We start from the raw sequence: 1,153,433 nt of genomic DNA on the forward strand, positions 1-1,153,433 counted from the left end.
ACCTAACTCACAGGATTGTTCTGAAGGATTGGACTTTGACAGCTTTTTAATATTATTTACTTTAATTAAACAAATTCAGCCATACTATTACTAATAGTGGAAATAGCTGTAGGTTATTGAACGTGTATTATGTGTGAAGTGCTGCATTAAGCACTTTTTGTGTGTTTCCTCGTTTAATCTTCACAGCAGCCCCAAGTGGTATTATTATCCTCTACTATTTTAGAAATGGAGAAACTGTGGCTTAAAAAGGTCAAAATAATGTGCTTCAGATCATGTAGCTATTAAGTAGATGAGCCAGGAATTGAACTGTGGTCTCTCTGACTCTAAAACATGATACTCTTTCCAGTTTACTATGCTTTCTGTCATTTTGTGTGAAAAAATTTGCTTGTAGGAAATGCTAGGGAGAGGACATGAGAAATAATAACAAGGAACGTATGTTAAGCTTCAGGCAGGATCCTTTAATGCTTTGCACATCTTAGTTCATTTAACCCTCACAACAAGGGTAACTGTAATGCATAGGCACTACTGTTGTCTCCCTTTTACAGAAGAGGCACCCTAACCTAACAGGCACAGACAAGGCCACAGTTAAGCAGCTGGCAAGTGGCGGAGCTGGAATTTGAACCCAGCAGACTGGCTCTTAGAATTTTAACCACTATTCTTTATTCCTGATAAAGGTGAGAAGCCAGAGGAGAAATGCCATAAATAGAATAATCCTTGTAATCTCTGCTCTTGAGAATTAATGAAATAGACCTACCATGTAGCACGTGGCATCTTGTAAAACACTTTCCAATTCATTCTTCTATTTAGTCCTTATCAGGATTTAGACTAGTTTCTGATACATGAAAGCACTCAACCATTGTTATTAACATTACCATAAGTGATAAATAAGTATCTAGGGGAGATGGCCAGCCTTGCTTTTATTAAAGAAATAGAAATTTTAAAACCGCAAAGCTAGCAAAAATGAAAAATAATTTATCAGTGCTGGCAAAGCTGCGGAAAGAAAACATAAGAAGGTAGGCAAAGACTAGGTTTTGAAGCGTTTGCCACACAGCGCAAGGCATTCTAGGCAGAGGCGACGGTTGTGTATAAAGACAAGGAGTGGGACGTCATATAGTGTGCTAGCAAGCAGCAAGGATTGAAGCAGTCCACTGTGACTACAGTTGAGGTTTGTGGTGAAGAGTGAAGTTTTTGTGTTTGAGTGCAAGAAAAGATCGCGTTGGTGGTGAGACAGAGGACTGCCTTAGGAGGCAACCAGGAAAGGCAAGGAAAGCAGGTGAAGGCTGTTGGAGTCATTCAGGTGAGATGGTATGGACCTAATCTGGCTGAGGCCTGAGAGAAGGGGAGCAAGTTAGGAGAACTGACTGGCCCTACAGTCTGATGACCATAGGTGGTGAGGGGAAAGGAGTGGTTCGCAAACTTTAGCAAGCATCAGGAGCTCCTGGAGGACTTGTTAAACCACAGATTGTGGGCCTCACCCCCAGAGTTTCTGATTTCAGTATGTCTGGAGTGGGACCCAAGGATTTGAATTTCTAACAGGTTCCAGGATGATGCTTAAGTTGCTGGCCCAGGGAACTCCCTTTGAGAACCACTGAAGTAGAGGCTAACTTCCAAGTCCCTTCGTTCTCCTGCAAGTCTTATTAAATCTACTCATTTAGGTTGCAGTGCTATTGCACCCTGTCATTCTATACTTGACCTGTGGATTCTGCTTCAATAGTGTAATGCACCTCCAGTCTTTCTTGTGGATAGAGAGAGTTTCAAAAAATAATAATTGCAAGCTAACAGCTAACACTTACTATGTGCCGGTACTATTTGAGACACTTTATATATACTGATTCATTTTATTTATTTTCAAGATTGGCACCTGAGCTAACATCTGTTGCCAGTCTTCCTTTTCTTCTTCTTCTTCTTCTCCCCAAAGCCCCCCAGTGCATAGTTGTATAGTCTAGTTTTAGGTCCTTCTGGCTCTGCTATGTGGGACGCTGCCTCATCATGGCTTCATGAGCAGTGCTAGGTCCGCCCTCAGGATCCAAACTGGCAAAACCCTGGGCCACCGAAGCAGAGGGTGCAAACTTAACCACTTGGCCATGGGGCCGGTCCCTCTACTGATTCATTTTAATCTCCAAGCAAACCTGTAAGTACTGTTGTTCCCAATTTAAAGATCAGAAAGCTGAGGTACAAAAAGGTTAAATACCTTGCCCAAGATCACAGAGCTAAAAAGTGCCAGAGCTAAGATTCACACCTAGACAGTCTGGCTTCGCAGTCCATGCTCCATCACTCTGCCCTCCCGAAGAAAACTTACAATACAATACTTTTGATGCATGGATCTGTAGTGTACCTCTTACTGCCAGAAAGACCTATATTGTGTGCTTTAGAAATGCCCAGTGAGAAAACCATTGTCATTCCATTCACCTTTGTTAAGGTGTATTGTATTTTGGGTACTGTGCTGGGCCAAGGACAGAGAAGACTCCTGTGAGGGCCTTGCCATCAGTGGCATAATAGGGGAGATATCTACTTACAGTTAGTGTCACAGCATTGCATATTGAGGATTATGATAGGAATGCTGAGCTACCCATAGGAAAGAGAGTAATTCTAGCCGAGAGGATTGAGGAAGGCTTCCCAGAGGAGGTGTCCCTGGGACACAGTGTTCTTACATGGTGACTGTTGAAATAAATAAAGCACAGTTCTCACAACGCCATATTATTTGATGTCAGGGTTCTGTGGACTGGGAAAGACGGTCTCCCAGGAGGCCTCATTTAAGGGCATTCATTACGTTAGTGAATTCAACCTGGTCCAAGGTCTGACCTTCAAGTTTAGAAACCTGATTTTCATCAGTAAAACAGAGCTCCCATTAAGCAAGTTCACGGGCACTGATGTAGAGACCAGAATATCACTTTGCAGTAAAAGTTGCCACAGCGTTTGGAGTGCCCACAATTTGTTGAACAGGATTCCTTTTCCCTTGTTGGTGCCCGGATGCCTCCTGCCTCCGAGGCTTCTCCCTCTGTGCAGCCGGAGCTGCCTGGGCCCCTCTGAAGAACACATGTTTTAGATTAATATGTTTAATCAGGCTACAGTGTGGTTTGGCTGGTTGGGTTAGCTACAATGTCTCTTTGGGGTGACTTCGCATATCTTTGCTCTCATTCATTGTATGTGGGCTCTATAATAGAGTTTAACTCCTCCTAAGGCAAATTTTCCCCAGTTTCTGAGTTCTTAGTGAAACATCTCGGCCCCTGGGCTCTGACTCCACCCTTTTGTTGATCTTATTTATTGAGTGTATATGTGCAGGCCTTCTCCCTGACCCATCCTCCTCTTAAACCATCACCAGTGTCCTAACAATTCTGCCTTTTCCTATCTCTCAAATCTGTCCTCTCCATCCCCAGAGCCACTGCCCCAGTTCACGTCTTCATCTTCTCTCTTTTGGGCTTTTGCCAGTCTCCTAATGTCCTTGCCACCAATCTCTGTCTTTCTCTCTGCTTCCAAACCATCCTCCATGCTGCAATCAGATTCTTCTAGAATTGGAATCTGCCCCCATCACTTCTCCAGTGAAACATGCCACTGATTCCCGTCCTGTTAAAATTCTAACCCCTTAGAAGGTGTTTCCTTTGTAATCTTAATTTCTTACTGGCATTTAATCAGTAATGGCTTGAACATATAAGCTGGTTTTTCCCCTTTAAAGAAAATCTTGAGAAAATGCTACTTGAAGGAAATAAATGTACCTCTAATCTGATTGTAGAGTATGGAATACTTTCAAAATGTGCGTAATTTTACTCTCTAACTTGATGTTTTTCAGACAACAGGTTGTAATACATTAGTTGGGTTGTGAAATCAGTTTAGTGAATCGAGCAGATGGAAAATGTAAGTAGAGAGGTATAGTAGAATGAACTCCCATGTACCAATAATCAGCTTCAGTAATTACCAATTTACATCGTCTTATTTTATCTATTTTCCTCCCCACTTCCTCTCATGTTATTTTGCCGCAAATCTTATACTTCATTTGTAAACTTTTTAGTATGTTAATGAGCCATATTTAAAAAATTATGAAATAGAATTTGTTATTGAATATATACTGGGTCACGAGATAAAATGTTTGAAAGCCAGTGATTTTTAAACATTGCTTTTCTTTTTTTGATGAAGATTAGCCCTGAGCTAACATCTGTTGCCAATCCTCCTCTTTTTGCTGAGGAACACTGGCCCTGAGCTAACATCCTTGCCCATCTTCCTCTACTTTATATGTGGGATGCCTACCACAGCATGGCTTGCCAAGCACTGCCATGTCCTCACCCAGGATCCAAACCAGTGAACCCCGGGCCGCTGAAGCGGAACGTGCGCACTTAACCGCTGCACCACCGGGCTGGCACCTAAACATCTCTTTGCAAGTAAGAAATGTAGGTCCTAATGTTATGTATTCAGGTTAATAATAAAAAGATTATCTCATGGAGGGGAAGCTATGTCTTTGCAGAAAGATGCCACCTATTTTTCTTCCCCACCCCAGTAAGTGTATAGAATGTGTTCAGCTGCCCAAGTCCTAGGGGCCTCATCTCAGCCTCTCCTTTCTGTTTTCTCTGGAGTCAGAACTTGAGAGGACTGAGTTCTTTTATGGGAAGGAAAATAGAAGAGGAAAAGTAGCTGATGACACTTATTGAGGACCTACTCTGAGCCTGGCACTAAGGCTCTTAATATCTATTTCCCTGTATAATCCTCACAACTCTTAGATAGAAAACATGAGATATGGAGAGATGGAAGTGACTTGGCCAAGACCCCCCAATCTAGTAGAGACCAAGCCAGGTTCCAGCTCAGGTGCCTCGGCTCCGAGACCTGCTCTTCCACCGTACCAGGCTGCCTTTTGCTCACCTGGCCTTGAAGGAGCCCTTTGGGCCTAAGCAGGAAGAGAGATCGTACACAGTAACACTGGGCCCTAAGCAAGAACTGATGTTCTCAAAAGAAATACCTGATTCATTCCAGCTTCCTGGCCTTGCAGAAAGAACTCAGACCTCGGAGTCTTATAAACATGGGTCTAAATTCTGGCCTTACCATTTGCTAGCTGTGTGACTTTGGGTAAATCTTTTAACCTCCCTGGTCTTCAATGGGGATAAGTTACTTCATGGGGTTGTTGTAAAGATTAAAGATGATGCATATAAAGTTTTTATTCCTGTTATGTGGCAGATATTCACTAAGAGCTATCATGACTGTTTAAGAAGACAGAAAAGGTAATAATACCTTTTAGGAAAATGTCTATGATTTAATGAAAGGCAATAGACTTCAGTTATCTTGAGAGTTGATTGATACAGAACACTGCATCCCCCACTGATTCTGGATGAAACTATCATATAGTTGGAGGCATACATAGCACACACCCTGTATCCAGCACTATTCTGTTTCATTTGCATTAACTCACTTCGTCCTCACAGCAGCCCTTGTGATAGGTGCTGTTATTATCCCCATTTTACAGATGAGAAAACTGAAGCACAGAGAGCTTAAGTAATTTGCCTCAAGTTCACACAGCTATCAAGTGGTGAGACCAAGATTCTAACCCAGGCGGTCTGGCCCTAGAGCAAGGGAAAGAAGAAACCCTGCTCTGCCTTGGGCTTGTTCTGAGATCCGAGATAAGCTGTGGGAAAGTGGTTTATAAATGCCGTGTGCTTTCTAAGAGCTTGTGTGGCCGGCAGACTGGGGCTGGGGCTAAGATGGAGACTGAGTCTAGCTGCTTGGGTTGGGTCCTAGCTTTGCCACTCGACTAGCCTTTTTGATCTTGAGCAGATTGCAGATTAATCCTCTGCCTCACTTTCTCTAACTATAAAATTGGTCTTGTAAAAGGACAAACCTGATAGGATTATTTTGAGGACAGAATTAATTGGTACATGTGAAGGGTTTAAAATAATGCCTAACATAGTTGTAAACAAATGATGGTAATGATGAGGAAGAAGATGCTGCTGATGAAGGTGAAGATGATGGTGAAAAAGGAGAAGAAGAACAGGAAACAAGCCTTGAAGTTGGGCAACCCTGGGATTGAGTCCCAGCTCCTGATTTGCTCTCAGGAACATTTCTAAACTCAAACATTTCTAAACATTTCTAAGCTCTGACTCAAACGTTCTCAAAACAGAGTTGGCCAGATTAGAGGTGGGGATAAAGACCCTCAGCACAGTGCCTGCCACTGAGTAGAAACTTGACAAATCTTAGTGTCTTCTTCATTTACTCAACACTGAGCACCTATGTTGTGTAGAAGAGGTGCTAGGCTTCGTGGAAGACACCGATGGGAGACATCCTCTGTACCTTCAGATAGAAATCTGAAGAGTGAGACTAATACGGTCATTGATGACTGATATAAGGGTTGAAAAACGTAGTGCTAAATACTGGAGAGAGACATAAAAATGTAACATCTGAAGGAGAGATTCCTCCCTTGGGAAGATACAGGAGGGCTTCCTGGAGGAAGTGGTGTTGGCTCAGAGGCTGGGAAGGACTTTAATCCCACCTGGGATTAGATTGAGCTCTGGGTTTAGAGGAGACCAGTTTGAGGCCCTGTGGTATTGATGCCTGTCAGCCCAGGAGGAACTTGGCTATCTGCAGTGCCCAGTGCTGCCAAGCTGGACAAGGCTCTGTGGGCTGAGAGGTTTGGGCCCCTGGGTGCACTGTAACTGGAATTTCCGGATCTGGAAGCTGTAGCTCTGTGGTCAGATACGCAGCATTCTCAGGCCCTTGTTGATTTGCCAGGACCATGACATGAGTGTCCAGAGAAAGAGGGAAAGTTCATGTTTTCTCTGCTGCCTATCAAGGAATAGAGAGAGAACCTGCCCAGGTGATCCTTGAGGCTTCTGCCCTCTGCTGTGCTTGGGCTTCCTGCTCCATGCCTGGCCCACCCGCAGACCACAGGCAGGCTGGGGGAAGCACCAGATGACTGTGAGACCTGGCTCCGCACGCAGCTTGCTCTCAGGGAAGTCGGTTGACCCCTCTGAACCACATAATATGGGAGTGAGTGAGTATTTAATAAGATGAAGCCAGATGAGAATTTGTTTAAAACACCTGGCTTAGAGCTTGGCACCTTCAAGAATGTCAGAATCAGTCACCATTTATTAGACACATGGTTTGTGTTGCACAAGTGCCTAGGACACAGGCCCAGCCCAAAAGGAGAGGGAAATGGCCCCTTATCCACCCTGCCCCTGCCGCGTGTTCAACCCCCATCCTCTCTTACTGAGAGAAGTCTCCAGGGATCCTTGAATCCATCCTTCATGCTGGACATGGAGTGATCCTTCTCAAATACCTCCTCAAGGCGCTCCCCAGCTCCTTGTCCTTGGTGGAGCCGCCCTGGGAGGCCTGCTGGACTGCACTGCCGGGTGCTCACCTTGCTCCAGAGCCTATTCTTCCACTTGTTAGTAGTTATTTACAATAAAAATCAAAAACTCACACGACCTAAGACAAAACATGGGGTTTCAAAGAAAGTTTGTACTGGAGACGGGCTGCCTCTCTTACTCCTCTGACTGCCACCTCCCACAGGGGTCTGGGATCAGAAGTCTGTGAACAGGGTCGTGTCCCAGTGCCTTGCCTGGCCAGCAGCCTCTCCTCTTAGGCGCAGGCAGCTCTTTCCTGCCTCTCTGCTCCCCTGCTCTGTGCCCTGCTCTTGTGGCAGGCCCCAGCTGGTGACCCCATTTAGGTGCAGCCCTGGTTAGGTTCTGTACTTAAGGCAGGAGGGAAAGGCGTTGGTGACACCATTGCCCATCAGCACGGAGGAGGCTCTAGCCTGGGAGCGGAGGGGCCTGGGGTGGGTCCTGGGGCGGGCACTGGCTTCTGTGTGCGCTTGGACAAATCCCTGGCCATCCTGGGCCTCGGTTTCTCCTTGTAACTAATGATGGGTTTCCCCGGCTCTGGATGGGAGTGGTCTTGCCGTGGGACCCCAGGGCGGCTCCCGGACACCGACGCCGTTGCCAGGGAGGGAGGCGCCCGCCGCGGCGAGGAGGAGTCGCCGGTCCCCCTTGCCCGCCCCGTCCAGGTGTTGCCGCCGGAGCCGCCGCTGTCGCCACGAGGGGACGCCCGCGTCCGCGTCCGGCCCGGGGCCATGGCCTTTCTCACCGCCTGGAAGGGGGCGGCCTCCAGTAAAAGAGACCGCAGGTACCGGGCGGGGGCCGGGACTCGCGGGAGGCGCGGAGGCGACCGAGGGGCTGCTGGGGAAGAGCCGACAGCAGGGACAGCTGAGGGGGCCCAGCTGGGGACAGCAGTGTGCGGGCTGCTGGCGCGTGGTCATGGCGGGAGGGCCGGGGAGGGGCGGCCCCGCCCGTCTCACCCCCTCCCCCGTCTCACCCCCCCCCACCCCCACCACGTGCCCCCTGCTCGCGTGTTACGGCGTCAGCAGGGATGGGCCTGAAGGATGCGCCCCATCTCCCATCCCGGTCCTCCCGGAGCCCCGCTTCCGGTGCCACAGCCTGTGGGTCACCTGAGAGGGCAACTCAGGGGAGCTGGACCCCGGGCGGCCTGGGAGTCAGGTTTGGGCCCCGCGCCTCCTCTCGGCCAGCCACTCACGCACCTGATCCTCCCCATGAGCCTGGCCGTCCCGACCTCTAGGATGAGTTAGTATCTTGAGATGTGTTTCCAGGAGAGAGAGGATAGTCCTGACCTCTCTTCTGAGCTTTGACCCCCAATTCCTTCTTGTTTACATATTTAACCTTCACCCTGCTACCCCCTGGAGAAAGGCAATTCACTGCCCTCCCAATGCCTCTGACTGTCCTATGAGCACCTCAAACTTGGCAAGCCCCAAATCAAACTCCACATCTTCACCCTCAAACCTGTTCCTCCTCCTGTGTCCCCATCTTAGCGAGTGGCATAGTCATCCACCCAGTTGCCCAAGCCAGGAACCTGGGAGTCATCCTGCTCACCTCACCTGCCCACCCCAGTCTCCAAGTCCTGCTGATTTTATCTCCTGGATGTCAGTCAAAGCTGTTCATTCCCCTCCGGCTGTTGCAACAGCCCCTAACTTTCCCAGTTTCTCCAGTCTCCCCATTCCCGTGTATCCTTCATACTGGTCTCTCCTAAAGCACAAACCAGGCCATGTCATTTTTCTGCTTGAAAACCCTTCCGTGGCTCTCTCTTATTTAGAGGTTGAAATTCAAAGCCCTGGAGTGGGGAGTCCATGGTGTGCCCAGGCCCGTTTCCCATCACTCCCTGACCCTCACTCTGGTCCAGCAACGCCAGCTGGCCTTGTATGCTCCCACGTCCGTGCTGGGCTGCTCAGGGCTGCCTCTGCCTGGAATGCCATCCTCCGCTCCTGACATTCACCCCATAAGACTCAACTCTAGGTGACCTCTTTTAGAGAGCCTTTCTGACCCCAACCTAGAGTCTTTCAGGGCTCCAGCATCTTTGCTTCCCCCTCATGGCTCTCATTCAGTCTTTCAACAAACGTTGAGCTCTTACCCTGCTCCAGGCATTGTACTTCAGATATGGCGTTACTTCAGACACACAGATCCCTGGTCTCAGGAGCCCATGTTCTATTGGGAAAGACATACTAAACCAGTAGGCAAGTAAACAAGCGGACACCAGAAGTAGATGCTGTGTAAAGCTTAAAATAGGGCGACGTGATAGAGACTAAAATCGACCATGTCCAGAGCATTCTGGCAGTGAGGACAGCTTGCGTCAAAGCCTGAGGCGTGTCTTAGGAGCAGAACTGTGAGTGGGTGGTTGAGGATAGTGCCTGACAGTTAGGGAGCAGGCTGCCCAGCACACACAGGACCAGGAGTTTGGACTCATTGTGTGTTGGGAAGCCACTGGAGGACGTCAGGGAGGGGATCCACGTGTTTAAAGATGACCCTGCAGCCTATGGAGAAAGGATTTTCGGGACCGAGAGGCCATTTCAAACTGGGTCCCGGTCATCCTTTTCTGTCTCCCCTCTACACATGGAGAGAGGACAGGGTTCCTCTGCCCCCATGCCGCCAGAGCTCAGCACGTGGGGCTGAGAGCGCCCTTCGGTTTTCATGAGGATGTGGGGGACTGATTTCTGAGAAGTGTGAGATCCCCTGGCTGGAGGAGTGAGGAGTGGCTGTGTCCAGGTGTCCAGGTGGATTTCTTGCTTGGGGCCTGCCCTACACGTGAGAACTCGGTTGTGCTCTGTCCTCTAGGCACTGGGGAGCCTTCAGAGTTTCAAATGTGTGTGTGTTCCTGATGTCACAGTGTGGAGGGAGGCAGGGAGACCCTAGGAGAGGCTGGCATGATGATCCAGGACCTATGTGGAGTGTGGGTTAGGAGAACGGAAGGAATGGGGGGAAAGAAGCTGAGAAGGAAGAACTGAGAAGTGGTGAATGGACAAGCTGGGAGGCGAGACCCAGCATCACTAATGATGGGAGGGAGGTGAGAGACAGGGAGGAGAAGGGGAGAAGAGGGCCTCTGGCCAAGTAGAGGCCTCCGCAGCCCTCCAGGGCCTGTGTGAGGGGATGTATGTGAGGGCCTGGACACATATGCTTTTATGCTCTAGCTGGAACTTGCTGGACACAAGTAGCCAGAGAATTTTTTACTCACAGTTGCCCCCACAAGGTCTCACCCCTGAGGCACAAACCTAGGTCTCCGTTCTCCCAGCTCAGGACCTGTGACTTGTCCACCTCGGCCCCTCCCCCACCACACTGCCTTGTCTCCCGCAGCCCGGCCGAAGGGTGACGGGCGTAGGAGGGTGTTCGTCCTCTGCTCTGCCACTTACTCCCTGGCTCTATGACCTTGATTCAGGTACTTGATCTCTGTGAGCCTAAGTTTACCCAGCTGTAAAATAAGGGCTACTCACTGAGCCGTGGGAAGACCCACTGAAGTCACATTGGTAAAGGACCCCACAGACAGTCGCTGGGGCATATTTGGTATTCATAAATGTGAGTTCACTGGTATGAGGTAATTTTCCTTCTAAGGTATTTGCATTGAACAGAAGGAATTCTGAAAGGTTTGGGAGCCAGTGGTGGGGTTCCAGGCACTAGCTGGGAACTGTTAGAATAGGAAAATGATGCTGGTGCATTTTATGATGGGGACCGCCAGCTACTCGGCCTACAATAGGGCCCCTTCCCAGCTGTAGCAGCAGCCTCCACTCATGGCTGCTCCTGCAGGAGACAGCACCAGGAACCAAGGGGCCAGTGCAGGTGGGCAGACTGCTTTTGAGAGAGTAATTAAGTGGGAGCCAGGGGCCTCCCTGAGAAGGGAGGGGCCCCGCTGAAAAGGCTGGGCACCTGCTGGGGCTGCTGTCCCCAGAATTCTTGCTGTGCATTGAGCCTGAGCTTGAGGAGCTCTCAAATACTTTTGGGTAGCATCTTTCAAATTTGGTGATTGGAATCCTGGGTCTGGACTGAAGGCCAGTGCTGCGTCTTCACCTCTGTGATTCTCAGAGCTTGCGAAATGGGGCATTTATTACCGGACTTGTGATTTAAAACTCCAAGCTTCCACGATGTTGAAGCTGCTGATCCCAGGATTCTGATCTACCCCATTGTCGAGGGCAGCTGGGGTAGGAGAGGGCTCTGGTGTGGGAGGCACAGTGTGGTCCCTCGGATCCTCAACCCCTGATGAGGATACCACGGAAAATTCCAAGTAACCTTTCCCCTCTTTATCAGTTCCAGAGGGATTCTGACGTGCGACATTTTCGGTCCTTTCTTGAGGTCAATGGGAAATAGATTATTTAGGTTACAATTTCAGTTCTGCCAGCATGCCAGTTCCTGATATATCTTCAAATCTGTGGCTTTAGTTGCTTGAGTTGCTTTGTCCTTCTCCTGAAAATTTCTGCCTTTTCTTTTTTGTTTGTTTCTTTTTTTTTTTTTTTTTTTTGAGGAATATTAGCCCTGAGCTAACATCTGCTGTCAATTGTCCTCTTTTTGCTGAGGAAGACTGGCCCTGAGCTAACATCCATGCCCATCTTGCTCTACTTTATATGTGGGACGCCTGTTACAGCATGGCCCGCCAAGCGGTGCCATGTCCGCACCCGGGATCCAAACCAGCGAACCCCGGACCACCGAAGCAGAACATGTGAACTTAACCACTCCGCCATCGGGCCGGCCCCTGCCCTTTCAACTCAGTTTCTCTCTGTGGTCAGCTCCACTCTCTCCAAATGCTCACTGACTTCTCCGCTCAGTGCAAGGCAGGGCTGCCAGCAGCTTCCAAGCTCAAGTCCTGGGACAGTAGGACAAAGCAGTGAAAAGTACTCTGGAGCCACACAAGCTGATTTTGAATCCTGACTCTGGGACTTTCCAGCAGTGTGGGTTTCGACAGGTTGTTTAGCCTCTCTGTGACTCAGTGTCCTCGTCTGTAAAATGAGGGTAATGTTAGCACTTGCCTCACAGGGTTGTTGTGAGGATTGCATGAATTCATTTGTACAAAGCACTGAGCACAGTGCCGGACCCGTAGTCATGCCAACTGAAGTTCCTGATTATTCTGATTAGCCCTGCCAGGCCAGGCCAGGAAGGGGCATATCCATCAGCCCTCCCTTCAGCCAATCACTGTGCCCTGAGAGGGCTCAAGTAAGAGGGTGCACCTCCCCTGCAGCCAGTGGGGCTGGAGAGGAGAGAAGGAGAAACAATTCTATGAGAACAAGCTGGGGTGGGGTGGGGGTGTGGCGTAGTTGTGGCCACTGAGCTGGCCTGAAAATAAAGCCGTAGTTTCAGGAAGTGCCCCAATTCTGATTTGCTTGGAGCGCCCCTGCCCATCTGTCTCAGAGCCTTCCAGCTTGTTGTTGATACCCTGGGAGCTGGAAACGAGTCCCTCGTTGCCCCCTCTGGTGGCCTGTGCCACCCACCCCCCTCCTGTGATTTTAGCCTTGCCAGCCCTAGCCCCATTCTCTCCCTGACGGTCAGCCCCAGCCTGGCCTGGAGGGGGTCTGGGGGAGTAGTCCCTCAGGCACTTTGCTGCTCTATCACACTATCCCAAGGGTGGGACAGATCCTTCCACTAACTCCTCACTGCTTGACTAGGACCAGGCTTTCACCTTTAAGAGCATCTTCCCTTAGGAAGCAGGGAACGAGCAACAGAAGGTTTTTATGATTCTGTGGCCCCTCTCCAAGCCCCTCGGCCATCCTGGAGGGAGCCTTCCTGCAGAACTTCCACTTTTGGGAGGGCCTAAGGTGTGTCTTCCAGCATCTTCCATCCTGGGAGAGAAGAGGAAATTTCTTGCTTAACCCAAGACAATCAAGACTTCCTTTCCTTTCCCAAGATCAGACCTTTCCCAGCTGAATGGCAGTGCAGATATCTACTGCTTTCAAGGTCTGGCCCGGTGGTGTGGTGGTGAAGTTCGCACCCTCCGCTTCAGTAGCCCGGGGTTTGCAGGTTCGGATTAGGGGCGTGGACCTAGCACTGCTCGTCAAGCCACGCTGTGGCGGCCCACATAAAATAGAGGAAGATTAGCACAGATGTTAGCTCAGTGACAGTCTTCCTCGAGTAGATAGAGGAAGCTTGGCAACAGATGTTAGCTCAGCGCCAATCTTCCTCACAAAATTTTTTTAAAAAATTACAGCTTTATTAAAAATTACAGCTTTAAGGTAAAATCCCTCTCCCAACCTACTATGTGACCAATTATATTGTAACCAGGACAATTATATTAGGACTTATGACAGTGGGTGGGACATCAGGCATCCCATCCAGGTAGACCTGGGTCAGACACTCCATTCCTTTTTTTTTTTTTTAAGGAAGATTAGTCCTGAGCTAACTGCTGCCAGTCCTCCTCTTTTTGCTGAGGAAGACTGGCCCTGAGCTAACATCCGTGCCCATCTTCCTCTACTTTCTATGTGGGATGCCTACCACAGCATGGCGTGCCAAGCGGTGCCATGTCCACACCCGGGATCTGAACCGGTGAACCCCTGGCCACCGAAGCAGAGTGTGTGAACTTAACCTCTGTGCCACCGGGCCGGCTCCGCCACTCCATTCCTTTTAACTCCCTTTTTTGCCGGTGGGATGCAGTCTGTCCCTGCTTGTTCCCTCCCCCAGCCTTAGGTGTTTCCCTTCTCCCTCGCAGAGTCAGCTCTGGCACGCAGCCACCCCCTGAAAGAATTCATCTCTAGCTAAGAAACACCGTGCCCCAGATAGAGCGTCTGAGTCTCACATTGAAGGTAACTCTGCTGCCTTCCTAAGAAAATGGGGGGAGAGGGGACTTCCTTTACACCTAGGTGACTGAAGGGCACACCCAAGACTGTCCCTGAGCACAGGACAGGCCAGTCAAAGGGAGATGACATCTCCACAGGCTCAGTGCACAGCACTGCACTCAAATTGTCACCTTTCTCCTCCTTCCCTTGCCACTGCTCCCTCCAGCCCCAGCTCCTCTCCTGGACACCCTCTGAACTGGGCCCTGCTTCCAGAAAGCCCCCATCCCCTGCCACCCTGCTGCCTCAGTCATCTGTAATAACAGCGAGATCTGCCCTGGACTGTGCCCGGACCTGACGTGCATCGTCACCTTCCATCCAGTGCCCCTGATCAGGGAGGCCCTGTTGTCTCCAGTTCTAACAGATGAGGAAAGTGAGGCCTCCTTGTGCTTTCTCCAATGCATAGACATTAGGATTTTCTTTTTAGTACTAATTTTGTATTCTACTTTTTAAATATATTCCCACCTTCTAGAAAAATCATTCCTGCAAATAACATTTATTGAGCACCTACTATGTACCAGGCACTGTTCTGGGCACTGGGGATATATTAGAGAACAAAACTGGGGGGAAAAAAATCCCTGTCCTTGTGGAGTTTAGAATTTAATGGGGAGAGACAGAGAAGAAATGAATAAGCAAAATATACAGGATGTCAGATAACAAGTGCTATGGAAAAAATAATGCAGGGCAAAGGAATTGGGAGTACGAGGGTGAGGGTTCCATTATAAATAGAATAATCAGGGAAGGCTTCATGGAGAAGGTGACATTTGAACTGAGGCCTGCAGGAGGTGAGGGAGTCATCAGGTGAATATCTGCAGGCAGAGCATCCTAGGCAGAGGGAATAGCAAGTGCAAAGGGCATATTTGGGTGCGTGCCTGGCATATTTGGAGAACGACAAGGAGACCCATGTGACTGAGTGAGAGAGAGAGTAAAAGGAGATGGTATCAGAGAGATAAGGGGCGCAGGTCATGCAGGGCCTCGTGGGCATGAGAAGATATTAGCATTATACTGAGCAACATGGGGAGCCAGGGTTTTGAACAGAAGAGTGACATGATCTGACCAAATGGGTCTGACACTGCATGGAGAACAGACAATCAGGGGACAGGGGTAGGAGCAGAAATGCTAGTTAGGAGACAATGGAGCAATCCAGGCAAATAAATTCTTTATTAACACAAGGTAACTATCTGCAGAATAGTTCACCCTGCAAATTCACTATCATTCTTTGAACTAATTCCTTGTTGATGGGCATTTAGGTTGTTTCCAGCTGTGTCTTTATTATAGAAAACACTATGATGAACATCCTTATATCACAAATCTTTGTTTGTGTCTGTGGTTCTTTCTTTTTTTTAATTTCGCTTGAGGAAGATTCACCCTGAGCTAACATCTGTACCAATCTTCCTCTATTTTGTATGTGGGTCATCACCACAGCATGGCCACCAATGAGTGGTGTAGGTCTGCACCTGGGAACTGAACCTGGGCCATTGAAGCAGAGTGCACCGAACTTTGTGGTTCTTTCTTTCTTTTGTTTTGTTCTTTTTTTTGAGGAAGATCAGCCCTGAGCTAACTACTGCCAATCCTCCTCTTTTTGCTGAGGAAGACTGGCCCTGAGCTAACATCCGTGCCCATCTTCCTCTATTTGATATGTGGGACGCCTACCACAGCATGGCTTTTGCCAAGCGGTGCCATGTCCACACCTGGGATCTGAACTGGTGAACCCCGGGCCGCTGAGAAGCGGAATATGCGAACTTAACCGCTGCTGTGGTTATTTCTTAAGACACGTTTGCTGCCCAGGTGTTACTGGGTCATCTTTCTAAAGCTGTTGGTCTGTAATTCCAGTGGCCCTTCAGAGGGAGGGTGCCACTTTCTATCCCTACCAGCAGTGCCCAAGGTAGCATGTTTGCCCTGAGGTATGTAGTAGGTGTCCAGTGAATGCTGCTGTCCCTGTGGTCCTGGCCAGATCTGGGTGCACATCTTAGGGGAAATCTCTCTTCTCTGGATGGCCATGAATGATTCCAAAGCCTTTCAGGTCCATTTTGCTTATTTAATCCTCGCAACAATCCTGTTGTCCCTGCAGTATAGGTGAGGAAACTAAAGCTCAAAGAGTAACAATAAGGCCCTGTTCCAAGTGCTTTGTGTATATTGCCTCGTTTAATCCTTGCAACAACCCGGTGAGGTTGGTGCCATCATGATCCCCATTTCAGAGATGAAGTCGCTGGTCGGTCCAGGGTGTCAGCTGGGGTGGGCAGGTCAAACCTGCTCTCTGAACCACTCCCTGCCCTGCCTCAAGCTGGTCGGGTGACTTGCTTGGTGCTACACAGCCCGGATGTAGTGGGGCCAGGAGTCCAGCAGGTCTTCCTGGCTCTGCAGCCCAAGTTCTAACCTCCAACAGGATGGCTTTCAATGCCAGAAACCCCTCATTAGGGCTCTGCCTCTTCTTTCAATCAGAACTGTTCTTGGTCCCTCGTGCCTGACGAGGGGTCCTCCTTAGACCCTCCCTTGGCAGCTCCTGGAGACCAGACTTTGTGGAGGAGTTCAGATCCCAGAACTGAGACCATCCGAGCAGGCAGGGCCCTTGAGCTCCTAGTCCACCCTTCTCTCTCCTTTATATTTGGTGGGAAGAGGGAACCTAAGGGGTCAGAGTCGGGCAGAAACTTGCCAAGGTCACACGGCAAGCGGGGGTCAGAGTCCATGGGGAGGGAGGAGCCTCAGCCAACGAGTAGGCCTAGGTCCTCCCTAAGGGCTCCTCGCCGGGGAATATTTAAGAACTGTGACTGTCGCAGTCAGTCCTCCTCCTCCTCAAGCGCCCTTTGTTGATGGGCCTGTTTACTTGTAAATTATTAACCAGCCCAAGCCTGTAACCTGCTGGGTGGGGCTCACTCTCTTTAAGAAACCCCAATTCACAGTCACCAGCTCAGCTGCGTTGGGAGGGCTCTGAAGGGGAATTCTGGGCTGGTAGACATGATGAGGTGGGGGTGGGAGTGGGGCCATTTCATGTCGGGGAAAGGCCGGCAGGAAGGGACTGAGAAGGGAGCTGAGATAGAGGAAGGGGACCAGGGGTCACCTGAGTAATGCTCAGTGAACCTCGATGCGTCCCTGAGAGGTTGGCACTATTACCCCAGGTTACAGAAGAGAGGACCAGGGTTGAGAGAGGGAGAGGCAAGGCTGACTTCACAGGTTAAGCTCTTTTTGCCACAACGGCATCACTTTTCACATGCTCACACCCCCATTTCTATAACTGCTCCCCCCCATTTCCACACACTTTCCCTACAGGATAGAGTTGAGACCTGGGTTCAGGCTGTGGCTGGACCTGAGTCCAAGTCACACTCGGTCCAAGCCTCAATGTTCTCCTCTGTATGATGGCAGATGAAACTACTACAGAGCTTTCTGGAGCATTCTGAGGAGGTTTCATTAAGCAGATATTTATTGAGGGGCTTCTTAAGCTGAGAGGTGGTGTAGGTGAGAGCGGTCCCTGGAGGTCCTCAGGCCATTGAGAAGTGCTCCAGCCCAGCAATTTGTTCTTGCAAGTTGGGGAGAAAATGAAGGAGGAAAGCAGGCCTGGCATCTGCCAGGCACAAAGCACCAGGAAACAGGTCCCCCAGCAGGGGAGGAAGGGACCCAGGACTCAGGATGCTCTCCTTGTCTCCAGGGCTCGGTAATCAGCTGGTGGTGGGGAGGGGCAGGTGACCTGAGCAGGGTCACCTCCGGTGGGAGGAAATAATGGTGACTCGCAGACTCGCCAGGGTTGGGGCTGGGCCAGAGCTGCTGGGGGCCAGGAAATGCCCAGGTGGAGCCCTCCTGAGGGGTGGGCCACTCTGAGGCTTGGACCCAGCAGGTGAGTGGCCCAGCTCTTGTGGTGTGGGGAGAGCTCCAGCGCAGAAAGCAGCTCGGCTGCGTATCTTGCCTGCCGAGCCTCAGCTGTCATCTGTAAAAGGGGGAGAGGAACAGCAGTGCCTCACCACCACTGCCATCAGAGCACCCACATGGCTCTGTGCCACCCGCCAGGCATTCTTCTGGGCACCTTACAGACATGAATTCTTAATCCTCACAACGACCCCTTGGAGCAGGCTGCATTAACATGTTACTCATGAGGAAACTGAGGCTCAGAGCAGTGGCTAAAAGTGAGCAGTGAATGAGATAATCCATGTTATATGTGTAACATGTGTGGCACGTAATAAGCATTGGATGAATGAACATCAGTCGTTATTATAATCATTATGTCAGAGGGAAATTGTAAAGTGCTGGGCCCACTGTTGGTGTTTGACACAGATGTGTCTGACCCTCCAGAAGCTCCCAGTCTGATGGCAGAGCCAGTCACATACAAACCTCCCTCAACCATCACCACACACGGATGCTATCAGCCAGGGTGATTAGGGTAGGTCAGAAGGTGTTAGGGCAGTGTGTGCCCAGGAGGCTCCTGACCCAGCCAGGGCAGGAGAGCTTCCTGGAAGAGGCAGCATCTGAACTGAAACCTATAGGGTGACTAGAAGTTTTAGCATATGGCAGGGTTTTTTTTGTTTATTTGTTTTTTTGAGGAAGATTAGTCCTGAGCTAACATCTGCTGCCAATCCTCCTCTTTTTGCTGAGGAAGACTGGCCCTGAGCTAATATCCATGCCCACCTTCCTCTACTTTTTTTTTATATGTGGGATGCTTGCCACAGCATGGCTTGACAAGCGGTGCCATGTCCGCACCTGGGATCCAAACTGGCGAACCCCAGGCCACCGAAGCAGAACGTGTGAACTTAACCCCTGCGCGACTGGGCCAGCCCCTGGCAGGTTCTTAATAAATGTTGGCTGAGTGTGGTCAATATTTACCTTGAAGCTAATGTAGAACCCCCTCCCAAGGCTCTGGGAGGACCCTGGCAATCTTATATTAGTAAAATTGTATTTTGTTTTTTTAAAAGAAGGCTTTCAGGGCCAGCCCTGGTGGCCTGGTAAAGTTCATTGCACTCTGCTTTGGTGGCCCAGGTTCAGTTCCTGGGCACAGACCTACACCACTTGTCTGTCAGTGGCCATGCTGTGACCACAGCTCACATACAGAACAGAGGAAGATTGGCAGCAGATGTTAGCTCAGGGCAAATCTTCCTCAACAAAAGAATTTAGAAAAGTAAAAAAAGTGAAAGAAGCCTTCTGGGGCCGGCCCAGTGGTGCAGCAGTTAAGTTCACACGTTCTGCTTCCACGGCCCAGGGTTCACCGGTTTGGATCCCAGGTGTGGACATGGCACTGCTCATCAAGCCTGCTGTGGCAGGCATCCTACATGTAAAGTAGAGGAAGACGGGCACGGATGTTCGCTCAGGGCCAGTCTTCCTCAGCAAAAAGAGGAGGATTGGCAGCAGATGTTAGCTAGGGCTGATCTTCCTTGGGAAAAAAAAAAAAAAGAAGGCTTCTAATTATAAGCTTCTGAATAATAAGTGACAAGGGAGAAAGGTGCGTTCCAGGGAGAGGGGACAGTGTGTGCAGAGGCCTAGAGATCTGAACAAGCATGGCGAGTGTTAGGGCTCCCCAACCTCATCACCCAGGCTCCTCTTTACACACACTGCGGGTCTTGCCAGCATCACAAACTCCAGCTGTCATCAGTGTGCCTTTGGGCGTCCCCATGCTCTCATCCATGCTGTTCTCCCATCTGGTACACCCTTTCCCCACTTCATTGTGTATAAATAATATAAACTTCAAGGCTCAGCTCTGTGCCCACCTTCTCCAGGCTACATAGCACTCCTCCAGCCTATGTAGCACTCCCCCTTATCTGGATTCTTACGGCTGATGGTGGATGTCTTCATAGCCAGGCCCTTATAGTTAATGATCTTTTCCATGCCTTTGTCTGAGAATCCCAGAGGTGGGATGATTCTTGAAAGTGAGCATGTGGCCTCTGCCCACACATGGGTAAGATTAAGAACTCACTACCTTTCCAGGCAGCCTGTTTAGATTTAAACAGTAATCCCCTAAGTGTCACCCCTCCCACCAGGCCCAGTCTCCCTGGCTCTCTCGGGACTTGGTTGGAGCCCTCTTCCCACCATGGCTGCTTCTGCAGGCTCCTCCTCTTCCCTCTTCTGACGTCCTGGGGCTCAAGGCTGATCCAGGGGCGCTGGAGTCCCACCTCCTTCTGTCCCCTGCCTTTGTGAAGGGACAGCTCTAATGGCAGCCACGTGCTCTGATGAGTCACGGCTCAGAGCATCTGGGGCCTAGAGGTGGCGGCTGGTTAACTCCTCGTGGGCCAGAGGCTCTTTCTGCCAGAGGACCAGGTTGGCTTCCGCCCTGGCCCTAGACACGTACCGCAAGGCTGTGCGCCCAGTGGACAACTGAGTGTCATGGGTGACCCCCATATAGGCACCGTGGATTCAGGGGAGAGGGGACCCAGGGGCCAGAGGCAAGAGTGTGCACTGCGGAGTCAGGAGAGCTGGGTTCCAATCGCAACTTGACATTTGTTAGGTGAGTGGCCATGACCAGGTCACATGAACTCTGCGCTTGTTTCCCCGTCTGTAAAACGGCAGTGATGGGGATTATTTGAGAAGGCGAGTGTGGACTGCTGGCCAGCAGAGTGCTAAACCGCATTCTTTGCCGCCCTCTGGGGGCCTGCAAACGCCCGCGGCCGGGATGGAAATCCAAGCCCGAGCCTGGAGGCCGCGCCTGTCTGCACGGACGCCCCTCGCCAGCGCGGCCGGACGGTGGAGGGCGCTGTGGGGGCGGGGAGAGCGACGGGCGGCAGACCTCAGGTCTCGGACGGGAACTTTCTGCCTCCAAATAGGTGGGGCTGCGCGCGGCAGGAGCGGGCTCCGGGAGCCGGGGGCTGCGCGCAGAGGGGCTCAGGCCGGCCCGCAGACCTCGGGCGCCGGGCCCTTACCTGTCGGAGCCGGGGATGGGGCGCATTCCGCCCAGGCCCCGCTGGGCCCAAGGCCCCGGGCGGCGGCGTGGCCCCACTGCGCGGGCGGGCAGACCGAGGCCCGGCCCGGCCCCGCCGCCTTCCCCGCCCCCGGCGCGCCCCTCCCCGGCCGCCGCGTCCGCACCGCGCCCGGCTCGGGGTTCGGCGCAGCACCTGGGCCACGGCGGCGTCCGGCGGGCGCGCCGCCCTCCCCATGACCACGGCCGGCGCCCCGGGCTCTCTGCCCGCGGGGTAAGTGCGCGGCGGCCCCGGGGGCGCGGGCGGCGGGCCGGGGCGGCTGGGGGCTGGGGCCGGGCCTCCCGCCGCCCGCCCGCGGCCGCACTGCGGCGCCCGGCCCCCCGCCCGACCTCCGGGGCCGCCGCCGGGGCGCGGGGGGCTGCGGAAAGGAGGAGCAGAGGGGAGGCGCCGGGGCCCGGGTCGGTCACTCCCCTTTGGGTCCCAACTTTCTCCCGAAGCCGGAGGTACGGCCACGTTCGGAGCCGCCGTCCTCCTCGTGGCGTTTACACCTGTGGGTGGTCTCTGTAATCCCCTCCATTACGGACGAGGAAACTGAGGCATAGCTCTTAACTGACCGGTCTTCGGTCACCCAGGAGGTGAGAGGTGGGCTTGGTGTTAGAACCCAGCTCCGTCTGATGCCGGAGTCCACACCCGCAGGCCACACTGCCTCGTCTTCAGGGTTATTTGGAGGAGTTAAAAGACGAAGATGTGAACTGACCGGCCCCTTGGGCGCAGCAGGAACCGGGGTAGTAAAAGTGGGTGTTGTCACTCCCAACAAGGCTTTCCTGCCCCACCCCCACTGAGGGACCCTGTGGGACCCCTACCCTGACCCTGCAGCGGCGACAGCTGCCAACTGCTGGGAGACTTGGCGACTCTGCCTTTCCTGGGCCCCAGTGGGAAGGGGGTGGCTGCTGGGAACCCCGGCTGTTGGGAACCCCCCCCTGCGGGGAGGTTGCTGGGTGGAGATCCGGCCCAGGTGAGGTGGGGGTGCCCGCCTTATCTGGAGCCTCATCACCAGGGTCAATATTTGCCAAGGGCCTCAGGGCTAACACATGAACAGGGAGGTAACCAGGCTGGTGCCAGCTGTCAGCTGGAGGCCTCTACAGGGCCTGTGCGCGCCCCAGGCTGAGGGCTTGGAAGTGGGCTGGCTGGTGGACCCTGGCCTGGGGGAGGGCTGCCTGGTGAGTCTTGTCTTGAAGGATTGTGTTGTCTGATTTTGGCCAAATCCTTTATCCTCCCCAGACTTCTGATCCCTCCTTTGGAAAACACGGAAACTGAGCTGGCTGCTCCCTTCCTGCCCTGGGCTGCATTTGTAAATCTGGAGCCTGGTTAGGTCCCTTCTCCCCAGCCTTGACGAGCACCACCCCATTTGGCCCAGAAAAGTGGTTTCCAGGAGAGAAGGCAGGCGTGGAGCAGGACACCTATCAAAGAATCCTGAACTCCCACGTTCATCCCTCTTCCTGGCACACTCACCTCCCTGCCTGCGTCCCCTCTGCAACTCTGGGCTCCTGTGGCCTCTCCAGCTCGCTCTTGTAGCGCTGGCAGCTCTCCCTCGTACTGAACCATTCCTGGCCCCCTGCATGCCCTCCAGGTCCCACTCTTCTTTGAAGCCGCTCAGGTCCATTTGCCCCTGCCCCTGGTCGGTGCCACCCTGGTGGGGTCTGAGCAGAGCAGGGCAAAGCAATTCCACCTTCGCCATAGCCCCTCATTCAGTCACTCAGCTTTCCTGAGGCTTGCTCTGGGCCCAAACGCTGTGTATGAGAGTCAGCGGTGAACAAACCAAGCTTTAAATCTCCACCCCTTTAAAAATTATGAAATATCTTAAACCTTCAGGAAAATACAGCAAATAATGAAATGAACTCCATGCTCTCGCCACCCAGCATTTTCAGATATTAACATTGTGCTCCATTTATTTCATATTCTTCTTTTTAAGAAATAAACCATGGCAGAGACCATTTACAATTTTTATGTAAGTGGAGTCATACAGCATGAATCATCCTCCAGTTTGCTTTCTCGAGCTCAGCTTCAGGTTTCTGACATGTAGCCTTCTTGATCCTTTAGCTCTGGTCCCCACTTGCCCTGATGTGTGATAGACCACCCGATGTAGAGACATCCAGTTATTTCTTTATCCAGCTTTCTTGATGGACACTGAGGTGATTCCCAGTGTCTTGCTATTCAAACAGTGAATATTCTCTACAACTGTCCTTTGCACATGCGTGAGGGTCTTCTAGGTTCCCCGTAGGAGTGGCTCCTGGGTCACAGGATAGGTGCGCTCAATCTTTTCAACTTACTTAGTTTCATTATGAAAGCTGTGCTGCTCCCTAGAAGAAATGATGGAATATATCATCTTAGAAAAAAAATAACAATCACTACCATTTCCTGAGTACTTCTGATTGCACTTTACGTTGTCTCAGTTATTCTTCACAACAACCCTGGGAGGTAGGCACTGTCATTCCCATTTTGTTGACGAGCAAGTTGAGGCTCATAGAGGTTAAAGAATCTCCCCAAGTTTCTCCAGTAAGTAATTGCAGAGCTGCAGCTTGAGTCCAGGGTTGTCTGCTTTCAAAACTCTCAAAGGCCATGTTGCACTAGGCATGCCACGTCGTTCCATGCCACATACTTTATGCAAAGCTAATGAGGACTCAGGAAGCAGAGTCACAATCACATTTGCAATTTAGAAAGGTCACTTTGGAAGCGACAGGTCCCCATGGACAGGTTGCTTCACCCTCTGAACCAAAGTTCCCCCTCATGGTGGAGCAGGGAGTAAAAGCCAGCTCTGACTCCAGTCACCTCCCTGAGTGACTTCCTCGTGCTGCCCTGCACCCGCCTCACCCTGACTGCCCTTAGGGTAGGAGGGACCCTGAGATCCCCCAGCCCCACCCAGCTCTGCCCATCAGGCACTAAGGTGGCAGCTTCCAGACAGACCAAAGCCGGGAGGTGGAAGAGAAGAGGGGAGTGGGGTGGCTCCAGGCCTGACACACCCTCCCACCGTCCAGCTCCCTTCTCACTTGGGTCTCAAGTGCCCCTCCCCCACTATGCCAAAGCTCCTGGCTTGGTCACCAGCCCTGCTCCATGTTCCGTCCAGGAGCTCAATGCTCCTCCATGCCTCAGTTTCCTCAAGGCACAGTGGAGAGGCCACCATCACCACTCGGGAGCTCAGGATTATATTGGTCACGGCCTGGCAAGGTGGCTTGGAGCAGAAATGCCTTGAAGACGTGGGGCCGCCTGCAGAGAAGTGGGGACCTCCGTCACTGCCAGGGGAGGAGAAGGGTTTGGCGAGGTTGCTTTTGCTGAAAGCATTTCTGCCTTTTCTCAGGCTCCTAGGAGGAGACTAGGTTCCTGTCTTCACTTCTTTATCTGTCAAATGCTGATAAGGGCGGCTGCCTCTCAGGGCTGGTGGGAGGACTGACTGAAGCGGAGCAGTCATCGATTTAGATAACGCGAAGTGATAATCTCGTGGTGCTGATGGGGTCACTGTTAATGCTGTTACTAAGTCAAGTAGGGCCAGGGTCCCTGGTCCTTCTGAGCCCCCTGCCAGCCAGGACGCCCCACCTCGTCTTCCACTTAGCAGGCCTTCCCGAGCTTCTGTCTTCCCACCCTGCCTTGTGCCTCCTCCTCACTATGGTGTCGTGCCTCCAGTGCTTTCCTTGCACTCTTTCCCCTTCTTGGACGTCTTTCTCCATCTTGTCCTCAATTCAGCGCCGTCTTTTCTAGAAAGCTTCCTTGAGTGCCCCACTCCCACTTCTGGACCTCTTCACCCCCAGTCATTCCCATGATCTCAGCCCTGATGGCTCTGGCTGTCACTGCCTCTGCCAGCGCTCCTGCTTCTATAGACCTTGAGCTCCTCAACGGCAGGCCCAGGTCTGGGTCAGGTCTGGGTCACCTCTGCGTCCCTAGAACCCAACCCCAGGCCTGGCCCAGAGCGGGAGATTAGTGGGTATTTGTGGGAGGGGAGAGGGAGGAAATCAGCCCCAGGGCCACCCCGAAGCAGCGCCCAGTCTGGTGAGGTCGCCTCAGACCCCTCACTACAGTTAAGCAGAAGAGGTACTGGGGCTGCCAGGGGAGGGAATAAGGCTCTGCGCTGTCTGTCCATCTGTCTGTCTATCTCTCTGTCCATCTTTCTCTCCAGGTAGACCAAGCGGGCAAAACTTCTTCCTTGGTGGTGGTGGGGTGTATGCAGAAATGGCAGGCAGGCTCTTGCCTCTGGAATTGTTTGGCATGGACCTAAGCCAGGATAATGGACAACTCCCTGGGGTGGAGCTGGTGGGCACTGGCTCCGGGAGACACGGGTTAGAAGCCATGCTTGGGTATGTGATCTTGGCGAAGTCACCTCTCCTCTGCCTCAGTTTCCTGTCCTGCAGTGGGGGTGACAGCCCCTCCTCACAGGGCTTTGTGAGGGCTCAAGGAGAGAAAGTGGTTATACTCGCCGGGCGGCAGGTGCTCACTGCCTCTTCATTGATTCATCCAACAGACGTGGGTGCCCTGAGCACCAGTCACTGGGCGAAGCTGGTGGAAAGGCAAACACTGTCCCCACCTCGTGAAGAGAGGGGCAGAGGCTGCTTGCGGTCGGGCCTTTCTGCCATGGGGAGGAACTTGGTCTCTATCCTCAGAGTGATGGGAAGGCAGTGAAGGATTTCAGGTTCTGAAGTGACGTGGTCAGATTTGGGTTAAAAAAGATAAGTTTGGCTATTATGAGAGGGATGGATTAGAGGGAACAACGCTTACAACATTCTCCCTTATAGAAACTACCTGGAGGCTGGATGGCTTACAACAGATATCCTTTAAAACACATTCCTGAGCTCCCACAGAAATAACAAATCCTCTCAAGCCAAGATTAAAGAGGGGGCTGAAATCAGGCTGGAAAACGAGATGAAGCCACAGCAATTGGGAGTGTTTACCAATTCCAGAAACCCCGAACCTCGAGTTTTAACGGCCACTCAAGGGATGAGAAATAAGGTGCTGGGCCTACCCAGTGACAATGAGGGGAGTTGGAACTTAGCCCTCCTACCACCACCACGGGAATCTACAACCTTCAAGGACTGTACCCTTAGTGAATAGGGGCGTCGACCAGGAAAAAATATCTACCCACCCACAGAGGGAAATGACAGTTCTGGTGGGGAAACAAAGGCCCCCTAGAAAATTATAAATATTGGTCTGCCCTCACACAAATTTTGGGTTTGAATGCATACTCCCTTTGTGGTCCCGGAAATACTAAACTAAAAAAGTAACATAAGAGTCTCAGGGTGGTGGTGCCCCAGGGAGCCTGGCTGAAGTAAACGCAGATCCTCTCTGGAGGAATAGATCCTCCTCCTAAGATCCCTTTAGGATCAGTCAAATAGGAGCTCACAGAACGATTACAAAACACAGGAAGAAATGAGTCATTGTGAGCGATAGACGCCAGAAGGAAGACATAGCAGAATGAGTTTCTCTGAGAGTCTAAGAGGCTAGAATTATGAGATTTGGAATATAAATAATTGTTTAAACAATGTGTTAAGAAATCAAAGATGGACTTGAAACAATAAGCAGGGAACAAAATACTGCCCCAAATGACCAAGCAGATTTGAAAAAGAACCAAGTGGAATTTCTGGAAATGAAAAATATAATTACTGAAATAAAAAACTCAGAAGACGTGATAAGTAGTAGATGAGATATACCTAAAGAGAATTAGTGAAATGAAAGATCTAAAGAAATTACTCAGACTCTAACAGAGAAAGCCAAAGAGATGGCAAAGAAGAGAGTTAAGAGACTTAAAATACAGAGTAACGTGGTCTAACAGGGAGAGAAGGAGTAGGAGGGACGAGAGTGACGGGCTCTTCCATCAGACCTGGGTACAGATGCTGGTGGACTGCACCGGAGGGCACTGGGCGTGGAAGTGGGTGGATTTAGAGATGTTCAGGAGGTAGAATTGATAGGGCTTAGAGATGGAGTAGGCCGTGGAGGCCAGGGAGAGGGATGTGTCAAGGATGACTATCAGATTTCTGGCTTGAGAAACTGGGTAGAGGAGTGTCATTTATTAAGCTGGCAAAGTCTAGCGGGGAACAGATTTGGGAGAACGGACAAGTGTTTCAGTTTGTGTGGGAAGATCTGCTGATGGATCACAAAAGAGGAGACATTAGAGATGGGCCTTAAGGTATGTGTAGGAGTTTACCTGGTGGAGAAGGGACTTGAGGAAAAGGAGCTCCTTTCAGTGAGATCATTGAGGCCCTTTTTTGGAACCCACTCTCACTCAAAAGAGACCTCTTGAGAAGAGCCATCCTCAAGACCGTCAGATAGGACTTTTGGAATCTCCTAGTTTCATCTCATTTTTCAAATTTGGAAGCTGAGGCCCAGAAGGGTCAGGGATTTGCTCTCCTAGCCTTAGGCTTTTCATTCATTCATTCAGTCAGTCACTTAACAGCTATGTATCAAAAGCCCACTTTGTAGCGATACTAGATACTGGGGATACTACAGTGAACAGGGCAGATTCCTGCCCTCAGGAAGCTTCTATTTTAGTGGAGGGAGACAGACAATAAATACAAAAATAGGAAAAAAGAAAAAAACACATGTCAGAGGGTGATAAGAGCTGTAAGAAGCATAACGACTGGGAGGGGGTCAGGTATAGTGGAGGTGCCGTTGGGAAGGTGACCCTTGAGCACAAAAGGCCCTGGGCAGCTTTTGTAGGTCTCCTGCCACAATAGCCCATTGTGACAGTGTCTGGGGTTCTAGAGTGCAGGCCTGAGGAGGGCAGGAGAAGGCTAGAGAAGGAGGAAGAAAAGGATTGAAGAGGGACCTAGTGGGCAGGCTGTGCCCCCTAGGGGGGCAGAAAGCCCAATGGGTCAGAAGGGCCACAAAGACTCCCTTTACCCTTGTAGGGGGTAAGATTACTTATCCCTCAGGCTTCCTTGCCCCCCTGTCCTTGGCCCCTCCCCATCCACCAAATCTCAGATGACACCCCCATTCTGTTCTCCTACCTTTAGGAACCTTAGAGGTGGGTGCACATTGTCCTTGTGTCCCAGTACAGAGTGGGCAGCCTGGAGGAGCTTGTGACAGGCATCCGGGGCCCACCAGGGAGGTTGAATGGGCCCTGGGAGGCTCTGTTCTAGCCAAGATGGGGGTTGAGGGCTCCCAAGTCACACCCAGTGTCTCTCCCTTCAGGACTCCTGTGAGCAGCCTCCATGAGGCCCTGGACCAGTGCATGACTGCCCTGGACCTCTTCCTCACCAACCAGTTCTCAGAAGCACTCAGCTACCTCAAGCCCAGGTGAGGCTTCAGCGCAGGTTGGGGGCGGGGCCTGTGTGTGAGCGCCAGCTGTGAGTCCACGTGTGAGCCTAGGGATGGGGGCTGAGTGAACCAGAGAGCTTGTGTGAGAGGACCTCCGTGTAGTGTAAGTGAACGCCTTCGGCCTTCTGGGTCACCATGACCCCTGGGAATCTCATAAAAATGGCTCAGGCTCCCCATTCCACACCCTTGAGCAACCAGGCCCTCCCCAAGGTCACCGTGACTTCCTTCCCCTTAGGTTCACGTGGCCTCTTCCACTTTGCTTTCTTGTTGCCACTGAGTCCACTCGAGGTTTCTCCCCCATCAACTCTAACACAGCCCCTTTTCTGTATTCTTCCCCAAAGCACTAAATGCTTGAGTTGCCTTTATTCAATCCTTTTAGGGTGCTAATGATGGTTAACCATTTCTTCTAGTGTTTACTGCCTTCTTGCTTGCTTTCTTTTTTAAACAGATTTTATTATTATTATCTTTTTAAGATCGGCCCTGAGCTGACATCTGTTGCCAATCTTTTCTTTTTCTTCTTCTTCTCCCCAAAGCCCCCTAGTACCTAGTTGTATATTCTAGTTGTGGGTCCTTCTAGTTCTGCTTTGTGGGACGCCACCTCAACATGGCCTGATGAGCAGTGCTAGGTCCGCGCCCAGGATCTGAACCGGTGAAATCCTGGGCCACCAAAGCGGGGCATGCGAACTTAACCACTCAGCGATGGGACCGGCCTCTGCCTAATTTCTAAATAATATGCTTATACTACTTTTTCTTTATCACTTTTTTCAGTTTTTTAGAAACTGAAGTTAAATTGAGATATATAATTCACATACTATAAAATTCTCTTTTTTACCTTTAAACATCATCTATTGGTAGACAACAATTCAGCTTTCTTTTTTTTTTTAAAGATTTTTTTTTTTTTCTCCTTTTTCTCCCCAAAGCCCCCGGGTACATAGTTGTATATTTCGTTGTGGGTCTTTCTAGCTGTGGCATGTGGGACGCTGCCTCAGCGTGGTCTGATGAGCAGTACCATGTCCGCGCCCAGGATTCGAACCAACGAAACACTGGGCCGCCTGCAGCGGAGCGCGCGAACTTAACCACTCGGCCACAGGGCCAGCCCCAACAATTCAGCTTTCTTGTACCCCTGCCCCACCTCCCTTCCCTCACCCTCCTCTTAACATTATATCATATTTGGCTAAGTCAATAATCAATGTTTCCATTATTATAACTACGTAATTAATGTTCATTGCAAAGACAAGTTGTGCATTGTACAATATTTCCTTTCTAGAGTTAATAATTGTCTTTTTTCATTTCCCTAATTTACTATACATCTGTCCTGAATTCTCTATAAGCTCTCCATCCAATCATGGTGTCATGAGTTTTTCCCTAAATGCTCAGACGTGTCAGGTAAGTGCTCAGTCCCTCCTTTTCCTGGAAACCTGTCCCCTGCAGGACAGACCTGTCTACTGGCCACCTCCCAGCGGTCTGGAACTTCCTGTGCTTCTCTCTTGGTTCCTTGATCTGGCTTTTTCTGTCTCATATCCTCTCTCATTTTACCAGAGCTTGTCCTCTAGAAATTCCCTAAGAAAGAGTAGCATGAATATAATTTCCCCTCTCAGAATTTTGAAGGCATTACACCCTTGTTTTCTAGCATCTACTGTAACTGCGAGGACCTGAATTCTTCTAACTTTGCATGTGATCTTTATTCCCTTTCCAGAAAGGTTTAGGATCTTCTCTTTTATTCCTGCAATTCTGAAATTTCACAGTGAGGTACTGGAATGTAGGTCTTTTTTATTTGTTTGTTTGTTTGTTTTTGAGACTCTATTTCAGTTCTAGGAAATTCTCTCCTATGATTCTTCCATGTTCTGTTTTCCTTTCCTGGGCTCTTTTTTTTTTTAAAGATTTTATTTTTTGTTTTTCTCCCAAAGTTCCCTGGTACATAGTTGTGTATTTTTAGTTGTGGGTCCTTCTAGTTGTGGCACGTGGGACGCCGCTTCAGCATGAGCTAATGAGCGGATAATGCCATATCCGCGCCCAGGATTCGAACCAGTGAAACCCTGGGCCGCTGAAGCAGAGCGTGTGAACTTAACCACTCAGCCATGGGCCCAGCCCCTTTCCTGGGTTTTTTTAAAGTTAGATATTGAACTTCTTGGATCATTCCTCTTTTAAGCTTTTATCTCCCCCATACACTTTTTGCATTTCTTTATCTTTTTTCCCTCTGATTTTGGGGATATTTCTTCAACCTTATCATTAAATCCTTCTATTGACTTTTCTTTTTTTGTGTAATTGTATGATTGATTTCCTAGTATTCCTCATTGTTCTCTGAATGTTCTTTTTTTCCCAAAAACGTCTTATTCCTGGTTTATGAGTGCATTTTGTTCTTTATGTCTCTATCTGGAGTATGGGAGTCCTTAGGACAGGGCCTGGCATGTTAAGCACTCAAGTATTTATTACTAGTAATATCACAGAGTATTATCTCTTTGAAAAATGTTTTATTCTTTTTCTGCATAATCTTGGTGTTCTCCAGGTTCCCTTTTTCTGTTTAATGGGAGGAATCTTCTTTTCATGGGGCCTCCTTCAAATGCCTGATGGTCCCTGACTGTCTGGTCATGTTGAAGAGTGAGCTCACTCATGGCCGACTGGAAAGTCTGGGCCAAGCAGCTTTGTGGTTGATGGGCTTGGCTTTTGGACGATCTGGTTGAGAGCTGGCCCCAGATGTCAGCTTCTCTGGGGAAGAATCCTCTGCTCCTAAGCCTGGACGGAGAACCCCTGGCTGTCTGAATTCTGGGATGGGGGTAGGGTTGAGGGGCCAGGGGTCTAATGATGTCTGCTGCCTACTTGCCTAATCCCCTCTTTTCAGCTCTAGGTTGGCCTCTGCCACACCTGGTTCCCCCACGCCCCAGGGGAAAGCAGATGCTGAGGCGGGGGACTGCTTTCCCCAAGCCCCCAAGCCTGGGCTGTTCAGTTTCTCTAGACTTGACTGACCCACCATTCTCCTGTCTGGGGTCAGTGGCCCAGCTTCTGGAGGGATGGGGTTCCAGGGCGTGATGATCATGAGTCTTACAACAGTCCCTCCAGCAGCAGTCCCCACGCCTCATCCCTACCCTCTGAGGGGATCTGGGCTTGAGGTGGGGCAGGGCCGGGTCTGCAGCAAGTGTGGCCACGTCTGAGGCAGGCTGAGCCCCATCCTGCTCCCTCATTGAACATCCGGGTTCCCCTCCCAGTGTCTTTGGAAGGCTACCTGGCTCCGCTTCCCTCCTGGTCATCACCTGTCCCTAAATGGGCTCTACCTGGCCACCTGCCTCGTCCCCCTTACCCCCCCCTTTCCCCTCTAGCCTCCTTCCCTCTCCCCCAGGCCCTTCCTGGTTGAGAGGCTGCCTCACCCTCCCTCACCTCATGGGGGCGCTCTACCAGGAGTCCTGCAGCTCAGACCCCTGAGAAGAAACGCTTGCTCTGAAGGAGGCAGCGCAGAGAGACCGGTCTCCCCCTGAGGCTGCCTTTTATCTCACACTTAAGGCAGTGAAGCTTCTCTTTGTCTTAACCCCTGCCCCTTCCAGAACAAGAGCTTTCCTTTCTTTTTGAGTTTAAGAGCTTTCCCCTCAAGCAGTAGATTTCATTAGCATACTCCCCACCCCACCTTATGACAACCAAAAAATGTTTCCAGAAATTGCCAAATGTTGGGGGTGGGATGGGCAGTAAAAAAATACCTCCCCTCTCTGTTAAGAACCACTGGTCTAGAGGAAATAATTCTTGCTAAGAAATGGCCTCCCCTCCCCACTCGTAGCCATTGCATCTTCAGAAGTGCTGGGGTCTGCTTTCATTCTTGCTCCTCGCAGTACACACAGTGTCTCATTAATTCTTATCCATAGTTTGCCCCCCCCCCACCCCCCGGGAGTAACCGGGCTTGCCAAGCTCCCCTCCCCCCCCCCAATATTTGCTTTCTAGTTGTCACTTCTTTGAGTAGCTTCTAGTTTATTTTACTTCATGCTATGTCTGTCCATGAGCGCTGTCTCTGGAACATGGTAGCTGCTCCATTTGTTTTCCTTGATCAAAAAATGGTCATGGTTAGTAAGCCGCAGAGCTGGGATTCAAATCCAGGCCCACCCAGCTCTGCCACCCATGCTCTGCCTCCTCGGCGTCTTGGATCTCAGGCAGGCAGAGGAGTTTACCTGGGATGGGAGGCCTCCCCAGGCATGAAGGAGGTAGAACAGTGTGTCGAGGCGGTGGGGGAGGGGGTGGGGTGGATGCAAAGGCCCCTGCTGAGAGTGAGGGGCCAGGCTGGTGTGTGTGGGGGACGACAGGGACTGGGGAGAAGTTTCTGAGCAGCATGATGGGCCTGGCCGAGGTTGGTCGTCCCTGCTCAGTGTGTGCCTGTCTGTGCGGCTGGCGGCTTCCTCCAGCCTTGCTCAGTGGCAGCGTGGAGAAAGTGGACAGTGGCTGGCTCCTTGGCCCAGGGCTCCTAATCGGGGGCAGCAGGAGGTTGGAAGCTCAGCAGTGAATATTTTGACAAGAGCGTGGCTGGTATGAGGAAGTTAAGTTGGGAGGTCAGGAAAGGAGGCCAGGCTGGAGAGGGGGATGGGGCAGAGGGAGTGATCAGGGAGAGAGTGGGAGGGTGGGTGGGAGGGGGAGTGGGATCACCTAAGACTCCAGAAGCAGAGCCATTCCGTGGGACGATGAGGAGGTCATGTTGGGATCCATGGTGGGCACCTGTCGCGGGTTCATTCAGCGACACCTCCTGAGTGTCCTTGTGTGCCTGGCAGTGTGAGGGTGCTGGGGCTGCGGCACTGAGCAAGATGTGGCTGTTCTCAGGGTTCCTTGGAAACTGTGAAACAAGCAATAAGGGTGGTGCAGAGAGTTATGCAGGGACCCCAGCTCCTGGGAAGGGGTGGGTCAGGAAGGCTTTAGGACAAGCCACGTAATTTCCCGGGTGCATTGCATGAGAACATGAGGTCCTTTGTTCAAAAATTAGTAAGGATTTCAAGACTCCAACAGCAGAGCATTAAACCAAGCATGGGGCCTTTTTAGACATGGGGCCCTGTGTAACTGCAGAGATCACACAACCGTGAAGCCAGCTCTGGAAGGCTTCCCAGAGGAAGTGACATTTAAGCTGAGATAGGCTGGATGAGAAGGAGTCAGCCAGATGGACAGGGCATTTCTAGGCAGAGGAGCAGCCTATGCAAAGGCCTGGCAGGGAATGAGGGTCTAGTATATTTCAGGAAGAGAGACACACAGCCTAGCTGGAATGGGGAGAGCTGAGGCAGGTCCCAGAAGGGAGAGGGCAGGGTCAAGGAAGGTGGACTGGGGATATGGGTCCCCTGCAAGGTACTTGGGCTGGAGAGGAGGGCAGTGAGGTGGGGTCTGAGAGGACCGGGAAGTGGGGTGGGCGGTTCCATGCGGATGAAGGAAAGCCTTCCAGCCTAGAGCAGCCTCACCCAGAGAGGTCCTCGGGAACTGAGGCCTTTGGCTGGGACTGGGAGTGGGGGTCCCCAGGAAGGAGAAGGGGGAGTTGGGTCAGAGTCAGGAGGCCCAGATGGTGGGGTCAAGGATGGCTGACAAGTAGCCACTGAGGGCCTGAGCCTTGGCTGCTGGCAGAGGAAGGAAGGGCCGGAGCCCACTGGACTCGGCTGACCTCCAGGCAGCCAAGGAGTCCTTGGTGCCCATACCCTGCTCTTCTACTTCCCTCTCCATCTGGACCGCTGGTCTGGGCCCAGGAAGTGGGCATCAGGTCCCAGAGCTCCGTCTAGCTCAGAGGTGAAGGGAGCTGCCAGGGGTCTGGATGCTGTATGTGCAAACAAGAACTTTGTGGAGTGCAAACTAAACTTGGGGTGTTTGAGGTCTGGGGGTTTGTCGTACCTGTGTGCCCAGAATCCCAGTCCACACCATAGTTGGGGGGCTTCCAGGGGGTGGGGCAGGGAGAGGCCAAGATTCCCAGCTGCAGGTGCCATGTCAGGGCCTTTGCCCTCAAACTAGAAATTCCGCTTTGCCTGCCAGCAGCCTAGGCGGGGCTGTCCCTCTTTCTGGGCCCAGCACTCACTGGGCTCAGCAGGTGGGGCTGGGTAGCTCAGGCAGAGTCTCCGCCTTGGGTCTGGGCTGGGAGGGGAGGAAAGAGGCAGGGGCTTGAGAGCTGGAGAGGCCTGTGGGGAGGGGATTACCTGCGGGGTGGGTCCTGTGCCGCCTGGGAAACCCCTCCTCAAGGAGAAAGTTTTTATCCAGAGCAGTAACCCTTGACCCCGGCAGGACGTGGAGGGACTCACATTTATTGAGCATCGGTGATGTGACCCTGGCTGGGCATCCTACTTAAGCCCCCCACAGTCCTGGGAGAGAAGCGTTATTGTATCCATTTTACAGAGGAGAAACTTGAGACTCAGCGAGGGGACAGGACTCACAGGATCACACAGCTGGTAACTGGCCACGCCGAGATTCTAGCCTGTGTCTGAGGGACTCTGAGTTCCATGGCCTCCTTTCCACAAGCCACTGCCCTCAGATTAAACAGTTCTAGCAAAGACCTGGGAGGTGTCCTGACAGCTACCAGGGCTGGGAGGGGTGGGCCAGCCTTTGGTTTCCTGCAAAAACCTTTGCCTCCCAAGGATAGTATCACCCAGAAGTAAAAAAGCACCTTAATTTACAGGTGTTTTATGAATGAGAAAGGCAGGCACATGGGTAGTGTCATGTGGTTTTACAATAGAACTGTCTATAAACCTTGCTTAGGAACTCTGTCTCCCCTGAAGCTCCTAGCATCAGCCTGGTGCTGAGGAGTTTTTTAAATAATTAACGAGGGAGCGTCGGGAAGGGGGTGGAAAATGCTCCAGCACCTACTGTGTGCCAGCCATTGGGAATCCCAGCCAGTCCTACACAGACAAGGGTAGCTTTACTGTCCCCATTTTGCAGAAGCATAAATCAAGGCCCAGACTCGTGGCTTCCCCAAGTACAGAGAGGGACGGGGGTTGTTCCCATCTCTCCTTGCCTGCTGCACTCTCCGTGTGTTAGATGAAATGCCCCTCCCCTACACACCCTTCAGTTGATGGGTCTGGGGCTGTGGAGGGCAGGGAGGTAGGAGGGGAGGGCTCCCTGAGGCCATCTGACCCAGCCCTGTCCCACTGGCGCTGAGGACAGAGATGAGTCCCACACAAGCTCTGTCCTTGAGGTGCTGACGGTCTGGAGAGAGAGCTGAGCCTCTGCTAGTATAAATACAGCGTGATTTGTGCCTCAGTCGTAGACACGTGCTCCCTGAGAGGGAGCCCTGGATTCCCAGTGGCTTTTGAGGCATTTGAGGGCTTTGACAGATGAGTCAGTGGATGTGGGGTAGGGAAGGGCATTTCAAGCTGAGGGAACAGCACAGGCAAAGGCCCGGAGGAGGGAAAGTGTGGGATTTTCTTGAGGAGAGCATGTGTGGTTCCGTGTGGTTAGAGGTACCGTCTTGAATGTGACCAGATCATTGGGCAGAAGTGGAAGTGCCAAGAGGGCTGGACTGCAGAGGTGGGCAGGGCTTATCGTGTGGAGCCTTGCGGCCGAGCCTCATCTCATAAGCCACTGGAGGGCTTAACCAGAGCAACGTGATCAGATGATGGCATGAGAGAGGCAGGAGGTGGCGAGGCCAGTGAGGTCCAGGGACCAAGGATGGGGCAGGCCCAGGGGGAGGCTAGAGGATAGACGAGCTCCCACAGACGGGACTTAGGCTCAGTCTGTGGGAGGTGGGGCAGAAGGCGAGAGGCAGGCCCTGGGCACAGGGCAGTCCGGCCTCAGACCCACACATTGCTGCTCCCTGTTTGAGTCCTCACAGCAGTCTTGCTGCTGCTGTCTCTCTGGAACAGATGAGACACTGAGGCTCAGATTTGGAAAGTCACTTAGGGCCTCTCAGCAGGAAGGGGACGAACTGGGATCCGAGCAGCAGTGGAAGGGTCAGACCTTGGGCGAGTCCCTTCCCCTCTCTACACCTCTGTCCCCCCGTGCAGGATGGGGGAGGGCATGGCAGGTGACCAGCACAGGCTCAGCTGCCTCTGGAGTCCTAGGAGTTGGCGCTCTCACGTCCCTTCTCTCTGGCAGAACCAAGGAGAGCATGTACCACTCGCTGACGTATGCCACCATCCTGGAAATGCAGGCCATGATGACCTTTGACCCTCAGGACATCCTGCTTGCTGGCAACATGATGAAGGAGGCGCAGTCGCTGTGTCAGAGGTCGGGGCTGTGGGGTGGGCAGTGATGAGGAGTTGTGAGACCCATCCTTCTGTCACCTACGCCTATCCCAGTGCCTGAAATGCCACTATTAGTGCTGCTCCTTTTGGCTAAGAGGACGTGGCCCCAAGTGCCAAGAACTGTTCCTGTCAGGACTGCCTCAGGAGCCTTGTTGTCTGAGCCAGTCAGTGAGCAGCTCCCAGGGGCCAGGCCTGATTGGGAGGAGACGAATTCTGGCTCTGTCACGTAATAACTCTGACCTTGGGCAGGTCCCTCTCTGGACTCAACTTTCCTCATCTGTAAAGTGGGTGTGATGATAGGGTTGTTGTGGGGACTGAATGAAGACACCAGTCACAGGGCCTGGTGCATAACCGGTGTTGGGTGCACATTAACTGCTTGATGCTTAATGAGCAAACGAATAGACCCTCAGTGTTCATGCACAGGTGGAGTTGTCATTCACTGGGCACACTCTCATGCCTGCCCGAGGCCGGGCCCTGTGCTGGGCTCTGGCCACCTGGGGAGTCATCAGACCCCGGCCCCTCCGATGGGGAGATGGGCACAGACAGTGACACCCCAGCCTCATGCAGGGAAGGTCCCAGGTCATAGGGGTCCAGCTGGAGGAATGGGAAAGCTTCCTGGAGGAGGCGATGCTGGAGCTGGGCCCTGAAGGGTGACTAGGAACTGGCCAGAAGAGAGGGAGGAAGGAAGGAAGGGGACTCTAAGCGAGGCAACGGTAGGGGCAGAGGTGTGACAAAGGCTGGATTTGGGGGAGGCAGTTGAGTGGGTGTGAGTCCTTTGGGAGGGGCAGGAGACGCAGTCCGAGCTCGCCTGGGCCACTGGCTCCCCCTCACTGAGTGACTTGAGTCCCCCTTTTCTTTTTCAGGCACCGGAGGAAGTCCTCTGTAACAGACTCCTTCAGCAACCTGGTGCACCGCCCCACTCTGGACCAGTTCACGGAAGGTGTGGCATTCAGGATGTCCTCTCCACCCCAGCGACCCCAGGCAGCCTGGGTCCAGGCCCAGGGAGGGGCAGGAAGGGGCGGTTATCTTCCCAGTCATTGCCAAGCGGGCTGGGCCCTGGCCTAGATGCTGGGACATGGGTGGGTCAGACCTGTGGCCTTTTGAGGAGTGTCGCTCGGGTGAGGGGGGAGCAGGCAAGACTCACTGTCCTGATCACGTTACCTCTCCAGGACCTGGAAGTTGGGGAAAGAAAATGCTGTCACATGTCCTGTGCACTTTGCTCCTCAGGCTGGGGAGGGCTTAGAATTGTGTGTGGGCTTAGGTCCACTGGCTTGATTATCATGGTGGTCTCGTGGTGTGCCCAGAGGGGAATGTGGCTTTAGAGGCTGACACCCTGGGATGAGAGCTGAAGGCAGCAGGAGAGCAGGTCTGCGCTGCCAGAGCCTGGCTGGCATCTTTGTGCCGTGGCCACATGTGGCAGTCCGGGAGGTAGCGGCAGCCAACCATGAGCCATGGGGGGCTCTTCAGTGCAGGGGTGGGTGGCCTTCCCCACCTCCAGAGCCCTTGAGGGTTCCCGCATGAAAGCAGGCATATGATGGTGCCACTCCCTCCATCAAACCTTGCATGGCTCCCTGCTGCCCATAGGACCAAACCTGCAATCCTCCATCAGTGTTCAAGGCCCTTTGCAAACAGATCTCTGCCTCCCCTCATCTCTCCCTGCCACCTAAATCTCTCTCCACCATGTCACCCCCGTTTCAGCCTTCCCTGACTCAGCTGTCCCCAGCATCTGTGTTGTTTGGCTCTCCTGGGTCTTTGTCTAGAAAACTCTTTCTGCCTCATCCTTCCAGTCCTTTCTCAACTCACAGCCCAAACTCAAATGCGCTTTGTTCTAGAAGTCTTCCGATTCCCCAGGCTGTGTTGGTTTTCCTTTCCTGAGTCCCACACCGTGGCTTTGATCAGGATCTTCTTTTTCATCCATTCAACCCAGCACCTTCTCCTTGCCCAGCACTGTGGGGGGTTGGTATACAGCACATACAGTGATGCTTGGAGAACAAGAGAGGCAGGCCCAGGGCCCTGTGCTGACATTCTGGGTGGTGGAGTGGGGGAACCAGGTGGAAGAGTGGGGGGAAACGTAAGCTAACCCGGGACGGTGGTGAGTGCAATGACATTCCCAGAGCTGGGTGAGAAGGGAAGGGGGAAGAGGAGGGGAGGGGGCTGACTCATGTTCCATTTGCCTTTTGGGAGGTGGGCGCGGAGGACTTGGCCCAAGCCTCCTGCTGGGAGTCCCGTGAGGCCACAGGGCTTTGGTCTTCTCCCTGCAGAGGAAATCCACGCGGAGGTGTGCTACGCAGAATGTCTGCTGCAGAGGGCAGCACTGACCTTCCTGCAGGTAGGAACCCTCGACCTGCACAGGCAGCCTGGGGGTTTCAGGAGATCCATCACCATGTCTAAGCCAGAAGAGTCTGTAGCAGCCATGATCAGCCCCCGTGTGGTTCAGCCAAGGACTGGGGCTCAGTCGCCCCAACACTCCTGGCCCTGACCAGGCTCAGGGGCGGAGGGGATGGGCTGTACCCGCTCCACACTGAGCACACGCGTTCCCGTCTACTACCAGGATGCACTCCCCCCTCAGGGCTTCTCTTTCCCACTGAGGGTTGTGTGGGTGACAGGCATTGTCACAAAGCCCGCCGTACACTTGATTCATTCAGAAGGCTGACTTATGGCACCTACGCCGGACCAGGCTTTGTGCATCTATTACCCTGTGTAGTTTTTACATACCTTACACACATAGCTTGTTGGTTTTTACGTGCATTTACGTACATTATGTAATCTTCACCTCACAGGCCTCCTCCCTAGGTGGGAGGAGCCACCTTCCCAGGGTCATGTGGTTGGCCAATGGCAGAGCTGGGATTTGAACCCAGGTCTGGTCAACTTGGAGCCCAAGCTCCTCACCACACAGAGGTAATGATGAGAACCATCACCTCGTGATTTTACCAAAAAGCCCGGGCTGTAATTATAATGTATAATCATGTAAATATGTGTATTGGGGTGAAGAGGCACATATAAATTCTATTCTCAGGGTGCTGTTTATTTATTTATTTTTTTGTTTTGTTTGTTTGTTTGTTTGTTTTTTTTAAAGATTTTATTTTTTTCCTTTTTTTCTCCCCAAAGCCCCCTGGTACATAGTTGTATATTCTTCGTTGTGGGTCCTTCTAGTTGTGGCATGTGGGACACTGCCTCAGCGTGGTTTGATGAGCAGTGCCATGTCCGCGCCCAGGATTCAAACCAACGAAACACTGGGCCACCTGCAGCGGAGCGCACGAACTTAACCACTCGGCCACGGGGCCAGCCCCAGGGTGCTGTTTATTTTTGTTAGCTACTTTTCTATCTTTTTGGATCTCAGGTGATTAGAATTCGATTAATCCAAATTCTTCATTAGGATCACCGTAATAATTGCACCATGATGGCCTTTTGTTCGTTTCCTTTATTGTTATGCATAATAAATGAACAAACGCCCGGGAACTCCACACGCAACCAGAGAACAATTCTCCTCGCCCCCTGGGCTCCTCCACCCTGTGCCTGCCTGCCTTCCCAGGGGACACTGCTGCTGCTAGCGTTTGTTTCTCACTTTCCACCTTATTTTTGAAAAATAGGTTTCTCGGCTTCCTATTCATGTATGAGCAGCATATTGCTATGTTTTCGTTGGCTTCGAGCTTCTTAAGGCCTCAAGCTGTGTGGGACTCGCTTTCTTCCCCCAGCCTTGTGGCTGTGTAATGTGCCCTTCTGTGACTATACCAGTGTAGTCGTCTGTTCTCCTGCTGAGGGGCATCTGGGCTGTTTCTGGTGCTTGGCTGCGATGCACAGTGCTGCTGTGAACATTCTTGAGGGTGACTTCTGCAACCCATGTTCATCCATTTCTCTTGGGTGTGCACCCAGGAGTGGAACCGCTGGGCGGGCTGGAGATATTGGTGCTTTAAATTACAAATGTGGTAAATACCTACTTGTTGTAAAAAAACACAGGCAGGGCTGGCCCGGTGGCACAGCGGTTAAGTTCGTGCATTCTGCTTCTCGGCAGCCCGGGGTTCACCGGTTCGGATCCCGGGTGCGGACATGGCACCACTTGGCAAAAGCCATGCTGTGGTAGGCGTCCCATGTATAAAGTAGAGGAAGATGGGCATGATGTTAGCTCAGGGCCAGGCTTCCTCAGCAAAAAAGAGGACTGGCAGTAGTTAGCTCAGGGCTAATCTTCCTCAAAAAAAAACCCACACAAAAAACAAAAAACACAAACAGCTCAAGCATGAGCATCCTCTTCCTTTCCCACTGTTCCTCCACTGGGGGAGGCACCGTGAATCAGTGGGAGTGTCTGGGAGTGTCTCCTCCAGGCCCTTCTGCAAGCACATGGTATGTGTACATGTGAGGCTGTAGAGGGGGATTATGGTCGAGCCATGGGCGTTTTGGTCTTGTTTGGCAAGCAAGACCCTCATCTCAAGTCCCAGGGGCAGAGAGCCTGGTTTGGCTGACCTCTGACCCCATCCCCGGCAGGGCCCCTCATAGAGCTGGGCCTGGGGAGGGCCAGGCGGGACCAGAGCCTTGTGGGATCCCTCTCAGGCCTGTGGCTACCCCTAGGCCCGGCTCTTAGCATCTCTCCCTCCTGCAGGATGAGAATATGGTGAGCTTCATCAAGGGTGGCATCAAAGTTCGCAACAGCTACCAGACCTACAAGTGAGTGGGGCCAGCCGGGGGGCGCCTGGGGCCACAGCATCCACCACCCTGTGCCCCTCAGGCTGCTCTGTGGGAGGTAGAAAGCACTGGCTAGAGACAGGAAGCCTCGAATGCTGTGTGACCTCAGATTTCTGCACCCTTGGGACCTCAGTTTTCTGGAATATTATTCCCCTGGTTTTCTGGGTGTATCTGTTCATTTGTTTCCCCTGAGTGCTTACTCTGTGCCTGACCCTGAGCTAGGGGAAAATAAGACACAGAATCTGCACAAACAGCTTGGTCTGTGCTGGTGGGGGATGGGGGTGGGAAAGACACAAAAACAGTAATTTTGAGAATAGCCACCGAACTCCTACATATCCCTTAAGGCCCTGTCCAAATTCCACTTTCCCCATGAAGCCTTCCTCGACCCCTCCAGTACACAGGGATAGTGTCCACACACACACCCACTCCCCTACCTGGGAGCTCCCCAAGGGCCAGATCATTTCCGTGCCATCTTAGCAGTGGGCCAGGCATAGCCTGTGTTTATGGATGAAAGAATGAGGACTCAGTCCAGAGTACCTTACCCAACATGGTGCTACAGTCCTTATCTACACTTCCAAAATCAAAAAAGCTGTGAAACCTCATGTTTTTCCCCCAAGTTTGGCATTAAAACTAATTTTCCATTAAAAGTTGACCTGAATTGACTTGAGACTATTTATCATCATCATTTTCCCCATTTCAAGTAACTACTTCCCTGCAGAGACATTGCGAGCTTGATTTCAAGGCATTGCTGGGGTATACCACACCGTGCAGTATATGGGCACCACATTACCTCGTGGGTCTGTGCTGGAATTGTGCCAGGCAAGCAGACAAATGTTCTGGCCCCTCCAGTCTCTCCACCACCTGCCAGAGTAATGTTTCCAGAGCACAAACCTTGTCAGGTCACCCCCTGCCAGTGGGGCTCCTCTTTGTCTTAGGATAAAGTCCCTGGTCATCGCCGAGTCATTTCTGGGAGCTCTCCCTGCCCACCTGGCCACACCTCCAACCCCCTCTGCCTCAGACATTTGGACCTTTCCTCAGTTCTTCAAACATGCCAAGCTCATTCCTGCCTCAGGGCCTTTGGACATGCTGTTTTCTCTGCCAGGAACACTCTTTCTGCACCAGGCTAAGCCCTCCGCATCCCTCAGATTTCAGCTCAAATGTCAGCTCCTCAGAGAAGCCTTCCCTGGACCCAAGACTAGGTCAGGCCCCAGGGTTCTTGTCCTTTGAGGCCCTCCTTACCCTCACAGAACTCAAAGGGGTCCATCCCCTAGAGTGGGAGAGTTGTGAGGACAGCAGCATGGTGGCTTTGCACCCTGCTGTCCCCAGTGCCTGGCACAGAGAGGCCTCAGTCTGTGTTTGCTGATTGAAAGCCCTCTGGATGCTCATGGGCCCGGACGGAGCCTCTCTCCTGCCCTGGGAGGGCTGGAATATGGGCTCTGCGCAGTTGGTGACCAGGAGAAATAGGGTTGGGTTCCAACCAAGAGACCCCAGGAAGGCGGAGGGGGTGTTGGAGTTAGCCCAGTGGTTCTCAGCGAGGGGCATTTTGCCCCCATGAGGCATTTGGCAATGTCTGGAGACGGTTGCCACACCTGGGGGGAGGTTGCTCCTGGCATCTAGTGGGTGGAGGCCAGGGATGCTGCTAAACATCCTGTGATGCGCAGGATAACACTCGCACCTGAACAGTCATCCAACCTAAAATGTCAGCAGTGCCCAGGTTGAGAAACTGTTCTAGACAGAATGCAGAGCATGAGCAAGTCCTAGACGCTGGACAAGGCAGGTGCACTGGGGCTGATATGGCTGAAATTCAGGGCAAGGAACGTGTTATTATGGTGGGAGATGAGGTTATGTTTTCCTTGAGTATCAGCTCTCTGGCTCACCAGAACCGCTATAATTCTACCACCAGTGGGTTCTGAGATCAGCTGGGAGTCAGGGGTAACCTTAGGCCCAGCTGGAAAGGGATCCAGCCCTCACTGTGTGCCTGAGGCAGGACTTTGCCTCCCTCTGTAGGGAGCTGGACAACCTCGTGCAGTCCTCCCAGTACTGCAAGGGAGAGAACCACAGGCACTTTGAAGGAGGGGTGAAGCTCGGTGTGGGAGCCTTCAACCTGGTGAGTGGGAGTGCCCCTCCCCCTGTCCGCAGTGTCTGGGCTCCTGCATGTCCCTGCCCTACCCACGGTCTCTGCTGGGATGCTGTACTGGGCCTTGTGCTGCCCTGGGACCCAGTGATGAAGCAGACGTGTTGCCAGCCTGGGGGGATCACAACCGGGGTGGGGTTGGCGATGGGTGCTGGCGCTGCCTCCGGGATCCCTTCGATGCATTCTTTCCCAGCTCAGGTGGAAAGGTTGAAATCCACCATGGTGGCAGTATCTATAGCACCAGAAATTGACAAACGCAATAAACCAGGGCACGTCCGCCCTGGAGAGCTGGTGGTTAAACATTGACCAGTGGCCAGGAAGGAGACAGGCCTGGAGACAGTGGATGACCACCAGGGAACAGAGCCACTGCCCTGGGGGAGTTGGGGAAGGTTTCATGGAGGGGAGAGTATTTGAGCTGGATCTAGGAGGACCCATGGGTGGGGGAAGTTTGCCAGGGGGGCCAGGGCATTCCAGGCAGAGGGAGCACTGTGGGCCGAGGCGGGGAGGCTCAGAAGAGCTGGGGCTGCTCCTGAATGATTAGACTCCTGGCCCTGGTGGCCAGGGACCTCTCCGGAAGTGTGTGTAGCAGGGAGTGCCTCTCTCCCCTCTAGACAAAGCCTGTTCGAAGAGCAGGCCCTGGGTTGGGGGTCCCTACCCCACTCTGGGTTCCGGTTTCCTCGTTTGTAAAATGGGAACAGTGATCCTGGCCCAGGTGCTGAGAGATACAAGCTGCAAAGTGCGTGGGATGCTTTAGCAGGTCATAGCCCCACAGTCCTGGGGTCAAGAACTATCTCCACCTCTGATAAGCTGGCGGCCTTAGGTGTATCCTGTCACTTATCGGTGCCTCTCTTTCCCCAGCTTTCGAAAGGGGCGGTAATCCCTTCTTTGCAGGACTGTTCTGAGGGTCAGATGCAGTGCCGGAGCCCCTGGGATTCAGTGTACTTTAACAGCCGCTAACGGTTGCGTGTGGGCCCGTATGTGCTTCACGTACGGTCATCTGATCCATCCGCGCAGCACCCCTGTGAGGAGGGCGCTATTGTTCTTCCCATTCTGCACACGAGGAAACTGAGGCATAGAGGGCATATGTAACTCGCCCAAGGTGACCCAGCTGCGAGTGGTGAGACTAGGATGGAGATGCAGTCTGTTCCTAACTGTCACATGGTGGTGCCTCTCTATCCGGGGAAGTTGGCTTTCCAGGAAACCCAGGGCCTCCTTGTGGACATTCCAGAGGCAGGGCCTGCACCCCTGGCTCCTCCCAGGACTCGGAAGGTTTGGGGAGTGGGAGGGCAGCCCCTGACCCTTCCCGTGCCCACCCGCCTCTGTTTCTGCAGACGCTGTCCATGCTTCCTACTAGGATCCTGCGGCTGCTGGAGTTCGTAGGGTTTTCAGGAAATAAGGTACCACCTGCCTTCTGGGGCCCCCGACTTGCTCAGCCCCAGGACTGGTACTTGGCTGACAGAGTGGGGCTGAGGGGCTTCGGGGCCTCAGTGCCAGTCCTGCCCCAGCCCCCCTTGGTGTGTGGCCCTGGACAAGGCCCAAACCTCTCTGGATCTCCGGCTCCTCTGCAGTCAAAGGGGGCTGGTGATCCCCACCTGGCCTCTCTCAGGGGGGTGAGGCTCTAGGGTAAGGATGGGTGTGAAGGACGACTCTGTGCGGTGGCCTGGGATCATGTTCTCTGAGCCTGACAGGTGTCAGGAAGACCTTGAGCAAGTCCCTTCCCCTGGGACCATGTTCTGGGCTGAGAGATGCCCAAGGGAAGCCCTACTGTGCATCAGACCTCGAGGGTAGAAACCAGAGGACTCAAGCCCCCAGAGGCTTTACTGAGGGCAGGAACCTGAGCAGCAGGTAGCAGATCCGGGAGGGCTCCCTGGAGGAGGAGGCCCAGTGTGGTGGAAGGAGCATTGGCCTGGAAGTCAGGTGCCCTAGGTCAGTGCAGCCTCGTCCCCTTTTCCCTGTGACTCTGAGCACATCCCGCCCTCCTCTGGGCCTCTCTTCAGTAAAACAAGGGGCATTTTTTTTTAGATCAGATCAGTTTTTCAAACTTGGACTTTCTCTGGCCCTTCCTGATTTTTGCCATGTCCACCGACCTCTTTGTTGTTATTAATGTATTATTTTTCTCAAAAGCGGCTCATATTTTTTACTTAGACGTACTTAAAGGAAACGTTGCTATGCGGAAGCCCTGTGTTATTTGGCGTGGTAAGCACCCACCCTCACAATGACCCTGTGAGGCCACAGGGGCCTGAGGAGGGCCCGGCCGGACCGTGTGGTCTGCTGAGGCCGAGGAGGGGAGCTCAGAGCATACCCGCCCAGGGCCGAGGCTCACTCCTGGACACCGTCACAAGGACGGATGGAGAGCTGAGAAGGGGAGACCCTCGCTTGGCACTCTGCCTCGCGCCTGTCCGTGGCCCTGTGAAATCCTGGCTGCTGTCTGCAGCCCATGGCCCAGCGCCGTGCCCAGGAGATGCCGGCCCGAGGCTCCGGGGACCCCGTTCGCTTTTGCTTTCCCAGGAAGGCCCCTGGTCGTGAGTAGGATTTCAGGATGATGACAGGAGAGAAGAGCACGAGAAAGGCCCAGAGGTGGGACAGTGTGGCCTGTGGCAGGAAGAGGGCGGCGAGGCCGGAGTGGGGGACCTCCAGCAGCAGCCGCAGCTTTGATTCTGTCCTGCAGGCAGGGAGCTGTGGAGGGCTTGAGGCCGGGGTGAGGCAGGTCAGATCTGTCTATGAGGAAGCGCATGAACGCCCTGGAGGACAGAGAGAGGGGCAGAGACTGCAGGCCCTGATACAAGTGGGGTCTGGCCTCTTGCTCCTCCCCTGCCAGGCTCTGGAGCATCCTCCTCCAGGAAGCCTTCCCAGACTGCAGTCCTCGTGGCCCCCATCTGTACCCTGAGCCTGTGGTTAGGATTCTCTGCCAGCTTTTCTTTCCTTTTCCCCCATCAGATGTGGGGCTGCTCAGGGCCTCAGCACCCACCCTGTGGGGGGAGTGGGAGGGGCAGGGTAGTGGGGGAGGGGGGCGGGTGCTACCTGGAGTCCAGCGCTCTCCTGCCTCTGCTCCAGCAGCATTGTCCTCACAGCTGCCCAGTGACCTCCCAGGCCCTGCCGCTTGCTGGGTCCCAGGGTGGGCCCCGGGGCACTCAGGCCCCGCTGGCCTCAGCCGGTCCCCTCTTTCCGCAGGACTACGGGCTGCTGCAGCTGGAGGAGGGCGCCGCGGGCCACAGCTTCCGCGCCGTGCTCTGCGTCATGCTGCTGCTCTGCTACCACACCTTCCTCACCTTCGTGCTGGGTAGGGGCGCCAGTGCTGGGGCCTCTGGGGTTGGGCTGGCCCCGAGGGCAAGGGTGAGATGGCGAGGGGCTGCAGAGCCTCCTCGGCCCCGGACTGGGGATGGGGCACTGAAACCAGACACAACAGATGCGCATCAGCTGTCCTGGGGCCTGGCTTTCTGACCGCTCGCTTCCTCACGGTGTGACCGGGTTCCAACCTCAGTTTTCTCGTCTGTGAAATGGGGATGGGCTTGCCCACCTTTTGGAGGGTGTGAGGACGCTGTAGGCAGGCTGGCCTTTGGGGTCCCTGGCCCAGCCTTGGTGGGCACGGGCTCTTGGTTAGTGAGCCCTGTGGTATGCTGGGGATGAAACTGGTGCCTCACATGCCCCTGGATATGGGAGGATTATTTCACAGAGGGGGAAGGGGAGCCCCTGAGAAGCCCCTGGTAGGTTGCTGGGAGGATCACGGGCCGGTGTGGTGACGTGTGTTGTCCCCCTGCCGCCTTCAGGCACTGGGAATGTCAACATCGAGGAGGCAGAGAAGCTCCTGAAGCCCTACCTGAAGCGATACCCTAAGGTGAGCCCCCCTCCTACCAGACCCCCGTGGCCCAGCACCCTCTGGATCCCCGTGGCCCAGCGCCCTCTGGATCCCCGTGGCCCAGTGCCCTGTGGACCCCCGTGGCCCACCTGCCCTGTGGACCCCCGTGGCCCACCTGCCCTGTGGACCCCCGTGGCCCAGTGCCCTGTGGACCCCCATGGCCCACCTGCCCTGTGGACCCCCGTGGCCCACCTGCCCTGTAGACCCCCATGGCCCAGTGCCCGGTGGACCCCTGCGGACCACATGCCTGTCATTGCAGGGCGCCATCTTCCTGTTCTTTGCAGGGCGGATTGAAGCCATTAAAGGCAATGTTGACGCAGTGAGTAACGGGGGTCTGGGCTGGTGCTGGAGACCCTCGGGGTCCCCAGGTCAGCAGGAAGACACTCGCAGACATACTCAGGGACAAGGCAGACTCGGGGGAGGGCCCCGAGTGAGAACCAGCAAGAGAGCAGGGGCGGGAGAGGCACCTCCTGCTGAGAGTGTGGGAAGACAGGAGGAGGAAGCATTTGTGGTGAGCAGGCCACCTTCCTGGAGAGGGAGGTCCTCAAGGGAGGCAGTGAGGTAGGAAGACCCGCTTGTTGGGGGTGTGCTGAAAGGCTGGAACCTGGCGAACGGAGTGGTGGTGCCCTGGGGAGGCTGGCCCCCTGAGGGCCTGGCTAGGGAGTCTGGACTCCCAAGGTGGGAGCAGCCACCGAAGGGCTGCGGGAGGGGAGGGTCAGGGTCCTGGCAGCATCTCCAGCAGGCGGCTGGGGCCCAGGGCAGACTTGACCGCGTGGAGTTCAGGGGTCTCCAGCTGGCCCTGGCTGTGCTTCCTCGGGCAGCAGGACAGATGCTCCAGGTCCTGGTCCCTTTGTGGGGGCTACTGGAACTTTTGGGGTTTGCTCTGAGGCATAGACATTATCATATCACTTTAATATGAACAGTTTCTACTGCCTATTGTCCCTCCATTATAGCTCAATCCTGTCCTTTCATTTTGTGCTGAAAGACTAGGGTCCCAGAGAGGGGCAGTAACCGGGCCTAAGGTCATGTAAGACCTGGGGCAGAACAAGGATCAGAGGCCAGATCCTCATCTCCCCAGTGTTGCACCCCTGCCCCCTGAGCCTGGCACAGGGCTTGGACCACTGTGCGCTGGAGGAGGCTGGGCCTGCTGTGGGGTTGGGCAGGGGCCGGGGTGGGGGGCACCCACCGAGGCTGATCAGCAGGTGCCCACAGGCCATCCAGCGGTTCGAGGAGTGCTGCGAGGCCCAGCAGCACTGGAAGCAGTTCCACCACATGTGCTACTGGGAGCTGATGTGGTGCTTCACCTACAAGGGCCAGTGGAAGATGGCCTACCTGTACGCCGACCTGCTCAGCAAGGAGAACTCCTGGTCCAAGGTGGGCTGACCCCGTGTGTTTGAGGGACCTGGCCAACCCAGACTGGCCACGAGCCCCCAGACCCTGGCCAGTCTAACTGGCCCTAACGGGACACAGATGTCTCAGCAGGAATTTAAACAGAACCAAAAATTCTAATAGGACTCAGGGCTGGAAGGAACCAAAGAGAAACTTTATGACTACAATGTGTTAGTCGAGATTTTAAGTCACAAAGGTCAGCAACGTGGCTCACACTGTCTAGGTGAGTGCTGTCCACAGAACTTCCTGTTATGGTGGAAATGTTTTATTTCTGCACCGTCCAGTGTGGTAGCCGCCAGCCAGATGTGTACACTGAGCACTTGAAATGTGCCTAGTGCAACTGGGAAACTGGATGTTTTAAATTTTATTTAATTTTAATTACTTAACATTTAAATTTTAAGTCACGTAGGGCTAATGGCTACCATGTTGGACGATGCAGATCTAAAACACAAGAGGCTCATTGGCTCATATAACTGAAAATTCTAGGCACATCTGGCTTCAGGTAGGGCTGGATCTAGGAATTCAAATTAAATCATCTGAGCTTGGTTTTCTATCTGTGGCTGTGCTCTCCTCTACGGCATCTTTGTTGTGTAGGGAGGTTCTCTCCATGGAAAAGGCAGGGTGGCCATGGGCTGCCTGCCCCTAACTCACATCTTCTTTTGGTTTCAACCAAAGCCGCATAGTGGAGTCTCATTGGTGTGGCATAGATTGCATGTCAGTGCCTGGAAACAGAGGGTGGGAAGATTCCTCAAGGATTAGGAGTAGGAGAGGGGTGGATCCCCAGAAGAAAAATGAGGTGATGTCCCCAGAAGAAGTGTTGGCAGCGGGGGGTGGGGGGGGGGGCGTTAAAGAGATGCCATGTAGGCAAAACCAAGCAAAACAGGTGCCTATCGTAGCTGAAAACTTAGAACATCATGGGAAGTCGTGAAATAAGAATTAGTCATATCATCGTAGTAATGATAGTACAGAATTCTGAACCATGAGCCTTAGAATCATCCAGATCATCAGAAAGCATCTAATCTGGTATTGGCAAATACATAGCACATATGTCTCAATGCCATTGTCCCTTGCCCACAGTAGATGTGCTGATCAGGCCTGGTACTCTTTCCCGTAGCCCGCCTGTGACCTTAGAAGCCTTCTCCATACTACACTCCAGGCAGCCCGTAGAAATGATCTGAGTGGGCACATGTCATCCCCATCTAGTCCATATTTCTTGTGCCACGCCCCCCAACCCCCCCCCCCCCCGCCCCCCCAACGCATGGAAGTCCTTTTCCAGTATCCCTGCTAGGGAACAAACTGAAAGGAAATTCTCTGGGTCTGGGGCCCACATGGCTTGGGGAGGAGCAGCTTTTGCTGAGCTGTGTGCCCAGCACTTGCCGTTTCCTCCACGCTATACCCAGTGAGGTGGAAATTATTATCTCCATCAGGCGTGTGAGGGACGCTGAGGCTAAAAGAGGGTATGTGACTTCCTGGCCCACACAGCTGTCGGTGACAGACACAGATCTGTGTGACTCGATGGCCTCTGCTTTTCCCTTGCTTCTCATGTCCTCCTGAGGAGGGCTGGCTTGCCTTGAGACCACCCTGCTGTTGAAGGCTCTGCCTCGGGCCCAGCTGCTCTGGGCCCGGCGTCCATTTGTCATCACCTTCCACTCCCAACAAGAACGCAGCCTCAGGGAGCCATTCTGAATGAAAGTGACCTAGAAGCCTTCCTGTGGAGTAAGGCAGGCAGCAGGTCCACCTGCACAGGAAGAAGCCTGGGCTGGCTGCATAGCTGCTGGGAGAAGTAGAGGGGTGCCAGGCCTCCCAGGTGTCAGGAAGCCTGGCTGTGGGTCAGCTCAGTCTCCAGCTTGCTGTGTGACCTTGGGGAGGTCAGCCTCTCTTGCTACAACGCTTTCCTCAGAAGGGTTTCCTGTGAAAGGCAGGCTGAGCTCCCGAGATCTGGGGTCTTGTTCATTCCTAATCTCTAGCACTTGGCCTCCATAGGGTCTGCCAACTTCCAGCTCTAGGGACTTGGCCTGTGGCCATTGCCATATGCTCCGGCCCTCTGCGCAGCATCCCTCTCTGCCTGGACTATCCCCACTTGTCCCTGTGGAGCCTTCATTTTCCCCCAGTACTTGCAGCTTGAGATGGCCAGAAACGAGGTGGTGACAGCTGTGTTCAGTGCTGTAGAGGGGGAACTGAAGGGGAGCTTGGAGGCAGCCCAGCCAAGAGGACAAGGAAGGCTTCTGGAAGAGGAGACTTCTGAACTGAGTCTTGGAGGAGGAGTTGGGAGGCAGTGAAAGGACACCCTAGTCTGAGAGAACAGCAGGGCAAGGCTGGGGTGCTGCCAAGAGGTTGCATCTCCAGGGAGCAGGGTTTGTGGGTGGGGGTGCAGGGGGCCTGCAGAGGGACCCTTCCCCCTCTAAGCCACTCACTATTAGCTTCTGGAGGACAAGGACTGTTTGACTGCACAGACCCTGGTAGAATAAGCCAGCAAAATAAATGTGTGGAATCAAGGGGCAAACAGGCAGATAACCCTGGGAGACAAGACTTCCACCAGGGGAATTGGCTGCTGTTTTCCATCAGTGTGGCCCCATAACATCCCTCGATAACTTGGAGTCCATGGGTCTCACAACTCTAGGTCACTGCACCCACCCTAACTCCTAGTGACTCAGTGGGGGGAGCTGTCAGAGGGGAGCAGGAGAAGGCTCTTAGTAGAAGCCAGTGGATGAGCCTGGCAGAGAAGGGACGGTGGCATCCCAGGCAGAGGGACAGCACAGGCAACGGCCTGGGGTGAGTTGAAGGAGTGATGGAGAAGAAATGGCAGCAGAGGAGCGAGAAAGCAGGTCATGAGGGCCCTGAGTGGCTGTTTGCGCTTCAGTCTGACGGTGGGGGAGCCCTTGATGCTTGTGGCTTAGATCTGTGCTTTAGAAATAATCCCTCCCACGGTTACTGGACAACCCCATGTGCCAGGTCCTGTTCTAGGCCAGGACATACAACAGCGGACAAAGCAAAGACCCCATCTCGAGGCTCATGTTCTAGTGGGAAGAGAGACAAGAAACACCCAAAGAAATAGATGTCAGTAAATACAGTGTCAGGTTCCCGTGAGGGTGCAGGGGGGTCAAGGGAGGCCTGAGAAACACCAGAATGAAGTGAGGAGCAACCATGTGGGTATCTCAATGAAGAGCAGAGGGCGCTGTAGATGCCAGGGCGGGGAGGGGGAGCTGAAGGTGAGAGCGTTTGAGGTATACTAGAAACAGGAGTGTGGCTAGAGTGATGTGAGTGAGGGGGAGACAGTAGGAGTGTCGCTGGAGAGGAAACTGGGAGAGACGGGACAGGCTCTCATGACCTCATGACACGGAGTTTGGCTTTTATCCCAAGTGTGGTGTGCTATCATGAGAAGATTTTGGGGAGGGACTGACGGCGTGTGACTTAAAGAGATCAGAGTGATGGTGGTGTGGGAAATGGCTTACAGGGGGCAGGAGGGGGAGCGGGGGGATCCTCAGGAGACCTCATGGACTAGGACAGCAGGAAGACATCCCTGGTGGCCTGGGGCAGGGAGACGGTGTGGAGGCTGGTGCGGTCATGGAGGAGAGAGAGAGGGCATGGCCAGTGGGATTCAGGAGCCGGATAGGAGGTAAAATCATGAGGCCTTGGTGACTCAGTGCCAGGGCGGAAGAGGGAGAAGGCAAGGATGACACCAGGAGGTTGAAGATGGGATGGAGAACAGGTTTCAGCAAGGGGAGATTCTGCCCACCACACCCTGCAAAGACCGGCTTTTCCTCATTTTGCGAAGGGCAGGCTGAGGTGCTGAGGGCAGAGTAGAACTGAGAGTGGCCCTGGGCACCAGCAGGGGTGGGGCTGCCAGGTGGAGCTGCTTTCCGCCTTCTGCAGAGACCAGACTCCAGGATGTCCTGCTCCTGCTCCTCCTCCACCCGGTACACTTCTTTCTTGGCTACAGGCAGGCAGTAGTTCCTTGGCAGCACCTCTAGGAGGCAGAGCTGTAGTTCAAGGCTCGGCCACTGGAGGGCAGCACAGAGCCAAGCTCCTCGCTGGAACTCAGGGGGCGGGGGCGCGGCTTTCAGGATGGAACTGCAGTGGGGGCGGGGGGGCTGCGGAGCGGGGCCGGGTGGTCTCTGCACGGCCACGCCTTACCTGTCAGGGGTGGCTGTGGATCCAGTGGGCGAGGACCTGGCTTGAAGCCGCACAAACCTGGGGTCATGCCCAGCTCTGCCCCTGGCGGCTCTGCGGTCCCAGGAAGCAGAGGTGGGGTATGGATTCCTTTCTGGCATTGTCTCTGGGGTCAAGTGAGGTGATGTATGTAAAGTGCCTGGCACTTAGTAAGGCAGTTCCACCGAGAGACCCTGAGCTGAGCCCTGACCCAGGGCCCTGTGTGCTGTCCTGGCCTCACACCTCTCCTTTTACGCATCTCATGCTTTATACTACTCATTTTATCTTACTTACTCACATCTCTGCTCCTCGCTGGCTTTGTTCAGGCTGTTCCCCGTGCTGGAAGGTCCTTTCTTGGGTCTTTGTGAATCTTCTCATTGGCCTTCACGGGCCCTGTCTGGAGTAGTTGTTTCCCAGAAGCCCTTGCTGCCCTGTCCTTGTGTCGCCGTCCTGCACATCCACTATGGTTTGGGTCTTTCTGCTGCTTCACAGTGAAGAGGGTAGCTGCCCTGGACCCACCCTGGGTTTAATTTCCAGTTCAAGTCCCCAGGCTGCCTCACCCTCGATGTCTCCCCCGGGGCTTGGGGATAATGTTAGCTGCTCTGCTGGGCCATACTGAGGTCCGAATGCGGCATCTGTGGCAGGCCGGGGCTGTGGCGGAGGGCGGGCCGTCACTGCTGACTTGCTCTGCCTTGCACAGGCCACCTACATCTACATGAAGGCCGCCTACCTCAGCATGTTTGGGAAGGAAGACTGCAAGCCGTTTGGGGATGACGAAGTGGAGTTGTTTAGGTGGGTCCTACTGTTTCACCCCCGTCCTAGGCCTCAGCCAGGCTCTGCCCACAGCCATCCTGAGCTGTGGGCACCTGGAGGGAGGCGGTGGGCTTGTCGTCTCCCCTGGCCCTGAGCTCCCTGACCCTCCCCCAGGAGCACCCCACGGGGCCGGCGTTCCTTCCCTCACCTCCTCCGCTCCTTGTTGGAGCCCTCTGAATCTGCTCAGGGGTTTGCTTCTGCAACAGTGGTTAACATCCTTCCCATTGAGCCTCTGTCGTCTGGTCAATAGGACAAGTGTGGACACTGAGGTCCAGAGAGGGGTCCCTCCCTTCTGCCGAGTTAACCTGATTCACTCAGAGAAGCACAGTAGAGAGCCCGAGTTGGAATCCAATAATCAGTATTAAATCCAGCCTCTGCTGTTGCTTCGCTGGGTCACCTTGGACAATTTCAGCGTCTGTAAAATGGGACTAACCGCCTCTACCTTGCAGGGTTGTTTTGAGAATCAAATAGAGAACATATTTAAAGAGCCTGGCATAGGGCCTGGAGCCACTAAATGGTGGCTGTTTTTATTCCCGTCTGCGCTGCTGTGTCTGCATTCTGTGAAGGGGAAGGGCAGGCTCAGCCTGGGCGGGTTGAGGACGGAGCCCAGGGCCTTCCTCCGGTCGTGGTGAGGGCTCGCCCCAACTTGCAGACCCGGAACTGGAGGTGACTCGAGCTTCCTGGGCTACTCTGTCACAGTCATAGGGTGTTTATCATTGACTGACTGCCTCCATTTCTTCATCTCTTATAATGCTTGCAGAAAGCCTGTGAAGGTTTTAGAGATGAGAGAACTGAGGCCCAGAGTGGTTCCGCAGTAAATAAGCAGGGGATGTCTGGTGGGAGACCTCACAACTGGGTCCAGCTGTTTCCTGGGCCTGGATGGCTCAGGCCTGAGGGTCACAGCTGGAGCCGGGGACTGTGGCAGGAATTGGAGGGTGGGACAGAGCTGGGTGGTGAGGCCCCAGATGTGAGGCTCGCCTGCCGCGTGCTGCACTTTACTCTGCCTTTGGAAACAGCTGAGGAGGCCACAACCACGTGGCAAGAGTTAATGGAGGCTTTGAACTGTGTGGTTTTGGGCAGGTCCTGCCCTTTCCTCGGGTGTTGGTCTCCCCTGTGAAATTGGGGTCAGACTTCTGCTGGGCCCTCCGGAAATGAGGCTCTCGAGTGGAGGAGAGACAATTAGGAAGACTGGGGATGTTTGGATACATTCTCACCTCTGCCAGCTGGTGTGAAGGAGCCCCTTGCCAAGCCACAGGAAGTGGTCAGGTCTTGGGACAAGGCCTGTGACATATGGCCATAGCCACAGGCTATGAGTCCAACACTCAAGCAGATGGGGAAACGGAGGCTCAGAGAGGGGCCAAACAGAGGCTGGGGACTCCCAGTCCTCTCTAGCTTTTTCTCACCCTCTCCCCATCCTCCTCATCTCTTTTGCAGAGCCGTGCCAGGCTTGAAGCTCAAGATTGCCGGGAAATCTCTACCCACAGAGAAGTTCGCCATCCGGAAATCCAGACGCTACCTCTCCCCCAACCCGATCTCCTTGCCAATCCCTCCTCTGGTGGGTAGGGAAGTCCGGACTGGCCTGCGCTCCAGTCTGGGATTGTGGGAATTAGCTGAGAGGCAGGGATGCTGCCGGGGCCCCAGGGGAAGTGGATGAGGGAGAAAGACCTCCACGCCTCAGGGGGCTGGAGAGGATTTCACAGTTCACTGGGATGGGGGGAGGAAGGCAGACGAGTGGGTGTGCGCCAGCCCCTGCCTCTGAGAAAGTGCTGGTCTTCCAGGGTTGGAGGTAGGGAGACAGGCCAGCAGGCTTCAGAGGTAAAAAGAGCAGTCCTCCCCACTGTCCCCAGGAGTGTCACTAGCTGTTTGTGTTCCTACTGTCTGTTTCAGTCTTGTCACATGATTATAATTGTTGTTTACACTGTCCCCCTCACTGGACCCAGCTTTTCTGAGGCCTGGGACTATGCTGTATTCAACTCTGAAATGACAACGATGATAACAATAGCTGTCGTGTTACTGGGCACTTGCTGTGTTCAAGGCTCCTGACACCCATTTCTGTTGCCTCCTCTGATCCTCACAGCCTCTGTCTGAGTAGGTGCTGGTGGTATGTCCATTTTACAGATGGGGACAGTAAGGCCTAATAGATAAGAAGAAAAATTAAATGACTGGTTCAGGTCGCACCGCTGGTGCATTAGAGAGTCATAATTTGAGTCCAGACAGTCTCGTCCCAGAACCCATATTCTGAACCACTGTTATGAGGCAGATTCTCTGGAAGATTTGAGCAGGCATCAGAGAAGGTTCCACTTTGCTTAGAGTCCTTGTTATTCAAAGAGTAAGGCAGCCAGGAAAGTAGATAGGGGCCTGTTTCAGAGCCCTTTCTCTGGTCCTGGCTCTACTGTCCACTGATTGTGTGACCTTAGATAGGGTCCCCCTTCCCGTAGTGCAAATGGGAATAATAGATACCTGGGCCATTTCATAGAGCAGTTATGAGAATCAACTGATAAACTGTGTTAAACACTTTATAAATCAAAAGCTTCAATATTTATATGGAATTTATTTATATCTTGTATCGTAAATATCTCTAAACAAATTTTGAAATATTTTATAGTTTAAAATATACAGTAAAGCTGTTACTATCAAATGAGGGGAGGGATGTTGCAAGAAAGAGCTGGGGAAGCAATACACCAAAACTTTAGGGGAGAATTCCCCAAACTATAGTCTGCAAGATGCTACTTATGCATAAAATGATTTCTTTGATTAAATATATTTGGGAAAGACCGGCCTAAACAAAGTCTGTATACTGTAGACTTTCTTGGAGCTGCTACATTTTAATCTGCGTGGTGAGTCCCTGAGAAGCTTGAAGATGTGGTTTCTCCTTCACTTATTTGGCCATGGAACCTTTTTTTTTAAATGAGACCTTTGCTAACTTGGGACCATATAATAATTTGAGAGATAATGGCCTAAACTTAAATTCCCTTCTTAAAACATAATAACAAGAATCGTAACAATAATGTCTTGCTAGAACTTTATGTATAAAAATCAGTTTCACATCCATTACCTGGCTGGATAGTTTAGGAAATGCTAATCTAAACTAACATAATCATTATGAATGAAAATTAAATTTAGTGTTCTGAGCTTCCTGGCAGTCAAGGCAAAAAAAGGAATCAGGATATGTTTCATAGTTTTCATGGTAACTCAAGCCCAGTGGCTTGGGAGAAGAGGAGAGGGGGTGACATGCTCTTAAACTCTATTGTAAACCCGGAAGTGCTTAAGTAAATTCTGGTTCCTCCAGTCCAGTATAGGAGGAGGCCCTGCCAGCTGGAGCAGGGAAGACTTCCCGGAGAGTGTGAGGCATGGCCTGGTCCTCAAAGGATGGGAAGAGTTTAGACACAAAGGTTGAGAGAGAGCATAATAGTGCCCAGGAAACCACGAGCAGAAAAGTAGCACAAAGCTCTTTGCAACTAGAGCATAATAGTGAAGTTATGGGTCCATCGTAGCTCCTCCCTGGGGTAAGGTGAGATCTAAGGAATAAATAAGTGGTGAGCCCCCCCAACCCCTGTAATCCTCTCGAGCCCACAGCTTCAGACGCTTGGCTGAAACTTGTCATGCAGGTTAGAGCTAGAAGGGCCTTTAGTGATCCTCTGATCTCAGCTGCCCCTTTTTCAGTTGGGGAAACCGAGGCCCCACTGGGGAGGAAATCCTGCTCTGACTTGCTCCCCTGCCCTCAGGAAATGATGTACATTTGGAATGGCTACGCTGTGATTGGGAAGCAGCCGGAACTGACAGACGGGATACTTGAGATTATCACCAAGGCTGAAGAGATGCTGGAAAAGGGCCCAGGTGACTCCCCCAGGCCCTTGAACCTGCCAGGCTGGGTCAGACCACAGGTCTTCACAGTTGAAGACTCCACCAAAAATGTCCTTCCTCATTTCTCTACTCTGGTAACTGTCCTTTGCCTTTCTAGACTGAGCTTCAATGGCAGCTCCTCCAGGCAGCTGTCTCTTGTCCCCCAGGTAGGGTCAAGGTCTCCTCTGGGCTCCCACAGCCCCTGGGCTTCCTTCAGTCAGTCCTGATTGCACTGTGTTGTCATCGTCTCAGTATCCGTCTTTCCTTCCCAGATGTGAGCTCCCTGAAGACAGGGCCCATGTGTGAGTCACCTCTGTGTCCCCAGGGCCCAGCACAGAGTAGGGCTCTGTGAGTACCTGCTGCAGAAATGAATAAGCCTGTCTCCCCTCTCACTGCCCGTTCTCAGAGAACGAGTACTCCGTGGATGACGAGTGCTTGGTGAAGCTGCTGAAAGGCCTGTGTCTGAAGTACCTGGGCCGTGTCCAGGAGGCCGAGGAGAATTTCAGGAGCATTCCTGCCAAGTAAGTGCCTCTGGGGCTGCTCGGCCGGGTCTCCTGGGTGGAATTTTCAGAGCTTCTCCATCCTCACGCACACTCCAGTGCCTGACCCTAGCCTACCCGCATTCACCACACATGTACTAGTGTCTACCCGGTGCCAGGACGCTTGCTGGGCACAGATCATTCAGACCTCGTCCCTCAGGGCCACCAGATTGCCCAGCTCCAGGAGCCCATCCACACTGAGTCTCCTGTGAATGGTGCCCCTGGAGTCTGCCCTTGCCCTTGGGGAGCGCAGATGTTCCAGATGGACAGCCACAGGCAACCCAGTCTGGTGTGGTTGGGGCTGTGCTAGAGGAGAGCAGAGGACGGCAGGTGCCCTGAGGAGGGCCCTCAACCTCGTGTGAGGTACCAGGAAAGGCTTTCCAGGGGTGCTATTTAAACCGGGAAGTTTTATCAAGCAGAGAAAGCAAGGGAGAGGGAGTTTTACGTGGAGTGCGTACAGCATGTGCAAATGCCTAGACACAGGAAAGACACCTGAGATTGGAGCGACAGTGATTAGGTCCTTCCTTGCCTGGTGAAGTTACAGAGGGAAAGGGTGGCAGATGAAATAGGGGGAGGCTAGACTGAGAAGGGCCTGGATGTTTTACTTACAAGGCTGAACTTTATCCTGTAGACAGAAGAGAGCCAGGAAGGATTCCAGGCATGGCAGATTTGAGTTTTAAAAGGATGTCTGCAGGGCAGCGTGGAGGGTGGGTCAGGGGGGCCACATTGGAGACAGGAGAGTTCCCAATTTAATGAACCATTCAACCTGGTACAAGAGGGTTGGGGACTGAGGCGGTGGTGGGCTTAGGACATGACATGAGCCGTAGGTTCGCAGGGAGTTGGGGCCCCGGCTGCAGAGGACTGGAAGGCTGCTGTGAGTCCTAAGCCTTTCTAGGGCTACGTAGTAAGAACCTCCCCAAATTGGAATTCAGGTCAGAAAACCCCCATGAGGGCATGGGTTGGACCCTCCCATTCTTGAAGGCTCGAGAGGAGCCTGAAGGACGTCTCAAGGGCAGAGCCTGTAAGCCATGTCCTCCTCTCTCCTGCAGTGAAAAGAAGATTAAATATGACCACTACTTGATCCCAAATGCCCTGTTGGAGCTGGCCCTGCTGTTTATGGAGCAAGGCAGAAACGAGGAGGCTGTCAAACTCTTGGAAACTGCGAAGTAAGGCTTGGGTGGCCTTGGTCTGTCCTTTGCTCCCCCTGAGCTCAGTCACCTGGCTGGCTGGGGAGCCATGAGGGAGGACGCTGGCAAGGGCAGCATGGCAGACCCGAGGCCAGGGTCGTGTCCCAGGGAACCCAGCTCTCACCTGGTGTAGGGAGCCTTCTTCCTCAGTTTACCAGTGGGGAGTTGAATCCTGAAAGCAGGGAGTAGATACTCAGGGTCACAGCACAAGCCAGCTGCCGGGCTGGCCTGAAGACCCAGGTCTCCTGCCTTCCAGCCCAGGCATCTGCCTCTTGAAACCACTCCCTCAAGCTGGGGGACTCACCAGGACCAAGGGTGCTTCCAGGGGATGATACCTGGGTGAGGGGCTATACACTCCTTTTGCTAGTCCCAGTTGGGCAGGGCCCAGCTCTTTCTTTGGACAGGGACAGGGATCTCAGCCTCTATAAACACTCCTTGGCTGGACCCCCACAGCTCAGACTGAAGGCAAAGCACTTCCTGGAGCAGCTGCATGTGTCTGACTCTGGTCTCTGGTCTCTTGCAGGCAAAACTACAAGAATTACTCCATGGAGTCAAGGACACATTTTCGAATCCAGGCAGCCACACTCCAAGCCAAGTCTTCCCTGGAGAATGGCAGCAGGTCCATGGTCTCATCAGTGTCCTTGTAGTTTTATGCAGCACTCCTGGGCTGGAAGATGGAGACAGTTGGACAGAGCTCCTGGAAACATTTCAGAAAGATCCCCTCCCCCTGCCCTGCCCTGCCTTTGGTGTCCCCTGATGCTCCAGTGGGATGGCACGACATAGGTACCCACGGAGAAGCGAAGCCGGCATGTTCACCAGTGTGACCAAGGGCCTTTGCCAAGGACAGAGCAGGCGGACCCTCCTCCCGCCCTATCACACATACGGGTACTTGTTTTTCACTGTGCTGTTTAAGAGAATGTATGAACAGTTTACATTTTCCTTAGAAATACATTGATGGGATCATAGTTTGCTTTTAAAAAAACTCAACAGCCAACCACCTGTAAATCTTTGTTTTACCCATACTGATCTGGAGGTAAATCTACATGATGCCAAAGACGAAGCTGCTGTTCGAACTTCAGCAAGGTCTCAGCCTCCAGGGCTGAAAGGACCCTCCTAGGAGTCAGGAGGGTCTGCACCTCAGGCTTTGAGGCTTCTGGGGTCTGGCAGAGAGCTTGCACACAGACACCCACTACCTTACTTCTTACACTTTATTTTCACTCCTTTTGTAACTTTCCAATTTAAAAAAATCAAACACGTCTTTCTAGTGAGGTAATTTTCATTTGAGTCCATCTGTAGAAAAATCAATCTCCACCAGTAAGGAATGGGGATGCCCAGGCCTGACAGAAGGGGCGCTTTCTGTGCCAAAGCCAAGAAGTTTGGGGTGGGGGAGCTTCTGAGAAACCAGACTGCATCCTCGCTGTACGCCAAACTGGGACCACTGGGGAGAATTTATGGAACATAAAAATCTTCTATACTTCACTCCGAGGTACATTTATTTACTGACAGCATTTTTTTAGAAGTAGAATGGTTATTCTTGGCTTGTTGTATATGTCTTAGATTTTTCAGTCAAGATAAGAGAGAGATTCAAGTAATAAAACTTACACACTTAAGAGATCATGCAACATCTATTTCAGTAAAATATGTGTTGCTTGAATTCTTGGGCAGGGCAGAAAGTCTGGATCAGAAGCCATATGGCCCATGTATGTTTTATTTAGACAACATGATGTTTTAAAATTTTTAGAATAAGTTATTAACATTTGAAAATGGGGGGATTTCACAAATAAATCTGGTTTCTGGCCTCTTATTTAAAAAAAAAAAAAAGACGTGGCAACCTTGGGCCTCCTTCCCACAAGGCCACGGTCTGTCGCAGCGCAGCAGAGGCTGCTTTCAACACACACCACCTTTCTGGCCCCTGAAAGCATCTGAATTTGCAACCTCTGGGACTGTTAAAGTGAGAACCCAAGTTCAGTAACAATACCAAGTTTCACCAATCACGATCTAATGACAGCGTACGTCAACTTAACCCTGTCGCTGGAGGAAAAGGCGTGCACAGTACAAAGATTCATCTGTGCAAATGTGACTCCTCAACTACATGAATGCAATTTCTGTGAGGGAAGAACCACACACAGCTTTCCCCACCTTCCAGCATTGCTGTATTTAGCAAACACTTCTGAGCATTTGCCAGGGGCTGGGCGGGTTAATCTATTAATATACAGTCAGCCGGCCTCCTGCGACCGACACTGAATGATGTCATGGCTTTTAGGTAAAGCATATTCTCAGTAGGAAAAAAACAAAAGAAAGCAGAAAACCCTCATCCAAGATTCTCTTTTGCACTAAGTACTGTCAGAGCAGAAATTTCTCATTTTGTTGGAACCAGACAAAAGAATGTTCTCCATAGAGAAGGAGCCCTTTGCAATCTCTCTCTCCACCAAAGCCTGGATGCTGGGAGACCAGCCTGTTCCCAGGTTGTCAGGGAGGCAGGGTGAGCGGGGTGACTGGAGCCAGGCTGCTGAATGAGGGTGGCCTTTTGTGGTTCCCCTATATTAGAAGCTACCTACTGCTGTATTAAAGCAGCCCTGGTCACAGGATACCAAGTATATTATTTGCAAAATTGCAGTTTACAAAAAACTTTCAACATTCATTGTACTTGCTTTTGCTTTTAAGATTTTATGCCAGGATGGTTTCCTTGTCTGTGTTTGTTGTTGCTGATTTCCTGCTGGGCTTCATTAATTAGCCTATGTCACCCTTACCTCTGCTGCCCTGGCTGCAGTCTGGCTGATAAGAGAAATCCGTGGGTTTTGCCTCCTTTATCCCCACTGCAGCTTCAGATAGTCTATCAAAAACAGGGATGTGAAGGAGGGTGAAGACGAGCGGTGTCTGACACCACAGCCTTGTTCAGAGGCCTCTGAGGGTGAAAATTCTGTCCTGGGCTTCTCAGGGTGTCTTCTCTGAGCAGCTTCTGGTTGTTGCTTCTCCAATAGTGCAGACCTTTCCAGCACATCTGCCCTGGAGAGGCAGCTATCAGGTGGAGAGCTGGCCTGGAAATAAGGAGACCTGAACTCCAGTCTCTGCTTTGCTACTGATTTTTGGAGTTACCTTGGGTCATGGACCCTCTAAAAATTAGTAATTTGGACTAAATTAAGGTTCTTTCCTGCTGTCAACAGTTCTAACTCTGGTCAGGTCTGTTTCTCGGTTTTCAACTCCAAAATGAAGGAACAGATTTATACCTCCCTACCTTTTGCCAAAGCCCTGTGTCCCCAAGCAAGTCAACCAGAAATGATAGGTTTCTTCAATCAGAGACCTCTACAGTAGGCCGGGAACCCAGAGAGCAAATAATCCTCATTTGGGAAAAGTCTGAATCCTGTGCCACACAGAGGAACTCAGTCGTTAGGAAGTAGCAACTGTGTAACATGATCTGAACAGGCCCTTGGCAACGGAAAGTCTCTGTCTGCCTCTCACTGGTCCCAGGCCCTGGGACTGGCAGGCTGGCTTCCCGCAGTGTTCTGGTCCCTATCAGCTCTCCCACATGTTGGCAGGATGCCCTATTCCTTATCTCTCAAGCCAGAATGGGAGTTTTTCCAAGACAGCTATCGTCATTCACAGCAGAAAGCTATGACCTGGCCACAAAGCCAGGACCCTAAAAGGCCAACGCCAACCCAAGACTTGGCTGAGGTCCAAGCGGGAGATTCCCAGCAACTGAAGAATGGCACCAGGTTTTCAGAAAGCCCCAGCCTGCCGAATGCTAGACTCATTCAACAACGGAATAAACTCCAAAGACATTTTTCTCTGGAGTTACTCCTAAGTGTACTTCTAAGAGGACGGGGAGTGGACAACAGTCTTCTCCATCTTTGCTCCAAATGTAAAGTCTAACTAACAGTGTGCCTTTTCAACAACAGTTTCCTTATGTCCTTAGCACCATCACATTAATTCAGTAATAAATGAGAGGTGCCTGGAGTCCAGAAACCAAGCAGCAAATGGGAACTTCTCATCCCCGCCCTCAGAGGCAGCTTCCCACGGTTAGAAGGGGCCTTTCTGCTTGGGTTCGCACAGCTCCTTTGACATCTAGTGCAAAGTTCATTACTGCCCAACAGGGTAAGTCCACAAACAAGGAGCTGTACTTGGGGGCTTGAAAAACCCATTTCTAAATGAGCAATCTCTGAATTGCTTCTACTGTATGAGTCAACTACTGAGTGACAAAACGTAAAGAGCGCCTCCTTTGGGAAGACATACAATTACTGAAGATCGCTATGTACTTCTAAAAGTTGACATTCAAGTTTAATCAGACACATCACAGCTAACACCTCACAAATGACTAGATTGGACTGTTTTTCCTCACTTAATTAACAAACACTTCAGAACACCAGACACCATATACTTGGGTGGAAGAATAATGGCTAATAAGCGCTCACTGTTTACCAGTTGCTATTCCAAGCACTTTACATGTATCTAGTCCTCATCACCGCCCTATGGAGTAGGGACTATTGCCATTTTACCGATGAGAAAACAAACGACAGGTTAAATAACTTGCCTAAGATCACACAGCTATTACGCAGCAGAAAGCTCTGAAGCCAGGCAGTTGAACTCTAAAGTCCATGCTTTGCTAAACTGCTGGTCAAGCTGTAAAGTGATCCAAGTTGGATCTGACTTATATTCATTCTTGAGCCACACACTGTTAAGGATGGAAAATGTACTGGCTAATCACTCCACACACTAGAAATCCTTGGCTTGGAACACATGGCGCGTGTGTGTGTGGCACAGTCCCCCCAGGCCACTTGGCATCATGAGGTAGGGATAGGGTCTAAGTTGGACAAAGTCAAAAGAAAAAAGACAACCTTTAAGCAACAGTATTTGCTCATAAAATCAAGGGATGTTGGAGGAAAAGGCATGATCTAATCCCGTTTGATAAGTGGAGTTCCAGTCAGGTACTCCAGAGATGGGAAGTGAAGCCTGAACAGATGCAGAGGCTCAGGCCTGGACTGAGGCTTGAGGGGTACAATCCATATGCCAGAAGAGGTTTGGTATAAGACAGTAAGAGGCAGGAACATTAGCAAACTGGGAAGCATATGATGCTAAAGGTTCTCAAAGAATTTTAAGTTTAAGCACTTAAAGAGTGCTGGATGGCCAAACACATCAATCTGTGGGTCAGAGTGGTCCATGGGCAAGAAATCTGTCTCCCTGGACTAGAGCGGATTTCCAGACAGCTATCTATGGAAGAGAGGTTGTGAGCAAATTCGTAGTAAGAGAAAAGCCTGATGTACTGAAAATACCACCTTTAAGTTCTATTAATTACATGGGGTGGTGGATAAAAGCAGACTGGATTCCAACTTAGTTTCAAGTACTTCCCCGCTCTGAGGATCAGCTTACTCTTCATACAATAGTGCTAACACCAACTGCTTCACAGGGTTGCTGAGGATAAAAAGAAATCATAGCTGCTCCTCTAGTATATTAAGTGAATTTATTGGCCGACATACACTGCGGGAAGGCAGTGGTGGATTTGGCCTAGGGGCTGACTAAGGCTTCAGTGCCTTAATTAGGGCTTCCCCACCTTTTGGCTTTGCTCCTGTGTTAGATTTATTCTCTTGAACCGGCTTCTCCGCGTGGCAGGGGTACATGGCAGCTCAGACCTCACAACCTTACAGCTTTGTGACCAGAAGAAAAGGGCTTCTTCTCCCAGCTCCAGTGTGAAAAATCCCAGATAAGGATTCTGATCAGTGTGGTGTGGCTCAAATGTCCATCCCTTAGACCCGTGGTTCCCCGGATCAGCATTAGATCATCAGGGAACTTGCTAGAAATGTAAATTATCAGACCCCACCCAGACTGTAGAGGTAGGGCTGAGCACTCGGAATGTTAATAAGCTCTCCAGGTGGAGCTGATGCACACAGAAATTCGAGAACCAGTGCCCAAGAAAGGGAGTGAGGTACTACAATTGGTCCATCTTGGGTCGTAGTTCAATTCGGGGTTATTACTAAAAAAGAAGATGGGGTACTGGGCAGACAAAATCAACACGTATCCACTGCATGTCCTTTCTTTCACGTTGATACACAGGAACTATGACCGGCCGCCCTCCCGGGAGAGGGGAGGACGAGGACAGGAGGATTTGCAGTACTGGTTAGAGGAGGCTTATCAGAAAGCCGCCCACCAAGGAAGAGCCTTTCCCTTCTTGCCACTCTCAGAAATCTTTTTAAGATCCTTATTTTCCAGTGGGAAGCTCCTTGATGGTGGCTCCCTCTCCAGCAGAAATGCTCAGATTCCTCAGGCCCTCTCTTCCGACTTTCTCCCTCCCTTCCCTTAATAAATACCTGTTGAGCACCTAACTGTCCTGCTCTTGTGGAGTTCATTCTGGTAAGGAAGAGGTACAAGTAAACAACCAGAGCCATGAAGTAAATAAACAGCGGATGTGTTTGGTCCAGAGAATAAGCAGCCAGCCATCTGAATAATCTGGGGAAGTGAGCTACAGGCGGAGACTATAGTCCCAAAAGCCCCGAGACAGGAAAGAGCTGGGCATTTCAGGAGGCACAAAAAGAAAGTCTGAGAGGCTAGAAGGTAGAGTACTATGAAAAGAGGGAGGCAGAAAGCCAGTTCTCTCTCTGAAGGAGTTTGGATTTTATTCTCAGCATAATGGGAAGCAATTAAAGTTCTAAGCAGGCGAATGACAGCCTCCAATTTACTCACGATTATTTTAGCTGCTGTGTGAAGAATGGATTATAAGGGTTAAACACGGAAGTTAGGAGGCTGGTGCCATGCCAAAGGCCTCCAGCACCAATTGCTTCTGCTGCTTGTGAACTGCTGATAAAAATACCGTATCTTCCCTTCACCAGCTACTAGACTTCGGTAAGAAAGTACTTCCTTTTTTTAAAGATTTTATTTTTTTCCTTTTTCTCCCCAAAGTCCCCTGGTACACAGTTGTATATTCTTAGTTGTGGGTCCTTCTAGTTGTGGCATGTGGGATGCCACCTCAGCGTGGCCTGACGAGCAATGCCATGTCCACGCCCAGGATTCGAACCGACGAAACACTGGGCCGCCTGCAGCGGAGCGCGTGAACTTAACCACTCGGCTACAGCGCCAGCCCCAAGTACTTTCAATATTCTAGGTGAGAGGCTCTAAGAGCCAATGTGAGTTGGCATTTCATGTTCTTTGCTCTTCACAGTAAATCAGAAACCCAGTTTATCAAAATCCATACCCACAAATATATCTTGCTTCAAAAACATCTTCAAAACCATTAACTCAAAGTTTAAGAAATAAAGAGTCCTGAGAAGAGGACTTGCAATAACAGCCCATCTGAAAACACCCACTACAGTAGCCCCTGTCTCACTACCAGAAAGAAGAATGTTCATGAATTCTTCTTCCTCGTGTCAGGATAACATCATGATGATTATCAATGTGAGCAAGGGCCATCAGTGCAAAGGGCTTGTGAAAAACAACCCCCCTTCCCCACACTGGACACTCTAAAATTGTAGCTGTTAACTTACCATCTGTCTGTGGAGTTCAGCTACTCTCGTGGACAGTTTTCGCCACTGTTTCAAAGCTGAAGGATTGGCTCCGATTCTAGAACTGGCAGAATGTAGCCTATTCCCACACCTTTAGTAGGGACAGTGCTGGAAGCCAATTTCAGTGTCACTGATAGCGTAGTACAGGCTTCCCAATTCACACGGTTCCTAAGACTCGCTTCTGGATCCTAAATGACTAGATTAACTACACGGCCCTCAGAAAAAAGCTGGGCTCATCTCTTTTGCCACGCCAACTCATCTAGCAAGCATTCAGTTCATCACTATGACCAGGCTCTTGAGGCAAACCCTCAGTTACTTTTTTCAACTTTTTTCTGTGCCAAGAAATCTGGAGCCTACAAGCACTGATGTTACTGAAGGGGTTCAAAGCCAACAGGTGCCACTCCTCCTTTAATTAGAATCAGTTTTAGATGTGTAAAATCCATACCTTATTGATAATGCTGCTTCATTCATATGCAGAGAAAAACTTTCTGTGGAAAGCATCCAAAGATGATTGCATCTTCTAGTGGACAGTAACTTTTCTCAAGAAACAAAAATCTAAAGGATAGTATCTCAAAGTTTCCTTAAATACTTTATGAAATGGTAAATGGTTTTAGTCTATCATTAACATTAATCAGATGGATCCAGTTATTGTCCTGAGCTAATGCCTATTGCACAGAGTGATAAAACAAACAAGAACAATGTGGACAATTAAAACATGCAGATCAAGCCAAACCCCTTTTGTAAAATTTCACTGATGCCTCTAACAAAAATTTTATGGATCAGGAAATGGGTTGTAAAGGGACTCATCTGGATTTTCTGTTTCGATGTAAAGAGCAAGGAAATAGTCAAAGGACAAATGGAAAAGCAAAGTCTGGATACCAGTATGTGGACAACCAAGCTCTGAAGAACCAACGAGCACCTAGCGCTGCTGCTATTTTTAAACCACCCCTGTACGGTGTAGGAAAGGGCTGGGGAGAACTAAGCAGGCTAATCAAGTTTTTGTGGGATGTTTTTAGACCCCAAGACTTTCAAAATAGCAACTACAAAGTCTATTTAAACTAATATTCCCAAAATACATGTGCCTCATCCATTTACTAACTTCTATATGTCATTTTAATATCAACTTTAGTGTGTTGTAATATAACTCTTAGGAGCTAAAAAAGAAAAACGAAGAGAAAGATTGAGGTTATTTTTCTGTAGTTAAAAATAATACTTTAGGGGCAGGCCTGGTGGCGCAGTGGTTAAGTTCGCATGTTCTGCTTCAGCGGCCCGGGGTTCGCCAGTTCAGACCCTGGTGCAGACCTACACATCACTTGGCAAGCCATGCTGTGGCAGGCGTCCCACATATAAAGCACAGGAAGATGGGCACGGATGTTAGCTCAGGGCCAGTCTTCTTCAGCAAAAAGAGGAGGATTGACGGCAGACATTAGCTTAGGGCTAATCTTCCTCAGAAAAATAAAAATAAAAATAATACTTTATATGCAGAGCTAACAAATAGTCCAATTAACTTTTCCTAAATACATAGAATTCACTTACTATATCTTTCAAACCACTTAGAAAAAGTACTATTTTAAGATGTTTATATAATGCAATGAAAATTTATAGTTACTCCATCAAACCCTTATGTTTCACTAGAATTACCAAAAACTACAGCCCTGTCTAAATCTGGATTGTGAGCATTAAACCATTGCCTGACCACAGGCAAATACCTATTCTGACATACACAGAACTGAGAAAAAGTTCTTACCGAGACCATTTTGGATAGGCCTCAGGAAAATCTCACCTAACAGTGGGCCTATCAGTAATTATATTCAATGCAATGGTGGAAATGTTGTAGTTTGGACATTTTTACTAATAATAAATGCTTTTTTATTAAAGAAGCATTTATTAAGGACCTAGGTTTTGTGTGCGTCGTCCTAAGGAGGAAAATGTATTTCAAGAGATGAATGAGTGCATCCACTCTTTTAACAGGCCAGCCTATCCAGCCGTGCGTCACTTAATGACGGGGACACGTTCTGAGAAACGTGTCGTTAGGTGATTTTGTCGTCCTGTGAACATCATCGAGTGTACTAAAGGGGAACAAATTTGCCACCCCAAAATGTGTTTAACATGAGGATTATTTTAAGCTGATTATTTTTAAGAAACAAAAGACAAAGTTTTTGTTAATTCCCCCATTACCGCCTAAAAGAATTCAGATTAAAAAACCTGTCTCAGCTATCACCTTAGCATCACACGAACTAGGTAGTAGAAAGGGAGGAACCTAGAAAAGCCTGTTCGTTGGGCTCCCTCTGTGTTCTTCTGTTTCTGTGTGGCCAAACACTTGTTTTTCCAAACATTTGCTCCTTTTCACCTCCCTGTGAATTGCCTTCCTTCCCTTTGAAGTCCCTGACTCTCCCCACTCCCAACATCCTCTTTTGTCTTTAACTGAGGGCTTCAGCGATTTTGGCAAGTTACTTGGTTTTCCTGGGTTCCTCTGATGTACACGTTATTAAACTTTTGATTTTCTCCTGTTAATCTGTCTCACGTCAATTTAATTCTTAGACCAGCCAGAAGGACATAGAAGGGTAAAGGAAATTTCTTCCTCTCCTAAAGTACTTACACAAATCTGGATGGTATTAGCCTCCAAAACACCTAGACTATATGGGACTAATCTTACGGGACCCACCATTGTACACACGGCCCGTCACTGAGCAAAACGTTATGTGGCACATGACTGTAATACTGACTCATTTCTGAAGAGAGCAGGAGCATCAAACAGAGGAGGGGCAAGAAGCTGATGGAAACACGAGATCTCAACGGCAAAATTCTTAGAAACTAGGACCAAGAGGGAAGAAATTAAAAGGAATTCAGCTAAGTCTCCAAAGGACTAATATAATGCAGTCAGAAGAAGACTGCTCAGAACTCTGATGGCTCTCACGCCCATGCCTCCCACGATGGGGACATCTTGAACCAGGCCTGTGTCTTAGAGAAGTCTAGTTGAATGTAAGATTGGAGCAGGGCAGTTGCACAGAGAGGGTACAGAAGGAGTATTTACAAACTAACTTCTCTGACTTTCTCCCTGCTCAGAAAAAAAGATGATGATCTTTAAATTCAGGTGAGTAAATTTAATATTATTTAAGGAGATAGTAACCAAAAATCTATCTTTTCTCATGTTAATTAATTTTAAGATTAAAGGCTTAAAAAATGAGTCAAGGTTATTACATCGGCTATGATGCACTTCCATGCAAGTGTAATCAGTTGACTCTAAGAAATCGACAGCTAGCCAAAGCCTCTATAAGCAGAGAATGCCACCAAACTGCCTACATTTCTCAATTATGCCAAGGAAATTTACCTTCTTTACTGTTTACCATTTATAGTCGCAGGACCACAGGCAGCTCTGCTTTTGACTATTTTATCGTTATCCCTTTTTAAAAATGCACACTTTCTTACGAAGAAGCTTTGTATGCAGAAGATTTCTTACCTCAGTGCTCTCTGTATTCTGGAAAATCACACTGTTGATGTCACATGGCAGGGGAGTCTTCCAACGCCCAGTTTAAGAGATTCCCCCCAGAGAATACTCAGAATTGAAAAGGTTTGTGTGACCCAAACTACAAGTATCTGAAAGTATTTCAGCTTGTTGGGTTTACATTGAAAAGAATAAGATTCTTTCTCTTTTTTTTCCTGGTCAGGCTTTTCAGACATTTCAAATCCTACAACCAAGCTTGAACACATTTTGCCCAAATCTAAATACATTGTACCTATTATTTGGCTTTAGAAAATTTGAAGCTATCAAGCTTCTAAATTTATGATTAGATGGTATTAAATGCCAAGCTATAAGAAATACTTCCCCAAAAGAATATATACCTAGAGGTTTAAAAGTAATTAAATTTAAAACATCTGTTTTAAAGAAAGGATAACTTGGGGAATAGTTTTATGTTATCATCTCTAACTTTAGTCCTTTACAACTGTATTATAACTTTATTTAACTTAGTAAAAGCCAAAATTGATGGTTCTTAACATGGTATGTGGAGATTAAAATTAAAGAATACAAAGTACCTAAAAAAAAAGCACTCAGCTCAATACTGGTTCCTTCAATATTACTGCCAAACTTCTGTGAAAGAAGCCTTGTAATAAAGAAAGACTAAGAGCAACATAGAAGATGATTTTAAAAAAAAAGTTCATTTACCAATTTTAACAATCTAGAAAAAAGAAAGTCTGACTATAATACTTGGTGACATAGACATCATGTTGAAGTAGAAAACACAAGGATAAAAAAAGTAATATCACTGAAAATATTGCACAACTTCAGGTGTTTCCTCCAAATTTGCTTTATGTAATTGGGTGGATATAAATTAGAACAAAAACTTAAGCAAGATACATGTAACAATTTAACAGAACCTGATAATCTAATTTCTTTCAATTTTTCTCAAATTCATCTTTAAGTCTTTCCATCATGGGGCTCATAAGAAATTAACCAACATATGGATACTACAGTCAAATGCTGAATCTTTGAGAAGTACTTATGCCATACTTAAATTCCTCTACAATGCAATTATGAAGAACCTTCAAGATACTTGTGTTCTGTATGTAGAAAAGTGTTAGAGTCAAATATTCAACTCAATATAAAATAATGGGAAACATTTCTGATTTGTTAGGTTGAGATTGCTTCTCCTTTTGCTAATGAATGCTTTCTAGCTGTAATGTCACTGAGCTGAACAATAAGACGACTTGGAATACATAAGGAAGATAAACACAGGCTAAACGGAGAAAACATTACAACCAGATCTTTACTAGACCATCTCTGCCTCCAACACTTCAAAAGCTTAGAGATTCAGGGTGTTCTTACATCAACTGCAAGAAAAAGAAAAAGGAGAAATTCCTAATTTTTGAGATCACAACTATGAAGTCATGTGGTTATACAAATTCTGCACGTGTGCAAAACATGAGATACATTTATCTTAATTCTCCCTGCTTAGACTTGTCAGTCAGCTAGCAGGACTTTCCATTCCAAGAAACAGAGACTGAGATGTGTTTTATATAACTTCAATAACCTCAGTACTGTAAGAATGAGAGATGCAGTATCCTTTTGCTATGGTTCAAGACAACAGGGGAGGAGGTCACAGGGAAGAATAAATCAAAATTTTTACAACTGAGAAACCTTTCTCAGTTTCATCATGGTGCCACTTTCATTTTTACATAAGCATGTGGCATAATTCAAGCTCAATAAATCAGAAATCTTAATACTTAAAATTTACCTTGACTTTTAATTATCACCATATTAACAGCCAAAATAATTAGATAAAATGTATAGGAAAGGGTAATATTAAACCCCACTTTCCTAGAGTTGGTTTCTTGACACATAAACTCATTTTTTTAATAGAAAAGGGATAGTGCATCTCAGTTTGCTTACAAGCTAGGAGATCACTTTGAATTCTGCATTTCCTAACTGCAAACAGATATAGCACTTATAACAGGTTATAAATAAACTGGTTTTCAAGCATAGAGCCAGCCCCAACGATAATACACTATTTAAAAAGACCTAAGGCAATGAATTCCATTTCCAATGGAAAAAAAGAACTGTGCAAACAAGCTTTAAACTACTTTTTTTTGTGCCAGTGTTATAAAATGTAGCTTTTAATAAAACCTTGACCCAAATGCCAGCAACTTGAGAAAAGAATTTGGGAGGGGGGAAGAAGAAAGTTATTTCATTTAGGAAAAACAACCACTATCTTTTTTCCTAATCTTCAACACACACAATTTAAACATATACAGCTGCTGTAACACTTTACACAATTCCTATGTACTGGAGCAATAACAAGATCTAAATACAATTATATTTTTAAACACTGGGTCAAGGCTTTACATAAAAATACCATCCTACTTTTCCCCCTAAGTTTCTAAAATATCACGTACTTTTCCCCAACATCTGCAGCCATTCAGGAATTTCTAGGAAACTTTTGTGCATGATCTTAATTCCTAATCCCTGGCTCTTTGGGCTCAGTGACAAAAGATCAAAACCACCAAAAACGATGGTTCACTTGAAGTCAGACGAAGAGACCCCGGCTCAGTTAGTCTCGTAGGACGAAAGCAGTGCTGCATCAACGGGCTCCATGCAGGAGGGGCACGTGAAGGACCTCATCAGCCAGTCGTCTATGCAGTCCAGGTGATAGATGTGCATGCACGGCAGAAATCGAATTGGGTCCCCATAAACAAAGTCCATCATACAGATCACGCACCTGTTGAGGGCGAGGGAGAGAAATCAGAAAGCATTTTTAGAGATGTTAATCTGAACAGATGAAAATGGCTTGCCTGTCATCCTTCCACCAAAGCATACAAATTGAACTTTTTCCTAATAATTGTTAATCCATCTACAATCTCTTATTTCAATCCCCTGCGAATTTGCAGAGTTTGAGAGCAACCAACAAAGCAGAGAGAAAAGAACTACATGGGATCAAGTGCACTGCTAGAACTGTGCTTGTAAAACGGCTACATAACGGAAGACACCTGAAGGAGAAGGTGGCGCTTCAGCGAGGAAAACCATCAGTTAGATCAACTTTGTTTACTTAAACTGAGTTTTTAGTATAAATCCAGGAGTAAGACAGTTTTCATTTTAATAACTATATGTAAAAACAGGACCACTAATTTTAGCCCCCTCACTGGGCTGCTATAGGCTAAGGGTTCTTTATTAACCCCAGTTTCAAGTTCACTGCACTTTTGTACAGGTTCAAGAAGCAACCCAATTCTGCAGTGTTTCAGAGTCAGTATTCTAGATAGGTTATGATCCCAAATACTAGCACTAAATCGTGCTATGGCTCAAAGAGCCAAACATAAACATAGTAAATCAGATTATGTCTGTGTTAGCAAGACCATTCCCCAACCTAAAAGGAGAACGGCTGTCCTCATCAGGGATTCTCAGACAATAATGGGCTCCGAGGACAAAAACTCCCCAGAAATAAAATTTTATATTCAACTCATCAAGCTTAAAATTATTCCACACGTTAAGAAATGGACAGGTTGTCCTCATATTCCTAAAAATTCTTAGCAAACAATTTTAATGGCTGCATAACCCACCACAGTATTCTTATACCACAATTAACTATATCTCTATTGTTGTTTTTCAGTAAATTAAAAAAAACTATGGTGAATATCTTTGTGCATAAAGCTCTAGGGATTGAAGTGGGGTACACATTTTGGGATAGATCTCTAGATTTAACTGCCTCCAAGGGTTCTTGAAGGTCCTTGACATATTGCTAAACTGTTTTCCCAGCTGACAAGGCCACCAGCAATGTTGTGACTAGTTTGCACTCACACGGGTGAATCATTTTTAACTGACGTCAACCGTCATCTAAACAGACGGGTAACATAAAATAGTCAGAATTCATACCATCATTTCTTAGCTATTTTTATATGAAAATTCTTCTTAATTGCCACATTTAAACATTCACTTGCATGAACTGATTATATTAAATATCTGACTTCCAAAATGCAGAAGAGTATTTTTCAAAAGCACATCTATGAAGACAGACCTTTGAAACATGTACAGATTTATTAAAACTTACTCTCGGATCTTTTTTTCTGATCCATCTCTTCCAGGGTCATAAACTCCTTTAGGCAGATGCTGTATAAGGCCTATTCTTTGAGCTATCCTAATTTGTTCCTCTTCAGTCAGCTGAGTTGCTAGGCGAGTCTGGCTAGGCGTTGGATGATAGACTGGAACTGGAACTTGTTCCTAAATTTTAAAAAAAGGAGAAAAGGATTGTTTTTAAAAATCTGTTTTCTAGGGTAATGTTTTCCTTTAATTTCTTCTTTTTTTTGGCTGGGGTTGGGGAGAAGGGGGCTCAGGAGAGAGGCAGGCTGGGCTAGTGTGCAGCAGGATGAGATTCTATTTTACCCTGCCTTAACTTGAGCACGTGACCTACTTTTAAAGGATATAAACACAAACTTCACTGAAAAACTGGTATGGAATGTTATTTGAAGTATTTCCACATGAAGATCACATAACCCATATATTTATTCATTCCTGATACACAAATAGATAAATCAATATAATTAATTAACCAAATCGACTATATTCAATATTCTATAGGCCACAGTGGCGTTTTATGGCCTCAGTATACCATTATTTACATTAGAACTGGCCATTAGAGACTCTTCTTAATTGCAGACTCATTTTTTTCTTTTCATATAGAAAACAACCTTAAAATTAATTTATTATTTTTTGCAAAGTGGAAATTCGTGCAATAAATTTTGTTAAAATTCCTTTTAGGCTTTTGGATACATACTTGGATATGACAACTGAGTGAGCCAAATGAGGCCACCCTTCCTCCCAAATGCAATACATAAGTTTTCAGGGATGTAAATTAATTATAGCCAAATATCTACTTATAACATTTACTTATATAAAATATATTAATTTAGACATATTGCTTTCTTTCAACTCACATTTATGAAATAATCTTCACACTCTTTGTACAATCTTTCAACAGATACTTGTTGAGTATCTATTACGTGCCAGGTGATGGGAAGTTGAGAGTAAACAAAATAAAGTTCCTAGAGTGATGGGGGATGCCACTTTAGATAGGATGTTCAGGGAAAAACCTTTCTGATGAGACACTTTAAGAAGACACCTCAATGAAGTATGAGGAAGACAGTGTGTTTCTGACCTAATGATTTCATTGTGGCTAGAACCATTTTTGAGCCACATAATATGGTTTTCCAGAGAACATCTCTACTGAATAAACTGACTGAGACACAACACTTTGAATCCATGTATGAAGCTTTCATGGGAAATTCTATATCAAATCACAATTACTTATTTACATTACATTAGGAAATGTTATTTCCATTCATTCTGTAGGTTCACTCATGATCTCCACAATTTAAGCGCTTGTTTACAATGACAGGCAACATTTGCAATTGTGAGATTATGCTTCCAGGAATAATTGCTAAATTTGAGTTAAGCTTTAAAAAAAAAATTCTGTGAGACGACCTCCATAATCATCCAGAACTAGCATCAACTGAGGCTGTTTTGAGCTAATGGCTTTCTGTAGTTCAAAATAAAATAACTGAGAAAGTACTCATAATGAGAGACTATCAAAGCTCAAGAATAAATATCCTTTTCAAAGAGAAATTTTAGAAGAAAGTCTCATACATATAAATTACGGTCAAAAACTGAAATATTTAATTCAAGAAGAAAGAAATTACCACAATGTCCCCTAAAGATGCCGTCGTGTCCTTTTAAATTAGCCTATTCTTATAAACCCCTTATCTGACAGTAGTCACCGAGTTTCTTGTCAAAGGCAGTTCCACCTAAGACTTTAAATATTCCTTTTCTCTGAGATTCAGAACAAATGTATAATTACAGATCTCAAAACCCAGTAAATCCTTTATCAAATAATTAAGAGTATATTCTCTGGGACAAGTAAAATGCCAGTAGTTCAAAGTTTCATGTTTTATGAATTTCCACATAAAATCATTATGGTTACTTTAAGTACTTTCATAGTTCTGTCTTAACATTTAGGAAACAATAACCAAGCATATGAATGCTTATCAGAACTATATTCTTCATCCAAATATTTATTTACTGCATGTTACACACAAAGCGCCGACCCTGGTGGTCTAGTGGTTAAGATTCAGCACTCTCACTGTTGTGGTCTGGGTTCGTTTCCTGGTCAGAGAACCACACCATTTGTCTGTTGCTGTCATACTGTGGTGGCTGCTGTTGCTGTGATGCTGAAAGCCATGCCACCAGTATTTCAAATACCAGCAGGGTCACCCATGCTGGACAGGTTTCAGCAGAGCTTCCAGACTAAAACAGACTAGGAAGAAGAACCTGGTCCCACCCACTTCCAAAAATATTGGCCATAAAAACCCTATGAATAGCAGCATAGCATTGTCTGATACAGAGCTGGAAGGTGAGAGGATGGCACAAAAAGACCAGGCAGGGTTCTGTTCCTCTGTACACAGGGGAGCCAGGAGTCAGAATTGACTCGATGACACTAGCAACAAACAAGCGAAGAAGACATCATATTACTAAGTGTAGCTCTTGGATCCAGATAACTGTGATCTTAAGCTACTTCTCTGCCACTTAGAGTGACCATGTTTAAGCTATTTAACCTATCTGACTTAGATCCTACCTTATAGCGTTGCTATAAGGAAGGCTTAAATGAGGAAGCTAGTGAGCCCTGGAATGGCAGGAACTCAATAAATGGTAGCTATTGTAACTATTAATGTTGCTTTCAAAGAGCTGTATGTATTGCGGCCAAACTAGCTCTTTCCTATAAGTTCCATGCTTTTCCATCTTACTGCCCTTGCTCTTGCTATTCTACCTTTCCATGCAGGTCTATTGGTCCAGATTCTACCTTGTCCAGCAAGTTGTTGACATGAACGAAGCCTTAGCCAATCCTTCTCCCTGCCATCCAATATTGACAGACTCTGCCTCTAGCCTCTGCTTCATTATATAGGTGTTGTCTACCTATAAGCGAATTAGGAAGATTATACAGAATACAGAGAAACTTCAGTTATCAAGTGCAGTCATCAAGTGAGAATTCTTGATGCCAATTCTTCTAGCTTTCACAGAGGAAGGTAAGCGCCAAACTGAGTGCACTTCTCTAGTACAGCTTGAAAACTTTCTTCCAGCCCTGTATACCTACAGCACTATGACTATAGGCCTTTGTTTGTTTTGCTAAGGAAGATTCGCCCAGAGCTAACATCTGTGCCAATCTTCCTCTGTTTTATATGTGGGTTGCTGTCACAGCATGGCTGCCAATGAATAGTGTAGGTCTGCACCCGGGAACCAAACCCGGGCCACAGAAGTGGAGCACGCTGAACTTAACCAACTAGGCCACAGGGCCAGCCCCTATAAGTTATTTATTTATTTATTTTTTGCTTTATAATGTTATTTTTTAAATAAACATTTCCTTTTAAATGAGTTTTATACATACACAAAAATTTTCAGTTTGTAGCTCAAACTCAGAAAATCTTTTATATGCAACATGTATATTAAAGATCTATTTTATGCACTAGAAAAGTAACTATTGAACAGGCTTTATAGTGCATATAAAAGTTACATGACCCGTTAGTTATTAATGATCATAAATATGGCTGTTGCATCGCTGGTTTAGCTATTCACCTCTTCAAGGTTTTATAGCTAGTAGACAAATTATCAATGCAGAAAAGTTTCATGGTTCAGACACACACATAAAAGCTCATTAAGTAAATGTTAGCTACTATTGTTACAACTCTACTATATGACTATAGAACAGTATTCCAAAGTTTACTTTAAGAAGTGGGTTCAATTTACAATTTTATATGTCAATTCAACCTCAATAAAGCTGAAATTGAAATAAATAAAATTTAATCAAAAAAGAAGAAAAGGATAGGGGACCGGGCCCGTGGCCAAGTGGTTAAGTTCGTGCACTCCACTGCAGCGGCCCAGGGTTTCACCAGTTTGAATCCTGGGCGTGGACATGGCACCGCTCATCAAGCCATGCTGAGGCGGCATCCCACATGTTACAACTAGAAGGACCCGTAACTAAGAATATACAACTATGTACCAGGGGGCTTTGGGGAGAAAAAGGAAAAAAAAAAAAAAGAAGAAAAGGATAACCAAAACTTTAAAAAAAAGGAATCTTAGAATTCATCTAAGACCACCTCTCCCATTTTATAGGTCCAAGCTTGCCTACAGTCACATCATAATTAGTGACAATGTTGGAATTAGAATTCTGATCTCCCCCCCTCCTTTTTTTTTTGAGGAATATTAGCCCTGAGCTAACTGCTGCCAATCCTCCTCTTTTTGCTGAGGAAGGCTGGCCCTGAGCTAAGATCCGTGCCCATCTTCCTCTACTTTATATGTGGGATGCCTACCACAGCATGGCTTGCCAAGCAGTGCCATGTCCGCACCTGGGATCTGAATTGGTGAACCCTGGGCTGCCGAAGCGTAACGTGTGCACTTAACTGCTGCGCCACCGGGCTGGCCCCTGGTCTCCTTTTTAAGCCAGCAATTTCCACTACATCCTGCTTGGCTGCTGGAAAGCAAGGAGATTCTGTAAGTTAAATGCTTTGGATTTTGTCTATTTACATTATTTTGAAGAACAGTACACTGAAATGACATTTTAAGAAAGCCAACAAAATAAGGCATTTTTTTTTTTTTTAAGATTTTATTTTTTTCCTTTTTTTTGAAAGCCCCCCGGTACATAGTTGCATATTCTTCGTTGTGGGTCCTTCCAGTTGTAGCATGTGGGACGCTGCCTCAGCGTGGCTTGAGGAGCAGTGCCATGTCCAAGCCTGGGATTTGAACCAATGAAACACTGGGCCGCCTGCAGCGGAGCGCGCGAACCCAACCACTCGGCCATGGGGCCAGCCCCAAATAAGGCATTTCTAATAAATGGTTCTATGAAGGTTTTTCACCTGTGATAGAAGTTCTTTAATTTCAATAACTTCTAGAATTTAAAGATTTCAAAGAACATCAAATCCATCTTTTAATTGCCCCTGTAAAATAGATTCTATTACTGACAGAAAAATAAACTCAAAGTCTACTCATACCTTCTCTGTGTGTCCTTTGACTGGAACTCCTGCGAGCTCCTTCAGGTCATTCTGACTGTCAAGCTGGGAGAAGGTCAAATTCCGGTGATACCTATGCTCAGAAAGTTGTTTCAAAACAGTAGAGGACAGTTTCTCCTCTTGCTCACTTCAGGATTTCTGTTATCTGGTGTCACTTTCTTAAACTACCTGGCCTAAAAAGGTAACAGAGCCTACTAATCCAATGGGTTTCTTAAGCAATGAAATGATTTTGTTCACAGGAATCTTATTTGTAATCATAATATTTGAAACTAAGCTACTCCGGTGGGATGGGGCAAGGATGGAATGTGACCTGGGAGGGATGAGGATCACCATTACCACCTCCACCTGGAGTACCTCTGCAGAAGCCTAGGAATCATGGAACACAGTTTTGAAAACACTGCTTTTTAAAAAAATGGGATTTTCAATCTGAAAATTAAATCATAAGATTTGGGTCTCTGCTATTTTATGGTGACTTCAGCCAAGCCTCTTTTTTTTTTTTTTTTTTTTGAGGAAAATTAGCCCTGAGCTAACTGCTGCCAATCCTCCTCTTTTTGCTGAGGAGGAGTGGCCCTGAGCTAACATCCGTGCTCATCTTCTTCTACTTTATATGTGGGACCCCTGCCACAGGATGGCTTGCCAAGTGGTGCCATGTCTGCACCTGGGATGTGAACCGGTGAACCCCGGGCCGCCAAGAATTAGAACCGCTGTGCCACCGGGCTGGCCCCAAGCCAAGTCTCTTAATATCTCTGAATAAAGGAGATAACAGCACACCTTTGCAGGGTGATGATACAATCGTAAGACAACATCAAAGAACTTTGTAAATGCCAATGTTTGTAAGTTATTCTAACCTTTTGTTTTCTCTCCATCATCAAATGACTCTGGTTTGCAGACTTGTAAGCTAACTGCTATTGTCCCTGGCTTTGGTCCTGGCTTTCTGGCTTGTCCCTGAATACAAGAAACTCTTGGGCCTCTGTTATGACCCCTGCCAGCTCTGAGTTTTCAACCCCTACCATTCCATTTCCAGTCTAGATCACCTTCCTGATTCTCAGTCCCAGTCCAGCTGACCAGTCTTAATGAGCTGCCATCCACACTAAGATATGATGTATATGAAGTCACACTGGAACAAGTAGTATAAGACTCTGGGTAATAAGTGACTCCAAAATCCTTGAACATACCTACTACAAACAAAAAGAACTAAACTGTCGTAGAAATAACAATCTCTAAGCATGTGCTTTTTAAGAGGCTAGATTTCTTCGGTCTTGTGGTTCACATATGTGTACAGAAAGTAGAAAAGGAAAGCTCTACTTTACGAAGAAACATATTAATAGATGTTAAAATAAAAACCCTATTTTTTAATAATTTACATTATGTATATATTTTCTTCTTTGGTGTTTTTTGTGAAACTAAAGGAGTCCTCTAAGTAGCGTCTAGATATTTAAAATGATTCAACGTTCTAACTTCAGTTTACATGCAACTTTTCAGAAAGCCACAGAGGGAAGGAAATGACTAAGAACTCCTGATATTTTAAAGATGGACGTGGCCTCCCCCTTCTTACCACACAAACCTAATTTTAATTTCTATCACACTTGTTAAAAATTGACTGATGTACGGTATGAGTTATTAATTGTTTAGTAACTAGAGATCCACTGGTATTTTCTGGGTGGCAAAATGGAATCTTGTTTCTAATGTCAGCTGAAGGGCACTGAATGGAAGATTAGACAGGGATATAAAACAGCAATTTTAAAAGGTTCAGATTCTGAGACAGTTCTTACCATTCTCTAACTGAAGGCTCGCTGGGCCTAAATTCTTTGTGTAAACAGTATGATTTACGCTGAACACCGGCTTTGCCTCTGGGAGTCTGGAATTCTGGTATGTGCTAGGCAATGGGTGCCTACTCAGTACCGTGGGCTTCCCTGGTAGACAACCCTTCCACATGTCAGCACAATTCCACACGGGAAGAATTAAGCACATTCTGTGTGACTCCACTGGGAGGGGACTCTTGGAAGCTTGTGCCTATCTTCTGTGACCCTATGCAGCTTTTCCCTTCGCTGATTTTGATTTGTATTCTTTTGCTGTAATAAATCATAGCTGTGATTACAACTAGATGCTAAGTCCTGTGTGTCATCCTATGGAATCGATGAACATTCTAGATAATGTTCAGACTGACGGATAGCGCCTGCATTGACTCCTTTGTTTTCAAATAGTTTATGTGGCAATGTTCATTAGAAATGCTCCTTTGAGAAAAGGGTGTGTTTTGACAATGGTGGGTATACAGTACTTGTGTTTTATTCCTTTTCTCAAAGTAAATTTAAAAAGACCCTGTAGGAACTATTATTTTGAACATTTATTATTTAGCAGAGAGAAAAACATTTTTTTTTAAGATTTTTATTTTTTTCTTTTTCTCCCCAAAGCCCCCCAGTACATAGTTGTACATTCTTCGTTGTGGGTCCTTCTAGTTGTGGCATGTGGGACGCTGCCTCAGCGTGGTTTGATGAGCAGTGCCATGTCGCCGCCCAGGATTCGAACCAACAAAACACTGGGCCGCCTGCAGTGGAGGGTGCGAACTTAACCACTCGGCCACGGGGCCAGGCCCAGAGAAAAACATTTTTGAGATAGACATGTTGTTATCAGCTGAACTGTGTCCCTCCATATTCCTATGGCGAAGTCCTAACCCCAGTACCTCCAAATGTGACTGCATTTGGAATCATAAATGTGACTAGCTTTGCTCTCCCTGGCCTCCTCTCCTGCCCTATTCTCTTCACCTAATAACCATATCTATGTTGACAGCTACAATTACCACCTAGATATAAATTACCCCCAAATTTATATTCCAGTCTAGATCTCCCTTTTATTTATTATTATTTTTTGTGTGAGGAAGATTGGCCCTGAGCTAACATCTGTTGCCAATCCTCCTCTTTTGGCTTGAGGAAGATTGTCACCAAGCTAACTTCTGTGCCAATCTTCCTCTATTTTGTACGCGGGACGCTGCCACAGCATGGCTTGACTGAGTGGTGCTAGGTCCACGCCTGGGACCCAAAGCTGCAAACCCCGGGCTGCCAAAGCGGAGTGCACCACCTTAACCACGACACCACCAGGCCAGCCCCAGATCTCCCTTTGAAACTCCAGGCTCTACCTGACAGTTCCAATTTGATGTTCCAAAAGTACCTCAAATTCAACATGTCCAGAAATGAACTCCCCTCTAAAATCTGGTCCTCTTTTAGGTTTCCATATCTCAGTGAATGACATAAGCATCTTTCTAGTTCTCCAAGACAGAGACATTGTTGGCACTTCCCTCTCCCTTACTCTCCCATCTTCAATACTTCACCAAGTTCCAGCGAATTTATTTTCTATTGAAATACTGACAGAATCTGTTCATTTCTTTCCATGTCTATTTCCAATATGCCAGTCGAAGCTCCCACTTCTTCCCTGGTGCACAATATTAGCTAGCAAAATCCCAATTTGTCCCCTACACAGAAGTCAGAAGAATTCTTTCAAAACAAATCCAACCTTATGCCCTTCTCGCACACACCTAAAAGTCCTTCAGTAGCTTCCCACTGCTTTTAGGATGGAGGCCAAAGTTCTCAACAAGACCCCCAAAGCCTTGCATAGTGTGGTAACCTCCCTCCCTCCCTCCCTCATCTTACTACTCGCTCACTGCTGTCCAGCCCCACTGGCCTTCTTTCAGATCCTTCAAAAAACCATGCGTTCTCCTATACGAAGTCTTGGCACCTGCTATACTCGCTGCACGAAACACTCTCCTCCATCACTGCTCTGCTGAAATACCTCCTTTTCTTCCCTCAGGGCTCAGTTCAACTTCTACTTTCTCAGAAACCTTCCCTAACTAACCACTCTCCTCTATTATAGGCTCTTACAACACCAAGTAAGTTTCCTTCACAGCATCTGTCATAGCTGTAATTTTATGTTCAGTTATAATTTGAATGTTTGTCTTCCCTACAAGACTGCAAGATTCATGATAAGAATTATGTCTGTTTTTGCTCCTCACTGAATGGATAGATGAATAAATGGTCCGCTAAAAATATAAATAGCTAAAAATAGCTAAAATAAAAATATAATATAAAGATAGCTAAAAATAGTCACCCATTAACTTATTCCAGTGTTTCTTTTCATTTCAGTGTTTCTTTCAATTTCCTGGAACCCCTAGCCAATTGTTAAATACTTAATAAAGTTAGTCTACACGCCACAACATTGGGATTATAGAGCTGTTTTTGTTTTGCTAAGTATATTCTTTAAGAACGATTGATAATAACTGTATCTACCTCCACCGCTCCCCCCCAAATGTGAACCCTAAATAAGATTTTGAAGACCTGCGGAAAATGATATTTACAAATTAATCATTCCCAATGTACAAGGGCACTTAATATAGAAAGGAATACCATGAATCAGTTTGTGAAAATCTAAATCACTAATGTATTAAATTGCTAATTATTATAAATGATGGCACCTTCAAGGGTGGTTCAATTGGCTGCCCTCACCTCTATGTCTATGAATATAATTCATGAGGTATTTTGTGCTTGAGCTAAAAAGGTGTGTGATTATTTGCACAATTATTGGATTAATGTTATTTCCTCACCAGTAGACTATAAACTTGACAAGGGCAGGGACTGTGTCTGTTTTGCTTACCAATGTAAACTCCTTACTCAGCACAGTGTCTGGCAGGTAGTAGGAACTCGATAAACATTACTGGATGACTCAGTAATTTAAATCAAAGCACTTATGTTCTTGTAATCCATATCAGATATTCATATCAGGATTCTGTAACCATGTTATGAAAAAATTGCTAATGATTTGGATTAAGCCACAATTAAAACCAAAAAGGAAAACTCAATATAAATTACAACCAACATTCTTTCTCCAAGTGACAATACCTGGTTTGTTGCCTTTCAAATTTCTACCTATCTATCCCACAAAAACTTCCATACGTCCAAAACCAAACTAATTATCTCTACTTCCACAATCTTTCTCAAACTCAGAATTTTCTATGCACACTATCTAGATTAATGATAGAGAAGTAAGTGGAAAGAACATAGACATTTCATGGAATTTCAGCTCTGAGACCTCAGATGTTCCACCACAGGCAAGTTACTTAATACCTCTAAGCCTAAGGTTCCTCATCAGAAAAATGAATAGAATACCTACCTTAAAAGAGCATTGTAAGGAATAACTAAGAAAATATAAGTAAAGTACCTACCAAGACAGGGGCTCAATATCTGCGCCTTCCTATAATGACATTACTAGTCATCCAAGGTAGACATCTTGTTCTTCCTGATTCTGCTGACTTTCTCCCTTCCTTTTACCCCATCATCTACTTAAATGTCTTATAATCTTATCTAACTACCATTTCCTCAATATTGATAGGAGATACACATGTACTTGCCCTGTGAGTTTAAATTTTGAGAAAGGGGGAATTCACAATAAGAAAGCAAATATATCTCAAACAAATTTAAACAATTTTTTCTCCTTAATGCTTTAATTCTCCACATAAGTCTTCACACAAAACAGCAACAATAACTCGAGAATCCAAGGAAAAGAATTTATTTGCCTTAAAGGAATAATTTAAAATTAAAATGTGTGTTAGGAAAAGAAACACAGCATCACGGAAGGGGGTGGAATAGCAAAGGAACAAGGGATTAGGAAATATGCTGAGGCAGAGCAAGGGGAAAAGACAGGGTCAGTCACACAAAAAAGCAAGGTCTGACCTTCTGATGAGAAAAACCTCAGAAGCATTCCAGTTGTTTGTTAATACATAATGAAGCATTTATAAAATGATGAATGTTGTGAAAAATATAATAGGCCCCAATCTTAGGGAGTTTACAAGTCAAGAAAGACAGAAACAGATCAAAGAGTAAACATGTCTATCTGAAAGGCACTGCATTAAAAGTTGGACCCAATTTAGGGAATATGATACAATTTCAGAAACTAAAACAATGCAGTGGGGAAGTGCCTAAATAATGTGCTGAGGCTGGAAATAGTACAAGTCTGGTTTGTGGTGAAGGAAAAATAAAGTCACTGCTAAAGAATGCAGCTTGTCACCAAAAGCTGTATCCTTTCCTCCAGTAGGAACTAAGAGTCAGCTCTTCTGATTTTCTCCTTACAGCCTTACAAGCTGCTGCCGGCACCACCCCCTCCCCAGCTGCAGTCTCCTACTGGGAATGTTTTCTCCGAATTTTGCCAGACTGAAACTGAAGGCCATAAAATGGAGGATTTGGAATCGATGGTTTCAATGCATATTCTAACTCTGATGTTCAATGAATCTTGACCAAAAAACCCAACCCAAACAAACGAAAAACCCAAAGATTAGCATTAATGCAGTTCCTGAAGCATAAAGAATAACAATTATAGAGGGGGAAAAAAGTCAGCATCCCATCTTTGATACTGACAAGTGATATGATGTTATGTTTAATGAGAAAGTAACAGAAACCAGAGTGATCTGCATGGAAAAAGAGCACAACTTCTAGGGAGGTGGCTTGGCATTTGTTTGCTTGTTTTTTAAAGAAATGAAAAAGTTGGCCCCTTTCATTCATTATTGACTGAGCATTTATTATTACAGGGTTGTATGTTGTTGCTGTTAGTGCCGTCCAGTTGAATCTGACTAGACCTGTGTACAGCAGAGCGGAACCCTGCCCAGTCCTTTTGTTCCTTCCTCTCACCTTCCGGCACTATATCAGACAATGCTATGCTGCTATTCACAGGATTTTCATGGCCAATTTTTCGGAAGTGTGTGACTAGGAAGGACCTGGTCCTGTCTAGTCTGGAAGCTCTGCTGAAACCTCTCCACCATGGGTGACCCTGCTGGTATTTGAAATACTGGTGGCATAGCTTTCAGCATCACAGCAACACGCACCTGTCACTGATAGAGAGTGGTGTGGGTCCCTGACCAGGAAATGACCCAGGCCACTGCAGGTGAGAGCACTGAATGTTAACCACTAGACCACCAGGGCTGGCTAGAGGGTTATATACGGTATCCTAACTAGGGGAGGGTTGTCAGGCATTATCACCACAGGCACTCAGCATTAGCAAACCATTAGATAAGCTTCTTCATCCACCTGCAGCTCAAGACAACTGAAATCAAGGTCACATTTTGAGCCCAGGCATCAATTTTTTCAACACCCAACCACACTTCAGATGCCGTTTTAGGCAAAGGAGATATAGTGGTGAACAAGACAGATAACGTAAGGTCTCTGTCCCATGAAGCCTAATTCCCTTATAGTAGGGGAATACAGAGAGTAAACAAGAAAAGATAACCACCTCACCCACAGCTCCTACTATTCCTAAATTGCCCAGGACCTGGCAACTTTGACAGGCATGCATTCCAGTGGAGCGATAGGCTAGCCAACATTTGATGACTTGCACCTCCACACTGCTGAAGAGAGGCTGAACCAATCAGAGTCTTTCTTAGAATTAGAACAGGAAAGCTGAATCAATTGACCTGAAAGGTCATCGAGCAGCAAATAAGAGGCATGTGTAAATTGAGCTTATGAGGAAACCGGTAGTATTAAAGACAGATTACAAATGCTGAAGGAAGCAGTCATTACAAGAGTCCACAAATGAAAAACTCTGAAGGCCCTGGGTAAAAGAAATGGGAGAGAGTGGCTGCCTTGGTTCCCTGACAGCTTTCTGATTCTAATCCATGTGTATCATTAAAATAAAGCATTGGAGCCGGCCCTGTGGCCAAGTGGTTAAGTTCATGTGCTCTGCCACAGCGGCCCACGGTTTTGCTGGTTCAGATCCTGGGTGTGGGCTTGGCACCACTCATCAGGCCACGTTGAGGCGGCATCCCACGTGCCACAACTAGAAGGACCCACAACTAAAATATACAGCTATGTACTGGGGGGATTTGGGGAGAAAAAGCAGAAAGGAAAAAAAAAGGAAGATTAGCAACAGTTAGGTGCCAATAAAAATAAATAAAATAAAATAAAGCATCTTTCTTCTGAGTTAATTTTGTCTAAACCCAGAGTCTCCTAAACACCACCACCATTTTCTTTCCTAAATTAGACCTAAATTAGATTACTGTTTCCTTCTCACCAAGCAAACTGGTTTCCAGAAGGGAAATGGCACCCACTTACTGACAAACAATTGCTTACCAGTGGGGCAGATCTCCAGTGTTGTTGTAGGATAAGAGAGAGGCCTCTGACTTAGTGCACGAGTTGTTGGAAACACTTCTTTGCTATAGCCAAAAAATACTAGAATTTTTCTCATTTAAGCATTCTATATTTGAATTTTACGAGCTCAAAGAATAAGAATACACATTTCAAAAACTGTTTTTTATCCTTATACATATACACAGAATACACAGAATATATGTAGCCTTTAAGGAGTTAAAGGATGAGAGTTTTAAAAAACATATTAATTCCAAAAGGAATATGTCTGTTGCAGCCAAGGATTGGCTTTGGAGCTCAGGAAGTCTGGTATTGCATTTACTGCACTAAGTTCTCTAACAGACACTCTCCCCCCTCTTTTTTTAAAGTTATTTTTTGAAGGACCAGGGCTAACGTCACCAATAAAAATTAATCTCCTCCAAAGACTGGTGAACTTCAGTTCTAAAAATGTTGCAAAAATAACTCTTTAGGAGAAGGTATATTGGCTTCTAACAGTTTTTAAGGCTAAATGGAAAACCAACAGTTTTTAAGGCTAAATTGACGTAACATATCAATTAAAACATACATTCTGATTTCAAAAAGCATTGAAAAGTTTAAAAAATACATTGTAGCATTGAGGAAATATGATATCACTATAAGGTAAAAGGCCTACATTTATTATTATTATTGTTTTAACTTTTTTTTTTTTAAGTTTGGCACCTGAGCTAATATCTGTTGCTAGTTGTATATTCTAGTTGTAGGTCCTTCTGGCTCTGCTATGTGGGATGCTGCCTAAGCATGGCCTGATGAGCAGTGCTAGGTCCGCGCCCAGGGTCTGAACCAGTGAAACCCTGGGCCACCAAGCAGGCAAGTGAACTTAACCACTCGGCCAGAGGGCTGGCCCCAGGCCTACATTTAATATAACACCTTTAGTGAGATATAATTCACACAATATAATTAACCCATTTAAAGTATACAATTCAATGGTTTTTAGTATGTTCACAGAGTTATGCAACCATCATTACAATTTTAGAACATTTTCATTATCCTCCGCCACAAAAACCCATACCCATTAGTAGTCATTTCCCCCATTTCTCCCCCAAATTCCCCAGCCCTAGACAACCATTAATCTGCTTTCTGTCTCTATAGATTTGCCTATTCTGGACACTTCATATAAATGGAATCAAACTAATGTGGTCTTCGGAAGTCTAAAACATGTTTTCAAAGTTCACCCAGGTTGTAGCACATATCAGAACCTCATTCCTTTTTATTGCTGAATAATACTGCATTGTATGTATATACCACATTTGTTTAGCCATCCATCAGCTGATGGACATTTGGGTTGTTTCCACTTTGGGGATGTTATGAATATACTGCTATGAGCATTTGTGCACAAGATTGTGTGGATGTATGTTTTCATTTCTCTAGGGTATACACCTAGGAGCAGAATTGCTAGCTCATATGATAGCTCTATGTTCAGTCCTTTGAGGAACTGCCAAACTGGTTTCCAAAGCACTTGTACCATTTTACATTCCCACTAGTAGTATATGAGGGGTTCCTTCCCATTTCTCCACATCATTGCCAAATCTTATTTTCTGTCTTTTTTATTATAGACACCCTGGTGATTTTGATTTGCAATGATGTTAAGCATTTTTCATGTGCTGATCAGCCATTTGTATATCTTCTTTGGAGAATTGTCTGCTTAGATCCTTTACCCTTTTTAAAATTAGGTTCTGTCTTTATTGAGTTATAAGAGTTCTTTATATATCCTGGACATCGGTCCCTTATCAGACAAATGATTTGTAAATATTTTCTTGCATTCTATGGGTTGTCTTTTTCTTTTTTTTAAAGATTTTATTTTTCCTTTTTCTCCCAAAGCCCTTGGTACAAAGTTGTATATTTTTAGTTGTGGGTCCTTCTAGTTGTGGCATGTGGGATGCCGCCTCAGCATGGCTTGATGAGCAGTGCCATGTCCGCACCCAGGATTTGAACTGGTGAAACCCTGGGCCACCAAAGTGGAGCATTCGAACTTAACCACTCAGCCACAGGGCTGGCCCCTGGCTTGTCTTTTTCTTTTCCTATTGGTGTCCTTGGAAGCACAAGTTTTTAATTCTGAGGACGTCCACCTTATTTTTTTTTTTTTTTGTAAGATTGGCACCTGATTTAACAACTGTTGCCAATCCTTTTTGTTTCCTCTGCTTTATCTCCCCAAATCCCCCCAGTACATAGTTGTGTATCTTAGTTGCAGGTCCTTCTAGTTGTGGCACGTGGGATGCCGCCTCAACGTGGTCTGATGAGCAGTGCCATGTCTGTGTCCAGGACTCGAACCAGGGAAATCCTGGGCCACTGCAGCGGAGCGCGAACTTCACCACTTGGCCACGTGGCCAGCCCCTCCACCTTATTTTTTTTGTCATTTGTGTGTATATGTATCATATCTAGGAATGCTTTACCTAATCCAAGGTCATAAAGACTTAACTCCTATATTTTCTAAGAGTTTTACAGTTTTTGCTCTTATATTTAGGTATATGAACCATTGAGCTAATTTTTGTATATAGTGTAAGAAAGGGGTCCAAATTTATTCTTTGTATGTGGATATGCAGGTGTGCCAGCACCATTTCTTGAAAACTGTTTTGAAAAGGCCTACATTTTAATGTGATATTTTTCCTAGAAGCTTAGTGAAATATTTTGGGGTGAGGGTGAAAGGAATAAGGATCTTACAACACTACTTATCTGAAGCAACCAGGATCTCTTGAGGAGGCCTAAAATTACTCTGACCAAGCAGGTTTGCGAGATCCTCTGTCAGATCAGCGGTGGCAGCTTCTATATAGGTGGTTCCTATTTTCAAACGCACTATTCATTCAATGCCACATCCCCAATACTTGCTTTCTAATTGTTTATGTTGTTTCATGCAACATACCCTAACAGACGAAACAAGAAAAATTACACTTGTTTTATGATGGTCCTCTTTAAGACACAGATACTGAGAATGCCCTGGGTCTCAACGTTGAGCTGTACTAAATGAAAGGTGAGATGCTGATATTTGTCTACTAGACTACTCAGATTGTGCCAGATGTCAGCACCTACAAGTCTGGAAGTGGAAAACCAGGTTTAGTCTTTAGATCCTTCCTCAAGCTCAACTGCAGGTCAGGTCATCAGGAAACTGTTTTAACTAGTAAGAGAAATGGAGACTAGCATAACATGGAATACAGAGGACTTAAATCCTCTTGGCAATGCACCTCAAAAAAAAAAAAGCTTCCTAACTTGACTTCAGTAGTACAAATGTAAATAAAACAAAACTTAAGATTACTGGAGAGTTATTATCCTTGGAACCCAAATGTAAAGTTGTTCTAAGCAAGGCTATCTACCCACCAGCCAGGTATTTATAAGTTATTTTCAAATTGAAACTGTCAGCACACTACTTTTTCATAAAATGCTCCCTGGCACAATTTCTAGATAAGAAGTACATCTCATCATCTCCTCTACCACCACCAGGAATCAAGAAATTTACCTTGGAATATAAAGAAATAACCTAAATATACAGAAGAATAATACAGACTTAACGGAATTTTTTTTTCTGCTTTTTTCTCCCCAAATACCCCCAGCACATAGTTGTGTATTTTTTTTTTAGTTGTGGGTCCTTCTAGTTGTGGCATGTTGGATGCCACCTCAGCGTGGCCTGATGAGCGGTGCCATGTCCGCACCCAGGATCTGAACCAGTGAAACCCTGGGCCGCCAAGGTGGAGAGCATGAACTCAACCACTCGGCCACCGGGCCGGCCCCAAGACTTAATGTAATATTTAATGGCTTTTAAAACTTAGAGCTCTAAAAAACTGCAGCAACATGAGAAAACGCTTATAAAATGACATTAAAAATTAAAAGGATGCAAAAATACTATATAGAGTAGTTTATTACACATACATTTAAAAATATTTACATTTGGAAAAAATCATAAGGAAATATACATTGAAATGTTAACTATGGTTGTATCAGAGTACTGAAAATGTGAGTTATAATATTTATTTCTAGGTAATTATATTTAATTTGCAATTTATTATAAAAAAGGAAAGAAAACTTTATAAAGTTGGTGTCACTAAGTCAACAGCTAATTTTAAAAGTTATTGTTAGAAAATCCAATATATAAGCTGAACAGAAAATGAAAGCAAAATAGAGACAAGTCACAATGCATATTTAATTCTGCTAAAAATATGACTTTTACAGCTGAATCTAACTGCACTTTTTTTAAATTGAGGTGAAATTCACATAACATAAAATTAACCAATTTAAAGAGAACAATTCAGTGGCCTTTAGTATATTCACAATGTTGTGCAACCACTACCTCTATCTACTTCCAAAACCCTTTCATCACTCCAAAATAAAACTCTGTCTCCATTAGGTAGTTACCACCCATTACCCCTTTTCCCCAGCTTCTGGCCACCACCTGTTTCTATGGACTTACCTATTCTGGATATTTCATATAAATGGAATCATATACTACACGACCTTTTGTGTCTGGCTTCTTTCACTTAGCATAATATATTTGAGGTTCATCTGCATTGTAGTATGTGTTAACTTTATTTTTAAGATATGAATAGTGAATCAGTAAAATATATATATATGCTTTTAGTCTAATATTCTTTTGAGAGTCCCTTGCCTGTAGCATTAGCTAAGCAATATTTGGTTTCAACAATGCAGCTTGGAATACAAAGGTATACAAATCAGTGGAAATTAATTTTGTTTTTAACACTTACAAGTTTAAACTAAAGAAAAAGGATAGATTGTTAATGAATTCCAAAACATCTTTTTCCCATTTAGAATTATATACCATTCCCAGTTTAGAATTATATAATGAAATCCAATGACAGAACACGCTATGTACCATAAGTCAAGAAAATTTGGCTCAGTCTGGGGTTACAAAATAGCTGTGTGACCTTGTCACATCCACTCAAACTTCCAAGAATAGAGGAAAACAAATGTTCTTAAATATTTGGCCTTTATATTAAATAGAAGCTCCAGAGGAATCACTGAAGAGCTATCACAAAGAAGCTGTATTTTAACAGGTTACCTGGCAGTGGTACACAAGACAGACTGAAGAAGGCAACGAAAGAAGGTAGGAACGGAAGTTTGAGATGACAGACCAGAGTTTGTTAATGTGAGGTCCAGGGCTTAAGAAAGCACAGTCACACATCCTATTATGACGGGAAACGTTCAGAGAAATGTGTCATTAGTTTATTTCTTCGCTGTGCGATCATAGAGCATACTTACACAAACCTAGATGGGACAGCCTATTACACACCTAGGTTACAGGGCACTAATTTTATGGGACCACTGTCGTACATGCGGTCCATCACTGACTAAAATGTCGTTATGTGGCACATGACTATACATAAATTCCTTAAAATTGCATGCAAAATTCTGTGCATCTTTCTAGGAAGAGGACTTATGGTTTATGGTTTTCAGCTTCTCAAGAGTTATTAAACAAAGAAAGGGTTAAGAAACACCTATGTGAACTTAGATGGTTGCCATAGAAACAGAAAAACCACTGGAAGGAATACAAGGAAAAAATCTAAACAAGGGGATAAGAGAAGTCTTGATTTTGATACTTGAACATCCAGTCCCTCAAAAAGCCCTCTCAAACAACTCCAACCAAAAGTTAGCTCTCCCACCTCAAGCCTCCTCTAGCCTCCTTGTCACGCCTATGACTTTTTAGTGTTTCATGTGTGTGCATATCTTATATACTTGGCCCCTGGTACCTAACAGTGCAAGAGACATCACAGGCCCACTAAAGTTGTTGAAAAAATTATAACCACTTAAAGGTGGCTTAAATCATTCTGCAAACAAATTTATAACTTAGGCTTAATCAATTTTTCTATTTTAGATTAAAATTACAGGTTCTATAATTGACAAACAATGGTAGAAAACTGAAATTCTTTGGAAATTACGCAGAAATGTCTTCTTACAGAGTTTCTGAACCCAAAACACATTCTTTCTCCTAAAGAAGGCTCCTTGACCTCCAGATGGGCTAGATACATTTAGCCTCGAATGGAGGGTCCCAGTTTGAGGCTACCAAAAGTAGTCCTAATTCTTCTTTAATAAAATGTGACTACTGAAAGTGACTACTGACTGACAAAACATGGTTTCAGGAATTTTCCCGGCTGTCAGCTCCAGCTTTGGTCCAGGGACTCCTTACCTCCATCTAGTTTACCAACCTGGCCAGATTTCCCTAGGTAAAGTATAATTTCTGCTCATTTGACTATGTAAGTATCCACATATCAACTCTTTAACCTAAATATTCAATTTCCATCTGCTGGCCCCAAAATGGACCATCAAGGTCTCTGCATCCACATCACTGAACTCCTTAAATTCTAGAGGCAAACATACAGCCCTGCCAGCATGTATACATATCTCCAATTAGTTTTTCCATCTTGTTAAAATAGAGGCACTCTCAAAAGAATGGTAACAACCTAAATGCTCAAATAGGGAACTGGGTAAATAAATAATGGTACATACAATGAATACTATGCAGCTCTAGAGAAGAATGAAACTTTTTATGTACTGATAGGGAAATAGCTTCAAGATATAGTAAGTGAAAAAAAAGCAAGGTCTAGAATTGTGTATAGTGGGCTATTTTTAGGTAAAGGGCTGGGGGAGAACTATTTGTATTTGCTCACGTGTATAAAATCACTTGAAGAATCCAAAAAAACCTTAACATTAGTTGCCTATGGGATGTGGAACTGAGTGGCTGGAGAACAGAAGTAAGATGTTTCATCTGTACTCTTGTAGAGTTTGACCACACAAATGTATTACTTAATAATTATTAAAAAATAATTTTAAAGATTTTATTTCCCTTTATGTAGGCCAATCCTACCACCACTGTTTGGATTCCATCTGTTTCCACCTTGTCAGCATCCTTACACTGTAGATTTTTGCTGCTCTCCCTATTCAACCTCTTCTTTTCACTGGATCCTTCTCATCAGCTTATAAAAATGATCAGTCTTTCTCATTAAAACAAATTAACCCACCTTCCCTTCCTTGTCCTTTTATCGCGCTATTCCTATACCCCTTCACAGCCCATCTTCTCCCAAAAGAATCTCTTCTGGATGTTTCTATCCTAATCTCCTGGATACATTCTTTCCATTCAATCCATTACTAAATTCTGCTGTTTTCCCCTCTTAATTATCAACAGAATTCATAACTCAATCTCTACTGCCAATGCCCTATAACAATATCTGCTAATGCAGTGGCTTCCTAACTAGTTTTCCCATATCCACTACCCCTTCTAATTTGTCCTCAGAGATTTTTTTAAATAAAAATCTAATTTACATAATCTCCCCCCCCCCATCCCACTTAAAATCCTTTAGTGGCTAGCCTTCCACTGCTCTAGGATAAAGTCCAAAATCCTTAAGAAAGATAGTAAATGTAAATGACCTGGCACAAGCATCTTAGGGACTATTCCCATCGTATAAACACGTACCCACTTTTCTAAAATGCTCTTTTTGAGACAGGCAAGTTTGGATTCCTAAGACATCTTGTTTGAGATACCAGACATGCAAAATATTTTAAATGTATTTCACAATCTTATCTTTTTGGCTCTATATCTTGGAATGTTTTCTAAACTGCAGGTCACGACCTATTGGGGGTTGTGAAATTGGTCAAAACTAGGACTTTTTAGAAATGAAATCGAACATACAGAATATACAGTAAGAGTCAACACTCATATGAATATCGTTTCCGTTTTTATAAACTGAAGCATGGTGTAGAATTTTTTAGTATGAGTTGCCAAAAAGTGTTTGAAAGCCCATAGTCCTAGCACTTTTTTTGAGATTATGATGCTGCCGTTCTTGTGACACAAAAGTTTTTCATCTAGGACTAACAAATTATACTTCAAGTTCATTTTCTCAATGGATTTTAGAATTTCAGCCATTTTAAAATGGCCCCGTTTCATGCTACCTCATCTTAAACAAGGTCTGACAATTTATCTAACAGTGTTGCAATGGCAAAATTTAACTGAATTCCTATACCACACACCCATCAGAACTCTGTGGCACAAACCACAAAGGCTTTGTGGTTTTCACAGCAGTGATATGAGCTCATGTCCTGCAACTCAGAGACTGCCTTTGAGACATTCTTAACCTTCTCTGTGGCATGGAAACCTTTGGCAATCTGACCACGGACCCCGAGCTGGCAATGGACCCCTTCTTGGATAGTGTTTTTGAATGAAAACATAAGATTACCAAGGAAATCAGTTATATTGAAATGCAGTTCTATCCCTGACGCTATAGGGATTTGTATACCTAAAGGTAAATATTCAACAGTCTAAAGATTACAGTGAGCTTAGGAACTTAGATCTTAGAAGGAGTCCTAGCTAATTAAAGCATGTGTTAAAGGATAAATAAAAAGTATTTTGAGAAAAAAAATCTAGGGACAACATAAAATTCTAGATAATGAAACACAGTAGGGGGAAGAGAGGATGTGCATGTGAAAAACGAAACACTGATAAGGCTTGACTCCAGTACTAAAGAAGGTTCCCTCCCTTTCTCTACTTTTTTTACTCTCATATGCATGTGGACTTCCTGCTAAAATTGACTTTATTTACTTAAGCAAATTTGTGCCAGGGAAATTTTTCAAATAAATTTAAACTTAAGAAAAAATCCAAGGTGCCCATGTATCCAAATCCTCAAATAGTTTATTCAGAAAGAAAAATGCTGCTTTACTCATAGATAGTGCCTTTGGGCTCTCTCTATTGGCAGCTGCTTCCTTAGGAAATATTATGACAAAATTGATTATCTGGTTTTCCAATATGCAGAATATTAGAAGAGGAGTTACTGCAAGGGCAGATGCATTAACAGCAGATGAAGACCATCTGACAGTGGGAAAAGATAAAGAGAAAAAATGATAAAAAGCACGTACAAGAATTAAAAGCAGAATAGACTCACCCAACAACACAAATAGTCCTATGTTAATTCAAGACTCTGGAGGCACCGTTCTATTACCTCCACAGTATAATAAACTAATCTTTCTAATAATTTTGAATCAATAAAATGAGATGAAAATCTGCTCAGAAGTCAATATTTCAGTGATTTATGAGGGAAAGAGTGAGAATGAAAGGGGAAGGTTATGAAGTTTGAAAAAGGATACAGTTGAGAATCAGTCTTAGTAAGACACTATTACCAAAGGTAGTATATTGGAACAAAAATTGTTGACAAAAATGTTGTTAAAAATGTATATTTTACAAAGTTTTCTATCCAAAACTTATCTATTTAAAATAAATCCTGTTTAAAATGGAAAATTTCACTTAAATCTAATTGCAGTTGTACTTTCTACAATTGGATCCAGTGGATTCTCCCGTGATTTTAATACCCCATCTTCTTTAAGAGTCCTGTTTTTTGGGACCTCGTTGTTCCTCCATTATCCTGAATAGACCACTTATCAGTATCTATGACTTCAGGGCCCTCTTAGCACCAAGTCTACCTCTGTCACTTGTACATTTTTAAAAATATCACACTAAAAGGCAAGAAACTAAGATCCAGATGACTAGTGGAGGTAATGTTAAATCACACACATCCAAACTATACTACAATTAGCCTTAGTTAATAGATAGGAATTGGTGCCTTACTATCAATGATAAATGTATCATCTCTTATTTTGATTTGGGAGAGAAAGGTTAGAGTGGGAGCCCTGAACGCCTAAGGGAGAAAAGAAAGGTGAAAGGGGAATCACCAATTGAAGATAGAAAAGAGGACACAAAATATCAAAAACATACTTTGTTAACTTCAGCAGTTTTGCCAATTTAGCAGAACACTGTTGTGCTATATGAAATCTACATTCATACGATTTATGAAATACTTCTAGAAGATCTACTGCATTATAAAGGGGTCTCATTACCTCAACTATCACTGGCCGCCCAGCTCTATGCTAAGCCTGTTTCTTCATCTATAAGATGGGAAGAATAATATTTATTTTCATAGAATTACTATGAAAATTAAGAACTAGTTTCTGGTCTGGCAGGTAAGGAGCTTAGAAGTCACTACACCACACTAACAAATTAAAAAAAGCTGAACTGAAAAATCAACAACTTTTCTTAGATCTGTTGAAGAAGTAAGGTCACAGGGCAAATGCAGACCCCAAAATTGGAGAGACAGACAGGTGGATAGAGAAAATCACAACTTACCAGAGCAGAAACCCATAAGCAGAACCAGTGCTGGGGCACGAAAGCCTGAACTGTAATTGATGGACTGCTGGGGCTCAGTGTGGACAAGTCTGAGTTACAAACTCCAAGGGAACTCCACATTTTTTAAAGTTTTATCTCCAGGAGCCCCACCAGGTCCTCATAGTGAACATGAGAGAAAAATCTTCTCATGCTTCGAACAGGGGGAAGGGGAAAGGAACCATTTTGATATACGCCAGAGCATTCCATTTTTCCTAACAAGGCCTGCCCTCAGGAGAAACTATTTTGGCAGAGCCAACCTGCTGGGGTTTTATCAGAGCCTAACCCATCGGAGGAAAGGGAAATACTCAAATCCAGCTGGGCCTAGCCTTCCACATGGGAGAAGGGAAATATCCAACTCCATTCCCCTCTTCCCATCCTGTCCCACCTAAGGGTGGGGGGACACACTGAGAAGCACTGAGAACTGCAAATTCAAACAAACAAACACACACCACTATATGCCTATTAGAATAGTGAAAATCCAAATACTGACAACATCAAATGCTGGAGAGGACATGGAGCAACAGGAACCCTCGCTGACTGCTGGTGGGAATGCAAAATGGCACAGCCACTTTGGAAGACAGTTTGGTGGTTTCTTACAAAACTAAATGTACTCTTACCACATATGATCTAGCAACTATACTCCTTGGTATTTACCCAAAGGAACTAAAAATTTACGTCTACCCGAAAACCTGCACACGGATGTTTACAGCAGCTTTATTCAACTGCCAAAACTTGGAAGCAACTAAGATGTCCTTCAGTAGGTGAATGGATAACTAAACCGTGGTACATCAAGACAATGGAATACTAGTCAGCACTAAAAAGAAACAAGCTATTAAGCCATGAAAAGACATGGAGGAACCTCAAATGCATATTACTAAAGGAAACTTAAATGCGTATTAGTAAGTGAAAGAAGCCAGTCTGAAAAGGCTACATACTGCATGATTCCAACTACATGACATTCTGGAAAAGTCAAAACTATGGAGACAGGAGGCTGGCCTCGTGGCCAAATGGTTAAGTTGGCGCACTCCGCTTTGGTGGCCCAGGGATTCACCAGTTTGGATCCTGGGGGCAGACCTGGCACTGCTCATCAGGCCATGCTGAGGTGGTGTCCCACATAGCACAGCCAGGGCGACCTACGACTAGAACATACAACTATGTACCGGGGGGCTTTGGGGAGAAGAAGAAGGAGGAAAAAAAGGAAGCTTGGCAACAGATGTTACCTCAGATGCCAATCATTTTTTTTTTTTAACATTTTATTTTTCCTTTTTCTCCCCAAAGCCCCCTGGTACATAGCTGTATATTTTCAGTTGTGGGTCCTTCTACTTGTGGCACGTGGACGCCGCCCTCAACATGGCCTGACGAGCGGTGCAGTCCGCGCCCAGGATCCGAACCAGCAAAACCCTGGGCCACCGCAACGGAGGGCGCAAACTTAACCACTCAGCCATGGGGCCGGCCCCCAGATGCCAATCTTTAAAACAAAAACAACAACAACTATGGAGACAGCAAAAGAATTAGCAGTTTTCAGGGCTTAGGTGAAGGTACGGATGAAAGGTGGAACACAGGATTTTTAAGGGTATGGAAACTATTCTGTATGATGCTATAATGGTGAATCCACGTCATTACACATTCGTCCAAACTCAGAGAGTGTACACCACCAAGAGTGAACCCTAATGTAAACTATGGACTTTGGCTGATAATGATGTTTCAATGTAGGTTCATTAAAAAAAAAAAAAAAAAAGTGCCTCTATCAAAATCCCAGCAGGCATATTTGCAGAAATTGACAGCTGACCCTAAAATCCAAATGGAATTATGAGGGACTAAGAAAAGCCAAAACAATGTTGAATAATAAGAAAAAAGTTGAAAAATTCACACTTCCTGATTTCAAAGCTTTTTACAAAGCTAGTGTAGTACCAGCATTAAGGACAGACATATAGATCAACAGACCATACTTGAAGAAGCCAGAAATAATCCCTTACACTTATGGACAATGGATTCTGGGCAGGAATGCCAAGACAATGGGGAAAGAATACTCTTTTAACAAACGGTGCTGTAACAACAGGACAGTCACATGCAAAAGAATAAATATGGGCCTTCCTTACACAACTCATAAAAATTAACTCAAAATGGATCATATACCTAAATATGAGAGCTAAAAATATAACTCTTAGAGGAAAATGCAGAAGTACATCTTTGTGACCTTGGGTTAGACAAAACTTTCAGGAAAATACAATCAAAACCACAGTGAGATACTACTTTATAGCCACTAGGATGGTTATAATAAAAAAAGGCAATAAGTTTTGGTGACAATGTGCAGAATTTGGAACCCTTGTGCACTGCTGATGGGAATATCAAATGGCACAAGTGCTTTGGAAAACAGTTTGGCAGTTCCTCAAAAGATTAAACATGGAATTACATGACACAGCAATTCCACTAAGTGTACAACCACTTGGTGTATAACCAAGAGAAATGAAAACACATCCATAAAAAACTTGTATACATATGTTCATAGCAGCATTCATGAGAACTAAAAAGTGGAAACCCAAATGTTCATCAACTGATGAATGGCTAAACAAATGTGGTAGATCCATATAACAGAATATTTCACAATAAAAAGGAATGAAGTCCTGATACATGCTACAACATAGATGAATCTTGAGAAAACATTATGCTAAGCGAAAGAGGCCAGCCACAAAAGACCACATATTAGTATGCATATTGGTGTGCATCTCTCATGGGGAAATGCAAATTAAAACCACAAGGAAATACTTCTAAGCACTTATCAGAATGCCTAAAATAAAACAGACCGACAATACCAGGTGCTAGTAAAGATGTAGAGCAAAGAGAATTCTCATACATTGCTGACAGGAGTGCAAATTGGTGAAACCACTTTGGAAAACTATTTGGCAACTTACTTTGAAATGTGTCAAAAAATAGAATGTATTGATAGAGGGATGGATACGTGTTAAGCCAAATATAGCAAAATGTTAACTACAGAACCTAAGTGGTAGGAACATGAGTGTTCAAACAATTCTGTTGACTTCCCTTTATTTTTGGAATTTTCTGTAATAAAATGTTGTAGGAAAAACTAAATATATTTCTGCTCCATACCCAGCAATTCCACTTCTGGATATATATCCAAAATAAATAGGTGATTATGTACACAGAAAGAATGTTCATAGGGGCTGGCCCTGTGGTGTAGTGGTTAAATTCAGTGCACTCTGCTTCAGCGGCCTGGGTTCAGATCCCAGACATGGACCTACACTACCCATCAGCCATGCTGAGGCAAAGACCCACATACAAAATAGAGGAAGACTGGCACAGGTGTTAGCTCAGGGCTAATCTTCCTCACCAAAAAAAGAAGAATCTTCATAGATTTATACAGCCAAAAAACTAACACAACCCAAATATATACATCAATAGAAGAATGGATTTTTAAAAATGTACATTTATACAATTGAATACTGTACTGCACTGAAAAATAACATGGGCTACTGCTACATATATATATATATATATATATAACAATATAAATGAATTTGACAAACAATGCTGAACAAGTTATTCTATTTAAGTTCAAAACTGGGCAAAACAAATATGTGGTGATAAGAGGTCAGCACAGTGGTTACCTTTGGGGAAGGGGTAATGACTGTTGGAGGGTGTATGAGAGAGCCTTTTGTGGGGTTGGAAATAGGCTATATCTTGATGGTGGTTCTAATATGTAAAAGTTCACTGGGCCATACAGTTAAGATACTATTAATTGTACTGTTAAAGGCATACTCTTCATTGTATATAAACAATAAAAAGGTTTATTTACACACACACACATATATTACACTTTCACTGTACAAGATTATACAACTCTGTCTAAATTCATGCACACTGCCTACTGATGATTATTCTTTCAGCTCCAAGCTCCATCACCTAATCAGGGCCGCTCTCCTGCTTACGTTCATTTGTTACAGCAACATTCACGTAAGATTTCATTTGAAGTCTTCAAAAGCTAAAAAGTAAACCTGTGATTCACTGCCCTATCACAAACTGATCCCCCAACTTCAAAAGTCTACATCTGGGGCCAACCTGTGGCCGAGTGGTTAAGTTTGCGTGCTGGGCTTCGGCGGTCTAGGGTTTTGCCAGTTCGGATCCTGGGCACGGACATAGCACTGCTCATCAGGCCATTCTGAGGCAGCCTCCCACATAGGAGAACCAGAGGCACTCACAACTACAATATACCATGATATACTGGGGGGCTTTGGGGAGAAGAAGAAAAAGAAAAAAAAAGTGTACCTCAAACTATTTAATACTTGATTATATACTATTTCACACTGAACTAATAAATACTTCATGTGTATACATTAATCTTGTCCCCTTAACTAAAATGGTTACTCCTTAGGGGTAAAGGACTCATTTCTCCTTTCCCCTCGGTGCCTAACACATACTTGTTGACTGACAGAAGAAACTAGGTGTCCTGGTTTTTAACCTTAAGCCTTGCTACTTACTCAGTTTACGGTAAAGTGCTTTTTCCCCACAAACATAATAATTAAATTGTTAGATAAAATTAAATGTAATTTTAACTAGTTGGGTCAGTTATTAAAGTCTCACTCTTCCTTAAAGCCATCCAGCTTCATAAGAATTCAGAAAACCTTAATAAATTTAGAAACAAATATATCTGGAATATTGCTTTCTTCATTCCCACTTTCAGATCCCTTAGTTACCTTACTGTATGCTCTCTGGATTAAGTAAGTAACAAGATAATTACTCAACTGGCCCCTGGGAACACACCCCAGGTTGGCTATTTAATTAAAAGATAGGTATATGTGCGTTCATATTAAACCGAACTCAAAGTATTCTTTAATCAGCTAAAATAAGGAACTCTTCTAAGACTTCAAAAGCAACACACCATAAAGCCAACTTGAATATCAAAATCAAAAGGTCAGGCAGATTCCCCAAGAGCAGAAAATATATTTGGTTCTCCCTTATCACTTTACTTTTCAATTGCATGTAGCAATCTCTTCTGCTATTAAAAACACACATATTGGCTGTCTATAAACCAGCTTTTCCTCACATCTTTCACTCATATTTCCACTCTATGAGTCTCTAGTATCTCTACCACCTCAGTCTTTCTTTCATTTATGTCACAATTGCAAAAATCCTGAATTCTGATGTTAACAATATCATAAATACTTGATAAATTCACTATGAAAAGTTACCGGTAAGGGATGAACTTCTGGAAATTTCTTACAGCCTATTTTTTAATAACCTATTTGAATACAGGACAGAAATACATCATCCCTAACTCTCTGCTTAAAGGCAGGTTAATACATAGAAGATAACTATATCCAGAAATGGCTTGAGGCAAGACGACAAAGAAATATAACATCTAATTCCAATTGTATTTACAACCATCCTCTTTTCACTCCCCTCCTCATTTCTAGAATTTAACTTGGCTGAGACACAATAAAAACAGAAGACAAAGAGAGAAAGAAGTGGCAAAAGTTGAATAAAAATGGCAGGGAGAACCTACAGTAGCCATTCTGTGACAGTTTTTCTACTTAGAAGAAAAAAATAAAATTAAGATCTTTAAAAGAAGAATCCCATTCTACCTAAAGTATTACATTAAGATTTTAAAAGACCTAAATTTTATAATAGAATATGGAGGTTTCTACAAAGTATTAACTAAAAAATATTTTAAGAAAGTCAAGTTCTCAGATCTTTTTTACCAAGTAACTCATTACCCCACCTTCTCAAGTTACCCTATAATTAGCTCTAGAATTAAACTCTGACACACAGACTGTCCTATTCTTAAAGGTGCATACATTCTTAATGACAAAGAATCAGCCTTAATTAAAGGACATCCAGAGTGGGAGATCAGGCATAAACAAATAAATCAAAACTTTGCAAGAATGGTTATAAATAAATAAGCAAAGATATTTGCTTATTTATTAAAAAAAAATATCGAGGCAACCTGAACAGCAAAGAGCACAAACCAAACTCAAAAAAGATGTAGATTAACTTTCCCAAAGCTCATGCACTTCAGAAATTAAAAGTGATAGGACAAAACTGAATATGGTCAGATAAAACAGTTAATGTGGGAGAGAAAAACAGCAAAACCCTTTAAAGGACAAAGGCCAAATACTCAAGTGCAGGATTCTGAGAATCAACTTACAGAAGCAAACAACCACAAAAGTTCACACTCTTACAGAAAAACACGATAAGTGATTTTCACATTTACTCAAGTATTTGAGTGCCTGCTTTGTGAAAGGCATAGTTCTAGCAATGCAAAGATGGAATCATCAGACCTGGATTCTAGTAGAGGAGAGGTGACATTGTTATAAATAATTAAAATCAAATAGGAAGGGTGAAGTGTCCTAAGAATAGCAAACAAAGTGCTAAAGAAGTTCAGATTAAGAAGTTATTCATGTTGGGGGAGACCAGAGAAGGATTCATGGCATTTGAGCTGGACCTTGAAAGCTAGAATTTACACTGGGAATAATAAGGGGAAGAGCATTCTGGGAAATGGGAATAGAATGAGCAAAGGCAGAGGCTGGAAAGCAGAAGGCATATACAGAATACAGCAAACTGTTAAGTCTGACTAGCATATAGGTTCTATACAAGACTACAAAAAGCTCGAAGAGTTTGTAAGGAGCCAGATCATGACTTCAAATGCTAAGAGAGAGATCTTCAGCGATGAGTCATGCAGAATCATTAAAGTGCAAAGGATCTGATCTGGATAGAATTTATCTTGCAGCAAGGAATGAAATGAATGGGGAGGAGAGGAGACATCAATTAGGTTATCTGGGAGGTAATGAGGACTCCAATTACGGTGGTGGCAGCACAGTAGTCACTGGGTGTCCACAATCTCTAAGGTGCCATTCCACTCCACTGAGAAATTTTTAAAATCTTAACACATCATTCTCATTTTTAAGGAAACTGTAATTGGAAGAATAGTAACTGTTAAAGCACCAAGAGCTAATTATTAAGGTAATATATGATTTCCAGATAAATATCATAAACAAAAAGTAGTGTATTTGTAGAAATCAGGAGTGAGAGAGAAAAAAAATGGTCAGGGAAGGCTTTATTAAACAGGTTGGAGGTGATCCGCCCCTCAATGAAAAGGTAGAACTTCAAGAGGGGAGGGATAAAATTTCACACAAAGGGAACTTTTTTTACTAAGAACAAGATATGTGAAATACATTTTGAGGCAATTTCCACCTAAATGGTAAACAAAATGCCAACATAGAAAAAAAATCTTCAATTACCTGAATTTAACCTCATAAAGATATCAGAAAAACAAGGTCTTAATATATTATTATAGCTTCAAATGCTTAAAAATATTTTATTATATTCTAGATTTTTAAAGGAGGGGGATTATTTTACTGAGTTCCATAGGAGAGACCAAGTCTTTTTTAAAAAAAAAAAAAAAACGCATCTTGAAGAAAGCTTTACTCAGTAACAATTTGAAATATCCAAAATTTTATGTTTTGGTATTTGCGAAAGAAGTTCCTCAAAACACAATATAGTCTGATAAACTCTCTTCCTAGTTTACATGTAAGTAACAACCAGGATTTGAACTCAATTCCACCTGACTTCAAAACCAGACCTACATTTGCACTCACTGCTGTATTAAAAATAACTTATTTTCTTCTGATTTTAAAATCTCAAATGTATTCATCACAAAGTGTAGATAGGACAGGAGGAAGAGATTAGTAAACCTCCAACTATATAACTATATAGCTACTGCAAAACTGTAAAGTGACTTTTCTCGTTGTTCAATGAATATTAAGCTCTTTCGAACAGAATGCCACTCATGAATTAGCATACGACAAGTGAGGGTCTTAGAGTGACCGTGGTACCTCAACCTGTTCACGTATACCTTCCAGCCCTGGGCTACCTACCTGGCCCTCCCCTCTTACAGACCTTCATTCTCCAGCCTTTCCTGACTATCCTCCCTCTCACAATCCCTCTGACTGCCATTAGGGAGGATTCCATCGTACTCTTTGTAAACATTCAGGGAGGACAGAGTAGAGGGCATGCCAGATTTCTCTGTTTTTACCTTCTAATTCAAGAAAAGCTCTAACCTCTTCCCTCCCATTTCTTCAAGGACAAGGACTCAAGTACTTCCTCAAAAAAGACATGTTTGTTATAGAATATATAGAGGGTGGAAAAAAATCCTAAATTATTTTATCAATAATTATTTTAAACCAATTCCTATATTTAATATTATCGGGACTTGATTTTTAGGATTGACTCCTTAAAAATGATCCATAATAAAGGAAAAAAGGCACTAGGAATATGCATAGTTCTTATAAGACATTCAACTGCACTTGCGTCAAAACAAATATATTAATTCAATGAAAAGAAATCGATTTATTCAACCAGTAATTGAGCGCTTAACATGTACCAGGCACTATTCTAGGTTCTTGGGAAACCATTTTTTTAAAATTCCCTTTCCTCAAGGTGCTTACCACCTAGTGGAAAGAGATAGATAATAAACAATAAACATTGTAAGTAAACATAGTGTGTCAGAAAGTGATAAATGCCATGGAGAAAAACAGAACAGAGTAAGGGAGAATTCCAGGGTGTTGGGGCAGGTTGCAATTCTAAATAGGGTGGTCAAAGAGGGTTTAAGAAGGTGTCATTTGAGTAATGACTTGAAGGAGGTGAGGAAGTCAGCCACGGTGATATCTGGGGGAAGAGTACCCGGGCACAAAAAACAACCAGGGCAATGGTCCTGGAGTATCCTAGGAACAAGGAGGCCAGAGAGGCTAAAGGGAAGCCAGCTCGGGGAGAGTAATAGGAAAGGTGTCAAGAGAGCTATGTGTGGGGGCAGGGAGTATAGATTATGTAGGGTTTATGCAACACTGTAAGGAATCTGGCTTTCACCCTGAATGAAATGGGAATCAACAAGATGTTGAGCAGAGTGTCATGATCTGTTTTACCAAAACCACTGTGACTGCTGGGTTAAGAACAGACTAGTCATCAGTGGGTTAAGAACAGTCATGTGTTGCTTAATGACGGAGGTATGTTCGGAGAAATGTGTTGTTAGCTGATTTCATCACTGTGTGAACATCACAGATCTAGATCTAGGTCTGTGTAAGTACACACCCTCAGGCTATATGGTACTAATCTTATGGGACCACCATCAGGTGTGGTCGGCCGCTGACCAAAGGGCACTGCATGACTGTGTAGGGAGGGCAATGGTGAAAGCAGGGAGACCAGTTAGAAGGCCAGTAAAGAAACCCAGGAGAGAAACATGTACTTCTTATAAACTTTGACCATAACAGTGCAGCACTTACGTTTAAGCACAAATAAATAAATAAAACAAATCTGTCAGATCCTCTTACTAGGAAATATAGAGCTCTCAGCATATATGTACATTGTGCAACACAAACAGAAAGGATATCTTTTAACTAATCATTACAGCAAAACACCAAGTGTTTGCCTTAATAATCAGCCATTCCCTTTATGAAATTTTTTTTTAATCCTATTCCAGCTGAGACTATTCTTTAAAGAAATAAGCCAATATTCCTGCAGCTCTGTTATACACTATTTTTGAAGGAAAAAATAAGTTACTTCTGTTCACTGAAAATATAAATCATTTGCCTTGGATTGGTGCTTCTCAGATCTAAATTAACCATTCCTAAGAATTTATTTCCTTCAGGGGGACAAATTTTTTTCTACAAAAGTTTCTTTTTCTGCTCCCATCTTTTAAAGAAATTGTTTTCTTCCAACTGATACCAAATAGGCCTATTGGTATGTGGGTCATTCACCTCAGGAAAGGGCAACCACAAAAAACTCCCACTGTCACAAATAACATGTTTCAAAACATGTTCCTTCACGATACCAAAAAAACCCCTCATTATCATGTAGTCCTCCTGGAAAAGACTACTACAACTCTCATAAATTCTAAAGAGTTATCCTTAACACTATATTATCTAAGGATGAGAGAAAGAGGGCAAGAAGTCAAAGATACTCAATTTGCCTTAAAAGGGTCTAGGGAACATGGAAGAAGATTTTGAAAAAGTTCATACTTCTAAAAACATTTGCTCATGAAACTGAAATAAGCACATTATGAGGCAAACGAAGAGTGAAATATAAACAATTTACTTGCTTCAAAGATTCAGAAAGACATCCAGGTTTAGCTTGGATTTTTAAAGAGCCTTCCCCTGTGACGATTCTTTGTAAGAAATGGCTGTGTAAACTTAGAAAACACAATACTGAATTTAAATTCATTAATTCATTCAACATTTAAGTGCTTCTTATGTCTCAGAAATTGCTCGAAGCATTGGGGATACAGACCCTGTTCTCAAGGGCTTATAGTCTTCACTTATCGCAGTTACTGAGTGCCTACTGTAGGCCAGATGCTGGGGATACAACAGCAAACAGGAGACACAGGTTCCTACCTGCATGCAGCTTACACTGGGGGAGGAGGGAACCACCCAAGGATGAGACATACATCTAACTAAACGAGGATATTAACACTCAAGTGCTGTATGTGCTGCTTTTGGAAGTGCAGAGGGACGGGTGGTGGGGGAGGACACAAGCAAGGAAGCAATGGGGGGGAGAGAAATATAGGAACTTCAGATACGGGGTGACACAGGAGAGCTGAGTCCTCAAAGAGGATTAGATGTTCACCTGGCCGACCTTGGGGGAAGGGCTCCAAGCAGAGGGGGCAACTGGAGCAAAGGCAGAGAGGTGTGAACAGGCTGGTGTATTGGGAGGCCTGGAATACAGAACGTGAGAGAAGACAGAGAGGCTTCTGTATGACACACTTAAGATTGGACTTTACTGGTATATATGAAAACCCTGAAGGGTTTTATTCAGAAAAACCAGCATATGTGATCAGGTTTTTCTGGTGTGATGAGACACTGGTTTACACAAGAATGAGAAAAGAATAACACTAGATAATGATGTCACCACATGAAACAACAAAGGAGACCGCCTAGTTAGAAAACTAAACCCCCTTTAGGAAAAAAATTAAGCCACTTAACCACCCAAGCCCTTTTGGAAAAAGTTTTTAATCAACATCATGTAAAATCGAAAAAGTAGAGGAAACATTTTTATATTTATTATGGATTATAACATCTACATGTCTATTTTGAGGTTTCTCAAGAGGTCTTGGCTCTTTATTAATTGTGTAAACACATCTGGGGCTGCTTGACTGTTCAAAAAGCAATGAAACTATTTAGGAGGAAGTCTTTGATACAAAGGGAGACAAACGAGCAACAGAAGGTATTTCTCAAGTCAGGTTTAAAGGTTTCCAAAGTTCAAGATAATCAAGTTTTATTAAGTCAGCGCGATTAAAAGGTGTGTCATAGGGGTGGAGCAAAAGAAGGAGGGGTTAAAAATTAATATACACATATATGTAAACAAGTAACTCTTGATTCGCTGGGACTAAAATCACTTGAAGACCACTTCTCCCAAGTAGAAGCAGAAATGAAGACCTACCAGATCCAATTAACACCGACAGACAGGTGAGGGAGAGAGCAGGGAGGCAGGAGAGGATGACCACACATGAAAATTTAAATGGGTCGGGGGCAACCACCCATCCAGAACTCATAATCCAGTTGGCGGTGCGATGAGAAAATCATCCCCAAACCTCACAGCTTCCACACATTCCACGATTCAGACATAAAGACAGGAAAATGTCACTCCCAAACTCGACAAGCGAACCACCAGCCACTGGCCAAGGCGATACTGATCACATACTCGGATCCCAGACCTCAAGGACAGAGGGTACCATCCCCACATCATGCCTGAGGGAGAGGTGAAGGATCCCCCTTATTTTGGGAGTGGGGCGCAATCACCCTCGGATCCAGCCCTAAGGGGGTCAACCCCCCCCGCCCCGCCAGGCCTTGCCGAGGCCAGGGGCAGTGACAGCCCCGAAGCCCCCTCGATCTCGCCTGGACCTGCTTCCACTCCTCGCACCCCCTCCTCCCCAACACACACCCTCCCCTACCTGATATGGCGGCGGCGGCTCCTGATCCGGCTCCGTCCCCTCGCCAAAACTAGCCCGGTCGGACTGAGACTCGTGAAGGAGGGAGATGTCATCCGAAGTGGGGGATTTGAGGCAGTTCCCCATCTTCCGGGGCTGCGGTGTGTGATCTGGGGGAGTAAGAAAGCAGTGGCGGGGTCGTCGCACGCTCCGCGGTCAGCCTCGGTCGGCGAGGTGGGGTCGGGCGGCAGGCCGGGGCTCAGGCGGCGGCGGCTCCCCCGCCCCCCGGCGCCGCCGAAGGGCCGCTCATGCCAGCCCCCGGGGGTGGGGGCTCAAGGCTGGGCCGCGGGCTCCGCCGGGGTCGCGGCGGTTGCCTCCTGCGAGGCGGAGATGGGGGGGGGGGGCGGGGAGACGAAGCACTTCCCCACCCCGCCCCCCCGCGGGGCGGCGGCGGCCACGGAGCTGCTGGGCCTAATCCAGGTCAGGAGGGGGGGGCGCGGCCGTCGCGGCTGCCTCAGCTGCTGCCTCAGCTGCTGCCCCTGCCGACGCCGGAGCCGCGGCCGCGGGCCTCATCCTACTCCGCCTCAAAGCGGCGGCGGCGGCCAGAACGAGGCCAGCTGCGGCCCTGCGTCACGCCGCTGTGCGTGCTCTGGTCCCGCCCCCGGCGCCGGGAGGCGTGGACAGCTCCGGCGGCGCGGCCGCACCCCCTGCACCCCCAGCAGCTGTCCCTGGGCTGCGTCAGTCTCTGCTTCTCTGTCTGACAGTTGGCTGGGTGCCTGACTCCGAAACCTCCCTCGGGTCTCCCCTGCCTGCCCACGTACATTTCTCCCTCTCGGCGAGTCTCGGCTCTTACCTGTGCGCTGTTCCTACAGCCTTCTCACTACCCTCTGCCAAGTGATCTATTTATAAACGCATATCTGATTGTATAACTCCCATGGTTAAAATGTTAATTGGCTTCCCCTTTATCCCTTCAGAATAAAGTCCAAGCTCACTAATGAACCTTCCCTACCTCTCTAATCACTTCCTTGTCCTCCTACATCACAACCGGACAGATTCTTCCTCCAGCTGTGTACCTCGGAGTGTTCTGTTTCTTTCCCCCGCCACGGTAGTCCAAGCCACCATCATCTCTCGCCCGCGCTACTGTAATACCCTCAGCTGTTCTCCTCGCAGTCACCATTGCCCCATTCAGTCCGCTATTTGCACAGTTGAATTATCTTTTTAATTGTAAATCTGATCATGTCATTGGCCTGTGTAAAACTTTAATGGCTTCCCAATACTGTTAATGACTATTAATTCTTCAATGGTTTACAAATCTATCTCCCCCAACTCATTAGCAGCATTGTCTCCTCGCCTATTCTAAACTTTAGGCTGCCTAAATAAAGCACTTTCGGTTATCTAGAAGAATGTTCCCTCTGGCTGAGGCCTTTGCCTGTATTGTTTCTCTAACAGAAACTCTCTTCTCCCTGCTCCCAACCTTCTACTTCCCATCAGGCTAACGCTTATTCCCATTTATCCTTCCTGGACTCAACTTCATTTCCCCTGGGAAACCTTTCCTAACTCTCCAGTCTGGGTTAATCACCTCCTCTGTGCTCAGTCCCTGAGCTTTTCTCTGTCACAGCCGATCAAGCTGAATCATCTGTCCTTCCTCTGTGCAAGCCTGGCACATAGCCTAAGGTAGAGTAGGCTCTCTTGGTTGAATGAACAAATAGCTCAAGAAGCAATGTTTGCAAAGGAAGGAAACAAGAAACACGAGAATGCTCCTAATAGTCATTCCTTCAACAAGAAGACAAGTGGGTCTTGACTCCTTTTCTTTTGTTCACCATTTAACTGATTTTTTTTCGCCACACCCTCTGCTAGGCACTAGGGAAACTGATTTACCAGACCTGGCTTGTTCCTGAAGGAGCCCGGAGTTCAGCTGGGAAGACAAGTAAATAGATGAGTCCTTCTCCCACCCCTCATCAGAGGTTTTTAGAGGGCCCAGAGGAGAGTGATTACACCATTTGGGTGAGAATCTGAAAGGATTCTTAGAGGTAGGAGAGCATTAAACTGGTACGGACCTGAGTGCTTTAACTTTGAAGTCCCTATTCTACAAAATAACTATCTTAGGTAGATGCATTCAGATTCCATTTTAAATACAACCTTTTTGCTGTATGCCGTCTTCTCCAAGACTTGTCTTTCCTCCCATTAATAGCTCCCACCTAAATAGGTGTAACCCTAATGCCGTGTTTATATAAGAATCTTTCACACAACCCCAAGAATCATTGCTTCATTCTCTAGCTTGGAAAAGTGAAATTATTGGATCCTTTGGGAGGAAAATTTCAGGTATTTGCATTTTTTCCTGCATTGCTGTTTTGTTTGACTCCTCTGAACTATTGCGATGGCGTTTTAAGGAAGTCCATGCCTCTGCACCATCAATCCATCCTCCACACTACAGCCAGGAAAAATGTGATAAGAGAGCATTCATAGACTTCTGGTTCAGAAATTTAGCATGGCATTAAGGCCTTGCACCATTTGGTCCCGTCCTCATCTCCCATATGACTCTGACTCCAACCAGTCATCCTCCACTCCAGCCACATCACCACTACTTGCCGTGCCCTCAACCTGCACTATGCTTTTCCACATCTGACCTTTTACCATGCTGTTCCCTTCTATTGAAATCCAGCCATCTTTTAAGACCTTCCTTAAGTATCTCTTTCTTCATGTAGCTGTCACTGATTGCACTTAGTTGGAATATAGGTAACAGTATAAAACAAATGGGATCTGTTATTATGTTGTGTATATCTAAATATCATATGTGACTATTTTAACACAATTTTTAATATATCTAATCATAACTGCTATTTATTAGCTTGATCCAGACACGTAAGTGCCCTGAAAGGTTTATAGTGATCTTCCTGTTTTACAGAAATAGAAACCTGGCTTCACATGGCTATTCAGGGGTAAAGCCAGGATGTGAATCATATATCAGTTGTGTTTACTAGGTTGTGGGAAGGGACTACATCTTTTTTCATCCTGGTGGTCTTCCCTGAATGTGTAAAAACAAGGGAATAAAGAAAGACTTCTCTTGAATGCCTTTGGCATCCACACGTACCTTTGTAAGGAAGTAGCTGTTCAGTGATCTATCTTCCCAACCTGGCTTTAGAAAGGAGCCCTTGGGAAATGCCCTATAGACCAGAGAGCGTGACCTACTCACAAAATGTAATTTAAAATCAAGAATAGTAACCAGGACCATTGCAGTGACAAAAACTCTCCTTGACCTACTCTAGTCAGGCTCCTCTAAGCCCTTAAGGCCCCAACCATGGGCTCTGTCCTTGGCCCACTTATTCCAGTTTTAGCAAGACTCTAGCTGAGTCAGTTTCACCGGAATCCCCCATCCGTGGTATTTGACCACCTTGGCCTGCCTTCAGCAAAAATCCTATCAAGTGGGTTTAGCCAGAATTCCCCTTATCCATGTTGTTTCCTCTTAGTAAGTTTCTATCCACTGACTCCCACCCTGTCCCTTGCCCACAAATCCCCGCTTGTCCTTTTGTATTCAGAATGGAATCCAGTTCTATACTGAGGTCTCTCTTCCCCTATTGCAATAGTTCTTGAATAAAGTTTGCCTTTACTGCTTTAACTTCTGTCTGACTCTGGTTTTCTCTGACAGCAGGAGATCTAATCCAGAAGCAGATATGAGAATCCAGTATCTTCTACTGAGCTGTATTTTCTAAAAAATAGACTTTATTGTTTAGACTCATTTTAGGTTTACATCAATATTGAGAAGGTATAGAGATCTATCATATACAGCCTGCCCTCACACGTACCTAGCCTCCCCCATTATCAACATTCTCCACCAGAGTGGTACATTTGTTACAATCGATGAACCTGCAATGACACATCACTATCACAGAAAATCCTTGCTTATCTTAGAGTTCACTCAGTGCCATATATTCTGCGGGTTTGAACAAATTTATAATGACATGTATCCACAACTATAGCATCATACAGAATGGTTTCACCGCCTCCCAAATCTGTGCTCCACCTATTCATCCCTCCCTCACTCCTAACCCCTGGCAACAACTAATTTCTTTTCTGTCTCCATAGCTTTTCCTTTTTCAGAATGTCATATAGTTGGGATCCTACAATATGTAGCCTTTTCAGATTGGCTTGTTTCACTTGGTAATATGCAATGAAGTTTCCTCCAGGTCTATCCATGGCTTGATAGCCCATTTCCTTTTAGCACTGAATAAGGTTCCACTCTCTGGGTGTCCCACAGTTTATTTATCCATTCACCTACTGATGGACATCTTAGTTGCTTCCAAATTTTGCTGATTATGAATAAAGCTGCTATAAACATCCGTCTACAGGTTTTTTTTTTTTCCAATTTTTTTAATTGCAGTAAAATACATCACTGTTAACTTAAAAGCAAATTCACCTGTTATTTTACCCTCAAAATGAGTTTATTCAGGAATAGCCAAAAGAATTGCAATTCAGGATGTGCATGCTGTGACGAACGATAGGCAAATCTGGAAAACAAAGGAGGGAAGCTTACTTTTATAGAGAAAAAGGGAGAGTAGGGGTGGGTTGTTCTAAAAGAAAGTCCACAGGGGGAAAGTAACAGTTCAGGGCTGCAATGGCTTTTATTGGCTGAGCTGCAGCATTTGTCATTGGCTGGGCTATTGCCGGATGGAAGGAGAAATCTTCCTTCAGCTGTAGTTTTACTTCCTGAGGAAGATGCAGTGTATGTCTCTTCCTGTTTGGTGTAATTGATGACATATGATAGAGCATGAGAGCTCCCCCTACATGCCTTCCCAACTCCAATTTAGTTAAGGTTTCTTTTATTAATTTCTACACTTAAAATAAAATTTACCCCCTTAACCATTTTTAGGTGTACAGTTCAGTGGTATTAAATACATTCGTAATATTGTGCAACAATCACCATCATCCATCTCCGGAACTCTTCATCTTGTAAAAGTGAAACTACCCATTAAACAGTAACTCCCCATTCTCCCCTCCCCTCAGCCCCTAGCAACCACTATTCTATTTTCTATCTCAATGTTTTTGACTACTCGAAGTATCTCGTATAAGTATAGTCATATAGTATTTGCCCTTTTGTGACTGGCTTATTTCATTTAGCTTAATGTCTTCAAGGTTCATCCATGTTGTAGCATATTGCAGAATTTCCTTCCTTTTTAAGACTGAATTCCATTGTATGCATATACCACATTTTGTTTATCCATTCATCCATTGATGGACACTTGGGTTGCTTCCACGTTTTAGCTATTATGAAAAATGCTGCTATGAATATGGGTATACAAACATCTCTTTGAGACTCTGATTTCAATTATTTGGTTATATACCCCAAAGAGGAACTGCTGGATCATATAGTAATTCTATGTTTAATTTTTTTTTTTAGATTGGCACCTGAGCTAACAACTGTTGCCAATCTTCTTTTTGTTTTCCTGCTTTTTCTCCCCAACCCCACCAGTACATAGTTGTATATTTTAGTTATGGGTCCCTCTAGTTGTGGCATGTGGGATGCTGCCTCAGCATGGCCTAATGAGTGGTGCCATATCCATGCCAAGGATCTGAACCAGTGAAACCCTGGGCCACTGAAGTGGAGCACACGACCTTAACCACTATGCCACAGGCCAGCCCCTCCATGTTTAATGTTTTGAGGAGCAGCCATACTGTTTTCTACAATAGCTGTACCATTTTTACATTCTCACAGTCTGTTTTCAGGTTTCTGTGTGGACATAAATTTTCAGTTAAGTTGGGTATATACCAAGGAGCACAATTTCTGGATTGTATGGTAAGAGTATACTTAATTTTGCAGGAAACTACCAAACTATCTTCCAAAATGGTTGTGCCATTTTGCATTCCCACCAGTAATGAATGAGAATTCCTGTTGCTCCATATCCTCACCAACATTTGACGTTGTCACTGTTCTGGGGTTTGGTCATACTAATGGTGTGTATCTCATTATTGTTTAATTTCCATTTTCCTGAAATTTTATTTCACATGCTTATTTGACATCTGTATATTTTAATTGATGACATGTCTGTTAAGATGATTGGCCCATTTTTTTAAAAGAATGTTGTTTATTTTCTTATTGTTGAGTTTTAAGAGTTTTTAAAATATCTTTTAGAGAACAGTCCTTTCTCAGATATGTCTTTTGCAAATGTTGGCTCGCAGTCTGCAGCTTCACTTTTCTTTCTTTTGACAACGTCTTTTGCATAGCAGAAAATTTTAATTTTAATGAAATCCAGCTTATCATTTCTTTCTTTCATGGATTGTTTCTAAAAAGTTTTCACCAAACTCAAAGTCATTTGGATTTTCTCCTATGTTATCTTCTAGGAGTTTATATATTTGCATTTTACATTTAGGAGTAATCCATTTTCAGTTAATTTTTGTGAGGGGTGTAAGGTCTGTGTCTAGAGTCATTCTTTTGCATGTGGGCCTCCAGTGTCCTAGTACATTTGTTGAAAAGACTATATTTTCTCCATTGTATTGCCTTTACTCCTTTGTTAAAGATGAGTTGACTATATTTGTGTGGGACTATCTGGGCTGTCTATTCTGTTCCATTGATCTATTTGTCTATTCTTTCTCCAAAACCATACTATCTTGATTACTCTGGCTTTATAGTAAGTCTTGAAGTCAGGTAGCATCAGTTCTATAACTTTGTTCTTCTTCAATAATCTGTTGGTTATTTTGGGTCTTTTGCCTCTCCATAAAAACTTTAGAATCAGTTTGTTGATATCCACAAAATAACTTGCTGGGATTTTGATTGGGATTGCATTGAATCTATAGATCAAGTTGGGAAGAACTGACATCTTGACAATATTGAATCTTCCTATCCAGGAACACGGACTATCTATCCATTTATTTAGTTCTTCTTTGATTTCATTCATCAGAATTTCATAGTTTCCTTCATATAGATATTGCACATATTTCATTAGATCTATACATAAATATTTCATTTTTGGTGGGTGCTAACGTAAATGGCATTTCAATTTTGATTTCAAATTCCACTTGTTTATTGCTAATATATAGGAAAACAACAGACTTTTGTATACTAACCTTGTATTCTGCAATCTTGGTATAATCGCTTATTAGTTCCAGGAATTTTTCTGTTGATTATTTTGGATTTTCTGCATAGATGATCATGTCATCTATGAACAAAGTCAGTTTTATTTCTTCCTTCTCAATCTGTATACCTTTGATTTCCTTTTCTTGTCTAATTGCATTAGCTAGAACTTCCAGTATAATGTTGAAAAGCTGTGGTGAGAGAGGATGTCCTTGCCTTGTTCCTTATCTTAGTGGAAAAGCTTCAGTTTCTCACCATTAAGTATGACGCTAGCTGTAGGGTTTTTTTAGATATTCTTTATCAAGTTGAGAAAGGTCCCGTCTATTCCTAGTTTACTGAAAGTATTTACATGTATTGGTGTTGGATTTTGTCAAATGCTTTTTCTGCATCTATTGATATTATCATGTGATTTTTCTTCTTTAGCCTATTGATGTGATGAGTCACATTCATTGATTTTTAAATGTTGAACCAGCCTTGCATACCTCGGATAAATTTCACTTGGTATATAATTTTTTAAATACATTGTTAGATTCTATTTGCTAACGTTTTGTCGAAGGGTTTTTGCATCTATGTTCATGAGAGATATTGATCAGTAGTTTTCTTTTAATGTCTTTGTCTGGTTTTGGTTTTAGGGTAATCCTGGTCTCTTAGATTGAGTTAGGAAATATTCTCTTGGCGCTATCTTCTGAAAGAGATTGTAGAGAATTGGTACAATTTCTTCCTTAAATGTTTGGTAGAATTCTCCAGTGGGGATCTGTCCTGTGGATGAATGGTAAAGTCCATGCACTCCACTTTGGCGGCCCAGGTTTCACTGGTTTGGATCCTGGGTACGGACATGGCACTGCTCATCAAGCCATGCTGAGGTGGTGTCCCACGTAGCACAACCAGAAGGACCTACAACTAGAATACACAACTACATACTGGGGGGCTTTGTGGAGAAGAAGGAGAAGGAGAAGCGGAAAGAAGATTGGCAATAGATGTTAGCTCAGGTACCAATCTTCAAAAAAGAAGAATTCTCCAGTGAACCCATCAGGACCTGGTGCTTTTTGTTTTGTAAGGTTATTAATTATTCATTCACTTTTTAAAATAAATATGGGCTTATTCATATTGTCTGTTTCTTCTTGTGTGAGTTTTGGCAGATTGTGTCTTTCAAGGAATTGGTCCGTTTCATTTAAGTTATCAAATATATGGGCATAGAGTTGTTCATAGTATTCCTTTATTACCCTGTTAATGTCCATGGGATCTGTAGTGATGTTTCATTTCTGATGTTAGTTATTTGCGTTCTCTCTCTTTTTTTCTTAGTTAGCCTGGCTAGAGACTTATCCATTTTATTGATCTTTTCAAAGAACCAGCTTTTGGTTTCATTTATTTTCTCTATAGATTTTCTATTTTCAATTTCATTGATTTCTGCTCTAATTTTTATTATTTCTTTTCTTCTGCTTCCTTTGGATTTAATTTGCCTTTCTATTTCTAGTTTCTAGTTTTCTAGTTTCTAGTTTCTAAGGTGGAAACTTTTTTTTTAAAGATTAGCACCTGAGATAACATCTGTTGCCAATCTTCTTTCTCCCTCTTCTTCTTCTTCTTCTCCCCAAAGCTCCCCAGTACATAGTGGAATATCCTAGTTGTGAGTGTCTCTGGTTGTGCTACGCAGGACACCACCTCAGCATGGCCTGAAGAGCAGTGCCATGTCCGCGTCCAGGATCCAAACTGGTGAAACCCTGGGCTGCTGAAGCAGAGCATACAAACTTAACCACTCGGCCACGGAGGCAGCCCGAAGGTGGAAGCTTAAGTGACTGATTTTAGATCTTTTTTCTTTTCTAATATATGCATTCAATGCTGTAAATTTCCCTCTAAGCGCTACTTTTGCTTATCTCACAAATTTTGATAAGTTCTCTTTTCATTTTCACTTAGTTCAAAATATTGTTTAATTTCTCTTGTGATTTCTTCTTTGACCTGTGTATTATTTAGAAGTGTGTTGTTTAATCTCTAAGTATTTTGGTATTTTCCAGCTATCTTTCTGTTATTGATTTCCAGTTTAATTCCATTGTGGTCTGAGAACAGACATTATATGATTTCTATTCTTTTAAATTTGTTAAGGTATGTTTTATAGCCCAGAATGTAGTCTATCTTGGTCAATGTTTCATGTGAGCTTGAGAAGAATGTGTGTTCTCCTGTTGTTGGATAAGGTGGTCTATAGATTTCCATTATACCCAGTTTATTGGTGATGTTGAGTTCACCTATGTCCTTACAGATTGTCCATATACTGGACTGTCCATTTCTGATAGAATGGAACCAGATATTAAAGAGATATTGCAAAAATGTAGAACATTTTTCTTGAAAATACAGTTATTTTTCATAAAAATGTGTTATTTATTTTAACATGTAATGGGCTTAATATTGTTATTTTTATTTTTTTTTTAAGATTTTATTTTTTCCTTTTTCTCCCCAAAGCCCCCCAGTACGTAGTTGTATATTCTTCGTTGTGGGTCCTTCTAGTTGTGGCATGGGGGACGCTGCCTCAGCGTGGTTTGATGAGCAGTGCCATGTCCGCGCCCAGGATTCGAACCAATGAAACACTGGGCCGCCGGCAGCGGAGTGCGCGAACGTAACCACTTGGCCACGGGGCCAGCCCCAATATTGTTATTTTTAAATGAATTAAATATAATTTTTATATTTCTCAGTTTTATTTTCTAACATGATATATATTGATAGATATAATTTATGTAAACAAAAGCTTACTGGGATCCTCAATAATTTTTAAGAGTGCATTGGGGTCCTAAGATAAAAAGTTTGAGAATTGTTAGTCTAAAAGCTTTCTTACTCAAAGTGTGGTCCATGGATCAGCATTATCTGAATCACCTGGGATTGTGAGCTTGTGAGAAATGCAAAGTTTCAGGCCCCACTTGAGACTAAATAAATGAGAATGTACATTTTACCATAATATGCACATTAAAGTTTGAGGTACATTGGTCTAGGAGGGTTAAAAAATCTTCCTGACACTTGAGTTTTGTAGGATGACCAGGAGCAGCTGGGGAAGACTGGAGACAAAGGACTCAGGCAGAAGGATGGCGTGGATGAAGGCAAAGTAGAGACAAATGCCATGACACAGTGGGAAACTGCAAATAGAACACATACAGATTCTTGATGACATTTTTTTCCTAAGTTTTTTTATGATGGTAAAATACGTATAAACAAATCTACCATCTTAACCATTTTGAAGTGTACAGTTCAGTGGTATTAAACACATTCATAATGTTGTGCAATCATCACTGCCATTCATCTCCAGAACTGTTTTTTTCCCTTTTTTAAAATTGTGTTAAAATACACATAACTTTTTTTTTCTTTTTTAAATTTTTTTATTGCTGTAACATTGGTTTATAACATTATAAAATTTTGGGTGTACATCATTATATTTTGATTTCTGTGTAGATTACATCATTTTCACCACCCAAAGACTAATTAAAATCCATCACCATACACATGTGCCTAATCACCCCTTTTGTACTCCTTCCTCCCCCCTTCCCCTCTGGTTGCCACCAATCCAATCTCTGTCTCTATGTATTCATTTATTGTTGTTTTTATCTTCTATTTATGAGTGAGATCATATGGTATTTGACTTTATCTCTCTGACTTATTTCACTTAGAATAATACCTTCAAGGTCCATCCATGATGTCACAAATGGCCAGATTTCATCATTTTTTAGGACTGAGTAGTATTTCATTGTGTATATATACCACATCTTCTTTATCCATTCATCTCTTTATAGGCACCTAGGTTGTTTCCAACTCTTGGCTATTGTGAACAATGCTGCAATGAACATAGGGGTGCATATATCTTTATGCATTCATGTTTTCATGTTCTTTGGATAAATTTCAGGAGTAGAATAGTTGGATCATATGGTAGTTGTATTCTTAATTTTTTGAGGAATCTCCATATTGTTTTCCGTAATGGCTGCACCAATTTGCACTCCCACCAGCAGTGAATGAGAGTCCCATTTTCTCCACATCTTTTCCAGCACATTATTTCCTGTCTTGTTAGTTATAGCCATTCTGACAGAGCATGAGGCGATATCTCATTGTAGTTTTGGTTTGCATTTCCCTGATACTTAGTGATGTTGAACATCTTTTCACGTGCCTGTTGGCCATCGGTATATCTTCTTTGGGGGAAATGTCTGTTCAGATCTTTTGCCCGTTTTTAAATTAGGTTGTTAGTATTTTTGTTGTTGAGATGTATGAGTTCTCTATATATTTTGGATATTAACTCCTTATCAGATATGCGGTTTGCAAATATCCTCTCCCAATTGTTAGGCTGTCTTTTCATTTTGTTGATGGTTTCCTTTGCTGTGTAGAAGCTTTTTAGTTTGATGTAGTTCCATTTGTTTATTTTTTCTATTGTTTCCCTTGCCTGGTCAGACATGGGACTTGAAAATATGCTGCTAAGACTGATGTTGAAGAACACACTGCCTATGTTTTCTTCTAGAATTTTCATAGTTTCAGGTCTTAAATTGAAGTCTTTAATCCATTCTGAGTTAACTGTTGTGTATGGTGGAAGATAATGGTCTACTTTCATTCTTTTGAATGTGGCTGTCCAGGTTTCCCACTAACATTTATTGAAGAGACTTTCTGTTCTCCATTGCATGTTCTTGGCTTCCTCGTCGAAAATTAGCTGTCTACAGATGTGTGGGTTTATTTCTGGGCTCTCAATTCTGTTCCATTGATCTGTGTGTCTGTTTTTGTGCCAGCATCATGCTATTTTGATTACTATAGCGTTGTAGTATATTTTGAAATTAGGCGTTTGGAAGGTGGAGCAGATCCTATGTGTGGCTGTTTGATATGGCCGGGGGCAATAGTTGGCTGTGGCTGTTACACCCCACTGCCGTCGGGCCTGCCCGCATGCACCCCCTGCCAGAGATGGGCCCACTCTCCTCACTGCAGAGGTTCCACCCACTCCACTACAGATGCCCACAAGTTCACCATGGATTGCTGGTGGGCGGGGCTGGTCTCTAGCGTGGGCTGCCTCCCTGGCTGAGCTGGATTAAAATGATGCTCTAGTGGGAAGGGCAAACCCCTGCACTAATAGACCAGAGGAAGAAATCCAATGGTGTCTGCCAGTGTCTGTGTCAGCATGACTGTGCTAGGTCTCAATAATGGCTGCTGCCAGTGTCTTAGTCCCTGGGGAAGTGTCCAACCACCTCCTGCCTCTTTGAGAGGAGCTCAGAGCTTACCAAATGAGTCTCTTTCACCAAAGGACTATGCACCTTTCTTTCTGGTGTTTTTGTGTTGGTTTCCAGAATAGGTGAATCTGTGCATGAGCCCTTTAAGAGCAGGCTTTTCTCTCTGAAGTCCAATAGTTTTTCTGGGGATATCCCCCGTTGGTTTTCAAAGCCAGCAAAGCCAGGTATTATGGGATCTCATTTCAACTGTGCTGAATCCAAAGGCTAGGATGCCTATTGTGACATGGATCCCCACTCGGATCCCCCTACTCCTCTGGGAATGGCTTTGTACCTTTGAGGTTGTTCCCGACTGTGAAGGGCCACAGCTAGGATATGTCTTTTTCCTCAGCAGAGGTGAATTTCTGCCTCTTCCACTCCTGTCAGTTTTGTCCCTTGTCATGGGGGTTCCCTTTATCCAATTTCCAGCTCTCTCTCACAGGAAATTGTTGCACAGGTAGTTGTAGATTTGTTGTGTTTGTGGGAGGAGGTGAATTCAGAGGCCTCCTATGCAGACATCTTCTCAGAATCCTCCAGGAGGTACTATTTAGTAAAAAATAAAGAAAATAAAATGAAACGTATTCTCTCATTAAAACAATGAAAAAATACATACTTGTTGACAGAGTTTGGAATTTAGGAACTTGGAGACAATGGTCACCATGGGAAATAAAAATGGCTTATCTGATAGGAGACAGGATTGTTGGCAACGTTCCCTCTCACTCTTTCTCTTTATTCCTGCTATTAGTGTTTCAAAATGGTTTATACAATGAAAAAACAACTTAAAAAGAAATCATTTTCCTGAGGCAGGTGAGAGTATGGATAGAACATTATGCTTGCCAAACTTATTCCTGACAAAGGAGGCTCTATATCCCAGGATAGGAATGGCTAGTCCTTGGAACTTTCAGAGAGAGAAAAATAAGTACAGAGAAGGAGGATGATTTGCTTGGTGTTTGAACCGTAGATCACAGAATACATTAGAATCAAGGGATATGAGGAGTATGGAATGGAAAATGGCTTCTTTGGTCTGTGTCCACAGGCTCTGTTCTGAATATAACAATGGAACACCAATAATCAGGCAAGGCCAGAACATAGAGATGCACATTGTGTACATGACAAGCCAGGAAACAAGTGGCAGCTGAAATTAAGACCTTACTTTACTCTTCAAGCCACTGAAACCTGATGTGGGGCTGTATCACCCAGAGAATGTACTTTTGTGATTCTCACAAAGGCATCACAGAGGACAGGTAGTGGAATGGGACACCGACTTAGTGTGTTGAAGTCTGATGCCAAGTAAAATAACCCCTTACTTGCACCACATCAATCCCTACACCAGCAAGAGTAGGGTTAGGCTCACTGTGTAGTCTTCAAATACCCAAATGAAAAGGCATGATTAATATTCATCACACACAGTCCATTATCCATACTTACACACATAATGAAAGACAGGGGTTTACAGGCTGGATGTAAATATAAATCTCGAAATGATCTTATCTTCCTCTAATCCTATTGCCATGATTTAACGAAGAAATGGGGGGGGGTTACAAATGGAAGCATAGAAAAGAAAGCTTTGGAGTCACAACTCTTAGAATCATCAATAGGAAAAACATGAAGTTGAAATGAAGTCTCCCATCACTTTCTCCCTATGCCTCTGACTGCCTCAGGAAAAAAAATGTCAAAATAATTTCTGAGTGGCTTGTACCCCTTACATCTTCTATATCAGTCATGTGAACTCCTCAATGTTTCCCAAACATACCGTGCTCTTTCACCCCGTCTGCCCTTGGCCAATGACTATAAAGTCTTTTATTGTCTTCTCTTCTCAGCAAATTCTCTTCAGCTTTTAAAACTCAGCTGTGAGTTCATTTCTCTACTGCAGAAATTAGTAAAAGAAACCTTAACTAAATTGGAGTTGGGAAGGCCGGTAGGGGGAGCTCTCACACTCTATCATATCATCAATTACATCAAAGGAGAAGAGATGGATGCTTGCGTCTTGGACAGGAAGTAAAACTATACTACCAAAGGAAGATTTCTCTCCCCACCTGGCAACGGCCCAGCCAGTGAGAAACACGGCAGCTCGGTCAATGTGAAGTCATTGCCACCCTGAACTGTTACTTTCCCTAAACGGACTTTCTCAGAACAGCCCCTCACTACTCTCCCTTTGTCTCTATAGGCAGCTTCCCTTCTTTGTTTGTTGGATTTGCCTATAGTTTGCCATAACATGCACATCGTGAATTGCAATTTTTTTGGTTATTCATGAATAAACTCATCTTGAGGCTTTTTCAGTTAACACCGGGAAGCCCTCCCAACACTCCCTCTTCCCCACTGTAGATATTTCCTACCTCTTGTATCTTCCTCCAGTATTTGGCGTACCTCTCTATTAGTATCTAGCATTATGCGTGGATATATCCATTGGCCTCATTAGCTTGTAGGATATCCCAGAATAGAGTTCATATCTTTTTAACGTTTATATCCTGTCTCAGTGTCTAACATGGTACCTAGCAGACATGGGGGCATTCCAGAAATGTTTGTTGAATCATGAATGAATGAATGAGTGCAGTAATGGCACATGCATGCAACTAGAGGCAGAAGATCTGGGTTCAACTCTTGGTTTTTCTGTTAAACTTCTTTATGTGGCAGATTAAATATGGCCACAAATTCTTTGATGCTCCTCCTATCAAGAGATGGTGTCTATGTCCTTTCCTCTTAAATCTGAGCAGACCCTGTGACTGCTTTAACTAATAAAATATTGCAGAAATGACACTATCAGTTTCCAAGCCTGGGATTAAAAACCTGGAAGTTCCATTTCCTATCTTTTGGAACACTGCCTCTCGGAGCCCTTGGGTGTCATGTAGCATGTGTTTGATATCCCTTCTAGAGAGACCTCATGGACAGGCTTTGAGACTACATGCAGAGAAGGGCCTGCTTGAGCCCAGACTTCATAAAAGGGAGAAGTGCTTAGTTGAATCCAGCCTTCCAACTGTCCTTGTCAATGTCTGTCATGTGAGTGAAACTATCTGAGATCCTCCAGACCAACCCAACTACCAGCTGAGTACCATCCACTGACCCTATTTCACTCTTCACGTGGAGTCGAAGAATCAATCATCCATTCTTTACCCCAAATATTGACCCACAAAATCAAGAGATATGATAATTTTCTTTAAGTTACTAGGTTTGGGGATAATTTGTTAGGCAGCAACTGGTAACCACAATAGAAGTTGATACCTGGAAATGATGCACTTCTATTAACACAAAACCCAAGACGTGTGACATTGGCTTTGAGACTGCACGATGGATGGAAACTTGAAGGGCATTAAGACATGGAGAAGACTGTTGGTGAGGACTTGCAGAACAGTCAAGGAATTGTTATTGGAAACTGGAGGAAGGTTTGGCAACACGGTCACTTGTGGTAACATGGAAAATTGAAAAGTACCTAACGAACTTGAGCATCTGGCTGGGGAGTTTCTAGGCAGAAAGTACAAAGTGTCAACTGGCTTTTTCTAGCTGTCTATGATAAAATGTGAGAAGAGAGAGATAAACTAAAGAAGGGCCCAGGATAGCACTTCCAGCCAGCACAAGGATCTCAAAGGAACAGCTGGCCTCATAGTAAAGATCAAATCCAAGGTGTTACCAGCAAAATGAGATCACAGGGTAAAGAGAAGTGAAGGGTGCACTATAAAATCTTTTGTTAAGACCTCAGAAAGATTTAGGGCAGTGTCTCATAGATCCTTTCAAAATTATTCTTAGGAGGGGGAAAATTCTTTTTGAGGATCTTAATGCTGTGCCTCACAGACCCTCTGTGTTAAACCATAGGGTTTTCAAGAGTCTTAAGGGTATCATTCCACAGCAGCTTCACAGGGGGCCCAAGGTTGAGAAAGGCTATCTGAAAGAGATTTGTGGGTGTGTTTTTTGGATAATGGAATAAAGTATAACTTGATACACAGGAAACTCCTCAAATTTTAAAAGGATTACATTAGCTTGGCTGAAACTGACAGAGACAGTACAAAATGAAAAGAGGTCTTTGGATTCCCAATTTACTGTAGGCAGAGAGCAGGCTGAGAAAACTACTCAACTACAAAAATGGACTGTTTCTTATGGAAAAAGAAGGATGACTCAGAGGGCAGAACCAAAAGTCACAGAGACTCATTCCCAGGGAACAGAACTAGGCCTTAATTAAGGAACTGGCAAAAACATGTGCCTGGCTAGATTTCAGAATTTCTATGTACCAATGACTGCTATGTGTTTGCATTCTCCCTACCCACCACTACCACCATCCTCTTTTAAACAGCAGTGTCTATTGCAGTTATCTTATGCCTGTCTCACCATTGTAGTTGGATGTGTAAGGGAAAGATAACTTATTTCTTTAGTTCAGATATCGTCAGGTTGAAAGAAACAATGTTTAAGGAACTACATCTGAGGAGCCTCATCAAGCCCTGGAACTTATTCAGATGATAAGATCATAGACCTTGATCCTGAGTCTGATGCTGTAATGTGCTGAGTTTCGGGGGACAGGTCCTTTGAGGAGGCAAATGTATTTTGCGTGTGGGAAGAATGTAAATAATTTGTGGCCAGTGGGCAAATAGTGTCAGATTAACAATGGCTGTAATTTCTTTGATCCTCCTATCATGGATAGATGGGGTCTATGTCTCCTCCTCTGGAGTCTGGGTGGGCTCTACAATTGTTTTGACCAGTAGAATACTTCAGAAAAGACACTGTGTTAGTTTCCAAGCCTAAGTCTTAAGAGACTTGTAACATCCACTTCCTGTCTCCAGGGAACATTGTCTCTTTGAGCCCTGAGCCACCAGGTGCCCTGCTGGAGAGATCACAATGAGACTATCTAGAGGGGGAGAGGGGCCCAGATGAAGCCAGCTTTCCAGCCATTTCTGTCAAGGCTCAAGGCATGTGTGTGAAGCCATGTGAATACCACTGAGTGACCTCAGTTGACTCCCTGTGGAGCAGAAGGACTGCCTAGCCTAGCCCTGACTAGATTCTGGACTCATAAAATTGTGAGAAATAATAAAATGGTTGTTGATCTGAGCCATTAAACTTTGGGATAGTTGGTTACACAACAGTAGATAACTAAGATCTCCATGACCTTAGGTCAGCCTCTTCACTCTAGAACTATTTCTTCAGTATGGACACTCTTGGGCTACATTAGGTGAACTCCAAGGGCTTTAATAGCTCTGATTTTCAGTTCCGATCCAGTTGAAGGCAAGTGAACTACTCTAGATGGCATTTAGACATTTGTTGGGCGACCAGAGGAACATAGAAAATATATAAGTAGGTACTCTGTAAATATTTCAATGAGTTTTGAAGGATAAAGATGAACCGAGTAAGTAGAAGTGAAGGGAAGGACACTTTTGATGGAATGAACAGCATGTGCAAAGACTCAAAAACCAGACAGCCTAGGAAATTGCAAGCATTTCAGAATTGTTGAAGTAGCAAGTACCAAGGGTAGTGTGGGAGATGAAGCTGGAAAGGTAGACAAGGGCCAGATGGTAGTGAGACTTGTGTGCCTGGCCGTGTTTTAGGCTTTATCTGTAGACTCTGGGAAACTTCCAAAGGAAAATTATCACTGAATCCTCAGTCAGATAAATGATATTATCCTTCTTTTTATAGACGTAGAAACTGAAGTTTTGTTACTTGTCCAAGATCACATAATTAGTAGGTATCTGATCCAGGATTTGAACCCGTGTTTAACAGCTTTGAAACTATATTTTAAAAGACTTCAGAAGTGATTATGACTTTATTTTTAAAAAATCATTTTGAAGACATTCTATGTGCCTGAAATTGTATAAAGTAGAAGAGATGTGAAAGTAAACGTCATAAGCAATTTGCTTATGATTAATTTTCCTTGGAGAAATGAGTAAAGCTTCTCAGAAAAGAGAATTTAAAAAAATTTGTTTGTTCACTATTCATTTATTATTATTTTAAGCCAGAGCTAACATTCATTGAGCTCTAAATATATTCTCGGCATTGTTCTCCGTGTTTGACATCTATTATCTTATTTATGTCTCACAACAACCCTGTGAAGTGGGTCCCATAATTTTCTACTGTTATTTCCAAAGCAAAAAGAGCTTAGGTAACTTGCTCAAGTCATACATTTAGTAAGCCTGCCTTGGATCCTAGTGGACCAGACATCATGCTTTTGATCATTAGCAGGGACGTTTAAATTGGGTCTTAAGATAGGGAGGAGATTTGTGGGCCAAAGGGCATTTTAGAGAGAAAAACACATTCAAATGTTTGATGGCATGAAAGTTCACTGTGTTCTAAAAATAACATTTCAGGGAAGATGAAATTTAGAGAAAGAACATTGTGTGTGTGTGGCTGCAGGGGGGTAGAAAGTGGAGAGAGAGGATGAAAAGAAGAATAATAGGAGAGGGTGCTAGAAATGTAGTTTGGGGCCAGGTAATGGAAGGCGTGGAATGAGAGACAAAGGAGATTGGACTTGATCCTGCAGGCTGTGGAGAGGCAGTGAAGTTGTTTTTCTTCTTTTTGTTTTTTTAATCAAAGGACTGCCAATTAGGTCTCTGCTGGCAAGGAGAAATAGATTGAATGGAAGAGTCTGGAAGCATAGAGAAGGTAGTCAGAACTCAGTTGCAATGTCTGATATTGAGGCCTGAACGAGGAGGTGGTGGAGGGCATGGAGGAGAGGGGACTGAGGGATATGTAGACTAGTGTTTATTTTCATAGCTAATATCAATTTTCTATTGGACATAATATTTTGAAAGATAATTGAATGCTGCCTGTTTTTTGCTTGGAGAGGCTTGGATAAAAAGCTTATTTTCATAATTTGGAAAGTCAGGAACTCTGCCTACAACTCTGTGGTCCTCCGTACAGGGCAAATCAGACATACTGAGGCCATTAGAGGACACACAGATCAAAAGAATTCAAATACTTAGTTTTCCCGGCCTTCCCATTTGTGACACTGTGCCGTCTAAAGCTGTTTGCATTATTTCTACCTCAAAGACAGGACCCCAGCTACATTTTAAGAATGCAGGTGATTAAGAACATTTCTGAGATTTTAAAATGTCCACAGAAGGCCACAAAACTTGACCTGACCCAAATAAAACTGAACAAAGGCTGAGGTAAATCCCATGTTCTGCACATCCTGCCTTCTAGCCTTAACAAACATGACAAAGGGAACTTGCTGACACCTCCAACCCTTTTCACATCAATTCCATTTGCCTGGAAAGCTCTCCTTTCCATTATCCTCCTCTATGACGCAGCTCAGTTCCCCACTCCCAAGGCAAGCCAGATATGCACTCCTTTCTGCTCCCATAGCATTGTCCATATTTCTCTATTATAGCACTTGTCATCTGTTTAATGACCACTTGATTACTTATCTTTCTCTCCCACTTGCACCATGAGCTATTTAAGAGTAAATATTTAATTTTGCACATTTATTCGTCTCTGGTGCCAGGCAAGATACCTAATACATACAAAATGTTTGTTAAGTAACTTGCAGTCACCGCATAAACACATGATAAAAATCTTCAGTTAAGAAACTTTGAATGAAAATGATATAATGTTAAAAAATTATTTTAAGGTTAAGAAAGTAATCAAAATAATATGTTCTCATTGTTTATAAAGTCAAATTATGCTATAAGGCTTAAGATGAAAAACTGTGATCTCTAGCCACACCCATCCTTAACCTCAAAACTTGTCCTTAAACTAGTTATTTCTTCTGGTATTTACTGCCATTAAAATATAATATGCGTGGGGCTGGCCCCGTGGCTGAGCGGTTAAGTTCAACATGCTCCACTTCCACGGCTCAGGGTTTTGCCGGTTCGAATCCTGGGCGCCGACGTAGCACTGCTCATCAGGCTATGCTAAGGCTGTGTCCCACATGCCACAACCGGAAGGACCCACAACTAAACATACACAACTATGCACTTGGGGGGCTTTGGGGAGAAAAAGGAAAAATAAAATCTTTAAAATATAATATGCTTATACTGATTCTTTTTGATTTACCAATTTTAGACATTATTTTTTGAATTCCTGTTATGAAAGATGAGGATTCAGCCCCTCTTCCATCACTCTAGGTTTCTATTTCCTCTCCTTAATGTAGTTAAAATATAATTTTTGATGAAACCAAAATTCACTCTTTGAATTATTGTAAATATTGTTTACTGCTAAGCTAAGTACTGTACTATGGATTTCCTTTCTTGTATATGCTTTTCCGACAGGAAATATTAATAATTTTATTTTTTTGCTTGCTTAGTTCTCTATATCACTATTTTCTACATTATCAACTTTACCAGGTAATTCATCTGTTCCATTTATTTTCCTGAAGATATAGGTCCTAGAGCCCTCCATTCTCCTGTTCCAACCTTTATCCATGCTCAGCAGTTTTCATCCTAGGATTCTCCTTTCTAATCACCATGAGGAGTCTCTTTGCCTCTCTCCTGTGTTATATCTCCTGTTCTATGAATCCCGTGTTTCTCTCTCTCTCTCTTTTTTTAATCCCTCATTTTGGTGGCACATGCCTTGTAGTAGCTTCCTGGAAATGGGGTAGGAGAAGTAATTTTTGGGGGGAGATTTTGCAAGTCTCAATGTGTCTTTAATTTTATCTTCACACTTGATAGATGGTTCTCTGGATACAGAATTCTAGGTTGAAAATAATTTTTACAAGGAACTTTTAAGGCATTGCTACTTTGTATTCTAGTTTCCAGTGTTTGTTGTGGAGACATTTAATATCATTTTATTTTTTTTATTGTGGTAGCGTTGGTTTATAATGTTATATAAATTTCAAGTGTACATTATTATATTTTGATTTCTGTGTAGATTGCATCATGTTCACCACTCAAAGACTAATTACAACCAACACCATACATGCATGCCTAATCACCCCTTTTGCCCTCCTTCCGCCTCCTTCCCCTCTGCTAACCATCAGTCCAATCTCTGTTTCTATGTGTTTGTTTGTTGTTATTTTTATCTTCTATTTATGAATGAGATCATACAGGATTTGTTAATGTCATTCAAATTCTCTCTATCCTTGTGTGACACCGTTATTTTCTCCTGGAACCTTGAGTATACTTTATCTCCCGGTGTTCTGAAATTTCTTAGCGATGTGCTTTGACGTAGTTTTTAAAATTCATTGTGCTCAGCCCTTGAAAAGCCTGTACAAACTGGAAACATGTGTTCTTTAATTCTGGACATTTTTTCTTGTATCCTTTCTTCAATAGTTTCTTTTTCTTTGTCTCTTTGCTTTCTCTTTTTGAAACTCGTATTTGGATATTGAATCTCCTGAGCTGAGCTTCCAGCTTCGGCATCTCTTCTAACGTTGAACTCTGTCTTTTCGTTCTGTTTTGGAGGGAGATTTCTTCAATTTTAATTTCCAACCCTTCTGTTGATTTTTTAAAAAACTTTCTGCTGCCATGTTTTCAATTTTCGTGAGTTTTATTCTCTTATTATTCCTTTCTTTTAAAGTAAGCATCCTAATCTTGTTCTCAAATACGCTATCTATATTTATCTGTCTAATCTTATCTCTTATCTCTTACCTACATTGATGATCATTTAAAATTTTTCTTCTGTTCCCTAATTTGTCCTTTTCCTTCGAGTTCCATTTTTCTGTTTGTTTCTTTTGGCTTCTTTCATTTTGGAATCTTTTTTCAAATATTTGGTGAATTTTTGCAGCCCTTCATATTTAATAGGTCAATTGGAAGCTCTGTGTGAATAGATGGGACTTGTTGACTGCCGGCTTCTCCACAGGGTAATAGGGAGGTTACCTGACCATTTTGCTGGGGACTCCAAAATATCAGCATTTGCAGTTTTTAAAAAATATTGTTATTAACTAAAGTCCATACTTTATTCAGATTTCCTTAGGTTTTTTTTGGGTTTTTTTTTGGGGGGGGGTGGAGGAAGATTGGCCCTGAGCTAACATTTATTGTTGTCAATCTTCCTCTTTTTGCTTGAGGAAGATTCACCCTGAGCTAACACCTGTGCCAATCTTCCCCTATTTTGTATGTGGGATGCTGCCACAGCATGGCTTGATCAGTGGTGTGCAGGTCTGCACCTGGGATCTGAACCCATCCCAGGCTGCTGAAGCAGAGTGCACAAACTTAACCACTACACCACCGGGCCAGCTCCTGTAGTTATTTTTTCTGAAGCTAGTCAGTTTCTCCAGTCTCTTCCCTTGGGTGGCAGAGGCAGGTATGGCTGCCTGGCTACCCAAGTACTCTAAGCTGAGCAGGGTAAGGGAGCTGGAGGCCTCACCATTCAGTAAGTAGACATTCACTTAATTCCCAAATTTTCAGTTGACTCTTCTCTCCCCCTACCACAGTGCCCCATTTCTCTGGGCTTCGGCCTCTCAGGTGCACTTTTTCCATAGATAAATCTCTGGTCTCCTGCCAGGGTAGAGGACATAGCAGCCTGGTTGGATGACTTAGGGGAAGAGACCTGCAAGTCTAACATGTCTCTACACAGACTTTCAACCAATCTCCACGCCATCCTGCCTTCCCAAATACTCTGTGCCTCAAATTGCCGAGCCTTTCTCAAAAGCAGTACCATGTTGTGGTTAAGAGAATGGACTTTGAACCCAGGTAGCCTGGGCTTGAAATCTGGCTATGTGACCTTGGACAAGTTATTTGACCTCATGCTTCTCTTTCCTCGTTTGTAAAATGGTGAAAATAATAGTGGCTACTTCAAAGGAAGTTGTGAGTATTAAATGCGTTTATATATGTAAAATGCTTAGAACAATGCCGGACATCTACTAAGATCTATAATAGTATGATATGATTCTTATTCTTCTTAGTTTCTATAGCTTCCCACTGAAATCTCCCCTCAGTATACAGTTCAGCTTTCTCACCTCTGCTAACTTTTCCCTCTTCTAAAAGTGTGTCCACTGACAACTTCTCTTGCAATGTCTTTCATCGTGAGTTGATACCTTTAAAGCAATCATTTGTTCTTATTTTATTGATACTTGGGGAGAGGAAGAGAGATAAGCACATATATAGATTATAATATATACATATATATAACATATATGTTACACAATATATAATCCATATTATATATAATACACTATAACATATTATATATATGATATTATGTGAGAAATGGTTCAATTGGCTAAAATTTAAAGCATTGAAATTATAAAATCAATGTTAAGATTGTGGTGAAATAGGGAATTCATTCATTGTTTTTATCAATATAAGTTAATAATCCTCTTGAATATAGAAATCTATATTGACTCATAAAAATACTTTGGCCTTTAAATGGTTGTCCTATGGAATTATTTAGAGGAAAAGATCAATAAACAAAACAGTTATTTATTTTAAAATTAGAGGCAACAAAAATTTCTAACTCTCTCAGGATGTTAAAATTCAGTAGATGTTTAGAGCATCCAGTTGATAATGTTACATAGTAATTATTTTCAAGTATGAATCATGTTAAAATTTAAACCCTGTGATATTACACTAAACGCAAAGAAAAGGACACAAGCGTGTGTTCACTGTGGGTAAGCAATGTAAACTTTATATGCTATAAAGGGAATATGCAAAAATAAAACCAGTTGTCTTAGAGAGGTAGAATTAAGGAGATTTTGTTTTTCTTTTTAAAAAATCTCTTTTATGTTGTCATAAAAATGTTTTTATAATTAAAAAAAAGAAAACCTCAAGCCTAAAGCTGACAAAAATCATAGTGATTGTGTCTACCAGGCCCCTTAGATGAAGATGAAAACTAAACCGGTCAGCCAAACATCTGAAAGTTCCAGAACAGCCAGGTCTTTGATGTTGGGTAGACTAAACAACCAGATGTTTGACTGAAGTTTTCTGTTTTCATCTGAAAGGCTGACATCATGTAACTATAGCCTGAACGCATTACTGATGTCAGTCACCATCAAGTTCAATGAGTTGTTAACATGGCCCCACGCAGCTCTCCTGGCCTTCCTCATTTGGTACTCACACATTTCATCTTGAGCTTGCTCTTTGCTTTAGGTGTTACATAACTCTTTGATTATTCTTCATTATGTAAAGAATAAAGACTAAACTCCTTAACCCTTCATAATGTGGCTCCAATTGGCATCTCTAGCCCTCATCTCTCATCATTTCCCTCCCTCAAAAGGTCCCTACTCTCTAGATGCTAGAAATAGAGTCCCTGACCTTCAAGATACTCATAGTTATATTATTATTATTATTGTTGGCTAGAGAATATTAGTGTTATCATTCATTGAGCTATTACGTGACAGAGTGCTCAGGCTTAGTACACACTATTGAATTTAATCTTCACCATAACTTTCTACAGCATTGTGCCAGTAGAGAAAGAGAAGCTAGAAAGGTTAAGTAGCTTGCCCAAAGTTATATAACCAGTAAGTTACAGAGCCCAGGCTCAGTTTGCTGGATTCCAAAGCCTATGCTCTTAATCACAATACCACAGAGACATGTCTACTAATAAATTTACTAAGGTATTATGGTGGCTATGGAAGTATGGAGAGAATGAGGACTATAAAATGACAGAAAATAAAGTAGAAATAGGCAAAAGTTTATTCCAAGTACCATTTATAGAGCACCTCGTATGTTCTGGGCACTATCCCAAGTACTAGGGACTCAGAAAAGGCAAATATCATCTTTGCCCTGAAGGAGAAATCAGTCTGATAATGGTGTCAAGCACCTAAAATTAGGGGAAAAGCATAGGTGTTCCAGAAATGGAGTCCACAGGAGTGGTGGTGTCATATATGCTCAGGGCTTGGCAGGGGTACAGGATGTTAGGGTAAAAGTTCCAGGAAAAGCAGAAAGGGAATAGACAGATCCCAGCTACCAAGCGACTTAGGAAGAGTGCCCAGGGAGATTTCTGTCTCCCCATAGGAATATCTGAAGGATGGAGAAAGAGAAGAAACTGTTACCCATCAGAATCAAGAAAGCACTGAAACACACGACAGGCACAACTATTCAAAACAACAAGGAAGATTCATTTGTTTTACTAGTTCTTATTCTGTGCCTCTGTTGGGCACCCAGGATTCAGATCAGAGTCAGACACAGTCCCTCCCTGTAGTGGTCATTGTGGTTGACTTATTCTTTCCAAAAATCAGTATGGAGAACCTACTATGTGTGAGGCATTGTTTTAGGTATTGGGCTACAACAATAAACAAAACAGACATGCCTTCAAGGAGCTTACATTCCATTAGAAGGAGATAGACAAATAAATATGTAAAATATATAGTATTTTAGATGGTGATAAGAGCCAAGAAGAAAAATAAAGCAGGGAAGGAGGATAGGAGGTCTCAATGAGATAGAGAGGGGAGGAAAAGCCCCTCTAGGAAGGTGATACTTGAGCAAACACCTTGCATTTTCACAAAAAAGAGAGCATTCCACGTAGAGGGAAGAGCAAGTACAAAGACCCTGAGACTAGAATGTGCAGATGTGATCCAGGAACAGCAAAGAGGCCAGGGTAACTGGGGCAAAGTAAGCATTATAAGAATTATAAATGTTTGACTTTTAGTCTGAGAGAGATGGGTAGCCATTAGAGGATTTTGAACCAAGAAGTGATATGACTTACTTTATGATGTCACATTTTCATTCTGGTTGCTGTGTTGATAATAGACTGATGGAGGATAAGGACGGAAGTAGGGAGACCTGTTGGGAGCTATTGCAATAATCCAGGGGAGAGATGACGGTGGCTAGGGTCAGGATGATAGCAGTAGAGGTAGTAAGCAGTCTGATTCTGGAAATACTGTATTTTAAAGGGAGAGCTTGGTAAGTTTGCTGATGGACCAAATTGGGGTGTGAAAGGGTGGAGCCAAGGACTCACCTTAAGGAAATAGAAGAATAGGATTGTAATTTACTTTGATGAATAAGACTGAAGGAGAAGCAGGTTTTAAGGAAGAGGTCTGGAACTCAGTTTGGACATGCCAAGCTTTATATGCATTTTAAATATTCAGGGGGGGATGATGAGTAGGCAACTGGATATATGGGCCTGGAGTTCAGGGGGAGGTCCAGGCTAGAGATAAAACTTTGGGATTCATCAGCATATAGATGATATTTGAAGCCGTGTGAGGCCCCCAAAGAAGTGAGTATATCACTTCTTTGTGAGTGCAGTGGGCACTCCAACATTTAGGTTGAGACATGAGAAACCAGAAAAGGAGACTGATAGGAATTTTTAAAATTAGAAAGAAAACCAGAAGAGGGTGGATTTTAGGAATCAAATGAAGGAAAGGCTTCTAAGAAAAGGAATGATCAACTCGATCACGCACAGCTGAGAATTCGATGTTGGACGTAACAATATAGAAGTCACTGGTGACCTTGACAAGAGAAATTCTTTTGGAATGTTGGGGGCATAGCCAGACTGGGAATGTTTAAGTGAGATTTAGAGGAAAAGAAGTGCACACAGTGAGATTAGGTAAGACTTCTGAGGACTTGTGCAGCAAAGAGGAGCAGGAAATAGGTTTGAAGTGGAAGTGGATATGGAGGCAGGGAGGGTGATTTTTAAGATGGGAGAAATTTCAGCATTTGTGTGTGCGTGCTTACAGAAATGATCTAGTTCAGGGGTTCTCAACTTTGGCACTATTGACATTCTGAGCAGAATAATGTTTTTGTTGTGGAGTGCCATCCTTTGCATTCTAAGATGTTTAGAAACGTCCCTGGCATTCTATCCACTAGATGCCAGTTATTATCCCCCCACCTCCCCAGTTGTGATAACCATGAAGGTCTCTAGACATTGCCAAGTGTTTCCTGGGAGGTAGAGGGGAGGCGGGCAAAATCATCCCTAGTTGAGAACTGCTGATTTAGTAGGGAAGAAAAGTATTGGTGATGCAAGATAGAGAACAGGAGAATTGCTGGGGCAATATCCTTGAGTTGATGAGAAGAGACGAGATCTACTGCACAAGAAGAGGGATGGTTCTGCTAGTTTCGTAGGCTGTGAATCCACATTCACAGAGAAAGCAGAGGGGATGGGCACAGACGCAGCTACGTGGCTAGGTGTGGTGGTAGGAACCTATAGATTCTCTTCTAGTTGCCTTTGTTTTCCCAGGAGAATAAGGAGCAGAGTTAAGCAGCTGAAAGCAAATATGTGAAAGGAGATGCTGAGGTTTTAGGAGACAGAGATTTGGGGCGAGATCTTCTAAGAGAATGAAAGACAAAATGGACAAGTGAAATGTATCGAGATCGCTGAGCAGTCCCGTAGGGATTATGTGATGCCTGAAACTTTTGTAGCCATCTTGTTAGCAGCCTGAGGATGAAGTTAACACTGAAGATGGCAGAGAGAGGGAAAGAACGTGGGTTCTTGATGACACTGTTGAACCACTGAACTCCAATCCTGGAGCCTGCCCTACCCATACACTTCCTATTTTGAGAAATAATAAATTCTCTCATTGTTGAAGTCAGTTTGCATTAGGTTTCTGTTATGCACAACCAAAAGCATCTGATATCGCTATTCTTGAAGAGTCCCTTGCTTGTGGGAGAGCCAGACAGGGAAACAGACAATCACATTTCAGTATGTCAAGTGCTACCCTGGAGGAAAACCAGGGGGCCACGAGAGCCTTGTGTAGGTGTCTAACTAGACTGAGAGTCAGGGAAACGTTCCCCAGGAAGAGTAGTCCTTAAACATCAGTCAAAGTTTGCTAGGCGAAGGGGGGTTTCTGGGGAGAGAAACCTGAGTATGTGATGTGGCAATGGTAAAAGAACGCTCAGAAGTGTTAGTAGTTTTACAGCCAGCAGGAATTCTAGATGACCTCTGCAAAAATACTAGTAACATTTGCTGATCAAAAAAGTTATATATGTTAGAGTTTCATTAGTTTTGAGAAACAATGCTTTCTCTTCCTGCATGTAAACGAGAAAGCATATAATATCCTTTCTGCTAGCTGCTAATTTGTGTCCATGGGGGAAGCCAGTCCCAGGATACAGGATACATACTTAGAAGGTCAGAGATGAGACAACTGAAGAGCAATTGGGGAGAAGCCCTGATCGAATTGCCCTGAAGTTTGCCCTATTGCCTGACTTTCAGTTACATTTGCCAGTAAATCCTTTCATTAGTGAAGCTAATTTGGAATTGGATTTTCTATTACTTGAAACTGAATGGATCTCAATTTGAAACACACATACACAGGATCAGAATGTTCACTGATAACCTACATTATATTTTATATTAGCTGGTACATGAGCAATTCATAGCATAGCAGCGTATTTCGTGTTTTTTATTTCTTGGACAGATAGATGAAATACAGAATGTCCAGTTCCCCAGCAGACAGCTGTCAACCCTAATGGCTTGGAATGGGATCCGTGGATATAACTCTGGAGAAGTGGACATGGCACAGTATTTTATTCCAAAGATAGCGGAGAGCCAAGGGAAGGGTTTAAGCGGGTTAAACAAACAAAAGGTCCATGGTTTTGAGGATAAGCCTTTTAAAAAGGGAAATTCTTTTTCCCTGCCTTTTTCTGTCAGTAAAATTGTTGTTGATTTTAAAATCTACTTCTTAATTTAATGGCTATTTATTAAGCTTTTACTATGTGCCAGTCACAGTTGTAGGAACTTAGGATGTAGCAGAGAACAAGACAGACAAAACTTCCTGCCATCAGGGAGCTTATGTCCAAAACGGCCAAATGGTATCTTCTCCAAGATGGCAGCCTAAATTCTCTCAATCATATTTAATATTTCCTTCTGCTTTTACGGCATGTTGTACCACTGTAATTACACTTATGGTCTGCTTCAAGTTAGAGGCATTGCTCAGATGTCAAATATCTCCCTCACTAGACCAGGGGTTCTTGGGATCAGAGTCTATGTTATTAATCTGTCTCCCAAGCACTTGGCTGGTTTGGAGCAAGTGCCACTGGGTATTTGTTGAATGAGCAAATGACTCTGTCTACAGTCCTGAGGGGGCGGGCCCGCACAGTTCGGCTCTCACTGCAGCCTCCGCCAGGCATTCATTCGGAGCAGTTGGGAGCCGACCTGTCATGGATTTAGGCGATCTGAGAGTTGCATAGAAATGACATTCCTAGTGAGTGATTATTTCTGATAAGTGATAATGATAAAGTTCATTTCTATGGCTATGGGCATAATAGGAAATGAAAGTCTGGATAATTCTATTATGAAATTCAAATAGCTGTCCTGTTGAATGAATGTAAATGGCTCTTTGATGAAGAAATGGTACAATGCCAATGAAAATGGTGACTGCAAGTATGTAAATATTTCTTTGGTTAAAAATGAACCAATAACTGTGTCATTTATGCATTTGAATACTTTACAAATTATTGTAATTTAGGGGCAAAGACCTCTGATTTTCCTAAAAGCAAAAGAGAATTGCTGTAAAGATCCAAAGCAGTTTTTCCTGCGGGATGTCAAGTGGTTGCTGTTATATTGCTACACGGTCAACAGAGGGAGCCCATGCTACAAAACCTAACAACAATTTCTTTACAGAATTTTGTACATTGGTAGAAAATCAGTAAAGAAATAGAAAGAAATAGAAGAAACAGAAGAGTTAAAGTATTACACAAATTTGGTTTTAAATTGTATTGGGAATCTGGAGTCCCTTTTATGAAACTAGTTTGGGGGATGATGTTACATTAAAGGTATTTCAAAATAGCATATATGTAATAGACTTTTTTAAAAAGCACCTTACATACTGCCAGAGTGATCCTTTACCTGTTTTTTTTTTTTAAAGATTGGCACCTGAGGTAACAACTGTTGCCAACCTTTTTCTTTTCCTGCTTTTTCTGCCCAAATCCTCCCAGTACATAGTTGTATATTTTAGTTGTGGGTCCTTTCTAGTTGTGGCATGTAGGACGCCGCCTCAACATGGCCTGATAAGTGATGCCACGTCCACGCCCAGGATCCAAACCTGTGAAACCCTGGGCCGCCAAAGCGGAGTGCGTGAACTTAACCACTCAGCCATAGGGCCGGCCCTTGATCCTTTATCTTTAACGTACACAATTGTACTACTCTTCTGCTTAAATCCCTCCAATGGCATCTTCATCACTCATATGACAAATTCAACCTTGTGAAGATTAAAGGAGATAATAAATAGCATAGTGCCTGGCACTGTAAATTCTTAGTATTATTTTTCAGTACTGCGTCTTTTATTGTAGTGATCTTTCAGACTAGAATCCCTTCTAAACTGCCCCCTTCGTACTCTGGATTTCATCTGGTGAACTCCCTTCTCGTCCTGCAGGTTTCAGGATGCCAGAAGTCTTGCCTCCTTCACAGTCCCGGCGCTCTCCTGGTACTTATCACACCATATTGTAATGATCTGTTCACAGAGGTGTCTCTTCCGCTTGAGAGCAGAGACCAGATCTCTTAATTTTCTCTATCCCTAATGCTTAGCATCAGGGTGACCACCTGTCCAGGTTTGCCTGGGACTGGTCCAGTTTTAGCACTGAAAGTCGCATGTCTCTGGAAGCCCACAGTTCCAGGCAAACTGCACAGTTGTTCACTCTGCCATAGGTCTTCATACATAATAATAGTTCAATCAATAAACTTGTTTACCTAAGCAAATTATCTTTGGTGAGTCATTTTGCTTTCTGGGCTTAAATTTCTCCAACTATAACTAAAATGTTTAAGCAAAATAATATCTATGGCCCCTGAAATTTTAGAATTGGATGTCATATTTATGGCCTGCCTACATTCATCATTTTACTTCATCTATATTAAGGAAATCTTAACTAGGTACCACTCTATCTAATTTTTTTAAAATGCGCTGCTGAAAATACTCATGATAAATTAAATGAAAAGAGTAAGATATAAATCTTGTATATATGGCACGATTCCAATTTTGTAAAATACGTATATTTTTGTGTTATATAGAAGAAAAGGGAATGGAATTATGAATACATTTTTTATTATGGCTAAATTTTCCCACTTTTCAAGTTTTCAGAACTCTCTACAGTGATCATATTATTTCATAGTCAGAAAACAATACCCACGAAACACCAATGTTTGTGCTGATGTGGCACAAAGTAGGTGTACTTTAAATAATTATTTTTCAGAAAATTGTTACCTTTGCATGAAGTTGTTAACAAAAGTTAAGTAACTGATTATATACACTTCCTTTGGTACAGCGCTTCTCAAACATTAACGTAGGTCTGGGATAAGTCTGTGATTCTGCGTTTCTGACAAACTTCCACGTGATGCCAGTGCTTCTGGTCTGTAAATCACATTTTGAGTAGCAGGCTTTAGCGTATGTGAATCCTAATCCACATTCGACTATTAATCACAAAATCTTTAATCATCCCATCCTGTGGTAGTGCTTCCCCGAATGACACACTGGGGTAAGTGTAGGAGGCTTCTCGATTCAACTTTCTGAGAGCCAAGGGGATCAGTACCCCGGGAAGTTGTGTAAGCTCTTTGAGGCATAGCGGTTGGGGATTCCCGCCTTAGAGTTAGTTGTCTTTTGTAAACAAGAAGTCAGATGCAACAAAACATATCAGACCAACCAAAATTCCAGAACACTATGTTGATAGATGCTCCGCTGCTCAAAATAGATTAACTGCCCCCTCCTCCGTGCCCCTCACAGAGCTCCTAGTACAGTTGTGTTCCATAAATAGTGTCTGAATGAAGGAATGAGTTTAATTATATAATAGCTAACATTTGAAAGCACTGGTTCTCAAGTTTCAGTGTGTGTGAAACTCATCTGGGGAAGTAGCTGAAATGTAGATTCCTGGACTCTACCATCAGAAATTTTGATTCTGGGCAGCGGAGTTCAAGAATCTATGTTTTTAATAGGCATCCAGATGATTCTAATGTAGGTGTCTGGTCCATATGTTGAGCAACACTGGTTTTAAATATAAGGGAGAAAATTACCATAACCTATAGTGAGAAATACATTTTACAGCATGCTCTAGTTCACACACACATTTATATATACATATATCTGAAACAAAACTTTCACAAAATACTAACCCTTACTATGTGTCATACAGTCTATTTTCCATTTTATTCAATTTCATCACAAAAACATTGCCCATGATCAACTACATTGATTTCACGTCATCTATCTCACTTAAGCCTCGCATGAGTGCTACAAGGCCACCACACTTAGTAGTATCTTTCCTATTTGGAAACTTAACCTTGGGAAGCTTAATGTGCCCAATGTTACACATCCAGTAAGTGGCAGAGGTGGAATCAAACTCAGAATGCCTGGCCTGAAATGGCCCTGACTTGCCCTTACCCTCGTGCAGACATGTTGAAAAAGCCCAGCAACGCTCCAGTTCTGGAGGACATCCTGACAACCTCTGGTTTCCCCTGTTGAATCCTATCACTCTTGAATACTAGTCTGAAAATCTAAGAGGAAAAGAATTCAACTCAACCTGGACCAGGTGTGAACTCTGATCCATTCTGTTGTAGTCAAAAGGATGCTGAGGAGGGGTCACGTGGTACAGTCATGGCCACCTAACCCCTACAGCAAAAGCTGAAGCTGGGGGTTGATTTCAAAGAAAAGGCAAAGGGCTTGGAAGTCACGTAGAAACACATTTACTATACTCGCATTTCTTCTCATCGGAGAAGGGGAATTTTCTGTCTTCCCTTCTGGGTAAATCCTCACTGTAGCATCATACAAGGAGAAACTAGAACAGTATAATCCAAGTCTCTTTCATCTCCCAACTCTGCACCAAACTTCTGCCCTCTTCACCTCCCCAAATACACAGCAGGGGTAGTCCTGGAAATTCTCACCTGAGGCAAAGGAGAACGCCCAAAGGAAAGGGGCATCTCTGTCAGTCTTTATGACTGAGGACAGTGACTGACTTTCTGGGTCAATAAAGATCATATGAGATTCAACAGTAGCTGATTCCTCCCTGTGTTTGAGGTCATCACTGTTGTCCCCTTCTTCCTGGGTCCCAGCAGTAGGTTTGGCAGCAGTCAAGTTCTGAAAACTTGACACGGCTTATTACATTATTCAAACTTTTCATCCGAGACACTATCTTAACTTTATGAAAAATGAAAAATTGCAAAATTTCTCTCAAAAGTTGTTGAATAAAGAAAAAAACGTTCATAGCTTTCTTAAAAAGTATTCAAAATAGAAAATTAATGAAGTAATTCTTTAACACGTTCCCTTCTTCTGTGACTGTAGGCACACACCTCTTATGAAGACCCATGATAGAAGTTTCAACTATGCCAAGAAACGTAAGACTAAATAAATCAGAAAGTTATAAAAGCATATGGCATTTTTAAATGCCTAAATCCTTTTTGGACAAATCAAAGAGTGCTTTCATCTAAATCCTTTGTTTTGCTCCCACCTCTGAGGAAGATTGACAATTTTTTTGATTAAAGGAACAGTTTGATGGAAATGGTTTTTTTTAAAGAATATTTTAAAGATTTTGCTTTCTGTTATTTTCAATATTCTTAAATGTTTAAAAATATCTTCTTTGTTTAACATGGCGAAACAAAGGTGGATTTTTAACTTGCTTCATAAATATAATTTTAATAATGTTTATTTCTAATCAAACTGTAAATTTTTAAAAAAATAAAAACAATCTCTGAACCCTAACTCAGCAAATATTTTCCTTTTCTTCCCATTCCCTTCAAGTCTTTATATGCTATGGGCCCCCCCCCACCTCTTTTTCTTTATTGAGGTTGTGATAGTTTACGACATTGTGAATAAGTTGTACCTTATTATTTGTCAGTCAACTTATAGGTGTGCCTCTTCACCCTTTGTGCCCTCCCCTCCCCTCACTCTCCCTGGTAACCACTAAATAGTTCTCTTTGCCCATCTTCCACATATGAGTAAAATCACAGTGTTTATCTTTCCCTATCTGACTTATTTCACTTAACATAATACCCTCAAGTCCATCCATGTTGTTGTGAATGGGACAATTTTGTCATTTTTTATGGCTGAGAAGTATTCCATTGTGTTTGTGTGTGTGTGTGTATATATATATATGCACACATTATATATATATATACACACACACATCATATCTTCCTTATCCAATCATCAGTTGATGGACACTTAGGTTGCTTCCACATCTTGGCTATTGTGAATAATGCTCAATGAACATAGGGGTGCATAAGTCTCTTTGAATTGCTGACTTCAAGTTCTTTGGATAGATACCCAGTAGTGGGATGGCTGGGTCATATGGTATTTCTATTTTTAGTTTTTTGAGAAGTCTCCATACTGTTTTCCATAGTGGCTGAACCAGTTTGCATTCCCACCAGCAGTGTATGAGGGTACCTTTTTCTCCACAACTTCTCTAACATTTGTTATTTTTTGTCTTGGTCATTATAGCCATGTTAATGAGTGTAAGGCAATACCTTAGTGTAGTTTTGATTTGCATTTCCCTGATGATCAGTGACGTTGAGCATCTTTTTGTATGCCTATTGGCCATCTGTATATCTTCTTTGGAGAAATGTCTGTTCATATTTTCTTCCCACTTTTTGATTGGGTTGTTTGATTTTTTGTTGTTGACTTGTGTGAGTTCTTTATATATTATGGAGATTAACCTTTTGTCAGATATATGATTTGCAAATATTTTTTCCCAGTTGATGGGTTGTCTTTTTGTTTCAACCCTTGCTTCCCTTGCCTTGTAGAAGCTCTTTAGTCTGGTGAAATGCCACTTGTTTATTTTTGTTTTTGTTTCCCTTGTCCAAGAAGACATGATGTCCAAAAAGATCTTTTTAAGACCAATGTCAAAGAGTATACTGCCTGTATTTTCTTCTAGAAGTTTTATGGTTTCAGGTCCTACATTTAAGTCTTTGATACATTTTGAGTTTATTTTTGTGAATGGCATAAGAAAGTGGTCTACTTTCATTCTTTTACATGTGGCTGTCCAGTTTTCCCAGCACCATTTATTGAAGGGACTTTCCTTTCTCCATTGTATGTTCTTGGCACCTTTGTTGAAGATTAGCTGTCCATAGATGTGTGATTTTATTTCTGGGCTTTCAATTCTGTTCTATTGATCTGTGTGCCTGTTTTTGTACGAGTACCATGCTGTTTTGATTACTATGGCTTGGTAGCATATTTTGAAGTCAGGGATTGTGATGCCTCCAGCTTTGTTCTCTTTTCTCAGGAATATATGCTATGTTTTTGTATAATGATAATCCTGGGGAGTACAAAATGTTGTGTTCTCTTTTTTTCCGCTTGATGATGACAACAACAAAATAGTGCTTTCTTTTGCAGAAGTTTATTTACTTGTACATAATCATTATAAACATTACTTCTAAGTTCCTTAGGTATTGTTACTATGTCTCATACTCTGTCACCTGGAAGCATTGTGATGTGTATTATTTAAAATGAGTATTATTTAACAAACATTCATTTGTCCATTATTATTCATATTTACCTGAGTGAATATATCATCTAGTCCCCCCAAAGTCATGCCAAAAGTCAACCCAATAAGCATATGAAATGTAACATACATTTCCAGTTCCAATTAGTAAGCACTTAAACTGTATTGTTATTACTTTAATAAATAAACACTGGCATTTCTCTTTATAAAATAAATGCCTCAGGAAACAAATGTTTCACAAAAAATTTAACAAATTAAATGAAAACTCTTTTAGGAAAGAAAGAGGTAAAGATACAATTGAATCCTCTTAGTGGTGAACGAGGAGAGGGAATAATTGTATTAAAGACAGGCCTAAGCCAGAAATTGAATGTGCTCAGAGTTACTCTTTAAAAGACTAAATCAAGTACTATACACATGGCTTTTTTTGGGAGCATGCAACTCTGAGGGTATCAATGTAGAAGATATTCATCAAATATGAAGAATATAATTCCAAAAGTACTCAAAAATGAAATCATTTGAGTACTTCACTGCTTGGAACACTGAAAATTAGTGAAGATTCCAACTTGTTTTTCCTATAACCGATTTTATCAATTCCTCCAATTTCTTTTTATGCCTGTCATCATCACCCATGTGCCTGACCAACTAAAGCATCCTTTTAATTTCTCTGTCAATAATTTGAAAAGTCTTAAAACTATTCCTTCACTCTTCGGGCAAGGTATTTAAGGTGTCTGTGCCACAGTTTCCTCACTAGTAAAATGAGATCATAATAGAGTCCACATCATGGGGTTTTTAGAAAGATTAAATGAGTTAATATATACATATGGTGCTTAAAACAGTGCCTTGTGCATAATAAACACTAAGTTGGTGTTTGTCGATATTGTTATAATTTTCATAGGTTAAGTGCACCAATATTGTTTGCATTGTGTTCATTCCCACTGCTTAAAGTACTTTTCTCTCTCTGTCTCTTTTATTTTTATTTTTAATTGTGGTAAAAAACACATAACATAAAATTTACTATCCTAACCATTTTTTAAGTGTATAGTTCAGTAGCATTGAGTATATTCACGTTGTTGTGTAACAGACCTCCAGGACGTTTTCATCTTGCAAAATTGAAACTCTACCCCCATCAAACAACTCCCATCTCCCCCCAGCCCCTGGCAACCACCATTCTACTTTCTGTCTCTGTGACTTTGACCACTTTAAATACTTCATCTAAGTGGAGTCATGGAGTATTTGTCTTTTTGTGGCTGACTTATTTCACTCAGCATAATGTCCCTAAGGTCCATCCATGTTGTAGGCTGTGACAGGATTTCCTTCCTTTTTAAGACTGAATAACATTCCATTGTACGTATATGCCATATTTTGTTTTCCCATTCGTTCCTTGATAGGCATTTGGGTTGCTTCCACCTTTTGGCTATTGTAAATAATGCTTCTATGAACATGGGAGTGCAAATAGGGCAGGAACACTACATAGGAGTTGCTATGTCCTTCTCAGTGCATCATATCAAGAGGTAAATAATGTCAATTGGTCCCATTGTGGGTGATATAAATTTTATCACTTTTAGATTTTTTCATTGTAAAAGTACTTTCTTCTCCCCCCCGCCTTTTTTTTTTTTTTTGAGGAAGATTAGCCCTGAGCTAACATCTGCTGCCAATCCTCCTCTTTTTGCTGAGGAAGACTGGCCCTGAGCTAACCTCTGTGCCCATCTTCCTCTACTTTATATGTGGGACGCCTACCACAGCTTGGCTTGACAAGCGGTGCCATGTCCGCACCCAGGATCCGAACTGGCGAACCCTGGGCCACTGAAGCAGAATGTGCAAACTTAACCGCTGAACCACCGGGCCGGTCCCATTTTCTTCCCTTTTATACATAATAAGAGTGATTCTTTGAGATTGTGAATACCATGTTCTCAACAATCTTAAACCTAATCTTAAACCTTAAACTGACTTCTTGCATAAATCAATTATTACCAAGGAGGTTGCAAAATGGTGGTTTCCTAATTTTATCATTCTTTCTATGTTTATTAGTTAGCTTTCTATTCTTATCTCCTTTAATTTTTAAAAAAATTATCAGTATGGACTCATGGATTCCTTTTTTTTTTATTGAGTTCATAATAGTTTACATCAATGTGAGATTTCAGTTGTACATTATTTCTTGACTGTCACCACATAAGTGCTCCCCTTCACCCCCTGTGCCCACCTCCCACCCCCCTTCCCCTGGTAACCACTGAACTGTTTTCTTTGTCCAAGTATTTGTTTATATTTCATGTATGAGGGAAATCATCTGGTGTTTGTCTCAGACTGGCTTATTTCACTTAGCATAATTCCTTCTAGGTCCTTCCATGTTATTGCAAATGGGATGAATTTGTCTTTTTTTCTGGCTGAGTAGTATTCCATTGTATATATGTATATATCACATCTTCTTTATCCAATCATCGGTTGATGGGCACTCGGGTTGCTTCCATGTCTTGGCTATTGTGAATAATGCTGCAATGAACATAGGTGTGCCTATGTTACTGTGGATTGTTGATTTCACATTGTTTGGGTAGATACCCAATAGTGGGATAGCTGGGTCATATGGTAGTTCTATTTTTAGTTTTTTGAGAAATCTCCATACTGTTTTCCATAGTGGCTGTACCAGTTTGCATTCCCACCAGCAGTGTATGAGGGTTCCCTTTTCTCCACATCCTCTCCAGCATTTGTTATTTTTAGTCTTTGTGATTATAGCCATTTTAACAGGTGTAAGGTGATATCTTAGTGTAGTTTTGATTTGCATTTCCCTGATGATTAGTGATGTTGAACATCTTTTCATGTGTTTATTGACCATCTGTATATCTTCTTTGGAAAAATGTCTGTTCATCTCCTCTGCCCACTTTTTGATTGGGTTGTTTGCTTTCTTATTGTTCGGTTGTGTGAGTTCCTTCTATATTATGGAGATTAACCCCTTGTCAGATATATGATTTGCAAATATTTTCTCCCAATTGGTGGGTCCTCTTTGTTTTGATCCTAGTTTCTTTTGCCTTGCAGAAGCTCTTCAGTCTGATGAATTCTCACTTGTTTACTTTTTCTTTTGTTTTCCTTGTCTGAGAGGACATGGTATTTGAAAAGATCCTTTTTAGTTTGATGTCAAAGAGTGTAGTGCCAATACTATCTTTTAGGAGTTTTATAGTTTCAGGATGTGTTTTCAAGTCTTTAATCCATTTTGAGTTTATTTTTGTGTATGACGTGAGATAGTGGTCTACCTTCATTTGGGTTCCTTTTTAATCCATATGTTATAATCTATTATCATTCATTTTGATTTCAAATTTTCCCTAATTTGAACAGTGGGAGCCCCTTCAACCTAGCCCAGGTGCCCTTTTTGTGTGGTCCCTTCAACTTATGAGCACTTCCTTACTTTAGACACAGAAAATGTTCCAGATTCACTTCCTACTCTCCTTGCCCCAGCCCTGAATTGACCATTCCTTCAAGGAATGTTATTTCCTTTGAGTGGGGAATAGTTTTTAGAAACCAAGATCTAGGCATTAACTGTACTCATTGCTCCTGGGATGAGTTATCAATATTAACATATATAGTATGAATATATAGTATTACATATTATATATATATTATAGGTATTAGTGTAAGGAAATAAATGCACACACACATACAATACGTATACATACATACTGATACCTCTAATTTCAACCCAACACCACATCACAGCATTTTTCTTTTCTTCTGGTTTCCTACTCTGCACAAAGCTCAGATATTTGAGATGAAATCAGAACAATATTTAGCAGCTGGCCATGCAAAACTCTAGCAGGAGATCATTACAAGCAGAGGGCACAACACGTACAAAGGCCTAAAGCAGAAATAAGTGTGGTACGTTTGAGAGCGAGAATGGCCAGGGTGGCTGGAATGTACTGGGCTACGGGGAGGTGGTTTGACATGAAGTCAATGAGGCAGGAAGGAGTTGCCTCATCTGAAGCTGCACGGAATATGGAAAGGAGTTATGAATTTATTTTAGTACCATAAAAAGACACTGGAAGTTTTTGGGAAGAGGACTGAAGTAATCTGATTTATGTGTCAAAATATTGCTGTGGATGTTGTACACAGAATGAATTGTTCAAGGGCAAGGGAAAAACCAGGAAAATAGTTATAAGATTTGCAGCAATGTAGGCAAGATAAAATGATGACAGATTAGAGTAACAACAGATGAGATGGAAGAGAATAAGTTTGAGATATATTTTGGAGGTAGAACTAAGTGGACTAATTCTGAATTCTTAATGGTTATTATACATTTACTATGTGCTATGCATTGCGCTGTCCTGGGGATGGAAACATTAAAAAGAGACCAGACCTACTTCTAAGGAGCTCATAACCTAGCAGGGGGGATAGATGTACAAATAATTTTCACACATGGTGATGAATACATAATAATAGAGTTAACAGTAACAACAATTGAATTCAATGCTAGATAAAACGTAGGTACAAAGGAAGAGGGAACTGACTGTGCCTGAATGCAGGGAGTGGTTATAGAATTCTCCATAAAGGATACAGAGAGCTGTCCTTTTTATTTCCAGTTTATTGACATACAATTGACATGTCACATTTTGCAAGTTTAAGGTGTACAACGTGATTTGATGTGCTTACATATTGCCTTGCCACCACGGCATTAGCTAATATCTCTGTCACCTCACATATTACCATTTCTTTTTTGTGACGAGACTGTTTAAGATGTACTCTCTTAGCCACTTTCCAGTGTGTAACACAGTCCTATTGACTGTAATCACCCTGCCCTACTTTAAGTCTTCTTATTTCTTCTCCTTACAACTGCAAGTTTGTACTCTTTGACCGCAGACAGCTGTCCTTTAAAGGATAAAGGAGTGGGGAGTAGAAGAGGCCCAGGTGCACGAGGCCGCCCGCTGAATTTCTGGAACGCTTAGGATGACTGGAACCTAGAGTTCAAGATAGGGATTAGCATCAGGAGAGGTTTTAAGTGAGAAGAGATAATATTATATTTGCATTAATAAAATATCACTCTGGCTTTATAAGGAAGAAGACAGATTTGAGGAACATAAAACCAGAGGTAGGACGGACTTGCACTTCTGGCCGTGAGGAACTAACAGTGACTAGATTACTTTTCCACTTAACTAGAAAACCAGATAAAACAGATGGAACAACGTTTTCAAATGTTGGGTAACTGGCAGTGCAGGACTAGACCCTGAGAAATGGGAAATAAATTATTTGATTTCTCCAGCTTACACCCTGGAGGAATTTTCCACGCTGCAGAGGAGGAAAGCGAACTTCAGCGTCTGGTGGTCTTGTTGAGTTGAGGAGACAGATGTTGGAGTTTCGGGAGGTGAAGGCAGCTACAGGTGGTGAGGCAGAGTGCCAGAGAGGGGAGGGCACAAAGAGATAGCTTGGAGATCTGCAGGGGGTCCCTGAGTCTTTGGCTGAGTATTGATCTCTGCATGCTTATGAGGAAACTGCCTGTGGCTGGGGAAAGAATGTTAGAAAGCAGTGGGCCAAACAATTCCCATGGCTCACCCAGGGCTGGGAGCATTGTGTGTGCAAAGCCAGAGTGGGACATGGTATATGCAGGCCTTGGATGGAGTTCTCAGAAGAGGGATGCCTTAGGAGTGGAGCTAAAGCAGGCCTAGACTAAGGCTGATCTGGATGCAACCTAACAAATCTTTTTTTCTTTGAGAAAATATCAATGTTTGTTTATTCTAGGAGTTCACATATGACTTTTTACTGTATTTTTCATGGTACTGTTCTGTATTTTAAAATACCAAAACAGAGGCTGGCCTAGTGGCACAGTGGTTAAGTTCGCATGCTCCACTTCGGCAGCCTGGAGATTGTGGGTTTGGATCCCGGGCCCAGACATACACACCGCTCATCAAGCCATGCTGTGGTAGCGTCCCACATACAGAGTAGAGGAAGATGGGCACGGATGTTAGCTCAGGGCCAATATTCCTCAGGAAAAATAAATAAATAAAATAAAATACAAAACCCAGCAAACCAGATAAGATATTTTCCCCAAAGAACACAAGTCTTATTGCTTTCCAGTTTTTGTTGTTGTCTTTTTAACCTCTGGGCTGCTGATGAAGATATTGTCATGGTCCTCAAGAGCATTTAGCAGTTTTCTAAAGCCATAGAATTTAATGCAACATTTTGGGGAGAATTGATTGTTGTTGCTGTTTTACAGCTTTATTGAAGTATAACTGAAAAATAAAGTTGTATGTATTTAAAGTACAAAACATGATGATTTGATATACATGTACGTTGTGAAACATTTACCACAATCAAGTTAATTAACACATCCATCACCTTCCATAGTTACCCTTTTTTTGAGTGTGTGTGGTGAGAACACTTAAGATCTACTCTCTCAGCAAATTTCAAGTATATAATACAGCATTACTAACTATAGTCACCCAGCTGTATGTTAGATCCTCAGAGCTTATTCATCTTATAACTGAAAGTTTGTACCCTTTCACCAACATCTCCCCATTTCCTCCACCCCCTAGCCCCTGGCAACTGCCATTCTACTTTCTGTTTCTATAAATGTGACTTTTTTAAGATTCCAAATATAAGTGATACCACATAGTATTTATCTTTCTCTGTCTGGCTTATTTCACTTAGCATAGCGCCCTCCACTTTCATTCATGTCGCACATGGCAGGATATCCTTCTTTTTTGTGGTTTCTGTTTTTATTCTATTTTGTATACACACACCCACACATCCCATATTTTCTTTATCCATTCATCCATCAATGGGCACTTAGGTTGTTTCCATAACTCGACTACTGTAAATAATGCTGCAGTGAACACGGGGTGCAGATATCTCTTCAAGATACTGGTTTCATTTCCTTTGGATGCATATCCAGAAGTGGGATTGCTGGATCATATGGTAGTTCTATTTTCAGTTTTGTGAGGAACCCTCCATGCTGTTTTACATAATGGCTATAATAATTTACATTCCCACCAACAGAAGAGAAAAGTTCTCTTTTCTCCATATCCTTGCCAATATTTGTTATGTTTTGTCTTTTCGATAATAGCTACTCTGACAGGTGTGAGGCGACATCTCATTGTGGTTTTGATTTGGCATTTCCCCGATGATTTGTGATGTTGAGCATCTTTTCATGTACCTGTTGGCCATTTGTATGTCTTCTTTGAGAAAATCCCTATTCAGGTCCTTTGCTCATTTTTTAATCTGATTATTATTTTTTACTATTGAGTTATATGAACTCCTTATATATTTTAGATATTAATCTCTTATCAGATATATGGTTTGCAAATATTTTCTCCCATTCCATAAGTTACTTTTTCATTTTTTTGATGGTTTTCTTTGATGTGTAAAAGCTTTTTAGTTTGATGTAGTCCCACTTGTTTGTTTTTGCTTTTGTTGCCTGTGCTTTTAGTGTCAAATACAAAAACTCATTACCAAGACCAATATTAAGGAGTTTTCCTCTATGTTTTCTCCTAGAAATTTTACAGTTTCAGGTCTTATATTTAAGTCTTTAATCCATTTTGAGTTAATTTTTATGAGTGGTGTAAGATCGGGGTCCAGTTTCATTTTTTGCATGTGAATATGCAATTTTCCCAACACTATTTATTGAAGAGACTATCCTTTCCCCATTGTGTGCCCTTTGCGCCCTTGTCAAAGATCAGTTGTATATGCATGGATTTATTTATGGGATCCCTATTTCATTCCATTGGTCTAAGTGTCTGTTGTTTTTTTGTTTGTTTGTTTTGAGGAAGATTAGCCCTGAGCTAACTACTGCCAGTCCTCCTCTTTTTGCTGAGGAAGTCTGGCCTTGAGCTAACATCCGTGCTCATCTTCCTCTACTTTATATGCGGGACGCCTACCACAGCATGGCGTGCCAAGCGGTGCCGTGTCTGCACCCGGGATCCGAACCGGCAAACCCCGGGCCCCTGAGAAGCGGAACGTGCGAACTTAACTGCTGCGCCACCAGGCTGGCCCCGGTCTAAGTGTCTGTTTTTAATGCCAGTATCCTGGTGTTTTGATTGCTATGCTTTGTAGTGTAGTTTGACATCAGGAATTGTGATGCCTCCAGCTTTGTTCTTCTTTCTCAAGATTGCTTTGGCTATTCAGGGTCTTTTGTAGTTCCATAAAAATCTTAGGACGGCTTTTCCTGTGCTTACGAAAAATGCCATTAGAATTTTAATAGAGATTGCGTTGAATCTGTAGATCACTCTGGGGAGCATGGACTTTTAACAATATTAATTCTTCCAATCCATTTGTGTCTTGTTCAATTTTTTTTCACCAATGGCTTATAGTTTTCAGTGTACAGGCCTTTCATCTCCTTGATTACATTTATTCCTAAGTCTCTGACTTTTTTAATGGTTCTGTAAATGGGACTGCTTTCTTAATATCTCTTTCAGATTGTTCATTGTTGGTGTATCGAAATGCAACTGATTTTTTTATGTTGATTTTGTATCCTGCAACTTTACTGAATCTGTTTATTAGTTCTAACAGTTTTATGATCGAGTCTTAGGGTTTTCTGTACAGGCGTACCTCAGAGATATTTTGGGTTCAGTTTCAGACTGCCAAAATAAAGTTAATACCACAATAAAGCAAGTCGCACAAAGTTTTTGGTTTCCTGGTGTGTGTATAAAAGTTATGTTTACACTATACTGTAATCTACTAAGTGTGCAAGAGCACTATGTCTAAAATAACAATGTACATACCATAATTGAAAAATGCTTTATTGCTAAAAATGCTAACCATCATCTGAGGCTTCATCACTGACAGACTTACTTGATGCAGGGTTGCCACAGAGCTTCAATTTGTAAAAAATGCAATATTTGCAAAGTGCAATAAGGTGAAGTACAATAAAATGAGGTATGCCTGTATACAATATCATGTCATCTACAAATAGAGACAGTTTCACATCTTCCTTTCTGATTTGGATGCCTTTTATTTCTTTTTCTTGCCTAATTGTTCTTGCTAATTGCTCTGTACTGTGGTGAATAAAAGTGATAAGAGTGGGAATCCTTGTCTTGTTATACAAGGAGAAGCTCTCAGCTTTTCACCATTGAGTATAATGTGAGTGGTGGGCTTGTTGTATATGGCCTTTATTATGTTGAGGTACACTCCCTCTACACCTACTTTGTTGAGAGTTTTTATCATGAATGGATGTTGAATTTTGTTAAATGCTTTTTCTGCATCTATTGAGATGATCATATGATTTTTATCCTTCATTTCGTTAATTGGTGTATCACATTGACTGATTTGTGGGTATTGAACCATCCTTGCATCCCTGGAATAAATCCCACTTGATTATGGTGTATGATCTTTTTAACTTATTGTTGAATTTGATTGGCTAATATTTTGCTGAGGATTTTGAATCTATGTTCATTGGGTTTATTGGTCTGCAATTTTCTTTTCTTATAGTGTCCTTGTCTAGCTTTGGTATCAGAGGATGCTGGCCTTGTAAATTGAGTTTGGAAGTGTTCCCTCTACTTCAGATTTTTTGAAAGAGTTTGAGAAAGATTGGCATTAATTTTTCTGTAAATGTTTGGTAGAATTCACCAGTGAAGCCATCTAGTTCTGGGCTTTTCTTTGTTGGAAGATTTTTGATTACTGATTCAATCTTCTTACTAGTTATAGATCTATTTGTATTTTCTATTTCTTCATGATTCAGTCTTGGTAGGTTATGTTTCTGGGGATTTCTGTTTCTGCTAGGTTGTCCAATTTGTTGGCATATAATTGTTCATAATGATCTCTTATGATCCTTTGTATTTCTGCAGTATCAGTTGTAATGTCTCCTCCTTCATTTCTGATTTTATTTATTTGAATCTTCTCTCTTTTTTTCTTAGTCAATCTAAAAGCTTGTCAATTTTGTTTATCTTTTTAAAAAAACTCAGCATTTAGTTTCATTGATCTTTTCTATTGTTTTCCCGGTCTATATTCATTTCTACTCTGATCTTTGTTATTTCCTTCCTTCTGCTAATTTTGCTCTTAATTAGTTCTTCTTTTTCTAACTCCTTGAGGTGTATACTTAGGTTGTTTATTTAAGATCTTTTTTTTCTAGGAAAGATTTGTCCTGAGCTAACATCTGTTGCCAATCTTCCTCTCCCTCTAAGCCCCAGTACATTGTTGTATGTTCTAGTTGTAGGTCCTTCTGGTTCTTCTATGTGAGCCACCACCACAGCATGGCTACTGACAGACAAGTGGTGTGGTGCCGTGCCTGGGAACCAAACCCAGGCTGCTGAAGCAGAGCTCACCAAACTTTAATCACTAGGCCATCAGTGCTGGCTCTCTCTCTTTTTTTAAGTGTAGGCATTTATCACTATAAACTTCCCTCTTGGAACTGCTTTTGCTGCATCTCATAAGTTTTGCTATGTTGTATTTCCATTTTCATTTTTTTCAAAAATTTTAAATTTCCCTTTTGATTTCTTCTTTGACCTATTGGTTGTTCAGGAGTGTGTTGTTTAATATCTACATATGTGTGAATATTTCAGCTTTATTTCTGTTATTGATTTCTAGTTTCATACTATTGTAGTTGGAAAAGAAACTTGGTATGATTTCAATCTTTTAAAATTTATTAAGACTTGTTTGTCTCCCAGTCATAAAATAAATAAGTCATGGGGATGTGATGTACAGCATGGTGACTATAGTTAATACTGTATTGCTTATTTGAAAGTTGCTAAGAGAGAAGATCTTAAAAGCCCTCATCACAGGGAAGAAAATTCTGTAATTATGTATGGTGACAGATATTAACTAGACTTATTGTGATGATCATTTTGCATGTATACAAATATTGAATCATTATGATATACAGCTGAAACAAATATAATGTTACATGCCAATTATAGCTTAAAGGAAAAAAAAAGACTTGCTAATGTATGATCTATCCTGGAGAATGTTTCATGTATGCTTGGGAAGAATATGTATTCTGCTGCTGTTGGATGGATAATTTCAAATGACTTGCAGATCACCTCAGTAATCTGGGTGAGGCAAGAAAGAAGTGGACCTTTTTGGCAGCATCTCACACAGTTGGAGGAGGTGGATGCTCACTCATATACTCTCATTTTCCCTGTGGTCAAAATCATGGACTATGGGGGTCTTCCTGGCACCACCAAGCCCTGATGCCTTGAGAAAGCAGTGACATGTGCAAAGTGAAACTATTCCTCTTACTCTCTTCAATGTATCCATTCTTGGATTTTGTTCTTGTTTCACTGGTGTGCTAGAACTTCCATGCTGGACTCCTGGATTCCCACAAAGGTACCCTCATCCATGGGTAACTGCCAAAATTGATGTAAAGCCCCAAATCTGCGTATAAATGCCCCACCAATCCAGGGCTCAATATTTTTTTAATTTATGTTTTTATTTTAAAAATTTTCCAGGTTTATCAAGATATAATTGACATATAATGTTGTATTAGTTTAAGGTATACAACAAAATAAATTGATATATGTATATATTACAAAATGATTGCCACAATAAGTTTAGTTAATATTCATCACCACACATAGTTACAATCTTCTTTTTTGGTGAAGAGAACTTTAAACATTTATTCTCTTAGCAACATTCAAATATACAGTACAGTATTGTTCACTATAGTCACCATGATGTACATTACATCCAGGAACTTATTTCTCTTTTAACCAGAAGTTTCTACCTTTTGACCACCTTCATGTGTTTCCTCTACCCCTCACTTCTCACCTCTGGCAACCACCAATCTGTTCTCTGTTTCTATGAGTTTGATTTTCTTAGATTCCCCATATAAGTGAGACCATATAGTGTTTGTTTTTCTCTGTCCGACTTATCTCATATAGCATAATGTCCTCAAGCTCCATCCTTGTTGCCAAAAATGTCAAAATATCCTTCTTTTTATGACCAAATAATATTCTATTGTACATATATATACAATATATACATATATATATAATATAGTTACACACACACCATATTTTCCTCATACATTCATCTGTCAATGGACACTTAGTTTGTTTCCATGTCTTGGCTATTGTAAATGATGCTGCAATAAACATGGGGGTTCAGATATGTCTTTGAGATGGTGATTTAGTTTCCTTCAGATATATGTTCAGAAGTAGAATTTCTGGATCAATGGTAGTTCTATTTTTAATTTTTTGAGGAATCTCCATATTGTTTTCTATAGTAACTGCACCAATTTTCATTTCCACCAACAGTGCACAAAAGTTCCCTTTTCTCCACATCCTTGCCAAAGCTTTGTCATGTCTTGTATTTTTGATGACAACCATTCTAACAGGTGTGAGGTCACATCTCATTGTGGTTTTGATTTGTATTTCTCTGATGATTAGTGATGTTGATGACCTTTTCATGTGCCATTGGCCATTTGTATGCCTTCTTTGGAAAAATGTCTATTCAGTTCCTCTGCCATGGTTCACTCTTGAACTCTTACATGCACAGGTGAAAATCTAAGGTATCCAGGGGCAAAACAACAGCTGGACACCTGAAAGAGCCAAGCAGACACCTCAGGTGTTGTTTATCACAGTGGAAACAGATTTAATATACAAAGACCAGCTTGATTTGAATAAGAGGAAAAGTTCTAGGTCTGATAAATAGGTCTAACTTGAATCAACACTGTATAGTGTTATGGCTCCTCAACCACTGTGCAGATTTGAGCTAGTTCTCAGACCCAGAGCACTTGGGATAAAAGATGGCCTTCAAAGAAGGACTCTGCTGCTCTGCTAAAAATTTACACTGTAAATCTTCCCCCTGAAATATTTGCAGCCATTTGCCAGTGTGACAGTGCAATTAGGCTAAGGGAAATAATCAGATTTTAAAAATGAATTGCTAGATACTGGCTGTGAACTAACACTAATTCCTGAAGGCCTAAAATGTCACAGTGGTCCATTAGTCAAAATGGGGGCTTACAGAGGTCAGGTCATTAATGCAGTTTTGGTTTGGGTCCATCTCAGAGGGCCCAGTGGGATCCAAACCCAACCTACAGTTGTTCCTCCAGTTCTAGAAAGCATAATTGGAATAGATACACCTAGCAAATGGCAAACTCTCCACATTGGTTACCTAATCCATGGAATGAGGGCTATTACGCTAGCAAAAATCAAGTGGAAGATACTAGAACTGCTTCTCCCTACCAAAATAGTAAACCAAAAGCAATACCATATAGAGAGACTGGAGAGATTAATGCCAGTTGAAGGATGCAGAGGTGGTGATTCTTGCCACATCTCCTTTCAACTTGCCTATTTGACCTGTGCAGAAGGCAGATAGAGCTTAGAAAATGAAAGTGGATTGTTCCAAACCTACTTAATCAGGCAGTCCCACTAATTACAGCTACTGTTCCAGGTGTTGTTTCATTCCTGGAACCAATCAACACTTTACCTTGTATCTGCTATCCAGCTATTCATCTAGCAAATGCTTTTTAAATTTATTCCTATTAATATGGACCACAGATTCAGTTTTATTTCATCTGGAAAGATTAGCACTACGTCTTCCCTGTTCTACCCCAGACATATATTATCTTTCTAACCTTCTGTCATAATCTAGTCCAAATGGGCCTTGATCTTCTTCATTCCACACTAAAAGACACCACGGGATATTTGTGATATCATGCTAGCTGGACCTGCTGAGTAAGAATCAGTAACTACCCTAGATAATTTGGTAAGATATATGCATGCCAGAAGGTGGAAATAAACTCCACAAAAGTCAAGGACCTGTTGCCTCTGTAAAATTACTAGGTTTCTAGCAATCTACAGATTCAATGTAATCCCTATCAAAGTTTCAATAACATTTTTCACAGAAATAAGACAAAGAATCCTAAAATTTGTATGAAACAACAAAAGACCCCAAATAGCCAAAGGATTCCTGAGAAAAAACAACAATGCTGGAGGTATCACACTCCCTGATTTCAAAATATGCTACAAAGCCATAGTAACCAAAACAGCATGGTACTGGCACAAAAACAGACACACAGATCAATGGAACAGAATCGAGAGCCCAGAAATAAACCCACACATTTATGGACAACTAACATTCGACAAGGGAACAAGAGCATACCATGGAGAAAGGAGAGTCTCTTCAATAAATGGTGTTGGGAAAACTGGACAGCCACATGCAAAAGAATGAAAGTAGACCATTCCCTTACACTATTTTTGCACAAAAATCAACTCAAAATGGGTTAAAGACTTCATGTAAGACCCAAAACCTTGAAACTTCTGGAAGAAAACATAGGCAGTACGCTCTTTGACATCGGTCTTAGCAGCATTTTTTCAAGTACCATGTCTGACCGGGCAAGGGAAACAAAAGAAAAAATGAACAAATGGGACTACATCAAACTGAAAAGCTTCTGCACAGCAAAGGAAACCATCAACAAAACGAAAAGACAACTTAACAATTGGGAGAAGATATTTGCAAACCATATATCGGACAAGGGGTTAATATCCAAAATATACAAAGGACTCATACAGCTCAACAACAAAAAAAACTAACAACTCAATTAAAAAGTGGGCAAAAGATCTGAACAGAGATTTCTTCAAAGAAGATACACGGATGGCCAACAGGCATATGAAAAGATGCTCAACATCATTAGCTATCAGGGAAATGCAAATGAAAACTACAATGAGGTATCACCTCACTCCTATCAGAATGGCTATAATTAACAAGACAGGAAACAACAAATGTTGGAGAGGGTGTGGAGGGATGGGAACCCTTGTTCACTGCTGGTGGGAGTGCAAACTGGTGCAGCCACTATGGAAAGCAGTATGCAGTTTCCTCAGAAAATTAAGAATAGATCTACCATATGATCCAGCTATTCCACTGCTGCATATTTATCCAAAGAACTTGATAACGCAAAGGCATAAAGATAACCTGCACCCCTATGTTCATTGCAGCATTATTCACAATAGCCAAGATTTGGAAGCAACCTAGGTACCCATCAAGGGACGAATGGATAAAGAAGATGTGGTATTTATACACAATGGAATACTACTCAGCAATAAGAAATGATGAAATCCGGCCTTTTGTGACAAAATGAATGGACCTTGAGGGTATTATACTGAGTGAAATGAGTCAGAGGGAAAAAGTCAAATACCATATGATCTCACTCATAAGTAGAAGATAAAAACAACGACAATCAAACACATAGCAAGAGAGAATGGATTGGTGGTTACCATGGGGGGTGGAGAGCAAAAGGGGTGATTAGGCTCACATGTGAGGGGATGGACTATAATTTGTTTTTGCCTGGTGAACATGATGTAATCTACACAGAATTTGGAATATATTATGATGTACATCCGAAAGCTATACGATGTTATAATCCAATGTTACTGCAATTAAAAAATCAATTAATTAATTTTAAAAAATTACTAGGTTTCTATTGGTCTGGAGCATGTCTGGATATTTTTTCCAAGGTGAAAGACTAATTGCTGCAACTCACTTCTCCAGCCTCTAAGAAAGAGACACAATGCCTAGTGAGCTCCTTTGGATATTGGAGGCAACATATACCTCATTTGGCTGAGCTGCTCTGATCCATTTGCTGAGTAGCCTGAAAGAGTTCCAGTTCTGAATGTGGCCCAGAAGAATAGAAGACTCTGCAACAGGTCCAGGCTGCCAAATTAGTTGTTCTGCCACTTGTGCCATGTGGCCCAGCAGACCCATCCTAACTGAAGTGTCTGTAGCAGATAGGGATTCAGTATGGAGACGTTAGTAGGCAACTATAGGTTAGTGAAAGACTATAGGATTCCAAACAAAGCTATGTTATCACCTGCCAATAGTTATTATTCTTTTGAAAACACTTTCTGGCTTGCTGTTAGAGTAGTAGAGACTTAACATGTGACCATGGCCACCAAGTTACCTTTGAGTTGAGCTCCTCACCATGAACTGGGTGCTGATTCGCTGAGACATAAAGTTAGGCATGTAGATCTGCACTCGATCACAAATGGCATTAGGACATATACAATTGGATTTGAGCAGATTTTGAAGGCATAAAGAAATTGCTTGAGGAAATGGTTAATACAACAATGGCTCTTATTCCTGCTAGATGGTCTTCTCTCTCTCAACACATATCTATGGCGTCAAGTGGAGTTACCTGTCACCAGTTGACTAAGGAAGAAAATATGTGAGCCCAGTTTAAAGATAGTTCTGCATGATATGCCAGCATCATCTTAAAATTCATAGCTAGAATGCCATGGCCCTGCTCATATATGGCCCTAATGGGGAGTGGTGAAAGTAAGTCTCAGTAGGCATAACTTTGAGCAATGACCCAGTTGTATAGCCTGGAAGGATAAATGTTCAGAGATATAGGTTTTCACTGATTCATTGGTAGTGGCTAATGGTTTGGCTGGGTGGTTGGGAACTGTAAGGAGTACGATTGTAAAATTAGTGACAAGAGTCTAGGAAAGATATATGTAGGTAAATTTCTCTGAATGGCCACAGAATTTGAAGATAAATTTGAGACCCATGTAAATGCTCCCCAAAGAGCAATATAAGAAGAAGATGTTAATGATCAAGTGGACAAGATGATTTGTTCCATGGATGTCAGTCAGCCTCTTTCAACAGCCGCTTTTCTCCTTGCCCAGTGGACTCATAAACAAAGTGGTCTTGGTGGAAGGGATGAAGGTTACTCATGGGCTGAGCAACATGGATTGCCACTCACTAAGGCTGTTATGCCTACAGCCACTTCTGAAAGTCCAACTTGCCAATAGCAGAGACCAACACTGGCTCTCCATTCCCTGGGGAGAATGAGTCAGCCATCTGGTGACAGGTTGATTATATTGGACCACTTCTACCTTGAGAAAAACATCACCTTTATTCTCACTGGAATATACACTTACTTTGGGTATGGATTTTCTTTTCCAGACCGCAAATGCTTCTCCCATTACTGCTGTCCAAAGGCTTCGGTGTACCTTATTCATCATCATGGTATTCTGAAAGGATTCCTTCTGACCGGGAAATAATTGTACTTCACATCAAATGAGGTGTGTCGGTGGGTTCATTCGCATGGAATTCACTTTTCTTACCATTTTTTCCCATTACTTGAAGCGAGAGCCTGATGCAATGGTGGGAGGCCTTTTTTTTTTTTTGAGATAGTCTAAATTATTTTTGTTTATTTATACTTTTTTATTGAGGTTATGATAGTTTATAACATTGTGAAATTTCAGTTGTACATTATTATTTGTCAGCCATCTTATAGGTGTGCCACTTCATCCTTTGTGCCTAACCCCCATCCCTCTTCCCCCAGTAACCACTAATCTGTTCTCTTTGTCCATGTGTTTGTTTATCTTCCACATATGATTGGAATCATACAGTGTTTGTCTTTCTCTATCTGGCTTATTTCCCTTGACATAATACCCTCAAGTTCCATCCATGTTGTTGTGAATGGGACGATTTTGTCACTTTATGGCTGAGTAGTATTCTATTGTATATACATACCATATCTTCTTTATCCAGTCATCATTTGATGGGCACTTAGGTTCCTTCCATGTCTTGGCTATTGTGAATAATGCTCAATGAACATAGGGCTGCGTAAGTCTCATTGAGTTGCTGATTTCAAGTTCTTTGGATAGGTACCCAGTAGTGGGATAGCTGGGTCATATGGTATTTCTATTTTTGTTTTTTTGAGAAATCTCCATACTGTTTTCCATAGTGGCTGAACCAGTTTGCGTGCCCACCAGCACTGTATAAGGATTCCTTTTTCTCCACAACCTCTCCAACATTTTTTACTTTTTGTCTTGGTTATTATAGCCATTCTAATGGGTGTAAGATGATATCTCATTGTACTTTTGATTTGCATTTCCCTGATGATCAGCAATGATGAGCATCTTTTCATGTGCCTATTGGCCATTTGTATTATCTTCTCTGGAGAAATGTCTGTTCATATTCTCTGCCCATTTTTGGATCAGGTTGTTTGGTTTTTTGTTGTTGACTTGTGTGAGTTCTTTATGTATTATGAAGATTAACCCTTTGTTGGATATATGATTTGCAAATATTTTTTCCCACTTGGTGGGTTGTCTTTTCATTTCAATCCTGGTTTCCCTTCCCTTATAGAAGCTCTTTAGTCTGATGAAGCCTCATTTGTTTATTTTTTCTTTTGTTTCCCTTGTCCTAGAAGACATAGTGTCCAAAAAGATCCTTTTGAGACCAATGCCAAAGAGTGTATGTCCTATATTTTCTTCTAGAAGTTTTATGGTTTCAGGTCTTATCTTCAAGTCTTTGATGCATTTTGAGTTGATTTTTGTGAATGACGTAAGAGAACGGCCTACTTTCATTCTTTCACATGTGGCTGTCCAGTTTTCCTAACACTGTTTGTTGAAGAGACTTTCCTTTCTCCACCGTATGTTCTCAGCTCCTTTGCTGAAGATTAGCTGTAGATGTGTGGTTTTTATTTCTGGGCTTTCAATTCTGTTCCATTGATCTGTGTGCCTGTTTTTGTACCAGTACCATGCTGTTTTGATTATGATGGCTTTGTAGTATATTTTGAAGTCATGGATTGTGATGCCTCCAGCTTTGTTGTTTTTTCTCAGGATTACTTTAGCAATTTGGGGTCTTTTGTTGCCCCATATGAATTTTAGGATTCTTTGTTCTGTTTCTGTGAAGAGAGTCATTGGGATTGCACTGAATTTCTAGATTGCTTTAGATAATATGGACCATTTAACTACATTTATTCTTCCAATTCATGTGCATGGAATGTCTTTCTATCTATGTCATCATCAGTTTCTTTCAGGGAAGTCTTGTAGTTTTAATTGTATACATCTTTCACTTCCTTAATTAAATTTATTCCAAGATATTTTATTCTTTTTGTTGTGATTGTAAATGAGATTGTCTTCTTGAGTTCTCTTTCTGTTAGTCTGTTATTAGAATATGGAAATTCAACTGATTTATGTAAGTTGATTTTGTACCCTACAACTTTGTTCTAATTGTTGATTATTTCTAGTAGCTTTCTGATGGAATTTTTTAGGGTTTTCTATGTATAAAATCATGTTGTCTGCAAACAGCAGGAGTTTCACTTCATTTCCTATTTAGATTCCTTTCATTTCTTTTTCTTGCCTAATTGCTCCAGCCAAAACCTCTAGTACTGTGTTTAATAAGAGTGGTCAGAGTGGGCACCCTTGTTTTGTTCCTGTTCTCAGAGAGATGGCTGTCTGTTTTTCCCCACTGTGTGTGATGTTGGCTGTGGGTTTGTCATAAATGGCCTTTATTATGTTGAGGTACTTTCCTTCTATACCCATTTTATTGATTGTTTTTATCATAAATGGATGTTGGATCTTGTCAAATGCTTTCTCTGTGTCTATTGAGACGATCATGTGGGTTTTGTTCCTCATTTTGTTACCATGGTGTATCACATTGATTGACGTGTGGATGTTGAACCATCCCTGTGTCCCTGGTATAAATCCCACTTGATCATGGTGTATGATCTTTTTAATGTGTTGCTATATTCGATTTGCCATTATTTTGTTGAGGATTTTTGCATCTATGTTCATCAGTGATATTGGCCTCTAACTTTCCTTCTTTGTGTTTTCCTTGTCTGGCTTTGGGATCAGGGTGATGTTGGCCTTGTAGAACGTGTTAGAAAGCATTCCATCTTCCTCAATTTTCTGGAATAGTTTGAGAAGGACAGGTATTAACTTTTTCTTTGCAAGTTTGGTAGAATTCTCCAGAGAAGCTGTCTGGTCCTGGACTTTTATTTTTGGGGAGGTTTTTGACTGCTGTTTTAATCTCTTTACTTGTGATTGGTCTATTCAGATTCTCTATTCCTTCTTCAGTTTTGGGAGTTTGTAAGAGTCTAGGAATTTATCTCTTTCTTCTAGGTTGTCCAATTTGTTGGCATATCATATAGTTTTCATAGTATTCTCTTATCACCTTTTGTATTTCTGTGGTATCCATTGTAATTTCTGCTTTTTCATGTCTAAATTTTATTTATTTGAGTCTTCTCTCTTTTTTTCTTAGTGAACCTGGCTAAGGGTTTGTCAATTTTGTTTATTTTCTTGAAGAACCAGCTCTGTTTCATTGATCCTTTCTACTGTCTTTTTTGTTTTGATTTATTTCTGCTCTAATTTTTATAATTTCCCTCCTTCTACTGACTTTGGGCTTTGTTTGTCCTTCTTTTTCTAATTCTTTTAGGTGTAGTTTGAGGTTGCTTATTTGAGGTTTTTGTTGTTTGTTGAGGTGAGCCTGTATTGCAATGAATTTCCCTCTCAGAACCGCTTTTGCTGCATCCCAAATGAGTTGGTATGGTGTGTTTTCATTTTCACTTGTCTCCAGATAATAATTGATTTCTCCAATGATCCATTTTTTCTTCAGTAGCATGTTGTTTAATCTCCACATCTTTGCCCCTTTCAGTGGGAGACCTTTTGAAGACCCAGTTTTAGTGCTCCCTGGCTAGCAATACTTTGCATGGCCCAGGTAATGTCCTCCAGGGTGAGGTATACACTCAACAACAAAGATATGGTGCTGGTTGTTTTACAGTAAGGATTTTCAAGTCTGAGAAAGAATTGGTAAAAATGTTAGTGACTCTTGTATTACTCCCAGTAATCCAGTAGTGAATTTTCTTTCTTTCTATCTCAGTTGTGACCATGTTACAAGTTATAGAAATGATGGTAGTAGTTATGGGCATTTTACTCTTACTTTGAAATGAGTATATATATCAAGTCTTTTTCTTTTCTTTCCCTATTTCATTCCACTGCTATCTAGCATATGTTAACAGTGGCTAACCTTATATTTCATTATTCGGGTTACAGAATAGTCAATAGAAGGCTGTGAATCATAGAAGAGAAACGAACATCACTCAAAGATGGATAAAGTGACATGTGGGACTTTGTATCCTCCTTTGGAGAAAGAGTTGGTGCATTTTTTATTATGGGAGGGATAATGTATCATGTAAGATGGGAACATGATTGCTATCATTTTTATTTGGAAGTTTTAAATATGGTTAAAGTGTAAATGAAAGCCAAATTGATGATGAATGATGGTTTGTACTTTGACTCATTAAGCTAGAACTGTTTCCCAGTATCCATTTTCCTGTACGATTCCAGGTTAAAGTCGACCTAAAGAGGAATTTGTGCAATATTTGGAAGGCATAATTTAAGTAGAAACCATTACTGTGTGAAGGTCATCATGCTTAGATGTGGTAACAGACTGCAGAGAGAACAGTAGGTTCCAAATTGTCCTCACTCTCCTCTGCCATGTGTCCAGCTCTTCTTCCCAATGTCCAGCTCTTCCTCCTAATTGCTGACCCTGTTGACAAACAGTGGCCCCAGGGCCACACCAGATGCTTGGCAGCACACTGTCAAGGCAGTTGCTGTCCAGAGGCACAGCTTCCTGTAGACATTCCCACAAGCCTTTCCACCCTTATTGTGGCAGTTGGACAAGGTGGCTTCTTGGATTAACTGGCAACTTCTTCTCTGACTCTCCAACTTCTCTCCTGAACCTTCACTTCCCTACAATTGTGTAAGGTATTCCTATAATAAGTCCTTTATCATTTTCCCTCATTGAAGCCTGACTGGTACAAATAGAGAAATCTTGATAGAATTTGAGGCTATTCCTTCTGCTCCTGAGGTCCAGTTATAACCTTGTGCTTCCTGCCTTTAGTTGTTCAACCATTATTTGGATTCTATTTACAAAATAAATTATTTTCTTCCTAAGCTAATTTGAGTTGGTTTTCAGGTATTTGTGATCAAAAGAACTGTAACTAATACCCTATGGCAATGCTAATTATGGATTTTTTTGTATTTCTGCATGCTTGTGAGCAGAGACACAGACTCCCAAACTATCTTTTCAAGGATGTTTATATAGAAAACAGCCTTGAGAGATACAATGCACCTTCTTATGGTGCAAAGAGTGTGCTTACTGCCCATTATAAAAAACTTGGTTCCCTAAAATCAAGTTCCTTTCCTTTCCTGCTATGAAATCCACCGTGCAGGCATTATTTGGGCCTCTTTGCACTACCCTGTTGGAACTGGGGCTCATGAAATGATGCAAAAATCACGATATTTTGGGTACTGCTAATGCTATGAATACTAAACTGTTCTTTCTCACTGACCCAAGAGACATGAAATTGTTGCAGGCTAACTTGTCAGCTGGCATGGATGGTGAGATCCTTCGTAGTTCTTAAAAGTAAGGTTATTTTACACTAGTGTAATTTCATATGTACTGCTCATTAGGCTTTTCAAAGAGAACAATGTATACACCAATGATATAGAGTAACATATTAATGAACAAGTAAATGTGTTAGGTTTTGAAGAAATAAATTCAGTTTATTATATCATTATATTATAACAATTTCTTTGTAAGCACAGATCTCTTTTATTTCTCATTCATAACAAGAATTGGGTCAGGATGCTTTGGTTGTAGTAACTGAAACGAAACTCTTTCTAGTTTATACAAAAAGGATAATTCATTATAAAATTACAAAGGTATCGTACTAAAGCCAACAACAGTTACAAACAGGCCTCAGGGATGGTGGCCAGTAATAGAAATCAAACCTTGCTAACTTAAGCATAAAGGGGAATTTACAACGAGGATACAAAGGTGCCTTACCAAGCCAGGGGTGGCCTTCATGCAGGGCTGGAGCAAAGGAATGGAGCCCTGTTAGAAAGTCAGGAATGACATTTTTCCGATCTCTCATCTCTACTTTTCAGTTTGCAAACGCTTCACTGCTCTCTCATTGCAGATTTGCTGTTTTTTCTTTCCAAACCACAAGGTGGGACATGGCATCCCACAGCCCCACAGCTCCCCAATTTATGTTTCCTCTTTTCCAGAGACTAGTAAGACCAAAGCTAGACTCTCCATCTCCAACCCCAAATTCCTAGGGAAGTTTTAGGATCTGACCAAAATTAGAGATGACTTTCTTCTCTGGGATAGGCAGTAAGACAGAAGTTGGTAAACAGCAAGAGACAGAGACCAATTAAAATTTTTTTTACTGCTCCTTACAGACCTTGAGCTGAAGTAGCTTATTTAGATTTAGGAGTGGATATAGAGAGATGTTCTCACAACCCATAAGATGTTCTCACAGGCCAACCGGTAGAAATGACCAGGTGCTTGAAAAGAGAGAGGTGTTCTAATCCTTTTTAATATTTCCTCTGGGACAGAAATGATAGGCCTGGGTAATGCTACTATCTCATTTGAGACAAGTTTCTTTCCATTTATTGTAATAGACATGATTTACTTCTTGGGAAGATAAGTACAGGTCGTGGTATGAGTAATTCAAGCACAAAAGGTAATATTATACTTTGTTAATTAATTGTTTTTCCCAAGAGAAAGAAAAAAGGGACTAATTACATGGAGAGTGTTTAGGAGAAAGGGAAAAACAGGATTAATTATATGGTGAATGTCAAAAATCCCTCAGAACCATGAATAGAAATTTGATCAAGGGTCTCTCAGATTAGAGAGGAGCTCTGATTCACCTAGCTTGAGTCAGGTACCTATGAACACAGCTGCTCACATTTTTATCACAGAGGGCTAAGAGTTGGGGGGCCATTCTGCAAAACAGACATAGAAGAGGGCAAAGAAAAATTCTTTTCTGGGTTCATCACAGTGTTCCAGGTTCTCCTGGAGGAGCAAAATTATATTGCTTACCCAAATCATGACATAACAAGATTTGAATGGTAGGTGATTTATGTATTTAAAACCCAGAAAAGCTGATGGAAGTATTCTGTCCAGCCTGACCCACATTGAAATAAAATTGAAAATGTCAAAAGCATAAGGAAATGCTGTGAATATTTTATTCAAAAATGTTTGTGCTGAAGATTTCTTAAAGTATTTCTCCTGTATGTTGAAATCACTTGTATTATATATTATGTCCTTTGATGAGATACAAGGAGTTAAGCTTAATGTTCATATCACTCTAGTTCTTCCTGTAATTTTCTTTCTAGAAAGAAGAACCGGCGAGGCAAGTAGGACCACTCCACGGTAAAGAACAGGAAAAGCAATATTAGCATGGACATGTTAAGAGACTCGGAAGCTGGTAATTCAGTTTTAACTTTACATGATTTCAGTGTATACAAAGTTTCAAAAGAAAAGTCATTCAATATTATGTTGAAGGTTTTGTATTTCCACCTCTGCATTTCCTCGTGAAAATACTTCCTTAATGCTGTCATCTTTTTGATTATCATAAAGCGCCATATTCAGTACATTTTCAGGACAGTCTTCTAATGAAATGGTTGACAGGTATGAAAATACTTTTTCCATTAGAGGTTCCCTGAGAAGAGGCATTGGCGAGCTCTTTCTTGCTAGAGAATCATCAGAAAACCAGTCATCAGCTGCTTCTATGCTTTGGCTGTAGTGAGAATCAGATGGTAATGCTGATAAGCCTAAGGTAACACTGCTGCGATTTGTTGTCAAGCTGGACTCTGAGGGGTCACGAGTGACCTTTTTTATTGTAAGGCAGAATCCATCTTTAGAGTGACCTTTAATTGCTGTAAAAGAAAACCAGATTTACTATGAATATTACATATTCATGAGACAAATCTTAATTATAAGGACAATGTTTCTTTTTAAAATTCAGACTCTTTTTAGGGTTATGATGGACAGGATGATGCTGTAGTGAAAATTCTGAGTTGCTATCATCATCTGTACAATGCTAAATATGTAACTGGGAATTAGAAATATTTTCATGATAATCAAGAGCAGAAAAGCCTATTCTAAATAAAATCAAACTATATTAACAGGAGAAGATTCTAAACAGGCTAGAAATCTCAGTTCTGGAATGTCCCTTAAAATTAGAAAAGGCGGATAGTTTCTTAACCATTTATAGCTACATAGTGCCTCATTTAAAAAACAAATTTAAAAAATACCTGCCTCCTTAAGTAGGCAGATTACAAAATGTTTGGTTCACAGTGGGAGGGGCCTATGGGTTGGCTTTACACCAATAAAAGTAACAACTAACATTCCTATAGTGCCCTACAATTTACAAAGCAGTTTGGTATACTTCCGTATCTCATTCATCCTCTCAATAATTCTTCAAGGTAGTTATTAACACCATTTCACAAAAGAGAAAACTGAGACTTGAGGAAACGACTCATTGCAAATCAGATGCAAAATAGACTTCAGTCTAGATTTTTGTTACTCTAAGTTTCATACTTTTTCCATTATTTATGCTGCACAGTTAGTACTAGAAAATATCACCTTTATACAATGCCCTAAAATATCTTTTATAATATTTTACATATTAACTTTTGATATTAATGTATAACATTAATTTTTAAAGCTGTTTTAAATATCTTATTACATTTTATATTCAGCATTTCTAAAATTATGTAGGAGGGTAAAGTTTCAAGATATAAGACATAATACGCAGTATCTAAAGGCTTACAAAACACTTATGTCTTTTGACCCTCTGGCATTACTATATGGCAGGGACTGTGATACCTTTGGGTATAAATAAGGGGCAAGAATTAAAATTTCACAATTTAAGATATGACATTGCAAGTTTTGTTTTCTAAAGAATATATGCCCATTCATACACTAATAAATTAATATTTTCCTTGAATTTTCATGGTTTTAAAAAAATTTAGATAACATTTAGGATAGCCTCTTGATTCTTTAAGATGTGAATTGCTATAAGTTAATGACAATTTCTTCTAATAAATTGTTGAGAAAAAGTACCTTTTATGGGTGCTGTTTCTTTTCTTCTTTGCTCCTCCTACATAAAAAAATGTTATTTGTATTTTAAAAACTGAATAGTTTTTATATAATTTTAAGAATATATTTGACATATAGTAATATTTTAACATCATAATAACATTTTGATGGAATCATGGTTTTTTCTATGATATGAATCTATTTCACCAAACAATATTGACAGAAAATTGTTGAGGTATCATCTGAAAAGAATGTGAATTAATTCAAGAAGGTAGTCTCCAGGATAGGGAATGAAAGGGTGAAATAGAGTTCAACAGGATTGTTTCTCTCCATCCTCACTTAGAGGCACTTGGTTAGAACTAGAAAGGGCTAAAAAAGCAATCAGAATTCCTAGACTTATTTATTTCATTAACCATCAACAATAAAAAGTGAATTCTGGCTGAAGGCTTTTATAAAAATGCAACTATTCTTTTGAAGCAAATAAAACATTTGTTTAAACAATACATTCCAGATGCGTTCTAGGAAGTGGGTGGTGTAGTAGTTCTCAAACTTCAGAGCATCAGAATCACCTGGTGTGCTGGATAAAATGCTGATTCTTGGACATAATATCAGACCCAACCAAAACAGAGTCTCTGAGAGTGAGGGTTGGGAGTACGCATTGTAACACACTCTGCAAGTGATTCTGATTCAGGTTTGCCTTAGACCACTAGACAAACAATGGGCTAGTACATAGGGTGTTGGGATGGAGTAGATGAAGATGAGGCTGGAGAGATAATAACATTGTCTCGTGTTGTGTTCTGGGGGAACAATGTTAGTATTCTGTGCTGATCTGCATTGCCCTGTCCCCCAAAAGGCTAACTTAGGATATACATACATATAGGGTATACATACATATATGATATATTCATATATATCGGATAACACATAGGCACTTTTTTTATAACCAACTTTATTTCTTTGTCACTTTCAACTTTTAATAATATAAATGCAAGTATAAGCTCCTGACTGAATTGCCTGGATTTAGAACCAATTCAATTTGTGACTCCCATATAAATTATATTAGAACACTGTCTCTCAGAATTTAATGTGCCTATGTATTACCTGTGGAGCTTGTTAAAATGCAGATTCTGACTTAGTAGTTTGGGGTGGGGTCTAAGATTCTGCATTTCTAACAGGCTCCCAAGTAATGCTGATATTGCTGGTCTGGGAATGACAGAGTAAGGCCCTAGATTGATTAAAATTCTACCCCAAATAAGAGAATGACAAAATAGGTATTCTTATGTATTGCTACATATAAATAGGTAGAATTTTTCTGGAGGGCAATTTGACAAATCACTTCTAGAAATTTATTATCAAGTACATAATTTTGAGTTTACCAGAATGTTCATCACACATTGTTTAGCATTTTTAAAACCTGCAATTTAAAATTCTAAGAGTAAAGAAATAGTTAAATGTATGATGATATATAGATATTAATACATCGAATATTCTTTCAACCATTAAAAATGATGTTATAGTATCAGAAGTAAGTAATAACTCAAAAATTGATGGGGACATATCAAAAAGACATAGAAATAATCTTGAAGGGGTGCCCACTGGTAAAATTTGGGAAACTTTGAGCATCAAAGTAATGAGAGTAATGGGTTATAATCTGCTGAATAAAATAGAAATCCATGAGTTTATACTGATAAAAAAATAAATAAAATAAGGAAGAAGGGAGCTCCTTCCTTACAGCAGAAAGCCAAATGACTAATATGGATAGGAGTGGCGGAATTGAAAAATCATCATTTTGCTACAGTTTTGTAAAGATTGGCTCATGCAAGAAAAATTTATATAGCTAGTAAGTAGAGTTTGATGAAGAGAAGGATATTTACATTGTTTCAAAGTGTCACCACACAAATTGTTTATTAATTGCCAGGGTAAAAATAGGAATAATACAGTGAGGAAAAATAGACATCATCTTGATTAGTGATCAACTAAAATCACTAATGAAGAGCAGATGAACACTGTGTGCCTTCAGATGTGATAAGGTGAATCTGATCACAAGAAAAGCCAAAACCAGGAACAGTCTATGATCTATAACATAACTGGTGTGTATTCTTCAAAAATGTCAATTCATGAAAGATGAAGAAAGGAAATTTTAAAATATTTTGAATGGAATAATGATAAAAAACAAAACAAAAATTTGAAGGATGAGGCAAAAGCAGTGCTTAGAAGGAAATTTGAATATTAAATGTTTATATTATACAAGAAGAAAGGTCTAAGAATAATAAAATTGAAAACTCCTAGGAAGACTGATTTAGGAAAAGAGAAATATAATCAGGAATAAAAAGAGTGACATCTCTAGGGGCTGGCCTGGTGGCACAGCAGTTAAGTTAGCATGTTCAGCTTTGGCAGCCTGGGGTTCACCAGTTCAGATCCCAGGCATGGACCTATGCACTCCTGTTAAACCATGCTGTGGCAGGCATCCCACATATAAAGTAGAGGAAGATGGGCTTGGATGTTAGCTCAGGGTAGTCTTCCTCAGCAAAAAGAGGAGGATTGGCAGCAGATGTTAGCTCAGGGCTAATCTTCCTCAAAGAAAAAAAAAAGAGTGCCATCTGTAAAGATTCTATAGATATTAGAAGGATAATAAGAGGATATTATAAAAACTTTATGCCAATAAATTCAACAACTTAGGTAAAAAAGACGAATTCATTGAAAAACACAAATTTCTAAAACATATAAAATGAATGAGATAAAGGAAAATCTAGAATCCTTAAAAAATACAGCTGATATTATGGTAGACAAAATCATTAATTTAGAGGACAGAAATATAGAAATATTTCAGATGGAGGAGAGAGAGCTAAGACTAAAAAGAAATGAAGAAATTCTCTGAGAAATATCCTACTCAGTTAGGAAATGCGACATAAGGATTACAGGGATTCCAGAGGGAGAAGGGAGGGAGAAAGGAGCAGAGAGCTTGTTCAAAGAAATAATAACTTAGAACTTCCCAAACCTGGGGAAAGAGCTGGAATTACATGTAAAGGAAGTTAATAGAACTCCTAATTACATCAATGTAAAAATACCTTCTCCAAGGCATATAGTAGTAAAACTGGCAAAAAACAATGAGAAGGAAAAAATAAGGGCAGCAAGGCAGAAGGAAATAACCTACAAAGGAACTCCTACCAGGCTTCCAGTGAATTTCTTGGCAGAAAACTTACAGGCTAGGAGAGAGTGGAATTATATATTCAAATTTCTTAAAGACAAAAATTATCAGCAAAGAATACTCTATCCAGTGGAACTATACTTCAGAAATGATGGAGAAATAAAACTTTCCCAGATAAACAAAAGTTGAGGGAGTTCATCACCACATGACCCCCCCCGCAAAGAAATGATCAAGAAGACCCTCACACCTGAAAAAAAAGAAAGGATTTACAAAGCCTTGAGCAAGGAGATAAATAGATAGACAAAAATCAGAAAATTGCAGCTCTCTATCAGAACAGGTTAGCAAATAGTTATAACATTAAAGGTAAAGGGAAAGAAAGCATGAAAAATAACTATAATCACTATTTTAATCACAAACTCACAACACAAAATGGAATAAGTTGTGACAACAATAACTTAGATGGAGAAGAGGAAAGGGATGGAACATGCTTAGACTAAGGAAATAAGAGGCTATCAGAAAATGGACTATCTCATCTACAAGATCTTTTATACAAACTTCACGGTAACCACTAAACAAAAAATCAGAACAAACAGACAAATGATAAACAAAGAGAAAACTGAGAAAACCATCATAGAGAAACATCAAACTGAACTGGCAGTTGGAAATACACATGATGAGAAACAAGGGAAATACAGAATAACCAGAAAACTAGTGATACAATAGCAGTCTTAAGCCCTCATATATCAATAATCACTCTAAGTGTAAATGGATTGAATTCTCCAATCAAAAGACATGAAGTGGCTGGATAGATTAAAAAACAAGACCCCACAATGTGCTGCCTCCAGGAAACACATCTCAGCTCTAAATACAAACACAGACTCAGAGTGAAGGGATGGAAGATGATACTCCAGCTAATGGCAAACAAAAGAAAGCAGATGTTGCCATACTTATATCAGACAAAGCATACTTCAAGATAAAAAAGGCAATGAGAGACAAAGAGGGCAGTATATAATGATCAAAGGGACGCTCCACCAGGAGGACATAACAATTATAAATATATATGCACCTAACACAGGAGCCACAAAGTACATAAAGCATCTATTAACAGACCTAAAAGGAGAAATTAACAGCAACTCAATAATAGTAGGGGACCTCAATACCCCACTTAAGTCAAGGGATAGATCATCTATACAGGAAGTCAACAAGGAAATAGTGGAACTAATTGAAAAACTAGACCAGATGGAGTTAATGGATATGTCTAGAACATTCCATCCCAAATCAGCAGAATACACATTCTCCTCAAGTGCACATAGAATATTCTCAAAGATAGACCATATGTTGGGAAACAAGGCAAGCCTCAACATATTTAAGATGATTGAAATCATATCAAGCACCTTTTCTGACCATAATGCTTTTCCAATCATAATTAAACTACAAGCAAAAAGCTGGGAAAGTGAGAAAGATGTGGAGACTAAACAACGTGCTACTGAACAACCAATGGATCAATGTAGAAATTAAAGAAGAAATCAAAAACTATTTGGAGACAAATGAAAATGAAAATACACCATACCAACTCACACGGGTTGCAGCAAAAGTGGTCCTAAGAGGGAAATTCATAGCAATACAGGCCCACTTGAATAAACAAGAAAAATCTAAATAAGTAATCTTAAGCAACACCTAACAAAACTAGAAAAAGAAGAACAAACAAAGCCCAAAGTCAGTAGAAGGAGGGAAATAATAAAAATTAGAGCAGAAATAAATGAAATAGAAACCAAAGAGCAGTAGAAAGGATCAATGAAACTAAGAGCTGGTGCTTCGAGAAGATAAACAAAATTGACAAACCCTTAGCCAGATTCACTAAGAAAAAAAGAGAATAAACTCAAAGAGATAAAATTAGAAATGAAAGAGGAGAAATTACAACAGATACCACAGAAATACAAAGGATTATAAGAGAATACTATGAAAAACTATATGCCAACAAATTGGACAATCTAGAAGAAACAGATAAATTCTTAGACTCTTACAAACTCCCAAAACTGAATGAAGAAGAAATAGATAATCTGAATAGACCAATCACAAGTAAAGAGATTGAAACCGTAATCAAAAACCTTCCCCAAAATAAAAGTCCACAACAAGATGGCTTCCCAGAAGAATTCTACCAAACATTCAAAGAGGATTTAATACCTATTCCTCTCAAACTACTCTAAAAATTTGCAGAAGACTTCCTAACACATTTCACGAGAGCAACATCACCATGATCCTAAAGCTAGACAGGGAAAACACAAAGAAGGAAAGTTACAGGCCAATATCGCTGATGAACAAAACACAAAAACCCTCAACAAAATATTGGCAAACTGAATACAGCAATACATTAAAAGGATAATACATCATGATCAAGTGGGACTTATACCAGGGATGCAGGGATGATAAAACATCTGCAAATCAATCACTGTGGTACACCACATTAACACAATGAGGAATAAAAACCATATGATCATCTCAATAGATGCAGAGAAAGCATTTGACAAGATCCAACCTCCATTTATGATAAAAACTCTCAGTAAAATGGGTACAGAAAGAAAGTATCTCAACATAATAAGGCCATACATGACAAACCCACAGCCAACATCATACTCAATGGGCAAAAACTGAAAGTCATCCCTCTGAGAACAGGAACAAGACAAGGGTGCCCACTCTCCCCATTCTTATTCAACAAAGTACTGGAGGTTTTGGTCAGAGCAATTAGGCAAGAAAAAGAAATAAAAGGAATCCAAATAGGTAGTGAAGAACTGAAACACTCACTGTTTGCAGATGACATATTCTTATATATAGAAAACCCTAAAGAATTCATTGGAAAACTATTAGAAATAATCAACAGCTATAGCAAAGATGCAGGGTACAAAATCAACTTACAAAAATCAGTTGCATTGCTTACACTAATAACGAAATAACAGAAAGAGAACTCAAGAATACAATCCCATTTACAACTGCAGCAAAAAGAATAAAATATCTAGGAATAAATTTAACCAAAGAGGTGAAAGACCTATACAATGAAAACTATAAAACGTTATTGAAAGAAATCGATGATTACACAAAGAAATGGAATGATATTCTATGCACATGGATTAGAAGAATAAACATAGGTAAAATGTTCATACTACCTAAAGAAATCTACAGATTAAATGCAATCCCAATCAGAATCCCAATGATATTCTTCACGGAAATAGAAATAAAGAATGCTAAAATTCATATGGGGCAACAAAAGACCCCAAATAGCTAAAGCAATATTGAGAAAAAAGAACAAAGCTGAAGGCATCAGAATCCCACACTTCAAAATATACTACAAAGCTATGGTAATCAAAACAGCATGGTACTGGTACAAAAACAGGTGCACAGATCAATGGAACAGAAGTGAAAGCCCAGAAATAAAACCACACATCTACGGACAGCTAATCTTCGACAAAGGAGCCAACAACATACCATGGCGAAAGGAAAGTCTCTTCAATAAATGGTGCTGTGTCTCTTCAAAAAATTACTAAATATGATTTCAGTCATCTTAAATATGTTGAGGCTTGCCTTGTTCCCCAACATATGGTCTATCTTTGAGAATGTTCTATGTGCACTTGAGGAGAATGTGTATTCTGCTGATTTGGGATGGAGTGTTCTAGATATATCTATTAACTCCATCTGGTCTAGTTTTTCAATTAGTTCCACTATTTCCTTGTTGACTTCCTGTATAGAAAAAGAATGAAAGTAGACAATTATATTTTTCCATACACAAAAATTAACTCAAAATGGATCAAAGACTTGAAGGTAAGAGATGAAACTGTAAAGCTCCTAGAAGAACATATAGGCAGTATGCTCTTTGACGTCAGCCTTAGAAACATCTATTCGAATACCATCTCTACTTGGGCAAGGGAAACAAAAGAAAAAAATTAACAAATATGACTTCATCAGACTAAAGAGCTCTGCAAGGCAAAGGAAACCAGGAACAAAACAAAAAGACAACACACCAACTGGGAGAAAATATTTGCAAATCATATATCTGACAATGGGTTAATCTCCATAATATATAAAGAACTCACACAACTCAACAAAAAAAAAAACCCCAAACAACTTAATCAAAAAATGAGCAGAGGATATGAACAGACATTTTTCCAAAGAAGATGTACAGATAGCCAACAGGTACATGAAAAGATGTTCAACGTCACTAATCATTAGGGAAATGCAAATCAAAACTACAATGAGATATCATCTTACACCCATTAGAATGGTTATAATGACCAAGACAAAAAATAACAGATGTTGTAGAAGTTGTTGAGAAAAGGGAACCCTCATCCACTGCTGGTAGGAATGCAAACTGGTGCAGCCACTATGGAAAACAGTGTGGAGATTTCTCAAAAAATTCAAAATAGAAATACCATATGACCCAGCTATCCCACTACTGGGTACTTACCCAAAGAACTTGAAATCAACAATTCAAAGAGACTTATGCACCCCTATGTCCATTGCAGCATTATTCACAATAGCCAAGACTTGCAAGCAACCCAAGTGCCCATTGACTGATGAATGGGTAAAGAAGATGTGGTATATATATACAATGGAATACTGCTCAGCCATAAAAAAAGACAAAATCATCCCATTTGCAACAACATGGATGGACCTTGAGGGTATTATGTTAAGCAAAATAAGCCAGAAAGAGAAAGACAAACACCGCATGATTATACTCATATGTGGAAGATGAACTAACACGTGGACAAAGAGAACAGATTAGTATTTACCAGAGGGTGGGTGGGGGGCCATAGGAGGTAATGGGCACACATATGTGTTGACTGACTAATGATAAAGTACAACTGAAATTTTACAATGTTATAAACTATTATGATCTCAATAAAAGAATAATTTTTAAAAATTTCAAAAGTAATCCAATGGAAGAAGGATTGCCTTTTCAGTCAATAGTGCTGGAACAATTAGACATTAGCAGCCCAAAAAATCAACTGGGATCTAAACTTCACACCCTACACAAAAATTAACTAAAAATAGATGAAAGATAGAAATATAAAATGTAAAACTATAATAGGCAAAACAATCTTGAAAAAGAAGAACAAAGTTGGAACACTTTCTGATAAAATTTACTACAAAGCCACAGTAATTAAGACAGAGTGGTACTGGTATAAGGATAGATATACAGATCAATGGAATCGAACTGAGATTCCAGAAATAAATACTCACATTTACAGTCAATTGATTTTCGACAAGAGTGCCAAGACAATTCAACGGGAAAAGAATAATCTTTTCAACAAATGGTATTGGGACAACTAGATATCTACACGCAAATGAATGAAGTTGGGCCAATACCTCACACGGTGTACAAAAACTAGCTCAAAATGGATCAAACACTTAAACACAAAAGCTAAAACTCTTAGAAGAAAACATAGGCATAAATCTTTACAATCTTAGATTAGGGAATAGTTTTAGATATGACACCAAAAGCACAAGCAACAAAAGAAAAAAATGGATAAATTGAACTCATGAAAATTAAAAACTTTGGTTCTTCAGACACCACTATAAGAAAGTGAGAAGACAACCTATGAGAGGGGAGAAAATTTTTACACATCATATGTGTGATATGGGACTTGTGTCTGGAATATATAAAGAAGTCTTAAAACCAAATGGACAAAGGCTCTGTATAGACCTTTCTCCAAAGAAGATATATAAATATCCAATAAGCACATGAAATGATTCTCAACATCATTAGTCTTTGAAATGCCAATCAAAATCACAATGAGATACCACTTGATGTCCACTAGGGTAAATACAAGAAAAAAGAAAGATAACAAGTGTTAACAAAAGTGTGAAAAATTGGAACCTTCATACACTGCCTGTAGGGATATAAGATGGTGTAGGCACTTTGGAAAATAGTCTGGCAGTTCTTCAAAAGTCAAACATAGAGTTACCATATGACCCAGCATTTCCATTCCTAGGTATATACCCAAGAGAAATGAAAACATATGTCCACACAAAAACTTGTACACAAATGTTCATAGCAGCATTATTCATAAAAATCAAAACGTGGAAACAACCCAAATATCCTCCAATAGATAAATGGATACACAAAATGTGATCAATCCATTCAATGGGATATTATTCAGCCATGAAAAAGAACGAATACTGATATATGCAAAAACATGGGTGAACCTTGAAAACATTAGGCTAAATGAAAGAAGCCAGATACAAAAGACCATATATTGTATGCTTCTATTTATAAGAAATTTCTGGAATAGGCAAATCTATAGATCAGTGGTTGTCTAGGCCTAGGAGGGTTGGGGGAATATGGAGGGGTGGTGATTGCTAAGGATATGGTATTTCTTTTTGAGGTGATAAAAATGTTCTAAATTGATTGTGAAGATGGTTATACAATTCCGTGAACATCTAAAAACCACTGAATTATACACTTCAAATAGACAAATTGTATGCTGTGTGAACTAACTCTCAATAAAGCTGTTATATATAAAACAAAACAATCCTAAAACTGTAAAACTTTTAGAAGAGGACATAGAAGTGAATCCTTATGACCTAGATTTATGCTAAGAGTTCTTGGACAAGATGCTAAAAGCACAATCCAAAATGAAAAAATAGATAAATTGGAATTTATTGAAATTAAAAACTTATGCTTTGCAAAATTCTCGGTTAAGAGAATGAAAATACGTCACCAAATGAGAGAAAATACTTGTAAATGATATATCTGACAAAAAAAGACTCATATCCAGAATATACAAAGAACTCTCTAAATTCAACAGTAAGAAAATAATCCAAGTAGAAAATGCACAAAATACTTGGACACTTCACCAAAGAAGATATATGGATGGCAAATAAAAATATAAAAAGCTATTCAACATCACTATCCATTAAAGAAATGCAAATTAAAATCACTACACATATTTTAGAATGGATAAAATAAAAAATGCTGATCACACCAAACGATGGTGAGGAGATGGAAAACGTGGTCCTCTTACACATTACTGGTGGGTCATTAAAAATTAAAGAATTTTTTGTTCATCAGAACACATCATAGAAATAGCGAAAAGAAATTCCACAAAATGGATGAAGATATCAAAATTAACATAACTGACAAAGGATTAGGTATTCAGAACCAACAACTCTTTTAAAGTTTTATAATAAAAAGACACACTAATAGAAAGAGAGGTAAAAGCTTTGAACAAATATTTTACATAAGAGAAAACCATAATGGCTGATGAACTTTAGAAAAGACAATGATCTCATTTTTTAGCAGGAAAATACAAATTAAAACTGTAGTGAGATATCAAGAGAATGAGAAGACAAGCTGAGTGAAAATGTTTGCAAAAGACATACGTGATAAAAGACTGTTATTAAATATATACAAAGAACTCTTAAAACTCAACAATAAGAAAACAAACAACCCAAATTAAAAAATGCACACAAGATACAGACAGACACCTCACCAAAGAAGATAATACAGATGGCAAGTAAACACATGAAAAGATGTTCAACATCGTATGTCATTAGGGAAATGTAAATTAAAACAACATAATACCACTACACACCTAACATATTGATGAAAACCAAAACACTGACAACACCAAATGCTGGTGAGGATGTGGAGCAACAGGAGCTCTCACTCACGGCTGGTGGGAACGCAAAATGGTACAGGCACCTGGGCGAACAGTTTGGCAGTTTCTTACAAAACCAAACACCTCTCACTATTTGATCCAGTGATCATGCTGTTTGGTATTTACCCAAATGAACTGAAAACATACGTCCACACAAACACCTGCATGTGGATGTTTGTAGCACCTTTCTTCATAAATGCCCAAACTTGGAAGCAACCAAGATGTCCTTCAGTAAGTGAATGGATAAATACATTGAGATATACAATGAAACAGTATTCAGTGCTAAAAAGAAGAGCGCAATCAAGCCTTGAAAATATAGGGAGAATTTAATATGCATATTACTAGGTGAAAGAAGCCAATTGTGAAAAAGCTACATACTGCATGATTCCAAATATATGACATTCTAGAAAACGCAGAACTACGGAAACAATAAAACAATCATTAGTTGCCAGAGGTTGGGGGTGGGGGAGAGAGGGATGAACAGGCAGAGAACAAGATTTTTAGGGTAGTGAAACTATTCTGTATGATACTAAAATGGTAGATACATCTCTCTCTCTTTCTTTCTATCTCTCTCTCTATTTCACCCTCCCCTCTCTCTGTTCTCTTTCTTTCTCTCTATTTGCCAAACCAGTAGAATGTATGACACCAAGAGTGAATCCCAATGTAAACTATGGACTTTGGGTGATGGTGTGTCAATGTAGGTTCATCAACAGTAACAAATGTACCACTCTGGTGCAGGAAGTTGATAGTGGGAGAGGCTGCACACATGTGGGGGTAAGAGGTATATGAGAACTCTGTATTTTCGACTCAGTTTTGCTGTGAACCTAAAACTGCTTGAATAAATAGTCTATTAAGAAAAATCTACCATGAGATACCACTACTGCATCCTTCAAATTAGGATAGGTTATTTGATTAACTGAGTATCCTCTTATCTCCAAATCTCTTTCCTCTGATAGGCCTGGCAATTTGGCTTTGTTTTTCTTGTGACGTTCATTTTAATCCCTATAACAATTCCAATATGGAGAATGTAGGTTCTCAGGCTAGAGATATAGAGAAGCAACTGTAGAAAGAAGGAGATATTTTCATTTAGTTTTTCAGTTTTCTATAATATAAGCTCTTTGGGTAGTTTAAATTTAGCTCCATGTTATTATCCCTCAAATTGATAAATAACAGTGGATACCTTGTCTTTCAAATTTAAAGATAACAATCCTAAGGACATGGTGTCAGAAGAAATTACTTGAAAATATTGCTATAAATTATTACACTCTACCTGGGATTGGAATCTTCCAGTATGAAAATTTCGAGAAATGAAAACACACTGAGACTGACATTTACTCTTCGCCTTTGACGGTCGTTGCCTGCATCTCTCATCAGTTGCTTTAAATTGGGAATTTTGAAATATTTCTCTGAAACATATTTTACAGACAATATTATTAAACAGGAATTATATTATAAACCAATGAAAATTATTCTGTTCCCAATAGTTATAAAAGTTTAAAAATAAGCATAAACATACTACTACATATTTATTTTTAAAAGCACAAGTCAATTCATATATTCCCTTCTCGTATGTTATTGATTTCATTACACCTATTTTATTTATAGAATGTAAATTAAGCTACTTTCATGCAGGGTTAGTATTTCCAGTTTGAAGACTGACCACACGTTTTTGATATCCTTTTTTCTGGTTGTGAGATAATCAATCAACTTTTAATATAAATCAGTCTTTTCATAAATTTGGCTTTAATAGCAAAGGAAATTAAATGAAATGAAACTCATTGGTCAATTTTACATTTAATAATATCTCTGGCTAAAGTACATGGAGGGAAACTGAATTGAACTAACGAGTTACAAGGGAAGAGAACCTGTGATCTTCATCCATGTGACCACAAACAATTTTGAAAGAGGGTTAAAAATAACGAAGCAGCAAGTAAAACCCCAGCTGACCAAAGAGATAGTTAAATAAAAGGGAAGGTATCCTCTAACAGTCATTCTAAACTTAACGATTTAAAAAATAACGCTGGTTGCCATTTCTTCTTTCAAAGGTACTATAAAATTTCCAAATTTATTCAAGAGATCATGTTATGTTACTTAATGAGGTATTAACAGTTAGGACTCATTCATTCAGTGAATTCAATTTGCTTAACAAATATTTATTGAGTATTTACTATGTGCCAGGCATTATGCTGGGAGTTGTATATAGTTGCAGGGGAGAAAAAGCACAGTCACTATCCTTATGTAACTATCATTGCTCTCATGGAGTGCAAATACTAGTAAAGAAGACAGACATTAATAAAATAATCACAAGAAAATGAAAAATTACAACCATGGAAAGTGTTATCAAGGAAAGCTGCCTGGTACTGTGTGAGTATAAAACAAATGTATATATATTAACCTAGTTAAAGAGGTCAGGGAATGCTATTCTGAGGAAGAATGATTGAATTGGACATCTGAAGAAATAGTAGTAGTTATTAGGTGGAGTGTGGTGGAGGAGGGGAGATGAAGGAGTAAGAATATTCTAGTCAGATAGAATATCAAGAACAAAGACCTAGTGGCCAGGTTAGGGCAGTGTAGCAGAAGCAAGGGGGAAAGTGGGAGAGGAAATTGGAGAGTACACGTAGGCAGACAACATAGGGCCTTAAAAGTCATGTTGTTTTGCCTTTTTCCTAAAAGCAATGGAAAGTCCTTTATAATATAGTCGGGATGGTGGATGGGTGGAGTGACTTGATCGGATTTGCGTTTGGAAAACGTGTGGGAGGTGTGGAGAGGAGATTAAATGAGGACCATAGTGAAGGTAGAGGGTCAGTTATAAGTTCTACTGGAGTGGTCTGTGTGGAGGATAATGATAACTTGGATAAGGTGATGGCAGTGGTAATGGAGAGAAATGGATGATTCGAGTGATTTATAAGGTAAAATAAATAGAACTTGGTGATGGTTCAAATTCAGTGGGGTTGGGAAAGAGAAAGGGAGATATCAAGCATGTCTTCTATCTTTAGAAAGAAAGAGAGGAAAAAAGAAACCCTTCCTTGACCTGACATTCTTCCCCGGCTGCTGCCCCATTTCTCAACTCTGCTTCACAAAAACAGACTTCTTGAAAGAGATGTCTATACTTGTCTCAATTTTCTCACCTCTTGTGTTTTACTCAAAGGTAAGCTTCTGAACCTTTCATTCTCCCAAAAGGTTTCAAGGTCACCAGTAACTTCTATGTTCCCAAATCTAAAAATTATTTCTTTATCCTTATCTTTCTCCACTTCTTAAGCACCTTCAACATAACTGATCATCACCACCCTCTTGAAACATTTTCTAATTTTGACTTCCTTGATGCTACACCTTTACACTTTTCCTTCTCAGATGTTGTTGATTCTTCCTACTCTTTTGCTAGACTTCTGAGCTGAAGGGCACAGACCTGGGCTCTTCCCTTCTCTTTCAACAATCGTTCCCTGGTTAATGTCATCCAGTTCTATGACTTTAGATACCCTCTATACATTGATAACCTAAACCTTCAGCCCTGACTTCTCTCCTGAAGTTCATACATGCATATCCAACTGTCTATTCGACATTTCCACTTGGATATCTAACAGGCTTTCAAACTTACAACCAAAATACAACTCCTAGTTTATCACCGCTCTGTCAACTTGCTCCCCTCTTTAATTATCTCCCCATCAGTAAATGGCATGATCAACTACTCAGTTGCTCATGTTTTAACAAAAGGCGTTAGCATTAACATAGGTGTTAACATTAATTCTGCCATCTCACTTATCTTTCCTTTCCTCATCCAAGCCAACAACTAGCCCTGCTAACTTTACCTGCAAAACATATCTCAAATCCAAGCCCTTCTTTTCATCTCCTCTACTTCCATATTAGTCCAAGACACTGTCCTCTCTGACCTGGACTATGCAATAGTCTCTTAAATTGTCTCTCTGCTTTCACTCTTGCTCCATTAACATTCAGACTTCACAGAGAAGCAAAAAATTCTTTTAAAAACACGAATCATGACTCTCATACACTGCTGGTGGGAGTGTACACTCACTTTGGAAACTGTTCAGCAGTTTCTTATAAAGTTAATGATATAATCCAGCAATTCCACTCCTAGGTGTTTACCCAAGAGAAGTGAAAGCACATGTACAAAAAGATTTATACAAGAATGTTCACAGCAGACTTATTCCTAGGAGCTAAAAACTGGAAATGACCCAAATGTCCATAATAGAAGAATGGATAAACAAACTGAGATATAATCATACAATAGAATACTACTCATCAATAACAACAATGAACTACAGATAAATGGAACAGCATAAATGAATCTCAAAAATATTATAAGTGAAAAAAGCATACATAAAAAGTCCATATAATTCCATTTATATGAAGCTCAAGAATAGGCAAAATTAATCTGTGGTGATAAAAATCGGAATAATAATTGCCTCTGGGTGGGAGGTGGAGAGCAATGCCTGGACAGGAGCATGAGGGAACTTTACAGGGTGATGGAAAAGTTCTGTGTCTTGACTGGGGTTATGGCTACATGGGAATATACTTGTTGAAATTCATCATCATACATTTAAAATCTACATACTTTATTATATGTAAATTATGTCTCAAATTTTAAAAAGTGTTGTAAAAATGTAAATCATCTAAAAGTGACATTATAGAATCTTTAAAATGGGGATAATATTACTGCTACCTCATGCGGCTGTTCCGAAGTCCAAATGGGATAACACATAAAGCACTTAGAACAGTGCCTAGTATGCAGTAAGCCCTCCGTATTAGCTATGATGATGACGATGATGATGATGTCATTCCCCTGCTTAAAACCTTCTAATGGCACAAATAACAAAATCCAAACTCCATGTTCTAGCCTATAAATTCCTATGTGATCTGGCCCCTATCTCCCTCTTCAATCTCATCACTATTTCCCTCTTTCACTACAGTCTATTCACACTGACCTTCTTTCTGTTTACTGAACAATACCAAGATCATTCCCATTTGAGGTTTCTGTACTTGCTATCCCTTCAGCTTAGAAAGCTCTTCCGTAAGGTTTTCACTCATCTGATTCCTTCTTTTAACTCAGATCTCAGATTAAATACTGCCTCCTTGAAGAGACACCCCCTGACCACTTTATTTGTTCATTATCTGTCTCCTCCCAGTGGCACTGAAAGTGTACAAAACAGGAAACTTGTCTGACTTGTTCACAGTTTCCTGTTATCCTTAGTACCTAGAACAATGGCAGGTACTCAATAAATATTTGTTGAAAGAATGAATAAGTGAGTAATTTCTAGTTTCTGATTTGTACAAGCAGATAGGTAGTATGTACTCATGTCCCAGATAGGGAACACTGGAAGAGTGTATGGGAAGATCCTGTTACAATTTACACTTTTTTTAAACATCAGACAAAGCAAATACTGAACTTATTAAATAATTAAAAACACCAAATTTTAGGGTTGAAAGAAACTGAGGTGGCAAGGATATTTTTTTTCTGTCTCTGGCAAAAGACCACATTTACACCATACCAGAGTATTCTGTCAGCAATTAAATATCTCCTAATGGAGTCTTTCCTTCTCAGCAATGTTTTTAACCTCTAAATTAGTAGTCAAAAATTTCTAGCTTTGTAATTCAAACCCATGTCTTCTAGACAATAAAATAGATCTCATTATTCCTTAAAATTTTCATGCATGAAAATTGCTCTTATATTAGTTGAACTATTATACTTCTAGGACTTCTCTTTTTAGGCTATTTTAAACTTGTTAAGCTTTCCCTCCCCAGTCAAAGGGTCTGCAACCATACTCCAACTTACAGAATCAACATGATTATAGTTATTTAAGTTTAATATCACTTGAAGAAAACCTTTGAATTTTTAAAACAAAAAAAGTTAAATATTCTAATAAACCTTACCTTCGTTTGCAAATCAGGAACCACAAAGCTGATGCCAAAGCAAAGAAACCAATTCCCAAAGTAACAGCACCAGCAGCCAGAAAATAGGTTAAGTGGTTAAAAACACCTATACAAATAAATTATAAAAGATTATTTCATGCATGTTTCTTCATTCTCTAGGTAAAATTAAATGACATAATATTTCAAATGATATTACATAGTATAGTGTTAAGACATTAACTAGGAGGTTGGGAGGCCTGAATTCTGGTCCTGTGCAATTCTAATAAATTTCAAGACCCTGAGTTTGAGAATTACACAGGGCCTCATGCTGATTAGGGCCTGGGGTGCATTTCTCTGACCCTGCCAGGATTTGAGACCTAGGTTTTGTTTTACACAGCTGCCACCTCTTTTTTTCTTATCTAGTTTTCTCCCTTCCCAATCTAGCTGTGAACTTTTATGTTATTTTTACAGTACTGGTCTTTGCAGTCCTCCAACATAAAACACTTCTCATTTTAAGGTTTCTATTATCAATCACTACAAGGAGGTAGATGAGGGTAATAAAGAACAAAAATGGGAAGTTTTTTTAAGATCTTGGAAACGTTTAAACATTTTATCTCTACTTTATCACAGGAACAGTAAAAGATCATAGCCAAAAGCTAAATAAAAGCAATATAAAATAGTAGCATATCATACATTTATAATTGGAAAATATTATAGGAATTATATGGTATAACTCCTCCTTTTTACAGATAATAAACTTAAGGCCCAGATAAGAGAAGTAACTGAACTAAGGTTAGGCAGCAAATTGAAGCTAGTCCTCTGTTTTTTTCTATTATCTTATCCCTGCTACCAATCATCTTAATATTTGTATGTATTACAGAAAATTAGAATAAAGAAAGCATGAGGTAATTAGAGTCAGGTAGATTCTGAAATCTGCTCCCTAAGCATCAGGCAAACTGTGGAAAGCTTTCACAGAAAGCTGTAGAGAACTCGAAGGGCCTTAACACAACTTAGGAGTATATAATTTGGAAAAAAACAGTTTAAAAGGATAAAACTAATAGAAGATCTAAATGTGTGAACATAAAAGTTCTGCTGAGGATATGACATGATAAAGTTGTTTCCATACTTGTGCTGTTCCCTAAGTAATTTGCAGCTTCCAAGATGGTGCCTCTCAAAACTTAGTTTTCTTTGGGTTCAGAAATGCCTACATTTGGGATTAATTAATAGTACCAAAAAAATTATACAAGGCTATTTATCAAAGCGATACCTATAATGCAAAAAAAAAAAAATACACCTCTAAATGCCCCACATTAGAAAGTCAATTAAATAAGTTGTGATGATATATAGAAAAAACGCAGTATTCTTTAATTACTTAGTGCAGGGTTTCTCAATCTCAATACTATTGATCTTTTGCACCAGATAATTTGTTGAGGGGGACTGTCCTGTGTATTGTACCAAAGATGCCTCCAGGCATTACCAAATGTATTCTGGGGGGCAAAATTGCCCCAGTTGAGAATCACTGGGATGGTGGCATAAGGAAATATCAGATAGTGATAAATAATAAAAGCAAAGTAGATAAAACCCAAGTTTTAAAAAAAGTTAAAAAGACATAGGTATACTCAAATATAAAATAAAGATCTCTATGGACAAAAGGAGAAAAGCAACACAGAGAAATAAGTCAGGGCTAAAACCACAGGCATGCTAGGCACTGAGACCTAGAGGCAGGAAGAATTGATGAAATGAAAGATAATACTGAGAAATTCACTCAGTTACATAAAGAAATAAAACATATGATAATGAAATGATGAGATGGGAAAAATTGAGAACATATAATATAAAACTAATAGGGGTTCCAAAAGCGAGAATAGAGAAGTAGCAGAGAAACAATATTCAGAGATACAAACTAAGGAGGTTTTACTTTAAAGAAATTTAAATTCACATACAGTAAAATTCACTTTTGTATGTGTGTATGTGTGCAGTTCTATAAGATTTGACAAATACAAAGAGTGTTTAATCACCATCACAATCAAGTTACAGAACACTTCCATCACCCCCCAAAATTTTCTCATACTCCCTCTTGGCAGTCAAACAGTAACTGCCGGCAACCACTGATTATTTTCCACCCCTATTCTCCATCCTTATACTTTTGCCTTTCCCAGAATTTCATATAAGTGGAACCATACAGCATATGGCCTTTTGAGTTTGGCTTTTTTCACTTAGCTTAATGCATTCGAGATTCATCCATGTTGTTGCATGTACCAATAGTTTGTTTCTTTTTATTGCTGAGCAACATTCCATTTTATAGATGTACCACAATTGGTTTATTCCCCAGCTTCTAAGAGACCTTTGGTTGTTTCCAATTTGGGGTTGTTAGAAATAAGGCTACTATATACTTGAATACAGGTGTTTGTTTGAACATAAGTTTTTATTTCAGTAAGGTCATGTAGCAAGCCTATGTTTTAATTTACAAGAAACTGCCAAACTGCTTTCCAAAGTGGCTGTACTGTCTTGCTTTCCCACCAGCAATACACAAGAGCTCCAGGTGCTCTGTATCATCACCACCACTTGGTATGTCAGGTTTATTTCGGCCATCTTAATAGATGTGCAGTGGTATCTCATTGTGGTTTTATTTTGCATTTCCTTAGTGAATAATGATGTTGAACATCTTTCCATGTGCTTATTTGCCATCCATATATCTTCTTCAGTGGAGTATTTGTTCAAATCTTTGCTGATTTTTCAGAATTCTTTATACATTCTAGATGTAAGTCCTTGGTCAGATATGTGATTTGGAAATATTTTCTCCCAGTCTATGGCTTGTCTTTTCATTCTCTTAACAGTGTCTTTCACAGAACAAAACTTTTTAATTTTGGTAATGTCCAATTTATCAACTTTTTTTCTTTTGTGGATTGTGCTATGGGTCTTATCCCAGAACTCTTTACCTAATGCGGGTCACAAAGACTTTCTCCTATGTTTTCCTATGAAGATTTATAGTTTTAGGTTTCAATTTATGATTCATTTTGTATTGATTTTTGCATAAAGTGTGAGGTATGGGTCAAGTTCTTTTTTTTTTTTTGCATATATGTATATCCAGTGGTTCCAACACAACTTGTTGAAATGACTATCCTTTGAGTTGCCTTTGCACCCTTGTGAAAAATCAATGAGCTATTTTTATGTCAATCTATTTCTGGGCTCTCTAATCTGTCCCCTTGTTATTTGTTGTCTATTCTTTCACCAACAACAACAATAATAATAATATCTAACATTTATATAGCAAGTACTATATGCCAGGCACTGTTCAAAGTGCTTTATGTATATTAACTCGTTTAATTCTCACAACAACTCTATTAGTTAAGTACTGTTATTTCCCCACTTTACAGATGAGGCAAAATGAGGTTAAGTAACTTGCTTAAAGGCATACAACTGGTAAGTGAGGGAGCAGTGGTAAATTAAAAACTGCTAAAGTACTTCCTTACCTAGATTGGGTGAAGAATAGAGACACTGCATATCTTTAGATTTTGTTAGAAAAAATATTTAAGTATGAATGCTAAATATTTATCATAAAAGAGAATATCCAAATGGCTGATAAACATATGAAAACTTCTTTAATTATCAGGGAAATGCAAATTAAACCACAATGAGAAAATACAACGACTCTATATGATGCCTAAAATAAAAAAGACAGAAAACATCAAGTGTTGCCAAGAAGGCAGAGTAAACTGAATTCTCATTCACTGCTGGTGGGAATATAATTTTGTACAATACTTTGGAAAACTGGCACTATTAAACCTGAAAATATGCATACCCTATGACCTAGTAATTCTTAGACATATACTAAACTGAAGTGCATACATATGTTCACACAAATATGTCCTAGAATGTTACAGCATCGCTATTTGAGAGAGCCACAAATTGGAACCTGCTCAAATGTCCACGAATAGTTTAATGAATTAAAAAGTTTGAATTGATTTAAGAAGATGAAATATTCTATAACAATGGGAAAGAATAGACTACAACTATGCACAACAAAATAAGTAAGTTTCATAAATAATGTTGGGCAAAAGAAGGCAGACAAAGTTCAAACACAGACATGAGGGGGAGTTCAGGGATGGCTGGTAATGTTCTGTTTCTTGAACTGGGTGCTGCTTACACAGGTGTGTTCAGTGAAAATTCATCAAGCCTGACACGACTTTTTAATAAACTAGACCTATATGTATCAGCATAAATAGAACCGAACAATATAATGTTCAGTGAAAAAAGCAATTTCCATACATTTATATTCAATTATTCCAATTATGTATTGATTCCATTTGTGCACATTAAAATAAAACACAAAATAATACTATTTTTAAAAATGTTAATGTAATAGTAAAATACACCAAATTCATTATATTAGTTGTGTCTGGGGAGAAAACAAAGAGAATGGGACTATGAATGGAAAATAAACTTAGACTTTATTATAATGCTTTATTTCTTTAAAAAGTTAAGGATCTGAGGCTTATATGACTAAAAAATATTTACTTAGTGAGAGATTCCATGAGTGTTTGTTATTCTTTGCTTTTCTGTTTTCACTTTTCTGGTTTTCCCTTAAATATTTAAAAAAATATTTTAAAAATATAAAAACAACATGACCTCAACTTTGTAAAAAGAAAAGAAAAGGAGAGAAATATATTTGTATAAGGAAAATAATAAACATTAGCTATTCCTGGGGTAAAGGCTTATATTTATAATTTCCATTCCAGACCTTTCTATATATTCAAATTTTCTACCATAGCATCTTAGAAAAATCAGGAAAAAACATTTTGAAGCTTCATATATAATTCCTGACTCCTTTACTTGGATGCTGTAAGTCTATTGTAGCACCTTCCCTGTTGTTATCACAAATTATAACCCAGTTAGCTTTCTCCTCCTTAAGATTCTGCCCTCCTCTCTATACTTTTTTTAAATTCTCTGTTAGGGGAAGAAAATAGGTGTGGTTAGTACACCATTTCAGTCCCTGATTTAAATGGGTCATTTACATCTCAGGGGAATTCCAATGAGGTATAAAGAATCTGAAAGTTTCCAAACCACTTACCAAGATAAAGACAAATTACAGTTTTGCTAATACCTTCAACAAGTCACACTTTCTCTCTGAATCAGTCTGTGAAATGAAAAGGCTTGACTCTGTGATCACTGAGATCCCCTCTCACTTTGAAGGTTTAGTCAATATATATTATAAAGAAATATTATATACAAAGGTAGTATTTTTACTTTCTTAACTCTGCCCTTAAGTATCATATCTTAAGTAACAAATCCTCACTTTCAACAGTTACTCTATCATTTCACCCTGTTTCTTTGTCTTTAATAATTACTATCATAAATAATCTTCTTTACTTATTAGTTTACTGTCTATTATCTGTCTTCCTCTACTAGATGTCTTTTTCACTGTGGTATTTTCAGAGTTTAGAATAATGATTGGTTACTCAAGAAATGATTGATTATTCAATGAATGAATGATAGGCACTGTGCTAGACACTAGTATTACAAAAACGAATAAGTATGTTGGTTAGTAGGTAGGTCATATGTGTAAAAAAGAATAAATGCAATAAAAATTATTATAGGTGTTATAATGAAAGAAATAAATACAAAATACAGATATAGGAAGATCTATAGAAAGGTAGAGGGAAGTTAAAAAAAAAGGCTCCATAGTTTATTTAAACATTGTCTGAGACTTTTTATTGCCAAACGCTTTCCAAGAATTAATGATTCAAAGATAGGTAACACATGATCATTGAGTTCACAATCTGGAGGGGACAAGACATTTAAACAGATATGTTCATCAAAATATTCTAAGTGTTATGATAATGACCTGTTGACAATGCTAAGACAACAGAGGCAGTTTGAGCAACTGCAGGAACAGCTTCCTAGAGAGAACACCTGAGTCGAATCTTACATAATGACTGAGAGATAGCCAGCCAGAGATTAAGTCTTAAACCAGGTAATGACTCTTCCATTTTAAAACAAACAAAAGTCTTTCTCTACCCATAGCACTGTCTGGCTTACAATTGATCCTTTTCTTACCATTTGCAGCCAAAACTCTTAAAATGAGAATGTCTACTTCTTCACAACTTTTATTTCCAAGGTCATCAATAACATCATTAACACTAAATTGAAAGATCACTATTGACCGTTCTCTCTATCTTGCCATCGCATCTATAACCTAAATTCACTTGGTTTTCCTCCCATTTCTCTGTTTATACCCTTATTGCCTTTGTAGGTCCCTCTTCCTCAGTCCACCTATCCTTCAACATATCTATATATTTATATATAGATATAGATATATCCTTTATATGTATATATCTATATAGATATAGCTATAGATATATATCTATACATGTCTATATATTATATAGAGAGGTAGGCTATATATCTATACAAAGGATATATCTTTATATATATATCCTTTAACATATCTAGCTAGATCTATATATATAGATCTATATATACGGTAGATATATAGGTATAGATCGGATAGATAAAATATATAGGTAACATATATATCTGTATCTTTAACCAGAATTACTAGGTATTTCTACCAGGAGTGTTTCAGATTATTTTTTGCAGTGCTTCCAGAACTACAAGTCCTATTTTATTTTTTGAACATTCATTCACAAATTACCTGTTTATTATACTCTTTTAGGATTATGCTAGATTTCAGTCTCAGGTTTACTCCAATTCAACAAATATCTATTGAACACCAAATACGTGTGAGATATTGTTGGAAATACCAAGTGAGAGATAAAAAGCCATTTAAACAAGAAAAAATCCTTGCTCTGAAGGTTTAAAACTCTGTAATGAAATATAAGGAGGGCTCATATGCAGCCAATATAAAAAGCTGACCATACTGATTTTTTATACTTGGTACCTGCTCTGCTTGGATATAAGACTAACTAGATCTGTGAAATTGGGAAAGTTGCTTATTATGTTGGTTGAATTGTAATGTTCTTAGTTGAGAAATGGGAGTCATACTATCTATCTAACAGAATGAGAGTAAGGAATAAATAATGTTGCAAGGAATCCATGACATAATAAATGAGAAGACATCTCAAATTTAACATGCATATATCAGGCCATAAAGCAAGACTCAACAAGTTTTATAGAATCCTCATTATACATCCCACATTCTCTGATAATTATGCAATTAATTTTGAAATTAATAACCTAACATATACCCTGGGAAAACCTTATATACTTGGGGAAATTTAAAATCACACTGTAAATAAGTCTTGCCTTAAAGAAGAAATCAGTGGAAATCTGCAGATACACACAACTAACCAGTAATGAACGCACTATGTATAAATACTTGCAGCAACAAAGCTGGAGCCAAACTCAAGGGAAATGTATGGCCCGAAATGCATATATTAGAAAAGAAAGCTGAAAAATAATGAGCTTAGCATCCAAATTACTAGTTGAAAAATGATCAGCAAAATAAACCCAAATAATGTGGAGGAAGGAGGTAAATAAAGAACAGAAATTAATGAAAATAAAAATTAAGATTTTTTGACAAATACTAGTAAGACTGATAAATCTCTAGTAAGATTAACCAAGTGAAAAAAAATCAAAGGCATTAAGTAAACAATATTAAAAATGAAGAAAAACATAATTGTAGTTACAGCAGAAATTAAAGTAAGAAAATACTTTCAACAAATTTATGCTAATATATTTTAAAACTTAAATTATATATACCTAAAAAGTGACTTACAAAACGTGACTCAAGAAGTAATAGAAAATCTAAATGAACGAGTATCCATTAAAGTGAATCAGCAGTTACAACATTTCCCCCAAAGAAAATAGCAGTCCCCAATAGCTTTACAATTTCTTCTGTATACCCATGATTCAAGTATTTCTTATCTTATACACGCTCTTCCCAGAATAGAAAGAGATTTCTGGCTGTTTGTCCAATTACATTTTCCTCTTCTTCCCAGGCAAAAAGCTAGACTACGTGTCCCAGTTTCCCATACCATTAGGTGAAGCCATATGACTGAGTTCTAACCAATGGAATTTGAGTAGAAGTGATGTCACAAAAAAAACCTCCCAAGCACCTTTCTCCATGTTCTTTCTCCCTTTAGGCTGACTGGGATGGAGATGATCCCTAGGGAACTTTGGAAGCCATGTGTCATCATGGATCTAATTGACATCCATAAAACATTCAACCCAAATAAGGTGAAAACACAACCTATCAGGATTTGTGGGATGCCACTAAAGCAGTACTTAGGGGAAAATCTATACCAAACGACTGCAATATTAGAAAAAAATGTGTGAATAACCTCAAAAACAAGAATAAGTAGAGAAAATTAAGCCCAAAGTAAACCGATGAAAAAAAATGTTAAAAACCAGTGAAACAGAAAACAGAAAAACTAGAGAAAATCAATGAAACCAAAAGCTGGCTCTTTGAGATCTATCAGATTGATAAACTTCTAGCTAGACTGATCAATAAAAAGAAAAGAAGCACAAATTACCAATATCAGAAATGAGAGAGGTGATATTATTACAGATTCTACAGATATTAAAAGAATAATAAGGAAATATTATGAAACAACTTTATGCTAATAAATTTAACAACTTAGATGAAATGGAAAAATTCCTTAAAAGACATATATTTCCAAAGCACACTAGAGAAGAAAGAGGTAACATAAAGAGACCCATATCTATTTTAAAAATTGATATTGCAGTTAAAATTCTTCCTACAAAGAAAATTCCATGTTCAATTGGCTTCACTGGTAAATTCTACCAAACATTTAAGGAAAAAATACCATTTCCACACAATGCTTCCAAAAGTTTGAAGACAAGAGAATACTTTTCAATTCATCCTATGAGGCTGATACCAAAACCAGATCAAAAAAGAGAGACAGAGAGAAGAAATTACAGATTGAACACAGATGCAAAATGCATCTATGTTATCAACCATCAACATAGATGCAAAAATTCCAAACAATATTTTAGCAAATTAAATCCAACATTATATTGAAAGGATAATACATCACGACCAAATAGGGTTTATGCCCAGAATACAAGGTTGGTTTAGCATTAAAAAACCAATCAATGCAATTCACCATATTAACAAGTTAGAAAAGAAAATCCATATGATCAATATGGATCTATGTCAATAAACTTGAAAAAATTTGACAAGATCCAATATCCATTCCTGATTTAAAAAAAACTCTCAGCAAACTAGGATAGAAGGAAAGCTGTATCCTGGTTATCAGCTTCCTCAACCTTACGAAGGTCATTTACAAAAAAAAAAAAAAAAGTCAGACTTAATGGTGAAAAACTGAATGCTTTCCTCCTAAAATCAGGAACAATACAGGAATGCCCACTCTCACAACTTCTATTCAATGCTGCACTGAAAGTTCTAGCCAGTGTGACCAGGCATAAAAAAGAAATAAAAGGCATATAGACTAAAAATAAGCGTTTGTATTCTCTTGTTATGATCTGAACAGTTTTGTGCCCCCAAATTCATATGTTGAAATCCTAGTGCCCAGTGTGATGGTGTTAGGAGGTGGGGCCTTCGGGAGGTGCTTAAGTCATGAGAGTGGAGCTCTCATGAACGGGATTAGTGCTCTTATGAAAAAGATCCTCAGAGCTCCCTAGCCCCTTCCACCATGTGAGGACACAGCAAGAAGCAAAAGAGGTCCCTCACCAGCCACAAAACTTGACCACGCAGGCACCCTGATCTCAGACTTCCAGCCTCCAGAACTATGAGAAACAAATTTCTGTGGTTTATCAGCCCCTCAGTTTGTGATATTTTGTTATAGCAGCTCGAATAGACTAAGACACATACAGAACATGATCATCCATGTAGAAAATCCCATGGAATTTTATAAACTGGTAGAACAATTAAGCGAGTTTAACAAGATCAGTGTGCAAAGATCAGTTGTCTTCTGAAACTGTAACACTCCTAGAAGAAAACAAGAAAAAAGTTACATGACATTAGTCTTGGCAATTATTGCATGAATTTGACACCAAAAGCACAGGCAACACAAGCAAAAATAGACAAGTGAGATTATATCAAACTAAAACTTTCCGCACAGCAAAGGAAACAGTCAACAGAGTGAAAAGACAACAGACAGAATGGGAAAAAATATCTGCAAAACCATAGGAGTTAACTTCCAAAATATAAAAGGTACAACCCAATAGCAATAAAACTTAATAACCCAATTGAAAAATGCACTAAAGACTTGAATAGACCTTTCTCCAAAGAAGACATACAAATGGCAAAGAGGCATATGAAACGATGTTCAACATCACTAACCATTAGGGAAATGCAAATCAAAACCACAATGAGATATCCCCTTATACCTGTTAGGATGGCTATTTTCCAAAAACAAAAGACAATTAAGAGTTGGCGAGGATATGGAGAAATTGAAACTCTTGCACGCTGTTGCTGGGAATGCAAAAAGGTGTATCTGCTATGAAAAACACTATGATGATTCCTCAAAAAATTAAAATTAGAACTACCATATAATCCAGCAATTCCATGTATGAATATTTGTTCAGAAGAATTGAAAACAAGATCTAGAAGAGATATTAGCACTCCAATGTTCATTACAGCACTATTCACAATAGCTAAGAGGTGGAAAAAACCTAAATGTCCATCAATGGATGAATGGATAAAGAAAATGTGGTATGTATACACAATGGAATATTATTCAGCTTTAAAAAATAAGGAAATCCTGCAATATATGACAACATGGATGAACCTGGAGGACATCATGCTAGGTGAAATAAGCTAGTCACATTAGGACAAACACTGAGTGATTCCACTTACATGAGGTATCTAAAATAGTCAAACTCATAGAGGCAAAGAGTAGAATGGTGGTTGCCAGGGGTTGGGAGAAGGAGGAAAATGGGGAGCAGCTAATCAATGGGCATAAAATTTTAATTATGCAAGACGAATAAGTTCTAGAGATCTTTACAACATTGTGTCTATAGTTAACAGTGCTATATTACACACTTAAAAATTTGTTAAGAGGGTAGGTCTCATGTTAAGTGTTCTTATCACAATAAAATACAAATTTTAAAAACCAAACAAAAGAAAAAAATCATTTTTCTATATACTATCAAAACAATTGGAAATTGAAATGTTCAAATAGTACCACTTGCAACAGCATAAAAATATTAAATACTGAGAATTAAGCCTAATAAAAGATCTGAAAGGCCTGTACACTGGCAAACACAAAATAATGCTGAGAGAAATTAAGGAAGACCTAAATAAATAGAGGTATATCTTGCTCATGGATTGAAAGACATACGGCTGTTTTGATGTCTGTTCTCCCTAACTTGGTCTATAGTTTCAATGCAACCCCAATCAAAATCCCAGCAAGCTGTCTTGTAGAAATTGATAAGCTGATTCTAAAATTCATACGGAAATGCAAAGGACCAAGAATAGCCAAAACAATTCTGAAAAAAAAGAAAAAGTTGGAGGGATAACTACTTGATTTCAATAATTGTTATAAGGTTACAGTAATCAAAACAGCATGGTATTGGTTAAAGATAGGCAAATAGATAAATGGAACAGGAATAAACCCAGACATAAGAGGACAACTGAGTTTTGACAAAGTATCAAAGGGAATGCATAGTGATGGACAACTGGATAACCATATGCATAAAATGAACTTAGCTCTCTATACCTCACAAAATATCTCATACAAATTTTAACTCAAAATTGATCCAAAAACTAAATGTACCTAGAACAATAAAACTTCTGGAAGAAAACAGGAGAAAAAAATCTTTGTGACATTGGGCTAGGCAAAGATTTCTTAGATATGACATCAAAAGCACAATCCATAAAAGAATAGATGGGCAAATGAAATTTTAAAACTTCTGTTCTTCAAAAGACACTACTAAGAGAATGAAAAGACAAGCCACAGACTGGGAGAAAATCTTAGAAAGCATATATCTGATTAAACACTTGTGTCCAGAACATATAAAGAACTCCCAAAACTCAACAGTAAGAAAACAAACGACCCAATTAAAAACGCGCAAATGATATGTACAGACCCTTCAACAAGCAAGATATGTGTATGACAAATAAATATATGAAAAGATTCTCCGCATCATCAGGCATTAGAGAAAGACCATAAAAATCACAATGAGGTACCACTACATACCCATTAGGATGGCTAAAATTCAAAAGACTGACCATACCAAAGTTTGTCAAGGATGGGGAGGAATTGGAACCCTTATACTTTGCTGGTGAGAATGTACAATGATACAATCACTTTGGAAAATAGTTTGAGTTTCATGAAAAGTTAAACATATCTGCCACATGATCCAGCCATTCCATTTTTACATATTAATCCAAGAGAAAAGAAAATATATATCCATACAATTTTTATAGCTTTATTTGTAATAGCCAAAACTGTCAGGTCGGCAGAATTCTAAGATGGCCCCTGGTATACATGACCCTTCTCCCAGTTATTCAAGAAGCGCTAATCTAGGTACTGCTATGAAGGGATTTTGCAGATGTGGTTAAGGTTCCAAATGACTTGAGTTTTAGACAGGGAGATGATCTGAGTGGGCCTGACCTAATCACATGAGCCCTTTAAGTCTGGGTCTAGAGGTCAGAGACTGGGAAAGTCAGAGATTTGAAGCTTGAGGGGGATGTGTATATGAGAAGTTCTCTGTTATTGGCTTGAAGATGGAGGGAGCTATGTGGCAAGGAATGAGGGCAGCTCTTAACTGACAGCCAGCAAGAAAATGGGCCCTTAGTCCTACAACTAGAAGGAACTAAATTCAGTCAACAACCTGAATGATCTTGGAAGTGGATTTTTCCCTAAAGCCACCAAAAAGGAATGCAGCGTGCCTCACACCTTGATTTCAGCCTTATAATACCGTAAGGAGAGAAATCTGGCCGTGCTGTGCCTGGACTTCTGCCCTACATAACTAAAAACTAAGAAATGGTTGTTGTTTTAAGCAGTTAATGTTGTAGTAATTTGTTATGCAGCAATAGAAAACGACTTGAAACTGGAAACAACTCAAGTGTCCACCGAAGACAAATGAGTAACTAAATTGCAGTATATTCATACAATAGAATACTCCCAGCAAAAAGAGAAATAAACTGCTGATACATGCAACAACAGGCATAAATTTAAAAATAATTCTGCTGAGTGAAAGAAGCCAAAAAAAAGGCTACATACTACATGATCCAATTTACGTTAAACTCTAGAAAACGCAAACATGCAAACTAATTGATAGTGACAGAAAGCAGACGAGTGCTGGCTTGAGATGGGTGACAGGGAAGGGTTGGAAGGATGGACTACAAAGGACACACAAAAACTTCTGGGGGCGATGAATATGTTCATTATCTTGATTGTGGTGATGTTATGTGTATGTGGATGTCAAAACTTTGTCAAAAGTGTCAAAAATATGTATTTCAATTCTTTCCCAATAAATCAGTTCTAAAAAGTAAAAAATTAAATTATAATATTTTTTAAAAAGAGATGGAAAAGAGAAAAATTTGAACACAATGGAAATGAAATTAAACACTACATAGTAAAAAATTAAAAAGAACAGTCTTTGGGATCTTTTTTGTTTTTGGAACCATTTAAATTCTGCAGTGAGAGAGGCATCTGAAACCTTGCAAAAGTAATTACAGTCAGTCTTCATTATTTGCAGATTCTGTATTTGTGAATTCACCTAATCATTAAAATTTATTTGTAACTCCAAAATCAATACTCCCAGTACTTTTGTAGTCATTGACAGACATGTGTGCTGGCAGAGTGGGAAAAAATTGGAATCAAGTGCGTGTTTTCAGCTGAGGTCAAATAAGGCGACGTTCTGCCTTCTTGACAAGCTCTCATACTGTAAACAATTGCCCTTTTTATGATCTATTTAGTGCTGTGGTTTTTTAATTCTGTACTCTTTCTTGAAGATTTCACTGTTTAAAATGGCCCCCAAGACGCCAATCAGGATCTCTGAATTGCCAAGAAAAGAAATTTTCCCGCCCACATGTAGGCCACGGGCAGGGAATTTCTTTTTCCCACTCACATCGCTTCCATCTCTCTTCCTAAGAAGTGATGGTCCCTCACTCAGGAGGAAGGGGACCAGGCCAGCCTCTCCAAAGAAGGAAATTTCCTGAAAAGATTAAAGAGATTGTATGACATAGTGAAAGAATACCTGGATTTGAATAGAGGCATCTTTATCATCTGTGCGACTTTAGATGTTCCATATGAACTTTCTAAGTCTTCTAGACATTGCAGGTACCTAAGTGGGCAATGCACTTCGAAGTCCTTGACACACACCATTTTAGCTTTGGAAGAAGCCTGAGAGATCATCTAATTTAATCCTCCACTTGTATAGAAGATGAGTTGAATCATGCTGGTTATAGGATGATTACTCCTTAAGTGTCCATCAGTGGTTCATTCTAGCACCGCTCACCACATGGCAGAGATCATCCTCCTGTCCTCCCCTCACAGGGCAAAAAATTAGAGTGGATGAGATTCCTTTCCTCTGTTCTTTCAAAGCACACAGTGTAACTCTCTACCATTTCAGCATGCCCTTACCTATTTTTTCCATCCAAGGCCTATCTCATAGTTCTTGGAATATAGTTCTTGTTCAAAAGGGTATTTAAAGCACTGTTTAGTTTAGAAATGGTGCCTCAGTAGGCTGATGGTGGGCTCTGGCCAAATTCTGAAGCACTGAACATTCTTACAAGACACCAAGTTGCTGATACACAGCAGAAAATATTGAATTGAAACATGAAGCATGAAGCTCATGACATCAAGTTCTTGATGTGATCAGGAAAAAATTGTTTACCATAGTTCTAGATTACTCTTTCTTTATTCTTGAAACTTTCATGGCATATTTAGTATTTATAGTATTGCACAAAGTGTTTTTCAAATGTGTGACACACAGAGACATTAGACATTTGCAATTTCAAATGCCTGGGATAAGATATCCACCCGCCCTATGAACTGAGGAGTTGGCCTTTGTGAGCAGCTGTGGTAGATTGTTTAATGGCCACAAATTCCTCCAGTCTCTGCTCCAGGCCCCTTTGCAATATGACTTTGTTGTTCTTTTCATTCAGAATTGGAGTCTTTTTTCTCTACACCTTGACTCTGGGATGACTTTTTATTTGTTTGACCAACAAAATGTGCCAGAAGTGACATTCTGTGAATTCTAGGGGCTAGGACTTAAGAGGTTTTGCAGTTTCTGCCTTTGCATTCCTGGAATACTACCCTGAGACCTCCACATGAAGAAACTTTTGCTTACTGGAGGATGAGAAGCTGTTTGGTGACCTGAGGCTTCCCAGGTGACAGCCAGAACCAAGTATCGTACATGTGAGTAAGGTTACCTTGGACCTTCAATCCCCTTGGCTCGTCCAGCTGATGCAGCCCCATGAGCGAGCCCAGGCAAAACCAGCTCAGGAATTGTTGTTTTAATCCACAAAGTTTTGCAGTAATTGGTGTGCAGCAAAAAGTAACTGAGACACTGTAGACACAGCTTCTCAAGTGAGATTGTTGAGATAGCATATAGAAAGATAAAGAACAGAGATGCATTATTAATTTCCAGATCCTTTTGGGTTTGGGAAGGGTCGCATTCCCTGATATAGAGAGTGACATGAGTAGCTTAGTAGCGAATGACAGATATTTTAATTAGTACAGTGTTTAAATGTGAAAAGCAAATCGCAAGATTAAGGTCTATACATTATCACTAACTTGTCTATTTTGTTCATGCAAATGTATTTTGTACAACATACTTTTTAAGGGTAGAAATTAAAATAGTTATCTTTGGGAGTTATGAGAATTAAATCGCTCGATGAATGACAATAATAGTGATTGGGATTTCCAGAGGTTCTATAACAGGAATGACCCATCTCAATTTCCCGACTTATACATGTGCTCTTTACTGTGTGTATTTGTTAACCACGGGAGGGCAACATGCTTGAAATACATTCCTACCTACCTGCACACACACACACACACAAATGGCCTCCAGGCATAATGCAGAACACCCATATAGTGTTCCTAAGTGCAAGAAGGTTGTGATGTGCCTTACAGAGAAACTATGTGAGCTAGATGAGCTTTGTTCAGCTATGAGCTATAGAGCTGCTGTTAGCTGTGAGTTCAGTGTTAATGAATCAACACTGTACCCTATAAAGTGTCTTGAGACAAAAATACACATAAAACAAGATTACGTATTGAGTGGTTGATGAAAATGTTATAATCACAGGCTTGCAGGAACCTAACCCTATATTTTCCCCCAGGAACAATGGTTAAGCATTTGTTAATTCAGTGTTCACAGCAACTTTATAGAACATAACTACTATTTTTATTCTCAATGAACTATGGATCTAGGTCCTATAATCTAATAGCTTGTATGGGTAGTCAGAGGCTTTACAACTGATTCTTTCTCTCATGACTTCTGCTCTGCCTATATTTATTTAAGTAAATTAAATCCAATGAATTATATAGATTTTTAGTCACTTATTCTCCATTGCAGATATTCTAATATTTCTCCTTTTTTGCTCAAGTTTTCAACCCCATCTCCCACAATCCTTAATTTGAGATGACCTCTGTCCACTTCATGCCTTACAGTACAAATTTCCTCTCACTTATAAACATTTTTAAATGTTATAAACCTTACAGTTACAGAAATTGCATAAAATTCCAACCATATGTAAAATAAGGTGATATTCCAACTGTTCTTCTTAAATTTATTTTTAAATAACTTAGATCAGCTTTCGAATGAACTGACAAGAAACATTACTGTATTTGCTATAAGATTTTTTATTGGGGATGCATTTCGCCATAGCACTAAATAGTCTCTAAATGAACTTCTAAATGAGAAATTAAATTTTTTTCAAAGGCAACAAAAGCAAAAATAAATCAGTGGGACTACATCAAATGAAAATCTTCTGCACAGCAAAGGAAATCATCAACAAAATGAAAAGGCAACCTAACGAATGGGAGAAAATATTTGCAAATCATATATCTGATAAGGGGTTAACATCCAAAATATATAAAGAACTTGTACAACTCAACAAGGAAAAAATAAACAATCCAATTAAAAAATGAGCAGCGGATCTAAATAGACATTTTTCCAAAGAAGACATACAGATGGCCAACAAGTATACAAAAAAGTGGACAAAGTCACTCATCATTAAGGCAATGCAAATCAAAACCACAATGAGATATAACCTCACACCTGTTAGAATGCTTTTGATCAAAAAGACAAAAAATAACACGTTGGTGAGGATGTGGAGAAAAAATCGGTAGAGCCACTGTGGGAAACAGTATGGAGATTCCTCAAAAAATTAAAAATAGACCTACCATATTACCCCACAATTCTACTTCTGGGTATTTATCCAAAGGAAATGAAAACACTAACTTAAAAAGATATCTGAACTGCAGTGTTGTTTACAATAGTGAAGACACGGAAGCAACCTAAGTGTCCATTGATGAATGAGTGGACAAAGAAAATGTGGTGTATATATATATATATACAATGTGATATTATTCAGCCATAAAAAGAAGGAAATCTTGCCATTTGTAACAACACGTGTGGACCTTTAGGGCATTATGCTATGTGAGTTAAGCTAGACAGAGAAAGACAAATACCATATAACCTCACTTATATGTGGAACCTTAAAAAAAAAAAAAAGGAACTCATAGACACAGAGAACAGACTGGTGGCTGCCAGAGGCAAGGGGTGGGTGAAATGGGTGAAGGTGGTCAAAAGCTACAAACTTCCAGTTATAAAATACATAAGTCCTGGGGATGTAACGTATAGCATACTGACTACAGTTAATAATACTATATTGTATATTTGAAAGTTGCTAGGAGAGTAAATCTTAAAAGTTCTCATCACTAAATATTCTTTTTCTTTTTGTCAAGGAGAACAACATAGTTGACCATATTTCCTTTTACATTTTGGCTTCTAGGAAGCTCAGAGGTAAATTTTAGGTTAGATATAATTAATGTGTAGATTTTCTATTTAAAAAAATATTTTGCCAATCCTGAATCTTTACCCCTTATTGCCATTATTTTATTGAAGGTGTTCTGCCTATAAGACCTTGTTGTAAGTTGTGTCGAATTCTTGACATGAGGATTAGAACATGCCTTACAGCTGACGTTCTAGCCTTACCATCACAAACCAGAAAGAAAAGGTTTTTTAAAATCAGTTTATTTATTTATTTAAAAATTTTTTTTAAATTTAAATTTTTGTTTTTATAGCAGTAACATTAGATTATAACATTATATAACTTTCAGATGTACATCATAATATATTTTGAATTCTGTGTAGATTACATCACGTTCATCACCCAAAGACTAATTATAATCCATCACCGCACACGTGTGTCTAATCACCCCTTTTGCTCTCCTCCCTTCTCCCTTCCTCTCTGGTAATCACTAATCCAATCTCTGTTGCTATGTGTTTGTTTGTCATTGTTTTTATCTAGAAAGAAAGTTTAATATCAAATATGCCAAAATCAATATTTCTACTTATGGAAAATACTTTTCATTTTCAAATGAATAATACTAACTAATTTCATTCATTAGATCTGTGTTTTCAATTATCGTGGGTAACTTTCACAGGTAACTCATCCCGAAGCGTCTCTCTGGACGTGATATTAAAAATCAGATGGGTACAAATTATCAGCAAGTCTTTAATGATCGATGCCAAATTGCAACAAGGATTCTCTAAAAGAAAATTTCAGGCCAAAGTAATCTATACCACTTTCAATAACAAAAAAAATAGTAATAAACAAACAAAAGTACAAATAGAAACCCTTTGATATTTAAATATGGAAGAAAATGCAGTTATCACTGCAGATACTTTTGGGACTCATCTATTTCTGAGGACGGGCTAGCCCTAGTGGAGAGGGTGCTAGACTTCAAAGCAGAAGATCTGAGCTGAATTCTGATGCTGCCTCTTGACACCGAGCTCAGGGAGTTTTGGAATGGTTAAATTAGTTAATAAATTAAAATATATTAAGAGCTGGAAAAAGTTATCAAATATGTTATTAATCTGATGGGAGTAAAAGCTAACCTCCTTCATTTTCAGAACAGAGCATCTACTTTATTACTCGTATACCTACCACATAACATTGATTTTCCTTCAATAAACAATAAATTACTTGGCATCTTTGCCAGATAGTTATCTTGACCTGATTGCTATCTGGCTTCTCACAAAGTCAGCGCAGACAAATGAAATTTCCAATAGTAAGGATACAATAACCAAATATTACTTGTATTAAGTGACACTACTAGAAAATATACCTAAGCCACTATATATTAGTATGTATACAGAAATGTCTTTAATATAATGTTATATTTTAATATTACGTCTTTATACTTTAGCAAGGATATAATAAAGAAAAGATTACATAGGGAATAATTATCTAAACATTAACTATATTATCCATCACGTAATTCTAAGTGTCCCTTTAAGTAAGAATTCTGTGACAAACCCTTTTAGAATTCAATATCAAGAAACATTCTTTTGGGGCTGGCCCACTGGCACAGCAGTTGAGTTCTCACGTTCCACCTCAGCAGCCCGGGGATTGCTGGTTCAGATCCCGGGTGTGGATCTACATACTGCTTGGCAAGCCATGCTGTGGCAGGCTTCCCACATATAAAATAGAGGAAGATGGGCACAGATTTAGCTCAGGGCCAACCTTCCTCAGCAAAGAGAGGAGGATTGGTGGCGGATGTTAGTTCAGGGCTAATCTTCCCCCACCCCTCAAAAAAGAAAAAGAGACATTCTTTTTAGACCAACTGACAATGTGTTCCTTTACCAGATAGTAATTATATACCCAGTGTTTCTTTGCCTTGTATACCAGAAAGTTCAAACTAAAATTCATGCTCAATTATGGGAATTATGTTAACTCAAATTTTAAAAGTATGAGTTTTCCATTTATCCTTCTAGTGTTCATCTTTTATATTTTTATCAGTTCTATTACATGTGACTCACTGAAATCTACTTTAAATCCTTTCTTAAAGTAAGAAAGGTACACTTTGTAAAACTTCACTGGAACTTTGTTAGTAGTTCAAAGAAAAGGGCTACATATAATTCACTTGTGTGCTCCTTGACACTTTTAAATTTATCCTTAAATTTTACTTGCAGCATAGCACACAGTAGGGATTTAACTATGAATGGTTCATACCGCCATTTGAAGAATTGCTACATGATGGGAGTAGAATTCATTAATTCCACAATTATTTACCGAGCCCCTGACAAGATGTGCCAGACCCTGTTCTGAAGCCAGCGACACTGTGATCCTGAGGCCCATATTTCAGTAGGAAGGTACAAATAATAAAAACAGGAGCAGGGCCAGCTCCGTGGCCGAGCGGTTAAGTTCGTGCACTCCGCTGCGGCGGCCCAGGGTTCGGATCCTGGGCGAGGACATGGCACTGCTCGTCAGGCCACGTTGAGGCAGCATCCCACATCCCACAACTAGAAGGACGTGCAACTAAGATATACAACTGTGTAGGGCGGGGTGGGGTGGGGGGGGGAGGAGGGTTGGGGAGATAAAGCAGAAAAAAAAAAATTGGCAACAGTTGTTAGCCCAGGTGCCAATCTTTAAAAAAAAAAAAAAACAGGAGCAAACAAGATACTTTCAGAGAGTGATAAAAGTCTTCAAGAAATCACGTATGAACCAGGTGGAAGTTGGAAAGGATATCTCAAGAAAATGTGTGTTTTCATGCTATCATCCATAAAAAGATCTGAATTGTCAATTTGAAAGGGATACTGCCTACATTTGTCACCAATTCAATCATTGGGGGCACATTTTTTTTTTTGACAGTGCTAGGGACTCTTGATTAAGGATGTAGAAATAGAGGTGTTAAACATTATACTACTGGAGCATCAAATTATCAAAAGCAATTACATTATTTAAGCTCATTATACGAACAACAGAACAGTCTGTTGACTTGCACTAAGGGAGTTCTCTAGTTTTATCCCTTAAGCTTCCTCTGCGTTTTCCTAGATTCTCTTCACTATACCCTTCCTTCCAAAAGGTGAGTGGGTCATAGGCCATAAGATAAACACGCATGATCAGCTAGGATAAGTACTTAAGTATTAGTTTCCCTCACTTGAATCAGACAGACGTGATATCATTGAGGCCATTGTTTGCTTTTCTTCATGCAGCTGCAGCATCCTCTGGTGGGCATTAATTTATTTAATAGCTTTTGAGAAAAGCTTTTATAGTTTTTGAGAAATAGCTTTTATAGCATTTAACATAGGAATAAAAGATATAGTATTTCATTAAGTTAGCAGCTTCACAAAGCATTATGTTAGTGCTTATCACTAGATTTAAACAAACATCTGAGAGATATGCAATTACTCGAGTACAAAGATACTGACACTACTACTAATAAATGGCAATATGTTATTCTGGAAAGTCTTCAATTTGAATTTTAATAGGAAAACAAATTTCTCATGCGATTTAAATTCTCTAATTGTGCTTATCCTTCTGTATAATTTGACTTCTATCCCATGTACATTTACTATCCATTCAAAAAAATTAAAAAGCACAACTGGAAAAGGTAAAATGAGATATTTAAATACAATTTTTCTGTCCAAGGATCTATAAATTAATTTAACCTCCTCAAACTGGCAAAAGAACAAAAGGGAAAAAATGGACTAATCTGTTCCACAACAATCTGAAACTTCAAAGCCTTAGAGAATCAGATCAATACAATTAGCAAACCTTTTTGTAAGCAATCTTATAGATGTATCTGCATACATTAAATATGTTTTATATACTTCCTTTCATGAAACTACGCACGTGAAGATTTTCCTTACGTTCAGTGTTGTAATACAGTTTTCATAAATGCTATCTTGACCCAGTTTTGAGGTCCTGGCTAGAGAGCTGTCAGTTTCCCTTTTTGAGCAGCCAATTAAGTTCATACCCCCAACCACTACCCTTATAGAGTTCTCACATTCCAGGTCACTGGACATGCACCTTAATTGCCCCAGTGTACGAGACACACAAGAACAGCCCCTATGTTCCAAAGCCTGCTGAAATTATTCAAACTAGCCGACCTTAAGCCTGCTTACCCTGTCCCACCCCATTCCTTCCCACAGAAACCAAAGTAGAGGCAGTTGCCCACTGTTCCCCTCACTCGCTCTGCTTTATGACTGACTCTCTTGCTTCCCCTGAGGGGGACTGTGTGGCATGCTGTTTGTCTGCTGGGAGCTGTGAGTAAAACAAACTGTAAAACAGTTTCTGATTTCTCTCTTTTGATCTGCATCTGGTCTCACCACACCTCACTCAAGGTACTATGGTTAAAACGAGCGTCAATAATAGTTGTCAATAAAGTCTATAGTTGCATCTTAGACAACTATTTTCTGTTACTTTGGAGCTGCCACAAATCAGCACAAGTGACTGGTATGTTACCCAGCAACTTCACTTTTATTACAGCAAAGTTCCAATGAGGCATTCAACTGATATGCTAGAACCGAAACGTTATCATTTGATCTTCTTCTTCTTCTTTTGCTGAGGAAGATTGCCCTGAGCTAACATCCATTGCCAATCCTCGTTTTATTTTCGCTTGAGGAAGATTAGTCATGAGCTAACATCTATGCGAATCTTCCTCTATTTTTTTGTATGTGGGACATCTCCACAGCATGGCTTGTGAGTGGAGTAGGTCTGCACCCAGGATCTGAACCTGCGAACCTGGGCCACTGAAGCAGAGCACATGGAACTTTAACTACTTGTCCACCAGGACAAGCCTTCATTTGATCTTTTATTATCAACAAAGTTCTATATCTTAAGATTGATTTTTTTTTTTTTTTGCTGAGGAAGATTAACCCTGAGCTAACATTCATTGCCATTCTTCTTATTTTTTCTTTTTTCTTGAGGAAGATTAGCCCTCAGCTAACATCTGTGCCAATCTTCTTCCACTTTATATATAGGATGCCACCCAGCATGGCTGACACATAGTGTAGGTCCACATCCAGGATCCAAACTCATGAACCCCAGGCCACCAAAGCAGAGAATGCTGAACTTAACCACTACACCACAGGGCCCACCTCTTAAGGTTGATTTTTTAAATGACAACATTAATAAACAAGGAAAAACCTTTCAAAGAATTTAAACTATCCTTTGAAGAGATTATTACAAAGGAGTAACCACTTTGGATAAGCAAGACAACAAGTTAGAAGGACCAACTGCAATCTAACATAAAAGTAAGCACAAATGAAGAAAAACATTTTTCTCACTTGCTACCATCCCTTGTACTGCAGCAAAAACATTTGGCATTGAGAGATAACCATATGGAGATTATGCAAAAGTTGACCTATATGCAAGAAAACTTAAAATATTGCATATGTCAAGTCAGGAAATGTTAAATTTAACCATTTAATAGAAGGAACCAAGAGTGATGTCAGCACCATGGCAGAATCAGTTGTTCCCTTTGTCTATCCCCCTAAGTTACGACCAATGAGACATCTATTGACCAACAAAGGACTCCCTGCACAGCACACCAGAATACCTGAGAGATCCATACATCCATCCATCTGAAGGTGGGTAGACTGGACCTCTGGGAGGCAGTGGAACTAGGTGAGCAGCCCCCTCTCCTCACTCCTCTGAGGGTAGTGGTCCAAACTATGGATGCTCACAGCGGTGCGCATGCTGGTGACCAGAAGCTGCAGGAGTAGATGTTGGACTCAAGGCTTAGCCCCTGCCCTCTCCAGTGGTAGTGGGTGGTGCATACATCCTGAGGCTTCAAGACACAGAGTGGTGACCCAGCCTCATCTCTCTCCCTCAGAAGTGGCACTGCCAGTCTTTTTAGCAGTGGAGACAGCATCCAAAACAAGGATTTCCCTGGTAGGGGCAGGGTGTCCTGACCTGAGGTTTCAAAAAGTACACTGGCATGTGCCAGTGACCAGAGGCTGCAGGAGCAGCAACAACACTCGTGGCTTAGCCCTGCCACTTCCCTAGCAGTGGCAGGTGGCACCTGTGACCTAAGTCTTCAGGAACCACAGAAGAACCTGTGACCAAGCCCCCAGTGGCAGCACCCCCAACACCAGCTCTATCAGCAGCAGGGGCTACATACAAGACCTCCAGCAGCAAGAGAGACACTTAGGAACCCACTGCCCCTGGTAGCAGTGCTGCCAGCATCCCCAAATAACCTGAACCCATGGAGAGCCTGCAGAGAGCCAGTGGGAAAACAGAAGACCTAGGTGGGGAAACAGCAGAAGTGCTTGCTGCCTGGTGATTCTGGTGGCAACATGTAAGGCTTCAGTGGCATCATAAGCAGCAAGGCACCAGCAACTTACGAAGCCCAAGCAGCACAAGGAGGGCTCTGACAATGCCTTTGGCACAGGGAGTGGAGGATGAAAAACCCAGTCTCTAAAATAGAACCAGAAGCAGCTCAGAATCAAAGTAAACAAAGCCTTACCCAAATAAGAAAAGTGCTCACTACCACAAATGTGCCAGGAGAGGATCAACTCATCAAGCACCATGAAGAATTACAGCAACACAGCAGAACAGAAAGAAAATGACAACTCTCCAGAGACCAAACTTGAAGTCACAGAAGATTACAAACTAACTAAAAAAGAGAATTCAAATAACCATGATGAAGAAACTCAATGAATTAAAGAAAACTCAGAAAGACAGTTCAATGAGCTCAGAAATAAAATTAATGAACAGAAGAGTACTTCACAAAAGAGATTGAAATTCTAAGAAAAGAAACCAAGCAGAAATTTTAGAGATGAAGGGCACAATTAATGAGATGAAAAAGAAAGTAGAAAGCATTTGGAATAGAGCACACCATATGGAAGAGAGAATTAGCAAGCTCAAAGATAGAAATCTAGAAATGATTCAGATGGAAGAGGAGAGAGAACTAAGATTAAAAAATAATTACAGAAATCCTATGAGAAATATCCAACTCAATTAGGAAAAGCAACATAAGGATAATAGATATCTCAGAAAGAGAAGAGAGATATAAAAGAGCAGAGACCTTACTCAAAGAAGTAACAGCCGAGAACTTCCCAAGCCTTGGGAAAAAACTAAAAATACAAGTATATAAAGCTAGCAGAACTCTTAATTATCTCAATGCAAACAGACCTTCTCCAAGGCATATTACATTAAAATTGTCAAAAGTCAATGACAAAGAAAGAATATTAAGGGTGGCTAGAGAGAAGAAAGTAACTTACAAAGGAACCCCCTCAGGTTATTAGCAGATTTCTTAGCAGAAACTCTACAGGCTAGGAGACAGTGTAATGATATATTCAAAATACTGAAAGATAAAAACTATTAGCCAAGAATACTCTATACAACAAAGTTATCCTTCAGATATGAAGGAGAAATAAAGGCTTTCCCAGACAAACAAAAGCTGAGAGAGTTCATCACCACTACCTACTTTACAAGAAATGGTGAAAGGTGCCCTTCTACCTGAATCAAAGGTTTACAAAGCTTTGAGCAAAGTGATAAATAGAAGCAGAATCAGAAAATTTCAACTCTATAGCAGAATAGGTTAGTAAACACTTAATTATAACATAAAGGCTAAAGGGAAACAAAGCATCAAAAATAGCTATAACTATTTCAATTTGATAACAAACTCACAAAACAAAAAGGGATAATTTCTGATAACAAAAACATGGAAGGGGAAGCAGAGAAAGATGGAATCCACATAGGCTAATGGAGATAAAATGCTATCAGCAGAAAAAGGACAATCTCTTCTATGAGATCTTTTAAACAAACCTCATGGAAACCACAAAACAAAAATTCAAAGCAGAGTCACAAATCATAAATAAAGAGTAAACTGAGAAACACATCACAGAAAACCATGAAATTGAAATGGCAGGCAGAAATACAAGGAAAAAGAAACAATGGAAATGTAGAACAAACAGAAAACAAAAGATAAAATGGCAATATTAAGTCTTCAAATATCAACAATCACTTTAAATGTAAATGGACTGAATTCACCAATCAAAAGACAGAGTGGCTGAATGGATTGAAAAACAATGTCCAACAATATGGTACCTCCAGGAGACTAATCTTAGCTCTAAAGACAAAGATAGGCTCAGAGTGAAGGGATGGAAGATGATTCTCCAAAAAAATGGCAAACAAAACAAAATGAGTGTAGTCATACTTACGTCAGACAAAATAGACTTCAAGCAAAAAAAAAAAAGAGAGAGAGAGACAAAGATGTATACTATATAATGATAAAAGGGACAGTCCACCAAGAAGACATAACACTTCTTAATATATATGCACACAACATAGGAGCACCAAAGTATATAAGGCAACTACTGACAGACTTAAAGGGAGAAATTGACAGCAACACAATTATAGTAGGGGGCTTTAACACCTCATTTACATCAACAGATATATCATCCAGACAGAAAGCCAACAAGGAAACAGTGGCCTTAAATGAAACACTAGACCAGACAGAATTAATAGAGAGATATAGAGAATATTCCATCCCATAGCAGCAGAATACACATTCTTCTCAAGTGCACATGGGATATTCTCAAAGATAGAGCATATGTTGGGAAGCAACAAGCCGTAATAAATTTAAGAAGACTGAAATAATATCAAGCATCTTTTTGAACCACAATGGTATAAAACTAGAAGTGAACTACAGGAAGAAAGCTGGAAAAGTCACAAATATGTGGAGACCAAACAACAGGCTACCGTACAATTATTGGATCAAAGAAGAAATCAAAGGAGAAATTAAAAAATACTTGGAGATAAATGAAAATTAAAACACAACATACCAAAACTTATAGGATGCAGCAAAAGCAGTACTAAGAGGCAAGTTTATAGCAGTTCAGGCCTACCTCAAGAAATAAGAAAAATTTCAAATAAACAATCTAATGCTATACCTAAAAGAGTTAGAATAAGAACAAACAAAGCTAAAACTCAGTAGAAGGAAAGAAATAACAAATATCAGAGCAGAAATAAATGAAATAAAGACATAAAAAACAACAGAAAAGACCAAAGAAACTAAGAGCTGGTTCTCTGACAAGATAAACAAAATTGACAAACCTTTAGCTAGACTCACTAAGAAAAAGAGAAAGAAGGCTCAAATAAATAAAATCAGGATTGAAAGAAGAGAATTCACAATCAATATCACAGAAATACAAAGGATTATAAGAGAATACTATGAAAAGTGATATACCAACAAATTGGATAACCAAAAGGAAATGGATAAATTCTTAGAATCATACAACCTCCCAAAACTGAATCAAGAAGAAATAGAAAATCTGAATAGGCAAATCACAAGTAAAGAGATTGAAAGAGTAATCAAAAACGTCCCAAAAAACAAAAGCCCAGGACTGGATGGATTTCCTGGTGAATTCTACAAAAACATTCAAAGATTTTATACCTATCACTCTCAAACTCTTCTGAAAAAATTGAAGAGGATGGAATGCTTCCTAGCTTGTTCTGTGAGGCCAATATTACCCTGATATTAAAACCAGACAAGGACAATAAAAAAAAGAAAATTACAGGCCAATGTCACTGATGAACATAGATGAAAAATACTCAACAGAACATTAGTAAACTGAACACAACAATACATTAAAAGAATTATACACCACGATCAAGTGGTATTTATTCCAGGGACACAGGGATGGTCAAAAATCCACAAATCAATCAATATGATACACCACATTAACAAAATGAAGAATAAAGATCACATGACCATCTCAATAGACACAGAGAAAGCATCTGACAAGAGTCAACATCCATTTACGATAAAGACCTTCAATAAAATAAAGACTTTCCTATAGAAGGAAAGTACCTCAACATAATAAAGGACATATAGGAGAAACCCACAGCCAACATCATACTCAACAGTGAAAAACTGAAAGCTATTCCTCTAAGAGTAGGAAAAAGACAAGGATGCCCACTCTCCTTAGTCTTATTCAACATAGTACTGGAAATAGTACTCAGAGCAATTAGGCAAGAAAAAGAAATAAAAGGGATCCACATAGGAGAGGAAGAAGTAAAACTATCACTCTTTGCAGATGACATGATTCTATATATAAAAAAACCCTAAAGAATCCATCAAAAAACTATTAGAAATAATGAATACAGTAAAGTTGCAGGGTACAAAGTCAACATACATAAATCACTGCATTTCTATACACTAATAACAAACTTGCAGAAAGAGAAATGAAGAATACAGTCCCATTTATAATTGCAACAAGAAATAAAATACCTAGGAATAAATTTAACCACTGAAAACTATAGGACATTATTGAAAGAAATTGAAGAAGACATAAGATATTCCATGCTCATGGATTGGAAGAATAAACATGGCTAAAATGTCCATATTACCTAAAGCAATATACAGATTCAATACAATCACAATCAGAATCCCAACAACACTTTTCACAGAAATACAATAAAGAGTCCTAAAATGTATACGGAACAACAAAGATCCTGAATAGCCAAAGCAAGTTTGAGAAAAAAGAACAAAGCTGTAGGTATCACTCTCCCTGAATTCAAAATATACTACAAAGCTATAGTAATCAAAGCAGCATGGTACTGGTGGGAAAGGAATCACACTGATCAATGGAACAGAATTGAGAGCCCAGAAATAAGCCTACATATCTATGGACAGCTAGTTTTTGACAAAAGAGCCAAGAACATACAATGGAGAAAGGAGAGTCTCTTCAATAAATGGTATTGGGAAAACTGGACAGCCAACATGCAAAAGAAAGAAAGTAGACCGTTATCTTACACCACGCACAAAAATTAACTCAAAATAGATTAAACACTTGAATGTAATACCTGAAACCATAAAACTCCTAGAAGAATACAGAAGCAATATGCTCTCTGACATTGGTCTTAGCAGTAACTTTTTGAATACTATGTCTCCTCAAACAAAGGGGAAAAAAAGGAAAAATAAACAAATGGGACTACATCAAACTAAAAAGCTTCTGTACTGCAAAGGAAACCATCAACAAAATGAAAAGACAATCCACCAACTGGGAGAAAACATTTTCAAATCATGTATCTGATAAGGGGTTGATTTCCAAAATATATAAAGAATTCATAGAACTCAACAACAAAGAAATGAACAACCTGATTAAAAACTGGGCAGAGGATATGAAGAGACATTTTTACAAAGAAGATATACAGATGGCCAACAGGCACATGAAAAGATGTTTGACATTGCTAATTATTAGGGAAATGCAAATCAAAAGTACAATGAGATATTGCCTCACAGCCATCAGAATGTCTATAATTAACAGGACGAGGAATAACAAGTGTTGGAGAGGATGTGGAGAAATAGGAACCCTCAAGCACTGCTGGTGGGAATGCAAATTAGTGCAGTCACTATGGAAAAAAGTATTGAGATTTCTCAAAAAATTAAAAAATAGAAATACCATATGATCCCGCTATTCCATTTCTGGGTATTTATCCAAAGAACATGAAAACACCAATTCTAAAAGATATATGCACCCTGTGTTCATTGCAGCATTATTCACAATAGCCAAGACTTGGAAACAACCTAAGTTCCCATCAATGGATGAATGGATAAAGAAGATGTGATACATACACACAGTGGAACACTACTCAGCCATAAAAAGGGTGAAATGTTGCCACTTGTGACAACATAGATGGTATTATGCTAAGTGAAATAAGTCAGACAGAGAAAGACAAATACCATATGATTTCACTCATATGTGGAAGACAAACAAACACATAGGTAAGGAGAATAGATTGGTGGTTACCAGAGGGGAAGGGGTTGAGGGGAGAGTAAAAGGGGTAAAGGGGAACAGAGGTATGATGACAGATGGAAAATAGGCTTTTGGTGGTGAATATGATGCAAGCTACACAGAAGCTGAAATATAATGATGTACACCTGAAATTTACACAGTGTTATAAACCAACGAGACCTCAATAAAATAATTAATAAATAAATAAGTGGAACTGCCAGCATAGTTATAATACCTAATTTTATTTTTCTGGTTATCCTGTGATCTCCATCAGGAAGTGAAATAGTTAATTAGCTGGGCTAGAGCTAGCGTTACTTGTTAAATATTTTTACAAGTATCCTGTTATTTGTCCTGGAAGTAAATCTAAGGGTAGCGTAAGAAAAATAGTTTGAGAAACACTAAGTAGTGTTGGTGACATACTCACCTAATGGATTCCGCCTGCCATTGTTGATGTCCTCCATCTTATCCCTAAAGAAGAACTTTAAAATTATTGCAACTTGAAAGGAAAGAGGTTTAAGCCATTATCTTTTCAATGTTTCTGTTAATAATATTCTGCTACCATTCTACTTTATCTTAAAGGTAAAATAAATCCAAGATTGACAGTAAATTGGTGTTTACTTCTTACTCAGAGTCGTAAACGTCTACAACTAGACTATGTTTTATCGTAAAATAGCTTTAGGCAAACTAAGGAAAAGCTTCTATTTGCTGCACATCTTTCTTTTTCCCTCTCTTCATCGTTCTTATACTCAAAGTTTTTCATCTACTTTGAGCTACCCTTCAAAGCCCCCAGCCTAGTCGCTACAATCTGAGTGCTAGTTTTGTCATCTTATTAATCTCTTTTATTCGTGAAGTTATCCACATGTAAAAATTAAATGTTGTTTCTTGAATGCAATGAGCTGAAGCCAATATTTTTAAAAATAGATGTCTACTTTGTTTGAGAAAGATAGAAATTATGGATGGCAAAACTTCTCAAATAATACTAAATTTTTAAAAATTGTGTTAATTTGGATGGTTTAAAATTCAGTCAAAATGTTAAATTTACCAGTTTTCTGGGTTTTATATTTTCATCATAAATTCCACTACAGTTCTTACTGTCTCACCCAGATCTAGGTGGGTTAAGAATAAAGAATGGCCAAAAATGTCCATAGATCACTAACCAAAAACTCTTAAAGATAATTAAATGTTTTAGGAAGTTTCCCCTTTCTTGTACCCCATCACAAAATTGCTGTTGCATAAATCTAATCATGACTCTCACAGCTTACATTACATATAATTGCAAATGATTTTCATCTTATTAAATATATCTACTTATCTGCTTCTAATCAGATGTATTCCTACCTTGAAGTTAAAATAGACTTTATTCACTGGGAGAGTGACATCACCAAAATGGTGAAATAGGGGTTTTCTATCATCTTCCCTTCAAAGAACACCAATTTTGACAATCATCCATAGGTGAGAATGCCTTTGTGGAAGTCTAGAAATCTAGTGGTGAAGTTCCAGTACACCGTTGGTACAGAAAAAAAAAATCTGAGATTGGCTGCATTGAAGAGTGTGTATGAGGAACAGTTTCACTTTATGCATGTCACCCCTCCCCCAAGGTAGCACAGCCCAGTGCCAAGAGAGATCTTCTCAGCAAGTGATTTTTCCCATGGGGGAAGTGAGAGCATGTGAGTGAGCGCCCAGTTTCCCTAGTTGTGCAGGACACTGCCAAAGAGGCCCATTTCTTTCTTGTCCCATCCAAAATACTGAGTTGTGAATTGTACAACTGAGGGGCAGGGAGGGGCTGTAAGAATGGCAGCCAGGGCTCAGAATGGAACATAACAAAGGGACACAGATCCTACTAACTACTCTGGACTCCAACAGAAAGTCCATGCACAAGCCACCGGGGACACCTTGCCTGTGGATACCACAGATAGCCCATGGGCAGCCCAAATGCTCTGCATGCCTCACCCACACCCCTACACCCCATAGCTGACTCCCTGTGCATACCTCAGCCATGAGAGCAAGTCTTTGCAGATGGCTAGTGAGCACATGCAGAAAGCTGGCCCGATTCTGTAGGACTGGGAGAAAGCACAGAAACTTGAGCATTTAGCACTGCCCTAGGGAAAGCAAATGGGAGACTGTCAGCACGGGGCCTGGCTTTGCAGGATTGAGAAAAGGCACACAATCTTACGAACTCCCCCCTAAAAGGAAACAAGAAGTGTGGAAAAGCTGTATCCATAGAAAAGGTCTGAGAAAGGCTCAGAATCCCTAATAGAGTTGACAGAAGCCAGTCAGTAAAGACTAGCAGAAGTGACTGCTTCTTCTAATCTGAAGACAGCAAGAAAAACTTCAAGGAACATGAAAAATAAAGGAAATATGACACCAACAGAGGAACACAATAATTTTCCAGTAACCACCTCAAAGAAATGGATATTTGTGATTTACCTGATGAATTCACAATAGTTGTTTTAAGGAAACTCAGTGATCTATAAGAAAATACAGTAAGACAATTCAATGTAATCAGGAAAACAGTACATGAACAAAATGAGATATTTAACGGAGAGATAAAAGTCATAAAAAAAAGAACTATTGAGTTGAAAAATACAATGAATGAAATGAAAAATGCAATAGAGAGCACCTGTGTCAGGCTCTATCAAGCAGAAGAAAGAATCTGTTTAGTAGGGGGCCAGCCTCCTGGCCGAGTGACTAAGTTCACACACTCTGCTTCAGCAGCCCAAGGTTTAGCCAGTTTGGATCCTGGTCATGGACGTAGCACCACTCCTCAAGCCATGCTGAGAAGGCATCCCACATGCCACAACTAGCAGGACACACAAGTAAAACATGCAACTATGTACTGGGGTGCTTTGGAGGGAAGAAGGAAAAATTAAAAAATAAATAAATAAAATCTTTCAAAACAAAAAAGAATCTGTGAAGCAGAACACAGATCAGTTGAAATTATCCAGTCAGAGAAGATCAAAGAAAACAAATTAAAAAGAGTGAAGAACACCCACATGAACTATGAGATACTATTAAGAGAGACAATCTACATATTATTGGAGTCACTGAAGAAAAAGAGAGGGAGAAAGGGGCAGAAAATTTATTTAAATAAGTAACAGCTGAGAATTTCCCAAATCTGGAGAAAAATTTGGACATCCTAGTTCATGAAGCTCATAGGTCCCCAATTCAACTCAACTCAAAAAAATCTCCAAGACACATCATAATAAAACTGTCTAAAATCAAAGATAAAGAGAGAATTTTAAAAACAGGAAGAGAAAATTTCCTCACATACAAGGGAACCCCCAGAAGGCTTCAGTGAATTTCTCAGAAGAAATCTTGCAAGCCAGGAGAGAGTGAGATGATATAGTCAAAGTACTGAGAGAAAAAAACTACGAAACAAGAAAAATTGATTTGGAAAAGTTGTCTTTCAGAAATGAAGGGGAGAAAAAATCTTTTTCAGACAAACAAAACCTGAGGGAATTAATCACCACCAGACTTGCCTTACAAGAAGTGCTGAAAGGAGTTCTTCAAGCTGAAACGAAAAGACACTAATGAATAACTTGAAACATATGAAAATATAAAAGACACTGGTAAAGGTAAGTATATAGTCAAATTCAGAATACTCCAATGATGTAATGTAGTGGGGTGTTAATCACTTACCTCTAGTATAAAGGTTAAAACAAAAGTACTAAAACTAATTAATAATAATAATTAATGGATACATAATATAAAAAGATGTAAATTGTGACAACAAAAAAATAAAATGTGGGAAGGGGAGTAAAAGAGTAGTTTTTGTATGCAATTGAAGTTAAGTTATTATCAAATTAAAATAAATTGGTATATCTATATATTTTTTTAATCGAGATTCATAATAGTTTACATCATTGTGAAATTTCAGTTGTACATTATTTCTTGTCTGTCACCACACAAGTGCTCCCCTTCACCCCCTGTGCCCACCACCCCCTTCCCCTGGTAACCACTGAACTGTTTTCTTTTCCATGCATTTGTTTATATTCCACATATGAGTGAAATGATATGGTGTTTGTCTTTCTCAGTCTGGCTTATTTTGCTTAGCATAATACCTTCCAGGTCCATCCATGTTGTTGCAAGTGCGATGATTTTGGGGTTTTTTTTATGGCTGAGTAGTATTCCATTGTATATATATACCACATCTTCTTTATCCAATCATCAGTCAATGGGCACTTGGATTGTTTCCATGTCTTGGCTATTGTGAATAGTGTTGCAATGACCATAGGGGTACATATATTACTTTGGATTGTTGATTTCAAGTTGTTTGGGCAGACACCCAGTAGTGGGATAGCTGGGTTATATGGTATTTCTATTTTTAGTCTTTTGAGGAATCTATATACTGTTTTCCATAGTGGCTGCACCAGTTTGCATTCCCACCAGCAGTGCATGAGTGTTCCCTTTTCTCCACAACCTCTCCAACAGTTGTTGTTTTTCGTCTTGGTAATTATACCCATTGTGACTAGTGTAAGGTGATATCTCATTGTAGTTTTGATTTGCATTTCCCTAATGATTAGTGATGTTGAGCATCTTTTCATGTGTCTGTGGGCCATCTGTATATTTTCCTTTGAAAAATGTCTGTTGATATCCTGTGTCCATTTTTTGATCTGGTTGTTTGTTTGTTTGTTTGTTGAGTTGTGTGAGTTCTTTATATACTTTTGATATCAACCCCTTGTCTGATAAATGATTTGCAAATATTTTCTCCCAGTTGGTGGGTTGTCTTCCATTTTGTTGATGGTTTCCTTTGCTTTGCAGAAGATTTTCAGTCTGATGCAGTCCCATTTGTTAACTTTTTATTTTATTTCCCTTACCTAAGTAGACATGGTATTCAAAACGATGTGGCTAAAACCAATGTCAAAGAGTATACTGCTTATATTTTCTCCTAGGATTTTTATGGTTTATGGTTTCAGTTCTTACATTCAAATCTTTAATCCATTTGGAGTTAACTTTTGTGTACGGTGCAACATAATGGTCTGCTTTCATTCTTTTGCATGTAGCTGTCCAGTTTTCCCAAGACCATTCATTGAAGAGATTTTCCTTTCTCCAGTGTATGTTCTTGGCTCCTTTGTCAAAGATTAACTGTCCATAGACGTGTGGTTTTATTTTTGGGCTTTCAATTCTGATCCATTGATCTGTTTGTCTGTTTTTGTCCCAGTACCATGCTGTTTTGATTACTATAGCTTTACAGTATGTTTTGAAGTCAGAGATTGTGATGCCTCCAGCTTTGTTCTTTTTTCTCAGGATTGCTTTGGCTATTCAGGGTCTTTTGTTGTTCTATATAAGATGTTTTACGTAAGTCTCATGGCAACTACAAAGAAAAAATCAACAGTAAATATGCAGAAGAGAGAGAGAAGGGAATCAAAGCATATCACCATGCAAAATCATCAACTCAAAAAGGAAGATAGCAAGAGAGGAAGAAAGAAAAAAGGAAACTAAAACACAGCCAGAAAACAATTAATAAGACGGCATTTCTAAGTCCTTACCTATCAATAATTACTTTAAAGTAAATAGATTAACTTCTCCAATCAAAAGGCATGGAGTGGCTCAATGGATTAAAAAAAAAAAAAACACAAGACCCAACTATATGCTACCTATAGGAGACTCACTTCAGCTGTAAGGATACACATAGGTTCAAAGTGAAGGGATGGAAAAATATGTTCCATGAAAATGCAAACCAAAAGAGATAACTCTTGTTCTCTTTGGTAAGCTATACCTTACATTAGACAAAATAGACTTTATGTAAAAAACTGTAACAAGAGACAAGAAACGTCATTATAGAATGATAAAAAGGTCAATTTGTCAAGAGGATATAACAATTGTATACACATACGCATCCAACACAGCAGCGCCTAAATATATTAAGCAAATACTAACTGATCTGAAGGGAGAAATAGACCACACTCATAGAGAAAAAAACATTGTGATCTAAAGCTTACCAACAGTTATTGTGACAGTATCATCATCTATGGAGCATTTCTTTCTTTTACTTCAGGTACTTGAAGGAGCAGGCTTATGAAAGTTCAATTTTGATGACGAGTATTCCATCTAATTAAGGAGTGTGTAAAATTAACTATTGGTTTTATCATCTCGTTTATCTGGCATAAGACTTCTCAGCCTTCGAGTTTTAAATCCTTCAGAAGAAAATTATACTTTACATTTGTTAAAAACTTTCCTGTGTTTACCCCTGATGCTGCAATTCTGTAGTTAAAAAAAGAGTGTATCTATGAGAAGACTACAGTTTTTATAGCTTTAAGCAATACATTCAACTTGTTAGGAGATTGTCATGAATTTTTCAATAAATGGAGTGATTCCTCTCTTTGATATATTTGCATTATTTGAATGTGATTTAATAACTTAACTGTGATGTTAACTATGGATCACATTCCTAGATTTACATTTTGCTTTTTTTTTCCAGAATGTTTTATTTTAGATACCCATCTATTTTGTGATTCATTCCTGCCACTTATCAATTTAAATATATCACATACAAGTTTTGGTTCTTTTGTGACATCTTCCATTTTGCCTTGGCATCTTATCATTTTACAGTTCTGGGTGAAATTCTTTCAAAATGTTCTGAAGATTCCATGGCATGACCATATTTAAATCTCATATTCTTTGACAATTTAAATGAACATAGGAATCTTAGCTTTTCTTGAATAAATTCTGACGCTGCTGCTCTGCTTTTGCTTTTGGAATAAGTGTTCCAAAATCTGTTATTCACTTTATTCCAACGTTTCCTTGAGTTATCTTGTGTATGCTTTTTCTATCACAATCAAACCTACATTTTCTGTAATTTGGTGACTCTTGAACTTTGGTTGGTTTTGTTTCACAGAAGTTAGGAAGGCTGAAGGACTTTTACTTTCCCTTTTTGGGTAAATCTTGGTAAATGATTTTTCTGAGAATACTTGTTAAATGTTTCTACCATTTATTAAACAACTTAAAAACAATAATCCTCTTGACACACTTTAAATAAAACACTCTGGGTTTTCTTTCTTTTATTTCCCTGTTTCACGCATAAAACATTTTTTAAATGCAGTAATTTAAACATAGCATATGGTTTCTGTGTTCTGAAACTGATGAATTATCTTTGAGTTAAGAAATGTTAGCAATGTACTAAAAACAATTATTTTATTTTTAGTTTCAAATGGTTGTTTTCATCATCCCGAAGAGAGTTGATTAAATTTAATACTGAGATGCTTATTACGTTTTTTTCATTCCCATGAGGTTTTCTCAATGCATTTACCAACCACGTGTCAGATCACATTGTTAATATTTATTAAACTATGTTGGACTGGTATTCTTTCAACTGCCTTCCTTCTTAAAGTAATTTAAAATTCCTTTATAATATGTCATCTGATATCTCTGTGTTTCTTCAGACTTCTTATAATTCCAAAGAATATCGTTATTGCTTTTAAAGTAGAACTGCGTTTCTTTTTCCTTGTTTATCTTTCTTAAATACATATTTTTATGATTTCACTGATATTCCTGTTGTTTATCTTATACAATGATTCTTAAAATATTTTCAAGTAAAAGCTTTTATTGCTAATTCTCGCCTTTGTGTCATATTTTCTGTTGAAACTCTCTGCTTTTCTGACATCTATAAAATCATTTTTCTTCCCAACACTTTAACAAATTAAATTCTTTGAAGGGCGGCCTGCTCTGAGTCTGAAGATGGCAGCTGCCCAATATAAGTAGTTAAGATCAGCACTGACCTTCATTCCCTTTTATTTGACCTGAAAAACATAATAAAATACAACCATAATTTAATAAATTAGATATTTTAAATCACTTTGTTATTCAATATTAAATCATTATTATGATTACAGTTATTTTGTAATATGCTAAGAACTAGTCAAAAATACCATTGGAAAAAAATCTGCTAAAGAATATAGCAAGAAAATTAACCATAAAATGATGTTGTCTTATGAAGATCTGATTCAATTAGCCTAATTTAAGAAAGTAACAGTCAAAATAACCTCATCTATCAAATGGAAATAATGAGAATATCTACCTTATTAAGGATTGTGAGGATTAGATGAGATAATGCATATAAAGTGTGTAGTATAGAATCCAGCGCTGTAAAAGCTTAATAAATGCCTGCTATAATCACTCTCCCCTACTCGCCATGCCCTCCCCAACCTGGGCCCCAAGCTGCTTTACCTCTGAATTTTTAACTCCTATATTCTGCTTTTTGACTATAATATGCTATAATATGCTTTTCTATGGTCATTATTTCAGCTTTTACTACCTTAATCCCTCTATAATTTAATTTTACATCATTGATATTTCCAAACCCTTTATTTTCCATTTCCCTCCAATTCATTACCACTCTCTGGCTTTACTTTCAACCCTACTTCTCTCTGTACCAGCATAAAACCCCATAGTCCACAAGTTTAATTGCCCTCCCTTAGGTTTTTTAAACCCTAGAGGTGCATAAGTCATAGGATTTGAAGACAGAAAAACTCTGTGTTCAAATTCTGGCTCTGTCATTTCCTAGCTGTGAGAAACGAGCAAGATGTTTAGCCTTTCTCAATATATGTATATCGACGATTGTCAGAAGTAAATGCAATAATGTCTATAAAGCATTTACCATAGAGGCTGGCATATAGTAGACGCTCAATAAATCTTAGTTCTTTTCTCTCATTCCCTTCAGTAAGTACTCCAAAATTTCATCTCTTTCTGCAAACTTTCATTTAGTTGCTTATTCCCGCTAGCTCAGCAAAAGACCTAATTTCCTATTTCACAGAGAAAATCGAAGCCATTCGGTCAAAATTCCTCTAATTTCTTCCATGCCACTTGTAAATTAATCTGCGTCACTACTCATCTTTATCTCATTCTTTCCAGTTTCATGGAGGAATCTCCCTTCTATGGCTTAATGTTCCACCTGAGCTCAGAAACCATTAATCATCACTTCTTTCTTCTGTACTATTCTTTCCCTCTCTCTATTGATCTTTTCCCTTAAGATATAAGCATACTATTCAAAAGCCTCTTCCATCTTAAGAAGGACAAATAAACCCTTTATTATTCTTCATGGCCATGCATCTTGGAAGAGTTATTTACTCTCAATATCTCTGCTTTCTCACCTCCCATTTACTTCCTAACTTACTCTATAACTTCTGCCTATACCATTCTTCCAAAGCTGCTCTCACTAAGGTCAACATTGATCTCCGTATTACCATGGCCAGTGGACATTTTTCTGAAGTAATGACACATTTGACCCCTCCATCATTCTTGTAATTCTTCTTTCTCTTCTTTGGCTTCTATGCCATAGTGTTCTCCAGGTTTCCAGTTCTAGTCTTCTTATAAGGCTCATCTTCCAATGCCCATCTCCCAAATGTCATAGTTCCCTAAGACTCTATCTTGAATCTTTGTGTTTTTTTCACATTAGCTGGGTGATCCGTATGAATCTATGGCTTTAACTGCAACATCTATATGCTAATGAGTCATTAAACTTTATTTTCAGTCTAGATCTCCAGTCCAAGCTCCAGAATCTTTTACTCAACTAGCTATCACTTCTGTCCTCCTAAATGTGTCATAAATACCTCGAATTCAATATACTTAAAACTAAACTCAAATTTGCTTCTACACATACAGGACTCATTTTAGCCAATAATAAGCAAGACTTTCCACAAAATTACCAAAGTCTTTCTCAATCCAGGTTCTTCATTTGAACACAGAAAATTATTTAAGTGACTATTTTCTCAAATTCTCCAAGGATTAGTACTATTCCAGATGCACAGGAAATTAATTTATTGCATATAATAGATGCCTTAGGTCACTAGGGCTTAATTCTTTCACAGAACTCAGCTGAGATAGGTGCTCATTTACCTTCTATGTCTATGCACCAAGTTATGTAGCTTTTACCTCTTATCTCGGGTATCTTCTACTCCTCGCCCCCTTATCTGTGTTAGTTTATGCTCCCGTGTTTTTCTGTTTGACTACTACAATAGCCTACAAATCTGAGTTGGCCCAAATCTAACTGTCTAATTTGATTTCCTGACACTTCCCTTTAGGCTCATTTTGTGACAGCTATGCTATGCTGCATATGCCTCCCTGACTATGACGCATTCTCCTGAGTTGAAGTCTCTGTGTCTTTCCCATTTCCTCTCTCTGGTATCCCTGCAACCTCTTTCATCAAGCTAATATTTTTTTCTTTAACTACACAAGCAGGTTTAGAGTACACATTCTTTACAAAGGGTTCACGTAACACAAAAGTACACAGAGTAAAAAGTTAAGTATTCCTTTATCTTGACCTTTCTCCTCCAAATTTCACACATACATACACACATACACTTCTCTCTCCACAAATAACTATTATTAACAGTCTGGTTTGTATCATTCCAGACTAAATTCTGCTTATTCATCAACTGCAAGCTTAGGTACATCTCCTCCTAAGCTTTCTCTGACTCTCATAGACAGGATGAGTTAACTCCTCCTATTTGCTTCTATAAAACCTTGCGTTTACCTTTATCAGAGTATCACAATATATTTTAGTTGTTTAACTTTTGGTTTATACCCAGCCTGAATTGTAAAATCCTGAGAGTGGGGCTTTGTTTTTAATCTTTATGTTCCCCAGTTTTTCACAGTGCTTCACGTATTTTTATTGAAGGATAAATTACACTGCATTCTCATTAGGGTCTAGTGGGGAGTCATAAATAATCTTAAAAGGAGCAGAGTGTTAAGAAATCAGGCTAGGAACATCTTCCAGGTAACATGATAACCAAATATCCTAAGTGTGAATAGAAGTAGACTTGAGGAAATAGGAATGTGCTCCACGAATAGAGTGGCACCACAATCAAATAGTAATGTATGCTAAAGAAATTACAAAGAGGTTCCTAATTATTATTATACAATGTTATTACATTAGCCTATTCAAATAATATTTTTAGTATTTTTTTAAGGGCTAGGGACTTCACATCACTCTATCTATAATCTGTATTATCTCTAGTTTACAGAGAAAGACACTAAGGCTTAATTAATGTATCAGAAGTTATCAGTGCCCTGTCCATATCCCCCTGGCCTACCATGGAGGCTATCTGCAGCTTCAGTGGCGATTTCCATTAACGCCATGCTACTGGCCTCCTATGTCAACCATCTCTCTTTCTGTCTGATGGTTTTGTCCAGCAGCGGGAGCATGCTACTCAAGGGAAGTACCAGAGAGTTAACAGTCCCAAGAGTAACACTCAAGTACTGAGGGAAGGGAACCGATAGATAAATATCCCAGTTCTCCTTGCCTCAGTGGGACAATTCTGAGTTCTGTTCTACATAGTCTCTCAGAAGATCTCCAATAGAATGGAGTTCCACTTGCCCTCAGTAGTAACCTGCTCATTAACAAACTTTTTATTGACTTTCCTCCCTTCCTTGTGTCACTTCCCCACCATGCTTCCCAAATAAAGTTCTTTGTACTCCAATCCTTGTCTCCGAGTCTCAGTTGTGGGGGAACCCAATTTAAGATAAAGAAGTTGCTTAATGTCACATATAGCTAATAAATAGTGAGCTTAGGTCCATCTGACTCCACACAATCCACACTCTATTATATTTATACCACCTCCTAACTTGCTTTCAACTTTCTTTTTCTGATTCAATAGGCACATTAGATAGGCTCACAATTAAATTTATATGTGGCATAAACTCAGATAAGAGTGGGGATGCAGAGATTCAAGAGTAGAATATTAACTTTGAATACACATTCTTGACAGTGAATAAAAGGAACTGCCTTTTGAAAAATGTATTTGATAGATTAAAATAGAAAATATATTCAAGTCGAATTGGTTGCTTTTCCTATGTTCTATGCTTTATTCTTTTGTAAGGTTAAACAAATTTAATTTTGGAATAAGTTAGTCACAGATATTACTTTGTACCTTGAAAATGTTTATACTTCATTATCGTTACAGCTCCTGCAAAAGTAAGGTCATATATGAAGGAGAGGCTCTCAACCTTTACCTTAATTAGCACGTGATAGGAAATTAGTTTCTTTCCAGAAAGTGTTCAGATGTAAGGAAGGGGAAAAGAGGGTTATGTCATCATTCCAAATGTTATTCTGGAAGGGCCAGAATGGGGCAAGGTTTTTAGTTTAGAGTTAGCACTTTCTTCATCCTTTTAAGATGCAGGCCTTTCCCTTAGAAACAGGGCAGGAGGCTCCTCAATGAAAGCCAGAGAGTCAACTAAAGCACAGGCTCTTCCACGGACTCTAGGTCAGAGGGGGGAGGTCACAGACTCCAAAACTCCAAAGCCCAAGGGGTGCCAAAGAAAGAAAGTGCGAGAAAATTAGGGTGAAAATGTGTGGCATGTCTGCAATTCAGACTTGCAGTTGGAGACTCCGCTGAAGTCGCCAATCTCCATAGGAGTGAGAGGAGCGCGGGGCATCTTTTTCCAGAGGGTTCGAAGCTTGCTAGGGCGGCAGTAAGGCAGAAAGAGAGAAGTTCCAGCTAGGCAAGCGAGCAGCAGGAAGACCAACAAAGCCAACTGGCCCTGTGGCAGCCACTATCCCAAAAGCCTGGAGGTAAGATGCGGGCTCAACGCTCTTGCGACTGACTGGAAGGTGCCTCTGCAGCTGGCGGGAAGCTGGAGCCTCTCAGGTGGAAAGCCTGGGCCCGGAAGGCAGCGCAAAGCCCAGCGGGGAGGGCCGGAAACCTGAGGTTCGGGGGTCGGAAGCTGGGGCCTCAGTCGGAATGGTTGGCTCAATTTGGCACCAGCCCCTGGGCTGATGTATCTAAGGGAAGAGGACTAAGCCTTCTACTGTGCTCCCTGCGGGCTCCTTGGAGTCAATTTCCGCAGTCTCCATTCTCGCCTCTGGTTCTTTTGAGATGACCCGCGTCCTCAGCCCACAAACCCTTCTGAGGCCGTGCCCTGGGGAGCTTCGCCTTTGTCCCCCACCCTACACCCCACCACCCTTGTCCCCCGCCGGTGGCGAGAATGAAGATCCTTAATTTAAGCTGGGTCTCCCCAGGGCATGCAGTATGTTTTAGTGACTATGAGTTTTAATTCAGCAGCATGTAGTAGATTTATTTGTGCATCCAAGTCCTGAAAGAAAGTAAAGGTCAAAAGTTTGATTTTTGGTTTTTACCAACTTTCGCATATCAGTTTCAGTAATTTTTTCAACCAACACGTGGCACCGAGCCTCTGTGTCAAATCCTGTGGAAATGAAACACATTTTTTCCTCTCAAGGAGCTTCCAAGATAGGTAAAAATATTCAATTCAAGCATATCAATACTTCTTCATATATATTAAATTCAATGAGAATTTATTAAACATTTATTATGTATTAAGCTCTGCGTTAGGTATTGGTCATAGGAAGTTGAGTCATCTTCATCCTAGTGATCTGAGCTTATAGTTTTGTTGGATAAGATGGAGAGAGCACAAAACAATTATCTTTAAAGATATAAAATGAACATGCGTAAATGATACTGTTCAGATTCAGAACAAGTCGGAGTATAGGAGACAGAGAGCTGGGCTCTATGTCTTGAGGGAATTGGAAAGGCTTTGTGGAGGAGGTAACATGTGAAGAATGCCCCGGAAGAGGAGGGGTTATGTTTACAAGTGGAGTTCTGGCTTAAGGTTTGTACTTTCTAAGAGATCTCACTTCAGGGCTTTGCTCTATTTTTCTCTTGCTTTCTCTGGCTTTCCAGTCCACTTTGCCTTCCACGACACCCACCCAGCTCTTGTTCTGTTTTCTCCCAAGTAGCCTAGGCCGGGTTTATAACTTACGAATGATAATTACCTCTTATTAAGGTACTTATTTCTGCATAGATAGTACTTATAAAGAAAGAATTTTCATTTTTTTAGAATGTGTTTTAGCCAGCTCAACAAAGCACAGTTCCTGTGGCCCATCTGCTTGAACACGAAAATAGCCTCACTATGTAGAAACAGATGTTTAAAATGGTATTCATTAAAATGAGATTCCACCTGTAATAGAAAACAGAAAGTGGATGCAAAAGGAATGTTGTAAGCTGGCAGTGCTTGCTATTGCTTTCCATTCCCTGAGGAATGTATATTTGTGGGTAAAATCTTGCTAATAGTAATATGCTTCTGGTTTTAGCCTTTAGTGATATGGGTTATTAGTAATACTGAAACATATCACCCTAGACTCATTAGGAGGGTTGCAGTCATGAAGAAAAATACCTCTAGGGTGAGTGCCTTCCTACCAATGAACAAGGTTATCTCCGGCAAAAAATTAATGGCTATCCTAGTAGTACAGAAATGAACATTTACTGGTTACCTTCATGTCAAGTGCCTTACTGTACATTTTTACAAGAACACTATGAAGGAGATATCCTCACTTTACAGATGAGGAAATTGAGACAGCAATATATTAAATAACTCGCCCAAAGTCACAACTACATTGGAATCCAAGTTTCTCAGATTCCTAAGCCAATGTACTTTTATAATGTTGTTATATGGCATGTGACTGTACCGTATTTTTTTTTATCCATTCATCTATTGATAGACATTTAGGTTGATTCTTTATCTTGACTATTGTGAATAAGGGTGCCATGAAAATGGGTGTACAAATATCTCTTTGAGATCCTGCATTAAATTCTTTGGGGTGTATACTCAGAAGTGGAATTGCTGAGTTATATAGTAACTCTATCTTTAATTTTTTGAGGAAACTTCATACTGTTTTCCACAGCAGCGCTGCCATTTTACATTCCCACTAACAGTGCACAAGAGTTCCAATTTCTCAACATCCTTGTCAACACTTGTTGTTTTCTATTTTTTTGATATTAGCCATCTTATGAATGTGAAGTAATATTTCACTGTGGTTTTGATTTGCATTTCCCTGTCAGTGATGTTGAGATCTTTTCATGTGCTTATTGGTCATTCATATATCTTCTTTGGAGAAGTCCTTTGCCCATTTGTGAGTTGGGTTGTTTGTTTTTTTGTTGTTGAGTTTTAGGAGTTCTTTATATATTCTCAATATTAATCCCTTATCAGATAGATGATTTGCAAATATTTTCGTTCAGTGTGTGAGTTGTCTCTTTACTCTGTGGATAGGTCTTTCGATGTACCAAAAGGATTTGATGTACAAAAGGATTGGTATTAGTTCTTCTTTAAGTGTTTGGTAGATTTCACTAATAAAGCCAACAGATCCAGGGTTTTTCTTTGTTGCAAGATTTTTTATTATGGATTCAATCTCCTTACTAGTTATAGGTCTATTCAGATTTTCCATTTCTTCGTGATTTAGTCCTGGTAGGTTTTATGTTTCTAGGAATTTGTCCATTTCATCTAGTTTATCCAAATTTCTGGTGTATAATTGTTCATAGTACTCTCTTTTTATTTCTGTAGAATCAGTAACAATGTCCCCACTATTGTTTCTGATTTTAGTAATTCGAGTGTTCTCTCTTTTTTCTTAGTATATTTTCCTAAAGGTTTGTGAATTTTGTTGATCTTTTTGAAGGACAAACTTTTGGTTTCATTGATTTCTCTATTGTCTTTCTTTTCCCTATTTCATTTATCTCCACTCTCATGTTCATTACTTTCTTCCTTCTGCTGGCTTTGAGTTTACTTTGTTCTACTCCTAGTTCCTTAAGTTGTTGTTTTATCTGCTGAGGAAGATTTGACCTAGGCTAACATCTGTTGCCAATCTTTCTCTCTTTTTTTTCTTGAGGAAGATTCACCCTGAGCTAACATCCATGCCAATCTTCCTCTATTTTGTATGTGGGTCACTGCCACAGCATGGCCACTGAGTGGTGTGGGTCTGCACCCAGGAACCGAACCCGGGCCACCAAAGCGGAGTGTGCTAAACTTAACATTAGGCCACAGGGCCAGCCCCTCTAGTTCCTTAAGTTTTAAAGTTAGGTTGTTGATTTCAGATCTTTCTTGCTTTTTAATGTAAGCATTTATTGCTATAAATTTCCTGCTTAGCACTGCTTTTTCTGTGTCCCCTAAGTTTTGGTATGTTGTGTTCTTGTTTTCATTCATCCTCTAAGTATTTGCTTACTTCCCTGGTGATTTCTTCTTTGGTTGTTTAAAAACTTGTTGTTGGAGAGTGATGTCAGCATCATGGCAGAATGAGTTGTTGCCTTTATCTCTCCCTCTAAGTTACAACCAGTAGGACATCCATAGACCAACAAAGGATTCTCTGCAGAGCACATCAGAATGCTTGAGAGATCTATACATCTATACGTCTATACATCTGAAGATGGGTGGACTGGAGGTCTTGGAGGCAATGGAACCAGGGGAGCAGCAGCAGAAGCTCCTGAGTTGCGGCTCCAGGAACTGTGGTAATGCCCATGAACAGAGGCCCTAGGAACACAGGCAACCCATACTCCCAGAGGCACCAGGAAATGCTGTGGGGCCCATGATTGGAAGCTCTGGGAACTGCAACAATATCTGTGACTCAGCTCCTGGTGGCAGTGCCTTCAATCTTGGCCCTCCCAGCAGTGGGGGCTGCATCCAACACCCTAATATCCCCAGCAGCAGTGCAGTGCCCATGACCTGAGGTTCCAGGAATCACACCAGTGACCAGGATCTAAGACTTCAGGAACAGCAGTGATTCCTGCAATCCAACCTTCTCCTCCTCCCCTGGTGGTGATGCCTCAGACACTGGCCCTTCCAGAAGAGGGGGCTTTATACAAGCAGCAGTAGCTGTGAATATGACCTGAGGAACTACACTGGTGCTCAGCAGCAGTGGCTGTGAATGTAACCTGAGGACCTGCACTCGTGCCCCAAACCAGAGGTTTCAGGAACCCTGGTGGCACTGGTAACCCAGGTACCCCTCGCCCTATGGCAGTGGCAGTGCCGACCATGATCCTGGCATATGTACAGCAGTGGTGACACCCACAAACCCAGTGTCCCTGGCAGTACTGGTCCCAGAACCCAAGAAAATGCAGGAGCATCAGCACAGGTGGCACACATAGCAGCAGCACCTGAGCCTATGGAGAGCCCACAGAGAGCCAGGTAGTATGACAGCAGAGTCCATGACCCCAGTCCTTCCCAGCTGCAGTGGCACCCACAACTTTGGCTCTCCCACCTGTAGCAGCAGTGCCTGAAAACCCAACAAACTGACATGGTGGAGGCTCCTGTGAACATGGCTCCCACACCATTCTACCTCTCCCCCTGCTGGAGAAGGGGAACCTGTGACAGAGGCAGCCCCAGAGGTAGCAGACATGCTTACCAGCCTGGTGACCCCAGTGGCAACACCCATGACTTTGGAGACATCCGAAGGAGCAAGGCACAGGCAACCTTGGAGGCACAAGCAGCACAATGAGGGCACTGATGACATCTCTGGCAGAGGCAGTAGAGGGTGAAAAGTCTAGGCTCTCAAATGCAACCAAAAGCAGCTCAGAAATAAAGTAAACAAAGCCTTACCCAAATAAGAAAGGTGTTTGCTACCACAAATGCACCAGCAGAGCATCAAGCACCATGAAAAACTACATTAACTGGTATCACAAAAAGAAAATGGCAATTATCCAGAAACTAAACTTGGAGTCACAGAGAATTGCTATCTCACTGACAGAGAATTTAAAACAGCTGTCATGAAGAAACTCAACAAGTTACAAGAAAACTCAAAAAGACAGTTCAGTGAGCTCAGGAATAAAATTAATGAACAAGAGTACTTCACCAGAGAGATTGAAACTCTGAAAAAGAAACCAAACAGAAATTTTGGAAATGAAGAACACAAGGAGATGAATAAAGTAGAAGGCATTATAAATAGAAAAGGTGATATAGAAGAGAGCATTAGTGAGCTCAAAGATGGAAATTTAGAAATGATTCAGGTAGAAGAGGAGAGAGAACTAAGATTTTTAAAATGCAGAAATTCTATGAGAAATATCCAACTCATTAAGATAAAGCAACGTAAGGATAATGAGTATCCCAGAAGGAGAGGAGAGGGAGAAGGGAGCAGAGAGCTTTTTCAAAGAAGTGATAGCTGAGAACTTCCCAAACCTGGGGAAGGAAGTGGATATACAAGTACATAAAGCTAGTAGAACTCAACACAAAAGACTTTTCCCAAGGCATATTACATTAAAACTGTCAAAAGTCAATGACAAAGAATACTTGCAACTCTACATCAGAAACTTGCAACTCTATATCAGAATAGGTTAGTAGATACTTAATTATAAATTGATGCTCATTGAATTTTCTTTTTTCAAGTGTGCCATATATTTCCTGTTGAGACCCTAATGATACATGAATTTTTCAGTTTGACAGCCAATGTCTTAAGTATTAGCATTAAATCAAGCTTGTTAATTATGTTCAAATATCCTATATTACTGCATTAAAAAAAATGTGTGACCTATCAGTTACTGACAGAAGTATGTTCAAATCTCCCAGTATTACTATCATACCTTGTGTCTTTAAGAATCAGGATTCTCAGTATGGAAGAAAGGAAATAGAGAAGTAATATAGAAGATAGAAGAGTCATATAGAAACTCTGTAGTATTAAATTTGAATTGGAAGTATTAGTATGAACTTGTGAGATCATATTGGTGTGCGTGTGTATATATACATATGTGTGTATTAGCTCTGTCCCCTAAAAAGGAGTAAAAAAATGACCAACCCAGTGATAATGAGCAACCCTAACACCCACATTCCCAGATTGTAGTCTAGAATTAACATTTGCCACTCAAAGAAACGAGGGCTTCTTAGAAAAATGGTTCATTCCAGGAAACGTGCAAGATGAGCCTGGAACATCTTGTCATACTAGAAATTAAGGAAGCTGTCAAAGGCTACTAGTATTAAATCAAAAGAATACAGGCCTAAAGTTGAAGAGGTTCCCAATGGCTAGATATGGGACAAATTGAGTTTTAATAAGGATCATAATCACAATATGTTGAAACCCATAGAATGCATGAGTTCATAATGATTAAAAAAAATTGGTCACATTCAGAAAATGATAGGGAACAAATTTGTTGCTTGAAAACTGACAAAGGGAAAGATCAAGAATTTACCCTGTATTTCCTACATGAACTATATCATTTGCTAACTAAATAATAGACAAGGAGAAGCATAACTTTAATGAAGTATTTCAACTAATAAAAAATATTAGAATTAGAATATCAGCATTTTGGAAGTCTCAGTGAATTAATGGCGATAAGCACTCAGCAGCCATAGTTGTTAAATCACTACCAGACATGAGGTGCCTCTTAATGAAAGACCACAACACTATCTAAGGTCTTGTCAATGTGAATGAACCTGAGTCTGTTCAAGCCTCTGGATCTAGCTGCTACCTTGCAAGAAATACAGGAGTCAGAGGAACACACTGAACTGCATGTTTCTCTGACCTAGTTTCAAATATGTTTGCCTTATAATAGTTCAATAAGCTATATATTCACATATTTCTTTTTATCTGTGTTTTATTTTACAATAAAAAAGAATGAACAAAATCTCCCACTATCCTTGGTAGAATTGCTTATTTTTCCCTGTATTTTTCTCAACTTTTGTCATATATATGTCATATACAGTCATGTGCTGCCTAGCGATGTTTTGGTCAACAATGGACCATGTATACAATGTTGGTCCTATGAGATTAGTATCATATAGCTTAGGTGTGTAGTAGGCTATAGCATCTAGGTTTATGTAAGTACACTCTATGATGTTTGCACAATGGCAAAATTGCCTAAGGATGCATTTCTCAGAATGTATCCCCATCATTAAGCAACATATAACTGTATATGAGAGAGAGAGGCAATTTATTAGGTACATACAAGTTTAGAATTTAAATCTTCTGGTAAATTGTGTTGTGATTCTCTATTTTGTTAATATTTTTTCCCTTAAAGCCTATTTTTATATTAATATAATGATACCAACTTTCTTGTGGTTAATATTTTCCTGGTATATTTTTGTCCACCCATTTAATTTTTAACCTTACCGTATACTTTGGTATTAGATGTGTCCCTAGTAAACCAGATATTGCTAGATTTTGTTTTTTTCATCCAGTCCGTCAATATTTGTCTTTTAACTGGAGATTTTATACACCTCTATGTATTGCAATTATTGATAGACTTGGATTTGTTTTATCATCTTATTTTCTGTTGTCAATTATTTTATTTTTTATTGTTTCTTTTTTCTGCTTTTTTTGCAACTTTTGAATTTTTTTCATTTTACTTTTCCACCTACCATTATTTTGGAAAGTATATACTCTATTTCCTAATATTTCAGTGGTTACTTTTTATATTTTAATATTACACTTAATATACCAAAGATTAAAATTATTTAATATGTTTATCCTTTTCCCAAACAACATAGGGATGCTAGAATACTTTAATTCAGATTAAAACCTCCTGACTTCTAAACTATTTTTTTCATGTTCTTTTGATCTGCTTTTTTAACCCTTCATGATGTTGTTACTATTTTACAAAATCAATGTTTGTTTAGAATTACCTTTTTAAGTAAGAATTATTTATTATTCTTTTTAAATTTAGAATTATTTATCCCTTCTTGTTTATGATTCATCTCACATCTCACGGGTCTTCCATCTGTGATTACTTTCTTTCTACTTGAAGTTTCTCCTTTAGAATTTCTTTTACTGAGGATCTGTTGATGACAAATTCTCTCAATTCTTGTATGTTTGAAATTACCTTTAGTTTGAATTTGTTCTTAAATGATATTTTCACCAAAATGGCAATTTTAGGTTAAAACTTACTTTCGCTATTCTCATTCAGCTTTTATTGTTATTATTAAGAAGTCATCTGTCAGTTTAATAGCAGGTTTTTTTGTAGGCAGTGTGTTTCATCTCTCTGGCACTTTGGGGATTTTCTTGGCATTATATTCTACAGTTTCACCATCAGGTATCTAAGTAAAGATTTTCTATTTATCATGCTTGGTATTTGTTGGGATCAGTGTCTTTTATAAGTTATGGAAAATTCTAAGGCATTGTCTTTTAAAATATTGCTGCTTCTGCATTCCCTCTATCATCTCCTTCTGAAACTGACTGGATGTACATTAGACCTTTTCAATCTATCCTCCCTGTGTATTAGTTTCTTTAATTTCTTCCTGTGGCTGGTTTAAATAATTCTTTCGAGTTTATCTTCCTAGTCTTCATTTTGAGTATAACATTTTCCATTTCTAGAAATTCAGTTGTTTTCCATATTGTGTTTGTTATTTTAAACAATAATCTCTTGCTCTTTATTACTATTCTCAATCCCTTCTTTTAAAAAAATATACTAAACATGGACATTTTATGATATGTTTGTAATGATTCTGAAGTCTGTGGATCTATTCTGCTAACTGTTTTTACTGTTGGCTCTCATCTATGATATTTTGTTTCCTTGGGTGATTTGTGACTTTTGTTTTTACTGTGAGCTTATTTTTTTGAACTTTGTGGGAATTCTTTGAAGGCATTCTAAGGAATTAGCCTTTGTTCTGGTGAGACATGCAACAGAATTACCAAATGGGACTGTCTTATTTATTTTATTTATTCATTTTGCTTTGCTCTGGAATAAGATTAACTTACAGAAAGACTGCAAGAACAGTAAAAAGAATTCCTGGAAATCCCACTCAAGCTTCACGAACTGTCCCAATAATGCCTTTTATATCAAAAGGATCCTGGTGGTCAGAAATCTTTTCCTCTCCTTCAATCTAGAAGAGTTCCTTGGTTTTCTTTGACTTTCAGGCCTCAACAGTTTCGAATGTTGCAGGAGAATTATCTCATAGATGTTCATCTATTTGGGTTTTTCTGATGTTTCATCACGATTAGATTCAGGTTATGCATCTTTGACAGGAATATAAAAAAAATGGATTTTTAAATTCATCCCACTGGGTGGCATGCAATGGTAACTTGTTACATCATTGATGATATTAACCTTGGTCATTTGATTGGGTTTCTTACCATTATGATTAATAAATAATTTGTTGAGAGATATTTTGAGTACCTCTCAGCCCCAGGTCCACACTTCTTTACCTGCTCTGAAAAATGCAATTGGAGCCTGTGAACATTTATCTTTTGCTGATGATACAATGCTAATCTTTGTCAGGACAGGGTGCTAGAAGGACACTAATGAAAGAACTGGTTTTTCTTCCTGGTTTTAGTATGCTTTTCTTGGTAGGGTTCTGTAGTAAATAGCTTCTGAAGTGTGTGGTGGTCAACAGCATACAGTGATCATCAGCATGTGTCACCTCCCCATGGACATTTTCCCTTGGCCCGCTGGAAGACAGCTTCTTGCACAGTGTGCAGCAACCCCAGTGAGTTCTACTGTTAGGGAACCTTCCTAGATGACTTCATCTGGTACCCCAGGGGGCCACAGCTGCACCATTTCCAATGAGGGCTAGATCACAACCTGAGTGGGGACCTCCTTCAAATTTGTTCTTTCTTTCAATGCTCTGCTCAGCCCTAGAGATAAGTGATGATCCCTGTGTCTACTATTCCTGTATTCTATAGAATTCTCTTTTCTTCTTCTTAAGTAGTCTCTGTTGTAACTCATAATCCTTTATATTAAACTTTCCCTTTTCAAATTACTGTATGGTTTCTTTCTACTGAATAGACCCTAACTAATCCAGATTTGGAACTTGGACTGTTCCCAAGAGATAGACCAGAAAAAATGGAATTTGGGATTTATTTAGTCATATCTTTGGGCTTGAATGCAGTGCTGAGATCCTTGTCAATGGGAAGTGGAGTGCTAGTAGTCCCTGCCATGCAAAATTATCACAAATAATCAGGCTATCATCTGTAGTTGATTGTCAAGAAATAACAACTGAAACAACTCACCTGTAAGCCCAAGTGGCTGCTGCACTTGAACATTACAGTAATGATGACCAAAAGAACTTGTGTAGGATATATTCTACTGAGTGCATTGGAGTGTTTACAGAGTGAAAATGACAAGTTCAAATCATTTATCTCTCAGCTGAAGTCGTAGTCTAAGAACCAGAGAGCTGCCTTGATGATCATAAAATAATCTTTTATTTCTTATGGCCAAAGAGCTAATAGTGCTAGAAATAAAATGTAAAATTTAATTATGCATGTTGCTGAATTATAGTGTCAGTTGAATTCATAGTTCCACCAAGTTTCTGAGAAAAAACTTAGAAAATTGATTGGTGTCTTAGTCTGTTCAGGCTGCTATGACAAAATGCCACAGACTAGGTAGCTTGTAAACAGCATAAATTTACTCCTCACAGTTCTGGAGGCTGGAGGTCTGAGATAAGGGTGCCAACATGGTTGGGTGAGGGCCTTCTTCCAGGTTGCAGACTTCTCATTGTTTCTTCACACAGTGGAAGGGGTTAGGAACTCTGTAAGATTTCTTTCATAAGAGGATAACCCCTTTCATGAGGGCTCCACCTTCAGGACCTAATCACTTCTAAACACCTCGCCTCCTAACACCATCATATTAAGCATTAGGATTCCAATATGTGAATTTTGTGGGGACACAAACCTTCAGACCATATCAATTGGGAAAGACTAGGATCTTGAAACATGGAATGAGGACATTTGGTTGAACCCAAATGAAACAGTCTTGAGCCCTCAACTCACTTTGGGCCTCATTAGACATGAAAATAATTGCCCTTCTGTTTCTAAGGAGACTAGCCTTCCTTTGCTTGAAAACCTTGCAATAACCTTATATGGCACAGATGCCTTAAAAGGGGATACTCATTTTTTTGAAGACCCACCACAGCCATTACTTTTTGCCATTAGACTCTTAATTAAGGGTCAATTATCAGCATGCTCCATAGGGTCAAGCACACACTATGACTCAGGAAGAAAAAGCTTATACACCGCAAAAAAGAGTGAAAGACTTTGCTAAAATATATCAGCAGAAAGCTGGGAAAGGTGAGAGTAATTCTAAGGGAATTGGACCAAGGAAAGTGGACTATAACACTGGATTTAATGCGTTAGCTAGTGGCAGCTTAACAGCTTACTTAATTTGTTGACTGAACTTGGACTCAACAGTGGCTGACATTTAATGAGATTGAGATACCAGAACTTCTTTGGCATGATGTGGAAGAGTGTCACCATCAAAGACTTAAAAGAACTTAAACATGGAACATTCACCAAGATAGACCACATTCTGGGTCACAGGACAAACCTCAGGGAATTAAAATAACACAAAGTATATTTCTGAACACAGTGGAGTTAAACTAGACATAAACAACATAAAGATATCTGGAGAACACTACTAAATAACCCATAGGTCAAACAGAATATCTCAAGGGAAATTAGAAACTTTCTAAATTGACTAAAAATGAAAACATAGGGCCTGCAGTGGGAATGATGAAATAAGAATGCCAAAAATCCTCCCCTCTTTAAAAGCAAAGAGAACAATGGCAAAAATTGTCAAAATCAACTTTTTCAGAACTCTGGACATTAACCAAATGTTTGCAGCAATCCAGGGAGAAAATTTGTTCGAGAAAAATGGCTGACCCTCATAAGCACAGTGAGCTTTGTGGCATTTTAAGTTGTCCTATTTCCATTTCCCTCTCTGCAGCTCCATCGTAGCCTTGAAAACCAACAGTCTGACAATCATGGTGAAAATCAGAAACCTAGCAATCACTAAAGGGCAGACCAAGTTTGGAGCCTCCCCAAATCCCCATTATCAAAGAACTGTCATTATTTGAGCTATCTGACCATTCTCTGGGAAATTCTACTTGGGGGCTTGTCTTTATTTCCCCTTTTTCAGAGCTCACCAAGTTGGAACAGACGTTTCCTTGGGAGCATTTGTCGTAAACAGTCACAGGCAATTATCAAACATCGCAGCTGCCTAGGGTAGCAGTAACATCTGGGACAAATAAGAAGTTGAACAAAAAACTTAAAAGGAAAATCTGGGGAATGAGATGTCCACATGGGGCTTTGAAAGGCTCTGACATATTCCTGGAAATTTAGAAGGCCACACACATGCATAAGGATGTGAACGTGACAGAGCTGTGCATGTGCTCAGAAAAGATGTGATAAAGCCCTAAGCTCTCACCTCTGACTGACCTTGAGTCTGCACAAGTAGGAAGTGACAGCTAAAGCAGAGTTGTAAACTGCCTGCCCAATGTGCACAGAGGCCCCCTTGGCAAACACTGAGAGACTTATTGATTCTAAGCATTTAAGAAAATCTCTGCAATCATTAGCTGACCACTAAGGTAACTGAGCAGAACTTTCAGTGGCCACACGTGAAAAAGTTTACAGACTTTTGGAATTAGTTAAGGAAAGTAACTGAGCAAATAAAGAGCAACAGTAACAATAAATAAACAACCAGCAATAACAAACCCTGGGGAAGAGTGATGTCAGCATCATGGTGGAGTGAGTTGTTCCCTTTGTCTCTCCCCTCTATATTACAACCAAATGGACATCCATTCACAAATAGAGGATTCCCTAAATAGCACACAGGATGCCTGAGAGATCCATGCAGCTACACATCTGAATTTGGGTCAACTGGACCTCCAGGAAGCAGTGGAACTAGGGGAGTGTCTCCTCCCCCTTGTGGAAGCTATCCAGGATGCAGATTCTCACACAGTGGCCAGCACAATGGTGAGTGGGGGTGGGGGCATCCTGGCCTGTGTGTGAATGCCCACAGAGCAGTGTGGCCTGGCCCATGAAAGCACCCAATGTGGGGCAGTGGCCCCACCCACACAAACATGGAATAGCCTGACCAGCACAACTATGAGCAGACAGGGCAGGAGCAGAAAGAACAGCCCCTGGCCCCCAAGCAGTGGCAGGTGGAATCTGCTACCAGAAGCATCAGGAACCACAGCAGAACCAGTGACCCAGCCCCAAGTGGCAGCAACCCCAACACCAGCTCCACCAGCAGCAGGGGCGGTTCCCAAGTCCCTGGGCCCCTGCCAGTGACAGTGACACTTCTGAACCCACCACCCTTGACAGCAGTGCAACCAGAACCCCAAGACAACCTGGGAACAGCATTATAGGTAGTGCTTGGGACAGTGGCATCCAAGGCCATGGAGAGCCAGTGGAGGAACATGAGTCCCAGGTAACTAGAACCAAAGCAATATCCAAATAAGAAAAGGTGATTACTACTACAAATGCACCAGCCAAGGATCAATTCATTAAACACCATGAAGACCATGGTTACACAGCAGAACAGAAGGAAAATGACAACTCTCCAGAAACCAAACTTGAAGTCATAGAAGATTACAATCTGACTGACAGAGAATTTAAAATAACTGTCATAAAGAAACTCAATGAGTTACAAGAAAACTCAGAAAGACAGTTCAATGAGCTCAGGAATAAAATTAATGAACAGAAGGAATATTTCACCAGAGAGATTGAAATTTCACCAAAAAACAGAAATTCTGGATATGAAGAACACAATTAATGAGATCAAAAATAATGTAGAAAGCATAAAAAATAGAGCAGACCTTATGGGAGAGAATTAGTGAGCTCAAAGATAGAAACCTAGAAGTGCTTCACTTGGAGGAGAGAGAACTAAGATTTTTTTTTTAAATGAAGAAATTCTTAAGAAATATCCAACTCAATCAGGAAGAGTAACATAAGGATTATAGGTATCCCAGAGAGAAAAAAGGGGGAGAAAGGAGCAGAAAGCTTATTCAAAGAAATAATAGCTGAGAACTTCCCAAACCTGGGGAAAGAACTGGACATGCAAGAACATGAAGCCAATAGGACTCCTAATTACATCAGTGCAAAAAGCCCTTCCCCAAGGCATAAAATATTAAAACTGCCAAAAGTCAATGACAAAAAATATATATTAAAGGCAGCAAAAGAGAAGAAGGTAACCTACAAAGGAACCTCCATCTGACTTTCAGTGGATTTCTCAGCAGAAACGTTACAGGGTAGGAGAGAGTGGAATGATATTTTCAAAATACTGAAAGACAGAAACTAGCAGCCAAGAATACTCTATCCAGTGAAATTATCCTTTAGATAAGATGGAGAAATAAAAGCTTTCACAGACAAACAAAAGCTGAGGGAGTTCATTGCCACTAGAGCTGCCTTCCAAGAAATGATGAAGGGAGCCCTCCCACCTGAAACAAAGGTTTACAAAGCTTTGAGCAAGGTGACAAATAGAATCAGAAAATTGCAGCTCTACATCAGAATAGGTTAGCAAACACTTAATTATAACATAAAAGATAAAGGGAAAGAAAGCAAGAACACAACTTTAAAAACTTCAATTTGGTCACAAACTCACAACACAAAAAAGAATAATTTGTGACAACAAAGACAGAAAGGCAAGAGGATGGGGATGGAACCTGCTTAGGCTAATGGAGGTAGGAGGCTATTAGAAAATGGACTATCTTTAGGCCAGCCCTGTGGCTGAGTGGTTACATTTGCGTGCTCCACTTCAGTAGCCCAGGGTTTTGCTGGTTCAGATCCTGGGTGTGGTCACGGCACCACTCATCGGGCTATGCTGAGGTGACATCCCACATGACACAACTAAAAGGACCTACAACTGAAAATATACAACTATGTACTAGGGGGCTTCAGGGAGAAAAAGGAAAAATAAAATCTTTTTTTTTTTTTAAAATGGACTACTTCATCTATGAAATCTTTTATATAAACCTCATGGTATCCAAAAAACAAAAAAAATCAGAGCAGGGTCACAAATCATAAATAAAGAGAAAACTGAGAAAACCATCACAGAAAACCACAAAACTGACATGGCAGACTGAAGTACAAGTCAAAAGAAACAATGGAAATAGAACAACCAGAAAACAAAAGATAAAATGGCAATAATAAGCCCCTACATATCAATAATCACTCTAAATATAAATGGATTAAATTCACCAATCCAAAGACACAGAGTGGCTGGGTGGGTTAAAAAACAAGACCTCGGGCTGGTCCCATGGTGTAGTGATTAATTTTAGCATGCTCTGCTTCAGTGGCCCAGGTTCATGGGTTTGGATCCTGGGTGCAGACCTACACCACTCGTTAGCCATGCTGTGGTGGTGAGTGAGTACAAAAGAGAGGAAGATTGGCACAGATGTTAGCTCAGGGTGAATCTTCCTTGGCAAAAAGCCCCCTAGAAACAAAAAACAAGACCCAGAAATACGCTGCCTCCAGGAAACACATCTCAGGTCTAAAAACAAACATAGGCTCAGAGTGAAGGGATGGAAGGTGATACTCCAAGCAAATGGCAAGTGAAAGAAAATGAGTGTAGCCATACTTATATCAGACAAAGCAGACTTCAAGATTAAAAAGATAATAAGAGACAAAGATGGGCATTATATAAGGATAAAAGGGACATTCCACCAAGAAGATAAAACACTTATTGATATATATACACCTAAAACAGGAGCAACAAAGTATATAAAGTAAGTATTAACAGACCTAAAGGGAGAAATTGATGGCAATAATAGTGGGGGACTTTAACACCCCACTTACGTCATGGACAGATCATCCAGACAGAAAGTCAACAAGGAAACAGGGGCCTTTAATGAAACACTAGATCAGATGGACTTAATAGATATATTGAGAATATTCCATCCAAAAAGAGCAGAATATACATTCTTCTCAAGTGCACATGGAACATTCTCAAAGATAGACCATATGTTGGGAAACAAGGTGAGACTCAATAAATTTAAGAAGATTGAAGTCACATCAAGTATCTTTTCCAATCACGATGCTATGAAACTAGAAACTGACTACAAGAAAAAAAGTGAGAAGTCACAAATACGTGCAGACTAAACAACAGACTACTGTACAATTATTAGATGAATGAATAAAGCAAAGGAGAAATTAAAAAAATACCCGGAGACAAATTAAAATTTAAACACAACATACCAAACCTTATGAGATGAAGCAAAAGTAGTACTAAGATGGAAATTTTTAGCAATACAGACCTACCTCAACAAACAAGAAAAATCTCAAACAAACAAGTTTACCCTATGCCTAAAAGAACTAGAAAAAGAAGAACAAAGCCCAAAGTCAGTAGCAGGAAGGAAATAATAAAAATCAGAACAGAAATAAACAAAATAGAGAATTAAAAGAAACAATAGAAAGGATCAGTGAGACTAAGAGCTAGTTCTTTGAGAAGATAAACAAAATTGACAAATCCTTAAGAAAAAAAGACTCACTAAGAAAAAAGAGAAGACTAAAATAAATAAAATCAGAAATGAAACAGGAGAAATTAAAACAGATACCAAAGAAATAAAAAAGGATGAAAAGCTATATGCCAACAAATTGGATAACTTAGAAGAAATGGATAAATTCTTAGAATCATACAACCTCCCAAAACCAAATCAAGAAGAAATAGAGAACTTGAATAGACCAATCACAAGTAAAGAGATTGAAACAGTATTCAAAAACCTCCCCTCACTCCCTCAAAAAAAGTCCAGGATCAGACAGCTTCCCCAGTGAATTCTACCAAAAATTCAAAGAAGACTTAATACACCTCCTACTGAAACTCTTCCAAAAGAATCTGAAGAATAGGGGAATCTTCCTAACTCATACTACAGGCCAACAGTACCCTGATACCAAAACCAGACAGCAACAATATAAAAAAAGAAAATTACAGGCCAATATCACTGATGAACATAGGTGCAAAAATCCTCAACAAAATATTAGAAAATAGAATACAACCAGACATTAAAAAGATCATACACCATGATCAAGTGGGATTTATTCTAGGGGTGCAGGGATGGTTCAACATCCACAAATCAATCAATGTGATACATCACATTAACAAAATGAAGAATAAAAATCACATGATCATCTCAATAGGTGCAGAGAAAACATTTGACAAATCCAACACCCATTTATGATAAAAAAAAAAAACTCTGTATAAAATGGGTATAGAAGGAAAGTACCTCAACATAATAAAGGCCATATATGAAAAAACCCACAGCTAACATCACACTCAACAGAGAAAAACTGAAAGCCGTTCCTCTGAGAACAGGAAAAAGACAAGTATGCCCACTCTCACCACTCTTATTCAACATAGTGTGGAAGTATTAGACAGATCAATTAGGCAAGAAAAAGAAATAGAAGGAATCCAAATTGGAAACAAAGGAGTGAAACTCCCACTACTTGTGGATGACATGATTCTATATACAGAAAACCCTAAAAAATCTACCAAAAAACTACTAGAAATAATCAACAAATACACTAAAGTTTCAGGATACAAAATCAACATACAAAAATCCATTGCATTTCTATTCACTAATAATGAACTAGCAGAAAGTGAGGTCAAGAATAGGCCAAGTCCTATTTCCAATTGCAACAAAAAGAATAAAATACCTAGGAATAAATTTAACTGAGGAGGTGAAAGACCTATACAAGGAAAACTATACGACATTATTGAAAGAAATTGATGAAGACATAATGAAATGGAAAAATATGCCATGTTTATGGAATGGAAGAATAAACATAGTTAAAATGTCCATATTACCTAAAGCAATCTTACAGATTCGATGCAATTCCAATCAGAATCCCAATGACAATCTTCATGGAAGTGGAACAGAGTCCTAAAATTTATATGGAACAAGAAATAGCCAAAACAATCCTGAGAAAATAGAACAAAGCTGGAGACATCACAATCCCTGACATCAAAATATACTACAAATCTATAGTAATCATAACAGCTTGCTACTGGCAGAAAAACAGACACAGATCAATGGAACAGAATTGAGAGCCCAGAAATAAAACCACACATCTATGGACAGCTAATTTGACAAAGGAGCCAAGAACATACAATGGAAAAAGGAAGTCTTTCCAGTAAGTGGTCCTGGGAAAACTTGACAGGCACATGTAAAAGAATGAAAGTAGACCATTATCTTACACCATATATGAACATTAACTCAAAATGGATTAAATACTTTAAGGTAAGACTTGAAACCATAAAACTCTTAGAAGAAAATATAGGCAGTACACTCTTTGACTTCAGTCTTAGTAGTATCTTTTTTAATATGTCTCCACAGGCAAGGGAAACAAAAGTAAAAAATAGGATTACATCAGATTAAAAAGCTTCTGCATAGCAAAGGAAACTAGCAACAAAATGAAAAGACAACCTATCAACTGGGAGAAAATGTTTGCAAATCAAGTATCTGACAAAGGGTTAATTTCCAAAATATGTAAAGAACTCATACAATTCAACAACAAAAAATGAACAATCTGATGAAAAAGTGGGCAGAGGATATGAACAGACATTTTTCCAGAGAAGATATACAGATGGCTAACAGGCACATGAAAAGATGTTCAACATCACTAATTATTAGGGAAATGCAAATCAAAACTACAATGAGACACCACCTCACAGCTGTCACAATGACTATAATTAACAAGACAAGAAATAACAAGTGTTGGAGAGGATGTGGCAAAAAGAGAACACTTATACACTGCTGGTGGGAATGCAAACTGGTGCAGCCACTATGGAAAACAGAATTGAGATTTCTCAAAAACTTAAAAATAGAAATACTATATGATCCAGCTATCCCACTTGAGTATTTATTCAAAGAACACGAAATCAACAATTCAAAGAGATTTATGCATCCCTCTGTTCATCACAGCATTATTCACAATAGCTAAGACATGGAAGAAACCCAAGTGTCCATCAACAGATGAATGGATAAAGAAGATGTGCTGTATAAACACACACACACACACACACAATGGAATGCTTCTCAGCCATAAAAAAAGACAAAATCATGCCATTTTCAACAACATGGATGGACCTTGAGGGTATCAGACTAAGCGAAATAAGTTGAACAGAGAAAGACAAGTACCATATGATTTCACTGGTATAGGAAAGTAAACAAACACATAGATAAGAAGAACAGATTCATGGCTACCAGAGGAGGAAGAAGTGCAGGGAGGGTGAAAGGGATAAAGGGGCACATATGTGCGGTGACAGGTAAAAAGTAGAGTATTGGTGGTGAACACGATGCATTCTATACAGAAACTGAAATATAATAATGTATACCTGAAATTTATGCAGTGTTATAAGACAATATGACCTCAACTAAAAAAATAAAAAAGCCCTGGGGAGGGGAAGAATCTGATTTCCATAGTTGTCACATTATCTTTTTTTAAATGTCTATTTTCAACATAAAATTATGAGATTCAAAGGAACAAAGTATAGCTCATATACTGGAAAAAAGGTAGTCAATAAAAACTGCCCCTGAGAAAGACCAGACACTAGACTTATTAGACAAATACTTTAAATCAGCTGTATTAAATATGTTTCAAGAACTAAAGGAAACCATGTCTAAAGACCTAAAGGAAGATATGTGAATGATGCCTCACCAAATAGAGAATACCAATAAAGAGATTAAAAATTAGTTAAAAGAGCCAAATACAAATGCTCGAGTTGAAGAGTACTGAAATGAAAAATTCACTGGAGGGGCTCAACAGCAGCTTTGAGCTGGTAAAAAGAAAGAATTAGTGAACTTTAAGATCAATTGAACATTTGTAGTCTGAGGAACAGAAAGAAAAGAAGTATGAACAAAAATAAATAGAGTTTCAGAGACTTGTAGGACAAGATCAAGTGTACCAGCACATGTGTAGTGATATTGCACAAGGAGAGGAGAGAGGAGCAGAAAATATTCTTGAAGAAATAATGGCCAAAAACTTCCCAAATTTAATGAAAAGCATTAATCTGCACATCAAAGAAGCTCAACAAAATCCAAGTAGGATAAACTCAAAAAGATCCACACCTAGACACAGCATAACCAAACATAGAAAGCCAAAGGCACAGAGAGAATCTTGAAAGCAGCCAGAGAGGAGCAACTCATGATGTAGGAGATAGCCTTATAAGATTAACAGCCTATTTATTTCCAGTAACCTTAGGAATATATCCTATCATTATGAATTTCAACTATGAGACTGAATCCACTCACATATAAAAAGGCCTATGCACCATGACTAAGTGAAATTTATCCCAGGAATGCAAGCTCAGTTCAACATACATTTTACTATACTACATTAATAGAATAATGGACCAAAACCAAAAAATCTCTTCATGGATGCAGAAAAAGCATTTCAAAAATCTAATACCCTTTCATGATAAAACACTTGTTAAACAAGGAATAAAAGGGAACTTCTTCAACCTGATAAAGGGCATCTATGAAAAATCCACAGCTAGCATCATACTTTATGGTGAAAGACTTGAAAGATCTTCCCCTAAGATCAAGAATAAGACAAGAATGTCCACTCTTGCCATTTCTATACAACATTGTACTGGAGAGCCTAGTCAGTGCAATTATGCAGGAAAACAAAATAAAAGGTATCCAGATTGGAAAGGAAGAAGTAAAACCATCTCTATTTGAATATGACAGGATTTCGTATATAGAAAATCCTATAAAATTCATACACACATGAAAAGACTATTAGAGCTAATAAAAAGGTTTAGCAAGTTTGCAGACACAAGATCAATATACAAAAATCAATTGTATTTCAGGGCTGGCCCAGAGGCGTAGAGGTTAAGCGTGCACGCTCTGCTTCGGCAGCCTGGGGTTTGCTGGTTCGGATCCCAGGCACAGACCTAGCACCGCTTATCAAGCCATGCTGTGGAAGCCTTCCAACATGTAAAGTGGAGGAAGATGAGCACAGATGTTAGCTCAGAGCCAATCTTCCTCAAAATCAATTGTATTTCTACACACTAGCAATGAACAATCTGAAATTGAATTAAGAAAACAATTTCATTTACAATAACATCAAACAGAATACAATACTTAGAAATAAATTTAACAAGGAAAGTGCAAGACTTGTATGCTGAAAACTACAAATTGTCATTGAAAAAAATTTAAAGACCTAAATAAAAGGAAAGACATCTTATATATTTGGATTGGAAGGTTTAATATTGTTAGATGTCTGTACTCTCCAAATTGATCTACAGATTCAAAGTAATCCTTATCAAAACCCAACCTGTCCTTTTTGTAGAAATTGACAAGTTCATACTGAATTTCATATACAAATGCAGGAATCCCAGAACAGTCAAGACAGTCTTGAAAAAGAAGAACAAATTTCAAGTACTCACACTTCCCAATTTAAAAACTTACTGCCCATCCATAGGGAGCTGATTGGAATAAACTATGGTACATATATATGATGGAGTACTATGCAGCCATTAAAAAGTTAAGAAGAGCTGTATGAACTAATGTGCAGCGATGCATGAATAAACAAAATGTAGTATATCCAAACAAGGGAATATTATTCAGCCATAAAAAGGAATGAAGTAGTGATGCATACTACAACATGGAGGAACCTTGAAAACATTACATAAAAGAAGCCAGACATGAGAAGCCACATATTCTATGATTAAATTTATGTGACATATCCAGAACAGTCAATCCATAGTGACAGACGGTAGATTAGTGGTTGCCTAGGTGATGTGGGGAGATGAGGAGTGACTGCTAATGAGTACAGGTTTATTCTGAGGGTGATGAAATATCCTAAACTGATGAAATATCCTAAACTTAGATTGTTGTGATGAATACCTGCTCTATGAATACACTAAAAACTATTGAATTCAACACTTTAAATAAGTGAATTGTATCACTTATGAATTATATTTCAACAAAAAGTTTTTAAAAGCAACCTGAGGAGAAAAAGAAAAGAAAGAAAACACACATACTAGAATTCGTGGGATGCAGATAGAGCGTGGTTAGAGGGAAATTTGTAGGACTAAAGGCCTCTATCAGAAAATAAGAAATGTCACTAGTACATAATATTTGATTCCAACTTAAGAAAAAGCAAATTAAACCCAAAGCACGCAGAAAGAGGAAATAAAGAGAAGAATCAATGAAACTGAAACGAGAAAAATAAGGAAAAGTCAATGAAAACAAAAGCAGATACTTCAAAAGAATCAACAAAATATATAAACTTCTAGCAAGATTGATTAAGAACAATTTATGTAATTTACCGATATTAGGAATGAAGACAAAACATTACCAAAATAGTACAGATGTTAAAGGAGAATATAATGAACGGCTTTATGACAATAAATTTGATCAAATCGACAAATTCCTCGAAAGAACTGACAAAGCTTACTCAGGAAGAAATATATAAGAAATATATAATGGCTATGTATATATTTATAAAAGAAATTATATTTTTAATTTAAAACATTTCCACAAAGAAATCTGTAGGCTTGGATGACTCCACTGGTGAATTCCATCAATTGTTTAAAGAAGAAATAATGCCAATTCTTCACAAATTCTCTCAGAAAGCAGAAGATGAGGAGACACTTCCCAACTCATTTTATGAGACCAGCATACCCTGACACTAAAACCAGAAAAACATATTGAAGAAAAGAAAATTACAGACAAATATTTCTTATGAACACCCTTGCAAAAATCCTTAAGATGTTAATAGTAAATCTAATCCAGTGTTATAGAGAAAGGATAGTGCATCACGACCAAGGAAGGCTTATCTCAGAATGCAAGATTGGTTAAACATTTGAAAGTAAATCAGAGTTATTCAGGATATTATGAGAGAAAAATTAAAAACTAATCATCTCCACAGAGGTAATTAAAGCCTCTGCTAAAATTTCCTACCTATAAGAGACATTCTGATAAATATATTTATGAAAAACCTACAACTAACATACTGGATGCTTTTACCCTAAGATTAGGAACAAGGCAAGGATACCCATTCTCATTACTTCTGTCCAACATTGCACTGAAAGACCTATTCAATTCAATAAGATAATAAAAAGAAATGAAAGGCATACAGATTAGAAAGGAAGAAATTAAACTACCCTTATTTAAACACAAAGGCATTGTCTGTGTAGAAAACCCAAAGAATCTATAAAAGGCTATTAAAACTAATAAATGTGTCTAAAAAGGTCACAGGATACAAGATCAATATACAAAACTAAATTGTATTTCTATATATTACCAAAGAAAAATTGGAAATTGAAACTTTAAAAACACCATTTATAATACTATAAAAATAAATACTTAGGGATAAATATAACAAAATATGTATAAGATTTGTAAGCTAAAAAGTATAAAATATTGATGATAGAAAATTTAAAAGACCTAAATAAATGGAGAGAGATACCATTTTCATCAATCATAAGACTCAATATAGTTAAAATGCCAGTTTTCCTCAAATTGATGTATAGATTCAAAGTAATCTCAGCAAAAATCTCAGTAGGCTTTTTAAAAAAGATATTGACAAGCTGATTCTAAAATTTATAAGGAAGAGAAATGTAAACATTGATTTAAACAAAGATCTATATGTGGGTATATATAGCAGCTTCATTCATTATAGTATAAAAGTTGGAAACAACCAAATGTCTGTCTACTGATGAATAAACAAATCATACTACATCCGTATCATGGAATACTACCCAGATATAAAAGGAACAAACCACTAATTTTTGTAACAATATGGATGAATCTCTAAAGCATTATGCTAAGAGAAAGGATCCATGTACAAAAGTTTATATACCATATGATTTTTGAAAAAGAATAACAAAGTGGAGGACCCACAGTCTCTGATTTCATGACTTGCTATAAAGCTGTAGTAATTGACAGTGTGGTATTGACCTAAGAATAGACATATAGATCAATGGAACAGAATGGATATTCCAGAAATAGACTCACATGTATGGTTAATTATCAACAAAAGTGCCAAGGTAATTCAATGCGGGAAAAGACAATCTTTTCAGTAAATGTTGGTGCAATTAAACAACTGTGTGAAAAAGAATTAATTTCAACCTTTAACTCACGTTGAATACAAAAGTTTACTTGAAGTGAATCATAGACTGAAATGTAAGAGCTAAAACTATTAAAAATTCTAGAAGGAAACTTTTGTGAATTTAAATTAGTCAAGTATTTCTTAGGAAACAAAAAGCATAAACCATAAAAGAAAACTAACGACTTTTTCAAAATTAAAAACTTTTGTTCATTGAAAGATTATGTTAACAAAATTGAAAGATAAACCACAGATGGTGAGAAAATATTTGCAAAACACATATGTGATAAAGGACTTGTGTCCAAAATATTAATAACTCTTTCAACTCAATAATAAGAAGATGCAAAATCCAATTTTTAAATGTGGGCAAAAGTTTTACACAGATATTACAGAGGATATGTGGATGGCAAATGAGCACATACAAATTTGTCTGAAATCCATAGTCACTATGGAAATGCATACTAAAGCCTCAATGACGTACCACTACCCACCTGTATTAAAATGGCTAAAAATTTTTTTAAAAACGACTAAAAATACCAAATAATGGCAAGGATGGGGGGCCAGCTCCGTGGCTGAGTGGTTAAGTTCGCGGGCTCCACTGCAGCGGCCCAGGGTTCGGATCCTGGGAGCGGACATGGCACGAATCATCAGGCCACGTTGAGGCGGCGTCCTACATCCCACAACTAGGAGGATCTGCAACTAAGATGTACAACTATGTTCCGGGGGGGTGGTTTGGGAAATAAAGCTGAGAAAAAAAAAAAGATTGGCAACAGTTGTTAGCCCAGGTGCCAATCTTTAAAAAAACAAAAAAATAGCAAGGGCGCAGAATTCTCCTACTTGCCAATGACAATAGAGAATAGTATATCCACTTTGGAGAATAGTTTTTTTTTTTTTTAAGATTTAAAAAATTTTTCCTTTTTCTCCCCAAAGCCCCCCGGTACATAGTTGTATATTTTTAGTTGTGGATCCTTCTAGCTGTGGCATGTTTGATGCAGCCTCAGCATGGCTTGATGAGTGGTGCCATGTCTGCATCCAGGATCCAAACCGGTGAAACCTTGGGCTGCTGCCTCGGAGCGCGCGAACTTAACCACTGGACCACGGGGCCAGCCCCCAGAGAATAGTTTTGCATTTTCTTGTGGAGTTAGACATATGCTTGCTAGCAACTCTACTCATGGGTATTTGTTTAAGAGAAATACAAATATAGTTCTGCCCAAAAGCCTGTACATGCAGCAGTTTTACTCATTATAGTCAAAACTAGAAGTAACCCAATGTCCATCAGTGATGAATCAAATTGTGCTGCATTTATATCATGGCATACTACCCTGCAATAAAAAGGGATGAACTACTAACTTATGCAACAATATGGATTAATCTCTAAGGCATTATGTTTGGGGAAAGAATCCAGATGCAAAGGCTACATGCTATATGGTTTTATCATATGACATTCTGGAAAAGGCTTGTAACCAGACTCCCATTCTTGCTGCTGTCCCTTGTGATGATTCTTCCCTATTCCACTCAGGTTCCAACATCCTAAGCCACGTCACCCTTCCATGCAAATGCCTTTCTCATCCCAATCAGGATCTTACTTCCTTCATACATCTGTCCTTCCACAGTAACACCCTTCCCACTCCATTCAGGATCTTACTTCCTTCATAGGTCTGTCCTTCCGCAGGGATGCCCTTCTCACACTGCTTGGGCTCTAATACCCTGTGTTGAGGTTGCCTCTCTGCAGAGATTCCTTTCTCACTATGCTCAGACTCTGATACCTCATGCTGGGCGCCTCTCCCACATGGAAGTCCTCACCCTGCTTGGGGCCTGATATCCCTTGCCTGGCTGTCCTTCTATATTCCTTGTCATCCTGCTCAAGCTCCGACACTCTACACCTAACAGACCTCCTACAATGATACCCTCTTCACCTCCCATGGGCTTCATCACCTCACTTAGGGGTGCTCTCCCGACATGTTCACCAACAGAATTTTCTTCTCTTTGGAACACGGAAAACGAATATCATTATAGAACTACAGCCATCAGGTAATTTATTCAAGATATTACAAATCAAAATCAATTATACTGATTTTTTGACTCTGATTACCTTTCTGAAAGTTAAGTTGTTTCAAGTGTCCAGTATGGTGGGAGTTTATACCAAGGATACACAGGGAAATAAGGAAACATTCCAGCAGTCATAGAGAAAGGCCTTGTGAGAGCTGAAAAAATGTTCAGGATATAACAGCAATTGTGGTGTCTCAGTTGGCAGGTGTTTGTGGAACATGTACGGTACTGTGACAGAGATGAGACTAGAGAAGTATCCTGCACCTTTAAACCCCTATAAGCAGGTGGGGCCATTGAAGGTTTTTGAACAGAGAATAACGTAATTTCACTTTTTAAAGAATGAAACTGATGTTAGGATGGAAGATAAATTGAATTAGAGAGAGTAATGGCAGAAAAATCAGTTAAGAGCCTGTTGTAATTGGTAAAACTAGAATAAAAGAGCACCCAAACTAAGGCAGTGGCAGCAGAGCACAGAACAGTGGGATTTGAGAGAAATTTTTGAGTTAGGACTTAAGATAAATCGAGTTGAATAGTTTTGAGGTATCTGTCGGATTTTCAGGCTACACTGTCCATGAATTGGAAATATGAGTCTGGAACTTTATTTTGGGCAGCAATCAGTGCATAGGCCATAGATGAAGCCTCTGGTATGGATGATATTACTCAGGGAGAGCAAGAAGACTGAGAATGGAACTGTATTAGTTTCTTATTGCTACTTAGCAAATTATCACAAAACTTAGTGGCTTATGGCGTCATAAATTTATGATCTTACAATTCTAGAGGTCAGAAGTCCTAATGGATACCAACAAGGCTGTGTTACTTCTGAGGCTCGAGAAGAGAATTTGTTTCCTTGCTTCTAGAAGCTTTTAGTTACCATCATTCTTTGGCTTCTGGCCCCACATTACATAGCCTTGTGTCCCTCTGTTTTTATAATTACATCGTGATTTCTCTCGCCTGTATCCACACTATTTGGCATGCCAAGGAAATGCAGTTTTCATGTATGTTGAATGATCAGCTCTGTAGATAGCTGGGGCTTCAGCCACCCTGCTGGAACCTCCTTCCTAAAGGACTGCCCATTGAATAGGAGTACTCCAGCCTCAAGAGGCTTCAGGGTGGACTGCTGGTAAAGAGCCCATGGGTATAAAAAGAAGTGAATAATATATAAGTTAACTGAGGACACTATGCTACTTCTGAGGAAAATCCTAAGGGATGAAATTGTGGTCACAGCTACTACTCAGAGGAGAAGAAAGTTGTGCAACTCAGGGCCTATGACACCAAAAAGAGGGAGTACCTAGGGTGTTAATTTGGTTCTAACAAGGAGACTTTGAACTAAAAGGTCTGCACAAGTGTAATCACTTTTTGACTATTCTTTTTCTTTTTCATACATTGTTTTTCTGTTGTTAGAGGTGTTGGTAATTATACTAAACCAATGATTGTCAATAGAGTCTTAGGATTTGTCACTCATATAGAAATGAAGTTATCATATTTGCCACATGATACATCATGGGAAGAATCTGACAAGGTAAGGAACCTATAAAGTTAGTCTTTATTTACCTTGTGATTTAAAATCAGGAGACAATAGTGCCACCTGTCAATGGAGCCCTTTCTGGTTTTCTCCTACCAGCTCATTATCAGTGGATTTTACTGTATTTGTGACTAGGTTTCTAAGAAAACAACTGAAATTACATAAAAACTAATCATTGTTGAATTACTAGTTCTAAAATGTTTTTCCTAGGAATCTAACACTTCCTTTGCAAACTTTGGAATCATAGAGGTTGGTGTGACATAACGGAGAGAGTGCCAAACTAAAAATCAGATCTGTTGCTATTCCCAGTTCAACAAGTGTAACTTGTTACACACAGTACTAAATGTCGTCCTGCTACTAGCAACCAAGATAGTATCTGACTTTTCATATGAAACTTCATCTCATTTGGTCTCATTTTACTCATTGGCAGAATGAGAGTCTCTCTCTCTCTCAAATATCAAAATAAAATTCTTTAAATGATTTCTAATAGGAAAAAAATGAACATAATAGAATTCTTTATTTTTGTTTGAGTCTACACTTTTAGTGCTAGTTACTTGTGATTCCAATTGATATTTTGAAATAGTCCCAACTCTGAATATTAATTATCCAGAGTTATTAGTTTCAATAATTGAAAGGAAAAAAATTAACAATTCACTTTTCCTTTGACTTACTAGAAAATAAATGATCTCTTAGAAGTAGCCCTCTGTGCTCTCTAAATTCTCTGGGTAACAGCCAGTCTTACACATCAGTTTATGAAGCATAAATTTGAACTCAAGTAGAATAATTTTTTATTTATTCATTCAATACCTTTATATGTATATATATATGTGTAATATATAAGTTCATATATATAAACTTTATGCATATATCTATATTTTTTCTATATAAATATATGTATATTATATTAATTACAATATAATATCATATAGTATATTAATATATAATAATACGTGTTATATATTATATTATATATTAAATATAATGTCTATTATATCAGTTATAATATAATTAATTATATGTAATATAATCTACATAGGATATAGTGTTATAAAATAAATATAAAAACATTTTATAGTATATAATACAGAAATCATAAATAGACAATATATTATATAATAATTATAAATTATATATATAATATAATTCCCCCCACAATTTAGATCCTGATTCTCAGACAGACAGGAAGACTGCTTTAATATTAAAAAAAATTTCCAACCTTATACTAATTCCAAGTCCTCATGCTTCCTCCTTGCCCCATTGCTTCTTAGTAAGAACATTTTAAAACTGTTAAAACAAAACAAAACAGACTTAACTGGCAAGTTTCATGCATTGCTGGTTGACTTCTAAAATGGTAAACCACTTTGAAAATCTGTGTGTCACCTTCTTAAATAATTAATACATTACCTGATGACCCAGAAATTCCACTCCTAAGGATTTATTCAAGAGAAATGAAAATTTTCATAAAATGAAATGTCCAAAAAAAGACTTGTACAAGAATATTTATATCAGCTTTAATACTTATAGCCAAAAAGTAGCCAACAATACAAACATGTATCAACAAATGAATAGGTAAATTAATTATGGTATGTTCGTACCATGGAATGCTACTTGATAGTAAAAAGGAATGAATTACTGATACATGCATCAACACGGATAAATCTCTAAACATTATATTGAGTGCAAGTTGGAAACACAAAAGATTGTGTATATACCGTATGATATGATGTTCAAAACTAATCTATGGTGATAGAAATGAGAACAGTAGTTGCTTTTGGAGGAGGGAGAACTGACAGGAAGATGACGTGTAGGAACTTTTTAGAGTGTTAGGAGTGTTCTCTATCTTGATTAGAGTTATGGTTTCATGCGTATATGTTTGTTAACTTACTACACTATCCTCTTAAGATCTGTACATTTTACTTCATAAAAGTATACCTCAATAAGAAAAGCATACTGGGGGAACAAACTAATAAGTGGTAGTTCTCCCCAACCTATTTCACTTCATGCCTTTATTTATTCATTCAATATTTATTAAGCACCAAAACTGTTCTAGGTGCTAGGGATCCAGGGAATAAAATATAGAAAACCCTGCTCTCATTATATATGCATTGTAATGGGTGGAACAGACAATAACAAGATAATTGCATATATTTAGCATTACATACACACATATATTTAGGATAGTGATAAGTTAAGAATTAAAGCAGGGAAGGAGGATATGAAACATTGGAAAAGAGTTGAAATTGTTGATAACTTGGCCAGGAAAGACCACACCAAGAAGGTAGCTTTCAAGTCAAGACCTAAAGAAAGTGAGGGAGGTAATTATATAAATTTCTTGGGGAAATGTATTTCAGGAAGAAGGAAAAGCAGATGCAAATGTTGAATACAAGGTCGGAGGATTAAACAGGGGAGGTCCAGATCCTGAAGGCCATCTAGGTCATGGTAGGGACTTAAATTCTACTCTGAGTGAGATGAGAATCCAGTGGAGTGTTTTGAAAAAAGAAGTGATGAGCAGATTAACAGGATTACTCTGGCTGGTGTATTAAGAATAGATTCTGGGAGGTGGGAAGATTCTGGGAGGGGGTATAAGAGCAGAAGCAAAGAGATCACTTAAGAGAGGATATTAAAATAGTTTAGATAGAGGCCTGGCCCCATGGCCTAGTGGTTGAGTTTGGTGCACTCCATTTTGATGGCCTGCATTTGGTACCCAGGTGTGGACCCACACCACTGATCAGCAGCCATGCTGTGGCAGCAACTCACATCGAAGACCAAGAAAGATTGGTGCAGATGTTAGCTCAGGGTGAATCTTCTTCAAGCAAAAAGAGGAAGATTGGCAACAGATGTTAGCTCAGGGCAAATCTTCCTCAGGAACAAAAAGTTAGTTGAGATAAGAGATGATGGCAGTTTGGACCAGGGTGGTAACAGCAGGGATTGTAAGAATGATAAAAGGCTGGATGTATTTTAAAGATGGAGTCAATAGTATTTGCTATATAATTGAATATGAGATATGAGAGAAAGGAATCAGAAGATGAGAGCAAGTTTTTTGTCTGTATAAATGAAAGTATGGAGTTGCCAGGAGGAGTTGGTTTGAGGGTGAATATCACGCCAAGTTTTTAACACATTAATTTTGAGATACTATTAAATATCTAAGTGAAGATGCCAAGGAAGCAATTAATCAGGTCTGGAGTTTAAGGGAGCAGTCCAAGCTGGAGTGATTAAAAAAAAAAGTGGTCTGAGAACTGAGTGTTGAAGTACTCCAACATTTAGAGATTTTTAAACATTCATTCATTCATTCCCAAAAGGCAAAAATGGTCAAATGGGGGCCAGAGGAAAGGACCACAGTCTTGGAGGCGGTCGACATAGCTCTTGGACTGTACTGGTTGTGAGACCTTGGGCACACACTTGGGCAAGTCACTGCTCTACTCTGGGTTCATATTAGACTTGAACCAGCATTTTCAATCTGCAGGCTGCAAGTGTGACCCAACCTAGTATACCAGAGCACCCAGAGCTTGGAGAGGCTGATCTTACAAAGAGCTGGGGCAGAGGCATACCAGGGACCAGGGTGCCACTGTGTGGCAGAGATTGTCCACACCATGTAGTTGGATCTCCAGGGTGAGTATATATCGCCCATTTATGGTTTAAGGTCCTTGGGGAACCAGAACAGGTAAGTGCAGGGAACTTGAGGATCAGGGGGTTAACTCTATTATTTATGTATTTATTTATTAAAGATTGGCACCTGAGCTAACAACTGTCACCAATCTTCTTTTTTTTTTTCTTCTGCTTTTTCTCCCCAAGTCCCCCCAGTACATAGTTGTATATTTAGCTGTGGGTCTTTCTAGTTGTGATATGTGGGGCACCGCCTCAGTGTGGCCTGATGAGTGGTGCCATGTCCACGCCCAGGATCTGAAACAAGGAAAACACAACATATCAAAACTTATGGAATGCAGCAAAAGCGGTACTATGAGGGAAAGTTATAATGATAAATGTTTACATTAAAAAAGAAGAAAAATCTCCAAATGAACAACCTAATTTTACACCTCAAGGAACTAGAAAAAGAACAAACTAAGTCCAAATTTACAGCATAAAGGGAATAAAGATTAGAGTTGAAATAAATGAGGTAAAGAATAGAAAAACAATAGAAAAAATCAACAAAAGTGAGTTGGTTTTTTTGAAAAGATAAACAAAATTGACAAACCCTTGGTTGGACTAAAAAACAGAAAGAAGAATCAAATAAATAAAATCAGAAATGAAAGAGGAAATATTACAACTGATGCCACAGAAGTAAAAAGAATCATAAGAAACTATTATGAACAATCATAAGCCATCAAATTGGATCACCTGGAAGAAATGGATAAATTACTAGAAACATACAACCTACCAACGTAGAATAGTGAAGAATTGGAACACTTAAACAAACCAATAACAAATAAGGAGATTTTTATCAGCAATAAAAAAACTCCCAACAAAGAAAAGCCTGGACCAGATGGCTTCACTGGTGAATTCTACCAAACATTTAATAATTAACACCAATCCTTCTTACACTTTTCCAAAAAATTGAAGAAGAGGGAACATTTCCAATCTCATTTTCTAAAGCCAGCATTACTCTAATCCAAAGCCAGAAAAAGACACTACAAGAAATTAAAACTACAGACCAATATCCCTAATGAACATAGATGCAAAAATTCTCAAGAAAATACTAGCAAACTGAGTGCAACAGCACATTAAAAGGATCATACACCATGACCAAGTGGGATTTATCCTTAGGATGTAAGGATAATTCACCATATGTGAATCAATTAATGTGATACACCATGTTAACAGATTAAAGGATAAAAATCACATGATAATCTCAATAGATGCAGAAAAAAAGCATTTGACAAAATTCAACACCCTTTCATGACAAAAACTCTCAACAAACTAGGTAAACAAGGAATTTATCTCAACATAATAAAGGCCAAATATGAGAAGCCCACAGCTAACATCATACTCAACAGTGGAAAACTAAGAGCTTTTCTTCTAAGATCAAGAACAATGCAAGGATGTTTACTCTCTCCACGTCTATTCAACGTAGTACTGTAAGTCCTAGCCAGAGCAATTAGGCAAGAAAAAGAAATAAAAGGAATCTAAATCAGAAAGGAAAAAGTAAAATTATCTCTATTCACAAATGACATGATTTTATATACAGAAAACCCTAGACTCCAGAAAACAAAAACTGTTAAAACTTATAAATGAATATAATAAAGTTACAGGATACAAAATCAATATACAAAAGTCAGTTGTGTTTCTATACACCAACAATGAATTATCGGAAAAGGAAATTAAGAGAACAATCCCTTTTAGTTCCAAAAAGAATAAAAGACCTTAAATAAACTTAACCAAGGAGGTGAAAGATTTATACACTGGGAACTATAAATCACTGATGAAAGAAATTAAAGAACACACAAATAGGGGCCGGCCCAGTGGTGCAGCAGTTAAGTTCGCATGTTCTGCTTCTTGGTGGCCCGGGGTTCGCTGGTTTGGATCCCGGGTGCGGACATGGCACCGCTTGGCAAAAGCCATGCTGTGGTAGGCATCCCACGTATAAAGTAGAGGAAGATGGGCACGGATGTTAGCTCAGGGCCAGGCTTCCTCAGCAAAAAGAGGAGGACTGGCTGTAGTTAGCTCAGGGCTAATCTTCCTCAAAAAAAAAAAAACACATAAATAAATGGAAACACATCCTGTATTCATGGATTGGAAGACTTGATATTGTTAAAATGTCTGTACTACCCAAAGCAATCTACAGATTCAGTGTAATCCCTATCAAAATCCCAATGACATTTTTTACAGAAATAGAAAAAAAAGTCCTGGAAATTCACATCACCACAAAAGACCCAAATCGCCAAAGGACTCTTGAGAAAGAAGAACAAAACTGGAGTGTCACACTTCCTGATGTTAAAATATACTACAAAGCTATAGTAATTAAAATAGTATGACTGGCATAAAAACAGACTTATAGACCAATGGAATAGAATAGAGAGTCTAGAAATAAACCCACAGATGTATGATCAACTGATGTTCTACAAGGGTGCCAAGAATATACAATGGGGAAAGGACAGTCTCCTCAACAAATAATGTTGGGAAAACTGGATATCCCCATGCAAAAGAATGAAATTGAACCATTATCTTAAACCATACTCAAAAATCAACTCAAAATGGGGGCCGGACCTGTGGTGTAGTGGTTAAGTTTTCATGCTCCACTTTGGCAGCCTGGGGCTCGCAGGTTCAGATCCCAGCTGCTCACCTATACACTGCTCATCAAGCCATGCTGTGGAAGCATCCCACATACAAAATAGAGGAAGATTGGCACAGATGTTAGCTCGGGTACAGACTTCCTCAGCAAAAAGAGGAAGATTGGCAACAGATGTTAGCTCACGGCCAATCTTCCTCACCAAAAAAAATCAACTCAAAATGAGTTAAGATCCAGAACTGTAAAACTCTTAGAAGAAAACATAGAGGAAAAGCTTCATAACATTGGGCTTGGCAATAAATGATATGATATGATACTGATATGGGTGTGACACCAAAAGCACAAGCAACAAAAGCAAAATTAGACAAGTGAGACAACATAAAACTAAAAGGTTTCTACACAGCAAGGAAAGAAAACAATCAACAGAGTGAAAAGGCAACCTACAGAATGAGAGAAAATATTTGCAAGCCATTTATTTGATATGAGATTGATATCTAAAATATACAAATAACTTTTACAACTCAACAGAAAAAAAACAAATAACCTATTTTTAGAATGGGCAAAGCACCTTAATAGACATTTCTCCAAAGAAGGCATACAAATGACCAATAGGTGTATGTAGAGATCCTCAATATAACTAATTATCAGGGAAATGCAAATCAAAACCACAATGAGATATCACCTCACACTTGTTGGGATGGCTATTATCAAAAAAAGAAAAGGTAACAAGTGTTGGTGAGGAGTGAGGATGTAGACAAATCAGAACCCTTATACACTGTTGGTGGTAATGTAAAATGGTGAAGCCACTATGGAAAACAGTATGCAGATTACTCAAAAAATAAAAATAGAATTACTATATGATCCAGAAATCCTATTTCTAGGCATATATTCAAAAGAATTGAAATCTGGATCTAGAAGGGATATTAGCACTCCAGTGTTCATTACAGCACTATTCACAATAACCAATATGTGGAAAAACCCTAAATGTCCATGAACAGATGAATGAATAAAGAGAATGTGGTATGTACATATGATGGAATATTATTCAGCCTTAAAAAAAGAAGAGAATCCTGCCATAGGTGCACAGCATGGATGAACCTAGAGGACATTATGCTAAGTGAAATAAGCCAGTCATGGGACAAATACTGCATGATTCCACTTATACGAGGTCTCTAAAATAGTCAAATCCATAGAAGTAGAGAGTACGATGGTGGGATGGAGGGGAGGGGGAAATAGGGAGTTGCTGTTTAATGGGTATCAAGTTTCGGTTACACAAGATGAATGAATTCTAGAGATCTATTGTACAACATTGTGCCTATAGTTAACAATACTGTATTATACACTTCAAAATTTGTTAAGAGGATAGATCTCATGTTAAGTGTTCTTGCCATAATAAATGTTTTTTTAATTTTTCAAAGACTTATAAAGGATTTTAAGCTACAGTACTTAAAAAAGAAAATAATGATTAAAAGGATATTAATGCTTAAGAGAGTTACCATAAAGGAAATTTCCTAATTATGTTCTCCTCTTGCTTACAGCTATCTAAAATGTTATAATATACCTAGAATTCCTGTACTTTCATAGTATTGTATTCTGGAAGAATTTTGTCTCAAAATGCAATACTATTAATTTTAGTACACTTAAAGTTTTCGTATGAAAAATTAAACAATTTTAATTTGGCATACCTGTAGGACTTTGAGTAAACAGATCTTTAAATTCTATTTTAATCTCTGGATTAAAATCTCTGAAATTTGTCTGAATTCCTAAGAAGCAGGATTATGTTGTGACAAGAATTTGGACCTTGAAGACCCGAGTTAAAATTACGAGTTCTTACTAGCTGTGTGGCCTTGGTGACTTGTATAACTACTCAGTCTCCATTTTCCTCATCTGCAAAGTAGAAACAATAGTACCAACTCAGAAGATTGTTGGAAGGATTGTATTAGAGAATGTATCTAAATACCTAGCTTAAGTAGGGTCTACAATAAGTACTATTCCCCCTTTCTTTCTCCTTTGTGTAAATATGATAATGAAAAGTTTTAAATGTAATTGTAAACTCTAAATTCTGAATCTTTACAACGAAAGCGTTACAGAAAAAAACACTTTCAGTAATCTTTTTGAAAAATCACATTAATTCACCAATGGTTTTTCTGTATACTCTCTGAAGTCATTAAAACGTTGTATGATTAATACTTTTCTAATTAAAATATCATAATATTTAGCATAATTTCCTATCATAGTCAATAAATATGTAAATCCTTCATATTAAAATAATATGTACTTTTTTATTTGATGTTGTTAGAGCTTGGCGTATTTTGGCGTATCTCCTCTAATATTTAACGATTACCAGTTACGTTTCATTCTACCTCAGAAAAATTAGATTCAAAGTACGTGGCTCATAGCCAGTGAGTAATTAAACTTACATTTCTTAAACATTTCTTTCCTTTGTTTAAAACCTGCTCTATATCAATTTCCCTCTTTTAAAAGATACTGAAGTTAAGTCAATAGACAATTACAGTAGCATACGCACATTTATATTTATATGTGTAAACAAACATACACAAACACTGTACACACTAAAATATATCAGACTAAAATACAATCTATTTGGTGTATCCAGAACCAACTGGCCAGTTTGAAGCTTTATATAAGCAGTTAATGCAGAAAATGCTTTAAAAAGAAAAAGTAACCGTGCTAGAATTTGTTTGAGTTTATTTATATAAAGTTCTTTGAAAGAGATTGAGAAAGATTACTTGCCAACGTTTTACTTTATCAACTTAAACTTAATTTTGAAACTTTCATTTTTTTCATAAATACCTTCATTTTCAGTGCTTCCATTTAAATATTTGCACAGTCCAGCTGTTTGATAAAATATCCACAAGATGGTGCCATGGTCAACATGTTAACACGGGAATTTGAGAGCTAGAAGGGAGAAAAGTGTTTGACACACCACTGTATGTCACAAAATTACCACCAAATTTTCTTTAATTTGCTATAATAATACTCACTTATGCATTTCAAATGTTCAAGGTATTACCCTTTAGTATTAAAATTTTTTATTCTTTGTAAACATGTTTCTTCAAAAGGAATATTAACCTATGAAATGATATTCAAATTTGCTAACAGAGCCATAAATTGGATCTTTTATGCTTTATGAATTAATGGATATATATTTTTAAGATTTTGTTTTTCCTTTTTCTCCCCAAATCCCCCCGGTACATAGTTGTATATTTTTAGTTGTGGGTCCTTCTAGTTGTGGGATGCCACCTCAGCATGGTTTGATGAGCAGTGCCATGTCCGTGCCCAGGATCCAAACCCACAAAAGCCTGGGCCACTGAACGAGAGCTTGCAAACTTAACCTCTTGCCCACGGGGCCAGCCCCCGAATATATTTTTAATGGTCTCTTGCTCTATCTTTACTGTCAAGATTAAGAAGAATATCCAAGCGGCATCCCATTAACTAGTGTAAGTTAAATTTATACATAGGATAGGTCTTTGCTATGGATTGAATTGTGTCCCCACAAAATTAATACGTTGAAGGCTTAACCCCACATGTAGTAGTATTTGGAGGTGGGACCTTTGGAAGGTAATTAGGTTTCGATGAGGTCATGAGGGTGGGCTCTTATGATGGGATTAGTGCCTTTATTAGAAGAGACACCAGAGAGCTCCCTCTCTCCCTACCATGTGAGGACACAGCCAGAAGGTGGCCACCTGCAAGCCAGGAAGTGTTCTCACCAGAAACTTTATACTAACATCCTGATTTTGGACTTTCAGCCTCTACAACTGAGAGAAAATAAATGTCTGTTGTTTGCGCCACCCCATCTATGGTGCTTCGTTATGGCAGCCTGAGCAAACTAAGACAGTCTTTAACCAAGAAAATTACCAAAATTGCAGAAAACAATTATTAAAAATAAGCTCTGTTTGCATAGTTGATGTAAATTGGTATAGTTAATAATAATTAAGTATTATTTATAGTTAACCATATACAATTGTTAATAATACTTAAAACTGTTGCAATTTGAGTTCACCATAGTTGTGGTAGTAATGGTTATGTTGATGAAATATCTAATACAATCATTTTAAGAGAGTGTTCTGAAGGAAAAATTCAGAGGAGAATTTGATGAGTAGGTGGAGAGAATTTCCAAAATTAGCCAAAGGTGTGTAGCAGGAATGCATTGAAATTTAAGAAAGCACTTAAGAGGGAAGCTAGGAAATGGGTAAAAGCGAAGTGAAAAACTTGGCTGTGGAATAGAGGAAGTGTGACAATGTCTCTGATTGAATTTCCTACAAACACCTAAAGTCATTATTTTTAAAATTTATCACTAAACTATTATCCCTTTGCATTTTGCTATTACAATGTGCAATTATTATTAGTTAGCTCTGCTTGAAACCTTAAAGACTTCTGTGTTCCCAGTTCTTTATTTGACATGACTTATCCATCACAAGATTTTGCCAATTCTTCCTCTGTATAATAGATCTAATATGCTTTCTACATCATTTCTGAATTAGTTATAAAAAACTTATTAGAAACCTGAATTACTTATAAAAAAAACCTTATATACTCTCCCAAGTTTTAATTCAGTAGCTTATTTCCAACATAATCTATTGCTTAAGAATTCAGAAACCTTGCTTCCTATTGGACTCATTCTGAACTTTGCAACCTTTCAATTATTGCCTCTTTTCTCCTATCTTTCAATAGCCATTTCTCATTATTCATCATTAAATCATATGTTCATTTAATGCAGAAACACAAGTAAAAAAACATTTGATGACTATGGGTAATTGATATCTTTTTTAAAAACTTATTTTGAAGTAGTTTCAAACTAAAAAAGAGTAGCAAGAATAGTGCAAAGGGGGCTAGCCCCATGGCCTAGTGGTTAGTTTGGTGTGCTCCACTACAGCGGCCCACGTTCATGGGTTCAGATCCCCAGCATGGACCTACACCTCTCATCAGCCATGCTGTGGCAGCAACTCACATATAAGTGGAGGAAGATTGGCACAGATGTTAGCTCAGGGCCAATCTTCCTCAAGCAAAAAAAAAAAAAAGAAGAAGAAAAGAATAGAAAAGAGGAGGATTGGCAACAGATGTTAGCTCAGGGCTAATCTTCCTTAGCAAACAAAACCAAAAAAAGAATAGTACAAAGTTTTGTATAACTTTCACTCAAATTCACTAATTTTTAATGTTTTACTGCTCTATTGTTATCACTCTTTTCTTTCACTCTCTCTACACACACATATATATATACGTATATGCATGTTTTTTCAATTTTTTATTGTGGTAAAATACACTTGACATAAAATTTACCCATCTTAACCATTTTTGAGTGTACAGTTAAGTGGTATTAAATACATTTATAATGTTGTACAACAATCCTATGCTATGGAGATGGAGCTATGAATATGGAGAGCTATCCATCTCCATAGCTCTTTTCATCTTGTAAGACTGAAACTCTATACCCATTAAACAATAACCCCACATTCTCCCCTCCTCCCAGCACCTGGAAACCACCACTTGACTTTCTAGGTCTATAATTTTGAGTACTCTAAGTATTTCATATAAGTATAATCATACAGTATTTGTCTTTTTGTGACTCATTTCAATTAGCATGATGTCATCAAGGTTCATCCATGTTGTAGCATATTGCAGAATTTTTTTCTTTTTAAGGCTGAATAATATTCCATTGTATGTATGTACCATATTTTACTTATTTATCTGTCCATGGACACTTGGATTGCTTCTACATTTTACCTATTGTGAACAATGCTGCTACGAACATGGGTGTACAAATACCTCTTCGAGACCCTGCTCTCAATTTTTTTGGTTATATACCCAAAGTGGAATTGCTAGATCATATATACATATATATTTAAGATATGTATTTTATATATATATATATATATATATATATATATATATATATATATAGTTTTCTGAGTCATTTGAGAGTGAAAGTTGTAGACATAATGCCCTTAAATATATCTGTGTGTATTTCCTAAGAACAAGAAAATATCTGCTTGTATACCCAGAGTACAATTACCAAATTTAGGAAACTTTACATTGATAAATTAGTATTATCTAACATACAATCTATATTCAGTTTTTGGCAGTTGTCTCAGTGATGTCCTTATGACATTTTCCCCTTGATCCAGGATCCAATCCAGGGTTACACACTGCATTTTGTTGCCGTGTCTCTTTAGTCTCCTTTAATCTGGAATGGTTTTTCAAATTTCCTTTGTCTTTCATGATATTGATATTTTTGAAGCATTTAGGTCAGTATATCCTCCTCTTTGTGTTTGTCTGATGTTTCCCCATGATTAAATTCAGGTTTTGCGTTTTTGCCAAATACTACATAATGATGATGTCAGTTTGTCCTATTACATTTGTTACATTATCAGTTACATTAGTTTTTGCTTTGTTTTTCCTATGCTACTTTTTGTAAAAATCAACAGATATATGTATATTCTATTTCTCCTTATTTCTTGCATAAAATCATATTATATTTACTCTTCTTACAGTTTGCTTTTTTTCACTTTACAGTATATCCTGGAGATTCTTCTATTTCAGTTTATACAGATCTTCCTCATTCTCTTTTATAGCTGCACACTGTATTGTGTGGATATACCATAATTTATTCAACCAATCTCTTATGTGGAAGCATTTAAGTTGTTTTCAGTATTCTGTAATTACAAATAATGGAGCAATAAATAACCTTGTGCTTGTGTACTTTCATATTATTGGAGATGTATTTTGATGGTGAATTCTCATACATGGGATTGCTGGTCAAAAGATAAATATATGTGTAACTTGTTAGATAATGCCATATTCACCTCTATAAGAAATGTCCTATTTTTCGTTCTCATCAGCAATGTATGAGAGTGCTTGTTTCCTAAAAGCCTCACCAATACAGTGTGTTGAAAAGCTTGTGAAGTTTGGCCAATCTGACAGGTAAGAAATGGTATCAGAGTGTATTTTTGAGCCCAAAGTACTCCCTTTAGTATTTCTTCTAGTACAAGTCTGCTGGTGATGAATTCTCCCAGTTTTTGTTTATCTGGGAATGTCTTAAATTCTCCTTTAATTTTGAAGGATAGTTTTTCTGGATATAGAATTCTTGTCTGACAGTCTTGTTTATTGAGGTTTTTCTTTTTAGCACTCTGAATATGTTACCACACAACTTCTGGCGTAGAAATCAGCTGTTAATCTTATTTAGGATGTCTTTTACCTGATGAGTTATATCTCCCTTGCTGCTTTCAAGATTTTCTCTTTTTCTTTCAACAGTATGATTGTGAAGTGTCTAGGTGTGAATCTCTCTGAGTTTTTTCTACTTTGATTCTATTCTGCTACTTGGATGTATAGATTAATGTTTTTCATCAAATTTGGGGAGATTTTGATCATTGTTTCTTCCAATATTCTCTCTACCTTTTCTATCTCTCCTTTTCTTCTTAGACTCCCATTATGCATATGTTGATATGCTTGATGGTGTCCCACAGGTCTCTGAGACTGTTTGTTTTTGTCAATTCTTTTGTCTTCCTGTTCCTCAGACTGGATAATCTCAATTATGCATTCTCATATACATAATGGTATGTATGTATAATGCATAATGGTAGTCCCAGAGGGAGAGGAGAGAGAGAAAGGAGCAGAAAAAAATACTTGAAGAAATTATTGCCACAGGCTTCCTAAATTTCATGAAAAACATTAATCTACACATCAGAAAAGCTCAAAAGACTCCACGTAGGATAAACTCAAAGATATCCACACCTAGACACAATCACAGGTGTCTACAAGCCAGGTTTAAAGTTTCTTTGGCAACACAATTTCCTAAAATATTTAGTAGGTTTCCGCTTTACTTCCAGACAGTTCTATGTGCTAATAATCGCAGTCCAAGTTATTTTCTTGAGATTAACTTATTTACATTTTTTGTCTGTACAAGACCTATCCTTTTTTCATTTAATAGCACCTATATTGAGTCCATTTAGATTAATAACAGGCTTGGGTGGGAATGCATCACCCTTAATCTAATCTTTGCAGCTGAATTGGCTGCCACTTTCTGGAAGAGAAGTCTTAATTGAAGAAGCTTGAGAAAAATCTGGAGCAATATACTCTCTTATTTGGAGACATATAGGCAGTTGGGTTTTTCCAACCCTGCTGGGTACGAGTCAACTCTTAACAGAAATGAATTCTCTTTCATCTCTGCTTGAAAATTGGCCAGTTCTTGTCTGAACAGATTTCTTTCTTGTAATATTTTGCTACAAGCAACAAGGAATATCCAGTACACACTACGTGCTGTTATTTGCTAATCCCTTCTTCTAGAGCACCAGGTTCTGTCAGTACATATTTTTACTTCCAAAATATCAAAGATAACAATTTTACCAAATTTTTTTTGCCACAGCATATGAAGATAATTAACTTTTCAGCATGCAATTATTTCCTTTCCATCTATGGCCAGACTACTAAGCAAATGCTGCGTATTTGAGTAATTTTGTTATAATGTCACCCACTTCTGATACTAAATACTGTATTAATGAGAGTTTGGTTCAGATAAAAGAAACAACACTAGATATTTTGAGCAGGAAGAAATTTAATGCAGGGAATTAGGTGCTTATAAAATCTTTGGGGAATTGAAGGAGTATCTTCTTGAATAAACACCCTGGAATTACTACCAGAATAAGTCTGAAGTGATACACTAGGGGACAACTACCACTGAGGCCACTGGACCCATGCTTTAAGAGGCTGCTGCTGCAATGGCCTCTTACACTCAAGAAAGCAAAGAATGAGTATCTAACACAGCAAACTAGAGATTACACAGTATGAATTCAGATGGAGAAGCATTGCCACGACCATTGCTTCTTTACTCACAGGGTGATGGACACTGGGATGTTTTTGTAGAGAGCTGTACATTTACAAAACTTGCTTTCTAGCAGCAACAGACCTGAGCTACACCTAAATAGCATCTGTCTCAATTGCACCTTCCAAATCTCACTTGGGTGTTTTCTACTGGTATAAACTGATTCATATCTAGAACTCTAGCTGCAAAGGAGTCTGGGAGATGTGTTTTCTTAAACTTAACAACCTCTCCAAATATATGAAAAGAGAAATGGAGATTGAGAGAACTATCCAAAATATCTACCATAGTCTATTAATGTGACTAATTTCAATTATGTTTTTTTACATTGCTAAGCTAAGCTTCATTTGACCATGTTGCATTTTCTAAATATACTGTTGGATTCAGTTAGCTAATATTTAGGATTTTTACATGTAATTTTGTAAGTGAAATTGGTTTGAAAGTTTATTGTACTATCCTTATTTGGATGCCCTGTCAAGGTTATTCTTGCCTCATAAAAAGTACTCCTTCTTTTTCTTGGCTCTGTTCTCTGAAAATTTTGTAGAACTCTACTCTCTGACAGAAGCATTTGGAAAGGGGAATTAGGGAAGGAAAGAGTGAATTTACTCCCATTTTGTCTTCTTTATATGTTATTTGTTTCTGAAAGTTTCCTACCTCCTGTTGTGCTATTTTTTTCCATTTAAAAAATCTTTTCAGGAATTTTTCTTCTCATCTGTGTTTTCAAATATTTTGGCATATAATTTTTCATCATTTCTTACATGAGTTTTAAATATCTGTGATTTTTTTCTGGTTTTAATTCTATATTTTCTTTCTTCCTTTCTTTCTCTCTCTCTTTCTCATTTTATTGATCTCTCTCTTTCCTCTTGATCAGTTCTGCCTGAGTGTACCATTTTATTTATCTCAATGTACTAAAGCAATAGTCAACAGCCAGTAAAAACCCAGTTTCCCAAACTTAGATCACACCTTTGTTGCTGCTATTGTTGGGCTTGTATAAAGCAACACAATATAAAAAAAATAGTAAAGAGAAAAGAGTGCAATTAGAAATCTCTGTCCATCTGTGGTCTCTAGGCCTCTCTGACTCCAGAACACTTTCTCCTACACTTTGTCCCCAAAACCTTCAATCTCCCTAAAGTTTTCTCACAGTTCTTGAATTAGTTGATGAGAAAGTACCTGAGATCTATCAATCCCCTTTTCCTGTGACCTCTCTCCTAAAGTGTTCAGTGGAGGGAACCAATGGGTCAATCAGAGTCTGTCAACAGGCAGCAACCATACTAGTTATTTGTAAATAAAGAATTTGATATAAATATTTTTAACAGGGTAACTGAAACAGTAAATGGAGAACTGTAAGGTATCCCAGAAGTAGTAACTGCAGAAAGCAGCTATCATCCCTAGGGCTGGGAGAACACAGGGGTGAGACTGCAGTTACTGAAATTTGTGAACTTAAAAAAGTGGTGCCAGAGATGAAACTCAGGCATCTCAGGAGGCAGTGCTTCTTGACCGCTATAGATGGCACTAAGTTTGAATGGGAGCCTTGTGGGCCTGGGACCAACACTTCTTAGGAGGGGACACCACAGGCTGACGCTAGTGCTTTTGAAGGGGAATAGGGAACAATGAAGCTGGTTCTACAAGTGTTGGAATAATTGAATCCTGGATTTAGTTGATGTGATAGGAAGGGGGTCTTGCTCTGGGTGAAGAATTGCTGGGATGTCACTTATAGGAACTGTAAGTAGACAGGAAGCCCACAGAAGCCCAACTGGAGCAAGTATAAAAGAGCAAGTTTCTTCTTTCTCCTCAAGCCTTGCAGTCTCTCTCAATTGTCACCGATTGGCAGAGCCACTTTCAGTCTCCTGGAAATTTTCTGACAGTTTCTGTGTTAGTTGCTGTGAATTGTCCCGAAATCTATCAGCTATCCACCTAGGGTTTGCAAAGTCCCAGCAATAGCCTCACAAAGCAGAGTATAGAAGGATGGGTTTAGAGCTCAGGGACAGTAGCACAATAACTGAGACAGCCAGCAACTACTGCTAGTTCACCATTCTGTATGAAATCACAAATCCATAGTCTGAATGTAATGATTAATGCCACCATTAAGATTCTATAGAAAGAAGGATATTACTAAAAGAATAAGAATATTTCAGTTCCTTTGGCTATGTGGCCAGCTTCTTGTATCAATTCATCTTGTAGGCATGGCTTTGCAAATATGATTGGAATAAACAAAGAATGTGGCCACCTAACTTTACCCTTGGACATTGTTTAAATGGGCATTGCTAATATTTATGGTTTTATTCCTCCTTCTCTATGTTCTTGGATTAACATCTCCCTTGTCTAGCTTCCGTCTTCTAAATTCATTAATAAAGTTAATAAGTAATGTCTAACTGATTAACAGCCTTTGTTTTATACCACTGGCTCTACCTGCTGAACAGAAACTTTAAAATCTGCAGAAGTGGTTGCAGAATCTCTATATAGGTAGGAATCAGGGACAGCAACTAGCCTAGAGCAGTACCTCTCAAATTCCCTATGGTGCAAGTTTTTTTTAAAAAATTTCCCTATTACATACCAATACTTTTGAAAAATAAAATAAAAATGTATTACTGTAAAAAAATGAAATAGTTAAAAACAAAGATGTACAAAAAGGAAGCCAAATTTCTTATTATGGGATTCAAAGACATAAAATTACATTTCAATAAAATAATTGGTACAAACATTAAATAGGAATAAAGAAAATAATTTTAACTCCGTACACCTTTAATTTCTTTTTCTTGCCATATTATGCTGGCTGGAATTTCAAGGAAAATGTTAAATAGAAGGTGGTGAGAGACAACTTTGACTTGACTCTGATTTTAGGAGGAAGTATTTAGTGTTGCATCATTAAAATATAATGTTAGATGTATAAGGTTTTGTTAGCTGCTCTTCGTCAAGTTGAGGAAGTTCTCTTTCATTCTTAGTTCCTTAAAAGATTTTATCATGAATAAATGTTGAATTTCATCATTATTTTCTGTATCAACTCAAATTATCATGTCTTCATCCTTTATTCTATTAATATGGTATATTACCTTAGTGTTAAACCAATTCCTGGGATAAGTCTCACTTGGTCATGGTGTATAATCCTTTCTATATGTTGCTGGATTCTGTTTGCTAGTATTTAAGATTTTCTCTCTGTCTTCATGAGGGATATTGGTCTGTAGTTTTATAATCTTGTGATGTGTTTATCTGGCTTTGGTATTAGGGTAATACTGCCTCATAAGTTGAGTTGGGGAGTGTTCCTCCTGTTTTCTGAAATGGTTTATACAGAATTGGCATTATTTCTTCTTTAAATATTTGATAGAATTTATCTGTGAAGATATCTGAGACTGGGAACACATGTGCTCATGCATGTGTGTGTGTCTGTGTATGCAAATGTTTCTTATTACTAATTCAGTTTATTTCCATGTTATATGTATATTCACATTTTCTATTACTTTGAGTAAATTTTGGTAATTTTTGTTTTTCTAGGAATTTGCCCATGTCATTTGAAGTGTCTCATTTGGCATAAGCTTGTTCAAAATAATCCCTGTAATCTTTGTTTTTTCTGTAGGATTGGCAGTGGTAATCATATATCTTGCTTCATTCCTGTTTTTGGTAATTTCTGTCTTCAGTTTTTTCTTTGTCAATCTAGGTAAAGATTTAGCCATTTTATTGATGTTCTTAAAGAATCAGCTTTTAGTTTCATTAATTTTCAAAATGTTCTTCTATTTTCTATTTCATTGATTTCTTCTGTGATCTTTATTACTTCCTTCCTTTTGCTTGCTTTGGGTTTAATTTGCTTTTTTGTTTGTTAGTTAAGGTTACAGCTTATATACACACTAGAAATCTGTATTCTTTTCTAACATATGCATTTAAAGCTACATTTTTTCACTTAGGCCCTGATTTTTTCTCACAAATTTTGGTATGTTGCGTTTTTATTTTCATTCCTTCCAAAATGTTTTCTAATTTCTCTTATGAGTTGTTAATGAAGAAACTCACAGGTTTAATAGCCCATGGGTTATTTAAATTATGTTGTTTAACTTATAAATAGTTGAGGATTTCCCAAATTTCCTTCTGTTTATTTCTAATTTAAATCCACAGATTGGCAAACGTTTTTAATGATGTCAGTCCTTTTGAATTTACTGAGATTTGTTTCATATGACTATATGAATTGGTATATGGTCAGTTCAGGGAAATAGTCTATATATTCCTGCAAAGAACATATATTCTGCTGTTGTTTGGTGGACTGTTCTAAAAATGCCTTAGGACAAGTTGGTTGATGGTGTTGTTCAAGTTTTCTCTTTCCTTGTTGATTTTCTGCCTGGCTGTTCTATAAGTCATTGAGAATGATGTATTGAAGTCTCCACCCCAAACTGTTGAATTGTCAATTTCTCTTTTTAATTCTGTCAAGTTTTGCTTCATGTATTTTGTGCCTCTGTTTTTAGACATCTGTACATCTTTAATTGCTATATCTGCCTAATGTATTGAGCTTTTTAACATTATGAAATGTGCCTCCTTGTCTTAAAACACATTTTATCTGATATTAACACAGTTGCTCTAAATCTCTTATACTCTTTCAATAATACATCTTTTCCCATTTTACTTTAAATTTATGTGTGTCTTTAAATATAAAGTGAATCCTTTATATATGGCATATAGTTTAATCTTGCCATTTATACAGCCTTAACTTCTTTGCCTTTTAATTGAGGTATTTAGTCCATTCACATTTAATTATGACATGGTTAGATTTACCTCTGCTATTTTACTATGTATTTTCCAAACGTTTAATGTCTGTTTTCATTCTTCTATTCTTTCTTTACTGCATTCTTGTTTTAAATAAATATATTTTAGTGTACGATTTCAATTCTTCTGTTGATCTTTTTAAGAGGATATTTTGTAATTATTTTCATGATATTTGTTCTATGGATTACAATATGCATCTTAATTTATGACCATCTCACTTAAGGTTAATACTGATTCAATTCCAGTAAAACATACCAATTTCCTTGGTACTACTATTGAGATATATATGAATATATATATGTTATAAATTCAACAAGGTAATGTTATGATTTTTGCTTCGTACATTCTTGTCTTTTAAAGAAATTAAAAGAAGAGAAATACAGATATTTACACAGATTTTTATATTTACCCATGTATTTACCATGTCTAGTGCTCTTCATTTCTTCTTATGGATTCAAATTAATGTCTAATATTACTTCATTTCAGCCTGAAGGACTTTTTACTATTTGTTATAAGGTATGTCCACTAGCAGAGAATTCTCTCAATCTTATCTAATATGGGAAAACCTTTATTTTTCCTGAATTTTTATTATAGATTTCTTTGGTGACAGTTTTCCCCCCAGCACTTTGAATATGTTATTCCACTGCCTATTGTCCCCCATCATTGCAGATGAGAAGTCAGCTGTTAATCATATTATTGTTTCCCTATACTTGATGAATCTTTTTTTCTCTTGCAACTTTCAAGATTTTCTCATAGTACCTCTGGTTTTTTTTGAGCTTCCTGAATATCTAAGGTAATGGTTTGTTTTCTTCTAATCAAATTTGGGGAGGATTCAGCAATTATTCTTCAAATAATTTTTCTGCCCCCTTTTCCCTCTCCTCTCCTTCTGAGAGTTCCACTACATGTATGTTGGTATACTTGATGTTGTTCCATAGATCTCCGAGGCACTGTTAATCTTTATTCAATAATTTTACTCTGCGTTCTTAAGTTTGGAGTATTTGTATTGATCTATCTTCAAGTTCACTGATTCCTTTGGGGGAGACACTTAAATATGCAGTTGAGACTACCTAGTGAATTTTTCATTTTATTTACCTTACTTTCCAACTCTAAAATGACCATTTGCTTCCTTTTGATAATTTCTGCTTGTATTCATATTCCTAGTTTGTTTACTCCTTGTCATCATATTTTCCTTTAATCTTTAAACATGGCTGTCTTTAATTTTTTTTTTGAGGGAGATTAGCCTTGAGCTAACATCTTCCGCCAATCCTCCTCTTTTTGCTGAGGAAGACTGGCCCTGAGCTAACATCCATGCCCATCTTCCTCTACTTTTTAATACGTGGGATGCCAACCACAGCATAGCTTGTCAAGTGGTGCCATGTCAGCACCCGGGATCCGAACTGGTGAACCCTGGGCTGCCGAAGTGGAATCTGCGCACTTAACCGCTGCACCACCAGGCTGGTCCCTAATTTTTTTAACTTATTTATAATACCTGCTTTGAAGTCATTTTATGCTAAATCTGACATCTTGACCCACCTAGATTCACTTTCTCTTACCTGCATTTTTCCTGAGTATGGGTCATACTTTCCTGTTTATGTGTGGATGCAAGCAGCCCCAGGCAAGAACTCCACATACTCCTACTTTTCAGTGGTTTTCACAAAAACTTCTCAATTTGTTGTTTCAATTTCGTCTATTTCCAGAGCTGCGAAAGTTGTTTTTAACAATTTTTTCCAGTTTTATAGTTGTTTTGAGGTGAAGGAATTTGTCAAAATTTTCATTCTGCCATAGCTGGAAGTCCTTTCCCCTTAATTCCATGTTTTTAACACCACAAAGTAAATATTATTGTTGTTGCTATTGAGGCAATTTTTATTTAGATTTCTCTACGTGTTTATATATACTCATTATTTCTTTATGTATTTTAGACTACCCCATTGGGATCATTTTTTCTATTCCTAAAATTAATCATTTTAGAAGATTTTTAGTTTAGGTTTCTTAGTAGTAAACTCTCATAAATTTTATTAACCTAAAAGCATGGTTTTTAAAAAAAATCATCATTCTTAAAATACGATTTTATAGTTGTTACATTGTATGGTGGTTATTTTTTCTAAGCACTTTGAAGATATTCCATTTCTTCTGCTTCTGTGATTGCCTTGAAGAGATCTTCTCTCTGGCCCTACATATTATTCCTTTATAACCAACTTGTTGTGTTTTGAGTTTCTCAGCAATATATGTAGGAGTGGATTTTTTGGTTTTGTTTTTGCTTATTTTGCATGGTATGTGTTATGGTTCTGATCTCTGTATATTCATGTCTTTCATCAATTCCAGAAAATTCCAAGCTATAATCTCTTCTTTGAATATTACGTCTCCTCCATTCTTTCTTGGAATCTTCTTAGACATATGTTAACTGTTAAATTCTTTCTCCTGTTTTCTTTCTTACTCTTTTTGTACCTCATTCTTTGAAATGGCCTTATATCCATCTTCCTTTCTATTTCAGGTCTATTGCCCACATTTTTCTTTAGCTAATCTATTGTTTAACTCATCAACTAACTTTTTAAAAATTTCTTTTATTTAATTTTTCATTTCTAGAAGTTTTATTTACTTTCAAATTTGTCTAATCATTTTGATTGTCTCTCGTTTATTGATAATTTAAAAATATTATATCAATAATTTACTTATTTTGTTTTCTTATCTGATCTTCTAATATATGGAATTCCTGGAGGCCTAAATTTGATGTCATTTTGCTGACTCTTACTCATGGTGACCTGTTTCCTTGTGTGCTTGGTATTATGAGTTCATATAACTTATTGAATTCAATATATAGAATCGTGATGGTCTAAATTGGGATTGTTTTCCTCCAGAGGTGATTTATGCTTCCTTCTAAAAAAACAAGGGGTTCTATAAATATGAGACTACTTTAGCCCCATTCATGAACTCTAGTTAATTATTGGAGTCTCAAATTCAACTCTTTCACTTTGGGGAGGATCCACATTCTGCCTCCCAATATTAGTGTTGGTATTGGCCCTTAACTCCCATGGAATCTCCACTTTAGAATTTACTAACCCTTCACAATTCAGGTTTTATATCACTGTCTTCATCTTGGCTCTTGGAAATTTCTTTCACTTTATTGAATGCTGACCAAAGCTTTAAAAAATATGCTTGTTGTATTTCATCCAGGATGTCATAATAATGTAGTAGGAAAGTCCCTTAGAGTTTGTAGTCCAAAATTTTGCTGGAAGTAGATCTTTCATGTATTATTTTTTTAAGATTTTTGAGTGATGTGTTTTGTTCCAAAAAATAAATTTATTTTGATTGTGAATTTATTAAATGTACAAATTAATGAAGGGAGAAATAGCAGTTTTCTATGCTTATATAAGATAGTTTTTCTGTTTAATCAGTTTCCTTTATGCGCATCAGGTTTGTGCTTTTCAATATAAGTTTTGCATGTTTCTTATCAAGTTCATGACCAGACATTCTTTGGATGGGTTTTTTTGGTGGTAGTTGTCGTCATAATGGTTTTATTTTCGTATATAGTAAAACATTTTGTTTTGCATATTTATTTTATAACCAACTACCTTAGTAAAGTTTCTCATGTTTCTAAAAATCTTCAGTTGATTCTCTTAGATTCTCTAGATATTCAATCATATTACCTACAAATAATAATACTTTTGCCTCTTCCTTTCAAATAAACCTCTTCTTTTCTTTGGAAAATGTCATTAGAAAGTGTTAACAGACCTTTATTAGAAGAAGGAAACCATTATACCTTATGTCTGGATTTCAGCATTCTCTGGATCTGATCTCTTTTGACAGCATATAGTGGATAGCATAGGCATGTTGACTTGATAATGAAGCAACAAGATGAATATTTAACTATGTTAAACACAATACTCATTGGTGATGAACACAATGTAGACTATACAGAAGTCAAAATATAATGATATACACACACACAAATGCAATATTCAATAAGTAAGAATCATAGGTATGTTTTAAGCTGGAGGCAGTCTTTGGTCATTAAAAGCTAGTGGTAGGCCTTAGAGAAATGGGTAATTCTATAACTGGGACAAGAAATATGCAATATTATCCAGAAAGTAAGAAGTAGTGACAGAAAGTAAGAGAGTGCTCAAACTAACACCCAAAATGATGGGATATGTCAAAGGGATACAGTAGTCAACTGAAAGAGATCCAAATTGCCAAAGATGGAAAAATTTGAACAACAAAATAAATGAAGTAGCAGTGGATTATAACCCAAAGTCTAAGATAAATATCAACAAGTCCACACTGATAAATAATGATTGAATACATGAATACATGGGGGAGAATAGACAAGTATCTCATGCAGAACAATTCTAAATAATTTGTGTAGATTATTCACCTTAAAGAGATGAATCATAAATCTCCACTTCATAAGAGTGAGCTGCACATACTGACTTTCTTCCAAAGAGTAAATTAAGGAAAAAAATTTTGTAAAAAAGAGGGAGAGAAATGTGATTTCACAGTAGAGAATCCTGACAAACACTATCTCAAGCTAGGTGACGAAGGCTAGCATAAACAGTGGTAAGTCATATTGATAGTATGAATAGTAGTCATATTGATATGACTTGATGACAATGGCATTTTACCACTGTGGTCTGCCTCCTAAAAACCCATAACCTCAATCTATTCATAACAAAAACATCAGGCAAATTCCACAAAATACTTGGCCAGTACTCTTCAAAACTGTTAAGGTCATAAAAAACAATCAAAGTCTGAGAAACTGTCACAACCAAGAGGAGCCTAAGGAGATGTGACTACTAAACATAATATAGTATCCTAGATGAGATCCTGGAACAGAAAAAAGACAATAGGGAAAAATGGAGGAAATCTGAGTAAACTGTGGACTTTACTTAATAATAACGTATCGATCTTATCTCATTAATTTTGACAAATATACATACTAACAATGTAAGATGTTAAGAATAAGGGAAACCGGATGTGGGATAGATCTCTCTGTACTATCTTTGTAATAATTCTGTGTGTCTTAAACTGCTGTAAAATAAACAGTTCATTTAATAAATAAATTTTTTAAAAGCTAGTAGTAGGGCTTTGTTTCTTTCATGTTTGATATTTAAATGACTATCTTTGATAAACATTGATAGTGTCCCAATCAAGTTTGGTTGAGAAAAAATGATGAGATAGGTAATTTGTTAAATAAGATAATCAGGATTTTAAAAGATCTCAACAGACTGGAATGATATACAGATTTCCAATGAGATGCAATTCCATAAGGTTAAATTATTTTGAATTTATGTCCAAAAATAGATTGCACAGTAAATTATGTTTGTTAGCTACAGCATATGTGAAAAAAACCTGAGAGGCTTTATTTTATGATAAACTTGATGTGAGTCTGCAAGTTTTTGCTGTCTAAAAAGTCAATATTCACCTACATTAGTGGTATTTAGAATGAGAGATGATGTTGCTACCCTATGTGGTTAAAATATTCCTTGAATATGGAATTTGGTTCGGGAACGGTGCACTTTAAAAGACACAAGATAGGGGGCCGGCCCAGTGGCACAGCGGTTAATTGTGCATGTTCTGCTTCGGTGGCCCAGGGTTTGCCAGTTCAGATCCCAGGTGCAGACATGGCACCGCTTGGCACACCATGCTGTGGTCGGCGTCCCACATATAAAGTAGAGGAAGATGGGCACGGATGTTAGCTCAGGGCCAGTCTTCCTCAGAAAAAAAGAGGAGGAGTGGAGGCAGATGTTAGCTCAGGGCTAATCTTCCTCAAAAAAAAAAAAAAAAACAAAAAGCCACAAGATAGATTGGAGCATGTTCAGAGGAGAAAAAGTAGAAATGTGAGGAATGTCCACTGTGTACATGAAGAAATTTTGAAGGAAATGAAATGTTTAGCCTGGGTGAGAAGAAATTAGAACATAATTGGCTTCTTCACATATTTGAGGAGCAGCAGTGTAAAACAAAAATGTGGTTAATTTTGTGTGACTTTAGAAGATATGATAGGAATAGGATGAAACCTTGAAGGAGCCCATTTCAGAAAAAAAATTTAATTTCTGAAAATGATATTTCCTACCTCAATATGAGTTCCCCGTCACTGGAGATGTTCAAGTAAAATCTCTATGATCATTTGTTGAAGATCTTCATGAGGAATTCTAGTATTTATGGGGAGTTTTAGCAGCAAGTAGTTAATGCCCTTAACTTTTATATTTTTTGACATTTCATTCCATTAAAAAATTTCAATATACATTATTATTTCCTGTGACAAAAACCAAACTCTGCATACTAAACAAAGCAGAAAGATAAATTTATTGTAAGGCTTTCAACCTGCAAGCCGGGAAACTCAAGGCTACAGGAGCAATGAGTTCCAAGGTGATCACAGATTAAGGGATTTTCATGGGATAAATACAGATTTTATTTGGCTTTTTTGGCTGATTGGTTGCCTAGTGGTCTTCTTTCTTATTTGGTTCAGGGTAGCTGAGTCGGGGGAACAAGGAAGTCCAGAGATGGAATGAACAGACTTGGCATTTGGGGATTGGCTAGTGTCCTCTGCTGACTTCTGAGAAGATCTGTAAATTCCTGTAAGGCTAGGTTAAGTTTCCTTTATGCAACTGCATTGACCATCTCCATTTTGTCCTTGACATAAGTGACTTCATTTTAGTTTGGTTCTACATTCTCTCCTTTTGATCAAGTCTCTGTGAGGAGGAGATGATCACCCAATATATTGCTAGGTATTTCTTCTGCTTTTATTTTTTTTTAAGTATATGAGAGTGGGGTTTTTTTAATTGAGATAGTAGCAACAAAGACACCAAATAATCTTATCCTTTCTTGAAAGTCACTGAGAAATCAGTCTATTTTCAATTTATAGTTCTGTCTTTTTTTTTGGCCCTGAGCTAACATCTGTTGCCAATCTTCCTCTTTTTTTTTTTCCTCCCTAAATCCCCAGTACATAGTTGGATAGCCTAGTTGTAGGTCATTCTAGTTCTTCTATGGGGATGCCACCACAGCATATCTTGATAAGTAGTGCATAGGTCTGTGCCCTGGATCCAAACTGGTGAACCCTGGGCCACCAAACCTGAGCACGCAAACTTAACTACTCAGCCATGGGGCTGGCCCCAAGGACTTTGCTGTTTCACTGATCATCTATTTTGTTTATTTCCCTTTGCCACACCATGATTGAACACCTTTCCTCAGGGTGAGAGAAGCTTTGGGGGTTAGTAGCAGCCAAAGGCCACATTTGAGTAACTCCTTATACTGGGTCAAAGTGGAAGGTCAAGGCAGGGAGACTTTGTCAGGGATATAGGTGTTAGATAGCATTTTGAAGCATTTGGCAAGCACTAGTCTATCAGGTTTGTTATTTTTTACAAAAGCTGAATAGAAAACAACTGAGTACTTTAAAAATCACAATACAAAATACAAGGACAAATAGGATAGAAAGACCAAATTGTGGTATAAATCTAACCCGTGAGTCCAATCCTGTTGGTAACCAGCTGAATAATTAAAAGTTCCAAGATGAGTCAGATGGGACTTGTTATAACCAATGGGCTTGTTCTTGGATTCTGTGTAACTGAGTTTCAACTTCCCCAAAAGTGTTTCTCTAAATGCAGAAAGTGGTGTTGGCTATAGCACAGGTACCTCCTTGCTCAGGTAAAAGATAGCTCAGGGCTGTTCAATTATCAAGAACTACTTTGGCCAGAGGATTTATGGATTTTTGTTGGACAGTTGTTGCTTTAGCAGCAGATTCTGCAATTTCTCCAAGGCTTAAGGAGAGGTTCCTCATCATAGCCTTATTTGCATTTACTCTTATCCAGAGGAGCAGTGACCTACCAAAGGAAGCAAATTTTGAATCACGAGTGACTTCCAATTCCTGTTTGAGTCTGTGGCTCAGGTAACAGCCATGGAGGCCAATAAAATTTAAAGATCTGTAGACCACACAGATGGTTTTATTCTAGTTACCATTGCCTTGTGTCCCTTTGTTTGTACAGAGCCTGGACATAAGGTTCTCAGGTTTGGGATTATGAACCAGAGACAGGAAAATGGAACCCAAAGGTTAGGCAGTCTGACACAATAGAGAGGGAGCTGAGTTTGTCCCAGAGAAACTGAGGCATTGGAAATTGGGGAGAAGTTTGTGACAGGAAGAACTATGGGATCACCAGCATCATGGCAAATCCAACAGTATTTTGGAGTTTGGATTACCCCCTCTTTGCAACGGCCTGAGATATGTGAACAATAGCATTATCTTTCCAGGCCAAATAAGGCAAAATGTGGACAAGGGAATCACAAAGACCTTCCTGGTGTAAGAATTAGGAAAAGGATGGTCAGAGAGGAAAGGAAGAATGGAAAGAAGCATTCATGATCCAAGGTCTTGGGAGGAAGCAGTCTACCTTAATGTCGGCTACTTCTCTTCCTAACCAATTTGATTTTGAGGTCTCCAGCATTTGCACGGGACCAGATGTCAAGTGGAGCTTTCTTCAGTTGTGAAATATGCACCCAAGTTTCAACACCTTGTAATTTGTAATCTGTCTGAGGTAAAGAGTACTTGATAGGGTCATTTCTATGAATCTCACTTTTGCAAAAGCATCAGAGAAAAACAATAACTGTCTGTAAAATGACAAAAAATTTTTTTTAAAGATTTTATTTTTCCCTCTTCTCTCCAAAGCCCCTCGGTACATAGTTGTATATATTTTTAGTTGTGGGTCCTTCTGGTTGTGGCATGTGGGATGCCACCTCAGCATGGCCTGATGAGTGGTGCCATGTCTGTGCCCAGGATCTGAACCTGCGAAACCCTGGGCTGCCAAGGAAGAGCATGCAAACTTAACCACTCGGCCACCATGCTGGCCCCACGAAAGTTGTTAAAATGTCTATGGTTACGCATCTGTTGAGAGTTCATTATGATGGAATTGACAAGGAAATTTGGTTATTTCTGTGACACAAATTTTAAGACAACTGGAAATACAACTGAAAGAATTATACCAGGCCATATCAGATTTTTAAGAATTTCATAAAATTTTTAGCAGACTTGTATTAATAACATTCATGCATACATATATAAGCTAGGAAGGTTTAGCATCACTTCTTAATTAATAATGGTTCCCATGTGATTTAACATATCAAGTAAACATAATTAGTTTGATATCTCTCTTTTTATAAGGAGAGAGAACAAATCTTTGAGATGTTCCAGGGTTACTCTGGAAAATCCCAAAGTTAGTTAAAGGCCAAAAAAGAGTACATTCAGAATTTTATTCTGGGAAGTTTGTCAAAAATGTCAAAAGGTGGAGTGATATCAGCAACAGGGTGGAGTGAGCTGTTCCTTTTGTCTCTCTTCCTTCAAATTACAACTAAATGGATATTCATTGATCAGCGGACGATACTCACACAACACAAGAGGACACCAGAGAGACCCGTGCAACTATACATCTGAAGGTGCTTGGAGTACCCTGGAGCACTGTGATAAACCACATTAACAAAATGAAGAATAAAAAAGCACATGATCATCTCAATAGATACAGAGAAGGCATTTGACAAGATCCAACATCTATTTATGATAAAAATTCTCAATAAAATGATTATCGAAGGAAAGTACTTCAATATAATAAAGGCCATATATGACAAATCTACAGCCAACATCATACTCAATGGGGAAAAAATGAAAGCCATCCCTCCGAGAACAGGAACAAAACAAGGATTCCCACAATCAGCACTCTTATTCAACATAGTACTGGAGGTATTGGCTAGAGCAATCAGGCAAGGAAAAGAAATAAAAGGTATCCAAAACTGGCAATGAAGAAGTGAAACTCTCACTGTTTGCAGGCGACATGATTTTATATATAGAAAACCCTACAGAATCCATCGGAAAACTATTAGAAATAATCAACAATCACAGTAAAGTTTCGGGGTATAAAATCAACTTACAAAAATCAGTTGCATTTCTGTACTCTAATAATGAACTAACAGAAAGAGAACTCAAGAATACAATCTCATTTACAACTGCAACAAAAAGAATAAAATATCTGGGAATAAATTTAACCAAGGAGGTGAAAAACCTATACAATGAAAACTGTAAGACATCCTTGAAAGAAATCAGTGATTACATAAAGAAATGGAATGATACTGCATGCGCATGGATTGCAAGAATAAACATAGTTAAAATGTCCAAATAGCTAAAGCAATCCTGAGGAAAATAAACAAAGCTAGAGGCATCACAATCCCTGACTTCAAAATATACCGCAAAGCTATAGTAATCAAAACAGCATGATACTGGTACAAAAACAGGCACACAGATCAATGGAACAGAATTGAAAGCCCAGCAATAAACCACACATCTATGGACAGCTAATCTTTGACAAAGGAGCTGAGAACATACATTGGAGAAGCAAAGTCTCTTCAATAAATGGTGTTGGGCAAACTGGACAGCCACATGCAAAAGAGTGAAAGTAGACCATTATCTTTCACCATACACAAAAACTAACTCAAAGTGGATTAAAGACTGAAGGTAAGACCTGAAACCATAAAACTCCCACAAGAAAATATAGGCAGTACACTCTTTGACATCAGTCTTAGAAGGATCTTTTCGAATACAGTGTCTACTCAGGAAAGGAAAACAAAAGAAAAAATAAACATGTGGAGCTTCTGAAAGGCAATGGAAATCATGAACAAAATGAAAAGACAACACACCAACTGGGAGAAAATATTTTCAAATCGCATATCTGACAAGGGGTTAATCTCCATAATACATAAAGAACTCACACAACTTAACAACAACAAAACAAACAACCTGTTCAATAAATGGGCAGAGGACATGAATGGACATTTTTCCCAAGATGATGTACAGATGGCCAACAGGCACATGAAAAGATGTTCAACATCACTGATCATCAGGGAAATGCAAATGAAAACTACAATCAGATATTACATTACACCTGTTAGAAAAGTTACAATTACCAAAACAAAAAACTGCAAATGTTGGAAAGGATGTGGAGAAAAGGGAACCCTGATACACTGCTGCTGGGAATGCAAACTGGTGCAGCCACTGTGGAAAACAGTATGGAGATTTCTCAAAAAATTAAAAATAGAAATAACGTACGGCCCAGCTATCCTACTACTGGGTATTTATCCAAAGAACTTGAAATCAACAATTTAAAAAGCCTTATGCACCCCTATGTTCATTGAAGCATAATTCACAATAGTCAAGATGTGGAAGCAACCCAAGTGCCCATCAACCGATGACTGGATGAAGAAGATGTGGTATATATATACAATGGAATACTAGTCAGTCATAAAAAAGACAAAATCACCCCATTTGCAACAACATGGGTGGAATGTGACAGTATTATGTTAAGTGAAATAAGCTAGATAGAGAAGGACAAATACCATATGATTTTGTTCATTTGTGGAAGGTAAACAAATACATGGACAGAGAGAACAGATTAGTGGTTACCAGAGGGGAAGGGGGCTGTGGGATGGGCATAACAGGTAAAGGAGCACATATATATGGTGATTGATAAATAATCATGTACATCTAAAATTACATAATGTTGTAAACTATTATGACCTCAAGTAAAAAAATATAACAAAAGGTTTGGACATTTGACTAAATAAGATCACAGAGCATTATGACACAATACTTAATTATCTATTTGACCAAAGTTACAACAGGAGATTATGGGCAAATACAGAAGCTTACATTGTTTGTGAACAAAACTTATCTCTTTTGATATTGAGAAGACTGAGGTTTCTTAAGTAATCAAAGACCTGGATATAGACAACATAAGTACAGTAAATTATTTTGGGGAGTCACAAAAATCTTTGCTATCTGGGAAGATCACTTAAAAGATAGAGAAAATCTTTCACAATCTGTCATCGAGAGCAAACCAATAGTCCAAGAAAACTTTGTCCTTTTAACAGAGAGAATCAAATTCTAATTTTGCACCAGTGTACATTTGATTTTACAACTCAATTTTTAAAAAACTTAAATAAATCCATTCCAATCTTAACCAGCTTGACCACACACAAAATTTCCTTCCCAAGATTCCTTTTCCACAAACCTTCTCTAACTTTTTTTAACCATTTAGATTTTGTTCTGTATATATCTATTTTTCTTATTCTCAAAAAACCAATCATTTTGCTTTCCTTGTCTACTTTTCATACACAGTTTTTTTCTTTCACCCTTATTATTTCTTAGTAGTTTTAATTCCATATATTGATTAGAATTCTTAACCCTTAGAGTACTTCATTCCTAGTGAAAACTAAGAAGTAAGCAAGTGTGGACTGGCAAATTTATAAACACGTTTCATAATTTCTAGAAGTATATTCTTCCTCATAGTAAATTTTTCAATGTGACACAAAACGTTTATCAATAGACCCAAATATCTTTAGTTCCTCTGTAAAAGAAAGCCAAAGTTGGATAAACCTATATTCAGTAACTAATGTTCCAGTATTTTATCTTATTTGGAAATGGCCTAGATATTCATGAATGTCCTTCATTTAACTTATCTCAGTATAACGTTTAGGTTTCAAGTTACCAAAAAAGACTTTTGGAAACTATTTTTAGGTAGATATACCATTAAGCATAATTACTGTCGAGAATTTCATTTATAAACTTTTTTCTTACATCTATTTAATTTTTCTTAACAATTATGTTTAGATTACTCATGAAAATTTCATGAGACATTAAACAGCTAACCATCATCTTAAGTTGTCTTTCTTGCTTTCATATTCTGTAACAGAGATAACACGAGCTTATTTGAGTTTTAGTAAACCTAGGGAAGAATAAAATAATTATATTTAATGCTGATAACTCTAAAGATAGGCCTGTTTTAATTAAACCAACTTAAACTAGCTTTTACTTACCAAAGATTATCCTGGATCACATAACCTTGAAAAACATTTGAGTTAGTTTTTGTATTTCCAAGAGTACACTTAATTTACATAGTGCTTGTTTGTCTTTAAGCCAATTAAGTAGAGCTCTTTACAAATTAATTTTGGCAATATCATCCAAAGGTAGAAAAGTATCATACATTTATAACATACATACATAGACATACATACACATACAGAAAGAGATCAAGGCTTTAATTTTAAAACTTTAGACCCACAAGTGCAGCCATGACAAAACAATGCATCTCCACAACATGCAGAGGGAATTGCCACCAAGAGACTGAGAGGAATAAACTTCAGTGTTCCTCTTGTTAGTCTTTCTCTCCTGGACATCAGCCCTGAAAGTTCAGCAAAGGAAAATCTCCGTCTAAATTAAGAATCTATCAAAGTTTTGGCTATCATGGGTTTTAATTAGTCTAATTTGCTTCTATATATTTTTCAAAACAGAGCAAACCTAAAGGGCTGTGAAGATTATATAAGTCAAACATAGCAAATATGGAGAAGATAAAAAATTTCACCTCAAAGTGTTTACACCTCATTCATCAACACAACAACAGAATAATACTAAACTATGGCTCTGCTGAAACATAGGAACTACGTGCTTATAATAAAATTTCTTAATAGTAATTTATAAATTTCTGTTTTATAGAGAATATGGCTGTATGTATCCATTTCAGCAATATCCATCCTACTGTGCCCCTCACCACCAAGTAATAGACAGGATTAATCAGACTTAAATTCACTCTGCCCTAGTACAACAAAATTTGACAGCATATTCTAAGTTAATATCAACACATCTCTGCCTTCTCTGACAAATGAAAAAGATGAAAAATGCCTATCATGTATTTACCTATTCTCTGCATTGGGATAATATTATGTTAGAATTATGGTCAATTTTTTCTATTCTAAACACAAAGAGAAGCTGAATAATATATTACCAAATATACTAGTAGAATAGATAATTAAAATGTGGCATGTTCATAAAATGGAAAACCAGAGAGCAATGAAAATAAATGAATGACTGTTAACATACAGCAATGTGAATGAATCTCATGAATATATGTGGAGAGAAAGAGGCCAGAAATAAAAGAAAAAAATAACCCTTACATTTATATGTTTCTCTTCATGGTAAGGTGACAAATAGGGACAATTAATCTATACTTTTAGAAGTCAGGACAGTGAGCTCACTTGCAAGGAATGACCGGAAGACTGATGAAAGGAGATTTTGTGACCTGACAATTTTTGGTGTCTTCATCTGGAAGACGAATACATATGTGTACATCATGGGAAGATCCTTGAGCTCTAAGCTTGTGTGTCATATTCCAACTAAATAATTCATTTAAAAAATGTTACCAAAAAAAATTTTAGCCATGAGATAGGTACAATAATGCAAAACTCACTAGTTTATAAGACAATAGTTGGATCAAAATCATGTTTCTGGCAGATGGGATAAGTTAGGGTTACCTGCTCAGATGGCCTAAACTTTTAGTAATATTTGTCCAGAAAACCTTTAAGATTTTTCATTTGCCTAGTTTACAAATAACCTGTCCCCCCCCCTTTTTTTCTTCTGATAAGAATTACCTTCCTGAAGTTTTCGTTTCAAAGAGATGGCCTAGATAAGAGTTTCTAGAGAAGACAATATACATCTCAAAGGCACAGGAAAACAATGTAAGTTCCTCCAAGAAGGATTTTTGTTTCTTAAATCCAGAACTTTACAACACTTACAAGCCTTTTGAGCTGAGTAGGGGAGGTTTGGGGATTGGCAAAAAGGATAGGTGGGCTTTTTACCCTATCCTTAGAGCCGCATTTTCTGTTTTTGTAAAGACCCAATTTATAAGACAAGGACAATTATTTATTTATTTATTTTCAAGATTGGCACCTGAGCTAACATCTGTTGCCAGTCTTCTTTTTCTTCTTCTTCCTCTTCCTCTTCCTCTTCCTCTTCCTCTTCCTCTTCCTCTTCTTCTTCTTCTTCTTCTTCTTCTTCTTCTTCTTCTTTCCAAAGCCCCCCAGTACATAGTTGTATATTCTAGTTGTGAGTGCCTCTGGTTGTGCTATGTGGGATGCTGCCTCAGCATGACCTGATGAGTGGTGCCATGTCTGTGCCCAGGATCCAAACCAGTAAAACCCTGGGCCACTGAAGCGGAGTGTGCAAACCTAACCACTCGGCCACTGGGCTGGCCCCAAGAACAATTATTTTTGATTCCTCAAAGAATTGTGTTGCAACCTGAACGACATCATAGGCTGACACACCCATCCAACTACATTATCCTCAATTTGCTTCTTTATATAAAGGAGAAGATCTTCAACTGTGATGGAACTCAAAAGATTTCTATGTTCTAGATTTAGAGCTGTGTGTCATTGGAATATTTTAGTAAATCCTTCCACAAAGCCTTCAGAAGGTTTTTCTTTCGCTCTGGGTATATAGTTTCATTTAAGCTTAGGAGAGAAGGTGTAAACAAGAAAGTACTTATCAGGCTCTGAATATCAGCTTTGAATTTGGCCAGCTTCTAACCATAGAGCTACTTAAAAAACTCCTTTTAAATACCTTGTCAGGTTTCAGTTGGAAGAAACAGTAAATATTCCTGGCAGTATCAAAAAACCTGGAACCTAAGAGGCATCCCAAAAGAGAGTGAAAAAGATACTACCCTTCCAAGATTTAGAGCCACTCTCAAAGATTGACTGGGCACTACAGACAAAGATCTGGGAGAGCTGACTCTCATAAGAATTCTCAGCCTTTGCCAGCTTCTGCCAGTTTTCCCAGGATCCCATCTACAGACTCCTGAGCAAGTGGGCTCTAAAGTAGAGAGTAACTCCAGTATCTACCAGAATCTGGCAAGGTTTTCCATTAATTTTAACTTTAGTTTCCCCTTGGCTTTTGAAGGGAATAACTGGTAGCAGTTTACCAGAAAATCCTTCAGAGTCCCATCAACCTTGGAAGGGACCCGTATGGGGGCCCTCCTTTGAGGGTGGATATGGGGGTGTCTATAAGGTCACTAACTTGGCAGACTTTTGTTTATGGTCTTGTAGTCTCTTTAGAGTGGAAAGACAATTCAGACAGAGGATTATTAGACTGTGAGTACTCGGGTAAAGGAGGTGTAGGGGAGGAAGACATTTCCTCTACCCGCTGTGGGTTCTTCTGACCAGAGAACAAATTAAATTCACATGAGACAGAATAGCAGGAGAAAATTAAACAAAGCTTTATAACATGTATACATGGGAGAGGCTCAGGCAAGCTGAGCAACTCACCAAAATGGCTGAAGCCCCCATCTTAAATGTCATCTTCAGCTAATGACAAAGGAGGATGTTGCGGGTGGAGGGGGAGTCGATCATGGGAGATTAACACAAGTACAGTAAACAAATGCAGATTTAAGTCCTTGCCTTTGGCATTGATTAAGAGTTTCTAGAGATAAAGTCATCCCTCCTTCTTTCTGGTTCAGAGAGGGAGACACCTTTACAGATAGAGATTTCCTTTACAATGTAAATGTCCCCTAACAAAGGGCAAGCAAGTTCCACTCCTCAGAGCTTCCTTCCCGTCTGCAGTTTATTAAAGTAACCAGCCCCAAATAATACTCATGCCAAAGACATATTTTGGGGTGGCCAATTCTGGGCCCCTACAGAGGATACAGGGGAGAAGTAGGAGTCATCTCAGTCTTAGCCTTTTTGTTTAGGTACTTCTTGTCTCTTTAATTTTTCATTAACTTTCTTCAACGAATCTTTCAATGAAGCTATTTGGGAATTTTGAATCATTTTGGAGGCTTCTATATGCCAATTAAAATAGATATCCCATTCTGTTTGTTTGATTTGGGAGCCCTTGTTTTCAAGTGTACTTCTTAAATGAATAATCTTGTCTATTTGGAACTTTCTTCATAATGGCCATTGTAAAGTCACACGTCCCATAATGATGTTTTGGTCAATGACAAACCACGTATACAATGATAGTCCCATGAGAATAGTACCATATAGCCTCCATGTGTGGTAGGCTATACCATCTAGGTTTCTGTAAGTACTGCAGGGGAGGAAGAAATTTTCCTCTACTCTTCTAGGTTCTTCTGGCTGGTCTAAGAATTAAGTTGACATGAGACAGATTAACAGGAGAAAAACAAAAGATTAATAATGTGATACATGGGAGAAATCCAGGAAAACTGAGTAACTTGCCAGGATGGCCAAAGCCCTCATCTTAAATACCAACCTCAGCTAAAGACAAAAGAGGATGTTGGGGATGGAAAGAGTCAGGGATCTCAAAGGGAAGGAAGGCAATGCACAGGTAGGTGAAAAGGAGAAAATGTTTGGAAAACAAGTATTTGGCCACACAGAAAGAGAAGAACACAGAGGGGAGCCCAAGAAACAGGCTTTTCTAGGTTCCTCTGTGTGTATCACCTAGTTCACGTTATGCTATTGCGACAGCTTGCTTCCTGAGACAGGGTTTTTATCTGACTTCTTTCGGGCAGTTAAGGGGCAAGTAACAAGAAAAACTTTCTGAGTCTTTTGTTTCTTAAAAATAGCCTAAAATAATCCCCATGTTAAAGAGACACATTTTGGAGTGGCAAATTTGGTTCCCTTTCATCACTCTCTATGATGTTCACATGATGACGAAATCACCTAATGACATGTTTCTCAGAAGGTATCCCTGTCGTTAAGCAACACGTGACTGTAATTCTAGGTTGTGTTTGTAAAATTTTGCCTTTTTTTGGGTAGATATTTACAGCTTCTTGGACCACAGTTCTTAGGTATAAAATAAGCAGTTTTGCTGGAAGGGGGCATGCTCAATTCTTTGAATCTTAAGGATTCCATTTCTTTAGCTAGGCCATAGGTCTCTCGGAACCAAGTTAATACCTAGGAGGGATGTGCTGCTAGGTTGGGGATTGTGTGGTGTTTTACAGTGTACTTCATTGCACGGAAATTTTCTCGAGGTTGACAGATGCCCTACTGTCAACCTAACCCATTATATGACCAACTTATCCTAGCATGGGAGACTTACAGTTAGATGGTGAGTGCTCTAATAGCTTTTAAGTATTCAACCTGTGCTCACCAATTTTGTGGCTTTGGCTTCTGAGATTCCCATTAACAACAGATCTATTATTCCTTTATCTCATGTGCACATTAACAGGAACCAACAGTAACCACGGAAACAGAACTGTGGATACCAGCAGTAACCAAAGAGATGGTACTACAGACTGGCCAAAAGAAGGGTTTAGGCGCACACTACCAGAAGTCCCAAAGTGGTTTTTTAATTTTGGATCCTTCTGATTCTAATTTATTTGCACAAAGAAACTAATTTAATAAGATCAAAAGATCTCCCAAATGGCCATTGTTTTCCAAACTGTCTTTTGTTAGATCATGCCATCTAGAAAAAAAGAAACATGAACAAGACTTGCAGAGGGAATTGCAGCCTCTTTAGATTGGTCAGACCTCATGACATAGAATGTACCAGGCACAAACTTGCAATAAAACTCGGAGGGCTATCAACACAAGAAAGTGGAGCCTGTAATCTAAGAGAGCTCACCTCCAGCAATTCTGGGTCCCCCAAGGAGACAGAAAGCTTTTAAGGGCTTGACAGGTACCAGTGCCCATGTCCAATATCCAGAGGGATGTCACTGTGGATGCTGCTTCAGACTCTACTTCTGATGCCAAGAAATGTCAAAAACCAAACTGTATACTGAATAAAACAAAGCAGAAAGATGAGTTTATTGCAAGGCTTTCAACCTGCGAGCCAGGAAACTCAAGGCTATGGGAGCAATAAGTTCTGAGTTGCTCACAGACTAAGGAATTTTTATGGGATAAATACAGAAGTTATTTGGCTTTTTCAAATGATTAGTTGCCTAGTGGTCTTCTTTCTTATTTGGTTCAGGGTAGCTGAGTCAGGGGAACAAGGAAGTCCAGAGATGGCATGAACAGAGTTGTCAGCCCGGGGATGGCTTGTGTCCTCTGCTGGTTTCTGAGAAGAGCTGTAAATTCCTGTAAGGTTAGGTTAAGTTTCCTTTATGCACCTGCACTGAGCATCTGCATTTTGTCCTTGACATAAGTGACTCCATTTTAGTTTGGTTCTACACCTGTTACCAGTTAATCTTCCGAAGATTTAATATTAAGCATTGGAGAAGCAGCATGGCATATAGTGGATAAGATCATAGTCTTTGGAGCAATTGTCTGGGTTCAGATCTGGTTCTGCCATTTACCAGTTTTGTGACCTTGGGCAAGTTGCCAAACTTCAGTGTGTTGGAGATTTAACTCAGCCAAAAGCAATGTACTTCCTCATTTGTGAATTGAGAATAATAGTACCTACCCCATGAGCTTAGTATAAGGGTTTAATAACTTCAAATTTATAAAATGCTTAGAACAGCAAATGGTACTTTGTAACCATTATAAAAGTGTTTTAAAATAATGAGAATTTTTAGTATAAGTTTTAAGAGGCTCTATCGTGAAGACTGAACTCTATATTTTATACGGTGTATTTAAATATTAAAATACATAGTTTTTCTTCTAGTATAGACCTTTTGGTGCTGTTTTGTTATATTTTTAAATAAGAGGGAAACTTTTCATGCCACAATTTTAAATAATAAATCTAATGAGATCTGTAAATTAATAATCCTTTGCTACGTAGTAGTTTGTACATTAAAATCTTAACTATTTTATATTAGATTATTTCCCCCACATTTACTCTACATCAAGTTTAAATTCCAAAGTGTTTCTCCTCTAACTTATTTTAAGGCCTGTCTTTCATCACTTTCTTTTTGCTCACCCCAAATGCAACAATATCCTTGCTTAATCAACTTAACTTATGCATCTGGAATTGCAACATAAAGGTCCCAAAACAGCACTTGAGAAACTGTGATTTATACTTAATGTGTTACAGGTGGCTTTTTAGGAGAAATGCTTATTTCTTGTGTCATTAAAATGATAAATTTCTAAATCCTCAAATTGCATTTCTGTTACAAGTTTACTGTAGTTCATTTTCTTCCAAATTTGGTTTTGCATTCACATTCCCAAATAATACTTTTGACCTTATGTTTACAAGAACAAAATTACCATTAAAAATCCTGGTAGAAATAGATGAATATTAACAAATTCAGCAACAGGATTTCCTGCCATTAAAACATCATAAGTTATTTAGACTAAACTGTACCAGATTTTATAATATCTTGTAGAGATTGGTAAAGAAATTGCGTCAGATCACTATTAAAACCAACAGGAATGTAATGGGTGAGGCAATCTCAAATATAAATTACACCAAAATAAGGAACTACTATAGATTTTAATATGTGATCTGTTACACTGATTTTTGAGAGATTGACTGGCAGACAATTTGAATCTTTTGATAATTTTCACTTCAATTCTAAATAAAAAATAGTTTACAATAAAATAAATGCAATAATCAGGCCTTGAAAACACATTTGACTATATCTTTGCTAAGTTAATGTTTTATAATTTAAAAGTTACTTTAAAAATGAATATAGGAACTAAACACATGGTTTCCAGTAAGCTTTGCTGTGATACTGAAAACATCTTTTGTTGATTTAAAGATAAAGATTATATTGTACTGCAATAATACAGCTAGCTTGAATTTTAGGTACACCTGCACAGATTGTCAATCAGACACCCAACATTTCGGTACAAGATAATTAATCTTGTATAACTCTGTATGTTGTATTTAAGGAAAATACTGTTTTGTTAATGATTAAATGAAGACGGTTGTTTTCAAAATTTTAAATATGATAAATGAATTTTAAAAGTCCTATGAAGATAGACGTTTCTATACTTTCTAATGTTAATGCCATTGTATTCCTGATGAATGACTGTATGAACAAACTATGGTAGCCTGATTTTCCCGCTTTTATTTCTCTCATGGTAACTCTTAAGGAAAGATTGTAGATTTACTGATTGTTGGGCCCACCTTGGGCAAAAACATCTACTCCCTATTTAAATTAATTGGTTGCTAAAATTATTTCTAGGAGTATGAACAACTTTCTATATTTGAATGTCTCCCTGAAGGAAGTAAACTTGGTGCCATCAAGTCAGAAATAAGGGAGTTGTGTCTTTTGATTCTGTGGATCATAAAAAAGCCCCAGCGTCTGCTGCTAAACATGGAGAAGAAACTCCGTGCAGTAGCTTACCGATGTTTCCCCTACTGTTGTTCAGTCACTTACAAAAACTTTTATTGTGCCTAATTTATGTCAGACTCTATGCTACGTATTAATAATATTTTTTAAAAAAACAAACAATAATGGTTGTTCTCAGGGATTTACAATTTAACAAGAGAGTTAGACAAGTAATAAAAATTTACAATATAATTTGAAAATGCTATGATAGGGTGCTAAAAGAACATAGCAAAGAGGTACCAAATTGTGCCTGAGATGGCTTGGGAAGGTTTTTTGGATGAGACACTGATTGAATTAAGACTTAAAATTTTGTGTAAATTACTAGGGAAAATTCGGGATAAGATAAAAGGATGAAAAGGGAGTTTCAGGCAGAGAACAGCATTTGCGAAGGCAAAGAATTTCAAGAATATGCAGTATATTATTAAAAAGACTAAATATTTAGGCACAGCAAGTGAACAGGAGCCTGTAGGTAGAACGAAGGAATATCTCTGGAAGGCAAGGTCCAGGTCAAGAAGTATCTTCAATGAAATCCTACAACTTAAAATTTGATCCTGAATACGACACATTATCAGACTGTTTAATGGTAACCATACTACCGTTTTTTCATTGAGCTATGATCCATTGTGTACAACTGTATGAATTTTTAATATATAAACATTTTTTTAAACTATCACCCAGATTAAGATATAGAAGATTTCCAGCACTCCAGGTTCTCTTTCACCCCTTCCCTGTCTATGGCCACCTCTCACCCAGGTAATTGTTATTCTAACTTATATTACCATGGATTAGTTTTGCCTGTTCTTGTACTCTTTTTAAACCCTCTTCTTTCACTCAACATAATATTCATGAGATTCACCAGTGTTAATACATGTAGTACTACTTTTTCTTCTTACTGCTGTGTAATCTCTGGTATGATTTTATCACAGTTGTTTATCCATTCTACTGTTCACTAACATTTGCATTGTTCCCACTTTTTTGCCACAATAAAAGTACTATAAACATACTTTGCATTTTTTAATATGTTGTTTGCATTCTTTGATAGATACATGCATTCAATTCTGTTGGGTAGATTCTCTTGGAGTGAAATTGGATATTTAGGTTTAGTAGATGCTGCCAAAAGGCTTTCTAAAGTGATAGTACCAATTTACACACTCACCAGAAATGTATAAGAGTTCTGGTTGACACACATCTTCATCAGCACCTGACATTCTTAGTCTTTTTCATTACTAGCTATTCTGGTGGATGCAAAGGGATATTTTATTGTAGTTTTAAATTGCTTTTCCCTGACGATAATGATGTTGATTCTTCTTGGCCATTTGGAGATCTTCTTTTAGAAGTAGTTGTTCACTTCTTTCATCAGCTTTTAAATTAAAGTTATTTTTTCTTTTTATCGTATTTGTAGGAGTTCTTTGTAAACTCAGGATACAAGTCCTTTGCTAGATGCATGTATTGTGAGTCTCTTCTCTGGACTGTAGCCTTCCTTTTCACTCTCTTACTAGTGTTTTTGTTGAACTGAAATTCTTAATGAAGTTCAATTTATTAACTTTTATTTTAGAGTTAGTCTTTCTTTGTGTCCTGTTTAAGTCTTTGCCTATTGTAAGGTCATAAAAATATTCTCTTATATTCCTCTATAAACTTAATTGTTTCAGCCTTCACATTTAGAATCATGATTCACCTCAACTAATTCTTATGGATGGTATGAGTTAGGGGTTAAGTTTCATTGTTTCTCAAACAGATATCCACTTTATCTAGCACTATTGTTTAAAAGAATTCTTCCTTTACTTCATTGCAGTTACAACTTTATTGTAAATCAGGTGACTGTATGTATGTGAGTCTATTTCTGAACCCTCTTTTCTGCAGCAGTGTTGATCTCTATGTCTATTGTCTTAGTCAGTTCAGACTGTTCTAACAAATTACCATAGACTGCGTGACTTCAACAACAAACATTTTTTCTCACAGTTCTGGAGTCTGCGAATCCGAAAGCAAGATGCCTGCAGATCCAGTGTCTGGTGAGTGCCTGTTTCCTGGTTTGCAGAAGGCTGTCGTTTTATGTCCTCACATAGTGGAGAGCAGAGAGGAAGCAAGCTTCCCTGTCTCTTTTCTTATTTTGGTGACTTTCTCTCTCTTTTTTTTTTTTTTTTTTTTGCTGAGGGAGAGTAGCCCTGAGCTAACATCTGTTGCCAGTCTTCCTCTATTTTGTATGTGGGTTGCCACCACAGCGTGCCTCATGAGTGGTGTAAGTCCATGTCCAGGATCCAAACCTGCGAACCCAGAACCCCCCAAAGCCGAGCACACTGAACTGAACCATTAGGCCACGGGGCTGGCTCCTCCTGTCTCTTTTTATAAGGACACTAATCCCATTTTCATGAGGTCTCCATCCTCAAGATCCAAGTACCTCCCACTAGGCCCCACCTCCTAATACTATCACACTGGGGGTTAGGATTTCAATGTATGTATTTCAATATATGTGTACGTTCAACACAAACATCTATTCTTTTGCCAACACTACAATGTACTAATTACTGTACATTTGTAGTGAGTCTTCAAATTTTGTTGTTCTTATTCAGGATTATTGTGGCTATCCTAAGTCCTTCACATTTTTATATAAACTTTAGAATTAGCTTGTCAAAACTCACAAAACTGAAACCTTCTGGGATTTTGATTGGGATTGCATTTAATATATAGATCAAATTGTGGGGATTTGACATCTTAATATTGAGGTGTTTTTCTCCATCAACATGGATTATCTCTCGTCTCATGAAGATCTTTAATTTCTCTAAGCAAGATTTTGTAGTTTTCAGTATAGAGATCTTTCACATCTTTTGTTAGATTTATTCCTAGGTATTGACTTTTTTCATGTTATTGTCCATGGTATAGCTTTATAAATTTCGCTTTCCATTATTTGTAGCTAGCATATAGAAATACAATTAATTTTTATATATTAACCTTGTATCTGGCTACTGCTAAGTTCAGCTATTTTTTGTATATTTTTCTTGGGTTTTCTATATACATGATCACATTATCTGCAAATAATGCAACTTTTACAACCTTTCCAATCTTGATATGTTAAAAAAATTTTTTTGTTATTGCACTAGCTAAGACCTCTGGTATAATACTGAAAAGATAGTAGTGAACATTGATGTTATCTTCCCAAATTCAGAGGACATTTAACCCAGGTGTGGGGTTTTTTTTGTTTTTTTGAGGAAGATTACCCCTGAGCTAACATCTACTGCCAATCTTCCTCGTTTTGCTGAGGAAGACTGGCCCTGAGCTAACATCCATGCCCACCTTCCTCTACTTTATATGTGGGATGCCTACCACAGCATGGCTTGCCAAGCTGTGCCACGTCCACACCTGGGATCTGAACCGGCAAACTCTGGGCCACCAAAGCGGAACATGTGAACTTAACCACTGTGCCACCAGGCCGGCCCCCAGGTGTAGGTTTTATGTAGACAACTTTTATCCCAGTTTTAAAGTTCCCTTTTTTTCTTAGTGTGCCGAAAGTTTTTATCATGAATACATGTTGAACTTTATCAGATGCTTTTGCTGCAGCTATTGAGAGAATCATATTGTTTTCCTTCTTATTCTGTTAATGTGACAAATTAAATTAATTGATTTTTCAGATGTTAAACCATGCTTGCTTCCCAGAATACATCTTACTTGGTCATGATGCATTTTCCTTTTTACATATCACAAGGTTTGATTTGTTAATACTTGGTTTAGGATTTTGGCATCTAGGTTCATGGGAGCTATTGGTTTATAATTTTCTTTTCTTATAATGTCTTTGTCAGGTTTTGTAATAAGGGTTATGCTGGCTACATAAAACAAGTCATGAAGTGTTCACTCTTTCACTATAGTCTGAAAGAGGTTGTTAATATAGGTATTATTTCTTTCCTTAAATGTTAGGAATAATTTACCAGTGAAGCCATGTATGCCTGGAGTTTTCTTTGTGGAAAGGGTTTTAATTTTGAACGCACTTTCTTTAACAGACATGAGATCATTCTGATCTTTCTTTGTTCCTTTCTTCCTTTTGTTTATATATTTTGAACTATGTTATTAGATGTGTACAAATATAGGATTGTTGTGTGTTCCTTTTGAATCAATACTTTAATCATTATCAAATGTCTCCCTTTATATCTAACAATACTTCTTGCCTTTACTTTTTCCTACACTAACGTAGCCATAATAGTTTTCTTTTGGTTAGGGTTTATTTTCAAGCTTTATCTGTTCTTATCTTTACAGCATGTCTCCTGTAAACAGTATATAATTGGTTCTTGCTTTTTAGTCATCCTGACAATATTTATCTTTTAATCAGAATATCGACACACATTTAAGTACTGATATATTTAGATTTAAATCTATCATCTTGCTATTTGTTTCCTATTTGTCCTATCTAATTTTTGTTTTTTTATTTCTCTTTTCCTATGCTCATCATCATCTTCTTCTTTTGGACTCATGAATTTTTAGTTACACATTTTTGGGTATTATTATATTAAGGATCACTTTAGAGCAGGGTTTCCTCCACTTCAGCACTATTGACATTTTGGAGCAGATAATTCTTTGTTGTGGAGCTGTCCTGTGTATTATAGGATATTTACCAGCATCTCTGACCTGTACCCTGTAGCAGCATCTTCCCCTCAAGGTCGTGACATCCAAAAATTTTCAAGACATTGTCAAATCTTCCCTAGGGTGGCCAAGTCAACCCTAGTTGGAAACCACTGCTCTAGATTAGTGCTGTCCAATAGAAATATAATACAAGTCATAAATGTAATTTTAAATTTTCTAGTAGCCACATTAACAAAGTAAAAAGAGAGAGGTAAAATTACTTTAAATAATTTATGTGTGTGTGTGAGGAAGATAAGCCATGAGCTAACATCTGTGCCAATCTTCCTCTATTTTATGTGGGATGCACCACAGTGTGGCTTGACAAGTGGTGCTAGGTCTGCGCCTGGGATCCAAACCCATGAACCCCGGGCTGCTGAAGTGGAGTGCATGAACTTAACCACTATGCCACTGCACTGGCCCCCAATAATGTTTTTATTTAACCAAATATACCTAAGATATTAGCATTTCAACATGTAATAAACATAAAAAATTGTTAATGAAATATTTTATATTCTTTTTTCATACTATGTCTTCCAAATCTGGTGTGTTTTACTCTTATAGTGCATCTCAATTTGAATTGGCCACATCAAGTACTTAATAGCCACATGTAGCTAGTAGCTATCAAATTGGACAATACTCTAGAGATTTCAGTATTTATCCTTGATTTATTATAATTATTAGTAATTAAGTGATAAAATATAAAGTAAATCAGTACTTCCACTACAATAGAAGAATCTTACCATAGTTTAACTCCATTTATGCCCCATCCTCCCTAAATGGCATTGTTGTCATATATTTTATTTCTACCTATGTAATAAACCCCACAAGACGGTATTATTGTTGCTTTTTAAAAAAATCTGTATTCTTTTTGTACCAACTCACATATTTACTCGTCTGGTATTCTTCATTCCTTTCTACAGCTCTGTACTTCTGGGATCATTTTCCTTTAGCCTGAAGATCTTTTAGAATTTATTGTTGTGTGGGTCTACTGGCAACAAATTCATTTAGCTTGTTTTCTGTCTTTATTTCACCTGATTTTGAAGAACATTTTTGCTAGGTACAGAATTCTAAGTTGAGTTATTTATTAGCAATTTAAGGATGTCATTTCATGATCTTTTCGGCTTCTGCTGAAAGTCAGTTGGAAATCTTACTGTTGCTCTTTTAAAGAGAAGGTTTCCTTTCTCCTTGGATGCTTTTAGGATTTTAGGTTTTTTCTTTGATTGTCAGTAATTTTACTAAATTGTTATCTGAGCAGAGTTATCTTTGCATTTATCCTGAACCTCTAGAATCTGTGTATTACTATCTTTTTTTAAAAATATTTTATTTTCTCCTTTTTCTCCCCAAAGCCCCCTGGTACATAGTTGTATATTCTTTGTTGTGGGTCCTTCTAGTTGTGGCATGTGGGATGCTGCTTCAGCGTGGTTTGATGAGCAGTGCCATGTCCGTGCCCAGGATTGGAACCAACGAAACACTGGGCCACCTGCAGCAGAGTGTGTGAACTTAACCACTCGGCCACGGGGCCAGCCCCATGTGTATTACTATCTTTTTATTAATTTTTGGAAGTCCTTGGTCATTGTCTCTTCAAATATCATTTCAGTTCCATTCTGTTTCTCTTCTCTATTCAAGACTCCAATTATATGCATGTTAGACTACTTAACTGTGAACACATGTCTTTTTTTACTGTTCTGTTTTTCTCACTCTTGTATCTTTCTGTGCTTCAGTTTGGATATTTTCATCGGACCTGTCTTGAGCTCAGTAGTCTTTCTAGTCTACTTTAAACCCATTTAATGAGTTCATTATTACAGTTATTGTATTTTTCATTTCTAGATTGTCCATTTGATTACTTTTTATAAATTTTAACTCACACTTGAAGTTCTCCACCTTTTCACCCACTTTTTTAAATCTCTTCTTTGAGTGTTGAAAACATATTTGTAATAGTAACTTTAAAGTCCTTGTCTGCTAATTTCAATGTATAGATCATCTGTGGTTCTGGCTCCAGTTTTGTTTCTTTTTGTATCCTGATTATTGGTGTCATTTTTTTTCTCTTTATATGTATTGTAATTTTTAACTATATGTAGACATTGTGTGTCACAGGACCATAGAGAGTACTGGTGATGTTCCTTTCCCCCAGAGATAGATCATTCTTTTCTCTTTTAAGTAAATGGGGTAAGGTGAAGATCACCTGAGTACAATCTGGAATTGAGCTAGGCTGGAGCTGAGTTGTGGGGGGGGGAGGGGGGGTGGGTTGAGGAAGATCAGCCCTGAGCTAACTGCTGCCAATCCTCTTTTTTCTGAGGAAGACTGGCCCTGAGCTAACATCCATGTCCATCTTCCTCTACTTTATATGTGGGACGCCTGCCACAGCATGGCTTGCCAAGCAGTGCCATGTCCACACCTGGGATCCGAACCAGTGAACCCTGGGCCGCCAAAGCAGAACGTGCGCACTTAATCACTGCGCCACTGGGATGGCCCATGAGTTGTAGTTTTAGTGAAACTCAGTCCAGCTCTGACTTGTCCTGTTCCTTAGAATTGGCCCTTCTGAGCTTTTAAGTGAAAGCTTGGTAGGTCTGCAGTACTGACCTACTGTGAGAAGACTGAAACACCATTGGAGAATCATTCAGAGGTTTGAATACCATGAAACCATAAGAGATTTCACTCTACCTTTCCCACACTAGCCTCAAGTATGACCATCCCAGGCTTTTGATTGAAAGCCTGGTGAGTCTCTGTCTCCTCAGCTCTGAAATATCTTTCGAAACTTTGAAGTTTTGAATTTAATTCTTTTGCTTCTCTCCTCATGCAAGGTTAAAATCTGGCAAATTTCTTGAGAGGGAGATGTGTTGTGTTTTTGTTGCAGGCCCATTCATTGTAGCAAGACCTTTGTCTCCTAAGCACCATGAAATGTCACTCTGACTTCCTGGCCTAGGCACACGTCCACCAACTTCCTGCTCCAGTCCGTCAGAAAATGTCCCATATGATAAACTGGCTGTACATTTGGGGTGCCTCTAAATTCCAATCCCTTATGCCAGCCAACATGGCTGTCAAATGGTTTTCTGTTCCTCTTTATCCCAAGGGAGTCCCTCTGTCTAGGCCAAGCCCAATTCCTCAGTCTGTGCCTAGAATCAGCAAGAGTAATGAGGAAAGAAAACAGTTGGCTATTGTCAGCTTACCTGGAAAATGCTCTTCCCTCTGAATTTTAATTCATCTAAATGAACACTGATGTATTTAAAAATAAGATTTTTGTAATTTATCCATTTTTTCTAGTTGTTGCAGCTGAACATTGATCTGTCTTTCTCACTATATCCTATCCACAAGTGGAATTGTCATTATGATTTAAAGTGAATTTTCCTGATTACTAATTAAGTTGAGCTGTTTTCATGTATTTATGGGCATTGGATTTTCCTTTTTGTGAAATATGTTAAGCCTTTTGCCTCTTTTCTCTCCTAGGTTGTCTACATTTTAATGATTTGAAGGAGCTTTTTATATATTCTATTAGAATTGATCCTTTGTAAGTTTTATGTGTTGCAAATATATTCTCTCCCTCTGTGGCTTTTTTTCTTTGACTTTTCTGTGGCTATGTAATGTATCATAATAAAAAAGGTTTGAAAATATTTCAGACATGTTGAGATTGAGATGCCTGTAAGCCATCCAAGTGGGACTGTCTAGGCCACAGTTATAGATTTGGAAGTATATTTGACATTTTTTATTCATCACCTCAGATTTTCCACTAGTATTCCTGGCCCTCGGCTGCTTGCCCAGCCCCAGCTACTGCCTCCATGACCAATTCTACAGACTCCAGTGGATCCAAGTGGTTTGACAACTGAATCTTGAAGTCTCTGACACCTCCCATAAATTCCACGCTAAGATGAAGGATCGTGCCACAGAGATCTTGCTCATCCAGAAAGTGCAGGAGAGGCCAAGTGACTAGAAAGTATAGGGTAATTAACTCTGTAAGGGGCAAACTTTGACAATGGGGGACAGCCCACAGGAATGGCCAGCCAGTAAATTCCCTGTTCATTCTTCTCCAATAGACTTTTCTGAGGCATGCTCTTTCTGTATAACCTGTCTGGAGATGTCCTGTTCTGGTAAGTTTCTGGATGTGTAACTTTGAGAAGTAATGGCCAGTTTAGTAACGTACCACATTGTATTTGCCACTAACTCTTCCCTACTTCACTGCCCTTTTTCCTCACTCTTACATTAGCACTTCAGCTTTGCCTCAGGATTTGTTTTCTAGGGAACCCAGGCTAATACAGCCTGTTAGTTAGTAGTCTTTCCTTCTCACCTTTAAATTCTGTCTACTCTGAAGTAGCCAATGTTATTTTCGGGTCCTGCTCAAATGCTGCCTCTTCCATTTTACTTCCTGGATTCTTTTTTTCACTCAACTCTCAAAGAACCTCTCCTCTTCCTTTCCTATTATATTTACCATTCTACCTTATAATATAATTGTAGCCTTTTGACTAAACAAGCTGGATCTGGTACTGTGCTAGAAGAAAGTAGCTTTATCCTTTCCCACTGAGTCCTTCAAGATTGCTCTCTCAACTTTTTCTTCCCCATCCCTGGATGATATCTCAGGACGTTCCATAGCTTAAGGAAGTCTCTTTTTTGAAACTAAAAAATGTCCAGTCCAAACTCTCCTGCTTCAAACTCTCATACAACGTAAACTTCTCCTTTACCCAGCTTGACCTGTGTCAGATGTAAAACCCTGTGTTGGGAAGAGTAACATAATTGACTTCTGTTCTACTTTACCGCTTTGCATTCTCACTCCTCCTACCCCATTCACTAAGCTACATTTGGAGAAGGAGGAGAGGTAAGAGGCAGAAAAATCTCACTTAACTGATGTAGTTACAACCTGCCTTCAGGATCTTCTCTATGGTAGTTGCACAATCAGGGCTCTATCTTTCATAGCATTTTTGTGGGCTTTTTCATAGACCCCTCTTTCCAAGTTCTGGGGAATCTCTCTATAATACTCAATGTCTCCTCCAGCTTATTTTTTACAACTCTCCTCAACCTTAGTTTCTGGCAGTCTACCCATCTGTTGAGATCACTTCACCCTCCAAGCAGTCCTTTTATATGAAGTCCCTTTCAAGAAGACCCAATCAGGCTCAATGGCACCCTTTAGAACAGTGGTAGAGATTGAAGCAAGACTTTAGTAAGTTGACCACAACATGTTCGTACATTTATTCTGAGTTCAGTGACTTGACATTCAATAAGTGTTAAACTTTTGTTATTCAAGGACCCTTTGAATACCTCAATGCCTTCACCAGAATTTAAGGTGTGGCACAGAACTCTCAGTTTTGGGCAAGATTTCCTCTCTCGTAATACTTACTACTTTACCACATCCTCCTTGGGACCATCAGAATTAATCTTATGATGCCATTTGTCTCTGTTTATATCAATCACTACAAAAGCCCAGATATCATAGGTCATCCCTCTTATGCAAGATGATAATCTCCATTAGATTATGTACATTTCATTACCTGACTCCTTTTCCAACCTACCTCTGCCACTCACTACCATAATAACACCCTTGACTCTGTCTTACCTATAAGTAAAATCTTATAATCTCATTTTCAGGCATCCTACTCTCCAACCATCATCTGTCTTTCCACTCACTCTCTCTAAGATCCTAACTCCAATAATTCTCAAAGCTCCCTGAGACTTATAATCTATTGCTCCTGTGACCTTTTATTTGTCCTTCATCTCACATGACCTCACACTATTCTTGTCTAATTTAAACTCCATGGCCAATGATTATAATTTTTCCCTTCCACGCATCTTCAATCCACTTGCTTCTCTTTCACTTTTCATATTCCTGTGGCAAAACTGCTTAAATTCAACTCTCTTTCTACCCTTTGATTACATTCACACGGCTAAATGCCACTGGAGAAAAACATGCAATTATACAGACTACTCTCACTTTAAATTCAGTCACTAATCTTAAGTGGGCCCTTACTGCTATTCAGAACTCATACTATATTACCCTAGTGTTTTTACTCTTCCACTCTCCTAGAAAACTATTCATAACTTGTTTCCTCAGATGTCCAACTTCTCCTCCTGCTTTCGCATTTTCAGCTAATAACTTTACTTCCTATTTTACTGTAAAAGTTGAAGCAATCAGAAAAGAACTTCCACAACTCCCACCACACTCTCCTGGTTTCTCTCTGACTACTTCTACTCAGTGTCCTTTGCTGGTTCCTCTTCATTTCCCTGACCTCTAAATATTGGAAGGTCCCAGAACTCAACCTTTTACTTACTCTTTTTTCTATCCAACCTTATACTCTCTGGCATCTCATCCAATGTAATGGCTTTAACTATGTGCTGACAACCTCCAAATTTATATCTCCAGCTAAGTCTTCTCCCCTGAACTGCAGATTTATGTATATCCATCTGCCTACTCATCTTCTCCATTTGGATATATAACAGACATCTCATATTTTACATCTTACCCCCAAACCTGCTTCTCCTATAGTCTTTCCAATCTCAGTTCTATTTGTTCAAACCTAAAATCTTGTAGGCAAATCCTATTGGCTCTTTCTTTAAAACATATCTAGAATCTGATTATTTATCACTACCTCCACAGGTACCTTCCTTGTCCAAGTTATCTTAATCTCCTGACCAGATTACTGCAATGGCATCCTAACTGGTCTCTCTGTTTCTATCCTTGTCTTTGTCCTCTTCCTCAATGTAGCAACCACAGTCATAGTGTTAAAATAGAAGTCAGATCACATTACTTTCCTGCTCAGAACTTCAATGGCTTCTTCTCATCTCACTCAGGATAAAAGTAAAAGTCCTGAAAATACTCTCCAAGGTCATACATTATCCACCCCACTATCCCCTAGTACCTCTGATGTCATCTCTTCCTATTTTCCCCTCACTCACTTTACTAATCCTACCATACTAGGTTTATTGCTGTTCTTTGAATATGTCCGTGACAAGCATTCTCTTGCCTGAGGGCCTTTGCACCTATTTTTCCCTCTGCCTGAGCACTCTTAACCCAGATATCTATATGGCTCATATCTTTTAGATGTTTTCTCAAATTTCACCTCATTGAGGCCTTCCGTGATCACCCTATTTAAAACTGCAACTCCCTCAACATTCTCTTTTTCCCTTTGCTATTTTATTTTCTTCATAGCACTTACTATCTTTCAGCATACCACATATTTTATTTGTATATTTTGGGTTTTGTCTTGGTTCTCTCTTCTATAACGTAAGATCCATGAGGGTAGAATTTTTGACTGATTTGTTCTTAACTCTATCCTTAGAGTCTAGAAAACTGCTGGACAAATGATAGGCACTAAGTACATATTTGTTGACTATCCATAGGATGCCAGACATTTTACTAGATGCTGAGCATATTGCCGCGAACAAACATCATATCTGCTCTTGTGAAGCTTACAACCTAATTCAGGAAACCAACTTTAAACACAAAATTATCCAAATAAATATTCAACTGCAGTTATAATAAGTACCACCAAACTAAAAGTACTGGTTGATATAAGGGCATTAAACAAGGGTCCATCTAACTTGCTCTAAGGAGTCAAGAAAAGTTTCCTGATGAAGTGGTATTTAAGTTGATACCTGACTGATGAGCTGGGAAAAAGCATAACAAGTAGAAGGAATAGCATATACAAAAGCCCTGAGGCAAGAAAGAGCTTGCCCTTTCCACAGAACTACAAAATCTCTAATGTTACTGGAATATAGTGTTTGAGAGTACTTTCAATTTGTGTTTCTCTGAAAGCAGAGTCATAGACATGGCCTTGGATGCAGGTAGTTTATTTAGGAGGCAGGTAGTTTATTTAGGAAGTAATCCCAGGAATCAGGAGGGAGGGAGTGAGTAGAGTGAAATAGGGAAAGAGGAAATCAAATAGAAGGATGTGTTACTGAGGTTTCTGTAATCTGCTTTAAAGAGGCTGGAGCATTTATCCACAAACTCTACATCCTATTATTTGAGAGTTGCCCCAGATGGGGGTCAAATCTTCCACTTGTCTGAGCTGTGCTTGCCAAATGGGCTGAGCAAGCTCCCATGATGTCTGGAGAAGGCTCTAGGACAGAATGCAGACTTATTTGAGTAGGACACTGGCAACGTGAAGTACACTGGAATGACGTAACACAGATATGGCTGAAATCAGAGATGGGCTGTGAATACATGATATGGGTGGTACCAGAGACATCTGCTACAGAGGGGGAGAGTGCCATTTTTATAATAATGATTATTTTTAATTAAGAATGGAGTTGCCTCAGAACATGAACAACTAAATTTGGAATCATTACATTTCAGGGTTTAATCTTCTTCCTTCTCAAAATCAAATTCAGTTTTTGTTCTAGTTAGGATGCAGTGAGAATATTTATTACATTTTTATTTATTGATTTCCTATTACTTGAACTGTCCTCATGGGATTTACAGTCTCTTTGGGGAGATAAGACAATTTGTGATTTTGTAAGATGTACAAATTGGTGAATGATTCAGAATAAAATATAAAAAATTAAGTGCCATAAATTTGGAGACACGGAGTGTTCAAGAAAGGAGAACATTCTTAACCTCATTCTTAAAATAGTAAATTGTTATTACTATAGGAAGTGGTATATTTAGTGTATTTGACATGAGAATTGGGTCATTTTGTTAACACTTTGCTCCTCTAGATGACAAAATTATTTTTAGTAAAAATCAGAAAATGAAATGAATAATCATAATGGCCAGAAAATAACTGCAGACAGTGAAAATATTTTTTTAAATTAAGATATAATTGACATATAACATTATATTAGTTTCAGGTGTATACCATAATGATTTGATGTCTGTATATAGTGTGAAATGATCACCACAATAAGTCTTAACATCCATCACCACACATAGTTACAAAATTCTTTTTCTTGTGATAAGAAATTTTAAGATCTATTCTCTTAGCAACTTTCAAATATACTGTACAGTATTATTAACTACAGTCAAAATGCTGTATATTACATCCCCAGGACTTATTTTATAAATGGAAGTTTGTACTTTTTGAACAATTTCACCCATTTCACCCACTCCCTAGTCCCCCACCTCTGGCAACCACCAATCTGTTCTGTGTATCTATGGGTGTGGGGGCTTTTGTTGTTGTTGTTGTTTTAGATTCCACATATAAGTGAAATCATCTAGTATTTGTCTTCCTCTTTCTGTCTGACCTATTTCAGTTAGCATAATGCCCTCAAGTTCCATCCACGGTGTTGCAAATGGCAAGATTTCCCTCTTTTTTATGGCTGAATAATATTCTGGTGTATATTCTTTATCCTTTCATCCATTACTGGACACTAGGGTTGTTTCCATATTGTGGCTATTGTAAATTATGCTGCAATGAACATAGGAGTACATATATCTTTTCAAGTTAGTGTTTTCATTTCCTTCAGATAAATATCTAGAAGTGAAATGGCTGGATCATATGGTATTTCTATTTTTAATTTTTTGAGGAACCTCCATACTGTTTTCCATAGTGGCTGCACCAATTTACAACCCCACCAACAGTGTGTGAGGGTTCCCTTTTCTCTCCATCCTCAACACCTCTTGTCTTTTTGATAATAGCCATTCTAACAGGTGTGAGGTGATATCTCATTGTGGTTTTGATTTACATTCCCCTGATGATTAGTGATGTTGAACACCTTCTCGTATACCACCTGGCCATCTGTATGTCTTCTTTGGAAAAATGTCTGTACAGATTCTTTGGCCATTTTTAAATCAGATTGGTTTTTTGCTATTGATTTGTTTGAGTTCTTTATATATTTTGGAGATTAACCCCTTATTAGATATATGATTTGCAAATATTTTTTCCCATTTAGTAAGCTGTCTTTTCATTTTCTTGATGGTTTCCTTTGCTGTGCAGAAGCTTTTTAGTTTAATGTAGTCCCAATTACTTATTTTTGTTTTGTTGCTTTGCTTTTGGTGTCAGATCCAAAAAATCATCACCAAGACCAGCGTCAAGGAGCTTACCGCCTATGTTCTCTTCCAGGAGTTTTATGGCTTCAGGTCTATTACATTCAAGTCTATAATCCATTTTGAGTTGATATTTGTGTATGGTGTAAGATAAGGGTCAAGTTTTATTCTTTTGCATGTGGCTGTCTAGTTTTCCCAACGTTATTTATTGAAGAGACTGCCCTCTCTTCATTGTATATTCTTGGCTCCTTTGTCCTAAATTAATTGACTATATATACACGGGTTGAAAATCTTCTTTTGTTGGAAACAAACAAACAAAAAATTAATAAATATTACAGTACAGAAGAAGAAAAATAAAGAGTTAATACTTTTTAATTAATTTATTTTTTAAAGGAGAAAGAAACATAGTTACATATTAGTCTGTTGCAATAATGAATAACATTTTGTTTTTGAGCCTTAACTTCTGCATGTTTGTCAATGACTTCATAAAAATTCTTCTTCATCACATACTCTTATTCAACAGAGAATATAGCCAGATTTGTCAATCTATCTTTACTCACTGTTTGAAGAATTCTTTTTATTGACTTTAATTTTGAAATTTCTTTCAAATGAAGTAAAATATCTACAAATAGTTAGGAAGGTCTTAAACAAAAACGATAAGTTTGGAGCCAGCCCCGATTGCCTAGTGGTTATAGTTCTGCGCTCTCATTGCTTCAGTAGCCCAGGTTCGTTTCCCAGTCATGGAACCACACCACCTGTCTGTCAGTTGCCGTGCTGTAGCAGCAGCTCATATAGAATAATTAGAAGGACTTACAACTAGGATATACAACCACGCACTGGGGCTTGAGGGAGGGGAAAATAAAAGAGGAAGATTGACAACAGATGTCAGCTCAGGGTGAATCTTTCCCTGCAAAAAAAAAAGGACAAGCTTGGCAGAAATTCACAAAAATCCCATTTCACTAGAAATTACACACCTCTGTTTCTTTAGGATTGATGTTAGCAGCTTTCAATCGTCTTTGCATTTTAAACTTGAAATTTTAAACATAAATATCTCCATGTAGTCATGTAAACTGACAGAATTGAAGACACTCAAGTTTGTTTCTTCATCTTTACAATCTCTGTTGTCATTATTTATACCAAATGTACTGTTTGAATGCAGAAATATGTAGTAGCACAGAAGCTGGAAACAAGAACAGCGTCTGTAGTGAACTGGAGCAATTCTGAATCGTTAGGAACTTACTCTAAAAACAAATGTGTAGCCGAGTCTGAGTGTGTTGGAGGCTGAGTCCAAATTAACTTCCACATAGAATACAATGTTTAAATGATAAAAATGTACTAATTGGAAACTTGTGTGTATATCATGAAAACTCACAGTGTAACTGCACAATTGTTTTGAACTTAGCTAACAAAAGATTTTGGAGAGGGGGGTATTTTATCACTGACATGGTTTAGAGGTCCTGGTGCTTTGTGATAGTAAAAAGCAGATCTACTTTTAGTCAGTTTTATTACTGTTTTTAATTCTCTACACTTAGTTTACCCCCTTATTGCCTTCATTCAGAGGAGACCAATCCCACTGCCCCATCCCTGGTACACCACTAACTCTAGATAGGTTTCAAGCTTTAGCCTAAATTTTATCCCTATTTCTGGGATTTAGACTTAAAAGATCAATGTGATAAGCCAACTAGGAACTTGCATGAACTGATTTGCATGAAGTTTGGGAAGCAGAAAGAAGTCATAAAAGCAATAGGGTGAAAAGAAAAATTGGGATTACAACATGAGGTCTGTCTTAGAAAATGGCTCCAGCTAATGGACTTAAGTTTGAGGCCCTTAGGTACTCTAACCAGAAACAGACCAGGCTATTTTTAGAAATTACTCTGGGGAGACCTTGAGTCACAATCAGCATTGCTTGGTTCCCAGGTATATAAAGTGAGGGAAGAGGGGCATTCCCTCCTCTTCTTCTCTGAATATTGCTCATTGAAGACTCCGAGAAATCCACCACTTACTTCAGCACCTAAAGGATTTTAGCATTATTGGCACTAGCAGCTTTGGGGCATCAGGAAACACTGCCTTTGGAATGGACATCAGAATATGCAAGATGAGCCTCAGGACTAGTGGCAGTACAGAAATATTATTAAATAATTTCATGGGCAGTTGGAAGTCTGGAGATTTCACTGAAGGGAGTCTGGCAGGAGAGTATGACATGACAGACGGTAGCAGGACTTTTCATGATCTCACATGAGATATTCTCAGACTTCCAGGCATAACTGGGTGAGATTTGGGAGGTGGGAGATTGGAGATCGTATAATAATAACAACACAAATAAAACAACAACAGATAATATTTTGGGTACCTAGGTATATGCAAGATTTCTTTCTTTCCATAGGATCATTCCAATCCTACAAACATGCTCTAGTATTCCATCTTTAAAAACCCTCCCTTGACTCTAAACTCATCTTCAGTCACCACCTCATTTCTTTGCTCCTTTTCACAGCAAAATTCTCAAACTTATCACACCTACTGTCCATTCTTTCTCATCTCCCATTTACTCTGCATCCCACTTCATTCTGGCTTCTGCCTTTATCATTTCACTGAAACTACTCTGTCAATGGCATTATCAACCTTACTATTACCAAACACAATGAATAGTTCTCTTTCCTCATTTCACTTGACCTTTCTGCAGCATTCAACACTTTTCTGCTTGAACTTTTCTTGTATCTGTGACATCATTGTCTCCTGATTTTTTTCCTACCTCTCTGGTTCCTCCTGCTAAGGCTTTTTTTGTTGGTTCTTCTTGTACTTGAGCACTAAGTGTTGGAGTGTCCCTCAGGTCAATTTAGTCAGTCATGAAACTGTGAGGCTAAATTTCATCTCCAGCCTTGAATTCTTCCCTGTGTTCGAGACACCAGTATGTAGTCATTTATTTGAATTTTCCACTTGGATATCTAATTAGCATCTCAAATTTAACAGGTCCAAAACAATTTCTACTATTCCCTAAACTTCCTCCCAGAAAAACCTGCCTTTTCTTGGTTTTCCTCATAGTAGGCACTCCATAAAAATAGTAGAATGAATGAATGAATGAATTGTCTAGTTTTATTCTGACAATTGTTGTAGGTGCTATTGTTAGTCTCATCTTAAAAATGAGGACATTAGGGAGGTAAAGTAAATAATTTGCCAAAGTTCATAAAGCATGTAAAGTTTCAGAGCCAGGCTCTTAATCTCAGTCTGCTTCTCTCTAAAGCTCAAATGCTATAGGTGGCTTCTATTGAAACAAGGAAGATAATTATAAATAGGATTATATTTGTGACCATAAACTGGTGCAAACTGGAAAAAAATAAGTTATATTATTATTAATTGTAATGGTAATAACAATGATTATACAGACCATTTATTGAACACCTTTCACATACTAGTCATCATGAGAAGCATTTTTTTTATTAATAGACTTCATCATTTAGAACAGTTTTAGCTTTACAGAAAAATTGAACCGATAGTAGACAGTCCCCATATACCCTCTCATCCACACAGTTTCCCCATTATTAACATTTGATGTTAATAATATGGTACATTGTTATAAGTAATGAACCAATGTGTACATTATTATTAACTAAAGTCTGCAGTTTATTCATATGTCCTTAGTTTTTACCTAGTGTCCCTATTATATTCCAGGATCCCATCCAGGAACCCACGTTACTTGCCTCCTTAGGCTCCTCTTGGCTGTGACATTTTCTCAGGCTTTCTTTGTGTTTGAAAGTCTTGACAGTTGGGAAGTACTGGTCAGGTGTATTGTAGGATGCCCCTTAATTGGAATTTGTCTAATGTTTTCCTCATGATTAGACTGGAGTTATGGTTTATTTTGTTAATTTTTTAAAGACTTTATTTCTTTAGAGAAGTTTTAGGTTCACAGCAAATTGAGAGAAAAGTACAGAGATTTCTCATATATCCCCTGTCCCCACACATGTAGTTTCAACATCCCTCACAGAGTGGTACTTTTGTTACACTTGATGAACCTACATTGACACATTGTAATCACCCCAAATCCATACTTTACCATAGGGTTAACTCTTGGTGTTGTACATTCTCTGGGTTTGGACAAACGTATACTGTAATGACATGTATCCATCATCACAGTGTCATACAGAGTATTTCCACTACCCTAAAAGTCCTCAGTGCTCTGCCTGTTCATCCTTCCAAACACCCATCGCCTGGCAACCACTGAGGATTTTACTGTTGTCATAGTTTTGCCTTTTCCAGAATGTCATACGGTTGAAATCATACGATATGCAGCCTTTTCAGATCGGCTTCTTTCACTTAGTCCCATACATTTAAGATTCTTCTATGTCTTTTCATGGCTTGATAGCTCACTTCTTTTTAGTGATGAATAATATTCCCTTGTTTGGACATACCACAGTTTATTTATCTATTCATCTCTTGAGGATATCTTGGTTGCTTCCAAGTTTTGGCAATTATGAATAAAGGTGCTATAAAGATCTGTGCGCAGGTTTTTGAGCGAACACAAGTTTTCAGCGCCTTTGGATAAATATCAAGGAATGCAACTGCTGGATCAAATGCTAAGAGTATGTTGAGTTTTATAAGAAACTGCCGAGGTGGCTGTATGGTTTTGCATTCACACCAGCAGTGAAGAGAGTCCCTGTTGATGCACCTCCTTGCCCAGATTTGGTGGTGCCAGTGTTCTGGATTTTGGCCTTTCTAAAACGTGTGTAATGATATGAATTATGGGTTTTTTGGAGGAAGATTACAAATGTAGTTTGCCATTTTCATGATATCACATCAAGGTTACATACCACCAATATGACTTATGATTATTGGTGTTGACCTTGATCACCTGACTGAAACAGTGTTTGTCAGGCTTCTCCACTGGAAAGCTATTCTTTTTCTCCCCCTTTCCATATTATACTCTTTGGAAGAAAGTCACTATGTGCAGCCCACACTTAAGGAGTGGATACTTATGCTCTCCTTCCTTTAGGTTAGAGTATCTACATAATTTATTTGGAATTCTCCATGGGACTATTCTTCCATTTATTAATTTATTCAATCAATCATTTATTTATAGTAGTATGGATTTATGGATGTTTATTTTATACTTTGGGTTATAATCCAATAAACTTTTATTTTCTTGCTCAAATTGTTCTACCTTTGGCCATTAGAAGTTCTTTCAGTTGGCTCCTGTGCCCCTTTGACGTAGCCCACCAATGTGTATGTGTGTGTGTGTTTTGAACAATTCTTTACTCACACCACAAGATGATCCCGGCTTATCTTGTATAGTGCCTACTCCAGTCATAGAATGAGCCATTTCTCCAAGGAGCCCTGATTCCTTTTCATGGAGAGTGGTATTAGAAGCCAAGATCTAGGGGCCAGCCCGGTGGCACAGTGATTGGGTTCACACATTCTGCTTTAGGGGCCGGAGCTCGCTGGTTTGGATCCCGGGTGCAGACATGGCACCACTTGGCAAGCCATGCTGTGGTAGGCAGAGAAAGATGGGCATGGATGTTAGCTCAGGGCCAGTCTTCCTCAGAAAAAAGAGGAGGATTGGCAACAGATGTTAGCTCAGAGCTAATCTTCCTAAAAAAAAAAAAAAAAAGAAACCAAGATCTAGGTGCTAAGTGTGCTCACTGTGTTTGGGGTGTTGTTTCTTCTAACCCTCTCAGCTGATGGAACAAAGAAGTATGTGTGCATATACTAACCCATGTACATACACATATCTATAAATATTTCTAAATTTAACCATATATATCTATATTAATTAAACATGCATTCTTATTGATGTCTCCATCTCTAGTCCACTACCACATCCATCATTCTAGCCTATTCCTCTAGCTTGTCTGTAATTTCCCACTCATGAGAGGCATTTTATATACATATTATATATTATATTATATACTACACATATTATATATTGTAGTATATAATATAATAATAATAATATCTATTATCTTACTTAATCCTGTGAGTAGCTATTATTATCTCATTTTATTTTATTTTAAGATTTTATTTTTCCTTTTTCTCGCAAAGCCCCCCGGTACATAGTTGTGTATTTTTAGTTGTGGGTCCTTCTAGTTGTGGCATGTAGGATGCCGCCTCAGCACGGCCTGATGAGCGGTGCCATGTCCGCAGCCAGGATTCGAACCGGTGAAACCCTGGGTCACCGAAGCAGAGCACACGAACTCAACCACTCGGGCATGGTGCCGGCCCCTATTACCTCATTTTATAGTCAAAGAAACTGAGGTTCAGAGATGATACATTTTTTTCAAAGACACAGCAATTAAGAGGTGAAACTAGGAGACAGAGAACATTTAAAGCATAGAAATAAGGTGTACAGTTTGGGCAGTAAGCCCCCTTAGTGAATTGGTAAAATGGATTAAGGCTATGTGGGCATGGCCCTGAATTAAACATGGATGAATTTGAAATTATGCCAATTGTTTCAATGTTGTGTGTGCCTCTTTAAGGAGTAAACTATTCTACTGAAGATCTGTTATTAATTATACATCACCCCATTAGTCAACTGCAAAAGTATTTAAATTTATTTTATACCTTCTAAAAGAGGCATGACTTGCTCTTAAATCATAACAATTATTTTGTGTTGCACATTTTAAATTGATTAAAGGGCGATAAATACGAGTGGATTAGATAGGGAAATTGAACCTCTAGTCAAAACTTCCCTGACCTACTTAAATCCAAAGCAACAATCATGCTCCTGCCCCAAATTGTGGCCTACTTTGAAACCTTTATCGTTGACTTTATCATTGGAAAGGGGGCTCTGTGATAAAAGAGCTTGGGGAACACTGCAGATATTTAATCCCCTCTTGCAAATTCATATTTGCTTATTAAAGTAACTGAGAAAACCTGCAAAAAAAAAAAATCAAAGTTTTGGGGAATTGTTTCCCAAGTTTATTTGTCCATGGAATGCTTTTTTCATGTAAGGGCTATTAATATCCCATGGATCTAGATTTGGAAAACATTCATTCATTTCATAAGAGAAGGGACTTGGTTTATTTTTTCTGTTTTCAGAATCTGAAACAGGGCCTGGTGCATAGTAAGTACTCAATATTGCTTAAATAAATGGATGAGCAAATCTTTATTAAACATCTACTATATGCCAGTCACAAGGAATACAATGGTGAAAAAATAAACATGGTCCCTGCCCTAGGTAACTTTCAGTCTTCTGAAGAAGACTATAAATAAGTAAAAAAAAAATTAGATGAAAGTGATTATGGAAACAAACACAATGTTGAGATGGAAAATAAAGGAGGTGACAGGAAGTGTATTTTAGAAGATAAGCAGTTAGCCCTTTAAAGAATTTACCCAAACAAGTCAATGGTTAACCAGAATCTGAATATTTGTAACTTCAACCTTCATTCAGAATGCATGTTGAAATAGGTATATTAATCAAAGTCCTTGCATTAAATGAATGGCATGTTCAAAAGGACTTAAATTAAAAGAGTTTTATAAAGGGATTATTTACAGACATGTGGATAAGGTTAAGAGCAGAAATAAGGGAAGAAGAGGATCTCAAGAATTAAAGACAGGCAGAAGTCATGAGCACCCTTATGCCTGAAGGACAAAGGAGTCAGTGGGAACAGAGCATTGAGGGTTGGCTGAAAAAAGTTATATTTAAGCATCTAGACCATATGCAAGCAGTGCAAACAATATCTATGTAAATAGGCCAAAACTGTGACTCCTTATAGGCAAAAACCAAGTTCACCTTCTTGACTGTCTCAGCACATAACAAAGTCCTCACATGCAGTGCACTCAAATGTGTATTGAATATGTAAATTGCATCCAACAGACATAACTTTCTTGAACAGCAATAATCATATATGTTTAAATGGAGAGAACTTATCTCCTTTAAAGAGTTATAATTCTTCTGAAATTTTGCATAGAAAGTAGTTACTGCAGTTAAAAAGTCAGGGTAACTTTTATAAGACTTTGAATGCTTCAAGTTTAGAACTATGTCCTATTTGGCAATTATATGTTTCAAATGAAGAAAACTATTCTCTTGTGGGTCTAATGAAGAAACCAGAGAAATCAGCAATAAACTGGACAGAGGTTTAAAAGGATACTGGCACAACGGTGTAAAATAGGTCTTCTTCTATGCTTACTTTTAATTGTGTGAACAGTGAATTAAAGAGCACCTTAGAAAAAAATACTTTTGCCATATAGAATTTGCCATGAATTTGCATATGTATCATCACATTTTTGCATTCTATGTGGAAAAGGATAGATTAAGCATTAATAGCCTTCTAAAAAGAACACACTGGCTCTAGATAATTAAAAATATCTCTTAAAAAAGGATTTGTTTAGGTCACATAAATTAATTCACATTTGAGAACATGCTACACATGAAAATATTTTATAAAGCATGATAAGCACTAAATGCTTATTTTTCTTCCCTTTTTTCTTACTTAGTGTACTATATATGTATAGAATTATTTAATGTTTAAAATAGAGAACATAAACAATTAAATGATCATGCTGCAACATTATAGCCAAAATTGTCTTTTTGCCAGAATCCATTCATCCAGGTGCTTTGGGTGGAATTCACTCAATGACCCCAGAGATGAGTGTAACTCAGGCTTGGCCAGACAAAGCCACAGTGATTACTTCAGAGATTAGTATACTAGCTGATTAGAACCAATGAGGCTTGATGATGAAGAAAGTAAGAAGTCATCAGATTCATAATATATTTTGGTGATGCAGACAACAGGATTTGCTAATAGTTGGGATGGCGTAAGAGGAAAAGAAGTGTCAAGACTCATTAACCTGAGCATTTGGGTGATGGTGGGCCATGTACTGAGACAGGAAACACAAAAGAAGAAACAGGTTTTATGGTATAAAAGTTAAGGTTTTAGTTTTGGACATAATATATTTGAGATGCCTATTAGACACACAATAAAAGATGTCAAGTAAACAGTTGTACAGATGGATTTGAGAGAAATTTAGAAGTCCTTAGGGTAGATTCCTAGTAGTACAGTTGCTGGATCAAAGGTTATGTGCATTTTTACAGAGTTGTGCTGGAGCCAGCTCCTGCTGGCTCATGAAAGCTGATTGTTAAATTTTCAAGAATTTTGTGAGCCAGTTGTTAGAAATAGCCATTTAAGAATTTAAATTATATAAGCTTACAATTAAATACATTACATTTTAAAAAGTGATAATGGGGGCAGTGTCAGAGGAGGCTTAGTAGAGAGTCAGGGCTTTCACCGCTGCCCAGCAGTAATGAGGCCACTTCCCGGCTCCTCCATAGTGTCAGAAGAGATCACACGGGGAGCAGTAACGAAGCACTCCTATCTTTTCCAGGCAGGGATGTATCAGTTGGAGTGCTAGCGAGGAGCCAGAACTCCCATCCCTGCCCAGCAACAATGAATAGCACCCACCCTGCACGTTAGCGGAGTCAAATTAGAAACCTGGACTTCTGCTCCAACCTGGCAGTAATGAGGTGGTGTGCCCCTCTCCTCCCCTGCCATTACAGTGTCAGAGAAAGCTGGCTAAAATAGAAGATTTAAACAAGACCCAGAGTCTCATAAGACAAAATCCAAAATGTCCAAGTTTCAACAGAAAATCAGGCATCTTACCCAGAACCAGGAAAATTTCAAACTAAATTACCCTTCCCCCCAAAAGACAATCCATAGTTGTCAACCTGAGATGACAGAGATGTTAGACCTATCTGACAAAGATTTAAGGCATCATAAAAATACTTCAATGAGCAATTATAAACATGCTTGAAACAAATGAAAAAAATAGAAAGTCTTGGCAGAGAAATAGAAAATGTAAACATGAAACAAATGAAAATTTTAGAATTGAAAAATATAATTACCAAAATAAAAACTCAATGGTTGGGCTCAACAGCAGAATAGAGGGATCAGAGGAAGGAATCAGTGAACTGCAAGATAAAACAAGAGGAATTAATCTGAACAACAAAGAGAAACTAGACTAAGAAAAAAAAATGAACAGAGCCTCAGGAACCTGTGGGACTACAACAGAAAATCTAATATTTGTATCATCAGAGTCCCAGAAAGAGAAGAAAAAGAGGGTATGGCTAAAAAAGTACTTGAAGAAATAATGGCTGAAAACTTCCCAAATATGGCAAAAGATATAAACCTACATATTCAAGAATGTGAGCAACCGCAGAAAGGATAAACCCAAAGAAATCCAAACCCAAACACATCATAGTCAAACTTTTGAAAATGAAAGACAAATTTAAAATCCTGAAAGCAGGTAGAGAGAGAAACAACACTTTACTTATCAGAGAAAAACAATTCAAATGACAAGGAATTTTCATCAAAAGCCATGGAGACCAGAAAGAAGTGGCATAACACTTTTCAAATGCTGAAAGAAAAGAACTCTGAACCCAGAATCTGATATCTAGCAAAAATATCCTTCAGGAATGAAGGGAAAATCAGATGAAGGAAAACTAAGGATTTCTCACCAGCAGACCTACACTACAAGAATAAAGGGAGTTCTCTAAACAGAAAGGAAGGAACTAATAGAAGCCAACTTGGAGCATCAAAAAGGATGAAACAATATCGTAAGGAAAATAGGATTAAATGTAATAGATTTTCCTTCTTTTTTTGAGGTTTCTAAAATATATTTGATAGCTGAAGCAAAAAATGTAACTGATGTGGTTTTAAATGTATGTAGAGGACATATGGAAGACAGTTATTTTATAAGGGGGGAGGGTAAAGGAACACAAAGGTAAGGTTTCTACTCTCCCCTGAAACTGAGAAGATGCCAACATCAGTAGACTGTGATAAGTTACCTATGTATGATGTAATACCTAGAGCAATCCCTAAAAATCTATACAAAGAGATGCACTCAAAACCCCTATAGATAAATCAAAATAGAATTCTAAAAAGATTCAAGTAAGCCACAGGAAGGTAGGAAAGGAAAACAAAAAAATGAAAATCAGAATAGAAAATTTAAAAAAAAAATGGCAACTCGAGCTGTAACACATCAATAATTACCTTAAACATAAATTTGTCTCAGCAAACTTGTTGGTTTATGGCCTTCCAAGTTTGCTATATTAGAGTATGAAATGACTTATTAATAAATATTATTCCTAATTACTACAACTCTGTAAATATTATTATACCCATTTTACAAATGAGAAAATGAGGATCAGAAAGGTTAAGTACCTGTTCCAATATTTCCTCTACATACATAATAAGTACCAGAGTTAGAAATAAGGTTTATTTGCCTCTAAGGCCATTCATTTACCATCCTACACTGACTACTTGTTATAGGTCCCATTATGTAATGATTGTGAGACTCACAGGTATTTTTCCATTCCCATTTGAATCACAGTATCATTGTCATTTATTCCAAGATAAGGAAAGACACCTTTCAAAACATCTGCTTATATATGCTTTCTATAATATATTTTATGTCCATGCAGTCACTTTCCATTGTTCACCTGATATACTTGTTGGATAGAGACACCCTCAGAGAGTACATGCTGGAAAAACAGTTAATTATTTAAGGGTGGTTTTTCCTTTTTCTTCTCAGTAAGGGAAGTTTTCCACTGTAGGATATTTAAATCCATATCATAAGCCCTCTAATAAGATTTTCCCTAAAAAGCTGCTTTTTTGGTGCAATCTACACCACATACTACCACACATTTACTCACACCTTGCTTGCTGTCCAGTTGTTATATGCACACCATATGTAAACTTTATTTACCCAAATAGTTTTTAAGTTCCTTGAGGTCAAGAATGGATTTTCTGTTACTTTGTACTTCCCATAATAATAGTTGCCATTTATTAAAGGCTTACTGAGTACCAGGAAATTTATACACATTTCATTTGTTATTTACAAACATGGCAAATTAGGTATTATTACTCCCATTTTACAGATGTGGAAAGCCTCGGATATAATTAGTCCCAAGGTTATAAACCTATTAAGTGACTACAATGATGAGCCCTTAAAACGTGATTGTTGAATTGACTGATTTACGATAATTTCCCTGAAACATCTTTCCGTCGGCCATAATGAAGTAAAAAAAAGACTGGTTTGTATTCTTATGCTATAAATTACCAGTCTGTGACCATGGGCAAGTTATTCAGCATCATTAAATCTGAGTTTCCTGATTTGTAAAATGGGAGAATAAAGCCCAATCCATGAGGGGGTTATGAATATTAAATTAGGTAATACAAATACAAAATAATAAGTATTGACTTATTGACTTGCTTGATTTTCTTTTCTCTCTCCTTTTACTGAAATGTAAGCTGAATTAATATATGCATAAATTAAGAAGTACCAAAAAGAAAAGACATCTGTTAAAGTATCTCCTATTTTCTTTGTATACATATAATTTAATAGCCTACTATATGATGACAAAATTCAATGTAATTCAGCACTTTTTATGTGCTAACATATCCATAACTACATTAAAATATCTTCAGAGGATCCTCTCAGATCAGTTACTATCACAGTTCCTAAACAGAGACTCATTTGTTTTTTAGGATGTTCATATCCCTTTCCTAAATATTTAGGATTTTATTTCCTACAATATTAGATAAGAAACCAGTAATATTTTAATCTAATGGTAAGAGATTTAAATATTTTTTTCTTACCACTCTTTTTCCCTAAATTAATGGAAGATTTTTGTACAAGACAATTTTTCTGCTGGTTGATTTAATAACATTGCTGTTCTGTAACTTGAATTTTATGTCTGAATTTTATGTTTTGATCTGATTTCTCTTCAGTCTGTTCTGTTGCTGAATATAGAGAAACCTCATAATGGCCACATAGAGTTCTATTGTCTAAATTCTATATATTTAAACTCAAAACAATGATAGAAAATATTACTTTACTATAGAAATTTAAATTAATCTTATGTTGATCCTAAATATAATCTATTTGTTCATAGAAGAAAAAATTTGCTACTAAAAATTCCAAGATCTTCATCCTGGTAATTCAAGACAGAACATTTTGCTCAGAAAGCACTGATCTTTAAAATTCTCTTATGTTAGTAAGCAACAAACCTTTTTTGGGCATCTTAGGGTATGGTGCATGATCTTTTAATAAGACCTGATGAACTAAAAGGTACTCTGAGGTAATTTTGTGGAAATTTAAAAAATTAGAATATTAAGTTAGTATGTGTTGTGTATTTTATAGATATTAGTTATATGTTTGAAGAACTGTGCATTTTAAATCTTTAAAACATGATAAATAGGCTTTTTTTTTAAAGAAATTGAAAGCAATCATTGATCTTCAGCTGATGTTACAATGTACAGTTCTCTTTTATATTGCTACATTAATATTTTCCCCATGACATCTGTGATATCCCTCTGGACGCAAAAAATATATGTTCCTTCCTTTAACTGTCTTTGTATAAAGTTATTTGCTTTTCCAGTAAGTACATGGTGTATTTAAACAACTGTAGGCAATTTATACTAGCTCAGAGCCATTTTGATTACTCTTAAGCAAATTAGCCAGCATTCAGTCAGTTCAGTGCTCTCTCCCATGTGGCCCTACTCCGGCTTCATATTAAACAGCCCCTCAGTCTAGTCCAGATGTCCAACTGTGTCCACGCACCCTTTCAGAATGCTGCTGAACTTGTTATTTTTGGATGGAATATGTGTCTGTTGTATTTAAGTAAAACATATTATAGATGTAATTTTAAAATATAACCATAAATAGTAAGTGGTTATTAAGTGTTTTAAAAGCATTATCCAAGTGAAATGGTAGAAAACTTCACTGGAAACTATAAAATTATCCATATCAAGAAAATTAATTTGTTTATATTTCCCATGGTGGTGTAATGAAAAAATTCTTTCTATTCCTGTTTGCCCTGCTTTTGAATTCTTGTGCAAGTATCTTTTACTGGTCTTGTTTTGTCCTTGCTTTTGGATTATTTAGCAAATTGTCCATTATGTAACTGATATTAAATTAACCTACAAGCATGGCTATCTAAAACATTTAAAATATCCATTCTTCCTCTTGTCACTATCACAATTCTATTCCTAATATTTCAAATTTGATTACATTAATTGTAGATGTTAAGTGGCTTTCATATATATTTGCCTCATGACAAGAATTTGAAACAATAACCTAGGTAGAACTAGGACCTGCATCAGTGTTCTCACTTCTAAGATTTTAATTTAAATCTTTCCCTAGCTCATTAATGAAAGTGATCTCACCTATATCTAAAAAATTAACAGCTTATATTTCTGTAGCAGATCATAATTTAACATCTTAAAAATAGTAATGTGAAGTAAATTGGTAGTATTTGTTCAAAATATCTGTTTGCTCAGTATTGAACTTTAGTAAGAACTATCTAAACATACACATATATACATAAAAATACTCATATAGGACAGGACCACAAAGTATTATTTTGATTACCTGCATAATACCAACTACATGCCTATAGATAAACAAAGATAATTTTGGTCCATATGCCAAGTGCAAAATTTGACTATAAAATAATAAACACTACAATTAAAATATACGATTTACCAGTAGGAGTAATTTATTTTAAAAAAACATTGCTTTGGATCTGATATCATAGTTCTCTCTTCATATTTTTCTATTAAGTATCAACATTTTAACTTTTTATTAGTTAAAACAATTAGCCATATCCTAATATAGGAAATTAAAATACATTGCTATTTTCTGAAGACCAGAAATTAACTGTAACATTTTCTAGATCTTGGTTCCACACTGAAAATCTTAGCATATAGTAGCAATAGTTATAAGATTCCAACTAATTTATATTCAATATATAAATACACACTTGCTAAACCTAATGTTCACACTTTTTTCACTTAACTTTATTTTAAATAAAACACAGATTGAATGCTTTTTCACTGAAAGAGCTGTGATAAATTTAAATTAATGGGAATAATAATTTTTAGCATCACAAAACTTGATTTTTAAAGTTGAAGTAATGTTTGTGAATTGAGAAATCTAGATGGCTGAGGAGGCAGGAATAAAGGAGAATTGGAAAGCTCTTTCTACATGCTAGTTTTGCTCACTACCTAAAATGTCGAGGCAAAAAAATAGAACAAGTAAAAAAGGAAAAAGATGAGGACAGCCAAAAATATAGGTGATAGCATAGTGAAGTACTTTTTAAAAAAACATTCTGTATTTTCATTATATTTTACTTAACATTGAAAAAGAGACTCTGGAACAATCAATTACTTTTATATCTTGTGATTATTATATAATATTATCTTTCACAGTTAAAAATAATAACACAATACACACTATCACTTATTTTAATACAGAGATGGGAAATATTGTACTATTAATCATCACCAAATGCTGTTTAATTTAATAATTTGATCCCATTTATTCTTCTAATATATGTAATTTTAAAAATTTCATCTGGAATCATCACCACACTATAATAACTGATTTACAAATTAATTATTCTAGGCCTTTCAAATGTTAACGTTCATTCAGATCTGTTCTAAACTTTCACAAAAGAAGAAAAGCATGTTTCTTTTCAAATGGCCTGTGTAAGTTTGGTCTGAATTAGCAGAATGGGCATCAGAATGCTACTGCATCATTGAGGACAGTCACTTCTTAGTAAAAATGTCTGAGGGAGAAAACTATGGAACAAGAACTATTTGGGCCCAAATGGCTTTTACAATAGTTCCAAAACGTAAAAGAAAGAGATGCTGTTACATTAGCTGTACACAGAATAGCCAAATTATAGAATAATTATTCCTAAAGAGCAGTGAGTTATTTTTTACTTTAGGAAATCATGTTTCCAAGGCATACATTTTAAACTCAGGGCAGATTTCTTTATCAGCAAGTTGTGCAAACTGTACACTTAGAAGAAACAGGGGAGTGGACTGTATTTTAATATGGTTATGACAATTTGGTTGCATGTCTAAATTAAAAATTTAACATTAAAAAATGTCAGTTTTGCTTTATATGTGAACTTTCACTATGTATATAACTAATCTGAAAAACCAAGGCATATAACTAAAATAAAATTAGTCAGCATGACACTGTTTTATATGGTCAAGATAAAGTATCACTTTTTTCCTACATAACTGCTATATTGACAAAATATAAAGAAGAGCAGAAGCTTCCATCTCCAAACATTTCAATGGAGATTTTTGAGCTTTTCACCTATCAGTTCCAGAAAGTGTCCCATTATCTAAATGTTAAAAGATAATTAATATCACTTTAATTATACTAATTGAATGCGTTTGAGGTTCTGAAAAATTATTTTTTCTTTCGTAGTATTAGTTGTATGTAGAATTTCTTTTTAGTGCTCAAAAGAAATGACGGGTAGTTTGGATAAGGATTGGTGGTTTTTTTACTTCCTCCCCAAAAGAGCTGATGCTTTTGGCTGACTGTTTTTCTTTTTTTTTTTTGGTGGGGGGGGTAAGGGAAGAGAAGAAGGCTGTATATAGAATTATTGAATAGGCCTACACTAAAATTCTTCCTTGACCAATGAGGATGGGGGCTGGGACAGAGAGGTGAGGTGGAACAACTGAAGTGTAATAATATCTGTGTAGTTTTCAGAAACGTACAAATTCTCCCGTCCCCCGTCCCCCTCCTCGTATGTGCTGGTACCTCTGGAAGGTTCAGAAGCCATTTTAGAATTCAGAAAGCAAAATATGTGAGTTCCACTTGTGCTTTTGCAGGTGCTGTGGTGGTAAGGATAACCTTTGCTCGCTTGCCGGGTGTGTTACCATGCTGTTATTTAATGTCTTTGAGGATTAAAGACAGCACAGAAAATTCCAAACCCACATCCTAACACCTGAAGTTCGCACAATGTTTCTATGGCAGATGGCAAAACACTGCACTGGAACCTTAATTTGCCAAGCCAATATCTAGATCTGGGGAGGTTTTATTCTTTTGAAGCATCGCTGAAGATCAAAACTCGATTTTCGGATCTATTCCGGGTTGAAAAACCAAGACCCTTTCTAGGCGATTTGCGCACCCCAGCCCCACCCAAAGTCCCGGCGGGCCTGCACTTCTCGGTGTTTCACGCTGAGGGTCTTTCCGAATGAACATCCATTTTCACTCCTGGACGTCTAGTAATTTATGGGGGGAAAGGCAACACCCTAGGGCAACTTCTGGAACAGTCTAAGGGGCTGAGAAGCCCGAGAGGCATTTGCCTCCTCGCAGTTGGACGCGAGGCTCGGAGCCCGGCTGTCCTCAGCTGTCATGGGGGGAGGAGGAGGGAGTGCTGGCATTGGCATTGGGCATGGAGTTGCTCCAGCCACCGCGCCGCGTCCCGCCGCCAGCTCACCTCTGCAGAGAGCTAGGCACTCACCGGCCCACTTGCCCTGCTCCCACGGCGCCCTCCGGCCCTAGTCCTCAGGCACAGGTCGCCGGAACCATCCAGTGGGATGGCCGCCGCCTCTTCGGGGACCGCTGCCTGAGGGCCAGGGCCGGGGGACCCTGGCCGCCCCGGTAGCCTGCAGCTCCCGCGGTGCTGCGGCGGCGGCCGGGAGGCGCCGGGGCCCGCTCCCCCTCCCCGCCCCCAGCTCCCGCCTCCTGCCCGCTGCGCCGTGCGCCCGCTCGCCCCAGCCGGCTGGCGCAGCAGCGCACACACTCACTCCGAGGGCGCCTCCAAGGTTACCCGCGGGGTGGGGGCTGGGGCAGGCTCCGGCCACTGGCCTCCTCCTCTGCTTTCCTATCGCCGCGGCCCTTCTGCCGCTCCAGGGCGCCCGGGATCCAAACCCCAAAGTAGAAGACGCTCCAAAGTCCGGAGAGGGAAGTCGAGCTGGGAGGCAGACAGGCGTCCGGGCGGGGGGCGGCCTGAGTTGGCTCTGGGTGCCCGGGGAGCCAGGTCAGGCGAGGTCGCGGCAAGAGGGGGCTGTGGCTCCGGCGGGCGCGCTCCGGGCGGCGCAGGCTGGGCCGGGGGCAGCGCGCAGGGGCTGCAGGCTGCACCGAGGCGCCCGAGGCGCCCCGGGCCCGCTGGGGGGCAGAGACAAGCGGGCGGCCAAACCTGCCGAGGAAACTAACTAAATAAAAGGAGACTGTTATTTAAGGCGCGGAAATTTGAAATATTTGGACAGGAAGAGAAAAGAAAAGAAACCTTAGCGAGGGAGGGAAAAAAAAAAAAAAAAAACAACGCGAGCTAACGGTTTTGAAACTCCCCCACCCCCACCCCGGGCTTTTCTGCGCGCCCTGAGGGAGCTCTGGGCTCCAGCTTCCTCACTAGGGAGCCGGGAGCTGCGATTGAAGTCTGGAGAGTTTTCGAAGGGACAGAAAGGATGTCTTCGCAGCCCCTCCATAGAGGGATTGGGTTGGCTATGGACAGAGCTCTACCGCAGGTCTCAGGCTGAAAGATGGTCTTCTGCCTCTCACTAGGTCCCTGCGTGGATCTGTTATTTTGGAACTGTCGTGTAAAATCAAAACATTCTCGAGAGACCAAGACAGGGACTCTCCCCATCCGTAGACTTTGATGAAGGTCACTTAGGGCAGTCAGGAAGGCTGCGAGTACGACCCTTTCTCGCTCCAGCACTGTGATCTTCCAGCGCTTCTGGACTATTACTTCTAACCCCGGCAAAAGCCGAAAACACCTTTTTGGGAACTGAGATTTCGAAACCAGTCCCGGGCCACGGATTCCACAACGTTCGTTTGATCAACATGATAAGGGGAATTTATAATATTACCAATTGAATTGCTTTCCCGGGACAGAATTCTTTTATCTATTTATTAATCCCAGCGTTGTGTGTGTGTACGAGCTCATCACACCATTGCGAGATCCGTAATGTTTATCAGAAAACTATTGATTCACTATTGAAATGTGGTAAAATGCAGTTTGCTTAGTGGCTTGGGGACCAGAACGTGGACTGAGGTCCTGTGAGTGCCTTCCGCCCACCCCCCAGATGTCAGCCCGGATTCAGTTTACTGGGCAAAGGCCGAGCCTGTGTCCCCGACGTGGAAGCGGATGCAGTGAAGAACTGAATTTGAGAGCGCATCCTTCTTAGTATCCTCCATCCTTTCTATAGCGTCCTCCCCTGGGGCTCTGATCACTGTATTAATTAGCACTTGCCTCCCCAGTCTGCATCTGAAAAGTTCAGACCCTTCCCCACCTCAGCTCGCTGCAAACTAGACCCCATCAAACTCAGCAGCTCCGTTTCTTCCATCCTATACATTTCGGCATATTCAAGAGTCTTACTGAATATTGTCGAGGTTTTTGAGAGATTGAATAATGACTTTTCATATTTCCTAGAGGGGACCACATAACTCATTTCTAAAATACTTAGATTAGTAAAGCTATTTCCTGCGAAGAGCGAGAGAAGTGTGGTGATGTTTTAATGCCTAGCAAATTTTAGGCTGATGAGGAGAGAGATAGAGCACCCTCTCCCCTTATTGTGCTCCGACCACTTGAGAACAAAGCAATTGCAGAAATACTTCTCTTTAGCTTTGTGAACGTCCTACGTCTTTATATTTGAAATCTCTAAAGAGAAATTGTAATGCTGAGACTGGGTGGATACTGAAAAGTCCCTTAAACTCGGCTTTAAATTCAGAAACGTCCATTTTTACGGTTGCGATTTGTAAGAAGGGTTGTATTTATTTTTTAATAAATCTTGTGTTTAGAAAATATTAACGTTCCTCAAGCAGTGTATTTTGTATATTGATTGTAGTCTTTAAATCTAAAATGCAGCACTTTTTCCTTCAAATCATCTCAATTTTTACTATTTTCTAAAGTTTAAAATAAATGTTTCAAAGTTAACTTCATGTTGCGGTCAAAAATAAATTTGTTCAGTAACTTGCGGTTAGAGGTGGCAGAAGTGGAAGTCTTGTTGCACTTACGGAAGGTGAACTTTAGTGCCAAATGAAAAGGAATAACCTTTTTCTCCTATATTCTTTTATACTATCATGGAAATTAAATTATTGGAAACCGCTTGCCTGCAACCACTCCAATCCTTGTTAGGGCGGGCATCAGAACCATGTCCTTCAATAAACCTTGAAGTATTTTGTTCTTTTTAGAACAAGGGCAAGGGAGCTTAGGAAGTAGAAGGAGAGAACTTTCACATAAAACATCTTTGTTCATGTGAGAGATGATGAATTAAGTATTTATAAATTTATAAATGGTAACTGCATTGAAATCCCTTGGTGAAAATCTTTAATTAAAATGACAGAGTAAGTAGGACATGCTGGAAAACTCTCTTGGAAGTTTGATGTTTCTATTCCATTCAAAAATTTTTTTCATTTTGACTAAATATATTCTTAAAAAGATTTTATATGCCTTTCCCAAAAAGTTTTGTGGGAATCAGGTACTATATCTAGGAGTGGCCTATGTATTTCTTGTAAAAGTTTCTATTTATTATACTGAAGCCACTCAATTAGTTGTGACCCTTGTTTGTAATTTGCATATTTTTTTCTTGCTGAGCTTTTTATCCCCTACACATCGGTATTTACATTATATTTTAATACGTAAACAATTTGTCATTTTACATTTCTGACATTCAGAGAGAAAAAGCCAGTGTTACACTTGGTACACTTATGGTATAATTTCAGGAAACATGTTATTTAACCAATTGTCTCATTTTGTGATTTTTTAAAAAACTCAACTAATGAGGAGCACTTTTAAGGTGGCATTTTCTTTTAAAGGTGGCTTTTAGAGCTAACATATATTTCTTTTCAGATCGCTACTTCTGAACCCTGTTTTCCACTACTGACCTTAACTTTGAGAAAAAGGGAAAATTGAACATTAGGATAAATTCACACTGAAATAATTTCAGGTTTGATCTTCAAAAAATGTTCTTATTCTGTTTTAAAGCAGAAATATTAGCCACCAATTAAAATCTTTGGGGGGAGGCATGAGGAGAGGAAGAAAAGAATAACTGAATCATCAATAGGATATGTCCAGTTTTGCAACTGGTCTACTTTTTCTAATGTCAAGACTGAAAACATCAGGATCTTTTAGTACAGTTCTCCTTAGCAAGTGGCAAATTATGTGGGGGTTATAGATGAGTGGAAATCACAGAAAAACATTGTCCTGTTTTCAAAAAGAGTTTTAATTAGGCAAAAGAAGCATCAGGACAAACCATTTTTAAAACAAAATCTCCAAGTTGGGTATTGAGACGGGCAAAGGGAGAAGCAAGGAAATAGTCAAGGAAAGATAAAATATTCAGAAGAAAGACAAAGCTATTTGCAATTACATGTTAGAACTCAGAATTTTGCAGGTGAAAAAGATGTTGCTTAAATATATTCGTAATCCTGTAGTAAGATTTCTGCTTAGTAATATCAGAAGCTTTAACTAGGCTTAAAATATGACAAAATTGAATTTTAACAAATGATAATAAAACAGGACAGCAACCAATTAACTGGCAAAATGGAACGTAGTGTGGGAGAGCCCTCCCCACACTCATTGCAGATTCGCAGCTCCCTCCGCCCGGTTTCCCTCCATCAGGCTAACGATCTCGTTCCTCCGGTAGAGCCTGGCCAGGTCGCAAGCGGTGTCCCCCTTATGGTTCCGATGCCCCACTTTGCTGGCCGTGTGCTTCACAAGGAACTCCACCACTGGGAGGTGGCCTTCTTTGGCAGCCAAGTGCAAGGGCAGGTTCCCTTCGTTATCCTCGATGTTAACATCAGCTTGAAACTCCAGCAAAGTCTGTAAAGTGTCCAGGAAACCTGCTCTGGCTGCATCGTGAATGACAGCGAAACCAGTTCGGTCTTTCAAATCGGGATTAGCACCTCTGAGTAGTAGTCTCCTGGCAATCTCGGGATTTCCAAGTTTCATAACCTAGAAAAGAAGAAAAAACGGTAGAATCCTTCAAGTGCTCCTACCACAAGAATATTTTAAAATACGCATTTCTCCTTCTATTTATGTAACTATTTATTTTTGGTGAAGGAGTGCTTGGGGAGGACCCATATGATGAGGTTTGAAGGGCTCATTTGCAGGAAAGAAATTACTAGTAGGTAAAGGTAGAAGAACGCTTCTAAAAATTGAGCTTCTATGATAGAATATCTTAAACGGGCCCAAAAGTAGGATAAACTATCAATAAAATAGAACTAATCCAACTTGTATAAAATTCACTGACAACTCAGTTCTCTATATCCCATGGAGAGTTGTGTAATTTCATGAATTTATTAAATAAAAGAAACGGAATTTGAGATTTAAATAAGAGTCTCCTTTTGTTGCTTGTTCATGCTCATAAAATGTGCCTGGGGTATTAATTCTGGAAAAGCAAATGTGGGGAAAATTTGTTTTCTAAATAGCTACTGAAAAGAAATAGGAAGAGTGGGTTTCTTTAAATGCCCAAAGAAGTGTTTCCACACATCAGACTACACCTAGTGTAAAAATGATCTATTAAAAATCCAAACCTGATATTTTCTTAAATGATTAATTTTTACAAGTTCTCTCCAAATAGATATAGCCTTAAATTTCTAAATTAAAAAAATATATATATTTTTTGCAAGTTATTTCGTATTGACTACTAGGTGTACTCAGTGCTTAGAATCCTTCACTTGGTATTTTAAAATGTTACTGATTATTAAGGTGTGTAATGAGCCACTGTGTTCTCCATTGCTTATGATATTGATTTATCTAGAACTAAGTTCATGATATGCTGTGAATTAGATAAGAGATGACTGTATGGCAACTGTTCTTGAAAAGAATGAAACAGCCATCATACTATATTACTTATTGTTTCTTAAAGTTCTGACTAGCCTCCTGATTTTCGAGTGAGCAAAAGAAGAGAAAATAAGATATTAAATGTGTATTTTAGGACACAGGCAGCTTTTTCTTGTGGTTTGAGCCCATTTAACAATCAACTGGTGAGCCCATCTTATTTTCTTTTGCAGTTATTAATCAGGCATTTAGGAATAGCTATTTGTAAACTGCCAACATCTTTTAAGCTAGAGTGTGGTATTAAAATTTGCTATCAACATACAAATAACTCACATGACAAAGACTTATTTACTATTGTTTAAACATATTTCACTCTAATAAGAGGTCTCTATTAAGCTCTCATAATTAGAAAATATCTTGTTGAGCAGCATACAATTATACAATACATATAATTTAGTTGTGAAAAAATATAGTCTCATTAACATGCCAGAAAATTTCAGCGTTTTAACTGGCTTCATTTATATTTAGATATACTCATAATAATCTAAATTTATAATAAATAGATTGCAGAGTAGGCACTCAAACGTTTGTGAAATGAAGTATAATCCATTGGAAAATACATACGAAATTGATCTCTCTCTTTTAAATGTTTGTTTTAAAAATAATCACAAATTAAGTAATATAATAAAATACATTTAGAATGGATAATATTTTATAAGTGCAAACTACATAGATGGCCAAGATATTAAGCTTCCCTGTTGATAAAACCCTGCTGACTTTTAGCCCTTCCTTTGGGGCAGTGGTAAAAATGATACATAATTTATTTTTCAAGAACTTCAGTGAAATATATTCTTTGGTTATTAAAAATTAACACAATCTAATTTTTGCCACAAGCGCCTCTAAAGATTTAGTCACATTTATGGACCTGGACTAGGAAAAATAAGAGACAGACACACCTTGGGTCTTTGTGAAGCAAATGTACGATTAAGGCCTTTGATATTATCCTAATTGAAAAGCTTACACTAGGAAGGGGGGGAAAGCCTTTGCAGTTGAGTTAAATAAACATAATTGTAGAAGAAAATTTGCCATCTTTCACAGAAAATAATAGTAATATTAGCAATTGTTTTGAAAGAAAGTTCTTTCTTGAGTTATGACACAACTTCAGACTCAGGATTATACATACTGAAAATAAGCCTTGAGACTCCTGTGTATGTGTGTTTCATTATATGTACTAGGACTAAGCCACAATAAGTGGGTGTTAGTATCTTGATAAGTATGTTTAATATAAACAAGATTGCAGAGTTGTGTTAAAAATTTGTCAAAACATTTTTTTTTGCAGTATTAATCTCCCAGTCTTCCTGTTCGTCAAAAGTCCTGTAAGATCTTATTCTGAACATGGGTTAAGTGGCTCCTTCTTTGTGAGATTTGTATAATCTTTTGAGTTTTCAATAGGAAACTTTTCAATATATTTAACTGAATGTGTATTGTGGCATTGCTATCATCACCGAACCTGTTAAAAAGTACTAGGTCGAAAAAGAAAAAAATTCCTTTCCCCACTTAATCTACCTGAAATAACAAGATAAATAACTTAGTATCTATGCATAAACTCCCTTAATACTGAAATTTTTGCAAGGTTGGTGTAATCTGATTTAAAATGTACAGACTGTCCGGACTTCATCTCTTAATAGCATATCTTCTGACACTTAAATTTCTAATTCTTATAACTAAAACAAAGCACTCTAAAAACCCTCTCCCCAATGGATTTTCAAAAACAGCTTCAAGTGTTGCATTTCCGAATAAGAATAGCTCATAAGAATATCATCAGAACTCTGATAAAGCAACTATTCGAGACTACTTTGCCATTTTTCTGTTTCGATGCCTTTCAATTAACTTACATGATAGCATTCAGAGGAGGAAAAAATATTATCAGGTACAATACTTGGCAGCTAGACATGTTTCATTTGTTTCTTGTAAATCTAATTACTGAAAATTAGAACATACCACGGCATGACCGCAGAGACAAAAACACTACAAGCTGAGCTCTGATTAGAAAATTCAACTTTTTATTCCTCCTCAATCCTGAATGGGTGGATGGTATTACATTAACTGTGAAATGTACATCCTGTCCCCGTGCCCAGGCCACCCATTCCAAACGAGGAAAGGTCGTTTGTCAAAACTTGAAGCATTTGAAGGAAAAACACCCTCGCCAGTAGTCAAGAAAATTAACGTTAAAGTCAATTATTGGAGCAAAGTACGGAAACCACTAATAGCAGTGTATTTACTTCAAATAATAATCATAATAATGTGTTTACAGAGCTGTCTAAAAAAAAAAAACACCAAAAAACTTGGCTCTGCTACGACTACTTTAAAATCCCCACCGTCACAAAAACATTCCAAAAATTAAGACCAAACCTGGAACCCACTTGATATCGAGGATGTTACTGGATTTGACGAGTTTGTTCAAAGTACGTCATTTTAGGGAGTTGGACCCACTTAAAGATATAAAATATGGCAACCAACTAGGTTTAAAAACAGTGAAATTTTGTACCCCTGAAAGCTTAAAAGCTGATATTCTAGAAACCCGGGTCACGTAGGCAACATTGTTGACCTGTTTTCCCCACCTCGCTGGATACCAACCTGCAGCGCAGTCCTTCCAAATCCATTTTGTGCATTGACGTTTACATTATTTTGCAACAAACTAGTAAGTTGCTCTAGGTCCCCCCTGGCAGCTGCGGACGCCAACTCGTTCCCCCAAGGCTCGGCCATTCTTTAGGGTCCTGACGATCGGGAAAAGATGAATTAGTTGTTTTTCTTTTTCCCCTTTCCTTTGCTCCTAACCAGGCTGCATGATGGCATCGGAGACTGACAGAAGGACTGGGATGGTTAATCTGGAGTAGAGCTTGGTAGTAAATACTAGTAAGATCTGCCTGCCAAAAGCCCGCCCCTCGATTCACACGTGATTATTCAGCAAAACTGAGCCATTGGAGAGGGGCTCCGCTCCTCGCTTTTTAGCTTAACCCCTATGAAGAATTCTGGTGATTCAACAGAGAGACACACAGACACACATATATTCCTGGTAAATTACTGTGGACGTAAAATGTAGGCAGAGCTGTCACGTACCTACACTACAGATCTCTGTGAGGAATGTGTGCGGAGACTTAAGGGACTAGATCACGGCAGAAAATACCGCGGAAGAAAAGACATTTTGGGGGAGGAAAAGGTATTAACCCACCCTTGTTCACGGTGGTGACTTGAGCCGCGAGAGCCAGAAGTGCAGGGGCAGGTCCTCGGAGGGGCTCGGTGTCCATCCGTCTCGCCCAAGGGGTAGTCCTGAGCCCGCCGCTGCAGGGAGAGCGCCGCAGTGGCTGGATGCTGACGTGCTCCGGGGGTTAAAGACGATCGCCAAAGGCAAACAGGAGTAGCAGTTCCGTGGCCCTCGAGTTACAGGTTGTAACGACTCCTCAGCGGCCTCGGCTTCTCCGGAGGAGCCTGTATTCGCGTCGGGGCCGAGCCGAGGGCTAACGCCGCGCGGGAAGGTTCCGGAGCCCGCCCGCCGGGCTGCCGCAGCCCCGCCGAGCCACAGAGGCCGTGGGAGCCAGGCTCGGCGCGCGTCTCCGGAGACGGCCGGGCGCGCGGCGGGCCCCCGGCAAGCGGGTCATGCCGGCCCCGCCGGGTCCCGGGACTCCCAGCAGCGTGAGGACGGGGAAGAGCGATGCGGGAAGCGTCTACGGGGCCCGGGCTGCTGCGGTAGCGCGCGGCAGCATCGCGGCTGCACAGGGCAGCCCACCGGTGACTTCCCGCCTACGACCAAGCCGGTTCAGACTTCCTACTGTAGACGCTCATTGAGCTGCCGCCGCCGTCTTTTCCTTCCTCTCCCGGTTTTCTGAGGGCCTCTGGAGATCGGGAGGGTCCTGGGAAGCGCAGGCCAGGCTCTCAGAATGGGGAGTCGCCACAGTCCCAGGGCGCAGCCAGTCGCGCTGCCCTCTCGCAGAGAGCCTAGCGGCTTCGGCGCCCGGTGCCACTTCGCCAACCTCTCGCCGTGCCCCAGCCTGCGCCCCCAGCCTATGCCGCCCGCAGGGTAGCTGCCGCCAGCCAGCTGCGCCCTGGAGCCGAGCGGGGCAGCGCTGCTTCCTCCAGAGCCGCAGCGCTCCCGGTGACAGTTTCTTTTGTAGCTGGTCCCCCCAAATCGCCGGTCCCTGTTCCCTTCAACCCTGCAGGCACTTGCGCGTCGTCCCCCTCTCTGCTCTTTTCCTTTCCTCCCTCCCTTGTTTCTTTTTTCCCTCAAACAATTGCTGCTTCTGTTGTCGCTGCAGAGACGGTGCCGGTTTCTTCTCCCTTTTTTCCGACCTCATCAGCTTTTTTTGAAAAGAAAAAAATTGAGCGCTTTTTGAGTTGAAAAACCCGCCCCCATTTTAACGGCAGAGTTTTAAGGAGGCTCGGCCGAGTTGCAGCGCCGCGGGAGCGGGAAGGCCGGGCACCGCCCACCGCCCGCCCTCCGCCCTGGTGGCGCTCGCGCTCGCCCCGCCCCCGGCCCCGCACCCTCTCTCTCGCCTGCCTGCTCCCGTTCTCGCTCCCTGCGTCTCTTGCGCTGCCTCCCGCCCGCCAACCCCGCGGCCAGGCCCTGGCTGGAGCGGCGTTCGGCCCCGCAGAGCCGGGTTTGGCGTCCTCCGGCTGGCGGGCGGGATGGAATCTGCAAGGCGAAACCCCGGGCTGCCCCGAGCCCGGCGGGGCGGGGGTGAGGGGAAGAGCCTTGCTCATTAAGACGGCTGCGGAGAACCGCAGGGCCTTAGAGGCTCGGCGGCGCTGGCTGCTTGAAGGCGGAGAGCGAGCTGGCGCGGAGCGAGCCTTCCCCCGGGCCTGGCGGGGCAGGCCGGCCCGCCTCCGCGCTCCCCCGCTCGGCTCTCCGAGTTCGGGCGGCCAGGCCTACGCTGCCGCCGCCTCGTCTGGGGCGCGCGCTGTGTACGCTCGGCCTCCTCTCAGCCCCGGGCCTCGGCCTCGCACCTGCCAGACCCACGCCCAGCACCGCGGTGGGCAGAGGTGGCCGTGGGGCTGGAGGGAGAGACCCGGACTGAGCAAGAACAGTGCTCAGAAAAAGCACAAGTCTTTTATAGACTGACTTTTGCGAAAACTAGAGACATGGTTTAGGTAAGAAATCATGACGAACTCTGAAACCTTAATGTTCCATGGACTCGAAACTGTGAAATATTCCATTTCTTTGGGGAAAGGGAGAAAAGCGATTAATTTTAAAGCAAAATTTAAAGTAAGTCTTGGGAAGGGTTTTGCAACAAGGCCATTTCTTTATTGCCAAAGTTCTCTCTTTGACTACTTACATGGGGGCTTTTTTTTTTGGTGGGGGAGGAGGGTGTCTAAATGTAAAGGAATAGTCTCTTCCCTAATGGTTTATTTCAATCATCCGAGACACCAGTTCTCTCTGTACTTTTAACTTCCTCTTTTAGCTATGTAAGATTAATTAACTACTGCTTTCTATAGTTTTTGCTCCTAAAAATATCCAGCACGGTTGCATGATGCACCCAGCGGTCAAAATGAAACCAAGCAAAAAAATGACAAAGTCTAATTAGTACCGGCCTCCAGCAAGCACGTTCTCAAACAACATCTGTACCCAGCTCCTTGAAGCTTAATGGGAGTACCAGCAACAATACACACCAGAAATATCTGGATAATCATCTAGCAACAGACCTGCTGGTAGGTAAAGGGAGAGTTGAAACTGGGAAGAATCTGGCAGTGTTTTCTTTAACTGAACTGTTGAGGAAAAAAATAACCAGAGCTCTTTTCTTAGGTAACTAAACTTGAATTGTGAATCAAGCGTGAACTGCAACACAAGAAATTAACTCCTCCCTTTTCTTACATATATTTAGACATTTCAGATAGAACATTTAGGATCCACTTATACCAGTAAATACCATAAATAATACAATTAGACTATTCTTGCAACTTACGCTGTAATTTTTTAGCACAGCTAGAGGGTGTGATGACATAGTAGCACTGTTGGCTGATAAGAGATAACTGGTATTAGTCCAATTTATGAGAGTTGTCTTCTAGCATTTATTATGGTTTCTTGGTAAGAGAAGATACTGTAGTGAGGAAGAATCTTGAACTTTACTCATTATGTAAAGTATAGGTATACATGTGTTATAATTTTCATGAAATAAAATACTTTTGCTGGATATTTGAGTAAATAAAACTTATGGTAATTTAAGATGCATGGAGAGCTGGATTAAGATTTTTAGAGGTCCTAAACACTGAAAAGATTTTAATGTCCCACCACCCCACGTCATATGTAAATAAAAATAAAACAAACTAAAAAAATAAGTGTAAAGAAGCCCAACAAAGTTCTGATTTTTCCCATAATGACTACTTCAATGCTTTGGCTGAAATATTAAATTCTTTAAAGAAGTTTTTGTTTTGTTTACTCTGACATTACTGGTGCTCTAAAGAAGATGCTTAATCTGCTTATTTTGTAAACCAGAGCCAGCAGCACGTTAAGTTACTGTCTTAGTTCAGAGATCATAAGTAAGCCCTACAAAGTACCTCCAGTGAAAAGTTAATATTTACTGAGTGCTAGTTCACTGAAATAGATTCAAAAGTAGCTCTGCCCTCAATGAGCTTACATTCTAACATGGTGTACAAGAAAGATTCACAGTTAGGCATCTATTGTACTGAAAGTAGTGGTTTCTCTTTTAACATAGCAATGACATGTTTCTCAAACATTGAAATAGAGGCTTTCTAGTTGGATATTAAATACTAGCAGTCATGGAAATTTTTTTTTCAGCAGTTCATACTCATTTTGAAGGGTATAGAAATATAATCAAATTATTTTGTGCTTTTCCCTCATTGACTCAAGTATGCATAGTTTCTGAATGATTAACTTGTGGAAACGTGTATGTAGTATTTACAGTTTCTTTACCTAGTCTCATTGCTGTGTTTACAGATCCAACAGAGGTGGAAAACAGATTGGTACTCTCAGGGGACCTTTTTATCATTTCATACTCGTGGCTTTTGCATTTTATTTCCGAGATTCAGCAGGCTTTTTCATATAGGTACTCACACCAGTTATGAAAGGCTTTTTGTGAAGTAAGAAAAAAAAAATGCCCAGTAAGCAACTGAAAAGCTTAAACATAATAGCAACAATATTTGTATGGTGTTTCATGGTTATAATATGTGATGCACACATCATTTAACAACTCTCTGAGGTAAATATAATTATCCCCATTTTTCAGGTAAAGGAATTGAAACATAGAAATTGTGAATTAAAGCCAGGAAGTAGTGGATATAGGATTTGAACTCAGATATTGAGGCCCCAAATCTTATGCCTTTCCATTATTTAAGAGTCCAGGATTAGGCACCAGATTCCTAAAGAACATTAAATCATTAGATGAAATATATTTTTGGTTACTTAAGGGTGGGTCTAACTCTGTAGCAACATTAATCTTTTTATGAATTACTAAAAAGCTTGGTTAACTTAATCAAAGGATCAAGTTAATACCACCAGTAAGAAGTCATGTTGATATCATGTGTCCCTGATATGATATGATGTGGACACATCACTTCTGTGGTGTCCTTACCCCAAATCCATAAACTCAGTATAATTTTGAGAAAACATTAGACAAACCCAAATTGACGGACATTCTGTAAAGTTCCTAACCACTACCCTTCACGTGTCAAGACCAAGAAACTGTCACAGATTGGACGAGGCTAGGGAAACATAAGGACTAAATGTGATATGGTATTCTGGATTGGCCCTTGAAACAGAAAAAGGACATTAATGTAAAAGCCTAAATAGCGTCTCTAGAATATAGTTAATAGTATTGTACCAATATTAATTTCTTAGTTTTGATAGCTGTACGATGGTTATGTAAGATGGTAGTATTAGAAGAAGCTGGATAAAAGGTAAACTATTTTTTTGCAACTATATAACCTTGCAACTATTCCAAAAATCTAAAGTTACTGCAAATAAAAATTTAGCAAAATACAAATAAGCTTTGGTACATACATTTGAAAGAAAGATGAAATAAAAGTTCCTTTTAAAATAGTAATGGTAAGGTAAATGAACATGAAATTCTAGAAAAAGATCTATATTTGAATTAGGCAGAGCTCCATAAATTAATGCAGTGGACCAACTATGAGAATGGATAGATTACAATTATTTTTATTTGCTCATGCTTATGTACAGAGAATCTCTGTACATTTTTATTCTCTCAATTTGTGACACAGAAATGAAATTGTTTTTCTTAAGGAAGCAATTCTGGGGAAATGAAAAATGAATTATTTTTTTCTCTTAATTATTTATTTTTCTTTTATTCCTTTCTCTGTAGTGGACAATTCCTCTGTATGCTGGGTATCCAACCATGAATAGTTAGGTCTAGAGAAGAACCAGCCTCTTCAGGAACTATATAAGCTTTGCAGCATGGAGGGTGAATTGCAGGGAGGCAATAGGGTAAGTGGAAAGAGCACTAATTTTGACCTAGCCTTGAATCCTACTAGGCTGTCACTTTGTAGCATGACTTTGGGCAAATTCTTAGCTTCTCAGAGCATTTTTTTATTCTGTAAAATGGTTGTTATAAGAATTAAATGAAATAAGGTATGTAAAGTACCTGTGTAGATGAGACACCCAATAAAAATTAATAAATTCAAAAGTATTGATTATTATTATGTACCTAAGACTTTGCTGTGTATGAACTATGGTGAATATAAAAATACCTGGATGAAATGGCTTATTATCTCAAGGAACTTTCAACATTTGGGGAGAAATTAAAACATGCTTAGATGAAACAATTAGAGAAAAAAATTACAGAATTTACCAGCGCACTAAATTGTGTTGTAAAGATAGTCAAAGCAATGATTAGAAGGGAGACAAATCCTTGTTGGCTTAAGTTTTATGAAAAAGGTGGCCCTGAGAAAAGCATTTAGGAATTAGTATACAGAGTAATAGCAACTAATATGTTTGGAGAGCTTTAAGGTTTCTCAAGAGTTTTCACGAGCATATATCACTCAATATTCACAATCACTATGAGGTAAGTTTTATAAGCTCATTTTAGAAATAAACAAATTGAGACTCCAAGAGGTTTTGTCAAGGGGCAGAGTTAGAACTCAAGCCTAGAAATGCTGACTGTGAAATCTATGCTCATTTTGTAAAAATATTTTATATTTTCCATGCATTTTCGTAATTGTTTTCTCATCACCTGAAATAGTCATGTCAGAAGCTAAAGTCAGAGAGACTAAGTGACCCATCCAAGTTCCTCCAGCTAATTAGATGGGAAAGTGGTTCTAGAACCCATATGCCTGAATGTCTAGGGTATTCTTCCCATCTGTCTACATTACCACATTGTTTTAATTTCCAGGTGGAGAGAAGGGAGGGAGAAGGGGAGCAGCAGTGAATTTGAACGGGCTTTGAAGTATATACATGTCATCACAGAGAAAAACCTCAACTTTTCAGAGCTGCGTTAATTCTGGTGACTTAATTATGGACAATAATTTGCCTGCCCTTTGCTGAGAATGACATATATGAATGGAGCAACTGAATTGTCACACTTAAATTGTTGGTACTTTTTCACCTCATGATTCACCTTTGTGCTTTATTTTGGAATTACTTCCTGAGGGATGGCAATTAAATAAGACACTTTAATTAATGTGACTATGGAGGGTTCTATCCCTTATCTAGCTAATTCTGGTCTTAATACAGATTATCACATGAGAGTTGTAGCTCAGAGTATTTTAATTTAAAGAAAACACACAGAATAAATCTAGATCTTTAGAACACCATAGTGCTCTTCTTTGTGTGAAGGGAACAAAAAGACCTAGGCCTTGATTCTATATGGTGACTTCACTAGTATTTCTTTTAACTCTGCAGCACAAAAATCAACAATCTTATTTCACACTTTCAGGATTTTGTATACTTTCCAAGGCGAGTAAGTGCTCTATTACAGTCCCGAAGATAGTATTTTCCCAGGTCAAAGTTAAACATATTCCACCGTCACTCTTCTTCCAGCTGGGATGACAAACTGTCACACTTCATTGTACATAGTCTTTGGCTATTCTTGGCTCAGAGCCTGCCAATTTATGACCATAAGTTGAAACTTTTAGTAATTGGTATTTCAGTATAATTTCTTCACTTACGAAAGTACTTTAAATAGACTGACCATATTCAAAGCTGGACTCAAGTTTTCCCCATTTGTAAGATGTCTCAGGTCTAAAAAGTAAGTGTGCTGCAGGAATAGAAACGTTTTTATTTCTCATAACTAACAAAAAAATGCGCATCTTTTTCTTGGGGGTTGAAATTCTCACCTTTTTTAGCTTCCATGTCTCTCCCAAGTCTACCGTGGGAGTCTGGTTACTTCTGTGTTACTGAGAGTCCGAGGCTGCAGGCGTCAGGGGTCTGGGGATCGAGTGTGGCAGCGTGTAAGCGGGTTTTGACAGTGAGGTTGAGCATAGAGACAGTATATGAAGTTGTATTTTGGTGAAATTTTGTTAGAGAAAATGGATATTTATGAAATGCTGTTAGACGGGTTGTGAGAGTGTGTTGAGATCATTTGTGAGGCTTGATGCGTACGTGTATGACTATGTAGCCACGTAAGGCGCAGAACCCGATCCCCGCCCCAGCCTGCGGGCGGCGGTACCCCGAGGCCTTTGCTTAATTCCAAACCGGAATAACCTGTTGCGGGACTTCAAGCTCCCGCAGTTGCAGGTTGGCGTTCCGGCCGGCGGCGCGCAGATCTCCGCCCGGTAGTCGCGCGCCCAGAGCTTGACAGGAGGGCAGTCACGTGGCAGCCGCAAAGCGGCGCTTTGCGACCTCGATGACAGGCAAAATGTGCGACAGCCGTGGCGCTGGCCAACCAGGGGCGGAGGCGGCGGCTAGGGAGGAAGCGGAGGAGGCGGAGGCGGCCGTGGCGTTCGCCCGCCTGCTCGTTCGCTCGGTTTCCCCGCCCCCCGGCTCGCAGCCGCTGAAGGGAGCCGGGTCCGCGTTGTCGCAGCCTGCCCTCATCCTGGCCGGCGGCAGTAAGATCAGACCCGCATCCCGACCAACATCCCTGTCGTGGCGGCTGCGTCGCGGGCTCCGTGAGGCGCAGGCGGGCGGCCCGGGCGCCTGAAGGTTACCAAGTGCATGAGCGCCTAGCCTCCCGCGCTGCCCCGCCCGCCGGCCCGCCGGCCCGCCCGCCAGCCCCTCGGCGCCCGGCGGCGGCGGCGGCGGCGGCGACGGCCGCAGGAGGCGCCGTCTCCCTCCCAGGTGCGCGCTTCGCTCCCGGAGCCGCGGAACTCGGCGGCCGCCATGGCGTCCAACATGGACCGGGAGATGATCCTGGCGGATTTTCAGGTGAAGTATCTGGCCCTCTTCCCCTCCCACCTCCGACCTCGTGGGTTCCCGGTGCCAGAAGGGTGGTCTCTCCCCAGCGTGCGTTTGAGCACTGCCGTGGTGTGTGGTTTGGGCTTTTATACGGTACGTGGCTTGGGGTGTGTGCGCGTGGGCGCGCGCGCGCGGGCGCGCGTGTGGTGTGTGTGTGTATGTGTGTGTGTATGTATGTGCGCGCACGCGCGCGTTGTGAGCCATGGGGGAACGTGTAATTCATATGCTATGTTGAGTGTGTGTAGTCTGTGTTAGGCACGGCTTGAATGGGATTTTTAGGGTGAAGGGTGTTTTGCTATTGGGGTTATTATGTGTGTGGACTGTGTAGTGTTTCTTGTATTATATGGGGAATGTGTAGAATTTGGGAGTATTACGTGTGGGGCTATTAAGTATGGGTGTTTTGGGTCAGGAGTTTTGGGTCGTTCCATGAGGAGAGCGTGTGCTCTATGCAGTGTGGGTATCGAGCGTGTAGTGGTGTGGGTGTGGTGTATTGTGTTAAGGGGAGAGTAAAACAGGATGATGAGGAGGTGGTGAGGGTAGCGGGGCATTGTGGTCGTTTTCAAGAAGAAATAAACGTTTGAGAGTTTCATGCTTTATTGGAATCTTTGGAGGGTAGGAAGATGAGGAGGAGGTAAATAGTTTGTGTATATATATATATACCAAAGTATCTTTGCAGAGAATTGACAAATTGCAGCTTGACAAATTGCCAATTCAAATTTGCGGATTCCTCTCCCCTACAGATTTGAATTGTGTGGTTGATGTCCTTCTCCAGGAATAATTTAAAGGATAAGCAAAGGTTATTCCCTTACTGAACCCAACTGTAGTGAGACTAGCATACAAGTGTCTTGAAAGTGGAGCTGTATGAATCATGAAGACTTGAAGTTAGAACTAATTCCTTGTGAACACCGCTTTTGCCTTTTGATGTTTGGGAAAGAAGATATTGTAGTGATATATTTTTAACCATTCATTTTGGCATTAACTTAGAAGCTATGTTATGTATAGGCAGACTTTTCCCTCTTTTTTAACAGTCACCGTTGCACTAGATCTAGCGTAGTAGGCAGTATTTTTCCTTACTGTGTAGTGTTTCGTGTATTACATGGGGAATGTGTAGTATTTGGGGGTATTACGTGTGGGGCTATTAAGTATGGGTGTTTTGGGTCAGGAGTTTTGGGTCGTTCCATGAGGAGAGCGTGTGCTCTATGCAGTGTGGGTATCGAGCGTGTAGTGGTGTGGGTGTGGTGTATTGTGTTAAGGGGAGAGTAAAACAGGATGATGAGGAGGTGGTGAGGGTAGCGGGGCATTGTGGTCGTTTTCAAGAAGAAATAAACGTTTGAGAGTTTCATGCTTTATTGGAATCTTTGGAGGGTAGGAAGATGAGGAGGAGGTAAATAGTTTGTGTATATATATATATACCAAAGTATCTTTGCAGAGAATTGACAAATTGCAGCTTGACAAATTGCCAATTCAAATTTGCGGATTCCTCTCCCCTACAGATTTGAATTGTGTGGTTGATGTCCTTCTCCAGGAATAATTTAAAGGATAAGCAAAGGTTATTCCCTTACTGAACCCAACTGTAGTGAGACTAGCATACAAGTGTCTTGAAAGTGGAGCTGTATGAATCATGAAGACTTGAAGTTAGAACTAATTCCTTGTGAACACCGCTTTTGCCTTTTGATGTTTGGGAAAGAAGATATTGTAGTGATATATTTTTAACCATTCATTTTGGCATTAACTTAGAAGCTATGTTATGTATAGGCAGACTTTTCCCTCTTTTTTAACAGTCACCGTTGCACTAGATCTAGCGTAGTAGGCAGTATTTTTCCTTACTGTGTAGTGTTTCGTCTATTACATGGGGAATGTGTAGTATTTGGGGGTATTAAGTGTGGGGCTATTAAGTATGGGTGTTTTGGGTCAGGAGTTTTGGGTCGTTCCATGAGGGTCTCTCCTTACTGAGACTTTGTTGGGCTTTTCTTCTCTCTCTGATTTTTTAAGTTCCTTATTTTTACAACTTAATATTCTGCTGGCCATTTCCAGAGTTTGATCTTCTGGTTACCCAGTGGTATCTGATATATTACGAATATGCATATATCTGAATTTGATTATACTGTAATTCCCAACTCAGACAAGAAGAAGGGTTATGAAAATAAAAGTTGACCACAAGATTTTGGTGTTTTGTAGGATTAAGATTGGCATGAGATTTTTTGTCTGTCTTAAATTGTTCTTCTTTTTCATTCTCCACTTCAATCTTTTATCTAATGTGAAATTCACTTGTGTGAAAAAGAGCTCTTTATTTCTAGGAATAGTTTTATCCTGTTATAAAATTGTTATGTTCTGATAGGAATGGCTTTAGACAATAACAAAAGGTGTAGTTTAGTTCATTAAAAGCTTTAAGGTAATTATAACTTTGTTTTGATTTCACTAAACTTTTTACTTCCTCTAATAACTTGTAGCTGCTTGCTGTCTTATTTTTTGTGACATTATGCTTACTGTGAACCTTATATTGGCCAAGGACAGGAAATTTAGGATTCTTGTACTCGGAGGCAAAGTAAGATTTTTTGACAAGCATTTGGGCTTTTATTTTGATCATATTAGTATATTCTAATAAGTTTTTCTCTTCAAACCAATAGCAATGCAATGAACAGTTGTTTGCCAAATGGTGAGAGTTAATTTCATATTGTCACGTAGGTAAGAGGACAGTATTGGTAGAATAAAATTATTTAAAAAACTATGCACATGTTAAGCGCATTAGCCTTTTGTGTGTTTAGAAACCTTGTATTCCTCTTACAAATGATGATGCCAGATCCGTTTGCTTTTGTGGACTTAATTTTAAAATTGATTATTCTTCCTATTTTTTAATATTATGCAAAATTTTTATACGATTAAAAATAAGCATTTATCTAGTTATCAGAAACCAGGTAATGTATGTTAAAGATTGCAGCTCAAGACTTGGAATGTAAATACTTGGAATGTAAATACTTGGATGATACTGGTTTCATCTATAACTGGGCAAATCAGCTTCCCCAACCAAAAATGAATATAGTGACACTATAGTCTATTTACTTCATATGATTGTGAAAATTAATAATATTTTTGAGAGCTCAGTGCTGCCTTTGTAGAAAGGGACGTGATTTTTAAATGTGATTAGATTTTAAAAATAAATAAGTTTCAGATTTTGATAATTGCTAGATAATAGTTTCTTATAAATACAATGTCTAAGTATGGAAAAGGTTTTGGGAAGGATTTTTGTGTTCTCTTTAACTATTTCAACTCAATATATTGAGAAAAGACTTCTGTTGAAATCAGTGGAGGAGTGGATAACTATCATATGAGGTAAATAGAATATTATTTTGCTATGTTCACTTTTGGGTCGGGAAAGTGACTTACACAGTTGTAAAAGAAACCAGTATCGTCCAAGTATTCACATACCAAGTCTTGAAGTATAATTTTAAAAATAAATTACCTGGTTTCTTATAACTGGATAAGTAGTGGATGGAAGATTACAGCTCAGACTTAATGGGATGGGTTGGGGACTTTGTAGATGAGTGAGCTCATTACAAGCAAATATATTCCAAATGGTCTTCTAAAAGATTTTTCCCTCAAATAAAAGCAGCTCTCAATTAAAAAAATTTTTAAATTGTGGTGAAAAACACACAACGTAAAGTTTGCTGTCTTAACTGTTTTTAAGTGTCCAGTTCAGTGGCATTAAGTACCTTCACATTGTTCTTTAGCTATCACCACCATCCATCTCCAGAATTCTTTATCTTGCGAAACTTTAACTCTCTGCCCAGTAAACAATAACTTCCCATTCTTCCCTCTCCATAGCCCCTGGCAACCACCATTCTACTTTCCGTTTATGAAGATGAATATTCTAGGTGCCTCATATGAGTGGAATCATATGGTCTTTATCTGTTTGTGATGGGCTGATTTCACTTAGCATAATGTCCCCAATATTCATCCATGTTATAGCATGTGTCAGATTTTCCTTCATTTTTAAGGCTGAATAATATTCCATTTTACTATGTATATAACACGTTTTGTTTATCCATTCCTCTGTTGATGGACACTTTTTTCCCTGTTTTGGCTATTGTGAATCCTTAATGCTGCTATGAACATGAGTGTACAAATACCTGTTAAGAGTCCCTGCTTTCAATTCTTTTGGGTATATACCCAGAAGTGGGATTACTGGATCACATGAAATTTTTATTTTTCATTTTTTGAGGACTGCCGTACTGTTTTCCGTAGTTGCTGCACTACCAAAATTTTGAAGGGAGAGAATGACAGCATCCTGTTTAATAAACTATTTGCAAATTCAGCTCTGAGCAAATGAGTGTAGAATTTGGAATAGTCCAACAAAAATCAGCTTTAAATGTACATGGTGTTAGCATAGCATGTTACTGGTAGAGGAATGAGTAGAGTAGTACACCTACAGTTCTGGCTGGCCCGAGCCAGGAGGGGGTGTAAAGGAATTTCCTGGGTATAAAAAACAGGCAGGCATTGATGAATCATGAGAATTCTTTTTCTTTCTTAATGTCTTTTTATAACAAAGAGATGCATTCAGGTGAAAGTTCCAAATCTTGTTCTTTTTTTAATTGTAGAATTCTTTAACTCTATTTTTTTTCAGGTTGAGGTGAAGAGCAAAAATCATTTGATCAAAGACACTTTTGAGATCATATTTGGTTTGCTTACAAATGTAAAAATAGTTATCCAAACAGAATTGCAGTTGCTATCAAATGATTTCAGTAATATTAGTTGTCTTTTACTTTGGGTCTAGATGAACGAAAATTGAGTCTTCTCTCTCCCTTAACCTTTCAATTATTGTCGTACCAAAGTCTTTTTCCTCTAAGATACATTTTTATAACATAATCTTTCTTTGGGAACAAAAAAGGTGGTGTAACCATTTTAGATTAGTCTCACTTGTTGGTCTCATATTTTTCTATTTTTATCTCTCTGTTACTGATAATATAGAGACATAGATCATAGTTCTATTCAAGTGAAGAAAAAAAAGGAACAGCCCTCACTAGTAGTAATATTTTCCTTCAGACTTTTTCAGAAACAAAACCTTATCTACCTTGCTAAAAAAGTATTCTTTCTGAACCTAGTTCCAGTGGCCACAGATTGAGTCCTTTTATTTCTTCTCTAATTTGGCATTGATTTTGAGGTTACTTCCAGTTATGTTTCCCAGACAACACAATTGTGCTTTTGTTTTTTACTCCTGGTCTTTCCAGCTAGTAATACCTTTGCTGCCTAAATTGCTTTATACATTTTCATATATATTGAATTATCACTATGGGACTTTTAAGTTTCCATTTGCCTATCAACTCCTCTGTGAAGCAGGGACTCTTCCATACACTACTGGTAAGTTACTTGTAAGTAGTTTCCGCCCCTTCGTAACACTTTTTCCTTCTAAATGAGGCTGTGAATCCCTCCTCCTCCTCTTCTTTTTTTCTTCCTGATTTGACACGAAGAGAGATCTTCTACAAGAGAAGATGCCAGACCCCGGGGGTAGAAATGGTATAGATCCAAATGGATAGGTATCCTTTGTGATGTTGTGAGGGACCAAACTAAATACCCATGAAATATCGTGTTTGTTTCTTGGGTGGGAGATTGAATACTGTGGCTGAAAGTAATTTTGTTAACACCCTTTCTTTCCTTTTTCCACTATCCTCTTTATTTATTAGAGGGACAGATCAGGTTGTTTTAGTGTTTGGATTGTTGGTCATTGGGAAAATAAAGTTTTGGCACGTGGAATAAACTTTAGTAGTGAGTGGTTAAGTGCGTGGACTTTGAGCTCAGATCACTTGGATTTAAATTACGGTTCTGCCATTCACTCATCTTGTGATCTTTGGCCATTCACTTCACAGCTCTTTGCCTCAGTTTCCCCATATGAAAAATGAGTTAATGCATGTAAAGTGATTAGAAGAGGTTTCTAACATAGAAAGTGTTCAATAAATTTTAGCTGTTATTTTCATTTTTGACAATTTTAAGGTACATACTTGTTCTCTGCAGGGGACTTCAGAGGTCATCTATTTCCAGCTTCTCATTTTTCCTTTTATGGAAATTGAGACCCAGAAAAAGGAAGTGACTTGTCTAAGGTCGTGAGTTGGTTTGAAACAAAGATTTTGTCCAGGTACACGTAAGAATGTTCATTTTTTAGCTTGTTTTGTCAGATAGCTGGAATTCTAGAGGAAAACAAGACCCATCATTCAGAAATTTCTCCAAATGATAAAACTTACACATAAAATAAATGAACAGTGCCTAGTGTATAGCAGACATGCTAGAAAGAAGGAAGTTGGGGGGTAGGTAGTGGTGGTGATGGCTGGCACTTTGTCTGGTCATTCCTAGTCTACCATTCACCCTAGTCTAGTGCCATGCTTCTAAGCTCATGAAAAGTGTTTAGCTTCGTTGAGTGTGGTGGGCTTGATGCCTGATTCCCAGACGTTTTATGGATTCTGTAGGTCAAGGGTCAGGAAACTATAGCCTGGAAGCTGGCTGCCTGTTTTGCACATAAAGATTTGTTGGAACGCAGCCACACCCATTCATTTACCTGTTGTCTGTGATTGCTTTCTTGCTGCAGTGACAGAGGTGAGTAGTTGAGACAGAGACTTTATGGACCACAGGCCTAAAATATCTACTATCTGGGCCTTTAAGATATAGTTATTCCTCCCTGCCCCCAGTGAATCCAGTACTTTTCTTTCTAGATTTTAGTAACTGCAAAGTGCTAAGACATTTGGATGCCTCACAGGTAGCATTATATGATTACACCTCCATAGGAGGCAGTTGTTAGAGCATTGCGCTTAGGCAGACTAGAGCTCTGTTTTTTTTGTTTTCCCTGTGGTTCTCAGAGCAAGTCATTTTATCCTTTCTGGGTTTCAGTTTTTCAGTCTATAAATGCAGATCTCCCTAGAGCCATATCTATCTGAAAACAGAAGACTGGGCTAGATAAGGTATTCAGAGTCTGGATAATCACTTGGCAGCAATGGGGTTGAGTACATTCAGTTATAATTTAGGTAATTGATCTAGACTAGGGTTCTGCAAACTACATCCTGAGAGCCAAACTACTGTCTGTTTTTGTCAATAAAGGCTTATTGGAAGACAGTCATGCATATTTATTTACATATTGTCTCTGGCCATTTTTGCCCTCAATAGCAGAATTGAGTAGTTGATTGCATGGCCTGCAAAGCCTAAAGTGTTTACTCTGCCCCTTACAGGGAGGTTTGCTGATCCCTGATCTAGATCAGTGGTTTTCACTTGTGGGTGATTTCTGTTCTCCGGGGAACATTAGGCAATGTCTAGAGACATTTTTGGCTCACACAACAGGGGGGTGCTACTGGCATTTAGTTGGTTCAGGCCAGGGATGCTGCTAACCGTTCTATAATGCCCAAGATATCCCCCTATAATGAAGAATTATCCACCCCAAAATGTCAAGAGTGCTGAAAAACCCTGATCTAAATCAATGGATCTCAGGGGCTGGCCCCGTGGCCAAGTGGTTAAGTTTGTGTGCTCCGCTTTGGCTGCCTGGGTTTTACTGATTCGGATCCTGGGCGCAGACATGGCACCGCTCGTCAGGCCATGTTGAGGCGGCGTCCCACATACCACAACTAGGATGACCCACAACTAGAATATACAACTACCTACTGAGGGGATTTGGGGAGAAGAAGCAGAAAAAAAAAAAAAAAAGATTGGCAAAGTTTTGGCTCAGGTGTTAATCTTTAAAAAAAAATCAATCAATCAATGGATCTCAGACTTTAGCTTGCATAAGAATAATCTGGAGGGTTGCCTAGTGGTTAAGTTCAGAGTGCTCTGCTTCACTGGCCCGGGTTTGGTTCTCAGGTGCACACCTAACCGCTCTGTTAGTGGCCATGCTGTGCTGGTGGCCCACATACTAAAAAATAGAAGAAGGTTGGCATGGATGTTAGCTCAAGGCACATCTTCTTCAGCCAAAAAGAAAAAAAAAAAACAACAAAAAAACCTGGAGGGCTTGTTGAACCACAGTTTGCTGGATCCCACCCCAGAGTTTCCGATTCAGTGGATCTTGTGTGGGGTCTGCAAGTTTGCCTTTCTACTAGGTTCCCAGGTTATGCTAATGATGCTGATCCAAGGACTGCACTGGAGAACAGTTGATCTAGATGACTTTTGAAGTTACATCCATTCCAGTGGTTCTTTGATTTTGTGATCTTAAGTACTGTTAACATTTGTATGACTTAGGAAGATTGAGTATATGAGTATAGACATGATGTTCAGTAGAATGTGCTGTTTCATGACTCTGTGCCTTTGAACTCTTATTTTTCGTGTCCCTTTGGAAAACTTCATTTATCTTCCAAAACCTGAAGCCCACCTTTTGCTTATAATTTCAGTACTCTGTGCCCAGTTAGAGTTAATCATTTCTTCTTATATATCTTTTACATGTTTCTCTTCAAGTCTTATGTCAGATTGTCAGTAATCACTTTACATGTTTCTTTCACCTATCAGCAATTTGAGTGAACAACTGCCTGTGTCTTAACCATCTGTTCCTACAGTATCTAGTAAGAGGTGCTCAGTGAATATTTTTTGAAGGAATATTATGAGTATTGGCTGTTATGGTACAAATAAATAGAATAAAATTGTAAATTTTAATGTATTTTTCAAGCATCTACCATTTGCTGACATAGGATTTTGAATATTAAAATCTATTATTGAGAGAATAAAAATTGGAGTATTTTATTGAAATGAGGGTTATAACCTCAAAGTGACCCATCTGTAGAGAAGTGCACAACACTTCCCCTCTGGTTTAGCTTTTATGGAGCACTCAGTAAGGTAATGTGGCAAAATATAGGACTTGAGCCTCTGGGGGATCAGAATTTGCCACCCCAAAATATGTCTCTTTGGCTTGATTATTTTTAAGGGCAAAGACTCTGAAAGAAACTTTGACCTTTCCTCTAACTGCCTGAAAGAATTTAAGATAAAAGGCCTGTCTCCCAGGACAGGCCATGACCATAGATAACTATGGTAGACTGGGAGGATCCTTGCTAAGCCTGTTTTTATCAAAGTTCTCTCTCTGGTCACAACGTCTGTAGATGGCCCAGCAAACATTTGTTTATCAGACGTTTGCTTTTCCATCTCCATGTGAATTGCCTTCCTGCCCTTTGAAGTCCCAAACCATTACCCCCAAACTCCTCCTTTGTCTTTAGCTGAAGATGATATTTAAGGTGGTGGCTTTGGCCATTTTGTCGAGTTACTCAGTTTTCCTGGGTTTCTCCCCTGTATACATGTTATTAAACTTTGTTTGATTTTCTTCTGTTATTTTGTCTCATGTCAATTTAATTCTTAGACCGGCCAGAAGGACTTGGAGGGTAGAGAATAGTTTTTCTTTCCCTACAGTCTGGCGATGAGGATGGGATAAAACTTTACTGGCTGGACCCTGCTCACCCCTGGACTACTGCAGCTAAGAGATCCTGGATCCCTGACAAGAGCCGGCAGGAGGTAAGAGTTCTTACCACGTAGGTCTCCTGGATCTCTGTGTGCAGGGTCCAATGGAAGTGAGTGGTGAGTTTTTTTCCTTTTCTAAATTTAGATTAGCAGGAGAAAATATTGGTGAAGCTAGCTTCTTGGAAACATTGTTTTATTTTTTTCCTGTTAGTCTGTCTCATGTCAGTTTAATTCTTAGACCAGTCAGAAGGACCTAGAGGGTAGAGGAATAATTCTTTCTCCCCTCCAAGGCCCAGAACTTCGTAAAATTTGAATGCTATTACTGAATTGCTATGCGTCAATCACTCTTCCTTTTACAGTTTCACTCTCACTGTTTTTTAAGGCAGAAGTTTTAATTTCAAATCAAAATTGTTTGCCATGTTAAATCATTAGTCATAGATTTTTTTTTTAAAGATTTTATTTTTCCTTTTTCTCCCCAAAGCCCCCCGGTACATAGTTGTATATTTTTAGTTGTGGGTCCTTCTAGTTTTGGCATGTGGGATGCCGCCTCAGCATGGCTTGATGAGCGGTGCCATGTCTGTGCCCAGGATCCAAACCAGCAAAACCCTGGGCTGCTGAAGTGGAGCGCATGAACCCAACCACTTGGGTATGGGGCCGAGTCATTGATTTTAGGGTGAGTTTGAGATAACTTCCAGAAGCAGTCTGGCAAAAATAATAGGGTAATTGCACCTACCTTTATACTTATTTGTGGTTATAGAGGAATAATTGAGATAGAAAGAATGAGATGTCAAGTTGTGGTAAAGAAAAGCACAAAGATTTGCAGGCTATGTGCACCTTAATGGCTTTAAAATTAGGTTCCAGTCACCTGGTTTTTTTTGTCTCTGCAGTTCACCCTGGTTCCTGGGATTCTTTAATGATCGAGCTGTAATAGAAGAGTGTTAGTGAGAGGAAAGCTTTGTCTCTTGTGCCCTCCTGGCTCCCCCCCCCCCCGCCCCCTTTCTCCCAAGGGAAAAGTAGTGGTTGGACTTGTTTCTTTTAAAGTCAGTTTTAGTTGTATTCTTTGGCATCTAGTTAAAGTGAGGTGGAGACACAATTGAGCATTCTTATTTTAGGTTTAATGGTGGGGAATAATAACATTAGCATCTGTCCTTTGATTGCTTTGTATGTGCCAGGTACTGTGCTAGGCTCTTAACATCTAAGTTTTACAGTGACCTGTATATCCAGTGATAGAGTTCTCCATGGTTTCTGTGTGTCTTGTGAGCAGAGGCACTGACTGCTTTGGTTTTTGACTATCTTTTCAAGGATGCTTTTATAGTGAGCAGCCTTGGAAGACAGAGATAGTGTCTCTATCCCGAGCAAAGGGCAGGCATGCATAGTATCCATTTGAATAGATTTAGGTTCTCTAGGCTCCTTCCTCTTCTGGAACACAATCCACTGCCTGCGCAGGTGTCACTTGGCCTACTTTGCATCACCCTGTGGAAAATGGGACTGGGGAACTGCGTAAGGAAATGCTAATATTCTGACTACTGATATTACTATGAGTCATAATGTTCATTGTCTCCAACCCAGGAGTCTCGGTTTTCTGCCAGCACGCATGAAACTGGCAGGCTAACTTGTCAGCTTGCAAGTAGGATAAAATCTCAGATCCTTCACTGCTCTTAACAGTTTTGGCAACAAGGATGGGATGTTGACAGACACATGGCTTGCTGGAAGAGGAAGGGTGAGGGCCTCATGGGCTGGGTAACAGAATTTGAGGGAAGTTCATGGAAATTGGTAGCAACTGGAACACGTTTACCAAATTGTTAAGTGATTCTCTACTTTATTGCCTGTTAATAAGGAGGAATTAGGGAGGTGGTTGTAGACTGAGTATGAGGAAGTAGGTTCAAAGACAGCTGCCTGAACATTCCTCTGGGTGTTGCTAAGTCTCAACAACCCTCAAATTTCCTTTCTGGTAGAGGGAATTTTTTTTTTACCAGTTTGCCAGTCAGACTCAGGTTCAGACTCCCCAATGAACGACAAGTACTAAGATTTGTCCTGGCTGGGCAGAAGGTTCTGCCTCCTTTGAGACAACATTTACACATGTGTGTGCACCTGCACTTGAGTGTGAGAGGAGACAAATTTGCAAAGCTGTTAGAACTTTCACTGGTTTGTCTGGGAGATAAGATCATGGGAGTACATAATGTCTTAGGGCTCAGCCCCTCCTTTGGAGGAAGCGTTATTCCCCACTTCAGTGTCTGAAGCAAAACTACTGACTCACTGAGGTCCTCAATTCGTAGAGGTTTTCCTAACTTGGGCTTGGTTCACCAGTGGTTCAGCTAAGCTGAAACTGATTGTTTCCACTCTTCTTCTGGGACTGTTCAGCCTTGCACCAGCTATGCAGACTGATAATGGATGTGATTGCTCTGTTCAGTGGACAGAACTCAAGACTCTTCTTATAGCTCTTGCCAGAATTCTTTTTCATGAAACTTGTATTTCTACTGACCCTTGGCCTGTTGCCAATGGCCTAGCTATTTGGTCTGCCACTTGGAAACTATAGACTGGCAGATTAAAGAGCAGTTCTCTTTGAAGCTGTGAACTATGGAAACAAATTATAGCTGCTGATCAAACTGTCTGGATCACTCATGTAGATGCTCACAATAAGGGCCTGTTCTCTCATGAAACCCACTGGAATCAAGCTTCTGATAGAGCCTGCACTGCCTAGCACCAGCATTGTTGCCTGGATCCATCATCATATAAGATGTGACAGCGCATCAGCTATCATAAACTGAATGCAAAGTAAAGGACTCTATGTTTATGATGTGGAAGGTACCATTGCATGCAGACTTGTGACTCCTGCCAAAAGTTGACCTGTTTGTCACACAGTGAGAGAAGCCACGTTGCATGGGATGCAGCTCCTGCTTGGTTGGCAGATTGAATACATTAGACCTTTGACCTCTCTCTCTGAGGTATCAGTGGTGCCTTATTGCTGTTGACATGTTTTCTGGTTATGGTGTTACTGTTTCAGTCCAATTAGCTGACTGGCCACACCACTGTAGCCCTTGAAACTAATCTGTATTATGCTTTTGGGCTCTCTGGAGCATTTGCAGTCTGATGGTGGTACACTTTTTATCGCAGAGGCCACTCAACAGTAAGCTGATAGTCAGGATATCTGAGGGACCTTCCATGCTTTCTACCGTCCACAGGCATCTGGTATATGGATGAATGTTGAATGTTGGAACAGCTTCCTCCTTAGTAAGTTTGGTCACTGAATGTGGCTATCCCCAGAAAGGGATCATCTCATCTAGGTCGTTTCCTGGGTAATGATCAGGATGGAAGGGGTGGGATATAGCCCTTATACAGCCCTGTTTTGAAAATTCAGGTTTCTACCATGACCATTTCTAGGCATGATGTATCTTTTTTTCTCCTAGCAGCAACCCAGGCCTGTTGGTGTACCTTCTATGTGGTGACTTGCCGAAAGGTGGCCTAAGGGATTCGAACTTAATTCTGGTTCAGCCACCTGGATTCTCTTGTTGGGTTGAAATGGTCCTAGATCAGAAGGATAATGACCACTTAATTGAGTATGCTGCTTAGTGAGTCCCCCTGCAGTGGCCCATGTGGGTCAGTGGGGACCATAAATGGGTTTCTGTAGGTTTTATAAAAATTCTCTTGGGGTGAATGCCCCCATGGCCGAGTGGTTAAGTCCATGTGCTCCACTTTGGTGGTCCAGGGTTTCACTGGTTTGGACCCTGGGCGTGGACATGGCACCACTCATCAAGCCATGCTGAGGCGGCGTCCCACATAGCACAACCAGAGGCGCTCACAACTAGAGTATACAACTATGTGCTGGGAGTATTTGGGGAGAAGGAAAAAAAAAAAAAAGATTCGTAACCGTTGTTAGCTCAGGTGCCAATCTTTAAAAAATGAAAAAAATTCCCTTGACCCTATTGCACCTGACATTTCCAGATGAAAGGCCTGATTGTGAGTAGGAGATGATTGGAAAAAAGATGAAGTCATAGCTGCTGGAATGGGACATATTGATGTCATGGCAGTGCACGGAAAACAACAATCTCGACACCTGAGGAGGGAACACCTTAAACCCCAGAAGTTTTGGGGAAGGGAAAGACATTAATGTTCTTTGTCTTTTGGAACCACACTTGAAGCGTTCCTCATGGAGGAAAACACCCTGCTGTAGCTCTTCTAAACTGTTGCAGTCACATTAAATTTAATTGACTGCTGGGTCTGCCATCCTCCATTAGATAGCTATGATTGCCATTTGATTCTCATTCCCCTTAACCTTACTCAGAAGTCTATTGGAAACAGCAGGGGTTGGCCTCAGCTCCTGTACCTTCCTTGCAAAACACCAGTCAGTGCCTCCTGATGTCTACTCCACCCCCATCCCATACCCTTCATGCAGAGATTCTGTGGGGAAGATTACTGGTGGCCTGGACAAATGGAACAGTTTGGACTGACAGTCCTCTTCAGTCCTTTCAAAAACAAGGACTAGACACAATTATTTGAAATGGACTGAAAACCCTAAGGCCTACCACTTGGCTGGGAGGCCATGTTGGGACACAGGTTGACAGTGTCTTCTAGACTGCTGTTGGTCCCACTTGGAAGGACCCAACAATTGTAAACAATCCTCTCTTTCTAGGTGCACTATCTCTGCCCTTAGGATTGTTTTTCTTATGTGGAAGCCAGTCATTACCTTGCCTACCTCTTGCACCTTTCAGTGTTTAAGGAAACACCACCAGTAGATCTTGTAGCCCTCAGATGACTGTCAAGATGTCTCCAAAATGAGGCTATCCTTGGTTTCTTAGGGAAGCTTCCCAGACTGATGACTGATTTGTTATTTATGTGCACCCTGTGGACCGTTATCTCCATGAGGGAAGTCATTCAGTTAGAATAGGTGGTTTGAAATTTATTCCTGACATTTTAGCTTAAGTGATCAATGATACACCTTGGCCCTGGAAAGCATTCAGGTCAACCTCAACTCACTGACCAGAGTTGTTATGGATGATAAATTGCTTTGGACTTTTTCCTTGTGGGCCAAGGCAGAGTCTGTTTAAGTGTTAATACATCCTGTTGTTCTTGGATTATTGCCTTGGGCCAAGTAGAAAGGTTAATACAGAAATTTAGGGAGAAAGCCACCAGACTTTCTGAAGTAGACCTCGATGACTGGTGGAATTTCTTTATCTTATTTGGGTGTTGAACCCTGAGAAATATGGTTGAAATCAATGCTGAAGGTTAGCCTCATCCTGCTGCCTGTTGATAGCTGCCTTAATTAAATGCTGTTTGAGACAAATTGAATGGATTTAGTCCCAGCGTCTGTTAGATTAATCAGAGTGGCCTTTGGAGTGACATACTCCTGAGAAACTGTCAACAGCTGGGATAGTTAGAAGTGAGGGGTGGATATGTTGGGAGATAATTCTCTTTGTGTCTTATATTTCTGCACATCTTATGAATAGAGGCACTGATTGTTCCTGACTGTCTTTTCAAAAGCCTTGTATTGTGACCAGCCTAGATAATGTCTCCTTCCGGACCAGAGGGCGAGTTTGCTTACAGCCTGAAAGATAAGATAAAGATTCTTTCTCCCTCCAAAGCAAAGGGTAGGCATGCTTACTGTCCATTATAAAAGATTCAAGTTCCCTAAGCTCAGGGTTCCTCTCATGTAATGTAATCCACTGTGTGTGTAGATGTCATCTGGCCCACTCTGTATTACCCTGTGGGAAATGGGACTTGGGAACTGGTGCAAAAAAAAAATGCTATACTCTGGTTACTGCTATTGCTGTGAATAATAAAGTACTTTCTCCTTGACCTGGGAGTCGTGTGTCTTCGTCCAGCGTCCATGAAATTGTAACAAGTTAAATTATTAGCTTGCAAGTAAATAGAGTGAAATATTAGATCCTTCATAGTTCCTACCCCCCTGTAAGGTGAGTAATCCTTCATTTTACAGATTGATTTTGGAGATGGTAATTATAACTAGTACTACTAATGTTTACTGAGCATTACTTTCTGCTGGCTTCTGTGATAAGTGTTTTATTTGCGTTATCTAACCTAATGGATATATACCATCTGATCTGATAGCCATTCTTCTTATTCGCATTTTAAAGATGAAAATTGGAGGTGTAAAGAGGTTAAGTAATTATCTAATGACAGGTAGTCATAGCAGGGCTGGGTTTGCAACTCATGTGTGCTCTACTCCAAAGTCAAGTCTCTGATCTTATGTATCCACACTTCTCAAATGGGTGTGCTAGGGAGTACTGAAAGCTAGAGAAGAAATATGCATGTCTTCTTGTAGCACCATTTACTGGAGTAACTTAAAAAGAAATATGTGGTTTTTTAAAGTTAAAAACAATTATGAAGTATATAAAATTTGCATGAATGTTAAATAGAAAATTCAATTTCAAAGAAATTGTAAGGATGTGGCTTGCTTTTCTTTGGATCATCTCCTCCCCTCCTCCAATGGCGGAACGTGTTTCCTTTCCTCTATCATTATGACTGCAGTAGTGGAAAAAATTAGTAAGTATTGCACTTTACAAGGTTGCCTTTTAAAATGCTGTTAGGTATTTTTTGATTCCTTCATCCTATTGTAGCTTTGTGGAAAACAAAAAGAAAGAACGAAGTTTTTCTGGTGTCCCTAGATTTTTCCTAAGGTCCTAGTTGTGGGACTTGAAACAAAAGGAATGATATTCTGGCAAAAGTAATAGAATTGATTCCAGCTAAGGCAAGCTCACCCCAAGTTGATACACATGAACTTTGTTTTAAACTATGTTGTATTTTAGAACAGGAAAACATTACTTAGTGATTAATTTGGAATAAGGTAGTAAAGTATTTTGTAAATACTTTAAATAATGTAAAAAAGTATTTTGCCAAAGCTGACTGGATATTTGATATAATTAAATAGTTATGTTTTTAACTGTGATAATGTATTGGGTTATATTGAAAAAAGAATTCTTATCCTTTAGAGATATATACTGAAATATTTATGATGTCCGGAATTTACTTCAGAACAGTCTGGGAGGGGTTTAGGGGTGAGATTGATGGGGAGTGAAATAAGATTGGCTTTGACTTGGTAATTGTTGAGGATGCTATGTTCATTTTTCTATTGTCTCTACTCTTGTATATGCTTGAAATTTTCTGTAATAAGTAGTAAAAAAGATGTTCTGCCAAAATAAAAATGACTTCGGGGTGATTGTAAGCTTTCGTGTAGTATCTTCATGTTCTAATGGACTATAGGATTAGAGAGGTGGTGATGAGACTATTACAGGGAAGTAATAACACAGCAATCATAGTAATGCTATGTAATCATAGCATTTTACCAAAATAGTTGGTAAATTTTTGCCTATATTTATTGTCCCTGCAAAATTTAAAGTAGTTTACTAGTTAAATTTTATTTGTAAAAACCTTAGCCGTACTCTTGGAATAAAGGTTTCCTAAAACTAGTCAATTGTCTAACCAAGATAACAGGTAGAAGCTTCTAAGGAATTAACTTAATGTGTTAAATTTGAATAAGTGAAGACAGGTGTTATTTTGTCAAAGGGGTACTAACAGCTTTTTCCTTCTTTTAACCAATATTTAAGCAAAATCAGAAACCTAAAAGGATGCAAAAGACCTGTTAAGCAAAAAGAAAAGGCCAGTGAGATGATGTGTCATTTTCTGTGTGTATTCGTAAAGTCTGTTTTTGCAATGGTTTTTTTTACTTTTTATTCTGCCTTTATTGTCCCAATAGAACAGCATGTGATGATAATGTTTAATATGGCTTTAAGAACTGAGAAATACTGCATAAGTTATTACTCTTCCCACTTATATATGCATGGAGAGTATGTAAAGTTAAAGTGTGGATTATGCCAAAATGAAGTATATTTTTATTGTTAAGATTAAAGATTTTGTTAGATCATAAATCCTACCTATAGTTCAGGAGTAATTTATCAAGATAAAAATATTAATATGCTAAGAAACAACCACATCCTTTCCTGGCATGTCTACTAAATGATTTTTCTTTTCTTTCTTTCTTTTTTAAATCAGTGCATATTTTGTGTGTGTGTGTGTGTGAGATTATAGCAGAACCTTGGCATTTCCAGGGGATGGATCCTGAAGGTACACTGACTTAGCATGGATATAGAGTCATCCTTTGATGAAAGGGCAGTGGTGACATACATAGCTGGCCCTAGGATTCGGTTCCCTATGCAGTCCTTCTGAGTTTTTAAGGAGAGCTTCACGAAGATACCTGCAAGGAACTCCCTGCTTGCCAGGGCACATCTTATAGTTGCAGCTGCTGTTTGTTACCCATGGGGAAAGTATGAAACTGTAAAGTTATGGATCTAGGTTGGTTTTCCGCCATTGCTTTAGTAATCCCAGATAGGATGCTCTGAGCTTGCCCAACAAAACATTTACTCAGCAATACCTCTCTTCTCATTGGTATTGTGGTCAGATAAGTGAGATAAAAGAGATGGGAATATCATGGGGTTTTGGTGATATTGGTGATAGTGCTTGATAAATGAACAGCATCCTTAATTCTTATTGCTTTAAATCTGTAAATATGTACCGAGAGTGTACCAGACATTCATTTGTTCAACAGATAATTGAATGACCTGACATGTATTATGATGTGAGGATGTGAGGAATACAGAGAAATATATATTACCTGACAATGTTTTCATTCATATTTTCACAGACTTGACAAAAATTTATTGAATAACTGCTCTGTGTGAGGCATTATACTATGTAATTGGGAGATCACTACTTTATAAGGCAGCTAATATAGCTAATAAAAGTTTACCTCCTTGTAACTTATTGATTATCTTCAGACATACAGTTTTTCTTCCCCCATCCTCCACTATGTGAAGGCAACTATGTTACCATTAACTTTTATTATCTGAGCCCTAATTTTCCAGTTTTTTCCACCATTGTTATCACTTGGTTGCTTTCCTCTAGATGTGTTTACTTATTAATGGCGCACTTCAAAGGAGGAGCTTGGGAGTGAACACAGTTTTCCAAAAGAGGTTTAAAGTAGAGTAAAACAGCCTCCCCCTCTAGTTTTGCACATTGTATTACTATTAATGCAGTCACCTTACAATTTTGAGACCTATTTAATAGTTACTTAAAATACTGCACAAGCAGGGAAGGCATATCTCCCTCATCCTAAATTTAATTATTTGAATTTCTCAAGCTGAGTGGAGAACTTTATATTTCTCTTCATTAACTTCTGTCCCCTCTACTTGCTGTTAATCATTTACCTGGGAATTTGTCCCTCATCAGTTTTTCCTTATATTTCCTTTGGCTTCTGCGTCTCCCTTTCTTCTGGCTCCCTCTTCTCAACCTATTTCCAGTTTAAGAACTTTCCAGTCTTCCCTCAGTTTAAAAATGCCTTTCACTGATCTAGTGTCTTATTCTGAATGCTTCCAGATTTCTCTTAAGGGTCTGTCCTTGTTCCCTTCTCCTTTCCATTCTACCCCATCACATATTGTTTCTTTGGATAATCATCTTTTCTTTGGTTTTAAGTATGCGTTATATATGTGCTAGTGACTCCCAAAGCAGCAGCCTCATTCCTGTCTTCTCTTGAACTCCATATTCAATTGCTTATGTAGGATGAAAGTCAAGTTCATTGGCATGGCTAACAAAGCTCTTTGTGATTTGATCTTGTGTAGCCTATACTTTTCCTGAAACCTTGTTCTATAATGATACTTTGATGCTTGTAATTTTCTTGAACTTATATCGTTTCATGTCTCTCTGCCTTTGTGAGTTCTCCCATTGCCTTCCTCGCAGTCATCTATTTACCCCTTAGACTTTTGCATAGGCATTGTCTCCTATAAAGGCTTCCCTAACAGTTTCTTACTCCCTCCTCTGTATTTCTCATTCTTATGTGTACGTCTGTCATTGCAGCTATCACATTACTTTGTAAATATTTGTTTACTTGTCTTTCTTACTAATTTGTGAGTTCCTTACAGCCAGGAACTGGAACTTATTCATTTTAGTATTCCTAATGCCTAGCACACTTTCTAGCACATAGTGTTTTCTCACTGAGTATTAATTGAACCGAATTAATTAGTTTTGAGCTTGTTAAAATAAGATGAAGTAAGATAAGAAGGATATGATTGAGTTTTTGGATCCTGATTTTGTCATCAGAATATTAGCTATTTTAGCTTTGTGTTGTTTGCATATGTAATGAACATCAGTCTGTTAATGCTCTCTGAGTGTGCTGAGATTTGAAATTGTGTCATATTGATCTCTCTGTTGCTAGTATCTAACGGTGCCTGCCAAATGTCAGGCTACCAATGTTTATTGAAATGACATAAATTAAATTGAAATTAGATGAAGACATTCATACTGCAAAGATATTATATGACTGGTAGCATTTTATCTTTATTTCTGTATTATATCTTTAAGAATAAATAAGAGAAATTTTGTCAGTTGCTTTATTGAAATCCAGATTTAGGAAGTATATGTTATATTCTGGACATGCAAGTCGAGTTATATATCAAAAAATGTTTTGACATTGTTTATTCATAATGATCACACTCTTCTCCTTCAAAGGATTTATAGGCCAACATCTCTTTAAGAAATTGTTCTAAAATTTGGCATGAATTGATGGCAAAGTAATAGGTTTGTAATTCTCTTAATTTTTCTGTTTTCTCTCATCTTTTGAAGTGCTCCTAACATTCTTCCTATTAAAAAAGAATCCCCAAATATGTCTTATGGTTGTGTGGATCTTATTTGGCAAGATTTTTCAGTATCTTTGCACGTACTTGGTGCAAGACATAAATTTACAGATTCAAGAAGCTCCATGAACACCACGTAGGATTAATACAAAGAAAGTCACACATAGGCACTTCATAGCCAAACTGCTGAAAACCAGAGATAAAGAGAAAAGTCTTAAAAACATCCAGAGGCAAAAAAAGACATTCCATGAAGAGAACAATGACAAGAATGGTAGTTAACTTCTCATCAGAAACAATGGAATATAGGGGTCAATGGAATGATGACTTTAAGTGCTGGAAGAAAAAAATTATCAAACTAGAATTTTATATCTAGCAAAATTATCCTTCAAAAGTGAAAGTGAAGACGTTTTTAGAACATAAAACCTGAGAGAATTTGTTGCCAACACTCCTGCACATTATAAGAAATGCTAATGGAAGTTCTTTAGGCTGAAGAGAAATGATACCAGATGGAAATGTGGATCTATGGAAGAAGTGAAGAGCACTGAAAATGGCATATTATGTGGGTAAATATAAAAAATTATATTTCTGTTTTCATAATTTCTTTAAAAAGCAATTGACTAACAAAAAATATATATGACAACAGCTGGAAGAAAACAGTAAATGGACTCTCTTACATTATATGGGATGTGGTAATAATGTTAACGCAAGGTAAACTAAGTTATGAATGCATACCATAATTCCTGAACAACCGCTAATAAATGGAAGAATGATAGTTAAAAAATCAATAGAGGAGATAAAATGGAATACTACAAATAGGCTCAACCTTAAATAATTCAGATAAGGAAGAGTGACTGAAGAGAAACAGTTGAGACAGATTACAAACAAAAAAAAGATGGCAGACTTAAACTCAGGCATATCAGTAATTACATTAAATGTAAATAGACTAAAAGAATAATCAAAAGTAGGGACTGTCACGTTGGATAAAAAAGAAAAACTGAACTATGTTGCTTACAAAAGGGATGTTTGACATATAAATACACTGCTTGATTGGAAATAAAAGGAAGAAAAAAGTTATACCATGTAGATACTAATCATAACAAAGCTGGTGTGATTAATTAATATTAAATTAAATAGACTTTAAGATAAAGAGCATGCTAGAAATAAAGAAGTTCTGGCCCACTATTTTTCTATTTTCTGATCCTGGGTAAAGCATGTGGCTTTCTTTTGTTTTCTTATCTATAAATTTCAGTTAATATTTGAGCTCTTATCTTAGGCACTGTATCATCAATCCTTGTACTAGCCTTGAAAGATTATTATTATTCCCATTGTATGAGTGAGAATACTTAGGCTCAGAGAGGTTAATAACTTTCCTAGCATCACAGGGCTAGTAAATGGCAAAGCTTGGATTTGAAGCCAATTCTGCTTTGATTCAGACTTGCATTTTTTCACTACACATTGTTTCCTGCACAGTCTACCTTCTTGAAAAGGACCATACCCTTTGCTTTGCTTCTGTGTAGATACAACTAATTGAAAGAACTCTCCTGAAGTCACCTGCCTGGTTCATCATGCCCTTTTGAAATCCATTCTTTAAGTCATATAAAATTAGCTGTATTCAAATGTTATTAATAGGCTGTGATTGAGATTTTTCGAATGTTTGGCATTGTGATTTTACTATTCATCAGTACGTTTCAAAGATGTTCCTGTCCTGAAATATTTTGTTGTCTACACATCCAAATTCCCCTAAGTCAATGTTAATTTGCTTACATTTCGATTAAGGTAAATGAAAAAGATGAAGTGGCTTAGATCATTTGAGTCCACTTGGGAAAAAAGTTACATCTTAGGGCCTACTGTGAATTCTTTATATAATAAATTACATAATCCATGTTATTTGCCTCTTAGAGTTGTAGACTATAAATTACTGATATTTGTTTAGTGTTTTTCATCACATTTGTAGTGTCTGGTCAGACTGAATACTTATAAATTATAGTTTTCAGTCTATTAAAAAGCTAAGTTTGATTTGTTTGTGTTTGTTAAAGAATCTTACAAATCTCTAGATATACTTTGTTGCCTGAAATACTGTGAAGCCTGAGAGTAGGAGCTATATCTTTTACCCACTGTATTTCCAGACATTGCCGGGCACATGGTAGACACTCAATTAATTACTTTTTGGTAGTTGCTTTCTTATTATTTTTCCAGTTATTGTCCCCTAAAAGTCTTGTGTAAAAATTAGTATGTAACGACATTCCTATAAAGGTGTGTTAAGTGTTTGCTCCCTCTTGTGGATATAAAGGAGAATGTAAGCTCTTATAATGAATCTGTTCTCTAGTTATTCTTCTTAAAAGATGTCCTGTAAGTACTCTGTAAAATTTACCAAAACTTTTCTCTTTTTGGAGGGCTGTTAGTCTGTGCAACTTTATTAACTCAGTACATTTTTTAGTTCACATACACTCATAAAACATACAGAATTCATACTCAAGTATCATTTTTTAATGTCCAGGATAAAATTTGTGTACTGTTATTCAAGTCAGAACTTAACAGCACTTTTTGAGCACCGTCTTTCTGCTTTCTTGCATATAAATTAACTGAATCATGAAATAATTTTTTTGTTTTAATTCTAAAACTATATTAGATATTTCTGGATGTATGTGAGAGTATTATTGAGATTATTATTTCCTAATGGTGTTAAGCATTTCTTATTTTGATCAAAGTAAAAATAAAAATGTAATCATTTTGTTTGCCTTCACAGCTTTTAAAGTTAGAACACCTGACCAGTTTTTTTTAATGAATAATATTTTTATTCTAAAAAATTAATGCAGCTGAGACTATAAGCAGCTAGGCCTTGGGAATGTTTTAACCTATAGAAAAATGTTTTTAACACACGTATATATCCTTGATATTCTTTGCTCTATATACTTAGAGACTTTCGTATTACTTTCTTAGACCTCTTCATTTTATATTTACTTCCGTCATTAATAGTAGAAGTTGACTTTCATTTTGAGACTATTTTTGGGATAGAAACAGTGTTTTCACCATTTCGGAAGAATTGTACTCTATGTGCCAAAGACAAATAGCATGCAGTAAATGTGCACCGTAGTGTGGATGTTGGACTCTCAATAGGGCTCATTTACTAGACAGGTGACTTGCACCTGAAACCAGTCTCTAGCTGTGAGCATGATCGAAATCCTCACTTCAGCGAAATCTGAGTTTATCTGTCACTAAAGCAAACAAAAAAAAGAACAAAACTTTGTGGTGGTATAGTAGTCATATATAGCAAATATATAGTGAAGAGAGTCTAGTTTCATGAACTTGCACAAAATGAACACTCCGTGAAAGCAACACTCAGGTTAAGAAAACAGAATGTAAGTAGAACTCCAAAAGCCACCTCCTAAAGTCAGTCTCCCTCCATGCTCTAGGATAACCCAGTACTTTGAATCTAACATTGTATATGTTAGTTTTGCCTGTTTTTAAACTTTGTATGCATGAAACCATACAGTAGGCTTTTTTAAAAATTGTGGTAAAATATACATAATGTAAGATTTACCATTTTAACTATTTTTTTTTGGTGAGGAAGATTGTCCCTGAGGTAACATCTGTACCAGTCTTCCTCTGTTTTTTGTGTGGGATGCCATCATAGCATGGCTTGATGTGTGTTGTGTAGGTCTGCACCTGGGATCCAAACCTGCGAACCTGGGCTGCTGAAGTGGAGCACGTGAACGTAACAACTACGCCACGAGGCTGGCCCTTTTTAAACTATTTTTAAGTGTACAATTCAGTGGCATTAAGTACGCTCACGTTGTTGTGCTCTATCACCGTCTATCTCCAGAATTTTTTTATTCCCCAAACTGAAACTCTATACTGATTAAACATGAACTCTTCATTCCCCTCTCCCTCCAGCCTCTGGCAGCCCGCATTATACTTTTGGTTTCTATGGATTTGGCTATTCTAGGTACCTCGTGTAAGTGGAATTATACACTATTTGTCCTTTTGTGTCTGGCCTATTTCACTTAGCATAATGACTTCAAAGTTCTTCTGTGTTATAGCATGTGTCAGAATTTTCTTCCTTTTCAAGACCGAATAATACTCTGTTGTATGTATATACCCCATTTTGTTTATCCATTCATCCATCAATGGACATTTGGGTTGTTTCTACCTTTTAGCTATTGTGAACAGTGCTGCTGTGAACATGAGTGTACAAATAGCTGTTGAAGCTCCTGCTTTCAATTCTTTTGGTTGTATACCCAGAAGTGGAATTGCTGGATTAAATGCTAATCCTATGTTTAATTTCCTGAAGATATACTAGGCTTTGGTCATATATTTATTTTGTATCCTGTAACCTTATTAGTTTCCTTATCACTCTAGAAGATTTTTCTTTTTAAAGAATGCAGAGGATTTTCTATATACAGTCATTTGTCTGTAATAAAAGATATTTTTACTTCTTTCCAGTCCTTTTGACTTTTTTCTTTCTTCATCTTGCTTCATTGCATTGGCTGGGATCTCCCATACAATGTTGAATAGAAGTAGTGACAACAAACATCCTTTCCTTATTCCCAATCTTAGGGAGAAATTCTTCAGTCTTTCACTATTAAGTATGGTGTTAGTGTAGATTTTTCATAGATTTCTTCCATCAAGTTGAAAAAATTTCATCAAGTTGCTAAAAATTTTTATCATGAATGAGTGTTAAATTTTGTCAGACACATTTTTTCTTCTAGTGAGATGATCATATAGATTCTCTCCATTGGTCTGTTAATATGGTTAATTTCACTGATTTCTTAACGTTAAATCGCCTTTGCATTGCTAGAAGAAACCCCACTTGGTCATGACGTGTTGTCCTTTTTATGTATTCCTGGATTTGATTTTGTTAAGGATTTTTGCATCTAAGTTCGTGAGGAAAATTAGTCTGATCTGGAGAAACTGTTCTCTTCTGCTCCATGTTAGTGAGGCCAGCAGATCAGTGACAATGTGTATGAGCTACACTAGCACCTTGAGCCATATCATAGCTAGACTTTTTGAGGGCAGTAATACCGGCTGCTTCTCTTCTGCCTTCTGAATTGTGCACACATTTTTCTTAGGGCTATTCCTGACTCTACTCAGGAAACCAATTTTCAGAAATTAATTTCAGCTTAGCTAAGTCTGAGACCAACAGATATCATCTTGGCCATCCCTCCTATGCCTCTTTGTTTTTCCCCTTGTTGTTCTAGGGATTACAATATATGTAACTTACTTAGCATAGTCTATGTTGAATTATATTATACCACTTCATGTATTGTGTGAGAATTTTATGAGTATACTTCCATTTACCCCCTTCCAGCCTTTGTTTTATTCTTGTCATGTATTTTACTTCTATACATGTTATAAACTTCAGAATTCTTTGCTATTATTTTTGCTTTAAAGAGTTGTCTTATAAAGAATATAAGAAACAAGAAAAAAATGTCTTATATTTACCCACATATTTGCCATTTTTGGCACTCTTTGTAGATTAGAGGTCCCACCTGGTATCATTTCCCTTCTGCGTGAAAAACTTTTTACTATTTTTGTATGCAAGAAAGATCTGTTGATGAGACATTCTCTCAGCTCTTGTTTATCTGAAAATTTCTTTATTTTGCCTTCTCATTATATATTATTTTTTTTTATTCAGGATTTAGATGCAGTGGTAAACTTAACTGTGTTGGATATGTAAAACATTTTGTCAAAGAATCTTAAAGAAAATTATTTGGAAGATCAAGTCTCTGCCACTTCATAATTTTCTTACTTTGTTTTTTTCTTTTGATAGTAAAAGTCTGTTTATTTTGCTTTTTATAACTAAAAATATTTAATTTATGTGAAATTGACAATGAAATGCACTTACTTTAGGCAGACAATTTGATGAGTTTTAATAACTGTGTATACCCCTCTGTCACCCTAATAAAGATATAGAATATTCCCATTGTTTCAGAATGATTCCCTCATTGTTTTATTCTAGTCAGTCCCCACATCTCATAGGAAAGCACTGTTCTGATTTCTATCATGGTAATTTTGCCTCTTACTGGACTTCATATAAATGAAGTCATACAGCATTCAGTCTTTTGTATCTTCTTTCCCTCAATATAATGCTTTTGTGTTTCATCCAAATATGAGTGTATACGTAGTTTTTCATTGCTGAGTAGTAGTTCTTTATCCAGATAAAGATGTAGAGCATTTTCATTGCTCCAGAAAGTTGCTCTCAAGACCTCTTCCAGTCAGTCTCCATGCCTTATAGGAAACCACAGCTCTGATTTCTATCACCGTGTATTAGTTTTGTCTGTGTTGGGCTTCATTTAAATGAAATCATGTAGCATGAAGACCTGTGCTCTCTGTGATAGTGACTTGTCTTGTTGCTGCTCAAACCCTTCTGTCTCTATCTTCCTGAAGTCGGTGGCCTTCTTGAAATCATATTGTCCTTACCACTGCAACAGTGACGATGATGGTCTGCTTTGTGTTCTGCTCAGCTCTTCTAAGTGTTCTGTTTTTGAATATCCCTTGGATATATCTGAATTTTCTCATAATGTAGGGATGGCTCCTCTATCACTCTTTTCTTTCATTTTCCCCAACAATTCTTAAATTAAAAATTTTTCTCTGACATAAATTTGTTTTAATAAAAGTTAATTATTTTTAGTTTCCTAACTGAGTGCTCTTTCCCTGTCTTTGTCTCCTCTTTCCACTTCGTATCTTCCTCTCTACCCCTTCCTTCCTCCCACCATTCCTGTTTATGTTTGTCTTACCAAACTATGAGTTTCTTAAGCCTGGAATAGAATAGGCGCTTAATAAATATAATGAATAAGTGAATAATAAGTCTTGAATTTTCTAAATAATATTAGTCAAGTTTAAGATTCATGGCTGTTTTACCCATTCATGGAGAGAGATTTTTCTTAAGAAAAACAAGATAATAATAAAGGCAAAATTCTGAAGAGTAGTTAACTTAGTGGGAAAAGGACGGTGATTAGGAAGTAGCGCTTGGAAGGCTTCAAAGATACTGATAATGATATACTCTTATAGTCAGGTGGTAAGTGTAGTAGTATCAGTATTCATTTGGAAACTGGCTGTTCATCTTTATTCAAAATAGGGAGAAGTGAAATATAACTGACTATTATTAGGACCACCTGTAATTTAAGTAGGAAGATCTCTGAACTTGGGGTAAATCCCAAAATGAAATGCACTCGTGGCCGAGTGGTTAAGTTCACGCGCTCCGCTTCGGCAGCCCAGGGTTTCGCCTATTTGGATCCTAGGCGCGGACATGGCACTGCTCATCAAGCCTTGCTGAGGCAGCATCCCACATGGCACAAGTAGAAGGACCCACAACTAAAAATATGCAACTATGTACTAGGGGGCTTTGGGGAGAAAAAGGAAAAATAAAATCTTAAAAAAAAATGCAGTAGGAGATATTTCAAAACTTGGCTTCGATGACATTGGTAGGAAGCTCTCAGCATAACTAAGCATTACTAAGGGCTTATAAGGTCTATAAAGAATGGCGTAGAGGCTATTCCTTAGTTCTTGTTCTAGGAAACCAGGGAGAATTAAACTCTGTGGTAGTTAGTATCTGTTGCTGCTTCTGGGTTTGTTTCCAGGGGTATATTACCATATAACAAACATGGTTGGTTAGTAAATGGAGTCCTTTCAAATATTCTATTCTCCTCCTTCCTTTAAATCCTCTGTTAGACCTAGAGTCCTGTATTTATTGCAATTTCTATTAAATGTCTAAATGTTCCAACATATTTTTTGTTATAAAACCAGAATTTTTGCTAGTGTATGCACAGTGATTTAATTCATGCATATACTAAAGATGCACTGTTTAATTCCTTTGTAAGGCATTTGTTACCCCCAGTTATACTAGACATAGTTATAGGTGATGGAGCTACAAAAATAAACAAGACGCTGTTTATATCTTTGAGGAGGAAATATACACTTGTCCCTCGGTATCCACAGGGATTGGTTCCAGGTCTCCCCTCAGATAGCAAAATCTTTGGATGCCCAAGTCCTTTAGTTGGCCATCCGTATCTGAGGGTTCCTGCATCCTCAGATTCAGCCAACTGCAGATCGTAAACATTGTACACGATCAGCAGTTGGTTGAATCTGCGGATGCAGAATCTGAGGGTATGGAGGGCTGACTGTATAAGCAAATGATTAGGGTATACAGTCACATGATGCATAAGGATGTTTCAGTCAATGATGGACTACATATACCACAGTGGTCCCATAAGATTAGTACTGTATAGCCTAGATGTGTAGTAGACTCTACCATCTAGGTTTGTGTAAGTACACTCTGGTGTTCGCACAAAGCGAAATTGCCTTATGACGCATTTCTTAGAACATATTCCTGTCCTTAAGCAATACATGACCGTAGTGTGCTAATGGGTATATATATTGCAGGAACTTTGAGATATACACACACACACACAAGTCTAAGAAAATACAAGTAAGTAATTCTTTCATGGGTTAGAGGCTAGGGGTGGTTAGAGAAGGGAAGGCTTTACAAAATAAGCTGTCTTGAGTAGTAGAAAAGACGTCAAGGAGCTTTAAAGAGGAAATAACTTGAGCAAAAGGTGGGGGTAATTTGAAAATGCGTTAGATATGAGCCAATATTATTTGGCCATGCACTTGGGATAAAAAGATGACTAAGACATAGTTCCCACATTTCAGGATGTTGGCCTCTAGTAAGGGAGGCAGAAGAGAGATTTGTAAAGAAATAATTATAATATAGTCTGATAAATGCCCAGGTTTCTTTGGAGAGTAGTAGGGAGAAAGACCTAGATTACTAGAAGTAACCACCAGAGTTTAGTTTAGTTGGATAACTGAGGTGGCTGGAACTCTCTTGTCACATATTTTGTCTGATTTTTAAATTTGCTTCAGACAGGAGAGTAAATCCATTCACTGTTACTCTATCTTTGAGATTCCTTAAAAATTTTTTTTTGTTGAATAATAATATAAAATATTTACGTGGTTACAAAGTGAAATCTATAAATCAAAGTATATTCAAAGCAGCCTAGCTCCTTTTCTTTTCCCTTCTGCCCATTCTCTCCCTTTTTTTAACATTTAAAAAATTATTCTTTATTTTGTCATTGTAAAAGAAATAGAGGTGAATATGTTTATATTTTCATATTATAAATCTTAAATGATAGCATAGTATATAAACTTTCCTACAACTTTTTTTTTCCACTCAAGGATGTATTCTGGAGGTCTCTTCACTGTAATATATAGAACAATTACTCATTCTTGTTTATAATTATGTAGTACTGATAGAGTATTTTTTAAAATGTAAATCTCAGATGTAGTATTTCACTCCAAACTAATGCTGTTGCTGAGCAGCAAACTACCCTATAACTCAGTGGCTTAAAAACAACAATTATTTACTCTCATTCAGGCATTTGCTTTGAGTTGACTGATGTAGGCTCTTTGTCTGGGTGGCCCTTCTTCAAGTTATAGGTCTAGTTGGACTTGGCTCCTGAGCAGGTTGGGCTCAGATACGTTCCATGCATATTCATGCTAAGATCCTCTTAAGGGACTGCAGATAACCCAATGATTATCTGGGTTCACATCTGTGATGATGACACAGATGTAAGAGAGCAAGCTGAGACTCATGATAGCTCTAAAGTCCTAGGCTCAAAATTGTCATAATGCTACATCCAAGCCTATTCCATTTACAGAATCAAGTCATAGATACAAGCCTCTTAGTGTAGTTAGCTTCTTGGTGTAGTCTTTCCTGGCCAACCTATCAAAAATTTCAGTCCCTTCCCAATGTTTCATATCCCCCTTACCTGCTTTAATTCTCCGTATATCACTATCTTAAATATATGTGTGTATTTAAACTATTTATCTTGTTTATTGTCTGTATCCGCCTTTATAATGCATGTGTAATGAGAGCTAGGTTTTCTATATTTTCATTCACTGTATCCCCAGCACCTAGAAAAGTGCCTAGAACATAGTCAATGCTCAGTAAGTATTTGTTGAATGAATAAATGAAGGCATGAAGTGAAATAGGATTTGAGAGACTTATTGCTCATTAGTTTTTTCCCCCAATACCCTTTTTTTGTTGTTGTTGAGGTATACTTTTATAAAATAAAATGCACATATCTTAAGAATACAGATTGATAAATTTCAACATAAGAATACTCTTGAGACCATAACTCCAATTAAGATAGAGAAAACTCCTATCACCCTAAAAAGTTCCCTCATGTCCCTTTCCTGTCAGTTCTACCACCTCCACAAGCAATTGCTGTTCTCATTTCTGTTGCCACAGATTAGTTTTTCCTATTTTTGAATGTCATGTATATGAATCATATAGCATATACTCTTTTGTATTTCCTGTTTGCACTCAGCATGTTTTTAGGTTTATCCATGTTGATGCATGAATCAGAAATTCACTTCTTTTTACTACTGAGTAGTATTCTCTTGTACAAATATATCACAGTTCATTTATCTATTCATTTTTTGATGGATATTTGGGTTGTTGGTTGCTTTTTGCTATTATGGATAAAGGTGATAGTAACATTTTTGTACAAATTTTTTTGTGGACATTTCATTTTATGAGAATTTTTATTTCTCTTGTATAAATACTTAAGAGTGGAATTGCTGGATCGTAAGGTAATGTTTTAACTATTTAAGAAAGTGCCCAACAGTCATTCAAAGAGTTTATCATTTTAGAATTCCTCAAACAATATATAAAACTTACCAGTTGAGTTTTTTTTATTTACTTTTTTTGAAAGTTAGTTTATGTGTTTTTACTAAGAGGCATTATGATAGGGAGAAAGAGTGAGGATGCTGGAATTAGTCCAAGGTTGGAAAAATGTTTTAAATATTAAAGCAGTCTTGTTCTTTGAGAAACAGGCTCCAAACTAGGGGGAATATACATGCATACGTATGTGTATATGTGTATGCATATGTTATATGTGTATGTGTGTATACACATGCATATATATATGTATATGCCTCAATATCTAAGGACAGAACTGTAGAATTTCTTCCTCTATGCAATATTTAACTATTTTATGAAGATTAGAATTGGTATTTAGACCACTCGTTCAATATGGTGATGTAGGAGGCTCCTGAATCACCTCCTCTGATGGATACATCCAGTCTACAGCTACGTACAGTACACTTCCCTCTGAAAGAAATCCAGAAACTAACTGAGCAACTCCTACACATTGGATGAACAAGATAATATCCACTTTGAAAGGGTTAGGAGAGGCTGAGACACAATATTGCCATAAAACCCACCCCAGAAACACACAACTGGGAGGGAACCAACAACTCCCAGCTTCTCCCTGACATGTGAAGGGTTTGGATCCCACATCTGATGCCCCAACTTTTAAGACTTCCACCTAAGAGTTGGGCCCCCAAATCATCTAGCTTTTGAAAGGCAATGGGACTTATGTCCATAGACCCACAAGGCTATAGTGAACTCAGAAACAGTTCTTAAAGGGCTCAGGTGGACTCACTGTGGCTCAGCCCCCAGGGCCCAGCACGTAGGCAGCAGACTGAAATGCTGCCAGCCTCTCTGTGAAACAGGCCTGTTTGCTTATCTTAAAAACTTTGGTCTGAGGGCAGGCTTCTAATTTAAAACCCATCTAGGGGCTGACTGGAATAGTCTCCAGAGACCATTGAGGCCAGCAGGCACCATCTTCCCACTCTCTACCTTGCTTCAGGTCACCAGTCTTGCAGAAACAAACTCATGCATACATCTGGCACTCTGATTGTTGTGGCTGCTGACAAGGGGATACCTCTTGATTGCCTGGCTCTGGTGACCAGCACGGCTTACATTCGTGAGTCCCACAGGACTGTAACAAACAGAAACAATTCTTAACCAGCTATCTTCCAGGGCACTGTGCAGAGGCAGCAGACAGAAACGCCTAGACTTTCTGTCAGAGAGGCCTATTTGCTTATCTCAATGCCTGTGGCCTGAGGGGGAGGCTTTTGTTTTAACATACATCAAGGGGCTGACTGCAATACTTCCCAGAGAATGGGGAGGCCAGCAGTTGCCATCTTGATGCTCACCCTCTGCCCTGCTCAAGATCACTGGTGGCTCATGTCTTGTGAGCTTTTGTATATATCTGGCACCTTGGCTTTTGTGGTTGCTACCCAGAGGACACATATACTGATAGCCTGGCTCTGGTAGTCAGCAGGGCTTACTTAATGTTCATGGGTTCAACCAGATGGTAGCAAACAAAGAAACAGTTGTTAACTTGCCGTGACCCCCAGAGCTCAGCGCAGCAGGGCAGGAGCAGACAGATGAACCCATCTCCCAGTTTTCCCTTGAAAGAAGTATATTTGCATACTTTAATACCTGCTGCCCCAGGATCCAGTTTCCAGTCAGCCTGCACGTATGTCGGACTGAGATCCTCCTCTTTTGGACACTGACAGGTCTTGGCACACCCTTAACTACTGGGAGCCTCAACTACTACTAAACAAAGAAGGCTTCTTTGATAATTACAAAGGTTTGGGAGACAACCAAGAGCTGGGGCAGGGTTAAATGATGAGGTTCATCTCATTTGCAAGACTACTACTGCAAGACTGAGAGGAGTGGCTGCTTTATCTAATGCACAGAAACCAACACAGAGGGTCAAGGAAACTGAAGAAACCGGAGTATATTTCAAATGAAAGAACATGATAAAACCTCAGGAAAAGATCTTAAAAAAATAGAGACAAGTGATTTACCTGAAAAAGAGTTCAAAATAATGGTCATAAAGATGCTCGCTGAAGTCAGAAGAATGCATGAACAAAGTGAGGATTTCAACAAAGAGTCAGAAAATAGAGGAAAGTACCAAAGAGAAATCAAAGAGCTGATGAATACAATAACTGAAATGATAAATTCAATAGAGGGGTTCAGAAGCGGACCAGGTGAAGTAGAAGAAAGGAGCAGTGGACTTGAAGACAGAGCAGTGGATTCATTCAGTCAGAGAGCAAAAAGAACAAAGAATGAAAAAGAGTGAAGATACCTTAAGGAACTTATGGGACAATATCACATGGACCAATATTCACATTATAGGGGTCCCAGAAGGAGAAGAGAGAAAGGGGCAGACATCTTATTTGAAGAAATAATGCCTGAAAACTTCCTTAACCTGGGGAACGAAACAGACATTCAGATCTGGGAATCCCAGAGAGTTCCAGATAAGATAATCTAAAGACACGTAATTACATTGTCAGAGTTAAAGACAAGGAGAGAATCTGAAAAGCAGCAAAACAACTTCTTGCGTACAAGAGAGTCCCCATAGGACTGTAAGCAGATTTTTCAGCAGACACTGCAGGCCAGAAGGGAGTGGCTAAATATATTCATAGTACTGAAAGAAAACAAATTGCCAACCAGGAATACTCTACCTGACACAGTTGTCTTTCAGAATTGAAGGAAAGATAAAGAGTTTTCCAGACAACAAAAGCTGAAGGAGTTCATCACTGATAGATAGGCTCTAAAAAATGTGGAAAGAACTTCTTTAAGCTGAAACAATAGAGTGCTAGTTAGTAATAGGAAAACATATGAATGTATAAATCTCACTGGTAAAGGTAAGTATATAGTTAAATTCAGGATGATCTGATGTTGTAATGGTGGTGGGTTGGTCAGTTATAAATTTAGTATGAAGATTAAAAGACAAAAATAGTAAAAATAACTATAACTACAGTAGTTTGTTAATGCATACACATGATAAAAAGATGTAAATTGTGACATCAGAAACATAAAATGTGTGTATGTGGGGAAGAGTGAAAATATAGAGCTTTAGAATACATTCAAACTTAAGTTGTTAGCAACTTAAAATAGACTGTTACAAATATGAGACGTTTTATGTACGCCTGATGGTAACCAGAAAACAAAAACCTATGGTGGATACACAAAAGATAAAGAGAAAGGAATGGAAGGATACCGCTACAGAAAATCGTCAAATCACAAAGGAAGAGAACAAGAGAAGAAGAAAGGAACAAAGGAACTACAAAACAGCCAGAAGACACTTAACAAATTGGCAGTAAGTCCATACCTATGAATAATTATTTTAAATGCAAGTGGACCAAATTCTCCAATCAAAAGACGTAGAGTGGCTGAATGAATACGAAAACAAGACCCAACTATATACTGCCTATAAGAGACTCATGTAAGCTTTAAGGAAGACACACAGACTGAAAGTGAAGGGATGGAAAAAGATATTCCATGCAAATGGAAACCAGAAGAAAGCTAGATTAGCTATACACAAAGTCATTATATAATGATAAAGGTGTCAATCCAGCAATAGGATGTAACATTTGTAAATATTTCTGTGCCCAACATAGGAACACCTAAATATATAAAGCAAATATTAACATAGCTAAAGGGAGAAATAAATAGCAATACAATAATGGTAGGAGACGTTAATACCCCACTTTATCATTGGACAGATTATTCAGACAGTAAACCAATTAGGAAATATTGGCCTTAAACAACATGTTAGACTAGATGGACTTAACAGACATATACAGAATATTCCATCTGAAAGCAACAGAGTATACATCTTTCTCAAGTAGACATGGAATATTCTTCAGGATAGATCACTTGGTTACAAATGTGTAGTAATTTTTTTCCTTCTGACACATTCATCAGAGTAGTAGGAAAAACCAAAAAGAGCTCCATTGAAAAGTGGCACTTTTATCTCCTAATTGTAAATCAGTAGGAAAAGACTAACTTTGTAAGTTCCTCACCTTGTCAGATTCTTCCCACAACACGTGGCAAATATGATAGCTTCATTGCTCTGTGACTGACAAATAATGAGATTCTTTTGATTATTGTTTTAATATAATTACAAACTCATCCAACAAAAACAACAGAGAAACAATATGTGAAAAAGACAAAGAATAGCCAAAGTATGATTACACTTGTATAGCTTTTTAGTTCAGTCTTTGTGGCAAAACCAAAGTAACAGGGGCAGCCTCGTGGCTGAGTGGTTAAGTTTGCATGCTCTGCTTCACTAGCCCAGGGTTTCGCCACGTTGGATCCTGGGCATGGACATGGCACTGCTCATCAAACCATGCTGAGGTGGCATCTCACGTAGCACAGCCAGAAGAACCTACAACTAGGATATATAACTATGTGTTGGAGGGGCTTTGGGGAGAAGAAAAAGGAAAAACAAAAATTATTGGCAACGGGGTCAGCGCCATGGCCAAGAGGTTAAGTTTGTGTGTTCTGCTTTGGCGGCCTGGGATTTCACTGGTTTGGATCCTGGCCACAGACATGGCACCGCTCATCAGGCCACCTTGAGGTGGTGTCCCATATGCCACAACTAGAAGGACCCACAACTAAAATACACAACCGTGTACTGGGGAGATTTGGGGAGAAAAAGCAGAAAAAAAACCCCAAGAAGATGGGCAACAGTTGTTAGCTCAGGTGCCAATCTTTAAAAAAAATAAAACATATTGGCAACAGATGTTAGCTCAGGTGCCAGTCTTTAAAAAAAGAACCCAAACACCAAACGAACTCTCTAGATGCTCCCTCTCTTTGGTTTCATAGGGCTTAAGATGTGGCCAACTTTCTTCTCTGAGTAGTTGCTATAAGTATAATCTCATCTCGTAAGATTTTCCTCAGAAGTAGGACAGTGTCCTCAGTTACCTTATATATTATCCATGTCTTTTTATAGCCCAGGGGCTGTTACCAGTAGTCCAGTCTGAAGCCTCTTTAGGCTAGAGTACTCATGTTCATTGGGTAGACTTTAGGAGGGGGATTCCAGTATGGTGGCAGAAGACATAACTATCTACAGAGATGGTCATTCAATATACATGAAAATTGCGTTTCCTTGCCATGCCAAAGAGTGAATTCAGACTATCCCCATGCTTTTTTTCAGGTCCACCATCTTTTTCCTCCTTTCTTTTTCATTCTTTAGCTGTACCACACCTGCAGATTAATGAAGATCTCTATCTCTTGAGTAGCTTAATAATACTCAAACAAGATAATCTCAGTTGACAAGTTAAAGGAGAAAGACAACTGGTTGGGAAAACTTAATTCAGGAAAATAGCATCTGAAACCACCATTATATACATAGAAGCAAATTTATAATGTCGTATATACTGTCAAGTAGTGACATGTATATTCTAAATGCTATAGAAGCTAAGAAGAGAGTTACATAATGATGGAATGATAACCTTGGAAGATTTTTAAATAGAAGAGATGAAGTGGCCAAAGCAGAACGTACAAAGATGAGTCTGACATCGGTAGGTGGAGTGGACCCAAAGAGGAAAAATACGAAACACACAGAGAGCAATGACACTATCATAATAATTCAGGGGATCTAAACAAGTGTAGTGGCATGTGGAGTGGAAAGGAGTGACTTAAATACAACACTAGGAAAGAGTGAACAAAATTAGGTGACTGAATGGGAATGGGAGTAGAAGTTACTTAAGAAGTCATTCAAAGATGATTAAAGTTTATATCTGAATGATTGGGAGAATATATCCATTACTGTAAACAAAAAAGCCTTTGAAGGGTCTTTCTCCTTACAATATTCCTCAGGGTTCTGGCAATAGGAAGATTAATGGCCCCCTAAAGGTGTTCACATCCTAATCTCAAGAACTTTTGAATATGTTTCCTTATATGACAAAAATTACTTTGAAGATGATTAAGTTAAGGGTAGTTAGATGGAGAGATTATGCTGTGTTATCAGGATGGGCCCAACGTAATCACAAGGGTCCTAATAAGAGTTTGGCAAGAGGGTCAAATTTAGAGAGAAGGTGATTTGACAATAAAGGCAGAGAGAGAAAAAGGGTATGCAATGCAAGGCTGGGAGCCAAAGATTGAGGATAGCCTCCAGAAGCTGGAAGCTTCTAGAAGCAAGTAAACATTTTCTTCAAGAGTCTCCATAGGTAAAACATCCCCATTGACACCCATTTTAAGACATCTGGCCTCCTTTATGTTGCTGTAAACTGGTCAGTTTTGTGGTAATTTGTTACGGTAGCAGTAGGAAACTAATACAGTACTATTCTCAGTCTTTTACTTGCTCTCCCTGGGTAATAAATATCATCCATACCAGTGGCTTCAGTCAGACCAATACACTAATGACTACCAGAAATATAGTTCCAGACCCACATTTCTAACTCATGGACAGCACATTCTGAAAATCCTACAGATGCCTCAAAAGTATTAGATTCAATTTGTATAAAGTTTAGCTAAAATTTTTCTCTCAAATCTGACCTGTGCACCATTGCCATGATCCTTGTTTTTTTCCCTAATATTTTTTTTATTATGATAAAGAACACATAATGTAAAATTAACTATCTTAACCATTTTAAAATGTACAGTTCAGTGGTGTCTCAAGTACATTCATATTGCTGTGCAAACATCACCACCATTTGCATAACTTTTTGTCATGTACAAGTGAAACTCTGTCCATTAAACAATAACTCCCCCATTACCTTAGTGCCTGCTAACCACCATTTTACTTTGTCTCTTTGATTTTGGCTACTCAAATGACATCATGTAAGTGGAATTTTTGTGTCTTTTTTCACTTAGCATAATGTTCTCAGTATTCATTCATATTATCTTTTTTGTGCTTAGATGATTTTTGTATTGAAACATTTAAATTCCTCTGTCATTTCCTTTATGTATATTCTTTAGATATTTTCTTTGTGGTTATCAAAGGGATTATATTTAACATCCTAAAGTTATAACACTCTAATTTGAATTTATGTCAGGTTAACTTCAACATCATTCAAAATTTTGCTCCTTTAACAGCTCTAACCTGCTTGTTTCAGGTGTTGATATCCTAAAATTAATCTTTATGTATTGTCCCAAAACCTAAACTAATAATGTTTTTAATTGTTAATCTCTTAAATTATGTAGAAAACTAAGTAATGTAAGAGCTACAAACCAAAGTTACAGTAGTTCTAGGTTTTGCACGAATATAGTCATGTGCTGCATAATGGTTTGGTCAGTGACAGACTGCATATGTGATGGTGCTCCCATAACATGAGCACCATATAGCCTAGGTGTATAGTATTCTATACCATCTAGGTTTTTATGAGTATGCCCTATGATGTTTGTACAGTGACAAAATTGCCTAACAACGCATTTCTCAGAATATATCCCCATCGTTAAGTGACACATGACTCTAATGATTTTTTAAAAAATATATTAGTTTTTGAAATCATGTAGAAAACAAAAAGTGGAGTTACACACCGTTGTTACAATAATAGTAGCCTTTATAATTGCCAACATCTTTGTTTCATCATATATTTTTGAGTTACTGTCTGGTGTTCTTTCATTTCAATCTGCAGGACACCTTAGCACTTCTTAAAAGGGCAAGTCTAATGGAAAACTCTTAGTAATGTCTTAATTTCTTCTTTAAGTTCTGAAGGACATTTTGGTACATAAAGGATTCTTTGTTGGCTGTTTTGTTCTTTCAGAACTTTGACTATACCAGCCCACTGCCTCTGCCCTCCAAAGGTTCTGATAAAAAATCTGCTGATAATCTTGTTGAGGAATGTATGTGACAAGTTGCTTCTCTCTTCATGCTTTCAAGATTCTATCTTTGTCTTTAGACAGTTTGGCTATGTGTCTCTGTGTAAATCTCTTTGAGTTCATCCTATATGGAGTTCATTGAGCTTTCTGGATGTTTATATACATGTGTTTCATCAAATTTGGGAACTTTTTGGCCATTATTTCTTCAAATAATTTTTCTCCTCCCCCCTCTCTTTCTCTTGTCCTTCTGGGATTACCACAATGCTTATATTAGTCTTCTTCTGGTGTCCCACAGGTCGTTTAGGCTCTATTCACTTTTCTTCCATCTGTTTTCTTCCTGTTCCTCATACTTGATAATTTCCATTGTTCTATCTTCAAGTTTTCTGATTCTTTCTTTTGCTTACTCAAATATGCCTTTGAATTCATTAGTAAATTTTTTAGTTATTATACTTTTTTGTCTAGATTTTTTTGTGCTTTATTTTTAGCTTTATTCTCTTTATTGATATTTCTACTTTGTTCTTATGTTATCTTTTTGACTTTTTCCGTATTTTCTTTTAGTTCTTTGAGCATCTTTAAGATAGTTGTTTTAAAGTCTTTGTCTAGTAGATTTAACATCTTGTCTTTCTCAGGTGTGGTTTCTGTTGGTTCATTTTTTTCCTTTTGAATGGACCCTACTTTCTTGTTTCTTTCTATGCCCTGTGACTTTTTGTTGAAAATTGGGTGTTTGAATCTAATAATGTGGTAACTCTTGAAATGATTCCCTTCCCTTCCCTAGGGTTTGCTGTTTTGTTTCTTCATTGTTTTTGTTTGTTTGATTTTTAAATTGTTGTAGGCTGTCTCTGTTCCAGAGATTGGGCTAAGGTTTATACTTAAGATCTTCTCTGGGGCCTGCCGGGTGGTGCAGCAGTTAAGTGCGCATGTTCTGCCTCGGCGGCCCAGGCTTCGCCGGTTTGGATCCCGGGTGCGTACATGGCACTGCTTGGCACGCCATGCTGTGGTAGGTGTCCCATGTATAAAGTAGAGGAAGATGGGCACAGATGTTAGCTCAGGGCCAGGCTTCCTCAGCAAAATGAGGAGGATTAGCAGTAGTTAGCTCAGGGCTAATCTTCCTCAAAAAAAAAAAAAAAAGAGAAAAAGAAAAAAGATCTTCTTGGGTCTCTTCTGAACCTTCACTTTTCCTTGGTTAAGCCCAGTGACATCCTTAATTCTGTATTTGTGTTTGCTTTTGAATTTCCTTGTTCTTAAATATCTGGTTCCCAAAAGAGGAAAGAGAGAAAAATGAAGAGGAGGAAGGAAAAAGGCGATGAGCCCTTTAAATATCCTGGAAGTCACTTTAGCTGGAGGGCTAAATGCAGAAATGGCTGCTCACCTCTGTGCCTCTGTGGTCAAAAGTGATAATCAGTGATTACTGTAGCACAGATTCCCTGATATTTGGAGGAGAGCATCCTTACTGCCCACCATGGCTCCCACAAGCTATGTCAACATGCTCCTTGAACACTTGCCTGGCTGCTTGCGTTGGAGTGTGGGGGTAGGGCACAGGTAGCTGCTACTGCGCTAAGAACTGAAATTAATGGAAATTAAATGCAATTTACAGGCCACTACTTGCCCTGGATGTTGCAAGCCTTTGAATAGACTCCAGAGCTCCAAGATAATTACAGACAGATTCTGCCAGTACACCTGTGGTCTAGGTATGGAGACCAGGTCTGGGTGCTTCATTTTCTGCTGTCTTCCCAGAATCCTTTTTTCGAAAGCAATTTACTTTTGAATATTAACCTTGTATTCTGTAATCTAAATCTCTAATCACTTAGTAGTTCCAGAAGTTTTCTGTTATTGTTGTTGATTCTTTGTGATTTTTTTATATAAGTAATCTTGACATCTGTTAACAATGACAGTTTTATTTTTTCCTTTCCAGTTTGTCTCTTTTATTTCCTTTTCTTGTCTGATTACATTAGCTACAACTTCCAGTGTTATGTTGAATAGGTGTGGTGAGAAGGAACATTCTTGTCTAATTCTTGATATTAGAGGAAAAGCATCTAGTTTTTCACTCTTAAGTGTTAGGCTAGTTGTGTTTTTTTTTTTTGTATAGCTGTTGTTTATCAAGTTGTAGAAGTTTTTCTCTATTCCTAGTTTGCTGTGAGTTTTTATCATGAGTAGATGTTGGATGTTATTAAATCTAGTGTTTTTTCTTATTTTTTTGGTGAGAATTCATGGACATTTAGTTTGAAATCTGACAGACTTCATTGTTTTGCTTTTTAGTTTATTTACTGAAAGTCTTTTTCAAGTGAAATTTTTCAAGATTTTAAGATGAGAAGAAATTTTCTCCTCAACTTTTCGTTATGAAAATTGTCAAACATACAGAAAAGTTGAAATAGCACAGTGAATACTTGTATACCTTCTACCTAAAGATTCAATAATTAATGTCTTAGTGTATTTGCTTTGTTTCTCTCTCTAAACAGTCATGGGTTGCTTAACAATGGGGATATGTTCCGAGAAATGCATCGTTAGGCAATTCCATCATTGTGTGAATGTCATAGGGTGTACTTACATAAACTTAGATGTCATAGCCTACTACACACCTAGGCTATCTGATAGTAAACTTATGGGACCACTGTCATATATACAGTCCATCGTTGACTGAAACATTGTTATGCAGTGCATGACTGTATACATATGTTGCTTTGTATTTGAAAGTAACTTGTAGACATCATTATACTTCATTGTTAAATATTTCTGCCTGCAACTCCTAAGAATGGGGATAATTTTCTGTAAACACAATACCATACTTACATATAAGAAAATTAATAATTCTGTAATTTTGTCCAAAATCCTGTCAACACTGAAATTTTCCCAATTATGCCAAGAATTTTTAAAATCATGGTCCAATTGCAGTTCATATATTGCATGTGATAGTTGTGTCTCTAGTATCTTAGTTTGGAAGAGTTCCCTTAACTCTTTTCTTGGGGTATTGGGTGGGAGTGACATTGACTTGTTGAAAAGTCAAGATAGTCTTGTAGAATGTTGCACATTCTGGATTTATACATTTGTTGCTTCATGATGTCATTTGACTTGTTCCTCTATCTCCTGTAGGTCTAGAGGCTTAATTAGACTTAAATGGAACATTCTGGCAGAAGTATTTGATGGGTGATGTGATATTGTAAACTGCATATTTTATCACATCAGAAAGCTTATAGCAATATGTTGTCTCACTGTTTGTGATGTTTAGGTCGATCATTTGGTTCGGGTGATGCGTGTTTGGCAAATTAGCAAGTAATCTGGGGGTGATACTTTTGTTGTTGTTAATTGCCATCAAGTCCTCTCTGCCTTCTGGTGACACTATGAATGAGTGATGTCCGCAATACCCTGTCCTCAACAGCCCTACTCAGCTTCTGTTGACTCATGCTTGTGGTTTCCTTTATGGAGTCAGTCCATCTCATACTTGGTTTTCCTCTTTTCCTGCTGCCTTCTACTTTTCCCAGCATTATCTTTTCCAAAGAATCCTGCCTTCTCATGATGTGCCCAAAGAAGGACAGCCTCTGTTTTATGATTTTTGCCTCCAGCCATAGTTCAGGTTTAATTTTGTCTAGGACCCACTTGTTTGTCTTTCTGGCAGTCCAGTGTATCTGTAGAGCTCTCCTCCAACACCATATTTCAAATAAATCAGTTTTTTTCCTGTCAACCTTCTTCACTCTCCAGCTTTCTCACCCATATGTAGTAATTGGGAATACAAGGGTGTGGATCATCTTAGCATTTTAGAAACATTCTGATCCCCAGCAACCTTTTGCATAATGGTTTTAGCCTCCATTCATGATCTTTCCCTGAATTAGGTATTACATTGGGAATGGCAAAATAGTAGTTTCCTCATTCAGTTATTTCTTCTATTCAATATGTTACAATCAAGTATAGGCATTTTTATTTTTGATATTCAAATTGCCCTATGCAGTGATTAGTTGGCCCAATATTTTATACACTATGAAGGTATTTGAATTGCCTTAACAAGGTAAATAAGGTTTTCCAGATGTAGCTAACGATGCTCTTCTAATTGTCAAATCTAGTGGGCATTTGTGAGTCCTGATGATAAATCTCTTAATTGCATTTCAAAGTCGATGCATTAATCTAGTATTTTAGTACTTTTTTTAATGCAAGAATCCAATCTTCCATTTTAGACCTTTTTTACATTATAAATTTGCCATTCTTGTTTTGTTGGCCAAATATTGTTTTCCAGTATATTCTTTCTGGGATTAATTTAGGACTTAGGCTTAATTAATATAGGACATGATTTCTTTTAAAAATATATGGGTTAATATGCATATATTTATTTATTTTTGTCCATTAATCATTGCTCAATATAATGACTTGCACATTTTAGATATTTACTGTTTCTTACCCATTATTACCTTTAATGGCTCTGGGAACTATGCCTTTTGTGGGAAGTCATCATTTAAATACATTTAAAATCATAGATGGTCTCCAAATACATCAACTGAATATCAAAAACCTTACCAATTTCAGTGTATATAGCTCAAAAAGTTATGCTTTGTTTGTATATGTTTTCGATGTATATCTTCTCATAAATGTTCTTTTTCTGTAGCCATGAAAGAGTTGCTCAGTTCAGAATTGAAATTCCTTACAGGTATTGAATATGTTCCTCTGTAGTAGATGAAATTATTTAGATATTCTAGAAACTACTCATATAAGTGGGAAAGATGATAACAGTGATGAGCTTGTTTCTTATCTTGTGGAGAGCAACCCCAGCTCTGGAAAAGTACAGTAGGTGTGGCCAAGAATTTTTCGGAGTGTTGCTTTCAATTTATTGATATGTTTTAGTAAATATTTACTCAAAACTTGTGTTCTGTTTGGCATTGTGTGGGAATGGAAGGAAGAGAAGATAGGCAGATTTTTGGAATAATTAACTCAGACATTACCATTAAAACTTAAGTTGGGACGGTATTTAAGCTCTCAGGCTTCCAAGATGATTTCACCAGCTGGAGAAGTTTGGAAGCAGTCTTCCAAATAGAGTAAACAGCATGTGCACAAGAACAAAACTGTTCTTGTAGTTGGTTGTATGACAGGATCACCTTTGGAACTTTTTAACATGCAGATTCCTGGGTCCTCCATAAATTATCTGAAAATGCATCTCTGGGAATGGGGCCTAGGAATTTTCATTTTTCTCTCATTTTTAAGTTTTACCAAATGAAGCTTGTAGGTTCTCCAGAGCAGTGGTTCTCACGCTGGTTTCACATTAGGATCACCTGGGGACCTTTTTAAACAATATGAATGCTTGAATCCCACTTGGATTAATTGTGTCAGAATCTCTGAGTGTGTGGGCTAGTGGCAATGATATTTTAAAAAAGATATCCAGATAATTCTCTTAGGTAGCCAGGATTGAGAATCTCTGGTCCAGAAGGTGATTCCAAAGCTGAAAAGCAATAAATGTAATTTCCCTTATTGAGATTGCAGAGCCAAGTAGTGTGCTAGAATTTCATTTTTTCCCCATCTAAGATGGTAATTCCATAACTGGATGGTTCATTTGAGATTTATCACAGTTTACAAGTCAAATTTATCCTTTTTCTTCCTTGCCACATTGGTTGCTCTTAAATTATGCCACATTTTAGCTTGCCTCACATATTAATCAGTTTGCACTGCCATAACAAAATACCACAGACTAGGTGTCTTAAACACAGAAATTTATTTTCTCACAGTTCTGGAGGCTGCACGTCCAAGATAAAGGTTTGGCTAGTTTGGTCTGGTGAGAGCTCTCTTCTTGGCTTGTAGATGAAAGTGGAGGCAGCCTTGCTTCCTGGACCTGTGGCATCCCTGAAGATGTCTAAATCACCTTTTGGGGTCAGCCTTGCTTCCTGGACCTGTGGCATCCCTGAAGATGTCTAAATCACCTTTTGGGGTCATTCTTCCCTTTTGTTGAAGGATATTGAATTTTCGTAGCAGAATAGCTCTATGGTTAGTCCTGTAAATTCCCAGCAATCTGATAACCTTCTTTCTTTCTGTCCTGTTTTTTTTTCTGTCCTCTTTAGTCTCAGCTGGCAATGTTTCTGCTAGTATAATCACATTCCTTTTCAGGCTTCTGCTGAGGTGGCTGATTAAATTTGTGGTTCACACCCATACTAATCTCTTTATCAAATGCTTGTTCAGCCACACCTTCAGTGTTCTTTTAGAGCAAGCTTTCTCATTTTTTGCAATATGGATAGGCTGAGAATATTCCAAATCTTCAAGTTCTGGTTCCTTTTTGTTTAACAATTTCTTCTTCAATTCATCTCTCTCATCTCACATTTTATTGTAAGCATTAAGGAGGACCCAACCTGTGCACCCTCAGTACTCTCCTTAGAAATCTCCTCTGCTGAATATCGTTTCATTGTTCATAAGTTCTATCGTCCACAAAATACTAGAACACAATTCAGCCAAGTTCTTTGCTACTTTATAATAAGGATCACCTTTCCTTTCGTTTCTAATAACCTATTCCTAAGTTCTGAGACTTCACCAGAATGGCCTTCAATATCCATATTTCTACCAACACACTGTTCATAATTATTTATGTATTCTCAGATAAGGTGGAGGCTTTCTTCCCATCTCTTGTTTTTCCGTTCTGAGCTCTCACCAGAATCATCTTTAACAGCCATATTTCTACCAACAGCCCCTTCATAGCAATCTAGTTTTCTCATAGCACACACCTCAAAACTCTTCAGCATCCATCCATCACCCAGTTCCAAAGCCGCTTCCACATTTTTAGGTATTTATTAGAGCAGAACCCCACTTCTTGTTAGCAAATATATAGTAGTTAGCTAGGGCTGCCATAAAAAATACCAGGGACTGGGGGGCTTAAACAGCAGAAATGTGTTTTCTTGCAGTTATGGAGACTGGAAGTCTAAGGTTAACGTTCCTCTGGTTTGGTTTCTCATGAGGATTCTCTTCCTGGCTTGCAGATAGCTGCTATCTTGCTATTTGCTCTCCTGGCTTTTCCTTGGCGTGTGTTTGGAGATAGAGCCAGTGAACTCTCTAGTGTCCCCTCTTATAAGGACACTAATCCTATGGTATCAGGGCCTCCTCCCTTATGACCTCATTTAATCTTAATTACTTCCTTACTTCAAATATAGCCATAATAGGGGTTAGGGCTTTAACATACAGATTTTGGGGAGTATATAAACATTCAGCCTAAATCTCATATTTTGGGACATGGCATTCTTACACAATCCTTTCCTGTTTTTTTTTTTTCTGACAGAAAAGCAATCTGCGTTATTATCCATGACTTGACTATCAGCCAGCTCCTTGGTTGATCTCTTCCTTGCTAGACATCCATTTCTTTCTTCTTCATGAAAGCATTCTTCTAAGAGGCCACTGGATGGAAATCAGTAGCATCCTTTGTTGTTAGCATGCTAGAAAGGAGTGTGTTTATCAGAAGTTATCTCTTGGCCAAAATTGAAGTTTTAACCCAGACTGTCTTGTGTTTACTTTTATATGAATAATAGAGAAGATAAAGTGGTATGTTCTTCTCTGTTGTGTCAGGGCCCATGTTCTTTGTGTTGTTGGCATAGTGTTTTTAGAAATTTGAATTTCTTAGGCAGATTCCTCCATAGTCCATTTCACATCTTATCAACTTACGAAACCTGTCTACCTCAGGCATTTAAGGAAGTGGTTCTCAAACTTTAGCATGAATCAGAATCATCTGTCGTCTTGTTAAAACACAGGTTGCTGGGCCCTAGCCCCAGAGTTTGTTATTCAGGGGTTTGGAGTCAGGCCTGAGAAATTAGATTTTAAACAAGTTCTCAGGTGATGTCTTCTTAGGCTCCTCTTGATGTGATAGTTCTCAGGTGATGTCTTCCTAGGCTCCTCTTGATGTGATAGTTTCTCAGATATTCCTTGTGTTTGATGACTTTCAGCAATTTTCAAGAGAATTGTCAGGTATTTTGTAGGATGTCCTTCAGCTGGGATTTGTCTGATGTTTTTGTCATCATTAGACTTGGGTTATGTTTTTTTGGGGAGGAAAACCACAGAGGTAAATTACCGTTTTTGTTATAACGTATCATAACATGACTTAGCATTGCTGATACTGACCTTGATCACCTGGCTGAGATAGTGTTTATTAATTTTCTTCACTGTAAAGTTACTGTTTCCCCTCCATATTCTTTGGAAGGAAGTCACTGTGTGCATTCCACACTTAGGGAGTGAGGAGTTATACTCCACCTTAATGAAGACTGAGTACATAAATTATTTGGAATTCTCCTGGGAGATTTGTCTCTTCTTATTTACTTATTTGTGTGTGTGTGTGTATGTATATGTGTGTGTATATATATATATGTCAGTCTGGACTCATGGATAGTTCTTTTATACTTTGGATTATAATTCAGTACTACTTTATTTATTTTGTTGCTCAAATTTTCCAGCTTTGACTATGGGGAGCTGTGTCAGTTAGCTATTGAATCCCTTTGACATATTCCTACCATTGTGTGTTTGTGTGTTTTGTATTTGAGCACTTACTTACTTTCTGGCATTGCAAGTTGTTGCAGGCTCATGTTGTATATTGCCTGGCCCAATCTTAGAATTAGCCGTTTCTCCAAGGAATTCTGGTTCCTTTTATTGGAGAATGGTATTAGAAACCAAGATCTGGGTGCTAGGTGTTCTTGATTTTGACCTGCTTTTACTTCCCCAAACATACCATGATTTCATGCATTACATCTTTGGCCATGATATTTTCTCTGTACAGAATGGTCTCCACCTTTTTTATCTGCCTGGTAAACTCCATTTTATTTTTCAGTAGTCTGCTCAAGTACTACTTTTGCTGGAATGCATTCCTTAATTCTCTCTAAGTCATTTACTCTCTCTCTTTAATCTTTTTGTACATTTTGCATACTGTTATAGCACATACCCTGCAGTAGTACTGTTTTTTACATATTTGCCCTCCTAGGCATTGAGCTTCTTCAGGGCAGTGTTTGGGGCATTCTTATTTGTTTAAAAAAACGCACAAAACAAAACAAAAACACTTGTCTTTCAGAGGAAAAGAGATGGTGGTGGTAGTAATTAAAGGGGAATTTGGATGAATGGTTTTATCAAAACTAGAGTCTGAAAGATTGCATACTACTACTGTGCTTAACTTGTTTTACTTTTAATGTAATTATTACTCAATGGAGGGCATTTGAAAAGGAAGATCATTTTGTATCAGAGTTTGGTACAAAACAAAAATAATAAATAGACCTGTAGGCACTTTAAGCAAGAAGGTATTTAATACAGGGAAACCTTTGGCTTGGTAAGAGAAGAAAGGTTTTTGCTCTCAGGAAATAAGTGATTATAGGAATAGCTTGAAACTGCTGCCTATGTTCTCAACTGTTTGCAGTTCTGAAGCCAGTGATTTGTAAGAGCTCACTTGGAGGGCATGGCAAACTTCATGTCTTCAGTCTGATCAAGGTTTTCTTTTGCTGTAAGGAAGGATTATTTTATTTTGTTTCTTTGGTCCTTATCTGGGATTAACTGAATCTGCTGGATTTTTCAAATACATGACAACTCATGTGACTGTCTTTCTCTCATGTCCTATTTTTATCATTTTCTTTTAAAGCTATGTTTAATGCTGAGGATGGGTGCCGTTGCTAAGGATGTTGGATGAGTGGGAGATGGGTGCCGTTGCTAAAGATGTTGGATGAGTGGGAGATGTGTACTAAATGTATAGAAATATATGTATGTGTCAGTGTGTATTTATGAGTTTGAAGGAAATTCTGTTTATTTTCAGGGAAAATCGTATTTAGTGTTCACTTTGACATCTTGTTAAACTTTTGCTTTTTAATCACTTCTAACAGATGTAAAAAGTTGTTTATATTCCTAGTACTTGCGTTCTTGGCAAATAGTGCTTATTAAATATTGGTTTGATTTTTTTTTTACCTCCTAGTTGTATTTGCAACACTGATGGAAAATCAGGGAGTTGAGGGTCTAGTTTCACATTTTGAATTTCTTTAAAGAATCTCGACCACATTTTAATGGCATTTCCTTGTAAACTAAAATTTTGAGTCTGGAATTTTAATTTTGTGTGGTCTCATTGATAGCTCAGTCTTGTTCAATATTTGTTTAACTACGTGACTACTGTATTAGTTTCCTATTGCTGCTGTAAAAAATTATCACAAATTTAGTGGCTTGAAACAACAGAAATGTTTTCTCTCACAGTTCCAGATACTGCAAGTCCAAAATTATGATGTCAGCAGGGCCCACTTGCTATGGAGGCATTAAGGGACAATCCCTACCTTGCCTCTTCCAACTTCTGGTAGCTGTCAGCATTTCTTGGGTTGTGGACACATAGCTCTAATCTCTGCCTTGGTATTCATATCATCTTTTCCTCTCTCTGTGTGTTTATCTCAAAACTCCCTCTGCCTCTTATAAGAATCACATTTAGGTCCACCCTCCTCCCCTGATGATTCAAGATAAGCCTCTCCTGTCAACACCCTTAATTTAATCACATATTTTGCCTTATAAGGTAATATTCATAGATACTAGGCCATTTTTTTCAGTTCACCATACCTACAGTTAAGTCAGCATTCTTTAGCACAGTGCTACAGTGTGCATCCGAAAGCTTGCATGTGGTGATGGTGCTTGTGCTTGAGAGTTGGGCCCTCACTGCTTTGTAAATAGTACCTGCGGTACTTGCAGGCTGCTCCAGGTCTGGAAGGGCTTGAAATAGCTGTCACCACTTACTTTTTGTCTGCTTTCAAGGCTGAGTTGGTGACTTTGTTACCACCAGCTGCTTTTTTCTCCCTGGCCTTGATGACCCCAGTAGCCACTGTTTGCCTATGTCATGCATAGCAAAGTGACTAAGGGGCAGATATTCTGAGAATTTTCCAACCACATGGGCTTGCCTGAGATCATCTGGGTGATAGCCAAGTCCCTGGACTTCAGGGCATTGGGTTGTCGTCAAGCTTCTTGCCTGAACTGCAGTTATTCTTCTCCTACAACTCAACAAACTTGCAGGTGATATGGGTGTGGAATTCTGGTACTAGTGAGTAGCAGTTTGTGATGTGACTGGAGTGGTTGAGAAGGATTACCTGAGAGACAAAGCTACCCATTTCTGAGGGCAGGTCGTTTTTGCTGCATATTGTCCTGCCTGATGTCCTTCACGTTGATGCCCATACTCTAGTTGGGCAGGGGCTTGTGGTACATCTCTACAAACTTGACCTCCGTAGTGATATTGCAGGGGGCAAAGGTCACCACCATGCTGGGCTTGAGGAAGCCTGATTCCACCCAGCCCACAGGCATGGTGCTGATGTTCCCGATCTTGTAGACAATATACAAGGGTTTGTTGGTAGGGCAGACAGCAGGAATGATGGAGTCCAGCACAGCTAGAAGTATCATGCCTGCCAAATTCTCTTCCTTTCTTAGTAATCTTCCAGTCTTTGAACCAGTGCATCTTGCTGCTAGTAGCCAGCATGTTGTCCCTATGTCAGCCTGAGGTGGTCATGAAGGGCACAGCCTCAGAGTTGTAGTCAATCTTCTTGATAATAGGCTTTCACCTCCTTGATGATCTCCTCAAAGCAATCTTTTGAAGAAGATAATTAAAACCATAATTTAAAAATACATAATTTAAAAATACATAATTTAAAATACATTAAGATGAGAGAAAAATAATATAGGGAGAGAGCCTGTTTCAATATCTTAAACAGAGTAGGCTATTTCAATGTATGTGTTGTGTTAGGAATCTGTCTATAGCCGGTTGCTAAGGAAACTTTTGACCTCTGTTTGACATTCTTTCTTTAAAAGAAAAATGAACCCCTGAGATTAAGTAGAATACACTTTAGTAATGTTTAAAATCTCTCCTTACCACTTGCCTTTTTTCTTTTTTAAAAAATTGACTTTGATTTTTCAAAATCTTAGTGCTGTATAAAATTTGAAGTTTTTCCTCATTTTATTTCTGGTGTTCCTGAGCTTATGGCTTTGGATGCACTACTATAGTTCTTCTTGGTCACTTAGGCATCAACCCTAGTTTTTGCCTCTTAACAATGTTTTTGGTTTAATCTCAGTTTTGTCCTAAGGAGACTGTGAGTGAAATGGGGAATGGTTCTGTCCATCTTTAAAATTCTCAAGGGATTATCTCATGTAATAACATGTGGCCACACAGTTGAATTTACACAAAATTATAAAACTGTTTATCCTTGTCTTTGTATGCTTTAACTTTCCCTTTGTGCCTCTTCTCCCAATCCTTCTCCTTTTTTTCCTTTTTGCTCCTTTTTTCTGTTCCCTCTCCAAGCCATTATGTTTATAGGTTACATTTATGGTGCTTTCTGGCTTGCATTTCTTACTCACCACATCTCACTGCCATCTCTCTTTCCCATCCACTGATTCTGAGATGTTTGGTACTGTTTTCCAGGGTTTCCCTGTCGGATTAAACTCTAGTTGTTCACTGTAGCAGCTGGTTTAATAGCACCCATTTATAGGCTGCCTTCCTTTCCCTCTATAATAAGTCTTCATTTCTCTACCAGAGATTCCTGTACCTCTGAAGTAAACTACTTGCATTGAAATCTTGTTTCAGAGTCTGTTTCTGGAGGAACTCTAACTGACGCTTACATAAATAGACATATAATTACTCATCACAGTTGAGGAGAAATACTTAACCTTACTAATAGGAAATGAAATGCAAATTAAAACAATTACACACCACTTTTTACCTTTTAAATTAAGAAAATAATTTTATTTTAAAATGAAAATATTCAATCCTATGAGACTATACTAAATTAAACATTCCAGCATTTTCCTGGAAGGAATGTAAATCTACACTGTACTTTTGGAAAACGTTTTATCAGCATGAATGTGAACACCAGTTAAAATATCCATAATTTGTAATCTACCAATTCCAATTCTAAAACTATATCATAGTGAAAACTTCTTAAATACAGAGAAATATTATGCAGAGATGTTCCTCACATTATTTATAGTAGCTAACACATAGGAACAACTAAAAAGAATTATAAAAATAAACTCTCACACAGTCACATAATGGAGAGAAAGGAAAGCAATTAAAAAGCAATAAAGCAAGTCCATTTTTAAATTAGAATTTAAAAATTTAAAAATGAAAAACGGAGAATTTATAATAAAAGTATATACATTTGATACATATATCTTCTAAAATAGACCCCATTGTGTCGAATCAAACCTGATGTGATGGTATAGATATAATGACAGTGTAATAGATGAAATGAAAAGATATGTGGAAGCAAAAGCCAAAATTTTTTTTCCTCTTCATTAATTTCTTCTTTTATTTAAAGTAAACATCTGTGAGCTAGGCACCCTACTGAGCAGATAGGGGCACATTCTCAGTGATATCTGGTGGACATATAAATTAATGTGAGGATTTGGAAAAAAAATCTGGTAAACCAGGAAAAATTAGAGGTGTTTGTATCCTACACCCCATTAAGTTCACTTTTAGATGTCTACTCAAGAAAAACTCTTGAACATGTGCACAAGAGGACATACAAGGATGTTTACTGCAGCATTGTTCTCTGCTTTTGCTATTGCAAACATTCTTTCTCATGAAAGCCAAAATAAACAAACTGTGTGATAGTCATACAATGTAATATTCTACCACAGTTTAAATGAACTTGATCTACATGTGCAAAATGTGTCCATATTCAAAATTTGTCCATATTTGAAAACATACCATTGTTTTTTAAAAATGTAATGAAAGAATAGATTCAGCTTGGTAAGATTTATATAAGACTTAAAAAATGCAATGTTCTTTATTATATCTGAATTCATATATATAATGTAAAAAGGTAAAAACGTATTTGTGTAACTCTCAAACTTCTGGGGAGGAAAGAAGGAAAGGATATGGAATGAAGAACAATTGGGGACTTAAACCATCTGTAAACTTTTCTCACTTAAAAAATGGATTTGAAATATATGTGGCAAATAATAAAATTGTTAAATGTAGGTGAAGGAGTACACCAGGGCATGGGATGTTTTTCTTTTAATGTTTAAGAAATTGCTTTTATCATAAAAAGAAAAGTAAAAGAGTGAATGATAGACTTTCTAATAGTACGGCAGGTTGAGCTGAAGACCCTCTCTTACACTAAATAAAATCAACCAACAAAATAAAATAAAACAGCAGCAATGACAAAAAATTAAATTTGGCAAGCAAGAAAGAACAGTTCTCAGATCCTAGAACCTGAAAGGGAAATCAATGCCAGTGCAATGACCGGTTGCTGAAGGCAAATGGCCTTTTAAACTGGATATAGATATTAGGGGCTAGAGACTGGTCTCATGCCTGGAGATGAAGCCTACGACCTTAGGCCTGTATGAGCAAGGAACTGTAAAAGCCTGGTGTCTACCTCTGAAATAATGTCTAGTAAAATTCTACCCGTAGGTTCAGGGAAGCAGTAAAGAAAGTGAGCATTCACGTAGGAACATAAGGGAAAAGGCATCATCCTGAAAAAACTGGACCTATACGAGTATATCAAAAGGTTAAGATTCTGAATTCATACAAATAAGAAGATAGATGAGAAAGGAACATGTCCATATTCCTTATACATTCTTTAAGGCCAGCGTTACTCTGGTACTCAAATGAGATAAAGACATTTCAAGAAAAGAAGACTGTAGACCAAAATCCTCATAAATGAAGATGTGAAAGTCCTTAAAATATTAGCAAATTAAATCCAGGAATATAGAAAGAGGATAAGACAGCATGACCAAATGGAGTTTATCTGAGAAATGTAAGGTTGACTTATCATTTTAAAGTAAATCAGTGAAATTTACCATGTTAATAGATTAAAAGAGGAAATTCATATCACCTCAATAAATACAGAAAGATTTTTGGCAAAATACAACACCAAGTCATGGTAAAAACTCTTGGGAAACTATGAAGAGAGGGGAACCATAACCTGATAAAGATTATCTATGAAAAACCAACAGCTAATATGTAGTTAGATTGAATGCTTTCCCCTTAAGATAGGGATAAAGGCAAGAATGTCTGCTCTTATCACTTTTATTGAACATTTTACTGGAACTTCTATCCAGTACAATAAGACAAACAAAAGAAATGAGGACTTCAATTTGTAAATTTGAAAAGGAAGAAGGAAAAAAGTACCTTTATCCATATATGACATGGTTATGTGCAGTTAAAATCATAAGGTATCTACAGAAAAGCTACTTAAAGTAACAAATTGATATACAAAGTCACTATACAAAAACGAGTTGTATTTTTATGTACCAGCCATTTAAAAAAAATTTAAAAATACCATTTACAGTAGCATTAAAAAAAACCACTTAGGGGTAAATTAATAAAGCATGTGCAAGGTGAATATTTCTAAGGAAACTAAAACCTAAGTTAAGTGGACAGATTTTTATGCATCAGAAGTCTTAATATTGTTATCAGTTCTCCCCAAGTTGATTCTAGAGTCACTGCAATCCCAACCAAAATCCTAGCTGACTTTTTTGGTAGAAATTGACAAACTGACCCTAAATTTATATGGACAAGAAAAGACCTAAAATAAAATAGCCAAAATAATTTTGAAAAACAAAGTTGGAGTACTTACACTATCTCTTTTAAAGATTTGGTGTAAAGCTATAGTATCCTTATTGGCAGAAGATGAGACATATAGATTAATGGAACAGAATAGAGTCCATAAATGGATTCACACATATGTTAAATTAATGACTTGTGACAAAAGTGCCAAGATAATTCAGTGGGGAAAGGACTTGTTAAAAATTTGTGGTAAAATATGCATAACATAAAATTTGCCATTTTAACCAATCTTGAGTGTACGGGGCATTTGGTACATTCACAGTGTCAACCATCACCACTATTTAATTCCTAAACTTTTTCATCATCCCAAACAGAATGCTGTACTCATTAAACAATAATTCCTCATTTTCCTCTCCCACTAGCTTCTGGTAACCTCTATTCTATTTTCTGGCTCTGTGAATTTGCGTATTCTGGGTACCTCATGTAAGTGGAATCATACAATATTTGTCCTTTTGTGTCTGGCTTATTTCATTTTGTATGATGTTTTCCGAGTTAATCTATGTTGTAGCATGTATTAGAATTTCATTCCTTTTTAAGGCTGAGTAATATTTCATTGTATATATATATACACACCACATTTTGGGATATTTCACTGGGAGTGAATGTTTCTACTGTGAAATAATAATCAGTAGGAATTCTGATACTTGGTTAAATTTGCTAGTTAAAACAATTTTAAAGTATTAGAAAGCACCAATGAAACAAACAAAAATTTGTAAATGTAATAAAAGCCCAATATTGTCAAAGCTTTGGGAAATAGGTATACTCACAGATGGTTGATGGCATTCACTGTGAATTGGTTCAGTTTTTCTTATATGTTCAAGAACTGTGTTAGGTTGGATTTCTTAGATGCAAAGTCTCAGACAGGGATTTTTGTACAAGTAATTTACTGAGAAAGTGACTTCGGAAAAACCTGTAAGGGAGTGGGGTCAGAGGAAGAAACTAGGTAGAGATACGGTTTCAGAAGTCTATCTCAGTTTGTTCACATGGGGAGCTCTGGAACCTAGAATTGCACTACAGAATTATAACCACCCAGGGTTAAGGAGGCGGCACTGGTATACCTCTGCATAGGTATAACAGTTATACCCACTCTTGGGGAGGGGCATGTAACCTCTCGGGCATCTCTGGTTCCGTGGCTCCTGTAAGCCAAGGGCAATCCTCCCGAGAAGAGCACAGGTGTTTTGTTTTTTTTTTTAATTGTGGTTGTAATAGCTTATAACATAGTGAGATTTCAGTTGTACATTATTATTTGTACAGTTGTACACATAATTATCCCCCTTCACCCCTTGTGCCCACCCTCCACCCCCTTTCTCCCAGTAACCACTAATTTGTTCTCTTTGTAAGTATGTTTATATTCCACATATGAGTGAAATCATATGGTGTTTGTCTTTCTCTGTCTGGCTTATTTTGCTTAACATGATGCCGTCAAGGTCCATCCATGTGGTTGCAACTGGGATGATTTTGTCATTTTTTATGGCTGAGTAGTATTCCATCATATATATGTATACCACATCATCTTTATCCAATCATCAGTCAGTGGGTACTTGAGTTGCTTCCACGGCTTGGCTATTGTGAATAATGCTGCAATGAACATAGGGGTGCGTATGTTTCTTTCAATTGTTGATTTCAAGTTCTTTGGGTAAATACCCAGTAGTGAAATAGCTAGGTTATATGGTATTTCTATTTTTAATTTTTTGAGAAATCTCCATACTGTTTTCCACAGTGGCTACGCCAGTTTGCATTCCCACCAGCAGTGGATGAGAGTTCCCTTTTCTCCACAACTTCTCCAACATTTGTTGTTTTTTGTCTTGGTGATTATATCCATTCTAATGGGCATAAGATGATATCTAAGTGTAGTTTTGATTTGCATTTCTGTGATGGTTAGTGATGTTGAGCATCTTTTCATGTGCCTATTGGCCATCTGTATATCTTCTTTGGAAAAATGTTCGTTATCTTCTGCCCACTTTTTGATTGGGTTGTTTGTTTTTCTGTGCTTCATTTCTGTGAGTTCTTAGTATATTATGGAGATTAACTGCTTATCAGGTATATGATTTGCAAATATTTTCTCCCAGTTGGTGGGTTGTTTTTTCATTTTGATCTTAGTTTCCTTTGCCTTCCAGAAGCTCTTTAGTCTGATGAAATCCACTTGTTTATTTTTTCTTTTGTTTTCCTTGTCTGAGTAGACATGGTGTTTGAAAAGATCCCTTTAAGTCTGATGTCAAAGAGTGTATGGCCTATATTCCCTTCCAGAAGTTTTATGGTTTCAGGTCTTATTTTCAAGTCTTTGGTCCATTTTGAGTCTACTTTTGTGCATGGGGAAAGATAATGGTCTACTTTCATTCTTTTGCACGTGGCTGTCCAGTTTTCCCAGCACTATTTATTGAAGAGGCTTTCCTTTCTCCATTGTATGTTCTTGGCTCCTTTGTCGAAGATTAGCTGTGCATAGATGTGTAGTTTTATTTCTGGGCTTTTAGTTCTGTTCCATTGATCTGTGTGTCTGTTCTTGTACCAGTATCATGCTGTTTTGATTACTATAGTTTCGTAATATATTTTGAAGTCAGGCATTGTGATACCACCAGCTTTGTTCTTGTTTCTCAGGATTGCTTTGGCAATTCTGGGTCTTTTGTTGCTGCATATGAATTTTAAGATTCTTTGTTCTATTTCGAGCACAGATTTTTTGAGCCTTTGGCAGCTGATACCTGTAGCAAGTGGGAAATGGGTTCGAAGGGTTCCACGGCCAAGGAAAGAAACTTCGGGTGGGGCAGTTTATGCATCTGCAACTGGACCTATAAAACTCTTGTCATTTGTTTTCACTTTTGGTTCATTGTATCGTTAGGGTTAGATTGGGGAAGGTGGACCACTATGATTATGGAAAAAAGGGTTTATTACAGGGATTATTCTTTACTCAGTTGTGGAAAAAGCTGAGAGGAAGTAAAGATCCAGACAAACAGTCCGAAGATGAGAGAAAAGTCACTAACTAGAAGTCACAAAGGGAAGCTGGTGAAGAAGTTTATGAAAGGCTGCTGCCCCAGTGTATGGTATTGGGCCTGCAGTCATTGTAGGTTGTTAGGGCAGGCAGCTGGGAAGAAAAACTGAAATTCAGAAGGACAAGCTGAAACCATGTTTATATCTGATGCCACATCTAACCCTGATGATGTAGGTGGTGTATAGAAGAAGCTGGTACCTTTTGCTTTGTCCATGGCTGGAGCTTCAGAGAAGCTAAAGGATGAGAGCTGGTGAGAACTGAAGGAGCTTACAGGCCTCACTGTTAGTTAGATCATTTCCAGTTTTTCCTATTACAAATAATGCTGTAATGAATAACTCTGTACATTTATCGTTTTGCAAGTGTACAAATGAACAAGTTCCCAGAAGTGGGACTGCTGGGTCAAAGGATGTTTGCATTTGTAATTTTGATAGCTAATTTCCAATAATTGTCCTTCAGGGCTGTATCAACTTACAGTTCCCTTAGGAACGTAGAACACTGTCTATTGGTACAAATCCTCACCAATAGAATGTCTGTGAAACCTGCAGAATTTTGCAAACTTACCATTTTCTTTCAAGTGTTTTTACTTTATCTTTTAATGTAAAGTTCATTTTGTTCTCTCTTCCAGATCTCCTACAGAATGTTTTGCGTGGTTTATTCTCCTCTTTGTTTTTGCCATTTAGTCTTCTTTTTTGTTTTTGTTTTTTTCTCCTCAAATTCTTTTCTGAATTTTGCTACCTTGTGCTTTCTTTCTTTCTGTTTTTAAATCGTCTCATCCTTGAGTTTTGATGTCTATCCTTACGGTCTTTATTCATAGAGTTCATCGCTTTGTTAAATATGCCACATTTATGGCAGAATGTTTGGTTACAATTTTTATCTGCTCCTTAATGTCATTTTTGTTGCTGTATTTTGGTGCCCTTTTCTGCCCTCATTATCGTGTTTGGTCTATTGGTATCTTTGTATTGATGCAGTGCCCCTTCCTTTTTCATTTCTTATCATTGCACGTGTTGGATTTTTCTGGATCAGTTCCCCCATCCCCCCTACCCCCAGGAGATTCCTGTGGTGAGAAGGACCCAGAATATCTCTAGGTTCTGCAAACTAAAGTTTCTTTCTTTCTCTGCTACAAAGACAGATCAGTTCCTTCAATATGTTTCCTTTGTATGGTTCTTTTTGTAGTTCTAAGCTGCTACAAATGAGTGCATCGCTCTCTTGCTCAAAATCGACCGTTAGTCATTAGGAAGTATGTTTATTTTTTTGGCTGGTATTTTCCGACATCTGCCTGTACTGGGATCCTCATTTCCCAAGTGTGTTGTCTACACCTCTTCTTGCACACCTTCTGTCTGATCCTACCCTTGCTTTCCCAGATTGATTACTGATTTTTGAAAACAAGGAATATTATTTTGCGTCTTAGGTGAACTCCTTACCTTGAGGAAATATATGTTTTTCAAATTGAGGTGAAATTCACGTAACATAAAATTAACCATTTTAAAGTATACAATTCAGTAGTATTTAGTACATTTATAGTGTTGTACAACCAGCACCTTTATCCAATTCCAAAGCATTTTTATCATCCTGAAAAGAAAACCTTGTGCCTGTTACACAGTTGCTTCCCAATTCTTTCCTCCCTCCCAGCCTTTGGCAACTACCAGTCTGCTTTCTGTTTCTATGGATTTACTCCTTAGTTTTATATATGTTTTATATACATGGAATATACATTTTATATACATGGAATCATACAATATGTCATGTTTTGTATATGTGGAATCACACAATATGTGACCTTTTGTGTCTTTTTTCACTTAGAATGTTTTTGAGGTCATTCATGTTGTAGCGTGTATCAGTTCTTAATTGCTTTTATGTATGTATATAGCACATTGTTTGGACATCCATTGATGCACAGTTGGGCTGTCTCTGTATTTTGAGTGTTATGAATAATACTGCTATGAACATTCGTGTACATATTTTTGTTTGGATAGATGTTTTCAGTTCTCTTAGGTAATATATATCTAGGAGTAGAATTGCTGGCTCATATGGTAACTACATTTACCTTTTACATTTTACAGTTTTAGCCATCAAAGTGTTTTCCACAGCAGCTGAACCATTTTACCTTCCCATCAGCACTGTCCGAGGGTTCCAGTTTCTCCATATCCTTGCCAATGTTTGTTATTTTCTTTTTTTTTGTTGTTTTTTTAAAAATTATAACCATCCTGGTAAGTGTGAGGTGTTATCTCATGTGATTTTGATTTGCATTTCCCTGACGATTAGTGATATTGAGTATCTTTTCATGTGCTTGTCAGCCATTTGTATATCTTTGGAGAAATATCTATTCAAGTCTTTTCTCCATTTTTAATTTGAGTTGTTTGTTTTGTGTTGTTGAATTGTAAGAGTTCCTTATCTAATCTTGATACTAGACCTTTATCAGACACATGATTTGCAAATATTTTCTCCTATTATATAGGTTGCCTTTTCATTTTCTTGATAGGGTTGTTTGGTGCACAAATATTTTTAATTTTGATGAAATCCAGTGTATGTATTTTTTCTTTTGTTGCTCATACTTTTGATGTCATATCTAAGAATCTGTTACCAAATTCAAGGTCATAAAGATTTACCCTTTTTTTCCCTAAGAGTTTTATGACTTTAGCTCTTATATTTAGGTTGTTAATCTGTTTTGAGCTAATAGTTATATATGGTGTAAGATAGGGGTCCAGCTTTGTTATATTGCATGTGGATATCCAGTTGTCTCAGCACCATTTGTTGAATGGACTGTTCTTTCCCCATTGAATTGTTTTGGCACTCTTCAGAAATCAATTGGCCATAGATGTACGGCCTTATTTCTGGACTCTCAATCTTATTATGTTGGTCTCTATGTCTGTCCTACATCACTAGCACACTGTTTGGATTACTGTAGCTTTGCAGTAAGTTTCGAAATAGGGAAGTGTGAGTCTTCCAACTTTGATCCCTGCCCCAAGATTATTTTCACTATTCTGGGCCTCTTGCAATTCTGTGTGAATTTGATGATCAGCTTGTCCATTTCTACAAAGAAGGCTATTGGATTTTTGATAGGAGTTTCATTGAATCTATAGATTACTTTGGATAGTATTGTCCTCTTAGTGATGTTAAGTCCTCCAATCCGTGAACATTGGACGTCTTTTCACTTATTTGGATCTTTTAAAATTTCTTCTAGCAGTGTCTTATAGATTTCAGTTTACAAGTCTTCTGCTTTCTTGCTTAAATTTATCCCTAAATATTTTAGTCTTTTAGACTATACCACAGAGGGAATTATTTTCTTAATTTCCTTTTCATATTCTTCATTGCTAGTGTATAGAAATACAGCTGAGTTTTGTGTTGATCTTTTATCCTGAAACTTTGCTGAATTTATTAGCTCTAATAGTTTTTTAATGCATGAATTCATTAGGATTTTCTATATATAACATGTCATCTGGGAATAGGGATAGTTTTACCTCTTCTATTCTAATTTTTTTTTTTTTTTTAAGATTGGCACCTGAGCTAACAACTGTTGCCAATCTTCCCCCACCCCCCCCACAGCCTTATCTCCCCAAATCCCCCTGGTACATAGTTGTATGTCTTAGTTGCACATCCTTCTAGTTGTGTCATGTGGGATGCTGCCTCAGTGTGGCCTGACGAGCAGTGCCATGTCCGCACCCAGGATCCAAACCGGCGAAGCTCTGGGCTACCACAGCGGAGTGCACCGACTTAACCACTCGGCCACGGGGCCACCCAATCTATTCCAATTTTTATCGTATTTTATTTCTTTTTCTTGCCTAATTGATCTGGCTAGAATTTCCAATATAATGTTCCATAGAAGTGGCAAAAATGGGCATTCTTATCTTGTTCCTGATCTTAGAGTAAAGGCTTTTAGTCTTTCATCATTGATAATGATGTTAGTTCTGGGTTTTTCATGAATGTCTTTTATCATGTTAAAGAATTTCTCTTTTATTCATAGTTTAAGTGTAGTTATCATGAAAAGTTGTCGGATTTTACTTCTTCTCCATCATTTGAACTGATTGTGGTTTTTTTGTTTTGCTTTTCCTTCAGCCTATGAACGTGGGCTAATTATTTCTCTGTATTTAACCACCTTTGCGATCCTGGAATAAATCCCACTTCATCATGGTGTATACCCTTTTAATATGCAGCTGGTTCCAGTTTGCTAGTGTTTTGTTGAGGATTTTTGCATCTATATCCGTAGTGGATATTGGTCTGTAGTTTTTTTCTTCTTGTGCCCTCTTTTTCTGACTTTGTTATTATGGTGATGCTGGCCTCATAGAATGACTTAGGAAGTGTTCCCTCTTCAGGTTTTTGGAAGAGTTATAGAAGGATTGATGTTAATTTTTCTTTAAATGATTGATATAATTCAACAGTGAAGCGATCTGGTCCGTGGCTTTGCTTTGATGCAAGGCTTTTGATGCAGTCTCTTTACATGTTATAAGTCAATTTGGACTTTTTGTTTCTTCTTGAGTCATTTTTGGTAGTTTGTGTGTTTTTAGGAATTTTTCCATTTCATCTGGGTTATCTAATTTGTTGTCATATAATTGTTTATAGTATTATTTTTATATTTTTATTTCTATAAGGTCAGTAGTAACATCTCCGCTTTCACTTCTGATTTTAGTAATTTGAGTCTTCTCTCTTTTTTTTCTTAGTCTAGCTAAAGTTTGTCAATTTTGTTAATATTTTCAAAGAACCAACTTTTGGTCTTGTTGATTTTCTCTACTGTTTTTCTGTCTCAATTTCATTAATTTGTATTCTAATCTTTATTATTTCCTCCCTTTTGCTGGCTTTGGATTTAGTTCTTTTTCTGTTCCTTAAGGTGTATTGTTAGATTATTGATTTTAGATTTTTCTTATTTTTTTTGACTTTTTTTTTTTTTTTTTTTTTTTTTTTTTTTTTTTTTTTTTATTTTTTTTTTTTTTTTTTTTTTTTTTTTTATTAATGTTATGATGGATTACAGGCTTGTGAAATTTCAGTTGTACATTTTTGTTAGTCATGTTGTGGGTACACCACTACCCCCTCCGTGCCCTCCCCCCACCCCCCCTTTTCCCTGGTAACCACCGATCAGATCTCCTTCTCAATATACTAATTTCCACCTATGAGTGGAGTCATATAGAGTTCGTCTTTCTCTGACTGACTTATTTCGCTTAACATAATGCCCTCGAGGTCCATCCACATTGTTGTGAATGGGCCAATTTCGTCTTTTTTTATGGCTGAGTAGTATTCCATTGTGTATATATACCACATCTTCTTTATCCAATCATCAGTTTCTGGGCATGTAGGCTGGTTCCACGTCTTGGCTATTGTAAATAATGCTGCGATGAACATAGGGGTGCAACGGACTCTTGAGATATCTGATATCAGGTTCTTAGGATAGATACCCAGTAATGGGATGGCTGGGTCATAGGGTATTTCTATTTTTAACTTTTTGAGAAATCTCCATACTGTTTTCCATAGTGGCTGTACCAGTTTGCATTCCCACCAACAGTGTATGAGGGTTCCTCTTTCTCCACAACCTCTCCAACATTTGTCGTTCTTGGTTTTGGATGTTTTTGCCAATCTAACGGGGGTAAGGTGATATCTTAGTGTAGTTTTGATTTGCATTTCCCTGATGATTAGCGATGATGAACATCTTTTCATGTGTCTGTTGGCCATACTTATATCTTCTTTGGAGAAATGTCTGTTCATGTCCTCTGCCCATTTTTTGATTGGGTTGGTTTTTTGTTGTTAAGCTGTGTGAGTTCTTTGTATATTATGGAGATTAATCCTTTGTCGGATAATAGGTTGTAAATATTTTTTCCCAGTTAGTGGGCTGTTTTTTTGTTTCAATCCTGTTTTCCCTTGCCTTGAAGAAACTCTTTAGTCTGATGAGGTCCCGTTTGTTTATTCTTTCTATTGTTTCCCTCATCTGAGGAGTTATAGTGTCCGAAAAGATTCTTTTGAAACTGATGTCAAAGAGTGTACTGCCTATATTCTCTTCTAGAAGCCTTATTGTTTCAGGCCTAATCTTTAGGTCTTTGATGCATTTTGAGTTTATTTTTGTGAATGGTGAAAAAGAGTGGTCAATTTTCATTCTTTTACATGTGGGTGTCCAGTTTTCCCAGCACCATTTGTTGAAGAGACTTTCTTTTCTCCATTGTAGGCCCTCAGCTCCTTTGTCAAAGATTAGCTGTCCATAGATGTGTGGTTTTTTCTCTGGGCTTTCAATTCTGTTCCATTGATCTGTGCACCTGTTTTTGTACCAGTACCGTGCTGTTTTGATCACTGTAGCTTTGTAGTATGTTTTGAAATCGGGGATTGTGATTCCTCCGGCTTTGTTTTTCTTACTCAGGATTGCTTTAGCAATTCGCGGTCTTTTGCTGCCCCATATGAATTTTAGGATTCTTTGTTCAATTTCTGTAAAGAATGTCCTTGGGATTCTGATTGGGATAGCTTTGAATCTGTAGATTGATTTAGGTAGTATGGACATTTTAACTATGTTTATTCTTCCAATCCATGTGCATGGAATGTCTTTCCATCTCTTTATGTTGTCAATTTCTTTCAAGAAAGTCTTGTAGTTTTCATTGTATAAATCTTTCACTTCCTTGGTTAAATTTATCCCAAGGTATTTTATTCTTTTCATTGGGATTGTGAATGGGATTGAGTTCTTGAGTTCTTTTTCTGTTGGTTCATTGTTAGTGTATAGAAATGCTACTGATTTATGTATGTTGATTTTATACCCTGCAACTTTGCTGTAGCTGTTGATTGTTTCTAATAGTTTTCCTGTGGATTCTTTGGGGTTTTCTATATATAAGATCATGTCGTCTGCAAACAGCGAGAGTTTCACTTCTTCATTGCCTATATGGATTCCTTTTATTTCTTTTTCTTGCCGAATTGCTCTAGCCAACACCTCCAGTACTATGTTGAATAGGAGTGGTGAAAGTGGGCACCCTTGTCTTGTTCCTGTCCTCAGAGGGATGGCTTTCAGTTTTTGTCTGTTGAGTATGATGTTGGCTGCGGGTTTGTCATATACGGCCTTTATTATGTTGAGGTACTTTCCTTCTGTACCCATTTTATTGAGGGTTTTTATCATAAATGGGTGTTGGATCTTGTTGAACGCTTTCTCTGCATCTGTTGAGATGATCATGTGGTTTTTGTTTCTCATTTTGTTAATGTAGTGTATCACGTTGATTGACTTGCGGATGTTGAACCATCCCTGTGTCCCTGGTATAAATCCCACTTGATCATGGTGTATAATCTTTTTGATGTATTGCTGTATTCTGTTTGCCAGAATTTTGTTGAGGATTTTTGCGTCTATGATCATCAGTGATATCGGCCTGTAGTTCTCCTTCTTTGTGTTGTCCTTGTCAGGTTTGGGGATCAGAGTGATGTTGGCTTCATAGAATGTGTTAGGGAGTACTCCATCTTCGTCAATTTTCTGAAATAGTTTGAGAAGGATAGGTATTAAATCTTCTTTGAATGTTTGGTAGAATTCTCCAGAGAAGCCGTCTGGTCCTGGACTCTTATTTTTGGGGAGGTTTTTGATTACTGTTTCTATTTCTTTACTTGTGATTGGCCTATTCAGATTCTCCATTTCTTCCTGGTTCAGTTTGGGGAGGTTGTAAGAGTCCAGGAATTTGTCCATTTCTTCTAGGTTGTTCCATTTGTTGGCATATAGTTTTTCATAGTATTCTCTTATGATCCCTTGTATTTCTTTGGTATCTGTTGTGATTTCTCCTCTCTCATTCCTAATTTTATTTATTTGAGATTTCTCTCTTCTTTTCTTGGTGAGTCTGGCTAAGGGTTTGTCGATTTTGTCAATTTTTTCGAAGAACCAACTCTTTGTTTCATTGATCCTTTCTACTGTCTTTTTTGTTTCAATATCGTTTACTTCTGCTCTTATTTTTATTATTTCCCTCCTTCTACTGACTCTGGGCTTTGTTTGTTCTTCTTTTTCTAATTCTCTTAGGTGTTGTTTGAGGTTGCTTATGTGAGCTTTTTCTTGTTTAGTGAGGTGAGCCTGTATTGCAATGAATTTCCCTCTTAGGACTGCTTTTGCTGCATCCCAAATGATTTGGTATGACGTGTTCTCATTTTCATTTGTCTCCAGATAATATTTGATTTCTTCTTTAATTTCTTCAATAATCCATTGTTTGTTCAGTAGCGTGTTGTTTAGTCTTCACATTTTTGCACCTTTCTCTGCTTTATTCTTGTAGTTGATTTCTAGTTTCATAGCACTGTGATCAGAAAAGATGCTTGATATTATTTCAACTGTCTTGTACTTATTGATGCTTGCTTTGTTTCCCAGAATATGGTCTATTCTTGAGAATGTTCCATGCGCACTGGAGAAGAATGTGTAGCCTGCTGTTTTTGGATGAAGTGTTCTATATATGTCTATTAAGTCCATCTGGTCTAATTTTTCATTTAATTCTATAATTTCCTTGTTGATTTTCTGTCTGGATATTCTATCCAGTGGTGGTAATGGGGTGTTGAGGTCCCCTACTATTATTGTATTGTTGTTGATGTCTTCTTTTAGTTCTGTTAAGAGTTGCTTTACAAATTTTGGTGCTCCTGTGTTGGGTGTGTATATATTTATAAGTGTTATGTCTTCTTGGTGGAGAGGCCCTTTTATCATTATATACTGTCCCTCTTTGTCTTTCTTTATCTGTTTTGCTTTGAAGTCGACTTTGTCTGATATTAGTATAGCGACACCTGCTTTCTTTTGTTCATTATTAGCTTGGAGTATTGTCTTCCATCCCTTCACTCTGAGTCTGTGTTTGTCTTTGGGGCTGAGGTGTGTTTCCTGGAGGCAGCATATTGTTAGGTCTTGTTCTTTGATCCATCCTGCCACTCTGTGTCTTTTGATTGGAGAGTTCAGTTTATTTACATTTAGAGTGAGTATTGAAATGTGGGGGCCTACCGCTGCCATTTTATGTCTTGTTTTCCGGTTCTCTTCAATTTCCTTTGTTTCCCGTCCCATGGTTTTTAGTCTGTTCTGATGGAGAGCTGCTACTCTCTGTTGTTGTCCTTCTACTTATCTCCTTTGCTGTTGGTTTTGTAGCCCCTTTCCTTTTTTGTTTTCAGGAATGAGGGTTTTCCTGAGCATTTCTTGAAGAGGAGGTTTTGTGGCAATGAACTCCCTTAATTTTTGTTTATCTGGGAAAGTTTTTATTTCTCCATCGTATTTGAAGGATATTTCGCTGGGTAGAGAGTTCTCCGCTGCAGGTTTTTGTCCTTCAGATTTTTGAGTATATCATTCCACTCTATTCCAGCCTGTAAAGTTTCTGCTGAGAAATCTGCTGATAGCTTGATGGAGGTTCCTTTGTAGGTTATTTTCTTCTGCCTGGCTGCCCTTAGTATTCTCTCCTTGTCATTGACTTTTTCTAGCTTCACTACTATATGCTTTGGGGTCAGTCTACTTGCATTGATAAAGTTTGGAGATCTATTGGCTTCTGTCACATGAAGTTCCATCTCTCTCCCCAGGTTTGGGAAGTTCTCAGCCATTATTTCTTTGAATAGGCTTTCTGCCCCCTTCTCCCTCTCTTCTCCTTCTGGTATACCTATAATCCTTAGGTTGCATCTCCTAATTGCGTCAGATAATTCTTGGAGAGTTTCTTCATTTCTTTTTAGTCTTAGTTCTCTCTCCTCTGCCTGCAGCATTTCTATATTCCTATCTTCCAAATTTCTGATTCTTTCCTCCATATTATCGGCCCTACTGTTCAGTGCGTCTAGATTTTTCTTAATCTCCTCTATTGTGTTCTTCATTTCCAGTATTTCTGTTTGGTTCTTCTTTATAGTATCGAACTCTTTTGTGACATAGCTCCTAAACTCGTTGAGTTGTCTGTCTGAATTCTCTCAACTCAGTGAGTTTTTTAATGATGGCTGTTTTGAAGGCATCATCATTTAGGTTATATATTTCATTGTCTTTGGGATTGTTTTCCGTGTGTTTGTCATTTTCCTTCTGTTCTGGAGATTTAATATATTTTTTCATATTGCTTGATGGTGTAGATTTGTGCCTCCGCATAGAGACAGAGTTTAGTTACTGCTTCCACTTGTTTCTATTGGTGTGGTGGGGGGACAGCTGTTTATACTGCACCAACCAGGAACCCTATCAGCTGTTGCTAACTGGGCCTGGGCCCATCCTTGCAGTCACAGTGATCCTGTGGGTTCCCTCTTCCGCTGTGGGGGCCGTCACAAGGGGGCTTCAGGCTGCTGGTGCCTACTGTTGCAGACCACCTAGACGTGCTCCCTCCTTAGGGTCTGCAGCGGTGTTTTGGGCTTTCCCAGCGGCCAGGGGCAGGATCACTTATATTTGCAGTGCTGTCACTGTCGGCGCCCACAAAATCTCACTTGTCCGCTATAGGTCACAGCAGAGCTACGGACTTCTTCTGCAGTCTGTGGTTAGCCCACCTAGCTATGCTACTTTTGTCCCAGGGTCTTCCAGCCTTGTGGTTGCCGGGTGGGTGCTCTCTACTAGTGCTGTGCATAGACTATTGCTGAGGCTGCTGTGAGACTGTAGAGTTTTCCCCTGGGCCATGGAGCCGGGTCGCTGGAACTCCACCCAGCCCCAGTCCTCTTGCCTAGGATCTCGGGGAGCCCCTTGCCCTGTCTGGGGGATAGCCGGAGACCTTGAGTTCAGTGGCAGCTGGCCAGCTGCTGCCTTGCCTGGGATTCTCCTCTTCGGTACCCTCACGGCGTTTTGGATGCTGGGCGAGACCTCTCTGCTAATGGCAGGTAGAGACTTTGCCTGCTGCCTGGATGGAACTCTGGAGTTTCCCCCCCAGGCCGCGAAGCCGGCCGCTGGAGCTCCACCCAGCCCCAGTCCTCTCCCAGGAGATCTCCAGTAGTCCCGAGCCCCTCCTGGGTGAAAGCCTGGTCAGTGGAGTCGACAGCGGCAGCTGGCTGGCCACCGCGCCATTTGGGATTTTCTCTGGGAGCCTCCTGGCATTGTGGATGCTGGGCCGGGCCTCTCCGCTAATGGCAGGTAGGGGTTTTCCCCGCCGCCTCAGGTGTGTAACTCTGGAGCTTCCCTCTGGGCTTAGGTGTAATTGCGGGGGACTTAGGTAGGGCTCTGGTCAACTGTTTCCACCGTTGCTCCTCTGGTGTGCGCTCCCTCCTGCCCTTGGTGTGTGGCGATGTTCTGGGGGCGTCCGCTGGAAGAAAGCCGCTTGCAGGTACTAGGCTGTTCGGGGGTCGGGGTAGGATAGTTTTCACCTATCTCCACCTCCTCCCGGAGGGAAGTCCGTCCACCTTCCGATGTATAGCAGCGTGGGTCTCTCAGGCATCCTGAGATGCTATATGGATATCCTTTGTTAAGCGATGAATGTCCAATTAGTTGTAGATTCGAAGGGGGAGAGACAAAGAAGACGACTCACACCACCATCTTGGATCTTCCCTGATTTTTCTTATTTTTGAATGAAGATGTTTACAGCTATAAATTCCTTTTTGGTCTTAAAGGTATTTTGTATGATTTCACTCTTTTAAAATTCATTGAAACTTGTTTTATCACCTAACATATGTTCTGTCCTAGAGAATGTTCCGTGTTTGCTTGAGAAAAATATGTATTTCTGTTGTTTTGGGATGGAGTGTTCTATCCTCTATTTCCTTCTCTCTAGTTGTTCTGTCCTGTATTGAAAGTAGGGTTTTGACATCTCCAACTATTATTGTAGAACTCTCTAATTCTCCCTTCAATTCTGTCAGTATTTTCTTCATATATTTTGGAGGCTCTGTTATTAGGTGTGTATGTGTTTATTATTTTTTATATCTTCTTGATGGATTGTCCCTTTTATCAATATATAATGCCCTTTTTATTCTCATAAAAATTTTTGACTTAAAGTTTCTTTTATCTGATATTAGATAGCCACTGAAACCTCTCTTTTGTTTATGAATTGCATGCATATTTTTCCATCCTTTCACTTTTCACCTTTTTGTGTCTTTGGATCTGAATTGAGTCTCTTGTAGACAGCATATAGTTGGATCATATCTTTTTATCCATCCAGCTAATCTCTGCCTTTTAATTGAAGAATTTGATCCATTTACACTTAAAGTAATTACTGATAAGAAAGCATTTAGTTCTGCTATTTTGCTATCTGTTTTCTCTGTGTCATCTCTTTTTCCCCTCAAATTTTTCATTACTGCTTTCTTTTGTGTTCAACTGACTTTTTTTATTGTACTGTTTTGATTACTTTCTCATTTCTTTTTCTGTATATTTTTAGTTATTTTATGTGTATTATTTAGTTATTTTAGTTATTTTCTGTGTATATTTTAGTTATTTCTAAGAACCTATTCAATTTATAAAAATTTATTTTGAATTAATACCAGCTTAGCTTCAATAGTATACAAAAACTCTGCTCCTATACAGCTCTCTCTCTCCAACTTTATGTTGTTGTTATCATGACTTACATCTTTATACATTATGTGCCCATCAACATCAATTTATAGTTATTGTTTTATGCATTTGTCTGTTAAATCATATAGAAAAGAAAGAGGAGTTACAAACTAAAAGTACAATACTGGCTTTTGTATTTACCTATGTAGTTACTTTTACCAGTGTTCTCTATTTCTTCATGTGGCTTCCAGTTACTGTCTCATGTCCTTTAATTTCCCTTGATGAACTCCCTTTAACATTTCTTGTAGCATAGGTCTAATAGTGATGACCTGCTTCTGTTTTTGTTTATCTAGGTATGTCTTAATTTCTCCTTTAGTTTTGAAGGACAGTTTTTTTGGCTCACTGTTTTTTTCTTTTAGCGCTTCAAATATATCATCCCACTGACTTCTGGCCTTTGTGGTTTCTGATGAGAAATTAGCTGTTAATCTTATTGAAGATCCCTTGTACATGAACTACTTTTCTCTTGCTACTTTCATGGTTCCTTTTGGCTTTTGATAGCTTGATTATAATGTGTTTTGGTATGGATGTCTTTGCATTTATCCTTCTTAGAACTTGTTGAACTTCTTGAATGTGTAGTTTCTTGTCTTTTTTCAAATTTGAGAAATTTTAGCCATTATTTCTTCAAATTTGTTCTTTCTGCTCCTTTCTTTGCCTTCTGGGACTCCCTGTTATGTGTATGTTGGTACACTTGGTGGGCTCCCACATATCCATTAGGCTCTATTCGTTTTTCTTCATTTTTCTTTGTGCTTTTCAGACTGGATAATTTCAAGTGACCTCTCCTCAAGTTCTCTGATCTTTCTTCTGCCTGCCCAAAGTTGCTATTGAAACTCTATAGATAATTTTTATTTCAGTTATTGTAGTTTTCAGTTCCATAATTTCTTTTTGGTTCTTTTTAAAATAATTATCTCTTTATTGATATTCTATTTGTTGACACATTGTCCTGGTTTCCATTAGCTCTTTGTCCATGGTTTCTTTGAGCTTTTTGAGCATATTTAAGATAGTGATTGACAGTCTTTGTCTAGTAAATCTAATGTGTGTTCTTCCTCATGGACATCATTTTTCCTTTGAATGGGACATCTTTCTTTTTGTTTCTGCATGCTTCACAACTTTTTTGAAAAGTGGACATTTTAAACATTAAAATGTGATAACTCTGGAAATTAGATCCTTCCCCTTCCTCACGTTGCCCTCTCCCCACAAGGAAGATTAGCCCTGAGTTAACGTCTGTTGCCAATATTCTTCTTTTTGTTTTGCTTGAGAAAGATTAGCCCTGAGCTAACATCTGTGCCAGTCTTCCTCCACTTTATATGTGGGTCGCCTCTTCAGCATGGCTGATGAGTGGTGTAGGTCTGTGATGGGGATGTGAGCCATGAACCCAGGCCACCAAAGTGGAGCACGTTGAACTTAACCACTACACCACGAGGCTGGTCCCCTCAGTGGTTTGTTTTTGTTGCTTCTGTGGGTTATAGATTTTTGTTTGTTTAGTGACTTTTCTAACCTATTTTTGTAATTTTTTTTTTTTGGTCTTAAGTGGTCTCTGTCTCAGTCTGCTCGGGCTACCATAACAAAATATCATGGAACAGAAATTTATTTTCTCACAGTTCCCGAAGGCTGAAAGTCTGAGATCAGGGTCCCAGCATGGTTTGCTTCTGTTCAGAACTCTCTTCCTGACTTACAGATGGCCACCTTCTCACTTTGTTCTCACATGGCAGACAGAGAGAGAGATCAAGCTCTCTGATATCTCTTCCTTTATAAGGGGCACTAATACCATCATGAGAGCCCCACCTTGATGACCTCATCCAAGCCTAATTACCTCCCAAAGGCCACATCTCCAAGTACCATCACACTGGTGCTTAGGGCTTCAACATATGAATTCTACAGAGAGGGGCGACACAACATTCAGTACATAACAGTCTCTGAAATCTCTTTTTTTTTTTATCTGTGGTCTACTGGTGTTATCAGAGAGATTTCCTTTAACATCTGGAGTGAAAAAGAAAATACAAAGAAAGAAGAGGAAAAAAGAAGAGTAGAAAGGAAATTGTTTCCCAATCTTTGCAGCCTGGCTCTGTGTTGGGTGCTCTAACCCTTAGCAGGCTCTTTACAACTCTGTCTTAGCCTTCACTTCCTGCTTGTGCTGAGTCTAGAGATGAGCCAGTAGTTTTCTGAGATCTTCTCTAAGTAGGTGTCCTGCCTTGGACATGTGTGTGGCTTTCTAAATTCTCAAATTGTTTTTCAGTGCCCTAATTTCCCAAAGAAACTCTCTTTCCAGCTTTTCCTCCAGGTTTTTGACATGTCTATTGTTTGCCTCAACTGTAATATTTTGTCCCACGTGACAGTGGGTTTTTCTTTCGCCTTAAAATGTTTTAGAAGAATGTCCTCTATATAGCTGCTTTTTTGCCCAAGAGAGTTCCAAGTTGATGAAACAAAGGAGAATGTCTTGAATCAGTCCTTCAGGTATTCTCACACAGGTCACAACAAACGCAAATTCTTTGAGAACAAAGTCTACTCTGTTCCCTGTAGAACCAGGGACCAGGGTCCAACTGTTGGAATGTGGGCTAGTGTATTCAAGACTGCCACTGAGCCAAGAGTGGGGAAAGGGAAATAAAAATGCTACAAATCTTTCATACTGTTTTTATGTCACCTTGTTTCAACATTTGCTTGATTGTTGTAAGCCATTGACTATTTTCCAGAGTTCTGACAAATTTGATTCTGATAGTTTTTGCTCACTTTTTTGGTGTTTCTGTAGAGGGATGCATTCTTGGAACTAGCTTCTACAGCTGTCATTGAGGAAGGGTGTTTTTGCTTGCATTTTTTGATATTTGCTGCTGTGGGTCCACTCTGCGCTCCCTGTAGTTTTTCTCTCTACTTCCTCCTGTGCAACTTCTGCCCTATCTTAACTGTTCTAAGCAACTTTTTTTTTTTTTAAAGATTTTATTTTTTCCTTTTTCCCCCCAAAGCCCCCCGGTACGTAGTTGTATATTCTTCGTTGTGGGTCCTTCTAGTTGTGGCATGTGGGACGCCGCGTCAGCGTGGTTTGATGAGCAGTGCCATGTCCGCGCCCAGGATTCGAACCAACGAAACACTGGGCCGCCTGCAGCGGAGCGCACGGACTTAACCACTCGGCCACGGGGCCAGCCCCTGTTCTAAGCAACTTTTATTAGTGTTTTTGAGTTTTTGGATTATCCCTGTCTTTTCATTTAGCTTAAAATGAAGATTGCATTTTTTAATGTTCTCTCATTTGTTTGCCTTTGTTGCTTTTTCTAGTATCCAGGATTCAAACTGTTCTCTTACCCCCTAAAATTCCTGCTTGATGTTTGTAGTCAACCCCAATTTCACCCCAAATCCCTGGTAATCATTTATATGTTTTCTATTCTTATAGCTTTGCCTTTTCTAGAGTGTCATATAAATAGTATAGTATATAGTACGTAGCCTTTTGAGTCTGGCTTTCACGTAGCATAATGTGTTTGAGATTTATCTACATTGTTTTGTGTTATCAATAATTGGTTGATTTTTGTTGCTGAGTAGTTTTATCTTGTATGAATGTACAGTTGAAGGACATTTGGGGTGTCTTATGTTTTCAGTGTTTGTGTATAAAGCTGTTATATACATTCACGTATAATTTTCATGTGAACACGTTTTCATTTCTTTTGGGTAAGTCCTAGGAGTAGGATTACTACTTCCTAACTTTCTAAGAAACTGCTAATCTGTTTTCCAAAGTGGCTATATCCTTTTGCATCCTCACTGGTAATGTCTTAGGGTTCCAGTTCTTCTATATCCTTACCATCTCTTGATATTGTCAATGTTTGTCTCTCTCTCCTTGTTGCATTTCCCTAATGACTGATGATGTTGAAGATTTTTTCATGTGCTTATTCTCATCTGTATATCTTCTTTGATGAAATTTCTTTTAAAATCTTTTGCTGTTTATAATTTATTTGAATTAAGTTTTGAGAATTCTTCTTATGTTTTGGTTATTAGTCCTCTGTTAGACCTATTTGGCAGATATTTTCTCCCAGTCTGTGGCTTGCCTTTTCATTCTATTGACAGTGTCATTCAAAGAACAGTAGTTCTTCATTTTAATGAAAGCCATTTTACCAATTTTTTTGGGCTGTGCTTTTGCTGTTGTATCTAAAGGTCACAAAAATTTCTTTCTATGTTTTCTCCTAGAACAGCACTAAAAATAGACTGAAAGTAATATATATAATTAAAAATTTTTTAGTATCCATATTAAAAAATTAAAAAGGAACTGGTGAAATTAATGTAAATGTCATGTTTTCTTTAAGCCAGTATATTCAAAATGATCATTTCAACGTGTATTCAACAGAAAGATTATTAATGAGATACTTTATGTTTTAATTTTTGCACTAAGCCCTACCCTGGTGTGTATTTAGCACAGCACATCTTAGTTGAGCCACATTTCAAGGGCTCACTAGTGATGTGTGTCTAGTGGCTACCATATCAGATGGCACAGATCTAGAAGTTCTATAGTTTTAGGTTTTATTTTAGATCTGTTATTTATTTTGAGTTAATTTTTGTATAAGGTGCAAGGTATGGATTGAAGTTCATTTTTTTACATATGGTTGTTCATCAGAACTTTTTAATAGAAGTTTGTTCTGGGCAGTTAGAGGTTTAAAGATCATCCTGGGCTCTAAAGCTCAATGTTTAAACATGCTTTCTTTTGTTGCCTTATTTTATTGTTTTATATTTGAGTGAAATGTATATTATTTTGTAATTAACAGTTTTCAAGCTATTTTTGTAAAATGCTCAGAAATATTAGGCATTTAGTGTCTTGGCTTTATTTATTCAAGCTTCAGTTACACATTATGCTGTTTACCTCTTTAAGACTAATTAACCTCTGCATTCTCAAAGTTATATCTAAAGTTCTTATTTACTTTGTTTCCAGGCATGTACTGGCATTGAAAACATTGATGAAGCTATTACATTGCTTGAACAAAATAATTGGGACTTAGTGGTAAGTGTTTGTTTCTTTTTTCAGCTTTATTAAGATATCATTGACATATAACCTTGTGTAAGTTTAAGGTGTTCAGTGTGATGATTTGATATATGTATATACTGTGAAATGATTGCTACAATGTTAGTTAACACATCCATCACCTCACATAGTTACTTTCTTTTGTGGTGAGAGCTTTTAAGATTTACTCTCTTAGCAACTTTCCAGGATATGGTACAGTATTGTTAACTGTAGTTACCATGCTGTACATTATATTCCCCAGAACGTATTCATCTTATAACTGGAAGTTTGCAGCCTTTGACCACCTTTGCTCATTCTCCCCCTGTCCCCTGGCAACCACTAATCTAAACTACTCTGTTTCTGAGTTTTGTTTTCTTTTTATATTTCACATATAAGTGAGGTCATACAATAGTTGTCTTTCTCTGTCTGACTTACTTCAAGTACTTTTTTCTTTATTTGACCAGTAATCAAATTTTACAAATTCTTGAATGTCTTTAGCATTCCTTATAGACGGTTCAGCATACCATTGTGCATCTATAACTCTAATCTGAATGAATAAAATGTAAATGTTATGTCTTTAATGTGAAGTTCATATTTAGTTCAGTGTTAAATTACTAAATTATTATGAATTCTTAGATAATTTAAATAATTTTAAAAGTTATTCTCTTATCTTATTGTGTATTATGGTTTGTCTTCCCCTGTAGTATTGAGATGGAGATGCTTGGAAGGAGAGAAAAGTCAGGCTTGTTTGAATGTCTAAACAACTCTGATGTTTTCCCCTCATTTCTTGGGGCCATCACTGATGATTACTGCTTTTTAAAACTGTTAAAGAAGTGGCATTCTGCTGTGGTTTTCCTTATGAGCTTTAGACATTTTAATGTAGAAGTGGTTTAGTTATTTTTGTAGGGGGCAGGGGGGAGTAACTCAAAAGGCAAGGCCCAGCACAGACTACACATTCACAAGATTGTAATTTATTTACAGTTGCAAAGCAGGCTAAAAAGGAATTGTACAGCAGTATAGGAGCAATATTGGTTGTATTGGGATGACACAGATGTCCCTGAATACATTTGAAATCCTTAAAAAGCCTAAATTACAATTTTGAAGAAGTGCTAATTTTCAAAAGTCAAAACTAGAGATGTGTATTTCTAGAGCTGAGATTAGATATGTAGGTATATTCAGGTTCATACGTGGACTTACATAATCAACTATCAGTTATCTATATGCTTTGTGTAGATTTACTACTATTAAATTTTTCTTTTCTTGTGAGGAAGATTTGCCCTGAACTGACATCTTTGCTGGTATTCCTCTATTTTGTATGTGGAATACCTCCGCTGCATGGCTGTTGAGTGGAGGAGGTCTGTGCCTGGGACATGAACCCATGAACCTAGGCCGCTGAAGCGGAGTGCGTGGAACTTTAATCACTCAGCCACAGAGGCAGCACCTACTACTATTAATTTTTTTACTCAAACTATAAAAAGCCTTTATTTTCAATTTGTAAAAGTAATAATGCTCATTGTAATGAAATGAGAAGCTATAGAAATTTACAAAGAAGAAATTAATAACAACCTTTAATCTCATCACTTAGAGATAGTAATTGTTTAACTTTTTTTTTTTTTTCCTGAAGAATGTTCACCCTGAGCTAACATCTATGGCCATGGCCAATCTTCTTCTTTTTGCTTGAGGAAGATTTGCCCTGAGCTAACATTTGTGCTATTCCTCCTCTATTTTATATGTGGGTTGCTGCCACAACATGGCTCCTGATGAGTGGTGTGGGTCTGTGCCCGGGAACCACACCGGGGCCTCCAAAGTGGAGCATGCCGAACTTAACCACTAGGCTATGGGGCCAGCCCCTGTTTAACATTTTTGAGTATGTTATTCCAGGGTGTTTTCTCTTCATTATGTGATTAATTTCTTTTTATACAAATAAGATCATTCTATTTCTACCATTTTGTAATCTGCATTTTTCACTTAACCTATCATGAATGTCTTTCTAGCCATGTAAATGTGACTGTTCATCATTCTTTTTAATGTGTTTTAATGTTTACATGCTATTTCATGGTGTGGTTGTAGCCTAATAATTTTACCAGTCAGTCCTAGATTTTTAGACATTTAGGATTTTTGCAATATTTCCTATTATGCACATTACTGTAGAGAACATTCTTGTATGTGCATCCTTGCATACTTAACCTACTATTTTCCTAGATGATATTGAATAAATTCAATTCATAATTGAATTTCTGGGTCAAATTGTATACATATTTTTAGGTTTTTGGATACTTATGGTTAAATTGCCTTCCGGGAAGGTTACACTAAATTTAATTTCTACCAACTGTATACACTTTGAGATTGCCTATTTCATTAAGCCAGTGCTTCGTTATTTTTTTAATATTCTGGCACTTGTCAAAATTTACAAATAGGTTCATATGGCCTGACTCCAAATCCAGATTTTTACCGCTGTGCTATACTCTTAAGAAAGCATGGTGTAGACGACATGTCCATGATTTCTATGTGTGTGTGGGTGGGGGAAGGGGCAGCAACTTATTTGAAATGATGTCCCCAGATTTCTAGACTGGCAGCTTCTTTTGCAATAGCAAGTGCATTGCTTTATTTAGTTTGTGTATGTTTAGGGTATCTTTTGGAGAGGCTGATGTAAATTATTGGTTGAGGTTAAAAAATCCCACCAAGCCACTCTTGCGCAGTACTGACGAGAGGGATATGAGGTGGAGTAAAGGGAGATTGTGGGCTGAAAGAACTGACTCTAAGTCTCTGGTGTGAGAATTACCATTTGAGGGGGATGGATATAAGTTCTTTCCTTATCTGCTTCCTATTGGTCCATGTTCATTAGTTTTGAAGGTTAAAACCTTTGTTGGTTCGGTGTTTTTTCAATCCAATCCATGTAGAGTATTGCAAAAGGAAAATTTTCCCAGATAGTGTTAAATAATTGAATGGTACAGGTGTTCTCTAAGTATTTCTGTTATTTGATTTTGGAAAATATTATAATGGCAGTTGGGTTAGAAACACTGATGTTATGTTTCTGCAGAAATGCAATCTCACGCTGTACTGACCCAAGCAAAAGCATCAGGCTATCTTTTGCAAGCTTAAACTTTGGCTTTCTTTTGATATATATGTCCTAGTTGGCTTTCCTTTGCAATTAATCCACTTTTATCAAGTGAAGATTTTCTTTGTTTTGTAGCTATCTTGCTCTATAAATTTTCTCAGTTCTCCTATTTTTATATATCAGTCACTTGTCATTTTTTTCTTTCTCTCTCTCTCTCTTTTTTTTTCGGTGAGTAAGATTGGCCCTGAGCTAATATCTGTTGCCAATCTTCCTCTTTCTGCTTGAGGAAGATGGTCCCTGAGCTAACATCTTTGCCAGTCTTCCTCTTCTTTGTATATAGGATGCCGCCACAGCATGGCTTGATGAGCAGTGTGTAGATTCACGCCTGGGATCTGAACCTGTGAACCCCAGACCACCAAAGTGGAGCGTGTAAACTTAACCACTATGCCACTGGGTTGACCCCTATGTTGTGTTTTTTTAAAAATGAAGCTTAAGTATTTTGAACAACCCAAACTTCTCATTAGGATCATGGAACTTTTTATATGTTGTTTTCTGTATTTTACTTGTGCATTATATTTTGTGTTTCTAAATTATGCTTATCCCTGCTCTGTGTTTTATGGGCCTTGTGGAACAGTTTGCATAATTTGAATCTTTAACCTAGGACATGTCTGTATTTTAACTTTCCTGTATATAGCAGTTAGACCTCTCCTTCAGGGTTTTTGTGCACATTTTGCTAGAGAAGTGTAGAGGAATGTGAGTTAGGCATCACAATCTGGAATTGTGATGAATTTAAGAAAATCCAATAACAAGAAAACTCATTCTGTCAGTACTGAGTGCTTACAGTATATCCAAATTTATGCTAGATGCAGTGGGAGCTTAAAAAACACGTAATAATATGTGGTGTATGACTTTGAGAAGTGTACTGAAAAATTGATAAGACATGTGGTCTTTTATACATGTATGTTATACTCAGAAATGGGAATAGTGTTGTGAAAAAATGGTTGCAAATAGACTATCTACTTTATAGATTCAGACACACAAAAACTATTCGATATGGAAATATAGCCCAGTCCCAGGAATTTTACTCATTAGCCACTTTCCTTGATCTGCACACTATTTTCATTATATAGCTATCCACAAAACAGTGCTTCCAAACCCTATGTTTTAAGTACCCCACAGTTGACTCTTCTTATTTTGGGACAACTACAGATTGGGTTATATACGCTAAAATTCTGAAAACAAAATAACATGAACTTTAAGACTATTGGGAAGCATCTTGGGCTACTGTTTTACTTAACATGAAGCGTATTGTACTCTCCCTACCTCCATCTACCTCAGACTTTCATTTTTCACATTGTCTTGCACTTACAGTTAAGAGAAGATTAATGTCATTACAGTTGATTGCTTCCACACAGATGAATATTTTCTGTCTATGTCTGGAAAGGTGAATACGTAAGGAAGAATTATTGGCAATGAATAAGAATCTTTTACCAAAGGATTACCTTCTTACATGGAAGTGTACTGCATGATCACTATAAATTGTGATCTGGGCTCCAGAATTGACCCACTGCTCGTTTTCTGTTTTCAGTATAGAAGAATATGGGCCAGTGGAGAATAGAAATCTGTATTGTTTGTTTTAATTTTGAGTAATCAAAATGTGAGACAGCTAACTATAGTGGTAAGCCCATTGCATTAGTCTTGAATCAGGAGCCGTGGCTTGTCAAACGCTTGTTGTTATTTTATTGAGTATGGCCTAGGCCAAGTTATTTCTCTGAACTTCTGAACATCTGCATATAAAATAAGGGATTTGGACTAGATCATGCTCAAGATCCTTTGATACATGAGATATTTGTGAAGAATCTGTGTCCTAATTTCTGTCAAGATTCCACAAGAAGCAGTCAATTATTAAGAGTAGTATAAGCAAACATTTTAATAGAACTTTATAAGTTTGAAACACTTGTCCACATACCATTTGTTTAATCCTTTTAACAGCTTTATCATGTAGGTAATGACAGGACAAGATGCTATGCCAGTTGTTTCACAGAAGGTCTGTATTTATGAAACTCCTTCAATAAATTAAAATTTCTAGTGAGCTCTTGGTGATCCAGGGAAAGATATTTGGCATATACTTGATAACCCAATGCTAAGTGAAATAAAGTAAAAGTAAACATTAACCTAGCCATACTACATTTTAAGTACTCTATGCTCTTAGGAAATGACTTTTGAACTTTGCACTCAATTTCTGCTCTAGTGTGCTGCCTGTGCTGACATAGCTGTTTTGTTGAAGAAAGACTCTATTCAGAGTACTTGTATTTATCTTTAACTATGTGTTTCAACTTAAGGCAAAAATCAAATGAATCAGCCTATCTATTTTTGGATCGTCACTGAGTTTCTGGTCTTCAAAGATAATTTTGTATTAATAGAAGCTTATAATAAAGTCATAAACACTGAAGAGTCAAACCCAAGGAAAATTATCATGCACATAACCTGTCTCATTTTAAGATTCATTGAGGTGTTTTGAGACAATTCCATTCCACCAATTTTCACTTTTGAAGAAATGTGCCTTGATGATTATCCTAAAATTCCTTAGAATAATATTTCCTACTACCCTACTCAGGATGTGACTATAGAGTTCCTCGAATGTGCGCTGCTTTTCTACTTTATGCAGTGTTATGAACACCTGCAGTTCTATGAATGAACTAGTCTAACTAGTGACATAATGAGTCTCTGTCGTTGTCAGAAAGCAGCCAAGCATTGAGCTTGGCTTCATCAATGGCCATTAGACACTGTCTTATATTTGTACAGATCTTTGCTATGAGAGAAGAGAAGTTGCTACGAAGGAATATCTCATCATGTCAATTTCTCCTTTGCTATGGCCTTCTTTGTTTCCCTTGTTTTTAAGGGACTGTAAGTCCATTATTTACAGAATTTTTCAATTTCTCAGTTTGTAATTTGACTACCATTCTACTCCTATTGTCTCTTCTTTTATTGAGGGTCTACTTTGTGCTAGGTATCGTGTCAAGTGATTTACCCTGGATTGTTTCATTTACTCTTCACGGCAGTCTCAAAAGGTGGATAGATAGGTATTATCTGTATTTTATAGATGGGAAACTGAGGCCCAGTGAAGTTAAGTAAACTGTCCATGCTCACACGTCTGATAAAGGGTAAAATTGTGATTTTGAACCCAGGTCTGTCAGCCCATAAAAATTTTCATAGCTTTAAAGTCATGGTTTAAGGTTATTAGATTTTCTGTACCCAGTGTTATTCTTTTCTGAACTCCTGTAGTCTTCTACCACTCACAACTAATTTCACATTGTCAAGTAAAAGACTTTTTGCTATACTTACTTAGTGGTATTTTACTCCAAATATGTTTATGCTTTGTTTTCAAATAGATTCTAGAGGAAAAGAATTGTGTTTCATATTAATTTTGTCTTGGCACATGATAGTTGCTTAATAAATGCTTATTTGACTGATTTTTGTCTCTAGCACACATTTTTAAGTCTATTTTCCATCTCTCATTTGGATATTTGAAAAGTCTTTGCTGTTAAGACTTCTGACTCTTACTGCTATTACTCTTCCTTACCTGGCAAACATAGGATTGGAGGAGAGAGGGAGGATAACTCAGATACCCAAGGAGTAGGATTGGGCCGATTTCATTTTCTCACTAGTAAAATTTAGATGGTCTCTACCTGTTGTAGCTTTTTGAGAAATATTTTTCACAAATAAATTCTTTCGTTTGCAGTTTTTTCCTAAGCATCTCATAAAAATCTTTCCCCCCCTTCTGTTTATTTCTGGTTGTGCCATTCTAACATAATGAAAGCGCATCATATAACCCAGTTTATTTGAAACTTTTTGTCATTCTGCTTCAGGAGAAAACTTAGTGTGATAAAAACTTCTGCTTCTTAAAGTGTAACTAAGTGGATATGAAAGAATTGTTTTTTACCTTTCAAAGGAAAAGTTAAGTTTTTATAAACATGAAATTCCAGTTTACTAAACTCATGGTGGTTCACATTATCAAATCAAAGCTGTCTGAGGTCTGCATTTTTTTCCCCTGACTGCAACTTGACTTTCTGCTTATTTTTTTACTGGATTTTGCTCATGTTTTATTACTTTTCCTTTAAATGTAATCTAGTTCTAGAATTACTTTATTGCATGAACCAAACATCTCCTCTTTTATCAAACCTATGGTAGATAAAAGTTGAGAGGCTTTAAGACCTAGTAAAAATGTGGTGTGTTCATCACGTAGCAGGAAGGGATGTGCCCACTGTTAAATGAAGTTGGAAATGTGGCTAATATTTATTGCTTTCTGATTTCTAGTACAACTTATCTAACCTATGTTTCAGAGCACAGACTGTTTAAATGAAATAGTAAGGCCTCATCTCACAGCTGTGAAACTAAACTAAAGGCTTTATGCTAATTCTGAAAGAAGTAGTATGTGCTACCTATGATTTGAACATTTAAAAGAAAATAAAAATTTAAATGGTTTTGTTTTTGAATTTGTTCAGTTCAATCAGATGCACTTTGATCTTGATATTTTATAAAGCTTGCTAACCTACAAGTTAGCTTGAGTTTAAAAATGAGGTTATTTTCAACAAGTTGCCTTGCTGTGATATTTAACTAATTTATTTCTATTTCTGGAAGTGGTTTAAACAAAATATCATTGTAGCAAAGTCAGTGGTTTAGCACACCTGTAAATGTGATGACTTGCAGTTCCTCCTGCTGGTTTCAAGGATCAGCTGACATAAATCAGTGTGTGCTTAGAAAAGAGAAAATAATATGACAGTTAAAATATCTGTTTTTATAATTCTTTATATTTATAATGACAGTTTTTTAAAAGTTTGCTATTTACTGGTAATACAATTTGTTAAAAATTTTAGTCATACTTCTGTCTTTAAGTAAAATGGTAATTAAACTGTTCACATACAAAAATTTATACTTCCTACTTATATCTCCCTAGGTCCTCATTTTCTTTTATTTATTTTCTATTAAAATTTTTTTTTTTGAGGTAATGCTTAAGATCTACTCTACAGTTCAGTGGTATTCAGTGTATTCAGTGTTGTGCAACCACCAGCTCTCTTTAGTTGGTTTTGAAAATTCTTGGTTGTTATTTTTTTTCTGCTCTTTTCTTGCTCTTTTGTCCTTCTTTGTTTCTGGCTATGCATATATTAAATAGTTTGATTTTGTCATTTAGCTTTTGGATGCTCTCTGTTCTGCTTTTTCCCCATCTTTTTTTTTTTCTATGTGTTTTCAGTTTGAGTAATTTCTATATTCCTATCTTCAAGTTCACTGATTCTTTCCTTGACTATGCCAATTCTGTTAATAAGCGTGTTGAAGAAATTCTTCATCTCTGTTACTATGTTTTTTTATTTCTAGCATAGTTTCTCCCTCTGCTGAAATTACCCATCTGGTCTTCTGTGTTGTCCATTTTTTTCAATAAGGCCTTTAACATATTAATCACAGTCATTTAAAATTCCCTGTCAGTTTTAACATCTGTATCCTACCTGAATCTGTTTCTGATGATTGCTTGTCACTTGCAAATGTACCTTTTCTGGACTTTTGGTATGCTTTGCAATTTTTGTTGAAAACTGGATATTTTATGTAGGATAGTAGAGACTAAGATAAATGACTTTTATCTCTGGAAATAGCAATGGCTTGCTTTATGCTAAGACTTTAGTCTAGGTGTTTGAATTGATCTAATTTTTTGAGTTGGGTTGTGTTTGAGATTTATTTTTCCTATGGCTTTGCTCAATACACCAAAGCCTTCAAATTCCTCTTTGATACTTTGTGTTTAGGGTGTTGACTGGTTTGCTAGAGATTTTTTTTTCCCCTCCCCAAATACCCTCAGTACATAGTTGTACATCTTTTTAGTTGTGGGTCCTTCTAGTTGTAGCATGTGGGATGCCGCCTCAACATGGCCTAACGAGCAGTGCCATATCTGTGCCCAGGATCTGAACCCTGGGCTGCTGAAGCAAAGCGCACAAACTGAACCACTCGGCCATGGGGCCGGCCCCCAGAGATTTTTTTTTAATGCTCACTTCACCTTCAACTTTTGATTTTCTCTTTGTGGTTCAGAGACAATGTGTCTCCTGCAAGTTACTGTTACTCTGCTAACTAGCCTGGCGGTGGGGACTCGAGGGCATTCTGTTTTTCTGATAATACTTCAGCCTTCTGCCATCATTGAGTCCCTGGGTCTTGGGTTTGTGGCCTTCTCAAAGCTCCTGTCTCCCTCCAGTTATAAATCTGAGACCAGTATGTTTTCCTTCCCTTCTTCCTGGGGTAGAGGGTTTTTTCGCTCTTTTCTCTTCTTCTGGTTGCTGTGGATATCACCAGTGCCCTCAGGTGACAATGTTTGTTCTTCTCCCCTCAGATTAAGGCTTTTGTTTTGTGAGGGAGATGGAAGGGTCCTGGCAGAGTTTTGTGCTGCTCTCACAGTGTCTGCTGCTCTTCTCCCTTTGTTCTGCACCTTGGTAGAGACTCTCAGGATTCTGCCAATTTTTTTTCTCTGAGCACTTGGTGTTCGTGGAGAAAAAGCCTGTAAGAATTGCAGACCCCTTAACTCTTTCTCACCAGTGCACTGTTAGACTCTACCAATTTGTCAGTCATCCTAGTGTAGCTCTTAGCCTAGTAAAAGTGCTCACATCTTGTCTCTCTCTTCTTGCACCTGTCTTAGGTTTTGGGCCAGTTATTTGCCCTATGACTTTATCATTCCAGTGGGTTCCAGAGACGTCATGAACTCAGGCTTTCTCTCTCTCTCCATTATAAGGTTGGAAGCAATACTCTTTCCAATTCTCTAATGATCCATTGTCATTATTTTGAAAAACCACTGTAGGTTCAGATTGTATTTCTTCTTTCCCCAATAAGTGTTTTGTAGATGGTTTTAAAATTTCCAGAACCCGGGTGCTTTCTATTTTCTTGTTTTTGTTGTAACTTCTAGTTCCGTTGTATTGCATTTAGAGAGTATTGTTTACAACATTTCTGCTTTTTGGAAATTATGTTTCTTTGTGACCTAACATATGATTCATTTTTGTGCATATGTCATGGGCTTTTGAGAGGTGTGTTCTCTATTATCAAAATGCTAGAGTTTAGTGTATATACATAAGATCTTCTACCTCCTGTCTTATTTTCGTTTGATCAAGTTTTGTCCACTTGGTCTGTCTTGTATTGAGAGTTGTGTATGTAGTCTGCTACTATTAGTGTATTTCTGTATCTTTAAATCTCCTGTAGGTTGTCCTTCATGAAGTGGTTGCTGTATTATTTCATGCATACATATTCCTAAGTGTAATATCTTCATTGTGAATTGTGGCTTTTATCATTAAAAAGTAGCCTTTGTCACATTTAATGCTTTAGTCTTGAATTCTACTTTGTCTAATATCAGATGGCTACCCCTACTCTTTTTTTTTGTTTTTATTATCCTGATATTTTTATTTTATTTTTAGTCATTTTGAATTACTCTGTCGTAGGTGTATCTCTTGTGTATATATATAGCATGTAGTTGAGTCTTGTTTCATGAGCTCCTGAGCTGAATTGAAAATGTTTTTCTTTTAGTAGTTGAGTCCATTCATTCTCTAATATGATTGATGTGTTTGGTCTCAATGCTGTCATATTTTTTAATTATGCGTGTTTTGCTGATTTACTATACTTTCTATGAGATGTATCTTCTTTGCTTTTTTATAGTTTTATTTCATTTATAAAATAAATAGTATTGTTTAGTTTGTAAAATAAATAGTATTGTTTAATTTATAAAATAAATAGCGTTTTATTTACTATTTTACTTATAGCTCTTATTTGTAGTTATTGCTTTTATTTATAGCTTATATTTTTGTTCTTGTGGTTACTTTTATACTTAAACATTTTTTAATGTTCTTAGTCTCATGTTTTCTTTTTAGTCTTTTATTGTGTGATTTATGAATTTTTAAGTATTCTTTAACCCTACTTTTGCCTATATAGCAACCAGTGTGCTTATTCTGTTTTCCTTTTTCCCTCTTCTTTCTTGCATAAAATACTCATCATATCTTCTTTCACTAAAGTTTTCTTAGTTATCAGTGTTGGATGAAGCTCTTTCACTAGAAGATTTCTCAAAAAGGGCTGATACGTGCAAAATTTCGCAAGTTCTTATATGTTGAAAACTTTTTCTGTCACCCTGATGTTTTAAGGACAACTTGGCTGCATATAAAATCTTTGATTCATACTTTCTTTAACTGCGTTTTAAAAAACGACTGCTTCATTGTTGCCTTTACAGATTGGTTTGGAAATGCTGATGCCAGTCTCATTCTTTTGCTTTTGTAAGTTATTGATCTTTGCCTGGAGGCCTTGAGTATTTTATCTTTATATTTCAAATTTAGTAGTTTTAGTAGAATATGTATCAGAGTTGCTCATTCTAGATTAATTTTCCTCAGGCATTCAGTGAGCTATTCAATGTATATAGATTCTTGTCTTTTTGTATTTCTGGAAAGGCTTCTTAGGTTATTGTTTTAAATTTTAGTTCTGTTCCATTGCTTTTTTTTCCCCCAGGGACTTGACAATATAAATATAATTAATTAGTCTCTTTTCTGACCCTTTTAGTTTTTTCATTATGTTATTTTCATTCTCTTGGTTGTTTTTCTGCCTTTCCTCAATGCCCTTCATTAAATTTTGTTGCCATCCATTTTCCTTTGGACACCTTGTGATTTATTCTTCATTTCTGAGAGAATTTTGTCTTTTTCTTTGTTTTCCTGAGTACCGTCAACTTTCTTTCATTTCTCCCTGCCTTTTTTTATTGTTCTTCTTCATAAATTTTGAATTTTCTGATTCAAGGTGGTTTTTCATATCCTCAGATGCTTATTTAAGTATATTTAAGTATACTCTTTGGAGTATTGATTTACAGTTTTTTCCTGCTTCATGATTGTTTTTTGGGAGGGAGTTTTCCTTGTAAGTATTTATAAAATTTCATTTCCTCATTTTTGTACTAGCTCTCTACAAATTTGTTGAATGTGTGCCTATATTATTCATTTTTATGAAAATAGTGTGATTTACAAGATTTTTATTTAATGGCGCCCTCTTCTGTCAGTCTAGCAAAAAAGTTCAGGTATATTAGCCAGTTTTTTGGTTGTTTTGTTTTGGTGCCTGTGGTGGGGATAGAGGAGTGTTGAGGAGTAATGAGTGCTTTGACTTTATGGTTTTCTTTTGTCTTATAAGATCATAAATTTTCCTGTTTTGCCTCTTTTCCCCTTTACCATTTGATTGCCAAAGGGAGCTTCTCACTTTTGTTTTGCTTTTTTGCTCTTTGTAGAAGCTATATGTTTCTTAGACTGCCCCTTTCAGTCATCCCTGCCCCTTTCAATTGTACTTTTTTTGAAGTCCCTTTCCTGTAATCTTTGCTCTGATCTGTTTATACACTTTTTAGTGTTCTCAGACATATAGGGCTTAGGCTTTGAGGCGGTAGTTTTAGAGCAGTTTTAATCTTCTCTAGCTTCCCTCTTCTGTCTTCCCCTCAGTTTTTCTGGGTCTGTCTTTGTCGGGTAGCAGTGGGACTAGGAACATGAGAGATCATGTGCTGGGATTTGGTAATTTTTCTCTTTTTATTCACAGTTATTTTGAAGTTTCAATATTCTCTTTCTGCAAGTCATGATGAGGGCATGGTTTTCATTTAGCATTATTTTCCCCTTGTTGTTAAGTATTGTTTTGGATGGTGTAACAGTCTGGATTCAATCAGGACATAGATAAACACACAGTAGGTTAAACAGGTAAAGTGTAATAGAATGAATTATTAACTCTGATAAACAAATAAGTATAAAATATGAGGAAACTGTATTATATCCTAGGGCTGAGGGAGGGTAGGCCAGGAAGGACAAACTTAGAAGGGATTCAGACCTTGTTGGAGAAGTCATTCAGCCCACTGAATAGAAGAGAAGTTCACTGTTTGGCCAGGCCAGAACTGGTTTGAAGTCATTGGCAAGTAATTGGCACCCTCTGGTATGCAGATGGGGGAGCAAATCAGCAATCAGTAGTGTGGCTGTGTGGTGGGCTTGCATGGAGTTGGAGATCCTCTGGGCACAGGCTGCATGTGGAGGGTGAGGGACTTGCAGAAGGTGCAGCAGTGTGGTGTGAGCCCTCTGGCCACAGGCAGGCTGTGCAGAGGGGTTTGCAGAGGGAGTCAGGGTACAGGTATGTGGGCAGGAAACCTTTGGACACTGGTTTTCATGTTGAGAAGCCCGTGGAAAGATTTATCACTAGGCCAAGACTGCAAGGTTGCAGAGGGACCATGTTCTGGCCCATGGCTGGGGCAGAACTCCGTTGGGTGTCCTCACTCCCACGCTGCCGGCTCCTGTGCTGCAGCCAGAATTTGCAGGAGAGCCTTTTCCCTCTGCGGTGTCCTTCCACTGCCCTCTACTGAGAAAACTTAACATTGTGTTCACTTTCAGAGAGCGAAGTTTAAAGGAATTCTGTTTTTTTGTTTTTAAATCACAGAACATAATTGAAGTGTGTCTTCAGACCTGAGAGTCAATAAATTGACAAATGACATAGATGGAAATATTGGATGACAGATAGTTAGGCAGCCTCTGTTGACTTCAGTTACCTGGAAGCCCCATCAAATTTTATATATCTGTACCTTTTTTCTTATTAAACCTTTCGTTTGGAATGCCACCCCTTGGCACTTCAAACCTTTCCTTCCTCCCAGCCTGCCACACATTTATCGTGCCTCAGGTACCGTACTTCTGTTATAATCTTGACCTTAAACTTTTCATTAGCAATCACAGCCACCTCTTTCATAATCTTAATTTCAAGCATTCCTCTTTTCCACCCCCATCTCATATCCTTTAATAACCTGAGTTGGAAAATCCTTCAAGCATACGAAGATTTGTAATTCATTGATCCTGCCACCTCTACACTGTCTTTCCATGTAAAGACTAGATTTTTTGGTTCCATCATGTTAACACTGCTGTAGGGCCAAAACTTGAAGCCTGGGTCTTCTGACTCTAGATTCTGTTCAAGAAATAGCAAACAGTTTTAACGTGGAAGCCAACTCTGTTCAATGTTTTTGTTTCACTGTGTGTGAAGGCAGTTGATAGTGTCTGCCTCAAGAAGTGTATTAAGGTTTATGGGATCATGTCTAGAAGCAGGAAAAAGTGACATACTTGCTTCCACCATGGATGTATATTTGTTTTTGTAAACAGATCTTTTTTTAATTGTCTTAAAAGTCAGTTGTTATCACTAGTATGTTCAAATAGCAAATTTGGGTTTTGGTTTTAGACAAGCATAAATGGCGTTGGTAACATCTCTACTCTTACCACCTGCCATGATGTTCTGTAAAGCTAATATCATGAGTTTATCTCCTTCACTTATTAATCAATTAATTCAGATATTATGTTGAGTCAGTACTATGTGCCAGCACTTTTCTAGGCACTGGGAAATATAGCAGTGAACAAGACAAACAAGGTCTGTGTTCTTATTGGAACTTAGAGTCTTGGGTGGGTGGGAGCCAGCTTATCTGCAAGTAGATTTATAAATATACAGTATAATTTTAGAAAAATATAAATACCATGAAGAAAACCAAACGGGACTTAAGATATAGAGAGATGGTTATTTTATGTTGTGGATTCAGGTAAGGTTATTTTATGGGTTAGAATTTTAGCTGACACCTGGGAGTGAGGAGACAGCCATGAAGAGTTATGAGGAAAAAGCATTGTCAAGATAGAGGGACGAGGAAATGCAAAAGCCCTGAAGTGAGAGCCAGTGTGTGTTTGAGGAAGAGATAGAAGTCTGATGTGGCTACAGTATAGTGAGCAAAGGAGACAGAACGGTAATAGTAGTAAGAACAAGAGATAGGGGCTGATTTTATAGGACTCTGTAGATGAGAGTTTTGTGTGTATAAAGAACATTTCAATTTGATAACTCATAATCCAAAAACAATTTTTCTCATTAATGCATGGAACATTTAAATACATGCTTAAGAATGATATAAAATTTTATTGGTTTGGAATACAAAGAAGTATTCTTTTAAAAGACCTCAAATAGCAAGCTATATAATAGCTATCAATGAAGAAACCATGGAAGAGCTCATTATTGTTCTGAAGAAGTCATTTCGCAGACCTTCAGTTCTTTTTGTATCTACCTGTCTTTCACCATTTGGATTGCATTGATCTAGGAGCTCAAAATCTAGAATTTTACATCAGAATGAGAGTATTGGTTCTGATCACTCAGTGTGAATGGGTTAAGTAGGTTTATTGAGTGTAATAAGTAATAAGGGTCAGTGCAATTAGTCAGTGTATCTGGACCCAGCACTCCTATTTAGGGTGACAAGACTCAATATACTTAGACAAAGTATAACAGGATCTTACATTTTTGGTCAGTAAGTGAAATGAAGTTCAGAATTCCAAGTAAGTTAGAAAGTATAATGAGGCCCTTGCATTCCTAGTCAGTCAGGAAATGTAACAGAGTCCAAATCTCTTACTTAGTCTGGAAATGTAATGCTCCAGCATTCCTAGTTAGTCAGGAAGGATAATAGTCCACTGCTTAGCCAGATATTGCTTAGCAACTGGTATGAAAGTTTGATGGAAAGGAAACAGAAACTATTGGTCAAAGTGAAGTTTTTGGAATTATGAATTTATTCAGGCCATGCTTTTGATTGATCTCCTTAAATTTATGTCTCATATTTGGCTTTTTCTTTTTACCTTAATAACTTCCTCAAAAAAATCCTTTACTGTCTGGCTTTTCATTGTCTCCAGGTATTTCTCTCTCTTATCATATTAATTGATTGGCTAATTCAAAATGTTGCTTTTCAAATAACTTTGTTTCTTTTTGTCTGCTAGTCAAAGGCCTAGAGTTCCTACCCATATCTTTCTTTTTACTAAAACCTTCAAGGCAAAGAAACAAATGAAAAACATAGTTAGGTTTAGCCTATTTCTTCTGAATTTACTGCTATTAATTATATATTTAAAATATAATTATTTGTGTTTTAATACATGAACAATACATAGATAAAGTAAAAACTACATAAAAGTAACAAAGGAGAAAGTCACTTGTAATTATACAACTTTTGTTTGACATTTTGGTGTATTTCCTTCTGGTCTTTTTTTTTTTTCCTGCTATGCTTGTTTATAAGCATGCATACATATATCACTTTTTCTTAAACTATTTTGGGTCACAAATATCTTAAAAATTTTTGAAACCTATGGATGAGAGAAAAATACATAAAAATTAAAGACAGAATTTTGTATGTATTTTCAGGAGGACTCAGGATTCAGTGTATCAACACGAGTCTTTTTCATTCACTGTCATATGTGGTTGCTGAAACTTGTTCTTTTAGATCTTGTTCTTACTGCTGCAGTAGAGCCATTGCTCGCCCAGATCTTTGCGCCCTGGTAATGCTATAGTTGGAATAAAAGTTTACAGTGACCAATGTGATAGTTCCTGTTCACTGTTAGTTATTTTTGTCAAAGTATGCCACCCCTGTACCAAGGGGCTGTCCTGAGGGACTTCCAGTTTCAGCAATCTCTAGTGTCAGTACCAGTCTGTAAAACCATCCTGTTGTAATACAGCAAAGAATGTTTAGAAGTTGAGCATGACTTCATGATTTGATCTTTTTTGAGGGGTATTGGGAGGCACTTGATGGGATTTTGTTTTTTTAAAGTTGGCACCTGTGCTAACGTCTGTTGCCAATCCTTGTTTAATTTTTTTTATTCTCCTCAAAGTTGCCCAGTACATTGTTGTGTATTCTAGTTGTGAGAGCCTCTGGTTGTGCTGTATGGGATGCTGCCTCAGCATGACCTGATGAACAGTGCCATGTCCACACCCAGGATCCGAACTGGCAAAACCCTGGGCCACCGAAGTAGAGTGTGCAAACTTAACCACTTGGCCTTGGGGCCAGCCCTGATTTTTTTATTTTTGCTTTTTAAAAATTTTGTTGAGGTCATAAAATAGTTTATAACATTGTGAAATTTCAGTTGTATATTATTATTTGTCAGTCACCCTATAAATGTTCCCTTTTGCCCCTTGTGTCCATCTCCCAACCCCCTTCCCCTCTGGTAATCACTAATCTATTCTCTTTGTCTGTGTGTTAGTTTATCTTCCACATATGAGTCAAATCATGGGGTGTTAGTCTTTGTCTGGTTTACTTCGCTTAACATAATACCCTTAAAGTCCATGCATATTGTTCTGATTGGGACGATTTTGTCTTTTTATATGGCTGAGTGGTATTCCATTGTGTATATATATATATATATATACACTGCATCTTTGTCCAATCATCAGTCGATGGGCACTTGGTCACTTCCATGTCTTGGCTATTGTGAATAATGCTGCAATGAATATAGGGGTGTGTAAGTCTCTTTGAATTGTTGATTTCAGGTTCTTTGGATAAATACCCAGTAGTGGGAAAGCTGAATCGTATGGTATTTCTATGTGTAATTTTGAGAAATCTCCATACTGTTTTCCATAGTGGCTGCACCAGTTTGCATTCCTACCAGCAGTGTATGAAGTTTCCCTTTTCTCCACATCCTATCCAACATTTCTTATTTTTTGTCTTGTTGATTATAGCCATTCTAATGGGTATAAGGTGATATCTTAGTGTAGTTTTGGTTTGCATTTCCCTGATGATTAGTGATGTTGAACGTCTTTTCATATGCCTCTTGGCCATCTGTATATCTTATTTGGAAAAATGTCTGTTCATATCCTGTGCCCAATTTCTTTTGTGTGTGTGTGTGTGTGTGTGAGGAAGATTGGCCCTGAGCTAACATCCATTGCCAATGCTCCTCGTTTTTTGTTTTTCACTTGAGGAAGATTAGCTCTGAGCTAACATCTGTGCCAGTCTTCCTCTATTTTGTATGTAGGATACCTTAACAGTTTGGCTAATGAGTGGAGCTGCTGTGTGCCAGGATCTGAACCCATGAACCTGGGCTGCTAAAGCTGAGCGCGTGGAACTTTAACCACTTGGCCACAGGGCCAGCACCCTCCCCCATTCATCTTTTGATTGGGTTGTTTGTTTATTTGTTGTTGAATTGTGTGAGTTCTTTAGATATTTTGTAGATTAACCCCTTGTTGGATATCCGATTTGCAAATATTTTCTCCCAGTGGGTAGGTTTTCTTTTTGTTTTGTTCCTGGATTCCTTTACCTTGCAGAAGCTCATTAGTCTGATGAAGTCCCACATCTTTTTTCTTTTGTTCCCTTGTCAAAGTAGACATTGTATTTGAAAAGATGCTTCTAAGCCCAATGTCAAAGAATGTTCTGCTTCTCTTTTCTTCTAGGAGTTTTATGGTTTCACGTCTTACCTTCAAGTCTTTGATCCATTTTGAGTTAATTTTTATGTATGGCAAAAAGATAATGGTCTACTTTCATTCTTTTGCATGTCGCTGTCCCGTTTTCCCAACACCATTTATTGAAAAGACTTTCCTTTCACCATTGTATGTTCTTAGCGCCTTTGTTAAAGATTAGCTGTCCATAGATGTGTGGTTTTATTTCTGGGCTCTCAATTCTGTTCCACTGATCTATCTGTGTGTCGGTTTTTGTACCACTACCATGCTGTTTTGATTACTATGGCTTTGTAGTATGTTTTGAAGTCAAGGATTATGATGCCTCCAGCTTTGTTCTTTTTTCTCAGGATTGTTTTAGCAATTGGGGGTCTTTTGTTGCCCCATACGAATTTTAGGATTCTTTGTTCTGTTTCCATGAGGAACATCATGAGGACTCTGATTGGGATTGGATTGAATCTGTAGATTGCTTCAGGTAGTATGGACATTTAACTATGTTTATTTTTCCAATCCATGTACATGCAATACCTTTCCATTTCCTAATGTAATCATCGATTTCTTTCAATAATGTCTTATGGTTTTCATTGTACAGGTCTTTCACCTCCTTGGTTAAATTTATTCCTAGATATTTTATTCTTTTGCGATTGTAATTTGGATTGTATTCTTGAGTTCTCTTTCTGTTAGTTTGTTATTAGAGTATAGAAATGCAACTGATTTTTGTAAGTTGATTTTGCAGCCTGCAACTTTGCTGTAGTTGTTGATTATTTCTAATAGTTTTGTGATGGATTCTTTAGGATTTTCTCTATATGAAATCATGTCATCTGCAAACAATGAGAGTTTCATTTCTTCATTGCCAATTTGGATACCTTTTACTTCTTTTTCTTGCCAGAATTGCTCTAGCCAAAACCTCCAGTACTATGTTGAATAAGAGTGGCAAGAGTGGGCACCCTTCTCTCATTCCTGTTCTTGGAGGGATGGCTTTCGATTTTCTCCATTGAGTATGTTGTTGGCTGTGGGTTTGTCATATGTGACCTTTATTGTGTTGAGGTACTTTCCTTTTCTACCCATTTTATTGAGAGTTTTTATCTTAAGTGGATGTTGGATCTTGTTAAATGCTTTCTCTGCATCTATTGAGATGATCATGTGGTTTTTATTTCTCATTTTGTTAATGTGGTGTATCGTATTGATTGATTTGTGGATGTTGAACCATCCCTGTGTCCCTGGTAAAAGTTCCGGTTGATCATGGTGTGTGATCTTTTTAATGTATTTCTGTATTCGGTTTGCCAATATTTTGTTGAGGATTTTTGCATCTGTTCATCAGCAATATTGGCCTGTAATTTTTCTTTTTTGTGTGTGTCCTTGACTGGCTTTGGGATCAGGATGATGTTGGCATCACAGAATGTATTAGGAAGTGTTCCATCTTCTTCAGTCTTTTGAAATAGTTTGAGAAGGATAGGTATTAAATCTTCTTTGAATGTTTGGTAGAATTCTCCTGGGAAGCTATCTGGTCCTGGGCTTTTATTTTTTGGGAGTTTTTCTTCTCTTTTTTAGGAAGATTAGCCCTGAGCTAACATCTGCTGCCAATCCTCCTCTTTTTGCTGAGGAAGACTGGCTCTGAGCTAACATGCATGCCCATCTTCCTCTACTCTATATGTGGGATGCCTGCCACCCCATGGCTTGCCAAGTAGTGCCATATCCGTGCCCAGCATCCGCACCAGCGAACCGCGGGCCACTGAAGTGGAGTGTGTGAACTTAACCACTGAGCCAGAGGGCTGGCCCTAATTTTTTGGGAGTTTTTGATTACTGTTTCAATCTCTTTACTTGTGATTGGTCTATTCAATTTGTCTATTTCTTCTTGATTCAGTTTTGGGAGATTGTATGAGTCTAAGAATTTTTCCATTTTTTCTAGATTGTCCAATTTGTTGGCATGAAGTTTTTCATACTATTCTCTTATAATCCTTTGTATTTCTGTAGTATCTGTTGTAATTTCTCCTTTTTCCTTTCTAATTTTATTTATTTGAGCCTTCTCTCTTTTTCTTAATGAATCTGGCTAAGGGTTTGTCGATTTTGTTTATCTTCTCAAAGAAGCAGCTCTTTGTTTCATTGATCCCTTCTGCTGTTTCTTTTTTTTTTGGTTTCTATTTCATTTATTTCTGCTCTAATTTTTATTATTTTCCTCCTCCTGCTGACTTTCATCTTTGTTTATACTTCTTTTTCTAATTCTGTTTGGTGTCAGTTAAGATTGCTTATTTGAGATTTTTCTTGTTCATGCAGACGGGTCTATATTGCTATTAATTTCCCTCTTATGACCATTTTTGCTGCATCCCATGTGAGTTGGTATGGTGTATTTTCATTTTCATTTTTCTCTGGATATTTTTTGATTTCTCCTTTATTTTACTCCGTGATCCATTGGTTGTTCAGTAGTGTGTTCTTCAGTCTCCATGCATGTGTCACTTTCCTAGCTTTTTTCTTGTAGTTGATTTCTAGTTTCATAGCATTATGGTCAGAAAAGATATTGATATGGTTTCAATCTTCTTAAATTTATTGAGGCTTGCCTTGTTTCCCAACATATGATCTCTACTTGAGAATGTTCCTAGTGCGCTTGAGAACAATGTGTATTCTGCTCTTTTGGGATGGTGTGTCCTATGTATATATCTGTTAAGTCCATCTGGTCTAGTTTTTTCTTTAAATCTGCTATTTCTTGTTGACTTTCTGTCTAGATGATCTGTTGATTGATGTGACTGGGGTGTTGAGGTCCCCTACTATTATTGTGTTCTTGTTAATGTCTCCTTTTAGGTCTGTTAATAGTTGCTTTATGTACTTTGGTGCTCCTATGTTGGGTACACATGTGTTTATAAATGTTATGTCCTCTTGGTAGAGTGTCCCTTTGATCATTATATATTGCCCCTCTTTGTCTCTCATTGCTTGTTTTATCTTGAAGTCTACTTTGTCTAATATAAATATTGCTACACCTGCTTTCTTTTGTTTCCCATTATTTTGGAGTATTGTCTTCCATCCCTTCACTCTGAGCCTGTGTTTGTACAGCTAAGATATGTTTCCTGGAGGCAGCATATTGTTGGGTCTTGTTTTTTAATCCATCCAGTCAGTCTGCTTCTTTGATTGGAGAATTCAATCTATTTGCATTTAGAGTGATTATTGATATAGGAGGCCGTAATGCTGCTATTTTATTACTCATTTTCCAGTTGTTCTGTATTTCCCTTATTTCTTGTCCCATATATTTTGGACTACCAATTCAGTTTGGTAGTTCTCTATGATGATTTTTTCTTTATTTATCATTTATGTCTCTGCTCTGATTTTTTGTTTGGTGTATACCATGCGATTTGTATAAAATATCTTGTAGATATTCCATTCCATCGTCATTCTCGAGGTAGTCCATTTTCTGATAGTCTCTTATTTCCTTAGTCTAAGCTGATTCCATCCCTCTCCTCTTCCCCTTCTAAGTTGTTGTCACAACTTATTCCATCTTGTGTTGTGAGTTTGTCATTAAAATGATGAGATTATATTTATTTTCGATGTTTTCCTTCTCTTTATTTTTAATGTTATAATTAAGTGTTTACTATCCTGTTGTGATAGACAGCTGCAGTTTTCTGATTTTGTCTGTCTATTTATCTCCTTACTCAAGGCTTTGTAAACCCTTTCTTTTTTTTCAAGTATGGGAGCCTTCTTCATGAATTCTTGTAGGGGGAGTCTTGTGGCAATGAACTCCCTCAGCTTTTGTCTATCTGGGAAAGTTTATATTTCTCATAAAAACTATTTTTTATCATATCTGATGGATATTTTCACTAGATGAAGGATTCTTGGCTGAAATTTTTTGTCTTTCAGAATTTTGAATGTATCATTCCACTCTCTCCTTGCCTGTAAGATTTTTGCTGAGAAGTTCACTGAAAGCCTGATGGGGTTCCTTTGTAAGTTGTATCTGCCTAGCTGCCCTTGATATTTTTTCTTTGTCTTTGACTTTTGCCAATTTTACTACTATATGCCTTGGAGAGGTCTTTTCACATTGATATAATTAGGAGTTCTACTAGCTTCTTTTGCTTATAATTCCAGCTCCTTCACCAGGTTTGGGAAGTTCCCAGCTATCATTTCTGTGAACAAACTTTCTGCTCCATTCTCACTCCCTTCTCCCTCCGGAATACCTATAATCCTTATGATGCATTTCCTAATTGAGTCAGATATTTCTCGGAAATTTTCTTCATTTCTTTTTAGTCTTAGTTCTCTCTCCTCCATCTGAAGTATTTGTGTATTTCTGTCCTCCTGACTGTCAGTTCTCTCCTCTATAATATCAGCTCTGTTATTGACGGAGTCCAGATTTTTCTTTACGTCATCCATTGTGTTTTTCATCTCCAACATTTCTGATTGGTTTTTCTTTATAGTTTCAGTCTGTTTGTGATGAATTTCCTCTATTCGTTAATTTTGTTCCTGATTTCATTGAACTTTATTTTCTTGTAACTCGTTGTGTGTTTTTATGATAGCTATTGTGAATTCTGTGTCATTTAGATTGTAAACTGCTGTCCCTTCAGGGTTTATTTCTGGGTTCTTGTCATTTTCCTTCTGTTCTGGAGTATTAATATATTTCTTCATACTGTTGGATGGGGTGGATTTGTACCTTTGCATAGTAATAGTATCTTGTCACAGCTTCCACCTGTCACCACTGGGTGGGAGGGGTCAGGAGCTGTGTATTCTAAGCCTGCCACAATCCCTGGCATCTATGCCTGTCCGTATAATCTATGGTGATAGGGAATATGCTGTGGTTGCCCGCTAGCTCTCTCACAACTGCTGCTGTTCTAACATATGCATGGACGTTGTAGCCAACTGGCTGAGCTGGAGTGCTGGGTGGGCGGAAGGGCACTTTCTTTCTGTGAGCAATCCTGGGGGCATTCTTGCTCTGCCCTTGCTGTCTGCTCTCCTGTTTTGCTGGCTTGATGAAGGCTCCACCCTGCAATAGCTTAGCTACCTCTGTGTGGGGCTTTCCCACAGCATATGAGCAAATTTGGAGAGTGAAGATGTTCCTGTGGAGAGCTGCCCCTCCTCCCTCTTTTCTCAGAGCTGCATGTGGTCCTGTGCTGTGGGTTTCTGCCATTTGAGGAAGGAGAGGAGATCCTCTTACCTCCTTCCACTCCCTCCAAGGGTATCCAGCACCTCTACCTTCTGACATATGGCTGTGTGGGTCTCTCAGATGTCTTGTATTTTGTGAATGTCCTCTTCGTTTATGAATGTCTTTTTCATTCTATCGTAAGGGTGAACATTTAAGGGAAGAGCTCACTCTGCCATGATGCTCCACTTTATGGTTTTTGGTTTTCTTTTTTTTTTTTGTACTTTTTATTAAGATTATGATAGTTTACAGTCTTGGTGGAATTTCAGTTGTACATTATTGTCAGTCATGTTGTAGGTGCACCACTTCACCCTTTGTGCCCCCCCCCGACCCACCATTTCCCCTGGTAACCACCAGTCAGTTCTCTTTGTCTACATGTTTAACTTCCATCTATGAGTGGAGTCATACAGAGTTCGTCTTTCGCCATCTGGCTTATTTCACTTAACATAATACCCTCAAGGTCTATCCATGTTGTTGTGAATGGGACTGTTTTATCCTTTTTGTTATGGCTGAGTGGTATTCCATTGTATATATATACCATATCTTCTTTATCCAGTCATTAGTTGATGGGCACTTAGGTTACTTCCATGTCTTGGCTATTGTACATAATGCTGCAATGAACATAGGGGTGCATGGGACTTTTGGAATTGCTGATTTCAAGTTCTTTGGATAGATACCCAGTAGTGGCGTGGCTGGGTTGAATGGTATTTCTATTTTTAATTTTTTGAGAAATCTCCATACTGTTTTTTGTAGTGACTGCGCCAGTTTGCATTCCCACCAACAGCGTATGAGGGTTCCTTTTTTTCAAGAACCTCTCCAACATTTGTCACTTTTTGTCTTGTTTATTTTTGCCATTCTAACAGGTGTAATGTGATATCTTAGTGTAATTTTGATTTGAATTTCCCTGATGATTAGTGATAATGAGCATCTTTTCATGTGTCTATTGGCCTCCGTATATCTTCATTGGAGAAATGTCTAGTCATGTCCCCTGCCCATTTTTTGATTGGGTTGTTTGATTTTTTGTTGTTCAGTTGTGTGAGTTCTTTATATATTATGGAGATTAAACTTTTGTTGGATATATAACTTGTGAATATTTTTTCCCAATTAGTGGGTTGTTTTCTTGTTTCAATCCTGTTTTCCCTTGCCTTGAAGAAGGTCTTTAGTCTGATGAAGTCCCATTTGTTTATTCTTTCTCTTATGTCCCTTGTCTAAGAAGACATGGTGTCCAAAAAGATCTTTTTGATACTGATGTCAAAGAGTGTACTGCGTATATTTTCTTCGAGAAGCCTTTTGGTTTCAGGTCTAATCTTTAGGTCTTTGATCCATTTTGAGTTTATTTTTGTGAATGGTGAAAAAGAATGGTCAATTTTCATTCTTTTACATGTGGCTGTCCAGTTTTCCCAGCACCATTTGTTGAAGAGACTTTCTTTTCTCCATTGTAGGCCCTCAGCTCCTTTGTTGAAGATTAGCTATCCATAGATGTGTGGTTTTATCTCTGGGCTTTCAATTCTGTTCCATTGATCTGTGCACCTGTTTTTGTACCAGTACCATGCTGATTACTGTCGCTTTGTAATATGTTTTGAAGTTGGGGATTGTGATGCCTCCAGCTGTGTTCTTTTTTCTCAGGATTGCTGTAGCAATTGGGGGTCTCTTTTTTCTGCATATGAATTTTAGGATTCTTTGTTCAATTTCTGTAAAGAATGTCCTTGGGATTCTGATTGGGATAGCGTTGAATCTGTAGATTGCTTTAGGTAGTATGGACATTTTAACTACATTTATTCTTCCAATCCATGTGGATGGAATGTCTTTCCATCTCTTTACGTTGTCATCCATTTCTTTGAGGAAAGTCCTGTAGTCTTTGTGCTATAGGTCTTTCACTTCCTTGGTTAAATTTACCTCAAGGTATTTTATTCTTTTTGTTGCAATTGTGAATGGGATTTTGTTCTTCAGATCTTTTTCTGTTAGTTCCTTGTTAGAGTATACAATTGCTACTGATTTATGTATGTTGATTTTATACCCTGCAACTTTACTGTAGTTGTTGATTATTTACAATAGTTTTCCAATGGATTCTTTGGGGTTTTCTATATATAAGACCATGTTGTCTGCAAACAGCGAGAGTTTCACTTCTTCATTGCCTATTTGGATTCCTTTTATTTCTTTTTCTTGCCGAATTGCTCTAGCCAAAACCTCCAGTACCATGTCGAATAAGAGTGGTGAGAGTGGACACCCTTGTCTTGTTCCTGTTCTCAGAGGAATGGCTTTCAGTTTTTGCCCATTGAGTATGATGTTGGCTGTGGGTTTGTCATGTAGGGCCTTTATTATGTTGAGATACTTTCCTTCTCTACCCATTTTATTGAGAGTTTTTATCACAAATGGATGTTGGATCTTGTGAAATGCTTTCTCTGCATCTATTGAGATGGTCGTATGGTTTTGTTTCCCATTTTGTTAATGTGGTGTATCACATTGATTGACTTGCGGATGTTGAACCGTCCCTGTGTCCCTGGTATAAATTCCACTTGATCATGGCGTATAATCTTTTTAATGTATTGCTGTATTCAGTTTGCCAAAATTTTTTTGAGGACTTTTGCATCTATGTTCATTAGTGTTATTGGCCTGTAGTTTTCCTTGTTTGTGTTGTCCTTGTCTGGTTCTGGGATCAGGGTGATTTTGGCTTCATAGAATGCGTTAGGGAGTGCTCTATCTGCCTCAATTTTCTGGAATAGTTTGAGAAGGATAGATATTAAATCTTCTTTGAATGTTTGGTAGAATTCTCCAGAGAAACTGTCTGGTCCTGCACTTTTATCTTTGGGGAGGTTTTTGATTACTGTTTCCGTTTCTTTACTTGTGATTGGGCTCTTCAGAATCTCTATTTTTTTCTGCTGCAGTTTTTGGAGGTTGTAAGAGTCTAAGAATTTATCCATTTCTTCTAGGTTGTCCAATTTGTTGGCATATAGTTTTCATTGTATTCTCTTATGATCTTTTGTATTTCTGTGGTATCCGTTGTGATTTCTCCTCTCTCATTTCTAATTTTATTTATTTGAGTCATCTCTCTTTTTTTCTTAGTGAGCCTGGCGAAGGGTTGGTCTTTTTATTTTTTCAAAGAACCAACTCTTTGTTTCATTGATCCTTTCTACTGTCTTTTTTGTTTCAATTTCATTTCTTTCTGCCCTAATTTTCATTATTTCCCTCCTTCTCTTGACTTTGGGCTTTGTTTGTTCTTCTTTTTCTAATTCTGTTAGGTGTTGTTTGAGATTGCTTATCTGAGATTTTTCTTGTTTATTGAGGGGAGCCTATATTGCAATGAATTTCCCTCTTAGGACTGCTTTTGCTGCGTCCCAAGTGAGTTGGTGTGGCGTGTTTTCATTTTCATTTGTCTCCAGATAATATTTGATTTCTTCTTTAATTTCTTCAATGATCCATTGTTTGTTCAGTAGCATGTTGTTTAGTCTCCACATTTTTGTGCCCTTCTCAGCTTTATTTTTGTAGTTGATTTATAGTTTCATAGCATTATGGTCAGAAAAGATGCTTGATATTATTTCAACCCTCTTGAATTTGTTGAGGCTTGCTTTGTTTCCCAAGATATGGTCTATCCTTGAGAATGTTCCATGTGCACTTCAGAAGAATGTGTAACCTTCCGTTCTTGGATGGAGTGTTCTATATATATTTATTAAGTCCATCTTATTTAGTTTTTATTTAATTCTATAATTCCCTTGTTGCCTTTCTGTCTGGACGATCTGTCCATTGGTGTTAGTGGGGTGTTGAGGTCCCCTACTATTATTGTGTTATTGTTGATCTCTCCTTTTAGTTTTGGTACTAGTTGCTTTACATACTCTGGTGCTCCTGTGTTGGGTGCATATACATTTATAAATGTTATGTCTTCTTGGTGGAGTGTCCCTTTTATCGTTATAAACTGCCCTTTTTTGTCTCCCTTTGTCTGTTTTGCTTTCAAGTCTACCTTGTCTGATACAAGAATGGTGACACCTGCTTTCTTACGTTCATTATTAGCTTGGAATATTGTCTTCCGTCCTTTCACCCTGAGTTTGTGTCTGTCTTTTGGGCTGAGGTGTGCTTCCTGGACACAGCATATTGTTGGGTCTTGTTCTTTAATCCATCCTGCTACTCTGTGTCTTTTGATTGGAGAGTTCAATCCAGTTACATTTAGAGTGATTATTGAAATGTGGGGGCCTAATCCTGCCATTCTATTGCTTGTTTTCTGGTTCTCTTGCATTTCCTTTGTTTTTCACCCCATAATTTTTTGACTACCAATTCAGGTAGGTAGTTTTCTTTATTGGCTTTCTTCTTATTTGTAATTTGTGTCTTTATTCTTGATATTTGTTTAGTGGTTGCCATGTGGTTTGTATAAAACATGTCATAGATGAGACAGTCCATTTTCTGATAGCCTCTTATTTCCTTAGATTAAGCCATTCCATCCCTTTCCTCCTCCCCTTCTAGGTTGTTATTGTCAGATTTTTTTTTTTTCCTTCTTGTGTTGTGAGTTTGTGGTTAAAATGACAAGATTATATTTATTCTTGGTGTTTCCCTTCCTTTTATCTTTAATGTTATAGTTAACCTTTGCTAACTTGTTCTGATGGAAAGTTGCAACTTTCTGATTTTGTCTTTCTACTTATCTCGTTTGCTCGGTTTTGTAACTCCTTTTCTTTTTTTGTTTTTTTCAGGTATGGGGGTTTTCCTGAGCACTTCTTGTAGGGTAGATCTTGTGGCGATGAACTCCCTTAACTTTTGTTTATCTGGGAAAGTTTTTATTTCTCCATCATAGTTGAAGGATATTTTTGCTGGATAGAGTGTTCTTGGCTGCAAGTTTTTGTCCTTCCTAGTTTTGAATATATCATTTCACTCTCTTCTAGCCTGTAGGGTGTCTGCTGAGAAATCTGCCAATGGCCTTATGCAGGTTCCTTTGTGGGTTATTTTCTTCTGCCTTGCTGCCCTTAGTATTTTCTCCTTGTCATTGACTTTTGCAAGCTTCACTACTATCTGCCTTGGGGTTGGTCTTCTTACCTTGATAAAGTTTGGAGATCTATTTGCTCCTGTCACCTGGAGTTCCATCTCTCTCCCCAGGTTTGGGAAGTTGTCAGACATTATTTCTTTGAACAGGCTTTCTGCTCCCTTCTCCTTCTCTTCCCCCTCTGGGATACCTATAATCCTTACGTTGCATTTCCTAATTGAGTTGGATATTTCTCGGAGAGTTTCTTCATTTCTTTATAGTCTTTGTTCTCTTTCCTCCTCTATCTGCAGCGTTTCTATATTCCTGTCTTCCAAATTGCTAATTCCGTCTTCCATATTATCGACCCCATTGTTCAGAGAGTCCAGATTTTTCTTAATCTCCTCCATTGTGTTCTTCATCTCCAACATTTCTCATTGGTTCTTCCTTATAGTATCAAGCTCTTTTGTGACATAGTTCCTGAACTCGTTGAGTTGTGTATCTGTATTCTCTTTTATCTCATTGTTTTTTAATGATGGCTATTTTGAATTCATTGTCATTTAGGTTATAGATTTCAGTGTCTTTGGGGTTTTTTCTCGGTACTTGTCATTTTCCTTCTGTTCTCGAGATTTAATATATGTTTTTCATACTGCTCAAGGCGTGGATTTGTGCCTCTGCGCATAGATAGAGTTTTGTTACTGCTTCCAGTTGCTTCTACTCGGGAGGTGGGGTGCAGCAGCTGTGTAATCTGCACTGACCAGGATCCCTGTCAGCTGTTGCTGACCAGACCTGGGCTCCTCCTCATGATCACAGTGGCCCTGTGGGGTCTCTCGTTAGCTGTGGGTACACTTGCAAGGGAGCCTTGGGTTGCTGGTGCCTACTGTCACAGACCACCTAGACATGCTTCCTCCTTAGAATCTGCAGTGGTGTTGTGGGCTTTCACAGTGTCTGGGAGCAGGTTGACCTAGACTCACAGCTCTGCCACCGTCAGGGCCTGCAAGACCTCGCTTGTTCATATGGGCCGCAGCAGGGCTCTGGGTATCTACTGCAGTCTGTGGTGAAGACTCAGTGGGACTCCAACCTGCCACCACCCATTCACATGGTCTCTCTGGGTCTCCCTTGCCCCCTTGGGGCCACAGCAGGAGTTTGAGTGTTAGAGGCCACCAGCTGGTGGGTTGCTGCTCAGGCTGGGCTCCTTTTGTTCCCGGGGCCTCCTAGCATTCTGAATGCTGGGTGTAGCCTCTCTGCTAATGCTGAGTAGAGGCTTTCCATGCAGCTGCTGTGGGACCATGGCTTTTCCCACTGGGGTATGGAGCAATTTCAGGGGGCTTAGGTAGGGCTATAGTCACCTGTTTCCACTGTCGCACCGCTGATGAGCACAGACGCCCACCCTTGGTGCCATGGCAATGCTATGAGTGTGTCAGCTGGTAGTAGAAAGTTGCTTGCAGGTACTGGGCTGTCCAGGGGTCAGAGAGTTTTCACCTATCTCCACTTCCTCCTGGGGGGAAGTCCTCCCCCCTTCCGATGTATAGCAGCATGGGTCTCTCACGTGTCCTGAGATGCTGTGTGGATATCCTTAGTTGACTGATGAGCGTCCAATTAGTTGTAGTTTGAAGGGGGAGAGACGAAGAAAACTGCTCACTCCACCATGTTGCTGACGTCCTTCACTTTATAGTTTTAGAGGACACATAGTATAAAGGAGTTTTCCCTTTCCCAACCCTGTTTTCTACTATTTTCGTAAAGCTGATGACTTAATTGAGTTTCTGGATTGGGTATATGTTTGACACAAATTGTTATGGGTATGTGTTAAAGCATAGAATTATGATTTATTTGTTGTCTTTGAACTTACATAATGGAAATTATGTGACTAGCTTTTTACCTCTTTTGTAGGAAACGGATTCTACATTAAAATCAATGCATGTAATATGTTATGAATTTCATTAACAACATCACCTATATAGTATTCTTACTAAAAATGTTTAAATAAGTCTAATCATGAGAAAACAATCACACAAATCCAAACTGTGGATCTTTGTATGAAATATCTGGTTAAAATTGTTAATGACATGTAAAGCCAAAAAAAGGGAAAAAATGTGGGAAAACTCTTTTAGATTAAAGGAGAATACAGCTAACTGCAATGCATGACTTAACTGGATCCAGATCCAAAACAGTAACAACTGGAACTACCGAAACAACATATAAAGGGACAACTGGAGAAACTTTATGCATCTTGGATGCAATATAGTGTCAATATTCAACTTTTTGAATGTCCTTATGCTATTGTGGTTATGTAGGAGAATGTCCTTGTTCTTAAGGGTAAACGTTGGGATAGAGTTTCATAATGTTTGTAGTTTACTTTCAGATGTTTCAAAAAGAAAAGATATTTGCATATGGTCAGACAGAATGAAAGTAAAGTTGACAGTGTTAACAATTATTGAATCAATGTGAAAGGTATGTTGGTTTTCTTTGTACTATTCTTTCAGCTTTTCTCTAGGTTGGAATTTTTCAAAACAAAAATGCTGGGGACAAAATCTCCACAAGGAGTAAACTCTGGCATTAGGATCTTGCAACTTTATTTTGGTTTGATTCTTATCTCTAATCATATCTTTTGCAAGAGCTTATTGAATACATTATATGGATATGCTCAGTAATTATTAGTTGATTTCCTGCATTTTAATAATGGTGCTCCATGATTTTAGAATGTTTTACAGTTTAAAGAACATATATACAGTATCATATACACTCTGTTCCCATTTTTTGAAATAGATAAGATAGGTGGTGTTTCTTTATCTTAGAAATGATCAATGTGAGGTTTAGGAGAATGTGCCCAAGGTCATAGCAAGCTACCTTCATGCCCAGCTTTCTCTCCGTAGCCTTTGAGTCTTCTATCTAATCACTCATTAGACATTTCCACCTGGATATTCCACAGGTATCTTAAACAGAATGTGCCACAAGCTTCTTCCCTGTCTATATTCTGTGGTGCCTTGATCAACTTACACGGACCAGTCAGGCACCTGGGTATCATCCTACAATTCCTATCATCTTATCTAATTGGCTACAAGGGGAGAAAAAATATGGAAAGAGAACTAATGTTTTTCATGTACCCATTCAATAACATTTTTGCTGATTTCCATAAATCTTCTTAGATCCTCTCAGCCACCATTGTGTTTAGATGATGTCTCCATTTTTACAGTTCCATAGTAGAGATTAGGAAATAGACTCAAAGAAGTTAAGTGTTTGTCCTAAGTTATAGAGCTTGTAGGGAGCGACTCTGAGATTTGAACTTAGGTCTTCTAGTTTCTAAAGTCTGCATTCCCTCCAATGTTCCTAGCAAACTTCTCTGAAATCTTTCTCTTACTCTTTAGGATACTGCCATTGCTTAAGTCTCAGTTTGCATTACTGAATCATTCTACTTCGTCAGTCTTTCTGCTGTCAACCTTGTTTACTTTAGTTAGGCCTCCATACTGTTGACAGAGGGATCTTTCTGAAAAGCAAATCTGATTATATTGGTCTTCTCATTGCTGGGATGAAAACAGCAAACAAAGCACTTCATCTGATCTAGTCTTTATGTACTTCTCTTTCCTCTTCTTTACATGCCTCCTCATGTCTCCCCTACTCTTCAGCCACACTGAAAAACTGAATCACAGCTGCTGTAGTTTGTCAAGACTGCATGACCTCATATTTGTTATTACCCTAGGTCTTTCACTCTGCCACATTATCTGTTATACTTCTTAAGATTCTAAAGTATAAGTTCCTACTGGAACTTCATAACACCCTAACTAGTTGAATTACGTGCTTTTTCTTTGCCCTTTGTGTATTCCTTTTTACAGATCTACATTTTAACTATAAAATTGTGAACTCCTTGAGGGTCATAGCTCACACATATTAGGTGTTTGGTAAAGGTTAATGGACCTCCATCTAATTGTAACACTATGAAAATACTTTTCCTTAGGGAAGGTGGTATATATCACTTTTTCATAGAGTTGTAACTTTTATATTTATTTGTTTTATTCATCCCCAGTATTGGAATGGTGATTGGGGAACTCGATTTCTACTTTTGGCTCTGCCCTTTATTTGGTATACTCCCTTAGGCAAGTCACTGTAACTTTCTAGGCCTCAGTTACCTTATCCAGTTAATGACAGGTTGAATTGAATTAAATGTTTTATGACCCCCACCCCCCACCCCCCATCTCTCCTAGTGACTCTTATTTTATGATTGCATTTGGGAGGTTTTTGAGCAGAGATGTGACACATTGACAGTGGTGTTGTAAGAGTTTTACTTTGATAGAATGTGTGGGGATAGACTGGATAGATGCAGAGAGACCAGTTAAGAGAATAATGTGGTATGATGAGCATCTGGGATAGGATCAGTATTTGGGAAAGGAGAAATAATTATGAGAGAAGCTTTACAGTTTAAAATGGTCAAGGTAGAGTAGAGGATGTTGTCTTCTACCCTCCCTCCTCCCCCCCAAATGGATTCCAACTTTCAAAGCCTATGTTGACTTCTGTAAGGAGCTAGATTTTCTGTTTTGAGAGAAATGAAACTAGATAAGTAAATAGCTTGAATTTCTCTCTAACTTCTGCCTTAGCTTCAAAAGAGAATAAGAAATGGAACTTCATAACCAGAGACATAGTCATTTCCAAATACACACAGAAAATGTTATTTTCCAACTTGAGGAAACAGCTCCCTAAAAGCATAGAGAGAGGGTTATCAGTCAAAAGCAGCAGAAAGACAGGAAAAAGAGGTTTAAAAAAAAAGAGACTCAACTATCTGAACATGCTCATTGAGTTCACAGGCTTGTGAAGTTTGGGTTTTGGGATTTTCCTCACTGGGACATGCACTGTGGAGAAGGTCTCCTTGTTAGTATTATGGCAGTTGAACACTTAAATTTAATATTTGTTGAGCTTTCATACTTGTTCTGCAGGGAGCTTTAGAAAACACCTCTACTGTACTGTGAGGATGCTACTGGTGCTTATTACCCCAGACAGTCAAGAAATCCAGAAAACTCTCTGGTATCAAAATTGAGAAGTCTGAGAAGTGCCGTGAGTGATCATTTTGTTCCTGTTGCTGCTGCTGGATTCTGTTGCTAATGTCTCTACCACTCTAAAAGCTCTAAATAATTGTTCTACTGGATTTGCAGGTATGTTGAGAGGATATGTGTTGGTTTCTCCCATTTGACTCTTCATATTTTCCCTGCCATACTGCACATTCATGTTTCTGATAGCAAGTGTATTAGTTTCGTAGGGCTGCTGTAACAAATTACTTCTACAAGCTTGGTGTCTTAAAACAAGAGAAATTTACTTAAACAATTTACAGCACTTGCTTAAAACAAGAGAAATTACTCTCTCAGAGTTCTGGAGGCCAGAAATCTAAAATCAAGGTATTGCCAGGGCCACTCTCCTGACGGATCTAGGGGAGAATCCTTTCTTGCCTCTTCCAGCTTCTTGTGGCTCCTCATGTTCTTTGGCTTGTGGCAGCATAACTCCAATCTCTGTCTCCATCTTCATATGGCCTTCTTCCCTGTATGTCCTCTTTTTGTTTCTGATAAGGATACTCTCATTGAATTTAGGACTTACCCTAGTCCAGTATTATCTCATCTCAATCCTTACCTTAATCCCATCTGCAAAGACCCTGTTTCCAAATAAGGTCACGTTTTTAGGTTACACGTAGACATGAATTTTTTTGGCATGCTGTTCAACCCACTACAGGAAAGTACTGGCAATTTGAGATAACTCTTATCAGTGGAAGCCTTGTTTCCTTTTGATCGTATTCATTCATTTGCTCAACAAACATTCAGTGAACCCCAACACTGTACCAGGGGCAGGTTTAGAGAAAGATGGACCAGATAGATTCTTTGCTTTTAGGGAGCTCCCAATGTAGTTGGAAGACAGATACAGGCCTCAGTATCTGCAATACAATATGACAAGCTCGTTAATAGGGGCTTATACCAGGTGCTGAATACACTTATGTATTCTTCCTGTATTTGTTGTGGAGGGACCCAGAGAGGAGAAGGTAAGAGGAAAGTCAGGAAAGACTTAACAAAAGAAGTGACATTTGAATCTTCAAGGAAGACAAGGAAGATGCTGAGACAAAAGTAATATCAGGTGTAAAGACGCTGTGAATTGAAAGAGAGCGGCTTAGGAAATTGCAAGTTCTAAAGTGCCACTGGATCGTAGAATGTATCTGGAGGAATGAGAATAAATAATAAGTTTCTGTTTTCTTACAACATTGACTCCCTGATACTGAGTTGCAATAATTCTATGAACACTGGCAAAGACAATATTATAAAAACTTCTCCAAATCTCTTTTCATGTTACTCCTTCCTGGGCAAACCGAAAAGTTGGTATTTCTAACCCTTTTGAAGTTAGGTGGGGCATCCCTCCCTTCTTCCTTCCCTTCTTCTCTCCTTCCCTCCCTTCTTCCTCCTAAGCTATGGCCAATGATGGAAGCTGTGTTCATGTGGTGGAGCTGCATGATACTGGAGCAGCCTGAGTCACTGAGTTACCACCTGGAGGACAGTTATCCAGGAGAGTTGCCCCTACTTTCAGCAGGTTCTGCATGAGTGAGAAACTTTGATTTGCTAAACCACTAAAACTGGACTATTATTGGTTACTGCAACTTCTATTATTTCTTAAAACTTCCTGTAAACAAGCTCCCAAATTAAGAGTAAAAATGGCAGAGGAGGCTAGTTGCTAGTTTTACACTGAAAATATATTTCAAATATAATTATATATTTCAAACTCACTCCATTTTTGTAATTGTAAAAGTCATATGGGTTCATTTTTATAAAATTTAGAAAAAATAAATAGAGTAGCTATTTTACCACTCAGTTACAATTAAATGTTATTGGTAATTTGGCTTAAATAAGTCTCTCTTCCAAATGATTCTTTTATAAATTATTTTAAGATTTTTAAATGTCATAAAATATTTTTATAAAGCATAGTTTTTATTGGCCCCACCATATCCTATCATGGAATGTAGTATTTAACCAGTCTCCAATTATTATTCGTTTGGTTTGTTCTAGTTTTTTTTACAATATAAATACCACAGAGAATATCCTGTAGAAAAATCATGTGAAAAACCCCTAATTGTTTCCTTAAACCAAATACCTAAGGATAGAGTTGTTGGTTTAAAGGGATCCCCCTCCTTGACCCTTTTTAATGCTTTTGATACTATACCAAATTAACCTCCAGAAAGGTTGCATCTATTTGCAATGCCACCAACGGTCTACATAAAAGAAAACCTTTTCATTGTATCCTTAGCCACACTAGATATTTTCATGTGTATATATGTATACATACGTACATATATATACACACATATATATTTGCCAGTCTGATAAGTAAGCATGTTATCTTGTTTTAATTTTTATTTCTTTGGATGAGATTTTGTCCTTCCCAGATGTTGTGTTGGTCATTTATATTTATTCCCTGTGAGGTTTGCATCCTTTGTCCATTTTTTCATTTATTTAAAAAATGTTTTTAGTGAATTTCTACAACTCTATTAAAGACGTGGACTTTTTTTTTTTAATGATCACGTATGTGCACCTGTTTTTTTCCTATTTTGTCATTTGTTTAAATTTATGCTGTTCTGAGATATCACATTTTTATTTTTGTGGGTCAAGTCTGTCAACTTCTTTTTGATTTTTTCCTTCGTTAGTATGCTTAGATAGGGCTTCTTTACTACCAGATCAGATGAAACATGCACATATATTTCTCCTAGCACGGCTGTGTTTTCACAGTTTTTCACATTTACTCTTTAATCCACATAGGATCTGGTATTGTGTAAATGGTAATTTTAACTTACTTCTTTTTCAATCAGTTGTTAATTTCAATTAACTAGGAACATTTTTTTACAGCCCCTGTTTTCTCCATGACTTGAAATGTCACCTTTTGCATATGTCGAATTTTTCTATATACTAGGGTTTCTTTTGGTCCCTTTGATTTTTAAAATCTGCTCTTGAACTAGCTTCAAGTGATTTTCCTTAAGGTGACTTTAGAAGATACGCTTACATATGATGCAAAAATGTATTTTCGTTACACTTCTTTTATGAAAATATGTTGCCTGTTTTCAACTGTTTTTTTCCTGCCAGATAGGCTTTAGAATTATTTTAAGTTACAAAAACAAAATACTGGTATTACTATTGGAACTTCTTTATTCTTATAAAGTAACTTGGGAGGAATTGGCAACATTCCTGTAGTCTTTTCTGTTCAGCGATAGCTTCCCATTTCTTCAAATGTTCTTCAGTAAAGTTTTAGATGTGTTTATTTTTTATTGTAAAGTGAGATGGGAAGCTATTGGAGTTAATAAACAAGACTTTGAGCTCTGGAGGAAGCCACAATATAGAATAGCTTATCTTTGTGATAAACTAGTAACAAATTCTATTCAGATTATGAAATGTAGGTTGGCGAAACTTGGAAACGTTTTATGAAAGATGTACTGCTTGCCAAAGTGGTCACTCTGAATTAATCCTAGTGGTCAATCTGAGTGGATGTAATGATTGTCACAGAAAATTTATAAGGACAACCTTTTTTTCAATGTCTCTGTGTCTTACATGACAACCCCCAGACATCACGAGGAGAGGGTTAAGCAGACTGTGTTTACTCTAGATCTCTGTGATGTGGGTGCAGATATCTTCCATCAGCCTACCTGACCTGAAGAGACGTAGGAAGGCACCGACGTTTGGGTGGTGTGTGCATGCCAGATTCTAATGACCAAACTATTATTTTTTTTGTAAGCTCACAATTCCTTCCAAGCTGCTAATAATGCTTTTTTATTTAGAATGATATTTTTCTTATTTTACTCACTTGCAAAAGCATTTTGGCCCATGCGGTTTAAACAACTGAAATGCTGGCCCTTGGTGTGTCAATAATTGGCAGCTCAGTTACAGGCAGTTACAGTTACAGTTACAGCTGCCCAGATGTAGGAGAGACAAGTGGAATTGGAAAAAAGAAAAGGGTGTGTGGGTAGTTTCTTGGTTTCCTGATATTTCCACTCAGTAGTACAAAATGCTCTGAAAGAGGAATGGACTTTTGGGAATGGGTGTTGTCTTTGACTGCCTTTAATCCTGAGCAGCAGTTGCAGTTTCCTACTTAGCCTGGCACTCATGCCTGTTTTCCTCTGGTGGAATGTGTTGAGGAAGGCAGCAGATGGGTGTCAGCAGTGTTGAGGTTAGGCTCAAATGAGAGGCTGCTTAGTTGAGGGTGAGTCAATTTGTGGTTTCCAGCACATATGTTAGTATTTCATAGTAGGTAACACTGTGAAAGCCAAATTGTGAGACTTTATTGAACAAGTAATTAAAGGATAGTGCCTTTTTTGTGTATTCTGCCCCACCAAACAACAGATCCTTCAGACTGACCTGGTTCCATTTTTCACCTTTATGCTAGAGTATAGCTCCTTGCAGTAATGTACCTTTCCACCTCACTGCCCTCCACATAATGATTGTATCACACTACCTCTTTCACAGAAGTGGTTGTATGTTGCTGATGTTTTATTTGGGAATTTTATGTCTGAGCTCATAAGAGAAACTGGTATATGATTTTCCTTTCTTGTAATGTTGTTAACATATTTTGGTTTCAAGGTTATCTGGCTTCATAAAAGGGTTGCCAGATTTAGCCAATAAAAATCCCATGCATACTTAATACTAAAAAATATTTATCATTTGTCTGAAATTCAGATTTCTTGTCCTGTATTTTATCTAGTAACACTGCTCATAAGTAAAGTTCAGAAATGTGTCTCTCTCTTTTTTTTTGCAAGAGTTTGTGTTAGGTTGGTATTTTCTTCCTTAAGTGTTTGGTACCATTTATCAGTGAAGCTATCTCTGCCTGAATTTTGTTAGATTTAGGCCTAAATCTTTCATTTTTGGGGTGCTAATGTAACTGCTATTGTGTTTTTAATTTCAAATTCTAATTCTTCATTGCTGGTATATAGGAAAATAATTAACTTTTATATATTAACCTTGTATCCTCTAAGGATATACAATTCTTATTATATTTTCTATTATTATTATTATTTTCTTTTGAAGAAGATTGGCCCTGAGCCAACATCCGTTGCCAATCTTCCTCTTTTTGCTTGAGGAAGATGGTCCCTGAGCTAACATCTATACCAGTCTTCCTCTATTTTTTGTTCATGGGATGCTGCCCACAGTGCGGCTTGATGAGTGGTGTGGAGGTCTGAGCCTGGGATCCGAACCTGAGAATCCTGGGCTGCTGAAGCAGAGCATGCAAACTTAACCACTACACCACTGGGCCGGCCCATGTTCTATTGTTATTTTTAGTGTGATTATGATAGAAGTTAAACATGTACCCCTGGTCTTTTAAAACCCAATGTAAATGAAGAGTTTTATCACTTTCCAGACAAAGCAAGGACGTTGGAACAACACTTTATATCCAGTTAATTGCTTCTTATGTTTTATATATTTTGTTATATATTCTAATTCTACATACATTTTAAGTCTTAAAAGACATCGTTTTGTACTATCAATATACATTTAGATTACCTTCTGTTTACTTTTTCTGTTGCTTTTTATTCCTTTTGTATTTCCTTCCATCTAGTACCATTTTCCTTTGGCTTGAAGAATGTGTTTTAAATTTTGCTTTATTGTGGGTCTATTAACAATTCTTTCTTGTGTATTTTTATGTTACTGAGGTCGTAATAGTTTATGACATTGTGAAATTTCAGTTGTACGTTATTATTTTTCAGTCACCATATAAATGTTCCTCTTTACTCCTTATGCCCTTCCCTCTGGTAACCATTAATCTGTTCTCTTTATTTGTGTGTTAGTTTATCTTCCACACATGAGTGAAATCATACAGTGTTTGTCTTTCTCTGTCTGGCTTATTTCGCTTAAGATAATACCTTCAAGGTCCATCCATGTGGTTGCGAGTGGGACAATTTTGTCTTTTTTTATGCCTGAGTAGTATTCCGTTTATATATATACCACATCTTTATCCGTTCATCAGTTTAGGGGCACTTGGATTGCTTCCATGTCTTGGCTGTTGTGAATAATGCTGCAGTGTGTGTGTCTGTTTTTGTACCAGTACCATGCCCTTTTGATTACTATAGCTTTGTAGTATATTTTGAAGTCAGGGATTGCAGTGCCTCCAGCTTTGTTCTTTTTTCTCAGGATTGCTTTAGCTATCAGGGTCTTTCATTGCCCGCTATGAATTTTAGGATGCTTTGTTCTGTTTCCATGAAGAATGTCATTAGTATTCTGATTGGGATTGTGTTGAATCTGTAGATTGCTTTAGGTAGTATGGACATTTTAACTATGTTTATTTTTCCAATCCCTGTGCATGGAATATCTTTCCATTTCTTTAAGTCATCATGAATTTGTTTCAATAATGTCTTATGGTTTTCATTGTATAGGTCTTTCACCTCCTTGGTTAAATTTATTCCTAGATATTTTATTCTTTTGCGATTGTATTCTTGAGTTCTCTTTGTGTTAGCTCGTTATTACAGTATTGTATAGAAATGCAACTGATTTTTGTAAGTTGATTTCGTACACTGCAACTTTTCTGTAGTTGTTGATTATTTCTAATAGTTTTGTGATGGATTCTTTAGGGTTTTCTCTATATAAAATTATGTTATCTGTAAACAGTGAGAGTTTCATTTCTTCATTGCCAATTTGGATACCTTTTACTTCTTTTTCTTGCCAGAATTGCTCTGGCGAAAACCTCCAGTACTATGTGAATAAGAGTGGTGAGAGTGGGCACCCTTCTCTCATTCCTGTTCTCGGAGGGATGGCTCTCATTTTTTTCCCCATTGAGTGTGATGTTGGCTGTGGGTTTGTTATACATGGCCTTTATTATGTTCAGGTACTTTCCTTCTCTACCTATTTTATTGAGAGTTTTTATCATAAATGGATGTTGGATCTTGTTAAATGCTTTCTCTGCATCTATTGAGATGATCATGTGGTTTTTATTTCTCATTTTGTTAATGTGGTGTATCGTATTGATTGATTTGCTGATGTTGAACCATCCCTGTGTCCCTGGTAAAAGTTCCACTTGATCATGGTGTGTGATCTTTTTAATGTATTTCTGTATTCAGTTTGCCAATATTTTGTTGACGATTTTTGCATCTGTGTTCATCAGCAATATTGGCCTGTAATTTTCCTTCCTTGTGTTATCTTTGTCTGGCTTTGGGATCAGAGCCTCAGAGAATGTGTTCTGTTCCATCTTCGTCAATCTTTTGAATTAGTTTGAGAAGGATAGGTATTAAATCTTCTTTGACTGTTTGGTAGAATTCTCCTGAGAAGCCATCTGGTCCTGGGCTTTTATTTTTTGGGAGTTTTTGATTACTGTTTCAATCTCTGTACTTGTGATTGGTCTATTCAGTTTCTCTGGGAGATGTGTGAGTCTAAGAATTTATCCATTTCTCCTAGATTGTCTAATTTGTTGGCATATAGTTTTTCATAGTGTTCTTTTATAATCCTTTATTTCTGTGGTATCTGTTGTAGTTTCCCCTCTTTCCTTTCTAATTTTATTTTTGAGCCTTTTCACTTTTTTTTCTTAGTGAGTATGGCTAAGGATTTGTTGATTTTGTTTATCTTCTCAAAGAAGCAGCTCTCTGTTTCATTGATCCTTTCTACTGTTTTTTTGGTTTCTATTTCATTTATTTCTGCTCTAATTTTTATTACTTCCCTCCTTCTTCTGACTTTGGGCTTTGTTTGTCTTTTTCTAGTTCTGTTAGGTGTAGTTAAGATTGCATATTTGAGATTTTGCTTATTTGTCCAGGTAGGCCTGTATTGCTATGAGTTTCCCTCTGTGGACTGCTTTTGGTGCATCCTATATTAATTGGTATGGTGTATTTTCAGTTTCATTTGTCTGCTGATATATTTTCTTTTAAAGATTGCCACCTGAGCTAACATCTGTTGCCAGTCTTCTTTTTTTTCTTGTTCTTCTTCTCCTCCCCAAAGCCCCCCAGTACATAGTTGTATATTACAGCTGCAGATCCTTCTGATTGTGCTGTGTGGGATGCCGCCTCAGCATGGCCTGATGAGCAGTGCCATGTCTGTGCCCAGGATCTGAACTGGTGAAACCCTGGGCTGCCGAAGTGGAGTGTGTGAACTTAACCACTCGGCTACAGGGCTGGCCCCCATCTCCAGATATTTTTTGATTTCTCCTTTAAATTCTTCTGTGATCCATTGGTTGTTTAGTAGCATGTTGTTTAGTCTCCACCTGTTTGTCTCTTTCCTAACATTTTTCTTGTAGTTGATTTCTAGTTTCATAGCATTATGGTCCAAAAAGATGTTTGATATGATTTTAATCTTCTTAAATTTATTGAGGCTTGCTTTGTTTCCCAACATGTAGTCTGTCTTTGAGAATGTTCCTTGTGCACTGGAGAAGAATGTGTATTCTGCTGTGTTTGGATGGAGAGTTCTATATTTATCTCTTAAGTCCTTCTGGTCTCATTTTTCATTTAATTCCACTATTTTCTTGTTGGCTTTCTGTCTGAATGATCTATCCATTGATGTGAGTGGGGTGTTAAAGTACCCTACTATTGTCTTATTTTAAATATCTCCTTTTAGGTCTGTCAATAATTGCTTTATGTATTTTGGTGCTCCTGTATTGGGTGTATGTATAAGTGTTATGTCCTCTTGGGTAGAGTGTCCTTTTGATCATTATATACTACCCCTTTTTGTCTCTCATTGCCTGTTTTATCTTGAAGTCTGCTTCGTCTGATACAAGTATGGCAACATCTGCTTACTTTCGTTTGCCTTTAGCTTTGAGTATCATCTTCCATGCCTTCACTGTGAGCCTATATTTGTCTTTAGAGCTGAGATGTGATTCCTGGAGACAGCATATTGTTTGGTCTTGTTTTTAATCCATCCAACCAGTCTGCTTCTTTGATTGGAGAATTCAGTCCATTTGCATTTAGAGTGATTATTGATATATGAGGACTTAATGTGACCATTTTATCACTTGTTTCCCAGTTGTTCTGTATTTCCCTTGTTTCTCATCCCATGTATTTCAGACTGCCAATTCAGTTTGGTGGTTCTTCATGATAGTTTTCTCAATTTTCTCTTTATTTATTGTTTATGTGTCTGTTCTGATTTCTTGTTTAGTGGTTACCATGAGGTTTGTATAAAAGATCGTGTAGAGGAGATAGTCCATTTTCTGATAACTCTTATTTCCTTAGTCTAAGCAGGTTCCATCCCTATCCTCCTCCCTGTCTAAGTTATTGTTGTCACAACTTTTTCTTGTTTTGGTTATGAGTTTGTGGTTAAAATGAACTGATTCTGGTTATTTTTGATGTTTTCTTCCTCTTTAAGTTTAATGTTATAATTAAGCTTTAGCTAACCTGTTCTGAAAGAGAGCTGCAGTTTTCTGATTTTGTCTATTTATCTCATTGCTCAAGCCTTCATAAACCCTTTTTTTTTCTTTTTTCAGGTATGAGGGCCTTTTTGATCATTTCTTGGGGGGGCAGGTCTTATGATGATGAACTCCCTCAGCTTTTGTTTATCTGAGAAAGTTTTTATTTCTCCATTGTATCTGAAGGATTGTTTTGCTAGATAGAGTATTCTTGGCTAACAGTTTTTGTCTTTCAGAATTTTGAATATATCATTTCACTCTCTCCTAGCCTGTAAGGTTTCTGCTGAAAAATTTGCTGAAAGTCTGAGAGGGGTTCCTTGTAGGTTATTTTCTTCTGCCTAGCTACCCTTGATATTTTCTCTTTGTCATTGACTTTTACCAATTTTACTAGTAAATGCCTTGGAGAAGATCTTTTTACATTGATATAATTAGGAGTTCTATTAGCTTCTTTTACTTAAAATTCCAGCACCTTCACCAGGTTTGGGAACTTCTTAGCTATTATTTTTTTGAACCACCTTTCTTCTTCTTTCTCTCTCCTTCTCCCTCTTGAATGCCTGTAATTCTTTTCTTGCATTTCCTAAATGACTTGGATGTTTCTCAGAGAATTTCTCCATTTCTTTTTAGTTCTTTCTCTTCTTCCATCTGAAGTATTTGTATGTTTCTGTTCTCCAGACTGCTAATTCTCTCCTCCATGATATCCCCTCTTATTCAAGGACACCAGATTTTTCTTTCTCTCTTCATAATGTTTTTCATCTCCAACATTTCTGATTGGTTTTTCTTTATAGTTTCAATCTCTTTTGTGAAGAATTCCTCTGTTCATTAATTTTATTCCTGATTTCCTTGAACTGTCTATCTGAATTTTCTTGTAACCTGTTGAGTTTTTTATGATAGATATTTTGAATTCTCTCTCATTTAGATTGTAAATTTCCTTGCCTTCAGGATTGATTTCTAGGTGCTTGTTATTTTCCTTCTGGAGTATTAATATATTTCTTCACAATATTTGATTGGGTGGATTTGTAACTTTGTGATAGTATCTGGTAACAGATTTTCATGGCTAATTTTGTGTGTCAACTTGGCTGGGGCCATAGTGTACAGATATTTGGTCAAACATTATTCTAGGTATATCTGTGAGGGTGTTTTTGGATGAGATTTATATTTAAATTGTTGAACTTTGGGTAAAGCAGATTGCCCTCCATAATGTGGGTGGGCCTAATCTAGACTGTTGAAGGCCTGAATAGAACAAAAGATGGATCCCTCCTCAACATGGGGGAATTTTGTAGTAGATGGCCTTCATAGTTGAAGTGTGACATTGGCTCTTCCCTAGGTTTCCAGCCTGCTGTCCCACCCTGCAGGTTTTAGACTTTCCAGCCTCCTTAATTTCATGAGCCAATTCCTTAAAATAAATCTCTCTCTCTCTCTCTCTTCACATCCTATTAGTTCTGTTTCTCTGGAGAACCCTTACTAGTACAAGATCATTTAGCCTAGCCCCCTGATTTTTTCAGATTTGATAGCATAAAGGTTCCAATAGAGAAAGCAGTTGGTCAAGGTCAAAGAACAAGTTATTGAGAAAGCCAGGGCGTGAACCCAAGGCTCCTGATTTCCAATTCAGCACACTTATTACTTGAAATTGCCTTGCCCAGAGCAACAAAACCAAATGCATAAGCTCACCGTCTCCAACTTCAAATAAATAAGCTTACTAATTGCTTTCTGTACGTCAGGTCCTGTCCTAAGTAGTAGTCTCCATTTTTTCTCGTTAATTTTCACAACAGCCCTAGGAAGTAACTAGTATTATTGCCTTCTGTTTTGCGTATTGGGAGGTCAAATGATTTACTTAAGATGACACATTCAGTCAGTGATAGACCTGTTATCTGCACTAGATTTCTAACTCTGGAACTGGAATTATTAATTACTATTCTGCATTCTTTATATCTATTTCTTTTATTCCTGTCCCCTGATAATATTAAGTAGTGACAAAGAGATTTGGGTTTACTGAACGTATGAACTCACTTGCTATTTATGAGTTTTATAGTGAAACGCTTTTAAGTGATGTTTAACAGGCTTAGATATAACAGCATCTAAAATTTTTAATTCTGAGCTTATATAACCCCCCTCCCCACACCAAATAATTATGAATCATGAAATCTTTGTTAAATTTCTTTGCCATCCTTTTGAACCGATTCCTTCAGGTAACTTGTTTTCAGTGTCTGGTATTGCCTGAAGCTGTATAGGCTGTTTGTCTTTCCTAACCAGTTTTTTCTTCTTCAAAAATAAAATAATTGTAACAACTCAAGTATAGTGTAATTTTTTCTTTTCTTCGGGACAGTTTTAGGAAAATAACTTTGCCCTGCATTCAGTGTTATCTAAAATAGACCAAAGTATTACAAGTGAGCTAGTGAATGAGGTGAAGGAGATGGCTCGAGTAGAATAATGAAGAATCTAGAACAGTGCTATCCAATACAGAAGCTACTAACCCAATGTAGACATCTGAATTTAAATTAAATGATTAATAGTTATGTTACTCATTAAATTAAAATTCAGTTCCTCAGTTACACTGGCCATACTTCAAGTGATCAATAGCCACCTGGGGCTAGTGGCTACAATATTATACAGTGTAGATATAGAATATTTTCAACATTGCAGAAAGTTCTGTTGGATAGTGCTAGTCTGGAAGGTGTTCTATAGTCTCACGAATTCATTGCAGTTCAGAGATTTCTAGAAATGATCATATTGATGGTAGTAGTCAGCCCCCCTCGTTGCCCCCCAAACCCCCACACCAGCCAACACCTTCCCTTCTTCCACAGAGGCACAGATCAAAAATGGGTTGATTTGTCAGTTTCTGAGATAGATTTAGTGACCCAAGGAACTACAGTAAATATTAGTATTGCCTAGTATATTCCAGAGATTCATACTATGTTGATCTGAAACTCAATGTGCACCCTCTTCTCTATGTCATTGTCAAGAAATAAACCCCCTAAATTGCTTTATGATGAAAAGAGCAAGACTTTTTGGAGTCAGAGAAGCCCGAGTTTGAATGCTACTGTGTGTGATCTTGGATGAATCACTTAATCTCTCAGAATGTCATTTTTCTCCTCTGCAACATGCTTGCTTTATAGAGTGAGGATTAAATGAGACAGGTAAAGATGTATAATTATTTTATATAGTGCCTTGCACATGACAGATGCCTCCTTTCCTCTTCATTCCTCTTAAAGTCCAAAAAGATATCTAATAATGAAGATTAATTCACTTAACACTTTTAGAAGTTCACTAGAAAATATTTATTGAGCATTTACCATATGCAAGCTCTCTTCTCTGTGTTGGGAATATAGCAGTGAACCAAAAGAAATAATCCCTGCCCTGATGGAGCTTACATTTTCAAAGGAGGAGATAGATGATAAATGATATAAATAATTAACGTTATTATATAGTGGGTCACAGAATGCTGATTCCTAAGGGAAAAAATAAAACAAGGAAGAAGGTTATAAAGTATTTTGGGTGGAGATCTGCAGTTTTTTGGAAAAAGTCCACAGGTGATAATTGAATAAAGACCTGGAGGAAGGGAATTAGCAAGTGAGCCATATATCTGGGAGCAAGAACATTTCAGGCAGGGGGTATAGTAACCACAAAGACCCTTAAGTGGGAAATCAGGTCTGGTGTTTTACAGGAACATCAAGGAGATATAAGTATAGCTTAGGAAAGGAGGAGGAGGTGAAGTTAAAGAGATTACAGGAGTGAGGGAGAGTAAGGCATCTTAAAGATGTTGTCTTTTTATCTCAGAATAAGTCAGTGGAAGATTTTGAGTAGAGGACTAACACGAGCTGACTTATATTTTGATAGCTTTACTCTGGCCACTGTGATGAGAAAACACTGAAGGTGAGCAAGGAAATCTCTTAGGAAGCTATTACAATAATGGAGGAGAGAGAAGATAGAGGCTTGGACCAGAGTGGTAGCAGTGAAATGTGTTCAGATTCTGGATGTGTTTAAACATTTCAGCAATCAGAATTTGCTAATGAATGGGGAAGGAGGGAGTAGTGAGAGAAAGAGGGAATCAAGGATAACTCCAAACTGTTTTGGCCGGGCCTGCTTGGAAGAATGGAATTGCCATTTATTGAGATAAAGACACTTTCTATATTCTGCTTAATGTTGTATTATCTTATTTTTCCTCCTGATTTTCGAAGGTTTGGGGCTGTCTTGTCCATGTGTTATCTGCAAAACCTGGCACAATTCTTTGCACAGAGTAATTGCAACCTACCTTCCTGAATTAAATTGATTTTAGGTGTTCATCAACCTCAAAATGGAGACAGTTATATTCAGGACTGCTAGTAACAAGGAGGAGTGTTTTCCTTAATGTTACTGCTTATAATATAAAGCAGATCTGGCTTTTTGGCTTTGCCTAACCATCCAAAAGCCTTCCTTTTAATGTTGCAGGATGTCTACCTCCATAGATCCCTAAAACTGTTAACCTTCAGCCATTTCTGTCTCTTTCAGGTTTTAGCTAACAAATTGAATCTAGAAAAGGCAAATTAGTTGACATTCTCCCTTGCCTCTTCCCACATTCATTGAACAGAGCAGAAGGCAATTATTTTATACTAGATGGAAGAGAGAGAAAATGGTAGGCCTTTATGTGATTCTGACCGACATCTAAGTACCATCATGTTGCCTGAGGAGGGGCAAAAACCAAGGGAAGAGAAGTAAGTGATTGTCACAGAAACCACATTTCTTGCATTTTGGTTTTAGTAAATGGGATCTCGGTTGTCAATTCCTTTTGATCCCAAGTATGGGGTTCTCCCAGTTTGCTATTTGGTTTTTTATTCACAGATATTTATTTGACAAGAGTAAGTCTCCCAGGTACCATTATTAGTCTTAGGATCTGCCTTGTATTCCTTTGTGTTTAATTTGGTTTGCACCAGTCTTGAATCAGCATGTTGGGCTATTTTGATAGTGATATCTACTTGGAAGGATTCAGAGAACATTTTTTGCATTTGACTAAAAACAGATTGTGGAATGGTTACATTTCTTAAATTGTTCTGCTTTCTGTTTTCTTTCTCTGAAAAAAAAATCAAATTAGAAGTTATTAAAACCAAATATTTGGCTGTTAGGAGCTGTTTTAGGATCGCCAATTGAAATTATTTTCTATTGCAGAAATAAACAGCAGGGTTAATGAAAGGAAACTTAAATTTAGAGTTAGTTGTAGGACTGTTAAAGTACTCACTTGTCTTCTCCTTTGGCCTCATCATCTAATCTGTAACTGATAGAGTATTTTGATGATGATATACCATTATTTAAATAGTGAAGAGAGGAAACATCTTCAGAAATAAGTTGTTTGCCATAGGGAAGTATTATGTGTGGAAAAATTTCTTTTTTTAGTGTCTATTCCTTACCTTCAAATTTTGTGATTAAGAACTATTTGTAATTTTCAAACAAGGGTAAGTCTTAGTATGACAGTAGTTACAATAAAAGCAGCTCACCTTTAATTTAGTATTTTACTATGTATCAAACACCATTTAAACACTTTATATGTTAAGTTTCATAAAAACCCAATGAACAAGTACTCTTATCACCCTCATTCTCCTGATGAGAGAACTGAGGCAGAGAGAAATTAAGTAACTTTCTCAAGATTACACAACTAGTAAATGATGGAGCTGGGATACAGCGGCTTTCTTGTTTGAGAGCCCTCACTTTGAGCATATTTAATAACTTGTCAGTTTATGAAGGATCTGTGCCTTTTGACATTAAGTAACTTCTGAAATAGTGAAAGGTTTAGGGGCACATAATAGCTTCTGTATGTAATGGCAGAGTAGAAGATATGGGTCTTTAAAATATATGCTATAAACTATTTATAGTTGCTCCCGAATATGGTTGTGCATCAGGATCACTTGAAGAGTTTGTTGGGGTGGGGGTGAGTGGCGAGGGGAAGATTTCTAGGCCTCATTCCAGACTACCTGAATTTGAATCATTGGGAACAGGACTTCAGTATATCTGGATTTCTAGCCCAGCATGAGGCAGACGTTTATGCACCACTGGTGTATAACACATAGCAAAATAGATTAAAACAAAAACACTAGGTAATGGGATGGATAATTATGGTAACATTTTCAGAGCACTTTATGTCATTTAATCCTTATAACAACCTTGTAAAATAAGTTGGTATCATTACCTCCATTTTATAGGTGAGGAAACTAAATCTCAGAGTAGTCAAGGTAATATGACCAAAGTCACACAGGGTAATACATACATGATAGTACTAAGATTTGAAAACAGATCTGTCAGACTACAGGATATAGAACATCCCATAATTGACCTGGTTAAATTATAATAGATCACAGGTCATAGAAAACTAAATACTGAATATGAATTGTTACTGTAGTTTTTTTCTTTGCCTAAAAAATGAAGATATAGGGGACCGGCCTGGTGGCGCAGCGGTTAAGTTTGCACGTTCCACTTCTTGGCGGCCCGGGTTTCGCTGGTTCAGATCCCGGGTGCAGACATGGCACTGCTTGGCACGCCATGCTGTGGTAGGCATCCCATATATAAAGTAAAGGAAGATGGGCATGGATGTTAGCTCAGGGCCAGTCTTCCTCAGCAAAAAGAGGAAGATTGGCAGTAGTTAGCTCAGGGCTAATCTTCCTCAAAAAAAAAAAAAAAAGAACATATAAAAAGAATATATAATAAGAACATATAATAAGAATTAGTGTTTGTGTGCCATCTTCTTTTTATCCATTTTCTATTAATCAGTAGATTATCATACGTGGTGAATTCTCCAGGGCCAACATTTCATTATTAATAATTGGGTTAATATATATATGTAACTGTAACTGAGGTTTGTATTGAAACTCAAATATCCGTATATATCTCCTCCTAGTTCTTTGAGTACTTCTGCTTAATATTTTCCCTGATTTTATTTTTCCTACATACTCCTTAAATGTTGGCATTCCAAAGGTTCCATCACAAGGCACTTTGTTTTTCTTCTTTCATTGTGGGGAAGATTAGCCCTGAGCTAACATCTGTGCCAGTCTTCCCCTACTTTCTGTGTAGGATGCCTCCACAGCATGGCTGATGAGTGGAGTAGATCTACGCCCAGGATCCAAACCTGAGAACCTGGGCTGCTGAAGCGGAGTGCGCAGAACTTTAATAACCACTTGGCTACGGGGCCTGCTCCTATGAGGCCTTTTTTTGGTTCACACTACCCCTCATTTCGGGTAAAACTTAATCCACTCCTAAGATTTTTGCAAATACTTAAAAAAAAAATTGTGTTGGAAAACACATAAAATATAGACCATCTTAACCATTTTTAGGTATACAGTTCAATAGTCTTAAATATATTCTCATTGTTGTGAAACAGAGCTCCAGAACTTTTTCATCCTGCAAAACCAAAATTCTATACCCATTGAACTACAACTCCCCTTTTTTTCTCCTTCCCCTAGCTCCTGGTAACCACCATTCTACTTTCTGTTTCCATGAATTTGACTACTCTAGGTACCTCATATAAGTGGAATCATATAGTATTTGTCATTTTTTGACTGACTTGTTTCACTTAGCATAATGTCATTGAGACTTATCCATGTTGTAACCTGTGAAAGTATTTCCTTCCTTTTTAAGGCTAAATATTCCATTGTGTATTCCATTGTGTATGTATACACCGCATTTTCTTTATCCATTACCATGGATGGGCATTTCGGTTGTTTCTACCTCTTGGTTGTTGTGAATGGTGCTGTTAGGAACATGGATGTACATGTATCTTTTTGAGACCTTGCTTTCAATTATTTTGGCTATATATCCAGAACTGAGATTGCTGGATCATTTGGTAGTTCTGTTTTTTTCCAGATGCTTTTAAAGTGGATGACTCATGACTCCAAAATGAGTTTCTCCAGCTCATACACCTTAGATTCTTAACAATCTGGTGGACATCTCTATGTGACTGTCTCATGTGTACTGTAAAATCAACACGCCTAAAATTGAAAGCCTCGAATCTCCCTATCCTCAACAGCTTGTTCCTTTGCTCATTTCTTGGGTTTATAGCATTCATTCATTTATTCATTCATGTATTCAATGTATGTTAACTCACCACCTACTTACCAGGTGCTGTTGTTGGTGTTGAGGACACGTAAGTGAACAAAATAAAGTCATTTGGAGCTTACACTCTAGTGAGGGAAGACAGATAAACAAGGAGACAAATAAATACATAATTTGTTAGGTAGAGTGTCTTGGCTAGAAGGATTTCTTTTTTAGATGAGATGGTTAAGGGCGGCCTCTCTGACATGACCTTTGAGTAGAAACCTGACTGAAGTAAGTGAGGTATGTGGATATGTAAAGGAAGAGCTTCTAGGCAGAGGGAAGAATAAGTATAAGGGATTTATTGTGGGAGCGTGCTTGGCTTATTCAAGAAATGGTGAGGAAACCAGAGCAACTGGAGTAAGTGAACTCGGGGTTAGTGAAAGAGGATGATGTCAGAGAGACAGCCCGAGCCAGAATATGTAGATTACTATTATTTTTTTTTATTGAGTTCATCATAGTTTATGTCAATGTGAGATTTCAGTTGTACATTATTTCTTGACTGTCACCACATAAGTGCTCCCTTTCACCCCCTATGCCCATCCCACAATCCCCTTCCCCTGGTAACCAGTGAACTGTTTTCTTTGTTCATGTATTTGTTCATATTCCACATATGAGTGAAATCATCTGATGTTTGTCTTTCTCAGTCTGGCTTATTTCTCTTAGCGTAATTCCCTCCAGATCCTTCTATGTTGTTGGAAATGGGATGAATTTGGTTTTTCTTTTACAGCTGAGTAGTACTCCACTGTGTATATATGTATACCACATCTTTATCCAATCATCAGTTGATGGGCACTTGGATTGTTTCCATGTCTTGGCTATTATGAATAGTACTGCAAGGAACATAGGGGTGCATATGTTACTTTGGATTGTTGATTTCAAGTTGTTGGGGTAGATACCTGGTGGTGGGATAGCTGGGTCATATGGTAGTTCTATTTTTAGTTTTTTGAGGAATCTCTGTACTGTTTTCCATAGTGGCTGTACCAGTTTGCATTCCTACCAGCAGTGTATGAGGGTTCCCATCTCTCCACACCCTCTCCAACATTTGTTATTTTTAGTCTTAGTGATTATAGCCATTTTAACCAGCATAAGGTGGTATCTTAGTGTGGTTTTGATTTGCATTTCCCTGATGATTAGTGATGTTGAACATCTTTTCATGCTTATTGGGCATCTGTATATCTTCTTTGGAAAAATGTGTGTTCATCTCCTCTGCCCCTTTTTTGATTGGGCTGTTTGTTTTTATTTATTGTTCAGTTGTGTGAGTTCCTTATATATTATGGAGGCAAAACTCCTTGTCAGATATATGATCTGCAAATATTTTCTCCCAATTGGTGGGTTGTCTTTTTGTTTTGATCCTAGTTTCTTTTGCCTTGCAGAAGCTCTTTAGTCTGATGAATTCCCACTTGTTTATTTTTTCTTTTGTTTCCCTTGTCTGAGAAGACATGGTATTCGAAAAGATCCTTTTAAGTTCTGTGTCAAAGAGTGTACTACCTATATTATCTTCCAGGAGTTTTATGGTTTCAGTACTTATCTTCAAGCCTTTGATTTATTTTGAGTTTATTTTTTTGTATGGCGTGAGATAATGGTCCACTTTCATTCTTTTGCACATGGCTGTCCAGTTTTCCCAACACCATTTATTGAAGAGCCTATCTTTTCTCCACTGTATGTTCTTGGCACCTTTGTCAAAGATTAGCTATCTGTAATGGGCACTTTTATTTCTGGGCTTTCAGTTCTGTTCCATTGATCTGTGTGCCTGGTTTTGTACCAGTATCATGCTGTTTTGATCACTGTGGCTTTGTAGTACATTTTGAAGTCAGGGATTGTGAGGCCTCCAGCTTTGTTCTTTTTTCTCAGGATTGCCTTAGCAATTGGGGGTCTTTGATTGCCCCATATGAAATTTTAGGATTCTTTGTTCTACTTCCATGAAGAATGTCATTGGGATTCTAACTGGGATTGTGTTGAACCTGTAGATTGCTTTGGGTAGTATGGAGATTTTAACTATGTTTATTCTTCTAATCCGTGTGCATGGAATCTATTTCCATCTCTTTATGTCATTATCAATTTGTTTCAGTAATGTCTCATAATTTTCATTGTATAAGTCCTTCACCTCCTGGGTTAAATTTATTCCTAGGTACTATATTCTTTTAGTTGTGATTGTAAATGGAATTATATTCTTGAGTTCCCTTTCTGTGAGTTTGTTATTAGAGTATAGAAAAGCAACTGATTTTTGTAAGTTGATTTTCTACCCTTCAACTTTACCATAGTTGTTAATTATTTCTATTAGTTTTCCGATGGATTCTTTGGGATTTTCTATATATAAGATCATGTCATCTGCAAACAGTGAGAGTTTCACTTTTTCACTCCCTATTTGGATTCCTTTTATTTCTTTCTCTTGCCTAATTGCTCTGGCCAAAACCTCCACTACTCTGTTGAATAAGAGTGGTGATAGTGGGCATCCTTGTCTTGTTCCTGTTCTCAGAGGGATGGTGTTCAGTTTTTGCCCATTGAGTATGATGTTGGCTGTGGGTTTGTCATATATGGCCTTTATTATGTTGAGGTAATTTCCTTCTATCCCCATTTTGTTAAGAGTTTTTATCATAAATGGCTGTTGGATCTTGTTCAATGCTTTCTCTGCATCTATTGAGATGATCATGTGGTTTTTATTCCTCAATTTGTTGATGTAGTGTATCACGTTGATTAATTTGCAGATGTTGAACCATCCCTGTGTCCCTGGTATAAATCCCACTTGATCATGATGTATGATCCTTTTGGTGTATTGCTGAATTTGGGTTGCCAAAATTTTGTTGAGGCTTTTTGCATCTGTGTTCATCAGCAATACTGGTCTGTAGTTTTCCTTTTTTGTGTTTTGCTTGTCAGTCTTTGGTATGAATGTGTTAGGAAGTTTTCCATCTTCTCTAATTTTTTGGAATAGCTTGAGAAGGATAAGTATTAAATCCTTTCTGAAAGTTTGGTAGAATTCCCCAGGGAAGCCATTTGGTCCTGGGGTTTTATTCTTGGGGATGCTTTTGATTACTCTTTCAATCTCTTTCCTTGTGATTGGTCTATTCACATTGTCTGTTTCTTCTTGTTTCAGCTTAGGGAGGTTGTAAAAGTCTAAGAATTTATCCATTCTGTTGGCATATAATGTTTCATAGTATTCTCTTCTAATCCGTTCTATTTCTGTGGTGTCCGTTGTTATTTCTCTTCTTTCATTTCTAATTTTGTTTATCTGAGCTGTCTCTCTTTTTGTCATTGTAAGTCTGGCCAGGGGTTTGTCAATTTTATTTATCTTCTCAAAGAACAAGCTCTTTGTTTCATTGATACTTTCTAGTGCCTTTTTTTGTTTCAGTAGCATTTATTTCTGTTCTGATTTTTATTATTTCTCTCCTTCTGCTGACTTTGGGCTTTGTTTGTTCTTTTTCTAATTCAGTTAGTTGTAATTTGAGATTGCTTATTTGGGATTTTTCTTGTTTGTTAAGGTGTGCCTGTATTGCAATGAATTTCCCTCTTAATACAGCTTTTGCTGCATCCCATTGAGTTGGTATGGTATGTTTTCATTTCATTTTTCTCCAGATATTTTTTGATTTCTCCTTTAATTTCTTCAATGATCCATTGGTTGTTCAATAGCATGTTGTTGAGTCTCCACATCTTTGTCCCTTTCTCAGCTTTTTTCTTGTAATTAATTTCTAGATTTATAGCATTGTGATCAGAAAAGATGCTTGTTATTATTTTAGTCTTCTTAAATTTATTGAGGCTTCCCTTCTTTCACAGCATATCGCTATCCTTGAGAATGTGCTGTGTGCACTTGAGAATAATGTATATTCTGTTGTTTTTGGATTGAGTGTTCTGTGTATGTCTAAGTCCGTCTGGTTTAGCTTTTCATTTAATTCCACTGCTTCCTTATTGATTTTGTGTCTGGATGATATATCCATTGATGTGAGTGGAGTGTTGAGATCCCCTACTATTATTGCGTTATTATTAATGTCTTCTTTTAGTTTGTTAATAATTGCTTTATGAACTTTGGTGCTCCTGTGTTGGGTGCATAGATATTTATAAGCGTTATTTCTTCTTGATGGGGTGTCCCTTTGATCATTATATACTGCCCCTCTTTGACTCTCTTTACCTGCCTTATCTTGAAGTCTACTTTGTCTGATGTAAGTATTGCAACACCTGTTTTCTTTTGTTTGCCATTAGCTTGGAGTATCGTCTTCCATCCCTTTGGTCTGAGCCTGTGTTTGTCATTGGAGCTGAGCTGTGTTTCCTGGAGGCAGCATATTCTTGGGTCTTATTCTTTAATCCATCTTGCCACTCTGTGTCTTTTTATTGGAGAATTCAATCTATTTAAGTTTAGGGTGATTATTGGTATATGAGGGCTTAATGCTGTCATTTTATCACTCGTTTTCTGGTTTCCCTGCATTTCCTTTGTTTCTTGTCCTGTGTGTTTTGGTCTACCCATATAATTATGTTGTATTTTATGATGTGTTTCTTTGTTTTCTTCTTATTTATTATTTGTGTCTCTGTTCTGCTTTTTCGTTTAGTGGTTACCATGAGGTTAGTATTCAGAATCTCGTGTATAAGATAGTCCTGTTTCTGATGGCCTCTTATGTCCTTAGTCTAAGCCGATTCAGTCCTTTTCCTCCTCCCCTCCTAAGTTGTTTTTCTCACATCTTATTCCATCTTGCGTTATGAGTTTGTGTTTAAACTGACAAGATTATCTTTGTTTTTGGTGTTTTCCTTCCCTGTTATCTTTAATGCTATACTTGAGTATTTGCTCTTCTATTCTAACTCTGTCTACCTGTTTATCTCCTTACTCCATGCTTTATAACCCCTTTCTCCCCCCGCCCCCTTTTTCTTTCAGGTATGAAGGCCTTCTTGAGGATTCCTTGTGGGGGGGGGGGGTGTCTTGTGGCTACAAACTCCCTTAGCTTTTGTTTGTCTGGGAAAGTTTTTATTTGTCCATCATATCTGAAGGATATTTTTGCTGCATAAGAGTTTTCTTGGCTGTAAATTTTTGTCCTTTAAAGATTTGAATATGTCATTCCATTCTCTCCTACCCTGTATGGTTTCTACAGAGAAATCCACTGAAAGCCTGATAGGAGTTCCTTTGAGGGTTATTTTCTTCTCCCTTGCTGCCCTTAATATTCTTTCTTTGTCATTCATTTTTTGTCAGTTTTACCACTGTATGCCTTGCAGTAGGTCTTTTTACATTGACATATCTAGGAGATCTAGAAGGCTCTTCCACATGGATTTCCCTCTCTTTCCCTAGCTTTGGGAAGTTCTCTGCTATTATTTATTTGAACACGCTTTCTGCTTCATTCTCCTCCTCTTTCCTTCTGGAATACCTATAATTCTTATGTTGCATTTCCTAGTTGAGTTGGATATTTCTCGGAGATTTTCTTCATTTATTTTTAGTCTTAGTTCTCCCTCCTCCTCTGTCTGGAGCCTTTCAAAATGTCTGTCTTCAGTTATGCTGATATGCTCCTCTATGATGTCCACTCGAGCATTCAGGGAATCCATATTTTGTTTTATCTCTTCCATTATGTCTTTTATTTCTAATATTTCAGATTGATTCTTCTTTATAGTTGCAATCTCTTTTGTGAAGTAGCTCCTGAACTCGTTGAATTGTTTCTCTACATTCTGTTCTATCTTGTTGAGTTTTTTGATGATAGCTGTTTCGAATTCATTTTCATTTAGATTACATATTTCTGTGTCCTCAGGGCTGAATTCTGGGTACTTGTTGCTGTCTCTCTGGCCTGGAGATTTGATATAGTGTTTGATATTGCTAGAGGAGGTGGTTCAGTTCCTACGCGTCCTGATATTATTTAGTTGCAGTTACTACCTATTGCCACTTGGTGGGGGGTCAAGACCAGCATCTTCTGAGCCCTCTGCCTTCAGCCGAGATCCCAGGCAGTGGGAGTGGGGGGCCAGGTCAGGGATGGGGCGCTTTCTCCTGCGTGCACTCTAGTCTTTCTCACTCTGCTCTCGCTACCTGCTTTCCTGGGGTGTTGGCTTGATGAGGTCACCCCCCACGAAAGCTCTTGCCCAGGTAGAGGTCTTCCCTCTAGGCCGTATGGGCCCTTGGAGGTCCTTGGTGTTCCTGCGAATGAACATCCGCTCCCCCATTCCTTCCCTCTTCGAGCCTCCTGTAGTTGTGGTTTGCAGTTTTTAGGGGAGGGAGTGAAGTTCTCTCTTACCATGTTCTAGCTCCTCTGAGTGGTGCTACAAACTCTCCACCCTCCATCCTATGGCTGTGTGTGTCTCTGACATTTTTTGTGTTGTGTTAGGATGTCCTCTGTTGGAGTATGTATTTCCCTTTTCATTGTATGTTGGAGGGGAGAGAGTCCTGCGAAAGTTTACTCTGCCATGATGTTGACATCACTTGATTATTTAAGGTCAGAATAAGGACTTTAATGCCTTTCTAATATCATCAGAGTATTTTGAGTGGGAAAAGGGTTTTATTTGACTTACTGACATACTGGCTGCTGTGTGAATAGGCAGTAAGTGTGGTGGGGCAATGATGCAAGCAGGGGGACTGGGGATCAGTTTGGAGGTCGTTGAAATACTAATCCAGAGGAAAGATGGTGCTTTAGATCAGGGTGGTAGCAGAGAAAGTCGGTCAGATTCTACATTTTGGAGATAGAATAAAGGTGTGAGAAAGAAAAGAATTGAGGATGACTACACAGTTTTTGACTTGAACAACAGAATCATAAGAATTGCTTGCATTTTTGGTGATTGGGAAGACTGGAGCAGGAGCAGTCTACTCCGTCACTCAAGCCAGAAGCCTGGGCATCATTCTCAGCAATTTCCTCTTTTTCAATTCTTAACTAGCAACCCTGCCCAAATGATCTTCCTAAAGGGCAACTTTGAGATGCAGTAGTTGCTTCTCCATTATCTTCAGGTTAAGTAAAACTTTTAATGCCTTTATACTGGCTCTCATAATCTAACTCTTGCTTACCTTTCCAACCAGCCTCTCACTGCTTCCTGACTCAAACCTTTGCTGAAGCCACACAGAACTACTTTCAGTTTCCTGGATAGATTAAGTAGATTCATACTTTTGCACTTAAAAAAAAAAATCTCTCCCTGAATTCTCTCACTCAAGTCTCTTTTACCTAGAAGAGCCCTGCTTTAACACTTGGTTTAGATATCATCTCTTCTTCCCAGCTGTTCTCCTGACTTTCAAATTACTTGCACTGGTTTGCCTTCATAGTATCTTAAATATATTCCTCTATTGAAGTCCACAAGAATGGAGGAAAGACTCATCAGCTTCGGAGTCATACAGTAGAGTACTTGATGAAAGTTTAGAGGCGGGTATCATAGTGATTAAAATATTTGAAAAGTAGGAATTTGAAGGAAAATTTAGGAGAATTTAAATATAGTAGATGTTGGAAATAATCTGTTACAGATACTTAATGGAAAACTAAATAATTATTTATGAAAGATGATTTTCCTTTCTGCCCAGAAGGAAAGAGGAGAAAATGGTGTTAAGCATCTTTTTGAGGCCTCATTGACTTCCAACCATAATCTCATAGTCTTTCTTTGGAACTCTCCAATTTAGTGTGGACACTTAAATCTACTACTCTTGTTTCGTTGGCCTCTCACATCCATAGCTAGGAAAATTTTCAACCCCAAATAGACCCTTTTCTCATAGCTCACTTGATTAACATAATACTAATGAGGTCTGTGAAATAATAGAAAATATATATATTGGTCTCTGCCCCCAATTCCTGGCACAGAGCTTCTAAAACCCTTGTAATTTCCTAAGTGATAAGAGCACTAGTAGTGTCATTTGTTCTAATATTTGGTCTTTGACCCTGGTTCCTGACACAGCTCTCCTAAATTCCTTGGAATTCCCCAGGTGATAGGAGTGTCTTTTGTTCTAATGAGGAGACTCTTGGGTTCCTGGCTAGCTTCATGATGGGGGCTGGTCACCAGAAAGACAGAACCTTGATTAGAAGTCTGGAACTTTCAGTCCCATCCCCTTCCTCTGGGAAGGGGAGAGGGACTGGAGACTGAGTTAATGATTGATCATGCTTATGTAATGAAGCTTCCATAAAAATCCTAATGGTAGGATTTGGGGAGCTTCTGGGTTGGTGAACACCTGGAGATATGGGGAGGCTGGTATGCCTGGAGAGAGCATGGAAGCTCTGTGTCCCTTCCCACATACCTGACCCTATGCATCTCTTCCATCTGGCTGTTCCTGAGTTATATCCTTTTATAAGAAGCTGGTAATCTAGTAAGTAAAATGTTTTCCTGAGTTCTGTGAGCAGCTCTACCAAATTAGTGGAATCGAGGAGAGGGTCGTGGGAACCTCCAACTTAAAGCTGGTTGGTCACAAGCACAGATAACAACCTGGACTTCTTGTTAGTATCTGCAGTAGGAGTAGTCTTGTGGGATTGAGCCCTTAACTTGTTGGATCTGATGCTATCTCCAGGTAGATAGTGTCAGAATTGAGTTAAATTGTAGGGCACCTAGTTGGTGTCATAGAATTGATTGATGTATGGAAAACCCTCAGATCTGGTGTCAGAAATGAAGTAGTGTTGTAGTAGAGTATTGAGAGTAGAGCAGACACAGAAATGAAGTGGTGTTGTAGTAGAGTATTGAGAGTAGAGCAGACACACAGGAGAAAGTGATTTTTTTTCCTCATACAAGGTCAAAGGGGAAAATCCCGCAACTCATAGCTGTACAATGATGGACTCTGTCAGAACTTCTCAGTGATCCTACTCAAGGCAAAAACATGAGAGAATGATTCTGTTTTGTTCACAGCCGTTGTTTCCTCAGTACTCAGAATAGTTCCAGGTTAGTAATTATCAGATGGGTTAATGGTGGAATGAATTAATGAAATATTCAAATGAACGAATAAAATGAATGAGTGCTATGTACGTAAAACACAATGGAAAAATCATTAAGTAATAGGTGGTATGAGTCAGTTAAATTTTCTTGAAGAAAATGATTCAAATCTGGGTCTTGAGTTCCGTTAAGCAACAATAGGCATGCCTTCCTTTGTGATGGCATATTGTTTCTCACATTACATTGCAATTATTTCTGTAACCGCTTGTTCTGGGAGGAACATGTCTTGTCATCTTGTATTCCTTCCAGTGCCTAAAACGCTGCCTTGATCATATGAGGTGCTCATTGAATAAAAGAGTGAATGAATTTGGGTTGGTGGAAAGGAGAAAGGTTATTCTGTATAAAGCATCAGTATGAACGGAGGAGAGAAAGTCTGGGTTTGTTGGAAGAATTCGCTTGATAGCAAGATCAGAATTGTGAATGCTAAAATACCAAAACTTTGTGGGTCCAATACTTATTTAGGTATTTTGAAAATATTTGAAATCTGACAAACCATAGAGTCATAACTTCAAGTTGAACAAGAGTACACTAATTTAGAAAGTAATTTTTTATACTTTAAATATTTTCAAGAGATAGAAAAAAATGGATAATGGACAAAACCAAGCTCATATTGCAATAGTAATTATTATCCTAGTTCACAGTCTTTCCAAACATGTGGAATATGCAGAGTTGCCTAAATTGGTAATTCTGATTGTCTGCTAATAATATATGTGTGATTGTATATATAATGAAAATGTATTTATCACTTTTATTTTCATAAATTTTAAAATTTGATAGGTTTTCTTTTTCTGCTTGTTCATAAGTTCTTATATTTGAAATATACTTAGTATGTAGTTTCATTAATTACTGCAATCAGTAATTTGGAGATCAGCTAAGAAGGCTGCTAATAAGAATAAAGCTAATGATAATGGTATGATATAATTGTTGAAGCCTGGAAAAATAGTGGTCTGTTAGTAACTTAATGTGTATTATATTGTTTATCATGTGACCTCATCTAATCTCTCTTTATTATTCTTTGAATACAAAGTGGAATTTTGGAGTGGATGGGAAGCAGGATTTATTGAAAGGATGCTGAGAAGCTCACACAGTTGAAGGAAAACTTGACCAACCAAGTCTTAGGAAGATCAGTAAACAGTGTTGCTCCATCAGAAACTCATCATGAGCCTGCCTCTTGAGCGCTGTTGTCAGAAGGACACAGCTTCAATCAGTCACTCATTCAAGATCCATATTCCAAGTAGAATCTGATTGGCCTAAGTTGAGTCATCATGATTAACACATTTCCACCACCACATGGGATGAGGCAAGAGTAATTCTCCAAAGGAAACACAGGATCTGTATCAAAAGAAAAGAGGGAAGGGATGATAGGCAGGTATACACCACAGATGGGTCATAATAATAGCTAATTGGGCAATGTGTGCATCTGAGATTGCATTTTTCTAGCATTCTATGAAACTGAATTAAAGTAAAGTTTTAATATTCTTTTGTTAAATCAACTTTGTCAATGACTAATTTACATACTTATACTGATTTTAAGTATATACAGCTCTATGAGTTTTCATGAATGTATACATTTTGTATCCACCTCCCTCCCATCAAGATTTCCATCATGTTAGGAAATTTGTTCTCTTTTCCAGTCAGTAACCCCCAATCCTGCTCCAGGCAACTACTAATCTGGTTTTTATTACCACACTTTAGTAGTTTTGTCTGTTCTATAACTTCGTATAAAGGGAGTCATACAGTATGCACTCTTTTGTGTTTGCCATTGTTCACTCAACGTAATGTATATGAGATTTATCCATATTGTTGCATGTATCAGAAGTTCATTTTTATTATTGAATAACGTTTGTTTATGTGAATATGCCACAATCTGTATGTCTGTTCATAGACTGATGGACACTTTGGTTAGATTATTGTTTTGGTATTATGAATAAAGCTGCTATGAATAGTTGTGTGCTCGTCTCTGGTGAACGTATGTTTTTATTTCTCTTGGTTAGATTCCTAAGAGTGAAATTGTGGGATTGTATGGTAAGCGTTTAACTGTATATATAACTCTCAAACTGTTTCTAAAGTAGTTGTACCATTTTACATTCCTATGAGCAATGTATGAGAGTCCCAGTCCTCCAAATCCTCACCATCAGTTGGTGGTGTTAGTCTTTTTAATTCCAGCCATTTTACTGTTTTTGAAGTAGATTTCTTTGTGGTCCTCTTTTTAAAAATTAACTTTATTGGGGGCCAGCCCAGTGATGTAGCAGTTAAGTTCACGTGCTTTGCTACGGCAGCCCGGGGTTCGCCCGTTTGGATTCCAGGTGCGGACCTGTGCCCCGCTTATCAAACCATGCTGTGCCAGGTGTCCCATGTATAAAATAGAGGAAGGTGGGCACAGACATTAGCTCAGGGCCACTCTTCCTCAGCAAAAAGAGAAGGATTGGTGGCGGATGTTAGCTCAAGGCTAATCTTTCTAAAAAAAAGAAAGTAACTATTGAAGGTTAAATGAACCCATTTTAAGTGTATGCTTTGATGAGTTTTGACAGATGTATGCACTCTGTAACGTCCACCAGCACAGTCATCATCCCTAAATTTCCCTGTTGTCCCTTCCCTATCATTCCCCGCTCACTCCAAGCAACCCTTGATCTGCCCTGTTTGGAGATTAAATTAGTCTTTTCTAGAGTTTCATATACATGAAATCATATGCTATTTTCTCCTATGTGTCTGACTTCATTCCTCTATTGTAATATTTTCGAGATGCACTTATGTAGTTGAATGTATCTGTAGTCTGTTCCTTTTTATTGCTAAGAAGTATTCTGTTATACCCAGACAGTGTGGTATACCCCAAGAAACATTTGCCTCTTGGGCATTTGAGTTGCTTCTGGTTATTGGGTATTATGAATAAAGCTGCTGTGAGAATTAGTATACAATTCTTTGTTTTGGGCATATGTTTTCATTTCTTTTAGATAAATACTTAAGAATAGCATTGCTAGGTTATATGTTCACTTTTATACAAAACTAACCAAACAATTTTGAAAATGATTGTGTAATGTATGAGACTTCCTGTTACTCGACATTATTGCCAAAACTTGTATCATCTGAATTGATTTTAGCCATTTTAATAGGTATGTATCTTATCATGGTTTTAATTTGCATTTCTCTGGTGACTGTTTAATTTGAACATCTTTTTATCTGCTTATTGGCCATTCATACATTTTCTTTTCAGAAGTGTCTCTTCAAATCTTTTGCTGTTTTCTTATTGACTTATTGTTAAGTTAGAAGAATTCTTTATGTATTCTGAATACAAGTCGTTTCTCAGATATATGTGTTGCTAGTGCTTTTCCCAGTTCGTGACTTACCTTTTCATTTTCTTAATGGTATCTTTTAAAGAGCAGACATTTAAAATTTTGAAATCCAATTTATCAGTCTTTTTCTTTCATCTTTTGCCTCCCCAATGTTGTTACAGTTTTCTATTATGTTTTCTTATTATCCTCATCTGTAAAATGGGGGCAGTCTGAGAATTAAATGAGTTAACATACATAATCACTTAGAGAATGTGTGGCACCTGGTAAGAACTATATACTGTTAGCTTCCTTTTTTGTTACTACAACTCCTTCACTCAGAAGTTATCATTAAGGCGTTTGGATGCTGTCTGTACATCCCTGTCTCATCTCCTGCCTTCTCAAGAAATCTCTTTGGCATTTTCTTTAGGGGTCATTCATTAAAAAAAAATTAAAAGACCAAAGCCGAGATTTGCTATATGTGTAGGAGATGATTTGTATAAGCTACTGCAGTTTTATAATGCACCAATTTACCAGTGGCTTGGTTTCCATTCATATCTGATGTTTTAAGGAGATCTACAGGAATTTTTTCCATTTCCCTTTACCAAAAGGTCTAAAGCCCACCATGAGTCTGGTCATTTTCGTCTTCTGTTAAGGCTGAAGATAAGAATATTCTTACTCTCCTATGGCCACCTCTGACCTTGGCTTTCACTATGCTTTAAATCTACCTCACGTGTCTTCAAGTGGATTCTGGGAAATGACATTCCAGAGTATTGTTCATATCAAATTTTGCTAAAGAGAACTTAGAAGGTAGATTCTCATTGTAGTATATTAACTGGAGACACGTGCCACATAACGACCTTTCAGTCAATGATGGACTGTATATACGATGGTGGTCCCATAAGATTAGTACCATATAGCCTAGGTGTGTAGTAGGCTATACCATCTAGGTTTGTGCAAGTGCATTGTATGATGTTCACACAATGATGACATCACCTAATGATGCATTTCTCAGATCGTATCCTCACTGTTAAGTGACGAATGACTGTCCATTAAAAATGTCATGGACATAATTAGTATGAAAGCAATAATAATTATACCAGAGTGGATTTTCAAACTTCTGTAAACTTGGTCAAGGCAAGATACTTTTCTTAAAATACACTGCAGTCTGATTAATATCCACTGTAGTGGTTTGAATCGGTCACAGAAATAGAAATATTGTCTTTGTTCTCTGTTACTTTGGCCAAATATTCAATCAGTCCCTATCATCATTTTCCTCTTTATGGAATGAGAGATATAATATCTTCCTAGCAAAAAAAAAATTAGCAATGGGATAATTAGCATTTAGCAAATGATATGTGGTTCCTCTAAGTATTTAGTATCATTTCTACTGTATAATCCAGGTTTTTATCCATCTTTTTTCTAGAGGTATCCCCTCTGTCTGTGCTCTCCTGAGTCCTAGATCAGGTACCAGGCATCCTCAAAGTCTAGCTTAGAACCTGGCAATGAATAGGCATTTGGTAAGTTTGTTGAACCAAACTTTTAGTTTTACCCTTTGTGTCTTGAGTCTTTATTGTTTCCCTTTCCGATGAATTCTGTTTAAGCTCAAGAAATCACTATTCTTAAAAAAAGAAAAAGCAAGCAAAAACTTATTCCAGCTGTTCTTCTCCTTGCAGTTCCTATCTTTATACTTTTCACGCTGTTTCAAGAGTCAATTATACTTACCTTCTTATTTCACATGTATTTCTGAGCTTTTTAAATCTAGCTCTTACTAAAATTGTTTTCACATATTTTTAATAATCTCTTCTCAGCCTCATATATTAGACTATTTTCATTTTTCCATTTTATCTAATCCCTCCTTGTAGTCCCTTCTTTGCTCCCTCTATGACACATTCCTGACCTTTTGCCTCCTAGCACGTCCATTTTTGTTGTTTTGTTTTTGTTTCTCTTCTCTTTTTCTTACACATGTGAATTCCCCAAGATTCTATTTTTGTCCCGCTTCTCTTTGTCAAAGAAGAAAACTTAGGGAGAGAATGAAAATATTTTGGGGCTTCATTTATTTGCCTTTAAACAGATGTTGCTTCACTTAACGTAGCTCTGATTTTTTAAATTACATTTTTTCTCCATTTGGATATTACCTGAACTTCTCATAGTAAAATTAATTGTTGAATATATTTTTGTCCCTGCAAGAAGGCAAGCTGTGTTATGTCCATCGGTATATCTCCGTTGCCTAGCACAGAGCTTGGTACATAGTTGGCAAGTAATACATATTTGTTAAGTGAACAAGTAATATCCTACTATCACCTCAAAGTTAACATGTTCAAAATTGAACTCATCTGAGATTTTCTTTTGCTTCTATATCTACCGATTGTTTGGTGTCCAGATTAAATGCTATCTCTTTTCTGAAACTTTCCTTAATCCTCACAGACAAAAATTCTCTCCCTGTTCTGTATTCCTTTAGCAAATTATACTTTTACTGTACCTTCATTCTGGATTACATTTTACTTATTTATGTGCAAAGTTTATGTATATAATGTTGAGGTCAGGGATTATCTTCCTACCCCAAAACAAATATATTGTTTAAAATGATGTGAGATCTTGGAAGAGGAAAAGGGTTGAAGGTAGAGATGTGTGACTGTTCCTTCTGCATAGTATTGTCCCCTCTCCTGTCTTGCTACTTTTCACTTATCCTTTAGTCATAGTTGGGACATTATTTCATCCGGGAAGCTTTCTCTGAACCTTAGTGAAGTCTTGAATATGTGGCTTTTCTTTGTACTCCTCTAGCATCATTCACTTAACAAATAGTTATTGAGTGCCTTTTATGTACTGACACTGCGCTTGGCAATGGGGATCAAGTGGTGAACAAAATTGATATTGTCTTTTCCATGATGGAGCCTACAGTCTAGTGAGCAAGGCAGACATAAACCAAGTAATCACCCAATAAGTAATTATCAGATGCTTTGAAGGAAAAGTATAGGGTTCTTTGTGAGAGCAAACCTACTTAGATGGGGGATTGATCAGAGAAGAGTTTTTTGAAAAAGTGTATCTCACAGAAACCAATTATGATGATTAAGATTTGGCCATACAAAGAATGGGGAAAGGGCATTCCAAACAGAGTATCTCCAAAGGCCCTAGGAAATAGAAGAACTTGATGCCTTTGAGGAACAAAAAGGCAGGCCATTTTGGCTGAAATATAGTACTAGGTCGTTATACAGATGAGGAAACTGAGGCTCGAGGAGGTTGAATGAATACAGAATATATTAAGGATCAGATTAGTAAATGGGAGAGTCTAGATTCAAACTTGGGACTTTATAAATCTTTAGTGTTCTTTCCGTTATACCTTGGCATTCCCTAGTGAAAATTTGAACAAAATCTTTCCAAACTCTGGTATTTTGTTTCTTTTCCAACATCACAGAACATTCTCATACCATTTTCTGTTTTTTAGCAAAGGAGATATTTGTATGTGGAACCATTCCTGTCAACACAAAAGGGGTAGTTGACCTGGCACTAGGCAGAGATGCTTCCATTGAATTTGTGGCTTTGAAAACTGATTTTAGCATTTCCTTGACTCAAAGGATTTATGAGCCTCCAGAGTTGTCAGGGTTCTATGGTATCCACTGTCTATATTAATCTGTGGATTTCTTTGTTTTTTTGTTTTGCCAGTGGAACATTACAACTCTCAAAATTCATAGCAAGCATCTTACATTCTACTTTATTTCCGTTCAACAGTCTAACATTGTAAACTTGACCCACCTCTGGCAAATATTCAAGTTAATGTTTCACAAAATACACAAACTCCTTTTGGCAATTGATTTGCAGGCAACTGATAAAACATGGAAGTGTTAGCTTTTTTTTTCCTTTTTCCTTTTGTTGTGGACATTGATGGGGAAGGGGAGGTAAGAAGTTGTTGTGATGCAGGGGCAAAGTTGAAAAGGTCGTTTTTTTCCTCTAGAGAATCTTCATTATTACCCTGCAGTGAACTGCTCACAATCCAGGATGTAATAGCCTGCTTGCTTAGTAGTCTTCAAAAATGAGCATATGATGTCACACGTTGCTATGTTCTGAGTAAATGGTGACTTGTTAACGTAAAGTTCAATTTCAGGAATGTTTTGTATCAGGAAACTTCCCCTGTGATGCTCCTGCCTCCTTTTGTAACCTGATATAATCATGGTGCTGTGTTTATCAAAGACCTTTTGCCCCTACATTTTTTCCTTCTCAATGTTCTTTTCATTAAGAGTAATGATTATAACATGAAAGAAGGAATTTAATTCCTGAACTAGTTTTTAATTCTTATTGGAGTTTTTCATTTGTGATTTTCTATCTTACTCCTCTCAATGTGAGGAAGGAAATAATGTTAAAAAGTTTACTTTAAGGTACTGATTTTACTTATTCTGACATCCTTAAGCATTGGTTTTGTGGGTGTTTTGCTTGAATGAAGACTGCAGAATTAAATTACTTTTTATGACTCAAGATTTGGGAAATATTATATGCCAAATGCATGTTTTTAAAATTTTCTAAAATACAGTTTTATTATAGGTAGTAGAGAAACGTTTAATAGAAAATATTTTGTATCATTAAGAAAACAATTAGTATTATGTTTAAATTTTCAAAGTATACTTATTACCCTTTACGGTGTCCTCGTCCCTGCCTCCCCCCAGCAGTTTTCTGTTACTTTAAATGATCATCTCTGTTTTTTTGTTTGCAGGCAGCTATCAATGGTGTAATACCCCAGGAAAATGGCATTCTACAAAGGTATGTTATAAAGTGCTTAATGGTAAGATGGGGATTTAGCAAAGCAAAAAAAAGACAGTTATTAATTTTTTCTTTTAATTTTTGATAGAGCATTTGATCTTTGGTCTATAAGTTCATTAATATAGTTACTGTTCTTTCAGACATGTTAATTATATTAATGTCTTATAGTCTCCATCCAACTTTTAACTGTATAGTGTTATTTCAGATTGGGTGCTACCATTTTTAAAGGTGGTTTTATTTTAAGAAAGCTTTTTACCGTCGTCTTTTAATTCATAAGATAGAAGGAACCGAATCTTTAAACTGTTAGTAGTGAGAAAATGAGACGTGGCTCAGTAGCCCGAGAGCATGATTATAATCTAACTATCCAGACTTTATCTCCAACCTGACTACATTCTTTTTTTCCCTCCCTCTTGTTTTTTAAATTAAGTATATGATAACTTGGCAAATTTGAGTAAGTCCTTATATTGAAACTTCCCAGAGCACGAAACTATTTTACCTGAAGAATCCAATGTTAACATGTGGAATGGTCTTTGTGGTTTTGTGTCATTGCCAGAAGGTAAAATTGGAAGATGGTGCCAAGAGAGCTACGATAGTTAAAAAATAATTCCTTAAATTAAAAATAAATTTATAACTTTTCTGTCCTTAAAATTGGACACTGGTTCGGGATTAAAAGAGCACACTGTAAAGTCATAGGAGGTAAAACTATTTGTCCTTCCAACTGTAGTTTAGTTACTTGACTTTTCCCCCCTCCCCTCTCAATTCAAATTTTGGCTTGAATTTTGGTGGCTGAGATTTCTAAGTCACTGAAGCATGATCTGCTAAGTGCGGATGAAACAAACAGAAACAGCAGACTAAGAATGAGGTTGTTTTGGAGAGGAAGAAAAATTACTGTTGCAAAAACATAAAAAATTGCAAAATGTGCTGTACTTTATAGGAAACTGTGTATATTTAGAAAGGAAGCAAAATTTTATTTGGTACCTGTACCATCCTTAATGATTAACAGTTTTTAGGTGAAAGCAATGATAAACAGACCTATTCTCCACCCTTTTTTCTAAACTGTCAGCAAGAGTTTCATTCAGAGTAAGTGTGGCTGATTTCCAGAGTCTGTACCAAATTTTTGTGGTGGTGTTTGTTTTTTTCATTCAAAAGCGTTCAATTCTATTGCTACCCTTGTCTAGAAAGCAAACCAGATGATTACAGGAGCTTCCTTCATGATCATTTTTTTCTTGGTTTAAAAAGTTTTAGACTGCTAAATATGGCTCCAGTTTTATTCTTGAGTAAATGTTATTCCACTTTTTGTGCCAAAATTTTTGCTCGCTAAACCCTTGTGGATTCAGCTGCTAGGTTCTGAGTACATATTGGATATATCTTACAATTAATAGTATGTGCTCTGAGTGAATTCTAGAAATTCTCTCATCCTTGGAAACATCCCATCTCTCCTGTCACAGATGATACTTTTTGCTTAATACATTTTATAACTAGAAATTCAGCACTGAATTGATTTCTCATAAGGTTACTTTAATAGTTTGGGTTTATCCTTGATCAGAATGGGTTTTGGTTTATTTTATTTGCTTAAGTTAAAGAAATGAATAATATATCTACAGAAGAAAGTCAGTTGTATCTAGTAATAGTCTTCAGTCGTTTTCCTTCCTCACTTTGGTGTTTAGCTTTGAAAGCACTGTGGATTTGACATAACTGAAAACTCCTCTTTTGTCTACTGACCAGAGGAAAATGAAAGAGGGCTTTTTGTACTTTCTTCTTTTTTTTTTTTTTAAATATTTTATTTTTCCTTTTTCTCCCCAAAGCCCCCCAGTACATAGTTGTATATTTTTAGTTGTGAGTCCTTCTAGTTGTGGCATGTGGGATGCCGCCTCAGTATGGCCTGATGAGCAGTGCCATGTCCGTGCCCAGGATCTGAACACGCGAAACCCTGGGTGGCCGAAGCAGAGAGCACGAACTTAACCACTTGGCCACAGGGCCGACCCCCTTTTTGTACTTTCTTGTAGGCTTAACACTGAAAGTGGAAGACAATACTAGGAATTGTGTATGTAGGCAGTTAAAAGGATGTTCGTTTTGTGTTTGGTTTCTGTAGTAAAGTTGAATACAGTCTGTGAATTCAACTGACTCTCAATTTGTCAGTTTATACCTTAACAGAGAAAAGAGTTGCCAAAAAGAATCTTTTAAAAATATGAATCATTTTTGGAATGAGAAGAGCCCAATCCCTTTGCGTTTTAGCTTTTCTTGAAATCAGATTTTTGCATGACTTCAAAAGTAAGAATATAGTTTTAAATACACCCACTAAGTTCAAGGCAAAGAAACTAACATTTTTTTAAGGTGTAAGGCACTATGCTGGGTAGTTGACATATTTTTCCTTACTCAAAACTCATTACAACCCTTAAGAGATAAATGTTCATATTTCATAGATGAGGAAACTCCACATTAGAGAGTTTACATAGACTCGCCCAAGGTCACAAGTGTAGTAGGTGGTGGAGTCTGGTTTGTCTCGTTTTGAAAGTCATGCTCTTTCTTTTATACCACTCTGTTCTCTTCAAGGTCAGTAAGCCAGGCATGTCACAACTTTTGTTTTAATACTTTTTTCTTTAGATAAAGGAGGTGAAATTTAATATGTGTATATAACCTCCTTCTCCCACAGTTTTGTTTTTACAGTTATTATTTTAGTTGTAAGTGAGTAGAGGTAGATATTATTATCCCTCATTTTACAGGTAGAAAGAATAAGGCCTGAAGTGACTTGGCTCAGATTATACAGCATGATGTTGATGGAGTCAGGCGTATAAGCAAGTCCTCTGCCTCATCCTCCAAACCTTATTTCACTAGACAATATATTGCTAATACAACATATTTATAAACTGTGTAACTTATGCAGTCATAAACGTAAACCATTCATTCAGTCATAAACATCTAGTGTGTGCATGTATTTTTACTGTATCTTAGTATAATATTTTATTTATTCAGCATATTGTCCAGAGCCTTTTTAAAAATTATTTTTGGAGATAGTTATTGTTAGAAAGAAATGTTAATGAATTGCTTGTATCAGTAGAGAGCAGATTCTATGTTTTCTAAAAATTTTATGAATTAATAGTATAACTTTAGTCGTTGACTAAGGGGTGGTATTTATCAGACATTTATTTTATGACCCAGACAGATGTACTATATGTTTCTTTGTCCATTGTTTAATTCATTGAGGAAACCTAGAGAAGACAAAGCTTGTTTTCAAACCTTGACCATTATGCTTTCAGAATGTATAAATGCTGGTTTTCTGATTTAGAAGATAGCCATTTTGCCTGATTAGTTTTTATTTATTGTCTTCTGTGATGCCCATATTAAATATCTGCTTTTTTCTAAAGATAAATTTATCTTTAAAACACGTGTTGTTTTTTTAACCTAAAGATTTTACCATGGGATGGACGTTTAAAAATTGAAATAAACAAGTGCAGAGTTTGTTTACTTTGCTTTGTTCACTGCCTTCCAAGGACCTGTGTGGTTTGTAAAGGAAAGTTGAGTAAGGATAAAAACACTCCTGTATAGAACTAAAGTAGATTTCTCCATAGAGTTTCCCTTCCCAATCAGTGTCTTTTTCTGTTGTTGAATTATTGATTAACTAGAAAAAAATAGTGATAAGGTCATATTATATGATGGCAGTCTTCATAGATGAAAAATCTTAAAAATAGTTTTTTTGGTTAACAATACTGGATGCCTTTGCAGTCTTTGGATGTCATTGAACGTTAGTCAGAACTGATAGGACCATTCATCAACTGGTAGTCTCTCTTCGTCTAATTTTTTTGGGATGCTTGTGAAAAACTGTAATGTAATTTCGTTGTTTTTTATTGATCCTGAAATAGAGTAATTATAGCCAATAAGAAAATTTTCAAGTGATAACTTTAAAAAAAATTTTCTTTGTGGCTGACAGGCATACCAAAAAGCTTGCTCTGATTAGAAGTGTTAAACTGTCTCCTAGTGTTAGAGTTAAGAAAAGAAAAAAAAAGCACGCTAAGAATTTTGAAGACAGGAAATTTCATATAGGGAATCAGAGACACAGATGTGGAGCATGTTGAGAGTAAAATCCAGATATAATGACTGCAGGAAACAGCTGGACCACCAGTCCCAGGTGGAAGGGCACGAGGGAGCCTAGGGGGTGAGCAGACTTATAGCAGCAGCATCCTCTGAGAAGGATGGGCAGAGCCTGGACTGTGTGGACCAGGTCCAAGGCACCCCATTTCAGGAGGCCTGCTTCAGGACCAGCCTGCTCAGGAGAACCCCCTGCTGACCACCGAAAAGCACAGTCACTCCTAATACTAGAGGAAAAAAGGGAGAGGTTGGGAGAGGTTTAGGTTAACACAAGTTTGATTCTCAAGAGGAACATGGCCCCAGACATATGAGAAAGAAGTCCTCTCAGCTGATACTGGTACCTCTGACAGAAGGCAGAGACTTGTTTTGAAGTATCAAAAGAAGCTAGAAGCTTGCACTAAAGGGTGGTGCTGAAACAAAGTGGGTGCCATTGTTACAGTGATGTCATTGCTAGGGTAATGTTGATAGGATCAGTGTGCAAATTGAAAAAGAAAATTTTTTGTCTGTGCATGCACATGTGTACTGCTGCAGTGCTTGTTTCTGTTACTGGTCATAAGGCCATGGTTGATATTTACCTGTTTCTTCCACTATTTATTCTATATTCCCTCTGCCAGTGCTTCAGATAGTCAAGGTTCTTTACCTCTTGGGATATCTCAAACGTTCATTCTGTAAGAGTTGGAATCCTCAGTGGACCTGCCCTTTTTTTTTTTATTGGTTGTAGTTTTCCATTAACCTTATTATTGGACATGCCCCAGAAAATAATCCATTGTGTAGCAGAAACCCAATTTTTTCCTTGGTAATCAGGACCAGTCACTTCAGTTAGTACCTCCACCTTTGCTAGTTGATTCAGTAGCATGAGGAATACAAAATGACTGAGTGGCATTCTCAAGTTCTAATTCAGTGGACAGATTGTGGAAACATTACATCTCTGGGACCTATGATCTCTGAACCACCAGATCCAAAAATTGCAGGAAGCAAAAATTCAATAAGTTATTAGGCGTAATAAGAGGAACCACTACCACCACTTATTCCCATACCTGTGTTTTCTTGCAATATATGAAGTATCACTGTGTTTTGGTCACTGATATAAAGCATATACCACATCCTTTAAGGTGGATCTCCAAGCTTTGAGGGTGTTGTCTTCCAACCTGTGCCTAACTGTCTTCAGCAGGCCATTCCACTGTTCTGTCATGCTAACTGTTTCTGGGTAGTAGTATACACAAATGATGCCAGTGCTGTACTTCTTTTGCTGTGAAATGAGTTTCTTGGTTAGAACCAGTGTTGTGTGGGAAGCCATAGATCAATAAGGCATTCCCTAAATCCATCAATGATGGTGCTGGAGGAAGGACTGCTGTCAGGGAAGTCAATATCATATCCAAAAAAGTGTCTTTTTAAGTGAGAACAGATCATTGCCCTCTTCATAATAGAAGCTGTCCCTTACCAGATTCCCGAGGAATGGTGCCATATTGGAGGCTCAGTAGTAGACTCTGTTGTTTCCAGTTTAGGCACTCAGTAGTTTCCCTAGCCAGATTCAGACTTGATGAGGGGAAATTGATGTTGTTGTGCCTATGCCTAACCCCCTTCCCTATTGGTGTGGACACATTGTCCATTACTGCACTGAGTAGCTCTGGAGTAGCAGGGGAAGAAAGCTGACTGACATCAACAGAACAATGTCATCTTATCCACGTTGAGAGCCTTTTTGTTCAGTGGATAGCCTATAGGCAGCATTCACCTTGGAAACACATATGTCCCCATTTTGTGTCCATTCAGAAAGATTCATTTCCATATCTCTTCCCTAGACTTCTCTGTCATCCAGTTTTCCTTTTATTCTTTCCAAGTCCTGATCAGCTGGCCAACCCATTAACTATTGCCCATGCTTCAATGTAGATTTGTACCTCAGGCTCTCCTTCTAAATGAAGTAGTCAACCTGTGGTACAACCTTAAGTTCTCCCCACTGAGAGGCTTTTCTTTCACTACTGTCTTTCAGGTATGTCTTTGATTAGGGCTGTAATGTTTCAGCAGTCTATTTTTGGTTGGTGCCAGCATGTTATACATAATCATTTTTTACTTTCCCAGTCTGACTTTTTCTTCCTCAGTTAGCTTGGTTATCTCTTATGTATTGATGGGAAGTGCAAGATAACAGCAACTGACCTTTTGCTGTGACATGCTTCTGACTACTGGTCCCCAGTAGTCAGAAAATTTGCCAAAGTGACAGGTGCCTGCATTTTTGTGGTGCATATCGTCTAATCTCTAGCGTGCATGTGTCTTACCAAAGCATCCAAGTACTTAAGACTTTTGCTCTTAAGGACTAGTGTACCTTGTCATCAGTAATGTTGTTTTGTGAAATGTTTAGGTGATCAAGATTTCTCCAGACTAGATTATTATGACAGAGAGCAGAAGAGTTGACATAATCTTCAGGAAAAGACATTGAAGGTATATTGTTGACCCTACTGTGTGAAAGCAAAATCCTTGTTGTGGTGCTTACAAATTAAAAAAAAACTATGTGCAAGATCAATTGCTTTCTATTGTCCCTTTCTATGTAATAACCCTAACTCTATGGATCAGGAAGCCAATATGGAATGTATACCTGTTACTGAGTGTGTTTCTCCCAATTGTATATTCAGGATCTGGGGGGAAAACTGCAGGGTAGGTTGACAGATTCTTTGAACCTAGTGTGAGTGGATTTGGGTGAAAACTTCATCTACCACTGTAGTCTTCCACTTTTATATCCCCAGGAATTAGTATAACTTTAGAGTTAGCATCTAGTAATCCCCTAAAGATCCAAATATTTTCCTTTTATCAATACAAAAATGCTCTAGTAAATGGCTACAGGTCTCTTAGGGGAAGTCTTAGAGGAGAATTTACAATATATACATGTGGCTCTGTTGCATTGTCTTTGAGGGGACTAGGGACTTTATGTCTGTGAATCAACTTGTGTTTGGAAACTTGGTGTGGCTGTGACTCTGCATTGTGGTTATGGAAGTCAGGATTTAGGCTGCCAGGTCTAGGATTTCTACTGTTTATAGATGAAGTAATATTTTAGTCAACTGACTTTTAATTTTTTTCCTTAGAAATACCATGTTCAATTAAGCACTATTAAAGATCTCTGCAGATCGAAATCTTCTGATTGCCACTTTTTGTCCAGGCTGTTCATTAACATAATTGCTCCCATTTTTTTCTTGTTAAATTCTGCCTTTTGACTTCTGTACTCTGGGATCTCATCATGTCCATTAGGGAGTCTTTTTCAGTGGTGACATCTCCCCATGTCATTCCTAACTCATGGAAGATAGCCACTGCAGAGTTTTTCAAGAATGCAGATTCTTTTACTACTATATTTCTCAGTGCTTTAGTGCAGTGTCCCCTGGGGCCTCATGGATGCTGTAGTAGGAGGAGGTGTGTATACTCAGGTTGTATGTGGTAAATCCACTCGAGCATACCTGTTTTTCTCAGCACATGGATTTCTTCTATGTTTTGCCAGGAAAGTTCAGGGATTTCATCCTTGTTAAATGTAGACTCCTTTGGGACTTAAGTTTCATTCAGTCAAAAGCAAATGATTAGAGGTACTTATAGCTGCTTAAGCAAACATGTTATATTTGGCTCTATCCAACCTCTTTAGGTTAAACTCACTTCAAGTTTATTTCCATACCTATTCCCTAGGTTTTTGCTGATATAATTTATCAAAATCTTATAATTAGTTTTGTATATAAACTATCTTCTCTCAGTTAAGACATTGTACGTGTCTTCTTGGAGCATACCTAGATCTGATTTTGGAGACAATAAGGAGTGTTGGGGGCAGGTTTTGAGAATAAGCATTCCCTTTCAAGGTAATTGTCTCAGGTGAGAGTATTAAGTCTTCCAGCAAGAGGAGGCTGACCTTCTCAGTCCGGGGGGAGGAGCTGTTTCTGCTTATGAAAGAAGCTCGGAGAGAGACTCCAGGTGTTCAAGATTTTAATCTTCATTTGAGTCCACTTAGGTATCCTTCTTCTGCACCTTAGGTCCCACTCTCAGCAAGACAGTGTCTTAACTTTCACAAAAGAGACTTCAAAAATTGTAATTCTGCAAGCTGCAAAATTAAATTTTGGGTCTAATTCTTAGCAGGATAATACCTGTGGTTACAAAAATAAGAAACTCTTTTTAAAGGGCCACTTCAAAAGCTCTGTAGCTTTCTTTCTCTTCCTCCCTCCATCCCTTCCTTCCTTCCTCCCTCCCTCCCTCCCTCCCTCCCTTCCTCCCTCCCTCCCTTCCTTCCTTTATTTGAGAAGAATTAGCCCTGAGCTAACATCTGTTGCTAGTCCTCCTCCTTTTGCTGAGGAGGATTGGCCCTCAGCTAACATCTGTGCCCATCTTTCTCTATTTTATATGTGGGACGCCTGCCACAGAATGGCTTGATAAGCTGTGCGTGGGTCCGTGCCCGGGATCCAAACTGGTGAACCCCAGGCCACTGAAGTGGAGCACGCTAACTTAACTGCTATGTCACCAGGCTGGCCCCAAAAGCTCTGTAGCTTTCTTATCCTGGATTGAACTGAAAGTTAAAAACCCTAAGTGCGTCATTTTCTTTTGTAAGTTCTCCATTAGAATCAGAAGCAGCTAGCCCATAGTCCTTGTTGTCATCATTATCACCATAATGGTCAAGTCAAACAGCTGTTTGGTCCCTTTAGGCACTTGTTTCAATAGGCATGTGATCATAATTGACTACAAGTGATAATTTAATTAATCATTATGCTAATACATGGCTTAGATCAGTAGTATCCCATTTTCCATTGGCAAGGAGCTCAGCAGTGCATTGAAGGTCAAGGACATAATCGAGCTAATTCCTGAATCCTGTTTCCTGGGACGTCCATTATCAAGAAAATGAAACCACACAAGGGTATTTCATCAGAGGGAATTTAATGTATGATTGGTTACACAGGTATGGAAGACTGAAAGAGCAAAAAGGTAAAACTGAAGTAACCTTGATATAATAACTTCTTCAGGAAGTTACCACTCTTAGTTCTAGGGAACAAAGGGATTAACAGAACTTTGAAGCTCAGAGAGGCCACTTGGAGCTGAGGATCAGACTTCTGTGGAATGCATACTGTCCAGCTGTTACTGGTATCTCTGGGTATGTCAAGAAACTGGTTTAATAATGAAGCTGGTTATAGGCTGAAAAAAGCAGAAACTGAAAGCTAGAGGGTGATGCTGATGGAAATTCATGCAAGCAGAAGGAAGTCTTTACTCCTGTCCTCCTAACTACTAATCTCTTTCTGGGATCCCCTAATGGCAACATCTATCAGGAAACCATATGCCAAAGGAAAAACATAATTTTGCAGAAGCCTAGCCCCAGCATCACAGAATAGACTATAGAAGGGTGTATTTGGAGTTAAGAAAACAGTAAGTCAGTGACCAGCCTCCTAACTTTAGCTATTTTTTTAAGTATGGAGAAGTTGTGACAAAATTTAGAGATGTGAAGTATCATTGCCCAGATTCTGTTCATAGCTACTTAGGAGCTCACTCTGAATTCCAATAGTGATGTTCTTTCCTGCTTTGGACATTTTCTCTGTTCCCATGTCTTCCTTCCGAGATTACTTTTCTTGAATCTAACAACTGCAAGAAAGGGTAGGTTTTTGTCTTTGGATCAGTGATTGCTAGAGTATCTGAACTCTGGTGAGATCTAAGCTAGTCACTTTCAGACTTTTTTGACTATGACCTATAATGAGAAATCCCTGGAATCCGAAACACACGTATACAAATATGTACTAGAATCAAAAGTTTTGTGAAACAATATGTGGTCCTAACTATTAAGTGACATACACTGATAATTTGAATTCTATTCTATTCTTTAAAAGACTGATCACAACTCGTTAAATCAATTATGTAATTTATGATTTGATAAACACTGATCAAAGCAATAGTGTGAAGTAAATATAAATACTTTCTCCTGCTCAATTGTATGAACAGTGCTTAATTTGCCATGTCTTTTCAATCTTGTTGTTTCTATTCAGGTTCCCAGTCCATTGTTTATCCTTAAATTCAGGAAGAAAAGATGTTTTTGAACTGAGCTTGTAGTTCTCGTGGGTGGAAGATATATACAAAAATGATGTTTCAGTGGAAGCATTCCTCATGTTCCCTCCCTCTCTACTTCTCCCAGTGAAGGAAAAAAGTGACAATATGTATGGTATATTAAGTCAGAGAAAAACCAAATTATTTAATAATTATTCCTTTATCCATTAGTTTGTCAAATATTTGAGTACCTTCTATGGATAAAATCTTGAGCTCAGTGCAGAGGATATAGCTGTTAAAAACACAAATATGAGCTTTGTCCTTGTGGAACTTATATGCTAGTGGGGAACTTAAGTGTCACATGATTAATTATACCACTAAATAAATAATTATTGATAGTGGCAAGGAATTAGAACTAGTCTGAGGTAGTAAAACATGCTCTGAGTTGAAAAACATCCAATCTGAGATATAAAGGATAAATATAGTTAGCTAGAGCAAAGACGGAGTTTTCGGATGGGATGGGAAGGAAAGAATATTCTTAGAAGTAGTTTATGTTCCCCCATGAAATGAGAAGGATCAAGGTGAGACAGAAGAAATGAAAGGCTGTTGTGGCTATTAGCATAGAGAGATGGAGATAGCATAGCACAAGGTAAGGATGGGAAGACAGGATTAAGATCATACAGGGCCTAGTATGCCACTTTATTTATACGAAGAGCAGAGTATTGAAGTATTGGATCAATTGGAGTATTGAAGAAAATGATATGAAGATATTTCTGTCTTTAATTTCACTCTAGTGGTGGAATGGAATGAAATGCAGGAAAGCAACGGCACACATGGCAAGATTAGTTAGGAGGCTGTTGCAATAGTCCATACAAGAGGTGATTGTGGCTTGGACTAGAATGGCAGCTTCAGAGGAGAAAGATGGATGACTTATCTAAAAGATATTTAGGAGGTAGAATTGAAAGGACTAATTAGATGTGGGAGTTGAGAAAGAAGGAGTCACAGATAATGCCAGAGGTTTCTAGCTTTAGTAGCTGATATGAGGAATAATGGAGGAGAATCAGGCTTGGGAAAACATTAGTAAGTTAAACTTTGGGTGTTCTAAGTTTGAGGTTTGAGATCTTACTAGGAACCAGGCACTGTGCTAGCTTTTCATACACAGTTTCTGATTTAATCCTCACACGTATTTTCCATTTTACAACTGAGACAGCTATTAAGTGGACTGAGCCAGGGTTTCATTTTTATTTTTTAAGAAGGGAGAAATTTGAACATGTCTAAATGTTATTGAGAAAAATCCAGAAGCAAAGGCCGTGTTGAAGATACTGGAAAGAAAAGGGACAATCCATAATGTAGAGCTAATGAGAAGATGATTTTAGATTTTGCATAGATAGAATGATGTCATCTCTATTTTATGGGAAGAGAGAAAAAGAGTGCATGTGCAAGTTAATTTGTGGATTTGATGTCAGAGAGGTAAGGGAATTTCCTCTTGATGGCGTCTATTTTCTCTGCAAAGTAGAAAAAAAGATATCTTTTAAGACTGAAAAGTGAGATAGGGAGAAGGGAGGTTTAAGAATGGTAAAGTTTTGAAATAGTTTTTACGGAAAGCAGAAGTAATAATAATTCAGTGAGTAAATGAGAGTGAGTGTAGATACTGTTCTTAATTCAAAGTTTAAAATGTTATTTTACCAACATCGTAACAACATAAGGCAAAAATCTAATTAAATGCTAAATGATGTACATGGTACTGATAATAAACATAGAAAGGCAAGGATAGGAGGGAGAGTAATGTGGCCTTTAGTCACTCGGAAAGATTTCATGGAGCAGGTAGAACTTAAGTTAGGCCTTGATGCACAGGTTGGTAAATTTGATAGGAAGAAAAATACAAGCCAAGTATGGAGTGGGTCCTTAGTGGTCATCTGTAATGATTTGGTTGATAATAATCCTTCTTTTGTGTCAATATTTCAGTGACTATGGAGGCGAGACTATTCCAGGACCTGCATTTGATCCAGCAAATCGCCCAGCTCCAGCTCCTCCTTCCTCTTCCTCTTCTGCGTTTCGACCTGTAATGCCATCTAGGCAAATTGTTGAAAGGCAACCTCGGATGCTGGACTTCAGGGTTGAGTACAGAGACAGAAATGTTGATGTGGTACTTGAAGACAGCTGTACCGTCGGTAAGGTTTTTCCTATCATAAAGCCTTCACCAATAAACAATTCATTAGGTAAACGTTCAGTTCATATTCTTTTCTTTTGAGTTGACTGCCAACAAGAAGGGGAAAAGGCAAATTGAAACTGATGTTTTTTTCGTACAGATTATTGTGCTCTATTTTGTGTTGAGATTTGTGTTGAGATTGACGTAAGTTTGAGAGTACGTTTTTTTGTTCCACATAAATGGAATGGTATATGATACTGTTTTAGGGCAGATGCACATCAAACATCTAAGAGCTTAAAAAATACCATATTTATTAAGTACATTGCTTAGCGGATTTTATGGTTGAAGCTCACTGATTTTTCATTCTATGGTTAATGAAAGATGAGAAATAAGACACATTCCCATCATTCCTTCTCCCTGCCAACTGAATAAATGCTTCAGTACTATCCTGTCAAAGGAAAATCCAAGTGTTGTATGCCTGCCATTTTTGGACAGACTTTACCAAATTTCTATAGAGAAACTATGTTGAACTCATATGTGATTCAGATTATTTGATTCATGTTTGTTGTAGAACCAGAAGTTATATTAATTTCTGTTTTAATGTAGTTTTTCCTTAAATCTAAATTCCAGATATTTCAAAAATTTTGTCTTTGTTCCTTTAGGGTAGATTCTTTCTTAATTTTATTAATTGAGGTACATTGCAGAGAAAAGCAAGGCTGTTAAAAGTGATCATTCCCAAATGCTAATCAGATTGTTATTCCGTTATTTAAAGCCATTTAGAAACTTTGTATTGTTTTCAGGATAAAATTCAAATATTTTAACATGGCCTGTAAGTCCCTGCTTGTTCAGGCCTCTACTGTATTTCTGGTTTTCATCTATTACCACTCTCCTCCTTGCTCACCATGCCTAAGTTGTAATGGACTTCTTTCAGTTCCTTGAATAGGTTATTAGCCCACTCAGGGCCTTTGTACCTGTGGCTCCTTCCACCTGGATTCCTCTTCTAGTCCAGCCATGACTCCCTGTGCCCATCCTCATGCCACAAAATAGTCTCCTGTACATTCCTTTTTTCTTTTTGTTAAAAAAAAACACATGATATGAGATCTACCCTCTTAACAACTTTTTCAGTGTACAGTATAGTTTTATTAACTATATGCACATTGTTATACAGCAGATCTCTAGAACTTTTTCATCTTTTTCTTTTTTTTTTTAAAGATTTATTTTTCCTTTTTCTCCCAAAGCCCCCCGGTACATAGTTGTGTATTTTTAGTTGTTGGTCCTTCTAGTTGTGGCATGTGGGATGCTGCCTCAGCATGGCCTGATGAGCGGTGCCATGTCCGCACCCAAGATTCGAACTAGCGAAACCCTGGGCCGCCGAAGTGGAGCGCGTGAATTTAACCACTTGGCCACGGGGCCGGCTCCCAAACTTTTTCTTCACAGAACCTTTTTAATGTAGTCCCACTTGTGTATTTGTACGTTTGTTTTCTGTGCTTCTGATGTCATATCCAAGAAATCACTGGGAATGTTACAGAGCTTTTTCTTTTAGGAGTTTTATAGTTTCAGATCTTATGTTTAAGTCTTTAGTCCATTTTGAGTTAATTTTTGTGAGTGGTGTAAGATAAAGGTCCAGTCTCATTCTTTTGCTTGTGGATATCCAGTTTTTCCTGCACCAGTTGTTGAAGAGACCATCTTTCCCCATGGTATAGACTTGGCACCTTGTCAAAGATCATTTGATCTATATGTGTGGGTTATTTCTGGGCTCTGTTCTGTTCCATTGGTCTATATGCCTTTATACCAGTACCATACTGTTTTATTTTGTAAAATGTTTTGAAGTCAGGAAGTACAAGGCCTCCAGCTTTATTCTTCTTTCTCAAGGTTGTTTTGGCTAATCAAGGTCCTTTGTGGTTCCATATGAATTTTAGCATCATTTTTTCTATTTCTGCAAAAAATGCCATTGGGATTTTGCTAGGGATCATATTCAATCTCTAGGTTGCTTTGGGTAGTATGGACATTTTAGCAACATTAAGTCTTTAATCCATGAATGCATAATGTCTTTCCACTTATTTATTCTTTAATTTTTTTAATCAATATTTTGTAGTTTTCGTTGTACAAGTGTTTCGCCTCCTTGGTTAAATTTATTCTTATGTATTTTAGTCTTTTTGTTCTGTTGTAAATGGGATTATTAGTTTCCCTTTTGGATTATTTGTTGTTAGTGTATAGAAACATAACTAATTTTTCTGTGTTGATTTTGTATCCTGCAACTTTGCTGAATTCCCTTATTAGTTCTAGTAGAGGGTGTGTGTGTGTGTGTGTGTGTGTGTGTGTGTGTGTGTATAATCTTTAGGATTTTCTACATATAAGATTATATCATCTGCGAACAGAGAGAATTTTATTTCTTCCTTTCTGATTTGGGCACCTTTTATTTCTTTCTGTTGCCTAATTGCTCTGGCTAGGACTTTGAATACTGTGTTGAATAGAAGTGGCAAGAATGGGCATCCTTGCATTGTTTATGATTTTTAGAGGAATAGTTTTTAGTTTTCACCATTGAGTGTGATATTAGCTGTGGGCTTTTCATATATGGCCTTTATTATGTTGAGGTAATTTCCTTCCATTCCTAGTTTGTTGAGTGTTTTTATGATGAAATGGTGTTGAATTTTGTCAAATGCTTTTTCTCCATCTGTTGAGATGATCATGTGATGTTTTTCCCATTATTCTGTTAATATGGTGTATCACATTGATTGATTTTCATATGTTGAACCATCCTTACATTCCATGGGTAAATTCCACTTAGTCTTGATGTATGATTATTTTAATGTGCAGTTGAATTTGGTTTAGTGTTTTGTTGAGGATTTTGCATCCATATTCATCAGGGATATTGGCCTGTAGGGTTTTTTGTTACTGTTGTTGTTCTTGTAGTGTCTTTTTTTGGCTTTGGCATCAAGGTAATGTTGGCCTCATAAAATGAGTTTGGAAGTGTTTCCTCCTCTTCAATTTTTGGAGAAAGTTTGAGAAAGATTGATGTTAATTTTTGTTTACAATCCTTGATAGAATTCTCCAATGAAGCCACTTTGTGCTGAACTTTTTTTTGTTGGGAGGTTTTTGATTACTGATTCAATCTCTTACTAGTTATAGGTCTGTTCAGATTTTCTATTTCTTCATGATTCAGTCTGGGTAGGTTATATGTTTCTAGGAATTTACTTATTTCTTCTAGCTTATACCATTTGTTAGCATATAATTGTTCATAATGGTTTCTATGATCCTTTTTATTTTTGTGGCATCAGTTGTAATGTCTCCTCTTTCATTTCTGGTTTCTTTTTTCTTAGTTTAAGCTAAAAGTTGTCAATTTTGTTGATCTTTTCAAATATCAACTCTTTTGTTGATTTTTTTCCTATTGTTTTTTCTATTCTCTTTTTATTTCTTTTTGCTCTAATCTTTATTTTCTCCCTTCTGCTAACTTTGGGCTTAGTTTGTTCCTCTTTTTCTGGTTACTTAAGGTGTAAATTTAAGTTGTTTATTGGAGATCTTTCTTCTCTTTTAATGTAGGTGTTTACTGCTATAAACTTTCCTCTTAGTACTGCTTTTCCTGCATCCCGTAAGTTTTGATATAAGTTGTGTTTTTGTTTTTGTTTATCTCAAGATATTTTCCAACTTCTCATTAGATTTCTACTTTGCCCCATTGGTTGTTCAAGTGTAAGTTGTTTAATTTTCACATATTTATGAATTTTCCAGCATAAATGACATGTTAGGTTACAGACAAGTCTTAACAAATTTAAGAAGATTGAAATCATACCAAGTATGTTTTCCAACCACAATATAATAAAACAAAATATCAATAGCAGTTTTCCTTCTACCCCTTTCTTCTTAAATTTATCAAAACTTGTTTGTGACTTAAATGTCATCTGCCCTGGAGAATGTGTGCTTGAGAAGAATCTGTATTCTGCTGCTGTTGGGTGTAATGTTCTGTATGTCTCTTAGGTCCATTTTGTCTACAGTGGTGTTCAAGTCCTCTGTTTCCTTACTGACCTTCTGTCTGAAAGTTTTACTCATTATTGAAATCCTGTACTATTATTGTGTTGTTGTGTATTTCTTCCCTCAGTTCTGTCATTGTTTGTTTCATGTTTTGGGTGCTTTGATGTTGATGTATATATGCTTATAATTGTTACATCTTCCTGGTGAATTGACTCTTTTATCATTAAATAATATCCTTCTTTCTCTCTTGAGACCGTTTTTGACTTACAAACTATTTAGTCTGGTGTAAATATGGCCACCCTACTCGCTTTTGGTTACCAATTGCATACAATATCTTTTTCCATCCTTTAACTTTCAGCCTGTATGTGTCCATGAATCTAAAATGAGTCTCTTGTAGTTAGCATATGTTTGGATTTTGTTTCTTTAATCCATTTACTCATTCTGTCTTTTGACTGGGGAATTTTAGCCATTTACATTTAAAGTAATTACTGAAAGGGGAGGACTTACTATTGTCATCTTGTTAATTATTTTCTTTCGGTCTTGTAGCTTTTTTGTGCCTCTTTCTCTCTTGCTGTCTTCCTTTGTGTTGGTTTCTTTTGTAGTCTCATGCTTTGATTCTTTTCTTGTTTTCTTTTGCGTATCTTCTAAAGGTATTTTCTTTTTAGTTACCATGAGGCTTACATAAGACATCTTATAGTTATAACAATCTATTTTAACCTGATCACTTCAATCATATACAAAAACTCTACTCTTTTACTCTCCCTCCCTTTTTATTATTGATGTCACAAATTACATCTTTTCATATTATGCATCCATTAACATATTTTATAGTTATAATTGTTTTTTATACTTTTGCTTTTTGAGTTCTCTACCAGCACCACTCTTACAGTAATTTGTATTTGCATACAGTATTCTGTAGTTGTCTATTTACCTCTACTAGCAAGCTTTATAGACTTATGTTGTTGTCTAGTGTCCTTTTGTTGCAATTTGAGTACTCTATTTAGCATTCTGCCTTCCTTTCTTTCTTTGGTGAGGAAGATTGGCCCTGAGCTGACATCTGTGCCAGTCTTCCTCTATTTTGTATGTGGGTCACCGCCACAGCATGGTTGATGAATGATGTGTACGTCTGGGCCAGGATCCAAACCAGCAAACGCTAGGCTGCTGAAGTGGAGTGCACATGAACTTAACCACTACACTACAGGTCAGCCCCTATTTAGCATTTCTTATAAGGCAGGTCTAGCATTGATGAAGTCTGTTGGCTTTGGTTTGTCTGGGAAGGTCTTTATTTTTCCTTAATATTTGAAGGACAGGTTTGTTGGACATACCATTCTTGTTTGGCAGGTTCCCCCCCCTCCCCCCCCCCCCAGCACTTGGAATATATTATTTTACTCCCATCTGGCCTGCAAGATTTCTGCTGAGAAATCTGCTGATAATCTGATGATTGTTCCCTGTGTATGGCAAGCTTTTCTCCTGCTGCTTTCAGATTTGACAATTTGAGTTTAACATGGTTTGGTGTGGGCTCGGGATTCATTTTTGGGAGGATCCTTTGTACTTCATGAATTTGCATGTCTGTTTCCTTCCACAGATTTGGAAAGTGTTTGGCCATTATTTCTTCAAATAAGCTGTCTTCCTCTTTTTTTCTCTTCTCTGCAACCTCTGTAATGCATGTATTGGTCCTTGAATGGTGTCCCATAAGTCTTTTCAGCTTTCTTCACTCTTTTTCATGCTTTTTTCCTCCTCTGATGGGGGTAATTTCAAATGACATGTCTTCAGGTTCAAGATTCTTTCTTCTGGTTTATTAAGTCTGTTGTTGAGCCTCTTTAGTGAGTTTTTCAATTCAATTATTATATTCTTTAGCTCCAAAATTTCTGTTTGGTTCTGTTCTATCTCTTTGTTGATATTTAGAGTGAATTTGTCTTTTTAAGGTCACCAAAACCCTTCTACTGATATTTGAAAAATAGATTTATTTATGTTTACAATAGAAATTAGTCAGAATTGACTGTGCTTATTACTCATGTGGATTTTCAGTAATATTCCTAAGGCATTCTTGGTGTATTAGTAGGGGATACTTAAGTAGGGTGGTACTAGGTCTTTGCTTTCTTAGTTGTTAGTTTAGAGTATTTTTATTATCATAGGGGAAGGAATGCAGTGCCATATCACAGTTTTTCTTTTAAATCTTAAAATTATCCAAGATTTTTATCTGTTTTAAGAAAACTGGAATGCAGTCTAGTTAAAGTTAAATAAATTTTAACTGATATTTATGTAGCATGTGGCTGAGTAGTTAACAGTGTCTTATTTCAAAGTGGCCTGGTTCTTTTTGTTGATGGAATATTTGATGTATGGTGGAAGTTCATGGATATTTTGATCACTTTGAGTCACTTTTTCATTGGTTCACTCAGTTGGAGTGAAATCCCCTGCTCGTTTCAAGGATAGTGATCACAAATGCTGGCTTCTCTGGATTATGTATATTAATGTTACACTTTATTCTATCTTAATTTGGAGAAAATGACTGTGGAACTACTTTAAAGCTTTGTTATAGAAATTTGTGATAGAATTTCCAGGGATCACATCTTGTAAACTGTTGGGTTTATAATTCACTGTAAAAGCAGTGAATTTGGTTCATTGTGTCCAAGTATGGTAGAATAGAAGCAAACAAGTCATCATTCTGTTTGAAAACGAATACAGTTAAAATAGTTACAGATAGGGCCTGGCCCCATGGTCGAGTGCTTAGGTTTGCGTGCTCCGCTTCAGCCACTCAGGGTTTTGCCGGTTCGGATCCTGGGTGCGGACATGGCACCACTCATCAGGCCACGCTGATGTAGCATCCCACATGGCACAACCAGAGGCATCCACAACTAGAACCTACAACTATGTACTGGGGGACTTTGAGGCAGAAGAATAAAAAAAGAAAAAAAAGAAATAAAAAGAAGATTGGCAACAGTTGTTAGCTTAGCTGCCAATCTTTAAAAGAGTTACAAACATGTTGTAAGTAAGATTTGATTCAAAGTGAATTGTAAACCAGATGTTGTTAGTGTATGATATGCACTTTCTCCTGCTTCTCCTACCTGTTCCAACTTTTTATTTGTTCTAGATTATAGTTATTCTCTTATTATGAATTACATGCCAGTCAGAGAATCATGTCATGTACCTTCTTTGTGTTCACTGTTGATTTGTTGATGTGCATCACTATGGAAGGCATACTCAGGATATTTGGGACTTGATAAAGGTATTTTTCCTCTTTCACTTCTTCCCTTGTATTTGATTAATGAAGTTCTGTTAGTTTTATCACAGTTATCACTTGAATCCCTCTTTTATTTTGATCCCCTCTGTTACAGTTCAGGAATTAATTTCTTTCATGAGTTATTCAAATCATTTCTCTAATTTCCATTCTTTCAGTTCCTTTCTAACCATAGTATTTTATATAGTTGCCCTATAGTGATCTTTCTAGAATATAGATTTCCTCATGTGTCTTTCAGTAGTTCCCTATTTCCTACATTCTATTTGATTTGCCTGTTCGTGTTTTAGTTTTCTGGAAAACTCATACTCATCTTTCAATACCCCACATAAATATTTCCCCTTTATGAAGCCTTTCCTAACCTCCATGGACATAGTTGATTCATCTCCTGTGATCCCATAAAATGTTGTGTATACTTTTAAAATGGGTTTGAAAACATTTTAGTCCTTCTTTGTGTTTCCTATTGCCCTTCTGAATGTTAACTTCTCACACTCAGAGACCAGGTCTTATTCTCTAAATTCTTTCTTCAAGCCAATGTTTAGCACAGAGTAGTATCTGTTGAGAAAATAAATGGCTCAATAAATGAGCATATGTATATTAATTCAGCTACTATAGGAAATTTAAATAATATACTCATTAAAGTTTATATGATCTGCAATGTAATTGTTAGCTTATAGACCATCTTATTGTTATTAAGGAATTGGATAAATACTAACTTTTATGTATACGTATAAATATTAAAATGCAAAGGGATGCTAAATAAGATAGTGTGGCTTTTTATATTACTACCAGGAATACAAACAAAGTATAGAAAAGCAAGCCTAAAGGCAGCCAAGAACTTTATATCACAGTGACACCTAGTGGTAATTACATTTATCTGTTAATGTTTTTAGTGTTCTATTTATTACTGCAGTTTCATTTTAGTACAAAATCCTTCTGGATTTTCTCATCTTGAATAAATTTAAAGAATTATTTTAAAGTCTTAGTTATTCTATAAAATACTATCTAGTCTGAAGTAGTGGGATCCTGAGGGTAGGAGTTACTGTGTATTATTATGTCTGTAATATCTAACAGTGGATTTAACGTAACATACAGGCATTTGTTCAATAAAGTTTGTTGAACCAGTGCTGTCAGCAAACCTACTTTTGCTTGGCCTATTCAGTATAGCCTTAGTTCCATTTCTGGAATGTATCAGAAAAATAGGTATGTTATTTGAACCATTTGCCTTATTTTCTTCTCTGTTTTTAATCTACTTTCTTAAAACTACTTTTATTATATTGGATACCATTTTAGTTTTTAAAAAATTAGATGAGTATGGAAAGAGTTAAAACATTCAGCGAGTGCATTTTGAGCCTGAAAAAGTAGTTCAGGATATTTCAAACCAGTTTTTGTCTTGAATCTATAAACTTAGTGTTTGGTGTTAACTCCGCAACTCAGATTAACTATGTAATTTTTGGCACATACCTTAACCCCTCTGTGTCTCAGCCACTCTTTATGAATAGTAAACACTATATAAGTAGGGGTTTTTTGGTTATTAGTACATGCGAAAAGAAGGAAAGAGTAGCAATCTTATTTTCCTTGCGCAGATGTTGTGAGCATGAAATGACAAGAGAACTGATCATAGCTTGTACTTTGGGGGGAGAAAAACAGCAAATGTTGTGTATTAATAGCATTATTCTTTAGTTCTTCTGCAAACTGGTGTCTGTTGCCTGCATGCCAACAATTGTGCACTCCCCAAATTATTTATAAAATCATTTTAAAATCTAAGCAGCATCTCAAATTGTGGTCTTAATGTGCATAGTTTATTTTAACTTATGCATTAGAAATGGTTCTTTAGATTCACATTTTTAAATACTGTACTTTCCGTAAAAATTTTTTGAAATAGAGAAGTATATGAAGAATGAAATGAATATCTTCCCTTTCTTTCATCCTTACTCCTTGCTGTTATCAGTTTGGTATATAGGTTAAGGTTGCCATTTTATAAAAGCCTTTAAACTTTACTTTATTTAAAATGATTGTTTCCCCAACTACTTTCATCCGTCACATCACTTTTGTTGTCTTATCTTCAAAGCAGCACAATAAAGATCATAAGCTTAGACTTATGTTTCCTAACATCTCTATTTTCTGCCATCCATCTTTCAGTGTCCTCTTCTCTGATACTTCCTTATCATCTTACTTTGAAAGATTCTAAGATAAGCTCTTTCTTTTTAAAGGAGTAAACATACATAATGTAATGGCTATAATAGTAAATAACACTTTACTTTCCCAAGGTCATATTTAGCAATAACTCCTGCAAATTAGGAAGTAAATTCCAAAAGACTTTTGTGTGATCAGAATAATTCATTTTATTATAGATGTTTGTTGATTACTTGGGGCTTAATATGCTAAATTCTTGGGCTATGCTTAAATAAGGCAGTCTTTATCCTAGAGGACTCCACAGTCTATATTTGGATAGGAGGAGGGAAGAAGACATGGAAATAAGGGGCATTTATCCATTCATTCACTTATTCATTCATTCATTTATTCACACATACACATACACACATTGCATACTGTACACCAGCCACTATGTTCACTGTGCTTACTTCCTATAATACAACCCTTACAACAACACTGTGAGGCAGATGTTACTTCCCTTATTTCAAAGATGAATAAACTGAGGCTCGGAGAATTCTTGAACCACGAATTCAGTCTTAAACTGAATCTAGAACTCATGATCTTTCCAATGAAATAATTTCTATTATGAAAGTATATACAGAGTGCTATGAAGATATTGAAAAGGAAGCAGTTAATTCAATTTTAGCTAGTGTCGTGAGAGTACGAGAAGGGAATATACAGGGTTGTGGGGGTGGTCAGGAAAGATTTCAGAGAGGGACCAGGCTATGAATATGAGTCAAAATATGACGTGGAAAAAGTAGGGGGAAAGTTTATTCTAGGCTAGGACAAGCACAGAGGCGGGAATGATAATGGTGTGTCTGGAGAAATAATGAGGAATATGCACTCTTGAGCATAAAGTTAGTGTTGTGGTCTTCAGTTAGCTAAAAAGTACACTTAAATAGAACCTCTCCTTTTCCACCGGTAACAGATTCATGCTACCCTTCTTTTGATCCTCAGTCCCTGCCTCTGCCCTTTTATACTCATTGACTTACTTATTTTCACATTACCTTGAGATAGCCAGAACCAGTATCCCCATTTTATAGATGTGAGAACTGACAAAAGAGAGTAAGTGACTTGTTGTTTCATGGAGATTAATGGGTTTGGAGGGATCTGTAAAAACTATTTGGTCTAACTGGCCATGAACTAAGCAGTCTTTTCCACATTTTTGTCTTAGGGCCATCTGGTATGTGTTTAAATACTTTTAGCAATGGGATGCTCATTCATTTTAAGGCAGTAATACCATTGTTCAGCAACTCTTGACTAAAATTTTATAAATAAAAACATTTTTTACACCAATCACATGCAAAAAAAGAGGTGCCAGTTGTTTGTGTTTGTTTTTCCTTATGGTGAGCTGCCACCTGTAAGCTCCATTCCTTTGACCTCACTTTGCTTTCAGAGACAGATTATACAAGGTAAATACATTTTCTCTCTTGACAGTGCTTTAGATATTAAAAGATGGTACTATTTCTCCTCATTTCTTTAGGATAAACATCTTCAATTCATTCAACCGTTGCACAGAGTTGTGTTGAAATTAAAATGCGTACTATATGGGGATATAATGTACAGCATGGTGATTATAGTTAATAAAGTCATGCATTGCTTAACAACGGGGATGTGTTCTGAGAAATGCATCATTAGGTGATTTTGTCATTGTGCAAACATCATAGAGTGTACTCACACAAACCTGAATGGTGTAGCCTACTGTACACTAGGCTATATGGTACTAATCTTATGGGACCACTGTCGTAAATGCACTCAGTCATTGACCAAAATGTTTTTATACAGCACGTGACTCTACTGTATTGTGTATTTGAAATTTGCTGAGAGTAGATCTTTTTTTTTTTTTTTAAAGATTTTATTTTTCCCTTTTCTCCCCAAAGCTCCCCGGTACATAGTTGTATATTCTTTGTTGTGGGTCCTTCATAGTTGTGGCATGTGGGACGCCGCCTCAGCGTGGTTTGATGAGCAGTGCCATGTCCACACCCAGGATTTGAACCAATGAAACACTGGGCTGCCTGCAGCAGAGCCTGCAAACTTAACCACTCGACCACGGGGCCAGCCCCTGAGAGTAGATCTTAAAAGTTCTCATCACAAGAAGAAAATTGTAACTATGTGAGGTGATTGATGTTAACTAAACTTATTGTGGTAATCATTTCACAATATATACATATATCAAATCATTATACTGTAAGCTTGGACTAATGCAATGTTATATATCAATTATATCTCAATAAAATGGGAATAAATGCGTACTCTAGGTGCTAGTTGTTGTTACAGTCATTTTTTTCTGAGGCATCACTTTCAGGTACTTTTTTTTTTAAAGATTGGCACCTGAGCTAACAAATGTTACCAATCTTCTTTGTTTTTTTTCTTCTTCTCCCAAAGCGCCCCAGTACATAGTTATATATTCTAGTTGTGAGTTCCTGTGCTTGTGCTATGTGGGACACCACCTCAACATGGCCTGATGAGCGATGTCATGTCCACGCCCAGGATCTGAACTGGTGAAACCCTGGGCCGCCGAAGCAGAGCGCATGAACTTAACCACTTGGCCACGGGGCTGGTCCCCAGATAGTTTTTCTCTTTAGAACCATGATTCATTTTAGGATGCCAGTGCTGCATGTACGATGTGACACTTACATTAGTGCCCAACTTGGGTTGAGAGAGTACAGTTGATCTATTCTCTTCTTTGATTGAGACATGTCATTTCTATTAATTTAACCTAAATTAACTTTTGCAACCACGTTTTCATGATGTTTCAGAGTCTCACAATGAAATGGTGATTGATGTTACTTCTCGCCCTGTGTGCTTTCTCTATACTTTATATATCTTTGTATGACAGTTGTTCCATAGTTTCTTAACAAGTCTGTCTTTCTGTTAGACTGCGAGTTCTTTAAAAATGGACATAATTTCTTCTTATCTTTATATCATGCTTGGAATTTGGCAGTAGTAGGTGTTAATGAAATATTTGTCGAATGCATTTATTGAATAATGGGATGGAAACTTTTAGAGTTAAAAAGTATCTTCTCCTTTGCTTTTTCCTTTCTTATAGTTTGCAATATTTTCTTGCTGAGGACTTCCTTTCCTACAGACCCAATTCCTGTACAGCTTGAATTTATGATTAATTCAGAGCATTTTACTTGCCTTTCTAAGGCCAGCTTGTTTGCCATCATAGTGAGCTGAAGTCTGGAGAAGAGAAAGCAATAGGAAGATGCACTTAATGTACGGCATGGCTAGTTATTACCTCTTCTGTCAGCTCAGCAATCTCTTGTAAAAACTTAGTGCATCTTGGTATTTTAGGATTGCTGTACTTTTGAGCTGATCCTCCTTCCTCCTTTTCTCACCCAACGCTCTCCCCTTTTAGTCATTTGTGCCATTATAGGATGTTAGACTGTTCCACAAACAGATTTGGTTTGGGAACTCCTTTATAAGCTTGGAAAATAGATTTTTAGTTTGGATAAGACCAAGGAGACCTACCCATACATTATTTAATTCTTGGTCTAAAGATATAAAGATTTACATTAATTCAAGGGTATGTGGTAACCCAGGAAAAATAGAACAAATTCCCTGGCCCTTATTTCCTGGCTTGGTCATAACAATAACTCAAACACTGATATAGACTTATATCAGCCTGCGTTTCTCCAGGATTCTTAGGCATGTAGAAACCTTGAAATTTTTGTCTGTTTTTTTTTGTTTTCTCTAATCAGATTAGATCCTTTGCCCCTTAACTGTTCTGTCCCAGAAATACCAACTCTCAATCAGATAGCCTCCTAATTATTTTCTCTACCTGTAGTCTTTCTCCATTCTAGTTTTTCATAGTGCTTCCTGCTCTCCTTGTATTTGTTTACACATGTTTATTTATTCAATAAGTATTTTCTACTCTGATCCAGGTACATTATTTGGTCTGAGTTATAGCATGGAGAAGAAAACAGGCATGGTATTTGTCATCATAGAACTTACAGTCTAGTAATGGATATAGGCATAACCAATTTATAAAGAATAAATTGAAACTTATGATAAGTGATCTCTCAAGAATACAAATATAATCATGTCACTCCTGTGATTGAAAAAAATTTCGTGTACCCTATTAACAGGCTAAAAAAGAAAAACCATACAATCATCTCAGCAGATATAGAAAAAGTATTTAACCAATTCAATATCCATTTGAAAAAAAACTCTCTAAAATTAGGAATAGAAGATAGACTCCTCAACCTGATAAAGGACATTTGAAAAAATCTAACACCTAGCGTACTTAATGGTGAAAGATTGAATGCTTTCACCCTAAGATTGAGAACATGGCAAGGATGTTCACTCCTGCTGCTTCTGTTCAGCATTCTTCTGGAGATCCTAGACAATGCAATAAGGCAAGTAAAAGAAAGAAAATACAGATTTAAAAGGAAGATTTAAAACGAGTTTTTTCAAAGTGATATAATAATCTATCTATAAAACCCCCAAAGAATCTACAATAAAGCTGTTAGAACTAATAATTGAGTTTAGCATGGTCTCAAGATACAAAGTCAATATGACAGTCAATTGTATTTCTTTATATTAGTGACAAACAATTGGAAAATAAAACTTAAAAATAATACCTTTTTATAATATTATTTAAAAAAGGACTTAGGGATAAATTTAGCAAAAAGTATGCAGGGCATTATACTGGAAAGTACACAACATTGCTGAGAAATGTTAAAGACCTAAATAAATGGAGAGATATATCTCCATCTCCATTTATGTTTATGAATTAGAAGACTCAATACTGTTAACATGTCATTTTTACTCATGTTGATCCATAGAATGAGTGCAATTTCAATAAAAATTCCAGCTTTTTTTAAAAAAAAATAGATGTTGATGAATTGATTCTAGTATTTATTTATTTATTTATTTACTGAGGACGATTAGCTCTGGTCTAACATCTGCTGCCAATCCTCCTCTTTTTGCTGAGGAAGATTGGCCCTGAACTAACATCTCTGACCATTTTCCTCTACTTTATATGTGGGATGCTGCCACAGTGAGGCTTGATGAGCAGTGCTAGGTCTTCTCTGAGGTCTGAACCTCTGGACCCGGCCACTGAAGCAGAGTGCGCAAACTTAACCACTATGCCACCTGGCAGCCCCTGGTACTGACACTTTTGAAGACAGTTTGCTGTAGGATCTGATAAATTAAAACATGTATTTACCATATGACCCAGCAATTCTCTTTCTAAGTATTTACTCAAGAGAAATGAAAATATGTTCCCGCAAAGACTTGTACATGATCTTCATTGCAGCTTTATTCATAATGACCCCAAACTGGAAACATTTCAGTGTCTATCAACTGGTGAGTGGATAAACAACTTCTGGGACAGTCGTGCAATGGAATACTACTTATCAATAAGAAGGAACAAAACTGCTGTTTTAATACCCTCTGCTAATAGGTTTCATCTTTTCTGTTCCCCATTCAATTCTTTGCTCTACTGCTAGATTTTCTTAGTTAAAATCTGTAATGAATTCCCCATTTACTCAGTATACATGGTTAAAATCTGTCACTTGGAAGAACGTCTTGCAATAGTTATTAGTTGCTTTGTTCACCCTTTCTTTCTTGAGTTCTGGGATGGAAATTGCCTCCCTTTGTTTTTAAATACTTCATTTCCACCCACATTCCTGCTCCAGTGTTCATTGTAGAAAATTAATGCAAAGTATGAAAAAAAGTAAAAATTGCCAGTAATTCTGCTTCTAACTACAGTTAAACATTTGCTGCATTTATTTCCAGTTTCATTCTATCATATTAAATCTGTATTTTACAAAATTGAGATAGACTATATTCGATGTTTTATCATCTGCTTTTTTCACTTGTACTGTTACATCATGATCATTTTCCATATTTTAAAATACGCTTGAAGTTTTTAAAGCCTGTACCATGATTTATTGAACCATTCTCTTTTTGCTGGTTATTTTAAGTTCCTCTCCCTTCCTGATCTTTCACTATAATATACAGCAGTGAACTTTGTTGAACCTCAGTGATTCTTTTTCTTTTTCTTTCTTTTTTTTTTGGAAGATTAGCCCTGAGCTAACTACTGCCAGTCCTCCTCTTTTTTGCTGAGAAAGCCTGGCCCTGAGCTAACATCCGTGCCCATCTTCCTCTACTTTATATGTGGGAAGCCTACCACAGCATGGGGTGCCAAGCGGTGCCATGTCCGCACCCAGGATCCGAACCCACGAACCCTGGGCCGCTGAGAGGCGGAACGTGCGACTTTAACCACTGCGCCACTGGCCAGCCCCTATTTTTCTTAATACAAATGCATAGAGGTGCAATTCCACTTGAGAGGACATGTGCAGTTTTGAAGTTTAGGTGTATTCTACCAAATTATTCTTCAGAGGAGCCTTATTAGTTTAAGTTGCTGTCAAGAGGATGCTAATTTATACTCTTGCCAACAGTTTGTGATATTTAAAAAACAAACCTCAAAGACCTAAACATAAGGGATAAAATGATAAAAAAATTTAGAAGACAATATTAGGGAAAATCTTAATAACATTGGTTTTGGCAATGATTTCTTGTATATGATACCAAAAACACAGGGACAAAAGAAAAAGTAAGTGAATTGGACTTCGTCAAAATTAGACTTTCGTACATCAAAGGACAGTATCTACAGAGTGAAAAGCAACCTATGGAGTGGTAGAAAATATTTGCAAATCATATGTCTGATAAGGGAGTAATATCCAGACTATCTGAAGAACTATAACTCAACAACAAAAAAAACCCCAATTAAAATCATTCCCATCACAAAAAAGAAATGATAATTATGTGACATGATAGAGGTGTTAGCTAATGGTACAGTGGTACACCTTAAACTTACATAATGTTATATGTCTATAAAAAATAATTTTTTAAAAAAATGGGCAAAGGACTTGAATAGATATTTCTTCAAAAAAGATATACAAATGGCCAATATAGCACATGAAAAGATGCTGAACATCATGGATCATTAGAGAAATGCAAATCAAAACCGGAATGAGATATCACTTCAGACGCATTAGGATGACCATTATCAAAAAACCAAAAAGTAGCAAATATTGGTGAGGATATGGAGAAATTGAAATCCTTGTGCATTGCTAGTGGGAATATAATATGGTGCAGCTGCTGGGAAAACAGTATGGTGGTTCCTTAAAAGATTAAACATAGAATTACCATATAATCCATCAATTCCACTTTTGAGTAGATACCCAAAAGAATGAAAAACAGGACTTTTACAGAAAAACAAAACAAAAAGTGGAAGCAACCCAAGTGGCCACTGACTGATTAATGGATAAGCCAAAGTGTTATAAATGCATACTGTACAATATTATTCAGCCTTAAAAAGGAATGAAATTTTGCAATATGCTATAATATGAATGAACCTTGAAGACATTATGCTAAAAGAAGTAAGCCAGACAGAAAAGGACAATGTGCGTTATTCTACTTATAAGAGGTACCTAAAATAGTCATATTCCAGCAAGTATAATACTGATTCCCAGGGACTCGGGGAGATGGGAATGAGGAGTTACTGTTCAGTGGGTACAGAGTCGCAGTGTGGGGTGGTAAAAAGTTCTGGTCATGGTTATTGGTGCTGGTTACACAGTGTGAATGTACATTATGCCACGGAACTGTACACTTAAAAATGATTAAAAGGGTGCATTTTATAGTATGGGTATTTTGCCACAACAAAAAAGGGAAAAAAGCTTTGCCAGTTTGGAAATAAATTTTATCCTATGTTTTCAATTTACTTTTCTTTTACTACTAATAAGTTAATACTCTGCTATGTTTAGTGACTGTTTTGTATGTAAGTTTATTTTTTCTATTGTGGCTTTCTTTTTTTAATTTATAAGAACTTTTCATATATTAATGAGATTATCCTTTCATCTGTCACTTGTTTTGCAAGTATTTTCCCCATTTACATTTTCGTTTACTTTTCATTCATTGTGCTTTTGGAGATAAGGAAGTTTTAAAATTTTTTCACTGCTCGACTTTTCCTTCACAGTTTTCCCCTTTATGTTTGTGATTAGGAAGTCCTTCCCATCCTGACATATTACTCCAGTTTTGTATTCTACAAAGTACTTAAACTTAGTACCCTCCAAATAGTGGATATAACATGGACAGGAGGATTTAGGACTGGAAGACCCTTAGAGGCTATTTAGTCTAGCTGCTTTATTTTACAGATGTGAAAACTTAAAACTCAGGAAGGTTGCCCTGCCATGGCCCCACAAATAGTTAGTAGCACACCCCAGAACAGCCAGTGACTGTCTTTTAACTTTCAGCCCAATATGCTTTTCATTAACCTTAAAATAATCTTGTTGTATGAATGGTGAGCACAAGAGTGTCTTTATTTGGGCAAAGGCTCTGCAGTACAAGAAGCAAAGAGGTAAATAAAAAACACAGTTGCTAATGAAAATTATTTGATAATCTTTATTGATCATTATGGTTCATAAATGACAGGAACTTTTGCTCCCTGTAGAGTTATTTTAAATACTTCCCTTATCTATTAATTATAATCTTTAGGTTTCTTTCAATATAAAGAGAACATTAATGTTTGGGAAAAAGACTTCTGTCTTTTAATCTCACAGACACAGTGAAACATCAACCTTTAGAGCAATCTGATAGAGTGTATGCATTGTTGGGTATAATCTCAAGTCCTGTAAGACCCAGTGACACACTGTAAAGAACCTTGTAAAAATGAGCAGTATTTTCTGGAATCCTTTTGTCTCAGATCCCCCAAATATTTACATATTTATGACTCTTTGATAATTATAGGTATTATGATCTTTTTGTTTAAATTTACATGCAGCAAGATATGCAGGGGCTGCTCTTTGAATCTGTGAGGTCAGAATGGTATACAGGGAAAAGCAATGGAGCATTGCCTTGTTGTCTTTGCCGTTAAATCACCACCTGTTCTTGGGTAAGTCAGATCCCAGAGCAGTTTTTTTTTTTTTTTATAAAATTTTTTTTTTTTTTTAAGATTTTATTTTTTCCTTTTTCTCCCCAAAGCCCCCCGGTACATAGTTGTGTATTCTTCGTTGTGGGTTCTTCTAGTTGTGGCATGTGGGACGCTGCCTCAGCGTGGTCTGATGAGCAGTGCCATGTCCGCGCCCAGGATTCGAACTAACGAAACCCTGGGCCGCCTGCTGCGGAGTGCGCGAACTTAACCACTCGGCCACGGGGCCAGCCCCCAGAGCAGTTTTAAAGAGCCTCTGAGATTGGTCCTTTATAGCCCTGAAGGTCTAATATGCCTTTTCTGATACGGAACTTTAATCTGATTTTTCTCAAAAGAATAGCTTTCGTAGTTGAAAGAAGTATCTGTAGGGGCTGGTGGTTTATAACGTTTAAAATAAGGAAATGAACGGAGGCAGTAAAAGATTCTGATACTACAAAAAATGTTAATGGAAAAGGGGGAAGAAATTCACTGTTGAGAATTGTGCTTTGGAAGAATCCACATGAGATATTATTGCACATTTTGTTTCTTTTAGGTGACAGGTTTGATTTCTTTATTGTGTCTGCTGAGACGGGCTATCTCTTTTGGTGAAAGTTTTGACATTTTGGCACCACCTCGTGTTGACATTTTTTAATTTTAAAAAATGGTTAACAGATGACATGTGAAATGTATTCATAGCTTTTTTTTTAAAAATTAATGTGGAATTTGAGGCCCAGCGAGGGCCTCTAATTTGGCTAAGTCATTTAGTGATAAAACTAGGATAATGCTTTTCATCCTAGTGATTATAACATTGCAACAATGTGCTGTATTCTGCTTGGAAATTATTAGTACAGCCCCAGTATCCAATTTTCACTACACATTTTCCTCTCTAAAAGGAAATAATTGGAATGTATTAATTTTGTTTTTTTAATTTAATTTAAATCGCAGATTCCTTCCAAATGACCTTGAAAGAAAGTAGTAAATTATATAGACAGTGTGTTTGTTAAAATTTGGGAATCTGAAGGAAAATAAAAACAACTATATAAAATTATTTGTTTCTCAGGCATTTAAATGGCAGATAAAGTGCTTGTAAATCTGTTTTCACTTTATTGGAGTGTAACAGACTAAACAGAATGACCTTTTGCCAATTATTTCTTTGTTGGGCAGGCCAAAATCCCTTTAGAGTAACTGCTGACGAAGATTTGAGGCAGGCTTTTTCCTTTTTTTTTTTTTATTAATGTTATGATAGATTACAACCTTGTGAGATTTCAGTTGTACATTTTTGTTAGTCATATTGTGGGTACACCACTTCCCCCTCTGTGCCCTCCTCCCACCCCCCCTTTTCCCTGGTAACCACCGATCAGATCTCCTTATCAATATACTAACTTCCACCTATGAGTGGAGTCATATAGAGTTTGTCTTTCTCTGACTGGCTTATTTCGCTTAACATAATACCCTCGAGGTCCATCCACGTTGTTGTGAATGGGCCAATTTTGTCTTTTTTTATGGCTGAGTAGTATTCCATTGTGTATATATACCACATCTTCTTTATCCAATCATCAGTTTCTGGGCATGTAGGCTGGTTCCACATCTTGGCTATTGTAAATAATGCTGTGATGAACATAGGGGTGCAATGGACTCTTGAGATTTCTGATATCAGGTTCTTAGGATAGATACCCAGTAATGGGATGGCTGGGTCATAGGGTATTTCTATTTTTAACTTTTTGAGAACTGGAAAGTTCAAGATAAAAGTTGCTGTTAAAAACAAAAAAGCAAAGACAATTATTATGCTCAGTAACATTTAAAATATCCATATTAATCTATAAAATAAATTGTTAAATGAAATAATTTATGATTCATGTTAACATAAAACCATGTGAATGTAAAACACCATAATTTCCGATGTAAGGGTAGGCATTATCATGTAAAATAGACTTAATATGCCTAATAATGGCCAAATATGCTTTCATGAGCTACATCTCTAACTGGTTAGTTTTTTTGAAACTGTTCAAACCTGGGAAAACATTGGCATTTTTGTTGGCAAAAACTTTGTATGAGAAAGAAGAAATTATAAGAATTTCTATTTCTGCCCTCAGATGAGTAACTGGTATGGTACCTGCTGTAAGCACCTAGAAGGCTCAACAAAATGTATAAAACAGCTGTTTTTAGGTATTAGACAACAGGCAGCATAATAGGCCTGTGAGCTCTGAGAAAAGGGAAACAAAAAGGTGAACTTTGTAGTTGCCTCTGATTTCTGCCTGGAGGAAATTTCTAGACCACTGTTCAGGGAAGGGGAACCCAAACAAGGCCTAATAGTCTTGCCAAAGTTGAGAAAAAGAGCTAGGAGATCCACGAGGCTGAGATGATTGGAATCTATAGGGCAGAGTATTAGAGAAAAGAGAGCTACAGAGAGAAAAACTACAGAAATCTGGATTATGCTCCCCTCAAATCTTCGGCTCAGTAGTGATCTGTGTAGCGTAGGGTAAGTCAAACAATTCCTTCAGCTCACAGGTGGGGTTAGGAAATTGTTAAATTCCTTCCAGCCAAAGGAAAGATACTGTTGAAGCTGTGGGACAATTAGTATAGACTCCAATGGAATATTTTCCATATTAGCAATTAAAACTGAGAAATTTTAAAAAATTATTAATTAATAACATAAGTGAACCCTTATTACATATTAACATAAATAGGATTCTTAATGAGAAATAATTAATTTATAGTCTTATTTGATATTCTAATTTGATACTGTACCAAAACTTGGCAAGTAATAGTTTCTTAAAGATTAGTTGCATTGTAAAATCTGAAACCACATCAATGAAAGTTTAGTATTCTGTTATATTAAAATACACTGAAATATCTTTACTTTCAATGCATGATTTTGTAATACGAAATCGTCATTTGGAAAATATTGGTTCATTAGTTACGCAGCTCAACCAAATGTTGACACATTACATTATATGATGTCAATGAATCATATTTGTTAATATCACCACTCATCTCACAGGATAATATTTTAAGTATTGAGAAGCTATCAGGCTTATAGTGGCATATACAAAATTTTCAAAATTAAATTTTAGTTTGAAGGCTCAAATTTCATCATTGACAAAATATTTTGTCAGTTGTTTTCCCTAAATTGAGAGGTTTATTTTGTTCATTTTTGAGAAAATAGCAAATCTGAAGAACATAGTGTGCAGTTGTTTGTTCAAGTAAAAATGGTGCTCTGTGAAAAAAAAATCAGTTCATCTCACAACCCTAACAAGTGCTTTTCTTCAAGACAACCATTGTTCTTTAGTATGTAGCAGAAATGCTTTAATGGGTACTTCCTGTTTCATCACACACAGTATTAAAAGCATCAAGATTTAATAAGTAATCATTTTTGTACTTCATGGCTTTTTTTTTCTAATGCAAGTATTTGGTGATGAAGAATAAATGACTACTAGATCAGTTTAGTACCACTACTTTGATTTGTGGTAATGCACCAGCAGTTTCTTAGCATTACTTTTGTAAAGTCAGTCTCAAGGAATCCCATGAATTGGTGAAGCATGCTTTTGAGAATTACTGCTCTAGATCCAGCCAAAAAAAAGGTTGTAAAGAAATCTTAAAAGGATCAATTTGATGTGCATGAGATTTAAGGGCCTGTCAATATAAACCTTTACACTTTTTAAAGGCAAACCACTATATGCAGGCACTCATTAGTGTAATTTTCATAATGTCTGGCAATAAGTAAAAAACTACTAGATATAAGAAGTAGCAAAATGTGACTCACAACCTGAAGAAAAATTAGAAAATAAAAGTACATTTATAAGTGGGAAAAATAATGGAATTAGCAGGTGAGGACTTAAAAACAGCTATTATAAACATTCTTAAGGATTTAAAGGAAATCAGGAACTTAATGAGAAAAGAAATGAAAAGTATTGAAAAATAACCACATGAAGATTCTAGAAGTAAAATATAAGATCTGCAATAAAAAATTGACCCAAAATCATTTAACAGACTAGATACTGTTGAAGAAAAGATCAATGAATTTGAAGATTTAGCAATAAAAACAGTGCAAAGTGATGTACACACAGCAAAAATACAGGTTGAGGGAAGTGGAGAATGGAGCCTGAGTGACCTGTGAGGAAATATAAAGTGGTCTAATGTATCTGTGATTAGAGTCTCTGAAATAGAAGGGCTAGTATAAAAGGGGAAATTTTAAAGAAATAATAGTGCAAAACTGCCCTAATGTGATGAAAACTATAAATTCATAGATCTAAGAAACTTAGTAACTCCAAGCAGGAGTAATTCAAAATTGCTGAAAATCAGTAGAAGAAAAAATTTCAAAGTAGCCAGACTTGAGGAAACAAAGACTCATTCCATGTAGGGAAAGAGAGATTTGAAAATAATGACCACAGACTTCTTATCAGAAGCAATACCAGCCAGGAAACAATTTGGGGATATTTTTAGGTGCTGAAGGAGTAAAATGTCAACCTGGAATGCTTTATTCAACAAAGATATCTTTCAGAAATGAAGGCTAAATAAAGATAATTTTTCACACAAACAAAAGCTCAAGAAAGGTTAAAAGATGTTCCTCAGGCTGAAAGAAAATGATAGTTGGATGGAAAATTAGAGTAACACAAATAAATGAAGAGCACCAGAAATGATAAATATTTGGATAAACTTGAAAATTTTTCTTATTTTTTAATTTCCTTAAGATAATTGACATTTTAAAGTAAAAGTAATAGCAATAGATTGTGGGGTTTATCAGTTATGTAGAAGTAAAGGTATGAAAATAATAACAGGAAAGGGGAGTGTTGTAAGACAAGTCCTATATTATTTGAAGGTGGACTATGTTAAGTTAAAAATGCATACTGTAAATCCTAGAGCAATCACTAAAACAATGGAACACAGATAGTTGTTATTAAATCAAGGGTTGAAATGGGAAGGAGTACCTAAAAATACTCAATAAATTCAAATGAAGGTGCAAAAAGATGATAAAAGAAATAGAAAATCAGGACAAATATAAAACCAAGAATAAGACTTTATAGGTAATTACAATAAATATAAATGACCTCAAATTCTTGTTAGAAAGTAGAGATTGTGAGACTGGATAAAAAAGGAAAACCGTTTGTATATGTACAAGAAACTCACTTTAAACATAAAGCATAAGATTGAAATATGTATATATAAGAAAATAATCAATATATAAATGTTATGTTAACATGATATTATATTGTGTTATTTGATGAAATAGACTTCTGGACAAGGAATATTATGAGGGCTAAATGGGGACATACCATGATGATGAGAATGTCAGTTCATCATGAAGATGTTGTGTTGTAAATGTGTACATATCTAATAACAGACTTTGAAGGTATGTGAAGCAAAAACTGATAGAACTGAAATGAGAAGTGGACAAATCTGCAATTATAATTGAAGAAGACAACATTCTTTTCTCATAGTAATGTTTAGAACAGTAGACAGAAAATGTGAACACCATATCAACCAGTTTGATCTACTTGAAATGTATAAAATGCTTCTTTTTACCATAGGAAAATAAATGTTCTTTTCATATACAGTTGCTGCATTCATTCAGGTAGGAAATATGCTTGGTGATAAAGGTCACAAGCAGTTTAAAAATATGAGGTGTGATTTCTGGCATTGGAATTAAAATAGAAATCAGAAGAAGCTGGAAAACCCTGATATATTTGGAAATTAAACAGCATATTTCTAAGTAAACCATAGGTCAAAGAAGAAATCACAAACGAAACTAGAAAATATTTTAAACTGAATTATGATGGAAACAGTGCATATCAACATTTGTATGATGCTGACAAAGTGGTATTGAGAGGGAAATTTATGGTTCAAATGCTTAATTACAAAAGAAGAAAATTCTAAAAGTAATGATCAAGGCTTCCACCTAAGAAATAGGAAAAATGTCCCCCACTCCCACGCCCCATTTTTACTTACGGGAACAGGCTTTACCTTTACTCCTAAAACAACTAAAAATAAAATACCCCAAAACTTAGAGGGAACAAGGTCAGGAATAGTGTCTGTGCCCTCCTGCTAGATTGGAAAACCTCATAATTCATGAGGCACTGGAAAGAGTACTCAGAAGGCTCTTGTCTCAGTAGTGGGGAATAATTAGCCCTAGATTGAATACTGCTCAGGTGGTACCAACTAACGTCTTAAAAATAAGACTTGAAAGCATTGAATTGTTTACAAGTGACTTAACTGTATTCCAGAACACAGCTCAAGAATAATGATAGGAATAAAAAATATTCAGCACCCATCAAGGTAAAATTCACAATGTCTGGCATCCAAATAAAAATTCCCAGGCATATAAACATGCATAAAAACCTGGCCTGGGTGGCACAGTGGTTAAATTCGCACATTCAACTTCGGTGGCCCAGGGTTCGTGGGTTCAGATCCTGGGTGTGGACATGGCACTGCTTGTCAAGCCATGCTGTGGTAGGCGCCCCACATATAAAGTAGAGGAAGATGGGCACGAAAGTTAGCTCAGGGCCAGTCTTCCTCAGCAAAAAGAGGAGGATTGGCAGCAGATGTTAGCTCAGAGCTAATCTTCCTCAAAAAAAAGGGGAGAAAGATTTAAAATCTTAAATCATTAAAAATGTAAAAGTGACCCAAATACCATCTCAGTCCCCCCTGGTATGTCTGAAATGAAAGAAATACCAGATGAGATTAACAGAAGATTAGACATTAAAGAAGAAAAGATTAGTGAACTTGAAGACATCACAATAGAAAATACTTTGGAAAAGAGTTTTTCAGTTTCCTACAAAGATAAAAAAACACTGGCCATTCCTCTCCTAGGTATTTACCCAAGAGCAATGAAAGCATATGTCCATTAAAGACATGTACATTATTGTTCATAGAAATTTATTTATAATAGCCTCAAACTGTAGAAAACCCCAATGTTGATAAACCAGTGGATAGATGGATAAATTGTTGTATGTCCATACAATGGAATACTACTTAGTAATAAAAGAAATGGATTTTTGATCCATGCAAAATGTGGAAGAATCTCAGACAATTTATTTTGAACTGGATTTTAAAAGTGTGTTCTGCATTTCCATATTTGTAAAATTTTAGAAAATTCAAGCGAATCTATAGTCACAGAAATCAAATCAGTGATTCCCTGGGGATGAAGTGGGGGTAATGAGCAGGAAATACCCATGGGCATAAGAAAAACTTTCAGGGTGATTGTGATGATGTATTCACTGTTTGGATATATTGTCAATACTTATCAAATGGTAGATTTTAAATATGGGCAGTTATTTTATGTCATAATCAATAAAGCTATTAAAACTTTTTAAAATTTATTTTATTGAGGTCCTAGTAGTTTATAACTGTGCAGTTTCAGTTGTACATTATTATTTGCAGTCACCATATATATGTTCCCCTTTACCCTTTATGCCCGCTCCCCAAGTCCCTTCCCCTCTGGTAACCACTCATCTGTTCTCTTGTCCATATGTTTGTTTATCTTCCACATATGAGTGAAATCATGCAGTGTTTGTCTTTCTCTGTACCAAAGGCCCATCCAGGTTGTGGCAATTAGGATGATTTTGTCCTTTTTTATGGCTTAGTAGTATTCCATTGTATATGTATACCGCATCTTCTTTATCCATTCATGAGTTGATGGGCACTTAGGTTGCTTCTACTTCTTGGCTTTTGTGAATAACGCTGCAATGATCATAGGGGTGCATAAGTCTCTTTGAATTGTTGATTTTAAGTTCTTTGGATAAATACTGAGTGGTGGGATAGCTGGACTGTATGGTATTTCTATTCTGATTTTTTGAGAAATCTCTATACTGTTTTCAATAGTGGCTGCAGCTGTTTGCTCATTAGCAGTGTAGGAGGGTTACCTTTTCTCCACATCCTCTTCAGCATTTCTTGGTTTTTTGTCTTGGTAAGTATAGCCATTCTAACAGGTGTAAGGTGATGTCTTGTAGTTTTGATTTGCATTTTCCTAATAATTAGTGATGATGAACATCTTTTCATGTGCCTATTGGCCATCTGTATATCTTTGGAAAATGTCCATTTCTATATTTGGAAAACTGTCTGTTCATATCCTCTGCCCATTTTTTGATTGGGTTGTTTGTGTTTTGTTGTTGAGTTGTATGAGTTCTTTATATATTTTGGATGTACGATTTGCAAATATTTTCTCCCATTGGGTGAGTTGTCTTTTCATTTTGTTCCTAGTTTCCTTTCCCTTGCAGAAGCTCTTTAGTCTGATGAAGTCCCATTAGTTTATTTTTTCTTTTGTTTTCCTTGCCTGAGTAGACGTGGTATTCGAAAAGATCCTTCTAAGACCGATGTCAAAGAGTGTACTGCCTCTATTTTCTTCTAGGAGTTTTATGGTTTCATGTCTTACCTTCAAGTCTGTGATCCATTTTGAGTTAATTTTTGTGTGTGGCAAAAGATAATGGTTTACTTCCGTTTTTTGCATGTGACTCTTTAGTTTTCTCAACACCATTTATTGAGGAGACTTTCCTTTCTCCATTGTATATTCTTGGCTCCTGTGTCAAAGATTAACTGTCCATAGATGTGTGATTTTATTTAAAGGCTTTCAATTCTCTTCCATTGATCTGGTTTTGTACCAGTACCATGCTGTTTTGATTACCATAGCTTTGTAATATATTTTGAAGTCAGGGATTGTGATGCCTCCAGCTTTGTTCTTTTTCCTCAGGATTACTTTAGCTATTTGGTATCTTTTGTTGCCCCATATGAATTTTTAGGATTGTTTGTTCTATAACGATGAAGGGTGTCATTGGGATTCTGATTGAGATTGCTTTGAATCTGTAGATTGCTTTAGGTAGTATGGATATTTTAACTATGTATATTCTTCCAATTCATATGCATGGAATCTCTTTCCATCTCTTTATGTCTTCTGTGATTTCTTCCAGTAATGTCTTAAGTTTTCATTGTATAGGTCCTTCACCTCCTTTGTTAAATTTGTTCCTAGATAGTTTATTCTTTTTGTTGCAATTGTAATTGGGATTGTATTCTTGAGTTCTCTTTGTGTTACTTCATTATTAGTGTATAGAAATGCACTGATTTTTTTAAGTTCATTTTGTACCCTGCAACTTTGCTGTGGTTGTTGATTATTTCTAATATTTTTCTGGTGTATTCTTTAGGGTTTTCTATATATAGAACCACGTCATCTGTAAACAGTGAGAGTTTCACTTCTTCCTTTCCAGTTTGCTTTTATTTTTTTTTTCTTGCCTAATTGCCCTCGCCAAAACCTTCAATACTATGTTGAATAAGAGTGGTGAGAATGGGCACCCTTGTCTTGTTCCTGTTCCCAGAGGGATAGCTTTCAGGTTTTCACCATTGAGTATGATGTTGACTGTGGGTTTGTCATGTATAGCTGTTATTATGTGGAGGTACTTTCCTTCTCTACCCATTTTTTTGAGTGTTTTTAACATAAATGGATGTTGGATCTTGTCAGATGCTTTCTTTGCATCTATTGACATGATCATATGGTTTTTATTCCACAGTTTGTTAATGTGTTATATCACAGTGAATCATTTGCAGATATTTAACCATCTCTACATCCCTGGTATAAGTCCCACTTGATCATGGTGTATGATCCTCTTAATGCATTTCTGTATTCGATTTGCCAGCATTTTGTAGAGGATTTTTGCACCTATGTTCATCAGCAGTATTGGGCTATGAGTCTCCTTTTTTGTGTTGTCCTTCTCTGGGTTTTGGGTCAGGGTAATGTTGGCCTCATAGAATGAGTTAGGAAATGTTCCATCTTCTTCAATATTTTGCAATAGTTTGAGAAGGGTAGGTGTTAAATCTTCTTTGAATGTTTGGTAGAATTCTCCAGAGAAGCCATCTGGTCCTGGAATTTTATTTTTTGGGAGGTTTTTGATTACTGTTTCAATCTCTTTACGTGTGATTGGTCTATTTAGATTCTCTATATCATCTTGATTCAGTTTTGGGAGGTTGTACAAGTCTAAGAATTTATCCTTTTCTTCTTGATTGTCCAATTTGTTGGCATAAAGTTCTTCATAGTATTCTCATAATCCTTTGTGTTTCTGCAGCATGTGTTGTAATTTCTCTTCTTTCAGTTGTAATTTTATTTATTTGAACCTTCTCTTTTTTTTTTTAATTAGTGAGGCTAATTAAAAGAATTTTTTAAAAACCCTGGGTGAAGGTTTATTGATTTTGTCTCCTCATAGAAGCAGCTATTAGTTTCATTGACCCTTTCTGTTGTTTTTTACTCTCTATTTCATTTATTTCTGCTCTAATTTTTGTTATTTCCCTCCTTCTGCTGACTTTCGGCTTAGTTGTTCTTTTTCTGGGTCTGTTAGGTGCAGATTAAGATTACGTATTTGATATTTTTCATGTTTGTTATGGTGGGCCAGTATAGCTATGAATTCCCATCTTAGGACTTTAAAGCATCCCATATGAGTTGGTGTGGTGTATTTTCATTTTCATTTGCCTCTGTATTTTTTTATTTCTCCCTTAATTTCCTCATTGATCCATTGATTGTTCAATAGCATGTTGTTTAGTCTCCACCTTTTTGTCACTTTTCTAGCTTTTTTCTTGTAGTTGGTTTCTAGTTTCCTAGCATTATGGTCAGAAAAGTTGCTTGATATGATTTCTATATTCTGAAATTTATTGAGGCTTGCCTTACTTCCCAACTTGTGTATATTTGAGAATGTTCCATGTACACTTGAGAAGAATGTCTATTCTGCTGTTTTTGGATGGAGGAAATAGTAAATAATAATAAATGGAGGAAAAAATATTTGACAATATTTAATATCCATTCCATGTTTTTTTTAAAAATTAAGGTTGCAGCAAAGTAAGAATAGACAGAAATTTTGTCAACTTGATAAAGGACATTGCTGAAGAACATACCACTAATAGAATGTTTTATTATTAAAGATTAAATACTTCCCTCCTAAGATCAGAGCAATGCAAGGTCCACTTATAGCACGTCTGTTTGGCTCTTTATAGATGACACACAAATGGCCACTAAGGACTGGAAAAGATTCTCAGTGTCATTAATTATTATTAATAATCAGGGAATACAAATAGAGACCACAGTGAGAGACCACTTCACACCCACTGGAATGATTAAAATTAAGAAGACAGAAAATTCTTATTGTTGGTAGTGATATGGAACAACTAGAACTTTGGTGGATTGCAAAATGGTACAATCGTTTTGGAAAACAATTTTGCAGTTTTTTATAAAATTAATCATATATTTATAATCTAGCAATTCCATATTTAGGTATTTACTCAGGTGAAATCAACACATACATTTACAAAAGTGTTTACACAGTAATGTTCATAACAGCTTTATTTGCAGTAGGGAAAACTAGAAACAACCCAAATGTTCATCAACTAGTGAATGGATAAACAAATTGTGCTATATCCATATTTATTTGTTATTTGTTGCTGTGTAACAAATTTCTAAAAATACAGTGGTTCAAAAAAGCAACATTTGTTCTCTCACTGTTTATGTGGGTCAAGCATCTTAGCTGCTCTCTTATGGACTGCAATCAATATGTCATCTCAAGGCTCAACTAAGGAAGGGTCCACTTCCGTGGATTACTGATAGGGTTGCTGGCAGGATTTGTTTCCATGTGGGCCATTGAAGTGGAGCCTCAGTTCCTACTTACTCTTGGTGGGAGGCTGCCCTCAGTTCCTTGCTGTGTCTGCCTCTACGTGGAACAGTTCACAACAAGACAGCTGGTTTCCTCAGACTGAGCAAGTAAAGAGGGCAAGAGAGGGTGTGCTAGCAAGATGGAAGTCAGTCTTTTGTAACCTAACTCAGAAGTGACGTCCCATCACCATTATTGTATTCTCTTCTTCAGAAGTAACTTGGTACAGCCCACACCCAAGGTGGAGGGGATTATGAAGGGCATGAATACCACAAGATAGGGAGCATTGCAAGTCATTTCAGAAGCTGCCTGCTGCACCATATAATAGAATACTACTAAGCAATGAAAAGGAACTGTTTATTGGTACACACAACAATATGGATGAATCTCAAAAACATTATGCAGAGCAAAAGAATCCAGACATAAAAGAGAACAGACAAAACTAATCTTTAGAGTGAGAAGGAGGATCAGTGGTTGGGGTGGGTGCAGGCTTTTGTTTCAAAGGGCTATCAGCAAACTTTTTGTGATATAGGAAGTGTTCTTTATCTTGAGTGTGCTCATGGTTATAATGGGGTATATATTTGTCAAAACTCATGAATGAATTTTATTATAGGTAAATCATAATCCAATTAAGTTTTTTTAAAGTATGCTGTTGGATTCAATGGACTATTCTTTATTTCTTTTTTTAATCTTTTTTCCTAGTTTTATTGAGATGTAATTGATGTAAAATAGTGTGTAAGATTAAGGTTATAGTGTAATGACTTACATATATTGTGAAATGATTACCACAATAAGTTTAGTTAACATTCATCATCTCATATAGATTAAAAAAAAGGAAAAAAAAATGTCTTTTTCCCTGTGATGAGAACTCTTAGGATTTACTCTATTAACAGCTTCCAAATATACCATACAGCAGTGTTAACTATAGTCATCATGTTATACATTATATCCCCAGTACGTATTTACCACTTTCATCCAATTTCCCCACCCCCGACTCCCTTCCTTTGATTACCACAAATCTGATCCCTTTTTCAATGAGCTTGCTTTTGCTTTTTAAGATTACACATGTAGATGAGATACACAGTATTTGATTTTCTGTCTGACTTCTTTCTCTTAGCATGATGCCCTTAGGGTCCATCCATGTTGTTGCAAATAGCAAGATTTCCTTCTTTTTTATAGCTGAATAATATTCCGTTGTGTGTGTGTATATATATACTGCAATTTCTTTATCTGTTTACTTATCAATTTGGTTGGTAGATGTTGTTTTGGCTATTGTAGATAATGCTGATATGAATTTGGCAGTGCATTCTCTCTCCGGCATAGTATTTCTATTTCCTTCAGATATATTCTCAGAAGTGGAATTGCTGGATCTTTTGGTAGTTCTGTTGTCGTTTTGGGGAGGACCCTCTGTACTGTTTTCTGTAGTGGCTATACCAATTTACAATCACACCAGCAGTGCACAAGGATTCCCTTTTCTCTACATACTCTCCAGCATTTGTTGTCTCTTGTCTTTTTGATGATAATCATTCTGTAAGGTGATTCTCATTGTGGTTTTGATTTGAATTTTCCTAATGATTAGTGATGTTGAGCACGTTTTCATGTACCTGTTGGCCGTTTGTATATCTTCTTTGGAAAAATGTCTATTCGAGTCCTTTGCCCATTTTTAAGTTGGAGTATTTGGTTTTTTACTATTGAATTGTATAAGTTCTTTTTATATTTTGGATATTAACCCCTTATCAGTGCATGGTTTGCAAATTCAATCAACTGTTCTTGATGACAGCTGCATGTCTTCACAATTTACGAGGTAGCATATGAGGTTACTATAGTGTCAGTGCCATCTTGTGTTAAGATCTTTGGAGTTAGGCAGACCCAGATATGAATACTGGTTCTGAAACTTGCTGCATTCTATCACTTCACTGCCATAAATTATTTTGGATATCATTGAAACAATAACTCCTGTTTATTGAGAAGCCCTACTGACCACGTACTACACTAGACACTTATGTGTATATTACCTTAATGTAACTCAAAATAATCAACATTTTTTGAGTCCCTTGTATGTATTGGACACATACTAATACAAAATATTTTTCCATGCCCTATGTCATTTATTACAGCAACTCAGTGATGTTTTGGGTTATCATCCACATTTTACAAAAGGAGAAACTGAGACGAACAGAGAATAATTTTTAAAATATGAAGAACTCAAGTTGCTGTCATGGTTCTGGTTTCGTTTTCTGTTCTTCTCTACCTGTGGAATAAAAGACTGATTGTTTTATGTGTTACCCAAGCTTGCTGCAAAGAGTAACTGGGACTTTAACTTAAAATCTCTTTTTGTTTTTCTTTTAAGAAACTTCTTTTAGCTTATGAATACTGAGTGCCTCCAGCAGACTAAGTAGGAGGTGTCAGGTGAAGATAAGTTTCTAAGAGGAAAGCACTGGGCAGACTTGCAAGAGCGTAAGTCCAGTTCCCGTCAGGTACAGCCCTAGAAATAGGAACCTTAGTCACAAACGAAAAGGCATCGTTTAGATGTATTTGTTATAAAAAGTATGGCTCATCTTTCTACCATTTCCGTAAACAGAACAACTTTTTGTCTATAGTGACATTTTTTAAGGTCAAAGTTGATAAAAGTTTGTGCTTCTAAAATATAATGTTGAACCAGAATTCTTTTTATGATGTTTAATCACTATCCAAAGCGCCCAGCTAGGAATTTTCTTTAGGAAAGTAAAAAAAATATCACTAAGGCCATGAGGGGTTTGATTGTAGCATTGCTTACTTAGGCAGCTGTGTTTCCCTGGAACTTGTGTGGCATTATCTTTTTTCCCCCTTCTTTTCCTTTATCAGCACAGAATTATTTTTCCTCTTTTAATATGGAACATAGTTACTTTCTTCAGTATTCAGTTACTTATTATAAATGGAATTGAATTGTGCTAATCTAAAATTATAGACTAGCACCAACCTAATAAAAGCAAATATATGAAATTTTCATACATGCTGATTCAGCAATCAGTGTAGTATACTGTAGTAACAGAAATTAGCTGACTGATTTATAAGTAGACTTGATTCCTAAAAAATAATTTGTGAATCACTGGGAAAATTGTGATTCCTCACTGTTTCTCATTAGCATCATGTTCATTTTTACCTTTTTACCCTTTAGTCTTTTATCTTCACTGAGTAGAATGTTCTTACCTTTGGTTTGGCTCTCCTTCACAACCAACTGTACTTCAAGCTGGGTTTAAGTCTCATCTCTTTCACAAAGCCTTCTCTGACTCTTTGATCCAACGCAATGTTTTTCTTTTCTGATATTCTGTTGCTTTTCTCTTTAGCGCAATTTAAATCGTCTTCTAGGTTATATATGTTGGCTTTATTTTTCAACTACTTTCATGGATGTTATCTCCTTTTATGCTTGGACCCTAGAGGTAGATAAGATAAGCAATCTTACTTCCCATTTTATGGATGCAAAAACTAAGAATAGATGAGTTATTTGCTTTCTTCTGGATAAGGCTTAAACCCAAATTTTCATTCTAAAATCTGTTTTCTCTATACTATAATGCCTCTAGTTTTGTACTTTACTACTCCTACGATATACTGAGCACATATAGATATTGTCAGTTGATTGGTTTAAAATAGATTATTTCTGTACAGATCCCCAATCACTGATACCTATTTCTTTTGAAAAGCTGTGCAATTAATTAACTGATTGTGGAGTCTCCATCATAGTTAATGTTGAAGCCTGAGTTCTTCAAAGGGGCAACATGTTGTTTGATCAAGATTTGAATTTTAGACTACTGAAATTTTTCTTGTTCATTCCTTAGACAAATGTCATTGACTGTGCACCATGTGCCTAATAGTAATGCTAGCTCTGGATATGGCCAAATGTTGTTTGCATTATTTTGTTAGTAATATTCGGTCTCTTCTTATTTATACAGGAGAGATTAAACAGATTCTAGAAAATGAACTTCAAATACCTGTGTCTAAAATGCTGTTAAAAGGCTGGAAGACTGGAGATGTGGAAGACAGTGTGAGTTTCTTAATTGCCTAGAAATAAAAGAAAATTACATTATGTAATTGACTAAATGATATATAAAAACTGGTTTTTATTAATGTTGTTACATATGACAGAAGTAGCTTTGGTAATACTAACTTAGTTTAAGGAATCAGCAAACAATGTTTTTCAAGCTAAAGCATTTTCATGGAAAACCAACAATTTTAAATGAGTTAGGTATGTAAGTGAAAACGCTATATGGCATATTTTTTCTCTTTCTAACTATTTTATAGGAATTAGTTTGGCACTCTTTTTGAGAGATTTTACCTTTTCCTGAAACCTCATAGGGTGTTGATAAGTGCTCTGGAATAATAGTTTACTGAACGATTACTTATTGGCCTAAAAAAGTTGTACACAGTGTATACATTTATACCAAGTATTGTTTATGGGACAAAGATAATAGGAAATTTTTTAAACTTGGAAAATTTAATTGATAAGAATATTTATTTCTTTGTTCACTTAGATAGTGGCAGGTACATGGAATGAATTTTATTTTAAGAATTTGCACAAAGTTTTGCAACTTTAAGGGTAGTCATTGCCATTCCAAGGACCCAGTAGCGGCTTCTGGTATAAAATATTTCACACCCCTTTTCTTTTCATGGCAGAGGGAGTGGGGAAGGAGGGAAAGAAATGAGTTAACTCTAAAATTTTAAGTGTTTGAGGTGGAAACAATTATCAAATCATTTCCCACCAGTTACTGAGTCAGTATTTCAATATCCAGGAGTAAACTTAGAATCTTCCACTTTCCCTTTAGTTCTTCTTTGTCAATGGCTTCTGGTAGACATTGTGCTTATAAACATCTATGTGTGGGTTCATTTGATAAATGGAAATGTTCCGGTTATGTCAATAAGATATTTACAGGAATTTTAGGTTGGCAAGATATTTTCAGATTTAGCTGCCAGTTAGTGATGTGCTATATTAGGTATCAGCAAACTTTTTCTGTATAGAACCAGGTAGTAACATTTTAGGCTTTATGGGCCATACAGTCTCTGTTGCAGCTACTCAATTCTGCTGTCATAGCATGAAAGCAGCAATAGACAATATGTGAAAGAGTGAGCATGACTATGTTCCAGTAAATCTTTACTTATGGACACAAATTTTAATTTTATATAATTTTACATATCATGAAATACTCTTCTTTTGACTTTTTTCCATGGTTCAATGCTAAAAATGTAAAACCGTTCTTAACTCATAGGGCATACAAAAATAAGCAGTAGGCTGGATTTGTCCCATGGGCCATAGTTTGCTGACCCCTCGTGCTGTATGGCTGTTCTAATAGAAACATGGATTGAAAAATAAAAAGAAGTGCTAAATGAGTGAATCAACAACCTTGGCAGAAGTGAAACATCAAAATGTGTTAGTTTACATAGCTATGTCATTTATTCATTTATTTATTGAAAAACCTGTGGATATGAATCAGTCTTGCATGGTGTTTTCAGTAGTTTGTTAAGAGAAAGGCGATCATTTTTTTAAATATTCTTAAAGCTATGTGTTCTAATATTTGAACATAGTCTTTGTTACCAGTAATATTTCAGTTACTTATTTCTATGTACTCTTCCCTAGGTGATTCTGCTATTCCTATGCCATTAATTTTCTGATTGTTACCAAATTTATATTTCCAGGTTATACTTCTGTGAATTCACATATCCAAATTGGTAGTTCACTTTTGTACTTGCATACCTTATTGGCATTTTTAACTTAAATGTTAACTTAAATGTTTAAAATAGAACTCTTGATTTTTCTTCCCCTGCCATTTCTCCACCAGTCTTTCCTAATAAATGTAAACACTATATAGCCACTGATAAATCCAAAAATATGGGCATCAATCTTTTCCCATTTCAAACATCACCTAATCCTTTGGTAAATCCTACGGATTCTATCTCCAAAATCTATCTCAACCATGGCCACTTTTTAGTATTTTTGTTGTACTACCTACTCCAGGCCATTGACATCTCGTGCCTGGATCAGTGTGATAGCTTCATCTTTGTTTTCCCCGATTCCTTTCTTGGGTTATTCCAATGCATTCTCCACACAGCAGCCAGAGTGATCTTTAAAAGACATAAATCGAATTATGTCACTCTCCTGTTAAAACATAGCTTTTTATTGCACTTTGAATAAAATTCAATCTATTCACCATGGTTTAAAGGGCATTGTATTATTTACCCTCTATTTACTTCTACAACCACATCTTCAGCCTTTCTTACCTCACTCTCCATGCTGCAGCCATAGAAACCTCCTTTTAATTTTTCTAATAGGTTCAAGCTCCTTACATCTTTACCTGACAGATGCTATGTAACCGCCTGGAATGCTTTCCCTCAGTTTTTCACATGGGTGGCTTTTTTTCATCCTTCAAGTCTCAGCTTAAATGTTACTTTCTGTAATAGGCTTCTGTATAAAAGTTGGCTCATCCCAGCATTCTCCATCACAGTGCTGTGGATAGAGGGGCCTTATCTGTTTCTTTCACCATTGTATATCAAATGCCTAGTATAAGAGGCATCAAATAAGGGTTTGAGAAATGAATAAATGAATTAAAGAAAGTATTCATTTATTTAATCATGCCATATGTGATTTGAGAGGGAAAATTTATTGGAAAATCTTTGGATGATGGCATGGCAAAAGGACAGTAATGATTTGACCAAGTGGTAAGACTAAGCATTTATCAGTAATCCACAAAGCAAAATAATGAAAGATTAAAAGGTAAAAATAACTTACCTATGTGTATGTGCATGTGTTTTGTTTATTTGCATGTTAACTCTATAGAAGTAACACAGATCAGTTTCAAAAGGACTTACACATATTTGACAAAGATTCAGAACTTCAAGGTCTCCTGGTAGATTGTGAAGTTACAAGTAATTGCCTACTACAGTGTTTTTTTCAAATCGTGAGTCACGAACCATTTGAAGGCTGTGAAGTTACTTGAGTGGGTTATAGCCAACATTTTTTTAAAAAGGAAAGAAATAGAATAGAAGATATCAGAATGTATTGAAAATAATAAGGGTGAGTATTTTTTTTTTATTTAACACATAACTAATGCAAGTCAAGAGTTAAGTCCCAATGCCCTCGGAGTAAGACTAGGACCTCTCATGGAGGGGTCAAGAATGAGTTCCTCATGTTCTGTGCCTGGGTAAGATCAGCCCTCCCCAGGTGTCCCTACTTCCATCTGCAGGGTTAAGAGGGATTCCTAGACATTCACTCACCTTACTTTCCAACACTTTCTGCCTTGACATTGTTGTTTGCTTTGATTCAGCCAGGACTAATTTTATTATACCTTTTTCTACTGTTTATGTCAGTCACTGCAAGCAGTCTAAGATTCCCACATCACCCCTTGTTCAAATGTCCGTAGTCCCCGCACAGCTCATTTCTGTCTCTATCCTTTTTCCCCTTCAGTGTCTGAAACCTTTTTGCTATGCCCTGTGGAACTAATTCATCACTAGCAAAATTCCTTCTTTCGTCAGCCTCTTCCCTGCACATTCCCTTTACCATCTTCCTGTGCTACAATCTGTCTTCCTGAGGACATTGTTTCTGTGTACCTTCTCAATGTTCATTGCTTTTCTCTAGCAGCCATCATTACCATTGGACTAACTGGTAAAAATGTGTGTCCTCATTGTTCCTCATTCCCACTTGCAGACCTTTTTCAGTCCTTTCTCTCTAAAAATCTTGAGCTTTGACTTTCATGTCAAAAGATATCACTTGCTCGTCGAAGTCATCTCCCCTCGGTTCCTGATGATTTTTAGTTCCTAGTTTATAATTGCTCTCTATCGTAATTCTTAGTAATTTAAATATCTTTGTGAATGATTCTTCTAATTCCTTGGCTTCTTAGTTCCTTGAACTTCTTTCCTACAAAGATCTTTATTTTCACCCTATGTCAGCCATGTCTTCCCAGGGTCTTATCATTGTAATTATGACAGTTGTCAAATCTTAATTTCAGGCTTTCATTTTCTGCTCACCATCTCTCAGCTTTCTAGCTCACTTCCTTTAGTGTCCTAACAACAAGAATCCCTCAACCCTATTCACACCTCCAATCCATTGTCTCTACCATCTTTTCATGATCATTACCTCTTTCATATCCTCTCTTCCTTCCTTAGAGTGGGTTAAATCCCATGGTCAGTCATTATGATCACTTTCTTGCATTGCTTCATGGGTCTTGCTAGACAAAAATCCTTCCCTTGGGTAAATTCAGCTCTGTCTATTCTGTACCTCACAACTAAATGTGGCTGGAGACAAACAAAATCTTGCTGACTGGTCTATCTTTAAATTCATGACCATAATGTTGTTAGAAAATCAAAGTATGTTTACCTGGTTTATCCATACTCTCCTGCATGGTTATTTTCTACTTAACCTCCTCAGACCTTTAAAGCACCTCTCCTCCATTCTCCCTCTCAGCTGGTGACTTTGCTTCCTATTTTGTTTCACTGATGAAATAAAGGCAATCACAAGAGAATTTCCACAAGCTCCCAGCTTGTTCTCTGTTTACTTACCTGCATCTTACACACATACTCTCCTTTTTCTCCCATTACTCTAGATGGCCTGTTCAATCTCCTGTCTAAAACCAAACCTCTGTGTTTGCTTTGGATTACATTCGCTATCCCCTCTGGCCTATTCAAGGACTTCTCTCTAATTCTTCCCTGTCTTTCCTACATCATCAGTATTTTGCTCTGGTAGAGCATTACCATTAACATTCAAACATGATGTTATTTCTTCTTTCTCTTGATCCCACCTCCCTTCCAGAAATTGCTCCTTTTCTCTAGTCCCCTTGATAACAAAACTTCCCCCAAAGAGTTGTCTATATTTGTTGTCTCTAATTCCTTTCCTACCATTTCTCTTGAGCTCAATCTAAGCAGGGAGCTGCTAATACTCTTGTCGAAGTCCTCAATGACCACATTACTAAATTCACTGGTGATCTTACCAGTGTCATGGCTTTTAAGTGTCATCTGTATGCACTGTCAATTTTATATCTCTAATTTATTTCTATACCTCAGACCTGTTCCCTCAATTCCAGATTGATGTATCCAGCTGCTTTTACTTGTCTCCTGCACTTGAATGTCTAATACACATTTCATACTTAACATGTCCAAAATGGAAGTCCTCATCTGTAGTCTTCCCCATTTCAGTTGATGGCAACTTCATTCTTCTAATTCTTGAGTCTAAAGTCTTTAGGGTCATCATTGACTCCTTTCTGTTGTAACACATAGCAGTTTGTCAGGAAGTCTTTCTGGTGCTGTCTTCAAAATGTATTCAAAATTCAGCTATTTCGCACTACTTCTGCTACCATCACACTGGTATAATCCATCATCAGCTTTAGATTAGTATATTTTATTAGCCTCCTGTATGCCTCTGCCCTCCTCTGTCAGCCCCTTTCCCATCTATTTTCAACACAGCTGACAAAGTGATCTTTTAAAAGCGTGAATCTAACCATGTCACCCCAATAGCTTCCCCTCTCACTCAGAGTAAAAGTCAAAGCCCTTACATTAGCCTAAAGGGCTCAACACATATCCTGCCCCTCCCATCACTATTACTTCTCTGACCTATGTCCTACCAGTGGTCATTTGGCTTCAGTTATGTTGGACTTCTTGTTCATTAAGCATTTTGCACTGGCTGTTCCATTTGCCTGAAATACTCTTTTTCTGTATATTCTCATGATTTGTGTCCTCACTACTTTTAAGTCTTTGCTCAAATGTCACATTCTCCAAGTGAGAACCATCCTGATCACTCAGTTTAAAATTACATGACTCTCCATCCCTAATTTTTTCACCACCACACCTGCTTTATGTTTAGTCAAAAAAATTATTGCTTTCTAATATTCAACTAAAAGGTTACTTATTTTATTTATTCCTACTAAAATGTAAGCTCCATAAAATCAGGGCTTTTAGACCATTCTGTTCACTGCTGTACCCTGAGTGTTTAGAATAGTCTTGGCAGAGAGTTGGTGCCTCAGTAAATATCTGTTGAATAAATATGTATGTCCTGGGTTATGATGTAAAGATGTAAAAATGTGTTTCTTAGTGTGTATTGCTGTCAAAAAAAAAAGGTTTGAAATGTGTTATCAAGTTGGGAGTTTGAAAGCTACGTAGGAGTTTTATGGCAAGGAAATTTAGTGAAATTTGTATGGTTATCAAGATAGTAGGTCAGATATAGCCCAAGAGTAGTTTATTCACCCCAGACAGAATGCTTACCCAAAAAATTCTCTGGAGTAAGAGTTAAGTGACCTAAGTAGCACTTAACTAGAGACCTCATTCAAGTCATTTCACCTCTCAGGCTGCAGCGTCTCATGTGTAGTCATTGGATTGAGGTGCTCTCTATGATCTTTTCCAGGTCTGATGATCTCTGAAAAGCTACGTTGCTAATTTTTTGCTATAATGATCCTGAAATGAAGTGCATATTAGTTGCACGAATATATTTCATCAATGAAGAAATTAATGAATCTCAACTGTGTTCTTATGTTTTTATGTCTCTTCATGAGGCAAAGAATTTGCATTTTAATATGCATATTTATGCTAATTTATGATATATATGGGAGAAACAAGGTTATTTGAATTTAATAGTTCTTCTGCATTACCCTGTTTATGAAATTGTCAAAAGATAAAAAGTCAAACTACAATATTGATAATCTTTCAAGAACCATAGGAAAAAATTAATGCACAATCAACAGTCGATTTTTTTGTTTTTATGTCTTCTTTTTCAGACGGTCTTAAAATCGCTACACTTGCCAAAAAACAACAGTCTTTATGTCCTTACACCAGACTTGCCACCACCATCATCATCTAGTCATGCTGGGTAAGCTGTTTACTTTTCCTGGGAATCTGAAATGAAAAGTTTAAGTTGTTTTAAGCTGTTGTATAAACATCAAAATCAAATCAAATCAAAATCTTGTTGAGACTTTAGCTTACTAACAACTATTAACTATATAAAATTTCAAATTATTTGGTTTGGATAGTTTATTTGTTTGATTTTAGTGGTGTAATTTTTTTCCAAAGGTAATCTTTATCAAAACTTCATTTTGTAAAAAAGTAGTCAAAATGGGCACTTCTTTGTTTGAAGGGGAAGGACTAGAGTTGGAGGAAAGAGAATGAATGGCTGGAACTCCAGCCTCTCCCATGGCTAAAGAAGACTAATTTCCTTTGAGGAAAATTCACTGGGCTCTGGAGAATACAGCTTGAAAAACACTGATATAAAATTTTTAAGATATTTTCTCTATTTGGGGGCCGGCCCCGTAGCCAAGTGGTTAAGTTCACACGCTCCGCTGCAGGCGGCCCAGTGTTTCGTTAGTTCGAATCCTGGGCACGGACATGGCACTGCTCATCAGACCACGCTGAGGCAGCGTCCCACATGCCACAACTAGAAGGACCCACAACGAAGAATATACAACTATGTACCGGGGGCTTTGGGGAGAAAAAGGAAAAAAATAAAATCATCTTTAAAAAAACAAAAGATATTCTATTTGGAATAGAGGATCTCATTCTTTTTGTAGTTTTCACAGTAAAACTCAGTACATTTATAGAATGATCAAATGATTTTAATATTATATATTGTTATTGCTAGGTGAAGCAAACTGATATAAAGTAATTATGCTAGTAATAGAGTAATAATTTTTTTGAATATAGTGTCATTCCAGAACTATGTTAAAGTTATTTTCAGATTTTCACAATTTTTGTGCAAGTTTTCTTCGTTTTTAATACAGCTCTTTGATTTTGTGTGGTAGAGACCTGTGTCCATAAACTTTGAATATTGTTAAACTTCTCCCCAGCGCCCCCCACACCTACCAGATTTTTAAAAATTATGTAATGAAAGGAAAAAAATTCCTGTTTTTCTCTACCACACTGCTCATAGAACACTTCTGTCCATCAAATGTGTGGATTTTTTTTCCCACACCGGGCAATTCTTCAACAGCTGGATGTTCTACAATTTAAATTCTGATACCATCTACCTGGAAATAGCATCAGATCCCATAGGTTCAGGATCAGTCTCACAAGACTGCCCCCACATCAGACACCAATTTCAAGTCCAGGTTGTTACTTGTGCTTCTGACCAACTGGTGCTAAATTGGACATTCCCACAACCTCCTTCTTGGGTTCGATAATTTGTTAGAGTGGCTCACAGAACTCAGAAAAGTGCTCTACTTACTATCGTCAATTTATTACTAAGCATATTTTAAAGGATATAAATGAAGAGCCAGATGAAGAGATCCATAGGGCGAGATCCAGAAGGGTCTTGAGCACAGGAACTTCTGTGCCTGTAAAGTTTAGGGTGTGCCATGCTCCCAGTACATGGATTCTTTCTTGTTCACCAACAGAAGCTCTCCAAAACCCTCCAGCCAGGACTTTTTTATGGAGGCTTCATTACAAAAATGATTGATTAAATCATTGTCTATTAGTGATTAACTCAATCTCCAACCCTTCTGTCTTGCTGAGAGGTTGGGGGGGAATGGGATGCAGGTATCTGGAAGTTCCAACCCTCTAATCACATGGTTGTTTCCCCTGGTAACTAGCCCCCATCCTGAGGGGTTTTCCAGAAGTCACCTCATTAGCAAACTCAGATGTACTTGAATGGGACTTGTTATGAATAACGAAAGATTCCTTGCCCCTTTCATCTTTATCACTTAGAAAATTTCAGGGGTTTTAGGAGCTCTCTGGGGAAGAAAACCAAATATATATATCTTTTATTGTTGTTGTTGTTAAAGAAGATTCACCCTGAAATAACATCTGTTGCCAATCTTCCTCTTTTTGCTTGAGGAAGATTCACCCTGACCTAACATCTGGGCCAATCTTCCTCTATTTTGTATGTGGGTCCCTGCCACATCATGGCCACCAATGAGGGGTATAGGTCCAAGCCAGGGAACTGAATCCTAGGCTGCCGAAGCAAAGCACGCTGAACTTAACCATTAGGCCATGGAGCCAGCTCTCTCTCTCTACTTTTTTGGTTAATGTTCTTGAAAACCTTTTGTTTTGTTTTATTTTACTTGTTAATTTTATTGAGGTGATACTGGCTTTTAACTGTGCAAATATCAGGTGCACGTTACTATATTTCAGTTTCTCTGTAGACTGCATTGGGTTCGCCACCAATAGTCTTGTCTTTATCCATCACCATACATATGTGCCCCTTTACCCCTTTTGTCCTCCACCTACCCCATTTTCCTCTGATAATCACTAATCTCTTTTCCTTATGTATGTGTTTGTTTATCTTTCACATGAGTGAAATCATACTGTATTTGTTTTTCTCTATATGACTTACTTCACATAGCATAATACCCTCAAGGTACATCCATTTTGTTGCAAATGGGATGATTTTGTCTTTTTTTTTATGGCTGGGTAGTATTCCATCGTATATATATATACCACATCTTCTTTATCCATTCATCCATTCATGGGCACTTGAGTTGCTTCCACGTCTTGGCTATTGTGAATAATGCTGTGGTGAACATAGGGGTGCATAAATCTCTTTGAATTGTTGATTTCATGTTCTTTGGATAAATACCCAGTAGAGGGATAGCTGGGTCATATGTTATTTCTATTTTTAACTTTTTCGAGAAATCTCTGTACTGTTTTCCATAGTGGCTGCACCAGTTTGCATTCCCACCAGCAGTGTATAAGGGTTCCCTTTTCTCCACATCCTCTCCAACACTTATTTCTTGTCTTGTTAATTATAGGCATTCTGATGAGTGTGAGGTGATATCTTATTATAGTTTTGATTTTCATTTTCCTAATAATTAGTGAGGTTGAACATCTTTGTGTTTGCCTCTTGGCCATCTGTATATCTTCCTTTGAAAAATGTCTCTTCATATCCTCTGCCCATTTTTTTGATCAGGTTGTTCATTTTTTTGTTCTTGAGCTGTAGGAGTTCTTTATATGTTTCGGAAATTAACCCCTTGTCAGACATGTGATTTGCAAATATTTTCTCACAGTTGGTGGATTGTCTTTTTGTTTTGTTGATGGTTTCCTTTGCTGTGCAGAAGCTTTCAAATCTGATGTAGTCCCATTTGTTTATTTTTTCTTTTGTTTCCCTTGCCTGAGTAGACATGGTATTCGAAAAGACCCATGTCAAAGAGCATACTGCCTATATTTTCTTTTAAGAGTTTGATGGTTTCAGGTCTCACATTCAAGTCTTTAGTCCATTTGGAGTTAATTTTTGTGTATGATGTAAGATAATAGTCTACTTTCATTCTTTTGCATGTGGCTGTCCAGTTTTCCCAGCACCATTTATTGAAGAGACTTTCCTTTCTTCATTGTATATTCTTGGTCTTGAGTCAAAGATTAGCTGTCAGTGGATGTGTGGTTTTATTTCTGGGCTCTCAATTCTGTTCCATTGATCTCTGTGTCTGTTTTTTCTGCCAGTATGATGCTGTTTGGATTACCATAGCTTTGTGTAATATATTCTGACGTCAGGGATTGTGATGCCTCCAGCTTTGTTTTTTTCCCTCAGGATTGCTTTAGCTATTTGGGATCTTTTGTTGCCCCATATGAATTTTAGGATTCTTCGTTCTATTTCCATGAAGAATGTCATTGGGATTCTGATTGGGATTGCATTGAATTTGTAGATTGCTTTAGGTAGTATGGATATATTAACTGTGTTTATTCTTCCAATCCATATGCACGGAATCTCTTTCCATCTCTTTATGTCTTCTGTGATTTCTTTCAATAACGTCTTATAGTTTTCATTGTATAGGTCTTTCACCTCCTTGGTTAAATTTATTCCTAGATGTTTTGTTCTTTTTGTTGTGATTGTAATTAGGATTGTGTTCTTGAGTTCTCTTTGTGTTACTTCATTATTAGTGTATAGAAATGCAACTGATTTTTGAAAGTTCATTTTGTACGTTGCAACTTTGCTGTGGTTGTTGATTATTTCTAATAGCTTTCTTGTGTATTCTTTAGGGTTTTCTATGTACAGAATCATGTCATCTGCAAACAGTGAGAATTTCACTTCTTCCTTTTCTTTTTCTTGTCTAATTGCTCTGGCCAAAACCTCCAGTACTATATTGAATAATAGTGGCAAGAGTGGGCACCCTTGTCTTGTTCCATTCTCAGAGCATGGCTTTTAGTTTTTCACATTGAGTATGATGTTAGCTGTGAGTTTGACATGTATGTCGTTTATTGTATGGAGGTACTTTCCTTCTATACCCTTTTTTTTGAGAGTTTTTATCGTAAATGAATATTGGATCTTGTCAGATACTTTTTTTGTGTCTATTGAGATGGTCCTGTAGTTTTTATTTCTAATGTTGTTAATGTGTTGTATCACGTTGATTGATTTGTGGATGTTGAAACTTCTCTGTGTCAGTGACATAATTCCCACTTGATCATGGTATGTGATCCTTTTAATGTATTTCTTTATTTGATTTGACAATATTTTGTTGAGGATTTTTGCGTATGTGTTCATCAGTGATATTGGCCTGTAATTTTTCTTCTTTGTATTGTCTGTCTGTTTTTGGTATCACGGTAATGTTGACCACATAGAATGAGTTTGGAAGCATTCCATCTTCTTCAATTTTTTGGAATAGTTTGGGAAGGATAGGCATTAAATCTTTGAATCTTTGGTAGAATCTCCTGAGGAGCCATCTGTCCTGGACTTTTGTTTTTTGGGAGGGTTTTTCTTTTCTTTTCTTGTTTTTTGGGGTTTTTTGTGTGTGTGAGGAAGATTGGCCCCAGGGTAACGTTTGTTGCCAACTGTCCTCATTTTGTTTGAGGAAGGTTGTCCCTGAGCTAACATCTCTACCAATCTTCCTCCATTTTATATGTGGGATGCCACCACAGGATATCTTGATGAACCCTATGTAGGTTCCAAACCTGCAAACCCCAGGCTGCTGATCCAGAGTGTGCAAACTTAACCACTAACCACCAGGCCAGCCCCTGGGAGATTTTTGATTACTATTTCAATCTCGTTACTTGTGATTGGTCTATTCTGATTCTCTGTATCTTCTTGCTTCAGTTTTGGGAGGTTGTGTGAGTCTTAGAATTTATCCGTTTCTCCTAGGTTTTCCAATTTGTTGACATATAGTTTTTCATAGTATTCTCTTATAATCCTTTGTATTTCTGTGGTATCTATTGTAATTTCTCCTCTTTCATTTCTAATTTTATTTATTTGAGGCTTCTTTCTTTTTTTCTTAGTGAGTATGGCTAAGGGTTTGTTGATTTTGTTATCTTCTCAAAGAACCAGCTCTTAGTTTCATTGAGCCTTTCTGTTGTTTTTTAGTCTTTATTTCATTTACTTCTGCTGTAATTTTTATTATTTCCTTCCTTCTGCTGATTTTGGGCTTTGTTCTTCTTTTTCTAGTTCTGTTAGGGGTAGTTTAAGATTATTTATTTGAGATTTTTCTTGTTTGTTGAGGTCGGCCTTTATTGCTGTAAATTTCCTTCTTAAGACTGTTTTTGCTGCATCCCATAAAAGTTGGTACGTTGTGTTTTTATTTTCATTTGTCTCCAGGTACTTTTTATTTCTCCTTTGATTTCTTCATTGGCCCACTGTTGGTTCAATAGCATGTTGTTCAGTCTCCACATATTTGTGACTTTTCCAGCTTTGTTCTTGTGGTTGATTTCTAGTTTCATAGCATTATGGTCAGAAAAGATCCTGATATGATTTCAGTCTTCTTAAATTTATTGAGGCTTGCCTTGTTTCCCAACATATGATCTATCTTTGAGAATGTTCCATGTGCACTTGAGAAGCATGTGTATTCCGTTTTTGGATGGAATGTATTATATATATATCTATTAAGTCTATCTGGTCTAGTTTTTGGTTTAAGACCATTGTGTCCTTGTTGACTTTCTGTCTGGATGATCTATCCACTGATGTAAGTGGGGTGTTGAGGTCCCCTACTATTACTGTATTGCTGTCAATTTCTCCCTTCAGTTCTGTTAATAGTTATTTTATCCACTTTAGTGCTCCTGTGTTAGGTGCATATATATTCATAAGTGTTATATCTTCTTGGTGGAATGTCCCTTTTATCATTATATACTGCCCTTCTTTGTCTCTAATGTCTTTTTTTTATCTTGAAGTCTGCTTTGTGTGATGTAAGTGTGGCAATACCTGCTTTCTTTTACTTTCCATTTGCTTGGAGTACTGTCTTCCATCCCTTCACTCTGAGACTGTGTTTGTCTTTAGAGCTGAGATGTGTTTCCTGGAGGCAACATATTGTTGGGTCTTGTTTTTTAATCCATCCTGCCACTATGTGTCTTTTGTTTGAGAATTCAGTCCATTACATTTAGTGTGATTATTGATATACGATGGCTTAATATTGCCATTTTATCTCTTGCTTTCCAGTTGTTATGTATTTCCATGGTTTCTTTTCACTTGTATTTCTGACTGCCATTTCAGTTTGATGGTTTTCTGTGATGATTTTTTCAGTTTTCTCTTTATTTGTGAATTGTGGCTCTGCTATGATTTTTTTGTATAGTGGTTACCATGAGGTTTGAATAAAAGATCTCTTAGATGAGATATTCCATTTTCTGATAGCCTTTTATATCCGTTAGCCTATGTAGGTTCTGTCCTTTTCCCCTTCCCTAAGTTCTTTTTGTCACCAATTATTCATTTTTGTGTTGTGAGTTTGTGACCAAATTGAAGTGGTTATAGTTATTTTTGATACTTTCTTTCCCTTCATCCTTTATTTAATGATTGTTTCCTAACCTATTGTGATAGAAAGCTGAAATTTTCTGATTTTGTCTATCTGCTTGTTCAAAGCTTTGTAAATCTTTGCCCTTTTTTTCCAGGTAGGAGAGCTCCCTTCATCTTTTCTTGTTAAGGCAGGTCTAATGGCAATGAACTCCTCAGCTTTTCTTTGGAAAAGGTTTTATTTCTCCATTGTATTATTTTGCTGGATAATTTCCCTGGATAGAATATTCTTGGCTGCATAATTTTTCTGGATAGAGTGTTCTTGACTGATAGTTTTTGTCTCTCAGCATTTTGAATATATCATTCCACTCTCTCCTAGCCTCTGAGGTTTCTGCTGAAAAATCTGCTGAAGCGTGATGGCGATTCCTCTGTTGGTTATTTTCTTCTCTCTTGCTGCCCTTAATATTTTTCTTTGTCATTAACTTTTGACAGTTTTAATATTATATGCCTTGAAGAAGGTCTTTTTGCATTGATGTAAATAGGAGTTCTGTTTTCTTCATGTAGTTGCTTGGCCAGTGTCTTCCCCAGATTTGGGAAGTTCTCAGCTATTATTTCTTTGAATAAGCTCTCTGCTACTTTCTCCCGCCCTTCTCCCTCTGGGATACCTGTAATCCTTATGTTACTTTTCCTAATTCAGTTGAATATTTCTCAAAGAATTTCTTCATTTTTAAAAAATCTTAATTCTCTCTGCTCCTCCATGTGATATATTGTTTTTTATCTCATTAATTGTGTTCTTCATATGCAGAATTTCTGTTTGGTTCTTTTTTTAGAGCTTCAGTCTATTTGATGAAGTATTCCTTCTGTTCATTAATTTTGTTCTTGACCTTGTTGAAGTGTCTTTCTGAGTTTTCTTGTAGCTCATTGAGTTTTTCTTTATGATGGCTATTTAGAGTTTTCTGTCAGTCAGATTATAATCTTCTATGACTTCAAGTTTGGAGAGTTTGCTTTCTGGAGAGCTGTCATTCTCCTTCTCTTCTACCGTGTTACTGTAGTTCTTAATGGAGTTTGATGAGTTGATCCTCTGCCGGTTCATTTGTGGTAGTAATCACCTTTCTACAGCTTTGGTTACTTTGGTTCTGAGCTGCTTCTGGTTATATTTGAGAGCCTGCGTTTTCCACCCTCCACTGCCTCTGCTAGAAGTGTCATCAGTGTCCTCCTTGTGCTGCTTATGCCTCTGAGATTGCTGATGCCTTGCTACTTTTGATATCGCTGCAGTCTTAGGTGTTGCCACTGGGGTCACCACGCTGTGAGCACTTCTGCTGCTTCCAGGGTTCCTGTGTCTCGTGTTCTCCCACTTCCTCTCTGTGGGCTCTCCATGGGCTCGGGTGCTTCTGCCCCATGTACCACTTGCACTGCTGCTCCTGGGTTATCTGGAAGTGCTGGCAGCATTGTTGCCAGGGACGCTGGGTTCTCAGATGTTACTCTTGATGTCGGGGGCCCAGGTTCTTGTATGCAGCCCCTGCTGCTGGTAGAGCTGGTGTCAGGGCTGCTGTTACTAGAGGCTTGGTCTCAGGTTCTGCTGTGGTTCCTGAAGCCTCAGGTTGCAGGTGTCATCTGCCAGTGCTGGAGGAAGAGTAGGGCTTAAGCTGCAAGTGCTGTTGCTGGCCCTGCAGTCTCTGGTCACTGGCGCCTACCAGTATTCTTTTTGAGACCTCCTGTCAGGGCATCCTGTTCCTGCCAGTGAAATCCACATTTTGGTTGTTGTCGCCACTGCTGGAGCAACTGTACCTCTGCCAGGGGTAGACGAGGGGCCTGGGTTGCCGGCACCGCTCTGTGTCCTGAAGCCTCAAGATGTGTGTGCCATCTGCCTCTGCTGAGGGAGGCAGGGGCTGCAGCCTCTGGTTTCCTGTGTTGGCACGCATTGGTGATCTGCTCTGAAACTTCGTTTCAGGACACCCTGCCCCTGCTGGGAAAATTTATGCCTTGTAGTCCCCGCTGCCCTGGGAGGGAATGGGAGCCATGTCACTGTCTCTGCTCTGTGTCCTGAAGCCTTAGGATGTGCACACCTCCCGCTGCCGCTGCTAGGGACAGGAGCTGCAGCCTCTGAGAGTTGGTGCTATGCGTGCACTAGTAACCTGCTCTGAGACCTTGGATCAGGGCACTGCACACCTGCCAGGGAAATTTACGCCTCGGATGTAGTCCCCACTGTTGGAAAGAGCAGCGCCACTCCCAGTGGAGGGGGGAGGGTGGTCCTGACTCTGCTGTGTCTGGAGCCTCAGGACATGTGCACCACCCACTACCCGTGGTGGTGGGCAGGGACCAAGCCATGAGTGCTGTGTTTGCCTTGGTAGCCTGTGGTTGCTGGTGTGTGTGCTGGTGTGATGATCCGCATTTTGGATGCCGGCTGCGTGGGGAGAGGGAGAGGGTTTCTCCCCTGTTCTACTGCCTCCCTGACATCCACTCCACCCACTTCAGATGTGTAGGTGCTTGGATCACTCAGGCATTCTGGTGTGCTATGCAGGGAGTGCCTTTTTGGTCATTGGATGTAGACTGGTTGTAACTTAGAGGGGAGAGAGAAAGGGAGTGACTCACTCCACCATGATTCTGGCATCACTCCTTATGTATTTCTTATTGTGGATCATCTTGTCATAGGTAGACTGTAGCAAAAAGAATATTCAATTTGGCTCTACCAAAGTAGAAATCACTGAATTGAAAAAAGTTAAATGTAATGTATTTGTATTTGATAGTCTGTTAATAATTTGTTTTAGTTTAAGCATTTAAAAATTTCTTGGGTTTCTCTCTATCCTCTATGTTCAGATCGCTTATTAATGGAAGTTGAATTTACACACAATTGTAAACAGCCAAACAGTACATGTAGTCCTCATGTTTATAGTAATGTTGATATAAACACCACATGAGATTAAGTTAAACAGAGAGTTATAGGTATGGTTCTGTATCTAGTCAGAACATTATTTTGTAGGTTACTTAACAGAGTGTAACCACTGTCATCCAACATGTGATCAATATAACTACAAGCAGATAGGAGACATCGTTGGTTATAATCTATTGCTTTCTAGTAGCATGATTAAATAGATTTATTAAAACATCTTCCTGGGCTAATGGAAATGTCCTTCATTGCCATGTGGCTGACCTTAATTGATTGCCAGTTGCTCAGTCTCTAGGTGAGCAGGGACCTACAGAGCTTCTGAAATGCAATGTTTGTTGGAGAATGAGTACTTCATATAGCACTAAAGTAGTCTTCCCTATTTGGCTTTATGGATTTTTCCTAAGTTATAATGATACTATTGTTACCACACAAAATTGGGGTTCTCTGCCTGATGCACATAAAAAGCCAATTATTACAGCTTCAGCTTTTGAGAAAAGAAAACACTTTATTGCGGGGTCAACAAGCAAGGAGACAAGAGGCAAAAGCTCTTAAGTCTGTCTCCCCTATCCAGGGCTTAGGGCAAAATTTGTGGGATAAGTGGGCAGGGTGGTCTGAAAGTTGGAGATACCTGATTGGAGGTAAGGAGAAGTGAGGTAAATGATGACCTGCGTAAGTGTAGTGAAGTTTCATGGCTTTTCAGGGGACATACGTTCACAAAGTGGTGGCATTAGCATATCTGAGGGTTAGATTTTCGGCCCCCTGACATCAAAAGGGTCACCTATCAAGCATTCGTGGAAGCCCAGTTGATGGGTTGGTGGTCCCAACTGGCCTGAACTGGACAAGGGGTCGACTTTCAATTTCTGAGAAACAGCTCTTAATTACTCTGTTGATAAGATGGGGTCAGTTCAGATTGGTTCTAGTGGGCCCATGGTTAGACTATTTCCTGTGTTGGAACAATAAGAAAGACAGAAAAATTCAAAGTCAAACAAAAGACATAAAGCATAGAGTATCTAGGTGGTGGGAGGAGAGGCATGTGGAGGCTCCTGCTAGTGAAAAAGTCATATTAAAGCACTTTTTATTAGAATCTAACTAAAAAACCAAGGTGTATTTCTTTTAGTGTGTTAATCTATCTTTCTATAAAAATAGAGATTATTTTTCTTTTTTCTGTGATTTCATGGGATGCAAACAAAACAAAAATAAAATTCATGTAGAACCTTAAAAGCTAGTGGTAATAATTATTTTTAACTTGTGATTTTCATTTTGTGTTTCACGAAATAAAAATAATTTTTCTACTTCTTAACTATATGGTGGAGTCCACAAAACAATTTCCTGTTGTGTTATATAGCACATCATATTATCAAATGTGGTAGACAGATAAAATTTCTCTGTACGAAATTCCGTGAGTCAAATTGATTTTTTTTAATTTTAATTTTTTTTTAAAGATTGACACCTGAGCTAACTTGTGTTGCCAATCTTCTTTTCTTTTCTGCTTTCTCCCCTAAAGTCTCCCAGTACATAGTTGTATATTCTGGTTGTAGATCCTTCTGGTTATGCTGTGTGGGGTGTGGCCTCAACGTGGCTTGATAAGCAGTGCTATGTCCGCACCCAGGATCTGAACCAGCGAAACCCTGGGTCACCAAAGTGGAGCGCGTGAACTTATCCTCTTGGCCATGGGGCTGGCCCACCAAATTGGTCTGTTTTTGCAGAATTTTGTTATAGTTGGTGTATTCATAGACATCTTATTTGTAATTTGTAACCTAATTTATAATCTAAAATGGAGAAAATAAAAGATAATTCTGATTTTTAGTGTTATATTTGAGAATTGGCAAATAAATAGCTCTGAAACTGGTAGAGGAAAATAGGAAGTTTATGAGCCAGCCCTGATGGCCTAGTGGTTAAGGTTTGGCACTCTCACCACTTTGATGACCTGAGTTTGGTTCCTGGTCGTAGAATCACACCACTCATTTATCAGTAGCCATGCTGTGGTGGCGGCTCACATAGAAGAACTAGAAGGACTTACAGTTAGAATATACAACTATGCACTGGGACTTTAGGGAGGGAAAAAAAAAAGGAAAGTTTATGTACATCTTATCCCCTTCCCTTGCTTCATCTCAGATTTGGGATCTTTTTAAATGGCATATTTTATTTAGGTGGTTGGTTTGATGTTTAACTAATTTTACGTTTTATTTCTCTGAGGTGAGTGAGTGGATGTTGGAAGATGGAGGGGAGTTGGATAATAAGCTGCCTATTAATTGCAGTGCAGAACTATGACAAGGTCCTGCTGCTGGCTTCCACTGTTTCAATTCCAGGTCAATGGCCAACGTTAGGTTCTTTCTTTATAAAGTATCCATTTTCTCTAACCAGACTAGAGAACATTGGTATTATAGTGTCACTCTTAAACAAAATTTATTATAACCAAATCAGGAAAGTAATATGATTATAATCTATCTCTCCAGAGCAAAGACATCAAGGTATAATGAGGAAAATCCTGGATTTCAGTCCCAAATTGGCTGGGGCCCTAGATTTTTCATTTATAAAATGAGAAGCATTGTTTTAGTTGCCAGGGTAGTTGTAAAATTTCAGTAAGCAGGAGTAGTACATTATATGCAAGAGCACTAATTACAAAGCACAATAATCAAAATGATTTACTTATGTGAATAAATACCAATAATAATCTTTTTCATTCAACTCTTACTTGATTCTTACAACAATCCTTCAAGGACACAGGCCAATTTTGATACCTCTGTTTTATGGGTGAGGAAATTGAGGTGTTTAAAAGAGTTTTGTGGATTGTTTAAAGTTAACAGTAAATACTTCTGAATCTGAAGTCTCCATATCACTCTGCATTACTATAGGTTTTAGATTGTTGATGGAAATATACAAAGCTTTATCTTACCGTCTTCTTTGGAGGCTGTTCTCTAGAATGAGATTTTTTTCTTCAATCTTGTGTAGGGGCAGAAAATTTTCCCTTCTTCCCTTCTAGGGTCTTTGGCTGGTCTAATAATTAAATTAACATAAGATAGATTACAAAAGAAAAACAAATTTAATTTCATATGTATGGGAACACTGTATGGTATAGGGGCCTGGGGCTTCAAAGGGGAGGAGGGTAATTCCTAGGACAACAAGAAGAGCAGATGTTTGGTAATTAGATGTTTGCCTGGCCATACAGATAGGTCATTCAGATAGCAAGTTATCTCTGGTAGTAGCTCTCTTTCTGGGCCAGCCCCTGTATCTGAATTATTTTAGGTAGTTAAATGAGAGGTAAAACTTTTTTTTTAATCTGCTGGGTCTTGATTGCTTTCAGCTCAAAATAGTCCACGTGCCAAAGTGGCACATTTTGGGGCAGCCTATTCTGCTCCCCTTCATTTGTAATTTGTCATTATATAGTCTTTGAAGGGCGTTTATGTACGTTATTTCACTTATTGTAATTCTTCTCAAGAATATTTATGAAATTGCAGTGTGTGAATTCACTTTTAGTTATAGTACATTATAATATATAATCATTTAATAAAATGTAGATATAAAATAACATGCTCTTAAATTCTTTACTGACAAACCATTTTATTCTCAAGGTTTGGTGAGAACTATAGGTAGAGAGAACTATATCTTAAACCATGTGCTATAAAAATTTTTTTCTTAACTTGATTTTACTGCCACTAGGGGGTGCCTGGTAATTGAGTCTTATTTTGTATTTACAACTTCTTTCTAAAAAAAAAAAAAAGCTAAGCACCTATGATTATGATATGAGCACCTATGATTGAATTCTGTTTAGAATTATTTTAAAGTAAATTATGTTCTTCAGCAAACAGAATTTCAAGCCTTCTGAGAATTTGAGTGAACTCTTTAATCATAATCTCCATAATAGTTGAAAAGCATTTTAAAACCTTTTTTAATAAATCAGATTTAATAAATCACTAATTAATTGAAAGGTGAAGCAGTGCCCCTATGGCACAACTTCAAATTATACTGTAAATCGTAGTAAAGTTAAAAGGGAAAAAAACCTGTTGATTATACATGTTTTATATTATTATAGGAAAGATTCAGTCCATCAAAGATTTATTGATTTCCTACTAGATAAAAACAAGCTCTATCTTCAAGGAGCTTATAACCTATTCATTAAAGGTATTAGGTTTTTTCTTAATTCATCTCTTTACAGAAATTTTCCTTCATTCTTGGTGTTCTTCTGCCACTCAGGTTGATTCACCCAATAAGCTCCTCTTTTCTTCATCTACTCTAAAGGTTGGTGTCCTGAGAGTTCTATTCTCAGCATTCCCTTTTACTGTATCTTCTCCCTGACATCTACTCTCAACCCAGCAATTTCCAAATATGTATAGATGACTCACAAATCTCTGTTTATAAACCAGTGGAGCTTTTCACTGGTCTGTGTCCCACATGTAGTTCAAAATCATATGTCTAGATCTGAGACAAGCCTGAGAAATCTGTACTACTGCCTATATTTTTTGTCTCAAATGTACAGTGCTGCAAAATACTGCAGTATATTCCAGGTAGGATGATAATTATTTAAAAGTCCATTGAGTTTGGCATATAAGTAACTGATGACTTTATTAAGATCATTTTTGGTAGAAAGATGAGAATGAGAATCAGATTCTAATAGATTTTAAGGGATAAGTGAGAAATGAGGAATCAGTTATTGTTGCTTTCAGAAAACTCAGCTGTGAAGGGAAGAAGAAGTTGAGCAAGGAGTAGTGTCAAGAAACTGGAGAATTATCAGAAGTATGAGGAAAAAGAGATAGCAAATAGGAAAAATTTGAAAAAGTGAAACCAGAAAAGGGCTAGTGGCCAAAAAGGGTATGGGAGTGTCTTAGCTCGAGTTGCTATAACATAATACCAAAGACTGGGTAGCTTAAATAGCAGACATGTATTTCTCGCAGTTCTAGAGTCTGGAAAGTGCAAGATCAGGGTTCTGGCAAGATTTGGTTTCTGGCGAGAGCTCTTTTCCTCACTTGCAGACAGCCGCCTTCTTGCAGTGCCCTCACACGGCAGAGAAAAACAGAGCTGTGGTTTCTCTTCCTCTTCTTATAAAGACACCAATCCTATCAGATTAGGACCCCAACCGTATCACCTCGTTTATCCTTAACACCTCCTAAAGACCGTCTCCAAATACAGTCATATTGGGGGGTAGGGCTTCAACATAAGAATTCTAGGAGGGATGCAGTTGAGTCCAAAGCAGGGATGCAGGGTGAAGTCCAGGCGTTATGTGTTGAAATGAAATTAGCTAGCAGGTTAGAGACTGTAGGAACTGTAGAAGAATAGAAAGTTGGAGCAAATGGAGAACATTTCTGGGTTTAGGATTTCAGAGCTGTTGTAGTAATAGTTGATGACAAAGTGCAAATTATAGATAATACTGAAATAGAAGATAGGTAATAGTTACAAGGATTTAAGGAAGTATGAATTGAAAGTATCTGGTACAGATAGTGACACGACAGTTATCATTTATGAAGACAGGCTTTTTGCTAAGCTCTTTATGTATGTTATTAAATCTTCACAGTAAATCATAAATAGGTATTATTGCCCACAGTTTGCAGATGGGGAAACTGAGTTAGTGATAGTGGTGAGGTGATGACAGAGAGTAGTTATTGGGAGTTTGTTTAGGTTCTTGTTTGAAGAAGGCTAGAGATACTGATTAACTTTAATCTGTGATAGAAAACATAAACCTAGGTACAAATGCTATAACTAAAAGGGATAAACACTAAAGAAAAATAACCTGCATACTACTAGAAGAAAAATGAGAATGAGAAAGCGTAGTCAGTACATCAGCAAACAGTGATATGAAAAAGAAGCACAAGAAAACAAGGAGAGTAGAAAACAGAAAAAAAAATCAATCTCACTATAGAATTAAATTCTCCTATTAAAGACAGAAGCTCCCTGATAGGATTTTGAAAATAGTCAGCTCTATGTTGTTTACCAGAGAAACATCTTTTAAAGAAATGACATAGAAAAAATAAAGGGACAGAAAATTATATTCTAGATGCTCCAGCTAAATATTAATTAAAAGAATGTAGTATAGCAATAATCACATAAAATTGAATTTAAGGCAAATATAGCATTGAGGGACAGTTTACCAAAAGGATATGCCAATTGTGAACTTGTGTATACAAATCAACAAAAATTGACAGAACTGCAAGGAGAAATAGATCAGCCACAATCATACACAAACATTTTTCACAAACTAATGAATTAAGCAATAAATCTTTGTAGGCTATAGAAGATTTGAATAACTGAATTGAGCACATGTGGAATACTTATGAAAATTTACCATGTACTAGAACACAAAGTCAGTATCAAAGAATCTCTGTCATACTGACCCCATTCTCTGACCATTATGCCATAAAATTAGACGTGAAGTAATAATAAAAGATACCTGTGAGATCCTCCATACATTTGGATACTACAAATAATTTACATGAAAACAATTTGGCATGGGGAAAAATGAAGTCATAATAGCAACCACTAGATACTTAGATAACATAAATGGGAGTGCTAGATAAGAAAACTGAATACAGCAAAACTGGTCCTTATAGGGAAATTTTAAGGTGGTTAATTAGAAGACAAGAAAGAAAATTGAATTATGTGTTTAACATAAGGAAAATAGAGAAATAACAATGGAGTAAGTCTGAAGAAAAGAGAAAGATTAAAAAGCAGAAATTAATGGTAGAGGTAATCAATAAGAGTAATAACTGTTTGCTTGAAAAGTCAAGCCAAGAAAAAATAAGAGTAAGCACAAATAAAAATATTAGGTATGAAAAAGGGGACTTAACTATAGATTCAGAAGAGATTTTTTTAATTAATAAAATAATTATCAAATTAATACTAAATTTATAAATTGTTTTAAAACAAATATACATAAATAATAATAAAATATGCATATCTTTATGCCAGTAAAATCTGAAATTTAGATGAAATGGAGATTTCTTTTTTTAATGAAGATTAGCCCTGAGCTAACATCTGCTCCCAATCCTCCTCTTTTTGCTGAGGAAGGCTGCCCCTGAGCTAACATCTGTGCCCATCTTCATCCTCTTTATATGTGGGACGCCTACCACAGCATGGCTTGCCAAGCGGTGCCACGTCCACACCTGGGATCTGAACCAGCGAACCATGGGCTGCCGAAGCAGAACGTGCGCACTTAACCGCTGCGTCACTGGGCTGGCCCTGAAATGGAGTATTTTATATAAAATATAGAATATTAAAATAAGTACAAGAGGAAATAGATAACCTAAAAGAAATAATAACCATTAAAGAAACTGAATTAATAATCAAAAATTTTGCATGTCACTCCTTCCCCCTCCTCCACCCCGGAGGATTTCTGTAAAGAAATCTTACCAAATTCTGATGGAACAGATTGTCCTAGTTTTATACAAATTCTTCTCAGAGGGATTGCTACGTATCTTATTTTATAATACTCATATAATCTTGATACCAAAACCAGAAAAAGATAATACAAGAAAAAGTTATGGCTAAATCTCATTTATAATCACAGATAATAAAAATTAGTGGGTAAACCTTTTTTGTCCTGTCTCAGCCTCACCATTTAATGACCTCTTCTTTTTCCCTGTTCCTTTTCCACTGCATTCAAACTGCACCTCACCCCATGTTCAAATAGTCTCATTAAGATGAAAATGAACCAATAGCTCTCTTTTAAAAAACATAACTTGATTATGTCTCTCCCCTGCTCAAACGCCTCCACTATCTTTCCATCACACTTAGAATAAAACGCAAGTTCCTTACTATGGCCTGTAGAGAGCTACCATAATCTTGTCCCTGATTCTCTCCATCTTTTATTACTCTCCCTCCGGCTCATAGCTTGCCAGCCACACGGGGCTTCTTACACTTCTTTAAACATTCTAAGTGTGCTTCCACTTCCGGGCATTTGCACTTTGCTGTTCCTCTGCCAGGAATGATCTTCCACCAGTTAGCAACCTGGCTCATTCCTTCACTTTTTTCAGCCTCTACTCAAATGTAGAGTTTCTTGATTCCCCTATCTAAAACAGGCCCTCTGTTGTTCTCTCTTACTTTGTCTTGGTTTATCACGACAATGCAGTATATTAGTAACATTAGTAATATATTCATTTTCATATTTGTTGTCCATCTCCCTCATCACAGCATAAAGCTACAAGAAATCAGGGACTTTTTTTTTGTTCACTGTAATATCTTCAGCAGCTAGAAGAGTGCCTGAACCATAGTAGGTAATTAGAAGTATTTGTGGAATAAATATTGTAAGGTGACACTTTCCTAAGGATATTTGCTCTTAAGAGAGACTAAAGCTTAAGAGTAAAGTTCTTATGGTGGAATACTAAACATCATGCAGAACAGAGATTAGATATTATATAGAAGATCTTACAGATGTCCCATAAATGTAAAGAGCTAGACAATCTCCACTCCTTGGCATGAGCTTAGCCTTTATTTTTGTCCAGTGTTCCTTATGGCCTTTCCCATCATACTGTGGAGTAATGGAAGAAGCTCTGGCTTTATACTCAGACTCTTCAGTCCTCTATCTGTCCTATACTGGTTTTGTGGTCTCGGGCAACATCTTTCCTCTATGAGTCTTAGTTTTCCTAGTATTATTTCATGTATGGCTGTCCTCTCTCCAACCAGATCCTGAGCCTTTGAAGAGCAAGAGCATTCTTACTCAGCATCTCCCTCAGCTCATGAAAGTGTCATCTACATAAGAGGGCCTTTAATGAACAAACATTTGTTGTAATGAATGTGAAAAGTTTTATTACCAATTGAGGAACGTGATTTTTGGTCCATGCATCTGTAGTCTGTCCATTGGCTGTTTTGCTGTCAAACTTATCATAAAATGTTTTTCAGATAAATGGAGAGTTCATCTATCATATTATTCGTGCAGGACATCAATTATTTACTCATTTACCAGGTATAGATTGAGTATTATCTTACCCAATACGTTCAGTCCTTGTTTTAGGTGCTAGGGATACAGTGAGGAATAAGACAACAAGGTGCCTGCTTGCATGGAGTTTACAATGTAATATGTATAGAGGTAAGGGTAGGGTGGGGGACCAGGCAACAAACTATAAACAAGATAAACAAGAAAAAATATCAGATGATAATAAGCGCTTTGCAGAAAACTAAAATTAAGTGACATGATAAGCAGTATTTGGGTGACTGCTATAGGTTGTAAGGTCAGGAAAAGGTCTTTCTGAAGATGTACCATTTAAGGTGAGACCTGAATGATGGAGGAGCCATTCAAGTGAAGGGCAGATTGAAGAGTATTCTAGGCAAGGGAAAGAGCTAGTGCTAAAGCACTCAGACCACGTATCAATACAGTTGGAGAAGGTGTAATATTTCTGGATTTGGACTTACTAATGATCATCTTGCTAGAAAAGGTAATAAAAAACAGTCTTTTCAACTTGCTTTGGTTTCATTTTAATTAGTGATTAAAATGTCAAGCTCCATTTTAATTATATAGATTTTCTTCCTTTTTATAGCAAGGTGACAGAAAATAAGGTATCTCTTGTGTGTAGTTGTCCCTTTTACAAGTAGTAACTGAGTCTTGCTGCTGAATTTTGACCTTTTTATACTGGGAGGATGATTCCAGTTAATATTTCAGTAACTTCTATGAGGGTATGGTTGAGCTCTGGTCATGTAGTCAAGCATGTGGTCTTCTTGTGTGGCCTCTGAGTTGTCAAGTTCCTTTTAACTATGGCTTTGAATTAGTTGCTATTTGTGCAAGCATGACTAAATTCAGGGTGCTAATTGAGACTCCTGTGATAGTTGAGTAAACCACTAAAGTTAAAATGTATGGCATTTTTTTGTCCTTTGAAAACCATTGGTGTGAAAGTAGGTGACAATAGCCTTGAATTAAGTGAGAGTAAGGTGTTGTATTTTCCAGTGGGTGCTATGGAAGGAATCAAGGAATATTGAGTCAAGATATCTGAGTCTTAGCCTCTGCTCTGCCACAGAATCACTGTATGACATTGGGCAGGTCATTCCTCTGTTCTGGGCCTCAGCTGCTACCAGAAAATAATGAGGCTTTTCTAGATTCTTGGGGATCCATGATGCGACTCATTCTTCCTTTCTTCTAAGGTTCTTATCAGTGGATTATACACATAAAAATCATTATCCATATTAGGAAACAAGCTGCTTTAATAGCCAGACAGGACCCAATGGAGCATGTGGCTTAGACTTGAGTCCTAAGTGGGGTCTTTTACCTCTCACTTCAGATCTAAATCTTAGGATCCACATGCTTAGGTGGCTTATCGAAAGTTATGACTGGGTCTTCAGAGCCTGATGGACTGATGCAGTAGGCCTGCCTCATCAACCTGTTCACAGTAGGAAAGAGAGCTTAGAGAGCTCATGGCAAGCCTTGTCTAGGGTGTATCTACCACAGAGGGTAAGAAGTGGAAGAGAATTTAGTGCACTAGGGCATAGGAAGTGAAAGAGGATGCTGCTGGTCTCATCCCTGCCTTCTCTGAAATTTAATTTAGTACAATGTGACCTTGTGAATAATTGCAATAGTCTCTTCTCTTACTCTGAGAGAAGCAACTCTAGAATGGGGAAAAATTGCTGCAAGTGTTCTCACTAAAACTCTTCCTTTGTGGGGAGAAGTAGCCTGGGCAGAATTCTCCATATAGATATCTGCAGAAGCTTGAAGAAAAGCAAATGAAACATTCTCATGATCTTTGAAGTCTCTTCTAATTCTATGTTTGATATGTACTTCACTAGATCCATTAAGCGTGGTATAATAAGAGGAAAGACTAAAGTATTCCTACTCTCTCTCTGCTTCTTGTAATCATCCAGCAGCTGTGGTAATAGGTTCACCTGTGCTTCTAGCCTTGGTCCTACCTAAGAGGTGCCACCCTCTGGGTGGTATGTATCTTGATACTCACACAAATCCAGTATACCTTTTGCCTCTCTTTTTCTCATTCGTATTGCTTTCATCCTGTACAGAGGCCATTCTAGACACTCGTCTGCCCCCATTATCCCAACTAAGAAGGATAAGAGAGAAGTATCATGGAACTGTTGTGGGATTCAGTTACTAGAAGGGCATTCTGTGGATGCTTTCAAATAGCTGTTATCCTACTTCTGTTTTCCCAGCACCTCACAATCTCTGCACAAATGTTAATACCTGTAATATTTTTCACTCTTTTGTCTGTATCCTGCTGTTTCAGTTCTTGATGGACTCCCTTAACCTAAGAAGAGTCACATCCACAAGAGCTCTGACTTAGACTTAAGAGGAAAGCTCTAGGATATCGTCTGTAAAGGAGTTAAAGCAGTCATCTAATCCACTCCCATTTTATGAGTGGAGGAACTGAGGTCCTGAAGGGGGAAGTTAAATAGTCTATTAGGACTTAGCTTCTTCACCCAGAATTATCAGGATGATAATTTCTGCCTCCCAGGGCTTTGGAGAGGGGCAGTGTGATTAAATAAGATAGCATATGGGAACATCAAACCTGGCACAGTGCAGGTGCTCAGTAGTTTCTCTTTCCCAGGTTACAGAGCCAGTTAACAGATGAGCTTGGACTTGTCTCTCATGGTACTCTTAACTTCAAACCACTCATCCTAGTGCCTTTGAGCATTTCTCGAAAGGTCAGAGTCAGTAAGGTCCTCAACATAAAGTCTCATTTCAACCTAGTTCGTTTGTAAAGTAAACCAGGAGCAGTGCCTGTTGGCCCGTAGTAAATACTCAGTAAATCCTTTAAGTGGGTGAACGATGTGATGCAGCTCCTTCAGGAAGAGGTGAACAACTTCCAATGGGGGACTCCTTTGGCTTATATTTTTATTTTCAAACTGGGAAAAAAACCAGTAGGTTTTAACCTCTGAATAATTTGCTGAAATGTCACTTGAAATGGTTTTTCTATGAGTGTGTCTTCATCATGGTGGCTTTTTAATTGATTAATATTTATGAGGTTTTAGCAGTGTGGCAGAGACCTTAAATGGCCTATAAATGACAGTTTTCTGAAAACTTTATATATGCAATTAAGTGTTCTGATTGGATCAAATTTTTCTTCCAAAATCCTTTCAAAACAACTTTTTTTTTTGTTTTCACAAAAGATATTCATCTGTGAAAATGCTTTACCAGAGTTGTAATCAGTACAATATTTGATAATTTGATATATCATTCTTAAAGTAACTCATCATTTCTCAAGAATAAATTGATATAATGTTTCAAGTACATTATTGTGATTACTGTTCAACTTTAATTTTAGTGAGCATTAATATTAGATTTTGCAAAAGTGAAATTAGGAAGTATTTGGTTGGTAAATGTTTCTTAATATGGGGCTACTGAAAAGTGGCTCATTTTAAGAAGAAAACATTTCCCTAAAGTTATGCATTCTGAATGAAAGAAGAAACTTGTCCCCAATTAAAGCATTGTGGAGATCACAACACATCTAATTGGATTGATGTACCAAACCCATTTGTACAGTTTATTGCCTATTGATAGGTCGGTGACTGCTGAGATTAGCTTGTTAACGTCACACTTTGAAAAAGAGCCGCAGGTATTTTCTATGGTTGATTTAATGGACAGTCAGAAACTTGGTCACTAATTCATGAAACAAAAATCAATTTGTCTATAAATGTAATTTTTTTTGTTTTCTTCATATTTTGTCTAGATGGATAGAATTATGTTTTGACAGTTTTGTTATGAACTACTTGATGGATCACAATATATCACTATCGCCATTAATTACCACATTTTGATTAATCTTACATACTTTGGTTAATACAGTTTGCTGCATCCAATATATCACTATATTGATAAACAGTAATTATAGACATAAGGACACCTGAACTTTGAAATCATCATGAAAAATGTTAAGAATTATGTGAAACCAAATGTTTGTTTATTTAGACATATTTAATTGCCAGCAAAGAAAGCAATTAAAAGTAGCTGCAGAGTAAGAGGCCAACCTTCGTTAAACATGGTTTTAAGATTGTTACAGAACTTGTGGTGATGATAACATGGTGTCTTGGAGGATGTTAACAACTGTAGCAGAGTGTTAATTAAGAATGATGTAATCTGCAGCTCTGAATTATTAGCATCATATGTTAGTTTAGCTGGACAGGAGCAAAATCTAGTGTTAGTTATGTTCAGGGTTCAGGTTGTATTTATAGTGGGAAGATTAACATTTTATTTTTATGCTGTTCCTGAGACAATTTAAAAATCCTGAATGAAATACAGTCAAATGTAAACATCAAGTCCCTAGCTCATTTACATATGTGCCAGATTTTCAAACTGATTGCTATTTGAACCTAATCTGTCATTGCTGGCTGCATTAGCTACAACAAACATTACATTTACATATTGATTTCTTATTTTGTTTTAGTGTAAATAATCCATAATTATAGTAAATTTGATCTTTTGTTGACAAGAGCTCATATGACTCTGCAAGTTTAGAATGGAACTTTAAATTGCCATGTGTCATGCTTTTTAATTCAAAATCTTGATGTATCTGAAAAGATGATAAGATCATTGTAGATCATAAAGTATTCCCAAAGAGAGAAAATTTTGTAGTGCCTTTTGGAGAGATATAAATTGTAAAGTATTAATAAAAAATTCAATAGCACATTCCAAGATTATTTACGTTTTTATAATAAAAAGTCACAGTAATTTGAAAGAAACTGCTGTTTTTGCTTTAAGATCAGGTCATCTTTACAAAATAAAACCTATTGTAAATGAACCTTCTAAGCCTATTATTTTACATTGATATTTTTGTTTAAAATATCTAGTGCAAGAAAAGAAATAGCATACGCACACAGCAGAAATGAAACAGGAGATTTCAATCCCTGTATTGGTGTTAATACTTTCCCTGTCTTAACTACATATACAGCATTGATTTGAGAAGTACAATTTCGCTGACAACAGCCCATATGTGTCAGTGGATATGTATTATTATTATTATTAAGTAACAATGGCAGCAAATTCATGGTTCCCATTTACATTGCTTAAAAGTGTGTTGTATTTTTGAAGTTAAAAATATGGGGCCCATTTCATTGCAAAAAAATGGTAGCTATCAGATTCTTCAAGTATTTTTTTATAGTTTACAATTTTTTTTTTCTGCTTTATCCCCCCAACCCCCCCGTACACAGTTGTATATCTTAGTTGCAGGTCCTTCTAGTTGTGGGATATGGGACACCGCCTCAACGTGGCCTGACGAGTGGTGCCATGTTCACGCCCAGGATCCGAACCCTGGGCCGCCGCAGTGGAGCACACTAACTTAACCACTCGGCCACGGAGCTGGCCCCCTATAGTTTACGATTTTTTATGGAGATAAAATTTACATACAATAAATGCACAATTCTTAACCATCCCCTAGTTACATGACTTTTGACAAAAGCATATTGTTTTCTGCTATGGATTTTAATGAGTGAGATTTTAATTTGGATGTGTATATACAGGTGTTTAAAAGAGAGCCGTTTAGAAGCCTGTGCTGAACTGGTGGCAGCTGTTTACCTGAGTGCTAGGAATACAGTACACCTAAAAGCCCTTATATTAGTCAACTCAGGCTGCTAAAACAAAATACCGTAGACTATGTGGCTTAAACAAAAGCTATTTCTCACAGTTCTGGAGGCTGAGAAGTCCATGAACAAGGGGCTGGAAGATTTGGTTCCTGGTGAGAACCCTCTTCCTGGCTGGCAGATGGCTGCCTTCTCTCTGTGCCCTCACTTGGCAGAGAGAGAGAAGAGAAAAAGCTCTGGTCTCTCTTCCTCTTCTTATAAGGACACTAATCCCATTATAGGGGCCCCAACCTCCTGGCTTCGTCTAAACTTAATCACTTTCCTAAGGCCCTACCTCCAGATGCCATCACATTGGGAGTTAGGCTGTCAGCATGTGAATTCGTGGGGAGACAGAAACCTTCAGTCCCTAACAACCCTGAAGCCCACGTCCGAATTTGCTGTTTTTCCTAGTCTGGTTGTTTAATGTCGATGGATTTATACTTTCTAACAATGAGTGCTTCCTCTAGAAGTGTTGCTGTTTTGATAGGAAGGCTATGTTTAGTCTGGCCAAATCTTTTGCCCCCTGAAGACTTTAAGAGGACTTCTTGATTCAAGGATTGCTGGGAAGGAAATCCTTAAATTGCTGTTATTATTCTTTATGCAAGACACCCTGCCTGCTACTGTGCTACCCTATGAAATAGGGTGCTGCTGTTTGGCAGGAGTGAAGCCATTCCTCTTCTTAATCGGGAATTAGTGACAGGTGTATAGCTACATGATGATCAAATGATTGTTTCACTACCATAATGCAGCCTTAAGTTAACCTTGAAAGATCGCCACATCATACGTATTGAAATAGCTATGTGCTTTCTGCATTAAGTGGATCACTAAAGTGCTCTCTCAAAGTGAAATAGACTCAGTCAAGATAGTAAATAAAGACTGTTACATTCATTTTCTTAATGTTGTTGCTTTTATCAGTACTTGACCCATGGAGGCTAATAATTTATGACTTTTGGTGTTCACATGTATAAAAGTGTCTACAGCTTCAGATTGATTTATTGGGGCCTGTGTGTTAAAATATGCTGTGCATTGTTTTTCTTTTATAAAAAAAAACTGGAGGGGAGTATAAAATGTATTAAACTAAGCCAATGAATTAAAATGAAATTGATACTCATTAGAAGGCAGATATTTTACAGATGTTTCTGATAAATGTTCATAGTTAAATTGGAATGGGATCTCCCCAGGCAGAGGTGGACATTTTGCTAATCAAGAACACTGGGAACCCAAGACTTGTGGACAAAAAAGAAAGCAGAAAAAGGATGTTATACTGAAACTGTTTCTAGAATTGTGTTGCTGGCTTAGATATTAACGCTTAGTTTTAAAACTGAAAATCTTAGAGGAGTGGATATCTATCATCTAATCTGTTGTTTTATAGTTACCTCTCTTATATCTTTACTCCCTGCCCCCCAATTTTAAAATTAAGAAATTGGCTAGGAGAATTATGAGATACTACTTGTGAAAATGTCTAGCACTTTGCTTACTCATTGCTTAAAAATTTTAACATTCATTGTATTCTATTATACTTTTTGCAAATAGCCAATAGCTCAAAGCTTGGGGACAAATGTTATGATTCTCATTACATTTTGAACATTAATTTCAGTCTGTATTTGAGGGTAGAGCAGAAGTAGGTTTTAATGGCCCTTGTATGTTTGTAGAAACAAAACTATCCCCTTGGTGGTAAATGCAAATATTCGAACTGAAAGGAAAATCATAATGGAGAATAAAAAATTAAAAAACAGTGAGGGGAGAATAGATATTCTATGAAAACCATTTCTTGCATTGAGTTAAAATTCAAACTGCTTTTAAAAATTTTCTACGTTTGCTTACACCTTTACTTCTTCCTTTAATTGAAGCAAAAACATACCATTAAAAACAAAACAAAACAAAACCGGGGCCAGCCCAGTGACATAGTAGTTACATTCGCGGGCTCCACTTTGGTGTACCAAGGTTCACAGGTTTGGGTTCCGGGCGCAGACCTAGTGCTGCTCGTCAAGCCATGCTGTGGCAGCATCCCACATAAGATAGAGGAAGATTAGCACAGATGTTAGCTCAGCAACAATTTTCACCAAGCAAAAAGAAGTAGATGGGCAACAGGTGTTAGCTCAGGGCCAATTTGCCTCACACACAAAAAAACTGTTTCATATTATTTCTCAACTACTGCTTTGGTTGGCAGTCATCCTCAGAGTACTCTAAAGGTCAAAAGTTGAAGTAGCATGAATTACTTTGCATTTTGAAAGTAAAAGACCGACAGCTTGAAGGTGGATTAACCATGGCTAACTATCCTCACCAACCATTAGAAGACACTTGGAGAAAATCGCTCCTAGATGCCGCAACTTGAAGACTCAACTCATTCTGCTAAGCAGCAGCTGGAATCAGTTTGCCTAGATAATATTTTAGCAATAAAGTCTTTGCAAATTATGCAAATCACCACAATAAATTCTTTACAGCCTTGGGTCCCCCTGCTCCCCCCCCCCCCCAAAAGCATCTCACAAAACAAAGAAAACTCAGTTCACATGTCAGATTCTGTGAAAAGCCTCTTTGGTTTAATTTAGGTATTCTTCCTCTGTATTTCCATAGCACCTTAGGAAAACTGGTATTAGAGTTCTTAGCAAATGGTACCATATGTGAATTGTAAGTTTGCTTGTCTGCCCATCCCACAATAAACTCCAAACAGAAATATGATCTTACTGGGTTCCCTTCTTGAGTACATGAAGGACGAATCATAAGAGTTAGACCTGGTCACTGCTCCTTATTTTGTGTGTGACGTTAAGCAAGTAAGTAACCTAACATCAGTTTCCTCATCTGTAAAATGAAAATGATAATAACTTCATAAAGTTGACAGGAAGCTCTTAATGCCTGATACATAGTAGCACTCATTTAACGTTAGCCATTATTATTAATGGCTAAGTGAATGAATCAGGCCGGAGTCTAAGGTCATATATAATACCCTCAGCTTACTCCTCCAAACACATCATTCTCACAAGGAACAGGAATGTGGTATATCAACCCCCAAAAAGACCTGTGTGAAAAAGAACACCCTGAGTCTGGATAACATTAGGCTTAATATACAATTATGTTCAATGCATCAAAAAAGATTTTACTCTCTGTGAACTCTCGCAGAGGAATGGCACTAAAACATGAAAAGTAACTGTCACAAAATCACCACAAATCCTTTTGTTAATGTTTCACTGTAACCTTGTAAGGTTTTAAAGTATGGGTACCCCTCGAAAGTGTTCTGTTTTCAATAAGTTATAACAGATCACCTTAAAACTTATATGTAATAAAAATTCCCACTTGGCTTTCTAAAATTTAATATTCATAGTTCTATGAAGTAAGGATTATTATCCTTTTCCTGAAGAGGAAACTGAGAATTTACAGAGTAATTAAGTGCTTAAAGTAGCACCTTGTGTATGGTAGACACTCCATAAATACTCTTGAACGAATGAATCATTGACTTTTCAAGGTCAAATAACTAGCAAGTGATGGAACAGGGATTCAAATCTGGTGGCTGTGTGACTCCCAAGCAGTTTAAAGCCATAGGCATTTTTCTTGCCCTCTTACCCTATGCTAGGACCATTGAGGAATTGTAGAACTAGACTAAATTGATCTTCTAAAGTAGTTTGGCAGTCAGTGCTGGTCCTGGCAAACCTTTCTGCAAAGTTAGTGCACAAGTCTGCGAGTCAAGATCAAGAAACACATTTAAGGAATTGCATAAAGGCAAGCACTAAAAGTATTAAAAGTGTGTAGATTCGTATGTAAAGATAAAGGAGGATCTATGTAATAATCCAGACTTCCAGAATTCTGAGCTCCTTAGCCTAGCATTTGAAGCCCCCATAACGTAGGTCCTTAAGGTTCAAGTTTTCTCTTTGTCAAATTCTTCTTCACCTCCCCATAACACTTTTTCCTCCTTGCTTTCTGCACCTTTCCCTATGTTCTCCCATTTCCATCTCTGCTCAAACTAGTCTCTGTCTAAAATCATCCTACATATCTCCTGGTCAAATTATTATCCGTTCTTCTTCATAGTACTTCATAGTACTCTTTTCTTTCTCTACAATCCTCACATCTGTTTTAACGTCTCTGAATAGTCTGTCTTGAGGTCAGTGATTGTCTTTTAGTCCTATATTATTGCAAATATTAGGAATTGAATAATTATAGAAAGAACAAATGGTGAACTGCTAACAAGCAGGAGTCTTATTCATCTCTATATCTCCAAAGCAGCCCAGCCATTTGGGAGGTAGGATGCCGACATGTAAAGAATATAAAATCAAAGATAGTTTAGAAACTGGGTTCCATCTTTTTATAGCTGCATAACCTTGGGCAATTACTTAACTTTTCTAAACCACAATTTTTTGAATAAAATGGCATTTCATAGGTAGGCTCAAAAATTGAGAATTAGTAGTTCTTTATATGCAGTTCAGAATATGCAGAACTATTTCTTAAATATTTATAGGATTGAGTTGAATCACTTTTTAGTATGCTAGTTGCCAAGGGAAATACGGATGAATACTAAGATATTTACCCTGAAAATGCTTATCGTCTTGAATTCAGGACTTCTACACATGAAACAAAGCAAACTGTACAAAACATGCTATAATTAAGTATTTAATGAAGTGTATGATATACAAATTCAGAGAAGAGGAGATCTTTAATAAATACAAATGGTAGACCATGAGGTATTCTGAAAGGTCTGCAGTATTTTGGAGCGGAGAGATAGGAAGGAGAATGAGAACAACGTGAACAGAGATTGAAGTGAGTATGGAGTGATGTTTTTGACATGAGGGGAAGTCAGCCAAGCTCTAGAGCAAAAGTAAAATTTTGGAAAATGGTTGTGAAATAGGTCTACCTATGAAAGCCTTGGAACTCCAAGTAGACTTTCCATTACTTGCATCTTCTGACCCCAAATTCTTTTAACATAGGTATGTTGAACATTGACCCAGCCTACTGTTTGAGCCTCACCGCGCTCCTTGCACTCACCCTTCGTTGTGATCACACTGAGCTTTTCACAATTGCCTGAACATGGTCATTTTTCTGCCCTTACTGCACTTAATGTCTTGCCATCATTTGGCATAATTGCTCATGTCCTCCAATTCGAACAGTTACTTCTTGGCTCCTGTATAATAGACTTTCTTGGTTTTCTTCTTTTCTTACTGACCATTTATCAGTCTTCTTTACACTGACTTCTCTTCCTCTGCTTGATTTTCAGTTATTGGAATGCTCCAGGGCTCCATCTTGGCCTCTCTCATTTTAAGTGACCTGTTTCCCTAGGTGATTTCTTTTGGCCACAGAATTTAAATACTATGTATATGCTGTCAACTCTCCTGCTCTGAACTCTCTTTCTTGACCTTTAACTCTTGTATACAACTGTACATGGATGTCTAATAGGCGTCTTAAACTTAATATATCCAAAACTTTACTCTCAACTTCCCCACCCAACCTGGCCCAGTTTTCTCTTGTTAAATACAATTCCATCCTTCCATTTGCTCAGGCCAGAAACCTTGGGGGTTACATTTTTTCTCACACACCATCAGTAAATTGTCTGGCATCTACCTCTAAAATACATCTGAACCTGACAGCTCTTTACTGTCTCCACCTTTACCACCCTAGTTCAAGCCACCATCACTTTTTGCCTGGAGTAGCCTCCTATCTGCTCTCCCTGCCTCCACTCTTTCCTCACTGTAGCCAGAGCAGCTAGAATAATATTGTATAAATGTAAGTCAGATCTTAAGCATTTTCCTGTGTAAAACCCTCCAATGACTTTCCTTTGTAATTACTATAAATACCAAGTTCTTTACTAAGGTCTGCAAGGACCTACATGATCAGACTCCTACTATCTCTTTCTTATCATACCAGCCTCAACTTAAATGTCGCTTCCTCAGAGATGGCTTCCTCAACTATTCTGTTGAAAATAATTCCATTCACCTCCCCCCCATTACCTTTTATATTATAATCCTGTTTTATTTTCTTCACAGCACTTAGCATTCTCTAAAATTATTTATTTACTTGATTATCGTTTGTCTCCTTTACTAGAATGTAAGTTTCATGAAAGCAGGAATCTTTTTTTTCTTGTTCACCACTGTATCCTTAGCAACTAGAACGGTGTCATAAACATAGGTAGGTGTTCAATAAACTCTAAGGTCCTACTTATCCTTCATATTTCAAGTTATATTTTTCTTCTCTTCTGTGCTTTCCCCCAATCCTTTTCCCCTCTCACTGAGGCAGAGTTAAGCACTTCCTTCTCAGTTTTCATTGTACTTTTTTTTTTCAATTTCTCAATTGTACCTATTGCGTTATACTGTGGCTGTTTCTATGTCTGTTTATTAGATTATGAAGCTTTTCATGGACAGGAACTATATATCATTTGCGCTGGTTTCCTTAGCGCCTGGAATAATGCGAGATTTTTGTTTTCAGTGCTAATAGTGCTTCTTGATATTGTTAAAAATGAATAAAACCGTGATTTATGTTTCTTAATTTACGTAGCTCATTTCATTTACTCTTCATGGTTCTCACACATTTCTAACATTTTGAATCTTTGGTGTAGAGTTTAATGTTCCTCTAAATTATCCAATTTCTGGTTTCTATGTATTACTGAGTCCTAAGTGAAAGCACACTTATTTTGAAGGAATTTTGGTATAGCAATTAAAGGTTTGTAGATGTCAATATCCTCTGAATTTTGGCTGAAATAATATTTTTATTCTTATACAGCATGCATGAACATAAACAATAGTTTCATATTTCTGTTTTTCTAGAACAGCTATTTCACTTGGAATTGAACCAGAGCCTTTGAGTATACATTTTAGTAGCGTATTTGGAATTTGATATAATTGACAAATTTGGTTCTCTTGGAAGAAATACGTATGCGGGTAATAGCATATGACTTGTAGAAAATTCTTATACGTGCAAAGTATGTAGAATTGAAGTTTAAAAACACCTTGGTAGAGAAGGAGTTAACAGGTTAGCTCCCCTTGGTTGTTCTCAGCATGCTCTCTTGCCTTTAGGAGCTGAAAAGATGCTAACATTGGGCCCAGACATGCCTGTGTGGAGGTTATGGTACTCCTGGGGTTTTTGCAGCTAGCTGTAAAGCAAGTTAGAACTTGTTCATCTCAGAGTTCCTTGTTTTTCTTTCAACCCTTTCAGTGCCCTGCAGGAGTCATTAAATCAAAACTTCATGCTGATCATCACCCACCGAGAAGTCCAGCGGGAGTACAACCTGAACTTCTCAGGAAGCAGTACCATTCAAGAGGTGAGTTATGTCTCACAGCTAGGGAATAAAGGTAGCTCATTATAGCTAATGTTGACCCTGTTATAGAGGGCTTATCTGGTCTGGTTGGAATTTCTCTTTATGTTTCATTATTGGGTTCCTAATTTTAATTAACTAGAGCATCAGTGATTACTGTAGATATATTAAATGACTTGACCTAGCAAGATAGATGTGGTAAATGAGAGCTCTTGTTAATTCTTAAAATAGTCAACTTAAAACCTGCTTAAAAATAACTCATTATTATGTGATGTATTTCATTGTTGTATAGTAATTATTTAAAATATTAATTCGGAAATTGTTGACAGCATGCATTTTCAAACATGCTTATATTTTATTTGAAAGGTTGTTCTCAAATATATTATCTATAATGTGTACCCTGCCTATTTCCAAAAGGAGTTTGAGGAGGCTTTTCTTAAACAGCTCCATCCCAGGCTTGGGCAGCATCCGTGAGATGCTGTTGGAGATCGTCAGTCATTTAGCTCAGAATATCTGAGAAGAGTCTATTTATAGTGTCAATATTTTCTTCAGCCTGGCCAACCAGGGCCACTGTTTCAAAAAAGAACCTCCCCCAAGAGAGAAGAGGTACCTTCTTGCCTGTGGCCCTACCCACCTAAAAGCCAGTAATTTATTTCCGTAAGGGGGAAAAATGTGTAGGGCTATGACAAGACTTATGTTTTGAAACACTGAAATGACAACTGTGTCACATTGTCTCTTGTAAGTTGTGAATACAGCAGTCATTTATCTACTAATGTTTTTATAAAGAGAATTAATCATGCTTAATCTTGGATTATTTCATAAATGTTTTCTTGGACTACATTGCTTAAAATAATTACTAATGTCATATTGAAAAACAAGCTGTTTTCACCTTAATCAGTTTTCAGAAGTGTATGAATTGTTTCAGTAATGGCTAGACTCTTCATGGTTTCCTTTCTTTTTGTTTTGTCAGTGAATTTCAACTTCTGAATTTGGCATAAATAACTCATTGCTTGAAGTTTATTTTTTCTGTTTATCACTTGAATAGTTTGTTGACTAGAAACTAAAATCTTAAAAATTATTCTTGGCCCCTAATTTGAATCATAGATTTGAGTTATTTGATATTTTTCCAGGTTTTAAATATATAAATTGACATTTCATTTTTAACCTATATAATATGTGTTCTATTCTGTAAATTAAAATTTTTAATTCCTTGAAGAATCGTTGTTTTTACATTAGAAATAATGTTTAACTATGGTTCTATCACAGAGTTATTCTGGGAATTTCATGGTAGTAAAACTTAAATTGTATATTAAAATATATAAATTTAGTTTCAAATAAATAACTCCAATTTAATCAAGAAAAGCAAAGATAATGAGTTAAATTTCATTCTGTTGATTTACTTTTTGTAATTGAAGATGAGTATAATGCAGGATGGATAAACATAGACTGCTTTATTTTTCTTTCTGAATGAAATTTTTATAGCTAAAATTTTACCTTTTTTTTTCTTTTACAATTCCAGTTTCTATAGTTTGAGTGTGTTTCAACTTTCTCCCACAAGAGGGCAGAAAGGACTATTAAACTGATAGTCTAAAAATGCCATTCAATGTTTTCAAATTAGCTTCTCTTATATTAACAAAAAGGAGCATAATGGCCAAGTTATTGTTTGATTTACAGATAATTGGCATATTGCAGGGAGGAGACTTAATTTCACCCTTTTAAATTAAACAGGGAGATTTAAAAAGACATAAAATATTCATTAATGTTCGGTGATTATAAAGTAGTGGCATATATTTATTTTGCCTTTATTACTGTTTCGATGGGAAAATACTGCAAATATTTCCGAAATCGAGTTGGCCATACTGACAAGTTGAAATGTTTAAGCAGCGTTAATGCAATCTGCTCACACCTGATATCCTATGCAGAATGATTCAAAACGACTACATCAATTATTAAAAGAAATATTTAAAATTCTGCAAATGTGCCATTGTGTGCCACAGTTGGCTGAAACTGTTCTCCATGGCCTGCTATTTAGATTATCAAATTTATTTTAAGCTTCAAGGACTTGAAAACAGTAAATCTTTTTCATACCATTTTCTAAATCAAAAATATCCCAGAAATATTTTTGCAAAAACAGATGTTCTTATGTATTTCTTGGCAACAGTTTGATTTCTTCTTTTTCTTTTTTTCCTTTTTATAGTTGATTTAAAATAATGTTTTGAAATGCTAGTTACCAGGAAAAAATAAATGCAGTTGTTTCTAGTATCAGTTGCTTTTCCGTGAGTAGACGGGTACACATAGGCTCTTTTATTCTGTACAACTTAGAAAAAAATGTGGATATACTGTCTACGCCTAGGATCACACTCTAGGTCTAGTTCTAAGACTTTTCTCCTTCACCTTGTGGAATACCTGGGGGGTGGGGTGGGGGGGATTCAGGAGAACAAGAAGTTCTTATGCTATAGTCATGCAACCCACAGTGACACTTAAGTATGTGCATTAATTTTTGTTGCATGATTGAAAATCAGCTTGGAACACAACAAAAATGTAATCTTGAAATGATTTTGCAGTATTACTTTATAAATGCCAGGATTTTTGCTATTAATGTGGAAGCTTAATGATGCTGTATATCCTAAATTGTAAATTATTTTCTGTCACCAGTTTTAGAAATTTCTTTTCGATGTTGTTTAATAGGTCCAGGAATGAATTTTGACCAGTAGATAAAGGAAAGGAAGAAATGTAAAAAAACCAAAAACCTGATTTTTTCCCCAGTATAGTAATGTATTATTTTTGTTGTAGGTGGAAAAAATTACCAGTTATTGGTATTTTTAATTTTTGAAAGCCTTGTATTTTTAAAAGAAAGCTTTTGTAATATTTTCCCCCCCGAGGGAAATTTCTATTAAATGAAATAGGATTGAAAAAGGCACTATGATTTCAACTTTTAATTAGACAAAATGTATTTTTAAAAATAGTGAATTAGAAAACAAAACTTAGAAGCAGTTTGTGTTTCAGATGAACTCTTCTGTGACCATATGTTCACGCAAGCTAGTGGTGATGAACCCACAGTTGCACAAATGTTTGTTCACTCTGGCTCTGTGGTGTTTTGCCTCACAATGCATGACTTATGTCCTTTGGGTGCTCTAGATTTTAATTTAAGCTAGTTAGATAGTGAGGTTATTTTTTTTTAAGCTCTTTACAAATCCTTCCACTTACGTTATCCTCCTACTTGAGGAAAAGGCAATGATAGTATAAAAAGGTCAGAATGAAGAGTTGCAAGTTGTCATAAGAATAAAAATCTTTTCTCTTTTTCCATTATGACAAAATAGTTTATGAAAATTATCAAATAATAATTATAATAATTTTGTGACAATCTGTCCACCTTTTTGGGTCCTAAACTAGCTACCTGCCACACTTGAAACGAGTGAATTTCCTTGAAAATTTGAATAAGCTTACCTTATTTTAATGAATTTTCTACACTGAGAATTCAGATTTTTAAACAGTTAATTTTACATACTTTAGTAATTCTGTCTAATACTATTAAAGATCTGTGGTTACAAATGTACTTGGGAACGGTTAAATTAAAGGAAAGAAAAGATTGATTTGCCTACTGCAAATCCTAAACCCAGGTGTGGAAAAGGATATAAAGTCCCTGAAATGAAGCCAACTTTTCTTGGAAACTAATTCTTTGTTGTCCATCTTTCTATTGTAAAACCTTCTATTAGGCAAAATATCCACTTTTCTTTATAGATGTCATACAAACTTAAGGAATACACACATGATCCAGAATAACAATGATAAGAAACCTAAGTATTTTTGGTGTGGAATCATGGAGTATTACTTATCTATTATAGTGAGAAGCACGATGAATAGCTATTGGAATTATTTAAATCCTCTTCCAAGTTTCACTTTACCCTAGAATTCTCACTGTTCTTATTAATGTTGATTTAGTTCTTAATGGGAATGAAAGGGAAAAATCGACAACCGGTAAAGATGTAGCTTACATGGGATGGTAAAGCATTTCAATACTAATACAAGTGGTTGTCAAGTGGGAAGCCAATAGTTTAAATTAGCAACAAGAAATGAATTGTATACATAAATCATACCAGTCCTTAAAAGTAATCTTGCCTAAATAATTGTGAAATCGTGAGGCTGATTCTGATTCTGCAAATTTGAAACTTGTGTCGAGTTTTGTGTCTATTTTTCTGCTTGATGTTTTCTCAACTTGCTTGACTAACATGTATTTCGAATTATTCTCCTTTAATTCTCGAGATCATTAACAGTAATTAAATATGTAGTCGTTTACAGATTGTACTAATGAGCAATTTTTTAGTAGTGGGTTGACTATAACTTCTTAACTAAGATGCTTATTCTGTAAATGTTTTTAAGTATAGTTGCTTTTGTTTGTTTGTTTGTTTTCCAGTATGGAGAGGGTAGGGGATGATGGCACAGAACTGAAGAGTAGGGTAGGAGAGAATATGCATATACAAGAGGGTAAAATAAATTGTGCTTATTTAATTAAAAGTTTAGGTGGTTTATTTTTACTGCAAGATAAACGGCATCTATAAGCTCAATTTGAATGAACCCATTTTAATTAGTGTATATCATAATTTGATTTTTAAAATTTGAAACCACAAATGACATCTTAGCAAGAATGAAAGAGATATAATTTCTTAAGCAACTGGGCAATGAATTCAAGCCTTTATTCAGCTTTCAGAAAGGGAGATCATGAGTTTCTTTTAAATATGCATATATATTATTAGTTTCGAGTTGGATTTTATAACCGAGATCTGTTGAAGTCATACCACTTCAAATGAAGAAAATGATCATTTTATAAATATTGAGAATTTCTGTGTTTCTTGATAAATTAACCCCTTAGGAAATAAATTTAAGTAATATTTACAATGCAGCTATTTGAATCTGACTAGTCTTTTTCTCCCTCTGAAAGTGTTTTGAAATAATCTCTATTGGAAATTTTTTTTTTAGCCCATGTAAGTATTTCTTAACCTACATTTTAAGAAGATAAAAACAATGAAATTGTGTTAATGAATAAGGACAATGCTTTGTCCTTTGTTACTTAAGATATGTGTATCCTAACATCTTGGCCAACCACATTTCATAATCTGTAATTTGTATGTTGGTAGTTTTGAAATGCTTGGGTTAAGAGAAATTATGTTCAGTTATCAGAAACTAATAAACATAAGACATTTTTATATGCAAGAAAAGGCAGAGAGTAAATAATTGCACTGGTGACCAATACTGTAATAATCCTGTTTTACAATATGCACTTGACAGGTTGTAATAGTGCTAATTGAAGAGACTAATTCACACTTGCTTCATTCTATTCAAAGGCAAAATCAGCAGCTTGTTTTGCTTTTGACCAGATGGTCCTCATGAACACCTACTGTGCACTTTAAGTGCTTTACTAGAATTACAAAGGCTGGGGGCTGCGTTCAACTCCAAATGATTTGAGGGGAGAGAGAGAGAGAGAGAGGGAGAGAGGGGAAAAAAAAACCCCTCTGTGCTCAATGGATTTGGTGCAAGTAAATTAATTCTAGTGGACCCATTACACACTGAGCCCCCTTTTCAAAGCTCTGAGCCTCCTCGCTTGCTCTGTAGCAATGAGAAAGAGAAAGAGAAAGGCAGATTACTGCAAACAGAAATAAAAAAAAGCAGTATGAAAGGGAGAAAAGAGGCCTTGAAGCCTTTCATATCATTTGAGTTTTTCAAGTGCGTTATTTTTGGGGAGGGTGGATATATGAAAAGCCAATTGGAGTTTTTTTTGTTTTAAAGTGCGCTATTTAAGCACCATGAATATAGGCGTAAGAGCAACAGTTGACTGAGTTTACTGTGGTGACGCTTTGTGTCCGAGGATGAATCAAATTCATTATATTCAACTCTTTGTGTTTTAACATGAATGTAGGGTTAGTTTCACAAGACTGTGTCTGTTTAGGATAATTATAATTTAATATTTTCCTTTCATAAAGTTATCACTGTAGATGTCTAAAATTTTAATCAAAGCAGATTTTGTACATTGACTTTGAAGCACCCTGACAGTTTAAAATTCAAAGGAAAGCTTTTTTAGTTTTCAAAAGAAAAGAAAGGCTCATTCTAATAGCATTGAAGCAGAGATTATTATAACTAATTAGAAGTCACACATCTGTTAGCTTTTGGTTTGTGACTTACATATGTATTTTGTGAGTAAAATATATACTTTAAAAATATATTGCAGTTGTTGAATGAACTTAAAGGGATAAAATCCACTTAAAAGAGAACCATTTATTTGAGCCAACCATTTTTGCAAATCGCTACATGGTCCCATAAAAATATGTAATGTATTAAAGTACATTAAATGTGAATTGGAATTGTATAATTAATAATCCTAAATTGGAATATACTTCTAAACAAAATATTTTCACATAGTTCTTGTTAGCGTAATTCTGATTATTAACCAAAGGTATTATGAAACAAAAATATAAGCAAACCCAGTCCGTACAAATTTATACTTATTCCTTATCCTTAAAGCTGTTAGTGTACAATATTTTAATTTGGAATATTGACACTATAAAATAATTAATTCTTATTCTGAGCTACATAGATTAAGATACAAGGGATAGCATCTTAGAATACATGTCAGTTATTTTGTGTGTTTTTATATTTTGAAGTTTAATTCTCTTGTGATATATTTTTGTTGCATGGTTTAGTTTTGTTTGATAGCACATATTACTGACACCATATTTCAAGTTTATTTTAATTATAGCTATTAGCAAAGAATGCAACAAAATCATACCTATAATATATAACTTAATAATTGTAAATATTTCATAGAAAAGCTCATTTCTAAGTTTGGCCTGTATCTTTAAATAAATGTCTAGAGTTTATATTTAAAAAGGCATAACTAACCAATATGCTTTTTGTCAATACATTTTAATTACATTCTTAGAAAATAAAATATAGAAATGCAAAAACAACTGGAAAAATATTTTAGGTTTTATTTCTCAAAGACTTAATGAAGAAGTTAGCATGCCTTCTTTGATATTTAAAATAAAATTGGATTAATTTCCTGTTAATGTGGTATTGCTTTGAGACTTGCTCATTGAAATATAAGTTGTGGGGTGGGGAGGAATGTAAGGGGAATCCCCAAACCTTCAACCAACAAACCATCCAATGAAATTTATAAGCAATGAGCTGTTAATTAATTGATATCCATAGGGAAAAAAGATTTTCAAGAAAAAATTTGAATGATTAGGAAAAACTTGCTGAAAAAAATTTTTTGCTATAGACTATTTAAAATAAAAGTAAGACTACAAGATTCTTTCTAGTTAGGTACCGTAAAAAGTTATCTTTAAAGCCAGAACATCAGTTAGCGGAAGTGGATTGATCATGACCATGCAATCGCTTACTTCTATGGGGCTGGTTCTTTGGTTTCACAGACACAGTAGTTGGAATCTTTCTCTTCTTGCAGAAGAGTTTGTTTCAGTATTAAAATATTAACCCCTAGATTTCTGAATGTCAGAGATGAGGTTCTCTCCTGTAGGGTAAGGATTGCAAAAGACTACAGTTTCTTTATAGACCTCGGTAAGTACCACGTTCCTTAAGCTGAGACATAATTTAACATTTATGTATCCTTCAGCCATAAAATAAGAATAATAAGCTCCTCATTATTCTCCCCACTCCACCCCAGCAAAAAACAAAAAACAAGGAAGTAAATCAAAGGATGGATAAGTGAATATAAAGTGCGCATAAACATAAGATAGACCAAGATAAAGCCTGCATGTAGAAAATTCTTTACATGTTTATCCCTATATACCAAAGGTTATTTGGCCAAAACATCTTAAAACATCTGTTTGTGGTCATTTTTTTCTTGTCTAATGTATTTTGTGTATGACTTAGATTATCTAATCAAGGCATTATTCTTTTTCAAACATAGTGTGGCAAATATACTTTAAAAATCCTGTTGCTTAATTTAGGGCTAAATCACTTATTATCCTAAATAATATTCTTCTTATTAATTTTTAAAACATTTTCTTAAAGAAAAAAAAGACTTTAAAAGCTCGTAGCAAACATTTTCTATAAATGACAAAATGTATTCCTTGCTTTGTGGTCATTGCGTGACCAGACGCTGGAGTACTGGATTGTTTTAAGGTTTTTACAGCTGCAAGGCAAAAGCATCTGCTCATTGCAAAGCCGGCATTGTTTAATTTTGACACTGACTTTTCCATGCGTCTTGTACCAAGCAGTGGATTAGATGCCACTAAGATGAAATTTGTTTTAAGTTGCTCCCAAAGTGCAGCTGTCCTCGTATACGGCCTTGTAGCTTAACCAAAACAGACAGATAGATCAATCAGAATCTTTGTACAGGGTCACCTCACTGGGCTAGGGAGGCTCAGAGGAAGAATGTTAATGATATTATTTATCGTGAATAAGTGCAAAGTTAGTTTCCAGGCTGATTTAGTCTATGTAGAAGGACACCCCCTCCTCCCTTTTTTAGGGCAGTAGGACCGTTATTAAATATTTAGCTTTTAAACTGGAGTCTAACGGTCAAACCTTAAGGTGCCTCTGTGTGCATTAGGCACTATTCTTCCATAGTCAGTTGCAAGAAAAACGATCAGTTAATTGGTCACTAAAGTAGTAATTGACTGAAAATAAAATTCAATCTGAAATGGCTCTGCTGAATTCTTGAAAAGTGGACATTTTTATAGAATGATAATTTTTCTTTAATGTTTCAAGTGAATGAAAAATGAAAGAGCACCTCACTTCCTGGGTTTCCTGGGATTGTGTGAATTTCTACCCAGCTGGTCCAAATTGATTGATGCAGGGCCAAATATTTGTCTGCCTACATTTCAAAGTCTATAATTTGCTAATGAATTGTGGTAATAATCTTTCATCATACATGAAAGATTTAGCCAAACAATTTGCTAAGTATGTATTTTGATCATAAAATTTTTGGACTTACACCAAGCTTTACATCTATTTTACAGCTAATGCATGAGGGTGGAGGGAGAGCAAGGGGAGAAATAATACTGAACATGGACACTTGATGGAAGGGGATGAAGGAAACAAGAGGGAAGAAGGTACTTTGGAAATGAGTAATGCTGGGAAAGTCCTATGAGTGACAGTGGAAAACAAATTAGATTTGCACTTCGAGTGCAAAATAGAATTTTTTAAATGCCAGCAGAGTTTTAGCCTGTTGTGTTCAGAAGTATGGTATCCATGTAGATGAAGGCATGGAAGGAATCTTTTCCCTTTTTGACTATAGCTATTCCACACATTGATTATGGGATAATTTCCTAGGGACTCTATGCTAGAAAAGTCAAATGCTCACAAATTGGAAGTAATTGAAAGCATAAGAATAAAAGCCAGATGTTTGTCAGGGTTGATTTAGAGACTTAAAAAAAAAGAACAATGAAGAAACAATTGGGATTTGACCAGTTCTAGAAGAAGATGAGAGGAACCTTTTAGATAAGCTTTTGAAATTACTATGGGCATCCAGAGAATATTTTCTCCTGATCCAAAACAAAGACTGTACCAAAAAGAAATGAGGCTTATATTTGTGTGGGGATATTTAGGATTAAATAACCTCCATCTGGGAAACTGCACACCTTATTTATTTTGGGAGAGCAGCATAAGATACACTCCAGAGGAAGTCCAGGATTAGCCTATGGAGTGAGAGAACAAGAAAATGTTCTAAATAAGACTCTATCTTGTACATTGTAATTTCTCTTTCATTGTTGGAGATCAAGGTGCCATGACTTCCTAATTGACTGGTATAATCTGAATTGTTTTCAAGTTGATCATGAGGAGAATATTTAATATTGATACATTTTTTCTTTGCCTTGCAGGCAGATAGTTAAAAAAAAAAGCACGCAGCTAAAATGAGAAAGAGAGAGAAACCATCTTATAAAAGAGACTGAACCTTTCATTTTATAGATTTTAAAGATAAGCAGCTCTAGAATTTTTACACATCTGCTGGACCTCTTGAATATGTCACATTTCCAGAGCATTAATTTGTGTCCATTTATGTAATTCTCTCGTTGTTCTCTCATAGAGCTAAGCTTATTCTAAATGTTAGTATAGTGAATATCTATCCAAGATGGTACCATTGGAAACTCTTAAAGTATTTAGGAAAGTTAGAGATCTATATGGCAAAATACAGCTTTATTTCAGATGAACTGGAATCTTGTTTTACACGTTGACTTTCTCAGCCTCTTTCCTTGTATTTTGCTGGCTTTTTTTTTTCTATTTTATTGATTTCATACTTGTCATAATTTTTTTGTAGGTGTATTGTTACCACATTATGATAGTTACTGCAGTAAATATAGAAGAGATTCCATAATCGTTGTGAAGGAAAACATCACCAAAATCACATTTAAATAAAATCAATTATATGTGAGATTAGTGAGATTCCTGATTCTGTGGTTAACAGTTTTATTAAAAAACCATTTCAAAAAGAAATGCTAGAGTTATATAGATTATGTATGTTAAATTCAAAATATGCTGTTGCCATTTGTTTCTAGTCCTTTTAGTATTCTGTTATCAAAAGCGCTTTACATTTACATACCTGCCTTTGCCGTATGAAAATGTGCGATATTTCCTCCTAAGAGATATATTGATAATGTCTAATAATAATACTAATAGAATATTAGTTAAACATCAGTTCATTTCTGTTGAATTGGGAGATGTTTTCCTTATTCCTCACATTGTAAAAAAGGGAATTTTAAGATGTTTTTAAAGGCTGCTGTTTTCTTGCAGGTGAAAATTTTTGTTCATGAGAACAGATATGCACATAGATCACTTGGAATTTGAAATTTGAGAAATAACAAAATGTCGTAAGAGTCTTGGTTTCTATTGGTAATTGTAATTTCAAATATTGTAACCAATTTTTGTGTGTAATGCATGGAGGAATGTGTAAAGCATGACTCTGAAGTAAATGTGATTGATATATTAACATGTATACATCATAAATTTAAAGGAATGCTGACTCCTTAAATTAGTCATCTTTGTTGTTGATATACATATCCTTTATTGCTCAAAAGTTATTCTAGATTTCCAGGAAATGGTTTTAGAGACTATGATGCCATCTTTTTCTTTTTTCTTTTTCTTTTTCTTTTTCTGTGTTTTTGAATGACCTCACTTATAGCCAGGCTTTGTCATCTGAAGGGAGGAAATTGATTTGTTGAAATTGTCAAAGTAATCTGAAGCCAAATGTTGTGAGCTAGGTGGTTATTCAATCTGGGTAATCAAATTTGTGGTTATTCAGGTTAGGTGTCTCTTTCCTGAGCTCCTCTTCTCCCTGTGAACATGTATCTCTCATAGCATTTACCACACTCATTTGTAATTGCTTGTTTACTTATTTATTTCCCCTCTTAGACTACGAGCCCCTTACGAACAGGAAAAGTGTCAAATTCACCTCTTTATTTCTGGGCCTACCACTGAATTTGTCACAGAGTAGGTGTACTTAATGAATGACTGAATTAAAAAAGAAGATTCTATAAATTGCTGAGATTATTTATAACTGAAGGCATTTGCAAAAGTGAAGTTATCCAACTATTTCTGTTTCAAGTATTAATGTTGACATGAATATGTACTTTCTCAAGGGGATTATTAGGAGAGGATCTCTCTGATTTGGCTATGAATTCTCACTTATTTGTTAAAAACGAGACTCAGAATAGATAGTTTGCACTAAAAGTATAAAATAGAACTCGTGCTTTAAAACAGATTTATGTCATCCTTAATTTGTAGTATCTGCCACGTATTTTCTTGGTGTTTTCTTTCTAAATGAAGTTAAAGCTCATTTTTAAAAAATGTTTTCTGAATCTAGCGATATAGTGTTACAGATTTTAATGACACTAAGAGTTATTTCTCAGTTGGCAGTTAGTTAGCTGTGAGAGTGGAAAGATCACTGCACTGTGATGTAGGGAATCTGAGTTCTAATCCTCTTGCCACTAATAAACTGCATGCTCAACTAGCCCTGAGTGGCCTGATATTTCTTTTTCATTTGTTTGGCTTTTTCATAATATAGAACTGTAGAAACTCAAAAGTTTTTGCTAGTGCAAATAGAAATGTCTTGGAACCTTAAAATATGCATAAAATCCCTGTGTCCTGTTGAACCTAGTATATACGCTTCTGTTGCAGCGCTGCTGTCCTGTTATTTGTTTTATGTTTGTTTTTCTTCTCGTGGTAGGCTCCTTGAGGGCAGGATCTCTGTCATTTAATCTTCACATTTGTAGCACCAAGTATAGTGCCTAGTGCCTTTTAAATGATTGTTGAATGAGCTAGTATTTGCTTAGGTCGGCATCCAGTGATTGAAAAGAAATTTGGAAACTTGGATTCTAATAGCTGATATTTTGCTTTCTAGCTATATGAGTTTGGGCAGTTCATTTAACTATGCTGAGTCTGGGGCTTATATGAAAAATAGGAAATGCTTTCAAAGGATTTTTCTGGTTCTAAAATTTGGTGATAAAATGTGAATTTAGAAATTTCATATGTGCTTCAAGTTAGCATGGGGAGTGGGGCGAGAAAACTGGTCAGTAGGCAGTCACGGTGTGTGTAAATATGTGTATGTGTTACTATGGAATGTAAATATCCCTTTAATCCCTAAGGTGTTATTTAAGAGGTTACAGGTTGAAATAGAGGCCTCTGTTGCCATGATGTTTGAATTTCTGTAATTGGAGATTTTTTTTCCTGAATAATAAAGAATTTTTTGTCTTAAAGTAGACTTTTACCTCAAATATGTATTATGCAGTAAGACTTTAAAAGTGAATTGCGTAAACATAAGACTTCCTAATACATAAGATTTTTTAATACTGAGATGCAATGAAAATAAATGGTATTGATTTGATGTTATTAGCTTCACTTGTGGTAAGTGAATTAAAATTCTATGTGAATATCAAGGCTATGATACTGCCATAAGGATAGACCTACAGATCAGTTAAATAGAGTTGGAAGTTCAGAAATAAACCCCTTACGCTTGAGGTCAATTAATTTTCAGCAAGTTTGCCAAGACAATTCCACATGGAAAGAATAGTCTTTTCAAGAAATGATGCTAGGACAACTAGATAGCTACTTGCAAAAGAATGAAGTCAGACTACTCCGCATCATATATAAAAATTAACTCAATTGGATTAAAGACCTGAATGTAAAAGCTGAAGCTATAAAACTCTTAGAATAAAACATAGGAATGGGCTAGGCAATGATTTCTTAGATATGACACCAAAAACACAAGCAACAAAAGGAAAAATAGGTAAAGTGGACTTCATCAAAATTAACATTTGTGCCTCAAAGGGCACCTTCATTAAAGTGAAAAGACAGCTTACAGAATGGGAGAAAATATTTCCAAATCATATATGGATAAGAGACTGGTATCTGGAATCTGTAAAGAACTCTTACACCTCAATAAGAAGAAGACAAATAACGTAATTTAAAAATGGGCAAAGGATTTGAATAGCTATTTCTCAAGAAAAGGTAGACAGTAAGCACGTGAAAAGTTACTCAACATCTTTAGTCATTAGGGAATTGCAAAATAAAATCAGAACGAGATACCACTTCACACCAGTAGGATGGCTAGAATAAAAAAGATGACAATAACAAATGTTGAGAAATTAGAACCCTCAGACATGCTGGTGGGAATGTAACATGATAGAGTAGTTTGGAATAAAATTTGGCAGTTTCTCAAAAACTTAAACATAGAGTTACCGTATGACCCAGCAATTTCACTCCTAGATGTATACCCAGAGAAGTGAAAACATATGTCCACAGAAAAATCTGTCCATGAATATTCATAGCAGCATTATTCTCAATAGCCAAAACATAGAAACAATCCAAATGTCCATCAACTGATGAATGGATAAATAAAATATGGTATATCCATAAGTGGAATATTATCATAAAAAGGAATAAAGTACTGATACATCTATCACATAGATGAATCTTCAAAAAATTATGCTAAGTGAAAGAAGCCAGACACAAAAGACCACATATTTGTATGATTCCATTTTATGAAATACCCAGGATAGACAGATGTATAGAGACAAAAAGTAGATTACTTTTTGTCTCTACTTTTGTCACTACTCAGGGCAGTGAAACTACTCTGTGTGATAGTGTAATGGTGGATACATGTCTTTATAGATTTGTCTAAAGCCATAGAATGTACAACACCAAGAGTGAACCCTAATGTAAGTTACAGACTTTGGATGATAATGATGTGTCAGTGTAGATTAATCAATTGTCATAAATATACCACTCTGGTGGGGGATGTTGATAATGGGGAGGCCTGTGCATGTTTGGGGACATGGGGTATAGGAGAAATCTCTATACCTTCTCAATTTTGCTGTGAACCTAAAACTGCTCTAAAAAAATAAAGTCTAGGGGCCAGCCCCCTGGCCAAGTGGTTAAATTCGCGCCCTCTGCTTCAGGGGCTCAGGGTTTCGCTGCTTTGGATCCTGGGCATGGACACAGCACTGCTTGTCAGGCCATGCTGAGGCAGTGTCCCATGTGCCACAACTCGAAGGACCTACAACTAGGATATACAACTATATAGTGGGGGGCTTTGGGAGAAGAAGAAAAAGAAGAAGAAGAAGAAGAAGAAAAAGATTGGCAACAGGTGTTAACTCAGGTGCCAATCTTTAAAAAGATAAATAAACAAACTCTATTAAAAAAAAATTAAAAAGTAGATTAGTGGTTGCCTGGGGCACCTGGCTGAGGGGGAAGGGCAGTAGGTCATGGCTGCTAACGAGTGCAGGGTTTTTGTTGTTATTTTGCTTTTGTTTTGTCATTTGTTTCTGTTTTTTACATTTCATTAGTAATAAACCACCAGTTATACAACACAATGCATTCAAAATATTAAATATATTTAAATAATTGTTTATTTATATGCAACAATTTTACATAATGAGAAATATAATGTAATTTACACACAGCACAGTGGTCTTCATGTGTACTCGTAGAATGTTTAATAAATTTAAAAAGTCAATTTAAATCTTCATATTTATGTGTGTACAAATTTGTTTTTGTGCACCTCTCTCCCTACTTAAGCTAATTTTCAGAGTTCTAAAATAATATAACAAAATAAATAGCATACTTGGCTTTCCAAAAAATATCTACATTTGCCATATATATGATTTTTCCTTTTTTTAAGATTGGCTTTGAGCTAACATCTGTTGCCAATCTTTTTTTTTTTTCCTTCTTTCCAAAGCCCCCCAGTATGTAGTTGTATATTCTAGTTGTAGGTCCTTCTTCTTCTGCCATGTGGGACACCGCCTCAGCATGGCCTGATGAGCGGGCCTAGGTCCACGCCCAGGATCCAAACTGGCCAACCCGGAGCAGCTGAAGCGAAGCGCGCAAACTTAACCACTCGGCCATGGGGCCAGCCTTCCGTGGTTTTTATCATAGTAAAATTTACAGAACATAAAGTTTACCATTTTAACCATTTTTTAATGTAAATTCAGTGGAATCAAGTACATGGACGTTGTGCAAGCCATCACCACTACCCATCTCCAGAAATCTCTTCTTCTCAAATTGAAACTCCATACCCATTAAACAATAACTCCCCATTTCTCTCTTCCTCCCAGCCCCTGCAGCCGTCATTTTACTTTCTATCTCTGCATTTGACTGCTCTGGGAACCTCATAAATGGCTTAGTATTTGTCCTTTTGTGACTGACTCATTTCACTTAGTATAATGTCTTCAAGGTTCATTCATATTACATCATGTCTTCCTTTTAAGACTGAATAATATCCATTGTATGTATATACCATGTTTTGTTTTGTTTATTCACCCATTGAGGGGATATTTGGGTTACTTCCACCTTTTGGCTATTGTGAATAATGCTGCTGTGAACCTGGGTATACAAATATCTATTTAAGCCTCTGCTTTCAGTTCTTTTGGATATATACCCACAAGTTAAATGCTAGATCATATGATAATTCTATGTAAAAGTTTTTGAGGAACCGTCATACTGTTTTTCACAGTGGATGCACCGTTTTACATTTCCACAGCAATGCAAAAGGGTTCAATTTCTCCATATCCTCAACAACAGTTGTTATTTTCAGTCTTTTTGATATAGCCATCCTAGTGGATGTGAAATGGTATTTCATTTTGGTTTTGGTTTGTGTTTTTCTAAAGGCTAATGATGTTGAGCAAGCATCATTTCATGTGCTTATTGGACATTGTATATCTTCTTTGGAAAAACGTCCAAGTCTTTTGCCCATTTGGGGCAGAGGGATGGTGTTTCTTTAGGGAGTGCCGGAAATATTCTGGAATTTGTTACTGATGATGGTTGCACAAGTTTGTGAATATACTAAAAACCACTGAATTGTACACTTAATAAAGAAACAAATGAAAACAAAAAATGGATATGGAGACCTGAGAGGTACACCTACAAATTGAATAATTGTATCAAAAAGGAAGATTAAAGAACTAGGGATAATGCCACCAGGATAAAGTATATAAGAACACCACGTTTCAATTACCAATGTTTGCCAAGAATTTAAAGATCTCTTTTTGAGATAGTAACTAGATATCTTCCCTTTCTGTTGAAGTTAAAGCAAGAGAAAATGGACCTTGTAATGTTAGAGGGAATTTCTCTTGAGTGTGATATTATTAAACATTGGAATTTTTATGGAATCATGCTTTGTAAGCATTTCTGTTAACTGTTTAGAAGGGGACAGATTCTTACTTTGTTTTTGACTATTTGATAGCAAGTCTGTTATACAACTAGAATAACATCCCAAACATTTTAATACCAACTTTTCTACATGGTGGTAACATGGACAGAGGTACTATTAAAGGGTGCTGATTACATCATCATACAGAGCTTCAGTAGCTAATTTTCATAGTGCTTCCATCAGTATTGTTCTGTTACTGTGAATTTAGTAGAATTGTATTTGAGTGTAGAATGAATACTTTGTATGGAGAAAAAAAGATATTAATTATTCTGCTAGAAAAATGTGTTATCTGTGGGGAAATTACATCTATCACCTATAGTCCATTAGAAATCCATTAAAAAGAGGAATGGTTTTTATTTCACAGTAATTTGTATGAACTTTTATGGAGATTGTTCTAGTTGGTGATATTCTGGTTGTTGACCTTAAAGTTGTTGATAACTTCATTGAGGGGAAAGAGGAGGAATCGTCACATCGGGTTAGTGTTTTATACTTTTCAACTCCCTTCCCCTGCCTTAGTTCATCTACTAGTGTCAGGCCTGCTTGATATATGGCAATGCAGGTTGAAAATGCCACCTCCTGAAGCTGTGCAACACAATGGTCTTGATGAGGATGTAAATGGAGGACTTGATGGTCACTCTCCCTGCTATATAAATAGAGGTACTGGTGCAGATTATACGTATGTGATATCTAAGAGTCCCCAATAAAGTCATTGCTTTTTCTCTTTGTATGATTTGTAGTGGCTTCAGTGATTACATTTCCTAAATCTTTAATCCATTAACATGGTCTATACTGAGCAGTAACCTACCTCACCCTCCTTCCGTCTGACTATATAGACTCTTTCCTCATGTGTAAAATTAGTATAGTGGTATACTACTTCCCTGGCAGGTATAATTTAATTGTGAGGATGAAAGTGAGACCATATAGGTGAATGTAACTTTATTAACTCTAAAATACATTTTTTAATGAAGTATAATTGACATATAATATCCTGTTAGTTTGAGGAGTATATCATAGTGATTCGATATTTGTATACATTACAAGTCTAGTTACCATCTCCTGCCATACAAAATTATTACAGTATTATTGACTGTATTCCTTATGCTGTACATTACATCCCTGTGATTTATTAATTTTGTCGTTTGAAGTTTGTACCTCTTGATTCCCTTCACCTATTTTGCCTGCCCCCGCAACCCCTCCTTGCTCTGGTAACTGCCAGTTTGTTCCCTGTATCTGAGTCTGTTTCTGGTTTGTTTGTTTTGTTTTTAGATTTCACATGTAAGTGAAATCATACGGCATTTGTCTTTCTCTGTCTGACATTTCACATAGCATAATACTGTCTAGGCAATCCATGAGTCATTCTTACTTCTTTCCATGTACCTCAGGATTTACTATATGGTGTTACTTACTTGTCTCTGAACATGCCTCACTATTTCTTAAAAGGTTCATTTAACTCTTTGCCTTCTCTTTGACCACTTCTCTTCACACTGCTCAAAGACCCCTCTATATTTCAGGAAGACCATACTCAGCTGATATATCTTTCAGGATGTCCTCTATATTCCTCTGTCCTGTTATAAATGTAACCTCTCCTTACCTCTTGATTTTGCCCTCACATGCCTCAAAGTAGCATTGTGCCTCATACTCTCGTACACTCATTTGTGTAATTGTCTTAGCCCTTCATTCAGCCTATGTGCTCTTTCAGGACAGAGGGACTATGTCTTACTGATCTTTATATTCTCTACAGAACCCAACAGAATGCTTTAAGAATAGTAGAAGATTTGCTGGGGGCCGGCCCAGTGGTGCAGCAGTTAAGTTTGCACGTTCCACTTCTCGGTGGCCTGGGGTTTGCTGGTTCGGATCCTGGGTGCGGACATGGCACCACTTGGCAAAAGCCATGCTGTGGTAGGCGTCCCACATATAAAGTAGAGGAAGGCGGGCAAGGATGTTAGCTCAGGGCCAGTCTTCCTCAGCACAAAGAGGAGGATTGGCAGTAGTTAGCTCAGGGCTAATCTTCCTCGGGGGAAAAAAAAGTATTTGTTGAAATTGAGTTCCATTAAACCATTCTGACTTCAGCGCTTACATGTACATCTATTATAGTGCTTATTGGTGTTAACTTGCAAAAATTTGATTGAAGTCGTTAGTTGTATAGTGCTGGAGCTAACTCCTGTCAGTACAAGAAAGGTGATTGTTAGATATTCAGAAATTTTGTGAACCTGATAAACTGTTGGTAACTTCAAAGCAGCCACAGTGAGGGTATTTACATCTTGGAAATCGGCAGACTCTTCAAATCATGCTTTTTGTTTTGGGAGAGCCGATTTACCAGCACACCACTGGTTGTGTGTCTCTAACCCCCAGAAGACTCTGAACTCCTTCTCATTGATTTCTGCCTTAGTGCCTGGCCTGTGATAGGAACAGTCTTTGCTGAATTAATGAATAAATAAGTGATTGAATATATCAGCTGTCTTATTCCTCTTCTCTCTGACTCCTGCTGGCAGAGACTAAATTTCAGAATCTAGTGTATTTTTTGAAACCAAGTTCTGAAATGGCCCATTGTTATGGGCTGCAGTTTTCTTTCTGCTTCAGAGTATGAACCAAAAAAAGTGGCTATTGGATATTAAAGCTTTTAAACGTACATGTTTCAATAGCACAGTACGGATGGCATTTCTGTCCATTATCACCTTGTTAAGCTACTCCTGCTATGACTTTGCTGCCTACTAAGTTTTTGGCATCTATTGCTTAACTGACTGACTCACCTTTCAGTTTCCACGTTGGAAGCCAATAGTGTGAACCATCTCAAATTAGCTGAAAGATTTCCTTTCACATTCTAAGAGGTAACTAACTGATTACTTCTCTCTAGTCATAGATGATATAAATACTGACAAATGAAAATATAATGTCTTGGGACCTTAAAATATTGCTTTAAAAATTACTGAATTGAAACAACTTGTATTGTTCTTTCTCTTAATGTTCCTGTCAATTTTATCAAAAGTAATGTTTATATAAAATTAAAGATAACGTTGAGTTGTTTGGATTTTTTAGTTTTTCTAAAATGTCCTCCATAGTCATGATGCATATGTTTAAAAAAATAATTCTGTCTTTTCTAAACATTCTATGTGCCATCTATTGCCATCGAAACTTGAAACCATTTTTAATTTCTTTTAAATTTTGAAGAAGGTAAACACTATGTTCAGATCTCACCACTATTAAAAGAATAGGAATAGCAACTCTACAGTCTGAAGCTCTCAGTTTTACATTCTATACAGCATATTTATGTAACTTTTAGTACTTTAAATTCCTTTCAAAAAGACTGAGATGTACCAGTGTGTATTAAATATGTATCAGATTCACTCTTGTAACCAAGGAGGTAAGTAGGCTAATTACTTACCAACATAATTTTTTATGTCTGAAGTTCTGCTCTCACTTTATACAACAGGTTAAATATTTTGTTGGTAAAATTGAGACAGACAGAAAGTGACATTAGACAACATGCATATTTGTTGGTTTTTTGAAAGTGCGAAAAATTTCAAACAGTTCTAATTAGGTGCAAGTGCACTCTGTCGCTAGAGGTACATCTTTCAGCATCAGCCACTCAGTTGCACATTGAAATTCTGTGCTGTGTGGATAATGTACCACAGATACTGAAGATATTTGATTCAACAATAATAATAATGGAGTGATGACATTTTAATAAAACCTTGCCTCTTCTCTGGAAAAGTTAACAGAGAGAAGCTATTCAGAAAAATGGAAGATTCCTGTTGAGGTTAAAAATTTATAATGTGCTAGTATTTGTTTTCAAGTGTGTGTGTACAAGAATACTATTGAATCATTTCGAGAGACTAATAAGCATTTAAAATTTACAATAAAACAGAAAAAATTAACTGCACTTTGTTTTTCTGACAAAGTCAAAATCATCACAGATTTTGGTAGAAAAGAAACATGCAACCAAGAAAGAATTTTCTTATGTCAGGCATTTTATAAAAATAATTAGAGTATCTGTAATCTATAGTGTATGGTCAGTTTGTATTTGTAGAAGCAGCTGTTTAGGTTACCATACAAAGTGACTTTCTGTAGACTCTGTATATAATTGATTTGCTTAAATTCTGTGCTTAAGAGTTCTAACTATAAGAATGGGAGACTCAGGACTACTTTAAGCTGATCTGAGCATCTTGGAGAGGGTTAGAAATTCTCTCAAAATCTGACCCCTTCTGAGAGATTTTTGTTAGAGACTACTGCAGTGAGTAGTTGTTGTGACCAGATGATCCCATAGATAACTTTTGGCTCTAAAGTTCCTAGAATCTGTCTTGGATTTTCAAAGTATTTCCTTAATGAGATAAAGCATTTTAACTTCTGTTTGAAGGTATCCTTTCTATAAAATGCCTCTTACCTAAGTAGCAGAAAGAAGAAAACAAAGCAAAAATATTATCATTAATATTTAGTGACAAAGCTAATTGTCAACAACACTTGAACTCTAGTTTTACAGAACATTAATTAGATACTCCTGTTATCAGCATGTTACAGACTATCAGAGCTTAACATTTCTTGAACTTGGAAAACATTACTTTAGTCTTTTAAGATCCCCTAATTCTGTATCATAATTAATCCAATGTGAAACAAAAGTGATTTCTTGAATACCTATTGTGTGTACTGGATAAATCACAGTGAAAATGATTTTCCTTTTTTAGCCAGATTTTATCTCAAGGCAAAATATTACTTATTTTAAAGCAAAAGTGTAAGTTCCAGGCTCTAGAACTTATTCCTATTTAGGTCATTTATCAGAAATGGAATATATTGTCAGTCTGTGTGGTGGTGTTATTAGATGTTATTAACTGCCAAGATGTGTGGTTCGGACTCTACTTAAATGCATGTACAGAAACTATTTAGTTTTTAGTACCTACGTTTAGAATATCTGTGACATACAAATTCATGTGGAAGTACATGCAATTACCAATATTTTTATATTTACTATATCTTTACATTTTAACTGCATAGTTATGATTTTATTAATCAGTAAAAATGTGTTTTCAGCAATACTAAGTAGTATTGGTAGAAATAAAATAGAATTTACTGAGAAATTATTTGCTAAGAATTATCACATTGGTTCCTTTATTTAAATGCAGAAGGCTCTTGCCTGCCTCTTATCCCTCTATCTGGAACATCCTTTGCATGATTGGCTCATTATTTAGGTCTCAGCTGAAATGTCATCTTAGAAAGACCTTCTCTGCCACCATCCCCCAAGTGTAATTAGGTGTCCACTCCCTTGTTAGTTTCCATCATTAAACACAGTTTATTTCTTTCTTAGGACTGATGACCAGTTGTAATTATGTTTTTGCTTACTTGTCTTTTCTATTAGACTATAGACTTCATGGAAGCAAAACTATGTCTCATTCCCTGGCATAACCTAAGCACCTAGTTCAACAGCTACAATAAAATTTTACTGCCTCTAAGAAACTTTTCCAGTCAAACTCACTGTATTCCTCTCCTGTACTGACACAGCACTGATACAGCACTGATCTACCACTTACTAACTCTGACCTTGGGAACTTATTTAGCCTCTTCATGTTTCAGTTTCCCCATCTCTGAGAAGATGACATATCTCAGCGGTTTGTTTTGAAGATTAACTTTATTAGTGCATTTAAAGCTCATAACCACAATGCCTAAAATATAATAAGCACTTAAGTACATGTTTTAAATATTATTTTAAGGTGTATTATTGCCTGGATTGTGTCACAATCGTTTATCATTGTGTGCAGTGCTCCCTTTTTGTTGAAGGCATCAGGAAGAGAGTGGGTGGGTCTTACCTATTTTTCTATACTTCTGTATCTAGTACAATGTTCTGTAGCAAGTTAAGATCTAATTCAACACCCATTTGATGCTTGATTCTATCCCCTAGATATCTACAGAGTAATAATAATTCCTTTTTTTTTTTAAGTCTGAGTGTTATTATGAGCTGGAAACAAACAACCTCATCTTTAGTCTTCCTTGTTCAGCAGAAGCTCCAGCCATTCAGGGCTGCTCTGCATTCTTCAGACACACACCCCTGCAACTTCTGCCTTTACTTGTTCATGCTGTTCTGCTCTGACTACTTTTGCATTCCATGACCATATCTAGAAAGTTGCCACCTCCATAAAGCTTTCTCTAATCTTGCATAGAAGTAAAATCACCTTTTTCCTCTTGCTTCTTTGTTTATGACTTTCTTTTGATGCCTAATATAATGTAATATCTTAAATTTGGGACGTTTGTATGAAGATCTGCCTTTGTAAAAGAAATATAGACTTCTGCATTCAACAGGTATTCATGGTACTCCTGCCATGTGCTAAGCACCATGCTGGCAGCTTACAGCACAAGGATAATTTGCATTTGGACTTTCTGTCTAAGGAAATAAACCCATGCGTATTAAGATATTTTGTAAGTGCTGTAATAGAAGTCTGTTGGAAGGTTGTAGGGCCTGGAGTTAGCATTACCTACAGGGTTGAAGAAGGCCTTCTCAGGAGGCAACATTTGAAGTGGACATTTAAAAATGAGGAAGAGCCACAACTAGAAGGACCTACAACTAAAAATACACAACTATGTACCCAGGGTCTTTGGGGAGAAAAAGGAAAAATAAAGTCTTAAAAAAAAAAAAAAGAAAAATGAGTAAGAATTTTCCAAGTGGACAAGAGGAAAAAGCACGGAGTCATGAAAATAACACATTTTAAGAAAACATCATTTTTCTGATATAACTAGAAAAAAGATTTCTTTCATCTTCAAGTCCGGTCAGGGTCTTCCTAGCATAGTGCTTGACACATAGTAAATTTTTAGTGTTTGAATGATAAATGCAAGTGATATATGTCTAGCACAAACTAGCAAAAACTACTATGTCCATCTCATGCTTCTGCTGTCTTCTAAAGTATCTTTCATCTCAGTCAATGTCTTCCCAAGTGGGAATATATTGGTGATATATTCACAATATCTTCCCCATGGCTACTACATAAAGCACTGAGTTTATTCTGCCAGTTTAGTAACTTTAGTAAAATTTGTCTCTCTCGTAGTTACAGCAGAGTTCTTGCTGCTGATTTAACTGGCTCAGCTTGGGTCACATGTTCATCTTTAAATAACTTGGTGGGTGAGAGGATAATAATAATAAGTTATTAATTTGGAGAATTGGTGGGAGCCAAATCATTCTAAGTCCAATGGGATGCTTTTATATTCTTTAAATTGAGAAATGAAATGTTTTTTATGATCCTATTTTTGCTGCTGTGTCTAAAATGGACTGCAGAAGGCAAAAGTGAAAACACCTACACCGGTGAGGTAATTCCTGTAAATAGTCCAGCTGAGGGATGATGGTGGTCCTGTTTTGGTTATGAATTAAAAGGAATGGATGGTGAGATTCAGGGGAAAATGAAAGATGATTCCTATATTGTGACTTGAGTAACTGAGAGACTTGGTGGCGCCATTTATTGAAATTGGGAGGACCAGGTGTGAGGATAGTTTTGTTTTGTCCAGGTTACCTTTTCATTGTCTGTTAAATGTCTGTGTGGAGAAGTAGGTATCATTTTCTCATCTGTAAAGTGGAAATAATGCCATCTATTTAATAGGGATACTGAGGAGTGTGTTAATGTATAAAGCACATGGCATTTAATAGTTAGTTGAATGAGTGAAGTTGATATTCAAAGCCTAATAACTATACCCTTTAAAAATTGGAACTGGCTTCCTTTCCCTTGGTAATTTTGTTGCCATATTTATATTTGATAGATAAAGAATCTGGCATAGGAAAATTTATTTTTAAAAAAGCAATTAGTTGTACTTTATTAGATTATCCAGTTCTTGCCTTCTTCCTTATGTTTTACTCATAAAAATGGTGAGTTTTATGAAATGTGTAGTCTAGAGGAAAAAAGAATTCCCTATAGTACCCTGGTCAAACACTAATGAACTTACCCTTAGATATATGCTTGACATCGCCTGACCCGTGAGTTAAATAAAAATGACGTTGTAGTTTCAATAGCGTACACTTGCCTGGTTACTCAATCGCTATATACTTGCCTAGGAGGCTAATGCTATTTGCACTTAGGAGAGATTGGGGAAATTTCTGATGCAGTTTTTAGATTTTGCATTTTGGGATATCTTAAAGGGGGGGTTGGCGGGGAGGGAGTTGGTTAAAGCTGCATGGAGCAGGGGAAGGGCCTGATGTCAATTGTTAATTTTGAATGGGTGATGACTATATCAAATAGTCTTTAATTATCCAAAAAATACAAAATAATTATTTTCCTTTTGTAGTCTACATATGTGGCCTAGATTTGCTTCACAATTCATACTTTTCTAAACTTAGTAATGTGAAATAAAATGAAGAAATGATCCTATACATTCAAGTTGACATTGAAAATTCTAACAATTTTTCCATCATGGTGCTATTTTTTTTAATTAGTCAGAAAGTACATGAATAATACTTTCATTGTAAATGACTCAGTAACTCAGAAGTCTAAAAAATAACAACATGACAGTCTGTCTTTGTGAGTTGTGTGGTTTCTCTAAAAGAGCCACTTAGAAATGGAATGGCTGAGTTGAAGGTTACATTCATTATATTTTGGTACACATGGCCAAATTTCCCCCCTCAAAAGAACTTTACCTGCTTCTTCACCAGCATGCATGCATGTTACATTGTATTCTTACCTACAATGGATTATGTCAGTAGTTTTGTTTCCCAATTGAAAGATGTGAATGGCATTTTGTTTTAATTTGCATTTCCATAATTAGTAGTGAACTTAAACAGTTTTCTTTGTGTATTGGTTTATCTTAATTATATTATGATTTCCCAAACCAAGTTACTTTACTTATTTATTTTTATTTATTGATTGATTTTGGGGAGGAAGATTGGCCCTGAGCTAACATCTGTAACCAATTTTCCTCTATTTTGTATGTGGGACGCCACCACAGCATGGCTTAATGAGCAGTGTGTAGGTCTGTGCCCAAGATCCAAACCCACTGAAGCGGAGCATGCGAATTTAACCACTACACCACAGGGCCAGCCCCCCAAGTACTTTTTTATTCATTCAGTTAGAAAGTGATTAGTTAATTGCAGATAGTAATGGTTGAACTATAACAAGACTGAAACACTTAATTCACAGTGTTAATTGTAGTATAGACCAAGTATATGTTGTAGTGTGTAATTTATTGCACTTTTTTATGTATATCACAATTGGAATAAAATGTAGAGAGGCTGAATAGCATAGTGGTCAAAAGTATGGACTCATGAGCCAAACCGCCTGGATCAGAATACTGCTTCCATCCCTTATTATTATGTGACCTTGGTTAAGTTATATATCCTCTCTGTGCCTCAGATGCTTCATCTACGGAGGAATGGATAAAGAAAATATGATTTATACATACAATGGAACATTATTCAGCCTTAAAAAAGAAGGGAATCCTGCCATTTGTAAGAACACGGATGGACCTGGAAGACATTATGCTAGGAGAAATAGACACAGAAGAATAAATACTACATGATACCACTTATATGAGGAATGTAAAATAGTCAAATTCCTAGAAGCAGAAAGTAGAATGGTGGTTGCCAGATGTTTGGGAAGGAGGAAATGAGAAGGTATTAGTGAAAGGGTACAGAGTTTCACTTACACAAGATAAATAAGTCCTAGAGATCTACTATGAAGCATAATGTCTACAGTTAACGACAATGTGTATGTAAAAATTTGTTAAGAGGGTAGACCTTGTGTTAAGTATTCTTATCACAAAATAATAGTAATGATAATAAATAAAGAGGGCAGGAGGAAACTTGGAGGTGATGGATAGATTTATGGCATAGATTATGGTGATGGTTTCACAGCTGTATACTTGTCCACAACTCATCAATTAAATATGTACAGCTTTTTGTATTTTAATCATACCTCAATAAAATACTTTAAAAAAAGAAAAGTTTTGAAAATAGTTAAGACGTGTGAAGTGCTTAGAATAGTGCCTGGTCATAGTAAGTGCTATTTGAATGTATGCTAAAGAAATTAAAGTAACAAATTTTATTGCAAATTGAGTACATGTAATTCTTTAACCCATGAAGATCTCAGCTTTGTGTGTGTGTGTGAAGAAATTGGCCCTGAGGTAACATCTCTTGCCAATCTTCTTCTTTTTGCTTGGGGAAGATTGTTGCTGTGCTGACCTCTGTGCCATCTTCCTCTACTTTATGTGGGATGCCACCACAGCATGGCTTGATGAGTGGTGCTAGGTCTGCACCCAAGATTGGAACCTGTGAACCCCAGCCCACAGAAGCCTGGCATGTGAACTTAACCACCACGCCACCGGGCCGGCCCCCCTCAGCATTTTTAATAAAACTTCATGAGGCAAAGATAGTTTTAATGATAAGATAAGACAACTATTCATGGTACATGTGATAATCATTATGATAAAGATATCAATAAAACATTAGGAGGGCACAGCGAAGAGACCATTATAACAGCTGCAACTACCTTTTATTGAGGGCCAGAGCACTTGATCTACACACTCTGCATATGTACTACATTTTATGCTCATGTCAATCCTGTGGGTACAGAAATGGCCTTATTCTGTGGTAGAGCTAGACTTGAACACTATTCTTTCTAACTTCAAATATCTGTGGGTTTTTCCTGCCGTATCACACTACTACCCACTGGGAGGCTTTGCATTTAAAAAAGCAAACAAAAGAGGATTCCTTGCTTCTGGCTTCTCTAGAAAAATCAGAAAATTCTGGCAACACCAAACCACAGATTTTCCATAGCAGCAACCAGCTGTTCTGGAGTAGAAGCTGCCTCCTTGGCTGGGGCATGCTCTCCGATTTGCCCTTGTCCCCAACACCCCAATATTGCTTCCTCAAAACTAAAGCTGAATGCCATTTGCCCACCCCATTTGACTCATTTATGTTACCTATCTGGCTGCTCTAGACACCTGCCTTTGAGAAAGCTGCTGTAGTGGCTATCAGAGAGTCTGCAACTTAGGAAGTGCTCAACAAATGTTTGTTGAATGGATGAATGAAAGAACCATAAACATGTACAAATATAGAAGAAGGTTTATTGGACTTACTTTAAAATGTACACGGTGATAGGAGTCTAGCTGTGTGTTAGCAACAGCTATTGCCGTCATCTCTTTCAATATACAGCATGAAGGAGGAGTGGTAATGTTGGGGTGTCAAAGAATGATGCTGTCAAATACCTGGCTTTCGTTGGATGATCGCCAGGCTGCTGCCACAATTTTCAAGAAAAGACACCCTCAAATTTGTTTAACTGGCACAATGCAGTGAAACATGACAAAAAATAAAATATGATCAAATGCACTTGCCATTTATTTTGGAATGCATGACAATATCTGTTCACTTGAGCGAAAACATAACAACACTCAACTGCATTTGAAGACAGGGTATCTTTGATCAAAATCTCTGAAATATCCCTTTGAGTTAGCTATTAGTATAATAAACTCTATTAATTTGTACCTGACAGTAATTTGGGGTTTATGATTATTTTGTCTAGTTGAATTAATGCATGTCCCAAGACTGTGAAGGAAGAGTTAGTCAAGTAAGTGAACAGTGTGGGTAACATTTCTTTGGCAAGGAATGTAAGGGGGAGGGATAGTGATCTACTGAAAAAGAAGAAACTTTTCTAGTTTTAGTTTTTAAGGAAGTATCATGATACAGTAAAAAAGAGAAAGTGCCTCAGAGTACCATAGATTTCCTTTTGAATCGTGCTTTTGCTGCTTGCTTGGAGAGTTTGGACCCCCAGTTGCTTTTTCTGTAAAGAAAGAGTAAAAGCTGCATTGAACTTGATAGTAAGAATTAGAGAATATATACATGTATGTAAATCACCTGACAGAACCCTCGCATTTCATGTTTTCTCTGCCTGGAACACTCTGGGATTTGTACCTTCTCATTCAGGATTCAACCCGTCTAAAGTAGAGAATGACTGGTAGGAGTCTAATGTCACCTTTCATAGAACTTACCTCATTCTGAAATTCTCTTGTTTATATATTCACTTATTTCTTTTCTGTCCCTATCCCCCCAACCCTGCACCATGCACATGCTATAGAGTGAATATGAGCTTTGTGAAGGCAGAGACTGTCTCTTAGTGACTACTACAGTATAGTACCTTCCTCATAGTAGGCACTCCATAGTTATTTGTTGACTGACTGACAACTGAATGAATGCTCATGAATTATTAGCACTCAGTGAATGTGCTTGTTAAACTTAGAACAAGTTTGTCTGTTGCTTTTAAGTCCAGTGAGAAATTCTCCTAGCACTTTGTTAGCAGTACATTATGTATTTTCTTTAAAAGTTTTTTTTTTTGGTGAGAAAGATTAGCTCTGAGCTAACATCTGCCTCCAGTCTTCCTCTTTTTGCTGAGGAAGATTGGCCCTGAGCTAACATCCATGCCCATCTTCCTCTATTTTATATGTGGGATGCCTACCACAGCATGGTTTGACAAGCCGTGCATCGGTCTGCACCCGGGATCCCAACTGGTGAACCCCAGGCTGCCAAAGTGGAATGTGCGAACTTAACCACTGTGCCACCAGGCTGGCCCCCAAAAACATTTTTTAATGTCACCCTAATTTTTAGCAGTAATAAAAAGATGATCTGTTATTTGTAAGGAGGCAGAAGTGTTTTATATTTAATTCTTAACTCTTCTCTGGTCCCATCTGCATTTTTTTTTTCATTCATTTATTCAGTCGTTTTACCTCCCTTTAAAAAAGGAATCCTATAACAAGTGTATTTGTATTGTAGATAACTAGTCACATATTTTCTTACCAACAAAATTTAGTTCCTTAAGAGAATATAGAGGTCTGCATCTTGTCTACCCATCACTTTCTTTGCTGTATTGTAATGAGCAAAGATTACAAGTGATAGATAAGTATAGATGCTCAATAAGAACTTACTAAATCAATAAGGGACTGAGTTTTAAACTGATAGTGGTTATTATAGCTCCATTATACCCATCTCTCTCCAGCTCTGCTCATATGAATGCTTTAGGGATCTTGACCCAAAAAGAATGAATTAATTTTAAATCATCACTCTCTTAAATAGGAAACAGCTAGGTATACAGTTATTATAGTTATTATAGTAACACCTAAATCATTGTAATTGTTCCCAGGTAACCATTTTGTGAATGAATGAATGAATTGACAAATAATTAGACCCACATAATGTGGCAGCTCTGTAAGTCAAATTTACATTTTTAACTGAAGAATGTTTGAGTATCGTGGATATTTAATGATCATAAAGTAGCCCATTATTGCTCTGTTTCCTTTCAAGTAATGTACCATGTACATGTATTCTATCACTATTCCTTCAATTTCGGCGTGCTAAAGCATATAGTTCCTATTGCTACTAACCAGGCTACCTTAAAATAACCATTACAAACAATAAAAGTATAAGTGAGAAATTAATTTAGCACAATATTTCTGTGTCTATGTCCCAAGGACTATAAAGAAATAAGAAAGAGATGAAGCACGTAAATAGATAGTTTTATTATCAATGGTATGATTACATGTTGCACTGTGTTCTCTACTTTCTTAAGTAATCTTACCACACTGTCCAGTAGGGTAGCTGCTAACCACCTGTGGCAATTTAAATTTAATTAAGATTAAGTAAAGTTTAAACTTATGTTCCTTAGTCACACTAGCTACATTTTAAGTGCTCAGTAGCCTCGTGGGCCTAGTGGCCACCCTTTTGGACAGTACAGATATAGAACATTTCTGTCATTACAAAAAGTTCTGTTAGCAGTGATGGACCATCATATACACAATTCCTTACCCTTTATTTTGCCACATTGTACATTAGATTTTTTATTTGTAATTTGAAAATGAAGTTTAATATGTCCTAGAAATACTACCTTGCTAACCTCTTGAAATCTCTTTTCCCCAAAATGGTTGTTTTATCAACTGTATATTTAAATCAACATGTTCTCTTTTTCATTTGCTTTTCCATTTATTAAGATAGTCGATACCTGACATTTTCACCATTATTTAAAACTCTAAATTCTGTGATGAATACAGTTGAAGTAGTAACGCTTCTAGGTATTATTCACTTTTAAGACAACACAGCATATGACAGTGTCTCCATGTGCCTCTTTTACTATATACAATGAAAAAATACTTATTAAATGGTGATTTTTCCCCCTTTATCTTATTAAGTAAATTATATGGTCCTTTTTTATGGAAGCCTCCATGGTTAGAGATGTAAAACAGCAATTTCTTGGTTCTATAGCATGACATAGTTCAGAGCTGAGATTAGAGAAACCCCGTAGAGTTGTTAATACTTGAGGGCATCCCCAACTAGAAAAGTATGTGAATTTAGGCATGGGAGGAAGGAAGGATCTGCTTTAAATTTAGTGTAGGGTCACTGAATCTTAATGATAGATTAAACAAGGGAGGTGGAATAATGAATAGGGGTATGCAGTGTGTAGCACTAATACCAGAAGTCCATGGTTTGTGGCGGTTTTTTAATGTCCTTTCCCATATGGTTTTGAATAGAGTAGGTTATGGCAGGGATGAGCTAAGGAATAGCTTTGTTAATGAATAAATAGGAGTAATTTTTTTTAACAGGAGACTTCAGGCAGTTTATTTAGAATGCCTGCTTATTTGATGAATCATGTGATTAAAAAATTTTTTTCTGATCTTAGTAATACACTAAGTGGGGATGCTAAGGTATTCCTGTTATTTTCTTTATAAAATAGCTATATTTACATTTCAGAGCCAGCCCTAACAGTGAAATCCGTGGAGTGGGATTTTAAATGCCTTAATTAAAAGCCAGTTGTAAGGTGCTTCTGAGCGCTGGCAGCATCAGTCCTTTGGTTAGGGTTGGGTGTGCAGTATTAGACTTTCGTTCATAGTGTCAGTTCAGTTTGATAACCTTTAATTAAATTGTCATTTGGAACCGGTTTCCGACTCTACCTCATTCACCTAAAATTAACTAGGTATGTAATTTTGGTGCCTGTCCTCTTATTGTAAGAGCTGCTCTTGGCCAAGGCAGCTACTTTCCTTAAGATATCCTTCCTGCCCTCCCACCCACATATCTCTCAGAGAGAGTTATGCTGAAAGCTGATCTTGGAAAGTAGCAAGTTAGAATCAGAAAACCTGATCAACACACTTTTAAATATCTCTCAGGGCTGTTCTTTGGAAGAGATTACTTAATATTTCCAAAGGAGAGGTTAAATAGGTTGTCTCTGGTGCCTGGGTTAAGCAGAGTAAAGGGAAATGTAACTCTCCTGACTCCAGGGCCCCAAATGCAAACACTAGCCTAGTTGTTCCCAAACTTTCTCCTTGATGTGGGTGACTTGAATGGTTTATTTTCACTTGATGAGCCACACCCCCAGGCCACTTTAGTATTCATGGCAGACTCCAACACTAAGTCCTTTTGTTGTCTTTGTTTTTTGCATTTTTTTGTTAACAAGAAAAGATAAAATTATAAGAGACCTGATTATATACTGAGGTTCCATTGCTGATGGTTCCCACCACTTTTTTTCAGCATCTCAGAGAAAGGCAAAGGCTTGGATGAGCAACAGAAAGCCGCAAAGCAAATGTAAACATCATGTCTGAGCATCAGTGTGGTGCTATCAGAGTGGGAAAGGATACACAGTCTTTATCAAAAGATAAAGATGGATCTTTGCCCAAAACAAGATTGTTAGCATTTAAAAAGCATTTGAAGCCTGCTATAGAAGCGATGGTCTTTCCTTTAAGAAAAACATTTTTAAAGAAGAAATGGATTAAGAATATTTAAAATCTGCATTATCATCCTGACGTAGACATTAACTAACTGAATGACATTGGGGCAAGCAATTTAATTTGTGTGTGCATGTGTGTATGAAATTTTAAAGAAAATGCTATTCTATAAAAAACAAATTAGCAGAGTAGATTAATGGCATTGCCCCACATCTTCTTCCTTATAGATGCAATTTTATTTTAGAACATACAGAGGTTGCAAATAAAACAAATATCCGATCAGAGTTTCGCTTGTCCTGATCAAAAGCATAGAAGAGGGGTTGGCAGGAGTACCCAACTGTTGAGAGAGAAAAAACTGGAATAACAAGACAGGGCATAATTGATTTACTGTATATTTACAAAGTGGAAGAAACAGACCCATAGTGTGAATGTCTTCATATTCTTTTATTCCAGACAAAACTCTCACGTTAGTATGGGATGGAGACTCAGAAGGCATTGAGCAAAAGTTTATAAGAGAAGAGCCCTTGCTAACTGTTACATGATAAAGTTTATTTACTGTTTTAATTGTCTTCTTTTACCTTGATCTGTTTTCCTTGAAAATTTTTTATCTTGCTGTTTCTTTCCCAGCTGTGTGTGCCATCAGGAACTGCCCTCTTACTGTGAAGGCAGCATTCAGTTGTTGAAACAGTAAGTGGCTATTTGATCTGGCAGTTGTCCTTCCTCTACAGCACTTAGAAGTACAAAATTGACAGCCTGTAACTGCTCTCTATTGCCTCTTGCAGCGCAACAGGTGTGAAAAGGCTCTCCTGACAGAGGTTTCACCCATAATTGGTCACTCTTACTTGTTACCACTTAATGCCCACCATTCAGAGTAAGTGTAAATAATCTCAGAGAATTCTTACACATTACAATTATAAAAGTGTCAGGTGGAAAAGAATTTTAAAGATAATTTATTGTAACCTTTTGTTTTACAGAAGAGGAAATTCAGGCTAAGAGAAGATATGTCATAGTCATGAAAGAATCTAGACTTTAGAGTCTCATAGAACCAAATTAAATACTAATCTCAGCATTTACTGACTGGAGTAAAATAGGCAAATTATTTATTGTCTTTGAGCCTCAGTTTCCTCATTTGTAAAATGAAGATAATAATATATGTAAAAGGTTGTTGTGAAGATGATATATAAACATAAAACCTTTTTATGGTTTATGGAAGATACTTAAATATTCAGTTGCTTTTGGCTTTTCTTCCGCTTTCCTTTTCTTAGGTCACTCAGATAATTAGCGGCACAGCTGAAGTGAAAACCAGGTTGTTCTGACTCCAAGTGCATGTCTTTACTTTGAATAAAAACAAAAATTAAAAAAATAATTCTTATTACAGAAGTAATACAAATTTAGAAAAGATAGATATACAGAAAATAAGAGTCATAATCCTATGATACAGAGGCAACAAGTTTTAACCTTTGTTGTATATCTCTTTTCTGTGCATACATATACATACATATGTACATATACATGTGTGTGTATATATAACAATAACAAGCGTAAGTGTATATAATTTTGTAACCTAGTTTTTCTTTAATGCACAACTTTTAATGTTATTTAATATTCTTCTACACTGGGGTCAGCAAACTTTTTCTGTAAAGAGGTAGATTATAAATATTTTAGGCTTTGCAGGCCATACAGTCTCCGGGTTGCATCAACTCTGCCATCATGGTAATGCAAAAGCAGCCACAGACAGTATATAAACATATGGAAGTAGTGGTGTTCCAATACAGCTTTATTTGCCAAAACAGACAGGAGACTGGATTTGGCCTCTGGGCTGTCCTTTGCTAACCCTGGTTATACATCCTCATTATAATTGCTGCATGATATTTCATTTATTTATTTAACCTATTACTGGATATTAAGACTGTGTGAATTTTGTGTGTGTGTGATGATAAACAAGGGTGTAATGAATATCCTTGTAGCTAAATATATAGTGCACATGTATGATAATGTCCTTAAGATTAACTTATACACTGTTTCTTGCATTATATCAAATTGTCTACTAAAATTCAGACTTAAAAATCAAAACATTTCTGGTATACATGTATTTCTTGGTTTATGTGACCAATTTTTGAAGTAGTACACAAAGTTGAACTTTATAAAATGGTTTTAGGTTAAAGTAAAACTCGTTAAAATATTCTTATAATTGTCCCAATTATTTCTATTTAACTTAATTGGTGTTTACCTTTGTAGCAGGAATTATAAATTGATTTATTTACTTGATTTTAAAAGGGGAAATTTGAAGGGCATTTATTGTGTGACTGATGTTTTATTCATTGCAGGCAGTAAAAAAATTTTCTTCTATGGTATCTGCTAGGCCATTAAATAGCTGGAAAAACTTTGCTCTCTCACTGTTTCCATAAAGTGTTAAGAGGAAATATTGCCCTCCAGGACAAGGTCTTGACTGACTGATATGAGATTAACCTCTCACTGTTTTTCCTTTGGATCTTGTTTTAGCTAGTGTATGAGAGAGGAAAAAACAAACAAACAAAAACACTGTTTAGTCTTTCATTTGCTTCAAACATAGGTCTCTGGTGTTGAGGGATGTTTCTTCAATTCTGCTGATGTGTACAAGTGTTTCCAAGTTTATTTAGTGTGACCAATAGATCATTTGTTATGGATTTGCAGTTTTATTGCAATGTCCAAATATACATTATAGACAGAAAGCAATCACACTCAAGCTTAAGGCAGAAATACTGAAGATTAACACAGATTTTCAATGATAAAGATTATTACTTATCAATTATTAATTTCAATGCTATGAAATCTGTAGTAAAGAAAAGAGATAATGTCATCTCTCATTGATTTCTTGGATTAAAAATGATCACTTTATCATCCAAACAAAATTATAGCATTTCTAGAATTTCCTTCCTTAACAAATTATTATCAATCATGTTCATTCTCACAAAGGAGTAGCCGTCTTACACAAGAGTTCGAAGAACTTCAGAATCAATAACCTAGAGAGGCATGGCTACAGAGGAGAGCCTATAATTCACACATCTTACAACAGTGCTTTGGAAACTTTGGCTTAGTAAGAATTACCTAGAGGGCTTGTGAAAACACAGATTGCTGGGCCCCACAGGTTCCAATACACTAAGTCTGGGTGGGTGCCTGAATTTTCATTTCGAACAGTTTCCAGGTGATAGCTAATACTGCTTGTCCAGGCACCACACTTAGAGAACCACTATTATTGAAAAATAATTGTTCCATTTTTTGTTGTTTGTGATTCTGACTTCTGCAACTTCACAGTTTCTCTAAACCTTTTTTTTCCCAGAAAGCTCTTAAAATTGAGCATCTTTTCTTTTTGTGAAATATACTCAGCCTTGCTCATCTGTAAACATTTTCTTAGCACTTTATGAATTCTCTTTCGAAGTCCAGGCTTAACCTTTAACTAAAGATATGAATTCATTTTAATAAATTTATGATCATTAGTTCAGTCACTTTAAATGTGATCTAACTTTGCAATTTTTATGTCATTTTCACTGACACCAGAGTTTTAGGATACGAGATTATGAATATAACCGTGTTTCTAGTAAAAGTGTTACGTCTTATCCTTGGTATTTTTTCAGGATGCCTAAAATCCGTTTCCAACTATATGCATTCAAACTTGTTTCCATATCTGATTAGCTTTACTGTCATTCCCAGTATTCTCTTAAGATGCCAATTGCCAAATTTCTTTAAAGACAAGTAAGAGTTATAAAAGTTTTTAAAGTATGGTATACAAAGCAAAATTTAGTTACAGTAGTTGGAATGAAGAACTCAGAGGCTAAAGATGTTTTAAAAGAGCAGAATACAGTCAGTTCAAAGCCTGATTGAAAGCAACTTCAGTTTTATAGTTTTCTTCAAACAACATCTTCATTGTTTTCTGGAAAGATGGTATTTGAGAAAAAGAAGTGTCTTGAGTTACTGTTTTTATGAGGAGAGAATTGCTGAGTCTTTTAAATGGTTAATGAGAAGAAGTAATAGTTAAACACTTGGAGCATTGATTTCTGATTTGAATTCTCCAACACAGGCCAGCCCTGAGGGAAAGGGGAAAAAAAAAGCTTGCTAATTAACATTTGATTACTGATGCCACCTTCTCATTCCCCTTGCACCATCCGGTTTCAAGTGTTTTTGTTCAGGAAGGAGTTTTTGAAGAGTTTTAACTTGCATCTTAGTAAAACAAATCCATGTGCAATTGCCGCAAGTGTACAATGTTAAAAAAGGAGAAGAAAAAGAAAAATCCTTAGATAGGAAGTGTGTGTTCCAACCCAGTCTGGATCAGAAGTGATTGGTTTCTTAACTATAAGCCTTTCAGAGCACCAATGATTGCTAGGAAACTGGAGCTAAGCCTAGTCTCTGTGCCTTATTTTGATTTAAACACACACACACAAATACTTACTTGTTCAGTGCAGTTACTGTTGAGCAAACTCTTAACCAGAGCATCATTTGATAATGTGAAATACTTGGAGGTCAAAATTTGATATATTTAAAATTTGGATACACTCAGGCTATAACATGACCAAAGGCCTTTTTCTTCTAAGATTGATAAGAGAATGAGACAAATGTCTGTAGTTTCAGGGTGCTTTTTTGTAAGGGCTGTAATTTGCCATAGTAGTCTTAATTCAGAAAATCTAGAAATGAGAGTGCTAACAGATAGCTGTTGTAAACCCATGGCAGTTAAATATTTTGTTTCTATTTTTTGCTATATTAAAATGTTTGATATGTGAAGAATCATGGGCCAGATTTCAAAATTTTAAAGATGTTCAAATAAATTAATAGAACTGTACAACTGTATCACTTAGCTAGACATATTCTGTCAAAACCATAGCCTCACTGATAACATTTGGTTGATGGAATAGTTATTTCGGAAACCAGTGTGACAAGCTTTATTTTTAAACGAGGTCTTATGAGGGGAAAATATTATATAGCCCTTTTTTTTTAAATCTAGACTTTTTAGTGTAATAAAAGCAAAAGCTAAGATTTTTCTTCATCCAAGAAAAAGAACCACCTAAAATGCTTATTGTATCTTGATTTCTTACCTGAACTTCTTAGCACTTTTCCTTTTTGATGTGTTGTATTTATTAACTCTTTGCTATTTTTCTTCCATGTTCTAGCCTTAATGGTTTTAAACTTTCCCTCATTACTTGCTTACAGCATTAACTCCAATATTTTCATAAAATCATAGGATTTTAGAGCTTTGAAAATCAGAAGTGAGCTTGTATTCTCTTCTAACCTTGAGTAAACTCTCAGAGAGGTTCCGCCAACTTGCCCACAGTAACAGCTGGGCAGAATTAAGACTGGAAATCTAGTTCTCTGCTTCTCATTATGCCACAGTACCTCAGACTTTGTGACTTTCCTTTCTATTTTCAGAATCTACCTTCACTTAGGATAATCCCTGAATGATATTTAAAATTCTCTGAAATGTTTTTCAATAGTTTGACCAACACTTAGCTCACAAGGAATGACTTTATTGTAGCTGACAAAGTTATCCAAGTTTTATAGTTTTCTACTTGAATAGCTACAAACAACTTATTTGAAGCTAATTCTGAGCCTCAAAATTTAGCCTTTAGCAGAATAACTTTCTAAGAATTTTTTCCTGAGAAATTCTGATAAAATTTAACTAAAAAATAAAACCGTTTGAAAATTTCTGGAACTCAAAAGAAAACTTTGTGGGAGATGAATATCTTACATAATTTTATATTGAGCAGGTCATAATAAAATGATCTTTTCCCTAATGCTGTGTTTGTTGTTGAAATTTCCACCATGAGGAAATACGAAGTTTCATGTGGAGATCACTGCTTGCTTTTTACATTAATTGTGGTTTATAAATAGATGTTTATTAAAAACGAAAAGCAGAATAGTAAGAAACAAACTAGTGGCATATTCTGTACCATTTCAAGTTAATCTGACTTATATTTTTTTTCTTAGTCACAGATTGTCTTATCTGAAGCAATGGGGAAGAAATGAAATTGTCCTTTGAGAATATCTAGAAAACAAACTGGAAAATCTATTGTCAATCTAGAACACTTGATCCAAATACAGTACAGTTTGTAACAATTTTAATGTTCAGCTAGTAATCAAAGCATTTATTAAATTTCTTCAGGACTAACTGAAACATTTGCATAGTTTAGCAGCCTGAAATCTCATAGATTTAGAGCTTAATCCATAACAAGAATTGAAAAGATTATAAAGGTTCAACATGATCTTGAGCCAATGCTCATCAAAGAAAATGTGTAAGACAAAAAGGCCCTTAGGAAGTGTTACCCTGTGAAGTGCCACTTGTCCTTAACCGAAATTTAAGACAAATCTCTAAAGATAAAACTCCATCAGAAGTAGCCCAATAATGGCAGCTGGGCGTGCCAGCTACAGCAGCCCAGCCTTGTGTATGTTCTTTCTGCCTCTCTCAAGTGCTCTCAAGTCTTTGGAAGCAATCTCTTTCTTCTCCCCGCCACCACCCCCGCCCTTCCACCCCTTCCTCTCTCCTTCTCCCTTTCCCTTTAGTCCTTCCTCCCGCTCCCTCCTCTTGTCTTCCATCTTTCTTCCCTCTCTGAGAGAACTCTGTGTTCTTCATTTGTTTCATGATAACCTGAAATTTATCTGCATCATTTTATACATAGCTGTGTTTTGTCATTCAGGTTTCCTAGAATACTAATTTTTTAAAAGAATCATTTTTATTTTTGCTTTGTGTACATGTCAGATTTTTTCCTTCCCTGCTGAATTGTGACTTAAAATTTTAATTGAAGAAAACCATCAATAAAGGTAATGGAATTTTTATAACTCCATTAGTAATAAAACCATCGCTTATTTTGTACTTTTGCTATTTTATCACTTGTGTTTCTTCCATATAATGGTGAAACTTGCCTATGGTTACAGCGTTGATAAACATGGAATTACTTTTTAAAAACTAATTTGTTTTCACTTAAATTCTTGCTTAGTGATTGTGGTCTAACATCAGATTCTTTTGGCTTAATCTCAGAAACTCTGTGAATTTAGCTTTTTCATTGGAACAATCAAACATTAACCTAATATGCTTTACGTTGTACCCTCTCAGCCAAGTTCTGTCTGTATTAACCAGTTTATTCTATGACAAGTTGCTTAACAGATGTCATTCTAGGGAGAACAATGAAGCCAAATACTTGTGCAATGGCTAACATTACTCTAACTTTGATCACTTTTGTTCAGCACATCAGTCTGGCGTTGTGCTTTATACCAACATAACACTATAGCCAGAACATGCTTTTCAGGCTTAGAATAGCAAAGGAATGTTATTCAATTCAGTGCCGTTACAGATGAGTTAATGAAAGAAGAAAAATACTGTTTATTTCATAATACCATATTGTTGTGTTTTGGAATTAAGGTGGAATTTAAGGAATCCCAGTCCAAAGTTATTTGTTTATATAATCAACTCATAGTATTTGTGTATATTCTCCAGTGCTGGGGTGCTTGCCACCTTTCCAACAGAAGTAAATATTTGTCCTGATTTTTTTTGCCAAAATAGCTGATAAAGCTTGGTATATCTCGATGATATAATCGAAAAATTACTTCAAGAAACGAATCTTTTTGGCCTTGCGGCCTAAAATCTCCTCATACTCCCCTCTTCTGTCCTTTCCCTTTCTTTTATTAACAATGCTTTGGGTTCATGGAACACCTTTCTCCTTAAAAGCACTAATGTTTAAGCATGGCAAAATAGTCTTAGCTAGTGGAAGTGGTCAGAAATTAGTCCAGTTGCATTTGGTTAAATTGCTGGGTTGGTTGACTAATGAAAATTTCCAAACTTGATGTCATTGACCATAAACAAAATGCTGCATGGTAGACTGGCCATTGCTAAGAACCTCTGAAGAAAAGCTGTTTGTTTGAATTGAGTGGGGATCAAGCCATGCCCCCAAGCTCCTCAGTTCTCATTTACTAAGTCTTTTTCCACAGGTGTACATGAGAGATAAAAATAGATTGAGTTCCATGTTTTGTGTTTCTTTTTCTTTCCCCAGTGAATGTATATCTCTATTTCACTGGAAGGGTAACTTAGATGTGTTTATGTATAATAAACAGTAATATGATACAAAATGCTGTAATTGGACAACACGATACTTTAGGCTTCTGCATTTTTAAAACATGAATGAATCCTGCTTGTTTTCCACGTTGAAGTCATGTTATAGAACATATTATGTACAACATTTCAATACTAGCTTCATTTGTTACAGTAGGGTAATCCCATAATTAACTGAAGAGTTAATTAAGATGAATGATCTCTCCGTTCTTACAATTTGAAAATTTATTTTATTTATAAATACAGAATGAAATAGAATTTTTTAACCTATTTAGAAAAAAGCTGAAGAAAGATATGATACTTCTTAATTACTGGATAACATAGCATTTAACTTTCCAACATTTATTCTGATAAATTACTTACCTTCTCTCCTTTTAAAGTGAAAGGTATAATTTCGTATTTAGAAAAACAGTTTTTCATCTTTAACAATATTTAAAATGAAAAGTATCTTTACTGTATTTTCTTTGCAGGAGGGGCCTAAATAGTGTATTGATAGGTGGCTCTCAGTTAATAAATATTCTATTGAAATAGTTTTTAATTTGGGGCGACTTCAAAGAAATAACCTGTGCTGCTTGATTAGTAAGTTTTCATATCTTTGAAACTTACTTTGAACAATAATGAAAACTTCAGGTATTTCCCCCTGCCCCCTCCAAAAAAAGACTACCATCCTTCTCTCTCCCATATAGAAACTTGAAATATATCTTTTGTTTAAATCGTTGCACATCTTGAGTCATTTTAAAAATTAAATAGATTATAGAAATTTATAATTATAGTGTGTCCTAGGTGAGCGGTGTCCCTGAAGTTTCTTGACTGATAAGAAACTTAAAGCTGTCAAAGAATATAACAACGATTGGCAGAGGGGGAATGTTTCTTGAATTATTGTTTCATCTAGGCTTCATTGAGAATGTGCATTTAAATTTGAGATTTTTTTACAAAATTTTTCTGACTTGTGTTTTCCTGGTTTTAAATTCTTGTTTTGAATCCAGAAGAAAACAGAGGGAATATAGAGTATATCACATAAATTGACTGGCAACTATGGTAAGTCATATGGGAACTCTATTTTAATTGTACTGTCCATTTCTTTTTATAGGTAAAGAGAAATGTGTATGACCTTACAAGCATCCCTGTTCGCCATCAGTTATGGGAGGGCTGGCCAACTACTGCCACAGATGACTCAGTAAGTGACAGTTGAGTTATCAGTTTTATTTCCTCTTCTCTCTTTTGCCACTTTCAGTCTAATTGGCTGTGATAATAAGCAGAATCAAATGCTTTGAATGTTCTATTGAAAGAATTTTATAAATCATATAGTGTGAAAATAAAAAGAATTATAATAATTTTAATTCACTTGCAAAAGAGACATCATAAGCCAAGTGTGTGAGCATTCAGTTGGTAATGTTACAATATCACTATCCAGAACTTGATTTTTTTTTTTTAAGATAAAGATTTGACTCTAAAATTTATTTCCTCACCTGTAATATGGAATAATAATGGCTCTATAATGGGTTAAAAGGAAAAAAAATGCTGAAAAGTAAATTGAATGTAAAAATCAGATCCCTAGTCACACCAGCCACATTTCAAGTGCTCGATGGCATCATGTGGCCAATGGCTGCCGTATTGGATGCTGCTTGATTTGATTTAAACTTTTCCTTGATGAATAGAATATATTCAGACATTACTTATGAAATATCTTAAGCACAAAAAAATTTTTGCCTAAATTACAGATGTCTCAAAATCAACTTAATCATTATATTTAATTCTGAAACTTTGTTTCCTGTAGTAGACTGGTACTTTAAAAAATAGTTAATTTTGGGGCTGGCCCCGTGGCCGAGTGGTTAAGTTCGCGCGCTCCGCTGCAGGCGGCCCAGTGTTTCGTTGGTTCGAATCCTGGGCGCGGACATGGCACTGCTCATCAGACCACGCTGAGGCAGCGTCCCACATGCCACAACTAAAAGGACCCACAACAAAGAATATACAACTATGTACCGGGGGGCTTTGGGGAGAAAATGGGGAAAAAATAAAATCTTTAAAAAAAAAAAAGTTAATTTTTACAGTTAATATTAATAGCACTCTGTTCTTAAATAGACCCATAATTTTCATTACAATAAAAAACTGGAAGAAATGCCTTTGGAAAACACTTTGTGGATTACGGAACTTTAAAAAGAATTGGAAAATAGCAAAACTTTTTAAGTGAAGCCATCCAGAAAAACAATTGTTTATGTTTAGCCACTTACATGTATTTCTAAACAACTGATTTTAACATTGATATTATAGTATATCATTAGAATTATTGACTGATTGTCCATGGCTAAAGAGTAGGGTTGTGGTGGTTGATTTTAGTTTGGTTTTTTCCCCTGTTGGAGTGAGAAATTTGACAGAAAATGTGCTACATTTATTTTTACAAAAATAGAGTAATATTCATAAATGATAGCCTTCTGTTTACTTGAGGAGACATGAAGAAACTAGAAATGTTCTTAACATTGTCTAATAGCCTGCTACAAGAAATAATAACATTAATCGAAGAAAATAAGATCTAAGCATATCACTTAAATTTTCTGAGCTTCAGTTACCTCACTAATTTGCAGCACTGTTGTGAGAATTAGCAATTTTATGTATATAGATATACACACACAGAGTACTTGCCTCATAATAGACACTCAATAAATGAGTCAGTATTGTGATTAATATTAATATAACTCAGAAAATGATCACAGGCAAAGACTGGCTGGTTTAAGTAAATGAAATGGTATCTGAGATTTGCTTCAGAATAATCTGTGGGGTTGGGGGAGTTAGTGGGGATATAGAAGAATCCAAATTAGCCATCTGTTGATAATTGTTGAAGCTGTGCGATGCATATATTGTGTTTATTATACTATTGTCTCAACTTTTGTATATATTTGAAATTTTCTATGATAAAAAGTTTAAAGTAAAAAAATTGTCTAGGTTAAGAGCATGAGCATAAGGTAATAAAGTCTAGAAATGTGGGACTTCATAGGTTGGAAAAGCCAATTGCTCTTGGACCCCACCCTCGTAGAAACCAGATTGAAGTAGGCTTATCAGATACAAGTTTCAAGAGTGATAGGCAAATTCATTGAAATGTGGTAAATTCCTCTGTAGCATAATACTTTATACATTTTAGGTGTTAAATCATCAAACTGAGTTGACACAGTCTTTAATGAGGCCCATGTTTTAATGATTGTTGTAACATTCAATTTTTTAGCAAAGAGTTCTAATGCAGTGTCATCATTATAGGAAAATAGAGAAAGCAGCTAAAACTTACCATATCTGAGACTGAACTGCTACTTGGTGCTCTAAGTCACAGCAAATAGAAGAGGGAATCTCTATCAAGAGGCTTGATTCTTTTTGCCTCATTATTCACATTTGCACCTTGTCCCAGAACCTATGAAGTGATGCCTGCCCACACCTCCCCAGAGCAAATGTTGCCACATTGGCAGGACGTTGCCTTGAGCTGAATGATTTGATACAACAAAGATGTTTAGGGCCAGGCTGCTTTTAACTGGTGCCATAACAGATCCACTAGCTCCAGTGCTTGAGTTTTGGCAAAAATGGCTTATAACTGTAGTCTTCTAAGGAGATCCTAGCCAAAGAAATGTCATGAAACCTTTCTTTCATTAGGACTATAAAAACTCATAACGCTGTGCTTGTAATCTATATTGTTGCAGGCAGTGGTGTTTTTATACTTATTTAAATCACTCAAGTGGAGGCATCTGCTACAAAACAAGGTTGTCTTCGCAGCTTAGGGCATGAATTGGGTACAGCTGAGAAATGTCAGCTGTGTAAACAGCCTGAAATGTGTTACCAACAAAAATATAATTAATTTCTTTCCAAGACAGTGTGCCATAACTTAATACTTAGAATGGTTTAACTTTCAGAGAAAGCACCTGAACATTTTCTTTCCAGTCCCAGGGCAGGATTGGTTATAAAGGCCATTAAAAGTGAGGTTAGTTTGCACTTTTCCTGCTCAGTTGCAGAAATTTGTTCAGCTTTGAATATATAGTAGCTTTAGATACCAGTGGCTGCCATGAATTTATGGAAATATCTTAGATCAAGAATTTAATGGATTTGGGATTTAAATAGTGGCGATGGTTGCACAACTCTGTAAATTTACTAAAAATCATTGAATTGAACGCTTAAAAAATGAGTAAATTTTATCGCATATAAATTATACCTCAAGAAAGCTATTTTTTTTAAAAAGAAGTTAATGAAGAACTAGATTAAAATACTTTTTCATTTACATTTTTATGTTGCATGAGAAATACTTTGCAATAATAACAGGAGATGTTGTCTTAAGTGTACTTCTCATTAACCTTCGACTTAGCAAACAGGACAAAGAAACAGACTTCCTATAATTAGAGTCTTGTATAATCTTGAGTCTCTTACAAACCTGATAGACTATAGTCTTCTGACGTTTTCAACACTACTCACTGAAGTCAACAATCATTTAAAACTTTGTTGCCCCATCTCCCTTCAGAGTTAAAATATTTTCTTTGCTTGTAGTTGTACTCTAGTCGGGTATAGAATACTGTATGAATTGTCAATAACTCTTTCAGTTCCTTTGCACTCCTTCACCAGGGAAATAGGTATCTAAAGCTTCACCAGTAGGGGAATGTTTTCATGCTGTGACAGTTCAGCTGTGAGAACAAGGAGTTGCAAGAAGGCAAAAATCTCATTTTACAGTTTAACAAGGACACTCTTGGTTTCTGGAGAAATAATTTTAACACTGTGAACTATGTCTAGACCCCTTATTATAATGCCGACAATTTGAATATATGTAGTTTTAAAAATTCCTGGTTTTAATAATGCTTATACAAAGGAGGAAAAAACCTTCATATTTTCATACATTTTTGTTGTGCACCATTTTTTATTTAGAGATTACTAACGGCCCTCTTCTTTCCATCATTGGCTAAGAAATGTCAACTCACAATTTGAGAAATTAAGAATTTTAGAATCAGAGGTCTTTAGACATGTGTTAGGAGTCAGAAATGTACTTATTAAATATTTTCACGTTGAAAATGAGATCGTTTATAAGCAGAACCATTACACAATGGCTTTATAGAAAAATAAAACCACACAGTCCTCCTTTTTATTTTTTTAAATAAAAAAGAATTTCTGATTGAGAGTGTGTCATCTACTTTGATCTTTCTGATGGTGACCATTTTCTTCTCCCTGATGCATTGTGTTTGGCAGGTGTCAAATTAAAGACATTCCCCTGACACTGGATCCCCCACCCTTCACTTAATAGGAGCTGCTGTCTGAATACAGACTCTCACAATTACCACATACTTACCACATGGTGTTACCTACCAAGTAAACTCATAAGCCTCCGCTATAGTCATTCCATCCATTGCTGCAAGGTTAATATTTTTAAAGTGCAGAATGAATCACATTCAGCCTTGCTTACTTATCTTCAATGGCAACCCAATACTTGCTGATTTATGTACAGATTTTTATGCTGGCATTCACACGCCTTCATTCTGTGTGTAACACTTCCCTTCCAGGTTTATTTTCCCATACAGGCCCAGAGTAAATGCTCAATAAATATTCCTTGAATAAATTATTGAATTTGATACCATATATCTCTCAGCTTTAGCTAAATGCTCATTTTGCTGTTCCTCAAATATACTTGGTACTCTCTCCCACTTTATCATTTAATCATACTATTTCTTCCACCTAGAATACCTACAGCAATTATCACCTTCCTTCAAGACCTTTCTTTAAGAAACTTTGCCTATATCCCTCTTCCCGTGCCACCTTCTCCCACCCTCATAAAAATTAGTTCATATTTCTATTCTTCTATTCAAATTCTTTTCATTTTTCCTTTTTTCTTCTTTCTTTCCTTTGTTCCTCCCACGTGGCTCTATCACTCACCATCTGAGTAACCACAGACAACTTAATTAACCTCTTTGCATCTTAGTCTCTACAACTGTAGAACACAGATAATTACTCCTAGAGTTATTGTGAAGACTAAAAGAGTTAGTGGTTACAAAAATAATTACTCCTAGGTTTATTTTGAAGATTGAAGTAGTCATAGTACTAGATAATGTCTAGCATATGGTTAACCTTTGGCTAATACTACTTTTTTAATCAATCTATTCATTCACTTGACATTTGTGAAACAACACTTACAGGCCTGTAACTATGCTGGCCCTTAAAGTTGCAAGGATAACGTCCTGTTCCTTGGGGATTGCAAAGTATAGTGTAAGACAGATATGTAAACAATGACAATTGAAGTTTATGTAAATACAATGGAGTCACAGACAAGGGAGAAACCAATTTTGCTAACAAATGGGGGTAGTGAAAAAATGGCTTCCCAGAGGCAGGGACATTTGGTTACACTTTAATTTGTATGCTTGTGTTCCTCCCTTTTGTAAATTCTAAGAATTGGGAGTAAGAACTGTCTTCCTCATCTTTGTATGCTCTGCAGGAGCAAACATAGTGTTTTATACATTCACTCATTTGAACTGTTCAGAGCTCCACTAAGTTGACACCTATGACAATAAGCAACTAAATGGTGAAGTTTTATGATTATGGTAACTTGATAAACTGAGAAGCAGATTTCTTTTCTTTTCTTTCTAATAAAAATTAAATTATCAAAACTCAGTATTTCTTTAGTGGCAAATGGAATAACAGATTTAAGAGGGGAGGCTACACTGAGCTGATTTGTACCAGTGTGTGTTGGTGTGTGTATGTGTGTCAGAGAGAGAGAGAGAAATAAGTGAGCAGACCAATCCAAGTTCATTGAATCCCAATAATTGCTATTATTTGATAAGTTACTTAATTAATGAATTTCAGTTTCCTCATCTGCAAAATGAGGGCAGTGTTAAGACTCTTGAAAGTCTGTTGTGAAGATTAAGTGGATTAACATAATAGGTAGAACCATATGAAATGATAAGTTACTTAATTAATGAATTTCAGTTTCCTCATCTGCAAAATGAGGGCAGTGTTAACACTCTTGAAAGTCTGTTGTGAAGATTAAGTGGATTAACATAATAGGTAGAACCATATGAAAAGTGCCATTTTTTAAGGGGCAAAATGGTTGACTGTTATCAGTTTTATATGGTTTTACCTAATATGTAAAGCACATAATATAATACAGAGTTTGGCGATTGTGATTGTCATCCCAAATCCCACTCACCATCTGTTTTTGTAAATAACATTTTATTGGAACACAGTCACACCCATTTATTTATGCATTCTATACAGGTGCTTTTACACTATAACTAACGACATGGATATATAACTGACAAAACCACATGGCCCACAGCCTACTGTTTGGCCCTTTACAGAAAAAGTTTGCCAACCCCTGGTGTAATGTCTGGCATTTAGTAGGCATTCAACAAACATTAGCTCCTTTTCCCTTGGGTAAGCACCTTCTTTATATTGCATACACATACAGAATCAGAAGCATTCTTTGAGTAGCTTCAGGGTCATCTTATGCTATTTAAATTACTTTGTTAGCCTGTGCTAGGTCAGGCAGATTGAGGCAGTCTTTGGACATTTTCACTGGCTTTTTCTTTATTTGGCAAGGTCATGGATAATGTTGCTTCTGATGGTGGTGAGACTCAGTTGCTTCAGAGGGTTTATTGCCCTTGTCAACATATAGAGAGCCTTTTACAAATAACACAGGCAAAAACTAAACAGACGGAAAGAGCAGCTTTGAAAGCAATAGAAGAAAGTTTGAGTTTTAAAAAAATGAAAAGTTGTGAAATGGACTATACCCTGAACAGAGAGAGTGAGAAGTTCGGGAGGGTGGATGAAGCACTCAAGGGACATATTTTCTCAGTAAATATGAGGGAGAACACATGGAAGTGAGACAGTCCCCAAAAAGACATTTATAAGCACTAAGATCTGCTGCTGTGAATCTTAGTTTCAGTTTATTAAAATCCTAAACCTCTAGACTACTGCTTCTGCCTGTGAAGGGGTAACTGCTACAGGAATTGTTTTTCCTCTATAAACAACTAGAAGACTGGGTAAAATATGTGAAAAAACTGTTTTCAGATACCAGACAACAAGTAGTGCAGGACTCTGAAGAAGGAAACAAATGAGTCCTGTAGTAGTCTTAGATTCAGCCTGGAAGCAATTTCTGGATCGCAGAGCAGAGCAAAGAAACCAAAACAAAACCTCGTGATTTTATTGAGTTTGAAGAGACAGAGAGTGATGTTTAGGGAGGTCAGGGCAGCTAGACTTTGCAAGGCAGAGTACTAGCAGAGAACAAGCTCCAGAAATCTGCGTAGGGGTCCCCTGGTCTTTAACTGAATGCTAATCTGTGCATGCATAGGGTGAAATTCCAGGAGACTGGGCAAAGAACAACTGCCAGGTAAAAGAACAATTCACTGGGAGCTTAAGGCAAACAATTCCCAGAGCTCACACAGAACTGGAAATAGTTTGTTCCCACTAGCTATAGAAGAGACACTTCAGTGAATACGTGAGGCATTCAGGAAACAACCCCACAATACTCATACCTTAGTGGAGTAGATAAACTAGCCCTAGAGTGAAGGCTGCTCTCGGACTGCCCTTTTACATGCCTGAAAACAACCTTCAAAAGGAATAAGCTGGTTGACAGATAACTGCCTCTAAGAACAGAGTCCAGCATCCAATCAAAAGTTACTGTATATACAAACAAGCAAGAAAAGCTAACCCATAACCAGGAGCAAAATCAGTCAAAAGAAATAAACACAGAAGTGACTTAGGTAATGAAATTAGCAGATAAGGACTTGAGCTATTATGATGTGAAGGAAAACATGAATTTAATGAGGAGAGAATAGAATATATAAAATAGAATAATGTCACCTTCTGGAGATAAACAATATAATATCTGAAATGAAAATTTCACTGGATGAGCTTTGACAGCAGCTTAGAAACTGCCAAAGAAATAACAATGAACTTGAAACTATTATAATAGAAAATATATAAACTGAAGCACGTAGAGAAAAAAAGACAAGAATAAATGAACAAAGTATCAGTGACCTCTGGGACAAAATCGAGCAATCTACATACATGCAATTAGAGTCTATAAGGAGAGAAAAGATGGGGGAAGGAGGTCAAAGATAAAAAACATTTTGAAGAAATAATTGCTGAAATTTTTCCGTATTTGATGAAAACTATTAAACTTACAGATCCAAGAAGCTCAATGAATCCCATGAAGGATGAACACAAAGAATTATACATTAAGGAGTATCATAATCAAATTGCTGAAAACAAGTGATAAAGAGAAAAATTTGAAAGCAGAAGGAATAAAAAAATACATATTACACAGAGGAACAAATGTAGATTTTTAAAAGTACTGAAAAGTTAAAAAAAGTGACAACTTATAATTCCATATCAGGTGAAAATAATCTTTCAAAACCAAAGGCAAAATAAAGACTTTCTTTCAGACGAACAGAAACTAAGAGAATTTGGTGCCAGCAAACCTGCACTACAGGAAATGTTAAAGGAAGTTCTTTAGGCAAAAGGAAAATTATACCAGAATAAACTGGGATCTATACAGAAGTATGAAGAGTGCTAGTAATGGTAAAAATGTGGTTTAAATATAAAAGGCATTTTTCTTTATGTTTTTAATTTCTTTAAAAGATAACTATTGAAAGAAAAAATAACAAGCAATGTGGAGTTTTGAACATATTTACAAGTAAAATGTATGATAATAATAGCATAAAAGAATGGAATTGTACTATTGTAGGGTTCCTACATTATACACGAAGTGGTATAATATTAATTGAAGATAGTCTGTTATATTAAAGATGCATATTGTAAACCTTAGAGAAACCACCAAAGAAATAACAAGAAAGAATAGCTAATAAGCCATTAAAAGAGATAAAATAGAATACTAAAAAAACAGTAGAAAATAAAGCAGGAATAAAGAAAAAAGGAACAAAGAAAAGATGGAATACGTACAAAACAAATAGCAAGATGGTAGGTTTAAATTCAACCATATTAATAATTACAGTAAATATAAATGGTGCACAAAAGACAGAGATTGTCAAAATGAATTTTCAAAAGCAAGATTCAACTATGTGCTACCTTCAAGAAACATACTTTAAATATAATGACAATGATAAGTTAAACATAAATGAGTGGAAAAATATTTACTAGGCAAAAACTAAACATAAGAAACCTGTAATGGCCATATTAACATGAGACAAGATACAGAACAAAGACTATTACCAGGACTAAAGAAAGACATTTCATGATTAAAAGGATAATTTGTCAAAAAGACATAGTAATCTTAAATGTGTGTGTACCTAATAACAGTTTCAAAATATGTGAAGTAAAACTTGACAAGACTGAAAGAATAGGCAGGTCCACAATTATATGAGATTTTATATTCCTGTCTTAGCAATTTACAGGAAAATGACAGATAAAGATACAGAAGATTTGAGCCACACTCTTAACCAACTTGACCTAATTGAAATTTATAGACACTTCGCTGAATGATAGCAGAATGCACGTTCTTTTCAAATGTACATGGTACATTCATCAAGATAAACCGTAGCCTGGACCATAAATGAAATCTCAGTAAATTTTAGAGGATTGAAATGAAGAGTATTATCTCTGACCAAAACAAAATTAAGTTACATAATTTATAATTTATGTAAATAGTCTTTATTCTTTTTTTCTTTTTAAGATTTTCTTTTTCCTTTTTCTCCCCAAAGTCCCCCGGTACATAGTTGTATATTTTTAGTTGTGAGTCCTTCTAGTTGTGGCATGTGGGACACCGCCTCAGTATGGCCTGACGAGCGGTGCCATGTCCGTGCCCAGGATCTGAACTGGTGAAACCCTGGGCTGCCAAAGTGGAGTGTGCGAACTTAACCACTCAGCCACAGGGCCAGCCCCATAATGGTCTGTATTGTTATACAAAATGTTTAGTAGTTTGTTTTCTTGTATATCTACATAATCAACAAAAAAGCTACTAAAAGTGACAAGTGAAATTAACAAGGTCATCACAGGCTACAAGATTAATATATAAAGAAAAAAATGTGTTCCTCTATAACACCAAATAACATTTTGAAAACGGAATTTTAAAAATGTTGTACCATTCATAATTCCATCCAAATCCATGAAAATACTTAGGGATATCTAACAAAATATGTGTAAGATCTTTACATTGAAAACTACAAATTATCACTGAAAGAAATAAAGTCCTTAAAAATGGAGAGCTCTATCATGGTCATGGAACACTCACTATTTTTAAGGTGGTGGTTCTCCTCACACTAATCTGTAGATTCACTGCAATCCCAGTCAACGTATCAATAGCCTTTCTTTGTAGAAATTGTTGAGTTAATTCTAAAATTTATATGGAATTGTGAAGGAACTAGAATTCCCAAAATAATTTTGAAAAAGAACAAAGTTGAAAGACTTACATTGCCTAATTTAAAAAAATGATACAGTGACCCAGCAATCCCACTACTGGGTATCTATCCTAAGAACCTGAAAGCAGCAATTCCAAAAGTCCCATGCACCCCTATGTTCATCACAGCATTATTCACAATAGGCAAGTCATGGAACCAACCTAAGTGCCCAGCAAGTGATGATTGGATAAAGAAGATATGGTATACACACACACACACACACACACACACACAAAATGGAATACTACTCAGCCATAAAAAGGACAAAGTCGTCCCATTCACAACAACATGGATAGACCTTGAGGGTATTATGTTGAGTGAAATAAGCCAGACAGAGAAAGACGAACTCTGTATGACTCCACTCATAGGTAGTAGTTAACATATAGACAAAGAGAACTGATCAGTGGTTACCAGGGGAAAGGGGGGTGGGGGGAGGGCACTAAGGGTGAAGTGGTGTACCTACAACATGACTAATAATAATGTACAACTGTAACTTCACAAGGTTGTTAACTATCATAATCTTAATTAAAAAAATGATACAGTATTCAAGGCAATGTGGTATTTGTGTAAAGGTAGACATATAGATCAATGGATAAAATAGAGCATTCAGAAATAGATCTAGATATATGTTGTCTATTGATTTAGTTCAAAGATACTAAAGTAATACAATGGAGAAAGGAAGGTCTTTTTTTTAGCAAGTGATGATGGAACAACTGGATATTAATAAGGACAACTTCAACCTTTGCCTTGTGCTATACACAAGAATTATCTTGAAATGGATCATAGACCTAAATGCAAAAGCTACAACTGTAAACCTGGTAGAAGAAAATACAGGACAAAGTCTAAGATCTTAGGGTAGGAAAAAATAGAGGGGAGGCTAAAAGCCCTTACCATAAAAGGAAAAAAAAGCTGATAATTGGACTTCATCACAATTTGCAACTTTTGCTCTTCAAAAGACACCATTTAGAAAAAAAAGGGAGGAGGCAAGCCACAGACTAAGAAAAAATACTTGTAAAACATATTTGGCAAAGGGTCTGTATCCAGATTATATAAAGAAGACTTAAAACTAAATAACATAACACAAGGGAATTTTGGAAGGTAATAGAAATTTTTGATATTTTGATTGTGGTGATGGTGGTTGCAAGAGTATATATATATGTCAAAACTCCTTGAACTGTACACTTAAAATGCACCCATTTTGTATAGGTAACTGGACCTCAATAAATTTTATTTTTAACTTGTGGGATAGGGTGAATATGTTGATCTGAGACTATAACTGGTAAATGAGAAGGTGAAATGCAGAACAAGCTTTCAACTCCAAGTCTGCCCCCTCCCTGATGCCAGTGTTCTTTTTCTTGTACCATGGTATTTCCTGTGTGTTCCATGTTTCTCAAAATAGTCCGACTTGTAAAATATTCAGTCTAGATTTTTCCAGAATTGCACTCATACCAGTTTGAAGCTTTACAATTATTTAATAAAAGGCAGAAACAGAGAAACAAAATTTGCCTTTATTTTCCTTTCTTAGGTTAACACTTATCTTTGAATATAAGTGAATTTTAAATTTTCACTATAGCACTTTGGGGTGTGTGTGTTTGTTCTTCTAGCCATATTATTAATGTGGCAGAGAATGAGCAGCAATACTCTCTTTTGATACCCACAGTTACTGAACATAGTGATAGGTGAGTATATTAAGAGAGATTTATATGTGATTTTTTTATTACAAAGCATATTTGGTGTACATGATCTCATTTGAGCCAAGTAGTAGATTATAAGTAAATTAGTCATGATAGAAACAGTATACTGTGGAATACAGTTAATATCTATTATTGCAAATTTTCCTCAGGGTTACTTCAAACCACCTTTTCCTTCTAGCTAGTTCTTAGGAAGAGTACTTGTAGTAACTTACTTGTTTACATACACTTCCCTCTATGAGACTATGAACTCCTTGAGGGCAGGAAGCAGATCGTATTTATCTTTGTGTCTCAAGTGCCTAGCATAGCCCCTGGTACAAAATAAACAATCGTTTATGTTAAACGTAACACTGAAAAGTCAAGTGATTGGCTCTAAATTGCAATAAATAACTGCTAGCCCAGTACTCCAAAACATATTACTGCTTTATCCTGAGGCACCCCTGTGCTTTTTCAAGAAACCAGGGTTTTTTCTTTTGTTACTGAGAAAGGTCTTACTGGAACCCTTGTACCTGGCCCTATTCTGTAAGGGAGAAATGGAAAGTTGTTTATAATACTTATGTGCACTGCTTAATCTCTGGCATTTGTGTTTGCAAGTTAACATGCTGTCTATTGCATTTGAACAGCTGTAACATATGTGATAAGATTTCTTAATAAGTCATTTTCTTGAGCAATGGAAATATGAATCTGAAGAGTAGTGTTCCCAGCTTGTTAAGTTGTGTTTTTAGACCCTTGGGTTTTAGATATAATCAATTGCTTATAATTCTCTATTTGAGAAAGATAGTTAAGATACCTTATAGCTTGATTTGGAGAGAACAGAGATTCCATGACATTTTTTAATGTGCAAAAAAAAGGGATGTTTGCAACTGTGTCTAATTTGCTAAATTCTTATAAATTTTCTAACCCAAAGAGAAGGCTTAAAATGGAAATTTATGCATGATATGTAGCCTTTTGAGCTGAAAGTGACTTAATCAATAGTGAAAGCAATTGCTACCCCACATCGTGACGTTGTTTAATATTCTACATGTAGAATATATAAGGGTTTTTTTTTTTATGAACATGCACAAGAGATTGTTGGTACTGATCGTTCCCACAGCCAATGAAAGTCTTTTTGTTCTTTTATTGTATGTTTGTTGACAATTGTGATCAACATGGAATGAACTGCTTTACAGTTTATTACTTTCAAACTACAAATTTGAATGCTGTGGATTCAGATGTATAAAAGAGATAAAATTACAGACAGCTTTGAGTGGCAGTTACATATCAAACCTCACGGGGGTTTGACAGGCAACGAATATCGTTATTAGACGCTTTTTCCATAATTGCTGACATTTATCCAGTGTTTCACAGTATTTGCTAATGTATTAATGCAGTCAATCTCTGAGAGGCTGCACATGCCTTTTTAGCCCTGGCTTTTATGGGATTCTGAAATTCATAGACCCACAGATACTTATTCCCTGCTGGTTGCCGTAGTGACAGAGCTCAGAGATAAGCCAAGACAGAGCCCTTTTGTGATTGCTTTTCAGGTGACATTCAGCGGCAGCTTGAGTAGAGTGTCCTTTTATAGTTCCTGTAATTCAGAAAATGATAACAGCTTTTTGCTGCTTAGAAGAGAAGTCTGTGGGCTGCTCCCGGTGGGATTTCAGTTTGCTGTGCCACTTCATACCAACACCAGCCTGATAAAGTTCTTATTATTGTGGAGATTTCAAAGTGCAAGGGGACTGAATTAATTATGACGGGTTAGAAAATACAGGACTGGTAGTACAAATAAAACTTTAAAGAACCAATACGTGTTCCCCAACTATATGTAACAAATTAATTTGAACATTTTAAGCTATTAGTGATGATACAGTTAGGTGATGATAAGTAAATGCACCTGACTTCTAAACTGCTGGTGAGCCGTGCTAGCTGTTCCATCTCAAAAGTTAGAAGTTATCTTTCATTTCTATGTATCAGTTTTCCATTTTGAACTATCAATTCAACATTTTGTTGTTTAGAGACAGATAGCTGTATTTGGACACTTTCTTAGTCGTGGTTATTATGATTTCAGTACGCTCAGCAGTGGAATAATTAAAAATGAATATTTTATAAATAGCAGCTTATATAAAGTGCCTCAGATTCGGAACAAAACGCTGTTGATAGAACATGGTGACTGGCGGCAGGGGAGAGGACAGTTCATGAAATAACAGGAGAAAATAGAATCTTACCTGGAAAGAACATAGACATCCTAAGAAGCCATGTTTTGCCCTAGATTCTTGAAGCAAGGAGAGTTAATAGTCTTAATTCTGGAAGAAGAACTCCAGTAACAATGGATAAGTATGGGAAACCTTGAGAGCTGGAAACCAATGTCTGTGTAGTTGATGTTATTAAAGAGAGGCACAAAAAAGAACACCAAGAAGAAGCAGGAACACTAACCCAAATCAAACCATGCAAATCTGAAGGGAAGTATGAAGCGCCTAAATATCTTACCCCTGAAATTTAAATGTAATTCACAGTTAAACAGGAAGCAAGTAGAATGAGCTCAATAGAGAAGTAACTTGAGAATCTGAAGAAATCAAAAAGAATAGATGTGTTCGCTGACTTCTAAATTTCTGGTGAACCATGCTAAATGAACAGTATATGGATAGCACATGAATGAGGGCTCAGAAGAGAAATTTGGCCTAAAAAATCGAATTGGTTATCTTGGATTAGGTGTGCAGTTAAAAAGCTGGAGATCTGATTGGTTTTACTTGTTTCTAACCTTTCAGTCTCATTTAGAGCAGATGTAAACTCAACTCTCATAAAATTCAAATATTTGTAAATCAGATAAAAAAGGGTAACCTTCAGACTAGTGACAAACAAATATGACATTTTCAAATGATACTTAGTAGACCTTTATTAACACTGTGTTACCCCGTGGTCTTTGTTGCACTCCTTACTTCTTATGGTTAACTTAATCATCATTTAACTACTTTGATATACTAAATAAGAGAGAGACAAAGAAGAGAAATTTGTAGTTGTATTATTCTATGGTGTGCTTTTCTGTGCTGTGGTTATCCACTTAGGATTCTCTCTCAAAATATAGTCATCCACTGAGATAGTCTTTAAGACCATATCCCACAATGTTTTAGAGGTGATAAATATCAGTTTATAATAGTTACTAAAACAAAACACAAAACAAGCAAGCAAACAAATCAAAAAAATGAAACCTATAGGATAGGGGAAAAGGGCATATTGTCTCAAAAAATGTAGACACTCCGTGTTAAGAAATGGTTATTATATTCAGAGAATTGGTTCTTTTTACTAATGTGACAACTTGTCCCCTGAATTTAGAAACTCAAAAACTTCATCATAGTTCTTGCCTATGTATAATGTTTATCTATTTTCAGATGATTATAAAGTCAAAATTAGTTGAATGAAAATTAACCTTTTGCAGTGTGACATCAGAGTTTTTGCAGAGAACATTAAAATAATTTTCAAAAACTGAAGTTTAGTTAATTTAATACAAAGTATGTTACAATTAAATATGGAATACTTTTGTCACTTGACCCTAAGAAGTAAAAAAAAGAAGTCTAGATGAAATGTAACCATTTCTCTTGACCTCAATAATTACTGTTTTTGTTGTTAATAGTAATAACAGGAACAATATCCATTTATCCTACTTTCTGCTAGGCATTTTCTGAGCCTTTGTATGTTTTATCCCTAATCTTCCCGTTAGTCGGTCCTGAAGGGTAGATGTTGCAATCTCCGCATTTCTACACGAAGGCACTGCAGCTTGGAGTGGTTTGGTAACTTGTCCTACAATGCACTGATAAGCAGTGGTGTAAAAGGGGATCCTGGCCCCGGTTTGATTCTAGGGCCACCTCTTTCCACTCTCCCATAGAGATCTCCTTATGAACCTTAAATCCCAAGTTCTTATTTTTCCTTCCCGAGCATAGTTCCCCAACTTTACTTACTGTGAACATTCAGATATTTTCCTTAAAGAATCTGTCTTGTCCCCATAAGGTTGCTCCCTTTGCCTTCAGCTCATCTTAGACTTGTCTGTCTGGGAATAATGATAACATTAGATAGCACTTAAAAAATACTTAGTATATACAAGGTACTAATCTTAGCAATATACATATGATGGTATAACTCAGTTAATCTTCCTGACAACTCTATGAGGTAAAGGTTATTGCCCCATTTTACACATGAGCAAACTGAGGCATATTCATATGACCTCGTAATTAATTAGTGGCAGTGGTCTTTGAACCCAAGTAGAATACAGTTCATGATCTTACCACACCATTTGCCTCTCATAGCAGAAGACAGGACATCTGTGAAAGCCTATCCATCATCTGTGTTCTTCATCATGCTCTAATGTTCACTGTGGAGCAACTCAAGGATAAGCATGCCACATTCATTGTGGCCATAATTCCACTTTCACGGAATGTGAGATGAAAGTGGAAACTAGGTTTTTCTGTAATTTACTGTGAAGTGTGACCACTGTGTGCACCACATCTGCCAATTTTCTTTTCCTTTCTTTTAGTTTCCTTGGTCTAGAGACAGTTGGCAAGTTTGATTATTCATATGCTTTTAACATCCAAGAAGGAGAAGGTATTGTCATTCTAGCCTTTTTCATCTCTAAAGCTGTTAGCTGAGGGTCTACTGATTGATCCATAAAACTCCAGAAATGGTATTAAATGTTATCATCATTTTAAACATGCAAGATACTATGGCTAGTTATATAAAAACTTGTCCAAAGCCACAGAGATAGGATTAAAACTGGGAAGCTCCTTTATACTGAACATTAGAATATTGCTACTAGCCCAGTCTCACACTTTCAAATCAGATAATTGTGTGTAGAAAAAGAGCACTGGATTTAGGGGTCAGAAAACCTTGTTTCTAGTCCAAGCTGAGTAAGATCATCCCTTTACCAGTGCTCTGTACCCCATCCCCTTTTGTATTTTCAGAACTATACGTTATCGGTGATCTCTTCTTTGGTATTTTTACTAAAATGTCTTTGTATTAAATATTCTATCCACATTTAAACATGAAAAGCCTTTTTTCTTAAAAGAAACACCCATAAACATACCATAAAAATAAAGTCAAAAAATCCTCTGATTCTAGCTACTACTTTCTGTCCTCTTTGCAGCCAAAATTCAGAACAAGTTATCCTGTAGTTACCATCTCCATTTTTTCTCTTCCACTAATTCTTCAACTTAGGCCGCTCTGGCCTTCAACCCATTTCTCCAGAATAGCTTTTCTTCAGGTGCCAATGACTGCCATGTTGCTGAACTACGTAGGCCTTTCAGTCCTCATTGTACTTGACTTCTTAGCAGCATTTTTAAAAACTTTTTATTGAAATACATTCATTCAGAAAAGAGTACAAATCATAGGTGTACTTAACAAATTCTCATATATACCCTCATGTAACCAGTATCCAGATTAAGAGAGAACATTCCCCGCATCCCAAAAGCCCCTTTCCTGCCCCTTTCATCCAAGACATAAGACCATAGATTAATTTTGCCTGAATTTAAATACATAATGGAATCATATAGTTGTCCTATTTGTCTAGCTCCTTCCTCCCTTGCTCTCTTTCTCCCATCCTGTTTTTTCAACCTTCGTTTATGAGATTGACCCATATTCTTATGTCTATTCATTCTCACTGCTTTATAATATTCCATTATGTGGATATTCCACATTATTCGCCTATTCCACTGTTGATGGGGCAGACATTTGGGTAGTTTCCACTGGTGGGCTATACTTCTCAGCAGCTTTTGACCCTGTTGAAAACTTGTCCTTCCTGAAATGCTCTTCCCTTGGCTCCCAGGATACCACACTTTCCTGGTTTTTTCCCTTCCTTCATGGTGCTCCTTTCTTTTCTGTCTCTTTTGGAAGCTCATCCTTCTCTACCCAGTCATTAAATATTGGAGTTCCTTAGGGCGTGGTTCCATGTACTCATTTTGTTTCTCTGTATCTTCTCCCTAGGCATTCTCATCACACCTGTAACTTAAATGATCACCCAAGTTATGGTAATTAACAAATTTATATTTCTAGCCCAGTCCTGCCATGTCAGCTCCAGATTCTTATCATCTCCACTTAGAAGTCCCAAAGTACCTTAAATTCAACATATTCAAATTGAATTCATGTTCTTCCCTGGCCATACTTGGTCCCCTTCTAAAGTTACCTAATTCTGTGAATGGCATCACCATCCATCCAGATCCACAAGCCAGAAAGGAGCCACTCTTGATACTTCTCTCCCTTGCTGACCTTATCCAAATCATCAATTCCTGTCAATTTTAGCTCCTGTATATATCTCATTCATTCAATTCTTTCCATTTCCACTGCCAGTTCCCTAATAGAAGCTACCAACTTCTTGAATCTGGAGTATTACAAAAGCCTCCGAACTGGGCTCCCATATCCACCCTCACTTTCCTTCAATTCATTCTCCATGTTACATCAGGATAATCCTTTTCTAAAAAAAGATGAAATCTGCTCAAGTAATCTGTCTGTTTAAATCTTCCCAAATAAATACCAAAATCCTTAACATAACCCACCAGGCCATGCATAGTCTGATTCCTGCTTGCTTCTTTACCATTGTCTTATGTTATAGTGCCTCCTGTTCTCTAGCTACACTGGTCTTCTTTCAGTTCTTCTAACGTAGCATCACTAGGCCTTTGCAGAGGCTGTTCACTCTACGTGGAACAGCCATCCTCCCCCCAATCTCTCCTGTATAATTCTTACTCATTCTTCCAACTCAGCCATTTCTTCATGGGAGCTGTTCTTTCATTGCGTTTACTACGGTTGTGATTTTATATTTTATTTAAGTGATTATTTCCCACTTTAAGCTGTAAGTTCCACAAGGGCAGATGTCTATTTTTGTTCACTATTGCATATCTAATCCCTTCTGATAGTAGGTGCTCAATAAATATTGATTGAATGAGTAGACCTTTCTGAGCCTCAGTTTCCAATTCTTACTACTATCCAACATTGTTGTAAGGTTCAAATAAGACAGTATATGTGGAAATGCACCTTAAAATATAACACACTAAGGAAATGTAAGAAATTAATATCATCATACCCAAGCAGATAGATTCTTGCTACTGAAGATTATAATTATTAAATTTTGTTGTGTATTGGAGTTATGCAAACAAACGGCAAAGTTACTGTGGTTTCAGTTCTCCTTTTGGTCTATTGATCTGTCTCTCCTGTCGTTCTGCCATTGCTGCCATGGTGCAAGCTCTAATCATTTTCTCCTGGTTTCCCTGTTTTAGGTCTCCCTCTCTCGCTTCCCCCAGTCTATCCTCCCTTCTGCAGTATAGTTACCTTTGTTAAATACATTCGCATCGTTTTACTCCCTTGCTTTAAATCTCTCCGTGGTGTCTCATTGTCTTCAGGATAATGTTTAAGCTCCTTAATGGGAAATAAATTGACCCTTCATGATCTGGTCTATGCCTCTCCTTCTACCTGTGTCTCTCACCTGTTTGCACCTTACCTGCCCTCCAACAACACTAAACTACTTGTTTCTTAGATGTATTACCTTTTTTCTTGCCATTTTGCCGTTGCTTATGTCGTTTCCTTCTCTTCTAAGATGTTTGCACTCCTCCTGGCCTATTCTTTAATCATATCATGATTTTAAGATTCAGCTGGTAGTCTTTTATGACATTTTTCCCTTGAAGTCTTCAGGCAAAGTTAAACATTTCCTCTTCTTGTGTTCTCAGAGCATCTATTAGGGGACTTACCACTTTAGTACTATTAGTTGCTTACACTTCTTATATATACATACACTTCACTGTTTTTTTTGTGAACCCCTCAAAGGCAGAGATACTGTTCTATTTATCTTTTTATCCATAGACACATAGTAGGTACTTGATATTTATTGACAGGGTGATTAAAGAAGGGTGACCAGGAGAAATGAGGAATGGTCAGACCTTAAAAGTGTGAAAAGATATGTGTGGTCAAATTCATGTTGTATATTGGATTCCTTCTATTATTGTTGTGACTGAGGTCAGCTGCAGAATCTTGATGCTGTATCGAGGGAGGAGTTACAGTGCGTTTGACTTTGGCTATAATAATAAGGCTGCTTATTGTGTCCTCAAGATCAGCTTAGCAGTCAGATGTTTTTATTGCACATCTTCTTACTATATGACACTTGAGTTGTACTTTGAGGTCTTATAAGGCAAGCAAGGTAAATACATATGAAAAGTTAAACATATGATAATACTGATGTTATATAGTGCGTAGGGTGAGCCTAGTAAATGTTCAAAGAATAAGACCATTCATCTGTTTTTCAGTTGTAAACGCATTTCGTGTGGACTAACTCATTTTTCTTTCATAATCTTTTTAATCAGGCAGAAGAGTTACTGTTTTTCTCTCACAAATAATGAAACTGAGGTTCAGAGAGGTAAATGACTTTGGCAAGAATACCAGAAAGTTAGAAAGTTGTAGAATCTGGACTAGAACCCCGTTCTTCTGACTTGTCTACCAGAATGCCTCCCATGTAACCATGTGGCCTTTCTGGTTGGCTACACCAGCACAATGCCATTAGTGCATTGATCTGTGAGAAATTTTTTAACCTGGGCGAAAATTTCCACACTACAGTGAAAGCAGAACATTGTCCCTCAAATGCCACTGTTAAAATGAATGACTATAATCTAGCAGAGTCTTCAAGTGCTCTTTACTTGTTTGGGGTGGTTCAAGCTTGGTACTTGAGCTAGTTGATACTTGAGGCTCTGAGGAGATGAAACTCAATACAGATAAGGTCCACTATAGTTGGGAGATGGTGAGAACAGTAGGATTGTGGTGTAGGAGATCATGTTAATGAGCCTAGGGTGTGGAGACAAGGGTACAGTATGGAGTTACCAAATCTAGGATGATGAAGGAGAGAACCAGGTCCTAGAAGAGGATTTGGGAACAAGGATAGTCTAAAAAAAACTCCAGGCTGCCTCCCAGTTGTGCCCAATATTGACTCCACTGCTCCCAGATATACACAGCTATACCATCAAAGGTTCCCCAGGAGAGCCAGATTCCGTTCTCATACTTTCCCCAAGGACATCCCACTCTAGTAGAGGGTCAATTCTAGAGTCAGTTATTGCTGCTTGCCCCTTAGTTGCCTGTATGTGTCCAAAATGGACGCATACTGGTTCTTAAGCCTCAAGGAACCAACCTTGGTGAATACCTCCTGAGTTGGCAAAGCAAGAGGATGCTTTCGTTATCCTCCTTCCCTAGCAGAGTTCACACAACACTGGCCATAGTAAGGTATTTTTTTTCTCCCAGGTCATAACGGAGTAAAGGTTTTAGTGTTGGGAGATTGGAGAAGGTCAAGTTTGGGCAATATTATTTTGGCTCTGTCAAATAGATTCGAATGTCATTTTAGCTAGGGATGAGTTCATATGATATCATTTAGGAGGCTCTTGAATTAAGTGGTGGTGAAATTTGTGAGTATGTTGAATGACAGAGTGTAGAAAAAGTGTGTGATGCATTGAAGCCTACAGGCCCAGCTCATATCTCCCCTCTGTAACTTGCCACCTGTTTGACCTCGGGCAAGTCATATAAGTCCTTTGGACTTTGGTATCCTTACCAGACAAATGAGTTATATTAGAAAATATGCATGTGACCATGTAATAGAAGATCTTATAGTTTTAGACAGATTTACTAATTTTGCTAAGCCTGTGTTTCCTCACCTGTCACATGGGAATATTAGCAGCTTTAGGATTAAATTAGTTAATTAGTGTGGATTGCCTGGCTAAACAAAAGTTAGTTTCTTTCATATGGGTGAACAGATGTAAATCTGGAATCAGAACAACTTGAATTAGAATTAAATTTCAACCCACCAGCAGCAAATAGTCTCTTAGGACTTCTGTTTCCTGAAACAAGAGTAATGATACCTACCTCATAAAGCCTTTGTATTAATGAGGAGTCAGGGGATGAATTTAAAGTGTTTGGCATGAATAGGTGCTCAATAAATACTGGGATCCTCTCCCTTTCTCTCTACCATCTTTCCTACCCCTGACTCCAAAGTTTTCCCCTAACTCTAAAATTCTCTGATTCTACACAATTCTAATACATGAGTCTTTAGTAAATGAAACGGATCAACTAAAACTTGGTAAATTTCAAATAAAATATGAGTCCTGAATGGCAGCCTTACTAGTGTCCTTTAAAAAAATAAAGCATTCCTTAAGTCTCAAATCATTTCTTGCTCTCATTTTGCTGTGAGATCTCCAGAGATTTTGTTTTGTTGTGTTTTTGAAGGAATATTTCCAACATTATTACTGTATGTCGATCAAAATAATGTTGTATAAATGACTTATTCCTAGCCTCTGGAAAAAATTTTCACTTTTTAAAAAAGTTTTGTTACACTCACATTAAAGTTTTCTCTCTCTCTTTTTTTTTAAACTGTAGTACTTTTCAGTAAATTTATTCAGCTCAGAGTTACAGGTTGATTAGTTTTTTGAAAAATAGAACTTATAATTAGCACAAAAAAGTGATTACTGCCTGTTTTGGAGAGTTAACACTGTAGCACAGCTTTTATTTTACAATAATTTTTTTTGCATTGCCCTAAATAAGTGCTGCAAGTATGAATCTGCCCACAAGACATGCTTGGCCCAGCATTATTTTATCGTGTCACAATATTTTGCAAAGGATTATTGAATTTGAAGATTTTCCTCATTATTTTAAATACAAAAGATTGTTCCTGGGCGTGGGGCTGTGTATATACATGCAAGAACCAGTGAACCAGTAAGTAAACATATACACGTGTGTATAGAGGGATTACTTACTGGTTGTTGTATTTACCTGAGTGTGAGTCGTAAAAAATACAATAGTAAAATAATACTGGTGTATTATTATTATTCTTATGTGAGACATTATTTAAAATGTGTTAGGATCTTTTTATTTTATACTGTATATTACTTGATAGTTTCTATACCAATTTGAAAATGTTTTCATTAGACACATTAAGCATCCTCATGAGTTTGAGAGCTGTCATATAAGTAGAGTTGAAATGACATTTGAATTACTCTAATTTTTGTGAAGTCCACAGAGGTGAAACATATTGGAATGCAAAAATAATTATACATAAACGTTAAATATGAAATGAAACTAGTGTGCCTTTATCAAAAAATGAAAATCTATAAGTTCAAATTATGTTGATGTTGAATTTGAGTATTCTATATTTTGCTTGTTTTGACTGGTGGTTTCAAGTCATCAGTGACTACTGAATTAAATTTATCCTGCTATCTTAGGTGAGAATCCTTTTAAGCCTTATACTTTTCATTCAGACCCAGAGGTCAATCAGACAGTACTCTGATGAAAGCTTTTAGTATTTCTTATCTCACTTTGGAGTGGTTTCCAGGGTTTTTTTTTTTTTCTTCCGTAGGTAGATTATGTTTTTCTCTAAAACATTACAGGTATCTTTCATATTTTATCTTGGCAAGGAAAATGCCCATTTAAATTAAAGCAATAGACATTTATTATGTGCCTGCCTTAACAAAGCAACCTACCAAGACCTGTGGGGGCTAAAAATGAGAATGTGAAACCCAGGCTGTGTCCTCAAGGACTTGAGGGTTCAATACCTAAACACAGAGAGGCAGGTTAAAAGAACCACAAACCAAGAATTCTAGAGATTCACAATAAGGGTACGGGACTTGAGCAGAAGGAGAAAAATCACTTGGCTGGAATAGGCCTGGCATGAATTAACCAGAAAGCTGAAATTCTTTGTTCTAGTTTCTAGATAGCACCCATTTATGCCGCTGTGCCTAACTTGGTAGAGTTAATTCAGATTCTGTTTTTTCCAAGAGAAAAAGCCACAACAAGATACCCAGCAGCACTATGTTCATGTGCTGAGACCAAAACTGTTAGCATATCTGCCTGAGTTTTGCCAAGGAATTAGTTGCTGCTGGAAAAATATCCAGAGCTCCTATGTTTGCTATCCAAAGAGTTCCACAGTGTTGTGGGGTAAATGGCATTCCGCTATTGACTAGACATGTGCCAAATGACTGGTGGGTACTCTCTATGCATACAAAGCAGGCTTGAGATGTATCCTTGCATATTTGAAGGTTCTCTGGTCGTGATGAGCTGAAGTCACCACTGATTAATAGCTCTCTAAAATAATGAGGTTTTTCCACTAAACAGAACCTCCTTATCAGACTTAAAATGAGGAGCCAGCTTGAGGTAAAAGCACCTTTCTAACCAAAGTTTTTGTCTTGATTTTCTGTGAATATGTTGTGATTATAGAATAAGGCAAAGGGCTTGTTTTGATAAGATCCTGGATTCTTATAATCAGTATTTCCTGTGTTGACTTTATATGCTTTTGTTAATAAATGACTTTCTAAATGTTAGAAAAAATAAGAAAAATAGCTTGAGATTTTTTTTTTCCATAAGACACCCCTTCTGTATTTTGGCTTGAGAAAAATTCTGCATTTCTAATCCTCCATTTGTGTATATGATGATTTTAAAATTTGTGGAACTGTTAAGATACTGAAATTATGTTGTTATACCAAAATTACCATGGATTTACCACCAATGGATGTGATTTCCTGTGAACAAGCAATTAATTTCTTCTTTTGAATTCCTGCTCATTGTCATTATCTTGTCCTTTGCTTTTCATGAGTGTTTACTACTTCTAGATTTTGTTTCAGAGCTATTCTCCAGAAGCCCTACATTGCATCCTTCAGCCAGTTTGCTGATATGTGTGTGTGTGTGTGTTTTTGAGAGAGAGAGAAACAACATTGAACTCCTTTTAACTCTGACCAGGTAATGGACACTGAGTATTTGTGAATCAAATCATGCACGTTGTGGCAAATACAGATAACATTCACTGTTGTTTTGTTAGTGCACATTAGCATTGATTATCATGTGGACGTATTTATTTCCCAGACTTTGCAGATCTTTGTCTAAATAACAGCAGCAAATAGTGAAGTGTCCAGAGTTTAGCAATCATCATTTGGTGTTTCCTTGAGTTCAAATTGAAGTAAAAGTGGAATAAAAGATCATTTTATTTATTTTTTAAATTCCCTATCAGGAGAGAGTAATTAACTCAAGATCCACAATTAGCCTCACAGCAGTCCATATTAACTACCTCCAACCATCCCAGGTCTTTCAGAGGTGGCATAATTCTGAAATTATTTTGTACTTGAAACAGAGAGGCTTATAATAACTAGCTTAAAATACATGTGAGAGTGTGAGGTTTTTCCTTTTTCTTTTTGTGTTAATGTGTGTCCTTTATAATGATAATTTTCTTGTTTGCAAATGGAAAAAAGAATAAATATTAGGAGAGAATGCTTCCTTTCTGCCTAGCTATAAATCTATGCCTTTCCTTTAATAAATCTAGAAATAGCTGCTTTAGCTGGAAATTTCATTATTGATTTAGTTATATGACACAAAAGAATTAACAAAATGAATCAAATATTCAAGCTTGGGAGAAAAGCATGACGAAAACTTAGTGAGGCCCGCTCATCACCATTGCCTGCTGGTAAAGTATAATTGTTGGCTCTTTCTTGTTTGCCTTTTTGGTTTTGTTTGGATTTGAAGGAAAATGTTCAGTTGCAGACTATTCCTGCATAATTTAGATGTGGCACAAAGTTCGACCCTGGAAACCTTTTCTGCGGTTCTCTGAATGTTTTTTATGCAACCTGCTTTTACAGGTTTAAATTACATTCTGTGACACAGTTTTTGTGGTTGAATTAGAAACTTTTTTTTTTTTAGTTAAACCTGTGATAAGTAATTGTCACAGTTAGCGCCCTGGTACAATGCTAATTTGAAGTGACATGTCCATACTGGCCCTCCGTAACATGAAGAAGCCTAACAGGTGTGAGGGGTGTGGCTTCCCATGGGCTCTGTTGAACTTCTAACCAGAGAAAAATAGCAGAAAAAGTGAAATGAACCTTGAATAAAGCTGTCAGCAGTAATTATCTCAGCAACACTTTGTGGGGAGAAAAAATAATCACTGGTGCTTTTATAACCTGAACACACTGCACCCAAGATAGATTTTTCACCCATTTAACATAAACCGCTGAATACCTTTCAAGAGGTGTTTTCATAGAGCCTAATTAAACAATAACAGCAATAACAATTATCATCAAATAGAAATTGTTGGAAGGCATGCATTTGTTTTTATTTTAACATAGTTTCTCTTTGGTATTTGTTTAAGTAGTTTTGGTAACAGAAAATTTTTTTCCATGCTTCTTGTTTTGGTAAGCCATTATGGTGTGAGATCTCAAGTAGTAAATGGAAAATTTTATCATTTTCTGGGAAAGGACATGTTCACAATTAGAAAAATGCTTGAAAGTTTGGTTTTCGCTGACTTTGGGAGGTGTTCAGTGTATTGGACTGGCCCATATGAAATAGGATACTATATGTGAATGGGCTGAATGAACTGCAAGTCTTCATATCAGCACTGCTGCATACTCTTTTTGGAGAGGGAGAAAAAAACACTATACTTCTTGAGTGGAGTAGGATCCGATCTGTTCTCCTAGCACCATCCATTGTCATTCTCCTTGACAGCAGTATACTGTCTGTATATACTGTATAAAGTATACTTTAATTTGCTTACAAAATAATTCAAATGACATAATGACTATGTTTGCCTTACCTGAGAAGTATAGAAAAGTTAAAGTCTAATTTTTCTTTACAAATTTCCAGGCTATAGAAGCTTACTGTGCTAAAAAACAGATGAGATTTTGCAACATAAATTTCTCCCTCTCTTTCTTTTGTTGCCTTTCTATGTCTGAAAATAGAGTTATGGTTCGGGCACTCTAATGACATTTAGAGACATAAAATTTTTTCATAATTCAACTTTTCCATGTTCCTGTACCCAATAAATCAGAGGCTTAGCAAGCTAGCCAGGTTGGCTTACATTTAAAGTGGAAAGGATGTCATTAAAAAAACAAAACAAACTAAGAATCAATATATGTTAATCCTAACTCTGTTCTATTTATTAGCTCTGCGATCTTGGGTGAAAATGTGACCCTTCTATTTTGTGGAATGGGACTGTGGCAAACTATGCCAGGTGCATTCTCACTAAGCGGGTAACAAGGTTTAGGTGTAGCACAGTAAAATAGAACTAACATCGTCTACACTTCATTCACAAGCCTATATCTTAGAAAACTGTTAACTTCATCAAATCAGAAACTGTTCACCATTGGCTATATCCCTAGCATTCAGCTGAGTTCTCAGCGCAAAGTAGATGCTCAGTAAAGGTTAGTTAAGTGAACGAATAAAACTATTTTGCACTCTACTTAAAACAAGTTTAGTACTATTTATTTGTCTGTTCCCCAGAGTTATGTAGCAAAATCCCTACAACCATACACACACACACGCACATATATATAAACTCTGAAACCCTCACAACAATCTTTTGACTTAGAAACTTTACAGAGGAGGGAATTGAGGTACTGAGAAGATAGGAGAGTAGTCCGAAGTCATACAGCTATTAGCTGGCAGTGCTGGGATTTCAAACACTGGCAGTATGTCTTTGAAGTCTGAGTTGATAATCACTCTGCTTATTTAGCTCTCCAAGGAAGTATAGTTACCCCTGATTACCAAAGAAATTGCCTTACTGTGACACATGTTTTTCCAGAGACTTCCCTGTCACAGGTGCAAATGATCCAGGAGACATCAGGGTGAGATTCCTTCTTTATTCGATGGGACACTCCCTCTCCCCTTCGCCTTCTACAACAGCAGGTCTGCTGATCCATTGTACCTGTTGAAGCAGTGTCACTGCCTTTCTTGGGACTATCTCTTCCCCAGTGACAGAAATGTCATACAGGGTTGTGGCTTGGGCAGACTTCCACAAATGTAGGATGACAGAGTTTTGATCCCTAGGTATTTGGCTTTCCCCTCAATTGGGTCCAGTTCCTGGGCCAGGCTTTAGTCACTTAACCCCGACCCTGACTCACCCATGAAAGTCCTCTGTCTCTAAAATCCCCACTGCCTCTTTCTTCCCAGCTCCTACCTGGGATTCTGGTCCTCCCCTCAGGAACTAGTTTACTAAAAGATGTTTATTTCTAGGAGACTTTTCCAAGTGTTACTAGGTATGATAGACTACAAAAAGATACCAGATGTTTTAGAAAACAGAAAATTTTGAGGTTAGGGAGTTTGTAGAAGGCTTTCAGGGGGAGATCAAGCTGAGTTTTGAAGAAATGCTTTCACTTACTTTTCTCTTATGATCCTAACATACCTATGAAGTGGGCAGATGGGAAAGAATGGGGAGGGAAACCAAGGCAAGAGTAACAGCAGGAGGAAGAGCCTAGGAGTAGGCAAGTGCGAGGCATATTTTTGGATCAATGAGCAAAGAAGCCTGTATACAGTATACACAAGTAGTTGGGAATAATAGCGAGAAATGTGAGCCAGGTGTGGCCTTGAAAAATTTGCTCAGAGTGAAAGAGAAGAACTTGGAAATCACCTAGCCCAGTTTTTTTTTTCGTTTTACAAGTGATAAAACCGAGAGACGAGAGTTGATCAGGGTCACACAATGAATAAGAGGCAGATTTCGGATTTTAATCCAGGTCCTTTTCTCTATGTACAGTGTTCTTTCCATGTATTAGCCTATCAATATTTTTATACACATGGAATCATATCACAAGCAGTATTGATGGGAGAAAGTCATAAAAGAGCACCATGCAGCCAAAGACATAAAAGAACAGTACCTGCTTTGCTTTAATGGTGGTGACAAAAGAAAAGTAGTTTATAGTCTGGTTAAATGTATTTAAGCTGAAAATTCTCAGTAGACTTAACTGGTCCCCCACAGTCACTGCAGCAGGTAGGAATACCCCTTTCTTGTGCCCCCAATAACCTATTTTCCTCTCTCTCAATCTTGGTTAAGTTCATCTCATAGGAATTAAATGGGAAACCTGTAGCAAGTTCCACTTTTGGATATCACTTGTAATATACCCTTTTAAAAATCTCAGTCATAAGCAGATAGTGAATGTCAAAGTTGGGCTCTTAGATGCACTCAGAGCCAAAATATATCTAAACTCTTCACTGGGTGGCACTTAGAAGAATGTCATACAAACTCTTGAGAAGAGATAAGAAACCTGCTAAATAAACTTACTTTGTTCACCTAGGAAGAAAATATTTTACTAAACATTGGTCAACATTTTCTGGATATCTTTGGTGTGGAAAAGATTAAGTAATGTATTTGGTTGTTCTATGTATGTTTCAGAACACATACTAATTAAGTTAAATGTAGTTGACATAAGGTGTTATAAAACACCTAACTTATACCAATAAGCACTTAACCGATACCAATACCGTCATCTAGGCTTAAATTCTTAAAGACAGTAATTTAGGCATTGCGTCTGAAAACACATATGTGATAATCCTTCCTTCTGATAAAGAGCCAAAGATATGAAGTGTTGTGTGGTTTTTGCTTTTTTTCAAAGTTGCAAAATTAATTAAGTCCACTATACTAGGCACTTTTTCACTTATCTTTTTAATGCTGTCAACAAAGATATTATTCCAGTTTCTCAGATGAGGCAACTGAGGTCTTTATGAGGTCAAGCAATTTCCTTGAGAAATGACATTAAATATCAAAACCAAGATCCAAGGCCAGGTTATCTCCCTCTAAGTGCCTGACATACAATAGAAACTTAAATGTTTATTGAATGATTAAGTTTTAGACTCTGGGTAACTATATGGTTAATATAACTTACTAAGCAACTATCTCTAAATTATGAAGTAATTATGGAGAAGAAGGGCAAGGTCAAGAAAAATCTGCACATATTTAAGATTACTTTTTCCTCCTCACCAGTCAGTGGATTAGAAGCAATATACTTAATATATTCATTCCCTCTTCTGCCCTCCACCAGAGGGTGCTCATAAGCAATTAAATGACAAAGCAGTAGAGACAGAAACTGAGAAACAAGTGCCATTTTAATTCACAGCATGGATTATTGGCCTCTGTGCAAAAGATTTGACTTTAAAACAGAATTCTTGATTCGATTGAAATAGCTTCTTTGGTTGAAAGTTGCCTTGCTAATAACAACTTGTTTGCCTTCCTGAGCTAGTATCTTTACACAGGTTAAACCTAACCATTCTCACTAAATAGATGTTAGAGACTGCCACTGGGCAGTGTTAGGCTGCTGTAATAGGGCTATATTTCTTATATAACTTATGCTCTAAAAAAAGTACTCTAGTATTCTGAAGTACTTCAGAAGCTTTTCTAGTGTACTCACTAGAATCAATAAATAATAAAATCCAAGAATGTTATTATCATCTGTATATTTAGTTTATAAAAGTACATCTGTTTAGAAATTTTGCCAATTTTGTTGCAGTGGGCAATTCTTTATCTCCTTATGGTATAATCTGGTTTTAGGAGCTGGGCTGCAATGGAAGATTAAAAAACAAAAAATTCTGCATGAGCAACCTTTTTTTGATAGAAAGAACTTAAGATAATGTTGGACCAGTGCAGGGAAGCATGAAGGTGGGTAATTATAATACGGAAAAGTAGCATCAGGTGATTCTCTTTGTTTTCAAGAATTCCAGCAGGTTAAAAGAAACAAAACAGAAAAAACAGGTCAAGAGCATTTTAAATTATTTTGATATTTATTTCCCCAAATTTTCTTTTTAGAAATTTGAGATAATTAAACCAAGATAGTTACTAGTATTTTGCAGCTATCACATAGCTGCAAGAACATAGATAAGGTTATTTAGTATAAGAAGAACATAGATAAGGTTATTTAGTATAAAGACCTAGCTTAAGAGTTAAGAGAACATGCTTGTGTTATCATTAAGCAGATGTGTGACCTGGGACAAGCAACTTTACCTCTCTACATCTCAGGTTCTCCCCCTGTAAAATGGGAGGATTAAACTAGGTCTTCTTGTGAGGAGAAACTGTCTTTCATGTGAAATCTGTTGGGAATGATGGGGCTACCGATAGAAGTTTAAGACTAGGCTGCTGACAAGCTTCTCTCTGGAGATTCTCATTACTAGCTTGGAATGGAGCAGGTGGTGCTTGAGGGGGAGGGTATGGCAGTAGCACTTAAACCCAGCTAAGGCTTCAAGATCTGTGGTCTCCTGGCTTAAAATTTGTACCAGCAGATACCAGCAACTGATGAATTCTAAAGACTCTTCCAACTCTAATATCTTATGAGTCTAAAATGAAGCCATGTATAGCAGGCATCCTTGTTTCTTCCAGCTCTGCTTGCTTGCGTGATAACATTCTTGTTTATGTACATAGCAAAAAGCCTAAGAATTTGTTACTGTTGATGTTTATTTCACTAAACCATACCAACTTGCCAAATCAATTGAGGACTGTAACACAGCAAGGCCAGGTGGAGAAGACAGTTTTTGAACTGTTAACACAGGAGTTTTGTAGATAATTGATCTTGACCTGCACATCTCTTATAATATTCCATTGGTTCCAGATTATTGTTAGTCACTTCCCTTTTAACAGTGTGCTTTTTTATGAGGTGACTAAACTGCTGTTTAACCCTGTTACAAGAATGTGGCAGTGGGCTAGTCCAGACAAGTGAATGTGCACTTGGTAACTAACATTCTTAATAAGCTTGCTTCAACCTGCCACAAATTAAAGCTCTGTGCCTTTTCTACCACATAAGTGATTTAAAAAAAAAAAAATTTGCATTGTGAATAAATAAGCTTTTTTGATTTGCACTGCAGTTGGCAGTAAATTAAACTTCAGCCTCATGATTTGGTTTGACTTAAAACTACCTTAATAATCGGTCTAGCTGAACAGTGAGCATTGAAAATTTTAAAGGGGTGATCCAGCAGTCATCTTCAGGGCTCCTTACTCATAAAAAGCTTTTTATCAGTCAGAAATGTAATCTAGTTGAAAACTCCGTGTCTTTTGGAGTCAAATCTGGTTTGCCACTTAGTAGTTGATTGATCTTAGACAAGTTGTTCTACCTCTCTAAGGTTGTTTAGTGATCTGTGTAATCATGATTATCTTTAGTTTGCAGGATTGTCATGTATAGACATATATTATGTTAAACACTTAATATGTAGTGCCTGACAAATTGATGGTGTACAGGAGTAGCTGTTTTAATTAAGCCAAAGAAAGTAATTATTTATCACACCTTAAGACAACATATAGTTGGGCCTTAATAGTTGTTTGAAGTATTTTTAAATGGCTCTGAGATAAAACTGCTGGAGTTGGAATTTTAGCTCACTACTTGGTACGTGTGTGTGACCTTGGGTAATCTTCTTAATCTATTTAAGCCTTAGTATCCTCCTCTTTAAAAAATGGGGATTATAGTAATACCTATCTGTCAGGGTTATTTGTGAGATAAGTGGGGTAATGTATATAAAGCACTTTGTATAATGCCAATACATATTAAACTCTCAGTAATAGCAGTTATTTTTAAAATATTTTAAAAACTACTGAGTGGTTTCATGGGGATTTGTATACATATTTCAAAACTTATCAAATTGTACACTTAAAAATGTGTATAGCTTGTTGAAGGTCATTTATACCTCAATTAAGCAATAATCAATGATGTGTGTGTGTATACCTTCTTTATATTGTGATGATTATATTCAATGTTGGTGCCCAGTAGCATTCCCAAACCTGGCTGAAATTAATTATGCTGGTACCTTGTCATGATGATGACAAGCTTGAAATGTGGTTTTAAAAAACTCTTTCTTATATTAATATTCTTTTTAAAACACCAAGGAATTGTATTTTACCAACTGAATTTTAAAAGATACAAATAGTAAAGCTATAGTTTCAGAAATGTTAGGTTGTGTTCCTGAGTATATCACATACAGAACAAGGATCCTGCAGGTGACAGAACTGAATCTTCTTAGTGATGTATTAAGATCACAGTCCATTAGAGCTGGAAGAGATCTGAGAGGTCATTAATGTGGGTTGCTCCCACATCTTACAAAACAGATTAAGGCTCCTGATGACTAACTCAAAGTCTCATAACTCATTCTCCTAAATTCCAGTCCACTACTCTTAAAATGTCTCAGTCTCTGTCATTAACAGTGAGGAGGTATGCAGGCTGCAAGTGTGTGTTTGGGAGAGCACTAAAATTTGGCTACAAAATAAAAAATAGTTTCAAGAACTAATTCATATTTTTTTTTAAAAGATTTTATTTCTTTTCCTTTTTCTCCCCAAAGCTCCCCAGTACATAGTTGTATATTCTTCGTTGTGGGTCCTTCTAGTTGTGGCATGTGGGACGCTGCCTTAGCATGGCTTGATGAGCGGTGCCATGTCCGCGCCCAGGATTCGAACCAACGAAACACTGGGCCGCCTGCAGTGGAGTGCGCAAACTTAACCACTCGGCCATGGGGCCAGCCCCTAATTCATATTTTTAAAGAAAGCGTTATTAAGAAGGGCCATATAAACACCCTGAGAGCCAAGCCTAAAATAATAATTCTCTGTTAATGACTTGTCAGAGATTGCCAGTCATCACTTATGATGATTTACAGGAATTATCTTTTGTACATTGTCTTAATATTTCATTTTAATTTGTTTATAAGGAAAACATTGTATACTTTCTTAATTACATAAAGGGAAACATTGAGAAGATTCTAAACCTTCACCAAAGAGTGTGCTTTTTAGTCTTGCCATTATTATTTATGAAAATTAATTTCACCTTACACATTGCATAGTTCAGTGTTTCACAACTTTTTGGCCTCAGGATCCTTTTGTGCTCTTTAAAAAAATCATCAGAGACCCCAAAGAGCTTTTGATTGTATGGATTATATCTATTGATATTTGTTGTACTCAAATTAATATTGAGAAAAAATTGTGTTTTTTAAGATAATAATAGATTCATTACGTTTATATAAATAGCATTTGTTATGAAGATTAATTGTATTTTCCAAAAAATAAAATTACTGAGTAGAGTGATGTTTTACACTTTTGCAAATCTACTGAATGTCTGGCTTAATAGAAGACAACTGGATTCTCATATCTTCTGCATTCAGCCCGTTGTTATATATTGTTTTGATTGAAGTATATGAAGAAAATCTGACCTCACGCAGATCTGTTGCTGGAAAAGGGAGGAATATTTTTGTCTTTTCAGATAATTGTGGATATTCTTCTTTGATACTAAACCAGAACTCGATAAGTGATGCTTTTCTAACGGTTAGTTTCAATGTGGAATCTGGAGCCATGTCAATGTACTTTTTGTACTTTGTTACAGCAAAATCCATTGCTGATTCTCATACTTTGATTACATCCTTTACCCATGCACAATTTTATAACATCCTTCATTCATTGTTCATTTGGAGAGTATTGGTTCTCTGAGTTATGGAGATTTTATGGCAGATTTTATTATATGATATCAAAAAATCACATCTGTTAATATCACCACTGATCTCGTTGGAAAAGTTTTTAAGCATTGGGAAGCTGTTGAGTTCATGATGACTGGTAGATTTCCAAAATTTTAACTTTTACTTGAAAATTCAAATTTTGTCATTGGCACTTAATACTGTCAGACTTATTCCTTGAAGTAACAGTCTTGCTTCATTCATTTTGGAGGAAAATCCTGATATATACCTAAATCCGAATAACCATAGTTTCTCTGCCCGTCGTTTAAGTAATAATAGTGTTCCATGAAAAAAGTACCTGGTTCAGCACACAACTCAGACAATTAACCAAGTGCTTTCTTCTCAACACAACCATCATACTCTGCTGTGCAGCAGGAGTGTTTAATGCATACTTCCCATTTGTCACATAGAATATTAAAAGACAGGTACTCAAGAGTCAAATTTAATTAAAAGTAATAATTTTTACTGACTCAGTAGGGGCATTCTGAAGTGAAACTGGCATTTTTATCGTGAGAACATGACTGGAGACTTTAGCACAGTTAGGTACCACTACCTTAATTTGTGATAAGGTACCACAGTTTCACCCACCATTGCTTTGTTGGGTCTGCCCTCCTAGGCAGGAGGATTATGTACTTGGCGCATTCCACTTATTTCGCACCTCAAATTTTCCAACATAGAAGGAGAGCCTACTGCCTAATGAAGTCAATGGTGCCTTTCTGTACTTATTCCAAAAAGGGTACCTTGATCTCCGCATTGTTAAAATATCATATAAGAAGTAGTTTCCATTTTTAAAAAGCTAGATGATTGCAAAATTTATCATCAGGGTAAAAACAAAGTGAAAAGGTCAAATACCATCTAAGTATTATTATGAAAATTATTTTGGCCTTGTGGAACCCCTAAAAGGATCTCAAGAACCCTATGTCTATAGACCACACTTTGGGAATCCCATGGCTTACGAAAAATACTAAGAAATTACTAAAGAAAAGTACTAAATACCTTTTATAAGAAGAAAATACTTCAATTAGACTTTGAGTATTCACTAACTGATAGAATATCTACTGTTTGGCAAATGTATTCACCTTTAGGCCATCCTCATGGAAAGCCTGTTAGGAAAGGTAATATTATCCAATTTTGTGGAAGAAACTGAAGTCTGAGATAAAAAGTATTGATTTGTGTAAATAATAGAACAGTGACTAGCAGAAGTGAGCTTGAACTCAGAACACTCTGACTTTAGAAGTCCTTGCTTTCAAGAGAATCAGGAGACAAGCCAAGAAGATAAAGATGTGGAGCAACAGGAACTCTCACTCGCTGCTGGTGGGAATGCAAAATGCTACAGCCACTTTGGAAGACAGTTTGGCAGTTTCTTAAAAAGCTAAACATACTCTTACCATATGGTCTAGCAGTTGCATTCCTTGGTGTTTACCCAAAGGAGTTGAAAACTTATGTCCACACAAAAACCTATACCCAAATGTTTATAGCACCTTTATTCATAATTGCCAAAACTTGGAAGCAACCAAGATGTCCTTCAGTAGGTGAATGGGTAAATAAACTGTGTACATCCGGACAATGGAATATCATTGAGCACTGAAAGGAAATGAGCTTTCAAGCCATGAAAAGACATAGATGAACTTCAAATACATGTTACTGATTGAAAGAAGCCAATTTGGAAAGGCTATATATTGTGTGATTACAACTAGATGACGTTCTGGAAAAGGCAAAACTATGGAGACAATAAAAAGATCAGTGGTTGCCAGAGGGGTGGGGGGATGGGGGGGTGTGAGATGAATAAGCAGAGCACAGAGGATGTTCAGGGCAGTGAAAATACTCTGTATTATATTATAATGATGAATAAATGTCATTATACCTTTTACCAAACACATAAAAGGTACAACACCAAGAATGAACCCTAATGTAAACCGTGGACTTTGGGTAATGACAATGTGTCAGTGTAAGCTCATCCTTGGTAAAAAATGCACCATTCTGGTGAGTGATGTTGATAATGGGAGAAATTATGCGTATGGGGGCGCAGGGAGTATAGGAGAAATCTCTGTGCTTTCCTCTCAATTTTGTTGTAAACCTAAAATTACTCATAAAAATAAAGTCTTAATGTATACAACAAAATCCTGTGCCATTCAACAGCATAACCCATTATGTATATATTATATATAATTATATATATATATAAAATATGATCAATTGTAGGATCAATTAGCCAGGGAAATTTTAGACATGAAAATTCCATTTTTTCCACAAACCTCTCCTCATTCCTAAGCATCCAGAAGATTATACCCTGAGATATATGGCGTTTGTTTAAGTGTATGGAATTAAATACTAAAAGAAATCTTGACTTAACTTTATTTTGAATTTGTGAACCTGTTTTGAAGCTCTGCATCTGTGATGTAAGTCAGAGAATTACAGTCTAACATGGCCAGAAGAAAAAAACGAATAAAGCCTTGAAAGATATTTTGAAAATGAGTCACAGTTCTTCACTATATTGGGCTAAAACAATCTTGTGATTGAAAGATTACCATTACTTATAGGTTAATTAATTAATGTATGTAAATCTAAATTTTTAAAAGTAACCCTCTTCAGCTATAAAGTCAAACAAAACTGCAGTCCTAACCTTTTTCTATTTCCAATTTCTTGCAAAATAAATACCACAATGATAATAGCATCAATCCTTTACAATTACATAGCAATTTGGTTTGACATACATTATCTCATTGAATCTTCATAACGACTCTGTAAGGGAGATAGAACAGATTGTATTACCCTATTTTGTAAATTAAGGACAGATTGTATTACACCATTTTGTAAGTCAGAAAACTGAAGTAGAGAAGTTCTAAGTGATTTTGCCCATAGTCATTGGGCAATTGAGTGATTTAGCTAGCCTGGAACCTCAGCCTTTTGACATCACATCTTTTATGTAAATTTAGGTTACGAGCCCCAGCAAACATTTACTTTAGCCCTAACTTCTTGAAATCACTGTCTGAGTAATTTTTGTCCCTTCCAAGAGGTCCCCAGCCCTACAGAGACTACCCGGTGGAGAAGTAACCCCATCTTTACTCACTCGTATTCTTTTTTCTCTACGTGTTCTTACATGCATCTCTGCCAGTTGGTATATATGTTCCCTGAGGACAGACACTATGCTTTATATTTAATCAGTGCTGGGCACATAGTAACTCAGAAATTCCTGACCTTTTAATTTCCTCAGTGCGTTGTGACCAATAGGATCTGAAATAGGGTGATGCAGACACCCACTTGGTCAGAAAGTGCTAGCCACTCTCTTCTTATCTTCAGGAATTTTTAGGAGCTATGGGGAAGGTTAATGTTGATAACTGTGGAGACAAGCCCCTTGAGGAGCTAGCCCATTTGTATTATCAGGTACTTTTAGTGAGTACTTTCCTTCAGCTTCTCCTAAAATATGCCCTCCTTTAACATACACATGACTGGGCTGTATGCAAATGTACTCACAGTGGAAGTTAATCATAACATTTCTCTTCTCTCAGTCCTAAAGATAATAATCATTGGAATGATAAGAGCTCTTATGCCTGTTTCAGTATAGTTTCAAAGCCAGATTTTACTTACCTTATCACATTTAAACCCTTTCAGAAGTCCATTGAGGTAGTTAGAGCAGAGTTTACTCACTTCAGTTATTCAATGAGGAAACTCTGGCTTAGAATAGATAAATGACTTTTCCAAGATCAGGAGGCTAGACAGTACTTGAATCAAGATTGTTCTGGCTCTTGGTTCAGGTCTCTTTTTATTACACTACATTGCTTCTGATTGTCAGTGACATTTACCATCATTACTATTTCATTACCAGAGGGTTTCAGGGTGGGGGAGGAGGACTTTTTTCAAATGAAAAATATTGTGGAGGTAACATGGCTTGAAATTTAGCCTATACTTCTTATCCAGCTTAGCTTTGCTTTTGTTTGTACTAAAATGAAATAAATTGAGCTAGTTGTGACAATTATGTTGATGAATATTATTGAATAGAAATGACAAAATCGATGCAATTTTGCTTTTATTTATTTTTTTATTAATCAAGTCTTCTAGCATTTGTAAAGTACAATACAAAAACAAACAAAAAGCTTTAAACAGACTAAAGGAAAAATAATAATCAAACATGAGGTTTTTATCAGTATAATCTATATGACAGCACACACCTCACATGATTAGAAATACCTGGATATTGTGTCACAGTTTGAAATTCCATTCCAAAATTTGTCTTCAGATAATTAGTTTGATTATAACCCATGTTTGAGTTGTAGTAATGTCCAAACTATTGTGTATTTGGTTGGTCCCAATGAAATTAGAGATATTTGTCAGTTTAATTCACACCTCTCCAAAAGTCACTAGTGGATGTTTTCATTGTGCTAGTGGATACCCTATTTTATTTCTAATAATAAAGGAAACTTCACTTTATATCATTACGTTACATACACGTATGTGTCATTTCATGAACACCAAAAAACCCTCTTTTGACTGTTTAATATTGTTTTTAATTCTTTTATCTAGACAAAAGTGACATGCACTCATATTTGCTCATATTTGCCCAAATTTAATTTCAACCTCAAAATAGTTATTTAATATCTGACCCACTATGAACTTCAGTAAAAGCAAATGTATGTTGCTCTCATTATTTTGGCAAAACTAGACAGATTTTGGGGTAGTGTTTTAGATCATGACGGTAATAAAAGCAGTGAACTGAGTGTGTGCCAGGCACTGTGCTAGGTGCTTTGCGTCCACTACAGATTCAGAAGCTGCAGTGATCATCTGAAGCTGTGGATTAATTCTCATTAAAGCATAAATGACGTTGTTACCATGTGTGGAAACTTTATTTTTAAATGCATCCAGCAAACACTCTTCCAAGTACCCTCCAATAAAGATTTATAGAGACTGCCCTGGGAATTAGGAAACAGAAGTATTATTATACTAATCAGAAAAGTAACAGACACGCTGGGGAGGGGGTGAATGTATATGATTAGCTTTATTTTAGGCTTGCTACAGTTTCCTGGAGCCCCAGTCTATTGTCTAATGAAAAATGGCCTTGGCTATTGTAATATCCCATATATGGAAAAATTTCAAATTCTCAAAGCCTTCCTGGTAATTTAATGCCTAGGCTACTGGAGTGAGCTTTCTAATTTAGCTTCAAAAATAATAGAAAATATCCAAAAAGTAGAATCCTTTTGTGAAATGTGGCCTCATTTTGTTTACACGTGATGGATTCATCTTTTTGCAGATGTGTCTAGCTGAATCAGGGCTCTCTTATCCCTGCCATCGACTTACAGTGGGAAGAAGATCTTCACCTGCACAGACCCGGGAGCAGTCCGAAGAGGTAAGCCTGTTTGCCAGCTTTTCACTGAACAGAAGGCCTGTCCTCCACCCACCTGCCCACTTCCTGTCCCTTTTTTATCTGCCACAGCAATGAATAGATAAAGTTAATGTAGCGTGAATAAAGTCTCAGTAAATTCTTGAAGACAGAAACTTTGCATGCAAGGTTATTGCTAATGTGCTCCTTCTTGTTCTATAAGTTTCATGTTTCAGCAGACAGAATTTGGGTGGATTGGTTGAAATCATTTTTAGTTAGAACTGTCAGGTTAACAAAGGGATTTTCTTTGCTGCTAACTGTATAGTTGAGTATATTTATTAGGACTGATCGTGAAGTTCCTTTAACTCATTGAGTTGGAGCACCTTGCGTGAGCCAGGCATTGTGCTTGATACTAGGTACCTATACCAAGGTACTCAAAGTCAAAGGTAATAGATTAGGAAACTAACAATAATGGCATAATGTAATAAATGCAGTGATCACTGCACACAGGGTGCTATAGAAACAAAGAAGGGGGCAGATAAGATTGAACATGTTTGTATATGTGATGTGCCTCTGTGTGTCTTTGTGGGTCTGAAGGATGTTAAAAGGCAATTATCTTTTGCCTGGCTACAAATAGCACTCTGTATAACTATGACTTTGGTTATAAGGGAATGGGAAAGAGAGCCTGGATGTTACAATTTATCTACTTAAAAAGTATTTATCAAGTTCCTACAGTGTGCTAGGAAGAGTCATCACCATGACTTAAAAGGTATATGCAACAGAGGTCATAACTAAATAGCACAGAGAATATTTACAACAGCATTTTCGGGCTAGAGCATGATCCAAGTGATTGAAAGCTTGGGCTGGTCCAGTAAAACCTTTTCCACTTACATTCTATTCAAAATATGATTGCAAATTTTTATTTAAATTGACTATATGTTTTGGACACTCATTCTGGAAGCTGCTGCAGGATGTCTCCAGCCATCCTGAGTATGTATTTATATCAAATATGTGAAAGGGGCATGGGACTGCATAAGTGAAGTTCTAGTCTGTGATCATCCTCTGAAAATGATAATTTGCTACTTTGATTTTTAACATTTTTAAGAAATCCACAAAGAAGGAAGGTTTTTCCACTGCTACAAATAATACTGTACTGGTTTCTTGGGCCTCTAAAAATATTAATTTCCTTTAAAGAGCCCACACCATTTTTTCTAGCACTTTATCTCACTAATCCTCATGAAAGAAAAAATGATATTGAGTTTCACTGCTTGGCAGAAATTACCAGAAATAACTTATTGAAATTTCTTTCTAGTGCTTGAGTATATTTTTAATGGCTAAAAGTAGATTATGCTTCAACTCTTTAATGGATAAATCCAGTAATACTAAAAGGTGGCCAACTAACTCCACTCAAAATTATTAATTATTCTATGCTCTGAGAGGTGACAGATGCCTGTTTCACTTTCCTTCTTTCTCTCACCCTCACCATTATATGTGTTATTTGGGCGGTCCCTTCAGCAGAAAGAAGTTAGTGTCATACAGCGAGGAGTAGTGTTTGTGGGGCTGGTACACTCTTTAGGTTAATTAGAGAAGAAGGTAGAGTGGGGTCAGGAGGCTTTGCCAAAGTAAAACAGCCACAGCCTTGGGAATATCTTAAAATCTGATTACCTGGCCTCAGTCCATTATTTTTCCTTTCCTGGCAAACTGTAAATACCTCCTCCAGGGGGCTGGTAAGAAATGGGAAAGAAGCTCTCTTGGTTTTTATCTTGTCATAGAATTATAAAACTGGAAGAGATTTTTTATTTGATTTCCACTCTTCCATCTATTCATTCCTTATTCATTTACAGATTTATGTAATGTCTTCTAGATTCCAAACATTAGGACCACAGTCTGTATGCTGAAAGAGCTCACTCAAAATATCCCCTCAGAATATACCTGTATTTTATATCCAATGACAGGGTTCTGTCCTCATGAGGCAACCAGTTTCATTGTTAAGCAGCTCTGTCTGTTGATATCTTCCTTGTATTAAACTGGAACCTGTGTCCTTTAGCTTCTACCCAGTGGTTCTGCTTCTTTCTTCTGGTTTTAACCCTTCTCCTATGTGACTTCATGCATGTCAAGACAGTTACCATTTTGCAGTTGACTGTCTTAAGCCTGAGGTTAGGAAAACAATATTGAAACCAGTAGTTAAATTCAAGTTTTGAATTTTATGGATTATAGTTATGTGTCCTCTAGCTAGGGGAATTTTATTTTTTACGTCCTCCTTCTGGCTCTACAAATAGATTTTCTTTATGATAATTCAACATTTTCTCTTTCCTTCCCATCCTCCTCTTGTTCCTGAGCCTCCTTTTAGTGATCTTCCCATTATCTCTGGGTACCTAGCTAGGTACTTATCTATCCTCTTCCCAGCTGGTGGGTGGGACAGTGTAGGGACCTCCTGGACGCAGGCTTCTTGGGAATTATCCAGTCCTCAGTTGACAGTGAAGAAGAAGGAGGGGTACCCCAAGAATAACAAAAAACAAATTTCAAATGTAGTTAATGTTAAAATTATTAGGTTATAAGTTCAGTTAAGGAAACATCTATTGAATGCTCACTATGTGCTAGTCAGATAAATATAAATTGACAATTTCATATTGTATAATTAAGGAGAAAATTGAGGCAAGTACAAGATACTAGGGGAACACAAATAAGGCAGGGAGTGTAACCTTCAAGAGTGTTTGTGAGCCAGCCCTGATAACCTAGCAGTTAAAGTTCAGTATGCTCAGCTTCGGCAGCCTGGGTTTGGTTCCCAGGCACAGAACCACACCACTCTTCCGTCAGTAGCCATGCTGTGGCAGCGGCTCACATAGAAGAACCAGAAGAATTTACAACTATACACAACTATGTACTGGGGCTTTTGGGGGAAAAAAGGAGGAAGAATGGCAGCAGATGTTAGCTTAGGGCAAACCTTCCCCTGCAAAAAAAAAAAAAACAACCCAAGAAACTGTGTTCCTATAAATCTCAGGGTTCCTGAGATGAAATAGGGTCCCTTGAAAGAAAGTTAAGGCCACAATGCATTCATTTAAAAAATTTTTTAAAAGGATATTTGCAGACAAAAAGCATTGTCCACCTCTGTAGCCCTAACAACTAGTGTAGTGCCTGGCACATACCAACCAGAGAATAAATATTTGTGAATGAAGATTCTTTTAAAAAGCAGAAGAAAGACTAGAGGAGTTGACATCCAAGTTGAATTACAAAGAATGAGTCACAGTCAGCTAAATGAAGAAATGTGGAAATAATATTCCATTCAGCGGAACAGCATGATCTGATACAGTGTATAGGGAGAGATGAGTGCAGTTTGGTGTTCATGCACAAGAAAGTGGGAAACAAAGAAAGAAAAGAGATGAGGCAAAGGTGAGTAGGTCTTACATGTTAAATTGGGAAGTTGAACTCTGGGGAGTTATAGAAGGCTTCTAAGGAGGGAATGATTTTTTTTACCCCCAAATAGAGTTTTTAGAGAAGAGTACTTTGGCTGCTGTGAAGAGGCTAGCTAAAGGGAAGTAAGACTGGAGACAGGGAAATCAGATATATATGCCAGTACAGGAAAAGATAATGAGATCCTGAACTAGAACATCATTAGTAAAAAGAGAGAAGGACATGAATTCAGGAAATATTTTGGAAGGAAAATCTGTAGGACTGGTGACTGATATGATATGTGGGAGAAAAGAGAGAGGGAAGAGATAAGAGTGATACCTAGGTTTTGGCTTCAATGACAGAAAAGATTCATTCAGTATTACATACCTTCTATATGCCTGGTCTGGTCCAGTTGCTTGAGATATAGCCGTGAACAAAGCAAAGTTTTTCTGTAAGAGAGCTTGTACCTAACAAAACGAAATTGAACTCAGATAATTGCCCAAAATCTGTATTTCAATTTGTTTTTATTGAGTTCATAATAGTTTACATCGATGTGAGATTTCAGTTGTACATTGTTTCTTGACTGCCACCACATAAGTGCTCCCCTTCACCTGCTGTGCTCCCCCCACCCCCCTTCCCCTGGTAACCACTGAACTGTTTTCATTGTCCCAGTACTTGTTTATATTCCACATATGGGTGAAATCATCTGGTATTTGTCTTTCTCAGACTGGCATATTTCGCTTAGCATAATTCTCTCTAGGTCCTTCCATGTCATTGCAAATGAGATGAATTTGTCTTTTTTTCTGGCTGAGTAGTATTCCATTGTACATATAGCCCACATCTTCTTTATCCACTCATCCGTTGTTGGGCACTTAGGTTGCTTCCATGTCTTGGCTATCGTGAATAGCGCTGCAATGAACATAGGGGTGCATATGTTGCTTTGGATTGTTGATTTCAAATTGTTTGGGTAAATACCCAGTAGTGGGATAGCTGGGTCATATGGTAGTTCAGTTTTTAGTTTTTTGAGGAATCTCCATACTGTTTCCCATAGTGGTTGTACCAGTTTGCATTCCCACCAGCAGTGTGTGAGGGTTCCCTTCTCTCCACACCCTCTCCTACATTTGTTATTTTTAGTCTTAGTGATTATAGCCATTTTCAGAGGTGTAAAGTGATTTGCATTGCCTGCTGATTAGTGGTGTTGAACATCTTTTCATGTGTTTATTGGCCATCTGTATATCTTCTTTGGAAAAATGTCTGTTCATCTCCTCTGCCCACTTTTTGATCGGGTTGTTTGCTTTCTTATTGTTCATTTGTGTGAGTTCCTTATATATTATGGAGATTAACCCCCTGTCAGATATATGATTTGCAAATATTTTTTCCCAGTTGGTGGGTTGTCTCTTTGTTTTGATCCTAGTTTCTTTGCGTTGTAGAAGCTCTTTAGTCTGATGAATTCCCACTTGTTTATTTTTTCTTTTGTTTCCCTTGTCTGAGAGGACATAGTATTTGAAAAGATCCTTTTTAGTTCGATGTCAAAGAGTGTACTGCCAATATTATCTTCCAGGAGTTTTATAGTTTCAGGATGTATCTTCAAGTCTTTGATCCATTTTGAGTTTATTTTTGTGTATGGTGTGAGATAGTGGTCTACCTTCATTCTTTTACATGTGGCTGTCCAGTTTTCCCAACACCATTTATTGAAGAGAGTGTCTTTTCTCCATTGTATGTTCTTGGCACCTTTGTCGAAGATTAGCTGACTGTAGATGTGTGGTTTTATTTCTGGGCTCTCAGTTCTGTTCCATTGATCTGTGTGCCTGTTTTTGTACCAGTACCATTGCCATTTTGGTCACTATGGCTTTGTAGTACATTTTGAACTCAAGGATTGTGATACCTCCAGCTTTGTTCTTTTTTCTCAGGATTGCCTTAGTAATTCAGGGTCTTTGATTGCCCCATATGAATTTTAGTATTCTTTGCTCTGTTTCCATGAAGAATATCATTGGAATTCTGAGAGGGATTGCATTGAATCTGTAGATTGCTTTGGGTAGTATGGACATTTTAGCTATGTTTATTCTTCCAGTCCATGAGCAAGGAATCTCTTTCCATCTCTTTAAGTCGTTATCAGTTTCTCTCAGTAATGTCTTAGAGTTTTCATCGTATAAGTCCTTCACCTCCTTGGTTAAATTTATTCCTAGGTACTTTACTTTTTTAGTTGCGGTTGCAATTGGAATTATATTCTTGAGTTCTCTTTCTGTAAGTTCGTTATTGGAGTATAGGAAAGCAACTGATTTTTGTAAATTGAGTCTGTACCCTGCAACTTTACTGTAGATGTTAATTATTTCTATTAGTTGTCTAATGGATTTTTTTGGGTTTTCTATATACAAGATCATGTCATCTGCAAATAGCGAGAGTTTCACTTCTTCACTCCCTATTTGGACTCCTTTTGTTCCTTTCTCTTGCCTAATTGCCCTAATTGCTCTGGCCAAAACCTCCACTACTCTGTTGAATAAGAGTGGTGATAGAGGGCATCCTTCTCTCGTTCCTGTTCTCATGGGGATGGCACTCAGTTTTTGGCCACTGAGTGTATTGTTGGCTGTGGGTTTGTCATATATGGCCTTTATTATTTGAGGTAATTTCCTTCTATCCCCATTTTGTTAAGAATTTTTATCATAAATGGCTCTTGGATCTTGTCAGATGCTTTCTCTGCATCTATTGAGATGATCATTTGGTTTTTATTCCTCAATTTGTTGATGTGGTGTATCACATTGATTGATTTGCGGATGTTGAACCATCCCTGTGTCCCTGGTATGAATCCCAGTTGATCGTGATGTGTGATCCTTTTGATGTGTAGCTGAATTCGTATTACTAAAATTTTGTTGAGAATTTTTACATCTCTGTTCATCAGCGATATTGGCCTGTAGTTCTCCCTTTTTGTGCTGTCCTTGTCATGCTTTGGTATCAGAGTGATGTTGGCCTCGTAGAATGTGTTAGGCAGTGTTCCATCCTCCCTAATTTTCTGGAATAGCTTGAAAAGGATAGGTATTAAATCCTCTCTGAAAGTTTGGTAGAATTCCCCAGGAAAGCCGTCTGGTCCTGGGGTTTTATTGTTTGGATGCTTATGATTGCTGTTTCAATCTCTTTCCTTGTTATTGGTCTATTCAGATTGTCTGTTTCTTCTTGACTCAGCTTTGGGAGGTTGTAAGAGTCTAAGAATTTATCCATTTCCTCTAGGGTATCCATTTTGTTGGCATAGTTTTTCATAGTATTCTCTTATTATCTGTTGTGTTTCTGTGGAGTCTGTTGTTATTTCTCCTCTTTCACTTCTGGTTTTGTTTATTTGAGCTTTTTCTCTTGTTTCTTTGTCAGTCTGGCTAGGGGTTTGTCAATTTTATTTATCTTCTCAACGAACCAGCTCTTTGTTTTGTTGATCCTTTCTACTGCCTTTTTTGTTTCAATAGCATTTATTTCTGCTCTGATTTTTATTATTTCTCTCCTTCTGCTGACTTTGGGCTTTGTTTGTTCTTTTTCTAATTCAGTTAGTTGTAATTTGAGATTGCTTATTTGGGATTTTTCTTGTTTGTTAAGGTGAGTCTGTATTGTGATGAATTTCCCTCTTAATACAGCTTTTGCTGCATCCCATATGTGTTGGTATGGCATGTTATCATTTTCATTTGTCTCCAGATATTTTTTGATTTCTCCTTTAATTTCTTCAATGATCCATTGCTTGTTCAATATCATATTGTTTAGTTTCCACATCTTTGTCCCTTTCTCAGCTTTTTTCTTAGAATTAATTTCTAGCTTTATAGCATTATGACCAGAGAAGACGCTTGTCATTATTTCAATGTTTTGAAATTTATGGAGGCTTGCCTTGTTTCCCAACATATGGTCTATCCTTGAGAATGTTCCGTGCACACTTGAGACGAATGTGTATTCTGCTGTTTTTGGATGGAGTGTTCTATATATGTCTGTTAAGTCCAACTGTTTTAGCTTTTCATTTAATTCCACTGTTTCCTTGTAGATTTTCTGTCTGGATGATCTGTCCAATGATGTGAGTGGGGTGTTGAGGTCCCCTACCATTATTGTCTTATTTTTAATATCTTCTTTTAGATTTGTTAATAGTTGCTTTATGTAGTTTGGTGCTCCTGTGTTGGGTGCATAGATATTTATAAGGGTTATTTCTTCTTGATGGGATGTCCCTTTGATCATTATATACTGCCCCCTTTGTCTCTCTTTACCTGCCTTATCTTGAAGTCTACTTTGTCTGATATAAGTATTGTGACACCTGCTTTCTTTTATTTGCCATTAACTTGTAGTATCATCTTCCACCTCTTCACTCAGAGCCTGTATTTGTCATTGGAGCTGAGATCTGTTTCCTGGAGGCAACAAATTGTTGGATCTTGTTCTTTAATCCATCTTGCCACTCTGTGTCTTTTTATTGGAGAATTCAATCCATTTACATTGAGGGTGATTATTGATGTATGAGGGCTTAATGCTGTCATTCTGTCACTTGTTTTCCAGTTTCCTGCATTTCCTTTGTTTCTCATCCTGTGTGTTTTGGTCTACCCATTGAATTATGTGGTTTTTTTATGATCTGTTTCTTTGTTTTTTCCTTATTTATTTTTTATGTCCCTGTTCTGTTTTTTAGTTTAGTGGCTACCCTGAAGTTTGTATTCAGAATCTCGTGTGTAACATAGTCCATTTTCTGATGGCCTCTTATTTCTTTAGTCTAAACTGATTCAGTCCCTTTCCTCCTCTCCTTCTAAGTTATTATTCTCATATCTTATTCCAACTTGTGTTGTGAGTTTGTGCTTAAAGTGACAAGATTGTTTTTGTTCTTGGTGTTTTCCTTTCCTTTAGCCTAATGCTATACTTGAATATCTGCTATCTTATTCTGATTCTGTCTATTTGTCTCCTTACTCTGTGTTTTGTAACCACTTTCTCCCTTTTTTCTTTTTTCAGATATGAGGACCTTCTTGAGATTTCTTTTAGGAGGGGTCTTGTGGCTACGAAGTCCTTCAGCGTTTGTTTGTCTGGGAAAAGATTTAATTTCTCCCTCATATCTGAAGGATATTTTTGCTGGATAGAGTATTCTGGGCTGATGATTTTTATCTTTTAAACTTTTGAATATTTCATTCCATTCTCTCTTAGCTTGTAAGGTTTCTGCAGAGAAATCTGCTGAAAGTCTGGTAGAGGTTCCTTTGTAGGTTATTTTCTTCTGCCTTGCTGCTCTGAGTATTCTTTCTTTGTCATTCATTTTTGCCAGTTTTACTACTAGATGCCTTGCAGTAGGTCTTTTTACATTGACAAATCTAGGAGATCTGGAAGCTTCCTCCACACATATTTCCCTCTCATTCCATAGATTTGGGATGTTCTCTGCTATTATTTCTTGGAACACACTTTCTCCTCCATTCTCCTTCTCTTCACCTTCGTGAATACCTATAATTCTTATGTTGCATTTCCTCATTGAGTCGGATATTTCTTGGAGACTTTATTCATTTGTTTTTAGTCTTAGTTCTCTCTCCTCCTCTATCTGGAGCACTTCGACATGTCTGTCTTCGATTATGCTGATTTGCTCCTCTATGGTGTCCACACAAGCAATCACGGAATCCATATTTTGTTGTATCTCTTCCATTGTGTCTTTCATCTGTAATATTTCTGATTGATTCTTCTTTATAGTTTCAATCTCTTTTGTGAAGTAGCTCCTGAACTCATTGAATTGTTTGTCTATATTCTCTTTTACCTCATTGAGTTTTTTGACGGTAGCTATTTTGACTTCATTGTCATTATTTTGCTTATTTCTCTGTCCTCAGGACTGAATTCTGGGTGCTTGTTGTTTTCTTTCTGGTCTGGAGATTTGATGAAGTGCCTGATGCTGGAAGGATGGGTCTTCCCCATTGTGATATTATTTGATTCCAGTTACAGCCTATCGCCACTGGGTGGGGGTCAAGAGACACATATTCTGAGCCTTCTGCCTTCAGCCAAGATGGCGCGGTGTGGGTTGGGGGAGGGGCACTGTCTCCTGCGTGCAGTCCTGGTTTCCCTGTGCTATCTGATCTCCTGGCGTCTTGGTTTGATGAGGTCACCCTGCCCAAAAGCTTTCACCCCATTAGAGGGCCTCCCTCTAGGCTGCAGGGGCCCTAGGGAGTCCTGGGTGATCCTGTGGATGCAGGACCCCTCCCCCACTTCTTCCCTCTCAGAGCCTCCCGCAGCAGCAACCACAGTCGTTAGAAAGGGAGGGAGTGAAGAGTTCTCTTACCCTGTTCCAGCTCCTCCAAGTGGGGCTCCAGCCTTTCTGCCCTCCATCCTGTGGCTGCTGTGACTCTCCGAGGATTTTTTTGCTTTTAGGGTATTTTCTGTTGGAATATGCTTGCTCCTTTTTGATGTATGTTGGAGGGGAGAGATTCCCAGGCAAATTCACTCCTCCATGACACTCACATCACCTGTATTTCAATTTTTAAAACTTGATGAGACAAGTATTTAACTTGTCTGCCTGTGGTGCAATGCTGCATACTGTTTTCTTCTTCCACCATACTGTGGCATTGCACCACAGGCAGACAAGCCTAAATAGTAATCCTATTCCCCCTGAACATCTCCATCTGAATGCCCACTGCAGATTCGCTCTGTTTAAAACTGAACTTAGCGTGTCTTCCAAAAACCCATGTCCTTACCCATGCTAATGGTCATCATCAACACAAGCCTAAAACTGTTCATTCCAGTCACTGAACGACTTGTTGTTCTTTGAAACTGTCGATTCAATTGATCTGATACGTGGAGATTTTTACAACTCTTTCCTTTTTGACTATTCAAATGAGGGTATTTTTGTATCAGCATCAAATTTGTTATCCTAATTTGTTAGTTGAGAAGTTTCTTCCTGTTGGAGTTTATGTTCTGCCCATTTTCTTGATTCTACCCATGCTAACCTCTCCCACAGGATGGGAAGGATAAGAGATGTCTCTTGCATTTTTATCCTCTCCCTCACTGTTGGTTCCTTCTCTTCATCTTAAAAACAAGTTCAAATCTCATCCTAAAGAAGAAATATTCATTCAAGCCTGGCTCCCACCTGATTGGCTCCATCTATCCTTTCCTTCACAGCCAGGCTTCTTAGAGTAATCTATAAAGGATGACTCTATTCTTTATCTTCTATTCACTTAACTCACTATAACTTGGCTTCTTTCTCCCATGTAACTAAATTCATTTTAACTATTAGAGTCAGACAATAGTCTTTGTGAGATATCATGCTTTGCCATCTGTTTTCATTTCCACAGCCACCTTTGTAGGTCATTATTAGTCACATTCTGCAGTGGAGATGCAAAGACACATGGTCAGAGTCATACAGAAAATGGTAGAGCATTCAACACTGGGTCTTTTGATTATAAACTCAGATTTCTTTGTCATTTTTTTTTTGTCCTAATACTATAGCTGTCTCTTCCTTAATTCTCATCCTACTGAACCTGTTTACAGTTCTTGTCTCCATTGAAATTTTCTCAGACCTTGCTTCTAAGATTCTTTCTCTCAGTTGACTTTCTAATCTTTGACAGCTGTGTTTTCGTCTCTTTTACTGTTTCTCTTCCTTTACCAATTGAAATATTTATTTATATATTTACATATATATGATATATATTATATGTATATATATATATTCTATAAACTCTTATTCTTATCACTCTTCCTTTATTTTTTAACTGAGTGATCTTATTCATTCCTATAACCTCAACTATTATCTATATACTAATTACTTCCAAATCTAAATCTTTTCTGGGCCTCTTTCGTGGGCTCCTAAGAAGATTTTTTTCCAACTGCCTATTACATGTTTTAACCTGTTTGTCCTACAGCTTCTTCAAATTTATTCTGTGTGAGAACTGACCTCAATATCCTCCCTCACCAGACCTACCTTCTCTTCCCACTCAGTTACCCAAACTAGAAAACTTGGTGTCATATTTGCCTCTTCCATTTTTTCATCCTCAAATCAAATTGGTCACCAATTCCTATCATTTCTGCTCAAGTGTATTCATTCAGTTCCCACTGCTGCGCTCAAGAATAGGCCCTCCAGTTCTCTCATTTGGAACTTTGAAATAAGTCTCCCTTGTCATATCTTCCAGTCCAGTCTGCCATATGCTACCACACTACCCAAACATACACACACAGCCATCAGAGTTGTTCCCTTGAACAGTCCTCTGCCTAGAAACATTCACTGATTTCCCTGTTGCCATCAGTAAAGTCCAAATACCTTAGCATGCCAATTTAAGGACTGACACAATCTAGTTCCATCAGACCTTTTGCCCTTAGTCCACATTCCTCTCCCAAACATAAAGCAGATGATTCGGTTTGCTTTTCTGAATTCTTCATTGATTTTTTAAGTATCCACTTCTTTGCTTGAGTCTTTTCTCTGTCTAGAGTACGGTTCCCTCCCCACCAGCCTCCCATTGCACACACTCCATAACGTTGATATCTTTTTTAAAGGTATGGGTTAAATATTCATACTTGTGTGAAGCCTTGCGCGGTCGTCTTCACTGGTCCTAGAGTAACTTATCACTCTCTCCTTTATTCTCCAACAGCCTTTGCTTATACTTTTGTTGTATCTCTTATCACACTGAAAAAGACATATTTGCAACTAAATATATCTTCTTTTAGAATGGAAATTTCTTGAAGGCCAGAACCCATGTTTTATCTCTGTATACCTAGTTTTTAACCTGGTGCTTCTTCATAAGTACTAGTTGGTGAAAGGAGCATCTGCTTCAATTATAGGCTTGCCTTGGTGCCAAATATGTATGATTTCTAAATTTCTTTTTCAGGTAATTTTATTGAGATCATTATGGTTTATATCATTGTAGAGTTTCAAGTGTACATTATTATTTATCAACTTCTGAATACACTTCATTGTGCTCACCTCCAGTAGGCTAATTTTTATCCATCACCATAGATATGTGCCCCTTTATCCCTTTTGCTTACCCCGCAATCCACTTCCCCTATGATAACCACTAATCTGTTCTCTTTATCTATGTATTTGTTATTTTCCACATGAGTGAAAGTATTTGTATTTTTCTCTCTGGCTTATTTCACTTAACATCATATCCTCAAGGTCCATCCATGTTCTTGAAAATGGGATGATTTTGTCCTTTTTTATGCCTGAGTAGTATTCCATTGTATGTATATACCATATCTTCTTTATCCATTCATCCGTAGACGGGCACTTGGGTTGCTTCCACATCTTGGCTATTGTGAATAATGCTACAATGAACATAGGGGTGCATAATAAATCTCTTGAGATCATTCTAAATTTCTGTCTCAAAGAGTTTGGTTAACATGTCCTTTAGGAAGTTTGCCCCGATCCCTCCCACTTCCAGTGTCTTTAGTGCTCTCCTCTGAACATATCTGTCCTAATACTTATCACTAGGTATTATAATTATCTGTATATATTATATGATGTTGCTCGAGAGAGCATAGACTACGCCTTTCACACAGGTCCAGGCAGTGTGGCACTTAGTAGGGGTTCATGAAAGTTTGGTAAATGATAAAGGGAATAAATGAATGCAATAAACAGCCAAAATAGAATCACAGATTTTTTTAGCTGTTTTTAAAATCTGAATAAGTAGCTTCTCTGGATTCAAAGAATTTTAGGGCAGCAATGACTGAAGCAAGAGATTATCTGCTCTCATCAGCAAACATTAATGAAAAAAAGATTATTTATCTCATTTTTTGGGAAAAGCTTTTCCTAACCTGTTAGATGGCTGATAAGAAAAGGTGAAGAGATTGGGAGTTCTTTATACATAATTAAGTAGTTCATTCTTGCAGATACTTCAATAATTCATGTTTGAAATATACTTTTTTCAACAAAATCTGCTTTTTAGATACCTCCCTTTGAAGATGTTGTTGTGGTAGGATTTCACTTTTCAGGATCTTAAGAGATTTGGGAATTCTATACTTTGTGAAGACACAGTGAATAATGGGTTACACAGGTACAAAATTAAAATCCCTATCCTAGTATGAGGTAAACTCCTATTGCTAAACCTACTGAGTCAAACGGAGTAAATATCTTGGCTTCTTCATTTGGAGCTGTTAGACTTACTAGATCAGTAGTTTTAAAAGTTGTTCCATAACGTCCTGAGATCCTTCAGAGGTACCTGAGCTGTCAAAGGGTGATGAGGAAGAAAAGGCCAAGCCCAGGGCATTAGGCTCCTCATGCTCTCTCCTTGCATCACCACAAGTGGCCTTACTTTTATCTATTGTATGCACTTGTTATTTTACATAATATTTTGCCTGGGGCCAGAGGAACAATGTAACCTTGTGAAAAGAAGTTTGAGAACCATTGATGAGAGATCTTTAAAATCCCTACCAGCTTTAAAATCTATGATTCTATGACTAGCTGAACTCTTAACATTCCCTCTAGTCAAGTTTTAGGAGTCTTTGATTCTAAGTTTCTCTCGGTGCTGTCTGAAACATTGTTATCTCTAAGTTAGGTCCTTCTGCATAGACTAAAGGATCAAATAGTTTCTCCACTTTCCTAACTTAAGTACATAGCGACATATTTTAAAAGGTAGGAATTTCATTTGTTAAATAGTCTTTATAGACTGTATTTATTAAACATAGTACAGACAGGCATTTAGCCAGATACCTTGCTGGGATCCCCCTTCACAGTACCACAACTCAGTTCGAATGTTTTAAATCTCAGAATATTTTAGATCCCATTTTAACCTGGAGACCAGCAGCCTGGTTTATATTTTGAAGCTGATGTTTTTAATTGTAATACCTTAAGCCTCAACTGATGTTGCTGAAAACGAAATAAACAGAGCATGTTTATCAGTGCCCAGCATGTGGTAAATTCTCAATAAATATTTATTAAGTTGAAGCATCATATTACATATCATATTCAATAGCCTTTGGTTTACAAAGAGCTGTCATATGTAGTGTATTTCATGTTATCTTCCAATAACACTGTGAGGATAATATACCATATTGCACTAAGAAATTTGAGAATTGCAGTAAGGAAGTGGCAAGTTTGAGATTGTTACCATTGCTTCTGCCTAGCAAATATAGATTAGTGTGAGCTTTTTGAAAGACTCATATACTAGCTTACTTCATCTCTGACCTCTCCAATTGTACCCATCTCCTCTTTTATTGAGCAAATATTTATTGAGTGCTTAATTGTGTACTATAGGGTAGAGATAAAACACACAAAAATCCCTGAAACTAATCAGGACTTTCCTTCAATAGCAAAGCACCGATGTTCATATGGTTAGTGATAGTGATGGAGATGACTTTGAAGATGCTTCTGAATTTGGGGTGGATGATGGAGAAGTATTCGGCATGGCATCATCTGCTCTGAGAAAATCTCCAATGAGTGAGTATTAATAGCTCTTTGGGTCCAGCTTTATAATTCTCCCTGCTAGTACAGAAACTTATGAAGAACAGTAAACTTAAAAATCTCATACTGACTTCCAGGTTTGGAAAGATAAAATATAGCAATTAGGCATTATTTATTAGAACCAGAACCTCTTAAGTTCGATTTTATTAAGGCAAGCAATTCCCAGTGCTTTAGTAAAATTCATTAAAAATACATGGAAATGTGACTTTTGCTTCATGTGTATAATTAATTATGTCTGTCTCTTTACTTTAAACCTAGAGGTTGGTAAACAAATAGCTTTACTTTCTGTGAATGTACTTGTTTCCCCAGATCTTATTGGAGATATCAGTTTTAAGAGCAGTAATATTACTTTTCTATTTACTGGCACCCATCTTTGGAAGGAAAAAAGTAAACTAAATGTGCCATATCTCTCACTTCCACTTTACAAGATGATATTGTAGAATCTCAAGCAGTGCTACATGCAAAATGGCTGTTAAGTCCTTAAATGGCTCAATTACTGTGTGAAATTAGGGAATTCCTGTGGGCAGAAACAGATGTGATATTTACGTAAAATTGACCATTTTCTTGATTAGTAGGTCTTTAAAATAATTCCAGATCCTTTTATATAATTTAATCACAAAAGTGTCATTTTAAGAAAACATTGAAATCCTAATTGATGACTGACATATCTAAAATGCTTAGCAGATTGTGTCAGTTGCTTTTCCAAAATTTATGAGCTTGGAATTTTTTTAAGGTTCTTACTTAAGGTCTGATGAAATCTTCTGATGTGTGTGAAGTTAAAACGTCTCCTCAGATATATCACAGAAGCTAAAATTTAATTTTATTTCCTCTTTATTGATTGAATATATTTCTTATATGTGAAATTAGATGTTATGTGGTTTGTTTTTTGTGTCTATTTGTTTTGGGTTTTTGTTTTTGTTTTTTCTTTTGTTTATTCTTTAGTGCCAGAAAATGCAGAAAATGAAGAAGAAGCCTTATTACAATTTGCAGCAGAATTTTCTTCAAGGTAGGATTAGCACATTAATATATAAAATTGATGTTCTTATAATGCTACTGTGATCTTTCTGGAACAATTTTAATCATAGATTGATTGGTTGTTTTCTTTTTTTTTGAGGAAGATTAGCCCTGAGCTAACATCTGCTGCCAATCTCCTCTATTTTCTGAGGAAGACTGGCCCTGAGCTAACATCCGTGCCCACCTTCCTCTACTTTATATGTGGGATGCCTACCACAGCATGACTTGCCAAGTGGTGCCATGTCCGCACCCGGGATCCAAACTGGCGAACCCTGGGCCACCGAAGCAGAACGTGCGAACTTAACCACTGCACCACTGGGCCGGCCCCTGTTTTGTTTTTAAAGATTGGCACCTGAGCTAACATCTGTTGCCAATCTGCTTTTTCCTTCTTCTTCTTTTTCTGCTCCCAAAAACCACCCAGTGCATAGTTGTATATTCTAGTTGTAGGTCCTTCTGGCTCTGCTATGTGGGACGCTGCCTCAGCATGGCTTCATGAGCAGTGCTAGGTCCACGACCAGGATCTGAACTGGTGAAACCCTGGGACACCGAAGTGGAGTATGTGAACTTAACCACTCGGCCACAGGGCTGGCCCCAGATTGATTGTTTTTAATTTTTCCTTAAAGTATTCAAACTATTCATTTAACAATTTATATACTCTTGGTAGTGAAACACATAGTATTTAATGTCAGATAACTAGTAAACCATTTAATGCCACTTTAGAGATGTATTTATCTTATCTCCATATCTTTATAGCAATACAATAAATGAATCACTAATTTCTTGACTATGTTCTTGAAATATCTTGAAGATATTTCTTGACTATATTCCCCAAAGGATTGGGTTATACATTTCTAATTTTTAGTATATCCTAGGACAAAATATCCTTTAAAATAATATTAAATTGAAAGATAATTAAAAAGTTTTAAATATAAGTTAATTAGTTAATTTTTTTCTTTTAATTTTTGTTTTGGAATCATGTAACATTTCTTCTCTTAAGAGTCTAATATAGGCCCAGCTTGGTGGCATAGTGGTTAAGTTTGCATGCTTTGTGTCAGCAGCCCGGGGTCACAGATTTGGATCCCAGGTACAGACCTACACACCACTTGTCAAGCCACACTGTGGTGACGTCCCCATACCAAATAGAGGAAGATTGGCTGATGTTAGCTCTGTGACAATCTTCCTCAAGCAAAAAGAGGAAGATTGGCAACAGATGTTACCTCAGGGCCAGTCTTCCTCACCCAAAAAAAGAGCCTAATATAAAATGTTTTATATGCATTTGAGATTCCCCTAAGGTGTCTAAGCAAAGAGGATTTAAATATTTAACCCTAAATTTTCATGTAAATAATATTTCTGTTTTCCAATGTAATATCATTTGGAAACTTTGCAAGATACCATTTTTTCCCTCTCTGTTGGACTTTTGGAATAAATGAACTAAAATGGAAAGTTAAGGCTACTGAAATTAGGAAAATCCTGTGAAAGTGGGTAACAAGGAATTGCTACTTGTAAATGGCATAAGGTTTCATAGCACTTATTAAATCCATTCGCTAGATGTACTTAAAATTACAACGTTCTAATATATCAGTATAAGCCAAGAAGAATTCTAAAAACCAGTGAAGCTCATTCTCAAGCCTTTAAAGAAATGTTTTAATGTTTGGTCTGTGCTTAAGAGACATTAGCCTCAACATTTGCTTAAAAGTTATTGGTTAGACTTGTGAAACTTTGAAGTGAATTTGAAGTGTATTTGAATTAATAGACGCAATTTTTCCTATAGATATGGTGACTGCCATCCTGTATTTTTCATTGGCTCATTAGAAGCTGCTTTCCAAGAGGCCTTCTATGTGAAAGCCCGAGATGTAAGTGCAGTCTTACCTTTTCTGATTACAAAGTGCGTCCCATAGGTTTACCACCAGGCCTGAGTCAGTGCTTAATGTTTTCTGTTTTTTTCAGATTGAAGACTTGATTTTGTTTCTGGTTCATCTACCAACCTAATCATCACCAAGATGCCCATTTCAGAGGGGCAGTAGTATAAATAGGATACTGCTGGCCTTGCAGAAGGCCTTTTTAAGCTCTGAAACAGGATATTTTTGTAGGGAAAAAAAAAGATGGGTATTCTTAGAAGAGACCCAGCTACATTTTTGTATTCTGTTCAGTTACGTGATTGACAGGTTCTTGCTAAAGGATTTGTCTTTCAGTCTTTTCCCAAAATGATTATTCTATCTAATAGCATATATCTAATAACTGTAATATTTTTCCCAAAAGTCACTTTAGACAACAAAAAAGATTCTTCCTTAAATATAGAAATGGGCTTTGTGATCTTGAAATCAAGTAGATTAAAGTTTATAACAAGGATTCAGAAGGCACATTTTGAGCAAGAAGATTCTATGCAGTCACTCTATTTCTATGTTAACACAGCAGTCAAGACTTCAGTAATCTGGCTCCTGCTTATCTATCCAGCCTCAGCTCTTCCCATTCCCTGCCTTACACTTAATACGTCTAGCCGTAGTGTACTATTTATGTTCCCCATAATCTTGCTCTTTTTTCATGTTTCCCCACTATCTATAATGCCTTTCATTCTGCTCTTTACCATGTTGAGTCCTACTCTTCCTCTGAGACTTAACCTTTCTTGACTCTTCCAATACTCTCACATTGACCACACTCACCCCTTTAGTACTTTACAATGATACCCTCTGTTCATCTTATTGTTACACTTACATTGCGTATAATTATCCATTCTCTCTTTATATATATATGTGTGTGTGTGTGTGTGTGTGTATGTCTTCTCAAGAGATTTAATTTTTCTCTTTGGCAGTGACTGTGTACCTTACATCCCTATGCATAGTAAATATTTTGTATATTTAATGAATGAAGGAAAAAGAGAGGAAGGAAAGAATAGTGTGTAGAGTAGAAGGAAAGGTATTTGAATTAAAGAGGGCAAGGAATTTTGAGAATGGAGTTCAGGGATGCCTCTGAAATTTCTATTTTCTAGTTTATGTTAAACTCTGACCTAAAGAAAATTTCATTTGAAACAAATTTAAAAAATTGAATTCCAAGACAATAATTAGTGATCAAACTTAGAGCTATCACTGATGGTTTAATGAAGTAGATTAAGAAATATAAACATGAACTGTTCTTTATCCTCAGAATAGTAGAACAGCCCATTGTAGAGGCTGTTTTAAGCATCTGTTTTTTAACTATTAAATCTATATAAAATGGACATTATTTTCGAGGAAATACATATTTATGGTAATACACCTTGTAATTTCCATAAATATAAGTTTATGGAAAATACTGAAAAACAAAAAGAAAATATTCTAACACAGGTTAATGGTTAATTTTATGATATATGCTTTTCCATATTTTTTATTATATGTTTCAATAATACATTTATGCATATTTAATATGAAATTGAGTCATGTTATAATCCTGTTAAAACAGCTTATTTTTACCTTTTAATAGTATCTGGTAATTTCCTTAATTATATTTTATAATATTTTAACTTTTTATTACAACTTTTAATACAGAAAAAGTAAAAAGAATAAGAAAGAATAAACACCCAAATCCCTTATACCCATATTTAATAATTACTAAAATTTTGCCATATTTGCTTCTTCTATATACAGAGCATCCCAAAGTTTTAATGGAATTTTAGGGCTTAAAAAGTTTAACTGCTACACATTTATAAAAGAGCAGCATTTGAAATTTAATTATTTACATTTCTGTACTTACTTGGATTTGTGATTTTGATGAGTAAAGTTTTTATGACAAATTTTTCTTTCAGTTCCTCTCTGGTTGGAAATGGCAAACATTGACTGAAACCAAAAATATATTTCAAATTTATTTTTCAGAATTCACAAAAACAAACAAATGTAAAAGAAATATAAATAAGGTTTCTGATGATTTTTTGAAGGTTGTAGCAGTTGTACTTTTGAAATTATTAAAGCTTAAACTGCACAAAAACATTTGGGATACCCTTGTACATTCATTATTTTTTGCTGAACCATTTCAAAGTAAATTACAGATATCATATTATAGCCCTAAAAACATCTGCATGCGTTTTCCAAAAATAATGCTATTCTCCAACATGATCACAATACCATTATCACATGTAACAAAATTAACAGTAATTCCCTAATATCATCTAATATCCAGTACATATTCAAACTTCACCAGTTGTCCCCAGAATGTCTTTTTAACTACTTTTCTGGAACCACGATCCACTCAAGGATCACGAATTATATTTGGTTGTTAGATTTCTTAAATCTCTTTTAAGCAAGCACCCACCCCCTCTCTTTTTTTTCCATGACGTTTACTTTGTGAAGAGATCCTGCATAGATGATTTATAGATTGATTAGATGACTTAGAGATTGTTCCAAATTCTGGATTTGTGTGATTGCTTTCTTGTGATGTTATTTGACTTTTTCCTCTATCTGTATTTCCTGAGAAATGGATATTAGGTCTAAAAGCTTTGTTAGATTCAGGTCAAACTGTTTTTGCAAGAATGTTCTGGAAGTAATGCTGAATACTTTATTATAATGGGATTTTTATTGGTTATAGAGTCTCTGATTGTATGGCCATGTTATTATATTGAAACAGTCACTTATTGTTGGATATAAATATGTTTGAGAGATTATCTAATTATAGCTGTAAAATAATCTGTTTTTCAGTTCATTCCTTGATAAGAATGTATTTGGGATCTCTCTGTCTCTGCTTTCCAGCAAGATCGCTAAGCAGTTGAAGTCACCAGAAAATGTCAGGGCCTTTTGTAATGTAAACTTTAGTTCCCCAAATAGGCATAGACATCTTTTAAATCCATGTAAAAGCTACTAAGAGAAATACTGTGTATACTTTAAGCATTATAACTTTAGACGAAGATACTTATTTAAATATACAGTATACAATAGACAAAAGAACTTTTACTAAGTGTCTAACACAATAAATTGGCATTTGGATTTAGTCAGACTGTTGATCCCCAGCGAAGCATAAACTCTTGATTATTGATTTCTGGATATTTCTAATGAAACAATTGATTGTTTGCTTTTGATTAGTATTTTGATGTTTTAACACATGAAAAATCATTGGTTCATGTAATTCAGTGTTTTGCTTCATATTAGATTTATACCAAAATCCACTGACCTTTTTGGACTCCTAAACTGTCTTTATCTTTCTCCCCTTGTCCAGGGCTTTTTTCTTTCCTCATTTCTCTTTTCAAGTTAAAGATCAACAGTTTATGCATCATTTATTACTTACTCTAAATTTAAGTAAAATTTATCCACATAATGGATAAGTTACTCAAAATTAAATCTAAGCAGGTACATTTATTATGGTCATCAACCAAATGATATACATCTCCTTTTAATTAAAGAGGATCATGTAAGTATAGAAATAGTACTGCTCCTTCGGATTTTTATGGTGCTCTGTGGTTTATAAAACATTTTCCTATACATATCTCATTTGAATCCCACAACAAACCAGTGAGATAGGGACATAATATCAATATTCCCATTGTACAGATGAGGAAGCTCAGAAAAGCAATGACTTGCCCAAAGACACATCCATAGTAAGTAGTAGAAGCCAAATAAGAGCTCAGGTGTTCCGACACAGGTAAGTGTGATTTACCCTGTACTTCACTTTTCAGTGCTAACTTCTGTACTGCAGGATTCAGTTATCAAACTTCATCTCTCCTTTTCAGATTTCATATTTGAGAGTTAAAACAAATCTTTTTCAATATTATTTTTTAAGACTTCTGAATGAATAATTTTTAAGAAAATTTGCTCATGTTGAGATATTTTAAGGCGAGTGTGACCGATACTGTGGCATTCTTACTAAATTTCTTCCATCTTAAATATCACGTTTAATTTAAACTGTGGGAGGCACATTAATTTTACCAGGGCAACAGATGAGCCTCAAGCACCAGGATTCTTCACTTGAAGTGAGAAATTGAGTTCCAAGAGTAAATAAAAACAAGATTGAAGGTTTAAATCCTCTGCCAGGCTTTTTGAACTTATATACTCATTAAATGTTTATTGGAGTGGTGGGATTACAAAGGATTTGGGGAGCTTCATCAACTGGTATATAGTTAATCACTAAGTAAAACACTACATTTGATAAAGTGTTTCTCACGATGCCACATTCAATCCATCTTAATGAAAATTGCTTCAAACTGATTTCATTTGAGAACATTTGGTGGTGAGAGTGTTCAAAGTTCTTTCTGCCTTTTTCATGAGGAATTTATAATACTGTCCAAAGCAGAGCTCCAACTTCAGTAAAACAGGTATTCTAAGTTCTTCTGTTTATATTATGACAAAGTTTTGACTTCTGATGACCTCTTTCTTTTCCCTTAACTATTAAGGTTGTTCATTCAGTTGAAGGCCATAAATATTTATCACATGCCTACTAAGGACCTGGAATATAGAGGTTTCCTGCCCTTGAGATGCTCACAGTCTATGGAGAAGATAAAACAATATAAACAGATCCACATAATATAATATGTTATAGAAGCAAAGAGGAGAGGTACTTCGTCCACCTTAGAAGTTCAGGGAGATTTCTTGAGGGGGTACCTCTGACCTGAATCTTATACAATGAGTAATACTTAGGCAAATAACAGAATTCTAAACAGAAGAAAAGTCAAAAGCAAAGACAAAAAGATCAAAATGAGGGGATTACAACCAAAAATTTAAGACAGAAAGCAAAAAATGCAAGACAGAGAGTTGGATTGCAAGGCTGGGAAGGTCAGCAGGGGCCAAGGCATAGAGGGGGCTATGATTCCTTGACATTTAAAAGATAGTTGTGGAATGAAGTTTATATTTTATCTTTATCTAAATGAGAGCCAATGGTTAGCCTCCTTAATTAAGGTTGCTGAAGAGTTGCCACTGGCCGCACCCTGATTCCCTGGGAGTTTCTTTCTTTCTTTTTTTTTTTGAGGAGATTGGCCCTGAACTAACATTTGTTGGCAATCTTCCTCTTTTTTTGGTCTCCCCAAAGCCCCGGTACGTAGTTGTATATCCTAGTTGTAGGTCATTCTAGTTCCTCTACATGGGAATCCACCACATCATGGCTTGATGAGCTGTGCGTAGGTCTGCACCTAGGATCTGAACCGGCAAACCCCTGGCTGCCAAAGCTGAGCACACGAACTTAACCACTAGGCCATGGGGCCAGTCCCCGCTGGGAGTTTCTTAAAGAAGGTTTTTCTCCTTATAGCCTCTCCACCTCTCATTCCTGCTACCCCTGAATTTTCCTCACAACAAAAAGTACCCTAGAGAATGATTAGACATTTGTAGTAACTAAAAGTCAACAGCCTTAAAGATCCCAGTGCCAGGGTTTATCTCCCAAGTGAAGGATTGTTTCTTTCCCAGCATTCCTTTGGAGACTGGGCTTTGATACCAGTAATCCTTTTCCACCTCCTTAGATCTTGACTTCAGACCCATGCTGTTTCCAAATATCGCACACAAATAAGTTAAGGAAATCAGTGCTCAATTCTTGATTTCCCACTTAGTAACTCTGTGGCCCCAAACAAGTAATGAGCCTGTTTCCAATCTGGGAAAAAAAGGGAAATGATGATGATATCTACTTTATATGGTGGTTTTGAGGATTAAATGGGATGCTATCCATAAATACACCCAACCCTGTGGCTCAAGTGCTGTTAAGCAGTTTTGGACAAATTTGACAAATGTTTGTAAAGTAGCAAAACTGATTTTCACGTGCAGTTCATGAACTAGCTCTAAGAACGGTTCTAGAAAGGAATGTTGAGACTGCCTCTTAGCATTTACAGCAATTAATGAGTGCTTTGCTATAACAGTGCTTGTTAGTTATCAAATTTTATTACATTTATTTTTAAAAGTCAGCCCATTTTAAAGTAGCGCTGTTTCTACATGCTCATGTTAAAAGAAATGTAAATACCATGACTGATGAATTTTTTTAAGAAAAATAAGTTCTACACAAATCTGAAACCATAGCTGTAGTTAGTGAGTTTCTAGCACTCCATCATCCAGAAAAACCAGGCAAACAAACTTATTTGTGCTTTGGAAAATATGCCCAGTCTGGTCATCTTGCCTTTGTTTTCTTTTCAATTTAAATTCCTTAAATGCAGACAATGTCTTTAGAGTAATTTTATATGACAGCTAGAACAGCATCCTGCACATGTGTGAGATAAGAACTATGATGATAATATAATTTTTTTAAGTATGTTTTCGTTATACAAATAAAATGTTTGCTGTAAAAAAAAAAAATACATATGCCTTTAAAGTAGAAAATGAGTTACCACATAATCCCAAATCTAAAAATAACCACCATTAAATGTTTTTACTTTTAAATGCAATTTTTAAAAACTCTCCAAACATGTATGTCAGTAAAAAGTTGATAGATTTTTCATAAATGCAACCATACCAAATACACTATTCTGCAATTAGATGTTTCCACTAAACGGTATATTGTTAGTATGATATTTAGAATTTGCCTCCAATTCTCTGAGTTATGAGATCTAAATAAAATTGTAAAAATCTTTAGTGTGCATATTAAAGTTATTTTTTAAGTTAGTTAAAAATTTATTAAATTAGTTTTAAGATATGCTGCTATGGGGGCCAGCCCCGTGGTGCAGCGGTTACGTTTCCTCGTTCCGCTTCAGCAGCCCGGGGTTCGGCAGTTTGGATCCCAGGTGCAGACCTATGCACCGCCTGTCAAGCCATGCTGTGGCAAGCCCACATACAAAGTAGAGGAATATGGGCACAGATGTTAGCCCAGGGCCAGTCTTCCTCAGCAAAAAAGAGGAGGATTGGCGGCAGATGTTAGCTCAGGGCTGATCTTCCTCAAAAAGAAAAAGGATATGCTGCTGTGTAAAATGTTCTCGGTCTACTTCTGTTCACCATCTTTTTGAGAACCTTTTAACTATATTTGAAAAGCAATACAGGTAAAATTTATTAAAATATCAAAAGCAAGGCTGATTTCCGTTAATAGACTTTATCCATATTTTTATCATTTGTCCCAAAGGGCCCTCCCTGGCCCTAGAAGGTATTTGTTATTCATATTACCTATTTTAAAAGGATAAAAAGTTAAATTTGTTCTCTAAGTATTTCACTTATAAATTCAAGAAATCCGTTTCATGTCTAATCTTAAACATTTTCAGTTAAAAATAAGAGATATAGGAGAGCTGGCCCTGTGGCCGAGTGGTTAAGTTCAGGTGCTCTGCTTCGGCGGCCCAGGGTTTCGCTGGTTCAGACCCTGGGCGCAGACCTTGCACTGCTCATCAAGCCATGCTGAGGTGGCGTCCCACATAGCAGAGCCAGAAGGACCCACATCTAGAATATACAACTATGTACTGGGGGGCTTTGGGGAGAAGAAAGGAAAACAAAAGATTGGCAAGAGATGTGAGCTCAGGTGCCAACCTTTAAAAAATGAATAAATAAGAGGGTGGCAGAAAGAGTACTAATCAGAATTCTGGTTCCCTGAGCATCAGTTTCTACATTTAAAAATTTGCATTGTAATACATACCTCTCAAAGTTGATTAACAAAAAGTTAATATACATAAAACATCTTTGAAATGTATGTGAAACATCTTTAAGATTATGTGCTTGTAGTAGGTGGACATTGAATAAATCAGGCAGATTTGGATTTGAAACTAAGCCCTGATACTGGCTAGCTATATATGCCTGCACTTTATTTTCTCTGAAATGGGGATAAAATTATCTTGGCAATGAACCCACCTTGGAATAATGCATCTCACCTTAACAGTAACCAAGTTGTTCAGTGCATATGTTAGAGAAGATGGATAGGCCTGTTGAACTGCTATGTATGGTGCGTGTAAGGGAGCAGGATGAGACAGGGCTAAAGTAGAGAAGTAGACTGGGGTTTCACCGTTGCACACCCCTGAATGCCAGCGAAAGACTTGTTGTTCCGCATTGGTCTTTTTTGAAAGTTTTTGAAGAGGGTGACACTGTCAGAGCTGTACCATAGGAATAAGTAATATGGTAGCAGTTTGTAGGATGGATTGGAGGGGAGAAATTGGTGGCAGTGAGACTGCGCAACTGTGTACATTTGTGTATGTGTAGTTGTGGAGTGTCAGGCAATGATTAGAAAATCATAGTATAGTAATAACACAATGTAGTTTACAAACTTTTTGGCTTCTAAATTTCACAACCTGTTAGCTTTTGTGTACCTTTTTATATATAAGGGTGTTCTAGTATCCTGTTTCTCCCACACCCTCCTTCAAGTGCCTAACAAAACAGGAGAGAATAATACTGCTTTCACTAATGTGTTCTGGCCTTTCTTTCTTCTGTGGAGCATTTCAATAGAATCTGTTGGTTCTGTATTTGCCTTGTCATTTGCTGTCTTTTATAAATAACTATATTAAGAAAATCAAAGTATTTTTGATACTAAGTAGTGTATAATATCTTTATTAAAGATATTTGAAACTTAACTTCTCTAGTATATATATTTATGAAGAACTCCAAAAATCACTAAGACAACAACCCAGAATGGGCAAGCAATATAAGCAGGTATTTCACAGAAAGAGAAATAAAAATGACTCATGAAATATGAAAAGATGCTTCATATTTTCCCTAATATAAGAAATACAGATGAAAACTACACTAATATATCATTTTCACCTATTATAATAGCAAAGTTTTTTCCACATATATTCTTAAGCATATGAGAAATAAGATAAATATATAGATATTTATTATAGCATTGTTTATAATAGCAAAAAATTGGAAACATCTTATATGTCATTCATACAGTGGAGTACTATGTAACCATTAAAAAGAACGAAGCCACTTCATATATATTGATATGGAATGATGTTCAAGATATATTTTTAAGTGAAAAAAGTAAGATGCATAATAGTGTGTACAATATGCCTCCTTTTGTGTTGTAAACATTATGTATGTGCATGGATAGGTAGATAAATAAGCAAAAAATAAAAAATACCTGGACCAAACGTTTGCTTTGACTTCAGCCATCCTATTGGGTCTCAAATATGTATAATATGGCACACATGGAATTTCAAGTAGATGTACACTTCACTATTACACTATTGTAAATCCTAGTAGGCTATCCTGTCTGAGTCAAATGGACTGGACTGCATGTTATCGGAAGGCTCTCCCTTATCTCTGCATGAAGACTAGACTAGGTGGCCACCAAGTAGCAACCTCCATGTCTTCTTTTGCCTTCGTTCAACCATGGTTCCTACTTGGCCTTCTGAGAATAGGGTCCCTCCTTTCTTATTAACCAGATGTACAAGATGGAGCTTTCTAAATGACAGTCATGTCATTTGCCTTGGGCCAGTGGTAGTTGTAATCCCTTAAAGTATAATTCAGGGCCCATTAGAGGCTGTGAGTCTTTCTGATGGGCCGAGAATTAATCCATAAATGTATATCTTTTCTTCAGATCTTATGGGTTGATGATACAGTTCAATAGGCTTGTCATTTTTAGGTACGACTAAGGCTTTCTGATAGTTAGCCTATTGTAGGAGTTAGGATTGGGTTTGGTTGCTTATAACATAAAAATTAAGATTAATAATGGCTTAAACAAAAGAGAAGTTAATTTCTCTCTTCTTTTCAAAAAGTCCAGAGGTAGTCTGTCCAGCCCTTGTATGGCACATCATAGAGTCAGAAACTCAGCTTCCTTCTATCATGTTGCTCCACAGTATGGTACAGTTCAGGTTATGTCATGATTCAGGATGACTGCTGGAACTTGAACTAGCTCTTCTGCTTACATTGGCCAGAACTTAGTTACATAGCTACACTTGTGTAAAAGGGAGGATGAGAAATTATTCTTTATTTCAGTCAGCCATTAATCCAACTTAAAAAAATAAATAAGAGATTTCCTCACTAAAGAAGAAATGGAAAATATTTAGGGACTACTAACAGTCTCTGCCACTCCTATTAAGTGGATGGTTAGGAGTTACTACAGGTCTATATGCTTAAACTCCACTTAGCTTGTTCGTGTAATTTACAGTATTCTACTTTGAAATCTACCAGACAGTACTAGACAGTAAAAGGTTACTGAACATGTGCACCAACAAATCAGTGAAATTCTATGATTTTCAGCAAGAATGCGTTATTATCAATACACTTTTATTGAAAAATTACTGTTAATTTATCTTCAATTCTTTGTTACTGTGGTTCCTCAACCTCCTGGAATGTGGAAACAGATGAGATAGGTAGGCTGTGGGTTCTTTTTCTCTTGCTCCGTGGCCTAAAAGTGGGAGAGGGGAGTATTTGTTTACCAGTGCCTTTCAAAATGTGTACTTCACATTTCACACTCATACTGTTCTGCCTGTTTAACAGGCCTCTGGTTAACTAGGGGTAGTGTTATCCCTCTCAAAAGAGAAGAATGGAAGATCTGAAAAATGCTGCCTTCACTTTTATGAGGCCAGTTTTCCAGTCCTTAGTACTGCTCCTAAGTGTTCACCTGGAAAACCAATGAGATGAGATCCTTGGTCTGGCCTGAAACTGTCTACTTTCTTGCCTCTACACTCTCTCTCCTAGCCTCCCCAAAGAGCCTGCCTGACTCTCTACAGTTTGTTATAATGGCCAGTCACTTGAGCTTCTTATTCCTTATTCATGAAAACTTCAGTCACATGTTGGTCTTCCTCAAATATATTTCATTACCTGAGTATTATAGACCGAACAATGAAAACTGCTAAAGCTCTGTACCCAATGGACATTTGTGAGCTTATTTTATGAAGAGAGTTTGATTTTACTTTAGGCTTGCTTTGTTTGTTTGTTTAACCTGTGACTCCCATATGAGAGTTCTCCCTACGTGAGACTCAAATACATCCGTGTCTTCAAAACTTCAGAGTGCTATCCCAGCATCTGCTTCAGGAAGTGAGAGGAAAAAGACACCATCCTGGCATCTCCTCAATTTCAGGAGCTGGCTCTTTCCTTTTGGAGCCTCTCCAGTAGGTTGCTGCCTCTTGGTCCCAGAACTCAGCTTCGGGAGCCAAAAAAGGCAAAGTGTCATGATTCGTTCCATAGATCAATCTGCACTCTGTTTCTTTAAAAAGTACTAGCTTCAAGTTCTTTGAGCACAGTGGGACATTGACTTCTCTGGGCCTTTTCCAAACTTTTCTCTTTGCTTTTTTTTGTTTTCACTCTTCTTTTCCTCACTATCACCTAAATTTAAAATTTAGCTCAAGTCACAGAGAAGTCAGTTACTATATCCTGCTTTTAAAATTCAGCTCAAGGATTACTTTCATAAAGAAGCAGCCAATCTGATGTTCATGCCTAGACCCCAGGACCAACTCTATTATAGCACTCAATCACCACTCCTATCTAGACAGAGTGTTGGACTTATGACCTCCAGAGCCATTATATGGTACTCAAGGCACAGAAAAGTGAAGTAGCTTTCCCAAGGTCACACAGCTGGAATTTGAACCCAGGTAGTGTGGCTTCATGCTGCCCTGCCTCTATTCTCACCGTATACTTTTCCTGAGGCACAGTTGGATGCTGGGCTGGACCTGTGAACATCCATATACAGGAACAGGGTTGTGGAAGTGATCAGTGTATTGGAATGATCCCAGTGAGAGCCTAGATTTAAAACAATAAATAACACAGCTACAAAGGATATTTTGAGGTACTTGGGGAAATTTGAATATGGACCCTGTATTAGATGATATTATTGTAACAATATTATCATCTGGGGTGTGCTAAAGATACTATGGTTTTGTAAGGGAATGTCCTTGTTTCTTAGGAGACAAACACTAAACTATGTAGAGTGGAGGAGTCATGATGTGTGCAACTTTAAATGTTCCAGGGAAGGAAGCATAAAAAGAATGATAGAGCAAATATGGCAAAATGTTAATAATTGATACATCTAGGTAAAGGATGAATGATTGTTTATTGTTATAGCAGTGTATCAGTTGTTTGTATCAATAAACCTTCCCAAACTTAAAACAAAAACAAAAAAATAATAATAGTGATAATGATGCTGATTATTATGGTGATAATAATGGTGATAGAAAAGAGGAAGAGGAGAAATAAAGTCAGGTCCCAGTTTACACAAAGGAAATTATTTTATTTTAAATTTATTTTTAATTCTTATACTGAAAAACTGAGCTACCATTTCTAGAAATAATTTGTCATATCAACTTTAAAATCATTGAACACACAGATTATGGATATTCTAGTACTCAAAAAGAAACTGGACAACTTTCTTTTCAGTCCCTCAGCAGATGTTTTCTGAGTGTCTGCTCTGTGCCTGGCTTATTTTGAGACACAGCCAACTCATTTCTTCCAGCTTTAATGTTCTATAGTTCTGTGATGCTAAATGTCTAAATACAACAGCTACTGTAGCTCAAGGCCAAGTCACATTGGTTGCTGTCAGCTTGGCATTTCGTTAGCATCAACTTAGTACCTTAGCTCCTGGATTTGAAAGTGAAGATTAGTGAAGCCTTGAAGGCAAGGACACAGTTACACATCCCAAACCCTGCTGCCAGTAGGAGAAATGAAGGAGCTGCATAATCTTTAATACATTTTCATGGCTATCATTTCTCTTGAAATTGTTTTCAAATCCTTTATTTTGCATGAATAGTTCTGGAATTTTCATCCTAATAGCTACATTTCATTCAGCACATACTATGGGCCAGACATTGTAAATAGGTACTTTACCTACTTCATCCACAATCCTTACAACACTCATCTTGCCCCATGGTCACACAGCTGGTAAGTGGCAAAACTGAGTTCAGCACAGAGCTTTCTGTTACTTTAAAGCTTGGAGACTTTCCTTTACACTGTGTAACCAAAACCTAAAGCACAAAGAGGGAGTCTTGAGGAGAGTGTAGGTGGGCTGCTTGCCTTTGTCATCTGCCGGACTTACCTCTAACAAATTAAAAAAAACAAATAAAAGATAGGGTTTTTTAAAATTCTCCAATCTTATCACTTATCATATGGTACTGCAATTAAATCTTTGCCTACCCATAGGCCAGTCCACCCTTCCACCTCTTTGAGGGCAAGGGGACTTTGTTTGATTCGCCTTTATATTCTCAATGTCTAACGCATAGGCACTCCGTAAATGTTACTGAACTAAATTATTAATAGGCCAAAGGGAAAAATGGTTATAGTAATGGAAAACAAAACATTTTCTTATGCTTTTTCTATGTACTAGACGCCCTTTCTTCACAAAAGCGATTTTCTGATGTGCTCAACCAAGTTCTCACTGATTCTGCTTGTGTTTAATTGAGCTCAATAAAATAATCAGAAATCTGAGTCGGGGGCTCATTTAGCTGTGCCTATAATTGAATCAGAGATTTATGTAGCCCAAATTTAATAGCATTGGCATATTAATAGGAGTCTATATTTTGCTTATTATGGTTGTCATAATAGAAGAAGAAAATTTTTGTTGAAAGCTTGCTATGTTAGAGAAAAAGATTATTTCAAGATTATTCAGTTTTCCTTTTGAAAGCGACTGTGGGAGTACCCCTAGCCTGAAGATCCTCTTCTGATACTCTTTTTATCATCTCCTTTCTCACAGTTTAGAGCTTAAAGTGAGAATTTTTTTTTTAAGTGTGTTTTCCTGGCATCTCATGTTTAACAGTGTCAGGGGTTTGTGTCCCTGGAACGAAAACTGTTTCTCCAGAGCCTTTTTTCTCTCAGCTTCCAGTGAAAAGAGGGGCGAGGCGAGCCAGTCGCTTACCACAAAGCAATGCCACCACAAAGGAAAGATTAAGGGTTTAGAGAGAGGTCAATGTGGGTTTTTCTCTAACTAAACACTTTCCTAAAGTTTCCTTGTGGAAAAATAATGAAGTCATCTCAGAGTTTTTAAAGAATTTTTATTTCTTTTTCACCGTCTGCATTCGCTTGTCTTCTCAGCATGGATGTTTAATCTTCCTAGGCTTTGTGAATTGGCCCAAATGAATAAGTGGTGAGCTGTCTCTCTAGGAGCTAGAGGCTTATTCTAAGGGCCTAATCACTGAGTAAACACATCTTTGCCCTCCCTCTCACAACTGCGATATAATAGTCGAGATTCTAGCACAGTAACCTGGATATTGCAGGGACCAATGCTTTGAAATGCAGAATGGTTGATCCTCCAAAACAGACAGTGCCTGATCTTCGCCTGCCTCTTTCTTCTTTTTTAAATTAAATATTGCCAAAGAGATGCTGTTTTATTGCTTGATATTGTGCATTAGTGCCCTGGATTTCCAAGTTTAGTTTCAGTCAACACTGTCGGCTGCACTTATAGAGAACTCTGCATGTCGGGTTTCTTAGTAGCCTCTTCGGCACATGTGTGTTTGGTTTGGAAGAGCATTTAAATTAAATCAGTGAGATAGCAATGTAAATCACTAATCTCTTTCCCAAAGTCTAAATGTTCCATTGCAGTGTTCTTGAGAGAAAAAGGCATTTTAAAGATTTAGCCATTGCCATTGTTTGGTTAGAAATATGCTGATTTAAAAGTGGACAGCTCTCTTGTTCCCAGTGTCTCATTAAATGTAGTTGCTGAGATACGATCAAGCAGAATTAGAGGTTGACATCCCTCTGTCTATTCAGCTGGAGAGCTCTTAAGAGGAGCTCTGAATTTGTTAGTGCCAGGTTCACGTTCCTTTGCCTAAAGCAGCAGATTTCTAGATTTGTTTACTGAGAGTGATTGGTCGTCACTGCTGCATTTGGTGTCCTTTTTTGCCAGAGGGCTGTGGTTGATATCAGCATTCAGGTTTCTTTCATCAAACATGCTGAGACCTCTTCTAGTTTAGGGATGCAAAGAAGGATGAAAGAGACCCACTCCTTACCCTAGAGAGATTTTGTCTAGAGGGGAAACTGGTAAACAGTTATAATACTAGTGGAGAAAGATAGGGGCCCAGAAAAGGAAGCTCTTACTGCCTGAGGGAATCAGGGGAGGTTTCATAGAGGCATTTGCTTTGAGCCTTAAAGGATGAGTAGGAATTTACCAGGTAAGTATTTCTCCAACAACGTATCTGATTACAAACATCCTAGAAGCCATCTACTGGTATCTGCAGACCACAACATAGATGAAGAAACCCTGTGTCTTCTTCTCCATTTTATCACCATTGCTTCCTGCTGGGCCCAACACAAAGAGTATTTCAACAGGTGCTTGCTGAAGGAATGAATAAATAAATTGACACATGGAAGCAGCTACTGTTGGAGTAGCTGAGCTACTTATACTCAGGAATCTTGTCCTTACTCCCATTACATGCTGTCTCTGAGGCCCCAGAAGCACTGATGTATGAGTGGCCAGTCTGGCATCTTCATATTCTCTGAGCATTCCAAGCCTTGACTACAGTGTGGTTGATTTCCTGCTACTGCTGTGTTATCAAAGAAACAACTAGGCTGGAGTCAGTCAATCTGAGTTCCAATCCCAGTTGTGGAATTTAGGGCAAGTCAGCTTTCTAAATCTCCCCTTCCCCTTATGCTAATAAAGTTAAGAATACTGTTTTACAGGTTTATTTTGGGGATTCAAGTAAATAATGGGTATGTAACTAACAGTGCCTCTGTTCATAGTAGATGTTTTTGGAGTCTTAATCTATGTATGTTCTTCTGGCTAGCCTCGTCTAGTATAAAATTTACCTTTGAAGAAAATATTTTAATGAGTACTTTTTTCTTGTTATTATAATTTGGATTATTTATCAAGACGATTCCAAGCATCAGACTTCATTAACCCTTCATCAACATGAGCCTTATATTTTTCTTTAAATGTCCTTCTTTTGTTTAGAATCCCATACAGCAAGTCTTTCTTTATTATCATCACATCCTTATTTAATGTGAAGGGAAAGACCCTAAGCTTCCTTGAAATTTTCTTTTGCCAGAATTTCACAGATTGGTTTGTGTATTGTCTTTACCGTAAAATTTTATCTTTCCATTTCCTAGTAACTGACTATTCTTAAACTCAGTTATTCTACAAGGCAGCACCAAGAGGTTAGTCAGCTGCAGTTTAGGCTCTTTAGTTGTCATTATTATTGTTGTTAAAGCTGGCATGTTGCAAATTATGTTGCTCAATTTCAGTTTTTAGTTTAAATTATTTTATTGAATATCCAACTATGACAGAATTTTTAAGAGAGCAAATGTCATTTCTTGAAAACAAGTTTTATCTGGCAAAAGAGGAAGAATAATTTTCCCTATTGGAAACTACATTGGACATTTTCTGAAATATAAACGAGAAAGAATTCATGTGAAGTGAGCATTTTCCTATCCTCATTTCAAATAGCAATTAGATGTTACATGCTCTTAAATAAGGACTTTAATATGGGAACACATTAAGAGCTTTGATGTTACCTGTGGAACGAAAGCAAAACTTCATTTTAGACCTTTTCCTTTCAAGTAGAAGAGACTATTCATGTTCAGATTAAAAACATAAAAAATACGTAAGAGAGATTTTGGCATTCAGTCTTAATCATATTTTTTCTCTGTATAGTTGAATAGTTTGAAGTTAATTTTCCCTTTACATATGAAGTATGTATTAAATATGAAGAATGGTAAATCCATTTTATATAAAGAAAACGCAATTCTACTGCGATTTCTGCTTGAGATAGGCTTGCACATGTTAACAGGAATCTGTGACAGCAGTCTGGAAAACGGAATGTAATCATCCTAGCCTCTTTAGAGGGTAAGGAAGCAAAATTTATTCCTATTAATAAATGCTTTAGGAACTCCAAGTGTCAGATACTCTTTTAGGGAATAGCATTTAATTTTTGTCTTTGCTGTTTGTATTGACTGATTATGCCTTTCCAAAATTCAGGAAATCTTACATTAATGGATATTTTAATTCATCGGTCTTTTCTCCTCTTTTCAGAGAAAGCTTCTTGCTATCTACCTCCATCATGATGAAAGTGTATTAACCAACGTGTTCTGCTCACAAATGCTTTGTGCTGAATCTATTGTCTCTTATCTGAGTCAAAATTTTATAACCTGGGCTTGGGATCTGACAAAGGACGCCAACAGAGCAAGGTAATACTCTTGTTCACAGGTTATAAGTTGGGCTTCTGTTTTTTAAAAAAAAAGTCGTCATTGTGTTTGGTTTCTTATCTTAAACATTTTCAGCCTCAGCATGAAATTCTATACCATTACATTTAATTAGATAAAAGTTATTTCTTGTAGTAAACATATGCATTTACAATTGTGAAAATATACCTTAACTTATAAAAGATTTCTTCAAGAATAACCTGAAAGCCAAAACCAAAATCCATTGTTCTTGTCTTTTTGTAGTAAGACATGGTACATTTCTGTGTACTGTGTGTTCTAATGTTTTAATATGTTGTTGAATATTTAGAGAAAATCTGTGTTTTTAATAATGTTTAGAAAAGGCAAAGCAAGTCTAACATATAATCCTAGTAGTAAGTTTATTTTTTAATACTTCCAGTGAAGAAAGCAGGACATTCTGGACCAGTCCAGTGGAGTTGGTAATAGCTTAACTCTAGCATATGCTAATTGATGTAATCGCTTTATTGCACACATTCTTTTGCACACATCTGTATTCTCAATAGGAAAAAAAAAATCTCTTTCCTAGCTGTCAGGATAAATTTACTTAGTTTGTTAATCGTAATATCTGTAAGTGATGACTAAGTCTTCATATTTTGCCTGAGTTTCCCATCTGAAATATATTTCATCATGTTTTTACACATGTAGCCATAACATCCTGTGATGCTACTTTGGGTGTGTTAACACAATCATAATCACAGGCTGCTGGTTTATGAACAGGGAGATTAAATTAATTCATTTCAAGGCAAGCCTATTGTAGTTACCTAATTTAAACAATTATAGAACAATTAGAAATCATCTGATTTGTCTTTTTATTATTTTATGGCTCACTGAGTTTTGCTCATCATTCAGACTTTGTTTTATGTAATCTGAATCTGAAAAGAAAGATGATTCTTCCCTTAAATGTGAAGCAAAAGAATGTTGAAGCAATTTCTCCATCTAATACTTCATTTCTTTAAGCAAATGGTTAGGAAATTTCATAGGATGACTTCGTTCTGCCTTGGAAATGTTCCCTGTTATACATAAATAAAGAACCTTTAGCACCTGTATTTGTTTAAATTAAATCAGGTTATTATTCACACTCAGTTAAAGGTGATGAAAAGCAGTGCCAAAAACAGATAAAAATGCAGCATCGAAGGTCTTTCATGAGGCAAAATACATAGACTGGAGACTTGGCTAAATCTTTTGCCATTCACTGGCAGTAAGGAATCTCCTCCTTTCCTTTTATCCACAACTTGATGGAGAAGGAAACACTATTTCTAAACCATCTGTAGTGGCTAAGTTCAGTGGACTACCTGCTGTTATTTTGTTCTATCCTCCATTTAATTCCTTAGTTCCTTTTATTTTACAATGACAAAAAATTGCAGTGTAGTTTCTTTTGAAAAACAGTGTTTGAGGGGTTTTTTTTATGACTGGCAATCAACAGCCATGTAATTGCTTTGTTATGTTTTACTAAAGAAGTCTGTTAAGTAGCACAACTTTGATACACTAGTAATAAGAGTTTGCAGGTTACAGAGACACCTGTGGTGACCAAAGCGACAGAAGCTGCTTATTAGAAAGAGCCAGTACAGCTGTGTCCTATTAACTCCTTATGACACTTTTTTAAAACACAAAATAAAGGCCTTGTTTAAGGCTTTAGAGCTATTTCTCAGTGAATTACAGGCTATGAAGTAGGATAGGATATTTCAATCTACATTTTTTAAAATGTGGCATCCTATTATTAAGTTACTGTCATGAAAATAAAAAGAAGTGATATTAAAGACTGAAAATAGAAACATCCAGGAATTCAATTTAATAATCATTTATAGGAGCAAGAAACAGGGCAATGGGGAGAGAGGGAATGTAGCGATTTCTAGAATTTAAGATACTTGGCATCCTTATTCAAAATCAAATTCTATCCATATTACAAATTAAAAACTAAAGTATTACATTTCTCTCTATAAAGCAAAAAATAAAATTATGTAGCTACCTTTCTTATACACCTCCTTATTAGTACTGTTAAGGCAAATGGGAAAATACATTCATGCATCATTAGGTGATTTCATCATTGTGCAAACATCACAGAGTGTACTTAACACAAACCTAGATGGTACAACCTACTACACCCTAGGCTATATGGTACTAATATGGTACTAGGCTTATGGGACCACTATTATATATATGGTCCTTTCTTGACTGCAGTGTTATTATGTAGCGACTGTACACAGTTTACAAATACAAGATGAAAACTCATTGTAATGCTATATTCCTAAAAGAGAGTAAAGGTAGATTTCCTTTTGATATATGAAATTGTGAGATAATTAATTAATTAGGCTGATTTATTGCCCCCAAAAGGGCTTAGCTTAGCCACAATTTCCTTACCACCTATCATAGATTCATCTAAATAAAACTGTCTAATTGAGTTTCCATTTCTATAATCTTACTTGGATTTTTATCACCACATTTATTGTTTGTCATGAAAATTGGTGGCATCATCCATTTGATGCTATTAACACCAGGTAACAAAACGTCCAACTTACTCAATTTGATAGAAGACTGCTACACTAATATTTATTCATCAGTGGGCTATATATCAAAAGTTGTGCCACCGTTTGCATATTACCAGACAGTTAAAATGAGACAGATTAATATGTGGAAATACAGAAGAGATTTCTAGGCATCACAAATAAGGTTGTTGCTGTGGGTTTCCTTTTAACTGTGATTTCTTTATTTCAAATGTAAAAATTTGGAAATAAATTTCTGATGGATGGCTTGTCTGGTCCTATATCTGGCTATCCTAGTTCAGGCTAATCATATAAATTTTGAGCCTGTAAGCCGTTATAGTCTGGATGCTTTCTTAATGGTTTTCTGGGACTATTCCCTGATATGATAGCTGGGGACATTGATGCCCAAGATCGGAAGGGACTCGCTAAGTAAATTTACTTTTGCTCGAGAAATACTCTGATTAAGCCTACAGAAACATTAGTCCTCCACAATTTATTGTGAATCTCTCATGTGTGTAGAAGATAAGTGAAGGATATTGAACTAAGTGAATGCTTTGGTAAAGTTAACAGAATATGAATGTCAATTGTTATTTTAAGTTAAATTTTCTGATTTCTCTAACAAACCAAAATAAAAAAAGACAGATTTCTATAGAATGTTGCTGTTAAACACCCCTGTGATGATGATGATGACTTGGATTTCCCACCTCCAAAATGATTCTCATAACTTTGTTTCTGAGTCGAATACTTAAGGTAACCAACCTATATCTGGATAAAACGGATTAGAATAATTTCTAGATTGATCTTGGAATATTCCAAATATGAACTGAGACAGGACACTTTAGCAACAATGATTATGTGCTTGGCTTCTCTCTCACTAAATTGTCATCTTCTGGAAAGGCTTATTCATTTTATTTGTCTCATTTAAAGGGCACTTTACAAAATTTTAGGACAAAGAAACTCAAGCCTTTGGCAAATGAATTCCACCTAAGAATGTTGCTTATGATTTTGTTACTGTATATCTAAATAGAGGTTTCTTTCTTGGAAAACTCTGTACAGTCTTGTTGGCTGCCATGTCTAGTCAGATTTCAGGGCCATTCTTTCTTAAAGGAGTAGGCAGAAAGCCCTTGTTAGTTTTGAGAGGTGCTAGAGTGTATAATTTCTTAAATATCCATCTGAAAATTGATCCTGATAGCAACTGGAGGATTTACCTGTAAATGAAAGAGCTAAAAACAGATAGATAATAGTAAACAAGGAGATCCTGCAAATCACTTCTGGAATTGGCTAAAAAGTATCTTAAGAAAGGTAAATTTCCTTCATGTTTATTCTTTGAGTAAACATTTACAAAATTTTTAATATGAACCAGGAAAGATGCTATGCACTGAGGATAAAAAGTTGGAAAAGATACAGTGCAAATGCTCAAAACACTCATAGTCTAGTGAACAAGACAGACATAAGAGCTAATAGGTAATGTGAAGTACGTGCCAGGTTCTTTGGGAGGGAGTATGGATGAACTTCATACTGAGTTACTCTACCTGAGGGGGCCAGGGAAGGACTTGAAAGAGATAACACATGGAAAGATGGAATTAGAATTTTACTCTTTCTATTAGGGATTTTTGTATTAGCAGCATCCTTAGTTTATTGGGTTGCAAATACTTGCTATTTTTACAAAAGAATATTGATATTTTTAAACCTCATAATTAGCTCTCTGAAATGAAAGGTCAGTGATTTACATAATTGTGGAAGAGAGAAAAAATAGAAGCTGGCCAGCTGATGTAATGCTATGGTGGTCTGAACTGGATTGAGGATTGAAGTCAACCAGTCAGGATAGACAGATCCCAAGAAGTTATTTTGTTAATGATTCTTCCCAGTGTTGGCGTACACTTACAGATAGACAATGGAGCAGAGATCAGATAGTCTTTTGGATGTGTAACACAGAGAACACCATCATGGATTTAACTGATACAATAAAAATATTTTTAGTACAATATAGTCTTAGTGAATGAATGCTTGGGCTGTGAAAGAATAATTTCTTAAAATTCAGGGCAGATATCACCTCTGGGAAGTCTTGCCTCTCTCCATCCTTCTCTTGCCTCAGTCTAGGTTAAAATGCACATTCTGTATGCTCCCATAATATCCCTATACTGACTTGTGTTGATGGCACTCATTACATTGTATGATTATTGTCTGTCTCCCTGCTAGGTTGTCAGCTCCCCAAGGGAGCTATCTGTAATCTCAATGAGTTACACAGTGCCTTTAAAAAGTAAGTGTTATATTGGTAAATAAACAAATAATCTCTAGTAGGCTTATTGAAAAATAAAAGAGAACAGCTTGGGTAATGGAAAGAGCCTTGGAAATGCTGCTATCTCCCTCCAATTGTGTGGTCTTCCCCCACAGCCATTAATAGGACTACTAAAGCAAAAGCCTTCCTTCTCCTTACAGAATGAACTAAAAATGGCTAGACTGGGTACCTTGTGTTTTGCTGGCTTTGTAGTACCCCAGAATGTTTTGATCTATGCTCATGTGCCCCAGGCACCCACAGGCCGTCTGGCAAGAGGCTTGAATTCAAACCTAGATGAGTTCATTCAGTCGTTCCAGACTTTCTTTCACAGACTCACCAAGTCTCTATGATATCCCTGAAGCAGTTGACCTCTCAAACTGGGCCATTGTGGATGATACTCTGAGACTTCTGCAATGGTGGTGGCATTGATTAAAGTAAACATGTCCATGGGACCATAGTGAGATATGCCCAGCAGCCAGGAAAGTTCCATTTGGGCACCAGCGGAACTAAATATAGATAGCACTGTATAAAGCGCTTGCACAATAAGCATTAATTTTCTTCCCTCTATCAGAGCTATTTGGACACCTACTACATGCATGGGAACATTGGCACATAAGTCCCCTCAATGCTAAGCTGTTATCTCTTGGCTGAAGTTGCTTCATCAAGGAAAGCCACATAACATGAGTGGCACAGTAAACCACCAACATTAACGAGTAATACGTGGGTTAATGGGTATCTCTTGTTCTGACCAGGAGGGCCCACAAAGCAAATGTCTCACTTAGTCCATCCAGTATAGGTACTGATTTTGATTATCTAATTCTAGAAAACTTAAACATTGAATTTGATTATGATAGTGCCAACCGGGTTATCAGCCAGCTATGAGTGCTGAAGAATGAGTTGCTTGCATGGAAGTTCCTGAGGTGAAAATGTTTCACACATCAGTGTACATGCTACAAAGTGTTAAATTAGGCATTGCACACTATTTCTTAGCAGTATTCAGAGTAACTGCAAACAGTTCCCTAGGAATTACTGACAGTGCCTGAGTTACACAGGTTGCATGTAACATATACATAGCATTGTATTAAGTTTTGCATACACAGTACCAGTGTTCACAGACAGAATTCTATTTTCTGTCAATATTAGCTTTTGAACTTAATGCCCTTGCATGCAGTATTGCAGGTCACTGTAAACTGCTGCTGCTGTGCTGACAGGTACTTGTTAACCTTAATATTCAAGTGATAGTTTTCCACATTACTTAATCTTTGGCAAGAGTTAATTGACTTAAAGCTCTTATTATCTGTGCAGGCTGTCTTCACCTGCACTTTCCATCTCAGTAATTAGCCATATTCACAGTGGCTTACTCTTAATTCTAAACTACTTGGTGGTTCATGCCTGGCTGAAGCCTAGCTGACCATGTTACTCTAACCCTACACTTCCATTTGATCCAGTAAGTACAGCCCAGGTGTGGGGTCTGCATCGGAGACACAAGCAGTGTTAATTTCCAGCTGCTCCCCTAGGAGCAGATATGGATTCTGCAGAAGTACCTGCTAAAACAGATGGACATGTAGTGGTCGGGGTACTAAGACTTCCAGAGGGCCTTCATGCCAGATTTCTGTATAATTTTCCCCAAACTTCTTTATGCCCTTAGTGCTACATTTTCCTTCCAGTATTTTTAAAGGAAATGTATTGCCATCCTAAACATCCCAGGTCAAGGGCTTAATTAAGGCTTTAAAATAAAGGTTCCAAAACACCAGGAGAGTTTGTCATTTTCTCCCTGGTTTGTTTTGTGAAGAGGGAGGAGAGGAGGTGAGGAGGAACCCCTCCTGTTCCATGATTACATCCTACCCACTCATTTTCTCCTTTTCTCCTCTGCTTTTGATTTTTAGTGGCGGTCTTAACAGAATGTCAAGATCAATTTGCAGCATGGTTTAACTCAAGGTTTGTGTTCTGCCAGCAGCAATTGTCCCTGCAAACAATGCCGTGTGTTCTTGTAACTTCAGAAGCTTTTAGAAGGATCATGGCAAGGGCAGCATCTAATGACTTTATTAGTGTAGGATTTCAAAATGGGCTCAGTAATTGTTCATATCTCTTTGTCAGCAAGTCATAATTACTGCTCAGCATTGTCCAAGGGTTCACTTGTGAATAGTTTCCTAATAGTACTGAAAGGAAGGGAAAGAGGGGAAGGATAAAAGTTGATGGCCTCTTAGGATTGAGAACAAGGCAGTCTGTATATAGAGGATGGCTAAACTGTTTATAATGTAATACGTATTTTACTCTTTTTAAAAAATACATTATCTTTGTAAAAATGTTCTTTGAGGTACTTTTAAATTACCAGTTTACAAGCCTTTTTTACTTTGATTTGGGTACTCGCCACACTGCTGCCTAGTACTACAATCATAGCTGCTTGGTGGTGCATGCATTGTGTCTGAATCAAGCATTTGCATAAAAACTACAAATACTTTTCCTGGATGTTAATCTAATTAATGCTATTCAGGAAATAATACATTTAACTCAGATACAGTTATCTATGTGTTTTCACAGTCTCTGTGAAAACTATTGTTAGAAAAGAGTAATACAAAGGGGATACTGTTGACAAGACAATCCAAAAGAACAACATTGCAAGTTTGTATCAGATGTCATTTTTCTCATGGCTAGACCTTTCTTGTTACTCTACTAGTGTTCTCCTTGGTCTTTCTTGTAAACACTCTCTGTTTCAAGTATTCCAGGAATCTTGATTGTGAGAGTCGCAGAATTAAAAGAATCATTCATTGCCTTCTCAATATATATGAGTTTGAGCCTAACGCCAAGCCTTTGCTGCTTCATTTGTTCTGTTGCCAAGTGTTTTCCTGTCCTGTGACTCCTTGTACTCATGTATAGTTACGGGCAAATATTCACTCTCAATGGCTAGTTATCCTAGTACTTTAGAATATACAGATTCAAATAAATATGACTGTCAGAGGTACTTGATCCAGTGTTTATATAGATGACAAAACATGAGTTATCTAGGGAAACAAATTCTAAAAATAAGACATTTCCAAAATGAAATATCTTTTTTCTAAAAAAGTAATATACCCCATTGTGTGTTTTGCTTTTCTTTTTGCCTGAAATTGAAAATATCTCAAGAGATTTATTTATTTTCTTAACTGTCTTGTCAGTGTTAATAATTTTTATATTCATGGCTGTTTCTAAAGAATTTTCACTATCATATCACCTATGCCATTTAAATTGGTAGCACATTGCTCCTCTTTCATAAATACTGGTGGTAAATCACTCAGAGAAATTATAAAAGTAACATTAGTTCAGTTGTATAAAACTGCCTATGGAAACTGGTTCCTCTGACATTTGTCCAGTATTTGCCTGTCAGTCTGCATAAATACTCATAGAGGTTTTAGTGCCCAATAATGATCTAATCTGCTAAATATACCACCAAAAATTGAAAGAGGAAATAACTGTTAGTCTGGGATTGAAGAGTAAGGCAGACTCCTGTTTCTTACATGTTTAGGTAATTGATTAGGGAATAGATTTGGTGTCTTCTCCTCAAGCATATGTTTGTATCTTTGAACTTGACTCTGTTATAGTAATAGAGAAAAATGACAGTTTTATGTTATTTGCAAGTAAAGGGTTAACTATAGGAATTTTTAAAAAGCCATCTGTTAATTTATCTACTGTTGGCTGACTCAGTCCATAGCCACAGCAACAATTTAAAGAATCCTCCTCAATGGTCTCCTTCCGTGATCTTTCCTTTCTTCCATACATGATCAGCACCAAGAAAGTCCTCTTTAATGTACTTTTCTACGCCTCGACTAAGGAAAGAGTGAGGCAGGTTTACATGAACAGTAAAGTAGCTCAATCTGAGGAATTATCTTGCCCAGTCCCGGTATCGAATAAGGTTTTGGAGGCTCTGAGTAGCTCCCACATAAGTTACTCAACAACCACAGCAGCAAAAATTTATTATTTGGCTATTATGAAAGCTATGTAAGTATTAACTTATTATTCTTAAAGCAAAAGCTACACTCATTTAAATATGTCAGTTGCTGTTGTTAAAAGACTGTGCCTTTCTCTACAACTATTTCCTCACTGTGTGTGCAGTTAGATGTCAGTCATAAAATTTAGAGCAATTAAGAAATGAGACTCAGTCAGTCCGGGAGTATGAAGAACAGACGTTATTAGGCGAGTGTTATAACATTTCTAGATCTTTTTCTCCTCTATAAAACTGGAGGGGGGTGGCTGACCTATTTGACCTTAGACTTTTGATCTTTTATCTCTAAAATTCTGTGGCTTTCTGATAACTTGGACACAACTGTTTTCAATAGAAAAACGAGAGGTAAGCAAGAATAGTTTTAAAAATAAATGTTAGTAAAGTTTGTAAGTAGATTATAGCATACTGCCCTTACCAGCTTATGATGATCTAGTCGGAGTGACCTTTGAGTGTAGCCAAGGAGGCTACAATCATTTTCTGCCTCTTACACCAATAAAGGCAGTTTCCTTACCCTTAGAACTGTCCTCCAGGCTCATGCCGTTTGTGACAGGAGCTTCTCCTGAGAAAGTATCAATAGCTAAGAGCAAGACAATCACAATTGCTTTAAAAAAAAACTAAACATGTAATAACAACTGCAGCCATTAATTAGACACCTACTATGTGCCAGACACTATATGTATAAGCTTATTTAATCCTCACTCTATATACGTTATGCATTTAACCACACTTCTGCAAAGTAAATAGCAAAGGTCCCATTTCACATATGAGGAAACTATTTTTGGCTCAGAGAGGTTGTGTAACTTACCCAAGGTCATGCAAATGGTTGTATGAGATATAAATCCCAAATCTACCTATGCTTTTCTGCTACATAATGCTTCTTGTCCCATGACCTTGTCAAGCTGGATTATTCAACAACAAAAATGTACTGAATAACTGTGTGCAAAGCCCTGTGGGGGATATAAGAGAAGTATAAGACATGGACCTTTTGCTCAGGAAACAAACGTAAGAATCACCAAATCTTAGAGTCAGGGCTTAGAAGCGTTCTTAGTCAGCATCCAATTTGCAGCCATGCAGGCATTTTCCCTTAAAATGCTTAACAAATATTACTACAGTCTGTACCTGAATACTGCTAGGGAGAGAGTAATGGAAGATTCAAAAGACAGTATGTTTTTGAGGTGCTCTAAAAGCTGGAAAAGGTTGTTACTACAATGTTTCTTCCTATAAAGAACTGCTGCAACTTTCTCTCTTTTGGTTCTGGTTTTGCCCTTGGAATTCCCTGAAATAAGCCTAACTTCTCTTCTGCATTACAGTCCCTTTGTCAATTTAACCACAGCTATCTTGTTGCCCTAATTTTCTTGCCTTTTCTTACCAGACAAATTTATTTCTTTCTGTTGTTCCTCGTATGATAGGGTGTCTAGAGCCAGCCCATTCTAAAGGTGCCAGGAATCAAGCATAGTACTCCGGAGGCTTGTCTGGTGCTATGCTATGCTCAATTCTGTTCTGTAATTTTCTTATTGACTCCTGTTGAACTGAGGGTGTCAGCTACACCCTCTACCAGTTTTTCAGGTATGAGGCTGCTCAGAATGTGCTGGGTCTGAGTTGTTATTAAACCAGATCTCTGCTATTCTCTACTAACGCAATTGATTGACAAGATCTTTTTAAGTTTGGATTCTATTGAGTCTCCCAGGTTTTATCCCTCATAAATGATACCTTAACTCCTTATCATCTCTACTCCTGTTATCATTCTTGATAATCCTCTCAGTTCTTATACATGTCTAACTCCAGAAAAATTTTCTTCTTCTCCTTATTTACCACATTTAGATGTGGTCATCGATAGAAACTATATCACCTCATGTATTTTGATTTCAAACATCTGGCTCTGACCAGCACTTCCTATCCTACTTACTTGCTCAAGTATCATCATTGCTAAAGTTTTTTGATCTCATCATGCCCTCCAATCTATTGACCCCACCACTTCACTCCATCCATCCTTTTCTGTCTCCAGTATTCACTTCCCTCCTTGTCCTGTTTAGATTTCAAGGTCCATCATTATCACTTCCTTGAAATTTCTTAAACTCCCTCCCCTCTGTCTCCTCGCATTGTAATCACTTTGTTGAACCCATGTATCCACCTTCTCTATGCCTGTGCCGTTAAGGTTGAACACTGCTAAAGACGGTCACACTGACTGATTCTTTTTTCTTTTTTATTAAAGATTTTATTTTTTTCCTTTTTCTCCTCAAAGCCCCCAGTACATAGTTGTATATTCTTCGTTGTGGGTCCTTCTAGTTGTGGCATGTGGGACGCTGTCTCAGCATGGTTTGATGAGCAGTGCCATGTCCGTGCCCAGGATTCGAACCAACGAAACACTGGTCCGCCTGCAGCAGAGCACGCAAACTTAACCACTCGGCCATGGGTCCAGCCCCCTGATTCTTTTTCTAAATAAACACAAACTTCAAATGAGTACACAGTAATGTTGAGCAAGCCTACTGTGATTCTCTAGTTAGTTCTCTTTCTCAGGTGAGATGTTTATTTCATACTACTCCTTGTGCACTAAACATCTCATGTCCCTCTCTACTCCCATTCCCAGCTGCCCTCACTAGTTAATTGAGAAAACAGAAATCATCAGATAGAAATGATCCTAAGTTTTTGTTCTTCAGGTCTCAGTTTAAATGTCTCCTCTTCAAAAAGTCCTGATGAACCTTTCTAGAGAAGGTTTCTCTACCATCATTCTCTTTCACAGTATTCTCCTAGAACTCTTTATAATAAGCCGTTACTTTTCCTTATTTTTAAATTTTTTTCTAATTCTTCCACTAGAATATAAGCTTCGTAAGGGCAAGAATTGCATTGGTCTTTTTCACGTTTGTTTCTGACCATGATACTCAATAATTATTTGTTAGATGTTATAAGAATGCAGGCTCTCATAGTTAGTTGGCCTTGTTGTATTCTTAATAACCCATGCTGCCTCCCAGTCATCACTACTATATTCTTTCTTTTTTTAAAATTTAATTAATTTTTATTGAGGTAACATTGGTTTATATAACATTATATAGATTTCAGGTGTAGGTCATTATATTTCCATTTCTATGTAGACTACATCATATTCACCACCCAGAGACCTTTTGTCATCTGTCACTGTACACATGTGCCCTTTTACCCCATTTTATATTCCTTTTAAGTGTTCATAAACCATTTGTCTGAGTGACTTTTCTAGATTTTTGTAGGGGACTGAGGTTGAGTTTATTGCTCTGTGCTTTTTGAAAATCAAGGTATGTACTTGTCTTTAGGGACGCAGATTGCTCAGGTGATAGTCATTTCTATCATCATTTATTCTAACCTTTACTGTCCTGTTTATTCTTCCTATCCATTTCTTATCCGGTAAAGTATATATTAAGCATTTATTGTACCATATATTGGCTTGAATTGGGAAAACATTCTTACTCCCCTTATTTTCTCTCCTATATATATGTCTAAGTTTTTCCATTTAGCATTTATAATTTGCCTACTTAAAAATGGATATACTAGTTATACAAGAATAAATACAATATAAAACAGGAAAATAAAAAATAAAATCAGATGAAAATCAATTAAAAGTGGCAAATAATAAGTGTTTATAAACACCTGGGTTGACTTACATTTTGTACATAAACACTGAATTCAGCTCTGTAATTCTAGCAGCTGAAAGAGAAAAAGGAAATGTGATAAGCATATCCTCATTTATTCATCTACCCGTACAATATGTATTTGTTGAGTTTCTATTATGTACCAGGTACTGTGCCCTAAAGTTTACAGTTTACTATTTCCAGTTCTCATTGTCTGATTAAAGGAAGCCTAATAGTTCTTCTCAAGATTTCCTGGCACTGAATTTTGTTGCGTCATTTTCTATTTGAGAGCCATTAGAAAACATAATAGACAGTAACTTTTACTGTTGTTTTGCATAAGACAGATTATTTTAAATAGTTGTTTCTTAAATCAATCCCCTGTAAAAGCAGAGGGCTTTGTATTAAATCTCTTTTCAGTATTGGTGATTCTGTAGGGAGCTTAGGTGATGTGGTCCTTAAATATTCATTTTTGATGACCTAACTCATAAGAGGTATAGAGCTTAGAAGAAAAGCCTGCATAGTCAACCTGTCCATTCAACTCTCTGTCAAACATCAGCCGTCTCAGGTGAGCCTTTGTCAAGTGCTAGGTTGTAATTGATTCTTGCTTGAAAGCTTTGATGAGTGACCGAAGTGCTAATATTCCGTGCTGTTGGTCATTTATCTTTTAAACACTTTCCTCCTGTGTGTGAGATTTTTTACTAACGCTCTCCCACATTTTCTTATCCAGTAGAATGATAGTTCTGTTCAAATACATAAGGAAATTATGTACAAATGTCAAGGTTCAAGAGAAACTAACTCTGAAATCATGCTGGAAAGTATTTATATAATAATAAAATCTCCAAATTTTGCAGTGGAAAAAATTGGAGAACATGACAACATGACAAAATATATACCTTTACTTCAAATCTCTACCCTAGAATAGGGCATGATCTTATCTTATGGTGATGCTAATGGATACTATAGAAGTTCCATAGCAATATAATACAGTGCCAAGCATGCTGCTAAGCATAATTCCTTGTTTAGTAATATGAGTCTGAGATTGCTGTTATAACTTATTTTAGAAAACATTTTGCCATATCCTTAATTTGGGGCGGAGGGGAGAAAGGAAAAACCAATTTTGACCCTGAAGCACATAAGAGGGAGTAAAAAAAAAATTATTAATCCACAGACCAATTCTAAAAGCAAGTATCATTATCTTAATTTTATATATGAGAAAGCTAAGGCTTCGAAAGATTTAGTTATCCAGAGAAACAACTAGTAAGTGACAAAATCAGGTTTGTTTGACTCCAGAGTCTTTGTTCTTCCCACAGTGTTGTGCTGCTTGCAATAATTCCTACTTCCTACTTTCAGTCAGTGGGTGGTGACAGGATAAAATTATGTAAAAACTGCAGTATGCTCAAAATCAGGAGGGAAGCTTAGAGTCATGAACTTGTGGACCAATACCTGCTTATTTTGAGGGCCCAAATGACCTGTGGATGTGGAAGCACAGTGAAAGAGGTCTTGGAGACCATGATAATTCATGCCAACTGTCTTAATTAAACTGATTTCAGAAGTAGTTGGAAGAGGAAAAGGAAGGTTTTATGGTCAACATTGTCATCATGAAGATAAAGGTTACTGAAGCATGAATTGGCCCAGTCATGCAACAAATACACATTAGTCACTAGGTGCTAGGAGTGAGGAGGTGAGTAAGAGATGACTCCTGTTCTCCTAATAGCTGTCTAGGAGCACCATCTTGAAACACACAGTTCTTCCTGACTTCTAAGTACCCATTCCCTTCTCTGATTCCTTACAGCAGTTAGTCTGAACCGCTAATCCTAGGCCCTGGTTGTATACCAGATTATGTTTCCTGTTTGGGGGCCTTGATTTATCAAACCCAAAATATCCTTAGTATCTTAAGGACAGAAACTATGTCTTATCTTGTCATATATTTAGTAGGCCCTCATAAATATTGATTGGTAAAAGGCAAAATGCAGAAGAAATATTGTCTGGCATTTAACATAAACTTGCTCTCTTATACAGCTCCTGGAAAATGCATCTACTCTTTACATTGCTAGAGAAGGAATTTCTGCATTTGATAAGAGATTGGATTAGGTGTTCTCTATTATCCCTATACAGGGTACTTAAAATAAATGTTTATGTTCTTACCAGTGGTAAGAAAAAAGATAGTCAATTATCTATTTATGATTATTGTCCCTCCAAAAACTTACTATAAATTAGTCCATGTAGATTAGCTACAGCCCTGCCATTAAACAGGCCTGTCAGTGCCTCAAAGCCTTTTCACTTGAGTGATTTATAAATGACAACAAGGAGCTAGATTAAGAAGTTATTTCCTTCTTTCAAACTCTGGCTCCTAATCTATTGAGACAATTTAACAGTTTACTGTTACTGGGAAGTCTAAGCCTCAGACAGGTGAGAGAGAGATGCTTCTTATATTAAATCTTCCCAAAAATCTCATCGTGTGTTTTCTTAAATTTGCCTTTAGTTTGACTGTGTTCTCTAACATGCCTATGATATTTGCATTTGTGTGGAGAGCATATATCATCCTTTTAGAAAACAATTTGATAATATGTATCAATAGTCATTAAGTGATACTGCCCTTTTACCCTAAAATTTCATTTCACACTTTTTTTCTTGAGGAAGTACTTTAGAATATTTATCACAATATTATTTATAATGATTAAAAAAAGAAAGAAAAATCTAATTTTAGGTCAATAGTTATGAATATGGCAATGCATACATCTACTCAGTGGAATATTATTCAGCCATTTAGAATGCTGGTTCATTGCTATTGTGTAGAAGGCTAAAAAACTGTATCCGCCCAGACAATGATTACCACAAAAAGGAAAAGATATATTTGAACATAAGACTGATAAGAAATAGGCAAATGTGATTAACATTGTCTTAAAAGTTTATGGAATTGATATTACATGTAATTTTTCTTTATTTTTGTAAGGGAGTTACTGTCTTTCAAACCTGATATTTATTTCATGATTGGCTGTTACATTCACGTTAATGAAAACTCAAAAGGCGTAAAACAATATGTAATAAAAAGTCTCCTGCTTCGTCCTGTCTCTAAGTTATGCTCCCCAGAGGCAGTGTTATAAGTTTCTTATTTATCTATCCATAAATTATTCTAATATTTAAAAACCTGATATATGGGCTGGCCCAGTGGCACAGTGGTTAAGTTTGCATGCTCTGCTTCAGTGGCCCGGGGTTCACGGATTCAGATCCCAGGTGTGAACCTATGCACTGCTTGTCAAGCCATGCTGTGGCAGGTGTCCCACGTATAAAGTAGAGGAAGATGGGCACAGATGTTAGCTCAGGGCTAATCTTCCTCAAAAAAATAAAATAAATTTGAAAAGAAACTAGTGTATTTTTATTTTCCCAAATTTTACACAAGTGGTAAACACTATTTAACACCTTGCTTTTTCCATAACATTATACAGTCCTGTGTCACTTAATGACAGGGACACGTTCTGAGAAATGTGTCATTAGGCAATTTGGCCATTGTTTGAACATCATAGAGTGTACTTACACAGATATAGATGGTATAGCCTACTACACACCTAGGCTATATGGTACTAATCTGGGAGCCCCGTCGTGTATGCGGTCCCTCATTGACCGAAATGTCATTATGTGGAGCATGACTGTATCTTAAAGATATTCTGTGTCAGTTCATAAAGAACTCTTTCTGTTTTATGGCTGCATAGTATTCCTTTAAATTCTATAAAATGATGTAATTTACTTAACAAGATTCTATTGGTGAACGTTTGAGTTATGCCCAATATTCTATTACAAACCTACAGTAATTACCTGTGCATAGAAGAGATTTCCACATGAAAATATATCTATAGAATAAATTCCCAGTTGTAGGAGTGCTAGGTTAAGAGTATGTGTGCGTTTTTAATTTTAATAAATATTGGAAAATTGCCCACAAGGGAGTTGGTACCAATTTCACTCCTACTAACTGTACAATAGTGCCTGTTTTCCTTTAACCTGTATTACCAAGTTTTTTTCTCTCTCCTAATTTGACAGATGAAAAATGGTTTCTTATTTTAGCTTTAATAGGAGTTAACTCACTATGAGTTATTTTGACTATCTTTTCACATGTTTATGAGCCATTACTGTTTCCATTTCTGGGAGCTTTTATATATTGTTGGTTGATCTTTTTCTTATTGTTTTGTAAGAGTTCTTTATATATTAGGGAAGTTAGTCCTTTTTCTGTGGTTTGAAATTCAGATTTTTTTCCCCAGTTCATCATTTATCTTTTGGTCTTGTTGTGGTGTTTTTTGCCATGTAAAAATAGTCAAAATTATCAATTTTGTCTTCTATGCTTCATTCTGCCCCAGCTGTACTAACCCGTATTTGCTGTTCTCTCTGCCTGGAATTCTCTTCCCAGAGATGTGTGTTTCACTTCCCCCTTCACCTTTTGAGTTTTTGATCAAATATCAACTTCTCAGTGAGACTTTTCGTGACTATTTCATACTGTAACCTCCCCTTCCCTGCATCATTTTTCCTCCATCACCTGGAGTTCACAGCCTTTGGAGGTAGTTGTTGGTCTCACATCAGATTGCAGCTCACCTATACAAATGAAGTAAGTGAGAATTAACATCTTCAACATGGTCATCACATCAGGCGACTAGACACTGGATCCAGTGAAGCCACCATTGCCCCAAACATTCTGGGGACGACTTCTTTAAGAATTGCCTTCAGAGACAGTTTAAAGCCCTACAAGGAAAGCAGTCTTGTGTCCTCAAAGCAGTGTTTCTCAAAGTGTTGTTTATTAACCACTTGCATCAGAATCACATTGGCAGCTTATTAAAAAGGCAGTTTCTTGGGCCTTACCCCAGATGAGAATCAGAATCTCCAAGGGATAGAGCTGGGAACTTGCCTTTTAAATAAACTCCCTAGGTGATTTCTAGGCCATTAAAACTTGAAGGTCACTGCCTGTATAGTCAGTGTCCCCCAGCTTAGTCATATCTCTTGTTTACCTCAGTTTGAACCAAAGACTTTGAACTGTTTCCAAAATTCAAAGCCACCCTCAAAGGACAAAGGGGCATGTGCCAGGGGTACTGAAGATCATTCCCAAGGGGAACTCCAGAAATGAGCCGAACAATAGGATGGGCATGCAGACTTGTGGAAATGGTGTTGTGGTAGGAGAGAAAACTCTTTGGCTGGCCTGGTTGTGGTATGCTTAACAGTGCTAGTCTCACTTCACACATTAAAAAACCTCTGCTTAAATCTCCCTATTAAAGGAAAAAGGAGAAGAAAGGAGCATTGTGTGCTGGTTAGATAGGTAGATGATCTGTAAGGTCCTTTCTCTATCTTATATTCTGGTTTTTCTACCAATTTACATAAATGTGATTGAACAAACCCTAGACACATGAATGAATGTGTGTAAGTAATGAGGCTTTTTGCTATAGCAAAAACTGCTAGTTTGGTTTGTTTTAAAGGGAAGAGCCTCCTTAGACCAAAATGGCTTTAAAAGTAGTAGCATAAGGTTAACAGCTGTAGTGTGTACAAACAACTTGCCCCAAACTCTTGAGTAATACTGGACAAGTCCTGTAGCTCAGTAACCTGAAGTTCTTTTGCTCAGTAACCTCCCATTTTGGAGAAATGTTTCACACATTCTCAGAATGACATTTAATGTGTTCAATGGCTCAAGGGTAAGCAGCCAGAAGTTTTGATATCGATTCTTGGTTTTAAATTAATTAACATTACTAAACATAAATATATTAAAAAGAAAATAGTTATTTTAGTTTCATATCCACTTTTAAATGTTTTTTAGAATTGCACAGCTGCAGCATCTATAATTGTGTTTTCTTATTTTCCAAAGATTAATATCTGCACCTTCATTCTCTGAATGAAAATAAAACCAGTGACTGTTTCTGTGTAATTAACAATTCTTTGATGCTATATCTTGCTATGCAAAAAATCTTCATTTTAATCCTGAAAGTAATTATGATAAAATGTTAAATATCATTATATAATTAATAAAATAGCTACCACTTTTAAGGGCCTACCATATTCTCGGCGCAATTCTGAGCGCCTTTTGTATCTTCTAGGAATATAAGTGTTTTAACGATAAGTGTTAGTCCCACTTTACGTCTGAGGCTCCTTTAAACTCATGGAAGTCACGTTGAAATGTAATAATCAGGAAGCCTCGGCAAAGCAGTTGGCAGCCTTGTGCCCTCCATTTTTTATAAAATGTGCCTCCTTTTACGTTACCTGGTATATAGTATGTAGACTGTAAATGTTTGTGGAATTTCATTGCCCTCCTCCTAAATTGCTGTGTTTCTTTTAGTATATGTTTTATTTTGGAGTACAACTTAGTAAAAGTCAGTGACATGCAGTTATGACTTTAATAGAAAGAAACTAAACTATATCCTGATTTGAATTAGAATGAGATTATTTTTTCCCATATCTGATTTATTAGTAATCCTGCTTTCTATTAGCAAGATAGAAAAGATGTATGCTTCAGAGACTGGAAATTTTACTAATGATTAATATATGCTAGCCATTAGATGTTCTGTTATTTTTATCCCCGAACTTTAGATTAAAAGATAAGATTTTGTCTTACCTTTCAATTTTGGATTCTAATAGCAAGAACTGGTGAATATGAACTACTAATTATATTTTGTTTCTTCACCAAGGCCAAAGTTTGAGACTTCCCCCTCCCTAACCACCCCTCCCCAACCCACCTCCCTCCACCCCCAGGGACCAATGAGTTGTTTTATCCTACCTGATTTGTGAATAACCATCTTCTTTCATTCACTTTCTCTTCCCTTCCTTTTTCTTTCCCTTCCTCCCTCCCTCATTTTACCCCCTTAGTGAGGGCATTTATTCTTGGTCTTTTCAAATCTGTCACTTTAGCTTTTGGCTTTGGGAGTTGGTCTGGCAGCTTGTTATTTCCCCTCCTCAAATAGGTCTATGATGAGTAGGTTATTTGATTTATTAAAATCTTTTATAATTAAAAAACAAAGCCATTTCTCCTTGCCACAGAACACTTGTCATTGCTTCTCCCATTGGGTTTGAAATTGCAGGAATCCAATTGCTGTGGAAACCATTTATCCCTTCATGACGCCTGGCTGTGATGAACACCATATGTAGTTAGGTTGGCAACTTTGGTGCTGCCACTAGATGCAATGGCACATTTTTATCTCTTCAGAAGGAAGAAAATACCACAATTAGGAGAATCACGTTTTTCTCTTAAAATAACTTGTTTTTCCTGTGTCTGTTTTGATTCTAATGTTTTGAACTGGATTTTTGCTGCAAATAGTGTGCTGCGAGTGATCTGGAGAGGAAGAAGTAGAGCCTCCCAGCCATGAGACAGATTGATATCTGTGAAGTTCTTGTAAATGTAATGGAAGGTACTGACAAATAGGAATTTTGTATTTTGGGGCTGTCTGTTGGCTCTGTAGGCTTGTGATGATTGCAATTTGAAAGTCTCAAAGTAAACATGATTCAGATCTTAAGAAGATTAATCAGATTAATTAAAATTTTAACAAAGTCTCTCTTTGATTAGAACAAATTGTTAGTTAAGGCCACTAGAAAACATCAAGTGACTGCGTGGTCCCTGTATTATATCTTAACTGCTTCCAAAATATTAGAATGATTTGCCAATACCTGGTAGAAAATTGACCACTTTGTTGTTTTTCATAGTTAATTGAATGGCTAATGTGCCTTTGAAGCCTGTACCTCTCTTGAATATGTTTTGTTTAGTTTTGAAATTTGTGTTATATATTAATGTAAACCAAATAAGATTCCTACATTTTCATAATTATTTTCCTTTCTAACTCATTTTCACAAAAAGAAAATTTGGGAATACACAATTTACAGGCAAAATTGTCTTGAAATTGAATTCTTCAAACCACTAAGCCAGCCAGCCTGCCTGTCTGCCTGCCTGTCTGCCTGCCTGCCTTTCTTTCCTTCCTTCCTTTTTTGGGGGTGCCCTGTTTAGTTAGTACTTAATATCTCTTGTGAGGCTAGTGCTGTGATGGCATCTACTGTGTGATATCCACTTAATCCATTGGTGTGAAAGCAACAAGGACTTATTTTCTCCCTTTTGTAGGAAATGGCATTCCAACTGTTTTTTGACATCTTTAATTTCAGAGGTTGCCAGTGATCAGATCAGGGTCAAGATTGACTTCAAATATTTTAGTGAGAAGCGGAAAGAAAAATGAGATCCTGACTTTCTAGTCTCCTGATCTACACATCTCCATTGATGAATTAAAGCTATATGGGTGTGAAATTTGGTAGGGAGGCTTAGGCTGCTTGAGCACCTTTTATCCCATAATAGTTGTGAAGATCTGAATTTTCATGGGGGCACTGATATTTCATGGCCAACAATGGGTTTCTTAAGGACTTGTCATTTCAAATTGCCGTGAGGTCTGGTTATTGCTGCTCTAAATGTGTGTATGAACCTGCCTCCCGATGAACTTACTGTAGTGGTGCTAACTTGTCTTGACACTCTTGCCCACAGTTCTAGTGGCCCTTAACACGGTCTATTTCTGTAGTGACAGCACAAGTTTTGTGGAGAATTCAACCTAAATTTCTGGGATGAATTTCTATAGACAAGAAATATATTGGCTTTAAAAATTAAGAGGTTTGATTCTGTTTTGAATTTGGATATCCAATGAATCTGAGCACATGACATTTTAATGCCGTTTGTCTTTTCAAATAGATTTACCTTCTAATGCATGTGACGACAGGACTTTGCTCATCGGCTAGAACATACATTTCAGAGGAGTTGTTACCTAAAATATTATCATAAGGCATAAGAAAACACGCGATTTAAGTTGCCTTTCATGAACATAATTAAGAATTAATAAGCCAGTACCAGTGGCTAGTCCCCAGAATTTCCACTGTTTTGCCTTTGTGACCTATGTTATTAAAAGTCCATTATTTTTACAGACTTTATTAAATTGGATCTTATTAAAGCATTCTATATTTGCATTTGGTCTTTCATAATTCATTATTATTATGACATTTACTTTTTACCATCAGATCTGAAAACATATCATAAGCTACCCTTTTCTCTTGAAAGAAATGCTAATTTCAAACAGTCCTCTAATAGAAGAGAAAAGCTTTATCAGTTTTTTCATTTATTCCAGATCGTGTTAAGAATACTAATGCTAGACTTCGGTATGCTAATATCTCTGAGCTTTTTTTGGTCAAAAGCTTAGAATTATATTTATCCCATACTAAGTATGAAACTAAAAGACCTGCTACTACTGAAGAAAACACAATCTAAAGTACAGTACTTGATTCTAAAAACTTATCAAAATGTTGCCAAATTCTGTTTAGACTAGGATGATACTAGTCAATTTAACTTTGTACCATGCAATATTTGTCCTATTTAAGAAATTCTTTCCTCTTAAAATTCATTTTGTTTGTTTTTCATATAGTTTAGGGTAGTACAGCTTGCAGTGTTTAAGACTAAAAATCCTATGCTGTCAGCCCCAACATTTAGGGTGTGCTTTTCTATATGATAATCATTTCTGTATCATTTATGATGTAATTGAAATCTCAATCTAGCAAGATTTTACATACTGAGATCAGGAGGCATCTAATTTTAGCATAACTAATAAAACATTTAATGGGTTTTTTGTTAGAGTACTGGTAAATTTATTAATCTCTGAAATGAAACTTACTTTGGATTTTGTCTCATTTTAGATTTCTGACAATGTGCAATAGACACTTTGGCAGTGTGGTTGCACAAACCATTCGGACTCAAAAAACAGATCAGTTTCCACTTTTTCTGATTATTATGGGAAAGCGATCTTCTAATGAAGTATTAAATGTGATACAAGGTAAAGTACATGTCACAAGGGGAGTAGAGTGTCTTCTTGTGTATTTAATAACTTATAATATTTACCATCAAAGCTGACAGTGACTCTTTGTATTGCTGAATATCTTTGCATTTTAAAATATAGAACATCCTGCAAAAGAGCATTTTCAGAAAGTATAGGGGCTATGAAAAATGAAATATGCTACGTGAAAATCCCAACAGAAATATCTTAATAAAATTGCACAGCCCTTGGGACTTAGGATAATCATGTTAAATGTTTAGAATTGCTAAATTCTCTAAACTAGCAATTAAGTCATAATCAGTTGTCAAATGTGACATTTCTTATATATTCATTGCTTTCCTGCTGTAATGTTGATTAGTTGAAATAATTGCTTATTTTTAGTTATCTAGAAAAACCAGTGACTAGATATTGTGAGTTGAATTGTTCACAGTGGCGCTTGTTTCCCCTTATTTGTATGAATTCATGTTTAAGATGCAACCCTGAGGCGTGAAGCTAGGATGCCTGTGAATTTAATCACAGTGCACATTCTTTACCAAAAAAATAAGTGATTTTTTTTTACTGTTACTAATGTATCCCAGGGATTAGTATATAAAATATTACCTTATTTGTGGCCAAACCTAAGATGAAAGCAGCACATCTTCTCTGTGCCATAGGGGAAAAGATGTTTCAAGTGCCCCAAGCTAAAGCTTGTGTGTGAATTACTTAACTTTTGTCCCTATTTAAATCAAAAGTTCGATAGCAGATAGTGTGATGGAAGTGGAGTGTAAATTCTAGTGCCTTTAAAACTCAAGTAAAACAAAACCTCTAGTATATTGTGTTTTCTCTATAACTAGAACACTCAGTTTCGTAAACAACGTTAAAGAAGACCTGCTGGGGGAACACATTGCACGGGGTAAATGGATAATGAAGACAATATTTCGTGCCTGTTTTCCCTGTCAGAGGCAATATTACAATAGCTGGTGGTTCTCAAAGTGTGGTCCATGGATCCTAGAGGTCCCCTAGACCCTTTCATGGGCTCCACAAGGTCAAATTTTTCAAGGTATTATTTTCATCATAGTAGTAAGACTTTTTATTTGCCTTTTTACTGATTTGACATTTGCACTGGTGGCACAAAATCAATGTTGTGTAAAACTGCTGGCACCTTAGCACGAATCAAGGCCATGACACAAAACTGTACTAGTAGTCATTTTTCTTCACCTCCATGTATGTGCAGTTAAAAAAAGTATTACTTTTATTAAATTTTAACCCTTTTTATAGTTTGTGTGACACAAGAGGAGGTATGAAGAAAGCACTTCTGCTGCATTTTAAAGTACACTTTGGAGTCTCAAAGAAAAGCACTTGTGTGGTTGCCTGAGCAGTTGAACTCATCATTTTTTTTTAACAGAACATCATTTTTACTTGAAAATGACTGACAAACTATACTTATATAGCCTGAGTATTTGGCAGACATTTTCTCTAGAATGAACAAGATGAGTTTGTCACTTCAAGTAAAAGAACTGATAATATTTGTCGCCAATGCTAAAATTTGAGCCTTTAAACAAGAAGTTACATCCTCCACCATAAGATTGACAGCTTAAATACCTTTCGATGACATCAGTGTTGATGTTAACAGATGCGATTTTTTGATATCATATAATTAGGTGTGTCAACATTCAGAAGAAATGCATAACTCAGTGAATCAGTATTTTCCAAGTGACCAATGCATGATGTTGCAAAATCAGGCATGGGTAAAAGATCCATTCAAAGGGCAAGATAGACCAAGTGGATTTTAATGTAACAAAGTACAAAAAGTTCATGGATATGGTTTCAAATTCCTCATGAACCCAACCTTGAAGAGACTGCCACTTGTCAGTTTGGGTGTATTAAAGAAGGAGTCCTCCCTTTTCCAACTACATATCTGTGGGAGGCCAGATTTGCATCATAAATTTCAACCAAGACAACACTGTAACTGGTTTACTGTAGAAGTAGATGTGAGAAACCAGTTGTGTTCTGTTAAGCCAGACATTAAAGAGATTTGCAAAAGTGTTAAAACAATGCCATTCTACTTACCAAACTTTTTCTTTTGGAACATGGAGTCATTTCTCATAAAAATGTGATATTTATATTAACATGTAATGGGTTTATTATTGTTACTTTTAAGTGAATTGATAAATATGTTTTAAATATTTGTTTTAATTTCTAACACAGTAAATGTTTGTAACTATAACCCACATAAATAAAAATTCTTTGGGGATCTCAATAGTTTTTAAGAGTGTAGAGAGGTTTTGAAACCAAAAAGTTTGAAAACCCTTGCAATTGGCTCTAAAGGATAAATTTACCCTGAACTGCATTAATTGGTACGTTTTCTCTGTCTTGGATCATTTAGGGCTTAAGTATAAAGTATCTACAAGTCCACTTTGGCAGTGAGTCCTTACAGTTGGGGCTGAAGCATAGTTGATAAGCGGTTGCTTAAACCTGAAAATTAGTGGCCAGTAGGTAGTCACGTATACAACTATAGTATTTTCCCGTTGATGATTCCAGTACCCTCCATAAAGTATTCATGCCCCACACCCTGAGTTTTAGTCACTACAGTTTGCAAATAAGAAATGGAAACCCAAAGATTTGCCCAGTAACAAAATCTACTTTGAAGGTGCTCCTAAACTTTTTTTTGCCATTTGTCATATCTATTAATAATAACTACCAGTGATTGTGTGTGTACTATGTACCAGGCACTTTGCATTATCTCTAAGCTTTCTAAGAATCCTACAGAGGTAGTGTTATCTTCATTTTGCAGATAAGGAAATTGATCTTTAGAAAGCTACAATCATTCGCTCATTCACTCATTCATTCATTTCCTGAGTGAATCTTTATTAAGCCCTTGTCACGTGCTAGGCACTTTTTGGCACTAGGTCATATAGTTTGTAAGTAGTGGAACTAGGGTTAAAACTATGACTACAAAATCAGTTCTGCTTTCTCAATACCGTGGTACCACACCAAGGTAGTATTTGTTCTCTAGCTCATTTATTGAGAGAATAGTGCTGATGTGACCAAATTAGATCATTTCTTTTGCTGAGGACCACAGATACTGGCTAACCCCATGCTGCCAGTGGTCATAAGGAAAAGTGGGAAAAGGACCATTGAAAGATCATATTAGTCAAGCCTTCCTCTGGAAGAACACCAGCAAGGATGCTTACTATTTGTTGTCCTGTTGGTGTCCATTTCATTAATGAGACAACAAGACCCCTTCTCGGGCCCTGGAGAAGGACAGACTTTTTTGCCTCTAGGGTTGAAAGAAGGAAAGAATTGCTATATTTTTGTATATCCTTATGAATTTCTCTCTTGTAGATGCATCCAAAGCAAATAACAGAACTTAATGCATTGAGGAAATGGCATATATGTGCTGTATGTTTGTTATGGACTTGGACAGGGAATAAAATAGCATTAGGTAAAATCAAACATTTTAAAGACTTTCTTCATAAAGATTATAGCATTGTTATTTGAAAGCAGATGACAGGGGAAAATACCAATTGGGCAAAAAAAGAAATTAATTTTTTTCAGAAATTGAATTACTGTTTGTTTCACCAAAGAATTTTTAGTAATAGAAGATAATTCTAAGTAAACGGTGTATTAAGGTGGCAAAGAGGGATAGCCTTTTGAGTCAGACTCATTTGGTTTCAAATCCTCGCCCCACCGGCTTGACCACCTTGACCTTGGTTGACAGATTACTTGAGCTCTCTAAGCCTCATTTTCCTTCCCTTTAAAATCAAAATCATATCGACACCTTTACAACACTGTTGTACAGGTTAAATGAGATAACATATATAAAGTGCTTAGCCTAATCACTGGCATATGAACGAATGGTAGTTGTTGCTAGTGTGATTAAATAGATAAGTTTTCATAACTTGAAAGAACTTTTTATCCTCATAACTTGAACATTCTTCTTTATAGTGTTAAAAATTCTTCTTATTAAGAGACTGCTCCCTCAAATCTGAATATTCTGAAATTTCAACTGCTAGTGTATTGCTTTACTCTTTCTTATTGAACATATGAAACTTTTCAATTAAAACATGAAAGTATTTTAACTAGATATTAGCATACTAGTCTGTAACTTTTTTAGACTGTAATTATTCCTTACTGATTAATTGTAGAATGACTTTCGTTTTATAATAGCTTTAATAATGTGAAGTTTGACCATCTCCGTGTGTTGCTAGGTAACACAACAGTGGATGAGTTAATGATGAGACTCATGGCGGCAATGGAGATCTTCACAGCTCAACAACAGGAAGATATAAAGGATGAGGTAAGGTGAAAGGTTAAGTAGACCTTTAATAGGATTTTGATGAGATAATTTGTCAAATGGTGATCTTGCCTATGTCATGATTGGTAAATAAGGATGATGAAGATGCATTTCCAGATTAACCAAGGAATTTTATGCCATTGAGTTTACCTTTCACTCCATTCTTTTTATGACCCCAAGACCCAACAATTTGTTTGACTTTATGGACATTTATACTTTGCCAGATTTGGAGTGGTGGCAGGAGGTCAACTTGCAGGAAATGATTTCCGAAGCATGTTTACAGAAGAAAATACAGCCCAGGAAATCCTGTCTACTATATGGAGTTTTCACTCACTTTTAAGGTCTTCGTACTCTTTTTAAATATTGAGGTTGGTTAGCAATAAACACATTTTACATTTGAACATATTTTTGAAGCACTGTAAGAATTAGTAAAAGATCTCCAGAATTCTGGATTTTTCAGTCTCCCAAACATACTTAGATGGTATAGGTGACCTGAGCATGGACTCTCAAATAAAATAATAGAAACAGCAATATTGATAATGACAATAGTAGTCAATACTTACAGAATATTGGTAATGTGCTAGGCACTATGCTAAGCGCTTTAAATTTATCATCTCACGTGATCCTCGAAACAACCCCGTGAGGTTGTATATGAGTCAGACAGAGTTCTGGCAGGAAACAGAAGGCACTTTCAAACTGGGTTATTTGAGAAGAGTTTAATAAGGGAACTGTTTATAAAGATATGGGCAGGGTTTGTGGAAGTCAACAATGGCTAGTACCAACTCTAAGGCTAAAGGGACCATTTCCACCCCTAGACATAAAGGCCTAGGAGAGAGTGGTACGTGGAGAGAACTGCCTCTGATAGAGGAATATGGCCAGCCCTTAGTGACCTGGTAGGGAGCAAACCAGAGAATAGCTTCACTTTCCTTCCACACTCTCATCTCCTGCCAGTACCTCCTATTGACCTCACCTAACTAGAAGCTGAAAGGCAAGAGAACCTTGCTGTTCCTAGGTGGAGCATGGATACTCAGGGGCAAATGGAAGACAATCTAACACAGATTGGTATTACAATCTCCACTTTTCAGATGAGAAAACTGAAGATAAAAAAGGTTAAGTTAATTTACCCAAGGTCACACAGCTGGTAGGACCTATAATAATCTCAAGCAATCATTACTGCTTTATTAGTCAAGAAATTTCTGGCTTTGGAAAATAGCCTTAAGATAAAATATGAAACAAATACTAGCATTTCTTAATTTGAGGTACTAAATTCACAGATATTTATAAAATTATCCTTTTTAATTTTGTTTGATTGTAATTAAAAAAAAAAAAGATTTCCATAGAACAGTTAAGGGAGAGTTTGATTTCTGAGCAATGATGAAAAGTTTCCAGGTATAGTGAGTGTTTTCAATAGCATACCCTTGAGCTATTGCAAATGGGAAACATGCACAATTTTATTATAACCTTGTACTATTCTATTTCACTTTATTTACTTATCTCTGTCATCCATTAGACTGTGAGTTTGTTAATATCTTTGTGAGCAAAGGTCATATTGTATTCATGTTTGTAACTCTATCCCCTAACAGTGTACCTAGGACAAAGTAGGCACTCAATAAATGTTTGTTAAATGATTGAATAAATGAAAACTTGGAAGAATTTATATGAAATAATGTGACTTGAAAAAAATGATACTTGATTACAAGGATATAAAACCTGGTGTATCCACATTAACAAATAGGAAAATTTGGAGTGCTGTAACTAGTTTAGAGTTTTAATGCTCATTAGGTTTCCTTTATTGCTGTAAAAATATTAAGTTTGTAATTTTTCTTAATAGTCAGTGTTTCATTTACTCTGAAGGAAAGGTAATCAGGTATATGGTAGAAAGGTGTTTATCTGTTACTCTATAAATTGACAGTGACATTTTGAAATAATGAAGTACTGTACTTAGTTAGGAATTTGTAATAATAGATGTGTTGCCACTCAAGATTACATTTATCCTGAAACAGGCATTGATTGACAATAATTCACTAAACACATTCTTCACCCATTTAAATCTTGAGTCTCATTAGTGCTAGATCTACAGATTATGCTGTATAATAATATGAATGCACAATATTTGCATGCATATTCCCAGTTCATTCTTTCATCTTAATTTGTGTTCCTCATAATTCATTGGTAAAGAAATTGACTTTAATTCCTTTAATACTGAGCACAAAATTTAATATGAGGGTTACAGGAAAAAATCCAAGGCTCCATTAATTGAAATTTTTATTGAAATTTAACTACAAGAGGTAAGGATTTCTCTTTGTTTTTAGAGTGTCTGCATGAAAGTTATCATTCAGGTCAAAAGTAAAGTTCCTAAGAAAAGCTTTTCTAAGTTTAAAGACTTCTTTTGGACTATCCAGAGATCATAATGATTTGGTATCTGCTCAGTATATGACGAGAAACACTGTCCCTTGTAATTGAGAATTTGCCTTTACTTTTTAAAAAATTTCAAATAAGACTTTATCTTAAGCTTGCAATTCAAATCATATTCTTGAACAGATTTGAAGGATGGCTTCCTAGGCCTGAGTTTATTTAAACTTAACTTTGGTTTACTTATACCCATCACTTCGATGATTCTATCATATTAAGGCAACCAAAGATGTCTATACTATACAAAGCTTTTATTAAAAGCTTTAATGAAACCAAGCCCAAACCATGTTCATACCCTGAATCATTCTTCAGTGGCCCAGAATGGACTAACCTTTATATCACTAATTATTCTATCTCTAACCAAGAAGTATACATTATATGAATCTCTGCTTTGACAAGACTGCCTATAGCTTTATTCGTAGACATTTTCATCAGTGGTATTAGTTTGGTTTTGTGTTTACTGAGCATCTATCAAGTATGTTAGCTCTGGACTAGGTCCTGAGAACAAAGAGGTGCCTTCCTCCAATGAAGGGCTGTTGGCAAAGAAGGGATGAGGAGAAAAGCAAATATTACTACATAGCTGTAGCCACATTTTAGAAGCTGTTTTTGCTTACAGCTTGGTTCCAAACAATAGATGCTTTCTAACATGTAAATAGATTCCATTTTTTTCATATGCACTAATTTTTTAGCCATGAGTAACCTAGAAACCTCTGATTATCCAGAGTTTATGGTACTTGGTTCCTGATCTATTTATTGTTTCATTCATTTGTTTGTTCATCCATTCAACACTAATTTATTTAGGATCCTCTATCAGAGGTGCAAGGATTACTCCTTTCCAGCCTAACCTCTCTAGTTAACTTGTATCTGAGCAGTAAGTAGCTCAGTAACTGTCATAATACGGATGTAGAGATCAGGGCAGACTTCAAGGGCAGTTACATCATTTTCGTTTCTTTGGTAATTCTATGAATACACTAGGAGAACATGGGCAAAATATGCCAGAGGGGCAGTGTGGGCTTATCTTAAAGGGTTCTGATTTGGACTCAAAAATAGTACTGCCACAGCACAGGGAAGCTATGCTTGTTGGCTCATGGCAGCTTTTTGAGTTGCCAAAGGAAGTTGCTGGCTCTGTGGTTTGCTCCATGGAATGTGTAGCTTTTTTGTCCTAACCTTTGTCTTCTATCTTAGTGTTTTAAGCACTCCACTCCTTTTCCTTTCTGCTGTCTAAAATCTCACCTTTGTCATACCTATTCTCTGTCTAGAGCTAACAATGGTAAACAAGGTACAGATTCTGGCTTCTCTTGATGTTTTCTTTAAAATAGGAATAAGTCATCACAAGACAGAGAATAAAAACAATATATTTGTGCAAAAACTAAAGTGAAACTTATAAGACAGACCAACTTGTAAAAGGATCTTTTGCTATTAGTCTATTAAAAAATATATCTGGACTACTTCCTGAAGCTACCAAGAATACTCATTGGTCAATAGTTCTGTTAGGAGAGTTTTCCCTGATAGAGCTGTATATAAACTTTTATGTGAGATACAAAAAAAAAAAAAAAGCAGTATTTTTAAACATCAGAATTCCACTGAAAATGCAAAAGTCATAGAAGACCTAATACCCGACAGTGATTGAGGAGGAACGGCTGAGTTAACTGTTAATGATTAGGGCACTAAATGGATAGCTGAGTATACCATAGATGCCCTTCTTTAGGTCATTGCTTTTTTATTTTTATTTTTGAGATATAATTTACATATAATATTAGTTTCAAGTGGACAAATAGTGATTCAGTTTTTGTATATATTGCCAAACAATCCACCATAAGTCTAGTTAACATCCATCACTACACATAGTTACAGTTTTTTTTCTTGTGATGAGAACTTTTATGATCTACTCTCTTAGCAGCTTTCAAATATATAATATAGCATTGTTAACTATAGTCACCATGTTATACATTATATCTCCATGACTTATTTATTTGATAACTGAAAGTTTATACCTTTTGACCACCTTCACTTATTTTACTCACCCTCTACCCACTCCACCCCGCAACCCGCATCTCTCACAACCATTGATTGTTCTCTGCATCTACGAGCTCAATATCTTTTTCTAGGTGCCACATATAAGTGAGATCATATAGTATTTGTCTTTCTCTGTCTGACTGGTTTCACTTAGCATAATGCCATCAAAGTCCATCCATGTTCTTGGAGATGGCAAGATTTTCTGCTTTTTTATAGCTGAATAATATTCCAGTGTGTGTGTGTGTGTGTATACACACCACATTTTCTTTACCCATTCATCCATTGATGGACAGGTTGCTTCCATATCTGGGCTATTGTAAATAACGCTGCAATGAATACGGGAATGCAAATGTCTTTTTGAGTTAGTGTTTTCATTTCCTTCAGTTAAACACCCGGGAGTGGAATTACTGCATCAAATGGTAGTTCTATTTTTAATCTTTTAAGGAACCTCCATATTGTTTTTCATAGTGGCTGCACCAATTTCATCCCCACTAACAGCGCACAAGGCTTCCCTTTTCTCCACATCCTTGCCAACACTTGTTGTTTTTTGTCTTTAGCCATTCTAACAGGTGTGAGGTGGTATCTCATTGTGGCTTTGATGCATTTCCATGATAATTAGTGATGTTGAGCACCTTTTCATATACCAGTTGGCCATCTATATGTCATCTTTGGAAAAATGTCTCTTCAGATCCTCTGCCCTTCTTTTTTTTGAGTTCATAATAGTTTACATCATTATGAAATTTCAGTTGTATATTATTTCTTGTCTGGCACCACGTAGGTGCTCCCCTTTGCCCCCTGTGCCCACTCCCCACCCCCCTTCTCCTGGTAACCACTGAACTGTTTTCTTTATCCATGTGCTTGTTTATATTCCACATATGAGTGAAATCATCTGATGCTTGTCTTTCTCAGTCTGGCTTATTTCACTAAGCATAATTCCCTCCAGGTCTTTCCATGTTGTTGCAAATGGGATGAATTTGTCTTTTTTTCTGGCTGAGTAGTATTCTGTGTGTGTGTGTGTGTGTGTGTGTGTGTGTGTGTGTGTGTGTGTATACACTCCACATCTTGTTTATCCGATCGTCAGTCCATGGGCACTCAGATAGTTTCCATGCCTTGGCTATTGTGAATAATGCTGCGATGAACATAGGGGTACATACGTTACTTTGGATTGTTGATTTCAAGTTGTTTGGGTAGCTACCCATTAGTGGGATAGCTGGGTCATAGGGTAGTTCTATTTTTAGTTTTTCAAGGACTCTCCATACTGTTTTCCATAGTGGCTGCACCAGTTTGCAACCAGCAGTGTATGAGGGTTCCCTTCTCTCCACAGCCTCTCCAACATTTGTTGTTTTTAGTCTTAGTGATTATAGCCATTTTAACTGGCACAAGTTGGTATCTTAGTGTAGCTTTGATTTGCATTTCCCTGATGATTAGTGATGTTGAACATCTTTTCATGTGTTTATTGGCCATCCGTATATCTTCTTTGGAAAAATTTCTGTTCATATCCTCTGCCCATTTTTTGATCAGGCTGTTTGTTTTTTTGTTGTTCAGTTGTGTGAGTTCCTTGTGTATTATGGAGATTAACCCCTTATCGGATATATGATTTGCAAAAATTTTCTCCCGATTGGTGGGTTGTCTTTTGGTTTTGATCCTAGTTTCTTTTGCCTTGCAGAAGCTCTTTAGTCTAATGAATTCCCATTTGTTTATTTTTTCTTTTGTTTCCCTTGTCTGAGAAGACATGGTATTCGAAAAGATCCTTTTAAGTTCCGTGTCAAAGAGTGTACTACCTATATTATCTTCCAGGAGTATTATGGTTTCAGGACTTATTGTCAAGTCTTTGATTCATTTTGAGTTTATTTTTGTGTATGGCATGAAATAATGGTCTACCTTCATTCTTTTGCATGTGGCTGTCCAGTTTTCCCAACACTATTTATTGAAGAGAGTATCTTTTCTCCATTTTATGTTCTTGGCACCTTTGTTGAAGATTAGCTGTCCATATATGTGCGATTTTATTTCTGGACTTTCAGGTCTGTTGCATTGATCTATGTGCCTGTTTTTGTACCAGTACTGTGCTGTTTTGATCACTATGGCTTTGTAGTACATTTTGAAGTCAGGGATTGTGATACCTCCAGCTTTGTTCTTTTTTCTCAGGATTGCTTTAGCAATTCAGGGTCTTTGGTTGACCCATATGAATTTTAGGATTCTTTGCTCTATTTCCGTGAAGAATGTCATTGGGATTCTGATTGGGATTGCATTGAATCTGTAGATTGGTTTGAGTAGTATGGACGTTTTAACTATGTTTATTCTTCCAATCCATGTGCGTGGAATCTCTTTCCATCTCTTTATGTCATTATCAACTTCTTTCAATAATGTCTTATAGTTTTCATTGTGTAAGTCCTTCACCTCCTTAGTTAAATTTATTCCTAGATACTTTATTCTTTTTTTTGTGATTGTAAATGGAATTGTATTCTTGAGTTCTCTTTCTGTAAGTTCATTATTAGAGTACAGAAATGCAACTGATTTTTGCAAGTTGATTTTGTACCCCGCAAATTTACTGTAGTTGTTCATTATTTCTAATAGTTTTCCAATGGATTCTTTAGGATTTTCTATATATAAGATCATGTCATCTGCAAACAGCGAGAGTTTCACTTCTTCACTCCCTATTTGGATTCCTTTTATTCCTTTCTCTTGCCTAACTGCTCTGGCTAAAACTTCCAGTACTGTATTGAATAAAAGTGGTGATAGTGGGCATCCTTGTCTTGTGCCTGTTTTCAGAGGGATAGCGTTCAGTTTTTGCCCATTGAGTATGATGTTGGCTGTGGGTTTGTCATATATGGCCTTTATTATGTTGAGGTAATTTCCTTCTATCCCCATTTTGTTAAGAGTTTTTATCATAAATGGCTGTTGGATCTTGTCAGATGCTTTCCCTGCATCTATTGAGATGATCATGTGGTTTTCATTCCTCATTTTGTTAATGCGGAGTATCACATTGATTGATTTGCAGATGAACCATCCCTGTGTCCCTGGAATAAATCCCACTTGGTCATGATGTATGATCTTTTTGATGTATTGCTGTATTTGGGTTGCCAAAATTTTGTTGAGGATTTTTGCATCTGTGTTCATCAGCAATACTGGCCTGTGGTTTTCCTTTTTTGTGCTGTCCTTGTCAGGCTTTGGTATCAGAGTGATTTTGGCCTCATACAGTGTGTTAGGAAGCATTCCATCTTCCCTAATTTTTTGGAGTAGCTTGAGAAGGATAGGTATTAAATCCTCTCCGAAAGTTTCGTAGAATTCCTCGGGGAAGCCATCTGGTCCTGAGGTTTTATTCTTTGGGATGCTTTTGATTACTGTTTCAATCTCTTTCCTTGTTATTGGTCTATTCAGATCTCTACTTCTTGATTCAGCTTTAGGAGGTTGTAAGAGTCTAAAAATTTATCCGTTTCCTCTAGATTGTCCAATTTTTAGCATATAGTTTTTCATAGTATTCTCTTATATCCTGTTGCTATTTCTGTGGTGTCCCTTGTTATTTCTCCTATTTCATTTCTAACTTTATTTATATGAGCTTTCTCTCTTTTTTTCTTTGTAAGTGTGGCTAGGGGTTTGTCAATTTTATTTATCTTCTCAAAGAACCAGCTCTTTGTTTTGTTGATCCTTTCTACTACCTTTTTTGTTTCAATAGCATTTATTTCTCCTCTGATTTTTATTATTTCTCTCTGCTGACTTTGGGCTTTGTTCTTCTTTTTCTAATTCAGTGAGGTGTAGTTTGAGATCGCTTATTTGGGTTTTTCTTGTTTGTTAACGTGAGTCTGTATTGTGATGAACTTCCCTCTTAATACAGCTTTGCTGTATCCCACGTGAGTTGGTATGGTATGTTATCATTTTCATTTGTCTCCAGATATTTTTTGATTTCTCCTTTAATTTCTTCAGTGATCCACTGGTTGTTCAATAGCATGTTGTGTAGTTTCCACCTCTTTGTCCTTTTCTCAGCTTTTTTCTTGTAATTAATTTCTAGCTTTATAGCATTGTGATCAGAAAAGAATCTTGTTATTATTTCAATCTTCTTAAATTTATAGAGACTTGCCTTTTGTCCCAATTTATGGTCTGTTCTTGAGAATGTTCTGTGCACACTTGAGAAGAATGTGTATTCTGCTGTTTTTGGATGGAGTGTTCTATATATGTCTATTAAGTCCATCTGAGCTAGCTTTTCATTTAATTCCACTGTTTCCTTGTTGATTTTCTCTCTGGATGATCTGTCCATTGATGTGAATGGAATGTTGAGGTCCCCTACTATTATTGTGTTATTGTTAATGTCTTCTTTTAGGTTTGTTAATAGTTGCTTTATGTACTTTGGTGCTCCTGTGTTGGGTGCATAGATATTTATAAGTGTTATTTCTTCTTGATGGGACGTCCCTTTGATTATTATATACTGCCCCTCCTTGTTTCTCTTTACCTGTCTTATCTTGACGTCTGCTTTGTCTAATATAATCATTGCAACACCTGCTTTCTTTTCTTTGCCATTAGCTTGTAGTATTGTCTTCCATCCCTTCGCTCTGAGCCTGTGTTTGTCGTTGGAGCTGAGATGTGTTTCCTGGAGGGTGCATGTTTTTGGGTCTTGTTCTTTAATCCATCTCACCATTCTGTGTCTTTTTATTGGAGAATTCAATTCATTTAGGTTTAAGGTGATTATTGATATATGAGGGCTTAATGCTGCCATTTTCTCACTCGTTTTCCAGTTTCCCTGCATTTCCTTTGTTTCTCATCCTGTGTATTTTGGTCTACCAATTGAGTTCTGTAGTTTTTTATACTGTGTTTCTTTATTTTCTCATTTATTCTTTGTGTTTCTATTCTGCTTTTTTGTTTAGCGGTTACCCTGAGGTTTATATTCAAGATCTCATGGATAAGATCGTCCCTTTTCTGATGGCCTCTAATTTCCTTAGATTAAACTGGTTCAGTCCCTTTCTAAGCTGTTTTTCTCACATCTTATTCCATCTTGTGTTATGAGTTTGTGGTTAAAATGACAAGATTATCTTTGTTTTTGGTGCTTTCTTTCCCTTTGTCTTTAATGCTATACTTGAGTATTTGCTATCCTGCTCTGATTCTATCTGCCTATTTAACTCCTTGCTCCATGCTTTGTAACCCCTTTCTCCCTTTTTTTTCTTTTTGTTTCAGGTATGAACACCTTCTTGAGGATTTCTTATGGGGGGAGTCTCCTGGCAACATACTCCCTTAGCTTGTGTTTGTCTGGGAAAGTTTTTATTTCTCTGTCATATCTGAAGGATATTTTCACTGGATAGAGTATTCTTGGCTGAAAGTTTTTGTCCTTCAATGATTTGACTATGTCATGCCAGTCTCTCCTAGCCTGTGAGGTTTCTGTAGAGAAATCTGCTGACAGCCTGATGGGAGTTCCTTTGTAGGTTATTTTCCTCTACCTTCCTGCCCTTAGTATTCTTTCTCTGGCATTCATTTTTGCCAGTTTCACTGCTATATGCCTTGCAGTAGGTCTTTTTACATTGACATGTTTAAGAGAGCTGGCAGCCTCTTCCACATGGATTTTCTTCCCTGGGTTTGGAAAGTTCTCTGCTATTATTTCTTTAAACAAACTTTCTCCTCCATTCTCCTTCTATTCTCCTTCTTCAAAACCTATAATTCTTAGGTTGCATTTCCTCATTGAGTTGGATATTTCTCGGAGACTTTCTTAATTTCCTTTTAGTCTTAGTTCTCTCTCCTCTATCTGGAACATTTCAACATGTCTGTCTTCAGTTATACTGATACATTCCTCTGTGGTGTCCAACGCTCAAGCATTCAGGGAATCCATATTTTGCTTTATTTCTTCCATTGTGTCTTTCATCTCTAATATTTCTTTTTTTTCTTTTCTTTTTTTTTTTTTTTTTTTTAGGAAGATTAGCCCTGAGCTAACTACTGCCAATCCTCCTCTTTTTTCTGAGAAAGGCTGGCCCTGAGCTAACATCTGTGCCCATCTTCCTCTACTTTATATGTGGGACGCCTACCACAGCATGGCTTTTCCCAAGCGGTGCCATGTCTGCACCTGGGATCCAAACTGGCAAACCGCGGGCCGCCGAGAAGCGGAACGTGGGAACTTAACCGCTGCGCCACCAGGCCAGCCCCTCTAATATTTCTGATTGATTCTTCTTTATAGTTTAAATCTATTTTGTGAAGTAGCTCCTGAACTCATTGAATTGTTTCTCGACATTCTCTTTTACCTCGTTGAGTTTTTGATGATAGCTGTTTTGAATTCTTTGTCATTTAGATTACATATTTCTGTGTCCTCAGGACTCATTTCTGGGTACTTGTCATTTTCTCTCTGGTCTGGAGATCTAATATAGTGTTTGATATTGCTAAAGGGAGTTCTATTCTTTCGCATCCTGTCGTTATTTGGTCACAGTTACCGCCTATCGCCACTGAGGGGGGGGTCAAGAGCCACATATTCTGAGCCCTCTGCTTTCAGCTGAAATCTCAGGGGCTGCAGCTGCACTGAGCAGGTGGAGGGAGGGGTACTTTCTCCTGCATGCTGTCGGGGTTTTCTCCCTCTGCTCTCCTGGTGTGTTGGCTTGATAAGGTCACCCCCTGCAAAAGCTTTCACCCCGGTAGAGGGCTTCCCTCTAGGCTGCAAGGGCCCTTGGGGAGTCCTTGATGTTCCCACGAATGAACATCCCCTCCCCTGTTCCTTCCCTCTCGGAGGCCTCCCACCATCCTGGATCACAGTCTTTAAGGGAGGGAGCGAAGATTTCCTTACCATGTTCCACCTTCTCCGAGGGGGGGCTTCAGTCTCTCCACCCTCCGTCATATGGCTGCGTGAGTCTCTCTGACATTTTTTGTGTTGTGTTTGGATGTCCTCTGTTGGAAGATGGATTGTTTTTTGTTGTATATTGGAATGGAAAGATTTCTGAGAGACCTCACTCTGCCATGATGCTGACGTCACTCCTCTGTCCATTTTTTAATCAGATTTTTTTTTTGCTGGTTAGTTGTATGAGCTCTTTAAACATTTTGGATATTAATCCCTTATCAGATGTATGATTTGCAAATATTTTCTCCCATTCAGTAGGTTGCCTTTTCATTTTGTTGATGATTTTCTTTGCCGTGCAGAAGCTTTTTAGTTTCATGTAGTCCCACTTGTTTATTTTTGCTTTTGTTATATTTACTTTTGGTGTCAGATCCAAAAAATTATCACTAAGCCTGATGTTAAGGGGCATACCGCCTATGTTTTCTTCTCGGAGTTTTATGGTTTCAGGTTTTACATTCAAGTCTTTAATCCATTGTGAACTGATTTTTGTGTATGGTGCAAGATAATGGTTCAGTTTCATCCTTTTGCATGTGGCTGTCCAATTTTCCCAGCACCGTTTATTGAAGAGACTGTCCTTTCCCCGTTGTATATTCTTAGCTTCTTTGTCGTAAATTAGTTCACCATATAAATGTGAGTTTATTTCTGGGTTCTCTATTCTATTTCATTGATCTATGTCTCCCTTTTTATGCTGATACCATACAGTTTTGATTACTATAGTTTTGTAATGTAGTTTGAAATCAGGAAAAGTGATGCCTCTAGCTTTATTCTTCTTTCTGTATGATTGCTTTGGCTATTCACGATCTTTTGTTGTTTCATACAAATTTTACAATTGTTCTATTTCAGTGAAAAATGCCATTGGAATTTTGATAGGGATTGCATTGAATCTGTAGATTGCTTTGTGTAGTACAGATATTTTAACAATATTAATTCTTCCAATCTGTGAGCACAGAATATCTTTCCATTTGTTTATGTCTTCTTCAGTTTTTTTCATCAGTGTCTTACAGTTTTCAGTATACAGATGTTTCACTTTTGTAATTAAATTTATTCCTAGGTATTTTATTCATTTGATGAAATCGTAAGTGGGATTGGTTTATTAATTTCTCTTTCTGATAGTTTCTTATTAGTGTATAGAAATGTAACCGGTTTTTGTATATTGACTTTATATCCTACAATTTTTCTGAATTCGTTGATTAGTTCTAACAGTTTTTTGGTGGAGTTTTTAGGGTTTTCTATATATAATATCATGTCACCTGCAAATAGCGACAGTTTTACTTCTTCTTTTCTAATTTGGATGCCTTTTATTTCTTTTTCTTGCCTAACTGCTCTGGCTTAGGACTTCCAATACTATGTTGAATAAAAGTGGCATGAGTAGGCATCATTGTCTTATTCTTGATCTTAGAGGAAAAGCTTTCAGCTTTTCACCATTGAGTATGATGCCAGCTGTGGGCTTGTCATATATGGTCTTTATTATGTTCAGGTACATTCCTCTACACCCAGTTTGCTGAGAGTTTTTATCTTAAATAGATGTTGAATTTTGTCAAATGCTTTTTCTGCATCTGTTTAGATGATTATATGATTTTCATCCTTCATTTTGTTAATGTGGTGTACGCTGGTGTACAAATCGCATTGATTTGAAAATATTGAACCATCTTTGCATCCCTGGAATAAATCCCTCATGATCATGGTGTATGTTCCTTTTAAAGTATTTTTGAATTTGAATTGCTGATACTATGTTGAGGATTTCTCCATTTATGTTCATCAGGGATATTGGCCTGTACTTTACTTTTCTGGTAGCATCCTTGTCTAGTTTTGCTATCAAGATAGTGCTAGCCTTATAAAAAGAGTTTGAAAGTGTTCCCTCTTCTGTTTTTTGGAAGAGTCTGAGAAGGATTGGTGTTAATTCTTCTTTAAATGTTGGTAGACTTCTCCAGTAAGGCCATCTGGTCTTGGACTTTTGTGTTGTTTTTTTTTTGTTTGTTCTTAACTTTTGGTTATTGATTCAGTCTTCTTACTAGTAATTGGTTTGTTCAGATTTTCTCTTTCTTCATGATTCAGTCTTGATAGATTGTATGTTTCTGGAATTTATCCATTTCTTCTAGGTGATCTCATTTGTTGGTTATAATTGTTCATAGTGGTCTCTTATGATCCTTTGTATTTCTGTGGTATCAGTTGTAATGTCTCCTCTTTCATTTCTGATTTCGAGTCCTTTCTTTTTTCTTGGCGAGTCTAACTAACAGTTTGTCAAATTTTATCTTTTCAAAAAAACAGCTCTTACGGCTAGCCCTGTTGCTGAGTGGTTAAGTTCACATGCTCTGCTTCAGCGGCCCAGGGTTTCACCAGTGCAGATCCTGGGCACAGACCTAGCACTGCTCATCAGGCCATGCTGAGGCAGCGTCCCACATGCCACAACTAGAATGACCCATACTAAAATATACAACTATGAACTGGGGTGCTTTGGGGAGAAGAAGGAAAACAAACCAGCTCTTAGCTTCATTGATCTTTTCTGTTGTCCTTTTAGTCTGTGTTTCATTTATTTCTGCTCTGATCTTTGTTATTTCCTTCCTTCTGCTAACTTTGGGCTTTGTTCTGTCTTCTTTTTCTAGATCCTTAAAATGTAAAGTTAGGTTGTTTATTTGAGGTCTTTCTTGCTATGAACTTCCCTCTTAGAACTGCTTTTGCTGCATCCCATAAGTTTTGGTATATTGTATTTCCATTTTTATTTGTCTCAAGATATTTTGTGGTTTCTCTTTTGATTTCTTCTTTGACCCATTGATTGTTTATTAACATTGTTTAATCTCCACATATTTGTGAATTTTTCAGTTTTGTTCTTGTGATTGATTTCTAGTTTCCTACCATTTTGGTTGAAAAAGATGCTTCATATTATTTCAGTCTTCTTAAATTTATTAAGATTTGTTTTGTGGCCTAACGTGATGTATCCTGGAGAATGTTCTAGGTGCACTTAAGAAGAATATGTATTCTGTTGCTTTTAGATGGAATATTCTGTATATGTCAGTTAAGTCAAATGTTTCCTTATTGATTTTATATCTGGATGATCTATCCATTAATGAAAGTGTGGTATTAAAGTTCCCTACTATTATTGTATTGCTGTCTCTTTCTCCCTTTAGGTCCCTTAATATTTGCTTTATATATTTAGGTTCTCCTATATTGGGCGCATAAATATTTAAAAAGGACTTTTTTTATCCAGTGATTTTTCTCCATAGTTAAACCTAGATCACAGAAGATAATAATGTCTCTCATCTGGATTTCTATATTCATTTCAGAAATAGTTACCGATCTTTTCCTATGTACCAGATACTATGTAGGGCACCAATAACACACCTGTGAGCAAGATAGACAGGGTCCTTACACTTACAACCCAGCAGTTCCAATAAAGTCTATGAAGTGATTAGGTAACTGGATGAAGCCTTGGGAATACCTAGCCAAGGTGAGCTAGACATAATGTTTAGGCAACTTGACATGGAGCACACAGAAGGGCTTTTGCATACGCCCAATGCAAGCTATAAGGCAGGTAGAACAAGTGAGAATGAAGATAATAAGTCACTCTTCAGGTTCCTGCTATATGCAAGGCTTAGGTCTGGTCTCTAGGGCAGTGTTTGTCAGTGCGATTCCTAATCTAAAAGAGTACTCAGTTGTCTACCAAGGATTCCAGGCAGTTAGGTGTGAATAAGCAATGTAATCAGTTTTGTTCACATTTATTTCACATTTTGAATTGTAAAATAAATTATGATATCTTTCCAAATCCCATTTCATTATCACATCTGTTACAATTTATTAGACTCCGCTTGTATGACAAGGATTGCATTGGTTGTTTTGTGTTGACAAACATTCATTTAACTGGGGAAGTTGACTTTGGCTTCTGAACTCTCATATCATTCACATGTTATTGTTAGTTTTACGTTCATTTTTCCTTGCTTACTTTAGTCATATTATATTCTTAGTTTCCCAAAATTGATCATGGCTCAAATGTAGTTCATTGAAGCATAAAAGTAATGATGAAAATAGTCTAATAAATGCTGTAAATCAGTATAACATAGTTCAAACTGGTTCAGCATGAGTGTAAACATAATTCAGAGAACTCTAGTGCTAGGATAGAGGATACCAAGGCATCTGACTCTGATTGTGATGCTGTAGCTGCCATGAAAGAAAATTTTGATTCTGAAGTGAATATATGAAAACTGATTGTGTAGGAGAAGCAATCCATTTACCCCTACTGCCAGTGTTTCTCTGTTATTAAGTTTTTCATAAAAGAATGAAGCCTTCAAAGTTTTCATTTCCTTATTAAGTAAAGCCCAATGACCTACCTCTCTATTAAACCAATAGATTTTATTCATAACAATAGAAAAATAATGCTTACCACTAAAAATAAAAATAAAACTCTTATTGTTTAAGGCAGAGCAGTGACCAAATCACAGAGGAGAAATTGTTTACAAATTTCACTCCTTGAGGTAGAAAGGATGCAAATCCTACTACTGCCAACAAACTTTTAAATACAGCTACAACGTTAACAATTAAAAAATGAGACAGCAGAGTGAGTTCCCTAGAAAGTACTTGATCAAATGGCACTGTTGGATGGCATGCAGTGGCAATAGCATGGTCTGTGGAAGAGCAATGACAACATTGTACGCAGTATACTGCTTTACATTTAGATAAAACTACTAATGTGTGCAAGGTAAGAATTAGTTCTTGGCATATTGCTATATGTATGTATATGAGGTAGAAGTAGTCGTGGCTCTTCATTCCCTTTATTAATGAGAACTGTATATTACAAGAGAGGTTTTAAGATGAGGTAGAATAAGTACTGATGACAAATTAACTATACTTCAAAGGACACCATCCGGAAAGTGAAAAGACAACCCAGAGACTGGGAGAAAATCTTTGCAAATCCTGTCTCTGATAAGGAACTTGTATCTAGAATATATAAAGAACTCTTACAAGGTAATAATAACAAGACAGCTTACCCCCATTAAAAAATGGGCAAAGGATACGAATAGACATTTTTCCAAGGAAGATATACAAATGGCCATAAGCAGGCACAAAGATGTTCCACATCATTAGTCACCAGGCAAATGCAAATCAAAACCACAGTGAGATACAATTTCAGTCCAACTACAATGGCCAGAATCGAAAAGTCAGATAACAAGTGTTGGTGAGGATATGGAGCAATCTGAATCCTCATACACTGCTGGTGGGAATATAAGTTGGTACAACTGCTTTAGAAAATAGTCTGGCAGTTCCTTGAGTGATTAAACATGATTACCGTATGATCCAGCAATTTCACTCTTAGTTGTATATCTAAAAGAAGTGAAAAGATATGTCCGTACAAAAATTTGTACATGAATGTTTATAGCAACATTATTCAATAATAGCCAAAAGGTAGAAACAACCCAAATGTCCATCAAGGGATGAATGGGACAAGCAAAATGTGGTGTATACATACAAGAGCATATTATTCAGCCATAAAAGGAATGAAGTTCTGTTACATGCTACAATACTAGATAAATCTCAAAAACATGCTAGGTGAAATAAGGTAGTCACAAACCCCACATATTATATGATTCCACTCATGTGAAAGTTCAGAATAGAGAAATTAATAGAGACAGAAAGAATAGTGGTAGCTTAGGGTTGGGTGGGGGGAGTTAGTGGGTTTGTAGGATAGAAGAGTGATGGCTAAAGGGTATTTGGGGGATTTGTGAGGTGATGAAAATGTTCTAAAATTGACTGTGGTGATGTGCACATGTCTATAAGTATATCAAAAAGCATTGAATTATATACTTTAAAAGTGTAAATTCTATATGTGAATTGCACCTTAATAAACCTGTTTAAGAAAAGAAACCTAACTGTAAGTTCAGCAAGGAAGATCATGGCTATTCAAAAGACAAGCATTGCAGCTGAATGTCAATGCACACACACTAATTTACTAAAATGAATTTGTTGTTAGTGCCATCAAGTTGATTCCAACTCCTAGCGCCCCTGTGGACAGCAGAGTGGAACCCTGCCTAGTCTTTTTGCTCCGTCCTCTCACCTTCCAGCCCTTTATCAGACAGTGCTCTGCTGCTCTTCATAGGGTTTTCGTGGCCAGTTTTTTCAGAAGTGGGTGGCCAGGTTCTTCTTCCTAGTCTGTCTTAGCCTGGAACCTCTACTGAAGCCTGTCCACCAGGGGTGACTCTACTGGTATTTGAAATACTGGTGGCATAGCTTTTATCATCACAGCGACATGCAGCCGCCACAGTATGACAACCAACAGACAGGTGATGTGGTTCCCTGAGGGAAACAAACCCAGGCTGCAGCGGTGAGGGCACCAATCTTAACCACCAGACCAACACTAAAATGAATGGCTGGTAATTAATAATATGTCCCACAAATCTTGATATAGTATTGAGTAAAACAGTGAAAATTGCTAATATCTTACACAGCTTCAAGTAGACATCTTTCTAATAGACTGTTTAAAATAGTGAAAAGGGATATAAGATAGTCCTCAGATAAATATACTGGTTATCTAAGTCAGTGGTCTCAGAGTAAATGTCACCTGAGAACTTGTTAGAAATACAGTTTCTCAGGCCCCACCCGAGACCTGCTGAATCAGAATGATGACGATGGGACCCAGCACTCTGTCTTTTAACAAGCCCTCCAGTTGGCTCTGCTGCACACTAAAGTTTGAGATCATCTGATCTATAAGAAAGGTGTGAGCATAAGTTTTTGTAATGAGACATGAGATAAAAACTTATGACACATAATAAAGGTAAAAGTGCAAGGGCTTTTTGTTCAAATTTTCTATCTCATCAATCTACTCTTGTGTATCCTAAAAATATTTTTTAGGGCTAAAAATATTGTAGTTTTAAATTTTGACAACAAAATATCAAGTTATCTTAAGAAAAAATGAACTGTGCTACACATGGCTTTAATCATCAAGAGTTTGATTCTTTCCATAAACTTGATAATTTTCTTCATTCTTCAGTGAAAGAAATTGATTATACGCAATAGAGGATATTTCAAATCCCCAAACAAAAGCTTCAACAGAACATAAAGACATACTTCTTAGAGCAAATGCAACCAAGGAACGAATTAGGAATCTACTTACCACTGTCTGCCAGGGTTAGAGAGTCAACTTTTCATCTTTTGAGTGTGATAAACTCATTGACTTAAGACTGACAGAGCTTAAAGTAGCCCTGTCTGAGAAATCTCTCCATAATTTGAGTCTTTGTTTGATCAAAATATTTAGACGTAACTAAAAGAGCCAACAAGCATTTGCTTCTATTCTTAATAATCTCTAATTGGAATTTCTAAGTTATTGGAAATAAAGAAAAGAAATGGGATATAAAAGCTGTCCTATAGCTGAAATTAGGAGTCATCAAACTGGATATAAATAGCCTTGGTGAAATATTGCAAACAAAATCAATTACCTTCTAAATGATTAAAATAACTTTTATTAGTATTAATTAAATATTATGGCTTATTTTTCTTATCTAAAAATTATGATCTTAGATATCTTCCTAAAATTGGTGGTTTGCACATAGGCCAATATCATGTGCTCAGTATTAAGGTCCATTTTTTTACCAGTGAATTATGGGGAACACAAAATAAGATGAAAAAATGAACTGGGACTATGCATTCAAATATCGTGCATTCATATTATTAGACAACATAATCTGTAAATGTGATATTAATGAGACTCGATGAAGAAAAAGTATTTTGACAAAATCCAACACACTTTCATGAAAAACACACAATAAACTAGGAATAGAAGGAAACCTCCTCAACATAATAAAGACCATATATGAGAAACTCACAACTAACATTTATACTCAATGGTAAAACACTGGAAAGCTTTTCTCCTAAATCAAGAACAAGACAAGATACCTGCTTTCACCACTGCTGTTCAGCATAGTAGTGGAAGTTCTATACAGAGCAATTAGGCAAGAAAAATAAATGAGCATCCAAATTAGAAAGGAAGAAGTGAAATTATCTTTATTTACAGATGACATGATCATATATGTAGAAAACTCTAAAGATTCCACACAAAGAAAGTGTTAGAGCTGATAAATTTGGCAGTTGCAGGATATAAAATAAAAATCAGTTATATTTCTATACACTAGCAATGAAGAATTTGAAAAGGAAATTTAGAAGACAATTCCATTTACAGTAGCATCAAGAATAATAAAATTAACCAAGGATACCCAAGCCTTGTATACTGAAAACCACAAAATATTGCTGAAAGAAATTAAGACGACCTAAATAAATGAAAGTACCTCCCTGTTCATGGGATTGGAAGACTTCATCATGTTTAGATGACAACATTATCCAAAGCGTTCTACAGATGCAATGCAGTCCTTATCAAAATCCTAAGGGTGTTTCAGAAATAGAAAAACTCTTTCTAAAATTCATATGAAATTTCAAGGAACACCAAATAGCCAAAACAATCTTGAAAAAGAAAAACAAAGTTGGAGGATTCACCCTTCTCAATTTCAAAACTTACTACAAACATACAGTATCAAAACAGCGTTGGTACAAGCATAGGGACAGAAATATAGACCGGGGGCTGGCCTGGTGGCACAGCGATTGAGTTTGCACGTTCTGCTTAGGTGGCGTGGGGTTCGCTGGTTTGGATCCCAGGTACGAACCTACGCACTGCTTGTAAAACCATGCTGTGGTAGGCATCCCACATGTAGGGTGGAGGAAGATGGGCACGGATGTTGCCTCAGGACCAGTCTTCCTCAGCCAAAAGGAGGATGGTGGCAGATGTTAGCTCAGGGCTAATCTTCCTCAAAAAAAAGAGAAAGAAATATAGACCAAAAGAATAGAAAAGAGAACCCAGAAATATACCTTCATATGTATGGTCAGTTGGTTTTCAACAAGGATGCCAAGACTATTCAATAGGGAAGGAAGAGTCTCTTCAACAAATGGTGCTGGGAAAACTGGATACCCAGAGGCAAAAGAGTGAAATGGAACTCTTAGCTAACACCATATATAAAAACTCAAAATGGATCAAAGACCTAAGTTTAAGAGCTAAAACTGTAAAACTCTTGGAATAAAACTTAGGGGAAAATCTTCATGACCTTGGATTTGGCAGTGGTTTCTTAAATATGACACGAAAAGCACAGACAATGAAAGAAAAAGTAGATAAATTGGATTTCATAAAAATTAAAAACTTTTATGCATCAAAGGACACTACTAAGAGAGTGAAAAGACAACCCACAGAATGGAAGAAAATATTTGCAAAGCATATATGATAAGGGTTTAATGTCCAGAATATATGAAGAACTCCCACAACTCAATAATAAAAAGCCAAACAACACAATTCAAAAATGAACAAAAGACTTGAGTAGACATTTCTCCAAAGAAGACATACAAATGGCCAACAGGCATGTGAAAAGATGCTCAACATCATTAGTCATTAGGGAAATGCAAATCAAAACCACAATGAGATACCACTTCACACCTGCTAGAATGACTATTATTGAAAAGACAAAGAATAACAAGTATTGGCAAGGATGTGGAGAAATTAGAACCCTTGTACATTGCTGGTTAGAATGTAAAATGGTACAGATGCTGTGGAAAACAGTTTGGCAGTTCCTCAAAAAATTTAATATAGAATTACCACCTAACCCAGCAATCTCTTAGGTATATACCCAAAAAGAGTTGAAAACAGGGACTCGGATACTTGTACACCAATGTTCATCTCAGCGTTATTCACAATAGCCAAAAGGAGGAAATAATTGAAATGTCCATCAACAGGTGAATGGGTAAACAAAATGTGGTATCTCAATGCAAGGAATTTTATTCAGTAATAATAAAGATTGAAGTACTGATACATGCTGCAACGTGGATAAGCCTTGAAGACCTTGAAATGAAAAATGCCAGACACAAGGGCAAATATTCTTTGATTCCACCTATATGACATATCTTGAATAGGCAAATTCATAAGAAGAGAAAGTAGATTAGAGCTTATCAAGGACTGGAAGTATAGGGTGGGTTAGGGTATTGTTGTTTAATGGGTATAGAGTTTCTGTTTGGGGTGATGAAAAAGTTAAGGAAGTAGATAGCAGTGATGGTTTGCACAACATTGTGAATGTACTTAATGCCACTAAATTGTATACTTCAAATAGTAAATTGTATATTATGTATATTTTTCCATAGTGAAAAAAAGAAAACACATACAATACGCATGGATGTTTATTACTTTTGAGTGCAGAGAAGTGAGAGTTTGCTGTGGGCTGGCAATATGTATTGTTGATTCTTGGGCTCAGTGGTTGCTGGATACTACTGGGAACTGACATAAAGTGGGAAAGATTCAAGCACTGCCATCATGAGCTTTAATCCTGAGCAGTTTATTACTCTGTATTAAATTCCCAACTTTTACCTCTTAGGGAAGCAAGGATGTCAATTGAAGTATCTTAAAGAAGGGAACAAGCATATGTTGAGTTTCTGCTGGTGTCAAGCACTATGTTAGATACTTTCTGTGAATAATCTCTTTTAGTTTTTATGATAGTCTTAGGAGATAGTTATTACCCCATTTTGAGGAGGAAACTGAGGCTTATGGAAATTAAATAATTTGCCCAAAGTCACACAACTGTGTCAAAACCAGAATACACACTTATGTGCTTTTCATACATCATGATCCCTTGTAAAGCTGAGTTATATTTACATTAAAGATTCATGGGATAAACGAAGCAGCGCTCTTACCAAGATTAGGTAGAATCTGAAGTGGGCTGACCTGAAGAGTAGGTCAGACATTCCCAGATCCTAAATATCATATTCGCTTGAGTAGAATAAGAAGGTTTGTCATAACTGTCTACTCATGTGCATGGAATAATGCTCACTGTTAAAAAGTTATATCCACACCCTGTTTCTTTACATTTGTTGCTCTTAAAGTGTCTGCTGATAGATCTGTTCATCCATGCTTGACACCTCAGAGTAGAAGTTAATAATTTGTCATATATGAAACTAATATAAAGAGATTTATGACAACATTGGCATTACAGTTCAACACACCTGTTCAGAGCCAGCTCTCCACATTTTTCCTTTCTTTGCCTGAGGTGGAGTCTTCTTCATGGATTACAGTAACACTTTTTGACAAGCTTAGACTGGGTTGAGCTGCCTTGTAAAGACAGAACACCATTGATGATATCTCAGTAATGCATTCTTTTTTGATTTGGGCTGTCAACATTTATTACTGTAAAGGCACTCATTGTTAAATATCTGGCCCAACCTGTCCGCTTTTTGTTTTTAGTGACAGTAGAGTCTAACAAAGTATGTTATTTTTCTAGTTATGCAATATTAGCTAGTTCTGGGGTAAATATATCTAGTTATTCTATTTTCTTTTGTGTACCATTATTTTAAAAGTAGCTCTCTTAGTGTTCTCCAAATAAAAGTTAAAAGCTTCTTCTTCTTCTAAAGTCTTTTCAAGTGGCTATTGAGACCTTCCCAATGTCATAAACCTGACAGATACCACCTAAAGAAGTTGTTAACTGAAGCTCTCTTAAGGCAAATCCTTTAAAAAGATTCAGAAGAAACTTTTCGTGTCTTAAATGTTACACTACCTAAATCCCTATCTTTGGAGACAGTCATAAGGGTGATGAATTTTTCTTTCCCGCTAGGCAATATATGGCTATGTTTGTGAGGAGGAATTTGGGAGCTGAAAGTACATGTGCATTCTACCTTGACTTTTCATTTGTTTGCTACCAGAGGGCCTACCACTGGTTGTTTCTGGGAGGGTTTTGTTTTGTTTCGTTTTGTTTTGTTTTAAAGATTTTCTTTTTCCTTTTTCTCCCCAAAGCCCCCCGGTACATAGTTGTATATTTTTAATTGTGAGTCCTTCTAGTTGTGGTGTGTGGGATACTGCCTCAGCATGGCTTGATGAGCAGGACCATGTCCGCGCCCAGGATCCGAACCTGTGAAACCCTGGACCCCCGAAGCAGAGTGCACGAACTTAACCACTTGGCCACGGGGCCAGCCCCTCTGAGGAGGTTTTTAAAAGAAAAGTGTGAGGGGCAGTACTTTTCTTTAAGGAACTTACTATTTACAGTTAGAAAGCTAAAGCATATCCTTACGAAAATAGTTATATAACCTAGAACAATTCAGAAGGAGCAATCCTTATAGTCAAGAGAGACCTCTGAAGAGGTACGATTTGATCTGATGATGCTGGAAAGGACAAAATAATTTGCATGTGCCGAGGTAAGAGAAGAGAGCATTACAATGTGGAGAAAGTATGACCAAAATAATAGTGTAAGGAAGTTGGTCATGTTGGTCCAGTTTATATAAAGCAGAGAATTTGTATGGAAAAATAACAGAGAAGAAATTCATTTGCTTATCATTAGTATTTTTTTGACTTTCCAAATCACTTTTCTCTGATTTTTATGCCTCTCATAGGGGATCCTGAGAATTCTTTGGCACTTTTCTTCTAGTTACAAATTTGCCTTAACTCCAGTTACCCTATCCAACTATCTATCATGCCAGCAAACAGGTAATTGCAGTATAGTAGGAAACACAGCAATGGCAATAAGTACAAAGTACAGAGGTGACACAAAAAAGATACCTTAGAGGAGTAAACATTTGAGTCTTAAAAGATGATACGTAGGCATTCACCAGGTAAACCACCATTAATTCATTTCTGTGGCCCCTAAACCAACACAATTTTATTAAGGACCTTCTATATGCCCGCATTGTGCTAAGCACTAGTAGATATAAGGATGACACAGTCCTTTAGCTGTTCAGTGACATGCAAACAAAGGATTCCAGTATAATGATATAATTTCCATGATGGAGATATATGTAGGATGTTAAATCTGCCTATCAGAGTTAGAAATACAGGCCTCATCAGGGGAAATGCTTTTAATCTGAAACCAAAAAATTAGCAACATTGTAGTAGGTAGACTTGTGGAGAAGAGTCTCCTGCAAGAAAGAAGGGTACTTTTCCAGTAGATGGCTGGATTGGAAAACCACATCATCAGGCAAAGGAGACACATATAATTAAATGGGGACTACTTGGTTAATTAGGAGGAAAGATTTAATTTCAGATTAGATATTTCATATCAACAATAGCCATATATACCTCCCATTTCCTGCTATAATCATCTTGTCTTTGCAGACCATTTTTACCATAAAGCACACCAAAGTTAGTCACGGCAAAGAAGAAATGTTTCTCCACACTCCACACTTCTGAATTTTTGTTGTTGTTAGAGGTGTGTGTGTGTTTTACTCTCTGAACATATATAGGAAAACATCCTAGAGAAAATTTTAGCAGGGAGAACTATTTTAGCAGGAGAACTGTTCTTACTATTTAAAGTAAGAATACTTTTGGAATTCTTAGCTGTGCACTATCATTTTATTGAAGTAATTCACTGCTTATGTGCTAAAATGCTCATCACAGCTTTGCACAGCTTTGGCGACTGGAACAAAGGATGCTTATGTACCCTTACGTTAGAAGAGAGAACGCTAAGGTGCCTGATGGAGAACAGCTGGAACTCTCATTCACTGCTGATGGGAATAAAAAATGGTTCAGGCACTCTGAAAACTGTGTGACAGTTTCTCAGAAAATTAAGTGTATACCAAACACACAACTCAGCAGTCTCATTCCTAGGTATTTATTAGCCCTAGAAAAATGAAAACTTATATTCACACAAAAACCTCTACATGTATGTTCGTAAAAGCTCTAGTCATAATTACCAAAGCTGGAAACAACTCTAATGTCTTTCATTGCCCTTCAGTGGGTGAATGGATAAATATACTGTGTTACATCCATGCAATGGAATACTACTCAGCAATAAAAAAGAGCAAACTATTGATACGTACAACAACTTGGATGTAACAAAAGGCATTATGCTTAGTAAAACCAGTCAGTCTCTAAGCTTACATACCATGTGTAGTTCCATTGTATATTTTTGAAAAGACAAAACTGTAGGGATGGAGAACCAGTCAGTGTGTGCTAGGAGTTAGGACTCAGGAGAGCATATCACTACAAAGGGATAGCTCCAGAGATTTTTTTGGAATAATGGGATTGTTCTGTATCCTATTTTGGTGGTGGTTACATGAATCTATACATGTGTTAAAATTCATAGAACTATACACTCAAAAAATCCCTTTTACTGTATGTTAGTTAAAAAATAAGATTAAAAGCAAGGAAAATAAACAGTCCATGGAACTGACTTTAAAATGGGCTTTAGCAAAATTTTATTGTGCTTTTATTTGTATTACTAGCTTTATTTGGATGCCTCTGATAATAGCTAACGTTTATGTAATCCCTACTCTTGGGCGTAGGACTGGGCCATTTGCATCCTACAGTAAATTCTTCAATACAGGTGTTATTATATTTATTTTATGAAAGAGGAAACTGTGGCACAGAGCATTAAATGACTTTCCCAAGTCAGATAATAACTGGAAAAAAAATTTTATTTTATGCACAGCAGTTGGGAATGCACTAACTTCACCAGTATAGACTGCAGCCATTGGAGTAGTGGTTCTCGAAAGTGTGGTGCAGTGGTTACAAGCATCACAATCACCTGCAGACCTTGTTTAAAATGCCTGTTCCTGGGCCCCTGACCAAGTGAGTCAGTTTCTAGTTTACTCTTGTATAAAATGGGGGTAGTAATAGTACCTACCTGATACGCATGTTCTGAAGGTTAAAGAAGATAATACATGTAAAGTATGCACTAGTGCCTAGTATTTAGTAAGCAGTATATAGATAAATATTATCTTTTGTTGTTATTTTACTCTAGGCTGAGCTGAAAGGAAATTTAGAAATCATTTAAACTTAACTTCCTTCTACAGTTGAGGGAACTGAGTGCTGTATAAGTTATTTGCCCAAGGTAACTTATAGACTCAGGCCTTTCTGTTGATTGTTATTTTCTCTCCTTTTAGTGTTATATTTTCTTAATTGAAATTAAACATTTCTCTTGTCATGGGATATACAGTAGGTGTGTGGGAGTTGGGGAGTATTTTCAAGTGATTTTGAATTCTAGCTTTTTGTTTTCAAATAACAGTTTCTTTTTTTAATTGAGGGATAATTGACATATTAGTTTCAGGTGTACAACATAATTATTCATATTTTTGTCTATTATGAAATGATCACTACAATAAATCCAGTTAACATCTATCACCATAGATAGTTACGGATTTTCTTTCTTGTGATGAGAACTTTTAAGATCTACTCTCTTGGCAACTTTCAAATATGCAATACAGTATTATTAACTATAGTTTCCATGCTATACATTCCATCCCCACGACTTATTTATTTTATAAGTGGAAGTTTGTACCTTTTGATTCCCTTCACCCATTTAACCAACCCCCACCTTCTGCCTCTGGCAGCCACCAGTCTGTTCTCTGTATCTATGAGCTTGCTTTTTTTTTTTTTGGATTCCACATATAAGTGAGATCATATGGTATTTGTCTTTCTCTATCTGACTTATTTCACTTAGCATGATGCCTTCAGGGTCCATCCATGTTGTTGCAAATGGCAAGATTTCATTCTTTGTTATGGCTGAATGCTATTCCATTTATATATATACACCACATTTTCTTTATCCATTCATCCATCGATGGACATAGTCCACATACGAGTGGAATGGAAAGAAGTTAGTTCAGAAGGTTGAGAGATGAGAGTAGGCTAGAGGAGTCTGAAGAGAGATGTGGTTTGAATTAGGTCCTGGGTAACTGGAAGTCCTTGCCTGAGAGTACCTCATGCTCATGAATTTGAATCCTAGCTCTGCCACTTAACAGCTGTATAACCTTGAGAAAAATCTCTTAATCTCTTTGTACCTCAGTTTCCTCAATTAGTAGTTACTTGATAGGATTAAATCCGTTGATACATGTAAAGTGCCTAAATTGGTAGCTGGCATCTAGTAAGTACTTAGGAAATACTTTCTGTATTATTATATAAACTGAGTTTGGAAGAATAAATAGGAAGTAATAATTTGGATTAAAGAGGAAATATATTGAAAAAATGTGGAAATATACCAGCTTGGATATGTGAAATGGCTTGGGACATGTGGGAAATGAGAAGCATTTCAGTAAGGCAAGAAGGAGGTGTTGGTACAGGGAAGGGAGGAGAGAGGAGGTTGAGAATGTGCATTAGGGCCACTTCTTGAAAGCACTTCACTGCTCTGCTATAGAGTTTGAACTGTAAAGTGTGGACAGTGAGTATTCAACACTTCTTTTAAGTAGGAAATTGACATGGTTAGATTGTAATTTAGGAAACCAGTGTGGATAGCTAGGCTATTTGCTTATCACTTTGTTCATATCTTTATGATGGTACTTACGTTGTTGTATTATTATGTTTTGTTTTCTTTTTAAGGTACAGTGCTTTTCAAGTGTGGTCCACTGAGCACACATTTGTTACAAACACAGATTTTTGAGCTTCCATGCTAGACCTACTCAATCAGAATCTCTGCTCATGGGCCAGAGAATCTGTATTTTCACAAGTTTCCTATCTTAAAATTTGAGAACCTGTGGTTTAGCAAAAAGAGCATAGGCTTCAGAAGCAGATAGACCTAAGAATAAAACTTGGTTCAGTCCCTTACGAGCTACACGCCACGGGCAAATTATGTAGCTAACTCAAGTCTCAGTTCCCCCGTATGTCAAGTGAAATAATAATACTTGCCCCACTGCAGTATTTTAGGGATGAAGAGAAACAGCATATGTAAAATAACTAACCAATAATAGACCCTCATCTATATTGCCTTCCTTTCCAAGCTTATACATCTATCTCCCACAACTGGTGAGAGAAGGAAACTATGTCTTACTCATCTTATTGTTTCTAGTTCCTAATACAAAGCCTAACACATACTAGATGTGCATAAATGTTTTATAAATGTGTAAATGAATGAGTGAGTCTTATGGGTGGGGACTAGAAGTTGGAAGACCTATTAAGAGACTAATGCCATAGTTTAAGCAAGAGCCGACAGGGGTCTGAACTGAGGCATCATGCTTGAAAAATGTGCAAGTTTCATCCTAGGTTACCAGGCAGATATGTAGCTTCTCTCTGGACTGGTTTAGCCTTAACATAAACTCTCACAAGTTAGCCCACTTCCTCTAAAGCAGACACTGAGACGGCAGTCCATCGTTTGAAATCCTGCCACTAAAGAAATTAGTAAACCAGTCTTAAATCCAGCTTTTCAGCTCACTCCCACATACCACTTCTATCCAGATGAAAAAGAATCTTTTCTAAACATCTCCACCGGAAATTCCAGAGACTTACATTCTAGCAAAGCAAGACAGTCTCAGTTAGGACTTGGAATTACTTGCTACTTGTGAATTCATCTCTCTGTTTTCATAGTCCTACAAAGGACTATCTTGAAATTTCTCTGTTTAAAACTTTTGATAACTGGAGTTTAAAAAACAGTCAGTCTAATATTTAGGCTCAGTCTTTCAGGTATGTTACCTGAAAGAATGTTGAGTGTCAGGTTTGCCATAATCCTTATTTCACTATTTTTGAGCACTAGCAGCTCATTAATGATTTTACAGCAAATCCGTTTAACAAATATAAAGTTATAATTCAGACGTCTGTGGAGCCAAATGCTCCTTCTTTGTTCAATTCTTAAGGATCTACAAAGTACCAGGCACTGTTGGGACTAGGAATATAGAGATAAACAAGAAAAAGTCTCTTCAATTTATTTAGGGCCTGAAGAGAGAAAGAGGCATGTAAATAGATGATGACAACTCTACAGGACAATACAAGGCTGGCTGTACATATCCATTCCTTACCATCTTGCTCTTCTCTATGGAGAGTCCATTGGTAATGAAATAAAGTAAACATGTGTTAGTTTTTCCTATTCAGTTATTCAGCAAGTGGAAACAGTTTATTCCTGGGAAAATCATTCCATGACTATCCCCTACATTGATTCAAGGATTATATTTGCAATGTTTGAAAGAAAGAAAATTTAGAGGAGGAGAAACACAATAAGCATGTAGTTGAAGAGGAGTGAAATGGCAGAAAGAGCTCTAGATGAGGTCCCATGTGGCCTGCGTTCTAACAAGCTGTGTGACCCTGGGAAAATCACTTAAACTTTCTGAGTCTCAGTTTCCTCATCTCTAAATGGGGATAAAAGTCACTTCCTAGCCAACCTAATTATTACGAGTATCACATGTGAAAGTGCTTTGTAAACTTTGAAATATAAAACTTTAAAGGATTAAAAGTCTTAGACAAAAATATAGATGGAGGATATTCATTAATACTTCCTCCATTTTCCTTTGCAAATACTTAGTTAATGATAGCTTTCATTAACAAGGAAATGAGAGCTTTTTGCAGAATGGAAACCACAGTGATAAATTAGGCCTTGGGCCAAGGAATTCATTTTTATCACAGAATGGATGTGGCCTTCTAAGTCATTCCTGATTCCATTAACAAAATGATAATTCCTTTCAGTCTGGAACCATAGTACATTTCAGAGCACTGTCCCACCATGTGTTCCTCTGTTTAATCCTCACAGCCTGGGTCACCCAAAAGTAGAGCAAACTTAGGGGCTTTTCCTGGGCCTTCATACTAAAGAGCCCCCCTCCTCTGTCAGCTCCTACAACCTGCAATTTAGAATGTGGTTACCTAAAGACAAACTAAGCTCTTATGGAATAAGCAGAGTAGGTTCACCAAGTAAAAAGACAGACAGGAAAATTAGAGATACCTTTTTAAAATTTAATATTGCAGAAGAATCAAAATAGTCATGAGAAAAATCAGAATTTTGTTAGACTTCTGAAACTTATTTTATAGTTTAGTATTGCTTGTCTTCTAAATTACATATGGTGCATAATCTGTGCGTAGGAGCTCTGATGTTCTTGTTTTTGGCCCTGGGACACCTATTAGAGCCCTGGTACATAGACAGTGACTTGGATGGGGTATAGCAGTCAGCCAGGGAACAGTGGGAAGATGCTTCAGAGACCTGAGGCTCATGATCATACCATTTACCTATAGTAAAATGATGCTATCAATGAACAGTAATTTGCTCCAGGTCCTCTCCCGGGCAGTCCCTAGAAGAAATTCAGAGAAATTAACTGTTTGTCCTGAAGTTACACATCTAGTTATTAGAAGGAAGAGGATTAGTATTATTAGAATGATGATGATGATGATGATGATGATGATGATAATTATTAGGTATAGTAATTTATCAAATTTATCATTTATCAAATGCCCACTTCAGTCCCAGATACTGCGCTAGGTGATATGTATTTATCATTTCATTTCATCTTTCCAATAATCTAGCAAGGAGGTATTTTTCAAAATTGATCAGTGTTGAAAGAGGTCAAGGAGCTTGCTCAAGGACACAGAAATTAAATAGCAGACCTAGAATTCAAGTCTGTCTGTGTTGAAAGCCCATGACCTTTTCCCTGTACTGTTCTGCCATCAGGATGGAACGAGGACTAGAGTTCAAGTTGTTTGGCTGGAAGATGAATGTCCTGGCTGCAGTATACCATGGAGCACTTCAATACGAGGCAGCACTTCATTTGAAGGCCAATTTAACACATCTTTTCAAGCAGTGCCCTCATCATTTATACTTCAAGTGCAGAAAAATAAAAATATTCCTCTCCCTTTTTCCACTTTAGAGAGCTTTGCTGTTGCTTAGTTCTTGGCTATGTAGGTATCAAGACAGCAGCTCATGTGACTCCTCTCTGTAATTTTGACATTTGGCATTTTGGGGGGAAAAATTCACATAACATAAAATTAACCTTTTTAAGATGTACAATGCAGTGGCATTTTGTAAATTTACATAACATAAAGTTAACCTTTTTAAGATGTACAATGCAGTGGCATTTTATACATTCACAATGTTATGCAACCATTACCTCTACCTAGTTCCTAAACATTTTCATCACCCCCATACCCATTAAACAGTCACTTCCCCAACCCCTTCTGACCCCTACCAGCCCCTGGCAACCACTGTTCCACTTTCCGTCCCTATGGATTTGCCTCTTCTAGATATTTCATACGAATGGAATCATACAATATATGACTTTTGTATCTGGCTTCTTTCATTTAGGTCCCTTCACATTGTAGCATATATCAGTACTTCATTCATTTTTATGGCTGAATAATATTCCATTGTGTGGATATACCATTTTATTTATCCATTCATCTGTTGATGGACATTTGGATTGTTTCTACCTTTTGGCTATTGTGAATAATGATGCAATGAACATTTGTATCCAAATATCTGTTTGAGTCCCTGTTTTCAATTCTTTTGAGTATATACCTAGAAGTAGATTGCTGAGTCATGTGGTAATTCTGTTTAATTTTTTCAGGAACCACCAAACTGTTTTCACAGTGTCTGGACTATTTACATTCCTACCAGCAATGTACAAGGGTTCTAATATCTTCATATCTTTGCCAATACTTGTTATTCTCTCTCTCTACTCTTTTTTTTAAATTAAATAATAGCCATCCTAGTGGATGTGTTTTGATTTGCATTTCCCTGATGACTGATGACATCGAACATATTTTTATGTGCTTGCTGGCCATTTTTATATCTTCTTTGGAGAAATGTCTAATTCTGATACTTTAAAAATATGACATACTGTTTAAATATGTTGTTCTGTAAACAAGATTATCAAAATATCCCATGGCCTGAGAAATTTTCAAAAATAAGGTCTTAGGGGGCCAGCCCTGTGGCCAAGTGGTTAAAGTTCCTCATGCTCTGCTTTGGCAGCCTGTTCGGATCCTGGGCGCAGACCTACTCCACTCATCAGCCATGCTGTGGGGGCCTCCCACATGCAAAATAGAGGAAGAATGGCACAGATGTTAGCTCAGGGCTAATCTTCCTCAAGCAAAAAAAGAGGAAGACTGCCAACGGATGTTAACTCAGTGCAAATCTTCCTCACCAAAAAAATAAATAAGATCTTAAATATGTGAACTCCAGTTCTATCCCAATTACACCATAAGGTGAGATTCAAAAAAAAAAAAAAAAGGCTTCACCTCCTAAACACTAAAGAAGAAGTGGAGGCAGATTCTTACATCTTTCTGGTGCCTAATGAATTAGTCTGCTTACAAATAATTTAATTACTAAAATCTCTGCAACCACTGATCTTTCTGTCTATATAGATTTGTTTGCGTTTTCTCAAATTTTATGAAAAATTGAATCAGACAGTTTATACTCTTTAGTCTGGCTTCTTTCACTCAGCATAATTATTTTGAGATTCATCCATGTTGTTGCATGTATCAATAATTCATTCCTTTTAATTACTGAGTAGTATTCCACTATATGGATATACAGCAATTTTACAATTTGTTTTTGGTTTTAGTAATATTTTTTAATAGAAGTGGAATTTGCATAACACACCGTTAATTATTATAATGTCTATCATTCAGTGGCATTTGGTGTCTTCACAATGTTGTGCAGCCACCATCTAGCAATATTGACAATGCTACCTTTAAGAATAATTTAATTTATATTTAAAAATTTTGCATAAATGCCTTTTTTAAAACAACTTTAAAAAGGCACAGCAAAACAGGTCAAAATACGCTATATTTTTCTTTCTGATTAGCTCACTCACACACACAAGAATGCTTGAACATTCAGCTATACTAAAATGCAATATTCAAACAGACCCAGTGCTTCATTCATTGTTAGCCTCCTGGAACCTAAAACCGGCTGCCAACATACAGGACAAACGTACAAATGTAGTCTCCAGTAGCCACTGAGCAATATCACAGCTATAACATTTCCACATGCAAGGTAATTGCCTGAGCTTAGTACCTGTCAGTCACTGAAATAAACACTGCAAATTTTACTTGACTCACTCTAAATACTGATGTGCCTTTTAAGTCTCCAGTGGAAAGACTGTCAATCTGCACTTTGATTCAACCCTGTATGTGACCACTGTCGTCATCATAATCACTTTCATTTAGTAAAATCAAGTGGTCAAAGCTAAGAATGAGTAGTCTCATTTCTCACTAAATTGTTTCTTCTGTTTCTTGTTTTCACTGTTTTGAAAATGAAGCTGGGCAGTCTCATTTAACCTTACATTCCGGTGCTGTCTTCTTGGGTCTTGAGAGGAACCCACTTTGTGTTGGTTGCCTTTAGTAACTGACCCTAAGCCACTCAGTTCTGAGCACACCTCTTCTTTTGAGTCTCTGACTGAGATTTAGTCTCCATCAGAGATCGCAGTTCTCCAGACCTAGTCGTGATTGCTTTAAAATTGACGTAAAAACCACCGACAAATAGCTTACCATTCTCATCCTCTGAAATCCTATGAAGGAGAAATGTCACATTATGACAGAGGTTCCAGTAGCTGTCTGCTCTGAACAAGGAATGGTTTGACGAAAGCCCCTACTCCTGCTTTCAATAGTGTTGGGTTTTGGGGTTTTTTAATCTATTCAGCTGTTGACAGACATTTGGATTTTTTTTTCTAGTTTGGGGCTATTACAAATAAACCTGCTATGAACATTTGTATACAAGTTTTTCTATGGGCAGATGCTCTCATTTGTCTTAGGTAACTACCTAGGACTAGAATGACTAAATCATATGGTAGGTATATGTTTCATTTAAGAAACTGCCAAAGTGTTTTCCAGAGTGGTTGTACCATTTTCCATTCCTACCGGCAGTGTATGAGAGATGTGGAGCTAGTGGCTCCACATCTTTGTCAGTGCTTGGTATGGTTAGTCTTTTTTAATTTTAGACATTCTAATTGGTATATAATGGCGCCTCATTGTGGTTTTAATTTGTGTTTTCCTAATGACTAATGAGATTAAGCATCTTTTTATGTGCTTGCTATCCAATATGTCTTTTTTGGTGAAGTATCTACAAATCTTTTGCCCATTTTTTAAATTGGGTTCTTTGTTATTTTTGCATTTTAAGAGTTCTTTATATATTCTAGACACAAGTCCTTTATTTTATAAGTAATTTGCAAAGATTTTTCTCCCAGTTTGTGGCTTAGTTTTCATTAGCATTTTCAATTGTCTTTAGGAGAGCAGATGGTGTTAATTTTGATAAAGTCCAATTTAGATATTTTTTTATCTGTCATGCTTTTGGGTCATATCTCAGAAGTATTGGCTGTTGGCCTAACCCAAGATCACTGTTTTCTCTTATGTTTCTTCCAAAAGTATTACACTTTTAGATTATGTACTTAGGTCTATGATCCGTTTGAGTTAAATTTTATGTAAATATGAACTATGGATTGAAGTTCTTTTCCTTGGGGAGTAGAGGGAGATATGGATATCAAGTAGTTCTGGCACTATTTGTTGAAAAGACTATCCCTTTTCCACTGAATTGCCTTTGCATCTTTGTCAGAAATCAGTTGATCATATGTGCATAGGTCTATCTCTGGACTCCATTCTGTTCCGTTGTTCTTTTGTCTATCTTTACACCAATACCACACACAATTACTTTGGCTTCATAATAGATCTTGAGATCAAGTAGTGTAAGTCCTCTAATGTTCTTCTTTTCATAGCTGTTTTGGCTATTTTATAATTGATTGATTTCTACAAAAAATACTACTGGTATTTTTATTAGAATTGCATTGAATCTGTACATCATTTGGAGAGAACTGACATATAAAATACTGACTTTTCTAATCCATGAAAATAATATGTATCTTCATTTATTTAGGTCTTCTTTAATTTCTCTCAGCAATGTTTTATAATTTTCAGTGTACCATTTTTTGGTCAAATTTATTCCTAAGTATTTCATATATTTTATGCTGTTATAAGTAGTATTTTAAAAATTATAAGTTCTGATAATTTGTTGCTAGTGTATAGAATTACAGTTGCTTGTTGTATATCAATTTTAGATCCTGCAACCTTATCAAAATCACTTATTAGTTCTAGTAGCTTTTTGGTTGAATCTGTAGAATTTTCCACATCTCTAATCATTTTATCTGTGAGTAAAGAGAGTTTTTCTTCTTCCTTTTCATTCTGGATACCTTTTATGTATTTTTCTTGCCTTATATTTGATGTGACTCATCATACAGTCATCTCAATGGATGCCAAAAAAGCATTAGACAAAAGCTAAGCCATTCCTGATAGAAACTTTCAGTAAAATAGGAATAGAGTAGAACATGAAAAAGGACATCTGTAAAAAACCTACAAGCTAATATTTTATTTACTGGTGAAAGACTGAATGTTTTCCTGCTAAGATGAGGAAAAAGGCAGGAATGTCTGTTCACATCACTTCTCTTCACCATTGAAGTGGAGATTCCAGCCAGTCTGTTAAGCAGTAACTCTCCATTCCCCCTCCCTTCAGCCCCTGTAATCTCTAATCCACTTTCCATCTCTATGAATCTGCCTATTCTAGGTACCTCATATAAGTGGAAACATACAGTAATTGTCCTTTTGTGTCTTACTTCTTTTACTTAGCAGAATGTCTTTAAGGTTTATCCATGTTATAGTATGTATCAGAACTTCGTTCCTTTTTATGGCAGAATAATATTCCATTGTATGTATATACCACATTTTGTGTATTCATTCATCTGTTGATGGAGACTTGGGTAGTTTCCACCTTGTAGCTATTGTGAATAATGCTACTATGAACATGTACTTATTGGCCATTTATATATCTTCTTTAGAGAAATGTCTGTTGAAATCCTTTGCCCATTTTTTAATTAGATTGCTTGTTTTGTTGTTGTTGAGTTTGAGTTGTTGAGTAGGAATTCTAGATATTAAACTCTTAACAGATACATGATTTGCAAATATTGTCTTCCATTCTGTGGGTTGTCTTCACTCTGTTGATCGTGTCCTTTGATGTGCAAAAGTTTTTAATTTTGATGAAGCCTCACTTATCTGTTTTTTCTTTTTTAATGCCTGTGCTTTCAGTGTCATACTGAAGAAATCATTGCCTAATCTAGAGTTATGAAGATTTTTGCCTATATTTCCAAGAGTTTTATATTTTAACTCTTAATTTTAGGGTTTTGATCCATTTTGAGTTGATTTTTTTATGTATATGGTATAGAGTGAGGGTCCACCTTCATTATTTTGCATCTGGGTATCCAGCTTTCCCAGCACTATTTGTTGAAAAAACTGTTCTTTCTCCATTGAATGGTCTTGACACCTTTATTGAAAATCAATTACCATATTTGTGAGAGTTTATTTCTGGACTCTATTCTGTTGCGTCAGTCATGATGTCTGTCCTTGTGCCAGTACCACAATATTTTGATTACTCTAACTTTGTAGTAAGTTTTGGAATCAGGAAATGTGAATCCTCCAACTTTGTTCTCCTTTTTCAAGATTGTTCTGGCTATTTGGGATCCCTTGAGTTTCCATATGAATTTTAGAATGGGTTTTTCTATTTCTGCAAAACTGCCACTGGGATACACTCAACTGTTTCTTAAAGAGATTTAAATAGTAAGAAAAAAGATTTATTAATTTACCCACAAAGCTCCCGTCTCCAGTTCTCTTCGGTTCTTTGTGTAAACCCAGGTTTCTATCTGGTATTATTTTCCTTCCACCTGAAGGACTTCCTTTAAGTTTTACTGTAGTACACATGCTGGTAATTAATTCTTTCTGCTTTTGTATATCTGAAAAAGTCTTTATTTCACCTTGAAAGATACTTTTACTGGGTATAGAATTCTAGGTTGACAAGTATTTTTTTCTGTCAGTGCTTTAAATATGTTGTTCCACTGTCTTCTCACTTATACTGTTTCTGATGAGAAGTCTGCTGTCATTCTTACTTTGTGCCCTTGTACATATTTTGTCTTTTCTTCTCTCTGACTGCTTTTGAGATTTTTCTTTTTATTATTAATATACAATTTGGCTATGATGTGCCTTGGTGTAGCTTTCTTCATGTTTCTTTCACTGGTGTTCATTTAGATTCTTGGATCTGTGGCTTTATAGTTTTCATCAAATTCTAAAAGATTTTGGCCATTACTTCTTTGATTTTTTAGTTTTTTTATTGTGGTCTAAATAGTTTATAACACTGTGAAATTTCAGTTGTACGTTAATATTTTGTCAAACACCATATAAATGTGCCCCTGCACCCCTTGTGCCCACCCTCCCCCCTCCTTCCCCCTGGTAACCACTAATCTGTTCTCTTTGTCCATAAATTTGTTCATATTCCACATAAGAGTGAAATCATATGTTGTTTGTCTTTCTCTCTCTCTGGCTTATTTCACTTAACATGATGCCCTCAAGGTCCATCCATGTGGTTGCAAATGGGACAATTATGTCTTTTTTTATGGCTGAGTAGTATTCCATTATACACACACACACACACACACACACACACCACATCTTCCTTATCCACTCATCAGTCATTGGGCACTTGGGTTGCTTCCACATCTTAGCTATTGTGAATAATACTGCAGTGAGCATAGGGGTGCATAAGTCTCTTTGGATCATTGATTTCAAGTTCTTTGGATAAATACCCAGTAGTGGCATAGCTGGGTCATATGGTAATTCTATTTTTAATTTTTGGGGAAGTCTCCATACTGTTTTCCAAAGTGGCTGCACCAGTTTGCATTCCCACCAGCAATGGATGAGGGTTCCCTTTTCTTCACAACCTCTCCAACATTTATTATTCTTTGTCTTGGTGATTATAGCTATTCTACTGGGCATAAGATGATATCTAAATGTAGTTTTGATTTGCATCTCCCTGATGATTAGTGATGTTGAGCATCTTTTCATGTACCTATTGGCCAACTATATATCTTCTTTGGAAAAATGTTCATATCCTCTGCCCACTTTTTGATTGGGTTATTTTTTTGTAGTTTAGTTATGTGAGCTCTTTATATATTATGGAGCTTAACTGCTTATCAGATATATGATTTGCAGATATTTTCTCCCAGTTGGTGGGTTGTTTTTTCGTTTTGATCTTGGTTTCCTTTGCATTCCAGAAGCTCTTTAGTCTGATGAAGTCTCAGTTGTTTATTTTTTCTTTTGTTTCCCTTGTCTTAGTGGACATCCTATTTGTAAAGATCCTTTCAAGGCTGATGTCAAAGAGTATACTGCCTATATTTTCTTCCAGAAGTTTTATGGTTTCAGGTCTTGTCATCAAGTCTTAGATCCATTTTGAGTCTATTTTTGTGTATGGAGAAAGATAATGATCTACTTTCATTCTTTCGCATGTGGCTGTCCAGTTTTCCCAATACCATTTATTGAAGAAGCTTTCCTTTCTCCATTGTATGTTCTTGGCTCCTTTGTCAAAGATTAGTTGTCCATTGATGTGTGGTTTTATTTCAATTCTGTTCCATTGATTTGTGTGCCTGTTTTTGTATGCTGTTTTGATTACCATAGCTTTGTCATATGTTTTGAAGTCAGGGACTGCGATGCTACCAGCTTTGTTCTTGTTTCTCAGCACTGCTTTGGCAATTCAGGGTCTTTTTTTGCCCCAAATAATTTTAAGATTCTTTGTTCTAAATTTTCTATGAAGAATGTCATTGGGATTCTGATTGGGAGCGCATTGAATCTGTAGATTGCTTTGGTAGTATGGCCATTTTAACTATGTTTATTTTTCCAGTACATGTACATGGAATATCTTTCCATTTCTTTATGTCATTATTAATTTCTTTTAGTAGTGTCTTACAGTTTTCCTTGTATAGCTCTTTTACCTCCTTGATTAAATTTATTCCTAGATATTTTATTCTTTTTGTTGTGATTGTAAATGGGGTTTTATTCTTGAGTTCTTGTTCTGTTAGTTCAGTATTAGAGTATAGAAATGCCACTTATTTTTGTACATTGACTTTGTGTCCTACAACTTTGCTGTAGTTGTTGATTATTTCTAATAGTTTTCCAATGGACTCTTTAGGGTTTTCCATATATAAAATCATGTCATCTGCAAAGAGCAAGAGTTTCATTTCTTCCATGCCTGTCTGGATTCCTTTTATTTCTTTTTCCTGCCTAATTGCTCTGGTCAAAACCTCTAGTACTACATTGAATAAGAGTGGTGAGAGTGGGCACCCTTGTCTTGTTCCTGTTCTCAGCAGAATGGCTTTCAGTTTTTCCCCATTGGGTATGATGTTGGCTGTGGGTTTGTCATATATGTCCTTTATATGTTGAGGTATTTTCCTCCTATACCCATTTTATTGAGTGTTTTTATCATGAACAGATATTGGATCTTGTCAAATGCTTTCTCTGCATCTATGAAGATTATCATGTGGTTTTTCTTCCGCTTTTTCTTAATATGGTGTATCACATTGACTGATTTGTGGATGTTGAGCCATCCCTGTGTCCCTGATATAAATCCCACTTGATCATGGTGTATGATCTTTTCAATGTATTGTTGTATTTGGTTTGCCAATATTTTGTTGAGGATTTTTGCGTTTTGTTCATCAGCAATATTGGCCTGTAACTTTCCTTCTTTGTGTTGTCCTTGTCTGGTTTTGAGATAAGGGTGATGTTGGCCTTGTAGAATGTGTTAGGAATATTTCTGTCTTCATCAATTTTTTGGAATAGTTTGAGAAGAATAGGTAATGAATTGTCTGTGAATGTTTGGTAGAATTCTCCCAAGAAGCTGTCTGGTCCTGGACTTTTATTTTGGGGGAGGTTTTTTTATTACTGTTTCAATCTGTTTACTTGTGATTGGTCTATTCTGATTCTCTGTTTCTTCTTGATTCAGTTTTGGAAGGTTGTAAGAGGCTAAGAATTTATCCATTTCTTCTAGGTTGTCCAGTTTGTTGGCATATAGTTTTTCATAATATTCTCTTATAGCCTTTTGTATTTCTGTGGTATCCATTGTAATTTCTCCTCTTTCATTTCTAATTTTCTTTATTTGACCCTTCTCTCTTTTTTTTTTTTTTTTTTGTGAGTCTGGCTAAGAGTTTGTCGATTTTCTTTATTCTCTCAAAGAACCAGCTCCTTGTTTCATTGATCCTCTTTGCAGTCTTTTTTGTTTCATTTATTTTTGCTCTAATTTTTATTATTTCCCTCCTGTTGAGTTTGGACTTTGTCTTCTTTTTCTAATTCTGTTAGGCGTAGTTTAAGATTGTTTATTTGAGCTTTTTCTTGTTGTTAATGTGGGCCTGTATTGCTATAAATTTCCTCTTAGGAGCACTTTTGCTGCATCCTATAAGAGTTGCTAGGGTGTGTTTTCATTCTCATTTGTCTCCAAAATTTTCTGATTTTTCCCTTTATTTCTTCAACAACCTGTTGCTTGTTCTGTAGCATGTTGTTTAGTCTCCACATTTTTGTTCCTTTTCCAGTTTTTTTCTTGTAATTGATTTCTAGTTTGATGGCTTTATGGTTGGAAAAGATAGTGGATATGATTTCAATCTTCTTAAATTTGTTGAGGTTTGCCTTGTTTCCCAATATGTGGTCTATCCTCGAGAATGTTCCATGTGTGCTTGAGAAGAATGTATATTCTGCTGTTTTGGGGTGGAATGCTCCATGTATATATCTTTTAAGTTCATCTGGTCTAGTGTTTCGTTTAAGTCCACTATCTCCTTGTTGACTTTTTGTCTGGATGATCTATCCATTGATGTAAGTGGGGTGTTGAGGTCCCCTACTATTACTGTGTTGTTCTTGTTGATATCTCCTTTTAGGTGTGTTAATAGTTGCTTTATGTACTTTGGTGCTCCTGTGTTGGGTACATACATGTTTATAAGTGTTATATCTTCTTGGTGGAGAGTCCCTTTTATCATTACATACTGCCCCTCTATATCTCTCTTTACCAGTTTTATCTTGAAGTCAACTTTGTCTGATATAAGTATGGCAACACCTTCTTTCTTTTGTTTGCCCTTAGCTTGGAGTATTGTATTCCATCCTTTCATTCTGAGCCCATGTTGTCTCTAGAGTTGAGATGTGTTTCCTGGAGGCAGCATATTGTTGGGCCTTGTTCTTTAATCCATCCTGCCACTCTGTGTCTTTTAATTGGAGAATTCAGTCCATTTACATTTAGAGTGATTATTGATATATGAGGGTTTAATACTGCCGTCTTATTGCACGTTTCCCAGTTCTTCTGCATTTCCTTTGTTTCTCATCCCATGTATTTCGGACTAGCCATTTGATTAGGTAATTTTCTCTGTTGGTTTTCTTCATTTTCTCCTTGTTTATCATAAATGTCTCTGTTCTAATTATTTGTTTAGTGGTTACCCTTAGGTTCATGTAAAAAATCTCATAGTTCAATAAGTCCATTTTCTGATAGCCTCTTATTTCCTTAGACTATACTGATTCCATCCCTATCCTCTTCCCCTTCTAAGTTATTTGTGTCAAAGCGTTTTACATCTTGTGTTGTGAGTTTGTGGTTAAAATGATGAGATCTTTTTTTTTTTTTTTTTTGGTGTTTTCCTTTTCTTTATCCTTGATGTTAAAGGTAAGTGTTTACCCACCTGATCTGATAGAGAGCTGCCGTTTTCTGATTATTGCCTGCCTGTTCATCTCCTTGCTCAGGGCTTTGTAGCCTTTTTCCTTTTTTTTTTTTTTTATTTTCAGGTATGAGGGCCTTCTTGAGGATTTCTTGTAGCTGTGGTCGTGTGGCAACAAACTCCCTTAGCTTTTGCTTACCTGGGAAAGTTTTTATTTCTCTGTCATATCTGAAGGAGATTTTCACTGGATGGAGTACTCTTGGCTGAAAGTTTTTTGTCTTTCAGGATTTTGAATATATCGTTCCACTCTCTCCTAGCCTGTAAGATTTCTGCTGAGAAATCCACTGAAAGCCTGACAGGAGTTCCTTTGTAAGTTATTTTCTTCTGCCTTACTGCCCTTAGTATATTTTCTTTGTCCTTGACTTTTGCCAGCTTCACTGCTATATGCCTTGCAGTGGGTCTTTTCACATTGACAAAGTTAGGAGATCTGGAGGCTTCTTTCACATGGGTTTCCAGCTCCCTCCCCAGGTTTTGGAAGTTCTCATCTATTATTTCTTTGAACAAGCTTTCTGCTCCGTTCTCCTTCTCTTCCCCCTGTAGAATACCTATAATCCTTATGTTGCATTTCCTGATTGAGTCAGATATTTCTCTGAGAGCTTCTTTTCTTTTTAGTCTTAGTTCTCTCCTCTCCTCCCTCTGAAACATTTCTCTAGTACTGTCCTATAATTGGCTGATTCTCCCCTCCATATTGTCAGCTTTGTTGTTTAGGGAATCCAGATTTTTCTTTATTTCATCCATGTGGGTTTTCATCTCCAACAATTCTGATTGGTTCTTTACGGTTTCAGTCTTCTTTGTGAAGAAGCTCCTTAATTCATTAATTTGTCTTTCTGTGTTTTCTTGTAACTCGTTGAATTCTTGGTTTTTTTTATTTTGAGGAAGATTAGCCCTGAGCTAACCTCTACCACCAATCCTCCTCTTTTTGCCAAGGAAGACTGGCCCTGAGCTAACATCCTCTTCTTTATATGTGGGAGGCCTGCCACAGCATTTCTTCAGCTTGGTTTCTGGGTACTTGTCACTTTCCTTCTGGTCTGGAGCTTTACTATACCTACTCATACTGCTTCATGGAGTAGATTTTTGCTTCCTCATGGTGCTCGTATCTGCTCACAGCTGTCAAATACTGCCACAGGATGGGGATCAGGTGCTGTGTATTCTGGGTCCAGCATAAGCATGGGCTCCCAAGCTCCAGCCACTGACTGATTTTCTCTCTGAGCGACTGATCGATGGCCAATCTAGAGCACTAGGCATGGGGGGCGGGGCAGGGCTATTATCCTTCCCCAGCACTTCTCCCAGCTCCTGCTTGTCTCTCTGTACCGAGCTCTGGGTGATTTCAGGACTGTGTGCTTTCCCTTTCCCCACCACCGCTGCCAAGCTCTCTGCACCATGCTCTGGACAGTTCTGGGGCTGGAATACCAGGCGGAGGCACGGCACCTCTCTCACCTGCACACTTCCCCTCCACGGCTGCCACACTCTTTGTGCCAGGCTCCAGACGATTCTCGGGCTGAAATACTGTGCACTTTCCCCTCCACGGCTGCTACACTCTCCATGCCATGCTCTGGACAACTCTGGGGCTGTGCACTTTCTCCACCACCACCAAGCTCTCTGCACCTTGCTCCAGACAATCCTGGGGCTGCACACTTCCTGCCACCGCAGCCCATCTCTCTCCACAGAGCTCCTGCAGATCAGCTTCTACTTCCTCCTGAGGATCCAACCCTTCCACTGCCTTCAGGCATATGACTGCTTGGGTCTCCCAGATGTCTTTTGTGATGTGTATGTGTTCTCTGTTGTTGTATGAATGTTCTTTTGGTTGTATCTTAGAGGGGAGAGTCCAAGAGAAGAGTTCCCTCCACCATGATGCTGACATCATCTCTTGGCCATTACTTCTTAAAATAAGTTTTCTCCCCCTCTTCCCCTACACCCTATTTTCAGGCTCCAAATACACTTATATTAGACTGCCAAAAGTTATCTCATAGATAACTTTTCCAACTTCCTACCTTGCTGGGGTCCAAAATAAAATCTTCTGGTTCCAATTGGGCCTCTAGCTTACCAAGATGGGTAATCTACCTTGTCAGCTCTGATTTTCACTTTCCCTTTTATTTCTGGGACCTAGGAATTTCTCTGTCTTTCTTTTCTTCCTTTCTTTCTTTCTTCCTCACATGCTGAATAATACTTTTTAACATTTTTTCTATGTTTTATCTACTGTTTATATTGAAAGAATTTCAAATTATCTTGGTCCATACCTCTTTAGGGATAGATACCAGGGCTATTTCCCTGTTTACAAGGTCCTGCTTATTAGACCAAAGAGCAGGGTGTACATTCAAACCTGAGCATTCAGAACAAATAAATACCATTTGTATGTATGTATGTTTGTATTTGTGTATGCATTTGGTTAGGTACTTGAAACAAGCCTAACTGCTATAGCCTGCTTCAACTTGACATTCAGAATTTTGCATTAGTCTTTTGGGAATTAACTGATAATTACTAATTTTAAACACTACTGAGATGTAACAAGCTACACTTAAATTCCATTTCAGGTTAACTTTCTCATTTAGGAACCATTTGACAGCTCATAAAATGTTTTCATTATTTTTAATGGACATTATTTTTAAGGAGTGGTGGTAAAATCTGACTCAGTGGCTACTGTCTCAAAGATATAGAACTATACTGAGTCACTTAGTGTGCCACAGTGGGTTCATAGGTTTGAATTTTAAGTCATTGTAATACTCAGAATAGGAAATATACATAAATAAAAATTACTAGTCTGAGGAATACTTAGAGGCTCCAGAATTTCAGGTATATAACCGTTGGGCAGTGACCATTCCAAACAGTCGTCTAACAAATATGTATTGAATGCTTGCCATATGGAAGATAGTACCCTAGATGCTATAGGACATACAGAGTCCTTTCCTTCTGGGAGCTTACAGCTCAGGTAGGGAGCAGTAAGACAAATACACAAATGAGTGTAGCACAAAGCATTATGAGAGCAATGACAAGTTTGCTACAGATGAAAGGTTCCAGTAGAGGCTATCACGTAGTTCTGAGCAATCCAGCTTCTCACTGTGGGGTAAGGAGGAGTTTTTTCATACCAAGTAGCCCAAGCCGGAGGCCTGGCAGCATCTGAGACCTATTCCTGAACCTGATCACCCAGCTGTTCCACGTCCACACAGTAAACACTTATTTCTAGTCACTTTATTTTATGTGTCCTCTCAGATTTAGCAAAGGGAACCTCCACAAGGACAGCGTTTGTAGGACACAGGAGAAGTTCAAGAGGCTCATCTGTAGGTTATGAGAGCAAATTTATGCATGATATATTAATCACACCATCTAAAATATCCTTAAAAATATAATCATATAGAATAATATGGGAAAAAGGCCTAAGCAGTGTTCTCTAAAATCCGAAAATTGGAGATGACTGTGAACAGGACAGTTGGAGAGGCCAGTATAAAATCTACAAGACAAAAAAGAAGAAATGATAGTCATTCTCAAGCAACTGCCAGACACACAGAAAGCTATGAGCATGGTGAAGTTTAGGAAAATTCATCGTGAGTGACATGCCTAAGCCAGCCCTTCTACTTGTGACGGTCAGGGAGAGCTGCAGGCAAGGGAAAGAGCGTTGGACTGTGGCGGAGAAGAGAGAGGAAGCTTTCAAGACACCTGGATTCAAGTCTAAACTTTGCCACTGACTTAATGGGTAGTCTTGTGTCAGTCATTTACCCCCATAGGATTTCAGTTTCTTCACCTGTATAATGGCTTTTTTGGACATGTTGGTCTCTTATATTTCTAAAAGTATTTGAAAAGCTGGTAGGATTTTGAGTGAGAGAGCTGATGGAGCAGAAAGTCTTCAGGTGGAAAGAGTGACGTTATTTAAAGAACAAAAGGAAAATCTTGTAGAACTTCAACACTGAACTCTTGACAGTAAATCAGTAGACTCCATAAAATAATGATGAAGGGGATCCAAGCACGATTGTGTATGTCTTCCCCTTTTAAACTGCGGCCTGCCTCTGGATCCCCAGTGCTAGCATGATGCCTACTATAAAATGGGTGCTTAATGAATATTTGTGAGAGGAAAGGGAGGGAGGAGAAATGGAAAGGAGAGAATAGGGGAGGGAAGAAAGCAAGTTAGCTGGTTCAGGAAGTCCTCTCACAACAGGTGCCACATCTTGTGGCAGGGATCCCTGTATTTAATGGCCTTTCATATCTGCCACAGTCTGTTTTAAAACAGGGCTGTTTATTTAGAATGCTTTTATTATAAACTATGTTTGTGCTCAAAGGGCTTCCAGCTGTGATAGCTTTTAGAAGGTCCCTTTGTTGTGTGTACATAGTGTCATAAAAGGTCATTTCTGCCCAGCCAGTCAATTTCACTGACTCAGATGGGGCTGCTTTGTGGATGAGCTATATCTTTTTCTTCCTTAATTTTTACTGCAAATAATAAACATTTTATGCCTGGAAAGACAGTTCATTTATTCAACAGATGATTATTCAAGACCTCCCAAAAGCTAGGCATTGTGTGAAACACTTGGAATACAGAGGTGTATAATATAAACAAGGTCCGGGTGCAGGCCCAGTGGCACAGTGGTTGGGTTCATGCACTCTGCTTCAGCGGCCTGGGGTTTGCTGGTTCAGATCCTGGGCATGGACCTACACACCACTCATCAAGCCATGCTGAGGCATCCCATTTAGAAGAACTGGAAAGACATACAACTAGGATATACAACTATGTACCGGGGCTTCAGGCAGGAAAAAAAATGAGAGAGGAAGATTGGCAACAGATGTTATCTCAGGGCCAATCTTCCTCACCAAAAAGAGTGCTGCAAATTAAAGAGAGAGAGAGAGAGAGAGAGAGACAAGGTCCCTGCCTTTACAGTGCTTATAGTGTCATGGGGAAATCTCAGTTCAATAAGTAATTGTATGATAATTAATTAATGCAATTGTGGTAAATGTTTTAAAAGGAAAGTCCAGAATGTTACGAGAAAAACCTAAACTAATTAGGAGGAATTGGCCCAAGAAAGTAAGATAAAAATTAAAATTTTAAACATCTTAAATATTTCCCCATTTGAAATATAAAAAGATAAGATTACTCCTATAGGTTGTTGATTACATTAGGCATATCTAAATTTGGCAAAAGAGACTTGTCCACAGAGGCATAGAATCCTTAGAAATTCAATCTTTTAATTTAATAAATGACTAAAAAGGGAGAGATTATTTACCCAAGAACACACAGCTTGCTCGTGGCAGGCTAGGACTTGAACACAGGTCTGCTAATCCTCCCATTACCTCTCCTCAGTGAATTAAAAATCAAAGACATTATATATCAAATATAGATCAGTCATGACCAAATGAACTATTAAGTTATTCTGTATAAACTTGTATATTGAGTGGGAGAAGGAGTTTACAGAGTAATGAATTAGGCAAATACAAATATAAACAGAAATACACAAAATATGTCTTATCAAGCTGATTGTATCTGGTCATAGAAAAACTGTAATTTATAGACCAAAGTGGGAAATACGCAGTCAGAATTAGTGAAAATAAATTTAAAGGAATATGCTTGTATTTCTTTAAGATACAAATACTAATGGTTAAGTACAAGTCTCCAAGTAGAAGTTTATAAAACCCATTTTTATTCATGTGTAATATTATATGACATGTAAGTTATTATGACTGCTTTGCAGCTTGAGCGGTTTATAGGTTAGGTTAAACATTGTTCCTGGTATTTTGTTCTAACATATAATTTCCCTAGCGTACCCTTTCATCATAGATAGTATAGCAGTTAGCTTCAGGCCAGGAACATCTGATTCTTCCTAATTTTTTATTTGAAAGATTGGGAATCAGCGAAATGTTACTGTTCATATAAGAGATTATGGAATTAGTTGAATCACTGAAACTAAAAAGAGTGTGAGGCTTCAGGGAGAAGGCCAGTCTTGAATAGGTATCAGAGAGAGCACCCACGACTGTGCCTCAGCCTCGAGTGAACATAGGTTGAATTGGGAAGACAAAAAGTTAGAAAGTATTAAGTTAAACCATATGAAATTTCCATTTTTATATGTCCAAACAGTGCAATATTGGTGACTTTATATGATTCAGCCTGTTACACAAAATGACCAGAAAGGGAACCTGTACTCTAATGTCAACAAGTCTGGGTATTTATTAAATATAAGTACATGTGTATTGGCCATCATCCAGAATTTAACAAATGAGAAATTGTAGTCGTTGAATTAACTTTTAATCTCATATGAAATCACAATTTAAATGTAGGCAGATGGCATAATCATTTCAGAGGCTAAAAATATTCTAAAAGATCTTTCAATTGCTAAGTTAGCCACACTTCTTGAGTATGAATGTTATTTGATAACCAAGCTTTAGTGGTGTGGTGGGGACTGAAGTTAACCAGGGTATTTTGCTGTCACCCTCTTTCTGCGCTGACCAGGGGATTACTTCCTGGTCCTTTACTCTCTCAGTTCTTAGTCCCAGTGCTGAATCTCCAAGTTTACCTTTAAAAAAATCAGGAGAAAAGGGCAAGGGAACTAATCATTGTGAAAATGCACTAAGTATCAGGTGCTTTGCTAGACAGTTTATATATTATTGTGTTTAATTCTCACAACAACATAATGAGACAAATATTTCTTTTTTACACTTGGAGAAACCGAGACCTAGAGAGGTTAAATAACTTGCCCAAGGTCACACAGTTTGTAAGTGGTAAAGCTAGGCTTCAAACATCCTTATTTTCACTATATACCGTGCTACTCATCTTATTGTTTATTTGTATTCTTATACACTTTAAAAGTGCTTTGTTTATTTTTTTTTTTATTTATTGTTTGCTGAGTAAGATTCACCCTGAGTTAACATCTGTGCCAATCTTCCTCTATTTTGTATGTGGGTCACCACCTCAACATGGCCGCCAACAAGTGGTGTAGGTCCATGCCCAGGAATCAAACCCGGGCCACCAAAGCAGAGCGTGCCGAACTTGACCACTAGGCTATGGGGCCAGGCCCAAAGAAGTACCTTGTTTAATTACAATAAATTCACACAGGAGTAAGACAAGGGGATTATCACTGTTTTTTTTCTCTTTAAAAAAAACTAATACAGAAAAATGCATTTGAATTTTTTCCTTTCTTTTAAGGACGAACGTGAAGCCAGAGAAAATGTAAAGAGAGAGCAAGATGAGGCCTATCGCCTTTCACTTGAGGCTGACAGAGCAAAGGTAGGTTTGGTCGAGGGACTTCTGAGATAAATAACTCAATCTTAAATAGTCTTTCATTATTTAAGTGCCAGCCCTTTTATCACTGTGATCCCCAAGAATATTGGGTTTGCAATGGAGAAAGCTAGATTCACTTAACAGAAAGAATATAATTCTACCCTCGTTCTTAAAGCATGGTTCATTTTGACAAGATAAAGTTTTTCAAGAATAATGAAAACTGAAAACAAAAATGGGCCACTAGTATCTATTTTATGTTTTTTAGTCAGTCTATGATAAAACCGAGCAATTTTTAAAAACCTCTTCAGGTGATGCTAATGTGCAGTCAAGGTTGAGAACCACTGGTTTATATAATGTTTCTTGAACACCTGCTTCTGTACTGGGCATTGAAGGAGGGGAAAATGAATAAGCCACAGTTTCTGCCCTGAAAAGAAGGCTCACAGGGGCTGACCCCGTGGCAGAGTGGTTAAGTTCACGCACTCCGCTTTGGCGGCCCAGGGTTCTGCCAGTTTGGATCCTGGATGTGGACGTAGCACCGCTCATCAAGGCATGCTGAGGCGGCGTCCCACATGCCACAACCAGAGGCATTTGCAACTAGAATATACAACTATCTACAGGGTAGGGGGTGCTCTGGGGAGAAGAAGGAGGGGAAATAAAGGAAGATTGGCAACAGATGTTAGCTCAGGTGCCTATCTTTAGGGGAAAAAAAGAAAGCTCACAATGTGGTGTAGAGTAGATTAAGTTAAGAACAGACAGCTGTAAGTAACACTTAGGCAAGGATCCTAAATGTCTAAGGAAAGCACTGAGTTCTATGAAGAGAGTGAACAGGAGTTTCATTGGAAAGTTTTCTAGCTTTTTTGGAGAGCCAAGAAGTAGGAATGTGAACTGGCTAGAGAATAAGTGGTAGGGGAGAAGAAATAAAATATATTAGCAGCAACGGGCCAGAAAGCATGAGCGCATGACAGAGGTGATATGAATACAGCTGAATATTTAAGTAAAGGGGAGGTAGCAGAAAAGACCAGAAAGGAAGACCAGAGAAAGATTCTGAAGGATATTGAATGCCACACTACCCAGAGCTACCCAGGTGTTTGAATAGGAACCCAACATGATTAGGAGCTATGCTTTGTCGTTCCTTTTGTTTTCATTCTTGTTCCAGAGAGGGACACTTCCATTACCAGCATGTATCTCTGCGCCACGCTAGGAATGAGGTCTTTTTTTTAAGTAAACCAGTGTTTATTGAGTGCTGGCTCTCTTTCTCTTTTATTGACAGAGAGAAGCTCATGAGAGAGAGATGGCAGAACAGTTTCGTTTGGAGCAGATTCGCAAAGAACAAGAAGAGGAACGTGAGGTAGAGTATACCTTTTAGAAAAGTTATTCGAAAGCTAGGTTTATCTCCACTGCATTTGATACTGAGGCTGTTACTATTTCTTACAACTTACTTCTTTCCACTTTTCCCAGACTCATTTTAGTACAGAAGACCTAAGCTTCCTTAAAAGAATCATTCCTGATATGTTTTACGGGATTCTTAGAAAACTTGACCTTGTACTGTATTCATGGCTTTCCATTCCTTTTGGTTCCTTTCCCCTTTTCTTGCCTGACACATACTTCCATCCTTCCTGGATAGTGTCTCAACCCAAGGAAGCATACACTGTATTTTCTGCCCTTGTCCCAGGCTTCACTTTACCCACCAAAAGACCCTGTGAGTTACTTCTGCAACATCTTGCACTAGGCCTCTAAACATGAGAAATCCATTATAGAGATTTACCTAAAGTACAATGAGAACAAAGAGAAGGGGTGTCAAATGACTTCCTAGGATGGGTTTGCAAAATAGGACTTTTAGAATTTTTTTCTAGGCATGGGATTTATAGCAAGATTCACTTATAAAAAGAGGAGGCCATCTAACAAGGCATGAAGAGGCCTGGAGGGCCCTAAGTTGAGCTGAGGAAAACTCCGTTAGTCATCGTTCTTGGTCAGAGGATGCCACCTCATACTTATTCAACAGATGTTTTTTGAACAAGAATGGCGCTGAGCACTGAAACAAAGGATAATAAAACATTTTCTGCCTACAAGAAGAGATTACATCCTGTAGGGAAGATACAACATGTCTACCAGTAACAGCAAATCAAGGAAAAACACGCTAAACGACATAGAAGTCAAAGCAAAATACTTAGGGAGTTCAGGAGCAAAGTACAAATCTTTTACAGCTTTGAGAATCAGATGACACTGTAGAAGTGATATTTGAACCAGGTCTTGAAAGATGTGTAATATTTCACTGTTTGCAAATCAAAGTTTATTCATGTTCAGACACTTATTGAGTGCCTGTCACACATGTACAAGATACTATGCCTGACAAATCGTAGTCTCTGTATGCTGAGGACTCTCAATAATGGAATGTGGAAAATATTTTGTTGCCCATCTTCTGTGTCTCAGGTACTCTGCTCGCTGCTTTATATATGCTTCCTCACTGACGACTGAAACAAGCTACAGGGTTAGAGATTTCTCTTTACAGGTGAGGAAAAACTCATTGAGAAGTCACACATAGAAATGGGAACAGGCGCCAGCCCCGTGGTTGAGTGGTTAAGTTCGCGTGCTCCACTGTGGCGGCCCAGGGTTTCGCCAGTTCAAATCCTGGGTGCGGACTTGGCACCACTCATCAGGCCATGCTGAGGCGGCGTTCCACATGCCACAACTAGAAGGACCCACAACTAAGAATATATAACTATGTACCGGGGGACTTTGGGGAGAAAAAGTAAAACATTTAAAAATCTCAAAAAAAGAAATGGGAACAGCTGAGATTCTCACCTAGGTCTTTATGACAATAAAGCTCATGCTCTTTCACTTCTTTCCAGTACAAGGCCATATATTATTGTATGTGTCTATAGAATTCATGTATGCAGAGTTTCACAAAAGTTTAGATAAGAAAGAGATTTGTCACTATGCTTTTAGGCTATTTCAAGAAATATAGTGTAAAAATTTAGGACTCTCACTCTTTCATGCTCTCTCTCACACAAGCTCGCTCTCTCTGTTAATAGTCTATCTTCAGCCGTATACCTGCTAAATGTCAAGTGTAGACAATGAACTGCATGTTCTGGAACTAGAACTTGGTAGCATATGTACTTTCTTCTGATGATTTACCTTATTTGCCCTGAGCTAAAATTTTCTCTCTTTCCAAATGTAGAAAAAGCCTATCCTCTCATATAAGACCCCATCAACGTCCTTTAGCATAGCTCCATATATATATTCCAGCCGTACACATGGGAGAGAATGGGGCACAAGGGGAGGGAGGACAACTCGTATTTTGCAGCTAGTCATTGCTTGCACTTGCATTGATGTGCTCTCAAAAACGAAGTTCAGGTGATGTTGTGAATGCTACCTGCCCTCCCCCAGAGAATCACAATTAAAGGCTCTTATAAATACCACCGTTAAGAAACTGTTTAGAGGCTGTCCCTGTGGCCAAGTGGTTAAGTTCGTGCGCTCCCCTTCAGCGGCCCAGGGTTTTGCTGATTCGGATCCTGGGCGTGGACATGGCACCACTCATCAAGCCATTGAGGCAGCGCCCCATGTGACACAACCAGAGTGACCTGCAACTAGAATATACAACTATGTACTGGGGGGCGCTCTAGGGAGAAGAAGAAGGAAAAAAATAAGAAAACTGGCAACAGATTTTAGCTCAGGTGCCAATCTTAAAAAAAAAAAAAATTATCTTCTGTTTATCTTAATTTAATTCAGTCTTATCCAAACTTACTTGACTCTTTTTTTCATGGAGCACTGATTAACATATTTCAGCTCATTAGCGTACAACAAACGACTCTGGGAAAAGCTGGTATTGTGCAACCTCTGAAGAAACTGAGACCCGGAGAGACTATGCAGTTTGCCTATGGTCACCAAACTGGTTGGACACATAATTTAGACTAGAAGCCAGGTCACCTGACTTTTCACAGTAACACTGCCTCCCCTTCTAACCAGAAATCCTAATCCATGTAATTGCACTGAGAAACAAGAGTGGTTTTATTATTTTGATTATCTCTAGTATTTCAAAATCCTTTAGAAAAATGAAGTATTGAATAGTCAAATCACCTTGGTTACAGGGAAATTCTTTAGTGGTTGGCCTCATTTTGCTGTGTGGTAACTGTTGGAGTGCAGTCAGTAAAATCTCGGAGGCATTTTGATCTAGTCCTTGGCTGTGATAAGGAGAAGGGCTTTAAGACTATTCCGAAGGACAGAGAAAGAAATGACAGCAAAAATCTCCCCTGTTTTACTAATTCATCTATTATTCTTTCCAAAATGAGTTTCAAGTAGCTTACATAAATACATGCGATTCAAATGGATTTAAAAAGAAAGAAAAGATAGAGTAATCAGAAACTAAGTGCAAATAAAGGAAGATAAAACCAAAGGTAAGATTAACATGTTGACAACAAATAATCCAGCAGAAGCACTCAATGCATGTGATAGGGTTCTGAACATTTGCACAAGATGAGCCACAATTTTGTTCTATACTTTTCTTGGGCTAAAATAAAGGAAAATATGATTTTTTTACAAGTTTCAGTCTGTCTATAACATCAGATAAAGGCCAGTCTCTCAAAAGGTGTCCAGATTTTTCAAGCACTAAGACCTTAGAGCACTGTTTCCTGTGGTTCCCCTTCAAGAGGAATCTGTGCAGTACGGTGAAGACTACCCCAACCATATCCAGTAGCTATAATGGCAATAGCAAGTCATGTATAACAGCTTCTTATCACTTTATGTAATTCAAAGTCATAAGGCCAAAGTACAATTTAGTAAAAGGATTTCTGCAAAGGTCCAGATAATGTATTTATCTGGTAGTCCAGTTTAAAGGATGGATTTTATAGTAACTAGAAAAATGTGTGAATTACATGTCCTTTAAGAAATCCTTCCTCAATATTGTTTTTTGCCACTGAATTTTTGATAAGTAGAGAAAGCTTCAACTAAGACTTTTTACTCCCAGGTCTTTTTAATCAATCAATATTCAGCAAATATTTGTTAATCTCTTTCTGTGTGCAAATCACTAAATCAGGTGCTGTGGATACTATATTGTTTGTGTGAGATACTGCCCCTGGCCTGAGGGAGCTCACTGTCTAATACAGGAGGATGGGTGAAGATAAAATAACTATAGGAAAAGATACTATACGTTATAAAAACCATTAAAATAACACAGAGTGCTGAAGATATTTGGAGAAAGATGACTTATAGGACTAGGAAGGCAACAAGCAGGACTTCACGGAGGGAGCAGGCTTTGGAGGACTGGTAAGACTTTGATGGTTAAACGTGAAGTTAGAAGAGCATTTTGGATGGAGTAATGAGTAAATGGATGGTTGGGTGGCTGGAGAAGGGTAGGGCTGGGTAATAATAAACAAAGGGAAAAAGGAACGGGGCTTCCTCAAAGAACAATAAATGGACAAATTTAGAACACAGTCTAATAATTAGAGAGAAGACTAAAAGGGCCAAGTTTTGGAGAATCATGGGTGGGAGAGAATGGGCACAAACCTATTCCCTTCTGCTGGTTCCCTCAAACAGAAAAGAAAAAGTTACATTTTTCCCCATCTACCCAGAGTTGTTTCCTTTTACATCTTGGTGCCTTCTCAAGTAGAAAATATTAAGTAATAGTAAAGGCCATGAAATGAGAGAACAGAAGAGCATGGAATTAGAAGGCTTGGTCCTTCTCTTCCGTTTTCTAATTTGATCTTCACAACCTTCCTACAAAATGGGTAAAGGAGATAGTATTATTACCATCTTACAGATGAAGAAAGTAAGATCATAACAGGATTAAAAAGCCTGTTTTAAAGTTTTTACCTAATATTTGCCTGGTAAAAGCAGAACCAGAGCTCCTATCCAGTATTCTTTCTACCTGTTACCTCACAATGGATGAGTGAAGGTGGGACCATGAATAGGTTATGAAAGTAAAACTACTCTTTATATTTTATGTTTTTATCTTATGTAAATTGCTTCTTGTCACTCATGATCTTGAGTTAAGCAAAGATTTCTTAGATCTGACACCAAAAGCACAATCCATAAAATAACAAATATCTAAATTAGACTTCTTCTAAATTAAGAACTAATACTGTTCGAAAGACACTGTTAAGAAATTGAAAAGACAAGCCACAGACTGAGAGAAAATCATATATGTAATGTCCAGAATACAGAATGAACTTTCAAAATTCAATAATAAAACAAATAACCCAAGTTTAAAAATGGGCAAAATATTTGAACAAACACTTCATCAAGGGGAAATAAGCATGTGAAAAGATGCTCAACATTATTAGTTATTAGGGGAATGCAAATTAAAACCCACAATATATATGCACCAATTAGAATGGCTTCTTAGAAGAAAACGAGATAGTAACAGGCAAAGATGAAGAGCAACTAGAACTCTTAAACGTTAATGATGGGAATCATTGATGATAGCTCGTCCACTTTGGAAAATAATTTGGCACTTTCTTATACAGTTAATATACACGTACCATATGGCCCAGCAGTCACACTCCTAGGTTTTTACACAAGTGAAATGAAAGTAAAAGTAAAATTTATGTTCATGCAAAACTGTACACAAATGTTTATAGTGGCTTCATTTGTAGTCACCAAAAACTAGAAACAAGTGTCCATCAACTAGAGGAGTACTCAGCAATAAAATAGGAACAAACTACTAATATATTCAACAACATGGGTGAATCTCAAATGCATTACATTAAAGGAAGGAAGCCATTTACATGATATTTATAATTACATTTATGTAACATTCTATAAAAGGCAAAACTAGGGACAGAAAACAGATTTGAGGTTGCCAGGGCCTAGGGCTAGGGGAATTTAGGGGCAGCAGGTGATAGAACTGTTCCTTTCTTCATTAGCGAGGATGGTTATACAAATGTGTGCATTTGTCAAAACACTCAGGTGTATACATTTAAAAGGATGCATTTTTACTGTATATAAATTATACCTTAATTTAAAAATGGGGGAAAAATCATTGAGTGGGCTACTCAAGGCCATCTGTAAGTTAACCTTCAACTCCTACCCCTTTCCCCCTGATCATTCTGCTCCAGCCACATAGGCCGCCTTGCTATTCCTCAGTCAAGCCAGGCACCAGTTGCTGTGACTTCTGCCTGTAACACTTCTCTCAGATCTAAGTGTCCATGTGACTCCCTCTCTGCTTTCGGCCTTTGCTCATGGAGGCCTACACTATTTGGTTATTGAGACTTACAGTATTTAAAGTTGTACCCCTCCTTCCCTTTACCAGCACTCCCTGCACTCTCTCCAGAGTGCTCATCACTATGTGACAAACTGTATGTTCTTCCTATGTGTGTATTTGCTACCTTTCTTCCACCCTACTAGGCTCCATGTGAGCAGAATTTTTTCATCTATTTTGTTCAGTGCTGTTTTCCCATCATCTAAAACATAGGAGGTGCTCAGTAAGAGTTCATGGAATTAATGAATGTTAGCTTTAGCCTATTTCACACTCTGCTTCAACTGGCTATAAACAGTTATTTGGTGGGTACTCATAGAAGCCTAGAAGATAATGTGTATACGCATGTATTTATGTATGCATGTATGGGTGTAAATCAAGCCAGTCTTTAGTTCTTACTGTAGGAGATTGGTATAAGTGTATATTATCCTTCCTCTTTAAAAATGTAATTGTGTAGAAACAGTCTTTTCTGGCTAGCTATCTTCACTGCCTAATTTCTCTTTGAAAAATCCCTGTTTCTCATCCCTCAGATGTGAATGCTTTGAATATTCATATATTTTTAGTAAAACAAAAAGTCCAAGATCAGTTAATATTTCCAACTTATATTAGGTTTCCTTGTTTTATTACAAACCTAAAATAATGCAAATAAAAACTCTATTTGTTGAGCAAGCCAAATTGAATTTTAACAATGGTGTTTACTATGACTGCTGTTCGACTGTAGGTGTCCTTTATATCATCGTTTTACAACAATGTTTACTTATACAAGGCCTTTGTTTCCAGCCAGTATGTTTGAAACTGAGCTACTGATGTATTTTTGTGCTTTTTCGCCAGTAGAACTTGGGTTTTCAGATCCCAAGGTTGCCGACTTACCTAATATTTCCTCATTGTTTTCCACATTGGACCACGGATGTGGGCTCTCTGAGGTCGGTTTTCATTCTAGGGAAAAGCCCTAGAGACTGGGGGCGTTGAGAAGCAGACAATGTCTGCACAATGAATGGAGTAACGAGCTACTGTTGTTTATTCTTCTGTAGTATAATTGGTTGAGTTCAGACAATAATGTAGCATCTGTTATTATACTGTGCAGGGAAATGTCAAAATAGAACGCAAGCAGATCGCTGGATTAAAGGGAGAACAGGAGGAGAAACCAGGAAATATCACAATAGGTTCTGATTTAAAGTAGGTGCAAGGGGAATAATGATAATAATAACACACCAACACAGGCTGTCATCTGTGGAGCACAGTGTTACAGTGTGAAGGTCGATGCTGGGCACTTATCATTTGAGCGCTGGCCATGTGTCAGCACTCGCTAAGTGTTTCATAAACATTACTGCATTTTATACAAGAACCTTCGTGAGGAAGATGTAGTCAGTCCTACTTCTTATATGAGGTAACTGAAGTTCTTAGACAGTCATGCCTAATGGCCAGGATTTGAACCTCTTGTCTGTCGTACCCAAAGCCTATTTCCAAACCACACATTACATTTAAAGATTACAGTTTTTCAAACCACAGTGTTAGAAGTCAGGATAGCGATTTAACTTTGAGGAAGGAAGTTCTCAGGAAGGGGCAAAAGGACTTCTGTGATGCTCGATCAGGGTGCTAGTTATATAGAAGTTTGCTTTCTGAAAATTTAGCAAGTTGTACACTTAAGATTTGTGTACTTTTTAAACTATGTTATATGTCAATAAAATCTTTAAAACAATGACAAAATACATGACTTTGAACAAAAGATAAAGCTTTGTACGATATAACACTGATTCAAATTTTGTAATCCCCCTTAGGGTAAGTGGTATTATCTAACGCCTCCAGAAGGAAAATGACCTCAGAGTCATCGGAAAGACTAGCTCTCTCTATACACTGTAGAAATTTTTAATGCTTTTTTGGGTAATACTTCAGTATTAGAACCAACCAAATTCTCCTGAATGACATAGAAATTAATTTCTTATCCCTACGGGTGTCTGAGCAAACCTTGTTTTCCTGTTAGTTATTTTAAACACATTTTTTAACAGATAATACATTTAAACAACTCAGAAGTCGAAAATATAAAAAGCGTATTCAGAAAATACTCACTGTGACTTCTTCCACCCTGTTTCCCCCACCCTCTTTAGATTACCATTCTTATGTTTCTTTCTATTTGTATAAGTTTACTGATTTTCTCCAAAGAACTAGCTTATTTATTAGTTAACTAGTTATGTTTTTCTTTTCTTTTTTTTGTAATGGGTACCTTTATACTTTTAGCTTTAGTAATTATTTTCTTCTCAGCTTTCTTTCCATTTGTTTTATTGGGGTTTTTCCCTAGTTTTTTAAGTCTAAGTCTTAATTAACTTATTTTTATTCTTTCTTTTTGAATGATATAAGACTTTTAAGGCTATGAATTTCCTCTAAGCACTGCTTTAGGTGAATCCCATAGATTCCAATATAAAGCGTTTTAACAATCCTTGTTGTCTACATATTTTATAGTTTTGATTTATATTTCCCCTTTAACTCAAGAGTTAATAGAGTCTTTTATGTTTTTCCTTCAGTTGGAAGAGTGACACCAACTTTGAAAATTGCTGTTGAGGATTTAGAAAACATAAATCCCAATTTCTCTCCCTCACATTACTTGATTATAATAGTTATAGATTAATTGGGGGAAAAAGTTTGTTTTTCTGTTGATGACAAATTGGGAACATGGAAATGTCAAAGTAACTAAGAAAAGAATATAACTGTGAAGCTGAACATGCTAATACCAGGTTTACTTAGCACTCGGAGTGCTAGAGATAAAAGGTTTTAGTGAATGTCTGCCATAGATTCTCACATCAGAGACCTTCTAACCTCTTCCAATGGAGTATCATGAATGTGAAACAACAAAATAATGTAGGTGGAGAACTAGGAAACCTGGATTTGAGCCCAGCTCTAGCCATGAGCTCTCCCCACAGTTTCCCTATTTGCGTCTGTGTTCTTACCTGTAAAGTGAAGGGTTTGAGTCATCTCTAGGTCCAGAAATCTAGACTTGGTCAAGTCCCACAGCAAGTTAGTAGCAAGGCTAGAACTAGGACTGTGGTCTCCTGCTTCCAATAAACCTTCTATTCATTCCATTCTATTTTATATATTGTAGCAAAATATGTGTAACAGAAATTTGCCTTTTTCACCATTTTTAAGTGTACAATTCAGTGGCACTAATTACATTCGCAATGTTATACAACCATCACCACTATCTATTTCCAAAATTTTTTATCACCCCAAACAGAATCTTTCCATTCCATTTTAATGCCAATATATTATCCACTATTCTACAAACTCTTCAGTCATTTCTGCTTGGGAAATGTGTGTTTTTCAAATATAATATATGTATATTTATGTGTGCATATATATATGTGTGTGTCTTTTGTCAATGCTATTAATAGCCTTAATTCATACCCTAGAAAGGAAACAATTGGGTATTTGATATCTATTTCCTCAATCACAAATACTTGAGCCCTTCAGTAAAAAAAAAAATTAAATTTACCCTTTTTTTCTATGTAGTTACCTATCGATTTAATAATGTGTGTCATCAAGGTAGGATTTATTTTAATTAATTGCCTATTGAGCTAATATTAAGAAAATGAAAAACACATGATTCTATTGTTCAGGCATTAGTCTTGGTTAATAAATGGGCAATAACTTTTTGATGAGTTTCTAGAAAGCAACAGCTTTTTTCTCATCCCTCCCTCCCCTGTTTGCCACAGCCCCATCCATCACACGGTTTAACACCTGGTTTTTGCCCTCCTTAGGCCATCCGGCTCTCCTTAGAGCAGGCCCTGCCTCCAGAGCCAAAGGAAGAAAATGCTGAGCCCGTGAGCAAACTGCGGATCCGGACCCCCAGTGGCGAGTTCCTCGAGCGGCGTTTCCTGGCCAGCAATAAGCTCCAGATTGTCTTTGATTTTGTAGCTTCCAAAGGATTTCCATGGGATGAGTTCAAGTTACTGAGTACCTTTCCTAGGAGAGACGTAAGTTCCCATGCCTATCTTGGGAAGTGTGTCCAAATGGGAGATATCCCATCATTAGGGCTGGACAAAGTAGTCCAAAAAATGTCCCATGTTGTAGCCTACCGCAAGACCACACACCCAGGAGGCCTTTTTTGTTCTGCACACCATTCTCTCCTCAGCCTTTAGAGAAAGTATGACTTCTCAGTCCAGCAGATGTGTACCCAGTAGCCTATGTAAGAAATTAAGTACTAGGTCTTTCTCCCTTCATAGCTATTTCCCCTATTCCAGCATTCATACAGGCTTTCCCAAGATATCATCTCTGTATACTTCAGAGTAGATCTGAGAAGTGTGTGCTTAACAGCTTAACAGTTAGATCAGGGCCAAAGATTATAGGTTCACTAAGTCATGCTAAACCAAGAGTATTTTGTGATTTGATAGTTCTTATTAGCCTGGACAGTCAGGGAGTGTGACGTGTATTTACTGTGTATCTATATTCCAGCAAGGTATTTGATAGTCTCTCGTAGTATTTTGGGCCAAAGTAGAAAAATATAAATCTACAGTTAGGTAGATTCATTGCTGATTAAATGGTAATGTCCAGAAAGTGTTGACTAAGAGACTGCTCTCTTCCTAGAGGGAACCAAGGGGTTCTGTATTTAATCCTTTATTACTCACCATGCATCTTGGCAACTTAAATGAAGACTTTATCAGATTTATGGATTATGAAAAATAAGATTCAAGAAAACCTTAAAATAAACAATCAACAAAAACAAACCCAGAAAAACCTTATAGAAATTATATATAAAGACAGAAAGAGGAGGTATAGGTTTAGGTTTAGACCTAACCTGCGCTTAGGTTTAGAAAATCAGTCGTTCAAGTTTGGAATGGAAAGACCATGCTTTAGCAGAGGTTATGGTTGAATTAAGCTGAATATACATTCATAATGTGTTGTGGCTACCAAGAAAAAGCCTGCTGCATTTTTAGAGATATAATCCCAACAAGAGGATAACTTGATGGTCCTATTCAACTCTGTACTAGGATAAACTACTCCTGAAAGAGTCCTCTGACTCCATGCTGGAACTCCATGCTGAAGCCTAAAGAAACAGGAGCATGTCTAGAGCAGGACTGGTAGGAAGGTGAGGGAACTGGAAAGCATGTCATTGGAGGAACGTTTCCTCTAGAGAAGGAAAGGCCGTGAGAGACATGATTGTTGTCTTCAGCTACTTGAAAGCCTACCGTGAGAAAGGGGGATCTGACATTGCAAGGCTCCAAGGACAGAACTGGAACCAATGAGTTGAAAGTTACAGGAGGCAAATTTGGCCCAATGTAAGGAAGAATTTTCTAAGAAATGGATATCGTGTGTTGTGAAATAGTGATTTTCTAGTCATTGGAGACAGACAAGCACTACTGAATGATCCATTTTCAGCAATAATGGGTATGTACGGAATAGGATTCATTCCTGATGTTCCTACTTTATGTTGGATGGGGCTCGAACTAACTTACCTCTGAGATACATAGGAAATCTTAATATTCTGTGATTCCATTATGATCTAGTAATATGAGGTCTGGTAACCTAGACCTCATCTAATACACCAAAACCCAAGAATTTGGATAAGGTTCATCTTAGTTCCTCACATTGGCTATCAGGTTTGCAGGACAGAGACAGAAACTTGTGGTATATGTTTAGCTTTACCACTCAGCCCCAAATCCTCAAGGTGGGATGAGGACCCCACCACTATGTCTAAGCCAAGGAGACTCAAGTGGACCCCAGGTGCTGGCCATTGGTCCCTCTCTCACTAGCCCTGTCTCCTGCTCTGAGCTCTTCTCTTTTTTCATATATAAGACATACAAACATGCAAAAGGGAACACATGGATGCACATGCTCTGTGGACACAGCACATGGCCAGGTAAGAAACTACCTTAAATTCTGACACTGAAGTTGAACTCTAAATGTGTGAGCACTTAGAAAAGAGCCACTATCAAGGGGTTCAAGAACAGCCTGGTTCTCATACTTATGTTCTGTGTTGAACATCTCACCTTGGAGAACTTGTAAAACTTAGGAGCTAAATTAGTCCCTCCCAACCCTTGGGTTTTGGGTTTTTTTTTAATTGAGGTATAATTGACACATAACTTTATATTAGTTTCAGGTATACCACCTAATGATTTGATATTTGTGTACATTGTGAAATGATCACAACAGTAAGTCTGGTTAACGTTTATCACCACATCACCACACATGATTATAAATTGTTTTTTTCTTGTGATAAGAACTTTTAAGACCCCAACCTTTGGTTTTAAGTCCCCTCCTGGGCCTTATCTGTAAAATAAAAGTACTAGAAGAGATGGAGACTAAGGACCTTCTTGGCTTTTAAAATTGAACATTATTTTCCTTCAAATTAATTTTTAAACCTCATTACTGGAGAGTAAGGTGGAGAGAACAGTCTGTTAAAAGGAGCTGGGTGACCTCTTCCCACAGAGTGACAATGTGGGCCATGGAAAGTTGCTGTTGTAAATACGCAGGGGAACTGAGAAGTGAAATGTAGAGGGTTCTTGGGGCTGCTACCTGACTGCCTTGAGCCCTACTGACTAAGCAGCCTTTTTAGTGCAGACTATGTTACGTGTCAGTATGGATGAGCCCTAAATGGAGGGGCAGTCACTTAGTCTTAGAAAAAGTTTCCTCTTGATTTAGAGCCCAATTAGTCACCCTTTGTTTTATACTGCTGAAGAACTCTATTAAATCTGGTTAACAATCTCTTCTGTCAGTGTTCCTTCCACACCTGACCCCATTTCGGCCTCCCAAGGCCAATTTAGACCAAGTTTGGCCCAGTTCCCCAGAGAAAAAGTCCAACCAGAGGTTTGCTCCTATAGGAGAAATCAAGAGCTTCCCAATATCCATCACAGACCCATTTTATGGTCCTTGGTCAACCTGAAATTATCTGCCACAAAGTGACTTTTCTAAAACCCCACTCTGATCATTCCCTTTCTTGTAAAAACTCTTTAATAGCTCCCTACTGCCCTAGGATAAGTACAGACACCTAGAATGTTTTCAAAAACTTCACAATCTGTTCCATACCCACCTTTCTGCCTTAAATCCTGCCGCTCATTACTTATTTCCATCACCAAGAGATATGAAATTGCTCACTATTCACTAAAGACACAAGACACTCTCATGCCTCTTGTGCTCTGTTCTCTCTTCCTTTAATATCTGCCCTCCCCACTTTTCCCGGCCTGTTTGAACTCATCTTTTAATGCCCAGTTCAAATGTCATCCCCTGTGGGAAGCCCTCCCTTCTCCCAAGCTCCTCACCCATGTAGTCATTGCACTTTGTACATGCCTCTCTCATAGCACTTGTCCCATTGTTCTATAATTATTTACAGAGACTGTCCATGTCGTGTTCATGTCTGTCTCCCCTCAAGTTCCCAGCATGGTGCCTCACCCATACGCATTCACCTATTGTTGTTGAATGTTAATGACCTTAGGTTTGATCCTAAATCTCTGATTCCAGAGTGAACTAGAGAGGCTTTTCCAAATGAGAACAGATGCCCTAGGCCCACCCAGATTCCGGACCCAGACCTAAACCCAGAAAGCCCACCCAAGATTCGCTAGACCTCCTAGAGCCCGGGGTAGGATGAGAGTTAATGGCCCTTCATCCTTCTCTGAATGCTCTTTCAAGTCGAATGACTAGTGTTTTTGCAAGGCTATTCTGTAACAGCCATCTGTGTCTGCAAGGATTAGGATCTAATTTGTAAAAGTCATCTTAAATTACAGCCGAACTAAAGACTGTTAAAAAGCACATCTTAAGACCTTGCCTCTTTAATAACAAATAACATAAGACTTAATTCTAGGAGTCTTATTGTGTCTTCAGCCTTTTTTCCACAAAGCAAAGACTGGTTAAATGATCTTCTGTGCCCCCGCATCCCAACCAAAACAATACTTCATGTTAAGATTTCCCAGCTGTCCAACTATTTACTAAATGTCTGTGGGTGTACCACTGGACTGAGCACTGTGCGACCACCAAACTAGTGGCACTCACAGGCCTTGCCCAGGAAAGCTGACTGTCAACATGCTGAGAACGTTAAGTTGTTTGTTTTTGTTATTTTGTTCTCCATTTTGCTAATAACAGTTACCAAGAGAAGTTGTCTTCACTTCCATAGCTTTGGCCATTAAGCTCTACCTCTTGGCTATGTTAGAGCCATGAGAACATCAGTGGCCCATTTGCCTTACTTGGGCATTGCGAGGTAGTTGATATTGAGATGGTTGAGTCCTGAAAGCTGAGGAATGACACTGATCCCCACTGCTACTCACCCTGCCTGGGAGTCAGAGGGAGGGCCCTGCCAGTCCCCTAGTTCCCCTCTGGACCTACAGTGGCCCCACGCCACTCAGTGTGAGGTTGTCAATATCCCCCAACCTTCCTCTTCCCTTTTTCTCTCCTTCTTTTCCCACTCCTCCCCTCTTCTTTCTAATCCTGTTTTACCCTTTTATCCTCTCCCCCTTCTTTCCACTCTTGCCTCCTCCTTATTTGTTTATCCCAAATTCTTCCCCTTCCTGCTGCCTATTTTCCTTCTTTTGCCTACTCATCTCTGCATCACTCAAAGAAGCTCCACCTGCAGCTGGAAGTTGAGGTCTTTCTATTTATAAAATGACTGGAGTGTGCTAGGAAAGGAGGATGGGAGTGCAGGTTAGCTTCAGGACTAGTGGCTTGTGTGCCTTGTCACTTAGGTAAGCACATGGCCCCCATTCTTGCCCCAAGAACTTTTTATAGATGTGAACCCCTAAAACAGACAAACATGCATTCAAAAATATGGCATCAGACATTTTATATTCTAAAACAAAGGAATGAATGTATTTGTATTTTCCACCAGCTTTCTAGTGTTTTTTTTCAGTAACTATAACTCATAATTTTTTTCTTTCTCCCTCTAATGTTTAAAGGAACAGGAGAGTAAGTATAAACAAGCTTCTACCAGGGTTTTTTTACAGAGCAGGCCCTAAGTAAAAGTTTGTTTAAATGAACTGTGGGTAAAACCTTACAAATTTAGTAATACAAATTCCTTCCTCTGTCACCCATCCACCTTTATTACTAAGCACTAAGCTCAGCACTGAGAACACAGTGCTGAAAATGACATAGTTCCTACTGTTGTAGAACTTACAGTCTGTATCCAGAAGCTCCTGCTGGATGACGTTTGACTTCATCAATAACACAAGGATATCCTATTTGCCACCCTAAGGAAATATAAGTAGTTTAATTTGCATTTCATTTATGTATTTGTTCTTTCATATAACAAAACATTTGCTGAGCAAACTCTCTGCCAGCCTACATACCAGATGCTAATGATACGAAATAAAAGAAATTGTTACTGACCTTGAAGAGTTCACATTCTAGTGAAAACACACATAAAGCAAATTGCGCTATGAGTTCTACTCACAGCTGGAAAGATAGGTAATTTCAGCCTGCGGTGGTAAGGGAAGGCATTAGAAAGGAATTGAATTTGAGCCTTGCACAGGGAGAATGGAAACAGAATAGCATGGTTAAAAGTAAAAGTCTTGGTCATAATTAGACCTATATCTGAATCCTACTCCATCACATACCTGCTGTATGACATTGGACAACATACTTGCTCCTGCCGAGCTGTTATTTCTTCGCCTTTGAAAGATATGATAATATCTAGCTCAGAGAGTTGTAAGAGTTAAATAGTGAATGTAAACTACTGTGTCCCTACCACATAATAATAATATTATTATTATCATATAGATAACCAATAGTATCTGCTGTAACTATCCTAACTGAAGAAAAGCAGAAATGGTGGGGAAGGCTTAAAGCTAGACAGCAGAGTACCTAGGAACTCTCTAGAACAACGGTGGATATTTGTGTTCAAGAGCTAACACGAAAACCCAAGTTTTCTAATGGCCATTGCTTTTTAAGATCATTGGGTAGTTTTCAAAATCTGTTAATAGATTTTAGAGTCTACTTTAAAATTAGAGTCATAGAACAGTAGCTCTAGAAAATCAGCATTAGAGACCACCTAGTAAATGCAACAAATTACAGCTCCAAGCACCAATATTTAGAAATATTCTGTACTTAGTGAATTTCATATGTTAATACCTCTAATACTGCAGTGGGATTGACTTTCAATTTATATTAGACTGAGTTTGACTAAAAAAAAAAAAAAGAAGAAGAACCAGAAAGAAAAACACTAATGCCATCAAACTACTGATATCTTAATAGCTTTGTTTTCAAGCTAAAGCAAGATGAAGCATCTAATCAGTAAACACATGTTAGAGTTACTCCTGCTGAGCGTGCTCCGTGCCCCTCAGGTGTTTTATAGCACCATGTGTAATTATTTGAGATTTTCAATATCCCGAAATGATCAAGATTTAGAGAATAAGAACTATGACTGTGGAATGGAATGCAATTAATATCTAGCTGGTCACAAAATAAATCCTGCCTCTCCCCTTCCCTAAGTCTGTTCTTTTGCTCTGCTTCCCTCCATACCACTGCCTAAGTCTTCATAGCCCAGCTGAAACCTGTAGTTTCCTGTTCATCTCCCTGACTCCAGTCTTGCCTACCCCACCTGCCATCTGTCGATCCTCCCCGCTGACTCTAGGTATTTTTCATAGATTTGATGATATATCATCTCTCTCCTGCATAAAAGCCTCCAGTGCTTTCATGGCCTACAGGAAAAAGTCTGAACTCCTTACCAAAGCATTCAAAATCTTTCAAAATCTCCATCTCCTTTTCCTGCTCAGTTCTCCTCCCTCCCTCCCCTCATTTCCACACCACATGCATCTCATCGTTAGGCCACGATATACTTCTTGACTGAAAGAAACCAAGGGATCTGACTCAGGTGCAAAGCACATTCACAGAGTTCTCTCACTCCTCCCTCTGTCAGCTTTGGGAGGGAGCGAGACAGGCGGTTTTAGTGCCATTCAGCAGATGGGGATCGTGAGGGCCTGAGGTGAAGTGACTTGCTTGAGAACATTCATTCGGTTAATGACTACTCAGGACTGCAGCCCAGGCCTCTCAATTGCTTTATTTTCAAAAGTGATGTTGTGAGGACAAATGCTCCTGGAGTGTTTTGGCCACAGGACATTTGAGTTTATAGGTTGAAACCAATTGGTAAACTGTTTACATACTATCTATAACAAAAGAAACTAAATAGCAAAAGGTTTAAAAGAATAATATAGCTGCTTCTTTTTTTCTAAAGATTGGCACCTGAGCTAACATCTCTCGCCTATCTTCTTTTTTTTCCCTTCTTCTTCTTCTTCTCCCGAAATTCCCCCAGTACATAGTTGTGTATTCTAGTTGGAGGACCTTCTGGTTGTGCCATGTGGGATGCCACCTCAGCGTGGCCTGATGAGCGGTGCCATGTCTGCGCCCAGGATCTGAACCCGTGAAACCCTGGGCTGCCGAAGCAGAGCGTGTGAACTTAACCACTCTGCCGTGGGGCTGGCCCCCAGCTGCTTCTTAAAGAGGTCTATATATGAAACTCTGATCTGGCATAACAGCAGTCTAATTAAAGGGAAAAATACTCTTTCTAGCAAGGGTGGTTTATATTTCTTCAGGTTATTCATTTTGTTTAAGAAATGACAACAATGCCTTACACATTGAATCAATCTGAAAATTCCTAGATTTTAGGGGTCCCTAGTTCATCGTTGGAATGATTAAAGAGATGGAATAGAGGGAAAGCAATGGTATAGAGAAAGGAGCATTGGACTGGGAATCAGAAGATCATTTATTAGCTCTGCAACCCTGAACAAGGCACAAGCCCTCTCTAAATCTCAGTTTTCTTCTCTATAAAATAGAAGCAATAAATTCTGCTTCTCCCATGGCTCAAATAAGGCAGTGTATATAAAAGTGCTTTTGTAAACTGACAGATACTGTCCAAACACGAAAAGTGATCGTGATTACCCAATAGCCAAATGTTCAGGGTAAAATTTTTTTCCTTTTTTTTTCTTTTTGTGAGGAAGATTGGCCCTGAGCTAACATCTGTTGCCAATCTTCCTCTTTTTGCTTGAGGAAGATTGTCACTGAGCTAACATCTGTGCCAATCCTCCTCTATTGTAAGTGGGATGCCACCACAGCAGGGCTTGACAAGGGGTGATAGGTCCACACCTGGTATCTGAACCTGTGAACCCCAGGCCACCAAAGCAGAGCACGTGAACTTAACCACTATGCCACCGGGCCAGCCCCTAAAAATTTTTTTAAATAATAGTATTTATCAAGGGCCTACTATACTAGGCAGTATTCTAAGTGCCCTGCATGCATTATCTCATTTAATGCTAAAAAGTACTCAAAAGGTAAATATTCATACTGTCCTCACTGAGATGGGGAAACTCAGGCACAAAAGAAGTAACTTGCCAGTGTCATAGTAAATATCAGATCAGAATCAGATACAAGCCTAAGTGTGTGACTCTAGAGTCTGCTCTTAATTCCTCTGCCATGTGCCTCCTGAGCCAAGTAAGGAATAAATTAGTGAGGTAGTTTGTCATCTAGGAAAATACTTTCCATGTGAAAATGAAGTTCAGTTTTATACATTTGGAAAGATTTCATTATCTTTAATTTATTCATATTGTCTTTGTAATTCCTATTCCTAAGTCTGTTTCCACACTGTTTATCCAACAAACTTTTATTTTGCCAGGTACTGTGTGCTAAGTGCTAAGGAATAAAGCATATGGTCCTCGCCTTCAAGAATACCCTGGCCTCTCATACAAATAATCCTCAGTGTCTACGTCCTAAGTGTAGTCAGACAAAAAGGGCAATAGAAGTCAGAGTTGGCTAAGATCTCTGCTTGCCTGGGTAACCAGGAAAGGCTTTGTACAGGAGGTAGCAGGTGAACAAAACTTTGAAATGGATAGGATTTTGGTGGGCTGAAAAAGGGAGAACATTCTCCGGCAGCCAGGAGAGCTTGAGGAAAGAAGCTAATGGCAAGTGCAAGGTATGGCTAGACGGTGGAGTGTAGACCAGATTGATTGAAATATGGTGTTTGTATAGTAAAGTTCTGAGAAAAGGCTGAAGGAAGAGTGTATAAACCCTAGGATACCTGGCAAGGGAGCTCGGCTTTATTCCATGTAAAGTCTGTTGAGCAAGGGAATGGCATGGTCATCATGGTTATCACCAAAGGAAGAATAATTACCCATACGTTGCTCCATAATTTACACATTCACATTGCCTGGCACACAGTAGGTGTTCAATAGATGTCAGTCCTCTGATCTCTTCTCTTTCTACCCTTATTATCTAAAGGATCTTATTCAGTCTTGTGGCTTTAAATGTCACACATATAGTTAAAACTCCAAAGTGCGTATCTCCAGCGCAAGCTCTCTCCTGGGCTCCAGATGCTTATACATACGACTGCCTACTCAACGTCTTCACTTGATGTCTAATTGGCACCTCATAGTCAAAACTGAACTCCTGATTCCTGCCCTCCCTGAAACCTGCTCCTCCCATAGTCTTCCTCATCTCATTAAATGGTAACTTGACTCTTTTTGTTCAAGCCAGAAAGCATGTAGTCATCCTTGATTCCTCTTTCTCTTATTTCTTCATCCAACTTATAAGCAAATTCTGTTGGTTTTACCTTCAAAATATATCCAGAATCTACCTCTCACTGCCTCCACAGCTAAACTCTAGTCCAAGCCACTGTAATCTCTTGTCCAGATTATTGTAATGGCGTCCTGACTGGCTTCCCTGCCTCCACCCGTGCCCTCCCCTTTCAGTCTATTTTCTAAAAAACAGCTATTTTTATTTTTTTGGTGAGGAAGATTCACCCTGAGCTAACATCTGTTGCCAGTCTTCCACGTTTTTTTTTTCTGCTTGAGAAAGATTAACCCTGATCTAACATCTGTGCCAGTCTTCCTCCACTTTGTATGTGGGATGCCTCCACAGCACGGCTGATCTGTGGAGTAGGTCCATGCCTGGGATCCAGACCCACGAACCTGGGCTGCTAAAGCGGAGTGCTTGGAACTTTAACCACTTGACCATGAGGCTGGCCCCCAAAATGATGGTTTTTTGGGGGTTTTCTTGTTTTAATATAAGGCAGATCATTTCACTTTTCCTCTCAAAACCCTATAATGGCTGCACATCTAGTTTAGAGTTTTTGAAAGGCTGTCCCTGATGTGACTCCCTAGCGTTTCTCTGACCCCACTCCATCTTTTCCAGTCACCCTGGCATCCTTGCTATTTGTGAAACACCATGAAACATTTCCCTACTTCAGGGCCTTTCACTTGCACTTCCTTCCTCTGCTACACATACTGCTCAGGCCCTTCCTTCCTTCAGGTCTCTGCTCATTTCATTGAGGCCTTTTCTGAACAACCCATATAAAATAACCATCTTCCTTCCCTCCTCTCCACTCCCTCCTTCCCTACCCTGCCAGACTGGCAACCCCTCTGCCTCTTCCCCTGCTTTCTCTTTCTCCACTGAACTGATCACCATCTGACATAATAGATATTTAGTTGTTTATTGTCTCCTCCCTCCTAGAATGAAAGCTTTTTGAAGGCAGAAACTTTACTTTTTCACTGCTGTATACCTGGCACCTAGAACAGTACCTGGAACCTATTTGATGCTCAGTACATATCTGCTGAATGAAGCAAGCAAATAAACAAACAACCTGTGAAGTAATAATAATGCTTTATACCATTTCTTGAGTTCCCCACTGTGTGTCAGGCAACAGTGTTCCACTCTTTACAGGTATCGTCTAATTGAATCCTTGCAACAACCCTTTGAGATTGGTATTATCCTACTTTATAGTTGAAAAAATCAAAAGCACAAAGAAACAGATTTCAAACCCATGTCTAAAATCTATTATACAGGGCAAATATTATTTCCATTTTACAGATACTGAAACTGAAACTGTAAGTTAAGTATTTTGATCACATAGCCAAGAAGTGGAAATTAAATATGAAGATGCTGATTCTTTCTGTTATATCTCACTGGCAGCCTGGAAAGATGAATTGACATGGAGGAAAGACTGAAGGCAGAAGAATAGTCAAGAATGTTGCAGTACTTAAAATGAGATTGATAAGAATGCAGCCAAGCAGGGGAGGATTAGAGAGATGTTTGTATATAGTCTACTAAGGCCTGGACTAAGTATTTTGATAAATGGTCCATAGCTTCTCTGGTCCTCTCTATACTCAGAGTTGGACAGATCTTTGTTCTAACACTGGCACTTCCATCTATTGGCTAAGTTACACTGAGTACATTATTTCTCTTTTCTATATTTCAGTTACTTCATCTTTCCAATGAGGATACTGTCCTGTGTCCTCACAGATGTATTGTGATGATAAGACCAAAAGTGATAATGAAAACACTTGGTAAACGGCAGACAGCCATACCATTTGATTTGGTAAGGCTGAGTTTCTTTCATCCATCTCCAGCAAGTCACTGCTTTTGACCTGTCTCTAGCCTTTAAAAAATAAGTTTTTAGACACATTCCTCATTCTTAATATGAAGGTGGCCTGTACTTTGTCACTTGTGTTATAACAGCCTCTTCCCTGGAAGAAAGTCCACTATTTATTCCAGTCCCCCTAGTGCAGGAAAAATGTGTTCTGAGCATTGGCAGTCATGACAAGGAGACAGCGTGATGATATAAAGAACCAGTTGGCAGGTGGACCTTGGAGAGTCACTTAACCTCTTAAACTGGTTCCTTCACCTGTAAAAGCAGATGATAATAGCCGCGTATGAGGTGGTTGTAAGAATTAAGTGAGGTGATTTGAGGGCAAGGCCATGACAGGTACTCAGGACATGTAGAACTTGTGCCGGGAAGGAATAACACAGCTCAGCAACTGGACTTGCCCCTGGGCAGGGCACTGTGTATAGGATGAAACCGTACCATCTCACTTTCAAGTCAGACTTTCCTTTAAGGAAGTGTGTTCTCTCCTCCTCCCTCCACATCGCTGTTTCCACAGAGCTGAACCCTCTAAGTTGGGATTGCATGGAAATGTGACCAAACACCAGAGAGGTTTTCAGTGAAGTGTGTTAGTACAATTTTCTGCTTAGTTTCAAAATGAGTTGGGTCTGAGCCTTCCAAAAGTGGGTGGATCTCTGAGGTGAAAGTTTTCTGTGAAATTTTTGTGGCTGATTTGGTGACCTCTTTGGTTCTTACCGCCTTTTCCAGCTCTCAGTCAGACAGGGGAATCAACTATTATTCATGTCTTACTCTGTGCCAGGCCCTGTGCCAGGCACTTCAGAAAGTAATCTCTCTTCTACTCTTTATACCAACCTTAAGGCATAGATACTAGCCCTGTTTTACAAATAAGACAGTTGGGTCTAAAAGACATTAAGTAATGTTTCCAAGATCACATACATAGTAACTGACATAATTGTGATTGAACCTCCAATGCCTATGCTTTTATCCTAAACAGAAAACTTTTCCATGTAATGTGTTGGGGGGTCGCCATACCTCCAGGTTCAATGATTTCCTAGGAGGACTCACAGGACTGAGCATGTAGTCACTCTCATGGCTATGATTTACTGCAGCAAAAGGATACGAAGCAAAATCGGCAAAGAGAAAAGGCACGTGGAGTGAAGCCCAGGGGAAACCAGGCAAAGTTTCCAAGGGTCCTCTCCCAGTAGAGTTACACGGGATGAGCTGAATGCCCCCAGCAATGATTTGAGACAACACATGTGAAATGTCACCAAGCAAGGAAGCTTATTAGGGACTCGGTACCCAGGGTTTTTACTGCGGGCTGATCGCACCTCTACCTGGGTACCAAAGTCCAAAATCCCAGAAGGAAAGCAGGGGTTCAGCATAAATGTTGTCATTTGTACGAACAGTTTACGCACAGTGAGCCACTCTTACCAGTTCGGGAATGCTGGGAACCCTCCCAAAAACCAAGTTCGCAGATGCCAGCCAAAGGCCAAACTTGTAAGCAAGGCTTTCCAAGAATAGTAGTCAGGCCTGCTATGTTAACTCTTGTCTGCACAGATCACCCCTCTTTGCTCTTGACCAAGGCATCTTTACAGAAAAATTATGATCAGTAGGACTCTACACACAGATGAGAACAAACTGCAGTATTGATCTCAGTTATGCTTTTTAGGGGTCCTGGACTTAGCCAGTTAAAACAAAGCCCATTAACTGTAAAGGTCTATCTTAGAAAGCCAGTGGCTTCCTCTTTAAGTTTCTGTATTAACAATTTTTTTTACGTGGCCCAAGGTATCAATTCAGGTACAGCACAATTCTGGCTAAGTTGAAGGTGACCTGAATTCCTTCTAGGGCTCAGGCAGTGTCATGATGTCAGGGTACACACAAGAAGTACAACCCCAGAGGGCACACGTGATACCCCTGGAAACAAAGTTTACAATTAGCACTTCAAGCTGGACATACATTAGTCAGGTCCACTGCGGTACCTCCCACCCTTGGGTTCTCAGTCAGTCCAAATAATTTAGTTCAGCCATTGGTTTCAGAGAGACTATCCACAGCGGTCAGTCTCAAACAGTTTCCCTTATCCATGACACCAGTTCATCCGCCTCAGGAGTGCAGGCGACATCTGGAAGTGTTCTCTGTGGAAGTATATGAGCTGGGGCCACCCCTGCTGTCTCATAGTCACCACTGTCATGTGTGATGGTAGACAGCACTCGCAGCAGCTTGGAAAGGTGACATGGGAATTTTCCTTCAGGAAGGGGGAAAGTTTCCAGGAAGTTTTGAAGAGCAGAGATTTTTAATGCCTTCCTCCTTCCCCCCCAGGTATCAGGGTTTTATTTTGTTTGTTTGTTTTTGTTTTTTCTCCTTTGTTACAAATTCAGTGCATTCCATTTAGCAATCATAATTTTACCTTTTTTTTTTTTTTTAATCATCCCCTGTTCTCATCCAAACCTTTCCTCTGAAAGGATTGTGGTATGCAAGAGGGACAAAAGAGTTTTATAGAAAAGTATTTTTATACAACTTAACCAGAAAAACACATCATGTTTAGGAATTGGTCAGGACAAAATCCTGAATTATAAAAAATTTTCAAAATGAGTTTGCATAGCCTCCTACCCCTTTCATCCTGTTCATTTATCCAGTGAACAGCTAGAAAAGATGAATCCCTTTTGGAGAACAGCAGTATTTAATCAAACTGTCTTTCTAAGGTGTGTGTACCAGGACAAAGATGAGAGAAGTCGAGTCAAATTATGTATTAGTTCATTGTTGCAAACTACAACTTACCTGGGAAGTCAGACGCAAGTCAACAGCAGCGAGCATCTCCCAAAGGAAATCAGGAGTCTGACCTGTCAGGAGTGGGCACAGGCGTCATGCTCCTTGTGATGTGCCCTCCCCTGACTTGCAGCTTTTGGCAGGAGTAACAATTTAGGAATGCAGTCAGTCTCTGTATCAAAATATAAGCCAATTAGCAGCTTGATTTTAGACGGTCTCATCAAAAAACAAACCCTTTCCTGTGGGCATTTGTATGTGACCCAGACCATGCAGACAACATCCATGATGTTTTCAGTTTCAGGCTCCACAGAGAGATGTCCTGTATCCACAGTGGTCCCCGAGTCAAAGTCCTGTTCATTGAGCCTCTGCCTGCTTTCACTTCAGCATAGCACATTGTGATGCTGAAACAGCTCACAGCAGACGATATCAGGTTTTAGTTTAGAGTCAGGTCCAAATAACTAGGATCTGTGGATTCAGGATTCCAAAAGAAGAAGCCAGCGACTTCTCTTCAGCAGCAGCAAAGCCAAGATGCTGCAGGGCCAGACAACTGTGTTCCAAGTTCAGGTCTCAAGCAAGGCTTTCCTAAGCCCTTTTGGTCTTGTCCAAATTTTACCTACTCAAAAATACGCACATCACACTGGAGAATCATCAGCCTCTGAACATCAGGCATCTGATTTTATAAGAGCTCCTTAGCAAACTAAAAACTGCTTTTTAAGACTCCCAAGATGTATCTCCATCTGGAGATTGCCTCTCTTTTCCATGTTGTTTCCCTTTTTCCAGAGGCTCCAATGAGCAAAAGTCATTAATTCTGGAGACTTGTTTCCAATCCACAAAGAGTTTAAATTCTAACCCACTCACCAGTGGCAAAAAGCAGGGAAATTATGTTCTACTAACACTTTTTCTTTGCAGATTTCCCTGGTTGGGATGATTCCTCTGCGTTTATGAAATTAGAAGAATATAATGCTTTATATCAGTTTTTACCATATATCCAGATGCAATAGCCACAAAATAGAAGCCAATTATTTTTTTTTAATTCCCTCCTGTTTTTCTCATTGCCAATTTTCTCAAACACCTAGTAGTAAATTTAGTGTTTAAAGGGTTAATATTAAAGTTATTAATATGCGTCCCTGCTGGCATGCATGGGAAGTGGGGAAGGGAGCAGTACTTGGCAGTTGCAGGAGAGGTGACAACAGCTAAGCTGAAGAAATGGCTAAAATGTTTTTCTCCCTTTTTTCCCTCTGGTTTATCTGAAATTGTGCTCCAGCCCTGGATCTAGTTTAATTTTTTTCCTCCGACTTCAAGGAGAGAACAATACAACCTTTAAACATTTTTTAGCCCATCCAAAGCTCACCTTGGGGAATTTTGTGCCCCTTTCTCTTGCCACCTCAAAGAGAGAATAGAAACCACAGGTGTTACAAACCTGCATCTTTTTCCCTCACAGAACAGTCAGAAGCAGTCAGGGGAGCCAGCAAGTCAACTCTCCTGGAATTGGATCTTTCATTTTTAAATTCCGTAGGTAACTTCTACCTCTCACAACAGACAGCAGCTCAGCTGCTGTTTCATACCATGGATGAATGATTGCATGTCCTCCCAGGCACCAAAGGTTCATCATTCCCTGCCCCTTCATCTTTTCTTTTCCCAAACAGTGCTTTCCCCATATTTTGATGAGCTGAGTCAGTCTTTTGAATCCCACTTCTGACACCAGCTGTGAGGGGGGTAAGGGAGTGTCCAAGACCACTCCAAGATTTGATGATTCCCTAGCAGATCTCATAGAACTCTGCCTATAGTCATACTCATGGCTATGATTTATAACAATAAAAGGATACAAAGCAAAATCAGCAAAGAGAAATAGCACATGGGGCTAAGTCCAGGGGAAAGCAGGCAAAGTTTGCAAGGGTCCTTTCCCACTGGAGTCACACAAGACGCACTTAATTTCCCCAGCAATGATTTGAGACAACACGTGAAATGTTGTCAAGCAAGGAATCTTATTAGGCACTCAGTACTGAGGATTTTTATTGGAGGCTGGTCACATAGGTGTCCTCTGCCTGGCATGTACCAAAATTCCAGAATCCCAGAAGGAAAGCAGATGTTCAGCATAAACTGTGTTGTTTGTACAAACAGTTTAGGCACAGTGACCTACTCCTACCAGTTCTAGGAATGGTGGGAACCCTCCCAAAACCCAAGTTCCCAAATGCCAGCCAAGAGCCAACTTTATAAGCTACGCTTTTAAAAGAAAAGCCATCAGACCTGTTAGGTTAACTCTTCTCTGCACATGTAATTTCATTTTTTAAGATATTCACATTTCAAATTCACTCCTGGGGTTTACTACTGGATACGTAGTAGAATTCTGTAAACTGGGAAACTCCTAACCATTTGACTTTGCCTCTCACCTTCACTTGTAACAGAATTTAGTCCTGTAGCGAAGGATAAAAGTAGTCTGAGAAGAATACCAATAAGCACCAGTTAACTCCCTGTATTTTGGGCTGAAAATCTTGAGGAGAACCTGAGGGAAGCACAATCCCTGGAGATGGCCATCTCCTTGTTTCTGAGATGCCAACAAATTCGATGTAAACTTGCCCAAAAATCTTAATGGTCTGCTCAGAGCCGCTACGGTTGTCCTTGAGGCTGCAGCCACTTTCCCTCACTGCAGAGGGACAACACTTTTTTCAAACTGACTACTTAAAATAAAGGGGGAGTTGTTGGTATTTATTTTTCCTTGCTTGTTTTACAAGCAAATACAAATCAACACTGTAAGGATGATTTATTTAACACTGCCTCTTCTTTTCAATCACCTTTTAGAGGCATTGTAGCCTGAAACAAGAGCATATACAGGCTATGGAGTCAAATGAACCTGGCCTTGAATTCTGGATCAACTCTTCATTGCGTGATCTTAAAGAGGTTATTTAATCTCTTGGTAAAATGGGAGTAACAGTACCTACTTCAAAGGGTTGTTGTGAACACTAAATGAAAGAATGAATGGCGCCAGCCCAGTGGCATAGCGGTTAAGTTTGCATGCTCCACTTCAGCAGCCCGGGGTTCACAGGTTCAGATCCTGGTGTTCATCACACCATGCTGTGGTGGCATCGCACGTAAAAAAATAGACGAAGATTGCCACAGATGTTAGCTCAGGGCCAATCTCCCTCACCAAAAAAAAAAAAAAGAAAGAAAGAAATGTAAAATGTTTGATACGTATAGCATTTAACAGAGTAAGAATCTAGTAATAGTAACTGGTATGTTGGTAATGGTGATTATTTCTCTCCCCAACCCCATTCCCTCCTACCTATCCTTATTTTTTTCTTTTATGTTTTGGTTTCAAGAGGACAAAGAATCTTTGTCCAATATTAACTGTTTGGAAACTACCAGCTTTCAAGTAAGGATATCAAACAGTCTGCCTTACATGCGTAATAACAAAAGGTTGAGAGTGGTGTTCAACTACAAGTAGCTAGGGTTTAATATCTGCCTTCTGTTTTACCAAACTAGCAGATTTCTCTCATAGTTGGAAACGTTCCTGAGTTAGTTTACAGTCTTTTTCCTAAGGTGAGAGACAAGCTTATTTCCTCATGGAGATTTTTACCTCATTTATGTCAGGGTCCTCCAGGCCTGCTCTCTGTAAGCTCATTTAGGGCAGTAGCTATACTGTGTCTTATTTGCCTTTGCACCCCCAGTCTCCGGCACAGGGCCTGCACAGGCCTACCACAGAGTAGGTGCTCACTGAACTGTGGGTGGATGGAGGAGGGATGGAAGGATGGATGGATGGCGCACACTGTGGAAGGTGTGATGATGATTATGACACAGTCTTGGTCTACAAGGCCAAGTCTGATACGGGCAGGAGATCACTCTAGCAGGGACAAGGCACATACTGCCAAGCTAGCAACATGAAGAATACACAGATTTGGGTGAACAAAAGGATCTGTGTCAGTGGAGCAAATTGTGATGAGCAAAGTACGTACCTGAGGTTAAGAAATGACTGTATTCTTATTCTCTTCTGTAGGCTGTGGGAAGCTGTTGGGTTTAGAACTGAGAAGTATAGTCAGTTCTCATTTTTGCAGTAGTTAGGTTGTATAAAGTTACTGCAAACACTGAATTAGCAAATACTCAACCATTGCTCCTAGGGGAAATATAAGGTTAAGTTCCTAAGAGTCTCTAATCACAAATTTTCATCAACCAATCAATACATAACCTTGTTTTATGTGTGTTTCTGTTTAAAGACACCTTATTTAATATATAATGTTGATTCATTAACAATGAACTCATGGCCAACAACACTATAACTCGTGCCCAAATGAAGCTTATCTAACACACAGTTTTCTCCATAAGGCACATCACAGCCTTCTTGCACTTAGGGATAGCACTTCAGTATTTTGCTTGGAGGCCATTTTAAACAGCAAAATCACCAACAGAAAGCAGAAGCATGCAAAAATCGTGACACTAAATATCCCATGAGAAGAAGATTTGTTAACACTATGAAAGCTAAAACAATAAGGCAGAATATTGCCTTGTTTGACCTCAACTGGGAACATGTGCATCAGGCAACTCAAATTTTTCACCACTCTGCACACGTTCTCAAATGGCCTTGAAAGTGCTGCAAGTATTGACTTAGGGGTTACAGATAAATTTTAACAAGTAGGCAAATTCACAAATACGAAATCTGGAATAATGAGGATTGATGGATAATATGTGAGCTATGCAGCCTTTTAGGAACATTTGCATAGCATTTTGCCATTTTCAAGACACTTTTACATGTAATTTGTAAGTTAGCTACATTCATTAATTTGATAAACATTTAATACATAGTTAGTTTTACCAGGTACTTGCTAGGCACTAAAGATACAAAGATATGACCAAAGGCCTTATAAATGAGCAAACAAATCAAGATATTCAAAGGTCAAAAGTGCTGTGACAGTCTCTGCCAGCTATAGTGGGAACCCAAGGATAGCAGAGGGTTTAGTTCTACTTGGAGGTCGGTAAAACTTCACAGAAGAAACAGGGTGTGAGCCAGTATTTTTAAAAAAGGAGTAGTGGAGTACTTCTCAGCAATAAAAAGGAATGAACTCTTTCTGGGGTTTTTTTAAGGTTTTGGGGGTTTTTTTGCTTTTTCTCCCCAAATCCCCCCAGTACGTGGTTGTATATTTTTTAGTTGTGGGTCCTTCTAGTTGTGGCATGTGGGATGCCGCCTCACCGTGGCCTGATGAGCGGTGCCACATCCACGCCCAGGCTCCAAACTGGTGAAACCCTGGGCCGCCGGAGTGGAGCACGTGAACCCAACCACTCGGCCACGGGGCCGGCCCCAGGAATGAACTCTTGATACGTGCAACAACTTGGATGGATCTCTAAGGGCATTATGCTGAGCGAAAAAAGTTAATCTCAAAAGGTTATATACTGTATGATTCCATTTATATGACATTCTTGAAGTGTCAAAATTATGAAGAGGGAAAACAAATTAGTGGTTGCCAGGGAATAAGGAGAAAGAGGGTATAGTTATAGGGGGTGGGTATGACTAAATTTTGTGGTCTCATTCTGCATCTTGATTGTGGGGGTGGTTACGCAAATCTGCACATGAGATAAAATTGCATGTAACTATTCACATGCACACACTCAAATGAATACGCATAAAAACTGATGAGATGTGAATAAGGCCTATAGCCTAGTTAATAGTATCATACCAATGTCAATTTCCTGGTTTTGATGTTATACTATAGTTATATAAGATGGTACCATTGGGGGAAGCTAGGTGAAAAATACAATGGACTTTACTATTTTTGCAACATCCTGTGAGTTTATAATTTTTTCAAAGCAAAAAGCTTTAAAAAAATAGGAATGACCATTTGCTGAGCAGACGTATGAACAAAACCCTAGGAATATAAACCAGCATGATGTTTGGGGAATTGCACACAGTTTGCTCTGTTGGAATTTAGGATATGAAGTTGGGCATGGAGGGAAATGAGATAGGAGATGAAAAAATACTGAAGAATCTACTATGCATTAATCCAACAAATATTATTTGAGCATTTCTTATGCACAAGACATTGGGGATATGGTAGTGAATAGGCTAGACAAAATTTTTGCCCTCACAAAACCAATTCCAGTGGAAATTCACACTAGTTAAAGTAGATGTTAACCCTGTATTAAAGATAAGAAATTTAGGCTTAGAGCTGCCAAATGGCTAACACAAATTGACAAAGCTAATAAGTTGCAGAGCAATGGCTCCACCTAGGTCTTTTGATTCCACATTTCTGCCTTTTCCCTACTGTCTCAAACTTGTTGACTATCTTTATCTGGAAGGATTAGAGTAGGGAGAGCCTGGGAAAGGGAGACCAGATAGAATTATTGCAATAGACAAGACAACAAGCTGTGGGAGTCCGAACTAAGATGGCAGCAGTGGGGATGAAGAAAAGGTGGTGGAACCAGGATGAAGGAAGAATCTATGGGATTTGGTGATTGTGTAGCTATGTCAGGTTGGGGAGGGTAGGAAGAAGAAGTTGTCAGAGGTGACTTAAAGGTTCCCAGCCTGAATGACTAGAAAGATGGTAGTTACCAAGTGCAGACACCAAGAAAGGCAGAGGAGGCAGATTCACTGGGATTTGTTGAGTCTGAGGTACCAGGAGAAAGTCTAGGTGTTTTCTAACAGAGAGTAAAGAGATTTAAACTGTGAGACTGGCTCAACACCAGAAAATGCCCCTGGCAGTGACTGGAGCGGATTTGAACGAGATGAGTGTTAGAGAGACAGTATAGGGTAGTGGTTAAAAGATTGGTTTCTGGAATCCCAGGCTGAATTCAACTCTGCCGTTTCCTAGCTGTTTGATCTTGAGCAAATTACTTAACCTCTGTGTAGCTCAGTTTCCTCATCTATAAGATTAGGATAATACTGATATTATCTACTTCACGGGGCTGTTGTAAAAATGAAATGAAGTGATATTTCTAAAGCACTGGCACATAGTAATGCTCAGTAGTCTAAGCTGTTATGATGCAGTTGATGGGAAAGAGAGGAGAGGATCTTGCTAACCCACCGAAGTACTGAGAGAACCAGTGGTATTATAGAAGAACACCCACCATTGCATGCCCCTGACCCGATCAAGGAATACACAGGAGTTTTTAAAATATGTTTGAGGCAATTACAGCCATTTCAAGGGAGCTGAGTGAAATTCAGAGCCTTAATGAAATCTGCTTTTGCCCCTTTCTGAAGGACTTGGAGTAGAAGGGAGTGATGACAATGAATAAAGCCTTTTTGTGTGTGCCTTTTATATGCACAATCAACTGTATTCGTTCTCTGAAAGATAGATATCCCCATTTTACAGATGAAGACATAGAAGCTTAGAGAGCGTATATTTCTCAAGGTTGCACTAAATGTCATTACCAGTATTTGATTCCCAAAACCCAGGTCCTTTCCCCATGCCATGCTGATGTAATATGGAGTTACTGTTACTGATTATGTATAGGTATGTTGATGTATTTAAACCTTTACAAAATTATTTACTTTGCCCTAGAACTTAATTTTCTAAGGTGTTTATAAAGCACTGTCCCATTCAAAATTGCTATATCAGAAATCAAATAAACTTTTGAAGGCCTACATACAATCCAATCTAACTCCATCCAGCCGTAAATAAAAAATCATTAGTTCTGTGCTCAGTATTCCAGGTGCTTCTGCAGACACGCTTTGCTCACTTAACGTCTGTATAATAACCCATTGTAAATACAAACAACTGCCAACGTGTATATGCGCAGATTAACCTTTTCTAGACACTCCTTGTAATTTTCAAAGCCAGTACTAGAGTTGCAGAAAGTGTTAGCACATGCATCGACAGGTCATATCCCCCGGGCCTCACTGCAGTGCCAGCTCCACTCCAGCTCCAGCCCCAGTTTACCCAGACCACACCCTGCTCTTCACCCAGAAGCAGGACCTCAAGGCTTCAGGTTTAATGTCCATAACTGATCCCAAACCTGAAGATTTTTTTGACATTTCCCAGTTTATTTCACTTTCCTTCTTCTGATTGACTTTATGTAAGAGCCTTGTGTGAACAGGCCTTCCTCATGCCTGCACTTTAGACTATGATAACTAAAAAAGACGATGTCGTATAGATGAAAAAACCAAGAGGCAAAGAAGTGAGTAACTTGACCAAGGCCTAGGGAAAGCAAAAGACACCAAAGGCAGAAATGGTTGACCCGGGTTTACATAGCCACAAAGTGAGTTAGGTAGACATTTTTTAAACAAAAGAAGACCTGTACACATCACATCTGAATTATTTGGGATTATGTGTAACTCATCTCAGTGTGCCCTAGTACAGTGCCTGGCACGTATAAGCAACTAATGCTGGTTTATTGTATATGAAAGTGTAAGTCAGTAAAGTGGTTAATTATACTGTAGGAAACAGTTGTGCATATTAGAATGAGACAAGAAAGAAAGATAAATATGAAGCTAATTGACCCCCGGGACTGAGTTAGTTGTTTACCTTCCTCGTGCTCCCTTGCTGCCCTCTCCCCTTTTGTAGCCTTTACTGTTCTGAATTGCAATGGGCTGATTTCTTGTCTGCATCCTGCCCTAAACTCTCCACTCCTTGAGAGCAGAGATAGTGCCTTGTTCAGTGTTATATCCTGTGCCAGCATGGTTTCTGACACTGTAGTAAACACTCAGGAAATATTTGTTTAGTAAATAAATAAGAAGAAATAAAATATCCCTACCCACTCATGTAGCCACTGTTTTCATTTAGTTTTGGGTTTTGTATTTTCCATCTCACCAAGCGGAAACTCATGTTACCCTAGTGGCTTGAGGATAGGCAAGAGAGGGGCTATCACATTGTAGTGACATTCACCCTCACTTGTTCCGGGTTTCACCCTCCCGCCCCCCAACCCTGGCACATAGTCGTGGCAGGGAATTCCAGAGTCTGGAGAACAAACCGTGGAGTCCCTGGAATTTAAGCTCCAGAAGTCACCCATGTAGTTAAAATTTTCAGGTGTTTTTTAACAGCCAATTGTCAGCCTCTCATTTTGACATCTCTAGCAGGACATTCTCAGAAGAATATGATGTAGTAGGAAGGGGACTAAGCTAGGAGCCGTGCATCCTGGGGCAGAATTTTGATTCTTCCAGCCATTTGTTGTGTGATCTCAAGCAAGATACATCCTCCTCTGGGTCTTGTTTTCCTCATCTGAAATATGAAGAGATTAAAATAAGTGCTTTCTTAATCTTCTTTCAGCCCTTATACTGTGTGATTCTATGATTAAATGACCTGGATACAGATAACACCTGCCCCTTTGACAACTCTCTTCTGAAAACTGGAGCAAAACAACGACTTCCTGGTCCTACTGGCTTTATTTAAGATCATCTTCTCTCGCTCTTTTTCTGTGAGAATGTCTCTGTCCCTGGCAGTTTATGGGGACTTAAGCTTTTATTTACTGTAGCTGGAGGCTCCTATAAGCTGGAGCTTTGACAATATTTCACATTTATTTATCTGAGCCAGAGCTTAGGATCAGGTGGCAGCTAAGTCACTTAAGGTTATTCAAATGCATTGAAAATGTCGCTTAATAATTCAGAACCAGTTTTCTCTGTTTAGAGTATTAAGATTTTTTAAATCCTTCTAATTAGCTAATTCCAACAGCAGTTTAAATAGGGAAAAATCTGTCCCTTCTGAAAGGGCAACTGATGCAAACTTATTGTCAGTCCCTATGTCTTTGCAGCAGGACTGACTGAGGCAAGGACCAGAGAGAGCAGAGCCCGGGGAACCTGCTGGCGTGAGCTGCTAATGGTGTCACTGACAGGCTCTGCCTGCTGTGGGAGTGAGGCTAGGGGAGGAGGTCTGGGGGAAGCAGCTCCTCTTGACTCCTTTCCTGGGATTGGTGGATGCTCTAGGGAGGAGTGGGGAGCCTCCATTCAGCCATTCAGTAGGTCAGTCTTTCAGCAAACATTTATTGAATCCACACTGTTTCCTGCCGTGGACTAGGCCCTGGGGATAGATAGCCAGTGAGACCTCATTATATGCCCTCAGAATTCAACCTAACTGAAGAGACAACTCACAGACATCTGCAGAATAACCTGAGAGGCACAATACATAGATAACCCAGTGTGAGACTGTAGCTGATCCTTTGAGCTAGATCCTCAGAAATGGGTTGCTTTTCCTGGTCAAAGTATAGGAGTGCTGTTTTAGCAAAGGACAAGGTTGGCATTGCCAATGTCTACATTTCACTTTAAACACTGACCTTGAGTCTGCCAGCAGACCTTGGCAGCACTTTGTCTGGGGAGCCCAAGGTGAAACAAAGGTATCAGCACAACAGACGTTGATTGACCACATGCGGGGCAGTGGCATAGGCACATGAGGGTGAGACCACAATGAACATGTATGGCCCAGGGAATGGAAGAAGATGCCACCTATGATTAACTCTGTTACAAGGAACAGGAGAAAGATTAATTTAGGTTCTGTCACTTAAGCCTAGTTTTGTGGATGAAGTAACATTTGAGCTGATCCTTGAAGGATATGTAAGTTTTCACCAAGTGAAATTGGGGAAGGACAGTCCAATAGAGGAAACAACATAAACAAAGGTTCAGGGAGGAAAACACATATTTGGGGAATAGCAAACTGCTGTAATTGGCTGGAGCATAGGGTCTGAGGGGATAGTATTTAGAGAAAGAATGTAGGTACCAAGTCACCACTACCCTTTCAAAAGGTTTAGGCCCAGATATCACTATTTGATGTATTTTTTCACAATAAAATAGAATAAACATCTATTTTGCTACTTAACTCTTAAAATGTTGTTAATAAAGGCTTGCTCTGTGTTTTTCACTGTTCCATGATGTGCATTCTCTGATTTGATCGTTTATTCAACAAGCATTTATTGAGAGCATGTAATACACCAGGTTTTTTGCTGGAAGCTGAAAACACAGAAACAGGAAACATATAGTTCCTGTCTCTAAGTGGCTCAGTCTTATCCAGGAGACATTCGCATTAAGTACAGTGGAAGACAAGCTGTCTTGATGCTCATAGCAGGCGTATGAGGTGGTGCATCAGATGCAATGTCCTTATTTAACAGACAAGGAAACTCAGGAGGAAAAGTGACTTGTCCAAGGTCATACAGGGAGTCAGAAGCAGTATGGTAGGGTTAGTGGCCAGGTTCACAGTCTCCCAGAGGGTGTTGTTCGCCTTCTTTCCTCTTCTACTCTGAGCCCTGAATATATCCAGCCACCTTCAAGTACTACTTCCTCAGCATCTTCTCTCCTAAATACTTTTGCTTCTCCTGGTGGTACTTTTCCTTAACTCCAGGAGAGAGTTTGGGAGTTTCTGGTAAGTTTGGTATTATACAGGTGCCTGCTGGACCAATCTTCAAAGAAAACACCTGCTCTGTTCATGGTTCTTGCCTTCCAGTTTCATAAGCTTTTGGGCAGATGAAATGTAATATCAAAATAGCTCAGAGAGCGCCTTGGTAACATTTAAGATATTGAACGTGCTGCATCTGGTAACTAGAAAATTTAATGATCTCCTGCTGTTTTGGTAATTGGATAAGTAAATACATCAGAATAAATCACACCGGCAAGTCTTTTGTATGTCGTTAGGGACTCAACTCTTTTAACTCCTGTTCAAAGCGCCAACTCTTGAGCGGTGTTCGCATGCAGAGTTACGCACGCACGCACGCACGCACCAGCTCGCATGGTCCTGCTTGAGTATTAAAATGCATTCAAAATGCTCACTTTCTCCCTAGCCGCTCTACCTAAAGAACACATCGAGCATGCCACTCTAGATCTCTCCAAAGCCAGGGAGAAAAGGTTTTTTTTCAGAAGTTTAAACTAAACCTAAGAAGACATTCAAGCCTTTCACGATCTATCTCCAAACTATCTTTCCAGCCATGTGGTCCATTAGACATGTGCTATGAGCCTTGCCAGAATACCACCCATTTACAAATTGGGAAAATGAGGCCAAAGCAAGAGGGGACCATCCTGTCGCAGTTAGAAATCCTGTAAGAATTTTAAGTAGGAGAGAGACAGGATCAGATATTTTTTTCAACTCTCTCTCTCTCTCTCTCTCTCTCTCTGTCTCTGTCTCTCTTGGCAGTGCGAAGGAGAGACCCAGAGGGAAAGGGTCTATTGGAGTCTATTAGGTGTTAGGTGATGTTCTCACCAGCTTACAGATGAGAAATTTGAGTCTTCTAGAGGTTAAACGACTTGCTCAAGAGCATACATGCAGAACTAGGATTCAAAACCCAGCAGTGCTTTGTCTTCCTGCCTCCTAATTATCACTTAATCCACAGCTAGGGGTGAAACTCTGGGGCAAACAATGATCAGGGTTTCTCAAAAGGTTTTTAAGCTGAGGTAACCGTTCTGAACCTAACACGTTAACAAGTTTTTCTCCAAACACGTGGTTAACGTTGTGGACCAATCTTTTCTCAGAGGCATCTTAGGAACCTCTTACTCAAGGACCTGGCTGCCCTCCATGCTATCAGCCTCCAAAAGTGAGGCATGTCCCCTAGATCGGTGCTTCCAGGCTTTTTCAAATCAATGGCTATGTCGAAAATGTTTGTGTGCCTCATTGGGGGAACCATACTAGGATGCTGCGGGTCAGAAGCAATCCAGCCTTGAGGATTGTGGCTGCCCTGGGGGGTGAGGAGGCCAGCATCTTGGCTCACCTGTGCCCTGGCACACTGCTGGGGCTAAGGTGCACTAGATTTCTCTTGCTGCACACCAGACTCCTCATTCGTGAATTGGCCTCTGCCCCATGTATTAAGCTTTCAGGCTCAGCAAGCCTGCAAACTGCTCGGTAAAGCAGGACTTTTATTTACTTGAAATCGTTTTTCCAGAGCCCGAGAGGGAATAGTCTTGGGAACTGGCTCCCCAGGATGAGGAGACGTGCCTATTCTTACTCTCTTTGTGCTCTTTATTCTTTTATTCTTTTTATGTTCACTCTTCTGTTTCTAGACTAAAGAAGCTTTCTCCTCCCCACCCCACCCCACCCCTCTTGATAGAAGCCCCTCTATTCCCTCTGGGCCTCCCTCACTGCTGTTGTTTAGTAGTATAGTGACCAAAGCCACCATAGGGATACCAATGCAAAGAGAGGGTCACATCTTTTGTTTGGTGTTCAGGGTCTCCCTGACAGTGTGCCAAGTTTGAGGCCATTTTGACATTAGTAACACTTTAGAGTTGGTGTCCTCATTAAACAGCCTGTCTAAAAGCACAGGCTGGGAATGAAGAATCCAGATTTGGTCCCAGATCTGCCATGAATGCTGAGTAGCCTTGGGTAAGTTCTTTCCTCTCACTGGGGGTTTTCTGTCCCCATCTGTTACAGAGATGACCTCTAAAGACCCCTCCAGCTCTAATAGTCACTAGGTCTGTGATAATTGAGGAGCGAGATGAGTGAAATTTGCCCAAATGCCTGAGGTAGTAATATACTCTGTTATGAAGAGAAATGTGCTTCAGTTACACGAAGGGAACAGTCCTTCCAAGCAAGAGACTTAGAATAGTCTAATATGTGACTATAGTACTAAAATTATCTAATGTAGTGGGTAAGAACAGACTTTGGAGCCAGACCTAGTTTTAAATCCTTGCTACACCACTTCCTGCCTGTGTAATCTTAGACAGGTTATATAATCTCTCGGAGCTGCTATGCCTCATTTTTAAAGTGGAGGTAGTAGTACCTCCCTCTTGGGGTTGTGTAGTGCTTATAAAGCACTTAGAACATTAGCACCTAGCAAGCTCCCAATAAATGTTAACTGTTGTTATTATTATCATGTGATAAAACAAAGAACAGATAGGGCAGCCCACAAGATACAATTTCCATCCCTTTGTCACGTTAGTCTTCTCTCCCTTTGTTCTTCCTTTAACTTTTCTTTCATTCTCCCTTCTCACCTAAAAAAAAAGTCAAGGAAAGAAAATGTCCTGTAGGCACCCTATGGTCTACAGCTACAGAAACCCACCCAGCCTTACTCTCTAGCAGCCTAGTTGTTCCACTACAGTTTAGTAATGGAAAGAGGAGCATCCGTCACTGTTTCCTGGAAACCCTCAACCCAGTGCCACTTCTTTCATGTGATCCAAGGAGACATATTGGTCCAGAAACTACACAGGAATCCAGGATGGAAATAAGCCATAAGGTAGTCCCACAGTGGGACCCTTCCAGGTTAGAAGTGCCTTTGGGGGTTGCATTACCACCTGCAGCAAATGTAGAGGAGAAGTTGCTAGAAGCCACAACTGGCATTGTTGTGGTTGATGATGATGATTATGGTGATGATGATGATAATGATTGGCAATCCCTTAATGTTTGCAAAAGACTTTATGGTTACCACAGACTTTTCACACCCTCATCAGCACATGACCAGCAGATCAAGATTAAGTTCTCCCTCTGATACTTTGTGGGTGTAACGGCCCTCTTCAGGGATTCCCAGCTCATCAAAAGGTGTTTAAAGAAAGTGGACAATTAGCTGTTAGGACCAAATTGACAGTAACAAAAGATAGCCTGTGTGCCTGTGGGAAACGACAAAGCCCGTACGTACCACAACAGGGACCTGAGCCATGACACAGCTGCAGAGTGCTCGCTTTCATTATGCCCAAGGGAAAGTCAGTCAGTCACATTAACTGTTCCCTGTTTAGAAGTCAGATGAGGGGTCGGCCTGTTCCACTTTGGCGGCTTGGGTTCATCGGTTCGGATCCCAGGTGTGGACATGGCACTGCTTGGCACGCCATGCTGTGGTAGGCATCCTACATATAAAGTAGAGGAAGATGGGCATGGATGTTAGCTCAGGGCCAGTCTTCCTCAAAAAAAAAAAAAGTTGGATCAGAGGTTAAGAGGCAACGAAGATACAGTCTGGAAGCTCACAAACCTGAGTGCAAATTCTTGCCTTCTCTTTCCTAGCTATGTAATCTTAGGCAAGTCCTTTAACCATTTTTGACCTCAGAGAATCCATTTATAAAATGGGAATAATAGGAACACTTAGCTCATAGGATCGTTGTGACCATTTAATTAGATACTATATAGAACAACTAGTATAGGGCCCAACACTTCTAAATGCCAAATAAATGGTAACTTTTTTGGTGGTGATGACATTTATAATTATTTTTTAAACTTTTGATATTTAATATGCATGTTTTTTCTCATAGAGTAACTAACAGAATAGGTTTCTCATAGCATATCAAATTGATCAGTTGTTCTCCCAAGTTCAAAGTAAACGCTAATTTTGAACAAAACCAAAAGCAGATATATTCAGCTTCACTATAATGTGGGAACGTACATTTGCAGCCTTGTGCTGCCTCAGAGTAGAAGGAACTCGGGATTTGAAGTGAGAAGACCTGGGTTCAAATGTGAGCTCCACCAATTTCTAGTTGTGTGGTTGTGTATAAGTGATGTCCCTATTTCAGTTTTGGTGTCCTCATCTGTAAAAATGAGGATAAATTAGTCCAGTCTCTTAGGATGGCTCTGAGGTTTAGGTAATGTATGTGAAAGTGCTTTGAGAGCTGTAAAATAGTACTCATTACTATTATTTATGCATTCTTCAGAAGGAAGCACATTCATTTGGTGTTCAAATAACTTCGTTTTAAAGAAGCATCTCTTTAAGAATAAGCTTTGTTGTGGCTTTATGTTACAGGTGGGAAATGCATTTTAGAATTGATTTATGCCCTGACTCAGTGACTCTGTCATCTTCTAATGAAGGCTGAACAGACTTTGGGAAAAAGGAGCTGTGACCCTTGCATCAAGTTACATCAAATCATAATTGTTAAGCACTTGCTTAGTGCTGTGGGGGTATTTGGGGTTTAAGGGCCCTTATATAATACCCTCCCACTTAACTAGTTCGAGACTAATTGAAAGACATAAGACCAATTGAAAAATAGACATAGGACTCAAGTAGGGATAAAAATATCACCTTTGATACTGAAAAAGTTGATTATAGATTGTAATTTGGGATCTGCAGCCAGGGGCTGATATATTCTTTGTCCCTAAATTAGAGACTTGCCTACTCTTGTACCCAAGAGTCCTTGGCACAGCTGGACACTGCAGGCCCTTGTACCTTGTAGCTGGAGAGCAGGTTGGCTCTGGAAAAGGAAGAAGAAGGGGCTGAGCTCAGATTCTTCTCTCATACTCACCAAGCAGATAGCTCTCTTCTCACCTGTGTGAGAGAGAGGGAGAGCATCCAAGAGTCCCTTCTTGGGGAAGCATGAATGTGAAATAATTCCTTCATGGATTATGGCAAAAAAGGTCTCAGTTTTATAAATAAAGAAAACAGTGAACCAGAAAGTTAAGTAACTTACCCAAGATCATCAGATAGTTAGGAGGTTATAGCATTGGGGATCCAACCCAGGTCTCCGTCCCTAGACCACACTTCAACCACTCCAGCCGTTAGGGAGCTCACACCATACAGGTGGCATCTACTAAGATATGAAGAAGGCATTGAATCGTAATAGCTTCCGTGTCTCAGGTTCTGTGATGGCTGTTTTAATCCCTACAACCCTTTCACCCAGTGGAGAAGGAAGCTGGAGCTCTAAGCATCTTCCTGACATGGCTAAGAGATGAAATTTGAACCCAAGTGTTTCTATTTCCAAAGCCCAACTGCAGCCCAGTTTACTCCATTGAATCACTAATGCCCACATTTTTTTAAATGCAAAAATTAAAGTTAGAGAAGACGTGGCTTATCCAAACTTGTACCACTAGAGCCAGAACTGGAACCTATACATTCTGGCCCTTTACATCCAGACAACATTAGACAGTGCACAGCCTTGGCAGTCGGTATAGAGGACTGTGAAGGAGGGAGAGCTTGCTGACGGCTGCGAGGGGAGGGAGGACTTTCAGGAGGTGATCCATAACTACGGGGAGGATTTCCTTATACTTGGGGAAGTTTTTTTGTGGTGTGTCTGTGTGGCTGTCTGTGTGGTCTGTCTGTCTGTATCTGATGTAGAGGATGGAACCTGGCTGTCCTTCACATCACTCAGGGGAGAGGAAGGAGAAGGGACATGGGTGAAATTCCAGCGTTTGCTCTCTGTGTGAGCTACAAAAGGCTTGTAAATTTTCTGCTGGTGTGGCACGTTGCTCCTGGGGGTCAGGCTGCACAGGGCTCCTCCCCCTGCTCACACTACTGCTAGCACACAGTCCCAAAAATGGTTGGTGGTTGTTCGTCATCAGAGGGGAGCAGGCAAATACTAGAGAAAATCTGAGAACAGAGCTTTTCTCCCCTTGAAGATGCTAGAACTTTCTGAAATGCAAATTTTACTCTAAAAGCAAGCATACATTTTGAGAAACTGTTGGTGGTTTATTGCTTCCCAATTTCACACACTGAACCTGAGGGCTGTAACTCATGGAGTGAGAGGGAACTCTGATAGGCCATTTGTGGGAGGTGGGAGAGGTAAGGAAACAAGACAGAAGGCTTGGGTTCTGGTTCCGCCTCAACCACTTATGATGTGTGATCATAGGCAAACCCTATCTCTGGGTCTAGTTTCTGAATCCACAGAGTGGGGCTTATTCCCACGGCATGATTTCCAAGTCCTACTGTAGTGCGTTTCCCCATAAGCTGTTAAAATACTTTGGGAACCTTAAAAAGTTCAACCTAGTGGTTTTTTTTAAAGACTAATTTTTTAGAGCAGTTTTAGGTTCATAGCAAAATCGAGCAGAAAGTACAGAGATTTCCCATATACTCCCTGCACCGACACATGCATAACCTCCCCCATTATCAGCATGCCCCACCAGAGTGGCACATTTGTTAAGATCTATGAACCTACATTGATATCATAATCACCCAAAGTCCATACTTTACATCAGGGTTCACTCTTGGTGTTGTACATTCTATTGGTTTGGACAAATGAATGACGTATATCTCTCATTACAGTATCATACAGAGTATTTCCACTGCCCTAAGAATCCCCTGTGCTCTGCCTATCCATCCCTCTCCGCCCAACCCCTGGCAACTAGTGGTCTTTTTACTGTCTCCATGGTTTTGCCTTTTCCAAAATGTCACGTAGTTGGAATCATACAGTATGTAGCCTTTTCAAATTGGCTTTTTTCACTTAGTAATATGCATTTAAGAGTCCTCCATGTCTTTTCATGGCTTGACAGCTCATTTCTTTTTAGCAGTGAATAATATTCCATTGTCTGGATGTACATAGTTTGTTTATCCATTCATCTAAGGAAGGACATTGTGGTTGCTTTCAAGTTTTGGCAATTATGAATAAAGGTGCTATAAACATCTGTATGCAGGTTTTTGTGTGGACATAGGTTTTGAGCTGTTTAAGGTAAATACCAAGGAGTGCAATTACTGGATTGTGTAGTAAGAGTGTGTTTAGTTCTATAAGAAACCACCAAACTGTCTTCCACAGTGGCTGGGGCCATTTTTCGTTCCCACCAGCAGTGAGTGAGCATTCCTGTTGCTCCACATCCTCACCAGCATTTGGTGGTGTCCATGTTCTGGATTTTGGCCGTTGTAATAGGTGTATAATAATATCTCATTGATGTTTTAATTTGCATCTTCCTGATGACATGTGGTAGAGCATCTTTTCACATGCTTATTTGCCATCTGTATATCTTCTTTGGTGAGGTATCTTTAAGATCTTTGGCCTATTTTTTAATTGGGTTGTTCATTTTCTTATTGTTGAGTTTTAAGAGTTCTTTGTATATTTTGGATAATAGTTCTTTATCAGATGTGCCTTTTGCAAATATTTTCCCCCAGTCTCTAGCTTGTTTTCTCATTCTCTTGACAGTGTCTTTTGCAGAGCAGAAGTTTTTAATTTTAATGAAGTCCAGCTTATCAATTATTTCTTTCATGGATTGTGCCTTCAGTGTCGTATCTAAAAGTCATTGCCACACCCAAGGTCATCTAGATTTTCTCCTATGTTGTCTCCTAACAATTTTATAGTTCTGTGGTTTACATTTAAGTCTGTGATCCATTTTGAGTTAATTTTTGTGAAGGGTGTAAGGTCTGCATCTAGATTCACTTTTTTGCATGTGAATGTTCAATTGTTCCAGCACCATTTGCTGAACCTAGCATTTTTTCTTAATGTGAAAATATTAGATCCAGACTTTCCTTTATTCAATTTTAAAATAAAATTAATTAGCAAGATTAAATTAAAAGGCTTGATAATAATACCTGCCCTACATGATTGTGAATTAATGTTTATGTAAATACCTTGCAAACTGTAAGGTTCTATGCATAATTACTGATACTATTATTTTTAGTATTATTCAGCTCCTGCCCTCGAGTAACTCCCAGCCTAGTAATAGTATTATATTTATGTTTAGGTGTTAAAAAAAAAAAAAAGTAAGAAGCAGAATGGTGTGGCTAGAAAGTGCCCCAAAAGAGAAGTCAGAAACTCTGGGGTGGAGTACTGCATCTGCACCTTATGAACTGTGTGACAGGGCCAAGTCACTTGACTTCTCTGAGCCTCAGGTTGCCCACCTGTGAGATGAAGGAGTTGGACTGTTTGGCATTTAAAGAGCTTTCCCACCTCAGCATTCTGGGGCTCACTCAGTGGGGCCAAGACGGAAATCTGTTACGTTGGTTCACATCTTTCTCAGCAGCAATGTTATACTTTTTCAGAAAAGTAATAAAAATAAGATGTATATGAAAGTTCAAACTGCTGAGAAAATTAACCTAGAAAAGAATGGCTCTGTTTGGCGGAAAACATGTCCCATTTTTGCTACCATAAACATGTTTCACAAAGCCAATTTGCTAAAACATTAAATTAGTTAGAAAATATATCCATTCAAGTTTCCTAAGTATAATGAATAAAATGTCAAGATGGTTGACTTTCCTTTTCTAACATACACAGGCCATACTTATCTGAGAATACTCCCCCTCCCCCAAGGAGTCCCAAAGGATGGGTTTCTCTGTTGATTTAGAGAGTCAATAATTCAGTAAAGTCCCAAGTAAATGGCAGAACACAAGCTCAGATTGGGTTTTTGTATTCGTATTTTATAAACATTTCAGGATTTTTTTACTGACCCTTGACCTTTTGCCATTCTTAAAGTGAAGATCTTATATCCTGGAAGCTTGGTTAGAAACAACCTCAGGGTCATCTCATCCCACTTCTTTTTCTGTGTGGATCCTACTACTCTTAGCAACACCTCTGGCGGAATAGTCTAGAGTTAAACATATGTATTCCAAAGCTAGATTGCCTTGATTCATATACTGGCTCTGCCCTTAATAACTTTGAGACCTTGGGCAAGTTACTTAATCTGCACCATGACTCAGTTTCGTCATCTGTAAAATGGGAATAATAGTTGTACCTACCTCAGATAACCTACCTCAGAGGGTTATTATAAAAATTAAATTATTTTATAAATATGAAGTGAGTGGAATATGCCTGGTACAAAATAAATCATCATCTCCAAGTAAGCCTTTATTTGAATGCTTCTAGGGACAATAGAGCGTGCACTCACCTCTCCCCGCCCTACCCCTCCATTTGTCCAAGGCAACCCATTGACTTCTTGGCCAGAAGCTTTCTGGTTATCCTGAGCTTTGGAGTCAGACAGACTTGACTTTCAAATCTTATTCCACCTGCAACCTTGGGCAAGATAACCCATGGTGTCTTCAACTGTAAAATGGCAGCAATCATACCTACTTCACTTGGCTGTTTTGAGGACTAGTTAAGGTATTATATATGAAGTACTTAGCATGGTTCCGGCTACATGGTAGGCATTCAATAAATGATAATTGCTGCTATGATGATGATGAGCAAAAAGAAAATAAAGAACAGAAGGAGGAGAAAGAAACAGTAGTAGCCATACCAGCAGTTGCTGCTCTGATAAAACAGTTCTTTCCGCCAGCTGAGTTCTGCTTCCCTGGGATTTTACCTCACCAGTCCCAGCTCCACCCACTGGAGCTGCACTGGACACACCTACTCTGTCTACTTGTCAGCCCTTCAGATATTGACAGAGGGCTGACACAGCCCATCCCTGGGCCTGTAGCAGCACCACACCACCACTGCTCCGTGCTCTCTCTCCGGGAGACATCTCCCCTTCTTCAGCTCTTTTTCAGAGAACGTGGTTTTTAGGCTCCTGCTTACCAGCACTTCCCTCCTGGCATGCTCCACATCCTTCTTGAAGGAGGCCCAGAGCACTGCAGGATGGTTTCACAATATGGCCCCTCTCTTGCTGGGGAGAAGCATGGTGTCGGGTATACCCCTAGGTTCCCCACAGTCTCTTTGTCCACACCAGGCAAATGAGAATGGAAACAGATTGTCCTTGTTCACTTTGAAATTTCTGTCTGCAGTGACCTTCAGAGCAAAAAATTTCTTGTCATCTGGGGCACCAGAGGGAGTAGCCCCAACACAGCCATATTTGCTGTGAAGCAGTCCATTGGTGGCAAAGCCCCTCTGAAACTATAAAAGGGGGTCTCCAGATCTTGAGGCATTACCCTATCAGGGAAAAGGGGGCACTTCTACTGGCAGCAGGTTAGAAATAAGAAGGGCAATGTGGTGCAGACCTGGGTTTCAGGAGGCTTCGAGGAAGAGCTCCAGCTTTGAGGCTAGACAGACTGGGGCCCTTACCCTAGGCAGCACTCCAGCCAGTAATGGCTCCCACCCATTGAGCCTTACTGGCTCGGGCACTGTACCAGAGGCTTCACCAACATTATTCCATTTAACCATCACAACAACCCATAAAGGAGAAACAGTGATTATTGGCATCTTACAGCTGTGGGAAAACTGAGGCTCTCTGGTTGTGTAACTTCTTTAAGGTCGTATAGGCAGTAAGCAAGAGAGCTGGGATTTGAATCTAAGTTCACTTCACTTTTTTAACCATTATTCTGAGTAGTCATACCCTTACTTTCCACGTAGCCTTAAACAAGTGGCAACCACTTTGAGCCTCAATTTTGTCATCTCCCCCTACCTTGTGTGGTTGTTATAGGGATTAAATAAAATAACATATGTAAAGGGCCTGGCATGTAATAGGCGTTCAAGAAATTTTAGTTTCCTCCTTCTCAAGTCCTAGCTCTCCCACTTAAAGTGACTGAAAAAAGCACTTAACTTTTCTTGAACACAGTTTTCTCGTGTGAAAACTGGGTGTGGTTTCTGAACCTCTAACCTTGCAAGTTGACAACTCAGGCAGGGTATGCACAGCTCTGACACTGTTAAGATTATGGCTTCTCCCACAAACATCAAATTTCCAGTTATAAAATTAATAAGTCATGGATATGTAATGTACAGCATAGTGAATATAGTCAATAATATAATAACTTTGTATGGTCAGAAATGGTAACTAGACTTATTGTGATGATCATTTTGTAATGTATATAAATATCGAATCACTATGATGTAAACTTGAAACTAATAGGATATTATATGTCAATTACACTTCAATACAAAAAAAATCATATTTACAAACCACAAATAACACAGTAGAAGATGCCGGAAGAGCTCTGGCATGTTAATTAAGAACAATAGCGGAAGCAGCTGGGCAGAAAATGCCAACGAGTCAGAAGCAGAGGCAGCCTAGCTCTGTTTGTTGACAGAAGCCAGCGCAGTATTGTACGTTAATTGGGGAAGTGGGTAAACATTTGCCAGCAGCTTGCCCCCCAGTGCATTGGAAGACAGACAGCAGGCTGGGCCCTCCCCACCGCCTTGCCTGCCCATCTGCCCACAGCCCGAGAGATACCAGTAGAGCTGCTGTGCTCTGGGTTCCTTATAAGCAGAGAGGATTCTGGAGGCGGATGTGTCTCCTTAATGACCCTCCTGGGCATATCAGGTTTCCATCGGGATACAGTCGAAGAAAGTGTTCCTCCTTCAGCTCGCCAGCCTGCCTATGACACTCAGCCCCCCAGGGCCTCTACTCCCCCTCAGCTAGGAGAAGACAGTGGAGCCATCTCATTAGGTGTGGCTTCAGTTGAGCAGAGGACAAGATTGCCTGCCTCAGATGCTGTAGTCTCTGCGCATGGGCCCAGAGCTTCTGTATCAAACAGAGCAGACTGCTTGGCCTCGCATCACACACACTCGGAGCTGCCCAGTCATCTGTGTGTGTCCATCCCTACAGTTACTCACAGGTACAGCAGCCGTCATTGAACACCTGTTTGGTGCCAAACACGGTGCTAATTACATATTTTTTCTCATTCAATCCTCACATCAGTCCTACAAGATTGAGACTAACTCCAAAACCATAAAGCTAATAATAGCCAACACAGCTGTGACTGAAATCAGACTCTTTCTGTTTCCAAAGCCCATTGTCCTTTACACTAAACCAGTCAGTATTTGTCAATTTTTTTAAATTCATGTTCCCTTTTGATAAACAGGAAAGTTTTGTTTCTCTCTCACTCTCAGATTCAGAAGTCCTCCACATCCCATCTCTGCCCCTGGCCTAGGAGGTTATAAAAGTTAAATAAATTAGGTAATTTGGGATCTCTGTATGATTAGCATATCCCAACTGAGCCAAGATTTTGTCTAGCTTTCCTTTTTATAGTTTATATTATGAAATGATGATTTTTTACTTCTAAAATAGAAAGTCATATTATGACATTGACTCATTTTTTCAAACTAAATATCCCCACCACCAACAACAACAAGGAGATTGGGCTATGCCTCCCTGGGGAGCCTCTCCCCAGCACAGGAGACAGCACCTTTGGGCATGGTGGAGTGGGCATTCTACAGTGTATACAGGTAGGGTTAGTAGAAACATCAGCACCAAAGGCTTCTCTCTTTTCTCACTGAGCAGAAAAGGCCCTCCCTGCGGTCAAGAGTTAAGCAAGCAGAAGTCCCTGGGAATACCAGTCATTGTTTAACCCGAACCATTTCCTGAGGGGCCTCCTCCTCTGTTGGCCAAGCTGAGCTGTGCGGGTGGCAAGGGAGCTCCACCTGCCCAAGAAGAGGTCCAGTCTCCTGAACCTATGCCCTGAGATCAAATGCCAGTTCTTCCACTAAACTCTGAGACTTGACCTCTCTGAGCCCTGGTTTCCTCAGTTATAAAATGAGAATGACAACATCTGCATTGCAGGGTTATTTAGAGCATCAAATAAGATGATAGATGTGAAAATGCCCATGCCAGTGCATAGTAGGCTCAAAATAAATGTGCATGGGTAGGATCTGAATGCCATGTGGAAAAAATAGTGCTTGTTCCAGTCTTTTGAATATGTGTTTTCTTTCTTTTTAGGTAACCCAGCTGGACCCAAATAAGTCATTATTGGAGGTAAAGTTGTTCCCTCAAGAAACCCTTTTCCTTGAAGCAAAAGAGTAAACAAGGCCCAGCAGTGGAACCAGCCCTTCCTGGACAAGCCGGAGGCTGCGTCAAGAGAAGGCTCCTCACCAACCCACCTACGCTCTCGTCTCACTCAATTCAGTGTCACACTTCTGCCTCTTGCAAGATTGCTGGAAAAAAGTAATAATAAACATAGCTACTTAAAATTGCCCATCCACGAGTATATGTTCCCAACCTCGTTATAGAGAATTACAACTCTGCCACCCTCCCCTGCCCCCTTCACCTCACCCTCATTCACTGACTTATGCACCGTTCAAGTGTGAGTGATCACAGAGTAGAATTGTTACCTCTCCAATGCCCTTCTTCTCTCCACAGTGTCTAGGACAGTTCTGTGACACCAGGATGTTCTGTGACACCAGGATGCTGTGTATTTGATATGTCTCATTGAGCCAGGGCTTATATGCCTCTGCCTTTTTATTTTCATGACTGGATTTCTACTTTGTCACCTAATTTTAAAAGGCAGGGGTAAAAAGTCTAATGGGATTTCTTGGTATGGAGATTAAACATTGTTGTAGGAAAAAAAGCATATCATTTTTGTTGGTACTTTCTGACTTCTTTACTAAGATATAAGGTTGAGTTTGAGGACTGCATTTGACATATATGCAAGACATTTACTACTGCTGCCTTGAGTCTCCAGGTTCCATCTAGGAGGTATCTGCTGTTCCTTTACAGCATGAGAAACTGTTGAAGTGCACGATGTTAGTGATGAGATAATGTGAAGAGGACCAGTACCAGGACTTCGGTATCTGGCCCGGCTGCAGGAAGCTGCTGATAGGTTTGCATTTGGGCAGTTAGAACCTCACGGACACCAGCTCCCAGTTTGCTGGTCCGTCAGTGTGTACGCTGAACACAATTTTCCCGTGTTTCTCTCCCTCTTCATCACGCGTTTGGACCTTCTCACTTGGTGTCTTAAGCACCTTGTCTATCGCCAAAATCTGATCAGCTGCCTCATGGACTCTGAGCCCAACTGTAATAAGGAACTGGATCCACTATTTCATTCTTTTAATGTTTTAATATTAAATATTGAACTCCTATCTCAAATGAAGGGGTGTCATTCTATGGCTAAGCATTCTGACTTCATATATTTGAGAGAGCAAACAGGGGCTCAGCTCAGAAGACATGTGTTGCATGAACCTACATATAATAATTTTGGGGTGATTTAGTAAATGTGGATTTTTGTTAATCTCTGGATTTGGGGTTTAGAGTTTAGTTCATGGAAGCGCTGTTTATGTCTTCACGGCCAATGATTTCTTTCAGTCTTGGAATGTTTCTCCATATCTATTTTGTGTCATCTGTGGTCTCTATCCTGGGGTTGGGATCCTGATTTGACATTTTGTACTTGTCCAAAAGAGAGTATGAGTGCTGGATTTTTTCCCCCAGCCCAAGCCAAGGGGTTCTCATAAGACTCTAACTGAAGCCCGAGATATGCCTGGTCACTTTTCCCTCTGCCCAGAAGTGGGCACTGGCCGGGAAAATTCCTCCTTGTGTCTTTTCTCTGATACTCCAGCCAGGGACCTCCCCTGAACACTCTCTTAAAAGAAATGTGTTCCTAACAGACTAGTGCTGTGTCTGTGTAGGTGCAGGCTTTCTCTGGCCCCAGTGGTCTCTCCGGGGAGGCTGAAAGGAAGAGACCCACTGTGGCCAAGTTCAACCTGAGCACTTCCTCTCCAGCTCCACTCCTACCTTCCTAACCTAACGGCCCACAAGACAGTCATGTCCAATGCTAAGAGCATGGGGTCTTCTTTTTCCAGGTAGACCCTGTTCTGGAGCTGCCCTGGAGAAGCTTCTGCCCTGAACTCAGGCCACAGTCAGGAACAGCAGCAAGGGTGGGGGCAGAGATTGGAGAAATGAGACTCTGCATTCACTTTCACGTTTAACCTATTCCATCTGATTTGAGTTTGACTTTATCATATTATTCCCCCCATCACCTTCACTTCTGTATTCCAATAACATACATTTTACTCTGAAACCAATTTCATCAAAGTTATTAAATGCTACTTGAATGTGTATGAAGTTTACCCTCCCTTTTTCAGCCTTGTCTTGGAAGGTTCTTCTTGCTCAGTACCATGAAATGCTATCCTATAGGCCCCATTGCTGGGAAAGGCCTCAGCTAATTATCACTGTTCCCTCATGTTATTCTGCTCTACGAAGCTCTAGAACAGGAGGCCAAACAATTTTGTGTCTTTTCTTACAACATTAAAATGACTTGCATAAAGTTAGATTCCAAGAAAAACAGTAAGGACTTGCTATCACCACAGAAATAGCAATGTCCTTTGCAATTCTTCCTCCTACCCTTAATCTTCCTTGGGCTTTACATTCCAGCCATCAGACACAGTCAGTGACTCAGTCCGAATATTTGCTTGGTCTTCTTATGCCCAGCTGTTTATAGTGAAGTTCCAGGGCTCCTTATCATTCCCACCCCCGTTCCAGTTCACTCCTTTGTGTTTCTTGGATTAGCGGTTGTACGTTTGAAGCATTCGTTTGAAGGTTTAAGGAAGCATTGCCAGTTTCCCACTGCTCTCAGAAGGTGCAGGTGGGGGCAGTGTCTGGTTGGCCGTGTTGCCATGCTCTGGCACCACTGGTTCTATGGGACACACAGGTGATCATCTCTGAATTGTAAGCCTGAGTTGGATGAGAGCATCTTTTATGGAATCTTTCTTTTTTAATGTAGAAGAATAGGTTTAGGCTTTCATAAATTTTCCTTGGTGACATTAGAGACATAAAGTAAGTTTGCAGTTTCATTAAAATTGCTACTACCAAAGACATGCTGACCTGGATGTGCTGGTCAATGGGGTAAGTTTTAAAGAGATTGCAGAGCTCTGCAGATTTCCCCAAAGCTCGGAACTTGTTCATTTGGATGTGGGAGAGGGTGTTGATTGTCTCCATGAGCAGCATCACTGATTGATACACTTCCACCGTCCCTCTCAGTCCCTGATCCACCCAGTCTTGGATCCCACAGGTAGATGGGATGTGGAATCCTAAACTCAATCCAGGAGTAACTCACATAGGCATTGCACTTAACAATCTATGTGACCCTTTCACATGCATTATCTCATTGAATCCTTTATAAAATTCTTGGAGGGAGATCTCACATATATCACACATTCCAGAGACTTCAGGGTCTTCAGTTTGAACGTTGGTTCTCCCACTTAATAGCTGCATGACTTTAAATGAGTAACCTCCCTGAACTTCAGTGTCCTGATAACATTCAGATAGCACTCTGAAGCTTACCACACCCTCCACACACATCCTCACAGTCCACTGCAGTGAGGGAAGCAGGGCAGAGGTGATCAGTCCATTTTTGCACATGAGGCTCAGAGGGCAGTGGCTTGCCTAAAGTCACACAGAATGTTGGTAGATGTGTTAGGACTCAAGCCCTGGGCTCTGATTTTCTGGTCCACAGCTCTTTTATAAAGAATCTCTAAATTTCATGCCCAAGAATGAATCTTGGAATCCCCTACAATTGTGTCCAAAAAGTTAAATGTGTACCTTTCTGTATTCTTCAGATTCTCAGTGGGCTCTATTGACCCCAAAAAAGTAAGAACCACCATTTACATCATGCAAACATCGTCAGACTATTTGCTTCTTTTCTTCAAGCCATATTTTTATTTAAAATCCCCAAAGAGGCTGGGATGCAACAGGTAGGCTTTCTTGCCTTGAACCTCCCTCTGCATTTAGTGCTTCTTCCTCATCTCAAATAATTTGCTTTGGAAGATGGCCCTTAACAACCCCAACTGGCCATACAGCTCCTCTCTGCTGCATTTTGAAAGTTTGGTCTGAAAGGAAACACCAGTAAAAGACACTGCTCTCCAGTCTTCAGTATGTTAACTCTTAATGTGTACACTATGAGTTGTGGTTCTCGGTTTCAAGAGGTGATATAATATGTGGTTAAGAGAAGAGCCTCTGGAGCCAAATTGCCTGGGTCCAAGCCGCTCCTGCACTTACTAGTAGTGTGCCCTTGGGTAGTCACTTCACCTTCCTGTGCCTCAGCTTGTTAGCTATAACATGGAGATAATCACAGTACCTGGTTGACAAGGTTGTGAAGATTAAAGGAATTAACACAAAAGTTAGTTAACATGTAAAGCAGTATTCAAGCCATATTTTTATTTAAAATCCCCAAAGAGGCTGGGATGCAGCAGGTAGGCTTTCTTGCCTTGAACCTCCCTCTGCATTTAGTGCTTCTTTCTAGCTGTAAAGCAGTTAGAACAGCTATTATCTGGTCTACAAACTCATATGGGATCATAAAAAGGAGAGTGGGTGATGACAACAGTGAGAAGTGTCAGATTATGGGGGAGGACACACAAAACGTGAAAAGCAGACATCAGAAGTCCAGGAGCACTGCTCCAGGGCCCTTCAGGGAAGGTCACTGTGTTACTGGTATCTTAAGGATGAGCCTGGGGCATGGTGGGGAGCAGGGGAGAGGACTAACTTGCTGAGTGCTTAGAATATGCCGGGTACTGGGCTTGGAGCATGACATACATGAGCTCATGTAACCCCACAACAACCCTGCTGGTGGGTGGTCTTGACCCCATTTAGAAGAAGCAACAGGCTTGAAGAAGTGAAATGACTTGGGCCTGAGCTCCACAGCTAATAAAGAGGAGAGCAGAGCTTATGACCCAGCCCTGTGACTCCAAAGTCCCTGCTCTGTTTATCACAATGTGGTACCTTCAAGGAAAGTATGACATAATACCAAGGCACTTCAAATCATAATATTTTTTAAATGTTGGTTGATGCAAAAAGGGGTAAAGGAACATTTTTATAGAAAACTCAGCTTTTCAGAGTGACTCATTCCCCAGTGTGTCAGGAGCCAGAATGTAAGCAATGCCTTTTATTTTTAAGCACATGCAGTGATCTGAAAAGGATCCTGTAAGTTGCTGCCTCTTTGATGTCTCCAGAATCCATTCCCTGCTCCTTCCTCCGTTATCCCACTGACATCTCTTCCCTTTGGACCTTTATCATCTCTCACCTGGGTTACAAAAGCTCATCCTAATTGATCTCCCTTTCTCCTGTCCCTTCTCTTCTAGAGCAGTCTCCACACAGCTGCCAGAAAGAGCTTTCTAAATACCTGCCTCCCTGTGCCACACCCCTGCTTTGATCCCCTCAAAGGCTTCCCACTGCCCTCTGAATAAAACCCAAACTCTTGGCTTGGATTTACAACTCCTGTCATCTGGCCCCTGTCTCCCTCCCCATCTGTATCTCCAGCCATGCCCTTAACACACATCCTGAGCTACTTGCACTCTCCTGAAAGCAGCAGCTTTCTACCACCCCTGCCCTTGCACACTATTCCCTCTGCTCTGCATGCCCTTCCATCACCACTAGACCTACCACCATCCATCCTTCACTTTCAGTTTAGCCTTCACTTCCTCCAAGATGGTTTCCCCAGCCCTTGCCTCACCCTCAGGTTAGGTGCCTGTGCTGTGACTCTTCAGCCCTGTGCCACCCTTTTCCTAGCACTGGATCACTCTGAACTGTAACTCTCAGCTCACATGTCCTTCCTCCCCCTACCCCCAGACCGTGAGCCCCTAGAAGGGTCTGAGTCACTTCATATCTTCAAGGCCTAGTGAAATAACTAGTACATAGTAAGCACACAGTAAATTTGGACTTATTGACTGAATTTAAACAAATAATGATGTCCTTGTATTAATAAGGTGGTCACTTCATCTCTAACATCCAGCTCATCTGGGAACATTGTAAGGGCAGAGACCAGGTCACAATCGTCTGTTATTTCCAGAGCCAGACTGGGGTCTGGCATGAAGCAGTCGTGCACCCAGTGGTTACTAAAACATTTAATTAATTGGAACTGGAGCAAAATCAACTGGAGCTGCTGAGAAGAGACGAAGAGTGAAGGAATTGGTGTTGAGTGAAGGCCTCGGTAAGGCCTGCACGATGCCAGGGGCTTTATACACTGTCCTCCCACACCATCCTCAGAATCACTCTGAGGTCACCGCTATTAGTGTCTTTATTTTACAATTACGAAAACTGAGGCTGAGAGAAATTATGTCCCTGTCCCAGAGACACACAGCTAGTAGGGAGGGGAGCTGAGCTTTCCCTCTGAGTCTCAGCCCAAAGCTCATGCCTGCAGTGTTTTTTCTCCGCGATGAGGCCCCCCTCTCTGAGCTGCTTCAGTAGCTGTACCCTCTAACCCGCAGATGACAGAGTATAATAAAAATCCTCAAATGCTTCTCCCCTTGCCTTCTAGGATGCTGCACTTCTCTAGTATCCTCCAACCTCTCTGAAAGGTCCTGCTCTGTCTCCTCTGCAGACTTTCCCTGCTCTGCTTGCCTGCGAAATGTCAGCAGTCCCTGACTTTGCCATCTGCTCTTCTCAAACTCTTCTTAAAGAAGAGGCAGTTTTTACTTCAAGACTCAGCTCAGATTTTGCCTAAGGTGTAAATTCCACGAAGGTGGAGTCCATGTCAGTCTGATGTGTTGTTTTATCCCTTGCCATTGGCCTGGCACCGTGTAGGTGCTTGGTAGATAGCTGTTGATAATAGTGAACATTGACGACATGTTTATTGCATGCCAGGCACTAAGTGCTTTACTTGTATTAACTTATTTACTCCTCATAACAACCCTATGAAGTAGGAGCTATCAGTAGCCCCACTTTATTGGTGAGCAAACTGAGGCACAAGTGATTAAGTAATTTGCACAAAGTCACACAGCTAGTAAACTGAGGAACCAGGAGTCAAATGCAGGCACATTGGCTCCAGAGTTCAGGCTATTACCGCTCCACTCTACTCCTCCTCCTCCAGGAAGCCACCTGGAGTCCCCAAGACAAGTTAGGGGCCTCTTCTAATCCCCAGGTTTGACCCTAGCAGAGCACTTATCACATGATTGTGATTATTTGCACAGAAGTCTCCCCGTGTGGCCTGTGACATATCTTTCCCCCTCCTGGCACAGGGCACAGACAGTAAATGTTATACGAATGAATGAACTACAAAACCACGCTGTGAGGGGGAACACACTGTCCATTTCATATGTTGATAAACAGACTTACAGAGGTTAAATCATTTGCCCAAAGTCTCATAGCTGCTATATAACACATTGTCTATCTCCAAAGCAAATATTTTGTCCACCATGCATTTTCATCAAACCAGCATTCAACTTAAGTACTGTTAAAGGCCCTTTGCCTTATGGAGACCAAGTCAGTTTTGACTCTTTCGTTCATCATGTAGGCTTTTTGTTAAATACTGGGTTCTCAGCCTCTACCCTTGGCCCAGAACTCCTAGGCTGGGGTGGGGCCACCAGTTTCAGAGCAGTGTGGTCAATGCTAGAGGAGTTGCAGAAGCTGGGGGGACCCAGAGGAGGCTCCCGGTGCAGGCGGTCCGATAGGCTTCTGGGGAGAAGTGAACCCCACCTAGGAGCTCTGGCCAGAGTCCACTCTGTGCTAAATGGCCTGCCCAAGCCTGACAGTCTGAGATCCTAGAGTTAGAAAATAGGAGCCTCCTACAGGATCAGAAAGGAGGCTGCCCGTCTGGGATCTGGGCTCTAGGCCCCTGGAAATGTTATCTGCCTTACTTGCACACACAGTGGTAACATTTGCATAGGATTTTTCTGAGGAGTTGGCAACAAGAAGAGTCTTACTGAATCTTTTCTCTGTGTTTTTGGGGGTTGGGTGGAAGCCCATGTAAGAGGAACCAGGTGTAGAGGCCAGGAACTTTGCTGTATTTCCAGAGGTGGGTGCCAAGGCCTAAGCTGGATGGAGCATGCCACGTGGGAATCATCTAGCTGGGTCTGCATAGTCCCTTTCTCATTTCAGAACATTTCCAGACACAGCAGGTCTACCTTTCCTCTTGCTACAGATGGAGAAACTGAGGCACAGAGCAGTGAAGTGACTTGGCCAAGGCCTCCATTCTGGCATACTTTCAACCACACCAAGCATCAGGGAGGAACTGGCTTGTGCAGCTGATGCCTACATTCTTCCATTTCCTCTTATAAAAAATGGGGTGCATTTTATGAGTTTTTTACATGCTATGGGAGGTCATGGACACAGAAGAACGTGTTCTCTAGAATAAAAGTGGTACTGTGCCACGGTGGCGCAGAGCCCAGCTCCTGCCTTTGGGGAGCCCTACCAGGAACAAGCAGTGCCAGGGTGTGCCCCAAATAATGGAGGCTCTGAGAGGAGACAGGTAGGGGGTGCTTCCAGAGGCGGGGGAGGCCTGGGCTGCGCTGCTCCGTCCTTACTGGGCAGTACCACTTTGTGCTTCACGGCAAACATGCTATGGTTAGGGCGGCGAGTGGAGTGGGTGAGGTGACCCAGGGAGGGTGATGGCCCAGAGTCCTCTGCGACCTTGAGCAACCCAGGCCTGCCAGAAGGTCTCTGAGCCTTGCAAATCCATCGGAATTCTGATTCTGGAGAGAGTTTTCAGATTATGGTTCAAGAGCAGAGGCAACTCCTGTCACCAGCTCCCAGCTCCCCAGTCTTCCTGCTAATGGAGGCAACAAAGGTACTGAAAGGGAACAATTTTCCTCTCTGGAGTGAAAGCAAAGAGAGGAATTCATTCATTCAGGAACTGTCTAACAAATAATAATACCCAATATACCTTGAGTGTTTACCTTGAGTGTCAGACACTGAGAAGGACTTTACATGACTTGTGTTACTGAATCCTCACAATGACCCCATGAAAGCATTATTTTTACTCCCATCTTACCTAGAAGGAAAGGTGACAAATGCAGGACTCCAGCCCACGTCAGGCTCTACACTGGCAGCTCTGCTCAGCCAGGTCCTGTGACCAAAGGTGCTGAGGATACGTGAAGGGTGGGGCCAGCCTCTTGACCAGCAGTGACAGCATATGGGTCGGTCCTTGGGGGCGAAGGGTGCACAGAAAGGAGTCAAGAAGCCCCAAGGGAAGAGGTTCCAAATACTAAAGGAAGTGATTCCTTCCTCCACCCCTCCTACACCCATCCCCACGGGGTCAGTTCTAGGGGTGGAGAAAGTGGTCTCCACTCAGCCTCCTATCTCCAGCCAGTCTCCTCTGTAGATGCAAAGAGCAGCTTTCATTCCCTCCCCCACCCAGCTGTGTGACCCTGAGAGAGTCACTTACTCTCTGTGCCTCGGCTTCCTCTGAGATGAACTGGAGATGAAGATGGGTGGCTGTGTGGCCTCAGAGAGGGCATATGCACAGGAATTGGAGAGCTTGCAGGATCAGGATGTGCCTATTGTGCCCCCGACAAGAGACAGTGGGGGCATCCTGGAGGCTGGGTCCTAAAGGGTGAGTAGTTTCCAGGGGGGACTCAGAACCTGGAGGAGGTATCTGTGCTTCTGTGCCACCTCAAGCCTGGAGTCTGAACCACCCATTAGGGCCAAAAAACATACTTGTGAGCCAGCTTTCCGACCTCAACACAGACCCTGCCAGGAAAGAGAGTTAACATGTTGGGCTCCAAGCCAACCAGTATCAGCGGTGAGCCAGTCATGCAGCTTGGAACTCGCCCACCATACACAGCCTGGAGGGAGACTGCGCTGTCCCCCGTCCCAGTGGGAAATGCGAAGTGGAGGGAGTAGGAGGTGGGGTGGTGGTGTTGGTGGTGGAGGAACCCAGAGCAGAATTCTTTGAGGGAAAGATGCCAAGGGTGAGGAGGTAGGGGCTGGGGGATAGATTAGGTCTCTGCCTCCTAGCCCTTCCCTCTCTCATATCTTCATTTTGATCAGTGATCTGGGGGTTACAGGCTGGGAGTATGCAGTCTGTCGAGGCACTTCCCAGGAATGGTCGGGACTCAACCCCAGGCTGACCCAGCCCAAGAGCCTAGCGGTAGTGCCCTTCCTCTTCACAATCTCCTCCCCCAACATGCGGTGGCCCGGCTGCTGCTGTTCTCCAAGCAATCCGATTCTGGAGTGGCCAGCAGACAAGCCCAGAGAGGGCTGGCGACTCACCCGTGGTCACACAGCACAGCAAAGCTCCCAGTCTGGGTGGCACGGGGTCCCCAGGGCTGATTCTCGGAATCGCTGTTTCCAGAGGCCCTCTTGGGAGATGGGGACCAGGAGGAGGAAGGTCGGAAGAAGGCCACTCTGTGGGTGCACACTGTCCCCAAAGCCCCGGGAGGACCTGCAGCTCACTTGGGCCTTTGCACAGTATCGTCTGTGCAGAATCACTCTCTCTCCCTCCCTTGCTGGGCTTGGTCAATGCAGGGTCCTTCCAAACTCAGCTTCCGGGAAAGTGTGAGAACTAAGGTAAAATGGGGGAGAGGTCGGGAAGGAGGCCAGTCTCCTGAGCAATATACTATAATCAGTGACTTTCTTATGCTCCTGCCATAACCAGTTAGACACTGTGAGGGGTGAAAAGATTCCATTCACAAGAGCTGTATAAAACACCAAGGAACATGCTTAAGAAACAGAACCATAGGAACAAAACAACAAAATTTACAAAAGGACATAAAAGTCATGAATAAATGAAAGTCCTACGGTGTCCTAGATGGAAGGAAATATTGCAAATTGGGAAGATGCACGATCTCCCTCAAATTAATTTCTAAAGGCAGTTAAATCAAATTTCCAAAGAGTTTTTTAAATTTTACTTTCTTTTGGGACCTAGCTTTAAAAATTCTAAAATACTCATTCAGAAGACTGTCTTTCCACAATAGCCATGAGAAGTTTGAAAAAGAAGATCAGGAATCAGAAAGATGACTTGCCCACCCAAGTATTACAGAACTACAGTAATTAAAAGAGTGAGGCTGGTGCAAAAGGGAACAGCTCCCTAGAGGGGAAAGTGCTGAACCGCCTAGAGCCATCTGGGAACTTAGGACGTGGTCTACGGTTGGGGGAAGTGTGGCTCATTGGGTAGTGCTGTGCTAACTGGCTAATCCCTTGGGGAAAAATTAAGTTACAGCCTTACTTCACATCTTCCGCCAAATTTAATTTCAAATGAACTAAAGATATAAATCCTGACTATCATGAAGAGGTGTTACTATAAAATACAGGTGAACGCTCTTAGAAAGTTAGATTTGAAAAACCCTTGTTAAGTATGATACTGTAAGCAGAATCTATAAAGAAAAGATGACAGACAGCTACATTAAAAAAAATTTAACTTCATTATAGCAATAACAAAACAGGATAAAAACAAAAATGGAGAAATGCAGCAGATGTTACAGATAGGAGGGTACTACCCTCTTTAATATATAAACAGCTATCATAAATTAAGGAAAGGAGAAGCTCTATGATAGAAAAATAAGCAAAGGATACACACAGTTTTTTTTTAAAGGCATGAGTGACTAACACATAGGAAAAACTAACGCATAACTAAGGAAATGCAAATTACGATGGCAAAAAAAAATCTTTTTTCCTGCTTGAATTGGCAAAGATTTACAAAATCAGCAAGATGCACTACTGTTGTGTTCGTCAAGACAGCCTTTCCTGAGGACTGACAAGTAGCTATCAAAATCCTTAAAAAACAAAACTAAACAAAACAAGCCTCTGACCCATCAATCTTATTTCCAGGAATTTATCCTAGGGAAATAATTAAGCAAATTCACAAAGAATATTCATTGTAGCAATGTGTATGATAGCAAAAATTGGAAGTAAACTAAATACCTATTGATAGGGAATTCGCTAAATAAATTAAGGTATATCCATACAATAAAATATTAAACAATTCTTTACAAAGATTATGTAGATATAAATATGAAATATGAAAAATCTTCATTTGTAAATTAGAAAGCAGGTAGCAAAAAGTGTATTTTTGTAAATGTAGGTACACAGGAAAAATATTCCAAATATGCTTTGCTAAATTGTCTAAAATGTTTTATAATGTTTTACTTTATCAGAACAAGCGTAATAATGTTTCCATTCGGGAAACCTAACGTCGTCAGGAAGTCTCCTTTGACCCTCTTTTCCACACTTCCACCTCTGCCTGTTCTCAACCGTGAGGTCATGATAGGTGACTGTGTTCCCAGTTGGCCAAGAGCTCTTTAAGGGCTCATCATGGTTGATTAGTCTCTGATCCTCAGGGCCTGGCACTTACTAGGTGCTCAACAGGATGAAATGAATGACTCGTTTTCTCCTGTTGCCGTGAAAGATCGGTGAACCGAATGGAATCCAACCGATTAAAGCCGCTAGCTCTGACCCTACTATCCCGGAACCGAAGGTGAGAAGAAAAAAGCCTGAGAGTGAAAGTCGGATCTGGGTTCCTATCTTCCCGGAGGCTCAGCAGCAACGGGGCAAGTTACGTCGTGTAGCTGAATCTTGGCGGACTTGTGTCTGAAACCTGGAACGTCACAACCACCCCCACCCGCAGGATTGCGTACCAAGCAAGACAGCACACATCAAGCGTTTAGCAGAGTGGTAGTACACAGTAGGCACTCAAAAATAGAAGCGAATCATTGAGCGATGAACAAGTTTGTCTCGGGCTCAGAGGCGCCCAACCAGAAGGTTGTGGAGATAGGAAGACCGGCAACGCCGCGTGGCCGCCTCTCCTGCACGCGCCCTGCAGACGCCCGGGCATGCTGCAAAGGGCGGCTGCAGCCGCTGGGGCTCTGCGCGGGGGTTTCCGCCGCGCTGTCAGCACCGCTGCCCTCGCTCCGCGCCTGCAGCCGGTTGGGGGTCGAGGACCAGGGAAGAGGCTGATCACCGACGGGGCCCGCAGCCCCGAGGGCGAGGGTGCAGAGAGGGCCAGGCCAGACATCCTTCCACCGCGCCCAGCCCGAGCCCGCGCCTGGAACCGTGCAGAATTTGGGCCTTGGATCAGGCTCTCCCCTGGTACTCCTGAGTTCGAATTCTGCTCTGTCCCATACTAGTTGTGAGATGTGGGACAAGTCACCTCACCTCTCTTGAGTCTGTTTTCTCACCCAAGTGGGATAATAGGACTTACCTCGCAGAGGGTGGTGAGACTTAAGTAAGACCCTGTAGGGGAAGCGCGAGGCGCAGGGCCCCTCGCAGAAGAGCGCCCGAGAAATCAAGCGCCACGGTGGGAGAGGTTCTTTCTGGCCGCCAAATTGCGCCCTGCTCCCTGGCCCTGGCCTAGGCCGTGTTCGTGGCTTTGACCACGTAAATGGGCCATTTTAGCGGGGTCGAGAGCGAGGACAGCAAACGAGGCTGCGCTTCTCCCTGTCCACCAGGAGCACACGCAGCTGAGAGTCTTAATTCACGTGGCTCGACAGGTGATCCGGAGGAATATGTCGTGGTGTGTCTGTGTGTATACAGGTGTGTGTGTATCCACGCGCGTGTTCGTGCGTACGAGAGTGCCTGTGGTTGTGCGGGAAACAGCGTGTACCGGGCGGCCCGCGAAGATTCTTCTCCCCAAGGCACCTTCCGGCTTTTCTCCGCGCCCCCTTCGCGGTAAAGAGTTTCAGCCAAACTAAGGGAATCTGGCGCGGCCAGGGGAGGGGTGGGTACGGGAGGGGCCACTCCATCCCGGAGCCACTGGTTTGGGGATAATTACTTTTAATGTCAGAAAGATTTAGTTTAATATCATCTCTATTAGGCTGCCGGGAGGGTAATTAAACGGGACGCGCCGCAGCCGGCAAACAGATGGCGTCTGCTTGCTCCGAGGCCGCCGGCAAACAGCGCAAAAGTCAATGCCTCCCGGGTCCCCCGTCAGCGCCCCTGGCCCGGCTCCTACTCAGCGCCACCAAGCCATGCCTCCAGCCCCCTGTGCACCCTCAGCCTCTGACTCCAGCCTCACTCCGGGTCTCCACCACGGCCATCCCTTTGGACCCCACCTTCGCCTGGGCGAAAGCATCGGGGATGGGGCCAGCCGCGAACACTGGTGGGTGGACTTTCGTGCGTGGCTGGGAGCGCTCACCCGGGGCTCCCAGCCCCTTGCACAGCAGAGGCATCAGCAAATGATTCTGAGCTAAGAGGACCTGCGTGAGTGAGTGTGTCGGTGTGTGATTGTGAAGACGGGCTTTCTGTCCTCCGCTGCCTCATTTGTACGGGAGGTCTGGCTTTCTCTGCCCAGAGTCCAGCCGCCTGCAGGGGCCAGACCTGGAGTAGGGTTAGGTCCGTGCAGGAGCGAAGGCACATGTGCGTGAGCATATGCTATTGGTGTTCCGTCTGTCACCCAGGTAGGAGTCTGGGTGTCTGGGTGAAAGGTCACACACCAACTGCATGTTCCAGGATGAGGATATGCTTGAGAGCGCTGTGAAGTTAATCGAACTTTCTGAAGGGATCCTCTTGGGTGGGAGGGTGGCCGGGTCAGAGGTGAGTGCACCCTGTGCGTGGTCAGTGCATGCAGGTGTGAGGATGTGTCCAAGACTTTTGCAGAATGAGGTCACACATACCAGTTGTGTGTCCAGGTATGATGCCACACTCTGGTGTATGGGCGGCCCCTGCTGCCTCAGTCTGGGCATGCTCCCTCACTCCTGGCCGCTCAGCCAGGCCACCCCCTTCCGGGCTGCTCCCCTCTGTGAGCTCAATTCAAACCAGGACTAGCCCGGGAGTGGCCTGTGGAGGTGTGAGTGCACGCCTCCCTCCATGACACATTCACTCACATGAGCACCTGGGGCATCAGAAGAAAGGGTGTGGGTCTCGAACCTGTTGGGCTGTGAACAGGAGGGAGAAGGATCCACCGAAGAGAGAGGCACCTGTCCTAAGGGTGGGCAGATTCCCTCTGATTGGGCTGGGTTCCAGGATGTGCCGTCTTCCTCTCCTAAGAAAATGAGGTCCCTTACTAGCAAGAGAGCTCGGGGTTCCCAAGTCCTGGTGGCTGGACCCTTGGCTCCCACAGGTTTACTGGACCGAAGTGAGGGACTCTCACAGTGGCCTGGCACGAAGAGGGGTCTCTGGCCCACCGCCCCCCCGAAAGCTAGGCAAACTTTTGTAGTTCATTTCGTTTGGCCTTAAAAATAACTTCTCGAAAACTTTGTCCGAGGTAGCTCCGGAAGGAGGCGCCCGGCCTGGCGACCCTGCGCAGAATCCGGCCGCGGTCCTCTCTCCCCCACTCACCCCGTGCCAGGGGGGCAGTCAACGCACAGATTTCCTTGACCTCATAACCTCAAGGTGTTGGAAGGTGGGGTCCGGGTCCTACGCTCCTGCAGGACAGATTATCCCAGACTCACTTTCTTACCATCACTGCACGCGGGAGACCCTACAGGGGCGGACCCCTTTCTCTCCCCCAAACACCTTCGCAGGCCCCAGCGAGTGGAATTTGCTAGGGGCGAATGACCTGGTTTCTAACACTGCCACAATCTCTGTCCTGGTCGGAGAGCGCTCGCGCACGGGCCGGGTCAACTTTCTGGAAGCTCTCCGCCGAGCTCTTCCGCATACCACTCTCCCCACTCTCCCTCCTCCCCCCTAGCCTGGCCCTCCAGGTCGGCTTCCAGGAGGAAGCCGCGCGAAGTTCCGCGGTCGGCGGTGGGGCTCCGCTCCCTGTGCCTTCCTCCCCCAGCCCCAGCCCCCGGCGTCAGAGGCGGCTGGGCTGGCAGGGCGCGGCCAGCACTCGTGCCAGGCGGAAGGGCTTGCGTCCGGAGACCCCCGGGCCGAGTCTGCACGCCCAGTACGCCCGCGCCCCAGACCGCGCAGGCCAGAACCCCGCGGCCCTGGAAGTTTGAAAGAGCAACGTGGAAACGCATGGTCGGGAGTGGAGGGAAAACTCATTTTTCTCATTAAACGAATTTTCTTTACTCTGAAGGAGATAAAGAAAAGTAGAGAATAAAAATGTGAGAGAACATTAGAAGGACATTAGAATGAGGAAAAGACCTGGGGGGGGGGGGGGGAGGCACAGAGAATCACAGCCAGAGAAACCCAAGGCCATCCCGCCCGAGGACCGCGGCATTAATTCCAGATGTTGCCATTCAAAAGGGAAAGAAAATCCGAAACCTGTTACCTCCTCTGCAGACCGAGCTGTACCTCAGGCCGTGACGTCAGGACGGGCGAGTAAGGCGAAAGTTAAAAGTACTCCTGGGGGCCCGCGGCGACCTTGTCTGCAGCCCGGAAGGACCGACAGATGGATGCGCACCCTGCGTCCAAAAGGATCTGGGGAGACAGAGAGGCCACTTTTAACTTTCGTTTAAAAAAGAAAATTAAACTGTTCGTTAATTTAAAACAATAACGATGAAAAGAATCCCACCACCACGAAAAGGAAATCGAGATGCTGCAGAAGTGAGGAAAGGAAAGAGCAAGAGGGGGCAGAGGGATGGGGCTGGGGGGAGGGGAGAAGAAAGGCGCAGAGCGCAGGGGACGCGGCGGGCGTGGACGGGAAGCGGGACCTCATTCCTTCTCTCCCGACTCTTCCTTAAGAACGAAAATCCTCGTAAACCACACTTACCCTCCTTGCTGCCTATCGTATCAGGACTTGAAAATAAAGGACCTGCGTTTTAAGGGCAGTAGGGGAAAAAACAAAATAGCCTCCAACTACTCCAAACGCGTCGGACTTGGGAGCGCGCCGAAACGGAGCCGGAAGGAGGCAGGAAAAATCGTCTTGGCATTTATGCCATATGCACCCTCCTCTCTCCACCCCCACCCCGACCACAGTAATTGAATTGACACCTGCCCCCATCCCGCCCCCGGGCCGCCAGGGCCACTGGGGAAGGTCGGCCTTGCCAAGCGCCCCGGGCCAGCGAGAGCGGCCCAGCCGAGCCCGCGCCCCAGAAGCCGAGGGGTTACACACGTCTACGTAGAGGCACCGGACACGGTAATTAGGCGCAATTCACACGCTCTTGGGCGCACGGAAACTACTTGTCACGATATTTTCAACGCTCCTCCTTGCCCACTTTTTTCCACTCCTTCCCTGGCGCGCCCCCTCCCCTCCCGGAGGCACTCTGTGGAGCTTTTGGAGTTTCGAATCTTTCGGACACTGTAGAATGCGGGGCTCCCCGGGCGCGGGCCCCGCCAATCAGAGCGCCGTCTGCCTCCCCTGGCCAATGGCAGGCGCCACATTGTTGTCCAATTCTGTCTAATGGAGCCCTAAGGAGCAACAATAGAGCGGGCGAGCGGCTCATTGAGAGTCTGGCAGCGCCGGGCAGCTGGGGCCCGGCTGGACGCAGCGTGCGGCGCGCTCGGCGAGGGGACCCTGCGCGGCGAGGGCCAGGTCGCGGGTTCCAGCCAGCCGGTCCCTAAACGGTCCCCCGGCTCCGATTTCCGACGGAAGGGCTGGACTGCGCAGCGTTCTGAGGGGGTCCGGAAGTTCGGACATGGTGACTGGAGGAGGGTGACGTGGTCACATAAGGGGCCGGGGGGCAAGGGGAAGAGGCCGAGAGCGCCAGCGTCGCGAGCGGAGCTGGGAGGCGCGTGCAGCGCCAGCGGAGGAGGAGGACCCCCGAGCCCAAGGCAGGTAGTTGAGGGCCACAGGGAGGGCGGGGGAGGCGGCCCGGCCAGGCCGGCCGTAGGGAGTGCGCGGCCTCAGGGAAGAGGCAGCGCGCATAGGGAGGGGGCTAGGATCCCCGGGCGGAGACACCAGGATTGGGGCCCGGGCTCCGGCGGGGACCGGCGGACCCAGAGGAGGCCGCGGCGGAAGCGCGGAGCTGGGCCTGCTTGGGCCTTCAGGGGCCTCGGCGCAGGTGGGACTCCGGTGTTCGCTCAGGGCCGGTTCCAGAGGCGACTCCCCTGCCTCGGTACTGCCTGCTGGGCCATCTGAGTCCCAGGAACCCAACTCCCAGACCAGAACGCGGGAATGTGCGCCCGAGCGGGGTCCCGCGGGGCCCCAGGATGGGGAGGGCGTGTCTGACGACTTGGTCCCTAAACCGGGAGGGGAGGGGAAGGCCCCAAGAGATGAGCAGCAAAAAGGATCTCCTTCCTGCAACGCCTAACTTTTGCAAGATACTTTTTCCTCCTCGACTCCTCCTCCAGACTCGAAGGCTAAAAACCGTGCCGCAGGTTTCACCCCATCCCCACCCCCAGCCTGCAGGCCTGCGGGGCTTTCCCTCACGCACACTCCTTGGCCCCGCATGGGCCATGCGACCCAGACAGCCTATCAGCTGTTCTCGCTGTTTTTCTCGTCCCTCAAGCTTATCTTTGGGCCGGTTTTGCCTATCTAAAGAAAGTTTCTCTGACTGAATTTTCACTTTTCTCCTCCCCAGGCCTCCTAAACTCAGCTCCACTCGCGTTTTCTCTCCCACTTTCTGGAGGCCGCCCCGTGGAACTTGTAGCCCCCACCTCTCCCCGGGTCCCCGGCCTCGGCCTAACTTTGCTCCCGAGTCGTTTGTTTCCCTGCTCTCACGCCACTTGCTAGAGCTCTTCCTTCTGTTCCTGATTTTTCTCTCGAACTCTCCTGCTCCCACCAGCCAAAAAACCCCCTCCGCCCACCCAGCAGAACTCCATGCCTCGCTCGCTCTCTCCTCTTCCACAAAACTGAACATTTCGCCTCAGGTTTTCCTGTTTTGCTCTCGACATCGGTCTAACTGTTGGGTCAAAATTTTCTCTCTAATCCGAGTCCCATGAAACAAACCTTTCTACCTGTGTCACCCCAGTTAAGCTACACTTTGGGGGATTATATTTTCTCTTCCGAACCCTCGTTCCATCCATCTGAACCAGTGACTTTCAGTCTTTTTTTATTTTTTCCAGAGGAACCACTGATTCAAACGAAATCTTACACCTTGAGCATAAATCAGATAGAAGAAGAGCTCTGGTGGGGGTGGGGGTGGAGGAGCTCGGCCTTGCAGGGGGCTCCGAGGGCACGTGCTGCTAGCAATCCGACAGTCGCTAGCCACACTCCCGGGGCCGCGATTTCCCCGTCTAAGCCTGGGCTCCTGGAGAGCGCGCTTGAGCTTAGAGCCCCGCGACGCCTCACCGCACGTCTCCCCCCTCCCGCCGTCTTCCACGCCAGGTCCTGCCATGGAGCTGCGCTCGGAGCTGCCCAGCGTGCCAGGCGCGGCGACGGCGGCGGCGACAGGGACGGGGCCGCCCGTGGCGTCGGTGGCATCGGTGGCAGCGGCGGCGGCGGCGGCCGCTTCGCTGCCGGTGAGCGTGGCGGGCGGCTTGCTACGGGCGCCGCCGCTGTTGTTGCGGGCGGCGGAGAAGTACCCGCGGACCCCCAAGTGCGCGCGCTGTCGCAACCACGGCGTGGTGTCGGCGCTCAAGGGCCACAAGCGCTACTGCCGCTGGAAGGACTGCCTGTGCGCCAAGTGCACGCTCATCGCCGAGCGCCAGCGCGTCATGGCGGCGCAGGTGGCGCTGCGCAGGCAGCAGGCGCAGGAGGAGAACGAGGCGCGCGAGCTGCAGCTGCTCTACGGCACGGCCGAGGGCCTGGCGCTGGCCGCCGCCAACGGCATCATCCCGCCGCGACCCGCCTACGAGGTCTTCGGCTCTGTGTGCGCCGCCGACGGCGGGGGGCCGGCAGCCGGAGCGCCCGCGGGGACCGGAGGCGGCGCAGCGGGCGCCGGGAGCTCAGGTGAGGACGCGGCCCGGCGGGGAGGAGAGGGGGCAGGGACGCGGCCCGGGACTTGTCTCGGGACTTCTCCAAACGCCCCGACTTTGAGACGCCCCGCACCTCGCACCCAGCCCCAGAGTTTGGGCATAAACACAGAAACTCTTCTTTCATCCCCTTCTCAAGCATTTGCACTTTACTCCTTTCTTTCACTGCGGGCCCAAATGTAAACGCTTTGATCTTATCTCCTCTCCGCAAACGCAGGCAGGTCCCAGCTCCCCGGCCCACTTGGCTCGGTCTTCTCCCCAGAGCGGAAACCCGCGCGTCTTCTCTTTTCCTTGGGTCTGTGCTTCTCCAGGCGCCGCGGTTCCCTCCGCTCTGTCCCACTTCTCTCCAGAAATCAGACCCTCTCCGCGCCCCCGCCCCCCATCGCTTTCTTTAGGCGTTGAAGACACCGCATTCCTTTACCCCGTGTGACTCCTTCTCCGTTGTTCCTAATGCTCCCGGACAACCGCAAGCTGCGCCCTGCTCCTCCTTTCTAGCTTCTTCCCCACTCGTCCCCGTTTGCTCGGAGTACGCGCTGTCTCACTTCCCTCAATCCCCTTTCCTCTTCTCCGTCTGCTCCCTTGCCTGGCCCCACCCTCTTCTTCAAGACGCCTTGGCTTTTTCCAGGGAGGGAGAAAATTAGGCCGGGCACATTCTGGGGCCCTCTCAGCTTGGGAGGAAGGAATTCCTTAGGTCTTAATTTTGGAAAGGGTGCATTAGAAACAGAGGCTCTACTTTTGCCTGTAGAGAGGCTTGGGATCTCATGGATGCCCAAGGCGCCGTCCTTTACAGGCTGTGCTGCCCAGGGCCAGAGGGGCACCCAGGCCTGGGCTTGCTCTCGGAATCACGGAGGTGGAGTGGGGTCTTCTATACAGTGTGTGGTGTAGGTGGAAGATACTTTGGCTCCTGCTTGAACCCTGGGCCAGACCACTTCTCCAGGGCAGGGCAGGACTAGAAGAGGGATAAGGGTGGAGGCGTTGGGGCGCAGATGTAGGAAGAGGGGCACTGGACCTTGTGTTTACAGGGCACAGGTGATTGAGGTGCTGGGAACAGAAAGGGAGCGCGCCCTGAGGGCAGGGGGAGAGACTGGGCTGTAGGGGCTCCGAGAGGAAGTAATGCCATGCCGGAGCAAAAGGAAAGAGGGCACTGGAGCCCAGTGAATGAGGGTCGTGGGGCTCAGAGGGAAACTGGGATCCAAAGAGCTGGGTTGCTGTGGTGCGGTCGGCTGCCCACTCCTAACCTCTCCTAACATGCCCTTTTCTCCCCTCCCAGAAGCCAAGTTACAGAAGTTTGACCTGTTCCCCAAGACGCTGCTTCAGTCAGGCCGCCCGGGCAGCCCGCAGCCGCCGCCAGGCAAGCCCTTATCACCCGACGGCGCGGACTCGGGTCCGGGGGCATCGTCCCCGGAGGTGCGGCCGGGCTCGGGCTCGGAGAACGGCGACGGCGAGTCCTTTTCAGGGTCGCCCCTGGCCCGGGCCTCCAAGGAGGCAGGTGGGAGCTGCCCGGGCAGCGCTGGCCCCGGAGGCGGCGGCGAGGAGGACAGCCCGGGCTCCGCCAGCCCTCTGGGCTCGGAATCCGGTTCCGAGGCCGACAAAGAAGAAGCAGAGGCCGCGCTCGCGCCGGGGCTGGGCGGGGTCCCGGGTCCACGGCAGCGGACGCCGCTGGACATCTTGACGCGCGTCTTCCCGGGCCACCGGCGAGGCGTCCTGGAGCTGGTGTTGCAGGGCTGCGGCGGCGACGTGGTGCAGGCCATCGAGCAGGTGCTGAACCACCACCGCGGGGGCCTGGCGGCCGGCCTTGGCCCCGCCGTGCCTCCCGAGAAGGCCGCGGTGGGTGCCGTCGCAGCAGCGGACGACGCGTGGCCGGGCCGCGTGGACGCCGCCGCCGCGACCGGGGGTCCCGGGCTGCCCGCGCCCCTGCAGGCCGGCCCCGCCGCCCCGCCGCACCACAGACCTTTGCTGGCCGGCGCCATGGCGCCCGGGGCGCTGGGCTCGCTGAGCAGCCGCTCGGCCTTCTCGCCGCTGCAGCCCAACGCCAGCCACTTCGGCGCCGACGCGGGCGCCTACCCGCTGGGCGCGCCGCTCGGCCTCAGCCCCCTGCGCCTGGCCTACTCGGCGGCGGCGGCGCACAGCCGCGGCCTGGCCTTCATGGCTCCCTACTCCACCGCCGGCCTCGTGCCCACCCTCGGCTTCCGCCCGCCCATGGACTACGCCTTCAGCGACCTCATGCGCGACCGCTCGGCCGCCGCCGCGGCTGTGCACAAGGAGCCGACCTACGGCGGCGGCCTCTACGGGCCGATGGTCAACGGCGCCCCGGAGAAGCAGTAGGGTGAGGGGCCCGGCAGCCGGGCTGCCGCCGGACAGGCGCCCCAGCCTGGTCCCCGCGGGCGCCGGCCCCCCGTTGTCGGCGCGCTCTCTGCGCCCCAGCTGGGGTCCTTTCGCTCCAAGGTGGCTTTCGGTTTTGGTAGAGGGTGGGGGGGTGGGGAGAGCCGAGCAAGGGGAGCAGCTACAGATGCAGATGTTCTCGGAGGTGTGCGGGGCCCGGACCCGCACCCCCGCCCCCCTCCTCAAGGCCCGCCGCCCTTCAGAAGGCCGGGAATTCTGGAGAATTCAGAGGCTGTGGCCGCCTCGCGCGCCCCTGCCTCCGCTTTTGCTCTGCTCCTCCCGCCCGCCGCGCTCTCAGACGGATGGCAGGATAGTCCCGGAGTCTGTCTTCTGTGTCTCCTCCCCCCTTTAAAAAAATTTTTAAATATCCTCTCTAACAAATATAAATTTAGGATGTATAAATCTCTTGGCACTGAGTCGAGTCTTTGGGACACACATATATATCGATATCAATTGTAAAAAAAAAAAGGAAACAAGTTCTAAGGTGCACTTTTCTCGTTGCGGTATTTGTCGCTCTCTTTGTTGCTTATGCCGATAAGCATGGGTTTCCTTGGTGCAGTGTGAGTTTTTATATATGTATAAATCTATATATAATCTATACATATATATACAAGCCAGTGTATAATGTTATAAAATGGAATTCTAAGTTATTAATTGTAACTTGTAGGTGACCTCGGTATTAACGTGAAAAACATTCAAAAACGAGCAAAAAAAATGGACATAATGGAAAAAAATTAGACTATGCGCGCATTGTACTTATCAGGTTTTATAGATTAAATATATTGTAAACTCGGGACGAATCCCGCCCCCCACCCCCACCCCTCGCCTGCGGCCGGTCTCTCCCTAAGGAGCGGTCAAGGTGCGCGCTGAAGCAGGAGCAGAGTGACGCGTGACTGAGCCAGAGCCGCCGCGCGAGGGCCCATCCCGCCGCCCGGGACCCGCCAAGCGCTCGGGCCGATGGGCCGGCAGCCGGAAACGCTGCTGCAGAGAATGGCTCACTTTGTGCTTTCCTTTGCATAGACATGAGCTAGAAATAAATGTTATTTTCTAAGAAAACGCCGATCCCGTCCGGCTCCTCGGGCGGCCGGATTCAAAAGGTCTTAATTTCCCGTCGGGCCGCGGGGCCAGGGAGAAGCCTGACCGAGGTCCAGCTGGCGCTCTGACCCTCGGGGATGCGGGGCTCGGAAACTTCCCGGGGCGCCTGGGAGGGCCGGCCGACGCGAGCGGCGCGCGGCTCAGACCTCCGGGAGCACGGCGCCCGCGGCGCGGCTGGGACCCCGGGTCTCTCCCGCTCCCGGCTCGGGCGCGCGGGCGGCGGCGGGGTCGCCTTGCCAGTGCTCTCGGCCCCGGGATCGGGGCCTGAGCCCTCCCCGGAACCTGAGGGGCTGGCTGCCGGGTTCCCCTTCTCCCCGGGGCGCAGATTTGGGCGCAGCCGGGTCGCACACCGCGCGCCTCCCTTCTCAGAGAGGTTCTGGAACCAACGGCGGCGGCGGCGGCGCCCGGGGAGGGAAGGCTGGGACCGTTCTCCCACCCGGGCTCGCGGCCCGGGAGTTATTTTGGGGTGGGGGGATGGGGTGCTGCCCTCGCCCGAGGCAGCGTAACCCAGAGTGGCGGTGAGGACGCACCTTCCAGCCGGATCTTACCCCGAACCCCTTTCCTTTCCCTCCTGACGAGGAACAGAGGAAATTCGCCGCTCGGTCAGACCCCTCCCGCGCCCTCCCGCTGTCCGTCCCGCTCCGGGCAGGGAGACGCCCCCTCACAGGCCGCCCCCTCCCCTCGGCTGGGCCCGGCGACATCCCAAGGTAAACTTCTGGGGCCGGCTCGAGTTCCGCCGGGCGGTGAAACTTAATAGCAGGACAAGAAAACGGTTTAATAAAGAAGGGCTTTAATAGGGAACTAATTTGATTGAGTTGCCTAATTCCACTTTAATTGGAAAGGGGTTTGGCTGTTTGGTTATAAAGTGCGAGGGTGACGATGAGATGGAAGTGGGGGGAGAAGGAGCGAGAGAAAAAAGATGGGGGCAAGAGAGAGATGGGGCGAGAAAGGGGATGAGGTAGGAAGGAAAGCAGAAGGAGAGGGGAGAGAAAATAGGGAAGAATTACTTAGAAGGAGAGGAAGGCGGGAGAAAGCGCGCGGGAGCTTCTAGAAGTGTGAACTTCCTGGCCCTTCGCCGCCGCGCCCTCTCCAGCGCCCCGCGCCCTCCTCCCACTCCAGGTTTTCCGGGGCCTCGGGGCCTCTCCCGGCCCGGTTCCAGCCGCCCCCTTCCCGGTCTCTGCCCTCATCCCCACCCAGGGTGAACCTAAGATGGGTCTGGGTCTCCTGGTTTCAGGAGGGACCTACACGGGGTCTCCCGGAGCTCCTTGGTTCCCGCTTGTGCTCAAGCCAGACCCGAGGGGGCGGCCTGTGGGCCCGCGTTACCCACTCTCAACACCAGGAGCTTCGTAGATTTCAACATTATTATTTTAGTTCGTCCTCGCAGCAAACCCGGAAGAATCCAGTGAGTTGTTTATTATCGGCTCTGCTTTACAGAGAAGGAAACTGAGGTCCAGAGTGATTTAGGGACGTGTCCAACCGTCTGGGGCCCCTGGATCGCTTCTCGTCTCCACTGTCCCCCTGGGCCGCCTCCTCCTCCTCTCGTGAAGCCATCGCTGCTGGCCAATGGTAGGGGCTCTGCGGAAACCCCCCTCCCATGGACGCAGGCGGCCCAGAGAGGGGAAGCAGCTTGTCTTTAGCGCCCAGGAAGGCTGCGGCCTCAGCGCGGCCGGGAGCATCTTCAGTAGAGCTCATAACGGGAGTGGTGGAAGTTCCAGCGTGCGGAGTAGTGGGGCTCCCGGGTTCCTCGCTTCCGCCGGGCGCACAGCCGCGGCCCAGGCCCCGCGACGGAAACCCAGGGCGGTCAGTCACAGCGTTGACGCCCGGCAAAGTCCTGCGCCCACGCGCGCCCCTGACCCCACTGCCCACTGCGCAGTCAGGAAGACTGAGGCTCAGAGACCGACAGCGACTGGCCCAGGGTCGCACATCCAGGCTCTGAGGAGCCGGAATCAGAACCCGGGACGCTCAAGCCGGGTTGCTAGCTGACAGTGGTGGGAGTGGGAGTGGGAGTGGGGGTGGGGCGGGGGAGTAGGCGCCTAGGGTTCAAAGCATCCGCAGCGGTGGGAGGGATCCCGGCTGGGAGGAGCAAGGGGTTCCCCGGTGGGTCGCGGTCGCGGGCAGCGCTCACATGCACCCCTGACAGAGGACAGAGGCGGGAGCTTCGCCTCTTTTCTGCGGGGAGGGGCAGGTGGGGTGGGAGTTCTCTTCCTGACCTCTACTGTCCAAGTTTATTCCCAAACTCTCCCCTAAGTCTGCTGGAGGCGACCCCGGCCTGGGCACTGGAAGGACCTGGGCGTGGACAGCCGTGCGCAAGCTCCGATTCACCGAAGTACTAGTCGTTTTAAAATTATTTTTGTCCTCTTCCTCCTCCCCGCTTCCCTTTCTTCATAACAGCAGCAGCTACACACTGAGTGCCTACTGTGTGCCAGGCTCTGTTCTAAGCACGTACGCCTCAGGATCCTGCTCAGTGGGTGAGAAAAAGCCAAGAGCTGGGATCCAGGCTCTGTCGCGGGCTGGGTTTTTTCATCCACGGATTACTTCAGTCAGCAAATATTTACTAAGTACTTACTGTGTGCCAAACCCCGTTCCAGGAGCTTGGGACACAGGTGTGCAAGACAGGCACCATCCCTTCCCTCTAAAAACTCGCAGCGTGTTGGGGGTGGGGGGAGGCAACTGAACAGGGAAGGATGGCTGATCCCGTGCTCCAGGGCTCAGGGAGGTCTGCCCCCGGGGACAGGCGAGTCAGAGTACTTCACCTCATTTCCCTTAATTAAATGGAGCTAATAGGTGTGTCTGCCTTTCTGAGTACTGTGAGGATTAAATGAGATAAGGTGTAAAAAGCTCTTAGCCCAGTGCCTACTCACTAGGCCCTCATAATTGTAATTCTCAGATCAGTTGGTGTGCATTGTCCCATTTCTCAGAGGAGTAAACAGCTCAGAGGAACCAATGACTAGAGCAAGTTCCACATATAAATGTTCCCAAGTGTCACAGAGAAGGGTCATCCGATGGGAGAGCGTGGGTTCCGGAGGTGGGAGCTTCTGAGAGATGAGGCTGCAGCTGAGTCCCGAGGGCATTGGTGAGGGGCAGCGTTGTGACCCATGGCAGGAAGTTGGTGAGGGAGTGAAGGGTCCCTCTGGAGGAGCAGGTGGAGAGGGAGGAGGTGGGGACAGGTTGTGATGTTGGACAGAAGTCAGAGATCAGATCATGGAGAACCTTGAGTGCCAGGGTAAGGAGCTTGGGTTTCAGAGTAAGGGTCCTGGGAGCCACCGACAGCACTGCCTGGTGAGGTTTGCATTTGGATTGAATAGATTGTTAGAAGAAGCCCTCTGAGGAGGAGCCGTAAGAGAAGGTGGCACTAAAAAATGACCAGTGGGAGCAGGGACAGGGAGAGAAGAGGCCTCAAGAACTGCTGGGAGCCCGACTCTCCACTGTTGGTCCAATGTAGGGGTAAACCAGGAGGAGGGCTCTTGGCTGATTCCCAGGTGTCCGTGCTGGGTGACTCATTGCGGGTGACACTCAGAGTTCTGGGCACCTGGAACAGAGACAAGATCGGAGGGTGAGGAAAAAAGGTCAGTATTTAACCTACAGAGTTTGAGGGGCTTATGGGGCCTCTAGATGTGGACACCAAGTGGTAGAAAGAGCCAGCATGTGCGTGGCAGCAGGGCCGCGGGAGAGATGAAGCAGCCCAGCACCACCCCTTCCCCCGACAGGACACAGGACTCACTTCGCAGAGGCCTGGGGAGGGCAGTGTTGAGAATGCAGACACTGCGCTTCTTTCAACCTTTCTGTTCATGCCAAGAAGGCTGGCCTCTTACAATCATTCTCTTAAAATTTTGCACCCTGTTAAAAGTCATTCTTCTGGGGCAGCCTGTGCCTGGATTTATTGTGACACCAATGAAGCTTGAACTTTAGGGCTCCCCACCTGTACAGGTCCCTTTCAACCTGTCCCGGCCTGCTCCTCCCTGAAGCTGTAGCTTCAGCGGCTTTTCTGCCCTCTCCCCGCTTGTCCACCTCGCCTCCTGTGCCCCTGCACTCTAGCCACACGGAGCTCCTCAGAGGCACCTAGCAGACCATGAACTTTCCCGCTTCTTTGCCTGGAAAGCCCCTCCCTTTTTCCTCTCCTTTGGGGACCGTCCTTACCTTCCCCAAGGCCCAGTGACACCCATGGAGCTTAAAGTTCAGGACTCCTCACCTGTACAGGTTCCTTTCAAGGTCTCGCACTTTGTGCATATAGTCAAGTGACTTCTTTTCCTTCAAGTTTCAGGCCCCATTAAAAACTGCATCTGCCACTGCCCAGCCTAGGTTGCACCTTCTGGCTTCTTATTGCTGTTAACTATTGATGCATAACAGGTGGCCCCAAAATTTAGTGACTTAAAACAGTAACCGTTTTATTATCTCATGATTTTGTGGCAGGGCGTGGCTGGGTCATTCTTCTCTTCCGTGTGGTGTTGATGGAGATCTCGTGGTGGTATTCAGCTGGTGGATGTGTTGGTCTGGAGGGTGACAGCTTCAGTCACATGTCTGACACCTTTGCACAGATAGCTGGAAGGCTGGGCTCAGCTGGACCATTGATCCGAGCTCCTACACATAGTTCTTCTGTCACGGTGGCCTCAGGTATCAGACCGCTTACATGTCAATTCAAGGTTCCAAGAGCAGATGTTCCAGTGAACAAACTGAAAGCTATGTGGCCTTTTATGACCCAGCCTTAGAGGTCAAGGAATGTGACAAAACTCTACTATTTGCACGTGACTGACACCCAAGTCATACTGACTTAAAAAGGGAGTTGATGTGCTCCCTGCAGCCAGTCCTCAGGCTTCGGCAGGGAAGAGGGTCAGCCTGCTGGAAAACCAAGCTTTTTGGAAAACCAGGAAAACCAGGATAGCTGAATGTTTGCCCATTTTAGCCCTATAGTGGCTTTGTTTTAGCATTTTAAGGAAGAAGCTTTATAAGGCATGCTACTTGCTTTTCTGTGCTCTTTTCTAAGGAACTCTGAGATGCCCCACGCTTCCTTCGATTCCAGTTCATCTAGGACGTACCGTGATAGGGCTGTGAGATATTCTCAGAGTGAGGGTTCATTGGCCTTGCCACAAAAAGACTCAATATTTCTGGGATTTTCTGATGCATTTTTTTTTTATTTTGGAAAACTTTCAGCATATAAGGAGAGAGTATAATAAATCCTAGTATATTCATCACAAAACTTTAATTATTAACATTTAGCCATATTTGTTTTGCCTAATTTTTTTCTTTGGAGAATTAAAAGTAAATTACAGACATTGTGAAATTCCACTGTGAAATGCCTCACTATGCATCTCTAAAACATGAGACATTTTCTTAGAAAACCACAATATCATTAATACGCTATCAATATTAAAACTAATTTTTATATTGCCTAGTACCCAATATATATTAAGATTTACCCAGTTGCCTCCACTGGGGGCATTAATACATACATAGATACATATAATTGATTTCTTCAAACCAGGATTTGGTTGTCTCTCACAGACACTCTCAGAGCCCCACTCAGATCTCTTGGACCTTTAGGTCCACTGATTTTCAGCTTCCAGGACCAGTTTCTTCATGTCTAAGGGCTTTTGTTCCAGAACCACAGTCTTCTGGAATACTGGCATAGCAGAGTTGGGGTGGTGCTAGAGAATTTAAAACAATAATAATACTGACTACAAGTCAGTCTGCTTTTTAAATTATCACCGCAGCCCAGCAGTTCTAAACAATCTCAGAGATAAAATATTACTCACCTCAAAAAACTTTTGCTAATGGTCAAAGTTCTAAACGATCCTTGAAGTGATGAGCGTAAATGAGGTGCGGGCGCGTGTATGTGTGCGCCTGCGCGCGGATACACACACACATAAAGTATGTCTGTATATTTCTTTATATGTATCTCAAAGTTACTGTATTGTTTTTTGTGTTTACATGCAGTAAAATTGACCTTTTCATAGTATCTTCCTAAAAGTATGATGACGTATAGATTTGTGAAAGCACCATCACAATCAAGATTCAGAACTTTTCCATTACCCCAGAAACTTCCCTGTGCTGGTGCTTTATAATCAAGCCTTCTCTCCAGCCCCTTACCTTGGCAATCACTGTCCTGTTCTCTGTCTTTACACTTTCTTCTTTTCCAGAATGTTTTATAAATGGAAGCAAACAGTATGCAGCCTTCTGAATCTGGCTTCTGTTGCTCAGGGTAATGCCTTTGAAGTTCATCCAAGGTGTTGCCTGTGTCAATAGTTGATTCCTATTTATTGCTGTTTAGTATTCGATTGTATAGCTGTAGCACAGTTTGTTAATCCATTTACCGTTGAAAGACCTTTGTGTTGTCTCCATTTTTGGTTACTATGAATGGAGCTGCTGTAAACATTCACGAGCAGGCTTTTGTGTTATCCTAAGTTTTCATTTGTCCAGGGTAAATACTTAGGAGTATGATGGCCAGGTCATATGGTAAGTGCGTGTTTAACTTTATAAAATAATGCCAAATTGTTTTCCAGAGGAGCTGTACCATTTTGCATTCTCACCAGCAATGTATGAGAGTTGCTGCATCAGTGCACTTGGTTTGTCTTGCTCTTTTTTTAAGCCATTCTAATAGTAGTGTGGTGGCATCTTATTGTGGTGTGTTTTTTATTTTAAAGATTGGCACCTGAGCTAACATCTGTTGCCAATCTTTTTTTCTTCTTCTCCCCAAAGTGGCCCCCCGCCCCGGTACATAGTTGTATATTCTAGTTGTTGGTCCTTCTGGTTGTGCTATGTGGGACGCCACCTCAGCATGGCTTGATGAGCGGTGCTAGGTCTGTGCCCAGGATCCAAACCAGTGACACCCTGGGCTGCCGAAGTGGAGCATGCGAACTTAACCACTGGGCCACGGGTCCGGCCCCTGATTGTGTTTTTGATTTGCATTTCTCTAATGGCTAATAATCTTAAGCACCTTTTCATGTATTTATTTTCTATCTGTATATCTTCTTTGTTGAATTGTCTGTTCAAATATTTTGCCCATTTTTTAAAAATTTAGTTGTTTGTTTTCTTACAGTTGAGTATTTTTAAATAACAGCTTTATTGACATATAATTCACATACCATACAATTTACCTATTATTAAAATGTACAATTCAGTGATTTCTAGTATATTTCCACATCTGTGAAACCATCACCATAATCAATTTTAAAACATTTTCATCACCCCCCAAAAAATTCTGTGCCCGTTAGCAGTCACTACTCATTTGTCCCAAATTCTCCAACCCTACACAGCCACTCATTTACTTTCTGTCTATAAATTTGTCTATTTTGGAAAATTCATATAAATGGAAACACACAACATGTAGTCTTTTGTGTCTGGCTTTTTTCACTTAGTATAATGTTTACAGGGTTCATCCATGTTGTGGCATGGATCAGTACTTATTTCTTTTTATTGCTGAATAATATTCCATTGAATGGATATACCACATTTTATTTATCCATTCATCTGTAGATGAATATTTGAGTTATTTCCACTTTGTGGCTAATATGCATAATGCTGCTGTGAACATTTATGTACAAGTTTTTGTGTGAACATATATTTTCATTTCTCTTGGGTATGTACCTAGGAGTAGGCTTTGCTAGATGATATTATAACTCTATGTTTAACCTTTTGAGGAATTGCCAATCTGTTTTCCATAGCAGCTTCACCATTTTACAATCCCACCAGCAGTGTAACAATAGGGTTACAATTTCTCCACGTCCTTGTCAATACTTGTTATTATCAAGTAATTGATTGTTGTCTTTTCACTTTCTTGATAGTGTCTTTTGCAGCACAAGTTTTTAAATTTTGATGAAGTACAATTTATCTATTTTTTCCTTTGTTGTTTGTATTTTTGGTGTTATATCTAAGAAACCACCACCTAAACTAAGGTCATGAAGATTTACACCTATATTTTCTTCAAAGAGTTTTATAGTTTTAGCTCTTATACTAAGCCTTTGATCCATTTTGAGTTATTTTTTGTATATGGGAGAAGTAATGATCCTAGTTCATTCTTTTGCATGTGGATATCCAGTTGTCCAGGCACCATTTGTTGAAAAGGCTATTCTTTCCCCCATTGAATTGTCTTGGCACCCTTGTCAAAACTCAATTAACCATAAATGTGAGGGCTTGTTTCTGGACTCTCAGTTCTATTCTATTCATCTTTGTCCATCTTTATGCCAGTACCATGCTGTCTTGATTACCATAGCGTTGTAGTAAGTTTTGAAATAGCAAAGCGTGAGTCCTTTAACTTTGTTCATCTTTCTCAAGATTGTTTTTGCTATTTTGTGTCCCTTGAATTTCCATATGAATTTTGTGATTAGCTTGTCAATTTCTACAAGGAAGTCAATTAGAAAATTCACGTGGATTGTGTTGAATCTGTAGATTAATTTGAGAAGTATTCTCATCATAACAATATTAAGTCTTCTGATCCATGAACTTGGGATGTCTTTCTATTTATTTGGGTCTTCTTTAATTTCTTTCAACAATGTTTTGTAGTTTTCAGAGTATAAGTTTTGTACTTATTTTGCCAAATTTATTCATAAGTATTTTATTCTTTTTGATGTTATTGTAAATGGGATTGCTTTCTCAATTTCATTTTCTGATTGTTCATTGTAAGTATATAGAAATACAGTTGATTTTTGTATATTGATCTTGCATCCGGCACCTTTGCTGAACTCATTTATTAGTTTTAACGGATTTTTTTGTGGGTTTCTTAGGGTATTCTATACAAGATTATGTCATCCGTAAGCAGAAATAGTTTTACTTCTTCATTTCTAATCTAAATGCCTTTTATTTCACTTTGTTACTTAATTTTCCTGGCTAGAATCTCCAGTAAAATGTTGAATAGAACAGTAGGACTGGACATCCTTGTTTTGTTCTTGATCTTAGAATGAAAACATTCAGTCTTTCACCATAAAATATGATGTTAGCTGTCATTTTTTGTAGATGCCCTTTATTAGGTTGAGGAAGTTCCCTTCCATTCCTAGTTTGTTGAGTGTTTCTATCATGAAAGGGTGTTGAATTTTGTCAAAAGCTTTTTCTGCAACAATTGAGATAATCACATGGCTTTATCCTTTATTCTACTGATATGGTGTATTATATTAATTGATTTTTGGATTTTAAACCAACCTTATATTCCATGACCACTTGGTCATGGTGTGTAATCCTTTTTGTATGTTAATACTGCTAGTATTTTGTTGAGAATTTTTGCTTGTATCTTCATAAAGGATATTGGTCTGTAGTTTTCTTGTGATGTCTTTATCTGGTTTTGGTATCAAGGTAATACTAGTTTCATAGAATGAATTGGGAAATATTGTTCCCCCTTCTATTCTTTTGGAAGGGTGTGAAGGATTAGTATTGATTCTTCTTTAAATGTTTGGTAAAATTCACCACTGAAACCGTTTGGGCCTCAATTTTTCTTTGTGGGTATTTTTTTGATTACTACTTCGATCTCTTAACTTGTAATAGATTATTCAGATTTTCTATTACTTCTTGAGTGAGTTTCAGCAGTCTGCGTCTTTCTAGGAATTTGTGCATTTCATCTAAGTTATCTAATCTGTTGGCATATAGTTGTTCACAATATTCCCTTACAATCCTTTTATAAATTTCTGTAAGTCCATTAGTAATGGCCCCTCTTTCATTTCTGATTTTAGTAATTTGAGCCTTCAGTCTTTTTTCTTGGTCAATCTAGCTAAAGGTTTGACAATTTTGTTAATCTTTTAAAAAACCCAAGTTCTTTTTTAACTTTCTCTATTGTTTTTCTATGCTCTATTTCAGTAATTTCCACCCTAATCTTTGTTATTTCCTTCCTTCTATTTGCCTTGGATTTAGTTTGTTCTTCTTTTTATTGAGTGTTGAGCATTCTTTATATATTTTGGATACAAGTTCTTTGTTAGATATGCGATTTGCAAACATTTTCTCCCAATCTATAGCTTGTTTTTTCATTCTCTTAGCAGTATCCTTCACAGAGAAAAAGTTTTAAATTTATTTTAAGTCAAATTTATCAGTTTTTAAAGGATTGTGCTTTTGATATCATATCTACATACTCTTTGCCTATGTCAAAGTTACAAAGATTTTCTCCAATCTTTTCATGTAAAATTTTAATAGATTTACATTTACCTTTAGATCTATGATCCATTTTGGATTAGTTTTTGTATAAAGCATGAAGTTTAGGTTGAAGGTCACTCTTTGTCATATGGATGACCAAATGTTCCAACACTATTTGTTGAAAAGACTATCCTTTCTTTATTAAATTGTCTTTGCACCATTGTCAAAAGATCTATTGGCCACGTTTGTGTGTGTCTATTTCTGGACTCTATTTTGTCCATTGATTTATGTATCTAGCCCTTTGCTAATACCACACTGTTTTCATTACAGTAGCTTCATAGCAAATATTGAAATTGAGTGCCACAAATCTTGCAACTTTATTCTTTTTTTCAAAATTGTTTTGACTATTCTAATTCCCTTGGCTCTCCATATAAATTTTAGAATATGTTTGTCTATATCTACAAAAGCTCCTTCTGGAATTTTGATTGGAATTGTGTTGAATCTATAGATCAATTTCAATTTCAAGGGAGAATTGAAATTTTAGCTATAGCGAGTATTCCAACCCATGAACATGATATGTCTCTCCCTCAATTTAGATCTTCTGTTATTTCTGTCATCAGCACTTCATGGTTTTCAGCATACGGATTCTGAACATATTGTGTTAGATGTATACCTAACTATTTCATTCTTCGGGAGGAGCCGTTGTAAGTGGTATTTAAAAAATTTTATTTCCAATTGTTCATTGCTATTTTATGGATATATATTGATATCTGAATGCAGACATTTTATCTTGTAACTTTGCTAAACTCACTTATTAGTTATAGGAGTTTTTTGTATACTCCTTGGAGTTTTTTTTTTTTTTTTAAAGATTTTATTTTTTCCTTTTTCTCCCCAAAGCCCCCTGGTACATAGTTGTATATTCTTTGTTGTGGGTCCTTCTAGTTGTGGCATGTGGGACGCTGCCTCAGCGTGGTTTGATGAGCAGTGTCATGTCCGCGCCCAGGATTCAAACCAACGAAACACTGGTCCGCCTGCAGCGGAGCGCGCAAACTTAACCGCTCGGCCACGGGGCCAGCCCCTCCTTGGAGTTTTTTACATAGGTAATCATGTCATTGTAAATTGGGATAGTTTTACTTCCATACAATGTTGAATGGGAGTGATGAGAGTAGAGATCCTTGCCTTGTCCCAGTCTTAAGGGGAAAGATTCAGTCTTTCACCATTAAATATAATATCAGTTCTGAGTGTGCTGTTCTGGGTTCCAGATGGCCTTTACATCCAGGCTGGGAGATATTGGAGGAGTAAAAAACAAGGAAACTCTCCACTGGGCTAGGGGTTCTTCACATTCTGGTTTTCTTCCCCAACCCTCCTGCTATTATTTACTTTTCAGAGTTCTCAGATGGCTGGTCCCTGTGTTCTTTCTGGGGTTTGGTTGCATACAGTGGGAGAGACAGGGTGAAAAGTGCTTATTCCATCTTAACTGGAATCAGAACCGAATGATCACTTTTTAATTACTTATCCTTTGACAAGCACTGTATTCTACATGGAAGTTAATTTAGAGGAATCCAAGCTATACAGTCAACCCCTAACATGTGCAGACTCAGCTACATGCATTTGTTCCAAGAGTAAGTCTGTAAAAGTTTGGAATTGCTGGAGCTTGCTTAGGACCCAGTTCATTTCTCCAACCTCTGTAGAACTACTTATTCTTGTGTTTTAATAGCAGATTTGAAACAAATGATAATAGCATAGTCTGTATAAAAATGAGGAATCAGAACTTGAGTTACTTAATTCTGTTACTGTATGTGGCCTCTTGGAGATTTTATTTGTGTTTCAGTTTTAAAACTGTGAAATTTGAGGTGCAATATTTTTGTTTGGTAAGCATGGTGTAGTTCAGGTAAAAATCAAAAAAATATTAATCCCAAATCCTTGTTTGTGCCTTGTACAATCTTTCTCTGGAACTTTATGGAGTTCAAACTTTTGGAAGTTGTTTTTTGTTTTATTTTATTTCTTTATTTATCTTTTTGCTGAGGAAAATGAGCCCTGAGCTAACTTCTGTGCCAATCTTCCTCCACTTTATATGTGAGTTGCTGCCTCAGCATGGCTGATGAGTGGTGTAGGTCCGCACCTGGGATCTGAACCCACAAACACAGGCCATCCAAGCAGAGTGTGCGGAACTCAACCACTACACCCCAGGCCATCCCCAGAAGTGCTTTTTAATGTGTGACTTTTAACTTTGGGAAAAAATTATGCATTCATTTTAGTATCACCTCGTCTTTAAAAATGCTGCTGGATGTAAGTATGTCAGTGAAACAGGTTATCGCAGGCAAATGAAGCTGTGTGCACAATAAGGACAACATTTTAGAGTTAATGTTAACTTTTGAAATACTGTGCAATCTAAAAGAAAGCATGGACATAAGAGGATCAACTCATAATCTGTTCTTTGCTCCACACGATTTGTTTTCTGAATTGTATTTTATTAATTGGTGTGAAATTTTAGATGAGGTTAAATCACAAAAATATTTGCAAAGAGCCAGAATCAGTGTTGAACAATGTGTGGTAAAACTTGCACTTGAAGAACAGCACATAAAAATTGTGGGGAAGGCCACTGACCATGCAATACAAAAGGCAGGGAACAGATATTTATAAGGAAAAAAAGAGTCAAATTTTGAAGAAGAATGCCAGGATAAATGACAAAGGATGCCAGAAGAAATACAAAGACAATGTTTGAATGCTTTGATCATTTCTACCAAGAACCAGACACTCATTCTAAGGCAATGACTCAAATAATGTCAATATTTGCTATCATTCAGCCATTTTATCTCATTTAGCAGGATAAAAAAAGAGGTGTTTACCAGCATAGTGGAATGGTGAAGATACTCTAGTGGAAGTTTTTGACTTTGAAGACGGTTGAAATCCACTAGAATTCACCCCTCAATACAAAGTACAGTCAGCCCTCAGTATCCCCAGGTTTGGCATCCTCAGAGTCAACCCAGCCCACGTGGAAAGGCCTATGATGGTTGTGTCTGCACTGAACATGTACAGACTTTTTTCCCTTGTCGTTATTCCCTAAACAATACAGTATAACAAATACTTACCTACTATTTACATTGTATTAGGTATTATAAGTAATCTAGAGATGATTTAAAGCATACAGGAGGATATGCATCGGTTATACGCAAATACTACATTTTCTATAAGGGACTTGAGCATCCAAGGATCTTGGTATCCACATTCTGGGGAAGGGGATCCTGGAACCAATCCCTCAAGGATACCAAGGGACAACTGTAATATACAATATTATAATTTCTGGAATTTGCTGTGAAATGAGTTTTAAAGAATCTCTGCCAAACTATTTATAGGTTGCTTCATGTAAAAGAAACTTTTCAAAATTAGAACTAACAGAAAGAAATAAAGATAAGTTGATAGGTTATACTGTCTATTTAATATGAATTTGTGAAGAAGATAATTTTGATGATGTCACTGGCAAATTTGCGAAAGGTAAGGCTTGAAAACAAATTATATTGTTATTATTGCTTATTGCAATAGATCAACAGGGGGTATGTTTCCCCCTTTTTTCAAAAACTATGCTGATGTATTTAGAAAACATTTGTCTTCTTTTTTCTTTTTTGATATTGTAATACTTATTTTATTTATTATTATTATTTTTTATTTTAATGGCATGATTATACATTCAAAGTTCAACAGAAGAAACTTTTCACTGTCTGTATTTCTTTTCTATCCATGATTATTTTTTCATTTTATATCATACTAATTATTGAAAATAATTTTTTCATGTAGAGAAAGGGGCTGTTAAAATGTGACCCATCGCAGGTGTCAAATACGTTAGGTATACCACTGGTAGAAGATTGCTTTACCTGCTTGCCACATGCCAAAAGTGCCAAGGAATTAACACTCCCAGGGACTGGTCCTCTACAAATGACTTTTAGGAGTTGGTATATAACTATTTCAGCTCCCTTGCCCTCTGGGTGGGATAATTCTGAGTCTTGGGTTTTGTGCTATTTCCCCGAGTTTCCTTGTGAGATTGAAGTCCAGTTGCCCACTGTAGTGGCTGGCTTAACAGTAAACCCTGATTAGCTCCTTTCCTTCCCTGGATCACTTTCTCACTCCTTTTTGGTTCTCCAGTGCCCCCAGTAACACGTGACAAATTCACGCGTGAGAGTCTGCTTCTGGGGGAACTATTATCACTTAATCTAAAACAGCCCTTCAGCTTTTTTTTTTAATGCCAGTGATTTACTGAAGAAACCGAGGCAATTGTCCTCTTCAATGACCCATCTTCAGGATTTGTCTGATTGCTTCTTCATGGTGTCATTTAACTTCTTCCCTTATCCCCTGTATTTATGGTAAACTGGAAGTTAGACCCAAAAGGTTGTTTAAAGTTGTGTAAAATGTTCTTGGAAAAAAATATTTCGTAGATGATGCTGTTTATTTCATACTACATAGCATCAGAATGCATACCATGTCTCATTGTCCCACCAATAGTGATATTACAATTGATTAGTGAGTTCAGATGGTAACAATCTGACTCCTTCATTATTAAGGTGCCCCTCTTATGACCTCTAAGTAATCTGTGAGTTGATAATTTGACACTTTGCAAATATCTAGTTCCCCATTGTGGTAGGCAGAATAATGCTCCTCCCCCAAAGATGTCCATGTCCTATTATCTAGAACTTGTGAATATATTGTTATGTAGCAAGAGGGAATAAAGCTTGAAGATGGTTATAACTAAGGGTGGTGACCAGCTGACCTTAAAATAAGGAGATTATTTTGTATTATCCAGTTGGGTCCATTGTAATCACAAGGAGACTTTAAAGTGAAAGATGGAGGCATAGAAGGGGTCAGAATCAGAAGGAGATCTAAAGATGCTACATTGCTGGCTTTGAAGAAGGAGAAGAAGGCAACTAGCCAGAAAATGCAGGCAGCCTCTAGAAGCTAGAATAGGCTAGGAATTGGATTCGCCCCTAGGGCCTCCATCAAGAACACAGCCCTTGTGACACCCTGATTTTAGCCCATTGAGACCCATTTCAGACTCTTGTCATCTAGAACTGTAAGATAAATTTATATTGTTTTAAGGCACTGAGTTTGTAGTACTTTGTTACAGTAACAATAGAAAACTCATACACATTTCATCAAATGTGTTTTGCATCCATTGCTCATCATTACCTAGAACATTATTCCATGAGGGGTTGCAAAGAAGTGTTTTTCTAATTCCATCATCATTTTCTAGTTGAAATTCTTTTGTGAGGAAAAATCTTTCCTTATCAAACAAGGCTATTTGGTTACAAGAAATTTGACATGCAGTTTGAATAGGAAAGGTAAGCTAGATGCTTCACAATTTTCCAATAATTGCCAATATTCAGAGTTAGGAGTGGGTATAGGACCTACGCCCAATGGTGATAAATGCGTTTTCTAATAGTATCGTTATGATATGTGTTGACCTTGGTCAAGACACTTAGTTTCTCTAAGCCTTATTTTCCTCATCTGCAAAAGGAAGATAATAACAGTCTTGCCTCATAGTGTACTGTGAGGATTAAATAACAATAACAATAACAACAACAATAATAATAATTTATGCACCTAATAACAGATCCTCAAAATACATGAAGCAAAAATTGACAGAGTCGAAGAGAGAAACAGACACTTCTACAATAATAGTTGGAGACTACAACACCCTGACTTTCAATAATGGATAGAACAACCAGACAGAATATAAGTAAGGCAGCCTTAAAAAGGAATGAATTTTTTTTTAAATTTTTTTATTGAGTTAATGATAGGTAACAATCTTGTGAAATTTTAGTTATATATTATTGTCTGTCAGTTGTGTTGTATGTGCAACCCTTCACCCTTTGTGCCCACCCCCCACCCCCCACCCCCCTTTCCCCTGGTAGCCACTAATCTGTTCTCTTTGTCCACAGGTTTAAAGTCGTCATATGAGTGGAGTCATACAGAGATTGTCCTTTTCTATCTGGCTTATTTCACTTAACATAATTCCCTCAAGGTCCATCCATGTGGTTGCAAATGGGACGATTTTGTTCTTTTTTACGGCTGAGTAGTATTCCATTGTATATATATACCACATCTTCTTTATCCAATCATCTGGTGATGGGCACTTAGGTTGCTTCCACATCTTGGTGATTGTAAATAATGCTGCAGTAAACATTGGGGTGCATAGGACTTTTGGAATTGCTGACTTCAAGCTCTCTGGATAGATACCCAGTAGTGGAATAGCTGGATCATATGGTAGTTCTATTTTTAATTTTTTGAGGAATCTCCATACTGTTTTCCATAGTGGCTGCACCAGTTTGCATTCCCACCAGCAGTGTATGAGGGTTCCTTTTTCTCCACAACCTCTCCAACATTTGTTACTATTTGTTTTAGTTATTTTTGTCGTTCTAATGGGTGGAGGGTGATATCTTAGTGTAGTTTTGATTTGCATTTCCAAAAAGGAATGAAATTTTGATACATGCTACAACATGGATGAACCCTGAGGATATTATACTAAGTGAAGTAAGCCAGACACAAAGGGACAAATACTGTATGATTCCACTTATATGAGGTATCTGGAATAGACAAATTTATAGGGACAGAAAGAAGAACAGCAGTTGTCAGGGGCTGAGGGGAGGGGAGAATGAGGAATTGGTGTTTAATGGGTACGGGGTTTCAGTATGGGGTGATGAAAACATTCTGGAGATGGATAGTGGTGATGTTTGTACAATAACGTGAATATTCTTAATGCCGCTGAACTGTACACTTGAAAATGGTTAAAATGGTAAAATTTATGTATATTTTACTGCAATAAAATACGTTAAAAATATAATACTAATACTTATATAGAGCTTGCTATGTTCTAGGCACTGTTCTAAGCATTTTACATAATATAAACACATTTACTTAGCATGTAAGTAATGCATTTAGCATAAAGCCTGGCACATAGGAGCTGCTTGATAAATGGGAGCTAATAATAATAATTACTGTTTGTTGATGATGACAATCCCCATTTGGAAAATAAGAGACTGAGGCTTGGGGAGTTTAATGGACTTGCCCAAGATCACTCAGCCTGAAAGCGATGGTTCAGGGTCTCCCTTTGACTTCCAGACTTGAAAACCCTCACTCTCTCACTTTTATGCTTCCCATGAATTATTGAGTTTTATAGCCAGCAACTGACAGCAAAGGTAGAGAGGAAAAAATTCATCAGTGCAAACAAATAGTTGTTAGCAACCAAGATTTTTAATGCAAGAGAAAATTATAAAATCAGATTTGTACATGAAAAGATGCTCAGTATTACTGTCATCAGGGAAATACAAATGAAAGCTAGAATGAGATGCCAGTACCCAACCATTAAAGTGACTAAAGTGAAAAAGAGTGATAACATCAATTGTTGGCAAGTTTGTGGAACAATTAGAACTTTCATACATTGTTGGTGGAATGCAAAATAGTTCAGCGACTTTGGAAAACAGTTTGGCAGTATCTAATAAAGTTAAAAACACAAGTATCATGTTTCCCCCAAATCCTACTTTTAGGTATTTATTCAGGAGAAATAAAAACATATGTCCACATAAAGACTTGTACAGGAATGTTTATAGCAGCTTTATTCATAATAGCCAAAAGCTGGAAACAACCCAACTGTCCATCAACTGGTGAATGGATCAACAGATGGTGGTATATCCATATGCTGGAATACAAATTCAGCAACAAAAATAAATGCAATATTAATATATGCAAAAATATGGATGAATCTCAAAAACATTATGCTAAGAGGTCAAACGCAAAAGACTATACCATATGATACTACTTATATGACATTTTAGAAAAGGCAAAACTAAAGTGACAGAGAGCAGATTGGTAGTTACCAGGGACTGAGGGTCAGGAGAGGGGATCAACTGCAAAGGGGCATGAGGGAATATTTTAGGGCATTGGATGTTAGACAATTGTATCCAAAATGAGTGAATTTTATTGTATGTAAATTATGCATCCATAAAGTTCTTAAGAAATCAAATGAGTTAATTAAAACTCTGATAATGTTAATTTTTTTCCTTGCATTTTATGATTTTTTAAAATTTTTTTATTAAGGTTATGAAAGTTAACATCCTTGTGAAATTACAGTTGTACATCATTATTAGTCATGTTGTAGGTACACCACTTCACCCCTAGTTCCCTCCCCCCACCCCCCTTTCCCCTGGCAACCACCGATCAGTTCTCTTTGTCCATATGTTAACTACCACCTATGAGTGGAGTCATACAGAGTTCGTCTTTCTCTGTCTGGCTTATTTCACTCAACATAATACCCTCAAGGTCTATCCATGTTGTTGTGAATGGGACGACTTTGTCCTTTTTTATGGCTGAGTAGTATTCCATTGTATATATATACCACATCTTCTTTATCCAATCATCAGTTGCTGGGCACTTAGGTTGGTTCCATGAGTTGGCTATTGTGAATAATGCTGCGGTGAACATAGAGGTGCATGGAACTTTTGGAATTGCTGATTTCAGGTTCTTAGGATAGATACCCAGTAGTGGGATGGCTGGGTCATAACGTATTTCTATTCTTAACTTTTTGAGGAATCTCCATACTGTTTTCCATAGTGGCTGCACCAGTTTGCATTCCCACCAACAGTGTATGAAGATTCCCTTTTCTCCACAGCCTCTCCAACATTTGTCACTCTTGGTTTTGGATATTTTTGCCATTCTAACAGGTGTAAGGTGATATCTTAGTGTAGTTTTGATTTGCATTTCCCTGATGATTAGTGATGATGAGCATCTTTTCATGTGTCTATTGGCCATCCGTATATCTTCTTTGGAGAAATGTCTGTTCATGTCCCCTGCCTATTTTGTAATTGGGTTGTTTGATTTTTTATTGTTGAGTTGTGTGAGTTCTTTGTATATTATGGAGATTAACCCTTTGTCGGATAAATAACTTGTGAATATTTTTTCCCAATTAGTGGGCTGTTTTTTTGTTTCAATCCTGTTTTCCCTTGCCTTGAAGAAGCTCTTTAGTCTGATGAAGTCCCATTTGTTTATTCTTTCTATTGTTTCCCTCATGTGAGGGGTTATGGTGTCCGAAAAGATTCTTTTGAAGCTGATGTCAAAGAGTGTACTGCTGATATTCTCTTCTAGAAGACTTATTGTTTCAGGCCTAATCTTTAGGTCTTTGATCCATTTTGAGTTTATTTTAGTAAATGGTGAAAAAGAATGGTTGATTTTCATTCTTTTACATGTGGCTGTTCAGTTTTCCCAGCACCATTTGTTGAAGAGACTTTCTTTCCTCCATTGTAGGCCCTCAGCTCCTTTGTCAAAGATTAGCTGTCCATAGATGTGTGGTTTTATTTCTGGGCTTTCAATTCTGTTCCATTGATCTGTGCATCTGTTTTTGTGCCAGTACCATCCTGTTTTGATTACTGTAGCTTTGTAGTATGTTTTGCAGTCAGGGATTGTGATGCCTCCAGCTTTGCTCTTCTTTCTCAGGATTGCTTTAGCAATTCGGGGTCTTTGGTTGCCCCATATGAATTTTAGGATTCTTTGTTCAATTTCTGTAAAGAATGACATTGGAATTCTGATTGGGATAGCCTTGAATCTGTAGAGTGCTTTAGGTAGTCTGGACATTTTAACTATGTTTATTCTTCCAATCCATGTGCATGGAATGTCTTTCCATCTCTTTATGTCATCGTCAATTTCTTTCAAGAAGGTCTTGTAGTTTTCATTGTATAGATCTTTCACTTCCTTGGTTAAATTTATCCCAAGGTATTTTATTCTTTTTGTTGCGATCGTGAATGGGATTCAGTTCCTGAGATCTTTTTCTGTTAGTTCATTGTTAGCATATAGAAATGCTACTGATTTATGTATGTTGATTTTATACCCTGCAACTTTGCTGTAGTTGTTGATTGTTTCTAATAGTTTTTCTATGGATTCTTTGTGGTTTTCTATATATAAGATCATGTCGTCTGCAAACAGTGAGAGTTTTACTTCTTCGTTGCCTATTTGGATTCCTTTTATTTGTTTTTCCTGCTGAATTGCTCTGGCCAAAACCTCCAGTACTATGTTGAATAAGAGTGGTGAAAGTGGGCACCCTTGTCTTGTTCCTGTTCTGAGAGGGATGGGTTTCAGTTTTTGTCCGTTGAGTATGATGTTGGCTGTGGGTCTGTCATATATGGGCTTTATTATGTTGAGGTATTTTCCTTCTATACGTATTTTATTGAAGGTTTTTATCATAAATGGATGTTGGATCTTGTCGAATGCTTTCTCTGCATCTATTGAGATGATCATGTGGTTTTTGTTTCTCATTTTGTTAATGTAGTGAATCACGTTGATTGACTTGTGGATGTTGAACCATCCCTGTGTCCCTGGTATAAATCCCACTTGATCATGGTGCATAATCTTTTTGATATATTGCTGTATTCGGTTTGCCAAAATTTTGTTGAGGATTTTTGCATCTATGTTCATCAGTGATACTGGCCTGTAGTTTTCCTTCTTTGTGTTGTCCTTGTCAGGTTTGGGGATCAGGGTGATGTTGGCTTCATAGAATGTATTAGGGAGTGCTCCATCTTCCTCTATTTTCTGGAATAGTTTGAGAAGGATAGGTATTAAATCTTCCTTGAATGTTTGGTAGAATTCTCCAGAGAAGCCGTCTGGTCCTGGACTCTTATTTTTGGGGAGGTTTTTGATTACTGTTTTTATTTCTTTACTTGTGATTGGTCTATTCAGATTCTCTATTTCTTCCTGATTCAGTTTGGGTAGGTTGTATGAGTCTAGGAATTTATCCATTTCTTCTAGGTTGTTCAATTTGTTGGCATATAGTTTTTCATAGTATTCTCTTATGACCCTTTGTATTTCTTTGGTATCTGTTGTGATTTCTCCTCTCTCGTTTCTAATTTTATTTATTTGAGACTTCTCTCTTTTTTTTTTTAGTGAGTCTGGCTAAGGGTTTGTCGATTTTGTTAATTTTTTCGAAGAACCAACTCTTTGTTTCATCGATCCCTTCTACTGTCTTTTTTGTTTCAATATCATTTATTTCTGCTCTAATTTTTATTATTTCCCTCCCTCTATTGACTTTGGGCTTTGTTTGTTCTTCTTTTTCTAATTCCTTTAGGTGTCGTTTGAGGTTATTTATGTAAGATTTTTCTTGCTTATTGAGGTGAGCCTGTATTGCAATGAATTTCCCTCTTAGGCCTGCCTTTGCTGCGTCCCAAATCATTTGGTACAGTGTGTTTTCATTTTCATTTGTCTCCAGATAATGTGTGATTTCTTCTTTAATTTCTTCAATAATCCATTGTTTGTTCAGTAGCATGTTGTTTAGTCTCCACATTTTTGGCCCTTTCCCAGCTTTATTCTTGTAGTTGATTTCTAGTTTCATAGCATTATGATCAGAAAAGATGCTTGATATTATTTGAACTCTCTTGTATTTATTAATGTTTGCTTTGTTTCCCAAAATATGGTCAATCCTTGAGAATGTTCCATGTGTACTTGAGAAGAATGTGTAACCTGCTGTTTTTGGATGAAGTGTTCTATATATATCTATTAAGTCCATCTGGTCTAATTTTTCATTTAATTCTATTATTTCCTTGTTGATTTTCTGTCTGGATGTTCTGTCCATTGGTGTTAATGGTGTGTTGAGGTCCCCTACTATTATTGTATTGTTGTTGATGTCTTCTTTTAGTTATGTTAAGAGTTGCTTTACAAATTTTGGTGCTCCTGTGTTGGGTGCATATATATTTATAAGTGTTATGTCATCTTGGTGGAGCGTCCCTTTTATCATTATATACTGCCTCTCTTTGTCTTTCTTTATCTGTTTTGCTTTGAAGTCTACTTTGTCTGATATAAGTATGGCAACACCTGCTTTCTTTTGTTCATTATTAGCTTGGAGTATTGTCTTCCATCCCTTCACTTTGAGTCTGTGTTTGTCTTTGGGGTTGAGGTGTGTTTCCTGGAGGCAGCATATTGTTGGACCTTGTTCTTTGATCCATCCTGCCACTCTGTGCCTTTTGATTGGAGAGTTCAATCCATTCACGTTTAGAGTGATTATTGAAACATGGGGGCCTACTGTTGCCATTTTATCACTTGTTTTCCGGTTCTTTTGCATTTTGTCCTGATGGAGAGCTATTACTTTGTGTTATTGTCCTTCTGCTTATCTCCTTTGTTCTGGATTTTGTAACCCCCTTTCCTTTTTCTGATTTTTCAGGAATGAGGTTCTTCCTGAGCATTTCTTGAAGAGGAGGTTTTGTGGCGATGAACTCCCTTAACTTTTGTTTATCTGGGAAAGTTTTTATTTCTCCATTGTATTTGAAGGATATTTTTGCTGGGTAGAGTATTCTTGGCTGCAGGTTTTTGTCCTTCAGAGTTTTGAATATTTCATTCCAATCTCTTCTAGCCTGTAAGGTCTCTCCTGAGAAATCTGCTGATAGCCTTATGGGGTTTCCTTTCTAAGTTATTTTCTTCTGCCTGGCTGCCCTTAGTATTTTTTCTTTGTCATTGAGTTTTGCTAGTTTCACTACTATATGCCTTGGGGTTGGTTTTCTTGCGTTAATAAAGTTTGGAGATCTGTTGGCTTCTGTCACATGAAGTTCCATCTCTCTTCCCAAGTTTGGAAAGTTCTCAGCTATTATTTCTTTGAACAGGCCTTCTGCCCCCTTCTTCTCTTCTCCTTCTGGTATACCTATAATCCTTATGTTGCATCTCCTAATTGAGTCGGATAATTCTCGGAGAGTTTCTTCATTTCTTTTTAGTCTTAGTTCTCTCTCCACCTCTGTCTGCAGCATTTCTATATTCCCATCCTCCAAATTGCTAATTCTGTCCTCCATATTATCGAGCCTACTGTTCAGAGAGTCCAGATTTTTCTTAATCTCCATTGTGTTCTTCATCTCCAGTATTTCTAATTGGTTCTTCTTTATAGTGTCAAGCTCTTTTGTGACATAGCTCCTGAACTCATTGAGTTGTCTATCTGAATTCTCTTTTAACCCGTTGAGTTTTTTAATAATGGCAGTTTTGAAATCATCGTCATTTAGGTTATAGATTTCATTGTCTTTGGGATTGTTTTCTGGGTGCTTATCATTTTCCTTCTGTTCTGGAGATTTAATATATTTTTGCATACTGCTTTATGGCGTGGATTTGTGCCTCCACATAGAGATAGCGTTTAGTCGCTGCTTCCACTTGTTGCGACTGGTGTGTGTGTGGGGGGGCAGCTGTTTAGACTGCACCAACCAGGAACCCTGTCAGCTGTTACTGACTGGACCTGGACCCTTCCTCGTAGTCACAGTCGTCCTGTGGGGTCCCTTGTCGGTTGTGGGGGCAATCGCAAGGGGGCCTCAGGCTGCTGATGCCTACTGTTGCAGCCCACTCAGACATGCTCCCTCCTTGTGGTCTGCAGCGGTGTTGTGGGCTTTCCCAGCAGCCAGGAGCAGGATCACCTATAATTGCCACTTTGTCCCTAACAGAGTCCACAAGATCACACTTGTTCACTATAGGTCCCAGCAGAGCTATGGGTATCTTCTGCAGTCTGTTGTTAGCTCACCTAGCTGTGGTACTTTTGCCCCAGGGCCTTCCCGCCTTGTGATTGCCAGTCGGGACCTCTCCACTAGTGCTGTGCAGAGGCTTTCGCTGAGGCTGCTGTAAGAAGCTGGAGACCCCCCCCCCCCCCGGGCTACATAGCCGTTTCACCAGAGCTCCACTCTCACGGGATCTCTGGGAGCCCCTTGCCTCGTCTGGGACATGGCCAGAGTCCGTGGGCCTGGCGGTGGCTTGTAAGCTGCTGCCTTGTGGGGAATTCTGCTCTAGGGAGGTTCCTGGTGTTCTGAATGCTGGGCGGGGCCTCCCTGCAAATGGCAAGGAGAGGCCCTCCCTGCTGGGGGGGTGCGGGACCCTGGAGCATCTCCCCTGCTGCAGAGCCGGATATTGGAGCTCCACCCAGTCCCCAAGCATGTCCATGGGAAGTCTGGGCACCCCCTGCACCAACCTGTGCACTGGAGACCATGGGCCCAGCAGCAGCTGGCAGTCTGGTGCAGTGCCAGGGAATCCGCCTGCTGGGAGCTTCCTTTTGTTCTGGATTTTGGGTGGTGCCTCCCTGCTAATGGCGAGCAGAGGCTTTCCCTGCCGGGGAGGTGCAAGACCCCAGAGCCTCCCCCTGGGCCACAGAGCCAGGCGCTGGACCTAGAACTGTGTCCCTAAGCATGTCCACAGGAAGTCCGGACACCCCCTGCACTGACCCGTGCGCCAGAGACCGTGGGCCCAGCAGCAGCTTGTGGTCTGGTGTTGTGCCGGGGAATCCGCCCACCAGGAGCTTCCCTTTGTTCTGGATTCTGGGCAGGGCCTCCCTGCTAATGGTGAGCAGAGGCTTTCCCTGCCCGTGGGTTCGGGACCCTGGGGATTCCCCCTGGGCTTAGGTGTAATTGCGGGGGGCTTGAGTAGGGCTGTTGTCATCTGTTTCCACCATTGCTCCACTAGTGAGTGTACACTCCCGCCCTTGGTGTGTGGCGATGCTATGGGGGAGTCCGCTGGAAGAGAGCCTCCTGCAGGAACTAGGCTGTCCGGGGGTTGGGGGTCGGGGGTTGGAGAGTTTTCACCTATTTCCACCTCCTCCCGGGGGGAAGTCCGTCTGCCTTCCGATGTATAGCAGTACAAGACTCTTAGGCATCTTGAGATGCTATCTGGATATCCTTTGTTAATCAGTGAATGTCCAATTAGTTGTAGATTTGACAAGGGAGAGGCAAAGAAGACAATTCATTCCGCCATGTTGGTCCCGCCTATTAGCGCACTCTTATTGCAATTGTCCTCTTAATTGGGTTGGTACCCAGTGTAGCTGGTTGCTAGGTTCAGGGGCGTACAGTTGTGATAGGCCTGAGGCCAACAAGGCTGATGTCAGTTCTCTTAGGAGTGCAGCTGAGTAGGGCTAGCCCTTGGCATCGAGGCACTCAGTTGTTTCAGGCTTTGGAAGGTGGGGCTGATCCTTTTTATGGCCATTTGTGAAACACAAGTCTTCTGCCACTGATAAGCCTCACCCCCCTCCGGACCACATACACTGTCAGCACAGTCCTGGTCCGTGCACACTTCTCAACCCCCTGGAGCGTACCCCCACCACCACACTGCAGAGGCCCCCCACCTCTGCCCCATTGCCCCCCACAGTTCACCAGGTCCTCACACAAGCCCTGCCCTACAGAGGCAGACACCTTTGCCTGCCTGTAGAGGATCAAGGCTTTCAGTCAATGCAGGCTGAAAAGTAGCCTGAGGGCTTGCTGTTAGGTGGGGCCAGTCCCTAGGGCGGGTTGCCTGCCCTGGCTGAACTGGATTAAATCTGTGCTCTAGTGGGTGTGGCAGACCCCTGGGCTAACAGCCCAAGGGATGCACGTCAATGGCCCCCACCTGTGTCCGTATCAGCACGCCTGGACCAGCTCAGAACAACGGCCCCCACCAATGTCTCAGTCTCCGGAGAGGATCCTCCTCTCACTAAGATGCCCCCAGAGCCCACCAGGTGAGTCTCATTTCACCAAAGGACAGTCAGCCTTCTCTCCGGTGATTTTAGGTTGCTGCAATGAGTGAGTTTGTGCGTGGGCCCTTTAAGACCCGGATCTTTTCAGCTTTCGGCCAATAGCTTTTCTGGGGTGTCCTCGCTGCAGTTAATAGCCAGCAAAGCCAGACAGTAAGACCCCCCTCAGTTGGGCTGAGTCCGAAGGATGGTTATAGCAGTATTGCCCCCGCTCTGGACCTCACTCCTCCAGGGAGGGCTGCGTACCTTAGGTTGGCTCCCACCTGGCCAGCTGAGAAGCTCCGCTGCTCCCAAAGGTGGCTTTTTTCCTCTCTGGCTGGAGTTACTGCCTCTTCTGCTTTCGTCAGGACTGTCCCTTGTTGTGGGGGTTCTTTTTATCCAGTTTTCAGTTTTCAATCCAGGGAGATTCTTCCTAAAATTGTTGTAACCTGGTTGTGTTTGTGGGAGGAGGTGAGTTCAACCTGATAATGTTAATTTTAATTAGCAGTATTAGTATAAACTCATGATTGAAAAGAATATTCAACTTTCTTCACTCTGTCCAATGAGACGGCCTAGAACCAATGAGAACCTAGAGCAAAGAACACTCCTATCACCCAGAATTTGGTCTCTAAATATTATCCCCTCACCATAGCACCATGGGGAACCAGGGCTTTTTGGAAAAATGGCTGATTCCAAGTCACAGGCTGGGAATGTACAAGATAAACCTGGGACACTCTCTTTTACTAGAAAGTAATGACATTATCAAAAAAAAGTAAGTGGGGCCATGTCAAAAGCACACAGAAGCCAGCAGGGGCTTCTCTTGGCCAAAGATGAGATAACGAGCATCAGAATTAATATTGACTGCAACTGATTGAAGCACAGATATGGCTCTGCCCTCATGAAACACAGAATTTAGTAGGGAGACATACAGTAATCATGCAAATAGGCATGTTGAATTAGGCAGGCTAGGCTAGGCTATGCCTTGGTAACACCCCCAAATCTGCTTAACATAATAAAGAAAAGAATAAGACACTATGAAATAGAAAAAAACAGTCTTGAAAAAGAACCAGGTAGAATTTATAGAAATGAAGAATATAATCATTGAAATTAAAAACTCAATGACCAGACTACACATCAGATTAGACACAGCCAAAGAGAAAATTAGTGAACTGGTAGATAGATCTGAAAAAATTACCCAGAATGTATACATAGATATAGAAATGGAAAATATAAAAGACAGGTTAAGAAAAATGGAGGATAAAAGAGAGAGTCCAACATTCAGCTAAGAAAAGTTCCAGAAGATTAGAAGAGAGAGAATGGACAGACAATATCTAAAGCAATTTTGAATAAGAATTATCCAGAATTCATGAAAGACATAAAATCTTCAGGTTTGGGAAGCCTAAATATCTTAAGCAGGATAAATAAAACAATCTATACATACACACTTTGAAGTGAAACTGAAGAACCCTAAAATCAAAGACAGCATCTTAAAATAATAGAGAGAATAAAGAGATTAACCACAGAGAATGACAATTAGACTAACTTTAGACTTATCAAGAACAACAATAGAAGACGGATGGTATTACATCGTGAAAGTGCCTACAGAAAATAAGTATCTACCTAGAATTTTATCCCCAGGTAAACTAGCATTCAAGAGAAAGGGCAAAATAAAGATATTTTCAGAAAAATACTGAAATATTTATTAGTAACTAAACTGTGTTGAAAAAATAACTAAAGGGTATATTTCTAGAAGAAGGAAATCTAACTCAGGAGTAAATGTACAATACAATAATAAAAAATATATAAATACATGGGTTTACTAGAAAAGAACTTATATACAGTGATAATAAAAATTAATTGTTAGTGGAATGGTCTAAATAGAAGGTGGAACAAAACAGTATAAAATGATAACATGTATATTGGAGTTAAAGATTTAAGTCATTTTATTGTATAAAGGATGGTAGAGATATTCTTTAACTTTAGACCTTGTTAAGTCAAATATCTGTATTAAAATTTTAAGGGTAGCTTTAAGAATAGAAATAGAGTGTATAATTTTAAAACAATTAGAGAAAAAGGAATAAAAAAACAGTCAACCTATTAGAAGGCAACAGAGGAGAAAACAGAAGCATTAACAAAGCAGGAAATATAGGAAGCCCCAAGTTAGACGTTAGAAATAAATTCAAGCATATCAGAAATCACAAAAATGTGATGGACTAAACACATTCAGTTACAGACGGAAATTACCAGATTGGATTGAAAAAATATAGTCATATGCTTTTTAGAAGAGAGGTTTTTAAAACATAAGGACATAGATGAGGCATGTCCAGAATTTGCTGCACTCTCCCCTTGCACTGCTCAGATCCACTCTGTCCCCAGGTTAAGTCACTCTTCATGACTGCCCCCATAGATTGATCTAAATGCCTCTTCCAGACCTCTTTGTCGCTGATCTTCCACTGTTCCTTCCTGACGATACATCCAAGCCTTTCATCACTTCCCAGTAGTCTCTCTCTCTCTCTCTGTATATATTTACATATATATATCTCCTTACCTCTGACCCTGCCACACAAAATTGTGCTGTGTACTGCTTGAAGCTCTCCCTAGTAGGATGCTTTCTCCTCACTCCTGTCTCTTGGAGCCACCCATGAATGGGTTGTAGTGTAGAAGTCTATTTTCAACTTGCACAAACACGTTAAGTCTACCCATTTATGAACCAGGACCAGGTTTTTTCCTTCCCATCAGCTGCTTGTTGCAAATCTCCTAAGAAGCCATATGTGAAACTGATGGAGAGGCTGTAATGCAATAAAGGTGGGAGACATGGGATTTGGGTCATGTATTTGTACCTTCTGGAACTTAAGCCCAATACCAAATGTATCATTTCTGTTGTATGATAGAATTGCTGGTGGATCTAATGATGCCTAGCTCTTTTTTTGTGTGTGAGGAAGATTGTCGCTGGGCTAACATCTGTGCCCATCTTCCTCTATTCCATGTGGGATGTGCCAGAGTGTGGCTTGATGAATGGTGCTAGGTCTGCACCCAGGATACGAACCTGTGAACCCTGGGCTGCCAAAGCAGAGTGTGCGAACTTAACCACTACACCACCGGGCCAGCCCTGATGATGCCTAGCTCTTGATAAGCATCTCTGGTTTCATAGTCATCTGATGTTCTAGGTCAGGTGCTCAGTTTCCCCTAAGGTCCAGTAGCACATCAGGAGCTTGTCTTTGAATAATGAATACTTCTCTGCTGCAGAAATATGAACATCATTCCTCCAGAGTCCTAGAAGTCTACATTTTAACCTTTATTTTGGGCTTGTCAGAGATTCCACGTGGTCTTCTATCTACTGTGGACACTTCTAATACCTACGGGTCTATTGGGTCATATGGCCCATGTGTCAGGGCAGCTTTTACATCAGCCTGAACCAGCTGTAAAGCTCTCTCAAATAGGTAAACTTCTAAGTCACCCAATAAATAGATTAGAACATATACCTAAATGTGGGCTGTCTCCAGAATCCAGAGGGTCTACCAAGGGCTGAGCCTTTTTCTTAGTTGTAGGAGATAAAAGGTGTGATAACGTATCCTTTACTTTGGGGTGGTGGGATGTCCGAGAGTGCCCTATGCCATTGGCCTACTAAAAGTGTTATTGATGTGGCAAGCCCCTTAATCTTTGTGGGGTTAATCTACTCTCTGGCACACGTGTTTCTTTGCAAGGCATCCAGAGTACTTCTGCTCATGAGATCTGATTAAGATGATGTCATCAGTATAGTGGACCAGTATGATGATGTTCTCCGGAAACGTCAAAATGATCAACGTTCCTTTGACTTATATTGAGACAGAAAGAAGAAGAATTATAGCCCAGGGGCTAGAAGGTTGATGTGTATTGCTGTTCATTCTAGGTGAATATGGAATGAGAACTGCAAACTGCTTTTGATCTTACTTTCTGATGGGAATTGAAGAGAATACATTTGCCCCATCACTAGCTCCATACCAGGTGTTGGTTGATTCTGGTAGAGATATCATATCTGGCATAATGGCTGTGGTTGGATCTACCAGTTGGTTAAGTTTCTGGTAGTCCACTATTGTCCACCATGATCTATTTTTTTGCAGGGGATATAATGGTAAATTAAAGAGGAATGTGGTAAAAAATCACCACCCCGGCATCCTTTAAATCATTGAGGGTGGCACTAATTTCTGCCATTCCACCCATGATGCAGCTCTGCTTCTGATTCCTTCTCTTGGCCAGGGCAGGGGACAGTTTCAGGTGCTCTCACCTGATCTTTTCTCACACGATGAATTCCACTGTAGGTTGGACTTGGGCCAAGACTTCATGTATCATCTGGCCTTCGTGTAACCCCAATCCAGCAAGGGAGCCATGATGGCATGTTGGGTTTCCTGGTAAGAGTGCCGGTTCAGGCGCTTTATTCAATGGCTCCCAAGAGACTTGGATGTTTCCCTTTCTCCAGTATGTAATTAGTCTGGTAATTGGTGATACGGCTTTTGGTGAAAGGGGGTAATATGTATTGTAATACTTTCTATGGCATTGCTGGACCCTTCCTCAAGGGGACCTGGCCTCTCCTTCAATTGACAGACACTGGATCTGAGAACTGGCTCAAGTCTGAAACTGAGCAAGGGATCATTATTTTCCATTGTGGCAACTGATTAATAGTCTTCTGATTCCATACTCCTAATATTTTTTGGTTTGTAGGTCAACAATCTAAATGGCTGCCAATCTATCTCCTCTTTGGAAAGACTATGGTCTATTAGCCACCACATATCCCTGTAGGTTGATGTCTCTGGTTACCATTCCAGTTTTGTTGCCCATAACACCCACCTTGTCACTAATGTTTAAGTGCCATTACCTGGCCTCTGATAGTTCAGAATTCTATCTTCTCATTGACATTAGGTAGCCCAGTTCCATAGCTGCATCTTTACCATCAACTTGGCTCACAGAGGAAAGCTACCACCGAGTTTCTTTTTTTCCTAAAGATTGGTACCTGAGCTAACATCTGTTGCCAATCTTCTCTTTTTTCTTCTTCTTCTTCCCAAAGCCCCCCAGTACATAGTTGCATACTCTAGTTGTAGGTCCTTCTGGCTGTGCTGTGTGGGACAACACCTCATCATGGCTTGATGAGCAGTGCTAGGTCCATGCCCAGGATCCGAACCAGTGAAATCCTGGGCCGCCAAAGCAGAGTGCACAGACTTAACCACTTGGCTGCGGGGCTGGCCCCCTTCCACTGAGTTTCTCATAGTGCGTTCCTTATTATTCCATGGTGCACGTCCACTTAGTATGGTGAGTGTCCTTTTTGCCCTCTTAGAGAACTTAGTCAGTTGTCTTACTGCCTAAGAACTTAGCTATCTGGTCTTACATCATAAATCCATTCTAGCATGCCCACTACGAGGAGCCTTCTGACCTCTTCCATAATACTCTGTCAAGGCAGTTATGGTATTTCTACCTCATTTACTATAGGCCATTGTCATCTCCAAGTCTCAAGGAACCATCCCAGCAACGTGTTAAGACTGGCTTTGAACATCCTTGTCAGGATGTGTAGTCTTGAGTGATAGGAGCACCCACTTCAGTAAACTCTCTCCTATCCAGCCTTATATTCTCCCTCCACCATGGCCCAATGCCCTCAAGACACACTCTCACGTGTAATCTTCCAGTTCCTCCTGGTATATATTAGTTAGTTCCTGCAGTTTTGATGGTGAATAATGTCTTACCTCCCATACAAGGAGCAGTACTTCCCCATCAAACCGTGCTGAGATCAGACCATAGTTTTTGGCCTACATGTCATGGGCATTGGGGTAGGATAAGGGGAGGCAGGAGGACAACCATTGTCTTCGAAGGCATTTGCCTTAGGGGAGGACTTTGCATGGTCTCTTGGCTACTCGGCCACGGGGCGAGCCCCTCCAGCGTCAATTCTGTTACCAACTGCTAAGTTTGGGTTTCCCTAAAAGTAGATCTTGAGACAAGAATTTGGGTGTAAGTAGTTTATTTGGGAGGTGGTCCTAGGAGGCATCGAGAGGGTGTGGGAAGTGAGACAGGAAATGGAGAAAAGCCAATGAAAGGTATGCTAATGAGTGGGTTACCTCTGGTGTTACTTGGAGCTCAGTCCAATTGGGGACCCTCTGAGAGGCTATATGGAGCACTCCTTGCAACTCTCCCGCTGAGGGGTGGGAAGCAGGAGGTTTTATCCAGCCACTTGCAAACCTTCTTGGCTGAGGGTTGCTCCTGGGGCATTAACTCCTCAGCATTTCTGGCCTGTCCCGCATGTGGCTGAGAAGACTCCAATACTAGAGGAAGTGCTCAGGCAGAGAGACGCAAGAAGCTGCTGCCATCCTTGGAAACCATGCAGGTGACCTCTAGGGTGGGCCAAGGGGATGTGGGCTCCAGACAGCCAACATCTGCCTTCTGATCACAGCCACCTCCTCACTGGCATCTCCCAAGGCTCCAAGCTGACCGTGCCATTGTGCTGTTTCATATCCTGTAGTGACTTCCTGTAGCTCCCAGAATAAAGTAGCTACTGTTTCCTGAGGGCAGTGACATGCCAGATGTTGGATGAAGATCTTCTCTGGCATTAGTACGTTTTACCTTTACAAGAGCCTCATTACGTTCATTCCACTGAGGAGAAAACTGAGTCCAAGGAGGTGTGATGCCTCAGACTGGCACAGCAGCTCCTTCATAATGCTGCCCCTGCCTGCTCCTCCTCCCCTCCGAGCCCTCTCCTTTGTCCCAGCCACACCAGCCACTTGCAGTTCCCCAAACTACCCCATCTTCACACCTCCCTCCCTTTCTATGTGCAGTTTCCTTGGTCTAGAACGCTTTTCCTTTTCTAAGTCTTGCAAAGACTTTCCTGTAATGCAAGACTCAGCTCAGATGCACCTCCTCCAGGGAGTCCTCTTGGCCCTGCCAGGCTGGGTTAGCCCCTCCTTGGTGCTGCCACAGTGTCCGTGCTCTCCATCGGAACACTGACCTCTTGGCCTTCTGTTTGCCTGTTGACATGTTCCTGGCCCTGCCAGGAGAGCCTGAAGAAATACTTGGTGGATATCTGACAGGTAAATGATCAGCCCACGCATTTTAGTTCTCACTCTTTGCTAGCTTGTGCCGTTTTCCCACTTTTTTACATTCCTAAGTTTTCCCAAGGCCAAGCTGTGGGCTTCTAGGGGGGCAGAAATCTCTGTTTTTTAGAAAGTCAGTCTTCCCTGGAGTGGAAGCTTCAGGAGGGCAGGAAACAGTGGCTCTGCTGGATGAACTGCATCCCAGCACCTCACCCAGGCCTGGCCTGAAGTGGAGCTGAATGAATGAATGAATGGATCATAAGTACTCTTTATGGCGAGCTCACTCACTGTGCTGTGTGCTGAGGAGGGGAGATGAATAAAGCAAACCACGTCTCTGTCCTGAGTCTGGGTTCCTCCAGAGGCCGACCCTGAGATAAGGGCTCTTGTGCAAATAGCTTACCTGAAAGGTGGTCCCACAGAGCGCTTCCTCAGGAGAGAGGGAGGTGAGACAGGCAGGCAGTGAGCCACCGGAAGTCCTGTCACGGAAGCAGTTACCACAGCGAGCAGCTGGAGCTTAATCCCACCAGGACACTCTGGGAACGCCAGCGGGGAGAACAATGCCTTAGATTTATCCCACGGAGGGTGAGGGAGCTGGGGTGTTTATACACCAACTCCTGTCGGTCAGTGGTTGAGGGCTGGCATGTGGGTGGGAAAAACCGGCTGTGGTAGCCAGAACAGGCCATTAGGTAAAGCAGTGCAGATGCTGGCAGCTGGAAGGTGGGAAGGAACAGGAGGACAAGGCTGTGGGTGGGGCATGGAGAGTGACTGCTCCATCTAGTGAGTGACAGTCACCTAAATATGTCGCTACTGTACAGCTAGGCTCCAGATCAAAACTCAGACAGGGACCAGGGAGGTAACATAAATGAGAGAAATGCCTGGTTGAGGGCTGTTGCCTCTTTGAAAGTTGCATACATGATCCACTTTGTCACTCCCTCTTACTCCAACAGAAAGTCACTAGGAGTTTGGAGGAGGATGAGCGTGGGAGCCATCTTTAATCCTAGCCTGCCACCGCGGCTGTCACGCACCTTGAGGAAGGGGCTGTGGTGAGTGGAGAGCGTGTGTCTTCTGGAAGTGGGAATGAGGGGCTTCTCAGCTCCAGCTGCTCGGCACCAGGTGGGAATCTGGGCTGCCGGGTGATGTGGGGTCAGATCTGGTTTTTTAAAAGAGAAGTGGTAACCCAGATATTTATGTGAAATTTCCTGGTTTCAAATGTGCTGGGTTGAATAGTGTCCCCTCAAAATCCATGTTCATCTGGAACCTCAGAATGTGCCCTTATTTGGAAATAGGGTCTCGGCAGATGGAAGATGGGGTCTTACGGTTCAGGGTGGACCCTAATCCAATGATTGGTGTCCTTATAAGAAGAGAAAACAGGGACTTAGACACACAGAGGAAAGATGGCCATGAGAAGACAGAGGCAGAGATTGGACTTATTGCGTCACAAGCCAAGGAAGGCCGAGGACTGCCAGCATCCACCGGAGGCTAGGAGGAGTAAGCAAGGATTCTTCCCTAGAGGCTTTGCAGGGAGAATGACCCTTGAGTTTGGACTTCTAGCCTCCAGAACCGCGAGAGAATAAATTCCTGTTGTTTTAAGCCAACCAGTTTGTGGTACTCTTACAGCAGCCCTGGGGAACTAATACAGTTGGCAGTGTTTATTTTTAACAGCTTAGTGCTGGCCCCACGGTGAGGGGAAAACACCACACACCTGGAGGCTGAGCCTGGTCCCTGAGTGGTCAGTTTACGCCCTTGGCATCGGGACCTGCTGTGGACAGAGGGCAGGGGAGCTCCAAGGAGGGAGACTCCAAGGAGGAGGGTGCCTGGGGAAGGCAGGGAAGGCTTCCCAGAGGAGGTGGGTTGGAGGAACGTAGCCTGAAGTGTCCCTAGGCTGACAGGGGGGAGGTGGACCTGAGGGAGTTTGGAAGAGCAGGGTTCACAGGATATGGTGGTGGCTCGAGTGTGGCGTGAGAGAGAAAAGCGCTGGGTTATGCTAAGGTTTCAGGCTTGGTGGGCTGAGGGTGTGGAGATGGCAATGTCCAACGTGGGGAGGAGGAGCAGTTTGAGGGGAAGTCAGCTCAGTTTTTGACGTTGTGAGCTAGAGGTTTCTACACACAAGTGGAGATGGGGAGGAGGCAGTCAGGCATGTGGGTCTGTGCTTAGGAGATGTCTCTAGGCTGGAGACAGAGATTTTAGGAATTGCCAGCAGGGAAGGAGAGGAGGCTGCCAAGTGGAGATGTGCTCAGAGAGGTAGGAGGGAAACCTGGAGCAAATGGCATTGAAGGAGCATGGGAGGTTCTCGAATGCTGGAAGGTCAACATCGCCCCAGGCTGCTGAGGGGTTGTTTTGGCAAATAGAGAGAAGGTTTTCTTTTATTTGCCTCTTTGAGAAACTCACAAAGCTTCTTTGGAGGTCAGAAACAGGGGGGACAGGGGTCCCCTTTTTTTTAAGAGGAGTGGGGTAGGGATAGGAGCCAGGGGACAGAGGAAAGGAGTGTTTGGGCTGGAGGGGAGGAAGCAAATACTGTGGGAGGGCGACCCTCTGGTGTGGGGGGCAAGCTCAAATGCTGGTGGGCACGTGCCATGAGAGGGAGGAGGTGATGGGTGAAGAGGTGCATGGGGTGGGAGGCGCTTTGGGCTGGAGGAAGGATCCCGCTTTCCAGAGGGACAGAAGGTAGGGACAAGGATGGCGGAGGATGCTGGCAACTGTGAAGGGGAAAAACTGGGGAAGGGGGAAAACTGGGGAAGGGGAAAGCTGGGGGGTCATTTGTTTTGGGGCCACAGCTGACTATGAGGCAGGGCCTGGGCTCACCTGCTGAGGGTGAGGACTGGAGGTGAGGGCAATGCACGAGGAGAGAGGACCATTCAGCTCCCAGTGGGCACAGCAGGGGCTGCCCAGGACTCCTTGAAGGAGGCCCCACAGCTCACCGTCCCAGGAAGGCCTCATGGCCTCATGCATACTTTCTTCTTGAGGTGCACGGTTGGGGAGTTCTAGGGGCTTCATTCTCAAGTTGTTGGATGAAAAGACCAACCTGTGTCTGGGTGCGTCCTCATGGGAGACTCCAAGGCTACAAAGCACAGTGGCAGATCCCATTTTAGGCTCGATTATTGAGTATCTGCTGTGTCTGAGGTATTGGAACACCCATAATTTCTTTTGCTCTTTGAAATAACCCTGTGAGAGTATTATTATTCCTCTTTTAGAAATAATATTAGAACTCCTTGCTTGGAGCACCCTGTGCACCAGGCTGGCCGTTTGCAATGGTCACTTCATTCCATCCTCCTGCCCCACCCCGCTCAGGAAGAAAGGATGGTTGTTATCCCCATTTTGCAGATGAAGAGGGTGTGGCACACACACACACACAAAGATTGTCAGGGGCTGGCCCCGTGGCCGAGTGGTTAAGTTCTCGCACTCCGCTGGGGCGGCCCAGGGTTTCGCGGGTTGGGATCCTGGGCGCGGACATGGTGCCGCTCATCGGGCCATGTTGAGGCGGTGTCCCACATACCACAACTAGAAGGACCCACAACTAAAAGTATACAACTCTCTACTTGGGGGATTTGGGGAGAAAAAGCAAAAAAACCCCCCAAAATTGGCAAGTTGTTAGCTCAGGTGCCTATCTAAAAAAAAAAAAAAAAAAAAAGAGGGTGGGCCAGAGGAGAGAGTTAAGATCCTGACCCAGGGGCGCCCCATGCAGCTGGGGCCAGGCTTTTGGAGACTAGGTGAGCCCTCCTCCTGTGCCACCGAGTGCCTCAACTGTGCCATCTGTTTTGTGTGCTCACTGTCCAGATGTTTGTCCCTACCAGGCTGGAAGATGTGGGCGTGGGGCATGAGCAGGACCAGGATCTCCTCCTTTTGTCCCTAAGAGGGACAGTGAGCACATCCAGCAGACCTCCCACCACTGTCTAGCTCTGTCCTTTCATTCCTGTCAGTAAGCTCCTTGAGAGCAAAACATGGTGTTGACCCACCGCCGAGCCCCCAGCCCAGGGCCTGGCATCAGGCTGTGCTCAGCAGGAAAGTGTGGAACCAAGTTTTAGTAAATTGGGCTGAGCAGGCCCTTCTGTCTGCTGCTAAGGCAGTGGGCTTGGTGGAAGAAAGAGTCAAACGACCTGGTTTTGAATCCTGGCCCTGGTATCTGCTGGCTTTAGATCCACGTGCTAAGTCATGCAATCTTCCTGAGCCTCAGTTTCCCCATCTGTAACAAGCGGGGAATATTTTTCAGTAGCACTCCACAATCCTCTCCATGTTATGAGGATTCCACAACAAAAGATAATAATAGTTGGCGTTCCTTGAGTATTTACTATGTGTTGAGTGCTATTACAGCGGCTTATGCGTGTTACCTCACTTAATCCTCACAGCAACCCCGGGAGGCAGGTAAGGAAAGAGAGGCACAGAGAAGTTAACCCAGCCAGTAAACGATCTAGTGCCAATTCTGGGACTTCACAGTTGCCCACGTCATCTCTCATCCTCAGTGTCCTCGTCTCTGTGACGGGCTCAGGATACTCTCTCACACATGAGCCAGCAGCACTTTGCACGTGGGAGGACTTACTGTGAGTCGTGCTTCCTCCCTTTATGGCTCTGCGGCTTCCAGGCTTGCCCTTCCCGAGTGTGTGTCTGTCTCCTCTCCCTTGAGTTTTCTCTGTCGCTTTTTTGTGTATTTTCTATCCCTCTCTAGGTCTTTCTAGCAGTCTCCTACCCTCTCCCGCCCCCATCCCCAAGACCCTCTTGGTTTTCTCCGCCTGTCCTCTGCTGCCCCCGTGTGGCTCAAGGTGGAGAGGCCGCTCCCGGCGGAGCCCACCCCTCCCAGGGCCGCCGCGCGCCGCAGCACGCAGCTGGAGGTGAGAGCTGGTGCGTCCAGATGTGGTGCCACCGCTGCAGGCTTCTCCTCTGCATCCATCCGCCCAAGGGTGTGGGTTTGGCGCCGAGCTTCGACTTGCCTCACTCCTGGATCTATTCTGACCTCGTCTGGTGTAGGGGACAGAGTTCTGCGTGAACCTCCTGCCCCCGCCCAAGTAGCCTTGATACCGACCCTGGTATCAGTTTCCCCACATTAAACCCAGTATATATGGGGTTAAAACCAAAACACTCATTCCCTGCTTACTCTCTGGCTTCCTGCCTCCAGAATCCGCTATCCTCCATGGAGACAGACACCATCAAGGACAAGCACCTGGACTATCTCCTCCCCACAAAGAGATACAGACTGGTGGGAAAGCTGCTGACCAGCAAGGTCACAGGCTTCCTCCTCTCTGCAAGTAGTTTCAAGGCCGAAGACAGGCTGGTGGGAAAGCTCCGACCAGCAAGGCCATATGCTCCCCCTCCCCTACCTAAAACCCCAAATAAAAACCCTTCCTTTTAGCTTTTTCGGAGAGTTTGGGATTTCAGCGTTAGCTGTCCTCTCTCCTTGCTCAGCGCTGTGCAAAAATAAAGTTCCTACTTTCTTCCACCGCCCCCGGTGTCAGAGATTGGCTTGCTGCGCAACGGGTAAGCGAACTCACTTCAGGTTCGGTAACAGCCATGGGAGCTGCCCGGCTCCCTCCTGAGACTCAACCCCTTTGGCCTGGGTGCACGAGTGTCCCTGCCACCTCTAGAATTCGGTGAGATTTGAACTCAAGAGTTATGATGGTCTTTCGCTAACCTCGTTCACCCTACGGACACTGCGCCCCCTGCCCAACACCCAGGGCTTTCCCTTTTAGTAGTTGCTGTTGTTGTAACCGAAAGTTGAAATGCATTCCCAGAGGAATTTATTCGCCTCATGGCACATTGCCAGTGAGCGACAGCATACGGATTCGAACTCACGGCATCTCCAAATACTTTTCTTACACTACCCAGCCCCTTCTCAGAGCTTAGTTATTCCTCCCGTCAGAAACCTGACCGACAGCCTATCCTTAAATTGCTTTATACGGTTTCACAATATCTAACTTTCATGTGCTTAAATATATTTTAAATTGCACAAGAAATGTGTGGTAGTTGTAGAAAGATCAGGAAACAAGCAAAGGACTTCCACTTGACAGGTTGACGACAGGTTGGACACATCCGGTCTTTCCTGAAACGCCACTAAAATGACAGCAAAGAGATGTTATTAAAATATTTAAAGCCACAAGGACAAAGAGAACAGGAGAGGACGTGACAGCAGCAGCATTTTGGAAGCTGGGAGCAGACAGCAGACCTTTGACTTAACGGGCCTCGGAAAGCTGCATCTTACGCCCCATGGGTCTATGCAAGCAACTGGTTTACACTGGGAGCCCTGAAAGGGCTCAGGTACTTCTAGAAGTAGCTGGGGCTGAAAACGGAGAGCAGTTGGAATCCTCGAATCCTTCCCCCTGGGGCCAGATGACCCCCTCCCCCAACTTGGGCAGAAGACTAGAGGTTTACTCTTTGGAGTGGGTAAAACAGGGTCTCTGGCCTGGGGAGGGGAGATGTGAGGGTGGGAAAATGGCGGATTAAATGAATGTTTGTATCCTGAATATTGATTCCCCAGCACAAAACTCCTTTGCCTGCCCCCTCAACTCCTGGCCCCTGGCAACCAGGCAGGAGACTGCAAGATGGCACAGGGCAGGTGGGGCAGGGCGCAGCGTGCTTAATGAACTGGCCCAGACTCTCCTGCAAGATCCACTGTCAACGAGCCCGACCCATGTGCACACAGCTCCAATCGGCCTTTAAAAATTTTTTCTTTTAACTATTTTTTGGCCTAATTTCAGACTTAGAGAAAAATCGCAAGAATTCCTGTCTACTCATCACCAAATTCCTCTAATATGTACATATTATTTTTGACTGAACATGATGACCCTTTACCCCTGAATAATTCAGTACCTGTTTCTCAAAACCAAGGACGGTCCTTTTAACATGGAAATTAACGTAGATTCAGGGCTGTTATAGATTGTATCAACAGACCTTATTCAGATTTCACCAATTGTGCCAATAATGTCCCTTAGAGCAGAAAATCCCAGCTCATGTGCCGCATTTAGTTGTCATGTCTCTTTAGTCTCCTTTAATCTGAAGCGGTTTCTCAGTCTTTCTTTGCCTTCATGATGCTGACATTTTTTCCAGAGTACAGGACAGGTATTTTGCAGACTGTCCCTCAGTTTGGGTTTCTCTGATGCTTCCTCCTGGTTTATGCGCTCCTGGCAGGAACATCACAGAAATGAGGCATGTTCTTCTCCGTGCATCATATCCAGAGGCACTTGGTGTCTATTTATCCCACTGCTGGTGAAATTAACTTTAATCACCTGTTTAAGGAGATGTCGGCCGGATTTCACCAGTGTAAAGTTATTGTTTTTCCCTTTATAGTTAATAAGTATCTATCACTCACTAGTTTTCGCGTCACTGATGATTCTTGCCCGAATCAAGTGTTATCAGGTGGTAATTTTCTAATTCCACCATTCCTTTTATATTTGTCAGTTTTCTGGTATAAGGAAGAGTTTCTCTTCTTCCTATATATTTTTTATAAAGTTATATTAATATGGACTCAAGGGTTTTATTTCAATCAGCGAGTTATAGTCTGTTACTATGGAGATATCTATCTTTATATCTACCCAATTTGTTCTGGATTTTTACAGTGAGAGCTCCTCCAAGCTGGTTATCGTGTCCATCATTATGTCATTCTTTGAGCACTTTCTGTCACAAAGAGGTCTTCTGGACTCATCTACCACTTTCTCTGCTGTAGCTCAGGTATCAGCCATTTCTTCAAGGAGCCTTGGTTCTTTGGTAAGGCCTCACATAAAGACCACAACGGAACACTGAAGAGTCAAGGAAAGCGCCTAGTAGAAAACATGGAGACAAAACAAAATAAAACCAGTGAATAAGCAAACAAACAGATAAAAGCTCCCTGGCAGAAACAGAGACCATGTAGGGAGATAAAAACTTAAGAAAAATCCAACACTATCATAAATATTTTCAGCTTCAAGAGAAGCTATTGCATCCATTAAAGAAGGACAGGATGCCATAAAAAGAATGATCAGGGAGGAAAAAACTCTTGGATGTTAAATATTTGGGAGCATAAATGAAAAACTTAATTGAGGGGTTCTGAGATAAAGCTGAGGAGACATCACGAAAGGTGAAGCAAAAAGACAGAGACGGGAAATGTAAGCGCAAAAATAAAACAGAGGTCCAAATTCTGAAAGGTAGGGGTTCCAGAAATAGAGGAGAGAGAAAATGGAGGCAAGGTCTGTGTTAAGAGGGGCCTGGGTGTTGGTGGACATGGGCAAACTCAGCCTTTTAACAGAACAAGGGAGACGGCCACTGTTTCGAGGGATGTGAAGGCTGGTGGGCAGTGATGTGCTGGCAAATTTTTAGCAACCAGCTCTCCAAAAATGTGTGCATATATATGCATCCGTGAGTCTATTAGAAATTTTACTGATATGAGTAATGCAAAATTTACAGTAGTAAAATATTCAATATGCTTTATTGTAAATTCTCTATAGCAAATTGACTCTCACAGAATACTTTCACTAATTTTTGCCAAACTCTTATATCTGGAGCTAACTGGTGGTCGTGATGCAACCAGAATTTGACAAACAGATTTGCATTTCAATCTGCTCTTTTTCCATGTAAATTTATTGTCATTAAACGTGATATATGTTCTTCAGTAAAACTGTTTTCCAAATCTCATACAAATTGTGGTCATTAAATTTAAACCTCTTTCAGCTTCAGCACCACATATTTTGCAATTTCACCTGTTTGTTAATGATGTGAATAACTTCTTTGCTGCATTAGGTAATAGTTTTCCAATGCTGGAAAAATATTTCCTCACTACTTTGTGTGATTTATAGTGTAACAGCTACAGACCTGACGTGTTAATAATCTGCATTATTAACATTTCCCCCATCACTTTCGGATGTCTGGATAAGAGGCCAGCGAACTCTTTCTGTAAAGGGACAGAGTAAATATTTTAGGCTTTGTGAGCCTCATACGGTCCCTGTTGCGTATTCTCCTTTGTTATGTTTTTTCAGCATTTAAAAAATGTAAAAATCATTCTCAGATCACCAAACCAAAATAGCGTGTTGGCTGTGGTTTGCTGATTCTTGGTGTAGACAATTAACAAAACAACAACTCGAGCCTGACTTTGTGGTGTTTACCAATTTCTGTTGAGTAAATACTCTCACCAGAGCTGATTTTGGGCTACCCATGTGACGTCCCTGAGAACAGAGTTGGGGAGAGATGTGCACACCATTATATGGTACTTGTGCCACATGGGTACAGTAGATTTAAATAACCTCAAGAGCATAGACAGTAGTAAAATGTAATAAAATAATTAAGAAGTAATACATTTTGAGTATCACCTCTGTTTTTCCATACAGCTTATTTAATTGTAAATGTATACAATTTACTTTTTAATAATAACAGTATTTAACAACTGGGGAGCAGGCGAGGAGCATGGCAGATGTCTGGTGGGGTCTGAAGATGGGTTTAGTCTCTAATCAAGGTCAGAACTCAGTCTATAGATAAGGCCAGGCTCAGGGTGTGACCTTCATCACGGCTCAGTCTTTGCAGGGCTCCGTCTGGGGTTAATTTTGGGGCTTAAATATGGCCTGGGAAAAGTTGAGTGTCTCTCTGGTGAAGCAGACTGACCCCTCCTCAAACCCAGGCCTCTTCATTTACAAGCCCGGGAACCAGCTCACAGATCCCAGGCTAAGCAGAGGCGCAGCTAAGGAGGATTTTCCCAGTCTTCCAGGTGAAGCCTCCCCTCCTGTCATCTCTGTACTTCCCACTAGAGGGCAGCAGAGACTTGACTAAAAAGGAAAATGTTAGCAGACCCTTTACCCAGGAACAGGGATGAAATCTGTACCAGGCTTCACCCCAAGACCTGAGGGCTGGGAGAAGGGTTTCCCCCTCTACTCACATGACCATGATGGTTCCAGGCACAGCCTTCTGGCTGAGGCTCAGCTTCCAGGGTCAGGGAGCCAGATTCTGGAAACCTGACTAACCCTGATCCCAACCTCTTCCCCAGCCTCAGCCCTTGGCATTGTCTCTTTGGCCAAATCATACACTCCTGGAGGTTGGGAGTGGGGTGACTGCATTTGCACTCCCAGTGCCTGGCATAGCCCAGCACCGAGTGCTGCTTAGGAAGTGTTCATTGAATCAGTACTTGGATGGTGGGGCAGTGCCGTATGTGGGAAAGACCCTGGCTTTGAAATCAGGTAGATGTGATTTAAAGTCTAGCTCTAGCTGTGTGACCTTAAGCAAGTCACTTAGCTTCTCTGAGCCTTTAATTTGCCATTTGTAAGAGGAAATAGTCTTACCTAACTTGAAAGGCTGTTGGAAGGATTAAAGGAAATGACATGGGATGGACTCAATACATACTAGTTGCTTAATAAAGGGAACAGTTATTATGGTGCAGTTTTGAGGAATAGTGAGTAATCATGTGGGGATAGAGGAATAGGTGGGAGATGGAAGATGTGGGAGTCAGAGAAGGAGCCTGAATGCCACGTTGAGGACACAGGGTTTTCTTCTGTCTACCATGGGGGGCCCCTGTGGAGCTCTCCATCTACTTGGTGAGATGGAACCAAGACACAGGAAACCTCTTAGCTCAGCTCTTCCACAATCTCACTTACTGAGAATCCAGCATGCGCTCACGAGCGTGCACGCACGCGCACACACACGCTTTTAATTTGGAAATTATTTCAAATATACGGAAGAGTTGCAAGTATACTAGAAAGAACATCATATCCTTTTAATCCAGAATCACTATGTAAACTATCGCATCTGCTTTATCATTTCCAGCCTCGCTCTTCCTCTCTATTATTCTTTGTTCCCGAAGCACCTGAGAGTGAGGTGCACACGTGTGATCCTTGGCCTCTCAGCTCTTCAGTGTGCGCTTTCAAAGGACAAGGATATTTTCTTATATGGGCACAGGACAGTTATCAATTTCAGCACATTTTTCATTGATTCAATACTTTGATCAGTTATTGACTGTGTAGGCAGAATAATGGCCCCACAAAGAGGTTCACGTCCTAAATAAATTTGTGTTGTTTTAAGCCACGAAATTTATGATAATTTGTTACAGCAGCAACAGAAAACTAATCCTAATACTTCCATCAACTCCGCCTGTCTTGCAGTTTTGTCAGTTGACCTACTAACGTCCTTTCTGGCATTTTCTCCCTCGAGCACACGATCGCACGTTGTATTTAGTTGCCCTAGTGCTTTAGTCTTCTATGACTTGGGACAGGTCCTCAGTGTTTCTTTGTCTTTTATGACAGTGACGTCTTTGAGATCCACTCTGCACCTGCTCCTTCAGTGGAATGTTTCTCATGTGGGCTTTGTCTGATGTTTCCTTGTGATTAGATCCAGGGGCCACAGCAGCAGCTGGAACACTGCAGAAGTGACGCTGTGTCCTCAGGGTCACCTCAGGAGGCACTCGATGCCCGTCTACCTCTCCTTGGCGATGTTAATTTTGATCCCCTGGTTGAGGTGTTTTTGATACAGGGCGCCACTGAGAAGCATCCCCTGTGGTGAGAACCGGGGCACTTTGCATCGGGTTTGTCATCGCTCTGCTGGGAACTGGGCAAGAGGAGATAAGTGATACCTAATGCTTGCCCTGGAGGACTCCACAGCCTCCCAAGGAGCTCCCAGATTAGCGGGAGCCAAACAAGTAGGCTCATTGATTCATGCATTCATTCCGCACGTATTTCCCGAGCACCTGTGTGGGCCAGGGCTGGGATACAAAGGGGAGCAAGAGCGAGCTGGCACCTGCCTTCACGATGCTTATCCTCTAGCAGAGAGGATGACTGGTGAACAGACTGCTGTGTCCCCAGCGTCTAGACCTGTGTCTGTCCCATAATAGCTGCTCAGGAAATAGGGGTTGACTGACTGAATGAATTGCTGGATGTCAGAGCAGCATCGGCCCTTCCTAGAGGCAATGTTTTGCCCCTGCTCCCTTAGGTGAAGAAGCTCAGGCTCTGAGAGGGGAAACGGCTCTCCAGGGCCAAACCAGGTGGCTTTGGGGGTTGTAAGCCCCGACCCTCCCGAGCAGAGTGGGCCAGCAAGTTGGCGTTTCCTCTCCAAGGGCAGCTGGGGGTTGGCTCATCTCAGAAGGAGCTTTCTCCCCCGCCTTCCTGGCGCGCTGCCTCCTCTCCCCATCCTGCTCTGGGGCCTGGGGCCCCTGATTGGGCCTGTGGTTATTTAGTCAGCGATAATATTGGATTTACTTTCATCTCTGAATTGCATCAAATGTCGCCAGTGACATTTAGCTGACACACAAGGAGGAGGGTGGCATTTTTAGATTGTCAGCGTGTTACAGACGTGGAAGCAGAGTGTGTCGGGGCGTCTGGTTTATTGTTAATTAGACGGAGCCGCGAGGCCTCCTCAGTGAGCCGGTGGAGAAGCGCACTCACGTCCCACGCCTCAACCCGACTTCAACGCCCTCCCAGAAATCAACGAGGCCCTGCCAGTTTTCCCATCGCGAAGGGGAATTCTTTCAGAAGTTTGGGAAGCAAATGACAGAGTGAGTTGTTCTCCATCGGTGGGTGTCTTTTATATTTCAATTATGCCCTGACAACTTACTCTCTGTCTACTTTGCAACTGAGAAAGTGAAAGGAAACAGTCAGGATTGGATAGCAATTTATATTAGTTCAACACTACACGTCAACAAACCTTCACTGAATGCTTCCTAGCTGTCTGACCCCAGGTTAATTCCTTGGCCTCTTTGCCTCGGTTTTCTCATCTGTTAATTGGGGGTAATAATAGCTTACCTCATAGGGCTGTTGTGAGATGTAAATGGACTGAAATATTCAAAGTGCTTAGAATAGTGCCTGGCATGTAGCTGGCACTGTGTCCCTTTCTGCAACCAGTACTAGCAGTACTATTACCATGGCTAGTGTGGGGGGTGCTGAGGAGATTCAGAGACGTGGAAGATTTGCCCCGCCCCTCAAGAAACATACTCTGATGGAGGAGGTGGACATACCAACTCCTCAGAGTCTAGGATTGTGTTATTTCAAGATTCTAGGATTATGGGACTTAAAAGTTCTAGGATTGCATATTTTTAAGATTCTCTGAATTCATGGTTCTAACATTCTATGGGTCTGTGATTCTAAGGTTCTGTGATTCTATGTGTCAAGAGGTTGATCTGAAGTGACAAGCACCGGCTTGTTGTTTACCAAACCCGTTTCCATCTCCTCCTGGGCACACAGGCTGTTTTTCCAGCCTCCCTTGTAGTTAGGTGTGGCTGAGGGGCTGAGTTCTGGCCAAGGAAGGTGGGTGGAAGTGATGGAGGCCACCGCTGCCAGGCTCGGCCTCTGAAACCTCCCATGGAATCCTCAACACGCTTTCTTTCTCCACCTCCTGACTGAGCGGAAAACATACCAAGGACCTATCAGTGGGCAGAGCCACAATGTGGAAGGAGCCTGGGTCCCTGAATTAGCATGTGGAAGGTTATCCAACCAGGAATGGGAACAGGAACTAAACTTCTGTTGTGTTAAGTCACTGGGATTTCAGGACTTATCTAATTTGGCAGCTGATAAAACTTGAATACATTCAGGCATTCTTTAGGGGTTATGAGAAGTCAGCGGTCACAGAAGTTTGGGCAGATGAGAAGGCAGGTGGGAACATTTCCTGACAGAACTTCCTTCCCATCCTTTCCCCATTGTTTCCCATCTGCACCAGTTCTCTCTCACGCCTTCTCCACTCCTGCAGCTGGGTTGAGACATCCCCAATATGCAGGTCCAGGCCCAACCCGTCTTGAGTCAAGCTTGGCTTTTAGCAGGAGGGGCGTATGTCCGTCTGCCATGGTCATACCCTGTGGCCAAGGTCCCTGCCTCTTCTCACCTTGCAACAAGCATGGAAACCCAGCTGGAGCTGATGTTGTCATTGCTCTGACTGTGGGGCCAAGGACTCCATCCTGCAGGCAGCCTGGGTCTCTCCTGCTGGCCCTCCTTCCATTTCTTTGTTGGAAGGAGCCAGGCACAGCACTTTCCCTGGGGGGGGGAGGGGCAGGAAGTGGGGCCTCTGCCTGTGCTCTCACCTCCCTCCCCTGTTGCTCGTACCTGTGCAATTCTCCCCCCATCCCCAGCTCCTCTCCTCTGACAGTGCCTGCCAGGCCGGGCGGGCTGCTTCTCCCTCTGCAGTAAAGCAGCCTCCGGCTCAGCCAGAACTGTGGCCTGAGGACACGCAGCACCCCCAGGAGAGGACAGAAGTTGCTTCAACAGAACTAGGAACATAGTCTGTTCCTTGTAGGAGGAAACCTTCTATAATTTATGTGTAAACTGCCCCGGGAGAGACTGTGTTTTCAGCTTGTACTAACTCAGTAAGGAAGTGGGCACCCAGATAAGAACCTTAGCTTCTGCCACGGCCTGGCTTACAACCTGGCATCTGAACTTTAAAAACAACCTTATGAACTTCAGCCACTCAACTACAAAGGCCGTGGGGGTCAGGGGAGAGGGACACGTGGAACCCTGTCCTCTCTGCCTGGAAGACCCTCCCCTTCTTCTCTGTCTGGTGAGCTGGAGCTCCCAAGCCACCTCCTCCAGGATGTCTTCCTTCATTCCCTCAGATAGAGTTAGCCACTCCTTCCTCTATGCCTCGGTTTCCTCATCTGTTAAAGGCAGCTGCCTCTTCTCAGGGGCACACTAAGGATTAAATGAGATATTACATGTCACAGGGCCAGTCCAGGGCCAGGCCCTAATGAGCACCCAGTTCTATTAGCTGTGGCTCTTGGGGTGGGAGTTGGGGTGGGTGTTAGGATGGCTCACTAGGATTCCAGTTTTCATGGAGATGCACTGGGGTTTTTCCCAATAAAGAAAACTTTGACTTCAGGACACTAATATTAAGGACTTGAATTGAGGAAAAGGGGACCAAGGCTGTCCTTGGAGTCTGGGAAGGGTGTCCAGGAGAGGCAGGAGCTGGGCTCAGTCATCTATCTTCACTGGAGGAAAGCATTTCTGAGTAGGGACCTGAAATGTCTCCCAACCCAGCCCTCCAGCAAACACCTGTCCCAGGCTCCTAAAGAGAATGGCACCTGTGCTCGGTGGAAACCCATTAATGAGAACTGGAGCAATCTGGAGGCCCACCAGTTTACATGTAATGAAGCTGAAGTTTGGAAAGGGTAAGTCAGCTCCCCAAGGTCACACAGCCATTAACTAGCAGAGCTGGGGCTGGAACTTCAGTCCCTAGGTCTTTCCTTTGGTCTGGTCCAGGGTCCACATGGGTGAGGGCAGCAGCTGTAGGGCAGAGAACTCAAGAGTGGCCTCCTAGCTGGCAGTACTCGCAGGGGCAGCCAGAAAACTCTGAGTGCCACCAAACAGAAACCATGAGCCTCCCCGGGGGCCAAGAGAAGGAGGCTAGGGTCTTCTGGACTCATCATTCCTCATCCCCAGGATGGCCTTCTCCTCCAGTTGGCGTGGCAGGGAAGCCAGCAACATCGCATGTGATGCCTGCTCCCTGCAGATTAGCGCTGTTTGCAAGGGCCACGTACACTGTGCATTTGCTCTCTGTAAATAACAAAATAAAAAGGCAAGGTCTGTCACTGTGCAATTCCACAGTCCCCATACAATTCTGCTGCCCCATGCAATTCTGCTGTCCCCGTGCAATTCCGCAGTCCCTTGGAGCAGGAGGCTTCCAACTGAAAGATGTTTAGATACTAACGGATTCTACCCGAGTTGCCATCTAAACAGCAAACACCTTTGCAGCTCCATAAAATCTTTGCCATTTCAGGTGGGTGTGGGGAGAGACGGCGAACTGGGCGGAGGTGGGCTTTCTGTGCTGTAATTTTTAGAGCTGAGAGGGAGGCCTTAGAGATCTGGGAGAGGTTTTTCAGGTTGGATATCATCTCAAAAAATGGAAAGAGGTGATGATTCTTTAATGGCAGAGCAGAGATAAAAGGCTAAAATATTGACATCCCCTTTTTAACCTGAGTTTTACAGGGACGAAATTTAGCGTCCATCTTCCGTTCCATGCTGTCAACCTTATGGCGGCACCCGGTTACAGACGGAGCTGCTGTAATGTGCAGCAGACATTTTATTTCTCTTGTTCACACGAGTCCTCTCTCGAGTGTCACTGAATCCCTGACCAGCATGTCTGTAGTAACTGGCTCCATCGCCCGTGTAGCAGAGGTGGCCTAAGTGACGTAGAGCTTTGAATATGTGGAAGGCCTTTTTCCCCCCTTCTTTGTGGCTGCTGCAAAGTCATAAGATACGTGGACAGATAAACCGATCTCTGATTAATGTGAGCTCATAAATAACCTCGGGATGTGAATGTGTCCTGAGAATAGGGAAAGAAAGTCGGGAAGAGGCCAACTCAACGCAAGGGAGGGGAGATTATGGGATGGCCCCCAGTCACGTGATTGGAGGCAGCCGCAGAAAGAAAGGCACAGGTCTTCCCTGAGACACCACTGGGCTGTGGTCTCAGATCTGCCACTTTTGACTGTGGGGCTGGGACGGTCACCTCACCCCTCTGAGCTTCAGTTTTCTTATTGGGGAGCAGGTAACAGTGCCTGCCTGCTAGGGATGACATGAAATAAGGAATGCAAAGTTCCAGCAACCAATGGATGCTCAGTAAATGCTGGTTTTTATCCCCTCTGGTGGCAGGTGGGTTTTGTCCAGCTTGGGTTTGCTGTGTTTCTGTATTTTCTTTCTCTGTGTGTGTCTCCTGACTTAGAAGCTGGGCAGAGCAGAATAAAGACACTCCAGGGGTGAGGACATTGTGTGTCCTGTTTTCTATCAAACATCCAACATTTTTGAGGTTTGGAATGTTGTGGTACAGACTATTTCTTAATATAAGTAATTCATCAGCTGGAGATTAAAACTTAAAGGACTCAGCCCTTGGTTCTTGGCTTGACGACTGTTGCTCATCGGTAACTACCTGTGGTGGAATGTTGGCTCAGTCGACACTCAATGCCCACCCTCTAGCGGCCTCAGGTCTGAGTTCCTCACAGGAAACACGTATTGGCCACCTGCCTTGGAAGTGGCTGAGCAGATACTAAAATACCTTGGACTCGGAGAGCCCTTCAATTTCCTCAAGTAAAGGATCTGCATGACACGCGAGGGGTACACCGAACAGAGAGGAGGTAATGGTCTGGGGAGTCAGGAAGTCTTCACAGAGGAGGTGACATTTGCACTGGGTCTTGGAGATGCACGGGAGTTCTCCAAAAGGAGAAAGAGGAGGAAAAGAGTGCTCTGGGCAAACAGGACGTATAAAACCCAGAGGCAGGAAAAGTGAGCTGCAATTGTGACCCAAGGGAACCTCAGAATGACAGCAGCTCTGCAACCCCCAGGGGACAGAGCTCTGGCGGAGCTGCAGCTGGGGCTGCTGCTCATCACGATAACATCAGTTAGCGTTTCTGGTGCACGTAGGCTGTGCCTGGCACTGGAGGTGCTTTACACACATGAACTCCTTTCATCTCCATCAGGGGTATGAGGTAGCTACTGTCTATCCCCACTTTAGAGATGAGGAAACTGATGCCCACAGAGGCTAAATAACTTACCGAAGATCACGAAGCTAAGGTGACACACACCCCTCACCTCTCTTTCCTTCATTTCAGTGCTCTGCCTTATTTGCTGTCTCTCATCAGAGAAGTGTGCTGCCCACAGATTTATTATATGATAAGGCCAGAGTGAGCCACTAATTTGGACGTCATTATTCAGCTGGGAATGGGGAGGGGAGGGAAGAAGAAATTACATGTGATGACAAGATGGAAAATTAGAGGTGGCTAAAATTAAGTGATATTACTCACATCCCTCAGACCTACTCCCACAGCTGTGTTTCCTTCTGCTTTCTTCCTTTTTCTCTCTTCCGGTTTTTAGTAGGGCTGGTCCCAAGTCGCTGGTGATAAGAAACAGAGATTTACAGCATCCAGAGTGGCCTTCCTGCGGGCGCTGATCTGGGGGCAGCACAAACACCCTGGTGCAGGAGCCACATTAATTTCTGCCTGCCTTCTTTGTCTTTGTCTTCTGAGGCTTGATTTTAAATTAATTGTTTTTCCCCTCACTTGTTGGAGACACAGGGGATCCGGATGGGGAAGTTTGTCAATAGGGATGGTGGGTGGGGGCGGCTGTGGGATGGAGGGGGAGGAAAAGAGGAGAGAGGGGAAGAAGGAGGAAGGGGAAAGAAATAGGAGAGGGAGAGAGAAGGTGGGAACTGAAGGGGAAGAAAGGGGGAGAGAGGAGGGGATGGTGCGGCGGCGGGGAAAAGGAGGAGGAGGAACTGGGAGGGGAAGGAAGGGGACGTGGAGGGGGAGGGGAGGTGTCGGATGGATGGTGCTCTGGGGACCCTCTTCTTCCTGCCTCTCTGCCTGCCTCTGGGGTTCAATACACTAACAATGAACCTTTGGAAAGAGCAATTAAGAAACAATCCCATTTACAATAGCATCAAAAAGAATAAGATAATTAGGAATAAATTTAACCAAGGAGGTGAAAGATCTGTAAACTGAAAACTATAAAACATTGGTGAGAGAAACTGAAGAAGACACAATAAACAGAAAGATATTCTGTGTTCACGGATTGGAAGAATTAATATTGCTAAAATGTCCATACTACTCAAAGTATGGACAAATTCAATGCACTCCCTATAAAATTCCAATGGTATTTCTCACAGAAAAAGAAAAGAAAATCCTAAAATTCATATGGTACCACAAAAAAAAAAAAAACCAAATAGCCAAAGGAATCTTGAGAAAGAAGAACAAAGCTGAAGGCATCACGCTTCCTGATTTCAAACTATATTACAAAGCCATAGTCATCAAAACAATATGGTATTGGTATAAAAACAGACACATAGATCGATGGGACAGAACAGACTCCAGAAATAAACCCACACGTACAGTCAAATTAATTTTCAACAAAGGAGCCAAGAATATACAATGGGGAAAGGACAGTCTCTTCAATAAATGGTGATGGGGAAACTGGACAGCCACATGCAAAAAAAAAAAGGAACTGGACCACCATCTTACACCATACACAAAAATCAAGTCAAATGGATCAGAGACTTGAACATAAGACCCGAAACCATAAAACTCCTAGAAGGAAACAGGGGGTAAGCTTTTTGGCATTGTCTTGGTGATGATATTTTGGATTTGAAACCAAAAGCAAAGGCAACAAAAGCAAAAATAAACAAGTGGCTCTATTTCAAAGTAAAAAGCTTCTGCACAGCAAAGGAAATCATCAATAAAATGAATAGGCAACCAATAGAATGGGAGAAAATATTTGCAAATCACATATCTGATAAGGGGTTAATGCCCAAAATATACAAGGAACTTGTAGAATTCAACAGCAAAAAACCCCAAATAACCCAATTAAAAAATGGGCAAAGGATCTGAAGAGAGAACTTTCCAAAGAACACATACAGATGACAACAGGTACAAGAACAGGTGCTCAACATCACCAATCATCAGGGAAATGCAAACCAAAACCACAATGAGATATCACCTCACACCTGTTAGGCTGGCTGTTATCAAAATGACAAGAGGTAAGTGGCAGCCATGATGTGGAGAAAAGGGAACCCTTTCACATTTGGCGGGAACATAAACTGGTACAGCCACCATGGAAAACAGTATGGAGGCTCCTCGAGAAATTAATACTAGAACTACAATATGATCAAGCAATTCTGCTTCTGTGTATATATCCAAAGGAAATGAAATAATGATCTCAAAGAGCTATCAGCACTTCCGTGTTCACCGCAGCATTTTTTGCAATAGCCAAGGTATGGAAACCAGCTAGGTGTCCATCAGTGGATGAGTGTGTGAAGAAAATGTGGTATACGCATACAATGGAATACTCAGCCTTAAAAAGGGAATCCTACCATTTGTGACAACATTGGCAGGGCATTATGCTAAGTGAAACAAGCCAGACAGAGAAAGACAAACACTACACAGCATCACTTCTATGTGGAATCTAAAAAAGTCAAACTCAAAGAGACAGAGAGTATGGCGGTGCTTGTCAGGGGCTGGGGGCGGGAAACAGGGAGAGGCTGGTGAACTTTCAGTCATCAGATGAATAAGGCCTGAGGATCTAACGTAGAACGTGGTGACTATAGTTGATACTACTGTATTGCGCAACTGAAATTTGCCAACAGAAGCAGCTAAGTGTTCTTACCAAAAAAAAAAAAAAAAAGGTAAACGTGAGGTGACGGATATGTCAACTAACTTGACGGAGTGACTCCTTTCACAAGGTGAACACATGTCAGATCACCATGTTGGACACTTTACATATATTCAACTTTGTCAATACTACCTCCATAAAGCTGAAAAAATTAATCTTAAAAAATTTAAGAAAAAAAAAAGACAGTATATGTGATGTACCCAGAACTGCTCTGGGCTCAAAAACATTAGTTAGAAGAGACGATGGTGAAGTGGTTGAAGGCTTAAGCTCTGTAGCCAGACTTCCTGGGGTCAGTTCTGGCTTTGTCACTTGTGACCTATGTAAGCTTGGGCAAGATCCTGACTCTCTCTGGATGCCTCGCTGGTTTAACCCAACGGTGCAGACTGGGGATATCAAGCCTCAGGACCTGCGAGCCAGCCCACTCGCCTGGACTGCTCTGCAGGGGGGCAGGGGCCCTACCCCATTCCTCGTGAGAGAGTAAGGAGGCAAGAGAAGCAGGTGAGGAGGGGAGGGAGAAAGCTAGCATTTCTCGAGACTCACTGTGTTTCACACTCAGTCACTTATTCAACAAGAATTTCGTTGAGCACCTATCCTACGCTGGGGGGCACTCTAGCTGCAAACAAGACGGAGGAGGGCCCTCATGAGCTTACATGCTCACAGGGAAGACAGAAAGGAGGCGAGTGAACAGACAGACGGGGTGACCTCAGACTGCGGTTTCACCCTGGACATGAGCCAGATGGTGAGATGGAAGAGACCGGAACACCTCCTCTGGGCTGGGTGGTCAGGGAAGGCCTCCGAGAAGGTCACATCTGAGATCTGAAGGGTGACAAGCAGAAGTGGCCATGTGAAGTTCTGGGGAACGTCATTCCAGGCCCCGGACTAGGATTCGGTCATGAGATCTCACGTACTCCTCACGATAGCCTCAGATATAATTACCCCCTTGGACAGATGAGGAAACTGAGGCTGAGAGCTTACTCGCCTGGGGAAGTGGGAGAGACAAGTTGAGCCCAGGTCGTGAGACACAAAGTGCCCTCTGGGGAGTGTTTTTGTGAAGAAAATAAAGGTAAAAGCCCAGCATTTTATCTTGTAGAAATAAAGGATTAAATGGGGAATGCTCATGAATGATGCATTCTTAAACACAATTCTCTCCTTAAGAGGGTCCTCAGGGCAGGTTTCCCCCTTCCACACCTTTGCCAGGCCAGCTTCTCAGTCTGGAACGTATTCCTGCTCCTCTGTGCCCATCCACATCCTCCCATCTCTCAGGGCCCAGCTCCAGCTCCACTCCTCAGGAAACCCTGCGGGAGGACCCCAGGCCCTGGCATATCCATAAAATGCCTTCCAAAGGGGGAGTTTCATCCAGGATCAGCCAGCTGCATAGGGGAGCCAGAGGCAGGAGTCCGGACTCAAATCCAGTCCCCCGGGTGACCCCCTCCTCTCTCCCTCATGGGCACCATCCGGAGCCGCCTGGCCTCGTTCACCCGTGCCCAGGGGCAGCTGTGCACTGCCTGCTGCTGGCTGTGGTTCCTGCCCCCTCCCTCTCCCCACCGCCCCGATTGCCTTCTGGGAGGAAAGAGTTTTTTTTTTTTTTGCAGAGATGACTCTATTCTTGTGGCCATAGATTACTCCTGACACCTAATTACTGTATATCATCGTGCCATAAAATGATGATTGGAGGTGTCACTGTCCCAAATTTGTGCTCATAAAATACGTGTTCTTTTTGTTTTCCTCCTCTGCATTTGTCTGGGAGAAAAGACAGGCAAATTTATTCCAACTTTTCAGAGGAACTTTAAAGCGCAGGAACAGAGGCGTTTTAGAGGTGGGTGGTTTTAAAAATACCCTGCAGAGGCAGGAGGCCCCAGCTCTGCTGATTCTGGGTGGCCCAGAGGGAAAATGAAGACCTTGGTGAAGACGTTGACTCCTTCTAACCTGCATTTCTCTGCCTTTGCTGGTCTGGCAAAAACCCTTCCTCCATCCTTTCTTCCCTCCCTGTCCTCCACCCCTGCCTCCCCCCCACACCTCCCCATCGGGCCTTTCTAAGGAAGCATTGGAATGTGGTGGAAAAGGTTCCCATTCTAATGTCACTCAGACTTGGGTTCAAATCTTGCCTCTGCTGCTCCCTAACCCTGTGACCTTAGGTAAGTCATGCCACCTCTGGACTCTTGGTTCCGGCACACGTAAAATGGGGAATAACAAATACTCCCTCTGCCTCACACAGCTGCTGTGAGGATGAAGAATAAAACAGCCGTAGAGGTAAAGCACCTACTGAGGGGCCTGACACGAAAGCAGCTCAGCCCCTTACCTTGCCTTGGAACGTTCTCCAGCCTGTTCTCCCTAAGAGGGCCCTGGAGTCCTAGAACCACTCCTTACCTGACCAGAATTCCCCTCTCTTACCAGTTCAGGCTGCCGTCAGCAGCCAGTAGGAGAGCGAGCTGATTACGCTGGTTGGCACTGGGGGAGAGCGCGACTGCAGTCCGCTTAGCCTGCTGGGAGAGCAAGGCCATTCTGAAAGAGCAACCTTGCCTATCAGTGGGAGGATCCAGAAAAGTCAGCCTGTCCCCCCTCCTCCCTGCACGCAAGCTCCCTGCCGGGGGCTCTCCAGCCTCTTGCCCATCTCTGAGGGATGACCTGCCTGCCTCCTGAGGTAGCCTGCTAGGTTCACCTCCCTGAGGCCTCACGCTGGCCCCCAGCCCTCGCAGAGCTAATATTTCCCCTGGGCGATGGGAGTGGTGCTTTAAACCCAGATGACTGTCTTATGAATCCAAACCAACCTGCAGGTGACTCCCAGCCTTAGGTTGGGGGGGGGGGCGGCTGGAGGACGTCCTGGTGGGGGTGGAGAGGACGGCTGCCACAGGGGCCCTTACCGCATCTCCCCTCTGCCTGGTACATACCTCCCCTCTCAGGCGCAGCCCAGGAGCCACCTGTCTGAGAGCCGTCCTCAGCCCTGGCTCCGGGCACTCGTCTCCACCCCGGGATCTCTCTGTTCTGGACTCCTGCCTCTGTTTCACTCTCTCCTCAGTCACCCTGGGTCAGCAGCCCTGTCTGGGTCTAGGCCACCTTCTGGCCTGGGGTGCTGACTCTCAGAGCACCCTGCACATTCCTCAGGCTTGTTCAAAGGCTACCCCTCTAGGCTGGCAGCTTCACGGGGGCAGTGGCTGGGTCAGCCTGCTCACTGCTGTATCCAAGGCACCTGGTACAGTGCCTGGCACACAGTAGGTGCTCAGTGAACCATCAGAGTAACGCTTACCTAGCGGTTAGTATGTACCAGGCACCGTTCTGAGCACTTTACATGTATCAAATCATAAAATTCTCACCACAATCTTATAATGTGGGTACTGTTGTCATGGCAGTCTAGCATGGCGATTAAGAGCAGTGATCCTGGAGCTAGATTACTTGGATTTTTGTCCTAGCTCCACCACTTACTTCCTGTGTGACTTTGGTTAAATTACTTAACCTTTCTGTGCCTTGTTGTTAAATAGGGATAATAACTGTACCTACTTCATAAATGGGTTGCTAGATGGTTTAATGAGTTCACACAAAGTGTTTACATACTAGGTATCATCCCCAATTTGTGGTGGCAAAACCTGAGACGGAGGATTTTGGTAACTTGCTCAAGGTCACACAGCTGAGAAGGGCCAAAGGTACGACTCAAACCCAGGCGGTCGGGTTCCGGAGTCAAGGCTCTTCAGCTCGGCGCTGTGGCTCTTGTTGGGGAGGAATGGAAGGCCTGGCTCCCCGGTGGCGGCACGGGCCAGCTCTCTCCTCGGACGCTGCCGCGGAGCAGGTGTCGGGCCTCCGAGGCGCTCCCGGCCCCCGGCGGTGCGAGCGCAGCGCGAGGAGCTCCTGCGGGCGAGGCTCACGCCGGGCGGGTGGTCGGGCGCGGCCGGGGGCGTCGCAGCCTGTCCCCGCGCAGCGACTCTCCCTCGGCCGGCCGGGCTGAGCGGCGGCGACGCGCGCAACCCCGCTCGGGACTTGGAGGTCACGCGCCCACGGGCGGGTCGGGGAGGTCTAGCCCAAGGTCACGCACGGGTCCGGGCCAGCGGGCGGGACCCCAGCTCCCTGCCCTCGTCCCTCGCTCTTCCCCGAAGCCCGAGGCCAGAGTTCGAAAGGCTCTAGAAACCAGCAAGTTTGGGCCCCTAGAAGCTTCCACGGGAGGCCTGGGTCCCAGTCCCGGTTGTCCCACGGACGTAGTGTGTGACCTGGGGCAGGTCGTCCCCCTCTCTAGCCCTAGCGTCTTGTCCAAGGGGGGGGCTCCCGCGGCCGACGCGTCCTGAGATTCTGGAGCGGGCCCCCGTGTCACTGCAGCGTCCCCCGGCCGGGTCGGAGCCCGCCCTTAAAAGCCACGCCCGCGGGGTCCCATCCCCTCCGCCGGGCGGGCGACCAGCAGGGGGCGCTGCGGCACCGCGCTGCTGCCCGCGCGTCCGCCCAAGGACAGTGGGGACGCGGCGGCGGCGCAGGGGCAGTGGCGGGCTGAGTCCGGCCGCGCCCATACTGCCGTTGCGGGGCCCAGTCCGAGACCCGGTCCGGGGCGTCCGGGGTGGGGGCGAGTCGTCTGGCGCCCCACCGGCCCTTAGCCGGTTTCTGAAGTTCGGTGTGTGGGTGGGGGCGGAGCGGGAGCAGACCTCGCTGTGTGACCTTGACCGGTCACTGCCCCTGTCTCGGCCTTGGTTTCCTGTTTCTGCAAGAGAGTTTCTTAAGAAGCCGATGAGACGTTGCGTCTGAAAATGCCTTAGGAAATCTGAGGCCCAGCCTGGATGCAAATCGACAGGCTTTTACTGAAAAATGGCTGTACCTGCTCACCGTATCTGTCCTTTCAGTTCCGCACCCTGCCAGCAACCATTTTAGCTGTTTTTACCTGTGTTTTTTGTTTACCCACAAATTTCGAAGTAATATGCTTGTAGTGCTATTTCTTAATTTACCAACTTCAGACATTATCTGTTGTTTTCCTGTTGGAATAACTAAGGAATTAGCTGTGTTCCGGCCCCATCCGTCTGCCCCATGTATCTGGAGCACTATTTTTAGGTAACTCAGTGATCAGCGTTCCTGTTAAGAAAATATGGCTCTTCATTTCCCCAAATGCTCTGTCAGAACTGCACTCCATGTTTCTCCCCGGACTGTCTCCCACAAAAGCTGTGTCAGGTTCCGTATTCTGTCCTGGGCTCCCTTTCCCAGAGGTCTTCCCGCCAAGCTGTCTGCAGGCGTGGTCTCCCCTTGCCGTTTCCTGGTCCTGTCTCTGTTGATTTCCTCCCTTCTTTTGGAAACTATAGTTGCTTCCTAAGGAATCGGGCAGGGGTGGGAAATTTTCATATACCTGGACTTATCTGTGTTCTGTCTTGCCCTCGATGGATAATTTAGCCAAGCATAGAATTCCGCCTTGGAAATTCTCCTTCAGACTGTTGGTGATCTGCTCCACTGTCTTCTGCACCTAGATTTACTGTTCAGAAACTTCATGCCTTCTGACTCCTTTTTATATATAAATTTTTTTTCTCTGTCTCTCTGGACATTTTTTTAGGATTTTCTCTTTATCCTTGGAATTCCGGGATTTCATGTGACACGTCAGTGACTTTTGTAATTCATTGTGCTTAGCCCTCGGTGGCCCATTTCAGTCTGGAGATTTGTGTCCTTCAGTTCCATGAAACTTTCTTTTGCTTTCTCTTTCATGATCTCTTTCTGTTTCCTTTCGGGAGCTACCATGAGTCCTGAACCCCCAGGACTGATCCTCAGGTCTCTTTTCTCTTCTCTCATATTTCCCTTGTCCTTGTCTTTCTCTTCTACCTTCTAGATTATTTCCTTGAATTGGCATCCCGATCCTTCTATTGAATTTTCTATTTCAGCTATCATAGTTTTAATTTCCAAGAGTTCTTATTTATTCTGTTCTTTCCTCCCCCTGCCCCAACATAGAAACAGCCTCCTTATTTATCTCTCTGAGGACATTACTTAGTGAACTTTTCCTCCTGTTCCCTGACTTATCTCTGTCTCCTTCATTTTCCCCATTTTGTTTGGTTGGTTTGTTGTGGTCTCTCTCGGCTCTGTGTCCCTCCTGTTGGAGATTTCTCTGACATTTTGTGGTCCTAGGCTTTTGTCCATAGTTAAGGATAAGGGTCTGAGAAGTTGACGGTATTGGATGTCCTGTGAAGGCAGGCGGCCAGCTTCCCTTTCGGTGGACCAGGCCTTTTGGTTGGGGGACACATAAATATCAACACGGGGAGTTCTTTTCTCTGGGACTGCTCTGCTTCTCCAGTAAGGCAGGATGGATGTGGTTAAGAGCGTGGTTTCTGGAGCCAGACTACCTGGGTTTGAATCCCAGCTCTACTGTTTACTAGCTGTATGACCCTGGACAAGTCACCGGATCCTCTGTGCCTCAGTTGCCTATCCGCAGATTAGGCATTGTAAGAATACTGCCCCATGGGCTGTTGAGTTCATCTGCGTAAAGCTCTTAGCCTGGCGCTTAGTGATAGGTCTGGGGTTACTGCCTGCAGCCACATTCTCTGCAGAGTGGGGGGGGGGGGGGGCCTGTGGGGTCTCATTATTCCCCTAGGGAAATTCTCAGTTAATCCTCCTGTTTTCAGCCCTTTCCAGCCTCAAAATCTTGTCTCCTACTCCTCTACCCCCTTCTGGGCCCTGCAGTTGGCGTTCTTTTCATCGGTACAGCTTCTGCAGGTCTCATCTGACTCAGTAGAAACTGGGGCAAATTTGATTAATCAAAAAATTGTTTCAAGTGAGAAATCATTAAAAAAAGAAACACATATTGTAAACATTTTGTTTTAACCTAAAACGTACAAATGCCTATTCTCTTATTTTTGAGTGTGGGGCCATTAACTGGAATTCTATAAGGTCTTCCTTGCACAAACCTCAATACCTAAAGCAGGGTCTACCATTTCCTGATTTGGCTTCTTTATAGCGCAGCTAAAGCTTAAAGGAACTTAAGGAAGTTATCCGAATGCAGATTCCTTCTAGATTTGTATAATTTCCTCCCAGTTTGTTACAATTTATTGTCTGTAACTCATCTGAGCATTTTTTTTAATAGCACTCTGCCTTCACTGAGTCTTTCAAGGCATTCAGCTTAGTTTCATAAAACGACTCTGCTTTCACAGTCATATTTTATTGGTTTATTAATATTAAATTGAATCACAGAATTACAAAACCGAGTATCACTGCCATAAATAGGTTTGGGAATAAGCACTTGTTTCTGGGAAAGCAGATGGGTTAACTGGAAGTGATGTATGTGGGTATTCTAAGGAACATCCTGCCAGACAGGGGTGTTCAGCCCACAGTTTATGGAGAGCATGGCAAGCGTGGTTGTTCCAAGAGGGCTCATTCGGTGCTGGTGGAGCAGAGAGCTCAGGCTGTGGTGTGGCTTCCACCACCCTGCAAACTAAGTCCCATTCACTCCTCCATCCCCTTTCAGCCTTACAGAAATGTGCTGAACTCTCTCATCCGTCAATGACCCCTGCCTCTCTTCCTGTCCTCTGGGTTTATATCTTCTCTTTTCCTTACTGTCATTTTAAGGGGAGGGGGTGTCGAGAGGGAGAAAAGATGAGCATTAAAGTTCAAGCTGCCATTTGTATCCAGACAATTCTCTCTTATTTAAGACTCCCAACAGCCAGTGAGTGGCAGAGCCTATTATTATCCCCACAAAGGTCACACAGCTGTAAGTGACAGAAGCAAGTTTCAAACTCAGGTCTGTCAGAGGCTGTAGTGGATGCTGTGGTGCTTTGCCCAGATCCCCTCTCAGGGTCAACACACCATCGGCCAGCTGCTGGGGCGTTGGTTGCTGGTGGCTCCCTGGAAATTGCCCTTGGCTGTAGGAACTGCCTCGCCCTGGCGGAAGTCTTTCCTCTGGAGATCACCGTGGCCCGTGACTGGCTGATGCAGGGATATGAAAGCCCAACCCTACTCCCTCAATTTGGGACAATTCTCAGGGGCCCTCCCAGCTCCAAAGCTCCTTGTGGGATGAGTTGAGACATCAGTTGCAGTTTGATGTGGGTCAGCTTGACCCTCTACCCAGTTACAGGTGTGACACCAGAGCACACTCTCCGATAAGCCCTTGGCACACAACTCCTCGCTTCAGAGTCTGTTTCTAGGAAGCCCAGTGAAAGGCAGAGGCCACCGTCCCTGATCTTTCGCTGCCTCTTCAGCTAGTGGAGACCCTGAGATCCCAGGGGCGGGATTTATCAGCAAGGAGAAGACAACTGCGCTGAGGTGGTTGTTGCAGACTTCAGGACCCAGCAGGGGCTGACATCCCCCTGGAGGGGCAGGGGTGGCACATTCCCTGGTGTGGTTGGAGGCCAGGGGGTGGGTGATGAGACTGAGCCGGCAGGCGCCGTGCAGGTCCAGGTCCTCGAGTATTTGCAGTCAGTGGAAGTTGTCCGAGGGTTTGACACAAGGAATAACGTGGTCAGATTGGTGGTTGAGCAAGATGATCTTGACTCCAAGAAGGGTAGTAGGGGTCCAGGTCGGGACAGGGAGGGTAGCGAGGAGGCTACTATAGCGGTCCAGGAGGGAGAGGATGAGGCCTGGGCCAGTGCCCTGAGGATGCAGAGATGGTTCTCAGACTGATCGCTACCCGCCAGCACCCGCAGTTCCTACTATCTGCTTTGTCTGTACTTTCTAACGTGCCACATGATGAACTTACTTGTCACAGTTATTATGTGTCTCCCTCTCCTATAAGGTAAGCTCCAGAAGGGCAGGGATTTTGTCTGTTTTGTTCATTGACAGTGATAGAAGAGTACCTGGCACGTGGCAGGTGTTCAGTGAGTAATAACAGTTGGATGGATGGATTGTTGTGAGGTGTGGGGGACCAGGACATGGCATCAGGGATGCTCCTTTGGCTTCTGCTTGGGTGCCTGGATGGCTGGTGGGGCCCCCTGAAACAAGGTCGGGAAGAGGGGCTCCATTTTGCATGAGCTGAGGGGCAGGGATGGAAAGCAGGGTGAGTCCCAAGTGCTGATGTCCAGCAGGTCTCAGTCCCCGTAGATTTGAATTTTCTATAGGGTGACCAGAGGGCTCGGGGTAAAAAGGGACTTCAGTAGGTTCCTAGTTTAAAATGCTACTTATCTATTGCCTTCCTGGCCGAGTCCCTTTCAGCTGAGAACCATGAGCCCTGAGCCCTGCTGGTGGCTCTCCCAAGAATGAGCTCCGTGTGTGGTGGGGTCCTTCAGCTCTCTGAGCTTCAGTTTCCCTCTGTCAGGTGAGGTGAAGCTGTTCACGCTGAGAAGACCTCCTGGCTCCCTGCCAAGGTCTCCTCCCTTCTTGGATGGTTTCCAAGGCACCGAATGGTGCATCGCATTTGAGTCACTATGGGCCTGGGGAAGCTGTTTGTCACAGATAGGGAACTGGCTTATGGACAGGAAGGACAGAGAGAGCTAAACAACTGCTTTCACGGGTAGGAAGCATAGAGGATGGGGTATCCACGGTGTGTTGGAACTTGTTTATTTGTTTGTTTAGTTTTGATGTTTTTCCTAAATGACCCAGAGAGGATCTTTCCAAGTTGCCCTGGTTTCTGCTTGGATGTTTAAACGCAGGAGTTTGGCCTCACAGAGTCAACATGTGCAAAACCCAGCTGGTCCCCGCTCCTCCCAAACTGCTTCTGCTCTCTCGATGCTGCCGCCATGCTCCATCTGAACGCTTGTAATCTCCTCCTCCTTCTTTATTAGCTTTCTTTTGTTGTTGTTGTTGCATGGAAATACCTTTATTTTGCCTTTGCTCTTTACAAAAAGTTTTATTATGGAAAATCCAAACTTGTGCGAAAGTAGAGAAAAGAATATATGAGAGAATAATGAACCCACATGTACTTATCATCCAACTTCAACAGTTATCCCCCCCGTGGCCTATCTTGTTTCATCTGCTCCTGCCCACTGTCCTCACCCTACCATGCCCTCAGGTTATTTTGAAGCAAAGCCCAGACAGCATATCATCACATCTATAAATATAAGGATGCATTAAAATATGTAACTGTATAAATAAGCGAGTCACAAAAAGACAAATACTGTATGATTCCACTTATATGAGGTACTTGAGTAGTCAAAATCAGAGAGACAGAAAGTAGAATGGTGGTTGCCAGGGGCTGGGGAAAGGGGAGAATGAGGACTTGTCTGATGGGTACAGAGTTTCAGTTTTACAAGATGAACTGAGTTATGGAGATGGATGGCGGCAATGGTGACACAGCATTGTGAATGTATTTAGTACCACTGAGCTGTTAAAACTGGTTAAGCTGGTAAATTTTATGTGAATTTTGCCACAATAAAAAAACAGGAAGAATACATAACTACGAGGTCATTACCATATCTAAAAAAGCGATTAAAAAACTCCTTCATGTCATCAAATATGCAGTTCATTTCAAATTTCCTAGCTTAACTCATCATTTTATTTCCTTTGTGGTTTGTTTGATTCAGCATCCGAGTGAGTCCCATATGTTGCAATTGGCTTATAGTTTTTTTAAGTCTCTTTTAGTCTGTAGGTTACCCCTCCTCTTATTTTGCCCCAGCTATTTATTTGTGGAAGAAACTGGGTTGTTCGTCCTGTTCCCACGTCTGGGCTTTGCTGATTGTGTCCCATGGTGTCATTTGATATGTTCTTCTGTCCCTTGCGTTTCCTGTATGTCAGTAGTTAAATCTCGAGGCTTCATCAGATTTGACTTTTGACAAAGAACACTTCAGAGGTGGTGGGGTGAACATCTGTCAGGAGTCACACAAATGTCTAATTGTCGTGTCTCTCTGTTGTTAGCAGCCATTGTTGATCGTTGCCTAGATCCATTGTTTCTTCAGTGTTTGCACAATAGTAATATTCTATTATGTTTTTCTTTGTGTAGCTGGACTTCTGTAAAGAGAAACATCCTCTCGTAAACGATTTGGATCCTCTAAGGTACGGTTTATACAGGAAAGCAGGATAAATGCTTGATTGTTTCCCTTTATTTTCAGTTTTTAAAATAATGAGTTGGTTTTCTAGCATTCTCCAAAGGTGGCCAATGAGATTATTTTGTATCGTTATGAACTCATGGATTTGAATAAGTGTGATGTGTTTCAATCCATTTCAGTTTTTATTTATTGATGCTCAAATGATCCCATCCTTGGTTAATGGGAGCCTCTTCAACTTGGTTTCTGAGTCCTTTTGATATTGGCCTCAGGAGCCTCTGCTAGCTTCCTTGCTGTCTAGAATAAGACATTCCGTTTTGTACATTTCCTGCCCCAGACCTGCAATCATTTTTCCAAGGGCTTGGGGTGAAAAGGGCCTTCAATAGGTTCCTAGTTTAAAATGCCACTTATCTATTGCCTCCCTTTCTTTTTAGTGGGAATGGTATTTAGAGGCCACAGCATGGGTACTACGAATTATGTTATTTTTTAATATTATATTTGATACCTAAAAGAGTGTATGTACCATATATATAATTATACAGCATCACAATAAAATAGCTACCCAGCAGCCAACACCCAAGTTAAGAATTGGAACACTATCAAAACAGTTCATCTTGTGTGCTCCTCCTTTATCTCGGTGCTCAGCCTCCATCTAAGAGGGTTGATTGTGCATTTATCATTCTCTTGCTTAAAAAAAGTTTTATCGATATGTATGTGTCCTTAAATATACATGTTAGTTTATAGTTGTTTTTGAGCTTTATAAGAATGATATCAGGAAGTATGTTCTTCTGTGACCTGGCTTGTCTTTACTCAGTGTAAATTACCATAACTCTTAGAAATATCCTGCTGTGTTTTTTAATCTGTGGTTCATTTATTTTCAATCTGTATAATATTCCATTGTGTGACTATACCATAATTTATTTTATCCGTTCTCCTGTTTGTGGACATTTGAGTTATCTCCAGTTTTTATTACAAATATTTTGCTAGGATAATGCTACTACAGATAGTCTTGTTCATGCCCCTGTGCACATGTGCCAGAATTTGTCTAGGGCAGCGCTTATGAAACATTAGTCTCAGGATCCGGAAGAATTTTTGTTTACGTGAATTATAGTTGTAGATATTTATTATATTAGAAATTAAAACAGAAAAATATAACCATTTTATTTATTATTATTATCATTTTAAGATGACAACAACAAGTTCAATATATGTTAACATAAATCATATATTTTAGATGAAAAATAACTATTATATATATATTTTTTTTTGGAATATTAGCTCTGAGCTAACATCCACTGCCAATCCTCCTCTTTTTGCTGAGGAAGACTGGCCCTGAGCTAACATTCGTGCCCATCTTCCTCTACTTTATATGTGGGATGCCTACCGCAGCAGGGCTTGCCAAGCGGTGCCATGTCCACACCTGGGATCGGAACCGGCAAACTAAGGGCTGCCGAAGCAGAACGTGCTAAGTTAACTGCTGTGCCACCGGGCCGGCGCCAGTATACTTTCTAAGACAAATTAAATGAGAAGAGTGACATTGTTTAAATTTTTGCAAATTTCTTTGATGTCCGGCTTAGGAGAAGACAGCTGAATTCTCATATCTGCTTCTGTGCTCAGTCTGCTGCTGTATTATAATCATGTAGCTTTTGAAAAACTCCACTGTATATTCATGAGATGAGGGTGAAAAAGTCAAATAATGTCTTTCGAATGCATTTTGAAAATAGTTTTGACCCCATGGATCTCCTGAAAAAGTCTCAGTGTCCCTGGACCATACTTTGCGAACCGCTGCTCTAGGGAATATCGGTCTCGGAGTGAAACTGTGGGTCATAGGGTTGCATAGAACATATGCAAGTGTTCAGCTGTATACGATAATGCCAAATTGTTTCCCAAAATGGTTTTAGCAATTAACACTCCCACCACCAGCGTCTGAGAATTCACATTGATCCGTATTTTCCTCAACACTTGGTGTCATCAGACGTTCTAACTTTCACCTATCTGATGAATATGAAGTGGTATTTCATTGTGGTCTCTGTGCCCCAGTTTCTTCCCACTTCAGTCCATCCTTCTCACGCTGCCAGATTAATCTTCTGTGATGATGTTTTTGATTGTGTTATGTTTGTGTCTCCTCAAAAACTCTCAAAGGCTTTTACTTTTCTTTCTTTCTTTCCTCAACTGAACTAGGAACAACTGTATCATTCTTCCCTTCAGCGCTCCTTCTCCAGAGCCTGAAGCAATCAGCTGGGGCTTCCTCTACATCATTACTAGCTCTACGCCTTCCAGGCAGATGCAAATACCTGGTGTTCGCAAATAGGCCCGGAAATTTCCCCCTCCAAGTTTTTGCCCACAATATCCTTCCGCCTCAAACACTGTCTCTGTTCCACTCTGCCTGTTGGAATCCAGTCATCTCTGATGATGTTTGGCTCAAATGCTGCTTCTCCCAAGAGGCTGCCCACATCCTTCCCTCCTCTGAACCCCGCCACACAAGGCTTGTCTGTCTCTTGTTCCTTTAGCATACTGCCGTGGGTTCTAGTTAGGAGTGGATGTGTTTGTCACCCCCACTAGTCCAGGAGCTTCTTGAGGTCAGAGACCATGTATTCCCCACAACCTCTAATGTTGGACCTGGAATAGAGTAGGTGCTAAAAATCTACTTGTTGTCAATGTCTCTGTTTTACATCTGAGGAAATGAGGCTCAGCTGGATTAAGAGTTCTAGGGGCTTTCTGTATAGCTGGGGAGTCAGGACCCTATATAAAGATAGGCAATACAAGGTGCTCTCTGACAAGGGGTTTTATGGGGCCACTCTATCAAATGAGGGAGCAGAGAGAAAGGGCTATGGGAGCTCAAAAGAGCCCGTAGGACTTGGAGTGCGCTTGGAAAGATGGTGCTGTGGATGAGTGAAGTGGAGGCACACTGGGCCTCAGTTTCCTCTTCTGTTAACTAATACCAGGACTATCTCTGCTTCTTTATCAGGAATTTTATGAGAAGAAACAGTGCTAAACAACAACTCTCATTTATTTAATGCCTGTATGTCAGGCACAATGCCATGCTCTATACATTATCTCATTTAATCCTCACAACAGTGCTGTACATTAGGTATTATTATCCCCATGTTCCAGATGATGAAACTGAGCTTTAGAGAGGCTACATGACTTGACCAAGACCTTTGTGCTAGGGAGTAGTAGGGCTGGGGTTTGAACCCAGGTCTCTTTGGGCTGCTAAGGGTTTCTTAGTGACAATGGTGGCAGTGTGTAATGGTGTGTGCTGTGATTTCACATGAGTATTGGCTCTGGGCAATGCTGGTCTGCAATGAGCCAGGCCGTTTTCAGGAGACAGATCAGGGAGGGTCAGACCAGCTGGTGATGTTACATTTGCCAAAAGATGTGACGGAGAAGAGAAATAAAAGGTGGGTTCTCAGGAGGGGTGGGGAGTGGCAGCAGAGGCAGCACACAGCGAACAGCCATTGGCACCTGCTGCGTGCCAGGCTCTGTGCCACTCTCTGAGGTCTCAGCAATGGAGCTGACCTGATCTTGCCCTCAAGGAGCTGAATCAGGGGAGACAGACATCCTGACAGACACCAGTCCTGTGCTGTGTTCTATTAGGATGCCGAGGCTGCATTCCTAAGAAATCTTGTGTTATAAAAAATGGAATAATAGTGACAATTGCTTCAAAGGGGAGAAGGAGGTTAAGGGCTAGATAGTTTCAGACTCGCTGTAACAAAGTCATTTTTCCTTCAGGAATGTCAATAATAAAGGTGTTTTTACAGCTATAACTGTATGGTTGCAAAACCTGAACATCACAGAGCAAATCCAGCCTTAGACGTCCTCACACTTTTGCTCAAGAGGAACAGCCTTTCTTTTTCTGTCACCCAGCACTGTCGCTAGGGCAGACTTCTCCCACCTTCCATTTGCCTTGACCATCTTCTGCTGGAGTAACAAAGGGCCAAGCCCCTCCAAGGAAGCTTCCTAAAGACATGGGGACACTGCCTTCCCCTGCCCCACCCATCTCCTCCACTAGTTCCCCTGTCGCAGCTTCTTCCTCTCCACCGTGTCACAACCAACCATGATCTGCTCAGTGTAAATCATGCTCTCTAATTAAAGGATCACATTATATTTAATTTGCATTTAAAAATCTCACCATAGGAGAAATTCTTACTGGCTGTAAGAAGAGTAGTGGGGATATGTAGAGGCAGTGTCCTGTCACCATAAAGAGTGGGGCCCCTGGTGCCAGTCTATGTGAGTTGAAATCTTAACTTTGCCACTTAATAGCTGTGTGACCTTGGACAAGTCACTTAATCCTCTGTACTTCTCTAAAATGGGGAGAATGGTAGCATCTGCTTCACATGGTTGCGAGAATTCAAAGAGACATGGTTGTGAAGTCTTAGCACATAGTCAGTGCTCAATAAATGTTAGCTATTCTGCAATGCAGAGAGAGGCAGTAGCCTGGGGAGTGTGCGAAGTCGTTGTGGAGGAGGAGAGCCTGGGGCTGGACTTGTAGAGTGAACAGTGTTGGACAGGAGGATGAGGCAGAGGGAGCAGAGAGACACAGCAAGGCTCTTTTGAGGTCCCCAAAGGGGTCTGGAATGACCAAGGCCATGGTGTCTGCTTAACCCTAGCTACGCTAACAGATGAAACTTTGAAAGGTCAATGGCTTAACATAATAGATGTTAATTTCTTGCTCACATAAAGTTCAGTCAGTGGCAGTGGGGGAGGAGGGGTACTCTGTGCCTGACCTTTATTAACACAGGCTAACAGAAGCTTTGCAACCTCCCATGTGGCTTCCAAGGCCACCCTGGGCATTGACTTCCAGCTGGCAGACAGGGGAAAGGAGTATAGAGGATCATGCAGGAAGGTTTTATGGCCAGGCTTGGAAATGGCACACATCACTTCCTCTTATATTTCATTGGCTAGAACTTAACACGTGGACACATCTAACTGTAAGGGAGTTTGGGTGATATATTCTAGATGTGTTCCCAGAAGGAGAGTAAAATGGATTTGGTGACTAACCAACTGGTCTCTGCCCAAGGTTCTAGTGCTAAGAGGTGCACCAGCCCCTGGGAGCAGGGGTTCAATGGGAAGGACTCAGGAGATGAGCTGACGAGCTTGATTTTGGTCTGTGGACAGTGATGAGCCATTGGAGGGTGTTCATCAGGGGAGCGATGTGGTCAGAAAGTACCAGGGGATTAATTGATTCATTCCACTGCAAGGTGGAAGGATGTGGGAAGGCAAGGAGGAGAGTTGGATGGGGAAGGCCAGTCAGGACCTGTTGCAGGGATCTAGGCAATAGTTGGTGAGGCCAGCACTCAGCCATGACCATGGGATGGGCAGCAGGAGTGGCTTTGCGCGAGTTCAACAGGCAACAGTTACTTAGAAGACGCCTGTTATTTCATGATCATAGTGCTCAGTGCTGTGGAACATATAAGGAAAATGAACTAGACCTTATCTGTTGGGAGCATACACTTATTTACAAACTGACAAAGATGGCTTTCAAGTGTCAAAACTTTGGAGTGAACTGGCCAGAGTTATCCTGGAGTGGCCTTCTATGCACTTAACACTGTCATCTACTTCAGTCTATCTCTGTGGTCGCCTTCTCTCTCACTCTCTCTTGCTCTTGCTCTTTCTTTCCCTCTCCATATTTCATCTTTGCTTCTCTTTGCGTTTGACTTCATTCTCTCAGGCAGGCTTCCTCTACCAGCCTAGAACCATAGCTGAGGCGAGGTCCAGGCTCACATTCACACAGCCTAGCAACAAAGAGGCATAAATATCTGATTATGGCTGAGAGCAGTGGTTCTCACACTTTAGTGTGCATCTGAGTCACCTGGAGGGCTTGTTAAAACACCAACTGCTGGCCCCAGAATTTCTGATTTAGTAGGTGTATTATTTCGCTAGAGCTGCCATAACAAAGTACCACAAACTGGAGTGGCTTAAACAAGAGATATTGATTTCCTTACACTTCTGGAAGCTGAAAGGCTGAGATCAAGGTGTTGGCAGCGTTGGCTCCTCTGAGGGCCCTCTCCTTGGCTTGTAGCTGGCCATATGCATATGATGTCTTCACATCATCTTCCCCCTGTGTGTCTGTGTCCTAACCTCCTCTTCTTATAGGGACACCAGTCATGTTAGGTTAGGGCCCACTCCAGTGACCTCACTTAACCTTAACTATCTCTTTAAAGATTCTATCTACAAATAGAGTCATATTCTGAGGTCCTGAGAGTTAGGACTTCAACATATAAACTTGAGGAGGACACAGTTCAACCCGTAACAGTAGGTTTGGGGTGGGGCCACAGAATGTGTGCATTTCTAACAGTTCCCCAGGGGCGCCAATGCTGCCGGTCCAGGGACCACACTTGGAGAACTGCTGGCTTAGAGTGGTTCTCTCCCCTGGGATATATGCACTTGAACAGGAGTAGACTTGGGTTCACATAATTATAATATTAATTGGAAGGAATGCCATATATTTGTAACTGGCAAATGGGGGAGAGGGTTTTTAAGTGAGGAACTTTTGGCATGTCACAAATTAAATGGCACTGATTCATGGCCCTTCAGGAGCATAGAGCAGAAGAAAGGGCTCAGGCTTTCACACTGGAGATGTCATGGATCTAATCCTGGCATGGCCCTTCCGAGCTAATTTTGAGCAAGCCACATAATAATTCTGAGTTTCAAATTATCATCCATAAAATGGGAGTGAAAATAATACCTGTAGGGTAGTTGTAGGAATTAAATGTAATAATTTATGTAAAGGGTGTGGCGCTTAGTAAATGGGAGCTAGTGCTGTTGTTTTTTATTTATCCATTTGCACATTAAATATGTGACTGGGGGTCAGAAGACATGAGGTCTAGTCCCAGCCCTGGAACCCAGCTGTGTGCCCTTGGGCCCCACTTAATCTCTTTGAGCCTCAGTGCTTTTATCTGTTAACCAGGGAGGAATGTCTCTCTCCTACCATCTCCAATCACGGTTGTTTTAAGGACCAAATAAGATAATGTGAAAATGCAAAATTGACTAGACTGTGCTCCACAATGGAAAGCACTTATATAGTTTCTTTTTGTAATAGTCACCAATAGGAGTAACTACCTGACTCCTCACAGTTCCTTCTTCTCTAGAAATAGTGTCTGTGCTACAAAATCTCACCCACCTGGCCAGAGGTGAGCCCCTTACTTAGCTGGGCCAATCAAAGGGCTTCTTTGGAATTTTTCAAAATGGAGCGAAGGTAAGAAAGTTCTAGGTCCTTTCTTTTAGTTGGAGTTGTGAGATGTGAGGCTTTGGAGGTATATAGGTCGTAACATTTCATGCCATATGGGGAAAGCCGTGCCTTTCTTGGCTGGAATGATGCCGATACGCAGAGAGAGGCCAGGCGGCACTTGAGGCCCTGGCTCTTGTGGTTCCGGACACCCAGCTGTGCCTCAGTCATAAGAGATACCCTAGTATCCTATCCTTTTTATCTAGGAAAGTTTCCACTGGGTGTCTGACACTTGTAACCCTGACAAATGCATTATTCACTCAACAAGTATTTATTGAACACCTATGCGATGCCAGCCACTGAGCCAGATGGTAGTCAAATGACACAACAGATTGGCAAGGCCGTTTTCACTTCCCCCAGGCCCGATCTGCCTGCCTCCTCTTCACTCCTTAGCAGGAACCTGCAGAGTCCGCCTCCATCCTCTGCTTAGCCAGGTCTCTGGGCAGAATCACAAAATCTTGGTCTCTTAGAATTGGTGAGCCAGAGAATAGTTAAATCGTAATTCTCACAGACTTTGGGGAAAACTTGCATGGAGGATACAAAGCCCTCTCAACTCATAGTCCATAGGGCAGGACCTGGGGTCAGTATTTTTATAAAGCTTCAGAAGTGTACCTCATGCAGCCAGTCCCTAGGCTTCTGTGGTGGAGGCCCACGTGTTCCTTCTTCTCCTCTTCCAAGAACGAGAGAAACTGGGCAAGGAGGGGCCAAGGGACAAGACTCCCAGGGGCAAGAACTACATGGCTCAGCTTCGCTATCAGCATGACTTGTTTCCTCATCTGACAATCAGGATTGGTGGAAACTTCTGCCCTGGGGGATTGTTCTGAAGAAGAATTTATTTCCTTCTCCAGTGGTTAGGTCTCCTCCAGGAGGGCAGGCCTTCAGGCATTTTCCTTGTTTTCCCCAAAGGGTTGAGCACGTGGATGGTGTCCTGTAGATGCTTGTTGATGGCCCAGCCCCTCCTCTCCACCTCCACAGCCACCAGGTGAGGCCTCATCCTCACCCACCTGGGCTGTGGTCCCAGTCTCCTCTGGCGTCTTGTCTGTCCCTCCCAGAGATCACACATGGAGGAAGCCTGGCCCTTCCCAACCGCTCCTTCTAAAAACTCCATCAGGTTGCTCAGGCACTCTGTCTGGGCCACCCACGTGCACCTGGGCCTCTGTTATGCAGGAGCTCTGGGTCAGTCCTCAATGGGCTGATTGCAGTTTCCTCCTGGGTTGGTTTCTTCCAGTCTTTAATCTCAGTCCTCCAAAAGGGCTGGTGCTGGATGATAGAGACCCTGGCCTGGGCCTCAATTCCAGAGCTTCTTGAAGCCTGCCTTGTAACAGAGTGAGCTGAGAGGAAGCACTTGGAATCTTGGGGTCAAATTCCTAGTTAGGTGGCCTGGGGCAAGTTGCTTTTCCTTTTTGGGTGCCTCGGCTTCCTCAGGTATCAAATGGGGGATGCTAGGACTTGTCTTGTAGGATTCTGTGAAGGTTAGAAATGCCACAGTTGCAGTGCCTGGAAAAAAGGAGTTGTGCAAGAAGTGGTAGCAAATAGTATTACTTGGCTGTGCCTGCCTCCCTCACTAAGCTGGCAGCTCTTTGAGGGTGAGGACTGTGCTTTCGTGTCAGGTCATAGTTCCAGTCTATTGAGTACTCCCTGGGAACTGGGCAGAACTGTCATGGGGTAAACAATGATACTTACTTCATAGGGTTGTGTGTGGATTAAATGAGGAGGTTTGCCCCCATTTTCAGATGAGGAAACTGAGGCTCAACTAGGTTAACTTCTTTTCTTCACAGCTTTGTGTCTCTCTGTCCCTGCACAGGGCCTCACACAGGGCAGACGCTTGAATGACTGTGAAATTGCAGCTCCTGGCATAGCGGTGACGTGGCCCTGCTCACAGCGTGTGGGAGAGACACAGGCTTCCCAGCCCCTGTCCTTTCCTTTCCTGGCCTCCCTGGCAAGAAGGGAGGGTATAAGTCTGTTGCTGGGCAGGCAGTGAGGGCCTCAAAAGTCTGGGGGCCAAGTGCAGGGCAGGGGAAGCCCATCAGAGGCCCCACCCTTGGTGGGGGGACATTCCAAGGAGACAAAAAGCGATCTGTGAGGGCTTGAGTCAGATTAAAGTGGAGGGTGGGGTGGGGGATGGTAATAGAAAGGTACAAAAATCCACCTCTGCTCTGATTGGCAGTTTTCCGTTGATGACAGAGGGGCTTGGTGCTCCCTTGTCTCCTTCCGGTTGTTCCTCTTACTCTATTTTTTCGTTAGATCTTTCCGACGATGGAGCTATACTTGTTTCATTTTATACACGGGGCCGCTGAGGCCCACAGAGGGAAAAGACCCACTCAAGGGCACATAGCCTGTGCATGAGGAGAGCTGGGTATAATGGTGCTGTACTTGGGGTCAGACAGACTGATCCCTTCCACCATGGGCAGCACCATGACCTTGGACAGATTACTTTAACCTCTGTGAGCCTCAATTTACTCACCTTTAAAGTGGGGATGTTAATAATCTCCACCCCCTAGTGTTGGCGTGAAGGTTAAAGACGGGCATGAACGCACCTTGCCTAGCACAGTGCCTGGCCAGAGCACATGTTCAAAAATGTGGGTTCATTGCTTCCTTTGACCTTTGGCTCCACTTTTCTGTTTTTCAACTGCCCCAGCTTCCTTTCCACTCACCTTTTCTTGTTCTTTGGGCTCTTTACACCACACTGTCAGCATGTGGTTCTGCTGCATGGTTCTTTCTTTCAGCAGCAAATGAGTGGAGGGAGAGCTCAGAACCTCAGGAATCAAACCACACAGAATCCATCCCAAAGGAAACAGTGAATTGACCCACAAGAGTGACCTGCATGTGATTTCTGATTTCATTTAGAGGGTTCAAGGGCTGTGGGAGGAGAACTGAGTGGGGAGCTGGGAGACTGGGGTTCAAGTCCGAGCTCTGTAACTGAGTAGCTGTGTGACTCTGGGCTGGTCCTTTCTCCTCTCTGGCCCTCAGTTTCCCCATCTGACAATAAGGGGGCAGGAAAGGGGAAACTCTGACTCTTTGAATTTCTAATTTTATTCCAATTGTATGTTTCAGGGAGGAATAACCGGGCTCCTGGATGTGATGTGATGAGTGAATATTCCTGATGAGAAGTGGAAATAATTCATGGTTGAGAGCTGTGCCTCAGATCAGAGTGACAGGATACATGGCCAGGCTATATTTTCCAGCAGATTACGTTAAAAGCTGTGGCCCAAGACTCTAAAGTATGAAGACAAAAGGAGAAGATGACACAATATCTTTCTAAAGAAATATTTTCCAGCCAAATGGTGCAGCAGATGACTTCTAGGAATTTGTTCTTGTTCTCTATTGAAGGTGAAGAGTTCACAGCCTTCAAGGAAGCAAGAAGACATGGGATGGAGTGAGGACGCCAGCTGCTGGAACTCTCTGAGCCCCAGTTTGCTCGTCTCTAAAATGGGGCTGATCTTTCTTCCCAGGATGGTCATTTCAGGTTAAAGGAGGTGTTGAGTGTAAAGGCAATCCTCACATAGCATATGATTCCTAGCTAGGGGGATCTGAGTTCTGGTTCTGGTCCTGCTAGGGTATGGCTGGTTGGGAGGATCAAAGAGATAATTAGAGGGATTGCCAGTTTCCTAATGGGGAGCCAAAATTGCCATTTTAGACCAAGCATGTGGCCAAGGTAACAACCTCACCATTTCATTTCTTCACGTTTATTTATTGAGCAAGATTGGGGGGCATGTGTGTTCTGTGGAGCCAAAGGAGGAGCTTGGTGGTTAGAGAAGGAGAGACGGAAGGCTGAGACAATCAAGGATAAGAAAGGAAGGGTTTTAGTGACCTGGGGTGAGGGCAAGGAGAGAGGAGCAGCCTGTGCAAGGATGTGGAGGCAGGACCAAGTGTGAAGATGCAGGCTGGGCTATGGGGAGGGGGTGGGTAAGGAGGAGGATGGTGTACTCAGCCTGCCTTGACCTTGGGAGGGAGTGGAGAGCAGGTCTCCTTGTCTGCAGAGCACGTGGTCACTAAAGGCTGCGACCCACTCTGAGAACTCAGCACCTCTTGTCTAGTCCTCACATCACCCTTCAACCCTGCAATGTAGGGGTGCACACCCCAGTTTCTGGGAAGTGGTCAAACCACTTGCCTAAGTTAATTGCCCGGCAAGTAGCAGAGCCAGGATTTGAACTCAGGGCTCCTGATCCCCAGTCTGGGGAATTTTCTCAGCTCAGGGTCAGGACTAGGGTAACTCAAGCGAGGTGGCTGGGGTGCAAAATTTAGGGAGGCACTTGCACAATCCTGAGAGTGAGTGCCTCCTTTCTTTCTCACATTTGTCACACCTAAGTCTGGCCTCCTCCTCTGCGGGGACCCCTCTCTTCTCTCTAACCTTCTTGGCAGCAGAGGCAGCAGGCTGCAAGGACCTGCAGCCGGGCTTGGCTTTGCTCCTGACCAAGTGGGAGGCATTAAGTTAATGGCCCTACAGGTGAAATCAATCCAGTTAAAATGATGGCCTGCTCCTTCCCTGTCCCCTTAGAAGCTAGCCATGCAAGATTTTCTGTTCTCACTCATCTCCTCAATTCATATGTCCCCTAGGTCCACTTTCAACCACTGGAGTGCCTGGCACAGAACTGGGTGGGACTGGTAGAGAGGGGCAGGAGCCTCTCTCTCCTTGCTCTGCTTTGCAGCCTAGGCCAGCTGTTGTCAGAGGCCGGGAGGAGCTCAGAAGTCAAGTCTTGGCTCTGCCATCTCCTGACTCTGTGACCTGGGCAAGTCTCTAGGCCTCTCTGAGTCTCCTGTTCTCCTCTATGAGGTTGGTAAAATGATTTTTGCCCTCCAAACTTCCAGGCCACAAAGAAAGGTTGATGTGAAAATTCTTTAAAAGTTGAACAGGAGTGAAGCAATATTGGAAATAATTGCTAGCACCTTTATAGTACTTACTGTGTGCATCCATAACTCTATGATATGTCTACTATCACCACCACCATCATCATCCCCATCTGGAAGAGGAAGGGAGCTGAGGCTCAAGGAGTTAAGTAGCTTGCCTGAGGACGCACAGCTAATAAAGAGGAGAGCTGGGTTCAAAGTCCGACAATCCAGCTCTAGATCTAGGCTCTTAATCACAATGCTATTTTTTCTTCTGGGACCTTTCCAACTTATTTTTATTTTTTATTTATAGTTATTTAAAAATTTTTTTTGCTGTGGAAGATTCACCCTGAGCTAACAACATCCATTTGCCAATCTTCCTCTTTTTGCTTGAGGAAAATTCACCCTGAGCTAACATCTGTGCCAGTCTTCCTCTATTTTGTATGTGGGTCGCTGCCACAGCATGGCTGCCAACGAGTGGTATAGGTCTGCACCAGCCACCAAAGCGGAGTGTGCTGAACTTAACTACTAGGCCACAGGGCTGGCACCTCCCACTTATTTTTAAATGTTAATTGAGAAGGATCAGTTGCTTATTAAAGGCCATGCACTTTGCATATATTTTTTTCATTTGATCTTCCTGAGATGATGGAAATTATTCCCCCATTTTGCAGATGAGAAAATTGAGACTTAAAGAGGGACATACAGCTAGTGAGTGGAGAGTCAAGATTCAAACCAAGGTCTGTCTCTTCTAAAATAATAACAATAGTAATGACAACATGATAACATTCATATTAGTAATAGTTAGCAGCTAGACACTGCCATCAGTGTCAAGATAACCTGCATTCTCGTCTTGGCCCTGCCTCTGATCTACGTGTGACCTTTTGCAAGTCCCTCCCCTCTTGAGGTCTCACATTGCAATGTCTGGTTCTCAGGTCCCTCCAGCCCTGGCAGGCAGTGATTCACCAGGGTTGGCAGTCTGAGGGCAGCTGATTCCCTCAGATGGAGCATTTGTTATCTGTACATTGGAAATATTTATGTGTCTCAACTTAATTAGTGAACAAGCATAATAATAATAATAATAAAGCCATCCTGGAAAGGGAATTGCTCTTGGAAACAATTGTTTAGACAAAACACCATTTGTTCCCAGCTCTTGCTCCCTGCTGGAATGGCAGGCCACTTGTTTTGGTGACAGATGCCTTTTGACTGGGGTTTTGGATCATGAGCAGCTTGTGGGCTGGGAGTGGGAGTGGGAGTTGGGGATGGAGCTGGCCCACTCTCAGCTGGCCTTGGAGGGGATTCCCAGGGTCTCCTGAAAGTGGGGGTACTCTCCAGCCACCCTACACCACGGGGGCCCCAGAACTCTAGGACAGGGCTAACCCCTCAGTCCTGGTGTTACTGAGGTCCTGAGAGTCACAGTGACTTGCCCAAAGTCACTCAGCAAGATGGTGGCATCAGAACTAGAGTCCACATCTAGTTCTTTTCATGTGGCATGTGGTCTTTGAGGGTATGATAAAGTCACTTAACCTGGCCTATTTGGTATCTTGTCTGCCTGCCAGTGCATGAACCTTGTCAGGAATTACTATCTCTTTGTGTCCTGCCACTGACCCTAAGTTTACTATCACCCTCTGGCCTAGACAGATATCAGGGGGGCTGGCACTGGTTATGTGGCCCAGTAGAACATGTTTCTGGGGTCAGGCAGGGTAAGAGGGGCTTGAGTCAAGCGTAATGGTTTTGGTCTTGGTCATGTGACTTCTTTGCTTGTATGTGATTAGTGGGTACCTCCATTCACCAGCGTGTATAATCTCAGATTCCTCATTTATAAAATGGAGCAGTAATCTTGGTTCTCTACACCCCATGCACAAGGGCACTGTGAGGATCAGTTACATGAAGAAAGAAAGAGTGCTTGTAAACTAAAGAGTGATATAAAAATATTATTGACAATAATGGCCAACATTTATCATGCACTCTCCATGTGTGTATTGGTTGAGGTAATTAACACTTGCTGCTGGAACACACAACTTTCCAATCTCAGAGGATTAAACAACGAAAGTTTGTTTCTTGTCTAATAGTCAGAGGTTGGCCAGGTGGCTCTTGGGAGAGCTTTTTTCTAACTTTATTTTTCTGGAGTCTTTCCCTTTCAGCCTCACTGACAGGGTAAGAGAGGCACGGAAGGTGCATGGTGGGTTTGGGTTTGGAGCCAAGGCTGAAAGTAGCATGTCTCACTTTTGTCCACATTCCATTGGCCAGAATTCAGTCCCATGGTTCCTCATGGGAACCGGGAAATGAAGTTGCGCCCAGGAGGAAAATAAACCTATTTGCTGGACACATTGCATTTTCTCAGCTACAATGTGCCATGCACCTTGTTAATCCTCATAACAATCCTCTAAACAGCTTTATTATCCTTTTTTTTTTTCCAGGTGAGGAAATGAGGACATAGAGGCTCAGAGGGTCAGATGACTTACTGAAGATGTCAAATTAACGAGAGTGTGGTGATCTGCATTCAGTCTGTCTGGCTATTTTTTTTCTCAGAGAGAGAGAACTTCCAGCTGCAGTGGATCAGTTTAATTCATGTTATTTGTTGAGTGCCCTCTGTGTGCTGAGTGCTGTGCTGTCTCCTATAAAACGTCTCCAACATTCCTCTTCCTCTTCCCCAGGCTGAGACTACCTTTATTTTCCCAGCAATTCCAATTCTGTCTAGTCTTTAAGGTTCAGCTTTAGCCTGCTCCCTTCAGGAAGTTTGCCCTGATTACCCCAGGAATCCCTTCTTTCTGAACCTCTCTTGAGTGCCCCTCAATTCCAGGAAAGAGTGTGCAGGAGAGAGTGAGAGGCAGAGTGGATCCTTTTGTTTACCCCCAGGAATTGACAATAAGTTTATAGCTTAGAAAAAAGACACAAAGTCCCCACATTTTAAAGAGACTGACCAGGAGTCAGGGTGGCCTTCTTCTGGCTGAGAGGCTCCTGGTTAAAAAAACCAGCCTCACTCTGACCTCTCCCCCCTAGAAGAGGAGGATTGCGAGAGGGAAAAGCTGTTTTTCATCTCGTTTCCTTGGGGGAGACAAAGGATTTACCCTCCCTGAGACAAGGCCCCAAGGAAAGGACGGATTGACATTTTGTTTCTCCATTTAACTACCTGGCCTTGCTCTGGTGTAGCAGCAGAAACGCAGAGGGGACAGGGAGTTATTTGGCCAGATAAATGGGGCAAGGACAGCCCTCATACCAGTTCAGGTCTTGAATTCCTCACAGTCCTCTGAGTAGAGACGCATAGAGATTAGGGACCTCATGCAGTGACGGGCATCAGGAGAATGAGTTGTGAGACCATGATGGGGGTGTCAGCCCAGGATGAGGCAAATCTCAGTGGGGATCACCAGTATGTAGTGGAGCTTCTTGGAGAGGGCCCTCATCAGCAGAGTTTGTGAGAGCCTCTCCACCACCTATAAGGAGCCCATAGACAACAAACCAGATCCATGGTGAGGCACAATTCGAACACCACCTCACTGTGAGCTGTCACACTAAGAGTCTGCTACCTCCTGCCTTCCTCCTCACACTCCAATACTAGAGCAGTGAAAGAGGGAAGAGGAGGTGAGTGAGAGCAGACCCTGCCCCATCGACTAGACCAAGATCCTTGAAGTGGGTTAGAGATGGTGTGGGAAGGAGGCATGGAATGACAGGGGTGGGGTAGGAAGAGCTTTGAATCTAACATAAGAATAAAAAAAAAATAACTAAATAGGATTGAGCCCTAAAGAACCCAAATGAGACTAGTCTGATAACTGAAAGTGACTGAAAACTTATGGCCTCAGACCAAGAGTTTGTTAAGGCAGCCTGCTACCCAGCAGGACAAGGGAGGGTTCAACAGAACACAGCTGGTAGCAGTTATTGGAAAAATAAAACTTTTCCAGGTTTATACCCCAATGAACTGAAACTCACAGTAAATCAGTTTCATACTCATCCATTTAACTAATGTTTGCTGAGCTTCTAGTCTTTGCCATACAATGCTCTTGGCACTGGCGATTCCAAGGAGCTTATCCTGGTGGGGAGACAGACACGTGAAAAAGGAACTGTTCGGTGTGATAAATGCTATGAGATAGGATGGTGGAGTACAGTGGGGCATGGAGGAGAGAGGAACTTAGCTATGGTTGTGTGTTTCAGGGGAAAGAGTAGGGACATTTTTATGGGGTCTTGAAGAATGAACAGGAGTTGACTAGGTAGCTGCGCTGGGGAAAGATATCCATGTACAAAGGCACAAAAACATGAAATAATGGGACACATTGGGGGAACTGTGAAGAATGTGTTTGAGAAATGCATAAGGGGTATTTATTACTACCATTTTGCTTCTTATTTTCCTTGTATCTCCTTTGCTCAACTGGACTGTAGGCTCCTTCAAAGAAGAGCAATGTCAAATCTCAATTTTATCCCCTTACTACAACTAGCACAGCTGTTCAATTACAACACTGAGCTGCTTGTTACTGGAGGTAATCCAGCAGAAGTTGCATGATTCTCAGGGCTTGAGGAATCCTGCAATGGGAGGGACGTAGATGGGCCTGGATGTGGCTTAGGGGTAACCAGCCCGCTGTCTAGGCTTTAGTTTCCCCCTCTGTGTGCAAGAAAGTTGACCAAATGATCTCTAGAGTTAGCTTGAAACTAGTCTAAATTTAGAATTTGGGAGATAAGAACAGTGGATTGGAAGTCAGGAGACTTGGTCACTAGTTCTAGCTGTGCCATTGGCTAAGGGTGTGACCTGCCGTTTCCCCTCCAGGCCTCAGTTTCCCTATTTGTAAAATGCACACTGTGTCAGTAAAGTCTCTTTTAGCTCCAACATTCCATGCCCTCCTCACTGAATTCAGTTGACCTTGTCCTAGCCTGGTGTCCTTGCTCAGGAAGGCCTCACTTTCCTCAATATTCTTCAGACACATTTTCAAACTCTATGGGGTAAGGGAGGGAGATTAGGGCCAGGAGAGGGTATTTGAGTGAGGCAATGAATATTTATAACAGACGCACCCACCAGAGGACACATTAAGTCTTGCAGCATAACAAAACTGAATTACCATGAAATAAACTTTCTTAATTAAACCAATTAAATTTTTTCCCAGTATGTAATTTAGAAACTCTGATAAACCCTGGTTGAAAAGGTTTGTTTTAGCCTTAAGCTGGCTGAGAAAGCAGGAACATCTGGTAAGTGGTGGAAAGGCCTGTTTAGGCTCCAGGCCATGGGGGCAGCACTGTGGAGCTATCCGTGGTGCTGAAGCAGCCTCTGCCTCACGGCCCCTGTAAAGGACACAGGCAGGCCAGGGCTCAGTGATGCTTAGGAGATGCCCTATTTGAGGACAATGCCTTCCACTCTAGGCATGGTGCACTTTTCTATTCCTGTTCTTGACAGTAGCCACTCAGAAGTTAACCATGTATTCTCCTCACCCTCACAGATCCACTAGAGTTTGAAAAGATGCCATGAATTTTCTCAAGTTTATGGAATCCCAGACTCTTATAGCTGGGGGGCATGGCCTGGTCTAACTTCCTCATTACAAATAAAGGAAATTGGTCTTCAAAGAGTTCAAGTGACTTGACCCACGTTCACATAACTTGTAAGTGACAGAATTGAGATTCAAGTGCAAGTCTCTGACTCTAAATTCTTTTTTCACTAGGATGTTCCCGCAGTCAGAGAAACCTTTGGAGCCAGGGGCTGTATCTTATTCACCTTTATTCTCATCTGGAACCTATCTTAGTGTCTGGAAAACTTTTTGAATAAATGAATACATGTATGCTCTTTCTATTTCTCCAAATACATTCAGTAGCAACCTAACCATAATACCAATTACACTAACACACACCTTAACATTTGTAAGATTATTATATTTGACAAAGTGCTTTTTGTCTGTTATCTAATTTGATTCTCACAACAATTCTGGAGGTACAATGTTAGTCTCATTTTATGCCAAAGGAAACTGAGGCTTAGAGGTCTAGTGTCTTGTTCAAGGTCGCATGGAGAGTCAGTGAAGAAGCTTGGAGTAGGATCCAACTCTCCTGATTCCTAGTCGTGAACCAAGAGCTGCACTTAGCACATCAGGGGACAAAAACAGAAAGGTGGTGCGTGGCTCCTGCTCTCAAACTATGATCTAATTGTAGAGGTAAGTTATACCATCCAATGTGTGGAAACAAGGTACAGGTACTCAGGAAATAGGTAATGGATGAGGTGGTATGGGCTAATGTCGCCATTTGTGACTGCTCTGGCATTTCAGGAAAGGAAGTGATCCCAAAGGCCTGTGGGAGATTAGAGAAGTCCTCAGAGAGCAAGTGGGAGCCAAACTGGCACTGGAGCGTGAGTGTGATTTTGGTAGGTAGCAAAAACACCATTATTGTGAAGTCAAGCAATTTTAACGCTGGAAGAAACTTACAGGTGATCACCTCCTACCCCTTCATTTTATAGACAAGGAAACTGAAATGGAAAGAAATGAGGGACTGGTTCAATATTGTAAAGCCATTTACAGTACTTTTGTGTAGATACTAGGGACACAAGGCAGGTAAGACAGAGTCCCTGTCCTCAGAAGATCCCCAAGCTAGTAGGAGGGACATGGGAATGAGTAGGTGCATTCAAGTGTCACAGAGGTAATGGTAGAGTCTATGTGGAGCCTATTGCAGTTGCAAAAGAGAGGGCACTCATTTTATAGAGTAACACACTCAAAGCTCAAAAGATTTCATTTGAACTGGTCAAGGTCAATCAAGGTCAGGTAGAAAATGCCAAAATCTATCTCCTAACTTCTGAAACCACTGACTAGAACTTCTGCCTAGGAATGGATTAAACTGGAACAATGAGAGAGGCAGACACTGAATCTGGAGTCTGAAGGCTGAGGTCTAGTTCTGGCTCTGCCTCTTTCTGGCTGTGTGGCCTTGGGCTTGCTACTCTCACTTCTAGGAGCATCAGTTCTTTCATTATAAAACGGAGCAAGGGGCAACTTTGCCCTTTTCAGGATGGGGATGATCAGAGGAAACATCTAAGCATAAGAGCTTAGTTAATTATAAAGGGATAAAGCAATATATATGTTAATTGTTGTTATTCCTTCTGTGTAGAGCTTGATGCAGAAGAAAAAGTTCTGGATTGTAGTCGAGTCTCCTCTCTGGGCCCTTGCTTTCTTGTCTATGGAACGATGTGATACCTGTCCCATCTACCTTACAGAAATGGTGTAAAGTGAAAAATACCCACGATAATAAAATGATTGATGTAAACAAACAAAAATGACTGCATTCCTGGATGAAGATCAATGACTGAGTAGAAGGCCAACTGGGCATTGTTACTGTAAACTCATATTTGTACCTTGAATCCATTTACAAAGAGAATTCACAGCCATTATCCGATCCAATTCCCTCTACATCTCTGTGAGATGAGCCTATAGGGATGAGCCTATCACAGATGATTAGTTTCATCTCACAGAGGAGAAAACTGAGAGTCAGAAGAAGTGATGAGCCCAGAGGCTGAATCTCAGTATAGCCTCAGCATCACCTCCTCTCCTTCCTTTGCAGCAAATCCCCAGTTTCCTGATGTCCAGAACTCTCTTCATGGAAGTCCGTTTGGAAGACAGGCCAAAGTCATGTTCTCTTGGACCTTTCCCTTTCCTTGGGCAGCAGTACTGGTGTTTTCCCCCATTTAGTACTTAGCCCTAGGGGTGCTTGATAAAATCTCTTTTCCAGAAATGGGTTGGTAGCCTCACCTTCATAGGGTGCCCCTGCAAACTAATAAATGGAGCCACCTGTACCTTTTTCTTTGTTCAAAAGCTTCCAGATGGGAGGCTGGCACAGCTGGCACACTCCTTAGGATGCTTTCAGCTGCTCAGGCTGTCTCAGCCAAGACATACTCTCCTTTGTTCCTGATCTCAGTTGAGGACTGTGCTCCCCATTATGCAGGCAGGAACCTAGGGGTTGTTGTCCACTTCTCTGTTCATGTCCATCTTTTGCTGAAACCCCCCAGTGGCTGGATTAAGCCAGTCCCCATGTGTATTCCCTTCCCCTTAGAGAGCCTAAAGAGAGGGGAATTATTCTATTTTGGGGGTTTGTGGACATGATTTAATTGTGTTTTGTTAGGTTTACTGCGAAGAATTTCTTCCATACTGTGGCTATGGAAGTTTGGGAGACTGTTAAGCCAGATCCTTCAATGGGGCTTGAATATACAGAATCCAGGAAGTGGGGCTTGGCTGAGTCTTCTCTCATCAGATGCAGGATTTGGGTGTGAAGTATATAGATCCAATTAGGAAGGGAAGGGATTATCAGGACCGGAGCTGGTCCAGGCACAGGAAACACTAATGCCTGCCTCCTGGGGAGCAATTATTGGTAGATGATTATCTTTCAAGGGTAGTCCAGGCACCTTTCTTTCAGGATGCTTCCCTGATCTCCAGGCTGAGTTAGGGGGCTTTTCTCTGGGCTCCTGGATGCCTGGGCTTCTCTCTGTCCCAGCCCTTATCACATTGTGCTGCTGTTGTCTGTGTTAGTGACTATCTCCCTGCACTAGGCTGTTAGCTCCCCTAATGCTCAGTCTGGTTCATCTTTCTATCCAGCTCTCAGCACAGGGCTCGGCACACAGTGGGTTTAGCATTGTGGTTAGGAGCATGGGCTCTGGAGCCAGACTACATGTGTTTGATTTCCAGCTTGAGCACTTACTAGCCTGAAGACCCAGGGCCAGTTACTTATCCTTTCTGGGTCTTCATTTCCTCATCTCTAAAGTGAGAGTAATGATGGTAATTATCTCATAGGGTTGTTACACGGGTTGAAAATGTAAAGCATTTTGAACAGTGCCTAGCACAGAGTAAGTGCTGTATGAGGGTTGGATATTATTATTTGAATCCTGATTCTGTATTTTGGGTCTTCACTTTATGTAAAGCAGGCCCACCTGCATTAGGAGGTATGATTCCATTCCTCCCGTCGCCCCAGCCCAGCTGTGGGAATGAGTTCCAAATGTCTGGGGTTGGAGGGTAGGGCAGGTAGAGGAAGACTGCACAGGAGAAGTTATAATTGTTTTGCAAAATTTTACCCTTAATAGAGTTTCTATGTTCTGTAACATGAGATGCAATTAGACTGACTCCTCCTTTCTCTGCCCCTAATCTGCTCATGTGACACCCATCACCTGGGTCCAGCGGATGCTGAGAGGCATTAGTGTTCTAGGTAGCAACAGGAAGGCCTTCTCAGGGATGATCCAAACCAGCCTTGACTGGTCTGTGTTGAGTGGCCTGGGAGGGCGGGGAGGTTGGAGGGCAGCCTATGGAGAAGGGTGAGCAGAAAGTTTCCTCCTGGGGAGGCTATGGGTAGGATAGTCCTACTGGATGTGTCTAGGGAACACAGCATCTGGCACTATAGGGATGTTTGTTAAATAAAATAAAATGCGCCCCCAATCAATCTGACGAGGGAAGAGTCCTTGAATGGCCTTTGGAGTCTGGCAGTCTTGGCTCTGCCACTTACTGGTTGTACGACCTTTGGGAAATTCATTTGCCATTTAAATCTCAGTTTCCTTTTCCAGAAAATGAGGGGCTTAAAATCAGTGTTCTCAAACAAAACTAAAGTCAGCATTCTTAATCTAAAGCAGATTCCTGGGCCTCACCCAAGAGACCTTAATTAATTGGACTAGGAATGGGGCCAGGAATCTGTACTTCTGATAAGCAACCAGGTGATTGTAACATGTGGCCTACGCTCCATGTGAGCAAATTGCTTCTTCCTGGATTTAATGTTATAGGTCTACAATTTTCTTAAAATTAAGTTACACATCTGACAATATCAGGCCCCTGCTTAAAACTCTTCAATGACTCCTGTCCTTTTTAGGTTAAAGTCCTACTTTCTTCACCTGGCTTTGGTGCCAACCCCCAACTCCGTGTCTGGACTTATCTCACGCCGTTGTCCTCTTCCACTCCAAGTCTAGCCAGACAAGGACTGTTTGCAGGGTGTATGTTTCCCACCTTCACCCCTCTACTCAAGCCATTCTCCCTTTCTGGTACATTCTCCTCTTTTCTTTCTTTTAAGGCCTTGCCCAGTCTTACTTCTTCCTGGAAGTATTGCATAACCACTCCAGCCACAGAGATCCCGTTTACCTCTGAACTACAGAAGCACTGACACTTGGTACCACTCACTGGTCATGGGCAGACTGCTTTGTATGGTTATTTATTTGTGTTTTGGATTTATCCTGCCCTCCCCGCCCGCCCCCCCCCCCCCCCCCCCCCCCCCCCCCCGCCATTAGACTATAAGGTCCTGGAGAGCAAGGATTCATTCATGTTGTCTTACCCCTGTTTTCAGTTAGCGGAACATCATAGACATTCAGCCAATGTCTGAAGATCAGTGATCCCTCTCTCTCAGAGTGTGGGGCCCCAGACTCTGAGTTTGCTAGTTGGTTGTCCATCTTGGAGTGAATGAGTTTGTTAGCTGAGAAACATACTGTAACTGCCAATTACAGAATAAAAGAAAATTCCATGGCTAGCAATATTATTTTCACTTCTGAACTTGCCATCCTGAAATTATCACCCATTAATGAGAACAATGGACTGGTCTTTTTGCAGGTTTTTTTTGAGGAAGATTAGCCCTGAGCTAACTACTGCCAATCCTCCTCTTTTTGCTGAGGAAGACTGGCCCTGAGCTAACATCCATGCCCATCTTCCTCTACTTTATATGTGGGACGCCGACCACAGCATGGCTTTTGCCAAGTGGTGCCATGTCTGCACCCGGGATCTGAACCAGCGAACCCCAGGCTGCCGAGAAGCAGAACGTGCGTACTTAACCGCTGCACCACTGGGCCGGCCCCCGGGCTGTTTTATAATTTGTTAAAATTGGGAACAATCTATAGCCATTATTTAATAATATTATAAATGATTACATAATTTAGTAATAATATTTTTTTCCCCTAGCTGTTTAAGGAAAGTGTGCCTATACTCACGTGTGTCTGCTTAATAGACATTACACAGCTAAGGGGCATCTGTGGGAGATGAGTTTACTGAGCACTGCTGGTCTCTGAAAGCCCCACCCAGGACTCCTTTGTCCTCCCCTTCTGCCTCCCTTAACCTAGGCCACATGGCTGTCACTAATTCTACATGCTAACAGCATTGCACCTAAATAAATAATTATGATTTTCAATTAAGGAGCCCAGGACCTCTGGGAGCCAAGCTGACCCAGACACTGAGAGGTCCTGTGGCCCCAAGAGGCTGCAGAGGCAGCTGCAGATTTTCCCTTAGCTAGAACAGCCAGACCCATCCCAGATTAGAGGGGCTTTCCAGACCTGAGGCTGTGGGCTGTAATTTGCCCACTACTCTCACCGCCAATCATTGTGACTTGGAGAAAGTGGCTCTGGCCTGGGAGTCAGATGACTTAGCACTAGACCCGTGTTCATCTCTCACCTGCCAGACCATTGTTTCTCAAACTTGAATGTGCCCATGAAGCAACTGGGGATCTTGCTAACATGTAGATTCTGATTCAGAAGGTTTGGGGTGGGGCCCGGGATCTGCATTTCTAATATGCTCTCAGGTGACACTGATCTGCTGATTCATGGGCTGCACTTTCAGTAGCAAGGAGCCAAACCATGAGCTTTCCCCTCTGAGCCTCGTTTTCTTTGTCTTCAAGATGAAGGTGCTGGATGTGGTAGTCTCTGAGAACCTGTCCAGCTCTGATTTTCAGTGATTCCGTGATAAATAATAACCATGACTTTTGTGGTCAATGTTTATAGCAACTTTATTCATAACAGCAAAAATATAGAAACAACCCGTACCTCCGTCAAACTGGTAAGAGGATAGATAAATTGTGGCATACCCATACAATGGAAAATTATTCATCAATAAAAAGGAATGAAATGCTGATACAACACGTGGATGAATCTCAAATGTATTATGCTAAATAATGAAAGAAGCAAGACACAAAAGACAACATAAGGTATTATTCCATTTATATGCAATTCTAGAAAAAGAAAGCTATGAGGACAGAAATCAGATCAGTGGTTGGTAGGGCCATGAATGGGGGGAGGGGAATGATTGAAAAGTGACATGAGGAAAATGAGATGAAAATGTTCCATGTCATGATTGTGGTGGTGGTTACATGACTGGATACCTTTGTCAAAGCTCATTGATCTGTACACTTAGAATTGGTGAATTTTATGATATGTAAATTATATCTCAAGAAAGTGGACCAAACCCATCCCCCCAAAAAAACCCTACAACTACTGTGTATTGAGTACCTACTATGTGCCAGGTATTTTACAGAGATTGTTTCCCTTCCTTTTAATACTCCATTCAAGGCAGGATTATCCCCAGGTGAGAAATCTAAGTTCAGAGGGGAACTGACAGCTTTCAAAGAGGAGGCAGGATTTGAACCCATGTCTGCTGACTCCAGGATCTGGACTACTTCTGGATGGCTGCCTTGGCTCCCACACCCCTCAGTCCTTTCTTGCAGCCTAATGAGTTCTAAAAGTTATCCCAGGGTCACGCCTGGTTCCTGGCCTCTCTATCAAGGACTTTCATTTGAACGGATATTATTCTTATGCATCTCGTTGTTGAACACGGAACCCACCTTATTTAGAACGTACCCCTAAAGTGACCTCGGCAGCCTGGTGGGTGCGGTAAATCATTGACACACACCTTGTTTTATATCATTTTTAATTAGGAAAAAAGGTTCTTCTGGAAAAAAAAGGTATTGGGGGAGTGGAGGGAACGGGCCCAGTGGGGAAGGTGGAGCTCCTGGTTAGGAGGCATGGACAGCACAACCCCATTGGTTTGTCACAATTTACCTAGGAGGCTGGGATTATTTTCTTCTCCATTTTACAGATTGAGAACATAAGGCTCAGAGGGGTTGAGCAACTTCTCTGAGGTCACACAGCTTGTGTGGCCACACAGCAAAGGCCAGGCTTGAACTCTGTTCTTGTGACTCCCAGTTCCATGCCTTTCCCCTTTTCCCATAGCAAGGAGAAGACAGCCCTGCCCTTGTAAAGTTAATAGGGATACGGCAGCTGAGCCACAGCTGTAAAAGAACTCTGAAAAATAGGCTGTAATCCTGTTGACTCCATGGAGTAGCTCAGAGTAAAATGAATTCAGAGGAGAACTGAGCCACAGAAGGCAGAAGCAGTCAGGGAAGACGTCCTGGAGGAGGTGAGGCTTGGGTAGGTTAGCCATGGAGGTTGGGTACAGCTAGGGCAGGCAGAGCTTGGGGAGTTATATTTGTGTCTCCACCCTCAGCTCCCTAGGAAGACCTTGATCTGAACCACGGGGAGAAGACTTGAACCATTGAGAGAAAACTTGGGAGGTGCTGGGCTGGAAGCTGGCCAGGATGGCTGGAAAAGCTCTCCGCTGTTCTTTTCCTTCAGGTTCAGTCCAAAGGGCGTGTTTGGGAAGGGGAGGCAGCAGGAAGGGCATCAGTCACAGATGGGCAGAAGGGAAGTGGAAGGGTGTCCTCAGCCTTCCAAAAGGCCCACCTCTTGGTATAGCCAAGATGGCCAGCAGGTCTCCCCACTCAGGCCAGACACCAGATCCTGCTGCCCTAATGGCTCCAGATGTGGCCTAGGAGCTGCTGTGTATTACTCAGCCACCCCCTATCCTGACCCCACCCTCACCTGGGACCAGACCACTCTTCTGGGCACCCAGGAGGCCTGTTGGCTCCAGCAGCTGGTGCAGGATTAATAATTGAGGCTCTCCCCTGAGCCCCACGTCCATCAGAGACTATCTTCCTGCTGTCTGCTATTATGGTGCTCTGATCAATTAGTGGGAAGAAATGAGGTCGGAGAGAGCAGGTGTGGGCTTGGCTTTGTTTCTGGGGAAGGGCTCGGCTGGGCTGCGGCTGGGGCCGGGGTGGGGTAGCGACGATGAGGAGATAGTTGTCAGGGCTTTAGGCCGTGGGCAGCAAAAGGCGAGTAGACCACAGCAAGTACAGGGCTGTTAGCTCAGAGGGCTCGGCCTCACTGTTGCCAAGAGATAAAAACAGCATTTGGAAAACATTTGTGCTCCAGGCTGCACAGGGCACTGGGATGGGCCCATTAGCCACTTAATGTCCTGGATAATGACCCTCGGCTTCTGAGAATGTCAGCTGGAAACCCAGACTCCACCAATGGTGTGGAAACAGGCCAGCGTTCTTGGCCTCATGTTCAAAGCCCTCCCCATCTAGCCACCAACCTCGCCTGCTCCGTCTATAACCTTCCTCTCATGTGGCTCTGTGCTCCAGCAACCTGAGCATGTCCTAGGCTCTCTTATTTCCCTTCCTTTGCTTAAAATGTTGCCCCCTTCTGCCCCACTCTGTTCCATCTTTGCCTGGTGAAATCCTCCTCATCTTTCAGGCACCGCATCGTATGCCTGCTTCTTCATGAAGCCTTCTCTTACAGCCCCATCAGAAGTTGTCTCTTGCCTCTGACCTCCAGGATGTCAACAACATTACCTTGTATTAAGAGAATCTGAGTCATTCTCATCTTCTTTTCCTGCCTGAGAGCACTGGAATCACACAAAGTCATGACATGTCCATCTCTGGACAGCTGTGTTTGACTTGTTCAGAAGACCATGACTTGTCCAGCATGACTTCTAGCACACAGTCAGACTGAGGAACTGTTTGTTAAATCTGATACCCTTCTGCACACATGCAGTCTATTTATCTATTACTCTGAACACCTACTGAGTGTGCAACTTCGTTCACCCATCGATGCCTTTGCACCTGCTGTTCCCTTTGGCTTAAGTACCTTTCCTTGCTTTTCTCTCTGGCAAGATCCAGCTCCAAGTCAGGTTAATCTCTGCTCTCTCTGTGTCTTTTTCTCTTGTTTTTGAGAGTGTGATTCATACTGTATTGTGAATAAGGCAGGCTTTTCCCCCTCAAAAGACTTACAGCCTGGCAAGTAGCAAACAGCCATAGTGCAATCTTCAAATCAATCTAGGGTTGCCTCTCAGGCTCCAGGCTTTGGTGTTGCAAAAATTCAAATAGCATAAAAGGGTAGGTAATAGAAGATTTATTTTCTCCAAAATCAGAGCTGCTGCTGTATGGCAAAACTCGAGGGGACTCCGTTGCCATTGTGGTCTAGGTATGTGGCTCCAGCTGGGCTTGCACAGTGCACAGGCTTACAACCATACCTGCAGCCTGGCTTTAATCCTTCAACTGCAGTTCCATTCCCCAGAGGGAATGTCACATTTCTTGTGTATCATTGTAGATGTTCTATGCAGATGAAGCATTTGTGTATGCATCCTGTTTTACTCAAATGGGATCACATCATACACAGTCTTTTACATCTTGCTTTCTTAATGTATCTTGAAAATAACTTCCTTTCAGAACATCTGGATCTACTCCATTATTTTTAACAGCAGCATATTATTAATTACATGCATGTACCTTAATTTAATCACTCCTCTATTGATGAACATTTAGGTTGTAACTAATTTATTTTAATGCTCTAAACAATACTGCAACAAACATCCTTGTAGGTATGTCTTTGTGGTGAGTATTATCTGTGGGACAAATTCCTAGAAGTTGAATTGCTGAGCCAAATTGAAAGAGGTTTCAAATTTTGATGGACATTACCAAATTTCCCTTCAAAGACTGAGCTGAGTCTCCCGAGATGAGTAGGAACTACTGTGGTAAAGTCTCAGGCATAAGCAACAGCATGAGATGAGGCGTGGGGGCTTGTTTGGAGGAACTGAGTTGTGTGGCTGGATTGTAAAACAAACATCACTGCATGGTGAACGACGAGGCTAACCTCTGTGAGGCAGCGGCCAAGCCACTCAGGGCATTGTGGGCTGGTCTGAATCACAGAGGTTGGCAAACTGGCTTGCTGTCCACATTAGGCTCACCACCTGTTTTTGTAAATAGAATTTTATTTTTTATTTTGCCTGAGGAAGATTTGCCCTGAGCTAACATCTGTGTCAATCTTCCTCTATTTTGTATGTGGGTCGCTGCCACAGCATGGCTGCTGACGAGTGGTGTAGGTCCGTACCTGAGAGCAGAACCCGGGCTGCTGAAGTGGAGCATGCTGAACTTAACCACAGGGCTGGCCCTAAGGAGAATTTTATTGAGATGTGTCACACCCATTTGTTTACTTACTGTCAACGGCTGCCTTCCTGTAATAGCCCAGTTGAGTGGTTGCAACAGAGTACATATAGCCCACAAAGCCTAAAATATTTACTACCTGACTCTTCACAGAAAACGTTTGCTGTTCTAACCAGTCATATTGGCCCAAGAACAGTAGCAGGCATTGGAGAGTTTCAAGGAGTAGAGGGACGAGGTGAGATTCACATTGTGGAACACGGTTGCTATGTGGAAAGGATTCTGGGTAGGGCGATTGAAAGAGCAGGAAGGAGGCTGGTACAGTGACCTGGGTGAGAGATGATGGGGCCTGGAATAAGGCAGAGGCGGTATGAATGGAGAGAGGAGGGTGGGTTTGGTGGTGCTTGAAGAATAGCTGGGTGTCTGAGTGGGAAAGGTCCACTGGAGAAATCAGGGATGTTTGGAAGACGCTGTGTCCTGGCATTGACATGTGTGACAGATGAGTCAGACACCTCAGAGCCTCTAAGTCTGTTCTGGTTGCTGGTGCCAGTGCTCGGGATATGGTTGCCCTTGACCTAGTGTCTCTGGTCTCTCTCGACTTGAAGGACCGACTTCCTCTAACCTTTAAGCTGGCAGCAGCAAAAGGAGATGCAGGGATGTCTTACCTGCTGTGCTCAGTTTTTATCTTTTCTTACAGCACTAATTAAGCTTTGATTTTATATTTAAGCCATATTCTTGATTTTCTGACCATTTAAAAGTTCTTCATCAAGATGACTCGAATGACCCATGAAGTGGTGGGGAACTTGGGCTCATGGGATGGATCAGGCTGCTATTTTGCTTTTACCCAGATTCATGAAGATAATCTTCTGGACACTTCCCACAAGAGAATACTTTCCTCCCTCTTTGAGGTGGTGGGGGTATCCCATTCAAATCAGAAGAGTTAAGTATAAAGAGCAGATGAAGAGCTGGGAATAATGATTCACTAGGCTCTAAAAGGGTAGTAATAAGAGATCTTAAGAGTACATTGGAATCAGCCTTTCCAGAAGTCAGTGACAGTCTCAGAATCACTGTTGTCTGAGTCATAAGGATTATGTCTTAATGACAACAGAACACAGACCATGGTTGTCCAGATAAAGGCAGAAAATAAAGAACAAGCTGAGTTCAAAGAGGCCTGTGGTACTAATTTCTCTGACTTTTAAAACAGAGCAGTCTGGGACATCCTCTGTAAATTTTAAGATTGACATGAACTGCAGTGAAGCAGAGAAGAGAAGAGGGAGAAGGAGGGAGAGCAGAGGACAGAGAGAATGAAGAGCAAGTGACTAAGAATGGAGGTGGAGAAGGGGAAAGTGAATGAGTTCCTTGCATAGTAGGTGCAGGTGAGTTCATTCCTGTGCCAGGAACTCCACACTCATGACTCATTTATGCCTTGTAATAACTCTGGAGTGTGGGTAGTCTCGCCATCATTTTATGCACGAGGAAACTGAGGTTCAGGGAGGGCGAGTAACTTGTGCAAAATCTCTCAGAGAATAAGTGGCAGAAGTGGGGCTCGAACCCAGGACTATCTGACTTCAAAATCTGTGCTCTTTCTTCTACACTCTACAGGGCTGAGGCTGGGTCATGTGTAGACTAGGGCAGAGGAAAGAGAATTTGGGGAGGCAACAGGGCTGCAGGAGGCTCACAAAATCCAAGTGCTTGCCAAACTCAGCCCCTCATGCCTGAGCAGCCGGATGATTTTTCATAAAATAAAAGAAGTCCCTGAATTGAGAAATATGTGTGTCTCCTAGATTGGATTGTGCAGTGAACAGTAGCCAGAGCGAGCAGCAATCCATCACGGCCTGGCGTTGGCGGGTGCTGCCAGCCGGGGCCCTGGTGGAACTGTTGTGAAGGTGACCTTGGGAGAAAGCCAGGGTCCAACCTCCAGCTGCCTCCCAGGAGTCTGGGCATGGGGTGGAAGGGAGTGGGTGACAACTTCCTTCCTTCCTACTGCTGAGCTGTTTTCCTCCATTTTCTTTTGAGCGTTTTGCATGCTGTGCCAATGCTGGTCTGGCAGCAGCTGGCCGGGTCCCAGGAGCTGAGGATGGGACTGAGCCTGGAGAGATGGATTGAGCCAGCAAGACCCAAAAATCTTACACTGAGACTCAACTTATAGGCCCTTGTGACCCCAGACCTAACTGTCCTCCCTTGTTGGCTGAGGGTCCTGGTGTGGGGCCAGTCAGCCTGAGATGACTCTGGAGGGCATCCCCTCACTCAGGGAAGGCCAGTGGTTAGGGATTCTGGCTCTGTAGTCAACCAGACCCTGAGGTCAAGTTCTGATTTGATTGCTTACCTACTATCTGTGTGATTGGGCAAGTTACTTCACTTCCTAGCCTCAGTTTCTCCATCTGTAAAATGAGGATTCTTAGTGTCCACGGGAGAAAGAAACAAGATAATGTAGGTAAAGCCATTAGTAAATGCCTCATGCACGGTACGTATACTGACAAAATGGTAGTTATTTTAATTATGTCCTGTATTCCTCAGGGCCACCCTGTCAGATGGGGATTATTTATTCTATTTTACAGAGACCCAGAGAAAGACCTCTCTGTGCTTTTGTGGGCTTAGAAAAGACAGAGAACAAGGCCCACTTTCTGGAACCAATGTAAGCTTTGATATCTTATTATCTCCTGCACCACTGTTCTCTCTGGCCTCCTGAATTCTTAGCTACCTCAAACTGAGTGCCCACCCTGTTCCAGGCAGTGCCTTAAGCTCTTTGCAAACACCAGCATGAGTTAGGCTACCACTAGCTGCTGTAACAAAGAAATCCATGAAAGCATAACAGTTCAAACACTGTAGAAGTTTATTTCATCCTCCAGTAAAGTCCAGAGTGTGTGTTCCTGATTGATGGAAGCTCTCCTCCAACTAGTGAGTCAGAGACAATCGTCATTGTCCTCACTTTACGCATGAGGAGCTCAAGGTTCAAAGGGGTTAAGTGACCTGCCCAAGGTCACATAGCTAGTAAGTGACACGTCTGAATGACACCAAAGCCTAAACTGTTAACCACTAAACTCTAAGAACTGTAAAGAGATGGTGTCATAATCATATTTTTACTTTCCACTGGGAAGTAGAAGGACTCATTTTAAAGGATGAGAGGGCAGACGGTTAGTGTGCTATTTCAGGCGTTTTGTGTATATTTCAGAGAGGGAGAGCAAGCGCTAAGGGAGTGGAAGCGCCCTCCAATCTGCTGACTATGACCAGGAACCTTGAGTCTTTCTGAGTCCCAGTCACATTCTTGTACCCAGGAGCCTGCATGGTCTTGCAGAAAACTTGTACGTGTTAGCGTGTTTAAGTCCCAGATTTGCCCTTGATCTTGAACAAGACTGAACCTCTCTGAGTCTTATTTTCTTATTTCTAAAATGGTAATAATAGTGTCTGTCTGCACTGTAGGAGTGTGTGTGTGTGTGTGCGCGCGTGGCACACAGTAGGTGCTTAATAAGGGTGCCTTATTATTTTGTTGGGTGCCAGCTGAGGGGTTGGGTAGTGGGCCATTATCACAGAGCAGAGGATGAGTGGAGGGCAGAGGAACCCTCCTCAGTTGAGGTGCAGAACGGTGTTCCTCTAAGGATGTAGAAATTGAGGCTAAGGGGTGGGGGACTGCCTTTCCCAAGGTCACACAGCCAATTAGTGGCAGCAGCAGGACTCCTGGCCCAGAAATCTTTCCATGGCTCAGCCTCAAACAACAGCCTTTGGATTCCACACTTTGCAGCTCTTCTCTGATGGGTGGAATGACAATCCAAGGGGCCCAAGAGCCGCTCTGACCCAGAGTCCCTTGTTGAAAGATGAAGAGCGACTGAATCTGCAGCAGTGGGTTGGAGCTGCTTCTCCCTTTCCTTTTCAAGATCATCCAGATAGATAGCCAGGGCCTGAGAGCTATACTGTGGGCACCCACCAACGACCTTGCCCAATTCGTTGGCTAAATGCATGAGGATTAAACTCACCTGTCAAGTTCTCCATGGCTCTCAGATGCCTTCGAAGTTCCCTGGATCGAGGAGTTGAACTATTCCGAGTCTGGCCTAACATGCCTGAGGTTCTCCTGAGATGGTGCTGCCCACTCACACCCCCAGCTTCCCTACTCCCTATCTCACTGGCCACTCCACGCCCTGGCCCAGCCCTCATCCTCCCTGATGGGGGCCCTGCAGCAGCCTCTGCTGGGTCTCCCTGCCCCCCATCTGCCCCCTCCAACTCACTCTCCAACGGAAGCCAGAATCGGTTTTCTTGCCTTGTCACTCACCTGTCTGAAAAACACTTTTGGTTTTTCTCTGCCAACTGGATGAAATTCCAAACTTGCTGGCTGAGGATATCATTCTTACCCTTTACAGTCCGAGCCCTGCCTGTCCCTCTTCCGTCATCTCCCACATTCTCTGCTGGCCTCATTCCCTCAACATGCTCCGCACATTCCCAGTTCCAGGCCTTTGCCTCTGCTGTCCCCACTGTCTGCACGGCCGGTTCTCCCTCATCTACCTGGCCAAAGCTCTAAGGCCTAATCAAAATACCTTTCCCTTCCTAAACAGTCCAGGTCCTCCTTCACTGGGCTCCCATCACGCTTTGCATGCTGTTCTTTCATAGCACTTCTCTCATCGGGTGGTTACTGGTGTTTACCTCTCTGCCGGGCCCCTTAGCTCCCCATTGGGCAGTAAACTCCTGGAGGACAAGGCCTTAGGTCTCCTTGGTTGGTGTGTCCAGGTCTAATGGCTGCGCTGTACCAATAAAGCCCTGCTGATTGCCAAAATATTGAAATATTTTTATACTGATTGGCAATCGCTGTCCTGGCCTTTCCCTCAAGATGCTCAGCCCTCCTACAGGCCAGCAAGGAAAGACTTAATAGTGGGCACAGCAGGGGGCTCCTGATGCTACATCTCTCTTCTCACAAGGAATGAGCCCAGTCCCCTCCTTCTCTACCAGACAACACGCTGGTTCCTCTCAGGTCTTGACTTCCAGCTCGTGAACAGTCTCAGTGGCTTTGGAGGCCCAATCTTTGGCAAGCAGCAGAAGGCTTCCCTTCAAGATGCCCAGGTCTGAGAACATGGCAAAGTGTGGCCCTTCCCTGGGGGCCTAGCTTGGAGGCAGGCACTGAAAGCTTTAGATTTCAGACCACAGGCTATAGGTTGGGGAGGTCTTGATAGCTCTGCTCAGTTATGGAACCCATACTGAGTGCTTGGCACCAAGCAAGGCACTGGGTCTCCAGAGCTGCGTCAGGGTGCACCTAGCCCTTCAGAGTTCACAGCCTTGATGGGGAGACAGGCAGGTAAACAGACAATACCAGCCTGGGGTCATGATAGATGTGGGGGTTGCGACGGGACCTCCAGAGGCCCAGACTCAGGATGGCTCATTGGAGAATGGAGAAGGTAGGCTGGAGCTGAGTCCTGAAGGACTACACAGAGGAGCCCTGCCCCAGGGTCCCCCAGTACAGGCCACCACCCTCCTGAAGGAGCAACGTTCTGTCTCATGGCTGCTCTTCTCCTGCCAGACCACAGTGTGAATAACAGCAGCGATAACCAAAACGTAAATAGTGCTTACCATGTTTTAAGTGCTTTATATATGATAACCCATTTAATCCTCACGATGACCCTATGAGGTAGTTGCAATCAATATTCTCATTTTATAGATGGGGAAATTGAAGCGAAGAATGTTTTTATAACTTGTCCAAATTCTCAGAGGTAGGATGTGGCAGAGCAGCCAGGCAGTGTAGTTCTAGGGTCTCTGTGGGCTTAACCACCACACCACACTGTCTCAAACCAGCTCCAGATATCACTGTTGGGGCCTCATCTTTGTGGTCAGCAGGAGGAGGGGATGCCTGAGGCGTCTGGAAGGCCTTTTCCTCTGGAGTGTATCACGCGGCTGGTAGTCCCATGGTCTCAGGCATCAGGCACCTTCTGACACAAGCTCCAGAGAGCCCAGGTGCTACGTGTCTGTTGGGGGTCACAGTGAGGGCCCCAGCCACAGGCAATCACACGCCATCCCCTTGAAGCCAGTGTAAACTCACCACTTACAGGAGCTTCCAGGAGCCCAGCCTTGAGAGAAGGTCCTTGAGAGTCATTGTTCCCCAAACTGGCCTCATCCTTTCTTGTGTCCGCGTCCTCACAATGCTCCCCCTCTCCTCTCAGGGAAGGCTGCATGGAGGAGGTGACATCTAAGTTGGATTGTGAAGAGCGAGGAGGAGTCTTTCATGCAGAGGAGAGGAGCACAGGCATTTCAGGGGGAGGGAGTTGCCCGAGCACAGCATGGGAGTGTGAAACAGCACCGTGTGTATGGGAAATAGGGAGGGCCAAGGTCAGTGATGAGGCTGGGAAGCTGAGTAGAGGCTATGACCTTGGCCTTTAGTCATGGGCAATGGGGAGTCACTGAAGAATATGGAGCAGTGGAGTTTCATGGATGTGCTGGTGTTTTAGAAATAGAAATACCACAGAGCATGGTTTCATAGGTGGGACTGGTGGTGGGGTGGCCATAGTCCTCCTACAATAACGGCCTGAATTAAGGTGGCAACAGAGAAGGGGTAGCCAAGAAATGCCTTTAAGGACTTGAGACTGTTGATTATGGGGCAAAGGAGGGGAGGAGTTGAGGCTGACCCTCAAGTTCCTGGCTCGGGTGGCTGGGGGATGAGTTCTCAGGAGGAGGGGCGCATCTGGGTAGAAGGCAGTGAGATCTCTTTTTGGACTCTGCCTCCGGCAGGGCCCAGGTGGAGCTGTCCCCTGGGTTGTTGCCTGTACAGGTGAGCTCAGGAGTGGGCTCTGGTCTAGAGATAAAGATCCAAGAGTCCTCAGAGGAGGGAAGAACCTGAAGCCATGAAATCCCTCAGGGAGAGTATGGCGATGACACCAGGAAGGAGGACCAGAGACTGTGCCCTGAGGAAGACCAGCAGTTCAGGGGCGGGCTGCAGAGGTGCTGTCTTCAAACTGCAAGGTGTAATTCATTCATTCAGCAAACTGAGCACCTTCTATGTGCCAGGCTTGCTCTTCATGCAGTGAATGCAGCAGACAACAAGACAGAAAAAACCCTGCCCTGCAGAGGGGGAGGTGGACATGAACAAAAGTAAAATATGTATTATGGCAGCTGGTGGTAAACACTCCAAGGCCAATTAGACAAAGGAGGTAGGGAGGGGCAGGTGTGGGCTGCAACTGTAAACGGGGGAGGTCTCCCTGAAAGGGTGACATTTGAATGAAGATTTGAAGGAGGTGAGTGAGATGGATATCCAGGGGAAGACTGTTCTAGGAGGAGGAAACAGCAAGTACAAAAGCCCTGAGGTAGGAGTATGCCTGGCATGGGGGAGAAATATCTGGAGCCCATGTGGCTGTCATCAAAAAATGTTTAAGTATTATTATTATTATTTAATGATTATGTCGTTTTTGGTATCTATTCCTGCTCTGTATTGCAATGATTTTTATAGAGGTGATCTTGGGCAAGTCCCTTAACTTCTCTGTGCCTCAGTTTCCTCATCAGTAAAATGAGGATAGTAATAGTATCTACTTGTTGGTTGGATCAAATGAATTTGTACATATAAAGTACCTTGCACAGTGGCTGGCACAGAGTGTTTGCTGCTACTCCTATTATTACCATTATTATTTTTATCAGCAGCATCTCCTTTCTCTAGACTGTGAACCCTTGAGTACCACGACTGTGTATGGTTCTTCCCTGCAGCCTAGGGCTAGCCCAGGGCAAGGCTTACAGTGTGGGCTCTATAAGGGGAGTTTTTGGACAGAACAAATGAAAAAATTAAATGGCAGGACACTTGAAGGAGCCAGGTCCCTGCTTGCCCCTCCCCCCAGCTCCCCAGCCCGTGGAGCCGCCGCTGAGCCTGGGCCTTGAAGCAGGCTCCTCCTCAACGTCGGCGCGTGCAGAGCCTGCAGGCCTGACAATCTATTTGTTATTAGGATAATAAATAAACAAGTTGCTTGTCAGCACAGGGACTGGCACGAGCGCCTTAGAAGATAAATGTGCCTCTGAAATAGACAAATATTTACCATCCTCCAGACGAAGTTGTCAGCCCTGCTAAAGGCCTCCGGGGCTTAGAATTAAAGTGAACGTTAGATTTTTTCACCCTAATGGAAATGTATCAGTGTACTTCTTCAACACAAAGAGTGTGAAATTGCCTGTCCTTGAGCACCTACTATGTGCTGGGGCTTTCCCTCATGCTCACCACACCCTTTGGGGTAGGGATTGTGATCACCATATGGAACGAGGAAACTGAGACTTGAATGAGTGAAATGACTTGCTAAAGGCCAGGAGTTGGTGGTGGTTGAGTGGGATCTGAACCTCACCCTCCCACCCAGGCTCTGAGTTGGAGTTTCCTGTGGCCAGTATGTCGGGATCCTTAGCCTTGCGGGAGCAGTGGAAGCCAGGAGGACAAGCTGCTCTCCTTGATGACCCTGGGGTCACTTTTGCTCCATGGAATAGACAAATGGGGCCCATGTGGGACTGTGCACCTGAGTGGGGTGGTCACAGCAGGATGGAGAAAGTTGTTCGAGTTATAAGACAGCAGAGCATCAGAGCTTGGAGAGACCTTAGAATTCGTTGTACAGATGGAGACCAAGTTCTGGCCCAGCCCTAATACATTAGCTTCTGCTGTGTGTGCAGGAATCAGGCAACATGGTCCTCATTTTACAGATGAGGAAACTAAGGCTTGGATGACTGGTGACTTGTCCAAGACTACATGGCCATGAAATGGCAGCCCCAGGGTTCCAAAGTGGAGCATCGCCAGACTGCGCAGGTAGAGTGACTGGGGTACCTACCTGCCAGATGCCAAGGTTCAAGTTCTGTCAGTTATTGCTGTGTGACCTTGGGCAAGTTACTTAGCTCTCTATGCTTGTTTCCTCATCTCTAAAATGGACATAACAATAACTTGCCTTGTAGGTTTGTTAGGAAGAAGAAAAAAGTATGTGTAAAGTACTCAGACTGTGCCTGCTACGTAGCAAAATATTAGTAATTATTATATAACAATTATTATAAATATTAGTAATTATTATCTTTATTGAGTTGTGTGTCAGTCACTCATTGAGCAAAATTTATAAGTGTCTGAAGCAGATGCTGTTAGTGCCCACCCTCATGCCCCCAGTGTTGACCATTTCTGAGCACATAGGGGAGGTGAGAAGTACCAGGGTGTTAACATTCGGCCTCCCCCAGAGCGGCTCTCAGCCAATGAGTGATGGAAGTTGGTAGATAAATACCCCACCTCCCTGCCCCTCAGGTGGGATAACTCTGAGACAGGAGTTCTACACTGCCTCCCACAGTTAGGTTCTACTTACTCATGGAGGTAACTTGCCTAAAAATGCTCCATTTATTGGTGCATTCTCCTCCCTGCCTCACTTGCCAAAAAGTCCCTTCCAGTGTTTCCTGGGGCCATTTTTCAAATACACTACCTGAACTTGAATCCTTGTTTTAGAACCTGCTTCTGGGAAAACCCAAACTAAGACAGTTGCTAATGTGTACCAGATCCGATGCTTGGGACTGATTGGGTAGATGAAGTGGGGATGGGGAGTGGGGGAAGAAATTTCTGGCAAAGGGAACAGCATCAGCAGAGGCACAGGGATGTGAGCAAAGTGTGCTTGGCAAAGGGTGAGGAGAGCAGTATCGCCGCACAGAGGGCTTACTGCCTTACAATTTGACTTTCGGTTTGACCACGATGTGGACAGGCTTAGGAAAGTTCCCTCAGATGGCCACAAGGAAGACTCTGCCCAGACACTGGTCTCAATTTAATATTTGAGGACCTCTCTGCAAAGGGTGAGGTGTCCACCTGCCTTTTTTCTGGATGTCTCCAAATGTGTTCATCAGCTTAAGGTTGGTTTTAAGCAGTTGAATTTCATTAGAAAATACCAGTACTTGCTGATGAACCCACTGCAGAAGGTTCAACCCAGAAGCTGTGAAGCCAGCTGAACATTCTGTGGACCTGTGCTGGCAGGAGGCTCAACTCAGTCCTAGAAACGACCTCTGCTCCCCTCAAAGGGCGGGGCAGAGTCTGCCCTCTTCCTCTCCCTGAACGAAGCTTTCCTTTCCTCAGTCCCTCCCCCAGGAAGTGCCCGTTCCACACACACACTACTGCTCTTCTCAGGCCCCTGCAGTTCTTTTTGGATGTGCATTCTCTTTGTTTTCCAGTAGGGTGAACAGTCCCTGAGCTCCAGCATACTTGAGCATGTCTCAGCGTAGGCCCTGGGGACCCAAGGATGCCTCAGAAGTAGGTCTGTGCCCCCAGAAAATCTCTCATTCTGGACAAGGCAATGGACACATCAACTGACATTGGCTTATATGGTGAGGAAGATGTCACAGCAGAAAGTCAGAGGGAGGGGTTAATCAAATCTAGGGAATAGGCCATGAAAACATCTCCGAGCTGATGAAGTCTAAGCAGGGTTTTGAAGGATGCAGAATTGGGTACTGCTCTTACTTGATCAGGTGTGTGCCTTCCTAAGAGGATGAGCATCAGGCTCTGCCAAACTTTCGGCTTCTTCCCCTAGCTCAGACCCCCCACAAAGCCAGGTACACTCAGGCTCTACCCCCATACTCAGCCACACCTGGAGTCTCACCTCCTCCTGGTGGGAAGCAGGAAGTAGCTGAGAACCTGGACCTGGAGCTAGCATTGCCCCTCCCCACCCCCACTTTGCTTTTGAATCCTGAGCCAGAGTTCGCTTCCCAAACTTGTGAGCCCTGGGGCTCCTTTAGTTTTGCCAATGAGACTCTCACATTTCAACTTTCTTCTACCTCAAATGAACTTCTGCCTTAATCCTCTGTCCTGGGTTTAGACAGTCTTTATTTCCTTTTGTAGTTTGGGACTCTTACACGAGCATCAGTCCCAAAGTTCCCCTTACCATTTCCCCCAAGCTTCTTGGAGCGCCACCGTAGAGAGACTCCTGCTATCCCAGGATTCCAAGGTGGACGTGCAGATTAGGTTTCCATGGTGACACCCACCGGGCAGCAAGTGGAAGGTGGCATAACTTACAGATGGAGCACACAGGCTTTACCCTTAGAGAAGCAATGGTTTTGAATCTGGATCTGCCATTTCTTTGCCATTTGACCTTAGGCAAGTAATTAACCTCTCTGAGCTTCAGTCTCCTCTTATGTAAAATGGAGACATAATAACCTATCTCACAGCAATAAGAAATAACTTACATAAAAGGCCAAACTTAGTGTCTCTCAAGGAGGCGGGAGGAAAAGGTGGTCTCACGTCTTCTGTCAACACACAAATAGCTATCCTCCTCTGGGCTGGAACCCTCTCTGCAGGGCTGGGACATCCTATTCCACCGGTTTTGTTTCTTTGCTGTCTTTCCTCTCTAGGCTAGGAGATCGTTGACAGATTCTAAATCTATTATCTGATTTATTTTATCCTCACAGTATGAGGTGGTCCCAGAGAAGTGGAGTGAAGGTCTCAGGGTCACACAGCCAGGCAGTGTCCGAGCGAGTCCTTGGACCTGGGTCTGGCTGAGCCCATGCTGCCATTCTGCTAAGTTGATTTTTTAGAGCCTGAGAGATGCTGGAACATTCTGATAGAACATTCTAAAGTGGTGGAATATTTCAATCAACCAGCTTGGTTCCAGTCTCAGCTTCTTTCTACTAATAAATTCACAATTAGTGACCTGGCTTGAAATTTACCTTTGCATTTTCCATGAAAAGTCTTAGTAAATGTAAATATTCCTGAAGGAAAAAACCTGCCATGTGGATGTTTAATTGATACTAAATATATTAATATGATGTGCCCATGGCAAAGATTCATATTCATTCATAGAAATGAGTTATTCCAAGCACAGCTTTGATGGGCAGTAAAATATGCTACTTGTAGAGACGTGGGTCAGACTGTATTTCCCTGCTTTCATTCTGTCATTCTCACTCATCTTGTCAGAGTCTCTGAGCCCCTGCCCCACAACCAGCCACACTAACTCTGATTACATTCATGCATCTCTTAACAATGGGAATATGTTCTAAGAAATGTGATGTTGGGCAATTTTGTCATTGTACAAACGTCAGCGTGTACTTACACAAACCTAGATGGTATAGCCTACTACACACCTAGGCTACATGGTACTAATCTTATGATACTGTCATATATATGGTCCCTCATTGACTGAAACATGGTCATGTGGTGCATGACTGTATTTCTTTTTCACATGCTTTCACAATGGGGCAGCTCCTTGTCCCTGCCAAGCCCTGTACCATTACTCATGTTGAAGATGAGGGCAAAGTGGTGAAGGGGAAGAGTCCTGGAGTCCAGTGGTGGATACTCCACTGACTCTGTGTGTCCTTGGACAAGTTATTTAGCGTCTCTGAGTATTTAAATGGCATGCAAGTCTCTCTTTCGTTGTCCCAACTCACTTTTATAGCCTCAGCTCCCATTTATATTCCACATATCCCCTAAATCTTCTAGTCACACCTGCTGACTTCCAGTTCCAGGAACATGCTCCATGTGCTCCTGCTTCCTCCTTCACCAGGAATGTTCTTGCTTTCTTCACCATTAAAATCCCATGCACCTTTCAAGACTCAGACAAGAGGCTGTTTTCTCTATAAAGCTTTCCTCCCAGTTGGCTGTGAGCCTCCCCTATCATCTCTTTAGGGGCTTTTAATCAAATTCTACCTGGCATTAGAGTTCTTGTAGACATGCCTTGTTCCTGTTACTAGATTACAAGCTCCTTGAAGGCAAAGCTAATACGTTCTATATTCTTGTAAATCCATACTGTAGACTTGGGGTGTATAGCTACAAGTGGAGAAGCTGGAATTCACACTTTGGGGTTCTGACTGCAAAGCTATGCTTCCATATCCCTATGGAATGGAAGAAAGAACGTCAATTTCCTTGGCTTTCAAAGACAGATAATACTCTGTGCTTTGTGTTACCTGTAAGGACGAATTACAAACTCTGAAGTTCTGTCATTCTCAGGAGGTTATGGGATGACTCTGGTTTTCTTGGGTGAACAGACTGGAAGTTTAGCAAGAATTCAGCAGCAGATCTATGTCAGGGACTTCATCATGGAGCCCAAGGCTGGATCTTGGGGACATCCAGGCCTAAGAGTGACAATCCCTCATTCTTGGTCTCTGGAGCTGGGTGGGGCTTTGAGGTTGTGTGGGATTCTGAGCTGGTTCCGAGGCAGCCTTTTTACACCTCACCACCCACTCTCCCAATCTCGTAAGCATCCAGTGTCTCTTCAAGAAACATTGATTGATCTCTTCTGTATATCATGCACTGAGCTAGACCTGGAAATGCAAAGATTAACCAGACAGTATCTTTGCACTCAAGGATAGACAGACATGTGAACAGACAATGATAACCCAAGGAGACATATGTTATAGTAGAGGAAAGCCAAGGGATCACGGTGGCCCAGAGCAGGGGGCCCAGGGAATCTGAGAGATCACACTTTCTGCTACTTGCTCTCTTTGGACTATGGAGGATATTAACTCACAGTGAGATCTTAGACAGATCATACTTAGTCTCTGGCCTTGGTTTTCATTCTCTACACAGGAAGGCATTTGGGCAGAATGATCCCTCCAGATCTTATCCCACAATTCTTATCTCTTGATGACTCTGTGCTCATGCTGCTGGGCACCACACTAGTCCTCATCATACCCTCCAAGTTTCTCAAGAGGGCAGAGGCCTCCTCAGAGCTCCAAGCTCCATCAGGCAGAAGCTCTGGAATTGGAGGATTGACTCTAGGTCTTCAGAGAGGTTCCAGGCCTTCTGTTGGTGTCTCAGTGCTGGACATGGCCAGACCTGCTCTGGGTACATTGCCTGACTTCTTGCTATTTCATGGGAGAGGGTGCTCTGTGTGAGCATTGCGCTGGGACCTGGGAGTGCAATGGTAAGCAAAAATAGATGCATTTCCTAACCTCATGGAGTTCACAGTATAGTTGGGAGGGCAAGTATTAATAAAACAGTCACATAAATGAGTGTATAATTACATCCTGAGATAAGTGTTTGAGAGCAAGAAACATGGCCCTAGGAAAGTAAGTATAATAAGGATTGAAAAATGCCAATGGATTTAGCAGCACAAGGTATTATTGAGAGCTGTTTTGTAAGAGTGATGGGTCCAGAAGCCACACTGGAGTGGACTGAGGAGCAAATTGGAGGTAAGGAAGCGGAGGCGGTCAGTGTAGATAACTCTTGATCAGCGAGCGCCAAAAGAGCTGGAAGGAACATTAGTCCTTTCATGACAGGATCTTTAGAATGGCTACAAAGAGATTAACAGGTGTCATACTTGTAACCCTTAGAACAATTTTGTGACATGCAAAGGTCATGTTTTGTTTCCATTTGACAGATGAGAAAAAGGGAGATCTAGAAAGATTTTGTGTCTTGAGTACAGTATTCATAGCAGAGCCAGGACTGGAATTTCAGTCCCCAGAATCCCTGCCCTCCTTCTTCTCTCCAAAGGCTGGCTGTTTAGAGGTTATCTGAATGAAGGTGGATTGTTTTCTTCACACTCAAGATTTCTTTATTACTTCTTCCCTCAGCCTTAAAGATTCAGGACCATGGCCAGCACCCAAACACCTTTCTACAAATGCTGAAAAAACCCTAGAGCCTTAGCCAATGAGATCAGAACTACCTTTGCAAGCTGATTTTCCCAGCAAACACCAACTGAACATCTACTAAGTATCAGGTAGTGTGAGAGATGCCAAGGACACAGAACTGGAAAACTGCCCTTAGGGGGCCCCCTGTCCATGATGGGAAAGACACGGACATGGATAATCACAACAGGGTGTGAGATGTGCAAGGGTTATGCAGTCAAAGAAGGCTTCCTGGATGAGGCCCAGCCTGAGCTGAATCTTGAAGAGAGCAGATGGCAGTGAGGACCCACCGAAGGGTTTTATGCAGGGCGTGATAAGGTCACATGTGTGTTTTAGAAAGTTCCCTCTGGTGCAATGTGTGAATAGAGAAGAGGGTGAAAGAAGAGAAGGATGACTCAGGAGACTGAATTAGAGGAAGGAGTCTCTCCAAGCACATCCTAAAATGTATAGCCAGGTTTTCCTCTCACTTGCAAGAGCAGAGGAAACATCCTGGGTGTTGTATGTTTCCTTTTGGCTCTGGAAAGCTTCACCACCTTGACTGGCTGAAGCTGACACTGTGAGAAAATTGTGCTCCTGGTGGACAGGAGGGAAATGAAATCCAAAGAAAAGGGAAGGGAGGAGAGTTTAACTTGTTGAACAGTGACTCTGCATCAGCACCATGCTAAGTGTTTTTCACATATTCTCATTGAATTCTCCCAACACCAGTTTTCAAAAAGAGAAACTGAGGATCAGAAAGGTAAATTAACTGTGGCCCATGGCTACACACAAAATAAAAGGAAGAGCCAGAATTTGAACCCAGGTCTGTGTGGCTCCAAACTCCTCACATTCCCTGCTCGTGCGTATGCTGTTTCGGTGTGAAAAGAATGAAGTGGAGACCCAGCTGACAAGGGAGCGGAACAACTGCTCCTGGGCCCCCACTCCTGCAGCTCCTGTTCACACACAAAAGAATAATCACCACAGGCATTCTTTTCTCAGCTCCTAAATCCAGGAGCTTCAGAAGGCCACAAATGGACTCAGAATCTGTGACACGGTCCCTCCTGGGCTGGGCAGGCTTTGCTTGCTCTTTACCACTCCATAGTACCCTGTCTTGCCGAAAAGAGTGCTTCTGTGTTCAGGGCTGAGTAGATGAGGGATTTCATAGTGGTGCCAATTACCTGTTTTGACATCCCTGGGGTGCCCTTGGCCCCCAAGTTTTGGAGGCTGTGCCTTTCTCTCTGGGCCTTTTGCGGCAGCCGTGGTGGCATCTGCCGCAGAGCCCGAGGAAGCTTTATGGAGATGGTCACACTCCAGTGCCCAGCCTACTTGTTGGAACTTTCCAGAAATATTGCACTGCAGACATTTTCCACGCTGTTATGCTAATGGAATCAGGGAAAATCAATTGTCCTTAAGGAACAGGGGAATGAGACGTGCTGTAAATGCCACAGGAAGAGTGATTGGTTGATTGCTTGCCGGCGATCGGAGCGTGTCTCATCCCTACATTATTCTGATGAATTTTTATGGCATGCCTCCTCTCTTGCCTGCTCCCTCCCTCCACCCCTGGCCCCCCCCCCCCCAGCTGGGGAAGAAGGTTTATGGCTTGCAGCTTCTCAGTTGATTGAATGCAGCTGGCATTGTTGCAGCAGAGGACAAATAGGTACATTTGCTTTACAGGCTGAGAAAAGTGGGTCTGGAGAAATTGCACCACCACGTCCCTCTGCAACAAAGGCGCCCTTAAAAATGCAGATATTTTTTATGAAATGACTTTACTCTCCTTCTTGGCTGTCCCTAATCTTCCTATCAGAGGAAAGGGCAAAAAAAAAAAGGTTGGGGGAAAGAAATCTATGGCTTTCAATTCTGCGGAAATCCGATTTTTCATTCTTATCACAAAGGAAGCTAACGAAGGCATTTCATTAGTATTCATTTTAGGCCGATGTGATTTTCTCCTCTTTGCTAACATAAAAATAAATAAATAAACAGTCGAGCCATGTCTGGGAAACTGCCGACAAGGCGGCTTGGAGCAGAGGTCAGCATTTTCTGGAATGAGTCTGTACCGCATTGAGCAAGGTGGCCAAGAAAATGGATCCGGCTCAAATAAGGGCCATCTAGGGCAAGGAAGAGAGAAGATGTGGGTGGAGATAGGTCCCTTGGGTTTCAGAGCTGGTGTCCAGCTTGGCCGTGGCAGTTTGTGCACTGGAGAAAGCAAATAGGCTGTGACTGTTGTTTTCCACAGAGAGTTTGCCGTGGTTCTGGCTGCGGTCCTGAGGCACGGGGTGTTTCACATCTGGTCAGGGCACTAGTGAGTTCTTTCTATTGTTTGTCCTTTCCGGTTTCTTCCTCAAGGGCAGCTAAACCCTATTGAGGGCTGGGAAATCATATTGGGTGAAAATCTGGGAGTGTTTGCCTGGGAAGAGGAGACGTGGGGACACAGATGCTGTCTTAATCCATCCAAAGAAGGTGCTGTGGACAGAAGAGCTGGCTTATTGCACTGGGATCCAGAGGGCTAAACGAGGATCTGTGGGTGGAAGTGACGGAGAGGCAGAGGAATCCACCAGATTTGAGATCAACCTTCAGATCAAGCGTTTTGTGGGTACATCCACAGGCAAGTTATTAATGTCTCTGAGCCTCAGCATCCACACTTGTAAAATGAAGTTTATTGCTTTCAGATTACTGTCAGGTACAGTAACATGCAGTGCTGGGAAGGTGGTATCAGTGGCCTCTTTGTAGAGAAGGGGAAACCCAGGTTCAGAGAGGTGGTAAGTTGCATGACCTCTGGGAAGCAGACCCCCGGTCTCTGAGGCCAAAGTGCTTCCCCTCCCTCAGCCAAGGGCCTCCTGGATCAGCTGCTTCTCGGGCTGCTGTGAGGAGGAGGTGAGATACACAAGCAGAAAGCTCTTTGTTCTCAGATAAAAATTCTTACTCAGTTTGCCGCAAATGCAAGTCATTCAGTAATTCCTGACTTGTCCTTTGACTCTTCCTGGCCCTGGCCTGTGTATCGCTCCTTCGTGGAACTTTCTCCCCTGCCTTTTCTATTTGGCCAAGTCTCACTCCTCCTTCAACTCAGATGCCACTGCTTCTGGGAAAACCTCCTGGAGACTCATGCAGGCCTTTATTCTTTCTGTGTTCTCGTGGACTCACTGTGCAGTTGTTTGTAGAACCATAACAAAAAGCAGTGGAATCACGGAGTCAAGCTGACCTGGGTTCAAATCCCACCATTGATGTGTAATCATGAGTGAGTTACCTAAACTCCATGAGCCTCATCCTCCTTGGTCAGTCATAGTGGGGACAGTCATAGTAACTACTTCAAAAGGCTCTTTCAAGAAGTCAATGAAAACTGCTTGTAAAGTACTTTCCTCTGTGTCTGGAACATAGGCGAACTTAAGCAATTCAAAATGAATGAATGATTGAATGAACAAATGAATGAAATTTCTTTATGATTGGCTAGAAATCTTGATAGAGAAGACTAATGACACTTTTTTTTTCCAGTTCCCTCACTCCTATCCATTTTCCCTGGGCCTTAGCCCTCCTTGCATGTCCCAAAATAATAACTAAGCCTATAATGTGCCAGACAGTTAGTGGCAGGCCCAGGATAGAGCTAGGGTCTCTGAAGCCCTGGTCTAGGCTCTATTTCATTGGCCCCCCTTCTCCTAATCAGTACTGGTAGCTCGTCAAGGGGGTGGGGGGGTGTCCCATGTTTCTCACCTGTCTCCCCTGCCATGCCTCCCACAGGTCAGTCCCCACTGTGGGTGGCCCCTGAAGTGGTGTGACAGGAGGGTCATGGGGCTCACTGGCAGGGGGATCCAGAGCCCATTTCGACCCCTGCCTGCCTGTGTGACCTCGAGGCTGTCAGTTTTCTTGTCCATCACGGGGTGAGAATACTTTCTGCCACACCTACTGCACTTGGCTATTGTTGAGGAGAGAGAGGAAGAGGAGGAACGGAGGGTTCTTTGTCAGCGCATATTCATCTAGGAGTTGAAATGATTGCTGCCGTTGCTGTTGTCCTTGTTGTTGCCTCTCACAGTAAAAAGTCCCCACAGTCAGGGTCCTGGAGCCAGTCCTTAGAGGAGATGGCTCTGCCCTTGAAAGCCACTCTCTCAGTCTGGCAGTTCCTGTGGGTAATTTGAAACTGGGGCTCAGAGAACTGAACTCCAGTTAATGGTTTTCAATAAAGAATTAAGTGCTGCTCGTCAGGCTGGCGCTGGGGCCGGCTTCCCGGAAGGGGGGAGAGGGCTGGTGGAGGGGCAGTCGCACGCGTTTGGGGATGAGTTTGCATTTTCCGGTCAGTTAGGCAGCCTGATGAAAAAGGGATAAGATCGGCCGCAGCAGCCAGAGGGCGGAGTGGAGGGGGGGCAAGAGAGACCCGACCCGTACCGCGCGGGCTGAAGGGAGGGAGCAGTGGTCACCGCCATTAGAGCCACATCAGCTGTTTCCACAAAAAGCCCGTCTGTCAGGCACCTGCTAGTGCCCGCTCCCCTCAGGGCAGCCCCTATAGGAAGGAATGCTGAAGGTTTTTCTGTTGGTGCTGCCTCCCGGATCAGACATGGCCTTTGTAACAACCACAGCACTTGCCTCATACTTTCCGCATAAAATAACTCCTTAAAGTCTGATGCACAACCCGAAGGGCTTGCATCACTCTTGTTTTGCAGCTGAGGAAACTGAGGTAGAGAGAAGTTAAGTAGCTTGCCCAAAGTCACACAGCTTCTGAGTGGCAGATCTGGGCTTCAGACCCACGTAGACTGGTGCCAAAGGTTATGCTATATAACCACTGTGCTGGATAGTGTAACCTGCTGTTCTCTTTTGGGGTCCTCAAGTCACTTTTATCTCCAGCCCGTGAGGTTGGCAGGGTAGGGTCATTAGCTCCACCTCACAGAGAAGGAGCCTGAGACTCTGGGAGGTGTTGTTCTCAAGCAAGGGAGACTGGAGCTAGGGCGGGGAGGCGCCCGGACACGGGGAGTGAAGTAGAAGGGCCCCATTTGCAGCAGGTATTGAAAGCCTTAAAAATGCTCATACCTTCTGACCTGGTATTTCTGTTTCTGGGAGTCTGCTCCAAGGAAATAATCCTGCTAAAAGAAGACAGTTCTAAATGAAAGAAAAGATTGATTATTTGTCATATCAAATGATTGGAAACAATTTAAGTACCCAATTGTGGGAAATGGTTAAATAAAGTCCGGTGTTTGCACCTGATTTGACAGACCGCAGTTGTGAAAAAATAATGGTTCTGAAGGTGACGCAGTAACCTGGAAAAATGCTTATGATATAATGTTAAATAAGGAAAAAAGTAAGACAAAATTTTATGAATAATAAAATCTCAAGTATGTACCAACCATACAGGAGCTATGTGAAATAATAGCTGTTGTGTTAGGACCAGGAAATTGTCAGCACTTTTCCTGTTTTTCCAACTTTCTATAATGGGTGCTTTAATTCTAGATAAATTGATGGACTTGGTCCAGGGTATCATTGGATGACCTATCTCTCTATGCCTCAGTTTCCTAATTGGTAAAATGTGGCTAAAATCCGCTTCTTTTCAGGATTGCTATATTTAATGAGATAATAGGTAAAATGCATCTAGCACAGAGCCCGTGAATCAGAGGATAAGTGATGTCAGCTACTCTCCTGAGGCTTCTTCCATTTCTCACATGTTGTCTTCTGACTTACTGAGGTTTACGTAGTGAGGTTGGGACAGCCAGGTCCAAACCTGTATTCCAGAAATGGAGGCTCCTCAGAGTCAGGTGTAGACATGTCACTCTTCCATCACCTGACACCAGCCAACAGAATGAAGGCTAGACCCTCCAAGGAGGGTCAGATGGACCCCAGGGCCCAAGGCTGCCCCTGAGATTTACTCTCCCCCAGGGCCTCTCTAAGCAACACATATCACTAAGCTAGCCTTCTGGATAGCATCTCCCCAGAGCTTCTGGTGGGGCACAAAGACTTGTGTGTTTCTGATGCTGCCTGCTGGGGGCCCACAGGTCATCAATTCCCTCATCCATTTGTTCACTCACTACTCATTCACTTACTCACTCTCTGAGTCATGTAGAAAGTCAGCTACAGTAGATCTTTACTGAGTGTTGACTGCATGTTTCCCGGGTGTAGGGGTGGGGGTGTCTGTACCAGGGGCTTTCACTTACTGTCCTGCAGAAGAGGTTCACTCAGCAGAGCTTGACAATTTTAAAAAGCGGGATACGAATGAATATCTTCTCCCATAGTCAGCCAGTCAGTCCCCTGGCTCTGCCAAGCTTGCCTCTTAGTGCCTTCAGATCCAGTTTTCTGCTTCAGCCTTAGCTTCGGCCACTCCCTCCGTGCCGGAGTCATCTTTATAAAACCCAAACCTGACCTAGGAGAGCATCCCAGCTCTTCAGCCTGGCAAAACTTGTCTCTCGTGGTCTGATCCCCCACCATGTACTTCAACACACAGCTATTGCCTGCTTCTCTCTGCTCCTCAATGTCCTTTTGTGATTTATGCTTTATACACTCTTCCTGCTTCCTCGAATGCCTTTTTCTGCATGGCAAACTCTTGCCCATCCTCTAAAATCTAGCTCAAACCTCCTCTCCTCTTTGTCTCCCATATGAGATTTGCTGTCCCCCCTCTGTGCCCATCTCCCACTGCACTGCAACAATTTCCCAGTCTGTTCCCCTCTGGCTCCCTTCCTCCCAGGACTGTGCAGGCTTCAAGGACAGGGACCATGTCTTTTTATTTCTGCACCCCCTGGAGCTTAGCTCAGAGCCTGGCACAGGCAGGAGGCTCAGTGAGTGTTTGTTGAGTGAATTATGGATGACAGTGTGATCTCAGGGCCTCCACGAGGGAGGAACAACAGGGCCCCTTGACCTCTTGGGAATGGAGAGTGTTCACAGCTGAATTCTCCTGGCAGACACTTTTCAGCATCACCAGCTGCTCACTCCCCAGAGGCCCTGTCTCTGCTTGGCTCCTCGGCGGGTATAAGGACATTCAGCCATAAACCCACCTAGCCGTGGGATTGCAGCCACCGCCTCATAGGGAGCTCACTCTGACAAAGCCTTGCCCTGGACAGCTGTGTTCAGGAAGTCTCTGGATCTGGCCCTGCCTCTTGCCAGCCCCAGGCCTGCCTCTCTGCACCCTCGTGCTCTAGCCTGCAGCCAGGCTGAAAAGTTTCCTGAAGACATCTTGTGATTTCTCTTTTCTTTATGATTCCTTCTGCCTGGAATATTCTCCACCTGCCCACCCCTCCATCTTTGCCCAGTGAACTCCTGCTGGCTCCTCTGCTTGGCTCTCCTCTGGGCAGGGGGCCTGCCCTGTATACCTCCCGGGCTCTCTGGCACCTCCCTCACTGCACTGTTCACTTGGTGTTGTCGTTATCTGTTTATTTTCTCAACAAGCCTGGGGGCTCCCTGCGGGCGGGGACTTGGTCTCATTCACCTTGGAGCCCCTAGTACCTGGATCATGATAGGTGCTCAAGCATATGCAGCACAAGGATGTGCTGGCTGGCTGGCTGGTGGGACGGCTGTGGGGGTGCACTGTGCCAAGACCCTTCCCTGTTGCTCGGAGTCCAACTGTAGTGTGCACGGGGTGGGAGTTACAGTGTATAAGAAGACACACCCAACCCTCGGGCTTGCAGAATAAATAAAACACACTGGCAGTGAGGGGGAGCTGAGAACACGCCCAGGTACAGCCATAGGTTCAAGAAAGACCTGGGCTTCAGGACCCACCCTGCTTCAAACTGCCTCTGCTATCTCCCCACCTGTCCAAACTTGTTTTCTGATCTCTAAAATGGGAACCACAGTGGGTTCCCTGAACGCTTGCTCAGCCTGCCTAACAGAGTTATTGTGAGGATCAAGCACAACGATGTCTCTGAAATTACTGTGTAAACTATGAAGTGTCGGGCCTGTGTTTTCACTCGCTCTGAAGGGGAAGGCTCAGTGTGCTGTAATGTGGCAGTGCCCACTAGAGGGAGTGGCAGAGCAGGCCAAGCCCTCCTCGGTGGAGCCATGTAGGCAGGAGGGGCCAGTTCTGGGCTAGAACCTGGACTGGCCCAGAAGGAAGGGACACAGGGTCCAAGACACATCATGTGAGGCCCCAGGCTCCCCTCTCCTCAGCGTTTTTCTCCAGATTCAAATGACATCTGGGTTATCTCTGAAGTGCTAGAAAAGAAAGACATCAGAAAAGCCCAGCCTGATGGCACAGGAAACAGCCCTAACTCTCCGCCTTATTAATGTGGGTGGCTATGGGCAGGGTATCGGGTTCTTTTCTTTGAGCTGTTTTCTCTGGTTAGCTCAGGAGCCAGGATTTCAGGACTCTGAGGCCATTGTCTGGCTGGCATAGGGCCCAGCTACTGAATTATGGAATGCCACTTCAGTGGGACTGGGCTGAGGTCTGTGCCGACCTCCCTCCACGGATGCCTGAAACCCACAGGCTCGGCCTCACAGTTGATCAGCTCCCTCTTTGCTGGCGGGGGGGGGGGGGGGGGGGGGTGCGGGGACCAGACAAGGAGGCCAGCTGGAGGAGAGCTCTGTAACCCAATTTGCCATGCAGAGAAGCCAGTCTGTCTGGCAAGAGCTAATTGGAAAGCTGCTTCCTCTAAGCCTGGACCCAGGAGGGCACTAGGCCTGGCTGGGCGGGGCCCCCTGGCTAGGCCCACATCACTTAGTGCTTTGTGGGAGCCGCTCCCAGCAGGAGAGCACTTAGCCCTGGTAATTGGCCAGGCAGGCTCATCATTAATTCATACCAAATTGTATTTCTTCTTTTGAGAGAGAGAGAGAAAGAGACACGGGGAGAAGAGTGGGGATAGGTGGGAATAAATGGGTTTCTGAAGGGAGGAGTCTGTGTCAGGGCTTGGTCGGAGCAGTTTCCACTTGGGGAGAAGGAGATCAGGGAGTCATTTGCTAACTTGCTGTTGACCTGAGAAAGTCACCTTCCCACAGGAGGTCTCAGTTTCCTAATCTGTGGTAGAAGACAATAACCATGATCTATCTACCTCAGAGATGGCTTTGGAATTAAATACAGATATGAGAGATGAGCGCTTTTCACATGGTTATTTCAACAGGCCCAGGGAGGCAGGGAGCCACTTACATTTCATGTAATTATTGATATAGAGTGGTTTATCTCTATCATCTTTTGGATAGACAGTATTTTTTAATTACTCCATTTTCTCTCTTTTGTTGGCTTATTAACTCTTTGGTATGTTATTTTAGTGATTACTCTAGGTTGATGGTATACATTTTTAACATCACAGTCTGCCTTCAGGTGACATTGTAACGCTTCACGTAGAGTATTAAGACCCTTACAATAGTCTACTTCCATTTCTCCCCTCTAGACATTTATGCTAACTTCTTTGTCATACATTATACTTATAAACTCTACAATACATTGTTGTTATTTTTGTTTAAATAGTTGTCTTAAAAGTTTTTTATTGTGGTAAAATGCACATAACATAAAATTAACCATCTAGCCATTTTAAGTGTACGTTTCAGTGGTATTAAGTACTTTCATAATGCTGTGCAACCATCACCACACGTCCATCTCCATAACTCTTTCACCTTGTAAAACTGAAACTCCATACCCACTAAAGTCAATTATCTTTTAAAGAGATTTAAACAGCAATTTAATAATCTTGCATATTTACCCATGTAGTTGCCATTTCTGGTATTTCTCATTCCATTGTGAGGATCCATATTTCCATCTGGTTTCATTTTCCTTCTGGCTGCAGGACTTCCCATAATATTTCTCATAGTGATGACTTCTGGTGATGAATTCTTTCAGCTTTTGTTTGTCTGAAAAAGATTTATTTTGCCTTCTTTGAAAGATATTTTCACTAGGTATAGAATTCTAGGTTGGCAGCTTTCTTTCTATACTTTACAGATGCTCCTCTACCATCTTTGGCTTTCATTGTTTTTGATGAGAAATCTGTCACCTTATCTTTCTTCCACTATACATAAGATTTCTTGTTTCTATGATTGCTTTTAAGGTTTTCTTTTATTACTAGCTTTTAAAAATCTCATTATGATGTGTCAGTGTAGCTTCCTTCATTTTTCTTGTGTTTGGGGTTCATCGAGCTTCTCAGATCTGTGAGTTTACAGTTTTCCTCAAATTTGGAAAAAGTTTCAGTCATTATTTCATTAGATAATTTTTCTGTCCCCACTCCTCCTTCATGGACTCTAATTACACATATATCAGGTTGCTTGAAGTTGTCCCACAGGTCACTGATGATCTCGTTTTGAAATTCCTTTTTTTGCTGTTTCATTTTAAATAGTTTCTATTTCTTTAAGTTCACTAATATTTTTTTGGTGAGATCTAATCTGCCCTTAATCCAATCCAATGTATTTTTCATCTCAGACATTATAGTTTTCATCTCTAGAAGTTTAATTTTGGTCTTTTTTATATCTTCTATGACTCTATTTGACTTTTCGAACATAGGTAACGTGATCATAATATCTGTTTAGTGTTCTTGCTTCCTAATTCTGATATCTGTGTCAGATCTGGGTCAGTTCTGATTTGATTGATGTTTCTTTTCAGTCTGGGTCATATTTTCCTGTCTTTTTGCATGCCTGGTAATCTTTTATTAGATTCCAGACACAGCGCATTTTACCTTGTTGGGGGCTGGATATTTTTGTGGTCCTTTAAATATTCTTGAACTTTGTTCTGGGATGCAGTTAAGTTACTTGGAAGCAGTTTGATCCTTTTGGGTCTTGATTTTAAGATTTTTTTAGGCAGGACCAGAGAAGGTTCTAGTCTAGAGCTAACTACTCCTTATTATTGAAGTGAGATCCTTCTGAATGCTCTACTCAAAGTTCTGTGGATTATGAGTTGTTTTCTTAAGTTGGCTTGTGGGAACAGGCACTATTTCCGACCCTACGTGAGTGCTGGGCACTCACACACATGCATTCAGTACTCGAGGGAAACCTCCCTGGAGCTCTGGATTTCTCTCTCTATGTAGCACTCTCTCTCTCTCAGTACACTGTCTTGTGAACTCTTGTTGTCTTGCTCTCCCTGGGCTATCAGCTCTGACTCTTCACCAGATTCTTCTTGGGTTCTCCCTCCCTGTTCTGAGACCTAGAAACTCTCTCAAGGCAGTCAGCTGAGGCAATTGTAGGCTCCACCTTGCTTGTTTTTCTTGCTTCTAGGGGCTGTTGTCTTTCACTGCCTTATGTCCACCATCTTGAAAAGCATTATTTCATATATTTTGTCTGGGTTTTTTTTTTTTTTTGGCTGTTTCTGGTGGCAAGATAAACCCTATCCATGCCACTTCATATTGCCAACAAACGGAAGTTCCAAGGAGGGAGGAAATGGGGACATTTTAAAGAAAATGTGCTCCTACCTCTAAGTCTTGATAAGATGGGATTTCCAGGGCAGGCTACAACAGGGTTTGGTAGACAGAGTGGAAGATAGTAATGAAGAGGCCAAGATTCCAAGTCCTGGAATCTGTTCCTGACTCTCCTGCTTCTCATAATCTTTAGGACAAAGTTAAAAATTCTTATCGTATTGTTCAAGATCCTTCCCAATGCAAGCCTCCAAAAGGGCCCCTCAGAGAAGAGAAAGGAGCCCAGGAAAGAAGAAGGTTAATAAGTGAAAGTTAAAATTTGTGTAGCATTCCATTTAATCTGAGGGGAAGAGGGACTAATTTATTAAGCATCTCACCAAATCAAGTATTGGTACAGGCACTCTGTGTACGTTACTTAATTTAATGGTTTTAGTTGATTTGGAGCCACTCCCTGAACTCTGATTCCAGCCACACACCTAACCACTGTTCTCAGACTGAGATGCCTCTGTTCAGACATGAATCCTAAGTGTGGTTCCAGATTAAGTTCTGATGCCAGGATGCATTGGGTCACATGAGAAAGAGTAGAGCTCATTCAGTGCATCCTATTCCTACCATAGTAAACTCCTTAAAAGGTTTTGTGACTAACAAGTGGGGGGTCTCTTCCTTCCTCTTGGTCTCAGTTCTCCTTTTTAAAAGCTGAGAGTCTCAATGATATCAACACTGAAGACTGTAACCATGTTCTTCTGAGATTGACTTGTGGAGATGAACAATAGCACATTATTCCCTCAAACCCCTGTAATCAGCTCTGACCTCTATCCAGGCTGACTCTGACATTTCAGCTCTCTCAGAGTCTACTGTGAGTTTGGATCTGAAAAGGACAGGAAACACCCATTAGAAGTAATTTGCCCAAGCCCTTAAATAGGAAATGCAATCATAATGCTTTCTTTATGTTATTTTGTTGTTTGTCTATACCTTGGTAAATCATTTAATCATTCAACAATTATTTTTTGCCTGCCTACTATGTGCTAGGTGGTTTTGTAGTTGCTGGGGATAAATTAGTGGATAGACAATAATTCCTTCCCTTCTGGGCCTTATATTCTAGTGGTGGAGGAGAGAGAATAAATTATAAATGCAATAAATAAGTAAATTGTGTAGTATGTTAGTATGTAATAAGTGGTCTTGCCTATGAAAGTCATCACCACAGTGCCTGATACATAGTAGGTACCCAAGAACCCTTTCTGAGGAAGCCAATGTGGCTTCTTCACATTGGGAAGCCATGGCACCTGATAGGAGAGTATCTGGCATCGGAAAAAGTACGGTTAAGGGTTGAAGATGGGGACATGCTTGGGAAATGGCTGAGGTGCTACCCCTAACAAACCTACGTAGTTCCTACAGGGAGAACGCGCCAGGCTTTCAGCACCAGCAGATGAAAGTCATGTCAGTACCACGGAGAGCTCCAAGGGAAGGCAACCTCTGAAGCAAGGGATTGCCCTGGCTGCTGATCAGCTGATTTGCCTGGCCAACTCGACCCGAAGCCAGGGTAACTCTGTCCTAAATTCAGGCCAGGATGTTATTTGAGTCTGAGTCTCAGAATTGGAAGCTAGTCCATCCCAGCCTCACATTTCTTGCTGTTGGAGTAATTGGCAGAATCTTGTAGCAATAAAATCTCTGGAATTGTTTTCTGAACACCTGGATTTGAATCCTAGTTCTACCACAAACTACCAGCATGACTTTGGACAGGTTAGTTAGTTTTTCTTCTGTAAAGTGAGGATAATGATGCTTCCAGTGGTGTTGTGAGGACTAAGTAGGATAGAGCTAGCAAAGCACCTTGTGCAGTGCCTGGAACGTAGAAACCAGCTTGCAGCACTTTGTTGAAGGGTGAGCGAAATCTCAAGCAATGTTAGAGCCTCTCTGGAGGTGATGCACAGGATCTCACAGGTGGATATGGAGGAGAGGACATTCTAGGCAGAGAAAACAGCAGGAGCAAAGGCAGGGGGCATGAGAGTGGATGGCTTGACCAGGAAATGGAGAGAAGTTTAATAAGATTGAAGCTATTCAGCTGTCACTTTTATTCTGAAGCCTCCTAAACCACTATTTTCAGCACAGAGCACTCTGTTGAACCTCTGGACTTTATTTCCAGCTAGCCTATTGTGCATCTCAGTTGAAAGATCTACATGCACCTCTGACCCAACTTTCCAAAACAGAATTTATCACTTTCCTCCAATGTGCTCTCCTCAGATGGTATGTTAGAAGGAAGAAGTGTGCCTTATGAATGGCCTTAAATTGGGTGAAAGTTTTCGTAAAGGAAATGGTGACCTTATTCTACTTTCCAAGTGAGCAGAAAATGAGAATGGTTTAACCTAAAGCATGAGATAATTGGGTTAGAGAAGGAAGAACTTCCAATATTATAGATTGTTAGGAGCTCAGGAGGCATGATCAAGGGAAGCCATGCAATCCTCTTCCCTGAAGAGGAGACATTATCATCTAGCTGGAATATTGTTCTTCATCACTACTTAGTTGTTATTATAATAATTGAATTATTAATATCCATTTAACAGCAGTTTACATTTGTATAGAGCTTTACAGCTTGAAAAAGGTCTAATTTGATCTTAATCGCCACCCTGTGAGGTTATCAAGACAAGGATTATTAACTCATTCCCCCTCTGCCCTCATTTTATACCGAAACTACAAGCCACAGAAGTGATGCAATTGGCAAGAAATCAAGTAGCAGTCAGGAACAAAGGGATGGCTCCCAGCTCACACCCAGACCTATGTTTTTTTCTAAAACAGCACTCAGACTGTCAAATGAAAACAATAAGAATGACAGTTGAATATATGGCTAAAGATCCATACAGTCCTTCTTCCTGGTGTTAGTTGCTGCAAAGAGTGGGAGAACGAAAACCTTACCTCAAGTAATCCAGGAGTTTTGGTTCAAAGCTCCAGAGCTAGGTTACCAGGAGGGAGGGAGGGCCCGATGCCATGTTAGCTTTAACCAAGAGACTTAGCAATGACTTATTCCTCACGTGGTCTCGGACGTGACAGTTTACGCAGCATTTTTACGCCCTCTACCTCATTTGATGTGCTCCCACCACCCCCTGAAAGATGTGTCATGGTTATCACCCATTTTCCAGACGTGGATGAGGAAGCTCAGAGAGGTGACTGGTTTTGCCTGAGGCCCCTGGTCAGCGGCTGAGCTGGAATCTGAATTTGCCTTCTCTGGCCTCTTGGTTTAAACTCTTTCTCTCACTCTTTCTGCCACATCCCAGCTGCCTCTGGTCAGACCCGAAAAACAAATCCTGTAATTGAGTTGGAATGTGGGTGCTGGGGCCTGGGAGACAATGTTTCCTGCTTTTCAATCTGTTCTTAATTTATTAAAGTGATGAAATAAGGAAGAGGCCCAGAAGGGGTGGATGTTTTCCATCAGTGAGTCACGGGAACGTGCAGAGGCAGAGGTCAGGAGGAAGGCGCTGTTGCTCTGGCAGCTCCTCTCCCCTGGCAAAGCCCACACAGCCGTGTTGGGGGCGGGGCATCTGCTCAGAGCCACCTCTAGGAGCAGCTCCCACAGAGGACTCTCTCTCTCCCCATAATGTTACTTCTGACCACCTGAGCACTTTCCCTCTCATCTGACAAACTCCTAGTGTCCTAGGAGAGAGACCTAGGGAAGACAGAAGAAGGCCTAGCCCAGCCTAAGGGGGATCAAGAGAGGCTTCCTAGAGGAGGTGACCGTGAAGCTGAGACTTGAAAGGTGAAGAGATATTATCTGGGTAAAGGGGAGCTGAGGAAGAGAAAGCATTTTCCAGGCATAAGAAACAGCAGATGAAGGGCTGGAGGTGAGAGAAAGAATGGCTGGAGCCAGCAGGCTTGAGAAATGAGGTTGGAGAGGCAGAGGGGTTGGCAGCACCCATATCCTGGAGGGCCTTCCATGTCAGGCTGAGAAGTTAGAGTTCCTTCTGAGGTAGAGTTTTGTTGTTAGCTCAATTTCTTTGGCTGTGCATAGAGAATGGATTGCAGGGGGGCCTGGGAGTGGCAGCCAAGGCAGGAAGAGTTGTGGGGCCTGAGCTGGTGCAGTGGGAATGGGGATAGAGGAGGCAAAAAGGATGGAGGGATGGAATGGAATCTTATTAGACAATAGGACCCTTTTGTGGATGATGATTGGATGGTGAGTGGAGGGAGGGAGAGGAAGAAGCTGGTTTAGCCCAGCCTTGGTGACTTGGCCCATGTGGCCACTATTGGCACCTGTCTATGTACAGTGGCTTTGAGAACCACATTCTCTAATTGCCATGCCTACCAGGCTGCCTTCCATGCACTCGGCAAAAGATTATCTGTGCCAGGCTCTGTGCTGGGCACTGGGTGAGCAGTGATGATTCAGAAGCAGGCCTTGCCTTCCAAGTGAAAAGACAGGCCTACAAACTGTGATGACCACATGGTGTGATGCAGCTGAGACAGAAGACTTGCAGGAGCCCAGAGGGGACACCAGAGGGAGGTTGGGAATCAGAGGAGGCTTCCTGAAAGAGGCTAGTCTAGAACTACTTCTTGAAGCCTTGGTAGGAGGTAGCTGGGTGACTGAGGGAGAACAGACTATTCTGAGAACATAAAAGGGGTTGTGAGAGAGCGTGGTATGTTCAGGGAGATGAATGAGTGGAACCAGCTGTGGGGAGAAGGAGACAGGCGAGGCTGGGCTTTCTTGGCCTGGCTCTTTGTGCACTCTGCCCTTTCAACTTAAGAGACTTTTCTCTTCGGCCCACCTCACACCACTCTTCAAGGTTCACTTCAAATTCAAACTCTCTCTTGAAGGCTTCTTTGATACCCTCCCTGGTCACAAGTAATTTATTGAGTAGCTACTAAATGTTCTTTACATGTTTTATTTTTTTATTCATTACAACATCCATGTGAGGTCAGCAATTCAGTTCAGTTCAACATCTATCTAGTCCCTACTATGTGCTATGCCCTGAATATACTGAGTAAATCAGACATTGTACCTGCCCTCAGGTAGCTCGCATTCTAGTGAGAAGACACATCTGTTAACAGACAATTTCAATAAAAATGATATTGGGTTATATTGTCTCAGTTTTGCAGATGAGGAACTCAGACTCATATTTATTTATTAATTGACTTTTCTCAGGGTGATAATGATAGTAAGTGGAACCCAGCTGTGGGTAGTATTGAAGTCAATGCTCTTTCCCCTGCTCCAGACCACTTACCATGGTCTATCTGCCTTGAGGAAAGGATAGATAAATGAAGAGATACTGGGAGATTTGACTTATCCCCATACTTGGTTTTTTAGCTCATTGAAAGCAGGATCCAGTGTTGTAAAGTGGTCCTGCAGAGAGAGATCTTGAGAAGGGGATGGGAACTAGCACTTAGAAAGTGCTGACTGGGGCCAGTCCTGTGGTGTAGTGGTTACATTCGGCACTTTCCACTTCGGTGGCCCAGGTTCATGGGTTCCGATCCCAGGCGTGGACACACACCACTCATCAAGCCATGCTGTGGCAGCGACCCACATACAAAATAGAGGAAAGATTGGCACAGATGTTAGCTCAGGGCCAATCTTCCTCAAGCAAAACAAGGACGATTGGCAACAGATGTTAGCTCAGAGTCAATCTCCCTCACTCCCCCTGCTAAATAATAAAGTGCCTACTGTCCTCTTGGTGTACTCATGCTGGTCCCACTTCCCAATCATGTGCCCCTTCCTCTGTGCATCTGGCACCCTCCCACCCTCATCAACCCTGGTTCTTATCTCATGGTGAATGACTCTTGGTCACTTCCCATTCACTTGTTTATTTTCTCTACTTGATCAGTTTGGAATCTTCAGAGGCCAGCATAGTATGTGGGCTGTTGTCAGAGTTTGGTAATCTTGAATTGGATTGACTTGAATTCTCCTTATTGATTTTCATATTCTGTTACAGAGTCTGCACGTGTCCCTGTGAGTATTTGTGCACGTTGAGTCTGTGGATTTCTCTGTGGCCTCAGCCATAGTTTGCATTGTGTGTGCACGGCTCCTGTGCGGGGCCTTGCATTGACTCTGCATGTTTCCTGCAAAGGCATCCACAACCCCTTGGTGAACCCTATGGCTCCTCGCCTACATCAGTGTCTTATGCTGACCAGCCCTAAACGTCCCTCTCTTCCAGAAACAAATTTCAGGGTAACTTGTGTCTGCTAGCCCTGACTGAAATACTTCTGAACACCCTGGGGTTTAAAGCCTGGCTTCTTGGAATGTATCAAGAGCCTGCACTTGCCAGCTCAGCTCCCCAGCTCTGTGACTGCTGACAATGAGAGTGGTCCTGCTTGGTTCTGAAGGGGAGAGAGCAGTAAGTGATAACACTGAACTCAACCCCCTGCACTGTCTGCTGCCCGCAAAGCACCCCAGCTGGTTTACAGCTTCTCTAGGGTGCTGAGCTTTTGGGGGGAGGGATAGAAAGGTAGGAATTTGGAAATTTTTGTCTTCAGACAGTTTGTGTTCCTGGGTGTATAAGAAAGTCCTCCACCCCCAGCTGATCATAGTGTTTTAATGACTCAAAATCATGAATATTAAACCGAGGGAAAGTTGACAGTATTTAAATGAGCATCATTAAGAGACACATAAATTAACAGGGTTTTTAGTTCTTGTGGAACTGCCGTTTCAATGTTAATTAAACAACCAGAGTGCTCGGGCGCTTTTGCAGAAAACTGTCCCCAAAGTGTGCTGCAGAATATCATTATGGGTGGCTGCCTTGCTGTTTAATTATTTCCAAGTTGATTCTTTTTTTGTTCATTGCTGCAGTGGTTTTATGCTTGTCTTGCATTTGGAAAAGGTGAGGGGGCTGAACCTCCAAGAAAGCTACGGTGTGATCCGTCAGCTCCATGGAGAAGACCTGAGCTGAGCAGTGCTTGTCCTTTCACACCGGCCCTCTGTGAAGGAAACCCCAGATGACCCTTTGGGCCTCCTGGTGGACTGGTCCATGCCTGAGTCTAGGAGGAACCTGGATCCTTAGTTGGAGATAATCTCCCTCTTAGAAAGTTCTCTTCCCGAGATGGGGAAGGAAAGGCCTGGGCGATGGTGAGAGAGGAGGTATAAAGGGTCCCATGGCTGTGTTTGAGGCAGTGTGGAGTGGAGGAGCCAGGAACCATGGGGTCTGCTCTTGAATCCATGGGTCTGAGCTAAGTCCAGTCTCTTCAACTGTAAAATGAGCAAGTTAGAGTAGATCATGTGTTCTCAAAGAGGGCTATATTGCCCCAAGAGGGCAAAAAGTGGTTCTTGGGGGTTGAAAAAAGTTTGCTTTTTTTTTAAATGTGTAAAACACAGATATACATAGAGCACATCAACAGATATACAGTATACCTGTGGTATTAAAGTTTCACGGCGGGAGGGAGAATTAGGAGAAAAAAGCTTAAACAGACTTTTTAGGTAGGCAATAATGGAGAAAAGATTGAGAATAGTGGACTGGATGAACCTTAGGAGGTTCATCTATGAAGAAAAGAAAGTCCTTTGTGAGGTGGCCAGATGGCCACATGCTCTGGGATACAGAAGTGGTCTCTGTTAATACCTATGTGAACTTGGCTGGCCCTTACCTCCCCTGGGCCTCAGGGGCCTAGTGTGTCAAATGAGGACATTCATATCTTACCAGTCCAAAGACAGGGGGCTGCACCAAATGAACTTTTGGCCTTTAGAAACCAAGGAAGCAGCCGGTGGAGAAGAAGGATGTAGTTCTGGGTCCTGAGTGGGCTGCAAAGGCAGTGTGTGGCTTCCGGAACCAGTCTGCTGGCATCAATGCTCAACTCTACCACTTAAAAGCTGTGTAACCTTGAGTGAGTTCTTAACCCCACTAGTAAAATGGGGTTAGGAACAGGACATACTTTATAGGAACAGTACATGCTTTATAAGGTTGTTGTGAGGATTAAGGCGATCACCACAAAGAAAGAATTTAACTGGGCCTGACCCACAGTAAGAGCTCACTAAGTGTTGACTCTACTCACCACCATTAACATTGATTTGTTTTATTTTTATTACTAAGTGGCCTTGAGTGAGTCACTGAGCCCCTTTGGGTCTAGGTTTCATGTTTCTCCCTGAAACATGTTTCATGTCTTCATGATGTTTTTGCACACAATTTTTCTCTGCTGGAATGTCTGCCTGTGCCTGTGGGGCAAACTCCCACTCATCCCTAAGTCCCCTCCCAGCCATCACCTTCTTGAGAAACCTTCCCTGGCCTCCTGAGACAGGCTTTGATGTTCTCTCCTGGGCTCCTTAAGGTGTGCTTCCCTCGTCATGGGCTGCCTCCTTCTTCATTTCTGCTGTTTATTTATGTGTTGCCCCTACACCCTTCTCTCTTTTACCTCTCCAAGTCTTTGCTGAAATGCCACTTTCTCCATGAGACCTTCTTTCACCACCCCATTTCCAACTACCTCCCCCAAGACATTCTTCATGCCCTCCTCACTTTATTTGTCTTCTTATGCATTTCCTTTCTGTCTACCCCCTCACAGGAATGTTCACTCCCTAAAGACATAGATTCAGGTCTGTTTTGGTCACTGCTGTAACCCCAACATTTAGAAGAGGGGGTAGCACATAGGAGACAAAATTTATTGAACAAATAAATGGATCAAGTGGGCCTCCTACTTATAGCATTCCATGCTGAGTGTTGGCAATATTGATGAGACCAGACTGCTACTAGATGGTGCTATGATTGAAGGACCCAGGACCACCTGAACCACATTATGCTGAAGGCTCCCTTTCCCCGCTTCCTCCCCTCCACATTTCCAGGGATATACTTGCAGAGGGTGGGGAGGAGCAAATTTACTGGAAGGCCCAGACATGCTTTATTATTAAAGGTTTCCACCCCAAGCCTCAACACTAAGACTCTCAGGGAGGTGAGCTGGGCCATGGGGTAAGCTTCCTTCTCCTAAGCTCATCAGGGCTGCATTTCCCAGGATCACAGCAGGTCACCGAAGCTAAAATCCAGGTGTCATATCTTACCACTATGGTCAAGGAAATACTAATCCAATGCCCAGAAGAGTGGAGGGAGAGAGTGGGTGCTTGTCCTTATGCCTGATGATGCCTGGTTGCAATGGGAAGTTAGAGACGGAGAAACCCCCGAAGGAGAGGTGCTTGGACAAAAAACTTATCTTTTATGGTACTTTAATATTCATTTTTTCCTTCTATATCACCCAGGGTAAGTTTATTTAATAGCACAGGGCAATTTTCTCAATACATTGTTAAATGGAAAAAAGAAAAAACTATCATCTATCTATCTATCCAACTATCTATCTATCTATCCACCACTATGTAGGTATGTACACATTTTAATGAAATCCAGTCAAATGCTGGTGAGAGGTCCAAGTATCCATCAAGCTCTGCATTAAAACATCTGTGAGAGGGGCTCAACAGGAGATCTGATAACAGAAAACAACCTGGAGTTGGGTTGACATCAAGTCTAGGCTGATTTAAGTAGGGTCTCTAAACTCTCTCTAATGGTGTCCGCCTGGGGCAGTGACACAGTGTGAAGGGAGCAGAGCATCAGTATTTTCTAGCAGGGGCCAAGACCTGGGTCTGGAGATGAACCTCTTTTGGTCTTGGCCTTCTAGTTGGGCCTGAGTTTGCTCACTGTGGACCTCAAGCTAAGAGGGCCTCCAGCTGCAGCTCCACTTTCCTTCTTTCAAAAACTCACTTGGACAAGTGAATATTTGTTTAATCTTGGGGTTATGGAAGGCTGTAAAAGACAAGACTCCAAAGACAAAAATCATAAAGGAAAAGGTTAATAAAGCTATAAAACTTTTAGACATAATATTTATCAAATTATTATAGTTACTTGTTGAAGATGTTTTCTTTATTAGACTATAAACTCCATGGGAACAAGTACTGTGTATGCCTTTTCCATTGTTATTTGACTGGTCTTTGGCACCTAGGAGGTGCTCAATAAATAGTAATAGTATGTAATATTTAATAAACAATGAGGAGTTCACCATGCTCTCAGTACATGTTATCGTTATAGGGAATCATTTAATCAACAACAATAACGAAATCTTTCTCTCAAGTGTTCTCCATTCTTTCTTCCTTGCAAATGCCAGGACTAATAGAAAAAAAGTTCATAAACCTTAGGGTAGATTGCAAAAATGGCCACAATACTTTGCAAATTCTCCCAACAAGAGGTGAAATGCATTTCAGGCTGGCTTTGTGTCTTGCTTTGGCCAATAGAATAAACGACATCGGGAGAGTTCTAAGTCTAGGCTTCAAGAGGCCTCACAGCTTCTTCTCTTGCTGTTCTTGGAACACTGAGACTACCACCATGTGACCAAGCCCAGGCTAGTCTGCTAAATGATGAAAGACACATAGCTTAGTTGACTCCATTACCCTCAACTGACAGCCAGCTGACCCCCAGAAACAGAGCTTCCTCGCTGACCCACAGTATACATAGACAAATGAGTAAGCCCAGCCAAGACCAGCAGGAGAACCGCCCACTTGAGGATAGCCCAACTTGCCAACCCACAGAATCATGAGCTAAATAAATGGTTGTGTTAAGCCACTAAGTTTTGGATGGTTTGTTACATAGCTATGGATAACTGGTAAATATCTTCAGGGGGATGTTCAAGACTAATTAGAAGATGTTGCATCTTATACACTGTCAATAGAAACACAGTTAAAATAACCAAACAGATCCCGTTGGGAGGTAGTGTATAATGACTGTCATGATATACAGCAACATTTTTAGGAAGAACCATGCTGAGCAGGTATTTCCATAATGGATAGCTGTCTAAGGGAGAGACTGCTGAAGCTTGGTGATGGCGGTTGGTAGTGTGGTTATGTGTTTGGTGGTAATGACTGTGAAGGTCCAGAATTTTCTCCACTTCTTAAGGTACTGGTTCCCACAACTCTTCTTCCTGGTCGCCAAACAGGCTTTGCTCACTTATTCCTCTCATCTCAGTGTCACATCAACTCTCATGCCAAAGAAGTTACCTGTAGAAAAGTATTCAAATTCCCTCTATATTATTTGACCTCAAGAGACTTACCTATTCCCTCTCATGTCCCAACACCATCCCATGTACACAATGCCATCCAGACCCATCCTGCTGGTCTAAACACATTTCTCTTTCATGCCTCCGTGTCTTCAAATATGATCCCCCTTCTTAATCTGGCAAAACCCCACTTATCCTTCAGAGCACAAATGCACAAGTTTTACCTTCTTTGGGAAATCTTCCTCACTGGATGACAATCGTCAACCTGTCTCAGCTCCTGGATCTCAAATATAGCATCTTGTCTCATTATGACCTGAACTTTTCTTGTCTCCTTGTCTCCTCTCCTAAACTTTTCTCCTCTCTGCTTGCAAGTAGAGTACTCATCTCATTTCTATTTAGGTCGAATTCCAGCACATGGCCTGGCATAGTGTAGAAATGCAAAAATATTCTTTGAATGAATGAATGAATGAATGAATGAAAACTAATATTTGAACAGGGTTTTGCAGTATACAAGTATTTTTACATCCATTGTCTCATTTTCTAAATGAGGAAACCGAGACTCAGAGCAGTTAAATGACTTGTTGGCTATTTCTTGGTGAGTGAGCAAAGGAGACAAGAATCAAGGCTTCTAAGTTCCCAAACCCAGGCTGTGTGATGCCTGTATAGTCATTCATTCATTTATCCATTCCATAAATATTTAATTTATGACCACTCTCTGCCAGATCTGCTCCTGCACATCTTCCCATCTTCCCTGAATGCTGCAAATCCTGCCAGGATCACTCTTCTCCACTTTCCTATCTATACCCTTCACATTCATCCCCCTGGGAAATCTTCACTGCACCCAGGCTGGGTTATGTACCTCGTCTCTAGTCCCACAAATTCCTGGATTTTCCTGTTGTATCCCTGTGTTCCCTACTGGGCTATGAGAAGCTTGAAGGCTCCCCGAAACCCCATTATGATCCCTATAACCAGCAAGTTCTTGGTTGGGGTAGAGTGAGGACGCCATGTGAGTGATGAGGCTTGGGGTGGTCAGCAGAGGACAGATCATGAAGGGGCTTCTTAATCACGTGAAGGGACTTGGACTTTATCCCTCAGGCAGTCAGGAGCCAGGCAAGGGTTTTCAGCAGGTGAAATGTCATCATTTAAGGGATAGAGAAAGTGAAGCTCTTACAGGAAAATGAGAAAGGATAGCCAGAGAGGCTGGGAAACCAACACACAGGTCTTGGGAAACCAACACAAATGGGAACCTTCTAGCAGATAATGTTGGTGCTCTACACAGATCCCCTTGGGTCCTCAACTTCTCACTTCATGTGCTTTCCATGGTACTTGTGGCTTTTCTTCAGTGGCCTGCCTGCAAGCCACTGGACAATAGCACCAGTCCACTATGACAGCCAGCCAGAAGTGTCTGGGAGTCGACCAATGATGGTTGGGTTGTTGCAAGGGAGACAGTGAAAGGCTAGCTCCACTCTTGAGTTGGGATGACTTACACTCCAGAGTTCCCCTGTAGGATCAGGCTAAAATCTACTCTGCAGGACTTTCCCTGAGATCCCACCTTGTTTGGCTTCTTCTCCTTCCTGTCCTGCTTTCTCTACTCCCTTACTGGTTTCTCTTGGAAGAATTTCCTTAATAAATCACTTGCACATGAATCCCCATCTCATAGTCTGCTCTGAAGAAGCTAACCTAAGGCACACACATAGGCACATACATTGATATAGAAATGGGCACAAACTGTGCTCATGCCCCAAAGCAGTGACTCAGAAGCACATACTGTCCCCCCCCACACACACACACACACACACACTCCTGGGCTGTAAACAGACACAGGGGACCATGGATCCTACCTCCTCCCCAGTGAGGATCGAACAATCCTGTGAAGCTGAAATGAAATTCTGCCTCTCTCATCCACGAGAGCTTTGTTGTAATCCTCCCCATCTGCAGAGCTTTTTTTACATCAGTTCTCTCAGTGAGTGTCCAAAATGCCCTGCAACATAGGCAAGGCATGCTTCAGCCCCACTCAGCAGATGAGGAAACTGAAGCTCAGAGTGATTAGGTGACTTGCTTGAAGTCACAGAGCTCCCTGGTTTCCTTGATTTCATTGTGTGATTTCCTTAATCATTCTGTTCCTCTGAGGGCTAGTGGATCTAAACCTAGGGAAAAGGCTCACACCTTTGTACTACAAGATGAGGATGAGCAGTACAAGGGAGTAAAAGGATCCTCGCATAGAAATCCAGTGCATCCAACCAAACCAAAGAGACAAAGGTGTCTGGGACTCAGTGTCAGGGCCAGACAGAGTACTTGAATGGTGGACAGGAAATAATGGGAAGTACGGAGGTTGAAAAAAACTTTGTGTCTTCAGGACTTTGTTGGCCAGTGGAAGAGCAAGAGTGTGCCCCAAAACAAACATGGGTGCAACTGGAAAACCACAAAGTGAATGAGGCTGCATGCTCAAAACCGTGATACAAAAAAGGACATTATGAAATAAGGCTGCTCAGCTTCTTCTGGCATCACAGTTCTAGCGTCACCTTCTCTAGAAGGTATTCCCTGGCCTCCTAGACTGGATGATCTGAGCCTCTCTTATGTTCTTATTATTTCCTTTTCCCCTCTCTCGCAACTCTTAATAGTTAGCAGAGTAATTTCAGTTTAGTATCTCCCTGACTAGACTGTGAAATCCATGGGCAGAGACTAGGTCTAAATCACTTATGAATCCTATTGCCACGTCACAAACTGAGCCATGATCCTGACCACAGTTTAGCCTCGCTCTGGCCAGAGAATGGCCTTGGACCTCAGGTCTCATTTGGACTGTAATCTTGGCCACAGACCGAGCCCTAATCTTGGTCATAGTCTGAGCCTTGATCTTGGTCACAATCTGAGCCCTAACCTTGGTCCCAGCCTGAGGTCTGATCCTGGCCATGTATTGAGGCATAAACCCAGCCCCAGACTGAGTTCTGATCTTGGTCATAGACTAGACCTTGGATCCATTTAATATGCCCATCCTTTCACGAGGAGCTCAGTCCAGCCAACCGCCTTGCTATTTAAACAATTCCTTGCATACTTGTTTGCCCCTCCTTATTTCACCTGTTTCAGCCTCACACCTCTGTTAGATCTTGAGCACCCCCAGGGCATGTCTGCCCCAAGGGCTGGCACAGGGTGGGGCCTCTGTAGGCTGCTGACCAGGGCTGGTTCGCTGAGTGACCAGGCCCTGATGAAGATGTATTTACCATGGCTGCACTGGGCAAGAAGCAGGAACCAAAAAGGTCAGATCATAAAGGAACTTCTTGGCTTCGCCTACCCTGGCCATCCTGTGATCAAAGGACATTGGAGAAAAGATTTATCCTTTTACATACAACAGAATCCCAGGTAACAGAATCTGCTTTTCCTTACCCAAGAGCCTGCTGGAAGTGGGAGAATAGTCAGGAACTTGAGGACAAAGTAGGAAGGGGAACTTTCACCTTCCTGCGTAGAAAATTAATTATAAAATCAGATTGTGTTACCAGAATTGTTTCTATCTGTGTTTAAGGAACTTTCCATCTTCTGAATCTAATAGATGGAGCAGTCAGAGCTTGACTGCTACAACAGTTTTTAATTTGTTTGGAAATTAGTCCAAATAATGAAGAAATGCTTTTCAATACAACATGAAGGCAATACAATTGGCACGTCTCCTTTTAAACAACAACAACACAGTTCTCAAAACATTGAATAATTAAAGGAATGCATAAGTCAGAAACAGGTTGCAAACCTCTGGTTTGGAGGAATGCCACTTCTAAGTGGGTGCTAATACCTAATAAGACTTCATAGTTTAGCACTTTGGTGTCTGCATCATTTTTGTCCTTCAGAAGAGATGTGAGAGGAGGGTAGGTAACCTTACCTTCCATTTCAGAGAGAGGAAACTCAGGCTTGAGCAATGGAGTCATTTGCCCAGAGGCACACAGCTAAGCTAGTGCTCTCTGCACCCTCCAGGCTGTCTCTTTCTGGGTTTGGTAAAGGCTTTGCCTTAATAAGACACAGGTAAATGGCTTTCCCTGGTAATTTGTGGGTTTTATAAATGGGCAAATCAGGCAAGTGTTAAGGACGACTGGGGATATAGACAAAGTCTGTACATTACAGCCTCATAGCCCATTTCATGTAAAGCTGCATACCTGCCCCAGTCTTACCTTTACCAACCCACTGTGTGATCTTATGCATGTCACTTTTCCTCTCTGAGCCTCAGTTTCTTCCTCAGCAAATGGGGATAATATCTACCTCACTGATTTGTATGAAAATTAAGGATATTGTTACTATGTCAACAAATAGTTGTGAATTAGTTAATCAGTGGTTGTGAAGTCTTAAACATTGGTCAAAACCAAGGTGTTGGGGCTGGTCCCATGGCCGAGTGGTTAAGTTCACATGCTCCGCTTTGGCGGCCCAGGGTTTTGCCTGTTTGGATCCTAGGAGTGGACCTGGCACCGCTCATCAGGCCATGCTGAGGCAGCATCCCACATAGCACAACCAGAGGAACTCACAACTAGAATATACAACTATGTACTGGGGGCCTTTGGGGAGAAGAAGAAGAAGGGGGAAAAAAAAGAAGATTGGCAACAGATGTTAGCTCAGGTGCCAATCTTTAAAAAAAATAACCCAAGGTGTTATGGTGACTAGAGCCATACCTGGCTCCCAGTGAGTCGCTGAGCTGTGATGTCTCAGGGTGTGCCCATCTTCAGGGTGAGGGGTAGCCCCGAGGTTTCAGGAGCCACGGAATGGCATTCCTCAGTGGGATCCTGAGCTTTGAGAGATCTCGTCCTAAAGCTTGGGAAAGTTTCCAAACTCATCACTGAAGAAGGGAGGGCACTTCTTGGTTCCCTGCTCCTTCTTCCACTGGGAAATTTCAGTGGCTTAGGGGATGGTCTGCCAGGGCAGGCTTGCCTACTGGAGCTGAATTTTATTCTCTTTTTTCTGGATCCTGAGAAGTAGACCAGATTTCAAAAAGCAAACAGCTGGATAACAGGTTTACCAGACAGAAGTGGCAGCCCCAGCAAATGTGCAGAAGTGCAGAGAGGGAGAGAGGGAGAGGCTGGGAGGGTGAGTGGGGCCCAGGTGGGACTAAGGAAGCAGACTCGTTCTTCTGACAATTAGGAGCCGTTGAAGAGTTTGGAGGAGAAGAGTGGCATTTACTGATTTTCTGTTAGGCACTTTGCATATGTCAGCCATTTAACCCTGTAAGGTAGGTATCATCATGTCCATTTTACAGACTGAGAAACTGAAATTCAAAAGGCAGAAGTAACTTGCTGCAGTCATACAGTTCAGAAGGCTGAGAGCCAGGATTTGAGGACTTGAGGTTAGTTCTAATCAATTCCAAAGCTCTTGCTCTTTCCAGCACAACTTCCTGCCTCTCAGTGCAAAATGATGTATATTCAAGTGGGAAATTGTGAGGTCAAGTTCCTGGGAGTAGGGGCCATGAGAAGTTGGGCAGAAGGGGAGACCACAACTGCCAGCTCTTAATTTCCTCTGTTCCTCCCAACAGGAAGCACAGAGGCCTTCAATACTAGGTGTGCAAGACAGTACCCTCCCCTCCTTCCTTTCTCTCATCTTCTCACCCCTGCTGTCTGCTGGCTTCCCTCCCCCTCCAGCCCATTATCCAGGCTTTTTCGCCCTCTGAGATGTCTGAGGACAGCCTCTTTCAATGGCTGGGTCTAAGTCCTGATAAATGATTTGCATGCACAACACACAGCTGAGAAACGGTGGAGCTAGGCTGGAATCCAGGAAATTAGAGCTTTCTGCATTGTACTGTTCTTACCGTGGCTAGCACATAGTAAGCGCTCAATGAACAGTAGCTCTTTTCCCTCCCTGCAGGAGCCAGTGTCCATCCCACTAGAGATTCAGAATTTCAGAGCCTGAAGGTACAATGGCCCCCTCATTTCCTTTTGGAGGTGGCTCTTGTCACTGGCCAGATTTCAGCCTTTTCTGGAGAAGTAGGAGTGCCAGTGTCTGCAGCTTAGGCTGGGGAGGCTGTGGTCCAAGGGTTTGGCCCTGGATAGAAAGACGGTGGCTTGGGAGGCCCTGGCTGCTTTGCATGCGGGATGAGGGCTCCTCTGGTCAATTTGCTTTCACTAATGTCAGGCCCCCGTGGCGCCGTAGTCCGTTGCATAGCAACTGGCCGAGCAGCGCGGCAGAGGTGGCCATGCATAAAAGATGACACATGATGGTGGGGCGCAGGGTGATGATTTGCAAATTTAGATACAGTCACAGCAGGAATATGAACTGGGCACTTGACAGGCTTGGGATGGGTGGCTCTCTTTGTCCCCTCCCACCTCATTCAGAAAGCTGGGTTCCTACCATACTTACAGAGGTCTGGGGAAAGGGAGCAGAAGGGGACTTCAGCTCCCAGAAAGCCAGGGGCTGGGGTGGGGGGTGAGAAGCAAGAGGAAAAAAGAGAAGCAAACAAGGTGGGCAGCAATGCCAGCATAGACAGAGGCTTAGGGTATCCTGAGGATCCATTTCAGGCAGCCTGGCTCCTGGAGACCACCCACTCCCCAGGCTCCTTGGAGGGGTGGTGAAAGCAGCTGGTCTGGACACCACTCCTCTGCCAGGGTCTCCTCCTGACAGTTGCAGGAAGATGAGGTGTGCTGGACTTGGCATCCCCAGGTCTGGGTTCTGCTCCTAGTCCTGCCAGTTCCTGATACTGGGAACTTCAGCAGTTGACTTTAAATCACATTCAATTCAATCCATCCAATACCAGTTGAGCACCTGCTATGAGCTGCATGCTTCCCTAGGGCCTGGGGACAATATTATAAAATACAGTCCCTGCCCTTCACAAGGAGCAATCCTTGTGGTGGGAGAAACAGATGTTCAAATCAATAAATTATACTCTAGTGCACTGAGTGAAAACACAGACAGAGTAGAGAGGAAGCAACTTCTGCTCTGAGTTTTAAAGGTAATATAGGGACTGGCCAGGAAGGCAAGGAATGGAGGGGAGCCATGATCTCAGCAGTAGGTGAAGGGAACCTGAAGGTACTTTGATGTGGTCAGGGAGTAAAACTTAGTGTCTCGGGGTCAATGAGGACCTGCCTGGTAATCTCAAAAGGTCCTCCTGGATGTGTGGGTTCATCTTGCCCAGCCATCACCTCACCATGCAAGGGAGGAGTCCACTCTACGAAGGAGTAACAAACCATTCAATCATTGATGACCACTTGGAAGTTCCTGGAAATCCCTCTCCCTAACCCCAGCTCCTTATGTTAGGAGGAAGCATAGCCAGAGAAGGGGAGGGACTGGCAGAAGCCACCCCCTGACCTAGGTGGGGGCAGAGGAAGGAGAAGAGGGAGAGCAGTGAGTGGCAGGGAGGTGGGTACCTGTCAGAGACGATCCTGAGGTTCTGACGTGATGGGGAACTTGGTGGTTTCACAAATAGAGACAGGCTCCTTCAGGAAGAGCTGGTCTGGCAAATAACTCCAGTGCAAATGCCTCCTTCAAATGGAAACTCCAAGAGGGCGGGTCCTTTTTTCGTCCTGTTTGACAGCAACAGTGCCAGGTGCTTCCTAAGTAGCTGTTGAAGGAATTACTTCTCGCTTGCTCGGAGCTATGACACCTCTTGTTTTATTCGATCCCCTCCCCATCTCAGAGGTAGGTATTGCAACCTCATTTTTCAGATGAGGAACCAGCTCAGAGAGGAGTGGGAACTTGTCCAAAATCACACAGAGTGTCGGATGTCGACCCCGGGTGTTCTGACAGCTCTGCCATGCCTCCACACCTAGGACTTCTGTTCGTGTCGATGGCAACAGACAGATTATGATGTCGTGGGTTCGGCCCAGAAAGTTGGATTTGGGGTCAAGACTGAGGAATAAAATAGTCCGTAAAAAAAGATGTAGTTTGGCTAAAAATTTTGTGTGGGCTTCCCTGAATGGAATCATAAATCAAAACGGAAACTCTGACCAGGCAAGGTGGCTTCCCTCCTGCCCATCACACTTTTTCATCACTCATGAGAACCATGCAGGAGTTCAAACTCCAGCTCTGCCACTTATTTGCCAGGTGACCTTGGGTAATTCATTTTGCCTTTATTTCTTGGTTTCCTTGTCTGTAAAATAAGGACACTAGTAGCATCCACCTTATGAAGTTGTGATAACTGAATAAATCAATACATGTAACCTGCTTAGAACGGTGCCAGGTATGTGGTAAGTGCTTAATAAAGGTTTGAAGTTATACTGAAAACGTAGTAATTATTATTATTGCTGTGGAAGAACGCAGTTCAGCTGGGACAGAAGTTAGAAGATGGAAGGTGGGAAAAGGCCTCCAAGGGATCTAACAACATGAGTTGAACCTAGAAAGACATAGGAGTTGGCAAGGTCAAGAAGCGGAGGCAGGGTTTTCCAGACAGGGGGAATAGTAGGTGCTAAACCTCAGAAGCTCCAACCCTTTACGCAGCAGATGAGGACACTGAGGTGCAGAGAGGGTAACTTCCCTGTTGAAGGCCATGCAACAAACAGCAGCACAGCCAGGCTGGCATCCAGGCCCAGACCTGAGGGGAGAGGAGAGCTCTGGGAACCCCAGGAGTAGGGCCTGCAGATGAACAGGGCCTCATCCCTCTCTGCTGGGGCTGTGTCTGGAGGGTGCAAGGCAGGGGGAAGGTGGAGGGGTGAGGTGGGCCTTCCTCAATGTTCAAGGAGTCAAAGAAGGAAAGCTAGGTCCTGCTTGACCTTTGAGCTGCCCCCTGGGGAGAGGGGAATGGCAACTCTTATACGGGCTGCGGGGGCTGGTGCTTGGAGCCTCTGGCAGCTGAGGGGCTCTCTGAGCTGCCAAATAAACAGTCAAGCACTGGCCCCCCGTGAGGATGTGTGATGCATTATTTGCAGATCCAGAATCTGAGCAGGGGCCTTATCAGTCTAAGGTCCAAGGAGGTGCCCAGACAAGGCAGGTGCCTCCACAGTCCACATCCCCCTGTGTGGTGCCTGTGCATTTCCAATCACCCTTACAACCTTTACAGGCTCTGGCACCTGTGAGGGGCTGGACAGAGAGTCTCACCTGGAAGGTCCCTAGGTGAGTCCTTGACTGACATGAGCCCAAGAATTTTGGTCTTAAAGACAGACTCTCTCCTAAGATGTGCTCTGGCTGCTCCTGGGGAGTGAGTCATGGTTGCCAAGGGGACTGGTAGCTTCTTGGGGACAATTGTTGCAGTCTAGAATAATGCACCAAGGGTTCAAATCTCTGCTCTAACCCCTCCTGGATGTCTGATCTTGACTTACCCTTCCTCCCTTTCCTCATCCATAAAATGGGGATAATAATAGCTCCAACCTCAGGACTTCAGAAGAGTAAATGAGGCTGTGCACGTAAAACACTCGGCAAGTGAACGACCTGACACAAAGGAGGTGCTCAGCCAGTGTTAGCTATCAGAGTAGGATCTCAAACTTCAGTCACACTCCAACGCAACTCGGCAAAAAGATGGCATTATTTTTTCTACTGATGATCTGACCTTCCTTTTGAGCCTCCCCTCTCTGTCTCTCTGCTAGTTAGTGGGGAAAAAATATAGCTTTTAGTTCCAGCCAAGATAAAATTATGGCTATTTTTTTAGTGTCAGAGGCTACATATTACTTCATCTTTCTCTTGGAATTCCTTCTGGAAGATTCTCAACTTCACATTAGTCAAACTGGGCAAGGCTCATGTACTTGGAGAAGCAAAAGAGAATAACGCATTAGCAATTTTGAAAATATTGCCTCTGCTACCCTTTTATTATGATGATAGTGATGCAGATCTCCCTGCAGCCGCTCCAGGCTGTGGTTAGGGCTGCAGCCCATCTTATACCCCAAGGCCACGAGGCACAGGCTATGCAGTGCAGAACCACTGGAGTAGCCCCTCAAGGGCACCTGGCTGCACTTGCAGAGGCAGCTCGTCACAGAAGCCCTCGGCAGACGGCCCCTTGTCCCTACACAGGCTCCATCTGCACCCACCACTGCTGCTCCCTGTGCCAAGGGAACCCACTGCCTCCTCAGATCCAGCCACCTGATCTCCAACTGCCACCCTGGTCTCATTCTCAGAGCACTATTCAGAGACTTCTTTTAGGAATAGTTAACAGACAACAGCAGCAGCTCCAGGGGCTTGTGTTATATTTCGTTATTTTTTTAAAAACCAAAAAGGCAAAAAAAAACCCACTTCCTTCTCTCCTTCTGGAAACTCTTCTCTAGGTCAGCATCCACTGTCTCTCACCTGCCAGCCATAGAAGCCAGACTCACAGTCAGCTGGAGAGTACCGGAGGGCCCTGGAGGAGCTAACTGATGGGGACCTCCCCACGGATGCCGCTGCTGGCTGAGGCTGGACCCTGAGGAAGCAGCCTGCAGCTACCTGGAACTCCATGTCTGAACAGTGTCCCGTGCCATGTGCCTGCAGTTCCAGCCCGGACAGTGGCTGGAGGAGCTCCGGGCCACTCTGACTCACCAAACCACACGTGATTTTAGGTGGTATGTAAAATGGTTTGAGGTGACCTTTAGCAAGCTACTGGCCCTCTCTGTGCCTCAGTTTCCTCTTTCTAAAATGGGAATAATGTTACACCACATGGGGTTATGATACAAATTAAATGGATGGAATGAGTTAATTTTTTGAAAAGCCTTTAGAACAGCCTCTGACACATAGTACGTGCTATGTAAATATTTGTTAAACAAATAAACTGCAAAGGTCATAGCATTAAACAGCACTGAGTCATGTACTGAGAAAGAAAGTGATTCCATTTAACTCCTCTTTCAGTCTGTCTGATTACATCAAGAGGTACGTTCATGTCGGTTTTGCATTAATAGGTCCTGAGCATATCTCTAATACTTGCTTTTTTCCTAAATAAGGGCCAGGCTTCAGACTCTGGCGGACAAGGACTCCTCTAGAATGTAATAATTTTGTTTTGTTTTCAATGTAATTAATTTTATGTTTACTTTCTACTCCTGGTAAGTAATATTAGTTTTCTACTTATGTTAGTGATATAAAATTTATTTAAGATAAAAGTGAATAAATTTAAAGAAAAATAAAAAGTAAATAATGTTATTGGTGACTTATGGACATGGCAAAAATAGTGATACTGGGAAGTAAATCCTGGAAGTCAGGGAAACACAGCAATGAAAAATTTGTCATCTATCTATCTATCTATCTGTTATTTATCTATTTATACTATCTATCTATCATCTATCTATAATGTCTTTGTTTATCTGTATTATCTATCATGTATCTATCATCTGTCTCTCTATTATCTATCAATTATCTATCTATCTATCTATCTACTTATCTATCTATCTTATCTTTTCTCTCCCTCTTTTTTCTCTCTTTAAAATCCCTAAAAGGAAGAGGGGTAGGGATGTGGATTTTCAGATCCGCTTTGAGGAGTGCCTTTCTCTGCTTGTGTTCCACATAGACACAGCCTGGCACAAGCTACCCAACTGTACTAGTGTGTGTGGCCCAGCACTCCAGACACGCCTTAGGCTGCTGCCTTGTAAGACTCCGCCACTGCAGGTCTCGCTCCCCTCGCTCTCTCTCCCTCTCTTTAAATCTTCCTGCCTGGAAGAGTGGCTGTAAATTGCCACATTAATTTCCGAATCAAGCCAAGTTCCATAGTAACGGAGCAGCTTCCAACCCGACCTGAAAAGATTCATTAGGAAGTTGATTTGCTAAGTGCCCTCAACTTACTCCTTCAAAACAACAGCTGCATTTACCCAATTCTGATAGCTCTCCAGGGGCTGGGGCTCTGAGTAGCTATGAGCCTGACACCCGGGTTCCCAGAGTGTGTGCTTGAGCTGGTGGGGTGAGGAAGTTGGGGATCATTCAGGAGCAGTGGAATGTAGACCTCAGGTGGACATCGGAAATTCCGGGTACGTTAGTGAGGGGGCTGCTGATCTGCCCGCCCCCTTCGAGAACTCCTGGGTGTCTCCAAGTTCTATTTGCGGGCAGACTTGCTAGCCTTGCTGGGAAAGGTGCCTGGGGAATGCTTCAGGACTGACAGTCAGGTCCCAGGATGCTGGGATTGTGACTTTGGGGCAAAAGTTGGGGCACAGGACACCTCAACCTCTGTATGTCCGGGGAGTGACTGAGTAGCCAGGGCACATATTTCCTGGTTAAAAAGAGCTGGTAAAATATTTGTTTTGTAAGGTTCAAAGTCATTTTCAGTGTAAACTGTCCCAAATAGACTATTGTTTGGAAGCCTCCATATTCTCATCTAAAAATGGGGACAATAATACCTTCTCACAGGGTTGCTGTGAGACCTGAATGAGATCGTGTGTGTGGAGCACTTAGCACAGTGCCTGGCATGAAATTACTTCTAGCTGTGATGATGACAATGATGAGATGATGAAGGTCCGCATTTCTGACAACAGCACCACCATCTACTCCTCCATCCCCCTCCCTCGGCACTCCCTCACTCAGCAAGGGAACACATCCTGAAGGTGCCCCTTCCTGGGCATCTCTCCATTCCACCGCCTGCTCTCCTTCCCCCTGCCCTGCTGAGGCTGTGGTCAATTTCATTTGCATGCTGGGAACAGCTTCCCAAACAATGTCTCTGCCCCCGTCAAAGCTGAGAGGGGCAAGTGGAGCAATTTCTTCTCCCTCCCCACTCCTTTCCCTCTAAGCAGTAGTGGTTAAGTTTAGGCTCTGGAGTGGCTAAAGCTCCAGGGAACACAGATAGAGTCGGATCAGGATCCACCACTCACTAGCTGTGTGAATTTGGGCAAGGGACTTGACTTCTCTGAGCCTACGTAAAACTGCGCGATGCTTCTTCTTACCATATGAAGTACCGTGAGATTCAATGAGCTAGCGTTTATGAACTGGTTAGTCCAGAGCCTGGCCCAGAGCAAATGCTGTGTAAGTGTTAGCTACTCCGTTCATTTTCCTGGGCTGGGTCTTGTGCTAGGCCCTGGGGCCCAGCGCTGGGTGAGACTCAGGCACTGCCCTCCAGGCACTCACTCTCCAGTAGGAGAGATGGACCTCTGTAGGAACAACCATAACTCAAGGTCCCAGAGGTGGCTGTAGGGGCCGTTCCAAAAGGCTTCCTGGAAGGGGCCACACTGAGAGGTGGGCGGGATGGGAGTGTGGCACCGCGGGATGGGAACTGCACACACGAGCAGAGATACTTAAGCCCGTTCCAAACATACCGTGATGCCAAGGCCCAGAGCCCAAGTTTCCCGCAGGAATCAGAGAGAGAGCATAGTCAGAGGTCAGCTAGACTCGTCAATGTATCTGCAAGGTCTTCTTGGCGGAGTAAGTTTAGAGCCAGTTTTTTGTTCTTTGTTTTTGTTTTGAGAAAATATTTTGAGGAGACATTGTGTTTATTGCTTTCACACACTTTATGTGATTTAATTTAACTGTGAGAAAGGCAACGATAACAACAATAGCTGACAAATTATTGAAGATCTACTATGTAGCCAAGCTCTGGCTAGGTGCTATTCATGTATTATCTTATTTGAGCCTCAGACAGACCCATAAGTTTACAAGACTGTTATTTTCCTGTGTAACTGATGAAATGGAGGCTCAGAAAGGTTACACAGCTCAGGATCACACAGCTAGAAGGTGGCATCTGCCTGACTCCAGAGTCACAGCTTTCACCGTCATTCTCAGTCTCCTGGGACCAGGAGATCCAGTCTGCAGATGGGAAAACTAAGTCATGGGGGTGGGGTGAGGTGGGAATAATTCTGGAATGGAGGTGTGGGGTTGTGATGCTATGTGGGGGACTCAAGGACTGGTCCTGGAGAGAAGAGAGGGAGTGTCAGGTGGGGAGGGCCACCTTCCAGGAACAAAACCAAGGTGCCACCCATCCTGGCAGACGACCCCGGCGCCCTGCAGTGACCAGTTTCGGGCCAGCAGTTTCCTGTGTGTGCTGAAACAACTTCAGGCTTTTGTGCAGGCTCCCCCGGCAGTCTTCCTAATGGCATTCATATTTGCATTACATAGTCCTGTGGCCTGTGGTGGGGAGGGTGCCCTTGTTTTAATTTGGCAAAAATTAATAAGTCTGAGTGGAGAGAGATCATATATCGGGCTGAACATGGCATTGTCACCCCCTCTAATTTGTTAGACAATACAGCCCTGCTGCAGCTTCCAGTGTAGCTGTGGAAAAATAAACATATGTATATTAATGACTTTAAAAGATTTCCGTTTATCCAAGCGTGTCTCTTTCTTTTTATTCTGCATATCATCATATCAATAATTAGTCCCCATACATTTTAATAACTGGAGTTTTCACTTATGGTTGTTTTTCATAATTTTGCAATGATGTTTGACAAGTTCAGGAGCTTGTTCAGTTTGAAAAGGGAGAAAGAAAGTCAGGGATGGTTTCTTCTCGTGCTGTGGTATCCCAGATCTAAAAAAGCAATGGAGATGTGGGCTGAGAGGGGCTCACTGAAGTTTGGTGAGTCTCTTGGCCTGATTGCGTTCTGGGGGGTTCTAACCCCAGGGACGTGTGCGTTGGAGCAGAGGGGGGACTAGATTTTTCATTATTCACTGTTTCTTGCTTCGTAATTGGCAATAAGCCCTGTTCACAAAGGAACCCTGTGAGGAAAGTGAAGAGCCGTTCTACCTGCAGAGGCCAGCAAAGCGTCTTCAAGAGGTGACCTGGCCCCACGCACTTCTAACTTTGAGTTCCCCTTTCCTTCAGGAAAAGCCATCGTTCATTGTTATAATGGTGGTGGGAGGGACCTGATATCTGTTGACATCTACTTTATGTCAGGTCTTTTCTGTATTGCCATCAAACCCATGACAACCTTGCCCAGCAGGTATTATTATCCCACTTCACAGAAGAAGAGACTGAGCTCCATAGAGGATACATGAAGCACCCCGGGCCACATAACTGAGAAGGCCCTGGACCGCAGTTTGCCTGACTCCTTTCTTCCCGCTCCTGGTCTGGCATGTTGTTCCTTTCCGCTTTTCTGTTCTGACCCAGCACATGAGTAAGCTCTTCCAGGAAGCCTCCCCTTGGTCCTCAGGGGTCCTCTCAGGCCCCCACAGCACTGTGCTTCCCCCTGTCATGGCTCTGGTCTCTGCTGAGCACGTGTATGTCAATGCCCCATAAATGCATGCATGGGGTGTAGACAGCTATCTACGTGATGTCTTCCCCATTTGCACCTGGGCTCCTCTGGGTAAGGACTGTACTTTATTTATCTTTATGTTTCCAGGCTTGGAAAATAAATATTTGTGGGCAAAAGAAGGAAGGAGAAAGGTAGAGAAAGAGGAATACATTATACTAAAATGAACTGAGCAGATTCTAAAGCCGCAGTCTTTCTCAGTGCACCATATTTAGAGTGAATGGAGAAGCCTCATTTCTCTTTTCCCATCTTCTTCATTTTACTTTTTTTTTATGAATGTGAACATTTATTTATTATTAAAGGCATAGTATTATTTTTAAATGAACTAGGTGCTCTGAGTAAAGCAAAGAAAGCTAGACACAATCTTTACTTTCCCAGACCTTATAATGGAGTTTGAGAGACACACGTACAGGACATGTTAAATAACTAAATAAGGGAGCTTATGATTCAGAAGGAGCGGGGAGAGTGGGAATGCACAGTTATTAAGTGTCTGCAGTGGGCCAGGAGCTGAGCTGGGGACTTTACATACATTATCTCACTCAGTCCTCACACTTGTGCAGTAGGCATGACAGCATTCATTCTATAAACAAAGAGTGGAGGGGCTAAGACAGAAGCAGCTGGCAAGGAAGGTGGACTCAGGTTTGTCAAATTTCCAAAGCTTGTTCTCAGTTGAGTTCCCAAATGAAGAGAACAGTCAAAACCAAGTATATGGGTTTATAGGGGTAGTGGAGGCAGGGAAAAGATATTCTGTTGGCCTTGCTTCTCCTAGCCTGCTCTTGCATCACCCAAGCCCTGCGCCATCCTGATGCTGGCGGATGGCCTTTGGGCTCAGGCTAAATAGTGGGTGGATTCCGGAATTAGGCTCACAGCCCGAGCCCAGCATGTTGGATACCTGCTGGGAGCCCTCTGACCTGCATCCTCCTTTCTTGGTGTCAGCCCAATGGATGCTTTCTTTGGTTTCCTTGATAGATCTCCAGTGTCTGACAGAGGCCTCAGCCTTGCCCTCAGTCTGCTTGGCTGACATCTTGATCTTACAACTGGCTTTGCCTCTGACTGAAGGAGTAGGAAGAGCAATACTGTGTCAGCCAGTTTCCAGTGGAGAAGCAAACCTCTCTATGTATTTCAAGCAGAGACTTTGTTACAAAGCTATTGGATGGGCTGGAGAGCAAAAGGGGGAGTAAAGGGAGGGAGTGCTCCCCAGAAATCAGTTACTTAAAGGAAGCCGTTGCTGCTCCTTGGTGTGGAGAAGTCAAGAGGAAGAGTGGAGGCTGCACCCCTGCAGACATTCCTGGAACTGAGGTCAGCACAGCTCCTGGAATCCGAGTCCACACCCTCAAAGATGCCAGAACTCGAAAATGGCTTTAATTTTCCTCCTTCCTTCTCACGGCCCATTTGTACCTTCCAATTGCAGAACTGACTGGAAGCCGCTGACATGGGAGCCTGAGAAATGTAGTCCTCAGGTTTCCAGCCCTAATGGTGCACAGAAGAGTATGGAACAGCAGATGTTGGCTACAGACCAGTGACAACGTCCAGTACAGGATGGAAAGAGCAAGGGCTTGGGAATCAGATAGCTTTGGGGTCAAATCCTGGCTCTGCACTAATGGATCTTTGGGAAAATTACTTAATTCCCTCTGAGCTAGTTTTCTCATCTGTAAAGTGGGAGTAATGATACCTTCCTTTTAGGGCTGTGGTGAGGCTTAAATATATGCAAAGCACTTAACATAGTCCCTGTCCGTAGAAAGTCCTCTCTCTAAAGGTTGGCTCTTGTTGGCAGTAGTGTATTTCAGTTCAATTCCCTTCCACATACACACAATTCTATGTTTCTTGAACTGCTTAACTCTGTTTCCTAACCATTGCAAATCAGTGCCCAGGTTCACCACCATGAGGGCTATTAAAAATGAGCCAGATCCTCAGAAGATATTGTATGTTTGCAGAGAGGCTTCTCATCGGCGCTGCTCCGAAGTGTGACCACACCCAAAGTTGTGCTTTCCCTCGCTCTTTTCCCCTCAGTTTCCCTGGTGAGGATAAGAAAGTTAACAGGGGTCAAGCAGGAGCAGAAAGTGCCCGCTACGTGTCCACATCTGTGATCTGCTTGACTCTCCATGACAACCCTTAAGGTAGGGATTATTAACTCCATTTCATAGAGGAGAAGACTGAGGCTCAGAGATATTGTAGATTCAGGTGACATACCTTCTGCTTGCCACCTACTCCTGTCTCCAACGCCCCATAGTAGGAATTGGAGGGCTGCACTGCTGGGGTGGTGCTCAGCTCCTTTCAGCAAGTGTTTCCTGGGCGCCCACGGGTGTTGGGCACACAGCCAGCAGCCACCACCAAGCCCATCCCATCTGGAGTCGACTCACGAGACTGACTCGGCCAGGAGGGGGGTGGCAGCAGGAAGAGAACGGTGTGAGAAAAGAACATCTCATGTTCCTCTTGCCCACGCATGAGCCTCTCCTGGAGAAGTTGGATCCAGCCGCATTATTCTGCTTTCTGGCTTTTAAAATGCAATATTGGGCTCATTCCAAATCGGTCCCATTTCATACAGGTTTATCCAGCATCTGCACAGATGGGTCAGGCCCAGGGTCTGCCCTGGAGGAGCTCACAGTCTGGGGAGGCAGATTTGTAATATCAGAGACAACACCGTGTGGTCAATGCTATGTCAAGGAGGCACAGAGCTTGCGAGAATGCAGAAAATGGGCTTCTAATTCTGCCTGGGGAGTCAGGGAAGGCATCTCAGACAGAGTGACTACTGAGCTGAGACTTTGAGTGGGCAGGGGAGCTGGTGTGACAAAGGAGTTGAGGAGGGAGGCCCTGGCAGAGGGATCAGAATATGCGAAAGCCGTTTGGGGAACTGAGGAGGGCTCATGGGGCTGACACGTGAAGAGCGAAGGCAATTGTGGTCAATGCTGAGGCTGTCAGAAGCAGGAAAGGACTGGGTCACGAAGGGCCTTGTGAGTTATGCCTGCACACTTAGACTTCATTCTGGGGACAGTGGACATCCACTGATGGGTTTTAAACAAGGAAGTGACACGGTCACATTCGTGGTTCAAAAAGAGCACTCTGGGGCCAGAGCGGCATAAGGGACAACCCAATGCAAGACACAGAGGCTACTGAGAAAGAGGTTGTTGCTGTGCCTGGGGAGAAATGGTGGTGGCCTAGCCTGGTACGATGGCACAAGGCACAGAGAGAGAAGCAGGTTTGTTCAGGAGGTACTTCGTAAGTAGAAGCAACCAATATAATAACAGCAACCGTAACGGCAAACACATAGAACACTCACTACGTGCCAAACACTGGCCCAAGCACTTTACATATAACACATTTAGTTCTCCCAATAACCCAAAGAAACAGGCCCAGAGGGGTATATATCATATTCAAGGTTATGTACCTAGTAAATGGTAGAATCAGGATTCGAACTCAGGCAGTTTGGCTCCAGAGTCCATGCTCTCCACCCCACACCATACTGCCTCTTGAGATGACAGTGCTTGGTGCCTGATTAAATGTGGGGGGTGAAGGACAGGGAGGAGTCCATCATGACTCCCAGTTTCCACAGAAGCTCATACCATGCTGTGCCCTCAAGCAGAGCAAGGGCACAGCTGGAGGAAGATGGAGAGGGAAGCACAGCTGGACTCCTCAGTGTCTCATGAGCACCTCGGCTCAGACTCCATTTTCTTTCGGGATCCATCTTTTTGTCCTCACTTTTTGATATAGATTGAATGCTTGTGTCCTCCCAAAATTCGTATTTTGAAAACTAACCCCCAATGTAATGATATTTGGAAGTGGGGCCTTTGGGAGGTGATTAGGTCATGAGAGCCGAGCCCTCATGAATGGGATTAGTGCCCTTATAAGAGAGCCCAGAGGGTCTCTTGCCCCTTCCTCCGTGTGAAGACATAGTGTGAAGATGGATGAGGACTTCTGTGAACCAGGAAGTGGGCTCTCACTGAACACCAAGTCTGCTGGTGCCTTGATCTTGAACTTCCAGTCTCCAGAATTGTGAGAAATAATTTTTTGGTTCTTTAAGCCACCCAGTGTGTGGTATTTTGTTATAGCAGCCCGAGCAGACTAAGATACCTTTCCTGGCATCCTGTGGGAGCCTTGACATTGTTCAGGACCATCAGGTCCTGACAAAACCTCTGAGTTCTAACCTTTCCTCCTCAAGGAGTCTTGAGGACACAGAGATGATTCAGACACAATCCTTGTCATTGACAATCTGGCTGGGGGCACCCACACCTCCTCTGCCTCTCTCTCCCCCCAACATACTCCATTCATTAGCATGTCCTCTAAACTATCTGTGGGGAAGGACCTTTTATTTTTCCATTTCCATTGTGTTCTGGACCAATACTTTTGTAAAATATAATAAAAACTTCTCAGCAATGTCAAATTGCTCTAAAGTTTTCTAAGTCCTTACCCTCACCTTTCCCTTTTCGCGCTTTTCTTGTTTGGACTAGTTGGAGTTCACGGATCAGCCCCAGTCCGCAGATCATACTTTGTGGAGTACTGCTCAAGCCTCTGTTTTCAAGTCCACTGCCACACCTCTGGACTGATCCACCCCCATCACCTTGCCTGGACTTGCACAGTAGTCTCCTAAATGGTCCACCCTCATCCATTCTGGTCCTCTCCACACCTTCTCCACCTCCTAGCTAGAGGAATAACTCTAGTCCATAAATCTGACCACGTGATGGCCTTGCTTAAACCCATCTGGGACTTCCCATTGCCTTCAGGATGGTTCACTAAGGCCCATTCCCACTTCTTGCTTCCTATTTGAATTCTCACTTTCCTCCTCATCCACACACACTAGGCTTCAAGTCATACCAAACTGCTGCAGTTTTTGAAAATGAATGCACCCTGAGGCATGGCTTTCGCACAGGCTGTTCTCTCTATGTGGAATGTCTTCTATTAGAAATTCATTTATTCTTTTAACTAGCACTTAACAGGACAACCACTATAAACTAAACATCATGCTAAGCTCTGGGACTGCAAAGGTGAAGAAGATACAGCCCCTGGTCTTTAAGAACTCCTGATCTAGCAGGGAGAGAGACAAGTAGGTTGACAATGACAGCACAGTGGGGCAGGGCAATGACAAAAGAAAGCACAGGGTCAATGGAAGTCCAGAGGAGGGTCTTGTAACCCAGCCTGGGGTCTGGAAAGGCTGCCTGGAGTGGATAACATTTGGACGATTACTGAGGAATCATTCAGAGTTCATCCGGCAACAGCAGAGGTTGGGGTGAGGAAAGGCGATCTGGGCTGGGGAACAGCCTATGCAAAGCCTCAGAGGTGCCAGGGAAGGACAAGGCTGGAGGAACGGCAAGAGAAGTTTTCCTCAGTGCCCAGCTGTTCTTTGTCAGGCCTTGGCTAGGTTCCAGGAAGACAGTGGTGGCCCCAAATACCCCACACATAAATACACACACAGACTTAATACACACAGACCTGAAGACATGTACGGAGAACCTCGCAAATATTATGCTACGTGAACTGAGCTAGACACAAAAAGTTACACAGTGTGGGACTGTATTTACGTGCAATACTCAGAATAGGTAAATCCATAGAGATAGAAAACAGATTAGTGGTTGCTCGGGGCTGGGGGGAGGGGGAATGTGAAGTGACTGCTTAATGAGTGTAAGGTTTCTTTTTGGGGTGATGAAAATGTTTTGGAACTAGATGGAGGTGACAGTTGCACAACATTGTGAATGTACTAAGTGCCACTGAACTGTATGCATAAAAATGCTAATTTTATGATATGTAAATTTTACCTTGATTAAAAAAAGCATATATACAAATCCATAGGACATATTCACTCAACAAATACTTACCTACATGTGCCAGGCACTGCAGGAAGCTCGAGAGATCCAGGGATAGCTCCCGCCCTGGAGGCCCCACGCATGTGAATAGAAACACACAGATATGAACTCAAACAGGCAAAAACGCGTGCTTCATGAAGACATGCAGACAATTCACTTAACAAATGTTTATTGAGGGCCTGCCATGTGTCAGGCAATAGGCCAGATGCTGGGCCTTCAGTGAGGAACAAATAGACGTAATTACTGTCCTCATGGCTTAAGGACACAAACAAATAATGACCTGCAGAGGCACACTCAGACCAAAGTACACAAATACACACATACCTAAAAAGGACACAGCCAAAGTCTATCAGCCAAATATACGTTGGGTGAAAGTGATGAGCAATAACACACAGACAGGCAGGCATAACCCCCCACCCTCCCCGACATGCACACATCCCTTACGCAATCAATGAAAGTTCCATTAAAAGTCAGATTAAAGCTGGTTTGGGATTTCAGAGCCTTCTCGGGAGAGGGGAATAAACAGGCCTCAGTAGAAGGGCCTGGAGCATTGAGAAAAAAAATCCCCAAGTCTCACTTAAGTGATTTTTGGCAGAAATCAAATTAACGGCGGGACTATGGACTGCTGACAAGGTGCTCCATCATGCTCTGCTGTGTGAACGTGTTTCTTATACATGTTGTTTTCATTAGCACTTCATTTGATAATGATAAATGGCATTTTCATTTGAAAGGAAAATATTAAAAAGTTCTGATTTGCAAGAGCAAGTTAGAATAAATGATATTATTATGTCCTGTCACTTGTTCGGCTCAGAGAAAAATAATAATAATGATAATAAAAAACCCCAACAGCTTTCCCTGCTGAAGAAACACAAGCATTTTATTTCTCCAGTGGGCCAATTTGCTCGTCATCAAATCTGTCCTTGGCACAGAACCTGATGAAAGGCAAAGATTTCCAAGGGTGGGGGAGAAATGCTGGCGACATCAAAGGCCGTCAGGAAAAGAGTGACCTTGGGAAGCCCTGGGCCCCTTGCAGGCTAGCAGCGGGAGGGATTGCTCACTGGCTGAAGCTCTGTTGGGGCCTGGAATTCACTTTCTTGCCTTTGGGTCAGATTTCAGCTTTCTCTCCACCAGTTTTTGGAAGCCTGGCCTCTTCTGAACTTACTTCAAGGACCCTGGTGTCATTATGGTGGTTGACCAAGTCGCTATCCTGCTTACAACCCATAAAGGGTCCCCCATCACCTACAGGATAAAGTCCTAACTCCTTAGCCTGGCATTCAAGGCCCTTGGGCACCCTGCCCCTGCCCCAGCCTCAACTCCCACCTTCCCCAACGCTCACCTGATGCTCCAATTACACTGAACTCTGTACCATTCCCTGCACATGCTTTCTTTTCTACCCGCATGGCATGCGGAGCCCCTGGATAGCTGCTTGGGTGAACTCCTACTCATTCTAAGAGCCAGCTTAAGTGTCTCCCTATGAGACTTTGTCTGAACCCTCTTCCAGGAAGGGGTTTCACTCATTGGTTCCCAAGCCTTATTTGTACGTACCTTATCATGGGTGTGAATGCATGAAATAGCCTGGTGCGGATGAAAGCCGGCAAGTCATTGACACGGTGGTGCAGATAGTGTGAGCAGGTGTGGAGAAAGGGAGCACGAGCCTTTAGCTGGACCCAGCCTGTACAGGGTCTGGTATCTTCCAAACCTCTATGGCCTTGCCTATCTCAAGCTAGTGAATGCTCCCTTCTCTGGCTCCCACAGCACTCTGGGCTACCCACTCCCATTACCCATCGCACCTTAATGTCTGCTGTTGTCTGGGTCCATGGTTCTGCCCCTTTCTTGCCCCTAGACAGGGAGCTTCGTTAGCACAGGGTCTGCTCTGTGTTCTCCTGGTGCTCTCAGGGTCTGGCTCAGGGTCTGCTGAAAGTGAACATTTGTTAGATAATCAAGTGAGTAGATGATGGCATGATGGCCTCAGTAAGAAGAGCATGTCACCTAAACATAAACAGAAGTTGTGAAAGTTGAAGCCTGGGGAGAACATTTGTTGTTTGGATGACTTTGTTCCTGGTTTTTCTTCATATCAATAATATCACCTTTCTTTTCTCCAGAGGTGAATCATAGTCAAATAAGCTTGTTTGAAAACCCAGCACATCTCAATGAGGGTCGATGGCATTAGCATGCATTAGGAAATTTCCAATGTCTGGCATCAACTCAGAAGATTGATGAATCTCTCTCCTTTCCCCTTTGCAGCAGAGGGAGCCTTGCATGACAGGAGAGGGCTGAGAATCTGCTGCCTCTGGATGGAGTGAGAACTGCTCAAGGTCAGTGAGCATGGCAATAATGCAGGACTTTGAGGCTCTCTTTGGTCCTTCTTCCTAATCACTTGATTATCTAACACCTCATTTGACACCCTCCAAGGGCCCAGTTCAACTAACATGAGATGAGCTCCCACTAAGTGCCAAACACCCTATTGGGTACTATTGTGGGGAGAAATATGACCATTCCCCTTATATAGACGAAGAGACTGAGGTTCAGAGAGGTGAAGGGTCTTGCCCAAGGTCATACAGCTGGATAGTAGATGAATCAGGACTAGAATTCAAGTCTGTCTTGCTTCTACTTAGGTTAAGGGTCTCTCTCTCCCAAAGCATCCACAGGTATGCAGCCCTGGAATGGGTGCTGGATAAGAGAAAAGGTTGAATGGGTTGTGGAAACTGGGACAGAGAGGAGATCTCTGATACTGAAGGTCTGCATAGCAAAGCCCAACATCTGTCTTCAGCCTCCTCTCTACTCACCCTACACCTTGGCCTGTACTCTAGTCACACCTAAGCATTCTCTAAGCAGGCTCTGCCACTGTCTCCACTCCAAGTCTTTGCTCAAGACATCCCTCCTGCCTGACAGGCCCTTCTATCATCTTCACCTGTTAAGATTCCTAGCATCCTTTCGAACTCAGCTCATATCCCACCTCCTCCAAGAAACCTGCCAGCTACATGTGGTTTGCTGTCCCCACAGTACTATGAGCCCTTTGGGGACATGGACTTCTCTAACTCACATTCAAATTATACCTGATACATAGTAGGTGCTCAGTAAATGTGTATGTAATGAGAATCAACATAGCGTGTTCATCATTAATAACTTTGTAATACTTGCAATATTTGTCTAGAATAGTGCTTCCCAACCAACTTTGCGTGACTTTCTCCTTTGAGAATCTACTGCCAGAAGTCACAGATGGTCCTGCCACAAATGCACAAACAGAGGAGTCACATCTTATGCAGGGGTTGGATTCCTAAGACAGTCTGTGAGGTAAAAATCACATGTAATTGAAATTACCCTCAAAAATTCCTTGAATTGCCCCTAAAGTCCAGAGTACATAGTCTGCACTGTAGTTAGTTGGCTTACATTTGGAAGCCATGTTGTATGAAAAAGCCTTTTAAATAATAGAATCGCCATCTACATAGCAAGATGCTTACCTATAAAAGAGGCATGAAGAAAGTCAGATTTTTTGCAGGATCAGCAGGTCTATGCCTGTACATACAAATTTTAGCATCGTCTTCAAGGGGTTCATGGACCTCAAAGTTCAGGCATGGACCCAGGTTAAGAACTTTTGGTATAGAACTTTAAAATGTACAAAGTCCTTATCATGCAGTAGCTTACTTTAACCCTCAAAACCCTCCTTTGAAATGAATATCCTGGATATTATTACTACTTTATAGATGAGGAAATTGAGACTCAGAGAGGCAAAATGACTTTAGTCCAAAGACTTGGCCTCTTGTCCAACAATTTTGCCTCAAGATTCCCCCATTCCACTGCCTTGAGGGCCACCTTGAGGGGTTCAACTGATCCTTGATCCACTTGTCAATGGAATAGGAGGACATGTGACCTTAGACTGGTTACCCAAACTCTCTGAAACTCGGAAGCTCTGTTTGCAAAATAAAGATAGTAATATCCACTGAGTACTGTCCTTGTAGGATTAAATGAGCCATTGGATATGAAATTACCTGGCAGGGTGCCTAGGATATTGCAAGGGCTCCCTCAGGGTTAGCTTTTCTTCTCCACCTCTGCAGGCATTCCTGGGAAATCAACAGAGAAGAACCTTCCTCTGTGCAGTGTCACCTCTCCTCCTGACCTCCAAAGGTCTTCAAAGAGTTGGAGTCTTGTGCAAAACTACTTAAGAATATACAAATACCTTTTCTTGTTTTTGAAATTCCTGTCTCCTCAATGCCATTTATTGAACACTGAGTGGAGAGCAGGGGAACAAGACCAGGAGTCTGCCTGTTCCATCACAAATTTTGTGTGATTTTGGACAGGTGTCTTCAATTCAAGAAATGCTTATGGAAACACAGATGTCTCATCCAAGTACTTAAGGCCCTTCATGAACCTCTGCTCAAACCTTCCAACGGCTGCCCATTTCACTTAGAGTAAAATCTCAAGTCTTACAGGGCCTCTGGAGCCTATATCAGTCAGGGTCCAGCTGAGAGAACACAACACACACCAGGTAATTTAGTAGAGATCATTTAATACAGGGAGTCAGTGACAAAGGTGTTAGAAGAGCTGAAAGAGTGTAACCAAGGGAACGTGAGGCAATTCTGAGATTGGCAAATGCAGAGGCCTGTCACTGCCTCTAGACATGAAGGAATCAAGGGAGGAGGCCGTGTTACCAGAGCCCAAGGGCTGGAGCTGCCCCACCAGACCCGGAACCATGGTGGGCCTGTCTGGTGGAAGCTGGAACCGTGGGGATTTGTGGCCCTTGCTAGATATATCGCTTGAAACCAGAGTAGGTTTTATTATACCTGGCTTTTATTCCCTCCTCCTCTCTAATCTCCTGCCAGTGCCTCCCATTGGCCAAGCCTAGCCAGAAGCCAGAGGGTAAGGCAGAAGTACAGAGAAGGATGAATATGAGAGGAAACCAGCCACTGATGGCACAGGACCTTCAGGATATGGTGCAACCCTCCCCAACCCCCCGTTGTCTCTCTGGATTCCTATCCATATTCTTATACTTCACTCACCATGATGCAGCCACAATGGCCTTCTCAATGCTCTTTGAATACACCACGCCTTTACGTTTGCTGTTCCTTTTGTCTGGATTTTGTCCACCGGATAGCCACATGGCTCCCTTCCATGCTTTTGTCACTTTCTAAGTGAGGCCTTCTTTGACTATCCTACTTAGGTTTCCACTCCCTCCCCTACTGACCCTCTTTATCCCCTTCCTGTTTTATTCTTCCCTCTAGCTTTTATGACCATTGAACAGTCTATGAAACTTATGTTAAGGATGGATATATTTTTGGCATATACCTCCTCTCTCTAGAATGTAAGCTTCATGAAGACAGAGATTTTTGTCTGCTTAGTTTACTGCTCTATCCCCAGTGCCTAGAACAGTACCTATCAAATGGTGAATACTCAATAAATAACTGTTGAGTAAATGAAAGGGTGGATCAAGATTCAAACACCCCTTTCACTCTTATTCATTTGTTCATTCAATAAACTCTAGTGTGGAGGACGGATTGGAGCAGGGAGTATAAGGAGGCAGTCTGAGCAATTAGGATGCACTTCTGATCCTGGGCCTGTTTCCCCATCCATAAGGCAAAGGGGCTGAGCGGAAGATCTGAAAGGACCCCTCCAGCCTCACCATTCTACAAATCTAAGGGTATTTCCCTGGCAGAAAGACTTGGAAGATTAAATTAATCCTCTCCTTAATCAGCAGTTCCCATCTCTGCATGTGACTTGTCAAGGGAACTTTTCTCTGATGCTCACACGATGCGGGAACTTGTCACATCTTCCATCTCTGGGAACATCCTCACCTGAAATTGAAAGGTAAATATTTCAGTTGTGAGTCTCTCTGTCATGACTCAAATAATTTTAAAATTGCTTAGATGTCTCTGCCTAACAATGTTCAGATTGTTCTAATGCAGGGGAAAGCGGTAGTTTTAGACACAGTAATATTGATAGCAGCTAGTAATTTCCATGTATTTCTCACGGTTATTGGCGCTGTGAGGATTACCAAGGAGAATGTTTTACTTATTAAGAAGAAGTTCTATGTCAAGGGCCTAGTATGGTACCTGACAATAGAAGGTGCTCACTAGATGATGACTTTTGCAATAATTGTTTTCATGGAGTTGGGTTGGGAAACAGCCATGCTTTTGTCCAGGATGCTATAATGTCATCAGGGATCTCAGCTCAAAAGGATTTTATTCCCAATAGACCCCCTATTACAAACTAGGGGGGGCCCTCTGCAAAAGTAGCAGAATCTTTGTAGGGCAGAAAAGAATTGAAAGATTAAAAAGTGTTGAGAAGGGTTTACAACTAGGGGTAAGTGGACAGACAGCCCAGAGATGGCACAATCCTTCCCTCCTTCATTCAGTAGATAGTCTCTATTGTGTTCTTGAGAATTCAAATCTGTCCCCACCCTCAAGCACCTCCCTGTCTAGTCGGAAGGACAATATAAGGTGCTGTAAATAGCAGTTAATGGATTTCAGTGCAATGGTAGGGGAAGGCACAGGATGTTTCCGAGTCTTTAGAATATCCAAGAAAGATGTTTCAAAAACTATACATTGAATCAAGCACAAATTTTGTTTGCCACCTTTGCTCACCAGTCCTAGCAAAAAGTGAAAAGAAACTCATATAGTAAGCTTTCATCACCACTTAAAAGACTATATCGTTTATTTATGTAGTAATTTTTATCGTCTGTTTCCTCCTTGAGGCCAGGAAATTTTATCTGTTCGGTTAACTGCTTTATCCCAGCATCTAGAACCATGTTGGGTGCACAGTAAGTCCCAAGTAAATGTTTGTTGGCTGATGGACTAGACCAGCCCACTCTAGGCCACTGCACAGGAGAAGAAATAAAACTGGGCCCTGGTTAAGAGAGAAACTGGAAGAATGCCCGAGGTCCATATAGTCAATGGGGCGTACAATGGTGGGGGTGACCGTTGGAAGGAGGAGACAAGGTTGCAGAGGTTGGAGACATGGCCAGATCCCGGAAGGCTTAAATGCCAGGCCAAGGGTCTTTAGGGTCTCTGCAGAGGCCCTGGAGAAACACTGAAGGACTTTTAGCTGGAATGAGGCCTTCTCAGACCCCTGCTCCATCACCTTCTCTTTCTTTCCAAAGAGGTTTCCAAGTTTCTTTTGTGTCGCTTGCTTTATTTGACTGGCCCAGTCTTACTCGGGAGTTCTCTGACCAGCAACAGTCTTTCAGTGAATGCAAAGGATCCAGTTATCTGCTCCTCCCTTCCCCAAATCCAACTCAACCCCACATTCTTCTTATAATTAAACCCAAAATCCAGCTAAATTAGGTAAATATTTTAAAATGGCAACTCAAGAAGGATGTTTTAGTAACTGTGTGATGAAGATGTCAGATCTTTGTCATCTCATTGCAGCCTGAAGGACAGCTGGGAGGAAAGTCACTTTGAGAGGTTTTAATAATGTACCTAATTCTTGATGTCTATAGGGATTATAACATCTGGATGCCAGTTTCAGAGAGCATGGGTCAAACTTTGGTTTGGTGTGTCCATGCTATCTGCCTGTATTAATCTTCTTTTATATATATTAACAAAACTCTTTATTTTCATTGACAAATATTTCTTAAGCATCTACCAGATTCCAGACACTGCCTTAGATGCAGGGGCTGGGGAGCCAGTGTTCACAAGAAGCCATGTCCTTGCCATCGAGGACCTTTTATTTTAGTAGGGATTTGACACATGGCCACAACAAAAACAGCTTTGTTTATTTACTATGTGTGATTTTACATACATTTTCCCATTTAACTTTCACAGCAAACCATTGAGGTTGATACATTCATTTCTATTTTATTAGAGAAGGAAGCCAACTGTTGCATGGTCAGTAAGTGGTGTAGTCAGGATTCGAACTTAGGTCTGACCCCAAATCCATGCTCTTTCCACAGTGCCCATGCCTTACTTTAGAGGAGAGCTAGTGCATGTGTTTGGGGTGGGGCTGAGAGAAGGACAGCCATGCAGAATGTCAAGAGTTCTTAGAAAAGAGGAGTAAAGGTAAACTGCCTAGGATGGGGACTAGGGAAGCTGAAAGGGATAGAATTTCTGGTCTGCTATGGAGGTGGAAAGTCATCAAGTTCTAGGGGTCCAGGGGCATCTATTTTAATCAAAGCAAGGCCAAACATTCTAGAGGTCCTGTCAAGAGAGGCAGACACCAGTGTGGACATTGCAGAGCCCTAGCCTGTCTATCCCTAGTACGGAGAGTATTCCAAGAAGGGGATTGACCCAGGGGAAGGCCTTGGGGAACGAGGCCAGATGTCAGGAAAGTCTTAGCAAGATGGGGAGAGAACGTAAACAATGACAGACTCACATAACCCTGACGTACTTACTTGTTTCCACTGGAGTTGTGCACAGATTCATTCGTTCCAATGTCCGTGACACTAGCTGTGTTTCACACACATATCTCTCCAGGATGTAACATACATTCTCTGTGGTAGCCATTAGGTTGTCTTCAGAGCTTCCAATTATCTTCTCCTATCAGGTACTTCCCAGCTCCCTTGCACTTAGGCATGGCCGTGTGACTTAATTTAATTAGTAATGTGAGCAGAAGTAACACATGCAGAAGGAAGATTTAAGAGCCAGGGCGTGAGTTACCGCATTCTCTTTCCCCTCCTGTGGTGAAAGTCAAGATCGAGCCTCCATAATCCAGGGCTCCTGAGTGGCTATGATGATCAAAGCCTCCCTGGTGATCCACATGGATATCTCAAGAGAAAGAAACCTTTCTTGTTTTAAGTCATCAAAACTTTGGAGTTGTTTGTTACTGCAGCATAACCTACTTATTCTGACTGATTATACATTTCAATTTACATACAAACTCACTCTCATATCATAGACAATCTCTCTGATTCATTCAGTCATCCATCCATCCATCTAGTCATTTATCCATTCATTTATTTAGTAAAAATTTATTAAGCCTCAACCATGTATCAAACTTTTTTTCCTGGTTAACGGGGATACGGTGGTGAACAAGGTCAAAGTCCTACTCTAATGGAGCTTCTTTCTAGTGTGGCTGGCAGACAGATAGAGAGAGAGAGATTAGATATAGATATATAACTCCTATCTATGTATTTATATCTAGATAAATAGAGATTATATACAGACATCTATATGTATGTATGTATGTATGTATATATCTATCCATATTGGACGATGTAGCAGTGGGAAGGGTAAACCATCTGCTCCACATGATTTTCTGGTTTCTGGGTATCTCACATCTACCTTTGCCTCCCCCCAGGTCTTGTGAACTTCCTCACATCTTTCCCAAGAAATAATTTCACGGGGGCTTCTGACCAGAGCCTCTGCTGGTGGGTGGGGAGGGATTATAGAGGTGCCACCATGATGCACTGTCCTAGAGAGAATTTCTGAGGAGGCTCCAAGCAGGGACCAAGTGCTGCTGGGCCACTAGACTCTTCCACTCCTCAGGCTCTCAGGAACTTCTGAATGATCTCTCTATCCTTCACAGAGTTTGGGGCCACCTTTGATGACAATGCCTCCAACAGCAAGAATTCAAAAGGAACTGATATTTAGGATGCTACTAATTCTAGGGACTAGATTTAGAATCTAGAGATTCTCACTATTTGGTTGGATGTGTGCAGGAAGGGAGAAATGGGGAGTCAAGGGCAACACCCAGATAAATGGAAGTGATTGGAGATATCAGTCTCTGAAAGGGGAACACCAAAAAAGGTGCAGATTTTAGGGGGAAGATATTGAGTTCTGTTTTGGAGATGCTGAGTTTGAAAAGTACCTGTGGTCATTCAGTTGAAGAGGTCCAATGGGTACCTGGATACACTGGTTCAAATGTCTAGGTTGGGGATATAGATTTATCCATCATCAGAATATAAATTGTACTTAAAGTCATGGGATTTGGTAAAGTCCCCCAGGGAGAGTGAGAACAGACACCCAATAATTTGTCTCTAAAAGGAACTTGAAAGAGGAGGGATGTCTAGGAGATGTCTAGAGTGAAGAGGATGGTGATCCAGGGAGGTCATGCTTGTTTTGTTTTGTTTTGTTTTGTTTTGTTTTTTAAGGTGGAAGAGGCTTGAGCATGCTACAGGAAGAAAGAAGAAGGGGAGAGGCTGAAGGATTTCATTCATGCATGCACTCAGCCACCCATCCAGCTCTCACTGATGTTGAGTTTATTTCTTCTTTTTATTTAGTTGAGCAGACATTTTTGAGCACCCATGGCAATCTTTTGGGGGCTTGGTTGACAACAGTGAGTCTTACCAGATTTGGAGTAGGAGAGCCTAGGACTGTGGTTGGTAGAGGAAAGACAGTACCTGCCCTCTTGGGTACCCATAGAGATAGTCACACTGATTGACATGAGGCCAAGTACAAGCAGTTACTAGATTCATAGTTAGACGGGTTAGAATGACCCATTCATTCTCATTTTCAGTTGGTTGTTTTGTCTGAGTAAAACCCTGGATTGGACCAAGAGAGTGGGCCACTCTAGTCCTTGGCTTCCAATATAGCAGGAGGTGAAGACCTTGGAATCTGGAGGAGTCTCTGGTGCCCAGAAATATGAACCTCCCCACAGTCATTCTTGTCAAGTCTGCTCAGCTTCTTGAAGCCTGAAAACAGGCACAAAGTGGGGAGCTCCAGCATCACCTACCTTCCAAAGCCTTAATTCAGAACCATTCACAACAATCCATTCCACTCATCTGATTCTGATCCACTTGGCCACTAGTTTATTTTCCTTTTCCAGTGTTCATCTTGAGTCTTCCCATGTGCTGCTCCCCATCATTTCTCCATCTGAGCAGGCTTGGGCCACCTCACTCTATGCCCCTCAACTGGTTCTCTGCATACCTGGGAACCCTCATCCCCTGTTGCCATGATGGATGGCATTCTCCCCAGTTCCAGCCTGTTACCAAAAGAGGAAATAGGTGGCCTGTGAGAGAAGGAATTAGGCATGAGGTCAGAGACATATTCAGTAGTTTGAGGACTGAAAAAGATCTGATTTAGACTTTTCTTATTAGAGTGAGATTTAAAAATTATACTTTCTTTGTAGGGTTTTCAATTCCTTATTGCCAGTTCCTGGCATAGTAACAGTCACATGGTTAGAGTTCAATTAATCTTAATCCCCTTTCCCTTTCCTTGATCTCTTTTCAATTCCCAGAACCAATTCGCACTTATGGGAAAACCAACTTGAGATAGTTCATCCATCCATCTTGCAGGGGAGGAAGACTTTTCCTCTACCTTTTGTGGGTTCATCTGGCCGGAGAACGAATTAAATTCACAAGAGACAGAATAGCAAGAGAAAATTAAACAAAGCTTTATGAGGACCATGGCCTGGGGCCTTTCTTCCCAAAGGAAGAAAGGGCACCGAAGAAGTGGGGTGCACAGAGTGGTTATATACCCCCTAACAGGATGTTTCACATATGATTGAATGTCCCTCCCACAATAGTCACAGGATTGCCCTGTCGGCACAGTGCTTGATGGACACAGCAGGTAGTGGGTCTGCTATCTTGGAGGGCGTAGCAGGAGGCAAGTCTATTGTCTTGAGCTGGGCGGTCACAGGCGAGTGCAGCAATCAGTTCCTAGCCTAAGGAAAGATGCTTAATCCTTAAAGAAATGCCAGTGTTGGGAGGGGGAGGGAAGTCAGTTACAGGAGGTTACCAGACAAGCACAATAAACAAATGCAGATTTAAGTCCTTGCCTTCCCCATTGATTAAGAGTTTCTAGAGATAAGGTCATCTCCCCTTCTTCCTGGTAGAGAGGGAGATATCTTTACAGATGGAGAGTTCCTTTACAATGTAAATGTCTCTTACAAAGGGTAAGTAAATTCTACTTTTTAGTTACTTTCCTGTCTGCAAAGGAACCAGCCTCAAATAATCATCATGCCAAAGAGGCACATCTTGGCGTGGCCAAGACCAGTCCCCCACAATCTATCTATCCATCCATCCATTCATTTACCAAATTTTTTTTGAGGACCTACTATGTGCCTATCACATTTCTTGGTTTTAAGCAATAAATAAGGTAGACACTGCTTCTGTCCTCGTGGAGCTTAGAGTTTAGAGAAGATAGAGGCTTAAATGACACCTCCTCTGTGGCAGGCACTCCTGCCTGGCTGCTCTGACTCCACATAATCTGGGATTAAGTGTCCCTCGTTGAGAGAGAAGTCCTGAACCAAATGACCAGCACTGGTAACCAGGCTTCAGCATGGGGCCTTGTTTGGCCAGTCCTGTCTGGTGACCATCCTGATGTACCAGACCCCTCCCAGCCTTGGGCCCTGCCTTGTTCTTTTCTCTCTCCTGCCAGACTCATCCTGATTTTCAACCCAAGGCCCAGGGTCCTATTTCCAGCTGCCAGTCCTCCCAGATGGCCAAGTCCTACCATGGGAGATATTCTGACCCCTCCCAGTAGTTATACCTCACATTTCTGACTCTCACTATGTGCTAGCCTGTGGTCTCAGTCCTGAATCCTCCCAAGAATCTGATAAGTAACTATTCTTAAGATCCTATCTGTGAAGGGCAAAGGCTCCTGCTGCAAAGATGCCTTAGCTGTCCTCTCCCTCAGGCTCTGTAAGAGGAGGGAGGAGGCAAATATCCCTGGGAGAGGTAGTCAGACTTAGCAGAAAGAATTCGTAAGCTTTGGAGTCAGACAGACTGGGCTAGAATCCCAACTTCCCCACGGACAAGCTGTAGATGCTGGGAAAGTCACATGACTCCCCTACATCTCAGATTCCTCACCTGTAAAGTGGGAAAAATACTATGTACTTCAAAGGAGTGCTAGGAGGACTATGGAGAATGTATTAAAGCCCCTGGCTCCTGGTCTGTACTCACGAAAAAGCAGTTACTAATATTATCCCTGCTCCGAGCTCCCAGACCTCATGCGTGGGCCAGGCCTGGCCATATTGGTGTGTGGAAATCTTTTTCTTTTCCCTGAACTGCCTCACTTTCCCTTGAGCAGCCCTGGGCAACTGTGTGAAGATGGAGAAGGAGCTGCAGCCAACTGTAGCCACCACCCTGCCCAGCCGGCTCTGACCTGGAACTCCAGCCTGGCTCTCTCAGGTCATCAAGGCACAGAGGACTGGCCAGCCTGATTCAGATGTCCTACTCTTTTGCAATTCTTCTTGGGGATGTCCTGATCTCAAGGCAGCAGTGGCTACAAAATAGACGTTTATATTCAACTCTCCCTAAGCACAGAGATATGGCCCAGCAAGCCTTAGCAGAGGAGAAGACAGGGTGAAGGTTAATGGCCAAGGCAGGGGTTGGGGAAGGCAAAGCGAGACCTGACTTTGTGGCCTTAACAGGACAGAATTCAGCCTCCAGGTACTTTCCTGGCAGCAGGGCACTTCTCAACCTGCCTTCTCAAAGGCTGGGAACTTAGCTGGAATCTTGGCTGGAACCCCTCAGCATTGCTAGGAAGTGCCTTTTAACCTTTACCCTAGCCAAACAGCCCTTGCTGATTTTCACCACATCAAACCTCTTTAAATGCAAACCTTTTCTATCTTTCCCTTTTGTTTGGTCTGTATCTTTAACAATCTGGTTAAAATGTCCTTCAAGTTCTGGCGATGACACCTCTGAAGCTAATCTCACTTGAACCTGAAGACAATGGTACAAGGTAAGCAGGTCAGAAGTGGTTATCCCTAGATTATAGATGTGGGGTTCAGAGAGGGAGAGATACTTGCTAGAGGTTGCATAGTTTAGGCCTGGCAGAACAGGGATCCAAATCCTCAGGTCTCAACATTACTCCACACTGTTGATTTCAAAAGGTGACCAGACAAATGAAATCAGTGACCTTGGAATAAAATCCACATTCCTTGCTAGAGTCTGAAAAAGCCTGCGGGATCTGGCCTTGCTCAGCTCTCCAGCGTTTACCGGCACCTCTGTCCCTTCCCTCACTTCTGCCCCTCTGGCCACCTGTTGTTTCCTAGAGCCCATTAAGTGCTTACCCACCTCCAGGCCTGTGTACTGATGTTGTTTGCCTGGCTCTTCCACGACTCCTTATCTTTCAGGTCCCATTTCAAAGTCATTTTCTCAGAGAAAAGAACTCTACCCTGTCTAAGGAAAGTCCCTCTGTTATTTTCTTCCATTGCACCTTCCTTCCTAGCCCTTATCACAATCTGTAATTATTTATGGAATGAATTTATTTATTTATTGAATTATTCATTTATTGAATTGGGTACCCAAGTCATTCAATTCAATTAATTTAATTATTCATTTATTTAGCCAATATTTATCGAGTACCTACTAAGGGCCGTTCTTTCAGGAGCTGAGGTTACAATAGTGAACAAAACAGACACAGATCTCTGTATGATGGGGCAACTTCCCAGGCAATAGAAGAAAGACAAAAGGAGTTAAGTGTCACTCCAAGGGTTTTGGCTCAAGCAACAGGAAGATGGTGCCATCATTTGCTGAAATGCAGAAGAGAGCATGTTGGGTGGAGGGGGATAAAAAGGAATTGTTTTTTTGTTATAAGTTTGAGAGAGTCAGGTGGAGACATCAAATTCGTGGTAGTATGTCCATCCCCAGAGTTCAGGCAAGAGATCTGGGCTGGAAATACACCTGGGAGTCATCGGAGCACTGATTATAGTAAAAGCCACAACCCTGGATGAGTGGTTTTGGAGAGTGACTGTAGTTAGAGAAAAGGTCCAAGAACTCAGCCTTCAACGTTTAGAGGTCAAAGAGACAAGGAAGACATTGAGAGACGGCCAGAAAGGTCGGAACAGGAAGCAGAGTCTTCACTGGAGAATGAAGATGAGGTAAGAGGCATTGGATATTTGAAGAAAGAGGAGAAAGCAGGAAAACATGTCCTGTGAGAGTGAGTGAACTAGAGAAATAGAGTGACCTTCAGGCAGTTCTAGGGCCCACATGAGGCTAGTGGTCTAATTTAAAGGGAGCCTGGTCAGCATTAATTCGAGTTTTTTCTCTTGCTATGTTCAGCTGTGAAGCTGCAGGTGCAGAGCGGATGGAGAGCTTCGGTTGAGCCAAAAGAGAAGAAGGAAATGAGGGAGGGGCAAGGAAAATGAGAATGTGGGCAAGGACAGTGAGAACGTGGGTCAGGAAAAGGACAGTGTGGGCCAGGCCGGGATTAGGTGTTTGGCCGTGGGAGTTAAACTGCATAGGAAGGGAAGTGAGGACATTGCGGGGTAGGGAGGAGGGGACAGTAAAAAGTGAGTTGAAGGTCCCAGTGGGGTTGAAGGGCTATTTTGAGTCAGTTTATTAAAGGAAATGGGAGAGGAAGTATTTCAAGGAGATGCTTGAAATTGAAATTAAGGTATTAAGGCCTAAGGAATGAGCAGGGAGGGAGTAATGAAGTGGAAGGAGAAGCAGAGGGTGAGGAACTGAGAAGCCAGGATATTGGAAGGATCATCTATGTGCATATTGAAATCATCCAGAATTATGACAGATTAGTTTTGGAGAGAGTCTTAGTGTGGTTTGGGGGAGTATTTATGGGAGATAAGGTATGTGCCTGGCACACACTTGGTTCTCAATCAATGCAGTTTAGTTACTTATTTGCTTAATATTTTTTCAGGGCGCTGGGTCTTCTCCCTCAGTTACTTCCAAAGCAGAGCTTCGTGGAGGGTTGTGGCATTGCATTGTGGGTGGCGATGGGGTTGGGAGACACACTGGGGCCTGAGCCTGGCCTCAAGGGAATGTGTGGGTCCCTGTTGCTGAGGCTGCAACATAGTCTGGAGTCCAGGCCCTTCTGCTGCCTTCAGGCTGGACTCCCACCAGAGCTGCGCGCCGTCGGCTCAGCGGCAGCAGCAGCAGATGGCGCGGAGTGGGTGGGCTGGGGTATCTGCAACTGATCCCACAGTTGCCGGATTAATGAGGCCTCGTGTCCGCCTTCTCTTCTGCAGTGTGCCAGCCAACAGTAGCTTCCTTTGCTGGGGTGGGTTTGTTTGCGGGAAATTTTTTGGCAGTGAAAGCTCAGCACCTGATTGAAAACTTCCTCTCCCCCTCATTTCTCCCCCTCCCCTGGCTTCTGTACTGGCTCTGGTGAATTCTGGGGCCTCAAGCCTGCCCTGTGTGTTTCCCGTGTCAAACCGATGAAGCTGAGATCAGGCAGTCCTGCTCCTGTGTTTATAGATGGGGAAACTGAGGCCTACCTAGAGAATTTAATCATTTATTCTAAAGCAGGAGGCTCAGCACTCTACATATGTCCCATGCCTTTCTGGTGTCCAGCTAAATACCTGGGTCAGCGTAGACTCCATGAGTGAGAACCTAGATTGTTCATATTTGAGGTTCAGGCCTATATGAGCATACCTGATGGGCATTGAGGTCATGGGCGCTAGAAGACAATTGGAAGCCAGATGAGAATGGGGTCCTGAAGAGAAAATGTCACTGTAAGTGAGGAGGGAGTCTGGCACAGAGGACCAGGCTAGCAAACAGGTTCAAAGATAAGAAGCATTAGTTGTGGGCATAGTATAAAGTTCTTCTTGGTCCACTCTGACCCGGCTTTCCTGGTAAATCCCCAAAACAATGTCACTAAGTCATTAGGTGGTCCAAGCAACTCTGTGGTATAACTGTTCCTTCCCCAGCAAAAGGGAAAAGAGAAAAGGAGGGTGCGTTCTTAATGATGGATGAGAGGGAGAGAGCAAGCAAGAGAGAGAGAGACAAGCCCCGGAGATCTGGAGGGGAGTAAAGATGCTGAGATATTCCAGTAGGTGGGGTGGCAGGAACTGAGGCCCCCAAGGAGCATTGGAGGTCAAAGACAGGTCCGTGCCATCAATGGGTAGCCCAAGAGGGGCCTTTGATTCATGGCAAACTAATGTAGGCAACAATACAGCGAGGACAATCTGGAGGCGGATGGGGATGGAACTCCTAGCCATGGGGCGGCAGGCATTTGGAGGGGCGTTGGGGATCTGGGGTGGGTCTAGAGACCAGTATAGGCCTCATCAACGTGGTCAAACTGAGGGGCACAGGCAATGGGCCAGTGGGACAGAAAAATTATCAAAATTAAACCAGTGAGACAAAGTTGTCTAATCTTTCTCACATAGTGGCATACATACAAAAATACTCGTTTGTCCCAATAGGGTAGAGGGACAGGTTGGAGCCAGAGATGAATGACCTGGGGGCTCTAACTGCCCAGGGCCCCACCTGGCTGCTCAGAGTTTCAGGAAATAAAATGAGCACATCAATAAGAATGCGTTCACAGATTGGGAAGTTCTGCAGTGAGGAGTGTATTTTTCTCAAGTAAAAAGAAGTACAAGGGAGATAATCCAGGGCTGCTGTAGCAGCTTAGAGATGCCGTTGTGGACCTAGGCCCCTCATGTGTTTCTAATCTGCCATCTATGGCTTTTGGTTGTTGCCTTCATGGTTGCAACATGGCACCTGCAGCTCCAGACATCACTTCAGCATTCCAAGTGAGGAGAAGAAAGGGAGGAGGAGGGCAATGGCAGAGAGAAAAGAGTGTGCCAGCTGTGTTTGCTCTCTTTTAAAGAGCTTTCCTGGAAAGCTCTTGGTGAGGACCAGGCACTTGTTATATCCCATTGGCCAGATCTGGGTGATGTGGCCACTTCCAGCTGTAAGGAAAACTGAAAGATGTTTTGTAGCTAGGCATTTTGTTGCGTTAATAAAATCAGAGTTCTTTTAGAAAGGAAGAAGAAAATTAATATGAGTAGGGCTCTGACAAAGACTACATTGTATTCAGGGAGTAGTTAATAGTTTTGCACAGCTGGACCACAAACTGTGAGGCAGGAAGAGGAGAGAGATGAGGCTAGTTCAGCAGTCAGAGCCTAGATGATGCGGGGCCTTGGAAGTCATTCTCCGGCATCTGAACTGTATCACCTGGGTGACGGGACTCCACTGACAGGATTTAGGCAGAGGAGTGATTTGGTCAGATTAGTGTTTTAGGCAGATCATTCTGGCTGGGGGGATGGGAGAGTGCAGATGGTGAGGAGGGAAGATCTCCTGTGAGGTTAGTGCCAGAATCCACGTACGTACATAGAAGGTATCCAGTTAATTGTCTCTAAATGAGATGATAAGACTTAAGCCAGGATAGCAGCCATGAGGAGGGGCGGAAGGGGATGAATTTGAGAAATTTCCAGGAGGTAAAATTGATAGGGTTTGGTAATTGACTAGGTAATTGAATGGTTGGGGGAAGGGAAGTGGGGTTTAGAAATATTCCTGGGTTTCCCACTATTAATTGGGATGTAGAACACAAGAGAAGGAGAAGGTCTGGCGTATAAAATTTGTTCAAAATCACACAAGAAATTGGTGGCAGAGCTGGGAATTGAACCCGGTTATCCTGGGCCAGTGTTCCTTCCATTACTCTGCGCTCCAACTTCTATTCCCTGGAGCCCAGAAAAACAAGCCATTGATGTCTTTGCACCGACTGATTCTTCTCCCCTTTCTCCACCCACCAGGTCATGAGAGCCCAGGGATGAAGTTAATATGGTGATGGCGTCTTGCTCCTGGAGGACCCAGCTTAATGAGGGTATGCTAAGAGAGTGAGCAGAGGGGCCGCCATAAACACCACCTCTCTCACTGATGCTAGGGGGTCAGGAAGCACCTGGACGGAGCATTAGCTTCTCCCCACAACTATTCTTTCTGTAATTCCTGCTTCCTGAAGCTTGGCTGGTATGTTAATTTCCTATCGCTGCTCTAACAAATTATCACAAATTCAGTGGTTTAAAATAATACAGATTTATTCTCTTATAGTTCTAGAGGTCAAAAGTCTAAAATTAAGGTGTTGGCTGGGCTGTATTCTTTCTGGAGGCTTCAGGGGAGAATCAATTTCCTTACCTTTTTCAGCTTGTAGAAGCCACCTGCATTCCTTGGCTCCTGAGCCCCACCTTTTGTTTTCATCATCACATCTCCTATTACTGACTGATCCCTCTACCTCTTGCTTATAAAGACCCTTGTGATCACATCGGGCCCACCCAGATAACCCAGGATTATCTCCCCATCTCAAAATCTGTAACTGCATCACATTTGCACAGTCCTGTTTGCCATGTAAGGCAACATATTCTCAAGCTCCAGGGATCCGGACATGGACACCTTTGCAGGGGGACATTATTCAGCCCACCACAGCTGAGCACCTTCACAGGCATTCTTTTCATGCCCAGTTTTGGCACAGTCCTTCCCCTTGATGAGCTCACAGTTCAGGGACGTAGGCAGAGAAGTAAAGAGCAAATTACTCTGCAGGGTGAGAGAGGCAAGCACGGGGACTATGGGAGCCCAGAGGAGTGGTACAAATCTGGTCTGGGAGGTCAGAGAAGGAGCTTCAGAAGAGTCAATTTCCATGCTGAATTTTCAGGAATGTGTAGGAAGTAGCCAGACGAATAATAATGATAATAATAATAACAGCAAACAGGAGCCAGCCTGGTGGCACAGTGGTTAAGTTCACACACTTTGTTTTGGTGGCCTGGGGGGGTGTTTGCGAGTTTGGATCCCAGGCACAGACCTACACACAACTTATCAAGCCATGCTGTGGTGGCATCCCACATACAAAATAGAGGAGGACTGGCACAGATGTTAGCTCAGGGCCAATCTTCCTCACCAATAATAATAATAATAATAGCAAACATTTGCATAATTATTGCTATCTGCCAGGTTGTGTTTTAAGCACTTGACATATATTAATGCATTTGATCCTCTCAATACCGTATAAGGTGGGTACTTTATCGCTCCTATTTTATAGATGAGTAAACTGAGGCTGAGAGAAGGTGATCCATTGGCTGGAGTGTAGGTCCTTCCCACCACTCTTATAGTAAAGATCAAAATCCTTTCTGTGGCTTTTGAGGCCCGTGGTGATCACGTCCCTGCTCCCACTCCCACTCCCACGCCAGCCCTGTTCCCACCTCCACCTCTGAGTCACTGGGCTCCTTTCAGCTGAGCCTCACTCCTCTCCACCTCTGGTCCTTCGTACATGCTATTTCCCCTCTTCCTAGGATGGGACACGACCTCCTCATCCTTCAGATCTCAGTTCAAATGCCACAGTAGCAGGGTATTCCTTGTCCTTAGCTGGGCAAATGTCCTTGTTACTCATGGTCAGAGCAGCATGTACTTGACCTTGACAGCACTCACCCCCAGCCGTATACAAACATCTCTTTTGTCCCCTCATTGTGTCTTCAGTGCCACATAGTAGGTGGTCAATAAATATTTGCTCACTCAGCAAAAAACATAGGGGAAGATGGGAGTCTAGGAGTAAGCAGGAGCAGGCCCATCAGAGATCACCCAGTTTAACACCGTCCTTTAACTTCTGGGAAACTGAGGCCCAGTCAGGTGCAGTGACTTGCCCAATGTCACACAGTAGGTAGGGCAGAGCTGAGGATTCTGACTCCTGGTCCTGGGTCTCTTCCACCATTCCCAGTGTGATGCTCCTGACCTTGCCCTAGTGCCTGGGGCACGACCCTGCCCAGGTTCATTTTTGCCCACCACCCTGAAAGCCAAACCACCAAGAGGACAAGATCGCAGCAGAGAGTTTACTCACAAGGCAACCACATGAGGAAGCGAGAACATGCGTCTCAAATCTGCTTTGCTGAAAATAGGGACTCAGGGATATTTATGGGGTACGGGGGCAAGGTGATCTGAAATGTGAAGATAGGTGATTGGAGGTGAGGAGAGGTGAGGTAATTGATGATGTGCGTAAGCGTAGTCAGCCTTCATGCCTCTTCATAGGATCCATGTTCGCAAAATGGCAGCATTAGCATGATCTGAGGGTGGGGTTTTTAGCCTCTTGACATCTAAAGGTCACCTATCGGACATCAGCACGGGCCCAGTTGATGAGCTGGTAGTCTCAACTGGCCTGGAGTGGACAAAGGGGTTCTAATTCCTGAGAAACAGCTCACACACCCATTACCATGGTGACCCAGGCTCCAGGGAGATGTTATCTATAGGAGCCTAGTGGGAGTCAGATAGCATATTGCCTAAACAGCACAGTTAACAATGGGTGGGGGAATAGCTAAAAGTTATAACCAGTAATTGCAAAAAGAAAAAAACCTTTAGTTCCTAGCTACTTAATCATCAATGGCTAAATCTTTGCCAGTTTCACCTGCCTGTCCAAGTCTGATTCATCTTTCAAGATACAGTTGATTCCCAGGCATCTCTAGGATGCATTTCTTGTTACACCTCAACTTCCCCCGACTCTGCCATAGTTAGAATTGACTGCTCTTTTCTTTGTGCTCCCCAAACTTCCTCTAGCTTTGATCTTGCCATTCAGTGCTTACATTGGAGCTCCTCCAAGGCAGGCACTGTGTCTGATTCCTCTGTCAGGGAGGCATGCATGCAGCAGAAAGATGTGGTGTGGGACCAGTACTGTGATACAGGAAGGCAGAGGGATGTGGGATTGTCTAGGAATCCCCAGCCCAGCCTGGGTGTCAGGGAAGGTTCTCAGGAGGCAGTGAACCATGAGCTGAACAAATCAGGATTTGCCACATGGATGGTGCATGCGTGTTTGTGTGTGTGTTGAGTGAAATGGGGCCTGGCGATGGAGGAAAGGACATTCTAAAGTTTGCAGAATGGAATAATGAGCTAGTCACATGGGGTGAGGTGGGGGTTGGGCAACCCGAAGCCCTTTTGTTCCCAAGGATTTAAATGAAGAGGTTGAACTGACTTCCAAGGCCTTTCCCTCACCGCCTAAGCAGGCAATGATGAGGCCAACGGTGTGACAAGTTGGGGAGGGCTGCCCTTTACAAATGGTCCATTGGATCCGTTTTCCCATTTGGGGTGAGACAGAACTTACAACTCTTTTCTTGTGTCTACAGCCAAGAGGAGTATGGCTTGGGAATGTCATCTCTTCCCAGGAATTTGTTTATGAATGAAAGGCCCTCACTTCCCTGCTCAAAAGCCTTCTGGGACCCTGCTTTCCGAAAGAAGTCCCCTGCCTCAGCCTGAATGTCTGACCCTTCTTCTCTTATTCCTCTGCTGTCCTCCCACTGCTGCCTGCCTAAGATCCTTAGCATCTTTCTCCATCCCTTCCCCAACGCCAGGAAGGCCTCCTCAGCTCCACCTTGCCTAGCCACTCCCTACTGTCCTGCATGGGCTGTTCAAGCCACCCCGAACTCCTTCCTCAGGGCAACTCCCCCAAGCCTTTCTTTACCAGCAGGCCATATTGTAGAGCACATGGCCCCCCTGGTTTCAGCTGTTTGGACCATTTGGTCTGTGTGAAGGAAAATTACTGGTGCCAGTGGCCTGTAAACAATGACCAATCAGGGCCAACATGGTTTTCTCTCTGAAAATTTGAACCATTCTTTCAGGGACAATTGGACCTGTTCTTGGTAAAGGTAGCGTCATCGAAGAGTCACAGGGAGGGGGCAGAATGGCTGAGTCACTGTAGTGGTTGGGCACAAGAGGAGGGATCAGTGGGGTCTCTGGTTGCTGAGGGGCATTCAGAGCCTCTGACCATGTGTGGCTGGAGTTGTTGTATTTCAAAAGCAGCTCAAGTTCCATGAGGCCGAGCGAGATTTCCAAGAGCTTATTCCCACACGTACCCCTACTGTCTCCTCCCTCCTTTCCTGGAGTCTTTCTCTGTTCTTCACATCCAGAGGTACCCACCAAACCATGTCCCCCTGCCAGGGGGCCAGGCCCAAGCTCTTTTCCTCTGAGAACTCTTTCTGGCTGCTGTTTCATTCCTACTACTCTTCATCACCAGGAACTTGAAGTATTTTATCTCTAATCCTTCCTTCTCTGACCAGGAATCTGTGAGACGTTGAATGATTCGCCCAGGGATCTAAACCCAGAGCTTTCACCAGAGCTTGTCCTCTTCCCACCAGGCCACACTCTCTCCTTTCTGGGCCCCAGAATATTCCTTTCATTCTCCACAGATTTTCAAAATTTCCTGTAACTCTCCTTCCAGCACAGAAACTACCTGGCATGGCTAAATAATTTTTTCCTATGTTTTGTCTTTGTAACAAAACTCTAAATTTCCATTCCTGGTGGGTTTTTTTGTTTTTTGGTTTTTTTTTGGTTTCCTGTCATAACTCACTATGCACAAAACAGGTGGTGAAAGAAAAAAAAACGCTGAATATGCTTCTTCATTCTTGTGCCCCTTCCTCAATGCCTGGCATATGGTAGATGTTCAGAGTAAGGATTCTAGTGTAGACAAGACTTAGGCTGGTTCCTACACCCCTACCCCACCGTACCTCACAGGTAGGTGGGTGTTCAACCAATGATGGTGTCACATTGAAAGACAGTCAGTGTGGTTTAGTGGAAAGACATTGGATTGGAGCCAGACGGCATGGGTGTAATTCTGCTACATGCTGTACAACCTTGGGCAAGATTCCTAACTTCTCTGAGCCTGTTTTTCTCAGATGTAAAGTGGGGATTATACTATGTGCCTCCCAGTACTGTTCTGAGGATTCAGGGGCAATACAGATGGTGAAAGGAGCTCTCATGAAGGTGACATTTGTTCACGCAATGCCTTCATCTCTTAGGGAGAGCCATGCGGTCAGCTCCAAGGGCAGCTAAGTTGACTTGTAGAGATTCTTACCTTCTTCTGGTTCTATCCTCAACTCCTCTCTACCTCGATGACTTTGGTGGTTTAAACAGATCTGTCAACAAATAGTTTCATTTTTAAACATTGCTGAGCAACACTGTTTAAAAGCTATCACTTTTAGTTTTTCTTTATCAATTTGCTTGTAAACCAATGTTGTTGGATCTGTTTTTCCATTAACGGTCTGGGGAGGGGGTTAGCCCTAGGCAGTGCATTAATGCCATTTCCCTTGTTCCTTACATAGCAGGACTCATCTCCACCTTTAACTGAAGCTGGAACCATTTGTTAATTGTTTTGGCTCTAATTATGACAGAATTGGCTCTAGGTTGGGTGATATAGCTGGGGGGGGGGCTTCAAGGTCAGACAGGTCTGGGTTTGAATTCTGCCTTCACTACCTGCTTGCTTGTACAAGATACCAAATCTCTCTGAGTCTCTTTTTGCTCAATGTGAAAAGGAGATGATACCCCTCACTCACTCACTTGGGAGAAGAACTAAGTGCTAACTGTTAGTGCCTGGCATATTGGAAAGATAGTAAAGTGCTCTCTCTAGAAACAATTTCTTAAACCTTAAGGACTTTGCTGGACACTTGTAAAATGATTACATGGCATCCTGGGGTGGCATGTGGGTCCTTGCATTTGAACCACTAGTAGATTAAGCTGGACTTGCATAGGGAAGCCTTCGGGTAATTAACCCGGGGTTGGTAATTTTAAGCCAGTTTTCATTCTGTTGCAGAAACAAAAAAGATGAGACTGGAGAAATGCTATTCCTTTAATTGAAGGAACACTTTTATGTTCTCAGGTCTATTTTAATCTTAAGTGCCGATTATGCATCATTCTCTCCTGTTAACAGACACTTCTGTAAGTGATCTGCACAGAGAGAAATATGATTCTTACATAAATACTGTACCATGAGAAATTATCTTATTACCTAATGTGCCAAAAAGCTAATAAGATAAAGGAACGGTACGAGTCATTTTTGGACAATATTAAAACTTGATTTTAGCTCATGGAAATAAAACGTAATTTCCTTTTATTATTCTCTTTCCCAGGTAGAACAAAGGCAGTGAAGGGTGTAAGGATATTACACAGCTGTGTTCCGTGAGCTCTTATGAAGGCTGTGGAAGGGATCCAGGCAGGATGGCCTCAAATTAAGATTTTAATGACTCTTCCATTTAGAAAACACACTCTTGCTGTTAATGCTGTCTTGTCAGGTATGATTTTTGAATCTGCAGGTGAAAGTAAAAAACCCCATCTCCTATTCAGTTGTGCAAATGCTTGCTTCTGGGTGTTTCCATTTGTATGTCCATTACGCAACAAACATATAGTAGCTACAGAAAGTAAGGGCAAAACAATTTCAAGAACTGGGAGTTTCCTGAATCGACTCTGGCAATAGGTGATTAAGTGCTGAATTTTGACAAGGTTAAGATAGCTAGACCCAAACACTGACTGAGTGTGGGCCCCACGAGACTTTGTGAGTTTCAAATGTACTTTTAAATGTTGTTCTTTGGGGTTTAAATGTTTTATTTACAAATGAACAAATAACAATTGATCTTGATGAAAGAAATTTGAACAGGACTGGAGTTGATAAAAATTTATGGCTGTGACTATCATTTGGCCAGTGTTTGAGCTTCGGTCATAGACGTAAGTAGTTTGATGCTGGTGGCGATGACGTAGGATGGTTACAGACACAAACACATTTTTGCTGTCTTCCTTTGCTATCATTCTGACAGAAATAGCACTAAGCAAATGCCTTCAGCCTTCTCTGGCATGCAATTTTTCATCCAAGCAAAACATAATGTACCTAGGACCTAAAAGAAATTTAATAATCTCTACATTCTTGTGATTTGTTAGACCTTTCCCACAAACACCTACAGAAACTATATAATGTTTGCCTGGAGATTTAAGGTAACAGGCTTACACTTGCAGCAAGATGAATTTTTTATTAGATGTTAGGCAGACTCGTTGTGCTGATGTTGGGAAGTGTAGCCAAGAGAGTGTATGGAGAATGTCCTCCTATGGATATTTTAAAGACCTATTTAAACACCCACAGCTACCCGTGAAACTTCCAGGATAGATCAGTTGGAAGCTAGAGAATGAACTCTTGAACCGTACGATTTCACCAACTTCCAATATTCCAAAATAATGTATCCACTAATTCAAAGAGCACTGAAATGACACCTGTAAGGAGCAGGGCTGGTAATGACTGGTAATAACTATCATAGACCTGCCAGCAAGGTTTTTAGACCTTCTACACACGTTTGTGAAGCTGTTATTCCTGAGGGCAACTACTAGTTTGAATGGCCATTTTTCTTCAGAAGAGAAACACAGGGGCTTGTCTTTAAGATAAAACTAAAATAAGAACCTTTAAGTTCAACTATGTGAAGTTCAGCCTGACAGAGTTTTAATATTTAGCTTGGTTAATTAAATCCCATTTTTTGCCCTGAATTTAATTATCCCAATCATTGAGGTAATTTACTACAATAATAAAAAGGGGGCTAAGAGGAATGGAAGAGAATCTGACTGTTCCTTCATCTGGCTCATTGGGGGCATTTCTTCTTCAATTGTCAGTTTATGGATGGCGGTGTTTTACGGGGTATTACGAATTTTCAATTAGCGAGGAAATGAAAATGACAGACAGACCAGTAGATCATCAGTGAGTGACTGTATCGGGCAATCACTAAAAAGCTCATGTGTAAGTTCAGGACATATTTTGCTATGAGTTCATGGGACCTTAGGCAGTTCCTCTCCCTTAGCTGGAGCTTCTATCATGTTCTTTATATACTGTATGCATAAGCCCTTGTGTAGGGTTTCTATTCAAAGGTAAGAAAGTCAAATATTTGCCACTTCTAAGCAAAAATGAGTGCTCAAACAAAAAGGTGACCTTTCTTGTTTAGCTGTCACTTCCAATATACAAATGGTCTGTTGGCTTAATATTGCTCACGCTCTGCAGTCTCAACACTGAGGTGCCGTGCAGTAGAATCAGACTCAGATTCAAATCCCAGCTGGAAACTTGCTGTTTCCAGTTACTTAATCTCACTGAGCCTCAGTCTTGTCACCTGTGAAATGAGGATGGTGCTATCTACTTCTCTCAGACTGCTGGAGACTGCTGGAGAGGAAGTAGGGGACACCACACAGCCTGTATGACAACAATAGATGCTCTGCAAATAGTGACTCTTTCTCTTCTGAACAAGTCACAAGTATGCTTATAAATGAATAACAGGCACTGATATATCCTAAAGCCAAACACAATGGCAAATATGCCGGTTTGGTATCAACCAGGGGAGTGTTCCTCACACTTTAAAGAAGCCGTGATTTACCTGGGGATCTGGTTAAATATAGATTTGCATTCGGCCTGAGAGTCTGCATTTTAACAAGCTCCCAGGTGATGCTGATACTGCCAACTGGAGACCACAATTTTAGTAGCATGGAACTAGGGCAATGACTTTTGAATACTGAGTTGACTTTGAGAGACTGGGCTAAGTTGCAAAACAGAATTTTACTCTACCCTTTTTGGTTTGTTTGCTTAACGATAAAAATATTGGGGAAATCTGAAGATGCTATAGAAAAAAAAGTTTGCATGAACACATTTAAAAATCTGGGAAGCTCAAATCCATTCTACACACTTTCATTTATTGTCTGGACAGATAAAGTACAAATAATTCAAACACAACAAGATTATGGAAAAAAAAAACATTTACAATACTTTCCCTCAGAAATCATCTAAACTAGCAAGATTAACATGAAGTCATTCATTATAACTAAAGTATACAACTGCCTGGTCCTAAGATTTTTTTTCCTTTTTTTTCCCCCAAGAGTGAACACATTATAGAGAAGAGATTTTTGGCATGCCTTTCCCACTAATGCTTAGCAAATGCATCGGAACTTTGCCAGCAAACTGCGTTCATTCATAGCAGGTGATGTAAAAAGGTTTCCCTGAATGTCGAACGAGTGTTCTCTGAACTGAAATCTGATGTTTTCGTCCAAAACCGAAAAGAGGAAAAAAACAGAAAAAAAATTTAAAGGAGGAGTCTATGATGCAGCCTTGGTTTTCGTTATCTGTCTACCACTATGACTACTACGACCAAGTTTGCCTCTTCAGTGTGAGAACAACAGTTCTGTCTACATGCACTTAGTGGGTTCAGCATGGGAAAAAACGCACAAAATAAGCACAAGTTATAAATAACCATAACGTTTTATTACCATTAAGACTAAACTTGTATTGAAAAGATTTTATATAACAAGACAAGAAAAGCAATAGCAAATTTAACTATCAACTAGATTATGCATAGCGAGTAACTGTTTCTATTACCCAGGGAAGAGCAGGAATCCTTGTATTTTTTTGTTTTGTTTTTGTTTAAATATATAACCGTACAAAGCACAAACATACTAGAATGCTCAGTGCACTGGACGTGGGAGAATGCTCCCTCAGTCATTTTGTTCCCTTAGCTCTGTTTTGTTTCCCCAATCTGAATTACATTAAAATAAAGACCCAGTTGTTTTTATTTTTCTACTGTGCAGTAAGAAAAAATATTCACAACAAACATGACAATATATCAAACAATAGTTCTACACAAGTTACCTTGATACCTCTTGAACTGTCACTTAAATATCATAAGAAAACATTTTAAGACATATACAAACGAAACTAGCCAAGTGTTACAACTTATAATAAATTAACCCAAAGAAAAAAATAACTTTATATATATATATTTATATTGTATATACACATACACACACAACAGAATGACACAATAATATGCTTCTTCCCATAGTTTAAGTAAACAAATAAGTAGTCTAGCCAATCTAGCTATATTTGATCTCGGCCATAGGCATCATCACGTCGATTAAATAAATAAGTGTTTCAAGCAACATAAACAGTGTTTCAAATGTACCAACACAGCCCAATTCTATCAGCATGGGCTACAAAGTGAATTTGAAAATTCCTTAATGAATTTAAAGCAAACGTATCTTTTGTTTTCCTCTCCTAAACACATTACATTTAACTATGATACTAAGATATGTAAATAATTTCGTAGCACCTACTGCTCAAACTAAGGAAGTTTTAGATCAAAAGGAAAATTAATCTTTTTAATTTTTGTTCTGCTGACATCCCATACTGATGACTTAAAGAAAAACTGTCTTTCAACTCATCTCCTTGCTTTTGGGTTTTGACTGTGGGGAACTGTGGTACCCTGGGTAGAACGAACACTCCTTTCCCCTAGTAATTAATAATTTTTTAATTATTATTACATGCTATGAAAAGATATGAAGATCATCTGTTTATAGCCCATCCTTCAAAAAACAGTCTACGAATCCAGTTTAAAACACACATCTTGATCTCTAAAAAGTTACCAGTGCAGTATGAACGCGACAAAGTTGTCAATTTCCCCTAAATTAGCCAGTCAAAATATTTTTTTCTCAAATCCAGATTCTCTTGTAAAAATTCTTTATATTTTATAAAAATAGATTTTTCTTGAAACCCATTTTCAGCAAAGAGACCACCTCTTTGGCAACAATGTTAATGTTATTAAATTGTTAATGTCATCAGGTATCCCCCTTGCCCCCATCCCCTAACAGAAGACTGTTTTAGTTCACATGATATAAAAGAAAAAAGGAAAAATAAAAAAATTTGCAAAAGTTTTTTTTCATTTTTGCAATTTTTATTATTCCTCTTTAATCTGTGTGGGGTTTTTTTTTGTTTTTTTTTTTTACCAATCTGATTGGATCAACATTTGACAAAAAAGAAAAATCTTTTTTTCTTTCTTTGAATCCCATTACTTTGTAAAAATTGTTTTATTTTTATTATTTTTTTTTTGTCTTTTGTTTTTCTTCTTCAAATGAGCGAATGGTCATCTTAAAAAGATCCACCTTCAAGGAAGGTAGTAAAGTTAGCTGGCTGGGTAAAAATCCCTGCACATTGCTATCTATGTATATTATATTCAACAACGACGGCTATGAAAGAACATTCAATGCATCAAAGGTATTTTTTTGTTTTTTTCTCTTTTTTTCTAAGCATTATAAAATCCTTTCCTGGTACACCTCAGGATACTCCAATGTTTTAATACTTAGGCAACACTGGCTTATAAAGTCCATGGTTGAATATAAGCCTTGAAAAGTTTGTTTCTCTCTCTTTTGTGTGTGTGCGTGTGTATGTGTGTGTGTGTGAGCGTGTGTTTTGTTCGTATATATTTATATATATATTTTAATAAGTAAGGATGGGAGATTCAGGACTTATGGGCTTTGTTGGTTTTAAAGGAAACTTGTAACACTCGGTCTCCCAGGCGGTACCCGTTGAGGCTGGCGATGGCCATGGCCGCCTCGTCATAGTTGGTCATAGTGACGAAGCCGAATCCCTTGCACTTGTTGGTGTTGAAGTCACGGATGACCTTGACGTTGTTCACTGCGCCGAAGGGGCCGAAGAGCTGCCAAAGGACACTCTCGTCGGAATCGGGGGACAAGTTGTAGACAAAAATGCACCAGCCCGTTCCTGTGTGACCAGGGATGTTCATTCCCACAAGGCTTGTCATCCCGTCAATGGTGATTGGGGAGAACCTGGGGGGACAAGCAGAAGGGGGGACTGGTCCAGACATCAGTCTGACCACGGATAACACACAGATGCACAGACACAGACACGGGGCAGAGGGCTGAGTGAGTGTTTGCAGGAGAGTCTTCAGGGTTTAAAAACCAAAATGCAAAAACTAATGTCTGTGGTATTTCTTCTGATGGGAATGGCTAGAATGGCTAAGGCATGTGTATGCCAAGAGAAAGGCCTAGGTCAATTCCTAAAAACCACAAGGAACTCCCAAAGCTAGGCTCTATCATAGTTCTACCACAGTATATGTTCATGGGGTAACCCACCCTGACCCTTACTTACCCTCCCTCCCCGCAACAGACAGTGAGCTCTTAGAAGGGGCTCTATCTCATTCATTCTGTTGCTCTCCTTACTTACTCAGTGGAGCACACATGGGATCTCACAGACATAGTGACACATAGAAAACATTCAATAAGTGTTTATCGATTGAATAAGTGAATAACATTGGTGGAATCAATGCTTGGGAAATTTTATTTTTTAAGGCAGATTAGGGGATGGCCCTAGAAGTGCTCATGTCTACCATCTTTGCAGTCCCTTGACTTATGGCTGTCAGAGATCTCTTGATGTTACTGAGGATGGAGAGAATGTGAGAATGAACAGACATGTCTTGTTATTAATCAGATGGGTGGCTCATGTTTCATTTAGCACGTGTTCAAAAGTTCCCCCAAAAAACTCTGAACAATAATAATAAAGACATATCACTCCTTGATGCTGTATTTTCTGGAATTCATTTCTAAGGACACAGGAGCAAGATTTCAAGTGGTTTGTGCATTTATGTATCTTGAATCACTGTAAATTAGAACAGCATAAAACTGTTATTTGCCTTTTTACAACAACTTTTGTATTAGGCTTCGAAATCTTCTCAGTTTCCATGTAATCTTGAAAATAAAAACAACCTTTCAGATTCTATTCACTGTCTGATAAAATATATCCATGTGTGACTCATGATGGATGCATCACATGAAACAATTAGGTTACCAGTGCCTACAGCAGAAAAATATCTGTTAACACTTTGTTTTATACCAAACTTATACAGGGATTTTGATCCTATACACTGACCAGTGTCTTGCTTTTCATTTTGTCATTTTTGTTTTTTCCTGAAGAGGGAGATAGAAGAAGAAGAGGAAGCAAAAACTGGGGAAAAGAATAGGATAAAGTGTCAAGTAGGACTGTTTTAAGAAAAAGCAAATATTCTTGGAGATCTGGAAGTCCTACGAAAGAAGAGTTCTGTATCTAACCATAATTTAGATAATTAAATGGCTGCTGAAGATACGCTAGACACAACAACTCAATAAATATTATTTTTGGTCTTATTCACTAAGTCAATCTTCCCTCTTGCTTAAAAATGAATAACAGGACAAAACCAAAAAACATCATGGTACGGATTCGTAGAAGGGCAAACTCATGTCAGATTGTTATCTGCACTACTTCTGAAGACTGTCTTCTCATCCATCACTCCTCCAAATGAGTGAATCGACCCTTTTCAGTTTATAGGTGGGGAACAGCTAAGTATTTATTACAAAGCCAAAGTCAGGGCCAGCAAAGAGGTTTCAAGCACAGCCTCAACTCTAGGGGGTAGTGGCTTCCTACTTTTGTAGGAAGGATTCTGGATCCAAATTTGGGTTTAATAGGAAAAGAGAATGCTCTTATCAATGAGTGATGTTTTCTATGGGTGGGGAACTGGAGGAGGAGGCAGCATGCAAGCTGCAGCTGTGCCTTCCCTGGCCTCATCTATGGATAGACATCACTCTTTTCATAATATTTGGTGCTACCTGACTAAAGTTAGAGAGGAGCAAAAGTTTGGGACACAGCTGGGAAGGATGTAAAATGTGTGGGAACAGGCAAGCTGTGTGCTAGACACGTGGAGGTAATTCACAGTTATCCTCACTGGTGCCGGGATAGAGATTCGAGAGGCTGGCGCTCTGATAGTGAAGCCTGCAGTCAGCTGACTTCCTCTACTGCGTGGCAGTTTCCAGAGTCGGGATACTTACCATGCATGGCCAAGTGGTGAAAGAACTGCCTCGTACAGGGAGTGTGACTCAGCTATTAACGACCACATCTCTTTCCCTTGACTGTAGGAAGGGGAATTAAAGTGTGCAGCTCTACTGAGCAGGATGATGGAGATGCTATGTCCCTAGCTGCTCAGTGGAGCTTATCAAAAGCACATATGGGAATCTTACGGTCACAGTGACATGACGCACTCAACTTCCCGAGATTCAGCTTTCAGACTAGGTACGGAACACCCTTGTGACTGCATTCAGAGAGTCCCCAAACCTTGACTCTATTTGAGCCCCAACCCCACAAAAAGGCTTTAAATGAAAGAAAAAGCAAGTTGAAAACATACATACATATATAAGCAAGGGAAGCTTTATAATAACTGATAAAACCTGTAACAAAAGAAACCCTTGGTTTAGGTGCACACAGATACACTTTGTTCTCAGGCTGTGCCTGAAATGCACACTGAGCTGGGGGTGGGAGTCAGAAGGTCATCCACGTGTTTATTCATGCTCTGGCCAGGGCTGGTAGTCCAAAAATCTAATTTTTCCACTGACAATCATAAGATTGTCAACCATGATTAGCAAAATGTTCTAATTTTGATTTGCTGGAATCTGCCCTCTTAACTGAATCTTGGCATTGCTAATGCAAAGCAGTTGCTCTGCAAGTTTGCAAAATCAGCTGGCAAAGAGTCGGAGCCTCCCCCTTAGGGGAGCCATTCAGAGGACCAGCTTATCAAGGGCTCGGTAGCTGTGGCACCTGAACCATAGGAGAAGCCCACCTGCAAATAAAAGAAAAAGTGAAACACACAAACACACTTTGTGTGCCCTAAAAGAAACAAAACCAACTGAGGTCTCAAATTAAAATTAAGAATTTGACATGCTGGTGGAAGAAAAAGGAAGAATTAAAAAAAAAAAAAAGTAAAGTTAGTGAATTAACAAAAAAAATTCTAGCCCCAGTCTGTGCCAACACGGACATCTGGCAATCTGTGGAGTTTTAATTACCTCTTTACGCCATAGGCCATATTAAGCAAATTGTCCAGCCTGCAAAGAGAAGGAGGGTCTCTGGGTTAATGCCTCACAGATGGCAAGATCGTTCAATGGAACTATTAATAAGAATGCTCCATTTTCAAAGAAGAAAAGCTCAACAACTTTCCCCAATGCTAGGAGTCCATCCACTGGTAGTTTCCCCCTTCCCTGCCTCCAACCAAAGTGATTCATGTTCAGGTCAATGCTGGAGTTTAAAGCAAGTGTCTAATGAATCTCCCTTTCTTTCAAGGTCTGAATTAATTCCACTCCCCCCACCTCTCAGAACATTTGTGTGGATTTGTTTTCTATTGTGTGTGAAATCGTTAAAAAGGGACAGCTTCTTAAGTTGTTCACCTTTTATTGTAATCAAACTTGTGAATAAAGGTCTCTGTTCCAGATTAACGAGACACGTGCACAGGCGATGCATATCAGAACGGAGCTTCTCTTTTAGCCTGGCTACATTACCTAAATCTTCTTACCACACATCTTTTTGGGCGGGGTTGGGGGGGTTGGGGGGGTTAAGATCTTTAAAAATTAGCTTACAATTTACAACCTGAAAGCACCTCCCAGCAAACTGCCATTATGTTATAATCTCCCTCACACTCCGCACCTTACTTGGGGACAAGCTCTTCACACCATGGGGCAGTAGTAACCATAGTTTCCACCATTAAAAGCCTGCTGGAAAGCCTTTTTACATAAATACTGCATGTGCTCTCACACAAAATAAAAATTAGATGACTTGGACTCTTTGTGAAACCATTAACCATTTCAAATTCACAGGGCATGGGAGGACACTGCAGTGGCTGATTTTTCTCCTCACGTGGCCAGAGGGAAGGGTCTACTATCTTCCTATGTAATGTTTGAAAAGGAGAAGAACCCTTTCATTCAATGGAAGTTGGGATGTGGGTGGAATAAAATAATTATTTAGAATTATTATGGGTAGGTCAAGAATTTATTCTCTCTTGCACAACAGAGGCCAGTCAAGGTCAGACTGCCTTCATGGAGAGAAATCTGCCTTTCAGAAATGTCCCAGGAGAAGGGAAATGCTCTATTGCACCAGAAGCCTCCTGGGGGTTGGATACCTGAAGGAAACTCTAATAAGGCTTGGATAAAATCTTCTCCCTTGTCTTCCCAGAGTCTGCTAACTTGACAGTCAGAATAAAGTTAACACAAAAGAGAGTAACGCCCCCAACCCAAGAGGGTTACCTGCAGAAACAAGAGGAGGACAGGCCAAACCACTCCCTCTGGCAAGGACTGCCTCCTGGTCTACTTATTAAACACTCGGCCTCAGCCTTCAATCTAAGCTGCTGAATGTGGTCACTTATCTGTGATTAACTCTTGTTGAAACTGAACCTTCTTGTTTGGTTAAATGCAGTAATTTTGTTTTGACCAAAGAATCTGACGTATAAACCACAGTCACAGTGGTAAGTTAAAAGGAGGCTTGGAAGAGCACTCGGTCCAATCATCTCATTTGACAGCAGTGGAAACTGAGGCACAGTGATTTCTGGGGGCAGAGGTTCTTACTCTTGCACCATCCTTCAGGGCTGTGGGCTTCCCCGCCCGGCCCTCACCCAGCTCTGGACTCACGTAGCAGGGCTCTTTCACCCGTGGGCATGCCTACCTGAACCTCTGAGCCTGGTGGTGAAGTGGGCCGGGGTAGCGCCTGTTGGGGGACTGGTAGAGCTGGGACAGCAGGGCCTGGCTGGACTTCTGGCTGGGGTTGTTGGCAAACTTCACAGTAATCGGTTCCGTAGCACCGCTGGGCTTCTGGCCATTCAGCCCTTTGATGGCTTCTTCTGCCTCAATCCTCTTATCAAACCGGATGAATCCCACCCCTCTAGACACTCCTGGGGAAAGAAAAAGAGCCTTCATAAAGAGTGAACAAACCAAATTGGTAAACATCTCTGGGAAGAGATAGGCTTGGCCCCATGGACCTTCTGTGGGGAGTCAGCCCACCTGTGGGGCCAGGGCTGAGTCTGGCTCCCTGAATCTCTCTCACCCATCAAGACGTATCTGCCTGCATTTTGGCCATCATGGCTCTGCACAGATGACTCCGATCCATAGAACACAGACATCTCTCAGATCTGTCCCTTCCACCCCTCCACCAGCACCCTGCTCAGTCCTTAATTTCCTTTAGTCGCTATAACCAATCACCCACTGTCCAGTTTCTGGTCCTCCAATATGTCCTCCACACCTAGCCAATTAAGTAATCTATTTGAAAAGCAAATTCTGACCACATTATACCTTTTCTGTACCTTTTCAATTTTTTACCTTGTGCATGGTACCTGTTTCTCACTGCCACCCTCCCCCTAAACACAGAATAACAAACAAAGTACATCCACAACAAACCCTTCTGTGGCTCCCTGTTACATACAGATAAAGTCCAGACTTCTTGGCATGGCATTTAATGCCCCTGACAATCTGGCCCCAAATCCCCTGTTGAGCCTTGTGCTGGCCATACTGAACTGGCAGATACTCCTTGAACAGGTTTGTTCTTCCTTGACTCCATGCCTTAGGATATGTCCTATCCACCTACTCTATAGGATACATCCTATCACCTAGAATACTCTATCCCTCCTTCTTGCCACATAACTGCAAGCCATCCTCCAAAACCCTGTTCAAACACCACCTCCTGGATGGAGCCTTCTCAACAGTCCCCACTAGGAAAGCACGCCGTCTCCGAGCCCTGTGGTGCACTGGACAGCCCCTAGCAGGAACTCACCTAAGGGCAGGACTGTGCCTCCTTCATCCCTGGTCCCAGTGTCCCTCTGCACAATGTCTGGGACAGAGCCAGCTTCAGTGAGGGTTTGTTGCATGAGTCAAAGGATAAACACGTGCTGAACTGCTCTCAGGGGGTGTTTTAAATTGGGATCAAATTTGGAATATGTATAAACATCCTGTCATTAAAAATGCAACCTGGGAAGCCTTACGGTTCTTACTGAGAGATGGTAGTTGCCTTTCCTTATTATGGACAAAGTACCGCAGTACCAGATCCTGGGTTCATATCCCTGCACTGCTACTAATGAGCCGCACAGAAGTCAGATCCCCCACTTTGGACCTCTGCTTCCTCACTTGTGAAATGAGGCAATCTGAGGCTCCCTCTACCTCTGTAATGCTATCGTTGGAGCCAGAGCGATACAGACCGGTTCTTGTCACAGATAAAATTAATGTGACTTGGTTGAGGGTTGAAAGAGACTTTGAAGGTCATTTAGTCCCACTCTCAAACTGATACCTGAATCCTCTTCTTGGGTTCCCTGCCAAGTAGTTTAGCTGCTGCTGGAACAATTCCCATGATGGAGATCTTCTACCTTCCAAGATGGCCCATTTTAAATTTGGACAGTTGATTGATAAGAAGTCTTTCTACTAAGGCAAAATCTGTCTACTCATGACCCATATCTTTTATCCTAAGTAGCCATTATCCCACTGCTCCTATGGGTCACAGGGCACTGGCTGGTGACACTGAGACACAAGGAAAGAAATGACAAAAAAACACTTAACCTGTGACTTGATCAACCAGGATTCGTGAGGTGATGATACGGCCATATTGCGAGAACAGCTGCTCCAGTTCCTTCTGGGTCATGGTTTTGGGAAGGCCGCTAACGTAGAGGTTAGCATCCCTGATTGAGGCAGAGCTCGGACGGGCATATGAGACCTAGGAAAAGGCAAGAGGAGCTAAATCCATTAGAGGCAACACCCTCTGAGTAGAGACTGAGACAACAACCACGATGACAGCCCCTCGTCTATCGTTCTAACTCATGGTGGCAGTTTAAATAACTCAGTAGTTCAGCATTTTAGCTACTCTCGTAATAGTAATGAGAACCAGGAGAACAACAATAGAGGAACAAAAGGAGAGTTGACGAGAACTTAAAACAAATACACAGATAAGGGTCTCTAGGTGCAGAACAAAATAGCTACTATAATATGGCAGCTGTTAAACGCAGAACTACCCACACAGGGAGTTCTGAAGATTTGCCTCCTGGATGTGGGTGTATAGATGATTTACTGTATCCAACACATAATAATCTTTGAATAAACCAAAAAAAAAAAAAAAACCCCACAAAACCCCATGAAATTCTGCTCTGCAGATTTCTCTCCTTGCCACCTTCCCTACCCCTATCCCGTTCTTGAACACATAAAAGGGATCAGGTTCTCTGCAAGACTTTTTATGTCCCATCCTTTGTGTTGTTCCAATCTGCTCCCACAGGGTCTGCTCTCGCTGAATGACAAAGTGCTGGTGAAATGGGGCTGAATGAACATCTGCTTGCGAAACGGGATATGTGACCTTGTCATAACATCTGCAAGAACCAGTTGCCTTCTAACTTTGAGGCGGAGCAGATAAAACCACAATAAACAAAATGAGGGCACTGCAGTATGAAGGGAGGGAGAGGGCAGTGGGAGAGAGGAGCGAGCCTCACCGATGGTTATGATGGTTATAATAAGTTCGACTTTGTAAATTTGTCCTCCCAGATCTCTCAACTGCTTTTTTTTTTCCCCAAAAAGCTAACACAGAAGTGTAAACAGATCTGAAATTCCATCTGCAAGGAGCCAAATCTGTAGCAGTACACATAAGCAAAGCAAACCCCAGCAGTCATTAATTTTAGACTTTCATTTACTTATTTATTTATTTTTTAAGAAAACAACATCAGACATTTGAAATATAATTTACAGCTAGTCTAACAAAAGCACTTTCCTGCTAAAGCTATTTCTGGGGCAGTTATGGCTCAGAATAGATGATGAAAACAGTCATTTCATCGCACATCTGACAATGTTGGACAGGAAGAGACCTATATGCCTTAGCATTTTTCAGTTGGGAGTCTTATTGAATCTATATAACCAATTCACAAGACCACTAAGACTACAGGGGTGAGAGTGTGTGTGTGTGTGGGTGCGCACTGTGCACACACAAAAGCAGGTGTGCAAAAGGAATTGTACATGTTAAACTGGACCTTGGGCATTAAGAACTGAAGCTCCAGCAGCAAAGCAGACCTTGAGTCTGAGGATGGGACTAGCAGCAGATCTAGCAAAGAGGAATGAAGGATGAGCAGCCCCCTCCCTCACGGCACTCTCTCCCTTTCCATGACAGAGATGCCAGGGCCCTTTACGGGTCCCACACCTAAAAATAGATGTTGACTCAACAGATCAAATGATGTGACTAATTTGCCTCACTGGCCTCCTCCTGCGGATGGAGCAAGGCAGCTCACCTGCAGTGACTACGTCTTCCAGAAACTCATGGGTGACCTCTGTAGGCTCCTTCCCAGAACATGGCTGACAGGCAGAGGGGCCTTTACATGGGGGTGGTGGTGGTGGTGTGTGTCCCTGTGTGTGCATTCTGGGGGCGCTGAAGGAGCAAGAACTCTATGTGACTGCCTGGACAGGCTCTCCTACCCCTGTCCTTTAAGGGACAGTATTCCAGGTTATTATCTAGCAGAACTATTTTTTAGGCATGAAGAGGGAGTGGGAGGGAGAGGGAAATAAAAACATCATAGTGATATGTCCATGGTAATGAGGGTCACCCTTGTCTCACCCCTGCCAATTACTGACAAATTAATTATCTGAATGACCTTTGTGCTCCCCCAAAACACACCCGCTTCCTCTATGCCTTTGTTCATGGAGAAAATTTTTCCACCTACTTCCTCAGGTCCTAATCCCATTCCCCTTTAAGGCTTAACTCAAATGCCACCTTCTCTAGACCACTTTCACTGTTCTTATCTCCTGAAAATCGCTCTAGCAGTGCTTTCAATGAACCGCACCCATGATACTTAACCTGTTCTGATCTTGATTTACCATCTCTCTATCTAGTCTGCTGCTCTCCTTGAGGTCAGCGTGTGTGTGTGTGTCTATGTGTGTGTGTGTGTCTTATTCAGCACTGTGGCCTCAGCTCCCAGCACAGAACCTGATACCCATAGGGTGCTCAATACCCACCGAAAGAATGAATGAACACCAACAGATCGTAATGAATGACGTGGGCATTAATGGATCTTTGGGAGTAATTGCAGCTTGGGTTCCTCCACTTAGGGGGATCACTGAGAGTCAAGCATCCAGAATCACAGCTGTGTTTCTCTACTGAGCTGAGAGTTAAGGGATAGGTTTCCCGTTTTCCAGTGCTTGGGGTTGGAGGGACTGAAAGAAGACTGTTCTAGGACTGGACACTACTTAGAGGCCTTCTCTTAGTAAACATTTCCTGAGGAGCTACTATGAGCCTGTATGCTGAGGACATGCAACAAGCAAGAAAAAGACATGGTCTCTTGCCATAAAGGACTTCCAAGTCCAACGAGGGCAAGAGACAACACATAGGAGGTACTCAATAAATATGAGTTGAGTGGAAGAATGGTAACATACGGACCAACCGTCACAATGCCACAAGATGCGTGCTATTCCAGGGCTATACTGATGGGTCTGGGACGCAGAGAAGGGGAGACTAATCTCCCTTTTAATTAAAGGTTAAAGGACCAGGAAGGAGACAGAGCTGAGGTGAGACTCGTAGTGAGACAGGTGGCGTGACAGTGTGTGGTCGGTCAGGGAACGGTGGCCTGATGACAGCCCTCCTTTGTTGTGAGGATAAACGAGATGATGAAGGTCAAGGACTTAGTGCAGTGACTGCCTGGCACCCAATAAATGCACAATGGAGAGTAATGACCTTGGTTCCCAGGAATTCGGGGCAGCCAGAGCTGGGGTACAGAGGGGAGCAGGCTCGGGACAGATCTGCTATGGAAAAGGAGCTGGTGCTGGAAAGTCAATGACAGAACCAAAACCATTTCCCTAAAAGATAATTCTGACAGAGGCAGAAGCTCAGCCAAAGAGAATTACCGTGATGGACCCCAGCCACAGAGCAGTGACAAATCCCCAAGGTGAACCGCACCTCGATCATTCACCAAGCCTAATTCCTGCTAACTTTTTCTCCTCTATTTGGAACCTTAAGTCTACTGTTCTCTTAGCACCCTGTCTAGGAAATCTGTAAGTGAGAGTGGGCAAAAATGACAGAAAAAGGATCTTCCCACATTCAGTTTCAAATGCTTGTCCCAGTATCTGAACTTTCCAAGTTTACTCAGACATTTATTAAATCCTGAGTGACTACAGGTGTCAGGCCCTTTGTTAGGCTGCAATATTCCTAAAAAATTGCCGACTTGTAGCCCCTGCAGAGAGTCAGCCATTGCTGGCTTGTTAATCCCACTGAGCCAGTGGCCTAGAGCCCAGGGCTTCTAATGAAGGAGGCAGCACCCCGAGCCTCAATCAGGATCCTCCTGCTTGCTTCATTTATCCAGAATCTGTGAAGATAAGTCTGGCATTTCTAGGCCAGCACTGATCTTGCTCTGGAGCTCAGAAAGAGCTGGGAGTGTGAAGGCCACTCCTTTCTCGCCGGGTAACAGTGGCCCAAAGGCAGGTGATGGTGAACAGCTGACTTTACAAATGATCCAGTTTTTATTTTTGAGGAAGATTAGCCCTGAGCTAACATCTGCCGCCAATCCTCCTCTTTTTGCTGAGGAAGACTGGCCCTGAGCTAACATCCATGCCCATTATGTGGGACGCCTGCCACAGCATGGCTTGACAAGCGGTGCATAGGTCCACACCCGGGAGCTGAACCGGTGAACCCCAGGCTGCCGAAGCGGAACGTGCAAACTTAACTGCTATGCTACTGGGCCGGCCCCTACAAATGATCTTGATGGGAGATCTGCAGTCCCTCCAAACTCCCCATCCCTCCCCATCCCTGGAGGCTCACAGAAACCCCCACCCCTTTGCCCCCACAAGAGTGACAGGACCGCGTGGAGCTTATGAGCCCTGACCAAGGGCCAGCTCCATCACTCACCAGCTGCAGGACATTGGGCAAGTAATTTGATCTTGATAAGTCTCAGTTTCTTTACTAGTAAAAAAGGGAAAAATTCTCCTTTGATGGGTTATTGTAAAGAACTGAGATAATAGATTTAATGTGTCTAGCACATACCTAGAATTTAGTAGATACTTAGTAAATACTATTATGTGATGAGTCATACAGGCTTTTGTGGGCCAGCCTGGGACTTTAGCCCCTGTTGGGACACACCTTTTACTTTTACCACACATCACACATCAGGAACACTTCCAGTGAGCGCTTACAGAGGCACTGTCCTCCCCCGCCAGCCTGGTGGGATGTGGGTCATCCTTTACCACTTCACTGCCATGAATTTCCTCTAGCACATTCCTACAGATTCCCCTGCTTCACATCCACAGAGTACTTTCTATTTTCCAAAGTGACTTCACAAGGCTCCTCTCAGCAATTCTCCCAAGGTGGTAAGGAGGCACTGTCATTCCTCACAGAGGGGCGGCAAGACAAGGGCTGGGGGCTGCCCCTTCCCACAGTACTCGCAGGTTCCTTCACCGGTTCACAGCCAGGGCTTGGCCAGAGCAGGGTGGGAGGAACAGCACGGCCTGGGGAAAAATGTTTCCTGAATTATCCAGCAACACCGTGCCCCTTGTCTGACCCGCCATGGTACAGAAAAGGGAGAGGACTTGGGAAACACGATAAAGGCACGATCTCGGGTGTTATGAGGAGGGTAAGATGAGAGGAAAGCCATCTTCCTCTGTCCTGCAAGGTGCTCCTTTAGGAAAACACTAGCGTTAGAAGATAAGTGTTCACTCATTCACCCCCTTCCTGAGCACCTCCTGTGTGCCAGGCCCTGTGCCAGGTGCTGGGAGAGTCTTTGCTTAAGGATCCCACAGTCCATTGAGGGAAGTAAGCAAAGGAAGAGTGCAATGCAGGGCTGCTCCTGACAGGGGGGCCTCACTACCCACTCCCAGCATTTCCTTCCTTGTGGAGGGAGCCCCCTGGAGTACCAGTCTAAGCCTCTTTGTACCCTCTCACCCCCTCTTCTCCAGGGGAAATGGAGTTGCCTCTCTGAATAGGCTTCAAGAAAGGCAATGGTCATGTGAGCCTCAGATGCTGCCTACTTCCTCCCTTCTGGGAGTCAGATGCCAGCCGGAAGCACACTTTCTGTTCCAGGCTCTAAGTTCTATGGGAGCAGGCTATGCTCTCATATGGGGAAGCCTGTGGGGTCCAGAGCATCTGTGACAGGGTGTGTCAGTCTGTCAAAGTATGGGGTTCCATGTTAGGAAGCCCATTGTGTCCATGGAATCCATCTGGGCCTTAAATTAGTAAGAACATGACCTTAGGATTCCATACGCTTTTCTCTTTTGTCTCATGTGTTAATTGATTTAGAACTTAGATGTGGAAAACAGGGGTGTCATTTGTTGGGCCCTTTTGAAATACAATAAGGATCTCTACGTTGCCTGGATGTTTTCACGAGCTACGCATTCTATTCACAAAACTGTTAATCTCTACAACTACGGTTCATGGTAAGTGGAAATAAAGGTGACAAGTGACACTATCCTTGACACACCTTGAAATCTGTTTCACAGAACTTCTTGCTAGAATTGGCCTCAAAGGTTCAGGACAGGATCCAAGACAGCTGGCCACCCACCTTACACATTTCCAATGAGAGGAAGCTCACTCCCTTGTGAGACATCCTACACCATCACTGATTACTGGAAAGCTCTTCCTTCTACTAGGTTCAAACCTGTTTCCCCATAGCTTCGATCCTTCTCCTATTTCTATTTTAGCTGCACACACTAGGGGCATCCTTCCTGTTCTCATTACCGCTCATCTGGTGGGTCTCACTGACAGGTACCACCTAGAGCACCAGGCAACTGTATTTTGAGACAGGCCACTCTGAAGAAGTTCTCATTTATGTTACTTTAACTGAAATTGAGCATCTATTCTGGAATGGAGACAGACTTTAAGAGCAAGGGCTTTGGGGTTGGAGAGATGTGGATTTAAATCCTAACCACTTACTAGCTGTGTGCCCTTGGGGTAAGTTACTTAAACTTTCCGAGCCGTATCACTTGAATAACATAGTTTAGAAGCTTTTTAACAGAGCTGTTGGAGCGTTAAACAAGCTAACGCATGTAAGATTTCTAGGCACCATGCCTGGCACACAGTAAGTGCTCAATGAACAGTGGCTTTGATATGACTGCTATGTTCTTAGGCCTTATGCTAGACACTGGGGGCACAGACATGACTACAACAGTCCCTGATGTGCAAGGATGTTAATCTAGCAGGAGACACACACAGAGACTGATCATTTCAGATCAGGCCGCAGATTTTCCGGAATCTGTTGTAACACCCTCCTCTCAGAGTAAGCACAAACTCCCCAAGCATACAGATCCCTGGGGGACACTCATTCCAAAAAGACTAGGAAAGTGGCAGCAGAGAACAGACTCTGGTGCTGCCAGGGCATTCTAGGAGCAAACCCTCCCAGGGACCTCTGATCTCACCTCCAGGAGTAGGGAGAGAAGAAAGAAGCCAGCTGGCTCCTAGAAACAAAAGCTTTGATTGTGAGAACTGGCTTCCCCTGTGCCTGTGACTGCAGCCCTGCCCACAGGCAGGACAGGTGTCTGCTTACGAGGCCCTACGCCTCATATTTCCTCCACCCACCACCTGACACAGGATAATTTTTTTAATTATGGTCAAGACCCGATAGTAACGTTTCTAATGATTTCTGATCATGCCACCTCTTCCTGCTCAAAACCTTCAAAAGTTCTCCAGCACCTTGTGATGAAAATTCAAACCCCATCCCTGAGCATTCAAGGCCCTCTGGGATCTGACCCAATTTCTTATCTCCTGTTAACCCCTTCCTGCCCCCTATGACTCAGTTCCCACAAAAAAAGGTCAGTTTTCTGAATATGCACTTAAAGTTTCTACTTCTGTGTCTTTGTTTTTGCTATTTGTTCACCATCACGGCAAAATGAACTCCTGTGCATCCTGCCAGGCCCAGCCTGAATGTTGCCTCCTCAATGAGGTCCAGGCACAAACGACTGCCCTCTCTTTGGATCCTGCAGATGATAGCCATTTCAACGGCAGCAGCTATCACACCCTGCCTCCCATCAAAGCCATCTGTGCTAATACTTCATCTGCCAGAATAGCCTGAGCGCTCTGGTGGACTCAGTGGACCCTGTGGTATCTAGTCTCAAAGTCTTATGTGGGGCAGGAGCTCAATAAATACTCTCTGAATTGAAATGAAAATGTATAATATACTGTATGCAATGGATTTTAGCTCCTTTCCCAGGAGCTGACTCTGATGTGGAGAAGGAGCTAGAGGGAATCATGGAGTTGAAGAGGTTCCAAGAAGATCGTGAGAGTATCTGGCACACAGTAGGCTGGATAAATGTTTCTTTTTTAAAAAAAATGGTGTGGTGATAGATTTATGTGCCTTATAACTTCTTTTAAAAAGTAAGTTTAAAAATTTTCGAGGGGGCTTACTTAGTACGAGGATCTCACTGTCTGTCTAGTGGCCCCCAGAAGAGAAAGACGTCCTAAAGGTTTCATGGCCCAGTTAGTGGAAGAGCTGGTCCTGGGATCAGGGTTTCAGATACTCAGTCTCCTCACTACACTGCAACTCCTGACTCTTGCTTTATGAAAGACTGATAAGATTACCGTGGCCGCCTGGAAGCTCCATACTCCTTTCCACCATACAAAGCCTTTACATATGCTGGCTGAGGCTTAGTAAGACTCATTCTGTACTTTCGTATGCAACTCTGAAACATGTAGATGGGAAAAAGTCTCCCCCTTTCCTCATGGAATTTTCACCTTAGGGGTCATCTTGTTCACTGTCATCCTCATTCTGGGAAGCACTACTTGGACCAACCCACTATAAGCCATGATCACCTACAAGTGAGATATTATTAGTTCCACTTTCCAGATGACAAACTCTGGCTCAGTGAGGTCAAGTACTTGTCCAAGGTCACAGAGCCAAACAAACTAAGACAAAGCTGGATATGACTCCAAATTCTGGGATCGTTCCACTATACCAGGCTAACGTGGACAGTGAAATAAAAGCTGTGTGCTTGGCACAAATGGCTACTTTTCCTGGAAAGTTACCGAGCTGGAAAGATCATGCTATAATATTTTATTAGTTAGACTGTTAGAGTTGGAAGGAACCATTCTGCAGTTGAGAAAGTAAGTCCAGAAAAGTAAGCTGCCCAAGGTCACCCTAGTAGTTTTTGACAGAGCTGGGACTTGATTCTCCATCTTAACTCAGAGCTCCTTTGAATGGACATCAGGGGGAAGGGAAGAGGGATGTGGCTCTATGATCTTTGATAGACCAACTGATTTGCCCAGGAGCTTCATGATAACCATGGAGAAGTGATTCTTTATTCACCTGGGCGACTGATGTTCTAGGCCAGCATTGTCCAAGACAACTTTCTGGGATCATGAAAATGTTCTAGAACTGTGCTGTTCAATCATGGTAGCCGCTAGCTACCTGTGGCTACTGAGCACTTCAAACCTGCCTAGTGTAACTTAGAATCTGATCTTTTTATTTAATTTTAATTAATTTAAATTCAAATATAAATAGCCATATGTGGCTAATGGCTACTGTATTGGACAGAACAGCTCAAGGCTCAGAAACAACACAAAGTTACAGCATCTCAGAACTAGAAGGGGCCTTTAGGATCGTTTTGTCAGACTGCAGTCTGGTATATGTAGAATCCCTTCTACATCATCCCTAATGACTCCACTTGATGTCTGTGATAATCAGGGACTCACTACCACCCAAGGCAAATGTTCCACCCTGACAGCTGCATAGCTTCTCTTTGCAGATTACTGAAATATAGGATTGAGCTTCAGAGTAACTGTAGACTATTTTTTCCTAGAGAATAGAGAAGCAACCACTGTGGGGTGAATATATGACTGTAGCACCATCTTTGCCACCTTCCTCATTTGCCTCTGGACAGCCTATAGAGTGTCAGGTCTTTTTAAAACACAGAGCTGAGAATGGGATGCAAGACACTAGGGATGGGTTGACCAGAGTGGACAAGAAAGGACCACTCTTTCCTGTGAATTGGAGTCCACAACTCTCCTAACACATCCAAGGTGTACTGAGCTTGTTTTTTTTTTTAAGCGCTCACATCAACTGTTGGCTTCTTTTATACTTGTAGACAGCCAAAACCCCCAAGCCCCTTTCCACACACTTCTGAAAACCTAGGTGTCTTCCCAATCTGTACCTGTCTAATTCTCTTTTGTAATGCAGACGCAGGACACTGTGGATGACCTTTAAAATACTGGGATCATATCAACCTCACTGGGCAGAGAGAGCAGGGGAACTGTATTTCCATCTCTCAAACTCCTACACCCGTATCTGAAATTATTCACTGAAAGGAAGTTAACAGGGCACTGGGAAGCAGAGCAGCCAAACAGCCTCTCTCTCAGGAGAGAAAGAGCAGCCCGGTACAACTGGGGTGGATGGGTCTCCAGTTTCCACTGGTGTTGCCATGTGCCCTCTCTTGGCTCCTTGGGGATTCAGTGATCCAGCCGCCCCTGCTGACCTTGGCAGGGAAGCACTCCCACAGCGGCTCTGACTATAGCCACACGGGGAAGGACAGAAAAATGCCCTTTTATTATTAACAAGACTGAGGGAGGCAGTCTATCATTTCTGGGTTGGGTGGTATCTGTCAGCAAAAAAATGAGCTGCTAACTCTCTGGGAAGCATTAAGAGCAGTGATAGGAGAAATAATTGCTTATGCCGAGTGCAAAGAAAAGATGCCTCAGCGGAATGGAGGCCTTTAGCAAGGCAGGTGGATCCAGGCGGAGGGAGGGAGGGAGGCACAGCTCCCTGATGACCCCTGGAGAGAGAAAGCAGCGGGAGGGGCAAAGTGAAACCCGCAAAACTTAAGTGTGGAAAGATCCCCTGGAGGCACAGGCAGTGCTATTGGAAGAATAAAGCGAAAATGGAGAAATGGCTAAGCAGCATGACAGCACAGACGGGTGGGATGAAGGAGTTCATCCTCCTGCCCGGCAAAGGGAGGTTTTTCCCTTCCGAAAGCCTTCACTCACGCACATCTTCCCCTTCTCTAGTCCTGCTCCCTCCGGAACTGGGCTGCTGCCTCATGATAAAGCTTTTTCTTCTTCTCTCACTTCCTTTCCGGACTGAGTGCCAAGCCTCCTGGGTTCACTTGGAGTGGCAGAAGCAGTCTTTTTGTCCCCTCATCCCCGACCTAGCCCTGAAAACACTCACACCTCCAGTTTGCACAAGAGCTGTGCTCTGGGAATGTTTTTTTAATGCCATATCTTTATAATGTGAGTAATAGCTTAATGAAATTATTAGAAAAAGACAAGACACAAAATCATTTGTAAACATGTAATGCAATGAGACAAGGAAGGAAATATTTAAAAATGTTAAAGGCACTGAGTTGGGAATGTCTGATATTGCCTTCATTATACGATAATGTATTTTCCAAATTATTTATAAATAAGCAGGCCTTTTAAAATGAGTTTAAAAAGCACCTAATAGAGCTATGAAAACCAATGTCTAAGGCTGATAAAAACCTACCACAGCAGCCTGTAAGTCACTGGTTTCATTCACCAAACACTCCAAATGACACACCGTTGCCAGATGAACCTTCTTGGGACTTTGAGCAGATCCCTGTCCCGCTCAAACTTTGCACAGCTTCCTACTCCCCATCCCCCTACCCCAAATCAAATGGGAACCCCCGCAGCTCCATGACCATCCCCAGCTCACTGCGTTAGAGTTGGTCCTTTGCATGTCTATGACCCCTGTGAGATAGGAGCTTCTGGAGGGAGAGCAGCGAACGTTTCTCTAATCCTGCTCCTCAAACTCAGGTTAAAACCCAAACAGGTGTCCACTCCTCTGAAAAGTTTAGTAGGAGTGATTCCAAATCCTCACATTCCATTTAGAATCACTGTTTACTGAAGGTTCTCAGTGTAACTTGAACATCAATTCAAACCTTTGGTAAACATATCCCTCTTTTGAAGGGACTACAGAGCTATCTAATTTTCTTTGTTCCTAATTAATGTGACAAAGAGCTGAACCAATGCAACTGAATTCAACGGACTGCTTTTTAGCAAGAGGCTGGAATTACAGTGCAAATTCAGAAGCTGCTCTCTTAGACTCATGGAGAGGTTCAGGACTGGGACAGGCATCCGGTGTGGGGTCAAAGAGTACCAGGAATCTATTTCCAGAATCCACAGCCATTTCCCCCAGTGCTTCCCAGAGTCTAAAGTGATCTCTGTTGGAGACACATGTTGGGGGGAAGCCCTAAGAAGAACAAATCATCTCCACTGGGTTCAGTGCTGAAATACTGAGAGAAGACCCAGTTTCCCAATTGGGGAGCCAGGCTGCTCTGGCAGGCTAGAGAGCGTAAGCCCTTGCTCCATACCCCATGCCTCTCTGAGACACATGGATGGGATCTCCAGAGCACTGCCATCTCTGAGGCACCTAAATTCCAGGACTTAGCACAGAACCTGGAAAGCAGGGGTCTGAGGAAAAGCCATCTGAAGTCAGGTCTGTCCCAGGTTGATGGCAGAAGCCCCGAATCACAAGTCTGTTTACTGAAGAACCTGGAGGAGCCACACAATTCATTCGTTTGCTTTTTAGATCTCCTTCCCATGGAGTGTAACCCATGTGTGTGCAGAGCCAAATACACACCTACACACTCTCACAGAATGCACGTGCTGCTGAGCAAAGAGGCAGTGTGACATTCTAACACTTACGACCTACTACTGCCAGAGTTATTTTTAAAACAGGTTTTTCTTACTCCAAATCTCACCAACTGTGTGATGCTGGGTAAGTCTCTAATCTCTTTGGGCCTCAGTTTCCTCATTTGTATAAAGGAGAGAATAGCACCTTCTTACAGGGCTATTTTGAGGTTAGAGCCGAAGTGTGCAGAGCACATAGCCCGAGGGATGTTTCAGGGATTAAACGCTATCAAGCCTGTAAAGGGTTAGAATACTGCTGGACGCAGAGTAAATATTCAATATAAAGTAGCATTAGTATTTTCAATTATTATTATTTTTATTTCTTTTCAAGTTCATGCTCACATATTATGCAGCTCTTCTTCTGGCAGAATCCTTCACAGGACCTTTGGATGCTAACTCAGCTCAAGTGCTGGCCACTTGTGTGCCTTTGGACAAGTCACTTCATCTCTGAGCCTGATCTCCAAGAGGGGTGGGAACCTGGCCACTTCCTCCCACTAAAGAAATTAGAATCCAAAGAACAACTCCTCTGCAGTCACGTGTTCACAAACATGTGCTAGGGGGTTCTGAGGAGATTTTTGTAATGCATGCTTCCAAAGAAGATACTTGCTTTTTCCAGACAGGCAAGTTCTCTGCAGTCATCCACACCACTCACAGGTGCTTACCTAACGGATCATGCTCCTTCTCTGCTTTGATGCTGTGTCTACACCAAGATTGTATTCTTCTTGAGGACAGAGGCCTGGCCTTGCCCTCCACATGCCCTCAGTATTCGCACACAGTCACACTACATATCCCTTAATAAAGGGGAAATGAGTATCTGTCAATAGGGAACCATCATTCGTGGGCACCTTCAGCTAGGAGCCCAGTAATGAAGCATTCACGTTCAATAGACAAAAGAGCGTTTGTGGATGTAAATTTGAGTTCAGAGGCTGCAAACTGCTTGTTTACAGGGTGACTATTAAGTTTCGTTTGGCGTTCCTACATAAGGCTTTAAAATTTTTTGAGTTGGTTTCCAATCTTTAAAAATTGGGAGATTTGGCATAAAAAAATCTAGATTTCGGTTACTATTGAATAACTGGAAGATCTGGCAACAATCTCGGCTTAAACAATCAGCAGTAGCTGAAGAATAGCTGCGCTTTTTACTGCTCTCCAGGTCACTACAGTCTCTACGACTCCCTCAAGGCTTTCCAGAACTATCCCTGGATCTAACTGTTAATCATTAACCTTCAAAGTTTAGGAATTAACCCTTGCTTTGCTTGCATCTATGAGTGTACTACATTTAAAGTCGTGTGTTTTGCATGAAGTACTCCAGAAATGTAAAGAGGAGGGACAAACTTGACCAAAGTCTGCAAACATTTACTGGATGGCTCCGAGGAGATCTCTGTAACGCATGCTTCCAAAGAAGATACTTGGTTTTTCCAGATACGCAAGTTATCTATTCTTTCAAGGGAGTCAGAGCAAAGAGATAAATCTCATGTCACTTATCAAAGCAAACTGAAGCAGAAGTAAATAGTGGCCTGAAAGGCAGAAAAGCAATTTTAAAAAATTAATAAATGATGAGACTATTAACAGCACACAAAAAGGGTTTGCTTTTTTCTCCTATTTAATGTGATTTTTACCTTAAACACTGTGTCCCTTTAGGAAAGGGAAGAAAAGTTAATAAAGGAACCTATCACTCAAACTTAATTTTTAGTATGGCAAATAAACTGTTTTAATGAAAGGGTTGAAATCCCCAGGTTTGCACATTAAATTTTCATTTGTAGTAGAGAATGGAAATTATTGATTCAGCCGTGGCATCATACATTTTGAATCCTACCGTGCCTCAGAAGCCGGGTGCAAATGTGTCGGCAGCATTTTGACACAGGGTGAGCACAGGGTGGGTGAGGGTGTGGGGAAAGGGATACAGAGATGAGAAGGAGGCAGACTGGCTCTTCACATAAAGAAAATAATCAATGTTCCTTGTCTCTAAGATCCACTTAGACAAGCACTGATGGCATGAAGGGCCAGGGGGTGCATTCTGAGATCAGAAAAGCCAGGTCCACTCAGTCTTTTGGGAAATCCCAACGGCTTCATGGAATACTTTAAAAAAAAGCAGAATGGATGGCTGATGATTTGATCCTAAGCTCTTGGGGAGGTTTGATTTTCAAGAAAACTGTAGAGGAAAGAAAAGTACCTTTCTCAGTTCAAGGTCACGGTGTCCATCAAGGGAAGAGTAAATATCTGACATTCTAATGCTGAACTGACTAGCTCAGAAAAATCAATCAAACCCACAAATACAGCTCTCAACCTGGTGTGGCCTCATCAGAGTCGGGTGACATGCACATCCCATCTTTAAGTAAAGCATGAAAACAGGTATGTTTTTCCTTTGAAAGAAATTAATCTTCCTGCCTCTCAGAGGACTACCCCATAATTAAACAACTCTCATTTATTTCCCCCTTAGAGAACTCATAGGGATTGATTCTAAGCTGAGACTGAGGCAAGCTGAATCAAGCCCATTTTGGGGTCTTTGTGTACAACCGATTCTATGAGATCAGGGAAGCAATCATTTTCAGAAATAAGCTAAACTCAGTTGCAAAAGTAAAGCTCCTTGAAAGGATGGGAGGGAGGGAAAGAAAGAGACAAGAAAGGAAGGAAGGAAGCAAGAAGGGAAGGAAGGAAGAAGGGAGGGAAGGAAAGAAGGAAGAAAGGAAAGGAGGAGGGAAAGAAAGAGGGAAAGAAGGAAAGAAAGGCAATCACAAAATATATTCCCAAAAAGAGAAGGTTCTGTTTTGTTTTTGTTTTGATTACCTCCCAGCTAAGATTATCTTACACCAGTAGCCTCCTCTGTCAGTCTGGATGTTGGAAAAGTAGCTCTGCTGAACTAAAAAGTTTTGGTTTTGTTTTCAGACACTGAGAGCTGGTACCATCTATAGATTTCCATTCTGGGAGAGGTTTCTCTTTTGTCCTACTTTGCGTCAGACCTGCTGTTGTGAGGATAAGGGTACCCAGGAGACACCTCCTTGTGGTTTAATAGGCTATGAAGGATGGGACTCATTAATCGGCTGGCAGCTGCCCTGAAACAGGACGCTGCCTGGAGGTGGAGGAAGAAAGGGAAGGGAGGCTGAGGCAGGCTCCGTCCAGGAGACCACCACTGGCTCTCAGAGGGGCACCTTGAAGCAAACAGCACTGCCTCCTAAAGGATCTCCACAAGGTGAAGTCTGAACCGAGAGAGTGACAATCCAGCCCCAGAAACCTCTGTCTGGAGGAGCAGGCTCTGGGTAACTGTTTTTCCTTTTCAACTTAAAACAACCCCTCCTAAGATATTATCTACTGGTCTATTATTTTTGGATTGCTAGAATGTTACTTTTTCTGTCATTCCTTTACTAAGCTCCCATCAATTTTATAGTACCCGTCCCTATTACACTAGTGTGTTTATTTATAACTCATTTTTTCCTTTTGAGTCTAGGTTAGGAAGATTCTCTCAGCCCTTAGGTAACGCCAAGCTGCTTGGCCTGGCACACAGGCCCCTGCCCACCTCCCATCCTCATCTTTTCATCACCTCCCCACCCAAACTTAGGCCATATTCTTCTATATGCTGTTCCCCACTCATAAGGTTTATGTACATTTTCACAGCTTTGTATGTGCTCTGCCCTCTGTCTGGAACAGGTTCCCTGCCTCATTTTCCTCCTGTGGTTCAGTTCTGGGCATCTTTGCAGACTCGGGCTCACAGGCATTTTTGGTGGGGCAGTCATCCCTGACACCCCATCTGCCCTCTGGATTGGAGGTCCCACAGCTTGTGGTCCCTTCCCTCTACTCAGCCCTCACCTCACTCTTCTGTAATGCTCTGCGTCCCCTGCTGAGTACAGAGGAAGGTAAATGTCTTTTGAATAAAGAACACCACTTCCAGCTCCCTCATAGCCTGGATTTATTAGATCAAAGAGATGAAATTTAACGAAGGCCTTCTGAATCAGGAGCCAGCATATCACCTCTTACCTTTATGGTTTTGGTCTGGAGTCTGAGTCCATTTAAAGTGTTGATGGCTTTCTCTGCATCCTTTGGATCAATATAGTTAACGAATCCATACCCTAAACTCTGTCCTGTGGAAACATTTTTTAAAAGGGGGGGGGGAGGGAGAGAGAGAGAGAGAGAGAGAGTGCTCAGTATCTTTATAGAGGTAACACTTCCCATTGCAGTGTGTCAAACCCTCTTCTAGCATACGCTTCCTTTCATGCCAGAATTTACCCCCAGGATGAGAAGTTTCCAGTTCTTCCATCTCTTACTCTGGTCAGCCTTTAAACTCACAGGAGCTGCCCTAGCTGGCAATGGGTAAGTGCCCCTGCACATCCACACCATATATACACAAGTGTCCACTTAATCTGGAAGAGGCAGCACTGGATAGTGGAAAAGGAGCAGGTGTGGTTTGTTGGAAGAGATCTGAACTGGAGTCTAGGCTTTCCCTATCAGCTGTGTGACTTTGGAGCAAGGTCATTTCATCTCCTGCATTTTCCCCACATTTCTCCTCTGGAGATAACAGCACTTGCCAAAGACAGGTCTGGGAGGGTTAATGAGATATTGTATATAAAATGCTGATCAAGGACATTGCCTAGAACATAGTAGCTGCTCAACAAAAGACAGCCACGCTATGCTCAGTCCTGTTAAACTGGGGCGATCACTCAATGCCGTGGCTGTGTCTGTCGCCCTGGTCATGCGGTCATGCCAGCCATGCCCACACTAGGAGGAATGTAGCAGGATCTGAGCAGCCACACCTGGAGATGGTTATAGTGAAGCCATGGCTAGAATTTAAAGCAGTTGCTACAAACGATTTGTTGCCCTTATCATCCCCCCAGCCCAGAACAACACAAAAAAGGGAGGGGGTTCCACTGGAAAGAACCGGGGAGCTCCTGACAGAAAGGGGAGAGTGCAAACATATTCTGCAAAGAGAATTTAGCTACTTTAGGTGGAGATGGCATCAACTTGTCTGCAAAGAGAGGTAGCAAGTGACAGGGCTCCCCCCTAAGTGAAATAAAAATAATGTGCTTGCGATCGTGCCACTGATTATAAATAGTCCATCAGCTCTGCCATGTGTCATCAGCCAGAAATATCATTAGGAAACTTTACATTTTCTGACATACCCTTTAAGAAACACAGAGCTTAGGGTGGCTGCAAAACCAGCTTGAACTTCCCAGGCAATGTTATTGATTTGTGGGCGGCAGCAGAGCCGAAGGGGAGGAAAATGACAGGACATCACATGTCAGGGAGGAGTGATTACATAAAGCTCTCTTTGGAATACCGGGGCCAGGGCTGGGAGACAATACAGCAAAAAGCCTGCCATGTCCTGGTGACAGGAGCCCATTTCAGCAGCCAAAAAATCTTTCCAACAGCTTCTGTTTTGCTGGTAAATGTCTGTGTTTGTGTTGGTTGTAGGAGGGAACCTGGGAAAACAAGTTGGGTTCTGGATCAGAAAATGGGTGACTTTGCTATCCTTTACAGGATGGAAGCAAGGAGAATCATGAGGAAACAATTGCATTTTTGTCCCCAAAATGAGAAACCCCAAATGGTAATATTTTCCATTAAGACATTCCTTTGTGTTTTGGAATAACAGGGTAAGAATAGGAAAGACAGGGGCAAATTTGGCCAGATATGCCCTTCACCAGCCAGACTTAGTAACTGAAGAAGGAGAGAATGCTGAGCATATTCCAGGTGCTGGGACCCTTCTCATTGCAGGTCACTGTGCATGTGTGGTGTGTGAGTCGGGTGTGTGTGTGTGTGTGTGTATGCAGGAGAGTAAGAGTGAGAGAGAATTACAAGACCCTGCCACATGTTCCGAGAAACATTTTGCAAATCCAAAAATATAAGAGACTAATTTCATTGGTTTAAAAATACCATTTATCCAAAATTTGGCTCCACCTCAACAAGCCTAACTAAGCCCTCCTAATTAAATCCATTTTCATTATGCAAATTTATTAGTCCTATTTACCTGGTATATGAGAGAGGCCTTAAAAATTGCTGTACTAAAATATTCTTACAGATTAAAGACTTGAATGTAAGACCCGAAACCATGAAACTTCTAAAATACTCTTACAATTATTTCTTTTAAACAGTCATGTACCAAGTTGAGCTGCTTTAAAGGGCATTTTTAAAGCAATAATCTCAATGATAAAGCTTATGAATGAGTTCTAGGAACGGGTCAAATAGTCTATCAAGCTAAATATGATTTGTGTAAAATTAAAATGAAATGTGAAAAAATATAGACAAAACACTTACTACTTAACTGCAAACACTGGACCTAAATCCAAATAGTTCATGATTCATCACAACGATGGAATACATGTGGAGGAATTTATCACGCCTACTAGTGGTGCATGTTCCCTGGTAAACTATCTTTCTTTCTAATTATTCACATATTTATAGAAATCTAAAATAAATACAGTGCAGCCCTGGTGGTCTAGTGGTTAAGCTTCAGTGTTCTCACCACCACGGCCCGGGTGTGTTTCCAGTTAGGGAACATCACCTGTCTGTTGGTTGTCATCCTGTGGCTGCATGTTGCTGTGATGCTGAAAGCTATGCCAGTGGTATTTCAAATACCAGCGGTGTCATCCATGGTGGACAGGTCTCAGCGGAGTTTCCAGGGTAAAAGAGACTAGTAAGAAGGATCAGGCTACACACTTCCAAAAAAAGTGGCCATGCAAACCCCGTGAATAGCAGTGGAGCATTGCCTGATACAGCACCGGAAGGTGAAAGGATGGAACAAAAAGACGGGGAATGGTTCCACTTTGCTGTACTCAGGTCTCCAGGAGTCAGATTTGACTCAATGGTACTAACAACAAAAAATAAATTCAGTGGGTATGATTTTTACATTCTATATTTTATCTTTGTTTTAGACTTTTCCTTCAGGAGGAAGGAAAACACTCAGGTCCTAGGAAGGTTCTGAAGGTCAAGGGAAGGAAAGGACTCCTGTCCGGCAAGATGTGTCATACCTCCCCACGCGCATGTATCAGCCCCAAACCCACCATCACCTTAGCACCTGACTGCAATTAGCACAACTGTATTAGCCTCATCCGCTCTGCGTTTAGAGAGAGACTGCATTTAACATCAAGAATGAGGGTGCTTTGGGGAAAACTAAAAACCAGATGAATATCATTTCAGAAAGGAAGGGGAAAAAAGAATGGCGATTCTCCTTGATATAAAATAATGAACTGCAAACTCTAAAACAGAACACTGCATTGAAAAGAGGAGGACAGAAGTGGGACAACTTGCCTGTGAATTGAAAGATAAGAGATAAACTGGCAGCACAAGGAAATGACCTGTGGTTAGCCTAGTTCACGAACAGGCTTCTTCATGTGCTTCTTGCCATCGTAGGAGGAGTTCAGCTTAGGCTAATAAAAAATACTTGATGGAACCAAGTAATCTTTTTTAAAACACTCTAGAACTAAGCATTCTCTTTTTAAAATCCTCTAGAGAGGATTAAATCCCTAGGTAGAAAATATAAAAACTCAAGCCTTATTTCTTTCAGAAACTGTTTCAGTAGTAGAGTAAAATGAGGAAGAATTTTGTTTTAATTTTGGTGGCCATATATTGTTGATGGGTTTTGGATTTGCAGTTCTGTATTTAAATGTACATAGAAATATATAGACGAGACACATTCACAAAGAATACCAACACTATTTCCATGGGGACCAAGAAAGCCACCATGCTGGGAAGGCCCAGGGGACCCAGTGTGGAGCCTAGAGCTAAGTGTGTGTGTATCTGCCTCCCAGAAATAGATCAGATCCTTTTATTATTCTTCCAGCCCCCCCACATAACGACATCTTCTTCCTTTATCAGTAGTAGCAAGATTTGATCATATAGGTATGGCGACAGTATTTTCAGAACAGAAAATTAAAACGAATTTTATTTTTGTTCTCAATTTATGAGTTAATTTTGATAGCAAGTTGAACAAACAAAAAAACAGGTCACTGAAGTTATGTATCCTGAATAATCAATAAAGAAAAAATAAAGTCAATAAAGAAAAGATAAGATAGTAAGATACGAAGACTGCCTCCAAAATGTAGAAACTATAGTGAATATCTGGCTCCTTGATGCCCAGGTGATCTACAATCCTTCCATGTGACCAGTCCTTAATAGTCCTGTCCAGCAGGCATGGGCGAGGCGTCCCCAGGGACCACACATGGGCAGGAAATGAATTCTTGGCAGTTTGGGATGGAAACTTAAAGTTAGAATGTAGTTTCCAAGGGAAAACTGTTATACATAATAGTGACATTTTAAGGCACTTCAGCGTATTTTGGATTAAACAGGTTCTTGTTTTTAACAAGCTCTTCTTAAATGTGAACCTGAATATCTCTTTTATAAATTGCTCACATGTGCACACACACACCACAAACACATGATGTGTTCTCCAACTATGACATGGCAATATCTCTATTCTGTTACAATAATCTGTTTACCTAACTTCTCCCCTTAGAAACCAAACACTTTTCCCCACAAGAACTAGCTTATAAACCTTGGCATCCTTGAACATAGTAGGTACTCAACAAATATTGGATAAGTGAAAGAATGGATACACACATTTGTACTAATTCTCCATTTCTGGGAGTATATGACCAGAACGTTTTTATGTTCAGGGGAGAAGAGGTAAAGAAAAGAGTACCTGGAGAATTCATTTTGCATTTGTGAGAAAGGGAGAAGACGACAAGCTGACACCAGGGACTGGAAAACAACGCACAAACCAAAAATGTCCTGGATGGGTCCTCCTCCAGCACAGATGAGGGGAACAATAAAAACCATCCCTGCCCCCCTTCCCTCAGAGACTCTTGAGTTTCCAAAGTGCTTTCCCACCCATTCTGTCACACTTGATTCTCACAATAACCTTGTGGGAGAGAAAATCATCCTCTCACAGATGTGGAAACCAAAGCTCAGAGAGAGCAGTGATTTGCCCTATTTATATATTACAGAGCTGAATCTTAGTCTAGATCAGCGTTGGCAAACTTTTTTATGTGTAGGGTGAGGTAGGAAATAGTTTAGGATTGATGGGTCCTCTGATGTCTGTCATGCCAACTCTGCCACTGTAGCATGAAAGCAGCCATAGACAATATGTAAACAAACGAGTGTGGCTGTGTTCCAATAAAACTTTATTTAGAAACACAGGCAGTGGGCTCAATTTAGTCTTTGGGCCATAGTTTGCTGACCCCTTGGTCTAGACCTTTCGACTCCAAATCCATTACCCTTTGCCATAACCACAGTTACTCCATGTGAGCTAAAATGTTATTGACAACTATTTTGAGACTCTAATATACCTCTGAGTCTTTTTTGAACCACGTAAAAAAAAGTAAATTATCTTCAATAGTTTGTGTTAAGCATTTTTATTATATTCAGACTTTAGGAAGTGTCACCATCATAGCTGATTACAACCCCTCATTTTCCTAGTCATTCTGGACAGAAGTTGTTTTCCCTTGCCTGTGGGGTCCTAGAGGTTATGACAGCAGGACCCTGAATGAGACATCTTCACGGCTGATGGCAGCAGCAGAGAAGCTGTCCCCTCGCAGGGCTGGATGGAAGGAACCTCAGCATTTCTGCACTGCCAACCTGCACACCTTGCTCTTTCTTTCTTCAAAAGTCGTCATTCTCCAGAAACCTAATAGCTACTTCCCTTATCTGAAGAGCCCCCAAGGGGGCAGCCAGATGGGTAGCTGCCGTTGATGAAAACTTCTGAGTTGAGTAAGGAATTTTTGTGGATGTTAGAACCCCTAGCTCAGGCTGAAATTCTGTTCTCAAAGCACATGATAAAACCCCCAGTCACCTCAAGATCACCTGTATGGCAGTAATCCACACACTGGGTTAACCGTAGCAAACTTTAAATTCCAGGACTCCCTTCCTGCCAGTCCCTCGATGACTTTCCCTGCTGCCAGCTGCTCAAATCTACCTGAACACACCCAAAAGACGGTCAGAGAGAACAGCGGCTATTACTGTACGCATACATGTTTGGGGCTCAAACCACACTTGCTGTATAACTTTGGTTAGGTCATTTAAGCTTCACCGGCCTGTTCCCTTATCTGGAAAAACAGGGATGATCCCTTATTCTCACAATCAAAGGATCACTGTGAGGATTAACTGTGTTAACACGTAGACTAACAGCAGCTACGATTTATTCAGCACCTACTTTGTGCCAGGCACTATGTTAAGCGGCCTAATAATGTTACCTAATTTAATCCTGTGTGAAATGGCTACCAACAGGCCCATTGTGCAGATAAGGAAAATGAGGCTAAAACACGTTAACTAATCTGCCCAAAGTCAACCAGCAAGTAGATTCCATGGCTAGGATTTGAATGAGCCCAGGTCTGTGTGACTTCCCAGCTCATGCTTTCTCCTCACGGGGTCTGGGCTCTGTGCAAGGGCACAGCAGAGTCAGGCATCAGGTAAGGACTCAAGGGGATGCACACACCCTGTGCTGGTGTCTCTTCCCCTTCTTAACACTGACTGGAGATACTTCGAGATTCTGGAGCATCCATGGCTCTGCTTCCTCCCATCCCACCTCTTGGGTGTTTACACTGTGTTGGGCCATCTGAATCTTCTTGGCTTTTCTTCTGCAGATTCAGTGTTACTAGAGCCAAGTAGTCAAAGAATTTATTTTTTTGTAGTTCACACAATTGCCTCAAGCTAAGCATGGTTTCAAGTCTTGCTGCTCTAAGTGTGGTTCCAGCACCAGCATCATTGGCATCATCTGGGGACATGTAAGAAACGCAGCTTCAGCTTTTGCTGTGTGACTTCAGCTAAGTTGGTTTCCGAGAAAACTACATATCTAATCCACAGTAACAGGGAAGGGAAGCTCTGATAGGAAAGCTCTCCGAATTACTTAATACAAGGTATTTCTTCTCATCCCTAAATTTTGCTTTCCTGCTTTGCCCTTTTCTGCTACAGTAATCTCATCTGTAAAATGGACAATACTATTTTTTTTCATGGAGTTATTAGGAGGATTAAAAGTGATAATGCATGGAAAGTGCCTGCCATACAACAGATGTTCAACAGATATTGGTTCCTTTTCTTTCTTCTCCCACGCCCCATCAGATACTGCCTTACACTGTTGCCTATGAGGATGCTCTCTCAGCGAGGCCCCACCCTCCTCGAAGATGGAGAACGTTTCAGATGCTTTTCTTTCATATTGGAGCACATAATATGTAATAGGCACATAAATTCCACATGTAACTGGCACCAACTACATGCTAGATACTATGAGTGGGCCCCAAAATGACCAAGAAATTATTCCTGACTTCAAGGGACTTATTACGTAGATGGGAAAGACTGATATAAGAATTAATTATAGCTCAGCAAAAATAATAAATTGACCAAAGATTTTTCTTTTAAAGCTATATATGGGAACAGAGAGGAAGTGGAGACTGATTCTGACTGGGCAGAGTAGGGAAGGCTTCCTGGAGGTGCGGGCATCTGAGCTGGGCTTTGAAGAAGGAGTAGAATTTGGACAGGATTCCCTATCAAAGGGATGAGAGTTCAACCTGGGGTTGTATCTGAGCAGTATATTAATTTATCCACAGGTATTTATTGAGCATCTGTTATGTGCCAGGCATACTTCCATTCACTGGGAATACAGCAGAGAACAAAAAATACTTGGCTTCTGCCATCACTGAATTTATACTCTGACTGGGGGTGAAGCAGCAAGATAAGAAACATAAATAAAATATAAAGTCGGCAGATGATGGTGAGTTCTAGGGAGAAAATAAAGCAGAGAAGGGGGAAACGCAGGTGGGGCATGAGGTTGTAATTTTTTAATAGAGTGGTTAGGTAAAGCCTCACTACTAAGGTGACATGAGAGCAGAGACCTGAGGGAGAGGAGGCAACAAGTTCCCCCAACCTGAGGGAAGAGCATTCCAGGCAGAGAGAATCTTATGTGCAAAGGCCCTGAGGTAGGAGCATGCTTGCCACGTTGGAGCAATGGAACATGAGGGCAACCCACCACTGCACTTGTCAAATGACTGAAAAGAGGAAAGGGGCACCCCTGGTTTCTTCAAGCTGATTCTACGGTGCTGCTGAAGAAGACGTGTGTGAAAGCCACCCCAGCCCCCACCCCTCAACTTTGCACACCAGGTAAACACCTTCAGTGACACACCTTTTCCAAACTGTCTCTTAATGTATCTCTGTTCCCCACTAGACTGAGGAAAACTTGAGGCCAAGATGATATTTTATTTATCTTTGTACCCCCAGGACCCACCAAAGGGTCCTTGACACTGTTGGACATCCAGTAAATGTCTGTTGGGTGAATGAATGAATATCATCTATTCACACACATATTTACATCCTCTTAACCACACTCAATCTGCCATAAATCAACCAGAAAGGGATCAGCAAGAGAAGCAAAATCTTTTACCAGGGCCTCATCTGTGTCCAGAGGATGTTAGTAAGACATATGGAAGCAGACCTCATAAGACACATCTGAAAGACCTGCAGGCTTTGGTCGGAAGGAGAGAAGACTCTACAGGTGCTCAAAGCCCCTTCTAATATTTGAAAGGCTGTCATGGGAAGACAGGAGTAGACTTGTTATATGGGGCCCCAAGGAAGAGAATGAGAATCAGGCAGTAGAAGAAAGGGAGTAGATTTTTGCCTTGATAAAAGAAAGAACTTTCTAATAATGATTTATAAGGATGAGGGCTGCCTTGTGAGATGATAAGGGCCCCAAGGCTAGAAGTGTGCAAACAGAGGCCAGATCTACATTTTATCAGGAGATGCTGCCGCAGTCAGTAAGATGGACCCATAAGATTCCTTCTAATGCTAAGATTCAAAGGTTCTAAATTATATTTATTTTAGACCCAATGCTCACAACTGGTTTCAGTTGATCCTGATTTCTAACTGAGAAAATAAAAGTAATAGAGAATATTTATTAAGCATCTACTATGGGTCAAGTACTTTACATATACCATTATTTAAATCTTTACAATCTCTGAAGTAGGCATTTCTATCCTTTTTTTATAGAAGGGGAAACTGAGGCCCAGAAAGTAGAAGTAACATACCCAGAGTTACCTGGCTAGAGAAGTGTAGCCAGGCCCATCTGACTCCAGAGCCTGGCATGTTCTGCTGTGCACTGGTTTCCTGAATATGTACTCATTTGTATGTTACACACCTGCCCTGACACAGCACAGTGTGCTTGAGACTTTGAGAGCGCCTGGGTTTTCTGGTCCTATCTCCAAGTCCTCATTCTTTCTATTTAATTCCAGTATATACTCCAAAGTATCCAGTTCCCATCTTCCAACTTGCTTGTGCCTGTCAAACTAGATCACAGAATGACAGTCTTGGAAAGGACTTTAGTATTAATCATCTCCAAGTCACTTCTACAGATTCAGAAACTGAGGACCCAGGAAGAAGCAAGAATTCATGGTCTGGTAGGAAAGTCAGAGCTATGAATCAGTAATGATAGTGGAATATGGTTCAGTGTTATGACAGTGAGAAGGAGAGAGGGCTTTCTGGAGGATATACCTGAGCTGAGACTAATGTGAAAAGATTGATAGGAGACAGCCAGGCAATAGACAGAGAAAGGCATTCCAGAAGGAGGGGGCAGCATAAGCATCCATCCCTTGAGGAGAAAGGACTGTCACTCAGTTTACAGCCATCACTTCCAGGAGGCCGCTGGTTGTTGACGTCAACCTGAGCTGTCAATACCATTTCTAAGTTGAATCTGTGCTCAGATGCATATATGAGACCTCCTCATACCTCTGGTAGAGATTCAGGAATCATTTAGGCATCTGAAATTTTAAGTGCGTCTGCTCTCTGCCAACAACAAACACTATTAACAAAGACAGGACCCAGCCTTCCTTATTCTGAATTCCCAAAGTATTTAAAATCACATTCAGCTAGTACTTGGTTATTTCCAGAGGCTACATTCTGTCTTCCTAAGTAGATATAATTTCCCAGAGGTTGAGAACTTATCATGTGACATCAGGATGGAAACAAGCAAAGCACTTGGCCCACAGTGGGCATTCAATATAAGCTTGTCAAACTAAATGCATTTCTTAGTGGACCCTAAGTTCCTCAAGGGTAGGGATATGGGTCTTATTGATCTTGGTATGACCAATGTCGGGCACATAGCAGGCTTTCAATAAATCTACGTTGAATGGATGAATGAATGAATTCAATAAGCAATGAGTAGTGACAAAAATAGCTATCATTTTTTGTGCTCATTATATGCCAGTCACTGTACCGAGTGTTTTGTTTTATTTTTCCAGCTTTCTTGAGGTGTAATTGACAAATAAAACTGAAAGCTATTAAAGTGTACATCGTGATGATTTAATATACATATACATCTTTTTTTTTTTGGTGAGAACATTTAAGTTCTACCTGAGTGCTTTATTTCTATCATCTCATCTACTCCTTAAAACAATCCTACAAGGTAGACATCATCACTGCCATTTACAATCAGAGACCGATGTCCAGAGGCCTCAGATCCAAGACCCAAGTCCATCTGGCTCCACAGCTCATACAGGCTTTTAATAGAGTTTCCTGACTTCGGAGAAGATATCAACCAAACTGCTCAAGTAAATGTAAAGCAACGCTTCTGTTACTGGGGTAAAGCACATGGAAATTCACGAGTTTATACGATGACTTCCAGCAGTCCCCAAGCAGGAAGGACCAGTTACAAAGCTACACTATTCCATAAAGAAAGCCAATCAATGAATTCTCAAAGGAGTTTTGTTTTGTTTTTAACCTCTCTTGGTTTGCCCTATAAAATAAGTTGCTCCACAGGACAGATCTCCAAATATACCTTTCAATAATAAACCTCAATAAATGAAAAAACTGAACTAATCTGAACCTTATTTTTCTCCCGTCTGTTCAGCAAAGAAAGGCAATTCATAAGATAAAAAGCTAGTACCAACTACTCAGTTTAAAAAAGACCGAAAGGAAAAAATATTCTAGGTGATATACCGGAGACAAAAGAAGACTCAGTGACAACTACCTCACCTTCAGCATTCATCACACACAAAGAAGTGTTCAGACTGATGACCCTGGGGCAATGAAAGATTCTTAATCAAACCAACGTTAAATTAAATTATGTTCAGAATATTCTTACAGACAGGAAAGAATAGTCACACATTTAAAAATATTTTTAACAAGGGTTGAAACAAAAAAAGGAGGATTTTGGCAAACTCCCAGCTAGCCAGAGAAATGAACCAGAATTCTTAATTCGTGGTTGGCTTACTCTCACATGAAACAAAGGTCTGGATGTCAGACAGACTAGACTTTCCACCCAGAACGGATGCCAACCAACAGGTGACTCCAGAAATGCAGCTGATGTGAGACGGCAATTTGGCAACAAAGGAAGAAGAGGTAGAAAAAGTTATCAGGTTAATACTAATCACATACACTGTAATTAGCCTTCGGGCAAAATGAGACTGTCTGTGGGTGAAAGGAATTGCTGTATTTAACACTAAGACAATGGCTTCCAAAACTCCTATCAAACACAGTTCTGATAAAGGGCACGCGGAGGCTGCTGATATTATGTTGGGATTTAGATTAAATGAGATAAGTTATGTGAGAGGGCTGGCATAAGGTAGAGCTTCAGAAATATTGACTGAATATAAATCTATCAAGACTGCCTGTATTCAAAACCAAAGAAAATTCATGGCTCTTGACGAGGAGGTGAGATAAATAACTTGTCTGTGCAGAGATAAGTCAGGATGTCAAATATGAGCCAGAGAAGGACTGTCTGAGAACCTCTGTCAGTGTGTCGTTTCTGAAATAAGGGCATGGGGCTCTCTGGCTTAACCACGACTATCCATGTGAGATGCAGAGGTGAGGACTCCCATCCCTATTGTCAGGAGTTCACTAATGGTAAAGGACCAGATGTGAAGCTCACCACTGTGGTCTGACAGCTCAGTCTGATCCCAACAAATATCAAAAAAGAAGGAAATCCCCCAGATCCATGAAAAACAAAAGAAACAAGAAACAAAAGTATGTTTTCCGTTTTCATCACCATTCAGCTTGTAGGTGAGAAATAAGACATAAAGAAAGAAAAACCCAAGAACAAAAGAACTCATGCAGAAATGGGTCTGTAGAGCAGGCATTAAGGAAGGAAGCCATCTTCCTTGATTTTTTTAAAAGCTAAGGGCTTCTCAGGGAATGGCTACACCAAGCAATTGTGACTGGCCTCATGACACTCAGTCAAGTACCCGGGAGAGATGAAAACGACGGAGCGCCCGGGAATGTGTGCAAGAATCACAAAATGTAAACACATTCTAATGGCTCAGCTGTTTCAGGCAATGGAAAATGAAATGTCACCTGACATCAGGAAACCAAATGAACCCATGATTTAAATCATGCCCAGAACATTCTTAGTACTCAGTAATTTTCCACAAAAGTGCCCAGTATGTGATGGGACTGTGCTGGTGCTAGAGACGGATCCATATGGCGGCATTTTCTGTTCCTCTTGGCAGTTGGTAAGACTTTCCCAGGACACCAAGGCCTTCACTTGCCCACCCACGTGCAGGAGAGGACCCCACCTCTTTCTTAACAAAAGAAATAAGGTCATTAGGTAGGAAATGCCCCAAACTGCCTCCTTCCCTTCTACCCGCAGACTCACCCCTAACAGAGCTCCCTTCCTCCCTCCTGGCTTAGAATGTGGAGTTCACAGAACACTAAAGAAAAAAACGTTCCCTGGGGTACTACTACGTATTATACCATTTCTTTTAAGATTTACAATGCATACTAGCACAGACTCAGGGAAGTAGTGATAAAAACAAATCCCTTTTTAACTTGGTTTACTTGAGTTTCTCAACTCATTTGGTCACAGAACCCCTTTTAAAAAACATATTTACCTACTAAACACCTTTGGGAAAGACTTAGATGAGATTCCCAAAAGAACATTACTCTTTGAAACAGGACTGAAGAGTGCCTCAGGATACAATCACCCTAAGCTGGGAGTTCTGGGCCCCAACTCTGAGCTACAGGTCCTGAGATATCAGAGCGGCCAGCGGAAAAAAGGAAACCAAGCCAAAGAATACTTCTAAGGCCTCTTTTCACTGTGATAGTCTATGATTCTGTTTCTCAGAAGACATTACATAGACTTGCTTTTGGGATAATCTAGACACAGGACAGAGATGCACATTGGGGAGCGGGTCAGACATCTGCAGACATATTTTTAATGTCGGTCCAAGTTTGGTTCTAGCTCGCTATGTGTCAGCAGTCAGCATGCAGTGAGGTCACTAGAAGGACCAAGACCGAAGGAAAAAACAAACATAATTGCCTGTGGCTGTATGGACATCCAAGGAGGAGCACACGTGTGTAGGCGCACACATACAGGCACACATATGCACACTATCTGTCCTTAACTACCTAGGCTTATGACCCTGGGAGGCAGTATAGGATTACAGATAAAAAATAGAGGCTTTGGCGTCAAATAAACATAGATTCAACTTTTCTCTGCCACTTAGAAGCCATGTGACCTTGCACAAGTTACTTAACCTTTCTGAGCCCGTTTCTTCACCTGTGAAAGAGGGCTAATTATACCTACACCTCACAGGGCTGCTGTAAGAATTATATTACTATATGCCAGGTGCTGTTCTGAGTGTTTTCCATATATCGATGCTCACAATAATCCTATCAATATCCCTATTTTACAAATGAGGAAACCAAGGCACAGAAGGGGTAAGACTTTGCCTATTATATGACTAATAAATAGTGAAGTTGGGATGCAAACGCAGGCCATCTAGCTCTTAATCACTAGGCTATCCTACCTAGCACAGTCCTGGCTTGTAGTAGGTCCACAATTTTCCCCTGGAAGACAGAGGCCCACATACACAAATACACAAACACCCTGCAACCTCCTCTTCCTCTCTGGTTTTTAAAATGTGCTGTTTTTGTCATTAGTGAATTACACAGTGCAGTTCAAGTGGGCAGCATGCAGACACCAGCTTCCCAAACACAAGGATCCTATGTGGCTGCTCAAGGAACAGAAGAACAAATTCAACCCTGAGAAATGTTAGTTCATTCTGAACGATGACTCACAACTGCTATTTTCACAAACAGCCTGCTAATTAAACTTTCTTATGAACTCTGCTAACCAATTTTTCCAATGCATAGAGGAAAAATCATTCATTATAGACCGGAATCCAAAATCTAATATTAACAGCACAAGTAGGATCTGTGGCATTGTAATTTGATCAGCTTGAGCATTAATAACAGTTAGACACTGATGTCTGAGAGAGTTAATCAGCTTTTGTTGAGATGTATGTAGATAACTGAACAAAACATCTGGAAGGCAGATTAGAAAGCAAAGCTAGCTTATCACAGGGCGTTTAGTATTTGCCTCACTCTCATAAATCCCCTGCTTACAATGTCGTATCTTCTAGGTGACCACAGTAATATCTTGAATTGGTATAGTACTTCAACGACTTACCCACACGTTAGCAGCTTGTCTGACATCACTACATATAGTAAGGTAGAAAGAGTCAGTGTTATTATCCCCACTTTATGCACGACAATGTGAGGCACAGAATGGTTTCAGCCACCGAAAGTTCTACAGCTAGAGCTAGAATGAGAACTTGGTGGATCCTTCCATTTTATTATGTTGCCCCTCATAAAAGTGGCTTGATTTTAAAAACAATCTCAGAAATCATCCTGACATTTTCAAATATTGAACTAAAGGCTTCATTTACAATCTTCCAGAACCACTAAAACTGTTGTTCATTATTACTGTAGCTATTTCTGAGGCTTACTGGATGCACCCTACACAGCCACGTTCACGACTCAGGATGAAACAGCAAGAACATGGGGAACCCTTTCTGTGAAGGTTTCTCATCCCAGCTGGCAGCAGCATGTGGTCAGACAGACATGGGTGCACAGACAGCTTGGCCACTTGCCAGCTGTGTGACCTCAGGTCAGTCACGTTAAACTCCATAAGCCTTGGTTTCCTCATCTAAAGAAGGGGGCCACTATTACCTCCTGAGGTTGTGGCCAAGATTAAATGAAATAACAAATCCAGAGAGCCTGGCATCCAGCAGCACTTAATAAATGTAAGTTGCCATTCCATTCTCCTGCCTTCTCATATGTTGTTCCCACTTCCTACTTGGAATTATATAACTGAGGACCGAACCAGGAACAGATACCCACTTTCCCTTACCTCTCTCCTTATCCATCTGTTGGCCAGGTAAGACCTTTGGTGAGAAGAGGGAAGGACTTATGAGACAGAAGGGGCCCCTCCCATTTATAAGCTGCTTTCGTTTACAGGTGCCGTCACATGTGTCACCTGGTTTGAACTCACTAGTGCCATCCAAAGAAGGGAGGGAAAGGATTTACCTTTTTACTGCATATTGAGAAAACGGAGGTCCAAGGGGATAACATGACTTATATAAGGCCATGTACACACTTATTAGGTATGTGTGTGAGGGGGGTTGAGGGATGGTGCAGGACTTTCATTGAAGTCTGTCTCGCTTCTGCTTAGTTCATTGCACTGTGTCTGGTATTTCTGACGGGGAGGCAGATGGGGAGGGCGGGGGTGTGTGTATGTATTTTGGGGAGTGTGGAGCTCTTGGGTATCTCTTTTGTACTTAGAGGGTAGTCTGTCTCATTGGGAAGCCTCCACTGACTGGTGAGGGGCACTAGGAAGAGAAAAACGTGGCTGAGGACCAGTTCCAGTTTCTAGGGTCAGGACCAGGAAGCGAGAGTGACATTCGATTTGCCTGTTTGTTGTCCAGCTCAGGGTCATGGGCAACGGTGAGCCTGCCAGAACTCAAGCCAGGAACCCTCACCAGGAAGAGTGAAACAGAGGACTAAAGTTCCTGTATGCCCAACCTTGGGGTCTGAGGGGAGGGTGAAGACTGAAGAGACTCAGAAGCCAGTAATACCTCAGTTCAGGGCAGCAGGCAAGGGACACCTCCTTTGGCACACTGTTTACACCCTATGTTAATGAAAACTGGGGACTTCACTTGGGCAGCTTTTCTGTGTCACTGCTTGCCCTGGCCATAAAAAACAAGTCAATAAAGTTGATGGGTTCAAGTAAGAAAGATGAGAAAAGGCAAACTCTATGTATGTGATTTCAGGCTTGATATCCCATCCTGTATTATAGCTGGCAAACGTCCCCACAATCAGAGGCCTATGGGCTAAGACGAGTGTGCTGGGAAGGGCGGTGGGGCTGGGATCCTGGTTACCACTTGAGAATGGGATCAAGGTGGTCTCCATCTACTTTCCCTCGATATAAAGAAAACTCAGGCTGAGCAGTCTGTTACTTCTCAGAAAAAGCACCTCGCCACATTTAACTTACGAATTTTCCTTCTGGTCTCCTTTTACCACTCTACACCCATTTTCCTCTAACTTGCTTTTCAAAAAAGATCTATGGCTCTTCTAATTTTAGCTCTTTTCCATATTATCTTATAAGTCAATTCAAATCCTTTTTAGATCAAATGGCATATAAATAAATAAGAAGGCAGAAAAGGAAACAAGCAAAGAAAAGAAAAAAGAGAGGAAGAAAAAGCAAAGAGAATAAGCCAAGGGCTCTTGACTGAAATCTTCTTTGGGCTGCACTGGCCTCATCTGTAAAGTGAGTATGGACATGGCCTATATTGGCAATTTCAACAGGGTCAGAGGAAGGACTGAATTCAAAAGCCTTTGGAAACAGACGTGAAGGGCAAATATTGAGGATTGTTAAGCATACGCTTTATGCTCTTACCACCAATAAAATGATTTCATCTGATTCAAGATGTTTGTGATGAGAAATTCCATTGACAGCCATCGGAATTAGAGTAATTACCCTAACTAGCTGTGTCCACTCAGTATTGATGGGGCCTTGCATCTCACCAGACATCCAACTACAAAACAAGGGCCAAGTAGAAAATCAAACTTAAGTCAGCAAGAAACCGAAGGAGGTAGAAAGAGAGTCACTGAGAGAACATGTACCTGACCTCAGCGAGATAAACAACGATTCTCAAATCATGGACACCATGGGAAGTCTGCACATTGTCCACCTCCGTCTGTGTTAGGTCAGCTTACTTATTAGCAAAGCAGAAGGAACACAGACTTCAGAACCCAACAGAGTTGGGTTCAAATCTCAGCTCCACTGATTATTAGCTGTGACCCTGAGTCAATTACTTAACCTCTCTGAGCTTCAGTTTTTTCATCAACACAAACAGGGTACTAACACTTGCCCACAGAGTAATCCTGACTGCTCTATTCACCAGCCCTTGAAGATGTCTCTGAAGCTTGGCTCAGCTGCTTCCTTTGCATGGACTGGTCTCCTACAATCTACTCTCTACCAAGTTCAAGGCTCACTTCTATTTGACATTTGCTCTGAGAACCCCAGCCCACTGTCATCTTTTTCTCTGTTGAATGCCCACAGCTGATGTCTTCATCTTCATTCAGCAGAGGCAGAGTGGTAAGGTAACAGAAAGACCACAGTCTTTGAAGTCAAACAGATCTAACCCCACTCTCTAGCTAACCGATTCTAAGACTTGGCTTCCTCATCTTTAAAATGGGGATAACATCACTGATCATGCAGCTGATATAAAGCTTCAATGAGATAACATAAATAATTTGCCTAGCACTGTAGCCGATGCATAGTAAGTAGGCATTCCATCAAATCTCCAACTTCACTGTATTGTTATGAGTCTGTTTGTGCTATCTTTCTGATGAAATTAATTGGCAAGGTCAGGAAGGGTGAGTTTGGGCCTTGCTGAAAACTAAACAAAACAAAAAACCCACACAAGACAGCAAAGGTGGACATGTAGTGATATGCATCATAAGCAGGCTCCCAGCCCTTTCAGACCTGCAGGCTGCTGTAGCGCCCCGTAATCTGTCCTGGCTTCCCCTCCTCACTGGCCCTGCTAGCAGCAACATGTGGGCACAAACCTTGTCTTACCCTCTTTGGCTTCCTCATAGACGCTGATAGAGAATTTAAGAGAAGAGAAGGGAAGGAAGTAACATTTATTTGGTCTGAGAGAGCAGACACTGAATAAATATTCTTGGCTGATTGAAAGTGTTTTACAAATGTAAAACCCTTATACAAATATATGGTCTCTACCTGAATTTTATCTTCTCTCCAAACTAGAAATATCTTCTCCCATCAAAGCTCAATTTGGGGACTGTAGAAAAAACGAAAAGGTAACTTAAAGATCTTTAGTTCTTATAAGGAATAAAGATAGATACCGAGTTCATTAGTTAAGAGCAGTAAGGAGGATGTGGAATGGGGGTGGAGGGCAGACCAAAAAAAGAAATCGCCACTACCACACTCGCAGAAGACAGGAAAAAAATGAATTTTCCCATTAACACATTTCAGAAAGCACTTTCCTCCTACCCTGAAGCTGATGACTTACATTTTTAGATAATGTGTGGAAATTTCAGTTTGACATTACCTTCCTGCTTAAGTTCCTAGTCTCAGTCAACCAGGTCATTCTACAGAGAAGGGGGAGTGAATGAGGGAGTGTGTATGGGGGTGTGTGTGTATATGCTGGGGGAAGGAGGGGAGGCTGGGGGAACAGGGAATTGGTCTTATGAACCAGTCAGCTAAAGTACAGAAATAGAAAATCCTTAAAATACCCAGGCCTGATTCACATCCTAGGTAAAAATCCTTTGAGACATCTCTCCTGGGATGTGAGAATACTTTCCTACGGTTATCCGAGTTTGGAAGCAGGGCAGAGCAGTCTGATTTGGAAGGGAAGATGAAGGGGAAGATAGCCAGGGGGCAAAAGCAAACCACACCTAGTCTGTAATCCTGACTATTGCCATCCTGGGAAAAAAACTGTGTTGAAAGAAGCAGAATGTACCTGCACAAACTCTAAACCTCACAGCTCCAACTCAATTACCAACCTGTCCTAATTAGAAAGGGTGAGAGGTCTCTGATTGCCCTTGATGCATGTGTAAGAGGCGCAATGATTACATGGTTTACTGTTTGCACTTAACGTTCTGACGTTCTCCAAGTTCCCCTTAATAAGGCAGACCCTTATCCTCCTGTTCTGTAATCCTATTAGGCTGCCAAATCTTCTGCATACCTAAAAATTTTCCATCCACCCCCAACAATAATCAAGCCCTCCTCCCCAAGTCAACGAATCAAAATTCTTCTATTCTTCTTTGTGGAATATGTATAAGATGACTGCAGGGAGGTGATAAATAAAATGACAGATGCAAATCTGCCTGATTTTCCTCTGAATTCAGGAGGCACATTGTACTGTACCAAGCACATTCTCAAAATCAGCAGCAAAATGTGCTGATAAATGCTACTATTTCCTCTACCCTTCCCATCACTAACGAATATCCCTCTGATGTGCATGAAGGAAAGTTCATTTAGCTAATCAATACCTTGGGATTTTCTTGGATATGCATAATTGAGGCGGGTTTTAACTGTGCTTAAATTTAAGGCAGTATCCATTTCAATACGGTGCTTGCAAAATAAAGAAAAGGAGAAGATAGGGAAGGGTTATTGGTGAAGAGAGAAAATCGAAGCTAAAACCCTCTCCAAGTCTATTCTTCCTTGTTCAGGTAAGCAGTGCCCTGTTTAATTAAAAAAAAAAAAAAAACACCTCTGGTATTTCTCATGTTTTTTACTGCATAGTGTGCTCTTTCCAAAACAAAAGATTTTGAACTCTAATTATGTTTTCTCTGGACTAAAAGCTTTCATTTCCTAGGTAATATAAGCTGAGTTGGTTTGTAAAGGAAAGAATTCAGTTTAGTATTTTTAGGGAAACTGCCAAAGATAAACCATAAATTGGACACCTCACAATTAGTCCAACAGCCGTGGGGTCAGATCCCAGCTTCCCTGCTTAGAAGCTAAGTCACCTCGGGCAGATTACTCAATTGTTCCCAAGTCCAAGTTTCTTCACCAGTAAAACGACTGGTGAGGATTACATGAAACTCCATCTACTGATCTCAGCACGAGGCTCAATAAACACTGGCTATTATTACAAATCTCCAAGAACTCCCGATTGACTATTTAAATGAGCTACTATATTTCAAGCATTTAACATAGCGTGCGGAACACACATAAGGCACACAAAAACAGACCAAAGCGGCTGCTATTATTTTTATTTGTCTTTGCTGGGTGCTGTAAGAAACTATGCCAATAAACTCTCCTAAAGGCTGAATTCACATTTCAGGAGTGAATTCAAAGCACTTCTGTATTTTGGGATTTTTCAGAGCTTTTTATTGTTTATAAAGTTATCCAGAAAGTAAAACAATCAAATTCCCATAGTGTCCCTATAAGTCCAGTTCCTTGAAAGTACATGAAGTAATAGAAAGCAATCCACAACTCTCCCTCTTCTCTTCCTCTTCTACCCTAGAGCTATGCCCCTTGTAATGCTTCCCGCCTCGATGCTCTAACAGACCCTGCCCGCACTGCTGCAGTCCCTGTCCCACCTCTCACCCACAGAGAGGGACACACAGGATTATTAGCACTTTCACAAATCAAAGCAAGAACAGAAGTTACCCAGTGCCACCGAATCAAAACTGAGTTGGTTCCTTTAATTAGAGACGTGATTCCAGATACAAAGGTGGTCGCAAAGTATTCACCCTGATGTCCACAGTAGTGAAGGGTCTTTTTTGCCTTGTTCTGCTTTTTCCACCGAATGATATTATTAATGAAGCCAAAGACGTGTTACAGGAAGAAATGACGAGATGGGGTTCAGGAAACGCTGACTTTGTCTGTTGGGGTGCGACTCTGACTGACAATTTTTGGTTTGCGTGACTTCATTTGGCAATGCTGCTTTATATCAGACACTGCTTCCAGAGAGGCACGGCCCAGCTCTACTGCCTTTGTCCAAAGCACATAGGAATAAAAAAGGCTTTTGTGCTTAGACTGGAATTTTAGCTTTCTTCCTTTGCTTTCCTTCCCTCCACCTAAATCCTAACCCCTAAATCCTCACATCTTTCAAACCTCCCTCAATAGCTCCAGCTAATGCAGACCCCACCGTTTGCCAACCATCCATGGCCCTTATAGTCTGTCCATATACCGGTCACTCCATATATTCAGTTTATAATCCATAACGTTCAGTTTTGACCACCCTATCCTCAAACTCCCCCACCCCCCTTCCCCTTCAGAGCTCTCACTTGCCTGAAATGGAAAGAAGACTACTCTTAAAAACTACACTGCAAGGGCACACAGAGAGTGACATCAAGCAAGAATATAATTCTTTTTTATTACCATGATGCCAATAATCACACAATCTAGATAGGCCGATCAAAACTGTTTGTTGTAAAATGATTTATTTCTGGGGACTTTTCTTTTTATCCTTTCTCTGTTCCTTTTGGAGAGGGGTGATATTAAGATAGACAATTATAAAATGTAATTTACCATTCCAGTGCTGCTGGCTTTAAGACATACCCCGAGCCACCTAACTCCATCTTGGCTAAGACACATATTTCTTCCCCTAAAACACTGATCAGCTAGAAACCTGGATTCAATAATGCAGTATCAAAGCCTGAAACACAAAAAGGCAACAAAATAAAAAATAAGAAACTACTTCAATTCTCTGTGGTCCATGGGATTAATATAATTTCTACCAGCGGTTTGGTGTTCTTTGCCTGAGTTTTTACGTTGCCCGAGTCCTTGCGGGCCACATGCCACTTCCCTTTCTCTCCAGCAGCAGAGGCTGCAGGTGGATGAAGGAGAAAAATAAAGGACATGGCTTCCAGTGCCATCACATGTCCACAGCTGCATACAAAAGCAACTTGGGACATGTTTTCTCTCCCTGGTACCTAGATTATCCTGATCAGTGTCCTTTCCCACTTGGAAAAAGAAAATCTACTATCTCTGAGAAGATAAGTAACAGAGATGTCCAAAATCATTGTAAGGGGATCTTAAACCTGGCCCTTTCAGCAAATTTGGCTCCACTCTGAAGGCTGAGTTGTATTCCAGAGGATGATAAATATTGTTATCTTTGCCTCCCGTTATACACAGGAGTCTTGTTTAAAGCCAGGGTGCATTAGACTGACTCTCAAGAGGGTGGCCAGCAACCACCTCTCAGAGGAACACAATGTTTCACTGGGTTAGGGGGCGAGGGTGAGGCAGGGATCTTCACTTAACACAGGCAGGGGCACCCCGCACATGCTTCCACGTGAGATCACGCTTCGGGAAACCAGGGGGTGAATCCCAGCTCCACCACCTGCTAAGAACTGTGCTGCCTGGGGAACTTCACCTCACTAAGCTTCCATGTCCTCACCTAAGAAAATGGAGGCTCTTCCCAGTGTTAAATGAAATAAGGGATGTCCAGCACTCAGAAAGGACCTGGCATAAAGTATTTGATAAATGATAGCAATTACGTCCTCAGCACCACAACCCTTACGTCCACACCCAAATTTCCTCCCTGTGTTCTCAAATGGTGAATTCATTGACAATCCACAGCCAGGAGTCAATCCAACCTACTGGCAACACCATCAACAAAGAGCCCCTCGCTCTCTCGCTCTCTCTCTCTCTTAATTTTATAAGCCAGAACCTTCTAAGGGAATCTATTACATTCTCTTAGGGAGTGGTTTGGGCTGCAAAATCTTAATCTTGAATTCTTATCTCTTTGCCACTTCCCACCCCCCCAGTCCTCCCACTGGATATCTAGAACTCCTTATAAACTTCACAGGATAGAGATGCATTGAGATCTGTAGGAGGTGTTAGAGGAAACGGGGGGACTGGGATGTTAAAAATCAGGGCAACAAAAATACCCATGATGTCATTTACCCTGACTTCTGAACCATCAGCAGCAGCCTTTCAAGTCGCCTCGTGTGATGCTTCACCTCTCCCAGCCTGTGTTATCACGGAACCCCAAATGCAGGCCTCCGAGGGTCTTCCATTAGAGCGATTCCCACTCCTTCTCCGCCTCCCCACAGCCCTATCTCTCCCTCCTTCTCTGACTTTTAGCGTAGCCAATTAAACCTGAACAACGGGTGGATGGAGGAAATATGCTGCAACTATGGAATGGTACAGCAGGGACCAGTTTCACTGTTAATTTAAAATGCTAGAATTAATTAGGTGGTGTAAATGAAGAATTTAATAAGCACTCTTTACAACCACAAGTTCTACTTTTATTAAACACTGCTACGAAATGAGGGCAAATATCTCTGGTCTCTCTATATTTCCTTGCCTCATTCCCATAAGTTCTCTGCAAATAAAATTCTTTTTTTTTGCCTGAATTTAAAAAAATGCATAATTATAAATTTATGCCTGAACTGTATTTCTGCCTTCAACCCTTAAGCTTATTCTTTAAGCTCAGATGCTACTATATGTCTCTGCTTGTGCTGGAGAGGTAGTGCTAAACAAACCAAAGTTGACAATTTTGGTTTTGTATACCAAATTAAAGGCTGTCTTCGAAGCTGTCACTCCTATTCAAATCCACTCGGTGAACTACCAAATTAGCATTCTTTCAGTAAAGGAATCTGCTTGTTTAAACATGTGTCTTTAGAAAACAAGGAACAACACCATGAATCAGTACTTCTCAAAAACCTCACTACAGTTCTAAGGAAACTCTTTTGAAAAGGTGATTAATAATATTCACTAATATAGCTGGCAGAGTCCCTATTTAGAAGGTAAGGCTACACCAAAAATACATTTTCTATAGAGCAGTGGGTGGAAGAATCATATGGTTAACTGGTTTTAATTTGGTTTGAATTATCATCCTATTATATAAAGATTATTCAGGAGTCTAAACATTGGCTTTCTGAGAGCATAAGCAATTCCATTAAAGGATGGATGATCAGTGCTCTGGGACAAGATCATCAAAGCCCCGGCCCTATTTGGAGAGACTTTGATAAAATTTCTGTATTCTAGCCACTCTCCTTGAAACATACTAACTTAATCTATAATAATATCCCCCAATTATTGAGAGACCGCTATGCAATAGGCATTGTGCTAGGCAGTATATATCTAGTCTCTCATTTAACCGTCACAATAAGTCCTGTGAGAATTTTACAGACAAGGAAATTTTGTTTGGAGGGGTTATGTGACTTACATTGTCAACAGTTATTTTAGTTTTATGATGTTGCAAAGTACTTCATTTATATGGGGGACAAATTTACAAGTGAATTAGAAGAACTGGAGAATATATATAGCTACGTGTGTGCACACATATACATTGCATTCTCTGATTTAAAGTCAAGATGATGTATCTCCCTATTTTAATTATAGAGTTTCCTTTTTCTTATATAAACCAGTTGCTCACCAATTAAACTATCCAGAGAAAGGGAGACAAAAGTCAACACTCAAAAACGACAAATCCTTGAAGTTGAGAGTGAATGATTCTAGAAGTGGAGTGTCAGAGCACAGCAGCCTCACTGCTGTCATGTCATAGTCCAATATTTTTCTAAGAAAATATTCTCACTTCCAAAAAGATTACAGGGAAACTTCCCATCAAAGAATTATAGTGTCTGCATCTGGCAAACAGTAGGTCCTCAATGAATGGTTGTCAATTAGGAAAAAATCAGAACCTAAAAATCTCAAGTATTGAAGTTGTACAGGGTATTGTTTCGCTTTCAAGTAAAAAGTCTCTGACTTCTCAAAGAGTATCTTCAAAACAAACAAACAAATAAAATAAAGTAAAATACCTCAAATACAGATCTTCATTAAGCATCTCCCTCCTAGTGCAGAGTAGTTTTATTCCAGAATAATCTGCTATCCTTAGGGCCTATTTCTCCCCAGGGACAATGGGCAGTTGTGACCTCGTTCCCCAGTCCACAATGGCCCCCTTTAAAACACTGTCTCAGACACATGGGAGAACACTGGACACACACAAACCAAACGTTTGAGATGAAAGGAATAAATAGATAAAAACTAGCATGGAGTATAGAGAGGGTGGAGGGCAGAACTGAGAACTAAAGAACAAGGGGAAGGGGTGGCTGATTAAGAATAAAAGAGGATAAAACCAAAGGATTATTTAACATAAGGGAAAGCTGAGGAAGCTCCAAAATCTTCATCTGCTTCCCAGTCCTAATGATCCACAATATGGTTTTATGTAGTATACACACATGCATGAGTTTATAACTTTTGTGTACCCATGCCCTCCTTGAATGCAGGACACATGCTGTGACACTCGGATGCATCACCATGCATGTGCATTTCCACTAAGGTCTGCACATCTAATGGAACAAAGTAGCTGTGAATCCAAAGTCTAGAATATTGAAGAAGGGCATACCTGTAATTTTGTCTCTCACGAGTTTGCAGGATTCTATTTCACCAATGCTCCCAAAGAGACTCCTGAACTCCTCTTGGGTCATATTCTGGGGTAAATAGTTGACTATGAGGTTGGTTTTGCTGTCATCTGTGGCCGCCCCTGTCTGCATGGGAGAAGGACAGTTTCTATTGTTGCTGGAGGGTCCATTGCTTGTACTGGATGTCGGGCCATTTGACACCTGAGGCTCCATGGTGCTAATTATCTAAACAAAAATAAGAAGAATAAAAATAAGCCTTTTGAAATCTCAAAGACACGATTAAGTCTCTTTCAAGATTTTATTTTATTTTTTGAAAAGAAAGAGAACAAGAGAAAGCAAGATGGAGCAAAAGAGACAGGGTTGTGAACACAGCCAATTTAGAAGGATGTTTTTAACCAAAATGTTAAACTCCCCTTGCTATTTTTAGGTCAGCCCATAGATTTTGAACAGACTAGAATGCAGTGGGAACTCTCCCATTATTTTGTTAATGAAAAGCTAATTCCTGTTTTCATTACACAATCACTCTCAGAAATGTATACTTAAGCCACACCAAATTATAATTAAAATGTAAAGTAATAATCATGATTAAAATTATAGTTCCATTAAAGCTGAAAAAGCTAAATATAGAGGGCTATGCTCACAAGATCAAATAGAGTACCTGTTTATTAACTATCTCATAAAGTAAAATGACATTAAATTAAGTGCGGCTGTTCCATATGGGAAGAGTTTAGGTTTTCACCGATGTTTAATCACTGATCAAACTTCAGATTTCATAAGTGCATGAGGGGAGCTACAATGTCTTCTCATGATTTTTCTCTCCAGCCATGCTGTTACTGTTTCTCCTGGACCTCTAATAAAATAAAAAACATGAAGGAAAAGTTCTCCCTAGGTCTCCACCTCAAGTCCAGCACAGACTGACGCTGTCCTCTCACACGTTACTCAAAAAGGACTTTTTCTGGAATTAAATAGTTAATTAAACAGACATTTCCAGAAATGTGTGAACTGTTCCAGGCAGCATGCATGGCAATAAAGAGATGAATAAGTCTTAGTCTCTACTTTCAAGGAGCTTATAGTCTACAGGGGACACAGACAAGCAAACAGCTTACAACAGGATAACAGGCATGTAGTGCAGGGGCAATTAAACCTGCTTATAGGATATGGAGATTTGGGGAAAGTACTGAGAAGATGATGCTAGAATAAGGTTTTATATGGAAAATGGGTTTAAGCTCATGGAGTCAGGTCATGAAGATGCCCTGTATAGTATGACAAACATGGAGAATCACAAAATTGCACAACCAGAAGGCACGTAGGGCAATAAAATCTAGTTCAAAACTCTCATGTTTGAGATGAATTCCAGAGACATTCAACAACTTCTTTGTCATCACAGGAAAGTGGGGCAGAGTCTGGGCCTGTACCCAGTTTTCCTGACCCCCAATGCAGCTTATCTGTCCCATTTTTCCATTCTTTCCTAACACCACCCCTTACTCGTCCTTCAGGATATGGCTAAGTCTCCTCTGAAATTGATCAACTCCCTGGAAATGGAATCATGTTCTCCATTTCACTAGCTGTGTGACCTTGGGTAAGAGACTTAAACTCTAGGAGTCTGTTTTCCTCATTTCAAAAATGGGAACAATGTCACCTGCCTTAAAAGATGGTAAAAAGGATCTGGTGACATGATGTATGTAAAGCACCTGAATAGTGGTGGCAACATATCCACAACCATTGACATTTATTAAAGTCACTCTGACGCCAATCACCTGATGTGACGTCTCTGACTGACTCCTCACGAGAAGGCAATGAAGCACATTCTAATATCCTCTACATTTGAGAGATGAGGAAATCAAGGCTTAATAGACATCATCTGATAGCTAGTAGCTTCCATTATTATAACTATTTGGCTGCTCAGAGAATTTTTGGGGGATAAGCATTTTTATATAATATACATGTAGTAAAGTGTACAGATCTTAAGGGTACAACTCAAGGAATGTTTACAAAGTGAACACAACTCACACTTGAGTAACAACCTTTCAGACCATGATATAGAACATGACTAGCCCCCCAGAAGTCTGTCTCATGTCCCCACCTTCTCACACCACACCAAAGGTAACTTCTTCTGACTTCTGATCCATAGATTTATCTGTTTTTCAATTTATGTACATGGAATCACACAATACACACTATTTTATGTCTTTTCACACATTATGTCTGGGTATCATCCATGTTGTTAGATGTGGTGGTAGGTGGTTGTTCTCCACTGCTGTGGAAAATTCCATTGTTTGAAAATATCACATGTTATTTCTCTCTTCTACTGTGGATGAACATGTGGGTTGTTTCTAGTGTTTAACTATTATAGATAATGCTGCTCTGAGCATTACGTACATGTCTTCTGGTGTACATACACACATATTTCTATTGGGAATGTTCCTGAGAGTCTATTTGTGGGTCATAGGGTATACGTATGGTCAGCTTTGGGAGAGACCGTCAATGGTTTTTCTAACTGGCTGTTATCAATCTGCACTCCCACCAGCAGAGAACGAAAGTTTCTGTTGCGGCACATCCTCATCAACATTCAGAGACTGACTTTGTTTTTCGCTTATTTTCTCATCTAAAGCAGAGTAGTACAGTAAAAATGGAAGGAGTTTTTTTAATCAAGGCTGACTTAGAATTCTAATTCTACCACTTATTAGCTGCGTGATCTCAGGCAGGTTACTTTAAGACTCAGTCTCAGTTTCCTCTTTGTAAACTGGAATAAAGCCTATCACGCAGGGTTATCTTTAGAATGAGAGAGCATACATATTTGTTATATATATTACTATATGTTAATATATTTATTAAATGCCCAGAACATAAAATGCCTAAGGGCGTCATACCTATTATTTCTCCTCACACCCTACATAGGTGTTACTCTAATTGTTTCCTCTGATGATCACAAATGAGAAATGAAACCAAAAAAAAAAGTCTCAAGAGAAGTCACATAAATAAGGCAGATGGAGGAAGGTGGGGAGCTTCTAAGATTCTTTACCGTCATGTAAGTAACTTAAGTGGCTCCACTTATCACATCACCAGAACTTTCTTCTTGGCTTCAGGTCAACAGCGGGATTCTGGAAGGCTGGTCCAGACAGCAAGGAGAAAGCAAAGAGCTTCTGAGAAAAATCTTAAGCAAGCTCTCCTCAGCACTGACAGAAATTGCACCCAGCAAAGTGTATTCAGCTGCTCTGCCCTGAGGCAAGGGTCCAGGAAAAAGGAGGGAGATGTGCCCAGGGGAGGGGGGTCATGCTAATAGCGATGATGCTGCAGAGCATCATCACAGCTCCAGGCTGGGAGGCAGGTTTCTGCTCTGCCGAGCCATCGGCCTCCGGGGTCTGTGCAGTGCCTCCTTGCCGTGTCGTCTCACTGCCTCACTGAGTCAGGTGTCCAGGCAACAAACACAAGGAGCACTGCCAACTCAATAAGGAACTTGAAAACTAGAATTTATCCAATTCAGGAGGCTCAGCTAGCAGAACCACAGAGCTGCCCAACTACTACATTTTGATTTAATAGCAAAAAAGCCAGTCCCACAATCTATAGAACACCTTCCCTGCTCTCCACCTTTCTCAGGTGACCCTTCTCACAGCTTCCCCACAAACACCTAGAAAACATCCAGCACTGAGGCAGCTTTTTGGGTGTTAATGATGGAGTACGAAGAAAAACATAAGTCATACCTAAGCATGCTGAAATTCTGTGGGAACAAGACTGTTAAAGGTCACCTGATAGCCAGGTTCATCTTTTGTTTCAGATACACATGAAAGCCAGGCCTTGTCCACACGAACATCTCACAGGTCTCCCTGCTCCAGAAAGGCTTAGGAAGTATCAAGCCTGCAGCAAAGTAAGTTCAGTTCCCTAATCAGCTTTCTGGATCTCCTTACATCCTATGTGGATTTCCTAATTTATGTTGACTCCTGGAGTTGAGCCCTACCTGCAGACCAGACAACCCTAATTGGGTCCAAACCTTCAAAAAGGAGCCACGAGATGTAATGTTCAGTCCTGAGCTGCTTCAACTGACTAACCCTATAAATTAGGTCAAGTCATTTTCGTCTGATGGAGACAGAGCTCTCTTTGCTCTGTGCACACACTACACAGTTATCCTTTTGCGTATTCAGAAAGAAATGATGAAGAAACACACATGCACACACATACAACTTTCTCAATAAAAATGTACAGTCTGAAAGCTGAGAAACACTTGCAAATGTGCTAATATACATCACGTAATAAGACCCCTCACTGGTCTTAATGATGCATCCCAGGATGCCAGACAGGCTTAAAAAAAGAATCAGAAACGTAAAATGTCAGAATCATATGACACACAAGTGAACCAAGAGGATTTTAAAACATGACTTGGAAAATAAGACAGGTTGCCAAGATATAGATACTGAACCCAAGAACATGAAACTACAGCATTTTAAGGTTACATGATAGATCTTAACAAGAGGACATCTTTAATCTCTACTTGGGAATCAGACCAGAGGTAAACGTGTGTTGGTGAGAAGCATATCCTCCAATGAGGGCAGAGACCCGCTCGGCAAAATCAGAACACTTGCTTCCCCAGGCTAAGGCTTTAATATTCTAACAGCACAATTTTCATTGCAAATAAATATATCAGTTACTCAAGTTTGCATATGTACTTTAATGAAACATTGTGTGTGGGTCTCACAGCCAGCTTTGCAGCTGACCAGGTTCCAAACCCCTGACTTGCCCTCCTTTCCTCTTCCAAACGGCAATGAGGAACAGGGTTACAGCCTGCAACCAGGATAGAGCATTGAGGAGGTTCAGTTGACTTCAAACTCTAATGGTTGTACAAAGCACTGCATTAAATCTTTTATGTTCCTGTGATATATTTTAAGAAACATTATACAGGCAGAAAATTTCAGGGATAAACTATTAAAGCAGAGCACAATAATGTAGGCACTCAAATCCTGTCATTGTAAATGTCGATGGTTTGAATGACTAATTACTCACACTCAACGCATTAACCTCCCCCCTCCCACTACTCTTTTCTGCAAAATATACAACAAAAGCAAGAGGAAAGGCCTCAGACACGCAGCTGCTGGATCATCACTCAGGGTCGTTTATTTCTGTGGAGGGGAGGTAAGAAGCGGAGGCTGGGTCAGCCTCTTTCTCAGGGTGCTCCTGAAGAAAAGAGCCAATCCTCTCTGCCCTTCGTGGCATCTCCCTAGTCACAATCCTGAGTCCTTCCCACTGGTCTAACTACCTGTTCAATCACATGTCTCACTCTCATCCACCCAAGGTATCTGTAACACTACTTCCTAGATATGCCAGGTTATACTCACATAGAAAAGGGTTTGTTTCCATCATGGCTAGATCTCTAGGTATGTTAGACAAACAGAGATGGAGCCCTGGCATGCCAGACACTGTGCTAGGCCCTGGGGATACAGAGATAATAAAGACAAAGAGCTGGCCTTCACTGGCCCACAGTGTGGATGCATGACAGATATGAGAGAACATTAGGGACCACAGAGCCCAACCCCATAATTTCAATGATGCGGAAACTGAGGACCAGAAAAGGGGAAATGACTTGCCCAAGGTCACACTGCTGGTTAGAGACAGAGATGGGACTTGAGCCCAGGTGTACAGATTACCTCACTTGAGTACTCTTGTGACAATGCGGATGTGGCCATTTGAGAGAGGGTTTACTTCTCCTTCTGTTCAGGGAGGGAGTGAGGGGTGGCCATATCACAGAAATGTACTTGAATAGAGGTGTGGAGATGTGTCTACCTCCATACTTTTCTGAGTATAGCACTGTACAGTTCACAAAAAATGGGACCTGAACTCTGAGCTCTGTGGCACAGAAACCACATCTGTTTTGTTTATTATAGTATCTCTTACATGTGGAACAGGGCCTGACAACTGGTGGGTTCTAGATAAAGGACTACGGAATGAATGAATGTCCTTGCATGTCTAATAGTGTTCACTATATCCCTCAAACAACCCTGCGAAGTACAAGCCAACAAGGTATTAATGTCATCCCCATTTTATGTATAACAAAAGAGGACAGAACACTTATTGAGTACCTATTATATGCAAGGCGTACATTTACATATTATTTTGAATGCAGATTTAAGATGCACTCATTCATGTAGGAGGGCTGAATCTTTGGCTGATATGGACCCACCTAGAGAATCTGTTAAATGCCTTTGCTCTTTCTCCCTAGAAAAATGTACACACACAACATTTTACATAAACTAAAGCCAATCTTTCGTCTCCAGATTGAAATCCTCCAATTGATTCTGAGAGTAGCAATATAATCAGAGGGCAAAAACTTCCCTTCCTTCCCAAATCACTCTTTTCATATAATTTCTTGCTCTCAGAATTCATTCATTCATTAACCAAACAAATATTTATTGCTGAAGGGTTCACATGTCAGAGGAGAGAGCATACACATCCCGTGGTCAGAAAGTCCTTTAAGTGTATTAAGCAAGACTATTCTAAAAACATACTTAAGGCCTCCTTTAATATTTCTTCCATCAGTTTATGCATTCCTAACAGCTCCCTCTGTCTCCCACTCTTCACAGGCTTTCTTTCCTTTGCTCATGTTTGGGAGAAGTCAGGCTAGAGTTATAGCGCTGGTCCTCCTCACAACTGAGGACAGGCATTGTCCTGGGCCCCAGAGAGTCACATCAGAGGTCCTACCAAAGCCCCCTCACTAATCCGGTCAGCCACACCACACCATGATGTGGCCTCAGCTCCAATATTTTCCATAAAAATGGCAGCCTGACAATCAAGTGTATGGTCTTGCATCTACATATCTAAACCTGGTTTACACTTTCAGGATTTACTTTATGACGCAAATAAAAGGTTACAACTTTACATTACAGGAACCTGCGCTAATGCAGAACTCACTAGTGTCATTCACCATCCAAGAGCCCAGGGCAGGGCCCTTGTGCTTCCATCACAGGGCAGTCCTCAGCTTCTGTTTTTCAGGCAAAAGGATCAAGAGAAAAGAACCTAAGAAGGTCACAGGAATATGACAGTTCTTTTCCAAATATTCTCCCCTCTACTTTCAGCACTGTTCAAATGTCAGCATTCCTGGAAACTAGAAAGATGCTAAAGGAATGTACTGATTACAAACATTTCTCAGGTGTGTGCATCTGCGACACATAAATGTATTTTATTAAATATTTTAAGGAGTATTTAAAGGTATCTTCTTTTACTATGTTGGAAGGACTTTTGAAAATTTATGTATAAAGGTTAACCCTTATGTAAGAGAACAAGTGCTCCCAGGAGCTTGAAGAATAATGTTTACCAAGGGCAGTCACTGAATCCAACGATTAAAGAAACAGCTTTAAATTATTCATGAGAACAAAAATAAAAGTCCTAATTCTCTTTGTAGGCATTTCCCACTTAACCCTCATGAAATTCTGACACACAGTATGTTAGACTCTGGTGGAGCAGCCCAGACTACCGCATCTCACCTGCCTTTCAAAAGCCTGAAAAACAAATCCCCAAAGTTAGAAAATTACACAGCAGGCTCTGTGCTCCTGAGGACAGATACGATTTTCAGGAATAATTCCTCTCTTCTCTTCTTGCTCCTTGAAAGATCCTAAAAATGTCCTTCCACTCCCTAATTTCATATTTCCTTAAAGGTTCGTCCATCAACTCATAAAATCCATACTCTCCCTTCCTTTTCAAGAGGCTTTAATTTCCTCAAGTCCCTTCAGATTAATATTCTTTTCTAAATGCAATGCTTTCCCGGTTATGATTCAACTGGGAAGGAGATACACATTATTAACGGGGCCCAAGAGGAGGGGCCGTGATTGATGACCCGATCACTCTCGGAAAAGAGAATTGGGGAATATCCACACCCACTACCTCCCCCGCACCACAACCAAATTACAGGTGAGGACTCACAGAGGCCCGTGCACCAGGGGAAGCTGGCTGAAGACTACACTCATGTCCCCCAAAACCATTTGTACCAAGTTTCTGTAGATTCTGCTGTTAGAGAACTAGAAAACTCCAGAAAAAAAATCTTTTATTCCAACTGGGGGAAAACATGCTGACAGTTTAATAATACCTTTGGGCAGATGCACAAATAACCTGAAAGACCTATTTACTCTAGGAAGTTATGTGGTGATAAATTCTCGGCATATCCTTAAAACAAGTGTATTCAATTCAATACAAGTTATTGAATGCTATTATAGACCAAGGCATTGTTCTAGGAATTGGGGAAACAAAAATAATTTGGTCCCTGCCCTTAGAGGATTCAAGTTGGGAGGATGGAAGAGGAGGACAGGTAAACAAATAACTAATTAAAATCACTTGTATGCACCCCTTTTCTTTTAAGCAATTCCCTCCAGAGTTTCTCTGATGACTCCCCCTCCTCACCAAAAGCACATAAATGAAATACACACAGACTAGTCTGACGGCGTTCTGATATGGAACTGACAGTCCACGGCGTTCTGATACGGAAGTGACAGTCCTGTTTCCAGTCTAAATGCTTTTACGTCCTAAACAAATGTCTGTCTGTAACACTGAGGTAAGCTTGCAGCACACCTCCTTTGAAACAGCGCCTTCTTCACTGGAGACGACCACCAGGCATGCCAAAAGTACGCTCGGGGTGGGAGCAGGGCTTTTAAAGAATCAGCAGCCACCAGAGAGAACAAGAAGCATTAATACTTAAAATAGCAGGCCCAGCCTGGATATGAAAAGCATAATCAAAATTTAATTTCTCTTAGGCATTATTCTCAAATTCACAGAAATCCAAGTTTATAATCTTCTTCCCCAGATACATCACACACATTTCTCCTCCTAAATAAATACTGGCCTTCTTTATATCTTACAGTGTTTCTTCAGGGCTTCACTTTGGGCCTACGATGATTTCCTGGCGTGCCCATCCCGGGGCAGTCCTGGTAAAACCCCTGGGTGTTTGGTTTTAACAGACTTTTACAGCAAACTCTCCAGAGCTGAGGGATGGTTTTATCATCTAGTTCATTATAAAGACGAGGAAACCTTTCCTTCACCACCATCCCCTCAATTCAGTCCTCTTTTCCAAAATGGCCAATTAAATACAATCTCAAACTTTCAATAAGCTTTCTTTGTTAAAGGCATATTTGAAAATGACAAGATTTTATTTTAATATAAATACAATTTTGTGGGCAGGCTCTCAGGCTTCCTGTAAAATATTAACTCCAATAAAAAAATCAGTTGGAAAACAATTCCTTTCCCATCCTACCCCCTAAGCCCAACTCTGAATGTTTAATGTGGGCAAAATAACCAAAACGCCTAATAATAAGCTACAGATACCTGTTGGGATGGGAACCAGTTGTGATGGTAAATACATTATTTTCATCTTCCATACAAAGAACATTAATGAATCATTTGTAAAACTGCCCACACTTATTAAGTCAGATTTATCTTCTGATTAAATGCATAAACAACAGCCAATGGCACAGTTCATGTAAACATAAATATTGTATACTTATAAAATGCCTGGCTAGTGGTTCAAAGTGTGAGCAAACTCACTGAGATTCAGCTGTAAAAAAGTGTGTTATTCTGTATCTGTATCATGGATATAGCATCGGGTCACATCTGTGAATTTAAGTTTTATGCACACTCTGATTAAATTCTTCAGAAATCTACATAAAAGTATTTTTTATTTTGAAAATTAACACTTGTTTTCTTAACACAGCTGGGGTGGAAAGAGGGAAGAGAGTGAAAGGGAGCAGACGGAGTTAGTATCTAGAAAAATCTGCACAGAGCAACCTTCTCTTTGTTCGAGGAATTGCATCAGGCCAATGGCTTTTCCAATTGTGCAATTCAAAGGAGAGAGATTATTTGGGGTTATTCGGAAGCTAAAGATACTGAGTAAACAAAATGGTTCTTAGAACCTCAAAGTATATATAAGCGGCCATGGTAAATTAGACCCATGGACAATTCACACAGAACAATTCACACATGAACAATCTACATGTTCATTAGCGAAAAGATCCTGAACATCATTCTGATAGTGTAGTTCCAAACTTGAAAATTACTTTATCACATTCAAAATTTTATTTTTAGTTTCCTCCTTCACTCACTTCCTTCCTTTTTTTTTTTAAATAAGGAAGAAACATTAGAAAAAAACGACCTCATGGCCTGATAAGAGGACTTTATCCTTCAAACTATGACTACCATTCCTCCTGGACACCCTCTGAGAAGGCAGATGGGCGCAAGTAAAATTGAACTCTCCCCAGTCAGTGCTGGTGAGAAGGCAGGCCTGGGCTGGGAGAAGTGTGTCTTTGAATTATTTGTGGACAAGATGTTTACAGAGAACATAGAGATTCAAGGTTTGCAACTGTCAAGCTTTAAGGTGCCATGAAATAGTCTCGCTCATCACTGTTGGTGGAAATAGAAATTGACACAACCTTTCTAAACTTATGTTCATATTCTTGGACCCAATGATCCATTCTGAAGCTCAGAAAAGAAGCCAAAATACTGTAGAGCGAAAGTATGCACAGTAGGGTATATTAAGAAAAGTATATCTAGATGAGTGAAAAAATAGAAACAACCTATGGGCCCAACAAGGGGATAGTTTTATGATACAGTATTCTGCAACTGTTAAAATTATGTTTATAATGGGTGTTTATAACATGAGAAAATGTGTATGATCAATGTAGAAAAAAGTGAAATAAAAAATTGATTATCTCAATTATATAAACATGCAGAGAGTAGGAGGGACAAATAAAAATGCTAACAATAACGGTAGAATTATAGTGATTGTTACACTTGTCTCTATCTTTATTTTCCAAGGTTTTTGTTTCACAATGAAAATACACCAGTTTTATAACCTGAAAGGAAGTTTTTTAAAAAAGAAAGAAAATGTCAAATCCGTCAAACCAGTTTGGAGCCACTGTATTAAAAATGATTCCATTTCCTTCCCAGAGCCGTCCTGCAGGATCTCTCCTTGGCCAGACTCTGTTTGTTCTACATTAGAGGACACACGGGAGCCCAAAGGAATAAAAATCGCATTTCTTGAAACAGTCTCTGATTCGGTCTCCCCTTCACCTAAATCACTGTGTATTAGCAAGGTTACAGACTAAGTGTGCCTCACTGCCTGGCAGCAACCTTCACGAGGACAGCAAGGAGAGAAGATGATTTATAAGAAAACCATTCCCTGGATCAGAGAGTGAAAGCTACTGATCCATTCTAAAAGCTCCTGCTGACAAACTCCGATATTATGAACATTCTGCACTTGGACAAAAGCTCCCACTTTTCTTAATTGCATGGTTTGAGCAGGAGCCTGCTTTCAGGATCTGCCTAATCACACAACAGCCATTTATTTTCCCAACTGCAGCTGCCAAAATTTCCCTGATCTCTGTGCTGTGCTCCATCTTCAAGGACATCTTGTGAATGTATGACACTGTCAAGTAGCATTCCACGCCAGGCTTTTTAAGGTTCTCTCTCTCTTTCCCGCATATGGAGATCCTCCTAATACATATTTATTAAAAATCTCATGAACAAGAAACAAAGTGGAGAGGCAAAAAAAAAAAAAAAAAAATCACAAATACCAAGTATCAGAATATTTCTGTATGCTTTGAGGCAAATACTTTATTACGACAATGAACCACTAATATTCTCTGCCCTCTGTGTGTGTGATGGGTTTGCTTTTGTTTCATGGACTCTGCGTCTTGTAATTCATCGGGTCTCCTCACTGTAATATTACTCAGAAAATGAGAGCCCAATCTGTAGCCCTCTCTGTATAAACAAAGAGCATAGGACCTCACTGCAAACTTTTGATTTTTTTAAACACAAATTTTGGACCTGAATTTACCTGATTTTTTTCTTATTTTTCCTTCATCTCAATTTGCTCATTGTTCTATTTTTAAAAATATCCTACTATATGAATTTTTGTGATTTGCCTCATAACAACAGAGAGTTTTGGATTAGAATAGAGAATAAATAAGTTGATATTTCTGTCTTCACAAATAAGCTTGTCTTTTTCAAAATACGTTTTTGAAAATCTCACCAACGCATACTAATTGGGCAAGAGCCAAATTAGCATTTTAAAAATTCAGAAATAGTAAGACTTTTTAAATCACACTATAAAATTTCAAAATTATTGGCTTTATACCAAAACTCAAGCTGCATAATATATAATTCTCAGGACTAATTTAATACATCCCTAAGAATAATTTGGATATGATACATGCATATACACCATGGGTGACCCTGCTAGTATTTGAAATACTGGTGGCTTAGCTTTCAGCATCACAGCCACCACAGTATGACAACTGACAGATCGTGGTGTGGTTCCCTGACCTGGAAACGAACCCAGGCCGTGGCAGTGAATCTTAACCACTAGACCACCAGGGCTGGCTGTATATACATTAAGGGATGGAAGAGTTTACCTCTTAGAGCAGGGTAATCATGTCCTTTGAAATCACAGATACAAAGTAAATTTGCTTGGCAAACTCTTCCAACTCTCGATACAGTCTTTTTATTCCAGAAATTTACCTTTTAAAAAAGTGAAAGGCTAACAAATATTCAGAACCAGCTGTTGTCAAGTTAGTGCAATCTAAAATTTCTTTAGTTACAGGCATATTTTAAAGCAAGTTATAAGTCACAATTTAATAATGATAATATAATGCTTCATTTGAACAGCTCTTTCTCACAAGTGAAATTAGCTCTTCAAAGAAGAAAAGTAGTATAAAGGAACAAAAGCCAAGCTAACTTCCTTAACAGTAATGAGTTCCGTCAGTGGTCCAGAAACCATTACGTTAAATGCCAGGGATGCGAAGGAGAGAAAAGGGGTTCCTGCCTTCAAGGAAGTTAATAAATAAGTAAATAAGTAATTACATATAATGTCATAAATGCGGTAATGGAGAAGTTTATACAAAGTACCTAGCAAAATCCCTGCCCAGAACATGGGAAAGGCTCAATAAATGGCGATTCTGTGATAATGCTGATTAAAAACCTTTGGGTAACACATAAAAATGTTTAGGCAAGCAATTACCATTAACTCCTTCCAATACTACCAACAGTTAGCACAGAATAAATGATGAGAGGTGTCTTCTTGTACATTACTTCACTTAATTCTCCCACAATTTGGGGGGTAATTTTTGTCATTCCTCCCATTTACAGTTGAGGAAACTGAGGCTTGAAGAAGTGAAGTCACTCTACATATGTTGGTGAAATGACGCCTCAGGCAGAGTCCAGTGTCACTCGGCAAGAACTATAACTTGAACTCAAGTCTGAGACCAAATTCTAGGCCCTTTCCTAAACCTCCAAGTCATGAAAGAATTCCTGTCACCATAAAATGCAACCCAGGAGAGTCTTAGGGAAAGTAAATGATCTAATCCAATTAAAACCATTCTTGGCTGTGTACCTGGTATTAGTCAGTAAATACTGCCGAATAAATGGATGTTACAAGATGGATCTTAATTCAAAATTCTACATGGTGTAATGGAAAGAGCACAGGGTTGGTGTTGATTTGATCTGGGTTTGAAAATCACTCCTGCCTTGACCTTGGTTTAGATATTTAAGGTTGTCTGAGGTGCAATTTAAATTTACTCATCTGAAAAATGCAGACAATTCTTCTATCTGCCTTGCAGGGCTGCTGTGAAGATTAAAAATAACAAATTTAAGGCATCTGGCTCAGCGCTCAGCACACAGTAAGCACTCAATACATGTTCATTCCCCTTGTCCAAAATGTAGAATTCTAAAAACATGTGCCAATTAAAATGTGTTGCAGGTGGCAAAGTTGACTAATCTAAAAGCTGGTAAGATTTATCCTTGGAATTTAATTTCTGAAATAGAAAAGAATATTTAAAAATGTTACTACTCATCACCTATGTCAACAGCTATTTCCTTCATCTTCAAAATGCTTCACACACGTTAACTAATACGTTCTCACAATAATATCAGTCAGGAAAAACACAAAGCAAAGGGGGAGGGATTGAGTGAACTTTAAAAAATGAGTAACGAAAGCACCATCTTTAACACTTACAAACACAATTTCTGGAACACTTTGCCATTTTAAGAAACCCTCTGTGAATGGGTTAAAGTCAGATACTTCAAATGTAATAAGCGCAGTCATTAGGGTTTCTGATTTCATGAAAGGAAAACCTTCTCATTTTCATGGGAAATTTCAGGAAATGGGCACAGTGCTCTGTAGACTGAGGGCAGAGGGCATTTCTGGCTTTCCACGTGGACCTGCTCAGGGTGAAAGAGCAGGCGTTGCTCTCGGTCCACTCTCCACTTGGACCGCTCTTTCTTCCTGTTGACCCCAAGGAGCAGCTACACTGACCAAATGCAGGATTTTCCAGGGCACCGTCAGAAAGGTGTGGAGGGAAGTGCAGAGATAACACAGCAAGTGTTATCTCCACGCAGAAATGGGACAAACCCTTAAAAAGCCACTGCAAAGAATTCATTAAATCACATGGTAGTCTCAGGGGATTTTGTCAGCACATTCACACCCAACACCCCGTTTAATCTTCACGAAGACCCTGAGAGATGGGTGGGATTCGGAGCCCCCTCCTCCATCACTTGCATTTTACAGGGGAGCAACCTAAGAGTTCAGGAGGAAACGGGGCAGAGTGACTAGCCTGTTCACAAAGTACAGAGTTGGGATCTGAACTGACATCCTCCCATCACTGACTCCCATCTTCCTCCTTTACCCACCCAAACCTCCGTAAGCCCAGGAAAGCACAATTAGGCAATATCCTTCTGCAGCGAGAAATGGCAAACCTGAACATGCTGTGTTCTCTCCATGCCACACTCTGCACAATCACTCCTGTTGGCCTGGAAAGCCCTACTCTCTCATCCTAAGGCCTAATACGCTTTCCCCAACCCACATCGCAGCTCCCACCTCTATTGTACACACTTCCACCATAGACATTAACCACACAGCGTGGAGACTCTCCATCTTCCTGTCTCCATCGCTGGACCATGAGCTCCTTGAGGACGGGGACTGTTTGATTCATTTGTCATCTCAGGCACCAGCGCAGAGCTCCAGGTTTTGTTGGCAGCATAAATGAATGACTGATGACTCTCTAGGGCCTCACGTGCTCTCCATAGCTAAATCTGCTTTCTTGCTCAATGTTCTCCACCACCCTGCTCTCATTATAAACCTCTCCTGTATCTCTCCTCTTCAAAATCAATTTAAAAATAGAAGCACTTTCATCTTTCAATGCTATATTGCTGTTATCATCTCCCTCAACTTCTCCCAAACTGTCCCCAAAGACTGTACTTTTAAGGCCAGGGGCCTTCCATTTTCTGGGTAAGGCCATCTTTATAGCCTCTGTTTCTGCACTCCCACGTTCCTTCCACCTTTGATCTCCTCTTTTTCAGGCCTAAACTCATATTCCATTTTCACTTTGGGTCTGAATCTGGCTAAAGTCTGGAGGTTAAAAGCCTCACAGAATTTCCACCTGCGAGAGTTTCTCCAAGTCACACAAGCCAAAGCCAAAGCCAATGAGGACTCTTAAGAGTTTGCTGCAGCAGCTCTCCCGCCTAGATATGCCTGGTATGTTATTTTTTTTTTTTTAACAAATGAGTGAATAAATTATTATGTAATTACTTCTACATCCATTCAATTCAAATCATTTCAAAAGCTTATTAAATATCTTTTGTATAGTATAATGGTTAGGAACACAGGCACTTTTGCCTGACTGCCTAGGTTCAAATCCCTGTTCAGCTGTGTGACCTTGGGCATGTTACTTAACCGTTCTATGTCTCAGCTTTCTCAGTGTTGATAAGGATTCATAGGAGTGTGGCAAAGATTAAATGTATGATTATTGTTAGATAACTGAGTTCCGCGGCATTTGATCCCTGCCTTCTAGGAATTCAGTGCTGGGGGCTTAGTAGACAGATCTGTAAACAAAGTTCCAAAATGCAATAAGGCAAGTGCCATAATCTGAACGCCTCCTGCAGCATGTCCCTTCCACATCTTTGCCTATGTGTTCCCCCTTCTCCCACTGAAATGTTTCTTTCATGACCATCTAAATAACTCTGCCATTTTGCAAAACTCAGTTGGAGCCCACTTCCCTGACCCGGGCACCTCCTCTCGCTCCTCTGTGTGGCACTCACCACTCTGCATCCAATCACCTTTTATCTGCCTGTCTCCCCACTGACTGGGAGCTCCCTGAGTAGGACCTGAATTTTCGCTGACTTCTTGCATGCAATACACAGGAAGAATTCAACCAAAGCCTGCTGAATGAATCAGTGATGAGAGGCAGGTGCAGCGTGCTAGGAGAGTTCAGAGGGAGGGAACATGGGGACACTGGAGGAGACTTCCTTCTTCCCAACCTGCCAGGCTCCACAGTGTGCTGAGAAAACCGTAAGAGGGATGTGTGGTTCTACATGTTCAAGTCCTTTTCTTCAGCCCTTTCTTCACACTTCCTGCTCTGTTTATTTTAGATAAGTGTAGGCATCAAGATCAAAACAAATGTGAACTAGAGGCTAAAGGGGTCAAATAAATTCTTGGAGAACCACAACACTAACATGCCACTAACCACAAGAGGAAGAAAATATTTAGGGCTTCATCCAGTGCTCTGCACAAAGGTGTGCTGCCGAATGCTTGCACAACTATTCTTCTACTTTTTTTTTTCTCCTGCTTTATCTCCCAACGCCCCCCGCCCTCCACACGCACACAGTTGTATATCTTAGTTGCCAGTCCTTCTAGTTGTGGGGCTTCTACTCTTAAAAGCGTTTGATGGAGTGGGTATGTTTTCCTTGTTTTTTTTTTTTTTAAAGTAATTTTAAGTTTACACATTGTTAATGAAAATAAAGGAGCTTTGGGATGTGAATCTGTATCTTTCTTTCTTTTTTTATCTTAGGATTTTAATAGAATTTTATTTAATAGTATACACAAATGAAGAGAAGAGAGAAAAATACATAAAGGTTTATATCTATATTTTAAAACTATGTTTTCCAGTTGTTCACACTGGAGCATCAAGTAGGTTTATTTAAAATTCCAGTTAGCAGAGGAGCCCTTGCCTGAACACTTTTTTTTTGGTGAGGAAGATTGTCCCTAAGCTAACATCTGTGCCAATCTTCCTCTATTTTGTATGTGGGATGTGGCCACGGCATGGCTTGATGAGTGGTGTGTAGATCCGTGCCCAGGATCCGAACCTGCAAACCCCAGGCTGCCGAAGTGGAGCATGTGAACCTAACCAGTACACCACCAGGCTGGCCCTTGCCTGAACACCTTTGACCTATGAAAATACACATTCAAAAGTAAGTACTCTAACTCAAAAGTAGAAAGTAGCAGACTTGAGAACTGAACTCAGGATTTCAGACTCCAAAGCCCTCTTACCAAGCACCTTTATTCACAGAGCCTCGGGCCTCTAAGAGCCTGGGACTCCAAGAGGATGGAGCCCACCCACACAGCTTTGTGACACAGACTGGCTGTTCTACTCTCTAATGTACGGATTTGGAGCAAATCAAATCTTATCTTCCTCTGGCATCCACAATCCTTTCTGGGATGATATATCCTCAGTTTTGAGATTATCTGCTCTCCTTTTTGAAGGTTATGTAATGGGAAGTAGCTCATATATTTTAGTCTAAATCTTCTCTTCCTATTAGCCTTGCATTAAATGACCAATATTTAAAATGCACGCCCTAGGGGGACTGAACTATTTTTTAAAATTCTTCTTTATTAAATGCCTATTGTGTACCAGGCCCTGAACCAGGCTCTTCAAATATGCTAACAATTAATCCTCTATACAAGCCTACAAAGAAGGTATTTTTGGCTCCATTTTACAGACAATGAAACTGAGGCTCAGATAAGTTAGTGACTTTACCAAGGTCCCACCACAGGTAAGTGGGGAATGAAAAACCCTTGATTTCTCTGACTCCAAAGTCCATGCTCTTAACCAACAGAATACTCTTATAGAAATGAAGAATCTGATGATAATGCCAATGGCTACTACACTTTCTAGGTCCAGGTTCCCACAAAGAGCTAGCGGGAGATCTTATAACATTCCTTGACCAAACATCCCTCTGACCCTGTCCTTAACTGAATGACTGGTCAAACCTTCCTTCTGACTTTCTTGAGACATTTATCCCATTTCTCAGCCTCACCTAAGGGAAGCAGAGTGGGGCGTCTCCCTCATAGACTGAGGACCCCTGGCCTATTTATCAGTTCTCTATGTTGGGTTTTCCTGAGGCCCAGACCCTTCAACCCAATCATTTAATTTCCTGCTACTCCAGGGATGACCACCCCACATGGAGTACAGCTTGGGCAAGCCTGTCACCCCAAGGTCAGCCGCTGGACTTATGAAGCCCAGCCTTTCAGAAAAGGGCACTGACTGCCCCAGCTCATCAAGCAGAAGCAAGACATTGGCTAAACCATCGTGGCTTCATTGTATGTTCACAAACAAGTAGTCATTAGTGCCGCTCTCCAACCCATTATCTCATTCTATTGTTTAAAGAGCATTTCATTATGTGAAATTATACAATACCACACAATATATATCTATTAATACCTACTTTACTTACTTACTCTACTGTCTTCCTTCCCCTTGTAAAATGAAAGCTTCACGAGGGCAGGGACTTGTCTTAGTCACTGCTGTATCTCTAGCACCTAGAACAGTGTCTGGCATACAGCAGGCACTCAACAAATACTTGAAGAATGGGACACAAATTAATATCATATGATAATAATGATGATGATCACTAGCACTTTATATGCCAAGCACTGTTTTAAAGTCCTTAGATATACATTGGTCTACAAAATCCTCACAATAACCCTAGTTCATAGATTAAGAAATTGAGGTATAGGGAGTAAGCAATTTGCCTAATGTCAGAACTGATAAAGTCGGAATTTGAACCCAGGTGTCTCGATCCAAAGTCCCTATTAATAACCACTAGGCTAAATGCCTCTCATTAGACCCTACCTTTTAAGAGGTGAGTAATACAAAATGGGAGACAGAACATGGGCTTTGGAATCAAACAGACTAGGCTTGGAATTCCAAGTCTGACAGTTCCCAGCCATCTGACCTTGTGAAAGTTACACAAGCTGCATGGTGCTTTTTCCTCAAAATGGGAATAAAAATACCTGCTTCCTAGGGGCCAGCCCGGTGGCTTAGAAGTTAAGTTTGTATACTCTACTTTGGTGGCCTGGGGTTCGTTGGTTCAGATCCCAGGCGCGCACCTATGCACTGTTTATCAAGCCATACTATGGCAGGCATCTCACACATAAAATAGAGGAGGATGGGTACAGATGTTAGCTCAGGGCCAATCTTCCTCAGCAACAAGAGGACGATTGGTGGCAGATGTTAGCTAAGGGCTAATCTTCCTCAAAACAAAACAAAACCCCTGCTTCCTAGAGTTGTGAGGTTTAACGAGATAACCTAAATAAAGTTCTTTTTGCAAAGCCTGACACATACACTATAAAGGGTCGCTATTATCGTGATGTATCACTGTTAACTGCATGGTACAGAGAGCAAATCACATAAGAAATCTAGAAGAAAGAAGAATAACTGAGGAATTATAGGTGAGTCATGGTGATCAGGGTAAGTTTCATATAAACAGATATACTCAAGATCTTCAACTCAAAGCTACAGAACTGTGCTTGGTGAGCAGCAGTAGTCATGACAAAGCCAGTCTTCATGACAGTGGTGCTTTGGGTCCAACACCCCTCTCATAGGCCACAGGTTAGCAAGGCACCTCATGGGAACCCCTTTATGGACAACCTAATCAACATCCAACTACATCATTCAGTTAACAATGAATTACTGAGCACCTACTAGGTGCCAGGCACAGAGATAAACCCAGTGCTGATTGTTGAGGTGGTGGTGAACCAGAGACAGATCAACGATTGGTTATGCAATGTGGACGACCAATGATGGCAAATGCTGGAAGTACTAACAGAGGAGGCTCTAACCCAACATGAGTCAGGGAAGCTTTCCTGGGTAAGATGGGCTTCCTATTTGTCTCGTGACGCCAGGCCAAGAAAAGTCGAAGGATGTAGGAGACCAAGGGATCAGTGTGAGCATGGGTATGGAACAGTATGGTGCAGTTCCACAGTGGAGAATGAATGGGAGGCAGAGATCTGTAGGATGACAGGCTGGAAAGGAGAGCAGGGGCCAGGCCATGGAGGGTCTCCTGGGCCTTGTGAAGGTGGCTGGGCTTGGTCCTGAGTCACAAATCCATTAAGCATCCATCTCTAAGACTGCACCTTAACTGTGTGTCAGTAGCAAATACACTGGTTCCCCATGAAATGCGAACAAAACAGCACTGAGAGAGAGAGAGAAAGAATATTTTTTTAGGCTCACTGCCGAATTTTCTTTGGGGACTTATTTTTTTCTTGAATAGATCATAGGCATTTTTAGCACTAGCATAGTTTATCACCACCTCATGATACTGTTCCCCTTTCGTATTCTAAAGTCATTTTTAATTCAACTCTGTTCAGCAAATGTTACTCTCCCTTCCCCAGCACAGCACCCTGAACAACTTGGTAAATATTTTCTGAATTGGGCTGGATTCATGGAGCAATGACTATAAAAGGTAACACTGTACCAGGAGCCAAGGCTGGGGCCCAGAGGTAGGAGGAGATAAAAAGATGCTATCACAGCACCCTTGCCCCCAATAAACTTGCACTTCTAATGATGCAAATGAGACATGACAATAACATACATACCCCAAGGCAGACTGCAGGGTGTTGCATTCTCTCAGTTGTGGCCTTTGCATGTGGTGGGAGTCTGAATCCCATTCTCACAGGACTTTCCCCAGACACTCAGCTCCTTGAGGGCAGGGGGCTATGTCTCCTTTACTACGAAATCCTTCGAGACCACCACATAGTAACTGCTTACTTAATATTTATCAAATGATCTATTTAATCCTCATAACAACCCTGAAAGGTATTAATGATTTTACTAATGTGGAAACAGAGGCTCAGAGAAGTAATGTGATTTGCTTGATATTCTAAGGTTAGTAAGTAGTATAGTAAAAATAATAACAATAATAATTTTTTTTTCATTCTAAGGAAGACTGCCCTCCACGGATCATTCTCCAAATATCTCTGCCATAGGATTCTCTTTTAATACTAAGATGGAAAAGGTTCTCTCTGCCTGAATGAAACCGGAAGTTCACAATTTGAGTTCTTGAGCTCTGGTGGCTCTTTCATGCTGCCGCTTTTAGGAGTTCCAAAAGGCACTGAATGGCTTTAGGCCAGATGGATCTGCCACATTGCAGGTAAGGATATTCTTCAGCATAAAGGTTCCCCAAAACTCTCTCACTCCCTGCCCCATCCCCAGGTGAGAATTAATCCAACTTCAATTTAATTCAATAAATCGTTATTGAATACCTACTATATGTCACTTTTCTCAGTACTTCGAAAATAAAATACACAATATGAAAGTCTTGGCACCTGTCCTCCTATTGTGATTTAATCAGGTCTTACCCACTTTCATGCATAGTAAAACCTCAAGGACAGTTAATAAACTCTCAAGGGCAGAGACCAACTGAACCACTTATTTTTGTAGAGAAGTACAGTGCTAACACAGTAGGCATTTTAATACATTTTCATGGAACTGAATAAATCTTTTAAATAAGACCTGGGTTCAAGTCAAATCCTGGCCCAATCTATTACTGGCTATGTAACCTTAATTTACCTTTAAAAACTTCAGTTAGCTCATCCATAAAAGAAGAAAATTAACTTTTACCTTTTAAGGTTGTTCTAAGGGTTAAAAAGGATAGTGTGTGTAAGGCACAGTGCCTGACTCATAGTAAGAGCTCAAGAAATGAAACCTAATCTCCTTATTTCTAGTCTCACCTCTAGGTCACCTCCACTACTTATTGTTGTCATTATTAGTATTACTTTGCAGGTTCTAGGTAGCACTCCCAAGGAATGAGGTTTGCTAGTTAACAAATATTTTGACTAATAAAGAGCCCCAACATATACCATGCAGACATCATTAATTTTCAAAGATTTAGGAAACAATGTTCCTCATTAAATCTAAAATAATCAGAAGTCATCCTTTCTTTAATAATTTGGAAGATACCAGAGATCTTGCCTTGCATAGTTGACTGTTTTGTTCTTTTTTTCCTTTGGATAACACAGAGCTTACTATCATCTAGAAGAATGCTTCTCAAACTTTACTGACCAGGATCCAACAAAGCAAAAAAAGGAAGAAAGATACTGAACACAGCAACTTCATATCACAACTCAGAACACAGGTAACTGAAACGAAAGTTTCACGATATAATACTTGCCCTTAATAAATACCAGCAACTGATATTTTCTTTTCTATTTCATTCCATTCTAGAATTCTATTGTTTTATTTTTTTCAAATTCTGGTCAAGACTCAGTAAAATAATTGTAGGCAAAACTAGAACCTAGTAATGTACTAATATTGTTATCCTGTCTGTTAGAGTGTATCAAGGATATAGTTTAACTGATCTGCCCATCAAGCTATGAAGTTGTATTGACTCTATTTTACATGGTAAGAAACTGAAACTTAGAAAGCTTAGGTGACTTGGACTAAATAGACTCCTACAAGTTGATGACAGACCCAAGACTCACAAGTCTTTTAACTCTGTAGTTCAGGCTCTTTAAAATTTATGACAACTCTATTCAATGAACATTTATTGAGCAGCTACCATGTGCCGGACATTAAAATAAGAGAGCATTTGACATGATCTCTGCCCTCCAGGGCTCACAGACTATCAGGGGAGACAACATGCACTTGGAAGTCTGAATAAGGATTTTCCTATTCTGGAGGAAATAAGCTTATTTCCAAATCACTACTAGGCCCTCTCTCGCCACACGTTGTCCCACAAAATGAGCATTGGCACCTGTTGGTGAGAAAATGCAGCGTACTCCTCTAATGGCACATTTCTTTACTATCTGAAATAAAGTTGATATTTTTCCTCCTACTGCTTTCTGGCACTTTCACCCTAAAAGCAATCTTTAACGTGACTTCGCCAATGAGCATCATCATCGTAACATCACACCATGACCAGAAGAGAGCTTTAACACCAATTCCTTCTAAATAACCTAATATCTAATATCCAATTTAGAAATATTTACAATGACTTGGACTTTTGAGAAATCATGACTCAATAAAGACAGGTCTTGACCCTGCAAAACAATCATGAAACTACAGTTCTCTGCTCTAAGATATTCCGTAGCTACCAATTCAAATAAAGTCAAAACCAAGTCAAAACTCCCTAACCTTCCTAAACCATAGCTTTATCTGTCTCTCTAGCTTATCTTTATACATCCATCCTATGCTGCATTCACAACACACTGCTTATCACTCCTTAAGTTCCCATCTCCCTGCCTTACTGATACTATTCCCTCTACACGGAACTCCTTTCTCCTAATTTTTCTGCCTATCCACCTCTCCTCGCTTCACTGAAATGGCATTTCCTCCATGGAGCCTTGCCTCCTTCGCCCAACAAGAATGAACGTCTCCCTCTTCTGTACACTGTACTCCCTCTGCTGAGACACTTTTCACATTCTGCCTGTCAGTGACCTTACCCATTATATTAGAATATGTTTTAAATACTGCAACATTCTGGGAGGTACCTTGAATGTGGTTTATACGCAACAGACATGCAATTGTATCTGCTGATTCTGCCGTGAAAAACTTCATCCAGAAAAGGAATTGCTTTTTTTTTTTTCCCCTAGAGAAGTAAAGTTTGGCCAAGCTGGATGTATTCCCAAACACTCTGGAGCTAAGACTTCTGATATTGCTAAATATTTAACAGAAGACAGGTGGCTGGACTTTATTTTCTATAGAAAGAGGTTAACAGTACATGCCCTAACTACAATAAAGAGATCAAACTGACACCATGGGGCAAAAATTCTATAATGTTAAGGGAATATGAGAAATGATCGCCACGGTCTCAGGTCCATTACAGCAGCACTGTGCTGGGAACAGCTGAAGTTCTAGAAATGCAAATTTGCTCCTCTGTGCTTGGAAAATTGACAATACCCAATAGTTCAGGAAGAGTACTGTTAGGATTGTACCAACTGCACACCCATGTCTCCAAAATTCACTAACTAGAGACCTGATTAAGAGTTTTTACTAAAACTCTTCTAAGTTGGAAGGGTTTTTTTCCCCTTTTTGTCAGATAACCTTAAGCCAGAGGTGTAAAGGAAGAAGGAACTGAGATTCAAGTATTGGCTTAAAGTGGATGAATCTTCAACTTTTTAACAATACAAACACTTATCTGGCAAGAAGATCCTAAGAATAGCCACCTGCCCCTCCCCTGTCCATTCACCTGCTCAAATCACGCACCCAATCATCTTTTTTTGGTCCTTCTTTAATAGATGTGAGATTTTTCTAGGCTAAACTATGCAGAAATATCTTCTATACAACCCTTGTCCAAATTCAAGCCCCTTCCACAGATATATTTCTGCCCATACAAACACATTCTGAAAATTAACCAAATTTTTCCAGAGAGCTTGTGCCCAACATAGAAGGCTGCTTGCAAAATCCTTAGAAGAACCTGAGTGAAGCCTTGAAATAGACACACATGGAAAGAGAAAAGTCCTACTGTCTGTCTGTTTCACAGTAAAGGGTCTTTTTTATAAAAAGCATAGGGTCTGCAAAATGGCACTTAGGGGATCAGACCACCTTAGAACTCATTCCCCTAGTTTTAATGATTAAATTGAAGGAAAGAAAATGACTCCCCCTCGCATCCTTCCCATTCCACTTGAACGAAGTGGAATTCAAAATACATGACATTAAAACAGTGTTCTAAGGATTTTTTTTCAGTTTAAGCCTTGAACCTCTTCAAGGACTACTTGTGTTACTTCTTCGTCCTGGTGACAGCAACAGGTCCCAATTTAAAACAACCTGTGAATTTATTTAACGTGCCTATTTTTCACCCCTTCAGAGCCTTGGGAAAAAGGTACAAAATTAGGCTTGGCCTAACACCAATTCTGACACCGCCCACAAACCCTTCCCAGGTGTGTGTGATCAGCAACAAGAACGTAAGGCCTTTGTGGTGATTTTCCTCCTTTCTCTTTTTTCCTTCAAATGGGAGGGTAATAAATTGAGGGCTAGCATTCTGCTCACATGTCCCATACCTCTTCAGTCAATCCGATCACTTCTAGAGCTGTCTGCACCGCCAAAGCCATCCATCATCCTGCCTCACCAAGCAGGAGAAGGAAAACTGACAGCAAGTTAGAAAAATCTCATTAAGCCACTTTTTGCCTCAACTTCTTCACCACTGCTTGAGAAACAACTTCAAAATTCAGCCTATTGAGGAAACAAGAAAGACAGAGGAAAAAATGCTAATGTGGTGAAGGGGGAATAAAAAGCTCCCACAGTAAGATGGTTTCTGGACCAAAGTCAAATAACTCACAGGTTACAATATACATATTTTAGACAGCGAAGATGTGACCATACCAATTAACCTTAACCCATTTTATTTTCTTTCTGGTTGACTTCTGAATTTCCTAACACACTCTTTCATGAAATTAAAAAAACAGCACCAATTAAAATTAATTTCATTTCATGTTCCCCTTTTCTCTCTCTTTTTTTTTTTTTGAGGAAGATTAGCCCTGAGCTAACATCTGCCAATCCTCCTCTTTTTGCTGAGGAAGACTGGCCCTGAGCTCACATCCGTGCCCATCTTCCTCTACTTTATACGTGGGACGCCTGCCACAGCATGGCTTGCCAAGCAGTGCCATGTCCACATCCGGGATCCAAACCGGCGAACCCTGGTCCACCGAAGTAGAACATGCACACTTAACTGCTGCACCACCGGGCCGGCTCCCCATCTTTTTTCTCTTTCAATGATAAAAATCCCAAGTTAATTCTGATTCCAAAGGAGATCATGGACATACCTTGCAAAACCCTAGGAGAATGCAGAAAACTTAATAAAGCCACACAATTTCAGGGAAGAACTGAGGGTTTATCTATGTTTAAAAACCACAGTGTGTCACCGCCCCCTCCACCCCCATGAGTTCGGGGGAGAAGATGAAGACTCTGAGGGTAGCATGTGACATCACTTCTCCTAGGACATCTGCCAGGAGCAGAAAGACTGACAGACTGAAAGAGACCTAATGTCCTCTAAGCACCTTTATTTTTCAGGTCCTTTGTATGACTGGTGCCTTCAAATACTATTTCTCATCTGATCCCCACAGAAACCCTGTAAGACAGGCATTATTACCCCCAGCTTAAAGATGAGGAAATTGAGGCTCAGAAAGCCTAAGTACCTCATCCAAGATCACCCAATTACTAACTGGAAAAGTCAGGATTCTAACCCAAATCCATATGATGTCAAAGTCCTTTGCACTTCCTGGTTTCTTAAGAAAAAGAGCAATCTTTTCAGAGGCTGGCCTGTAGAGGCACAGCACGAAGGTGCTCCGAGTCCAGAGGCAGGCTCATGGTTCCGTGGCCTCTGAGTTGGCCCTGCCAACAAGGACGTGGGCATAGTGGTATCTAGTAGAAAACTAATTTTTCTACATATGTACAAGTCGACATAATACGTTTTTAGCCCCATCTGCACACTGGCCCTCTGGGTCCTAATCACAATAACCAGGTTGATTTCAGGACTGGAACCTCTTCCCCTACAGAGGCCATTAAAATATAATCAAGCTAGAAAGTTATCCTCCCCTAAAGCCACCTAAAACAGAGCAACTCCAAAATAAAACCAATTTGCATATTTTAGCCCAAATTAAAAAGTAAAAGCTAAGGATTCCCTTTTAATATCCTGAATAATAAATGCACATTTATGTAAAGCTTCCTTTGGGGAACAGTTACTATGAGGACAACTTTCTCAAGATTATTCATAAATATCACTTTTGTTTTGATGTTACAGTAAGAATCTGGACTTGTGGGAACTGTACTGTCTGTACCCAGTGCATTAACAGAGATCATTAATATTGAAGACATGTACAATACCCAGAATTTTAGATGTGTAGTTGGCTGCATGACAAAAAGTAACATAAGAAAGGATGAGTCAAACCTGGTCAAAATCACCAATAGCAGGGACTCAGTCATTTACTCCATTTTAAGTGAGCACTTTCCTAATGAAAGTTTCATTAGTAAAGATTGCAAGTTCTCAGGCTTGCCACTACAGACTTTTAAATAGCTCTTAGAGCTAAAGTTTATCATTAAAGCTGTATTTACTACTGCTGCATCTTCAAAGGGAGCACTTGAAAAAAAAAAGTTCAATTCAGCCTGTTATTTCTCATGTACAAATTAGAAAGCAACTCTAAAGGGTTTAGACTGGCAGCTTAGGAAAACACAGACTACTTAAGAAGCCATTCTTGGTACATCCCAGGGCACACCAGGGGTCACAGCTGTCTATCTATACCACACACACACACACACACATACACACACACACACACACACACACACACACACACACACACACACACACACTGCGCTATCTAGGTGGGTATGACAAAGTAATTGCATGATTTCTTCTCCACTAGCAAACTTACAGTTTGCACAGGGGCCTATCAAGAAGTCCACTATCTTCTCAGGTCCTCCCTGGAGGTTAACATGAGAAAGGTATCCGAAGAGTCACCTGTCTCAGAAGCCAGGCATTCCTATTTCCATAAAATTAACAGGTTCTAGCCACGCTCCACAGGCAGCTGATGGAAAGACAAGTTCCTTCCAACTGTCCAAACTTTACTCTTTCCTGACGGTGAACATCCAGATACATGGAACCTTATAGACAAAGATGTCCAGAAGATCTTTCATGTCTATCTTTTGGAGTCATACCTAGACTCTTTACAAACACAAAAGCAAAAACATTTATGTAGCACCTAAAAATTCCAACAGATCTTTTCTCATAATTTGACACAAGCCCTATTGTGTAATGTCCAAGCTTAAAATCCCTCACCCCAACTCTATCCCCAATCACAGGAACGTAACCTCTAATTATGTCTTTTGATCAGGGTCAGAAGAAAAAGAAATGGTGACCTTGAATTCCATGTTCCAAAAGAAAGCACATAGTAAGTCCTCAAAAAATATATCTTCATCCAACGACTAAACGATACCTAGCCTCTACAGCTGGAAAAACAGTTGGAAAAACAACTCCAAAGGCTAGTTGTTACAGGAAAGTAGATAACAAAAAGCAACTGATTCATAGAATGAGCAGGAGTGGATTCAATGCCACCAAGTGCAGAGAGAGAGGAAACCTCCACGCTGTGATGTGTTTTCCAGAATTCGCTATCTTGGCTGGAATTGTTTCTCTGCTTCCTCATATCCTGAAAAAAGAACTAAACCTCTTACAGAAAATTATTTATGAATTACATTTTTATAGCTTTAAAATAAATAATAAAAAAATTAAACTCCAGTTTAAATGTTATTTTCAAACCAAGAGTCCAAGGGAAGTTATTTTCAGGAGAGACCTATGACTTGTAATTTTTTTCCATTTTTAAAAAATCACTACGCTAGTTTTGCATTTTACTTTTGTGGTTAAAAATAAGGCTTTCCAAAAACAATAAAAACAAAAACGCAAGCACAACAATTACACTGACCTTATTTCTTCAACATTTTCACCACTTTCTCAACCAAAATTTATTTAAGGATCTCTTTATGGCACTCAGCATTTCTTGATCCTTGTAGAGAGGGCTCCATATTGAAGGGGAAAATATCTCTGGTGTTAGATACAAGGAGGATCTGAATAATGATCTTCCCCAAAGCAAAAAAGGTCAGTCCTAAAATGGTCCAGCAAAAGGCAAAATCTCAGAGGTGAGGGGAGGTGTGGAGAGAGAGAGAAAGAGATAGAGATAGAGAGACAGAGACAGAGAGAGAGAGAAAGCTGCCAGGCTATTATAAGGAGCACTGACACTGCATAATTCATTTCTTAATGAATGTACAGAGAACAGCATAAATATTACCATTAAGCAGAGTGGATGTGAGCATCCAAAGCAAGCTAGCTGGCTGATTACTTTCTCATTTTTTTGTTCTTTTGTAACAATTCCATTTCCGAAGTGCTTGATTCCTAACACTGATGCTCCAAAGCTATTGTGAGCACAATGCATGAATACTTAATGAAGTAAACAACAAACAAAATGGCTCATCTTTGGTGCCCCCAACTAGCATCCCAAACTGGATATAATTAAAGGTGTGAACAAGCAAGCAAGGAAGTAATGAACCTGCAAAGTCAAGGTTCTGAGAAATTATCTGGCATTCCGCAGTGCACCAGTTCAAATTTATCACTCATTATCTCTTGTAACGGCAAGGTGCAGATCCACATGTTGGTACCCTTCTCCACTCTTGTCCCCCAGTCTTTTTTTTTCTTTCCATTTCTAGATGGCTAATTTGTGACAATTACTGCTTGTGACAACTCCCACCCACCCACAGATCTCCTTTCTTTTTACCCTTAGAAAGCCACTGACCTATAAAAGCCCTCTACTTTTAAAATACACTGAAATTTTAAAAATACAAGGATGTTTAAAACATGCACACACTCACAAAACAAAGCATGAGATGCTCACACAGCCACCCTACCTCCTCCTTGTTTTTACCAATGTTAAAGGTTATGCTCCCCCCAAAAAACAACTCTCCTTCCAAATATGCATACATTTTAATTTGAACCCAATCCCTTGACTGAAAGGGCAGCTTCTAGCTCACAAATATTGTTGTGGATTGCACATTTACAGTTTCTCTAGTGGCAACTAAGGAAAGGTATTTGGTTACTAAGGGAAGTCTGCAGAGTCTGGATAATCTTTTTTTGACGAAGTTTTGTATTTTTCTAATAAGAGAACCCTTGGAGTTTGTGTGGAGAGAAGCCACTTCTTATGGGAAGCCAGCCCAGTTTAGTTTTCTTTCCATTTTTAGATGCTCATATACTTGCAAGTATGTATACACATTTGGTAATTCCAAATAAGGAAAGCCTAAGACAGGTGCAGGATTTCAGAAACACACATGCTTACATTGAAACACACACACAGAGTCTCCCTCTCTCACATACACATACTTTCCACATATCTATCAAATGGATGGGAGAATGGATAGTGGGCAATAAAAGGTTGAGTTCACTTTCAAAAGGGTAATCAGCCAATTCTGTACAACATGGCCCATCGACTGGAAAATAGTAAGACAAAAGCTTGAAAGTGTTTATGTCCCTTCACATCTCCCAAATTCCCAATGACACCAGGAAAAAATACTGCATTGCAGCATTTGCCAGCGCACACTCATGTGTCCAGCATCCGCTGGCCAGCTCACCAACAAATGTACATATTAATTGTCCAGGCATATAAATTAAGTGCCTGGTGGCCACAGATCACTGGAACTGATGAAGAAATTTGTCAAGGCCAAAGTACATCTGTCCATGTACAATGACCTCTATCAAGACCGCCATTCCTATAATGTGGCACACACAGATAATTTGTTTCGATTTTTAAAAAATTAAAATAAAGCATTAAGATGCTACGGGCTAATTGAAGCGGTATATCTCCTCATGGAAGGAATAGTATTTGGTCTAATCCACCCACAATAAGGAAAAAAGTGCAAAGGAAAGAAATCAAACCAAAGAAAAAGACTTGCCCTGAGGAAACCCTTCCATTGTTCATGGTAACTCTTACTGGAGAAAAACACCTTGATTCACCCACAAATTCTTTTACAGATATTAAACACACACACAAAGCACCATTCATGCAACGATTTCTAGATTTGAAATTTCAAATAGATTATCCCCAGTAGAAATGCTAAGTTTAAAATATCTGAAGTCCCAAATCCTATTTCAAGACTGAGTTTAGAACTAAAATGCAAACGTGTAGCTCATTTTCTTTCCCCTTCTTTTAAAAAATACTCTATTGTTAATACCTCACAATAATCTAGCCTTCATCTTACAACAAAATCTCTGAAAATTCAAGGACCAAGGAAGGGCTATAGGGAAAGAAAAAAGTTTCAAGGCTTTGGAAAACTATCAAACAGAAGCAAGTTCATCTATATCTGGCCAGGAGGATGACTTGATTGAATGGCGGTTAAGAATGAATGGGACTGAGATCACAAATGAAGGGTTACATTGCTTGTCAGGTTTTTTTTTTTTTTAAAGAGGTATTAAAATTGTCTTGTAAATCAATGACTCTCGAAGCAATTTTTCAGCTATTTCCCCACCGGTGTTCATTTGACCCTTTCAAAAATGCAAACATTAAATGATTTAGCCATTATGTTACAATGAGATATATGGACATTCTGATCATTAAAACTGTGATGTAGCCAGGCGTCTTTTGCAGAAATATTTCCAATCAGATTTTCATTTCTTAATAAATGCACACTCAACCTTGTGCTTCCATAAAGGCACACCTCCACATGCAGGTAGTAGGCATTAATATTTTTAAGACAAAGAAGCAAGAAAGGTCAGCAGTAGAACCACGTGTCTTTTTACAACCCAAGACAAGGTGACAGTTCTATGGAAAAGATTTTCCCCTAACTAAAAAATGCCAGAAAATTCTCAGAAAAAAGAAGTATATTGGAGATAATAAAAAAACTATTCTATTTTTAATAGCGACATATGTTAACGCACTCAAGATATGGGAGTAAGGTTCCAGTGTATGACAAAAAATCTAAGTTTATTTATTTTTACCTCAAGAGTCAAAACAAATTTTTTAAATCCCCCATTAAGTAGACAAAACAAAAGGAAGCATCTACAAGGAAAAAAGCATGGGGGGGGTGTGGTGCGGAGATTTGCAATGAAGAGAGTAAAAATTAAGAGTACTTTAAATAAAGCCAGTTATACTTTCCTAGCCTTTTAATATATTTCAGTATTTTTTATTCTCTCATTTTGGAGCTTAAAATTAGCTACCTGATCACGTATCTAATTTGTCTCTCAAGAAGAATCGGTAACACATCACCATTTCAGTGATTTTTACGCTACCTCCTATTCACCTAAGTACTACACCTTTCAGTCTTCCCAGTACCCACCATCATGAGAAAAAGACTACTAGTGAAGCACACTTAGAGAAAAAGCGAGAGGTGCCTGTCACCCAGCGCACACATGGGTCCCAGACGTTCAGAGAGACCGAGAAAAAGAATTCAGCTTTTCACTCAGTTTATGCCAAGACCAGACCCAGGACCAAATGCCAAATGGAAGGCAGTGGTTGCAACGGTGCAGCCTCATGGATCCTGTGGCTGGAGGCATGGAGAGGCAAGCAAAGTGAAAGGCTAGAATATAGCTTTTTATTTATTATTTTTAAAAGTAATTTCTACTCGAGATATAAAATGAGAGATACAATGAACTCCCTGGAACTGCAGTACCAACATCTGATTTAGTAAAAATACCAATATCACCCAGCACAAAAATCATTGCTTAGGGTAAATCTATTCTACCTATATTTCTCCTACGGATATTTGCTGGAAATTTCTAAGAAATCATTTGCAGAACCTATCAGCTGTGAGAGTTCACTATTATGCTTCCGTCAACTTCATTCAATATAATTTACATTTTTTTCAAATGGCCTCTCAGGATTCCTTGCGATTTTTCGCACGTACAATTTCACAGCAGGGAAAAAGGGGAAAGAGAGAAAGAGAAAAAAAAAAAAAAAAGCAAGATTCCCTCCTCTCCCTTCCCCCTCTGCTTCTCTCTGTTTTTTAAACCAAAAGAAAAAAAAAAAAAGAAACAAGGGAGACAGAACAGATGCTTAAAAATAGATTTCTAAAAATCACTGTAAACCAGAGTTAGAAATGTAATTAACACCTATTTATAAAGAATAATTAAAGTTGGGCCAGCCACAAAGAACAGCAAAGATAATCGAGGTCCTGTCCCCCCCCCCCCTTTTTTTTTTTTTTACACTGTTTGCAGTGTGTTCTCATGATAGCCACCTGCTCCCTACTCGGCTTTTCCTCTGTTCGTTTCCCCGGCAACCTTTCATTGGGTTTTCCTCCCAGCTATCGCTTTCAGTTGGGCTGCTCGGTCTAATCTTATTTGTTTTACACCCATCAAAACAAGCAGCCAGACAAAGGCAATCCTCTAAGAATGGGAAAAAGACCACAGCTTTGTTATAACATCTATGCAGAGCGAAAAGTCCTCCCTAGGCTTTTCTAGCGAAAAATAAGTGAGATGGATATGAATTTACAGCCTCCCCCCATACCCAGCTTTGAAACCCCGTGAAAGCTATTGCTGGTGAAATTCAAAGTCAAAGTGGGCATTCGTGGCATCTAATCATGCCATTTTGTGCCATATCTTCAGGGTCAACATCAGGCGACAGAAGCGGCACTCAAGGAGTTTCCCTGCTGCCTTTTTTTTTTTTTTTTTTCAGAAAAAGATGATGCTAAAAATAGATTTACTACTTTGGCAGAAAGGTTTTCCCCTTCCACATCGAAAAGTCCTGTTTCACAATTGCATCCGCTGGTACTGAACCTCACCTCCTCCACCTCTCATTCCCAGCCTTCCCCATCACTCCTAGTAGGAGACGGAAAAGAAATGTGCCTTTAACTTTAACAGTCGTGTAATTCTGTTGAAGCCTCACAGAGGCGGTGGACACGCCAGCCAACAGCAACGGTGACATTGTGATTGTCAAAAAGACACCAACCTTGCTTGGCTAAAATGTGTGTCTATGGAAGAGGCAGTGTGTGTGCCTGGTGTGCATGCAGTGCCATTACACTTGGAGATGGATTCTGGTTTTCAGAAAAGAGAAATACTAATAAACACACACACAAACGATCTGCACAGTGATTTACGATGCACAGTCCACCATCCTTACACACACACACACAGACACACACACACACACACACACACACACACACACACACACACACGGCTGGAATCTCCAAGCTCCCTTCCTCTTTTCACTTACCATCTTCAAGCCATTCCACTCCATCTGTGATCAGAAGAAGATGGACCCTCACACAGTGTGTCAAAAGCGGAAAGGAACGTTATGTAAAAGCTGACATTCCTTCTTACAGAGCTGCTGCCCAGAGAAGGAAGCAACAACTCAACACGCCAGGCACCGCTACACATACAAGCCGCCTCCTCTTTTTTATGAGGTCATGACAGGAAACTCTTTGAAATACAAGATGCAGCATTTACTGAAGCCCAAATAAATCACTCTCTTTGCCGTTTTGACTGCGCAGTCCCCTGAAACACAACTGCCCATCTCAACGTTCAGTATCCAGGAGCTGCCTCTCAAGGTTTAAATTTCCAGCACGGAAATGGAGAGATTCCTAACCCTGCTGCATCTACCTCCAGCCCCACAAACCCAGGCACGCAGACAAACCCCCACTCTCTTGCAAAAATAAAACCCTTCTTTTGCCATTGTGGTCTCACGTAATAAAACCTTTTTCAACAAACCAGCAATTATTTCAGCCCAACTCCCCCCAACCCACCCATCCTCTCGTCTTTATGTTGAAGGGAAAACTGACAATGACCTGTTAAAAATGACAATCTATTTTCCCACTGCTTTTCAATACAAGGACCTACCCGCACTCTCTACACAAAAGAGATAGTAAATGTAGGAACCAAACAGCAGCAGAGAACTAAACTCTTGTGCAAGCATCAGACTGGTCAAGGTGTAGATGCTTCTCTTCCCTCCAGCAACACAAACAACAGATTATAAATCTAGTCGTACCTACCATAACCATTCTTATTGGCAAATATTGGGTCTCGCAGAGCTTCGACTCTTCTCTTAAAATTTGCAAAGCTTTCAGAATATATTTTTTTAAATGACTACTATTGTTATATATTTTTAAAGATCCACAAAACACAGAGTGGATGATTGTAAAGTAAATCAATTATTGGGGTGGGGGATGAGGGGGGAGAAAGAAAAAAAAAAAAGAAAGAAAAGGAGCAGTGAGCTGAAACCCCCGATTCTAGGATGTAGATAAGAACAACTGAACAGAGCCTTGCTGAAATTGGCTCGAAGCTTCCCCTTTTTACATCCATTTATGGGACCATCTGTCAGCTGAAGCCAGGATCTGATTGGCTGGGGAAATGAAAGAAGGCGTTGCAACATCAGGTGCTATTTAAATTAGCTACTGCCAGATTGACGATGTTAATGATTTGGTGACCTCTACAACAACAGAGACCAGATTTCTGAACTGCTTCTTGTGTCTGGTAATTAAGGCCAGGCTGAAGCAACAACAGCCATACTTGTATTTTTACCTTTTCCTCCTCCCAGCTCAAAAGTACTGTAACAACTGCAGGTCACGGGCAGCTTGCAAACCTTAACAGTGGGAGCGTCCTCCCTTTCCCCTGTCCTGAGGGCTGCACCACCCCACCCCTCGGACAGAGGGCTTTTCCCATCTAAAACATTTTCAACCACCTTATCTTTCTCGACAGTTGCTTTCTAGCGAAATGCATATTTAATGATCTGCCTCTAGGCTTAAAGATACAACAAAAGCACTTTAATGTGCTAATACATCTACATTTTAACTTTGTTATTTCCCAACATTGCTGATTTTTAGTAAGTAATGCTCCTTCCGCAGCTCACACGACCAGGTTTCAAAAGAAAGCAAATGTGAGATTGTGCTTGCTCCAGGAACTGGGGCCACATAAGTTTGCTTCAGAAAATGATTTCCTAATAAACAAACAAAAAAGAAAAAAAGCCAGGGAAGGAGGGCACAGCTGTCAGCCTCTACCTTTCTGCCTCCTGTCTGAGCTTTTCAAAACAGAGAATGATGAATGATTTATTTAAATGTATTTATTTCTCAACTTGGGTAGGCGCATGATCTGAATTTTTAAAAATTCACTAAAATACGTTCTCTCTTTGCTCTCCCTACTGCTATAGAGAAAGGTAAAGCATGCTTTTGACAACAGCCTCATTTGATAACCGGTGCAGAGTGCCCATCTTGCTTAACTGAACATGTGATTTTGCATCTCTCCCTCAACGGACGTTTTTTAGCTTTGGCCTCTTAAAAGATTTGCAGAGAGATATTTAGCAAGCGTGTGGTGATGTATATATAGTTTGTATGCCTATGAGATACATTTCATAACCTCTATGCTACCAAGCCTTCAGTAAGATACTTTTTTTTGTTCCAGTTTGGGTTTTAAAGTGGCTTACCTGAGGAGTTTATGCTTTGCTTCTATCCAAAAAACTAACTTATCAGTATTTATTTAATTCACAATTTAGTCAATTTGTTCCTCAATAAATACACAGAGGTAACAAATATTACTGAAGACGTAATTCAACATAATTTTTAATCTTTGGCTGAAGTTGACAGCGAGACGGGACTGGGCAGAGTAGAAATTTAGGCCGGAAATCATGCTACACTCTGGACTTCAAAGTCCAAGAATAAATGGGTCTGTGAAAAATTATCAGAAAAGAAAATAACCTTTATATTTTTAAAAATTAAAACTATTCTCTCCAAGCTACTATTTCATGAACACACACACAAATATATATATATACACACACACACTTTAAAAAATACAGATACACCACAAAACAATGTGTGTTGGGTACACTATATGAACTATTAGACTTGGATATAAATAAATCGAGCTATTGGAAATAAAATACATGAAATAAAAAAGGAGAAATGTGAAATCTATAATCCCCTCAAGTGGAACAATATTAAATTAAGACAACTTTTAAAATAATATATTTAGCAAATGTATAAAAGAGTCGTACAAGTCACAATAGTACTACAGTATCTACTGAACTGCGTACTAAGGATGAATTCACAGGCTAAGTGTTGTAAAGAGCTCAACAGACAGCCACAGGGCAGGTACAGGTGCCCCAAATCGAAAACAGAAACTGAGGGCGATCTGACCAATATCAAAATATTGTGAAAAGTAAATATAAACACAATGCTGACAAACACATAAATAAAAACAGGCCCCTTTAAAGTCCTTTCTCCCACCCATATTAATCTCAGCACACTTAGTGAGCCACAAATTAACATTAGGTATATCAAAAGATATTCTGGCCACTTTTCCAAAATAGTAACTGTATACCACAGTAAAAAGGATTAGCTGGTTTTGTTAGGCTAAAAAAATCCATGCACTATGTATATTGATCACTTCTCCAAAAACCTCCACTCTAAAGTCTTTCAACAGAATCCTCAAACAAATGCACAAACATCCTCAGACGCCTTTTCTCTAAAGACAAAGGCAGAATCCTATTGTTGGGAAAAGTCAACCTTATTATTGCATTTCCAATAGTACCATTCATCTTTCAGAGTGAGGGGCTGACCGCTACATCAGTGGTGTGACATTTGTAAAGCAACAGATTCTCAATATATTATCTCAAGAATCAGGCAGGCGAGTCTCCCAGTCATGCATGATTTTTTTTTTTTTCCGCCACAATCCTCCACCACCACAAAAAGAAACTTGTCTCACTCAAGCAGCTAAGGCAACCTAAAAATGATATCCCAGAGCTGTGGGGCTGCCAGCACGGCTGTATCCTTCTTACCATAAATGAGCAGTTTCTTGACTCATTAATAACAATTTCCCTTAAAAGAAGTAATCTCATATCAGTCAGCCCCTCGCCACCATGCACACATCCCAAAGGTTGCAGATATCTCAGCATCAGTCGCCGGCAGCCAGCTTTCCCACACAGAGTCCAGATGGACTGTACCAGAAGCCAATTCAGCGTTAATAACTACCTACTCCGTGCAGTGGAGAAGCCTTACGTGGCACAATGGGCTAGGAAACAGCAGCCGGCTGAAACTGCAAATAAAAAAGACAACCAAATTCTCCAAAAGCACCGAAAGGAAGGAACAGAAATGGAAGCGTGAATTGTATTTCCTTGACTTCTATGAGAAAAAAAAAAAAAAGAAGAAAGAAAGAAAGAGAGAAAGAAAAAAAAAAAGAATCCTTCATAAACATAGGGAAAAAAAATGAAGGGGGGGGGAACAGATGCTGCCCAGAGAAAAGTGACAAAATATTACCTCATTATTTAACAAAGCAGCATTAAGCGTCCTGCTGATTTCAAACATCTTGCCACAGATTTTGTTTTAAGAGAAACAGATAGAATCCTTTGCAAAGCACTCCGTCTGCAAAGGGTTCTTCAATTTTCTTGCGCACCACGGAACAGTCAATATATTATTTCCCTAGAGTTCGCACATTCAAACCTCTAGTCAGGGAGCTGAATTTTCCCCTTATCTCACACACAGTAGACTCCTGTTATATGCACTGCTCTCTTTGCAAGAGCAGCCTGCCCCAAACATGGCTGGTGTTTAAACTACTCTTTAAAGTAACAGTTCACTATATAACCACCAGGTGGGTAGAGTGCACAGATTCAAATGAACCATCTTAAAAGACTGTGGGGGGTTTTTTTTCCGTGGAATAGCTTTTGGGTGTAGGATGTGACATGAGAAACGCCAGCATCCTAACAGGCATCTTGTCTTGTATCTCTCTCCGTATCTTATCAAAATAAATAAATAAAATTCCTTCTCCTGACTTACAGCGAGGAAACAAAACAAAACACCGTCACCAACTCTAATAAGAACTGTGAAGAATGAAACACAAACAAGCTTTGTTTCATTCAGGAAAGGATGAACAAGGAAAATCCAATCCACACAGAGCAAGGGGTAAAACCAAAAACTCCAAGGAAATATTTTCCTTTAGCAAAAACAGAAAAATACTGACTCATGTGATAAAAACCCAGTTCAAAAGTATGCATATGGACGAAGCACACACAAGATGGAGGCAAGAGTTTAAGAATGCAACTTTTCGTCTCAGTAAAACATTAGGTTTATTTGATACAGTCTTTCACGATAGGAAATAACCAAAAGCTGAAAAGTAAAGACATTGAAAAAAAAAATCTTAAACATCTCTTAAAAACACAATTATACAAATAGTTATCAACAACCACAAGAACACACTAATCACCTCTCTCTCCCCAATGCTGTTCTGTTTCCCCAAGACCTGCCTCGAAGTGGAACATTTCTGTGGTATACTATTTGGGATGTATAGATAACTTGGTATCTCCTTTGTACGATTCTATTCCAATTAATCTGTTCCTTTTCCAGAGGAGCAATAAATAGAATGTCCCAAGTTGAAAGCCCCAAGTGATGGAGGGGGAATGTTAAAAGGAAAAAGACCCACCTGGACAAATAAATCTCATCACTTATATTGTTATATGGTCTGATTTTAAGGAGGATTTTATTACTTACAGAGAGTGTATGCACCATTCTACGTTCCCTCGTGTCTAAAAGAGAAACCAACACACACTGATACCTGGGATTTTGTTTCCTTGGTTGGATAAAATTAAAGCCCTGAACTTCCACATCCTCTTGCAAACACAGATGTCGATACTAGTATTTTTCCAGCCCATCCGAGCAACATTTAGCTATACACAACAGTGACTGTCTCCTTCATCTTTAAGTCAAAGCTGCATCACTTAATACCATTTAACCTCCTCGCATATATTAAGTTTCAAGTGACAATTTTTAACTGGGGAGTGCGAAGGAGGAGTTGCTCTCATCAAATTCTGGTTGTATGAAATAAGCTAATTTGTACACTCACCATATGTCTTAAACATTAATTAAAAAATGTCACTTTCTTCAAACATTAAAATGTAATCAGCCGAGTAAATAAAATATTCTTGAGTTTTCTTGCCTTGGTGATAATTTAAAGAGTGTTTATCTCAAGGTAACCTCTCTATTTTGATTACCAAGGAAGGCTTTTGATTTGAAAAGGGAAAAAAGGAGATATTGGGGGCTGGGGAAGTGAGAAGAGAAAACCACAACTGTACGTAGCTGCACAAAGGAAAATAAGATGAAGCGGGTTTTTAAGGACCCATAGTCTTGTTACCCTAAGGCAAATCCAGCCAATCAATACCACCCATTGACGGTCCACCATCTGCCATGCTACCCAGTGATGTGGCTAAACAGACCTGTTCCATATGACCGTAGCCGGCTCATTTTCAGTCGATTAGGGCAGTTCCAGAGCATTCACGTGCAATAGCACAAAACTCCAAGTCAGACTGAGCCTCTCTCTTCACACCAGTTCCTCCGAACACAGCTGCAGACCTTTTCCTCCTGTTCCTGGTGTCTGGATTACCTCTTCTTGCCCCTCAATTGAATTAGCAAGATGGGGTGGGAAGGTAGAGCGAACAGACACTCACATATCCACACACATACGGAGATAATTGCTGGCCCTTCTTCACTGTCATGCAGAAATCAGGAATTCCATGTGCTCTGCCCTAATATGATTATGGCACACCATTTAAAGAGCGTCATCAGTGCCTATGACCTGACATTTTCCTGTGCTTCAATTTCTTTTTATCCTCTCCCTCCTCCCTTGAAAAACAAACCTAAACTGCTGGCATTTCTTCCTTTAGGGAAAATATAATCAGCATGCCCAGATAATATTATACTATATTCAAGGGCTTTCGATGAAATTTAAAGCCTCATTTTCTTTCGATGAATTGTGATGTTGGTCTTTGTCTTTTTCCTTTTTCTGTAGAAACAGTAAATGAAATTTTCTAGGAAAATGCAAACATACCACAGAGGCAGGAAAGATGCGCCCAACTGACACACAGTCTACCAGCAGCATCAGGAATTCACTGCTGATGTTATCGTCGAGATACATGACTTGGACGTGTGATGTGTTTCTCTTTCCTAAGTAGTTTTGTTTACTACAGACTGTGGGAAATAGCTAGAAATACGCTATTATATGGAGAAATGTAATAAATGGATGTCTAGTCCACTTAAATTGCCAAGAATTCACCTGTGCAGGTAAACTAACCTAAGCCTCGATTCACACTTGATCTTCCTGTTTTCTTTCAATACTCTTAAGCTTTATGCTAGAAAGGCAGCTGAAGGCAGAAGGTTTCTTTCCAGTATCAACGTATGCTTTTTCAAATGTGCCTTTGACCACACTCTTAAAGCGCTAGGGTGTCTTTCCGGGAAAGAAAATTCAAAAGACAGGAAAACTGCCTTACTTACAAAATTCTGAAAAAGGTAAATATACATTTATCCAAGAACTCTAATTTATGTGAAGTCCCTGTCTGGACTTTTCACTGATCTATTCCTCATCACAGCCTAAGAAAACCAAGCAGAGTCAATGTGCAAACAGACAGAGATTTCTGAAGATCCCTGCATTAAGGGATTTGGGGCCTTTTCATTTCAGTTCAGATGAGCTTTACTAAAAATAAAAAACAAAGAAACAAACGAAAAACCCTAGTATAAATATAAATCTTTACAAATCAAAGGCCACTGAGCAGATAAAGTGAGGAGTAGCTACTCATGCCATTAAAGGACACAGTTTTTAACCAGATTAATACAGTTTTGAAATAATTCAAAAGAAGGTTTGTCTGGATTCATTTATAATTCTGTAACTACAAATAAAGAAATAGATATATTGTAAAAGGCAAGGAAGGTAATTTGTAGAAAGAGGAGGAGGAGGGGATGGAAAAGATAAAGGGGAGGGGAGGAGGGGGATGAGGAGAAGAAATAAAGAAATCATAGGACTTATAAAGTGCAAATAAAAACTGCCATCTTTTACCAGGAGTCTACTGTATACCAAACACCACACTAGGCACTTGACATGCACAATGTCACACAACGTCATAGTAGTGAAGCTTGTTATAATTAAGCAGTCTCCTAGAAAAGTGTTTTCCTCAACTAAAAGTAAGATCTTCCCTCCAGCACTTCACAGAAGAATAAGCTTGATAAGTATTTCCTGAATGAATGAGGAAGATGGGCACAGACTAGAAGAGAAGGCAAAGGGAGGATGGAAGGCACACTCAATTTTTTTCTCAGTTAAAAATGACCAAGAGATTTCTTCGTGACCTGCTTCTAACTAGGCACGTCCTCAAAATGTATCTCATTTAATCTATCATTATGACCACACCGTAAATGTGTAGTGACAGAGATACAACAGATTAAAGCTGGAAGGTAAAAAAATCTTAGAAGGCACGATGAGTACCTGATTGAGTCCCCAGCCCCACTGCCTACTTTCTCTTCCAAACCTGGCACGAGTCCTAACAGTGACTGATCAGCAAACACTGGTTGGATGAACTTCTGTGCCCTCAGCCCCTTATGGCACAGAGCCTGGCTCCAGGCAGCCCTCAGTTATGGGGAAGGAATGACGATCAAGACATCCACTCATCACGACCTCAAATACTATCCCAAGGCCTATTTCATTTGACTCAGGTAGGGGTCACTGAACACCTCCTTAGGGGAAAACGATATGCTAGGCTTCCTAAGCCTCAGTTTTCCCATCTATAAAGTGGGCACAATAATACTTCCCTTAAGGTTTGTTGCCAGGATTAAAACAGAGTTAGGCTTGGTGGAGGCAGTACTCTAAATGGTAGCTATTATTATTAATATGGAGAATGGGGGAAATTGTATGAATTAGTGCCTAGCTACAAGATAATTCAATCTTGTTGGAAAAGATACAATTCAAAGATTCTCAAAACAATTAGAGAATAAGACGACAATAATGACTAAGGAAGACTGAACGGTCTGTTCTAGTTCTAAGGAAAAACGCCAGCTGCAGAACAACACTTACTTAGACCTGGGGGCAAAGTTCAGTGCTAAATTCTCAGTGTGAAGAATAAAAATAAATACAAGTCATAGTACCCACCTTCAAAGAGCTTACAATCTGGTTTGGAAAGGAGCTTTCCTTTTTACGCATGAATCTTGGTGTATAAGGAAGAATGTTAAAATACTATTAACAAAATAAAATACTGAAGGATAGTGGATGGTGAGGATGCCATCTGGAGTAAGGGGGGAAGGCTTCAGAGGAGAAGTTGGAATTAAGGCCAGGCTTAAAGAATGATAGGCTTTGTCTAGGAAAATGAGGGATATTTCATGTAAGAACAAAGTTCCAGGAGGAGGGCAGCAATGGGACATTGGCAACCAGCTCATTCTAGCTAGACCCCTCTGAGGACTCAATCTATTCCAAGCTCTTCCATGTTTTTAAAAGTTAAAATGAGGAATGTTATGATATGATGACTGTGGAAGAGCAGACCTCTTATTCAGTAAGTACTTTTTTTTTTTTAAAGATTTTATTTTTTTCCTTTTTCTCCCCAAAGCCCCCCAGTACATAGTTGTATATTCTTCGTTGTGGGTCCTTCTAGTTGTGGCATGCGGGACGCTGCCTCAGCGTGGTTTGATGGGCAGTGCCATGTCCGTACCCAGAATTGGAACCAATGAAACACTGAGCCGCCTGCAGCGGAGTGCGCGAACTTAACCACTGGGCCACGGGGCCAGCCCCTCAGTCAGTACTTTTATAAAAGGAAGAGGAATTAATATTTACTGAGCATCCCCATTGCACTAGGTACTTTGCCTATAAATCTCATTTAATCTCACAACTCTGAGATTTCCAATAAGGAAATTAAAGATTAGAGAATTTAAGTTATTTGCTGAAGATCACACCTCTAGTAAGAGGGAAATTTAGGTTTCAAACTTATATATGTCCAACCTTAGTCCACATTCTTTTCACCATAAATACTACCTTATATAGAAAAGTATAGATCTAAATAAATTTAAGTTTTATTCTCTGTGTTAGTCTCTCTTCACATTCAGAGTAATGTCTTTGACATCTGCTGACATTTAAAACAATAACAATTTTTTTAAAACCACCAAACTAACCTATGCTTGCAATTTCAGTATTCTGCCACCAGGTGATGATAGAATCCTGCTCCTATGAGACTTACAAGGGTCATGTTTTGGCCTGCTATACTTTTGGGTGTGTGCTATTCCGTCCTCTATCCCAGAAGTGGAAGGAGGAGTGCCTGATCTTCAGATGGAATCATCCACTAAAGCCCCAAGACATTAATCTTGCCAAATATTTTTCAAATTTATTTATCAAAAATTCAACTATGAGCATAACTCTAAACTTCAACAATCTTCCAAAATTTCTATTACAGATTGTATTCAATGAATTATAGTTCTTTGTTACTTTCATGGAGTAGTGTGAGTTTGCAGGGTAGAAATTGTATGTTATTTGCCTTATAACCCCAGCATGTGGAATATCAGCACCTGGAACATCACAGGCGCTCAATAAAAGAACATAAATCATTGATTCTAAATATTTTAGGAAAAGTTTTGAACCAAATGCTTAGGGCAAAATAATTTGGTACTTTATTCATTAATACATAACTTTCTTTATCGAGTCACCCTTAACGCTGGCTTATTATAAAAAGCCTTTTCTTGAGGTTCATCATCAGCAGAAGCATTTCTCTGAGTGGTCAGGCACTTTCTTCTGTCTTAGCCATGGACAGTCTACATTCATCATAAGCCCCGCCCTGCTCAATAACCTACTCTACCTTTTCAACCTTCTTATGCCCAGGAAGATTGCTTCCTTTCTCCACGGGAGGTGAGGAAAAACTTGAAAAACAAGAGAGGCATGCTACATAACTGTCGGAAAGAGGCAACTCTCCACTTGACCCTTCCCAGTCCTTCCCCTCTCTGACTCTGAAGCTTGGGGGAATGACTTAACTACTTTTAAGCAGAAGAGTAAAGTTACACATTAGTGCTGAGTAGCTCGTTTCCCTTAGCAACCCCTTAGCAACAGCAGCTTCGAGTTCAAAATATCTCCTTGGAAAGGATCACATCTTTAATGAAGATGAGTACTTTTTTAATGTAAGGTTTTTGAACAGAAGTTTTAACATTACAACCCCTAAAGCCTTGTAGGCTACAAATACCTATTTCATGCTTATCTTCCTTTATGACATTATGTGGTAACCATAACGATGCTGGGCTCCTGTGAAATTTCAGTCCGTGGAAAAGCCCTGGTGCTGCTCTAAAATTCTTCACAAATACATAACTTTTATTTTATCAAGTCACCATTCATCCTAGGTTATTATGGAAATTACACTTAAGTTCTTTTAAAAGGGTTATTGATATTGACCTCACTATTCAGTTTGCTCCCTTACTGAGAAGAATGAAGAACTAAAACCAGAGTTTTTAAAACCTACATTAGAGTTTTACAAACTATATTACAAGTAACCTAAATTTCTGTGGACAGTTTAAAAAAATATATAAAAAAGTATTCCAACTTTACCCCAAACTGGTATTTACTGATTTTATTATTTGATACCTACCTTGCCCACTTCATTATCTATAAAATGGATCATGCGATAATCAAATCATCATCACATTTGATTGGTTTGACATTGTCAGTGAAATGAGAATGCTTGCAAAAGGTTTTGCTAGCCTTCAAAAACCCTAGGAATGTAAAATGTGTGTCATATATGTTATGCATATATTAAAACTCCACCTTGTTCAAGAATTTTGAAACTATTTTGTCATCTTAAAGGTTTCACAACTCAAATAATACACAAATTCCCGCTTGAAATTTGTTCTTTATTGTCTATTAGCACACAGATACCTTGTGGCACAAGGAAACAAAATGTACAGAGCTCAGAATAGTAATTTCAATGGATTTCTTCACTATTACAGAGTTATCAAGTAAGACCACATAATCCATGTGCGCCAGTTCCAAGATATGGATAGCTAAAAGACAGAGTCTTCCTCCCATATCTTTTACTTGCTATCAGTAGATGGCTAAACTGTGCCATCCACCTGACATGAAGTTTTCAAGTTTCCATATGCAAGGGCATTACTGAAGAACGTGCCTAGAGCAATGGTCCTTATACATAGGAGGGGCTCGGTGTGTGTTCCTGAACACACACACATTCTAAATCACTAGGGAACATACAAGGAGGAGCCAGGAGACCTCAAGGCCAGTTTCATCTCTACCACTAATAACTCTCTGACCTCGGGCAAACTACTTCTCTTTGGACCAGAATTTTCCTGAGTAAATAAGAAATAAAACTAGACGATTTCTGAAGTCTCTGCCAGCTGTAATACGTCAGAGTCTATAAATAAATAGTTTTTAATTAGCAAACAAAATTTTCAGTAAGGTTAACTCCAATTTTCAACTGACTTTACAATGTAATAATGCTGGCTAAAGGGAAATCAAGCTTTTGAAGGAGACTTTAAAATCTGCCTCAGATGAAGAGCTGGGTTAATATTATGTTCCAATATCCAGTCTGGTGATCAGAGTTATTTTAATAAAATACAGAGCTGGGGATGGTTGGTTAAAATCACTAAAACCAAGGGCTTTGACCAGGACCTTGATTAAAGTGCAGATACTCACTGAACTTCAGTGTCATCAGATTTAAAATGGGGACAATAATAACGCCTAAGGGTGCGAGGCTTAAATGAGATAATGCATGTAAGGCAGGTACTGCAGGTTATATGATATGCTGTTAAGTACTCAAAAATGTTAACTACTTTTATATTAGCTTGAAACACATGAAATTGTTTTAATAAGTCAAAAGCAGGCAAATACTGTCAATTTCATATGGCTCAACCCATGTCCTGTTACTCTCCTGCCTAAAAAACCTTCCATGATCCTCACTGCTTGTATCAAGTCCAGTGATTTACTGTGGCATTCAAGGCTCTTTACAATCTGGCCTTTGTTTAAGCTTCCTGACACCTCTAGGACATCCCCTTCCATATATACAGCTCTAGACATGCCAGTCTCTTCCCCCACATCACTTGGCCCTCCTGCCCCATGTCTTTGTTCCTGCTGTTTCTTCCATTTGGAATGCCTTCTCTCCCTGGAAAATCACACTCATCCTTTAAGCTTCAACCTCACTAAGCAAAATTAGCTGCTTCATTATCTGAGCTTTTATAGCAGCTTATTCTTCCTGCCTTCACAGAACTCATGCCAGAGTATTACCACAGTTGTTTGCAGGTCTGTCCCCGAGCTGTTTTTAAGGTCCCAGGGCAGGGACTCTTCTTATTTGTCTTTGTTTCCCTCCAGCTGAGCACAGTGCCTATCTGATAATTGGCGCTCGCTAAATATTTGTTAAAGTAAAATGAACACATGCACAGCAAGTTAAGATATGCCCTCTTTTAGAAACAAATAATAAATAGATGAATCCCAAAGACGATTCCAAAAAAATTAACTTTTGGAGTCTACTCTTCCATAGAATCATTTTTCTGATGTGAGAAACCTCCCCCAAAGGCAGGTCTTTTCCCTCTAGAAACGTTCATGTGACTAAAATCAGCAACTTTAAAGTGGAAGTCGCTCTTCAGGACAAACCCATCAAGCTGAAGTCCTGATTTTTCAACAGAGACATTCTTTTATTGCCAGAGAAGGCACTGCTCTAGCTGAAACCTTATTTAGTGAATATAATATAAGGGTTTGCACACTGAATTTGAGCTTCTATAGCTAGAGAGGTCTTCAGTTCCAGAGAACTCCAATTAGGACTTGATGACGTGGAAGGTATGGCAAAGAGGAGAGTACTGCTGATGTTGCAGCCTGGAGCACGAATTCACCATCTGCCCACATTCCCACACTCTATGCCACCAAGACTGGAAAAGCTCTAGGAAGTGCAAGTGCTTAAGAGAATTAACAGTGTATTTTAAATATTATTTAACTAATGTTACTGCCTATATAGACAGTAACATTAGTTAATGTTTAATGTCTGTATATATGTGTTGTGTGTGTATAAAATTATATTATTATATAATTATATATATAAAATTAGTTTAAAAGGAGAGTAAATAGTTCTGCACAATAGGAGTGTCAGGCTACTTAGCCAGTTGTAAATCCAGAAGATTTAGTCTCAATTTTTTTTCCAATAAGTAAATAAAATCTTATGAAAACCCCTAATATATAAACAAACAAAACAGAACTACTCTCCTGATTGGGAAGAGTGGGCCTCACTAAACATTTACCCCACACCCACTCAGTTCATGGCGCACTCTGAGGAACTCAGCAACCAGTAAGGAAACCAATGGGAAAAAAGTGAATCGGGAGCTAAAAGACTTGGGTTCCAGCACCAATGCTTCCACCCTAGGACCAAACCTCCTCATCTATTACATCTAATTCAAAGTGTTTGGTAATGTCTAGCCAAGATTCCAAATGGAATGCCTCAGTTTCTGAGGCTTCCCAAGCACATAGAATAATAGTGCTTACTCCCCTCATACTTCCTACCTACCTTAAAGCTGCACAATTAATCTATTTGCCAATCAATCACTCTTCACAGAAACACAAAGTTCAACAACTAACAGTGGGGACACCCATGGCTGACAACACAGGTTTCACAAGTACCCAGAGAGGGCTTAGAAAATAAATATGGTCTTGATCTTGTCCTTCAAGGCATACCTCTCTCCAGTCTAGAAAATGTGTAAGCTTCTCAAGAGTCCTGCCAACCACTTAGTTGTGTAGATTCTATCTCCTTAACTTTTCTTGTACCCACTGCTACTGCCTTGGTTCAAGACTCTGCATCTCTCTCCTGGATTATTATTATTGACATATCCTTATCTCCAATTTTGACTGAACCCCATTAGCCAGCCACACCGACCTTTCTAAAATTCCAATCTAACCACATTGCTTCCTTGATTAATATCAATAAACATCTATCCCCTCTTCTGCTGAGATTCTCAGTGAGTGCTCTATGAAGGTTTACCCCGAAGACCTCTAACAGACTTCATAAGTTTATAGGATATTGTCTCGTGACACAAGTGCATGTAAGTTCATGGTCTTCTTTTGCATGTCTGTTTCTCCCACTAAGTTTGAGCTCCTTGAGGAGGGGGGACATATATGATTCATAATAAATGATGGACAAATAAATTAACAAATGCAATCTTCCCTAAACAGAGCTTCCAAGTAGTTGCTTTCCTCATTTTTTTAAGCTGCAGAAAGCAACAGATAGCTCTGTTTCATTTGCAAAGTGCTTTACCATAAAAACTACTATCTCTCGAGCATTTACTGCATCAGGCACTAGTCTTAGCTCTTTACATGCATTAACTCACTTAATATCACAATAACCCTATAAGATAGGTACTATTATTGTTATCCCTGCATTGACAGATGAGGACAATTAAGGCAGAGAGAAATTAAATAACATACATTGGCTCATCATTATAATCATTCAACAAACATTTACAGAGTGTTTACTATGCTATTCTCACAACCAACTATGAGAAGACAAGATATATACAATCATCACTTTGCAATAAGGGCCAAGGAGAAACCACATCTTGTTCATCCTTAGGGATCCCTGGAGTATCCAGAATAGAATCACATTCAATAAATATCTGCCGAATAAGCATTGAATTAGTGCTCCTGAAATCTGGTAGTGGGGCTCTCTCTACATCAACCACTTTCCTTGACTGATGCTTGAGAGAAGGGACCTCTCCTTCTTTTGGTTAAACCTCAATGCTTTTGAGAGTACAGAGGCTCTATTAACAATTACACTGAGACCACAGGCATAAACCAGCACTGTCCAAGGCAAACCAGGTTACACGGTCACATTACTTATGACCAACTTTACCTGATACCTACTTATGGATTTCAAAAAAGGGATGAGGGCAGAGGATGAAAATGCAACAATGTCCACCCTGTGCAGGTGGTTCAAAGGACATCAGCTGAAAAAATCCCTGGCTAATATGTGCCGATGTGGTCAACCTTGCTAAGATACTTAGCACAGCAATGTGTGAGGACCATTTGGCCAAACATTAAAAAAAGAAAGGCCATTATCCAGAAATTCCATTGATATCCACACTCTACCAGAACATCCTCTGGAATGACATTCAGGGAAACAACACTTAGGTAAATAAAAATGTACACTTATGTATGTGTCTTTGTATGAGCTATTCTCTCTACTTGGAACACAATTTCCTCTGCTGCTTCTGCTTGAACGTATACTCATCCTTCAAAAGCGAGTTCAAGTATTAATTCCCACAAATTCATTCAGCAAATATTTATTGAGCACCTACTATGTGCCAGACACTAGGGATGCAACACTAAGCAAGGCACACAAATCCCCTGCCTTGAGAGTTTACACTGGACTGGGAGCAGACAATAACACTTCCCGATTTTCCCCAAACAGCATTAGCAGTTCCCTATTTGACCTCTCACAGAACTTGCTCCTCCGATCATTCCGTTCCTCATGGAACTGCAATTACCACCTCTCACTCAAGACTGAGCTCTCTGAGGGCAAGAACCCATCTTCATCTATGTCCCGCATGACTGGCACAGTTCTGGGTTACCCAACTGAATTTAAGGCCACGTGCTTTCCTTCTCACGATGCCACACCCTGCTAACATTCCCTTGAGTTCACTGCTTGATTTCTGAATATTTTAAAATCATTAAGCAGTTCCTTGTCATCCACAAGGTACTGTTCTTAGTGCTGGGATGGAGGATACAGCAAGAATGTAATATGGTTCAGGACCTTCGAGCATTTATAATCAGACTAGGGAGCCCAGTCTTGCTGATGAGAACAAGAACAGAACAAGACAAGAGAGTACATAATCAAGCAGGAGACTGTGCAGGTCAGACTCAAAACGTTCCCTAAGTTTGGAGAATTGAGATGCCACCACGGGCCCAGGGATAAGGGTGAACATAAGTATTATAGAACATCATCCTTCGCTTTAGCCCAGCAATGCTGCCAAGGTGTCCCTTGGTGTTCGCCACTCTCCAAAACCATCCCCAAATATGCTAGGATATCCATACATGGGCCACATTCTCTCAAACTTCTGTGCTTTTGCACAAGCTGGTGCCCTACCTGGCCCCTAAACTCCTTACGTATCTTATGGTCATTAAGATTCAGCTCAAATGTGACCTCCTTTGTGACACCATCCCTGACGTTCCCAGGAAGAAATGACCATGCTTTCACTCTGTGTAATCCTGCTCCTTTCCCAAATACATACCCTTTTTACCCTGTCTATACACTCAATTGTACCCATCATTTATTTGTCTACAGGTCCGTCTCACCTACTACACTGTAAACTTGTTGAAGACAAAGACCCTCATTCATCACTGTATCTCAAGCACAATATCTGGTACAGAGTTTGTGAATGGACAGACGGATGAGATATCAACATACAGAGTCAGTTACAATGAGCTGGCGCGTCCCTCGCTCCAAAAAAAGCATCAGCTGATATAACTTCATGTGATCTAGTGAAAAAGTTCGGAAGTACAGAGTATATAATCAAGTATACAATCTCGAATTTACTTAATCTCTCTGGACCTCAACTAGTCTTATCTATTAAATGGGAATAAAGCATGAAATTGCTACCTCATACAACGATGACTGGGAGTTTTAAATGAGATGATAGAAATGAAAGTGCTTAGAAGAAAATGTTGTTTCAATATAACATGATTTCAGGGGGAAAAAAGCATCCGCCACGGTAATGTTGTCTGGAGATATTTTTAATGGAGGCCAATACCTTTTTTCCTTCCACATTGACACAGGGCTGTGCTTTTTCTAGGTCTGTTAACAGAACCAATAGGTGATAAACCTCTGTGTTTTCAGTCTCTGGGGTGAGTTTCTTTTTCTTTTGCTAGATGGGAGAAAGAGGATTTGTCCTTTTTATGGGTGTGGGGTTTCAACTCTCGAGGTCTAAACATTTTTGAGGGCCTTGAACTAATTTCGGCCACCATCAACAGAAAGGGAGTGGAAAAATCCCCACCACATCTGCCTTGTCAGGGGGTGGAGGAAAGAACTTTCTAAATAGCCTCATTATTGGTCCCAGCTGAATTCTGCTCCTGTTCCATGATGCCAGCAAAAGCATTTTAGTAAGATGCTGCCAGCATCAAAAGCAGATCCACTTACGGTTTCCTGTAAGCGTATCTGCAATGGCAGAAGGTGGCGGGTAGCCAGGTGTGAGCGTGCGTGCTAAAAATCTCCGATACGTCAAGCTGGAAGAACAATTTATGAAATGAAATTCAACGTTCTATTTCTACTCCAAGAACTCAGTTTAAGGCACCGGAAATTTGGCTGGGTAATTCAGCTCCAATTCTTTGCTGCTCTACTGAATCAGAGAATCTCAAAGAAATGTCCTCTGCCGCCTTCTAGCTTGAATGTCTCCCACCTCACCCCAGCAGGACATTCCAAACAAGGGGTCACAGGATTCTGCTTACATAGCTTCAGTGAGAGGAAGCTCATGCACTATTTTTCTAATCATTTGCCAGTTTGGGGTTAGCTCTGGCCATGGGGCAGGGACTGCCATGTGTCCAACAATTCCTGTTCCCTTTTCTGCCTGGCCACACAGCTAGACTACAATGGGGCTGGATAACTGAGTTCTGGCCATTGGAATGTGGGTGGAAGTGATGCACTGGTCCCTAAACAACTTCTGTATGATGCTCCATCTTCTCTTTCTTCCCTCACCTGCCGAGTAGCTGCAGAGGATACAAGGGAGAACTCCAAGGCCCTGAAGGAGAGCAGAGCCCTAGATGAGAGGCCTGGGGCCCTGAATGACTGTGTGGAGCAGAGCCTCCTGCAGACCTATGCTGAACTGTAATCTGAGTGAGAAATACCTTGATTGTGTTAAGCCACTGAGATTTGAGGGTTGCTTGCTACAGTAATTCATCTATTCTGACATATAGACTGTTCATCCAGTTTTTGCAAATGGCAATACCAGACTAAGTGTCTTAGAAGTTACTGAATCACCATCTCCCTTAGAAGCCTTTAGTGGCACACCTTGTATAGAATATTTTAGTACAGCTCTATGTATTACTAGCTCCTGAAAAGAGAAAAGGAATAGTGTAGGAAGGCGGGAGAAGGGGGTATGGAAGGAAGGCCACATTGTCTCAAGGATCAGTCTCCTTATGCATGTGAGTTTCACTTATCCCTTATAACAACCCCAGAGACCGACAGAATCACCACCATTTTAAACAGAAACTCAAGCAGGTCAATGTACATAATCTCTGACTCAGCCTGCTTGGCCTCCTGCCATTTCCCATTGATCTCAGCACCAGAATCTTCCAACTGCCTCCTGTGGATAGACCTTCTCAGGACTTCTACCTGCCTCTCTGAGGCCTAAACACCAAGCTCAGAATCCCTGTTTTGCTATGCTTTCCATGCCAGGACCCCAAATGCCAGGTTTTTACATGACTCTTAAACCAAACAACTGAGTCCCTCAGACACTGGGTTTCCCCACCTGGCTGTTCTTCCGCAGGTGCTCTTAGCAAGCAGCTGTGTTCTGCACGTGGCCTCATCCTTCCCATCCCTATTGGTGTTCACTGAAAAAATGCACATCCGCCCCCCCTACCCCGCCCTAGCCCATTCTAACTGCAGAAAGGATGAGAGAGATGCAACACTTGAGAGAATGTTCAAGTTAAATCAGTTTCAAAAACCATGTATCGAAAGTTTGTTTTTTTAAAAAATCACGTTAGAAGCTATGGAGTTCATGTTGGAATCAAAGGAAAATCTTCCAAGGTAACAATACCATACCTCTTTAACTTAATTTGGCCAGCTTTTTGGAATCTGCATTCGATGCCCTCTTCTCTGCTCCCATAGCCTCCTCTGCTTCCTCTCCAACATCACAGCACTTTTCACACTGTAGTGATCAGTTTATGTCTTTTTTTCTCACTACACTGAGAGCTCTGCAAGGCCAGGGACTGAGTTGGATTCTCCTCTTTATCCCAGGGCCTGACAGTGTGCCAGATAATCCTGGGAGAGCTGGTTCATTATGGCTCGTAGTCACAAAGCTGCTCAATTCCTTTGCTGTGGAGCCCTCGAGCCTTGCTTTGGGTCAGCGTCATCAGTTTTGAAATGGGGTTCTGGCTGCACCCAGTCTGCTTCACCGAGTAACTGCCAACCCTGAGTAAGAACCAAATACAGCCATTTGAATGGATCTGAAGCATCACTGCTGCTCATCAAGGTTTAACTGATTATTCCACTGTCTAGCATTTGGAGACTTTGGAGACAGGGTCTGTGGGAGGATGTGAGAGGTGCTGGCTGGCTATGTGGGTGGTTGCCCTTTCTAGTTTCCTGGTTTCTGGTGCCCTGAGTGATCCAAGGAGCCTGTCCATCCTCGGAAGTGGAGGACATTTGGTGCTTAACATTATGGAAGTAGCATTACCACTCAGCTAAGACCTGAAGACCAGCAGCTGGCTTTCTTTTATTTCAAGAACCTTATGAGGCATAAGGCCATACATTTTTAGATCTCTTACTTTGTCCAAGGTTGCACCGTTAATTATTTGTTTCCAATTTTGACATCAGCTGGATCCATCAGTGGAAGGGCACCTGCTCTGCAGTGGGGAAGATGAGGCGCTCAGAATTTTGTTAGAGGTGCTTGTGGAAGAGTTGGGCTACAGAGAGAAGGGATGAGCTGGATGACCTCCTAAAACGATTCTACGATTCAGATGTTTTACACAAATGTTAACGAATAACTCAGCATGGCAAGGAAGACAAAACCAGTGCAGTAATGCTGTTCAGGTATTATGTGCATTTGCCTTTAATTAAGTGATTTCAGGAGCCCAGAAGTGAGTTCCCAGCCCAGCAAAGACCTCTGGCTGCGGTGACATCACAATGCTAATGCATCCTTTACTCCTGGTTCAGCAGAGGACAGGCCAGCTTCCACCTACCAGTTCTATTTGTGAGCCAGGATATTTCCAGTCAACAATAAGCTATTTCTTACAAGTAAAGCAAGTACTCTGAAGCATTCACAACTCAAACACACAAAAGGTATCCAGAGTATAAAGGAACCATCAGAACAATTTTTCTATAACACAGATCATTCTCAGTGATCTTGCAATTTGCATGTCTACTGGGTCTAGGAACCAGAATTTAACAGGACAATAAAACTTTTGTAGTCGTCAGTTCGGACCACCATAACAAAATATCATACACTGTGTGGCTTAAACAACAGAAATTTATTTTCTCACAGTTCTGGAGACTGGAAGCCCCAGATCAGGGTGCCGTGGGTTCCGGTGAGGACGCTCTTTCTGGCTTGTAGATGTGACTGCCTTCATGTCAGCTGTGTGCTCACTTGGCAGAGAGAAAGATCTCTCTCTCTTCCTCTTCTTATAAGGCCACCAATCCTACTAGATTAGGATCCCACCCTTACGACTTCATTTAATCTTAATTATCTCCTAAAATCCCTATCTCCAAATAGAGTCATACTAGGGTTTTTAGCTTCGACATAGGAATTTTGGAGGGACACAATTCAGTCCATAGCCACTTTCACGTAGAAAGTTCAGTGTCTACTTCACGTGGTTACAATTTAAGTCACATCACTAAGGTGAAATTCCCAAAAACAAAAATGTATTTTAGCTAAGATTTTTTTTTAAAATACAATCCAGGAGATGTATTCTGTTTGTTGTTCGTAGCCAAAGTTGTAAAACATAGTTCTCTGGGGACTGTGAGAAGAGACAATGGAAAGTACTAGGGTGGAAGGCATGAACATCAAGCATCTGTACTCTGTAACTAACTAGCTGCGTCATCTTGGCTGAGTCCCCTGTCCTCTCTGTGCCTCTGTTTCTGCATTATATCAAGCTGGTTTAAATAAGAAAACACATTAATTTAAAATAAACTATGTTTCAGAATTCCGTTTCGGGTTAGTTGTTTTGAGGCTCTAAATCAGCATTACAGTTCTTTTCCTGGTGATTAGGAAAAGAATCTCCTGCCCAAAGAGGTCTACATAAGGAAAACAACAGATGATAAAATGAAAGGCCTTAAACTGTGGCCTCATGTTCTTTAGTTTTAAGCCCACAAGATAATTGATTGCCCCTCTACACCCAGCCTCTTCCTTGATACTAGCATTCTCCCTTTGGAAAAACAGATGAGAACAATCAGTAGCATTTGGGAATCTCTCTCTTTAGTTGAAGAACAGCCAAGGCCAAGGAGTGACTTGAAGGACCCAGAAGGAAGCAGTGGCCTTGGATGTGCAGAGCCCCTGAGACAATGCACTCACACTACAGCAGCCCCTACCCCTTCTGGAATATAATACACAATCTCCCCTCTCTGAAAAGCAAACAACAAAGGAACACTGGCTGCAATCTAATTATCTGGGGGTGCACCACTCCCAGGACAGCAGGAGGGAGGGGTTGGGAGAGCTCACAGCAAGAAGAGCTCTGAAAATGTATCTCTTATATAGAATGCAGGCTTCTCGCTTAAAAACATTAATTCCGTTGCAGAGTCACTCTGCAATTTCCCAAGGATTCCCAAGATCTCTTAAGCCATAAAAAGCATCCTTATTACATTAGTATGCTAAAGGGTTCCTCTGCATACTATTCCAGGAGATAGCAGGGAGAGCATGAAAAAAAACGCTGAATGATTCCAAGGAACTAAACAAAGAAATACCTTTAAAGTTTATCTAGTTAGACTTCATTTTGAAATCTATTTTTTCAAAGCCAAATTGGAAAAAAAGTTCACACCAGTTTTGGGGGAGGTACTCCAGAACCAGGTATCTACAACTCAAACAATGTCAACATTCCTTTTTTTTTTTTGAGGAAGATTAGACCTGAGCTAACATCTGCCTCCAATCCTCTTCTTTTTGCTGAGGAAGACTGGCTCTGAGCTAACATCCATGCCCATCTTCCTCTACTTTATATGTGGGATGCCTACCACAGCATGGCTTGGCAAGCGGGGTGTAGGTCTGCACCCGGATCTGAACCCCAGAACCCTAGGCTGCTGAGGTGGAACATGTGCACTTAACTGCTGCACCAGTGGGCCAGCCCCTCAATGTTCCTTTATACAATTAAAAAGCACCTTCTAAACAAGACATGCATATCAAACCATAAAATAAGAAAAAATATGAGTAACCATTTATCCAGTCTCGGACTTTTCTAAGCTTAAAAGCAATTAGCAAGGAAAAATTTTGATAGAATTGCCTACATGTAAATTAAAAATTTCAGTAAGTCTAAAACAGTAAAAATTATAAGGAAGACAAGCTGGAAAAATATTTACCACAGATATAAAAAAGGATTATTGCTTTTACTATTTAAAGCACTCATATAAATGTATTATAAAAGACATCAATATAGATTTAGACAAAACACATGAATAGTTACCCCAAAGAGGACTTACAACTAGTTAACAAACATGTAGAAAATCTCCAACCTCAGGACTGGTTTAAAAAACATATACCTTAAAACAACACTGATAAAGGAACAGCTCAGTGTCTGTCTCCTCTTCATTGTCCGCCTAAGGAAGAGGCTTGCAGGAGTAAATCCAGTCAGGTTCAGGAGCTCTTTACTGGATCACCGTCTTAGAGGGTGAAGTTTTTACTATGCCATGTATTAAATATTATCAATTTTTAAAGTCTTTATTAATTTAATATATGGGAATAAAAATGGTACCCCATCTGTCAAGGAGACGACATTGAACTGGCTTTTGGACAGGTCTATACCAGCAATGACAGGGCAAATGGTCTTCTTTTGCTCTGAACGGGTCTTTCCTCACTGTTTCGATGCAGACGTAGGGGAAAAGGGGCAAGGGGCAAGCCTATTTGTAGGCTCTGGCCTCCACTAGGCCCAGCCAAAGGAACTCTTCGAGTGGTCCAGCACAGACTACGAGGGCTCTTCAAGAAGAGGGAGCCCATCTCTGCACCTCTGCTTGCTGCTATTCTCCGCACTCACATTTTTCTGTGTGACCTCACAGGAAAAGGGTCCAGAAAATGAGTCAGGTGTTCTGGGAACTCCAGCAAAATGTCAACTTTATACTATCCCCTTATCAAATGAGACTCCCCCTTTATTCATTCAACAAAAATGTCCTGGGTACCTACAATGCACAGGCATCGTTTGAATTGTCTATCAAAATAGCTAAGACTTTTCTCTTTTTGCCTATTTTACATTATTATTTATTTTTAAGCCACTTTATTGAGGTGATGGTTCATGGACGTACTTAGCTAAGACTTTTTAAATTGATCACACCAGCAAAGGTGTAGTGAGACCGGCACCCTCACACAGAACCTGCAGTTATGAAGAAACAGCCTTAAAAATGTTCCTACAATTTAACCCAGTATTTGAACCTCTATGAAACCATCATCATAATAAATTATTTTATATATGAAAATGTTCAGTATAGAATCATGTACAGGCCCATGCTAAGCTAGATCTATAAAGATGAAGGTGACAAGAAAATACAGTAAAAAGGCAAATAAAATAAACTACGTAAGTTGCAGTGAGTGCTATGAAGGAAACCCAAAGGGGCTAAGAAAGAGGACGGGAACTACTTGAGATAGACATTTAGGGGAAGCCTACTGCCTAAAAAATGAGAAAAAACTAACCATTTGAGAGCTGAGACGAGAGTGCTTGAGCAAGAGGGATCGGCCAGTGCAAAGGTCCCGAGGCAAGAACATTCTTGGCTTGTTCCAGGAATAGACAGAAGGCCAGCGTGGCTGGAGTGTGACACACAAGGCGGAAGGAGGTTTGAGAAGAAGTCAGAGAGGGAGGCAGAACCAGATCATATAAGGAAAACGCTTATGCCATTATGTTAAGTGAAAACAGGAGGGTCGAAAATTGTGTTCACAGTATGATCTCAGCCATGAAAAAATATGCATAAAAAAAGACTTGGAAGAAACATACTAGAATGTTAACAGTGGTTATGTGGGAGAGGTACAAAAAGAGTACTGGCTTTGGAACTAGAGAAAAAACAGAATGTTATATCCAGGCTTCACTACTTACCACTTAGGAGGACAGTTATTTAACCTTTCTAAGACTTAGTCACCAAATCAATAAAATTAGAATTATGTCACCTGTCTCACAACACTGGCTGACACACAGTGAGCATGCCTTACATAAAGAGCTTTTTTTTTTTTTGAGGAAGATTAGCCCTGAGCTAACTGCTGCCAATCCTCCTCTTTTTGCTGAGGAAGACTGGCCCTGAGCTAACATCCATGCCCATCTTCCTCTACTTTATATGTGGGACGCCTACCACAGCATGGTGTGCCAAGTGGTGCCATGTCCGAACCCGGGATCTGAACCGGCGAACCCCGGGCCACCGAAGTGGAAGGTGCGAACTTAACTGCTGCGCCACCGGGCTGGCCCCCTTATAAAGAGCATTTTTTATTATTACTACCATTACTCTTGGATAAGAGGATTTTAGGTGATATATCTTCTTTATACTGTTTTATATTTTCCCAACTTTTAACATTTGAACATGTTTCTTTCATAATAAGAAAAATACAAGCTTTATTTTTTAAAATGTTCTGATGGCTAAAGGAAAATGAACTACACTGTGTTAAATCAAATGCCTTTCCACTGTAACAAATACATTTCCATTGGTGTGCAAGGCATTCAAGGCAGCCCCAAACATTGAGGGCAATGCAACATTTATAAGGGACCTTTAGCAAGAAAGGTTCTGCTATGCAAACATGCAGAGACTCACAATTAACTTGAAATATCAAACAAGTTGTTACTGACCTTTCAGGAGTGTCAACAATGCCACAGGTTCTCTCCAAAATACAAAATTAAGATCTATGGCTGCCCAGTTTGCTCCTAAAACAACCTTCAGAAACCTCTAAAGAAAAAAAATCACAGTAAGCATTCTTCTTTTTGCTTCAATATAACTGATTTTTAGATTTCCCAGAAACTGGGAAGATATTAGCAGCAGTGCCCTGGAGAAATTCTTGATTTGCTAACTTACTTTCTTGAAAATGGAGTTTTTGCCCAAAAGTCTACGTTTAATGAAAACCAAACTGACTGGTGGACATATAAAAGGCTGACGTGCTTTGGTGCCCACCTGCAGGTAGTTGGAGATGCCTTCATCCAGAGAAAGGGAGTAGGGAGCTTTGGATTCAAGGTCGAGTTCACCTTCAGTGACTCTGGATGACTTAACGGGTTACATTATCTTTTTAAGTTTCCAGTTTCCTCACTTGTAAATACTTTTCTGGGTTAGTAATAATGTACCTAAGTAGCCTTGTAGAGTGCCTGGCATCTGGTAGCGGCTCAAGAAATGGTAGTTGGTATCATTCTCCAGGGGGGTTACTCCCTGGCCAGTGCCTTTCACCTTTGTTGTTAGAGCCGTGGAATGGATTCTGACTCCTAGCGCCCCTGTGTACAGCAGAGTGGGACCCTGTGTGGTCTTTTTGCTCCATCCTCTGACCTTCTGGCACTATATCAGACAATGCTTTGCCGCTATTCATAGGATTTTCATGGCCAATTTTTTTGGAGGTGGGTGGTCAGGTCCTTCCTTCCTAGTCTGTTTTAGTCTGGAAGCTCTGCTGAAATCTGTCCACCATGGGTGACTCTGCTGGTATTTGAAATACTGGTGGCATAGCTTTCAGCATCACAGCAACACGCAGCCACCACAGTATGGCAATAGACAGACAAGTGGTGTGGTGCCCTGACTGAAAACGAACTTGGGTCACAGGGGCGAGAGCGCTGAATCTTAACCACTAGACCACCAGGGCTGGCTGGCTTCCACCTCTCTCCATCAAAAATGCCAAAATCTGGGGCCGGCCCCGTGGTGTAGCAGTTAAGTTCACATGCTCTGCTTCAGTGGCCCAGGGTTCGCTGGTTTGGATCCTGGGCGTGGACCTACACACTGCTTATCAGGTCACACTGTAGCAGATGTCCCATATATAAAGTAGAGGAAGATGGACATGGATGTTAGCTCAGGGCCAATCTCCCTCAGCAAAAAGAGGAGGATAATGTTAGCTCAGGGCTAATCTCCCTCAAAAAAAAAAATAATAATAAAGCCAAAATCCTAGGGTAAACCCTGTTTCAAAAGGCTGGCTCTTCCTGTGAGTCACGTTGGTTTACTAGGCACAAGGCACAGAGCATAGGCTGATCCATAAATACAGGTGAACAGGTACAAAGGAATTAAGATAATCAGGTAGACGGGAAGGTAGGTAGGTACATAGAAAGGAAGGGAGGGAGGAAGGGAGAAAGGAAAGTCTATTCTATAGTTATAGATCAAATGCTAATTCTAGCTAGCAATCCCATGTACAGAAATGAAGACTCTGTCTTTCAGGTCAAAACTCAGGGCATGAGGTCTAAAAAGATTGCTCATAGATGACAATGGGTCAGAATATCTACAATCATGACTTCTACAGAAAGTTGCCCCACTCATGGAAAAGTGCGTAAAAGGTTCTATAAAACCCATTCCCACTGCAAGATGTGTGGGGGGTCACATCCATTAGAATCACCGTAGGGTGGTTATTAAAATGCATACTCCCAGGCTCCAGCCCAGACCCAACGAATCTGAATCTGGATGAGAGGCTCAGAAATCAGCAATTGAATGCAGGCAAGCAGGTGATTCTTGGGCATGGTAGGAGCCACTGGTCTCGGGGAAACAGAACGTGAAATGTTCTTGCTTAATAGTGCTTTCTTCAGCTTGTGAAGACATGCTCGTGAAAGCTGGTGTGCATCCAGCACTTCGTTCACCAGAGACTTCTCTGAACTACACATGGCCTTTCTCCATGTGCTGTTGCTAACCTTCACTCTGGGTATTCTAACATTCTTGAAGAACCATCTGATTCACCAGAGACAAAGTGAATTTAGTTTGGGGCATGTCTTGCTATAGTACTCTAATTCTTTATAAATCTATAGTTATCTACATATGTGCAGCTTGACCAAACAGAACAATGGACAATCCAGAACACTGCTCTCAACCTGGGGAACAAGGTTTGTGATGTTTTTATCTGTCATCTCCGGGCTCTTTCAGCACCTCCACAAGAGGGCAGTCAGGGGAAAGTTTTCCTTCTGTCAAAAAGCCTCTCCTTAAAAGCTTTCCTAATCCCCAGATCAAAAGATGGTTCTTGCTTCCTCTTAAAACCAAGAAAAAAAAATCAAATATCAGATACATTAAGTTACACTTTTAGAGATACAGTATATCATTGAGTATTGACTCTACAGGATAGAAGTAAAAGGGCTTTGCATATTACTTCTCTCCACCGTGACACTCTCACCTCTCTGACAGATCCATGAGTTCATTTCTCTCCCATCTGGCAGCTCACGGGCTGGGAGGAAAGGCAGTACAGAGCAGCAAGTGTTGTGGCATTGTGGGGAAGCCAGGGAAGGCTGCTTGGTGGAGGTGACATTTGAACAGAGACCTGAAGGATGCATAGGTGGTGAGGAGGCTTTCCGGGGAAAGGAAATGGCAAGCACAAAGACACAGCAGCATAAGAGATCTTGACATAGTCAGGAAACTAAAAGAGCTTTGCTAAGACTTTAGATTTTATGATGGAGTTGTTAGGGAGCCACAGAAGATATTCTAGCAGGGAAGTAACACAATGAGATTTGTGAGTTAGAAATATATACACATAGATATATGTTAGAGAGAAATCATATGATGATGGAATTCACAGAAGAACTGCCTGAGTACATCAGTGTGTTTATGTGTGTGTGTGTATGTGTGTGAGTGTGTGAAATCAACAATATACTATACCTTTCAGCTCCTGTACACAGCTCTTTCTATAAGAAGCTGGTCCCTGGAATTGACTCAGCATTGCTCAATATTCTTGATCTCTGGAACATTCATCTTTCAGGCTGATGGCTTTTGCCAAGGTGTTCTCATGTCTGAGCCCTACAAGCTGACAGAGCTGACTCCAGAGTCAGTACAAAGTTGGGAACGCTAGGGCCGCACTCAATTACGTTTAATCTCGCTGATAGGAATAGTTAATGTTAGCAAGGTTTAAAAACTGTACTAGGACTTAGAATTTCCCTGAGCCTATATGGAATATAAAGTGTGAAGACAGATAGATAGTCAAGAAAGTACTTCCAGCTGCTCTAACCATCCCGGATTTAGGTCAGAGTTCAGAACAGTCATTTCAGTGGAAAGGAAATCAAATCAAACCAACCCTAGAGGTTTTAAAATAGGATGGCATAAGCACTTTTAAGACGAGATTAATAACAAAAGAGAGAGGGGAAAGGGTGTCTTTGGGGAAGTGAGAGGAATAAAAACAAGGGTATATACTGACTTCATGATTGTTACTGAGAACATATCCCAAGAAAATAGACTCAACTCAGTTTAAGAAATATTTACTAACCCCAAATATATTACTACTAATATTAACAACAGCTAAACACTTACATTTATTTAGCACTTTAGAGAATGCTTTTGCGTGTATCAGCTTTCCAATAACCCTGTGAAGTTGCTACTGCAGTGGAGGCTGTAATGAGCCACCCAGCTCCCCCTTCAGGACTGAAGGACTTGGGCGCCTAGCCAACCCTCAGGTGACTGAAGAGAGCTGTCTCTCCCAAGGTCATGCCCGCTTGTTGGGGCACCCCATATCCAGTGACTGGTCAACACAGGGTGTAAAGACCTGGCACCCTTACCCTGACTCAGGACACTTTTGCAGGGCTGTCTCAGCTTCAGAGCTCCTCATGGGGTTGGCTGAAGCCTTCAGTGAGACTGTACTGCAGCCCCACTTCTCCCTCTGCCTGATCCTGCTTCCTCTCCTCCCTTCCCTCCCCACCTTCCCTTCCATTCCTTTTCCTTTTCCCTGTGATGATCCCAAGAGCACTCCCTAACAAACCTCCTGCATGCTGGCCCACATTGCAGAGTCTGATTCCAGGGGAGTCCAACCTGTGACAGTTATTATCCCAATTTTGAAGACTGAGAAACTGAACATCTTATGGTGAACTAACTGCCCAAGTTCATCATCTGATGAGAGATGGACAATGACCAGAACGCAGACCCCGCAGATGTTACCCAGTGTGTTAGAGCAGCAGAAGATGGAAAGATGGATAAGGCCCGAACTCTTCTGAGTTCATGAAGGAGTGAGCAACACAAACACAAACACACCCATAACCTGCATGGCCACCAACAGAGGCTTATGTGTGAGGCATGAGAATGCAGAAGAGAGAGTGATGTGAGCAGGATGCGGGGTTTCTAGAAGGAGGGCCTGAAGACATTCCAGGGAGACTGCAAGGAACACGGGCACCTTTCCTCTTTCACTTGCCCTACCTCTACTTCTGAGAAAAGCAGATCAGTGAGAGAGTGCATCCGAGAGGTCAGTGCTGACAGACAGACTGTAGGATGGACTGACTGCCCCAGTTCCTCTCACCCAGGAACCTCCACACAGTATGGGAGGGTCAAAAGAGCACTCCCAGCTTTGGAGTCAAGCCCAGTTCCCTCGGTACTTACTACCTGGTAAGTGAGTTTTGATTCTGTAAAACGGACCACCCTGCCAGCAGGACTGTTAACAGAACTACCTGTAAAACACTCACTACGCAGCTTGGCATATGGCAGACCAGAGGGAAAAACTGATAGCAGCCTGAGCAGTGTTTTGCAAATTCCTGGACTTTAATGCGTTTAGCCTAAGAGGACGCTCTAGTTCTCCACTTACCCCACCACTCCTTAGTAACTTATTCCTGGCTGCTTCACACACTGATGTTACCTTACTGGCTCCTGAAGGCAAGTGAGTCTGTGTCTGTGTAATCACTGTCACCATCACCACCACCACTACAACATACATTCTACTATACATATACACACACATAGTATATATTTATAAACTAAATGCCAGGCTCTGTTCCAAGCACTTTACAATTATTATCCCATTTCACAGAAGAAGAAGTTGAGGTAGAGAGAAGTTAATAACTTGCCCCCAAGTTCATGCAGCCAGTGAAAGAGCTGGGATTCAAACCACAGTAGACTGGCTCCAGAGCATGTGCTCCCCTTCACCACGTCACAATGCAGGCACACTGCGTTTAGGAGCACTTACAGACATAGACTCTTCCAAGGGCTAAAAGCAGAGATAAGGTCATCGTGAGAATTAAATGAGATAAGGCCAGTAAAACAGAACAGTAACTGGTACACAGAAAGCAGTAGATAAATGTAAGCTATCACCATGAAGGAATACCTTTTCTTTTTGAATAAATGGTAACACTCCCTCATATTTGCATGTATTTTTTTAACTCACACAAACAGCATTTCCACAACAAGCATGGGAAATGTGATGGGTAATTTATATGTCAACTTGACTGTGCCCAGATGTTTGGCCAAACATTACTCTGGGTACGTCTTTGAGGGTGTTTTGGATGAGATTAACATTTGAATCACCATATTGAGTAAAGCAGATTGCCCTTCTCAAAGTGAGTGGGCCTCATCCAATCAGGTGAAGACCAGAATAGAACAAAAAGACCAACCTCCTGTGAGTAAAAGGTAACTCCTCTTGCCTGTCTGCGCTGAGCTGGGACACTGGTTCTTTGCTGCCTTGAACTCCAACTGAAACATCAGCTCTCTCTGGGTCTCAAGTCTGCAGGCATTTGCACTGTAACTATACCATCATCTCCTCCTGGTTCTCAGGCCTTCAGACTCAGACTGGAATTAAACTCTCAGCTCTCTTGAATCTTCAGTTTGGTGACTGCAGATCTTGGGATTTGTCAGCCTCCATAACAATATGAACCAATTCCTTATAATAAATCTCTTCATACACACATCCTATTGGTTCTGTTGCTCTGGAGAATCCTGACTAACTAACCAATTCAGGAAGTAGTCTCACCTTTTCCATCTTACAGATGAAGAACTAAGGCTTGGAGAGCTTGAATGACTTGCACAGTTTACAACTCATCTCCTTGTCCTTTGTCACCAGGACTCTCTCAGTCCTGCTGATTATATTTTCATTCATCTGGCAAACACTTATCAAGCAACTGTTATGGGTCAGGCATTGTACCTGTAAATAATTTTCAAATCCACCCCCTCCCTCTCTATCTCTACTCCCTCTGGCTCCACTGCACAGCATGCCTTGCAGCCACGACTAGCCAAATACCAGCTCAAAGTCTTGTTCACGTGGTGCACTGAAGATGCCCAGAAGGCAAACAGAAACACAGGAGTCTTACCTGGAAGTCCAGAGCTTGGCCTCATGTTAGGTCTCTACTTTTCCAAGCAGGTAAGGTCTTTGGTATCCATGGCCTGTCCAGTTTAGTTATGGCCACCAGTACATTCAGACAAGGCTCTTGGTATCTTCTTCATCTACAAAGCCACTAGATTTCAAACCCCAGTGGATGACCAAAAGTTAACACTGCATATTAATGTCTTATACATGTGCATGTATATTCACTAAAAGGTAAGGAGTTGTTTTATCCTTAATTCACCTTTTCATAAATTTTTCATGTATATTATTGATTTTGCATTGAAATAGTTTTACGAAGCATTTTAGCTAGAAACCTTATTTAGCATCTTGCAGACCACGACACCTAGTAATAATTATTTTTCACAAAAAGAAGGACATGGGTTTTTGTTACTTTGCTTTAAAAGAAATCAATAGAGCATTTGTGCCTGTATTAGAGATTAAAATAGCTTTTGCCTCACAATTAAGGTGAGCTTTCTTTAAAAAAAAAAATATAAGAGACTTTGTTAAACATACTAGTCCCTATCCACAAAATTTCTAAGTTTCTTAAAATTTTAAAGATACAGAGGAGGGGAAACGACCAAATATGAAATTAAGGACCGTGAGTTTATATCCCAACCCCACGCCTACTAATAAGCACCAGGAGAAGGTTTCTTCCTGTATAAGATGGAGTAATACCCTCCACCCCCCAGTGCTGGGAGGCTCAAATTGCAAGTCTAAGCAAAGGACTGAGTAGAATGCACAGTTGTAGGCACCTTCCACTTTGCAGATCAAGATACAGAGTAGGGCATCATCCACACAGAGTCGATTTTAAATTTTCATCTTAATAACAATTGACTGAGCTGGGCCTCAGGGAGGGATGGGGACTAAAGGTGAATAAGATCTATCTCTCCTTCCAAATTGTTCACAGTCTAACAAACATGACAGACCACCCTAGAGAGTGACAACCCAGCACAAGCTCTGGGGGCAGATGACTTTAGTTGACCTCTCAACTCCTCCACTTTCTAGCTAGGGTACTTTGGGAAATTTACTTTTTCTCTGTAAAACTTCCTCATCTGTAAAATGGGGACAACAGTAGTACTTATACCTTCTAATGTCGTGGAAGGATTCAGATAAAGGATTGAGCCCATTGTCTGAGATAAGCAAGTACTCAATCAATCTTTGTATCAGGATTATTATTTATGTCATTCCCAGCAGTTGCAAAGACCACAGATTTGAGAGACCTTCACAGTAGGTTGGAGTCTAACCACTGAGACAAGGAAGATCTATGGACCTCCTCTTGATGATGAGAGAGAAGGAAAGATGACTTGCTTGTAGCCCTTTCTTCTCCAGGCCTCTTGCCATTCACGAGTGATGGTGACAGTGAGAGGCTGCCATTCTGATGGGTCTTAGCATCTACCTCACGGAACAATAGGAAGGCCTAGTAGGGCTGTGTCGGCCAAGCACACCCACACCTCTGTCGGGAAGGAAATACAGGGTGGCTCACATTCATGCAGGAGTACAAAAGTCATCTGTAAATTATCCAGGCCAGAGTTTATTTCTCGTTTCTGGCATTTTAGCCACAGTGCCTCCTTCAGATGATGGACAGGAATTTGACAGGGAAAGGAAAGTGAAAGTTGCATGGGCTAAGATTAGGTTTGGGCACAAGTCCATTTGCCTATTCATTGATTCATTCGCTTCAGGACTTGCACTCATTTCTGTCTGATTCCAGAGCCCAGATTCTTGCTATGCTCAAGAGCCCTCCCATGCTTACTAAATTCAAACAGGGAGCAGAAGACAATCCAACAGGTTGTTTAAAGTTTGTTTAAATTCGAGGAAAGCTAATCATTAACACTAAGACATCTAAATCTTTACAAGTGCTTCAAATCATTTTAACATAAATAATACGTGCTATTTGTTGAGTACTTACTGGGTGCCAACCACTTTATATGCATTTTTGTCAATTTATGTGAGTGCCACAAATTCCCTCAAGAGTTTTACAACAAGCCTTATGTGGGAGGCAGTCCCTCCCTTATCTCCCTTCCCCAGTTACGAGCCTCATTTTACAGACAAGGAATCTGAAGTGCAGAGGAGGTCAAAAGGCTTGAACAAGGTCACCCATCAGTAAGCATAAGGCCTTCAGCACCCTTTGCCTATCCAGTTTGGTTACAGCTTCCAACATGTTCAGACAAAACTCTTAGTGTTCCTTCATCTACTCGAAGCCAGTTCTTTCCATCCTACCTTAGCTGCCTCTCTAAACATCAGCTGACAGTAACAAGCCTGCACTTAACAACTCCTACCCCAAAGGCAGTCCCTTAGTCTACAGGAAGCTGTATCCATGGTGGAACTCAATTTGACTCTAAGTCTCTGTAATCAAATTGTCCAATAAACTTTTATTGGTCAAATTAGTAACGATAAAGGATGCATAACCCAGGAAAAAGGTTGTTACAAAGAAATAAGAAGTCTATCCATTCCTTGTGGAACACATAGTGCCAAGCATGACAACAAATATTGTTTGAGTACTTACTGCGTGCCAGGCATTACTGGAGGGGCCGAAGAGATGGGGAAGCAAGACAGACAAAGTCCCTGCCCTAATGGAGCTTACATTCAAGTAATGGGAGAACAAACAAGTAACAAAAAATAAAATAGTTTAAGATAGCAGTATGTAGCATAAGGAAAATAATGCAGGATAAGGCGGATAGACAGAACAGGGGAGGGAAGGAGAGCTCTTCTAGCCGGGGTGTCAGAAGGCTCTCTGAGGAGGGGTCATTTGAGCAGAGGCCTGAGCCAAAGAAGGAAGAAGCCACCTCAGGGTCTGGAGGTGCAGGCAGAACAGCAAGGCACTGAGGCAGAAGCCAGCTGGGCATCCTGGAACAAGACAAGGGGGCCAGAGAGGCTGGAGTGGGGTGATGTGAGAGGAGGTCTGCGAGGCAGGCTGAGATAGGAGAATAGTGGATACTGCAGGCCACAGTTAGGAATTTGGATCTCATTTATTCCAACAGTCCTATAGAATGTGTGTTATTTACAGAGGAAAAAGTTGAGTTCTGAAATGATTATATAACTTTCTCTGCCCTTATGAAATCTCACCATTTAGCAGAGGAATTTTCATATTCTATATTCCTGCTATCAAATGAAAGCACGGGTTAGTTAAGAGGAAAATGAAAATGATGGGGAAGGGAGTTCCATAGAAGAGCCCATGCTTTTTTTCTAGGAATCACTTTTAAATAGTGTTAAATGAGTAGAAATCTGAATGAGGGCTGATGAAAATAAATGCAGTGTTCCACCCTCTCTGGCCATCGCAGTCCTACTGAACCTCCCAAAAACCGGAAATATTGTCCCAAGAACTGCTATCTCCTCCATTCCACTGACCTTAATTCACATCACACATATCCTTCTATGTCCAACCACATTAACGGGACCAAGAAAGCCTGGAAAAATAAGGAATCCAGTTGCCTGGCAAAGCCAGGAACAGCAAATACATCAATTCTAGCCTAGTTTAGCTATTCCCTGTAATAATTCTGTACTTAGCAAATTCACCTAAAAGGAAAAAGAAACCACAGAATTTCACAGACGATATTAATAACAGCTCTGACACTAAAATAAAAAGGACTTAGAAAGGTTTAAAATACTTAGGTAATACCTTCAATCAGCCTTCTCCAGAAATTCACGAGGGCTGACCCCTGTGAGTTACTGAGCACCGGGAGGGGCTACAAGGGCAACATGGTACCAAGGTTAGAAATGTGGGCTCTGCAGTCAGACTGCCCGGGTTCAGAGTTTAAGGTTTAATATGATAACTCATGTAAAGTACTTAGTATAATGCCCAGCACATAGCAGCAACTCTAAAACCCAACCTATTATTATTAACATTATTACACAAACGAACACCAGACCCTGCCTCAAGGATTATAAAGTAAATAACACCATCACTAAAAGTAAATTCCTTTTAGTGAAAAGCAATACTGCTAAACAGAGATGCCAAGAAAAAATTGCAAGGGCGTAGGGGAACCAAGGCCACATATCCAAAACACACTTATTGAGCACCTGCTCTGGGTCAGATACTGGTGGCCAGGAATACAAATAAGGTTGACAATACGATCCCTGTCCTGGAGCGATTCACTGGAACTTTCCTTTCACTCATGATGGTTCTGAATCAAACAAGTAGTTCATAAGTACCCATGGCTAGTGTGGCACAAAACACTGATGGAGTTCCTGGTTTAAAAGAGAGCACTTGGCTTAGAATAACACACAACCCATCTAGGGAGACAAGACCCAACCAGAAGAAACAACAAGAAAACAAGCTAAGTGGGAGAAGGTGTGGGGGCAGGGTATAAATGCTATAGGTGACCAGAGGCAAGAGAGAATAATGGGGGCCAGAGAGGTCCAGGAGGGCTTCATTAATCAGGGGACAGAGAGTGAGGTGTCCTCATTAGCACAGTGACTAGGTCTCCACTCAGAGCAGGCAGTCTTCTTTGCTGGTAAAATGCTGCTGATAAAAGAATTGAAATATGACACAGGGATACATAAACAGAACTTGCATGAAATGAAATCTATCTTGTAAAAGACAGCAAGATGTAGTGGAAAGAGCATGGACTTAGAGCCATAAGGCCTCGGTGATTACTGTCTGTGAAATCCTGGGTAAATTACCCACTCTCTCTGAAATAAATGTTTGTGAATAAGTGAAATAAATAGAAATTAAATTACCATACCCTGTTTAAATCAGGTATAGCTGTTTGGACAACAAAACCACTCTCTGATCCTAGAAAGAGAAAATGCCCATGAAATGAAAAAAAGAGTTATTTTTAATTGATTTCATCCAGGGAAGCTGAAATAGAATAGGCTATCCTTTTTGAGAAGACTTATCTGTAGACCTCCATTTAAATCTATAGCCATCTCAACTGAAAACTCACAAGAAAATCTATGAATTCCACACAACCACACGTGTGACGTTCCTAAGTCAACTCTTGATCATGTACTACGTGTCAGATACTGAGACAGGTAAGAAGAACATAAACATGAAAAAGACATCATTCTTGCGGCCCTACAGAGTTCACAGGCAGTTAACCATGCTCTTCCAACACAGTGCCAGAACCCCTTCTACGGTCTGCTATTATACAGCATAGACTTTAACACCTGAAACCTCCAGCCATTGACCTCTGATTGGTCCTGCCATCTCCCACTTGAGAACCCTTCATAATACAAGAAGATGAAGGTTCACCAACTCTCCTGAGTCTTATTACCCCATCTCACTCACCTCCAAACCGGTCCAACTGGACTGCTCTTTCTCAAATACACTCCTGTCTCCCATGTCTAGTCACGTCTTTTATTTCAGGAAGATTTTCATTCCCCCGCCCCCATCTCTACATACCCTCACCAGCTGCCTAAACCAACACCCCCGGATCTATTCCCCTTAAGCTACTTTATTTTCCATAGCACTTAATGATGATCTGAAAATGTATTATTTTATGTAATAGTTTATTAGCTTGTTATTTATATGCCCTGGCTAGAATATAAGCTGTGTCCCCAGCACCTACCAGAGTACCTGGATGCAGTAGGTTCTCAGTCAATTTTTTGTCAGATTAAATAAATGACAGAACATACAAACTCTATGTAACTTTATAACTCTGTGAAGATATCTGTCCTTTTCGACATGGTAATATTTATATGCATACTTATATACAAAAAAAATCTTCCCCACACGGTAGGAAACTCCTTGAGCATCCACATCTGTTTCACCTTTGTATCCTCTGATACCCAAGGTGGAGCATTTCCCTGGTTAATGCCTGTTGAATGAATAAACTATGTAGTCCCTTGGTCAATACATGTTGAATAAATAAATAACATGGTCCCTTCCTCTTTGGCTTCTTAATCTTGACTTTGTCAAAACTCTACCTCAGTCCTCAGAAATATGAACATATTTGGTTGGTAAGACGGAAGAGTAAAGGACCTTTTAACTACATTTCTGCTGCTTCTTTTTAAGAACTAATACTTGACCACCAAGTTTAAAAGTTATTTTTTCCCCATCCATCAAACCGTTACTTGGTAGCACTTTTGCAAACCTACCAATTTCTTAGTGGTGAAAAAGTGAATAAAAGCTTTAAAAAACATGCACTCTTCTAGAGTGCACCACTCTCTGCTTGCTGTGGGTACAAGCTATTTTTATCAGGTGATACTGTGATATTCCTTTTCAACACATGATATTCACTCTTTCAAGCTGTTCAGCACTGTTCTATTTGGTTTCATGTTACATCAATGAAACAGTTTGAGGGAAAAGGAAAAATGGGACATGCTATATTTAGTAGCACCACTAAAACCCTAAATAAGAACTGAAATTTCCTAAACTCCTTGACTACCCAATCTACATTCAGGACCCTACCTACCAACTCAAGAATTAAGGCAAAACAGAAAATGCCTTTATGCAGAGAGTATTTTCCCAAGAATGTTAATTACAGAAAGCCATTTGCAGACGCCCTAAAACTTTAAGGAGTTAAATGTCATATATGAAGGTCCTAGAAGGGCCAGGCAATTACTACATGTATTTTGTATTTTCATAGCATTTTTACTCTGGGAATTATCAGCCTAATTACATTTTTAAATGATAACACATCTGGTTACACATCTGGGCATGCTGAGTTTGAAGTGGTCATGTGACAACTTTGAAGCCCTGGCTAACAAGCAGTTAGACATAGAAGAGCAAAGCTCTGGAAGCTTTAGGATGTAATATCAATGTCCCTACATGAAGGTGGACCACAAAACCATGAAAGAAAATAAAATGACCTTTGAAGAGTCAGGAGAGCAGTAGGCTGAGGAGGAAAGCTTACTGCCCAAATGTTAGCAATCCATGTGTGCTGGACAGGTAGGAAAAGGGTTTCAATAGAAATGTGTGCCTAAGACAGTATCTAGCATGTAGTAAAGGCTCAAAAATACTTAACTCACAGTTTCATTGTAAGACTCAGTGCTCACAGACAAAAGGTCTTTATCATCTGCAAACTACGGTACAAATATTTGTCTCTATTATTTCTAGAAGGAATGTGAGGGTGGTGTGATAGAGCAACTGCAAAACTGGCCACAATCTTCACCCCTGCTTGTATCCACGCCCTTCGCAACGTGACTAGGGAGATCTTCCTATCAAGAGATGTCGTCTATTTCCCCAAGCCTGTATTTGGGCTGGCCTTGTGGTTTGCTTTGGCAATAGGATGCAGTAGAAATCCTGCTGTGTCAGTTCTTGCTTACTTTCACTCTCTCTCTCTCTCTTGGAATTCTGCCCAGCTGTCATGTGAACAAGCCTTGACTGTCCTCCCAGACGAAGAAAGACCACATGGAAAACAGCCCAGTGAGCCCAGTCAAGGCCATCCTAGAACAGCCTATAGCCCGCAGACCCCACGCATGTGAGAGGGCCCAGCCAAGATCAACAGAGCTGCAGACCTGCCCTAGGGCTGACTACAAATGTATGAATGAGCCTAAGTGAGATCAAAAGAACTGCCCAGCTGACTTGTGTACTCATGAGCAATAATAAACATTCTGTTTTAAACCAGTAAGTTTTAGATTGGTTAGTTATACAGCAATAGGTAATTGATACAAGTAGCAGCAAATAAACCAGCCTACCAGGAACCTTTCTGTGAGCCTGACCCTGTACTAATAAGCATTTTACAGGGGTTATTTCATTCGCTTCTTGCAATAACTTCATGCAGCAAATATTTATTATCCCCATTTTACATATAAAATTGAGGGGCACAGAATTTAATTTAACTTGCCCAATGTTGCACAGCCAGCAAACAATGGAGCCAAAATTCAAATCAGGCAGTCCAACTCCAGAGCAACCCTTAATCCAAGAAAGATGATCTTTTACTTAATCCAACACATAAGGAACTTTTCCAGTCTTCTCTAGGATAAATAATCTGTCCTAACCTCTCGCTGCACTTCTGACTGTTCCAACTCAAAAGGCCATTTCTATGAAGAGTAACAATAACAACAGTGACTTCATTTGTTGACACATTATCTCATTTGATCCTTACAATTTTTGAGGGTTTTGTCATCACCTTTCTTTTATAGAGGAGGGGAAAAAAAGGTAGAGGGGGAGGCTCAGAGAGACTAACTTACTTTCCTAAGTCACACAGCCTGTGAGCAGCCTAGCTGGGCTGTAACTCCAGGCCTGACCACACCAAAGCCCATGCCCATGCTGCCTGGCTGCTCTTCTGAACCACCTCCAGGCTCTCCATGCCTTCTAGCAGCTCTATCGCCAATCAATTGTTTCACTTAGCAAACATATACCAAATATCTCCTACGTCTCCAGCCATAAGACTGGCTCTTGAGGAGATGTCAAAGCAGTTAAATTCATGTTCTCTGCCCTCAAGGAACTCACAATTAGTAGGGAATGAAAGACTGAAACACACAGAGAGCTAAATGATATAATAAGAGATGAAATGTAAGAGGGTATTACTAATTGTCAAATGAATGGAATAGACAGATTCTAAAGGAGAGTGAGAGAAACGTAGGCTGGATCTGTCTGGCAAGGCTTCACATGGGAGGGACCATGAAGGATGCTCAGGATGGGAGAGTCCCTGTGGGAGCACAGTCTTCCGTTGCTATAGGTGTGTGATTCTTGTTGAAGGGTTGTCATGGTGATTTTATCTTCAAGATACCCATGTGGTGACTATTAAAATCTGGTGGGTTTGGATAAGGCCAATTCCTTGTATGTAGACAAAAAGGACTCATCTGAGGGTCCTAACACATCCAAAACTTGGAAGGGCTGATAACTGGATCCTAGAAGCTGGAAGTAACCACCAGATCATGACAATCAACAGATCCAGAAAATGGACAATAAGTCTAGACTTATTGTCTAGACCAGTCCCATGGGATAGGAAAAAAGAGAGAGAGAAGGACCAAGAAGAAAATGCAAGCCATGCATAATGCAGACAAAATGTCCGCAGCTTGTGTTCCAGCCCTTGGGGGCCAGGGAAAAATTAGCTAAGAATAAAACACCTGCACTTGGGAAAACTCAATCAGTTTTATTTCCAGAATATTTTCTTTCTGTTCTCAATATCCTAGAAAGAGCCCCCTTGATCTGACACAATCTAACTTCCTAGGATTATCTCTTGCCATCTAAGCCTCTGCACTCTGCCATGCACCAGCTGCACTGAAATGCTTGCATTTTCTCAGCCCACCTTGCTCTATCACACACCCATGCTGCTTCTGGTCTCTGGGGCTTTGCACAGGCTATTCCTTCTACCGGATCTCTTATCTCCTCTATGCACCCTACCTAATCCTCCCTCCCCTCTTAAACTAGCTAATTCATATTTTGCTTCATCCCTAGTTTAAACGTCACTTCTAGGATGAACAGAAGGAAAACAGGAAGCCCTGTGGGAAAAAAAAACTACCATAAATGAGGAGAGAGGTTCGTACAGTGGGCCTAAAAGCTGGATGGGATCACTGGTTCCAGGTACAGTGGCAGGTTCTAACTGAAAGCCACATTTAACAGTTTGAGAAAAAGGAAAGATGTATGATAAAGAATGAAATAACTCTGACATTAGGAGCCCAAGCCACAATGCTATGGGATCCCACAAAAGTAGGTAGACATAAGAAGGAGAAAATGCTTCACTACTGACTGGAGAGAGAGGAGCACCTGAGATCTGGAGGTGGGAAAAATGGCAACAAACTCTAAGTGGCAGGAGAAAGTGCAGATGCTCCAAGGGGTGTTGAGGAAAGAGGGGTGGTTAGCTGGCAAGATGAGTGTAGGAAAGTCTTAGTAGCAGATCAGTGCAGATGCCAATAAAGGAACAGAAATCTAGAGAACAAGGCCACAGAGGCAGCTGATAAACCAGCAGGTCATGCCACATAGGTGTTTCCAACAGGGGTAGTAACACACAGAAAGGGACAGGAATCTTTAAATCAACAAGCAGAAAAGCAGACAAGAGCCAGGAAACATGGTGAGAGGAGGCATCAGAGGAGAAGGCAGAAGTGTAAGTAGCAGGACTTTTATATGATTATATTAATAATAATGCTAGTAATATTCTATTTATTAAAGGTTTACTCAAGTACCAAGCAAGAACCAATAATATGCATTATCTTATTAGCAAGAAAACAAAACGGCCTTTGAGGATGCCCACAGAGGCAGAAGAAAGGGGCGGAACTGACACCATCCCATTTGGTACATGGGAGAACACAGATACAGCGGACTTAGTGACAAAGATTTAAAGTGACCTCACCTAAGATCCATGAACTGGAGGGGCCTAAGGGACATTCAGGTTGTATTTGTTTAGAACCCAACTACCCTGCTAGAATGAAAGCTCCTTGAGTCAGACACTGTGCTTTTTGTTCACCACTGTATGAACAGGACCCAGCACTGTGCCTGACACACAGAGGGCACTCCACAGATATGTGTAGGTAGACCTAATAAACAAATGGATGGATGGATGAATGGATGGACAGATAAAAATATCAGCTTAACAAATAGGTATCACTAACAAGATAAAAAATTTGGGTTCCATATTTGAACTCAAATTTTAAAGGAGAAGAAAAACATCCCTGAATCCAGGCCTGCTGATGACAGTGGGAAATAAAGTGAGATACTCTCAAGAGAAAGGTAAAATCCATCTGCCCCCGACCCTGTGCATTCTTTTCCAAATCTTTTTTTTTTGTTTTAAAGATTGGCACTTGAGCTAATAGCGGTTTGGTTTTTTTCCCTTCTTCTGCTTCTCCCTGAAGCCCCCCAGTACATAGAGTATATTCTAATCGTAGGTCCTTCTGGTTGTGCCCAAATCTCTTTTCTACTCACGCCTTGGAAGGTTCTATGTTTTGGAGTTAACAGGCCAGGCAAACAAATGATTCTCCTCATTCATTGATTCAACAAACACTTCTGTAGCTGGCACGCCACTAGGCACTGGGCACACAGATAGGCAGGAGACAGGCCAGCAAACATGAACTAAGGTGAGTGTGCTGTGATGAGACAGGGTTCCTGTGAGCATACAGAGCAGTCATGCCCAGCTCAGTTTTGGGAGGTGAGAGGACATGACACGCATCCCAGATGAATGTGATGGCATGGGCCAGGGGGATAAGAAGAGGAAAGGAATGTCCACGCCAGGGGTAGAGGAATCAAGAAATTTGGCAGAAATTAGGTTCCTTCTCTCTAGACTCTCAGGGCACCTTCCACACATCTCACCATTGCACTTATAGCAAAGAGTGAAACTTGTTTTCTCCACTAGATTAGGGGCTCCTTGAGATACGAGGCTATATTATTCATCTCTGTATTTCCAGAACCCAGTAGAGTTTCTGGGATACAAAGGGTACTTAACTGGATGAACAAGAACTTTAGAATGCAGAGGTAACATACCGTAACGGTTAAGAACACGATTAAGAGCATTGAAACTCATTTGGCTGTGAGACCTTGAATCACTTCTCTGTGCCTCAGTTTCCTCATCTATAAAATAAGGGTAATAATAGTACCAAACTGTATCCGTTGAATCCTCCCAGAAGCAGACACTGAGACAGAGTCAAGAATGCAAGAGATTTATCAGTTTATTGGGAAAATACAGGGAGGAGGAAGTAGAATTGGAGAGGGAGAGGCTCAGACCACAATCTAGATCAGACAAAGGCTTGGCCAACCCAATGGGGAGCTCTGGAACAAGATTTCCCGTAAGAAGAGTCCCCACATTGGGTAGAAATGGTCAGGCCCTAGGATCCCCACCGTGCTGTCATTGGCTAGGGCTGTCCAGGAAGAACACGGCCTAAAGGCGCTGCAACTGCAGGCTGTCATCTAACTGCACTCCTTGCAGATAAAGGGAGTTCTTTCTTGAAGGGAGATCTGAATGGCACACCTCCACGGTGGCCGCCCTACCTAACAGGGTTGTGAGGCTTCCATTAGTTAATACAGATAAAACACTTAAAACAGTGCCCAGAACTCAGTATGTACTATTAAAGTAGTTGGTATTACTTTAAATTATCTGTACAATTACATGTAACTGCAAAACTTGAGTCTATGTTGGGAATTACAAAGTCAAATGACTACAGGGGCTAGGCAGGAAAGATAAATGTGTAAACTGACCTGAGCAAGATAAAAAGGAGTAAGGAGCCCATGGTCTCTGTAGCCCTTCTGAAGAGGAGATGCTCTGCCCAGGACAGATATTCAGATTAAAAACAATATTAAAGAAAATAGCCACTATTAAAGCCCATCTAAGTTTTAAGCTTTGAAAACTAAATTTGTATATAATGTTATGAATAAAAAGAAGCTATTATGCAAAGATCCTGTCCATCACTTTTGGTCATTGACAATCAAGCAGAGCATCACAGGGACCCTGCTTTTTATGATCCAGGCTGGTGAACTTGCCCTCTTTGATATTTTAGGATTGATATTACAATCTCAAATTGATATTACAATACTCAAAGGTACTAAGGATTATTGGCATTTCTTCTGTTTGATTTCCAAAGTCTTGGTTATGTAAAGTTTTGATTTTTTATAATGTATAGAGATGCTCTGCTGTATATTAAACATGTGTTTATTTATTTTTCTCCCTAACGAGAGAAAAAGAAGAAAAATTACCTTGAATGAGGAATATAAACCATGCTTGAGTGCTACAAGGCACTCAGGGATCTGCCCACAGGAAGTAAGCAGCCAGCTTTGTCCAGCCAGACTCCAAGAGATAGAGTAGGTGTGGGAGGGTAGAGGTTCTGAGCCTATAAGGGTGTGGAAACATGAGCTCACAGTGCCATTGAGTTCTGGGACCTGTTTGAAACTTGGCAGATGACAGTGGGAGAGCATTGCTGCAAATGGGATAATGCTGGTGGTAGTGTAGTGGTTAGAGGAGAAGCCAGTCTAGCATATTCTCACCTACAGCCTGCCCAGGCCCTCCTCCACACAGCAATAGCAGGAGACTGCTTCACAAAGTCCTTAGTCGCTGCTCTGGATCTTGGTCCTGGATCCACTGTCCCAGGCAAGTTGCAACTCTACCACTAGTGCTCACTCCATGCCTTAGGTGCAAAGGGCAACACGATTCCTGAGTGGGGCATACTGATGTACTCTGAGCTGCTGAGGAAAAAAGGAATGTGGCTATCCCTGTCATACTTGATTATGTATCACGAAAAGTCATACAAGTCCTATTGGAAGCTGAGCTTTTGACAGATAGATGTCAAGTGTCTAAATGACAGTCCTTGACGACACATGAAAAAATCATACCAACCTCTGAACTCTGAAATTCTAGGATCTATATAAAGAGACTTGACAATTTATTCTGTTTTCAATTGCACTGAATGGTGTATGACAGGCAGACTTCAGGGCACACAGTAGCTTATTTCAATTTTGCATCACAGTATAATATTTTTTTAAATATTCATTGAGGTGAAATTTACATAACATAAAATTAACCCTTTTAAAGTGAGCAATTCAGTGACATTTAGTACATTCACAATGTTGTGCAATCACCACCCCTATCTAGTTTCAAAACATTTCAATCACTCCAAAGTAAAATCCCTAACTCCCTAGACAGTTTCTCCCCATTTCCCGGTCCCTGACCCTTAGCAACCACCAATTTGCCTTCTGACCCTATGGATTTACCTATTCTAGAGATTTCATATAAATGGAATCATATAATATGTCACCTGTTGTGTCTGGCTTCTTTCATTTAGTATGTTTTGGAGGTTCATCCATGTTGTAGCCTGTATCAGAATTTCAATCCTTTTCATAGCTGAATAGTATTCCATTGTCTGGATATACTACAATTTGTTTATCCATTCATCCGCTGATAGACATTTGGGCTATTTCCACCTTCCAGCTATTGTGAATAGTGCTGCTATGAACATGTGTGTACATGTACTTGAATGCCTGTTTTCAATTCTTTCAGGTATACACCTAGGAGTGGAATTGTGGAGGTTCTATGGTAATTCTATACTTAACTTTTTGAGGAACTGACAAACTTTTCCACAGTGGCTGCACCATTATACAATCCCACCAGCAACATACAAGGGTTCCAATTTCTCTACATCCCCACCAACACTTGTTATTTTTTGTTTTTTTATTATAGCCATGTTAGTAGGTGTGAAGTGGTATCTCAATGAGGTTTTGATTTGCATTTCCCTAAAGACTAACGTTGGGCATCTTTTCATGTGATTTGGCTATTTTTTAACATTTTTTAAATTATAACTAGGAATACAAATTTAAGTTAAAATTCAATTGTATATGCTTCTAAATGCAAACAATTCAATTGAGGTGACACTTGAACAGATACTTGCTCTGAGCTTTACTAAGTTCGCTCACGTACAGGCAATCATAACCACATTACAACTCGCTAAGTTTTAGTTTCGTATTTTTTTTCAAACACTGATTGTAAAAACGGGTTTCCATTTCAGGAAGCTTATCTTCAAATCAGAGAAATATGATATTTAAGGAAATGCAAGTTCTACAAGGGCAGCAATGTTTCTCTATATTGTTCTCCATGTCTGAATAAGGTGCACAGTAGACATTCAATAAATGTTGGCTAACTAAAGAAATCAGGTTGACTATCTGGACCCAGAGACTGTAAGTGAATGTGGATGGTAAGGTAGAGGTATGGATCTAGGATAATTCCTCAAGGTTCTTCTGCCTAGGGCCACTGGGGAAGTGAACATTCCATTAACCAGGATAATAAATATAGGAACAAGAACACTTGTGATAAAGGAATTATCTCAGAATTCTTACCATTAATTAAGAGTTCCATTTTTACTTTTTATTCTTCGATTTTCATGCTCCTTTTATATCACCCTTTCTATGTGAAAAAAATGTAAGAGAAAAGTGCAAGGGTACGCTACAAACAGGTAATAATGCTGGTACTCACAAACATTTCTCACCTTAATTTTTTTCTTTCCACCTTAATTTTTCTTTCCCTGTCCTATCCCATGCTCATCCCTGCTGAATGTGACTCCATCCCATTTACATCCAATTTTCCCTGGTTATTATGATACCTTTACAGTACTGGTTATCCCAATTTGGTCTGGCAAACTTATTAAGTCTGTTCTCTGGCTTAGGAATTAGAGAATGTCTCCCATCGAACAGGACTTATCTAGGAAAGCAGAACATGGTCCACTGTGACTCCATATGACACCATTTTGTAACTAGAGGGCAGAGAGGACAGATCATTAAACTTTAGTTTACTCTGATCACTTCACTCTTGTAGACTGTGATTCTGCCATTTCAAAAGTCAGAAAAAATTCAAGTTAATTTGGTAAAAATGTTTTAGTACCACTTGCCTTTTGAAATTATTTTATTATAAGAATACTCTAACTTTGTATAATTTATACCCAAAAGGAATCGATCACATCCACAAAGGGGAGAGAAGTGCTATTTCAACATATAATAAGATTGTCCCATTTTAGTAATTTACTAAAGTTTTGTGAGCTCTGTCCTTCTGCCACATGTCTCCAAACAACATAGTAATTTGACCTCAAATTACAGTACAGTATTACAGTTAGTATCATTTTCCCCTCAACAAACGACAGTCTGAGTGGACAGGGAGAGTCTGTAGTATAAAACTCTTACTTGTAATACAAACTTGGGATCCGACTTCTATTATTACAGTCATGCACCAGGCACTTTCAGGAACACTAGTTCCAATGACCTGAGCGAGATCCTCAAAAGTGCTGCTTCTCAGATGACCCTTTGTTCAGAAACTCAAGCTGTGAGAAGCAAAAGACCTTTAATATCAGAGATGTAGGGAAAAGATGGCCAACCGATCTTTGGGGGAAAAAAAAGGAAAATCCCTTCTACAATAGCAGCAGAGCAAGCTATTGCAGGTCAACCACAGGTGTCTGTCCGTATACCGAATAAGAGGCTGAAGTTGTACAGAGCCCCACTCAGGCCTCTAAAGCAGCAAAAACATGCCTCCATGGCATGGACTCTCTATTTAGGAACTCTCCAGTCAACGACAACTCAGATTTTTTTTTGTTTTTTATCTTTTCCTTGCTCCCATCCTCACCCCAGCTTTCTAACATTTTAATTGAAATCGGTAAAAACAACTTCAAAACTTGTAAAGGTTTTGGTTGAAGGAGCCCCACACTGAGTCATTTGCTCAATAAGTACTTGTTGATTGTCCACTAAACGCAGGGCCCTAGATCAGGCCCCAGGACTCAGGGGATACAATGATGAATAAGATCCAGTTTCTGTCCTCAAGGAATTGGGCTTCTTTCCTCAAGTCTGGCAGCGCTGCCTGTGGGGTCCGAAAGATTTCATGTGATGTTTTCCAACAGAATTCTGATGGGTAAGTGGTTCTCTTGACAGAGGATGGGGCTGGGGTCAAGAATGGTGATACTGCAGGCAAAGAGAACAGCAAACGCAAATAGGAAAAAACAAGTATGAAGCATGTTTGGTCAACTGCAAATAATTTAATATTGGAGCAAGGGGAGGATTTAATGGGAGAAAATGGAGAGCCATGAGGTTAGATATAAGGCTAAGGATAGACGGGGAATGACAAACCCCTAAGCTTTGGCTTCATCCTGTGGATAGTGGGGGATAGGGAAATGACAGGGTCAGATTTACATTTCAGAGACAATGTTTGCTGTTGGTGACCAGTTGGAGGGGAAGAGACTGCAAAGTAAGGCAAAAGTAAAGAGGATTTCATGGTAGACCAGCAGAGAGATGAAAAAGGGAAATCAGATTATTAACTATTAACACTGTCCCTAGTTTTCATCACCATGAATAACGAAAAGCAAACAGTCTAAATGCTTTCTGATTTTGTCTCCATGCTTTTCTTTTCTTTTTTTTTTTTTAAGATTGGCACCTGAGCTAACATCTGCTGCCAATCTTTTTTTTTTCCTTCTTCTTCCCCAAAGCCCCCGAATACAAAGTTGTATATTTTAGTTGTGGGTCCTTCTGGTTGTGCTATGTGGGACGCCCCCTCAGCATGGCTTGATGAGTGGTGCCACGTCTGCGCCCAGGATCCAAACCGGCGAAACCCAGGGCCGCCGAAGCAGAGTGTGCCAACTTAACCAACTGGCCACAGGGCTGGCCCCTCCATGCTTTTCTTATGAAGATGTTTAGAGTTTTGTCTGTTTGTTTTGTTTTTTTGGCAAGGAGGGGAACAGTATTTCTTTTTAAAGAGCCCTACTTTTTACAGAGGCCCTTCTACATTTAAGGAAATACCAATAAATAAAATCCCATATAATACACTTTTAATTGCCGACCAAAGTAAAAAGCTTTTCAACAGTATCCACCAGTTGGGATATATTCCTTTGTGGTATATTCAAAATTGATTATGCCTCTGAGTCACAAAACCAGGATTCAAGTCCCTACTCTGTCATTTCCCAGATTTCCATCATTGGGCAAGTCGTCAAACTTCTCTACGTTGTCATCTTTAAAGCTGTGTTGTAGTCAGGAAATAGAAGGCACACTCAAAGAGTAAAACTGAGCAAGATTTAATGAAGGGAATTCACCAAGAGATGATGAAGCACTCTGGGGTTAGCAACATTGGAGGCCCATTGTCACCCCTATAGACCTTGAGAGAACCCAGAGAGAGAGAGAGAAAGCTGCAGCTGTAGGATGGATAGGGGCTGTGGCCTCCACACAGCCACTGCTAACCAGTAGTGTAGCAGAGGGGGAGCTGAGTGAATAAATACCCAGAACTCGCATTTTCTTCCTTCCGATACCCTGCCAGTACCCCCAGTGGTTGAATCCTTCCAGAAGCAACAGGGCAAGAAAGAAAGAGAGCTCACTGATGCAGTCTATGAAGATGAGCCTCCAAAGCTACAGAAAAGATGGGGAAAAGGCCAGAAAGTAGACGTGGAGGGCAAATGGAAGATACCCAGTCCAAAATAGAACCATGGCTGTCTATCTCTCATGCAGATTTGCTGAGAGTCAAACGAGATAATACAGGTAAAAATACTTTGTAAACTGTAAACAAAATACACAATTTTAATAATTATGAGGTACATCTTGTAAAAAGTAAACAAGAAAGACTACTGCCAAGCTATGATATGGGTCCCCTGAGGTTGACAGATCTCAAACTTTGGAATCAAGATTATGCCCTACACTGGAATTTTCTCTTTCCAGTTACAAGTTCAAACGGTGAGGACAAAAACCCAACTGAAAAGGAATTTACCAGTACCAAATGCTTAGGTCTAAGTGAAAAATTAATTCCCTGGTGAGGTTGGTGTGACAAGAGTCAGGCAGGACACGGACACCTACACATCAGCATTTCCATGTTGTTTCCTGACCTTTCCCCTTCCCTCCATCTCCAATTCTAAGTTTTGCCAGCCCCAGAATTAGCAATAATTCTAGAAGCCTATTCCATTTTCTATTGTGGTTCAGGACCAGTTCTTATAAATGAGCACCAATTCATTTGCCAAAGAAACATTCAAGAAACCTCTGCAGAGCATCTACAATGTGCTCAGTATATAAGCTAAGCATCTATCCACTCACCAGTGGATGATGAACCACGGCAATATTTATTCAGCATACAAACCTTATAATCCAATTTATAATCTTTTTTCCTTCTTGTTAACTCCTCTCTAGCCACACTGACCTCCTTGCTGTTCCTTGAACTCTTCTGGGTCCACTCTTGCCTTACAGCCTTTCCTCTGGCTGCTCCCTCTGCTTATGAATAGCCACGTGGCCAACTCCTTCACCTCCATCAAGTTCATTCAGATGTCACCTTCTCAATGAGGCCAACCCTATTCAAGACTGCAACCCCCTGCCCAAGCTTCTGATCCTCTTTATCCTACTCAACTTTTTTCCCTAGAGCACTTATAACCTTCTAATATGCTATATAATGTACTTGTTTATTATGATTATTTTTAATGTTTATCTCCCCTTGCATCCCTGCTGACAGGGATATCTGAGTTTTGTTCACTGATGTATCTCAAGCATCTACATTGGGCCTGGCCCATACTGGACACTCAACAAATATTCATTAAATAAAGGAATTAACCAACCAATCATCCAACCAGTCACGTGAAATGGTTTCAGGAGTCTCACTGACATTAGCAACTTTTTATTAAGGGAAATTTTAAAAGTTGAAAAAAGAAAGCTACGTTGGCAATGTATTTTAAATCTAATAGCTTCATCTCAACTATAATTTGTTCCAAATTTTTTGCTTATAAGTGAAAACTCATATAAATGATGATTAATCTCCATTATAACTAAATGTAAAAGCCATAACATTTATATTAAAGGAAATATAAGATCAAGCATCAACCTGGTACTACAGATAATAAGTATCCGTAATTAACACACTGTGGATAACTGTAAACTCTGTCATTACACTCACAAAATGTAAAAATTCCTAAAGCAACTGGGAACTCTGTGGCAGCTGCAACGTCAACACTAGCCACTTTGCCAGTTGTTCAGAGGCAGTGTCAATTAGCACAAACTGGTAGTAACACACATAATACATGTGGTATCCATTTTTGCACAACATAAGTTTAGAGATTTTTTTCTTTTCTTTAGATAAAATATCACATCCTGATGCATGAACATATGGAGCTGAAATGAACTTCAAACTGGTAAGGGGAATAAACCACAAACTGGGCAGTTTAGGTACCTCTGAGTAAACTATTGCCAGGCTCTGATTTGAGGAACAAAGGTTGCTTATGCAACAAATTTGGGTCCATAAATTCACGGCTTGAAAATGTAGAAAACATGCATTGACAGATTAGTATAATTATTTTGTTGCAGAGATATCTGGAAAGTCAAACAAAGAGCTTGAATGACACAACTAGGTATGAAGGTATCAAAAGGTTAAATGGGTTCTTTCCAGAAAGCCAAACCTTCTACCTCCATCACCCAAAGTGCGATAGAGTCAGAAGGATCAGGAAGCCACTGCACAGCCATCTTTCTCAATCAATGAAGGACACGATTTTTAGTGGACCCAGTCACAGATTAAACTCAGTTTGGACAATGACCCCAGCTCTGCTTCAGTTGTAATCAGGCTCACACATAAAAGGGGTGTGTGTGTTGGTATCTGATGGATATGTTTAGGTTTCTTGCTGCAACTGGGAACTACAAGGTTTACATCCAAATTGAACTGTTCCAAAACAAGAATTAAAGTCTGACTTGTTTCATATACTATGTGCTAAGCTATTCTGAAAGAACAAATACAGCTTTTTCGCAGATACCATGTGTTGTGGGCTAAATTGTGCACCCACCTACCCCTTCTCCACCCTCAAATTCATGTGTTGAAGTCCTAAACCCCCAGGACCTCAGAATATTACTGTATTGGAAGACAGGGCCTTGAAAGAGGTAGTAATTGAGGTCATATGGGTGGGCCCTAATCCAATGTGACTGGTGTCTTTATGAGAAGAGATTAGGGCACAGACATACACAGAGGAAAGACCACGTGAAGACAGCCAAGGAGAAAGGCCTCAGAAAAACAACTCTGCCAACATCTTGATCTTGGACTTCAAGCCTCCAGAACTGTAAGGAAATAAATTTCTATTGTTTAAGCCACCTGGTCTGTGGTGTTTATTATAGCAGCCCTAGCACCCTAATACATACACCATGTCTGATTCATCTCATTAAATCATTGCATCAAAAGAAGAATGCAGTTTTTGGGGGGTTTTCTTTGTGGGTTTAAAAAAATTTTTTTTTTAAAGATTGGCACCTGAGCTAGCAACTGTGGCCAATCTTTTTTTTTTCTTTCCTACTTTTTCTCCCCAAATCCCCCCAGTACCTAATTGTATATTTTAGTTGTGGGTTCTTCTCGTTGTGGCATGTGGGACGCCGCCTTAGCGTGGCCTGATGAGTGGTGCCATGTCTGCACCCAGGATCTGAACTGGCAAAACCCTGGGCCGCCAAAGTGGAGTGCATGAATCCAACCACTCGGCCACGGGGCCCGCCCCAAGAATGCAGTTTTAAAAATCCAGTTCCCAATCACAAATCACAATTATGAATATCAACAGATACCTTATTTATGCGGTATCATGAAGGAATAAAATCATTCCACATTAAGTAAAATTTCCAGATAACTAAAGCCTGCCGCTTAACAAACCAAAGTTTATATTCTAATCATATTGGATGGAAATCTTCCTAAAATACACTTTATATGCTATTTCCCTTTTAAAATAGAGTATACCGTGATGCAACCCTTTTAAAGGATAAAATTGAAATTTCCAACAAAATTGGCAATTATTACTCAGGACTCTAATTCAATTACTGCTTCAACCTAAGATTAAGACTGATTTCTCACGTCTTACTTTTGTAACTTGTTTGTCCCTCACTTCCAGCTAACCTTTACTGAAGCTTCTGGTGCATCTCCTAACTACCAAGCCTTTTAATCTGCTGTAGGCTGAGAAATTAGGCAACTAAGCACGTTAGAACTATGCTTCAAATAAGAATCGAAAGGCTTGAGGGAGGGTCCAAGGAGCTTGTCTGTTTATGTGGACAGGTTAACAGACTCTTTGTGCCATATTTTTTGCTTCTCAGAATTGTTTTTGCTTCCATCGTAGCTTTTGCCTGTATTCCCAAGAATTAGCACTGAAAAGTTATGACCACTATGTTTAGATAAGTGAGATTTTATTTTTACAGTATCTTATTAATAATTATTGTCTTATCTCCACTTCAAAAACTTTTCACAGCATCTTTATAGTGAATTGACATTAAAGTCTATATGGTGTTCATTTGTGACCTCCAAAAAAAGAAGAATGTGAATATATCAATTAAACAATAAGAGCATATATTAGGATTTACTATGTACCTGGTACTGTGCTAAAAGCATGTTAGGCATCTCACTTAACTACTAACAAGGCAAAGAATTTCTTGAAAGCAAGGAAAAGGATGAAAAATCACTATGACCTTTCAGGAATTGTGCTTACCACATGGATATGTTATGCAAATAAGCACTACTGGATCAAATAAAACATTTTAATCTGGTTTTTAAGAGGCTATTAGTAAAAATTAATACCATATGCAGGTTCCTAATTAAACATAATCTCAGCACAAGCCAAACAGTCATTCTCCTCCATGGACCATCATCACTCCTGACAACAACCTGAAAAATGAAAGCACCTTCTCTCTATGTCTCTTATGACCCAACATGAACTCATGAAGAAGATATGCTCAAACGCAGAGGGGCCTCTGGAAATGAATCACTAGATTATGCAGAATTAGGCTGATGTGTCAACTCCCACTTTATTGGGGTTAATTTTTTTAAATTAATTTTATTGAGATGTAATGCACATCCCATCAAATGCACAGATCTGAAGGGTTCAGTTTGATGAGTTCTGACAAATTGACACACCCCTGTAGTCAACACCTCAATCAAGATATAGCATATTTCAATCACCCCAGAGTTCCCTTGTGCCCCTTTGCAGTCAACCTCTCTCCCCAAGCACAGGTAGGTATTTTTAAGCAGATATAGTAGCAGTGATGGTAACAGTTACTGGTTAGAGATGGTTAACAATGGGAGTATTGACTGAGTGCCCACACACCAGGCAATGCACATATATGGTATTCTATTTAATTCCCATGTCAAAGGTTGGTATTATCCTGATTGGTCTATTGGGAATAAAAGAGCGGGGGGTGGGGGGGGGGCGGGGAGGTTCAAGAAATTAATTATGCAAGGTTACATAACTACTGAGGGATGGGATCAGACCTGAACCAAGAATATCTGAATTAGAATCCCTCACGCTAAACTACATTGTCTCTACACAAATGCTAGAGAGTTCTCTGTTAATTCCAAACACACACTAAGCAGTGCAATTAGTGGGGCCACCAGCTCTAATTCACAACCCCACCTCTATTACAATCGCACCCAAGTGCCTTATCTCAACAAGCAAGCAAAGGTTTCAGAGACTAAGACTAAGGATAACTAAAGAGGATTACTTACAAGTTCTTTAACTGAAAACCTGCACTTAAATCCCTCACATATTTCTAGAGTAGTCAGGAGAGGGGAAAAATCCTCTATACAGGTGGATGGGTCACAACCCCATCAGCTCCAAGGAATGGTTAGTAGTTTAGAAAATGAACGGAAGGAATCTAACCATCCACTTGTTCTTAGCCACAGTGCCACAGTCCACTCTACCCAGGAACCCCAAGGAGAGGAGCTGTGCAGCACTGCGCTGTCACTTTATTAGGCAGGAATGGAGGCACACATCTGGATTGAACCTTTTGATTCCTCATTACATTAATTTTATTCAGTGTTTTAAACTCAACCCACTCACATTTACAAAACACTTCACACAGACGACTTCCCTCATGAATGGAGCTCCATTCACATCTCACTTAAAACATCAAACTTATTCTGAAATGACTGAGGTTAAAGCTTGTTCAGTGTCAATTTGCAAGTATTACAAAATATAAAAGACTAGGCACACAAACGCAGGAGGGTAATGCGAGACAGCCTCTTTAAGGGGTTCTACTAAAAGAAAGCAGCTAGGGAAGGGGCACAGCTATGCTTTCAGGAACTCACAGGTCTCCTGCCAAGCTGTGCCGTGGAGGCGGGTATTTGATCGCCCAAAGGGAAGATTTTGTAAGAACTACCATCCTTGAGCGGTACCCGCTAACACCCTGGGAATCAACATGACTCATTTTCCCCCAAACCTGGAGTTGTTTTCTCGAAGTCCCTCCCCTCAGTTTCCCTGTGGTCTCCCTAAATCCCTTAACATACGTGGGAGGAGGGGAGAGTCTCTCCCTTTTACAAAAATTCGTCTCCGACAAGTCCAAGACTTAAAGACGTGTGTTTACTAAATCCTAAACGTTAGGCAACCCTAAGCCCAAAGAGAGACAACAATCACAACCCACAAATAGACCCTTTCCAACACCTGAGCCTCCTTTTCCCTCCGCTAAACAAGAGGAAGCGCCCTCTATTTCCATCTAGAAATATCCCGAGCACCAGGTCCACAGCAGGCTATAATGGGAGAAAGGCACCGGAGGGTGCTGCTTCTCGATAATTAGCCGGAGTCACACACACACGCACACGCAGAGGGGCCCCTGAGGATCCGCGCTCGCTCGCCCGGCACCCTGGGGCCCTGCTCGCTCGAAGCCGCCGGACTTTTTGGCGCCACCACCTAGCTCAGCAAAGCCACTCCGAGGACAAGGATGGCTCGAAAAAGGCGCAAAGGGGAGTGGCTCGGGGCGGCGGCGTCTCTGCGCCGCAGGGTCGCCTGTCGCGGGGGAGGGGGCGCGCGCCGACCCAACTTTCGGTTGTCTACCCCGAGGCCCGGGAAGTCTCGGGAGGCCGCTGCGGGAGTGACCGGGAGCCCTGCGAGGCGAGAGCCGCCAGATGGGAGGCGGAGGAGGTGGCCAAGAGTCCCCGGGCCAGGGGCGCGCGGGGGCGGTTCCCTCCTGCAAGGGCCCCCCTCCCCCTCCCCGGGAGTCGGGGTGGCCCGGCTGGGCGCCGGGAGCAGCCGAGTAGCGGCCACGTGGCCGCGCGGCCGCCGGCGCCCGTGACAGCGGGTGGGCGGGGCGTCGGGGACGCGGGGCCGGGCGCAGGCACGGCTACCTGGTTCTTGAGGCGCATCTTCCAGGCGGCGCGGTCCGGCCCGAGGCGGCGAGGCCGGGCGGGGCGGGACGCGGCGGGCGGGAGGACGTCCGCGGAGTCGCACCGCGCTCGCTCGCTCGCTCGCTCACCAGCCCAGCGCGGCGCGGCCGCTTCGCCACCCCCGCCGCCGTCCCCGCCGCCACCCTCACCGCCGCCTCCAGGGGGCGCCTCGCGCGGACCCAGAGGACCGATCCCTGCGAGTCAAGCTCCTGTCGCGGCCCTGGCGCCTAGCTCCGGGCTTGGCATCGAGTCTCTGTTCAAAAAGTTAAATGAATAAATCTTCTCCCTTTCCTCCAGTACTGCTACTAGCTGTGCTTAAATTTTAAGTGAGGTAGCTTCTTTGCAATTGAAGTCCATCAACACCGTTTGTACCAATGTTCTTGGCAAAACACTGTGCTAAGCCCTGAGGATTTACAAATGTGACCTACTTAGAATAAACCTTACTCTTTAGAGGAAGTCGCATGAGGAAGGTGGTCTGTCTCCTGAAGGGAAAGTGGACACTTTCGCTAGGTGCTTCAAGTCACGTTTGGCCAGTCGATTGGTGTCTAAGTAAACTGAGAAATGGAGACAGTGATTGACATCACTAAACTCCAAACAAGATGACCAAGACTTTTGTGACTATAAATTCAAGTAAAATTGTTTGTTGGCTTGTATGGCTTGGGAGAGCCCTTCAGTCACACTGTGGCCTCCTAAACCATACCCGACTTTTGAATGATACAGTTAGTCCGGTGCTGGGTAATGTGATGATCATTAAAAATGAGAAAGTGGCTTCTTCGGCCCTCTCTAATCTTTGTAACACTTCCATCTTCAGGGCTCAGAAACTCACAAATTGTTGGGTTGCTGAGAATGCCCGTTATTGCCTAAAGAAAATCTATGTTGATTCAAAACACAGGAAATACATGTAAGAGTAAGAATTACTGGGTTGAAGGAAACTTAGCATCATAGTGTTAGAATGGAAATATTAAAAGAGGTCATCTTATCTGATATTTCTTGATAGGTGAAGGCTCTGAGGTCCAGAGAAGACCTGCCCCAGGTCACAAGGGAATCAGGAGGAAAAATTGTAGTTCTCTTGACCCCTGGTGTATTGCTTTACATCACAATTCTCAGGATTCTCAAGTTTTCCCTATTTTTAGGACTTATCCGTTCAGATCTTCAAATAGACCCAAATAAACTAGAGAGGAGGCCTAGATAGTAAAAGGACTTGGAATGAAAAATGAAACAAATTCAATGTTGGTTTCATTATAATAATCGCTATTAGTTATTGAGCACTTGTTATGAGCAATTTCTATGGATTATCTCATTTAATCCAAGTTTTAAATGACTTCATTCTTAGTGCAGCCTTAAAATTGAGCAATCCCTGATGGCTCAAAGAGCCAAATATATTCCCACAGTGTCCTTTGACCATATAATATAAAAGAGTTTTGTTTCTGAGCAGATGGGGCTATACCAACTCAAAATTCTCCTATCCTATCTTTCTAACTCCTATCTTTCAACTCAGCAGTTCCATTTTTATAAATTTACCTTAAGAAAATAATCATTAATGTGTTCAAAGATGTTGCTTTATGATTGTTTACTGTAACATTCTTTGAAATGTGGAAAAATTAGAAATACCGGTTTTTTTTGGTGAGGAAGATTGGCCCTGAGCTAACAACTGTGCCAATCTTCCTCTATTTTGTATGTGGGACACCACCACAGCATGGCTTGATGATTGGTGTGTAGGTCCACCCCTGGGATCTGAACTGGAGAACCCTGGGCTGCAGAAGCAGAGCATATGAATTTAACCACTATGCTAGCAGCTGGCCCCAGAAATAGTCTTTAATGGTCAATAAAAGGGACTGACCAGCCACACAATGGAATATTCTGCAGACATTAAGAATGGTATGGTCAATGAATATTTATCAACATGGAAAAACATTCACAATATATTTCAAAGTGAGAAAACTAGGTCACGAAATTGTATGCTTAGAAGGATCCTATTTTTGAAAGGGTAGCAGTGGTTATTTTGGAAAGTGGGATTATGAGTGATTTTTATTTCTCCCTCTTTTGTTTATCTGTATTTTCAAAAATGTCAATAATACATATTTATTTTGGAATTAAATTTGTCACTATCTCTGATTATTATCAAAGAACCTACAATGAGCAAAGCATTATGGCAAGGGCCAGGAGGCAAGAATTCAGTGCAGCTTAGCACAGTAAAGAACATAGTCTTGGGGCCAGCCCTGTGGCCGAGCGGTTAAGTTCGCGTGCTCTGCTGCAGCAGCCCAGGGTTTCCCAGGTTTGGATCCTGGGCGCGGACATGGTACCACTCATCAGGCCATGCTGAGGCGGCGTCCCACATGCCACAACTGCAGAGACCCACAACTAAAAATACACAACTATGTACCAGGGGTCTTTGGGAGAAAAAGGAAAAATAAAATCTTTAAAAAAAAAAAAAAGAACATAGTCTTAATCACTGTACTTAGGGTCTTAATCAGACCAAGTTTCCAAATCAGCTCTGCCTTCTTTCAGGTATGTTATCTTGAACAAGTTACTTATTTTTTCTAAGCCTAAAAACAGTAGTAAGAATAGCTAACATTTTTTGAGAGTTTACTCTGTGCTGGACACTGTGCTAAGCACTCTATACAATCTCATCCCCACATCAGCTGTTGAGGAAACTGAGGCTTAAACTGAAAGAAGTTAAATAGCTTGCCCAAGTTGAATAG

General features: G+C 40.2%; 7 protein-coding genes and 3 long non-coding RNA genes across 40 annotated transcripts; 5 read left to right on the plus strand and 5 right to left on the minus strand.

Annotated features, from left to right (window-relative positions):
- Window positions 1–7,696: 7,696 nt before the first annotated feature.
- TTC39A (tetratricopeptide repeat domain 39A) lies at window positions 7,697–59,917 on the plus strand. Of its 7 annotated transcripts, none has more exons than XM_070509953.1 (18): window positions 7,697–8,097; window positions 28,069–28,173; window positions 36,217–36,348; window positions 37,229–37,305; window positions 38,627–38,694; window positions 40,960–41,024; window positions 43,050–43,149; window positions 44,508–44,573; window positions 46,348–46,456; window positions 46,944–47,011; window positions 47,292–47,351; window positions 48,245–48,406; window positions 53,271–53,362; window positions 54,818–54,938; window positions 57,109–57,220; window positions 57,633–57,747; window positions 58,815–58,931; window positions 59,476–59,917. In XM_070509953.1, exons 1-18 carry the CDS (start codon window positions 7,835–7,837, stop codon window positions 59,597–59,599), a joined length of 1,956 nt encoding a protein of 651 aa, XP_070366054.1. In that variant the 5' UTR covers window positions 7,697–7,834; the 3' UTR covers window positions 59,600–59,917. The 7 variants fall into 7 exon arrangements, 6 of the variants coding, with proteins under 6 accessions (XP_070366054.1, XP_070366056.1, XP_070366058.1 ...); XM_070509957.1 differs by lacking the exon at window positions 7,697–8,097 and adding an exon at window positions 20,170–20,486; XM_070509954.1 differs by lacking the exon at window positions 7,697–8,097 and adding an exon at window positions 20,464–20,770.
- Window positions 59,918–70,728: 10,811 nt separating this feature from the next.
- Window positions 70,729–109,865, minus strand: RNF11 (ring finger protein 11). Its single transcript, XM_014833185.3, has 3 exons — window positions 109,239–109,865; window positions 73,978–74,147; window positions 70,729–72,654 (listed from the first exon to the last, which is right to left on the minus strand). The coding sequence occupies exons 1-3, from the start codon at window positions 109,359–109,361 to the stop codon at window positions 72,483–72,485; spliced, it is 465 nt and encodes a 154-aa protein (XP_014688671.1). The 5' UTR covers window positions 109,362–109,865; the 3' UTR covers window positions 70,729–72,482.
- A 56,944-nt stretch (window positions 109,866–166,809) lies between these two features.
- Window positions 166,810–218,957, minus strand: C5H1orf185 (chromosome 5 C1orf185 homolog). The gene is made up of 7 exons (XM_070509960.1): window positions 218,915–218,957; window positions 218,477–218,547; window positions 216,912–216,955; window positions 186,845–186,950; window positions 182,229–182,364; window positions 170,183–170,219; window positions 166,810–168,993 (listed from the first exon to the last, which is right to left on the minus strand). Exons 2-7 carry the CDS (start codon window positions 218,518–218,520, stop codon window positions 168,599–168,601), a joined length of 762 nt encoding a protein of 253 aa, XP_070366061.1. The 5' UTR covers window positions 218,521–218,547; window positions 218,915–218,957; the 3' UTR covers window positions 166,810–168,598.
- A 1,340-nt stretch (window positions 218,958–220,297) lies between these two features.
- Window positions 220,298–329,758, minus strand: LOC139045311 (uncharacterized). Its single transcript, XR_011503399.1, has 4 exons — window positions 329,339–329,758; window positions 224,206–224,226; window positions 222,430–222,538; window positions 220,298–221,801 (listed from the first exon to the last, which is right to left on the minus strand). It is a non-coding gene; the product is annotated as an uncharacterized lncRNA (long non-coding RNA).
- Window positions 329,759–332,731: 2,973 nt separating this feature from the next.
- On the minus strand, window positions 332,732–338,773 carry CDKN2C (cyclin dependent kinase inhibitor 2C). Its single transcript, XM_014833202.3, has 3 exons — window positions 337,544–338,773; window positions 336,949–337,088; window positions 332,732–333,483 (listed from the first exon to the last, which is right to left on the minus strand). Exons 2-3 carry the CDS (start codon window positions 337,075–337,077, stop codon window positions 333,106–333,108), a joined length of 507 nt encoding a protein of 168 aa, XP_014688688.1. The 5' UTR covers window positions 337,078–337,088; window positions 337,544–338,773; the 3' UTR covers window positions 332,732–333,105.
- Window positions 338,774–339,318: 545 nt separating this feature from the next.
- On the plus strand, window positions 339,319–812,003 carry FAF1 (Fas associated factor 1). 5 transcript variants are annotated; one of them, XM_044770763.2, is made up of 21 exons: window positions 339,319–339,456; window positions 339,802–340,014; window positions 342,645–342,766; window positions 419,874–419,942; window positions 487,458–487,504; window positions 499,535–499,740; window positions 533,541–533,632; window positions 540,339–540,430; window positions 571,683–571,788; window positions 613,255–613,341; window positions 652,658–652,753; window positions 667,319–667,445; window positions 668,412–668,475; window positions 670,255–670,336; window positions 687,219–687,373; window positions 709,418–709,554; window positions 713,745–713,833; window positions 762,397–762,477; window positions 763,742–763,819; window positions 773,413–773,628; window positions 811,748–812,003. In XM_044770763.2, the coding sequence occupies exons 3-21, from the start codon at window positions 342,737–342,739 to the stop codon at window positions 811,829–811,831; spliced, it is 1,938 nt and encodes a 645-aa protein (XP_044626698.1). In that variant the 5' UTR covers window positions 339,319–339,456; window positions 339,802–340,014; window positions 342,645–342,736; the 3' UTR covers window positions 811,832–812,003. The 5 variants fall into 5 exon arrangements, with proteins under 5 accessions (XP_044626698.1, XP_044626697.1, XP_044626696.1 ...); XM_044770761.2 differs by lacking the exons at window positions 339,319–339,456; window positions 339,802–340,014; window positions 342,645–342,766 and adding exons at window positions 345,448–345,640; window positions 355,028–355,129; XM_070509959.1 differs by lacking the exons at window positions 339,319–339,456; window positions 339,802–340,014; window positions 342,645–342,766 and adding exons at window positions 345,489–345,640; window positions 453,203–453,418.
- Window positions 812,004–827,490: 15,487 nt separating this feature from the next.
- DMRTA2 (DMRT like family A2) lies at window positions 827,491–833,587 on the plus strand. Its single transcript, XM_014852178.3, has 3 exons — window positions 827,491–829,049; window positions 830,541–831,104; window positions 832,398–833,587. Exons 2-3 carry the CDS (start codon window positions 830,549–830,551, stop codon window positions 833,450–833,452), a joined length of 1,611 nt encoding a protein of 536 aa, XP_014707664.2. The 5' UTR covers window positions 827,491–829,049; window positions 830,541–830,548; the 3' UTR covers window positions 833,453–833,587.
- A 139,709-nt stretch (window positions 833,588–973,296) lies between these two features.
- Window positions 973,297–996,963, plus strand: LOC139045312 (uncharacterized). 2 transcript variants are annotated; one of them, XR_011503400.1, is made up of 4 exons: window positions 973,297–973,373; window positions 985,696–985,766; window positions 989,141–989,253; window positions 993,473–996,963. It is a non-coding gene; the product is annotated as an uncharacterized lncRNA (long non-coding RNA). The 2 variants fall into 2 exon arrangements; XR_011503401.1 differs by having other exon boundaries at window positions 989,144–989,253.
- A 5-nt stretch (window positions 996,964–996,968) lies between these two features.
- On the plus strand, window positions 996,969–1,012,729 carry LOC106838222 (uncharacterized). Its single transcript, XR_006527907.2, has 4 exons — window positions 996,969–997,004; window positions 1,001,755–1,001,825; window positions 1,007,872–1,008,033; window positions 1,010,636–1,012,729. It is a non-coding gene; the product is annotated as an uncharacterized lncRNA (long non-coding RNA).
- ELAVL4 (ELAV like RNA binding protein 4) lies at window positions 1,012,504–1,150,875 on the minus strand. Of its 20 annotated transcripts, none has more exons than XM_070509973.1 (8): window positions 1,150,693–1,150,866; window positions 1,064,062–1,064,148; window positions 1,061,024–1,061,264; window positions 1,035,927–1,036,030; window positions 1,019,936–1,020,089; window positions 1,018,059–1,018,284; window positions 1,016,414–1,016,452; window positions 1,012,504–1,013,374 (listed from the first exon to the last, which is right to left on the minus strand). In XM_070509973.1, the coding sequence occupies exons 2-8, from the start codon at window positions 1,064,065–1,064,067 to the stop codon at window positions 1,013,047–1,013,049; spliced, it is 1,098 nt and encodes a 365-aa protein (XP_070366074.1). In that variant the 5' UTR covers window positions 1,064,068–1,064,148; window positions 1,150,693–1,150,866; the 3' UTR covers window positions 1,012,504–1,013,046. The 20 variants fall into 20 exon arrangements, with proteins under 20 accessions (XP_070366074.1, XP_070366068.1, XP_070366076.1 ...); XM_070509967.1 differs by having other exon boundaries at window positions 1,012,504–1,013,416; window positions 1,150,693–1,150,822; XM_070509975.1 differs by lacking the exon at window positions 1,150,693–1,150,866 and adding an exon at window positions 1,098,292–1,098,454.
- Between the last annotated feature and the right edge of the window lie 2,558 nt (window positions 1,150,876–1,153,433).

This window comes from Equus asinus, chromosome 5 (genome assembly GCF_041296235.1).
Source record: "Equus asinus isolate D_3611 breed Donkey chromosome 5, EquAss-T2T_v2, whole genome shotgun sequence".
Taxonomy (NCBI): Eukaryota; Metazoa; Chordata; class Mammalia; order Perissodactyla; family Equidae; genus Equus; species Equus asinus.

Excerpts from the sequence above, each read along its gene's own strand:
- CDKN2C (XM_014833202.3), bottom strand. The coding sequence starts at position 337,077 with ATGGCCGAGCCTTGGGGGAACGAGTTGGCGTCCGCAGCTGCCAGGGGG. Across the intron at positions 333,484-336,948 it reads TTGGAAGGACTGCGCTGCAG|GTTATGAAACTTGGAAATCC; the intron begins GTTGGTATCCAG and ends CTTCTTTTCTAG.
- C5H1orf185 (XM_070509960.1), bottom strand. The coding sequence starts at position 218,520 with ATGTGCTCACTAGCCATCTGCAAAGACTTGCTCTCATGGCTGAG. Across the intron at positions 216,956-218,476 it reads GACTTGCTCTCATGGCTGAG|GGATAAGATGGAGGACATCA; the intron begins GTATGCACAGGG and ends GTTCTTCTTTAG. Across the intron at positions 168,994-170,182 it reads AGAAACAGCACCCATAAAAG|CAATTAAAGGTCACTCTAAA; the intron begins GTACTTTTTCTC and ends TTTCTTTTACAG.
- TTC39A (XM_070509953.1), top strand. The coding sequence starts at position 7,835 with ATGATGGGTTTCCCCGGCTCTGGATGGGAGTGGTCTTGCCGTGGGACC. Across the intron at positions 38,695-40,959 it reads CAGCACTGACCTTCCTGCAG|GATGAGAATATGGTGAGCTT; the intron begins GTAGGAACCCTC and ends TCCCTCCTGCAG. Across the intron at positions 44,574-46,347 it reads TAGGGTTTTCAGGAAATAAG|GACTACGGGCTGCTGCAGCT; the intron begins GTACCACCTGCC and ends CTCTTTCCGCAG.
- FAF1 (XM_044770761.2), top strand. The coding sequence starts at position 345,596 with ATGGCGTCCAACATGGACCGGGAGATGATCCTGGCGGATTTTCAG. Across the intron at positions 355,130-419,873 it reads CTGACAAGAGCCGGCAGGAG|GCATGTACTGGCATTGAAAA; the intron begins GTAAGAGTTCTT and ends CTTTGTTTCCAG. Across the intron at positions 687,374-709,417 it reads AAGGACGCCAACAGAGCAAG|ATTTCTGACAATGTGCAATA; the intron begins GTAATACTCTTG and ends GTCTCATTTTAG.
- DMRTA2 (XM_014852178.3), top strand. The coding sequence starts at position 830,549 with ATGGAGCTGCGCTCGGAGCTGCCCAGCGTGCCAGGCGCGGCGACGGCG. Across the intron at positions 831,105-832,397 it reads AGCGGGCGCCGGGAGCTCAG|AAGCCAAGTTACAGAAGTTT; the intron begins GTGAGGACGCGG and ends CTCCCCTCCCAG.
- RNF11 (XM_014833185.3), bottom strand. The coding sequence starts at position 109,361 with ATGGGGAACTGCCTCAAATCCCCCACTTCGGATGACATCTCCCTCCTT. Across the intron at positions 74,148-109,238 it reads AGCCGCCGCCGCCATATCAG|GAACAAGTTCCAGTTCCAGT; the intron begins GTAGGGGAGGGT and ends TTTAAAATTTAG. Across the intron at positions 72,655-73,977 it reads TCAGAAAAAAAGATCCGAGA|GTGCGTGATCTGTATGATGG; the intron begins GTAAGTTTTAAT and ends CGCCCTCAACAG.
- ELAVL4 (XM_070509962.1), bottom strand. The coding sequence starts at position 1,098,408 with ATGCTGAGATATCTGCAACCTTTGGGATGTGTGCATGGTGGCGAGGGG. Across the intron at positions 1,061,265-1,098,291 it reads CAAGAAACTGCTCATTTATG|ATAATTAGCACCATGGAGCC; the intron begins GTAAGAAGGATA and ends ATTTTTGTTTAG. Across the intron at positions 1,013,417-1,016,413 it reads ATGGCCTATGGCGTAAAGAG|ACTGATGTCTGGACCAGTCC; the intron begins GTAATTAAAACT and ends ATCCGTGGTCAG.